General features: G+C 44.9%; 1 long non-coding RNA gene and 1 pseudogene across 1 annotated transcript; one reads left to right on the top strand and one right to left on the bottom strand.

Moving 5' to 3' along the window:
- Window positions 1-501,860: 501,860 nt before the first annotated feature.
- Window positions 501,861-1,139,231, bottom strand: LOC138297094 (uncharacterized). The gene is made up of 4 exons (XR_011203922.1): window positions 1,138,880-1,139,231; window positions 850,479-850,562; window positions 712,891-712,953; window positions 501,861-502,562 (listed from the first exon to the last, which is right to left on the bottom strand). It is a non-coding gene; the product is annotated as an uncharacterized lncRNA (long non-coding RNA).
- Window positions 695,039-699,246, top strand: LOC138296364 (small nuclear ribonucleoprotein Sm D3 pseudogene; annotated as a pseudogene).
- Window positions 1,139,232-1,153,433: the final 14,202 nt, after the last annotated feature.

Genomic DNA, 1,153,433 nt, shown 5'->3' with positions numbered 1-1,153,433 from the left:
GCCATCAGGCTACCAGGTTCCCGCTGCACTATTTACATGTTACAGTTCTGCAGACAGTGTACTAGTGGTGGATTGTTGATGGAGGAAGACTGTTGCTGGACCCAATGGACACTGGACAAATGCACTGGCCATGGAATAGAGGTACTACTCTCACACACACACACACTGTACCTTAGCCATATGCCCCCTGCACTACACACTACACAACACACATATATCCATTGCTATTCCACAACAACACAAACATGCCGCACATTGCTGCACATTGCGATACATCCGTGACACAACACACACATACATTGTTGACACTGCACCAACACATGACATAATAACGACAATCAACACAACTACATACTCATCTACACAAACACACTCACACACATGCACAACTACACACATCATGATGACAACCACACAATGACAGCACTCACCTGAATGCTACACACATCAACACAGCATACACAACAACATCAAACCCACATGCAAGTGACACACATACAGACACAACCACATCACCCACTCCAGCTCCCTCCACCAATCACATTGAACACAAACATACACGTACTGAGTCAAATATACAACTGGAAGCACAACATCACAGGTAAAGGTCCACGTGCAATGTGCACACAAGGACATAGTCGACAGGAATGAATATACCTTCACTGTGGTGGCAGCATTTATTTGGCAATGAACACTGACTGACAATGACAGCCGTGTATGTGAGCGATATGTGTCATGTAGCAGTGTGTCCCCATCCTTGACCCACAATAAATGTGTTCCTGACATATGCATGTCACAGTAATTTTAAAAAGTAATGTGATATGTATATGACTGCAGTGGTCTGTGCCCCTATGCACTGACCACACAACATTAACAGCAAATCAGGGTTACCTACCTGTCAGTCAGGTAACATGGGGGGTTGTGTTTTCTCTGTGGTCCAGTAGCAGCAGCAACAGAAGATGTTGTCCAGTTGTGTCCAGTTGAAAACGGAAGCTGAATGGGGAAAAAGGTAGGTTTTTGCCTTATTTCTCCCCCCAATCCACCAACTCAGGTGTGGAGATTGAACTGCCACAGTTGGCTTTGCGGTAAGGCTCATCGAAATCTGCTTGGTGGTAAAGGTGGCAGGGGTCCCACTGTCAGCCTCAATTCTCAAGGCTTCCATCGAGGCAGATGAAGATTCTTCGTGGAGTCGGCAGCACTTTGGCGTTCTTTCGCCTATGGTCCGTCCAACATCCATATTGGGCGAGGGGACTGCTGAGACGGTGGACTGGTTTTCTGACAGAAAACCAGTGGCAGGACCGTTACTGCCAAGATCTAAATCAGGCCCTTAGTGATGTATTGGGCCATGGCATTCTTTGGTACCTATGCTGGATACCGTGGTACAGGGCGATGACGATGCACAATAATTAGTAAATCAAAGCCCTTTCAAAATAAAATACAGCCATATTGTTTAGATCACGCTTTGTCTTTGTTCCATGCTGAGATGGAATATAGCTAATACTTTTCTTGAAATGCATAGGAAGGAACGAGGCAGTGTAGCAAATTCTGTAGAGTTAGGGAAAATTATTTTTATTGATCTATATATTTATTTAAAAGTTTATGATGTACGCAGTACCTCCTTGAAATTACCTAGAAAAAAACTGCTGTTCTTATTGAAATAAAAGATATATTTATTGACAAAAAAAAAACTAGACATAATATAGGGTGACTCTTAAAAGAGCTGTTTTTTTTTTTACAAAAGATGTTTATATATGTTTGCCAAGCCATGTTTTTATGTTTGAAACGAAAATTTGGTTTCCACTGGTTGAGAAATGTACACCAACTGGACAATACAGTGCTGCATTGCCATATTTTATATTTAAATAAAAAATGGAGGGCTTTTTTATGATCATGGAGGAATGTTGACACTGCCTCATTCACATTTCTTTAAGTCTTTTCAAACTTAGCAGCATTTTCAGTAGTTCACTTTGCCTTTTGTCTCTGACAAATACTTGAGAACACAAAATGTGAGTTCAGAAACATATTCATTAAGATGGAAAATGTCTCCTTAATCTCAATTTCCAATCTAACTCCTGTTAAGTGTTCTATATCATTGCCATTACAATGGATAACCATGAAGTCAGGCTGGTCACATTTACTAATAGTGGAAAGTAGAGGGAGTAACTGATTCGATTTCAAACCTCTCTTACCAAACCATGGTAGGTCCACTCCTTTCAAACCTATATAATGTATAACACCTATTTTCTTAGCATGCTGTCTAGCCAAAATAATTGAAACTGTGCCCAGCAAACCAGACCCTAATCATCCTTCACTACAAGACAACACATACAAGGAACACAAAGGCAGACACACATATATAAAGATGAAGATTAATGGCCATTAGGAAACTATATCACACCAACAATTTACTTTTGAAAGGAGGACAATTATTACGCTTTTTTACTTAAATACAACTTGGGCTACTAATGTAATACAATACTACCAAAAGTCAAATGATGTAATAAAATAAATTAGTCTGCAGCAAAGATGTCTAACAAGTATTAAAAAGGCATTTGTGGTCACATGACAATGAAAACAAATACAAAACTAGATAAGAAATAAAATTAAGAAGTAAATCATTATGGGACATATGTACCAACGCATTTTCCCATAGACACAGAATGGGTAAAACCCTTTGATACATCTGGCCCTATGTGTTTGGTAGATAGCACAAAGAGGGCTAGAAACACAGCCCAATACTACTAAATACTACCAACAATAATAGTGTCTCTACTGACTGATTTAAAGCATTCAAGATCTATTTCTTCTTCAAAGGCATACATGGGAACACTGGTAAATTTGGAGCAGAAGGCACCAATGGTTGATTGGTACGTTATAGTAAACACACTCTTAATAATCATCCCAAAATAAGTTGTAACACAGGAAAAAAGAAAGAGTTTTACTATTTAGCACTTCTTCAACAATCTAATCCATGGTGCTAAGAAGAAGAACTTATAGGTCCCTTTCAACACCATGAAGATGCATTTAATAATTATCAAAATGACATTGCATTGCCTGAATTCAGGCATACTTACAAATGCTCAATCAAGAAATAGAAGAATAAAACAATATTATTACAAAAATTCAATAAAATAATCCATCTACTGATTATACATCTACTTCCAGGACTGCTGGCCCACATGGAGAACCAACTATTGAAGCGTTGGTTGCAATAGATGAGGTTCAAACTACAATGGATCAAGTCTGAAAGGACGTACAAAATTTAGGTAACTTACACCTTAGCACCGCCTTAGAATTATTTTTTTACGCTAAGGCATCGCTAAAGTGGACTTTTCCCAGCAGCATATTTAGAAAGTGGCTCAATGCATGCATTGCACCACTTTATAACCCTTTGTGCTGCATTATGAGGGCGCCAGGCATAATGTATGCAAAGGGGCGTTCCCCTGTTAGGGTGCCAAAAAAATGGCACAAAGAAATCTAAGAGATTTCTTTGCAGCGTTATTTTGGGCACTTTTAACGCCTGCTTAGTACAGGCATTAAAAGAAGGCACACCATAATTTATAATGGGCCTCAATGAGCTTTGCAAGATTAGCGTCAACATTTTTTATGCTAATCCTGCAAAGCTCCGAACTAGCATCAAAAATGTTGTCGCTAGTTCCCTAACTACTGCCATGGTGCGCCGTATCTTAGATATGGAGCACACATGGTGGTGTTAGGGGGTACTAAGGGACGCAAGAAAAGTGGTGCTGCACAACTAGAAATGTACAAATAGACATAAGAAACAGGAGCCCCTGGACTTCAACATGAAAATGGAATATGTGAATGTACAACTTATGAACCTTCATTGCAATATGTAAGAGGACAAGCAGGCACAGGGAAAAACGTTCTTAATAAAGTAATTACTGCTTATGTGCATTATGATACTAGTGCTAATTCATAATATGAATGCAGCATGATCTCAAAGTTGAGTACTTAAAAATTAAATAAAGATACAAAGCTAAGAACATGGTAGAGTCCTGAAAAAAATAAAAGTTAATTATGCCCATTAGCATATGATCATCTTGAACTGTAAATGTTCTAAATGATGATATAGCAGTAAAACAGAAATGGTAGTTTTGTCTGAAAACACATAAAAAGGAAAACAATGATAGCTTGACTTTGTTTTATGTTTAGCAAATTAAATCAGATATCACTTCAGTAGCAGTCTATTATTAACTTACCATCTACTATGAAGCTACCATAAGGTACATGTTAAACTTACATTAAGCTTACCACTTATCTCTATATTAATTACCATTTAATTTTTCTGATACTTAAAAGATACAGTTAATATTGATACAAGCTCTTTATCTTTTGAGCCATTTGGTTAGTTCAGAAAGGAAATGTTTTTCTTGTTTTTTTTTTTAATTCTCTGGAAGTTTTTTATGTTTTTTACAAGGTCAACATGACCAACCAAAACAATATTCTCTACAGGAAAAGGGAGGAGAACAAAAAGATAACTAAGGTTTTTAGGTAGGACAATTGTGATCCATGACAAGCTCACAAAGGATTGTCATATTCCTCTCTCCAGCAACAATGACAGTATGACAAAGACAGTATGTTGTTCTACTGCCATATTGCTCTACAATTCCATGATTCTGCCTCAAAAGAAGTATCAGCACTACGGTACCAGATGGAGATGGTGGAGGAGGGACAGGTGCACTAGGTGTTGGTGAAGGGGCTGATGGAGCAGAAGGAGTATAAGATGCTACTGGAGGGACAGATGCAGTGGGTGGTGGTGGTGATGCAGCAGGATTCAAAGACGGAGTAACAGAAGAAAAAGCTGCTGCAGATGTTCCTGCTTCAGCCTCTTCTACCTCCTTCTGATGCCTTCTTTCCACATGTACCAACTTGGTAGAATGAATTGCCTGCAGGTGTTTTCTCATTTGTGTGGTACCAAAGGAGTACTGTTGAATGTTTCCATATGAAATAACTTTGTTACATAGGTTGCTTGTAACATGTTTAGAATTAACATTTTTAATCTCCTAGTGGCAAAGAAAACAATTTCCATGCAATGGAGTCTTTCAATTTTTACCTCTGTGACAACTCTTCTTCCTCCTCTTGAAACAGCATAGTACCATCTTCTTCAGCAGTAAAAATCCACCAAGCAGACTTGAAAAAAGTGTATTGAAGAATTTAGGACTTTGTCCAAAACTAACCTTGTGGCCTGAAAATAGGCCAGATCCAATGGTTTTAAAGACATGGGTTATGCCTGCTGTGTCTGATAAATGAAATGTGGTGTGCAGTAAGTCAGCAAAATGTGTTGGAAATGGTGTCTGCGGTAGTCCAAGGATTTCAGGTGCTGAGTTGGCTGTTTGCAAGGCAAACATTTCTGCAGCAGCGGTGAAAGACACCTCTTTCTGTCTCAGAATGGCAACAAGATTGTTTAACTTATCAAAGTGTATCTTTACCATGTGTACCTTTGGCAGTGAAAAACGTACAAACAATTCCTTCAGAAGAGGATACAATGTATTACTACAACAGTTTACTGTATGCTGAACAGTTAACAGGAAAGTGAAATCGGGAATCATCGTGCAGCAGCTTTCCTTTACTCTAATTAGATAAGACCCATTCCTAAGGAGTATGTGACAAGAGGGAATGAATGAAAGAGGTGTTGTGAGCAATTTACAAACAAAGCCAGACTTCACAGGTTAAAACCCCCCATGAAGAATGATAGAGCCACAGAAAAGTGAATGTCCTAGTGGACTGTTGCATGCAGATGTGCCTATGAATGCCTGATTGTTTCTCGTCCATCAATGGAATTTAAAAAATATGAAATTCTACACATCATATGGGAAGGCATTGTATGTTTCATGCCTGCCTAAGCATGTATGTTTCTGACAATCATAGAAATAGAAGGCAGTAATTGGCAGAGAGATTACTTCATGTATGAGCCACATAGGATGTGGGACTTCTCCTAAAGAAAATGGGGAACTCTTTATATCTTCTATAGACAGGAGGGAGTAAGATGCTTTTTTTAACCACTGTTATCTGTCTTGAGGTCACAAAGTAAGAGTCAAACACAGCACTTTCATTTATGAGATGCCAGGGCACTTTATTACTGAAGTGTACAAAAAAATGATGGATGGAATGGGATGAAGGCCTGAGTAAACCCTAGAGGTTGAGATGATTTCAAGCATGCCATTCATCACTTTTTGTGTACGTCAGAGCTCTTTATTAGCTTTCAGAGTTTGTAGTGTCCAATAGCTGTCCTTCTGAGCTTGTACTTGTTGCAGAAGACTTAAATGTCTGTTTAGAAGATCAATGGCCATAGAAATTATAGTAAAAAATGTGTGCACTCATTTTGAGAATGTGTGAAAACCATTATCAATAACTTTGGAGAAGGTCTGTAATATTTCATTGTCAGTTTGCCCAATCCTTTCTGTAGATTGTCTCTTTCAGTATGCCTGCTCTTCTTTGATAATAATGGGATATATTAAAAATGTTACGAACTGTTTAATTTTTAAGGGGTGTGGCCCCAGGAGGAAATCACTCAAATTAAAGTTTTGACAGTTGTTTTGTTGTAGCATATAAACTGGAATGTGCCAGCCATATCTTACACAACTTATTAACGCTGTTTGCGGTTACTGTCATGTGGGAATATGTGTTGTATTGGGGGTCTGCTCTGCTTGCTAATGGACCGGCAGCTTTAGAAAGTAACCTGTCCATACACACATCAGTATCTATTGTCCACAGGCAATTCATTCTTAGTTAAATCACAGTCACATTTTGCTGCATGTCATTCAGGTCAGCATCAGTAATGTTGTTCTTCTGTTGCCAATCTGAGAATGGTGTTGTATTAAATTTTGCAATGGAGCATGTCTTTAGGTCTTAGTAGACATGAAGCCCACATATGTGGTGTGCAGAATTGTTTTGTTAAAAACATAGGCCCTGATTTAAGTCAAAGTGAAACAGCACGGTACTGCACTAAAAATAGCAGTGCTGCGCTGCACCACTTTTGAAACGCAGGGATTCGCCATATTCAGAGGAATACGGAACAGCCCTGCATTTCCCCCAGTGCTGGCACTAAATTGAGCTGCCTGCGCCAGCTCAAGCATCCTTGCATCATAGTGCAAAGGTGTCTGTGTTGAGAAGATACATTGTTTATGTGCAGGAAGGTATCCTGGACATAAACAATCTATTATGGTGATTTGGCACGTCTGTGTGTGCGGCAAAATGCAGCACACATAGAAGTACCAAAGCGTCATTTCAGAATGATTGTTTATGTGCATGAAGGGACACCTTCCTGCACATCAACAATCATCCATGGCACTCTGCTTCTTCTATGTGGTTGCTGCAGAATGCAGCACACACAGAAAAAGCAAAAAACAAGGAGGAATAAAAGCATTCCTCCTCGTTTTGCCATGCTAACGCCACACCTGTGGTGACATTAGTATTGGCGCTGCCTCAGGTATATGACAATTCATAAATCTGAGGCAACGTCAAAAGCAATGGGTGTTGCGGTGGAACACCCACTGCAACACTGATTGCACGGCCCTCTGATGCAGAAAACTGCGCCAGAGGGGCCCATTTTTACAAGGAGGCGAATGCCACAAAAATGTGGTGTTTTACCTCCTTGTAAATGTGGGGCAGTGATTAGCACCACTGGAACTTCACGGAAAGTGACGCTCCGGTGGTGCTAGGGGCTGTTATATCTGCCCCATAATTCCTCTAGGAATCAAGTCTGCTCTAAATAGAGATTTTGTAACTATAAGTTCCAAAAACATTGTACTCCAAATACGTTCTCATTTAGATATTCTTTCTAATGTGCATAACGGTGTATAGCAAGTGAATCAATAAACTGTGCAAAATGAATGAACCTGTTATTGGTGATCAGAATCTTTTTAAGCCCTTCTAGTTCTTAGTAATATTTAAGAGCAGAGGGATCTGACCTGTCATCACTACTGAAATAAAGGAACCTTTTCTGAAATATTCTGGTACTATCTGTGAGAGGGGTCCTACAAAGCTCTCATTGTATATAATTATATATATATATATATATATATATATATATATATATATATATATATATATATATATATATATATATATATCTCTCAAGGGGTGTTTGATTGTTGAATGTAATGATGGCTTTAATGATAAAAACTAAACAGCTGTTAGTGACTTTCTGTATTTAAATAAGGAAATAAGGGAGGCATGAAATGTTAGGTCTGACATCAACTGTTTAACAGAATTTTTGTCTCATGAATATATAAAGAGGCAAGTGATTATATTTTAAGGGTGTGCACTAAATTTATTTATTATGCTTTTGTGAAATTCTGCAAATTAATGACAAAGTTATTCAAAATTATGCATATTTATGCAGAATGCAATACCATCATTTCACTCTATGGTGGTCATTACGACCCTGGCGGCCGGCGGTAAGTTGGCGGTAACACCGTGAACAGGCTGGCGGTGTTCCGCCAGCTATTATGACCGTGGCGCAATAGCCACGGCCATACCGCCGGCCCCTCCACTATACCGCCCCAGGGCAGCGGTGCAAGCACCGCTGCCCTGTGGATTATGAGTCCCCGACCGCCAGCCTGTCCGTGGCGGTAAACACCGCCATTGAAAGGCTGGCGGAAAGGGGACTTGGGGTGCCCCTGGGGGCCTCTGCACTGCCCATGCACTTGGCATGGGCAGTGCAGGGGCCCCCAGGCATAGCCCGTCGCGCATTTCACTGCCCGAATTTCGGGCAGTGAAATGCGCGACGGGTGCTACTGCACCCGCTGCACATCAGCATTGCCGCCGGCTCTATTACGAGCCGGCAGCAATGTTGATGTGACTTTTCCGCTGGGCCAGTGGACGGTAACACTGTTACCGTCCGCTGGCCCAGCGGAAAAGTCATAATACGGAGCCAGGAATACCGCCGTCAATGGCGGTATTCTGAATCCGGCAGCCTCGGCGGTCTTTTTTAAAGACCGCCGAGGTTGTAATGACCCCCTATATTTTGCTGCAAATTGCGTCCTTGGGTCAACTTTTGCTGCAAGGATGCATTTAAACTAAAGTATTATGAACAACAGCCACACACATCCTTTTATTCACATGCATTTGCATTAAATCTACACAATGAATTGTACATTTTTAACGGTAAATTTTTACAGCAACTGCAAATTCTGCATCATTATATGAAATGGCATAATGGTGTGATTTTAGGAATTTTGCATAACAAGTTTGACACGAAATTACAGAATAAAGCAAATTATGCCAGCATAATTCAATTATTTCTATGAAGGCCGAATTATAATGTTATCTACAGATATTTTCAAAACAAGGAATTTGAATAATTTCCATCAGACCCATGATCTTATAAGGAAGTTTTTCCCCAAAACACTGTCCAGCATAGGATACACACTGGTGTTCATAGCATGATGATCCTGATGTGCTCTGTAACAAGAAAAATGCAGCACCAGTTTCTCAGCAACAGGAAACTGCAATGTGTTAACAGGCATTTAGTTCCCATGCAAAGGAAGCAAAATTATAATCAACATTATAATCCACATTAAGATGACATAATTCCAGGTGCAATTCAGATGTATGACCATTGCGGAAAAGGTATCTGCAATGAAGTCAACAGCAAGCATGAAGCCGTCTTTAACACTGATCGAGTAGAGAAGGGATAATTATGTCTCTTCTTTCAAAATGAGCATAAGAGTTATATTCATACAGCACAGTTTCTTATAATAGTATCACTTTATTCTAAGTTGGTTCTCTTGGAGGCTCATTATAAATCACACTAGTGGGTGCACTATTTGAAATCTCCGCACCAGTTGCACTCACTGACATTGGCACTTGGTGAAAAGCTGGAGACAAAACAAGCACCTCGATCTCTGAAATGGGTCTCAGGATTTTAGAGTAACTGTACCCTTTTTTGGGAGTAGTAAGAAGGTGTGCTGATCTACTCTAGACAACAGATAAAATCAAGAGGCATGTTGGTGTTGATGGAGGTCTGCTGAACAGAATGCACCATATGGTCCTTTTTAATGTGATCAAATAACACCTTTCTGTTTTTCTTTCCTCCAGGCAATGGTAGTAAGATTACTGTCCGTGTGCTTTCTAGCCCCAGGAACTGGATGAGGTGATCTGTAGAATGGTGTGAGCACTTGTCTGGCAGATATATAGGTACTCCAATAAATAATTTATAAGGGGTGTGACCACCTACTACTCCTCTAGTCAAATTATTTAGAGGTTTCTGAACTCCATACAGGTTATGCAGCCAACTCCATCCAGTATCCAATACCCTACCGACAGCATACTGTTGGTGTTCTACTATACAGAACAGGTGCGGACATATTGTTGTCGTATTCCCAGAACAGACACAGCATCCTTAAACACCATAGTGGTTAAACCCAGGTCCACGGTCTGACTGGAAGATATGAACTGTTCTCATTGCTTCTCAGCACTGTAAATCTTTTATGACCCCCTGAGGCAGTGACAGTCTTTGTGACCAAACCCAGAGGAATCTAGAGGATAAATAAACCAATACATATTTATTTCAGTTGACACTTGAGCTTGATCTAATGTGGTCAGGAAAAATTACCCTGAAAGATTTACCAGGGATATTAAGGAAAATCTGAGCTGATCTTGCAATAGAAAAGTGTTTTATCTGTTGGCAAATATTGCCTTGCTGCATATATGTTTTGTAAGCTTGTGTAACTATGTACACCAGTATTATAACTGCAGCATGGACACTGATACCAGCATGAACCGGGGCTTTCCCATCATGAGATGCCCAAAAAACATCTAATCCAGCTCACTTATTTCAAATATTCCTATATCCTACCTCAAGTATGAAAATCATAGGGGTATTATGTTTAGAAAGGGTATAGGAATGTCTAAAGGGGAAACCATTAGGGGTTTCCTCCTTTCAAAGTTGCTTGTGTAGCTTCTAAAACATCTGCATCAATCTTATTTGATATTAAGTTACAGCAGCTGCCTTAAAGGTTTACAATGGCATTTTTGCAGCTAAGCCTGCTGCACAGTTCTCTTTAGCATGAATTCTTTCACTTTCATGGGCAACGGTATACTATGCTTGTAACAAAGGAAGATTGTCCTGTGGAACAGCTACCTTTCCTTATAGTTGTTAATTTTTGTTGACTTCCATTTTGCTTCTCTGAATCTGTTCAAAAGTCAGTGCGGTAAATCTACATCATATCTTTGGACACAGAATACTGAATTTGACACAATAAGGGCCTGATTATGAGTTTAGCTGCTATTCATCAAACCTGATAAATAACTATACTGTGGGGTACATTATTTATCAGGTGTGATATATAGCACCTATTATGAGTAGGTGGGTAATAACATGCAGATTGGGGTGTTTAATGCACCAAAGTCTGCATGATAGAGTAAATGTAGTATGATTTTCCCCCATTTCATTTCTTCAAGTTTGGCCTGAGGTATTGTTGTTGTTGAGGTATTTAACGCAACTGATAATTATCGGATACTTTAAATACTTACCTTCTTGCAATTACAACTCATGCATAAAGAGGGGTTTATGCATGGGTCAGAATATAACAAACAACTCATAATCAGAGCCAAAGTGTAGGGATGGAAGAATCAGCCTTCTGTAGAGCAAGTCACATGGAATGTATTTCTGTGAGTTGTGGAGTCTAATCACTCAAAACCTTACAGTGTTTGTATAGCGGTTTGAAGCAGTCATCCTGAAAAACTCCTTGGAATGCAGCACTAGCTCTATAGTGTTTCTGTTTATTGCCAACAGTAGGTTGTGCAGAGCCTTCCATGTAGAAAGTGCTCTTGCTCTTACATATGAGTGAAACATTTTGAGTTGGTGGAATACTTTGTGGGCATTGCAGAAATTGTTGCATGCGAAGTGGAAGACCATTTTAAAATGTTACGTTAGTAGCATTTAGAGATGCGATCCTTTGCACCCAGTGCAGGTGTACCATGTGAGCATTAGGAAAACTCGCTTTGGTTTCTGATGGGGACAAACCATTGGCCCTCATTAAAACCCTGGTGGTAAATCCCGCTTACCACTGTGCAGAAGACCGCCAACATACTGCTGCGGCCGCGGAATTCCGCTACAGGTATTACAACCCACAGCCCGGAATCCCCCACAATACAGACACCCACACAAGTCCGCCACACCAAAGGTCAGTGATAAACTGGTGAAAACAAAACCGACACCGTCACGCCAACAAGAATACGCCCACACTATCACGACCCATGAATCAACGCAGCGATCTTTCAACCGCTGTAAACCATTGGCGGTATACACCACTGCGCTCAAAATACACACACATATACAAAACACAACCACATTGAACAATTCGAAATACACACACCTGATACACATACACCACACCCACACACCCAATGCAATATAAAACACACACCCACATTACCCACAAGCCCTTACTACCATAAATTTGAAAGCAGGCCAGAGAGAGACACTACCTAAAACAACACCAGTATCTACAGACACACAACACCATCACTTACACAACATCCACTCACCTCAAACAACACACACCAACACATCCCCTAACACGTCACAACAGACATCACCTCACACATCACCCACACCACATCATGGCACCTCAACGACACCGCAGGTTCTCTGAGGAGGAGCTCATGGTCATGGTGGAGGAAATCGTCTGGGTAGAGCCACAGCTATTCGGATCACAGGTGCAGCAGACATCCATTGCAAGGAAGATGGAGCTATGGCGCAGAATCGTCAACAGGGTCAACGCAGTGGGACAGCCCCCAAGAACTAATCCGGAAGAGGTGGAATGACCTACGGGGGAAGATGAGTTCCGTGGTATCCAGACACCAGATTGCTGTACAGAGGACGGCGGTGGACCCCCACCTCCTCCCCTACAACAAACAACATGGGAGGAGCAAGTCTTGGCAATACAGCATCCTGAGGGCCTCGCAGCAGTAGCAGGAAGACTGGACTCTGGCAAATCTTTACTACCATATCCCCCCCACCCCACCTGCATGCCATCACATACTCCCACCCTTACCCTCACACCCATCACCCCAACAACCCACAGATAACCCACCAACACAACCCACACATCCCAAAACCAAGCCCTGCATGTAACACCATTGCATGGACATCCATCACCCAAGCAAGTTGAGTACAGAGACTCACTCATGCCCCAAAATCACCAATCACACAAGGACCAAGCCAATAATGCAAGCACTGGAGTTGAGGGTCACTCACCCATTGCACATGATGGCACACACAGATACAATAATTATGCATTTACACCCCAACAGGACCCCTACCCAATGTCACCGGACAGGAGGTGCCAGACATATCCAGTCCCCCCACAGAAGAGGCCCACAGTGATGACAGCAGCTCTGCATGCCTGGATCAAGATGACCAGCCCAGCCCATCAGGGACCTCGGGACAGTCAGTTCCCCTGCCACTGGCACAAGCCACCACAGAGCCTCCCCCCTCAGGAAACATCACCACAGCACCCACCCATCGGGCCCATCCCTCTGTCCCCAGGACACGTCAATCAGCAGTGTGTCCACCACTATAGGGAACCCAGGCAACCCCACTAACACAGGATGATCAGGGACCTGGGGGCAGTGGCAGTGGGCACACGGTTCAGGGGACAGAGGCACAGGATAACAGGGAAGCTGGGAGGACTTCTGTGCGAGAGGGGGAGGACAGGCCCAGGGAAGCCACTCTCTACCAGGCACTCTCCAACATCATGGGAGCTTACCATCATTCCCAGGAGACGATGGCAACGGTACTGGCCAGGTTTCAGGAGACCCAGTGGCTGCAGGAGGAACACTACCTTGGGATCAGGGAGGACTTGAAGTCCATTAACAACACCCTGGTCACCATTGCAGGGGTGCTGGCAGACCTTCTCAACACCGGGAGGGACACAGTGGCAAAACAAGGGGCCCCGAGACCAGCCTGGACGATGAACAGCCCTCCACCTCCGCCAGCGCTAGTGGACAGGAGGCACCACCACAGGAACAGCAGGACACCAGCACCCCACCCCCTGCAGATGGAGAACCACCCCACAAACGGTCCCTGAGATCCAGGAACAAGACAGTGAACATTGCCAAGACCTCCGCCAGGAAATGAGACCCCCCTGAATGTCACCCTTCTGTCCCACTATGTCACCCTGTTCATCCTTAAACTGCCATTACTCCACTTCCTATGCCCCTTTGGACAATGCACCTGTGAAACAAATAGACTGGACTCTGCCATGGACATTCCTCCACCATCACCCCAGCCCATTTTACAACCCCCTCCACTTATTAGCACAGGAATAAACACACTTCAATCACAAAACAATCTGGAGTCAGTCTGTGCTTTCACAAATGTGTAATTGCAATAACTATGGAATATAGCAATGTCAATGTACTTGTTCACATACCAATGTAACACAGCTGTAGGCCAGCAGTAAACATAGCAGAGGGCACAAAGTGGGACCCAGATCTGTGAAATGGAAAGTCAAAGTGACAAGTCAGGTTCCATACACTAAATGAAAATGACAGACGTATGCTAGCTCAAACGAAAGTATGAGATGTGGGAAGCAGTGACATCTTCTTACCTGTGTCTCACTGGAAGTATTGCATGATTATGTTGTTCCGGTTGTCCATATCCTCTTCTTCTTCCTCCTCTTCTTCACTGTCCACATGCTCCACAGCTGCCACAAGGCCACCATCTGGCCCATCTTCCTGCAGAAAAGGCACCTGCCGTCGCAAAGCCAGGTTGTGCAGCACACAGCAGGCCACGATTATCTGGCTCACCTTCTTCGGTGAGTAGTATAGGGAGCCACCTGTCAGATGGAGGCACTGGAATCTGTCCTTCAGGAGGCCGAAGGTGCGTTCGATCACCCTCCTAGTTCGCCCATGTGCCTCATTATAGCGTTCCTCTGCCCTTGTCCTGGGATTCCTCACTGGGGTCAGTAGCCATGACAGGTTGGGATAACCAGAGTCACCTGCAAATGTCGAGGGACAACTGTTAGACACACACTAACCCTTAGGGACAGCCCCATACCCATACACCTATGTCAACTGTATTGGGACCTTGGCATCACCTATTAGCCACACACAGTGCCTCTGGAGTTTCCCCATCACATAAGGGATGCTGCTATTCCTCAAAATGTAAGCGTCATGCACAGAGCCAGGATACTTGGCATTGACATGGGAGATGTACTGGTCTGCCAAACACACCATCTGCACATTCATCGAATGGTAGCTCTTCCGGTTTCTATACACCTGTACCATCAATGGCACCAATGATGTTGGGGATATGTCCCAGGGCATAGAAGTCACTTTTCACTGTGGGCAAATCCTCCACCTGAGGGAACAAAATGTAGCTGCACATGTGTTTCAGCAGGGCAGACAACACTCTGGACAACATGTTTGAGGACATTGGCGGGGACATCCCTGATGCCATGGCCAGTGTTGTTTGAAAAGACCCTAGGGCCAGGAAATGGAGTACAGACAGGACCTGCACTAGACGGGGGATTATTGTGGGATGGCAGATAGATGAAATCAGGTCTGGCTCCAACTGGGCACATAGTTCCTGGATTGTTGCACGATCAAGTCTGTATGTGACTAGGATGTTTCTCTCTTCCATTGTTGACAGGTCCACCAGGGGTCTGTACACCGGAGGATGCCACCATCTCATCACCTGCCCCAGCTGACATGCCCTATGGAGGAGAACAGTGAGTCATCCAACACTGAGGTATCACAATGTGTTATTTGCAGAAACGTTATTAATCCGCAATGTGCCGGTCTCTGTCTATATTCCCGGCCTAGATAGGTGTGACGCAGTTAACATCCATCCCATGTGGCCTTCTGAAATGGCGGCTGCCTGACCTGTAAGGTGGGACAAGGGGATATGAAGTAACTGCGCTGGCGTTGTACACCGTCGCGGTGGGCGGTCGAAGACCGCGGCGCAAATCTGCATTGGTTAACATTGGGCTCTATGGGTCCCAGGAGCCAACGACGATCTACGCCGGCGGTGACAGTACGGCGCGCCGTGGATGTGACCGCCATTTTCTGTCTGTTCACTCACTTGATACCTGACCTTCAACAGGAGAGGACCTACACTGCAAGTGCTGCTGTGACCTGTGTCTGGAAGCGACAATGGCTCATGTGTCTGGGGAAAGGACCCCTGCCTTCACTTCGGAGGAGTTGGAGAAACTAGTGGATGGGGTCCTCCCCCAGTACACGCAACTGTACGGTCCTCCAGACAAACAGGTGAGTACACTGTGAGCATGCTGTATGGGCAATGCTTGTTTTGAGTGGTGTGGATGGAAGATACTTGGGGGAGCTGAGGCTTGCATGTGCATACGGGGAGTGTATGTGTGTCATGGTGGGAACTGGGGGGGCAATGAGTATGACGGTCCAGACGGGTAATGAATTTGCTTTCCCCTGTACCATTCCTCTAGGTCAGCGCCCACCAGAAAAAGGGTATTTGGTGTGCCATCACCAAGGACGTCCAGACCCTGGGGGTCTACCACAGACGGAGCACCCACTGCCATAAAAGATGGGAGGACCTGCGCCGCTGGAGCAAGAAGACGGCGGAGATGGCCTCCCAATGTGGGAGGGGTGCCCGTCGCACCATGACCTTGATGTTCCGGATCCTGGCGGTTGCCTATCCAGAGTTGGATGGGCGCTTGAGGGCATCACAGCAGCCACAAGAGGTGAGTACACTCTCATTCAGCAGACTCAGGGCGCATTACGAGGTGTCTGGGTGGGGGAGGTGGGCAGTGGTTTCCCCTAGGCCAGAGCGAACTTGGTAGGCAAGGTCCCTTGTGAGGCAGGCCATGTGGCACCCCAAACCCACCAGTGGTAAGAGCCATCTACACCTACTCAGGCTCCTGTGACTTCCAGGTGTGCAGCAATTGGTCTTAGGCTTATACCCCACAGTCAGCTGAAATTTCTAGGAACTGTCAGTGCATGGCGTAGTGCAGAGGGCTGCTCCCTGTGTGTTGTGTCCGCCAACGGTTGTGGTGTTGCATGCACTGAACATGTCTTTCTTCTGTTTTCCCCCTTTTTGTGTTCTCCCTGTTCTTGTGTGCAAACGCATCATCAGGCGGAGGAGCATTGGCACTGGAGCAACCCACTTGGCCCTGGAAGGTGAAGCAACGGAGTCTGAAGCCACCAGTGGGACGGAGGGCGAGGGAAGCACCACGGCAGGGACAGGAGCAGACAGCAGTGACAGCGACTCCTTCTCTGATGGGAGCTCCCTTGCGGTGGCCGGCACCTTTGTGCCCACCGCATCAACAGGTACAGTCGCCATCCCCCCTACCAGCATCGCCCTCCCAGCAGCCCCTCAGCGTGTGTCCCGTGCCCGCTCACCCAGGAGGGTGGGCATCTCATTCACCCCAGGCACCTCAGGCCCTGCCCCAGTCAGCCCTGCTGCCCTCAGTGAGGAGGCTATTGACCTCCTGAGATCCCTCACTGTTGGGCAATCTACCATTGTGAATGCCATCCAGGGTGTCGAGAGGCATTTGCAAAAAACAAATGCATACCTGGAGGGCATTCATTCTGGGCAGGCAGCCCAACAGAGAGCATCTCAGGCTCTGGCCTCAGCACTGATGGCAGCCATTGTCCCTGTGTCCAGCCTCCCCCCTCCAGCTTCCTCCACCCAGACCCAATCCCCTGTACCTCAGCCTATCCCAAGCACACCATCAGACCAGCATGCACACTCATCAAAACACAAGAGTGGACATGGTAAACATAAGCACCACACATCCCACCAGCACTCACACAAGCACCATACCCATGCAGACACAGCAACATACACTGCCTCCACTGTGTCGTCCTCGTCCTCCCTGCCTGTCTTGTCTCCACTCACACCTGCATGCACTACATCTCAGCCACTACCTCCATCACCAGCACGCCCATCACCACACACCGCTCACGTGCACTCACCACCCTCACTACCATTCACACATCCCCTGTGTCCTCTCCCAGTGTGTCAGTGAGCCCTCCTCCCAAAGTACACAAACGCAGGCACACACCCACCCAACAGCCATCCACCTCACAACAGCCTCCGGCCCATGCACCTTCACCCAAATTCAGCAGACGTACACCTCCTACCACCACTACCTCTACCTCCACTGCCAAACCCCCTCCATCTTCCGGTCCCAGTGTGTCTAAAAAACTCTTTCTGGCTAACATTGACCTCTTCCCTACACCTCCCCCGGTCCTTCCCCTAGGGCCAGGCTTTCCAGGTCCCAGCCCAGCACCTCAGCTATCACATCCCCAGGCACAGTGGTGCCAGCAACTGCGGGGTCATCGAGGTGAAAAAGGTGCCCACATCCCAGAGGGAGAAGCCAAAACTATCAGCCACCAAGGGCTCAGCAAAAACCAAAGGGGATAGTGGCAAGACAAATGCGGCACCATCAAAGCTGGGGAAGGCCCAAAAGCAGAAGGGCAGGTCAGGAGAGGGCATGGTGGCACCGACTGAGGGACCAGTGTCACACTTTCTGTCCACCACCACGCCAACCTGCACGGCGGCGAACACCGCTAGGTGCCCCGCCACCACAACCGCCGCCTGCACCGCCACCTGCACAGCCCCTGGCACGTCTACAGCCTCAGCGACAGTCCCCAGCATCCTCCCCAGTGTGCAGCCGTCCGAGGCTGCAGGAGACGTCCTGCTGTGTCCCTCAGCAGGTGCTGACCCATGCACCGCCGCCAGCAGCCACTGGCCCCGTGGCGTCCCCGGACACAGGCACCACCGCTGACATGGCTACCATCCCCAGTGGTCAGTCCTCTGAGGCTGGAGGAGAGGGCCTAGATCCTGGGCAGCTTCCATGAGGCATGACATCCATCACTGTTTGCACCTGCAGGTGGAAGACGCAGCCGCAGCAGTGTGGGGTATGTTGCTGCCTCCATGGTGTATTATGCTACTTGAACCTCGCCAATCTAGTGGCACGCACACCCAGGTGAGGGAATTGTACCGGCCACACTGCACGTGGAGCACTCTGGGCATCATGCCCCCTCCAGAACCAGTGGAGAATGACATCCACTACCTCAGTCCTTGGCAGGATAAAGCACTCTGGGCACCAGGTCCCCTCCAGAACCAGTGGAGAGATACATCCACTACCTCTGTCCTTGGCAGGCTATAGCACTCTGGGCGCCAGGCCCTCTCCAGAACCAGTGGAGAATGACATCCACTACCTCAGTCCTTGGCAGGATGAAGCACTCTGGGCACCAGGCCCCCTCCAGGACCAGTGGAGAATGACATCCACTACCTCAGTCCTTGGCAGGATGAAGCACTCTGGGGACCAGGCCCCCTCCAGAACCAGTGGAGAATGACATCCACTACCTCAGTCCTTGGCAGGATGAAGCATTCTGGACACCAGGCCCCCTCCAGAACCAGTAGAGAGACACATCCACTACCTCAGTCCTTGGCAGGATGAAGCACTCTGGGCACCAGGCCCCCTCCAGAACAAGTGGAGACTGTTATCCACTTGAGAGACTGTGGCTTTGCACTCCCCAGGATACAGCAATGTGCAAACCACCCACTGGAGAGACTTGAGAGACTGTGGCTTTGCACTCCCCAGGATAAAGCAGTGGGCAAACCACCCACTGGAGAGACATGAAAGGCTGTGGCATTGCACTCTCCAGAATACATCAGTGGGCAAACCACCCACTGGAGAGACTTGAGAGACTGTGGCTTTGCACTCCCCAGGATGAAGCAGTGGGCAAACCACCCACTGGAGAGACTTGAGAGACTGTGGCTTTGCGCTCCCCAGGATACAGCAATGGGCATGGAGCCCCCTTGTGCAGCAGTGGCATTGTGCGTTCATCAGGCTGAGGTGCCCCCCCTCCCCCTGCCCCAGAGGTGCCTGTGTATTTTCGATCTGATGCCCTCCAGTGTTCTCTCCGTTTCGAGTCAGGTATCATGTGTGGGCTTCGCCCATGCATTTTGTGCCCAGTGGTCCGCGGACAATGATTAGTACACTATCCGGACTTGTGTAGTTGGTGTACATATTTATATATACTGAATTTGGGGTTTTGACTAATGGATTTTTCATGATTACAATCGTTACAATTGTTTCCTTTTGTCCTTGCGTTCTTCCAGGGGGTGGGGGGTGTATATGTAATTTTGCTGCATGTATTTGTGTGTATGTTGTTGTGGGTGAGGGTGGGGGTGTTGCGTGTTGCGTGTGTGTCACTCTCTTTCCTCCCCCCCTCCCCTGTGTTGTAGGTGCAGTACTCACTGCGGTCGCCTCCGCTGCCATTCGTACTCCTGGTAGAAGAGTAGGTAAACCAACATGGTTAACACCTGAAGTTCGTGCTCCATGGCGTCCTGGTTCCTCGTTGGGTGTCGAGAGGTGAGTGTTTTCCCTTCTGTGAACTGTTTCCACCGTGCTTTTGATAGCGTTGGTTCCACCCCGGAAAAGGTGTTGGATAGGCCTCTTGTAATGCAGTAGGGGGTGCTTTGTCTTCCACCTGTCTGTTGGCGGTGTCAGCCGCGCTGTTTGTTTCTACCGCTGTGGCGGTCGGAGTGTTAAAGTGGCTGTCTATGTTGGCGGTTTCCGCCACGGTCGTAATCCCATTTTTTTTTTCGCGCCGGCCTGTTTGCGGTATTACTGCCACTTTAACACCGACCGCCAGGGTTGTAATGAGGGCCATAGTCTCTGTAACCAACCCCTGCTCTATCACGTTTGGCCTTAAACGTTACTCTTGTTCTGTTCTAATGTGACCAGTTGCCCACGTTTGGTGCTTTACACTTATTGGCAATATTTTAATTTTACAAAATGTAAATGTATAGCTTTGGTTCCCCTTATTGGATTTTTTTAATTTTGATTTTAATTTGTTTATTTAAATATTCTCTGTTTTTCTCAATTGGAGTCGGCTTTTTACTGTGTTGTGTTTTAAACTTGTTAGAATGGAAAAGTCAGCTGCATGGTTGAAGACGTATACACCTGGCCTGAGTGCTCAACTGTGCTATTGTTGGGATTCCTACTGCAGATTTATTTGCCATAGGTATACACAGATCATGGACTGAGAGGGGCACCCAAAGCATTACCCTTACCCTCATAGTGGTGGTAGGTTACCGCCTTCATCAGGAGTTAAGCAGTGCAAATGCAATGGTGGCAGCATTCCATGTAGTAATCAGTAGTAGTGAACAGGACTTGTTTACTTTGAGTCACTGGAGTTAGGCATATGGGCTAACTCACCTTTTTCAAAGTTCTGGTTCTGTGCGTTTAACTCACACTTATCCTACATCAGGTAGATATGGACTGCTGCGCAGCACAGGAGTAATGACTCTGCGCTGGATGTATGTATGTCTAGAACACATACAATACAGGGACGGAGCAGTACTTTGTTGTACATATGGGATTAGTGCATATCATGAGTGACTCAAAAGATGTCATGTTGTGCAGTGCATGTGCAATGAAAGCATGTGCTGGGTGTGTGTATACTTGCGTTGACTACAGAACATGAAGGGCGAGATGCTGTGTGGCATGCACATGATGAGTGTGTGTGTGCTGTTAGTGTGTTTGCAAACAGCACACCCTGGTACACTATAGAGAAGCTTCAGTACTGACCAGTGCACTCCGACCGAATGTGTGTGCTGAATGTATATGTACTTATAATGGTACAATGCATAGAGGTAACAGTGCTGGACAGCAAAGCCCTCATTATGGGTTTGGCAGTCTGTGGACCGCCGCATCGCACCGCCGCTGGCCCGGTGGAGCAGGCTGCCATATTATGACCATGGCAGTGTTCCATCCAGAACACAGCCAAGTCACCACCAGTCCTGCTACTGTTGAAGGGCCGTGCAGGCCGGCAGTAGGCATATCCAGGCCGGCAGGGAGCATGTTTCTGCTGACCATATTACGATGTCAACACTGCCAGGATTTCTGCCATGGTTGCCCCACCACGAAAAGCCTGGCGGAAACGAACTACATAAAAGGGGGCACTCACCTTCAGGAACACAGGCACATACGCAGCCACCAAAGAACCCAAACTGGAAGTCTTCCCAATGCTCCTGTTGGCCATACAACTCCAGAACCAGCGACAGCACCAAAGACCATAAGTAAACCCACCAAGCACATACTGGAGGGAAGGCCATTAGTACACACCCACATACAACACACACACCCGGCATGGCTAGCAACGGCCACACACATACACAAACAAACACCCGTAGCAACACACACACACACACACACACAAACCACACACAACAAATTGCACATATGCAACACATACATGTGGAAGGAAAGCCAGGACAAGTTTGTTACCCTCAACACCAAGGGGTCCCTGATGCAGATATAATACATCGAAATTCTATTACCATAAATAAATATATATAATATAGGCCTACTGGCCAGTCCAACTGTATTGTGTGCCCCAGGCACACAGGGCAATGTCCATAGCCCCAACTCCGCTTCTGACTGCAAAGTGGCCTCCACATGGCAGGGACATCAATGGGGTATGCAGGCACCTCAGAGGTGAGTGGAGGGGTCTGAGGTGGGGGTTTGGGTTTTGAGGGGGGTCCTTTGGTTTGGGTGGGGGGTTAGTTTTTGACTTTGATTTTGGGGGTGGTGGCTCGAGTCTGGGTTTGGGAGGGCTAACCTTGGCCTTTGTGAGGGGAGAAGTCTTAGGTGGGGGAGGGGCATGGCTTGTATCAGGCGGACCATTGGAGGACTGGGAGGTGGAAGTGACTGGGATAGTAAGAGGGAACAGGGAAAATTATTTGATGGTAACGTTTCTTAGGGGCCAAGGTTGGTCATGGTATAAACGTTTGGGAGTAGAAGGAGAGGTAGTGGTTGTGAGGTGTGTACAGTGTGCTGCCTTGGGTGCAAGTGCGAGCGTAGATGCCATGTGCGTGCTGTGTGACTGTTGGGTATGTGAGTGTGGGCATCTAGGTGTAGTGGTAGGAGATGCAGGAAGATGGCACGGTGGATGTGTGAATGTATATTGTGGTGGTGTCTGCAGGTAGGGTGGATGTGCTGCAAGTGGGGGTGTTCACAGTTGTGCTGAGTGTGCATGTGTTCTATAGGGTGCATGCATGGGGGTCTGCTAATGTGGTGATGGTGGGAATGACTGCACTTGTGGCATGATCTGAGAATGATAATGTGGTGACTGCAGGTATGAGTGGTGTGGTATCTGTGATGGGGGAGTCTGTGTACGGAGTGGATATTGTTGTTTCTACATGTGTCTGTTGTGTGAGTGTGCATGGTGGTGGTGTCTTTTTTGGTCCTTGTGTTTGTCCTTGTGAACCGTGTCTGTTGATGTGGAAGCATGTTGGTGTGAAAGTGTGCCTTGGATGGGTGAGGGGAGAGGGCTGTGGGATTGGGAACAAGTAGTTGGAGCGGGGACGGAAGAAGAAGGGACACTGGCTGCCGTCAATGTGGTGGCCAGAGCCTGAAAGGATCTCTGCAGGACAGCCAGGGTACCATGAATGCCTTCCAGGTAAGCATTGGACTGCTCCATCTCTGATCCCAGTCCCTGGACGGCATTGACGATGGTTGACTGCCCCACAGAGATGGATCTCAGGAGGTCAAAAGCCTCCTCATTGAGGGCAGCAGGGCTGACTGGGGCAGGGACAGAGGTGCCCGCGGCGAAGGAGACCCCCACCCTCCTGGGTGAGCGGGCACAGGCAACTGGGGGAGCTACAGTGAAGGCGGTGCTGGTAAGAGGGATGGTGGGCAGGGATGGTGCTGGGAAGGTCACAGATAGGTCTGCCACCATCAGGGAGTGTCCACCAGAGGAGGAATCTGAAGATGTTGTCTTGATCCTGTGTCCCCCCCCGAGGCACTCCCGTCACCCTCCATCCCACTGGTCCCCTTGGCTCCACTGGTGTCAGCTTCCTGGGTCCGTGGGCTGCAGCATCCCCACTCGCTGGTGCCCCTTCTCCATCATCTGATGATGCTGATGCACACAAAGACAGAGGAGGAGAGGGTGAGAGGATGGCAGAGAAAGAAAGGGTGCAATGAGTCAAAACCAATACAACATTCACACAGAGTAACAACATCATAATCTGCTGCTATGCCATGGTAGGCCATGCCCTCACCTATACATGCTACAACAGTAGGACACCATGGGGGAAACTACAGCAATGCTGATGTAAACTGCTGATGGTGGAACAATAGCACTCATGTACCTGATGAGGGTCATACTAGTCACACTTGCCCAGTGCTTGGCACATTCTCATGGTCATACAAAGAGACATGCCGTGTACCCTATACTCAACAGTATCCTGCATGGTTAGGTAGCATTCCCACTTATGCATTGACAAATAGCACAGTGACATCTGGGTCCACTGTGCCTATCTACACATAGAATATGGCAGCTGACTGAGGACTCAACAATTACCTCTGTCACAGTGGTGGGCTGATACTGATGGCAATGCCCTGACACCTCAGGTGTACTGATGCTGGTAGTAGGAGCTGAGCTCTTAAACTTTGTTGAGGTTGACCACACAAACCCCAGATTGGAAGGAAATGCCCTCATAAGTCACTATCTGCATGATATGGGCACACATCTAAGAAACTAAACCTGCCAGGGTGGCTGATACCCATAGTTGACGTGCATCTACCAATGACCTATGCTGGATCTTCCCACTAGTAGTCAACCCAAAGCCATATAAGCATTAACTTATTGAGGTGTGAGGGAGTACTTACCCCCTTGTGGCTGCTGTGCTGCCCTCAATTGCCCATCCACCTCAGGGCAGGCCACCGCCAAACTGCGGGCCATTAGAGGGGTCAGGGTCCGAAGCTGCACCCCTCTCTCATTGGGAGGACATCCCCAGATGGGCCTCAGCAGTCTCAGTGTCCCAGGTCAACCCACCACTTTCTGCAGTGAGTGCTCCACCAGCCATGGGCCATCAGGGTCCGCACTTGCTTGGGGATGGCACGCCAAATCCCCTTTTTCTGATGGGTGCTGACCTGCATGGGTGACACAGACAGAAGGACAAAGTCATGTAGAGTGGCATCACAGAGACAGCAGTGGACATCACACATCAGACACATCTCATGACCACACTCATGTGTCATCACACCAGTAATGTTCAGACTCCTCACCCATCTCCATGCATCCACTCCATCTGCCTCATCCCAGTGCCTTTCATCCTCACACACATCACTATCAGACAGGACAGTGACATAAAACTCAACTGCTGCTCTGGTGCCCCACACAACTGTCCATACAGGGGTAGGACCCCGTCCACAAAATTCTCTAGCTCCTCCTGGGTGAAGGCTGGGGCCATATCCCCTGCAGGACGTGGGACATTGGCTTCCAGAGTCAGAACACAGCAGCACACGGAGTGGAGGTCTTGCTTGCACAAGAGTTAGGAGTCAAGTGAACTATGCCACTGTAAATGACGGTCATGCCCACCGCGTATATGACCGTCACCGTCGGCGATGATCAACATTGGCCGAAGTCTCCCATAGGCAAGAATGTTATTCAGTGAGGAGTTGCACGGTAGTTGAGACCGCCTACCGCCATACCGAATAATGCTGGCAGAATGAGGTCACCTCCATCTGTACTATACATGCAGGACAGGCGGCTGCCATTTTACATGTAATCGGTAATTAGTAGTTGAATTGTAGGTGCATCATGGATGAAATGTAGTGACTACTGCATCGATTGACTAGATTGACATTGGATACATCAACTTTTGACTTCTCCTCTCTCCTATTTCCAGATACGGTGCAATGTTGATAATGAGGCCTGCCCCTGTGTACAGGTCCCTTGTTGACTGTGCTACCCTGGAAGAGAGACACATCATACAGATGTATCGTCTGAACCGTCAGACCATCATGGAGCTGTGTACCCAGCTAGAGCCAGCTCTTTTTCCTGCCAGATGTCATTCCTATGCCATCCCTCCCACAGAACAGGTGTTGTCAGTCCCCCACTTCCTTTGCCTCAGGGTTGTTTCAGACTACAGTGGCCTTTGCAGCAGGGATGTCACAGCCGATGTTCAGTAATGTTTTGGGGATGTACTGTGTGCTTTGCTCAAACATCTGCCCTGCTACATCAGGTTCCCCCAACATGCGGATTTGGCCACTGTAATAGCTGCCTTCTGCGATTTGGCACATGTCCCTCAGGTGATAAGGGCCATACATGGCACCTACATTGCCTTGGTACCACCCAGTATAAATGAACAGGTGTACAAGCTTTTATTCCATTAACGTCCAAGTGGTGTGTCTCACTGACCAATATATCTCCCAGGTTACGGCCAAGTTCCCTGCTCCTGTGCATGACTCATTCATTCTGCAGAACAGCAATGTCCCATGCATGATGGCACAACTACAGAGAGACCTGGCCTGGCTCATCAGTACGTATCCAATAGCATGTGTGTCCCTGTAGTCTCACCTCTCTTCACCGTCTGCCCTGTGTCTTCACCGGTATGCAGATGGGTCGAACCTTTGTGCACACAGGTGCCTCTGGCTCCCCTAACCTTCCCTGGCTGCTGACATCTGTGAGATATCTGACTATAGATGGTGAAAACTGTTTCTATGAGGCCCACGGCAGGACGAGGCATGTCATCAAGAGGACCTTTGGGCTACTGAAGGCCAGATTCCAGTGTCGACACATCTCCGGAGGTTCCTTACTCTACAAACCACTTAAAGCCTGCCAGATCATTGTTGCCTGCTGCATGCTACACAATGTGGCCCTGGGACGTCACATCCCATTGCTGGATGACGAGGAGGTGGCGGCTGGACCAGTGGCTGATGAAGGGGACCTAGTGAGTGATCATGAGGAAGATGATGAGGATGCAGCTGACTCTAGAGCAGAGTTCATTCAACAATACTTCCCATGAGAAACAGGTATGCATCAACTGCTTTGTATGTGACCTGCACTCCTGTCTGTCTTGTGACATAGCTTCTCCTGGCGTCTGTCATCAGTGGATTTGTTGAGTGCAGCTCTTCCTCTGGGTGGGTTTGGGGGGGCATATTGCCCATCAGAGGAGGTGTTACTGTTCAAATGTCAGTGCTATTTTCACTCTGCTGTTGTGTTGCATCACTCATGCAATTTATTGTCCCTTGCAAATTTGCTACTGTGTGAAGTTCTGAAACTCATCACTGTCTTGGCAGGGGTGTTTGTGCCAGAGGAGCCAGTGCCCATACTATCCAGTACCAAGTCAACCCCGTATGCCAGAAGGGGCTCCTGTTCCCAACATTGCTGAAGGATTCGGGCTACTGCTTGAATGATAGACTGAATTTATTTTCAGCGGGTTGGACCCAACCTGCGAGGGAACCTTCCCTGATGGACCACTGAGGACTGAGGACTGTTGAGATTGTCATGGATAATGTGCCATCACTGGGCTCTGGTCGGGAGCTCAAAAAAGGATTTCCCACTCTGCTGGATAAAGCCAACTTACTGGATATTCACAAGCTGTGTGAAGGGACATCACCAAGGAAAATCAAGACCTCTTGCTCTGGAGCTTGGAACATCAGCGCCCGCCTGCTTCCCAAGACCAGTGTCTATACCCCACCTAACAGGATCAATGACATTTTTTTACTTGTGGTGGACTTCCATCTCCCCCAAAAAATAGTCCACTTTCTCACATGTAGTCTCTAACATATCTGCTTGCATTCCACATAAGATAACTGTGTATAATGCTGTCCACTTTTTAGAGAAAATGTTACAGCAATTAACTAATACCAAGGCTTAATTCTCTCACCATAATGTGACAAGTAAGCTCTCACAAAGTTAAGGAACCCCATCAGGTCTTGTAACTTCTTTAATATGTTCGGAGGTTGTAGAGTATCACACTTCTCTAGGAAGTCAGGGGCCAGTCCATTACCCAGACTCGATAACTCATATCCAATCAAAAACACATTTAAACATGCAATTTTAGTTTTCTTAAAATTAATTTTTGCACCCATGTCGGGCCAAAAGAGTCACTTTCTGTCCTCCTTAGCCAGGTGGTCATCCAAGTCATCATCTCCTCGAAAGAGCTCCATAAATCTTGCTGCAACTTGTATATGTGATCAAAACCTACCATCTAAAAAAGAGGTTAGATACTTGGTTTCAGTTGGCGTATTTCAACAAAAAAACATTAGTGATGTCTAGTTCCATTTTGTAATTTTTCCTAACTATATTTGGTATCAGTCCAGTACTGTGAGCTTGTTTCCAGTTCTGTGAGCTTGTTTCCAAGTCCACGTGTGCATATTTTCTCTGCGTTCTCCAGGTATTAAAAAGGAAAATGATTGCTTCATCACCTCCTCGCCTTGAGATGCATCCATTACAGCCTCTGGAGGCCAGTCATCCTCTGTGAAAATGAAGTTTCAACAATCTGCAAAATGAGGTCAGAACAAAACTTTTATACTACTTAGTATGCCCCCCTAATCTTAATTTCTACATCATGAACCCTGTCTGGAAAATGTACATGCCCATCTGACATCTCAACCAGTATGTATTTTTTATTCAGAGTCACCATTAGATGCCCATTAAGAATATGGTAAGCTATTGTGAGCTAAAAGTGAGTATTTGAGTCAAAACCTTTCTCTTCCTTTTCAATACTAACTTCAGCTGCATGTCCTGATTCATTTATTTGATTGACATCCTTTCTGCGCAACTCGGTCTGTCAAGTTTTTTCTGGCCTTTTACTGTCCCCAGAGTTCTGTAAAGTACGGGAATTATGGCTATAAGGATACTGATACCGAACCAACTTTCTTATTTGTTCATGGGTTAAAAAATTATTTCTATTCCTGTTGGATTTCTGTGTTGAGGAAGATCCAGGCCTTGTTTCTTGTTTTGCTTTCTGAATGTTCTAAGTCTCCATCAAGGTGTTTTCCCTGCAGGAGTTTTTACTTTGATATGAGGTTGTATATTTATGAACCTCAGGTATCACAGCCCACACAATCATAAATGTCAGAACAAATTTTTGGAAGTTCCAGTTCATGATCCTGAATGGGAACCGATGCCAACTGCTGATGCACTGCAAAAATGCAGCTGTTTCATGAAAGTTATTCAGAGCTATGGAGAGGACTGTCTCAAAATTAGCCAGGTGTGGGCCAATGCTCATTCTGTATCTGTTTTAACACCTTTGGTAGCACTACTAATGAATGTGTGCAATGCTTAGTAGTATAAATACTCATGCATATTTCCCCAAATGGTACACTCTTCTACGAGTGGTACCCTCACAAGGGGAAGACATAGAATTACAATTCTGAGCCTAGTTTGGGGATGCTATGTGAGGACAGAGCATTTCTAACTGTTTGTTCTTTTTATTGCACACAATCTAGAATGAAATTTCGTTTTGCTTTATGGGTGCTTTGCACATGATAGGGTTGATAGTTGGTGAATTCATTGCATGGCTGTACTGCAGGATGTACATGTTGTGCAGGATCAAATAATTCCACATAGGGCAACCTGTAGTACATTCTGTTTAAGTCATCTATAAACAGCTACAACCTGAACTATCTTAAATCTGTAAAGGGTAGATTAATTATTTCAGGATATAGTGTATATCCAGCCAATCGCCAGGTTGCCCTATCATTCAAATGTTTTGAACCACATGCGGTAACTGACCTTCAAATAATTTGTGATGTTCTTGATATCTTAACAGGCCTACTATGTCGTGATACGGTTCAGAATTAGTAGAGAATGCAGTAGCTCTCTATGTATCAAAGGTCCAGTATTAGGATCTACAGAGTCAAACTCCATCTATAGGGAAAAGTATTTCAAAAGGGTATGCAGCTTGTGCATTTACAATGAAAGCTTTCCCCAACCCCATGTTAGGGACACCCTAGGTGGGAAATGTTGTGTGACTGATGCCCCAAATTTTGCCTCTACCTAAACAGAAACATCCTTTGCCATTATCAATAAACAGATTAAAAAGATGTGATTCAAAACCAAAATCAAAATGGGGAATAACCTTTTGTAAGTCAGGCACCTGACACACCCACAGCAGAAAGCAAGCATTTATGTAGGCTGAAGGAGTTATCTAATATTACAATGAGTATCTCCTCTAACTGTAATAATTGGTTTCTTGAGTGTGTCATCTAAAATTACTCAAAGGTTTAGACAAATGTTCCCCGTGGCAAGACGCCAAAATGATATGCTTTCTAGGTTCTCTAGAACACATGCCAGGAATTACTCTTTCCAGACACACTAACACTAAGAACACTGTCAATCTGCAAATGTGTGACAGAAAGCCAGTTAGAATGCAATCATTCCATACCCCACCTCTCAATACTTGAGTGAGTTATATCTCAGGTGTTCATAGTCTCGTGAAATATCAGAGGGATGGTTAATGGAGCCGGGATCTTTTTTCTTGATAGCTAGACACACTTAAGAATGCTAGGAAACAATGGATGCATTTTAGGGGGTCATTACAACCCTGGCGGTCAAAGACCGCCAGGGTTGTTTTGGCGGATTTCACCACCAGCAGGCTGGTGGTGAAATCCCTGGTATTACGACTGCGGCGGAAGCACCACGGTCACACCGCAGGGACCGGCGGTTTCCCACCACTTTAGTCCCGGCTGGAGTAATTGTCCATGGCAGCGCTGCTTGCAGCGCTGCCTAGGGGATTACGAGTCCCCCTCCCGCCAGCCTTTTCATGGCGGTTTGCACCGCCATGAAAAGGCTGGCAGAAAGGGAAGTCGTGGGGCCCCTGGGTGCCCCTGGGGGCCCCTGCACTGCCCATGTCACTGGCATGGGCAGTGCAGGGGCCCCCTGCCATGGCCCGTGCAGCTTTTCACTGTCTGCATTGCAGACAGTGAAAAGCGCGACAGATGCAACTGCACCCGTCGCACGGCTGCAACACCGCCGGCTCCATTTCGAGCTGGCTCCTGTGCTGCGGCCGAGATCCCGGCTGGGCCAGCGGCCGGAAACCAGGTTTCCCCCCAGCGGGGATCTCCTGATGGCTGCGGCGGGAGTGTGGCTGCATTGGCGGCCACCCGGCCCGCCAAGTTCGTAATGACCCCCTTAATTTAAAAATAAAACCCTATCCTAGTGCACATATTATGAATTGTAACTGCAATAAAAATAAACAGAATAGAAACATTTAAAAGTAACTTGAGAATATTTATATCAATCACAGCTTGCTAACCAAAATCATCACTGAAAGGAAACCTATTTAGAGTTTCAAGGATAATTCATACTCTAATATATCCTTTGAGCAATTGACTTAGGGTTCATTATATAATATAATCTGCTTTTCAATAAATAAAACTTGATTTGAATATTTAAAAACAATCATAAAAGCATCACTTACATAAATATCAATTGAGAATAAGCATAGATACACTTAGAATATTAGGTGATAAAAAAGAACAAAATATGAAACAGACAATGCATTTAGTTTACATAGTACTGACTTCAACAAATTCCCTACGTAAAAACAAAGTAGGTAATTCAGAAGCATGCAGAAAAAGTACAAAGCAGGCTTTCTTTTCTGAAAAACCATAGATCTTAAGAACTGATTTGAAAAACGTATTGGTTTGGAATTCATAATATTCACACCAAAAACCCCAACATGTTCTAAAGTTTGTGCAGAGATCACATCACAAGGGCATACTAAAACAGATGCTTCATCATATTGGCCCAGTGAAAAGCAAAGCTAGGATCATATATTTTCCAGACGGAAGTTAGCTAAAAGTGACCTTTGCCAGGGGCTCTTTACCTAGGTAAAATATGGCTCAAGGTTTAATGATGTTTGTACAGTACATACAGCCTGGTTTAGTGTTTGGAGGAGGATGTTACTCTTTCACAAAAGTGAAGGATATCCTGTCCCCATATTACAATCCAATTATAGACTATGGAGCTTGTAGTATGGCTGAGGGGATATCCGTCACATTGGTGATGGAGTAACCCATCCACCAAACTCTAAAATCAGGCCCATACTCATGCAATAGGGATTTCCTCAACTCCTCTTGCTCCCTGTATGTCTTGTGGTAACCTATAAAAGGCTTTTTAGCTCAGGAGATATCAGCTTTGGTTAGAGAGTGGAGAGATGTAAACATTTCATTTCATCATATGTCTTTAAAGGCAGATTCAACATAATTTAGCCAAAAGGTGACAATGCCATCCTCACAGTTCATACAATCTATATAATCTCCTGATTAAGAATGCTATGCTTATTTGCCCAGACAGAGACCCAGAGCAATAATGGTACAACCCTAATTAAATCACACATATAATTCTTCATGTAAGAAGAAGTGTCAAGTCAATGGAGGGAGGCCAGGCAAATGCTGGCAAAATTGGTTCTCCTCTACCTGCAACTTGGGATGTTGCAGTAGCCCTAGACTCCACCACCATACAGTAAAACAGGTAAACCTTTTTGCATAAAGATCTCCGAGAGGCTGAAACGGTTTGTCACCTACTGTTTTTGTGCAGTCAAACAGAGCCCCTACAGAGTGATTAAAGTGTAAACATCGATTCGATATACAGGCATCAACAAGCATTTAGAATCAAACATTATTCCTAGGTATAGAAAGTTATTAACCTACTCAATACGCCTATTCTTAATGATAAAGGGGCTCACTTTAACTATTCTGGAACCACATATCATGTATTTGATTTTATAAATGTTTGTTTCAAAATCTAAGTTATCCATGAAGGCTACAAAACTATTGAGTAGGGACCTCAAACTGTTAGGGATGCAATACATCAAGACAGTATTGTCTGCATAAAGCAGGGCCTGGACTGAGGAGGACTTAATCTTCGGCAAATTTTTCCCTGAAGATTGCAGGTGACCATTCAAGCCATTTATATAAAGAACTAACAAGATGGACACTAGGACAAAGCCTTGGTGTACACATTGCTGTAAATCAAAGGGATAATTGTATTCGCCTCCTGATCCATACCTTACTGTGGAACTTACCCCACAATGTAAAGCCCGTAGAAAAACAACCAAATCGTCACCAAGCCCCAGGTCTAACAGGATTTTCTATAATTTTCTCTGAGTAGCTCTGTCTAAGGTGCTGCTTAAATCCATAAAAGAAAGGAACAGCACCCCCCCCCACTCTGGCTGTTATATATTTGTTGATAATTAAGTAAAGGTTAATGAATTGTTCTAGGGTGCTGAGCCTATCTTTGAACCCATATTGCTCAGGGGAAATGACTTGTTTAAGGCCAACCCAGCTCTCGATCCTGATGGGGACCATCTGCCCAATAATTTTCACTTCTGAATCTAACAGAGAGAGTGGCCTCTAATAATGGGCATCTTGTCTGCAGCCTTTCTTATATATGGGAATGATCACAGCTATATGCCATGAACTCAGAAGCTCACTGATAATGGCATTGTTAACTACACTGGTAACAATAGTTGCCCAAAACGCGATGTTCTCCTTATAGAGATTCATTGGTACCCAATCAGGCCCAGATGCCTTCCTCGATGGATTGAGACTTATCGCCTCAAACAACCCTACGACTACATCAAATCTAAAAAGCATACGTAATTCTATATGGCAGTAATTTGTATAGTCTGAGCCTGAATAAATGGTTTTAAAATGTTTGATCCTGTCAGAAGATTATCCATTAAATCAAACTTCCACAGGAGCAGATGCCTTTTAACCAACTCCCTCCAACTGATGCGTGCTCAGACTTTAACTGATTATCTGAACCCTGCATCCGCTAGGGGAAAGGGGAATGGGAATCGAAAAAGAGAGACCACCTCAAGTTCCAGCCTGTGTTTCCCACTTGAAGATAGGAAATTCAGTGTGTGTCTCTGGAAACCTGTACCTTTCTTCTAATTGGGATTTCTTTAAAGGAAGGACCTGCAGTCGAGTGATAAGAGCATAGATGAGTGCATTCCTACTGTGCATTCAACTGTTCAGCCATTCACATTCAGCCAATTCTATTGTTCTCCTAACCTGGATCTTTTGAGAAACTAGCCTCTTCCCAAGAGAACAATGTTAACTTAATATCTTCTTTTCTCCAGGAGTCAGAGTTTTCCAAGGTTCTCTGGAGAACAGTTCAAAAGTTCACAAATATACAAACTACTAATGTCTTTAACAGAAAACAAAAACTCCTTCTCAAGTTTCAGTTTTCTCAATCACAGTCTCTAGGAATTAGTCTGAGCACTGAGGTTTGTCTCTAAGACTGACAATTCTGTAAAGAAAAGAGTTCTTGAATATATATGAACATATATATATTGGCAAGTCTGGAAATCATACAAAAGGATTCTTTACTGCAGTTGCTTGATTTCTGTTAAGCCAAAACAAATTCTCCTCAGAAAGCCAATAGCCAGTTGTTGGAAGCAGGAAAAATTCAGCTTCTTCAAAAGGGAAAAAGTAGCTTGTGTGCACACCGTAACAAGAAAAATAATGAATTGCTCAAAACTGGAAGAATTCTCTATGAAACGAAGCACCTCAGGAACACTGCTCATTCTCCTTGGGAGAAAACACTAGATCGCTGACCTCACAAGGAATTGAGGCCACCATCTTGAGTGGCAGTTAAACCTGAAGAAGCTAGTTCTAAGAACAGCCTCCGCAAGAGCCACCGGGAGGGAGGATGCCACTGCAACCGACGTGGGTACAAGGAAAAGGGGAATTGTTTTTGCTAAGGAAGAACTTAACAACACTGGCACTAGTTTTCCTGATAGATCCAGTGCTCTGCACTAATATTTGTCCCTAAACCATCAGCCTGAGCTTCAGTAATTTTAGGTCGAGTTATCTTTTTCCAGAAACCACTAGTGTCCTTTACTGCAGTTTTGCAACAAGCTTATCCCGCATTTCTTATTTAGCTGCCAGCTTTCTGGCACAAATGGCTCTTTTGGGTGCAACTTAACAAGTGGCCAATTTCACCCTGTCCTTAGGGAAAGATTTGATGGCTTCTCCTATCCTTTTGTTATCCACCATACATTCCTCATTAAACCAACCAGGGTAAGACTTGTTACTATCAGGCACTGGACACAGTAGGCTAGTTTTGATGTTAACATTCAAGGAGTTGAAAGCTAGAACAATGGAATTGCTTGGCTGGTGTAAACAACAGAAGGTGTTCCAAAAATAGAGATAAACTACATTTGACCACTACACAAAAGAGTCGAAAAAAGTCAGCATCCCACCACCTAACCTTTAACCCACAATCATGTGAGGTAATACCTCTGACTCCATTTGGGACAGGAGGGTAAGCAATCACTGGGAGATTAAAAGTGAGCTCAATGGGGTTATGATCACTAAAAGCACTTGCTGAAATAGCTACTGATTGAGCTAACATGCCCATAGGGGGAGAGACAAAGATATAATCTATGATTATACCTCAGCCCCTACAAGTAAAAGTGGGACTATCAGAATCAATGTCTCCCTGAAGTTCCATTGCATTGTACAGCCCAAATTCAAATAGGTACTCATCATCCTTTCGATTAGGAGTGCCAGGCATATAATCATCCTGGAATGCCTGAAATGGCTGAAGCACAGTGTGGATGGAGCCTAATTTGGCACCAAAATCCCCCCCAATTAAAGTATTAAAATGAATAAACAATGAAACAGTCCATCTACATAAACATTGCACAGTCAAAAACATATTATCAATGTTGCAAGTGCTACAGGAAGGACCAACTGCATTAGAAAAATGAATAACAAAAAATACATTTATTGGATATACCACCCAGAGAATTTGTAACCTGCATATTTTATAGGTACTGAAATAATCAGAAGATCACAAATTACACGGACAAAAAGCATTAAACCTCCAATTTATTTTCTCCTATTGTATCTACAGGCTGAAACACAAAAACTCTGATAACCGTCCCAGGTAAGTTGTTCCAAACACCCTGCTTCTTGGAGAATGATAAAGTAAAAATGTTTGACATAGGGAAACCAATCCTCATCATCCAACTTGGACGTCAGACCTGACACGTTCCAACAAATCAATTTCAGCAGGGGACCTGAGCTGCCGTCCCCCATAGGAGTAGACGAGTTAGTAATAGTGGCTAGATTAACAGGTTTTGTATCCTCAATTACCTGACAACATGGAGAGAATAAGGCAGTAGGGGTATCATTTACCTGGGAGTAATTTAGGTGTTTCTCTAATGGGTTCAGGTCACCTCTGAGCACAGTTCACATCAGCAAAATGCTGATAATGTCAGTCCATGTCATTAAGATTCATCAGAATTGTGAAACAATTGCTACATGGAATGTTCTTCTGACTGAGTGGAACTTGTGCCTCCGATAAAGGGTCAAAACCCAGCCCTTTTATAAATGTCTATAAAAAAAGAACAAGGGTAAGACACACATGTTTCCCTACATATCTGATGACGGACCTTACAAAGATTGCATGTCTCAAGATTATGACTGCTTTATAATCACTTCTAAATAACTTTGTTGTAGACCCAATCAAATCCACTCATCAGATGATCAGAATATCGTTGTAGTCCTAGACATTGAAGTTTGAGTGACCTACGACCAGTGACATAATTTGTCTTTTAGTTAAACAGTGGACTCTAATTGGAATTCCACCAACTTTGGCATGTTGGCCATGACTACAACATAAGGAGAACTTTCGGGAGGGAGGTTTCTATGAGGTAATGAATATGTAGAACACAAGTCAGGGTTAGAAAGTGGGTGGTAGAAATTGGGTCTCTAGTTGGCAGTCAGTTTACACCGTGTCCAAGTAGAGACCCTCTCTCTAGTCAGGGTGAAGGAGTCACACTCCTAAGATAGCCCCTCTCACCACCTTGGTAGCTTGGCACAAGCAGTCAGGCAGTGTGTAAAGTATTTGTACAAACACACACAGTAACAAAGTGAAAGCACCACAAAAGGACTCCACACTAGTTTAGAGAAAGAGCCAATGAATCACACAAGACCACAATGACAAAAATCCAACATACACAAGTAAATATATCAAAGTAAAGTAAAAAGAGTCTTAATCCATAAGAATCACTGGATGCGTTGTTTTAGCACAAAGTACTTGGTATGTGTCAAAAATAAATCTGCAGGGGCAAGGGTGCGTCAGAAAAGCAAGTGAAGCATCGATTCCTTACTCATGAGTGAGGCTGGGCGTCGATTCTTTCTCTGTCGGGAAAGCGATGTATTGATTCTTTCCTCACAGGGAGGGGATGCTTCATTTTCCAGATGAGTAGCCTCAGGTCCGTGCAGTGATGTTGAAGATTTGATGCCCAGGGATGATGCATAGGAAATCTGGATGCACAGCAGCAATGAATATGCGCTGAGCTGGTAATGTGTCCATTTCACCTGCGCTGCATTGAGTTATTGAGTTTTAAGTCGTGGTGCAGGCGCTGTGTCGATTTGTCTGCAGCTCACATCCGGTGCATGGATTTCTATCATTTTTACCAGCTTCTCCTTCCAAGGGCCCAGAGACTGGGTGTGGCACCAATTATCAAGACAGGGGACTCAGCAAGAGATCCCAGGTGCTGGCAGATGAAGTCTTGATGTCCCTGAGACGTCTTAACAGGAAGCAAGCTTAGTCCAAGCCCTTGGAGAAATTTCACAAGCATGATACACAGCAAAGTCTATTTTTTATCCTTGAAAGGCAGAAGCAGCAACTGCAGGCCAACCCAGCAAAGCACACGAGGAAAAGGAACAGTACTCCTCCTCCAGCTCTTCGCCTTGGCAGAGGTTCCTCTTGACCCAGAAGTATTGTAAAAGCCTGGGGTTTTGGGTCCACTACTTATACTCATATCTGTCTTTGAAGTAGGCAAACATCAAAGGAAAGTCTCTGCTGTTCACAAGATCCTGCCTTGCCCAGGCCTGGCCCCAGACATACTCCAGGGGTTGAAGCCTGCATTGTGGGAGGATAGGCACATGCTCTTTCAGGTGAAGGGTCAGCTCCTCCCTCCACATTCTAGCCCAGGAGACTCATCAGGATATGCAGGACACTACTCAGCTCTCTTTGTGTCACTGTCTAGAGGGAATTCACAAACAGCCCAACTGTCAGCCTGTCCCAGACTTGGATTCCACAAGCAGGCAGAGACACAGAATGATTAAGCAAGAAGATGCCCACTTTCTAAAGGTGGCTTTTTCAAACTGATAATCTAAAACTCAACTTTACCAAAAGATGTATTTTTAACTTGTGAGTTCAGAGACCCCAAACTCCACATTTCTATCTGCTCTTAATGGGAAACTGCACTTAAAAGATATTTAAAGGTTGTCCCCATATTAACCTATGGGAGAATATGCCTTGCAATAGTGAAAATCAAATTTGACAGTATTTCACTATCAGGACATGTAAACACACCAGTACACATCCTAACTTTTAAATACACTGCACCTTGCCCATGGAGCTACTTAAAGCTTACCTGAGGGGTGACTTCAATGTAGTAAAAATGAGGATTTTGGGCCTGGCAAGTGAGTAGACTTGCCAGGTCAAATTGGCTGTGCACAACTGCACACACAGACACTGCATTGGCAGGTCTGAGACATGTTTACAGGGATACTTATGTGGGTGTCAAAATCAGTGCTGTAGGCCCACTAGTAGCATTTGATTTACAGGCCCTGGGCACCTCTATTGCACTTTACTAGGGGCTTACACGTACAATACACCGTTCTTCAGAAGGCCACCACTTTAATATCATTGGCAGTTGTTCTTGTTGTCTTATCAGTTTGAACCAATTAATGCATAAACTGCTTTTCACAGTATCATGCCCACTTGCAAAAGTGAGATAGTGAAGTCAAAATCCATTGTTTTCCTCTCACTATATCTTTATTTGTAACCTACCATTTGACCTTAATCACGGAAAGTAATCAATCACAATGCAATTAGCTTACATCAATCTGATTCTTTTCAATTCAAATGCTTCTTGATTTCTGTAACCCATGCTCAGAGGTGCCCAAAGACTTCAGAACCATGCTTGTTTAGTGGGATATTGGTCTCTCTCCATTCACTGTCTCATAACTATGCTAGATCTTGCTCAGTTAGAAAGTATATGGGATTTCCTTAGGTGGACTGTAAATGAATTGGAGTCTGTCGAAGGAAGTGACACTAACATTTACATTTGATTCACAGCATTTTTACATGCATCCATGTAATGATCGTGCATTGTAAATGGAATGTCTTTTATATAATTACTACTTTTGCTTTATATTTCAAACAAAAATAAATGTTTGGAAAGTTGATGAATTTGTTTCTCCACATTACCTTTTTATATTCAAATATTTGTCATAAGCAAAAGTGGTAATGGTCTGACCACTTTTGTTCACAAATAGAAAATCCCATAAACATGTCAACAAAATTAACTCTGCATACCTTCGGAACGATGGCATGGGATTTATCTACAACAATACTATCCATACTGAAATGCCTGGAAGTTTCAGAAAAGATGGTATACATTTGTCAACAGAAGGCAATAGGACCTTCCTCAGCAACCAGAAAGAATGTATACAGTTTTATCCCAAAGTCATCACAAAACACACCATGGTCACAAAGGCTAATTTTATAGCCACCTTTACTTAATAAATGTATTTGTAAATAAAAATGTTTTTTCGGTTTCTCAAAACGTTTGCAAATCCAAGGCAAAGACACATTTTTACAAATTGTGTTCTCATTGCTCCCCCTAAGGAGTTAAAAAGGAATTCTCTCACACAGCTGAATATATCTGATTGCTTCCTGACGATCTATTCATCCCCATTCAAGTAGTTTTGTCTTACATGTACAGATATGCACAGACCTTTGTATCACTCCTTGCCACAGAAAAGTTCAGCAAAAGAGGAGACCCTGCACAGCAAAGGTTGGCACTGCCTCCTCCAGCCCCTACTCCCCCAAGCTCTGTGCCCCACCTCTGCAGGTTACCAACTTCCTAATATACACTGCCTTCAACCATGAGCTGGGGGGTTGGTTGCAGGGCCTGGCCTCTGATCTGTATGCGCGTCCCACCCTCCATGGCTGATGGACCCCAGTAGTACATGGGTTTCAGCTATGCACAGAAAGAGTGAGTGCCTGGCCTCTCATCATGCCCTGTGCTGCCCCTCTTTGGGCAACCGACAAGCACTGTGCATGGGGTTTAGGTGACATTTAGCCATGCACTCTGTGGCTGGGGTGCAGGGCCTGGCACCTGGACAGGTCCTGCTCCTAACCCACTGTAGGAAGCTGACTCTTGCTGTACATGGCCTTTAGTTGAGTGTGACAGGAATGGGCCACAGGGCCCAACTTATGGCTAAAGCCACTGCAGCAGCCAGCTCCCACTGTGCACAAACATAGGCTGCGTGCAGCAGAGGTTAGCAGCCTGTGTGGGAGCCCTGCAGCCCACGCTCCACAGTCTGTCGACCACTATCTTCAACTTTTGTCCATACGTAGCAACTAGGGTCATTAGGCATAGCCAGGCTTTACATCCCACTTGCTGTAGGTGCTGACTCCAACCGAACAGAGCCTTTGACCATGCCATTGGGGTAAATCCACTGATTGCAGACATCCAAACCCAAAGGTGCATGGCTTTCGGCTGTGGGCAGTGGGGCAAGCTGAATAACCTGTTCCCCACTCACCATGCCTAGAGGAATATACCTACTGTGCTTGGCCTTTGCCTATGCACACTTGGGGTGAGCCCAAGGCCTTCAGGAGGCCAGGCCCTGCATCCCACCCTCTGTGGAAGGCCAACACCCACTGCGTACAGCCTTTGGTTGTGCACAGTTGGTTTGGGCTGCAGGACCTAGCCTGCGGTTGGGCCCTTGAGCCCTCCCACTGTAGGCAGAAAGCCTACCCCTGCTGCACACTGCAGCTGTGTGCAGCTTGTTTGGCTCTACTCCCCACCCTCCTCTGGCATGCTTGCCTCTGGCCTGCTTCAAGGACTGAATCTATTGCATTGGAACCAAATACCAGAGCCATAAATCCCATAGTAGGGAACATAGGCCTATGATGCTTGCCATGGGACCTATGAATCCTGTAACAAAATCTGCTTTTTGTAAAACTTCAACTGGAAGGGGAGAGTTAATTTAGGGCCACCCTCATGGGCCCGAAGATCACACTGTGCCCAACCTACCCATTTAGGTGCCGTCTCAGGTTTATTTTCTGAATGTGGGGACTGAGTCCCGTAATATCACCCCCAACATGTTTCTTCAATGTTGTAGCCACCAATTTAGATCATTACGGCTCTGAGGATCTGACTCCGGATCCATGATCTCTAAATAGCAGACAGGAGAAAAAAATCTCCTTCAGCCATTCAGATTTTATTTTTTTATTTTTTGGAGCAGTGGAGGTCCATGGCTCTTGATAGGTTCTGGATATGTGATGATCTGCCAATTAATGGTCTAGGTAGCTCTAAAACTCTTCATACCCAACCCAAGCCCCTTTTTAAAAGCTAATTTGTTGAAAACACCTAAACAGATTTAAACCAAATCAAGCAAAGCACTTCCTTGACTAAAGTTCTATTTTTATGCCAAACTTAGTATACTACTGTTCAGCTGTTTTTTCTGTGCTGAAGAGAAACAAATCCTATTGGAATTAAAATGGGAAACTGCAATTTTGTCATCACATTGTTTTATAGCTCCTGCTTCACACATCTGTATGAAACCTGCCAAGAAGGAGCCAAAGTGGATGTGATTTCTTTTTGGAGATTAGTTGAACAACACCAAATTTGTTAAGTAAACAAAAAGATCCTTCTCTATGGAAACCTTTACTGAAACATAGTGTTGAAGGGTGTCTGCTTTTGCAGAACTGTGCCTTGGGAAAACAGGATGTCAGAATGCAGGGACTGCACCACTCCTGTCTAATGTTACAGTGTGACAAGTAATTGTGGCAACCCAAAAGGCACAACACTCTAGCCCCCTCTCAGGGAACCGTGGAAAAACAGGTAATTTCTTTTTGTACATTATCTCAGTCGCATATATCCATAGCAACAATGAAAGTGCACAATATTTTTATTTCAGCTAACGTAGTCTATTGTGAAGCAAATTAGATGTGATTACAATACTGGCAATAATTATAAAAATCATAATAGCAGTGAAAAAACTGTATAACACAAATAGTGCCACCATAATGCAAAAATTGTGGCCCAAGCCTACCCTATAATCGTATGAACGGGAAGACTATTGTTATTATTCCTGATCTCTAAGAGCAGAGAACCCCATACCACTGTTTGCGTAGTCAAGCAGTCCTCATAGGGGAGTGTAAACCTAGTTTGCAGAGGCTTCATGCATCTGTTCAACAGACAAGTTAGCTCTGCTACATTCCTCCCCTCTAAAACTACAGGACCAGGGGCCAGATGTAGGTAGGAAGAATTTTGCGAATCGGAAATAGAGACTCCATGCAAATCGCTCTTTGACTCGCAAAATCAAATGCAAGAAAGTTTCGCGATACCAATTTGCGAGTCGCATCACAATTTGTGGCCTTCGCTTTTAGCGAGGTCGCAATTTGCGAGAAGGGTGTCGCAAATTGCGACTGACTCGCAAATTGCCTGCAGGTGCACCACAACAGTTTGGAAACCCACTTCCTGGTTCTTGGTGATGACATCAGAACCAGGAAGTCATCAAATAGACCTGGGAGGAGGGAGAACCACACCCATTTCAAACAGCTGAGCCACACCCAGGGGAGAGGAGCTGCAGCAACCATGGAGGAGACAGGCAGTGCTGGCAGAAGGAGGAAAATGACATTTTCAGACAAGGAGTTGGAGGTGCTCACAGAAGAATGCTGCCTGCATCATCATGAACATTTTGGAAAGGCAGCAATGAGTGTCCCAGACACTCAGAAGAAAAGAATATGGCTGCAGACACAGGAGAAGGTCAATGCCATAGGGGTGAGCCACCGCACCCTCGAGGAAATTCGCAAAAGGTGGTATGACCTGCGCTCCAGGACGAAGGAGAGGGTTGCGGAGCGCATGAGGGAGATGAGGGGTACCGGATGAGGCCCATCCACCGTCCCACCACCCACAGCCCTGGAAAGCATGGTGGAGCAGACACTGGAGCCAGAGGCCGTACTGGGCATGGGAGAACTGGACAGTTCAGCGCCAGGGACATCAAAAAGTGAGTACCATGAGATATGCTTTGACACCCACAAATGCAGTATACACTATATCCCAGTACACAGCTTCAGGCACCACCAGACTAGCTCCATTCCAGTCTAGCAACCTCTAGAATAATGCATTATGGGCAATGTAGTACAGTAGTCCGAATATAGGCAAATGTTTATTATGAGGCATAAAACAGATGTGCGAGACTGCCAGTGTGTCCCCAATGTCCCACAGGTCTCCCACAAGACACTCCCAGCAGCGACATAAGGCAGGGAGAGGGACATAGGCCAGACCCACTGCAGGAGGCTGCCGGTGACATTGCAGGGCCCAGCAGAACACCACCAGGGTCCACTGAAGAGCAAACGCAGGACATGGGGGCAGCAGAAACAACACCAGGGCCCAGCCCCACAGAGAGGCGCACAGAGCCAGCAGCTGGACCAGTGCACAGATGCCGGCGCAGGGTTCAGTCGGTGCCCCAGGATGATGTCGGAGAAGCAGAGTTTGCGGGCTTGGAGGCATTGTTCATTCAGGGTCAGTGCCTGCAAAACAGACAATTAAGTTCCATCAGCAGAACCCTCAATAGACTGCAGAGCTCAATGACAAATGGGATGGCAAATGTGGACAGTCAGTTCAACCGAATGAATCAACATCTGGGGGACCTAACAAAGGCCATCCAACATTTGGTGACTGAACTTGTGGCAGACAGAGCCCATGCAAGGCGCAGGGAGCGCCACACTGCCGCACGCTTTGACTGCCTGGCAGCATCTATTGGGCATCTTGCCACAAATACAACAGGCCTGTCAAGGCGTACAGTCAGCCTCCAGATGGAACTTGGGCACTTCGCAGGGGATGTGGCACGAGGACTTGGCCGCATCAGCCATGCGGTGGACCTTATGGAGAGCAGGTAGGCTGCAAGGGGCACAGGGGAGACTCCTCAGGACAGCGAGGAGGAGTCAACCATTAGTTGTGTGTCTGCCAGCGAGTCCCGTGTGCTACCGAGTAGCAGTGCACAGCAGGGGCCAGGGGAACCACCAGGGATGAGCCATGGTGGCCGCACTAGGAGGAGGGTGTGAGCCACCAGACTGTACTGTAAATAAGGCACATGAATTCAATGTGTCTTACATGCAAATGGACAATTGCAGACTGTGACAGACAGCAATATTCCTTCTTTCACATAGTTTAGAAATAAAAAGGTTTTGTTTGTTTCACTACATAACTGGCCTATGTGTGTCTGACAAGAGTGAGTGTGGTGACGGTTGCCACGCACCTGACAAAGTATTGGGTTGCAATGTGGTTCCGTCTCTGTCTGCCCTCATTTGCGATGCTTCTATCCCCAGGCTGTCGGTGTGGTAGCTCTTGCTCCTCATCCTCTGTGTCTGTGTCTTCAGGGGTGAGATGTAGCCCACGTCTGGTGGCAATGCTGTGTAGGATGGCACAGGCGGCAACGATCTTGCATGCTGTTTCTGGGGCATACTGGAGTGCACCTCCACTTTTGTGGAGGCATCTGAATCTTGCCTTTAACAAGCCAAAGGTCCTCTCCACGATAGTTCTGGTCCGCCGATGTGCACTGTTATATCGCCTCTCGTTCTGGTTGCCAGGTGTTAGGTACGGGGTGAGTATCCATGGTCTCAGGGCATAGGCACTGTCACCTGTTTGACAAAATTTTAGCAGGGCATCAATGGGTTACACAGTGACCTGTATGTATGGCTTCAGGGAGTAGTCAGCAATACCTAATGGATATCCGTCTCCAAACTCCCCACGTTCTTGGTGCTGGTGTATCCCACTGTGCCTGAATATGTATGAGTCATGTGTACTCCCTGGATATTTAGCTACAATGTCAGTAATGACATTATGGGCGTCACATACCACCTGGATGTTTAGGAGTGGGTCCATTTCCTATTGCGGAACACATATTCCAGATTTGCAGGAGGGCAAATTTGTATATGTGTCCCGTCCACACACCCTATTACATGGGGGAAGTTGGCAATTCTGTAGAAGTCCAACTTGGTGCTGTTAATTTCTGCCTCATTCCTGGGTAGGTATATATATCTGGATAAGTGTGTGAGTATGCTATCTAGGAAACATCTGAAGAATCGTGAGAGTTCACTTTGGGATACCCCACCTGCCACAGCAATCACCCCGATAGCTACCCTAGGCTAAGAGGTTCAGTGAGCATAGCACTTGCACATGTGTTGGGATGGCGCTGCCGTGCATTGTCTGTCGTTCAAGCTGAGGATTCAGTAGTTCAATTAATTCTAAGATTGCAGCACTGCTCAGTCTATATTAGTCATAAATCTCCTCCTCAGTTTGTTGAAGTAGTGTCTGCCTGGCTCGGTATATCCTCTCCTGTCTCTGCCTCCTCCTCCTCTGCTGGGCGGCCTGGACTCTCCTCCTCCATGCTATCACGTACAGTTCAGCCATTTTGAGTCACCCAGGTGCCTTCTGGGTCTTCTTTTATACTTTGGTTCTGGTTACCACCTGCTCTGAATCAGTGGTAATCTGGATGTGCAAAATGGGCTTTTTGCGACTAGTCGCAATTTGAGACTGGCTATTGCATATGGTTTGCGACTCAGAATTTGCGACTTCCTATTTGTGGGTCGCAAAATCAGGTCGCAATTTTTGCAAGTCGGTAATGAGTCGCATCGCTATTTGCATTTCGGAAATAGGATTTTTGCATCCCATTTCAGATTTTGCGAAGTCGCCAATAGCGAATCGGGCCATTAGCGACTCGCAAAACTTTGCTACATCTGGCCCCATATTTCTAAAATTAGAGTGAGACAGTGAAAAGCTACTTTGTGGTGTCTATAGGAGCCTTGGAACGATTGCTGGACAGACGGAAAACAACACCTGGCACTTGTTGTGCCCACTTAGCTGTCAGAGAATGCACAGACAGATTCCTGGGTGTTTCAAAACAATGGGACAAAAGATAAAATGTGCAATGTACGACAGTGCAAAGCAAATACATCGTGATTTCTAGAGTGCTAGGTAATGAGGTATAACTATAGTGAGTCCAGAAATAGGTCTCATGACACCCCCACCCCCATGGACTAGGCAGCAATCTAATACACAAATGAAAGAAAAGCAAACTTATAAGCCACGCAAACTGAACACAATAATAAAAGCATCATATAAAAAAATATAAAAATGATTTACTAAAGGGCTGGTGAGAATTAAAACAAAACATGCCAAATTAGAAGAGGTAGGAGGCACCCAAGATCTGTTCCACCATTTCAATGATTAGTGAATCAAGGACAGATTCCATCTTCACAGGTGTTCACTGAACAACCCCATTCAATAGCTCAATATAACAGATATGATCCTCATTATCAGATGATACTGAGGGAATGGCCAGTTGTGCAGCCTCTGTGTTATTTAAGTCTGAGGTGAGTAATCCTGATGCCAATGCAACCGTCTCAACAGTGGGAATCAGCTCATACCAAGCATCTTGAAGCAAGCACAAGTTCATTGCACAACTCCAGAAATTGGTCTTTACTGGACTCATTACCCAATGTATGTCCATAGGAACAGGAGGTTGCAGACCAAGGCAGATATCCGGTACCTATTCAAAGGGACACCATAGGCAATGGAACACGGCAGTGAACACAGGTAAATCAGGTCATTTGGAATGACAGTGACCAATTAAAGTCTAGTTCCTGTAGTAACAGGGCTCTAAGCCACTGCATCATGCGCCTATGACACCTCTGGATTGTTGGCAGGTCCAGCATTAGTGGGCATTGGGAAGGCATAACAATAGGACCAAAATACCACAGAGTAGGAATAGCACCAAAGAAATGCCTCCACAAATATTGAAAAATAATGAATTAATAAAAGCTGATATAATTCCAAAAATATGCTGGAAGGTACTGACCAAGCCAGTGCCTATGGTTTTAAAGTGTTATGCAGGTAGTATTGGACCCGTTTTAAGACGCATTTCACTAACTCGCTGAAATGTAATGGGAGATTTGTAGATGAGTGACTGTATTTCGCTAGATGTCCTTGTGACTTGAAGTTCAAATGCTTCTCTAGCCTCAGTTAACACTACCTCTTTTTGAAATAATAAGGCTTTGAGTCTGCTTAGCTTATTGAAATCTGCCTTCAAACTTGGAATGGAAGGCCATAAAGAACTATCAAGAACCACATGTGTGGGAGGGAAAAGGAATTTATTACATCATTTCACAAGTTCGGAGACCGAAAGAATATAGGGGATCCCACCTTCCATTCCACAACAGCCCACACCATTTAAAACTAAATAAATGCTATTGGAAAGAACAATAAGAGTGGGTAAAATTGCAGGAACTGGAATTCCTTTTAAAAAACAGGCCAAATTTAGAACAGACGCATTACAGGAGCTGTGAATGGTAACCTATTTGCACACAAGTGAGTGGCCAACAGAGGAGTCACTCCTTTTCAGTAAGGAACACCTACAGACCCAGCCGTTCGCAATGTTATTGAAAGGGGAGTGACCATATCTTGTGAATAAAGCTCTCTCCCAGGACCTTATATCAACCCAGGGGGAAATGTTTCATGTGATAAGTGAACTAGAATGTTGAAATAGGGAGCTGTAATACTCCATGTCCTAGTCAAACTGCGGATGGTGTTTCTGCAATTGTAAAGAGTAACTTGTCTAACTCCTCGATATGAAACAATGTGTATGTCACATCTTTTTGAGCAATGAGTCATTGTTTACAGGTCAGATTAAATGGGAGAAATAGGTGACTCAAATTAAGGTACCACCTAGGTATGCAGCTATTTGTAAGGACCTGTAGTGTCCGGCTAAATTGCATAACCTATCTAAGCTGATTTTGCCCATGGTACAATACAGACATATCATTTTGCATAATATGAATGATAGATAACACAACATTATTCAAACTATCAATTCGAGAAGACAATGTGTTAATGTTGTCTCGTAGGCTCTCATTATCCTAATGAGACAACTGGATTTTGAGCGGAAAGATCGTTCACAGTGTGGGGGACTAAGTCTGACCCACGGTGAAGGACCCTTGTCGCCCTAAATCAGGGTTTTGCTCCGGCTAACTAGCAGTGCCTCATCTCTCCCAAAGGGAAGAGACAATTGGGCAGCCGAGCGCATGACATCTTAGTACTTCCCAGGGAAGTCGTGGTCACTCAGGTCACAACCGGTTCTCTTATACACAGTGCAGTCTCATATATAAATGACAAAGGCAGTTTAGGTTGTAAAGATTGGTTTAATAAAACAACTGCATTTTATATAGCAAAGCGTGAGCTGCAATAACCAGAACTACACAACACAGTAGAATTAAAATAGTAACGATGAGAGTGAAGCACAAGAATAAGGCTATCATAGTGCAACTAGATTAGGGTCTCTTTAAGTTATAGCCTGAACACAGCATGTAAAGCTCTAAGCCTGCTTTTCAGGTTCCCCCGGGAGGACATCAACCCTCATACCTGAGCAAAGGCCTGTGATCAGCGTCAGCTTCTGCAACGGGGCAGTCAGCATCTAGTTGTAGGTTCCTGGTCGGATTCTTCCTCTCACATGTACTGGGACTAGAAAGTGTTTTTATAACTAACACGCAGATGTTCTAAGAAAACGTCCCTACGTAAGGATGTGTATTTTCTACGAACACTAGAGACTAAACTTCTACCACGTTTACCGGCAATATACCAGACTACAGCCTTGACTGAAGCACGGAGTGAGCAAGAATGCATTGTTTAAGAACACAGTGCTGAACTAAGCTAAACAGTGTGATAGAATGAAATAAAACAAGACCGTAAAACTGGTTATTATAAAATAACAGTGCGAGATTGAATAAAATGTATCTAGGACAAAGTGCACAGAGGCCTAATATGTTAAGCTAACGCGCATGAAGCTATATTAAAAAATTGCTACACTACACCCTCCCCTTGTCGGTAGAAAGTGGTTTAAGCCGAAGCTAAAAATGCCCTAAGCTAAAATATAAGTAAAACCCTATTCAATTTCGACAAGTTAAGAGGACACACAAGCATAGTAATTTGAAATTTAAAATATGAGCATGCGGCCAAAGCCGAATTCTAAAGATAATGTCAATTTAGAACAAGTCCAAATCATACATTGGTCATAGAAAGCAGGAGATTCTCCACTTCGGGAGATGACAAAACCGGAAAATCCACACCAAAGACTAGCAAGAAGCAGGTGTGTTCCAAAGCCCCAGTGTCAACCAAGGCAGCATCCCGTGCAGTGCCTATGAACGAGTCAACATCATCTTCCTCCAGGAAGGGTAGCTCGTAATCAGCCTCTTGAAGCAAACGCAGCCGCAGTGCGCATGTCTGGAAATGAGCCCTCATCAAGAACATCAACAGATCAGCATCAACCACTTGGGGGCGTTGCTGTGAAAGACAAACGGCCAGTGCATGTTCAAAAGAGCACAAACGACACTGAAACACGGGCTGCACACAATTCAAAACTGGTCTGAATGTCAGAGACCAGTTACACTCCAAATATTCCAGGAGTGTTGCTCCAAAGTGCTGCATCATGCGTTCACGACCCAGCTGCGCTGATGGGAGCGCCCACATTCGTCCTTGTTGCGGCGGGACAGCCATTGCAGAAAAACAACAGCAACAGCAAAATGCCGGCTAATAAAGCCAAAGTTATCGGAAATCCCCCAAAAATGCTTCAGAAAATTTAATGAATAGCCGAAGGTATTAAACCGAATATGGAAGAGAAGGTGTGAACAAAACTAATACCAACAGCTTTGAAAAAATTTGCTAATCCAGCCGTGCTGGAAGCATTAAATATACGTCCCACGAGCTCACCAAAGTGGCTCAGAAAGTTTGTATTAAACAGGGACAAGTATTTCCGCCGATGACCTTGCCACCTGAAGTGAGTAGGTCTTGCATGCAGATGTAAGGGCCACATGCTTCTGAAACAATAAAGCCTTCAGTCTGCTTAAGTTGTCAAAATTGACCTTGGAAGTAGCAATGTGAGGCCAATATCCGCTACCTACCTAATTTTAGTGGGGGGGAACAACATGTTCCCGCAGCAAGTAACGACCTTAGTGACCGAAACAACGTAAACTATTCCGGCCTGCATACCACAACAGTCTTCACTATTAAGGAGGACGTAGCTGCCAGTTGAAAGAACCTGGAACGTGCGTTTAATCAAGGGGACTGGAACTCCCTTCAGATAGCAAGCCAAATTCACAACCGAGGCATTACACGTCCCATGCAAAGACAGCTGCTTACAAATCATCGAATGGCTGACTGAAGTCTCAAATTCACTGCCGCTAAGAAAGACCTCTTTCATGCCATTTAGGCAATTGTACAAGAAGGGAAGCTCCCACACCTCATGGATGTAACTATCTCCTAGCTTCTCATATCTGCCTACCGGAACATGTTTTAAACAAGAAGTGAATTGTAATGTAGAAATAGGCAGATTAATAACCCCGTGTATCAACCACTCTGCTGAGGGAATCTCGGCCACGGTAAAAGGCAATCTTTCTAACTTTTCAATGTTAAGCATGACATAAGTCGCCTCCTTCTTAGCCATTAGTTGTTGTTGTCACGTCAAATTAAAGGAGAAAAATATTTCCCTGGCACTGATGTGCTGCCACGGAACGCGACCCGCCTTCAATGTCTGAAGCATCCAACCCAACTGCATAATGGACCTGGTCTGACTCTGTCCATGATATAAAGAAGACATATCAGATCGTATAATGTCTATAGCAGAAGAAACAATGTTGTTAATTGTATAAATGCGGTCGGACAAGGTGTGAATTCCATTATCCACAACAGCAAATGCTTTTTTCAGATTTTCCTGATCTATCTGCCTTAACCGGGCTGCAGCCTCTTGTTGGGAAAGCTTCCATATTTCATTGTATACTTCATACAAGAAACGCTTCCTACGTGGCATCTTCGGGCCTGACAAAAAATCTTGTAAGTCAGTTAGACAGGAGAGTGAGATGTGTCTTAACTGCATCTAGCGAGGATGATTTTAGCCATTGCTGGCACAATTTTCCCACACTATGGGGGTTATTACAACTTTGGAGGAGGTGTTAATCCGTCCCAAAAGTGACGGTAAAGTGACGGCTATACCACCAGCCGTATTACGAGTTCCATAGGATATAATGGAGTCGTAATACGGCTGGTGGTATATCCGTCACTTTACCATCACTTTTGGGCCGGATTAACACCTCCTCCAAAGTTGTAATAACCCCCTATATGTCGTAATTATTTAGCATGTTCTGGTGATATATAGCGAGGGTCTGACCTACTCGTTCGGACATCCCCCGAGGAGGTGACAAAACGTTGATGACACCCGTTGATATCTACTGGCCACAATAACCACCCGCCTGGACGTGTCAATGAAGTGTTAAATGTACCATTCTGGACCCATTCAGCAAGCTCACTAAAGGTGGCATTTATGCATTCCTGACAATTATTAATTTTTGCAGGGGCAGGTATACTGGGCATGTTTAATTCTCTGATTGTAGCTAAACCTAAGCAGCTGGTCTGCTGTACTGTTTTATTTAAAAAAATCATTTGAGCGGGAATGAGACATGCTCTAAACAGTGTTTCTCTACCCGTAGTTTGCCAATTCTTTGTTCCCCAAACACTTTTCAAATCAAACTTTTTTGACCAATATTCATAACCTTCAATTGACAACGGGAAACAAAGGAATCCGAATATATGAATTTCGTGTTGGTCAGCAACATTTGTTTATCTTTTGTCAGAGTTAACTTAAAATAATATGATTCAGCATTCTTTTGATGGTGCCCAGAAAAATACGTAAATTTATCAAAATAAGTTTTGGAACTCCCTTGCGGGGGAGTTGGGCAACGCTCCCATTGCGTATAGTCAAATATCGTTTTGGGAGTACTTGCTTTATGTATGAAATGGTGCCCATAATAATTATAACAAAACATGTCACCATAATTGTTTCTAAACTGGTAAACATCTTCATTTTCATAGACAGTGTAATATTGCAATTCTGTCATCATTAAGTCAACTGTCTTCACATCCCAATCATCAGATACAATGCCTGGAATCGCTATATAATTCATAGATAACTTTAGCACATATGGTATTTGAATTATTTCAGTGGGACCGTATATATCAAACAATACTTTATCCCACACAATCCCATCTGGAATTGGCACTGCAGAAATGTTCACAAAGCACAAATCTCTTTGAACCTTATGTGATGAAAAATGTGGTTTCACCACCTCCTCAACCGCTGATCTTTCAGGAAGAAAATGACCATGTATCAACAGAAAAAAGGTAATGACAAACCCAATCCAAAGAAAAAATGCTAGCATAGTCAATAAAAGCCATAGATAGTTCCATGGAGAAACAAAATATGTATCTTTAAGCCAACACATCAGCTTATGTGGACCTGACAGGTCAGTAGTCGAAGAGGCAAACGAGTCCGATAGACCATTGTTGTTGTCGGCAAAGTAACCAGAGGCAGTTCGTGCAAAAGGCGTTGCTGTAGTCAATGGAGGAGTTGGTGTTTCTCACGGTGGCACACTATAGATAGCACCATGCGTCACATCTGTAGTCACATTGACTTGATCAAATGTTTCTAAGTTGGTCGTTGTTAGTGGAACTAATGCGAGATCATCATCCACCCTCCCCAAGCTCGGAGAGGTACCAATGTTGGTATAGACAACTTGAAGCGGAACTTCTTCTCCAGTAGTGAGAGGGATTTGGGAACTACTGGATATTCCTCTTGGTCGGCTGTGTAGAATCGGCCGCATGTTGTAACTTGACAAGTTCAATAGAAACAAAGCGATTTTCTTTGGCACCTGGCAACGGGGGTAGAATAACAGTTCTCGTTCCGTGTATCCCCAACACAGGGACTGGTGCACGATAAGAAGGGCCAAATTATTTCTTTACTGCAACCTTTTCACGCACAAGATCCCCAAGCCTGGGAATCCAGCCGGTAGGTGTTACTGACACATCCTTAATTCCTGTGGAGGCAGCACTTTTAAAAGAGTTATCTTCACGGAATTGCTGTAATTCCTGTAAAACAGTGACACGATCATTTATGTCAAAAGGTGTCTCCACCGCCTCCACACCAGGACCATCAAGATCCGGAACAAACATCTGTGTTCCGAACAGGCACTCATATGAAGTACGACCCCCCAGGGACCTTCTAGGCAAGTTATTGAGTGCTCTCTGAACTCTATATAGGTGGGTTAGCCAACTACGACCCGTACCTAAGACTCTGGCTGTTAAGGATTGCTTTAAATCGCGGTTTAATTGCTCCACGACAGAATTTCCCTCGGAATGAAATGGAGACGAGTACTGGAGCTGGATCCCCAACTAAGCCATGATGTCCCTGAATGCCCTTGAGGCAAAAGCAGGGCCCTGGTCAGAATGGAATGCCGCAACTGCATATGTACCGACAAAGACTCGCAAATCTTTAATAACAGTCCGAGCGTCAGCAGAGCGCTGCGGCCACACCCACACAAATCTGGAGCAGGAATCAACAGCGACTAGTATGTATTTGTACGCACTATCCGGTGTTAATGGACCACAATGATCCAGGTACACACATTGTAACGGTCTGTGTGAAATTAAGAGGGGCGTCTGCGGCGGGCGCTTAGCTGTGGAAACTTTAATTTGTTGACAGATGTCACAACAAAAGGACATACTGCTTGGTCTCTTTATAGAGACCAGGCCACCAATAGCGGGCCTGTAATAGCGAAATTGTAGCTGCCACGCCAGCATGTGAAGATTCCACTCCCTCATGTGCTGCTTTAATCAATTGTGGTCTAACATCTTTATTGGGGATGTCGTGTACGCCTACGCCTGGAATCTTAACTTCAGCGTTCAGCATACTTCCCATCAAATATTGGTATTTATTAGGAAATCCCTTAGGATAAGGCGTGCCATCAACCGTAGCTTTTATGGCAGCCATAATGTCTGTGTCTGGTTTGGAACTCGAACGAGTCACTTCAGCTACAGTGGCAACTGCCACTGCCGACTTTGCGGCTTCATCAGCCAAAGTATTTCCAGCAACCTATACTCCAACGCGTTGGGGGCCAGGTGTAAGCACAACATGGACCTTGGGTAGCGTCTCTTTCAGGTCTGCTACCTTCCCCTACAGTAGTCTGTGTTTAATGGTGTTGTCTTTCGAATCTCTGAACCCATTCAAGCGCCAGTAATGCAGGTATTCATTAAAAGACTGGACGCAATAATACGAATCACAAACAATCAGTGTAAACTGTGTCGGATCCATATGTTCTAATGCCATTAGTAGAGCTTTCAGCTCAGCCAATTGTGCTGTGCAATCCCCTAAGGTCTGGGTATAGGTATGTTGGGGGCAGAATTTCTTCCCCTCCATATAGCCGTCACCACCGTACATGCAGCAGAATATTGATGTTTTGTTCCAACCGCCGGTTGCGCAGAGCCATCAGTGTACATGACTACCTGATATTGGTCAATAGGCAATGTGTCAGTGGGAACCTGATATTCAACTTCATATTGTAGAAATTCCTAAGTTTGTAACTTGGGGTCAAAAATGTAGTCTACATCAGTGGCTGTCAAGGACGTAGCCCATTGTATCCATCTTGGGTGGAGTGCTTTTGTGTTCGTGACGCTAGCTTTTGTAACAGCCTCAAGGGCCGGAATAGGAGAAAGGACAATAATGCGTTTTCCGTGGACCAGAGGTCTCTCTTTAATAACAGCCATCTGTACAGCAGTGAGAATTTTCTCTGTGGGTGCAAATCGTTGTTCGGCAGCGGAATACAAGTGTGACTTGTATGCTATTGGGACTGTCTCACCTTCATTAAATGTGACACAAGTAAACCCAATGGCCCCAGCTATCACCCTGATGCCAAATGTGTCTTATTGTCCTGTGTGTGTAGATGTTTCGCTGCGAGCATATCTGCTTGTAACTCCCGAAGAGTATTTGTATGTTCTATTGTCCAAAATTTGCTCGAAAAATCAGGACGTATTAATTCATATAAAGACTTTATGCGTGTAGCATAATCCAAAATGTATGCTCTGCCAAAATTCAGAAAGCCCAACAATGATTGGAGTTTCTTAATCGTATTTGGTGGTTGCAATTGTGCACACTTTTCCAAGAATTGTGGCGCTAGGCTCTTCCCTTCATTCAACAGCTAATATCCCAAGAACAGGACGCTGAGGAAGGCAATTTTTGATTTTTTAAAGTTAAATTTGTAGCCAATTTCGTCAAACCCTACAACAATGCGGGCTACCCATCTTAAATGTTGTAGCAACTCATCATCCGTGAGATATATATCATCCACATATGACAACGCTTCAGGGTCTTAACAGGTGCAAAATAGCAGTTACACGAGCTGCAAACAGTCCTGGGCTGTTCTTATACCCCTGAGGCAAATGACAGAATTTTTTCTGGGAGCCTAGTGCGCTAAAGCTGGTTAAATCTCGGCTTTCAGGAGCTATATTCCGGCAGAAGAATCCATTTGAGATATCCAAAGTCGTTTTAGATTTGTTACTCACAATGTTGCTCATTAATGCGGTGCTATGCGAGTTTTGTATAGCATATGTACATGTATGTCCGTTCAAATGTCTGTAGTCTAAGACTATTCTGTATGAATGGTCCGGCTTTGCTACAGGAAATAAGGGATTATTCATCGGTAAAACACAGGTTTCAATTACCCCCTGGCATTCTAATTGTGTAAGTATTTCTCGCACCGGTGCCCTCCCTTCATGTTTTATGGGATACTGCGGTTGTGGCTGAGGTTCACCTTTAATGGCAATTCCATGATATGGAGAATCCCTGTCCCACGCTACGTGATTTCTATATAAGGCAGGTGCCTGTGCAAGAGCCTATTTTATAGAATAGGACTCTGCGAGTTCCTCTGGAACAAGGGGCGAGAAGGAAGGTTTAATAACCTCCTCCCCAGCTGGGCAGGTGCGGACAAAATCAGGCAGCCAATCATGTTTGGCCAGGAAAATGTCATATATCTTAACTACACGATCCCATAAGATTGCGTGTATAGTGCGTTCAATGTCCCCTTCCAATTGTAAAGTTACTCTATACACCCTATCGGGTTCGGAGACACGCATATCTGATGTTTCTACTTGTATAAAGTCATCAGTTGCTTTCACCTCCAGATGCTCTAGAAGATTCCGGCGAACTATTGTGACCTCTGCCGCGCTGTCTAGCAGTGCTAGAGCCCATTTCTTGTTCTTCAAGAGAACCCTCTTCGTGAGTGGCATGGTGTAACTGAGACTGCTGCCACTTTTTTCTTTTTAAACTGTTGTTTTTGTTGTACTGGTTTCTCTTCCTTCTTGACAGAAACCTCTGATGAGCGCTGTGATTCCTGTCTGGGTTTCACATACTCTGTTCTCCGCTCTGACCGCCCACCTCTCTCATTTCTCTTTTCCGATGAGTCCTAAAAGGAACGAGATTGGCGTGTATCAGTATATTGATATCTATCAGGTGTTTTAATATTCTCTCTATTTCAGGGATTATACCTATCCTGCGGGGTCTCCGTACGTGGAGATTCTCCCCTTTCTTTTTTAGGTGTTTGTTGTTTTTTCTCCCAGCGCTTCTTATTACCCTCAGGTTGCTGTTTAGTATTATCTTTATTAATTTTTCCCTGAAATTGAGGTTTTTGTGGTCTAGCCCCCAGGCTATCTCGACCGATACTGGAATATGTTTCCGCTATTATTTTAGGCAGTTCCCGCTCCTGATCTTGTTGCGGAACGTCACGAAGACGCATGCGCACTGCAAGCGCAACTGCTTCCCCTTTAAGATTGCTTAGGATTATTGAAGAAACCGTGGCAAAATTGTCCATCAGTTGCATTCCCAAATCTAAGGCCGGGGCAGCCCCGTATTCATCTTGAATTTGTTTGAGCACTTCCGGTAGATTGGCAAGTGTCGGTGTACCGTGTGCCATTGTATAGAGTGCGGCAAACTCCATGCCCCATGTATTACAATGTTCCACTGTGGGAACCACCCCAAAGGGTAAACACATAGTTAATATCCTATGTTTGTCCTGAGGTCCCGAATGGGGAAATACTGCCTCCAGCGTATTAATTTTTTGTGCCAGCCAAAACGGAGTCTCCTCTCGTTTTGCAGGGACTTTACCCATAATAGAGTGCACAGTCACCGGATTTATACCTGGTGTTACTGCATGTGGTTGTGCTGGAGCAGCGCGCACTGGGTTTGTGTTTAGTGTCTGCATCACAAATTGTACTAATCGTCTATATATTGCTGTTAATTCAGTATATAAGCGTCGAACTTCAGCCACTGCCATATTTGCAGCCGCAGGATGAGGTGTATATGTGGCCAATAAAGGCCTTGTAGGACCATCATTACTTAGTGGACCTAACCTTACTGGTAATATCGTATGGAGTAGGGTGCCATCAAGCCAATTATTATGGTCTTGATAAGATAGAGGTATCTCTAAATATGTGTATGCCCTGTATTATCCAGGCGCTTTCGCTACTGTATATGTATAGAATGTATTTGTGTTCCCATCAACTGCTGGGAATGTGACCCAAGCGTAAAAAAATTCTGTTCTATAGGCTGCGTGGGCGTCCACCACAAACGTGGCTGGACCACCCTGGGCCATAAGGCTGTGTGCTAGCAAATGTGCTGTTAGCGGTTGTCTCATGTTAAGAGCTATTTGCACAACCTGGGGATTCGCCATCAGAAAAGCACCAAGAATTCAGAGAAGGCACACCAAAACGGGTTTTTTCCTTTGAAGGTTCAAGCTTGAACAACCACCCGCTGTAAATAGGGTTACCTACACGGTGGTGGTGGAAATCCTCAGTACCACGGACGTCTCCGTAACTGAGGGATCATTATATTATATGAGACCGAGATATGCTGGTGGACCCAAAAATTAGAGCCTGACCAAACGTTGGCGGCGCCATGTCGCGTAGGCTCTCATTATCCTAATGAGACTACTGGATTTTGAGCGGAAAGATCGTTCATGGTGTGGGGGACTAAGTCTGACCCACGATGAAGGACTCTTGTCACCCTAAATCCGGGTTTTGCTCCGGCTAACTAGCAGTGCCTCATCTCTCCCAAAGGGAAGAGACAATTGGGCAGCCGAGCGCATGACATCTTAGTACTTCCCAGAGAAGTCATGGTCACTCAGGTCACAACCGGTTCTCTCATACACAGTGCGGTCTCATATATAAATGACAAAGGCAGTTTAGGTTTTAAAGATTGGTTTAATAAAACAACTGCATTTTATATAGCAAAGCGTGAACTGCAATAACCAGAACTACACAACACAGTTGAATTAAAATAGTAACGATGAGAGTGAAGCACAAGAATAAGTCTATCATAGTGCAACTAGATTAGGGTCTCTCTAAGTTATAGCCTGAGCACTGCATGTAAAGCTCTAAGCCTGCCTTTCAGGTTCCCCCGGGAGGACATCAACCCTCATACCTGAGCGAAGGCCTGTGATCTGCGTCAGCATCTGCAACGGGGCAGTCAGCATCTAGTTGTAGGTTCCTGGTCAGAATCTCCCTCTCACGTGTACTGGGACTAGAAAGTGTTTTATAACTAACACGCAGATGTTCTAAGAAAACGTCCCTACGTAAGGATGTGTATTTTCTATGAACACTAGAGACTAAACTTCTTCCACGTTTACCGGCAATGTACCAGACTGTAGCCTTGACTGACGGAGTGAGCAAGAATGCAGTGTTTAAGAACACAGTGCTGAACTAAGCTAAACAGTGTGATAGAATGAAATAAAACAAGACCTTAAAACTGGTTATTGTAAAATAACAGTGCGAGATTGAATAAAATGTATCTAGGACAAAGTGCACAGAGGCCTAATATGTTAAGCTAACGCGCACGAAGCTATATTAAAAAATGGCTACACTACAATGCTATTATCGACAACAGCAAGTACTTTATCCAAATGATTTTAATCAATTTGTCTTAAACGTGCAGCAGCTTCCATTTGTGACGATTTCCAAATGTTATCATAGCTTGCAAAAATAAAATATTTTGAATGCTGTGACCTAGGACCCAACCAAGAAATCAGAGAGGTGCATGTCCTCTGATAGGAGAGAAAGATGTTGTTCTACTGCAGACAGTGTGAAATGTTCTAACCATTGTTGACATAACCCACTCACTGAATATGTGGTGACTAAGTCTGAGTGTTGAGATGTGGAATATTGAGGGTCTGGCCTGCTTCCCCTGAGCCCCTGTGAGGAATTCAAAAAGCAGGTATGACAACTATTTGTGTCCTATGGCCATAATAACCACCCGTTTGGACTTGCAAGTGTAGCGTTACCATTTCATTGAGCTGTTCTTCAGTGTGATTCAAAATATTCTGCCAATTGTCAAAGAGGGCAATAGAGGAACTATTAGGGCCATTCATGTCCTTAATGTTTGCAAATCCCAGACACATAGGCCCTCTTTATGACATTGCTGGTCAGCTGACCACCACACCGGTGATGGCGGTAGTACGGCCACCAGGCTGGCGATGAAGGCCGCCAAATTATGACCATGGAGGTGATCCCTCCCATCAACAGCCAATGTACCACCCAAACCACCAGTGCTGTCCGTCCACTTACCATGGTGGTAGCCAACTTCAGGCTGGCGGAAGACAACGACCCGCTCACCATATTAAGACATAGCAGACTCACAGGATTTCTGGGGTGGGACCACCACCACCAAAAGCCTGGCAGAAACACATCATATAAAAGGAAACACTCACGTCCAGGGACACAGGGGAGTCCGCGGCCGCCTAGGAACCCGAACTGGAAGTCCTGCCGATGCTGTACCACCCAATGGCAGTCCAGGAGCAGCAACGCTGACGAAGATGACAATGGTGAGTACAGCCTCCTAGCACACTTAAGAGAGGGAAGGGAGAATGACACCCACACACACAACACACACCATACACCATACACACATACCACACACCGAGAACTATCTGCAACAACATAAGCCAGGAGCAAAGAAAGTCAGGACACATACTTTTGGTCTAACCACTGTAATACTTTGGGTATAGTGACCTCAAAAAATAAAATATATATATTTACAGAAAGGGCAATTGGCCAGTCCAATGTAAGTATAAAGCCACAGGGCAACATCCAAGGCCCAACTTGACTCCTGATAGCCATGTAACTCCACAGGGCAGGGGCATCATGCTGATGGTAGGCAGGCACCTCAGGGAGGAGGAGGGGTGTTTTTTTTTTCTTGGGAGGGGGGTCCTTGGACTTGGGTTTGGGAGGGTGTGGGTCCTTGCTCTGTTGTGTAGGGGGCAGAGGTGGTTGTTTGGGACGGGGCGGAGTGCCACTCTTGTGCCCCTTAGTGGCAGGTGAAGCTTTAGGGAGAGGAACAGGAGTGGACTGGGAGCTGGAGGTACTGGGCTGGGGAAGAGGGATCTTCCTCTTACGGGCAGGACGGGGGGAAGAGTCAAGGCAAGAAAAGAAAAGTTTCTTAGGTCCAATGGGGCGGGTTGTGGGAGGAAGTTTGAGAGTAGAGGTAGAGGGAGTGGTTGTAGGAGGAGTAGGTGTGTTGGACCTTTACTTTCTGATTGGCTGTCACTTATGCTTTCCCTTTTTGCAGATGTTGGTGTGGTCACAACTGTGTACTGATGTGATGACTACAGACTGATTAAACACATTTGGTGTATGGATTCACAAATTACAGGACAATGCAGTTCAATACATTGCAAATTGTATTCCAGTTGTGTTCAAGGGTGTGTATTTAAGAGACAAAAAGGATAGTGCCATAGAGTGGGGTGATGGTGGACAAAAACGTCAGTGTAGTGGCCAAGATGGTTTGTAGTACAGGTCCATTGTCCATGGGGCCATAGGAAAAGGAGCAATGGCAGTCCAAAGTGAACAAGGTGACTCAGTGACACACAAGGGAGACATTCTAAAGGGGCTCATTCCCTGGTGGTGGTCTTGGTCTTGGCAACAGTCTCGGGTGTCTGCCTGGGTCACAGGGAACATTTGCGGGGTGGTTCACCTTCTGAAGGGGATGGGGTGCTGGAGGCCTGTGGTTGGTGTTGCAGGTCCTCCTGTCAACTAGCTGCAGTAGATGTTGATGGCTGCTGAGTAGACTGGCTAGTGGAAGTGGGATGCTGGTGTTCTGTGTGCTCCTTCATGGTGTTGGCCATGTCACCCAGCACCCTACAATGGAGGCCATGTTGGCATTTAGGACCTCCTGGTGAAGTACTGCTGCAGCCGCTGGTTCTCCTGCATGATGGTGATCACCTGCCCCATCCTGTCCTGGGATTGTTGGTATGCCCCCAGGACATGTGTGAGTGCCTCTTAGGCAGTTGGTTCCCTGGGCCTGGCTTCCCCCGGTGCACAACGGACCTCCCACTGTCCCTGTCCCCTTGTGCCTGTGCCCCCTGAACAGTGTGCCCACTCCCACTTACACCAGGACCTTCACTGTCTTGCCTGTGTGGTGTCCACTTGGGTCCCTGTATAGGTGGGCACACTTTTGATCGATATGTCCTGGTGACAGAGGTTTGAGGATGTTGGCTGGCTGCTGTGGTATTGGAGCTGGAGGGGGCCCTGTGGTGGACTAGCTGTGGGATGTAGAAGCCGACTAACCAGTGGTCCCAGATGGGCCAGGGAGCTCATCCAGCTCGGGACATCCAGAGTTGCTGTCATCACTGAGGGCATCTTCTGGTGGAGGACTGGGTTGCCGTGGCACCTGCTCGCCACTGACATTGGCTGGGGCACCTGTGAAGATGTGAGTCATTTGTTAGAGTCATTGTCTGTCACATATTCTGCATTTCTGGCTTTCCCTGTGGGTTTGGTGTTGTCCTCCCACCTTTGCTTAGTGTATGGTGATGGATTGTGGGATTGGTAGTGCTACATGCTGCCCATGCATTGCTGTTGTGTGTGAGTAGGGCATGCAGGGGTACACAATTGAGGGTGGTTACTGGGGTGGTGCACTGTATGGGATGGAGTGAGGTATAGGAAGTCAGGGTGAGGAGATGAGATGCCAGGCAGGTGTCGGTGGAGGTAGGGTAGTAATGGTGACATACCAGTGTCCAGCCATCCAGTTACTCCAGTTAGGCCCGCCTGGATGTACGATTGAACAAAATGTTCTCCTACCATGCTGTGAACTGTGGGGGAGGCGGTGGGCATCCACTGCCAGCCCTCATGATGGCGACCTGGTGCCTTGATGCAATGGAATGCACCTTCCCCCGTAGGTCGTTCCACCTCTTTCGAATGTCGTCCTTTGTGCGTGGATATTGTCCCACGAAGTTCATCCTGTCAACGATCCTCTGCCATAGCTCCATCTTCCTGGCAATGAAGATCTGCTGGACCTGTGCACCAAACAGTTGTGGCTCTACCCTGATGATTTCTTCCACCATCACATGCAACTCCTCATCAGTGAAATGGGGGTTCTTATGTGGGGACATGCCTATTGCGTAGTGTGTGTGTTGTGTAGGGGGTGTTAGGTGTTGAGGTAGGGTGTGTGATGCGAGACGGGTGTATAGGTGGATGTGGTGTGTGTGTGCAGTTCTCTAAAGTTTTGGCTTGGCAACATGTAGTAGTCTTTTTATGTTTGCAAAGGATTGTGGGTTGTGTGAGCGGGCGTTATAGTCCTGTTGGTGGGTGTGTACGGTGTGTTTATGTCAGGTGTGGGTTTTTTAATCTGGCCAATGTTTGGTTCTAGTGGTCTTGGGTGCCCAATTCTGCTGTGGAGGTGTGTACCGCCAATGGCTGACCGCTGTTGAATGTCCGCTGTGGTGATTCGTAGTCCATAATTTGGAGGGTGGTGTATTGCTGGCATAGCGGGGAGGGTGGTGGGTCTGACAGTTTTTCGCCTCCATTGGGTCTGGCGGAATTGTGGTTGTGGCTGGTTTCTGTCAGTTTTGTGTTTGTGTCTCATTATCTGGTGGGCGGATTACTGCCTCCGTGGAAGTCTGTTTGCGGCTGTCACCACTGCGATATTCGGAAAAGACCGCCAATTTCATAATGAGGGCCATAGTCTGTTGAACTGTATCATTCAAAAAAACAATTTGTGTAGGGATTAAACAGGCTCTAAACAAAGTGTTTGTTCCCTGATTCTGTCAGGGTTTGGTTCCCTAAATAGATTTCATATCTATGGTTTCTTGACAATACTCATACCCTTGTACAGCTAATGTGTTAACAAAGGAGTCTGTATATATGAGTTTGTTTGTGTCAGCATGTATTTCGTTGCTGTTGTGGGGATGAATTTAAAATAGAAGGATGTTCGGTCAGTTATATTGTGACTCAAAAAATATGTAAATTTAGCTTTGTATTTTGACGAACTGCACTGTGGTGGAGCTGGACAATGTCCCCACTGTATATAATTGAAAATTGTAGGCTTAGTGTTAGCTCTGTGTAAATAGTGATGTCCATAATGGTGGTAACAGAACATGTTTCCATAATTGGCTGAACTTAAATAAAGATCCTCATCTTCAAAGACAGTATAGTAGTCTAACTCAAACAACATTGCATTAACAGTATGAATATCCAAATCAGCAGAATGTAACCCAGGTACAATGACACCTATGGCTATTTTGAATAAATATGGAATCTGAAGAATCTCGATGGGGCCAAAGACATCGAAGGCGACTTTATCCCAAACAATTTCATCCATTACCGGCACAGCTGAAATGTTCACATGAGGCAATTCTCTTGTTTATCTATGGGAAGAAGAATGAGGCGTCAGCACCTCCTTGATCAGTTTTTGTGGCTGATCATTCTGGGAGATAGTAGCCATTTATTAACAAGAAAAAAATAGTCACAAATCCAATCCAAAGAAAAAAAATAATCAAGGCTAGGGCAATCCAAACATATATCCAAGGTGGAGCCAAATAAGTATGTTTTAGCCATGAAAGAGGAGCCTCTGAGACGGTGGAAGAGTGAAAAGAGCGTGATGAAAAGTAATCCGTACCCACTAAATAACCAGAACTAGTCTGTCAAAAAAATTAGCCACTGATGGTATTAGAGAACTAGAAGAGTCACCGAGGGGTGGATCTGTAGAAATCAACTTATCAACATAAGATGTTGCAGGAAGTAAAGTACTCATGACTGCATTGTGGCTGGTATTTGAAGAGGAAATTGGAAGAATAAATGTGGTTCCGGGATCCCCCAGCTGGGGAAAACCAGCTTTGGTAGTGCTGTAATGCAGCAGAGGAATTTCCTGTACGATAGCGAGGGGAGTTAGGGAACTACCAAGGATTCCTCGTGGCCTACTATTTAGTATTGGGCACATGATGTAGTTTGACGTGTTCAATGTAGACAAAATGATTGTCTTTGGAACCAGCAAGCGGCAGCAAAATTACAGTTCCAGTACCTTGTATGTCAAGGACTAGTACAAGAGAACGGTGTGCTGGGACAGCTCCTTCTATACCGCGACCTTCTCTCTAACGAGGTCCCCAGTGTGTGGGATCCAGCCAGAAGGCTGTGGTTTTTCCTTGATTCCAGCAGAGGCAGACGTCTTTAACTGGTCGCTTGCATGCGAGTCACAGGAGTGTTGCAAATCCTGTAAGACAGCACAGCAATCAATTAAGTCAAAGGGCGTGGCAGCCGCCACTGAATCTGGACATCCACAGCTAGGAAGTTGACCCAAGGATAAAAAAAACTTCCATTCTGTAAGCATCATGTGCCTCAACCACAAAAATTAAATCACTGCACGCATTAGTGAGGCTGTGAAATGTTAAATGTGCGTGAACAGCCGGTCTGCAGTTTACTGCAATTGGAACTGGTTGTGGCAGATTCGCCATTTTAAAAACAGAAGTAGCACCAAAAATGGGTAATCTTTTTAAAAGTCTGAGCTCAAACAACCATTGGTATTAAAAAGTACAGTGAAGGATAAATCCCACACACCACAGACATCTCTGTTGAAGGTGTGAAGGCACTATGAATACTGTGGAATACTACTCAGGTGACCCCTTATAAAAGTGCCAGGCACATTGTTGGTAGCACCATGTCACAGGGAATCTGCTTTTGCAGAACTGTGTCTTGGGACAACAGAATGTCAGAATTCAGGGGCTGTGCCACTTCTGCCTAATCAGTACTGCCATACCAAAATACCTGACCAACTCATAATGATTTACTTGCCCTCCTAGCCTTACAGAGTGACAAGTAATTGTGGCAACCCAAAAGGCATGACACTCTAGCCCCCTCCCAGGGAAGAGTGGAAAACAAGTCAGTTCTTTACGTACATTATCTCAGTCATACATATCCATAGTAACAGTAAAAAAGACACAATCAATCAATCAATCAGTTTTTGTAAAGCTCAGCTACTCACCCATGAGAGTCTCAAGGCACTGAGGGAGGAATGGGGGGGTCATCTGGAAGAACCACATCTTGAGGTTCTTCCTCAAGATGGTAAGCGACAGGCTTTGTCTGAGGTGCAGGGGGAGGTTGTTCCAGCTCTTTGCTGCTATGTAGGTGAAGAATCATGCTCCAGTGGTGGTTTTGTGGATACAAGGGATGGTGGAAAGGGCGATCTGGGCATAGCAGAGGGATCTGGCGGGGGTGTGGAAGGAGACGTGGTGGCTGTATACAATATAATCATTGCAACAAACGTAGTCTATTATGAAGCAAATTAGATGCAATTACACTACTGGCAATAATTTTAAAGATCATAATAGCAGTTAGGAAACTGTGTAACACAAATAGTGCCACCATAATGCTAAGGTAGTGGTGTGAGCCTACCCTGTAATTGTATGCGCAGGAAGACTATTATTATTATTTATGATCTCTGGGAGCAGAAAACGCCATACCTATGTTTGCGTAATCAAGCAGTCCTCACATGGGAGTGTAAACCCAGTTTACACAGGCTGCATGTCCCAGAGGGCATCTGTTCTACACTCGAGTCAACACCACGGGACCTGATTAATAACATTAGCTTGATACAGTGAAAATCTACTGTGTTATGTCCACAGGAGCCTGGGAACAATTGCTGAATGGACAGAAAATAACACCTGGCACTTGTGCCCACTGAGCAGTTGGAGAATGCACAGACAGAATCCCAGGCAAGTGGCTCCACAACTAGTGACATTACAGTGTGTTTCAAAACAATGGCAGGAAGGAAATGTGCAATGTATGACAGTGCAAAGTAATTACATTGTGATTTCTATAGTGCTAAGAAATGAGGCATAACTATAGTGAGTTCAGGAATAGACCTCATGACAATAGCTACTCTATCGCTTTTGTCACCAGTGTTATTTATAAGGACTTACTGTCAACTAAACTCTATCATCATAAGACTCACCTTCTAAAGGCTTATAAACATGCATGATAAACAGGTTCCCTGCATCCTGTGGCGTGTGAACAGCACATGACACAGCCAACAATTTTGGCAGATTTGCCAGTCCCAGAGATCCCCAAAGTTATTTTTTATTTTGCCCCAGATAGGCAACTGTTCAGCTCAAAGAGAGATTGCAAGGTGCAAGCATCAGTGACCCTGTCTTGGTAAGAGATCAAAGATTCTTGGACCTATTCTTTCATTCCGATATCTACTTTACAAGGTATGCCCTTTTAGCTTCCAAGATAGTATTTTTGTACACAGTCATTCTTCAATGTCACAGAATGATGATTCCTCCACTTTGCTCAAATGTGTCTTACAATTTTACTGAGTCCTGTGCTGCACACCCTGCAACAAGTTGAGAAAGCACATGATTATACTTGATGTGAGAGTCTTTTGTTTGGGATGAATAGAGGTTTGTTGGTCCATCACAACTCTTAATTTACACGTAGATCTAAAATTGAAGCAGCAGTGAATTATGAACATTCATTTTTGTAAGTTCAGAATATAAGTGGTCATCTTTTACCACTCTACAAGTAGAAGCCTTAAATATATAAATCATTGCATGGTCAGTCAATTTGCTTGAGGTGTGAACATATTTCTAACAAAACTAGGCCAAAAGTATGGATCATTAAATGAACGGACCCTACCATCAATTTAGTGAAATTCAGTCTTTTGACCCTATCATTAACTGAGTGAAATCCAGACCGTCTGCAAATTTCTGTGATGGAATATTTGTTAACCTATATAGTTGTATCTCATAGGCCAGAAGACTTAATAGGAAGCAGGTGAATTCATTTGTGTTTAACGAAAGATAAATCACTAAGGTGCTTAATTGCAGGTTAGCAGGTGGACAGCATGGTCCCCAAATCTCATGGCTCCAACAACTCTACCACTGGGTTGTGATCTTCAAGGCATTGGAAAGACCACCTGTTGGAAATGGCCCTTTCTGCAGGGTCACCTCCAAACGTTTTCTCTTTTACCCTACAGTTTTTGCAGATTTCATTTTTTTTGGATTTAGGACTTTGTGCACTTTACCACTGCTAACTAGTGCTGAAAGTGCTGGTGCTCTCTCCCTAAAACATGGTTTGATTGGTACATACCTAAATTAAATATTCACTTTACTTGAACATTTCACAAGGCCCTATTGAAGTGCACTGAATGTTCTCAGGGCTTACAAATTAAATGCTACAAGTTGCCTTGCAGCACTACTCGTGCCACCCACTTAAGTAGCACTTAAAACATTCTTCAGACATGCCATTGCAGCCTGAATGTGCTGTTACACTGCCAAGTCATCTTGGCATTTAAAACCCATTATCAAGCCTCAAAGTCCCTTTTATTACATAGAAGTCACACTTAAGGCATGCCCTTTGTAGCCCATGAGGCAGAGTGTCGTGTAATTAAAAGAAAGGACATGTACTTTTATATTTTACGTGTCCTGGTAGTGAAAACACCCAAATAAATTTTTCACTACTCTGAGGCCTACCCCTCTTACAGGATAACATTGGAGACTCTTAATTACATTTAATACGCTATAATTCCTGATTGAGAGGAAATAGATCTATCATGTTTAGTACCTACACATTTGTAATGGTAAATACCCTTTAATGGTAAAGTCATATTAATTGTTACAATTTTGAAAATGCCACTTTTAGAAAGTTGGCATTTTCCTGCTCATAGCTCTGTGTGCCTTCAGCATGTCTCTAATACATGTCTGGGCTGGGCAGCAGCTGGTCTTTGTGCATTTCCTCTAGACAGCCACACGCAAAGGGAGATTACATGTGACTGATGGGCCACCCCCATTCTGATAGGTTATCCTGGGAATCCTGGGACAGGAGACAGCCTATTCAGATGTAGTGAGGCAGTGCTCAGCTCCACCCCCTTGAAGGCAGTTAATGGCCCATTGAGACCTGTCAAGTTACACATAAGCATCAGTTGTGTGTGGCTGTCTAGAGGGAATACACAAAGCCCATCTGTCACCCACCCCAGACAAGTGATCAGAGACAGGCAGCAAGCATCAAATGGCTAACGTAAGAAAATGCCAACTTTCCAAAAGTAGTATTTTCAGAATTTTAATTTAAAATCCGACTTCACCATAGGTTAGGATTTTAAATTAGGATTCCAGAGACACCAAACTTGAAAAGTCCATCTCTTCATAATTGGAAGTTATATGTATAAAATGTAATAAGGTAATCCCAATGTTATCCTAAAGGAGAGATAGGTCTTGTAACATGAAAAATGAATTGAGGAGTTTTTCACTATTAGGATGTGTAAAAATTAAAAGTACATGTCTCACTTTTTACAGATATTGCACCCTACCAACTAGGCTGTCCCATGCCTACCCTAGCTGTCTCCTAGATTTACATGTATGAAAAGGGAGATTTTAGGCCTGGCAAAAGGTTTATTTTACCAGGTTGACATGGCAGTGTAAAATTGCGCATAGAAACTCTGCAATGGCAAGCCTGATAAATGTTTGAAGAGCTACATAAGTATGTGGCACAATCAGTGCTGCAGGCCCACTCGTAGCATTTAATTAACAGGCCCTTGGCACATGTAGTACACGTTACTAGGGGCTGATAAGTTAATTCAATATGCCAATGACGGATAAGCCAGTAATAATAAACAAACCACATTTTTAGGAGAGCGCACAAGCACTTTAGCATTGGTGAAGTCAACACAGCCCTAAAGCCAAAAAAAGGAATTCTGTAAAAGTAGGGCGAGGAAGGCAAAATGTTTGGGAGTAACTCTGCGATGAGGGCCGTTTCCAACAACTTCTATCTGTACAATATACGTATATATACATACACCGTTATTCACCAGCAGACCCTCCATTTAAAAGGGAACCAGCAATTCTGTGGAAAATCACGTCACGTGGCCCTTTCTATCCCACTACCCATGAGCAAAACATTTACAAAAAAATATACATATAGTATTGGCAATGCAATGATATATTAACAACTTTCACAGAGTAATAACTATATACAATATATTATTATACAAATACATACAACACAGTTAATAAGATTTAATATTACCATGTCTCTAGATATAACATATAACAAGGCCTTAGTTTCCAAGTGTGTATATATGTTAGACCTGAAAGCATTAGGGTGGTCATCTCCCAACTTTTTCCCTGCCTCCCTCCACTTTTCTGACACTGTTTTTTGCTGGTTTTAGGACTCTACGCACTTTATCCCTACTAACCATTGCTAAAGTGCATATGCTCTCTCCCTTAAACATGGTAACATTGGTTCATTCCCAATTGGCATATTTGATTTACTTGTAAGTCCCTAGTAAAGTGCACTACATGTGCCATGAGCCTGTAAATTAAGGGCCATATTTATACTCCGTTTGCGCCGAAATTGCGTCGTTTTTTTTGACGCAATTTCGACGCAAAACTAACGCCAACTAACGCCATATTTATACTATGGCGTTAGAGGCGAATAGCGCCAAAGTTCCCGGAATGTGCGTCATTTTTTAGCGTGAACCCCTTCCTTGCGTTAATGATATGCAAGGGAGGCGTTCCCGTCTAAAAAATGACTCCCAGGCCTTTACGTGGTATTTATACTCCCGGGCAAAAGAGACGCCCGGGAGTTGGCGTGGCTAAAAACGGCGCATTTGCGCCACTTTTTAACGCCTGCTCAGGGCAGGCGTTAAGGGGCCTGTGGGCTCAAAATGAGCCCACAGGTGCCCTCCCATGCCCCCAGGGACCCCCCCTGCCACCCTTGCCCACCCCAGGAGGACCCCCAAGGATGGAGGGACCCACCCCAGGGACATTCAGGTAAGTTCAGGTAAGTATAATTTTTTTTTTTTTATATATTTTTTTGGTGGCATAGGGGGGCCTTATTTGTGCCCCCCTACATGCCACTATGCCCAATGACCATGCCCAGGGGACAGAAGTCCCCTGGGCATGGCCATTGGGCAAGGGGGCATGACTCCTATCTTTACAATGATAGGAGTCATGTTGATGGGGGATGGGCGTCGAAAATAAATGGCGCAAGTCGGGTTAAGACGATTTTTTCGACGTAACCTGACTTGCCCCATTTTAAGACGCCCATGCGCCATTTTCCCCCTACGCCGGCGCTGTCTGGTCTACGTGGTTTTTTCCCACGCAAACCAGGCAGCGCCGGTCTGATTGCGCCGTCTAACGCCATTCCATAAATACGGCGCCCGCATGGCGCTTCAGAATGGCGTTAGACGGCGCAAAACTTTTTGACGCTAAACTGCGTTAGCGCAGTTTAGCGTCAAAAAGTATAAATATGGGCCTAAATGCTACAAGTGATCCTGCAGCACTGACTGTGCCACCCACATAAGTAGCCGCTTAACCATGTCTCAGGTCTACCATTGCAAGGCCTGTGCGTGCAGTTTCACTATCACTTTGACTTGGCATTTAAAAGTTTTTGGCAAGACTTAAACTCCCATTTTTCTACATATATGTCACCCCTAAGGTAGGCCATAGGTAACCCATAGGGCAGGATGTTATGTAGGTATGTGTGTTTTATATATCCTGGTAGGGGAAAACTCCTAAATTCATTTTCCACTACTGTGAGACCTGCTCCTTTTATAGGCTAGCATTATGGGTGCCCTTAGATACTGTTTGAGTGGTAGATTTGGACCAGAAAGGGATAACCAGGTCATATTTAGTATGGCTAGAATGGTAATAGAAAAGCCTGCTTATTGGTGAGGCTGGATTTTATATTACCATTTTAGAAATACTGCTTTTAGAAAGCAAGTATTTCTCTGCCCATAAAATCGTCTGTGCCTTACAGCCTGTCTCTAATCAATGTCTGGGCTGGTTGATAGCTTTCTTGTGCATTACACCCAGACAACCACACACACAGGACACTCAGTCACACCTGCACTCATCTGCATACTGAATGGGTCTTCCTGGGCTGCAAGGGTGGAGGGCCTGACACTAACATTTCAAAGGCTAGTGGCCTGTGCTCACAGAATGGATTGCCAAACCCCCTACTGGGACAGACAGACCTGTACTGAAAGGGGCACTTGTGCACTTCAAAAGCACTCTTTGAAGTCTCCCCCACTTCAAAGGCATTTTTGGGTATAGAAACTGGGTCTCTGATCCCACCAACTCAGACAATGCTGGACCTCAACCTGCAACCTGTCAAGAAGAACTGCCTGGCTGCCCAAAGGACTCATTTGGACTGCCTTGCTGAGAAGGACTGCTGCCCTGCTGTTGCCCTCCTGACCCGCTGCCCTCTGACTTTGCTGAGAAGTGCTCTCCAAGGGCTTGCATTGAGTTTGCTTCCTGTTTTCAGAAGTCTCAGGGCAAAAAAGTCTTACTCTTTTCAGGAAACTCCTTGTGCACCAAAAATCGATGCACAGCCTACCAGAAATGACGCACACCCGTTTTGCGACTGAGAAATCGCCCCACAACCAAGCTGTAATGACGCAGCCCGACTTCCCGAGGGAAGATTTGACACAGTGTATGCCTTGTGACCAGAAATTAAACGCACAGCCCTACTGGATCGATGCACTGCTGAACCGGCATAACAAAGCCGATTTCCCGAGTGGAAAATAGATGCAGCGTCTGCCGTGCAACAGAAAATTTGAAGCATCGCCATACCGGATCAACGCAATGCTTGTGACCTCTTCCCGAACACCCAGGATTTCCCCATATCATCCCTGGTTGCCAAAAAGATCCCTGCATCGCAGTAAGGAACCAAGACTTTGTGCCAAAAAACAATGCAAAGCCCCTTGCAGCATGGAAAGAAACAACGCATCGTCTGTTCCGCATCGGAAAATCTGACGCATACCCTATTTTTCCACACATCTCCTCCTCTGTGGACTCCGTGCATGGTATTTTTGACACAAACTAGGTATTTTGTGTAACCAAGAGAAAACTCTTGATTTTTGAGATTTAAGTCTCTTTATAAACTTGAAAAAGTGATATCTCAACTTGTGCTTATTGGATCTTTATTGTTTTTAACCTTAATTTAACCAGATAAATATCATATATTTTTCTAAACCTGTGTGGTGTACTTTTGTGGTGTTTTCACTGTGTTATTGTATGATTTATTGCACAAATACTTTACAAATTGCCTTCCAAGTTAAACTTGACTGCTCAGTGCCAAGCTACCAGAGGGTGGGCACAGGATAATCTGGACTGTGTGTGATTTACCCTGCTAGGATTATGGTTCCTATTTGGACAAGGGTGTATACCTCTGCCAGCTAGAAACCCCATTTCTAACTATATATATATATATATATATATATATATATATATATATATATATATATATACACACATATATATATATGTGTGTGTGTGGGTGCATATGTATATGTGTGTAGATCTATATATACATAACACCGCACTTTTGTCTACATATATTGCCTAATGTGCTTCAAATTGCACCTACCATAGTCAAATACACTTGTAAGATGTTTAAGTCAGTTGCATGATGTAGTGTGGGATATTACAACACTGCATTACTCAAACATGTCTTTCATGGCCTTGCACTTGAACAATCACACAGACCTACAGAAACTGACTAGAAAAACACTGGGGAAATGATACAATGGGTGTGGCTGCATAGCAGCACGTTTTTACAATTTGCTTTCACTTCCTCTTTGCGCTGGTTGCTGGTTGGTGGAGTTGGAGTCCTGTGATAATTTGGAGTGTGTGGTGGGTTATGTGTCTTGTTAAAATAGTCTGCTTGTTATACATTTTGTCTGTAATAATTGTCTGCATGTATTTTGCCTGTATAAAAGTAGTGTTGTGTTTGTAAAATTTGTTAGCGAGTCTTCTTGGGGTAAAATAGGGATATGGTTGTTTACTGAGTTGAAGGGTTTTTTGGGTTTTTAATAGTGTTTTATACATATTTGTATAGGTTAGGGTATGTTTGGGTAGGGGCAAGTCATCTATTTTGTTGAAAGGGAGGTAGATGCCTTAACATCTCTTAAAATCCACTACCTCCCACGTATGCTTGGGGCAGGTGTGAGACTGAGCCAAGGATACCCAATTAAGGAGCGACTTCAGCTTTGAGAGCGCATCTGGAAACACTAGCTCTTTGTGACCTTGGCAGAGCAGACAGTCCAACTACTCCAACACTGATGGCCTGATGTGGTGTCAAGAGAGGCAGACTTGCTGGACCATCTTAGCCTTGAGGTTGCTATCCCTGTTGGTATGTTTGTGTTTATTTAATACATCTATTTGTGTTCTCTGTAGGTTTTATTTTTAACTCAAAATATTAAGCCAATAAAATGTACCTAGTAATGACAAAATATTTGCCTTCACTGATTGAGATAAAAACTCCACTATGTGAAAGGTAAAGTAAAAATGTTGTGTGCAAAGGAACCATGTTAACAATTTTTACAACTACACAATGCAAAAGGTAACGTTGATGTAGACCGTTGAGTGGGAATGGGATTTAAGGGAAGCAAACTATCACTACCATATGCCAATATGCTGCACTATTGTAGTGCATCTAAAATATTTGGATGCATTTATGCATCCACACAGCTTCCCTACTTGAATGTTAACTTTTTTTGACTAAAGTATATTGTTTTGTGTCTGATGAATCCCATCCAGTGATGCAGAAAGTGGTTACCCAAAACAAAATATTCTCATGCTTACAATGCATGATTTATACTGCTGCTCAAGGTTTAAGTTGTCAAAAGCACTCAATCTACCTTATGGTAACAGATATCAGCTGTTTTTTCTACCTTATGGTAAGAGATATCAGTTGTGTTTCTGTGGCAATTAAATTTGTGTTTGCAAATTAACCCTAGGACAGTAAACTTCACATGTGTTGGTACACAAAGCATGGATGCCTTCACGAAAAAGGCTTCACTTATGTAATGTCTCCTGGATGCAGTATGTGTCAAAAGAGGCTATGAAACTATGTACTTCACAATATTAAGTGAGCTTCCAAATAGAGAAATTATTTGCTTTGCTTGTGTGTCAATAAAATAATAGAATGAAAACACAAGTACTTTGTGTATCATCAAATTTTATTAAAAGGTGTGGTTGGAATTTCAATTGTATTGGTTACAAATATATGAAAATGGCCAAACATAGTAGCATCATGCTTTACATGACAAGCATTTAGGAGCATTACTTGCACAATGTTGTATGCATGTAAGATAAATATTTTCAGCTAAAATACTTATATAATCACATTACTCCATCTGCTTTGGCCATGTATTGAATGCGGCACAATTTTAATCTGCTTTTCTACATAGTCCAAGGATCCTAGCATTACAGGCATCATAAATCTGATTATATTTAGGGCAAATTAAAATTTTACAAAAAATGATTTGAAAAGCCAAATTTATTTCAATGATGATGACAGTGTGATTTTCAAATAATATTTGTAAAGGTCACTTCTCAATTGGCTAGGTCCTCCAGTTGTTCAGTTCATTAAACAACATTTTTTCACAAACATCACATTCAATCCATGAACAATACATCTGATGAAAACATGTGATTAACCATGAAGAACCCATGTAGCACCAACATAACATAAAGGGGGTCATTCTGACCCCGGCGGTCTGAGACCGCCGGGGACAGGGTCGGCGGGAGCACCGCCGACAGACCGGCGGTGCCCCGCAGGGCATTCTGACCGCGGCGGCTCGGCCACGGTCACATGCGGGAAACCGGCGGTCTCCCGCCGGTTTCCCACTGCCCTGCAGAATCCTCCGCCGCCATGGGGATTCTGACACCCCCTACCGCCATCCTGTTCCTGGCGGGTCTCCCGGCAGGAACAGGATGGCGGTAGGGGGTGCCGCGGGGCCCCTGGGGGCCCCTGCAGTGCCCATGCCAATGGCATGGGCACTGCAGGGGCCCCCGTAAGAGGGCCCCACAAAGTATTTCAGTGTCTGCTATGCAGACACTGAAATACGCGACGGGTGCCACTGCACCCGTCGCACCTTCCCACTACGCAGACTCAATTCTGAGCCGGCGTCCTCGTGGGAAGGTTGATTTGCCTTGGGCTGGCGGGCGGCCTTTTGGCGGCCACCCGCCAGCCCAGGGCAAATCCCAAAATACCCTCAGCGGTCTTTCGACCGCGGAGCGGTATTTTGGTGGGGGAACTTTGGCGGGCGGCCTTCGCCGCCCGCCGAAGTTAGAATCACCCCCAAAGTAACAGAAGTTGGACTTCTGTGCTGTTGACTGTTCCCAGTACATGAGTTAGTAGACGACAGGGCTATCACATACATAGGTATCAGACTCTAATGTCACTGTGTAGTGCAGCAAGGCCAGTTGGTGTGATGCATATTGTGTCAAGGAATCAGCTTCACGTAGCCACATGTACATGGACAGTTTGGTAATGACGTATGTTCATGAAATTTTGCGCATGAGGGTGGCAACCACTAACACAGGCAGCATAGCACCAAGATTCAAGAAATGTATGTTTAACAACTATCTTTACATATTGCCTTATATTGGCCTTGGTGGGTGTGCTGCAATGAGTTGTACACCGTCAAAGATATTATGTAAAGGCAAACCAAACACTTACTCTCCCACATTACAGCATGATGTGGATGTTGTATATGAATACTGAAGACCCTGACAAGCTAGCAGTTAATAATCAGATAACGCACACCAGGATGGGTGTATACATGTGCAGTCCCATGCTAAAACTAAGATCCAGATTTACAAGGCCCTATCGCTACCAGAGCATTACTTTTTGCGATGCTGTGGTGGTGCTAACCACTGCTCCATATTTACAAGGAGGTCTAATGCCACTTTTTGTGGCGTTACGCCTCCTTGTAAATATGGGCCCTTCTGATGCAGTTTTCTGTGTCAGAGGGGCGTGCAGTAGTTGTTGCAGTGGGTGTTTCATTGCAACATCCATTGCTTTTGACACTGCCTGAAATTTACGAGAAATCGTAAATCTGTGGCAGCACCAAAATCTAATGCCACACCAGGGGTGGCATAAGCATGGAAAAAGGAGGAGGAATGTTTTCATTCCTCCTCGTTTTTTGCTTTTTCTATGTGTGCTGCATTTCACTCCCCTCAATGGAGACACCATTGCACTATGGTGCAAGGATGCCTGCGTTGGTGCAGGTAGCGTAATTTAGTGCTGGCACAGCGGTAAATGCAAGGCTGTGCCATATTCATGTGAATACGGCGCAGCCCTGCATCTAAAAACTGGCACAGTGCGGCACTGCTGATTTTGGAGCAGCACCGCGCTGTGCCAGTTTCTAGTAAATCTGGCCCCAAGAGCTAGATTTACAAGACCCTATCGCCACCAGAGTGCCAATTTTTGCGGCTGTTGGAAAATTGATTATTGGTAAAAGCAGGTAAGCACCTACACTTAGCAATAGACCACTAAACTCTACTTGGGTCAAGTTAGGTCTCAATAAATTAAACCAAGCTCAACCCTTGGTAGCTTGGCAATGAGCAACAAGGCTTAACTTAGGAGACAAATGTGTAAATCATTTAAAAAATCACAAAACAGTAAATAAGTAAAACGCAAAACACCAATTTATAAAAATATATAATATTTTTATCTTTAAAATGACACCAAAAAGATTAAAAGCCGATAAGGGGAACCGAAGATAGGAATCTTTTAAAGAATTAAAGTTTCTAGCAAATAGAAGCAACTAGAGCTCAGAGGGCTTAAAAAAGGTCACACTGGAAAGGAACAAAGTTCAGAGTTCAGGCCACCCAGGAGGTAACACTGTCACACTTACTTTCAGAAGTGTTTCTTGATTCAGGAAAGTGGTCCACAGCACAGGCCAAGGGTTCAGAGGCTCTGGTTTGCCTCTTGGTGTCTGGGACTACAAATCCCACAATGCACCTCTTCAACTTATCGAGTTGCTCCAAACATCTCCAAACTTCTGGATCTTCTTCCAGAGGTCCTTTTGGGGTCCTTGAAGTGCCCATAACTTGATTCAAGGTTCCAGAAGCTCTGAGTTGCTCCTTGGAAGTTGGGACTACAATTCCTAGAATTCACCTGATCAGAATCTGGACGCTGGATGCTGGACAGCTGGGCTCTGCTTGCAAGACTTGAAGCAGGGGAATCTGATCAGCTCCTTTGTACCGGTAGCAAACAGGGAGTCCCTTCTTGAAGCAGTAGAAGACAGGCAAAGTCTTTTTAGTGGTGTAACTCAAGTGTGCAGCTGGTGCAGTCCTTCAGAGTGCAGTGTCCAGGTGAAGGTCAGGGGTCCAGCAGGGCAGTCCTTCTTCTTCTGAGCTTCTTCCTTGTTGGGCTCTGGTAGGGAACTGGTACGGAACTGAGGTGTGGGTGCAGGTCGGCCAGTTTTAGCCTTACTCCTGGGTGAAAAACAGGGGCTGCCTGGTTCTCCAATCAGTTACAGGGTCCTTACCCCTGTGATGACCACTTCCTGTGAAGTGTGGCAAAAATGCATCCCAGAGAGCAACGTTCCTCAAAAATCCATCATGGCTGAAACAGATTTTTCAGGGTTACATCTGGCTGAGCCCACCAACTGGTGTGGCTAAAAATCTTAACCACCCTTCTCCTGCCCTCTCCTAATCTAATCAGGGGGGCACCTAATTGTCTGGGTTTGCAGGATGTGAGGGAGGTGCTGGGTTGCTCCAAATGTCTTTTCCTGCCTTTGAAGACCAGTTTGGCAGTCCTCTCCCTTATCTGCTTTTCCATCTGCTGAGGGGAGTTCTCCTCCTACAGGCACATTCTTTTGTGTTCAGCCCAGGTTACTTCACACCTCATAAAGGCAGCCTGGCCAGGCTGGCAGAGGCTGGCCAATCGGAGCAGAGCACTACAGGGCTGAAGTTGGCAACTTTTTAGGTAAAGTTTAAAACTCTTTAACTGAACAAGTTATATTAAATCCAACAATTGTAAGTTGTGGGATTTATCATAACATTTAATTGGATACCAAACTTGATGTATCTGACACTTAAGGGGACTTCTAAATTAAAACAAAGTCTCCCCATTTTAGCCTATAGAGGCCATTCACTTCAATGAGGGGAAACAAATTTGGCTGTTTTACCTCACCAGGTCTTATCAAACTATTTTATAAGGTCCCTGCTTATAGTTACATGGCACCCAACATAGGGGCACATAGGGCACACCTTAGGGGTGACATATATGTAAACTTAAGGGAGTTTAACACTTTGGAAGTACTTTCATTTCCATTCCAAATTGAATTTGCATATAACTTTAATTTTAAAGCAGCCAGCAAGGTAGGCCTGCCTTTAAAATGACACTCCGTACCTCAGCAGTGCACTTAAGGGTGCACTACTTATGCTGGGATCCCTAAACCTATATGCCCTACCATATACCAGGGACTTATAGGTAGGCTGACATAGCCAATTATAATTAGCCTAATTTGCATATTTATTTTATACAGAGCACAGGCCCTGAGACTGGTTAGCTGTACCCAGGGCACCATTAGACTCAGGAAAACACCAGCAAAAAGTGAAAAATGGGGGCAAAAAGTTAGGGGGCCTCTTCAATCAGCCCTGTTTTCTCACAGTGGCTTAATGCCTCCTCCTAAATATGGGCCCCTCCAATGCAGTTTTCTACATCAGAGGGTAGTGCAATGGGTATTGCAGTGGGCATTCCATTGCAACAGCTATTGCTTTTGACACTGCCAAAGATTTAAGCTGCACTGGTTTCTTGCAAATCTGGCCCTAAGTATGTTCGTTCCAAGAGTAGATAAAACTACATCATGTACAATGGTCACAAACCCACATTATATTACTTTACATGGCTCTGTACCTTGCAGTACATAATGTGGTATGCATCCTGCCATAACCTACCTGCAGAGGAATGTTTGCCTGGGACACATAAACAAATATTTCACCTTGATAGCCCTGACTTCTTGGTGCATGAACTTCAAAACACATTTATGAACATTTTCAGAACTGCCATTGCCAATGCACTACACTTCTTCCCCTAGGCTTCCACGTCCCGTATATGTGGCAACTGTAGAGATAATGAAGTGATATTGGCCATGATTTACTAAAACAGCACCAAATCCTATCCAGCCCAGGAATGGGCTTCTCTGTTTTGCATGACAGCTATAGAGCAGGAATGCTCCATATTTACAAATAAATGAAGCATATATGCTGTCTCCTTGCACTGGGGCACCGTCTGCTGCCAAGCTCCAACACCGGTAGTCTTGCACCATTGTGCAAAGATGCCTGTGTTACAGCCTAAATTGTGTTTGTGAAGGAAGAGAAAGTTAATTCACGAAATCCAAACATTTGATCCATATACCTCTTTCTGTCTGCAGGAGATTGTGGCACCCATGGAAATAAGTAGTAACTTGCATAAATATAACTGGTCATTATCTTCACAACAGGGTCTGGGAAGGGCACTAATCTGACAATCACTGGTCACCTGACTTGATAAATCTGGAGTTTGAACTATTCCCACGGGTGAGTGAATGGGAACACCTATTCTCCACCCAATTAAGACAGTTTTTGCAGGGTTATGAAAGGCGGGGATACATGCAGCCTTACACAACTCTGAATGTACGAACCACCCAGAGCCATGCAAGGTGGCTTTGTGTGGCTTAGTAATTCCCAGATAAGTGCTGGTGTTGGCTTTCCTTCCTTTGTGTTATGCAATCACAACCTAATCCCATTGTATATTTGTTACCCCATTTATATTGAGACACCTCCATATGATAAGGAAGGAGTGTACTGTAAAAGATTTGTCATACCTACATGTGCAGCAATGCTATCAGAAGAAATGCAGTGGATGCATTAACTTTTGCTCTACCATCAGTAATTCCTGTGTGGGGTGGCTGACCACAAAGCAGACACACGTACATAGTGCATTACTTACCTAATATGTGTGTTCATACCTTCTGTATTTTCATCCTTAGTACTAGTAGATGAAGTTTTGTAAGCAAACAATGTGATCCAACATATATTTTGTAAAGGTTCATTATCATCATCATCAATTTACTTTATTCAGTACAAAATAGACCATAAAAGACATCCAATAAATACAAACATACAAATTTCATGATCATTTAATTAATAAAAACATTATTAATACATATTTCGGATTTCAAAAGCAGCATATATATTATCACAGCCTGTATTGTGTCTACGTTTCCCAAGTTATGTAAATAAAAGTAAGCAAGCTGGTTGGTTCTAATACTTTTAGATAAAAATAACGTAAAAACCTTTTTCTTGAGATATCATAAAAAGTGCAGAAGAGTATAAAGTGCAAGGTACTTTGGGATGTTTTTCCATTGCAGCAACACAGTGGAAGATTCTTAAACCAAGTTCCGCGGGTAGGAAATGCTACCAAGTAGTGTAATGTATTCAGGCGTAGCCTGGTAAGTAAGAACCTATGTAGCTCGAGACTAGTAATAGTCAAATATAACATTGGGTGTGATTGCTGTGTCTGATTCCTCACCTGGATTCTGTCTGTAGTCAAATTCGACTTTAAGTCATACATTTTCTATATATTTCCTTTACCTTTTTAATATCCCACTTTGTCAGAAGGTCCGGCTTGAGAAATAAATCCCCCAGTCCTAAAGAAAGAAGAGAGGAGTGGACATATCTGAGCCAAGGTATGTCCAATGGTCGTGATAATAAAAGGCAATCCTGTATCACCATTCTACATAAATGAGCTTCCAGTTTTGACCAGATTTTTATCCATAATAATATGGGTTGGAGCTTTATGTAGTTGGATATGCATCTCAGGCCCACTTCTTCATGGCAAAACGTTACTGAAGTTAATTGCGGGACTGCTAATAGCCTCCTTAAAAACGTATTTTCTACAATCTGGAGGCTCGAGCATTCAGCATATCCCCAAACCCCAGCTCCAAATGTCGCGATAGAGAGACATTTACTAGAAAAGACAGTCATCATCTCTTTTAGAGTTTTGTGTCGCAGCCTTTTCGAGAATCTAAAAATTGCTTCTATGGCTTTCTGAAATTGTATTGAGCATATATTTACTAAATATTTCCAATTAAAATCTACATCAATAGGGACCTCCAGGTACGTAAAATGTGGGACCTTGAGTATTTCTTCCCCATCCAAAACAAATTTTTTAGTTTTTGCTAGCTTTGGCCCAGTCTTCATCACAAATGACTTAGATCTATTGGTTTTAAGACCAAGGCTTCCCATGAATATATTAAAAGCATTCAATAAAATCTGAAGGCCATTTGCTGTCCTTGAAATGAGTACGGCGTCATCCGCATACAATAGTACTGGAATTAGGGAGTTATTAATAATTGTCAGATCCTCCCCCGTTTCACAGAAACATTTCTCTATCCCATTTCTATAAAGAAGAAAAAGAAAGAGGGCCAGCACACAACTCTGCCTGACCCCCTTTAGTGAAGGAAACTTCTCTGTTAAACCACCCTCCTGAGAGTAACGAACTCGAGCCGAGGTACAAGCATGGAGTCTGCTAAGCAGGACAATTATATCTTTATCTACTCCCATATTTAACATAACCGTCAACAGTTTCTCTCTATTAACTGTATCCAAAGCACAGGAAAAGTGCCATGAATGCTAAATGTACACACCCCTTTTTGACTTTCGTATATTTTTGGACTATAAGAGTCAAGTTAAATGTTTGTTCTACTGTACCCAACCCTGGTCGAAAGCCAAATTGCACTTCTGAGAGACAGTTAGACTCAACTGCCCAGTTTTCCAGCTTGTTTAAGATCACTCGACCTAAAATGTTAACTGAGCTGTCCAACAGGGAAATTGGTCAGTAGCATAAAGGGTCTGCACTATCCCCCTTCTTAAAAATCGGGACAATAATCGCCTCTCTCAAAGTACCTACTAATGGTCCTGTCATAACAGATCTCAGAACATTGGTAAGCAATGGCCCCCAAAAATCTGGAAGCGCTTTGTATAAATCAGCAGGAATTTTGTCTGGGCCAGGGGCTTTCTCGGGAGGACAGTCTTGAATAGCCTGTTTTACGTCAGCTACACTTATAGTATTACTAAAAGCCGCACTAATCGAAGCATCTTCTATTATCATAAGACAATTCATGTTATCTTGTGAGGCATTGTTCTCTGTTGCAAAGGTTTTTGAGAAATAGTCCACCCAGGTTTGAGCTGGAATGCCAGTATCCATAGTCATTTTATGCTTATCGTTCAGCAATGGGGATTTAACCAGTCGCCAAAATGCAGTTGTGTCTTTATTTTTGCTTGCTTCAATCAGTTCCTCCCAGGCAGACTCACTCAGTTCAGCCTTCCTAATGGCAAGTACTTCCTTATAATTCTTTCTTGCAATTTTAATGGCTTGTCGATCTTGAGGAGATACATAGATTACTCTCTTAAAATTTTTTAGGGATAGGGTACATGCATGATTGAACCATCGAGGGCCTCTTATTTTATTAGTGCTAGAGCAATGCAATTTTTCAGCCATATACTTTGTTAAGGAAGAGAAGGCATAGACGATTTCATGGGGGGCATATCTTCGCTCAAGGTTGTCATAACATCTTTCCATTTATTCAGCATTAAGTCTTTAAAAAAGCTGTCGCTATCTATTTTTCCCCATTTAATTGTAAGACCCTATCGGACTGAAAACTTCATGTCTGGATGTTGTTTCTCTGATCTAAGGTCACTGTTCAAATCCGAGTTTTTTTCAATTGTTAGGGGGTTGTGATCACTAATACAGGTTGGCGTCACCCTAAACTGCCCAACAAAGGGGGTTAATTCTCTGGAATAAATGGTAAAATCAATTGTAGTGTGAGCATCTCCTCTTATAAACGTCAGTACCCCCTCTAAGACTGATGTAGGAAAAAGCAAAGAGTTAGCTGTTATCACACGGTTAAGAGCATTCCCATAAGGAAAATGTTTAAAGTGCTGGATGGGACAATCGTGTTCATCGAGGAGCCCACAACAGTCTAGATACTCTGGTTCACACAAGTGAGCATTAAAATCACCAGCCCACATTATTCTTAGGTCCTTCTTGCTAGTGTTCATTGCCTTGTGTATTGTCGTCTCCAGATTACCAACCACACTAGTGTCCGAGTGGTCAAAGATGTTATTATAATAGTTAATCATCAATATATCAAATGGCCCAGATAATTTCAAAATTAAAGCCAAAAAAAAGGGCGATGTGCCCGCAACACACATCCACCACCTTTGCCATTACTGATACAAAAGTGACCAAACCTCCCTTTGCCCTACCCACGGAGGTCTTGATTGCGGGGGCACTATATGTGGTGTAACCATTAATACATGGAGGCTCTATAAGCCAGGCCTCTTGGCAGCAAATAAAAAGATTTTCTGTCACTAATTTTAGCCAATCGAGGTTTCCCATTTTTGATTTTAATCCTGCCACATTCCAAGAAATAATCCCAGAAACTGTCATATCATATATATCAGAGGCTCCCTTAGATTGCAGAAAGGCTGATACAATATATTTATCTCCAGAGTCCTCTGTGGAGGAGACCCAGTTGCTAATGGTCAGTGTAACTGCTCTAAAGAAGCCAGTGGCTCGTATCTATTAGATAGCATCAGGGCGGTATCAAGCGGTTTGGAGACACCAAGGTGGCTAAGATTCTGTTTTCCAGAGTGATTTAAATCAGTTGGATAAGGCTTAGGTGAAGAAAAGATGAACTTGGATAGACGTAGTACTGTTATAGGTCCTGTGGGTTCATTTTAGTTGAAAAATGATGATGCAGGGCATTCACTATCCAGGGGCTCCTAAAGTTTATAATTATACAATCCCCTTGTTAGGACTTGGGGGATAAGCCAACCCAGGGGACCCTTCTTACAGTTAGAATGTCCTTGCAAAAATCTGCCCTCCTCCCCGAATACAATCCTACCCAGTGCGTCACTTTATTTAGCAATGATAAATGAGACTCGTAGTGCGAGTTTCCTAGTGTAGGCACAATTTCCAAAATTAAAATATAAGGAACACATGCCAGAGGAATCCTTGGGTGAGATGTTTGAGTTCTCATAGACACCTGGCCCTCACAGTCCTCCCGCTTGTCTGTTCCCCAATGGGATTGCATATTTGTAGAATTTTGTAGTGCCACAGGATTTAAGGACTTTGAGGCTGAATTCTGGGCATGATTAAGCCTATGTTTTTGATATAGCAAAGTGACCGGGGCTGGTGAGCACACAGAGTCAATATGGTTGAGCTGAGGTTCTACCCTCAGTAATGATGGCTTTGTTGTCATTGATATAAAATCAACCTTCTCCTCGAGAACAGCCACTTTCTCCAGAACCAAAGAACATAACTTTTTTATATCCCTGAGATGGTTCTCAATCTTGCTAAGATAATCATTAGAAAGCTCTGAGGTATTAATGTCTCTTATCTGTTTTCCAAGAATTCTCTTTGATGGGTTAGATTGTAGTTTTCCCTTTCTCTTCTCCCTTCTTACTAAGTGCTTTCCAAGCGCATATGATTTTACGGGGGACAGGGCTGGATCTGAAGAGGGGATTGTAACATGGGGAGAGATCACTTGCCTACTTTTTTGGGGGGGTGGACTCTCGGAGGTCATGGAAGTAATTAGGTCAACTCGGGGATCCTTATCCATTATAACACAAGGATTCCCTGTCCTTGTCTTAGTTAATGGAGATTTTACATAGGGAGTCCTTTCTTCCATCTCACCTTTCCCTATTTTCTCGAGGGATGACTCTAAAGTAGCTTCCACCCTCCCTATCTCTGACTCAACAACACCCATCACGGAGGTGAGATAGCTAGTTATCAGCCTAGGGGTGGGGGCCTCCTGAGTGAGACCCCTCCTTCCCCAATCTCCTTTGCGTTTCCCCATCCGGGCAAGCGAATCCTAGATTAAAAACTGAGTGTCTTGTAATTGTTTCCTTTTTTTTCCTTTTTTCCCTGATAGAATCCAACACCCAGTGCTAGCCTAGGGTAAGGCTGAGTTTATACAACTCCTGTCATGAGGGGGAGGACTAGTCACAGCTTCCTGCCACAAAGAGTCCTAGAAGTTATGATCCTATGTCCCTCGCCATCTCCTGGTACACGTATGAATTGACAAAACACAGAGTGTCTAGAGAAGTATCTCAAATACCTAAAATAGAAGAAACTCCTCCTTCTCCTCCTTCAGTCAACGCTGTTTCGTGATTTTAACCCGCTCACCAGTGCCCCTAAAAGAGGATTAAAGGGGGGGGGCCCAGCCCAGCCTTTTCCTGTCGATGACGGGCAAAGGACGGGCCCGCCCTTGGCCTGGGCTTTGCCCGGGCACCGCCGGCGCACGTCCCGCGAGGCGGGTGCGCAATCAACTTTTTAAAGGGGCTTAGCTCGGTCCCAAAGAATCATTGCCGGGACTCACCCCCGGTGGCTCCAACAAGTGCGGCAAAAGTTCAGCGCGTCCCGCGAGGCGGGAGCGCAATCAACTTTTTAAAGGGGCTTAGCTCTTCCCCCAAAGAATCATTGCTGGGACTCACCCCCGGTACCTCCAACAAGTGCAGCAAAAGTCCAGCGCGTCCCGCGTAGCGGGAGCGCAATCAACTTTTTAAAGGGGCTTAGCTCCGCCCCCAAAGAATCGTTGCCGGGACTCACCCCCGGTGGCTCCAACAAGTGCGGCAAAAGTGGAGCGCATCCCATGAGGCGATCAACTTTTTAAAGGGGCTTAGCTCTGGCCCCAAAGAATCGTTGCCGGGACTCACCCCCGGTGGCTCCAACTAGCGCGGCAAAAGTCCAGCGCGTCCCCTTTTGTAAAGGTTATAGGAGATGTGGTATGTAATTGAAAATTTAAGTAATTTTTAAAGGCCTGGTTTAGATCTTGGCGGAGGGATTTCTCTGTTGCAAAGGTGACACATATCCTATTGGCCTACATCTAAATACCATAGAAAACAATGGTAGTTAGATTTCGGCAGTTGGGATATCCTCACCATTGTGACTGAGTAACCCCTCTGCTGAGATCTAAATCAGGCCCTAGGTGTTTATGACACTGATAAGCAGGGCATGCAATATGTTACAAAAATGATGAAGACTAATCATCAGAAATAATACTCAATGTATCAGCACTGTATAATTCATCATCATCAAATCAAGTTTTATTTGGTGAAAAACCATAGAAGCATAAAATACATACACATTTCCATGTGATGTGTTACATTAAAACTAAGCCATACAATGTCCAGTGTTAAAAATGTTTTTTTTTAAAACAGTGAATTTAAAACTTTCTCAGTACCCATAAAAGGTCAGCATTTGTTTCAACCAGCGCCCCTTGAAATACCAGAAATAGATAGATTGAGCAGTTGCAGGCTTACAAAGCCGCAAAAAAAAAACATTGATCACATTAATTCCCCACCAATTTTCTCAATCTAATAGCAGCAGAGATGACGTTCTAAACCAGAAGACAGATATATTCTGACTGCAGTAGATGAAGATAGCATAGGGCAGGCTTACATCTTCCGATGTTCAATAACCTCAGCAGTGGAGGCAGATATGTTTGCCTGGGTATGGTATGGTATGATGATTACGAAAGAAAGAGAGGTGAAGTGTGGACTGGACAGAGCTCACGTCCCAAGGGCAAGGTACGAGGTTAGATTCATGAAAAGCTTTGCTGGGATACAAGAACAGCAAATAGATTACATTGAATCTGAACCTCATCAGACAGAATATCTGCGGTTGCTGAAGAGGAAAATGTATGTAAGGTTCAATTATGACTGTGGTCACTAATGGAATGTAAACAGACACTCTTTTAATCCCGGCCTCTCTGCTTTCTCTTCGCTGACAGAAAATCTATCTTCAGTTGCATTTTAGAGATAGAGGTGGAAGTTCTAAGGGCTATAAAATAACTCATGCATTCCTAACAACTCAAAATGCTCTTTTGCATCTCTTAACCACGGAATACTGTTAGCCTTGTCTGATCTTAAGCAACCATTAATCATCTCCTGATTTGAAACAGTTTCCTGTTTAATCCATGTCGAGTGCCATAACATGAGGGGAGCTAGCTTAATGCGTCTTCCATAGTCAGTAAGCCCAGTTCCAAGTGGCAGAGAAATATGGGTAGAGAATTAGAGACGGACAGGAGCCTTCTTACAAACATGTTTTTATTGGTCCGTAGGGTTCCAGTATCCCCATACCCCAGCTCCCTATATCATAGCAGAACAACAGCAGGCAATATATATCTTGGTCATGACATCCAATGGCTTGCAGCCTAACTTCCCAGCGAACCCGAATAGGGCATCTGTTATTTGGTCGAACTAGGCATTCCTAACCTTAATTAAAGGAGACAATGTGCCTTTATGATCAAAAGGTATGCTGAGGCAAGTAAAGGCTGGAATATGTACAAGTTTTTCCTTGTTAATGAAAGGTGACCTGGGCTTGGTGTGAATGTGCCCTAAGACTATAGTGTGTGATTTGGCAGTATTGGTCAGTAGGCCCAGTTCACTCATGTAACAAGCACATTTATTTACCAGAATCTGGAGGCCCATTCCAGTCTTTGACTTCAAGGCTCAAATGTCTGCATACAGCAAAGTTGGGAGTCTTCTCGATGCCGCTCTAGGGGTGTCTGCCTCTCTCATATCAAGGGAGGTATCCAGATCATTGATATATTAACAAAAGAGGAACAGGACCAACACACATCCTTGTCTTACACCTTCCATCATGTTAATGGGGTCGGTGCATTCCCCTTGGACTCCACGCCTGATGCAACCTGTCACTGCCTAATCCATTTGGGCCAGGAGGTGGACCAGAGTTGCCTCCACTCCCATGTAAAGCATTTTTCACAAGAGTTTACCCCTGTCCACCTAGTCGAAGGCTGAGGTGAGGTCCTTGAAAGCTAGGTAAAAACAGCCCTTCTTCACCTGTGTGTATTTGTTGATAATCAGATTAAGTTTAAACATTGCTCGATGGTGCCAAGGCCCTGCCTGAATCCATATTGTATTGGGGAACATCTGTCTTTATCAGCAACCCAGGCTTCAAGTGACCCAGCATGATCATCCCCAAGACTTTGCTTTTATAATCAGGTAGGTAGATAGGGCGATAGCAATGTGGATCCGCTCTATCGCCTTTTTGAAAAATGGGAACAATGATAGAGGTTGACCATGATTTGAGTGGTCTAACAGTAGCTGTGCTCCTTAAAACATCAGTAATGAATGGGGCCCATAGACCAATGTTGTTATTGAAAAGGCCTAATGACACGCCATCAGGACCGGGAGCCGTGTTCACCACATTACACTTGATAGCTAGTATGACTTCTTCTATGGTAAAACATTGCAAGCCTGAACAAGAGCCTTGAGGAACCACCCTTGCAATGTCGAGACAATTGTCAGAATCAGCTTTGCTATCATATAGCCTGAAAAAAATGTTCCACCCATTTATTAGGTGGTATAATGATGTCTAAAGGGCACTGTATAATTATTTTTTATCAATCTTGATGTGATAGGTAAACTGAGTGTTGATGCCAAGAAACAATGCATCTCACGAAAGGAAAGATATGACTGGCTGCTCAAAACGGTTTGTGGATTCCAAAAATGAGGCAGATATATGATCAAGAGAAAGAGCAGCGATCAAGGAGCACTGCTACTTGCTCCAACCAACCTTCCTCCTCCACAGGCTCTGGGACACTGCATAGACTAAAAAAATCTACAATCAATAGTAAGCAGCCAGAACCACCAACTGCACCACAAAAACACATTGAAGCAGGATGAAAAACACGGGCCTCTCGCTAATGAAGAAAATGAGGAAAAATCCAAAATACATCAATTTGTAAATAAGTAAAATGAACAGACTGTTATTGGACAATAACAAGCTCCTTCACAAATGGTACAAGACCATTTTTTTGATTACTAATAATGTGATACACTGTTCCTAAAGAGCATGAAAAAAGACAGGGAAAGTCAAAGGGGATCCCATTAAGTAGGAGCAAGAGTCCTCACACACCCAGTTGGGTGTCATGCTTCATCATTGGACCAGCTCCTCGCCAGACTGGCGCTGCAATGTCTGGCGGGCACCACCCTTTCGGGGGGCTCTTTGCCGGAGATCTTTTTGATGATGCCACCCTTTCCCATAGGTAAGTGAAGGGGAGAGGGAGAAAAGAGAGAGCAAAAATAAGATGGAAGGATAAAATTGACTCAAGAACCCTTACTCAGAGCTATCTTTTATTAATATGGGGTCTCGGACAAGATTAAAACGGTAAACAGGAGGGTAGAGTCGAAGTAATGCTCGACTACTCTCAAACTGTATTGCACATAACAGGGGGGTCGAGGTATTACCAGACCCACCTCAACGATGGGTCGACATGTTTCGCGTCTATGGGGTCCCACAGGATCCAGCGACGCTTCTTCAGGACCTAGTAACAAAACAACGTGCTTCTCTGCAAATAAACTATAGTGGCTATTGCCTTTATCAACTAACAGTCAAAAGGAAAGGAGTATTATTATCACCAGTCACTTACATGAGTCCTTTATGACCCAGTCTGTCATTCCTACTCGTCGCCCTATAAAAGTGTAGAGATTTATATAAAAAATAATATAACATTGACTGATACCCAAATCAACATATCAAGAGTTGCACTTGAATGTGTGGACATTCAATATGTGTGGCACACGGTGATTGTGATAAACATTCATACACCCGTGTCAGTGTAACGAACAAAATGTGCTTACCCTCCTACACTGAGACAGGGCTTCATGGGATAACGCGGACCATAAACCTGGTCCACACGGCTCTAATTAGCATGTAGCAAAACAAAAAATCACAGAACAGAGTTAGAAGTCATTGGAAATGCAGTCCCACCCTGGAGATGGTGTACATAATTATTGTACCGTCAAATATACATCACCAGGCAAGTAGGGAGGAAAATAGGGAGAAAAACTCCACACTTATAAGTATTTATTCGTCAATCTAAAAAGAGAGTATCATATGGAACAAATGGAAACAAATGAAAACAAACTGAAAGCGATTGCCATCAAAAACATCTATGGTACAGAACTTCGTGGTAATCAGATTTAAAAGTCAGCTCCTTAATAGAGAACCACGTGTGGAGGAGACAAACGTGGTTAAGTAATGAGCAAAAAGTCTCATTTGTTCACAAAGGATGACCAGTATTGTCTCGTTATTCGTATTATGCCTTAATTAGAAATCACTAGTCAGGACGTGAGAGACAGCCTAGCCGGTGAAACGCTACTAGCGAGTCTTGCAAACCCTCGATTACTCGACACAAGCAGCATTACCAAAACACTTACTTGGGTGGAACCGGTAGACGGCACTCCCACCTACCCCTTGGTCGCGCTCCCGGAATGACAGGGGAAGCGCGATAGCAAGGGGATTAAAAAGAGTAGGACCCGGAAATCGGGTTCTTTGTGCGTTGCTATGCAACGTTAGTGTGTCTCGGCACAAACGTTCGTCGTGCGAAGCACGCGAGCGTATAAGCTCTGTTAGTAGCATCAGAAGGGAAATATGGCGGCCATGTTGGAGGTACTATTTTACTACTCTAGTCTATACAGTAAAGCTCTGTTAGTGGTGTCAGTAGGGAAATATAGCGGCCATGTTGGAAGTACTATTTTACTACTCGAGTCTATACAGAAATAAGTGGCGGCCATGATAGAGGTTCCATGTTGTCACTCGAGTCAAAAAAGGGAATGGTGTGCCCTATGGAAAATATGTAAAGGTCTGGTTTTTAATGCGGTGGAACTGGCAGATAAATCCTATATGATGGAAAGCATAAGTTGCAGTCAGTCTACTCATTTCATTGTAAAGTACAAAAAGAGTCATATCAAAGGGGCATGCTGGATACAGGACAAAAATGGATAAATATCCAAGGTATTTTGTGGAGAGTGAGGAAAGTATTTCCACGGATGGTAAATAACCACGCGTGTACAACTGTAGTCGTATGGTAAACCAGCTATCTTATTAATTTCTCAGTATTGTTTGGTCACGGAGAGAAGTTAATCCATGGGATATCGTCATTAAGCCCACTACGGTGGGTCCCGAGCTTAAAAACCCATCGTTGTTCTAGTTCAAAGAGAGACACAGCGTCTTTCTGTGGGCATGTTTGTAGTATAATCCACCACATATCATCCGGGCTATGTTGTGCTTCGATGTAGTGGATGCTTAGTTTAGTTGAAGTACGTCCACACCGAATATTGCTGCGGTGTTTATTAATTCTTAGTTTGACTGCCCTTGTGGTCATCCCTACATATTGTAGGCCACATGGGCATTTTTTTGATTCCCAAGAAGTGAGTGCAAACTCACTCTCCCTCCATATCATACCCTTCTGCTGTGTTTTTGTGAATATTTTGTAGTGTATAGCTAGATAGTTAGGATTTTAATCGTTTTATAAGTAGGTAGAGTGTAGGGTTAGTTTTAGATAGTTTGTAGTAAGTTAGATTTGTATAAGATAGATAGTTACTTGGAGGAGGCTAATGTTAGTTGTGCGGTATATATTTATAGCAGTGAATATATTATGTATAGTAATGAATGCATAGATAGTTGATATTGTATGTGTGTGTGTTTTTATTGTTGAATGGTTGATGTTTATGACATGTAGATTTAATTTTATATAAGTAGGTATTAGTTTTAGTATAGGTGGTGTAGACTTTAGATAGAACAGACATGTAATAGAATTAGTTAATAATTTTTTAGTGTAGTTTGTTATTAATAAATGTTTTATAATTTTACTTGTCTGTTTGATATGTATATGTATTTGAGTACAAATTTACCATACTAATCGGTGATGTATTGAGATGTCTTGTGGTAAAACAAGGATGTAGTTGTGCAAGCTTTTATTTCACAACATACCATAATTATGCCAGCCATTTCATATTGTATGCCATAGGACTCATGCCCATATTCTATACACATTTACACAACACAGACATGCTGGCCAGGTTGCTGGGTTGCTTTCATGAACGGGAGAGAGGAAGACAGATCAATATATTTTATGGTATGGAGCTTTTTTCCTGTCTCCTTGCACTGGTACACTGTGTGATGCCTAGTGCCAACACAGGCAATGTTTGACCTAAGGTTGGAGGTAGGCTAAAAGACACAATTGTTTTTGGCATGAATGGATACTGTGCTGCCCACAAACAATACTTGGAGCACTTTTCCTCTTTCTCTGTGTGTTGCACAAATGCAACAAACATGGCAAAAGGGATGAGAGGAAATGCAGTATATTTGCCTCTTTGTTAGGCAAGATTAGGAGCCTCATGCTCCTCCAGTGGTTATGAATGCTCATGGATATTTTCTCCTCCTCCTAAGATCTTAAGAGCTATCCACTTGATTCCACAATTCTTCCTCGCCCATCTCTAGTAATCATTGCACCTTTGATTACATAACAAAACAACATAGATTTTTAGCTGAAGGCACACCACTTATTGGCTGAGTTATATTTTGACAGACAAGCTCCATTTCTTTTGATTTGCTGTTAGTATGTAGATAACATTGACACTTGGATCCAGGTTGTTGAAGTGTAAGCAACATATTGTGTCATTGTTCCATCCATTTTGTTTTGCTTCTGTTTGTTTCAACCTTTCAGACCAAATATTCATCCTTCTTTTGAATATCATGCCTGCTAACTACTTATAGAGTTTAACATGTCCAAAAGAGCAGCTTGTTGACACTTTCATTCTCAGTACAAGAATCCAAATATATTTAGAAGGCAATGTGTTCTCTTATGAAAATCATAGATCCACAACCTTGTGCAAAGGGCAGAACCTAAATGTTTACTGCCATAAATAGCAATGTAATTTGCTGTTTGTATTTCCCTTACTTATTATGACTCTTATGTTGATGTAATACTCATACCTGACATACCTGTACACACCCTTTTATATTGCTGCATCTTTGGTTGCATGCTAATGGTATGAGGCTCCATTTTGCTACTGATTTACAATTTGAAATTATGGATGGTGACATTGCACAATAATACACAGGGAAATTATATCCAATTTCTTGTGTGATTAAGATTTTATTTCGATGACTACTGTTAGTGCAGGTACATTTTGGCCCTCCTGAAGTATATCTTTTTTAATGTGCCTATGTCCATGATTGGCTGGTAGGTGGCCAAAAATCATGTCCAGGGACCTTATTCACAAAGGTAAACTTACTATTTTGTGCACGTTTCTGACTATTTGCTATTCACCAAGGGATTTAGGAGTAGTATCTTAAATCATGGGTTGGTTCACTGGGAGATCCAACAACATCTTCTTCCCTTGGCACGATAGGAGAACTATCAATACTTGCCAGGAGTTGGTTGAAGGTGTTTTCATCCATGGAGGGCAGGTAGGAATCAAGGCCAGGATCTTCATCGGTGACAGGCTTTTGTGCAGGAGAGGTGTGGCCTTCCTCTGAAAATAAAAATAAAAGTATTTTAGCATTCAAACGGTACTTACTATAATAATGTACTTGATATGTATATTGTGACTTACAGCTTTTTTTATTTCTTCATGCACAGGAAATATACAATTATTTTGTAGATAGCACTATGACCACATTGTAGTGTATTGCACTGGGACTATTCTTTGATCTTGCAGTTATTTACCATCTTTATACGCTCATGAAGCAACATATATATGTTAGTGCAACAACGGTGCATGTTAACATGCACATATAATTGATGCTTAGACTATGTAGAAATCATTTTAGACATTTAATGCATTTATTGACAAACATTATATACCAATTTGTAGAAAGTTATACAACGTTACATTTATTTTTGATGTCTCTTTTCAGGACTACAAGCAACTGTATTTTCACACGTGCATATAATGCTACTATTTGACTAGGATTCATATCTCAGGCAAAAGAAAATTTTCAAACAAACGGTCAGGTTGAGGAATGATCTGGTATGTGCCTTTGCATAGATTACAATGTGACTATATGTTACGACACCATCACATTTGTACTCTTATGTTAACGTGTGTGGATGGCTAACATCTACATATATGTTGTAACTACTTATGTTATTTGATGGTGTTACACTACGACTCAACACATACACACAACTTTACTCATGATGATGATTGTGAAGTACTTTTGAGCACATTCTGCAGTACCTGGCACAGACATTTATATATGGCCTGTTCTTCTAAACTTGCACTGTAATGCTATGTGTGCCTACATGTTATGCTCCTTTTATTATAAGCGTCTCCTCATCTTAGAATTAGATTTATTTATATCACATTCATTATGTTTGCACTCACCCTTGCCTTGACTATGTCAATCAACACTGTTGAAATGACTGATGCCACCTGCTCCCAATGGGTTCAACTCCTTGTGGAATTCTTTTCCTCCTCCTGTCCTCATTGCAACCTTTAGGTTCCTTGCCAGGTTTTGTTTTAGTATACAAAAAAGTGATGGATGGAATGCCTGAATTAATCTCAGCTGTTGGTAATCACTAAGGTTGCTTCCCAATCCATTGCTATTCTGCACACCTTGCCACCTCAATTTTGACCAAGCCATATGCAAGTCAGTCTTGACCCTACCCCAATGGGAACACTCCATCCTGACCTGCCAAGCCAGGTCCTTGTTGAACTGGAACACAAGCAACCCAGGACCTGGAAAACGTGTCCCAACCTTTGAATGTTACCTATATAATTAGAACTGATTTTGGCTAGGAACCCATACATAAATAAATATTATTCATTACCTGCATGCATGAATACTAGTACTCCACTTGCACTCAGGTCTCTTCTATTTTATAGTTACAATATGAAATTGTTGTTGATTTTAATTTTGAACCTATATTGCACATGTACATTTAGCTTTAACCATGTGCACTGCAGATTTCTTGGCTTACTCCCTTAGAATGCCTGATCTTTCGGTTTCTTTTTCTATCTCTCTCCCGGGCAACACCCAGGTGACTTATTCCTATAATTCTAATCTCCTTCGCTCTCCAGGTGGTTGACATCAGCATGTACGTTCTTTGATGTGACAAGCTTCTCCAGCCATTCTAATGATGATTACTTCCCGGTCCATGCTTGTAGGTAACTTTGGCTTTTTCGGGATATAATCCTTTCAATTCCTACCCTTTCTACTACTAGCACTGTGACTTTTATGCTGTCCCTTTCAGGATGGATTCCTCAAATATTGTTTAGATGTTCATCCATCTACAGTGCTAATCTCATCTCTACTCTGGACTCTGATATCAGTGAGTATGACCTCTGACTTTATGCCACTAATGCAGCGGTCATTCTTATTATGCTTTCAGCCCTTCATTTTTTGGCATTAGATTGCTTGCCTATGAACGAGGCCCCATTGAACATTCCTGACTCATACAGGATCTGTAAGTCTCCTTGTTTTCCTCACCCCAGGTTAATTAATTTTCTTATTGTATTTAATTTGTATTGGTTCTAATTCTTACTATTTTTATATAGTTAAATTATCTCCTGGGCATGAGCGGGGGGAGTAGTGGGGTGCTTGGCCACCCCTGGATTTAGGAACAGCCTGGTGTGCAGGCTCACAGTTCAGTGTAACACTAAGGCCACCGTAGTGTTATGTTGACTGCACTAGTACAGCTGCAGCCCCCGTTAAAATGATGCCCATGCCTCTGGACCATTTGTTTATCCTTATCAAACAATTTAACTCAGTCTACATCTCTAGACCCCCATCTGGCCCCTGTATGTAAGAAAAGACCACTATATATAATTTTTTCTTTCCAATTATGAGCACCTTCCTACTCATATGATGAGTAACTTTCTTTCTAAGTATCCCTTCTTGGTTGTATGACAGAACCACGCGTACTGGAACAACGCATGCCTTTACGCAGTCGGAACAATGACTGTGTCTTTTCCACAAATGCCTTTACCATGCATGCTTTTACAACACGTTTAGTTGTAAAAGAATGCTTAGTAAAGGCATATGTGGAAACGGCATGCATGGTTCTGTCATACAACCTCCCCCCACCTGCCCTGACGCCCAAAACGAACCCCACACCTAATAAGTAAACTACCCTGACACCCCATCCGCCCGAGCCATAAAACCTTCCCCCATCCCTAATAACTAAACTGCCCCAATCCCCCACTCACCCTAAGACCTAAAGAAACTACCTTGACCCCCCACCCCTGTCCTGAAAAACTAAACTACCCTGACACCCCCACCTGCCCTGAGCCCTAAAACCTTCCCCCACCCCTATTAACTAAACTACCCCTACCCCCCACCCAAAGCGCTAAAAAGAACTACCCCAATCCCACCACCCGCCCCTGAAATCTAAACTACACCGACATCCCCACCCCAATTAGTAAACTACCCCAACTCCCCCACTCACCCTAAGCCCTAAAAAATAAACTACCCCGACCCCTCACCGACCCAAAGCCCTAAAAAAAACTAACCCCAGCCCCTAAAAATAAACAACCCTGACCCCCCCACCCACCCTAAGCACTACATCCAACCCCACTTACCACACCAGGTCCTCTCCCGATCCTTCCTCCTCTCCTCCCGCCATTCCTTAAACCTTCCCTGCCCCTAAAAAATAAACTAAACCACCCCCCACCCTAAGTTCTAAAAAAAAAAAAAAAAACCACCAGACCCTAAAAAAAAAACTACCCAGGCCCCCTACCCACCCTAAGCCCTAAGAACTAAACTTCCCCAACCCCCCACCCCAACCCTAAAAAAAAAGTCCATCCCCCCACCCGCTCCTAAACCCTTAATCCAGCTCCACCTGCAAAAAATACCCCCAACCCTTCCCCAACCCCAGTTACCTCACTGCATCCTCTCCAATCCTTCCTCCTCATCTCTCCTCCCTTCTCCCGCCATTCCTTAAACCTTCCCCCACCCCTAAAAAATAAACTACTCTGACCCCACACCCTTGCCCCAAAAAATAAACGACTCCAACCCTCCACCCACCCTAAAGCCCTAAAAAAAAGTACCCCAACCCCCCACCCGCCCCTAAACAATAAACTACCCCGACCTCCCAACCCACTCTAAGTACTAAATCCAACCCCACTGACCTCACCGCGTCCTCTTCCGATCCTCCCTCCCTCCTCTCCTCCAACCCTTGCTTAAACCTTCCCCACCGCTAAAAAATAAACGAACCCGCCCCCCAAACTAAGCCCTCAAAAAATAACCCAACCCCCCACCCCGCACCAAAAAATAAACCACCCAGTCCCCCCACACACCCTAAGCCCTAAAATCTAAACTTCCCCAAACCCTCACCCCAGCTCTAAAAAAAATAGTCTGACCCACCCTAAGCCCTTAATCCACCCCACCCCTAAAACTACCCCCCAACCCTGCCCCAGCCCCACTTACCTCACTGTGCCCTCTGCCGAGCTATCTGCCTTTTTCTCTGTCTTAACCACGCATATGCGTAGTTTGGCACATGTGTGGTTAAGGCAGAGAAAAATGCATGCATTGTTCTGGCAAGGGTTGTTACGCTTGTGTAGGAAATGTCCACGTTGTTGGCAATGTGTTGTTTAGGATGTTTCCCTCCATCCTTAGCTACACCATACATGACAACGCATGTAGTCGATCACTTGCATCAATTCTATTCAACTTTCCTTCATAATTTTATGTGTAGCTTCCCATGGCTTCTGAGACCAACTGACACTCTCCCTAAGTATATTGAGAATTAGAATATTGGATTGTTGCGAGCTCCCCTGAAGACAATGGAGTGCTCCAGGCTTCCAATGGTTTGTAAAAGCCCAGATCTCCAACATTCCAAAGTTTGTTTCACAGCAATAACTGTGAACAGAGGCCTCATGGAACCCAGGGATTTCAATCCAATTGGACTCCATCAGGCCTTTGCTTTATATATTAGAACATTCTGCTCTCTAGTGGCGGAATGTTTTAATAGCCTTATAGCCAGCCCTAGCTGGGCTATATCGGCCATTAAAAGCCTGCTCCCTTGTTAAAGGCCCTCGCCTTAGGCTTGGACCTTTATTGCTGGAGCGGGCCTCTAATGGCCGGGTTAGCACACTACAGTGGGCTATAAGGCCAGACATTTATGTCAACAGCCTTCCTTTTCTCAGATCTCACTGCACCAATTCCTTTCCTTTTTTCTAGATACTACTATTACTCTTTATTCAGAAATTTGTGCTTAGTTTCTTCATTCTTCAGTCCTCATGTTAACGATGATGTTGTTCAGCAAGGTACAACCTTTGTAGATATAAAAACATTCGGATGAATAACTATCTATTGAAACCACACATCATTGTATATCAAAGCTTTGCATTTGAAGAATTTACTGGTCCAATGTCCCAACGTTTTATTTATATGCACTTTTGACACTCTTATCAAGAGGGGTGTGCGAAATTCGCATAGTTTCATTTTGAAAAATAATGCAAGATTTGGAAAAATGATACCTTCTGTCCATTCATGTTGTTCTAAGGCTCCACAATAGGATTGTTTCACCTTAGACACCCCAGATTACACCTTGTGGCATAGTGACATAATTTCATTTAATTTCTCATAAAAAAAACTTAACAGGAATTGCCAGGAATTACACAAATCATGCCAGCATCATTGAAATCTTGCCCATTGCTACTTATCAGTCACAGTTTAATCACATGAGCGCTTTTGTTTTGAAGTACTACGTAATGATTTGCAATTACATTTTTACAACCAATTTAAATGCCAATTGAGTCTTTTTCGTGACGCTGATTATTGGCATTATTTCATAACCCAGGAATGTTTCTCTTAGTTTATTAAAGTAACACCCCCATGAACCATTGCAGTTTTTATGATATGTATTCCCCAGGCTCCAGATAGGTTTAGGTTGAGCTGCTCTTCTCACGTGACACTGACTTTCGAAATGGTTTCTGCAGGGATCCATGCACTAGACACCAGGAAATGTTTCTGATGCATGGAGCTTTTGTGAGGGATTTCTGCAGGATTTAGGCCTTGCTTTGATAGCGTACAAGGAAACCTACCAACCACAGACATTCCTAAAAAAAATAGAGACCTATGGGAATCGAGGGTACTATGACTGGTATGAATCATTTATGCAGATCGTCCTGCAAATTTCAAAGTATCTGTAAAAAAATCACAATTTCTATACTTTTCAGTGACAGAAAATTCCAGATCTTCTGGCAAACAGTAAAAGTCTCACCATCCTGGCATGGCTACAGCGATGACCCGTGTAGATGAGTTCTTGCCAAGCTCCAAGTACAGATAGGCCCACCAAGGATGAAATTAAGCTTTGATGAGTTGAAGCAACCCAGAGTGAGAGCACAGCAGTAGGAGGCAAAAAGGAGCACATGGACTCGTGATTTGTGAAGTTACCAGTATAAGGAGTCATATTATTCTTGCCTGCTCTGGCTCCCCTGGGGTCTCTGTGTGTTGAGAATAACATGTCCGCCCCTATCAGCGGAGAAGGGAGGATCTAGATGGGGTCGATCAAGAAGAAGGTCACCATGGCAGGGTTTGGAAAGCCCAGTATGAATGAATGAAATGAAAAGGCCCATGATGGTAAAGAACACAGAGAGGAGTGAGGGAGACCCAGACAGATACATTGATTGGGCCACCGCCCGAGACCAGCTAAAACTATGAAAACAAGTGATGATTAGATTCTTGAGGCTGTCAAACGGAAAGGAAGGCTGAGTATTGAGAGCAGCATGAACCAGTAGCATAAGCATTGTAGAAACTTCAGTTTCTGAAGGGGGAATGACAAGGGAAAATACATATGAAGGAAGGAAATGACGTGGGAGATAACTGAGTACATTATTTTCATTGAGAGAATGAGTGATGAGTAACTCTTTCCTACGCTAAGAAAGAAGAAGGGAGAGAGAAGGAAAGGAGATGGCAAAAAAAAAAGGTTTTCAAACAAGGGGAAAGGAGATAGTGAAAAATGTTCTCAAACTACTACCACCGACAACAAGCAGGTTGGTAATTGTTTCAAGTAGGGAGCATGGGTGGATCAAGGAGCCTTAGGAAAGTGAGAGGAAAGGACATTTTTCTCAAGTCTCCAAAAATTGATAACTGCCAGAGTAAATTCCCTCGATTGTGCAATGCCCCATCTTTGCTGCTGAGCCGTCTGTAATCGCCTTTTGGAAAGGGAAAAACAAACAGAGCAAAAGGGTTAGTATTTGATTAGGCCATCAAGAATAAATAAATCACCTCGAAATTGAACTTTTTAACTCAGATCCAGATCTGTTACATAAGACCCTGGCCAAGACGTGTTGAGAGCTCGACAGAGTTCACTGTTCCACGAAATGGTGGCTTCCGGAGCTAAAACTCCGAAGACGCAGTCAATCAAAGACCTTTTGAATACCCAGAGTTCACAGACCAGGACAAAGGACTCGACTGACTGAGCACAGGATCCGCGGAGACAGATTCATCGGTTGCAAGCACCTAATGCAATATATGAGCACTTGCAACAAGGGTAGGAAGTCATCTCTTGACAGAAGAATGTAGAAAATATATGGACTCTCCTATAAAAGACCATTTGCCAAAACAATTTCTGACCTAGACCAAATGATAAAATTTGGAAAACAGAGTGGAACAACTGGCGGTGACTTTAGCAGAGGAAGCACATGAGCGAGATGTCTCATTGGCTGCATCATAGAACCTTTCAAATTCCACACGTTCTGTTTTCATTAGGCTTTTGTTTGGAATCATATGTGCAATGAGACAGTCTTTTCCATATCATTTTCAGAAACTGCCATTCACAGCTCACGACAAAACAGATGTAATTCCACACACAGTGACACATACATCATAAGTAATCATCTCAGGAATCGTAGCTATTGATTTAATTTTTCAGAGTTTTGATGATGTGTTCTTTTACTTGTAATAGGTATTGGTGTATTTATTGCATTCGCATCAGATCACAAAATCTGTGAAAACGAACAGAAACTTCCCTGTGAGTAATTCAAAACCATGCAAGTCATGCAGCACGGCACGCAGTTCACCCACAAATCACTTGTTACATAAATGGAAAGTCTGGGGGCTGAAATGACACTTCTAGGAGCTTCATGCCAGTTAAAAACAATCACGCGTGCTAATGTTCTTGACATATTTTGGATGCAGTATTTCAAGTCAAAACAAGAAAGGGAAGTGCCTACAGAATCAAATGTACCGCCAGCAGGTGCAGTCATGTGCCAGCATCAACCCCGTTAGTGCCAGTCACTTAATTAGCAAAACAAGCTGTTTCTACAGCAACCCGAAGCCTAATTCTCAACACTGCAGTCCAAGGTGCAGGATTAGCGACGAAAGTGAATCAAAAGACAGAACTTCTGCTACCTCAGTGTATAGTTTTAGAGGGTGCCCGCCCCGTTCGAGACCATAGGCTCTGATTACTTTAGAGCACTTACCTTCATAGGTTCCCACTCGAATTCACAATTATAGGCAGTACTTCTTTCTTTGAACTAAACAACACTTCTCAGCATTAAGCCACACAGAAAAACTGCTGTAGTAACATTTCCGGAGAGTTAACCTTCGGTTTTTATTCAATCATCTATTGGAGTGTTTTGTATCACCTAAATCAAGTCCCAAAGAGTCCCGGGCCCCCCTACACCCGTAGTAACAAAGTAACACAGACCGACATAAGGAGGGCCTTTATAAATTCATTGTTTATACACACACCTCCACCCTTTAGTACGAGAGCAGCGACATAAACTGTCTCGCCAGACTATTAAAAAAATAAAATATATATATACTATACATACATAGAGGAACTTTTTGTTAGTAGCCTTCATCCATTGCTCTGTTAACCTGCGTCTCACACATTTATTCTGCCCACACAGCACAGAGTATTGGGCAATAACTTAGCCCATTTTAGGCACTGCCTGCCCTCTCTGCGAGTGACACCTTTTTGTCTGTGCACAATGTAAACGTCGGCCAGAAAAATAGACCCCTTCAATGCCACATTTAGGAGTAACATTTGTGTTTTTTGAACATTTTTGTAAAAAACAATTCTTTTTAAAACAGTCATTGTTTTATTTACTACTTTTACAAGTGATCTGTAGATTCTCAGACACTGACACCAGACCCTCTGTGCCCTTTGAAGTGTGCAATATCCCACACTACCTGCTATTTTTCAGTAGAGTGGACTTGTCATGGGTTTTCCTCCTTAAACGGCAAAAAAAAAACATTGAAACAGCCACACTGAACCTAATGGAGATCATCTTCTTCACGTGTATTTTCAACTAAGGGACAGTTGCTTCATGTAGGTAGCCAGGGCACAAGTCATGAAACAAAGTTGGGGGACTAACCATGATAGGCCATTTGCAAATTACACCATGGTGCGTGACATCATGAGTGACATTACAGAAAGTGCATCATGGCCCATGACCTCAGCGGAAGTGATATCACAAGAAGAGAATTCAGACGTTTAGACCTCCCACATATGCTAAGCAGGTCTATCATGAGTACATTTGGGTGCATTACAAGATTTAACAAATGAAAGCTGATCAGTACATAAGTCTGTGACCTGAGTTCCCTGCCAGAAGGAATTAACAGCTAAAATGTGAATGATGTTTGTTGACTAATTTACTACAGTAGGCAAACCACCAAGTGCTACACGCTAGGCATACTAAACTTGGCACCAAGAACAAAGCAAAGTTTGTGCATCACATTAAAAATACTATAAACTATAAAAGTGAATACCAAAACTATAAAACATATTAATTTACCTAGCATACCACCATTGTATACACTGACAGTTTTAGTCCACTTTGACCATTATAAAAAAAACTGCAAGTTGAACACTGTATTTGTTATTCAAAGCATGACAAACAATATTGCTTATTATTAGAGATACAGTTATAACTGAATATTCTGCACATATATTAATTCAGACACCATGTTATATGATATTTTATGATGTTATGATGAGTAGTGGGATCTACATCCTATACTAATTATCATCCACATGGCAATGAGCAGTCAGCCATCTGTTAACACGTGGCAATGGATTCTAAAGAGGAAGAGGAGGGCCCCTGAGACCTATGAACTTTAGTGAAGAAAGGCAAGCAATGCCAAGACAGTTTTGTAAGGGTGACATTGTCAAGTTCATGTTGCTAAAACCTCTTTCACAGTCAATGGTAGTGTATTTATTGCCTCAAAACAGGTTGCAGTTGTTAGGTAATCAAATTCCCAACATTGTCAGTGTAGTCTTTGAAAAACTCTCATATGCGTTTATAATTAGGAGGAAATCTCCTGCACAGCCATTAGTGTTGCCTGGCTCCTTAGATACATGGACAGCCAGCCCTTGGGGTTCATGCTCTGTGTGTGTATGTGTCCTTCAGGTTAAACTCCACATCTTACAACATTCTAAGAAAAAGTAGTAAAAGAATACAGGAAGAACATTTTTGCATTCAGCAATCAAGCAGTCAACATTATTAAAGAAATATAAAACATTGGGTGAGGTTAAATCACTAGAAAATGTAAAACATTGAGCAGTGGCGATTATTTAGCTGTTTGAGTTAAAGGTCTGCTACAGCAGAGACCCCTTGTGCAACAGCCTGTAGACTTATTTGTATCATAGCCAAACCACTTCAAACATTCACCATTGTGGAAAAGTAATGTAATTTGAACCCAGAGTTGAATTAAGTACCACTAAAGTTATGAAGAAGGTGCATTGACTAGAATGAGACCCTAGTACCGGCAGAAAATAGTGGTAAGACTTGTCAGACAGATCAGTGGCATAGATTTATAATTTATTGCTCTTTTAACAATGAGCGGAATAAATTTTCACATTCAGTGACTTACATGAGAATTGATTTAGTATTATTGCCCTTGAAACAATGTTACTATGATGTGTAGAAGTGTGATTTTAAATTAATGTTAAGTAGGCCACATTTTATTGCAGACTCTGTGGTGCTTGAAATGTAAGTCATCTCTGTAACTCAATGTGCTTCTCCTCCCCCCCACCTTCTCTCCTCACAAACTCTGCAGCACACTGTGAAGCTGACATGTAATGGTTTATTTCCCCTGTTAATATTCTGCTCTCAATTAACTTTTCTTCGTTCTGCTGTGACTTGTAACATCTCAAGTGTTCTTCCCTTGAATCACCACTGTGCACCATTTTGTTATGGTGAAAGCTTCCTGGAATGAGCCCTACCTGACCCTTGAGATCTCTAATTTCCACCGTAGGTTGCGTACCTATTTTAGATTTAACTTGGTCTACCAACTGTTGTTGCCTTAAGGGTCTTGGTATAAATTTAAGGACCTTACAGTATGTCTTTGTGATGATTTTTCTCTCCCTGACACTCTTCACATCGTCATGACATGCCTCAGATTTACCAGCCTTCGGAACAAGTTTATTCTCCCACTTCTCCTCCCAATTAATTTTAGCCAAGTGAGGCCAGATTTTCTTTATCTCCAATTGCTAAAATTACCCACTATCTGCTTTTTTTCTGATTCGCTGTTTATCTGGGGTGTTGCATGGGCGATGAATTTTAGTAAAAAAGTTTCAGTGGGTTTTTGTACCTATCTAGCTTATATGCTGTGATTTTTTTTTTTTTTGCGTTCTATAGTGCATCATCTGTTTGTCTTACATATGTTATTTATAATTATCTGTGGATGTGACTCGGGGTATTTCTCTTGTGTGCGTCGGAAAAGCAAGTGATGCGTATTTTCCTTACTCAAAAGTGAGGCCATGCGTTGATGCTTTCTCCGCAGGGCAGGCAATGCTTTGATTCTTTCCTCACAGAAAAGATATGTGTTGATTTCCAGAAAAGAAGCCTCAGGTCTGCAGGGTGATGATGCAGGTTTTGACACCCAGTGGCAATGCGTGAATAATCCAGATGCACTGCAGTGATGAATCTGCACTAATCTGGTAATGCGTCAATTTTACCAGCAATGCGTTGAGTTTTCAGCAGTGGTGCAGATGCTGCATCGATTTTTATGCTGCTAGGCTCCCGTGCGTGGATTTTCACCTTCGATTCACTAGTTCCTCCTCTCAAGGGCCCAGGGACTAGATGTGGCACAACGTGACAGGGAAGGGGTCTCAGGAAGAGATCCCAGGTGCTGGCAGATGAAATCTTTGATGACCCTGAGACTTCAGAACTGGGGTCAAGCTCAGACAAGCCCTTGGAGAATCTTCACAAGCAGGAAACACAGCAAAGTTCAGTCACTGTCCTCTTTAAGGCAGAAGCAGCAACCGCAGGCCAAAACCGTAAAGAACACACTGCAAAGGGGCAGTACTCCTCCTCCAGCTCTTCTCCTTGATAGAGGTTCTTCTTGATCCAGAAGTATTCTAAAAGTCTGTGGGTTTGGGTCCACTGCTTATACTAATTTCTGCCTTTGAGGTAGGCAAACTTCAAAGGAAAGTCTCTGATGTTCACAAGATCCTGCCTGGCCCAGGCCTGGTCCCAGACACACCAGGGGGTTGGAGACTGCATTGTGTGAGGACAGGCACAGCCCTTTCAGGTGTGTCAGCTCATCCCTCCCCTCTCCAGCCCAGGAGATTCATCTGGGTATGCAGGACACTCCTCAGCTCCCTTTGTGTCACTATCTAGAAGGAATTCACAAACAGCCTAACTGTCAGCCTGACCCAGACGTGGATTCCTCAGGTAGGCAGAGGCACGGAATGGTTAAGCAAGAAAATGTCTACTTTCTAAAAGTAGCATTTTCAAACAGACAGTCTAAGAACCAACTCTACCACAAGATGTTATTTTACATTGTGAGTTCAGAGACAACAAACTCCAGGTCTCTATCTGCTCCCAATGGGAAACTGCACTTAAAATATATTTAAAGGGTGTCCCCATGTAAACCTATGGGAGAGATAGGCCATGCAATAATGAAAACCTTATTTGGCAGGGTTACACTATCAGGACATGTAAAACACACCAATATATGTCCTAACTTTTAAATACACTGCACCCTGCCCATGGGGCTATCTAGGGCCTACATTAGGGGTGGCCTATGTGTAGTAAAAGGGAAGGTTTGGGCCTGGCAAGTAGGTACACTGGCCAGGTTGAATTGGCAGTGCAAGACTGCACACACAGACACTGCAGTGGCAGGTCTCAGACATGTTTACAGGGCTACTCATGTGGGTGGCATAATCAGTGCTGCAGGGCCACTAGTAGCATTTGATTTACAGGCCCTGGACACCTCTAGTGCACTTTACTAAGGACCTATTAGTAAATCAAATATGCCAATCAGGGATAACCAATAGTCATCACAATTTATACAGAGAGCACTTGCACTTTAGCACTGGTCAGCAGTTGTAAAGTGCCCAGAGTACAAAAAAACAGCGAAACGAATTCCAGCGCACAGTTAAAGACACAGAAAGCAGAGCCAAAAAGACAGGGGAAACCACACCAAGGATGCCACGTCTAACATGTGCCCCCCAGCTGAAAGTGGGGAGAACTACCCAACCTCATGGGAGTTCTCATCACTAATGCGGAAGAATCTGGACAGATCATCAGCATGGAGTGTTCTGTTCCAGGGCAGTGTTCCACTGTTAAAGTCCATTCCCTGTAGGGAGATGGGCCTCCTCAACAGTTTTGGGTTCTCACCCCTCATTTGCATTAACCATCTGAGGGGCCTGTGGTCTGTCTGAACCCGGAAGTGAGTCCCAGACCAGTAGGGCTTAGCTTCTTCAGTGCCCAGATCACAGCAAAAGCTTCTCTCCCAATTGTACTCCACCTCCATTCCCGGGGAAGTAACCTCCTACTAATGAAGGCTACAGGCTGGTCTAGACCCTCTTTGTTTAGCTGTGCTAGAACTGCCTCCACACCATGCTCTGAAGCATCAGTCTGCCCAATGAATTCCTTGGAGAAGTCGGATACCTTCAGCACGGGTGTTGTGCACATGGTTGCCTTCAGGACATCAAAAGCCGTCTGACAAGCCTCATTCCAGATCACTTTCTAGGGCTGCTTTTTGAAGGTTAGCTCTGTCCAGGGAACAACAATGGTGCCATACCCCTTCCCAAACTTCCTGTAGTAACCAGCGAGACCTATGAAGGCTCGCACCTCTGTCTGGGTCTTGGGGTGTTTGCGAGCCATAAAAGTGTCAATTATGTGTTGCTGGGGTGCCACCTGGCCATTCCCCAGCTGGTGTCCCAGGTAAACCACAGATCCCTGCCCTATTTGGCACTTACTTGCCTTAATAGTGAGGCCTACCTTCTGCAGGGCCTTCAACACTTCACAGAGGTGTTGCAGGTGTTCCTCCCAGCTGGAGCAGAACACTGCAATGTCATCCATGTAGGCTGTGCTGAAATCCTCCAGCCCAGCCAAAACCTGATTGACCAACCTCTAAAAGGTGGCAGGGGCATTTTTCATCCCAAAGGGCAAAACCCAGAACTGCTGGTGCCCCTCTGGGGTGGAAAATGCTGACCTTTCCTTTGCATCTTTGGTTAAGGCAATTTGCCAGTACCCAAATTTTAAATCAAATGTGCTGAGGAACTTGGCAGCTCCTAGCCGATCTAAGAGCTCATCAGCTCTGGGGATGGGGTGCGCATCATTCTTAGTGATGGCGTTGAGTCTACGGTAGTCCACATAGAACCTAAGTTCTGAGGTGGCACTGGGGCAGCAGCCTTTTGGACCAAGAACACTGGGCTAGCCTAAGGACTGCTGGAGAACTTAATAACCTCTAACACTAGCATCTTGGAAACCCCATCCTTGCTGCTGGCTGTGACCTTGTCAGTCACACTGTAAATCTTGTGTTTCACAGGCAGACTGTCCCCAGTGTCCACATAATGGGTACACAGATGAGTGATCCCTGGGGTAATTGAAAACAAGGAGGCAAACTGTCCCAGCTACTGGCGACAGTCCTTCTGTTGTTTGGGGGTTAGTGCTGGGGAGAGGTTCACACCCTCCACAGACCCATCCTTCTCCTGGGCAGACAGGAGGTCAGGAAAATGCTCACTCTCCTCCTCCACCCCATCATCTGTTGTCAAGAGCATAGTCAGTTTAGACGTCTCAAAGTGAGGTTGTTCACATTTACGACCCCCAAAGGGTTCCTGGGGGTCTGCAAGTTCACCAGATAGGTGACATCACTCTTGCACTCCACCACCTCAAATGGCCTAGACCACTTGTCCTGGAGAGCACGTTGCTCCACTGGAGCCATGACCCACACTTTCTGGCCAGGCTGAAACTCAACCAGAGTGTCATTCCACCATTTCTTGTCCTCCTGGCTGGCTTTTAGGTTTGCCTGAGCGAGTTTCCTGAAGCAGGCAGTCTGTTTCTGAAGGCCAACACATAGCTAAACATGTCCTGGGAGAGCTTACTGGAACCTTTCTCCAAGCCCTCCTTCACCAGACTCAGAGGTCCCTCACAGGGTGGCCATACAGCAGCTCAAATTGGCTAAAACCAAGTCCCTCCTGAGGTACCTCCCTGTAGTCATGGGGAAGGCATGGCAAGAGGAAGTGTCACTTATGTCTCATGGGTTCTGACAGACCCATAATCATGCCCTTCAGGGTGCATTTGAACCTTTCAACCAACCCATTTTCTTTGGGGGTGGTAAGGAGTGGTAAACTTGTAGGTTACCCCACACTCCTTCCACAGAGACGTCATATAGGTAGATATGAAGTTGGTACCCCGGTCAGATACCATCTTCTTGGGGAGCCCCATGCGGGTAAAAATCCCTAGCAATGCCTGACCCACCACAGGGTCAATCACTGATCTCAGAGGGATGGCCCCCAAGTACTGAGTAGCATGGTCCACCAAGACCAGGATAAACCTGTTGCCCTTGGCTGTCCTGGGATCCAGAGGCCCCACAATGTCAATTTCCACCTGCTCAAAAGAGGTGCTGACAACAGGGAATGGTTGGAGGGTAGTCTTACATTTCCCCCCAGTCCTGCCACTTGTCTGGCAAGTCTGCCCAGACCTACAATAGGTGTCAGAGTGCCTGCTCATCTGGAGGACAGTAAACGTGGGTGACAATCCCCTCAAAAGTCTTGTCCTGCCCCAAATGTACTGCCAAAGGCACACCATGAGCCATCCCCAGAAGGAAGGTTTTGAAGGGCTCGGGTACCACTACCACACGTGCTGCCCCAGGCTCAGCAACCTTAGGCTCACTATTCGAGAGGCCATTCTCCCAGTAAATCCAGTGTGATCCAGATTCCTGGTCTGCAGCCTGCCACCCCAGACCCGCAAGAGAAGGGCATGACTTCTGTGCCTTGCAGAACTCCTCCCTGGTGGGACCCTCTTCCTGCTGCCAATGGGTCAGCTCAGGCACATCCCCCAGTTCAGTCTCTTGTTCCCCTGTAGGCCTGGGGCGTCCCCCTCAGGTTCAGCCTTCTCCTGGACCATGGGAACTGCTGGGGTGGATTTCCCATACCCCTTGCCCTTCCTTTTCCTGGCAGTCACCTAGGCCACTCTTTCAGGCTCCAGAGCCTCCTGAACACTTCGATGGGCTGCCATGGACCGGGTGGTCCTGCATGCCCTCCCAGGCAGACCCAACATCTCCAAGTGCGACCGCCGTTCCACCTCAGCCCAAATGGAATACTCCAGGTCGTTACTTAGCAGACAATCAACAGGCATGGTTGGACACAGCTACCCTCAAGGAACCTGAGACCCCCCCATTAAAGAGAACCTGTGCCACCTTCATAGGTTCTTTGAGTTGTCTACAGCAACTGCTTGGTGAAGTACATTAGGGGCCTCCTGCTTTTCAGATACCAGGTGACACCTGACAGCAGTCACACTGGCTCCAGTGTTTTTCAGAGCCTCAACCCCCTTTCCATTGATGGTCAACCACTGCCTGTACGTCTTAGTGTTCTCAGCCATGAGGGTCCGCTGGACCATCTCACTGTCCCCTAGTGAGACAGGGACCATCTCAGTAGGCTCCCCCCCTCTCCTGGAACCAACTCCACCCCAAGTGGTACACTGGCCAAACCCTATGACTGTGAACCAGTGGGTGCCGGTGCCCGCTAGGGACACTTGGGATCCCCCCTCATGTGACGCTCCTAATCACATGCTTAGCAGTTCCACATAGAGATCCATGACTTCTTCCCACCTGGGGCTGGGAATCCTTACCCTGGGAACTAGGTTGGGGTGCTTTAGAGAACTCCCCCTGTTTACCCCTACCCCCCCACTTCTTCTGATGGGGACCCTGCCTACCCTTGGCGGAGTCTCCCCCATACCTCTTGGCCCTGGTGCTCTCCCACTGGTACTTTTCCTGGGCAAGCTTCTTGAGTTAATTCTGGTTGCTGTCAATTAGGTGGTGGTGCAGCTCTGGAAAACAAAGATAATACAAGTGCTCCCATGTAATCAAATTATAGAGCCCCTCATAATCTGTTACCTTACTGCCCTTCACCCATCCATCCAGTGCTCTGCAAAAAGAATCAACACATTCTAACCAAGTTTGAGAATCCCCCTTTTTGTAAGACCTGAACTTCTCTTTGTACTGCTGTGGAGTGAGACCATATCTAGTGAGTAGGGCGTCCTCCCCTCTACCTCAAAGTACTTCCACAGACCCGCACCCCCATGTACCTCAGGGACCAGGTTCATGTGAAGAGCTGACTCATACCCCTTAAACCACAAGTATATGTCATCCTCCCTTTTATAATCTTTTACCAGATCTTTAGGAATGTGCATTCTCTTCTCAGGTTGAACTGGCGTACTGTTGCCACCATCTGTTCTGGACCTGCCCTTCATATCCTGCTCCTTTAAACTCAGTTCATGAGCCAACAAAATGTTTCTCTTCTCCATGGCCATTGCCATTTTCTTTGCTTTTGTTTTTCTGTCCAGTCTAGCCAATTTCACCTTGATCTTCTCAAGCTCAAAATGATGCTGCCTCTTTGTCTGTCTGTCTCTCAGTTTCTTCTCAGGTCAGACCTTTAGAAGAAACACTGCTGCCTGCCGTTGTGTTCCTCCCTCCAGGCAGGTCCAGGTTATGCACCAAATCACCATGCATGCTCTGCACCTCCTCATTCACACCCATATTCTCCTCTGCTGTGTGCGCCTCAGCCTCCTTTGGTGCCAACCAGGCCCTCAGCACCTTTTGCAGCTCATCCTTCTTGGTCGAGCTTTTGATTGGGCATTGGAACTCCTTTCAAAATTTCTGAGCTGGGCCTCTTTGTAACCCTCCAATCTCTCCAGCTCAAACACGACTTTTGAAACAACTGCTAATGTCTCCCCCGACTGAGACATAGTTGTGGACAAAGTTCAATGAAGATGCAAAGTCTCAAAAGGCAGAGAGATCTCAAATAGGACAAAAAAGAAAAACAAAGGAAATCCAAAAGAAAAAAACAGTATGTGGTTGTGTGATGGTCTGCAATAAAACAGTAGCATACACAAATTACTGTATGTGAAGTTAAAATACAAGTCCTCTCCTCACCGCTGATCACCAATGTTAGAAATGGGGTCTCTAGTTGGCAGTCAGTTAACACCCTGTCCAAGTAGGGACCCTCACTCTAGTCAGGGTAAGGGAGATACACAGCTCAGATAACCCCTGCTCACCCACCTTGGTAGGTTGGCACAAGCATTCAGGCTTATCTCAGAGGCAATGTGTAAAGTATTTGTACCAACACACAGTAACACAGTGAAAACACCACAAAAGGACTCCACACCAATTTAGAGAAATAGCCAATATTCATCTAAATCAAACAAGACCACAACAACAAAAATCCAACATGTACAAGCACAGATATGAATTTCTAAAGTAAAAAGTCTTAATTCATAGAAATCAATAGACGCATTGTTTTAGCACAAAGTACCTTGTATGCGTCAAAAATACAGCCGCAAGGGTGAGCGTGCATCTGAAAAGCAAGCAGCTCGTTGATCCCTTACTGGCAAGTGAGAATGTGCGTCGATTGTTTCTCCGCCAGGCAGTCAATGCATCAATTCTTTCCTTGCAGGGAAGAGATCCGTTGCTTTCCGGACAGGCAGCCTCAGTTCTTTTTTTTTTTTTTTTTTAACTTTTATTTTATTATAAACACTGCAAAATGATATAAAACCCAAGAGGGATCAGGGTCCAAACATTAGAGAACAGTGATACATAATGAATCAAATAGTATACGAAGCAAATAAGACACTGAGATGTGACAAATTATGGTTTTAGAACATAACACAATAACACAATAAATCAAAAAGTAGCCAGAGTACCGTACCATAGGACATTTGGGGAGGGTATAGGAAGGAAAGAAGATCAGGTCATCAGGGTGATGAAGATAAAGGTACAAGGTCGTCTGACCCCTGTGTAGTGAAAGAGTCATGTCTCGCTATGGTGAAGCCTGGGTTAGGGTCCTGTCATGACGTATATATACAGTGAAGTGCCAGTTTAGGCCAGCTCCCTTTGCGGCAGGGGTCAAAATATCTGAGTAACAATGTGCCGAAACATTGTAACACTCAGTGTGGTTCATGCTTGGTACTCTGTACCACTTCTGTGACCTGGATAAGAGTTCCTATGAGAGAGTCATACTAAAAGGGTTGTTGAGGACTAGGATCAGATCTCTGAGGAGACAAGGAGAGGGTAAAGAGAAGGGAAAGGAGAGGAAGAATAAAGAAGAAAAGAAAAGAGGCGGGTGGGAGTGGGGAGAAAAATGGTTTTCGGAGCCACAGGAGAGGAGAGGGCGGGGTACAGGTGGTTTCAGGCAGCCTACGGTTGTCCTGCGGTGAGGATGGGTGTCCACACCTGGTGGAATATCTGAGCTTGATCTTGCAAGTTATAGATAATTCTTTCGTACATGGCAATACGAGTCATGGCTATGATCCATTCATCCAGGGTTGGGGAGGTTGCTGATCGCCAATGACGGAGAATGCAGATTTTTGCGGTGGCCAGCGCTGTGTGCAACAATCTTTTATGCGGTCTAGTAAGGTCTGGGAGAGAGGTTGTATCTTGCAGTAGTATGAGAGAAAGGGGGAGTGGTGATGGAAGCAGCATCGACTCGGCAAGAGTGGAGCCCACCATGGCCCACAAGGGCTGAACCGTTGGGCAGTCAATTAAGATGTGTAGCAGATCACAACACGTCTGTGTACATCGCCAACACTTCGTGTGCGGAAGAAGACCCATCTTGTGTAGTTTCGCTGGGGACCAGTACCAGTCATGTAAAACCTTAAAGAGGCAGAACTTTAAACAAGCCTCCAAGATGTCCTCCCAGTCTTTTAGGTCTAGTGTCCGTTGTAGGCGGTCCTGCCACTGTAAGCGTAGCTTATCTAGAAGAGGTTGGGAGTAAAGCTGCTGAGTAATTCATTCGTAGAGGCCCCCCATGACTCGCCTATGTTGTCCCCACTACCCCAGGTAGGTCACCATGGGTGAAGGCTGGAGCCCCCGTCGGGTAATGTCAGCCCCCTGATGCAAGCAATGCTTGTGTTGCAGGTGTCTCCACTCTTGACTCGGCTCAAGGTCGAATTCTTCCCTCAGCCTACTAAAAGGTTTAAGCGTGTCATTTTACAGGACCTGAGAAAGTTTGTGGACACCGGCCCTGTTCCATTGCGGCCAGTTGAGCACCTCACTGCCTATCCGTAGTCCATTGTTATTCCACAGAGGGGCCTGGGCGTGAAGAAGAGGGTGGACCTCAAGCAGGCGGTGAGCCCTTCGCCAGGCTGCCCGAGACACTTTCAGAATCAGGTTCGCCGAGCTAGTGGATGGGAAGTCATTGCGGTAGGGACCTCCGAGTTCCTCATTCGCAGATAGCAATAGCCTCTCCAGAGTTACCTATTGTTGCAGGTCCGGCACTTCGGACAGAGTTTGGGACAGTTGAGACAAATGTAGTGCTAATGAATAGTGCTCTACTGAAGGAAGCCCCATACCCCTGTGGGAGCGGGAGGCTAAGAGCTTAGTGGGCGCGATGTGTGGTCGCATAGAGCCCCACACAAATGCTCTGATGAGCGTATCTATGCTTTGTAGAATAGAAAGGGACACTTGTAAGGTGAGAAGCCCCAAGATATAAGTAAAACGAGGAACTGTGACCATCCTGACCGCCTGTACCCCACCCCACTTGGAAAGGCCCAATTGGTTCCATTTTGCAAAATCAAGTTTCATTCGTGTGATGAGGGGATCGATGTTGTCCGCCACTATATGCACCAGGCCCGGATTGACTAGCACTCCTAGGTATTTGAGGTGCCTTGGGGTCCAGCGGAATGGGAAGCCTAGGAGTGCTGCTCTTGTGGTCACACGCGAAAGGGGGAGCGCCTCGCTCTTATCCAAATTGATACAGTAGCCTGAGAGGGGCGCAAATCCATCGATGACCTCCAGCAGGGCTGGTAGGGATCGTTTGAGGTCCGTTAGGGTTAGAAGGACGTCATCAGAGTATAGATAAATTTTGGAAATGTCATGCAGTAGCGTGATGCCTGTTATGGAAGAGGAGGAGCGGGTGGCTGCGGCAAGGGGTTCCATTGCTAGAAGAAACAAAAGGGGCGAGAGAGGACATCCCTGCCGTGTCCCTCTGCGGATGGGGAAGTGATCCGAGAGGAAGCCTCCGCAGTTTACTCTTGCCATAGGCTGATCATATAGCAACCGTATCATGGAGATGAATCCGTTCCCAAACCAAATCTTTCCAGTGTCGCAAACAGATAGGGGCACTCTCATCATCATCATCATCAGCTTTATTCGATCAATTGACCATAAAAGCAACATAAAAAACAAAAATAGTAAATAGTAAATAGTACATGAATAGTCTTTTTTTTTTTTTTAATACAACATCTACATATCTATAAATTAATTTAAAATCGTTAAAACAATAGTAAGCTCAAATTACACATGAAACTCTGAAACTTATCTATAAAAGAAATGGAACCTTAGGTTGCTTTTTGAAGATGGCAACGTATGCGCCAAGCTGTCGCTAGATACTTGCTTGCTGGAAGAATTATATCGACTGAATTATGACTTTTTAGGACCCGTAAAGCCAAGGAACAGTTCTTAAATCCCATAGCCCTACAAGTATTGCAAATCCATTTTTATCGCGGAATCGCATAGGCTGGACAGAGGAACATAAAATGTTCAGTGGTTTCAAAAGTACTGCCACAAGCAGGGCATATATCGGGAAGACTGATCGGCCCCCACCTATGAGTCAATGACATCAGGGGCAAAGAGCCAAAACGAAACCTTGCATATAGACTTTTGCCCTGCAAATCCGGTATAATATCCAGATAAGATTCAAACTTTGGAGACCATTTAAGATCAATAAAAGAATTAGTTAAACGACCATGAGATTTACAGGTTATATTGTTATCCCTAACATAAGACCAATAAGTTAGCTTTAAAACCATTTTTATGCCGTCTCTCTAGTTTGTGGGGATTTTCCCAATAATCACCCAAACCAACAAACGAAACCAATGGGACACATGACGAATCCAGGAGAGAGGATTAGCATTTTGACACTTTAATAGGTTGAGTAATGAGGTCTTATATATATCTAGTTCAGGGGTAATCCATAACCTGATCCAATAAAGGAGAGGTCTTAAAATAGCTAGATCTGGTACTCGACTTAACCCCAAATCTAAAAATAATGGAAGTAGGGGTGTGGTGCGTGGACACGCTATTAAAGCCCTTGCAAAATTGTTTTCCCCCACTGAGATCTTATTACAGTTGGAGAAACCCCATACTTCTGCTCCGTACAGGGCTGCACCTTGTGCCTTAGCTATATAGATTTTTATTGCTGGGGAAACAACTTTTGTAAAGGAACTTTGATAAAAGCGCAGTATGGATGAAGCTCTGTGTTGTAACAGCCCTGCGCTTTTTATAATCTGCTCTTCCAATGATAGTTTAATAGGTAGCCCGACTCCCAAGTAGTCTATAGAGCTAACTTCCTTCAAGGGGACTCCGTCAATGTGAATGGAACATCTTTTGCTAGGTCATTTGGATAATGCCATCAGTTTAGTTTTATTAATGTTAACCTCCAACCCATGATCGCTACAAAATAGATTGAACCGGTCAACAAGGATTTGCAACCCCACTGGTGTCTTGGAAATGAGGAGCGAATCGTCAGTGAAAAGCAGGATAGGGATTTTTTGTGTATTCAAGGAGGGAGCATCATTCTGGCATATGGACACAGCCTTCACTACTTCATTAATAAATAAAGTAAATAGTAAGGGCGCTAGGACACAACCTTGGCGAACTCCCCTTTTGATTGGAATCTGTTCTGTCAGTTCGCCTTGTTCACCCCACCTCACTTGGGCATAAGTATTTTCATGTAATCGTTTTAACAGGAGTAATATGTCCTCTGGGACTCCCAATCTACCCAGCACTTCCCACAATTTGGCTCTTGGGACCAGGTCAAAAGCAGATTGCAGGTCTATAAATACTACATATAGACACTGCTTGGCAATAAGAACATATTTCCAATACAATATGGCCAATCGAAAGACCTGGTCTACCGTGCTAGTTTTAGCACGGAACCCTGCCTGTAATTGGGAAAGAATTTGGAGCTCCTCAACCCAACTGGTTAGCCTCTGTAAAATTGGTTTAGCGAAAATCTTTTGTAAGTTGTCTATAAGGCTAATTGGCCTGTAATTGGCTGGAAGGTTAGCATTTCTTTTTTTATAGATGGGTATAATTTCGGCCCCCTTCCATGTACCTGGGATTTGTCCCCCTGCAGCTATGCTATTTGAAATGGCATTAATATACCAGGACCAGATATTTGGTTCCGATCTATAAAGATCTCCAGGAAGTTTGTCCGGTCCAGGTGCTTTGCCAAGTTTCAGACTGTTTATAGCCTCAAGGGTTTCTTCTACTTTGAAGATAAGGGGCACTCTATACAATCAAACTCCTTTTCGGCGTCCAGAGACAAAGCTAACGCTGTCTCCTGTAGATCATTGGAGGCCCACAGGGCATGGCACAGGGTGCGTAGATAATTCCGAGAGGTGCCGCCCGGTACAAACCCCACCTGTGTACGGTGAATCAGGGACGGTATGACTTTACGTAACCTGTTTGCCAGGATACTAGCTAGGATTTTGATGTCACCGCTTAGTAGAGATATGGGACGTTAATTGCTACACAACAGGGGATCTCTCCCAGGTTTTGGTATGATGGCTATAGTGGCATTATTGGAGATGGCCCCAGGTCTTTTATCTTACAGGCTTCATTCAAGGCTGCATGCATAATGTCTATCGCCTCTTTCCCTACCCATTTGTAAAATTCTGCCGGGAGCCCATCCTCCTCAGGTGATTTGTGATAGGGTAGGTTGGAAATGACTACCTCTTCTTCCTGCCTGCTAATTTCCCCTTCCAGTAGGTTGCGCCCATCATCTGATAAAAAGGGTAGGTCAAGATCCGCTAGGAAGGCCGTGATCTGGGCTGAGCTAGACGTTGTCTCTGGTGTGTACAGACGTTTATAGAAAGACGCAAATTTGTTCGCTATTGCTTGCGGGTGCGTTAATATTTCCCCGGAGGAAGCACGGATAGCAAGAGCAGCTGTCCTCTGGCGGAGCTGAGCTGTGAGCAACCGTCCTACTTTATCGCCTTGTTTGTTCGTAGTGCCTCCCCTGTAACCTCTGTAGAGCATATTCGGCCTGGGAGGTGTATAGCTCGTTAAGGGCCATTTGGGCACGTTCTAGACTCCAGCGCCCTGGAAGAGAGGGGGGAGTAGTGCATTGTTCGGTGAGCCAACGAATGTCAAATTCCAGTGCCGCCTGTTGCTCCTTCCTGTCTCTGTTCGCTACCGCAGCATCTCTCATGAGCTGTCCCCGAATCATTGCCTTGGCCGCAGCCCACATAGTTCGGCTGGATTCAACAGTGCCCAGGTTATCTTGGGCAAAGGTGGATGCTAATCTCCATGGCTTGCGGCCCGGGGATACCAAGCCCCTTTGAATAGCGATACTAATAGGAGAGTGGTCCGAAAGACCACCTTCTAGTATACAGTCATCATGGGTATGGGCCACAAGGTTATGAGATATAACAAAGTAGTCAAGGCGAGATTGAGTACCGTGTACCGGTGAGAGAAAGGTATAGTCTCTGTCATTCGGAATGGTCAGCCTTTAATGGTCCACCAGGCCGTTGTCCAATAGTATATCGGACTGGAGGGCTCTGTCAGCATTATTACTTACGTCCAGGGGTCCCGTCCTGTCCAATACTGAGTCTCTGACTATGTTCCATTCGCCCCTTATCACATAGCGAGACGCCCCTATCTCTGTCAGAAGGCGGGAGATTTGTGGGAAAAAGAGACGTTTTGAGCCAGTTGGCGCATAGACAGAGCACATAGGCCCTCATTCTGACCTTGGCGGGCGGCGGAGGCCGCCCGCCAAAGTCCCGCCGTCAGGTTACCGTTCCGCGGTCGAAAGACCGCGGCGGTAATTCTGACTTTCCCGCTGGGCTGGCGGGCGGTCGCCTTCAGGCCGCCCGCCAGCCCAGCGGGAAAGAGGCTTCCACGATGAAGCCGGCTCGGAATCGAGCCGGCGGAGTGGAAGCTGTGCGACGGGTGCAGTTGCACCCATCGCGTATTTCACTGTCTGCGCAGCAGACAGTGAAATACATTTAGGGGCCCTCTTACGGGGGCCCCTGCAATGCCCATGCCAGTGGCATGGGCACTGCAGGGGCCCCCAGGGGCCCCGCGACCCCCCCCTACCGCCATCCGGATCCCGGCGGTCGGACCGCCGGGATCTGGATGGCGGTAGGGGGGGTCGGAATCCCCTCGGCGGCGCAGCAAGCTGCGCCGCCTTGGAGGATTCAATGGGGCGGCGGTACACTGGCGGGAGCCCGCCAGTGGTGCCGGTCCGACCGCGGCTTTACTGCCGCGGTCGGAATCCCCATTGGAGCACCGCCGGCCTGTCGGCGGTGCTCCCGCGGTCCTCCGCCCTGGCGGTCTTTGACCGCCAGGGTCAGAATGACCGCCATAGTGAGGAGTCACCTATCTTTAGTTTAGCAAATATGTAACGACCTTCTGGGTCACTCCACGATTTAATAACTGTAAGGGGGAGAGTTTTGCGCATCAATAGGGCCACTCCGCATTTTCGAGGAGTGTTCTCTGTGCCAGGTTGGGTTGGACTGCAACTGAACAGAGCAGTGCCCAACCAGTCTCTTTGCAATTTACCAGACTCTACGCTGTCTAAGTGTGACTCTTGCAATGAGGCTATATCAGCCTGCTTGGAATTGAGGTATAACAAGACTTTTTTCCGCTTTATGAAATGGGTGAGGCCATTTACATTCCATGATAAGATCTTCAGCGGCACAGAGGATGATGTGTTCAGGCTACCCATTCTTGCAGCTTAGAAGAACCCAGAAATGTGTGGGGACACAAGGGATAAGGTAAAAAGGGGGAGAAGGGAGGAAGAAGAAGGGGGGGAACTTGGTACTGCCCCAGGGGGGAGAAAAAGGGGGAAGGTGAGGGAACGGGAGAGAGGTAATAAGGGAAGGGGAGGAGAAAATAAGGGAGAAGAAAGAAAGAAAAAGGTAGAGAAAGTGAAGAAGAAGAAAGAGAAAAAGAAAAGGAAGGAGCAAATTAACGGAACCAAGGAAATTAGGGAGATCGGGACCGAAGTCCCGGTGTTCTCGATCTATAACCTGCGGGTCTAAACCTAGGCCTAAAGAGCTCCGATGCCCGGCCAGTGGGCCCCGGACCGAGGGAAACGGTGCATGCGCGGCGCCCCGGCCCCCCTGAACTCGGACTCCCCGTTAATGCGTGGGTCTAAGCGTCATGAAGGGGGGGATAGTGGAAAGGGGGCAGCGCGGAGGGTATATTCAGCTCACGTGGGAGCCTGTGTCATGAGTCAGGGTAATACTTCGCCAAAGGAGGGGGGAAAGGGGGAAGGTGTGAAGGGAGGGGATATAGGAAAGGGGGATTGCTGCAGGATTCCGCAGGGAGTCAGAGGTTGAGATCATTACTATAATCACCTCTATAAGGGCATAACAGTAAGGACAACGTAGGTCTAACTTGTCCAGGTGATAAGGAAGGGGAGGGGGAGTGTGGGGGGGGAGTTGGGCTGGATCAGGGAGGATTAAATGGAGCACTCCACTACCGTTTTATATCAAACAGCTATGATAACATGTTACAGCACATATTGATAACTGGATACCAATCATTAAAAAACAGCCAAACCTGGGACGAATTGCTAACAAATGAGAACAATGGTGCAGCTCTAAAAAGGTATCTAGTACCTTTAAGCAAATAGAACAAGAGCTAAGCTACTGAGAAAGGCATTTCTCATGATCTACAAAAACATTCGGAAACTTGTGGGAACAAGCAAAAACAATCAGAAACAATCAGAAACAATGAAGCAATGGCCCCCAATAGTAAACTGTCTATGAGGTCACAAAAACAGGTACTCATCTTTCCACTTCATCTTCTCCAAAGCAGGGTCCGTGCAGTTTTTCTTGAGATCTCGTGACCAACAAGGATCCTTAAGGATACAATGTTTTCAAGTCTGCAGGAACTCAGGTGGGGGCCAGTGTGGGCTTCAAAGGGGAGCAGGATTTATCTCTGTCTGAAATCTGCGTGTACGTTGCCATTGCCTGAAGCACGTGACCCCTGTCGTCGTGGCTGTTTGTGAGTCTCTCTAGGTCTCTCCCCCTGACCTAGGGGTCTGCGGTGGATCTTCCCCCAGTCTCAGATACGGATGTCGGATGGGCGGTGCTCGGGGGAAGGCCCCGAATGTCCCGGGGGGATCTGGGTCATCATATCCATGGTCCGATCCTGGAGCCCCTCTAGGAATGTTCTCAGGTCCTCCGGGTCATAGAAGTCTCTTGATTCCCTGTTTTTGGTGATCCACATCCTGGCCGGCTCGAATAGGCCGAATTTCACATCCAGTTGGCGGAGGCGAGGGAAAGAGAGAGGAATGCCTGCCTACATTCGTTAGTCTCCTTGGAAAAGTCAGTCATCAGTCGGATCTCCAGGGTATCTGACCGAAAGGATCCCTGCACTCGGACTGCCTGTAGTAGTTGGCGGGCCTGTGTGTGACGTAGCATACAAACTATAATTGGACAGGGGCGATTGTTGCCATCACGTCTCTTAGGACCCAGTCTGTGCGCCCTTTGTAATTCCAGAGGAGGGTCGAATGTTATATCAGTGAGTTTGGGTAAATTCTCCCTTAGGTAGGAGTACATGTCCACACCTTCGATGTTTTCTGGGAATCCAAGGAGGCGAACGTTGTTCCTGCGGCTCCTGTCCTCCAGGTCTATCAGTTTACTACAGAGGTGTAAGAGTTCCTGGTCTCTGTCGACCCAGGAGGCGACTTGTGCTTCCACTGTTGTTACTCACTGTTCTAGTCTGGAAACTTGCGTCTGGAAGTCCGCTATGTCCAAGCGCATAGATTTTGTCTCCGCAGTCAGCGAGGTCATGGCACTGTCCATACCTTCTAACTTACGGCTCACCGCCGATATTTACTGCAGGATGCGGTCAATTGTCGCGCCCTGTGTGGCGCCCGCCATACCAGTATGTGGAAGGGATGGGTGTTCCTCTGCAGGCAGGATTTTCTGATGGCTCAGGGCTTCCGAGAAGAGTAGTTGCCGGGATGGCTTACCCGGTGGCTTACTCGTCGTCTTGCCCCTGGGCATCGTAGGTTCCCCCGTGCAGGCCAGGATCTGAAGTACGTCTATTTGCTATTCATCAAATGCAGGGGGGGCAGGTGGCTGGTACAACAAGAGGAGGAGGGGGGGAGGAAGAGAAGATAAGTTGCCTTCAGTACGATGATCAAGAGGCATACATAATGGCATCAATAACTGGAGATCATGAGACTAAAACCAGGAGTGTAAGGTTGCGTGAGGAGCAATAAACCAACGAGCCCTCATTTCCTTGGGTCAGCTTCAGTTTGCTAATGGTGTCGGTTCGATGACTCACGAAAACTGCAACACGGGGGCAAGGTTGGAGTCCCCCAACTCCACAGGCTGCACATCCAGGGATCTCCCCGCTGACCGGTCAGAGGGGTCCCTTTCACGGTGATAGCGGGGAGACAATACCCCTTCGTAGTTCCTTTGAGGGCTGTAGTGGCGAATGGCCCTGCGCCTGAAGGTTGGATCGGGGTGTCGGTCCCCACTCCCTGGAGGGTGGGAGGGCAGAGCGCTTTGCTGTGTTTCCTAGCACCTAGCAAAGTCCCAGTTAGTAGGCCTCTGGGCGCTGGGGCTAGGTGCAGTTCCAGGTACAGTTGTAGGTGCAGGTGACCCCCGCTCCTCGGGGGGGAAAGAGGACAGAGCAGTGGGAGGCTGGGCGGGCATAAGTTGGAAGTGTGGGGGTGGGTGAGGACCAAGGCGTGGGCGTGGTGTGTGTCTTTGCTCACCCATTGAGTCCGTCTGCTGCAGCTTTTATCGAAGTATCCAGGGTCCACTGGCAGGCCTTCACGGGCCTCTCCTTCCAGGAAGGATGATTTGCGGCACTGCTGTTGCCCTCTGCAGGCCGCCAGAACTCCGCTGATGCTCTCATGGAGCGGGTGCGCCTCAATTGCCGTGTGAGGGAGGGTGGGTAGACTCTCGGGAGCCCACCACTCCCGGTGTCCGCAGGGAGGCACTTCCCCCGACTCGGGCCTCACTTTCACGCAAGGTCGCAGCTCCGTCTCGTGTCCTATGCCATTGTTGCGTCCCTGCTCACCCCGTTCGCTCGGGGAGAGCGGGAATCCCCGTACGTGCCAGAGGTCCTCGGGTATCGCCAGCCACCAACGCTCACTCCGCAGATGATAGGGTGGTCGCCAGCACGCCCTCGGCGCCACCGCCCCGGCCCAAGGCCCGCCGCCCAGCGGCACTCAGCTCTCAGGCAGCCATCACTATATGTGGCCAGACCACGCCCCGCAGCCTCAGTTCTGTGGTGTGATGTTGCAAGTTTTGACGCCCAGGGGCGATGCATGATAAATACAGATGCATGGCAGCAATAAATTTGCGCCGAGCTGGCGATGCATCAATTCTACTAGCGATGCATTGATTTTTCAGCTGTGGTGCAGGTGCTGCAACGCTTTTTCTGCCACTTAGCTCCAGTGTGTGAATTTTCACCTTGGGTTCACTAGCTTCTCCTTTCACGGGCCAAGGGACTGGCACAATTTGGCAGGGTAGGGGACTCAGCAAGAGATCCCAGGTGCTGGCAAATGAAGTCTTTGATGGCCCTGAGACGTCAGAACAGGGGGCAAGCTCAGTGCAAGCCCTTGGAGAATCCTCTCAAGCAGGATATACATCAAAGTCGAGTCTTTGTCGTCTTTAAGGCAGAAGCAGCAACTGCAGGCCAACCCAGCAAAGCACACACAGCAAAGGAGCAGTACTCCAGCCTCCAGCCCTTCTCTTTGGCAGAGGTTCATCTTGATCCAGACATTCCAAAAGTCTGTGTTTTTGGGTCCACTACTGATATTCTTTTCTGTCTTTGAAGTAGGCAAACTTCAAAGAAAAATTTCTGTTGTTCACAAGATCCTGCCATGCCCAGGCCTGGCCCAGACACACACCAGGGAGGTGGAGACTGCATTGTGTGAGGACAGACACAGCCCTCTCAGGTGTAAGTGTCAGCTCTTACCTCCCCACTTTAGCTCAGGAGACTCATCAGGATATACAGGACACTCCTCAGCTCACTTTCTGTCACTGTCTAAAGGGAATTCACTAACAGCCCAACTGCCAATCTGACCCAGACGTGGAGTCCACAGGCAGGCAGAGGCACAGACTGGCTAAGCAAGAGCATTTCTAAAAGCGGCACTTTCAAACAGACAATCTAAATACCAACTCTGCCTAAAGATGTATTTTAAAATGTGAGTTTGGAGACCCCAAATTCCACATCTCAATTGGCTCCTTATGGGAATCTGCACTTCAAAGATATTTAAAGGCAGTCCCCCATGTTAGCCTATGGTAGAGACAGGCCTTGCATTAGTGAAAAACAAATTTGGAAGGATTTCACTATCAGGACATGTAAAACACACCAGTGTATGTCCTACCTTTTAAATTCACTGCACCCTGCCCATGGGGCTACCTAGGGTCTACCATAGGAGTGAATTATATGTAGTAAAAGGGATGGTTTGGGCCTGCAAGTGGGTACATTAGTCAGGTCAAATTGACAGTTTAAAACTGCACATGCATACACTGCAGTGGCAGGTCTCAGACATGTTTACGGGGCTACTCATGTGGGTGGCACAATCAGTGCTGCAGGCCATCTAGCAGCATTTGATTTACATGCCCTGGAAACCTCTAGTGCACTTTGCTACTGACTTACTAGTAAATCAAAGATGCCTATCAGGAATAACCAATCACCATCACAATTTATACAGGGAGCACTTGCACTTTAGCACTGATCAGCAGTGGCAAAGGGCCCAGAGTATCAAAAACCAGCAAAACGATTCCAGCACACAAAGACACAGGAAGCAGAGGCAAAAAGGCAGGGGAAACCATCCCAAGGATGCCAGGTCTAACAGTTACCGTAGAGCAAGACTTATGGTTACTTGAAGAACTCTACCTATAACTGCTGAATTTCTCTAGTTTTGTGTGAGTAAATTCAGAACCTAACTATAACGTCCCAGTAACCTTTGGTTTTTTAAGTGAATTTCTAAGGTTTTTTCAATGTAAAGTAATTTTCATCACTATACGTTAATTGAACCACCACCACGGCGGGGTGGCCACAAGGCCTGGCCTGTGGCCAACCCCCAATAACCACCCAACCCAGCACAGTCTTTGGCCAGTCCCTGCAGCCAACTCTCCTAACCACCCAACCTCATGCTGCACACAGCCTTTGGCTATGTGCAGCAGGAGTTGGCCGCAGGGCCTTTCTCTCTGGGTGTGAGAATAGGTGTGAGAAGGTGTCTCTGGGTGTGAGAGTTGCTGTGAGAGTGTCTGTCTAGGTATGAGAATGTTTGTGAGAGCATCTATGTGGTGTGGAAGTGGGTGTGAGAGTGTCTGATTGTGTGGCAGTAGATTAAAGATGCATTTACCTCCACAATGGATCTCAGATCCTTTCCAATATGGAAATGCAGAGTAAACACACTTGCTTTTCCTTCGCCAAGCCCAGGAGCTCCCGCCAAGTCAGATCAAACAGCTATGTCCCAGGGGAGAGCACCCGGGGCGGGACATAGCAGGAATTGGCCTTGGTGGCTGGTGGACCCCAGGGCCCTCTGTGGCTCTAAGAGGGGGGGGCACACAGCCCCCCTTCAATGCTGAATAAGCCCTGGGGAGGGGGTGGTCCCCGGGGCCTGCAACAGATTATTTTCTTTCAGACATGAGGACATTGTGATACCCAGGGCTGCAGGAGGCCATGCTGCCCCCTTAATTTAAATATTTAATGCTAGGGAGGTACGGTCCGTGGGGCTGTAGCTGTGGGGGTGCCCTGCGGCCACCCACTTAATTGTACTAATTTGATCCAGGGTGGTAGTGGTCCCAGGGCTGCGGGTAGCCACATGGCCCTGCAAAAAACTTTTTATTTAGCCCTGGGGCAGTTGAAGGGGTGGCGGTCCATACAGGCCTTTCCCATATAAAATAAACATTTTGCCCCAGGGAGGTGGTGATCCCTGGGGCGTAAGGGCCTCACGCCCCCCTGCATATTTTTGTGTAATCACGCCAGGGAAGTTGTGGTCCCTCGAGATAATATAGGCCCAAGGAGGGGGACCAATGTACCCTCCTCCTTTCTCATTGCCCCTGGGACCTGGCCCACCTGGGGGTCACAGTAAAGAGTAGGAGACCACAGGATATTAGGTGAAAATTAAAGAAGAATGCAATATGTGTATATTTAAACGAAATAATGTTATATGCACATGTTTTTAATGGTATGATGAGAAATATAGGTGACGATGGTGAGTGAATGGATGTATGTGGAGTTTGAATGATTTTTTGAATTGGGTGACTATCACCTTTAAAGGAGATAAGATCTGAATAAAATAACTTTTTGTTTATTGATTAGAAATGAATATCATAAAATAGATAGATTCTATCACCTTTCCTCGTCTGCCGTACAGCTGCATTAAATGAGAGACAATTGGGTCGCTCTTCATATTTTAGGGTCGCCTGGAGTGTGTGTGTTTTGTTTAATAGTTAGAGTTATCTCCAGTAACTATAACTTGTTCCTTAAGGTAACTATAACTTGCAACCCGGCCATGCACAGTTTTCAGCTAAATAATTTTAATGCAAATGTTATTTCTATGCTTTTTAAAATTCTATTTCCAGACGACAACTTCCTTATAACCTTTGTTTTTTTCAGTGAATTCCTATGTTTTTTTAATGTAAAGTACTTTTAATTACTAAACGTTAATCCAACCACTGCTGCATACAGCAGGGGTTGGCCGCAGGTGTCTTTCTGGGTGTGAGAATGGGTGTGAGAGGGTGTCTCTGGGTGTGAGAGGGTGTCTCTGGGTGTGAGAGCCTGTAAGGGTTTGAGAGTGGGTGTATGAGGGTTTGAGTGGTTCTGTGACTGGATCTGTGACCTTCTGAGTAGGTCTGTGAGTGGGTGTGTCAGTGTTTGAGTGAGTCTGTGAGTGGGTGTGTCAGTATCTGAGTGAGTGTGACTGGGTGTGTGAAGGTGTGAGTGGGTCTGTGAGTGGATACATGAGGGTCTGAGAGGGTATGTGAGTGGGTGTGGGAGTGTCTGAGTGGGTACATGAGTGTCTGAGTAGGTCTGTGAGTGGGTGTGTGAGAGCCCGAATGGGTCTGTGAGAGGGTGCGTTACTGTCTATGTGGGTCTGTGAGTGGGTGCATGAGGGTTTCAGTGAGTCTGTGAGTGGGTGTATGAGAGTCTGAGTCGGTCTGTGAGTGGATGCGTGAGTGTCCGAGTTTGGATATGAGTGAGTGCATGAGGGTGTGAGTGGTTCTGTGAGTGGGAGTTTGAATGCCTGAGTTACTCTATGAATGGGTGTGTAAGGGTCTGAGTGGGTATGTGAGTGGGAGAAAGAGATTGAAAGAGAGAGAGAGAGAGAGAAAGAGAGGGGGAGATAGAGACATTTTTATGCTATGATGAATGATATATTTAGAATGAGATAGTTCTGGACAAACTGAAAAGAAAAATACATTTGTCAATTAAAAGGAGTGAGATTATCTTTCAGGATGAATCTTAAATATTTTTAATACTTTTTATAGCAGCTACCTGATTTCGGGACCAATGTTTTCATCTGTCTTCCCTGCACGTTTGCGTGCCGGGAAGACAGACGAAAACTCCACTTTCTGCAAGGGAGAGCTGTTTAACAGCTCTCCCTTGCAGAAATTGCAATTTGTTTGTTTTTGCTTGGTGGGGACTGTTAAAGCTCTCACCAAGCAAAAGCAAACAGCTATGTCCAGGGGGTGGGCACCTCGTGACGTAGCAGGAGCCGGACCTGGGGGGTGGTGGTCCTCAGTCCCTACTGTGGCTCCCCTCCAATGAGCAGAGCCATGGGGAGGTGATGGTGGCTGCGGGGTCTGAAACGAACCACTATCATTCTTTTTATTATAGCTCTGGACAGGGGGTGGTCCCCGGGGCTGTGTGGGGGCTGTGCGGCCTCCCGCACTCTATTTAAATATTGCCCCAGGGAGGTGGCGGTCCCAAGGGCTGCAGGGGGACATGTGGCCCCCACACTCTGTTTAAATAAAACCCAGGGCCCCTTGCACTGATTTGGATGAAAGCCCCGGGGAGATGGGGATCCCCAGGGATGCAGGGGGCCAAGTGGCCCCCTACACACATAATAGTTTATTGCTAGGGGAGGTTGCATTCGCTGGGGTGCATTAAAAAATGTCTTTACCCCTGGGACTTGACCCACCCAGAGGCTTCAGAACTAAGAAGCGCTGGAGCCCGCACTTCATTTTTTCAAATTTTTGCTGGATCCACAGATCTGCTGCAAATTGTGGTGGAAATGTAAAACAAAATGTTAATCTTGGAGGGGACCTTCTGGGCCCCCAGCACCAGAGCTAAGGGGTCAGTGTGACTCTTCTCTGCCCCCTTTTCTTATTTTTTACACTTTTTTCTGGAACTCAGCTGAGTCCCAACATGGCTGCCAACACATCAAATCTCAGCATGAGATCGGGAGGATTCACAAGGCCTTCTCATCCCTATGTATACAAATTTGGAATTTCTTTAATTTCTATTTGATATGCCTGAGAGACCACCACCCCAGGGCCAAATACAATTTTTCAAAGAGGGCGGTGGGCTGTCCCTGGAGGCCATATATGAATCCACCACCTTCCTGGGGCCGGCCTGTGCTATTTAAAGGAGGTGGGCCTGCATGCCCCCTGGAGCCATTAATAGCCCTGGGGACCCCCCCCCCCGCCACGGCTGGCTCCTGCTATATCCTGGGGTACCCACCTTTGGGAGATAGCAGTTTGCTTTTGCTTAGAGGGAGCTGTACAGCTCGCGCCAAGCAAGAGCAAATTAACTCGGCTTCCAGCAAGCTTGAGTTGTCAAACTGCCTCCCCCGTGGTCCGCATCAGTGTATGCAGGGTCTTCCCGCCTTTTTCCAGGTTGATGGACAGCTTATTAAAAGGGCCCCCATGAGTGCACTCCCTGCAGGTTTTGGAGATGCATTCTGAATGCGCAGGAATATGATCATATCTCCACCAAAACAAAGAAGCACTTACTTTTGTAAAGAACAAATCATCCTAATGTTTCACGCAGTGCTAGGACAAAGCAAGTGTCTTTTCTCTGCAGTTCCACCTTAAAAAGTTATGTGTAATCCTCAATGGAGGATGGAGGTGTTTGCATCCGTGCTCTTTTGAGCGCAATATTTTATGTAGTGATACCACAAACATGTAAAATGGCCTAGAAGCCCAGCCCCATATATATTAGTGGTATGCAACACCTTCCTACCCTTTTCCCAGGGTGATGGGCAGCTTACGAAAAGGCTTGTGGAGCATATTTCTCAGCAATTTCGGAGGTTCATTCTTGATGCCCAAGAATACAATTACATCTCCCCCAAACAAAGCACTAACGTCTGTGAAGAACAAATCATCCTAATGTCTTGCACATGGCCAAGGCAAAGCAAGTGTGTTTTCTCTGCAGTTCCATCTTCAAAAAGGTATCTGTAATCCTGGATGATGGTGTTTGCATCCTGATGTAGTGATACTACGAGCATGTAAAATGGTCTAGAAGCCCCGTCCAAATGGCCCCGCCAAATATACATTAGTCTATTCAAGGTCTTCTTGTCTTTTTCCAGGGTGAGGGACAGCATACTAAAAGGCCCCCTTTGAACCTCTACACACAATGTGATCATATTTTTGCACATGGCCAAGGCAAAGCAAATGTATATTCTTTGCAGTTCTCCCTTGAAAAGTTATCTGTGGCACTGTGTTGGGTGCTTACAGGGATAGGACGCAGGGCCTGGCTGTAGGCCAGGCCCTGTGACCAATCTCCGCCATGCATGGTTGAAGGATGTATGTAGCTGGGTGGAAATAGGAGGTAGGCTTCAGGGCCTGGCCCCAGGCCAAGCCCTGCGGCCAACTCCGACTACACACAGCCAAAGGTCGTGCATGGCACAAGGTTGGGTACTAACAGGGGGGGCCATGCTGCCAACCTCTGCCACACACAGCCACGGGCCGTGCATGGCGCGGGGTTGGGTGGTTAAAGCGGGTAGGCTGCAAGGCTTGGCCTTGCAATCAGGCCCTGTGGACAACTCCTGCAGTGCACGGCCAAGGGTTTGGTTGCCTATAGGGGTTGGCAGCAAGGCAAAGTAATTACAATTACTTAACGTTAAAAAAAAAAATGAAATTCACCAAAAAAAACAAAGGTCACAGGGATGTTATAGATCGGATATAGAAATAAAGAAACATAGAAATTCTCTTACCAGTAGGTAATTTATATGTGTGTGTATATATATATATACATTCACTGAAAAAAACAAAGGTTACAGGGACGTTATAGTTAGGCTCAGATTTTATACGTACAAAACCATATAAATTCACCTGTTATGGTTAAGAGTTGTCTCAAGTAACTTTAACTCGTGCCCTTAAGTAACTATAACTCAAGCTCTCGCCATGCACTGCTAATTACCCCACAAATTATGGCACTATTGACATCTTTGGTAACATCATTGATAATATCAATGTAATATTTGTAATAAAATTTTTGACTAAAAAACTGTGTGTGGTGGGGGCCATGTGAATGTATATATCTTACTTGACATTAAAAAGCTCTAGAAGTTGACTGAAAAAACAAAGGTTACAGGGACGTTTTGGTTAGGTTTAGATTATACATGCACTAAACCATAGAATTTCAGGTGTTGAAGTTACAGCTGTATCAAACTTGTGCCCTAAGGTAAGTATAACTCGCGCCTTTGCCGTGCACTGCTAATTATCCCAGACATTACATCACTCATGACATCTTCCAAGACATCATTGATAATTTCACTGTAACATTTGCAGTAAAACTATTGATGATAAAACTGTGCATGGTGAGGGTGTGAGTTATAGTTACCTTAGATCACAAGTTATAGTTATATGAAACATCTCTATTTATTACAGCTTAATTTCTATGGTTTTGTGTGTGTAAATTCTGAGCCTAACTATAACGTCCTTGTAACCTTTGTTTTTTTTGTGAACATATATGTTAGAAATGGGGTCTTTGGTTGGCAGTCAGGTTACCTCCTGTCCAAGCAAGGACCCTCACTTTAGTCAGGGTAAGTCACACACAATCCAAATTACCCTGTGCCCACCCTCTGGAAGCTTGGCACTGAGCAGTCAGGCTTAACTTAGAAGGCAATTTGTAAAGTCTTTGTGTAATAATCATTCTAAAACACAGCGGACCACCACAAAAATACACCACACAGTGTTTAGAAAAATACATAATATTTATCTGGTAAAATGCAGGTCAAAACAATTAAGATGCAATAAGTATATGTTGAGATATCACTGTAAAAATGATATAAAGTGTCTTTAGTCTCTTAAAAGCAATAAATGTCTCTTGCAAGCACAAAGTACCTGGTTTGCGTTCAAAATCTCCGCAAAGAACCGCAGAGGATGAGATGTGTGGAAAACAGGGATGTGTGCATCGATTTCTCGGGCCGCACGTGGTGATGCGTCGTTTCTTTTTCCCTCAGGGAAGGCTTTGCGTCGATTTCCGGCGCTCGGTCTTGGATGCTTTTTGGGTTGTGGGGTTTTCGGACACCCTTGGGACGATGCGTTGAAATCTGGTGCTGACAGGACAAAGTCTCAGGGGCTGCGTCGATCTGGTGGGCGCTGCATGGAAATTCCTACCGCAAGGCAGGTGCTGCGTCGATTCCTCACTGGAAGTTGGGCTGCGTCATTCTGGCTCGGCTGTGCGTCAATCCAGTGGGCTGTGCGTCAAATTTCCTGTTGCTACGCTGCGTCGATCTTCTCGTTGCAAAGTCGGGCTGCGTCTTTCCGGTTCGGCGTGCGGTAAATTTTTCACTGTGATGCAGGCTGTGCGTCCTTTCTGGCAGGCTGTGCATCAGTTTCCGCCTCACAAGGAGTTTTTCTTGCAGAGATGAAGTCTTTTTGGTCCTGAGACTTCAGCGAACAGGACGCAAGCTCTATCCAAGCCCTTGGAGAGCACTTCTTAGCAAAGCCAGAGAGCAGCAAGACAGCAGGGCAACAGCAAGGCAGCAGTCCTTCACAGAAAGCAGTCAGATGAGTCATTTGGGCAGCCAGGCAGTTCTTCTTGGCAGATCTGTAGGTTCTGGTTCAGGTTCTCTTCTCCAGGAAGTGTCTGTGACAAGAGTGTCTTGTCAAGATGTGTCTGAGTTGGGAGACCCTGTTTAAATACTCAAATGTGCCTTTGAAGTGGGGGAGCCTTCAAAGAGTAGCTTAGGTCCCCTTTCAGTTGAATCTTGTTGGCCAGGGTTCCAGTAGGGGGTGTGGCAGTCCTTTGTTTGAGGGCAGGCTACTGTCCTTTGACATGTAAGTGGCAGGCACTCCACCCTCCCAGCCCAGGAAGACCCATTCTAAATGCAGATGTATACAAGTGAGGCTGAGCATCCTGTGTTTGGCTTTGTCTGAGTGAATGCACAAGGGAGCTGTCAACTGAACCTAGTCAGATGTGGATTGTAAGGTACAGAAGGATTTAAGTGCAGAGAAATGCTCACTTTTTAAAAGTGGCATTTCTAAAATAGTAATATTAAACCCAACTTCACCAGTCAGCAGGATTATGAGTTGCCATTCTGGTCACACTCAATATGACCTTCCTACCCCTTTCTGATCAGCAGCTACCCCTCAAACATTATGTGAGAGTAGCCCTAATGTTAGCTTATGAAAGGAGCAGGCCTCATAGCAGTGCAAAAACGAATCTAGGAGTTTTACACTACCAGGACATGTACACTACACAGGTTCATGTCCTGCCTTTTGTCTACACAGCACCCTTCCCTATGGGTTACCTAGGGCCTACCTTAGGGGTGACTTATATGTAGAAAAAGGGGAGTTTTAGGCTTGGCAAGCACTTTTAAATGCCAAGTCGAATTGGCAGAGAAACTGCACACAGGCCTTGCAATGGCAGTCCTGAGACATGGTTAAGGTGCTACTTAAGTGGGTGACACAATCAGTGCTGCAGGCCCACTAGTAGCATTTAATCTACAGGCCCTGGGCACATATAATGCACTTTACTAGGGACCTATAAGTAAATTAAATAATCCAATTGGGTATGATCCAATGTCATCATGTTTAAAGGAGAGAGCATTTGCACTTTAGCACTGATTAACAGTGGTAAAGTGCGCAGAGTCCTAAAGTCAACAAAATTGAGGTCAGAAAAAGAGATGGAGGAAGGCAAAAAGTTTGGGGATGACCCTGCAGAAAGGCCATTTCCAACTCTCTCTCTCTCTCTCTCTATATATATATATATATATATATAAAGGGTTTATGCCAATATACTTAAATTTTCATTGTAAAGGCATCAAAGGCTTGTGTGGTAAATGTACATGCATTGTAATGGACGCATTGTAAAGGCATGCATGGTAATGGCATCCATGGTTCAGTCATCCAACCATCGAGAGCATAGCGGGAATACCCTCTGCCAGGTCAATTGGGATAGTCTACCCCCCAATACCTGGGTAAGATGAACCGGGAAGCCAGGAAACCAGGATGCCGGTCCAATGTAGTGCAGGGTATCACCCTTTGCAGGATGTGACTGCATCTCAGTCACAGTGCACTGCATTCCAGGATAATCCCAGCAGAATGTAGCACAGAAACAGTTTATATAATGACAGCACTGTGTAAGAGGTGCAGAGCTGATGCAATGATTTGTCTGTAACTTCGGAGCTGTCTGCAATGAGCAATTATTATACACGAGCATTGTGTTCTATGTGCCTAGCCTTGGATGGAATATACAGACTGTATGGCAGCAACGCTTGCAAGGAATAGGCTGCATATACAGGGGGTCATTCTGACCCCGGCGGTCCATGACCGGCAGGGCCAACGACCGCGGGAGCACCGCCAACAGGCTGGCGGTGCTCCCATGGGCATTCTGACCGCAGCGGTACAGCCGCGGTCAGAAATGGAAAACCGGCGGTGTCCCGCCGGTTTCCCGCTGCCCTGGGGAATCCTCCATGGAGGCGCTGCAGGCAGCGCCGCCATGGGGATTCCGACCCTCTTACCGCCAGCCTGGCTCTGGCGGTCTTGACCGCCAGAACCTGGCTGGCGGTAACGGGTGTCGCGGGGCCCCTGGGGGCCCCACCAAGATTTTCAGTGTCTGCCAAGCAGACACTGAAAATCGCGACCGGTGCAACTGCACCCGTCGCACCCCTTCCACTCCGCCGGCTCCATTCGGAGCCGGCATCCTCATGGAAGGGGGTTTCCCGCTGGGCTGGCGGGCGGCCTTCTGGCGGTCGCCCGCCAGCCCAGCGAGAAACTCAGAATAACCGCGGCGGTCTTTTGACCGCGCAGCGGTATTCTGGCGGCTCCCGCCGCCCGTCAGGCTCAGAATGACCCCCACAGTGTCTTCTCAGGACATTATTGCATAAGTGTAAAACAATGTAAAAAGTCAATATCAGAAAAAGATGACAATCGAAAATGTGCAAACTAAAATGCATACTCTGCGTGGGCCTTAATTATGCTTCACCACAACTGGACCTGCCTGAGCCCTGCTAGCCTCTACAAGAGTGAATCTCTGATCCCCAAGAAGTGCTTCCCCAGGTCTTGGGCCCTTGATTGGTATCTGAGTGCACTCCTCTGAAGTCCAAGGAGAAATCCTAAATGCTTGGGCTCTTTGCAACTGTGAACTGTCACATTTGCACCAAGATCTTCCCACCACCGCTGACTGCTAATGCAAAGTTCCAGTGAACCCAACTCTTTGTGCTACAACAATCAACAGTGACAACCAGCAAAGTGAGGACTGCTCTTTGGGCTACTGTGGCGACACCCCATGGTGACTTCCTAAAGCAAAGCTCCAGCAACATCATCCACAACACTTGACAGGATCTTCATTCTACAGCGATGACCACCCTCAGCTCCCAGCCTGCTCTTCCGCTACAGCTACAACCACCTGCGACGCTCTCTCCGCTCCTCCAGCATGAACTCTTGAGAAGGTAACTTTTTCAGTGGGACTAACTTGGTCCTTGTATCCATCACAGTCAGTCTGAACTCATGACGTTTCCCCAGTCTAGCACAAACAGATGACCGTGAGTGGCACTTTGTGTGTTTAAGTGCTATACTTACCTGAATCTTTGAAACTACATATCTCTGGCTACTCTAATTTGAATTTTGTTGTTATGGTCTCAAATTGCTTATTAAATTATAATCTATTTTTCTAAATTGGTTTAGAATGTTCTTTGTGTCTTCCCTTTATTACTGTTTGTGTGCTGCATAAATACTTTACAAATTGCCTCTAAGGTAAGGTAATTTAGTGAATTTTGTCGTTCACCTTGACTAGTATCGTGGTTGTTGCTTAGGAAGGATTTTCACCCCCCAATCAATAACCCTACTTAAAACAACCATTTAGTGACAGAATTTTTTTAACACTAATGTGGCATTAAGGTGGCAAAAACGCTGCACATAGTAACAAAGTGTTACAATGAATGCATTGCATCACTTTATAAACCCTTGTGCCACATTATGTATGTGCCCTTATCAACACGAGCTCACTATGCAGGCATTCCACTAAATTATGGGACCTCATCGCCACCCTGGCACCCAACATCATCTTCTACACTGAGACCTGGCTACCACCACCTGCTGAGGGCAACAAAGAAAACATCCCTTGCCGCATGCATCAAAACCAGTGCCAACAACACCAAGGAACTTTTAACATCGTTAAGGAATGCTCTAACCCGGCTGCCAGCGAAAACAACATCACACCCTCATAGGAGCCTTGGGACAACCTTGTCCACTTCTTCCACAACAATATTGCTACGATATACAGAAACTTTGAACCCCAGCCCACACATATGGACTTCCTTGACATATATTCCACCACTGTAACCAACACGAACTATACACTGACCACCTGGAACATTCTCTCTACCCAGGACATCACATCCACCATGAAATCCATCCACTCGGGAGCTCCCATAGACCCATACTCGCACCACATCTTGAGCCTTGGAAATCAAAGGATCAGAAAGGAACTCACCACCGTGCACAACACCTCTATCACTACGCAATATTTCCTGATGCCTGGAAACATGCCAAAGTCAGACCACAATTAATAAAAGCCTCCGCCGACCCCAGCGATCTAAAAAACGACAGGCCAATATCCCTACTCCCAATCACAGTGAAGGTACTGGTAAAGATCATCAACAAGCAACTCATTACATACCTCCAGGAGAACCAGCTACTCAACGCTTCCCAATCCATCTTCCGCTGCAATCACAGCACCAAAAATGTCCTGATCGCAGCCATCAACAACATCTGATCCCTTCTCAACGGATGAGAAAGCAGAAGCTTTGATCGTCCTCGCCCTCTCAGCAGTCTTTGACACCGTATCCCACCATATGCTGATCAAAAGACTCCACCACATTGGCGTTTAAGGGGACGCGCTCAGATGGATCACCTCCTTCCTTACCAGAGGAACACAGAAAATCCACCTCCCACCTTTTATCTCTGAACCTAAGGAGACCACCTGCGGTGTCCCCTAGGGTTCATCCCTCACCCCTGCGCTCTTCACAGCATAAATGACTCTACAGGCCAACATCATCAGAATACATGGTCTCAACATAATTTCCTACACAGACAACACCCAACTCATCCTCTCCCTCACCGACGAACCCTCCATCACCAGAACCAACTTCCACAGATGCATGACAAGCCTTTGCTGACTGGATGAAGAACAACTGCCTGCAGTTGAACACAGACAAGACGGAAGTACTGATCTTTGGCAATAACAATAACACGTGGAATGACTACGGGTGCTCGTTAGACCTAGGACCCGCACCCACTCCCTCCATCCACACCAAAAACCTCAGAATCATCATTGACAGCAAACCCACTATGAAATCACATATCAACACTGTCTCCTCCACCTGCTTCCTCACTTTGCGCATGCTACGTAAGATCTTCAAGTGGCTACCCCTACACAGGAGATGCACCATGACACAGGACCTCATCACAGGCCGACTGGACTACGCAACACCCTCCAAGTAGGAATCACCATACACAATCTTACAGAGGATTTAGACCCTAAAGAACACCACAGCCAGCCTCATCCTTGGCCTTCCCCAACAAACCCACATCACATCACACCTCAGGCAACTCCACTGGCTCCCCGTGCAGAAGAGATTCCAATTCAAGCTGCTGAACCACGCACACAGGGCTGTACACAAGCAAGGACCTGCATATATTAACCATCACCTGAACTTCCACGAACCGTTGAGAAGACTACGCTTTGCCTCCTTTTCAATTGCCCATACTCCTTGCATCTACCAAAGCAGAAGTGAACGATGCTCTCACATCACAGAAAAAACCCGAAACGGCCTTCCCATGGACCTCTGGACCATTATCTCACTTCTGGAATTCTGAATGGCCCTCAAGACCTGGCTGTTCAAACAAGCTTCCGGGACCTGCATGCATCTGGATGACCTACTGGGTGATTAGCCGTGCTTTATAAATGTTGATTGATTTATTGATTGAAGATGCATGTTTCTGGTCCAGGAAGGGCCTGGTCTGGAAGCTCTGGCTGGACTGTTTCCATGGGAAGCAGGGCCAAGACTGATTTGTATATGGCTGGGTCTAAATTGGGGTGTCGTGGTGAGGAAAGAAACGATGGATTAAACCCAGATCTTTGATTGGGGGTGAATGTAAACATTGTTCAGCATTCCGTCCGTAATCTGTTCTTTTTGCCCTGCACAGAGCAGACCAGCTTAACATGGAAACAAAGTAGAAAATAATGTATGCAGTACCAAAACAGTAATAAAGTTGAAATGCATCAGCGCAATAACAATCTCAAATCAAATTAGTAAACTAGTGCACAATTTCATAAGCAAAATAACACCAAAATGGTAAAAAATCCAATGGGTGGAAACAGAGATCTGATTTTTTTAAGTTTCAAGTAGGAATCGCCCCAAGAAGCATACAGTGCCAATGATAATCAATGTCATGGTAGACCTAGGCCCAATTTGAAACTGGCTGCAGTGCAGCAATTGGCAGATACACCAACTAGGTTTGACCTGCTCAAAGATTTTACCTTTTGACTTAGAGGCCTGATTTTGAGTTTGGAGGAGGGGATTATTCCATCACAAACGTGACAGATATTCTGTCCACCATATTACAATTCCCTTATAGCCTATGGAACTTGTAATATGCGGACGGGATATCCATCACATTTGTTAAAGAGTAACCCCTCCACCAAACTCTAAATCAGGCCCCTAGTCCTTTAAATCCCAATATAAACAGGAGTACACTTCCAAAGCTCCCAGGACCTCAGGGGAGGCACTCACACGGTGTTAGGCAGAAGCCAACAGTTACACTTGCCAATAGTCAGCTGAGCAGTTTAAGGAAACCCCTCTTGAAACTTGTTCTATTCCTGTAACTTTAACAGAAGGTCAGCCTAATGACTCTTGGAGTCCACGTCTTTGTCCTGAGTAAAAAAGGGAACAGGTCCAGTTCTTCAGAGTTCCTCTCAGATTACAAATAAAAGGTTCCATCATCTCCTGTTCTTCCTCACGTCCAGAGGTTTCTGAAGTGGGTGTCTGGATGTGCCAAATTTGTGTCTGGCATGAGCAAATGGATGGTAATGGCTCCCAGGCATGTCCTAAACAATAGGGTAAAAATTCCTGGCACCAACTCTATGCACTTTGGGCATTTTCAAGGTGGTGAAAGTCTTCAACCACACTTAACTTGGGGCTGTGTGTGTAGAGTGTACTATGCTTACCCTAGTGTTCTCCCACATCTAACACTAACATCCAGTTTGGAGCAGCTATTGTACCCAAAAAGAGCCCAGAGACAGATGTCTGGTAGAACAAAAGTAGTGTTTTCCAGCAACCAAACATCAATAGAAAAGAACTGTTTTGGCATCCCTGTTCCCCTTCCTTTCAAGTGTGCCTCATACACAGAGACAGAACTCTGGGGGACAAAGCAGGTTCTTCAGCAACCTGACCATTGATACACAAGGATTATATTGTCATCCTGTTCTCAGCCTTTCAAATGCACCCCAGAGTGTCATATGTAAACTCAGCAGATCTGTCAAGCAGGCTTTGAAACTCAAACAGGATTTGGCATGGTAATGACCTTTCTCTGCAAATTTTGGGAGGTCCTGAGGAACCATCTCTGCCCATTCAACCTGGCCTATGCCTATTGTTTGCTCCTGGCAGGCACTATGCACTCTTTTCACACATATTCAGATGCTTAATCACTTGTTGGCAGAAATGGGAGAGCAAATCCAAATTCAGCCTCCCTGAACTTCAGACAGGAAAAATGTAATTTTCTAGAAGTAACTTTTCCTTAAAAATCTGATTTCACCATTCAATAATTATTAAAAGTAGTATTTGAATTATTTTTCTTCCTAGTCACACACAGTATACGATTTTAATCTGGACCCTCGTTTTCCACGTAGGACAATTAGGCCTGCCACACTGAAAAATAACTTTAGGGTGATAATCACTGTAAGGACACATTAACAATACATTTCTCCAAATCCCCTTTTAAATACCATGCACCCTGTCTTGTGGACTCAAAGCCCTACATAGGAGGGACATTAAAATGGTTTATTTAACAGGTCAAATTGCAGGTGCAGGGCTTACACTGCTACAGTCAGACTGCATTGGTAAGCCTGAAGCCATTCTTTCACTTAACACTGTAGTGAATGACACAGTAGATGCTGCAGTCCACTAGGGACATTTACCGTTAAGATCCTGAGTATATCTTGCAACAGAGACTGATACTGATAGGTCACTTAAATGGACCAGTTAGGAATATGCCAACTCAACCATCTTTAAAGGGAAAACAGGCACTTTGCTACTGGTTAGCAGGGGTAAAGTGTGTAGAGTTCTTAAGCCAACAGAAAAGTTAAGGCCTGATTCACAAAGGTAAACTTACACTTTTACATAAGTTTACACTTTCTGTAGTAATTTCACTACCTTTTAGTAATGACAAACCACAGAACTGATTCAGGTAAATTCATACTCTTGTGTAAGTTTACTACTTTTAGGTCTTCATCATCTCCATGCAGAGTTTTAAAACTCCACACTCCTTGTACTTATGTTTGTGGAGTTCTCCGCACCTGGAGACTTCACATTCAGGGTGGAGAACTCCGCACACATAAGTAAAGGGAACACTAAAGGGGTTATTTCAACTTTGGAGGAGGTGTTAATCCGTCCCAAATGTGACAGATATACCACCAGCCGTATTACGAGTTCCATAGGATATAATGGACTCTTAATACGGCTGGTGGTATATCCGTCACTTTACCGTCAATTTTGGGACGGATTAACACCTCCTCCAAAGTTGTAATAACCCCCTGAGTCATAAAGCTCTGCACATAGTTTGTGAAAACATAAAAGTTGTAAACTTACACCATGGTGCAAGTATACCTTTGTGGATCAAGCCCAAGGAGTGTAATTTTACTACTCCCAAAATTAGTAGTAGTAAAATTGCACTCACAGGGCCTTATTCACAGATAAACTTACAACTCCGCTCACATAAGTATAGGGAGTGCTAAGTCGTAAAACAAATAAATGATTGAATACTAGCAAATAGTGACCTGCAGGTGGGTTGCAACATACAAGTATGCTTGTGTCTTGAATATTCAATACTTTCACCTTTGCCAAATGTCTAATGGCATTCACATGCTTTACAAGCAGCTGATTAAGACTTTTTTGTGTAACTTCGTCTCTCCTAAAATTAAGCATCTTGAAAAAAAAATACATCTGGGCTGGTGATAGTTACAAATCTGCATTTCATATTTATTTTATGGATTCTAGGTCAAAGCTCCCAAATGTGAAAACACATTGTATTACCTTATTTTAATAAAAAAAAGGGATATGGACATGATGATATAAGTTATTTATGGGTGATTAAGTTTAATCAAAAGTCTGGGCTCAGAGAGAATCTCTCTTTTTTTTTTTAACTGGTTCTGTTAAATGCAATTTTAAAATGTCTCTCATTAAAATACCAATTTGTAATACTTTCATTCATATTTAAATTACTGCTTGAAATATTTCATCTAATTTAATTACATAACAGGGAGCACAGTTCTCAATATTTTCAGGCATTTCAAAGATAAGCAGGCGTGCTCAAGCTTCAAGCAACAGTATGTCAAACCTATTGTTGATTTATAAAGTACATAGCATATTTCCAAATCTCCAAAAATATTTTTCCCCCACCTCCCTCTTGGCATGAAATATATTTTTGGTGTGCACTCTATTCAACTGATCAAGCCACAACTGGTATTTGCGGTGGTTTGGCAGATCTTCAACTGGTAGTAATCATAGAACATGCTATCATTATTGGAATAAACCACCAGGTATACACTGCTCTTGGTCAAGTCCCCAAATGCTTAGAACTACCCAGAATGCTAAAAGGAGTTTGCTGTAGGTGAGAGCTGCAGACTACAAGCCCCAGCGAGACATGAGGCAGGGAGGCCGGCCTGAGCATTTTCACACTTGGAGGCACCTATTTAGCCATTTCTACATGCCTGGGTGAAGACCAGGCCAAGTGTAGGTGCGTCTGTGCCCATCAGAGCCCTGAAGAGGCTGAGCTGGGTCACCCCTCTTTCGTTGTTCATCCAGCTGCTAGTATGGGCAACCAACAATTCATAAGTAACATTGGACTGGTTGAATCAAAGTTCGTTCGTAAGTGCCCATCCATCCTGTCATTTCTTATATCAGTGGTGGGAGCCCTTAATGTGGAGGTTCAAAGTGTGGAAGAGAAACTGTACCTAAGGGTGGACCACCACACATAGAGCCTGGCACAAAAGATTAGACTCAAGGAGGAGAGGGGGCTTGAGGTAGAAGATGCCATGAGCAAGGACCAGCAGATCAAGGGTGGACTACCTCAGAGGGCCCTGTGATGGTGGTGGATCACTCACCCACTAAAAAATCAACACAGGGTGGGGCTTCAGCTGTAAGGAGAAAAAGGAAAAGGATATGGGGACAAAACCCACAACAGGCATAGTAAAATCAGAGAAACACATAGGCTTTACTGCAGTTCTGTCCCCTGTGAACACCACGATTGAGCCTACCGGCAGGGACTTTGACCTTTCCCCCTCCTTCACCCAGAATATTAATTTATTGCTGGAGCTATTGTTTGAAAACTTGATGGACAAAGTGCTGAAGTTAATTCAAAATGTCGCAGAGTATATTCATGGAAAGTTATTGACTTTAGAAGCCTCTGTAAGCAAGCTGAGTGGGGGTTTGTGCTCTGCAAGTGAACAGATGCCACAGGCTTCTCATAAGATTAAGGATATCTCCATTGAGCCCGCTAGACTGTAATGACTAACTGGCCTTAGATTTCCCTAGCAGAACTCCCTCGAAGAATAGCCTACAGCTTTCCAATGTTGGCCCCACAGAAAACAAAAGGCCCATATGGGGCATAATGTTTAGAAGTGCCTGTCAGGGGTATAACAATTCATAAAATGGGGGTGTTGGGCTTGCAGATAAGGCTCCTTACTTATGCGGTTCGGGACTGAGGGTGCTGTGCTGGCAAAAAGCAGGGATAATAATAAAAGAACGGATGAGAGATGGCTTAATTCATTGAAAGAACAGCACATAATAGCTACACAAGAGTCCTGGGATTTAGGCTTCTTTTACCTGAATGGGAATTCCTCTTCTTTGTCTCCATTGCTACGGTCATGTCCTGGTAGAGCCAAAGGGGGATTAGTGACCCTACTAACACTAAAACTTCAGTGCACCACCACCTTGATAGAAACTGTCTCTAACTATGTGTTGATGACTCAGTTAGACTTTAGGCAGGCACGCCGCTCTCTTGGTGTTTAATTTTTATAACTCTTTCCTGCATGTGGAGCCGATGGAAAATTTGGTGGCCCTGAAGTGTTTGTTGGAACTGTACGTAGAAAATCATGTTTGACCATACATGTTGCTTTTACTAGGTGATATTAACATTCGCCCTTGTTATCTTTCCTGTTACTGTAACGAGCTCTCAGATGTAGGTTATTTTATTCTATGTCATTTTGAGCACACTGATCAACAGCATCTACTTTCTAATTTCTTAGCTGACTTTAAGTTGGTACACACCAACCAAAACAGGAAAGATGAGGATACCCATAACATTGCAGGGAATAAATCTGGTTCAGTTATTGATTATATTTTTATTTCAGCCCCATTAACTCTGTCTGGTTTACATTAGGGAAATTGAATCAATTTACTGACCACAATCTGTTCCACCTGGTTCTGGTCTGAGTTCTAAGGGAGAAAGAAAATTCACCTTTAGGTTCCAAGCATCCTGATATTATCCCTAAAGATCAAGCACCTAGATTGAAATGGAAAAAGCCCCCTCTGGATTCCTTCTTATCCAATTTACAAGGCTCTTGTGAGCAAGATATTGGACTATGCCTAGACGCCTACTATGCACCCGACGTCCTGCTGAGTAGTTTTAGTAGGATTTGGAATTTTGTTTCAAATTTTCTTGTTAGGAGATGTAGCAACCCTAAGCATGAAGGGGAATGATGGTATGACCATAGCTGTGCTAACACACATCAAAGATTTCTGGTAGTGCTAAAAAGACCACACCTAGGTACAAGGGGCTGATATCATTATGTAGGGGGAATTATAAGCAAACCATAGAAACTAGGAAAAACAAAATTTAAAAAAGATGCCTGGGCCCAATTACTCGGGATCGATGTTCCAAAAAATAATATCAGATTCTGGGAAATTGAGAATCAACCTTTTTTAATAGAGTGTCTAATTGTGTTTTAGATTGCACTATTGCACCAAGTGTGTGGGAAAACACACTTTAAGGGGATTTATGGGTGTGCATAACAGATGCCTCTAGCACATTGAGTAGAGACCTAGGGGGTGTTTGTAACCTCATGTTCTTTGAGAAGGAGGTTGAGGAGGCTATTATCGCCCTGTCCAATGACAAGGCACTGGGCCCGGATAGTGTCCCAGCTGATTTGACAAGACCCAAAGCACCGGGCTAATGCTGCCTATACCTCTGATTCACCTTTGTCATGGTCTAGGTCCATCATCATTCCAGTCTTTAAGAAGGACCCTTGATGTATGAGACATATTTCCCTTTTTGATTTGGTGGTCAGGGTAACAGGAAGAGTAATTCATTTGAGTTTGTCCATCTGGTTGAACCAAAGAAATGTGATTTTCTCCCTGAAGTATGGGTGTAGGCCTGGGAGGAATAAGTTAGATCAATGCCTAAATCTGTAGCTAGTTATTGGGAAATACACTGTTGTTAAAACATTGTAGTTTACATCTAGCCTTCATATACTTAACATCAGCCTTCGACAGGGTTAATAGGGCAAAGTTATGGGCAATTCTTATCGTGAATTTTTTTGCATGACCTCCATGTGGAGCTGGCCATGGTGGTAAGATGCGATCAGGCTGGGAACCTCTCACTTCCCTTTAGGGCACGAAGGGGGTCAGACAAGGTTGTATCTTAGCTCTGCTGTTATTTAGTCTCTACATTAAGAACTCAAGCCCTTCACTGACAGCAGCCTGTAAAGATATCCCATGAGCAGGTGCACAGGCAATACCAGCACTCTTACACATGGATGATGCTGTGTTAATAGCTAAGGCAGCAATGGGTCTTCAGCTGCTCCTTACTTCTTTTGTGGACTTCATGAATTCCCTAGATTTGCCTACCAACTATGCTAATCCCATATTATGGTGATAAATCCGTAAAGTAAAGGGCACAGGAAGTGTATGGTTGAGGGAACCAAAATCACCAGGGTGGACACTTTCCCTTATCTAGGGGTCTTTGTGGATGATAGAGGTAGCCAGGCCCCACTCAGAAAGGCAAAAAGAAATGTTATGGCTAGATCAGGTGGAGTGATTTTTAATTTCACATGTGGATTGGGGGCCAAACCTGTTGGTGTCCTGGTTAAGGTCTATCAAGCTAAATGTATCTCTCTGGCAAATTCAAATTATGGGAGCGACTTACTGGGCTTTAAAGATGCCAGGGACCTGCAGATGGTTCAGAACACATTTTTTTAGATGTCTCCTCTCCGTCCCATAGTCAGCCACGTCATACATCATTCATGAAGAACTGGGTGTTGGGTATATTTCGGATCATTTAGCCATGTGCCCCTTATTTATCTGGATTGGGATCTGGATAAACCCTGAACTAGAATTAAACCAGACAATCATTAGAGATTGTCTGGTCCTGGATAAGGCCAGCTGTAGCCCATGGCTAAGCTACATTAAATCTGAAGTAGAGAAGTAGAGAGGACCAGAGTTATACAGATCATCAGAAAGGATTAAAAAAGAGGATCTGGGGTGGGTCAAAAAACATTTCCTCTGTGTTGTCCAATATGAGAGGGAAGCGTTGGAGCTTAGTACATCCTCAGTCTGTACCTACATTATGCTAAAGACGTAACTGACATCAGAGCCCTATTTAACTTTGGTCATGAATCCCTACCATTGTTTTCTGCTAACAATATTGAGGCTTATATAATGCACTGGTTACTGGCAGATCCAAAGGGATGCAAAAAAGATCGGAATTATGGGGCCGTGTAGCTGTGATTGCTTTTCAGAGTAGACACTTTGCACTTTCTTATCTTTTTCACCAATACACTGAGTTTAGACAGAAATATATTGTGCCGCTATTAAGAGGGAAGCAATTTGGACTAGTAAGACCGGCTCTTAATAATTTACAGATGTTGTCTGATGTTCAAGTCTGTTTTAATGTTGGCAGTTTTTTAGCTGGGTCAGTAAGAAGCGGAAAGAAACGTTTGGTTCAGGTCTCGTGTTTGGTGGCAAATTAACCCTGGCTGCCGTGATTTTAGCATTTTTAATGAGTGGAATGGCTTTAATATGGAATGTCATGATTTGTGTATGTACTTAATTATATGTATCTAACTTATCGTTTTTATTAACCGAATAATAATTTATTTGACTTGACTTGACTTGATAGAATTCATTTCCAGAAGAATCTCAATTCCCAAGTAAGGCCTGAATACTTAAAAAGATCTCTCCCAAAAATATTCTTACCAATTACATCCCCAGATCATATGTACTCAGGTTCCAGGCTCAGGGCACCAAGGGTACTACATAAAAAAATATTTGAATTCCACTTATGCTGAAGTGATAGAGTGTACTATACCATCCGTGGAGTGTATAATTCAATTCTTTAGATATTGGGTCCTCACAGCCTCCTGCAACTGAGTTAGAAGGCTTCTACTCATTCTTCCAATGTCAAATTAGCATTTGTGTCTTTTAATCAACTTTTTTGCACAGTGAGGAAATGGGTTTTCAAGTTTGTTCTGTCAAGGCAAGTGCCTGTTGACCTATCTTTCTCTAGTCACTAGAACAGCCATCTGAAACCTCAACTACGGCCCTTATAGACTTATCTTAAAGCAGCATATATATGTTAACGTTTGTAACAATTTGAAAATAGGTACGTTTAGTCCGTGCAAGTGGAAGTTTGACTTGAATAGCTTCCCATAAAATTAATTCATTGTTGCTTCATTCTATCTGGAAAAAAATATTGAATATCCTAAATCGAGTAGAATTATAAAACCTGTCATCTGTTATTAAGAATGCCGCAAAATAAAATGCCTTCCAATCAGGGAGCGACATCCCTTGTTCTTCACATACCAAGTTTCATTTTTTCGAGCTAATGCAGGGTCGACTTTTCTTTCAAATAAACATGTTAATGCGTGAGTTTATTTTCAGAAATAATTTCGTGGTTAAAAACATGGTTTTGTTGTAAAAAGAAAATGATGGAGAGGTAAAATCTACCTTTTCACCATTGCTACTCTACTAATTATGAAAATTGGTGACTTAGCGTACCTTACTACTGTGTTTTTGATCTTACACATTAGATGAGAGCAAATGTGCTTATATAGGTACTCATAGTTCTCAGAGACTTTAGTGCCAGATGTACAAAAAAGTAGTCTGCAATTTCTTAATAGCTATTTTTTTCGATTTGCTATTAGAAAATCGCAAACTACAATGTACTACAGTGTCTCAGATACTGTTTGCGTTTCCCAAATGGGTCGCATATTCATGAGGCAGGTTGCAATTTGAGGCACATTTGGAAATGTCCAAAATGACAGGGATGGTGGCCTGCTGGAGTCAGCAGACCACCATGTCTGCGATTGCTTTTTAAATTGAGCAATTTTTTTGTAATGGAGCCCGTTTTCCCTAAACGAAAATGTGATGCATTACAAAAACAAAAACAAAACTTTTGTTTTCATTTTTTAGGAGCAGGCAGTGGTCCTACTCCTAACAAAATGTTTGGACCCACATTCACAAAGGGGAAAGGCAGGAGCGGCTCCTCCATTAGGGTGGAGAAGCGTCACCCCCCCCCCACCACCAGCAGCAGCAGCTGCAAAACCTTTACAAGGAAACAATATTAAACTGAGTTTATTATCATTTCCTTGTAAAGGGGCGGGGCCACGGGGGTGATGAGCAGTGAGGGGGAGTGCACAGCGCTTCCCCTGAGAGCCCATATGTGTTTGGTCGGCTGTCTCGGGCCCGCCAAACACACATGTGCAGTAGGCTCTCTCCAGCCCAGCAACACAGGTGCTCCCGGCCAATCTTGACGCTGCTCTGAGCAACGTCAGGATTGGCTGCAGGGCAGGCTTGGAGCCTGCACCTGCACTCAAGGGTGGAGGAGCGAATGGAGCGGTGTGGCGGCGGCGAGCAAGGTAAGTGTTTATTTATTTATTTTTTTAATGTCATTTTTAGTCGACTGTCCCCCTACTCCATTTGCTAATGATTTACCATCTCCTCTAAAAAGTCGGTAAAATATGAATGTTTTGCAACTGCATTCCTATCGCAAAACATTCATACATACCAGTGCTATTCGGTATTAGGAAGGGACATCCTAAACACGCCTCCAGAACGTTAAATAGAAAATTCCAGATCACAAAGTCAAATGCTTTTTCAGCGTCTAAGAACAGTATTTCAGTGGTGATCTTACTTGTGCTGGAGCATTTTCTTCCTTCGCAGGACTCAATGCTCAATGAGGTCAAATGATCTTTGGACTCTGCATAGGATGTGGTAGAACCGTACAACAAAATTTCAATACAAATCAATTAAATTACACAGTTTGACCAATGTGGCCATACAAGAAAACTCCAGTGAGGAATAATGTTAAGTGATTTATTAAAAACGTAAGCTCAGAGCCACGTAGACAATGCTCAAGACAAAGTTATAAGCATACAGAATCACCAAGTGTTGACCAAGACAATGAAACAAGTTCCGTCGAACTAACAATAGGAGTACTTGACACTTTACAAAGATAATAAAAAACATAATAAAATAATTTGATGGACTGAAAATAAATGTTGCTCAGTTTTAATAAGCATCTGCGCAGTTCAAATCATCAAAGTTCAATTTAGCTGGGCAAAAGAAACTCATACAGTTAGCCAATCAGGAAAACATGTGTGGGGAAGAACACATGCGGGCAAAAGACAAATAGAACAAAAAGGACAAAAAGAATTTGGAAAAAGTTAATCTCAGTGTGAGAAAACAGGGCTGATTGCAGAGGCCCCATAACTTTTTGCCCCCATTTTCCTCTTTTTGCTGGTGTTTTCCTGACTTTGATGGTGCCCTGGGTACTGCTAACCAGTCCCAGGGCCTGTGCTCTGTGTAAAATGGATATGCAAATTAGGCTAATTATAATTGGCTAAGTTAACCTACCTATAAGTCCCTAGTATATGGTAGGGCATGTAGGATTAGGGACCACAGCATAGGTGGTGCACACCTAGGTGCACTGCTGAGGTGCCCAGTGTCATTTTAAAAGCAAGCCTGCCTTGCTGGCTGCTTTTAAATTAAAGTTATATGCAAATTCGACTTTGGAATTAAAGGTACTTCCAAAGTCTTAAACTACCTTATTGTTACATATAAGTCACCCCTAAGGTGTGCCCTATGTTCCCCTGGGCTGGGTGCCATGTAACTATAAGCAGGGACTTTATAAAAATAGATTTATAAGCCCTGGTGAGGTAAAAACAGCCAAATTAGTTTTTCCCTCATTGAAGTAAATGGCCTTCAGAGGCTAGAATGGGCAGACTTTATTTTAAATTTTAAAGTCTCCTTAAATGTTACATACCAAGAATTTGGTATCAAATTAATTGTTGTAATAAATCCCACAACTTCCAGTTGTTGGATTTAATATAACTTGTTCAGGTAAAAAGTTTAGACTTTACCTAAAAAGTTGCCAATTTCAGCTGTGCATTGTTTTTGCTGCTGTGCTCTGATTGGCCAGCCTGCAGCAGCTACTGCCAGGCTGCCTTGATGAGGTGTGAAGTGGCCTGGCTTCACACAAAGGAATGTGCTTGGGGGAGAGAATCTCCCCTCAGCAGATGGTGAGGCAGGAAGGGGGAGGGCTGCCAAACTGGTCTTCAAAGGCAGAGAAGGACATTTGCAGCACCCAGCAACACCCCCACATCCTGCAACCCCAGACAATTAGGTGCCCCCTTGATTAGATTAGGAGAGGGCAGGAGAGGGGTGTGTTTATGATTTTTAGCCACACAAGTGGGTGGGCTCAGCCAGATGTAACCTCCAAAAATCAGATTCATCCATGTTGGATTTTTAGAGACTGTTGCCTTCTGGGATGGATTTTTGCCACACTTCCCAGGAAGTGGTCATCACAGGGGGACGACCCTGTCCCTGATTGGAGAACCAGGGCCCCCCTGCTTTTCACCCAGGAGCAAGGATAAAACTGGCAGACCTGCACCCACACCTCAGATCCCCCCCAGAATTCAACAAGAAAGGAACTAAAGAAGAAGAAGGACTGCCCTGCTGGACCCCTGGCCTGCACCTGGACCCTGCACTCAGAAGGACTGCACCAGCTGCACACTTGGGCTTCACCACAAGAAGGACTTTGCCTGGCTTCAACTGGTTCAAGGAGGGACTCCCTGTTTGCTACAGGTGAAAAATTGCTAAACCAGAGTCCCCTGCACCAACTCCTGAAGAAAGCGACCAGCTGACCACTGTCCAGTGGCCAAAAAGGAGTTTGCGCCAGGTGCATTCTGGGAGTTGAAGTCCGCACCCCCCAAGGACCATCACAGAACTTCTGGACCCTTGGGGTGAGCTGTGGACCCCAAAAGAACCTTAAAAGAACATCTGGGTGAAGCCCCAGAAGTTTGGAAAAGATTTGAGAATTTTTGGAAAAAAGCTCCAGAGAGGGACCGACCCGCCGCGGAAATTCTAGCCGGCTTGCCTCAACCGCGACCCGGCCTGACTTCGTGGTTCGTCCCGGTAAAGAAAAACATCAAAAACAGTCCGAAGGTAAAAAGTTGACCGGGACCTCCCAGCCATCGTATCCGAGAAGGGCTCCATGGACGTCGGATCAAGATCCAGGTTTACCCCGGTCGAAGGATTTTCATCTCGAAAAAACGACTAAGTCAGAAGGTAAAAGTCTCCACCGAGGAAACCCACATCGCGTATCCGGACAAGGGCTCCAGGAGGTCGGATTCAACTGGCAGGTTCGTCCCGGTGAAGAAAAACTTCAAAATAAAGACTAAGTCAGAAGGTAACTTTTTAACCGAGGCCTCCCGCGACCTGTAGCCGAGCAGGGCTCCATCGCGGTCGAACTGAAAGTTTGACTTTGCCCCGGTCGAGGTGCAACCAGATGACCCGATTGGCGCTTTTTGTTTCTAAGCGCTAGAAAAATAATGATACTTTAAAAATTCATATCTCCGGTTCCCCTGAACCAATTTCATTCGTTTTTGTGTCATTTTAAAGATAAAAATATAAACTATTTTTATAAATTGGTTTTGGATTTTTAAACTGTTTCCTGTGTTTTATTTAATTACTGTTTTGTGATATTTGAATGCTTTACACTTTGTCTCCTAAGTTAAGCCTTGACGCTCGTTGCCAAGCTACCAAGGGTTGAGCTGGGATTAATTTACTGAGACCTAACTGTACCTAATTGGAGGTTAGTGGCTTGTTGCTAGGTGTAGGTACCTACCTGCCCTTACCAATAACCCATTTTCCAACACTCAGGCAACAAGTTACTAACTAAGGTGGGCAAAAGTTAAGTAAAAAGGGGAAACGTCAGCATATCAGAAGCTCCGTCAAGAGTCTTCTGTAAGGGTTAGGGAGAAAATCTTTCAGTTTCAACAAGGCAAAGGCTGAGAGTTAGATATCTCTCCAAGGGGCCCAGCATGCAGGGCGTAGGCTTCTTCTAGGAGCTCCAGGGAATCTCATGTGCAGGAAATCTTGAATTCTTCTGACAGGATACTGACCAAAGTCTAACTGGACATCGGTATATCAAAGATCATATGATAATCTGATTTATCAGGACAACAGTTCATTTGACGTTGAAGGGGCATCATCCAATAGAAATTGATCATATGACTCCAAGTTGAAACATCTTCAGGTTTCCCAAGTCTGTTAGACAACAGGGTCCATCCGTGTAGCTCCACACAAGATTGAAACAAATGTTTAAATTGCTAGTCCACAGTCCAGGATATTCTGCAACCAAGGTTGGATGCTTACAACTCTCTATGTGTACAACAATAGACATCTATTACCAAAATAGTCTTCTCATTAAACGAAGTCTGAAAGGAAAGTTCACGTTAACAAGATGACTTGTCATTGTTTGCACAGTCATGAATACAGGGCATAACAGGCCTCACTTAGGCTAATGCAAGTGAGTTAATACAGCTACTTTAATACATTCAAATAAAACACATTTTTAATACGTAAATCATAAATTCAGCATTAATAATTCATTAGCATTCATGTTATAGTAACTTTAAACAAAATGACTCTGTTACTGCATTTCAGTCAATATAAGGTGGAACTGCATTTTTCTTTTTTTACACATGTATCTATTGATGCTGTCTGTTTCTTTGGGTTGTTTATGCCATTAATATTCAGTGAAACAGTCCTGAGATTTAATTCAGACACGCTCATAGAGCTAAATGTACTGTGTTATCAAATATAACTGTGTTGCAAATCAACTTGATGATCCCGATGTCATTGATTAGCTTAGTACCCCCCCAAAATCATAATTATAACTATTTAATTGCCACAGGAAACCAACTTTCTTTTTTTCTCTTGCTGCCGAATACCTTTCTGGGTACCAGCTGCCCAGCCTAATCCCGGCCCCCTAATATACCTCTGTAAAAAAAATGGTTGTCCAGAGATTTTTATTTTTCATTTGTGTTTTAGATCATTAAAGGAGTAATTTTGCATGGGTAGACATTGCTAATCGGGGCCAAATTTCTCTAAACTGCATTTTCAAAAATGGTGGATGTGTTGCAGTGATGATATAACATTTCAAGAACAATGAGACCTATATACTTTATTTTGGTGTAAAAACATAGGTTTTTGGAGTCAGGTAGTCTTATAGAGACGGAAAATAACTCCTCAGAGCAACCCTTCTGCATTTTCCAAAACGGTGGCTAATGATAGAGGAAGAAGAGACATATATAGAAATGAAACAAATAATAATTGTTTTTAATCCTTTTATAAATATACAAAACAATGTTTATGATTTGAATATGAAAAAAATAATGTTTATCACTCCTGTTTTAGACACATTTTCATACTTCACTTTATTTATTTGTTTCGGCAATCGCTCGTGGTACATTTGCAGAATGTTGAACATTTGAGAACAGTATATTGACAGGGACATCTTTTGTAGCACAGGTTTTGCAAGTACATGTATGTGTAAGGTCTGTTGGTGGAGGCTTTAGAAATTTCATAGGTTTTAGAACCCCATCAATATCTACCCAGGCAAATTCACATGGATCTTTCTCTACATATGCATGATCCTAAACATTCACACATCTTCTGATCAAGTAGAACACTCTTTCAATGTGTCCACACACAGAATATGACATTGCTGGAAGGTCATTTAGCAGGACCGATATCTTGAACTCACTGTACCGAAGATCATCAAATGTGTGACAGTCAGAATTTGTTTTCCACACACACACAAGGTCTTTTTCTATGTCTTTAAAGTCACATTCTTCTGCTGTCTCAGCAAATCCTTTTAGAAACTTCCCAGTTTCAGCAGTTAAAGCTCCAAGATTTGCTCCAATTTTGCTCATGGTGTCATCACTCGTACAAATATGTGCCTTGATAAGAACACTGGGCATCTCTGGGTCGAGTTTCTTGTACAGAATATGAAGCAAGATTTAGGCCCTCGTTTCGAGGCTGGGGGTCATGAGCCTCCATAACTCTGCCTGGCCCGCCGGTGCGGTTGCACCGCCACGTCCGGCGGTGAGCACCTCCAACCTGGCGGCAGGCATCAGCCTGCCTGCAGAATTACGAGGCTGCAAACCGCCAGGCTTTCCATGGCAGTCACCCCGCCACGAAAACCCTGGTGATCATGCACCCGGCGACAAGAATCTTCATTCCTGTCGCTGACATGCACATGCACACATCTCCCCACACATGCACACATCCCCCACATGTCCACAAACACCCTCTACCCCTTCACGTATGCATGCATGCATTCACATATACACGCATTCAGCATACGTATACATCCACAAAGACACCCCACTCACTCGCAAACATGCACTCACACACCCCCACTCACTCAAATTCGTCCACACAGACACCCCTATACACGTGCATATATACACACACACACATTTACATTCACTTGCAGACATGCACACATTCACCACCCCCCTCTGCAGACACGCACACACGCACCCACACACACAGACACCCTTTTCCCCCACCCCCCTTTCGGAAGCCCACTTACCTTCTCCATCGAGGAGGATGTCCGGGAGGCAATGGAGTCCTGGCAGTCTTGCATCACCAGCACCACCACACCAGCAGGACTCCACCAAGCCGTATTACGGCTTGTAATACGATGGGCAGAGTCCTGCTGCTGTGGTGGTGCTGGCAAAGCACCCACCACTTCGGAGTCAGACTTCTGCCCAGAAATGAGTGGAAGTCCTCCAAGGACTCCTAATATGGCAGGCAAAAGATCACCAGCACTGATGGTCTTTTGCCTGTAGCGGCTTCGGCGGTCCTGGAAAAGGACTGCCGAAGTTGTAATGAGGCCCTAAGTGTCTTTTCTTGCTTGTGCCATAACGTCTCCATAAATGTGATAATCCTTGATTTATGAACATTGCAATAAATCTAAGTAGCAGGATCATAGCATCTGTGTCATTTGACAGTACAATGACTCGATTGGAACCATTTGAACAGCCCCCTCAACATGGGGCAAAAGATGAAGGTCAGTTTCCACAAATTTGCTTTTAAATTCTTGAACAACCCTTGACCTGCTGTTGAGGTCAGGAGAAGCTCCCCATGCAGCACAGCTCCACCTGTCTGTGCCCATGTCCTTTTTCCCCCACCCTCACTGCTGCTGCTAGTTCGAGGCCTTCTTCCACCCTCAGACTCCCGCCTGCGCCTCATCCCTGGTGAGCTTGTGGTGAGCCGTAAGTACTGTGTGTCTGCATTTGTGTCTGTTTTCTTCCCTTCTGCCTCTTTACTGTTTCTTTTCTCTGTTTCTCTGTTTTTTCTTGTTTTCCTGTTTTATACACCTTTTTTCGGCTTTTTCACGCTTTCCCCTTCATGGTTGCATCTCATGTGGACCTTCCCCCTTGCGCGCCCATTTGTGCTTCCCTCCCGCCTCCCAGCTGCTTCTCCCTCCCACCTTCCCTTCTTAATGGCAGCTGCTGTGCGGGCCGCGCCGCTGGTGGATCAGAGGCATGCCAGAGGCAAGCCCGTCTGCGCCACTCTGAGCCTGGACCACGCCCAGTGGCCCCCGTGACCGCTCCGTCACCTGATGCTACTACGACGCCAACACTCTCCACGCCCTCATCGGCGGCTGATCTTACACCTGCTTCCAGGCCTCCCCAAAGCTCACCATTGGACCTTTTTCCTGCCAGAGCTGCAGCTTCACCACCCCCCCAGCCTCCGCCCTGCCCACAATAACCGGACGCAACCACCTCAGATGCATCCTTCTCAACACACGCTCAGTCCACAAGCATGCCATCGAACTCTGGGACCTTCTCGACTCTTTCTCCCCTGACATCGCCTTCCTGACGGAGACGTGGATGAACTCATCCTCAGCACCCAACATTGCCATAGCGATCCCAGACGGCTACAAAATTACCTGCAAAGACCGCACCAACAGACCGGGAGGAGGGATCACCATCGTCCACAGGAACACCATCAGAATCTCGACCAACACCGAAGACGCCCTCAGCACCGCCGAACACATGCACTTCCAAATCCACATCAATCCCAAGACCACCCTCAGAGGTACCCTCATCTCCAGACCCCCCGGACCTCGACCACAGTTTAGTGACTCCATCGCCGACGTCGTCAGCACTCAAACCCTTCCCTCTATAGACTACATCCTCCTCGGAGACCTGAACTTCCACCTCAAAAACATCAATGACAGCAACTCCATGCCCTGCTCGACAACTTTGACAACCTCGGACTCAAACAGCTCGTCACGTCACCCACCCACTCTGCCGGACACACGCTCGACCCCATCTTCTCCGCCAGCAGCCACATCGCCTTCAGCCACACCACCGAACTCCACTGGACCGACGACCGCTGCATCCACTTCACCTTCAAGAAACCCACCATACACCACCACCCGCAACCAATCCCCGCCGCAGCTGGAACAAGGTCACGATCCCCGCCCTCGCCCGAGCCCCACCAGCCGACACCACAGACACAGCTGCCTGAACCCTCAGGCAATAGAACAAGAACAGACACTGGCCACCCACACGGCCCTCAAGAACGCCATCCTTAAGCACCACCAGCTCATCCTGACCAACAAGAGATCCTCCTTCAAGAAACGAATCAACAACAACGCGCACAACAGCAAAGAGCTCTTCAACATTGTGAAGGAACTCTCTAACCCCGGCTCCAGCACCAACGACATCCCACCTTCACAAGACCTCCGCAACTCCCTCGCCACCTTCTTTCACCACCAGATTGCAGACATCCACAACAGCTTCAACACCAAGACCCCACCGGCAGTCGCCAACACCTCCGACTCACAGCCCCCCAGCCACACCAACCTCCTGCTCTCCTGGACCCATGTCAGCGACGATGACACCACCAAAGTAATGAACACCATTCACTCCGGTTCATCAACTGACCCCAGCCCGCAACACTCTCTATGCTGGAACCACGGCCAATCTCCAGAAAAGACTGCAAAGAATACAGAACACCTCCGCACACCTCATACTCGACATACCCCGCAGCAGCCACATCACAGCCCACATGAGAGATCTACACTGGCTCCTCATCAACAATAGGATCACATTCAAGCTCCTCACCCACACCCACAAAGCACTCCACAACGCCGGACCAGCAAACCTCAATGATTGACTCACCTTCTACACCCCGACCGACAGCTCCACTCCGCCGTCCTCACCCTCGCCACCGTCCCACGCAACAAGCGGCAGCAGATCATTCTCCTACCTCGCTGCCAAGACCTGAAACACCCTCCCCATCCACTTACGACAGACCAATGACCTACTGACCTTCAGGAGACACCTCAGGACCTGGCTGTTTGAGCAGTAGCAGCTCCCCTCCAAGCGCCTTGAGACCCTCACGGGTGAGTAGCGCACTCTACAAATGTACTGATTGATTGATTGAATTTGGCCCATATCTTTTGAGTATATCTCTGCAGGCACCAACTCCTCATTGACAAAGACTCCACTTGCAATAATTGGAAATTTAGTGTTCATTGAAACATCAGCAATGTTTTGGCAAAATAACACCTCCAACTTCATCTTGTTCGATGTTGATGGCCAGTATTTATCAAGTTGCACATGTATAGGTGTGGAATTTCTGATGCAGGCAAGGTCAATTGTTCGACTTGTAGACATTTGTCTGATTCTCTCACATTCTTTGACAGATGGGTCAAGATAACTGCCAAAGACAATGTGCAATTCTTACAAAGTGCCCACTGACTTTGATATCTTTGGAACAATCAGAACAACCTCCCCGAAGTCTTGCATGGATGAAATCTTGACCAATCACAATTGTGACATATGGTCCACAACAACAGCAGTTTTCAATGAGGACACCTTTTTGATTTTGAAATTCTTCAGGTGAAAGTTTTTTTTTAGCTCTTGTGCGAATTTGTGTTTCACTGGTTTGGCTGCTGCATCTCCATCAAATAATGCATTTGTTGGAAGAAAATCATGAGACAGAATGTCCTTGATAAATTCACCCCTTTCTTTAGCTGCATCCATTTTTGCTCACAAAAGTAGAATTTTGGTAACCTGCTTTGTAGTGGCTGGTTAAAGAAACTCTTACTACGGCAATTAAAGCGTGGAAGTTTAGCTTTAGTGATTATTTCAAACAGCTTTTTCTCTTTTAATACAGGTCTCTCTTATTTCCGTTCTTCTTATAGTTTTGATCCATGTTCTAGGACATCTAGTAGATGTGTCTTTGTTTCATTATGCATATATTGTTTGGTCTCAAAGTTGTCTATTGGCACAGGCTCAGTCATTTCAAAGGGTTTCCTTGCTGCTGCATGAAATGAAGAAGGCTGTCAACATGTTTATGAAAACATTCCCCTCTCTTTCCCACAAGTTCATGGTGATGAACAGTTTCACGATGGTCCATTAATGTTGAATTTGTCATCTGAAAACATTGCATATAGAAATTACTTCATGGTAAACTAACTGCTATTGAGCAACATATTCACTTTTATGTGTGTGACCAACAATTCCCTTGAAGCTTTTCAGTGACTTCTTGATCGTCTGTTTCCAGTTTCATATCTGGAGCCACAGCATTGAACCTTCCCTCTCTGTCTTTCACCACTAAATGTCTTTGGATACATTTTCTGTAGAGATATGTTTTTTCCAACTCCAGCTTCTTCACTCTTTCCGAATACCAGGACCCATATCTCAGGCAGGCCTGGGCGAGGTTCGCGTAGATGTGCTATGCCGAACTATGCAAAGTTGTTGAAAAAACTCCATAGGCAGAGTTCCACTAGCGGGTGAAGTTTCTTGCCGTGCCCATTCGCGTGACATTTAGGGTCACTGGCAACCCCAAGTATTACCTTACGTTAGAATTCTTGCGTGAAAGGCAGCACGCGGTTTCCATGGGCAGGGCCATCTTGTTGCTTTGGTATGTGCTGGGGCCTAGTTCATCCCTCTTCTATCTATCCAATCCCACACTTTAAAATCATATTTCCCCTACTTTTTGTTCATTATATTACATTTTCAGTTTGTGTTTTTATATTTTAACTTTTTTCCTAATTTTGTTGTATTTTTTGCAACTTTTTTACTTTTAATTTTTTTGCTTTACTTTCTTTTTTTTAACCTTCCTTCTTTTTTTCCCTTTCTTATCTCTCCCCCCCAAGTCCCCAGCACCATGTCAAAGCAGGAGAGCAGCAATTCCAGGCCCCTAACTGCCACTGGCTGCCACCTTCCTTGTGGGCACACCATTTTTCACGATATAGAGGTGGCTGCATTGGTGTTTTATGTTCAGCGCCACCTCCCCTCTACCTTGGCAGCAGGTGGCAGGCCCAGTTTGGGTACGGCCTCCGGGAGCACCAGCAATGCTAGGAGAGGGTGAGCCGGGCTGTGCACTGCAGCTCTGGAGTCCAGTGCACCCAGCAACAGATAACTCAACGGTGGGCCGATTCCTAGAATGTGAAATAGACCTGCTGGACCTGTTAGGTCAGGTTGTGGGGCTCAGTGAGTAAAAGTTAATTATTAGTTGTGTTCTATGCTAATAGTTTGAAGTTTCTTCCTAATAGCAAGTTTGCTGCTCACACACAGGTAAGTTAACTTTGTGTTACAAATGTAAAATTATGTGATTGTCTTGTCAGCAAGACAGGTGCATGGTGCTACCTAATTGTACTTGGGTTTGGTCCTTGCTTGGGATGATTAAGAAATAATGCAGAGACTCCTCGTGTGCCCTTTCCTGTTTAAGATAGTTATAGTTAATATTAGTATTAGTTTGTTAGGATGTTTACTCACTTCTCTTTATTTTTTGTAGCTTGTACAGTGCCAACTGCCAATTGATTTCTCAGTGATGTTTAGTAATTTTGCATGCATGCATCCATCTATGCATTGAGAGATTGAGAATGAGATGAGAACTGTAAAAATCATTCATTGCAATTTATTGGTAATTCCAAAATGTAGTTTAGGAAATTTGAAATAGGGTTGGGAAATTTGAAATAGGATGGTCCATGATACTAGTATTTCTATACAGGCGATCTGAACCTTTGATGTCGAAATGTTACTGTGTTTGCCTTTTCCTTTTAAAAAAAATATTCTTGGAGAGATTATTTATTAACAGTACCAATAATCTTTTCTAATTTTTTCCTTTCATCATCCAGCATCCAGGGGCAAGAAGAGGGCTGCTAAGGTGGGTGAGGGAGCTGAAGGTGCCCCCTCCACAAGTACCGGGGCAGATGGCTTTGTTGGCCCCAGCAAGTCCTCCTGTTGTTTTTAATATTAATATTTATTTCCCTAACTTTTACCGCTCCACATTTAGAATAATTTTTTACCTTTATACTGCGCCTGTCTCTTAATTTATTTCCAACTTCACTTCGATTTATCTGTTTGGTAAATTCTTTTTATCCTTGCATTATTATATTTACTTATTTTCAATATTTCTAGTTTTTTTAACTTAAAACTGTCTGGCTGTACTAGTCTGTCTGTAGCTTCCTTTCTTCTGCTTTGTCATTGAGCTTTCCCTCTCCCTTTATATATCTTGTGGACTGGAGGCAAGGTTCAGAGAACCCATGGACTATAGACTGCATACCCATGTAAGGTATTCGAAGTATGTTTCGTGAGAAGGCTTTCTTTTTCTTTCTTCAGCTCAATCATTAACAAAAAAAAGGGTAAAAAAAGGTGTTTTTGAACATGGTCATGTAATTGTTTGCATCCTCCAATTGTGTGTATGCATTATTATAGTATACTAACAGTTGATGACTGTGCACCATGGTTAGAAGTATGAGGAGGATAGCCCCATTGTAGTATCTAACCAAAGCCACATGTCCTTTTTAATGTCCAATGCTTGCACCCTTTTATTTCTGTTGAAAAACTCAGATTCATCAATAGCTAGTTCTGCCCCTTCTTTACCAAAAGTTATTTCTTTACTTGACTACCTGGCTTTTAAAAAATTGCCAACCAACAAAATGCCCACCTGATATTTTGATAGAAGATAAGCTTGTAACCGAAAAATAGTGATGTATTGCGGTTGTACCTTGCTATTTAAAAAAGAAGAATAGGGGAAGGTGTATCTGACATCTAAAAAGGATTCCTGCCCAGGTGGGTGAAAGGGTATGGGTGAAAGGATTCCATGCCTAGATGGGTGAACGGAATTCTCCGGTGGGTTAGATCTCTTGGATGGGTGAAAGGATGCATGGGTTGGTATTGGGTAAATGGATGTTGGTGAAAGCTTAGTTGAAAGCCATGTTTGGAATTTGGGTGGTTTTAAATAGCAAAGGACTGGATGAGAAAATGTAAAGCTTAAATGGTGGGTATCAAAGCCAAGGGTGAAGAATAAGAGTACTAGAAGAACAAATTTGCAATGATGAACAGATAAAAGCTTGGAAAGAAGAAACAATGGAGCTCTTCTGGATAGGGACGTTCTTCTCATCTACTTTACTTTCTTGGATTTGTTTTTATCAAAGGTTTGATTCAAAGGGTTGGGTGGTATTTCTGACTATTCCCTTGACTCACAGTATTTTTCAAGCGAGGTAGGTAGTATGTAACTCAGCATCCATTATCCATCACCTCCCTCCCTCGCTTTGGCCTTTTATCGGTGCCACTCATGATGACCTAACAGCTGTATGGTTCAATTCAGCAGAATCGGCACTGCAATGTTGGTTGTGCAATGTGCGTCTGTCTGCTTAAGTTAAGTTAATGTGTCAAACAGTTTTCAATGCATGGCAATGCAAAAACAAGATGTGTTTCCCTTTCTTCCAAGTGGCCACTGGGTCAGTTGCTTCCTAGTACTTCACTCCTTTAATCTTTCTTAAGTTCTGTCCCAGCCTTCTGAATAATTTGAAAAATCTATTCTTAGCTTGCTTCACATTTTGCTAGTCAATTGATATATAAATATAATTCTTTATGGCTTCCATAACACATTTACTACTGTTCAAAGTTTTCCCTTTCATTGTTTGCCAACCACAGTGAGTCACACTACTAGCCAAGCCTTAGGCATATGACGATGATGAGGAATTGATCAGTAAAGTGGGTACTCTACCTACCCAGCCTAATCACCACTACATTACCCTGCGGTTGAGCAAGTGAAAAAGATTCCTTTCTTTACTGCAAAGCAAATTTATTTTTTGGGAAAAAAGTAATTATTACAAAGTGTGGTGGAGGACGATGATGAGGACAGTGAGTAAAGTGGTACTAAGTAAGTGCCTTGATTTTCCTGAATGGGATAGTCTGTGAGGAATGCACCAAATAAAATGTACATATATATCCCATTCCTTAATCCTTTCCCTGTAATGCAGTACATTGCTTTTCCCACCGTCTACATATGGCAGACATGATGTCGGCATAATTGATTTTATTATACTATGTGGCATGTTTCATTCTTAGTATTCATCGGCCTTGTTGTCTGGGTACAGTTGAAAGGCATTTATCTAGGAGAAGAACAGGGCCATTGGAATAAGAAAACTTTCTAGTACAACTGCCCAAGCTGCAGACAGTAACGAGTATGACTAGAGAGGCGCCTGAGCTAGCAATGCCACCATTAATTTAGCACAACAGGGAGAGAGAAAAATACTTGTACTCCATAGCGCATAATGGGTGTGACTCAAATCACTTTAAAATCGAATGGCCTGAGGTGACCAGGATACATTTTCTGTAGATTAGGGCAGAGTATCAGCGGCTGGTGGTCCTCGAGCAGGAAGAGGAGGAAACGGCAGCAGCAGTCACTGCCAATGCTCAGGGCCCCAGCTAGCACCTCCAGCCCATACTCAACAACACCAACGCCACAGTTCCAGGGCAGCCCCCGCTGCCATACTATCACTGCTGCCCCCCCTCTCCCAGGATACCACTTTCCAACGCCGTGTCCGTAGACGGATGGTGCAAATCCAAGCCAGGCAGACACGGATGGAGGGTCTCCTCAATCGAGTCCTGGCCCACCTTTAGTGCCCTCTTCTGCCCCTTTTTCACCTTTTATTTTGGTGGGTGGGACTTTTTTTGGGTGGAGAAAGTGGAAATGGGTTTTTGGGATCAGGAATTTTCCACTTTGTTTTCTTTGATAATGGACAATTAAAGTGTTTGTTTTTGGACATTGGTTGGGGAAAGGGAGATTTGTTTGGGGATGGGGTGGGCCAGTTGTAGGTGGAAGGTGGGGGGGGTTCTATTCTTTTTGTTAGGGTTTGGGGGATCATAAATATTTTTTTTATAGTTGTTTATCCCTAAAATCTTTTTTGGGGTCTTTTACTTCGCAATGCTTCCTTTACGCAGTGTGTTTTTCAAATTTGCTGATAGTGTATTCCTTTTAGCTCTGCATGTTTTAAAATCTGCTGATAGTTTATAACAATCAATTATGCAGTTAGGAACCCTTGTTCTCCCACTCTCCTAGTATCTGTAGTGCATTCTGCAATCATATTTGATCCATAAGAAATGGGGCAGAGAGATTTGCCATTGCCAATTATATTGCCTAAACTAAAAGTACAACAATGCTCCATAATTCTCTTACGTGAATAGATGAAGCGAGGGCTGTATGGTTTCTCAAGGTACCATTGTGGTGTAGTAGTAGCATGCTAGCGCACAAACAGGGAAGGCATCAGAAGAGAGGTCCCACTCCACCTAGCTGAACTCAAATGAAGATCCTGCACACTGAGTTTGCGTTGCTTCCACCACATCTGCCCCACCAAGTGTGTGATTAATCAGTGGTGTAAATTATTAAGTAATACCTCAATAAATCACACAGCCCGGGGGAAGAGGGTTAGGGATTTGATGAATGGATGGGAAAGGGATTTAGGGAAAGGTGTGATAAAAAGACAAGCACTTCACAAACACAATATTCATCTGGGAAATGATCAGCAGCTTGTTGTGGGAGGAATAGAAAAAATGAGAATGTATGACACAGTTAACTTTACAATCTGCCTCAGTGAGACCCAGGTTGTTATATACCTAAAAATGCTAGGTCACCTATGTTTGCTTTATAGTAAATATAATTGATGTTGGGTGAAGCTGACACACAGTTCTAAAAAAAGATTATTGAAAGAAAAATTATACTAGTCTGTAGTTCCAAATTGGGTGGTCCATCTGCATTCTTCTTGGATTGCCCTGTCAATCTTCTTGGGTGCCTGCCTAAAGCAGCCTGATAAGGTAAGTATGATTTTTATGGTGCCGGAGAAAAGAAGGCCTGCAGATTTTAAAACAGAAAGATTATCATGATATTGTAAAATGAAAAATGATTGAAAGGAAGGTAAGCGTCATGAGCTGTAGTGTATCAAGAAGACTCAGAGGTGGCAGAGCAAGAGTAAAATCTTTTGCAATCATTCTTTTTATGACTGATGTGTGATCAATTAAGTGAGAGCAATTACAACAACCAACAATTACAGACAAGTGGCTACATGTATAAGGATGATCAAACTCGCAACTGATCATCATAACATTCAGCCTGGAGCATGTGCCTAAAAAAAGTACACTCGCTGCCTACATAAAATGCCCACCATCCACATGGTTAAAAAGCAACAACCAGCAAGAAGGCATGCCCACAACAAAGAACACATGCAGGCCCTAAAAGCACACTGCCTGCCGACACAAAATGGCTGTCAGTCACATGATCAAACAGCAACAACCAACAAGGAGGCATGGCCACAACAAAGAACACATGCAAGGCCTAAAAAAAGCACACTGGCTGCCTACATAAAATGGCCGACACCCACATGGTTAAACAGCAACAACAAGCAAGGACGTATGGCCACCACAACAAAGAAGAACACATGCAGGCCTACTGGCTGCCTACACAAAATGGTCACCAGCCACATAGTCAAACAACAAGCAGGATGAATAGAAAACAAAAAATACATATAGGTATAGGACTATAATTGACTACACAAAAAGGGCCCCTGGCCACATGGCACGAGGAACAAAGACAAAAGGCGGCCTATGACAAACACTCTCATGCACTGGCCAGACAAAGAAGTCATTGGTATAGGAGAAAAAAACAGCATTAAGTCAGTAATTCCAAAAACGAAAATTAAAGGGGCTACAAATTTTACAACAACAACACACATCATACAAAGGCATTAAGTATTACCCCCACCACACACTGTCTTCAGAAAAAAGTGAAATACCGGCTAACAACATTTTGTTATATTTAATCCAATGCCATCCATGCTATTTCAGTTCAACATACTCCGCAAACAGTTGTTTCATCATGCACCAAAGCCTAGTACTGGGCCTACAGCTGGAAGGCCTATTCCATTAGCAGACTAGGCCACTTAACGTTAACATAGTGGATGAAATGAATATTTCAAATTTACAAAACAAAACATGGAGAAAATGTGGTAAACTGTAAAACAGTTTTCCTTTATAGAAGAACAATTACAAGTAAAACTATTTCTAGGCTCCAAATGCAGGCCACCCTCCACAATAGATTTAAAAAATTGGATAAAAGTACAGATAAATCCTGGTGCATGCGCTCTATCAAACAAACAAGTTGTACAACACCCTCTGTGAGTGTTTTTGAACTTACTTGTGAAATCTCAAATACAACAACGTCCTTAAATCCAAAAATACATCCAGGAGAGAATAAAAGTGATCCTTCCAGCTCGAAATCCAAGTGAAAAGTGACCAGGAGATAGAAAAGGACTGGGAGGAGCCTGCTGGACAGGAACAGGAATTTGGAGTCTCTGAGACACTTCCTGTTGTTGAAAAAAATAAAAAACAAAAAAGAACTCCTTGCACAAAAGAGAAGATTGTTAACTCGAAGTTGTCTTTTTGAGATTATAGCTGCTTGAGCTTCGCCAGATTGCAGCTGTGGTCGATCCTGGTCACTTGCACTCGCCTACGTCACAAAATACGTGCCAAAAGTCGCTCGCCTGGGCGTAAATCTCATGGGCGGGTAAAAAATCTTATTTGTGCTCCCGACTGACTGACTGGAAGTCTCTCGTCTTGCTTCCCCTGCGTGCAAAATGACATCAAGTGCACGCCAACGGGGGAAAAATTCTGCTTCGTTTCGGAGTCGATCCATAACTTCCCATTCTTTGTGGAACGTGGAGTTGGAGAATTCTAAAAACTCTGCCAGTGGAGCAGAATTTTTCATCCAGGCCTAATCTAAGGTAGTTTATGTAATCAAATTCACGGAACACCGTAATCAGTGACTCTACAATTTTCACGTGCAGCTCCCATTCACTATCCCGATCAGCATGTACTAAGTTTTTCCCTAGAGCCATCATGTGTAAAACATTTCCTCAGTATTTGCAAAGTTTTGATTTTTCTTCACATTCTTTGACAAATTCTACAAACTTGGTTTTCAGGGTTTCTTATTTTGTGCTGAGTGTATTGAACGTTTGCTGGCTTTGCATTACTTCTTTTGAATAAAGTGCACCCTGTGCCTTGTTCACTTCTGAGATAAGACATGCAAAAATCTAATTTGTCATTCTTGCTCCGGAAAGCATTCCAACGCAATGTTTCTAGAGCTTCAGATATGATGAGCATACCTTTTAACAAACAAACATGACGAGTTCCACTCAAAACTGACTTGACAGTTTTGCTTCCAAAGATTTCAGCCTCAATATGTCATTGTCTATGCCTTATCCACCAAGGTAACTTCCTGCACACTGCAATGCAGTTTTTGTCATGTGGAAAATGCCCATCATTGGATAAAGATCATCAAATTCTACTAGATTGCTCATAAAAATGTCAACTACAATATGGAAAACACCTTCATGGCAGAAAATTGGCAGAATAGGCTGGTCTTCAAGCTGAGCATGCAAATTTGTGAAATTTCTTTAGAGCTCTGTATACTGTTGCGTAGTTTGTGACTGGAGATGGTATTATTGGTTAAAATCCAAGTTTCTTCCGTGGGGCAGTATTCGGGGAGATCAGAGCATGAATTCCAGCCCACAGAGGAACTGGCCTTTCTTCATCCTTCTTTCTGTATGGAATAAGCGATATCAATCAATAGTTTATTCGGTCCAGATTTGGACCATTTGAGAAGTTAAAAGTGATCATACATACAAAAGGATAGAAGCCATAAACCATTGCATAATAGAAAAATAGAAAAAAGACATTAGCAATTAATACACCGCTTATATATAAATAAAAAAATTAAAAAAAGGGTTCGTAAAACTACATAAAAAAGTTTCATAAATAATTAAGACAAGACTCTCAAAATAGTCTCTGAATCTTACCCTGTGCAAGACGCTAAATGCTAAAATAATACTGATCAATTGTTAAAAGCATAAAAAGCATTCTAAAACAGGTTTATACATAAAATAAGACATAAAAACTACATACGAATAAGCAATATGATAAATTCAGTTAAATCAGCTTTGCTGACCACAGCAGCAGGTAGAAGAAGAAAACTGTGGGGTATTGATGGCTTGTAGTGATTTTGCAACATAAAATAAAATGATGGAAGGAGTTTTGAAACTTTTCAAACACTCACCCCCAGTCATAGATCTGGGTTTAAACCATCGTTATTTTGCTCGCCACGTCACCCCCCTTTGGACCCGCCATATGCAAATCAGTCTTGACCCTGTTCCCCATGGGAACAGTCCAGCCCGAACTGCTAGGCCAGGTCCTCCCTGGACAGGAAACAAGCATCCTAGGGCCGGTTTCAGGGTATCACCTTTCATCAGCCAGGCTAGCTTGAATCCAGTGGTGCAGCGAGCAAGGGACCCACGTCTGGGCATACCCCTGGCACTTAGGGCGCACAAAGCAACATCACAAAACAAAATAAAACGATGGACGGAGTGTTGAAATTTTTCAAACACTCACCCCCAGTCACAGATCTTGGTTTAATCCATTGTTATTTTGCTTGCCACCTCACCCCAGTTTGGACCCAGCCATATGCAAATCAGTCTTGACCCTGTTCCCCATGGGAATAAACCAGCCCGAACTGCTAGCCAGGTCCTCCCTGGACAGGAAACAAGCATCCTAGGACCGGTTTCACGGTATCACCCTTCATCAGCCAGGCTAGCTTGAATCCAGTGGCGCAGCGAGCAAGGGACCCATGTCTGGGCATACCCCTGCCACTTAGGGCGCACAAAGCAACATCACAAAACAAAATAAAATGATGGACGGAGTGTTTAAACTTTTCAAACACTCACCCCCAGTCACAGATCTGGGTTTAATCCATCGCTATTTTGCTCGCCACGTCACCCCAGTTTGGACCCAGCCATATACAAATCAGTCTTGACCCTGTTCCCCATGGGAACCATCCAACCCGAACTGCTAGGCCAGGTCCTTCCTGGACAGGAAACAAGCATCCTAGGACCAGTTTCAGGGTATCACCCTGCATCAGCCAGGCTAGCTTGAATCCAGTGGCGCAGCGAGCAAGGGACCCACGTCTGGGCATAACCCTGGCACTTAGGGGGCACAAAGCAACATCACAAAACAAAATAAAATGATGGACGGAGTGTTGAAACTTTTCAAACACACACCCCCAGCCACAGATCTGAGTTTAATCCATTGTTATTTTGCTTGCCACGTCACCCCAGTTTGGACCCAGCCATATGCAAATCAGTCTTGTCCCTGTTCCCCATGGGATTTTGCACATGTTGGCAAGGCATTTGGGTTAAAAGTTTTCAGCTTTGTTTGTTTAAGCCTACAGCTGACACAGCTTATTTCCAGCAGCTACTTCATTGGGACAGTCTTGAAAATACACCCTGGGGGTATCATGCATGCAGGATGTTCCAGACAAAGAAGAGCTGGCTTCAACATCAAAATGATCAAGGGCAGCAATTGTAAATCCTTTCCTTGCAAGGTAATTTGGAAATGGTGTGCTGTCAGATTCATAAGATTTTACAGCATGAGCTGCTATCAAGTTCCTGCTCCATACAATGTCATTATAACGTGTTGATACACCAATCCTATTCACTGAAGTGATTAGGGGCCAGATGTAGGAAACTGTTTGCGACTCGCAAACGGCAAAATGTGCCGTTTGCGAGTCGCAAAACGCAGTTTCCTATGCAGAAATGCATTTTGCGAGTCGGAACCGACTCGCAAAATGCATTTCCGACTCGCAAATAGGAAGGGGTGTTCCCTTCCTATTTGCGACTCGCAGTGGGATGCAATACCATTTGCGACCGCGTACGCGGTCGCAAATGGCATCGCAGTTACCATCCACTTCAAGTGGATGGTAACCCACTCGCAAATTGGAAGGGGTCCCCATGGGACCCCTTCCAGTTTGTGACTGGACCCAAAATTATTTTTTGAGGGCAGGGAGTGGTCCAAGGGACCACTCCCTGCCCTGAAAAAATACCGAAACTAAAGGTTTCGGTTTATTTTTTAAGTGCAGCTCGTTTTCCTTTAAGGAAAACGGGCTACACTTAAAAAAAAAAAGAACTGCTTTATTTAAAGCAGTCACGAACACGGAGGTCTGCTGACTACAGCAGGCCTCCATGTTTGCGAGTGCCTTGACTCGCTATGGGGCCGCAATTTGCCACCCCATAGCGAGTCGCAGTCGGTGTCTGAGACACCGTACTGCATACCAAATTGCGAGTTGCAATTTGCGAGTCGGATGGACTCGCAAATTGCAACTCGCAATTTGGTTTGTTGCTACATCTGGCCCATAATTCGGTATCCATCAGATCCTCCCCAAGTCCAATTAGAAAAGAGTAGAAGACTCACCTCTTCAAAGAACGCTTCATGGCAATGCATTGTGCAGGAACTGAGATCAGTAATGTACCATCGACCCAGCATGTCGAGAACTACCTTGGAATTAATTAAGTATGCAGTTGACCTGCTAATTAGAGTCACTTACAAAAGTGCTGAAAATTGATTATTAAAAAAATAAATCATTTTGGCATGTATCAGGCACATAATTGAAAACAGTGCTTGATTCTATTTTGTGAATGTAGTTATTCATGGAAGAATACACTGATAGTCCATTACATCTTATATTTTAGATATTTTGTCACTTATGATATTATTGTTTGTGGTAGTCCATAACCAGAAGAATAGTGGGGATAGAAGGGGACTAAGAGGTAGAACTAGCGGGAAAAGAAGAAGAACTTGTATATCGGTATGAAGCTATTGTGATTATTATTAATAATATAATGATGATGATGATGATTATTATTAACCCCTTAGCTGCTGGGCCTTTTCCCCCCCAGTGCTGAGCCCTTTTTTGGCTATTTGGGGTAGTTCGCGCTTAGGGCTTCATAACTTTTTGTCCACATAAGCTAACCACGCCAAATTTGCGTCCTCTTTTTCCAACATCCTAGGGATTCTAATGGTATCCAGAGTTTGTGGTTTCCCCTGGAGGAGACCAAGAAAATAGCCAAAATACAGTGAAAAATTTGTTTTTTCCAAAAAAATGGGAAAAAAGGGCTGCCGAACAAGGCTTGTGGTTTTTTCCCTGAAAATGCCATCAACAAAGGGTTTCTGGTGCTGAAATCACTATCTTCCCACCTTTCAGGAACAGGCAGACTTGAATCAGAAAACCACATTTTTCAACACAAATTTGGCATTTTACTGGGACATACCCCATTTTTACCATATTTGGTGCTTTCAGCCTCCTTCCAGTTAGTGACAGGAATGGGTGTGAAACCAATGCTGGATCCCGGAATGCTAAACATTTCTGAAAACTAGACAACATTCTGAATTCAGCAAGGGGTCATTTGTGTAGATCCTACAAGGTTTTCCTACAGAAAATAACAGCTGAAATAAAAAAATATTGAAATGGAGCTGAAAACAACAGCCATTTTTCTTTATGTTTTACTCTGTAACTTTTCCCTGCGATGTCAGATTTCTGAAAGCAATATACCGTTTTGTCTGCTGGACTCTTCTGGTTGCGGGCATATAAAGGGCTTGTAGGTTCATCAAGAACCCTAGGTACCCAGAGCCAATAAATGAGCTGCACCCTGCAGTTGGTTTTCATTCTATACTGGGTATACAGCAATTCATTTGCTGAAATATGAAGAGTGAAAAAGAGGTATCAAGAAAACCTTTGCATTTCCAAAATGGGATCAAGATAAGGTTTTGAGGAGCAGTGGTTATTTGCACATCGCTGAATTCCGAGGTGCCCATACTAGCATGTGAATTGCAGGGCATTTCTCAAATAGACGTCTTTTTTACACACTCTCTTATATTTGGAAGGAAAAAATGTAGAGAAAGATAAGGGGCAATAACACTTGTTTTACTATTCTATGTTCCCCCAAGTCTCCCGATAAAAATGATACCTCACTTGTGTGGGTAGGCCTAGCACCCGCGACAGGAAACGCCCCAAAGCGCAACATGGACACATACAAATTTTTAGAAGAAAACAGAGGTGTTTTTTGCAAAGTGCCTACCTGTAGATTTTGGCCTCTAGCTCAGCCGGCACCTAGGGAAACCTACCAAACCTGTGCATTTCTGAAAACTAGAGACCTAGGGGAATCCAAGGAGGGGTGACTTGCGGGGCTCGGACCAGGTTCTGTTACCCAGAATCCTTTGCAAACCTCAAAAAGTGGCTAAAAAAACAAGTTTTCCTCACATTTCGGTGACAGAAAGTTCTGGAATCTGAGAGGAGCCACAAATTTCCTTCCACCCAGCGTTCCCCCAAGTCTCCCGATAAAAATGATACCTCACTTGTGTGGGTAGGCCTAGCGCCCGCGACAGGAAACGCCCCAAAGCGCAACGTGGACACATACAAATTTTTGGAAGAAAACAGAGGTGTTTTTTGCAAAGTGCCTACCTATAGATTTTGGCCTCTAGCTCAGCCGGCACCTAGGGAAACCTACCAAACCTGTGCATTTCTGAAAACTAGAGACCTAGGGGAATCCAAGGAGGGGTGACTTGCGGGGCTCGGACCAGGTTCTGTTACCCAGAATCCTTTGCAAACCTCAAAAAGTGGCTAAAAAAACAAGTTTTCCTCACATTTCGGTGACAGAAAGTTCTGGAATCTGAGAGGAGCCACAAATTTCCTTCCACCCAGCGTTCCCCCAAGTCTCCCGATAAAAATGATACCTCACTTGTGTGGGTAGGCCTAGCGCCCGCGACAGGAAACGCCCCAAAGCGCAACGTGGACACATACAAATTTTTGGAAGAAAACAGAGGTGTTTTTTGCAAAGTGCCTACCTGTAGATTTTGGCCTCTAGCTCAGCCGGCACCTAGGGAAACCTACCAAACCTGTGCATTTCTGAAAACTAGAGACCTAGGGGAATCCAAGGAGGGGTGACTTGCGGGGCTCGGACCAGGTTCTGTTACCCAGAATCCTTTGCAAACTTCAAAAAGTGGCTAAAAAAACAAGTTTTCCTCACATTTCGGTGACAGAAAGTTCTGGAATCTGAGAGGAGCCACAAATTTCCTTCCACGCAGCGTTCCCCCAAGTCTCCCGATAAAAATGATACCTCACTTGTGTGGGTAGGCCTAGCGCCCGCGACAGGAAACGCCCCAAAGCGCAACGTGGACACATACAAATTTTTGGAAGAAAACAGAGGTGTTTTTTGCAAAGTGCCTACCTGTAGATTTTGGCCTCTAGCTCAGCCGGCACCTAGGGAAACCTACCAAACCTGTGCATTTCTGAAAACTAGAGACCTAGGGGAATCCAAGGAGGGGTGACTTGCGGGGCTCGGACCAGGTTCTGTTACCCAGAATCCTTTGCAAACCTCAAAAAGTGGCTAAAAAAACAAGTTTTCCTCACATTTCGGTGACAGAAAGTTCTGGAATCTGAGAGGAGCCACAAATTTCCTTCCACCCAGCGTTCCCCCAAGTCTCCCGATAAAAATGATACCTCACTTGTGTGGGTAGGCCTAGCGCCCGCGACAGGAAACGGCCCAAAGCGCAACATGGACACATACAAATTTTTTGAAGAAAACAGAGGTGTTTTTTGCAAAGTGCCTACCTGTAGATTTTGGCCTCTAGCTCAGCCGGTACCTAGGGAAACCTACCAAACCTGTGCATTTCTGAAAAATAGAGACCTAGGGGAATCCAAGGAGGGGTGACTTGCGGGGCTCGGACCAGGTTCTGTTACCCAGAATCCTTTGCAAACCTCAAACAGTGGCTAAAAAAACAAGTTTTCCTCACATTTCGGTGACAGAAAGTTCTGGAATCTGAGAGGAGCCACAAATTTCCTTCCACCCAGCGTTTCCCCAAGTCTCCCGATAAAAATGATACCTCACTTGTGTGGGTAGGCCTAGCGCCCGCGACAGGAAACGCCCCAAAGAGCAACGTGGACACATACAAATTTTTGGAAGAAAACAGAGGTGTTTTTTGCAAAGTGCCTACCTGTAGATTTTGGCCTCTAGCTCAGCCGGCACCTAGAGAAACCTACCAAACCTGTGCATTTCTGAAAACTAGAGACCTAGGGGAAGCCAAGGAGGGGTGACTTGCCGGGCTCGGATCAGGTTCTGTTACCCAGAATCCTTTGCAAACCTCAAAAAGTGGCTAAAAAAACAAGTTTTCCTCACATTTCGGTGACAGAAAGTTGTGGAATCTGAGAGGAGCCACAAATTTCCTTCCACCCAGCGTTCCCCCAAGTCTCCCGATAAAAATGATACCTCACTTGTGTGGGTAGGCCTAGCGCCCGCGACAGGAAACGCCCCAAAGCGCAACATGGACACATACACCTTTTTGGAAGAAAACAGAGGTGTTTTTTGCAAAGTGCCTACCTGTAGATTTTGGCCTCTAGCTCAGCCGGCACCTAGGGAAACCTACCAAACCTGTGCATTTCTGAAAAATAGAGACCTAGGGGAATCCAAGGAGGGGTGACTTGCGGGGCTCGGACCAGGTTCTGTTACCCAGAATCCTTTGCAAACCTCAAACAGTGGCTAAAAAAACAAGTTTTCCTCACATTTCGGTGATAGAAAGTTCTGGAATCTGAGAGGAGCCACAAATTTCCTTCCACCCAGCGTTCCCCCAAGTCTTCCGATAAAAATGATACCTCACTTGTGTGGGTAAGCCTAGCGCCCGCGACAGGAAACGCCCCAAAGCACAACGTGGACACATACAAATTTTTGGAAGAAAACAGAGGTGTTTTTTGCAAAGTGCCTACCTGTAGATTTTGGCCTCTAGCTCAGCCGGCACCTAGGGAAACCTACCAAACCTGTGCATTTCTGAAAACTAGAGACCTAGGGGAATCCAAGGAGGGGTGACTTGCAGGGCTCGTACCAGGTTCTGTTACCCAGAATCCTTTGCAAACCTCAAACAGTGGCTAAAAAAACAAGTTTTCCTCACATTTCGGTGACAGAAAGTTCTGGAATCTGAAAGGAGCCACAAATTTCCTTCCTCCCCGGGTTCCCCCAAGTCTCCCGATAAAAATGATACCTCACTTGTGTGGGTAGGCCTACCGGCCGCGACAGGAAACGCCCCAAAGCGCAACGTGGACACATACAAATTTTTGGAAGATAACAGCGGTGTTTTTTGCAAAGTGCCTACCTGTAGATTTTGGCCTCTAGCTCAGCCGGCACCTAGGGAAACCTACCAAACCTGTACATTTCTGAAAACTAGAGACCTAGGGGAATCCAAGGAGGGGTGACTTGCGGGGCTCGGACCAGGTTCTGTTACCCAGAATCCTTTGCAAACCTCAAACAGTGGCTAAAAAAACAAGTTTTCCTCACATTTCGGTGACAGAAAGTTCTGGAATCTGAGAGGATCCACAAATTTCCTTCCACCCAGCGTTCCCCCAAGTCTCCCGATAAAAATGATACCTCACTTGTGTGGGTAGGCCTAGCGCCCGCGACAGGAATGGATCACACAAGGGTCAATGGTAGTCATTGCTTGAGGTCTACTGTTAACCCTGGAGTGATTCATTCCTGAAGCATGCACTAGGCGCAGGCACACAAGCGGGGTTGTGTTTTTATAAGGACAAGTGGGGAAACACTGGGTGGTAGGAATTGTGAGGATCCCTGCAGATCCCTGGACTTCTGCTCATTGAAATGCAAGGAAAATGTGTTTTTTAAGCACATAATGTAATTTCAAGGGGATTCTGGGTGAAGGAAAACTGGTGAGAGCCATGCAAGTCCTGCACCCTTGGACTCCCCTGGTACTAGTTTGTTAAAGTTAACCCACCACTCACACTGGTTGGTTTTAGCACCTCCAGAAATTATGGTTTCAAAGCATGATTACTTATCAAAGTATCTGAATATTGAAACCAAGCCTTCTGAAGGTGGGCCATAAAGCCGCGTCCAGGCACCAACCTCTTTATGGTCCATTCACACGCCATTCACGCACAACAAACAACCCTTTCATATCGCCAGCCACGGGCCCAATCCAATCAATCACTTCACTCACATTAACTTACCGCTGCCAGACAAGGGCCCATCACATTCACACGCCACAGAACGGAATAAATTTGACTACATTTTACCACCTGTCAAGTAACTGCCTCCTTCTTCTTTAACATTAAAAAAAATGCATGCGTAACAAACCTTTACTAATGACTCCTGTGACAGCCACCTGAGGCTCAGGAAGACATGTTTTTCATGCGCCTTTAACGCACTCTCTGTGCTAAATCCAACTCCTTCCAGTTTGTGGATGCAAGTTGGGGGGGTCCGAGTATGCCGTACAAAGCGATTCCTCGAACTGAGTGTGCATATCTACCTTTGAAACTAAGGGAGACATGCTGGGGATTTCTCATGCTGTTACCTAAAGAGAAGGTCATAGGCTACCTGCCTCCTTCTTCCTTAACATTACCAAATGCATGTGTAACAAACCTTTACTAATGACTCCTGTGACAGCCACCTGAGGCTCAGGAAGACATGTTTTTCATTCGCCTTTAACGCACTCTCTGTGCTAAATCCAACTCCTTCCAGTTTGTGGATGCAAGTTGGGGGTGTCCGAGTATGCCGTACAAAGCGATTCCTCGAACTGAGTGAGCATATCTACCTTTGAAACTAAGGGAGACATGCTGGGGATTTCTCATGATGTTCCCTAAAGAGAAGGTCATAGGCTATGGAAAAGGGTAGTGTTTGGTACATAGGGGAGTCCATGAGAACGTAGCATATGTCCCAGCCAACATTATGTGCAGTGATGTAACTATAATGCACTTATACAGCAAACTGAACATCTACTAAGTTCTGATGGAGGATGAACATGAAAAGCAGGTAAAACACTGACCTATACAAGTCATTCTCCTTCAGTGCTGGGATGGCACCAATGGGTTTGAATCCATAGGTGTAGATGATGTATATCTGTACTACCTTTACTATCTGCCTTCTACCTGTGCAATAACCCTGTGAAGGCACTCCTACCATAAGCTTTCCTTACCCATCCATGTCTCTGTTCTCATCAGAGTCCTGGCTAATCCTGTATAATAGCCAAGTGAACCTATACTAGTTTGTGGAAGCAAGTTGGGGGCTTCCAAGTATGCCCTACAAATTGATTCCTCGAACTGAGAGAGCATATCTACCGTTGAAAGTAAGGTAGACATGCAGGTGAAGAAAGGGTTCTCCGTGGCAATGTGGCATATGTTCTGTCCACTAGTATATGCAGTAGGGGGAAGAAAATGCATGTTAATTGAACAGAACACCGACCACGCCAAAAGGAAGTCCATGATGAAGTAAAATTCTGTGGCTCCTTGCCTAACGAAGCAGTGGCCCATGGACGTTCGGTATCCATGCACTGCCACTGAAAGGATTACCCAACAGCAGCTCAACCTCAGTCGATTTCCCAGAACTTTGCTTTAGTATGATACAACGTAAAGCAAGTAGGGATACAGAGGCTTGGTTGTGATGGACACTGGGGACAGTAATACCGACTCTCCTGCCGCTTTCCATGCTTTGAGCACACTTTACAGCGGCGACATGGACGATCCTTTTTGGGTGTTTTAGGTATGCGATCAGCAAAGTGTCGCTCCTACAGCCTTGCCACATCCTCCAGAACATATGAGGTGGAGGCTGCTGCTTCTTCTGTAACAGCAGTGAGGCTTTCAATTACAGACAACTGGAAGTCAAGGAAAGTCATGAGTCTTCCTGTTGTTGTCTGACGGTAAACAACATACGCATTATATGTTGCCATCTGAATCAGGTGGGTAAACAGTTTCTTGTACCAAGTGCGAGTTTTACGACACGCATTGTATGGTTGAAGAACCTGGTCGTTCTTGTCCACTCCACCCATGTACTTATTGTAATCGAGTATACAGATGGGCTTGTGGACTTCGGCCATCTGACCCCAAACCGTGATGGGAGAAGTGCTCTCATCATGAATTGTAGTGAGCACGTATACATCACGTCTATCTAGGAACTTGACTGCGAGCAGTTCGTTAGAACGCAATGCAGTACTCTGTGATTTCTGGAGCTTCTTGCAAACAAGCTCCCGCGGGAATCCTTTGCGGTTACAATGAACTGTACCGCAGGCCACAGTGCCAGCTTTGTAGAGCTCACTGAACAGCTCTACTCCTGTATAGAAATTGTCCACATAAAGGTTATAACCTTTGTGAAGAAGTGGCTGGACAAGTTCCCATACAATCTTACCTGTGACCCCTAACACGGGAGGGCAACCTACAGGGTTTAGGGTAGAATCCTTCCCTGTATACACTCTCAGGCTGTACACATAGCCAGTAGAGCTCTCACACAGCATGTACAGCTTTATGCCATAGCGAGCTCTTTTGCTCGCAATGTACTGTCTGAAAAGCAGCAGTCCTTTGTACAGGATCAAGGACTCATCGACTGCTATATTCTTTCCAGGAGTATATATCTCTGGAAACCTGGCAGACAAATGTTCCACGACAGGCCGAATTTTGAACAACCTGTCATGATCTGGATGGTCCCGGGGCAATGCAGCAGAATTGTCATTGAAATGCAGCATGCCCTGCGGTAGCAAAAAACTATCTCTGCTCATGTATGGTGCGAAGATGGGAGTTACCCAAACCGTGCGAGTCGTCCAGTAGGACTGCAAGCTGGGTTTCTGTACTAACCCCATTTTGAGCGTAAGGCCCAAAAATATCTTCAACTCCGCCAGCGAAGTGGGAGTCCACTGGCGTGCCCTAGAACGGGGCCCTAGAGTGCCTCCGCGCTCCCTCAGAAATTGGTCTGCACGCAAATTTGTTTGCTGCACAACTTTCTGAAGAAAGTCAACATCCAAAAACAGATTGATGTAGTCGACTGGCAAAAAGTTAGCTGTATCGACTTTACATCCAGCGTCACCAGTAAAAGGTGGAATTTGGGGCTGAACCAAACAGGGGGGCTGCCAAGAGAGCACTCTCTCTGTGCTTGCGGCAGCAAGCACGTGCTCTCTGGGTTCGGCTAACCCAATGTGGTCCCGCTGCCCAGAATGTGCTTGCGAAGGGACAGCACGGATGTCGTCATTGTCTCCTTCAGACTCACTGGAAGAGGTGTCGTCAGATGGGACTCCGCCGACTGAAAAATCACTCCCAGAATCTGCCCCATTGTCCTCTCCCTCAGATGCTGTCTCAGTGTCTGCTGTCTCAGTCTCTGAGCCTACATCAGAACTGTCCTCCATAACCCGAGCTAGGGCTTGATCAGCAGTCATCCAACGAGACGCCATCTCTGCAACTGGCTAAACTGTCCCTCTAAATTACTAGCCTACGTAGAAGGCAGATAGTCACAAAATTGTGTGTGGGTATGTTTGTTGTGTACAACAGGAAATGTCGTCACTTTACCTTCGCTTCTTCTCCAATTCTGCAGATTTTCTGAAAACACTGAAAAAAACAAAAAAATAATGTATTACTTCACCTTACCACACACCCTGTGCAACAGTCATTTTTGGTGCTCTGCCTCCCATTACCTCCTCTTCTAATTCCCTCAGTACTACCCAGCAAAAGTGCCACTCATATCTCCATAGTCCCCCTGGCATTACATTTGTTTTAAAGCGCAGGTAACGCTTGCCTTTACTAATCCACTCAGCTACTTTATGGCAACTGCCACTACAGAAAAGACATGCATGCATGCATATATATATATATATATATATATATATGTATATATATATATATATATATATATTGTGTGAACAAGATTCTCACCCCACTCCACGAGGTTCAAATTGACATCTTTTATTGCAAGCAACAGCCACGTACGCGTTTCGACTCTCAAGGATTCTTGATCACAGTAAATGAGTCCCTCTTTTCTTTCATTGTTTATACTTGCGATAAAACATGTCAATTTGAACCTCGTGGAGTGCGGTGAGATTCTTGTTCACAAAATATTTTCGAGGTTGCTCTCCTCCATCACTGAGCACCGGCAGTGGAGTGCACTGCGCAACAGTCTTTTTAACCAATTTGTGTTGCATATATATATATATATATATATATGTTTAGAAACAAAGTGGTTGAAGGGTTGCTGGGCGGCACACTCCACTGCCAGTGCCCAGTGACAGAGAAGACCAATCTAGAAATTATCTAATGCCGAAAAATTTCACCGCACTCCACGAAGTACAAATAAAAGTGTATTTTATTGCAGTCAATAACCACCAACGTGTTTCAACTCACCAAGGAGTCTTGATCACGGTCCTCGTGGAGTGCGGTGAAATTGTTCACCATTATAAAACAACACACACAAGAATAACAAGTATTTACAATGTAATGGGTCTCGCATCTGCTCGAGTTAGAGCTATTAGCGTTATAAACTCCTAACCCAACTTTTCTTGCCACATAAATTGATAATTGAAAGTTAAACTCTTTCACATAAGAGAGCCGATTCACATCGTCACGGCCACCATGAGCATCATGTGAAGAGTTACACAAAAGGAAAAGAAGTTCGCTCGCAAACGTAACAGCAAAAGTGCAATTAGCCATGTACCAGGGGCGATGGCCAAGGCGGTAACAAAACCTCCCCAAGGAGGGACAAAGGTAAATCATTTTCCAATGTCATCAAAGGATTTTTGAAGGGCAAGCCCACGAACGAGTGGTAGTGATGGGCGTGAGGTGGGCGTTGTTAGAAGGCCAGATACACACCAAGTCAGAAAAGCAGCACATGGACGCTGCAATGTTTGTCCTGAAAAAAAAAAATATATATATATATATATATATATATATCTATATCTATATATATATATATATATGTGTATACATATATACACATATATATGAGAGAGAGAGAGAGAGAAAAAACACGACACTCATGTCACAAACCTTTTTTTTTATACATGTGTGCTTGCCCTTGGCAAAGCACACATGTATAAAAAAAAAATTGGCCCCATTGATGGTCACCCTAAGGGCTGACCACCAAAAATGTTTTTTTTTTTTTTCTTTTTTACCCTGGGGGGGCGATCGCCCCCCCCCCCCCCCAGGCAAAACTACATGTTTTTTTTTTTCCCCCCTGGGGTCGGCCCGTGTTCCAAGGGCCGACCCCGCCATTTTTTTTTTTTTTTTTTTATTTTTTTTTTTTTATTGTGGGGGGCGCGATCACCCCCCAAAACTGTGTAAATAATTAAATATTGCCCCCGGGGGGGGGGGCGGCCCGTTTACGAGGGGGCCGACCCCCCCAAAGAAGATCCCTGGTGCCTAGGGGCGTTTCACGCTGCGATCCACGGCCAGGAAACAGTGCCAGGGAGGCATCGATGGAAAGGGGAGAGCCTCCCCTTTCCATCGATGCCTCCCTGGCATCTGGGGAGGCCGTTTTGGCCGTTTTTTCCCCACCGGAGAAAGAGAGAACGCTTACCTGCTTCTCTCCTTCTCCGGTGGGGAAAAACTGTGACGTCAGCGCGCCTCGCGGCGCGCTGACGTCATAAGGGGGCGGGAGGGGGGTGGGATGGAGACGCGGAAGCTCTTCCGCGTCTCCTACGATAAAAAACAAAACAAAAAAAATCCTCCGGTGCATTGCACCAGAGGATTTTTAACCCCCTCCCTGGTGTCGGCCACTGGTCGTGACCCGCACCAGGGAGGGTGTGTGGGCGTCGGCCAGTGGCCGACGCCCGCACCAAAGGGGTTAATATTGTTGTTGTTATTATTATTATTATTATTGTTGTTGTTGTTGTGTTTGATGTTATTATCCAAACTTGGTTGATCAAAAACCATAATAAAATATTCAGAGGATACTCCTATGTCGGTGTTTACATCTCCCATGATTAACTTGAATGATTCCCTACCACTCTCGTTAAGTGAGACTACATCAGATGCAGGAACCAGAGAAAGGTTATTGAAATCTAGCCGCATATCACTAGTATTTCTTCTACAGAATTTTGTTCAATTTAAAAATGAAAATAATACAATTTATTAAAAATTGTTCACTGTTGGCTACATTCCAGTAGAGAGTTGTTAATAAATTAAAGGACTTGATAGAAGGTAGGTAGAGGCCTTCTAAGGAAGAGAAAAGAGATTGAGGTCTCGGATTTGTAGTGCTTCTTTTGGGACATAGCAGAAAATGAGTCAACAAGAGGTGGGGGACAGACGTGCCATGTGCTGCCCTGAAGACCAGGATAAGGCGTATAAAGTGTGGCCCGTGATTAGCGAATGAGAAGCCAGTCTGATCCTGTTTGTGAGAGGTGTATGTCTGCCTGGGGTGATAAAAGGTTGTGCAAAGAGCATAGTGGATGGTTTTGATGAAAGGTTAGAAAGAGTACTGTAATAGTCTGACTGGGAGGTGGCTGTGTTAGTCAATCCTGGTCATGAACAGGCAGTTGACTAGGGATTTGGAAAGTATGGATGTCACCACATGCCGCTTGACCTCTACTTTCACTCACACACACATACACTCTCTCTCACATAAACGCACTCTCACTTGCAAACATGCACACAACATACTTCGAAAAACATTTTTTACTTACCTCAGCTGCCATGGAAGGCATAGTTCAGCTAATTGTAGTCCTTTTTATTAGACTAATAGTGAAAAATACATTATTGTGTAATACAAATTTGACAGAAAGCTAATAGTGGAGCCCCAACTGACATAAGGACAAGCTGCCACCCTGTTCCTGGTGCTGAATGTGACACCTCTGAGGCCAGGGGACGCAAAGTAGGTGCCAGGGATCGTAAAGGGCAAGCCAGGGGTCGCAGCTGCGATCCCTGGTGACCCCTAAATGATGCCAATGATAGAAAGGACGATACTCATGAATCTTTCGGACGTTCTTGTGCTGGGACCTGTAGTGGTATCACTGAAATGATGAACTGCACCAGTCTGGTACACAATCATGTCTGCACATCCAGATTTATTTAATCACTTAAACCTGGGGCAGCGTCAAAACCTTACGCCTCTCCAAAGCCGGCGTAATGAGGAGTAATATTTTAATTTCTCCTTGTTTTTTCCTCTTTCCATGTGTGCTGCATTCCTCAGCACTCATAGAAAGAGGAAATGCCTCTTGGGACTGTTTTTGTGCAGGAAGGTGCTCCTCCTACGCATAAACAATCCTGCATGCAACACAGGCACTTTTGCACCATGCAAGAGTATCTGCTCTGGTGTTAGGCGGCTAATTGTGTGCCAGCGCAGGGGGGAAGGACAGGAATGCAGCATATTGCATAAATACTGCCCTTTCACATTGACGTAGGGCAGCGCAACAAGAAGACGTGCAGCGCCGTCCTATGCCAATTCCCCATAAATAGGCTCCCCAGATTCCTGACTACAAGTATATCGGTTGGAATAGAGGTTGTTAAGAATAAGAGAGATGAAAGCTAACCTAAGAATTGTGAAGTAAATACGCTAGTGTGATAACAGTGCAACTGGCCAAATATACCATGGTTGGCAAGTATATATAATTGTGATATCATTACTCTAGAGGATTTATATTTGCTTTACTTTTTGTGTCCTAATATGTGGAAAGCAATCGTTTGTAGATGTTAAAACTCTCTCATAGTGCATGACTCCGAAGAAAATGTTGTTATAACGTATACTTAGGCCTCGCCTAAAATAGCATATGGATTTGTAATTAGTATGTTTAGCATTTAGCACTGCACGAAATAGTGTGAGTAAATTGTCCTCTGGTTTCATGGTGACACTAATAGGAGATTTGGGGCCAGATGTAGGAAACTGTTTGCGACTCGCAAACGGCAAAATTTGCCGTTTGCGAGTCGCAAAACGCAGTTTCCTATGCAGAAATGCATTTTGCCAGTCGGAACCGACTCGCAAAATGCATTTCCGACTCGCAAATAGGAAGGGGTGTTCCTTTCCTATTTGCGACTCGCAGTGGGATGCAATACCATTTGCGACCGCGTACGCGGTCGCAGATGGCATCGCAGTTACCATCCACTTCAAGTGGATGGTAACCCACTCGCAAATTGGAAGGGGTCCCCATGGGACCCCTTCCAGTTTGTGACTGGACCCAAAATTATTTTTTCAGGGCAGGGAGTGGTCCAAGGGACCACACCCTGCCCTGAAAAAATACCGAAACTAAAGGTTTCGTTTTTTTTTTAAGTGCAGCTCGTTTTCCTTTAAGGAAAACGGGCTACACTTAAAAAAAAAAAAATGGATTTATTTAAAGCAGTCACGAACACGGAGGTCTGCTGACTACAGCAGGCCTCCATGTTTGCGAGTGCCTTGACTCGCTATGGGGCCGCAATTTGCGACCCACCTCATGAATATTCATGAGGTGGGTCATTGCGACCCCATAGCGAGTCGCAGTCGGTGTCTGAGACACCGTACTGAATACCAAATTGCGAGTTGCGAGTTGCAATTTGCGAGTCGGATGGACTCGCAAATTGCAACTCGCAATTTGGTTTGTTGCTACATCTGGCCCCATCTCTCTACTTTTGCACTTATCATAGATTTTGTAGGCAGTCAGCAGAGTTTTCTTTTTGCTGTGATAAAATTCATAAAACATGATTTGGAAAAGACTAGATCTTCACAGCATAAGCCTGTTGGTTCAGGGGATTGTCTTCCACTTCTTCGCATATATAATAAAAGCCATCATCAATGTTGTCAGCTTCTGTTCCAAACTTAAAAACTTTAATTTGTAACAGTGGCAACATCAGACATTCTTGCTGACTCCCATGATTTGCAGCGCTCTGGGACAAAATTTATCATGAAGTCCAAAATCTAAATCTTGCAGGACATTTCTTAGAATGGCTCCTGATGATTTTACTGCATCCTGTGATCTTATTTTAGCAGCAAGAACTTCAGGATTTCAAATCAGCTGACAACACCATAAGTGGCTCATTCTTTTTGTTAGACTGACAGAAACAATTGTTATCATTGTACATTCTCACTAGAAAAATCTTAATTTCATTACAGTTTCGTCAATGTTGACCCTTAGTGCTCTGATCTCACTGAGTGTGAACCCGAAGCCAGCACTCAAGAGTGGCTTCAAAACTTCATTTGCTTTTTCCAAGAGTGCAAACTTAACTGAAGGCTGGCAGTTACGTTGCTGCTGGGAGCTAATTCTACATTCATATTTTCATATGTATGCACGCATGCGGTTTGGACGGGCATACAAGTCCACAGCAAATACATTCACCTCAGTGTTTAGATCAGCTACTCAGCTGAAAACTTCATCTTGAAGAAACTAGCTGCAGATAAAAACATGCTTGCCCTTTGAGACTTGCATACTCTGTACTTTGTTCTTTCCTTTGGCCCTCGTTCTGGCTAAACCACAGATAACACATTGAAGATCCTCTGCTTTCTGATCAGTTGTTGGAGGTGGACAAAGGGTAGCCATTGATCTTCTAAATGGATGGGCACTGGGTTTGGTTGTTGTCGCTTTCTCAGAAGACTCGGATTCTTGTTGTGATTCACTGGTTCCTACTATTTTTTTACTATTTTTTTCCACGCTTTTTTCCATTGTATACGACTTGTAGAACTTGCTGATGTAATGTTAAAATAGTTGATCCTCTTCACTCATCACTTTTAATCATTTGTGAACTTTGTCTTGCCATACTTCTCCAGCATCTTAAACTTGCTTTTGTCCAGCCACAGTTGATGTTAGCTTTTCTTTAAGGTTAGTTTGGCCTGCGACACATTTTTGTTGTTGTTGAAGGAGTCCTCAGATTTTTATAGTTAGCAACACTCTGTTAGAATGTAAAGATTCCCTACTACCACCTGCTTCACTCACGTTTATGAATTTGAATCAACGGAAAACCTGAAACAAATACAATATTAAAATAAATTACTAATATGACGGCACACATCATTATAGAGCTGGGTTGATTTGAGGAGTTATTTTCTATCTCTATAAGACTACTTGACCTCCAAAACCTATGTTTTAATACCAAAATGAAGTCTCATGGTCCCCGAAATATGACATCATCACTGCAACACATCTGCCATTTTTAAAAATGTAGTCCAGAAAACAACGGCCCGGATTAACAATGTCTACTCAAGCTACAAACCAAAAATGAAAATCTCTAGACAACAATTTTATGGAGGTATATCAAGGGGCTTTGACTAGCCCGTCTATTTCAGCCCCCTTCCTCAACATCCTGCCCAGAGCTCCCCCTCTCTTTCCCTCTCCAATCCTACCACTCTGCCATCTTCCATCATGTCCTCTTCCACTCTACCCAGCACTCTACCGCCAAGCCAAGGCAGACTCCCCCATGGTGCAATGATGCCTGTAACTTGGCTGGAGAATTCCAGTACAGTCTATCCAGTCCCCACCAGCCCCCTAAAGCATTAGGGCAGATGTCCAACCCCAGGGTCATAAGCTACTATTATCTATATTGAGCAATATTCGGTGTAGCATCAAATGTTTAAGACTTTCCTAAATCATTTATAATTTGAGACATAATATCTAACTACCTTAATACTACAAACACATCGGAAGTTGAAGAAACTGCACCTAACCCACATTGCCGAACTCACTTGAAAAATATTTTTTAAGAATGCATTAAGAAAACATTGGTAAAGATAAATGAAAATAACTTATGTCAATCACATGATGTAAACTATAAATAAAAAATGAAACAAATCATCCATTTAGGGATTCCCCCACCAACTATCACAGATTTCTCGAGGAAACCCCCATAAATGAAAGTGTGATAGAAAACATGTTATACTAAATGATGCACACATCATTACAGATCATTTAACTAGTAACATACCTTAACATAAGCAGACACATGGGAGGCTTAGCAGCAGTCCCAATATTTTCTGATCAGTGTGTAGCCTCATCCTGCCCTCTTCTGCTTTTCCTCTCAAATAGTTACGTGCAGCTACCATCTCAATAAACAATTTCACAGTGCCTTTAGCAAGAATATTCAGTCTATCTGGGTGAATTAGGGTAGCCTGAACACCTTCAGCTTAAAAAAATTGAATTAGTAGTTGGAGGTCCTTTAGCCTTTTGGTGTTTTTTTAGGTCCTATTTGGAAAAACCTGGAATCTGAACACATCTTCCACCTTAAAAAAAAGTGGTTAATAAATTGAGAAAGATCATGGGCATGATGTGCTCACATATTAGGTAAAGCCTTCTTTGTCTCTCTTTAACATATGATTATGGATTAAGTTTTTCATTAATTTCACAGGTGCTGAGGTTCCTTCTTTCCTTTCAGGTGCACCTGTAAATCTAAGACTGGACCTCAAATGGTTTTCCTGATCCTCGAGCTGCTGCATAATACTACTGAGCTCTCTTGCATGTGCAAAGTTTGCTTTGGTCTGTCCATTGTGTTCATCCTCAAGATGAGAGACTTTATTTTTCACCTCCTCAAGTTGAGTGGAGTACGAGTCAAATTCTTTCCAATTTCCGACATCCTGTTATTTAATAGCTGAGCAAAAGAATCCTGACTATACATCATCTCCTGTATTAATGACAATATCAGGGTCAAGAGAGATTCCATTTTTATGCTGGAGATGTATGCTAAAGAACTGAGTTGAGATGAAGGTAACCTCTGAATAATTCCTGTGGGCTCCTCATTAATTAGTCTCAAAGCTGGAGTCCTGTTGTCAATATTTGATGTGGATTGCTGCATTGAGGTTGAAGCTTTTGCCTGTCCCGGTGCCTGTTGGTGCAGCTCAGAACTGCTAATACCCTCACTATGATCTTCATTTCTGCCTGTCTCTTTGATAACTGCTACCTTACTTTCCTTGCTAGAAAATACACAGTAGTTTTTTTCATAGGAACTCTGCAGAATCATTCAAGGAGATAGAGAGTGCACTCTCAGTAAATAATGCTGGTAGCATTATCTCCGTAACACTGGTAAAGCTGGCAGTGTTCTTCCATAGAATGGCTGGTTTATCTAGTTTGGCAGAACCTATTTCCTTGGACCCACCTACCTCAGATTCGTTTAGTCTCAGGCTTCTGTGGATAATTTGCCACAGTACCTTTAAACAAACTACAGCCAAGTTCATCACAAGACAGTGCAACGGTGTAGGTACTGCCAGAGTATATTTCAGCAAAATTCAGTGGTAAAATGTCAGGGTCTGTGTGATAGTTACCACAGACCTTTTTTGTCTATCCTTCCCTCCAGTCACATAGCACTACTTTGTTTCATCCCCATGCAGTTCCCAAATCCATTGGCATCCAGAGAGAATTTCATTAAGAAATTATAGTAGACTTGCCAATCACTTTTTTGCTTCAAATGCTAATGGTAGATTGCATGGAATAATGGAAAGTTTCACATGACTTGCAGTACATAACCACAAGTACAGGCTAGTGGAAAATATGATGTATGGATGGTGATTGGTCTAGGGATATTGAACATGAGCATACTTACCTGTTAGCTTTATGAGGATCAGTGAACCAACGTGTTATTAGTAATCCTGGAACTCAGTTTGGAGGTTGACACTGGGCGCAGGTACAGGCTCTGAAAGGAGAGACAAAGGAAGACGTAGAGAGACAGGTGGTGTCAGTGTATAGGACAGCAAGGAGGGTTAGGGAACAAGTAAGGGGCGATTTTGTAGTGAAACTGGTCGACAATCTCTCAAGAACTGTGTTGTGCAACTGCTGGACCGTGCCAACTCTGGACTGAGACCAATTACAGGTAGGAATGAGGCAGAAGTAGTCTAGATTTTTGCCAGTCACCTCCAAGTCATAATGCTGGGACTGCAACTGTGCTTTCCTGTGTCCGTGATTTGTGGTGCAGCATTACCACTCAATTAAGAAGCCAACAGGCTGGCCCGCTAACCCTGCTGGGCTCCAAATGATGTCTGATCATTGCTTGTGTTTTTATGAACTCAATTTTCTGTGGATTTTGACTCCTTTGACTTTTCACTGAATGGTCAGGACCTTCACTGCACCTTTTATCCATGTTGTATGGTGGATTAGAGTACTTAGAGGAAGGAAGGTGCCTCTGATGGTTTGGGCCTCTTGAAACAAATTGCTAACCACTATCATCTGTGAATATTTGCCTAGAAATATTCATAAGGTGGTCTTCTTGAAGATATTATTATGAAACCTCAGAAGTTCATTCGAGATATGTGCACTCTGGGCCTAATTTAAAGTTTGGCAGACAGGTTCCTCAATCACAAACATGGCAGACATTCTGCCCGCTTTATTACAAGTGCATTATTTCCAGTGGCACTTGTCATTCAACAGACAGAATATCTGTCACGTCTGTGACGAAGTAACCCATCCATCAAACTCTAAATCAGACCCTAAGTTTAGTATTTGCAGTGCCATGAAGTCCTGAAACTGTGAAGCTGGGAGTCTGGAGCTTTGGAATTCACATCTTAAATTATTGTTGAACCATATGTACTTTGCTGTGCTTTCCATGGTTATTGAGGTCTGCTGGCAGGCTTGCATCAGCACTTGCAGAGCAAGGAGACACACACACAGTACTCGGGTTACTGACTTGTGTTACTGACCCCTCCCCAGCACGACTGGGCTTCTTATTGTGAAAGCTATGTCATATGTGAGCTATCCTACCCTGACCATAGCCTCAGGGGGCAGCAATGAAAAGACCATTCCCAAATGAACCTCTTTCTTTGGTCTGAGAGTGGGTCAGATATTTACATTGTCACTTTTTAAAATTTGGTAGAGGAGAAAAGGTAAGGGGCAGCTTTATGTGCTGAAGCTGTTGCAGACACCAAGATGTTTGGATTGTGAATAAGACTCAAATAGCTTCTCCACTGTTGTCTTTTAAAATACTCTCCAAGCAGCACTTTGCAGTGTGATTTGGTTGAGAAGAATAAATTAATTAGACACTTTTGTTAGATAAATCAAACCACAAGGGAGAAGAAACATATTATTTTTCAAATGTGTGACCAACCTCAGTTGCTATGAAATGTGGAGAGCCTTTGTCACGATTTGTGTACAGCCATAATCCAGGCTAAAAAGAAAACAAATCAAAGTATAAATGTGAATTTTTTGTTACCAATCTTAAACGTGGAAATAACTACTACGTGTAATATGCTTGAGACTATTACATTTTATGTTACAATTGGAGAACATAAGTACACCAGGGCAGAATTGTGAGTGTCTTGAGTGATCTGGGAAATCAGCTCTCCTTTTTGTCATCATTGATAATGTCAGGCTGACCAGTGGTTTGAGAAATAGCTGTACAGCTAGCCAGACATGAGATGGTGGTCAATAACTGTTTTACACCACAGAGAGGAGATCTAGTCATGGTTGTCATTTGTGACTTTACTACAATAGATTAGTCTGGAATTAGCATTTTTGTGATGTTGAGCATAAGAAATGAAGAAACAAGATCTCATGTGCTGGACAACACTGATGCAATCACTCAGTATTGGGACTGGTCGTCTCTGCAGGGTTACCACCTAACTTTTTACCTTCAACCATTCTTTTTTTCTGCAAATTGTTTTTGTTGAATGTTAGGACTCTGTGTACTTTACCGCTGCTAACCAGTGCTAAAGTGCTTGAGCCCTCTCCTTTGAACATGTTAAAAATGGCTTTCACCCAAGTGGCACAATTAATTTACTTATAAGTCTCTAGTAAAGTGGTACTACATTGTAATTAGGGCCTGTAAATTACATGTTACTAGTGGCCTGCAGCACTGAATGTGCCACCCACTTAAGTAGCATTTTAGAACATGTCCCCGGCCTGCCACAGCAGTCTGTGTGTTCAGTTTTAAAATGTCTTTTTGACCTGGCAAAAGAACCTTTTTGACAGGCCTAAACCTTCCTTTTTAAGACAAATAAGTCACTCCTAGGCTAGGTCCTGAACAGCCTATTTGGCAGAATGCAGTGTATTTAAAAGGTTGGTCGCATACTTTTTAGTTTTACATGTCCTGGTAGTGAAAAACTATTAAATGTGTTTTTCACTATTGCAAGGCCTACCTCCCCTATAGGCTAACACTTGGTTACTTATTACATTTAATAAGCAATAATGTTTGATTGGAAGCAGGTGGGAGAGTGATGTTTAGTGTTTGAGGAAGTGTAATTTAAAACCCTTTTTTATTGTAAAGGTAGATTTTAAGTCAAAGTTCTGCATTTTCTTGTCCTACCCATTTGGTGCCTTCGGTCTGTTTCATGGGTGACATGACTAGGTGTACTTGGTATCTGTGTATTCTTCACAGACAGTAACACAATAGATAGGGTGAGTGTTGGCGGGATGGGCTAGCTCTGGCAGGATGAGGAGGTGGAGCTGTCACCCACCACACTTGCACTTCAATGGGGGTGTCTTAGCACACACTCAAAGGACTTCATGCTACCTGACACATCAGGGCATTTAGAAATTCATGCTAACAATTAACATTATGGTTACTAACAGCCTAGCACCAAATGCAAAAGACACTTTATTTGAAATGATGAAAAGAGTCCTGCGGAAGCACCGAGTACGGCCTTGAAAGAGGCCATTGATTCAATTTTCAACCCAGATGACAAGCTCCATATGCACTCCAAGGAATGGATTCCTTTAAGCTCCATATGCGCTCCAAGGAATGGATTCCTTCACTAAAAGTACTTAAGCAAGGCCATAGGTAATGAGTGCAGGAACTATTTGACATTAGAGTGCCATAGACTCTCTTTGGAGGACACAGTAGCCTGAACACCTGATATGTACTCCAAGATATTCATCTTTATGACTAATTTCTCACACGACCCTGCCGAGACAAAGTATTAGGTGTAGTTGGCCCCTTTACCAAATTCGTAGGCAGGGCAAAAGATCATCACCTTTCCATTAATCTGGATATGAAAGCAGGAAAGGCACAAAAGATGGTTTATCTTATTGGCACTTATAATTGTGCTAGTTCTGCAGAGTGGTGATGATCTATTCTTACATGAGTGGAACCAAAACAGGGGAGTTTGAGTCATCAAAGGCAGGCTCTACTGTAGACGGACTCTTTGTTCTGTGACCCATTTGTAAAGCACAATCACTACATAAGGCAAAGCTTATTCATCCTTGAGAAAAGTAGTTAACTGTAGCCTTTTTTTCATGTAGGACCCTAATGGCCTTCTCCAGCAATAAGTCCTCCAAATGCAGAAAGTGATTGGAACAGAAGTAATTAGCAACTCCTTGCCTTCTAGAGCCAAGAGTGGAAGTGGCTGGTTTGCCATTGGCTCTCTGAGACTAATCTGAATATTATTTTCCTTGTCAAGAAGACTCACAAGGACTTCATACTATTAATCCATCTCAATGAGTTCAGTGTTTACCTCCTTTACAGTGACTGAAGGACATCCATGTCCTCGGCAGTGCTTAGCTAACAATGCTGATTGTCTTTCTACCCTACAGGTTTCCAATGATAGATCCAAACATTTACCCTTGGCTATCTTGTCCTCTGGAGTATCTTCAGAGTTTTTACAAGTAAAAGGCATTCACATAATCCTTTATCTGCATAACATGATTTTCATGTCAGAGAATTCCCAAAGTCTGAATTTTTGGATGAATTTCTTGTAGTGTGTAGGTTTCATTATAAGAGGTCCAATGTCCTATCTGGTCCTCAGGCTAAAGATGGAGTTTCCTGGGTTCAATATAGGCTCAGTAATGGTGACTCTACATTGCCTATCAAACAAAGCAACCAAAAAGAAAGATGAAGTTAATAATGGTCATGAGTCAAGAAGCAGTTTCACTGAGAAAAGCAAGGCTCCTCCAGTCTTCATTCCTAGACATGTTTCTGTAGCTGATGCATTACATGGCTGTGGGAAAGTGGATTATTAGTTGTGCGGGCTGAGGTATTGGACAACAACAGGTACTAATAGCAGGATTCTTGTTATGTCCAGTGAAAGGTTCACTAATATAAACCTGGCCTCAACCCCTGATAGCAATGGTGCAAAGCATTTAGAAGTACCAATGCAGGTAAAGAGTTGAAAATACAATAAGATAAAAATTCCATTCCAACTGATAAAAATAGAGAATATTATATTGGACAAAATTACACCAAAAGAACAAAAATCCAGTAATGTGGACCGGAACTATGAATTTCTTAAATCTTACATAAGTAGACAATCAGTTATAAGGAACTGTTGGTCCCAGAAAGAAAGTTATATTTTGACTTAGATAATTCCTGAGAAGGTAGAGTCCTCACTGGGGCAATGCAGCAGGGTGGATCCAAAAATAGGCTCACCTACGATGAGTTAACGAAGGATGAGGTCTCAGTGAAGCTGTCGATGAAGGTGGGAAAAGCTTCAAGGGGGAGGAGTCCAAAGTTTATGCCCAGGAAAGCACCAATGTCGATTGGAAGCTGCGCAGAGTAGAGTCCAGTGAAGATTTCTAGCTTCCGACTTAGGGCTGATTTAGATTTCGGCAGACCGGTTACTCCCTCACAACGGTGACGGATATCCCATCTGCAGAAATACAACTTCCATAGGAAATAATGGGATTTATATTTTGGCAGACAGGATATCTGTCACCATTGTGACTGACTAACCCATCCGCCGAAATCTAAATCAGGCCCTTCAGTCAGATTCTTTCAGCAGAACAAGCCTGCAGGATGTAGAACAGAGTTAATAAACCATCAGCATAATTTTCAAGAAAATGGGGGTTATTATGCCAGAAAGAGGCATTTTCTCACATACCAACCATGTCTAGATTAAAAGTGAAGAGCAACTCAGTCCTTCCCTCTGCAGTTCTCATCATCTAATCAGAAGAACCTAGAAAGGATATCTACATTGGCATGGTCAGTCTTATGTCTGTGATCCACTGTAAAGTCAATACCCTGTGGAAAGACGGACCACTTCAACAATGTGAGGTTTTCCCCTCTCATCTGCATGAGCCATTTGAGAGACTTGTGGTCAGTTTGAATCCTGAAATTCAATCAAACATGCTGAGATATTAGGTAGCCTCAAACCGGTCAACAAGCTCATCATCTCGGGAAATAGGGTGTGCATCTGTCTTGGTGACAATATCAAGTTCTCAGTAGGCCACACAGAACCGCAGAGCTGGCCCAGGGACCAATATAGGGCTCAAGCACCCTTAGGGACAAAATGTGGCAGTTTTCTCAATGATGCTGGTCCTTACTTTGCCTGAAAGCCTTTAGCTTTGCTCAATGATGCTGGTCCTTACTTTGCCTGACAGCCTTTAGCTTTTACTCTTGACAAGTAAGCTCTCATTAGAGTCAATGTCATGTATAAATGGGATAAATGGGACTCCAAATGGGATAAATGGGACACCAATTCAGTTCAGGGCAGAGTGGCTACCAAGTAGTTGTTAACAGGTGTTGGGTTTACATATAATATGATGTCAGTGGATTGAGCCACTAAATACACTTTCAAGAGATTTTATTTTAATCAAATTAATGACACTGCATCCATGATTGTTATGTTATTAAGCTTTGAAGAAGTGTTATTCAAGTCTCTGGACTGGACCCAGAATGTACAATTTCCTGGATTTGTTACAGAAATTTTTCAAATCTATGAAGGACAGGAAGAAGATGATTTTCCCACACACATGATAATTAAAGTGATTCTGTATGACGATCAGATTTATTACCAACACATATCATGTGTTAAGTGTTCAAATGGGACATAAACACTCCACTCATTCCTATTGCTTACATTGTGAAAATAATGAATATTTGAATTTTGATAACAAGTTAGCTTGTAAAGGTCTGATGTAAGATGTGGTTTTTAGGAGATGTTCACATAAGCTGTTGTCGAGTTCATAAGATAATGTGTGTACAAAATTATGGCTGCTTTACTTTGGCTCTATAAGGGCTTGTGCTCTCTGGGGATCAATATCCATTACACTCATATTCTGTCAGTATTACCATAGGTGCTTGCCGCTTTTAGTGAACATATATACACAGTCTCCCTACAACCCAGTGGTGACAAATTCAAAAAGATAAAGGAATTCCCACAGGGCTTTCACTTTTGCCATTCAAAAACACACGTCTGCAGTTTATCTAATGTGAAATAGAATTAGACCACATACTTTATGTTTGTAGTTTGCAATCTGCCTGTTTTATTATTTACATTCACCGATGTTCTCCAAAAACCTAATACAGCAATGTATACAGTAAAATCACGTCAATATAGAATGGCCGATTACAAATCTTTGCCAAGCCCAAGTGAGCAACCACTGTAATTCAGAGTGTGACATTGTGTACACATGAAAGTCTAAGTAATTTAAAAGAACACTGCTGTTTATAGTAAAATAATTATCACTAAAATGAAAAGTAACTTCAACACGGCCTATGATCATTTCAAATCACACTTCAGTAAGGGGCCATTGAGCAAATAAACGTTCAGACTATTCACCTTGATTGTTACCACAGTCACAATGATGTAAAGTCATATAATCATTACCTTAAAATTTACAAGGAATGCTCAATGATGTTAGGGGAGGTGGTAACTGCTCATAACAATGCCAACAGATTCATACCTATGTGAATAGTCAAAAGGTCATTGTTTTGGAGAGCTTGAGTACTGTGTGTTGCTAGTGGGTGCTGATTATTGCCTCTAAATGCTCTGTGGTAGTGAAGTAGTTCTTACTCCTTCCATCGACCAGGCCGAACAATCAATTATATATGAATAAAGCCACTTGAATTGTCAAACAGTAGCGGAGCGAGAGACTTGAGGTATTAAAACAACTCGCGTCAGCCGGCCTTCACAATAGAACGTTAACGTGGCTACGCGAGGGAAGGGAATGCTTGAAAGAATGCTTCGCGCCTCACGCGCTAATGAAAGATTATAAAGAACTGTTACACTTTTAGAGAATGGAAGCGCAACGCGCACTCTACGGTACACACAACTAAATATTTGAACTTATAGTTAAACAAACACTATAAATAATAGACAGATATCTTGAATTATAAAGAGCACCAAAAGATATACTTATCTTGACTGCGAGCAGCAAGAAAAGAGGGCTGTCTGCAGTCAGGATTGGGATGTCTTATTGTGTATAGTGTCGTGATTGGTTAGATTATTCTTTGTTCTCCCATTGGTTGCCTGTTATGCAAACCTTTTGGGACTGGTGTTTTTCTTGGCTGCTGTTAAAATAAAGCAGGAAAAGAAAGCATAATAATCGCCTCCGTGTCTTTAATAAAATTAAGACTTTCTATCATAAACTACTTGGAAAATCTACATTTTAAATAGTGAGTATGAAATGGCTAACCGGCCCCTCTGTGACTTCACAGTGAAGGCAGGTGAGCCAACAAATTAACAAGGAAAGCCAAGAGCTGAGTCAGTTATCTGGCTCAGATCATAGAGATCGTCCAAGAGCAGAGACCTGAAAATATTTGCTATGTAGTTCATTACAACAAACATCATGTAAAATATGATGTGTCTTGACATTATTAGGAAGCATTTCAGCACTGCAGTGTGAAGTACTTATTAAAAGGGACAAATGGTAGTCTGAACTCAGAAATTTGAAAGTAATTTCATACACAATGAAGGAAAAAGAGTCTTTGTGAAATAAAATATTTACCTAAGATCACACAATTTAGGCCCAAAGCTGCGATTTACCCAGGTTTTCTGGTTTCACTTTGTACATATCAGCTAGTAAATGGGTATCTATTTGTCTTTGCTTAAGTTAAGCATTTGGGCCTCAGTTACAAGAAACTGTTGTGATCGAGGCACAGGTTTTCTTGTGCTGCCCGGCACTCCCCTCACAACACCATGGGAGCACTGTATTTACACTACAGTGCTCCACTGCGCACAGTGTCCACAACTGCGTTTAACTTTAGCATTGTTGGGTTTGAAGCAAGTCCAGCAATGCTAAGGGGGTCCCATTGAAAACAGCACTGCATCACTTTGAGCCCTGCCCTGAGCAGACGTTAAACAAATGACACTGTGATGGCGCAGCGAGCCTCCTAGAAGGGGAACACCTCCCTTGCATATATTATGCCTGGTGCAGGTATAACGTGGTGGAAAGATTAACAAACTGGTGCAATGATGGGGGACTGTTCAGAGATGCCGTAGCATAAAAAAAAAATACGCTACAGCTGCACAAGGGGCTTGTAACTGAGCCCCTCAGTTTTTAATCTCTTAGTGCAGTTTTTACATATAACTCAAATTTGAAGGTTCAGTCCTTTACATGTGCACCAGTTACATTCTCAGGTCACACGCATTACATATAGGCATGGGGAGGTTGATCTGCTCAGAAACACAGGATGTTGAGCTCATGCAGAGACATAAACCTGTTTTCCCCAGTTCTACAGTTGGCAGTTCTGACTGCAACGCCACAATCTGGGACGCAGGAAAGAGACAGGTAGAAGTCATATGAAAGCTCCGCTCGTTAAGGCCTCGATATTCCAACAGGACATCGAGCTGAGCCACAGCCAGGCTTTAGGTTTCAGTGACTCGCACACCTTTCGTTTACATGCAGTGTTTCAGTACATGTAGAAAGCAGTCTTGGAAAAAGCGTGACTGGTGCAAATAGGCGTGCGAAGGAAAAAAAACACCAGACACGAGCAGTGATGGCCCTGTCTTAAAAGATACTGTGTAAATGTTTAAAAGGGAAGAACGTGCTCTAATGTGTGGCTGAATAGCACTAGAGTACTATACAATGGCACATGAAGCACTGTTGTGGGGTGGACTCTGAGTGGGTCTTTTCAGTTATCTTTTCAAATGCGAAAAGAAAGCGTAACTCTTCTGAGTAGCCACAGTGCCACAATGGACAAATTCGTAAATGTGAAACGTGATGTGTTTCCTGAACGGGAACCGGTTAAAAGGAACAAATCCACTAAAGGTAAAAATCCTACATGGAAATCTTGTAAATCTTGACAGAAGATAAAAATTAGCACTGAATAGATTAACAAGGCACTAAGGCCCATATGTATACTTTTTTAGTGCCGCACTTGCGTCATTTTTTTACGCAAAGTCGGCGCAAACTTACGAAATACAATTATATTTTGTAAGTTTGCGCCACTTTTGCGTCAAAAAAAGGCACAAATGCGGAGCGAATAAAGTATAAATATGGGCCTAAATTCCCAACGCCAGAAAGAAACAAGCATTGGCAAAGCCAATGGGTCATGTCTATGCAAGAGCTATTGGCTTTGCCAATGTGTTTTAGTCATGTTGTTCACCAGTGTAGCTACAGTTCAGCATGACTAAAAGTGGCATGGAGGAGAGTGGTGTTTAGTGTTGTAGAGTGGAATGGCGAAGAGTGGAGTAGAGTGTAGCAGAGTGGAATGGCAGAGGGTGTATTGGAGTGGCATAGTGTGGAGTTGTGTAAAGTGGCATACACTGGCGTGACATAGAGTAGAGTGGACTGGTGTATAGGGTAGAGTATAGTGGTGTAGAGTGCAGTGGCATTGAGTGCAGTGGCATTGGATTCAATGGTGTACAATGACACGCCGTAGAATGCAGTGCCACAGATTAGAGAGGTGCATAGTAGAGTGCAGTGATGCAGAGTGAAGTGGTGCAGAGTGGTAGAGAGTGGAGTGGCACAGAGTAGTGGCGCTGAGTTGAATGGCGCAGGGTAGAGTTGCGCAGAGTACAGTGGTGTAGAGGGTAGTGGAGTAGAGTGGCACAGAGTGGCGCAGAGAGGAGTGACAGAGTTGAGTGATGCAGACAGCAGTGGCACAGAGCAGAGTTGAGTGGTATAGCGTGCAGTGGCTTAGAGTACAGAATAGTAGAGGGTCATAGAATGCAGTTAATTAGGGTGGTGCAGAGTACAGTAGCATAGAGTGGTGTAGAGTAGAGTATAGTACCATAGAGTGCAGTGGTGCACAGTGGAGTAGTGCAGAGTAGAGTGGCATAGAGTTCAGTGGTAGAGGGTGCAGCTGCAGAGTAGAGTATCAGAGTGCAGTGGTGAACAGTGGAACGGAGTTGCATAGATAGCAGTATTATAGAGTACAGTATTACAGAGTAGAGTGCAGTGGCATAGAGTGCAATGACAGAGTACAGTTGTGCAGAGTGCATTGACATAAAGTGCTGTGGTAAAGAATAGAGTGGCTTGGAGTGCAGGAACATAGAGTTAAATGGCACAGAGTGGAGTAGAGTGGCTTAAATTGCAGTGGTTTAGAGTACATTGTTTCAGAGTAGAGTGAAGTGGCATAGAGTGGAGTGGTGCAGGGTAGAGTGCAGTTTTAAAGAGTGTCATAGAGTGTAATGGCATTGAGTAAAGTGGTGTAGAGTGCAGCAGTGCAGAGTAGATTACAGTGTCGTACCATGGATTGCCCTTGAGTGCAGGGGCATAGAGTTGAGTTTAACTGAGTAAAGTGCATTGTTGTAGAGTGTAATGGCATAGAGTACAGTGGCACAGAGTGCAGTGTTGCAGAGTGGCCTAGAGTACATTTGGGTAGAGTGGAGTTGTGTAGAGTAGATTAGTGTGTCCTAGAATGGAATGGTGTAGTGTGCAGTGGTGAAAATTTCTATAGTTTAGAGTAGAGTGTCGAGCGGTGCAGAGAGCAGTGGTGTGAAGTGGTGTAAAGTGCAGTGGTCAGAGTAGAGTGCAGTGGTGTGGGTGGTGCAGTGTAGAGTGGAGTGGCATAGAGTGGAGTATTCATAGCGTGGTAGCACACTGCCGTTACAAACAACACATTTTCAGTTGAAATGACCATTCCATTAGCACAGACAAACAGTTTTACTAATACAACTATACAGTACACAGACAAAAATGTGTGGAAATTGCATCACCTAGTTTAATGATTCATTTTGCTCATAGTAAAGTGTCTGTTTCCAACACACTTTAGAAGTAACAAAAATGTGCTTCATTTCTGCATTGTCTGCATTCATAATTCTGATATATTCTGAAATACTTGCAAAGTTCATTTAAACGTTGTTGTGTAGTAGAAAAAAACTCTTTCCTACCTCCAGTACCCAGCAACATTGTCACATAAATCCTCTCACTTTGAAGTCAAAGAGAGAAAAGTAAATAAACAAGCACCCTCAAAAGACAGCGTCTGACATTTGACCTTGGTCTTTAAATGCACAGCACCTGTGATGAGATATGAACAAGATTTAAAGGTCTGATAACAGAAAGCCAGTATGTGGAAGTATACAGAAAACACTGTTTAGATAATGGGAGGGATGAACTGAACCTGGAGAGCCTAAAGTATTTAAGGCCAACAAATAGAAAGTGTGAGGTACAAACCACAAAACCAATGGTAATTCATGAGTGGAATGAATTCCTAGGTCAACTTTCTGAAAGTCCCCAAGATGTCTTTAGCTCAAAAGTGGTAGTAAAGGGGTAATGAATGTGACAAAATATATAGTAATTCATGCGTTACAATGCACCCCTCATGTGTAAATGCCTCTATATATATGATACTAATAGAAACCGATATCACAGCAAAGGTCTCTATGTCATTTTGAATTGGGATCTTCTCTTAACATCCTATTAGTAAACCACTATCTTGTGGAGGGCAGGTTATAAGGCTTGCCCATGTTGCTTTTCTAAAATCATGATGTTCACATGGGAAATGAAGAAGGACAAGTTTGACATTTTTCAATTAGTGCTGCATTTTGTGATCCCCCTGCTGCAATCCACACCGAGCCCTCCAGTCAACTTTGTGGATGGATCACCCCTCAAGGTAGAAAGAGTTCAGAGACACAAGGGAGGATCAGACAGCGCCAGTTAATGCCTATCACTCTTCTTCTCGTTCTGCTTATGATTTCTAATAATGTACCCAAGGTGGAGGGCAAAATACCAATCAAAAATATAAAGTAAAATAGAAGAAATGTATTGCAGGCTTTGTAAGAAATCCTCAACTTGTGTACGTTTTAAAGCAGATATATGTGAACTTGACTCCTTGAATCAAGATAGGACAGAGAGCTCTGTTACCTTGACTATTTCCTCAAACATGGAAGTATAGTTGGATCAGAGTGGGGATCAAAAAGAATGACCTCATATTGACAAGGTAAGGGCTTGTTTACTCTTACTCTAATTTTGAATTGTTTTCAATTTCCTGATAATCAAGGTGAATATAAATGGAAGCAGAAAAATGTTACAGAAGCAGCCCCACTAAACGGAATAGTTGAATGGCTTTCTGACGCCCCAACTTTGTAGATGAATAATCTCTACCCTTACGCCAATGATGCACCTTTAGTTATCACAAAATAAAATGATGGATGGTGTGTTGAAACTTTTCAAACGCTCACCCCCAGTCACAGATCTGGGTTTAATCCATTGTTATGTTGCTTGCCACGTCATCCCAGTTCGGACCCAGCTATATGCAAATCAGTCTTGGCCCTGCTCCCAATAGGAGCAGTCCAGCCCAAACTGCCAAAGCCAGGTCCACCCTGGACAGGATTCAAGCATCTGGGGATGGTTTCAGGGTATCACCGTTCATCAGCCAAGCTAGCTTGAATCCAGTGGCGCAGCAAGCAAGGGACCCTTGTCTGAGCATACACTAGCCACTTAGAGTGCATAAGGCAATATCACAAAATAAAACGATGGACGGAATGTTGAAACTTTTCAAACACTCACCCCAGTCACAGATATGGGTTTAATCCATCGTTATTTTGTTTATCATTATGTTTATGGAAACGTATTTCCCATCTCTATACGTTGGACTCCATGGATATTAACTTGGTATGTTATATAAATCAGTGCAATTTCTCCATGAACTTCTTGGTTGATTTTACTCCTATGACACCCATGGCCTTGTGTTTTTAAAGGTTGATTCTTTTAGAGCACAAGGCATTTATATGGGAGAAAGAACTACTCAACTGTTGCAGGGAGTGTGCGAACTAAGGGAAAATAGAACGAATAAACAGTTGTGGGCGGAGCCATCTTGATCACATGACGGCCCTACACAGTCCTCTGACGATTCTTTAGTACTCCGATTACAAATGTATAATGTAAAAGGTGGTTATAATTGTTCGAGTGGTATCACTCAGGATCTGGACAGGAAGAATACATGCAGTGGGCTCTGACGCTTTTGGATTAAAATAGTACCTAGAAATAATGTATTGATCGTTAATGGGAATGCTGGAATCCTAGTTAAATATTTACAATGGATTTATAGTGAAGGGGTGCAAGGTGTCTACGGAAGCACATATAGTTAAAGACACAGAGGCAGATTTGAGAAAAGTGGTGCCGCGTCCAATGGCGCGCCACTTTTCTTGCCTCTCATTTTAGTGCTCCCCTAACGCCACCATGTGTGCACCTTATTTAAGGTATAGCGCACCATGGGGGTAGTTAGGGAACTAGTGTAAAAAAAAATTGCGCTAGTTTGCCGCTTTGCAGGATTAACGTCAAACGTTTTGACACAAATCCTGCAAAGCATATTGAGGTCCATTATAAATAATGGTGGGCCTCCTTTTAACGCCTGCTCTGTGCAGGCATTAAAAATGCCGCAAAAATTGGGGCAAAGAAATCTTGTAGATTTCTTTGCACCATTTTTTGCCCCTCCCCCCGAATGGGGGAACTCCCCCTTGCATACATTATGCTTGGCACAGGCATAATGTGGCGCAAGGGGTTACAAAGTGGCACAATGCATGCATTGTCCCACTTTTTAAATATGGTACAGCGATTTTTGAAGCCCAACGCCATATTAGCGCCAAGGAAATTGTGACACTAGAGCTTCTTAAATCTGGTCCATAGTATGCTTTGGGTATATCTTCGCTCTATGATCAGTGAAAGACAATTGGAATGAAAATGTTTTAGGGCTAAAACTCTATTCATAGAATTTCCAGGCTCAGTTTTCTGTATAATCCATCCTAATGTGTGGGTCATATTAATTTGCTCAGAAAAGTCTGCGCAGAAAGAACTGCTCTTCAATGAATTAATCAAAATTGTTTCTTTTCGCACATTTTGTTCATTGGTTGAGCTACAAAAGCAGCAAAGATTAATAAAAGCATTCCACGCCATAAAATATCATTATAAATAAGAAAGGTACACATGTTAGTATTTGAACATTCAAACAAATCTTAATGTTTTTCCCAGAGCCAGAACAATGCCTTTATTGGTGATCACAAAGGGGTTACCTTTTTCTCTCATTTCATACTAAGGCATTTTAAAACTCTCCAATTCTCTCCTGGAGTGCACTGGGCCTGCATGTTTTAAGGGAAAGAAATGACCAAACGTTTTCAGTAAAGAATTATGGTCACTGCAGATACTGGCAAATATCGTGGGTGTCGCATTCCAGGCAATATTGAGAGACAATGGGGGTCATTACGACCCTGGCGGCCGGCGGTATGTTGGCGGTAACACCGCCAACAGGCTGGCGGTGTTTCGCCAGCAATTATGACCGTGGCGGAATTGCCACGCCCATACCGCCGGCCCCTCCATTATACCGCCAGGATTCCGCCTGGCGGTCATAATCCCCAGGGCAGCGGTGCAAGCACCGCTGCCATGAGGATTATGAGTCCCCGACCGCCGGCCTGTCCGTGGCGGTACACACCGCCATTGAAAGGCTGGTGGTAAGGGGACTTGGGGTGCCCCTGGGGGCCCCTGCACTGCCCACGCACTTGGCATGGGCAGTGCAGGGGCCCCCAGGCATAGCCCGTCGCGCATTTCACTGCCCGAATTTCGGGCAGTGAAATGCGCGACGGGTGCTACTGCACCCGCTGCACATCAGCATTGCTGCCGGCTCTATTACGAGCCGGCTACAATGTTGATGTGACATTTCCGCTGGGCCAGCGGAAATGTCATAATAGGGAGACATGAATACCGCCGGCAATAGCGGTATTCTGTGTCCCGCGGCCTCGGCGGTCTTTTGAAAAGACCGCCGAGGTCGTAATGACCCCCTAAGTCTGGTCATAATGTATACGTAGGTGTTTTAATCACAGTACATGTAAGATTAACTTTGGATCATAAAAGATTTATACCCAGCTAGAAAGTGCTATCTGTCCCCCAGGTTGGCTGTAAAAGAAAATTCCATGGAAAAAGCAGCATGACTTTGCTAAAGAGTTGCACAGTCTAAGGGCCTGATTTATAGTTTGGCAGCTGGACACTCTAACAAACCTGAAGGATATCCTGTCTGCCCTATTACAAGTGCATCAGGGTATAATGGATTAGAATACAATACACTTGTAATAAGGGGGACCGGATATCAGTCACATTTGTGAGCATGTGCTGATACCAGTGGTCAGAGAAAAAGGGAGGGTACCGGAGGAGCAAGCCTGTATGGCCGCTTCAGTGGTAACAGAAGTGCAATTTACCAGGCTCCAAATTTGAGAGCCAATAGTAGCCAGTTGTTCATTATTTTAAATAGGAGGTGAAACAGCCCTCTACTGTGCAGAAAAGATCAAATCAAAAAGTTCTGAATTTTTCTTATTTGAGGCTGGAGTTTGATCCCCTGTTGCCTTGTGACTCCCAAATGCAAGGGGATTTTATATTAAGTTACGTCAGAAACAGCAAAAGTTTACTGCGTGGACCTGGGCATTAACAATCAGTTTGTGCGACATCTCACTACCAAAACCTCGTTTTCAGACTTCTGTGTTACACTAATGCTCAATTTAGTGTTAGAGATCTCAGCTCTGTAGATTTTCTTTCCTACCAGTTAGTCGATCTGTTGTAGGGAAAGCAACTTTCTTTTACCCATGTTAATATTCACACAGTAGACAGTAGACCTAGTCGCAGCCTGCTCTAGGGTCTGAAGGGCAAAAACAGCCCTGCCCTTGGCCTGGGCTTCACCAAGGCTGACCCACAATGCACCCCCGCTGCACAATGCTTGGATGTCGATTTAGCAAAGGAGCCGAAACTAGCTGTATTCAGTAGGAGAAGTGTTGGACTTTTTTGCTTATGCAGGGTCATCCTCAATCTTTTTGCCTCCTGCCTCCTATTTTTTCTGACCTGTTGCTGTTGGCTTTTGAACTCTGAGCACTTTACCACTGCTAACCAGTGCTAAAGTGCATATGCTCTCTGTGTAAATTGTATGTAATTGGTTTATCCATGATTGGCATATTTAATGTTTTAGTAAGTCTCTACTACAGTACACTAGAGGTGCCCAGGGCCTGTAAATCAAATGCCACTAGTGGGCCTGCAGCACTGGCTGTGCCAACCACATAAGTAGCTATGTAATCATGTCTCAGACCTGCCATTGAAGTGTCTGTGTGTGCAGTTTTAACTTCAAATTCGACTTGGCAAGTGTACCCCCTTGCCAGGCCTAAACCTTCCCTTTTTTACATGTCAGACACCCCTAATGTAGGCCCTAGGTAGCCCCAAGGGCAGGGTGCAGTGTATGGTTAAGGTAGGACATATAGTAATGTGTTTTATTTGTCCTGACAGTGAAATACAGCTAAATTCGTTTTCACTGTTGCAAGGCCTGTCCCTCTCATGGGTTAATATGGGGGCTACATTTAAATATGATTAAAGTGTATATTCCATTTGGGAGCGGATGGTCATGTGGAGTTTGGGGTCTCTGAGCTCACAATTGAAAAATACATCTTATAGTAAAGTTGATTTTAAGATTGTGTGTTTGAAAATGCCACTTTTAGAAAGTGAGCATTTTCTTGCTTATACCATTTTTGTGACTCTGCCTGTTTGTGGATTCCCTGTCTTGGTCAGTTTGACAGGTGGGCGGTTGCCCCTCACACTAGACAGTGACACAAAGGGAGCTGGGGTGTAGTCTGCATTTCCTGATGAGCCATCTGTGCTAGGAGGGAGAGGAGGAGTGGCCACTTATACCTGAAAGGGCTGTGCCTGTCCTCACACAATGCAGTCTCCAATCCACTGTTGAGTGTCTGGGGCCTGGCCTGGCCAAGGCAGGAATTTCACATTCAAAAGAGACTTTACTTTGAAGTAGGCCTACTTCAAAGGAGAAATTGGGTTTAAGAAGGGCACCCAAAACCACAGACTTTAGAAACACTTCTGGAAACAAGAGGAACCTCTGCCTGGAGTAGAGCTGAAGAGCTGAAGAAGAAGAGCTGCCATGCCTGTGACTGTGCTTTGTGGAGCTATCCTGCAGTTGCTGCTTCTGCCAGAGTAAGAGGGCAAAGACTGGGCTTTGTGTGCCTTCCATCTTGAGAAGAAATCTCCAAGGGCTTGATTTAGAGCTTGCCCCCTGTTGCTTGAAGTCTTAGGGACAACAAAGACTTCTCTTTGTCAGCACCTGGAGTCTATGGAGAGACTCCTACTCTGCCCTGTGGTGCCCCTCCAGTTCCTGGGACCCTGAAAGGGGAAGCTGACAGCCTAAGAGGAAGAAATCCACGAACAGAGCGCTGTGCGGGAAAAAGATCAATGCGACTCCGATCTGCGGCTGAAGAAACAAAGCGCCACCGTCTCCGCGGCTGAGAATTGACGCTCGCCGGAAACGCGACCGAAGAATTGACGCACGGAGGAGGAGAAATGACGCGCATCATCGCTGACGGAGGCTGCTTGTTTTTTAGATCATCGTGCGGCTGTATTTCTGACGCGAACCATCGTTGTGCGCGCAAAAACAACACAAGACCTGCCTGGACCTGTGTGCGGACTGAATCGACGCATCGCTCTCCTGCGGAGAGAAGAACCGACGCACGCTGACTCGACAGAAGGGGGAAACGACGCAAGGTCTCGCTTATGAGTGATATTGACTCATCGCAAGCCCTTTTTGACGCACACCCGCCCGTGCGGGGTTATTTTTGACGCGCACTACGTACATGTTCAAGCTAGCAGGGCTAGCGTGTGTTTAAAACTACTTAAATACTCTGTTTGATTTTTAATTGATAACTTGACTTGTGTATTGTGGATTTTTGTCATTTTGGCCTTGTTTTGGTTAGATATATATTTCCTATTTTTCTAAACCTGTGTTGTGGCATTTTGTAGTATTTTCATTAAGTTGCTGTGTGTGTTTTGGTACAAATACTTTACACCTAGCACTCTGAAGTTAAACCTACTGCTCTGCCAAGCTACCAAGGGGGCAAGCAGGGGTTAGCTGAGGGTGATTCTCTTTTACCCTGACTAAAGTGAGGGTCCTTGTCTGAACAGGGGGTAACCTGACAGTCAACCAAAGACCCCATTTCTAACAGGAAGCTTTTTAGCCAAAGGGATTCTGAAGTTCCTGCTGGAGCTGAACACAATTCTGGCAGGGTAGGAGAAAGCAAAGGCTTTTGGCTGAGAGGATTCTGAGGCTTTGAGTCACCACTGGTCTGAAAGACAAATCCTCTGGAGGGATATAGGGGAGGGATGTAGGTTAAACAGGGCACAGAAGCTGGGGCTTGTGAAATATGATTATTTGCAGCACTGATTACTAATGCTTATACAGTAGTTGGCTCTATCATATTCAGAATGAGAATGTGAATTGGATCGAAAGGCCTGCACCATTTAATTCCTCTGCAATGATAATCACAGTAGGGGATTTCAGTGCCAGGAATTTTAGTATTGAACCACTTTAAGATTTTCAGATGGAAGAGAATAAAGTCTTGTTGAACATCACTGAAATCTCTCAAGGAACCTTCAAATAACTGTGCAGGCATCCTTTAGTTGATTAGGCTAAGCTTGTGCACTGACAGTAACAGAGTGCTATGGGGTATCACAGTAAAGTTTTTAAAACTGTAAAAGTGTGGTCATCTCTAATAGGTTACTACTGAATGTAGGAGATTTGCAGAACAATTTTTCTATGAAGATTACACGAGTGCCTCGTTGAATACGATGGGGCCTCTTCACAAATTGCACTTTGTAGTACATTTAGTAGTAATGCAATGGCAGTCATGTAGTACAAAATGTTATTTTCAAACCTACATGCAGATACTGCCGCCTCTGTCACTCCATCATATTTATGCACAGTTGTCTGCTCTGGTTGCAAAGGTCTTGACACACAGAGATATATGTTTTAGTGGTTAATCCCTTTAGAGGATGTCACATGGTCTTTCTCCATGGGGGTGGGGTGAAGTTGAAGCTCTGTGCTCCCACTTGAGACTCCCCCACATGTCAGCATCTAGAGAGGCTGACTTTTACTTTCTTCCACATCACATCCCATCCCTGCCCCCGCCCATCAGTGACAGCAGTGCGCTGATGTCACTGATTCCAGTGGATGGCATGAGCATGAGCAGGTAAGCTGAGTTCCATGCACTTCCAGTGGAATTTCACCCACCAACCACCACCTCAGTGTTTGAGGGACTAATCACTGGAAAGGTGACAGTCTCCTCGTTCCACCACTGCTTCTCTCAAAATGCTACTCATGGATTGCCAACTTCTATTAGCAGTGACCCATTAGACACCAGGGATCTCTTTGTTTATATGAAAGAGAGGTTAACACCTGTGGCACTGTGACCCCCGTGGTGGCAATTACAATATTGGCAGTTTTCCTTTCCCTGGGGTACCACCGTCGGCCTCCCCAGAGAATGGAAAATGAGGAAGCCGTATTTTATTTTCTATGTTGCCCGGGGTCTTTCATTAATTCCTTGGCAGCACAACATATGAAAATACATTGTTAGAAATGGAGAGTCCCCCCTTTCAAGAGATGCCTTTTTGAAACAGATCCTTGCATGTGGATTTCAGGTGGACAGCAATTCATGACCGGACATCCCACTATACACCACGAATGTCATGTTTGGTGAGAGCAGGCTGGTGTCCCTTGTATGGTTGACTCCCCACTTTGGTGAATAAATAAATATTGTTTGGACATTTTCTCTTCCCTCAGGGGTTGACTTGGCCACCCCCGGGCAAACAAAAACTGATTCCATTCACTTACTCATATACCCTGCAAATTTCAAACTTTCCCTAATTGGCTAACATGTTACTCACATTTCTGTGATGGACACTTACAGAATTGCAGAGAAATGGAAGTGACCTCACCCTGAACTCCCAGGTGTGTCTAGTATTTGGAAAAGTCTGTTTTTGGTAGTTTTCCCTGGGTGGCTGATGAGCCTAGCCCCAAAATTCAGAGCTAACACATTGCAAAAAAGGCTGATTTTGACTGGAAAAAATGGATCTGTCCATGTTGTGTTTTCCACAGCTACCCACATTGCAAAAAAGGTTTGTTTTTGCGTGGCAAAAAATGATGTCCATGTTACGTTTAGACCCTTTCCTATTGTGGGAACTAGACCCACTCACGCAAGTAGGGGATACCATTTTTAACAGAAGACTTATAAGAATGCTTGGTGGTTAGAGATTTTGGATCCCCACAAATTCCTGATCTTTTCCTCACAGAAAAGTGAAAAAAGGTAAGTTTTTTTAGTAGGACTGAGGTTTGCAAGGGGTTCCGGGTAAGAAAACCTTGTGCAATCTACAGATGCCACACCACCCTGGACTCACCCAGTTGTCTAGTTTTGAGAAAAATATTGTTGCTGAGCTAGGGCAAAATTCTGCAGCCCCTGATATTTCCAGAAAGGGTTGGTTTTCAGTGTAAAAATGTGATGTGTCCATGTTGCATTTTGGGTTCTTTCCTGTTGTGGTGCTAAGCCCAGCCATACAAGTGGGAAAACATTTTTATCGGGAAATGAAGGGGAATGCTGGTTGGAAGGAAATTTGTGGTTCCCCTCAAATTCCATAGCGCTACCTGACATAAATTGCAGAAAAATGTGTGGTGTTAGCCAAAATGTAAGAATTGCAAGGTGGTTTCAGTATGAAAACCACATGATAGCTTCAAAAGTTACACCACCCTGGTCTCCTCTGGGTGTCTAGTTTTAAGAGGTCTGAGTATTATCAATTTTTTCCTTGGTTGTTACTTACCTAGAGCTCAAAATTCACAGCTTCTCACTTTGTAAAAGAGTGTTGATATTGCTGGGTAAAATGTGACTCCAGTTCGTGCTTTGGGGCAGTGTGTGTCACAGGAGCCAAACAAGTGAGGTACGATTTGTATGAGGAGGTGTGTGAGAACACATAATAGTTGAACATTTGGTATTACCGATTTGATTTTTCTGCATGGGTGGCAAGATAGTGGCGTGAATGGGCCCGTATGTAGTCGAGAAGAGTCCAAAACTTTAGGAGTTCTCTTTTTCTTCAAGGAGGAGCTCAACGAATGCCACACCAATGGTCCAGGACCTGAGAGACACCTATTGAGGATCAGGAACTCACTCCAGCAGAGGCCAGTAGGGCCCAACAGATCCAGTTGCAGGTGCAGGCAGGTCCAGTTCAGCAGGTTCAGTAAGGCAGTTGTAGGGAGGATTCTGGCGCTTGTTGTGTTCCTGTGGGTCAGAAAAGCAGGTCATTCAGTATACCCTTGAAATCCCTTCAGCCTGGAATGAAGGTTGTAAGTCCAGTCTTCCTTGTCAGACAGCAGGAGATCTCAGGAAGGTCTGCTTGTAGGGCCTGGCAAGTCCAGTGCAGCAGGTCAGCTAGGCAGTCCTGTACTATTCACAGTTCCAGGAGTGTACTGAGGAGAGGGTCTGAGGGTCCCCTTTTTACTCCTGGTGCTAACTTTGAAGGGAAATAAATGTCTGAAGTCTTTCCCGTACAAAGGTGTCTGAACTGCCTTCCTCCCTGTCCCAGTCCTAGTCTGTCTGCAGGCTCAACAGGCTATTAATAAATCCTTTCTGTGTGAGGTGAGGGAGTGTCTTTGAAGTACAAGTGTGACAGTTACTCCCCCCTCATCCAATCAGGATGGCCCATCCTGCCAACACCTACACCCTCTATGGTGTGCCCGTCAGAGTGGAATACACAAAGACCAACTGTCCATTACACTTAGTCATGTGACCCAGTAACAGGCTGCAGGCATCAAATGGTTAGGGAAAGAAAATGCCAACCTTCTAAAAGTGACAATTTCAGAATTATGATCTAAATTTTGACTTTATCATTAAGGAGAGTTTTACATTAAAATTCCTCAGACACCAAACATGGCATTCCTACCTGCTATCAAACAGAAATTAACACTTATTATATGTACTCTGGTAACCCAATGTTATCCTATGGGAGAGGTAGGCCTTGTAATAGTGAAAAATGAATTTGATACTTTTTCACTATTAGGACATGTAAAACCTAAAAGTAAAGTTTTAAAATCCAATGCACCCTGCCCTAAGAGCCAAGCCTAGGGTTGACCTATATATATATTAAAAAGGGAGTTTTAGACATGGCAAAAGGTTTCTTTTGCAGAGTCAAAATGGCATTTCAAAACTGCATACACAGGCTGCAATGGCAGACCTGAGACGTATTTTAAAAGGATACTTAAATGGGTGGCAGTGTAGATTCTACAATTGCACTAGTAGGATTTAATTTGCAGGCCCTGGGTATGAGTAGTACCACTGTACTTGGGACTTACAAGTAAATTAAATGTTCCTAAAAGCCAACAAACACAGGTTCAGAAAACAGAAGAGTTAGGGCACATGGTTTGGGTTGACCTTGCAGAGAAAGCCAGGTTCAACAGGCACACACAAATTCAAAGGTGTACAAATAACCACTGTTCCTAAACTCAGTATATTTTGTACAGTTCAGAAATACATAAGTATCCTTCATACCCATTTTCACTTGTTATTTTTTACCATTTCAATTGCTGTATAATTGGTACTCAATGAAAACTCATTATAGGGTGCAGCTCAGCTATATATCTTTATGACTAGAAGGGTCTTTCAGACACAACGGTATATTACTTTTGTAAATCGGCCATCATAAAAAATAGTTGCAGATTAAACATTTTTAACAAATTATCTTTTCCTACACACTTCCTTTTTGTTGTTTCAGCTGTTAGTATCTATGGAAAACTCTTGAAGGATCTGCACAAATGACCCCTTGTTGAATTCAGAATTTTGGCTACCTCTCAGAAATGTATAGCTTTCCAGGATTAGCCACAGGTTTCACACCTGTCTTCACCACAAACTGCAAGTAGGTTGAAATCACAAAAAATAGGAAAAATGGGCTATGTCTTAAAATTTGCCACAGATGCAGTAAAAATGCTTTTGATATTGCTCTGCTTGCTCCTAAAAGCTGGAGGGATGCTGAGCCTAGCACAACAAACCTTGTGTTTGTTTGTTGATGCAATTCAAATAAAAACATACTTTCTTGCACATTTGCTTCCCTTTTTTCATATCTTTTGTGTATCTTGGCTATTTCCACTATTCCCTCTAGTGGAATCTACAAACCCTGCGTACTTGTAGAATCCCCAACATGTTGGAAAAAAGGGATGCAGATTAGGTGTGGATAACTGTAGGAAAGTACCATCTTGCCTGGCATGTTACCCCCATTTTTACATATATGTCAGATTGTTTTTGCCTGTCTCACTGGGATCCTACTAGCCAGGACCCCAGTGCTCATAGTTTGTGGCCTGAATGTGTATACCTGCGTAGTGACTAACTGTGTCACTGAGGCTATGCTAATCAGAACCTCAGTGCTTATGCTCTCTCTGCCTTTAAATTTGTCACTATAGGCTAGTGACCACTTTTACCAATTTTAATTGGCATACTGGAACACCCTTATAATTCCCTAGTATATGGTACCTAGGCACCGAAGGTATTGGGATTCCAGGAGATCCCTATGGGCTGCAGCATTTCTTTTGCCACCCATAGGAAGCTCAGACAAACCTTTACACAGGACTGCCATAGCAGCCTGAGTGAAATAACGCACACGTTATTTCACAGCCATTTTCACTGCACTTAAGTAACTTATAAGTTACCTATATGTCTAACCTTCACTTGCTGAAGGTTAGGTGCAAAGTTACTAAGTGTGAGGGCACCCTTATCTGTTACCCTTTTTCTTTGTACTTTACCATAAAGACATTTCTGCTTCGGAGGTGGAGACTTGAGCCTGTGTGTGAAAAGTGACTAGTAGTAACCTTCGGAGCCTAATCAATGCTATATGTTCATTATTCTGTGAAGAACCCATCATAGATTGATTGGCTGAAGTGAAGTGTTTGGAATGTGGGAATTATTTTTTATAGAATGGAGCACAGTTCTTGTACCTTGTAATAAATGATTAACATAAATTATTGGTGATGAGTTAATTGATCCACCAACCAAAGTAGTTTACTTTGAGAGACAGATTTGGAGTGAAGCCATGTATTTTGAGTTAAGAGTAACATATAATGTTGAAGTTTATTTTGGTTTGAATTTTTAGAAGAATATGTAGACTCGTGTCTAGGTTAAGCTGAAATCATGTCCTTGAGGTTTTTCAGACAAGATCTCAGTACACGAATATCGTATTTGAAGACATTTTCAAGTAGAGTTAAATATCACCTGCATATTGGTCAATGCAGATACTAGGTTCCTCAATCAAGACTTTTAGGGGGGTTCATGTGCAGGTTTAACAGTGTGGATGCAGCTAATGTGTTAACTTGAGTAGCATGACATTACATGACATGTTACCAAGGTTGGATCAGAGCTCCTGCTCTAACCAATTAGGACCGGTTAGGAATGAGGAGACTTCCCCCAGAAAAATTCCACCAAAACCCATGCCTGTATTTAGGATTTGAAGTAGTCTCTCATGTTTCTCACCCCCGAACGTTTTGCCTTTTTCCCTACACTTTTTGCTGAATTCGTTGGACTGAGTACTCTGGGCACTTTTCCACTGCTAACCAGTTCTAAAAGGCATATGCTCACTGCCCTAAAACATGATAATATTGGTATATCTACAATTTGCATATTTAATTTACTTATAAGCTCCCGGCAAAGTCCACTATAAGTGCACAGGGCCTATAAATTTAATGCTACTAGTGGGCCCGCAGCGCTGATTGTGCAACTCACTTATGTAGCCCTTCAAAGAAGTCTCCAGCTGTCTCTGCAGAGACTGTATGTGCAGTCTCACTGCCATGTCAACTTGGCATTTAGAACCTGGAATGACATGGCAAGCAAAACAACTGATGGATTAAACCCAGATCTGTGACTGGGGGTGAATGTTTGATTTGCTCTGCATTTCATCCATCATCTGTTGTTTTTGCATTTGTCGCCCCAAGTGGGAAGGGTATGCCTAGACGTGGGACCTGTGTTTGCTATGCCACCATATTCAAACTTGCCTGGCCAGTGAAGGGTGATACCCTGAAACCGGTTCCAGGATGCTTGTTTCTGGTCCAGGGAGGACCTGGCCTGGCAGTTTGGGCTGGACTGTTCTCACAGGGAACAGGGTCAAGACTGATTTGCATATGGCTGGGTCCAAACTGGAATGGCAAACAAAACAACTGATGGAGTAAACCCAGATCTGTGATTGGGGGTGAATGTTTGATTTGCTCTCCATTCTTTCCATCATCTGTTGTTTTTGCAGTTAAAATAACAAGCATTTGCCAAGTCCACAGGTCCCGCCTACTCAAGGTTTTGGCTTGACCATTGTTTTTTAGCCATGTTGTATAATGGAGCCAGCTACATCATAAATATTTGTATTATTGCTGGTGAGAATGAGGTCAAGGTGGGTGGCAATGTGGGGGAAGGGACAGGAAACAGAGAGGCCAGATGGTGTGAAGGAAAAAAGAGCTGTTATACGACCAGGGGTGTCCACATCATAGCCCTTTTTCTGTTATGGTGGATGGGAGTGTCATCACAGACACCTGAGGTAGGGGGGGTCAGGACAACATGAACGACTGAAGAAAAGAGGGTGAGTGGGGGTGTGGCAGGCCAACACATACAACAAATGGAGAGAGGAAGGGAGGGAGAGTGGCGGCAAGTTAACACAAACACACAGAAGGAGGGAAAGAAGTTGTGAGCAAGCCAGCATAGACAACAGAGGGAGGGTGGGGGAAAGCTAGCACAGAAAGCAGGTGGAGGGAAGAAGGGAGGGACAAGCCTACACAGACAACGAACAGGGGGAGGGAGGAAGGGTGGGAGCAAGCTAACTTAGAAAATGAACGGAGGGATGTATGGAGGTTGGGGCAAGCCACCATGGACAATGGAAGGAGAGAGGGAGGGTGGGGGGGGGACGGCTGAACAGGTGGGGAACATGGAGTTGGAAGAAGTACACCAGGCAGCCAGCTGAAAATGATGAACTCTGGTAGAGTGTTTAAATCAAGACAAAAGCAGCTGCTAAAAAAATGAGCTGTTTAAGGACAAGAGTTGAGCATCCATGCTCCACCGGATGGGACATAAACACAAAGTGGAAGGATGCCTTCTATGGCAGCTGGCCAGTAGGAAGTGAGCAAAAAAAGAGTGACAATGAAGTCAACCTATGGTAAGCCATAGGCAATCTATAAGAAAACAAAAGGTCTCAAAGAGACAGCCAATGCTCTGTCTAGACAGGACCCAAAAAGATCCAATAAGGTTACAAAGCTCTTTTGAGAAGTAAATTTAAGATAAATTGAAGAACATTGCTGATTCCTTTAAAACTGACATCAAAGAAAAGATCTACTCAGACATTCTGATGATGTATGATGACGTTACTTGTCAAACTAATAAGAGAGAAAGCCAGCACAGCGACTAAGGCCAGGTGACTTCAATATTTGTATCATCTGTTTAGAGAGACAAGTGTATCAGTTTGTGCTGATGTCTCAGTAAAAGTGATGAATTCAGAATTTGATGAAGACTTTCAATTTAAAGATAGCATAAAACTTATTCTTAATGTGAAAGCTTCTCCAGTCCAAGGATCAGACTGTATTCTAATACCTGTAACTGAAAATAACTTAGAGCCGAATGCAAAAACGTTTTCTAAACAACAGCTAGGCTTGTTTGCATGCTATTAACTTTCCAGTTTCCTGGAAAGATGGCATAATAATCCAGAAATATGAGAGGGCTGTAGCTTGAGCCCTCAGAACTGTTATTTAATTGTGCTTTTAAATCCATGTTTTAAAATATTTTATTCCATTTTTCACTGTGTTTTCCCCAATCCCCCTTTTGCGCACACTTAAAGCAATACATTTAAATACAATAATAACAAAAGCTCCAGGCATAGAAAAAAACTTGATAAGAGCATTTAAAATGTAAACAATCCATGACTCCTCCACATCCAATTCATACGAGATAGTTACAAAAATGTCCTAAAACTATACTGCTTGCAATTTGATTATAATGCAGCCTATATTCATTTATACCTCATAAAAAAAGAGGTTACCACCCCCTTAAATACCCCTATCCTGTCCTATCATTGAGTCCTCCCCCAACCACTCTGATAGTGGAGCCCAGATGTTGTCCCCTTTCCTTTTTGTTGACCTGACCTTGCAGTCTTATAAGTTGAACTCCCAATGATACATAGAAAGCAATCAGGCCAAGCATTGATGGTATGTTGGAGTATCTGGTTTGAGACAGTCTGAAGCTATGTAGTTCCGCACTACTGCCATTGCTACAAAAACAAAGTATTGAAGTTGGCCAACCACATCTTCCTTATCTACACCCAACAGAACAAGTTAGGGTGACAAAACATATGTATATGTAAAACCAACTCCGAAACATGATATTCCCCTGTTTAAGCCCTTCCAATTTAACAGAGCTGCTGTACCTGCGGACCAAGTCCGTGTTTGACTGCTACATGGCAGACAGCCTATGCGGACACTTATTCCCCAAATACCCATTTTTGCGGGGATATAATAAAGATTGAAGCGTGTCTTGTAGTGTTGAGCTTATAACCCTAATGACATTCTAAACTGGCCTTTTTCCAAAGATTCCTAAAAATAGTTTTCATTAATGCCCAACCGCAAACTCCATTTATTGTAATGTTTTGCCAAATCGACCGCATAAACTCCATCAAGTGTAGATAAAATGAGCTAGTCCTGCACTGTGCTAAATCTCCATGTTGCTGTTATCTCTGGGCTCTCCCCCACCCCATGTACTCCTCCTCGGACATTTACAAAAACTCTCTAAACTAGGGAAACTTGAAAAATCCAGCCAGTCCAGCCCAAAGTCCTCCTGCATCTCATTAAACAACTTCAGCTGATTAGAAGCATAAAAGTTCCAGCTTTCTGTACTCCACGTTGTTCCCATTTACTACAGTAGCTATTGTGAAAATTGACTGGAGGATCTGCGTTCTCCACAAAGGAGTATAGTAGCAGTATCGCCAAATCCCCAATTTATGCTTAACCTTAGACCATATCCAAAATGCGGATTGCATTGTTTTAAATTTTTAAAGTTGCTAGACTCTACCACATTAAAAAAAAATGCATTTGCCTTTTCCCCCATCAATAGGTCGTAAATTGTCATAGATTCACTGCTAGTTGGTCGCCCGGCGGTTTTCCAATAATTAAGGTCCTCATACATTGCTGGGCCGTAGCCCAATAATAAAGTCTAAAATTACTCATGACCCAAGTGCCTCTTGCTTTAGGTAGCATTAAATTCTTAAGAGCACTTCGAGCTTTTGCATATGACAATATAAAAATACTGACCATATCCTCCACCAGCTTAAACCAACAGCTTTCGAACTCCAAATTGATAGCCCAAAAGAATACAATACCCTAGGTCAAAAGAGCATTTTGATTATATTACAGCGCCCCACTATTGAAAAGTATACGTTATCCATGAGTTGAGAATCTCTCTTGGTGTTTTATAACACAGGGGCCAGATTTATTTCTACTATCTGATCTACTTTACCTCTGACAATAATCCACATTGCTCAGTTCTACAATTAACCACTAGCTGTGCCCACTTATTAGCCAAATCTGGCATTTATTGTTGTTCAAAGGATACCTGGATACTGAGCCAAACCTAACACATGCCTCCTCCTTCTCCTCCTCCCTTATAGCTAACTCAGGTTCACGGGTGACCAGTGCAATATCAGCCGCGTAGTCTAATACTTTAGTACTAAGATCATGCATGGCTATCAGTACCATTAGGGCATTATCCATGAGTCTCCAAATGAAGGAGTCAATGTACAAGGCAAAAAGTAAGGGTGAGCAACAAACTCCTGCCTTGTATCTCTCATAATGAAAAAGGCTTCTGACTCGAGCCCCACTATTTGTATTCCGCCTTGCTGCTTAATATATAGAGCCTATATCTCTCCTATAAAGCCAGGACCAAATCGATTCTGATTAAGTACTGCCCATAGATCATCCAATGTCACCCGCGCAAAAGCTTTCTTTAGCATCAAGTAACATCAGGTACATGTAATCATCTGTGACTCCAGCTTTATCAAATAGTGTAATTACCCATCTAGTGTGATCAGTAGTATCCCTCCCAGGGATACATTCATGTTGCCACGTATATACCAGTTTACTAAACACTTTACTCAGTCAAGAGGCTAATATCTTCACATCTAACTGTGCATCTTCATTTATCAATGAAATATGCCTACAGGACACTGGCTGTATTGGATCTCCCCTTTTTCTTGAACACAATAATATTAGTAGAGACTCAAGAGAGGGGTGCCTGTAACCTCGCCTGTACATTCTTAAATAAGCTCTTAAAGTCAGATCCTAATTCCTTGAAAAATACAGTGTACAACTCAAGTGGAATTTGTAGGAAAGTGCCAGTTTGTGTGTGGTCACCCCCACTTTTTGCCTCCCACTGCTGATGCTCATGACTCTGTTAAAGCACTAGTGCCTTCTAACCAAGCTCTTTTGCTCGTGCTCTCTCCTAAAACAGATTTGTTGACTTGGTAATTCTCTAATTGGCAAAGAAATTACCCCCATATAAGTCCCTAGTAAATGGTACGGAGGGCATAGGTGGTAAAGGGTCTCCAGGGCTGGAGCAGGAGTTTGTGCCACCGGGAGTGACCCACACAAACTACTGATAGCCGACCTGCCATTGCTGACTGCAGGAGCAGTGCAAACTGCTCAGGTTTGACTGTGCCCTCACCACGAGTGGCATAGTCTAAGCACTGCCTTACATATATATCAGTCACCCCTAAAGAAGGCATCTGCAGCACAGGAGGCAGAGTGAATTATTTTTAAGGGGCAGACATGTAAGCGCAAGCTCATATGCCTCTATAGTGTCTTTTCTATTAAAGTACACTCTAAGTGATATCCGGTCCCTAGGATAACATGGGACTTGCACCCGGGCAGACCCGGGTTGCTAGATCCATTATGGTACCACCTAGATATGTCAGGTTTGGTGGCAAATGATGTGCCGTCTTTCCCCTGAAATAAATCTGGTGTTGAGGGACAGCTGGCATGCACCTTAGATATTATCCGCCTGTTTGCCCCAACTTTTTTGTGCTGTTGTTGGTCAACCCACACTTTCCCGTGCCTGCTGCTACCAAGACAGGGTTCTGACATCCTGCCAGGTAGCGTGGACACTCCCAGGATTCAGAGACAAAGGCTTTTGCAGGTTGGAGGTCACAGCTCCCTCCACCCAGCCGGTCTAGTGAATGGGCAAGTCAGGGCTGTGAGCTTCAAAGACTTCACCCCACCGGATAGCCTCCTGTGCTGTACCCTAGAGGAGGAAACAGCCCTTCCCACCCCAGAAACATTTGCTCATGGACAGACAGGAAATTAGATATGCAGGGTAGTGCACACCCTCAGCAGGCGGACCACACCTCTAGGGTGAGCAGCACAGTCTGTGCACTAAATTTTGATTCCTGCCATCTTAGGAGTGGCAGACTAGAGGGTTCTGGGTAGCAAACGGTGACCCACCTCACTGGATGTGGTAACCTCAGTGGCAGATTAGTTGCAGGAGCTTGCTGCCCATTGGCCACTAGCTTCCACAGCCCTAACTTAACTCCTCTAAATCCAGGATTTAAGGGACACCCCTCACACCAGAAACTCAGATCTGAACAACTAACTCGAAAGAAGGACTTTGCCCACTACTCTGTCCCTGAGGCAACCGACTGTGAACTGCATAAACTACCCTTGCCCTTGGCTCAGACTCAGCACCCCAGACCAGAGGGACCCCTGTGGACACCAGACGAACCCTCAGTCTACCCGGGACTAGTGGCACTAGTCCCCTACAAGCTGCAGGTAAAAACACTTGCAGGATCTGAAGATTCACCATCCATGGGCCCTCCATGGGATCACCCAAATCCAGCTAGTCCAGTGTCTTCTGAGAGTTGTAGCCTAACCTGCCTGAAGTTTCAGGCGTCTAAGTCACTCTCCCAGAACCCATGAAGTTCCCAAAGCTTTTCTGCACCTTTGCTGCTGCTAAGGCTTGTTGTTTGCTAGCCTAGTAACTGACCCGCACACTCAATGCTGCAACTACAAGGCAGACTGTGCTGCCTGAATCTGACATCAACAACCCAGCCCCTGCTGAGTTTTTGCATTTTAAAACTGAACTGACTGTCGTGGCCTAGTCCTACGACCCACACCATCTTAATCCTGCAGGGGTTCCTCAAAGTGGTCGTTTGTCACCAGTGGATTTTCTCCATTTACTTCAATGTAACATTTAATGATGCTTCTAAAATCTATAACTCAGGTTGTACTGATGCAATTCTTTTCATTTTGGTGTCCAATTTAATATAGAAATAAACTCTATTTTTATAAAGCCATGCCTGATTTCTTTCGAGTTGTGTCAATTACTTATTATCCATGTTGGTGCCTTGAAATGCTTCACATATGTTGCTCTAGTACAGCCTGGCTGCTCCTTGCCACACTACTAGGACTGAGCAAAGGACTTAATAATGTGAATCCAAGGAATGTCTTTGGGTCATTGTGAGAGTATTACATGGTGAGTACAAACTGCTACACCACATAATACTTCACTATCCTATAGAATTTTGTTCTAAGCCAGCCGAGCAGCTATTCCAGACACAAGTGCCCCTAAGGTTGTTTCTATTTCTGCAAGTGTAATTGCTGCATCTAGGGCATCCCTTTCTTCCACTTCTAGCTGCCCTCCTGCTGTAAGGCCCAGATATTGATCCATCCCATTTTCTATGGCTTACGATTGATACAATTCCCTATAAACCTCTTTAAATTCCCCCAATATCGCCCACGTAGTGTTGTCCAATTTCCCCTGCTTATCCTTAATCTCCTGAATATTACTGTGAACCCTCTTTTGCCTCATTCGATGTGCCAGCAATTTACCCACACTTTCGCTTTTCCTCATAAGATTCAGATCCAAAGGCCTGAAACATTTTGGCAGCCTTACACGAATAGACACCATTAATCCTTACCTTCATAACCGAAATTCTAGATAGCACTCCAGTGATGCTGTAGCATCTGTTGCTACTTGCAGGACCTGAGCTTTCAAATATACCAGCTCCTCGCTACTAGCTTTCAAACTCTGAGACTACATTTTATGCCTACGGAGATAAAAGCTAAGAGTTTCCCCTCTAATCCGAGCTTTTAAAAGCATCCAAGACAACAAAGCTGGGTGACGTGCCCCTATTCATTCCCATGAAGACCAGAAGACCAGTAGCCACGTCTTCACGTGCTCCACATACTCCATGACTGATAGCAGCCTCTGTCAAACAGCCAAGTCGGAGGCTGAAGCCTTTTTACCAATGCCCAAATTTCTACCACTAAGGGATTGTGGTCTGACAGGATCCGCTGATATTTTTCAATTCTCAAACCTTTAAGCAGAGCAATGGAAACTAGAAAATAATCGAGCCTAACATGCTTTCTATTAGGTGCTGAATAAAATGTTTATCCCGGATCCAGAACCCTTAGCTGCTTCCGCACATCAACCAAGCCATGATTTTCCTTGCGGGCCTGAATTGCCTGAAAACTTCTAGGCTTTCTGAGCTCATATTGACTGATAAGCTGAGCTTTTGGGCTACTGTTTATATGTATATTTAAATCCCCACAGATTACAGCTGGGGAGGCCCAAAAAACAAGCTTCATATCAATGATTTTAATTACTGCCAGGTCATCTAAATTCGACCCATAAATTGAACAAATCTTGATGGTGCAGCCCCCAAACAAACACTCCACTAGAGCTGATCAATCAAGCTAATCCAATAATTTTCAAGTGACCTCTGCTTCCTTCTTATGAGCCAGAATAGCTACCCCCTTTGTGGTTGTCACCTGTGCAGTATGTACAAAGAGTTGATACCACAAACATTCCAACAAATATTTCTTAGAGCTTTCGAAGTGAGTTTCCTCTAGGCAGACAATGTCGGCCTTATAAAGCTTCAGTCCTTCTGCCACATGTCTCCTTTTATCATAATCATTCAGCCCACAAATTTTAAATGAAGTAATTGCCAAACTACCTATTTTCACCATTCACACCTTCTTTCAAGCAACCTCAACATGAAAAAAGTCCTCACTGAAAGGGCAGCCATTACTGCCTACCCAAACCCTGCATCTCCCAATTTTCTAACTCGGGAAAGACACCCTTAAACAGTTATCCATAAAAGCTCTCACATTGCTGCCATCTGCTCCTTCATCTAGGTCCAAAACCTGGAGGTTATTCCTTCATTGACGGTTTATAAAGACTTACAGTTTTCACTGAATGTCTGTAATTTGAGTCTCCTGCATAGAGAATTCTTTTACTAACCTGTGCACATCTCCCCCAGTCCTGTAACCAGTGTTTCAACTGATGCAATACGTTCTCCAATTTCTGTACGGGCTTTTGAGATCCTGGTAACATTCCCCTGAAGCTTCTTGTTAGCCATCCTCACTCTCCTGCTGTCTCTCTGGATCTCTTCATGATGCTTCATCATAGTACTGTAGATAAACTCCAGAGACGGTGGTTCAGATGCCTTCTCTAATTAGACGCAGCAGGATTATGTGATGGTTCTTGTTAGAAATGGGGTCTTTGTTGGCAGTCGGGTTACCCCCTGTCCAAGCAAGGACGCTCACTCTAGTCAGGGTAAAAGAGAATCACCCTCAGCTAACCCCCGCTCACCCTCTTAGTAGCTTGGCAAGAGCAGGCAGGCTTAACTTCAGAGTGCTAGGTGTAAAGTATTTGTACCAACACACACAGTAACTTAATGAAAACACTAGAAAATGACACAACACAGGTTTAGAAAAATATAATTTTTTTACCTAAACAAAACAAGACCAAAACGACAAAAATCCACAATACACAAGTCAAGTTATCACTAAAAAGGCAAAAAGAGTCTTCATGTGTTTTTAAACACAACGCTAACGCTGTTAGCATGAAAATGTATCTTAGGTGCGCCAAAAATAACCCTGCACGGGCGAGTGTGCGTCAAAAAGGGCTTGCGATGCGTCAATTTCACTCGCGAGCAAGACCTTGCATTGTTTCTCCTTTAGTCGGGTCAGCGTGCGTCGTTTCTTCACTCTTCAGGAGAGCGATGCGTCGATTCGGTCAGCACTCCTGGGTCCGGACAGGCCTTGCGTTGTTTTTACGCGCCCAGTGGTGTTTGCGTCAGAAATTCAGCCGCAAGATGGTCCGAAAACCACGCAGTGCAGGTTGTGATCTCACTAGCCTCCGTTAGCGATGCTGCACGTCATTTCTCCAGCTCTGGGTGTCGATCTTCAGGTCGCGTTGCAGGCGAGCGTCGATTTTTAGCCACGAAGCCGGCAGCGCGACGATTTTTCTGCCGCAGATCAGAGTTGCGTAGATCTTTTCCCTGCACAGTGGTTGGTGGGTGGATTTCTCACTCTTGGGCTGCCAGTTTCTCCTTCCAGGATCCCAGGAACTGGATGGGCACAACTTGGCAGAGTAGGAGTTTCCCCAGAGACTCCAGGTGCTGGCAGAGAGAAGTCTTTTCTGTCCCCGAGACTTCAAACAATAGGAGGCAAGCTCTAAATCAAGCCCTTGGAGATCTTCACAAGAAGGAAGGCAACACAAAGTCCAGTCTTTGTCCTCTAGAACAGGCAGAAGCACCAACTGCAGGATAGCTCCACAGAGCACAGTCACAGGCAGGTCAGCTCTTCTTCCTCAGCCCTTCAGCTCTTCTCCAGGCAGAGGTTCCTCTTGGTTCCCAGAAGTGTTCTAAAGTCTGTGGTTTTGGGTGCCCTTCTTAAACCCATCTTGCCCTTTGAAGTAGGCCTACTTCAAAGGAAAGTCTCTCTTGATTGTGAAATCGTGCTTTGCCCAGGCCAGGCCCCAGACACACACCAGGGGGTTGGAGACTGCATTGTGTGAGGGCAGGCACAGCCCTTTCAGGTATGAGTGACCACTTCTCCCCTCCCTCCTAGCGCAGGTGACCCATCAGGAAATGCAGACTACCCCTCAGATCCCTTTGTGTCACTGTCTAGTGAGAGGTGCAACCAGCCCAACTTGCACACTGACCCAGACAGGGAATCCACAATCAGGCAGAGTCACAGAAATGGTATAAGCAAGAAAATGCTCACTTTCTAAAAGTGGCATTTTCAAACACACAATCTTAAAATCAACTTTACTAAAAGATGTATTTTTAAATTGTGAGCTCAGAGACTCCAAACTCCACATGTCTATCCACTCCCAAAGGGAATCTACACTTTAATCAGATTTAAAGGTAGCCCCCATGTTATCGTATGAGAGGGACAGGCCTTGCAAAAATGAAAAACGAATTTAGCAATATTTCTCTGTCAGGACATATAAAACACATTACTTTATGTTCTACCTTAACCATACACTGCACCCTTCCCTTGGGGGCTACCTAAGGCCTACCTTAGGGGTATCTTATATGTAAGAAAAGGGAAGGTTTAGGCCTGGCAAGTGGGTACACTTGCCAAGTCGAATTTACAGTTAAAACTGCACACACAGACATTGCAGTGGAATGTGTGAGACATGATTACAGAGCAACTTATGTGGGTGGCACAACCAGTGCTTCAGGCCCGCTAGTAGCATTTGATTTACAGTCCCTGGGCACCTCTAGTGCACTTTAATAGGGACTTATTAGTAAATCAAATATGCCAATCATGGATAAGGCACTTACATACATATTTTGTAAAGAAGCACTTGCACTTTAGCACTGGTTAGCAGTGGCAAAGTGCCCAGAGTAACAAAAAGAGCAAAAACAGAGTCCAACACACATCAACAACCTGGGAAACAGAGGCCTGTGGTCGGTCTGAACCAGGAAGTGAGTCCCAAACAAGTAGGGTCTTAGCTTCTTCAGCGCCCGACCACAGCAAACGCTTCATGTTCTATGGCACTCCACTCATGTTCCCTAAGAAGTAACCTCCTGCTAATGAAGGCTACGGGTTGATGTAGGCTCTCTTTATTAAGCTGTGAGAGTACTGCTCCAATACGATGCTCTGAGGCGTTTGTTTGCACAACAAACTCCATGGAGTAGTCAGGTGCCTTCAGCACAGGTGCTGTGCTCTTGGCAGCCTCCAGCGATCAAAAACGTTCTGGCAAGTCTCTGTTCAGATGACTTTCCTGGGTTGCTTCTTAGAAGTCAACTCAGTCAAGGGGGTAACAATGGTACCATACCCCTTGACAAACCTCATGTAGTATCCTGTGAGACCAAAGAAGGCTCTCACTTCAGTCTGGGTCTTGGGAGGCTCCCAATCCACAATGGTGTCAATCTGTGGTTGTAGGGGTGCCACCTGGCCACTCCCCACCTGGTGTCCCAAGTACACCACAGAACCCTGCCCTATTTGGCACTTGCTTGCCTTATTAGTGAGCCATGCCTTCTGCAGGGCCTCTAACACTCTCCAGAGGTGTTGCAGGTGATCCTCCCATGTGGAACTAAACACAGCAATGTCATCCAGGTAGGCGGCACTGAACTCATCCTGCCCAGCCAACACCTGGTTGACCAACCTCTGAAAGGTGGCGGGGCATTCTTCATCCCAAATGGTATCACTTTAAATTGAAAGTGTCCATCTGGGATAGAAAATGCTGACCTCACCTTGACCCCCTCAGTTAAGACAATCTGCCAGTACCCAGTTGTTAAGTCAAATGTACTGAGGCATGCATCAAGGGACAATGTCAGCTCACTTCACCCATTGACTCACTTCACTATGAGTTACGGCTTGCTGCTCTTTCAGAAGGAGCACATCCACACAAGAAACCATGGTAATGGGTACTTTTTTGAGACCAGAAAAACACTTTTGTCTTTAGCCTTTTTTTTCTTTTTTTAGAATTAATAAGGACAGCAGAGTTCGGAATAATGATGGCCATGCATTGGAAGACTTTGGGCCGACTTTCATTGACTCTGCTACTACTCTAGGAATTGCACTTCTTGATGAATACATTCTCCCTGAACTCGGCCGTTCTTTACTCTTTTCTGCCCTACCTCGATTTTGTGGGCTCCCCTATTGTATGCCATTTCCAGCACTGGTTCTAATACTGGAATCCTAGCATCCTCTGCTGTCGATGTTGACATTTCCACCCTGCCATCTTTTATTTTCTTCTTGTTATTAGGTGTTGACGCAGCTCACCTTTTCCAAATATTCCTAACTAACTGATTGTTTATTGCTGCTTCTAAAGTAAAAACTCATGTGGGAGTCTTATTGGTCGATAGGGTCTTAGAAATGTATTCAGCCGCGTTAGCACATTATTGACTGACTTTCTTGTGGGGTCACTGACAGCATCAGTGACTGTTCAGTTAACAGATGCCGAGCAGCGACTGAGGTGTAGCCGGTGTTAATAGAGAATTAATTGGTCACGACTAGCAGGTGACTAATCAGGCCTCTGTGGGAGGATCAGGTATTACTAATGGTTTTTCTCGGGAAATATGGCACAGAAAGCAGTGGAAGCAGGGGAACTTCGCTCAGACATATGCTGTATTTCATGCTTAATGTCGGTTCTCTTCAGAAATGTGCCAGCGTTTCCTCGTAAAGAAATATGTTAGGAACAGAAGAATTTGGAAACATATTTTCTTTTGAAGTTTGTGATAACAGCTGCTTCGAGGCAAACTTAGGGGCATATTTATACTCCGTTTGCGCCGAATTAGCGTCGTTTTTTTCGACGCAAATTCGGCGCAAAACTAACGCCATATTTATACTTTGGCGTTAGACGCGTCTAGCGCCAAAGTATGAGGAAAGAGCGTCATTTTTTTGCGTGAACGCCTTCCTTGCGTTAATGAGATGCAAGGTAGGCGTTCCCGTCTAAAAAAATGACTGCGCCGCAAATGCGTCATATTTATACTCCCGGGCAAAAATGACGCCCGGGAGTGGGCGGGGCAAAAAACCCCGCATTTGCGCCGGATTTTAGCGCCTGGGTCAGGGCAGGCGTTAAGGGACCTGTGGGTTCAAAATGAGCCCACAGCTGCCCTCCCATGCCCCCAGGGACCCCCCCTGCCACCCTTGCCCACCCCAGGAGGACACCCAAGGATGGAGGGACCCACCCCAGGGACATTCAGGTAAGTTCAGGTAAGTATAATTTTTTTTTTTTAATATTTTTTTTTGGCATAGGGGGGCCTGATTTGTGCCCCCCTACATGCCTCAATGCCCAATGACCATGCCCAGGGGACATAAGTCCCCTGGGCATGGCCATTGGGCAAGGGGGCATGACTCCTGTCTTTACTAAGACAGGAGTCATGTAAATGGCGTCTGGGCGTCGTTAAAAATGGCGCAAATCGGGTGGAGGCGATTTTTTGCGTCAACCTGACTTGCACCATTTTTAAGACGCCCTAGCACCATTTTTCCCAACGCCGCCGCTGCCTGGTGTACGTGGTTTTTTTCCACGCACACCAGGCAGCGCCGGTCTGCTTGCGCCGGCTAACGCCATTCAATAAATACGGCGCCCGCATGGCGCTTCAGAATGGCGTTAGCCGGCGCAAAATTTTTTGACGCTAAACTGCGTTAGCGCAGTTTAGCGTCAAAAAGTATAAATACGGGCCTTAGTTTTTGCAGTACAACACAGTAACCTGACCATGCGTAGTTCACCCCTGTTACATCCCTGTTTGGTCAGGACAGCTCCTACAGTACAGGTGACCGAACAAGCGAAACCGGGAGACAATTTGAATAACTCTTGGCCTTGAATCCAAAGCTTTCTGGGGACAGTGCTAAGAACAAGGTAGGTTTCTTGAGAAAGATTTTTCAATTGTTTCCACTTAGAGCATTTTAAAACCACCTGTGCTGTTTTTGCTTTATATCTATTTCATGTAGCTAGTGTACTATAGTATGCTTCTATTACATTGGCTTTTTTCTGAAATCCTGTTTTCATCACCGACTCGACTTTTCACAGGTCCTTCTTAAGTGTATTTCACTTCCAGGTACCTTCATCCTCACTAAACAGTAATTCTCTGCTGCTATTATAGTGAAGAGCCTCATGTCTAGGTTTTTTTTTACATGGCACAGCCTTGATTACTTTGGTCATTCACCACTAGACTACATACGAGCTGAGCTTGCCAAGGTCTGTCAACAGGTCGATATCACATTACACCCCTTAAGAATTTTACTCACCGTTATTACGACAGTCGTATTATTGTATTAATGTATTATTGTGGTGGCCATGTTGAAATTAAGTACTGAAGTAATGGTGTCAGAGCTAAATATTGCAAGTACAGAGGGTCCTTCTCCTTCCCCTACATTTTGATGCCTATTTGTCATCACAGCGACAACAGTGGCATCTCTTGTTTCCAGTACTTATAAGTGACAGTAATGTGGCTTGAAGTGCTCTATAAAATCAAGTTATTATTGTTATTACCATTCTCCTAAAAAAGAGGTTTCAGTAAGGTTTTTTTTTAAGGCCCTTCATCCCCACTTGCCCCAAAACGAGATGGGTTTATTCAGCCAGTGGCCTAGATTTTGACTGTCTATTCTGAGCAAAGTAAGTGACAAACAGTCTGCCCTTCAGTTCCATAGAATTAGAAGTTACACAGGTCATAGCAGGCTGCTTTCAGATGACATTCCTCGGTGCTATATTGGTTAATCATCTAATGTTGTCCTTTTCTTCGGTGTTTAAACTATAAGTAGAAACAATTCCCAGGAGATGTTCTGTGGGTTATTCATACAACTGCATACTTACTACCTTGGTCACAGCTGCTATAGCTCAGAGTAGTGTTCATTATTTGGATGCTGAAGCTTCAGCTGACTGTAATTATAACAGATATTTTTATTAACATCTAAGTTTATGTTGTCACTAATGAAAAAAGACCTACTTAAGGCTGTGCATATCATCCCCAGGAGTATCGTCTAAGAGCCTTATGAGCCATGTTGTGCATCATTGTCCAGTGTCATGCATGCATTCACAAAGTAGCCGATCCTGTTAGTTAATTTAACCCTAGCTGACAACCAAGGTCACACGTGTTTTCAATGTGCGTGCAACTGAGAGGGTTGAATATTTCTCTAACACTTAACAGCAGGCAAGATCGCAGATAGGCTCTCAGCTTTGAATCGTTGATGTTCTAAACTTTGATGGACTGAGGCCCAGATTTACGAAAAATTCATGCAACACAGCACAATAATTTAAGGGGACCCTTGCAGTACAAAACAAGTTTCCCACTTTGTATGTGTACTGTACAATGCATCACACAAGCAAAGTAGGGTAGGAAAAACGAGGGGAAATGAAAACCAATTACCATGCTAGGACTGCCTTGAGAAGACCTAAGATTTTGGTACAAATTCCTGAAACTCATGGTCCATTATGTGAGAATGCCCGGGTACCCAATATGCTCCTGGACCCAGAATAATGCAAAACATGACTGTGAGGAACTATCCAAAGAAAATCCTTATTTGTGCTGGATAGTACATTTCAGGATAACTCTGTGCTGGGTTACAAAAGTAACCCAAATCCAGTGCAAACCGTTAGTAATTCTCTGCTTTAGTGTGTTCCTTTGATTGTTGACACTGTCATGTGAAGGACCTAAGTAAATGATCACCGTGGCTATACTAGGTATTATTTTTAATGAGGTAGGTTACTAAACTTTTTTAAGACCAACAGATTTTCTTAGAATATAACATTTACATTGCACTGAAATCAATCTGTAGGACTATGTGAGAGAGAGGGGAGAGAGAAGAGAGAGAGAGGTGGAAGTCTAGATATGAGCAGTGACTGGCACCTCACATTGCCCAAAGAGAATTACCCATAAAGGTGAACAGATCTTAAAGAGGTGACATTTGTTCATTGGAGTATTAGTGGCGTGAGCTTGGGCATTCCCCAAAGTATATGTGATTCTACTGCACAGTATGCCTGGATCTGAGAGCAATTTTAGGCCACCAGGGAGTGAATACTGTTGCCCTAATTTGGTAGCTTGTCTCATTCAAAGTTTTTATGTCAGCAAAAATATCTCCTGTGTGGCAAACTTTAAACTGCGCCCCACAAGGGCTATAGAATGTCAGATATTTTGTCTTAGTGGCCTCACTGTAAGCGGCCTGAACTTGAAACAAAAAAGCTCAGTGGGAAAAAGAGATTACTGCAGAGTATGTAAGGGCACCAGGAAGTATGTTATTGTAGAAAATGTTAGGGCATTGAGAAGTACACACTGCAGTGCATAGCATACCCCTCGGCGCCCTTGCATTCTCTGCAGTGATTACTGCAGAGTATGTAAAGGCACCGAATGGTATGCACTGCTGTGATTTTGACGCTGGGCAGGAAGAAGGAGCAGTCCTATGTTTAAAAACCACTGCAGATTATACTTTAATCTGCAGTGATTTTTGAACATAGAGGGACTGCTCCCTCGTCTGACCCTGTTTAGAAACCACTACACAGCTGTTCAGAAACCACTGCACAGCAGTGCATGTTCCCCAGCGCCCTTACATACATTGCAGTAATCACTGCAGAGTATGTAGGGGGACTGAGGGGTATACACTGCAGTGCATTTGGTATTTGGATGAGCTACCTATTAGTGCAAAATGCATCCTTACATCCATTTTTGGGCGCAAATGTGCATTTTGCACTAAGAAAATAGTTCCAAATGCGCGCTTCACCCCATCCCTCGAATTCTGCAGAATCTTCAAAATTTGTATGTAAATCCCAGGAATTCGGCAGAATCAAACTCTGCCAATTCCCCCATCTAAGATCTGAGGGGGTTAATAAATGAACAAAGTCATCCAATCAGGCCCTGATTTCACATTCCTCACAACAATAAATTGTTCAAACACAAAAAAACTCACTCCTTTAGAGCATTTGCAATGGCCTCAGTGTACAGTCATGCACAAGCAAGTGAAGTCATAGCAATCTCCTGCAGTGAACAAAAAGACACAGGCAGAGCAGCTCATCTCTGTCAGCCACCAATGTGCTCTAACAACAATTTGTTCTCAGCTCACTGCATCATGCATGGCACAGACAGTTTACAGCCCCTGAAAAGGCCTCCTGTGATTTCATACACCCTGTTCCTCACTAACCATTGGGTATCTGGCTGCTTGTCCACTTTTAAATGAAGAAGTGTGGGTCGAAATGGGTATTAAGGTGTTGGAGGAAGCAAGAGCATTACCCCCCAAGATCGCCACTTACGGACTGGTGTTCACCCCTGGGGCTCAGGCTGCTCCTCCTCTTGTAAACTCCCTCGTGACCGATCCCCTCATTTTTACATCAAGTGGGTGGAACCCTATTCACATCATTCTGTTATTCCTGATCGAGGGGGGGAGATTCACCACAGGCCTCCAACAGCCTCAGTTTGAACCATAATTAATCCAGCACTGTGGTATGCACACCCTCTACATCTCACATGTGGCACTCTACACCAACACCTTACAACCTTGCCACGTAGTTGTCACAGGACTCTCCAACATCACCTCTGCCAGGTGGTGCTGTCCGGGGTCCATCGTCAAATGGATCACTGGCTCTGACCTTACAGTGTAGTGCTGAGCCTAAGCAAGGCACATCCACCACGATCATAGCCAATCCATGCACCCTGTAATTTACATTTTTAATTGATAATTATTATGTAAATTAGTTATTTGATGAATTCTTATATTCATTATTTGTTGATTTTTATTTGATTTCTACTTGGATGATCAATTTTTAGAAATATTAAATTATGTGAAATGTATATTTATTGCTTTAATTGTAATTGTTTTAGCTAATAATGACAGTAATATTTTTCACTTTCATTATATAATGTGTTTGCTTTATTCATTTTAGTTGTTTGCTGGTGTTCATTTTCTGTGCTTTAATTTTAGATATTTTTTACATTTTTAGTTTTTTTTATTTGTAATATGAAATGTGTTGTTCAAAAATTGAATTATCTTTGTTTTGTATTGGAAGAAAAAATTTATGTTTTGAATATGTTTCAATTTTTTGGTCTATATTTAAACATTTTATATAAAAAACTTTAGGACTGGGAATAGAAAATCTGACCCCTCCAAAGTCCAACACTTTCCCTATTGTGGCTTGGATTGGAGCTGGCATAGCCTTCCAAACTATTTTCCTGCTGTTTCTCAGATTGGAGCGGGAAAGGCAAATGTGACCATGCCAAAGTCCAGCCCATTCTCCACAGTTGATCAGATTGGAGTAGAAAGAGCAAATCTGACCACTCCAAAGTTCAACACTTGCCCTACTTTTGCTTAGATTGTAGCTGCATTATTAAATCTAGCCCAGCTACAGTCCAACATTGCTTAAATTGGAGTGTGCATATTACATTTGACCCCTACGAAATCTAACAGGTTTCCTTTTGCTTGCATTGGAGAGGGAATAGTAAATATGACCACTCCAAATCCCAGCATATTAGTCTAACACTACTTAGATAGCCCAAGTTTTTATATATATAATTTTCATGTCTTTATTAAAGCCTCAGCAACCAGCAACGCAATTCAACTCATTACGAGTCATGCTCTTGAGGATGAGTGTGCACACTCATGGCTTCTGATGTAAGCCAATATTTATTTGCCCTTATGAGGGTTCTTTAAGCCCTGAACATTCCAAGTTAAACACATATCTCAGCTAATGCGGCCTACCCCGCCAAAGTCTTAGTCATGATGGGAAGTGTGTAGTTTGCATGGTAAGTGTGGCAATGTATGTAAATCCCTCATGCAATGGTTAAGTGAGAATGAAAGGAATAACAACTATCCCCAAATAAATTTAACGCCCACTCCTCCCCACCCACACAGAGCATCCAACTGATCAGTGAATCCCTTAGAAATCAACAAACTAACATAAATCCCAAAAAACATGATATGGTATCACCATGAGGGTGGACAACTTTGTGGTCAATGGAGCTCATTTGAAGGAAACAACTGATGCGCAATAGTAGTTAGTTACAGGCAAATACAGAATCATCCGGTCAAGAACATGGTGATTAAAGTGAGTTCAAAAGGCCGCCTGTGAGTTTCTGGATGGCATTATGTAGCACTCAGGGGCAAAGGCTCAACCAGGAGGAAAGAGGTCCATGCTTTATGAGGCCTGCAGATTGGCTGGTGATAGTGCTTCAGCCGGGGAGCAAAAATAAATTGGGTCTTCCCGTCTACTTCTGCTTGAAGCCTGGCAAGATACAACATGGCAAATTAAGACCCTTTTTGGGATGGAGAACTTTGAAGTCTTGAAATTTACACCACACCTACTGAACCATCAATGTGAAGTCAGGGTGCAAAGAGATGGTAGATCCTTGATATTGCAACGTATCCTGCTCACAAGCCAACTTGAGTGGCATGTCTCCATCTCTGAAGTTCAATAGGAGTGCAATTATGGGACGAGTAAACACCCTTGGTGGCGGCCTGGGCCCCAGTGATCTGTGAGCATGTTCCACCACAAAGGTGTCTCTAAAGCTTTGTGTTCAAGCAGTTCCACAAGCAGATGTTCTGTGAATTGGTCCTGTGTGCCCCATATTGGTGGATTCCACTATGCCCATAATGCAAATTTTGTTCCTGCACAATCTCACTTCAAGATCTTAATTTTTAATGGACAGTGTTGAGGAGTCATTCGATCTTGTCCTAGTGCCTCGCTAGAGAGAACGCGCTGTCCTCCAGGCCTGATAAACGTTTTCTGCAACATCCAGACGGGTGCCATGATGTTCGATTCTTGCCCCCATGCGATCCAGGAGGTTTGCCAAGGTGTCAAATCGGGCATCAATGGAGAGAAATCGAGCCTGTATCTCCTGTATAGCCATGATTGGACTGGTCCCAGTAAGAGGCTCCGCAGTGGTAGGGTCAGATCCCCGCTCCTCAGTGTCAGCCATGGATTTGTGCCTACCAGACTGCCTGGCCCTCTCAAAGGGAACTTTATGTTGCTCCCCAAGCTGGCGATCGATGGGAACCAGCAGGAGACGTCATTCAAGGGTGACAATCAGAGTCACGGCTGGGGCTAATCAGAGCCACCCCTCATACAGCAGACCCAGTGGTCAAGAGGGGACAGCACAAGACATAGTGCACCCAAACAGGTGCAGGATGACATCAATCATGGCTCCAGGGGCATCAACTACCCCAAAGTCTCAAAGCGAGGGAAGGCCAGTGCGAACTCTGCACAGTGCAGTGTGTGGCCACAAGGTAACTCACGTGCCCAAAGCGTGCAGCAATGAGGTGCCACAGGCTGCACAAGGCCCCCACCGGCATCCAATCACCAAGTAGAGGTGAGTGGGAGGATATCAAAGAGCCCAGACGAGATGTACTAAAGCAAACCAGGGAGGGAAGGGCCCCAGCAACAGGTGTAGCACAGGGTTAATAGCACCAGGGCATGGAAGGAGCACACTGTCCTGCAGTGACTCCAATGCAGAGTTGTGTCTACCCAGATGTAATCACTAGATATGTAGTGGGGGCTCAAAAAGGCCACATACGTGGGTCCCAGTGAACATGTCAGCAATTTCACTGTGGCCCCATTACAGCAGCTGAAATATGTATGGGTAGTGTCCCCGAAATGGCCTGGAAGCACTCACCCAAGCTGAAGGCAGACACTTGGCCGTACCCACCGCATGCGAGGGTTACAGCGGTCTACCAAGGATGGTGGCGTCACAGGAGGCAACTGTTTGGCAACTCCACCCCACAGCTCAATGACTGATATCACCAGCCTGCCCAAGCCCGGTCTCCACCAGAGTTCCTCCCCAGACCTAGCCGCATAGCAGCAGCAGCACCGGACACAGCAGGTAAGTGGTCTCAGCTGATGTTGGAGTGTGTTGGCCCAGCAGGGCTGGATAGCCCAGTCCTCAGGCTGGTCCATAGCCCCTGTTGCCGCAAGGCCTCCGAGGAGGTCTGGGCCAGTTCCATACCCCCACAAAAGGAAGAAAAGAGCAATAGAAGGGGAAGGGAACACATTCTTTCTTTTTCCCTATTCTTACAGAATTGTTATTGTTAATCAATATTTGCAAAACATACCAACACAATTCAAAATACATCATATTCATAGGAATCTAACATGATATCTTCTTCATGATAAACCTACAATCATTCAGTGCAAGTCACACAATTCCCAAAGGAGTGCAAACTCAAAGTTTAAAAAAATGGCACATGGTTGATCATCAGATGTCTATATGCACCGGTAAATTCTCATCACTGTTTAAACCACTGGGGCTTCCTGCATTTTCATCAATGAGGAGGAGTGGCTGTAAAATCTGTAAATGTTTCTCCTGATACTTGTCTCTAATGTGCTTTACAATTCTATCCATGCCAAAGAAGCATTGTACTTCACTGTCATGGTTCTGTTTTTCAAAGAAGTGTCTTACCACAGGATAAGATTCATCAAGATTCCTAATTGCCTGCACGTGTTCTAAAATTATTTTGTGTAAAGGTGACAGTTTGCAGGCACATTACACAGTATACACAACAAAATCAGATGAACGTGTGATAAATTTGGAAATAGTTTTAATCATACCTGTGAATAATGTGTATTGATTTTAATTGGCATTTCCCTAGCACCATTTTTCCAAATTGGCGCAATGCATGCATTGTGCCACTTTGTAACCCCTTGTACCATGTTATGCCTGCGCCAGGCATAATGTTTGAAAGGGGGCGTACCAGCACTAGGAGGCCCCAAATAAATGGTGCAGTGAAATTTAACAGATTTTACTGCGCCATTTTTCTGTCATTTTTAACGCCTGCTCAGAGCAGGCGTTAAAAGGATGCACCCTTTCAAATCAATGTGCTTCCTTGCACTTTGCTACACTGAAGTGTAGCAAAGCACCACAATAACATAAATAATGCTCATGCTATTGTTCTAACTATTGCCATGGTGTGCCATATGTTGAACATGGCACAACCATGGTGTCGGTAGGAGTCGGCATGGAGACGCAGAACAAAATTATGCATCAGAGCTGATTGCCACTTTCTCATAAATCTGAGCCCTATTTCTCTAATCTCCATCTTTTTTTATAAAAGATACTACATACCCTTGTTGTGACTCCTTGGTATTTCTATGCAGCAGCCCCAATTTTCTGTTAAAGGCATACTGGTGCACAGCCATTTAACCATACCTGGGACGTCCAATTGTGCTCATAAACAGTTTTTCAGGTGTGGATCCTGTAAAGCTTGCAAACCTAATGAAAACTTAACACCGGATTTGCATTAAAAAAATGGCACAAATGTGGCACAAGGTAGCGCTAGGGGATTCTTAAATCTGGCCGATAGGTTCGGTTAATGACTGCGGTACCAGAAAAGGTCTGATCCCTCTGGAGCAAGAGCCCTCACACACCCCGGATTGTGTCATGCTTTATCATGGAGTGTGCTCCTCATTGGGCTGGTGTTGCAATGCCAGACTGGCAACCGGAAGGGGGCTCTTTGCCAGAGATCTTTTATGTAAAATGCTGTATGTGAAGTATGGTGTGGGGTTATTGGTGTAGATTGATGTACAAATGTGAGTGTGAAAGAAAGTGAAGACTAAAATAGACTAAGTGGTCGTCAGACAGATTTTTAATAAACAAGTCCACCTGTCTAATTAAAATGTTGGTCGCTCTCAGGAGAAACAATGATCCTTGATAGCTCAGTGGGTCAACATGTTTCTTGTCAATTTAAGTCACTACTGATATTGCAATTCTTCAGACCCTTTCTGGTACCTCAGCCTTAACCAAAACTTTTTCTCTAATCGCCATCTTTTCTATAAGAGGGACTGCATACACTTTTTGTGACACCTTGTCTCATTAGGAGCATGTATGCCGGACCTACCAGCGCTCCTGGTCCCTTTTTTGTAGATTGAAATACCAAGCACCTGCTGGCATAGTTGACATATCCTAAAATAGTTTTACATAAACTGTACATTTTGCTGAGAAACTTATAAGGAGGAGGAGAACCCGGTACAACTGAACCTCATAAACTGTGTTCATAAGAACAGTCTTGAAAAATAAGATGCTGTGTGCAAGAAATGAAACTTATTGGACTTCCAATAAAAGTTGCGACTCAGAAACATTTGAACTTTGGCAGGTGAGGACAAGGTGCTAAACCTTGCCAAAAAAAATGAATTTTTCATTTTAGCATTTCAGGGCAACGTTTGAGGCCACAGGCAGACGACTCAGACACATTAAACTCATTAAGTCCGCGTCTGCTGCAATTTCCAACCATGCCCTACTAAACATTTTCAACATTCAGAAAGATTCTAACGTGATGGTACATATTTTGACTTAAAGGAACAACCACATTTTACCCTTCAGCTGTCCCTCATGTGGCTGCAGCAAGGAGAGCTAGGTTCCAGTCTAGAATACCCCTAGATTATCATTGGATTTGTACTATTTTGTTTTTTCACAGAAGAATTTGTGTTTGTCAACATGTGTGATAGTCCAGTTTTGCATAGAATGTTACTCAATTAAAATGTTTCGCTTTTATTTGTAATTGACTGTCATTTTTTTTGTTTGCTCCTTCTTAGCTGTTTTATTGCTTTAGTTAGTTGCCATATATGTGCCCATTATTTTTCTGAGAAAAGCCTCTCATGAGCCAAACGAACAAGTGTGAGTCAGAGATTCTTCACAGAAACTAGTGAACCTTTTATGACTCAATTTAAAAAGTACATTGTGGGAAGTCAGTCGCAGCACAAATCAAGACGATGACCTCTAGAGACTATAGCTGAAACTTCTGTTTTTCACCAAAGGACATCAGGCTGCATGCACAGTTCTACCTCAGCTCCCTGGTAAAAACACATTAGAGAGCTGGCCAGGCTAGGTTATCCAACAATGAATATTCAGTGCCACAGCATGTGAATGCTAAAGACCCAAGACAACACACCTATAACCCACAGGCAAATAATCAAAGCCAGGGTGGGATGCACATATTGATCTACCTTCGAAGCCTTATTTTTTTTCCCTTGTGGTAGTTGGTGCTATCACTCATATTCTAACTAAGTATTCTGCTCATTGTAATAAAATAATGGCACAACTGAATAACATAGGATAGCTCCTAAAATTATTTTGGTCAATATAATATCTGAACTAACTCATGGATGTTAAGTTTTCTCTCACAGACTGTTATTATCAACACTTGAGGGTGGTGATTTGTTTCATAAACATTACAATTTAAGGAAGCTACTAACCAGATAGGAGGTTAAACAAGCACCAAGGAGTTTTTATAAAGGAAGTTAGGGAAAATACAGCTTAGGATATATTAATAAATATGTAGCAGCGATACTTGCTCAACAATATGGTCTAGTTGGGCCTCACACTTTGCATACACAATAAGTACTCTGTACATGGCACTCCAGTCCCTTAGGCCTCTGCATACATAGTAAGGAACTATTTTGCTCACTATGGAGATGTTTTTATTTTAAGCATTCATTTTAGCAATGTCAAATCCCATTTGATCACAGGAAGCTGGAGGTAGGATCACTTGTATCAGAAAATGTGGATTACAGCAAGATGTGTATAAATGGGAAAATACGTCCATTCATTTCCTGTGTTACCCCAATCATAATTCATTGACTATGTATGTCTTGAGCATATGAGAGAACATGATATGACAACCATTTGAAAAGAGAACCGCACTATTTTTATCATAACTGTAATGTAAATCTAGCAAAGGTGGCTTCTTTATGTTTCCTCTGTGGCACATTCTTGTCTGAATTGTTGCTTCTCTTCCTAACTTACATCTTCATGTCACCATTTTTCAGTGTCAAGCATCTCTGGAATGTAATGCTCGGCAATGAGTCGTAGTGACCAGCAGGTCACCAGTTCATACCCCAGCAGGGTCCGCTCAATCCTCCACCCTTCTGAGGTTGATACACTGTCTACCCTTAAATTGGAGAATAGCAACACCTGCTGTTCACTGCACTTAACAAAAGTTAGAAGTGAATGATGAAGTAATCCAGCTCCGTAAAAAGCAACGCATTATTATGCTATTTTCACCTAAATCTGTTTCTTAATTCATGAGTTCACAATATTTTATTCTTGGATGTATAACCATTTTAGACCACATAATTCAAAAATAAGCCGAGAGATAGAACAAGGGTACGTGCTCCGCCCTGTACTTGTGAATCTTTCAATAATGGATTCTTGATTAGTTTCACAAACTGTATCTCTTGTCTTTCGAATTTTGGAGGCCAACGTAAACACATTCTACTGTTTCCAGGTAACAGTGTATTATTAGACTGGGCAAGTAACACAAGAGCTGGAGAAAGCGCAATGTATCCTCTTCAGATTACTTTTCTAGTTATCATTTTCAACTGTGTGACCTCAAATAGGACCCGAATTTCACTTAACAACCAAAACCTTGCAACGGATGCTCACTTGTTATGTGTCTGCTTTGGCATACCAGCACAGAGGAAGATTCTGGGAAAACACATCTGCGAAGTGAACCTCAAACGTCTGCCATGTTTCATAGACCTTGGTATTCAAGTTTACCAGTATAACAAACTGCTTAATCTTAAGGGGTTTGTAACACTGCATAGCCACTATTAAAAAAAAAATACATAAAATGTAAATAACCAAATAAAAATGATTGAAAGGTAAATCACCTGATAATGATCTAAAAATTATTTCGTTTAAAAAACGTGCCCTTTAGGTGTTAGACACTTGTGATCAACGCAAATGCCTAGTTCATATTATAACACCTCTTTCTATGACTTTAAAATTGAAGTTCTAAAGAATCTGGTTTTGAGTTTTTGACTTTTGAGATATTCATCAGAATCCTTTGATCAAGCAGAATTTGTAGATGTTGTGGTGAGCAGTAGTCTGAATATTTGGAACACAGTGTATGCTGTTGCACAGTTTTTCTATCACATTGTTGGAACAATTTGCCTTTTTTATGCTCAGGAATTTGTTTTTGTAAAACGGTGTTACATCATTGTTTCAATAGCAATGATGCAGATCTGCGTAGGCATTTTGCTAGTAATATCAACTGCGTTTTTTTAATTGAACCGACTGACTAATAGTGCTGTATTATCTGTGATGTCTTTTATGGGAAACGATTTCAGGATATGTTAGCTATGTAAATTGATAAATCAATTTAAATGTGTCAGATAAGAGTGCCTTTTTAATCATGTATGTTGTAAATTGTACTTTTAGATATTGTGTTGCGGTGGTTTTAACTTACTGTGCAAAAAAATGTATTTACTCATTCATTCAAGAAGTAAAACGAATATTAAAAGTAGCACGTGTGTGTGTATTCGTTTTAATATTCAATTCGTAGAGCGTTATTTTGAGGGGGGTTTCCAATTCTGTTCATGATCAATGTGTGAAGGTCATTCTGAGATCTCCACCAAACTTCGGTACTCTGTCTTAAGAGAAATTAAAAACATGTAACACAAGATTCACCCTGCACTGCAAGCTCAATTATATAATAAACACTGACAACACCCAACTAAGCAGAGACCATTGGTGTGAAAACCTACTGCAGTGACTAATCACTGCTGTTCGTGGTAGTTCAGCGGTGTGGTAGGGATTGTACAGTGATGTGAGGATAGTGTGTTGGTTCAGAATTTACTTCGGGTGGTGGATGGGAGGATGAAAATGTAGTGCTGATATTTGTAGTGTGAGACTGGTGGATGATGCCACGCATTGCAAATGTCCAAGGAATGCGTGTGTAACAGATTCAACACGGTAAACAGTGTAGCACAGACAATAACAGCAAAGGGTGCTGAAGTTAAATTTTCACTGGAAAATAGTGTGAATTTTTAAGAATCAAGTCTGTCGACTAGGAGTGCATTGCTACTGCTTATTTGGACAAGTGACACCTGTAAGCAATGCAAAGATTAGTATGGTGTCATAACTGTTCATATGTGATGGGCACACATTTTCATGTCACTTTGAATTTACATTGAACATTTCTTGTAACACTCAACAATTATCTGTGTTCAAGCTATTGAGCCAAAACAGACACATTTATAATAGGGTACTCAGGAATTATTTTTGAGAGATGCATGGCAAACATGGATTACAGGGCTCATATTTTGACAATCAGAGCCTTTTACCACTGGTGACCGTGTGTTCAACCTTACAGTTAGGTCCAAAACTAAGGACCAAGTATATCTCTTTAGGACTTTACCCCTCAGGGTACAGGAGCTGAGCAGTCCAAGGCGTACTCCGGCGGTGGGAAGAGGGCTGGGGGGTTTAGAAACTTAGAAATGAATACACCATTCCCCACAAATAAATAAAGTTGAGTTCCAGCCAATGTTTTTATTTAGAAAAGAAAAAAAGATAAAGCACTTCACTCCTAACACACACAAAATACTGTACACAAACATTTTACATGGCACACTGCTTTTGTTATGTTGATGAATGAGCCCCCGCTATTCCCTGTCAGACAAATTTCTCATGGGAATTGTGTGATCTAATCATGGCTCGCTCTTAAGGTTTTGCTTGGTGTTAAATCCGACAGCCTTAGGGTGGTCACCCCTAACTTTTTGCCTGCCTCCCTCCACTTTTGAGATACTGTTTTTGCTGGTTTCTAGACTCTGCACACTTTACGACTGCTAACCAGTGCTAAAGTGCATATGCTCTCTCCCTTTAAAACATGGTAACATTGGATCACACCCAATTGGGCTATTTAATTTACTTATAAGTCCCTAGCAGAGTACACTATATGTGCCCAGGGCCTGTAGATTAAAAGCTACTAGTGAGCTTGCAACACTGATGGTGCAACCCACTTCGGTAGCCCCGTAACACTGTCTCAGGCCTTCCATTGCAAGGTCTGATGTTTGCAGTTTCACTGCCAATTCGACTTGGCATTTAAAAGTACTTGCCAAGCCTAAATCTCCCCTTTTTCTACATAGAAGTCACCCCTAAGGTGTGCCCTGGTAGCCCCTAGGGCAGGGTGCTGTGTAGGTAAAAGGCAGGACATGTACCTGTGTAGTTTACATGTCCTGGTAGTGTAAAACTCCTAAATTCGTTTTTACACTACTGTGAGGTCTGCTTCCTTCATAGGCTAACATTGGGGCTGCCCTTATATATTGTTTGAGTGGTAACTGCTGATCGGATAGGAATAGGAAGGTCATATTTAGTATAACTAGAATGGTAGTACAAAATCCTGCTGACTGGTGAAGTTGGATTTAATATTACTATTTTAGAACTGCCACTTTTAGAAAGTGAGCATTTCTCTGCACTTAAATCTTTTTGTGCCTTACAACCCACGGCTGGCTGGGTTTAGTTGACACCACCCTGTGCATTCACTCAAACACACCCCAAACACAGGATACTCAGCCTCACTTGCATATATCTACATTTTGAATGGGTCTTCCTGGGCTCGGAGGGTGGAGGGTCTGCTCTCACACAAAGAACTGCCACACCCCCTACTGGGACCCTGGCAGACAGGATTGAACTGAAAGGGGACCTGGTGCACTTCTAAGCCACTCTTTGAAGTCTCCCCCACTTCAAAGGCACATTTGAGCATAAAAACAGGGCCTCTGCCCTACCACCTCAGACACTTCCTGGAGAAGATACCTGAACCAGAACCTGCACCCTGACAAGAAGAACTGCTTGACTGCCCAGAGGACTCACCGGACTGCTTTCTGAAGAGGACTGCTGCCTTGATGCTGCCCTGCTGTCTTGCTGTTCTCTTGTTGTGCTGCAGAAGTGCTCTCCAAGGGCTTGGATAGAGCTTGGCTCCTGTTGCCGGAAGTCTCAGGACCAAAAAGACTTCTCTCCTGCAGCTGAAATCCCTGTGTGGCAAAAATTTGATGCACCATCTGCCACGAACGATGCACAGTCTGCTAGCTGTGAAAAATTCACTGCACGCCAAGTCTGGAACGACACAGCCCGACTTGCCACAGAAGATTGACGCAGTACCAGCAACGCGACCGGAACTTCGATGCACGGCCCTACTGGATCGACGTAAGCCGACTCAGAACTATGACGCCCGACTTCCTGCGATGAATCGACGCAGCACCTGCCGTGCGGAAGAATATTCCATGCATCGCCTACTGGAATCGACACAGCCCCTGTGACTTAGCTACGCAAGCCCAGGATTCCAGGCATCGTCCCCGGGGCGTCTGAAAACCCCGCAACCCGAAGAGGATCCAAGTCCGCGCACCTGAAATCGATGCAACGTCTTCCCCGCATGGAAAATAACAACGCAAGTCCGTGTGCGAAGGGGCAAAACAGACGCACACTCACTGTTTTCCATGCATCTCCTCCTCTGCGGTCACTTGCGAGGATTTTTCAACGCAAACCAGGTACATTGCCCTGCAAGAGACACTTGTTGTTTCCAGGAGAACTTAAGACACTTTTTATTGTTTTTACAGTAATAATTTAACTCTAAGACACTTGATATCACTTTCATTGATATCCCTACATCTTTAATCGTTTTGACCTGCATTTATCCAGATAAATATTACAGATTTTTTAAACAATGTGTGGTGTATTTTTGTGGTGTTATATTGTGGTATTGTATGATTTATTGCACAAATACTTTACACATTGCCTTCTAAGTTAAGCCTGACTGCTCAGTGCCAAGCTACCAGAGGGTGGGCACAGGATAATTTGAATTTTGTGTGACTTACCCTGACTAGAGTGAGGGTCCTTGCTTGGACAGGGGGTAACCTGACTGCCAACCAAAAGACCCCATTTCTAACATTGGTGATCAGCGGTGAGGATAGGACTTCTATTTGTGCAGTGACATACAGTAGCTAAGTATTTCACTACCCACCCACCGTTGAAGGTCAACTTGATTTTTATCTCTTTTTGCAAATTCGTTTTTCCTGGCAATTTTCTAAACTTAAATCCTCACTCAACATGTCTCAGGCTGGGTCTCAAGCAGGAGATTTTGACCTAGCCCTGTTGGAGACATATAGGCGGTCATTACAACCCTGGCGGTCGGTGCTAAAGTGGCGGTAAAACCGCCAACAGGCCGGCGGGAAAAAAAATGGAATCACGACCGTGGCGGAAACCGCCAACAAAGACAGCCACTTTAACACTCCGACCGCCACAGCGGTACAAACAAACAGCGCGGCGGTCACCGCCAACAGACAGGCGGGAGTCAAAGTACCGCCCACAGTATCACAACAGTCCAATCCGCCACCTTTTCCGGGGCGGATTCACCGCTGATAAAAACACAGCGGAAACAGCCATTTCGAAGGGAAAACGCTCACCTCTACACATCCCACGAGGAACGAGGACACCATGGAGCCGGAACTCCAAATCCTCCCAGCTATAGTCTTCCTGCTCCTCTACCAGGAGCACGTACGCCGGCGCAGAAGACAACGGTGAGTACTGCTCCTACGACACAGGGAAGGGGGGAGGGAAAAAACAGTGACACACACACGCAGCACCCCCAGCCCCACCCTCACCCACTACAACACACACACTAATACATATCTATACATCACAGTTACACCCCCCAGGCCCCCTGGAAGAATGCAAAGACAAAAGGAAATGACTGTAACCATTGAAATATATTGAAATACAGCAATCAAGAATATATACACACTAAAAACTATTATATACACCAAATTCACAAGTCCAGGCATTGTACCAGGCATTGTCCGTGGACCACTGGGCCCAAAAAACATGGGCAAAGCACACACCGGATACCTGACCTCAACGGAGAGAACACTGCAGGGGCATCAGATAGCAAAACTACAGGCACCTCAGGGGGAAGGGAAGGGGGGGCACCTCAGCCGGATGAGTGCACCACGCCAGATCCACAAGGAGGCTCCATGCCCACTGTTCCATCCTGGGGAGTGCAAAGCCACAGTCTCTCAAGTCTCTACAGTGGGTGGGTTTCCCACTGTTCCATTCTGGGGAGTGCAAAGCCACAGTGTCTCAAGTGGATAACAGTCTCCACTGGTTCTGGAGGATGCCTGTTGGCCAGAGTGCTTCTTCCTGTGCAGGAATGAGGTAGTGGATGTATGTCTCCACTGGTTCTGGGGGGGGGCCTGGTGCCCAGAGTGCATCGTGCAGCCCTGTCGGACACAGATGCGGCACTGCCCCTGCCGCTCATGGGCCAGCGGTGCGTGAGATGGCAGTCCCCTGTTCAGCGGTGCTTGGGATAGCCGTGCCCTGTTCAGCGGTGCTTGAGATGGCGGTCCCCTGTTCAGCGGTGCTTGGGATAGCTGTGCCCTGTTCAGCTGTGCTTGAGATGGCGGTCCCCTGTTCAGCGGTGCTTGGGATAGCCGTGCCCTGTTCAGCGGTGCTTGAGATGGCGGTCCCCTGTTCAGCGGTGCTTGGGATAGCCGTGCCCTGTTCAGCGGTGCTTGAGATGGCGGTCCCCTGTTCAGCGGTGCTTGGGATAGCCGTGCCCTGTTCAGCGGTGCTTGAGATGGCGGTCCCCTGTTCAGTGGTGCTTGGGATAGCCGTGGCTTGTTCAGCGGTGCTTGGGATAGCCGTGCCCTGTTCAGCGGTGCTTGAGATGGCGGTCCCCTGTTCAGCGCTGCTTGGGATAGCCGTGCCCTGTTCAGCGGTGCTTGAGATGGTGGTCCCCTGTTCAGCGGTGCTTGGGATAGCCGAGCCCTGTTCAGAGGTGCTTGGGATAGCCGTGCCCTGTTCAGCGGTGTTTGAGATGGGAGTCCCCTGTTCAGCGGTGCTTGAGATGGCGGTCCCCTGTTCAGCGGTGCTTGGGATAGCCGTGCCCTGTTCAGCGGTGCTTGGGATAGCCGTGCCCTGTTCAGCGGTGCTTGAGATGGCGGTCCCCTGTTCAGCGGTGCTGGCCATGCCGGGGTGCTCATGTGCCATCTAGCTTGGGCCTGGCGGGGCCCTCCTGCCCACCTGTCCTGTGGGTGCCGCGGCCCTCCTGGGCAGCTGTGCTGGGGCTTTTGGTCGCTTCCTGGGCAGCTGTGCTGGGGCTTTTGGTGGCCTCCTGGCCAGCTTGGATGGGGCTTGCGGGGCCCTCCTGGCCAGCTGGGCTGATGGCGGTGTTGTAGGGCGTGCTGCCCTTCCCAGCCTTTCCTGCTCTCCTGTGGCCATTCCCCACCTTGGCCGGTGTCCCAGCTGCCTCGACACTCCCTCCGGGAGCCCTGGTAGGGGTTTTTGTCCCTGGTGTCTTTACCCTCTGCCGCCGTGCACTGTCAATTTTTGGATGTTTCTGAGGGGGGGGGGGCTGGCTTTGCTGTGGCTCCGTACCAGACTGGCTGCCCTGGTGGGCGGTGCACTCCAGTGTCCATGTACGACATGCACCACCGGGCCCGGTGATGTAGTGGCTGAGGTGCTATCTCTGGGCCTATGACATGGACGGGGTGGGGGAGTTGAGGGAAAGAGGTTAAGTTTGGACAGGAAAAAAAAATTGGGAGCAGTGGGACGGGTAGGTGTAGTGGGTATGGGAGTGGAGGAAGAGGTTGTGGTTGTAGGAGGTGTAAGTGGGGTGGCTTTGGGTGCAGGTGCCTGGGCTGTAGGCTGTCGTGAGGTGGATGGCTGTTGGGTGGGTGGCTGTCTGCGTTTGTGTATCTTGGGAGGGGGCGGCACAGACACACTGGGAGAGGACACAGGGGACGTGTAAATGGCAGTGGGGGTGGTGAGTGCACGTCTGCGGGGTGTTCTGGTGTGTGTGCTGCTGAGGGACGTAGTGGCTGAAGATGCTGTGCATGCAGGTGTGAGTGGAGACAAGACTGGCAGGGAGGAGGGAGACGTGGAGAAGGGGGACACAGTGGAGGCAGTGGATGTTGGTATGTCTGTATGTGGATGTTACTTGTTTTACTGCCTGTGGGATGTGTGGTGCTTATGTCTGCATGAGCTGCCCTTGGGTGTTGAGGTGTGTGCAGGCTGGTCTGATGGTGTGCTTGGGATAGGCAGAGGTACAGGGGATTGGGTCTGGGTGGAGGAAGTTGGAGGGGGGAGGCTAGACACAGGGACAATGGCTGCCATCAGTGCTGAGGCCAGAGATTGCAGGGTTCGATGAAGGGCAGCCTGACCAGAATGAATGCCCTCCAGGTATGCATTAGTTTGGTGCACTTCCCTTTCTACACCCTGGATGGCATTCAAAATGGTAGACTGCCCAACAGTGAGGGACCTGAGGAGGTCAATGGCCTCCTCACAGAGGGCAGCAGGGGTTACTTGGGCAGGGCCTGAGGTGCCTGGGGCGAAGGAGATGCCCACCTTCCTGGGTGAGCGGGCACGGGGCAAACGCTGAGGGGCTGCTGGGAGGGCGGTGCTGGTGCGGGGGTGGCAGCTGTACCTGTTGTTGCGGGGGGCAGAGATGTTGCCGCCACCACAAGGGAGCTCCCATCAGAGGACGAGTCCGATCCACTTATGTCCGCTCGTGTCCCCGCCATGGAGCTCCCCTCACCCTCCGTCCCACTGGCGATTTCAGAGTCGGTAGTGTGGCCCTCCATGGCCATGTGGAATGCAGCTCCCTCGTTGTCCGGTGCCACTGCTCCTCCCCCTGATGATGCTAATGCACACATGAACAGGAACACCACAAAAAGGGGGGGGGGAACAGAAGAAAGACATGTTGAGTGCATGCATTCCCGCTACCGTTGGCGGACAGCACAGACACAGAAGCCCCCTGCACTACGCCGCGCACTTGGGGTCCACTTTGCAATCCCTGGGACATGGCCTACAAAGCTATGGATGACATCTGCACACATAGGTGACACAGGGCCATGAATAGCTGTACTTGGCACCATACAAAGGTGGGGAGCGGGGGCACAGGGCCGTGCCTTACGGAGGGGCCTCGCCTACGGAACTCGCCCTGGCCTAGGGATACCCACAGCCCTCCTCCCCCACCCAGACACCTCCACAGCGTGCAAAGTTAGCAGAATGTGAGAGTACTCAACCCCATGTGTCTGCTGTAATGCCCTCACGCGCCCATCCAACTCGGGGTAGGCCACCGCCAGGATCCGGAACATCAGGGGGGTCAAGGTCCGACGGGCACCCCTCCCACGTTGGGAGGCCATCCCCAACTGAGCCTCCGCCGTCTTCCTGCTCCAGCAGCGAATGTCCTCCCATCTCTTCCGGCAGTGGGTACCCCGTCTGTGGTGGACCCCCAGGGTCCGGACGTCCTTGGCGATGGCATGCCAAATATCCATCTTCTGGTGGGCGCTGACCTATATGAAATGTACAGGGGGAGGAGAAAAGTAATTACCTTCTGCACCATCAATGTGAGTGGCCCCCCATCCCTACCCTTGCCATGTGGCACATGCACTCACCGTCGTTTCAAGCATGCCTCAATCTCTCCCCCCCATCTTTCATCCACCCCACTCAACACAGGCATAGCCCATACAGCATGCTCCCAGTGTATTTACCTGTTTGTCTGGAGGACCGTAGAGTAGCGCGTACTGGGGGAGGACCCCATCCACAAGCTTCTCCAACTCCTCCGATGTGAAGGCAGGGCCCTTTCCCCAGACGCATGAGCCATTGTCCCTTCCAGACCGAGGTCACAGCAGCACTTGCAGTGTAGGTCCTCTCCTGTCGAAGATCAGGTATCGAGTGAATGAACTGAGAGAAAATGGCGGTCATGTCCGCGGCGATGCGTACCGCGACCGCCGGCGCACATCGTCATTGGCTCCTGAGACCCATAGGGTCCAATGTTAACCAATGCAGCATTGCGCCGCAGACTTCGACCGCCTACTGCCCCGGTGTACAACGCCAGCGCAGTTACCTCACATCCCATTGTCACACTTTACAGGTCAGGCAGCCGCCATTTCAGGGGCCTACATGCCTTACTTTTTGTACTGCGTCACACATACCTAGGCCTTGCATCCACACTCATGCAAGCAATTCGATGGGTTAAGATCCGTGTTTTTTAAAAGCTGGGGTTACGTACCTCTGGGACTCTGTGGTCGCTGTTGTCCTTCATAGGCACCGTCCGCTGGGACATGTGAGGAGATGGCGGCATCCTCCGGTCTACAGACCGCTGGTGGACCTGTCGACAATGGAGGAGAGACATCTCATCCTGACATACAGGCTTGACCGTGCCACTATTCTGGAACTGTGTGCCCAGCTGAAGCCAGACCTGATGTCACCCATCCGCCATCCCACAGGAATCCCCCCTCAAGTACAGGTGCTGTCAGTACTCCATTTCCTAGCAAGTGGGTCATTTCAAACAACAGTGGCCATAGCATCAGGGATGTCCCAGCCTATGTTTTCCAACGTGTTGTCAAGAGTGTTGTCTACCCTGCTGAATCACATGCAGAGCTACATCTTTTTCCCTGAATTGGAGGATTTGGCTACAGTGAAACGCGACTTCTATGCCCTTGGACATATCCCCAACATCATAGGTGCCATTGATGGGACCCATGTGGCTTTGGTCCCCCCCCACAGGAGTGAACAGGTGTACAGAAACCAGAAGAATTATCATTCCATGAATGTCCAGATGGTATGTTTGGCAGATCAGTACATCTGCCATGTGAATGCCATGTTCCCTGGCTCAGTGCATGACGCCTACATCCTGCGGAATAGCAGCATCCCTTATGTGATGGGTCTGCTCCAGAGGCACCGTGTGTGGCTAATTGGTGACTCGGGTTACCCCAACCTGTCATGGCTACTGACCCCAGTGAGGAATCCCAGGACTAGGGCAGAGGAACGCTACAATGAGGCCCATGGGCGAACTAGGAGGGTGATCGAGCGGACCTTCGGCCTCCTGAAGGCCAGGTTCCGGTGCCTCCATATGACAGGTGGATCCCTATTCTACTCACCAAAGAAGGTGTGCCAGATCATCGTGGCCTGCTGTATGCTTCACAACCTGGCTTTGCGTCGCCAGGTGCCTTTTCTGCAGGAGGATGGTCCAGATGGTGGTGTTGTAGCAGCTGTGGAGCCTGTGGAGAGTGAAGAGGAGGAAGACGAAGAAGACGACATAGACAACATGAACATGGTGATACTGCAATATTTCCAATGAACAGAGGTAAGAATACAAACCGGCCTACTACATGTACTTAAACACTATTACCTCTGTACTGTCTGTCCTTTTCACCCAGTGTGTGGTAACTGAGTTGTCACTTTCCCTTACGATTTCAGAGATCTGGGTGCCACAGTGTGACATCTCCTTTGTTCCCCCATGGACTACAGCTGTGTGACATTGGTATGTTGGCATAACAATGTAAATAAGCATTTTGGCACTGTAATTACAGATAAATATATTCACATTCACAGACAGACTCCTGATTGTTTTGTGCAAAAACTGTGTTTATTAAGGTGCAAAATATTGGAGAGGGGTTGTAAATAGGTGAGGGGTGATGGTGGAGGAATGTCCATGGCAGAGTCCAGTCTATTAGTCTCACAGGTACATTGTCCAAATGGGTCTGGGAAGTGGAGCTGGGGCAGTTTAAGGATAACCAGGGTGACAAAGTGGGACAGTGGGATGACTATCAGGGTGGTATCCTTTCTTGGCGGGGGTCTTGGCATCTTACTCTGCCCTCTTCCTGGATCTCTGGGACCACTTGCGGGGTGGTTCTCCTTCTGCAGGGGGTGGGGTGCTGGTGGCCTGTTGGTCCTGTGGCGGTGCCTCCTGCCCACTAGCGCCGGCAGAGGTGGTGGGCAATTCTTGGTTCATGCTAGTGTCAGGGGCCCTTTGTGGTGCCACAGTGTCCCCCAAATACTGTTCCTCCTGCATGCGCTGGGTCTCCTGAAGCTTGGCCAGTACCGTAGCCATCGTCTCCTGGGAGTGGTGGTATGCTCCCATGATGGAGGAGAGGGCCTCGTGGAGAGTGGGTTCCCTGGGCCTGTCCCCACCCTGTCGCACAGCAGCCCTCCCAGTTCCCCTGTTTCCCTGGGCCTCTGTCCCCTGGACCGTGTGCCCACTGCCACTGCCCCCAGGTCCCTGTTGTTGTTGGGGTGGTGGGTTAACCTGGATGCCCTGTAGTGGTGAACACACTGCTGCTTGACGTGTCCTGGAGACAGAGGTGTGGGCCCGCTGGGTGGGTGCTGTGCTGGTGTTTCCAGAGGCGGTAGGTCTGCAGTGGCCTGTGGCTGTGTGAGTGGAACCGACTGTCCCGAGGTCCCCGATGGGCCGGGCTGGTCATCTAGATCCAGGTCGACAGAGCTGCTGTCATCACTGTGGGCCTCTTCTGGGGGGGGTGGACATTTGTGGACCCTCCTGTGCGGTGACGTTGCTTAGGGGTCCTGCAGGGGTATAAAAGCATGATTATTGCATCTGTGTGTGGAATGGTGTGCAATGGGTGGGTGCCCGTGTCCCCCAGTGCTTGCATTCCTGTGTAGGGGCTTTTGTGTCGGTGGTTTGGGGGGGTATGGGTATGTGCAGTGGGCATGCTTTGGTGATGGGTGTCCATGCTTTGTGGTCGCATGCAGGGCTTGGTGTTGGTATGGGTGGGTTGTGATGGTGGGACATGTGCAAGCAGTAGGAGTGATATGGGTGAGGCTGAGGGTGGGGGTATGTGTTGGCATGCAGGTGGGGTAGGGGGATGAAGTAGTGAAGATGTGACTTACCAGAGTCCATTCCTCCAGATACTCCGCCGAGGCCCTCAGGAAGCAGGATCGCCAAGACCTGCTCCTCCCATGTCGTAAATTCTGGGGGAGGAGGTGGGGGTCCGCCGCCAGTCTTCTGCACTGAAATCCGGTGTCTGGATACCATGGAACGCACCTTCCCCCGTAGGTCGTTCCACCTCTTCCTGATGTCATCCTGATTTCTTGGGTGCTGTCCCACTGCGTTGACCCTGTCGACTATTCTGCTCCATAGCTCCATCTTCCTTGCAATGGACGTCTGCTGCACTTGTGCTCCGAATAGCTGTGGCTCTACCCGGATGATTTCCTCCACCATGACCCTGAGTTCCTCCTCTGAAAACCTGGGGTGTCTTTGCGGTGCCATGGGGTGGTGTAGGTGATGTGTGGGGTGGAATGTGTGGTGATAAGTGTGGTGATGTGTATTGGTGTGTTGTGTGAAGTGCGTGGTATTTGTGTGGGTGATGGTAATATGTGCATCTGGGTGCTCGATTCTTCTATCTGGTCTCTCTGTGCGTCGTCCCAATTTGTTTTTGGTGGGGGTTTGTGGGTGATGTGGGTGTGTGTTTTATATTGTATTGGGTGTGTGGGAGTGGTGTTTGTATGTGTATCAGGTGTGTGTATTTGGATTTGTCCAATGAGGCTGTGTTTTGTAGGAGTGTGTGTATTTTGAGCGCGGCGGTGTGTACCGCCAATGGGATACCGCGGTTGAAAGACCGCCGCGTGGATTCGTGTGTCGTGATAGTATGGGCGTATTTCTGTTGGCGTGACGGTGTCGGTTTGGTTATCGCCAGTTTATCGCTGGCCTTTGGTGTGGCGGACTTCTGTGGGTGTCTGTATTTTGGCGGTTTCCGAGTTGTGGGTCATAATGACCGTGGCGGTTTACCGATGCCGCAGCGGTGTGTTGGCGGTCTTCTGCATGGCGGTAAGCGGCTTTTACCGCCAATGTTGTAATGACCCCCATACTGTCAAACAACTAAAAGGGTTGTGCAAGGAGATGAGTGTACCCACCCAAGGGGCCTCCAGAAAGGAGGACTTTCAAGTGGCGCTGAGGGCCTGGGCAGAAGCCCATTTAGAGGATGATGCTGAGGATGAGGAGCCAGAAGATGGCCCCTCAGAGGATTTTTTTGCCATGAGTGGATGAAGTTACCACTGCAATTGTGCCCCCTGCCAGACCAGGGAGCAGTGTCTCTGATCAAGGCCTGATCGCCGAGGAAAGGAGAGAGGAGCAAGAGTTCCTATTGCAAATGGCAAGACTGAAAATTGAGGCTCAGCAGAAGGAAAGGAGGGCAGAGAGAGAAGCGCAAGCAGCTGAGAGAGCCTTGGCTGAAAAGAAACTATTGTTGGCTCATGAAATAAGTTTCAAGTTGGATCTTAAGACGAAGCAGTCTGAGTCCAGCAGTAATGGTGGCAGCATACAGCCAGGACCTGCTGGAGAAAAGAAAGTGTGTATACCCAAAATTGTGGTGCCCAGTTTTGTGGTGGGAGATGACATAGATAAATGGCTAGCTGCTTATGAAGTTGCACTAAGGGCTCATGAGGTTCCTGAAGGGCAATGGGGTACCGCTTTGTGGAGTTATGTGCCAGCAATTGGAGGGACACACTTCTCACATTGGACCCAAAGGATCAAAACACATACCCATGTCTGAAAGCCATTTGACTTGCCATGTTTGGGCTGACCCCTGATAAATACCGTCAGAGGTTCAGGGACAGCACCAAACAGCCCACACAAACATGGGTAGATTTCTTTGACTTTTCCAGTAAGGCACTGAATGGATGGGTGCGGGCTGCAAAGTAGATGATTACACAGGATTGTATAATTTGATTCTGAGAGAGCATATGCTCAGTATTTATTTTACAGAGTTGCGCCAGCACCTATTAGACAGTAAGCTGACTGATCCCAGGAAACTTGCTGAGAAGGCGGACCTCTGGACTAGCACCAGAGTGTCCAGAAAGTTATCTGGGGATACACCCACAAAGGTGGTCAGGGTTCCCATCAGAGGAAAGAGGGGGAGAGAAAAACTTAACAAACAAGGAGTTCTCAAAAGGCCCCCAAAATAGTTCCCAAGGGATTAGTGGTAACCATCCCGATCTGATTAGAAAAGGAGAGATTTTACTGACCATAATACAGGGAGGGTGGTACCCCAATGGCAGAGTGCAATCAGTATAGGCACTCTGAGGGCGACTCCAAGTGTTCCAAGAGGGCACAGCCCCCCAAAGGAGGGCAGACACCTGGGTTCGCTAGCGTAGCGCTCGGGGAGGATATGGTCCCAGGCAGTTTTGGGGAGCAGACAGAGATAACCCTAGTATCCCTGGGGGATGCAGAGATGGTGCCAAAACCCACATGCCTGCCAATACTTCCAAGTATAGGCAGTAGGTCACCATCAATGGGCAAAGGGTGGAGGCTCTGCGTGACACAGGAGCCAGCATGACTACTGTCAAGGCTCAGCTGGTGTCAGCAGAGCAGGTCCTCCCAAATACATTCCACCAAGTCATAGTCGCCGACAATCGTGTGAGCCACTTACAGGTAGCTCTGGTTCCCTTTGAGTGTGGGTGGTCTCTGGTACTCTAAAAGTAGTTGTGAGTCCTTCCATGCCTGTAGATTGTCTGTTAGGCAACAACCTTGAGCACACTACCTGGAAGGAAGTAGAGCTAAGGTCTCACTTGGAGATGTTAGGATTGCCTGAGTGTGTCTGCATGACCACACGGTCCATGGCTGCCCGGGAGGGAAGTCAAGGGCGTCTGGAGCCTGGAACAATGGCCCAGACAACTGCCAAGAGGAGGGGCAAGGGGCATGGGAAACCGGTCCCAGAAGTTCCCGCAGTGGTTGATGGGGTTCCTGAGGAGGAGGCCCCCGAGCCAACTGGGGAAGACATTGCCACCCTAGGTGACCTACCTGAGCTTGCTGGCTAGCAAGTTGAAGATGGGCCCACCAGGGAGGAATTCTGCAAGGCGCAGAAAGAATGTCCCACTCTAGAGGGCATGAGGAAGCAAGCCTCAGCCCAGGCAGCAGGTGATCACCACATATATTGGGAGAATATCTCCTCTACAGTGAGTCTAAGGTTCCGGCCATTCGGGCAGAGCGTGTGCTGGTGGTCCCCCAGTGTTACCGAACGTTCCTAATGGGTCTGGCTCACAACATTCCCCTGGCAGGACATTTGGGGCAAGACAAGACCTTTGCCAGGCTTGTCACCCACTTCTACTGGCCCCGAATGAGGACAAACACAGAAACGTTCTGTAGTTCCTGTCCTACCTGCTAGGCCAGTGGTAAAACAGGAAAAAGGGTTAAGGCCCCCCTGATACCACTTCCTGTCATTGGCACCCCCTTTGAAAGGGTGGGCATCGACATTGTTGGTCCATTGGACCCCAAACCTGCCCTAGGCAGCAGGTTCATCCTGGTTTTGGTGGACCATGCCACCCGTTACCCAGAGGCAATCCCTCTGAGGACCGTAACTGCCCCGGTGGTGACCAGAACTCTAACGGGCATATTTACCTGTGTGGGATTCCCAAAGAAAATATTGTCTGACACAGGAACTAACTTCATGTCTGCATACTTGAAGTCCATGTGGGATGCGTGTGGTGTTACCTACAAGTTCACCAAACCCTATCACCCCCATTCTAATGGTCTTGTGGAGAGATTCAACAAGACCTTGAAAGGCATGATCACAGGCCTCCCTGAGGCCCTGAGGCGTAAGTGGGACATCCTCTTACCATGCCTTCTCTTTGCTTACAGAGAGGTACCCCAGAAGGGGGTAGGGTTCAGTCCCTTTGAACTTCTCTATGGGTACCCTGTCAGGGGATCCTTAAGCATTGTCAAAGAGGGGTTGGAGAAAGCTCCAAAAGCACCCCCTCAGGATGTGGTCAGCTACATGCTGGCCTTCCGCAACCAGATGCACCCGGTCCAAAAGTAACCTTGAGGCCAGTCAAGAGGTAATTAAACGCTGGTATGACCAGAAGGCCACCCTGGTAGAGTTTCAACCTGGAGACAAAGTGTGGGTAATGGAGCCAGTAGAGCCTAGACCTCTCCAGGACTGCTGCTCTGGCCCATTTGAAGTGAAGCAGCAGAAAGGGGATGTCACTTACCTAGTGGACCTCCAATCCCCTAGGAACCCCCTAAGGGTGTTCCATGTCAACCGACTGAAGCCTCACTTTGAGAGGACCGATGTCAACATGCTTCTGGTGACAAATGAGGGTATGGAGGAGGAGAGTGAACCTCTCGCTGACCTCCTCGCTGCCAAGGAAGGTGATGGGTCAGTGGAGGGTGTCATTCTCTCTGACTCCCTGTCCCTAGACCAGAGGGGGGGCTGGTAACAGTTACCGGAACAGTACTCCTCCCTGTTTTCTCTCACCCCTGGACTCACACACTTTTGTGTCCATGATATTGACACAGGAGACAGTCCCCCTGTAAAGAACAAAATGTACAGGTTGTCAGACAAGGTGAAGGCCAGCATCAAAGAGGACGTCTCCAAGATGTTGGCTCTAGGGGTCATTGAGAAGTCTAGTAGTTCCTGGGCCAGCCCTGTGGTGCTGGTACCCAAGGCTACTGCACCCGGTGCCAAGCCAGAACTTCGGTCCTGCGTGGACTACCGGGGTCTCAATTCAGTCACACGGACTGAGGCTCACCCCATTCCCCCGAGCTGATGAGCTTGTAGACAGACTAGGCGCTGCCAAATTCCACAGTACTTTTGATCTCACATCAGGGTACTGGCAGATCGCCTTGACTGAGGGGGCTAAAGAGAGATCGGCATTTTCCACACTTGAGGGCCATTACCAATTCTAGGTGATGCCCTTTGGGTTGAAAAATGCCCCTGATACCTTCCAATGGTTGGTTAATGGGGTCCTAGCTGGCAAGGATGCCTTCTGCGCAGCCTACCTGGACAATACTGCTGTCTACAGTGACAGCTGGAAGGAACACCTGGTCCACCTCAAGGAGGTGCTTCAGGCTCTGCAACAGGCAGGCCTGACCATCAAGGCCTGTAAGTGCCAGATTGGGCAGGGTTCCGTGGTGTACTTGGGACACCTAGTAGGTGGTGGCAAGGCGCAGCCCCTCCAGGCCAAGGTTGAAACTAGCATGGCCTGGCAACCACCTAGAACCCAAAGAGAGGTGAGAGCCTTCTTAGGCCTCACTGGATATTACCGCATATTTGTCACGGGCTACGGAACCATGGTGACACCCTTGACAGAACTCACATCCAAAAAGCAACCTATGTTGGTGAATTGGACAAAAGCTTGTCAGAAGCCTTTGACTCCCTGAAGGAAGCCATGTGCATGGCCCCCGTGCTCAAGGCTCCTGACTACTCCAAGGAATTTATCATGCAGACAGATGCTTCAGAGCATGGCATAGGGGTGGTCCTGGCACAGCTGAATCAGGAGGGCCTAGGCCAACCAGTAGTCTTTATGAGCAGAAGACTATTACCCCAGGAACAGAGGTGGAGTGCTATTGAAAGAGAAGCATTTACTGTGGTCTGGGCACTGAATAAGCTGAGACCATGAAACATCAAGAGGAACAGTTCCAAACAGAGTTAGAACAACTTCTATCCCAAATTGGGACAGAAAAGGAGAGAGGAAAGAATAACAGGTCCCTGAAAATTTCCAATATTTTGGAACAAGAGCCCTCACTCACCAACTGGTGACATGCTTCATCATCGGGCTTTGCTCGTTGTAGGGCCGGCGCTGCAATGCCCGACGGGCCCCTCAAGGGGGCTCTTTGCTGGAGGTCTTTTGTTGAAAATATTTGCCGGTGAGTGAATGCAATATTGTGGGGATTGGTGAAAAATACTGTTAAAAATGGCTATAGGGAGAATAGAAAAGTGTATTAACAAAAAACAGAGCCCTCTGCCATGATTAAAAATAAAGAATTAGGGAAAAATAGAATAATGTCTACTCTACACTATTAGATACAATGTGGTACGGTAGAATGGTAATCCCTATACTGCTCTCAAATAGGTCGGCTGACCTGTTAATAAATGTTTCTGTTCTCCCCTAGCCCTTTTTCACAGTACTTTTCACCAATCCCCACATGATTGCATTCACTCACCGGCAAATATCTTCAACAAAAGATCTCCTGCAAAGAGCCCCCTTGAGGGGCCCATCGGGCATTGCAGCGCCGGCCCGACGAAGAGCAAAGCCTGATGATGAATCATGTCACCAGTTGGTGAGTGAGGGCTCTTGTTCCAAAATATTGGATATTTTCAGGGACCTGTTATTCTTTACTCTCTCCTTTTCTATTCCAATTTGGGATAGAAGTTGTTCTAACTCTGGAAATGTGCATCTTGATGTTTCATGACTTCTATGGGAGTGTTATGCACAGGACCATTTTTTCAAAATCTCCCACCTTCTTAGCCCTCCTTTTGTTTGTGTTGAAGCTGAGACCATACCTGTTTTGGAGTCACTTCCTGGTTCAGACAGACCACAGACCCCTCAGCTGGCTCATGCAGATGAGGGGTGAGAATCATAAACTCTTGAGGTGGTCCATTTCCCTACAGGGGATGGACTTTACAGTGGAGCATCGCCCGGGGATTGACAAAGGCCAACGCTGATGGTCTCTCCAGATACTTCCGCCTTAGCGATGAGAGCTCCCAGGAGGTTGGGTAGCTCTCCCCACTTTCAGCTGGGGGGGACACTTGTTAGACCTGACAGCCTTAGGGTGGTCTCCCCTAACTTTTTTCCTGCCTCCCTCCACTTTTGATATACTGTTTTTGCTGGTTTCTAGACTCCGCGCACTTTACCACTACTAACCAGTGCTAAAGTGCATATGCTCTCTCCTTTTAAAACATGGTAACATTGGATCACACCCAGTTGGGCTATTAATTTACTTAGAAGTCCCTAGTAGAGTGCACTATATGTGCCCAGGGCCTGTAGATTAAAAGCTTCTAGTGGGCCTGCAGCACTGATTGTCCCACCCACTTCAGTAGCCCCTTATCCCTCTCTCAGGCCTGCCATTGCAAGGCCTTCGTGTGCACTTTCACTGGCAATTTGACTTGGCATTTAAAAGTACTTGCCAAGCCTAAAACCCCCCTTTTTCTACATATAGGTCACCCCTAAAGTGTGCCCTAGGTAACCCCTAGGGCAGGGTGCTGTGTAGGTAAAAGGCAGGACATGAACCTGTGCAGGTTACATGTCCTGGTAGTGTGCAGCTCCTAAATTTGTTTGTACACTACTGTGAGGCCTGCTCCCTTCATAGGCTAACATTGGGGCTGCCCTCTTACATTGTTTGAGTGGTAACTGCTGATCTGAAAGGAATAGTAAGGGAATACAAAATCCTGCTGACTGGTGAAGTTGGATTTAATATTATTATTTTAGAAATGCCACTTTTAGAAAGTGAGCATTTCTCTGCACTTAAATCTTTCTGTGCCTTACAATCCACGTCTGGCTGGGTTTAGTTGACAGCTCCTTGTGCATTCCCTCCAACACACCCCAAACACAGGATATTCTGCCTCACTTGCATACATCTGCATTTTGAATGGGTCTTCCTGGGCTGGGAGGGTGGAGGGCCTGCTCTCACACAAAGGACTGCCACACCCCTTACTGGGACCCTGGCAGACCCACATGAATGGGCAAAGGTCCAATTTGAAGGGGACTCGTATACCAATTTAAAAGCACAAGGATACCGATAGGCCACTCTCCCTAACAGATGACATTAAAAAGGCCATCCCTGCTACTAAAATCATATTGCTACCACCAGTGAGTTGACAGTAGTTATGCTCACCAAAAGGAGGGAGCATGTGGTGTACCCATTCAACCCAAAGCCCAGCTCTGGGTCTTAGTCACGCTAGCCACATGCATTATCTTTGGGTGTACTGAGGTGGGATTCAAAAAGCTATAACTTGTTAAGGTCAATACGGGCCATGAGTGCATGATCTATAAAGACATGCAGGGGAGTTTTCTCCATCGTAACATTTACATATACCTTTATTGCACAACACACACATAAGTTGTAGGTGTTGCATTGATCTAATGATTGTTGGATAATGCAAAAACTCCTTATATGCCATATGAATTGTTCTCTCAACCAGTAGAAACGCATACACCTACAGAGGTGAAACAATGATTTATTAGACTTACCTTGCTCACCACAGATAAATTGCCTGAGTTACAATGCTTGTTCACACCAGTTGATTGTGGTATGAGGCTTATATTAGCACAGTTCACAAAAAATAGATAAATAATGCAACATCCACAAAACATATCAGAACACTAAAATGTGTTTTACTGTTACCTTTGGGACAAGATGGTCTGCAATAACCTTCTAAATAATTCAACCTCAACTGATAAGGGTCTTTTGGGCCAATACATTGCTAAGGGTTGCAATGAAAGTCATATTTGGGCCTCTCTGTGCGGGAGGACTGGGTCTATAACACATCAAGCAACGTGCCTTTGCAAGGCAACTTAAATATGTCCTAGAGACTATGGAGGACCCATTACATTTGCTATACAGCCATAACGCAGCATGGCATCCGTGAGCAGAATGTCAGGGCACCAGCACGAATATCAACCTAGATTTAGTGATATACTATCTTCTATTTGCTCCACATTATGGTAATGGAAAGCCCAACTAACTACAATTCCAGTGCTTACCCCAATTCTGGGATACTAGAGTTTACTCCTCCAATGGGCATTAATAATTATAGTCACTGAAACAGAAACTCGCCTATGGTATTGGGCCACTTCTCACCAGAGAGTACATTGCCTTCTATAAGAAAAATTTAGATCTGGCAGAAAAATAAAGATTTAATATATACAATTACGGCTCTGACGACTTTACATAGAAGTCCTCAGTAAGAGTTATAACCAACCTGTACATGGCCCTTTACACAATTTCTTCTCCCACACACATAAATATGTGATGAAATTAGCAGAGGAATTAGATATAGACATTTTGTTCTGATGACACCCTTGTTTAACATGTAGATTCATGCAAGGAACTCCTCAATCCACTAACATTCTATTGTAAGGGCATAAGAACTGTGTTTTGATAGTATATGACTTCAGTGGGTTTTAGTTCTATACAGACCTGACAACTTCAACAAAAACTTCACAGTGTGAGGAAGGGGTGGGCCTTTGAGGGGGTGTGGCCTAGTGCTGAGAAGCACCTAAAAGGCACTTTTGCTCCCACCCTGGTCCTAAACCCCCTTCTCTAAGAAACATAAACAAAAGCTTGCTGAGGTTGCTGACAATTTCCTGGAGTGCTTTCACACACATTAACAGACATGGGCAGTTACAATCCTCAGAAAACAAGCTGAAACCCACTGTTTGCAGTGGCGTGACTTTCAGCTCTTTTTCCCTACCACAGTGTGATATTGTCTCCTCACCGGGTGACCATGTGAGGAAGGGCTAATATTGTGTGTCACACAGTGGCAATGTGTGAGTCAACAGGTCTGTCTATATATAGCTGCTGTGCAACCTGTTGGAGAAATAGCAGCAATGGGGTAGTATGCAGCATGTGATGCTCATGTAGCAGAAGTGAGATCTGCTCAAAAGACGGGAGGGCATATTTATCATACTTTCGTGCAGTGCAATACAGCAAGCTAACTTGTGCTGCATGAAAGGGAAAGGGCAAGAGTGTGCCATGTTTTACATCATTCAGAGCATTCCTGTCCTTTCCTTGCACTGGCTCACTTTTGGCTGCAAGCTAAATTCATGGTGCAAGGGTGCTTGTGTTGTAAGCAGGATTGTTTTGTGCAGAAAGAAACACCTTCCTGCACAAAAACAATCCTGAGAGGCATTTTCCTCTTTTTATGTGTGTTTCAAAATGCAGCACATTTAGAAAGAGAAAAAAACGAGAAGAAATAAAGATATATCTCATTGTTATTCCTCCCCTGGGGAGATGTAGCACTTTGAAGCATTCCCAGGTCTACCACTAATGGCACATCTGGGAATGTGTCAAAATCTGTGGATGGATGGTTGCAAACGTCCACGCTCCAAGGAACGAAAGGCTCTGCCTTGCATTACTCCAGATTCATCAAGCCACGAAGGGTCAGGCAAGGTGGCCTTGCATGGTTTGCTAAGTTGGACTTCAGTGTTGCATCACCCTTGTATCCCCTTCCGTGGCACAAGGGTGACGCAACATATATGATAAGTATGCACCTGGGCCTTTGGCCACATTTAGGGTAGTGAGGTGATTGGACTGGCATTCAATAAGGTAGTGGTGCTGCTTTGTGTCATAGTCATCAAAATACTAATGACAAGTATACTCATGCCCATATTGTTACAGTAGTGTGGTTTACACTAGCCCATGTTTGAAAAACATTGAAGCACATTTTCCTGCTGGCTGGGTGGTCCAAAGGTTTGATTGTTTGTGTCATCAAGAAATTGCCAGTGACTACTAAATGTAGATAGGGCAAATTTGACCACATCTTGGGTCCGTTACGGATATTCGTCCAGAGAAATGCTTGTGAAGGGCTTTAAATGGCTCCCCTTTCAAAGAAAATTTGCAGTGCACTGATTCTACGTATGTTTTTACACAGTATTGCTTGAATTATTTTCTATTCAATGTGCGGTATGAAATCGTTATTAGTATTTTTTAAATGCTTGGAAAAATCGGTAAAACTAGGCTTCGTAGGAAACAACACTTTTAAAAACAACTGATGGCGGGAGAATTTATTCGCTAAAAAGTTTTTGTGGGAAAACTAATCTGCAAACATTCTTTTTTGTAGGAATGTTTGCCCGCAGGCAATGCTTTTTCAAATTGATGAGTTTGCGAACTTCATTAGTTTCACCAAAAGTAGCTGGCCTTATTATAATTTTGCAACCCCCTACAAAGAGCACGAAACGCATCACTGTTTCGATTGGCTGTGAGAAACAGATATGAACTGATTTCTTTCGAGGATGACTTGGGTCGCATTTAATGATTTCAGTATGAAATCATTATTAGTATTTTTTAAATGCTTTGAAAAACCTGTAGAAGTAGTTTTGCAGGAAACAATACTTTTAAAAACAACTGATAGCGGGAACACTTATTCGCTAAAGCGTTCTTGTAAGAAAACTCATCTGCAAAAATCTTTTTTTGTAGGAATGTTTGCCCACAGGCAATGCTTTTGAACTTAATGAGTTTGCAAACTTCATCAGTTTCACAAAACGCAGCCTGCCTAATTATAATTTTGCAGCCACCTAGAAAGAGCACATACGGCATTATCGATTCAATTGGCTGTGTGAGAAACACAAGTGCACCGATCTCTTTCGAGGATAACTTTGGTCTCATTCAATGTTTGCAGTATGAAATCGTTATTAGCATTTTTTTAAATGCTTGGAAAAATGTGTGAAAGTGGGTTTTGCAGGAAACAACACTTGTTGAAACAACTGATGGCGGGAGAATGTATTCGCTAAAAAGTTTTAGTAAGAAAACTCATCTGCTAAAATCTTTTTTGGTAGGAACATTTGCCCACAGGCAGTGTTTTTCACCCTGTGTGGCTTTTCATAGCCTTATAAATATGGGCTCCTTTTACACAGAAAACTGCGTGAAAGGGGCATCCCATGGGTGTTGGTGTGGGTGTTCCCACGCAACACCCATGAAACGCTAAGGAATCTAATACATTCCCTAATTTACAAGTCTGGAAATGCGTCAGATTCCTAAACCACTTCAGAGGTGGCATAGAATTGATGTAACAGCGAGAAATATAATTATTTCTCCCTGTTTTTTTCTCTTTCAGGAAAACACCTCTAATGATTGCGGAAGGTGCTCCTTCCTGCACAAAAACAATGATCCCCACAACGCAGGCATCCTTGCACCATGGTGCAAGGGTCCCTGATTTGGCACTAAGCAGCCCATTGTGCGCCAGCGCAGGGGGGAGGACAGAAATGCTCTGTCTCTCGTAGACACAGCACATTTCTGCCCTTTCCTGGTGGCGCGGGGCGGCACAGCAAAGCACTTGCTGCACCGCCCTGAACTGCTAGTGTGAGAAACACGTGCCCTGATTTCTTTCGAGGATGACTTGGGTGTAATTGCAAGAAGAAGTATGCTCTTGGAAAGGAGAAGCAAAAAGGTAACCATTGAGACCGTTTGATAATTGGCTATATGCATATTTATAAAATAACTACCACTCGTTGGAAAGAAGTGTCCCATTCGATCCTTCTCCAAAAATAGGTGTTTAATAATAGCCTAGAATTTGACTCGATGTATAGACTGAGCTGTTTTATCTGTTAAATGTCTGTGAGTATGGCCTGCCTAAACTTAGCACAGGTAAACCTAACACTGCGGATGCGTAGACGTGGGTTTATACAGGGATCTCACAATAACAAGGCACTCGATGACGAACACCGCAGAACAAAATCAAGTGAGCGGCAGCACCTTAGCTTGTTGAAATGTTTGTATTTGGTTCCAGCACATTTCTATATTATTCAGTTCTTTACAATATACTACAAAAGAGTGTACTAAAGAAGACCACTGTGTTCTGCCTACATACAGATCAACTGCCATTCATGGCATTGACATTTGTGTGCTTTACTCTCCATTTATCTATAGGTTTTTATGTCTTATGGGCCAGACTCAGTGGGTGGCAGTTTCTTGCAGGATCACATGAATAATTTCTAGAATGACACATTTATAGCAGTTTTTGGTGTGCTTTAATAGCGAAAGATGAGAGTATATTATGTAAAGGAGCCAGATTACAGTAGAACGGTCTGATTTCAAAGTGAAGTTGAAATAAACCTATTTTAAGTTCATTTTTGAAGGCTTCGTAGAATGGGGTTGTTATACTGGATACTGAAATTGAGTTACAAAGAGAGACTGTTTTAAAATTATTGCTTTCTTGAAACTCAATGGTCAAGAAGGAAGCTGTCTCCCTTTTTATAGATACATTGGCCCTCATTATGATGTTGGCGGTCTACTGACCGCTAGGGCCATGGTGGCGGTCACACCGCCAACTGGCTTGTAGTGAAGACCAACCCGCCACATTACTGCTCATACTGCCAGGGAGAGGTCAGACCCGCTGGGCCGGAGATGAGCATCTGCAACCTGGCGGTCCACAGAAGAGCCGTCTTTCCACCTGGGCTTCTGCAGCGGTAGCACAGCCACGAAAACTCTGGCGGAAAGGCAACTGGTGACAGGGAATGTCTTCCCTGTCACCGGCAGATGACTCCCCTACCCCTCCCAGCAAGCACAATCCCCCCCCAGCCCCCACCAGGTACAGCGGCCCCCAACTCTTTCAACAAGGAGCCACTTCATTGAGACCAACTATATTTAGCTGAAGGATCTAGTGTCCTGGACCACTCTGGCAGCTGCATGCAAGGATTCTCTCAAGGGAGCTAGATATTTATTTGCAATTCCAACTACAAGGATTGTTTTCGTAGTTTAGTACTGGCAGTACACGTTCTTGGATAGTTACTTTTAAATTCTTATCAGAAATAAAATGTTTCATTCCAGTAGAAGAACCTTAGCCTCTTATTAGACTTGGCCAGTATTTGGCTTGGCTTTTATTGCCCCTCTAAAAATCCGACTCTGATGGGTCGGAATTTATCAGATGTAATAATTACCTGGTGATTATATTCCCTGATAACGCAGAATATCATGCACATTTTTGTGCTTGTTGCATTGAAATCCTCATGTCCCATTATCAACCTTGCATTTTCCCTTAAACATTTACTGTAGATATGCTTGGTAACTCTTGTTACCTCTAATGAGGGCCTAAGTTAAGACTAGCCCTCTTTTGCCATAATATTTATGTATTATTGAAGGTTTGGGTTTCAAATAGAAGTCAAGTTATTTTGCATACTACACAATTGATGGGGTGCAGTTCAGAAGCGTGATTGTGCTGGACCATGATTGAATTGGAATAGAGCAATTCGGTGGTGATATTTGGAGAAATCCTGTTTGAACTAGGTTACATTTCAGGTGGTGATACAACATCCAAGTTTGGATGGTTGCAGTTACATTAGGCATTCATTTAAGCCTTCTGGGGAGGTGTTTCCCAGAAAGAGCTGTGTTTCATTATTGTAGAGATGGTATCAGATGCTGTACCTGTTACAGGCAGGACCTAGTGACTGCATACATTTGTTGAAAAGAGTAGTGGAGAAAATGGAAACCTCTGGGACACATTTATTAATAGTTAGTAGTACCAAACTTCAACACAACAAAAAATACAAGGCCTACAACCAATGCATAAAAATAGAGAATATATTCATTTAAAAAAATACACGAAAATATTAACATCCGATAAAGGAAAACAGAGATATGATTTTTTAATTTCATGGCAAAAAAGCACCCAAAAGAAAGAAAAGCTCAAGTTAGGAGTTGCAGTTCGTTGTTGCTCAGGACCTAGGCATGAGTTCAAACTGGTCAGGATGTAGCAGAGGTTAGATACTCCAAGTTGGTCACTCTGGTCAAGGATTTTACCCTTTGTATCTGAAATGAAGGTAAAAATGCTCCTACTGGGCAAGGCTGATAGCTATACCTGTTGAAGTCCATTCAAAGTTGAATACACTTTGACTGATATCCCCCTGTACTGTTCATATAGGAGCAGGTTCAAGACTGAGTCTATATGGCTGGGTCCAAAAAAACACCAATGGGTTGGAATGCTACCCGACTGTTTGCCGGTGGTTGGACTTAATGCAAACATTCCTCCCATCACCTTCTTTTTGTTTGATGTAGCACCCTAAATGGCTAACGGAATGTGTAGATGCGGGTCCCTTTCACAATGTGCCACTGGAACCAAGCTACACTTGACTGAAGTGCCCCAATCGGGGTGAACCTCGTCTTGAGTTGCTTGTTTTCCAGTTCAGGAAGGACATGGTCTTGCAATTCGGGCTGGACTGTTCCTACTGGAAGAAGGTGAAAATTGATTAGCATCTACCTTTGGACTTAGTCTCTTTCTGGTGTTTAAAATTCTCTTATTGGGCAAGTCTGAAGCTGTCTCTGACTATGGGCCTCATTATGAGTTTGGCGGTCTTGTACCACCGACGGGTTAATGGATTCAGGCGGGTTGGAGGCAGTTGAAGTTTCAGTCAGCCACGGCAGCGCTGAGTTCAGTGCTGCCGTGCTGGTCACAACTTCCCTTTCCACCAGCCTTTTCATGGTGGGGTAACAACAGCGGTCGTTAAGACAAACAGTATTCAGCCAGCTGACCCAGCGTTAGCAAGGTGACCAGCAGTGCTGCTTGCATCATGGGAGCATGAGCCCGTCCTTTAGCATATCCTTAAAGAGTTTGATGAAGTGAGCGATGAGTTTGTCCTACTAGGCCTTATAAAAGACCACCATCAGCCTGTCTGTTCCCGGTGCCTTCCTGTCCGGCATGTCATTCCGTGCACCACCATCCCTGAACGGCAGAGCGGTGCCACGTGCTCCACTACCAATCATTTCATATTGACATGGGACAGGTAGTCTGCCATACTCTGGTCGTCATGAAAAATCCGCGAGGTATAGAAGTCAGTACATCAATGATGGAACTGGTCCGCCACCTGATTCACAACACAAAGAGTTGCACCTTGTTCACCGTTCATAGTCAACACTGCGCAGTCTTTGCGGCAAGGTTGAACAAGGGCTCTGCCGTCTCTCTATGGGATGACTTCAAGTCCACTGGCTCTGCCTTCAATCACGTCAGACAGCCCGATTTGAGCAGAGTACTCAAGCTTGTTTGGAGATGGTGACCTCCAAATATAATACTTGAAAGCCTCCCAAATAGTGGCAATCTTATTGATAAACTCTACTTTGATGTGAAAGTATTTGTCAATTGCTTGCGCAAGTTCTTCATTAAATGCAGCATCCTGCAAAGAATATTGCGGAAACTGTCAGGAGAACACAGGGTGCCACAAACTGTCCAGTTCGAGAACACTGAAAAATGGTTGGAGTACCTTTGCGGTAGATGTTCACAGACCCAAGGCTCCAAGACAAGAGCCAGTAATCAATGTGGATGTTTATGGAGTATAGCTCCTTTCCATGGGTGACCTATGATTCCAGATATCCAGCAGTCAGCAGTGATGGGCCATATCTGGGATAGTGCGGGCCGCAGTACAGGACTGTGGTGGCGGGCCCCAGGAACGATCCTTCTCTGGGGATGAAATGCAATCAAAATCAAAGCCCCAAACCTGAGGCAGGTCCCCAGACTGAGCAAGCCTGGTGCGCAAAGCATAGTAGAACTGCAGTTTGTCGTAATTTGGGCCAAACAACCCTACCAATATTGAAGCAAAGTGGTCTTTGTAACATTGCACAACTACAAAAATGTCCCCCATGTCCACACAAACTTCCTGAACCTTGACACCAGAGTTGTGCCAGACCCAAAGCAATACACCACGTGCATGTCCAATGAAGCCCACTGCATAACAAGCACCCCTCATGCATCTCTGTGCAAGTAGTCCACTCCCTGGGGTCAAATGGATTTCATGTAAAATGGCAACATCATTGCTATGTCATTGTTGATGCATTGCTCCCTTGCAAATGTTTCTGTTGTCATTTAACCCCCTGACCTTCCATGTGAGGAAATTCAACAGTAATAGTTACCCAACAGCAGTATATTCATCCATAGCACTGTCAGCCATATCCACACCGCGCAAATTGTATGTACCAAACACATTGTGAACCATGCGTCGCTGGCAGCACTTGCTGGTACAGAATGAACGGTTGTGTCCAACCCAAAACGGTGTGCTCCCTAACAAACAGCATAGTGGTGTATTATCCTCCCCGAACACAAGAATGAAACGCCAAGACAAACAATATGGCGCACACATGGGGACAGAAAGTGCCTGCCAAGTGCCTCTGCTGCACAAAGTCACAGGGGCCAGCATCACAGGTATAGTGTGTGCCAATCCTATAGCAATCAAACTCAAACATGCAGGACCACCTTTAGGAGTCATGGCAATTATTCAATAATGATATCACAGCAACAGTTTCCTCAGAGCCTGGAACCAACTAGCCGAAAGAGCAGTTATGCCAACATATAGGGGGGGGAGCTGAAAAATCATGTACCAGTCACAACCCACCTAGGCCACCATCCTCAGGCATCCAAATATCAAACTAGTCCACCCTCTCAAATCATAGCAGAACAACAAACACTAGTACATTTGGAAATGCTGCACTAAAAGAGGAGCAAGAGAATCAAGTTTAGGATGTAACAAAAACAGTGTAAGTGTTAGTCCAGTCCCTCTAGGTCCTGAGAGGCTTCTGACTTGCCTTCCTCCCACCTCAGTCAGTGCTATCGAGCACCTGCTGCTGCACACTTCTCAAGGAATTGCTGCAAGAGTTCAGGGTCACTGAAGATTTTGGTCTTCCCATCCATGATCACCCGCAAGCTAGCAAATTAAAGCATAGAATATTCCAGTTTCAGTTCTTGCAACTTGAGGTTAGCTGGAAAAACTGTCTCCATGCCTCTTGGTCCTGTGGTTTGAAATCAAATAAAATAGATAGTTTAGTGCCGTCATGGCAAATTACCTGCAATTTCCAGGAATAGCAGAGCACTGTGTCCCAGTCTTCATTGTTGAGCAGCCTTGCAGTAATCGAATGGGGTCCACTTCCTGGCACCAGGTGAGGTGCAGTGGAGCAGTGGGCACACTCCACCACAAAGATGTCAGAAAACGTGTCCTGTTCCATTAGGTCAATAAGTAGCTTCTCCATTTATTTCTCTATGTTTACAATGTTTGTGGACTCTGCACGGTGTACAATATGGAGATTGTTTCTACAGGAGGGGGCTTCAAGGTCTTCGGACTTGGGCTGCTGTGAAGAAAGCGCCTACTCCAGTGGCCACCGAGGTAGAGACCTGTTCATCTTCCGCCTCTGATAGGCGCATTCTACCATGTCTAGGCACTTTGTGTGTTTATCAATGCGCTTTGACATTGATATTAGTGAGGTTAAGCTGCATAGCAATCAAGATCTGGCACAACTTGCCATCCAACCTCGAGGTCCGATGTGCCTTTTGTTGCAGGGCCTCAGGGTCTTCCACAATTTGAACTGCAGCTTGGGCTGCATTTTGTCGGTTTTGCCCATTGTGAATGGTGGTGCTGAGGCAGGGGCCTGAGATAGCAGGGGAGGCACTATGCAGAGCCAAGCAGAGGAGCAGCAATCAGCGCCGCAATACCCCCCTGCCAGATCCTAGTTCCAAGGGATGCGGGGGTCAGACCTCAGGACCTATCTAGGAGCAGTAGAGGGAGGGATCCCAGCAGGATAATGTAGACTCAAGTGCTATTTCTATCAGCGCTAGCAATGTCCTCAAAGGCCCAAACAGGATCTCTGGCTCCTTTCCCCCTCAAAAGCTAAGGGCAAAGCCAGAGAGGGCCCGATGGCAACAGAAGCAATACTGCATGGGGAGCACCACGAATGGCAGGATGCACCTACACTGCTCACCTCTGTGGTAAGCAGATTGTAGTTAGGAGTCCCGCAGGACCTCAGCAGCATCCAGCACCTCCACTGGGCAATCGCAACACAAGCCCAGAAATCAAGGAGGCCCTGCACCGTCCAACACATCTGCAGTAGGGGCAGGGGACCCACGGGGACAGCTGGTCATCCACCCCGGTCCCAGCGCAGCAGGTAGGGGTACAAGTCCAGGGCCAGCACACAAGCCCAAGTCAGGCTCGTCAGTGTGTTGCAGCTCCTGTGGCCAGCCAGTGTTGCAGAGTCACCCTTCAGATTACAGGGTCTCCGGAGCAGCACAGGTAAGACCTCACCCAGAAGCATTGGATTCTGGATAGGCCTTGCAGCCCACCCCCGACCCTGCTACGGTTTTTATATTTCACCTAAATAGCATATGGACCTTCATTGTGGGAGCTAAAAGAACTATCTTTTGAGGGATTTCTGAGCTGATATAACTGAAGCTAGTATGAGTTTAGGATCTCATTAGGCCCCAAAAAAGAATCTGTGTTTGAAGTGAGTTTGTCAAAAGTGACTTGTCCTCCTAGTAAGAGTGAAATGAACAACAATAGAACTCCTTCTGTTCAAGTGTAAAAGTCTGATATTTGTTTAAATCTGAATCAAGCTTTAGATTAAGAAAGGCCTCAAAATAGGTTGCCTTGAAATGTTGAATTTTTCACCTAATAGGAGCTTTAGCAAATTAATTATTACTGTGCCAGCTAATGCTGCTATACTTTGTGTAATTTCTGAGTTGACACAACAGAAGTTAATAGTATTCTAGGAAGGCACTGGGCTAAAGCACAGAATCTGTTTTTAAAGTGAATTAGATGAAAATTGCGTATTCTGTCAGTAACAGTATTTAAAAAGACATAATTCACTACAAAATATAATTTCTGATCTGATAATTGCAATTCATGCACAGAAAAGAATATTGCATATTGTCAATCTGATGCGAGGAGTGAACAGCTGTGTAATAATATTTTGGAGGAGAACCTCCTTAAGCATTTGAAATCTGACATTGAGGATGCAAATTTTATTCCCATATTCTTTGGCTAAGACTACAGGTCTGTTATCGATTATATATTTTTAACCAGAAGTTTGTTTGACCAATTAATGCCGAAGAGGTAGTAGGGAAAAGTGTGGGAGATCATAATCCTTGACTATCACTTTAATGATCCCAAGTGCTTATTTACACTGCTTTGCCAAGGATAACATACATTTAAAAGTCAATGGTTAGTTTGAAGACTCCCCGATCTCGCATTTTTGAGCAACTTGCTGGACATGAAGCTATTGTCATATGCATCATAGATCTGATTAAAAGATCCCTTTGTAAACCAATGTGGGCCACAGTTTTAAGTAGCCCTAGATGATTCAACTCTGCCTGTTCTGCATCAAACATACTGCTTCGTTAAGCTCTTTCCACCAAGCCTAGGGATAAGTTGCATGTGGCATTATACAGAGCCTAGTATAAAGCCAACTAAACATGAAGCAAAGCAGACTCATGGGAATCATTACTGTTTACAACTTATTGTAACGATTTTTAATTGATTTAGAATACTGTTAACTCTATTAGGTTCAATATCAGGCCGATTATGGGTTGGGAGTTCATGTTTTTACTGATTGTTTGCTGTCGCACTTTCACAGAATGTACTGCCTTCGACAGAAAAGTGGAAATGCTATTAATAGCATGAGTGTTGACTCTAAATTTAAAGCTGTTGATAGCATTGACCTCTAGAATGTTTTCCTTGCCTTCTTGTCATTCCCCTCCAGCAAGGCACGAGGACCAGATGGAGTATCTATGGACCTTTTGAATTCCAATACAGCTCTCTGGGATCCATTACTAACTAAGGCACTGAGTTGTGCTTATAAAATTGTATTCCATAGTTCGTGGGTTACATCAATGGCAAAAGTGGCATGTAGGATGCCTTGTAATAGATTATTGAATGAGCTAATACCAAAACAATTATTTGCTGATTTAATGTAGTTTCTGTGAAGGCTTAGGTACATTGGAGCACTGCTTACATTTGCATTTTATTATTAGTAAATATACAAGAGATAAAAGCTGTCCACTCTATCTGGGCTTCATGGAACTTTTCTGGTGCATTTGATCATGTAAATTTGTCCAAGCTTTGGATGTTCTTAGCCTAAATTGGTGCAACACTCCTGTTGTCAATTTCCTATCTTTTTTACACTCCAATCTTTCAGGGAAGGTTAGATTTTGCAGCAATGGTGAGCCTACAGACTCTCTTAAGTTAGAACAGGGGTTCACCAAGGCTGTGTCCTTGCCCCTCTTTTGTCTGTTTTATAAACGAACAGACACATTTTTTGTTGATCATTTATGGGAATACATACCAATGATTGATTCAAAACCTACTCCAGCTCTTTTATATGCCGATTATGAAGTTTTAACAGCTTGCACACATAACAGCCTCATGATTCTGTTTGAAGTTTTTATCTTTTTTATGGAGGATTTAGATCGTGAAAGAAATCTCACTAAGTCATATGTTAAATAATGTGTGCAATCTTACTTAAAATAGAATGCTTATGAAAGTTCCCCAGCTTTCATTTTGTGGAGTGGTATGCAATTTCCAGAAATATATGTTACCATGTGTTACCTCTAGGCATCCAAGATTTTGTCAGTCTACAGGTGCTATTTTTATCTTGCATGTAATTTAGGCTGTAAACCATTGGTCTGCTCCTTCTAATTTAGAAAAACACAATGCATGCCAATTGGAAAGTATTGAGCTGGGATGTGGGGGTATAGAGATTCCACAGTTTTACAAATAGAGGAGAATCATTTTTTGCAACTGTAAGGAAATGTCTCTTTTTGTACGGTCACCCCCAAAGTTTTCGACTGATTCTGCTGTGTTTTTTTACTCTGAGAGTGCACTGAGGCCTGTTAACAGGCTCTCAGTGTTTATGCTCTGATTTTACGATGATTATGTCTGATTGGCTTATACCCAATTGGCATAAGCTAAATTAATTCTAAGTCCTAAGTATATAGTACTCAGGGTACCCACGGATTGTAAGTTAGAGGGTTGTCTCAGGAACTGCAGCACTGACTGAGCCACTCTGGGAGTGACAGAGGTAAAATATAATTCCTAGTCTGCCATTGCAGACTGAAAGGGCCCTTTCCAACTGCTAATTTGCCAGTTAAAGCAATGGGAAAGCCCAATCCTCCATTTAAAAAAAATGTAAGTCACCCATTAAGTAGGCCTAGCGAGGCCTGAGGCAGGGTTCTGTATATTAAAAAGTGGAACACAAGCTGTTACATGCTCCAACAGTTAAAACCCACAATTGTCCTTTTATTTGCAGAAAGGGCTAGTAGCTCCGAATATGAGTGGAGAGTTACAAGCTTACACCTCAGCTTTGCTAACTTCTGACTGAGACTACTAAAGTTGATACTATAAGGTAAAAAACAACTCTTCACGTCAAGTACCACTTGATGCCAAAGTCAAAATTTACGTAACTTGTTGCATGTGCAACTTTCGCAAAGTTGTTAAAATGTTGCTGAAAATCTTCTCTTCCTGTTCACAACAGAACAGCTTTTTGCTCTTCTGGGGAGATGGGCAAATCACTCCCAGGAAAGGTATAACAGAAGACTGCATGGGGAAAGGTGTTACCTCACTCTGGCAGGACGCCACCCGGGTGTTGATCCAGAAGGCAAACTTCAAAGGAGAAGCTGCCTTTGAAGAGCAAAGGGGAAACACTTGGGCACTGGGTACAACTCTATTGTTTATGCAGACAGGATGGCACTTGGGACAGAGAAGGGAAACCAGTTGTTAAACAGGTTTTGCAGTGCCATGTAGCCATCTTGGTATCCACAGCTCTGGATTGGGCTAGGGAACTCTACACGCCAAAAGGGGGATTCTGCCATATTGAGCTTAGGCAGAAAAGTGACTTCTGGGATAGTTAGATGCCACACTAAATAAGCCTGCTGGAATGATTTAGTATCCCAGATCTGTGAATCATCTCTCCTCTTCCCCGTGCAGCTGAAGGGACCAGGAACCAATGCTAATGCTCAAAAGTTGCCCTGAGTCTGCTGATCCCAGAAGAGTTGGCAGAGTGCAGCTAGTTTGCCCAGAAGACAAGTTACCACCAAGAGAAGAAAACCACGGAAACTGGTGTACCCACCGACTCGTACCCTAGTGGAGACTGAACTTCTTCTAAGCTCAAGCTCAGCATGAACCTGTGTGGCTAGGGTCACTTCATCAAGCCTGTGGACCAAGGAGTAGCCTGAGAAAGACTCCTGTCTACCTCACAGCATCTTTGAGCATCTTCTGAATCCCATGCATCAGAACTATTCCATAGACGTCAATAACAGTGAGTGGAACTGTTCTGAAGACTGCTTTTTCTAGAGTTGGAGGTGTTTATGTGGACCATGTGGATTCCCCGGTCTGGCTCCTTGCTGGGGTCGGTCGCCTAACGTAACTCTAAGTAATAGCATTGCTATTTGTCAAAGTTTTTGCTCAAAAAGTTTCTGTCAAATTCATTGAATTGCTTGTTCATGGTTACGTAAAAAGTGATGATTTACTGTACTTTGTAAATTCTGTATCTCTGGAACCCTCTTGTGGATCTTTTTCATTTTGTTGTCTAAATTTACATTAAAATAAAATGTATTTTAACAAATTGGTGGCAGATTTTGTCTCATGTATTTCTTCAATTGCTTTGGTGCTGTTGATTCTAAAGAGTTGGTAAGCGTATACATGGTGATTTCACACAACCACACCATATAATCCACTTAATCCACTTAATTTCCTCACAGCCACCTTTTGCTCTCCTTATCAATGAGCTGTCTACATTACTATTCTCATGAGGAGTAGGGCTTACATTATGTTGAAGGTATTACCATGCTTGACTCCCCTCCCCCCAATATTATGAGTCCCAATATGGAGTTATTCTAAGGCTGTTCTCAACCAAAAGAGTATTTTAGACTGCCTGAAATATCATGATAGAAGGCAGATCCCTTTGTTTTGTTAATATAAAAATGAAAATGGAGAGCCTGGGAAGGGTGTCTTTATTTACAGATCCCCTTACTATTAAAAAATCTGACAAAGTTTGGTTGAAAAAAAACCTTCATTTAATGTAGGACTTGACAAAGTGTCTGTTGAGTTGGTGAAACTTTTCATTAGACAATATGTTACTAAACAAACATGTAATTGAATATAATTATATTTATGTATTCTGAATCAATTTGCCTGGGCCCATGTGTTGAGGTATCTAAACAGTCACTGTTGTGCTTTATGTTGTTCTGTAAATCTTATGAAGTGTGTACTAAAATGTATCTAATGTTGTTACTTAGAAGAAATATATTTAAGAGCTGTAGACTTCCATTATGCTTTTTACAAATGCTGTCTGGATTGGATGACTGCTTTGCTGTTTTAGTCTTTTTAAAAACCTTGATGCACCATGGTAATTTTATGCTTTCTTAAATGTTTATGTATGTTAGTTTTTTTTTTTTTTACTTTAATGATTATATTTTATAATCAAAGAAAGTTTTTTATTGATTGACTGATTGTATGACTGGTCAGGTCAAATAGCATCTAAACCACATGCATCTATAATTTAGGGGGTCATTCCGACCCCGCCGCCGACAGGCTGGCGGTGCCCCGCAGGGCATTCTGACCGCGGCGGTTTGGCCGCGGTCAGAACAGGAAAACCGGCGGTCTCCCGCCTGTTTTCCGCTGCCCTCAGGAATCCTCCATGGCGGCGCAGCTTGCTGCGCCGCCATGGGGATTCCGACACCCCATACCGCCATCCTGTTCCTGGCGGTTCGCCCGCCAGGAACAGGATGGCAGTATGGGGTGTCGTGAGGGCCCCTGGGGGCCCCTGCAGTGCCCATGCCAATGGCATGGGCACTGCAGGGGCCCCCGTAAGAGGGCCCCACAAAGAATTTCAGTGTCTGCTTAGCAGACACTGAAATTCGCGACAGGTGCAACTGCACCCGTCGCACCTTCCCACTTCGCCGGCTCCATTCGGAGCCGGCTTCCTCGTGGGAAGGGGTTTCCCGCTGGGCTGGCGGGCGGCCTTCTGGCAGTCGCCTGCCAGCCCAGCGGGAAAGCCAGAATGGCCTCCGCGGTCTTTCGATCGCGGAGCGGCCATATGGCGGTTCCCACCAGGCGGGCGGCTACCGCCACCCGCCAGCCTCAGAATGAGGCCCTTAGTCTTGTTTATGCCCAGTATGTACGGTGAAGTACAGCTTGGGCGATAAAAATGAGAAAGTTGTAATCCTCATATTGGAGACCACAATTCTCTAAGTGCAAACATTCTTTATCAGTACTATCTGTTTAAATATCTTTGCAACCCTCCTTGTGTATATTTGCCATCAATATATGACAGATCATTCAAGTAGGTTAGATCTAGACCTTTGCTGGAGTTCTTGGCCTGATACATAAGAGCATGTTTACACTTTTGTGAACTTTACGATTTATTTTGTATTCACATACAGTGAGTTAATATTAAGTGTATGAATGAAGAAACCCTGTAATCAGGGTTGAGAACTCTGCATGTGCAAATTTAGGACAGGCCACCCTCTCACGAAACAAGCAGGCCAACAGTTCTATGGCAAGGGCATAAAGTAATGGGGATAGTAGACACCCCTAAGTGGTCCCTCCGTAAATAGGCCACAGGGCTGAGAGCACCAAGCCTGACTGAATCCTCGAGACAGTAGCAGCAAAGAGCAAATGCACCCATTACAAGAAACTGTCACCTAGCTCAAATTCTCACAGAACGTCAAACAAAAAGGACAAATCAAGTAGTCAAAAGCCTTTTCCATGTCAAGAAATGTCCTCATGTGAGTCGGTTGATTGTAAGTGGCTCGGTCCTGATTAGGAAAAAGCATCCTGAGTGTCACATGAGTGTGTCTACCCAGGATGAACCCATTTTGGTCAGGGTATATGAGTGTACTAGTGAAGAATGAGAGATGAGTGGCTTAAATCTTCCCCAGTTTCTCATACCCAAAATTAAGAAGGAACAGAGGTTTACATGATTTAAATTCTAGAGGATAAGGTCTTTTTTTGAATAACATTATTAAGGTAGCCAGATAGTGACCCTGCAGAGGTCAAGTCGTTATTATTATTAACACAAGCTTTATTCGATCAATAGATCATCAAAGCGAATATACAATAAATAATAAATAAAATCAAAAGCTATAAAATACAGTACCAATTAAAACCATATTAACAATACACAAAAATGAACCGAACCCCCACCACATTTAAAAGAATCTCGTCCACTTATAATTAAAACACATTGCTGATATCAGAGTTACGTATACGCCATGCTGCCAGTAAATACTTGCTAACAGCATGTATTAGAGCTTTGGAACAATGACTTTTTAAAATCCTCAGGGCAAAGGCACATTCTCTTATTCCCATTTCCCGGCAAATGTCACGAATCCACTTAGACCTCGGAGAAGAATAAGCAGGACAGAAAAACATAAAATGTTCAACTGTTTCAGAAGTTGTGCCACACGCGGGACATATATCAGTTGCTGTTTTTGTACCCCATCTACACATCAAGGTCTTCAGCGGCAAGGACCCAAAGCAGAATCTAGCAAATAAGCTTTTGCCTAGAATATCGGGTAGAATGTCTAGATATGATTCAAACTGCGGGTACCACTTGAGATCAATAAAAAGATTTGTTAGGCAACCGTGAGATCTGCGGGTAACGTAGTAATTCCATACATAGGACCAATATACGCGCTTCAACACTTTGGAGTGGGCTTTCTCCAGTTTGTGGGGTTTCTCCTTGAAGTCTCCTAGTCCCAGGTTGCTAAACCATCTAGATACATGTTTAACCCAGGGGATAGAGGTTGAATTAGGGTATTTTAGCAGATCTAAAAACAAGGTCTTATAAACATCCAGTTCTGGGACGGTCCATAGCCTTACCCAGTATAAAAGTGGCCTTAAAATAATGGTCGGCTATCCGTCTCAGGCCCAAATCTAAGAACAATGGAATCAGCGGAGTGCTAGGAGGGCAAGCACATTGAGCCCTTGCAAAGCTATTCTCTCCAATAGTTAACCTATTGCAGTCGGAAAAGCCCCAGACGTCCGCGCCATAGACAGCAGCTCCCTGCTCTCTGGCAACATAGATCTTAATTGCTTGGGAGACAGTTTTTGCTGTCGTACCCCGATAAAAACGCAGGATAGTTGCTGCATCATGCTGCAAACGGCCGGCACTTTTATTGACCTGTTCTGCCCAATGCAAATTATCAGTGAGCCTTACACCCAGATAGTCGATGGAGCTGACCTTATCCAAGGAATCGCCTTCTAAGCGGATGGTACATTTCTTCCGCACTCCAGAACGGAGTGCCATTAGCTTGGTTTTCTTGTGATTCAACTCCAGGCCATAGTCTCGGCAAAATGAATTGATTCTATTTCTAAGAATTTGTAGGCCCATAGGGGATTTGGAGATAAGAAGGGAGTCGTCTGCAAAAAGAAGAATTGGGATTTTCTGAGCGCACAGGGTGGGAGCATCATTCTGGCATGCCATCAAAACCTGTACCACCTCATTAATAAAAATAGAAAATTAAAACGGTGCCAGCACACAGCCCTGGCGAACACCCCTATTTATGGGGATTTTGTCTGTTAGTTTGCATAGGTTGCCCCATCTCACTTGCGCATAGGTATCTTCATGCAATCGTTTCAAGAGTTGAATTATGTTGGCTGGAGTCCTTATTCTATGTAACACCTCCCATAGCTTCTCTCTTGGAACCAGGACAAAAGCAATATATAAGGGTTGTTTTGCAAGAGCTGTATATTTCCAGTACAGCACGGCCAGCCTAAAGACCTGATCCACAGTGCTGATCCTAGATCGAAACCCTGCCTGGAGGGGAGAAAGGATCTGCCGTTCCGTGGCCCAGCTCATTAATCTGCCTAGGAGTTGCTTGGCGAATTTGTTTTGCAGATTATCTATAAGACTGATCGGCCTATAATTTGCTGGAAGGTTTGAATTGCCCTTTTTGTAGATAGGAATAATTTCAGCACCCTTCCATGTCATGGGGATCTGCCCCCCTTCGGTAATTTTGTTGGAAAGTGCATTGATGTACCAGGTCCAAATTGCTGGCTCGGATATATAAAGATCCCCTGATATCTTATCTGGATCTGGAGCTTTTCTGGATTTTAACGAGGGGATAGCCTCAGAAGTTTCTTCAATAGAGAAACAGATGTGACCCTTGAGGTTCTGTAGGCCCCCTCCTATAGAAACAAGGCCAGGAACCACATCCGGGAAGGGGGGAGGATCTTCCCCCACATCTTGACTGACTGGGGTCACAGGGATGTCAATTTTATCATAAAGGCATGAAAAGTGTTCCACCCATCTTTCAGGCTGTATGTGGTTCCTTAGGCTAGTCCTACCCTCTTTTCCTCGCTTGTACAACAATTCCCAGAACAACTTGTTATTGCTGGATTCTGTAGCATCCAACAGCTCCAGCCAAATTGTTTCTTCCCAAGATTCTTTTGCTCGGGGGATGGACTCCTTATATGTGCGTCTGGCTTGTTGTATTTCCCCAGGGATCCCTTTCATAATGAAGTTTTTTAACTCTGTCTTGGCCCTATAGCATGATTCGTCAAACCATTAATTGTTTGCCGAAGTACCTCCTTGCTGTCTTGCCTCAACCTTCCTATAAAAGATACTTTGCAATTTGGTGACCATATTTTCGTGTAAATGTAGAAGTGGAATATCCTTAAAATCACGATCTTGGTATGGAGCCAAGTTGTCTATAAAAGATAGGTAGATCTCGCGTATCAGATAGGGGTTCGAGACCACCTTCAACCACCTAACCTTCATGGATAGATTGTTCAAGGTGGGGGTGGGAACCATAGTAAATTGGTTATTCAGAGTTCTACCAAAAACATCCCCTGATATGGAAAGTAACAAGGGATAGTGATCACTTTCACATCTAACATCCACCTTCATATCTCTCAACAGGGGCCACAATCTCACATCAACTAAAAAATAGTCAATTACACTTGTAGTTGTACCTCGTTTAAAAGTAGGTACAGTGTCCAAGTCAGAGTGCATACGACCATTGCAGGCCCTGAGGCCATGCTTCAAACAAAGAGAAGCCAACTGGGACGCTGCACGAGAGCGAGGTCAAAAACGATCACAATTCAGCTGTGCAACCCCCCATATTTGATCTTCTTCCTCAGGCCACTGAGTAACACAGAAGGTTCAAAAGTGCAATTTACATCCCCAGCTATTATCAGATAAGATGTTGGTTGTAAAGTATCTAAAAAATCAAGTAATTGGTTTAAAATCTGGGATTCTACCCCTTGAGGTACAGATCGGGCATAGACATTGATAAAAATTACGTTGAAACTCTGTTGAAACGTGATTTGTAACCCCATCAAAACAGGACAGTCAAATTTTAAAATCTTATATTCACATTGCACATTTTTGTTTAATAGCATCAGGAGCCCCCCTTTTGCTCGACCTGTCTCCTTTTCAGATGGTTGGGCAGCCATATTGAAGGAAAGAAACCCATCTATGGTAATCCTCTCCTCAGACCATGTTTCTTGAAAGAGGCATATGTCTTGAGTGTTTATATATGAACACCAGTCAGTATCATCTAGTTTCCTCCCAAGGCCAGCTAGATTCCATGTCATTATTGATAGACCTTTTCTCTCAGGGACAGCACTAAGTGTCTGGGAATTAATATTCTCTGGAATTAACTCATTAGTAGTAGGTCCATCAAAATCAGTCAAGAATAGTTCCTCTGGGCTATCCCCTGAAATTGCTTCCTGAGCTGTGGGCAGTCATACAGGATTAGTCTGAGGAGGCTCACTACACCCTAGTTGATCCCTTGCAGTATTGCAACATAAATGACCATTAGCTGGAGCCTGGCATCCTTCATCTATTACTGTCTCTAGGGTAATACCTCCCTTGCTTCGCCCCCTGAGAGGGCGAGTTCGTTCGTCAAATGCAATAAGGCTCTCAACCAAGGTTCTATCATGGAACTCGATTGAGATTACGTCATGGTTCAACCCCAAGGGGCTCCACCGTTTGGCTTTGGAAATATCCAAATGTATGACCGATAAACAATTCCGTTGGTATCGTAGCCAGTGGGTAACCTTGTTGACCCTGGACTCATGGTCCTCAATGAGCCCCGGTAGCAGCTTCGGGACATCATTCAGGAAAAGAGTGTTGGACCCGGGCTTGGTGACTTGGACATTTGTCAGTGTAACTGAGCCACTGGGGGCTCTCTGGGAGGGAATATCACAAATAGAATCAAAGGTAAATAAGGGTGCAAGTGGCCTACTGACATTAGAAGGAGGGCGGACCCCCTTGCTTGAGGAGTTATCAATCGCTTTACACCTCTTAGTTGACAAATAATTTGAGAAGTCTGGAGGGCGACCAATGGGGGCAGCATGATTTGTCGTAGCGGCCCCCTCAGTGGAGGTATTTTTGTTGCCTAGTTGCTCATGTGTGAGATTATCTGCAGGGCATATTGAGTTCACATCTGAGCCGACCCTGTATGCCTTTTTCCTTTGGTGGTGAATAGCTTGGCCCCCTTGTGCGGAACAAATAGATGGAATCGATTCAGTTGCTGTAAATTCATCCTTCACCCCATCACCTCTTGAGTAGCATTTGCATCCACACGGATGTACTGGCCTTTCCTGCAGAATTGTTGCCAGTTGCAAGACCAGGGACCTAACTTCATCCACTCTCTGCAGTATAAGAGACACATTGGTCTCAGTAGAAGATTGCTCCAAAGGAGGAGCAGAGATGGGAACGAGTGGACAAATGGTATCCTCTTTATTGAGCTCAACTGCAGGTAATTTGTGAACCCTAAGTATGTCACCCTTCTCAGCTAAGACCTCAAACCGATTTCTGCAGGGTATATTTGGAATCAAATTTATCACGGGGCTTAATGGAATGGCTGGAATAGGTGTACGTCCTTCCTCTTCTACTGAGGGAGACCCTCTTCTAGATAAAAGATCAGTTGCAATAGTCGTTGATCCTTTGGATGAGGGGGGGTAGTACTGTATGTATTTGATGAAACCCCTCCTCTGTTAGTCAGAACAGGATCTGATACTTGATCCTTCGACTTTTTTTTGTTAAAAAAATCTTGGATCCTCCCAGGGTGAACTAAAGCCTTCTTTGGATGGGGGGGCTCCATTGATGCCCGCTGTGCAATTTATAATAGCCTCCACTTCTTCAAATAACTGGTCAATCTCCTCCTTTGTGGTTACTTCCTTTAGTCTTAGTAACTGGTTTCATAGAGCGCTTTTTCTGCTTTTTGCAGTCAGTCAAAGGATCCAGGGGATCTACAGCTTTCCTCTTCCCCACACAGGAAAAGGTAAGGAACTTTAAATCTTACGTGATCTGTGGATCGGCAATGTAAGAGAGTGAGTCCGACCCGGCCTCAGTCGTCCGAAGATGGGCGTAGACGAGCCCGTCTTGGCCCGGACTTCGCCAGGGCGCACGTAGTGTTGAGGGCGGGCCGGGCTGGGAAAGGCATCTGTAACCCCCCGGCAACCACAAAGTCAAGCAGCAAACGCGTCCCACGAGGGGTGCACCTTCTTTGTAGTGTTGAGGGCGTGCCGGGCTGGGAAAGGCGTCCGTATCCCCCGGCGACAACAAAGTCAAGCAGCAAACACGTCCCGCGAAGGGCGCGCCTTCTTTGTAGTGTTGAGGGCAGGCCGGGCTGGGAAAGGCGTCCGTATCCCCCGGCAACCACAAAGTCAAGCAGCAAACACGTTCCACGAGGGGCACGCCTTCTTTGTAGTGTTGAGGGCGGGCCGGGCTGGGAAAGGCGTCCGTATCCCCCGGCAACCACAAAGTCAAGCAGCAAAATGTTATATAGTGGCACTAGCTGCATTTCCACCTGTAGCCTGTAAGTCTCATAAAAGTTTGTCGACGGCCCATCAGTTCCTAGAGTCTTGTTTTTATCAAGGAGAATAATACCTGTTTTAATTTCATTAGCTGTGAGAGGTTCACCCAGGTTGCCCCTTCATTCTTTGTTCAATGTGGACAAGGAATGTGTTGCAGAAACAAGGTCACAGCAGCAGCACCAGATACCTGTGGCTGAGAATAAAGTAAAGCATAACACAAGGCAAACTCAGCATTAATATACTGTTGTGTAAACAATGCCACCCCATTCTAATTGCACTTATGGGGCCCTTCTGTACATTTTCCTGCAGCAACCAAGCGATCATCTGACCCACCTTATCCCCGTCTGCATGTTGTCTGGACAACTATGCTTTTTGCTGGACCCCATGGAGCCTGTCAACCAAACTTGTGTATTGGTTGTGTAACTCTATTTAACCAGAGTCTCTGCAGTTAACACTGTCTTGAACTCCACGTACCCTAGTTCCATTTTGTTGCCTGAGATCTGTTATATTAACACCTTCTTGACCACTCTATGTGGACTTGAGGCAGATACTACCTTAAATGTGTCCTAGAGGACAGAGTGATCTGCCACAAATCCTGCAGTCCTCATAAAGAAGTGGTCTCTGTTCATACTGACCTCATCATGAAAGATTTGATTGAGCAGAGCATGTACATCGAGTCTCCAAGTGGGAATGCATGATCTGATCTTATTAAGGCCCAACACAAGTAAAGCATTTGACACCTTGAAGGAGGCATTGTGCACAGTACCAGTGGTCAAGGGACCTGACTTCTCTGAAGAAATCAATGTGCAGACAGATGTATAAGAGCTTGCCATTTGGCTGTATTCTCACGGTTAACTGATTAGATTTTGTGCCAACCTGCAGCCTTCAGTAGCAGGAGGCTACTTCCTGGGGAACAGAGGTGAAGTGCAATAGAAAGGCAAGCCTTTGCCATGGCCTGGGCATTGAAGAAGTTTAGACCATATTTGTTTGCTACTCATTTCCGGGATTAGACAGGCCACAAACCCCTCAGATGGCAGATGCAGGCAAGTGGTGAGAATCCCAAACTGTTGTGGTGGTTCATCTCCCTATAAGGAAGGGACTTTACAATGTAACAGCATCCTGGGACTGACCACACCATTGCTGATGATCTTTCCAAGTTCTTCTGCTCTAGCGATGAGAACTCCCATGAAGGTGGGTAGTTCTCCCTGCTTTCTGCTGAGCAGAGCACATGTTAGACCTGACATTCTTGGCATGGTTTTCCCCCCAGACTTTTTGCCTTTATCCCCCCTTTTTTGCTAAACTCAATTTTGTTGCCATTACGACTGTGCACTTTACTCCTGCTAATCAGTGGTAACGCTCTTTTGCACTCTCCCTTAAATATCTTAAAACTAGTCTACTAGTCTACTCCTGATTGGTACATTTAATATAATTCTAAGTTACTAGTGAAATGTAATACATGTATACATGCCTATTAAATGAAATGCTATTAGTGGCCAGCACCACTCATTTTGCCACCCACTAAAGAAGCACTGTAAAACATTCCTGAGGCCTTCCACTTCAGCCTGTGGTACAGTTTTAAACTACCATTTCAACTTTGCAAAAAAAAAACCTTTTTACAGGCCAAAACCTTCCTTTTTAATAATTATAAGTCACTCCTATGGTTGTCGCTAACCACTCTTAGGGGTAGGGTGCTTGGCATTTAAAAAGTAGTACCTAAGTTTTACATGTCTTGACAGTGAAAAAGTAAACTGAATTTGTTTTTCACTGTTGTATTGCTATCTCTTCCACAGAGTAACACTGAACTACCTTATTACACATACTGAGTGATAACTTCAGTTTGGGGAAAGATAGGCAAATGTTTCTTTCATGCAATTGAATTGTAATTTACAATAATCTCTAATGATAAATTTGGATTTTAAGTTCATATTCTTTTCACACTTTTAGAAAATTGGCATTTTCTGCCTAAATCAAATATGCCTTTATGACAGTGTCCCGGGTACAATGGCTTTGGAAGGCTCCCCTGTGGTGTTCTGTATATTTCTTCCAGACTGTGATAGGAAAGAGCGTTGTATGTGGGAGAGGGTGTTCATGTCCTAAGTAGGATATATTGGGTCCTTGCACTCAGACTACCTGACATATAAATGGTTCTCCTGCCTCAAAACCACATGACCTGAATTCTAGGGGAAACTCGCAGGTTTTTTGGGCTCTTCACAACCCGGAATCAACTCCTTGCATTGCCCAAAGACTAGCCCCAATGCCCACCAACATAAATATCCAGTGACAGTATGCTCTTCTTGTCCACTCTGAGAGCTAGCACCAACATAAATGTCCTTGTTGAACACCAATGTGAAACTCCAGCGATGATCAACTCTTTGGACTAAACAGTGACCATCCACGATGACAAGCTGCTCCTCACGCCAACAATGGTCACCTTGCATTGACTGCGATTCTGAAGCTCAGCTGCAGCTGCCAGCATGGACTTTGACTCAGAGAAGGCAAAACTTGACACTTGGATGAATCAGGCTCCTGCATCCAACCCGCGATCCATCACGGTCAAGGTATATATATATATATCCTCAAACAAAAATGGTCTGAGAGTTGCTGGGCGGCGCACTCCACTGCCGGTGCCAGTGACGTAGAGGACCAGTCTCGAAGAATAGAAATCACCAGAAGTATTCACTGCACTCCACAAAGTTTCAATAGTGCATATTTATTCCAAAATAACAACCACCAACGCGTTTCAACTCCCTAAGGAGTCTTGTTCACAGTGAGTGAGTCCCTTTTCCCTTTTACTATTAGACCCCATGGTGCTACATCATACACAATGCATTATGGATAGTGTAGTTTACAGTTAAAAATCAATTCTATATTTTTCTAAATTTCAATTGAAAATAAAAATAAAAATACCATTCTCAATGTATAATGCTCTTTACGTGTGTTCTCTTATGTTCTGCTATTCCTTTCCGATTCGTAATTTCATGCTGGTTACATTTGCTACTGATTAATTACTTCATTGTGATTGTACGCCGGCGCCATACTACGAACTAAGAGAAGAGACCAATGGGGCAATGTAGTTATCCACATATCTAGGTATGTTTTCAAACAACGATCCACAACCAGAAATGATGGGTCTTGCTGGAGGATTTCTTAGTGTCTTATGGATCTTTGGAAGAAAGTAAATAGTAGACAGTATTGGATGACTTGGGTTTAGATATTTAAATTCTTCCTCATTGATCAAGCATTCATTACGGGGATCATTTCTCAGTTTTTTATAACTCTCTTATAGTTAGATTTTCACTTCTTTTGGAAGGTTTGACATATTCAAATTTTTCCAGATCATTAATGACATTAATTTATTTTATGAAATGGTCATTAATGATCTGGAAAAATTAGAATATGTCAAACCTTCCAAAAGAGGTGAAAATCTAACTATAAGTGAACGGAAAGCTTTACAACAATTGGCGGATAATCAAAATATCATTATTAAACCCGCAGACAAGGGAGGAAATATTGTGATCCTTAATCGAAAGGACTACGTCACAGAAGCAATGAGACAAATAAATGATAAAGAGAGTTATGAAAAACTGAGAAATGATCCCACTAATTATATACAGGAGCTGATCATAAAGAAATTGGAAAAATGACGTAATGAATGCTTGATCAATGAGGAAGAATTCAAATATCTAAATCCAAGTCATCCAATACTGTCTACTATTTCTTTCTTCCAAAGATCCAAAAGACACTAAGAAATCCTCCAGCAAGACCCATCATTTCTGGTTGTGGATCGTTGTTTGAAAACATATGTGGATCACTACATTGCCCCATTGGTCTCTTCTCTTAGTTCGTAGTATGGCGCCGGTGTATGGGAAAATGGGGGTTGTGCGTCAAAAAATGGTGAAAGTCAGGTCTGAGGCAAAAATCAGGCCTCACACCGGACTTGCGCCATTTTTTTTTACGCCCAACCTCCATTGACATGACTCCTGTCATAGCAAAGACAGGAGTCATGCTCCCTTGCCCAGGGGACTTATGTCCCATGGGCATGGTCATTGGGCATAGTGGCATGTAGGGGGGCCCAAATCAGGCCCCCCTATGCCACTTACAAAAAATGGAAAAAAATACTTACCCGAACTTACCTTTACTTCCCTGGGATGGGTCCCTCCATCCTTGGGTGTCCTGCTGGGGTGGGCAAGGGTGTCAGGGGGTGTCCCTGGGGGCAGGGAGAGCACCTATGGGCTCCTTCCGAGCCCACAGATCCCTTAACGCCTGCCCTGGCCCAGGCGTTAAAAAATGGCGCCCATCAGGCTGTGCGCCGTTTTTTAAGGCCCACCCCCTCCTGTGCGTCAAAATGACGCCAGAGTATAAATAAGGTGCACAGGCCTTAAAGTCATTTTTTGGAAGGGAACGCCTACCTTGCATATAATTAACGCAAGGCAGGTTCCCCCTTCCAAAAAATGACGCACATGGTGGGATTTTGACGTCTGCGGGCTCGGGCGTCAAAGTATAAATATGGGGCAGGGTTTGGGCTGAATGTGCATCAAAGAATTTTAAGCACATTCGCACAAGCAGAGTATAAATATGCCCCTAAGTGCCTCCACCAAGACCCAGGCAAAAACCTGCTGGTAAAATCATGTGCAGATCTGTTTGCAGGCGTGGCAACACCTCTCTCCTTCCAGACATCCATCCTATGGCAAGAGGGAGAATCGAATGCTCTCCTGCTAGGCCATAGCCACTCCTGCCCCCGATGGCTACCTCATCCAGCACAGGGCTATTGTTCCCATTAACTACTTGCTCAGAGCAGGTTTGTGTCTCAACTCGCTCAATCTGTTCATCACCCTTCTAGTCTTCCTCCTCATTTTCACCACTCACTTGTTCACCTGTTATGCGTTTTGGGCAAAGCGATTCTCGGTGGTGCGAGGCCTATATTAGTTTTGTCTGCTGGCATTCCTGCAATATATGAAATTATACAAATTCTGATCAGGCTAACACTACTCCATTCTAGATACCCCTTCATAAACATCCGAGGTCCTTAATATGGGCAGCTACATCCTCCATCTTAGTCTGGTGGCAGGAGTAGGTAGTGTCTCAAAACCAGTTAGATTACTGCTAGCAAATAGTCCACTAATATACCCAATACATTCATGGGAGGCTGTGTGTGCACTGACAGTGGCGTCTCATTTATAAGCGCCGCATTTTCTAATTTCTGTGCGCATGAATAGGGACTTAAACCTCGTACGATACATGGATGACTTGCTGTGAACCATCGCATTAGTTTGTTAGCAGAAACTGGCATGTTGAGACTGTATACATTACAGTATGGATTTGTATGATACTTTAAAGGCGGTATGGACGTTTCTTGTAGAGAGCTGTGCTATCACCATTCATTACTTGTCATACGCCACTGTCTCGATGTTATGGAAATGTATTTTTGTAATTATCATGCACAGAGGCTAAAATCTGTCAGATCTATCAGACACTGTATTCTTCGTTCATCTGCTGCAGAGGTTTGCTGTGTGTCTGCAGTAGTGTTAAGTGCATGGTAAAATGCATAGCTAGCAAATCATTTATAGTGCCGCCAGTTTATTGTGTCTTTTTTGCAACATTGTCTAAAACTGTGATGGAAACAACAATTTTAATAAGACCAAAATGAATCAAGACGTTTTACTTTGTGAGGCGCAATGACAAATAATAGCTGAAATTCCCTTTTCACTCATAAACGTTTGTGCTCTGTGTGGTTTTATTAGTAAAACTAAAGGGCATATCTAAGAAAAGTGGTGTTGCACACAGTGCAGCGCCACTTTTCTTGCACCCCTTAGCGCAGCTCCTAACGCCACCATGTGTGCGGCATATTTAAAATATGGTGCACTATGGCAGTAGTTAGCGGGGTAGCGTCAGACTTTTTTTACACTAGCCCGGAGCTTTGCAGGATTAAAATCAAAAAGGTTGACGCTAATCCTGCAAACCTCATTGAGGCCCATTGTAATCATCGGTGTGCCTTCTTTTAACACCTGCTCTGAGCAGGCGTTAAAAGTGCCAAATAAAAAAATGACGCAAAGAAATCTGTTAGATTTCTTTGCAACATTTTTTTGGCCACCCTAACAGGGGAACGCCCCCTTTGCATACATTATGCGTGGCGCAGACATAATGTAGCGCAAAGAGTTACAAAGTGGTGCAATGAATGCATTGCACCACTTTGTATATATGGTGCAGGGATTTTGGCCTCGCTGGGCCATAATAGCATCAAAATAAATTAAGCTTGTGCAGCATAAGGAGGAGGTAGGGGCTCTTAAATATGCCCCTAAGTCTATGCCATATTATTGCTCATTTCCCTGTAGAATGTGCTGTCTGTAAATAACAGTGTGCTACCAAACCATGTCGTTAGAGGTAACATATATAAAGTGAATTTATGCCCAAATACACCTACCCCAAAAAGCTCAATATACATAATGTGAACAATAGTTTAAAGTATTGAATGCATCTAAAATAGCACTTTATACTTATAGCATTCCAGCAAACCATCATTTGCTTGAGCTTTCTTCTCAAGCTAAGGTGTAGTTTGTTTTTATCCGGTTTTCAACAAAAGCTGATAAAACATGCCTGTTGGAAAATGGATAAATGGTAAGGGCAGGTAAGTACCTACACTTAGAAACAGGCCACTAACCTCCACTTAAATCCAGTTAGGTCTCAATAATTTAAACCCAGTTTAACCCTTGGTAGCTTGGCAACGAGCGACAAGGCTTAACTTAAGTGAAAGCATTTAAAAGTCACAAAACAGTAAATAAGTAAAACACAAAACATAATAAAAAACCAACACCAATTTATAACAATAGATTATACTTTTATCTTAACAATGACACCAAAATAATAACAATTGGATAAGGGGAACCGGAGATATTAATTTTTTGAGAATTAATGCTTTTTAGCACTTAGAAACCAATAGCGCCAATCTGGTCATCTGGTCGCACATCGAGCGGGGCAAAGTCATAGTTTGAGGCTGACTGTGATGGAGCCGTGCTTGGCTACAGCTCCCGGAGGCCTTGGTCAAAAGTTTACCTTCGGACTTAGTCGTTTTCTTGAAGACTTTCTACAGCGGGACCAAGTCGCCAGTCCAATCCGACCTCCTGGAACTCTTCCTCGGATACGCGTCGCAGTAGCCCGCGGTGGAGATTTTTACCTTTGGACTTAGTCGTTTTTTTCGAAATGAAAATCATTCGACCGGGGCAAACCTGAATCTTGATCTGACGTCCCTGAAGCCCTCTTCGAATACACTGCCTGGGAGGTCCTGGTCAACTTCCTACGTTCAGACGTAGTCACTTTTTGGGAGATTTTCTTCACCGGGACGAACCTGCAAGTCAGGCCGGGTCACGGTTGAGGCAAGCTGGCTAGAGTTCGTGCTGCGAGTCAGTCCCTCTATAGAGCTTTTTTCCAAAACTTCTCCAAACTTCTGGATCTTCTTCCAGATGTTCCTTTAAGATTCTTTTGAGGTCCACAGCTCACCCAAGGTTCCAGAAGCTCTGAGATGCTCATTGAGGGTACAGACTACAACTCCCAGAATGCACCTGGCTCAAACTCCTTTTTGGCCTCTGGACAGTGGTCAACTGGTTGGTTTCTTCAGGAGTTGGTGTAGGGGACTCTGGTTGGCAAGTTTTCACCTGTAGCAAACAGGGAGTCCCTCCTTGAACCAGTTGAAGCCAGGCAAAGTCCTTCTTGTGGTGAAGCCCAAGTGTGCAACTGGTGCAGTTCTCCAGAGTGCAGTGTCCAGGTGCAAGTCAGGGGTCCAGCAGGGCAGTCCTTCTTCTTCTGTAGTTCTTCCTTGTTGGAATCTGGTAGGGATCTGAGGTCTGGGTGCAGGTTTGCCAGTTTTATCCTTGCTCCTGGGTCCTGGTTCTCCAGTCAGATGCAGGGTTCTTCCCCCTGTGATGACCAATCCCTTGGAAGTGTGGCAAAAATCAATAACATGGAGCAACATTCCTCAAAAATCCATCATGGCTGAAAGTGATTTTTTGAGGTTACATCTGTCTGAGCCCACCCATTGGTGTGGCTAAAAATCTTAAACACACCCTTCTCCGGACCTCTCCTAATCTAATCAGGGGGGCACCTAATTGTCTGGGTTTGCAGGTTGTGAGGGAGGTGCTGGGTTGCTCCAAATGTCCTTCTCCGCCTTTGAAGACCAGTTTGGCAGCCCTCCCCCGTCCTGCCTCTCCATCTGCTGAGGGAAGATCTCCTCCCCCTGGCACATCTCTTTGTGTTGAGCCAAGCCACTTCACTCCTCATCAAGGCAGCCTCGTCAGAGGCTGGCCAATCAGAGCAAAGCAGCAAAACACTGCAGGGCTGAAGTTGGCAACTTTTCAGGTAAAGTTTAAAACTCTTTACCTGAGCAAGTTATATTAAATCCAACAACTGGAAGTTGTGGGATCTATTACAATAATTAATTTGATACCAAACTTGAGGTATCTTTTACTTACGGGGACTTTTAAAATTAAAATAAAGTCTCCCCATTCTAGCCTATGGAGGCCATTCACTAAAATGAGGGGCTTATAAAACTATTTTTATAAGGTCCCTACTTATAGTTATACAGCACCCAGACCTAGGTGCACATAGGGCACACCCTAGGGGTGACGTATATGTAAAAATAAGGTAGTTTAAGACTTTGGAACTACTTTTAAGTCCAAAGTCGAATTTGCATGTAACTCTAATTTAAAAGCAGCTAGCAAGGCAGGCCTGCCTTTAAATTGACACTGGCCATCTCAGCAGTGCACCTATGGAGGAACCATCTATGCTGGGGTCTCTAAACCTGCATGCCCTACCAGATACGAGGGACTTATAGGTAGGTTGACTAAGCCAATTATAATTAGCCTAATTTGCATACTCATTTTATACAGAGCACAGGCCGTGGGACTGTTAGCAGTACACAGGGCACCATCAGAGTCAGGAAAACACCAGCAAAAAGTGAAAAATGGGGGCAAAAAGACAGGGGGCCTCTGCAATCAGCCTTTTTTTCCCACACAAGCGAAAAATATTAATTAATAAATATTAAATATGAAATTAAAAATAGTACAGCACATGGTAATACACAAAGATCATAAATAAAGTTAATTGTTTCTTTTACAGTAGGTTTCTAGCGAAAAATCACCATTCATTGTAAATAGTGAAGTGAAAGACAAATGAAGACTATACCAGTCACCTCTTGTCTATTTCCACCTATATTTTAGGTGCATTCATTTAAAGGCCTACCATTCTAATAATCTGTGTTACGTTTTTGCTTTCAGGTGAAGGAAACAGGGGCCTTATTCAGGCCGAATTCGAGATGTAATGCTTCAATGGGAGAGCTCTTTCTAATCAAAATAGGCCTGTATTTCAAACTGTAACCTTGTTTTCCAAAGTGTTTCAAAATCACTTGATGGCAAACTTTTTAAGCCATACAAGACAGTGAATTGAATTTTTTGCTTCATTCTTTTCAAAAAGCCAATAAATCTATCTGTTGCCATACAAAACACATTCTAGAGACATAGGCCCTCATTATGAACACAGCAATGTTAACTGCCGTGTTCAGGCTGGCGGTCATTTAACTGACAGCAAGTCCCCCTGGGACCCTGCCCGCCTGGAAACATTGCTTCCGCTCGGCGGCCCTGCAGAATGCCTGGCCGGGACATTGCCGCTGTGCGGCGAGTGCAGCTGCACTGTCGCGCAGATCACTGCCCGTAAATCAGGAAGTGACCTGCGTGACGGGGCACTGCATGGGGGCCCCTGCACTGCCCATGTCAAGTGCATGGGCAGTGCAGGGGCCCCCAGGGGGGCCCAAATCGCCCCAAGATACCCATTCCGCCAGCCTTTCCCTGGCGGTGTGAACCGCAGGTAAAAAGCTGGCGGAATGGGTATCTGTAGGAGGCTGGACTGGCTTGTAGTGAGTACCAAGGGGTACTTACACCTTGCACCAGGCCCAGGTATCTCTTATTAGTGTAGAGGGGTGTCTAGCAGCTTAGGCTGATAGAAAAGGTAACTTAGCAGAGCAGCTTAGGCTGAACTAGGAGACGAGTGAAGCTCCTACAGTACCACTAGTGTCACTTGCACAATATCATAAGAAAACACAATACACAGTTATACTAAAAATAAAGGTACTTTATTTTTATGACAATATGCCAAAGTATCTCAGTGGGTACCCTCAGTATGAGGATAGCAAATATACACAAGATATATGTACACAATACCAAAATATGCAGTAATAGCAATAGAAAACAGTGCAAACAATGTATAGTCACAATAGAATGCAATGGGAGCACATCGGGATAGGGGCAACACAAACCATATACTCTAAAAGTGGAATGCGAATCACGAATGGACCCCAAACCTATGTGAGCTCGTAGAGGGTCACTGGGACTGTAAGAAAACAGTGAGGGTTAGAAAAATCGCCCACCCCAAGACCCTGAAAAAGTTCCCCAAAGAGCACAGAAGTCGTGATAGGGGAATTCTGCAAGGAAGACCAACACAAGCAATGCAACAACAATGGATTTCCTGGCGAGAGTACCTGTGGAACAAGGGGACCAAGTCCAAGAGTCACGATCAAGTCGGGAGTGGGCAGATGCCCAGGAAATGCCAGCTATGGGTGCAAAGAAGCTGCCACTGGATGGTAGAAGCTGTGGATTCTGCAAGAACGACAAGGGCTAGAAACATCCCCTTTGGAAGATGGATGTCCCACGTCGTGAAGAGTCGTGCAGAGGTGTTTCCGTGCAGAAAGACCGCAAACAAGCCTTGCTAGCTGCAAGGGTCGCAGTTAGGGTTTTTGGATGCTGCTGTGGCCCAGGAGGGAACAGGATGTCACCAATTGCGTAAGGGGACAGAAGGGGTGTCCAGCAAGACAAAGAGCCCACTCAGAGGCAAGCAGCACCCGCAGAAGTGCCGGAACAGGCACTACAAAGTGGAGTGAACCGGAGCTCACCCAAAGTCACAAAAGAGGGTCCCACAACGCCGGAGGACAACTCAGGAGGTCGTGCACTGCAGGTTAGAGTGCCAGGGACCTAGGCTTGGCTGTGCACAAAGGAAATCCTGGAAGAGTGCACAGGAGCCGGAGCAGCTGCAAAACACACGGTTCCCAGCAATGCAGTCTAGCGTGGGGAGGCAAGGGCTTACCTCCACCAAACTTGGACTGAAGAGTCACTGGACTGTGGGAGTCACTTGGACAGAGTTGCTGAGTTCAAGGGACCTCGCTCGTAGTGCTGAGAGGAGACCCAGAGGATCGGTGAAGCAGTTCTTTGGTGCCTGCGGTTGCAGGGGGAAGATTCCGTCGACCCACGGGAGATTTCTTCGGAGCTTCTAGTGGAGAGAGGAGGCAGACTACCCCCACAGCATGCACCACCAGGAAAACAGTCGAAAAGGCGGCAGGATCAGCGTTACAAGGTCGCAGTAGTCATCTTTGCTACTTTGTTGCAGTTTTGCAGGCTTCCAGCATGGTCAGCAGTCGATTCCTTGGCAGAAGGTGAAGAGAGAGATGCAGAGGAACTCTGATGAGCTCTTGCATTCGTTATCTAAGGAATTCCCCAAAGCAGAGACCCTAAATAGCCAGAAAAGCAGGTTTGGCTACTTAGGAGAGAGGATAGGCTAGCAACACCTGAAGGAGCCTATCAGAAGGAGTCTCTGACGTCACCTGCTGGTACTGGCAACTCAGAGCAGTCCAGTGTGCCAGCGGCACCTCTGTTTCCAAGATGGCAGCGGTCTGGAGCACACTGGAGGAGCTCTGGGCACCTCCCAGGGGATGTGCAGGTCAGGGGAGTGGTCACTCCCCTTTCCTTTGTCCAGTTTCGTGCCAGAGCAGGGCTGAGGGATCCCTGAACCGGTGCAGACTGGCTTATGCAGAGATGGGCACCACCTGTGCCCATCAAAGCATTTCCAGAGTCTGGGGGAGGCTACTCCTCCCCAGCCCTGACACCTTTTTCCAAAGGGAGAGGGTGTAATACCCTCTCTCTGAGAAAGTCCTTTGTTCTGCCCTCCTGGGCCAAGCCTGGCTGGACCCCAGGAGGGCAGAAACCTATCTGAGGGGTTGGCAGCAGCAGCAGCTGCAGTGAAACCCCTGAAAAGGTAGTTTGGCAGTACCCGGGTCTGAGCTAGAGACTCGGAGGATCATGGAATTGTCTCCCCAATGCCAGAATGGCATTGGGGTGACAATTCCATGATCCTAGACATGTTACATGGCCATGTTCGGAGTTACCATTGTGACGCTATACATATGTCGTGACATATGTATAGTGCACGCGTGTAATGGTGTACCCGCACTCACAAAGTCCGGGGAATTTGCCCTGAACAATGTGGGAGCACCTTGGCTAGTGCCAGGGTGCCCACACACTAAGTAACTTAGCACCCAACCTTTACCAGGTAAAGGTTAGACATATAGGTGACTTATAAGTTACTTAAGTGCAGTGGTAAATGGCTGTGAAATAACGTGGACGTTATTTCACTCAGGCTGCACTGGCAGGCCTGTGTAAGAATTGTCAGATCTCCATATGGGTGGCGCAAGAAATGCTGCAGCCCATAGGGATCTCCTGGAACCCCAATACCCTGGGTACCTCAGTACCATATACTAGGGAATTATAAGGGTGTTCCAGTATGCCAATGTAAATTGGTGAAATTGATCACTAGCCTGTTAGTGACAATTTGGAAAGAAATGAGAGAGCATAAACACTGAGGTTCTGGATAGCAGAGCCTCAGTGAGACAGTTAGTCATAACACAGGTAACACATACAGGGCACATTTATGAGCACTGGAGCCCTGGCTGGCAGGGTCCCAGTGACACATACAACTAAAACAACATACATACAGTGAAATATGTGGGTAACATGCCAGGCAAGATGGTACTTTCCTACAGTATCATTATCCAGAGGGCAGCGCTGCTTGCAGCGCTGCCCTGTCGGATACGTATACACCGCCCCCGCCAGCATTACCGCTGGCGGTGGCAATGTTTTCCGCCATGGGGTTTTGGGTGGTTCATAATATGGCAGTCTAGGCCGCCATTCTGGATGGCGGCATTTACCGCCACCGCCGGCATGGCGGCCCAGACCGCCAAGTTCATAATGAGCCCCATAGTGAAGAATGGTCTTCTGTTGTAAATTAAGAATACTTTTCATTTTCTATGCAAACACAACTCTTAGATAACAATACTCATTCACTATTTGTAACTTCTGCTTATTCACATACTGGTAGCTTTTAAAATGTGGTTGCCATTTTTCTATTGTAATGATTTTAGTCTACTAGTCCAGTGCCAGCAGAGAACTTTGAAAATCATTGAGATCTGACCCGGTAATGAAGGGCCTCATATAAAAAAGTGTTTCAAGGGTCTCAAACCCTCTGATTAAGTAAATGTGAGGGCTTGCAACTTCCAAAACACTTTTTAAAATGCATTAAACCCAATTAATGATTCAGAATCGCTCGAGTTAAGCAAACAACAAGGAATCAGTATTTGAAAGGGGTCTGCTTAGGGCATCCCTTTTAAATACTGATTCTCTATGGTGTGTATTAATGTTTTCCAACTGAAATCTGGTCGCAAAACAGTAATATTTTACCATTAACTCAAAGAAGGTGCAAAGCCATTCGCATATGCTAAGAGGCACCTAAGAGACCTCTTACCCTTTGTAAATGTTGGCAAAAGCTTTTTTAGGAGTTGGCAGTGGTCCTTGTTGGCACTGTCTACTCCTAAACAATTTTGTATAACTTTTCTTTTTTTTATATGCACCCTATTTTCTCATAGGAAAAAGATACACCTTTAGAAAAAATGACTTCTTCATTTAAAAGCAGTCACAGACATGGTGGTCTGCTGGGCACAACAGGCCACCATAACTGTGAATGTGGCAAACCACAGAGGGACTCAATTTGTGACCTACCTCATGTATTTTAATGAGGTAGCTCAAATTGCGACCCACTAAGATTCAGTATTTTGAGATACAACTTATTAAAACATAGATGGGTTTGGAAAATACCAATGCAGTCTTTAGATGTCAGTGAGCCATTTGTACCTACTTTTGCCAACTCCATTGCAGTACATTCCAAATAAGAAATTGCAAATTGTTAAAAGGTATTAGTCGCAATTTAAGATTTCTTATTTTAAATCTTTGTACATGAGGTCCTTAATTGTTAGCATATAAATGTATTGGCCAATTCTGCTGCCCGATTTCCAGAGCAAAATTTATCCTAATGGACGCAATATCTGTTAAATGATTAAATATCTGTTAATAAAATTGGAACTAAATGCAACACGGATACAGCACTACATAGCCAGACCATTAAAAGTACCCAAAAGCACTATGGGCCTCATTACGAGTTTGGGGTTCTGTCGACTGCCATGGAGGCGGTCGAACGGCAGCTGGGATGGCAGTCGGACCGCCGTATTACAAGTCATGCTCGCCTATGAAGGAAAGACCACTGCGGTCATGCCGGCATCGCCAAGCAGCACAGACCACAATGGTCACAAGGGTGCTTAAAGAGGCCTGAAACAGCAGCTTTCTTGTGCTGCCTATGGTCCTGGCCTATTCGGCAACAAAACCTGCCAGGCCTCTTGTGCATGGCCTGCCCCGTGTACACTGCACCTGGGCAGGTCAGTGCACAAGAGACCTCAAAAAGCAGTTTTCATTGCCTACGGCCCTGGCCTGAATTCAGACCTGGGCTGTTTCAGTCCTTGTTTGTGCACAAGTCTGCAACGACAAGAGAATGAGATGAGGACTTACCTCGGTCTTCCAGGGGGTCCTCCTCTCCTCCTTGTCTGCTGGCGATGAGTCCACAGTGGCTGCCTCCCTCTGGCCTCTGCTCCCCAGCTCCAGTGCAAGCTGCAGCCCTGTTATTGGCTGCATATCGCAAGCGCAGAGCGTCCGAGCTTGCGCTGTGCAGCCCATAACTGGGCTGCAACACTCACCGGGTAAGCTCTGCTTCGCTGGCAGGGCTAGCAGAGGTTTTGAACTAACTCTGTGTGCCCAAAACTCTGTTAGCTCCAGCCGCAGAGCAGAGCTGCCCACCCCCCTAATGATGATGAGGATGATGTGGCAGACTCTTCCGTGGCACTACCCTTGCCCTTTGGACCACTGGGTCCCCCTGTGTAGTTTTTTCTTGACCCAAGGTCCAGTGGCCATATGCTTCTCTACTCAGCTGTGCCCAATCTCATTCGCTTGCCGGTGCAGGTGTTACAAAGCAAAGAGGAATAGGGTCATCACATGTCCATAATCACACTTGAACAACAGCTCTGATTAGCAAACATTACCGTGACGTCAAGTAGGCCCCAGCAACAAACTCCAACTAAGTGGACCATAAATGTGCCGTACCATATGCATGTATGCCATCTGAACTGTCAACAGTTGATCACAGGAAAATCACGATCTCGGACAACTACAATTGCATGGCTGAAGTTGTGCACTCACAATAACCAGTCAACAAGTAGGAGACCTCATCACCCACAAAGCTTTGCCCCATGGAGCAGACCTCAGTTGCCTGTTGTCATACCATAGTAGGCCAATGCCAATTGAATTCCCACAGATCCCACTCAAGGTCATCTACACATTTATTTGTCATATACATAATGACCCTACAGAAAGAAATGATGCTACAATATCCTGCCATGTTGATGACAAAAGTACAATAGCCTGGAGAACGTGACATGGAAATACCCATGTCACAGTTGAAACATATCCACAATGTAGACTTCACCAAGTGACATTTGTCCCAATAGAGTCAAGGAGGTAGTATTGATGATGTGCAGGTAGGCTACACGTGGTATGGAAATGAACACGGTAGATATCACGTGCAAGATGTCAGGGAGAGATGGCCTAATATACACAACACAATGAATTAGCAAGCCCCAGGGTGATCACCACTAATGTCTGGCACATTTTACAATGACATACTCTGAGTGCTTCAGAAGAAGCCATTAGTCCTTTGCTTGTAGGAGAGACTCAGAAGTTGCAAGGACTTGTACAAGACCCTCAATAGGTTGCCCAATCGGAAGCGACATCACTGTCTCCATTTTGCTCCTGCAAACCCATATGTCTGTGGATGAATGCCTGTGCCCACACACATTTGTTTCAAACATAACTGCAAGTCACTTCATGATGAATGCCAAAAGTAAGGGCACAAACCTTAACCATTACACAGGTGCAGTGCACGTTTCCACCTGGTGGCACATCAAGGGCATAGATATTCACATTGTGGCTCAAAACCCTAGGCCTACCTGAATTTTCCCTCATTGTTACTGCAGCTGTATATGCTAAATGACATACTATGACGCATGAGGGAATGTGTCAGACAACAAACAATGGTGACACACTCCTGTATGTGGCACAACATGAAATATATCCCCATTGTAAATGTACTATTCCATGAACAGTTTGCCATGCACATATATGTGAGGAAATACAGACATCATCCCATCAACATAGGTAGACCATGCATGAAACTGCAGCTTACAAATGTTTTCTAAAGAGAAAGGGACACATGCTGACATGTAGACACAAGGAATGTTGACAACAGTGATGATACATAAATCACGTCAATGAATAGTCCACACTTACCAAGGAATAGTAGTGATCTATAGCTGCATCCAAAGAACTGTGTAAGCCCTTTCATATGTATGTTGGACACCTTCACATTACAGAATGCAGTGAGGCATCAGCACCGATCATACGCTGAAGACAAGTGGCCTCTGGGTGGCAGATGCCAACATCCACATCCACCCAGGAACATGGCAGAGGACAGTGATTCATCACCTACTTACATTTAGACCGGAGCACTGAGGAGTAGTGGTCTGTTGCATAGCAATTACGCACAATACAACAACAAACAGTACATGATTGATCAATGTACTCAGACATATGTGGTCCCGGAGAGCAAGTGATTTGAGGATTCCACCCAGTTTTGACCTAGGTCCCTAGTCCAATAGGCAAGTCACATCAGTACACAACACATGACATGTCAACAGAAACAATATCTCATTTTCTATGTGACACATGGCTTGTCCCTTATTGTCAGGGGGAGCTGTCAGAACCTCACTCAATCAGTTGGCAAAGGGACAGGCAGGATTATGCTTTGTACTCATCCCCTTGGGGCTGCTGTGCTGCCCTCAAACGTCCAACAAGGTCCAGATAGGCCACAGCCAGAATGCATGCCGTTAGGTGGATCATGGTCCGACGGGCACCCCGTCCACATTAGGAGGACAGCCCCAGCTGGTCCTCTGTCATCTTCTGGGCCTAGCATCTCAGGTCTTCCCACCTTTTTCTGCAGTGGGTGCCCCCATCGGCTGTGGACCCCCCAAGGGCATAGCAGACAGAACCTACATGGCACTACATTCCCATCACTTCCATGCATGACAATACATCATGTAGCCAACAGGTAATTGGCATGTGGTGTGTGTGGCAACCTGAAGGGCAGAGAGAGTGATGGCATGCCTTGCAAACCACAGTCTAGCAAGGGCAGATGTGTGAAGAAATCTCTGTGGCAACATACACCTATCTTATATTACTCACAAATGACATATTCAGCATGTATACTCAGCTCATGTTCCCAAGCACATACATGTTGTGTCACATTTACAACAATCATGAGGAAAGAGATGTCAGTGGATAGCTGTAATGTCACCTCACCTATAGGGGTGGGCAGTAAGCTCTGCTCTGCTGGCGAAGTTAACTGAATTTTTGGCACTCCGTGCTCCACTTGGACCGCAGAGTTTGGCCAAAAACTGCTCTAGCTTCAGCAGTGGAGCAGAACTCATCATGTGTGCACTGCAGCCCAGTTATGGGCCACAAAGTTCAAGCACAGACAGTCCACGGTTGTGCTGTGTGACCCATATCTGGGCTTCAGTGTGCACTCAGCCCAAAGTCAGTCGGTGGCGTGGAGCCGCTGCAAGCAGTGGGGCTGCACTAGCTCCGGATCCATCCTTTCACTGTTCTCAGCAGCCGCCCAGGAGCAGAGGAGAGAGGAAGTCGGAGAGCCATGTCGCGGGTAATGCGGGCATTCAGCCAGGACAGACCCACATTTCTCTTTTTCTTCTGTGTGCACACAAGGGCGGTCACTGGGCATGGATAGTATTTGGATAAAGGTGGGGCATAAAGAGGGGGTCTTGGGCTTGGGAAAAAGGAAAATTGCAGTCAGAGCTCCACTTGAAAAGAACCTGTCTCCCCAGAGTCCCTGGGAAGGGAAGTTGTGTTATGGGGTACAGTGATGAGGCAAGCAGGAAGAGCTGGAGACCGTGGGAGCATCAGCTGCTGAGTGTAGTCCTGCAGCCCCCGCCAAAGAGAGATTGTGTGTGGCCTGAGAGAGTGCCATAGAGGCCAGTGGCAAGCATGGGTAGGCACTTTGTGAAAATACCAGGCGGCTAGTGATGAGCTGGTTGTGGCAACAGGCACCAGGCCAGTGGGCTGTGTCAGCACAAGAGACCTGAAACGGCAGCTTTCATTGCCTACGGTGGCATACCACCATGGCCTGAATGCAGTGCACCCGATCTCAGAGGCGCTAAGTAGGGTCGGGCCTGGTTAGTACTCCTAACCAGGCCCGGCCCTGCTTAGCCCTTCCAAGATCGGGAGCATAATTCAGGCCAGGGTGGTAGGGCAGGCGGCACTCTGCCGTAAGCGGAACTCCACGGAATTCCACTGAGTTTTAAGCAAATTCCTCAGAATTCAACAGAGTAGAACTCTGTGAAATCCGCCCATCACTACTCACCTAGTTATGTGCATCCAACTCAAGATTGATCTGGCTACACAAAAAACACAGACACCACATTGTAAATTAACTCAATATATGGCACTGGCCACAAATACCTGCATATTGACCCTCCCATTGAAGCCACACAGACTGCACCTACAGGCACATGAGTTGTCAGTGTGGCACACATGCGCACAATCTACCCTAAGAGGAGTATAAGGATGGTGAAGTATTGAGAAAACTGTGCACATGAGGCACTTACCTGCTCCTCTGGTGTACCATAAAGCTGTCCATACAGAGGTAGAACCTCATTACCTAGCCTCTGCATTGCCTCTGGAGAGAAGGCTGGAGCCCTATCACCTGCTGGCCATGGCATGATTGCTCCCAGAGATGGTACACAGCAGCTTGGTAGTGAAGGTCTTGCTGGCAGCAGTGTCAGGAGTCAAGTGAGGAAATCCGCACAGCATGGTGGTCACGTCTGCCACATACGCTGCCGTCATCCCCAGCGGACATAGCCATTGGCCTGTGACTGCCACTGTCAAAAACCTTAGCCTATGGCTGTGTCCGTCCCAGTTGCAACAGCCATGACGAATTCCACTGGCGGTCGTGGACGGTTCCTAATGTCCAGTGGAGTAGGTCAGGCAGCTGCCATGTTAGAGCTCTGAAAATGTTTTGAGCACACAAACATCCTTATCCTGTCTTGTCATGTGGGTGTCATAATTCAAACACAATAATAGTATGTTGTACGTCACACATGGCAAGTTACAGTGGGGCACAGTCCACCCCTGTCAAAGGTAATTTCTGCAGTCGAGACATTCTGTCACATTCAAAGGGTGTGTGTATGATGCACATTTTTGTTTTCTGTCCAGATACATGATGTCTACACATTTGTGGCAAACCAAGAGTGTCACATGTGAGCCTCGTGTTATTAGCAGCTATGCTATGTACTGTTTGACATGTCGATCCCTTCTCAATTGTCTTGTCACATGCTACCATAGGCATGCATAATGTTGTAGCTGGGGACACAATGACTAGAGTCAGAATTCATTTCTTGTCATATATAGGTACCCAGGGAGAGGGAGGATGCGACAACCACCTGTCTACCGTCCACTGCCAAACCTACAGACCATGGAAGAATGCCACATAATCCTCCTTTACCCTCTGACTCGGCAAGTGATAGTAGACTTATGTCGTAAGTTGGAACCAGATCTGATGCCAGATATTAGTTATCCAACCAGCACCCATTGTTCAAGTCATGTCTGTGTTGCACTTCCTAGCCACAGGGTCATTCCAACATACAGTGGCCCTAGCTGCTGGTATGTCCCAACCTATGTTCAGTCTGATGTTGAAGGATGTCCTCTCAGCAATGTTGAAACACATTGACAACTACATATGGTTTCCGTAACGTGAGGATTTAGCCCATGTGAAGGCAGACTTTTATGTTTTTAGACGCATCACTTATGTGGTGGGGGCCATTGATGGAACACATGTTGGCTTGGTTCCACCGCATGACAATGAACATGTATACAGCAACAGAAAAAATTCTATCAACGTCCAAGTTGTATGTTTGGCAGATCTCTACATATCATATCATAAAATCAGCCCATGATTCCTTCATAATGCAGAATAGCTCTGTCCCCCAGCTGATGTCACGACTGTACCCAGAGAGGGCCTGACTGTTTGGTAAGTCACATCTGTCCTGTTTGTGTGTACACAATGTTTGGTGCTGCAATTCTGATTAGAGGGACTCATTGCTGCACATATGTCCCACTCCTTAACAGGAGACTCTGCATATCCAAACTATCCTTGGTTGTTGTCACCACTAAGGAATCCAACTATGCCAGTGAAAGTCCGCTTTGATGAGGGCCATGGAAGAACAAGGTAGTGGAACGTGCTTTTGGGCTCCTGAAGGCCAGATTTAGGTGTCTGGACCACGCTGCTGGAGCCCTCCTCTACTCACCCAGAAAAGTGTCAGATCATTGTGGCATGCTGCATGCCCCACAACACTGCCCTGCGGAATTATATACATTACATCCCAGATGAGAGGGGCCTGCAGTGCCACCGGCTGAGCCTCCTGAAATGCCAAGTGAGGATGACAGTGGTGAAGAGGAAGGAGCTGACTTGAAAGGAGATCTCATAAATAGCCACTTGTCTTGAGTTTAAGTATGTCATGTGATTAAATGTCTGTGACTGTACAAAGAACTGTAGTTGTCAGAATGTGCGGAGTAGAGTTTTTTGACAAAAGAGAAGCTAATGCTCTGCAGTATTCAGCCAAAGGGTGCTTAAAAAGTTAGCCTTTGAAGTATCCCCAGCCTTGATGTAGTTACTTTGTTTGAGTCAGTCTCATTGCAATTCCTTTCCAGATCCTTGCTATGTGACTTGTCTAATAAAGCCTATACTCCTTCTTGTTTTGTCTTGTTTCCAGGTACCCTCACCATGACATCCTCATGTGGGCATTTCAGAGTTGTGACAGGTATCTGATGCTGTTCTGACATATGAAGTGGATATCCATTGTTACAGGTAATGCAGGTCACAGATTTGGGTTGTCTGAGACCAGAGCCAAGGCAGCTCGAACAGTGTTTGGGTGGAAGGTCTGACGTGCACATTAAACTTGTTTTGTGCTCTGTTGGGCAGATTGTATCATGTGTGAGATCATGTGGGCATTAAATATGTAGTCATCAATTACAAGCAAGGCATTCACCCTTCACATTGGCTAAACACTCTTCTTGTATGACCTATATGTTGCTGTAGATGTGTTTGATAATTGCAGGCCACAGTGCCTCAACACTGATCTATGTTTGTGTCATGTTAAGGAGGCCAAGTTGGTGGCCTCCCACTTTTGAAGCATATTCCTATGGTTGTCTCTCTGCAGCTGCTTAATCACCCAGAATTCTGCAAGTACCAGACCAATTACGCATCAGGACTCCTGATAGTCTCCAAGACATGGCTGATGGTGTCCTAGCCAGGAGCATCCCCAGTGGCCATACCCCGCTGGCCCACTACATTCCTCCCACACACCCTACCCCACAGGCCTGTGCTCTAGCCACAGGGTTTCCCCTCCCACTGGTTCCAGGACCATCATTGTCTGAGGTGTTGTGCTGCAACTCAGGACCCTGGAATGGTGGAGCAAAATGGTTACCACTGTCCGAGGGACACAGGTGGGGGGGTTGAATGGCTGCTTTTGATGTTGAACTAACTGGGCTAGGAGGTGTTGATGTGGCCACAGTGAGACTCACTGTTGGGGCCTGGCCAGGTTGTCCAGATGGGCCTGAACCATCCTCCAAGACCAGACGTCCAGGCGTGTCTTCTTCACTGAGGGCTTCAGCCATTGGGGTAGTGGCGGTCTTGTCTGTTGCCTCTGTGTGCTCAGTAGCAGCTGACTTGTTGATGTGAAAGATACAATGTTACAGGTTGTATTGTGACATCCACTTCCAAATGTTTACAGTGACATTTTGCAAAGCCTGTGTACATATTTGATTTGCAGGTTATCCTATCATGACAGGTAACCATGCTATTAGTTGTATTGACCTGACATTTGTGAACCATGCCAATTCCATGTTAGGCAAGCAGCTGCTGAACTTAGCAGGTCATTAGCACTTGGGAGGATGGCCTGAGAATTACATCTCGCCACCAGTGCAGGCAAATAATGGCTTGGCAGAATGTGGCTTTGGCCATTTTGAGGCCTAGTTGATTGTGACTTATACAGACCCAGGAGTTTTTTGTATCTGTGATTGGATTCATCATGTGGTCAGTGCTTTGTGAATATTTATGGTGCCATTACCATTCTGGTGATGCATCTTAAGGCCTTGGTGATAATTTTTGGTGTACTCTGGGTGAGCTGTCCTTCCTGTCCTCAATGGTTTTATCTTCGCTTAGCAGCTCAAGATGGAGCTAAGTGACAAGACACATTTCAGATCTGAGAATGATCTGTATCTTGGTCCCTCCAAGGTGAGTAAACATAGGGGCTCATTATGAGCATGGCGGGAATCCCCTCCGTGTTCATGCTGGCGGTCTGAACACAAACCGCCAGTCCGTTGACAACCCCGCTGGCCGTATTACCAACATTACGCTGGGCCGGTAGGCGGAAACAGTGTTTCCACCAGGCGACCCAGTTGAATGCTGGGCCTGGACATTGCTGTGGAGCCGTCATCAATGCCGCAGTACGACGGGTGCAGCAGTATCCATTGCGCATATCCTGCGCGATGGGGCTGTGCACGGAGGCCCCTGCACTGCCCATGCCAGGTGCATGAGCAGTGCAGGGCCCCCCAGGTGGTCCCTAGAGCATCCCTTGTGCCAGCCTTTCCCTGGTGGGGGAAACCGCCAGGGAAAGGCTGGAGGAACACGGGTTCTTTATCCGGATAGAGTACTCCGCCATCGTCAGGCTGCCTGGCGGCGGTAGCCTGGCAGTGGTGGAGGGCCTCTTGTGGCGGGCCCCCCTGTGTTCATAATATGGCGGTCCAGACCGCCATGTTCATAATGAGCCCCATAATTTGGAAATGAGCAAGCAAGGGTTTTGAACAAGTGACCACTGTTCTGCTTCGACTTGAACAGTGTCTCCCGGGATTTGCATTCAGGTCACTCCCTCTAGTTCCCAAAACTTGACAGATGTTATCCTCAGAGGTGAGTAGACTTCAATTGAGAGTCCATAAACAGATGGCTTTGGGCAATTGAACATTGTTTTTGTAGTTGGAGTTAGTGCAAGTGCTCCCAGTGTAAATTGTGTGTGTAATTGGCTTTTCCATGATTGGCATATTTGATTTACTAGTAAGTCCATAATAAAATGCACTAGAGGTGCCCAGGACCTGTAAATCAAATGCTACTAGTGGGACTTCAGCAGTGGGTGGGCCACCCTCATGAGTAGCCTGCCACTGCAGTGTCTGTGTAAACATGGCTAGGACCTGCCACTGCAGTGTCTGTGTGTGCAGTTTTAAACTACCAATTCAACCTGGCAAGTATACTCACTTGCCAGGCCCAAACCTTCCCTTTTTATACATGTAAGGCAGGGTGCAGTGTATGTTAAAGATGGGGCATGTACTGATGTGTTTTACGTGTCCTGACAGTAAAATACTGCCAACTTCGTTTTTCACTGTTGCGAGGTTTATCTCTCTCATAGGTTAACATGGGGGCTGCCTTTAAATAACTTTTAAATGCTGTTTCCCTTTGGGAGCAGATAGAGATGTTGAGTGTGGAGTCCCTGAACTCACAATTTAAAAATACATCTTTTGGTAAAGATGGTTTTTAGATTGTCAGTTTGACAATGCCACGTTTAGAAAGTGGGCATGTCCTTGCATAAACAATTCTGTGGCCCTGCCTGCTTGTGTATTCTCTGTCTGGGTCACATTTGGGCTGTTTTTGAATCTCCACTAGATAGTGACACAAAGGGAGCTGGGGTATAGCCTGCATATCCTGATGGCTCATCTGGGCTACAGTGGAGGGAGGAGCTGACACTTACACCTCAATGGGCTGTGCCTGCACTCACACAATACAGTCTCAAACCCACTGGTGTGTGTGTCTGGAGCCAGGCCTGGGCAAGGCAGGAGCTTGTGAACAACAGAGACTTTCCTTTGAAGTTTGCCTACTTCAAAGGAAGAAAGGGGTATAAGTAGTGGACCCCAAAACCCAAATTTGTAGATTACTTCTGGAACCAAGAGGAACCTCTGACAAGGAGAAGAACTGAAAAGCTGGAGGAGGAGTAATGCCCCTTTGCCTGTGACTGTGCTTTGCTGGGTTGGCCTGCAGTTGCTGCTTCTGCCTGAAAGAGGACAAAGACTGGACTTTGAGGTATATTCCTTCCTGCAAAGTGTCTCCAAGGGCTTGGATTGAGCTTGCCTCCTGTTTTGAAGTCTCAGGGCCATCAAAGACTTCCTCTGCCAGTACTTGGACTCTCTGCTGAGACTCCTGCCAAGTGGTACCCGATCCCGTCCCTGGCCCTTGAAAGGTAAAGCTGATAGAACCAAGGTAAAAATCCATGCACAGGAGCTATTGAGGGACAATCTTGATGCGCCACCTGCAACACAGCTGTAAAACACTGCACCATTTGCATTGCGGCTGAGAAATCGACACACCACCTGCAGCGTGGCTAGGAAATCGATGCATCAGCTGCACTGTGGCTCGAGAAACAATGCAACACCCGCTTGCGGGCTGCTGAAAATGATGCAACCCCCACAATGCGCTGTTTTCCATCACCGTGCACCTGGAATTTGCATGCATCACTGCTGAGTGTCAAAATCAACGTGAACCTGTGCGGATCCGAGGTGCCTCTTCTGGAAATAGATGAATTGCTTTCTTGTGGGAGAGAAAAATGATGCATTGCCTATCCGACCAAAAAAGAAATGATGTATGGCCTCACTTGCGAGTAAGGAATCAATACATTGCTGACTTTTCCAATACACACTCGCCCTTGCAGCTTTATTTTTGACGCAAACCAGGTACTTTTTGTGAGAACACCATTTCCATTTTTTCCTATGGAGTAAGTTTCTTTTTACTTTAAAAATTCATATCTTTACTTGTGTATGGTGGATTTTTGTCCTTTTGGTCTTGCTTGATGTAGATAAATATTGCGTAGTTTTCTAAACTGGTGTGTTGTCCATTTTGTAGTGGTTTCACTGTATTACTGTGTGTGTTGGTACAAATACTTTACACATTGACTTTGGGATAAGCCTCACTGCATGTGCCAAGCAACCAAGAGGGTGAGCAGGGGTTCTCTTAAGTGAGTATCTCCCTTGCCCTGACTATTGTGAGGGTCCCTGCTTGGACAGAGTGCAAACTGACTGCCAACCCCATTTCTAACAACCGGTATTTGGACAAGAGCCTCCTGACCTTGGCAGTCATGTCACTTCTTATACTTCATACACTACCTAAATTTCCTCTCCCCAGGTGAGTACACTTCATGTATGATTTCCCAAACATGAGTCTTTGGAGGAGGGGACACTGGACTGGTTATTGGAGTGACAGTAAGAGAGCCTCCTGGGAGTTATAGTCATGTAACTCCCTGTACTATGTAAACTATAAAAATGGTTTCCGTCTGGGTGAGCACACTTCAGTAGAGAGTTAAGACACAGGGGTCTGTTGAGGGGAGAACATTGGGCTGGTGTTTGGAGTTACTGAAACAGGGCCTGCTGGGTTTTACAGTCAGGCCACTCTCACTACTCCTCAATAATTTACAAATGTTATCACCCCAGGTGAGTAAACTTAATTTGATTATTGACAAACAGTGGTCTTTGGAGAGGAGAACACTGTGCTGGTGGTTGGAGTTAGAGATACAGGGCCTGCTGGGAGTTGCAGTCATGTCACTCCCTCTACTTCCCATCACTTGACAAATGGTATCCTCCCAGGTGAGTAAACATAATTTGTCAGTTTACAAACATGGGTATCTGGGGAAGGAAACATTGTGCTGATGTTTACAGTTTACAGTTACAGAAATTGGGTCTTCTGGGAGTTGCAGTCATGTCACTCATTCTAGTACACACACTATACATATGTTATCATCCTAGGTGATTGCACTTCATGTGTGAGTTCACAAACTTTGGTCTTTGGAGAAGAGGGCATAGGGCTGGCTGAGTGGAGTAAGTTGACAGTGCCTCCTGGCCTTAGGAGTCATGTCAGTCCCTGTACTAAACACAGGCCCATATTTATACTTTTTGACGCAAAACTGCGCCAACGCAGTTTTGCGTCAAAAAAATTAGCGCCGGCTAACGCCATTCTGAAGCGCCATGCGGGCGCCGTATTTATTGAATGACGTTAGCCGGCGTCAGCCGCCGGCGCTGTCTGGTGTGCGTTAAAAAAAACGACATACACCAGGCAGCGCCAGCGTAGTGGGAAAATGGCGTATGGCCGTCCAGAAATGGTGCAAGTCAGGCTGAGGCAAAAAATTCGCCACAACCTGATTTGCGCCATTTTTTTACGACGCCCATTCCCCATTGAAATGACTCCTGTCTTAGCAAAGACAGGAGTCATGCCCCCTTGCCCAATGGCCATGCCCAGGGGACCTCTGCCCCTGGGCATGGTCATTGGGCATAGTGGCATGTAGGGGGGCACAAATCAGGCCCCCCTATGCCACCAAAAAAATTTAAAAAAATACTTACCTGGACTTACCTTAATGTCCCTGGGGTGGGTCCCTCCATCCTTGGGTGTCCTCCTGGGGTGGGCAAGGGTGGCAGGGGGTGTCCCTGGGGGCTTGGGAGGGCACCTCTGGGCTCATTCTGAGCCCACAGGTCCCTTAACACCTGCCCTGACCCAGGCGCTAAAATCCGGCGCAAATGCGGGTTTTTTAGACCCGCCCACTCCCGGGCGTCATTTTTGCCCGGGAGTATAAATACGACACATATGCATCGCAGTCATTTTTTAAGACGGAACGCCTACCTTGCATATCATTAACGCAAGGAAGGTGTTCACGCAACAAAATGACGCTAACTCCATGAACTTTGGCGCTAGACGCGTCTAACGCCAAAGTATAAATATGGAGTTAGTTTTGCGTCGAAATTGCGTCAAAAAAAACGACGCAATTTCGGCGCAAACAGTGTATAAATATGCCCCACAGTATTCAAATGTTATCCTCCCAGGTGTGTACACTTCAATAGGGAGTTAACAAATAAGGGTATTTGGAGAAGGAAACACTGTGCTGGTGGTTTGAGTGACAATAGCAGTGCCTGCTGGGAGATGTGGTCATGTCACCTCCTGTACTGCACATACTGTACAAATGGTATCCCCTAAGGTGGGAACACTACAATTGGGAGTTTACACACAAGGGTCTTTAGAGAAGAGGACACATGGTTGGCTGTGGAGTAAAACTAACAGTGTTTCCTGGCCTTGGCAGTCATCTCAGTCGTTATACTACAAACTTGACAAACGTTATCCTCCCAGATGAGTACACTACAATGCAGAATTGATATACAAGGGTATTTAGAGAAGTGACCACTGGTCTTTTGTTTGGAGTTATCATACAGTGCCTGCCAGGAGTTGCAGTAGTGTCACTCCCTCTAGTACACACACTATTCAAATGTTATCCTCCCAGGTGAGTACACTTCATGTGTGAGTTAACAAACAAGGGTATCTGGAGGAGGGAGCTCTGTGCTGGTGGTTTGAGTAACAGTAACAGTGCCTCCTGGGGGTTGCATTCATGTCACTCTCACTGCTCCCCAATACTTGACAAATGTTATCCCCCCAGGTGAGTAAAGTTTGTTTGGCAATTGACAAACAGTGGTCTTTGGATAAGAGAACACTGGGCCTGTGTGTGGAGTTACAGAATCAGGGCCTCCTGGCCTCCTGGCAGTTGCAGCCATGTAACGCCCTCTACATCCCAACACTATGATGAATGTTATCCTCCCAGGTGAGTCAACTTCAATTGAAAGTTCACAAACAATGGTACCTGGACTAGAGAACGCTGTGCTGATGGTTGGTTTAACAGATACATTGCCTTCCTGGCCTTAGTAGTCATGTCACACCCTCTACTTCCCAAATTTGACAAACAGTATCCTCCCAGCTGAGTAAACTTAAATTGTGATTTGGCAGACATTGGGCTTTAGACAAGTGAACACTGTTCTGGTGTTTGGAGTTGCTGAAACTGTGCCTGGAGGGAGTTGTAGTCACATCAGTCCCTGTACTACACACACTAGGCAAATGTTATCCTCCGAGATGAGAACACTTCAATTATGAGTTATCAAGCAAGGGTATTTGGTAAAGGACACACTGGGCTGGTGGTTTGGGTAACAGTAACAGTGTCTCCTGGGAGCTGTAGTCATGTAACTTCCTGTACTACACACTCTATACAAATGATATCCCCCCAGATGAGTACCCTTCAATTGTGAGTTGTCAAACAGGTTTCTTTGGACAGGTGAACACTGGGCTAGTGAGTGGAGTGACAGTAAAAGTGGCAAAAGATGAGCTATGAGCTTGCATGACATAGCATTTTGGTGACCTTTTTAGTGTTGTGACTTACCAGACTCCACTCCTCCAGGGATTCCTGTGAAGCCCTCAGGATACAGGATTGCCAAGACCTTCTTCTCCTAGGGAAAGAGTCTTAATGGGGTACTGGGAGGGCCACCACCAGTCTTCTTGGCCTGCAGTTGCAGCCTGGAGGTCAGGGAAGGGACCATGCCCCTGACGTCGTTCCAAATCTTCCTAATGTTCTCCCCTGTGTGCAGGGTGCTGCCTACAGCATTGAGTCTGTCAACAATCCTGTCCCACATTTCCACTTTCCTACTGAGAGGAGTGTGCTGGACTTGTGCTCCAAACAATTGTGGCTGTGATTTCATCCATCATGACTCATCCTAAGAAAAATTTGGATTTTTAGAACATGTCCTGGTGGAATCTGAAATAAATTACAAAAAGTGACAGTGACTTACTTAAGAGGGGAAGTGGAAAAGAGTGTGACTGGAGAAAAGTGTGTGGTCGGTGTGAAAAGAGGTGGTGAGGAAAAAGTAAAGAGGTACTGTATGGTGAAGAATTTGCTCTGACTTCTGTGTTTGGCGTTGTGAATGCAAAGGACTGTGGTGTGTGAAGGGGTGTGTTTTATAGTGTCCTTTGCAAGTGTATCCAATATGGTATGGTGTCAGCTGTGTTGTTTTAAAATCCATCCAATGTGCTGTTGTGTATTACTTTGGTGACCACGAACCGCCGTGGTTTGGACCCACATGGGTCTCCGCCACTGCAACTTTGGACTTGCAATACAGTCAGTGGCTGGTCTCTGTGCTGTTGGGGCTGAGTTTAGACCCCCTATTTACGGTCCTTTGCACCTCTGTGGTCTGCCTGTTTTTTGGTTGATGGTCAGCGATTCTGCCTGTGTAACTCGTAATAGAGCAGTCTGTGAGACTGCCAACATGGCGGTATTTTTGGGACTGCGAACATGGTGGTCTGGCAGTCCAACCGCCAAACTCACAATGAGGCCCTAAGTCTCTTGTATATGTGTGTGTTTCGAAAATTTACTTCTGCAATACGCAACGCTGTCATTATTTTCCAACGTAAGGTGAATAACTCTATCAATGATCGTAGCAGAATCTATAAAAGCCCTGTAGGTTGAATGACTTTTTTAGATCACATACTTCCAGGAGAATAGCATGAAGCATTAAAATGCTATCTACTCCTGATTGTTTCTTCAAAGAACCTGTCTGGTCTAGGGGGATCACTTTTTGTATTTCTGCCCAAAGGTTTAAATAAGGTAATACATGTTTGCAAAATGAATTATATAACACATCCAAAAGGTCTAAAACCATATAATTACTTGAAAAATATCTTCTGCCCTTCCAATATCTTCTCCACAGTCACATCTTCTCTCCAAGTAATTGTTTCTATATGAATGTAAATTCACATTTATGAACACCAAATTCGCATTGATTAATATATATCCTTCTTGAAGACTACCGGCCTCATTACGAATTTGGTGGGCTGATCGTCGGCCTGCCAGACCTGTGGGGAGGAGACTACCGTGGAGCTGGAGATCTCTCCCTGTCCCAATTGCAACGTTTCCACTGGGCTGACCGGTGGAAACCTCCATATTAGGAGGTTTCTGCAGGTCATCCCAGTGGAAACAGTGCAGTGGCATTGACCTCGGCTCTTCAGGGAGCCAAGGCCAATGCCGTTGCACAGAAGGTGCTCCCAGCACCCTTGGAATGTCAACTGTCTTCCTTAGCAGACAGTGGGCATTCTGAGGGAGCTGGGCAGTGTGGTCCCTGCACTGCCCACTTCATGCTCATGGGCAGTGGAGGGGCCCGTCTGTGGCCCCAAGAACTGCCTTTCCACCAGTATTTTCATGGCGGGACCCTGCCAAGAAAAGGTTGGTGGAACGTGGACTCGTGATGAGCATGGCAGTGCTGAACTCAGCTCTGCCGTGAATGACCAAAACTCTGACCACCGCCACCTTATCAAGATCCGTGATCCTGGCATGGCAGTGGTACCCTTGTGGTTCGACTGCCAGGGTCGTACTCTGGAGGTCGGGCGACCAGGAGTGCGGAGGTCCAACTGCCACAGCAAGTTTGACCGTCTCACAACCCTCAAACTCGTAATAATGAGGCCTTACATGCCCCTAACTAGATAAAAAGGCAGTATGGGAGCACTACAGAAACATGCTTAAATATCGTAATCATTTTTTTGTTTTATGTGACATCATTAACATCATTTGTGCATGACTCAAAGGATGTCATTACGGAACTGAAAGCTATAGTGTGGAAAAATATTAAGATGTAAATGCCCTTTGTACTTCAATTAATCATCAGGATGGCCTGAGAGCTGGACAATGTTTTATTTCCGAAGGACCAAAATCCAAGCACACCAATTTTGTGCATTTCTAAAGATCAGCTTATGCTAGTGAACAATTACTTTATCTTCATAAATGAGTTATTGTTGCAACAATGCAAAACTACAGTATACTTGGGGCAGTTTGAAAAACACCATGCGTGGACCCCCCGAGGCAAATAGACTCATGGGGGGTCATTCTGACCCTGGCGGCCGGTGGCCGCCAGGGCCACCGACCACGGGAGCACCGCCAACAGGCTGGCGGTGCTCCCGAGGGCATTCTGACCGCGGCGGTTCAGCCGCGGTCAGAAAGGGTAAACCGGCGGTCTCCCGCCAGTTTACCACTGCCCGTTGGAATCCTCCAAGGCGGCGCAGCTTGCTGCGCCGCCGAGGGGATTCTGACACCCCCTACCGCCATCCAGTTCCCGGCGGTCCGCCCGCCGGGAACCGGATGGCGGTAGGGGGGGTCGCTGGGCCCCTGGGGGCCCCTGCAGTGCCCATGCCACTGGCATGGGCACTGCAGGGGCCCCCGTAAGAGGGCCCCTACAAGTATTTCACTGTCTGCTTGGCAGACAGTGAAATACGCGACGGGTGCAACAGCACCCGTCGCACCTTCCCACTCCGCCGGCTCGATTACGAGCCGGCATCCTCGTGGGAAGGGAGTTTTTCCCTGGGCTGGCGGGCGGTCTTTTGGCGACCGCCCGCCTGCCCAGGGAAAAACTTAGAATACCCTCCGCGGTCTTTCGACCGCGGAGCGGTATTTCGGAGGGGGGAACTCTGGCGGGCGGCCTCCGCCGCCCGTCAGGGTCAGAATGACCCCCATGGTGTCTGCACAGGTTTGATTGAAATATATTGATGATGTGCTCATAATTTGTAGTAAACATTTAAAAATAATAGAATATATTACTATTGCTATAAATACAACATGCGATTAAGCTTTTCCATGAGCACATTGCTTAGGGTGTTGACTACTTAGTTCTAAAAGATTCAATGGTAAAAGGAGCTATACAAACTTTCTTTCTTAGAAACACTACAGCATTGGCATGACCCACTGTGCATCATATGAAATATAGCATATGAAGATTTGTTGTGTATAAAAGAGTGTATGCAAGTATCCCAAGAAATGGCCAATATATTTCTGAGCAGATGAACCAACTAGTTCACTTTAACCCTAGCACTGGATAGGGCAGAACACATATCATGCATGAAATCCCTACTTGAGAGACACAAAAGGATGATCAAAGAGAAGATAAAATTGGTATGCAAGGGATACTCACTGAATGTAGCAATTAAAGTTAAACATTAAACCATGTTTTTACCTTGTACTGGCCATTACTAAAGAGCGACCCACAGCTCTTCTAAGAGTCTATTTGATAAGGGATATGTAGCATATAGAAGAGCACCTTGCGTCTGTTTCAAATCAATTGTAGAAAATGCAATCGATTGTTGTATGCAGGATTTTATAAATGTGGCACGTACTAAATGTGGGTTTGTACATAAGATGATACATAAAAGTATTCACTACTTTGATTTAAAGCTCTTCGAAAGTAGATTTCCTGCCAGCTATAAAATAAATTATATAATCCACATTTTATTCTGCCTGTGCAATGTGTTATCTATCGGAAGACACACATTATAGAAAGTGTCTGCAAAAAACTCTTAGGGGATCATTTTGACCCCGTCAGGAGGTGATAATGTGGCAGTAGTACCGCCAACAGGCTGGCTGTACTTACTGCCACATTATGACCGTCGCGGTCCTGCAACGGTAATACTGCCGATACTGCCAGGTTGCCGCCAGCCTGCAGCCTGGCTGTCCCCGCTGTTGTAATCCGCCAGGGCAGCGCTGCAAGCAGAGCTACCCTGGGGATTACGAGTCCCCATCCGGCGGCCTATCCATGGCGGTAAACACCACCATGGAAATGCTGGCAGTATGGGTGGCTCTGGGGCCCATGGGGGCCCCTGTGGTGCCCATGCCCTTGGCATGTGCACTGCAGGGGCCCCTATACACAGCCCTATTGCACATTCCACTGCCCGAATTATGGGCAGTGGAGTGCGCGGCGGGTGCTGCTGCACCTGACACACCTCAACATTGCCGCCGGCTCCATTACGAGCCAGCTTCAATGTTGTGGTGACTTTTCCGCTGGGCCAGCGGGCAGAAACGCTGTTTCCGTCTGCTGGCCCAGCGAAATGTCATAATGTGGTGCCAAACATACCGCCAGCACTGGCAGTATGTTGGCGCCCACAGCTTTGGCTGTTTTTTCAAAAGACCGCCGAAGTCGTAATGAGGGCCTTATTTTTGAAAAAAAAGTAAATAAAATGTGATCATTATTTATTGAAATTTTAGAAATTTGCTAAATATTGGAGCATTGTATATGTGGGGGTAGAAAGTTATAACTGACATATTTGGAATAAAAATGTATCATACTATTACCAACTCCAGCCTGGATGGCCCTAATAAGAAGATCTATATTATTTTCTTAATACAACACTTATTGGATTGACAATCAAAATGAGAGGAAACCAGAAAGTCTGGCTAAGGGTATACTCATCTAACATATGATATGTGATTCTTTATGTTATAAAATAGATTTAGTTATTGAATTGATAATACAATTTAAAACGCTGAAATATATGAAGATAAAAGCCAGACAAGGCTTTTGGGGCCAGAGATATGAAGCTTTATCCATGTTCCAAATCGCCAGATTGGCAGAATCGGGCCATTAACAACAAGAAAAAATCATTTTCTGATGCACAGACCCAATTATGCAATTCAGCAATCTATTTACCACATTGTAAAAAGGGTTTACGAATCACAATTAGGAAGAGGGGCATTCCGTTCCTAACTGCGAGTTGCAGTGCTATCTATGATTTTTTTGTCACAAAACAATCGTATTTACACCAATTTCAAATTGGTGCTATCCCATTCACAAACAGGAATGAATGCAAAAATATTTTTGCAGAGCAGGCAGTGGCCCCACCGACTGCTGCCTGCTCTGAAACAAATGAAAAGAAAACTTTTTATTTTTGTTTTTGAAATGCATCCCATTTTCCTTTAACCCCTTCGCTGCCAGGCCTTTTCCCCCTCAGATGCCAGGCCTTTTTTTGGCTATTTGGGGCAGTTCGCACTTAGGCCCTCATAACTTTTTGTTCACATAAGCTACCCATGCCAAATTTGCGTCCTTTTTTTCCAACATCCTAGAGATTCTAGAGGTACCCAGAGTTTGTGAGTTCCCCCGAAGGAGACCAAGAAATTAGCCAAAATATAGCGAACTTTTAGGTTTTTTTTAAAAAAGGGAAAAAAGGGCTGCAGAATGCGGCTTGTGGTTTTTTCCCTGAAAATGGCATCAACAAAGGGTTTGCAGTGCTAAAATCACCATCTTACCAGATTCCAGGAACAGACAGACTTGAATCAGAAAACCCAATTTTTCAACACAATTTTGCCATTTTACTGGGACATACCCCATTTTTACGATTTTTTGTGCTTTCAGCCTCCTTCCAGTTAGTGACAGGAATGGGTATCAAACCAGTGCTGGATCCCGGAAAGCTAAACATTTATGAAAAGTAGACAAAATTCCGAATTCAGAAAGGGGTAATTTGTGTAGATCCTACAGGGTTTCCTACAGAAAATAACAGCTGAAATGAAAAAAATTGAAATTGAGGTGACAAAATCAGCCATTTTTCTCCATGTTTTACTCTGTAACTTTTTCCTGCGATGTCAGATTTTTTAAAGCAATATACTGTTACATCTGCTGGACTGTTATGGTTGTGGAGATATATAGGATTTGTAGGTTCATCAAGAACCCTAGGTACCCAGAGCCAATAAATGAACCGCACCTTGCAATGGGTTTTCATTCTATACCGGGTTTACAGCAATTCATTTGCTGAAATATAAAGAGTGAAAAATAGATATCAAGAAAACCTTTGTATTTCCGAAATGGGCATAAGATAAGGTGTTGAGAAGCAGTGGTTATTTGCACATCTCTGAATTCTGGGTGCCCATACTACCATGTAAATTACAGGCTACTTCTCAAATAGACTGTCTTACATTTGAAAGGAAAAAGTGTAGAGAAAGACAAGGGGCAATAACACTTATTTTGCTATTCTGTGTTACCTCAAGTCTCCCGATAAAAATGGTACTTCACTTGCTTGGGTAGGCCTAATGCTCGCGACAGGAAATGCAACATGGACACATCACATTTTTATATTGAAATCTGACAGTTTTTTTGCAAAGTGCCTAGTTGTAGATTTTGGCCTCTAGCTCAGCCGGAACCTAGGGAAACCTACCAATCCTGCGCATTTTAGAAAACTAGACACCCAGGGGAATCCAAGATGGGGTGACTTGTGGGGCTCTCACCAGGTTCTGATACCCAGAATCCTTTGCAAACTTTAAAATCTGGCCAAAAAAAACCTTTTTCCTCATTTCGGTGACAGAAGGTTCTGGAATCTGGAAGGAGCCACATATTTGTTTCCACCCAGCGTTTCCCCAAGTCTCCCGATAAAAATGGTACCTCACTTGTGTGGGTAGGCCTAGCGCCCGCAACAGGAAATGCCCCAAAACACAACGTGGACAAATCACATTTTCCCAAAGAAAACAGAGCTGTTTTTTTGCAAAGTGCCTAGCTGTGGATTTTGGCCTCTAGCTCAGCCGGCACCTAGGGAAACCTACCAAACCTATGCATTTTTGAGAACAAGACACCTATGAGAATTAAAGATGGAGTTACTTGTGGGGCTCTCACCAGTTTACGTTTTCCAGAATCCTTTGCAAACCTCAACATTTGGCCCAAAAACACTTTTTCCTCACATTTCGGTGACAAAAAGTTCTGGAATCTGAGAGTAGCCACAAATTTCCTTCCACCCAGCATTCCCCCATGTCTACCGATAAAAATGGTACCTCACTTGTGTGGGTAGGTCTAGCGCCCCCAACAGGAAATGCCCCAAGATACAACGTGGACACATCACATTTTCCCAAAGAAAACAGAGCTGTTTTCTGCAAATTGCCTAGCTGTGGATGTTGGCCTCTAGCTCAGCCGGCACCTAGGGAAACCTAACAAACCTACAGATTTTTTAAAACTAGACATCTAGGGGAATCCAAGATGGGGTGACCTGTGGGGCTCACATCAGGTTCTGTTACCCAGAATCCTTTGCAAACCTTGGAATTTGGCCAAAAAAACACTTTTTCCTCAAATTTCAGTGACAGTAAGTTCTGGAATCTGAGAGGAGCCACAAATTTCCTTCCACCCAGCGTTCCCCTAAGTCTCCCGATAAAAATTGTACCTCACTTGTGTGGGTAGGCATATTGCTCGTGACAGGAAATGACCCAAAACACTATCTGGACACATCAAAATTATCAAATACAAAACTTCCTGTTTTTGCGGGGGGGACTTACGTTTTTGGTCCTGGGCTCAGCAGCCATCTAGGGAAACCTAAAACCCAGACATGTCTGAAAACTAGACACCCGAGGGAGTCCAGGGAGGTGACTTGCGTGGATCCCCCATCTTACCCAGAATCCTCAGCAAACCTCAAATTTAACAAAAAAAACCCACATTTTTCCCACATTCCTGCATGGGATCACCACACCGGGACAAATTTCCTACCACCCAACGTTCCCCTCAGTCTCCCGGTAAAAATTATACCTCACTTGTGTAGGTGGGCCAAGTGCCTGTGACAGGGAAGAGCTTAAATCATGTCGAAATTGAGGAGGAACCAAAGCGGGTCCAAAAGAGCAGTTTGAAAAAAAAAATTCATCAGTATAGATGAGACAATGTTGGGTGGTAGGAATTTTGTGGATTCCTGTGGATTCCGGGAGGTTCCATCACAAAAATGTGCAAAAAATGTGTGATTTCCAGCAAAGTTGGAGGTTTGCAGAGCGTGGTGGGTAAGAAAATGGTGTGGGATGCATGTGAAGCAAACCACCCTGGAATCATCCAGATGTTTAGTTTTCAGATGTGTCTAGGTCTTGTGGCTTTTTCTACATGGCAGCGTCCCAAAGTCAAAAAAATGCAGCCCTCACCATTCCAAGTGGGACGATTTTGAGAGTTACCAAGCTCTCATGGCCCAAATGTAAAACCAAAATAATCAAATGTCCTCTTGCTTACCATGGAGTGAAATGTTTTAGTGTGCGGGGAGAGCTGCAGTTGGGGTGGGGGCATAACCAGGCACATACTGGTTGGTCGCCACCACACCACTATTATTATTTTTTTATTCCCTGGCATCTAGTGGACTTTCTGCCGCCCCCCCCTCCCCGGGTGTGGATCAGGGGTAATTGCACCAACTGCCCACTGGTGGGCAGAACAACTTTGGCCCCCATTTATTTGGGGTGGGGGTATGGCCATACTTCCACCCTCTTATTTTGGTCTCTGGTGGGCTTAGCCTTCCAAAAATAGGCCGATCTGCCCCCAAGGAGGGCAGATATGGCCAACAATAATGTGCCCCCATGGGGATTGACCCTTGCCTAATGGGCTGCCCCCCACACACATACACACATACACACCAATCCCTGGTGTCTAGTGGTTTCTGCCCCCCTTGGGGGCAGATTGGTCTAACAAAAATAGGCCGATCTGCCCCCTAGGGGGGTATAAATGGCCTAAATACAATTTGCCCCCCAGGGGAGGGACCCTTGCCTAAGGGGTCGCTCCCCATACATAAAAACATAATGTAAATAAAAAAATATATGTATCCCTGGTGTCTAGAGGTTTCTGGCCCCCCTGATCGGCAGATCGGCCTAATTATATCAAGCCGATCTGCCCCCAAGGGGGGCATAAATGGCCTAAAAATATTTTGCCCCACCTGGGGAGCAGCTCTTGCCCAAGGGGCCGCTCCCCCTATGCGTTAGTATAAAAAAAAAAAAAATCCCCGGTGTCTAGTGGTTTCTGCCCCCCCTGGGGGCAGATCAGCCTAATTATATTCAGGAAGCAGAAGTGGCCTAAAAATAATTTGGCCCCCAGCATCGCAATCGGGCAACAGAAATGCTGTGAGAGACATGAAAGGAAAGGAGAGGTCTTTCCTTTCTTGCCTCTCCCGCCCCACCTCCCGGTCGGAAGAGAAATGCAAAAGCATTTCTCTTCCAGGATCTTACTGAAAGCATGCTTCCAGCGTGATCCGAGGTGACCTCTGATGAGGTCAGCGTGCGATTTGTGTGCTGACATCATCAAACGTCACTGGGGGGATGGTGGGGGTGGGGGTGGAAGGGCAAGCGATTCCCCTTCCATCCTCGACTGGGGTGTGTGGGCCGGGTGCAGGACGAGCTGGTCTCATCCCAGGCACACAGCAACTGTGTGCCTGGACAAGACCAGCTTGCCCGGGGCATCGTAGCGGTTAAGGAAAATCGGCTGCATTTAAAGAATAAACGTGCTTTATTTAAAAGCAGTCACAGACATGACGGTCTGCTGTCCCCAGCAAGCCACCACCCCTGTAAGTGCGACCATTCCCAATGGTGTCGCAAATTGCCACTTACCTCATGAATATTAATGAGGTAGGTTATTTACGTACCCATTGGGAATTGTAAACAGTGTGAGTTACACTGTTGTGCATTTGTTATTGCGACTCGAAATTTACGAATTGCAAAGATTCACAAATTGGAACTCGCTATACCAAAGGGCCTTTGGTCTTATATTTCATTAATGTTGGACCTTAGTGTAATGTATTAACTGGGATATTTATATACTGTTTGTATTTTGTACAACAGTGGAATATCATGGTGCATTCAGGTAAACCAACAGATTATGGAATATTTGTATACATTAATGAAACAATTAGAAATAAAATACATTATTTCTCCATCCATATTGATAACTACTACACTTATTTTAGTTTGTCAGTGATTGATTGCTTTTAAATCTGTGCCTAGGGTTGTATTTTGTAACACCCTGAGGAAGCCATTGGAGATGGGAGTGGATGAATGGATACAAATAGAAAACCTGCTGTAATCTGTCTTTTTTTTAATATTAAATAAACCATGGAGTTGCAGTTTGGGAATATTCAAATCCCACAGTGCTGTCGGTTGAAAATTGTTTTTGTGCACCCTCTTGGCTGTACCTTATAGTCCTGTGAATATTATTTTTCACAACAAAATTTATCTGAGCTATCTTGAGGACTTAGCTGGGTTTGCCATATTGGTGTTTCATTTATGGCATAAAATCTAGCTTTGTACAGCAGCACAGCTTTCAAAGTTATTGATTACCCATGTATTAGCACCCAATCATGTGTCTAATGTGTCTAAAATCCAATGGTTTGTGTATTTGAAGAGTATTTTTATAGAAATGGGTGTCTTAGATCATTATAATTCCCTAGTATTGTTGGAGTCCATATATAAAGAAGCTGTAAAAAAAACTTTATTTCCATTTAAAAAAGGATTGATGGATCCAGATGGTAAAATCTATGCCAACTACTGTGCCACGTTCTGCTCTCTGTATTGCATTTTATTTGACGCTTGTCACAAATACACAGCACAGATTTTTTCTAACCCATCTCATATTAAATACTGTGCATTTTCTGCTAGTCTTCCTTCTTTAGGGCACCTGATATGAGCATATTCATATCTGCAATTGTGGCCAGGACTAGCATCAAAGCACAAGTCATCTCATGCTTTTCTGAACCCACTACACATAACCTTGCCAACATTTATTAGCACCTTGTCTACGTTCTGTTGAGACTTGACATTCCCACCCTGCCTTTTTCTTTTTACAACAGTCAGTAACCCCTGAAGTATGATTTTTGGTCTTAAATTTTATTAGAGTGGCCCTAACAATTAGAAAACGATATGACTCAAGATGGTACTTCAGTGAAATATGATCACCTAATGTTTTAGTGGATTGGTTGTTATGTTGTCAGTATTTATGCTTTCCATAACAATGAAATTATGTGAATGTATTTCACTGTATCAAAATGGTTTATAATTTTTATTGGATTGTTTTAAACAGGTAATGATTTTAATGTTTTTTACATGGACGTTTATGGTGTGTTCACCAAATAAAGAATCTTAACTGACTGACCAACTAACTTAACTATATATTTATTTTTTACTTCTTCAACATGGAGCCCATTGTTGTATGTGCAAAGATATCAAAGAATGGGCATTAGTGTGTAATATTGGAATTGGTTCCTAATGATTTGAAAGCAAAGCAAGAGTCATAATATGTTTTTTATAACTAGAAAAATATATATGGATATATAGTATTGGGGAGAAATGGACTATTACACCAGAATATCTAGTCAATACCAGAAGCTAATCAATCAATTATGTATTTTTATTGTAGCATTTTGTATTCCTATCCTGTTAAGTTGGTGAAATTATAAAGAAAAACATATTTTGAATATAGTGAAGATTGTGGCCCTATTTCAATAAAACCTTTTGGTGGACGATATTGTTGTTGGACACAATGGGGACTATGAAAAACTGCATTTTGTTGAACATTTAGATGTACTACAAAAGTACTTCTAAATAATTACAAAGTCATATTCACTAACCTCTGAGTGTACATCTTCACCTCTACCTCATCTATCTTTTCTATGTGGAGATCCTCACACATGTAAATTTACTACTTAGTAGTAAATGTGAGGGGCCGGGAGAATTGCTAGAAAGAGGGGCATAATTACTACTAAGTTGGAGTGGTTTAGTGAGGAGTAAGGAGGCATTTGGGGAAAGTTAATAAGAGGTTTAGGGAGGGACGTGAGCCCACCCACAAAACAGCACGCTTATTGCTATTCACAAACTTCAATTCTAAAATTACTACTGCCATAAAGGAACTCAAAACAGTAGTACATTACGCCAGCTCAGTGCTGGAACAAGACCAGTGAAACATATGGCCAACTAATGTTACTGCAACATCCTCCCATAGAAAAAAATAGAGGTAGGGACTTAGAATAAAACTGTACAGAAATATTGATAAATTAAACTAAATTATGTAAAATAATTAAACATATAAATAAATGTAATGTTTTAAAAAAGTTAAAAAATAAAATATATTACTTATTTAAGAATCTACAAACAATACATATTTATAATTTATTGTATAATCTAATTAAAATATTTTAACAACCATTTTAAATTTAGATATTATTTTAACATTCTTTTTAAATAAAATATTATTAAAGTAATTTGAAATGATTGTATGCATCCCTTATTGAGATTATCACTACATACACAAAGAAATATTGCTTTTACATTTAGAAGAAACTATTTTTGTACTCAAACTTCAGAAAAATATGTATTTTTAATTTAATATATTTAAATTATATACAGATGTACTCAGATATCAGTTAATAGTACTGGATTATGTTTTTATTTCATTCTAAATTCAAAAACAATATATACAATGTATATCAAATTAATTTTCATTAATATTTACATAAAATATCTCTACTATTTTTTAAGTAAGTAAACAATGTAAATGTTCCCAGTACTTTACCGTGTGGGGACTCCACAGTCAGGGTGGAGATCTCCATTAAGTAAAGTATGGGAAAACAACTTTACATGAATAAGTAAAAATATATTACTAAAACATTTATATGGAATGTTTATATTATATTTAGCATTAAAATGTAACAGAAAATGATTGTGCCTAATTTTTTTAAATAAATAATCGTTTTTTCTTTCCCCTATGTTTTACTGTAGTCTTATTCCACTGTTGGTGTTTACTCACTGAAGTAAGTTCAATAAATTATAACAAATATTTTACTAAAGATTTATATTATTATATAATTAGTATTTAACTTACAATAGGTTAACTTTTTTTAGTTAAATAAACTTATTTTTACCTTTCCCTACACTTTATCACAAGGAGACTCACAGTTGGAATGAATATCTTTCTATGATAAACTAAAGGAAACATTTTAAAACTTTATTACATGTTATAATAAATTAGTAGAACTATTTTTATGATAAATATGAATGTAAATTAATGATTTATAGCTATTTAAAAGTAGAACAAAAGAAATCATTGCATTTTAAATTAAATCATTATTTAATGTAATATACTAATCTAAATGAGCAACATTTATCAGAAATGTACTAAATAAATTCTTACCAGAAGAAAAAAGTATCAGGCATTTATAATTATTAAAAGTAATGTATAGCACCAATCAAAAGTAATTTAATTATAATTAATAAATAAGAAGGTTACATTAATTTATAGATTCAACAAACCCTTTGTTATATGGAATGATTAGATGATCTTTCTTTTTTTTAGACATTTTGAACATTAAATCATATTTATTGATATATTTAACTATTTTAAATAATTTAATTTGAGTTAATATTATTTCCTATGTAGGTTTTATATTAAGTCCCTACCTCCATTGTTCTCTAAGGTGTAGAGGTACCAGTGGTTGGCCATGTGGGGTGCTGGATTTACTACTGTTTCTTTTTGACAGTAAAAGTTTACACTCATTAATTTGGCTCCACCTCCTATTTCGGGGGTGGAGACATGTAAGTCTATACTTTTGACTATCTTTATAGTCAGACTTTGTCAATTACAAAAATGTTAAGGTTACTCAAAAGTGGTAAATTAAATTACATGCATGAATAACTCACAGGTGTAAGTTACCTTTGTGAATTCACACTACATCTGTCATTCTGCAGCCCTCCCTGCAGTGTCAAGCCATATACTACATGATTAATAATATCATGAATCACTCCAAGTGGGAAGATTCACTAAATTGGTTATTTTAAGTCTGAAAGTCGTACCACTACTGTGGTGAGGTATATAAGAACAACTCAGAATGGAAGACAGGGAGGGTCTCAACATATTAACACGTAATGTGATGGCCTTCTGTTGAAACTTTGGATATATGCTATTAAGTGCAGTGTAAAATCCATTCAGCGCTAGTATATGATACTGCATTACTACTGTGGTCAATCACATGGTCAGGTTAGACCTCTGAAGCAAGTCCTTTGATATGATGTGTTGGTAGCTTAAACTAAGTGTCTTATTATGGGTCTGATTACGAGTTTGGCGGTCTTAAAACCCAACCGCCACACCCATGGTGAGGAGACCGCCATTGAGAAAAGGTTCCCACCCGTCAGCCCAGTGGGAAAGGTGCATCAGGATTGTTTCTGGCTCATAATAGAGCCAGCGGCCTTGCTGCTGCATTCAGGGGCCACAAGCTCCCTTGAAATGAGCACTGTCTGTACAGCAGACAGTGCGCATTTCAAGGGTGCTGGGCAGGGGACCCCTGCACTACCCATGGCATGGGAAGTGCAGGGGGCCCCCTGTGGCCCCCTTGCACTTGTTCTCTGCCAGCCTTTCCATGGCGGTCAGACAGCCATGAAAATGATGGCAGAGAACAAGGTTGTAATCAGCGTGGTCCAACCATCTCTGTGAGTCTGGCAGTCTTCGGACTGCAAACCTTGTGATAAGGCCCAATGAGTTTAGTGGCCCCACCGCAGGACCACTAAATCTGCGGGAAGGATGCCACCACCATGACGGTGGCATCTTCTCCGAGCGTATTATGATGTTCTGTCGGACTGACTGGCGGGACCATTGAAGTACATGGTTCCTGTGGGTCTGCCTAGCAGGAACAGTGCTACGATACTGGTCTCAGCTCCCGTAAGGGAGCCAAGGCCAATGCTGTAGCACTACAGCACCCTTGGAATATGCACTGTTTGCAAAATAATTTCCTTGTGCCATTTTTTCAGCCCCCTCAATGAGGGAATGCCCCCCTTGCATACATTATGCCTGGCACAAGCATAATGTGGCACAATGATTTACAAATGCATGCATTCCGCCTCTTTGTAAATATGGCATGTGTAAAAAGCCACTTTAGCGCCGTCTTAGCATCAGAACAATTATGCTATGGTGGCGCTAAAGTGGCACTAGGGCCTCTTTAATCATGCCCTAACTGTTTAAAAAAACTCAACCCCATACATTCTCACAACTACAGTACATTGTACAGTCACAGTCATGATATCTCATGGCATACTTACACTCACGAGAAGAAGCTGTGGATGAGGTTTTCTTTCAAGTCAGCTCCTTCCTCTTCATCACTGTCATCTTCAGGTGACATTTGAGGATTCTCATCCGGTGGCACTGCAGGCTCCCCATCCTCTGGGATGTATGGGATATTCTCCACAGTGTGATGTTGTGGAGCATGCAGCATGCCACAGTGATCTCACTCACTTTCCCAGGTGAATAGAGGAGGACTCCATCCAGTCCTGTTCAGACAGCTAATATGGCCTTCAGGAGCCCCAAAACCCCCTCCACTGCCTGCTGTTTTCTTCCATGGGCCCCATTGAAGCGGACTTGCCCTGGCGTAGTTGGATTCTTCAGCAGCGTCAATAACCATGGATGGTTTGGATATGCTGAGTCTCCTGTTTAGGAATGGGATATAAGTGCAACGATGAGTCACTGATTTCATGATTGTAGCACCTGACCTTGATCACACACAATCAGGACAGACGTGAATTGCCAGCCAACCAGGCCCTTGCTGGTTGAAGTTGTGGCATCAGCTGGGGTACGGTGCGGTTCCACATTATAAAGGAATCATGGGCTGATCCAGGGAAAGGGGCACAGACATTTGAGATGCAGAGATCCGCCAAACAGAAAACTTACAGGTTGATGAACTGGAAGTTTTTTCTGTTGCAATAGACTTGTTCAGTGGCCTGTGGTGGCACCAAGGCCAGAGGTCAGCCTCCACATTGGCTAAATCCTTAGATTGGAGAAACCTGAAATAGCTGTCAATGTGTTTCAACATTACTGAGAGGAAATCATTCAACACAAGACTCAACAGTGGTTGGGAAATACCTCTAGATGGGGCCACTGTATGTTGCAAGGAACCTGTGGCCCTGAAGTGCAATACTGCCAAGACTTGAACAATAGGTGGTGTGCAGTATGGATTAGTGTTATCTGGCATCAGATCTGGCTCCAAGTGATGGCATAAATCCACAATTGTTTGCCTATTCAGATGGTAGAGCTGGATAATGTGCTATTCCTCCATGGCCTGAAGGTCTGGCAATGGATGGTAGATAGGAGGCTGTTGCATCCTGTGAATGTGTGAATAAACATGATTTGAAACATTAGTCACTGTGTCTACACCAACATGCATGATGCATACCAACAAAATCATGTGACATAGCATTTCCGACTAGAAATTAATTACACCCAGTACACATCACAGCTGTCAACTACACAAGGGTCAAATGTGTCTACAACATGGATTCGGGCGACACCCAACTATCTGCTACTCAAATGCCCCTCAAAATGTGACAGTCTTTTCTGACCGCCAAAAATACCATCAATGGTGGTGGACAGTGCACCACCATCATATGCCATCTGTGCCCTGAAACACACTACACTGATGATTGTGTAGTAGGACCTACACAACAAGACAGATTCAGGATGGTTGTGATAATCCTACACATATATTGTTGTTGTGATGCATTTAACAGGGCCATATACAGTACTTCAAACCGCGAAAATGGTGGATGTTTGACCTACCCCACTGGACATCAGGAACCACCCACATCCACCAGTGAAAGTCGTCCATGCGGTGGGTGGTATCAACCGTGCCGGACACAGCCATAAGTTATCATTGTTGCGTGTGGTGGTCGTGGGCCATTGGCTGTGTCCATCTGCAGTTATGACCATGTACTACGAGTTTTGCTAAATCAGTCCCTTGACTCCTGGCATTGCTGCCAGCAACACCTCCACCACTTCAGCTGTTGTGTACTGCCTCTGTGAGCAACCATGCCATGGCCAGCAGGTGAAAGGGCCCCTTCCTTCTCTCCAGAGGAGCTGGAGTGGCTTGTGAATAACGTTCGCCTGTATGGTCAGCTTTGTGGCACATCAGAGGAGCAGGTAAGTACCTCATAGGCACAATTGACTCTATTCAACACCATCCTTTACCTCCTCACAGGCTACAGTGTGCTTTGGTGTGCCAGTTAGACTTTTTATATGCCTGTTGTTGCAGTTTGTGTGGCATCAATGGGATGTACATGGTGCAGGTATTGACGACCAGTACTATATGTTGTGGACATTCACATTATGTTGTGTGATGTTTTTTGAGGCCCTAGATCCTCCTTGTGTTGGATGCACATAGCTAGACAAGGAGACTTTCCTGACATACAATGACATTTCTTTGTTTATGATGGTTGTAAATGTTGGACAACGTGTATGTGCATGACAGCATGAGCTGTGTATGCATCTTATCTGAGTCATTTGAGTATCTTGCAAGCAGTGTGTATTGTGCCACAGATCTTTCACCCCACACATGCCCTTGCCAAACTGTTGTCTGGAAGGCATATCATGACTCCCTATGCCCTTCTGGTTGCCACACATGTCACATTGCTGATGGCCACCTGATGTACTATCATGCATAGAAGTGATTGAAATGTGAGTGTCATGTATGTTCTGTATGCTCAGCCTGCAGAGACCAGAGTCATCAAATGTATCTCCCAGTATGGGACATACTCCAGGTTGTTGGGGAGTCACTGTGCCTATGCAACTGTGGCACTGCCTCCACTCCCTGTAGACTTGAAGATCCTGTCTTGAGGCCAATATAAGGCTCTAGTGGCAAAACTTGTCCTGAATGCCTCAGTCCATTGACTAGATTTGAAATGGGTACTGAGGTAAATCCCTAAACTGGTCCATATGTGCATTTTCCGTCATTGTCCATTTTTTGTAGTTGCCTCATGACAGGTCCTTTACTCCCACAGCTCTATTGTCACCTTCACATAAGTCGTATTTGTCCAGTAGAGGCGTATTGCACAATTGACAGACCCCCAGTGCAGATAGTGTGTAGATTCCAGGGAGGCCATGGCATGTGACTCAGTGGCTTGGTTACATAGCAGAAATTGAACCAAACATACCTTTGTATGTTGGATGCCATCTCTGTATGTTTGCCACATATGTTCAAAGGTGTGTTCTGTGGTACACGTACATACCACAGAAACTCACACTAAAGTGACATTAATCAGTATTTGGTAGGCCCCATGCCCACACATGCACAGGGTAGAGACTTTCCATACCCACCATGTCAGCCCTTTCATTGTCACTCAAGTCTTAAGGTGAAGTCTGTACTACGGTAGCTGCCTGTAGGGACTGTATGCAGTAAGTCAATGTTGAAAAGTGTAAATGTGGTCCAGTCAGGTCTAAGGAGTTTACCCTTCCGAAGCTACATTGGTGTGTAGTGTTTCATTGTGGCTTGCTCACAAAATATGTTGCATGGGCTACCTGATGTCAGTAGGCTTGCTGAGGCATTGTGGGTAGTGAGCAGGGTAGTGGATTAGCCTGCCGATAATTCCAAAAGTGTGTAGTCATGTCTTTGTACTCATCAGCATGTGTGCTTCACACTTGTGGTGTGTTGACACATTGCCCATTTTGTGCTTGGTGTTTCTGACCTCTGTGTGACACAACCATTTCTGCCAAAACTTGTGTATGTAATCTTTTGATTTGTCTCTTGCATCCATACAGAGAAATGCCCATCGGAAGAAGGTTATTTGGAAAGCCATCGCCTGGAAAGTGCGAACCCTGGGGGTCCATAGCTTGAGCAGCACCCAATGTTGGAACAGGTGGGAGGACTTGAGAGGCTGGGCCTGGAAGATCTCAGAGATCCAACTGGGGCTGTCCCCACGACATGGGCGCGGAACACATTGGAGCCTGACACCCCCAATGGCCTGCATTCTGGCTGTAGCCTACCCAGAGCTGATGGGGGTTTGAGGGGAGTACAGCAGCCACAAGGGGATGAGTAGAGGGCATATTCCTGCCTGTGGCATCGGCAAGTTGAAGAGTTAGGTTCTGAAATTTCCCCCTGACAATTAGGGATGGGCCATGTGTGACACACAAGATGTGTAACTGTTTGTGTAGGTATGAAATTTGGTGCATGCTGATGTGTCTTGCCTATGAGCTGAGAGACCAAGGACACAACTAAGTACACTCTCCAGAGTACTAAGCTGTTTACGCAGTTGGTACTCCAGGATTTGCTCTCCAGGGCCAACACATGACTGTATACAGTGGTCAATCAAGTAATGTTGGTTTTTGTTGTAAGTATAAATTGTTAGCAACAGTCCACTACTCCTCAGTGGTACAGCCCAAACAACATTAAGTGATGGATCACTGTCTTAAGTAATGTTTCTGCTCAAGTGAGTAAATTGGCATCTGTCCCCCAGAGGTCACTTCTCTTCAGTGTGTCATGAGTGCTGGAGTCTCACTACTGTCTGTAGTGGCCATCATACATGTGACAGAGCATACAATGTTTTTTGGGTGCAGCTACTGATCAGTACTTTTCCTTGGTAAGTGGGGAATGTCCATTGCGTTATTTGTGTGACATCACTGTTGCCAACATTCCTTGTGCATACATGTTAGCATGTGTTCCTTTCACTTTTGGCATATTATTTTCTCTACTGTTTCATGCATGGTCTGCCTGTATTCATGGGATAATTTCTGTATTTCCTCACATGTATGTGCATACCAACATGTGTTTGGAATTGGACATATGTGATGGGGCTACATTTATTGTGGCGCCACAGACAGGAGTGTGTCACCACTGATTGTTGGCTTACACATTCCCTCACCCATCGCTGCATGCCATTTGGCATGTACAAATGAAGTAGCAATGAGGAACGTGATATGCAGCACTACAGTTTTTAACCACAATGTGCATTTTGATGCCATTGATGTGGCATCATGTAGCAAAGTGCTCTGCACATTTGAAATGGGGAATGTCCAATACCTGACTGTTGGCATGCATCATGGAGTGAGTTGCAGTTATGTGGGAAATATATCTGATTGGATACAACCATTCATCCACAAACATCTGATTTTGCAGAACCAAAATGGAGACAGTGATGCAGCTTCCCACTGGGCATGTTGAGGGTCTCGTACAAGTACTTGAGAATCCCTGGGCCTCTCCAACATTTAAAGGACTATTGGCCTCTACTGATGCAATCAAAGTATGTCATTGTAAGGGATTGCCATACAGTAGAGGTGATTTCCCTGGGGCTAGCTGATTCATTGTGTTGTGTATTTTGAAGACATATCTACCTGACAATTTGAACATTTTGTCTACAGTGTACATCTCAATGCTAGATGTGTAGCATATCTGAGCAACATTGATACAACCTCCATGACTCCATTAGAACAATTTACACATGGTGCAGTAAGCATTGTTGATTTGTTTCCAATGTGACATGAGTATTGTCATGCCACCTTCTTCAGGCTACTGTATTTCTGTCAGAAACATGTCAAGATTGGGGACCATCATTTCTTATTGTTGTGGTATTGTGTATGTGACAAATAGATGTATGCATGGCCTTGTGTGGGATCTTTGGGAACGAAATTGGCATTTCCCTACTATTGTATAAAAACAGGTTACTGAGGTATGCTCCATGAGGCAAAACATTAAAGGTGATGAGGTTTCCTAGTTGTTTAATGATTACTGTGTTGCACAATGTCATCCATGCAATTGGAGTTGTCTGAGATTCTGATTTTCCTGTAGGCAACTGTTAGCAGGTCAGATGGCATGCATGCATATGGTATGGGAAATGTAGGAGCCCATTTGATGTAGTTGGTTCCTGGGGCCTACTTGATGTCTTCGTAATGTTTGCTCATTACAGCTTTGTTCAAGTGTGATCAGCATGTGGTGACCCTCCTTCTCATTGTATTTGCAGCATCATTCCAGGCAAACAAAGGAGACAGAGCGGAACAAAGTAGGGGAAGCATCTGGCCATGGTACCTCCAGTCATGACTCCACTGACACAGAAGGACCCAGTGGCCTGGAGGGTGAGGAGAGTGCCACAGAGGACACACGATCAAACTCATCATCTTCAAGTTCTACCTCCATTAGCCACTCCCTTGTGGTGGCAGACCCATCAGGAACAGCTCCTGTACTATCCTTGTCTGCCACCCCCAGTTCCATCGCCACCCTCCCTGTTGCTCCCCACCCATTTGGCCGTGCCCACTCACCCAAGAAGGTGGGCATTTCCTTCACCCCAGGCACTTCAACCACAGCCCCTGTTAACCCTGCTGCCTTGAGTGAGAAGGCCAGTGCTCTCCTGAGGAGTGTCTCTGTGAGGCAGACTGCCATTGTGAATGCCATCCAGGGTTTGGCAAGCGAACTTCAGCAGACAAATGTGTTCCTAGAAGGCATTCATAGTAACATGTCTGGCCTACAGAGATCTTTTCAGGCACTGGCCTCCTCACTGACGGTAGCCATTTAACTCCACAATCCTTCCCCCACCACCTCCCTCTTTCTAATTCAAATTCCCTATTCCCCTACTTGTCCCAAGCACACAGACACATCCGCATGCACCCACCTCAGCATACACGAGCAGCACATAGACAGAAGCACCAGAAGACACAACACCACTCAACAGTCGCCCACAGACACCACAACAGCCACCATTTCCACAGACACCCCCATCGACCCACATACCACAACCTGCATACCCAAAGACATCACCGGAACACCCAGTGACACATCCACTACACCCACCATACACCCAGACAACACCTCATAACCCACAGACCCGCACACCTCAGGCACAATATCCCCAGATACCACTACAACACCCACAGACATATCTACCATGCCCCCAGACACCACCCCTACACACACAGATGCATCCACCACATCCACCATACCCACAGACACCACCCCAACATGAAAAGACACATCCACAACATTCACCATACCCACAGTTGCCACCCCAACAGACACACACACATCCACTACTCCCACATCACCCAGCAACTCCACCTCACAGCCCCCAAGAAATGCAAATACCCACACTCAGACACACAACAGACACCACCCAAACACAAGCATACCTCACACATGCACACATCCAAGGCATCAACACCCACAGATGAGACCACCACTCCCTCAACATGCAAATCCCCTGTCCCTTTTTATGACCCTACTCGTTTTCCCAAGGAAAGTTTCCTTTTTGAGCTCACCCTTTCCCCTATTCCTTCAACCACCCCTCCCAAATTCAAGAGGCCCCCACCCACATCCCAACCCTTCCAGATTCATTTCCTCCCCTGTCACGCCTACCCCCCTGCAAGCACCCATCCCCCTCCCTCAAAGAAGCCCACTCCTCTGAAGAAACAGTCCCCTCCCAAACCCAAACCCACCCATCCCAAGTCTGACCGCACCCCACTCAAGCATGATCCCTGAGGTGTCTGCATGCCCACTTGATGTCCCTTCCTGTGAAGGTTCCCTGGCAGTGATTGGAGTCAAGGTTGGGCACAGTACTGTGCATGAACTAAGATGGACTATTCAATGGGCTTTGATCTGAATCATTTGCATTCAATAAACCCAAGCTGTTGTTTTGTTGGGTACACAATTGTCCTGCCATTACTTTTCTATCTTTTCGTTGTTCCTGAGTAATTTGTGTTGTATACCTACAGTTGTGTGTGTTTCATCCAGATTGCTGATCTATTTGCTGTGGTTGGCAAAATCTGACTTTGTGGGCAGTGCTGGTGTCACCCAGGACAACAGCCCCATCACTGGATGTTCAGTAGGTGTTCACTGTATGAATATTTGTTTGTTAATCTAATTGGGGTGTCATTGCATTGTGTTGTGTTTGCTATGGTAAGTATATCATCAATGTCAGCATGTATGGCATTAGACTTGTCCCCCTGATATAGATTGGACATTTGTCTCATGTGTGGGAGCCAGAGTTTTGTTTGTCCACACATGGAGAGTGTTCAACTGTGCTACGGCCCTTTACATTTGACTGACCATGCGTCCATTTTGATGAGTGTACCTTGCAGCTACTTCATTTACATGTATGGCCCTGCTGTTGCTGGTGTATTTGCTTCCTTGACTTGCAATTGCACATTTGGCAGATAGGCATGTCACTTGGATCTGTTATTGTTTATCCCTGAGATACATGAATGGACAGCTCCTGTGCAAATAGTGTTTTAGGGCATCTGCAAAGTGAAATGTGTCCCAAGGCAGCATGGAGTGCTCCTGATGCCCCCATCCCTATTGTGCAGGTATTGTTTGCATTGTGAGCTTTAGATATTTATTGCAAAAAATATTGTGCATCCCATTGACCTTCCATTGTGTTGCACTGTGGGTGATAGGTGTGGGTCCATTACACGGATGTTTCGTGGGAGGGGTATTTGTGCTCCATGACCATCCATATATATGTGTCTTTAATCTCATGACAGTCCATGGCATGTGAGCAATGTGACGGTGGCACTTCAATTGGTAGATGTGATGTTATTGTGGTGTTGCTGTTGTGTAACACTGTCCCTGTGCCGAAGATGAGCAGAAGTGTGCTTTTGTGGAATGTGTCAGTGACCTGTCTAAAGGGAATGTTTTATAGCTGTGAATGTGTTATTCATTGTGAATGACTCCAACCCAGGACACAATGACAAGTGTACTTGGTCAACATAGGGTGACCCCCATATCATGTGGAGGAAAGTGCGACAATCTGTTTTTGAGCTTCATGACACAGTTAGGTGTGTGTTCTTACCATCAGTTGCGTCCACGGCAGTGCGGGTTATGGGCTCTATCTATGAGCAGCAGCAGTGGCAGCACATGTGTGATGGGCTCCATGGTAGCACAGGAAGTGTGACGTTGCCTGCGAGTGAGTACCTTTTTTTATACCGATGCAATGGCGGTCCACGGACCTCCAAACTCGTGATCAGGCCCTGTGTCTTGGGTCATCAATGGGATGACGTCCCTACAAGCAAAGGAATGTTGGAGATAGAAGGGGGCTTTTTTGAAATCCAAATCTGTGGTTCAGGTGCAAGGAAGAGGATATAGAGGAAGTGTCTATATTTAGATATCAGTTTTGAACAATATTTTTTAAACAAACTGTACTTAACCAACACTGAAGCACCACTACTTTTTGATAAGCAAACAAAAAACCTATTGTTAGCCACTGAAAAAGAAGAATCTTCAGAGTACACCTGGAAAACATCAAAATAGAGGGACTAGGTAGTTTTGAAAGTTAACATCTGAAAAATACATGTTACCTTATGTTACCTTAAAATAGGTCTGACCAATTCAAGAGTACATGTTGTTTTTGTAATATAAAACATATTTGGTTTTTGATGATGAGCAGACCACTATGTTTTGCAGTTCTCAACATGTCATTTTATCTAAAACCCATCAGGTTAACATTACTCCATCGAACTCCATCTTTTCTAGTGATCCAGCAAAAAAGTATTGTTCCAAATATAATGTGTCCCAAAGACAACAAGCAATGGCAAAGCCAAAGGGTCTGGTGCTGGATACCAGCCTTTTGACGTTGGTAATTCTTGTTTTGTTCTGTCATTGTTTTCGCAAAATGGTATTGTTAGGGAAGCTGCCAGGCCCTCATCAATCTAAAAAACAATTAACAACAGAAAAAAAAATGTTTTGGTCTAAGAAGGCATGCATTATCATAGTAGTACCTGGCACTAAAGCACTGGCGTTACAATAGCCCCTCAGCCCTCGCGGTGCAGGGGGCCCAAGAACTCCAGTGAGTGACCTCAGCACAGTACACTGAGCACGGATGGTGGGCTCTTTGCCTGGGGATCCTGACTAGGTCTGGGGGGCCCTCCTTGTACTTGCAGAAATCCCCCTGAAGATTTGTTACGCCACTGCACTTAAGGTAACTACTTTGAGTGTGGATGTGCTCCTTGTCAAAGGGAAGCATATCGTAACTTACAGTGAAGTTAAACAACAGCTGAAGTGGACTATGGGTGAAAAGAAAGTGTGAATGACACAACAAGACACTTACAAGATCCATTCAGGTATTATATCAAGGGACAACAGCACAGTTAATAATTAATAACTCTCCGGCAGGTCAAATTACTTTCAATTGAGGCATCCGTCAAGGTCAAGTCTGCCCTCTTTCCCCCTTATTATTTTTCCTTTTTATTGAGCCTCTTATCCAGTTTATCCGCCAGGATATACATATATTTCCTTTGCATCTTTGCATGCAAACGACATTGCTCTATTTTTAACCATGACCATTCCCAATATTGATAGGGCTTTGTAGTTGATTCAAACATTTACGAATTTAGGGGGTTATAAAATGAATTAAGACAAAACTGAATGTCTACTATTTAATTCCTTCCCGTACGTCCTCCCATTAGTTTTGAAGGAAAACTATAGGGCAGGATCAAAAAGGTATTTGAGTGTTATTTAGCTGGAGTAAGTTTTAAGAATAATTTTAATTCTTTGTTGGGAAAAGTTTTTCATTGGAAATATGGAGAAATCGCCCTATATCAATTACTGGACAGACTGCCCTGACTAAAATGTCAGTTCTACTGCTATTCCTCTTTTTATTCTTATCCAATCCTTACAAGTTAGAGGCTTCCTTTAAAAAAAAAAAAAACAGAACAAGCCATCTCTTCTTTCTTGTGAATCCAGAAACACCCATGCGTGAAAGTGTTACAGCTACCTGAGAAGGAGGGAAGCTTCCGAAATCTACATGGCATCCTTCATCTTACAACTGCTGCGTTTCTAAATGTCCTCCTCCAGTTTTGATAACTCCATCCTTCTATTTATGTTAAAGAAGCTTGTGATGTCTGATCTTAGGTGGTGCATTCTAAACCCTAAATAGCCCAAAAAAGTCAGGTATAAGCTACTAAGGCCAAGATTTAAGAGGGCCTTAACACCATTCCAACGCCACATTAGCATCATTTTTTTATGCTAATGTGGTGTTGGAAGGCCAAAAGCGCTGCACCATATTTACAAAGTGGCATAATGCTTGCATTGTACCACTTTGTAACCCCTTGCGCCACATTATGCCTGCGCTGGGCATAATGTATGCAAGGGGGTGTTTTGGCACTGGGGGGGCAGAAAGAATGGTGCAAAGAAAGCTAAGAGATTTCTTTGTGTCATTTTTATCAGAATTTTTAATGTCTGTTCAGAGCAGTCATTAAAGGGAGGCTCCCATTGTTTTCAATGGGCCTCTGGGTGCTTTGCAGGAATAGTGTCAACATTTTTGTAAAAAATATTTGTAGGACTTTTATGGCTTTGGAGGTATATATTACTTCCATGCCCTTGGTGATTCATAGGAAAACATCATAGTGCTGGGTGACAGGTAGATAAAAGCAGCAGGTGTAACGAGGCGTCTGTGATCCATTATCAGGAACAATCAAGAAAGGATTATCTGCCTCGAGAGAATTACATTTCTGACTGGCAATAAAGCATTGGCTCGCATTTCAAAATAAGAATGCATATTGGAGCTTTACTTATAGCGAATATATTTCAGAAATTCATTTCATCTCTTGAAATTGTGAAATATGCAGTGATTCACCAAAAATAACGTTCTCCCTAGCAACAGTGATGACAGCTTTTCAGACGGTACCAGACACTAATGACACACCAGTGACAGTTGCTGAGTCACATTACGTAGTTTCATCGTACGGGTATTTTTGGAACTGTGTCTCACTTGACATTATCCCTGACAACATATTTAAACTCCTTTGTCCAGTTTCAGCCCATCACTGAACAATGTGCGTAGAAATTGCTCAGTGGTTGTTACGATATCACACGCTCGCACGCACACACACACACACACAGAGCACACATGCAACAATTCAGATGTTTCTTTTTTTATTTGCTTACATTCAGCTGCCTGCACCGCTCTTCTTCAGATGCCTGTGCAGAGTAGACCCTTAACCAGGAAACCAGCTTCTTCTAGCTATGATAACTACAGCAGTAAACTGGAAGTTGCTCTGTGCAATGAGGTATAGACTCCAGTAGCCATTTCATCTCATGCCTGACCCCGACCCACATCTAAAGATATGGGAGAGAGTGAGGTGCTAGCCTGATAGATGGATAGCCGAGGCACTGCAGGGCTTAAGCCTAAAGTGCTCACTCAGGGTTGCCTGTACGGGTAACCCTGTAGAGCATTTCTAATGGAGATGGTCTAAATAGTGGAATCCCCTGAGGTCAGAGCTAAACATTTGGCAGCCAATTTCAGTTTCTCTGAAGGCTAGTGCCAGTGCATAATAAAAAATAAAAAAAAAAGTGCTAGGGCCCTCAGGAAGCCTTTGCAGATTCACCACCCACTATCCCTGCCAGCACTGCGAATAACATAACTACCACAACTAATCACTCCCACACTCCTACTAATGAGCCAATTCATACTAATCCAGGCCCCCAAAGCGCAGGTTTCAGTTTAAAAAAAAAATATGCACTGTTGTGCTTATCCCTAAATTAGACAAACAGCACCACTGTGTGGCAGACTGTCATAAGTGCCAGTGTTGAGAATTAAGTGCCGGCACTGAGCATTGGTAACAATTAGCTCAAATTAAACACTGATGCAGACCTCTATATTCCTGTACTAACCATAAAACAGATTTACTGTCTCAGGCTGCTGGCAAGGGTCAGTATGTTTTTTTTTATTATACCAGTAGCCAATGATAGGTTATTATTCACAACTGGGATAATAGCAAAAAGGAGGGTGGAGTCCAGACACTCATATGTAAATGTGATCCATTAGCTTTTCATCATAGACAGGAGTGCTTTTGGTGGTGATCATCTGCATCTAGGCTGACAGGTGTGCAATAGACGAGCTGGAATGGTGTTAATACTAGGGGGATTTGAAATAGAGTTTTTAGAGCGTTTCCAATCTTGGTCAAGGCTACTGACTGACAAACTTTAAAATAAATAATTCAACCCGCATCTATTAAAAAAATAGTTCCCTATATTAGCCAAGCAATATTTTGTGAATGGCCACAATCAGCAATTGTGGCACACTTATTGTGGCCTGCCTGAGTCTATTTCTGTCCCAATTCGCTCCTGTAGGAGCCTGTCACATTTCGGAACCACCATGTGAAGCCGAATGGAGACAAAAAAAGGAAATGTTTTTGTCACCGGCCGAGGCTTTCAATCAATATTCAACGTTTTCTTAAAAAGATAAGCTAATTCATAAAACAAAAATACAGTTGCCGAAATTCTGTTCTATGTTTTTTAAAAGAAAGGAGTTTCATAGTATGATTAATTAAAATAAGTACTATTAATATACATAGAGTTCAGTAAAATTAATAACATTCTGAGCAAAGTGAATTAGTGAATTATATATCATGAACCGTCCAACGTGCGGTACTAGCAGGGGCAGATTTGAATTAATGACAGGTGCATGTCATAAATGTTATTCATCAGTTGGGGTTCCGAGACTAATTTCAGCACTGCATATCTGACTGTTTAAAGATTGAGGCCCATATTTATACTTTTTGACGCTAAACTGCTCTAACGCAGTTTAGCGTCAAAAAGTTTTGCGCCGGCTAACGCCATTCTGAAGCGCCATGCGGGCGCCGTATTTATTGAATGGCGTTAGCCGGCGCAAGCAGACAGGCGCTGCCTGGTGTGCGCGAGAAAAACCACGTACACCAGGCAGCGCCGGCGTAGGGGGAAAATGGCGCATGGGCGTCTTAAAATGGGGCAAGTCAGGTTACGTCGAAAAAATCATCGTAACCCGACTTGCGCCATTTATTTTCGACGCCCATCCCCCATCAACATGACTCCTATCATTGTAAAGATAGGAGTCATGCCCCCTTGCCCAATGGCCATGCCCAGGGGACTTCTGTCCCCTGGGCATGGTCATTGGGCATAGTGGCATGTAGGGGGGCACAAATCAGGCCCCCCTATGCCAAAAAAAATTATTAAAAAAAAAAAAAAAATACTTACCTGAACTTACCTGAATGTCCCTGGGGTGGGTCCCTCCAGCCTTGGGTGTCCTCCTGGGGTGGGCAAGGGTGGCAGGGGGGGTCCCTGGGGGCAGGGGAGGGCACTCTGGGCTCATTTTGAGCCCACTTGTCCCTTAACGCCATGCCTGACCCAGGCGTTAAAAAGCGGCGCAAATGCGCCGTTTTTAGCCACGCCCACTCCCGGGCGTCTCTTTTGCCCGGGAGTATAAATACCACGTAAAGGCCTGGGAGTCATTTTTTAGACGGGAACGCCTCCCTTGCATATCATTAACGCAAGGAAGGGGTTCACGCTAAAAAATGACGCACATTCCGGGAACTTTGGCGCTATACGCCTCTAACGCCATAGTATAAATATGGCGTTAGTTGGCGTTAGTTTAGCGTCGAATTTGCGTCGAAAAAAACGACGCAAAATCGGCGCAAACGGAGTATAAATACGGCCCTGAACCTTTGGTCCTAGCAGAAACCTTCATTCTTTGATCGGGGATTTAACTATGCATAAAGTATTAGCCAAACACCCGTTTTGCTGGTCGCAGAGCCGGCATATGTATGGCCTGTTACCATTTGCCAAATCAGATTTTTTTTAGGAAAAACGACAATCTGATCAAATTATCATGCGCTTTTGGCTTAGGTGAATGGATGATTTGAGGAGTGTGACTTTCGTTATATTTTATCTTCTGCAGATCACCCATCAGTGTTTTCTTGCCTCGATCTTGGCTAAATCCTCATAAGAGTGAAACATTTTAGCTTGTTTTGTAAGCAACTGTTTTGTATATGGAATTGCCTAGACCTTCACCCAGATTTTTCCAAACTAACGAAATACACTCGCCACTGGTTCCTCCTCTTCAAATTATCTTTCCATAAAAGCTCCTTAAGTGATCGTGCGGGGGCTGAACTCGGTTTTGGCAATAGGCCAGGAAGGTTCCCTGCAGAATGCAGACTTGACTCCAGATATTGAGGGTCACATTTATCAAAAAAGCACACAGCGCAGTGCAGCAGGCCAAGTTGCTGCGCTGTTCTGCATGATAGGAAACGGACAGGAAGGCACCGAATGTAACATTATCGGCGCATTCCTGTCTTTCCCCTGAGCTGGAACAGCGCGAATGCCGGCACCCTTGCACCAAGCCGCAAGGGTACCTGTGTGTCAGACAGGATTGTGTTTGTGCAAAAAGGGACATCTTCCTGCACAAAAACAATCCTTTGAGGTATTTTCCTCTATCTATGTGTGTTGCAAAATGCAGCACCCATAGAAAGATTAAAAAACAAGGGAAAATAACGATATTTCTCCTTGTTATAACTCACCTGGTGTGTCATAGCATTTTGATGCAATACCAGGCCTACCGTTAATGGCAAATCTAGGTATTTGCAAAAATTCATGGGTAGATGAGAGGGAACACCCACGCTCCACACGTGGAACACCTCTCTGGGACAGAGTAATGCAACACAGTGATTTACGCTGCATTGTGTTTCTCTACATTTATTAAGCCACTCAGGGCCATGCAAGGAGGCCGTGCAAGGCTTGATAAATCTTACTTAGTAGTTGCATCGCCCTTGTGCCCCATTGCGTGGATCAAGGATGGTGCAACTGCATGATAAATTTCCCCTGAATTCCAAGCTCACTTGTGCTTGCGATATGGAGTTTGGGGGCAAAACAGCATTCTGCAAATCTAGCACTGTACTCCATTCTCACACTCTACTGGCTTTCTTTGGCTTGCTATCAGGCTTTATTTAAGGGTTGGAAGAAACTTACTGGTCACAACCTGAGCATTGGTAAAAGATGGGACCCGGGCATTTGTTAAGCACATGTGTAATTGTGATTGTTTAGGGGATGGTGGTAACTTTCACATTTTTTTTACTGCGTTACTCAGCCTCTGTGTTACCAGAACCACATTACCAGTGTTTAACAACATTGAGCTTGATGGAGGATTGTGTTATCTAGCTGCCTGTTGCTTTTCTTTTAAAAAAGTTTTTCAAACAATCACTATTTTGGTTTTTGCTTTGTCGATTCTTAAGCTCTTTTAAACTATCTTGTACAGTCAAGAAGGACTAAATTAATCAAGAAATACACATTTACAAAGGTATTAAGAATTCTAAAAAACAATGTAGATAATCCCTACAATGGGATCTTGGGGGGCAGCAAGCAAAGTGTGGTCTGCCCTTTGGGGATTTTGAGAAACGGTGCAGTCAGTATTGACTGCCCTTTTAAATAATGCTCTGGAAGTTTTGGGCTCCTCAGGAGCCCACAAATAGTCCAATTTTACTTTCTTATGAGACCTTTTGGGCTACCCCAACAACATTCTAAAACTGGTGACCTGGTGACTGCTGACCTGCTACCAGCATTCGTTTTTTAATTTTTTCTCTTTTTTTCCCAAGTGTATTAGCGATGTAGATTTGTTGCGGCAATGTCATCTAACATTGATAAAGTGGCAGAGGCAATGTGCCTTCTGCATGAGGCCAGCCGGAAGGCTCTAGTGAGGGAAGTCAAGCCAGTGAAAGAGGTCAGGCCCACGCGTCGAGTCTTGGAGCAGCTGGCAGCAAACGTAGAGGCCTGGTCGCTACCCAGCAAGATCAGGGCTGAAAACCATCAGGTAAGAGGGGGATGCCCAGTCATTCCACAGGTGGCCTCTCAAGAACTACTAGTGCCTCCTAGTGCGTGACGTGCCTTGGCACCCCTGTGACCTGCTTCAGAGCCACGCTTTGGGAGGGGCTGGAAAGTGAAACAGCCAATCTCCTGGGAGGCTTCTGTGAGCTTACAGGAGAGTTTCCACAAGTTTGTTTGGAATCCAGTGAAAAAGAGGCGGCCGCATTACACACAGTGGTGCCTCCTCACACACGAGAACTATGGCCCCTGCACATGCATGCTATCTGTATAATAGGAAAGTGACACAGGCAGCGTGTGAGGAGGTGGGCGTGGCAGCACCTCCTCCTCACACAACACTATTCAGAGACATGGGAGATAGAGAAAGAAATACTGTAGGAAATTAATGTGTGTGCAGAGAAGGAGACCAGCAAATTACCCTCTCTGAGTGGGGGGCTGTGGGTGCTGCATACAGAGATGGGGAAGAGAAATTGTCCCAGGTTCTGAGTCAAGGGACCCCTGAGATGGGGCAGCACTTATTAATAGAGACAGAAGGGGAAGAATGGAGAAGCATCCTGGATGGGCGATAACCCATGGTTTGGGCACTGGGATTGGCAAAAAAGGGCACCTCAGGACATACGTGGCTCTTGGGCAGATGGGGGTCCATGAACATCTAAGGGAGGCAATGTGCAGCATGAGGCTGGCAAGGAGCAGGACAGGCTGGGCTTGATGGGCCGAAAGAATGGGACGGATGCGGCAACCCGCTCCCCAAAGGGGTGCTTCTGCCATAATAGTGGCCAAGCTTGAATGGAGTGGGGATGAGAAGGGCGAGGGACAGGGCCCTTTGTGGTTAGCAAGGCATGGGGACATTGGCAGGGAGACAGCTGGGGACCAGTTGGCAGGGGAAGATCGTTATCTTGAGGATGAGATGAAGGTGATAGAGGGAAGCAAGGGGGCAGGTCCGATATAAAATGGATCGCAGGGACACCAGCACACCAGTCTTCTCCTCTTTGTTCCAGGCAGGGGAGCATCATCCGTCTCCAGACTCGGCAGAGCTTGGTGCCGCTCATATGCAACTATGGTGGGGAGGTGGGTGCTGCTAGCAGTATGTTGTCTAGATCATTACAGGCAGGGCACAGAGCAGCCACGGACTCTGGGTGGCCACAGACGAGGGAGCAAACACTTGCACTGGCACCTACCTAGGAGCCAGGTAAGGGCACGGTGGTGGGCAAGGTCCCAGCATTTCTATCCACAGGTGTGGACACAGATTGTGGGGTTGAGGGGCGACTGATGGCAATTATCCAGAGGTAAGTATGTAGTGGACATTGGTGTGGGGGTGGATGGAGTGCCCAGAGGGACTTCTAAGAAGGTAGACAAAGGAGAGACAGGAAAGGAGAAGGGCAGGGTGACAGCTCCAGGAAGGTTGGGGTAAGACAATGAACAAGCTACAATTGGTGAAGGGGAAAAGAAAGAGGAGCTGGAGAGCAAAGAACTGAAAATAAAACATTTATCCTACATGGGAATGACAAAACCTTTGGCAGCACACTTGATGCTTGCTACCAAGGAAAGGATATGGAAAGGGGAATAGGTAGAGATGCTTAAGCTCCTACATGGGGAAGTGCTATTGAAGCAAGGGTCAAAGGAGGAGTAATATGAACTTTCCAAGTGGCCAAAAGTTCCCCTGACTATTGAGAACCGGACAACAGCTTTCTTGGTATACGTCACTGTCTATTGCGAAAAATTCCCTAAACGCAGATTAGAGCTGTTCAAGTCTATGGACATGATTTGAAAGGCACAACTGATGTTCTGGGGGGTATGCCTGGGCTCAATCTGATGAGGAGTTTAGTGCTCAATTGGCTTGGGACCCTGAGGCTAAGTGGGGGGAATTGGTCACAAAGTTATGGGAGCACACCACTGGCCCAGCCAAGTTTGGGAAAACAGACTTCACAGCTAGTGGTTTGCTGATAGTTTATAATCCCTTTCAAGTTCACCCAATCCGAGGGGTGTGGGACAAGAAAGTAGGGGTATGGAAAGATCATAAGGGGCATGCTGGGTCTATAATGAGGGATTGAACACTCAGAAATATTGTACATTTTGTCACAAGTTCCCAAGTGTGCAGGAAGATATGCATTCATTCATTTTCTTTGGGAATACAGGGGTGCCCAAGGGCAGTCTGCAGGTTAGTAGCAGCAGTAGGCTGGTGGACAGGGAGCACATCATAAATGCAATTTCCACACAGAGGGGGTAGTGAGACACAAGGACCTGTGGGTAAAAGCTCATATTCAGGTTAAATTACAGAGACTATAGCATTGGTTGGATTTTTATGACCGTCCGGTAGAGGCTAAGATTTTGAGAGAAGACTTCAAAGATTGTTTTTCGCTTGGGGTATGATGGCCCCGGGGGTCACAGGTGGGCAGCTGACTTGCACTCTGCAAAACAGCATAAGGTTACAGGTCAACAAAAGCTTGGCAAAGAAATTACTGGAGAGAGAATGGTGGTCCCCTTTGTTGATTGGCCAATTGAGAATCTAATTGTATCACCAGTAGGTGCAGTGCCAAAGAAAGAAAAGGGAAAGTTCAGACTTCATCAACACAAGCTTTATTCGGTCAACAGGCCATCAAAGCAACACAATAATAAATAATCATGACATATAAACATATAAAACATGTGCTGTTCTAGGTTAAAACTAATAAATAGCAAATACACTTTAAAACACAATTACCCAGTTAAAACTCGTGAATCAAACCACATTACTCCCTATTTGCAAAAATATTGCGTATAAATGCCATGCTGCTACTAAAAACTTACTAACGGCAATAAATAACACGTTAGACCCATTACTTTTTAAAATCCTCAATGCTATAGCACAGTGGTTCCCAACCTGTGGTCCGGGGACCCCTGGGGGTCCGCAAAGCCTTCTCAGGGGGTCCGCGAGAGCCTAGAAAATTTAAAATGTTATCAAATATTGACAAATTAGGTCCCCAGCTTCCAGTAATGACTCAGGCGGGGGTCCCCGGATTCCCATGATGATTCAGTGGGGGTCCCCGGGTTCCATTAATGTTAAAGTGGGGGTCCACAGAAATCAAAAGGTTGGGACCCACTGCTATAGCACATTTATTCATCCCCATTTCCTGTCAGATCTTACGAATCCATTTGGACCTTGGGGATGAATAGGCAGGACAAAAAAACATAAAATGTTCGACTGTTTCTGGGGCACCACCACACACAGGACATATTTCAGAGGTAACAGTTTGTCCCCAGCCACTCGTCAAAGACTTCAAAGGCAAGGACCCAAAGCAAAATCTGGCATATAATCCTTTGCCTAAAAGATCAGGTATCACATCTAAATAGGGTTCAAACTGTGGGTACCACTTAAAATCGATAAAACAATTGGTTAATCGACCATGTGATTTACAACAAATATAATCATTCCTTGCGTAGAACCAATATACAGATTTCAAAACTTTTACATGAGATTTCTCTAAAATACTGGGATTCTCCCAAAAATCTCCTAGGCCCAAAATGCGTAACTAATTTGGTACATGCTTTACCCAGGGGATAGTAGCTGAATTAGGCCTCCTTAACAGTTCAAGAAGTGAAGTCTTGAAAATATCCAGTTCGGGAAGAATCCAAAGTCTTACCCAATATAATAGGGGTCTTAAGGCAATTATATTGGCTATTCAATTTAAACCCAGATCTAAAAATATTGGGATCAGGGGTGTACTACGGGGGCATACGACCAAAGCCCTCACAAAGTTATTCTCACACACAGTTAATCTATTACTTTTGGTGGGTCCCCATACCTCCGCACCATAGACAGCAGCACATTGTGCCTTAGAAACATAGATCTAAAGTTCAGACTTATTCAGCATTTATTGGGGCTGGAAGGGGGCAGTCTGCGACTGATCTCATGCTAGAGAAATTGGTCTCATATTCCTCTGTGGAGGTGGCCATAGCATGTGTTGCAGATGCATTCCATGGGGCGTTGATGGCAAAGAGTGACCAGAAGTCAGCTTTTCTGCTGCTGCCATTGCATCCGGACGACTTTCAACTTCTGGTTATACACTTGGAGGGGAAATGGTATGTGGACAAGGCCATGCTTATGGAATGTTCCTTGTCATGTGCATTTTTTTAATGCTTTAGTTCCTTTTTGCAGTGGCTGCTCACAGGCCACACAGGTCACCGGCTGGTGATGCATTACCTAAATGACTTATTTTTTGCAAGAAAGCCTGGCTCAGTGGACTGCCAAACAGCGCTGGCAAGGCTCCAGGAGCTCTTGAGTGACTTAGGGATCCACTAGCAACAGAAAAGACAGAGGGACCCAGTACAGTTCTATCATTCCTGGGGATAGAATGAGATACAGAGCACAAGGAGGCAAGGCTCCCATGGGACAAAAGGGAAATAATGCTGGCGTTAGTGGCCGCCAAGCTGTCAAAAGAAAAAGTGTAAGTGAAGGAGGTGCAGTTCCAGCTGGGTCATCTCAATTTTGCTTGCATAGTAGTCAGGACAGATAGGACTTTCTGTGAGTGGCTAGGCTTAGCTCTGGTGGGGGCTTCGCTGCCACACCACCATGTACCATTGCCAGCGGTAGTTAAAGACGATCTCAGGATGTGGTCTTTCTTTTTGAGGTCTTTCAATGGTATTCCACTAGGTAAACAAGCTGAGATGAAATGGAACATGCAAATATTTTCGGATGTAGTGAGAGAAATGGGCTTGGGACTGTTTTGGCAGGGTCGGTGGTGCACAGAATAGTGGCTGGCTTAGTGGAAGTCAGGAGGCAGAAGTAATGCATTCTTGGAGCTCTTTTCACTGGTAGTAGCAGTCACATTGTAGGGTGCCGTGCTTTCTCACCCCAGAATGCTGTTTCGGGTGGATAATATGGCAGTGGTGCAGGTGGTGAAGAGGCAGTTGGCAAGGGAGGAACAGTTGCTGAAGTTGTTGAGAGTTTTTTTCTAGGTTGCTTGCGTCACAACATTGCTTTTCAAGCACAACATGTTCTAGGTATTGAAAATGAGATTGCGGATGCTATGTCTCGTTTTCAGTGGGAGAGATTCCAACGGCTGGCCAAGGAGGCAGACAGGTTCAAGACTTCAATTCCAGCAGAGCTTTGGTCGGTAGGCAACAAAGGGTGGTACAATTGGTGGCAGGATCCCTTGCAGAGTCCACCAGGAGAGCATAGGGTCAGGCGTGGGCAGAGTTCTTAACATCAGGGACACAACACAGGTGGGAGGTATGGAGAAGGTCAGAGGATGTGATTCAATTCATTTTGGATTCAATGGCTAAGGGTATGATCCATGTAACCATTGTGGGGAAATTGGCAGACATCTCCTATATGGGGAGGCTGATATGGGGATATGCCCTGTCAGCAGGGGAGCTGGGACAAAGAATGCTGGAAGGATGGGGAGAGAGCAAGGCCACTCAGGAATACTCCAAGGACTTCTGTCATTGGATATTTTCAGATGCATACTGCTGCTGTTGCCACAGATTTGCAAAGGGGAGGACGAGCTATGTGTATTTTCCACATTGATTTGTTTGGATGTTTTTTGTAGCCTTTAGGGTGTCTGAATTATTAGATAGCAAGTGTAAGGGAGTTGTTTTATGGGAGGATATGTCCATGAGTGTGGGCAGTGTAATTGTGCAACTGCATAGTTCCTAAACAAATCAAAGAGCGTAGGGGAAGAATGTAGTGCTGTAAGGTTTCTATGAGCCAGAGATTTGTCCCGTCAATTGGGGTGCGCAATAGGCAGTTGTAGGAAAGTCCTCCTTTTTGCCCTGGTCACCCCCAAACTTTTTGGATAGGTACTGGTGGTTACTGACTTTTGGCTGTGCCCTGGGTACTGCTTACCAGTCCCAGGGCCAGTGCTCTGTGTTAAGTGGATATGCAAATTAGGCTTATTATAATTGGCAAAGTTAACCTATCTATAAGTCCCTAGTATATGGTAGGGCATGGATGTTTAGGGACCCCAGCATAGGTAGTGCCCCCATAGGTGCACTACTGACGTGCCCAGTGTCATTTTAAAGGCAGGCCTGCCTTGCTGGCTGTTTTTAAATTAAAGTTACATGCAAATTTGACTTTGGAATTTAAAGTAGTTCCAAAGTCTTAAACTACCTTATTTTTACATATAAGTCACCCCTAAAGTGTGCCCTATGTTCCCCTACAGCTGGGTGCCATGTAATTATAAGCAGGGACCTTATAAAAATAGTTTTAGAAGCCCTGGTGAGGTAAAACATCCAAATTCGTTTTCTCCTCGTTGTAGTGAATGGCCTCCATAGGCTAGAATGGGGAGACTTTATTTTAATTTTAAAAGTCCCCTTAAGTAACAGATACCAGAAGTTTGGCATCAAATGTATTGTTATGATAAATCCCTCAACTTCCAGTTGTTGGACTTAATATAACTTGTTCAGGTAAGGAGTTTTAAACTTTACCTGAAAAGTTGGCAACTTCAGCCCTGCAGTGTTTTTGCTGCTGTGCTCTGATTGGCGAGCCTCTGGCAGCCTGGCCAGGCTGCCTTGATGAGGTGTGAAGTGGCCTGGCTCCACACAAAGAGATGTGCCTGTGGGAGGAGATATCCCCTCAGCAGATGGTGAGGCAGGAAGGGGGAGGGCTACCAAACTGGTCTTCAAAGGCAGAGAAGGACATTTGGAGCAACCCAGCAACACCCCCACATCCTGCAAACCCAGACAATTAGGTGCCCCCTTGATTAGATTAGGAGAGGGCAGGAGAGGTGTGTGTTTAGGATTTTTTGCCATACCAGTGGGTGGGCTCAGCCAGATGTAACCTCCAAAAATCACTTTCAGCCATGATGGATTTTTGAGGAATGTTGCTCCCTGGGATTGATTTTTGCCACACTTCCCAGGAAGGGGTCATCACAGGGGGAAGGACCCTGCCCCTGATTGGAGAACCAGGACCCCACTGTTTTTCACCCAGGAGCAAGGATAAAACTGGCAGACCTGCACCCACACCTCAGATCCCCAACAGATTCCAACAAGGAAGAACTACAGGAGAAGAAGGACTGCCCTGCTGGACCTCTGGCCTGCACCTGGACCCTGCACTCTGAAGGACTGCACCAGCTGCACACTTGGTCTTCACCCCAAGAAGGACTTTGCCTGGCTTCAACTGGTTCAAGGAGGGACTCCCTGTTTGCTACAGGTGAAAAATTGCTAACCAGAGTCCCCTGCACCAACTCCCGAAGAAACCAACCAGCTGACCACTGTCCAGGGGACAAAAAGGAGTTTGCACCAGGTGCATTCTGGGAGTTGTAGTCCACACCCCCAAGGAGCATCTCAGAGCTTCTGGAACCTTGGGGTGTGCTGTGGACCCCAAAAGAACCTTAAAATAACTTCTGGATGAAGATCCAGATGTTTTGAGAACTTTGGAGAACTTGCGGCTTGCCTCAACCGCGACCCGGCCTGACTTGCAGGATCGTCCCGGTGAAGTAAATCTCCAAAAAAGAGACCAAGTCCGAACGTAGGAAGTTGACCAGGACCTCCCAGCCAGCGTATCCGAGGAAGGCTCCAAGGACGTCGGATCAAGATCCAGGTTTGCCCCGGTCGAAAGATTTTCACCTCGAAAAAACAAAATGTACTAGCGGAGCACAACAATTTTTTTCTTTTCTTTCTTTTTTCTAAAGTATTGATAATCAAAAAGTCAAAAAGTCAAATATGACTATATAATTAGTAAATTGTGATAGACTGTCCACAATCCATATACATTCATATATTATTAACCTGAAACAATGTAGGTTCTCATAATTTTATATAATGAAAATATTTATTTAAAAAATTGGTGACAATGATAAATAACATACATACATACAACACTAACCCCTACAATAGAAAACCAACCAACATTAAAGACATAATGTAAATAGATGCAATAAAAGTCCATAATCTAACACAGAAATGAACTGTGAGTCAAAGGACCGGATGATATTTTGTCGAATCCACATGTAACATCAGCCGACACGTGTTTCGTCCACACATTGGACTTCTTCAAGGCTGATAAATCATCATTCAAAAAACATTACATTAATAATTTAAAAAATTACAAAATCTAAAAAACAACTCCAAAAGACTAAAGAAAGGATCACAGTTAGTCAACCTGCACCAAGAGTGTGTTGGAAATAGAAAACGTGCCATAGAGAACCCACATCCCAAATTAGTCTTTGAGATTAAAAATGATATACTAGATATGAGTGATAGGGATGAAATTTGATATGAATGTGAAGGTGAGTCACTATTTTTAAGTATGAAAGAGAGACCTATGTAACCCCCAAAAAGAGTTTTGAAGAGAAAGTACCTTAATCTCTCCATTTACCACTTGTTTCTCCAAATGATATTCAAATCTCTAAATAACAGAGAAACAGGGGAAGAGATCCAATCATCAACTGTCAAAATGTAGACCATATGTGTTATCTATATTCAAAATCCGTTACCCCACTAACCTTGGTATTTTCCGCACTAAGCTTGTTCATTGTACAAAAAAAACGCAACTGGTTTTAATTTTTTTGATAATATAATTTTAGTTCATCAACTGTAGTTGGTCCTACAAATAAATGAAAAAGAACATGTATGCACATATTAGTAGCTGATACAGGCCATATTATGGCCTTTATTTATCATATCCTTCTTATCAAAGGAACCGTAATCCAATCTAAGCAAAATATCTAAACCGTCACAATAACATGAAACCTGGTTCCCTACAAAGTGTAATTTAACTCCATATAGATACATCACGTCACAAATGAAACTAACCTCTATATGTTGTTCAAAGTGCTTGGCCATACCAATGTCAGGCCACAAATAGAAAGTCACATAAGAAAATGTATCACCGATATTAAATAAAGTCATGAAATGAGGGAGAATATTCAAACCTGAATCAATATAAAACGGTTATAACAAAGTCGGAAAACCATATCCAAATAAATATGTCTTGTCCATGATAGTATAAACAGGAATGTCCCACATAACTCTATGGCCAATGAGTAATAAAAATCAATGGGGCACCCCCAAGACAAGCTAGCCGTACCACCTTCAAAACTAACCTGTGTCTTCGTAACATCCGCATAATAGCAAACCGCGTCCCGTGTTGCTTCGTTGCAATAACAACAAAGGTATGTGCATTGAAGAGAGCACGGATGTCTCCTTAAATCTGGTTGGTGTCGGCAATTTAGCCAATGCCGACCCTGAGTTTCAAACCCACAATTAGAATATTTTTATAGTAGAAAGAAAAAAGGGCCCACTACAAACATCGCGAACATGGCGGCCATCTTAGAATAGTTTGTTTTCTTATTACAGAGACCTGTTGTCCTATTGTCAGAGAACCTAATTGATAAATACTAATCATCAGGCAGAGTATATATAAGTATATTGGGCCAACGAGTGAAGCTCTTATCAAATACTTTGATCTTTAGATTAAAAAAAAATAAACATAAATTGAAAAATCTTCTGTATAGGTAATAAACCATCCTCAATGTATGGACAGAATAAGGTACCCAACGAGACTCCGAATGATAGGAAGGAGAAAGGAGGAACTGGAAGAAAGAACCTATACATATTAGTCCAAAATGTGCACATTATCATAGAAAATTATATATGATAAACAGTGATTGTACAGACAGGAGATATCCAATATCTCTCAAAGAGAGGCATCCATCACCATGGTATGTGAGTATACATCAGTTAAACATATGGGCACAACAAACCACTGATCCCAATGTATTATCAGCCTGTAAAACAACTGAGTCCGAAGGTAAAAATCTCCATCAAGGGCTCCCGCGACGCGTATCCGGGGAAGAGTTCCAGGAGGTCGGATTGGACTGGCAGGTTCGGCCCGCTGGAGAAAATCTTCAGAAAAATGACTAAGTCCTAAGGTAAACTTTTGACGAGGCCTACCGCGGGCTGTAGCTGAGCCGGGCTCTATCACGGTTAGCCTTAAACTTTGACATTGTCCCGGTCGAGGTGCGACCAGATGACCAGATTGGCGCTTTATGTTTCTAGGCGCTAGAAAACAATAATTCTTTAAAAGTTCATATCTCCGGTTCCCCTTATCCGATTTTATTCGTTTTTGTGTCATTTTAAAGATAAAAATATAATCTATTGTTATAAATTGATTTTGGATTTTTAAACTGTTTCCTGTGTTTTATTTAATTACTGTTTTGTGATATTTGAATGCTTTACATCTGTCTCCTAAGTTAAGCCTTGTCGCTCGTTGCCAAGCTACCAAGGGTTGAGCTGGGTTTAATTTACTGAGACCTAACTGGGCCTAAGTGGAGGTTAGTGGCCTATTGCTAAGTGTAGGTACCTACCTGCCCTTACCAATAACCCATTTTCGAACAGCAGTGCTGCGTGGTGATCGAGAGTGGGTGGTTTCCGGCGGTGGGCTGGGCACAAGGTGTGAGCATTTCAGCTGCTTGCTATATTGCCCAAGACCCTGGCCCTTTTTGCGTCTCCTCCCTTTGGCTTTTTGTATGCACTCTTTCAGAATTGAAGCAGTAACAAAGGCAGGTTGCTGTGGTTGAGAATAGAGAAGACATCATGCTTTTGGGGTTCTGGATGTCAGATTGTTTTCGCAGAGATGTGTGCGTGGATGGGCGTAACAGCTGCGTTCCATTGTCATCTCTGTGATATTTACCTCCTTTTCTGCTGCAGGTTCTGTGGCTGGGCCAGAGGGGGAGGAGATTTTTGTTTAGGTTCTAGAACACTCCTTTGTCAAGTGGACCGAACAGGCGACACAGAGAGGAACTGGTTTCAATCTGGTTTTACAGCGACATGGGTTATCTGTGTGTTGGAAGGGAAAATGGGGTATGAGATGGTGCAAGTTGATCAGTTGTTTGAACAGAATGTTGATGAGGGGACAATTCCCTGACGTGTTGATACTGCATTTGGGGGGAAATGATTTGGTACAGGAGCAAAGTGTGGTGCTGATGCGGCCCATGAAACAGGACTTGAAGCAGTTGAGGAATCAGTGGTCTGGTATTTATGCAGTGAGTTCCTGCCTCACAGGCAGTGGAGGGGCACGGTGAAGCCAGTGGCTGTAGGCAGGGCCTGCAGGAAGCTTAATCGAGAGATCAGTCGGTTTTTCATAGATGTAGCACTCAGATATCCAATATGATAATATTGAACTTTTTGACGGTGATGGGGTGCATCTTTCTAGACTAGGAACAAAGCTGTATCTCTTAGAACTGAAAGAGATAGTGACAAGAGCACTGAACTTGAGGATTTGAAGGGGGAAGACAGCACAGGAACACAACCGAGGAAGTCTGGGGGGGAGGCAAAATTGTCAGGGAGTGCCTTTTTCTGGGTGGTGGTGCCATGGAAAGTTTTTACAGAAATGATGTTAAGTTTACAGTGGTAAAACACAGGGATTGGGGGTAGGCAGGAACTTTAAGGTTTAAGGAGGTAGTTGATTAGAAGCCAGTTGATTAGAGTTAAGAGTTGTAGTTTTTTTTAGAATGAAGGGGTAAGTTAAAAGTTGGGCAAGGTTTTATAATAAGGAGAGGGTTATTGGGAGGGGTCTTGTGGGTGTTATAGTTGGAGGGTGTAGGTTTTGGTCAGTAAATTAATGTTTAGTGAGCAGGTAGTATGTAAGGCACTAGGTCTAGATTTGTGATTGTTAATGTGCACTTGTTTCAATAAAAGCAGCCTTTCCACACTTAAAAGAGGGTCAGTTTTCTGTTCACACCCTTTTTTCCAAATTGCAACATTGTGTAACTTATCACCCCTAAGACGCCCGATACGGAACTTACTTTGAATTTAGCAACAAAATATGGTTGTATAGTCTACCAAATACACTAGAAACTGGATAGCTGCTTGTTCTGAAATGTATAGTTCATACATTGTAAAAAATGTAATTGATTTTGGCCTTTCAATTACTCTTCGATGTAACACTGCTATAGCCAGGCACTTCAAGCAAAATACTTCATACAAGCATTCTGACTGCTCATTGCTTGCGCATATCCCGGATCATGAGACAATCATACAACCTCTTGTTTCTTATGCCTTTAGACAACTTAAGTTGTCATTATTTGCTGGGAGGTTGGAAAGAGGATGCAAGTAAGCCTAATTAATACGTTATCACATCCTTACAAATACTTCAGTTCTTTAACTGATGAATTGGAGGTTCAGACAGGGGCCTTTACAAGAGCTGGTAATAGAAGATGTAACAGGTGGAAAATAGTAAAATGGTGCCAAACATAAAACAATTCTTCCTAATCTTAAAAATCTGAATCTGTTGTGCTCATCAAGAAGACCAGGTGAAGACAGAGGGGGGCTGTGTGGAAAACATCCATTGCATAACTTAACCCTATTCGTCACATCCTGTGATGTTCTTTTCCCTGATGAGCATACTGGTTGAGGCAAAGTGGGTAGGCAAGAGGTTTGTAAATTAAGCATTGTTTTATTCCCATAATGGACGGAAACAATCAGGAAAAGATACTACAAATAACACAGTGTAACACAATGTACATCAAAGTCATAGATACACCTCCAAATCAGCTCTACAAGAATGAGTAAAGTATGTTAGTTTCTTAGGTCAATACAAATAAAACAATGTCTCATAATAAATATAACACAATGTAAGATATTATAAAAGATAAAAGGAAGGGATTGACTGTCTCTGGTGAGGAAAAAAATGATGGATTTAACTCAGATCTGTGACTGGGGGTGAGGGTTTGAAAAGTTTCAGCACTCTGTCCATCATCTCTTTGTGTGTTGCTATGTTCGCCCTAAGTGGCTAGGGTACGCCCATATGTGCCTCCCTTGCTCACTGTGCCACTGAATTGAAGCTAGTCTGGCTGATAAGGGGGAGAAACCCCGAAACCAGTCCCAGGATGCTTGTTTCCAATCTAGGGAGGACCTGGCCTGGCAGTTCGGACTGGACTGTGTCCATGGGGATTAGAGTCAAGATTGATTTGCATATGGCTGGGTCCAAACTGAGGTGGCATGGTTAGCAAAAGAATGATGAATTTCACCCAGATCTCTTATTGGGAGTGAGTGTTTGAAAAGTTTGAGCACCCCATCCATCATCCCTTTTGTGTTTTGCTATGTTCGCCCTAAGTGGCCAGGGTATGCCCAGGTGTGGGTCCTTTGCTCACTGTGCCACTGGATTCAAGATAGCCTGGCTGATGAGGGGTGATACCCCAAAACTGGTGCCAGGAGGCTTGTTTCCAGCCCAGGGAAGACCTGGCATGGCAGTTTGGGCTGGACTGTACCTATAGGGAGCAGGGTCAAGACTGATTTGCATATGGCTAGCTCCAAACTGTAGTGGCATGGTGAACAAAAGAACGATCAATTTAACTCAGATCTGTGACTGGGGGTAAAAGGTTTGTCCATCATCTCTTTGTGTGTTCCTAAGTTCGCACTAAGTGGGAAGGATATTCACAGACTTGGGCCCATGCTCACTGAGCCACTGGATACAAACTAGCCTGGTTGATATGGGGTGATAGCCTGAAACCAGTGCCAGGATGCTTGTTCCCGGTCCAGAGAGGACCTAACCTGGCAGTTCGGGCTAGACTGTTTTGATGAGGATCAGGGTCAAGAATGATTTGCATACGGCTGGGTCCAAACTGGGATGGCATGGTGAGCAAAAAACAATGGATTTAACCCAGATCTGTGACTCAGGGTGAGTGAAAAGTTTCAGCACTCTGTCCATCATCTCTTTGTGTGTTCCCATACATGGGGCCCCCACAGGTGTCACAAAGAGTGAGCTTCACCGCATGCGACTAGATAATATGTGGTATCAGCACTTTTTTGTGATAGGACAAAACTCCTCGGATGAGCAATATGTAGTGTGTTCCCACATTCCTCATGCCTCCATATCAGTTTCAGTCACCAAGAGAAGTTATTAATAATATTATTATTATTTTGCAATTGCAGTTGCAAAGTGTAGCATTCACCTGACAAATATCTTGAAGCTATATAAACATTCAATCACAACCAGGTATTCCTAGCCCAAACAATCAAAAAGTTCTGTTCTCAGTCTAAGACTGTCTCAAATTTGTTTCTCTGAAGAAAATTTATTATTTTCTTTATAATGACTCCTACCCACTGTAGTAGTGGCATGAGTAGGAAAGTACCATCTTTCTTGGCATGTTACGCCCAATGTCTGCCTGTTTGTCATTGTGTTTTTACTGTCTCACTGGGATCCTGCTGGTCAGGACCCCAGTGCTCATAGTTTGTGGCCTATATGTGTTGTCAGTATGCTTGACTGTGACACTGGAGTTCTGCTAACCAGGACTCCAGTGCTTATGCTCTCTCTGTTTACCAAATAGTTTAGTGACTCCAGATCCCAATTCAGATTGGCATACTGGAACCTAAGTCCCTAGTATATGGAACCCAGGTACTCAGGGCATTGGCTTTCCCGGAGATCCTCATGGGCTGCAGCATTTCTTTTGCCTCCTATAAGGAGCTCATTCAAACACTCCTTCAGGACTGCCACTGCAGCTTGAGTGAAATTGTGCACACACTATTTCACAGCCATTTTTCACTGCACCAGGTAACTTAAAAGTCACCTATTTATCTAACCTTCAATTACTGAAGGCTAGGTGCAAAGTTACTGTGTGTGAGGGCACCCTTGCACTACCAAAGGTGCCTCCATGTCGTCCAGGGACAATTTCCTGGACTTTGTGAGTGTGGGGACACCATTATAAGTGAGCACTACATAAAGGTCAATACATATATGTAACTTCACAATGGTAACTCCTAATATGGCCATGTGAGGTGTCTAAGATTGTGAAATTCAACCCCCAATCCTAATCTGGTATTGGGGAGCCAATTCCATGCATCCTGTGGGCTCCACCATAGGCCACCAGTACTGCCAAACCAGCTCTCTGAGGTTTCCACTGCAGCCCCAGCTGCTGCCACCTCACAGACAGGTTTCTGCCCTCCTGGGGATTGAGAAGCTCAATCCCAGGAAGGCAGAACAATGCATTTCCCTTAGGAGAGGGGTGTTACACCCTCTCCCAATGGAAATAGGTGTTACAGGAATGGGAGGGGTATTCTCCCAGAGCCTCTGGAAATGCTTTGAAGGGCACAAAGTGTGCCCCTTGCATAATCCAGTCTACACCATTCAGGGACCCCAAGTCCCTGCTCTGGCGCAAAACTGGACAAAGGAAAGGGGAGTGGCCACTCCCCTATCCATTGCCACCACAGGGGTGGTGCCCAGAGCTCTCCAGAGTGTTCCTGGCTTTAGCCATCTTGGATTCCAAGGTGTAGGGACCCTCTGTGAGCATTTGAGTGGCCAGTGCCAGGAGGTGAAGACAGAGACCCCTCTTGATAGGTGCGTACTTGGGTAGGTAGCCAATCCCCCTCTCAGGGCTATTTAGGGTCTCTCCTCTGGGTGTTTCCTCAGATTCGGTTTGCAAGACTCCACCAGGACTCCTCTGCATCCTCTGCTTCAGCTTCTGACCATCGGATCAACTGCAGACTGCTCCAGGAACCACTGTAACTGCAACAAAGTATCCAGAAAGGCTACTGTGACCTTGCAACTTCAGCTCCAGCCAGCAACTGCAACAGTTTCCAAGTTGCGCACGCTCTGAGGACTGCTTGTCTTCATTCTGCACCAGAAGGACAGAAGGACTCTCCCATGGAGTGACAGAGTCACTTCCTTGCTTCAGCAGGCATCTCTGTGCAAAGACAACCGGTATGAGCGTGATCCCTGGAACACAACTGGTTGACTGAAATTATCCTGACTGTCCAATGATCCAGCTGGAGGAGGTAAGAGCTTGCCTCCCTGTGCCAGACAGTCCCCTGTGCACTGTGTCTTCTGCAGCTGCTTGGGCTTCTGTGCACTTCCTCCAAAAGTTCTTTGTGCACAGCGTCAGGTCCAGAAATCCATTGCTGGTTCCTTGCAGACTTGCTTGGTCTTTGCATAATTCTTTACCATAACTTTTAGCGTGTTCTGAGGAAACTTGTTATACTTTACACCTGTTTTCCTGGGCTCTGGGTGGGGTATTTTACATACCTTTGGTGTTTTCCTACACTCCCAGTGCCCCTCTACACACTACACTTGCCTGGGGGGAAACCGACATTTGCATCCCACCATTTCAGTATATGGTTTGTGTTGCCCCTAGGCCCATTGCAATCTATCGTGTTTTTCACTGTTTGCCCTATTTTCTGACTGTGAACTTACCTGATTTTGGTTGTTAGTGTATGTATTGTGGATAATACTTACCTCCGGTAGGAGTATAGCCTCTAAGATATTTTTAACCTTGTGTCACTAAAATAAAGTACCTTTATTTTTGGTAACACTGAGTATTGTCTGTCTTGTGTATCAGTACCGTGTGACTATAGTGGTATTGCTACAGCGTTGCATGTCTCCTAGTTCAGCCTTGGCTGCTCTGCTACAGCTACCCCTAGACAGCCTAAGCTACTAGACACTGCCTACATTTCACTAAGGTGGATCACTGGACCTGGTATAATGTGTACGTACCTCTGGGACCCACTACAAACCAGGCCAGCTTCTCACAGCATGCTTCATCATCGGGTCCACCCCATCCTATAAAAGCCAGGGTGGGCTCTATTGAAACTTCGGGAGCACTTGAAATTAGCCTGCCGGGGGTCCAAAGATTAGAAATACCTCACTATTAACAAAGTTGTCCTTTTAGTGATAGTGATAGTGGGTATGATTAAAATAGTTGTTAGACTTGACATCCCCTAACTTTTTTGACTCTGTTTCCCAGATTGCTGATGTGTGCTGGACTCTGTTTTTACTGTTTTTGTTACTCTGGGCACTTTGCCACTGCTATCCAGTGCTAAAGTGCTTCTATAAAAAATGTGCATGTAATTGGTTCATCCATGATTGGCATATTTGAATTTACTGGTAAGTCCCTAGTACAGTGCACTGGAGGTGCCCAGGGCCTGTAAATCAAATGCAACTAGTGGGCCTGCAGCACTGGTTGTGCCACCCACATTAGTAGCCCTGTAAACATGGCTCAGACCTGGCACTGCTGTGTCTTTGTGTGCAGTTTTAAACTGCCAATTCGACTTGGCAAGTGTACCCACTTGCCAGGCCTAAACCTTCCCTTTTCTTACATGTAAGACACCCATGTAGGCCCTAGGTAGCCCAATGGGCGGGGTGCAGTGTATGATTAAGGTAGGACATATGCTAATGTGTTTTATATGTCCTAACAGTGAAATACAGCCAAATGCGGTTTTCACTGTGCAAGGCCTATTCCTCTCATAGGTTAACATGGGGGCTGCCTTTAAATATTATTAAAGCGCAGATTCCCTTTCGGAGTAGATGAACAGATGGAGTTTGGGGTCTCTGAACTTACAATTTAAAAATATATATTTTAGTGAAGTTGGTTTTGAGATTGTGTGTTTGAAAATGCCACTTTTAGAGGCATTTTCTTGCTTCAACGATTCGGTGACTCTGCCTGTTTGTGGATTCCCGGTACATTCCCGGGACATATTGCCACATTATGAGAATGATGGGTTGGCTGCAGCCAACCTGCCACTTCTCCACTCAGACCGCCATGGCGGTATCAGCCGCCGGGCGGGAGATGTCAATCTCCGGCCCGGTGGCTGGCATAGTACCGGAGGCAGCATTATGAGCCTGCCTATGCCACAACAATAATGGCGTTAGCCAACTAACCCACCTCCCACAACACACACCTGACACCCCCCACTACCTCCGATCCTCTCACTCCACCCCACCCCCTCTATCCTCTCACTCACCCTCCCACCCCCCATACAGGCACACACCAGCAGACACGCACCACGCATACACCCAATCACTCACACTGGCATACACGCATTTATACATGCATACTTCCAGACATGCTCGCTCACATTCTTACACAAAATCACACTGACATGTAGGCATGCACTCACTTCACCATTGTTTCAAGCATTCACGCACACGCGTACAACCACACAAGCAACACAACAGACAGAGATGCATTCACACGCACACGCACACACTCACACACACACACAACACCTCCCACCCCACTCCCCTGCTGGAAGCCCGACTTACCTTTGTTGAGGAGGTCTTCCAGCAGGGAACGGGAAGGGGCGCTACTACTGCCAGCAGCACCCCACCAGCAGAACACCGCCAGGCCATATCACCGGTCATAACATGGTTGGCGGCATTCTACTTGCATGGCGGTGTTGGTGGTAGCAGCACCAGATTACCACAGTCCGCCATTATAATCACTGCCGGATTTCCACCCTTCTTGTAGCAGAAGTCTGGCAGTGATCATAATATGGCGGACGGATGATAGCCGCAGTGGCAGTATGTTGGCGGACGTCTACGCGACAGTAGGCAGTTTTTACCACTATTGTTATAATCAGGGCCTGTGTGTTTGAAACTGCCACTTTTAAAAAGTAGGCATTTTCTTGCTTAAACCATTCTGTGACTCTGCCTGTTTGTGTCTTCTCTGTCTGGGTTAGTTTGACAGTTGGGCTGTTTCCACCTCTCTCTAGACAGTGACACAAAGGGAGCTGGGGTGTAGCCTGAATATCCTGATGAGACCTCTGTGCTAGGAGGGTGGGGCGAAGTGGTCACTCTCACCTGAAAGGGCTGTGACTGGCCTGGGCATGGCAGAATCTCACAATCAAAAGAGACAGAAAGGAGTATAAGAAGAGAACCCAAAACCCCTGAAGATTAGATGACTTCTGGAATCAAGAGGAACCTCTGCCTAGGAGAAGAGCTGAAGAGCTGAAGAGAAGTGCTGCCCTGCCTGTGACTGTGCTTTGTGGAGCTATCCTGCAGTTGCCACATCTGCCTGTGAAAGGGACAAAGACTCAACTTTGTTGTGCATTCCTGCTTGTGAAGAATCTCCAAGGGCTTAAACTGAGCTTGCCTCCTTTGTTGAAGTCTCAGGGCCATCAAAGACTTCCCCTGCCAGCACCTGGACTCTCTGCTGAGACTCCTGCCCTACCAAGTGGTGCCCTATCCAGTTCCTGGGCCCTTGAAAGGTGACGCTGGTAGACAGAGACTAAAAATCCATACACAGACTGTTGTGCGGTAAAATGTTTGACCCACCCTCCGTGACGCGGCTAATAAACGATGTGCCGCTGGCTTCAGGGCTGAAATCAATGCTTCGCCTGCACTGCAGCTGGAAGATCAAAGCAGTGCGGCTGGAAAAACAACGCACAACACCCACTAACGGAGGCTGATAATGACACAAACCTCACACAGCGCGTTTTTCTGATACCGTGCAACCAGATTTTCAATGCAACATCGCTGGGTGTGGAAAAACAAAGCAGAGCCTGCCTGGACCCGGGGTGCCTGTCCGTATAGACACATCACCCTCTTGCGGGAGAGAAAAAACAATGCACGCTGACCCAACCGGAGGAGGAATGATGCGCGGTCTCACTTACGAGTGAGAAATCAACACATCGCCGGCCTTTTCTGATGCCCACTCGCCCACATGGTGTTATTTTTACGCTATCCAGGTACTTTTGTATGCTAACAATGTTACTGTTTTCTAAAGGATTTAAGACTCTTATTCTTAGAAAATTCATAACTTGACTTGTGCATGTTGGACTTTTGTCATTTTGGTCTTGTTTTGTTTAGATAAATGTTCCCTATTTTTCTAAACCTGTGTTGTGTCATTTTGTAGTCTTTTCACTGAATTACTGTGTGTGTTGGTGCAAATACTTTACACATTGCTTCTGAAGTTAAGCCTGCCTGCTCGTGCCAAGCGACGAAGGGGGTGAGCGGTGGTTACCTGAGGGTGAGTCTCCTTTACCCTGACTTGAGTGAGGGTCCTTGCTTGGACAGGGGGCAACCTGACTGCCAACCAAAGACCCCATTGCTAACAATAGTATTAATAATAGGAGGTACACTAAGATTTTATGGTCCTATGACCCTCACTTCAAATCATCAACATTTTTCTGCCCTATTTACTGGCCTATAAGGTCCCGGGCTTTCATTAGGACATATAACAAATACCAGCCCGGGTCTCTATCCTAAACTTGAGTGTATGATCATGCAGGGAGCAGAATAATTTGCCTGAGGATAATAAGCAGCATTGTGGTTCCTGTAAAAGAGAGAAACAAGAGACACTGCAGAATATTTACTGCAACACATTGCCTTAAAAGGCATTACCTTGTCAGGTTGTCATGTGTTCACTCAATGTGGGATGTGATGGGCCTGGGAAAGTATCATGTGTTGATTTTTTAGCATGTATCACAAACAGGGCAGAGGGCTTATGCATCGTGAATTCAGGTCCAAGTCTGTGTGAATGCCAAATCTCACTTCGCCTGAGAGACTTTGAAAAAAACACATCTGGTGAAAGCACAAACAACACACACATATACTAGTAAGATGGATTTCTCAGATGAATACACATATGAACACACTTACCCATTTCGGGTAACCACTTCACTTCTCAGGGAGAAGTCAGGGAGCATGCCACTGTGGTCACACACTAAAATAGGATAATTATTGGGGTCTCTTTTTTATCTCAAGAATGTCAGCACTGGGTTTAATCATGGAGGAATAAAAGAAGGTTGAAATCCTCTGACCTTTCAATAGAGGAAAAATCCATCTTTTTTTATTGAGAGTAGGGACCGCCGTACTCACTTCATCAAGGATAGTAGGCTGCCAAGACACTTACTAGCATCCACTGGCCCCCAGCTTGTGCCACAGTATGCGGTAACTGGGAAGTGCAGGAAAGCATCATTTTGAATTGCCTCAGGGTGTGACAGCGTGGGACGTCCTTCACGCAGCGTCATGCCTTGGCATCATTGAAGGATCCAGACTGATCCAAGTGATGTCTTGCGATGTCAATAACACATCACTCAGCATCGTAATGATTGTCATTAGAGTTGTGATGTGTAGTTTATTTTACATTTTACATTCAACCGTATGTTTAAAGCCCACTTTTTAAAGTCTGTGAATGGAAGCCATGGTGGCATTATCCAAGGGGTAGAACTAAAAAAATCCTGATGTGGGCTTTCATCAACTTTTTATGTAATGTATAAACAAGTAATGTGTATACTAAGAATGTGTGGATATGTTTTTTTGAGAAAATAGTTTATATGTGAAGGCATTCGGATTACGATGTATAGTCCATGCTGAATTGCGGTGCAGGGGTAGATTATATGTTAGTCATAAAAAGGTATTGTTGATTCCAGTTTGTAGTCTTTCAGGGATGAACAATTCTGGTTGAAACATAAAAATTGGCCTACAGGAAGGTTCTTTCTAAGGGCTTTGGGGTGGTCACTGGAAAAATGGAGTAGACTGTTTTGGTCTGTAGGTTTGGAATATAATTTGGTTCAACAAACACCACTCTGCTCTCACCCTCACATCCAGAAAGATATTTCCTTATGGTCAAATGTCATTGTGGAGGTTAAAAAAGTTCAGGAAAGATTGGTCTTTAATAGCCTGGCGTTGCTCCAGAGACTGGGTACTCTTGATCATTAGTACTGCAATGTGCCTGTCAGACGCTATGCTCATAGAGATTATGGCCAGTGAGGATTTCTTGAGCACATAAGTGAAAATTACTGTGCTTAAGAAAAAGTTGGAAGAGATTAATGAGGGGATCAATTAGCACAAAGATTACCTCATACAGTGTTAAATTTTAGATCTCTCCTAAAGTGCATAAGACTAAAGAGCATAAGACTTTTACTGGCTCTGATGGGGCTGCCAGCTCATTCCACAGATGAGCTGTCCTTACCTCAATGGGCCCAGCCTACATGCTTCACTTTCTGAAATTTTGAGACAAATAGTAGGCTGGCAGAGGAGGAACCCAGTTCCTCATTGGCCTGTAGTGCCTAAAGAAGTGTCCCCAAGCATTGCTTCTTGCCTATTACATCTTTTCCTGAGCAGGATGAGGGACCAGGTACAGCCTGTAAAAATATGGGCCATATCATTTAGGGTGAGGACTACTAGATATGATGCGGAGGCAGACCTACTGTACATTCCCACAGATGAACAAAGATGTATTGAATGAGTTTGCCCACCTGAAACTAGATGCACTACAGTGAGCTTTGTTGAATGAATTAGTCTGCATACACCAGAAGACTAATGGGTGGGGAGACAGAGGGCCTCATTCTGACCCTGGGGGACGGCAGAGGCCGTCCGCCAGGGTACCGCCGCTGAATGACCGCACCGCGGTCAAAAGACCGCGGCGGCCATTCAGACATTTCCTCTGGGCCGGCGGGCGCTCTCCAAAAGAGTGCCCGCCGGCCCAGAGGAAATGCCCCTGCAACGAGGACGCCGGCTCAGAATTGAGCCGGCGTAGTTGCAGGGGTGCGACGGGTGCAGTTGCACCCGTCGCGTATTTCTGTGTCTGCTTAGCAGACACTGAAATACTTTTCGGGGCCCTCTTACGGGGGCCCCTGCCGTGCCCATGCCATTGGCATGGGCACGGCAGAGGCCCCCAGGGGCCCCGCGGCACCCCCTACCGCCATCCTGTTCCTGGCGGGCGAACCGCCAGGAACAGGATGGCGGTAGGGGGTGTCAGAATCCCCCATGGCGGCGCAGCAAGCTGCGCCGCCATGGGGGATTCTAAGGGCAGCGGTAAACCGGCGGGAGACCGCCGGTTTGCCTCTTCTGACCGCGGCCGAACCGCCGCGGTCAGAATGCCCTGTGGGGCACCACCGGCCTGTCGGCGGTGCTCCCGCCGACCCTGGCCCCGGCGGTCCCCCAGAATGTTAGTACAAGGCATTTTCAGTGTCCCCCAGCTCTTTTTCATCTGTAGCAACTACACTGCGAAACCTAAAGCCCCCTCACTATGTCTGCAGAAAGGCCAAAATTCAAAGTCACTGGGGCAGTTTACACCCATGATCATCAGCACTGCACATTTTTCTGTAAAAGGCACCAACAGCAATAAAGGCTATTGGGAAGTGTGAGAGACCATGGAACATGGAACAACACGCATTGCACGATACGCTTGGGTAGATGGGACAGTAGGCCCTGGATCAGTTATGAAATGTAATATATATATTTATGTTCCAGAGGGAATGGCACCATTAATGAAGGGAGAAATACCAACTGCAATATCACAATAGATAACGCTGACATGCAGGGGTGTGCCTCCAGTCTCATGGATCTCTTTTGGCAAATACAGAGAGTTGCTCCATGTTGAAATAATTCCAAACTGGGGAAGCTTCTACTCTCTGGTTTCCTGGCAAACACCCATTCCAGTCATTCCAGGCATGAGCATCACCATACTGACCTCACAAGCACTCCATGAGCCCCTTGATCACTCCTCTTCATCATTACTGCAGGAAAAGGTTCACTGAGTATTATGAGACCACCTCTTGGAAGGCCGCACCCGAAGAGATCAGACCATTCAATGATGCTGAACTGTTCTTTGGAAACATTTTGTCATTCATCCAGGTAAAGGCAACAGCTCGATGGCTCCAAATAAAATGGGAACTAATGAGGAAGATTAATACTACTGGAAAAGAGTTCAACACAATTAAGGAACAATTGTGAACAATGAGAATAATGATCATGTATCACTGATATGTGCTAGACCTGACGGCGGCCATTAAGGGGGGCACTTGTGAAAATGGTGAGGACAATGGAACTTTGACTGAGGCAATACAATCTCTGCATGATCTACAACTGACAATGGTGAGCGAAGGATGTGCCTCAGATGAATGGTTATTGGGTTATGGGTTGGCTCGATTGACTACTTACCTGGATGTCGGGATTGTTTAAGGATTTGTTTCTGCTAATCGTGTTATTGCTTTTGATATGTTGTGTTTTTCAATTAGCTGTAGCTTGCTGTAAGAGGATGAGTGCAAAGGTTGGGGGGATGTTCACATTTAGGCCACCAACACAAGTAGTAGATGCTCAGGTTAATACATATCATTTGATACCAAGTGCAGATCTAGGGTTAGCGAAAGTAGTTGAAATACCAAATAGGGGGGGATGTTAATGAAAGAATAAAACAAACATCAGTAGAGAGTGTTGTAGAACTATATGTAATAAAAGAGCAGTACAGACCCCAGCTACAAGGACATAAAGTAGACAAGAGTTCACCAAAAAGCAGAACATAAACTCAGCAAGCTTTGGTTAAATGGGAAAACCTGTTTAGCAAGCTTTGAAGACTTTACGATCACAGTATTTCAATCACATTGTTAGTTGATACAGTGAAATATGTGGTCAAAGGTTACTTTAATCAAGAGTATACTGATTCAGATAAGAAAACCTGAGAACAGCAAAACAAACACACACTTGGAGAGGAGAGGTTAAAGGTTAATGTTTCATTAAAGCTCAGTAAGGAATACGATGAGGGGAGCTGAGATGAGAGGACACGAGTTCAATGATGGAGGTGGTGTGGTGTCTACATGGAAATACACCATTAACTTGTTCTGTGACTTGTTAATGCTTTTTAAGATTATATGTATAAAGTTAGTGTATTTTGTGATTACACAAGGATTTGCATGCATGCAGCAAATTGACACAGTTTTCAGACCTACGGAGCTGACTGTCTCTGCCTATTTTCTATTGGCAACGAAGTGTGTCTTTTATTCTTTCTTTCCTTGTTAAAATCCAACTACCTATTAGTCTAGTACAGTAAACAAGCCTATGCTACCTAACGGAGCACAGGAAAGACACCTGTAGAGGAGAAAAAAAACAAGACTCTGGCAAAGCATTTAATAAAATGAAATTCACGTTATTCGGGCAAGTTAGGCCAATGTTAAATTCAAAATGGTTTCTAAGCAAATACAGGTAGCATAAACACAACGTGGATGGCATTTAAAGATTGTGGCCCGTATTTATACTTTTTGACGCTAAACTGCGCTAACGCAGTTTAGCGTCAAAAAATTTTGCGCCGGCTAACGCCATTCTGAAGCGCCATGCGGGCGCCGTATTTATTGAATGGCGTTAGCCGGCGCAAGCAGACCGGCGCTGCCTGGTGTGCGTGGAAAAAAACCACGTACACCAGGCAGCGCCGGCGTAGGGAAAAATGGCGTTAGGGCGTCTTAAAAATGGCGCAAGTCAGGTTGACGCTAAAAAATCGTCTTAACCCAATTTGCGCCATTTTAAACGACGCCCAGACGCCATTTACATGACTCCTGTCTTAGTAAAGACAGGAGTCATGCCCCCTTGCCCAATGGCCATGCCCAGGGGACTTCTGTCCCCTGGGCATGGTCATTGGGCATTGTGGCATGTAGGGGGGCACAAATCCGGCCCCCCTATGCCAAAAAAAAAATATTAAAAAAAATATATATATATTTACCTGAACTTACCTGAATGTCCCTGGGGTGGGTCCCTCCATCCTTGGGTGTTCTCCTGGGGTGGGCAAGGGTGGCAGGGGGGGTCCCTGGGGGCATGGGAGGGCAGCTGTGGGCTCATTTTGAGCCCACAGGCCCCTTAACGCCTACCCTGACCCAGGCGTTAAAAAGTGGCGCAAATGGGGGTTTTTTTGACCCGCCCACTCCCGGGCGTGATTTTTGCCCGGGAGTATAAATACGACGCATTTGCGTCGCCGTCATTTTTTTAGACGGGAACGCCTTCCTTGCATCTCATTAACGCAAGGAAGGCGTTCACGCAAAAAAATGACGCTATTTGCCCATACTTTGGCGCTAGACGCGTCTAACGCCAAAGTATAAATATGGCGTTAGTTTTGCGCCGAATTTGCGTCGAAAAAAACGACGCACATTCGGCGCAAACGGAGTATAAATATGCCCCTGTATACATTTTTCATATAATGTGAATACATTGGCCCGTATTTATACTTTTTGACGCTAAACTGCGCTAACGCAGTTTAGCGTCAAAAAATTTTGCGCCGGCTAACGCCATTCTGAAGCGCCATTCGGGCGCCGTATTTATTGAATGGCGTTAGCCGGCGCAAGCAGACCGGCGCTGCCTGGTGTGCGTGGAAAAAAAACACGTACACCAGGCAGCGCCGGCGTAGGGAAAAATGGCGTTAGGGTGTCTTAAAAATGGCGCAAGTCAGGTTGACGCTAAAAAATCGTCTTAACCCGATTTGCGCCATTTTAAACGATGCCCAGACGCCATTTACATGACTCCTGTCTTAGTAAAGACAGGAGTCATGCCCCCTTGCCCAATGGCCATGCCCAGGGGATTTCTGTCCCCTGGGCATGGTCATTGGGCATTGTGGCATGTAGGGGGGCACAAATCAGGCCCCCCTATGCCAAAAAAAAAATATAAAAAAAAATATATATATACTTACCTGAACTTACCTGAATGTCCCTGGGGTGGGTCCCTCCATCCTTGGGTGTCCTCCTGGGGTGGGCAAGGGTGGCAGGGGGGGTCCCTGGGGGCATGGGAGGGCAGCTGTGGGCTCATTTTGAGCCCACAGGCCCCTTAACGCCTACCCTGACCCAGGCGTTAAAAAGTGGCGCAAATGCGGGGTTTTTTGACCCGCCCACTTCCGGGCGTGATTTTTGCCCGGGAGTATAAATACGACGCATTTGCATCGCCGTCATTTTTTTAGACGGGAACGCCTTCCTTGCATCTCATTAACGCAAGGAAGGCGTTCACGCAAAAAAATGACGCTATTTGCCCATACTTTGGCGCTAGACGCGTCTAACGCCAAAGTATAAATATGGCGTTAGTTTTGTGCCGAATTTGCGGCGAAAAAAACGACGCACATTCGGCGCAAACGGAGTATAAATATGCCCCATTGATTATAGTTCAGCTAGATTTTGCGGGTGGCTTCTCATCAAAGTAAATAAAGCCATCTACTACAATTGGCTAATATAAAGCACGTGGATTAATACTGTTGCACACACATGGAATATAGATGTTGCATATAAAGGAGTGGAACTCTAAATTATGCTGCTCCAATACTCCCCCTAGATGGCTACTACAGCCATTACACAAGCAAATGAACCTTCTGAGACCAACCTCAAATTCCTGCCATTTTCATCTTGTCACACTTTGACTTCTCCAACTCCTTCATTTCATGATACGCCTTACACTGTTTTACCTCTCATTCTAGTTCTAGTTTCAAGCACTTTATTTCAGTTGAAGACCATCAAAGCAGAATAATCGAGGTATAATTTACAAAACTGCGCATATTACAACACATCAAATAATTGAAATCTTTAACAACCAACTTGTTAAAAATGAATGAAAGCTGACATATAGTATAAAAAAGTAAAGTGCTTGGAAAAGTATATTTATATATAAACAGTAGAAACTTACAGAAATGATTGCATATTATACATAAGCTCTAAGGTATGTCTATTGAACAAGATATAGACATAATGATAACAAAAAAAAATTAAGAAAAAAACGTTTCCTTATATAAGAGGGATGGACATTCATATCCTGTTAGCCCTAGACACTAACGTTCAATATCATAAGTGCTGGATGGTAACGTGCATTATTAAAGTATTAAGAACTAAAAACATTATGAGGTAATACCATGCCAATAGCACTTGCTAATCAGACAAAGTGAGTGCTGGAAGAGACGAGGTAACATCTTGGACCGAATAGGCCAGATACAGTCAAGATATTTTGCAATGGAAAACATTATCTAAGGTGTAGTATCTGACCTGCAAATTGTCAATGCGGCCCACGATTGGCAAACTCCGAGGGTGAGACAGAGAGGAGCAATCCACCATTTATGCTGTCTAGAGTACTTTGGGCAAAGGAACAAAATAAGTTCATCATGTTCTTCCTGTTTAGTACATGCTGGGCACAAATTGGCACCCTCAGTAGGGCCCTTCCTTTTGGAGATTAACAATGCGGGTGGCAGGCACCTACCCTTAATCTCATGTAAAGGGGTTTGGGAAGGGTGGGATCAATCTCATCCATATGAGGCTCAAATGCGGGTATTGGTGTTATCCCAAGGAATGTATTTGTTTGTGAGCCAAGATTTTGTGATTGGGTCACTATCCTCTGATTGTTTTCCCAACAAAACTTTCTTCATCTGATCAATTGAAGAAGAGGTGATTGATGCTGGATTAGTCCAGAGTTCGGTCAGACCTAGGGAGGTTAATATCTTCTTGACATACTTTAACCACAGCAGCATCACCATGTTATTTTGTCTTTCTAGAATATCTTTCAATCCAGCCCTATAGGGTTCCAGCTTTATGGTCAACCAGATCCTTAACCAATATGAAATTGGTTTGAGGCTTGCCTTATGAATAATGGTTTGCATACCCAAATCAAATTTAACGACTAGTGGGGTGATTTTGGAGAGTATGAGTGCTGCCCTCACAAATTTATTTTCAGCGGCTCCTAAAGCATCGATGATACAGTAACACCAAAGTTCAGACCCATAAAGGCTGCCATTGTTTGAGCTCCTCTAATTCAACTTAATCTCTATTCCTTTTAACTCCCTTCCCTTAAATCACGGCTTTCTATGATGTCATGTACTTAAATCCTTTTATCATAGCAAATAAGCTACTCAAGCAAATGCTGATAATTAAAATTGTGTCAATATAGTGCCTAGAAGTCCATTATCTATATTGCCAAGCCAGCTACCTTTAGCAGAAAAATCCCTTCCACTTGCTTACTAAGCTCCTATTTCTTTTAAATCCTGCAATTCAGGTCTCAATCCAGTGATCTTCTTCACAAACTAACTCATGTTCTTGCTCTTATTTGGAAAAAAAGGTGCAACATTGTTGAACTTTCAGCATCCTACAGACTCCAGTCTTCTTTCATTAACAAAGTGTCTAATGTAAATCAGTTTTGCAAAACCATAGATGTGATAGCTACTAGCTCTGTATCTACAGCCAGCAATGCACTACTGCTGTACTAATGGTAAGGTTGACCAATACTGTAGAAACCTGTCTACTATTTAAACCAAAACTCTACTGAAGGAATCATAGCTCCAAAAATGTCTCCTACCATTTGCCGACCACTACTACTACTATGTTTAGGTCTACTATATAATCTGCTTTCAGACGCATCTAAGTTATTTAAGTTATATCTTTTTGGTGACAACAGGGCAAGATAACAAGTATCTGCCCAATTTGCCTGTAACTTAAAATAAGCATTCTGTCCACACACAAACAAAACTCCAGGAATCATTTGATTTTGATTTTCTCCTGCAAGAATTTGAGCAGGGACACAAAATTTCAAATTTATATTTGCACGCACTCAGTCCCATGTGGTTATTCCTGTCTACACCTTCCCTCTAATAAATACACAACTTCCCTTTATGTTACCAATCCACTTTCTACTTAGGATATACTCCCTTTGCCTTATACTCATCTTCCTCCTTTTTCCACACATTCTTCAGAACATCCTCTGTTCCCTTTGATCAGTGATAAGTTTTAGCCCTCCTTAACCTCAGATTGTAGATAAACTACTTCTGCTTAGGACAGATAAAACATATCAACTCCACTCTGTGGGTAATGACCAGTGTAACGTTTCTAAGGGTGTTCAAAGAAATACCAAGCAGTATCCATCTAATCTTCATTGGAAAGGGGATTTATGGTCCTATTAAGGGAAACTTCAGAAAGAATTACGTCATAATTCCTAAAAAATATTCAAACATGGCTATCAGAATAAAAGATGAAGCAGAATACTACAAGTGATGCCATAAGAAATGGGAATGTAGTGATAGCTTCTGTAGCCACTGAAGCAGGCAAGTGAGCACAGATGTAGCAGTCTTTTGACTCCTTTGTATCTGTGTACTCATATAGCAATTTAGAAAACATGTTTGTGGAAAAACCTTCCTCTGAAGCATCCTGGTATAAAATCCTAACATCAAAACCATGTTTATCTTTTACTGGATGTACATGTCTAGTAGGCCTAGGTGCAGAACTAATAGGTCCAGTGTCAGTTGGGAACTTAATTCTATTAGTAAAGCAGCCATGACTATGATGGCAACCATCAGCTATCACTGAACTACTCTGATGTTTGGCAGGATACCCATAATGTCTCTACAGCAAAACCTTAGGAGTAGTACAGCAGTAAGCAGGCCTATAAATTCTGCAACATTTCTACTTGTGAAAATGTCAAAAACAATTTCATAATTGCACAGTGAGGTTAGCTTTATGTACATCAATCTTTGTGAGTCATCCTTAGCCCTATGCCACCTTCTTCTAGAATGACAACACTACTCTTCTACTGGAGGCTTGGTCCTAGGAAATCTTCAAAGATTAAACAAGGCAGAGTTCAATTAAGTTCAGTTCATAGACACAGTTTGTCATGATGATTGCACTACAATAATTTCAGGAAATCAATCTCTTGTTGTTGTGGTCGCAGAATTATGGGAGTTCTGTTGGGTCTCCTTTCCCAAGTCATAGGTGCTGAGTACCTTTGAAAGGGTAGCCTTGCACTTTTCTACCTCCTGAGCACTGGCTGCCATCTTCACTATCACTTCGGGCCTCTTACTCATTGAGATGGGAGGCATGCTTCCCAATTAGGCAGTCCACCACATTTCACGGCAGTGTTGGTTACCAGGATAACTTAAAAGGGGGCTTTCTTTTGTGGTTCCAAGCTCAAACTTCCAAATGTGCTTTTTCGCCAGGACCCAGTGCCCCGGACTGAGATCATGACATTGCTCATGGTTTGGGAGGGCAGTGTTAGTTCCAACGTGGTGAGAGACAGAATGCACCACATCAGCCAGTCCTTTTCAGTAGTTGAGAATTAGGTCATCTGCGATGTTCAGAAGTGCATTTGCAGGCACAGTGAGCAGTCTCACAACTCTTCCCTTGAGAATATCATGGGACAACTATCCTGTTTGCCAGTCAGGAGTGCTTCAGAAACACATCAGTACCAATGGCAAATCATCTGGCCACTTCAGAGAGGTAAACACACACCTTTGATAGTTGGGACTTAGGTGTCCAATTGATGTGTTCTACAATGCCAGACGCTTCCAGCTGGTAACTACAGTGCAGTCACTGTCCACCTGCAAGGGCACACACAACAATGTGAGGACTTCATTATTGGAATGTGTCCCACAGTATAACTCCAGAGAAATCAGGAATCCAAACCTTGTCATTAGTTCATGCAAAAGCAGTTTAGCTGCAGTGAGACAGTTATTCTTCCAAGTCGGGTACACTTCTACCCATTGTGAGAAAATGCACACTATGACGCAGACGTATTTCAGCCCATTACACACAGGAATTTTGATGAAATACAACTGCATTCTGTTGAATGGACCTCCTGACATCCGTATGTGACTCATGGCTACAGTGGTCCTCCTCAAACATTCATCTGCTGGCAGAGGACACATCTGTAAAACAAATGTTCAGTCATGATCCTAAATCGAGGGTTGAACCAGTTTTGTTTAAACAGTCTAATCATCACACCTCTCTCTATTTGTGTGAGACCATGGAATTGTCTAACCATTAGAGATAGCAAACTATTTGGCAATACAGGTCTTCCATCTACTGAAACCCAGATCTCACCCCCATTCTTCACACAGTCCATTCTGACCAGCTCTGCAGTTAAATTTTTGAAAATACCTCTTGCAGTCTCTTTGACTTTCTCCCATGTATCAGCTACAGGGAACAGTATATGAGGTTTGTCTCATTTGTAGATTAATTTGAGTATTTCCTGTTAAATGCACAGGACCTATGAGCACAGTACTAGGCGACTTTGTCAGCCTACAGGTTGCCCTCTGTTACGTAATCATTTCCACTCCTCTGAGCTGTACATTCAATTAATGCAATTTCCTTAGGCATTGACAATGCCTCAACAATCCCATAAGATATTCCCAGTTTTTGATCAGAGATCCAGGTGATGTCATGAATCCCCTTTGTGACAACAATTGTCCAAAGTCATGAACAACACGAATGACACCAAAGCTAATAGTAAAAATGGAAACTCACAATCGGCTGGAAGAACAGCAAGCTGTTGTAAGCACAACTGTTAGACCTGACAGCCTTAGGGTGGTCACCCCTACCTTTTTGCCTGCGTCCCTCCACTTTTTGGACACTGTTTTTGCTGGTTTTTATACTCTGTGCACTTTACCACTGCTCACCAGTGCTAACGTGCATATACTCTCTCCCTTTAAACATGGTAACATTGGATCATACCCTATTGGACTATTTAATTGACTTATAAGTCCCTAGTAGTGTGCAATGTATGTGCCAAGGGCCTGTAGGTTAAATGCTACTAGTGGGCCTGCAGCACTTATTGTGCCACCCACTTAAGTAGCCACTTAACCTTGTCTCAGGCCTGCCATTGCAAGGCCTGTGTGTGCAAGTTCACTGCCAATTCGACTTGGCATTTAAAAGTACTTGCCAAGCCTACAACTCCCCTTTTTCTACATATCAGACACCCCTAAGGTATGCCCTAGGTAACCCTTAAGGCAGGGTGCTGTGTAGGCAAAAGGCAGGACATGTACCTATGTAGTTTACATGTCCTGGTAGTGTAAAACACGCAAATTCGTTTTTACACTGCTGTGAGGCCTACTCCCTTCATAGGCTAACATTGGGGCTGCCCTCATACGTTGTTTGAGTGGTAGCTGCTGATCTGAAAGAAGCAGGAAGGTCATATTTAGTATGGCCGGACTGGTGATATAAAATACTGCTGACTGGTGAAGTTGGATTTCCTATTACTATTTTAGAAATGCCACTTTTAGAAAGTGAACATTTCTCTGCACTTAACTCTTTCTGTGCCTTACAATCCACGTCTGGCTGGGTTTAGTTGACAGCTCCTTCTGCATTCACTCAGACACAACCCAAACACAGCATACTCAGCCTCACTTGCCTACATCTACATTTTGAATGGGGCTTCCTGGGCTGGGTGGGTGGAGGGCCTGCTCTCACACAAAGGACTGCTACACCTCCTACTGGGACCCTGGCAGACAGGAAGGAGCTGAAAGGGGACCTGGTGCACTTCTAAGCCACTCTTTGAAGTCTCCCCCACTTCAAAGGTACATTTGGGTATATAAACAGGGCCTCTGCCCCTTCCAACTCTGATACTTCCTGTAGAAGAAACTTGTAACCGGAACCTGCAACCTGCCAAGAACTGCCTAGCTGCCCAAAGGACTCACCTGACTGCTTTCTGTGAAGTACTGCTGCCTTGCTGTTGCCCTGCTTCCTTGCTGCTCTCTGGCTGTGGTGAAGCAGTGCTGTCCAAGGGCTTGGATAGAGCATGTCTTCTGTTCCCTGAAGTCTCAGGACCAAAAAGACTTCTCTCTTGCAACTGGACTCCTTGTGTGGTGAAAATGTGACGCACAGCTTACTAAAACTGATGCACAGCCTGCCCCGTGGTGAGAAATTCACCACACACGAACCGGAACGTCGCAGCGTGACTTCATAAGGAGAAGATCGAAGTGGAGCCTGCGTTGCCGCCGGAACTTCGATGCACAGCCCACCAGATCGACGCACAGCCAACCTTGGATGACACAGCCTGACTTCCAGAGGGGAATCGACGCAGCACTTGCTGTGCGGGAGAAAATTCCACGCAACACCCACCGAAACGATGCAGCGCTTGTGACTTAGCTCCGCAAGCCTAGGATTCCACGCACAGACCCCGGGGCATCTGAAAACCCCGCAACCCGAAGAGGATCCACGACCGAGCGCCAGAAATCAACGCACAGCAGTCCCTGCATGGAAACTAAATGACGCATCACTGTGTGCGGCCCGAGAAATCAACACACACCCCTTTGTTTCCACGCTTCTCCTCCTCTGCGGCCCTTTGAGGAGATTTTTCACGCAAACCAGGTACTTTGTGCTTGAAAGAGACTTTGTTTGCTTTAAAAAGTCTTAAGACACTTTATATCACTTTTCAGTGATATCTCTACATTTACTTATCGCATCTTTGATCATTTTGACCTGCAAATATCCAGATAAATATTAAATATTGTTCTAAACACTATGTGGTGTATTTTTGTGGTGCTATATTTTTATTGTATGATTTATTGCACAAATACTTTACACATTGCCTTTTAAGTTAAACCTGACTGCTCAGTGCCAAGCTACCAGAGGGTGGGCACAGGATAATTTGGATTGTGTGTGACTTACCCTGACTAGAGTGAGGGTCCTTGCTTGGACAGGGGGTAACCTGACTGCCAACCAAAGACCCCATTTCTAACATTGGTGATCAGCGGTGAGGATAGGACTTGTATTTGTGCAGTGACATACAGTAGCTAAGTATTTCACTACCTACCTACAGTTAAAGGTCAACCTGATTTTTATTTCTTCTTTGCAATTTCTTTTTTCCTGTCAATTTTTGACTAAAACCCTTAATCAACATGTCTCTAGGTGGGTCTCAAGCAGGAGATGACGATTTTGATATGGTTATGCTGGAGACCTACACTGTTAAACAGCTGAGGGCATTCTGCCGGGATATGGGTGAACCTACCCAGAAAGCCTCCAGGAAGGAGGAATTCCAAAGGGTGCTGAGGGCCTTGGCAGAAGCTCCTCCTGAGGAGGAAGTTGAGGAGGAGGGTCCAGAGGATGGCCCCTCAGAGGATTTTTTGCCCTCATTAGATGAGATTAGTGCTGCAATTGCGCCCCCTGCAAATCCAGGGAGCAGTGTCTCTGATCAAGGCCTGACCGCAGAGGAAAGGAAAGAGGAGAGAGAGTTTCAGTTGCAGATGGCAAAGTTAAAAATTGAGGCTCATACGGAGGAAAGGAGAGCAGAGAGAGAAGCCAAGCAAGCTGAGGCTGAAAGAGCAGCAAAACAGATTTAAGATGAAAGAGCTGAAGCTGCAGCTGAGAGAGCCTTGGCTGAGAAAAAACTGTTGTTGGCTCATGAACTGAGTCTCAACGAGCTGGATATCAAGGCGAGACAGTCTGAGTCCAGCAGTGATTGTGGCAGCATACGTGCAGGACCGGTTGGGAACAAACAGGTTCGTATACCCAAGAATGTGGTGCCAGGTTTTGTGGTGGGAGATGACATTGACAAGTGGTTGGATGCCTATTAAGTTACACTAAGGGCCCATGGGACACCTGAGGAGCACTGGGAGGTAGCCATGTGGTTTGATGTACAATCCTTAGGGAGGGACACACTTCTCACACTTGCTCCACAGAATAGAAATTACTACTCACACATGAAAGCCGCTTTACTGGCCAAGTTTGGGCTGACCCCTGAGAGATACCGTCAGAGGTTCAGGGACAACACCAAACTTTCAACACAAACTTGGGTGGATTGTTATGATTTCTCCAACAAGGCACTGAATGCCTGGGTGCGGGGCAACAAAGTAGATGATTATAAAGTTTTATATGACTTGATTCTGAGAGAGCATATGCTCAGTATTTCTTTTACAGAGTTGCACCAGCACTTGGTAGATAGTAAGCTGACTGACCCCAGGAAGCTTGCTGAGGAGGCGGACCTCTGGGTTAGCACCAAAGTGTCCAAGAAGGCATCTGGGGGGACTCTCACAAAGGTGGTCAGGGTTCCCAACAGAAGAAAGAGAGGGAAGAAAAACTTAGAGATAAGGAGTTCTCAAAAGGCCCCCAAAAGAATTCCGAAGGGGGGTGGTCACTATTCCTCTTCTGGATTTAGGAAGAAGCCAGGGTATTTTGATAAAACATTAGAAAAATTCATCCCCAAATGCTTAGAGTGCTACCAGCATGGACACTCTAAGGGCGACTCCCAGTGCCCCAAGAGGGCACAGTCCACCACTGAACAGACACCTGGGTTGGCTAGTGTAGCGCTTGGGGGGGAGACAGTCCCAGTTAGCTTTGGGGGGCAGGCAGAGGTTTCCCTAGTGTCCCTGGTTGAAAGAGAGATGGTCCCTAAAGCTTACATTCCAGAAAATACTTCCAAGTACAGGCAGTTAGTCACCATTGATGGGCAAAGGGTGGAGGCTCTGCGTGATACAGGAGCCAGTATGACTACTGCAAAGCAAAACACAAACGCTGTGGGATAGCGTAACTGGATGGACGGAATGTGGAACCAATCAAACATTCACCCCCAGTCACAGATCTGGGTTTAATCCATCCATTATTTTGCTCACCATGCCACCCCAGTTTGAACCCAGCCATATGCAAATCAGTCTTGACCCTGTTCCACAAGGGAACAGTCCAGCCCGAACTGCCAGGCCAGGTTCTCCCTGGACCGGAAACAAGCATCCTGGGACCGGTTTCAGGGTTTCACCCCTCATCAGCCAGGCTAGCTTGAATCCAGTGGCACAGTGAGCCAGGGACCCACGTCTGGGCATACCCGGCGCACTTAGTGCAGCAAAAGCAAGGCAAAACACAAACGCAGGGTCAAGACTGATTTGCATATGGCTGGGTCCAAACTGGGGTGGCATGGTGAGCAAAACAACGATGGATTAAACCCAGATCTGTGACTGGGGGTGAGTGTTTGACAATGTTCAGCATTCCGTCCATCACTTGTTGTTTTTGCTTTGTCGCCCTAAGTGGGAAGGGTATGCCCAGACGTGGGTCCCGTGCTTCCCATGCCACTGGATTCAAGCTAGTCTGGCTGATGAGGGGTGAAACCCCGAAACTGGTCCCAGGATGCTTGTTTCCGGTCCAGTGAGGACCTGGCTTGGTAGTTCGGGCTGGACTGTTCCCATGAGGAGCAGGGTCAAGACTGATTTGCATATGGCTGGGTCCAAACTGGGGTGGCATGGTGAGCAAAACAACGATGGATTAAACCCAGATCTGTGACTGGGGGTGAGTGTTTGACAATGTTCAGCATTCCGTCCATCACTTGTTGTTTTTGCTTTGTCGCCCTAAGTGGGAAGGGTATGCCCAGACGTGGGTCCCGTGCTTCCCATGCCACTGGATTCAAGCTAGTCTGGCTGATGAGGGGTGAAACCCCGAAACCGGTCCCAGGATGCTTGTTTCCGGTCCAGTGAGGACCTGGCTTGGCAGTTCGGGCTGGACTGTTCCCATGAGGAGCAGGGTCAAGACTGATTTGCATATGGCTGGGTCCAAACTGGGGTGGCATGGTGAGCAAAACAACGATGGATTAAACCCAGATCTGTGACTGGGGGTGAGTGTTTGACAATGTTCAGCATTCCGTCCATAACTTGTTGTTTTTGCTTTGTCGCCCTAAGTGGGAAGGGTATGCCCAGACGTGGGTCCCGTGCTTCCCATGCCACTGGATTCAAGCTAGTCTGGCTGATGAGGGGTAAACCCCGAAACCGGTCCCAGGATGCTTGTTTCCGGTCCAGTGAGGACCTGGCTTGGCAGTTCGGGCTGGATTGTTCCCATGAGGAGCAGGGTCAAGACTGATTTGCATATGGCTGGGTCCAAACGGCGGTGGCATGGTGATCAAAAGAACGATGGATTAAACCCAGATCTGTGACTGGGGGTGAGTGTTTGACAATGTTCAGCATTCCGTCCATCACTTGTTGTTTTTCCTTTGTCGCCCTAAGTGGGAAGGGTATGCCCAGACGTGGGTCCCGTGCTTCCCATGCCACTGGATTCAAGCTAGTCTGGCTGATGAGGGGTGAAACCCCGAAACCGGTCCCAGGATGCTTGTTTCCGGTCCAGTGAGGACCTGGCTTGGCAGTTCGGGCTGGACTGTTCCCATGAGGAGCAGGGTCAAGACTGATTTGCATATGGCTGGGTCCAAACTGGGGTGGCATGGTGAGCAAAAGAACGATGGATTAAACCCAGATCTGTGACTGGGGGTGAGTGTTTGACAATGTTCAGCATTCCGTCCATCACTTGTTGTTTTTGCTTTGTCGCCCTAAGTGGGAAGGGTATGCCCAGACGTTGGTCCCGTGCTTCCCATGCCACTGGATTCAAGCTAGTCTGGCTGATGAGGGGTGAAACCCTGAAACTGGTCCCAGGATGCTTGTTTCCGGTCCAGTGAGGACCTGGCTTGGCAGTTTGGGCTGGACTGTTCCCATGAGGAGCAGGGTCAAGACTGATTTGCATATGGCTGGGTCCAAACTGGGGTGGCATGGTGAGCAAAAGAACGATGGATTAAACCCAGATCTGTGACTGGGGGTGAGTGTTTGACAATGTTCAGCATTCCGTCCATCACTTGTTGTTTTTGCTTTGTTGCCCTAAGTGGGAAGGGTATGCCCAGACGTGGGTCCCGTGCTTCCCATGCCACTGGATTCAAGCTAGTCTGGCTGATGAGGGGTGAAACCCCGAAACCGGTCCAAGGATGCTTGTTTCCGGTCCAGTGAGGACCTGGCTTGGCAGTTCGGGCTGGACTGTTCCCATGAGGAGCAGGGTCAAGACTGATTTGCATATGGCTGGGTCCAAACTGGGGTGGCATGGTGAGCAAAACAACAATGGATTAAACCCAGATCTGTGACTGGGGGTGAGTGTTTGACAATGTTCAGCATTCCGTCCATCACTTGTTGTTTTTGCTTTGTCGCCCTAAGTGGGAAGGGTATGCCCAGACGTGGGTCCCGTGCTTCCCATGCCACTGGATTCAAGCTAGTCTGGCTGATGAGGGGTGAAACCGGTCCCAGGATGCTTGTTTCCGGTCCAGTGAGGACCTGGCTTGGCAGTTCGGGCTGGACTGTTCCCATGAGGAGCAGGGTCAAGACTGATTTGCATATGGCTGGGTCCAAACGGCGGTGGCATGGTGATCAAAAGAACGATGGATTAGACCCAGATCTGTGACTGGGGGTGAGTGTTTGACAATGTTCAGCATTCCGTCCATCACTTGTTGTTTTTGCTTTGTCGCCCTAAGTGGGAAGGGTATGCCCAGACGTGGGTCCCGTGCTTCCCATGCCACTGGATTCAAGCTAGTCTGGCTGATGAGGGGTGAAACCCCGAAACCGGTCCCAGGATGCTTGTTTCCGGTCCAGTGAGGACCTGGCTTGGCAGTTCGGGCTGGACTGTTCCCATGAGGAGCAGGGTCAAGACTGATTTGCATATGGCTGGGTCCAAACTGGGGTGGCATGGTGAGCAAAACAACGATGGATTAAACCCAGATCTGTGACTGGGGGTGAGTGTTTGACAATGTTCAGCATTCCGTTCATCACTTGTTGTTTTTGCTTTGTTGCCCTAAGTGGGAAGGGTATGCCCAGACGTGGGTCCCGTGCTTCCCATGCCACTGGATTCAAGCTAGTCTGGCTGATGAGGGGTGAAACCCCGAAACCGGTCCCAGGATGCTTTTTTCCGGTCCAGTGAGGACCTGGCTTGGCAGTTCGGGCTGGACTGTTCCCATGAGGAGCAGGGTCAAGACTGATTTGCATATGGCTGGGTCCAAACTGGGGTGGCATGGTGAGCAAAAGAACGATGGATTAAACCCAGATCTGTGACTGGGGGTGAGTGTTTGACAATGTTCAGCATTCCGTCCATCACTTGTTGTTTTTGCTTTGTCGCCCTAAGTGGGAAGGGTATGCCCAGACGTGGGTCCCGTGCTTCCCATGCCACTGGATTCAAGCTAGTCTGGCTGATGAGGGGTGAAACCCCGAAACCGGTCCCAGGATGCTTGTTTCCGGTCCAGTGAGGACCTGGCTTGGCAGTTTGGGCTGGACTGTTCCCATGAGGAGCAGGGTCAAGACTGATTTGCATATGGCTGGGTCCAAACTGGGGTGGCATGGTGAGCAAAAGAACGATGGATTAAACCCAGATCTGTGACTGGGGGTGAGTGTTTGACAATGTTCAGCATTCCGTCCATCACTTGTTGTTTTTGCTTTGTCGCCCTAAGTGGGAAGGGTATGCCCAGACGTGGGTCCCGTGCTTCCCATGCCACTGGATTCAAGCTAGTCTGGCTGATGAGGGGTGAAACCCCGAAACCGGTCCCAGGATGCTTGTTTCCGGTCCAGTGAGGACCTGGCTTGGCAGTTCGGGCTGGACTGTTCCCATGAGGAGCAGGGTCAAGACTGATTTGCATATGGCTGGGTCCAAACTGGGGTGGCATGGTGAGCAAAAGAACGATGGATTAAACCCAGATCTGTGACTGGGGGTGAGTGTTTGACAATGTTCAGCATTCCGTCCATCACTTGCTGTTTTTGCTTTGTCGCCCTAAGTGGGAAGGGTATGCCCAGACGTGGGTCCCGTGCTTCCCATGCCACTGGATTCAAGCTAGTCTGGCTGATGAGGGGTGAAACCCCGAAACTGGTCCCAGGATGCTTGTTTCCGGTCCAGTGAGGACCTGGCTTGGTAGTTCGGGCTGGACTGTTCCCATGAGGAGCAGGGTCAAGACTGATTTGCATATGGCTGGGTCCAAACTGGGGTGGCATGGTGAGCAAAACAACGATGGATTAAACCCAGATCTGTGACTGGGGGTGAGTGTTTGACAATGTTCAGCATTCCGTCCATCACTTGTTGTTTTTGCTTTGTCGCCCTAAGTGGGAAGGGTATGCCCAGACGTGGGTCCCGTGCTTCCCATGCCACTGGATTCAAGCTAGTCTGGCTGATGAGGGGTGAAACCCCGAAACCGGTCCCAGGATGCTTGTTTCCGGTCCAGTGAGGACCTGGCTTGGCAGTTCGGGCTGGACTGTTCCCATGAGGAGCAGGGTCAAGACTGATTTGCATATGGCTGGGTCCAAACTGGGGTGGCATGGTGAGCAAAACAACGATGGATTAAACCCAGATCTGTGACTGGGGGTGAGTGTTTGACAATGTTCAGCGTTCCGTCCATCACTTGTTGTTTTTGCTTTGTCGCCCTAAGTGGGAAGGGTATGCCCAGACGTGGGTCCCGTGCTTCCCATGCCACTGGATTCAAGCTAGTCTGGCTGATGAGGGGTAAACCCCGAAACCGGTCCCAGGATGCTTGTTTCCGGTCCAGTGAGGACCTGGCTTGGCAGTTCGGGCTGGACTGTTCCCATGAGGAGCAGGGTCAAGACTGATTTGCATATGGCTGGGTCCAAACTGGGGTGGCATGGTGATCAAAAGAACGATGGATTAAACCCAGATCTGTGACTGGGGGTGAGTGTTTGACAATGTTCAGCATTCCGTCCATCACTTGTTGTTTTTCCTTTGTCGCCCTAAGTGGGAAGGGTATGCCCAGACGTGGGTCCCGTGCTTCCCATGCCACTGGATTCAAGCTAGTCTGGCTGATGAGGGGTGAAACCCCGAAACCGGTCCCAGGATGCTTGTTTCCGATCCAGTGAGGACCTGGCTTGGCAGTTCGGGCTGGACTGTTCACATGAGGAGCAGGGTCAAGACTGATTTGCATATGGCTGGGTCCAAACTGGGGTGGCATGGTGAGCAAAAGAACGATGGATTAAACCCAGATCTGTGACTGGGGGTGAGTGTTTGACAATGTTCAGCATTCCGTCCATCACTTGTTGTTTTTGCTTTGTCGCCCTAAGTGGGAAGGGTATGCCCAGACGTGGGTCCCGTGCTTCCCATGCCACTGGATTCAAGCTAGTCTGGCTGATGAGGGGTGAAACCCCGAAACTGGTCCCAGGATGCTTGTTTCCGGTCCAGTGAGGACCTGGCTTGGCAGTTTGGGCTGGACTGTTCCCATGAGGAGCAGGGTCAAGACTGATTTGCATATGGCTGGGTCCAAACTGGGGTGGCATGGTGAGCAAAAGAACGATGGATTAAACCCAGATCTGTGACTGGGGGTGAGTGTTTGACAATGTTCAGCATTCCGTCCATCACTTGTTGTTTTTGCTTTGTTGCCCTAAGTGGGAAGGGTATGCCCAGACGTGGGTCCCGTGCTTCCCATGCCACTGGATTCAAGCTAGTCTGGCTGATGAGGGGTGAAACCCCGAAACCGGTCCCAGGATGCTTGTTTCCGGTCCAGTGAGGACCTGGCTTGGCAGTTCGGGCTGGACTGTTCCCATGAGGAGCAGGGTCAAGACTGATTTGCATATGGCTGGGTCCAAACTGGGGTGGCATGGTGAGCAAAACAACAATGGATTAAACCCAGATCTGTGACTGGGGGTGAGTGTTTGACAATGTTCAGCATTCCGTCCATCACTTGTTGTTTTTGCTTTGTCGCCCTAAGTGGGAAGGGTATGCCCAGACGTGGGTCCCGTGCTTCCCATGCCACTGGATTCAAGCTAGTCTGGCTGATGAGGGGTGAAACCTGTCCCAGGATGCTTGTTTCCGGTCCAGTGAGGACCTGGCTTGGCAGTTCGGGCTGGACTGTTCCCATGAGGAGCAGGGTCAAGACTGATTTGCATATGGCTGGGTCCAAACGGCGGTGGCATGGTGATCAAAAGAACGATGGATTAGACCCAGATCTGTGACTGGGGGTGAGTGTTTGACAATGTTCAGCATTCCGTCCATCACTTGTTGTTTTTGCTTTGTCGCCCTAAGTGGGAAGGGTATGCCCAGACGTGGGTCCCGTGCTTCCCATGCCACTGGATTCAAGCTAGTCTGGCTGATGAGGGGTGAAACCCCGAAACCGGTCCCAGGATGCTTGTTTCCGGTCCAGTGAGGACCTGGCTTGGCAGTTCGGGCTGGACTGTTCCCATGAGGAGCAGGGTCAAGACTGATTTGCATATGGCTGGGTCCAAACTGGGGTGGCATGGTGATCAAAAGAACGATGGATTAAACCCAGATCTGTGACTGGGGGTGAGTGTTTGACAATGTTCAGCATTCCGTCCATCACTTGTTGTTTTTGCTTTGTTGCCCTAAGTGGGAAGGGTATGCCCAGACGTGGGTCCCGTGCTTCCCATGCCACTGGATTCAAGCTAGTCTGGCTGATGAGGGGTGAAACCCCGAAACCGGTCCCAGGATGCTTTTTTTCCGGTCCAGTGAGGACCTGGCTTGGCAGTTCGGGCTGGACTGTTCCCATGAGGAGCAGGGTCAAGACTGATTTGCATATGGCTGGGTCCAAACTGGGGTGGCATGGTGAGCAAAAGAACGATGGATTAAACCCAGATCTGTGACTGGGGGTGAGTGTTTGACAATGTTCAGCATTCCGTCCATCACTTGTTGTTTTTGCTTTGTCGCCCTAAGTGGGAAGGGTATGCCCAGACGTGGGTCCCGTGCTTCCCATGCCACTGGATTCAAGCTAGTCTGGCTGATGAGGGGTGAAACCCCGAAACCGGTCCCAGGATGCTTGTTTCCGGTCCAGTGAGGACCTGGCTTGGCAGTTTGGGCTGGACTGTTCCCATGAGGAGCAGGGTCAAGACTGATTTGCATATGGCTGGGTCCAAACTGGGGTGGCATGGTGAGCAAAAGAACGATGGATTAAACCCAGATCTGTGACTGGGGTGAGTGTTTGACAATGTTCAGCATTCTGTCCATCACTTGCTGTTTTTGCTTTGTCGCCCTAAGTGGGAAGGGTATGCCCAGACGTGGGTCCCGTTCTTCCCATGCCACTGGATTCAAGCTAGTCTGGCTGATGAGGGGTGAAACCCCAAAACCGGTCCCAGGATGCTTGTTTCCGGTCCAGTGAGGACCTGGCTTGGCAGTTCGGGCTGGACTGTTCCCATGAGGAGCAGGGTCAAGACTGATTTGCCTATGGCTGGGTCCAAACTGGGGTGGCATGGTGAGCAAAAGAACGATGGATTAAACCCAGATCTGTGACTGGGGGTGAGTGTTTGACAATGTTCAGCATTCCGTCCATCACTTGTTGTTTTTGCTTTGTCGCCAGTATGACTACTGTCAAGAGTCAGCTGGTGTCATCTGGGCATATAGGGCCATATTTATACTTGTTGACGCAAAATTGCGCCAACGCAGTTTTGCGCCAAAAAAATTAGCGCCGGCTAACGCCATTCTGAAGCGCCATGCGGGCGCCGTATTTATTGAATGACGTTAGCCGGCATTAGCCGCCGGCGCTGTCTGGTGTGCGTTAAAAAAAACGACGTACACCAGGCAGCGCCGGCGTAGGGGGAAAATGGCGTATGGGCGTCCACAAATGGTGCAAGTCAGGCTGAGGCAAAAAAATCGCCTCAACCCGATTTGCGCCATTTTTTTACGACGCCCAACCCCCATTGCAATGTCTCCTGTCTTAGCAAAGACAGGAGTCATGCCCCCTTGCCCAATGGCCATGCCCAGGGGACTTCTGTCCCCTGGGCATGTTCATTGGGCATAGTGGCATGTAGGGGGGCACAAGTCAGGCCCCCCTATGCCACACAATTTTTTTTACAAAAATGACTTACCTGAACTTACCTTAATGTCCCTGGGGTGGGTCCCTCCATCCTTGGGTGTCCTCCTGGGGTGGGCAAGGGTGGCAGGGGGTTTCCCTGGGGGCAGGGGAGGGCACCTCTGGGCTCATTCTGAGCCCACAGGTCCCTTAACGCCTGCCCTGACCCAGGCGCTAAAATCTGGCGCTAATGCGGGTTTTTTAGACACGCCCACTCCCGGGCGTCATTTTTGCCCGGGAGTATAAATACGACGCATATGCATCGGAGTCATTCTTTAAGACGGGAACGCCTACCTTGCATATCATTAACGCAAGGAAGGTGTTCACGCAAAAAAATGACGCTAACTCCATGGACTTTGGCGCTAGACGCGTCTAACGCCAAAGTTTAAATATGGAGTTAGTTTTGCGTCGAATTTGCGTCGAAAAAAACGACGCAAATTCGGCGCAAACGGAGTATAAATATGCCCCATAGTCCCTAATACATTCCACCAGGTCATAGTCACTGACAATCGCGAGAGTCACCTACCGGTGGCTTTGGTTCCCTTTGAGTGGGGGGGGGGGTCTCTGGTACTCTGAAAGTAGCTGTGAGTCCTGCCATGCCTGTAGATTGTCTGTTAGGCAATGATCTTGAGCATACTGCCTGGAAAGCGATAGAGCTCAGATCCCACCTGGAGATGTTAGCTTTGCCTGAGTGGGTCTGCATGACCACATGGTCCATGGCTGCCTGGGAAGGGAGTCAAGGGCGTCTGGAGCCTGGAACAATGGCCCAGACAGCTGCAAAGAGAAAGGGCAAGAGGTGTGGGAAACCCGCCTCAGATGTTCCCACGGCAGTACACGGGGCCCCTGAGAAGGAGGAGGCCCCTGAGCCAACTGGGGAGGACATAGCTGACCTGGGTAACCTACCGGAACTTGCTGGCTGGCAAGTAGAGGGTGGGACAACCAGGGCAGAATTCTGCAAGGCGCAGAAGGAATGCCCCACCCTTGAGGGTCTGAACGACAGGCCACAGCCCAAGCAGCAGTTGACGCCTCTGACAATCACCATATTTACTGGGAGAATTATCTCCTTTACAGTGAGCTTAAGGTTCCAGGTCCTGGGGCAGCACGTGTGCTGATGGTCCCCCAGTGTTACCAGGCCTTCCTACTGGGTCTGGCTCACGACATTCCTCTGGCAGGACATCTGGGCCAAGACAAGACCTTTAACAGGCTTTTCACCCACTTCCATTGGCCCAGAATGAGGTTAGCCTCAGATAATTTCTGCAGCGCGTTCCCCACCTACCAGGCTAGTGGGAAGACAGGGAAAAAGCTTAAGGCTCCCCTGCTCCCACTCCCCGTCATTGGCACCCCCTTTGAAGCGGTGGGCATCAACATTGTTGGTCCCATGGACCCCAAAACTGCCTTGGGCAACAGGTTTATCCTGTTTTTGGTGGACCATGCCACCCGCTATCCAGAGGCAATCCCTCTGAGAACAGTGACTGCACCGGTGGTGACCAGAGCCTTGTTGGGAATATTTACCTATGTGGGATTCCCTAAGGAAGTTGTGTCTGACAGGGGCACAAACTTCATGTCTGCGTACATGAAGTCCATGTGGGATGAGTGTGGGGTGACCAACCGGTTTACCACCCCTTATCATCCTCAATCCAATGGGCTTGTTGAGAGATTCAACAAGACCCTTAAAGGGCATGATTAATGGCCTGGCTGAAGCCATGAGGCGTAAGTGGGACGTCCTCTTAAAATACCTGTTGTTTGCCTACCGGGAGGTGCCCCAGAAAGTTGGGTTCAGCCCCTTTGAACTTCTCTATGGTCACCCCGTCAGGGGACCACTGAGCATAGTTTAAGAGGGCTGGAAGAAAGCTCCAAAGACACCTCAGCTACATGCTGGCCCTCAGTAACCAAACCCAACACTTCAGAGTAACCTCAAAGCCAGTCAAGAGGTTATGAAGGAGTGGTATGACTATAAGACCACTCTGGTTGAGTTCTCACCTGGAGACAAGGTTTGGGTGCTGGAGCCAGTAGAGCCCAGGGCTCTCCAGGACCGCTGGACTGGGCCATTTGAGATCAAGGAGCACAAAGGGGAGGCCCCTTACCTTGTGGACCTCAAGACCCCTAGGCACCCCCTAAGGGTCCTCCATCACAACAGGCTCAAACCTCACTTTGAGAGGTCTGAGATCAGTATGCTCTTGGTCACAGATGAGAGCATGAAAGAGGAGAGTGAACCTCTCCCTCACCTCCTCTCTGCCAAAGAAGGTGATGGGTCAGTGGAGGGTGTCATTTTCTCTGACTACCTGACTCTAAATTACAGAGGAGTCTGCTATGAGCTGTTAGAGCAGTTCTCTTCCCTGTTCTCCCTTACTCCTGGACTGACCCACTTATGTGTTCATTACATTGACACAGGTGACAGTTGCCTTGTGAGGAACACAATTTACAGGTTATCGGATAAGGCGAAGGCCAGCATCAAGGGGGAGGTCTCCAAGATATTGACTTTAGGGGTTATGGAGAAATCCAGTAGTCCCTGGGCCAGCCCTGTAGTGCTGGTTCCTAAGGCTGCTGCCCCCGGTGCGAAACCAGAACTCAGGTTCTGCGTGGACTACCGGAGTCTCAACTCAGTCACATGGACTGATGCTCACCGCATCCCCCGAGCTGATGAGCTCATTGACAGGCTATGCGCTGCCAAGTTCCTGAGTACGTTTGATCTTACATCAGGGTACTGGCAGATTGCCCTGACTGATGGGGCTAAAGAGAGATCTGCTTTTTCCACACCTGATGGCCATTACCAGTTGTGGGTGATCCCCTTTGGGTTGAAAAATGCCCCTGCTACTTTCCAACGGTGCGTAGCCTACCTAAACGACATAGCTGTCTACAGTTCCAGCTGGAAGGAACACCTGATCCACCTCAAGAAGGTCCTTCAGGCTCTGCAACAGGCAGGCCTGACCATCAAGGCTAGTAGGTACAGATTGGGCAGGGTTCCGTGGTGTACTTAGGTGGTGGCAAGGTGCAGCCACTCCAGGCCAAGATTGAAACTATCAAGGCCTGGCAACCACCTAGAATACAGACTGAAGTAAGAGCCTTTTTTAGGCCTCACTGGATAATACCATAGATTTGTCAAGGGCCATGGTACCATTGTGTCACCCTTGACAGAACTCACTTCCAAGAAACAACCTGGACAGAGGCTTGTCAGAAAGCCTTTGATTCTCTGAAGGAAGCCATGTACACAGCCCCCGTGCTCAAGGCCCCTGACTACTCCCAGGAATTTATTGTGCAGACAGACACTTCAGAGCATGGCATAGGGGCTGTTCTAGCACAGCTAAATGAGGAGGTCACAGACCAACCAGTAGCCTTTATTAGCAGAAGGCTATTACCACAGGAATAGAGGTGGAGTGCTATTGAGAGAGACGCATTTGCTGTGGTCTGGGCACTGAAGAAGTTAAGACCCTACCTGTTTGGGACTCACTTCCTGGTTCAGACAGACCACAGGCCCCTCAGATGGCTCATGCAGGTGAGGGGTGAGAATCCTAAACTCTTGAGGTGGTCCATTTCCCTACAGGGGATGGACTTTACGGTGGAGCATCGCCCAGGGATTGACCATGCCAAAGCTGATGGTCTCTTCAGATACTTCCGCCTTAGCAATGAGAGCTCCCAGGAGGTTGGGTAGCTCTCCCCACTTTCAGCTGGGAGGGACACATGTTAGACCTGACAGCCTTAGGGTGGTCACCCCTAACTTTTTGCCTGCCTCTCTCCACTTTTTGGACACTGTTTTTGCTGTTTTTTTGACTCTGTACACTTTACCACTGCTAACCAGTGCTAAAGTGCATATGCTCTCTCCCTTTAAACATGGTAACATTGAATCATACCCAATTGGACTACTTAATGTATTTTAAAGTCCCTAGTAGTGCACTCTATGTGCCCAGGGCCTGTAGATTAAATGCTACTAGTGGGCCTGCAGCACTGATTGCGCCACCCACTTAAGTAGTCCCTTAACCTTGTCTCAGGCCTGCCATTGCAAGGCCTGTGTGTGCAGTTTCACTGCCAATTGGACTTGGCATTTAAAAGTACTTGCCAAGCCTAAAAACCCCCCTTTTTCTACAAATAAGACACCTCTAAGGTGTGCCCTAGGTAACCTATAGGGCAAGGTGCTGTGAAGGCAAAAGGCAGGACATGTACCTATGTAGTTTACATGTCCTGGTTGTGTAAAACACCCAAATTCATTTTTACACTGCTGTGAGGCCTTCTTCCTTCATAGGCTAACATTGGGGCTGCCCTCATACATTGTTTGAGTGGTAGCTGCTGATCTGAAAGGAGTAGGAAGGTCATGTTTAGTATGGCCAGAATGGTGATATAAACTCCTGCTGACTGTTGAAGTTGGATTTAATATTACTATTTTAGAAATGGCACTTTTAGAAAGTGAGCAGTTCTCTGCACCTAAATCTTTCTGTGCCTTACAATCCACGTCTGGCTTGGCTTATTTGACAGCTCCTTGTGCATTCACACCCCAAACACAGGATACTCAGCCTCACTTGCCTACATCTGCATTTTGAATGGGTTTTCTTGGGCTGGGAGGGTGGAGGGCCTGCTCTCACACAAAGGACTGCCACACCACCTACTGGGACCCTGGCAGACAGGATTGAACTGAAAGGGGACCTGGTGCACTTCTAAGCCAGTCTTTGAAGTCTCCCCCACTTCAAAGGCACATTTGGGTATATAAACAGGGCCTCTGCCCCTTCCAACTCAGACACTTCCTGGAGAAGAAACTTGTAACCAGAACCCGCATCCTGCCAAGAAGAACTGCCTGGCTGGCCAAAGGACTCACCTGACTACTTTATGTGAAGGACTGCTGCCTTGCTGTTGCCCTGCTGCCTTGCTGCTCTCTGACTGTGGTGAAGAAGTGCTCTCCGAGGGCTTGGATAGAGCTTGCCTCCTGTTCCCTGACGTCTCAGGACCAATAAGACTTCTCTCTTGCAACTGGACTCCTTGTGCGGCAAAAATTTGATGCAGAGCTTGCTAAAACCAATGCACCGCCTGCCACTGCACACCGAACTGGAACAACGCAGCGTGACTTTCAGAGGGGGATCGACGCAGCACCTGCCATATGGGAGAAAATTCCACCCAACGCCCACCGGAACGACGCATCGCTTGTGACTTCGCTCCGCAAGCCCAGGATTCCACACACAGTCCCCATGGTGTCTGAAAACCCCGCAACCTGAAGAGGATTCATGACCGAGCACCGGATATTGACGCACAGTCGCACCTGTGTGGAAACTAAACAATGTATCGCTGTGTGTGGCCCTAGAAATCGACACACACCCCTTTGTTTTCACTCTTCTCCTCCTCTGCAGCTCTTTGCGGAGATTTTTCACATGAACCAGGTACTTTGTGCTTGAAAGAGACATGGGTCCTCATTACAACCCTGGTGGTCTTTGACCGCCAGGGCTGTTTTGTCCGAAGCACTGCCAACAGGCTGGCGGTGCTTCCCTGGAAATTATGACTGCGGCGGAAGTGCCGCGGTTGCACCGCCGGGACCGGCGGTTTCCCACCACTTTTGTCCTGGCGGTTTAAATCCCTCAGGGCAGCTCTGCTTGCAGCGCTGCCCAGAGGATTACGAGTCCCCCTCCCGCCAGCCTTTTCATGGCAGTTTGAACCGCCATTAAAAGGCTGGCGGAAAGGGGAATTGTGGGGCCCCTGGGGGCCACGGCCCCATGCAGCTTTTCACTGTCTGCATGAAATGAGGGCCTTTGTTTGCTTAAAAAGGCTTAAGACACTTTATATCACTTTTCAGTGATATCTCTACATTTAGCTGTTGCATCTTTGATCATTTTGACCTGCAAATATCCAGATAAATATTATTTATTTTTCTGAACACTGTGTGGTGTATTCTTGTGGTGCTATATTGTGTTATTGTATGATTTATTGCACAAATACTTTACACATTACCTTCTAAGTTATGCCGGACTGCCCAGTGCCAAGCTAACAAAGGGTGGGCACAGGATAATTTGGATTGTGTGTGACTTACCCTGACTAGAGTGAGGGTTCTTGCTTGGACAGGGGGTAACCTGACTGCCAACCAAAGACCCCATTTCTAACAACAACTTATTCAACCAGGTGAGCAGAAATTACACAGCAGAGCCACAAGACCTTTCCCAAACATTGAACAGTGCAGACTGCATAGCCAACTCTCAAATTTCCTCTATCACCTCTCAGGCAAGAGCGATCCTCTAACAGTACATAACCTAACTCTTCAGAGTCTGCAATCTGTTAGGATTAGGGCTACAGCATCACTTTAAGGTAATATTTTTACCAGCAGATATAATCTGTTCACATTGTGTGAGACGGTTATTGGTAAAATGTTAGATCTTGCTTTGGGTTAGCAATGTTTGCACAAAATTAGGAACCCTCACTGTAAGAGGATAGCCCTTGATTATGTTCTCACTCTGCTAAGTGCTCACACCAACCTCTATGACTATTTTATAGCAGCCAGGCAGTCCTGAGGCCCTGAGGTCAAGTGTAGCAGAGACGTAAGCGACTCATCTTCAGGAATCACCATGCATTTGAGTAACCACTGAGAGAGCACACTCCTCTCTCACTGCAAAATAACATAAACTCTTTACTGTAATATGGGATTCCCAGAGCGTGGTGTGACAGATATTTTCTCTTTACGCTTGGATGGCATTCATGCTGTTGTTTTGCATTGCTATCAGATCAGACATATCTTTTTGTATCAACGTCTGTAGAGGTTTAGCCAATGCAGAAAAATTGGGTGTCCACTGATGACAGTAGCCCACCAATCCCAGAAACATTGTGACTTCTCTCTGAGTGGTAGGAGGATTTGTTTTCAAAATGGCAGAGATTCTCTCTTGTGATACCTTGCTTGTTCCTTCCTCACTATGATGTCCTAGATACAGGCCTTTTTTCTGACAGTACTGCAGTTTACTAGTGGACACCTTGTGTTCAATCTCAGCCAAGTGATTCAACAGGGCAACTGTTTCTTGTCTGTAGGTTTCTTGTGACATTGACACTGCCAACAGATTGTCAATGTTTTGAAGCAGGACAGAGCTACATGGTAACCTCAACATCTCCAGATTCTTCGTCAAATTTGATTAAAGATAGTGGGGCTTTCCATATACCCTTGTGGAACTCGGCACCATGCCAAAATTCTATTTTGGTACCAAAAGGCAAAGAGAAACTGATTCTCTTCATGCAATGGAATGGAAAAGAAGGCTTGACATAGATCAATTGTTGTGAATCACTCAGCTTCACATGGTATTTCAAATAATATCACAACAGGATTCTGTACCACAGGGCAACAGAAACAACAATACTATCAATTGTTTTTTGTTCCTACAAAATGCAGTATTTGCCAGTAGGCTTCTGCAGGTCCATAATAGGGAATTAATATGGACTCCCCCGTACCTTTCTGTATCATGGACTCAATCACTGGGGTAATTCAAGCCACTAGCTCTTATGTGAGATTATGCTGTGGTATTCGAGGATACTCAGAATGAGGGTTGGCAGTAATTCAAACAGGTTCAACATCTTTAATGAGTCTGCTATCTTTACATGAGTAGTTCCAAACTTCAGTCTTCACAGTGCCCTTAAGGGCAGGGGCAGTTTATCTATGGTCATAATGAGAAACAGCCAGATGTCTGTTTCTTGCCTGCCCATTTTGTAGTCAAAATCCTCATCAGGATTAACATTCTTCACCTGGCCATCGTCAAACGTTTGGTTAGGGTACAGTTGACACTCACACTTCCAGTGACCCCGCTTATGGCATGGACTTGAGAATCTCAACATCGCCACATCCATCCCAGTATTCCAGCCAATTAGAACACTGTAACCTCTCTCTTATGGAACATAATTTCCACCTTGCATCATCTGTCCTCCACCCTGATATCCAACACATTGCATTCTGCCACCATTTCCCACATATGGTCTGTTCTAAAATACTTTCTGTGCAAGGTCACTTTAGACCAGCATTAACTTTTCTTTTAGCGTTTTTGTGTTTCATTTCTTGTTCATCACAGCAGTACTTTGCATACTGTTTATTCTGCCAACAAATCACTTTTTGATGAATATGCATCTAAGCTCTGGATGATTCCCAAAAACAAACTGTGACTTAAAAGTTCTCAGGTATCTCTTTTCTGGGTTATTGACACTGCTGATTGAACACCTACAATAAAAGTTCATAAAATTATGCACTGATTCTTTGGCTTCCTGAGTAGTCTGTGTTATCTTTAACTACACAATCTCCTTCTGCTGGACCTTTCCTTTCAAGAAAGTAATCACCTGATCATACTGCCCCATCACTGCAGGAGATGATGCATGTGTCTGGACATCTCTCTGAAGCTCTGCAGGGGGTCCACTATATCAAAAAAGGTATTTACACCCTAGCACAAAATCTTTGAAATGTTTGCAATTCGATCAACCTAAGTGTAACACTGATCGGGATTCTGCATACATTTCAGGAAATGATTCATAAATGTGGCAAAATCGTCCTGACTCCAGGGTACATGCACATATCCCCCACCATGCACCTGTCTCAAAGGGAAGGTTTGGGTGGTGGTACCATCTGGGGGTGCTGGAGATGGTTTCCCTTTTGTCTGCCCAGTGTCTTCTTTTTTCTTCTCCTTTCCCTCTTTTCTAGTCTGCTTGTCCCTCTAGCTTTCTAGATTATTCCAATTCTGTATTCAACTAACCAAGTCTTTACCATGTAACTTCATACCAGAAGTCCTCATGTTCACCCCTGCTTCATTGTCTAGCTGAGCTTGAAAACTCCCCTGTAGCTTTACTTCTAGAAAGGTCTACATTCTACTTTGTCAATTCTGTAAATTTGTCATGTGGGTGCACCCGACAATGAGTAACATCTTTGCTGAAATATATAAGCTCATTCTTCTGATACTGGCCTACATGATTGAGGTCAAGGTTTTCCATAAAGAGCTCCTCTAACCCTACCCTTAATCTGGAAATGTCTAGGGGTCTCAAACTTGACTGAACCACTGGTTCATTTTGGTACTCTTCGGTCTTCTGGGGATCCACAATCGGGTATCTCTCCAAACTCTAAAAATCCATTGGCACTTTGACCAGCTGGGGTAGCATGCACTAGGGTTCTGCCTGATGCTAAGGTCCTTGTAAATTGGTTGGGACTCCAAATTGCCATGTGTGATTTCTGTGTCATGGGAACAATAATGATAGCAGGCATTCCATTAGCCATTCATGAATTATAGGTATTAGTGCCATGGCTATCGGGGCTGTTACAGGGGGAACATTATAACAGGGGCCGACACTCCAAGAGCAGACACAACAGGAGCTACAGTCAGCGCTGGGGCAGTTGCAACTAGGGTCATCGGAGGAGGTTGTCCTGTAGCAGGGTCAATGGGAGCAGTAGCACCATTACTGCTATCTGAGATGTTACCACCATCAACATCACATTGAAAATCATTATAGAATGGAGGTCGGAAAGACAGCAAGCCCTCCAAAAAGTCATCACTAGAATCACTGTCAGTGCTGGACTTATCTTGGGTATCAACACCTTTCTCTACCTGGGCTTTTCCTTCCTTAGACTTTTCTTTTGTCAGTACTGGGTGCAATCACCCTCCCTCAATCATGTCCCTGCCCCACATCTATTGCTCAGCATCTCGTTTAGGCCCATATTTATACTTTTTGACGCTAAACTGCGCTAACGCAGTTTAGCGTCAAAAAATTTAGCGCCGTCTAACGCCATTCTGAAGCGCCATGCGGGCGCCGTATTTATGGAATGGCGTTAGCCGGCGCTAGCAGACCGGCGCTGCCTGGTGTGCGTGGAAAAAAACCACGTAGACCAGGCAGCGCCGGCGTAGGGGGAAAATGGCGTTAGGGCGTCTTAAAATGGGGCAAGTCAGGTTGAGGCAAAAAAATCGCCTCAACCCGATTTGCGCCATTATTTTCGACGCCCAGACGCCATTTAAATGACTCCTGTCTTAGTAAAGACAGGAGTCATGCCCCCTTGCCCAATGGCCATGCCCAGGGGACTTATGTCCCCTGGGCATGGTCATTGGGCATAGTGGCATGTAGGGGGGCACATATCAGGCCCCCCTATGCCACAAAAAAAAATAAAAAAATATAAAAAATTATACTTACCTGAACTTACCTGAATGTCCCTGGGGTGGGTCCCTCCATCCTTGGGTGTCCTCCTGGGGTGGGCAGGGGTGGCAGGGGGGTCCCTGGGGGCAGGGGAGGGCACCTGTGGGCTCATTTTGAGCCCACAGGCCCCTTAACGCCTACCCTGACCCAGGCGTTAAATAGTGGCGCAAATGCGGGGTTTTTTGACCCGCCAACTCCCGGGTGTGATTTTTGCCCGGGAGTATAAATACGACGCATTTGCGTCGCCGTCATTTTTTTAGACGGGAACGCCTTCCTTGCATCTCATTAACGCAAGGAAGGCGTTCACGCAAAAAAATGACGCTATTTGCCCATACTTTGGCGCTAGACGCGTCTAACGGCAAAGTATAAATATGGCGTTCGTTTTGCGCCGAATTTGCGTCGAAAAAAACAACGCCAATTCGGCGCAAACGGAGTATAAATACGGGCCTTAGCATCCACTTAATCATAGACGGCCCTTTTCTAGCACTTCTCTTTGTTCTTTAAATATGCAGCACATTCTCAAGCATTCAAGGCCTCATAATGAACTGGTGTGGGTTTGGGTTTTGACTCATATAACACTTGTTGAAAATGTTCAATTATGATTATGTGAAAGGTACCATATTTAGGAAATTGCAAGGACTTTTCTTTCTCAGTGATCTTGTTCCTTTGGTGAAGGCAAACACAAGAGTAGAGCCCCATATTTATGGCCATGTAATGACCTGGCATACTTTCTGGTGGAGCTTCTTCACCCTCTCACACATGAACTCTCACGTCACCTCTCACCATGTCTCTCAATGCCCTAAAACATTTAATTTTTATAATTTGTATAATGATCTTTGAAAATTTAGGAATTTTAAGACAGTCCAAATTCAAACAAGTGACAGTTTTCACAAAATGACAATGCAATATGTGACAGTAGTAGTATTTAATCCAAGCGGGACACCCTCCATGTGGACCTTTCACAGCTGTGTACCTGATGTTTCAACAGCCAAAATCAGGGTGGCACCTACAGCAACAGACCAATACCAGCACTGCATCTGACAAACTGGGCTTTACAGTTTCTTCGTGAGGGTGAACTTTTGCACAAACACCAAAGGAAGCACAATTTACAAACAACTCTTCTGTGCTCCGCTAAAGAAGTTTAAAGTAACCACTCATTCCAGGGCATAACTGAAAAAAGTGCTCTCCACCTTGAGAATATACACAACTGAGATCTCAAACAGTTGGAAATCACCCTGACTAATATAGTTTCTCCTCAGCACAATAGACTACAACAACACCAGTCACTATTAATATACTACAACATTTAGTAACAATTCTCAATTGTGAGGGTGATAGTACCTTATGAACTGGCACTGCAAATCTTAGTAGGCAAGTCAAACAACAATATACTTCTCATCTATCCCAGGGTCTTGGACTGGGATGAGACCAATAACAATTTCAACTACTCAACATTAAGTGCATATGGATTTGCACACTTAAGCAAAAGACATTGCTACAATGCAAAACATACAATACCAACACAAAAACACAAGCTTGGCATAAACAGATTGCAGCTCATGACCCTATTTATACTAACTCGTAAGCCACAACAACTGCCTTCAGGACCACTGAAATGCCAACAATCTTCCAAGTTGCCCATGGACTTGGGCTAGACCTGGGTAAGTTCTAGATCTTTTCTGGAGCGTTATAGCTCCCCATACTTCAATGACAAACCATCCTTGTCCGCTACCAACATGATTGCGCAAAGATCCTTCTATCGCAATCACTAGTAAAATCATCAAATAGGACTCTGCACTGGTCATACGGACCTTTTATTGTCGACTAAGGATAAGAAAGAAGCAAGCATCAGCATTACATTTCAAGTACAGTGAAACCAATGTGACTCCACAGATGTTCAAACTTTTTTGTCTCCAGCAGGTCCTGTATGTGTGCTGCCACCATCACTGCTGGACTGAGACTGCCTAGACTCGAGCTCCAGCTCTTTCAGACTCAGTTTGTGAGCCAAGATCAGTTCATTTCCTGCCAAGCTCTCTCAGCCTCAGCTCTTTTCTCCTCTCCCTCTATTTTTAATCTTGTAACTTTAGATGAAATTATTTTTCCTCCCTCCTTTCTTCTGCGTTCGGGCCATGATATGAGGCACTGCTTCCAGGTCTTGCAGGAGGAACAAAATCAGGGGTGTCACCCCCCCCACTACTGCTGGTAAATCCTCTGGAGATCCATCCACTTGCTCTCCCAACTCAACATGCCCTTCTGAGCGGGCTTCTGCCAAGCTCCTCAGTGCCTGTTGGTACTCCTCCTTCTTGGAGGCACCACAGGTAGGTCCCCCCATCCCTTTTCAGAAACCCTTCAGCTTGTTGACGGTGTATATCTCCAGCTTGGCAAGGTCAAACTCTCCAGCTCCACTTATGGACCCAGCCAGAGACATGTTGTATAGAATTAGATTAGAAAATGTCAAGCAGGGAAGTTTGTAGCAAAAAGAAACAAATCAAAAAATGATCTTTGACTGTGAGTGAGAAGTGTACACGTAGCTATTGTATGGCAATGCACCAATACAAGTCCGATCCCACTGCTGATAACCAAAGTTAAAAATGGGGTCTCTAGTTGGCAGGAGTATGTACCCTTGTCCAAGTAAGGATCACAATCCTAGTTAGGGTAAGTCACAACACAATCCAAATTATCCTGTGCCCACCCTCTGGTAGCTCACCACAAAAAGACAGCACATAAGTTTAAAAAAATAGAGGATATTTATCTATATAAAATACTGTTTAAATGATGAAAATCCAATGCACACAAACAAAATTATGAATGTTTAAAGGTTAAATCCAACCAAAGCGCCTAAAAAACACAATAGCTCCAACTGGGGTTTTCACGGCATCGTTCACAACAATCCGACACCACCAGTGCTGGTCACGGAGTCACACGGACCCCCAGGTACAGTACCTTTTGAAACCGAAGAACAAGGACATTGCACAGAGTCGGAAAGAGGCTTTGATGGAGTCGGTGCGCCGTCACTCCCTTACAGCTTTTGGGGAAAGAGGCTTCAGTTCCACGCTGCAAAGCAGGTGGAGGTGAGGCGTCGGTTCCATCCAGATGCAGGGGGAGACGATGCGGAGTCATCCGCAATGCGTCCAGTCCTTGTAACTGGGCAGGTGTCGCTGGTTCTGTCGGTTCTGTCTGATGTGTCGACTTCGCAGTGTTGCGATGACCCTGAGTGACGTTAGCGGAGTCACTGCAACATCTGACTTGCGTTGCAGGCCACGGTCATTGCGTGCAGCGAGGTCCATAGAGCGGAGCAGGCTGCGGTGTCTCTGAAGTCGTTCCAGAGTTGCTGGAGTCAGGTACTAGCAAAAAGCTAGTAGTTGAAGTCTTTGGTGTCCCTGAGACTTCAGAGCAGGAGGCAAGCTCAATCGAAGCCTTTGGAGAGCACTTTGCAGGAAGGCAGAGTCCTTCCAGCACAGTCAGAGGCCAGCAGGACAACAACACGGCAGAAGTCCTTTGCAGCAAAGCAGTCCAGAGTGTCCTTTGGGCAGCCAGGCAGGTCTTTTGACAGAGTTCAGGTGCAAGTCCAGAAGTGTTTGGGTTGGTGGGGTCAAAGAGTGGTTTTGAAGTGCACAAGTTCCCTTTTCAGCCCAGTCCTGTCTGCCAGGGTCCCCATGGGGGGGTTATCAGTCTTTTGTGTGAGGTCAGGCCACTGGCCTTTAGAATGTAAGTGTCAAACCCTCTGCCCTTCCAGCCCAGGATGACCCATTCAGTATGCAGATGAATGCAGATGTGACTGAGTGTCCTGTGTGGTTGTCTGAATGAAATGCACAAGGGAGCTGTCAACCAGCCCAGACAACGTCTATTGGAGACAGGCTGTAAGGCACAGATGGTTTTAAGTTCAGAGAAATGCTCACTTTCTAAAAGTGGCATTTCTAAAATAGTAATATTAAATCCAACCTCATCAATAAGAAGATTTTCTACTACCATTCTGGCCATACTAAATATGACCTCGTTACCCCTTTCTGATCAGAATTTTCCATGCAAAAAGTATCTGAGGGCAGTCCTAATGCTAGTCTATGAAAGGAAAAGGCCTCACAGCAGTGGACAATGAATTGAGGAGTTGTTCGCTATCAGTATATATAATACACATATGTACATGTAGTGCCTTTTATGTACATAGCACCCTGCCCTATGGGCTACCTAGGGCCTACCTGAGGCATGACATATGTAGAAAAAGGGGAGTTTAAGGCTTGGCAAGTACTTTTAAATGCCAAGTTGAAGTGGCAGTAAAACTGCACACACAGGCCTTGCAGTGGCAGGCCTGAGACATGGTTAAGGGGCTACTTATGTGGGTGGCGCAGTCAGTGCTGCAGGCCCACAAGTAGCATTTAATTTACAGGACCAGAACACATGCAATGCACTTTACTAGGGATTTACAAGTAAATTAAGGGGCATATTTATACTCTGTTTGCGCCGAATGTGCGTCAAAATTTTTGACGCACATTCGGCGTAAACACTGCCCCATATTTATACTTTGACGTCCGACGCAGCGGTGAACCAGCCTTGGGTTAATTATATGCAAGGTAGGCGTTCCCTTCTAAAAAATGACTTTAAGGCCTGTGCCCCATATTTATACTGTGACGTCATTTTGACGCACAGGAGGGGGCAGGCCTTAAAAAACGGTCCCTGGTGAAGTGGTACTACAGGTACTGAGGGCCTGTAAATTAATTGCTACTTTTAAAGCCGAAGTTTTAATGAGTTTTAATAATCAATATTCATGTAATTTGAATGTTGAATTTGCGTAGAAATTGTATTAACTTAGGGAAAAATAATGCACGCATTTGAAAGTACGCCAACATGAGTGACCGTCAGTGTTCACGAAGAGTACTTATTAATGGCTTATTAATATGAAATGATGAGCTTATGTTTGAATAATGTAGTAATGTATCATATTAAGGGTTATGCATTATGTATTAGCGAAGGTCTTTGCCTAGTTCCACGGCCTCATGTCAAGCTGTATTTCTTAAGCGTTTAATAAAATATCTGTTTAGAGAATTAAATTGTGACTTTTCCACTGTACTGTCTATGTGTTTGTAGCTAAAATTATTTCTCCTGAGAACTGCTCGATAGAAGATGCTGTACTTGCTAGCGCAACATTGTTTAAAGTAATGTGTGTAAGACTAACTTTCCCAGAAGAAGACAGACCATACTGACTTGAGTATAAGCTGCAACAATATTGATACCTGATGAGCCGAATGATGAGAGCAGGACATGAGGAGCCAATCACCGACATGTGAACCATGTACTGGTAGAAATGTAGATTTTAAGTTTTAGTTTTATTGGACAAAGTGTGAACATGCGATCCCCTGACCAATTAGGATGTGGGAAGTAGTTTTAGGAAATCTAACTTAGCCGGACTGCACTGAGGAGAAGACAGAATTTGCCATTTGCCACCCCATTTGCCCATTTTTCCATTTTTCATACCGCCATTATTTTCTTGACCGTTTTGACTAGACATGTTTAACTTTACTGGTTAAGGACTTTGCAGTTCCTGAACCTTGATGATGAATCCTTGTGCCTTGCTGACCAGACTGATATCCTGATGACGAAGACTGTCACAGCTTGCTGATCCTTACTGAGGTGAGGTATATTGGCTATGATATTGTTTGCTAGGTCTATTTGCTTTTCTTTCTAGGTACCAACCACTATTTTGATAGAGCCATAGATAGATGTGTTCCTAATTGGTGTGACTGAATTGTTTTGCATGAAGTCCAAACATGCTAATTCTAATTTGACGTTACTTAGGGTTCTCACTGATGATGTTCGCTACATGTATCAACAGCTGATGTCTTTTCTTTGCTGAATCTAAATGTATGTGATATCGTTTGCACGGTTATCCTTGTTATTAATTTGCACTGTAACTTTGGAATGTGTAGTAACTCAAGCTTTGATTAGATTGCGATTCTTTTGCTGCTTTGGACAGCCAGTATTGTTTCTGTCTGTTTATCAATTGATTTTGAGATTAACCTACGTTACATTAGTGTTGTTGATATAGGGAAACAAATATTCTAACTTAAACATAAAAGTGTGGTTATTCATGACTGAAAGGTCATGGTTTGTGTGGCAATTACTGACTCCTATTGATTGCTGATGTTATTGATTGTTAGTGGTTATTGATCTGTGCATGTATAGGATATGGTGGGAAAACCTCGAAGTGAGTCAAAAGGTTCATTAGCCTATACGCGTCTCCCTTGTAAGTTTACTTATTAAGGTCTGACGCGCTAACAGAGATGGTAGCAGAGATCGATGGTTTGTCTCCTTAAGAGCCCATCATAGATGCCCGGTACTGGTTTGTCTCCTTAAGAGCCCATCATAAATGGCCAGTACAGGTTTGTCTTCTTAATAGCCCCTCATACAGTACAGAAAGAGAGGTAGCAGAGTAGTATAATTCGTAAAATTGGATGCAATTGGTGACATTTTTGATTTTTTAGATTCAATAATACAAATTAGAGAGAAAATGTGCCCATAAGTACCTGAAATGACTTTCCCAGAATATTGGAGCTTGTCAAAGATTGTTTGAGGATGTTGTAAGCATTCTAGTGATGGTGTGAATGAAGTAGGTTTTGCGCTTGCACAGCTTATGCAAATCGCAGGTGAATTGTGATGTTTCTGAGGGTTTAGGGAGTTTGAGTACTCCAAATTAAGTTGTAGAAGGAGTGTGCATACTCCGAAGTGTGAGAGTAGGGAAATTGTCGAACTTCACATGTGTGTGGTGCTTTGTGCTAAAAAATTGGCCAAGACTCCGGAGTATATTGAAAAGTGTATGAAACACTTGGTTTGTGTTGTAATTTGTCTGGTTTAATTGGTCGATCGTGCATGATCAACAAGTCAGAGTGTGAGTCAAAGTGAGCAAAAAAAAACTTCACTGAGATCTGGCTATGAAGCAGGCCAGACCCACTGATCAGTTGAGAGTGAAGTTTGCTGATCGAATTATGCTTGTGAATCATGGAAAATGAGAAAGAAGGAGTGGCTGCTAGAGCGAAACATCGCCAGTGAAAACTCTGTAAAGTTTCTGAAGCAATTGTGTTACCTTACCTGTAGTAAACTGACAAATTGGGTTTTGATTTTGTTTTGTGCTTGCAACAATTTTGCGTTCATTTCATGTGAATCTGCGTTTAGGAGGACAAAGCGCAAGACTTTGTCAGCTGCAGTATATGTGAGTGTGACGCCTTTGGAGCCCCTCTTGGATAGCTTGGTTATTAAGAAGGGTCGCGCATGGATTGGCAGCCGCCTGTAAAGCGCAATTGTTTGAGAAGGTGGGTGAAGAGAACTTTGGGATTAAAAGTCAGTTCCAGATTTGATTTAAAAACCATAAATGTCACAAAATTGAAATTTTTCAAAGCTTTAAAGAGTGCTTTAAGGGAAGATATGTACATTACAATGAGTATAGGGGATATTGCACCACCAGAAAGTAAACCAGCTTACATTGTGATCAAAGAAAAGGGTGTTGCACCATGTCTTTGGCTAAAGCAATGGTGTGAATTAACAGAGAAGGATGGAGCCTAGCATTTCCTGCAAATGGAACATTTAATTTGAGGAGTCTAGAGCATCTGAGGAGGGTGCTGTGTGATCTGAAGCCCACTCCGAGTCCAGCACAGTTCGAGGCATTAGCGATCTGGAAATTAGTAGCCAGACAGCAACAGCAACACAAATTTGAGAGGAGAATGTGAAAGGCAGAAAAGACACTAGCGGAGGCTAGATGGGACAGTGATCAGAGGTTTTGGAGAACCAAGACTTTACAGGAAGTTAAGTTGTTTCCTGTGATTACACAGGACAGGGAGAGAGAACGAAGGAAAGCTACCAGGAAAACAAACAGGAGCCCTTCTGAGAGTAGGGAGCGGAGACTAAAGGAGTCCAGGGGACCGTTGACATATGAGAAATAGTTAGACAATGATGAGTTTAGCTTGCAGTTATTGAGAAATCATCCACCACCATATGCAGCCCAAGAGAGTGGTCTGAGTACTAGTGTAAATCATTCAGTTCCGACACAGGTTAATGTGACCACGAGTCTGGTGCAGGTTAACCCTAGCCCGACGCAGAGCCCGATACAAAGCAGTCTTAATGCACCTACTCAGGTGCCACAGTCTAATGTCCAGAGAATTTACCCTGATATGCCCATTGTAGAAACTGCCACAAACCTAATAGTGCCAACGGGACAAGCTTTCACAAGACCAATGTTGGTTCAGACAGAGCCAACTCCACTTTTACTGCCTCAAGTGCAGTCACAGACAATGCCAAAATACACTCCAATAACAGGGACACAGTCAGATATGTCTATACTGATGAACCAGAATACAGGAGTTACTCTCCCACAGAACATGAATGTTAGACCAAGCCCAGATGCTGTATCCTTACCAGTCACCATTGGTCCAATTGTACCTTTGTTTGCACAAGATAAACCCAGTGCAGATGGACAGGGAGTTGTGAGTCAAAGTTCAATGAGGGGAGGACTTAATGAGAGTATCCAAGTGCTCTCTCCTGTGGGACAGACCTTTGAAGAATCAAGATCTTTTCTGAACCTTAGTCCATTTGGAGTTCCTCCGGAAACTGTGATAGGGTCAAACATTGGTCAGAGCTTCAAATTACTGACACCGCAGGCCCCAAATACAGTTGTACAAAAGGCACCGCAGGCCCAGGCTAAAAACATTTAGCTGCAAGGTTTGACTGCCCTACAATTGACTGAACCACTGGATAAACTGAATACCCTGCAGAGTGCTCCTAAGGGAGAGGAGTACTTGAACTACAAAACACTAGGAATGGAAGCAGGTGAGCACATTGAAGGAACTATGTGTATGAACAGATTAGAGTCCCACACAGAAGCAGAGTTGAGATATCTGTGCCCGAGGATTATGAGGGAAGTGAGCAATGTGCCCCAGAAGCTAGCAGACCTGGCAGAGAAGTACGGCATTGAAATAGAGAAAACAAAACATTTGAAAAGAAGTTATAGGTTAGATCTTGACGCAAAATACTTTGAACACAAGAGATCTGTAGGGATGAAGGCATATCTTAGGGAGTTACTCCAAAGTGTCTAGACCTGGGGAGCATTAGACAAGTGTGAAGGCAGATGGGCAAAGAAAAGAGATAAAAGGAAAAGGGATTCTGCAGAGCTAACTGCCAATGTGCAGCAGGACAATGATCCGGTGAAAATTTTACCAATGAGAGAGATTCCAGGAGGGGATTTTGTTCATGTGCTTTGGAGCAAAAGTGGCATTCTGTTGTTTACAAATGATTATCCCAGGTTGAGAGAAAAGCCAGTAGAAAGGTACCAGCAGACAGACAGGTTTGTGAAACTTGCAAAGTGTCTTTGGGAGGACTTGAACACTCTGTTAGAGATAGTACTTCCAGCTGATCTGTGGATGGAGTGTAGAGGAGTATAGATTGACCCACAAAGGAACCAGAGAGAGAGCAGGTTACGGGTGCACCATCTCCTGAAGTAATGAAATATTATTACAAGGTGATTGTATTTTTGAAAACACTAAATTTGCTCCAAAACATTGACTGGTAGAGGATAAAAGGATGGCTCAGGAAGCAAAAGAGTCAATATATGCGTACTATGAGAGATTGTTGCAGGCGTTCAAACCTTAAAGTAGTACAGAGATAATTGAGCCAAAAGACATGATTCATTTTGTGTTCAAATTTGTGGAAGGATTGAGACCTGAAATTAGCCAGATGATTAAGAGTCATTTGATTTACTGGCAAGCAAAGCTGATGGATGAGGTGTTGCAGTATGCCAAGTACTGTAGTGACAAGATTGATTTGAAGCAGAGAAAGTTGAATGAAAAGGTGATGGTGATGCAGATTAAAGCCACACAAACAGGGATGCAGGGAAATTTTCCGCAGCAGCAGGGAAATGCAGCGTTTTAAAATCAGATGAGAGGTAGAGATAGCGGAGGTAATGGAAATCTGTCCTGATTTGAATAATGTAGTGGTTCAGAATGATGTGCAGGGAATAAAGAGAGTGTTGCCTGTCAAGCTTGCGGAGCTGTTGGACATTGGAAGCGGGAGTGTCCGATGATGGTGACATCAACGTGTTTCAAAATATGAGAGGACCGAAAATGAGAAGTCATAATCCGAATTTTCAAAATAATGTGAATCAAATGGAGAATTTTCAACCCTAGACAGCAAATTCAAATACCTCAAGTCCCAATGGAACAGCTGCAGGTGATGCTTTGTCAACAGGTCACAGGTCAGAGGTCTAACCAAAGTAATAACACAGTTCACCAATTCCTGTTACACAGTGAGATTGGAATAATCAATGATTGGGTGAGTGAGAGTTTGCATGAGGAGGAATGTGTGCTTGCAGCTTCTCTAGAAGTAGATCAGAAAGGTCCCTATGTGAAGAGAAGAGTCATGGGTCACAGAGTTTCATTCTTGGTTGACACAGGAGCTACACACTCTACAGTGAGAACTGCAGAAGCTCAGAATTTGCCCATTTCAGGAAAGACAGTCCAGATTGTAGGAGTAGCGAATCAGTATTTGACCCACCCAATTACAGAACCAGTTCAGGTTAAAATTGGCAACTTTAAAGGATTGCACAAATTTGTAGTCTGCGATTCAAGTCCAGTATCCCAACTGGGAAGAGACTTGCTGTGTAAAAGTAGGTGCTCGATTACTTGCTCAAATGACATAATCGAAATACAGACGAATAGCGATGATGAGGACAACTCAGCTCCAGAAACCAAGTGTGAGTCAATAAATGAGGGGTACCCTCTGATTAATTTCCTTCCAGTGTTCATAGTGAAGGAGCTACCCCCTGACTTACAGGGAACGGTTAAAGAGAAAGTGTGGGATTTGACAGGGAAAGAGATAGATCTGATAAAGGGAGTTGAGCTAGTTAACATTCCTGTAAAGCCAAACGTAATTTTTCCTCAGATTCCCCAGTACCACATGTCACAGGATATCCTTATAAACGCTGCTCAAATAATCGCCGAATTGTGAAACAAGGGGTCTTGAAAGAAGTGTTAAGCAGACCATGTAATTCACCGATAATGGGATTGCAAAAGCCCTGTGGGAAAGTGGGAATTGGCCAAGATTTAAGAAAAATAAATGACATTGTGATTAAATGTTGCCCATAGTGCCAAATCCAGCTGTGATAACGTTTCAGATCCCATGTGATGCTGAGTAGTTCACTGTCATAGACTTGTCACAAGCCTTCTTTTCTATGCATTTTCATGAGGATAGCCATTTCCTCTTTTGTTTCAAATTTTGGGACATTGTTTACTGTTGGTGTCAATTCCTCAAGGGTTGAAAAAGAATCTGGAGTTGGTGGAATTGCCTTTCCAATCAACACTGGTACAGTACATTGATGACTTATGGACTGCATCCAAAACAAGGGATGAGTGCAAGTATGACACAATTGCTTTACCGAACCATTTGGGAAAGAATGGTCATAAAGTGTCACCACTTAAATTACAATACTGTGCGAAAGAGGTGAAATGTGTGGGTCACCAGATTGAGAAGGGATCAAAGAAAATATCCAGAGAAAGGGTCACAATATTACAGATGAGTCCCCCAGCCACTCAGAGAGATGTCAGGATGTTTTTAGGGATGATAGGTTACTGACGCCAATGGATTCCTAATTTTTCAGTAATTTCCAAGCCTTTACAGAAACTGACTCACAAAGAGGTTACTGATCCAATAGTGTTAGAACAGGATTGCATAAAAGCATTTTTCTGATTTGAGAGATAGTCTATCCAAAGCTCAGGCTTTGGGTATGCCTGACTACATGAAGTCTTTCAAGTTGTTTTGTCATGAGCGTGATGCATGTTCTTTGTCTGTCTTGACGCAGGTCCATGGAGGTGGAAACCGGCCAGTAGCATTTTTGTTCAGCTACTTTGGACCCAGTCACAGCAGCCTTGCAAGGTTGTTTGTGTGCAGTTGCAGCGGTTGGACAGAGCAACAGACAATGTGAAGGTATTGTGATGGGATACCCCTTAACTATCATGGTCCCTCACTCCATTGAAATCCTACTTACAAAGACGAAAACACAATACCTGAGAGGTGCCAGATTGACCCGTTATAAGACAAGTATTTTGGGGTTGCAAAACGTGTGATTTAAAAGAAGTACAGTGCTGAACCTGGCAACCTTACTTTCAAGTGAAAATGTTGAAACTGAAAAGTTGGAGGACATTGAGCATGATTGCCTTGAAGTAACTGACTTGTGCAAAAAACCGAGACCAGATACTAGAGACACCCAGTTGGAAGAAAATGACCAAATTGTCTTTGTCGATTCTTCTTGTCTAAGAGACAATACAGGAACACTGAGAGCTGGATATGCTGTGTGCAGATTTACTGGTGTACTGGAAGCATACTGGCTTCGAGGAGTATATTCTACACAAGTAGCAGAACTGGTAGGCATTACTAGAGCGCGCCATGTTACTGCTCAACTTAAAGTTACCATCTATATGGATAGGCAGTATGGATTTGGAACAGCCCATGATTTTGGACAGTTGTGGTCCCAGAGAGGTTTCATGACCTCTTCTGGTTCATCAGTGAAAAATGGTGAGAGAATTAAAGAATTCTTGAAAGCTATCCAAATGCCTGAAAAAATTGCTGTGATGAAATGCAGCGCACATCTGAAATAGCTAGATTTTGTGTAAATGGGAAATGGATATGCAAATCAAGTCGATAGGTTTTACGCATTATTCAAGGATAAGTGGGAATTGTTACCAGAAGAAGATGAAACATGTCCAAGTTTTGCATTGCATGTAATAGATACATTGGAAGAGTTGAATAAGCTGCAGAGTAATGCTGAGAGGGAGCAAAAACATTCATGGCGCAAAATGAAATGTGTACAGCGACACGATGAACTGTGGGTTCTAGAAGAGGGTGAATTGGTTCTGCCCAATAGTCTATTGTCTCAATTGGCTAGATATTATCATGGTCAAGCACATGTTGGGTGGGATACCATGATTCGTTTGTTCAAGCATAATTGGTTCAATCCAAAGTTTAGACAAGTTGCTGAAGCAGTTTGCCATCGTTGCGTCATTTGCCAGCAAATGAAAGCGGCAAAAGAGACAGTGGTTAATTTGAGCCACATTGGAAGAGCACAAGATCCAATCAGCAGAATGCAAATGGATTTTATTGAGATGCCTGTGTGTGGAGGTTTGAGATACGTGTTGGTGATTGTCTGCATCTTTAGTCTCTGGACTGAAGCATACCGTACACGAAGAAATGAGGGCCTCACAGTTGCGAAATTACTGCTTAGGGAACTGATACCACGTTTTGGGTTTCCGATCTCTTTAGAATTAGACAGGGGAAGTCACTTCAACAATGAAGTAATCAAATTATTGTCTGCAGCATTGAACATTGAGCAGAAGTTGCAGTGTAGTTACCGCCCTGAAGCATCAGGACTAGTGGAACAGATGAATGGTACCTTGAAGTCAAGAATGGCAAAGATGTGTGCGTCCATGAATCTGAAATGGCCTGACGCACTACAATTAGTTCTGATGACAATGAGAAACACACCTAGAGGAAGACAGGATTGTCGCCGCACAAAATCCTCATGGGCCGAGCAGGTAGTCAGCGCTGCCTGCAAATGCGCTTGTGGGCATTACAGATCATATGGTGTTGGACTACTGCAAAGGTCTGGTTGATGTTGTTCGCTCTTTCTCTCAGCAGATGGAAGCGACCACACTGCCACCGATCCATGACCCAGGACACAACCTGTGAGCCGGTGACTGGGTTGTGGTCCAGAAACACGTGAGGAAAATGTGTTTGGAGCCTTGCTGGAAAGGCCAATTCCAGGTAGTTCTGCTTACTACCACAGCTGTGAAGTGCGCTGGAGTTCCAAACTGGACCCACGCAAGCCACACAAGAAAAGTGGCATGTCTTTCGGACACAGAAGACAAGTTGTAGAAAGTTCCAACAACTACAAGAAGAAAAGCCTCAGAGCCGGAAAGAGAAGAAAGAGGAACTGAAAACGGATCTGAGCACATTGAGGACGGCTCAGTCACTCCTGTGAGAGATGTAGGAGAATATTTACAGGAGGGAGACAGTGAGCCAATCTCAATTGAGGCAGCAGGAGAGCCTAGTCAGAGGAGGGCTTTTCCAGAAGTAGATGATTTTGAGAGACAGAGCAAACGCCAGACACTGAGAGGGAAGGAGTTGAGGTGGATCAAAGCCAATGTGATCTGACTCCTCCTGAACCAGTTACAGGTACATCAAGAGAAAATCTTGCGGCGCAAAAAGAAGTTTCAAGTTCAACATTAAAAATGGAATTGACCAAAGGTCCACTGAAAGTAGATAAGTGGCCAGAGTCACAAGCAAAGAGAAAGGAAGCAGTTGTTGTGACAACACTAGAGGAAGAAGTAGATACGACTAGGAAAGAAGATCTGAGTGAAGGAGAATTGAATGGAGATCGAAAGTTCAAAAGAAAGAGAATAGGAAGTCGAAGGTACGCAGGTATTGAATGGGCATATACAACTACAAGTGAATGGCAAAGAGAGTTTTTGTCTTTTTGTTTTGATCGAGACATTCCAGGTCAATATTTTGGCACTTGAGGGACACTGATTAACTGAATTGTTGAGACAAATTGAGGAAAGTGCCAAAGAAAAGGAGACTGTTGAAAGTAACCAGATAAGACTTTTGATAACCTGATTGACTTTCAAAAACCAGATTTGATAAGCTGCTAAACCGATTTTTGACAAGCTTACCAATTTTTGAGAAAAAGGATCCTGGAAGTGAGACTGGAAGCTGTAAATAAATGCTGAAAGAAGATTTTTGTTTTTGATTTTTTTTGCATAATCTAAATTTTCTCTTCTACTTTCTGATTCTTTACAGATCATGGGTAATATTAGCCAGCAGAGTAGGAAGGGCAGGTGCTGTAAGTACAAGAGTGTTGGTTTGGCTATTGTATGTGTGATATTATGCGTGATTTTGATTGTGGGTATGACTGTTCTTGACAAGAGTAAAGTGAACCATACTTCAGCTTTAGAGACAACTACTGCATTAAGAGCAAAAGAGAAGTTTAGGTTGGATGAGAATTATCTGCACATAGATAATGCCCAAGGAGAACTTTCTTGTAATGTCTTCTATCACTTATTGAGTGAGCATGTTGAGATGATGGATGCAAAGAATTGTTATGTGTGTACACAGATTCCTTTGTCAGTCGAGGAAGGAATTACCTATCATAGTTTGCCTCTTACTTGTGGGATAAGTTGTAGTCTGTTACTAACAAGATTCTATAACCAGGAGTATATGCAATATTTCTCCTCCAATCATGATGTCATTTTTTTTTTTTCATAATTAGATACCTGATTAGAGTAGCTAAGGATAATGACATGGTATTAGTTATAGGTATCTTTGAGCCTATATTAATTTTGGCACAGCTTATGCGCACAGAAACAACCTGACATGCTTGCTTACACCTTTAGAGAAGAACTTCTTAGATCACACAGATGACAGGAGAAAGGCGTTGAAGGAGAAGTTAGAAAAAGGTTTGGAGAAAAGGACTTTTAGAAATGACTATACTTATAATGCAATAAAAACACAAGGGAAATTAGCTTTGGATGCGCAACACGTACGCTTTGTGTATATAGGCCTAAATCTCACACTGACACTTTGTGGGAATGACTGAATGTAGACATGTGTTTTTGTTCCAGAGTAAACGGTCATTTATATTGAATGGACAGGATCCAGTGATTCCTGGCATATATTACATCTGGGGACCTAATGCTTATTATCGTCTTCCATGAGGATGGTATGGCACATGTTACTTGGGGATAGTTTTCGCAAAGATATTTCCACTAGACGACTTAAGGAAATTTCTGAAAGTGACTGAGTTCCATCACATTAGAGAGAGGAGAGAGTCTCCTTCGAGTATAGTGGGAGATATATTTGGGGCAATGCTCCCTTCAGTAAGAGTTGTTCTAAATTTGAGAAATATTCGAAAGTTGTCTACTATTGTGGATAACATTCTGACAAATTTTTCAGGAGCCATGATCCTGATAGATACTGAATTACCTGTGGAAAGAGCTATGACTCTTCAGAACCGACTTGAGCTAGACACTGTTTTAGCAAGGGAAGGCAGAGTTTGCAAAATGCTTAATTTGAAGCATTACTGTTCGTTTATTACTGATAATAGTAAAGAAATTAGAAGCTTGCTTATTATTCTGACTAATGACAGTGCTGATTTGAGAGTTGAAAGAACCAGGTGTTTGGCAAAGGATTTGCTTCAGTGGGAAATTGGCTTAGCAATATTGGGAAAGGGATATTAGTGAAAATAATACAATGAATATCGATTATTGTGCTGTGTATAATTGGAGCATGTGGAATATGTGAATTGTGTAAAATGATTAAATTGAAGAAAATGAAAAATGATCAGACTAGGGAAGAAATGAAAAGGGAAAACATTTTTGGGGAAATTCAAGAAGGGAACAAAGATTTGAAGGGATGGAAATGACAGAATTTTTGCTGATTTAAAAATGTGTGTGAGAAGATTTGGTGTAATGACACATTTAGTCATCAGAGGAGGGATTGTTAACGCAGAAGTTTTAATGAGTTTTACTAATGAATATTCATGTAATTTGAGTGTTGAATTTGTGTAGAAATTGTATTAACTTAGAGAAAAATAATGTACGCATTAGAGAGTGCCCCCATGTGAGTGGCCGCCAGTGTTCACAAAGTGTACTTATTAATGGCTTATTAATATGAAATGATGAGCTTATGTTTGATTAATGTAGTAAAATCTCATATTAAGGGTTATGAATTATGTATTAGCTTTATTAATTGTAGGCCTTAACTTAGCGGAGGTCTTGATGTGTTGCACGGTCTCATGTCAAGATGCATTTGTTAGGTGTTTAATAAAATGTCTGTTTGGAGAATTAAATTGTGCCACTGCACTGTCTATGTTCTTGTAACTAAAAGTATTTCTCATGAGAACTGCTTGCTAGAAGATGCTGTACTTGCTAGCGCAAAATTGTTTAAAGTGATGTGTGTGAGACTAACTTTCTCAGAAGAAGACAAAGACCACACTGACTGGAGTATAAGCTGCAACAATATTGATACCTGATGAGCCGAATGATGAGAGCAGGACAAGAGGAGCCAATCACTGACATGTGAACCATGTACTAATAGAAATGTAGATGTTAAGTTTTAATTTTATGGGACAAAGTGTGAACATGCGATCTCCTTACCAATTAGGTTGTGGAAAGTAGTTTTAGGAAGTCTAACTGAGCCAGACTGAACTGAGAAGAAGAAAGCATTTGCCATTTGAGACCCCATTTGCCCATTTTTCTGTTTGCCATACTGCCACTATTTTCTTGACCGTTTTGTCTAGACGTGCTTAACTTTAATGCTTAAAGACTTTGCCATTTCTGACCCTTGATGCTGAATTCTTATGCCTTGCTGACCAGACTGATGTCCTGATGACAAAGACTGTCACAGCTTGCTGATCCTTACTGAGGAGAGGTATATTGACTATGAAATTGTTTGGTAGGTCTATTTGCTTTTCTTTCTAGGTATCATCCGCTATTTTGATAGAGCCAGAGATAGATGTTTTCCAAATTGGTGTGACTGAATTGTTTTCCCTGAAGCCCAAACATGCTAATTCTAATTTGGTGTTAGTTAGGTTTCTCACTGATGAAGTTCGCTACATGTAATAACAGCTGATGTCTTTTCTTTGTTGAATCTAAAAGTATGTGATATCATTTGCGCAGTTATACTTGTTAGTAATTTGCACTGTAACTTTGGAATGTGCAGTAGCTCAAGCTTTGATTAGATTGCAATTCTTTTGCTGCTTTGGACAGCCATAATTTTTTCTGTATGTTTATCAATTGATTTTGAGACTAACCTAGGTTACATTAGTGTTCTTAATATAGGGACATTAATATTCTAACTTAAACATAAAGGTGTGTTATTCATGACTGAAAGGTCATGGTGTGTGACAATTACTGACTCCTATTGATTGCTGATGTTATTGATTTTAGAGGTTATTGATCTGTGCATGTATGGGATATGGTGGGAAAACCTCGAAGCAAGTCAAAAGGTTCATCGGCCTATTTGCGTCTCCCTTATAAGTTTACTTATTAAGGTCTGACACGCTAACAATACTAGAGGGCCTGCAGCTTTCATAGGGGGACCCATATAGGTGGCCTTTTAAAACATGTCCCAGGCCTGCCAATGTAGACTGTGAGTGCAGTTTAGTTTTAAACTGCCGTTTCAACCTGGCAAAATACACACCTTGCCAGGACTAAACATCCCCATTTAATACATATGTCATTCCTAGAGTAGGCTCTAACATCCCATAGGGTAGGTTATAGTGTATTTAATAAGCTGGACCTGTACCTTTAAGTTTTACATGTCCTGGTAGTGAAAAACGTAAAAAATAATTTCCACTACTTTGATGCCTACCTCTCCCACAGGATAGCATTGGGTTATGTTTTTACATTTAATAACTTTTGATTGGGAGCAGGTAGAAAAGTTATGTTTGGTGTTTGAGGGATTGTAATTCAAACCCCTCTTTAATGATAAAGTCAGATTTTAAGTCACACATCTGAAAATAGCACTTTTAGAAAGTTGGAATTGTCTTGTCTTAATCATTTGGTGCCTGCAGCCTGTTTCTTGGTCAAATGACTAGGTGTAATTGGCAGTTGGCATTTGTGCATTCCTGCAGGACAGTATCACAAAGGAGGGCCTGGTTGTTGGCAGGATGGGCCATCTCAAACTTGATTGGGTGGAGAAGCTGTCACTTGCCACTCTTCTAAGGCACTTGCTTAGCTCACACACAAAGGACTTCACATTGTGTCCTCGGTCAGACTGGGACCAGGGCAGAGAGGCAGGGAACTTCAGACATCTCTGTAGGGGGAATTGCAGAAATTTCTCCCACATCAAAGCTGGCACCAGGTATAAATATTGGACGCTCAGACATAACTCTTTAGTACACGACTGGACCTGTGTATATTACTGTAGAAGGATAGCCTACTGCTCTGGTGCTTGAGGCCTGACCTGCTTGCTGAGAAGTAAGTCTGGACCTGTACCCTTAATCCCAGGCTGACGTGATTCCAACCATCAGCTGACTGACCTCCTGTCAGACCTACAGAGACATAACAAGCTCCAGTGGACTCTCTGCAACTACTCAGCCGACTCGCCACCCTGGATCTGCAACTGGACCACCATGAGCACTGCTGGTCTTTGCTGCAGAGAGTTCCTGATCCCCAACAAGTTCCTCTTAGGTCCTGGACTCTTGGTGTGGAATCAGTTGCACTCTTCCTTGAAGAATAGGAGAAATCATGATGCTTTGAGCTCTTCATGACTGCAAACAGGCCTGTTCATGCCAAGATCTTGCCACCTGTGTCATCTGCCAATGCAAAGTTTCAGAGAACTTGCCTCTACTCACTACAGTGACTGCCAGCAATGACCAGCAATGGACATTTGCTCTTCTCAGTACAACATCTCCAGCCTGTGGTGACTGCTAACATGGATCTACAGCAACAACAGTCTGTGATGCCCAACAAGATTTTCTTGCTACAGTGACAACCCTCTGCTACACCCTGCCTGGTCTTCGTGTTACAACAACGGCCATCTGCAATCCTCTCCTTGCTCCTCATGGTTTCCTCCATCATTAGCGGGACTCTTCTGGCTAGACTTTAAAAGGTAACTTTTTCAGCAGGAATAATCTGGTCCCTGTATCTGGCCAGAGATTTGTTAGTGGCCTGAATATGTGATCTTTAACTGGTCTTGCACAACCAGATAACTGTGCGTGGCACTTGCTGCTTTTAGACACTATACTTACCTGAATTCTTTGAAATTGCACATCTCTAATTCTGCTGACAGAATTTGTGTCATTTTGATGACAGTAATGTATTACATTTTACTCTGTTTTTCTAAATTGATGTGGGATTTGTTTTATGTTGTGTTTTCACTTTATTACTGTTTGTGTGCTGCATAAATACTTTACACATTTCCTCAAAGTTGAGCCTTAGGTCTAATGTGCCAAGCTACCGGAGGGTTGAGCACAGATTACTTTAGGGACTTTTTGTGGTTCACACTGGCGGGGATTGTGGCTGTCGCTTGATAATGGTTCACACCTCCCGTCAGCCAACAACCCAATTTCTCACAGTTACAAATTGCAAACCCTGATGTTTAGAGACAAAACAATTTCCTGTTCCAAAATGCCTATTGTTTCCAAGACAAGGGTGTAGTGATAGGGCTTGCCTTTGCACCGAATGTGGCCAACAGTTATATGGATAATTTCAAACATCTACACATTTTCATTGACATTAATGCACAATTGAATTATATCTCTTAAAGAAGACATTACATAGATGATGTCTTCATGTTCTGGAAAGGAGACAGTGTTTGGACAAAATATCATGTTAAAAATATCAAGAGACACACATATTGGAAGTTAGATATTTTTATACAGAAATATTGTGATTCGCAATTATTGTGGACCAGAATATAATTTTTAATTGAGACATAATTGTAGTGAATCCTAGTTCGTTTTAATGGGATAACAGGAGTTAGCTTAGCCTCTGGCTTGTAAACTCATGCCCCCATCACCTAGTGACTTTTAACCTACTTAGCTTGCTCTGTCTTAGCCCATTTAATTATTTATTTCTTCTAAGATGGCTGCCTTGTTTATAGTTATGCCACTTGTTATGGGTAACATTATCAGTGTCACCGCGCCAAGGCGTCAAGATCAAGCACCAAAGACAAACAAACAGTAGGTGTTCACACTTAGGGATTTTCCCTCTCTATACTTTTGAGGGATTGTTGAAATTAATTGCCGTCTCAAGCCTGTCTGTTATCTATTGTTTAGGAATACACCTACGTCAGGGGACCTTGTAGATCTGTATAAATACATCACACGTTAGACAGATAATCAGAGGGATTCCGACCAGAGGGCCTCGCTGATACCGATGCTGCGGTCGTCTTGACGCTGACCCAGTCTTCGTGTCCCTGCAGAGTCTGAGATAGAGACCTCATTCCAAGGTAACGAGGGTTGGGGGCTCCTCTCTTGGACATGGCATTGGCAGATTAGGTTTAACAAATCCAGCTCTCCTCTAGGTAGGAGGTTAGGCCTTTTCACATTAGGGTATTAGGGCATATTACATCTCATATATTTTTCCTACACATTGCAAGATGGTGGGGGTCTTTATAATAATGACGCTTGTCTTCACAATTCTGTTTCTTGCTTTATTCATTATTCTAATCATTGCAGCCCATGCAACTTATCGCAAATTGCAGTTATGTTAAATAAAAACTATTGTAACTTTACTGCATCTGTGTCATTGCCTGTGTTTGTATGAGACATAATATATCTCTGAGAAAAGGGTAATCTCCGTTTAACCACGACACTCCCTGAGATATCTTATTTTCGAGTCCATGCGTAAACGGCTGCCATAAATCCCCTTTTACTATTGTGTTTCTGGTGAGGTGCTGCTAGTGAGCCGGTAAGGTTGGGACAACAGTTGCGACTTGTTGTAGGAAAGACGCAGTCGCCTATAAACAAAAGTACTGTCATCCTTAAACCAGCATTCTTGCTCAGAGCAAGAGTCCAAACTACGACATGGCGCCATCAACGATGGTGTTTAGGCACTAATTTACGTGTACCCTGACTATCACTGTCTCACAGACAACAGGTACCCTAAGTACCATTATACGGAGACATCCGTGGTCTTTGGGAGAATCCTCCTCAGCTGAAAAGGTAACACCTGATTAAGCTGCAGGTTGTTCGAGCTCGAACTCATAAAAGGACTATACTTCCCATTTCTGGTGTTCCATTTCTCTAAACAAATATGGCTGACGCCATAGACACTCCTGAAAATGCTAGACATGCACTAACACAACATTTATTAACGCATGGCCTTACCGAGGAGGGCGGGGATGTTACTCTGATAATAGAAGCTGATGAAGCATACTAAACAGAAACATTTTACTGTTGGGTCACCTTTCCTGAGGTTGACCAAAGAACACACACATTTCACACATACGAAGTTGCAAACGTACCTTTACGATACCAAGCATACCAGTATCATGAAATATCGCTCACCTACCAGGAGCATCAGAACTGGTTCAAAGGCGCCCTACCACATGTACTACAAAGAGTGAGGTTAGGTCCTTTAAGTAATGATGGACCTACGTGGCCTATGTTTGCCACATACACGCCTCACCCAGGCTTATAAAATGTGCCAATAGCAGATTTACGAGTTTTATATAATGAATTAGTGGCATTATATAGACAATTAGTCCAGTTCGTAACAGGAACATTGAACACAACACCAGTGCGTCCAGCACCGCCAGTAGCTGGTGGTTATCAATTGGCTACTGTGATTAATCCACAAACAGTGCATGCTATTATGGGTAAAGTGCCCATGGAACGGGAACAAAATACCGTTCTGGATTGCCCAGAAAACGAATCAGCTGGAAGCTGTGTTTCCCCATACGGGACCACAGGAAAAACATAGGTTGCTCACTATGTGCTTGCCTTTTGGGATGGTTCCCTCGGTGGATGACTGTGCCACATGGGGTACAGTATTCGCTATATATACTACCACACATGGTACCCCGACACTTGCCAACTTGCCGGAAGTGTTAAAACAAATACAAAATGAGCATGGGGCTGCACCAGCCCTGGATTTGGGGATGAAATTAATGCGTAACTTTGACGCCGTTTCCCCAATAATACTCAGTAATATTAAAGGGGAAGCGGTAGCACTGGCAATTCGCCAGCTTCTCCGGGAAACTCCACACCAGGAACAAGAGAGACAGCTACTGAAAATAATTTCAGATACCTATACTAGTATAGGACAGGATAGTTTGGGAGCCAAACCTAAAAAATTGGAAATACAAGGTACCGCCCACAAGGAGGTACAAAGAAGCGCTGGGACAAACAAAAAGATTTCAAAGAAAGAAGGAATAAGAGAGCTGATTCTCCACACCCGGAGAACTCCGAAAGGAGCTTTAATCTCAGAAATAGGGCGAACATTAAAACTCCAGATAGATATACTGATTCACATCCGTCTCGTTCCTTTCAGGACGCACAGGATAGACGTAGCGAGAGAGGGGGCCGTCAAGATCGACGTCCGGATTACGTGAAAGAAAAGAAAGGCTCACAACAGTCTACCATTAAAAAAGAAGAAAAGACTGCTCAACAAAAGCCACAGTTTAAAAAGAAAAAGGTGGCAGCTCTAACAGTTAAAAATGCCAGTAAAATTGAGAACGGTGTTGAGGAACAAGACGTGGGCAGTGACTCTGTTAGACAGTGCGGCAGAAGTCATAATATGTCGCCTGAGTCGGAAAGATCATCTGGATGCGACAGCAACTAGCGATTACATTGCAGTTGAAACAGCGGATGGCTGTGTTCTCCCCCCGATAGGGTTTATGATTTAAAAATTCAGATAGAGGGAGACATGGAGCGCACTATTAGTGTGATATTTTGGGATGAACTTACTAGTGATATCCTATTGGCCGAAAGAGATTGGCCACCTGAACACGTCTGCAAGCTCCCGCATGGGGAAGATGTAATTTTGCCTTCTTTCTCCGATCTTGTTCCAGAAGCAGATAAAGAAGCCTATGCTTCTGAATGGGCTTTAGCGCAGGCACCTGCACTATATCACAATCATGTAGGTTGGGACAAGGAGTCTCCTTGTCATATTATTCCCATTAGGTCTACACCCCAACCGCAGCCACAATACTCTGTTAAACATGAAGCAAAAGCTCTGGTGAAGGAGATCCTATCACAACTTGAGTACCAGGGGATGATTGAGCCCTGTACATCTGCAATGAATAATCTGTTATTCCCCTTTGCAAAGCCAGACCATTCATATAGAATAGTCGTTGATTATAGACATTTGAATAGTCGTACACGCACATATGCTATACAAAATTCACACAGCACTGATAAACAATATAGGGCCATATTTATACTTTTTGACGCAAAACTGCGCTAATGCAGTTTTGCGCCCAAAAAATTAGCGCCGGCTAACGCCATTCTGAAGCGCCATGCGGGCGCCATATTTATGAATGGCGTTAGCCGCGTTAGCCGACCGGCGCTGCCAGGTGTGCGTGAAAAAAAACAACGTACACCAGGCAGCGCCGGCGTAGGGAAAAATGGCGTTTGGGCGTCCCAAAATGGGGCAAGTCAGGCTGAGGCAAAAAAATCGTCTTAACCCGATTCGCGCCATTTGTTTTGGGCGCCCAGACGCCATTAACATGACTCCTGTCTTAGCAAAGACAGGAGTCATGCCCCCTTGCCCAATGGCCATGCCCAGGTGACTTATGTCCCCTGGGCATGGTCATTGGGCATAGTGGCATGTAGGGGGGCACAAATCAGGCCCCCCTATGCCACAATTTTTTTTTAAAAAAAATACTTACCACAACTTACCTTTTCTTCCCTGGGATGGGTCCCTCCATCCTTGGGTGTCCTCCTGGGGTGGGCAAGGGTGGCAGGGGGTGTCCCTGGGGGCAGGGGAGGGCATCTCTGGGCTCATTCTGAGCCCACAGGTCCCTTAACGCCTGCCCTGACCCAGGCGTTAAAAAGACGCGCAAATGCGGGGTTTTTTGCCCCGCCCACTCCCGGGCGTGATTTTTGCCCGGGAGTATAAATACCACGCACATGCCTGGGAGTCATTTTTTATGACGGGAACGCCTACCTTGCATTTCATTAACGCAAGGAAGGTGTTCACGCAAAAAAATGACGCTAACTCCATGCACTTTGGCGCTAGACGCGTCTAACGCCAAAGTATAAATATGGAGTTAGTTTTGCGTCGAATTTGCGTAGAAAAAAACGACGCAAATTCGGCGCAAACGGAGTATAAATATGCCCCATAGTGCGTAAAAAATATAAAACAACATTTGAAATATCTAATGGATTCTTCTGCCAGAATTTAGCACATGAAAGTTGGGACCTAAGTGCATTTTCATTTGGCTCTCGGAAACGCTTTTGTCGTTTACCTCAAGGCTATAAAATAGCCCAGGCCTGTTTTCAGCCCGTGTAACATCAATATTACATTGTATTGATTCCGAGGCATTGTCCTATGTGGATGACATACATCTCACAGACGACGTCCTCAACGTTCATCTTGCGAGGGTCGATCGGATCATTTTGGGATTTGCAGACCTCGGTTATAAATTTAATTTTAAGAAGAGCAAGACAGCATTTCTTAGTGTATTATTCCTGGGATATGAGCTGTCAAATGAGGGGAAGAGCCTGGCCCCGCACTTTCTAGAGAAGTGTGCTCAACTACAGCCCCCAAACACACTTAAGAAATTGCAGTCATTACTGGGTTTCTTAAATTTTGGCAGACCATACATTCCAGATTATGCAGAACGCATCAAGCCACTTTATGACTTAGTTCAGCCTAAACTTTTTAGCAGACACTGGACAATTGAACACACACACATCCTTAGGGACATGCAACAGGACATGCTAGAAGCTAAACACTTACACAGACGAGACAATAAAAGAAACTTGGTCATCAGAATAATTGCTGGTGCCCTTGGATTTACTTATGTCACCTTTAATGAGGATGACACGGTACCAATAGCATATAAATCGCATTTATACTCAAATGCTGAACAACGTTTTGCACCTACAGAAACAATTCTGACAGCAGTTCAGATGGCCGTCATAAAAGAGAGGCCACTTGCCCAGGGGAAACATATTATTGTTGTCTCCCCGGTGACAGCCTGAGAGGCTGTCACCAAAGCAAGTGTTCCTAACGCTAAGGCATTACATCCACGTTGGATTCAATGGGCAACTTCTCTGACCGCCACTGATGTCGAATATATATTCGATCCCAAGCTTCAGACACAAGAATTTCTCCAGAATGAACAAGAGTACCCCGCTCCTCTGAATATCTTGCCACTTGACAGCTACCATACTGTCATATACACGGATGGTTCGGCACAACCGACTGTAGGTACTAAACATCAATACTCGGCAGCTTGTGCAGCTATGAGCGGGGTGATGGAAGATGGAGTTTTCCACCCTCACAATACCTACACGCAGACCTTAGGGGACTACACAGCCCAGTTGGCTGAGCTTAAAGCTCTTATTCTAGCGCTCGCACATACTGAGACAGGAAGCCAGACTTTGACAGTCTGTGACTCATATTACTGCGTCCAGTCACACAATGAATATCTCAATCATTGGAAACTGAACTGGTTTAGAGATTCTAAAGGGAACACCATTTAACACAAAACTTTGTGGGGGAGGGTGGCTGATCTTAAGGATAAGCTACCATGTGTCCATGTAGTCCATACATTGGGACACCAACGTGTAGGAGTACACGTTACCGGTAATACATTGGCTGATGAAGCGGCCAAAGCATCAGTAGCTACGGCTTCTGTGGCTGCAGTGACTCGTTCTCGGACGCGATTGGATAATGAAATACTGATTGCCGTTAAAGCTTCGGCTGCAGGCAAGCCCCTTCTGAAAGGATACCCTACGAACTATACTTACCATATCAGTGCACAGAATGTTGCTTACACAACGATTCCTGGAGTTGGAGATCGAGTGATCCCCAGTGACGACCAGACATTAGATCTAATTACAGCAGCTCATGAGGGTGTCGCTTCTGCACCTGCTGGGATACAGGTCACAATAAAACTCCTACAGCAACGCTACTGGTGGCCTGGTCTGTGCAGACGCACAAAGCAGTATGTCCTTTGTTGTTAAATTTGCCTTACATCCATCTTAGTGTCCGACAAGCCACTACAGTGTGTGTACCTGGACCATTGTGGTCCCTTACAGCCTGATGGTGCATGCAAATACGTTTTAGTAGCTGTAGATTCCTGTTCTAGATTCCTGTGGGCATGGCCACAGCGGTCGGCTGACGCCCGGACTGTTATAAAAGACTTGCTGATCTTTATCGGTACATATGCGGTTGCAGCATTCCATTCGGACCAAGGCCCTGCATTTGCCTCTAAGGCGTTCAGGGACACCATGGGGACGATGGGTGTTGAACTCCATTACTCCTCACCATACCATCCTGAGGGAAATTCAGTCGTGGAGAGGCGGAATCGTGATCTAAAGCAGTCCTTAACAGCTCGAGTATTAGGTTCAGGCCGCAGTTGGTTGCATCACCTATATGGGGTCCAGAGAGCACTGAATAATCTGCCAAGACGGTGCTTGGGGGGACGCTCTCCATATGAGGTTCTCTTTGGGATACCTATGTATGTCCTAGATCTTGATGCCCCTGGTACGGTGGCAGCAGACACACCATTTGACATAAAATAATGTCTCACTGTTTTACAGGAGCCGCAACAATTTCATGATGATAAATCATCTGCAAGTGCTGCCACCTTGGGAATAAGGGATTTGGTGAAAACTTCAACTGCTGGATTCCTAAAGTTGGGGATCTGGTTCGTGAGAAGATTGCTGTAAAAAAGGAGTTCGGTCCATCATACAGAGCAACTGTACCAGTCTTGGGAATACAAGGCACCAGGACTGTCATCTTACCACCACTGTCTGGTTCTAAGACAAACAGATTAATCTCCATTGATGACATCAAACTACACCATGTGACCGATCCTTCACAGTAGACCAGGAGGTCCTTTAGGTGGTTCCCGATCCCCTCTCACTACCCAACAGGACATCCATCTACATAGTAGGGTTAACATCACTACTACAGACTATGCAACAATATAAACTGCTGTTCCAGACACCTCCTCGACCATGGGGAGGGTGGAAAATTACCTTTTGTTGGTTCCAGTCACATCTTCAGTGACCACCTGCTTCAAGATTTAGCTGTATTTTACACAAACACTTCAACGACTAATGAAGTTGTCTACCAAGAGCCTCCACGTGCAGTGGACCAGGGTACATCTGCTCCTGTGTTTGCAGAGACTACCTCTGGTTCTTTAATTGACATTGATGATTTTTCTTCCGATTCATCAGCTACTGGGATTGACAATGTTTTAAAAAGTAGTAAGCTGTATCGATGGCTTAAAAATAACTATTTGATATACCCATGGAACTACTTGTGGTTCTGTTTGACATTTTTTGCATTATTTTTATGGATTGGTTTTGTGACTGTTTTCTTTTTACTGATAAATGGTCACTATATTCCTGATCGCTCCTCTGTGGAGCCTGTTGATGAAGTTTTAACACCACATCATTCTTCACATAAGGTCCGAAGAGATTTGTCGCCTGTAAATATTACAGCAATACCAATTACTGATGGGATTGTGTGGGACAAAGTTCCATTCAATATATACGGGCCTACAGAAATTATTCAAATACCATACGTGTTCAAAATTTCAATGACTGATGTAATTACACCTGATGTTGTCTCTGATGATTGGGATGTCCAAACAGTTGATTCCATGCTAACTGAAATGGAGGACTATTCCGCTTTTGAAAGTTATGATGTATATGATTATACAATGAATTATGGGGAAATGTTCTGCTATAACAATTGGGGACATCACTACCTACACTGTGCCACTAGATACAGGCCAGTATTGAACTACACACAGTGGGAACACTGTTCTACACCACAGGTGGGGAGTCCAAAGTATTATAGCGATAAATTTACATACTTTTCTGGGCATGATACAAGAAAAGCAGAGTCATATTATTTTAAAATACCTCCGCCACAAATAAGAACAATTTTGCTGACTGATACAAAATTTATTTATTCAGATCCCTTTGTTTCCCGGCTCGCAGTTGAGGATTACGAATACTGGAAGAGCACTATTGATTTGAAAAGTGTATGGGGAAAACAAGATTGGCAAATACAGGGTAGGGAGGCTTTATTTCGAGCATGCTTGATTCCTGTGCAAATGATTTTCTTGATTGACACTATTGAGCAGACATCCTGTCTGGGGTTAGCAGAAATGAAAGATCTGAACATGCCTAGTATCCCTACTCTGGCAAAGTTTAAAGATTGGCGACACTTCCTTAATATCACAGAGGAAAGGCTAGATGCAATGGTTAAGGCTGGTACCTATAATTCTTCACTTTCCAGTCCCGGCGGGTGGTGAGTATGGCCTACTGACACTAATGAGTGTCAAGCACGTTTTTTGAACTCTTCAGTGGGGTTTTCAATTAACAGGCCAGACCCTCGTTTCATGTCGGGTCAACATACAATTATAGTTAAAACATACAGGGGGTTATTCCAACTTTGGAGGAGGTGGTAATCCGTCCCAAATGTGACGGATTTACCACCAGTCGTATTACGAGTTCCATAGGATATAATGGACTCGTAATACGGCTGGTGGTATATCCGTCACTTTACAGTCACTTTTGGGACGGATTACCACTTCCTCCAAAGTTGGAATAACCCCCACAGTGTGGGTAAACTGTGCCAGCACTGGGTACAAACAAACACGTTAGCTGCAGTTAAGAAACACCTGAACACTCTTTCTGAAAATACAGACTTGCAGGATTTTCTGCTGGGTTCTAGGAAACAGCGCTCGAAAAGGTTTTTATATGCTATGTACAATGAAATTTGGAAACTTTCCCAGATTGAGGCTGCTGAGCGTTTAAGGCAACTAGATAAAGAAAATTTAGAAAAAACATTAGCTGTCCTTGAATATAGTGTCGTCTGCTATTGATATCACTCAGACAGACTTGTCCCGGTTATATCATGGGCAGACAGAGCTACGTTCCATCATGCAGCTAGGTTGGACATTATAGACACTGAAAAGTGGCCACATTCCATGGAAGTATATTAATGGGAGTGAATTCTTCACTGCTTTTAATTTTTCCAAGGAACAAATCACAATGGCTAAAAGGGAGTCTAGTTTCACCCTGCTTCAAGTAGAGAAGTTAGATAAGTTGCCCTTCACGGTAGCAAAGAGTCCTTCAACTATCTGGCTCTTACATGGCATTATTAATTTACCGATTTCAACTTTTCATTTCGCGAGCTGCCTGAAACATCTTGCAGTGGGAAGATATGAGCAAATAGGAGATGGCTTTATTAAGGAAGAGTGGGAGTTGCCCTTTGACTATAGATGTCTGAACGGCGAGAAGGAAGTCTTTCTTAGCGGAAGCGAATGTGAGACTGCTGTTCGTCATTCTATGATATGCAAGCAGGTGTCTCTTCACGGTCTTTGCGGGGGTCGCAAATTTGGCCTGTTTTCTGAAGGGTACTCCCGTCTCTTTGATTCGCCCGGTATTTCTTGTACTTTCCAATGGAAGTTATGTGGTACTGAACGATCAAAGTTGTTGCGGCATGCGACCTGGAATTGCCTACGCAATCTCGGTCACGAAGTTCGTTACGTGTTGTGGACATGTTTTGTTTCCCCCCACACGAGAGATAAAAGTATCTGACATGTGGCCCCACATAGATACTATTAATGTGAACTATGACAAGCTGAGTAGGCTAAAGGCGCTATTGTTTCAGACATCCGCAAAAGAGACGTATGCTCTCCAGAATGCAAGATCATCAGCCGAGATACAATCCCTTTTAAATACCAATTTCCCCAAACACTTTGGAGAGCTGGTATCCAGAATATTCAATGCTTCGAGCACCACTGGGATTGTTCATTTCTTTAAGGCTGTTGAGTCTGGTTTCGTGTCCATCTTCGAGACTGTCTTCGGAGTCATCCCATCAGCCATCCATTCTCTCTTTTCAAGAGTGTTTGGTGGCTTTCCAATTAGTTTGGCTTTGATTGGCAGACTACTACTGCTATTTCTTCAGATTCGCAGTGGTTGTTTCTTTCCAGCAACGCAGAGCAATGGAGCCGCTCCCGCCAACTCCACTGTGCCGTGAGCGCATGGTTCAGATCTTCGGTGCACCTTTGCTGGTGGACCTGGAGCTTGACTGGTCGTTGGCATTTCGGCCACTTCTCTGGTGTGTACAACCAGTCTTCCGCAGCATATGGTGTCTCTTTGAACATCTGCCTATGGTCTGTCTTGCTGTTGCACCGACATCTCCTGTAGACCACGAACTGCTGATGTCCCCGATGAGGGTTCATACACGGTCATGCCTCTTGAGACTGAGGTTGCTCCGCGAGGCCACCTATGAGCCTTCTGTTGGGAGATCTACCATGGGTGAGGACACTGCAACGGATAACAATACACCAGGAAATACGTTCTCACTTCTGCTCTGTGGATCCGTTTGTCCGCCCAGCACTCGACTTAACATCGGACGATGTTGACTCATTTTTTAGGTCCTTTGTTGGTGACTTTGATGACATTCTTCAAGATCATGCGTATAACCAATAATTTGATGAATTGACTTGCCATTCCTGATTCCAAATTATGCATTTAAATTGACATTTGCTTTTGCACGCTGTACTTGTCATAGTTGACATTAACATCTCTGTATGTATTTTAACAGATTTGTTTTAAACACATTTTTAACACATGCTAATACTTTTTTAGCTTGTTTTTTCTTTTAGCTTTTAGTTCAGAAGCAACTTTTAGCATTTGGGTTCCTGTACCTTCGTCATACCTGTTAGGGCAATGGGGAGGGTGCAGTGAATCCTAGTTCGTTTTAATGGGATAACAGGAGTTAGCTTAGCCTCTGGCTTGTAGACTCGTGTCCCCGTCACCTAGTGACTTTTAACCTACTTAGCTTGCTCTGTCTTAGCCCATTTAATTATTTATTTATTCTAAGATGGCTGCCTTGTTTATAGTTAGGCCACTTGTTATGGGTAACATTATCAGTGTCACCGCGCCAAGGCGTCAAGATCAAGCACCAAAGACAAACAAACAGTAGGTGTTCACACTTAGGGATTTTCCCTCTCTATACTTTCGAGGGATTGTTGATATTAATTACCGTTCCAAGCATGTCTGTTATCTATTGTTTAGGAATACACCTACGTCAGGGGACCTTGTAGATCTGTAGAAATGCATCACACTTTAGACAGATAATCAGAGGGATTCCGACCAGAGGGTATCGCCACCATCGCTGATACTGATGCTGCAGTCGTCTTGATGCTGACCCAGTCTTCGTGTCCCTGCGGAGTCTGAGATAGAGACCTCATTCCAAGGTAACAGGGGTTGGGGGCTCCTCTCTTGGACATGGCATTGGCAGATTAGGTTTAACAAACCCAGCTCTCCTCTAGGTAGGAGGTAAGGCCTTTTCACCTTAGGGTATTATGGCATATTACATCTCATATATTTTTCCTACACATTGCAAGATGGTGGGGGTCTTTATAATAATGACGCTTGTCTTCACAATTCTGTTTCTTGCTTTATTCATTATCCTAATCATTGCAGCCCATGCAACTTATTGCAAATTGCAGTTATGTTAAATAAAAACGATTGTAACTTTACTGCATCTGTGTCATTGCCTGTGTTTGTATGAGGCATAATATATCTGTGAGAAAAGGGTAATCTCCATTTAACCACGACACTCCCTGAGATATCTTATTTTCTAGTCCATGCGTAAACGGCTGCCATAAATCACCTTTTACTATTGTGTTTCTGGTGGGGTGCTGCTAGTGAGCCGGTAAACTTGGGACAACAGTTGCGACTTGTTGTAGGAAAGACGCAGTCGCCTATAAACAAAAGTACTGTCATCCTTAAACCAGAAGTCTTGCTCAGAGCAAGAGTCCAAACTACAACATAATTAATTACCTACTATTTGCAAATTATTTCATTGAATTTTACATATGTAATTTGTGAAATACTTATTTATTATCATTTGATTTTAGTTGTGGGATGCTAGGTTTACATGGGTCTAGGGTGGGAAGTTAAGTAATAATTAATCAACAATTAATTCATATTTGCTAATTAATTATGCAGTTTGTTTTAAATATGTAAGTTATAAAGTAGTTATTTTTTACGTATATTTGAGGTGTGGGCTGCTAGATTTGTAGGGGTAAAAGTGAGGAAGTTAATTTCGAAATAATTGAGCAGCAATTATTTATTAACTGATAATTAATTTTTTACTGAATACTAACTATGTAAATTGATTAATTGTTTTTATTTTATTTTTATTTTTTAATACACATATTTTGTATGTTAATTAATATTGTATTTATTAAGAGTTTAATATTTTTTCTATATTCTTGGGGTTAGGTATATATGTAACGTGCTTGAAATGAAGTATTTTCTCTACTCCTGGTTAGAGTGCAGCATGAAATTTCCCTACTTTCCCTACTGTTGTGCTGTTGGGGTGGTGATATTTTATTTTACCAATCTGAAATCCAATGCTTTTCTCACCTTTGCCCTTTTTTTGGAGTAACTTTTTCTCCTCTGAAATCTAACAATTTCCCTACTTCGGCACAGACTGGAGTGGGAATGGTAAATTTCACCCCTCCAAAGTCTTAGGGGCCTTATTACAAGTTTGGTGGTCGTCGACTGCCATGGCGGTGGTGGTGGTCCTACCACCGTCCGAATGGCAGTTAGACTGCCGTTTTACATGTCAAGCTGGCCTAGGGCCTTGTCCACCACAGGCAGCACAAACCACCATGGTCATGAGGCTGCACAAACAGGCCGGTGGAGCCTGTTTTTCTGCCAGAATCATTCAGGGGCATGAGAGACACTACATTTCTGTTTGTCAAGCCTGTATCTCTATGCACCATGCAAACAAAGGTGGGACAAAAAAAGGAAGAATAAACTAAATGCTCTTGGTGAGATTCCTAAACCTCAACATGCAATTGGCCTAATTAGAAATTATTTTTTCTTGCTGCAGACATCTATAATAAATTATGAACTTGAATTTGAAAAGCCAAATAATTTCTTGGGTGCTACACTGCGGAGGACAAATTGTTTCGCTATTGTCTGTAGGTCAAACGAGTCCATCATCTTTTTATGTATATTGCTTTTGGCAACATGATTCAGCCTTTTCTGGGACATAGTTGATCTTAGGCAATTTTTCAGTCGGCGGAGACCACTGAAGCTTCTCTCAGCCTCACAAGAAGATACTGGAATAATTAAAAGAATCTGCAGTGGCTTCTCAACCTGTGAAAAGAAAGCTCTCTCTCTTGGAAGCATTTTTCGGAGTATGTCTACCAGTTCTGGGACTGAAGAGTACTCAAACATACTGTATAATATAGTTAATTCAGTTTTGAGCAGCAAAGGTTCAATTTCTTTGTACTGAGCAATAGAGTCCACGCCTGTTAAAAGCACCTGTTCAACTTTTTCATCTGTTTGGATGCCTGCCTGGTCAAAACGCTGAGTAAGATGAACAGAAATTGTATCCAAAAGTTCAAAGTTCTGAGGACGATAGTAGTCCCCCACAGTTGCAGGATGAAAACTTTCTGCTGCTCCATCTATTCTTTTAGGGATTTGCCGCAGTTGTGGCACTTAAATGGCATTAAGATGGTACTTAGCATTCATGTGGTTAGTGGAATCGATGAGACTGTTGAACGACTCATCACTACAAAGCTTGAGTCTAGCACTTTTTGCTACATTCACAGCAGCCAGTAGCCCAGATATAGTTTGTTGGCGACCTTCCATTGTAATATTCAAACATTCCAGAAGATGCGGTACTTGGAGAGCAATCTGAAGACCTAGGACAGTTGCTCCTCTCTGAAGGTGTGCAAGCAAACCACAAGCACAAGCAGACACATCACCACTGGACTTGGATGTTGATAATTGTTCTAGGGTTTCCAGAATAGGTTCATAATTATCCATTACTTGTTTTATAGCTTTTACACTGACCATCTAGTGTGTTGGACACAGTAGCTTTATTTTTAACACATTTGTAGGGCCTTCAATGCTATGCTGGATGAGGTCTGAAAATATTGTGCGACATTTCAAAGATTGCCCGAACAGATTTCCAAGTTCTTGGACATAAAGCAGTGCATCTTCCATTATGGAACATTTATGTGCTGCAGCTTGCATAACCAGATTTGTACAATATTCTCCACAATGAACATAAAGAGCAAGAGGTTGTTCTTGGCGTATTAATGCTTGTCCACCATTGTAGTTCCCTGCCATATTTGCTGCACCATCATATGTTTGTGCTCTCAGCTTTGACAGAGAAAGACCATGGCGGCTTAAAACATCTTTAACAATTGTAGTAATTGCAGTACCAGTGGTATTATCAGCCTGATACAGTCTAATAAAATGCTCATGAGGGTACAGATCTTGATCAGTGTAACATATACAAAAGTTTTCTTGTTCCTGACCAGCTATATCCTGTGTGCCATCAACTACGTATGGATTGTCACCAATATTCTTACGAATCTGATGCAAAACTGCATGGGATAATAACTGGAGGAATTCATTTTGGATGTCTGGGCTGAGATATTCTGCTCAATTTGCTGTAATCCTCTGTTTCAAAGAAGGTAAATCCTCTGCTTGTGCACTAAGAAACGGACAGAAATTCCCATTGCTGTCATCATGACCTCGAAGTGCAAGGCCTTGCTTTGCCAGAAAAGCAATGGTATGAATGATTTTGTTAAGAGAAACCCATGCTTCTTTTTGTTGTTGTATTTGCTGTAGTAACTGTTGATTGATTGGTTGGCACTCTTTAGAGTGTGCTAATTGACTCAGTGCATAAGAATGAGCATAACTGCTTGCGTTCTTTTTTAACCTTTCTATGGCCTTCTTCCAGTTGGTGTAACAAGTGCTGCAGAATGCTTCCTCTGCTATCTTGGAAAGCTCTGTTAATTTCAGTGACTTAGCTTTTGCACAGTGAAAACACAGTACTCCTGCTACTCTGTCGCTATAATGTTGCCAGGGGAAATCCTGGAACCACCACCTTGAAAATGCAGAATATGTTTTTTCTTAATGTGTTACTGTGTTTCAATGACTTGAACAGGCATGGTGCTCTAATGCGGTTGGTTTGGTGCCACTGTGCTTCCAAGTGTTTCCTTTTTATCCTGAAGACTGGTTGCTGTTGCAGAAGAACTGCTGCTTGATTCATCTGAGGAAGTGACAACTTCACAAAATGTTCCTGGGACTGGGACGTAAGCACTTGATATTTCTACATCGGCCACCCTAACTCCATATAGAATTGCAGTCTACAGATCCGGCATATCATTGCAATGAATTGTATTAATTTCAGTGTTGTCTGAATATAGGGTCACTTCACTTGGCCGTTTCTTTGCAAAGAATTTCTGTATGTCCATTCTAGGAAATAAAAAGAAAAGTTATGTTTGTAGCAGTTGCAATTTGGGAACATACAGATTAATTTAACTGCAGTTTGAAAGTTGCAGACAGATGTGTGTGTATCTGCACATGTAATTAACACAGGAAGTGTTAGGAGCAAAACCTGCCTCCAGCATAAGGATCCTCTCCCACTGTTGGGCGACAGTGAGGGGAATTTATGCTAGAATGTGCAAAGTCTTCCTAGAAGGTCTAGCCAGCTCCTTTAAAACACCGTTAGATTACCACAGCAATTCTACTCAGCAATTTACTTAACTAGAATGTTTCAGCAATACATGTAACACTCCAGCATATACTTAACAGTGGCTGAGGAACTTACCTGAAAAAGTTCATGTAGCTGAAGATGACAGATAATGCGATCATAATAAAAACCAGAGAGGTTAACCCTGCCAAACCCAAGAGGGGCTGGGTAGAAACTATTAAGAGACTACAATGCCCACTCTGGAACCAAGTCTAATAACATACATATATCCTATACTTAACATGCAGCATAATAAAAAACCAATTAGAAAAACATCCTTTATTTATATACAAAAATTATATTGCATATACACATAAGAACAAACCCCTATCAAAAGCAAAAAAAAAGAAGGACAAAACAAGGTGCTGAAAGATCAGGTGCTCGTGATTAGGAAAGAAAGAGAACCATAAATCTCAAAACTATCCAATAGAAACATAGATTAATAGGACAAGCCTGTTGGTTCAACCTCTTCCACATTGAATCATTAAGATAAATACAAGAGTATCAAATCCCCATTTGTGTCCTTCCTTCATTATAAAAAAGAGAAAACACATCCAGGCTCAAACACCATTGTCCGCGTTTCAACCCCATCTGGCTCTCGGGCTAATTCCGGGCTCACACACGGGTCTTCATCAGGACTAAAATGATAGGGGACCACTAAAGTAATCCAAAAAGAAGAATAATCAATCTTATTATCCTAATGTTTTTGTAAAAAATGATGCTGATGCAAATCTATTTACACCAATACATACACTTAGCACAATCTCATTCTTTAAGCCACTTCAACCTCATTTCACCTCTCCTCCCATCAAAAACATTCAAAAACTCTCTATACAACAAAATGATATTAAACCAACCAAATAACACTATGGTGGTCATTACAACCCTGGCGGATGGTGTTAAAGCGGCAGTAAGACCGCCAACAGGCCGGCGGTAAAACATTTGGAATTACGACCGTGGCGGAAACCGCCAACAAAGACAGCCACTTTAACACTCCGACCACCACGGCGGTACAAACAAACACCGCGGTGGTCACCGCCAAAAGACAGGCAGAGGACAATGTACCGACCACACTATTATGGCAGGCCAATCCGCCACCTTTTCCGGGGCGGATTCACCGCGGATAAAAACACGCCTGAAACCCGAATTTCAAAGGAAAAACGCTCGCCTCTACACACTCCATGAGGAACGAGGACACCATGAAACCGGAACTCCATATCCTTCCTGCAATAGTCTTCCTGCTCCTCTACCAGGAGCACCAACGCCAGCGGCGAAGACCACGGTGAGTACTGCACCTATGACACAGGGGAGGGGGAGGCAAAAAACAGTGACACACACACGCAACACCCCCACCCCCACCCTAACCCACTACAACACACACACCAATGCATATCTAAACATTACAGTTACACCCCCCAACCCCCGGAAGAATGCAAAGACAAAAGGAAATGAGTGTAACCATTGTAATATATCAAAATTCAGTAAGCAAATATATACATATATACACTATTTACAAATTATAAACCAAGATTAGTAGTCCAGGTATAGCACCATTCATAGTCCGTGGACCAAGGGGCCCAAAATCTATGGGCGAGGCCCACACACGATACCAGATCAAAACAGAGAGAACACTGCAGAGGCATGAGATAGAAATACAACAGGCACATCAGGGGGAAGGGAAGGGGGGGCACCTCAGCCGGATGAGTGCACGATGCCAGATCCACGAGGGGGCTCCATGCCCATTGATGTATCCTGGGTAGTGCAAAGCCACAGTCTCTCAAGTCTCTACAGTGGGTGGTTTGCCCACTGCTGCATCCTGGGGAGTGCAAAGCCACAGTCTCTCAAGTGGATGCCTTTCTCCGCTGGTTCTGGAGGGGGCATTGTGCCCAGAGTGCTTCATCCTGCCAAGGACAGACGGAGTGGATGTGATACTCCACTGGTTCTGGAGGGGGACTAGTGCCCAGAGTGCTTCATCCTGCCAAGGACTGAGGTAGTGGATGCATGTCTTCACTGGTTCTGGAGGGGGCTTTGTGCCCAGAGTGCTTCATCCTGCCAAGGACAGACGGAGTGGATGTGATACTCAACTGGTTATGGAGGGGGACTGGTGCCCAGAGTGCTTCATCCTGCCAAGGACTGAGGTAGTGGATGCATGTCTCCACTGGTTCTGGAGGGGGCTTCGTGCCCAGAGTGCTTCATCCTGCCAAGGACAGACGGAGTGGATGTGATATTCCACTGGTTCTGGAGGGGGACTGGTGCCCAGAGTGCATCACTCACCTCGTGACGGTCCCTGTTGCATCAGTGCCCCTGCCGCTCATGGGCTAGCGGTGCTTGAGTTGGCGGTCCTTGCTCTGTTCAGCGGTGCTTGCCCTGTTCAGCGGTGTTTGAGTTGGCGGTCCTTGCCCTGTTCAGCAGTGCTTAACTTGGCGGTCCTTGCCCTGTTCAGCGGTGCTTGACTTGGCAGTCCTTGGCCTGTTCAGCGGTGCTTGCCCTGTTCAGCGGTGCTTGACTTGGTGGTCCTTGCCCTGTTCAGCGGTGCTTGCCCTGTTCAGCAGTCCTTGACTTGGCAGTCCTTGCCCTATTCAACGGTGCTTGCCATGTTCAGCGGTGCTTGCCCTGTTCAGCGGTCCTTGACTTGGCGGTCCTTGCCCTGTTCAGCGGTGCTTGCCCTGTTCAGCGGTGCTTGACTTGGTGGTCCTTGCCCTGTTCAGCAGTGCTTGACTAGTCGGTCCTTGACCTGTTCAGCGGTGCTTGCCCTGTTCAGCGGTGCTTGACCTGTTCAGCGGTGCTTGACTCGGCGGTCCTTGCCCTGTTAAGCAGTGCTTGCCCTGTTCAGCGGTGCTTGACTTGGCAGTCCTTGCCCTGTTCAGCGGTGCTTGCCCTGTTCAGCGGTGCTTGAGTTGGCGGTCCTTGCCCTGTTCAGCGGTGCTTGCCCTGTTCAGCGGTGCTTGAGTTGGCGGTCCTTGAACTGTCTTGCCCTGTTCAGCGGTGCTTGCCCTGTTCAGCGGTGCTTGACTTGGCGGTCCTTGCCCTGTTCAGCGGTGCTTGCCCTGTTCAGCGGTGCTTGACTTGGCGGTCCTTGCCCTGTTCAGCGGTGCGTGCCCTGTTCAGCGGTGCTTGAGTTGGCGGTCCTTGACCTGTTCAGCGGTGCTTGCCCTGTCCAGCGGTGCTTGCCCTGTTCAGCGGTGCTTGACTTGGCGGTCCTTGCCCTGTTCAGCGGTGCTTGCCTTGTTCAGCGGTGCTTGACTTGGCAGTCCTTGCCCTGTTCATCGGTGCTTGCCCTATTCAGTGGTGCTTGAGTTGGCGGTCCCTGACCTGTTAAGCGCTGCTTGCCCTGTTCAGCGGTGCTTGACTTGGCGGTCCTTCATTGCCCAGCTGGGCTGGGGCTGGCGGTCCTTCATATGGCAGCTGGGCTGGGGCTGGCGGTCCTTCATTGGGCAGCTGGGCTGTGGCTGGCGGTGGCCTCCTGGGCAGCGATGATGGTACTGGCGGTGGCCTCCTGGGCAGCGACGATGGGACTGGTGGGGGCCTCCTGGGCAGCGACGATGGGGCTGGCGGGGGCCTCCTGGGCAGCGGGAATGATGGCGGTCTTCTCCGCCGTGCTGCTCCTCCCTGACTTGATGGCTTTCTTCCGGCCCTTCCCCACCGTGGGAGGAGTCACAGCTGAGTCCACACTCCCCCTGGGACCCCTGGGTGCGGCTTGGGTGGCTGGAGTCTTCCCCCTCTCCTGCCAGGCACTGGCCAACTTCTGGTGCTTCACAGGGGGGGGACTGGCTGTGCTGTGACTCCATGCCACACTGGCTGTCCTGGTGGCCGGTGCACTCCACATACCTGTGACAACAGGCACCACTGGCCCCGTAGATTTTGTGGCTGAGGTGCTAGTTCAGGACCTATGAGTTGGACGGGGGTGGTGGGAAATAGGTTAAGGGTGGACAGGAAAAGTTGTTTGGAGACACTAGGACGGGTAGCTGGAGGGGGGTTGGGAGTGGAGGAAGAGGTGGTGGTTGTAGGAGGTGTAAGTTTTGTGGTTTTGGGTGCAGGTGCATGTGCTGGAGGCTGTTGTGAGGTGGATGTATGTTGGGTGGGTGTGTGCCTGTGTGAGAGCAGCAGAGGTGACAGGGGCAGGGGCTGAGGTGCCTGGGGCGAAGGTGATGCCCACCCTCCTGGGTGAGCAGGCACGGGCGAAGGCTGAGGGGCTGCTGGGAGAGCGGCGCTGGTAGGGGGGGTGGCGGCTGTGCCTGTAGAAGTGGGGGGCACAGATGTTGCCGCCACCACAAGGGAGCTCCCATCGGAGGACGAGTCTGTGTCGCTGGTTTCAGCTCCTCTCACCGCCGTGGTGCTCCCCTCGCCCTCCGTCCCACTGGTGTATTCAGAGTCCATAGTGTGGCCCTCCATGGCCATGTGAGATGCAGCTCCCTTGTGCTCTGGTGCCACTGCTCCTCCACCTGATGATGCTAATGCACAGAAGAACAGGGAGACCGCAAAAAAGGGGGGGAAACAGAAGAAAGACATGTTGAGTGCATGGCTTAACGCTACCATTGGCGGACAAGACAGACACAGAAGCCCCCTGCACTACGTCGCGGTGTTGGGCTCTACAGTGCAATTCCTGGGAAATGGCCTGCAAGGCTATGGACGACATATGCACACATAGATGACACAGGTGCATGAATAGCTGTAGTTGGCACTCTACAGAGGTGGGGTTGGGGGCCACAGGGCCATGCCTTACGAAGGGGCCTAGCCTACGGAACTCGCCCTGGCCTAGGGAAACCCACAGCCCTCCTCCCCCACCCAGACAACTCCACTGCGCGCAAAGTCAGCTGAATGAGAGTGTACTCACCCCCTTGTGTCTGCTGTGATACCCTCAAGCGCCCATCCAACTCCGGGTACGCCACCGCCAGGATCCGGAACATCAGGGGGGTCATGGTTCAACGGGCACCCCTCCCACGTTGGGGGGCCATCCCCAGCTGAGCCTCTGCCGTCTTCTTGCTCCAGTGGCGAATGTCCTCCCATCTTTTCCGGCAGTGGGGCCTCCGTCTGTGGTGGACCCCCAGGATCCGGACATCCTTGGCGATGGCACACCAAATATCCTTCTTCTGGTGGGCGGTGACCTACATGAAATGTACAGGGGAAGAAGAGAAGTCATTACCAACTGCGCCGTCAAAGTGAGTGGCCCCCATCCCTACCCTTGCCATGTGGCACATGCACCCACCGTCTTTCATTCACTCAGAACTCTGCCCCCTTCCTTCTTACAACCAGCCCTCTCCACACAGGCATAGCCCATACAACATGCTCCCTGTGTACTTACCTGTTGGTCTGGAGGACCGTAGAGTAGCGCGTACTGGGGAAGGACCCCATCAACGAGCTTCTCCAACTCCTCCGATGTGAAGGCAGGGGCCCTTTCCCCAGACGCACGAGCCATTGTCTCTTCCAGACCGAGGTCACAGCAGCACTTGCAGTATACGTCCTCTCCTGTCAAAGATCAGGTATAGAGTGATTGAACAGAAAGAAAATGGCGGTCACGTCCGTGGCGGTCCCGTCCGTGGCGGTGCGTACCATCACCGCCGTCGTACATCGTCATTGGCTCCTGGGACCTACAGGGTCCAATGTTAACCAATGCAGCATTGCACCGTGGTCTTCGACTGCCTACTGCGACGGTGTACAACGCCAGCGCAGTTACCTCACATCCCATTGTCCCACTTTAGAGGTCAGGCAGCTGCCATTTCAGGGGCCCACATGGCCTAATTACCAACTGCGTCACACATACCTAGGCCTACTCTCAACACACATACAGGCCACATTTTGTGATTGAATGGTGTTCTGTGTAGACTGTGGGTACATACCTCTGTGGTCGCTGTTGTCCTTCATAGGCACCGTCCGTTGGGACATGTGAGGAGATGGCGGAATCCTCCGGTGTACCGACCGCTGGTGGACCTGTCGACAATGGAGGAAAGAAATTTGATAATCACCTACAGGTTTGACCGCGCCACAATCCAGGAACTGTGTACACAGTTGGAGTCTGACCTGATGTCAGCAATCTGCCATCCCACAGGAATCCCCCCTCAAGTGCAGGTGCTATCAGTGCTCCATTTCCTTGCTAGTGGGTCTTTTCATACAACTGTGGCCATGGCATCAGGGATGTCCCAGCCCATGTTTTCAAACGTATTGTCCAGAGTGTTGTCTGCCCTGCAGAAACACATGCGGAGCTACATAGTTTTCCCTCAGGTGGAGGATTTGCCTACAGTGAAAGGTGACTTCTATGCCCTTGGACATATCCTCAACATCATAGGTGCCATTGATGGGACCCATGTGGCTTTGGTCCCCCCCCCACAGGAGTGAACAGGTATACATGAACCGGAAGAGTTATCATTCCATGAATGTACAGATGGTATGTTTGGCAGACCAGTACGTCTCCCATGTGAATGCCATGTTCCCTGGCTCAGTGCATGACGCCTACATCATGCGGAATAGCAGCATCCCTTATGTGATGGGTCAACTCCAGAGGCACCGTGTGTGGCTATTAGGTGACTCTGGTTACCCCAACCTGTCATGGCTACTGACCCCGGTGAGGAATCCCAGGACAAGGGCAGAGGAACGCTACAATGATGCCCATGGGGGAACTAGGAGGGTGATCGAGCGGACCTTCGGTCTCCTGAAGGCCAGGTTCAGGTGCCTCCATATGACAGGTGGATTCCTATTCTACTCACCAAAGAAGGTGTGCCAGATCATCATGGCCTGCTGTATGCTTCATAACTTGGCTTTGCGACGACAGGTGCCTTTTCTGCAGGAGGATGGTCCAGATGGCGGTGTTGTTGCAGCTGTGGAGCCTGTGGACAGTGATGAGGAGGAAGCAGAGGAAGAAGACATGCAGAACAGGGACTCAGTCATCCAGCAGGGACTCAGTCATCCAGCAATATTTCCAGTGAAACACAGGTGAAAATACATTCCTGCCTACTACATGTACTTTAACACTTCTAACTCTATCCTGTCTGTCATTTTCACCTAGTGTATGGTCACTGAGTTGTCACTTTCCCTTACGGTTTCACAGGTGTGGGTCACAACGTGTGTCATCTGCTTAGATTTCTCAGGGACTAGAGCTGTGTGACATAGGTATGATAACATTACTATTTCCTTAACATTTTGTCACTGTAATTGCAAATACACTATTTCGAAATCACAGACAGACTCCTGATCTTTTGGTGCTTTAGGTGTGTTTATTTAAATACAAAATATTGGAGGGGGAAGTTAAATGGTGAGGGGTGATGTCGGAGGAATGTCCATGGCAGAGTCCAATCTATTAGTCTCACAGGTGCATTGCCCATATGGGCATAGGAAGTGGAGTTGGGGCAGTTTCAATATGGACAGGGTGACAAAGTGGGACAGTGGGATGACAATCAGAGAGGTCTCATTTCTTGGCGGGGTCTTGGCATCATGCTCTGTCTTGTTCATGGATCTCAGGGACCGTTTGCGGGGTGGTTCTCACTCTGCAAGGGGTGGGGTGCTGGTGTGGTGGTCCTGTGGCGGGGCATCCTGTCCACTAGCGCCGGCGGAGGTGGTGGGCAGTTCATCATCCATGCTAGTGTCAGGGGCACCTTGAAGTGCCACTGTGTCCCTCCTGGTGTTGATTAGTTCCTTCAGCACCCCTACGATGGTGCCCAGGGCGGAGCTGATGGATCTGAGTTCCTCCCTGAAGCCCAAATACTGTTCCTGCTGCATGCACTGGTTCTCCTGAAACTTGGCCAGTACCATTGCCATCGTCTCCTGGGAGTGGTAGTATGCTCCCATGATGGAGGAGAGGGCCTCGTGGAGAGTGGGTTCCCTTGGCCTGTCTGCCCCCTGTCGCACAGCAGCCCTCCCAGTTCCCCTGTGTTCCTGTGCCTCCGTCCCCTGGATATTCCTGTTCCTCCGTCCCCTGGACCGTGTGCCCACTGCCACTGCCCCCAGGTCCCTGTTGTTGTTGGGGTGGTGGGTTATCCTGGGTTCCCTGTAGTGGTGGACACACAGCTGATTGACGTGTCCTGGGGACGGAGGTATGGGCCCGCTGGGTGGGTACTGTGCTGGTGCTTCCAGAGGGGGGAAGGTATGTGGTGGCCTGTGCCTGTGTGAGGGGAACCGACTGTCCGAGGCACACAATGGTCTGGGCTGGTCATCTAGATCCAGGCGGACAGAGTTGCTGTCATCACTGTGGGTCTCTTCTGTGGGTGGAGTGGAGATGTCTGGACCCTCCTGTCTGGTGACGTTGGGTAGTGGTCCTGCAGGGGTGGAAAGGCATGATTATTGCATCTGTGTGTGGCATGGTGTGCAATGGGTGGGTGAGAGTGTACCCCAGTGCTGGCATTCCTGTGTGGGGGCTTGTGTGATGATGGTTTAGGGGGGTGTATGGGTATGTGCACTGGGCATGCTTTAGTGATGGGTGTCCATGCGTTGGTGTTGCGTGCAGGGCTTGGTGTTGGGATGGGTGGTTTGTGATCTTGGTACATTTGTGAGGAGTTGAAGTGATAGGGGTGGGGGCGAGGGTGGGGTATGTGATAGCATGCAGGTAGGGTGGGGGATATGGTAGTTAAAAGTTTGACTTACCAGAGTCCATTCCTTCACCGACTCCTGCGAGGCCCTCAGGATGCAGAATCACCAAGACCTGCTCCTCCCACGTTGTTAGTTGTGGGGGAGGACGTGGGGGTCCGCCACCAGTCCGCTGAACCGCTTGGTGGTGTCTTGAGACCACGGAACGCACCTTCCCCCGTAGGTCGTTCCACCTCTTCCTGATGTCCTCCCGATTTCTTGGGTGTTGTCCCACTGCGTTGACCCTGTCAACTATTCTTCGCCATAGCTCCATCGTCCTTGCAATTGAGGTGTGCTGCACCTGTGCTCCAACTAGCTGTGGCTCTACCCGGATGATTTCCTCCACCATGACCCTGAGCTCCTCCTCCGAGAACCTGGGGTGTCTTTGCCGTGCCATGGGGTGGTGTAGGTGATGTGTGGGGTGGTGTGTGTGGTGATAAGTGTGGTGATATGTAGTGGTGTGTGGTATTTTGTGCGTGGAAATTGTGTGGGTGATGGTGTTGTGTGCCTGTGGATGCTAGTTTGTTGATGGTGCTGTCTCTCTCTGGCCTTCTCTCTGTAATAGTGATTGTAGGGGTTTGTGGGTGATATGGGTGTGTGTTTTATATTGTATTGGGTGTGTGGGAGTGGTGTGTGTATGTGTATCAGGTGTGTGTATTTGGAATTGTCCAATGTGGTAGTGTTTTCTAAATGTGTGTGTATTTTGAGCGCGGCGGTGTGTACCACCAATGGAATACTGCAGTTGAAAGACCGCCACGTGGATTTGTGTGTCGTGATAGTGTGGGCGTATTTCTGTTGGCGTGACGGTGGAGGTTTTTTTTTCGCCAGTTTATCACTGACCTTTGGTGTGGCGGACTTGTGTGGGTGTCTGAGTTTTGTCAGATTCCGAGATGTGGATCATAATGGCTGTGGCGGTGGCGGTGTGTTGGCGGTCTTCTGCACAGCGGTAAGCGGCTTTTACCGCCAATGTTGTAATGACCGCTTATATTCTTACCCGAGGTTACTAGGAATATGCTCCTTCCACCATAATTTCACCAAATTTCTTCAGAATAATCCCTTAAAAACAACCAAACACACATTAAAATCTCCCTTCGAAACAGACATCCTAATCGCAATAACCTCACAATTCTCTGTGTTCTATTAGAAAAAACGCACATAATGGATCATTCATATCTTACTTCTTATTCTATTCTTCAATTCTCCGAACGGCAAATAGGTAAAGAAACCCAATATATCCAAAAAGCGAAACTATTCCGCTCTATCAAACAACTCACAAAGCCCATATACATTTCGATATTGAAGCCGGTAGTTTCACTTCATGTCCGACCTTCAGAAACGCTGCAAATCTCACGCCGCGCATTTATAGCTGCCTTAATTTCGTAAAGCGGACACAGGTGGGGAAACCATTGTTTGAATTGTTCCACTCTGGTACGCACGCACAAACGGGCTCTAGTTGCCCCCTCTGGCACGTGAGGTAAGTCTACCGCTGCGCTTATCTAACTTCCTGCATTCAGTGAAGTGAACACAGATGTGCAACACAGTTTACATTGTTCCACTCTGGTCCGCCCTCACAATGGGCTCTATTTGCCCCCTCTGGCATCTATGTGTATAGCAGCAATGTTTACATAATGACTCCTATTAAGCCCGTATCAGGACAAAAAAATGATCGTATGACTAGAACATAAAGCGGCATGCAAAAACCTTCGCATGTTGTTATACTCCGATCCAAATCTCCATACAATCATGCACACAGAGGTCCTCATAATTTAACAACACTGGTATTAAGGTTCACCAGTTATCATCTCACTCATACACCTTAGAGCACGTATCGATAATGAGAAAAGGATTGTGTTGTAGAAAACGTATTTTGGAAACCCGGGGACAACATGATAGATCATGTTTAATGTGTCATCCTTTCAATAGATCAACTATAAATCCATATAAAGGGCCTATAACTCACTGGGGGTCACGTAACTATATGCTTACCTAGTGTTATTCATCCATCAAATATAGAAGTAGAGAGCAACATAACAACTCATTCCATATAATAAAATTCAACACAGAACCATTGTATATAACAGTAAACCCAATGTGAACTCAATGCACCATAAGGTCTATATCAAATATAGATAACAGAAATTATCCATTCCAATGCTAAATACCATTACATAAAGAGGAGAAAGCACAGTCTTAGTTTATACAAGCCTAAGAGATGTAAATCTAGAACTCAGCTGAGTCACCAAGATAAAATGTTAAACCCTTTTAACCATTTGATAAGCTAGCCGTCTGCCTAGCTATCTCCTCATATTCATTCAGGCCTTGGGAAACAGAATTCAAGAGATTAATCCATTTACATTCTCATAGGTTTAGTATATTCGTCATATTACCCCCTCGTTGGTTAACAATGATCTTATCAATCACGCCCCACCTTAGAGAATCTACTGAATGATTCAAAGCAATAAAATGTTCAGCCAAAGGTGCACCCTGTATTTTACATCTGATACGACTACAATGTTTTAGAATCCGTACCTTAATTTTTTGTTTAGTTTGGCCAACATATAGCAGATCACATGGACATTTAATCACATAGAACACATTTGCACTATTACAATTAGTATATTCTTTTAGTGTCACAGATACATGCTTGTACTTGAATATTTTCATCTCCAAACATTGTATACAGGCTTTACATGACCCACATTTGAAATGACCCACAATTTTTGGTAGACTTAACATCGATAAAAGAGAGGGGTTAGGGGGGTCTGGTAACAAAGAATTGACCACCCAATCTTTGATGTTCTTACCCCTTTTAAAGGCATGCATCGGGGGATCATATATTTCAAGTTAATCTGAGATCAAACTCTAATGTTTGTTAATGATCTTTTTAATTTCAGTACTCCTAGTACAGTATGTCGTGACACAGATCAACCTATTCCTGTCACTATCTGTATGTGTCCTCAGTTCAAGTAAGTGATCCCTATGGCAAAACCAGGCTCTCTTACGTGATTTCCTGACTACACTCATAGGATGACTTTGTGCTATAAGACGATTCAACAGATCTTCAGATTCTTCAAAATAATCCTGTTTGCGAGAACAATTCCTTCTAAGACGAAGGAATTGGCCATGATTGTCTCTCAAATTGGGTGGGTGATGACTCGTATACTGTAAAAGGGAATTCCTTTCACTTGTCTTCCTATATAGAGTAGTATAAAGTTGGTTGTCTTCCACCTCAATAGTTATATCCCAAAAATCTATTTCAGAAGAACTAGAATGTATGGTAAATTGAATATCTTCCGATCTTTCATTCAACCATTTGTGGAATCTCAGCAGGTCCCCTTGGGTACCTGTCCAGATCATTATCACGTCATCAATATAACGCTTCCATAGGGTGATTTGAGTAAAGTATGGTAAAGTTCTATCAAAGATGTACTGTTGTTCAAATTTATCCATATATAAAATCGCTACATCCGGTGCAAAAGTTGCACCCATAGCGACACCTTTGGTCTGCATATAGAAATTACCCTGAAAGTAAAAGAAATTCATAGTCATCTCCAATAGCTCCACTATGAACCCAGTGAGTACATGAGATGGCTTTAGCTATTTGCCGTTAGGAGAATTGAAGAATAGAATAATTCAATTAAAGAAGTAAGATATGAATGTTCCATTTTGTGTGTTTTTTCTAATAGAATACAGAATGTGGTGAGGTTATTGTGATTAAGATGTCTGTTTCGAAGGGAGATTTTAATGTGTGTTTGGTTGTTTTTAAGGGATTTTTCTGAAGAAATTTGGCGAAATTATGGTGGAAGGAGCATATTCCTAGTAACCTCAGGTAAGAATATAGTGTTATTTGGTTGGTTTAATATCATTTTGTTGTATAGTGAGTTAATTAAAATAGTTTAAAAAATTATGTTTTAGATGTGAGACGAGGTGAAGTGAGGTTGAAGTGGCTTCAAGAATGAGATTGTACTAAATGTAAGTATTGGTGTAAATAGATTTGCAGCAGCATAATTTTTTACAAAAAGATTAGGATAATTTAGATTGATTACTATTTTTTTTGGATTACTTTAGTGGTCCCCTATCGTTTTAGCCCTGATGAAGACCTGCGTGTGAACTCGGAATTAGCCCGAGAGCCAGAGGGGGTCGAAACATTGACGATGGTATTTCAGCCTGGATGTGTTTTCTCTTTTTTATAATGAAGGAAGGACTCGAATGGGGATTTAATACTCTTGCATTTATCTTAATGATCCAATGTGGAAGAGGTTGAACCAAAAGGCTTATCCTTTTAATCTATGTTTCTATTGGATAGTTTTGAGATTTATGGTTCTCTTCCTTTCCTAATCACGAGCACCTGATCTTTCAGCACCTTCTTTTGTCCTTCTTATTTTGTGTTTTTGATAGGGGTTTATTCTTATGTGTATATGCGATATGATTTTTGTATATAAATAAAGGATGTTTTTCCAATTAGTTTTTTATTATGCTGCATGTTAAGTACAGGATACATTTATGTTATTAGACTTGGTTCCAGAGTGGGCATTGTAGTCTCTTAATAGATAATACGATGAAGCAGGTCTCCAAAAGTAAAGTATTTTTGTACTTGTGGGAAAAAGGCATCTATTGGGGAATATCATATGACATTATAAGGCGTTTGAATTTGGTCACAGTAATACAAGTGTAATGCTACAGAGTTGTTCCGTTCACAGCATAGAAAGAGAAAATGCACAAATGATGAGATGCTGAAAAAGGAAGTGCATTATTATAATTTAACTAAAAAAGTATTCAAACAGATTGGGCAAAAAGTATTACTTTTTTTACACTAGACAACTCGATAGTGCACTTACTTATTGGAAGCGGTAGTAGTAGCAGTGGCCCTTTTTGTAGTTATCTTGATCCACTCACTGACTTAGGTTGTTGGTCTGGCTGAATGCTGGGTTCTGGTGGCTGGCTGTGCTGTTTCCTTCTGCTCAGGGACTCTGGAGACTTACCACCAGGTAATAGTTCAGGTGAACCAGAGCTCAGTCTGTGGACTTGGAGTTGGAAGAGGCGATGGTTACTCAAGGAAGGCACAAAAACAGTCCTGCTCAGATATTAAATTGTGGCACACTTCAGAAAAGAAGGCCAACTACTAGCGCATGCGCAGTGAGCACAAAGCTAGCATTTGCCCTTGGGTGGTGGCAATCTGGGGGGTGGAGGGGGCACCCAAGGTAAGCATCCTGGGGGGGCAGGCAGGCCCCCTGCTCAAAGGTTGCACCCAAAAGGGTTGCAGGGGGAGCTTTCCCATATGGAGGGTCCTACCCCAGGGCCACATAGCAAGAGGGGTGGATCTAGGCCTGGAACTCACCATCGGGGCCAGTCATTATGTCATCCGCAGTCACTGAGTTGACTGTGGATGAGATTGTGAAAGTATGCGTTGTGTCGTATTATTATTATTTTATGTATTTTATATTTTTATGTATTTTAAGATTGAGTGGGATCATGATTGGTGCTGAAATTCAGCTTACCCTTCTTACCTGAGCAGGACACCAAGGTCACAGAACCCTCTAAGGTGTGCTGGAAGGGAATCAAAGGCAACATCCAGGGTTGCGGGAGTTGCAAACAATCGTTGGCATCTGGTCCCTACAGCTAACCACTAGCGCATGTGCAGTAGGCACAAAGCTAGCATTTGCCCTTGGGGGTGGGAGCCTGAAGGGTGGAGGGGGCAACTGGGGTAAGTATCCTGGTTGGCAGACGGGCTCTCTGCACAAAGTTTGCACCCAAAAGGGTTGCAGGGGAAGCTCTCCCATATGGAGGGACCTACCCCACAGCCACATAGCAAGAGGGGTGGATCCAGACCTGGAACTCACCATCGGGCCAGTAATTTTCTAATCTGCAGTCACTGAAGTGGATACGCAGCAACTGAATTTAGATAATATTAGGAAATCAGATGTATTAGCACCTCTGTTAAGGCTAGACATCTACACACGTAAATTAAGCCTTAAATATGATGGGGTTACTGTGTATAAATGTTTTAAGTGATAATTGATTTTAATTTGCTGCTTCACAAATACAATACAGCTGGCTTTTATGACCCCTAACCCAAGAAGTGTGTTTTATTAACTAAAAAGACATGTAGGAGAGAAAACTTGGGGATGGGTGGGAGGCATCTGCAGTTCCTGGCCATGTAGAAAGAGGTGAGGTTTGAGAGGTTAGTGACAGGCCTTGCCAGCCAAACTAACTCTGCATCACTCAAAAAAGAATGAGGCAAGAGGTAGCCTGTGCCACTGGTGATGCCTTTTGTTGTGCCAGAGTCTGCGTGCCCCTTTGTTGGTTTTCAAGCCTTGTTCTTCCTGAAAGGACTGTGGTGTCTGTAAGGTCTAAGGCAGTGTGCCAGGCATAGTGCCACTGACTTTAAATGCATGGTTACGCAGAGAGAGCAGTCTAGCTGTCAAGGTGGAACAGGAGGGAGCAGAGGGCAGAGGAGAGAGAGGTAAGTGGGTCTGGGGCTGGGTTGGAGTTGGGAGGTTGGGGTAGTTTTTAGTACAAGGCAGGGTAGGTTTTAGGATTCAGGGTGGGGGCAAGGGGGTCAGGGTAGTTTTTAGGGCAGTGAAGGGTAGGTTTTAGGGTACAGGACGGGGAGGTCAGGTCATTTTTAGGACAGGGCGGGTAGGATTCAGGGTTCAGGGTCAGGTGAGGTAATTCTTAGGACAGGATGGAGTAGGTTTTAGGGTACGGTGGGGAGGCGGGTAGTTTATAGGACAGGGCGGGTTAGGTTTTAGGGTTCAGGGCAGAGCCAGGGGGGTCAGAATAGTTTTTAGGGCAGTGCAGGATAGGTTTTTGGGTACAGGACGGGGAGGTCGAGTAGTTTTTAGGACAGGGTGGGGTAGGTTTTAGGGTGAAGGGGCATGGGGTCAGGGTAGTTTTTAGGGCAGTGCAGGGTACGTTTTTGGGTACAGGACGGGGAGGTCAGGTAGTTTTTAGGACAGGGTGGGGTAGGTTTTAGGGTGCAGGAGCATGGGGTTCAGGGTCGTTTTTAGGGCAGTGCAGGGTACGTTTTTGGGTACAGGACGGGGAGGTCAGGTAGTTTTTAGGACAGGGCAGGGTAGGTTTTAGGCTTCAGGACAGGGCCTCAGGTGGTTTTTAGGACAGGGTAGGTTTTAGGGTCAGGGGAGGGGGTGAGGTAATTATTAGACAGGCCGTGTATGTTTTAGGGTATAGGGCAGCGGTCAGGGTAGTTTGTAGGGCAGTGCAGGGTAGGTTTTAGGGTACAGGACGGGGACATCAGGTAGTTTTTAGGACAGGGCGGGGTAGATTTTAGGGTTCAGGGCAGGGGGTCAGGTACTTTTGAGGACAGGGCAGGGTAGGTTTTATGGTTCAGGGCAGGGGTCAGGGCAGTTTTCAGGACAAGGTGGAGTAGGTTTTAGGGTTCATGATGGGGTGGGGGCGGGTAGTTTTTAGGCAGGCAGAGTAGGTTTTAGAATTCAGGGCAGGGGCGTCGAGTAGATTTTAGGACAGGGTGGAGTAGGTTTTAGAGTTCAGGGCAGAGGGGTCAGGGTAGTTTTTAGGACCGTGCGATGTAGGTTTTGGGTTTTAGGGTTGGATGCGGTCGGGGTAGTTTTTAGGACAGGCAGGGTTACTTTTAGGGCTCAGGGTGGGGGGTTTAGAGCTTAGGGCAGGGGGTGGAAGGGGCAGTTTTGAGTGCTTGGGCAGGGTGGAGTATGGTATCAGGTGTAAGAGGGCAGAGGAGGAAGAATTTACCACGCATGTTCCTTTACCAAACATGCTTTTACAATTAAATTCGCTGTAAAGGCATGCGTGGTAAAGGCGTGCATGGTAAAGGCATGTGTGGCAAAGACGCAGTCGTTTTTCGAGACCACTTTGTTAAGGCATGCGTGATGTACACATGGTCCATCATACACCCCTCATACCAGTGTAGGGTGTCAGAGCACTTTACATCACGCAGACATTACACAGAGACAATCATCATATGTGTGTAAATCAGTGTATGGGAAACGTTACATAAAACAGAGGACTACAAGATGTAGGAGTCACAGGTCATCCATACTGGTAGAGGGTATAGTTTAAGAGTGCCCTGTCTGAGGAAGCGCAAACTCAGAATTTAAAACATAACACCATGGTTGGGGGTTCTCTTTAATAATAAGAATTTATTTTCACTCAAATGGACCCGTTTCGCAACATTAAGTTAATGAAAAACTGGGGAACAATCATAACGCTCTAATCTATACCTTTCAGTTTGTATGCAGCTCTTTGATGGCAGTTAATTGCTTACTGTTCTATATTAGGTTTTAACTTATGAACTTAAGGGACAAAAGGATCTCTCTGACAGAAGCAGTAACCCACAGACCTATTCACATTATATGCATGTATGATCTGCATGTAGGAATTATTTTCAGCAGGCATATTAACCCTGTGCGCTAGTACTATTTTATGATGACTCAAAACTTCCACTATTCAAAACTTCAATCTCTCTTCAGGAAAATCATTAATCACTGGATTGAGATTTTTATTGTTGCCTGAAAAGTGTTAAGGGCAAGGAACACCCAGCAGGTGCTTTTAAAGCCACTTTCAAGCAAGGATGTCCCCTCAGGGGACAATAATTAGCACTGGGGCAGTTGAGACCTCAGTGACAGGGAGACTGACGACGACAGAAACAGGGCCCTAACAAACATTGTCTCACTAAAGCCTGCCCTGCTCATATCTCAGAGTGAATCAACAATACTGTATTTAAAGAGGAAGATGCTGGGCAACACAGCACTGTATTTAAAAAGAAAGGGAGATATTTTATTTAATTTCCCCAAACCTCCTTACCTTATTTAAACGTTGCTGCTGTCTTCAGGGTAAAGGGCGACAGGAACGTATTTCAGACAGCAATCAAGAAAGGGCCTCTCTCCCTTTGTTTTCAGAAGTGCAGACTGCAGGCAGCTGCGGGCTGTTGGCAGCAAGGTGCGAAAGAATTCCTTGTGTGAGCTGCAACACAACAAAAGGGCAGAGGATGAGTGGTCTTTGTGATGTCACCCTTAGGCTCCAACCATCAGATTGGTCGCAGGTAGCTGGAGGCAGGCCACAGCTCAAGTGCAGGGATAGTATAGGTCATGCTTTCGGACGCTAATGGCCCTGCAAATCAGATAAGAGAAGGGGAAATCCTTTTGTCCTCTCGTCTCCCCCACCCTTGTCCCCTGTGTCCCCCACTCCACAATCTGGGGGGGATATTTCCGCTGCATCCCCCACACTTCCTACGTCCATGGACATATTACGAGGTTGCACATTGCCAATGTGACTGTGGCAGTCCAACAACCACGTCTCAGCAGGGGGGAAATGGACAGCATAAAGGGAGACACTCACCTGCAGGCAGCCTCACACGTCCACTGCCACCATGGCGCCCATCACACAGGTCCTGTCTCTATTGCTGATCATCGAAGGAGCACAAAATTAACACTGTTGTGCATGGCACCAACTGTGAGTGCATGCAGCTACCTGTCTCATAAACCTTGAAAACTGATCGGGAGCTGTCAATCAATCAATCAGTCAATCAAATAATTTCTTAAGTGCACTACTCACCCGGTAGGGTCTCTAGGCGCTGGGAGGCGGGGCAGGGGGGATAGTGGCTGGTTACTGCTCGAAAAGCCATGTTTTTAGGTGCTTCCTGAATGTTAGTAGGTCCTGGGTCTTGCGTAGGTTGGTGGGGAGGGAGTTCCAGGTCTTAACGGCTAGGTGGGAGAAGGATCTGCTGCCGGAGGTGGTACGTTGGATGCGGGGGACTGTGGCGAGGGCGAGATCGGCGGAGCGGAGCTGGCGACTAGGTATGTGGAAGTTTACTCGTTCGTTGAGGTAGGCTGGTCCGGTGTCATGGAGGGCCTTGTGAGCGTGGACGAGGACTTTGAAAATGATCCTTTTATTGATGGGCAACTAGTGTAGGGATCTGAGGTGGGTGGATATGTGTTTGTGCGAGGGAGGTTGAGGATTTGTCAAGTGGCTGTGTTCTGGATTCGCTGGAGTTTTCCTTGATGTTTGGCTGTGGTCCCAACATAGAGGGCGTTGCCGTAGTCCAGTCTGCTGCTGATGAGGGCGTGGGTGACTGTTCTTCTTGTTCCTAGGGGTATCCATTTGAAAGTCTTGCGTAGCATGCGAAGGGTGTTGAAGCAGGAGGATGATATGGCGTTGATTTGCTGGGTCAAGGAGAGGGATGAGTCCAGTTTGATGACAAGGTTGCCTGCGTGGGTGGTGGGTGCTGGGGGTGGTCCGAGGGTGGTGGGCCACCAGGAGTCGATCCATGCTGTCTTGTTGGGGCCAAAGATGATGATCTCTGTTTTGTTTGAGGTCAATTTGAAGGTTAATCTTGGCGGTGGCTGGGTTCTTGGTGAGGGAGATGATGAGCTGGGTGTCATCAGCGTAAGAAATTATGGTGATGCCGTGGGGGCGGAGGATGTTGGTGAGAGGAGCCATGTAGATGTTGAAGAGTTTGGGGCTGAGGGAGGATCCTTGGGGGACCCCACAGATGATCTTGGTGGCTAACGTCCACATCATATGGGGGTCATGCTCTGGGAATCAAGTACACTTCTTATCCTGTACACATTCCAAATCATACATGAAGATGGACACATTCACAGTCACAATATGCTCCCTTTGGGCAGGTCACTCACACTGCACAGTAACACCACACAAAAACACACGGTCACACATCTCAGGTACAGCGACAGTGAAGGCTACTCAACATTCTCACACACATCACCAACATCACACAAACATCAGTTCTACAAATAAAACTCACACACTCACTTTCCAGAGGCCAGGGACTGTCTCCACTTACAACACACATATCTATCGATGTGGTATGGAACACAAACAACACTCCAAGTAAACAGCTCTGCAATGGACACACACATTACGTACATTACACACAATGGAAGGACAATGGCATGCACAATAGACTTCCTGGGGCATACCTCTACAGGAACTAACTGCAAGGGACACACAGATAAATGGACACATGTACAGTCAAATGCAAATAAAGCTAGCACAACTGAATACACTCCATGTCCGCACAAACAAAGCTCAAGCTGACTGTTAGAAATGGGGTCTTTGGTTGACAGTCAGGTTACCCCCTCTTCAAACAAGGACCCTCACTCTAGTCAGGGTAAAAGAGAATCACCCTCAGCTAACCCCTGCTTACCCTGTTGGTAGCTTGGCAGAGCAGTAGGCTTAACTTCAGAGTGCTAGGTGTAAAATATTTGTACCAACACACACAGTAACTTAATGAAAACGCTACAAAATGACACAACACCAGTTTAGAAAAATAGGAAATATTTATCTAAAGAAAACAAGACCAAAATGAAAAAAATCCACCATACACAAGTCAAGTTATCAATTAAAAATCAAAAAGAGACTTTAAGTAGTTTTAAAAACACACTAGCGCTGCTAGAGTGAAAAAGTACCTGGTGTGCGTCAAAAATAACTCCGCACGGGCGGGTGTGCGTCAAAAATAACTCCGCACGGCAGTACTTGAGTCAAAAATCCAGCTGCACAATGATCCGAAAATCCCCCAGCGCAGGTTGTGATCTCCCAGCCTCCGTCAGCGATGCTGCGCGTCGATCCTCCTGCTCCGTGCGTCGATTTTTTGGTCGCGTTTCCTGCGAGCGCCGTTTCTCAGCTGCGGAGCCGGTGGCGCGTCGTTTGTTCAACCACAGATCGGATTTGCGTCAATCTTTTCCCCGCACGGCGCTCTGTGCGTGAATTTTCTTGTCTTTAGGCTGCCAGCTTCTCCTTTCAGGGTTCCAGGAACTGGATGGGCACCACAGGGCAGAGTAGGAGTCTTTCCAGAGACTCCAGGTGCTGGCAGACAGAAGTCTTTGCTGTCCCTGAGACTTCAAACAACAGGTGGCAAGCTCTAGATCAAGCCCTTGGAGATTTCTTCTGAAGATGGAAGGCACACAAAGTCCAGTCTTTGCCCTCTTACTCTGGCAGAAGCAGCAACTGCAGGATAGCTCCACAAAGCACAGTCACTGGCAGGGCAGCTCTTCTTCCTCAGCTATTCAGCTCTTCTCCAGGCAGAGGTTCCTCTTGGTTCCAGAAGTATTTCTAAAGTCTGTAGATTTGGGTGCCCTTCTTATACCCATTTTAATCTTTGAAGTCACCTTTCTTCAAAGGGGACTCACACCTACTTGTGAAATTCTGCCTTGTCCAGACAAGGCCTCAGACACACACCAGTGGGTTGGGGTTTGCATTGTGTGAGGCAGACACAGTCCTTTCAGATGAGAGTGACCACTCCACCCCTCAATTCCTAGCAGAGATGGCTAATTAGGAAATGCAGGCTACACCCCAGATCCCTTTGTGTCACTGTCTAGTGTGAGGTGAAAAACAACCCAACTGTCAAACTGACCCAGACAGGGAATCCACAAACAAGGCAGAGTCACAGAATGGCTTAAGCAAGAAAATGCCCACTTTCTAAAAGTGTAATTTCAAACACACAATCTCAAAACCAACTTTACTAAAAGATGTATTTTTTAATTGTGAGCTCAGGGACCCCAAACTCCACATTTCCATCTACTCTCTAGGGGAATCGACACTTTAATCATATTTAAAGGTAGCACCCATATTATCCTATGAGAGAGACAGGCCTTGCAACAGTGAAAAACGAAATTGGCAGTATTTCACTGTCAGGACATATAAACCACATTACTATATGTCCTACCTTATCCATGCACTGCACCCTGCCCTTGGGGCTACCTAGGGTCTACCTTAGGGGTGCCTTACATGTAAGAAAAGGGAAGGTTTAGGCCTGGCAAGTGGGTACACTTGCCAAGTCGAATTTACAGTGTAAAAATACACACACAGACACTGCAGTGGCAGGTCTGAGACATGATTACAGGGTTACTTGTGTGGGTGGTACAAACAGTGCTGCAGGCCCACTAGTAACATTTGATTTACAGGCCCTGGGCACCTCTAGTGCATTTTACTAGGGACTTAACAGTAAAACAAATATACCAATCATGGAGAACCAATTACATACACATTTTAAACAGGGGCACTTGCACTTTTGCACTGGTTAGCAGTGGTAAAGTGCCCAGAGTAATAAAAACAGCAAAATCAGAGTCCAGCACAAATCAATAACCTGGGAAAAAGAGGCAAAAAGTTAAGGGAGACCACGCCAAAGATGAAAAATCTAACACTGACACACATCAGATGAACACATTAGCCATATCAGGAGGACACGTCCAATACCATACATGCTCACACTGGACAACACAAGATGAAATACTTACCATAACAAACACCACCCAAAGCCATGATACCACCATTGCATTTACACAACCACATATCCATACACTCAACATATACTCTTGTCTTGGGGGACACAAGCACTTCCCACAAACTCAGATACTGCAAACAACAGTAAATGGATCAGCAAGCAGGCTGAAACACACACAACTGTAGGCAGACAACACAAGTTACTCAGGAACAACATTTGGCTAGAAAAGGAATTGCAGGCCAAATGTATACCCCCTCAAAAAACAACTGTTGCATTTATTAACCTTGAAATACTTTAAAGTCCAAAGGCCATTTGCCAGTCCATACCTATATATATAGTCCAAAAGTAAAACAGTGTTCTGCCTAAACTTAACTCGCAACAGTCATGGAATCTCCATAGGAAGGGGTATCAAGAGGGCTGGCAGGCACCTCAGGGATTATCGCAGGGGGGGTTGAGGGGGCTGGATTTGAGAGAGGGGTTTGGGCTTAGGCTTGGGAGGGCTGGTCTTCTTCTTGGGAGGGGTTGGGTTTTTCTTGGGGGGAGCGGTAAGGGTGCTTGCAGGGGGAAAGGGAGGCCTTGGAGGTGGGAGGGTGGGGCTTGGAGCTGGGTGGTACCTCTTGGGTTTGGGACAGGGTGAAGGGAACAGGGGTAAGGTCAAGGTCTACCAAAAAGTGTGTCTTACGGACACGGGGATGGTCATCAGAAAGGGATCAGGATTTGGAGGTCAAAGGAGTGGTTGTATGCTGTGTCGTTGTGGATGTCGTGGATGCATGCTTATGGGAGGTATGCTTGTGTGTGGTGGGTGTCTGTTGGGTGGGTTAGTGAATGTGTTTGTGTGTCTTGGGGGATCAGAGGTGGAGGTGCTGGGGGATGGAATGGTGGATGTGTGTGTGGCTGTTGGGTTGGTGACTGCTGGTATTCTAGATGTGATGGATGTCTGTGTGTCTGTAGGTGTGGTCCGTCTGGTAGATGTCTGAGGATCTGCTGGTGTAGTGTCTGCAGGTATGATGGGTGTGGTGGGTGTGTCAGTAGCTGTGTGGTACCTGTGGGTATGCTTGATGTTGTGTGTGTGATGAAGGGGGTGGTAGGGCTGCCAGGGAAGTTCTGACTGTTGTTATGTCTGTGGGTAGATGTTGCTTCGTTGCATGTCAGTGTGTTTTGTGGTGGTTGTGTTTGTCTGTGATGCTCTTGGGTGTTGAAGTGGATGTGTGCGGATTGGTCTGTGTGCTTTGGGTAGAGAGGGGAAGGGTGGATTTGGATTGAGAAGAGGGAGTTTGAAGTAGGACGGTAGGTGGGGGGTGATTGGCTGCCTTCAGTGTGGAGGCCAGAGCCTAAAAAGATCTCTATAGGCCAACTATTATACCATGAATGTTCACCAGGAGCATTTTGGTTTGTTGCAGTTGGATGGCCAATTCCTGGATGGCATTCACCATGGCTAACTGACCCACACAGATACTTCTCAGGAGGTCAATAGCCTCCTCACAGAGGGCAGCATGGGCAACAGGGGCTGGGGCATAGGTGTCTGAAATGAAGGAGACGGCTATCCTCTTGGGTGAGTAGGCACAGGAAACTAGGTGGAGAACAACTGGGGCTGGCGAACAAGGATGTTACAAAGGGATGCCCTGATGAGTCCACCACCACTAAGGAGTGTCCACTAGACGAGAAATCCAATGATGATGAGAATGACATTCTGGTCTCCCCTATGGCAGTCCCCTCTCCTTCCAGGCCACTGAGTTTCTTTGTGTCAGTTGTGTCTTGAACCGAGGTCTCACTCAGCTGTTCCCCATCTCCTTCGCTTGCCGGTGCAGATGCTGCAAAGACAAAGAGGAAGAGGGTTGTCATATGTCCATGATCACACTTGAACAACAACATTAACATTATGTCAAGTAGGCCCCAGCAACAAACTTCACCTAAGTGGCCCATACATGTTTCATACCATGTGCATGCCATTTGAACTGTCAACAGTTGCCCACAGGAAAATCAGGACTTCATACAACTACAATTGCATGGCTGAAGTTGTGGAATCACAATAACCAGTCAACAAGTAGGAGACCTCATCACCGCCAAAGCTCTGCCCCATAGAGCAGATCTCAATTACCTGTTGTCATACAAAATAGGGACAATGCCAAATGCATTCCCACAGATCCCACACAAGGTAATGCACACATCTATTTGTCACATACATGATGACTCTACAATAAGAAAGGATGTCCAAAATCCTGCCATGTTGATGACAAAAGTACAATAGCCTGGAGAAGGTGACATGGAAATACTCATGTCACACTGGAAACATATCAACAATGAACACTTCACCAAGTGACATTTGTCCCATTAGAGTCAAGGAGGTAGTATTAATGTTGTTGAGACAGGCCACACACGTGGCATGAAAATTAATACTGTAGACATCATCTGCAAGATGTGAGGGAGAGATGTTCCTAAAATACACAACACAATGAATCAGGAAGCCCCAGGCAAATCACCCCTAATGTCTGACACCCCTTACAATGACATACTATCAGTAAAGGCTGGGCTCGCTCATGATGTCAAATTGAACATGGCTGCTCTTGGCACCGACGTGCGTTGAATCTTGCTTTCTCCCCAGGCCCGCATGGCTCCCTCCCTCAGGCTCCCCTTAGATGATCACAGTTGTTGCTGGCCCCCGGCTCCAGGTCCTGGTGGGGCCGTGCGAGGAATTCTTTGCTGGGTCAGCCACCCCACGACGGGCTGAGGCCCCCTTGGTGGGGGCCACATGAGAGAATTTTGGGCCTGTGCCAATATCGATCTCCTCTGGACTCCTCTGGACTGGAGCTACATAGGAGACGGTGGTTTAAGCCTGCAAGCCTTCAAGTGGAGCACAGATATCCCACAACAAGTGCCGCAAAGCGCCCCTTTAAGGACTTACTTACGGTGAGCAACATTATTTCCTCCCCTGAGCTTCCCCAGATTTGAAGGAAGGACTTTTGGAGCTTGTCTTACTATGAGGTCTGATAAAGTAAGGAAGGAGCACCTCAATCCTCAAAAGCATAAGAAATGCCGCCGTGGAGACAATGTGGGCAATGCCACCTCGCATTCGCCATTAGCCCATGAAAAGTGGACTCATCCCCCTCACCCACTGTAATTACAGCAGCCCCTCCTCCATCGGCTGCTGTCCGCTCAGTTCAGCATCTTTGAAGTCTCAACTTTCCGTTATTCAAGAACGACCAGGAACCTACAACTAGATGCTGACTGCCTCGTTGCAGATGCTGATGCAGAATACAGGCCTTTGCTCAGGTATGAGGGTTGATGTCCTCCCGGAGGAACCTGAAAGGCAGGCTTAGAGCTTTACATGCTGTGCTCAGACTATAACTTAGAGAGAACATAATGTAGTTGCACTATGATAGCCTTATTCTTGTGCTTCACTCTCATTGTTACTATTTTCATCCTACTGTGTTGTGTAGTTCTGGGTATTGCAGCTCACACTTTGCTAAAATGCAGTGGTTTTTATTAAATCAATCTTTAAAACCAAAACTGCCTTTGTCATTTAAATATGAGACCGCACTGTGTATGAGAGAACCGGTTGTGACCTGAGTGACCACGACTTCCCTGGGAAGTACTAAGATGTCATGCGCTCGGCTGCCCAATTGTCTCTTCCCTTCGGGAGAGATGAGGCACTGCTAGTTAGCCGGAGCAAAATCCGGATTTAGGGTGACAAGGGTCCTTCACCGTGGGTCAGACTTAGTTCCCCACATTGTGAACGATCTTCCCGCTCAAAATCCAGTAGTCTCATTAGGATAATGAGAGCCTACGTGCCCAATGCTCCTCGAAACTCCGCAAGTCTTCTGTTCTGACTTATTTTAAGAAAAAAACTAAGCTGGAACTTTTGGCAAAACGGTGGGGCCCCATGGAGCTCAGTTTCACCTGGTTTTTCCCAGCTAGCATCTCAGGATGAAGTGAGCCACTCTCCAACTCATGAGGGCCAGCCGGCTGCATTTCTGTCAAAACACGAACTTTCACCAATTATTATTTCCAGTGACCATTCCTTCAACGTAGGAGAGTGGATGTCTTCTTTAGCGGTCTCTCCATCTGTTTTCCATCAGTAGGACAGGCAGGATGGGCAGGACGGATTTGCCGCAAGCTGCCATGATTCCCCACAGGATCATAGCATTCCCTTGACATCCAGCCCCCCCGGTAGCTCACTGGACCCGGAGTTCAACCGGCAGCATTCATCCAATGTAACCAATAAGGTCTTCCTGCGGGGCTGTCCCCAGCCCTCAAAGGGAGTTCACTAAAGGCTAGCTCAATGACCAGTCGCTCCTTGACCTTTCCTGTCTTCAGTCTGATTCCATGGGAGGTTCTGACGGGGAATCCAACCCTGTGCCCTCCCCTATGATCACGGTAACTGGCTCTGCCTGGCCTCAGCTTTTGCAAACTCTCCAATCCACTGTGCTGGCTCTGAACTATCACTCTGACAGACTGGATGTCCAAGTTGATTGGCTGGATACACTGGCCTCCTAAGTAGCTGGTTTTGATCAAAAAATCGAAAACCTCACCCATCTGATCACTAGAGCACAGACAAGCTCCATCTTTGTGAAACCAACATGCTGCTGCTCTTCAATAATTGAAAGCCTTTCATCTCTGCCCACTTTTTAAAGTTTGGTTGTAAGTGAAATCAAGGGGCTATCTTCAGCTCCTGTGCCCCCGGAACCCTCGCTGAATTCAAGCTCCCTCCCTGACTTGGCTCGGAAGCCCACTCAACCAAAAACATTGGACAATTACTTCTTTCCAGCAAGAGTGCAACCTCTATCAATCTCCCTCGGTCACTTGCCACTGGAGTCTTGGAACATGTCAATTCGGCCATTTGTGCTCCCAAGATCTCTCCTCTAACTGAACTTGAGCCCACAGTGCCTGCCTCCTCCCATTCTCCCTGCATTTCTGTACAACCTGTTTTAGTTCATCCAACGCCTTCTGGAGCTGATCCCGTGGCTCAACATCCTTTGAGCAAGAGGGAAAACAAATCCTCAAACAACGGAACAATAGGCGGAGCCAACCCCCTCAAGGACTTCCAAATAATGCTCAATCGTTGGTTTATCCGGAGGCGCAGCAGCTCTTGCAGTTGCAGATGGCCCCCAGGGCGACTTCACCGCCCAATCCCTTGTGGACCTCACTCGCTGGCCTTCCCCTCCTGATTGAACCTGCTAAAGAACCCCCCGCTGGTACTATTGTGCAGGAAACTGAACTCCTCTTCAAGGACTCTTTGATCTCGGCTGAGAAAGGTAGTTTAGGCAGTGTGTCGGACTCAGTAGCGCCACATTGGGGAAGTGGACTGCTTGTTCGCCCTGCCACCACACTGAATCTAAAACTGTTTATGGGAATACAGATGGTGATGTTCTGGATTTTGGTTCCATCAAGCTGCCATCTGACTACAAAAGCAGCCCTTCTGTAATTTTGCCATCAAGCTTCTGGTCTGTCTCTGACAATACTATGGCCTTGTGGGGCCCTGTGGGCCCGTTCAATGTAGAGGATCAGTTATGGCCTTTATTCCCCCTGCGTTCCTCAACGGCTCCATCGGAATGCTCAGTTTTTAAACTTGTGCTCATCCCAGAATATTGCTCCTGGGGCCCTCATGACATACTGAATAGGGGGAACATTTTGAGGCTCTTTAATGCCACCCCGAATCTCAACAACATTGGTTCTAAGGACATTGCGTTTATTGAATTTCTGGACTCTAGGGGGTCCTACCCAAGGGACTCCACCCTGGTTTCGCTATTTTCTACCTCAATTACTCAGTCTATTTTTTCTAAGAGAGATCTATTTCTCTTGTGGGGCATCACAATTGTTCCCTATAAGGAGTCTGGCTATCCTGTGCTACTATCAGAATCCCAATGTTCAATGGCTCCCACAGCATTGAAGCCCTTTTTAATTTTGAAAAGTGTCCTAGATGGCCTTTTACTTTCAATGGCACTCCTTGTACTGGTTCTGGTTCCCAGGGGTCCTCCAATTGGGATTAGTTGCCCTCCACCCTTTTGCATGGGTGTCCCAATTGACCCCTGCGGGTGGGTGGTTCTGTACAAACACCTGGATGTCTGTCCTTATGCTCATGGAACATCAACAGGGTTGTGCACAAGGATGCCTCAGCTGACCTTTTAAATTTTTTTGAACATTTATGATGTAATCACCCTTCAGGAAACCTGGGCTGAGCGCAGCTGTCCGTTGCCAGGGTACTTAGAAATATGGAAACCTGCCCATAGAACGAGCAAGAATGGCCATGCCAAGGGAGGATTGGCCACCTATGTAACTGTTAAATTAAATGGGAGAATTTTGCCAATGGTTTGGGATGATAACTGGATCCAAGGGATTGTCATTAGGAATGGGACTGCGCAGCAAACCCTCATAGTAATTAATGTCTACATTGCTCCCGGAACAAAGCAAAAAAGGGACAGGTTGTCTCCACTGATGCAGATTGTGGGTGACTTAGTTTGGGATTACCCATGTGCCAATTACCTTATAACTGGTGCTTTTAATACAAATCTGTTTCAGGATACAATGGATTGAGGGTACCGATCTCTGTAATCGCCAGTTAATTCCCAAACAATTGAGGCCTCACGGTTGTCTGCATTGCCCGTTGGGCGAGTACTTAGTAATGCACCTTAACAGCATGGGTTTTAAAGTTTTGAATGGCCATTTACGTGACGATGTCCCCACCCCTCAACCCCCCCCACGGTGGACAGGATCAGATGGCCGATCCCACTCCTATTTAGATTATACTATTTGTAATATTAAACTGTTTCCTTTCATTAAAAGGTTTCTGATTTCTTCCCGGAGTGAGAGTGATCATTGTCCACAAATTGTATCCATCAATCTAGATTTCCTGTATATGTCATGCAGGCAGTGGGTGGCGGTGTCTGCTCCGAGTCACTAAAGCGTATAAAATGGAATGCTTCTAGTGGCGAAATAGTATTGACGGAATGTATTAACTTTTTTGATTCTGAGGGATCGGGTTGTGTGTCCCCAATTAAATTATGGGTTAAACGTTCTTGCCTTTACGGTCAAGATTTCATCAACCTGCACGTAACTGCGCTCTATCCCGGTCTTTTGTCATCTCCAGGGAAACCATGAATCTAAAGAAAGCGCGCAACAGACTAGCAAGGGCAATTAGAAAAAGCCCTGACTCAGAGTGTTTATTTACTAAATACAAACAACTGAGGAAGATTATAGGAAGGCTGTTCAGACCTATCTTAATCAGTTTTGGGTTAAACTTTTAAGTGCAAGTAAAGATCCAAATTCTACTAAATTTTGGTTCCTTATCAACAATCTAAGTAGTAACCAAAGGGGCACTGGTGTTGTCAATATTTCAGGAGTTTGGACGTCTTACTTGACTACCCACTTCTCCGCTAGCGAGCAGGATGGGAAACTGTTGTATGAGGGGGCTTATAGCTCTACTCCTGCTTTGTTTAAAACATGTCCATTGTTTACAGGGTCTTCAATTCCCTCGCAGGGAGTGAAGAAGTCCTTTCAACTACGCCTCATATCATCTCAAGGCCTAAGGAATTTGGAGCCTCCGGTCCCAATGGCCTCCCACAGGCACTGTTCAAACAGGATCCTTTCTTTTGGCCCAACCATTTTGCCCATCTGTTTGAACACTGCCTCTTGAATTCAACAATTCCTGAGTCCTGGCGTGGTGCCATCCGCCATTCTCTAAATAAAAGTGGTTCAAGGTCAGACCCCGCCAATTTTAGGATGATAGTAGTGTGCCACCCAACATGGCCTGATTGGAAGCACTTTTGACTGGTGGGGCATGGAAGGGCCATTAACTACTGATTTGAGGTGGCTGGGGGACTGAAGCTCTTATGGTGTGGCGGACAACAGCACTAGCCATTGAGAAGTTATGGGTTGATGTCTCCACTAGGTTGTACAGGTGTCGTGAAATGCTCAGTTCCATACTTGTTTAATTCATTTACCTTCACTACACTTACCTGACACCAGAAAGAATAGGGAAGATATACCTAGTGGTGAGGATTGAGTGCCGTAGTTGCATGACAGTCAGTGCAGACTTTATGCACATGGTTTGATCATGTCTGGTGATATACCAGTTCTGGATGCACGTGACTCAGTGCATCAGGAGTGACAGAATCGCTACTCTGAATACATCCCCTTTGTTGCTTGCTAGACATAGGTCACATTACCAGAAAAAGGGGCTCCTGTGCTTCCAGACTTTGGCCCTGAGCTTGTCGGAAAAATGCATAGTCAAGGCGTGGACATCAGATGTGGCTCCTCTTCTTACCCGCTGGTGGACTGAGGTAGCAAAGACAGCCACAGATGAGTTGGCTGTGCACAGGACGCTCCGTATCAAGGGACAGGAGAGAACACATTGGGGTGCTGGAATGATTACCTGGCAAAACTAGACACGAGGTCTGAGGAATGACCCCAGTGAATGCACTCCTGAACCTCGAGCGGATGTGCGGTGTAGGTGAAACTCTCAAATACACTCTGCGCTGCCTCAGAGTGAAACAGGTGAGACAAAAGAGGATACCTCACCAGCATACCGTGAGCAAGACCATGAACGTGGAGAGTGCACTTCAGAGAGCGAGCTCAAGGAGCGTGGAAGCTTGGGTGGGGTGGTGGGGGAAATGGGAACCAAACCCACCTAGTTTAATTCTGCTCATCTTTTTTTCCTTCTGTTTAATATGATTGTTTGTTGTTTTTCCTTCTTTTTCCTATCTAGTAAGGATGAAAGTATATTGATTGTCCAGATCAACTGATGCCCCTGCCAAGCAGAGTTATTGCATCAATAATTTTACTGCATATGTTACAGTGATACTATCAATAATGTCATGAGTGATGTAATATCGGGGGCAATTAGCAGTGCATGGCGAGGGTGCAAGTTATACCTTAGGGCCCAAGTTATAGTTACTTGAGATAACTATAACTTCTGAATTTCTATAGTTCTGTGTGAGTAAATCTGAGCCTAATTAAAACTTCCCTATAACCTTTTTGTTTTTAAGTGATTTTCTATGGCTTTATTAATTCTATTTCCTAACTATAACATATCTGTAAAATGTGGGTTTTTTTCAGTGGATGTCTATGTTTTTTATAGTGAGGGAATGTTTAATTAGTTTATGCTAATCAAATCACCACCATGCATGAACACCCTGCGGCCAAGTCCCATATACATTCTCCCTCCCTGCCTGATTTGGGCAATATATATATATATATATATATATATATATATATATATATATATATATATATATATATATATTACAGGTGGTCACCAGTAGGAAGTAATAGTTAGGAAGTTAGGACCCAGTTTCCATACGAAGAGTCTTTTATTTTGCCAATAACTTTGGTGTCGTTGGAGAAATCTTCACAAAATTTTGCAAAAATAGTATAGGACAGTCAGTTCAGCTGCTGTCTTGAAATTTTTGGGATGATCTTTCAATCGGGGACTGAGAAAAAGGGGGGGATCCCAAATTGCGTTTTCCTCTTACAGGCCAAACTATGAACGGAATTACACCAAATTTGGGGGGCGCTAGATCTTGGTGCACAGTTTGTGCTTTTTGTGATTTGATGTAAATCTGTTCAGTAGTTTTAGAGATATTAAAGGAAGAAGAAATACAGAGACCTAGGGACACAGAGGCTCAGCAGATCCCAGAGATCTCATGAGGAGATCTGATTAGCTACCAATACTTCAACTAGCCCCCGGCTTCAACCAAGCCCCAAAAGAAAATGAAAATAAAATAGAAGAAAAGGGGGCATGTTAAGGGATACCCAAACTCCCAGGCCTTGGTGCTGGGGTCTCCCTGGGACCTTACCAGGGCAAGAAAGCATTATTTACATTTGTTTTAGGCAACATCCACAAAGGATCTGTTGATTTTTTTAATTTTTAAAGCGTGGTCTTCTACACGTGTTCTTGATTTAGCCGGTAAGGTGGGCTAGGTTCCGGGGGGCATGCCAAATATCAAAAAAGAAAAGCAGCGAAAGGCATGGTGCACAGACCCCCCTCCCCCCAAGGCCTTGGGGACCACCACCTCTCCACAGCTTTTTTAAGTAAGGAGGGGTACCGCATTTCAGAAGCCCCAGTGACCACCAACTCCCAAGGGGCAATAAATTATGTAAAGGAGGGGGTCCACGGAGACACTCGGCCACGGGAATGATCATCTCCCTTGGGCCAATTACAACTTTTAAAATATGGAGGGGCCATATACGGTCCCGATGACCACCACCTCCCAGGAGCCAGCCACATGACTCCCCTCCTGGAGCCATTTGAGACTCTGAAGATTGCCATTCCCCATGACTGCCTTCTGCTATCTCCTGAAGTGCCCACCCTTAGGAGATAGCTGTTTGCTTTTGCTAGGTCGGAGCTGTAACAGCTCCTGCAAAGCAAAACCAAACACGCTGCCCCTAGCAAAGGGGAGCAGTAAAAATGCTCCCGCTTGCTGGAAGCAGAGTTTTCATTTCTTTCCCTGCCTGCAGCTCCCTGCATGTGGGAGCAATGCCGGCTCCCACAGGAGGTTGAGAGCTGGCTGGGAGCACGGGGGCCTTGAGGCTCCCCCCACTGTCCCTGAAAAGGGGGAAAAAACTAAACAACTGAGTTTTCTCTGCAGTTCCACCTTCAAGTGTTAGCTGATGAAGAGGCTCGTGGAACAATAACATTGACAAAGGTACAGACACAAAAGGTCACGTCCTTTACGGAGCTGTAGTGAAAGAAATGCGCTATACATATATCCAATGAGGTAGCACTTACTAATTAGCCAGTGGAAAGTACTCCTGTTGGGTAGACAATCTGCACAAAACTGTGGCCTCTTCTTAGAGAAATACCCAGGATGGGATTAATTCTGGCATGATGTTCATTTCACAGAAATCATACCTCAAAGGGAAGCACTTACAGATATAAACAAAGCATGTCCACTTCTGTAAAGTACTAATCATCCTAATTTCTAGCATATGGTCAAGGCAAAGCAAGTGTTATTTTCTCTGTATTTCAATTTTGAAAAGTTATCTATTATCCCTAATGGCGGTGTTTGAATTCTTGCTTTTTTTTAGCCAATATCTCATGTAGTGACTGTGGGGTGTGCTTCTGAGACTAGATATTGTGTTCTCCCTTTTAAAAATTAAAAGTATATATAATGGCCTAGAAGTCCATCCATTTTGTCTTTACCCAATGTACATTAGTGGTGTGCAATGTCTTCCCACCATTTTCCCAGGATTATGGAGAGCTTACTAATAGGACCACCTATCCGTTTTTCCCACCGATTTTGGAGATGCGTTCTTGATGCATAGGAATATGATAACATGTTCACCAAACAAAGGAGTACTTCATGAGTGGTGTGGGGTTCGGTGGCTGTAGGGGGTACAGCCAGGCCCTGCAGACAAACCATGCTGCTCATAGCCAAAGGCCATTCATAGCACAAAGTTGGGTGGCTATAGGTGGTAGGCTGCGGGACATGGTCACAAGCCAGGCCTGCAGCCAACCTCCACGGCCACGCGGGGGGTAGTTGGATTAACATAAAGTAATTAAAATGACTTAACATTACAAAAATATAGATAATCACATAAAATCCAAAGGTTACAGGGGTGTTATAGTTAGGAAATAGAATTAAAAAACATAGAAATTCACTCAAAAAAACAAAGGTATATCTATATACAGACCTTCAGGTTATGTAGTTGGAGTTAAAATGTGATATTCCCTACTACATATGCTTACAAATTGGTAAACTTCAAGGTTGAAAAACTGAGGCTTGTGATGGTAAAACAATGAAGGACATGAGAGATGTGCTACTGCATGGCCTGGCCTCATTACAGAATGACCTCAAGCAGTGGGTGCTGCACAGTTTGGTGGATAGAAAATGGGAGCAGGATCTGTGTGACAAGGTTTGACAACATGCTACTGTGGGCGTATGGTTGCAAATTTATGCTGACAGATTTAGATCTCTAAGGTCTATACAGAATGCAACATGCCTGGTAGACTACTGGCTTTGTTTTTAGTGTAAGTCCATTCCACACACATGAGCTGAAATAAAGACTTAAAAACTACTACAAGTTTTGGAATACACAGCCTTCATAACCACATCCTGACTCAACAGGAGAAATCCATGCTGATTGTGGTTTTGTTAACGCTGAGTTCATTAATGAATATTCATGTATTTTGAGTGTTGAATTTGCGTAGAAAAGGTATTAACTTGGAGAAAAATAATGCCTGCATTTGAGGGTGCGCCCACAAGAGTGACCGCCAATGTTCACGAAGTGTACTTATTAATGGCTTATTAATATGAAATGTTGAGCTTATGTTTGATTAATGTAGTAATATGTCATATTAGGGGTTATGCATTATGTATTAGCTTTATTTATGGTAGGACTTAACTTAGCGAGGTCTTGGCCCAGTTGCATGGCCTCATGTCAAGCTGCATTTCTACAGCGTTTTACAAAATGGATGCTTATAGAATTCATTTGTGATTTTCCACTCTACTGACCATGTGCTCGTAGCTGAAGTTAGTTCTCATGAGAAACTGCTTGCTAGAAGATGCTGTACATACTAGTGAAATAATGTTTAATGTAATGTTTGTAAGACTGACCTTCCCAGGAGAAGACAATGGATGCACTGACTGAAATATAGGCTGCAACAATATTGATACCTGACGAGCCCAATGACAAGAATGGGAGAAGAGGAGCCAATCATTGGTGTGAACCATGTACTAGTAAAATTGTAGATTTGAGGTTTTAGTTGCATTGGACTAGATGTAAACATGCGATTCCTTGACCAATTAGGATGTGAGAAATAGTTTTAGGAAATCTAACTTAGCCAGCCTACACCGAGAGGAGAGTAGCCATTCCATGCCGCTCTCGATTCCTTCCAGAATGTTTAGTTATTATTCTTTCCCAAACTGCTTAAAGAGACTTTGCTTATTCTGAACTTTGATGCTGAATCCTGATGTCTTGCTGACCGAACTGACGTCATACTGAGGACAGGTATAAAATGACATAACTGATTGTTATGTCTATTTGCTTTTGCTTCTAGGTACCAACGCTAATTTTGATAGAGTCATAGTTAGATGTTTTTCCAAATTTGTGTGACTAAATTGTTTTGCATGAAGACCGAACATGCAGTTCTAATCTGATGCTACTTAGGGCTCTGACTGATGAAGTTCACTACATGTTACAACAGTTGAGGTATTTTCCTTGTTGAATCTAAATGAATGTTATATCATTTGCGCAGTTATTCCTGCTATTAATTTGTACTGTAACATTAGAATGTGTAGTAGCTCAAGATTTGATTAGATTGTAAGTCTTTCACCGCTTTGGTCAGCCAGTATTATTTTTATGTGTTTATCATTTGATTTTGAGATTAAGTTACGGAACATTAGCATTGTTAATATAGGGAAATAAATATTCTAACTTTTACATAAAGGTGTGGTTATTCATGACTGCAAGGTCATGGTGTGTGGAAATTACTGACTCATTGATTATTGATGTCATTGATTGTTATTTGCTATTGATTTGTAATGGTTCGGGGTTCATGGTGGGAAAAACTTGAATCGGCCTATTTGCGTCACCTTGTAAATTTACTTAATAGGGTCTGACGTGCTAACAGAGATGGTAGCAGTGATTGATGGTTTGTCTCTTTAAGAGCCCATCATATGGTCTAGAAATAGGTAGTAGAGTGTTTGGTCCCAGAGATTGTAAGCAGGAAATAACAGGTGTCCCCAGAGATAATAGTAGGATTAGGGTTAATATCCTACAGAGAGCAAAATAATTTGCAGATTTGGAGAAATTGGTGAAATTCTGCATTTTCTAGATTCAAGGATACTGTCAGGAATCCCCAAGGTGCCTCCTGCATTATCTGCCAGCATCCCCAGGAATTAGGGTTGAATCATATCTCTGTTCTTTGTTAAACCTTCATGTTTTGAAGTAAACATGTGCTGTGTTACACAATTGGTTTTATGAATGCTTGTTTTACCGATGCTTGTTTGCTAATGTGAGCAGGTGTAGACATGTGCTTCTAATTGGGCGTGGTGACTCATCTCAACTGCTTTCCTGATTGACTATAAATAGCAGAGTGAAGTATGCCTCCCTGCTTGGCTTTGTTTTGCTTCCTGATCTCAGCATCTGACTTGGCAGTCCAGCCCCTGCTGTCATCCTCGTATTCAGGACTTTTGAGGCAATTCTTTTCTTCGTTCCTGTACCAGCTGACACCAGGCATTCCTCCAGAACACAGTAGAAGACTGCAGCTAAGTGACTAGTATTCTCCAGGGAGTTTGTTCTTTGAGCGCCGCGCTTTCCTAGAACAGCTGGTGTATTTAAGAACTCGTATTTTGGCAGAGTGCTTATCCTGAAGAGACAAATGCATTTCTGAAAATTCGACATTATTATTGTAGTTACTTGCCTAAATGTGCTTTATGAAATCTGCTTGAGCTCAAGTACTACAAAAAGTGACAGTGCAATTTTAAAAGAGCATTTACGTTACTTTTTTTTCTCGAATAGCATTATTCTTGGATTTAAATTGTGCCATTCATGCCTGTATTTCAGGTTTGAGGGATTTGCTTTTTGAAGGGTTTTTCACACACGGAGTGAAACCAAACCAAACTGTGCCACCCTAACTGTTTAAACTCAGAGTGGACATTTGTATTTCTTGGATTGTTTTTGTTCCTTTTAGTTTAACCCTGTGCAACAGTGAATCTCTGAGAAAACCAGCCCTAATGTTGCAGTGCTTATTGTTATGGTACTCAGTTTGGGTTTTGGTAATGCAGTGTTAGTAATTGTGCCTACAGTTATTATTATCCAAAAGAAGTGCTGGAGCTTCCCGGTGTTCTTCTACCGCTCCCGTGCCCATATCAGAAAGAGAGATTCAATTTCAAGGAAGCTGAGTGCACTAACTCTACCATCACTCTGTCAACAATGACCTACCCCCCGAATATACAGGTTGCCTGGCTGGACTGGCAAGACGTGGCAGTGTTTTGTCTTTTCTTTTCCACTCCCCCTTTCCTTTTGGGAAACCTGTGGGGGTTTCTGTGTCCACCAGGAAGTGCCGAGAGGTGCTCTAGGAGTTCGGGGGGCATACCATCGCCCCTGCAGACATCCTGCTTTTCAGGTGAGTGGCCTGTCTCGACATAAAACCAAGCCACAACAAACAGGGATGCTTGGGCGATGGATTCCTCAATGGGTACTTTCAAAGGTTTAGCACAGCCTTTACCAGCTGCTCAGGATGCTCCATCTTTATTAGATTTAACTAGGGCCCTAGCAGGATTATAGAAGGAAGTTCTTTCCTTAAAGCCAGAGAACCCGGAGTTGCACACTGAACTACAGCAGTATAAACCACAAGACACCCCCTGGGGAGGAGTCAAACTAAAGCAAAGATCTCCAGTACTACAGGCCCCTCGGTTTGACCTGTCTAATCATGTTCCTAGACCCGCCCAATGACTTCCACCACACACCCCATGCAGGTAATGGTCACAACACCAACCCCTGTGCCCTTAGCTCCTCCAGAAAGGTTTTTGGGAGATAGGGCCAAGTTCAACATTTTTCTTAACCAGTGCCAGCTACAGTTTTTGTGTCGGGCAGCTGCATTCCCCAACGATGCTGCAAAGGTAGCTTTTATTATCTCTTATTTGGGAGGCAATGCAGCTTATTGGTCTATTCTACTGGTGGAGCGCAATGATCCTATACTGTATGATTTCAACGGGTTCAAGGAAGCTTTACGGAAACTGTTTGCCAAACACCTCTTCGTGCAAGCCAGTGACAATGAGTTGCTGAATTTGCGCCAGGGAAACAAGGATCTACTGTCCTGTATCACCTCTTTCAATTGGTTGGTGGCAGAGTCTGAGTGGCCCGAGGAGAAGAGGACCTCCCTTTTCTATCGTGGCCATCAGTACGATCTCAAGGATATTCTAGCCCAAATTGTGGAACCTCCTACAGAGTGTTCCCAGTTAATTGACTTGGTGGTACGATTGGATCACCGCTTGAGTAAACGTAAGGGAGAAAAATTCCGGGTTGACACACGCTTAGTGGTGCTCAAAACTGAGAAAAAGGAGTCCACCATTCTCACTCATGATACACCTGAGACCATGTAAATTGGCAGTGTGCAGGGCCCACTATCTAAGGAAGAGAAAGAACGTAGGAAAAAATGTAAACTGTGTTTATACTGCGATAAGGCAGGGTATTTTGCTCGGGAATGTCCTAACAAGCCTACTCCTCCAAAGAAAGCCATCAGAGCGGTAACAGGGCCTGAATTCTCTCTCCCTGAGCAAGTGGAAAACTTACCGGTTCGATAACTTCTGGGACCATTTTATTGAGTGCTTCTTTCATTATGGTCTCACATCTTCTGGCTAATACCACCAGTCCAGTACCTGGACATCTAACTCTTATTGTGACGCTAGTGTTGTCCCCTCAGGTTCCTAAGGTCATTCCCATATTGCTTGACTCTGGAGCTACCGGAAACTTTTTAGACTTGGGTTTGGCTAGAACCCTAAATACTAAGACTGTCAGAAAAGATGTCCCTGAACCAGTCAGAGCTGTTTATGGCTCAGAATTGTCTTCCGGGTTTATTGTTTATTAAAACCACACCATTGTCCATGGTTTGTGCAAACAATCATACAGAACAAATTCAGTTTGACCTCATAGATACCCCAGTATTTGGAGCCATTTTGGGGATACCCTGGCTTCAGTTACACAATCCCAAAATTGACTGGGCAGGAAAGACAGTGACATTAGACTCTAAACGTTTGCTGGCACTCCTGTTACCAAGAAAAGCTATTACTAGTGACACCCTTGCATTGTAGGTCCACACATAGTACGGCTATCAAGCCGGACAACACATTGGCCATTCCTGCACCGTATAAAGACTTCCATGATGTCTTTAGTGAACAGAAGGCCACCCAGCTGCCACCACATAGGTCATACGATTGTTGTATAGACTTGATTCCAGGGGCAACGCTACCATGTAGTAGGGTGTATGTTCTTTCTGAGCCTGAGAATCAATACCTGCTAGACTACTTGAATGATCTATTGCCTAAGGGTTTCATTCGTCATTCAACATCACCAGTATAGTCATCTTTGATCTTTGTGCCCAAGAAGAATTGCGAGCTGCGCCTCTGTATAGATTATTGCGCAGTGAACAAAGTGACCATAAAAAATCGGTATCCTCTTCCGTTGATCCCGGTACTTTTAGATCAGGTACGTCAGTCGACCATTTATACTAAACTCGACCTCCGGGGCGCCTATCACTTGATCTGAGTGATGAAGGGGGATGAGTGGAAGACGGCGTTCCGAACTAAATTCAGACTCTTTGAGTACACAGTGATGCCCTTCGGGTTGTGTAACGCTCCTGCAGGGTTTCAATTTTTCATCAATGAAGTGCTGCAGGAGTTTCTGGATAACTGTGTAGTGGTATACACAGATGACATTTTAATCTATGTGTCTTCCTCTGAGGAACATATAGGGCATGTAAGAGTGGTTTTACAACAGCTTCATAAGCATCATCTCTTCTCCAAGCTGGAAAAATGTGTTTTTCACGCTACAACTGTAGAATTCCTGGGATATGTGATCACTTGTGAAGGAATTTCCATGGATAGGTTCAAGGTACAGGCCATCCTGGATTGGGTAGCCCCAAGATCCATCAAGGAAGTGCACCAGTTTTTGGGCTTCGCAAATTTTTATCGGAGATTTATACACCACTTTTCTACTGTTGTATCCCCTAAAACTTGTCTCCTACAAAAGGGGGTTAAGTTCCACTGGGATGCAGAAGCTAAGAAAGCCTTCCAACATCTTAAAAACACATTCACTGAAGCACCCATTCTCCATCATCCAGACCCTGCTCAGCCATTTTTTGTGGAAGCAGACGCTTCTCAAATGGCAGTGGGTGGTGTCTTGTCCCAACAAGATCTTGAGTCTGGGCATTTCCATCCAGTAGCTTACTACCCGCATCGCAAAATTACACGATGGCGGAGCGGGAGCTTCTGGCCATCATGCTTGCCTTCCAGGAATGGCGTCACCACCTACTAGGAGCTAGACACACTGTAACTATTTACACAGATCACAGTAATTTACAGTTTTTTCAAGCGACCAATGCCCTGACACCTTGTCAATTACGCTGGCTTCTATTCTTTAATGAGTTTGACTTTGTAATCACCTATAGGCCCGGTACTACACAACAAAAGGCAGACATGTTGTCTAGGATGGGTTCCTCCTCTGATGTTGCGCTAGAACAGGTCAGAAGCATTATACCCCAAGAAAAAATCATGGCTGTGTGCACTTCCCAAGAGTTCCTTGAGAAAATACCGGTAGCCCAACACAAGGTTCCCTGTTCAACTGATGTGTATGAAAAAGAGGGTTTACTATACCCTGCGGATCAGTTGTACGTCCCTATCAAAGAATTATGGGTTACAGTGTTATATTGGGGACATGATTCTGTCCTCGCAGGTTACCCGGGTGAGAAAAAGATGTTAGATCTCTGTCAAAGATGGTTTTGGTGTCCCACACTTGTGCAGGATGTCAGAAGCTACATCCAGACTTGTTCCACCTGTGTTCGGGCTAAAACCCCACATACTCCAGCCACAGGATTGTTACTTCCCATGCCAATGCCGGTGGCCCCATGGCATACCATAAGTATGGATTTTATTTCTGATCTCCCAGCTTCCAATGGACACACTGTCATATGGGTGGTTGCAGATCACCTAACTAAAATGTCTCATTTTGTTCCATGCCTCCCTACGGCTTCCAAGCTCTCTGATTTGTTTGCTTCACGGGTTGCCCACCACAATTGTTTCCGATCGTGACCCCAATTTATATCACAGTTTTGGCGTAGCTTCTGTTCCTCTGTCAGTATGGACGTCCGCTTGTCCTCTGCATATCATCCACAAACAGATGGGCAGATGGAACGTGCCAACCAATCGCTGGAGCAAATCCTGAGATGTTACATTGACACATGGTCTACTGAGTAGGATAAGGCTTTACTTCTTGTTGCATTTGTATATAACAACAGTGTCCACGTGGCTACAGGAGTATCCCCATTTTACTGTTTGTTTGGTCTGCACCCAAGAATGCTACCTATAACTGGGTCCCAAACATCCACAAGAGTCCCATCAGTACAGAAACACCATAAAGAGTTACGGAAGAGTCACAAACAAGTACAACACCATTTAAAACTCTACCAAGCTCAAGTAAAAAGCAAGCAGACAAAATAAGGAGACCTGCTCCCTCTTATCAGACAGGAGGTCAGGTGTGGCTCCTATCAAAAAAATCTCCATCTTGCAGGATCCAGAAAATTAAATCCCAATTTCTAGGTCCCTTTCCTTTTGCCAAATTATCAATCCTGTGGTAGTAGAACTGACATTGCCAGATGATTTCAAGGTACACCCTGTGTTTCATGTGTCATTACTCCGTCCCTATTCCCCTGATACCCGCGATGCCCCACCACCTCCCCGGTAAAAGTACACGGGCAATGGGAATTTGATGTGGCCAAAATACTTGACTCCAGACGCGTCCGTGGTGTTCTACACTATTTATTGGCTTGGAAAGGCTATGGGCCTGAAGCCAATTCCTGGGAACCTGCGTCCACAGTTCATGCTCCACATCTTACTAAAAAATTCCACCTCCTGCACCCTTCCAAGCCCCACCCTTTGGGAAGGTCCTTGGTGGGGAGGACTGTCAGGAATCCCCAAGGTGCCTCCTGCATTATCTGCCAGCATCCCCAGGGATTAGGGTTAAATCATATCTCTGTTCTCTGTTAAACCTTCATGTTTCTAAGTAAACATAATGGGGGTCATTACGACCTTGGTGGGCGGCTACCGCCGCCCGCCGCCCGCCAAGAGGTAACCGCCGTGCGGCCGCCAATGCGGCCGCACTCCCGCGGCCCCCATTACGACATCCCCGCTGGGCCGGCGGGCGCAAACCAAGTTAGCGCCCGCCGGCCCAGCAGGGATGAGGCCGCAACATAGGAGCCGGCTCCTAATGGAGCCGGCGGTGTTGCGGCCGTGCGACGGGTGCAGTAACACCCGTCGCGCTTTTCTCTGTCTGCTATGCAGACAGTGAAAAGCTGGCAGGGGCCCTGTTAGGGTGCCCCTGCACTGCCCATGCCAGTGGCATGGGCAGTGCAGGGGCCCCCAGGGGACCCAGGACACCCCTTACCGCCAGCCTCTTCCTGGCGGTGCAAACCGCCAGAAACAGGCTGGCGGTAGGGGTGTCATAATCCCCAGGGCAGCGCTGCTTGCAGCGCTGCCCTGGCAGATTATCACCGCCGGGGCTAAAACCGTGGGAAACCGCCGGCCCGGGCGGTGCGACGGTCGAAACAGCCCTGTCGGTCTTGGACCGCCAGGGTTGTAATGACCCCCAATGTGCTGTGTTACACAATTGGTTTTATCAATGCTTGTTTTATCGATGCTTGTTTGCTAATGTGAGCAAGTGTAGACATGTGCTTCTAATTGGGCATGGTGACTCATCTCAACTACTTTCCTGATTGGCCATAAATAGCAGAGTGAAGTATGAATCCCTGCTTGGTTTTGTTTTGCTTCCTGATCTCAGCATCTGACTTGGCAGTCCAGCCCCTGCTGTCATCCTCGTATTCAGGACTTTTGAGGCAATTCTTTTATTCGTTCCTCTACCAGCTGACACCAGGCATTCCTCCAGCACACTGGAAAAGACTGCAGCTCAGTGACTAGTATTCTCCAGGGAGTTTGTTCTTTGAGCGTCCCGCTTTCCTAGAACCGCTGGTGTATTTCAGACCTCATATTTTGGCAGAGTGCTTATCTTGAAGAGACAAATGCATTTCTGAACGTTCTACTTTATTATTGAAGTTACTTGCCTAAATGTGCTTCAGGAAATCTGCTTGAGCTCAAGTACTACAAAAAGTGACAGTGCAATTTTAAAAGAGCATTTTGACTTTTCTTTCTCTAATAGCATAACTCTTGGATTTAAATTGTGTCATTCATGCCTGTGTTTCAGGTTTGAGGAATTTGCTTTTTGAAGGGTTTTTCACACACGGAGTGAAACCAAACCAAACTGTGCCACCCCAACTGTTTGAACTCAGAGTGGACATTTGTATTTCTTGGATTGTTTTTGTTCCTTTTAGTTTAACCCTATGCATGCAGGACAGTTATATGTGATATAATTAATGTCCTTGTTTGTCTTTCGTGTGCATGATAAGTGCAACCACAGTTCTAACTGTAGTGCGCAACAGTGAATCTCTGTGAAGTCAGCCCTATTGTCGCAGTACATATTGTTATGGTACTCAGTTTGGGTTTTTGGTAATGCAATGTTAGTAATTGTGCCTACAGTTATTATTATCCAAGAAAAGTCCTGGAGCATCACAGTGTTCTTCTACCGCTGCCGTGCCCATATCAGAAAGAGAGATTCAGTTTCAAAGAAGTTGAGTGCACTAACTCTACCATCACTCTGTCAACAACAACCTGCTCCCCCAAAGATACAGGGTGCCTGGCTGGACCGGCAAGACGTGGCAGTGTTTTGTCTCTTTCTCTTCCACTCCACCTTTCCTTTTGGGACACCTGTCGGGGTTTATGTATCCACCAGGAAAAGTCGAGGGGTGTTCCAGGAGGCCGGGGGCATACCATCGTCCCTGCAGACATCCTGCTTTTCAGGTGAATGTCCCCGTCTCAACAGATACAAAGTGGAATGAAAATGTGCTCCTAAGTACCTAAAATGACTTTCCCAGAATGTTGGAGCTTCCCAATGATTGGTTGAAGATGTTCTCAGCGTTCTAGTGATGGTGTGAATGTAGGAGGTTTGCGTTTGCACAGCTGATGCAAATCACAGGTAAATTGTGATGCTTGTGAGGGTTTAGGGAGTTTGCGTACTCCAAATGAAGTTGCAGAATGAGTGTGCATACTCCAAAGTGAGAGGGTAGGGAAGTCATCAAACTTCACATGTGTGTGGCGCTTTGTGTTAAAAAATTGCACATGTGGTTGTTGATGTACGGACCCTGCGTGGTCTAAGACTCCGGAATATATTGAAAAGTGTATGAGACACTTGTTTTTTGTTGTAATTTGTCTGGTTTAATAGGTCAATCAGGTGTGGTGGACAAGTGAGAGTGTGAGTCAAAGTGAGTGAAAGAGTTTTCAAGTGAGATCAGGCGATTCCTATGTGCACCAGAACAGACCCACTGATCAGTTGAGAGAGAAATTTGCAGTTCAAATTTTGCTTGCTTATCAGGGAAACTAAAAAAGAAGGAGTAGCTGCTAGAGAGAAACGCCATCAGTGAAAAATCCGTAAAGTTTCTGAAGCGATTGTGTTACCCTCCGTGTAGTAAATGGACAAATTGGGCTTTGATTTCTTTAGTGCTCGCAATAATTTTGCATTAGTTTCGTGTGAATCTGAGTTTGGGAGGACAAGCCGCAAGACTTTGTCAGCCGCAGTACGTGTGAGTGTGACACCACTGGAGCCGCGCTGGGATAGGTTGGTTAGTGAGAAGGGTTGCACATGGATTGGCAGCCATCCGTGAGGCTCAATTGGTTGAGAAGGTAGGTGAAGAGAATTCTGGGATTAAAAGTCACTTCCCGATTTGATTTTGAATGACTTAAAGGATTCAGAAATGAAACTTTTCAAAGCTTTAAAGAGTGCTTTAAGGGGAGATACATACATTACATTGAGTATAGGGGATATTGCACCGACAGAAGGTACACCAGCTTAAGTTGTAAACGAAGAGCAGGGTGTTGCGCCATTTCTCTGGTTGAAACAATGGTGCGAAGTGACAGAGAAGGATGGGAGCTTAGCGTTTCCTGTCCATGGGACATTTAATTTGAGGAGCTTAAAGAATCTGAGGAGGGTGCTGTATGATCTGAAACCCCCTCCCAGACCAGCACAGTGTGAGGCATTAGCAATCTGAGACTTAGTAGCCAGACCGCAACAGCCACAAAAATTTGAAAGGAGAATGAGAAAGGCAGGAAAGACACTAGCGGAGGTCAGATGGGACAGTGATCAGAAATTGCAGAGAGCCAAGACTTTACAGGGGATTAAACTGTTTCCAACTATTACACAAGAGAGGACGAGAGAAGGAAGGAAGCTACCAGAAAAACAAACAGGAGCCCTTCCGAAAGTAGGGAACGGAGACCAAAGGAGTCTAGAGGATCATTGACATTTGACAAAGAATCAGACAATAATGAGTTTATTTTGCGGTTATTAAGAAATCGTCCCCCACCTTAGGCAGTATAAGATAGTGGTCTGAGCACTAGTGTAAATCCTTTGGTACTGACACAGGTTAACATGACTCTGAGTCTGGTGCATATTCATCCGAGTATGACACAGAGGCGAATGCAGAGTAGTCTTAACACACCTATCACTCTGGTAGCACAAAATCAGGTGCCACAGTCGAATGTCCTGAGAATTTACCCTGATGTACCTGTAGTGGAAGCAGCCAAAAACTTAATAGTGCCTACAGGACAGGTTTTCCCAAAACCGATGTTGGTTCAAACTGCGCCAACTCCACTTTTACTGCCACAAGTGCAGTCACAAGCAATGCAAACATGTGATCTTATATTAGGGACACAGGCAGACAGGCACGTACTGGTAAGCCAGAATGTGGGAACTATGCACCCACAGAACTTGAGTATCATACCAAGCCCAGATGCTGTATCTGTACCTGTTACCATTGGCCCAGTGTCACCTTTGATTGCACAAGAGAAAAACATTGTAGATGGACAGGCAGTCCAGAGTCAGAATTCAATGAGGGGATGACTCAATGAGAACATCTGAGAAATCTTTCTGTTGGGACGGACCATTGATGGATTGCTAGACCTTAGTCCATCCGGAGTTCCTCCGGCTACTGTGATAGGGTTAAATGTTAGTCAGAGTCTGAAATTACTGATGCCGAAGTCCCTGAATACAGTTGTGCAACAAGTGCCACATGCCTAGGTCAACTACATTTTGCTGCATGGTTTGACTATCCAACAAATGACTGAATGGTTAGACAAGCTGAATACCCCACAGAGTGTTCATAGGGGAGAGGAGTACTTGAACTATACAAGACCAGGAATGGAAGCAAGTTTACTCATTGAGGGAACTATGGGTGTCAACAGATTAGAGTCCTACACAGAAGCAGAACTGAGATATCTGTTGCACAAACATTATGAGGGAAGTGATCAATGTGCATCAAAGGTTAGCAGTCTTGGCAGAGAAGCACAACATAGAAATGGAGAAAAAAAGCATTTGAAAAGGTGTTGCAGGTTAGATTTTGACACAAAAGACTTTGAACACATGAGATCTGCAGGGATGAAGGCACACCTGAGGGAGTTACTCCAAAGTGTCCAAACATGGGGAGCCTTAGACACATGAGAAGGCAGATGGGCAAAAAAATAAAGAAAAAGGGATTCCCGAAGCTGACTGCAAATGTGCAGCAGGGCAAGGATTCAGCGAAAATTGGATCAGTGAGAGAGATTCCAGGAGGGAATTTTGTTCATATCCCTTGGAACAGAAGTGACATTCTGTCCTCCACAAATGACTATCCCAGGTTGAGAGAGAATCCAGAAGAATGGTACCAGCACACGGACAGATTTGTGAAACTTGCAAAATGCCTGTGGGAAGACTTGAACCCTCTATTAGAGATAGTAGTTCCAGCTGATTCATGGATGAAGTGTTAGAGGAGTATAGATTGGCAGACAAAAGAACCACAGAGAGATCAAGCTACAGATGCGCCATCTCCTGAAGTAATGAACTAGTACTACAAAGTGATTGAGTTTTTGAAGATGAGAATTTGGCCCAAAATCATTGACTGGAAGAGAATAGACAGGACAGCTCAGAAAGCAAGAGAGTTGATACACGTGTACTATGAGAGATTGTTGCAGACATTTAAGCATTACAGTGGCACAGAGACAATTGAGCCGAAAGACATGATTCATTTTGTATTTAGATTTGTGGAAGGATTGAGACCTAAAATTACCCCACTCGATTAAGAATCATTTGATTTGCTGGCAAGCAAAACCGAGCGATGAGGTGTTGCAGTATGAAAAGTACTGTAGTGACAAAATTGAGGTGAAGCAGAGAAAGTTGAAGGAAAAGGTGATGGTGAGGCAGATTAAAGAGGCGCACACAGGGATGCCGGGAAAGTTTCCACAGCAGCAGCAGGGAAATGTGTTGTTTCAAAATCAGATGAGAGGTAGAGGTCCAAAAGTTTTCCAAAAGATATTTCAACTTGAGGACTTGAAGAGATTACCGAAACTGACTGAATTACATCACAGTAGAGAAAGGAGAGAGTCTCCGTCTGGTATAGTGGGAGATATATTTGGAGCAACGATTCCTTCAGTGAGAGTTGTTCTGAATTCTATAAAGATTCAAAAGTTGACTACTATTGTGGATAACATGCTGATTAATTTTTCAGGAGCCATAAGCCTGATAGACACGGAAATGGCCGCGGAAAGAGTTATGGCTCTTCAGAACCGCCTTGCGTAAGACATTCTTTTAGCAAAAGATGGCAGAGTTTGCAAAATGCTTAATTTGAAGCATTGCTATCTGTTCATTCCTGATAATGGTAAAGAAATTAGAAGCTTACTTACTAATCTGACTAATGAAAGTGCTGATTTGAAAGAGTTGAAGGAATTAGGTGTTTGGGAGAAATTTGGCAAAGAATTTGCTTCAGTGGAAAATTGGCTCAGCAAAATTGGGAAAGGGATAATATTGAAAATTATACAGGGGATATTGATTATTGTGATTTGCATAACTGGAGCATGGGGGATATGTAAATTGTGTAGGATGATCAAATTGAAGAAAATGAAAAATGATCAAGGAGGGAAAATATGAAAAAGGAAAATTGTTTAGGGAAAACTCAAAAAAGGGAACGACGATTTAAGGGGATGGAAATGACAGAGGGGGTCATTATGAACACAGCGGAAAACCACGCCGTGTTCATGCTGGTGGTCTTATCACAGACCGCCAGCCCCCTTGAGACTCTTCCGGCTGAATAATATACATTCTGCTGGGCCGGCAGATGGAAACAGTGTTTGCACCCGCTGGCCCAGCAGAATGCAGGGCCAGGACATTACAGACGGCTCCACATGGAGCTGTCGTCAATGCCGCTGTGCTGAGGGTGCTGCAGCACCCGTCGCGCAGACCACTGCCCTTAAATCAGGCAGTGACCTGCGCAACAGGGCACTGCACTGGGGCCCTGGAGCACCCCTTCCGCCAGTCTTTGTATGGTGGGGGAACCCGCCAGGGAAAGGCTGGAGGAACAAGGGTTGTTTATCCAGAGGACAGCGCTGCTTGCAGCGCTGCCCTGTCGGATAAAGTAATCCACCATCGTCAGGCTGCCTGGCGGCAGTAGCCTGGCGGTGGCAGAGGGCCACCTGTAGCAGCCCTCCCTTGTTCAGAATTTGGCAGTTCAGACCGCCATGCCAGCATGGCGGTCTAAACCGCCATGTTCGTAATGAGGACCAAAATTTTAACTGAAGCAAAAATTTGTGTGGGAAGATTCTGTGTGATGACATATTTAGTCATCAGAGGAGGGATTGTTAACGCTGAGTTTATACATGAATATTCACGAATATTTTGAGTGTTGAATTTGCATAGAAAATGTAGAAAAATAATGCACGCATTTGAAGGTACGCCCACCAGAGTGGCCGTCAATGTTCATGAAGTGTGCTTATTAATGGCTTATTAATATGAAATGTTGAGCTTATGTTTGATTGATGTAGTAATATGTCATAATAAGGGTTATGGATTATGTATTAGCTTTATCAATCGTAAGTTTTAACTTAGCGAGGTCTTGGCCTAGTTGCACGACCTAATTTCAAGCTGCATTTCTGTGGCATTTTATAAAATGGATGCTTAGAGAATTAAATTGTGATTTCCCACTGACCTGACCATCTGCTTATAGCTGAAGTTAATTCTCATGAGAAACCGCTTGCTAGAAGATGCTGTACTTGCTAGTGAAACAATGTTTAATGTAATGTGTGTAAGACTGACCTTCCCAGGAGAAGACAATGGATGCACTGACTGGAAAATAAGCTGCAGCAATATTGATATCTGATGAGCCAAATGTTGAGAGTGGGAGAAGAGGAGCCAATCATTGACATATGAACCATGTACTAGTATAATTGTAGATTTGAGGTTTTAGTTTCATTGGACTAGTTGTAAACATGCAAATCCTTTACCAATTATGATGTGAGAAATAGTTTTAGGAAACCTAACTTAGCCGGACTACACAGAGAGGAGAGAAGCCATTCCGCGCCACTTGTGATATGTGAAACTTGCAAAGTGCCTGTAGGAAGACTTGAATACTCTATTAAGGATAGTAGTTCCAGCTGATTTATGGATGGAGTGTTAGAGGAGTATATATTGGCCCACAAAAGAACCAGAGAGAGATCAGACTACAGGTGTGCCATCTCCTGAAGTAATGAACTATTTCTACAAAGTGATTGAGTTTTTGAAGATGAGAATTTGGCCAAGAATCATTGACTGGCAGAAAATAGACAGGAAAGCTCAGAAATCAAAAGAGTTGATACACGTGTACTATGAGAGATTGTTGCAGGCATTTAAGCATTACAGTGGCACAGAGACAATTGAGCCGAAAGACATGATTCATTATGTATTTTTATTGTGGAAGGATTGAGACCTAAAAGATTAAGAATCAATTGATTTGCTGGCAAACAAAACCGATTGATGAGGTGTTGCAGTAGGCAAAGTACTGTAGTGACGAAATTGAGTTGAAGCAGAAAAAGTTGAAGGAAAAGGTGATGGTAATGCAGATTAAAGTGGCACAAACTGGGATGCAGGGACATTTTCCACAGCAGCATCAGGGAAATGTGCTGTTTCAAAATCAGATGAGAGGTCGAGGTCACAGGGGAATAGGTAATGGAAATCGTAGCCCTGATTTAAATACTGTAGTGGTCCAAAATGATGAGCAGTGAAGAAAAGGAGTGTTTCCTTGTCACGCTTGCGGAGCGATCGGACATTGGAAGCAGGAGTGTCTGATGATGGTGCAGGAAGGTGTCATTCAGCAATCAAGTGACATCAGCTCATTTCCAAACATGAGAGGACCAAGAATGAGAAGTCAGAATCCGAATTGTTATAATAATGTGAATCAAATGCAGAATTTTCAACCCATGTAGCAGGTGAAAATGCCACGTGTACATATGACACAGTTGCAGACAATACAACAGCAGGTATAAATGGTACCTACACAGCAAAATCAAATACCTCAAGCCCCAATGGAACAGCAGCAGGTGATTGTTTCTCAACAGTTCACAGGTCAGACGTCTCACCAAAGTAATAACACAGTTCACCAATTCCCGTTACGCAGTGAGAATGGAATAAACGATGATTGGGTGAGCGAGAGTTCGGATGAAGAGAAATGTGTGCTTGCAGCTTCTCTAGAAGTAGATCAGAAAGGCCTATATGTGAAGGGAAAGGCAGTGGGTCACAAGGTTTCATTCTTGGTTGACAAAGGAGCTACACGCTCCACAGTGAGAGCTGCGAAAGTTTGGAACTTGCCCCTTTCAGGAAAGACAGTCCAGGTTGTAGGAATAGCGAATCAGTATTTGACCAAGCCAATTACAGAACCAGTTCAGGTTACAATTGGCAACTTCAAAGGACTTTGGCGATGATGAGGATGACTCAGCTCCAGTAACCGAGAGTGAGATAATAAATGAGGAGTACCCCCTGATCAATTTCTTTCCAGTATTCAATGTGAAGGAGCTTCCTCCTGATTTACAGGGAATGGTTAAAGAAGAGGCGTAGGTGTTGACAGGGAAAGTGATTGGCTGATAAAAGGGGTTGAGCCAGTTAAAGTTCCTGTAAAACCGAATTCAATTTTTCCTCAGATTCCCCAGTACCACATGCCACAGGATATCCCTATGAAGGTCGCTCACATATTCGCAGAATTTGTATAACAAGGGGTTTTGAAAGAAGTGTTGAGCAGCCCATGTAATTCACCGATAATGGGATTGAAGAAGCCCTGTGGGAAAGTTTGAATTGTCCAGCATTTTAGAGAAATAAATGACATTGTGATCAAATGTTGCCCCGTGGTGCCAAATCCAGCTGTGATTCTGTTTCAGAATTCATGTGATGCTGAATGGTTCACCATCATAGACATGTCACAAGCCTTCTTTTCTGTGCCTCTTCATGAGGACAGCCAATTTCTCTTTTGTTTCAAATTTATGGGCAGAGTTTACTGTTGGTGTCGAATTCCTCAAGGGTTTTCAGTCACCTTCCATATTCAATCAGATCTTGAAGAAGAATTTGGAATAGTTGGAATTGCCTTTCCAATCGACATTGGTACAGCACTTTGATGACTTGTTTATTGCATCCAAAATGAGGTATGAGTGTAAGTATGACACAATGCCTTGCTGAACCATTTGGGGAAGAATGGTCATAAAGTGTCTCCACTTAAATTACAATAATGTCAGAAAGAGGTGAAATACTTGGGTCACCAGATTGAGAAATCAATAAGGAAAATATTCAGAGAAAGGGTCACAGCCATATTACAGATGAGTCCTCCGACCACACAGAGAGATGTCAGGATGTTTCTGGGGATGGTAGGCTACTGCCGCCAATGGGTTCCTAATTTTTCAGGCATTTCCAAGCCATTGCAGAAGCTGACCCACAAAGAGGTTACCAATCCCCTAGTGTTAGATCAGGCTTGCATGAAAGCGTTTTCTGATTTGAGAGGGAGTCTGTGCAAAGCTCCGGGTTTAGGTATGCCTGACTACACAAATTCCTTCGTGTTGTTTTGTCATAAGCTTGATGCATGTTCTTTGTCTGTCTTGACGCAGGTCCATGGCGGTGTACACCGCCCAGTAGCATATTTTTCAGCTACTTTGGACCCAGTCGCAGCATCTTTACCAGGCTGTCTGCGTGCAGTTGCAGTGGTTGGACAGAGCCTCGCACAGTGTGAAGGCGTTGTGATGGGACACCCCCTAACATTAATGGTTCCTCACTTAGTTGAGGTTTTGCTTACCGGAACCATGACCCAATACCTCAGAGGTGCAAGATTGATGCGTTATAAGACGAGTATGCTAGGGTCACCAAATGTGTCATTGAAAAAATGTACCGTGCTTAACCTGGAAACCTTTCTTCCAAATGTAAATGTTGAGATTGAAAAGTTAGAAGACATTGAGCATGATTGTCTTGAAGTAACTGATCTGTGCACGAAACCGAGACCTGATATTAGAGACACCCGATTGGAAGAAAATCACCAAATTATCTTTGTTGATGGTTCCTGTCTGAGGGACAATACAGGGGTACTGATGGCAGGATATGCTGTGTGCACAATTACTGGTATCCTGGAAGCTTCCTGGCTTCGAGGAGTATATTTTGAACAAGTAGCGGAACTGGTTTGCTCAGCTGAAATGTATCATCTACATGGATAGCCAGTATGGATTTGGAATAGTTCATGACTTTGGCCAGTTGTGGTCACAGAGAGGCTGTAAGGAAATGCCTCCTTGGCATGGTTACCCCCTGACATTTTGCCTTTGCAGATGCCAAGTTATGATTTGAAAGTGTGCTGAGGCCTGCTAACCAGGCCCCAGCACCAGTGTTCTTTCCCTAAAACTGTACCTTTGTCTCCACAATTGGCACACCCTGGCATCCAGGTAAGTCCCTTGTAACTGGTACCCCTGGTACCAAGGGCCCTGATGCCAGGGAAGGTCTCTAAGGGCTGCAGCATGTCTTATGCCACCCTGGGGACCCCTCACTCGGCACAGACACACTGCTTGCCAGCTTGTGTGCGCTGGTGGGGAGAAAATGACAAAGTCGACATGACACTCCCCTCAGAGTGCCATGCCAACCTCACACTGCCTATGGCATAGATAAGTCACCCCTCTAGCAGGCCTTACAGCCCCAAGGCAGGGTGCCCTATACCACAGGTGAGGGCATAGGTGCATGAGCACTATGCCCCTACAGTGTCTAAGCAAAACCTTAGACATTGTAAGTGCAGGGAAGCCATAAGAGTATGTGGCCTGGGAGTCTGTCATACACGAACTCCACAGCACCATAATGGCTATACTGAAAACTGGGAAGTTTGGTATCAAACTTCTCAGCACAATAAATGCACACTGATGCCAGTGTACATTTTATTGTGAAATACATCCAGAGGGCATCTTAGAGATGCCCCCTGAAAACATACCCGACTTCCAGTGTGGGCTGACTAGTTTTGCCAGCCTGCCACACACCAGACATGTTGCTGGCCACATGGGGAGGGTGCCTGCCTTTGTCACTCTGTGACTAGTAACAAAGCCTGTACTGGGTGGAGGTGCTTCTCACCTCCCCCTGCAGGAACTGTAACACCTGGTGGTGAACCTCAAAGGCTCACCCCCTTTGTTACAGCACCACAGGGCATCCCAGCTAGTGGAGATGCCCGCCCCCTCCGTCCACGGCCCCACTTTTGGTGGCAAGGCCGGAGGAGATAATGAGAAAAACAAGGAGGAGTCACTGGCCAGTCAGTACAACCCCAAAGGTGTCCTGAGCTGAGGTGACTCTGACTTTTAGAAATCCTCTATCTTGCAGATGGAAGATTCCCCCAATAGGATTAGGGATGTGCCCCCCTCCCCTCAGGGAGGAGGCACAAAGAGGGTGTGGCCACTCTCAGGGCTAGTAGCCATTGGCTACTGCCCTCCCAGATCTAAACACACCCCTAAATTCAGTATTTAGGGTCTCCCCAGAAACAAGGAAGATAGATTCCTGCAACCTGAAGATGAAGAAGGACTGCTGACCTGAAGCCCTGCAGAGAAGACGGAGACACAAACTTCTTTGGCCCTAGCCCTACCTGCCTGTCTCCCCACTTCAAGAAAAACTGCAACAGCGACGCGTCCCCCAGGGTCCAGCGACCTCTGAAGCCTCAGAGGACTACCCTGCATCTAAAAGGACCAAGAACTCCCGAGGACAGTGGCCCTGTTCCAAAGAAACTGCAACTTTGCAACAAAGAAGCAACTTTTAAAGGCCACACGTTTCTAGCCGGAAGCGTGAGACTTTCCACTCTGCACACGACGCCCCCGGCTCGACCTGCGGAAAACCAACACTACAGGGAGGACTCCCCAGCGACTGCGACCCCGTGAGTAGCCAGAGCTGACCCCCCTGAGCCCCCACAGCGACGCCTGCAGAGTGAATCCAGAGGCTCCCTCTGACCGCGACTGCCTGCTTCAAGGAACCCGACACCTGGAAAAGACACTGCACCGGTAGCCCCCAGGACCTGAAGGATCCAAACTCCAGTGCAGGAGCGACCCCCAGGTGGCCCTCTTCCTAGCCCAGGTGGTGGCTACCCCGAGGAGAACCCCCCTTGCCTGCCTGCATCGCTGAAGAGACCCCTGGGTCTCAAATTGAAACCTATTGCGAACCCGACGCTTGTTTGCACACTGCACCCGGCCGCCCCTGTGCTGCTGAGGGTGTGCTTTCTGTGCCTGCTTGAGTCCTCCCCCGGTGCCCTACAAAACCCCCCTGGTCTGCCCTCTGAAGTCGCAGTACTTACCTGCTGGCAGACTTAAAACCGGGTCACCCCTATTTCCATTGAAGCCTATGTGTTTTGGGCACCACTTTGACCTCTGCACCTGACCGGCCCTGAGCTGCTGGTGTAGTAACTTTGGGGTTGCCTTGAACCCCCAACGGTGGGCTACCTTGTACCCAACTTTTAACCCTGTAAGTGTTGTACTTACCTGTGAATTTAACATTTACTTACCTCCCCCAGGAACTGTTGAATTTTTCAGTGTCCAATTTTAAAATAGCTTATTGCCATTTTTATCAAAACTGTACATGCTATTGTGATGATTCAAAGTTCCTAAGATACCTGAGTGAAATACCTTTCATTTAAAGTATTGTTTGTAAATCGTGAGCCTGTGGTTCTTAAAATAAACTAATAAAATATATTTTTCTATATAAAAACCTATTGGCCTGGAATTGACTTTGACTGTGTGTTCCTCATTTATTGCCTGTGTGTGTACAATAAATGCTTAACACTACCCTCTGATAAGCCTACTGCTCGACCACACTACCACAAAATAGAGCATTAGAATTATCTCTTTTTGCCACTGTCTTACCTCTAAAGGGAACCCTTGGACTCTGTGCATGCTATTTCTTACTTTGAAATAGTACATACAGAGCTAACTTCCTACAATGCCCTCTTCTGGTTCACTGGTGAGAAATGGTGAGAGAATTAAAGAATTGTTGCAAGGTATCCAAATGCCTGAAAAGATTGCTGTGGTGAAATGCAGTGCACATCTGAAATCGCAAGATTTTGAGTCAATGGGAAATGGATATGTGGATCAAGTCGCTAGGTTTTGCGCATTGAACTGTATATCGTTCAAAGATAAGTGGGAATTTTTACCTAAAGAAGATGAAACATGTCCAAGTTTTGCATTGCAAATAATAGATACATTGGAAGAATTGAAAACATTGCAGAATAATGTTTACAGAGAGGAAAAACAATCATGGAATGAAATTAAATGTGTACAGCAACAGGATGAATTGTGGGTTTCAGAAGAGGGTCAGTTGGTTTTGCCAAATAGTCTGTGGTCTCAAATGCCTGGATATTATCATGCTCAAGCACATGTTGGGAGAGATGCAATGATTCGCTTTTTTAAACATAATTGGTTCAATCCAAAGTTTAGACAAGTTGCTGAAGCAGTTTGCCAATGTTGCGTCATTTGTCAGCAAATGAACGCGGGAAAAGAGACAGTGGTTAATTTGAGTCACATTGGAAGAGAAAGAGGTCCATTCAGCAGAATGCAAATGGATTTTATTGAGATGCGGAGATTTGAGATATTTGTTGGTGATTGTCTGCATCTTTAGTCACTGGATTGAAGCGTACCCTACACAAAGAAATGACAGCCTCACAGTAGCAAAATTAATGCTGAGAGAACTGATACCACGTTTTGGGTTTCAATCACTTTAGAACCAGATAGGGAAAGTCTCTTCAACAATGAAGTAGTGAAATTATTATGTGAAGTATTAAACATTGAGCAAAAGTTGCATTGTAGTTATCAGTGGAACAAATGAATGGTACCTTGAAATCAAGATTGGCAAAAATGTGCACGTCCACGAATCTGAAATGGCCTGACGCACTACTGTTAATTCTGATGACAATGAGAAACACACCTGAAAGGAAGACAGGATTGTCACTGCACAACATCCTCATGGGGAGAGCAATGAGGTTGCCAGCGGTTCCTTCAAATGCTCTTGTGAACAATACAGATGATATGGTGTTGGACTTCTGAAAAGGTCTGGCTTATGTGGTCCGCTCTTTCTCTCAGCATGTGGAAGCCACTACACTGCCATCGATCCAAGATCAAGGACACCCCCTGTGGGCGGGTGACTTGGTGGTTATCCAGAAACATGTTAGGAAGACGTGGTTGGAGCCATGTGGAAATGCCCTTTCCAGGTAGTTCTGACCACTACCGCAGCTGTGTTATGTGTGCTGGAGTTCTGAATTGAATACACAAAAGCCACATGAGAAAAGTGGCATGTCCTTTGGACGATGAAGAGGAGGTGTTGAGAATACCAACACCGACCAGACAAGCCTCAGAGCCGGAAGGAGAAGTAAGAGGAACTGAGACCAGATCTGAGCCCATTGAGGACGGTTCAGTCACCCCTGTGAGAGACGAAGGAGAAGACCTCCAGGAGGGTGACAGTGAGCCAATCTCAATTGAAGCAGCAGGAGAGTCTAGTTAGGGGAGGGCCTCCAGAAGTGGATGAATTTGAGAGACAAACAGAGCAAACGCCAGACCCCAAGGGGGAAGGAGTTGAGGCGGATCAAAGCCAATGTGGTCTGACTCCTCCTGACCCAGTTGCAGGTTCGTCAAGAGAAAATGCTGCAGAGGAAGAAGTTTCTAGTTCAACACTGAAGAGCGTTAGCCAAGGGTCCACTGAAAGGAGACAAGTGGCCGGAATCACAAGCAAAGAGAAAGGAAGAAGTTGCTGTGACAACAATCAAGGAGGAGGTAGATACGACAAGAAGGGGACACCTAAGTGAAGGGGAATTGAATGGAGATCGAAAAATGAAAAGAAAGAGAATAGCAAGTCGAAAGTACGTACATCCTGAACTGACATACACAACAAAAAGTAAACGGCAAAGAGAATTTTTGTCTTTTTGTTTTGATCGAGACATTCCAGGTCAACATTTTGGCACTTGAAAGAAGCTAATGAACTGAACTGTTGAGACAATTTGATGAAAGTGCAAAGAAAAAGAGACTGTTAAAAGTAACTGGAAAATACTTTTGAAATTGTGAATTGACAAAATAACCTCATTTGACAAACTGCTAAACTGACTTTTCACAAACTTACTCATTTTGAGAAAAGGGATCCTGGAAGTCAGAATGAAAGCTGTAAATAACTGCTGAAAAATCCATGTTTTTTATTTTTGCTACATTTAAAAAAAATATATTTTTATTAGTTTCGGATAACGTAGGGTTACAGGTCAGTATCATTGTACTCGTATATGACAGAGTATCACATGATAACAGTAGGTTACAATTTTACAACAATAGCAGGAGAAATGTTATCTGATATCTATGTGATTGTAATACTATAACTGTTTTGCTTGTATAATTTGGAGGGGTGTGGGGTTTACAATATATTTGAAGCATACATTGCTGCCTATCAGCTGTGTCCGGCCTTACTCCAGTGTGTCCAGTCTTATTATATTTGTTCATCATGCAGTCGGCGGTTTTATCTGAATCAGGCCCTTATGTAGGTAGTGTGGGGCTGGGGGAGCCCAACTGGGTGGTGAAACAGGGAGAACGGGAACTATAACATTTAATGTACTTCAAGTGATGCTTTGCGATTGTGGGGTGGATCAGACGGAATCCCCATCTGGTTTTCGGTGGGATTGCATCGCCCAGGTCTAGGGGCGTTCATCTGGGGTCAGGGGGGGAGGAAAAGAAAAGGGCTGATGGTTCAGAGTTTACGTTTAGATATTGGTCTCAGTGTGTAATTACTATAGGCATGTCAGATCTCTGGGTACCAGTGTCGTGGTGCGATCCCTAGATGTCACCTGAGACCTCACTCCGACATTGTTTGATTTCGAAATGGCGGGAGTTGGGATTGGAGGGGGTGCCCATTTATGATTAATAGCAGGAGTCTACTATTCAATGGTAGTAGATGTGGTGGGCGTATCTAATGTTGGTTGGGAGTTTTGTGCTACTTCGGTACTTCCGGATTTTTGTGAGGACAATTTATCTTCCAGTTTCCCTATGTAGGTGTCCCATAGTGTTACCTCTCCCCCTCCACCCCGAGTATGTCTATCTTGTTCCATTGCACTAGTTTCAGCCGTAGCCCAACGAAGTACCTCTCGTAGCCACTTTTGAATATCGGGAGGTCGGGATGCCTTCCATGACATAACAATTTGGCGTTTAAACAGCGCTAAGGCAAGGTCTACAAATCTCATATGGCATTTAGTCTGTTTGTTTCTCTGGGTTACCCCCAGCAGGCAGAGGAGTAGGTATAATGGGAGATGTACATTTATGATATCTGATATATGCTGGGTAATATGAGTCCAAGAGCTGCATATTTCTGGGCATTCCCATGTCATGTGCAGGAAGTTGGCATCCTCCTGACCACATCTGGGGGATGTCGGGGAGGTGTCTGGGAATATATTATGTAGACGGTGGGGGGTCAAGTATGTTTGGTGGTTATAGTTGAGTTGCGTATATTTCAGCCTGGTGTTGAGCGATACATATCTTACCTGTTCTAGCGCCATTTTCCATTGGTAGTTTGTTAAATCAGTTCTTAACCCAGTTTCCCATCGAGCCCTACTGCGGGGATGTGGCATGTCCTGTGTCTCCCTTAATACTACATACAAGTTGGAGACTGCCCTCTTTTCCTGTCCCCTTGTTAGAGTGTAATGAAAACTATGGTGTATTATGGGTTCTAGGTGGCCTGTCCGCCACATTCTACCCACAACCACACATAGGGCTGCGTGAGCAAGAAACTGTCCGGGGTCTAGTTTAAATGTTGTGCTTAGGTCTGTGAATGTGCGTAAGCGCCCCTCCACATATAGTTCACCGGTGTGTAGCAGTCCGCCTTCTCTCCATGTTTGAAAATCATGTATTTGGGCAAGATCTTGTATTTGAGGTATTTCCCATAATGGGAGTTTGGGAGAGTAGGGTGGTGGCCGCCGCCTTCGATGGATATACAGAGTCCACGTTGCCTCTGCTGTATGTGTAAGAAGCCATCTGAGTGCCCCCCTTCCCCTGTTGTATATTGTACCATAGCTCCTTCTATTGTCTGGTTCTCAGTTAGCCAAGACATGATCCATTGTAGTTGTGCAGCCACATAATATCGCTCCATGTCCGGGACTGCCATGCCGCCTTCAAGCAGTGGGTACTGCAGCACATCTAGAGATATCCTCTTGCGTCCTGAGCCCCATATTAGCGCTATCAGTGTACTACGTGCGGTCTGGAAGAAGGTCTTTCCAGGTGGGATCGGCAATGCTAGAAACAAATATAACAATCTGGGGAGTATCAACATTTTGATAATAGCTGTTCTACCCATAGGGGAGAGAGGCAATTGTGTCCAAAAGGGCGTCGTCTTACGTATTGAAGCCAATACTCTGTTATATTTGCCTTCTACTAAATCTATCTCTGAGAGGTACACATCTATCCCAAAGTAACGGAAGGTTCCTGTGGTACATACCAAGTGCCCACCATAAATTGACTGGCTTAATATGTCACTGGTCTCACGCAGGGGGGACGCTAAGGACTTACCCCAATTTACTCTAAGGACCGACACTTCATTAAATTGCTCCAACAGTGTGAACAACCCATGGAGGGCATCGCTAGGTTCCCGGAGATAGACCAATATGTCATCTGCATAGAGAGACACAACATGCCACCGTCCATCCACCTGCAATCCCCAATCCAGGTCCCTTGTCCGAAGACGCGCCGCCTGAGGCTCCATGGCCAAGGCAAACAGTACCGGGGACAGCGAGCAGCCCTGTTGCGTCCCCCTTTGAATGGGGAAACCGCTAGATATTTGATGACCAGTACGGACTCTCGCCTGGGTGGCAGTGTAGAGCAGCTGTGTCCACTGCAGAAATCGGGGGCCTAGCCCAAAGCGTCTGAGTGTCCACTTCAAATAAGCCCAACCAACTGTATCAAATGTGTTTTCGTAGTCCAAGGACGCCGCTAGTGGGTGCCCTTAGACCGTAAGAGACTGCATCTATAATGTGACATAGTCGTCTAGTGTTGTAATAGGTGGCTCTATTTGGTATGAAACCACTTTGGTCAGGGTGAATCAAGGTAGGGAGCAGTGGTAATAGTGTATTTGCAAGTATTTTACTTAGGATTTTATAATCTATATTAAGCATAGATAGTGGTCGATATGAGCCCATCTCCAGAGGGTCCTTACCAGGTTTAGGAAGGACCACGATAAGAGCTTCATTTAGCGAGGGCGGAAGTTCACCTTGCCGAAATGACTCTTTATACATTTCTAGTAACCTGGGCACTGGGATGGTCCCGTATATGGTGTAAAACTCAACCGGTGATCCATCAAGGCCCGAAGTCTTCCCTCTGGCCATCTGTTGCATTGCTGGTTTCACTTCCTCTAGTTGTATGGGGTGTTCCAACTCTTGTTTCTGTTGTTGCGCCATGGTGGGGAGGGGAAGGTCATGTAGTATTGGGTGCCCGTGAAAAGCAGCAGGGCTTGGTGGTGTCTTATACAACTTTTTATAGTATTGTGCGAAGGCGTCATTGATTGCTTCTTGTGTATTGACCACTTCCCCTTTATCATTCCTGATCGCTCCCACAACTATGCGTGGAATTTCTGATCGCAGTAGCCAGGCCAACGTTTGTCCCGGTTTGTCACCTTCCCTATGTTGTTGGGCCAGGTATGCTTTATAGTCTACTTTCCCTAGTCTACTCAATTCTTCTCAATATTGGGAGCGTTGAGCTGGCAACAGTCGTCGTGCTTGAGGGTCGGATATAGCTTCCTTTTCCAGTTGACGTATCCCCTGCTCGAGAGTTAAGACACTGTGTGTGAGGGTCGATTTCACTCCCCACGAAGTGGACATACCTTGGCCCCGTATAACCACTTTCATCGCGTCCCACTCTATTCTAGGGTCTTCTACCGATCCCTTGTTGTGTTGGAAATATTCTGTAATGACATTGCCTATCTTAGTTTTGTATGCTATGTCCTGCAGAGCTTCAGCGTGTAGTCTCCACATTGGGACTATTCATTTGGATTGGCCCCACCCAAACACAACTTTAAGAAGATTGTGGTCAGATAAGGTCCTACCCAAGTATTAAGACCCCCAAATGTCGGGCCACATGAGTGAGTCACAGAAAATATAATCTAATCTTGTGTGTATTTGATAGCCTGGCGCATAGTAAGAGTATTCCCTATCTATAGGGTGTTGTAGTCTCCAGATGTCATGTAGATGCATCCACTGCGACCACTGTTGAAATTGTCTAGTGGTTTGTAGGCCTGGGGTGTTCAGTAAGGGAGGGATCGATCGATCTAGCGTGGTATTTTGAATACAGTTAAAGTCTCCCCCCCATAAGCTAGGAGCGTTTGGGTCCTGAAGTAGTGTTGGGGATAGTTTGTTTAAGAAGGGTCCTTGGGCAGTGTTGGGGCCATATATTGAGCCAATGTGATGGGGCGACCATTTAATTGGCCTTCTAATAGTACGTACCTCCCTTTGTGGTCGATGTGTGTCCTACCCTTAAGGAACAGTACTTCTGGCGCTGTTCAAATCAATGTACCCCTAGAGTAAGCTGAGTATCCTGTGCCATAGATTTGGCCCCTCCAGCGACGGCCTAATTTAAGTAGTTCCCCCTGAGTCAGGTGTGTCTCTTGTAGGCAGGCAAAGTGCGTCTGGTGTCTCCTAAGATAGAAATATACTTTGTATCGCTTAATAGGATTACCCATGCCTCGGATATTCCAAGTTACCATATTATATTCTGTAGCCATTGGCTATGAGTAGACGTGTCTTCCCTCTGTGTCCTCCCTCTCGCCCCCCATCCCCCCCATTTGTCCAAATCCTTCCCAGTCACCAAGTGTTTAAAAACTATAGGAACATGCGGAACAACTCCCAGAACCCAGGCTTGATCTATGCTAAGTATCATGCCAAAATACCCTAAATATATAACTAGTTTACATAAAATATCTGCAGTGGTTACTTATCCGTTTGGTTAAGGTGCTGTGCCTACAACCCCTATGTCTGGGGAGGGCGATAAGCGTTGAGTTCCAAGCGGGTATCGCTTTGTGGACCTCAGGTGATATACTGTAGAATTCGCCTTGAAGACCCAATGAGGCTATGTGACTTTGAGGTTGTATAACCTCTTGCTACGGGTGTCCGGCATTTCCGGTAAACTAATTAGTTCATAGACTCTCAATGTTTTAAAGGCTGTCTGCCATGCGTGGAGTCAGTATCGGTCTTTCTTCCTCGAGTGAGCCCTGAGAAGGCGGCGAGGCTCCTGTGTCTGTACCAGAGGCGATCAAGGGATTGTCTGTTAAGGCGAAGAAGGGGTTGCTGATCAACTGTGACGTTTCTTTTATCGCCTTTTCCTGTTCCCGGGCTGCTTGGGCTCGAGATGGTCTCGCTCTGCTGGACTTACACCTGCGTTGTTTAGTTTGTGGAGTCAGCCAAGTTGCTTTTTCTGTGGACTCCGAAGTTTGGTGTATTAGGCCTTTTGCTTGCAGCCAGGTCCATACATCTTCAGGTGAGTTGAATTTTTGTGTTGCTTCACCATCTATCACTCGTAACTTTGCAGGAAATAGTAATGCGTATTTATAGTTCAATTCTCTTAAGCGCTGTTTCGCCTTGACAAAAGAATTGCGTTGTTTTTGTACTTCGGCTGTAAAGTCTGGATAGGCTGAGATCTCCACATTGTCATGTCGCCATGGACCATGCGAGCGGGAGAGCTGCAGAATGGCATTTCGATGTCTGAAATTTAACAGTCAGGAGATTATGGGTCGTGGGGGTGCGCCCGGGCATGGTGGTTTGCCAGGTACCCTGTGGGCTCTTTCAACAGAGAAGAATTTCGAGGGGACGCCGCCCAGTACATTATCGATCAACCATTTTTCCACAAAGAGTTCGGGATTGGGGCCTTCAGCTTGTTCAGGGAATCCGATCAGTCTAATGTTGTTGCGACGGGATCTCCCTTCAGCATCCTCAGCCCATCTGTGTAGGGCGGTTATGTCCAGTTGTACCTGTTTCATTTGGGTTTGTAGGTCCTGTATTGTGGGGCGGAGTGTTGCAAATGAGGACTCTGCTCCTTCTACTCATTCCGTTAGGTTGTGGTGATCTGCTCGGAGTAAGTTAATCTCTGAAGCTATCGTGTCAATCCTAGTTTCCAGTGACGTTTTAGTGTCTAGGATAGCTTGAAGGACTTTGTCGAATTTAGTGGAGTTTAATTTCAGTGTGGCATCTAATTGCGCTAGGGTTTCCAGTGCTCCTCCCTCTTTCAAAGATTGGTCCGGGTTAGGGCCAGCATTTTTAGAGCCTTTAAATTTGCCCATCGTTTCTGTGTTCTAGAGCTCTGTGTCTCACCGTGGTAGTAACAAGAGGGCCTTCGGGAAGGTGCCCAGCGGTGTTTGTTAGGTGCCGTGAAACATTACTCAAGGTATTTCACTGTCAATGTAGGTTTCCGTTTGTTTTCTCTTCTACATGTTAGGTCCTACTGGTAGGTATTTCTTTGTGGTTGGGTTCATGTACCTAGGGGAGTCTCTAGTTTGTATCTTTAATTTCATGGGGGGGATTATCCAGCATACTTCACCCAACTTATGTGTAGTGCTACAAATTCTCTTTTGGGGTGTGTATTCGGGTTTGGTGCCGTTCAATATTAGTACGTATCTATGAATGGTTCCCATGTCATCCACCACAGACTGTGCTATGGGCCGTCGATCGCAGTTCCCGGTTACGAGTCAGTGTAGCCCCCAGGTGAGCATCCACCTCTTCATTGCAAATCTCGTCACCTCCAGTGCCCACTTCTGTCAATATGATGGCTTATGAGGGAAGCTCACTCTCCATGGCCTCTCGGGTCTCCGTCACTTTTCCTTCTCTGTCCCTGTGGATGTGGTTGTTTGTCTCTCGGTACCAGAGCTCCCCGCTGGGCTACGCTCCGATCACTAATCGGCCCGCGGAGTCTCCTGGTCGCCAGGTCCACCACCACCTTCCGAGGTCGACCCGGCCATCCAGTTCGTGTTCCACGTCCTGGGCCCAAAGTAAGCGTCTGTTTCACCGCCGCTGGCCCGGCAACAGCCAACTCTCAGCTCCTGGTACGCTTGCCCATGCGTTTACCTCTACCATCTGTTTGGCGTGCTCTGGGGTCGTAGCCGCGATCCTCCCCTCTCCGCTGATTCGGGCACGGCTGCCGACCGCAGAGACTCCGGTCAACCCCCTTTAGTAGTTCCCTTGGGGTGTCCTCACGTCTCGGGTCCCTGCCGTTGTTATGGTAGGTTTAGATCCTCTGGGGCTCCTGCGGGGACTTCCCGCCCCCGATCCACTGGTGCCGTCCGAAGCCAACTCGGTCCCCTGAGCTGCGCTCCAATATTGGGGCCTAAGGTGAGTATCTGGTTCTCTGCCGCTGACTCCCAGGTCTGGGCGCAGTACTTGCGCCACTGTTCCTGGCATGGATACCTCACTGGTCTCTTGTTCTCAGTGCCATCGCTCGCGCAGTCTCTTCTTTTTTCACTCTTGCGTGCTCTAAGGGGCCTCAGCCTCAGCGCCCCCCCAGGTCCCAATAGCGGCTGTCTCACCTTCGATGTCCGAAGCTGATGCGGTCCTCCGAGCCGCGTTCTGTGGTTGGGACCTAAGGCAGGGGTCGGTTTCGTTCTCGTCGGCACCCCGGTTTGGGCGCGTTCTCCTGCGCCACTGCCGCAGACTTAGGGGATCCTCCGGCACCCTGTTTTCGGAGCTATCGCTCGCATCATCACCTCCTTTTACGATCTGACGCGTTCCGAGGAACCCGGTCTTTAGAGCTGCTCAGGCCCCGATAAGGGCTTTTCTGTTTCCGTTGTCCAGGTTGTAGCTGTCGAGTGCGGAGGTATCCGCCGCACCCCCGCAGCATTCTTGATGTGTTTTCTTTGTCTTGGGTCTTGGCTTTTGTTATTTTAGGATGTTTTTCCCCCGAGGTCTCTGCAGAGCTACGGTTTAAGCGCCCGCTTTGGCCACCATCTTGACTCCTCCCCTTTTATTTTTGCTACGTAGTTACACATTTTTCTCTTCTACTATCTGATTCTTTACAGATCATAGATAACATTAGCCAGCAGGGCATGAAGAACAGGTGCTGTAAATACATGAGTGTTAGTTTGGCAATTGTGTGCATGATATTCTGTGTGATATTAATTGTGGGGATGACTATTCTTGAGAAGACTAAAACCAACCATACTTCAGCTTTAGAGACAACTACTGCATTAACAGTGATAGAGAAGTTTAGGCTAGATGAGAAGTATCTGCAAGTAGATAATGCACAAGGGGAACTTTCTTCTAATGTGTTATATCTCTGATTGAGTGAGTATGTTGAGACGATGGATTTAAAGAATTGTTATGTGTGCACGCAGATTCCTTCATCAGTCGAAGAAGGAGTTACCTATCATAGTCTGCCTCTTGTGGGATAATCTGAAGTCTGTTACTAACAAGATTCTATAACCAAGAGTACATTAAGTATTTCTATTCAAATTATGATGTAGTGTTTTCGTTTGTCCCCATAATTAGGTACCTGAGTGGAGCAGCCAAGGACAATGACATAGTATTAGAGATGGGTTTCTTCAAGCCTACTTTAACTTTTGGCACAGCTTATGTGCACAGAAACAACTTGACATGTTTGCTTACACCATTAGAAAAGAGCTTCTTAGATCACACAGATGACAGGAGAAAAGCATTACAGGAGAAGTCAGAAAAGGGTTAAGAGAAAAGGACTTTTAGAAATGATTATTCTTGTAGTGCAATAAAAACACTGGGGAAATTAGCTTTAGATGTGCAACATTTAGGGAAGTTTTGTGTATGTAAACCTAAATCTAGCACTGACACTTTGTTTGTGGGAATGAGTGATTGTAGATAAGTGTTTTTGTTTCAGAGTAAATGGACATTTATGTTAAATGGACAGGATCCAGTGATTCCTGATATATGTTACATTTGTGGACCTAGTGCTTATTACCGTCTTCCAGGAGGATGGTATGATTCATGTTATTTGGGGATAGTTTTCCAAAAGATATTTCAATTTGAGGGCTTGAAGAGATTACTGAAACTGACTGAATTACACCACAGTAGAGAAAGGAGAGAGTCTCCGTCTGGTATAGTGGGAGATATATTTGGAGCAATGATTCCTTCAGTGGGAGTTGGTCTGAATTCTATAAAGATTCGAAAGTTGTATACTATTGTGGATAACATGCTGACTAATTTTTCAGGAGCCATAAGCCTGATGGATACAAAAATGGTCGCTGAAAGAGTTATGGCTCTTCAGAACTGCCTTGTGTAAGACATTCTTTTAGCAAAAGATGGCAGAGTTTGCAAAATGTTTAATTTGAAGCATTGCTATTTGTTCATTCGTGATAATGGTAAAGAAATTGGAAGCTTACTTACTAATCTGACTAATTAAAGTGCTGATTTTAAAGAGTTAAAGGAATTAGTTGTTTGGGAGAAAGTTGGCGAAAAATTTGCTTCAGTGGAAAATTGGCTCAGGAACATTGGGACAGGGATAATATTGAAAATAATACAGGGGATATTGATTATTGTAATTTGCATAGTTGGAGCATGGGGAATATGTAAATTGCACAGGATGATCGAATTGAACAATAGGAAAAATTATCAAAGGAGGGAAAAAATGAAAAAAGAAAATTGTTTAGGAATTTTTTTAAAAAGGGAACGAAGATTTAAGGGGATGGAAATGACAGAGGGGGTCATTATGAACACGGTGGGAAACCACGCCGTGTTCATGCTGGCAATCTTATCACAGACCGCCAGCCTCCTTGAGACGCCACCGGCAGAATAATATACATTCTGCTGGGCCGGCGGGTGGAAACAGTGTTTGTGCCCGCCGGCCCAGCAGAATGTAGGGCTGGGACATTGCAGACGGCTCCACATGGAGCGGGTGGAGCAGCACCCATCGCGCAGACCACTGCCCGTAAATCGGGCAGTGACCTACGCGACAGGGCACTGCACAGGGGCCCCGGAGCACCCCTTCCGTCAGCCTTTCCCTGGCGGGGCAACCCACCAGGGAAAGGCTGGAGAAACAAGGGTTGTTTATCCAGAGGGTAGCACTGTTTGCAGCGCTGCCCTGTCGGATAAAGTAATCCGCTATCGTCAGGCTACCTGGCTACCTGTAGTGGCCCTACCTTGTTCAGAATGTGGCGGTTCAGACCGCCATGCCACCATGGCTATCTGAACCGCCATGTTCGTAATGAGGGCCAAAATTTTAGCTGAAGCAAAACATTTTGTGGGAAGATTCTGTGTGATGACATATTTAGTCATCAGAGGAGGGATTGTTAACGCTGAGTTTATTAATGAATATTCACGTATTTTGAGTGTTGAATTTGTGTAGTAAATGTATTAACTCCAAGAAAAATAATGCATGCATTTGAAGACACGTCCACAAGAGTGGCCGCCAATGTTCACGAAGTGTGCTTATTAATGGCTTATTAATATGAAATGTTGAGCTTATGTTTGATTAATGTTGTAAAATGTCATATTATGGGTTATGGATTATGTATTAGCTTTATTAATCGTAGGCTTTCACTTAGCGAGGTCTTGGCCTAGTTGCACAGCCTCATGTCAAGCTGCATTTCTGAGGCATTTTATAAAATGGATGCTTAGAGAATTAAATTGTGATTTTCCACTGACCTGACCATGTGCTCGTAGCTGAAGTTAGTTCTCATGAGAAACCGCTTGCTAGAAGATGCTGTACTTGCTAGTGAAACAATGTTTAATGTAATGTGTGTAAGACTGACCTTCCCAGGAGAAGACAATGGATGCACTGACTGGAAAATAAGCTGCAACAATATTGATATCTGATGGGCCGAATGATGAGAGGAGGAGAAGAGGAGCCAATCATTGACATATGAACCATGTACAAGTAAAATTGTAGATTTGAGGTTTTAGTTTCATTGGACTAGATGTAAACATGCAATTCCTTGACAAAGTATGACATGAGAAATAGTTTTAGGAAATCTAACTTAGTTGGACTGCACCGAGAGGAGAGGAGCCATTCCGCACCACTCTCAATTCCTTCCCAAACATTTAGTTATTAGTCTTTCCTGAACTGCTTAAAGAGGCTTTGTTTATTCTGAACTTTGATGCTGAATCCTGACGCCTTGCTAACTGAACTGATGTCCTATTGACGAAGACTGTCACAGCTTGCTGAACCATATTGAGGACAGGTATCTAATGACGTTACTGATTGTTATGTCTATTTGCTTTTGTTTCTAGTTACCAACCGCTAATTTTGATTGAGTCATAGTTAGGTGTTTTTCCAAATTTGTGTGACCTGATTGTTTTGCATGAAGACCGAACATGCAATGGTAATCTGATGCTAGTTAGGGTTCTCAATTATGAAGTTTGCTACATGTTACAACAGATGATGTTTTTTCCTTGTTGAATCTAAATGTATGTTATATTGTTTGCACAGTTATTCCTGCTATTAATTTGTACTGTAACATTAGAAAGTGTAGTAGCTTAAGCTTTGATTAGATTATGAGTCTTTCGCCGCTTTGGTCAGCCAGTATTATTCGTATATGTTTATCATTTGATTTTGAGATTAAGTTACATGACATTCGGATTGTTAATATAGGGAAATAAACATTCTAACCTTTACATAAAGGTGTGGTTATTCATGACTGCAAGGTTATGGTGTGTGGAAATTACTGACTCCTATTTATTATTGATGTCATTGATTGTTATTTGCTTGGATTTGTATTGGTTCAGGGTTCATGGTAGGAAAAACTCGAAGCACAGTCAAAAGGTCTATTGACCTATTCGCGTCTCCTTTTAAATTTACTTAATAATGTCTGATGCGCTAACAGTTTCCTAGCACTTGCCAATGAGCCATCCGATGCCTTGGACAAACCACTTTCTGTTGGTGAGATTAGAAAGGCCATAAGTAACTTGGGCAGAAGTAAATCAGTAGGGGTGTGTGAAATGTGCAAAATTTGCTTTCACATAGCTACTCATAATTTCAGCAAAATTCCGTTAAATTCTTCTACATGAAAATCTGTCACTTGTGATATATTGTAGCGCAAAATGCATCCTCACATCAATTTTTGATGCCAAGATGCATTTTAAAAAGCACTGTAAACAATGATCGCTTTGCATCTCATTTTTGTGCCTGTCTTTTAGCAATATACAAAGATGTGAAAATCAAGGAAGTGCTCCCACAATCTTGAAAGTAGGACTGTCAGAACCCCTTTCAGAAAGAAAGCCAAGGGCTTAAAGGATGTATCCACTCATTTTCTGAGCCTCTGTGACATTTTATTGTTGAAGGGACCAGATACACTTATATAGTCCCTTCTATAATATAGATGTCCTTATTAGCATTGGGGAATTACCCCATGCTAATGGGGGAAATATGCTGCCTCTGTGCTCATGCTGTGTTATTAATGTGAGCGCAGAAGCAAAAACAAAACATCAGGAGGCACATTAGCTGTCTGCCACAAAAAGAAGACACATAAATAGTGTCACCCCCCCCAAAGGGTGGCTATTCCAAAAGGGCCCCACTGACACCCACAGTCATCCCTATGGAATAGGATACAGTTAATGCACCCACCTGCAGGGGGATCTATGGCCCCTTATAAAATGAATGCTGGGGACAGCCTGCACTGTGAATAGGGAGCTGCTTCTCCAAACAGCTGTTCTGCCTTTCATTGATGCACAGCTCCCAGGAGGAGCTGCAAGGCTCTACTTTCTCTGGGGGAAGTGTGCTGATTGTAATCGGGTGCACTGCCCTGGTCTGCAAGAGGTGCACTTTGTTTATGAGACACCATGGTGCAGGCCAGGGTGGTGCGCCCTTTCCATAATGCAGCCTCTGGTGCTTAAAAACATCCACTGAGGACCCTAGGACTGCAGGAATAACCAGAAATATAACTTTTCCAGCAGCTGAAGAAAAGAAGGACATACTTTTTTCTTTTAAAAAATCTGTCTTGTCCTGCTAGGTGATTTTTTGTTATGCTGATTCAGTGGGACCTCATAGTAAAGGAAGCCATTTCTGGGAGCCCCTCCCAGCCAGTGCTTCCAGCCTTGCCCCATTGGTGGATTGTGAGAACCAATTAAGTGGCTACATCTTTGATTAAGGTCAGGGGGCAAGTCTAGTCCAGCAGTGAATCAACCTAGGTGGCAATAAAATCCAAGCCTTCTCCTGCTTGGAACTTCTAGCACAAACCCAGAGCCTCATTTAAAACACTGTGGTGCAGGGCAGCGCAGCAAGACTATTTTCTGCACCACTCTGCATCAAAAGGAAAGGGCAGGAATGTGCTGTATTAATGACCTACGACATATTTCTGTCCTTTTTGCCTGTTTCACTGCACCAAGCACCAAGGCAAGCCTCCAAGGGTGTCTGTGGTGTTTGCATGATTTTTATGAGCAGGAAGGGACACCTTCCAAAAACAAACAATGGAGTTATTTTCCTCTTTCTTTGCAGAATTCAGCACACAGAGAAAAAGGACAAAATGAGGAGAAATAACGTTATTTCTCTTCGTTAACCCTCCCCTGGGGAGTCGCATAGTTTTGACACATTCCTAGGTTTACAGATTCTTGAAAATCTGGGTATGTGTCAAAACCCGTGGTTGTTGCATAGGAAAACCTACCGCAACGCCCATGTAACTCCTCCTTGGCATAGAGTAAGCCAACGCCTTGTCTTACTCCATAACTATGAGCCCGTAACAAAGCTGCGCAGGGTGGCTTTTGTAATAGACCTTAAGAAAACTTCAGAGGGCCTACTCTGGTCAACACACAAATTAGAAAACAAATGTGCAGAAGTCTATATTATATGAGAAAAGTACGGGCCGTGGTTTGAACAAAATGGCCAATAAGGAACGCGTGTGACAGAAAGGAGAATGAGAAGAGAAGCCAGGTGTAGGGTAAAGCAGTTATGATTCAGCTTAGCATACCACAGATAACTTAGAAGGACGCACACACACACAAGGGAGAGTCTGAGGCACTTTCTGATATCAGGAAAGGAGAAGGGTAAATCATGACAGACTTGAAAGGGAGACACAGCGTTAGATGTTTGTGTTTCAAGGCTGACAGAAAGGAGGAGACAGGACGTAAAACTTCAGAGACTGGTAGACGTGTAGGGGGAAATATTGATAGAGGTCACAGGGCAGGATCGAAGGACATTGTGTATGTTAGATAACATGTACGTAATAAATGTCATGAATGTATTTTTGTAACAAGCAGTCAGAGAGCGTAAGAATTATTGTTTTGTTAATTGTAAGTGTTGTGAAGGAGGTGGATTTTAAGTGCCCACCAAGTGTATAAAAATCACTATGTGTAAGAGCTGAGTTGAGTGTGGCTTAAGTTGCAGAACTGTGCTGTATTCCCTGCCATATTTTATTTTGCTTATAAATGATCAATTATTACTTGCGTTGCATTGCTCATAAATATGATTGTGAGGCCTAATATGATTGTGAGGCTTGCACGACCAGAGCTTCATAAAAAGTGACACTTCGGGCGGCGCAGGCCTCTTGTAAATGAGGTGCAGGAATTAGAAAAATGTCACATATCACAGATTTTGTGCCCCTTAACTGTGTCTTCCCACCCTTCATGCAAGCATCTTTATGCACAATTGCTGACTTCTGCTCTTCCAAGACATCCAATTTTTACCTCCTCTTAATTCAAGTTTTTCTGGCCCGGCATTTTACACAAATAATATACTTTTAAACTTCACCCATTAGCTTAGTGCAACTCCCATTTCCTCATTCCAAGCCAGGAGTGAAGTACTTCAAGAAAGATACTAGCATAGGGCTAAGTGAGATGTGTGGTTCTAAGTATATATTGTACCCAGACCCTAGCCAAAGAAACAGCGCCTCCCTTAGGTTGTAAAAATATAGAAAGCACTGGGAAAGTATCACTAAACAGGGCAAGTATTGCCTTTTATTGCTCACAGCCCACACTTATTTGTGTTATCTTCATCAACGCTCACCGAACAAAGGTTTGTCGTAGATGAAACGCGTTCTTAGTAGTAAATATGCAGTGATCCCTTTCACCATACAAACATATTCCTATACATTTATATTGCATCGCAACATAACCTGAAGACCAAAAACACTGCAATAAAATATGTGACAGCGACAGTCACCGTTTTCACAGATAACGTAGTTGTAATGAGTTTAACAAGAAGACAACTAGCTGTCATTATTTCACTAAAGTTTAAAGGGTGTTAAATGTCAAAGATTGCTTTGAATTTAGAAACAAGGACATTTATGCGGCTGAGAAGTGAAAACATATGCCGACATATTGCTGATTTTGATACTTAACTAGTGTCCATATGATTTTGAGCAAATCACAATGTCTGTCTCCTTTTGCGTTGTACTTTAAATGTGTGGTGTAATTATATGCTATGTAAGACTGTATGGACCGAACTGTGAGTGCATTCAACCTTTCATCAACAATCACCTTCGCCACCTCTAAATGTAACTATTTTGTAGCCAAACCCCCATTGAACAACCACACCACTATAAGCAATAGAAATGTCTTATAAACATATAGATAATTTTCATATTTTCGATAAACTTTAAGTAGAAATTATTTGTTTCTGAGTGAGAGTGTAGAGTAAAGGCACCTCTTTCTTCAAGCACAGATCTTACCTGAATGTTGTATTTTTTTAGTACATTTTAGGCAAACCCTCTTGAACCACACCCAATGCATTAGCAAAGCTCAAATTGCTTATTCTTGGAAATAGGGGACTCATATAACGTAGACCTGCTCTCAGGAAATGTTGGTTAAAGAAGGAAATGGGACCCTGATGCATTTGTAATGTGATCCATGCTTATTGATATGTATCAAGCAAATAGACAGAATGGGTGATGAACTGTGAAAGCAAGGTGCCATTGAACTTGTCCAGAGTAACCCTTCCTCTTCAGAGCTTTTTCCCCAAGGTAAGTAATAATTTTTACTGACGGGTTTTTCCATTTTCAAATATGTGCATTTATTAAAAAATGTATGAATACATAATTTTTGTTAAAATAAATTATTAAAATGCTGGCCATACATAACAAGATAGCTACTCTTTCTGTCCGCTGGTAGCAAACATTTATAGTTTATCACTAAAACGCCATTCATCCTATAATGGAATTTATGTTCGCAATTACAATGTGTTAAGGCAAGCTTGGCAAACTCAGATGCTTTAAAGTTTGCATTACGTCTCCTGCACCAGATACAAGTATACAGCCTCGATTCTTGTACAGAAAGGCGTCTGCAACAACCAACACATGGGTACAGATAATAGATAAGGATGGACCATCTGCAATGTATTTTGAAGCTCTGTCTCTTTGCAATGCATTTTGTAGCTCTGAATGTTTTTGTACAATATGTTTAAGAAACTCAAGTTTACAGTTTATAATTTCCTGACCACAGCTGCTTCACAGTGGACGCCATGATTACAATCCACTGGTTCATGAATCACGTAGTCCAGTTATTTCCATCAAAGGTTCGTACTCCAAGGTTTTCGGCAGCTCTGTTAAAGTGTCATTCGCTGATCAAGTGGAACCTTTTAGATGACACTATGAAGGCCCAAGTTCACACATCTCTGAAGATGGTCCAGGTTCTGTAACTAATCTGACTCACAAAAACTAGAGGGAGAGAGTTCATGCACACATCTCAGTTGTCCATCTTCACCCAAAGTGATTTGCCTAAAAGAAAGAAATTGGAGTCACTCTTCTATAACATCTACATTAGTATTACAGCAGTTTCAATTTTATCTGCACATTCTCCAAAGATAATCCCATATTCGACAGCATCCAAGAGTCTAAAATTAATTTACTTACCTGTTACTCTATTATCTAATCATGTTCACTCTCCATTTGGATTGGTTTGGCTTCACTGCATTTGTCAAGTGGTGCCTGTGCTTGAACAAACAACAAAATATCAAGGAACGGGTTATCAATGTTCATTGGCACAATGATAATGAGGAGTAGGCAGGAACAAAAAGTTATTATTTGGGAACATGCACTGTGCATTATTGTATTATAATCTAGGAAAATAACAGAAAAAGGTAGGGGGACATCAGGAATGACACTATACCCACTGTCATTCTTAGCAAGATGGTAGGTTAGGAAACAGGTAGGTGTTCGCAAAAAGCTGTCACAGTGCAGCAACTCGGGGTGTTATTGAAAGAGAACAGCATGGCAGAAGCAGCTTCTGAGAGCAGTATTCTCTGTAGCCTAATGTTTCCAGGCATATTGTCCAATAAATCCAAGACTTAAGGTCCCATAGAGCACTAATGACAAAAAATTAAGAGAGTGATTTAGAATCTGGCAGATGTGGTTACTCCATCATGAATGTCCGTTGTTTTACGAGTCCATTGCAGCTGGGAGTGCTTGGCCGGTGGAGGCCCTGAGTGCCCAGCCATGATTGCTCCCTGTGGTGAATGGGAGTAAGAATGCAGTCCCCCATTGGAGTCAGTGGGGGCATCCAGCTATCAGGATCCCAGGACTGGAGACTAGCCTCAGCTCATTATAACCTGAACACTGAGGGCGACTGTCGTGACCCTGCAGGGAGCTTTTCCCGAACGGGTGGCTGGGAATACGTGGAATGTGATAGCCCTACCCGCCTAGATGTGATCACTCCCCTTGGTGAGGGGGAGTAGTGATTCACTGCCCCAGTGGAGAGAGTGGGGGCATCAAGCATGGAGGGGCCCCAATTTGAATCGGAACACACACCTTGTCCTGGCATAGGGACTTGTACTTTGGGAAAGCAGCTGCCTTGGCTCTGCAGTGAGCTTTTCCAGACGTGGCTGGTGGACAGTAATGCACAGTGTTGGTGAGGACAGAGCTGTGGGAATGGTGCAAATCCTCTGTCCAGGTCTGTAGGCCCCCATTGTACTTGTGGGCATGCCCATTACCTGCACCCCACAGAGGCGCTGGTGACTGTTTGTGCCTACAATGTTATTTTGCCACTGGGACTGTAGGCCCTCCCCCTTCAGCTCCCTGAACCCCTCCCACCCACGCATTCATTGGGGCCTTTGGTCTCTCCCATCCACTCATTGTTGGTGCCTGCAAAATCATCCATTTGCTCTGCTATTGCTGCTTGTGCAGTTATCGGTTGGGACAGCTGTCTGGTCTACACATAGTATTACATTAGTATAGCAGAGGGACCCATGATAGGCAAATCCAAGGCTGGCAAGACCCCCTCTAAGGATGACAAAGAGTGGACAACTGTGACCCAAGGCCCGCAACCTCCACAACATTGGAGCAAACACTGCATGAACACACAAGGAGGATTTCCAAGATCGGAAATTATGGATATTAAAACCACGTTGGAGCCCTTACATTAGATTTGGGTCTTTTGCCTACTGATCATAAGAACCTGAAGGAAAGGATGGACACCCATGAGCCTGCAATGGCTGATCTGCACCCATCATTCACAACTGCGCAGGCACAAATTAAGCCTTTGCAGGGTGATGTGAAATAACTGTGTCTGAGGGTAGACGGCACAGAAAGTTGCTCGTGTTAGCATAATATTCATAGTGTTGGACTCCCTAAACGTGTGGAAGGCTCAGCATGGAACTTTTTCTGGAAGACTGATTGGTTAATACTGTGCTAGGAGGCAATCAATCTAATTTCTTCTCAATTGAGTGTGTCCACAGGGTCCTGCCTATACCCCCCTCCTGGCTCACCTCTGTGACTGGTGGTGGCGAGACTCTTTAATTATAGTCATCACTTCTTACAGGTAGCTCATATGAAAGGCCCCCGGACAGTTGAAAACAGCAGGTTCACCATTTTTCCAGATCACACCTCTGAAGTGCAAAACAAAGAGGGCATCCTTCTACAAAGTGAAACAATGCCTTTGTAAGTTGAATATCCATTTTTCCCACATATTTCCTGCCAGGCTTAAGATCATGCATTGTAACATCACCACAATTTACACCTCGCTGACCGAGGTGTGGGACTGGCTTTAGAGGCATGGTGATGCCACCCTTAGTGACATGGTAACAATGTTTCTGGTTGGTCAAAAGTGTACAACGGACTATCTAAGGGCAGCCAACTTGGAGAGCAAGCATCTACGGAACAAGCACTGGTGGTGACTGAAGTGGAACAACATACCTCTGAACCTTCTAGTACCCTGGAGTCCTCACTGACACCATCTCTGAAATACGCTGATGCAGGTCTGGCCTTGGCGGATTTGATCCTTCGTGATGCCCTGGAACTGACCAACATGACCTCTGATGTGGCACTATCGGTCGCCTAATGTCTGCCCATGTCCAACATGCCATACACTCGAGTGAGAGTGTTAGACTTTTCACCCTTGGCGTGGTCTCCGTTAACTTTTTGCCTCTGTTCCCCAGGTTGTTGATGTGTGCTGGAATCTGATTTTATTGTTTTTGTTACTCTGGGCACTTTACCACTGCTGACCAGTGCTAAAGTGCAAGTGCTCCTTTACAAAATGTGTATGTAATTGGCTTATCCATGACTGGCATATTTGATTCATTAGTAAGTCCCTAGTACAGTGCACAAGAGGTGCTCAGGGCCTGTAAATCAAATGCTGCTAGTGGGCCTGCAGCACTAATTGTGCCACCCACATAAGTAGCTCTAAAATCATGTCTCAGACCTGCCACTGCAGTGTCTGTGTGTGCAGTTTTAACTGTAAATTCAACTTGCCAAGTGTACCCACTTGCCAGGCCTAAACCTTCCCTTTCCATACATGTCAGACACCCCTAAGGTAGGCCCTAGGTAGCCCCAAGGGAAGGATGCAGTGTATGGTTAAGGTAGGACATACAGTAATGTGTTTTATGTGTCCTTACAGTGAAATATTGCTAAATTTGTTTTTCACTGTTGCAAGGCCTGTCCCTCTCATAGGTTAACATGGGGGCTACCTGTAAATCTAATTAAAGTCTAGATTCCCTTTGGGAGTGGATGGACTTGTGGAGTTTGGGGTCTCTGAGCTCACAATTTAAAAATACATCTTTTAGTAAAGTTGATTTTATGATTGTGTGTTTGAAAATGGCACTTTTAGATAGTGAGCATTTTCTTTCTTATACCATTTCTGTCACTCTGCCTGTTTATGGATTCCCTGTCTGGGTCAGTTTGACAGTTAAGCTGGTTGGATCTCACACTAGAAAGTGACACAAAAGGAGCTGGGGTGTAGTCTGTATTTCCTGATGAGCCATATGTGCTAGGAGGGAGGGAAGGAGTGATCACTTACACCTGAAAGGGCTGTGCCTGTCCTCACACAATGCAGTCCCCGACACCGGTGAGTGTCTGGGGCCTGGCCTGGGCAAGGCCGGATTTCACATTCAAAAGAGACTTTACTTTGAAGTAGGCCTACTTCAAAGGAGAAATTGGGTATTCTGCCAGAGTAAGAGGGCAAAGACTGGACTTTGTGTGCCTTCCATCTTGTGAAGAAATCTCCAAGGGCTTGATTTAGAGCTTGCCTCCTGTTGTTTGAAGTCCCAGGGACAGCAAAGACTTCTTTCTGCCAGCACCTGGAGTCTCTGGAGAGACTCCTTCTCTGACAAGTGGTGACCTATCCAGTCCCTGGGCCCTTGAAAGGAAAGCTGGTGGAAATCCAAGGAAATCAACTTCGGACGACTTCGGACCGACGCCGCTGCTGAATCTGGTGACGCTGCCTGCAACGACTCCGTGATCTTCGCTGGAACGCAACGACCTTCGCAGGCCAGATGCCGCTTCAGCCCTGCTGAAGTCCGCGACTCCGTGGAAGTCGCTGCACCACGTCGTGACCGATGCCGCTCGAAGTGCACGGATTCAACGTCTCGCACAGACGCCGCGATCCCCGACTCCATGCATCTACTTGTTTTCACTCTTCACCAAAGGTACTGTACTTGGGGGGTCTACGCGACTCCGTGTCCGGCGCCGCTGGTGTCGGCTTGTTGGGAACAACTCCGTCATGACGCCGTGTTAACACCTCATCAAAGCATTTTGTGTTTCTAAGCGTTATTTTTTAGTTTAATCTTTAAAAATTCCTAACTTGACTTGTGTATGTAGGGTTTTTGTCGTTTTGGACTTGTTGTGTTTAGATAGATATTTCCTATTTCTCTATACTGGTGTTGTGTCATTTTGTAGTGTTTTCATTAAGTTACTGTGTGTTTTGGTACAAATACATTACACCTAGCACTCTGATGTTAAGCCTACTGCATTGCCAAGCTACCAAGGGGGTAAGAAGGGGTTAGCTGAGGGTGATTCTCTTTTACCCTGACTAGAGTGAGGGTCCTTGCTTGAACAGGGGGTAACCTGGCTGTTAACCAAAGACCCCATTTCTAACAGAGAGCCTATCAATGTCCTGGTCTGAGTTATTGGTGGCATGGGCTCCCTGCTGTTGTCCATGGGCAGGGTGGGACTCGTACTTGTTGCCTACGGTGGATATTATTTAACATCATCCCCTGCATCTCAACACATATTAATAGGGACTTTGTCTAGAGCAGAGGTCTTCAATCTGTGGGTCGCGACCCCCAGGGGGGCCGTAGAGCCCTGGAAAGGGGGTCACGCATTCCAGCAGCCGATTGTTAACTTTCATTGATTGAGTCTCCTTTGCTGTGAAAGGAAGCTGCACAGACAGCTAAAGAAGCCATTGAGCCTGCATCCTGAATGAAATGTAAATGTGAGTTAGGAGTTGATCTGCAAATGTAAATGGTAAAATAAACAAATGTAAAGGATGCTTTGGAGCCGGTTCTGGCTTTAATTGATCGAATCAGTCAAAGCTATGCGATGACAAATATTTGTTCTCTTTGAGTGGTAGTGCGAAGAGTTAACAACTGGACAGTGAAGTGTGTGCCTTTAATTGTGATTGTATTTACATAGAGCCAGATTTATGCTGGCCTTGCACCGTTCCAATGCCACATTAGCTTCATTTTTTTTACGCTAATGTGGCATTGGAAGGGAAAAAAAGCTGCGTCATATTTACAAAATGGCGCAATGCTTGTATTGTGCCACTTTGTAACCCCTTGTGCATAATTATGGCTGTGCCTGGCATAATGTATGCAAGGGGGGCATTCCGGCGCTAGGAGGGGCCGAAAAATGTCACAAAAGAATCTATGAGATTTCTTTGCGCCATTTTCATTGGCATTTAACGCCTGCTAAGTGCAGGCGTTCAAAAGAGGCTTCCATTGATTACAATGGGCCTCTGGGTGCTTTGCAGGATTAGCGTCATCATTTTTTATGCTAATCCTGCAAAGCGCCAGACTAGCATAAAAAGTTATGACGCTGCCCAGATTTACAAAATCACAAACTGGAGCAGTGCCAAAAACGTACACAGGCGTAATGAGGAGAAATGTTTTCATTTCTCCTCATTTTTTCGGCTTCCCATGTGTGTCGCACTCTGCTGCACACATGGAACAAGGAAAATACCTTTCAGGATTGTTTTTGTTCAGGAAGGTGCCCCTTCCTCCACAAAAACAATCCTGCCCACATTGGCGCTAGGCAGCAATTTGTGCGCCAGCACAGGGGGAAAGGGCATGAATGCACTGTATTTCATAAATACTGTGCATTCCTGCCCTTTTATATTGGTGTCGGGCAGTGTAGCCAGAAGACTTGCGGCGCTGCCCCACGCCAATTCCTCATAAATGAGCACCTTTGTTTTTTGCGACACCCTTGACCACGCCCTCACACTCACTGACCTTTGGTTTGCTAAACACTGTATCATATTATTTCCTCACCGTAAAAATGATTTGCAGTGGGCATTGGGGATGTTTATGATTGTCGATGATGAGGAGTACCAAGTTCTAGAAATTTTTGTAAGGAGTGGGTCCTTATGCCTAAAACACTTTTGACGGGGGTCCCGCCATCAAAAAAGTTTGAAGACCTCTGGTCTAGAGCAATACAATGGGTATGAATGAGCACCCGTTGGTGTTTCAAACTGGGAAGGGGTGTTGGGATGGTTGTTGAGTTTAATATTACTGTACTTTTTGCCTACAGTTTTTTGCTGCTGGAATGCTTTTGTGGCCAATGTGACACTGGGAGGGTGGGTTTTAAGGGCTATTGGGAAGTACAGGTAGGTCTTGGACCTTTTATGATCTATAGGAACCACAATGGATACTACTAGACCTCAGTATAATCTCTTAACGTGGAATCTTAGGGGAATGGCCAATTAAATCAAAAGGTACAAGGACCATACATTCCTGAAGTTGAGTAATATACACATAGCTTTTTTGCAGTACACTCACCTTGAACAGGGGGAACTTCAGGAACTTGTTAAACATTGGGTTGGGGTAGTTTTGGGCACTACTTACTCTCATTATGTCAGGGAGATACTGATATGAAAAGCTCTGGGTGTTACCTACATAGTGCAGACTTCCTCAGTTGACCATATTGGTTGTTATGTAGTGATGGATGTCCTCCTAGATGGGAGCCCTCTGTTTTTAACCACGCTCGATGAACCCAACACAAACCAATTATTGTTAACAGACAATCTCATGCCCTGTCTGCTCTCCAACACTTTCTCTCCTTGCATTTGGGGTTGGGAATTCAACATTATCCCAGATGTTGACTAGGACTGATGCTCTCCATCCGTTTTAGGTGCTTTGTCCACAGCCACTACTAACCACCTTCAACAATGGGCAATACACGTGCAGGTGGTCCATACTTGGCATATACTCCATCAGGAGGAGTGGAAATACTCCCATTATTCAGGTGCCCATGACCAGGAAACCCTCAAAAGACCTTTTGTGTTGCAGTCATAAGCTAATAAGACAAGGACTGTGGAGTATTTGGTGTGTAGGTTGTCCGATCACAATCCCTCTTGACTGTTTCTAAGTTGGTGGTGTCCCTGTCTGGCCATCCCTACATGGCACTTCCATACGGAGGCGCTGAGAGATGGTGCATTCCACACCTCTTTGATGGAGGAGATTATTTCTCTGTGAATGTTGGCACTGCCACTGATGCCTTTGTGGAATGGGAAGACTTCAAGGTCGTTTTGGGGGGGCACTGCATAAAAGCGACATAATGGTGGTTGTCGGGCACTTTGGGGTTGGAGGTATAGATCCAGTGTGCAGGAGATCAATGTAGTGTGCAATCCTGAAGCCCTGCCCTGTCTGATGCGAGCATGTCAGACCTACTAACGTACCTTGGCAAATCTATGTACTCTTGAATATAGGGAATACACTGTATGTACAAATGATGCCCCGGTCCCCTCTCCTTGAAAGTTCTTTCTCCTCCTTCTCCCTTGTGCACCCAATTTCCCATTATGGTTTGTTTTGACCCTATCAGTGCACATTTGGAATATGCACCACAAGAGTTTTACTTAATACCAGGGGCTGTCTGACTGCAGACTTGATTTTCTTACTGTTTTTTTCTTCAATATGCTTGCTTTCCAGTGTCCTGTATATTGGTTATTGAACAGGACGCCAAACGCCACGGGCAGCTCCTTCGCAGTGGTGAAGGAGCGTCACCACCCCTGGCTAAGCCAGGAGCTGAAAAGATAAAATGATATATGTTTATCATTTTATCTTTCAGCTGCTGGCTCAGCCAGCAGCATGTGAAGGGAGGGGAGAGCTGGGCCGCGGGAGGTTGGGTGGGAGGAGAGAGTGCAACTAAGTGTGCATGTGTGTTTGGCCGGCCGTCTCAGGCTGGCCAAAGCACATGGGCACTTAGATTTTTCCAGCCCAGCTGTACAGACACCAGGGTTGTGTCTGAGTGACAGTCTAGGCTGCTCAGACCAATCCTGATGCTGCTTTCATGCTAGGTTTAGCATTAAAACAGTGCCAGAATTGCTGGGGAGCCCATGCTGGTGTTCCAGTGAATGCTGGGACACCAGAAGAGGATCGAGGTGGCAGGAGACAGCTGTAGCGACAGGAAGAGGTAAGTTTTTTTTTTCAAAATAATTTTTTATACATCCCCCTGGTCCCCTACCCTCCCCTTGAGATTTGCAGCCACCGCTGCTGCCAAACACTGTATTGTGAGCCGTGGTGGTGGTCAGATGTTCTCTGCTGTTCCATTCCTATTGCACGATGACCAGACATACACTTTTGTTTTAATTTGTTTTTGCAAAACTTCCAATAAGATTAACTGGAAAAACATTAAGGAAGGGTTTCTCTGATTTTCGAGGTCCCATAGGTGACGTCAAGTCACAGTTTAATTTTTTAAGTAACAAATAAGGCCGCAAGACAAAAAAACACACCAATGCTTTATTTCGCTTGCCAGAGCTTTTGTACTCTTTGTTCTCACCATGTACAGATCATGACCTCTTACTTCCTTCCTCCATCCATGCCAAAAACTGGACCGTGGGCTCTGGTGCTGGGTTCCCTGGTGCAGCTGGAAGAGACCACTCATAAAACTGCAACTCTCTCTCAGTGCATAGTGAGGCAGCTGTGCAAGTGTCAATGATGTAACCATAACAAAGCAAGCTGACTCAATGCTCCATTGTCACTAACTGCTCTTCATTCACTGACTCAGGTTGGGCAGCAGGATCGTGTCGCTGTTGCTTCCATGCTTTTACCAATATGCACCAAAACAATGAATGGTCATAACTGTAACCTCTGGTGTCTATAAGGTATGTCATATTGGAGGTACTGGAGACAGACCAGTTGGTAAGAAGGTACAAGGTATCAGCAAAGCTTTTATGTATACGTTTTTATCACTTCAGTCGAAATAAACATCAACTTGAGACTCAGGGAGTCACTTGGAGAGTGGGAGAATTGAAAAAGCCCGCTCACAAGAGATTTCAAATTGGATTAATATGCATGTTTAGAACTGTCATGTACTTTATAACATCCTGTAACTCTCTACTGTTTTTCCCTAGGTATTATGGGTGAGTATGATTGAAGATTGATGTTAGCGAGTATTATTAACTTCCTTTCGGGGTTTGGGACGTTTCTCTGTGTATACTTATACTATGTGTTGACCTTTTTGTCTATTTTTCTAGATGTGATTTGATGATTCATGACTATTTTGTATGTTTTACAAATGTTTTAAATGAACTGTCTGTACTGATACAAAGGATTGTAATAAATGAATTATAACTGAATTTATAGTATATTTACTTTTTGTTTATCGATGTTCAGCTTTCCATTTAGTATAAACTATTTTTGTACCTTTTAAGGTCTAAGATATTTGGGTTAAATGAACTTAGGGAAGCGCTGCTCTGTGCCGGGAGGTGTGCCAAAAGAGCAGGAGGCCTTTAAAACTATTCTCGCGCTCCCGCCGTCGCGGGAAGCGCTGCTCTGTGCCGGGAGGTGTGCCAAAAGGGCAGGAGCCCTTTAAAACTATTCTCGCGCTCCCGCCATTGCGGGAAGCGCTGCTCTGTGCCGGGAGGTGTGCCAAAAGGGCAGGAGCCCTTTAAAACTTTCTGTGCGCTCCCGCCGTCGCGGGAAGCGCTGCTCTGTGCCGGGAGGTGTGCCAAAAGGGCAGGAGCCCTTTAAAACTATTCTCGCGCTCCCGCCGTGGCGGGAAGCGCTGCTCTGTGCCGGGAGGTGTGCCAAAAGGGCAGGAGCCCTTTAAAACTATTCTCGCGCTCCCGCCGTGGCGGGAAGCGCTGCTCTGTGCCGGGAGGTGTGCCAAAAGGGCAGGAGCCCTTTAAAACTTTCTTCGCGCTCCTGCAGCGCGGGACGCGCGCGGGCGGCGCCCGGGCGAAGCCTGGGCCAAGGGCGGGCCCGTCTTTGCCCGTCATTGCCAGGAAGAGGCAGGGCAGGGCCACCCCCCTGACATCCAACCAAAGACGTGGACCATACAGCAAACTTGTCTATGGCTGCCTGAAGGAGATCTCAAGTTCCACTGCTCGGTGCGTGGGTAGTCCTCTCACAGAGCCCCAGGCCCCATCAAGTACGCGGAAATCTATTAACCTTAACCGGATACTTGCAGACTTTTCCGTGTACCCAGCCGAATCTATTTCGGTTCATCATATAACTGCTTATTGAATCACGTTTTTTGGAGGGTGGCAGGAGGTGGCACCATTCTTCCTCTCCCAAGGGCAGGAGCCCATAATTCATTACCCGCACTGTGCCAGTCTGCGCCCGATTAGTGGTTGGGTCTGGCGATATATATTCATATATACGCTTTGGGCATCTTACTGTGGTCCTGTCTTTGAGATTTGCTAACAGTAGGGTCTGAGAAGCTTATTAATCACACTATAGTGCCAGTGGCTGGGTCTCAAAGGCCTACACATCCACATAAGCCGGGGGCTCACTAAAGGCCCCTGATTTAAAGAATAATGGGCCGTCGACGTGGGGGTGGGTTGGAAGGAAAGCAGCACTCTAACAGAACCCTAGATGGTTTCCTGCAAAAGGCTGTTGGGGAACTTGAAAAAGAAATTGAGTTAGTGCAGCGACGCTTAGCTGCCCCCCTTCTTCAACCAACATCCTAGTCCATGATAGCTCAGCCCTACAGCCCTCCCCGCGAATAGAATTTCAGCCTGTACTGACTTCCCCTTTCCCTTCCCCCTCTAAAAACTCCCAGGAGAACCAGGACGAAACCACAACTGTAATCACCACCTGCGCTGTCCCTATTCTGCCGGCCCAGAGTCTTATAAATGAAGGCCCCCTCACCTTAGCAGATTCCAATACCAAAGGAAAAAGGAAACGAAGGGAACCCGCTCTTAAAAATAAACGATCTAGGACTTTGAGCCCCCCTATCATGGCCCAACCCTCTAAAAAGGATATTGCATTAATCCCCTTACACAACACAAACGAGTGCCATGCAAATGAGCACACCAGGGATCTCATAAAAGATGAGCTTTCAAAACTATTTCTCCCAATTCTAACTCGCCTCCAATCAATCGAGGACAAATTGGAAAGCCTTATTAATAGTCAGCCACCTAAAACTGTTACACCCGTAGAAATCCAATCCCATCCCCTTGTCAACCATGACCTCATCACTGCTAACAGATCCACTGGCCAAACAGCCAAAATCCCTTTTTCTTCTTTAAATCAAGATTGGCCCAGCACCGTCAAAACAGCTAGTATTTTAATGAATAAGCCCCACAGGGTTTCAGTTCCCTTCATAAAAGTAAACGCCCCATTGAATAATCCAGTAACTATTTTGGGAGCTGGCAACCCCACTTGGGAGTACCCGCATACAGAACACCAGAAGAGTGACAAGACCAGGGGCCTCCCTGATCAAAAAGTGCTTCATTTGCCTCCAGAATCATGTCATTATGCACTCATTATATTGAATGTCCCTGAACTCAAACCTCATTCCACTGAATCTTTTATCAAACTTAAAAACAAGGTTATCCATTGGTTGCACGTGAATGCAGGGTTTGCTTTTTCCATGACACCCTCAATACTGATGGTGAGAAGGGTAGGGTGGGTGGGCTCCCTAGCGAAGATCGGTTCAGGGGACTGCATAGTCATCAACTTCAATTCTCCTGACCTTGTTCAACAGCTCTTTTTAAACGCTAATAGACCTTATCCTACAACTGAAAAAACCTCCCTTTGCAGGCTACAAGTGTTTTATCCACCTCCCATGCCAGCTTGGAGTAGACAACTGCCAACGTTATACGGGGCTCCCTCGGCTATCCACACACAGTCTATCCCTGCACCTGGCCCTAGATGCCCTTCGTCATCTCTTTCTGAGACAGACTGACTAGGAGATGACCTTTCGGAAGTGGCTTTGAGCAATGGTGAGACTGAGGTCATTCATCCCACTGCCCTCAGCATCTCTAACTTTGTTGCCCCTTTGACCTTGGCAGATCCTGTTAATCAGGGATCACCCACAAGCATCACGAGTCAAGCTAGCAAGGAATGTATTCTGTTCCCGTCAACTGTTCTACACATTCTAGGGTCTAATCTACCTAATTCATATATAGCTGGGGCTATATCCAGCGAGGTTAACAAGGCACATATTGAGATAGCCACTGGTCCTAATATACCTGAGGGAATTAGCATGGTTCCTAGCAGTTCCCCCCCCGGTGGGAAATATCCTCAGAATAAAGCAGGGTCCATAAAAACAGAGGATCTCGATAAGGTACTCAGCTGGAACATAGCAGGGTTGGAGAGCAAATTACAAAGCCCAGGATGGGGCTGTCTTATTGATGATCACCTGATCTGTCTCTTCCAAGAAACATGGGCATTAGAACCCAAATATAGACTTGGCTTCAAAAGCTATTGGGTTCCAGCACGCAAGTCATCTTCTGGGAGACCATCGGGAGGGCTGCTTGTGTGGATCAACACTTCTCTTAGGTGCAAGATAGAAGAAATAGATACGGGTTGCCGTGACTTGCAAGTCCTATTAATAATGATTTCTGAAGAGAGACCTTTACTTTTAATTAATATCTATAACAGGAATGTGAGCTCCCATGCTGATTTTGATGTCCTGTCCATTTTGGACAGTCTCCTCAAAAACAATCCCTCCTTCTTTGTTTTGATTGGAGGGGACTTCAATGTCACTTTTTAACCTAATCCTCTAGTCCAAGGAATTTATAAAGAAGAGGATGCCCATTGGGGCATCCCTCAGCTAGTCTCCAACAAAAAACCAAGGCTGAACAAATCTGCGCGCTTACTGGCCGATATCACACTAGCCCATGGCCTCCGAGCCTGTAATAGTCGCTCGCGCTCGGATGTAAATTTGCAAGCTACCTTTAGGCGTGGAAGGCTCAGCAGTCGCATTGATTTTATACTTCTTGACATCCGACTGTGGAGCCACATGTTCGATATGAGGGTCCAAAAGCAAATTGAGAGTGATCATGACCCGTTGATTTTATAGACCAGAGGACTTTTTCCTTCGTTCAATGTGCCCTACTCCAAGAGTCATGCCTTCCACCTGGCTCTAACTAATAACAGACGCAACCTAAAATGGGAATCTATTAGTTCTTCCCCTAAATATCTGGCACCTATTTACAACCTGCTTGCCAACCAGATGGAGTGCATGATCCGGCTAAATGAAAATGGGGAGGGTGACAAAGTCTTAGCAGCCCACACTGACCTGTTCCAATCTTTAAAGCATCTCTTTACAAAAAAAAATCTTCATAATCCTAACAAAAAGCACTGCGCTCCTTGGTTTGACAATTGTTGCAGAGAAGCACAACTGTCTCTCCTGGAAGCAATAAAAGATGGCCATGTTGAGCTGTTAAGAACAGCCAGAAAAGTTTATAAGAAGGAATGTTCTAAGGCACGCAGAAGTTGGGAAGAGGCCAGATGGGTTACTATTTTGGAGACTGCTAAATCCAATGATACATCTAGGTTCTGGAAACTAATAACTGACGATTGTAGCAATTCCCCTGCCGCACCTGGTTCTTCAATCCCCTCAGTATCATGGGTAGAGCACTTTGGGCAACTATACGAAGGGCCATCTGAAGCATCCCTGTGGGCCCCCGATGCCTCAATAAACCAAGAGACCACCTCGATCTCATTCTCTCTAACCGAAACAAGAGCAGCAATAGACTCACTGAAATGGGGAAAGGCCCCTGGCCCAGATAAGATTCCAGGCGATCTATACAAATCAAGACCAGACATATGGGCACCATACCTCAACCTTATCTGCAATGCTATTGCAGCAGGGGCCCCCGTTCCACCCACTTGGAAAGGGGCTGAAATAGTACCCATTTTCAAAAAAGGAAATCCGAGCATCCCTGCCAACTATCGTCCGATTAGTCTCCTTGATAACTCCCAGAAAAACTATGCAAAGCATCTTCTGTTCCATCTCGAGGAATGGATTATGGAGTCCGAAGCTCTCTCTGACCTACAAGCAGGTTCTAGACCTGCAGTGAGTACAGTTGACCAAGCCCTAAGATTCATGTCAATAAAATGGAAGAACGTTGACCTGGGGAGGGGCAATCTTTACGTGGTCTTCATAGACCTCAGAGCCGCATTCGATTTGATCCCCAGGAACCTGCTGTGGTCAACATTATCTAACATGGGAGTGCCATCTGGTCTCCTGAAACTCATTGCTCAACTGCATGAAGATACCTTTGCTCAAATTAGATGTGGCCAGGGGGGCAAGCTGACTGACCCCGTAGCTATTAAAAAAGGTGTTAGACAGGGATGTGTCCTGGCACCCACTCTTTTTCTGCTATATATCAACAATTGCATTCACTACTTAGAGAACTGTATAAATGATTCACCTAAATTGGTTGGGAAAAAAATCCCGTGTCTGCTATATGCAGATGATACAATTTTGATATCTAAATCGCCAATGGGAATCCAAAACCTGATCAACCAATTTTGTGTTTTTTGTAGTGATTATGGTCTGGACATAAACATCAAGAAAACAAAACTCATGATATATAGTACCTCCAAGAAACGATCACGTGCTAGCATAGAAATGAACTCGATCCCTTTGGAGAAAGTAGAAGAGTTTGACTACTTGGGTTTTAGACTATCGACCACAGGCAAATGGAAGGCAGCCCTTGACAAAGGGGCTCTCATTATAAGCCAGAGAGGTGGGGCCCTTGTCCGTAGATCGAGAAAGGCTCCGAGCCCCCCCTTGAACATACTTGCAGAGATTTACAATGTCCAAATCAGAGCAGCGGCCCTTTATGGAGCGGAACTTTGGGGGTCCCACAAAAACCTTGATATCCTGCAAACCAAGGAAAACCATTTTCTTAGACAGATCGCCCGCCTAGGTATGGGCTCACCAATGACCCCTCTAAGGCTAGACCTAGGTTTAAACAGTATTAAAACCACTGCAGCCCTAAGGCCTCTTTCCTATTGGATTTGTTTATGGAAATCTGTTGAACTCGAACCATACAGGCTGGCCATAAGAGAGCTCATAGCCACCCCTCAGGCACTGGAGAAAATTCCATGGCTGAAGGAAATGAAATCTGCCTGGGTCAAAATAGGTTTTCCTTCCTACTGGAAATATCCGGAGCAAATCCCCGATAATGCAAGGAAACTTGTTACTAAAAGATATTGGGAGAAAGTAAATGAAGACTCCTTGCATCAAAAAGGGGCGGGCAGGCTAACAATGGAATTTCTCCAACTTAAGCACGAGCCCTGGCCTGAGAATTTCTTGAACCTTCCCATGCCTCCGTACGCCCGTGCTTTATATCTCCAACTAAGATATGGTACACTGCCTATCAATGGTTTTACGGCTCACTGGTCCTCTAACATCGTTTCAAATGATAGATGTATCTCTTGCCAAAATCGTAAAGAAACAATAGAGCACATACTATTTTTTTGCCCTTCGTATAAGAGTCCCAGAGGGAGGTGGATCATTCCCCTCTGCAAAAATATGTCATTACATGATAGAGCAAGCGCCACCAGAATCTGTACATACGACACATCCTCCGTGGTAGCTATTACAGTTACCAAATTTTTAGCGGAGGCCTGGTACATCCGGCGTAGGCTTATTGTTTTAAAGGGCATGTGAGCCATCTTGACATTAGTCGACAGAAGGAGTCCCAGCTGTTATTTTTTAGTAGTATCAGTAGAAATTTCTTAGCAGGAACCTGTTGCCCCCTATATGAGGATTGATGATGACCAGGTCCTACGGGGAAACACTTGCACACATTGGTATGTTAGACAGAATTTTATATCCTAGTTTTTATCCTTTCTCTCTTAACATTTTAACCCATGTCTTATTTATTGTACTTTTTATCTACAATCAAATATCTAGTCTTGTTGATCTTATTCTAATACTGTCCTGATTACTACTGTTTTTATACTGTTATTATTATTATTATTATTATTTTATTTTATTTTTTTCTCCCCAAACAAACACTATTTATTATGTACGATTGTTATCTCTGTTATTTTAAATGGCCTAGATTTGTAGACCGAATGAACTCAAATAAAAAATAAAAAAAACTTAGGTCAGGTGTTTTTTTTTTCTTTTTGATTATGTATGGCCACTTTCCAGCGACCTATTCTAATTTTCTCAAGTAGGAGGTCTCTTTTTGTGTCTTGTAAAGGATTTCAGAACTGACATCAATGCTCAATTCTCACACCCTTACCAAGCATGTGGTTTTCCTACCCCATTTAAAGTGGGAAACCCCTGGTTGTCCACCAGAGACCCACCACCAGTGCTCAATCAAAAGTGGCAACACATTCATTACATGGTCGTTACCTTTCCTGCAACAGGAGAGCTACTCTGTTAATCCCAGTATTCCCCAATTTTCTGCCCGTCTTCTGTCTAAGGAGAAAACTCTCTGTGCAGTACATATGTGTCATTAATTATTTGTTTAAAGCAAGCAAACCTCTGCTGCAGTTGTTTGTGAAAGCAAAATATCAATGTTGAGCAGGTGAAAAACATGTCAACTGCTAAGCATTCAACTCTGACGGAATACTCTCCACGAAACCGGTGGAAGCATATTTTTGGCACAGAATTCCCTCCCAGGCAGGTGAGGTCCTTGAAATGTGGTATGCATTTGTCTAGAGGGGACAGAGGTCACGTCCTCTGCCAATCCAATGGACAGGCTGGCCACCCTCCACACTTTAAATTACCTCCTAATTTGTAATGTTTTCCATGAGCTGCATTTGTTCTTTTTGGTCACTCCTAAAGGTCCCAGACATCTAAGGAAGGCTCCAACTGATTAGACCACCGAGTCCAATTGCAGGCAAGCGCAACCTCTAAATCCAGCTAAATCCAGTCCAGTAATATCACAACTGGTCAGCAGATTTCCTTCATTGGAGAGGCCTTTTTTTGTGTTTTTAGGTCCCTAAGTGTACAAGAGGCCAGAAGATCTGCCCCTTGAAAATCACATTCATTGCTGGGTTTCAGAGGAAAGCAGCTCTACTACTCTGTCCTCTCTCTGGCATGCACAGCAGCGGATAATTCCACTTTTATTTTTCCCAAATATGTTCTCAGTTTTGGTGAATGGAAAATGTTCTTATAAACGTTTCTAGCCAGTTGTTTGCAGGAACTCTTAATTCAGTCCCATGGAAATTCTCAGAGTTCACACAACCTTCCTTTACTGCATTCAACTCGATTTATTGTACAAAAAATGCAAGAAAACCATGCTATTTGAGGCAGCGCCAAGGTAATAAGGGCCTTATTTAAGAAAAGTGTTGCTGCACCCAGTGCAGCACCACTTTTCTTGCACCCCCCTAACACCACCATGTGTGCGTTAAGATATGGAGCACCATGGCGGTAGTTAGGGAAACAAGTGTCAACATTTTTTCAACTAGTTCGTAGCTTTGCAGGATTAGCGTAAACAATGTTGACGCTAATTCTTCAAAGCTAAACTAAGGAACTAAAACCTCCGTATGCTCTGCTGAATCTTCCAATGGATCCCTACTGACACCAGAAAGACAGTCAACCATGACCTCGTCACCAGCTGCCTCGACTATGGCAATGTTCTCTCAGCTACTTAAAGAACTCCGGACTCTACAGAACACCACAGCAATACTCATCCTCAACTTTCCCAAGCACTCAAGTATCATCTCACACCTCAGGAATCGCCACTGGCTCCCCGAGCAGAGGAGATGCCAATTCAAAATCCTCACTCTTGCATAAAAGGCTCTCCACAAGCTAAGGCCATCCTACATCAACCATAGACTGAGCTTCAAATTCCCAGGAAGGCAACTATGCTCCACCTTGCCAAACCTCGCACACACACCTCGCATTCATTGCAGCCGTAGCGGAGGCCGCTTCTTCTCCTACACAACCGCCAGGTCCTGAAACAACCTGCCCCTCCACCTCTGAACAGCTCCCTCCCTGGCAGATTTCAGAAAGAGACTCAAGACATGGCTTTTCGAGTAAGACACTGCACCCTCCGTGCCCAGATACCCTAAGGAGTGATAGTGCTGAGCTTTACAAATGCTGTGATTGATTGCTTGATTCTCTTCTTCATCCATGGAAGAAGAACTCAGCCCAGAAGACTGACATCCCATAGCACACTTTAAAAGAAAATACTTTTTTCCTCATTCACATCAACCCTCAAGCTCGCCAATGCATATGTCAGACAAATGAAGGGTATTGCAATCAATATCCTGTTCCTTTGTGTGTTTTACTACTCAGAGACAAGGATCACAACACTGGCATGGCCAAGCTATACTGCTTTGACAATTTCAGGTGCTAGGGAAAATATATTGACCCTGCAGGCATTATGCATACTCTGCTGGTGTTTTCCCACTCAATGGGTCCTTGCTCTCCAAACACGTTCTGATGATGGTTTATGCCAAACTGCACATGATGTGGTAATGTCTGTTGAAGGCAGACTTGGTGGTCTCCAATGCAAGCTCACACCTAGGCTGCAGAGATCGCACCACGCTTGGGTATGTGCAGCCTTGTACAGACTACTTTGGGAGAGACCACTGAATCTGTACTTGTCTGTACTTGTGTCTTGGAGTTCCATATTCTCCTCAATGTGCAGGAGAGAATTGCTGTCTGTCCGCTTAATAACCACAGAATTGCTAGTAGTAGGAGTACAAATTTCTTGCCCCTCACAGATATGCTAAGTGGGTGTTGTGTATCGTTGGTAAGTTTCACATGCAGGCAGGAATCTCCACAGGACTTGCAGGGCCTGATGATACCCTATATCTAGTGGCTTGCTGATGTCTTGGTGAAGCATGGAGCCATGGTGCACAGACATCACACATGAAAAAAGAATTATGAGGCAGCTCCATCCTCTCAGAGTAAGAAGTACTGAGGGCAGTACAGAAGCAGACACCAGCCACAGCACAATAGTGGGCAAGAACCAAGCCGATGTCACAGGAACTGTTAAAGACTCTGATGAAGTGTCTGTCAGAGACCATAAACTGGTAAAAAGGAGAGTACTAGTTCAGGTCTCCATTCTTATTTTCAGCAACCTCATAGTTCTTGCTTTCCTTCTCATCTTCCACTATGTTGTTAAGGCTCCCTCCTAAATATCAAGAGGAGGACGGGCATGAGATTGACCCTGAAACCATAAAACTAAGAAGCAAGCTGTGGTGAAGTACCTGAGTCAAGATTGACTCCTTCCACTGGAGAAAATACAGACCAGTACCAAAGGCTACATTTTGACTGTTATATTGTTACTCTGTAACCTGTGAACACAACCTGGTGAGTTACTCTGGCTAGGACTAATTACTTAAGGACTACAATGACCTAGCAGGGGTTTCCATTACTCCTTTAATCACTATCAGTACTGATTGGCAAAGCAAGAGGGGACTGTTGGTAAACAGTCCTTGGGGATGAAATAAATGCAAGATGATTATTGTAGGAAGTTGGCTCTGTATGTGCTATTTCAAAGTAAGGAATAGCATGCACAGAGTCCAAGGGTTCCCCTTAGAGGTAAAATAGTGGTAAAAATAGATAATACTAATGCTCTATTTTGTGGTAGTGTGGTCGAGCAGTAGGCTTATCCAAGGAGTAGTGTTAAGCATTTGTTGTACATACACATAGACAATAAATGAGGTACACACACTCAGAGACAAATCCAGCCAATAGGTTTTTATATAGAAAAATATCTTTTCTTAGTTTATTTTAAGAACCACAGGTTCAAATTCTACATGTAATATCTCATTCGAAAGGTATTGCAGGTAAGTACTTTAGGAACTTCAAATCATCAAAATTGCATGTATACTTTTCAAGTTATTGACAAATAGCTGTTTTAAAAGTGGACACAGTGCAATTTTCACAGTTCCTAGGGGAGGTAAGTTTTGATTAGTTTTACCAGGTAAGTAAGACACTTACAGGGTTCAGTTCTTGGTCCGAGGTAGCCCACCGTTGGGGGTTCAGAACAACCCCAAAGTCACCACACCAGCAGCTCAGGGCCGGTCAGGTGCAGAGTTCAAAGTGGTGCCCAAAACACATAGGCTAGAATGGAGAGAAGGGGGTGCCCCGGTTCCGGTCTGCTTGCAGGTAAGTACCCGCGTCTTCGGAGGGCAGACCAGGGGGGTTTTGTAGGGCACCGGGGGGGACACAAGTCCACACAGAAATTTCACCCTCAGCGGCGCGGGGGCGGCCGGGTGCAGTGTAGAAACAAGCGTCGGGTTCGCAATGTTAGTCTATGAGAGATCTCGGGATCTCTTCAGCGCTGCAGGCAGGCAAGGGGGGGATTCCTCGGGGAAACCTCCACTTGGGCAAGGGAGAGGGACTCCTGGGGGTCACTTCTCCAGTGAAAGTCCGGTCCTTCAGGTCCTGGGGGCTGCGGGTGCAGGGTCTCTCCCAGGCGTCGGGACTTTAGGTTCAAAGAGTCGCGGTCAGGGGAAGCCTCGGGATTCCCTCTGCAGGCGGCGCTGTGGGGGCTCAGGGGGGACAGGTTTTGGTACTCACAGTATCAGAGTAGTCCTGGGGTCCCTCCTGAGGTGTTGGATCTCCACCAGCCGAGTCGGGGTCGCCGGGTGCAGTGTTGCAAGTCTCACGCTTCTTGCGGGGAGCTTGCAGGGTCCTTTAAAGCTGCTGGAAACAAAGTTGCAGCTTTTCTTGGAGCAGGTCCGCTGTCCTCGGGAGTTTCTTGTCTTTTCGAAGCAGGGGCAGTCCTCAGAGGATGTCGAGGTCGCTGGTCCCTTTGGAAAGCGTCGCTGGAGCAGGATCTTTGGAAGGCAGGAGACAGGCCGGTGAGTTTCTGGAGCCAAGGCAGTTGTCGTCTTCTGGTCTTCCGCTGCAGGGGTTTTCAGCTAGGCAGTCCTTCTTCTTGTAGTTGCAGGAATCTAATTTTCTAGGGTTCAGGGTAGCCCTTAAATACTAAATTTAAGGGCGTGTTTAGGTCTGGGGGGTTAGTAGCCAATGGCTACTAGCCCTGAGGGTGGGTACACCCTCTTTGTGCCTCCTCCCAAGGGGAGGGGGTCACAATCCTAACCCTATTGGGGGAATCCTCCATCTGCAAGATGGAGGATTTCTAAAAGTTAGAGTCACCTCAGCTCAGGACACCTTAGGGGCTGTCCTGACTGGCCAGAGACTCCTCCTTGTTATTCTCATTATTTTCTCCGGCCTTGCCGCCAAAAGTGGGGCCTGGCCGGAGGGGGCGGGCAACTCCACTAGCTGGAGTGTCCTGCTGGGTTGGCACAAAGGAGGTGAGCCTTTGAGGCTCACCGCCAGGTGTGACAATTCCTGCCTGGGAGAGGTGTTAGCATCTCCACCCAGTGCAGGCTTTGTTACTGGCCTCAGAGTGACAAAGGCACTCTCCCCATGGGGCCAGCAACATGTCTCGGTTTGTGGCAGGCTGCTAAAACTAGTCAGCCTACACAGATAGTCGGTTAAGTTTCAGGGGGCACCTCTAAGGTGCCCTCTGGGGTGTATTTTACAATAAAATGTACACTGGCATCAGTGTGCATTTATTGTGCTGAGAAGTTTGATACCAAACTTCCCAGTTTTCAGTGTAGCCATTATGGTGCTGTGGAGTTCGTGTTTGACAGACTCCCAGACCATATACTCTTATGGCTACCCTGCACTTACAATGTCTAAGGTTTTGTTTAGACACTGTAGGGGTACCATGCTCATGCATTGGTACCCTCACCTATGGTATAGTGCACCCTGCCTTAGGGCTGTAAGGCCTGCTAGAGGGGTGTCTTACCTATACTGCATAGGCAGTGAGAGGCTGGCATGGCACCCTGAGGGGAGTGCCATGTCGACTTACTCGTTTTGTCCTCACTAGCACACACAAGCTGGTAAGCAGTGTGTCTGTGCTGAGTGAGAGGTCTCCAGGGTGGCATAAGACATGCTGCAGCCCTTAGAGACCTTCCTTGGCATCAGGGCCCTTGGTACTAGAAGTACCAGTTACAAGGGACTTATCTGGATGCCAGGGTCTGCCAATTGTGGATACAAAAGTACAGGTTAGGGAAAGAACACTGGTGCTGGGGCCTGGTTAGCAGGCCTCAGCACACTTTCAATTGTAAACATAGCATCAGCAAAGGCAAAAAGTCAGGGGGCAACCATGCCAAGGAGGCATTTCCTTACACAACCCCCCCCCAAACGAAAGAGGATGAGACTAACCTTTCCCAAGAGAGTCTTCATTTTCTAAGTGGAAGAACCTGGAAAGGCCATCTGCATTGGCATGGGCAGTCCCAGGTCTGTGTTCCACTATAAAGTCCATTCCCTGTAGGGAGATGGACCACCTCAACAGTTTAGGATTTTCACCTTTCATTTGCATCAGCCATTTGAGAGGTCTGTGGTCAGTTTGAACTAGGAAGTGAGTCCCAAAGAGGTATGGTCTCAGCTTCTTCAGGGACCAAACCACAGCAAAGGCCTCCCTCTCAATGGCACTCCAACGCTGCTCCCTGGGGAGTAACCTCCTGCTAATGAAAGCAACAGGCTGGTCAAGGCCATCATCATTTGTTTGGGACAAAACTGCCCCTATCCCATGTTCAGAGGCATCAGTCTGCACAATGAACTGCTTAGAATAATCTGGAGCTTTGAGAACTGGTGCTGAGCACATTGCTTGTTTCAGGGTGTCAAAGGCCTGTTGGCAGTCCACAGTCCAGTTCACTTTCTTGGGCATTTTCTTGGAGGTGAGTTCAGTGAGGGCTGTCACAATGGATCCATATCCCTTCACAAACCTCCTGTAATACCCAGTCAAGCCAAGGAATGCCCTGACTTGAGTCTGGGTTTTTGGAGCTACCCAGTCCAGAATGGTCTGGATCTTGGGTTGGAGTGGCTGAACTTGGCCTCCACCTACAAGGTGTCCCAAGTAAACCACAGTTCCCTGCCCTATCTGGCATTTGGATGCCTTGATAGAGAGGCCTGCAGATTGCAGAGCCTTCAAAACCTTCCTCAGGTGGACCAGGTGATCCTGCCAGGTGGAGCTAAAGACAGCAATATCATCAAGATAAGCTGTGCTAAAGGACTCCAAGCCAGCAAGGACTTGATTCACCAACCTTTGGAAGGTGGCAGGGGCATTCTTTAAACCAAAGGGCATAACAGTAAACTGATAATGCCCATCAGGTGTGGAGAATGCTGTCTTTTCTTTTGCTCCAGGTGCCATTTTTATTTGCCAGTACCCTGCTGTCAAGTCAAAGGTACTTAGGAATTTGGCAGCACCTAATTTATCAATGAGCTCATCAGCTCTTGGAATTGGATGAGCATCTGTCTTGGTGACAGAATTGAGCCCTCTGTAGTCCACACAAAACCTCATCTCTTTCTTTCCATCTGTGGTGTGAGGTTTGGGGACTAAGACCACTGGGCTAGCCCAGGGGCTGTCAGAGCGCTCAATGACTCCCAATTCCAGCATCTTGTGGACTTCCACCTTGATGCTTTCCTTAACATGGTCAGATTGTCTAAAGATTTTGTTCTTGACAGGCATGCTGTCTCCTGTGTCCACATCATGGGTACACAGGTGTGTCTGACCAGGGGTTAAGGAGAAGAGTTCAGGAAACTGTTGTAGGACTCTCCTACAATCAGCTTGTTGTTGGCCAGAGAGGGTGTCTGAGTAGATCACTCCATCTACTGTACCATCTTTTGGGTCTGATGACAGAAGATCAGGGAGAGGTTCACTCTCTGCCTCCTGATCCTCATCTGTTACCATCAACAGATTGACATCAGCCCTGTCGTGGAAGAGCTTAAGGCGGTTTACATGGATCACCCTTTTGGGGCTCCTGCTTGTGCCCAGGTCCACCAAGTAGGTGACCTGACTCTTCCTCTCTAGTACTGGGTAAGGGCCACTCCATTTGTCCTGGAGTGCCCTGGGAGCCACAGGCTCCAGAACCCAGACTTTCTGCCCTGGTTGGAACTCAACCAGTGCAGCCTTTTGGTCATACCAAAACTTCTGGAGCTGTTGGCTGGCCTCAAGGTTTTTGGTTGCCTTTTCCATGTACTCTGCCATTCTAGAGCGAAGGCCAAGTACATAGTCCACTATGTCCTGTTTAGGCTCATGGAGAGGTCTCTCCCAGCCTTCTTTAACAAGGGCAAGTGGTCCCCTTACAGGATGACCAAACAGAAGTTCAAAGGGTGAGAACCCTACTCCCTTCTGTGGTACCTCCCTGTAAGCGAAAAGCAGACATGGCAGGAGGACATCCCATCTCCTTTTGAGTTTTTCTGGGAGCCCCATGATCATGCCTTTTAATGTCTTGTTGAATCTCTCAACTAAGCCATTAGTTTGTGGATGGTAAGGTGTAGTGAATTTATAAGTCACTCCACACTCATTCCACATGTGCTTTAGGTATGCTGACATGAAGTTGGTACCTCTGTCAGACACCACCTCCTTAGGGAAACCCACTCTGGTAAAGATACCAATGAGGGCCTTGGCTACTGCAGGGGCAGTAGTCGACCTAAGGGGAATAGCTTCAGGATACCTGGTAGCATGATCCACTACTACCAGGATATACATATTTCCTGAGGCTGTGGGAGGTTCCAGTGGACCAACTATGTCCACACCCACTCTTTCAAAGGGAACCCCCACCACTGGAAGTGGAATGAGGGGGGCCTTTGGATGCCCACCTGTCTTACCACTGGCTTGACAGGTGGGGCAGGAGAGGCAAAACTCCTTAACCATGTTGGACATATTGGGCCAGTAGAAGTGGTTGACTAACCTCTCCCACGTCTTGGTTTGTCCCAAATGTCCAGCAAGGGGAATGTCATGGGCCAATGTTAGGATGAACTCTCTGAACAGCTGAGGCACTACCACTCTCCTAGTGGCACCAGGTTTGGGGTCTCTGGCCTCAGTGTACAGGAGTCCATCTTCCCAATAGACCCTATGCGTTCCATTTTTCTTGCCTTTGGACTCTTCAGCAGCTTGCTGCCTAAGGCCTTCAAGAGAGGGACAGGTTTCTTGTCCCTTACACAGCTCCTCCCTGGAGGGTCCCCCTGGGCCTAAGAGCTCAACCTGGTAAGGTTCAAGCTCCAAAGGCTCAGTTCCCTCAGAGGGCAGAACTTCTTCCTGAGAAGAGAGGTTCCCTTTCTTTTGCTGTGTTGCAGTTGGTTTCCCAACTGACTTTCCTGTTCTCTTGGTAGGCTGGGCCATTTTTCCAGACTCCAGCTCTACTTTTTCACCCTGTGCCTTGCATTGTGCTCTTGTTTTCACACACACCAGTTCAGGGATACCCAGCATTGCTGCATGGGTTTTTAGTTCTACCTCAGCCCATGCTGAGGACTCCAGGTCATTTCCAAGCAGACAGTCCACTGGGATATTTGAGGAGACCACCACCTGTTTCAGGCCATTGACCCCTCCCCATTCTAAAGTAACCATTGCCATGGGATGTACTTTTCTCTGATTGTCAGCGTTGGTGACTGTGTAAGTTTTTCCAGTCAGGTATTGGCCAGGGGAAACCAGTTTCTCTGTCACCATGGTGACACTGGCACCTGTATCCCTCAGGCCCTCTATTCTAGTCCCATTAATTAAGAGTTGCTGTCTGTATTTTTGCATGTTAGGCGGCCAGACAGCTAGTGTGGCTAAATCCACTCCACCCTCAGAAACTAGAGTAGCTTCAGTGTGGACCCTGATTTGCTCTGGGCACACTGTTGATCCCACTTGGAGACTAGCCATACCAGTGTTACCTGGATGGGAGTTTGGAGTGGAACCTTTCTTGGGACAGGCCTTGTCTCCAGTTTGGTGTCCATGCTGTTTACAGCTATGACACCAGGCCTTTTTGGGATCAAAGTTTTTACCCTTGTACCCATTGTTTTGTGAAGAGGCTCTGGGCCCACCCTCCTGTGCAGGTTTTTGGGGGCCTGTAGAAGACTCTTTACTATTTTTAGTTTTGGTTGTCTCATCACCCTTCTGCTGGGGAGTCTTTGTGACCCCTTTCTTTTGGTCACCCCCTGTTGAAGTCTTGGACACCCTTGTCTTGACCCAATGGTCCGCCTTCTTTCCCAATTCTTGGGGAGAAATTGGTCCTAGGTCTACCAGATGCTGATGCAGTTTATCATTGAAACAATTACTTAACAGGTGTTCTTTCACAAATAAATTGTACAGCCCATCATAATTACTTACACCACTGCCTTGAATCCAACCATCTAGTGTTTTCACTGAGTAGTCAACAAAGTCAACCCAGGTCTGGCTCGAGGATTTTTGAGCCCCCCTGAACCTAATCCTGTACTCCTCAGTGGAGAATCCAAAGCCCTCAATCAGGGTACCCTTCATGAGGTCATAAGATTCTGCATCTTGTCCAGAGAGTGTGAGGAGTCTATCCCTACACTTTCCTGTGAACATTTCCCAAAGGAGAGCACCCCAGTGAGATCTGTTCACTTTTCTGGTTACACAAGCCCTCTCAAAAGCTGTGAACCATTTGGTGATGTCATCACCATCTTCATATTTAGTTACAATCCCTTTGGGGATTTTCAACATGTCAGGAGAATCTCTGACCCTATTTATGTTGCTGCCACCATTGATGGGTCCTAGGCCCATCTCTTGTCTTTCCCTCTCTATGGCTAGGATCTGTCTTTCCAAAGCCAATCTTTTGGCCATCCTGGCTAACTGGATGTCCTCTTCACTGGAGTTATCCTCAGTGATTTCAGAGTTGTTGGTCCCTCCTGTGAGGGAACCAGCATCTCTGACTATTATTTGTGGAGTCAGGGCTTGAGAAGCCCTGCTCTCCCTAAGTAGGACTGGAGGGGGGGAATTTCCCTCCAAGTCACTATCTTCATCCTCTGAGTTGCCATCCTCAGAGGGGTTGGCCTTTTCAAACTCTGCCAAAAGCTCCTGGAGCTGTACTTTGGTAGGTTTGGGGCCCATTGCTATTTTCTTTATTTTACAGAGTGACCTTAGCTCTCTCATCTGTAGATGGAGGTAAGGTGTGGTGTCGAGTTCCACCACATTCACATCTGTGCTAGACATTATGCTTCTAAAAGTTGGAATACTTTTTAAGAAACTAAAACTGGTTCTAGAATCTAATTCAAACTTTTACAAACTTTTAAACTCTAAAAGAAATGCTAAACAGGATCTAACACAAGGCCCTAGCAGGTCTTTTAAGAATTTAGAAAACTTTTCAAATTGCAAAAATCAATTTCTAATGACAATTTTGGAATTTGTCGTGTGATCAGGTATTGGCTGAGTAGTCCAGCAAATGCAAAGTCTTGTACCCCACCGCTGATCCACCAATGTAGGAAGTTGGCTCTGTATGTGCTATTTCAAAGTAAGGAATAGCATGCACAGAGTCCAAGGGTTCCCCTTAGAGGTAAAATAGTGGTAAAAATAGATAATACTAATGCTCTATTTTGTGGTAGTGTGGTCGAGCAGTAGGCTTATCCAAGGAGTAGTGTTAAGCATTTGTTGTACATACACATAGACAATAAATGAGGTACACACACTCAGAGACAAATCCAGCCAATAGGTTTTTATATAGAAAAATATCTTTTCTTAGTTTATTTTAAGAACCACAGGTTCAAATTCTACATGTAATATCTCATTCGAAAGGTATTGCAGGTAAGTACTTTAGGAACTTCAAATCATCAAAATTGCATGTATACTTTTCAAGTTATTGACAAATAGCTGTTTTAAAAGTGGACACTTAGTGCAATTTTCACAGTTCCTAGGGGAGGTAAGTTTTGATTAGTTTTACCAGGTAAGTAAGACACTTACAGGGTTCAGTTCTTGGTCCGAGGTAGCCCACCGTTGGGGGTTCAGAACAACCCCAAAGTCACCACACCAGCAGCTCAGGGCCGGTCAGGTGCAGAGTTCAAAGTGGTGCCCAAAACACATAGGCTAGAATGGAGAGAAGGGGGTGCCCCGGTTCCGGTCTGCTTGCAGGTAAGTACCCGCGTCTTCGGAGGGCAGACCAGGGGGGTTTTGTAGGGCACCGGGGGGGACACAAGTCCACACAGAAATTTCACCCTCAGCGGCGCGGGGGCGGCCGGGTGCAGTGTAGAAACAAGCGTCGGGTTCGCAATGTTAGTCTATGAGAGATCTCGGGATCTCTTCAGCGCTGCAGGCAGGCAAGGGGGGGATTCCTCGGGGAAACCTCCACTTGGGCAAGGGAGAGGGACTCCTGGGGGTCACTTCTCCAGTGAAAGTCCGGTCCTTCAGGTCCTGGGGGCTGCGGGTGCAGGGTCTCTCCCAGGCGTCGGGACTTTAGGTTCAAAGAGTCGCGGTCAGGGGAAGCCTCGGGATTCCCTCTGCAGGCGGCGCTGTGGGGGCTCAGGGGGGACAGGTTTTGGTACTCACAGTATCAGAGTAGTCCTGGGGTCCCTCCTGAGGTGTTGGATCTCCACCAGCCGAGTCGGGGTCGCCGGGTGCAGTGTTGCAAGTCTCACGCTTCTTGCGGGGAGCTTGCAGGGTCCTTTAAAGCTGCTGGAAACAAAGTTGCAGCTTTTCTTGGAGCAGGTCCGCTGTCCTCGGGAGTTTCTTGTCTTTTCGAAGCAGGGGCAGTCCTCAGAGGATGTCGAGGTCGCTGGTCCCTTTGGAAAGCGTCGCTGGAGCAGGATCTTTGGAAGGCAGGAGACAGGCCGGTGAGTTTCTGGAGCCAAGGCAGTTGTCGTCTTCTGGTCTTCCGCTGCAGGGGTTTTCAGCTAGGCAGTCCTTCTTCTTGTAGTTGCAGGAATCTAATTTTCTAGGGTTCAGGGTAGCCCTTAAATACTAAATTTAAGGGCGTGTTTAGGTCTGGGGGGTTAGTAGCCAATGGCTACTAGCCCTGAGGGTGGGTACACCCTCTTTGTGCCTCCTCCCAAGGGGAGGGGGTCACAATCCTAACCCTATTGGGGGAATCCTCCATCTGCAAGATGGAGGATTTCTAAAAGTTAGAGTCACCTCAGCTCAGGACACCTTAGGGGCTGTCCTGACTGGCCAGAGACTCCTCCTTGTTATTCTCATTATTTTCTCCGGCCTTGCCGCCAAAAGTGGGGCCTGGCCGGAGGGGGCGGGCAACTCCACTAGCTGGAGTGTCCTGCTGGGTTGGCACAAAGGAGGTGAGCCTTTGAGGCTCACCGCCAGGTGTGACAATTCCTGCCTGGGAGAGGTGTTAGCATCTCCACCCAGTGCAGGCTTTGTTACTGGCCTCAGAGTGACAAAGGCACTCTCCCCATGGGGCCAGCAACATGTCTCGGTTTGTGGCAGGCTGCTAAAACTAGTCAGCCTACACAGATAGTCGGTTAAGTTTCAGGGGGCACCTCTAAGGTGCCCTCTGGGGTGTATTTTACAATAAAATGTACACTGGCATCAGTGTGCATTTATTGTGCTGAGAAGTTTGATACCAAACTTCCCAGTTTTCAGTGTAGCCATTATGGTGCTGTGGAGTTCGTGTTTGACAGACTCCCAGACCATATACTCTTATGGCTACCCTGCACTTACAATGTCTAAGGTTTTGTTTAGACACTGTAGGGGTACCATGCTCATGCATTGGTACCCTCACCTATGGTATAGTGCACCCTGCCTTAGGGCTGTAAGGCCTGCTAGAGGGGTGTCTTACCTATACTGCATAGGCAGTGAGAGGCTGGCATGGCACCCTGAGGGGAGTGCCATGTCGACTTACTCGTTTTGTCCTCACTAGCACACACAAGCTGGTAAGCAGTGTGTCTGTGCTGAGTGAGAGGTCTCCAGGGTGGCATAAGACATGCTGCAGCCCTTAGAGACCTTCCTTGGCATCAGGGCCCTTGGTACTAGAAGTACCAGTTACAAGGGACTTATCTGGATGCCAGGGTCTGCCAATTGTGGATACAAAAGTACAGGTTAGGGAAAGAACACTGGTGCTGGGGCCTGGTTAGCAGGCCTCAGCACACTTTCAATTGTAAACATAGCATCAGCAAAGGCAAAAAGTCAGGGGGCAACCATGCCAAGGAGGCATTTCCTTACAATTATGCAAGTGGTACCTCAGTTATAACAGAGGGTGATTCCATTGTAGGTCAGGAGCAATATTATAGAAAGTGCCCTAGGGGTGTAATGTGTGTGCGCACCTGTTTTTTGTCACCTTGTGGTATATTTATATTACAGAAGAGGCTGCAGACACCTGTGTAGCTCATTATGTAATCCATGATCATGCCAGTGCCAGATATGCCTCACTGTGATCTCATGAGGTGGCCTTCATTTGTATAGGATGGCCTTATGTAAATGAGGGAATCATTTGCCTTTGTGAGGTGGTGTATTGTCTGTGTGGCACAGAGGTGATGCACAGTCAATGCACCACTCAATGACACCCCTTTGAAGGAAGGAAAGGGGGACCCACGGATCCCTCCGTTATTCCCCTGCAGGCAGGTGCTGTCTCACACTGAGCCTGCTTGCAGGGGATCTCTGCCCCCCTAGAAAGACCGGCCTATTGCAGTCTGCATAGTGGAAGGCACACCCCCGGCTTCAAATTTTTGTCACAAAAGAATGTTGGCAGTTTTTGCACTCACATTCCACATACTCATTTTTACTTGCCTCCACTGAAAAGTCACGTATTAGTTGATAAAACAGAGGGAAACAAAAAAGGTTGCAAAAATATTTTATCTACTGGCCCAAACATCACACATAAACACATCAATTCTAATCTGAAAACAATAAATATGTAGAGCTTATTAAAATGTATAATTTAATTAACCCTAAATAGTTCCTACAACATCACACTTCACTGTCTACACAGACGTGAACAGAGGGTGTTTTTCATCTATAGATTATCAGAGATCGATTAGGTTCCTATTTCACCAAAGCAGTCTAACCTTATTGCATACAGTGAATTCACTTTCCCATACCATGTGTGGCAATTTTACTGCACAGGAGCGTAGGACAAGCTTCTAGGACCACCTAAAATATAATTATTTTTTCCAATTACAGGGAAAAAAACAAAAGGAAAAAGTGTAGGGCTCAGTCGATTTCCCCAAAACACATCAAGGTTCACTACAATCAGGTATGTAATCATTTTAAGCCGATGTAAGAGAACAATTAATTATTAGGAAGCAGATCTTCAGAATTTAAAATGCTTATCATTTTATTTCCTTTGATTGTCGCACCCTTAGGATGTAACTGAACCCCATCCAACCCACAACCTGACTTGCATTCTTGCGCAACCTGTTTTATGAAGATACAGTTTTTCTTCTTTTCTGTTTCCATGCAACGACTTAAATATATGAATTCGGTGTCCTGGATTACACAGGGTAGTCCGATCTCACCTTGGCCCAATTTATTAATATTTGAAATACTTTCCAACGTAAATGGTTTGGGATGGACAGTAAATCCCAACACTTAGCGCTGGAACCCATACCAAACCATTAGTAAGTCTGAACCCTGGGCCCTTGTATCCCTCCTAGTGGCATATATTTCCCAAAACCTTGTAAAAGGGTGCTTACTATAATGCTTAACTGTTTTTGCTTGCTCGTCTAATGTCAAAAGCCAGGATTCCATAATCACAGTGACCTGTGTAAGAAAATACACGATCTAGTAGGTATCAACCCCTTATGCTTCAAAAAAATCACGAAGACCATTACAAGCAAACTAGGAATTTAAAATGTGTGTTTCGATGCACAAATTACAATTTACATAGAAAGTGCTAACATAGGTGCAGGGAGCATCATCACATTTTAGCACCTGCTCCCATTAGGGGCTGAGTGCATGAACGCAATTTGCATTTGCTACATTTCTTTTCCACAGTCAGTTAGCATAAGCTAATAGCTAGTGGTAGTCACCCGCGCAGAAAAGTATGCCAGGGATAATAATAGGGGCAAAATTGGCACAAAAAAATTATCTCACTTTATTCCCGACTACTTTCCACAGATATCACAATTAGGTTCAAAATCACACCAACTGTGGTACACGAATATCAATTGCATGGGATTTCCATACATTATTACCTAATAAGTGTAAATGACTCATTGTTTCAAAATATCTGTAAGACTGAATCAGTTCATGCCGTTCATTTTCCAGAAGACATTTTGGGGCATATTTAAGAGCCCCTAGCGACTCTTTGCACAACATTAGTGTCATTTTTTTTTACGCTAATATGGCCCAACGAGGCCAAAATCTCTGCGCCATATTTACAAGGTGGCTCAATGCATGCATTGTGCTGCTTCGTAATCCTGTGTGCTACATTATGCCTGCACCAGACATAATGCGTGCAAAGGGTATGCCCCCCCACCCAGTGAGGCCGAAAAAATGGCTCAAAGAAATCTAAAAGATTTCTTTGCGTCATTTTTTTCAGCCCTGTTAACGCCTGCTCAGAGCAGTTGTTAAAAGGAGGCGCACCATTGATTATTATTGGTCTCAATGGGCATTGCAGGATTAGCGTCAACATTTCCTGCAAAGCTCCAGACTAGCATCAAATATTCTGATGCTAGTCCCCTAACTACCGCCATGGTGCACCGTATTTTAAGTATGGTGCACACATGGTGGTGTTAGGGGGTGCTAAAGGGCGCAAGAAAGGGGTGCTGTACATTCCTCAAATAAGCCCAAGTATTACAAAAATGATAACTTAGAGAAGGGTTCTCCAAACTTTTCAGAATTGAGCGCAACTTTTCACCAACGAAAAGCATCTTGAACTACTGCCACATATATCAATTAGAAATGGGTACACAAAGACCTAGCAATTTAAACGCTGCTTTTAGAGCACGCAGTCATGATGCAGGGAGCACACAGTACCAATGCCACAAGAGCTGTATCTTGAAATGTTTAGCAGTGGGACATCCCAGAACCAGTAATGCCCATTTGCTCTTGCGTATGAATCACCTCTGAGGGGTGATCGTCTCACTGGGGTTTGTGGTCTCTGTCATACAGTTATGGGATAACACTGCTCTGATTATGAGACCTAGAACCGAAAATACGTATCTAATTTAAGAATAACATACACTAGCAGTAGGACCGTTACAAAGATCGCAGGACCCGTTCAGAATTTTTTTAACAATCATTTATTTTGAAAGGTACATACAAACTTCATTGTGTTCTAAAAGTAAATATATCTCTGCAGCCATCCACATTGGAATAACTATGAGGCAATAATGAAACAAAAGTTATTGAATGAGGATTAACTTAGTAAATTTAATACTCTTCAAGAAAGAAAGAGAAACAGGCTGAAAGAAAGAACAGAGATTAAAAGGGAAAAGATAAGGAAATGAAAAGAAGAAGAAGAGAGGAAAGAAAGAAACAGAATGTGAGAAAGGATGAGAAAAAACAAAGGAAAGAATTAAACTGCAAGGCAAATGAAAGGGAGGGAGAAAGGGAGGGAGAGAGGAAGAAATGGAGGGGACGTGAAAGGAATAGAGCAAGGAAGAAAATAATAAAAGGAAGGAAAGAAAGAAAGCAAACTATGGCGCAAGAGAGAAGATGGAGGGTGTGGAAGCAGGGAGAGGAAGTCGTGAAGGAAAGGCAGAAAGCAATTAAGGGAAAGAAAGAGGCAACAAATCAAGCAAGAATGCAAAGAGAAGGAAGAGAATAAAGGTGAAAGGGAAAAAAGGAGGAAGAGAAGAAATGGGAAGTAGGACATGAGGAACAAAAAATATATGGAAAATAAAGGGAAAAAAGAGAAGATAAGGAAAATAAACAATTTAGAGAAAACGAGAAGGAAAGTGTGAAGGATTTAAGCAGAGAAAAAAAGGAAATTAAAGAAGAATCAAAGCAGAGAAGCTGGTAAGGAAAGAAGAACCGAAGAGAAAGAACAGAAGGGAAGAAGGAAAGAAGCAAGGAAACAAAGGAAAGATATGACAGAACTAAGGAAAGAAGCAGGTAAGCAACGGTGAGAAGCAAAGAACTGAATGAAAAACAAAGAAATAGGAAAAAATATACAAAGCAACGAAGGAAAGTAGCAATGGAAAGATGGAACGGAATAAGTGAAAGAAGCAACAGAGTGAAAGAAAAAAGCAAAGAATCAAAGGAAAGAAGGAAAGAAGTGAAGAAGCAAAGAACAACCGAAGAGGAGAAGAAAAAGGTCAGAATTTATGAAAGGAAGCAAGAAAGGGCTAAATGAGAGAAGACACGAAAGAAAGAAGAAAGAAAGAAAGAAAGAAAGAAAGAAAGAAAGAAAGAAAGAAAGAAAGAAAAAACGAATGAGAGAAAAACGAAAGATAGAAAAAAAGAAAGGAGAGGATGATAGAAAAAAGAAACACAATGGATACCAAGAAAAGAGGAAAACGAAAGAAGGAAACAAAAACAGAAACAAAGGAAGAAAGAAATGATTAGAAACAAAGACAAGGAACAGGTCGAAGGAAAAAGAAAGCCATAGAAACAATGAGAGATAAATGAGGGAGGAGATGGAAATGGAAAAGAAGTAAGCAACTCCTCACTGCACAGGACGCCTCGTTTATAGTGCATCAATAAGAGGAGGGTGGCTGAATACTCCAGAACTCAATTTATATGCAGCAAGCTATTCCAAGACAACTTGCGAGCTCCTGATAGCTCACAATCAATCTGTTGGAGACTCCAAACCTTATCTCATATTTGTGCAGTATGTCTACTAAAACATCATGCGCTGCATATAGAAAACACGAGAAAGCTAAATCATTTAGAATCTGTTTATGGACTCGGAAATAGTTGTATTATTCGCGCTAAAACAATATCACGGAATGCAGTCTTAATGAGCTATGGTAAATAATTCCTAATTCCATCGTTTCCCCTGGTGAACAAGGAATACCATGGGAAATTTGATTTCTTCTAAACAAAATTCCACATGTTTCGGAATGTACTGCATGTTTGACAAATCTGACCCGCTGAAATTCATTAGCGAAAGACTGGATTGATGCAGTTCCACTGTAACGCTCGTATTCCCAGTTCCTGCACAAACCGACATTTGCGCAAGCATCTGATTTACCTTGCCTGCCTTTAATCAGTCCAAGTTTTAAAGGAAAAAAACTGTACTTCAAGGAGGCAGGTATGAAAATCGTCCAAAAAAGGGAAACCTAAGGACCTAAACCTTAGGAGATGCTCATGCCTTACTCAGTAAGGCTCTCATTACTATTATTCCCAGTTAACTGGTATAGTTTACCTGGCACAGCAATTTTTAGATATGGATTCATATCCCAGCCCAGTATGCAAGGCTGGGTCTTAAGTGGACGCACCATCCGACCGACAAATCCGATGTCTCAGTAAAACCACTGCACCACTCTTAAGGGTGGTAGGCAGTTGCTTTACAGCTGGTCTCCTATCTGCTCAAACACTGAACATAGGGAGCAGAAAATGTACCCCTCTGTTCTGGATTGAGCAGATTGAAGTTATTTTTCATCGTCTCTATGCCTTCAGCCAGAAGTGATAAACAGGTCCATGCCCTTCGTTTATTGATTTTTTTTGTATTGAGAAGCTATAATAACTAATCCTAATTTATTTATAATTATAATGGGTCCGAGGCCAAAGGCTCATTCATAAGCCATAATACAAATAGTGGGGCTGAGACCCACTAATTAAATAGGATAACATACGCTTATCTGCATATATAGAAGTATACTGCAAGTTACTTCAGAGTTTCATGGTCCGCGGCCAGAATCAACCTAGGACTGGCCAGGTGGGCAATTGGTCATCAGGCGATGGGCCTCTGGCTGAGGCCACTTGGTGAGCCTGTTTTTTGGTCTACTAAGGACTCCATCCCTAGTGCATAACGTGAAAGGATGTTGTTAAACCTAAACAAACTTATACAGAGCTTCACCCCAAGCACATGAAATCAAGGCAGTGGGCTAATGTCGGAGGCAGAACGACAATGGGCTGTTCCATCTGTCACAGCACAAGATGTGCCTGCCCTGTGGCTCCCTCCAGGTGTGACAGAGGCCAGAAGGAGCTGCTGAAGGGAAGCGTTAGCACTTGCTTTGCAGGGGACTACAACAGGAGCAAGGACCGGAGTGGTGGTGCGGGGTTGGTGAGGGGCAGCAAGGGAGCTCCTCATTTTTTATTTTTGTCCCCCTCCACTCCATCCAAAAGGCAGATATCAAATTGCCTCTTCTCTTCTCCTTTGTCTGCCAGATATCAAATAGTGCTATCAATGGCAGATTGTGGCCTTAGTTGACTTTGAAACTGGGAAACCATGTTCATGTCCCAACGTCAGCTCAACATCCTGTGATTCTGGGCAAACCACTTAGGGCCTGATTTACAACTTAGTGGAAGGGTTCATCTGTCACAATGGTGAGGAATGTCCTGTCCGCCAAAATCTAAATACCATTTAATATAATGGGATTTAGATTTCGGCAGATGGGACATGCCTCACCGTTGTGACTGAGTAATCTGTCCGCCAAGTTCCAAATCAGGCGGCTCTTAATCTATATGAACCCAAAACATTTAATATGACCCTCTGTGATATTATCTGGTGCTCATGGAAAGAGCTCCAACATCTCAGCAAAGCTTGTACTATATAAAACTACATATAAGGAAAGTGACACTATTTGTTTTTTGATTATAACATTTACACACTGGCATTATTCCTTTTCTCAGAACGTACACATGATGCTAGTAGCAAGTAAGGAAAAACAGAGATGCACGTTTCACCAGTCTCTAAGCAATGGGAGGCCTCTTTTAAGTAGTGCAAAAAACATAAAATGAATATCAAAAAAGCCCAGGGTGAGCATAAGAGGCTGTCTAGGTCAATGTCATAATATCATTAATCAAAACATCCACAGCAAATCTGGCCAGCATGTGGTATGTCTTTGCACAGCATGGCATTGTCTCAAGTTGACTGATGTCCTGTCCACATATGCAGCGACATTATCAACAGTAGTCTATTCAGCTGTCTATATCTGTAAAGAAATAACGCCTAATTTAGAGTTTGGTGGATGGGATACTCATCCACCACATTACAAGTGCATTATATTGAATGGCACTTGTAATATGGTGGACACCACGTTTCTGACAGAGTTCCCCATCCGCCACACTCTAAATAAGGCCCGTTGTCTGGAGGAGACTGGCCTCTTGTCTACACCGAAAGGAACATTTTCGCTAGTAGTTTAGTTTCCTCTCTAGATCTGTAGAGCCATTGTTTATAGGACACTGCTTGCTATCTACATCTCTAGCAGGATTGCCTATATCAGATTAATTGGTGCATCTTGTTGATTGCTAATTTCAGTTTTTTAGTTGTAAAATAAGATTCTTTATCAATTTGTCAAGCGCAGGGTTCTTTTTCATGTGTATTGAGCCGTTCCCTTAAGTACATGGACTTCGCCTCTTGTAAAGATTTCCTGTTTAACCTTCTTTGGCCATGCCACCTTTAAAGACCTCTACTCCTACTTTTTTCATCGCACTTAAAGCATTCATTACATCTGCATATGTCGTAGTATTGTAATGATTCCCACCCCTTTCAATGCCGTGTGCGAAGTCAGAGGGTCTCATTATCTCCTATAGAGGCACACCACCAGGATGCTGTAATTCATTCTAGAGTTCAACAAAATCGCCTGCATTGGGACAGAGATTTATGTAAAACACAACAGTCCATTTCATTTCTCGAGCACCAAAATTAAAAAAAAGATACTCAATCATAATAAAAATGCAAGTTTTTTAATAGCGTAACGCTAATTACATTTTTGCCATAACTCAAAATGTAAGTCCTATATAACTTCATTAATACTACATAAATCATTTGTAAGACAACTCATTCAGTAACAAACATGCCACATTTAAAACCACCATTCATTGTATTTGCGTTATGTAAGCGAATTTAACATTACAGTATCAAACATCTAGGAACTTTTTAATTTATTTTCTGTGCCGCTCATCAAATGGGTTTCTTAAAATAAATTTGCTGAGTGTTCATCTTTTTAAGCCACTTCATGGATGCTTTACATTTCTGTCTATTACTCAAGCCATTTATATTTAAACTGTCAATAGAAAATGTGACCATTGAAATCCTGTGACAGGCGCTTAATTGACATCACCAAAGGCAATATTCTTGTAGCTCAATTAACAATTGCATAAACATTGTTACTACATTACGCAAACATTACCCTCAGTTCATCCTATCCCTCACCTTCCTTTCCCCTACTATTCCTTACGCCTACCCTTTCTCAGAATCCCACACCAACACACGGCTTAATACTCACCACCCTCAAAGCAGAAACGCAGTGGAGAAAACGCGTGCTTGTCAAAAACAGTCAATTTAGGCAAACTGACCCCTTCAATTTGAAAGTAAACAATAAACCAAAGCTGCCTTTCTTTCGAGAGTTTATCATATTTTGCATCTCATGAAGTTTTATGCAGTGCTATTTTTGGAGTGAGAGGAAGCTTGAGCACGTAAGATCTCGTCTAATAAAATTTGAGCAAATCAGGTACCTGAAAATATATTAAAGTGGCCTTCCCATAATCTTTGATGTTTGAATAGCTGAATGAGCTGAGTCTGGTCCCTTGCTTGATGGAATAATTTCCACGAATCGCCTAAATGCCCATGGATACTATGTGGGTTCAGAGAATATATTACGGCAGTCCAGAAAACTATAATTGTTTTGGACGTTAACTGATCTGAGTTGCTTTTGATAGGATTTGCTATTTTATCTTCTAGTCGACTAAATTGACCAGTATCATACATGGTTTAGCACCTTCCTTAGGAGAAGCAAACAGGACCCAGTGGGCTCGAGTTATAATGAGGTCATCTGGTGTGTCAGCTGATTAGTCAAATGACTGATTAAAACGCCTATATTCTGCCCTTTCTCCTCTTTTTCTGGGATCTACACCAACCTTGGATACAGGCAGGTGCAGTTCCTGAACTCTTCTCCTTCTTGTGGACTTCTCTCAATGTGGAATGTAACTGTAGGTACTATATGCTTTTCTAACATGTTTTACTGGCATTTTGTTGAGTATGAGAAAACTGGATACATAGACAGATATGCATGGACAACACGTAGTAAAAGTATAGTATAGACAACGTTCCAAGCAAATCATGATGAACTTATGCAGTCATTAACATTTCCATGAGTTGAGTCATGAACCGGTTCTCCCCTGTGGCTGTCGGGGATGTGACTATAGAGCCAAGTGAGATATGCTGGTAAATAGAAAAGAAATAGCAAGTAAACTAAACCATGTTCGTGTAAAACCTACTGTCCTGGGTAGTATCGTAGTAGCAATAGGAGTGTGGATGGGGGACACAGTATTTGGTGCGGGGGCGGGGGCTAGGCCAAATGGGAGCAGGAGGGAAACCCTCTGCCACTATCTCTGTCTTCCAAGTCATCAGCCCTAGTCAATCCCAGCCCATGTGTATGCAGGCAACTCCAGCCCCAAATCTCGTTCGTCAAGCAAGGTCACACCGCCTACTCCTGTCCCCTTCCCTCATCGGAGGTTAAAGGACGTGTTGCAGGTTTGTATGAACCCATTTTGATTCACGTGGATCAGGTCCTGCATATGTGGACATAACTGAGATGCAAGCACTTCACTAAGTATTTTAAAATCAATATTAAACATGGATAGAGGCTGGAAATCAGTGACCATTACCTCAGGGAAACTGGACTTGGGCAGGGGGATCACCAAGTCTTCCATGGTCTTGGTTGGAAGTAATCCTGCCTCATAGGCCTCTGCATATACTTCTTCCAGTCTCAGCACTAGTTCACCCACAAACACTGCGTTAAACTCCGAGGGAAGCCCATCAGGGCCCAGAGTCTTACCCATCACCATGGCCTCTTCCAGAGCCGCTGAATGCAGCCACCATGTAAGTATAAGGATGCACTATTTTGCCTGCCACAGTATCAGGAGGAGAGGGCTGTGGTCAGAAAGACTCATAAATTCGGTGGGTGTAATGCGCCACTTAGGGCTTTGGAGCAAACAAAGCAGTCAATACTGGGGTGACACCAATAGAGGTCTGAGTAAAATGAGTATTCCCTGTCTGCTATTTGTTTGGTGTGCCAGGGGTCCTCCATGTCCCAATGCATTAGCCAGTTATTCAGAGTGACAGCTACTCTAGTGGAGCAATCTAGTGTAGTGTCAAGCATGCAGTTGAAGTTGACCCCAAGAAGGAATTACACCACTGCTAGGCACCTCAGTCGTGCCAAGATGGCATGCAGAAAGGGGGCCTGATCCTAATTCTGGGCATATAGGCTACCTAATACTAGCTGCCGGCTGCAGAGCCATCACTCCACGAGGACATATCTGTACTTTATCTCTCTCTGTCTCAATTGTCAAGGCCTCAAAGGAGACTCCGTTCTTACCCTAATCAATGCCCTCTCCACAAAGGCCGAGCAGGTTGTGGCATGGATTTGACTTTGCCATTGTTGCCGTAGGCGCATTGCTTCGGTGCTCATAAAGTGCGTCTTTTGGAGCTGAGCAATGTGGACCCCCACCTCTTAAAAGACATCAGGATTTTGGCTCCTGACCACAACCCATGGATGTCCTGTGTCATCAGCTTATAAGTTGTAAGTATGGAGGTCATAGAGGGTGTAGTGCTATGATCGAAAACATGACAGCCCCCCTTAACCTCAGCAACCCCCCCACACAACAGTCTCACTCCCGAGACAGCACTGAGAAGCAAAGAACAACAACAGTTCCAAACGCTCCAACCCCAGAGCAGTCCAGAAACAGATAACCACACAAATAACAATGTTAAAAAAAACTAGAAGCACACTGGGACACTATTCTGGGATTACTGGAATAGTGATATGGGGAGAAAGCAAGAGCTGATTAGTTTAGCGGCCTCTGGCTGCCATGTCAACAGACATATAACTCAATTCCTTCACTGGGGACTGGGCATATCTGGTAGAGGGAGACAGTCTAAACAAGGCCAGTTAATTTCAGCATGGATATTGGCAGTTGTGGTACCAATTTTTTAAAAATGAGGCACAAATTGGCCTATCTGCTATCAACCAATTTCTCTCTAGGACAGCTAATGCAAGATTCTGGCTAGGGTTATTGCAACTAAACGGGAGGCCTGGACAAAAGATAAGCAGTTACTTTCCAGGGCATAATATGGGTTCCATAAATAAGTCAGTACCATTGACCAGTGCCTAAACCTACAGCTTACTCTAAGGAAGTATGTCAATGGCAAGGGGAGGGTCTGTTCTTTTCAGCAATTATGGACCTTTCAAGTGCATTTGACATGGTAAACTGCCCCATTCTGTAGTCCATCATGGATGAAGTAGGGTTTGATGAGACACTGATAAACCTCCTGTACAGGATGCATTCAGACACCAGGGTGAAAATCAGGTATGGAATAAATGGGGAACTCTCACCAGAGATCAGGTCCCGAATGGATGTGCAGCAAGGATGTGTACTGGCCCCTTTACTTTTTTATTGTGTATAAACGGGCTAGAGGACACATTGCGGAGAGTGGGGAAAGATACATCTGAATTCAATCACCTTACAATTCCAGTACTGCTTTATGCAGACGATGAAGTGCTGATTGTGACAATGGCCATGGGGTTGCAATCCTTATTTAAGCACTTTGGGCCAGATGTAGCAAAATGCAAAATTGCGACTTGCAATTTGCGAGTCCATCCGACTCGCAAATTGCAAGTCGCAATTTGCTATGCAGTACGGTGTCTCAGACACCGACTGCGACTCGCAATGGGGTCGCAATGACCCACCTCATCAATATTAATGAGGTGGGTCGCAAATTGCGGCCCCATAGCGACTATAGGCACTCGCAAACATGGAGGCATGCTGTAGTCAGCAGACCTCCATGTTCGTGACTGCTTTTAAATAAAGCAGTTTTTTTTTTTTAAGTGTAGCCCGTTTCCCTTAAAGGAAAACGAGCTGCACTTAAAAAAAAAAACCGAAACCTTTAGTTTCGGTATTTTTTCAGGGCAGGTAGTGGTCCCTTGGACCACTACCTGCCCTGAAAAAATAGTTTTGGGTCCATTCACAAAGGGGAAGGGGTCCCATGGGGACCCCTTCCCATTTGCGAGTGGGTTACCATCCACTTCAAGTGGATGGTAACTGCGACTCCATTTGCGACCGCATATGCGGTCGCAAATGGAATTGCATTCCACTGCGAATCGCAAATAGGAAGGGAACACCCCTTCCTATTTGCGATTCGGAAATGCATTTTGCGAGTCGGTCTCGACTCGCAAAATGCATTTCTGCATGGGAAACACGCATTTGCGAGTCGCAAACGGCAAATTTTGCCGTTTGCGAGTCGCAAAATGTTTCCTGCATCTGGCCCTTTATGGGTAAGCTAGGTCTTAAAACAAACTTAGGAAAGTCATTTGTTTTGATAGTGGTTCACAAAAGAACTAAATCCATGATCTTTCATTTGGGTGGTACAGAGATTTCTAAAGTGGAAAATTTTACGTACCTGGGGATTGATTTTGATTCTAAGATGAGCTGGGACTTTTCATATAGAGCATGCACCTTACACTTTCAGAGATCAATTGATTCTGTCTTAAACCTTGCAAAAAGATTGGGGCAAAACCTGGTGAACGAACACTCTTCAATTTATACTGCTAAATGTGTTGCAATAACGACCTATGGAGAAGGAGTGTGGCCATACAAAAAATGATTCCCTCCAGACAGTGGACATTACATTTCCTACGTAATCTGTTTTCAGGTCCACAGTCCCTTTCTACTCATGTGTGTCATATGGAACTTGGTGTGCATTACATAGAGGACAGAATTAAAATCAGCCCATTATTACTGTTGCTGAGAATCTGGTTGATCCCTGAATTAAGTCTTATGTGGAAGATCATATAGGACTGTCTTCGACTCGAAAATGTTGGAGCTATTCTCTGCTTAAAATATGTAAAATCTGTCTTTATGACACTAAGGCCCATATTTATACTCGGTATGCGCTGAATTAGCGTCATTTTTTTTAACGCTAATTCAGCGCAAACCTAACCCCATATTTATACTTTGGCGCTGGATGCGTCTAGCACAAAAGTTATGGAGTTAGCGTTGTTTTCTGGACGTGAAAAGCTACCTTGCGTCAATGAGATGCAAGGTAGGCATTCCCATCCAGAAAAGGACGATATGGCCTTTGCGCCATATTTATCCCTGTGCTAAAATCCAGCACGGGGGTATGGGGGCCTGGGTATGGGCAGGCGTAAGGGGCCTGTAGGCATATTTCCATAGTCAGAGACCATGGAAAGTGCCCACAGGTGCCCTTCCCTGGCCCCAGTGACACCCTCACCCATCCCCACCCACACCAGAGGGAACCGACAGGATGGGGGACCCATCCCAGGTAAGTCCTGGTAAGTATTTTTTTGTATTTTTATTTCTGCATGGGCATGGCTCCTGTCTTTACTAAGACAGAAGCCATGTCCATGGGGGTTGTGTGCCAGAAAGTGGCGCTGTGCCATTCCATAAATATGGCGCCGGTCGGCGTTTTGAAATGGCGCTATACTTTTTTACGCAATACTGCGCTAATGCAGTTTTGTGTGAAAAAGTATAAATCTGGCCCCAGGCATGAAAGGGTATTTTACAAACCAATAATCTATTACGAAAAGCACTAAAGTCCTACTGAAAGAGTTGTTTATAAGCAGAGGAAAGAAGAACGCCAGAGGGTCTTTTTCATCCCAGTCAGCTCAAAATTGCAACCCTATTTGCCTCTTGGGATTTTGGGAATTCTATCTCACATTTGTCCACATCAAAGATACAGATTTTTTCTCACCAGGATTCATTTTAATTGTATTGTATTGTATTGGATTATTTGTAGAGCGCGTTCCGGCGGAAGCATCGAAGCGCTATGCAGACCATAAATGCAGAAAAACGAATCCAGAATGTCACAACTAATTAGTTTGCAAAAAGCCAGGTTTTAAGGCACTTCCTAAAAAGCAGATGGTTCCGAATTTGTCATATCGAGAGAGGCAAACCATTCCATAGTCTGGGTGCTTGCAGTGAAAAAGTGCGATCTCCCCATCTCGCTTTTTTACAGCGTGGGACCTTGATCATAAATCTAGAAGCAGATCTCAGATGTCTCGGGGGTTGATGAAATGAAAAAGTGGATTTTAGATAATCACATCCCAACGACTGAAGTGCTTTATGCGTAAGGCAGAGTGTTTTAAACATGATTCTTTTCCTAATTGGAAGCCGATGGAGAGATGTCACACACCTAGTAGCAGAAGTAAAATGGGGCATATTTAAAGTTAAGCGGGCCGCCGCATTCTGAATAGACTGCAATTTATCCAGAGAGGATTTATCAGCATTAAGCAGCAAAGAGTTACAGTAGTCCAGTCTAGAAGTAACCAACGCCAGTACAACCGGGCGTCTAAGGTCTTCCTCCAAAAGGTGAAGAATTGTTTTGAGAAATTTTAGAGTCCAAAAGCAAACCTTGACCAGATGATTAGTCTGTAATTTAAAAGACAATAAATCATCAAACATAATGCCCAAATTTTTGGCAGCTGTTACCGGCGATGGGCAGCCCCCACATACGGGCGGACACCAGTTATTATCCCAAGGGGAATCTTTACACCCAAAACACATGATCACTGTTTTGTCCCCATTGAGTTTCAGCCAGTTGCAAGTCATCCACTTATTAATTGCTAGCATACAGCATTGAAAATTTTCCTTTGTGTCCTTCACATTATGTGAAATGGGCACAATCAGCTGAGTATCATCTGCATAAGAGACGATCTGAGCCCCAAATGAGCGCACCAGGTTAGCCAATGGTGACATATTAAGATTAAAAAGTGTCGGACTAAGAGAAGATCCCTGCGGGGACGCCACAAGGAAGTTGGAAGGGAGGGGCCTTATAATCCCCGCACGCTACCGTTGTGGTTCTGTCCAACAGGAAAGAGCTGAGAAGCTGCAAAGCCTTCCCTCTCTCTCCAGCTTGGGCCAGCCGGTTACAAAGAGTAGAGTGAGAGATGGTGTCAAATGCTGCTGAAAGATCTAGTAGAACCAAGAGATCGACCCCTCGCCCCCGTCGCCTCTTCTCCGAATCATATCTGCGGTGGAAATAAGTGCTGTTTCCGTACTATGATCACCCCGAAAGCCATGCTGTGAGGGATCTAGTCCACCATTCTCCTGTAGGAAGGCAGACAGCTCCTGATTAAGATGTTTTTCTAATATTTTAGACATCCCTGGGAGTAACAAAATTTGGCGGAGATTGGAAAGGTCCGCCACATCTTTCCCTGATTTTTTAATGAGTGGAATGACAGTGGCCTGCTTCTAGGTCTCAGGAAAGGTTCCTTCCTGAAGGATCTCTGCATACACCGGTTCCAATGCCTCGGCCATCATCTGAGGAGCTAGCTTAAAATCTAATCCATTTTATGGATACATATTCTTCCCAGTCTACCTGGTTTGCTACTCTTCCTAATTGTCCTTGTGACACTGTCACAAAACAGAGCATGTTGCACTTTATGATGTTTTGTGATATGTATTCTTTGCATAGGAAGCGTTTTTTCAACTCCGACAACGCCCTTTACGCCGGCACCTCAAGTAGGAACATCAAAAACTTCAATTCATCCAGAACGCTGCCGCCAGACTCATTCTGGACTTCCCTCGCCGAGAACACATCTCCCAACACCTTAGGACCCTCCAAATGCTACTGGTCGAGAAGCGAATCACCTTCAGGCTTCTAACCCACAAGTACAAGGCCATACACAACACAGGACCAGTCTACCTGAACCACTTTGTCTCCTTCCATACCCCCGCCAGATCCCTCAGCTCCGCCCAGATGGCCTTGGCCACCATCCCTCACTGCCGCAAAACCACCACCGGAAGACGATCTTTTACCTACACTGCAACAAAGAGCTGGAACAACCTCCCTCTGCACCTCAAACATAGCCCGTCGCTCACCATGATCAGGAACAACCTCAAGACGTGGTTCTTCGGATGAGGCCCCCAGCGCCTTGAGACCCTCACAGGTGAGTAGCTTCGCTTTACAAATACTGATTGATTGATTGGTTTTTGGTCCCTGTTCTCTGTGCAGCCAGCTGCAGGCAGCATAGGATTGCCCTAATGCTGCAACACAAATTGGACACCCCACAGATTTGTTTTGCAGTGATTAATTTAATCAAATGTGCACAGTCTATAAGGAAAAGACCTGGACAAGATGTGGACAGATGATGCGTTCCAAAGCTAGTAATTGATCTAAATGATTATTTATGTTTTTAGCATTTTAATTGTAAATTTTATTAGTTTTATGAATGTTTTACTATTCTATAAGATTTGCGCTTTTATGGCTGGAATCTGGCTGAATAAATTTTGTTGATGATGGTGTACAGATGTTGATTTTTGATTTCTTGAAGTGTTGACATTTATATTTCTGTTTTTGGTGCTTTATGAATGGAACGTATGATGGAACAACGCATGTGCCAACCATGCATGCCTGAACAATGCAGTCGGAACAACGACTGCATTGTTTCCAAGAATGCTTTCACCACGAATGCCTTTACAACGATTTTTCTTTGTAAAGGAATGTCTAGTAAAGGCATGTGGGGAATGGCATGCGTGGTTTTTACATGCCATCAACCCCCCAGCCACCCTAAAAAAAAAATTACCCCCTCACTAAAAACAAAACTACCCCGACCCTTCACTCCCGCCCTAAAAATAAAACTACCCTGACCCCCACCCACAAAATAAAACTACCTGAGCCGCCCAGCCACCCCAAAAATAAAACTACCCCGACTCCCACCAGCCCCTAAAAACTACCCCGATACCCCCACCCACCCTGAGCCCTAGGACCTACCCCAACCCCTCACCCACCCTAAAAACAACTGACCCCACCCCCAAAAATAAAACAACCCGCCCCTAAAAACAAAATTACCCTGACCTCCCACCCCACCCCAAAAACCATACTAACCCGCGTCCCCCACCACCAAAAACCAAACTACCCTGACCCCAACCCCCACCCCCAAAAACCAAACTACCCTGAGCCTCCCACCCCAAAAACACTGACTACCTGACCCCGCACACCCAAAAATGAAACTATCCCTACCACAAAAGCCTAACTACACTGATCTCCCCGCCCCCCCACCCCTACGCCTACCCCCAAAAACCAAACTACCCTGACCCCCACCCCCAAAAAGCAAACCACCCCTCACCCCCACCCCAAAATAAACCTACCCCGACCCCTCACCCCCGTAAAAACAGAACTTCCCCGATTCCCCACCCCTAAAAACGAGAACTACCCCGATCCCCCACCCCGTCCATAAAAAACAAACTATCCCAACCTCCCCCCACCCCAAGCCCTTAATCCACCCGCCTCTAAAAAACTAACCCCCAAACCTGCCCCAGCCTACTTACCTGACTGCGTACTCTACCAATGGTGACTCCCTTTTTCTCTGCCTTAAGTGGTTGTTAACACAAGTGTGGTTCCGCTTGCATTAACAACGTAGGTCTTTGTTATGGAGTCGTTGTACCGGATGTTCCCTTTGTGAATGTAGTAATGTATTGTTTTGATGAATCATGGGAAAATGCATATAATGTGATATATGCACCCTTTAATATGATACTATTTTGATTAAATACATACACATGTTCAGACCTGGATGTGTGGTTGTTGGACCTGGCCTTTTTGACAGGGTCATCCCCAAACATTTTGCCTCCTTCCTCCTATTTTTGTCTGACCTGTTGTTGTTGGCTTTTGAACTCTGGGCACTTTACCACTGCTAACCAGTGCTAAAGTGCATATGCTCTCTGTGTAAATTGTACTGTTGATTGGTTTATCCATGATTGGCTATTTGATCTACTTGTAAGACCCTAGTAGAGTGCACTATATGTGCCTAGGGCCTGTAGATTAAATGCTATTAGTGGGCCTGCAGCACTGGTTGTGCCACCCACTTAAGTAGCCCCTTAACCTTGTCTCAGGCCTGCCATTGCAAGGCCTGTGTGTGCAGTTTCACTGCCACTTGGACTTGGCATTTAAAAGTACTTTTAAAAGTAAAAGGCAGGACATGTACCTGTGTAGTTTATATGTCCTGGTAGTGTAAAACTCCCAAATTCGTTTTACACTACTGTGAGGCCTGCTCCCTTCATAGGCTAACATTGGGGCTTCCCTCATACATTGTTGAAGTGGTAGCTGCTGATCTGAAAGGAGTAGGAAGGTCATATTTAGTATGGCCAGAATGGTAATACCAGATAATACCAGATCCTGCTGACTGGTGAAGTTGGATTTAATATTACTATTCTAGAAATGCCACTTTTAGAAAGTGAGCATTTCTTTGCACCTAAATCTTTCTGTGCCTTACAACCCACGTCTGGCTGGGCTTAGTTGACAGCTCCTTGTGCATTCACTCAGACACACCCCAAACACAGGGTACTCAGCCTCACTTGCATACATCTGCATTTTGAATGGGTCTTCCTGGGCTGGGAGGGTGGAGGACTGCCACACCCCCTACTGGGACCCTGGCAGACAGGATTGAACTGAAAGGGGACCTGGTGCACTTCTTAGCCACCTTTTGAAGTCTCCCCCACTTCAAAGGCACATTTGGGTATAAAACAGGGCCTCTGCCCTATCTCATCAGACACTTGCTGGAGAAGAAACCTGAACCAGAACCTGCATCCTGCCAAGAAGAACTGCCTGGCTGCCTAAAGGACTCACCTGTCTGCTTTCTACAAAGGACTGCTGCCTTGCTGTTGCCCTGCTGCCTTGCTGAACTCTTGCCTTGCTGCTGAAGTGCTCTCCAAAGGCTTGGATAGAGCTTGCCTCCTGTTCCCTGAAGTCTCAGGACCAAAAAGACTTCTCTTTTTCATTTGGACGCCTTGTGCGCCAAACAATTCGACGCACAGCTTGCTCCGTGATGAAAAATTAAACGCACGCCGATCCGGAAAGAGGCCGCTCGACGCGATGCCTGCGGTGCGACTGGAACTTCGACGCACGCTTCGCCTGGACAACGCGCCCGACTCCAGAAAGGAAATCGACGCGACGCCTGCCGTGAGGGAGAAGATTCCATGCACAGCCCACCAGAAACGACGTGCAGCCGGAAAACAAGCCTAGGATTCCACGCACAGACCCCGGGACATCTGGTAATCCCACGAACCACAGAGAGAGATTGTCTGCGCGCCGGAAAACAACGCACGACTTCCCTGCGTGAAAAATAACTACCCAAGTCCGTGTGTGCAGGGGAGAAATCAACGCACACACCATTTTTCCACGTAACTCTTCTTCTGCGGCCCTTTGCAGAGATTTTCCACTTTAAACCAGGTACTTTGTTCTTGAAAGAGACTTTGTTTGCTTTTTAAAGACTTAAGACACCTTATAACACTTTTCAGTGATATCTCTACAATTTCACATTGCATCTTTATTCGTTTTGACCTGCAATTATCCAGATAAATATTATATATTTTTCTAAACACTGTGTGGTCTATTTTTGTGGTGCTATATTGTGTTATTGTATGATTTATTGCACAAATACTTTACACATTGCCTTCTAAGTTAAGCCTGACTGTTCGTGCCAAGCTACCAGAGGGTGGGCACAGGATAATTTGGATTGTGTGTGACTTACCCTGACTAGAGTGAGGGTTCTTGCTTGGACAGAGGGAAACCTGACTGCCAACCAAAAACCCAATTTCTAACACTCAGTGTACTGAAGTAGTCATAAACATAGGGCTACAACAGGTTGCCATCTTAAGAGAGATACATGCCCATCCCCAATGTACTCCTGTGAAAAGTGTATACATGAAACAAATCAAATTGAACATTAAAGTAAAAATACAAAGCAATAACAAGTACCTTATAGAAGGAGTGCATACTACCTAATAAATTGTCTGAAATAATATGCCAGAATTTAGTACGTAAAACCACGAATTGTGGACTATCACAATATAATACAACACATTTTAACTGTAAGATAATATACTTTGATTCCTCATGTGGACGATTATCTTGATGTGGTGAAAGACTCATGACCTGTGTGTGGTGCATAAAAGCCCCAATTGCAAACTTTTCCAATATTGCACCCCACACTCCAAGTATGAGACTGTGAAATAATGAAATTCAGAAGCCCAACTGTTGCAGTATAAAGAAGCGTTCATAATGCATGCCTGCCCCCATCTGGGTATCCAGCAAATGTTTGCAATAGCATGATAACAACCTCCTAAAAGGTCCCATACAACATGTAACAAACAAAAGATCCAAGTGGACATATTTCGATAGGTGTATATATTAGACCACCAACGTGTTGTCCCCTACAAACCTCTAATTACTGGCTGTGTAAGTTATAGGAGGTGTGGTGTGTATGTAACAATCTGTGAACCACAACAATGAGAGTAGTAGGTGAGCCCAAAAGAAAGGAACAAATATATGAATTCCCAGTAGATTACCTTCAAATACAAGATTATTCTTTGGTGGTATAAATGGGTGCATATGAATTATTACAGACAATATTAAAGCCATTATAGTACCATACAACAAAAATACAGGAGCACATTTACTATAATTTCACGCAGCGAGGTGCAGCAAGGAAACTTGCCCTGCCTTGTGTCAAGGGGAGAGAGCAGAAATGCGCCATATATGGAAAGATATAGAGCATTTCTGCTCTCTCCTTGCACTGCTGCACTGTGTGCTTCCTAGTACCAATGCAAACAGCCTTGCAACGTAGTGCTTGGGTGCCTGTATTGCAAGCAGGATAGTTATTGTGCAGGAAGGGATACCTTCCTGCAAAAATATTCCAAAGAGGCATTTTCCTGTTTCTATGCGTGAAGCAGAAATCCAACTATAACTACACAGTTGCAAATGCCATATGAATATCTGCAAGGAATAAATGTGAAGTTAAGTGTATTAAACCTATACCTACCTATGGGTGCTTACCTTCGCAATATTCTGTATTAATACCTCAATATTGTGATATTAAACCTAACAAGAACTTTCCAACAAAACTGGAATGCTACGTCTTCTGTTCAAGTCCTAAAGCGCCAGCCATTAGTTGAATTTAATATTTAAGCAGATGCAACCACAAAAAGCTCAAATGATACATGCTCTGGGGCTACCACTCTGGGGACCAAAGGAACTAGTATTTCCAAGGCTCCATGGAAAGAACAAAAGGCTTTGATGGCTGTCCACTGTACTTTTAACTTTGCTACAACCAAGTCCATGCAGAAACCAACCAACAGACCATCTACATTTTCAATGTGGGACATGATAATGACTTTAAGCATTTAGATAAATACAAGATTTGAAATGAGACCCAATGTTGTTTTAAGCCCTTCTAGTAGAAGTGCACCTGAACTAAAATCTAGGCTCTTCATTTCAAGCTGGACAGGGAAAGGGGAATCACTGGACAGCGAACCAGAGGCAGTTATCAGGGAGGACCCACTGCCTTGTCAACACTAGAGGGAACAAATTCCTATGTATAAGTAATGCAGCACTATTAACACCACTGGTTCTTGCCTCCTGATCTCTTACTGTACCTGCAGAATTTAAGGAAATGGGAGAAATGCATACAGAAGCCCTCTGGGCCATAGTGTTACCAGGGCATTCAGTCCCTCTGGAAACAAATCCTTACATTTTGAGAAAAATGGATAACTACTATGTTTCTCCTGTTGGCAAATATACGTTTAAAACTGGGCAGACAAATCTCCTGCACAAGCTACTTAATAAACTTGGACTGATATTTTAGAGAATATGACATGGGGAAACTCTGCTCAAATAGTCCACAATTTGATTTTCTCTAGGCCTGAGTGGAATAATTAGCTCCACCGTGTAGTCAGAGGAATTTGTTATTTCCGCGTGTAACGTGGAATTACTTTTTGCAGTAATTACTTGTGTCTAATAGAACTGGAAGAGCAAGCAGTGCGTCTATGGTTAAAGTTTAATCTGTAGTGGCGTTTAAACATAGGGCAACTGCTTCCTCTTGCCACCCTGTTAAGAAACAACCACTGCAGTGCACACCCCTTAGTGTCCTTACATACTCTGCAGTAATTACAGAGTATGTAAGGACACTGAGGGGTATGCACTGCAGTGATTTGTAAACAGGGCAGAAAGAGGATGCAATATCTTTATGTTTAAAAACACTAAAGTGGTTTTAACCTCTTAGGAAAACCACCTTCCCCGAAATCCTGAAAGCATTAGAGGAAGTGGCATAAGTGGTAGGAGAATGATAATCGCTCTAAAGAGCCCGTGAATGTTAACAAGTAACAAACAAAAACAACAAGCATCTGAACAAAGTCAAGGTACATAACACCTTTCACGGCGACAACATCCTTTATATAGCTATGGACTAAAAGGGTAAAAGGTGGTGGTGGTAATGCCGGTTCTCTCCAGGATACCAGGGCCCTCTATATATGCTTGACTTGCTGAAATGTTCATAAATTAGCATTGAATACTTTATAGAATTCAACATGAATCCCATTTAATCCTTCAAGGCTTTCACTATTTTTTCTATTGTAAGTCTTGATCTCATCCATTGTGATTGCTATTTCAAGAGAATCACAATCTTTCACATCAAATATTACCACTTCATATTTTTTCAATAGCTTTGATCTTGGATGAGTTCAGCTTCAGGTGGAAACCTTGTTCTTGATGACAGATGACAGGGGTCGCGTTATTCCTTCTGGAAGGTGACCACATTTGAATCAGCCTTGACACAGCTACTTTGTTTCTAAAAAGAAACTCTCTCCTTAAGTACCAAACAATAAAATCTCCATTTAATATTTAAACTGATTTACTCTGGCTAAATACGTTTTCTTCCTATTCACACAATAGGTTTCGTCTTCACTGGGGCACTATGTAAGATATACTTGGACCTCCCTCACCAGGTTTTGCATCTTCTTCATAATCATCCGTGTGCATCTGCATTGTCTGAGTACAGAGAGCAGCTTAAGGATGGAACATGTCCAGGGAGACAACACTAGCACCCTCTGCCTCTTTATGTCAGGGCTTCACACAGAAATTCATTAAAACCTATTTTGTAATGATGAAGTAAAACATGTCACTCCTGTTCAACAGCTCTAAGGTGCCTTAAAGGCCTTGGACCATTTACAACTATCTCTCTACAAGTGGTACTGGAACAGTTATCAGAGGGGGTGTGCTGCCATCAATAGTACATTTGCTGAATTCAAAGGGGGTGTGAAAAGTCCCAGTGTTGCACAAAGGACAAGTGTAGGAAATGAGCCACGCCTATTGCACAGGCATCATCTTACTTCTAAAATCATATACATCTCAAACAATAATGTGTGGAAATCAGGTTTCAGGGAATGTAATTTGGTCATCACCAATTAAAGTGTCTTGATTTGCGTTGATCCTATTACTTTCTTAGTTTCCATAACACTTCAGAAATACAGAGAAGGACTTGATTTGTGCTTTTCTTAACCATGACATATTTTGAAACATTTGTGCAGTTAATTTATAGGTATTTAAATGATGTGTATGTTAGAAAACATCCTTGAGCCTTTCCTGTCTATCACGTGCTTTGCCTGAACTTAATACAATTACATTGGGAGATGCCAGAAATGTCATACTTAATTTCAAGTCTGGCTCGCTTGACGATCCCTGTTTTCCCTCTACTATGGCTTTGGGTATTGATGATATCAACCCCATTCTGAATGCACTGTTGAATAAGTCTTTATTCAATGATATGGTTCTTTCATGCTGGAAGAAGGCAAAAATTGTCCCTATCTTTCTTCTTCCTGTGCCTGCCAATATTTTGGAAAAACCTGTTAACTGCCAAATCTCAAATTATTTAGAGAGCAAAAGGTTACTCCATCCTGGCTAATCAGGCCTTAGGCCAGAACACAGCACAGAGGCTGTTGGAGGTCTCTGAAATCATTAAAGCTACTATTGATGCAGACGGCAGAGCTGTTCTGGTACTATTGTATCTATCAGCCACATTTGATACGGTTCCACATGCCGGAGTGCTCAATCGATTTCAGGAGATTGACATCAAGGAAAATGCCTGGAAATGGTTGAAGTACTTTCTCAAGGACAAGAGTCAAGCAATATGTCTACCTTCCTACTCTGAAAGCAGGAGGGTTTCAGTAGGAGTTCCTCATGGCTCTGCGCTTAGCCCCACAATGTTCAATACCTATATCTCCCTCAGGCTAAAGTGGTGGAATCATTTGGGGCTAGAATTATCTCATATGCAAATGATACCCAGATTATTTTTTCTTTTGGCAAAGCAATGCCCATTGAACAGTATGCCAACCATGTTTTTTAGCTGACTTCCATTGGATGGCTCTTGACATGGGGATTAAAATTGACTTTCCACAATCAAATTATTTCTCTGGTCGGTGTCTGCTTTGGTCTTTTACATATGGCACACAATTGTTTGCATTTTTTGTCAGTTCGAGCTAGAATCACAGTGGTCTTGACATTATTTATGTCCAGGCTGGACTATACCAATGCCCTGTATACGGGTATACCAAAGTACCTGCTAAACAATCTCCAGACTATGCAGAATGCTGTGGCTAGGATAGCTCTTGGTCTACCTAGACAAGAACACATCACTATGCATTTGCACAGTCTGCATTGGATCCCTATGGAGAAAAGGATTTCATTACAGGACTGAGGCTTCCATTATGCTTAAATCCTTTTAATACCACTCCAATGCGCCACTTCAATGTACATTATATCATAATATAAACAATCCAGAACAACCCCATAGCAGCAAATAAAAGGTCAGTGCATGGAATAATCATCCTCTTTTGAATGCTTCTCCTCAACCAGATAAGTAGCACTTGCTATTTCCGTCATTCAATTTAAACGCAAAACAAAAGTTGCGAAATGTTGTCAGATTTTAGCTTTTGTGTGTTTCCTTCTATCTCCAATATGTGTAGATACACATGTGTTTAACCATAGTAATTTAATTTCATAACAGTTACCATACCCTGACTCTGACCCTGATCAGGTTTTGGGCCGTAGGAGCCTCCTGACACGGAGCCGTCCACAACAGGATCACACTACAAGCCCAGCTTTTGACAGTCCACCTTTCTTGGCATCACGGCCCAGTCCAGTGGAATCATACATGGGGTTCCTCTTTGGAAACCTGTACTCCTGGTAGGATTGTTGGTGGCCCGCCAGATGGGCACTGCGGCGCACGCAACCTTTGCGGTCTGCTCTTCCAGCTCAGGTATCGCCGGTAACCACTGAGAGCGGGTGCCATCTTATTTTGGTCCTTCTCTGAAGACCTCCTTTACCCCGATAATGCCTGTGAAGACAGTTTCCTGCCCACGCGAGGAGGAAGTATTTATTAAATTCTCACTAACTAATATGAGAGAGGGAGCCATTTTTCTTTAGGTTACTTGCCCTTTCTTTATTTAGCAATGCGAACTCAAAGTCAGCTGTAAGTTGATTGCTCGGATCGTGTATTGTTAGGAAAAACAGCTGGCAGCTTGCTTCGCTCAGTATTTCTAGTAGTCACTGCCACTTAATTCATGCCTCTCATATCTCAAGGGTTTCTCTCCTGACTCTTAAAATAGTATTGAATTGAGGATCACCAAGCCATACCTGAGGTCAGAATTAATGAGGAGCTAATTAAAAAGCTCATACAACAAGAAATATGCATCTGCGTTCATGAGACAATAAATCAAGTTATGAGCAATAAAAGGCAGTCTAGAACCCCAGATTACGAGACAATATTCCATATCTAGTGATGAATGAGAAAACTTCAAATCTAAGCAGAAAGAAGAAGAGAAAAACAAAACATTTAAGTGAAGAAGCTATGCCCTCATCTGCGATGGAAGGTCAGGACACCTTCAGATTAATCAGAGGTCCAAGTACCTCACAGAGGAGGGGTGTCCTTTGCGGCATCAAAAAGAGAGGTGTCCCTACTGGCACAAAATATTGGGTGACCCTTGTGGCACAGATCAGATTGAGACTCTAGACCTAGAGTTTGGGGATCAAGACCCAGAGGAGTAATCCTATGATGAATAGCTACTTGATTTGGACCAAGGAAACTTGGACACAGATGACCTTCTAGATGATCCATCATCCCTATCTACTAAAGACACAATCAAAAACACATTGGGAGAGGAGCTGTTCTCTCCAAAGAACATCAGACACCCAAGAAGCACAGAGCGGAGGCCTATGGAGCATGTGGGTGAATTTATCACAAAGTGGAATACAAACCCACTTCAAAAGGAGGCATTTAACCTATTCAGAACGGAATGCGCATGCCTGGTAATTGATGAAAATGTACGCCTTACTCCAAACCTTAATCCTGAGCTGATTACCGTTTTATTTAAGATGGGGCATGACCCAAGGAAAGGCCTCTTAAACTCTGCCAGGACCTCCTTCTAGATGTTGTTGGTCCTCTGTCAAGAATAATTGACAAGTCAGAAGAGGCATATGTGAAAGGTCTGCCAATATATTTAGAGCTTTTGCAAGGCTGGAGTTAATGAGCCATGGTTCTTTTGGGCAACGTGAACACGGGCCTGAACACTGAAAGGTGTAAGGCGGTACTCTCTTTACCTCGGTGATCTACTGGAAAAAGAAAGTTCAGAAAACCCTAAAGGCTTACTCTTCATCAAAAACATGGTGAAGATCATAGGAAAATATATGGTCACATTCACAGTGCTTGATAAAGCACAGTCTAATATGTGCAAGGTATTTAATCCAGTTTTTGTCAGGGCCGGCAGAAGGGGACTTTCTGTTGGCCGATACCAGCAAGGGTCCCATTATAATTTGTCAAGAGCAAGAGGAGAATATGCCGGGGACATCAGGCTGGAGCACTATCCAAATTATATCCACAAAGGGAATGATTCCAAAGCAATAGAGGAGGCAGAAGGTGTGGGCAAGCTCCCACTCTCCATGGTGAGTGTTATCAACCCACACCATTTCTCCTCCCAAGAAAGAGTGGGGGAAGTCTTAAATCTTTTGTAAGGGACTGGGAAACTATACTCAGGACACCTGGTTGTTAGAAACTGCTCAAGGATTCAGAATAGAATTTTTAGAAATTCCCTCACAACTAACCTATGTTAATAAAATGATACTCAATAAAGAACAACTGGAAATTGTAGACAAAGAGGTAGAATCTATGATTTGCAAAGATGCCATTCGAGAAGTAGAATTAGAAGAGAGGGTTTTTACAAGTACTCTTTTTCTGGTAGAAAAGAAGGACAAGGGATGGAGACCTGTCAGGAACCTTCCGGAACTGAAAACGTTTCTAGTTTACCAACACTTCAAAATGGAATGCATTCACCTATTAAGAGATCTATTGCTGAAAGACGACTGGCAAGTGAAGTTTGACATGAAGGAAGCATACTTCACAATCTCCATGGCGTTAGATTCTAAACCATATCTTCAGTTCTTTTGGGAGAAATACTTCACCAAGTTATTGAGACCAGTAGCTTCCTATTTAAGGAAAAGAAGCGTCAGATTGATTATATACCTAGATGACATTCTGATATTATCACAAAGTTATCTACAGATATTAAAGGACTTGAACTTGGTAATATCCCTTTTGGAGAAATTGGGGTTATATAATAAACAAAGAGAAATTGTTTCTTACTCCTTTTCATACATTAGCGTTCCTAGGGTTCACTATAGACACTGTGAAAGTCTTACTTCTCCTTCCCCTAAAGAAGGTAAGGAAGATCAGGAAGGAAATAAGGTATGTCCTCAGCAGATATTCTTTATCTCTGAGGGAACTGGCAAGACTCTTGGGGTTACTGTCTTCCTCAATACAAGCAATATTTCCTGGCCCTTTGTACTACCATGCTTTATAACAGATAAAAGCAACAGATCTCCATTCTGGTCTTTGGTATGGGGCTCAGGTTTTTCTAGATCAGGCAGTGACATAAGAGTTGAGTTGTTGGCTCGACAATTTGGATGTTGGAATGGCTAGGCAATTTTGGTTGTTCACCAGACTTTTTGCTGGAATTGGATGCATGTATGACTGGATGGGGTGCGCACCTGGTTGCTCAGGAGACTGGTGGATTATGGTCAAATCTAGATAGGCTACATCATATAAAATATTTAGAATTGACTGCGGGACTGTACACCTTCCTGAGTTTCAAAAATCATTTACAAGGCAGAGCAGTACTATTGAAAATGAACAATGTCCCTGCAGTAGCTTGTATCAATTGATTAGGATGTACCAGATCCATGGATGTAGCTATATTTGTGAAGAAACTTTGGCTATTTTACTTAAGATCATAAGATCAGCTTAGGAGCAGAATGTTTACTTGGAAAGGAGAATGTTTCAGCTGAATGGAATTCAAGATTTTTAAAGGAGTACAGTGACTGGAAACTGAACGAGGTAAGTTTCAGTCAAATATCGCACTTTTGGGGCCTGTTAGAGATAGATCTCTTTGTGAGCAGACTGACATTTCAACTGAACAAGTATTACAGTTTGATGCCGGACCCAGGTGCTCTAGCAGTGAATGCATTCCTACAGACATGGAAAGGAATGAAGGTTTACATCTTTCCTGGATTTTGCAATGACTCAGAAGGCCTTCCAGAAGGTGAGACTAGAGAAATGCTCCCTTATTCTAATAAATCCATTTTGGACCTCGTAAGCATGGTTTCCAATGACTTTGGACTCACTTGTGTCATTCCATTCTTCCTTCCGCCAACGGAGATTCTCCTAAAAGACGTAGATGGAGGAAAACACCCTTCAGTTCACAGTCGGTCTTTGAACCTTCTTGCCTGGAAAGTGTCAGGAGACCTAGTGAGCTGTCAGAACTTTCAGGAAGATCTGCGGAACTCCTCGAGGAGTCATGGTCACCAGGAACTTGATACAGATATAAAGGAATCCTTAAAAACTGGGTTAGGTGGTGCTTGGAAAGGGACTTGGATCCCGTTGAGACTCCTATAGCCGAGGTAGTTAACTATCTAGTGATTCAGTTCAACAAGGGCCTAGATTATAGGACAATTAACTGTTATAGATCCGCCATATCTGCCAGTCATAATTTGGTCAATGGTAAGAGTGTAGGAAAAAATATTTTGGCTTGCCGTGTTCTCAAAAGCATTAGGCTAAGAAGAGCCCCAAGACCAAGGTATCAGACCCTCTTGGATGTAAATTTGGTACTTTCCTTGTTCTCAATCTATTCTAGAAATTAAAAAAACTTTGTATGAAATTGGCTTGTTTATTATGTTTAATTTCTTGTCGCAGAATTTCCGATGTAAAGGTATTAGAGGTAAGTAATGGAACTTGCGACCCTTTCGGAGTCACATTTGCTATTACTAGAAGAACAAAGACTATGGGGGTCATTCTGACCCCGGCGGGCGGCGGTTGCCGCCCGCCTGGTGGGAACCGCCATTTGGCCGCTCCGTTGTCAAAAGACCGCTGCCGGCATTCTGACCTTCCCGCTGGGCGCTAACCATGATAGCGCCCGCCGGCCCAGCGGGAAGGAGGCCTGCAACACAGAAGCCGGCTCCGAATGGAGCCGGCGGTGTTGCGTGCGTGCGACGGGTGCAGTTGCACCCGTCGCGCTTTTCACTGTCTGCTAAGCAGACAGTGAAAAGATGACTGGGGCCCTGTTAGGGGTCCCCCGCACTGCCCATGCCAGTGGCATGGGCAGTGCAGGGGCCCCCAGGGGCCCCAGGACACCCGTTCCTGCCAGCCTCTTCCGGGCGGGGCCAACCGCCAGAAACAGGCTGGCGGGAAGGGGGTCAGAATCCCCAAGGCAGCGCTGCTTGCAGTGCTGCATTGTCGGATTTGCCCAGCCCGGGGAAATCCGTTGGGAAACCGCCGGACCCGGTTTTCTGACCGCGGCTGTACCGCCGCGGTCTGAATGGGCCAGGAAGCACCGCCAGCCTGTTGGCGGTGCTTCCGTCATTCGTGGCCCTGGCGGTCTTGGACCGCCAGGGTCAGAATGACCCCCTATGTCTGACACAATCTTTTACCAAAGGTTCACTGTGTGCAAAAAGTTAGGTGCTGTAGAAGCTCCAAGTTACTTGTTATGTAACAGATTCTAAAAGAGGATGATTGTTCCCTGCACAGACCTTTTATTTGTTAATATGGTGTTGTTCTGGATTGTTTATATTATGGTGTAATGCACTTTAACGTGCTGCATTGAAGTAGCATTAAAAGGATTTATACATAATGTCATCCTCTCTGTCCTTAATGAAATTCAGATTGCCTTGTCATTGAAATTTTGAGACTCTCTATTCTTTTCAAATCCTCTTTGTTAATGCATAAAGCGCTCCATCACTCAGGACCTGTTATCTATAGGCCAGGATTGCCTACCCTAGCCCGAATAGAGTCTAACGGTCCTCTAAAAACTAGCTGGCAAGAATTCCCAGAGTAGGTCGGGCTAAGGCGGGTTGGCGCTCTTTTACTTTCTTGTGTCCCCTTGTTTGGAATAATCGTCTTCTGAACTTGTGGCAGATACAGGATGAAGAACCCTTTAAGAAAAAACTCAAGCCCTGGCATTTTTTACAGTAATCTTTCTAGTCCTGATTTCCCTGACTTACTGTGTAGCACTGGGAAACTCTTTTGAGTAGCTATGAACTTTATAAATTGTTTTTACATAAACATAAGACCAACAAGACTGTAACATTATTTACTTTACAAAACACTCTCGCTGCAATCGGAGAAACAAATGTAAACTCCAGTCTCCATGTTAAAAGAATAAGCAGCAATTTGTCAGAAAACATATTCTAACATTTGACCTTTGTCTTTGAACGAAAAGAACATTTGACAAGAGAAAACCTAAATTTGAATGCATCTTTATTGCTTATTTATCCTCTGAATCTCAGCACGTTCATTTTTGAGGGTGCTACAGGACCCTTACTTCCAATGCCTATACCCTAAAAGCAAATTCTGAGAATGGATACATTCTTGTGAAAGCTCACGAGTGACTTGTCATCACAAAGTGATGGCAGCTGTTGTCAAGCCCCCTACACTATTGTGAATTGTGTTTAGAAGTTTTTAATGCAAAGAAGGAACACATCAAATTACTTCAGTGATGAGTCTTTTAAATTGTCACTATAGCAGCACATGCATGTAATCTAGCAGCATTCATATTTAAGTGCCTCCATTTAGTATGTGACACAACAACATATTGCTTTTAAATCACTGAAAGTCATTTCTGAGGAGTGTAGGCAGACATTGAATCCTTGATGAGAAAGGGAGCAAAATTGTACTCCCACATATCAAATTATATGGGGACATTAAACTGTTGTATGACTTTGTAAAGAATAAAAACGTACATATTGTTAGTAGCTTTTCATTTCTTCCTGTTAGCAAGCCATTTGTCACTTCTCTAACAGCCATTACGTTACAATAAAACATTAGAACTACAAGTGCAGAATCTGAATTTCTCACAACATAACACATTTATTGATACCATGCTTACACTGCAAAAAGGGCTAGATCTAATAGATGAGTGAGTAACTGAATTTCCTTATGTTACGTTTGAAAATCAGTTCAGTTTAACTAAATTAATGTCTATTTTAGACTTCCATAAAAACAGACGGAATATACACATCACTAGCAATTTAGTTCACATCCCACCAAAAGTGAGTACCTAAAATGAACATAAATTAATGATTAATTTTAGAACTGTGATATTGATATGAATAATTGTACGTGCAAATTATTGCAATTACACATGAGATCCCCAGTAATTATTTTTTCATCTCTACTTCTTAGAACATTTAAATATAACCGCTCAATGTTTCAAGTACAAAGATTCCATATTAACATGTCTCTCTTTACATTTGTGAGAGCAGTTCTAGTGTGTTTGTCCAATTTATGGAGAACATCTTCATAACTACAACTAGGAAGAAACACGTAAGACATTCTTTGGTGCCTCTACAGTCCCCCTTAGAAAAGGCAACAAAAGATGTGATCACACGTATGAATACCAGTAACAGAAAAATAAGTGTGACATGACCTCTTTAATAATCGCTGCACTGACAAGGTGCGCACATCGGCCTATGCAGACAGTTATTAGAATGACACTAAAACAGTGTTTATTCATTTGTATCTGTCATAAGAACTATACAGACCCTGCTTAGGATTACATCGAAATGTCTTTAGCAGGCATCAAAAGTGACCGTGACATATGATAAATAAAATATGATACAAGTGATCTTAATTCTATGGAATGGCCATCCTTTTGGCTACATAAATACACACCGCGCCAGATTTACAAAGGGGCGCAATGCATGCATTGCACCACTTTGTACCCTTTTCCGCTACATCATGCATGTGCCGTTCATAATGTATGAAAGGGAGCGTTCCACAGTTGGGGGGCTGAAGAAGGGCACAAAGAAATCAAAGAGATTTCTTTGCAAAATTTTTTTGGCAGTTCTAACGCCTGTTCAGAGCAGGCGTTAAAAGGAGTTACACCTTTATTCATAATGGGCCTCAATGGGCTTTGCAAGATTAGCATAAAAAATGTTGATGCTAATCCGGTGAAGCTCCGAACTAGCATAAAAATGTTGATGCCAGTTCCCTAACTAACACCATGGTGTGCAGTATCTTACATACTGCGCACACTTGGTGGCGTTAGGGGGGCCTAAGGAGCACAAGAAAAGTGGCGCTGCACTGGGTGCAGCACCAGTTTTCTTAAATCTGGCCCTAAATTTCTTGCTAGAGGAATTCAGGCCATCATGGATGACTTCAAACATTGGCTACTAATTGTATCCTAAAAAAAAAGAATGATTATTCTTTTAAAGTAACCCAGTGTATTACGTGCTAGATATCCCTTCGGCCTCTAATGTGTCTCGCCTCCAGCTCCAACTCTTTCCCACCCAAACCATATTAAAAATTAGATTACCTACATAGCAGCCATGCAGCACAAGATGCTGTAACAATGGGTGAAACGGACGTTGCATGAATTTCATTGTGAGGGTGGAGGTTTTTTTTATTGAAAAATCACTGGTTTTGTTATTTAATGATAATAGTGATCTACTAGACTCAACAAATCCTCACAAGATCTTATAACCCTATGATCATTTACAGACAGAGTTTAGCAGAAACATCATAAGCCCAAATATTGATTGTTTCTTACCTAGGAATTCTTTTTTCCTTTATTGAATGTGCATTTTCTTTGTAGCGTAATATTGACCTCATAATTACATTGTTGGAATTACTGTATTTATTTGAAAGTTCGTTTCACTGCAGCATTTTTAAAACAAGTAAATGCCTTTGTAGGGGGAATTTGTCTTGGTTAAAATACAGTAACATCTGCAAACAGCATGGTGAGAGCCTTAAGATCAACCACTGTGGTGGCATCTCACTCCTTCCTTAAAGGGAAATGGACTGCATTTCAAAGATAAAAATGAAACGTTTCAGAATAGGCAGTGGTCCGTGGGACCACTGTCTGCTCTGAAAAAATGTTTGCGCCTCATTCACAAAGAGAAAGGTTTGGGAATGGGTTAATATCAATTTGAAATTGGTACTAACTGCGATTGTTTTGCCACTGCATTCAAGGACACAAAACAATTATACATCCCCCTGCAAGTTGCAATTAGAAAGCAGTGCCCTTGGGACGTCACTTCCTAATTGCAAGTCGCAAATCCTGTTTTGCGAGTCAGTATCTACATACCGACTCGCAAAATAGGGATTTGTACATAGGAAAATGTACATGTGGCCCTTAATTATCTATTCATTGTGAAGAATAGCAGGTAGAGGACACAGTAAGTGGTTGTTGCAAACTCCACTGGCCTTATCTAAACTTCCTCAGTTTTGACCCATCATACGTATGTCTAACATTTCCTATATTGTCTTGTTGCATAGCTAAAACCCAATTTGCGAGGCTTTGCTCCATTTAAAATTCAATTATTGTAGACAACAATGTCCCTTAAGTGACCGTGTCAAAGACAGCCTTTAAGTCCATAAATACAAGAAATACATTTTGCCAAATTAATGAATATCTGTTTCAAGCGATCAAATTGATGTTCGCACAGTGGTTGATAGAGCTCTCTTTTATAGAAAAAAAATATATAAAAATATATACACATATATATATATATATATATATATATATATACATATACACATATATATATATATATATATATATACATATATATATATATATATATATATATATATATATATATATATATATATATATATATATATATATATATTAAAAAATAAAAATTCCACTCTCAGCTGGCTACATCCACCAAACGAGGCTGGTACAAACAAACGGTAGTGGCACCCGTTATAAATGAAAATGAGATTTCTGCCACTTCATTTGAAAGCAGAAAAAGAAAGTCACACCCAACGTGTCTACTTCTCAAGCACAAAGCTTTATTTGAGATGACAATTCAAAAAGCAATCTGATTCAAAGAAAAGGGTATACACTCCTAAGATGGCAACGCGTTTCAACACTAAAGTGTCTTCATCATGGGCAAATTGAAAAAACCTGTGCACTTTCCCCTCTGACCTTATATACCCCTTGTTAATAGACATAAAGAAAATACTACCTTATACAGGATAATTCCAAATACACAATAAGGGGCAATAAATTAAATGATCAGAATAAATTAAAATAAAACAAAAAAACAATTTAGAACATTTGGTATATTACTTAAATAGTATTTCCAGCATCACTACCTCTTATAATTAATCATATCATGTATCCCAAATAAAGTAATCAAATAACAAAATTAATTGCACTTTACAATGCTATATACAAAAGAAAAGAGAAAACATTTCACCTATATTTATATTAATTATACGTGGATAAGTTTACCAAACCATATTCCATTATTAATGTAGCATAACTGCAAATTCATTGTAGAAAATTCAATTTAGGCCTAATGGTCACAATGCAAATGTCTTCATGACGGAAAATAAAACACCATCATGTCTAAACTGTAAACTAATAAAAAAGACTAGTATGGGAATGCCACAAGTTATAATCATTACCTAAAAGTGAAAACTCACAAGAGCACCTATTTGGGGAGATCAAGGAAGGAGAGAATACACATATACATTATTTCATTGTCACATTTGTCCAACATGCACATAAAGTTCCTCATCCTCGTTGAGGCCCCCGGTGTCTTAGTCCCAAGAAGGATAATATATTCTGATTCCCTTATCCTAAGGAGTCTCTCCCGGTCCCCTCCACGTAAATTCCTCTCAATTCTATCAATTCCAAAATATACCAAACAGTCAGCATCTCTATTGTGCATCTTTGACCAATGTCTCGCAACCAGGAATGAAGTATTATAATTCCTAATGGCCCTGTGATGTTCCAGAATCCTTTTCTTTACAGGACCAATTGTACTGCCAACATACTGTAGCCCACAGGGGCATTGTAATACATAAATACAATAATCTGAGACACAAGAAATGGCTTTGTTATTTCTTCTTGTCTCACCAAAGACTGTTTTATACATCTTATTATTCCTGCTATTTCTACATGCCTTACATCTACCGCACTTATAAAATCCCCTCTGCTGATTGAATCAACCAATATTTTTATTTTCTTGTCCACACAAATAACTATGAACCAGGATATCATGTAATGATGTTGCCTTATGATACGTGACTTGAGGACAAGGAGCCAGAGTTTTCCCTATTATGGGATCATGCTTTACCAAATGCCAATGTCTCATCACTATCCTTCTAATCACTGGACTCGCTTTATTATAAGTTGTAATTATCCTCATCTCTGGGATTATTTTATCCTTCTTTTTGGTCTTCACCAATAGGGCTCCCACTATTAATAATTCCCTATGTTGTTGACGGGTGATGTGACTCGAGAGATGCTGCAAAAAAGGTGCTTGATCTTGGTTGGGTGCATAAACACTTCCCAACACTATTGGGGTCCCATGTAGCCTTCCCTCTACTACTACAAATCTGCCCTCCTGGTCTACATCTATGGACCTTGCCTCGAATGGCACACCGGCCCAGATCCAAATTAATGCACCCCTGGAGTAAGATGAGTACCCAGTGGCAAACACCTGCCCTCGCCATCTGCGTTTCAACTTTTCTACCTCGTTCATTGTCAGGTGGGTTTCTTGGAGCATTGCTACATGTATGCCTCTTCGTTTCAAGTCGGCTAATACTTTATGCTTTTTTATAGGTGACCCCATTCCCCGCACGTTCCATGTCAAGAGGCTATATTCTGCCATCTGTGTATGTCTTGTGAGGGATGCGGGTCCCACCCCCTCCTAGTGATCTCTCTTCCGCATTGCATATTCCAACGACCCACATGTATATGACCTTTTTCATTTATGCACCTACTGGTTCCAACCTTACGTAACCCCAACTCCCCCTCCCCAGGGCCCCTCCCTAACTGTAGGGTGCCCAGAAAAAACGTGCAAACGAGCAACGTGGTCCAACAAATACATCTAGTTCTCGCCATTCTACTGAATAGACGAGAAGCCTGTCGGGGGGTTGGTATAGAGTCCATTGGGGCCTTACTACTGGTCGGCGTGCCCCACCTTGGTGCTCAACAGCGCCATGATCACCCCAATTCGTCCGCCATCTGTGGCGTCACTTTCGGCTGATTCTCCGAACCACAGGAGCTCTCTGCTGACGATGCCGCTGTGCCGTCGTTGTCTACGCTTCTCTTTGGCGAGGCTTCTTTGCTCATTGAGACTGCTGCCCTTAGGGCCTCTTTTTTACTCAAGTCTTTCTGAGTCTGTGATGGCCCGGCTCGTGTGCGGGATCTGCGTCGCTTCCTCCTCCTCACCCCTCCGGGGGGCTGGGGGGCACCATGGCCTGAACCCTCAGTCCGCTGTCTGACACTTCCCTGAGCCTCCAGCCATTCCCATGCCTCCTCTGGGTTAGGAAAAAACATGGTGCTCGCCTCGACCATCACCTTCAGTCTGGCCGGGAAGAGGAGTGAGTATTGGATTCCTTCTTCTCTCAATGCCCTCTTTACTGCCATAAAGGAGGCTCTCCTTGTTTGAACCTCAAAGGTGAAGTCTGGGAAGAGGGTCACTTCACCGTTGCCTACTCTATAAGGGCCCATCTCCCTGGCCCTCTGGAGCAGGATGTCCCTGTCTCTGTAATGCTGCAGGCGTGCTATCACCACCCTGGGCGGTCTACCGGGTGCTGGTGGCCTCGCGGGGACTCGGTGTGCTCTCTCCAGCGCAAAGAACTGCGTCAGACGGTCTGGGGCACTGTCCCCCTCATCCACTTCTCCAGGTATGCCACCATATTTGTGCCCTCTGTTCCCTCCGGCAGCCCCACCACTCGCACATTGTTCCTTCGGCTTCGCCCCTCTGCATCTTCTGTTCTCTGCTCCAATCTTGTTATTCTCTCCGTTAAGTGCAGTACAGTGGTTTCCAAATCCTTTTGTCTCGGGGTTATATCTATCAGGGTCGCTTCTGTGTCTTTAACCCTGCCTGCTAGCTTTTGGTGGTCTGCTCGGAGGAGACCCACTTCCACTGTGACCTGATTGATGTTGCGTTGTAGTGTGGCTTTTGTGTCCTCTATCGCTCCTAGGATTTTGTCCAATTTTTCCTGCATCGTAGATTGTGCTGACTCATGCTTGTCTCCCCCTTTATTGCCAACAAGTGCTTGGCACTCCAATTTTTTCCCTCCGCTGCGGTTTTTTGATGTCATCGGCCCTATTAGCTCAGGTTCCAGCTCACTGTCTCAGCCAGCTGTGGGTGCTTGGGTATCACTTGTTTCTTCTGTCTTCCGTGGGCTTCCGCTGCTATCTGCATTAACCCATTGGTGCTTTGATTGGGGGCTGCCCTCCTCGTCTGGGTTATTTGTGTGTGTGTGGTGCCACTCCCCGGTGCACAAAATGAGTCCCACAGTCGTCCCCTCTCTATCAGGTTCTCACCGGCCCCCGCGCACCCGGCTCTTTTCCTTGTGGGGGAGGCACCGTGGACGGATCTGAGGTCTCCACTCCGATCTCGGTGGTGTTCGTGGGGTTGCCTCCTGTCAGACAGGGGTCCTGTGCCGGGGGCCACCTCTCTTTTGCCCTCTCAGCTCCGCCGCGCCCCTCCGGTGTGTGACTGCTGCTTTTCTGGGCGCGGGGCATCGGGGAACCCTCCCAGTTCCCTATCTTGCCTCACCTCTGCCGCTGCACTTTTCCTCAGTTGTGGCCCTAGGTGCTCCCCCTCTCCAGGGCTCTGGCTGGGACTTCGCTCACCTGGGTTCTTCTTGCTTCATGCGGGTTAGTTCCTCGCCACCAGCCCCCACTGGTTCTGTACTGCTACTTTCTTTGCTCAGGTTTCCTCTGTATTGGGCCCCTCCTCTCAACTTCAGGGGGCCCCCAGCTGGTGGGTGGTTCCCACCTTTGCTGCACGGTTTCGTCCACGGGGCCCCAGGTCCATCACTTGCAGAGGCGCAAGGCCATCTAAATGTGAACCACACCACCCACATCCCTCTACTCTGTACACTATCCTAAATACTGAAGTAACAGACAGTGGACAGTGGGCTTGAAACTAATTTGAGTTGTCTCTCCTCATTGGTAAAATGCATATATTATTTAGGAAAGAAACTAAGATACAATCACTGCTACTAACTCCAACCTTTGTAGTTTAGGGGTGCACTAGAATCTCACCACTCCCAAGGACATACTTCGCCTTATTCTAAAAAGTATTAAGCTTTACCTGCTGCCGTCATCAATTTAGTGGTTAACTCAGAGCACCACCCTGCTGAAAAGTCCTAAGGATATGAACAGCACCCACACTGTATGATAGCAGCCAGTGGAAATGCTTAGGACCGTGTGAGGATTAAAATGCAAGTGCTCTTCAAAAGCTCTAAATTGCCTTCAAGGCACATTCTGATAATCATCTATTTAAAGTGCAGAAGCAAGATAGTCTTAAAGTGCTTGTGCCTCCCCCACCATGCACACTCTGTACCCCCCAAAGAATGTTCCCCTCTACCTTGAGATTGCACTGTCCCAAGGTTCTGCAGTGTCCTGTTCGTCAGTAGTGCTGCTAATGAAAAGGCCACAAGACAGTAGAAGTTAGCTCTTTATAGTTAGGTTCTAAATTTGCTCACACAAAACCATAGAAATTCAACAGTTATAGTTAGAATTATTTCAAGTAACTATAACTCACGCCCTAAGGTAATTATAACTCACACCCCCTCCATGCACAGTTTTATTTCAATAATTTAACTGCTAATGTTTTATTGATATTTTTATTAACGTTATAAAAGTTGTCATGAGTGCTGTAATATCTGGGGTAATTGCATGACAAGAGTGTAAGTTATTGTCACCTTAGGGCACAAGTTATAGTTACTTGAAATAACTCAAACTATAACTGCTGAATTTCTATGGTTTTGTGCAAGCAAATTCAGAACCTAACTATAACAGCCCAGTAACCTTTGTTTTTTTCAAGTGAATTTCTATGTTTAAAAAATAAATAAAACCTAACTATAACATCCCAGTAACCTTTGTTCTTTCAGCGAATTTCTATATTTTTTAATGTAAAGTAATATTCATTATTTTACATTATTTCAACCCTCTATAACCACCCAACCTTGTGCCACACACAGCCTTTGGCCAAGCGTGGTAGGGTTGGTCGCAGGGTCTGGCTTGTGGCCAGGCCTTCTGCCAACCCCCCTATCTACCCAATTTTAAGAGAGAGAGAGTAATTGAGAGATTCAGAGAGAGAGTGATTTGGGCTTTGATGAATGAGATATGTAGAATGAGTTGTAGTACATTTTTATTTTTGAACAGTGTGTTTGTCATTTCAAACGAGTGAGATCACCTTTCAGTATGAACCTTTAACTTTTTAAGTTTAAAATAAATTAAAGAAGGGAAAAGACCACAGGTGTACCTGGAGTACACCCTCAACTTTCAGTGTGAGGGTCTGTGACCTTAACCATTACACCACAGGCGACTCCTTCCTCTACTGTTTCCAGACATACCTATGGCATTCAGCCCATGTGAATGTTCCATCACTAGGAAAGTTTAACAGTCAAAAATCACACACAGTCAAGCAATACTACAATTTGAACCTTCCGCCTACTGAATGACAGCACAAGACCTTGACCATTAGGCCAGAAGTGACTCTGTTCCGCTCTGCATACAAACATAACTATAACATTCGTACCAAAGATCTTGCCAGTTTGACACTTTGAAATCATTGCACTGACAATCTATCTCTCTCTAGCTCTCTCTTCCGTCCCTTTATGGGATGGAAGAGAGAGTGACTGGACCACAAGGGGAGCCTGAAGGCCCCTGAGGTCCTAGCCAGCTCCCCGCATCCTGCAGGAGCCAGCATTGCTTCCCCAAGCAGAACCTAACTATATTGTCCCTGTAACCTTTGGCTTTTTGAGTGAAATTCTATGGTTTGTTAAATTCTATTTCTTAACCGTAACATCCCTGTAACTTTTGGTTTCTTCAGTGAATTTCTATCTCTCTCTCTCTCTCTCTCTTTCTATAAGAAAACAGATGATGGACGGAATGCTAAACAAATATCAAACATTCACCTCAGTAACAGATCTGGGCATAAATCCATCGTTTTTTTTGTTTGGCATGGCATTCCAGCTTGGACTTAGACATATGCAAATCATTCTTGACCCTGTTCCCAATGGGAACAGTTCAGCCCAAACAGACAGGTCCTTCCTTGACTGGAAACAAGCATCCTGGGATCAGTTTCGGGGTATCACTCGTCATCAGCCAGGCTAGTTTGAATCCAGTGACATAGCGAGCATAGAACCTCCGACTGGGCATACTCATAACAGATGATGGATGGCATGCTGAGCAATGTCAAACATTCACCCCCAGTCACAGATCTTGGCCTAAATCCATTGTTTGTTTTGCTTGCCCTGTCATTTCAGTTTGACTGATTTGCATATGGCTGGGTATGAACTGGGATGGCATGGTGAGCAAATAAAACATGGATTAAATCAGGATCTGTGACTGGGGGTGAATGTTTGCATTGTTCAGCATTCCGTCCATCATCTGTTCCTTTTTCAATTATATGGTTATGTGTCTCTCTTTTATTTTATCTATCACAATGTGTGATAAGTTATGTAAGTTATTTGATTATATGCTTATGGGTCTCTGTTTTGTTTTATTTAATCTATCACAATGCATAAATATGATCATAACAATTGTATCTAAAACTTTTTCACTATTGAAATATTGGGGAAATATAAAATAAAAAAATAATGAATATAAATAAAGAAAGAAAAGCTCAACTTCCATATCTATCTATCTATCTATCTATCTATCTATCTATCTATCTATCTATCTATCTATCTATCTATCTATCTATCTATCTATCTATCTATCTATCTATCTATCTATTTATCTACATAAATAAATAATTCGCTTTCTGTACAGCAACAATTGACAGTGATCATTTCTTACTATTTACCCATACATGTACATATGGGACTTTATATAATACAACATTATGGCCCTCATTATGACTTCAGCGGTCAGGTGACCGCCACGCTGACGATGGCGTTAGTACCGTCGCCAGGCTGGCGGTAATGACAGCCAAATTATGACCATGGCGGTGATCTCTCCCATAGACAACCAATGTACCACCCCAACCGCCAGTGCAGTCCATCCACTGACAATGGCAGTAGCCACCTACAGGCAGGCGGAAGACGAGGATCCGCCCACCACATTATGACATAGAAGACCGCCAGTATTTCTAGTATTTCTAGGAAACATAGCATATAAAAGAGAGACTCACTGACAGGGATACAGAGGAGACCGCGGCCGCCATGGAACCAGAACTGGAAGTCTTCTCGATGCTGTAACACACGATGGCCGTCCAGCAGCCCCAACCTCAATGAGAGGATGACAGTGAGTACGGCCGCCTAGCACACAAGAGAGGGAGCGGAGAATGACACACCCACAGACAACACACACCATACACACACACCACATACCCAGAACAATCTGCAGAGTAAATCAACAGCAACAGAACCCGGGAGCAAAGAAAGCTAGGACACATACCTCTGGTACAACCACTGTAATAATGTTGGATAACAAGCATTAATATAAATAATGTCATAGTACATAATTACAAGTAGCCTATTGCCCAGTCCAAAGTACACAAATGGCCACAGGGCAACGTCCAAGGGTCCAACTTGACTCCTGACAACATTGGCACTCCACTGGGCAGGGGCACCATGGAGATGGCAGGTAGGCACCTCAGGGGATGGTGGGTTTGGGGGTGGGGGCTGGGTTTCTTGGGAGGGGGGTCCTTAGGCTTAGGTTTGGGAGGGGGTGGGTCCTTGTCCTTCTGGGTAGGGTGCAGAGGAGTGGCCTGGGACAGGGGCCGGAGTGTCACTTTTGTTCCACTTAGTGGTGGGGGAACTCTTTGGGGGATGTACAGGAGCGGAATGAGAGATGGAGGGAATGGGCTAGGGAGGGGACTCTCCTCTTACGGGCAGGACTGGGGGTGGGGTAGGGAAGAGGTCATGGTGGGAAAGGACCAGTGGGATGGAATGTGGGAGGAGGAATGGGAGGGGAGGCAGAGGAAGTGGTTGTATGATGAGGTGTGCCGGACTTGGGTGCAGGTGCATGGACAGTGTGCATGTGTGAGGTGGATGGCTGTTGGGTGTCTGAGTGGGAGCGTTTATGTGTCTTTGGGGGGCAGAAAGTGTTGGGAGAGGACAAACAGGGCGTGTGGATGTATGTTGTGGTGGTGTCTGCAAGTGAGATGGGTGTGCTGCATGAGGTGGTGATGGTGATTGTGCATGTGGTGTGTGGGGTTCATGCCTGCGGGTCTGCTGTTGTGGTGACTGTGGGCAAGGCTGTACAGGTGGCAGGATCTGGGACTGATGATGCAGTGCCTGCAGGTGTGATTGCTGATGTGACTGTGAGGGAGGAGGGGGATGGGGAGACAGTGGCTGTTGTGTGTGCATTACTGTATTGGCTGTGTGTGTGCTTGTGGAGTGAAGTGTGGTGCCTGTGTTTGTCTGTGCGAGTCATGTCTGTTGTTTTGAGTGTATGCTTGTCAGAATGTGTGCATGGGAGGTGTTGGGGGAGGGGAGACAGGGACTGCGAAGAGGTAGTTGGAGGGAGGACGGAAGACAAAGGGACACTGGCTGCTGTCAGAGAGGAAGCCAGAACCTGAAATGATCACTGTAGGGCAGCCAAGCCACCGTGAGTGCCTTCCTGGAAGGCACTGCATTGCTGCATCTGGGATGCCAGCCCCTGGATGGCATTCACTATGGTTGACTGCCCTACAGAGATGGATCTCAGGAGGCCAATAGTCTCCTCACTGAGGTCAGCAGGCTGACTGCGGCAGGGCCTGAGGTGCCTGGGGCCAAGGAGATGCCCACTTTCGTGGGTGAGCGGGGATGTGGGAGGAGGAATGGGAGTGGAGGTAGAGGAAGTGGTTGTAGGATGAGGTGTGCCGGACGTGGGTGCAGGTGCATGGACAGTGTGCATGTGTGAGGTGGAGGGATGTTGGGTGTCTGAGTGGGAGCGATTATGTGTCTTTGGGGGGCAGAAAGGGTGGGAGAGGACAAACAGGACGTGTGGATATATGTTGTGGTGGTGTCTGCAAGTGAGGTGGGTGTGCTGCATGAGGTGGTGATGATGGTGGTGGTGATTGTGCATGTGGTGTGTGGGGTGCATGCCTGCGGGTCTGCTGTTGTGGTGACTGTGGGCAAGGCTGAACAGGTGGCAGGATCTGTGACTGATGATGCAGTGCATGCAGGTGTGAGTGCTGATGTGACTGTGAGGGAGGAGGAAGATGGGGAGACAGTGGAGGCAGTGGCTGTTGTGTGTGCATTAGTGTATTGGACGTGTGTGTGCTTGTGGAGTGAAGTGTGGTGCCTGTGTTTGTCTGTGTGAGTCCTGTCTGTTGTTTTGAGTGTATGCTTGTCAGAATGTGTGCATGGGATGGGTTGGGAGAGAGGAGAGAGGGACTGGGAAGAGGTAGTTGGAGGGGGGACAGAAGACACAGGGATACTGGCTGCTGTCAGAGAGGAGGCCAGAACCTGAAATGATCACTGTAGGGCTGCCAAGCCACCATGAGTGCCTTCCTGGATGGCACTGCATTGCTGCATCTGGGATGCCAGCCCCTGGATGGCATTCACTATTGTTGACTACCCTACAGAGATGGATCTCAGGAGGTCAATAGTCCCCTCACTGAGGTCAGCAGGCTGACTGGGGCAGGGTCTGAGGTGCCTGGGGCCAAGGAGAAGCCCACCCTCCTGGGTGAGCGGTCATGGGCAACTGGGTGAGCGGCTACTGGGAGGGCAGTCCTGGTACGGGGGTGGCAGAAGATCTTGTAGGTGGTGTGGTCCCAGAGGGGGCCACCACCACCAGGGAGCTTCCATCGGAGGATGAATCTGTGTCAGATGTAGTTGCTCCTGTCTCCCCCGTGGTGCTCCCCTTGTCCTCCGTCCCACGGGTGTCCTTGGCGTGCGTGGATTCTGCCTCCTGGGTCCCATGGGCTGCAGCTCTCTCTCTCACCAGTGCCCCTGCTCCATTACCAGATAATGCTAATGCACACGGACAGGATGAAAAAAGGAGAGGGAGAGAGAAAGAAAGGGAGCGCAGGGTCAATCACAGCACCAACAGCACAGATGGCATACACATCACAATCACTCCTTGGGCCTTACGTTGCGCAGTATGGACCACTGTGACAAACCATTGCCTAGGTACTACAGCAGGAACGAACCCAAACACTACCATCTGCACACCTACTGGTGTCGCGTAGGCTCTCAATATTCTAATGAGACTACTGGATTTTGAGCAGCAAGATCGTCCACAGTGTGGGGGACTGAGTCTGACCCACGGTGCATGACACTTGTTGCTTCAAATCCAGGCTTTGCTCCGGCTAACTAGCAGTGCCTCATCTCTCCCAAGAGGCATAGACGATTGGGCAGCTGAGCGCATGACATATTAGTACTTCTCAGGGAAGTCGTGGTCACTCAGGTCACAACCAGTTCTCTCATACACAGTTCGGTCTCATATATAAATGACAATAAAAGCAGTATGAGTTTTAAAGATTGGTTTAATAAAACAATTGCATTTTGGATAGCAAAGTGTGAGCTGCAATAACCAGAACTACACAACACAATAATATTAAAATTGTGACGATGAGAGTGAAGCATAAGAATAATGCTATCATAGTGCCACTAGAATCGATGGACTATTCCCTGTCTAAACCATATTTCGAGCACAGCATGTTAAGCTCTAATCCTGCCTTTCAGGTTCCCCCGGGAGGACATCAACCCTCATACCTGAGCAAAGGCCTGTAATCTGCGTCAGCATCTGCAGCGGAGCATTCAGCATACAGTTGTGGTTCCCTGGCTGGAATCTCCCTCTTGACGTGTGATAGGACTAGAAAGTGTTTGTATAATGAACACAGCAGATGTTCTAAGAAAATGTCCCTATGTAAGGATGTGTATTTTCTACGAATGTTGGAGACTAAACTTCTACCACGTTTACTGGCAATGTACCAGACTGGAGCTTTGACTGAAGCACAGGGTGATCAGGAATGCGTTGTTTGAGAACACAGTGCTGAACTAAGCAAAACAGTTTGATAGAAGAAATTAAAACAAGGCCGTAAAACTGGTTATTGTAAAAATAACAATGCAAAGCTGAATAAAATATATCTAGGTCAAGGTGCACAGAGGCCTGGTGTATTAAACTAACGTGCATGGAGCTATAATTAAAATGGCTACACAACACTGGGACCAACTAAGACCTGTCTGCCATGGCATGCTACCTACCTAGCAATATCAAAAATGCATACCACCCTACATACCTAAGGAGGACCATGCAGGAATGGCTAAACTGGCATATTGGGGCATCCACTGACTACAACCTTGCACTCAAATCCTATGGCAGGCAACAAAAAATGAATACCACACAGTCTGCACTCACCCCCTTGTGGCTGCTGTGCTGCCCTCAAGTGCCCATCCAACTCAGGATTGGCCACTGCCAGTATGCAGGCCATTAGGGGGGTCAGGCTCAAACGGGCACCCATCCCTTGTTGGGAGGCCAACCCCAACAGGGTCTCTGCAGTCTTTCGGGCCCAGCGTCTCTTGTCCTCCCACCGTTTCCTGCAGTGGTTGCTCCACTGGCTATGGACCTTCAGGATCCGCATGTCCTTGGCAATGGCATGCCACAACCCCTTTTTATGATGGGCGCTGACCTGTAGGGGAAACACAGACAGAGGGACACCATGAACAAGACAATCCAGCCTGTCAAACAAATAGCTCACATCCTGCATTTGCTCCTCATCAAGCACACATGACCCGTACCTCAGCATGCACATTGCCTGCAGCCATCCCCCCAAATGACACACTGACAGAACCTACATACATATACATACAGCCATGTCACACGCAATTTACCAATGATGTACTCACATGTTGGTCTGGAGTCCCATACAACTGCCCATACAGGGGTAGGACCCCATCCACGAGCTTCTCCAACTCCTCCATCGTGAAGGCTGGGGCCCTTTTCCCTGTGGCACGGGACATGGCAGGTTCCAGACACAGGTCACTACAGCACACACAGTGGAGATTTATCACTATTGAAAGTCAGTAATCAAGTGAAGTTGTAGAAAGAAAATGGCAGCGGTGAACACAATTGGTTCCTGTACTTCATAGAGCCCCATGTTAGCCAATGAGGAATAGCATGGCGGTGCAGACCGCCTACCGCCTAACGCCTAACGCCAGTGGTATGTGGTCGCTTCCACCTGTCCCTGCATACAGGACAGGTGGTAGCCATTTCCTACTGCTGGTACTCATGTTATTAATTCATATGTGCGTCATTGGAGTATACTGTACACACCTAGATAAATCTGATGTCTTACATACATACATGCTCTGTGTACTATGAATTTGTGCGTCCATAGGTCCTGTTGTCACACCGTTATTACTTTTGACTCACTTAGATACCAACCATTGCAGAGGAATAGGATGAGGAGGCAAGCACCCGTGTACAGACCCCTTGAGAACTTGGCTACACTGGAGGACAGGCACATCAGACTCACCTATCGTCTGGACAGGGCCACAATCACAGAGCTGTGTGAACAATTGGAGCCTGATCTCATATCTGCTATCAGAGCACCACAGCAATTCCCCCTCTTGTGCAGATACTGTCAGAGCTCCATTACCTGGCAACTGGTTCTTTCTAGGTGACTGGGGGCTTGGCTGCAGGAATGTCACAGTCAATGTTCTTGAATGTGCTTGGAAGGGTTTTGGCTGCCTGGTTCAAACACATGAGCATCTACATTGCATTCCCCCAGACTGATGATTTGTCCACTGTAAAGGCTGTATTCTATGCAAAGCACAAGCATACCACATGTGATTGAGGCCATTGACGGCACCCATATTGCCTTAGTCCCTCCCAGGGCAAATGAACAGGTGTACAGGAAAATAAAGAGTTTCCACTCTCTCAATGTCCAGATGGTGTGCCTTGCTGACCAGTACATCCCCCACATCTTTTCCAAGTATCCTGGATCTATGCATGATGCCTTTGTCTTGAGGAATAGCATTGTCCAACAGGTGATGGCACAACTACAGAGGCACAGAGTGTGGCTTATAGGTGAGCTTGAGTCCCCACCCAATGTATGTCAGTGTTTACCTACTGGAGTCATACCCCCATGCCATTGTGCATTGCTAAAGTGTGTCCCTCACTTCCTCCAAGTGACTCCGGCTACCCAAACCTGTCCTGGCTGTTGACCCCTGTTAGAAATTCAAGAATAGGGGCTGAAAATAGGTACAATGATTCACATGGGCGTACCAGGAGGATTGTGGAACACACTTTCGGTCTCCTGAAAGCCAGGTTTAGGTGCCTCCATTTGACAGGTGGATCCCTATGCTACTCCCCTAAGAAGGTCTGCCAGATTGTGGTGGTCTGCTGCATGCTGCACAATTTGGCACTCAGACACCATGTGCCCTATCTGCAGGAGGAGAGGGTGACAATCAAATCAAATCAAATCATTAACATTTATAAAGCGCGCTACTCACCCGTGCGGGTCTCAAGGCGCTAGGGGGGAAAGGGGGGGTTATCGCTGCTCGAACAGCCAAGTCTTTAGGAGTCTCCGGAAAGCGGAGTGGTCCTGGGTGGTCCTGAGGCTGGTGGGGAGGGAGTTCCAGGTCTTGGCCGCCAGGAAGGAGAAAGATCTCCCACCCGCCGTGGAGCGGCGGGTGCGAGGGACGGCAGCAAGTGCGAGGCCAGCGGAGCGGAGGGGGCGGGTGGGGACGTAGAAGCTGAGGCGTCTGTTGAGGTATTCCGGTCCCTTGTTGTGGAGGGCTTTGTGTGCGTGGGTGAGAAGACGGAAGGTGATCCTTTTGCTGACTGGGAGCCAATGCAGGTGTCTCAGGTGTGCGGAGATGTGGCTGTTGCGGGGTACGTCGAGGATGAGGCGGGCCGAGGCGTTTTGGATGCGTTGCAGGCGGTTTTGGAGTTTGGCGGTGGTCCCGGCGTAGAGGGTGTTGCCGTAGTCCAGGCGACTCGTGACAAGGGCGTGGGTCACGGTTTTTCTGGTGTCGGCGGGGATCCAGCGGAAGATCTTGCGGAGCATGCGGAGAGTGAGGAAGCAGGCGGAGGACACGGCGTTGACTTGCTTGGTCATGGTGAGAAGAGGGTCCAAGATGAAGCCGAGGTTGCGGGCGTGGTCTGCGGGGGTCGGTGCGGTGCCGAGGGCCGTGGGCCACCAGGAGTCGTCCCAGGCGGACGGGGTGTTGCCGAGGATGAGGACTTCCGTTTTTTCAGAGTTCAGCTTTAGGCGGCTGAGCCTCATCCAATCTGCGACGTCCTTCATACCCTCTTGTAGGTTGGTCTTGGCGCTGGCGGGGTCCTTGGTGAGGGAGAGTACAAGTTGGGTGTCGTCGGCGTAGGAGGTGATGATGATGTCGTGCTTGCGTATCATGTCGGCGAGGGGGCTCATGTAGACATTGAAGAGTGTCGGGCTGAGCGATGAGCCTTGAGGTACGCCGCAGATGATCTTGGTGGGTTCTGAGCGAAACGGAGGGAGGTAAACTCTTTGGGAGCGGTTAGCGAGGAAGGAGGCGATCCAGTCCAGGGCCTGGCCTTGGATCCCGGTGGAGCGTAGGCGGGTGATTAGGGTGCGGTGATAGACGGTGTCAAAGGCAGCCGAGAGGTCGAGGAGAATGAGGGCGACTGTTTCACCGTTGTCCATCAGGGTTCTGATGTCGTCTGTGACTGAGATGAGGGCGGTTTCCGTGCTGTGGTTGGTTCGGAATCCGGTTTGTGAAGGGTCGAGCAGGTTGTTGTCTTCCAGGAAGGTGGTCAGCTGTTTGTTGACGGTCTTTTCTATTACCTTGGCTGGGAAAGGTAGAAGAGAGATGGGGCGGAGGTTTTTCAGGTCGCTTGGGTCAGCCGTAGGTTTCTTTAGTAGGGCGTTGACTTCAGCGTGCTTCCAGCATTCGGGGAAGGTAGCAGAAGAAAAAGAAGAGTTGATGATGGTCTGGAGGTGCGGGGCGATGATGTCGTCGGCTTTGTTAAAGATGAAGTGCGGGCAGGGGTCCGAAGGGGCGCCGGAGTGGATAGAGTTCATGATGGATTTGGTTTCTTCCGTGTTGATGTGGGTCCAGTTGTTGAGGGTGATGTCCGGGGAAGCGGGTTCAGTGGTGTATGGTTGGGTCTGGTGTCCGAAGCTGTCGTGGAGGTCGCTGATCTTGCGATGGAAGAAAGTGGCGAGGGATTCGCACAAATCCTGTGAGGGCGTGACGGCACCTGTGGCTGCAGTGGACACTGAGGACAGTGAAGAGGAGGAAGAGGATGTGGACAACAGGACATATATCATTCAGCAGTACTTCCAATGACACTCAGGTAAGACTGTTGATCAATATATGTCTCCATTTAAGTGATGTGCTGTGTGGCTGTTGTTTTTGTGCAAGTCATTACCTTTGACTGTCACCTATGCCTTCCCTTATTGCAGATGTTAGTGTGGTCACAACAGTGTACTGTTGTAAGGTCTACAGATTGCTGGAACACATTTGTTGGATGGATTCACACATTACAGGACATTTGCACAGGTTAACGCAGTTCAATACAGTTCAATACATTGCACTTTTCTTACTGATAAAGCATTATTACTCTAGTTGTGTTCAAGGATGCTTATTTGACTTAGAAAAATAAAATGGAAAGTGCAATAGAGTGGGGTGATGGTTGGGAATAGTCCAGTGTAGTGGCCCAGTCTGTTTGTAGCACAGGTCCAGTGTCCATGGGGCCATAGGTAGGGGTACAATGGCAGTCCAAAGTGAACAAGGTGAATCAGTGCAACACAAGGGGAACGTTCTGGAGGGGCTCATTTCCTGGCCATAGTCTGATTCTTTCCAAATGTCTCTGGTGTCTGTCTGGGTTGCAGGGAACATTTGTGGGGTGGTTCACCTTCTACGGGGGAGGAGTACTGGTGGCATGTGAGTCCTGTGGCAGAGCCTCCTGTCCACTTGCTGCAGCAGATGTGGAGGGCTGGTCAGTACACTGGTTGGAGGAAGGGGTCCGCTGGTGTGTTGTGAACTCACCCATGATGTTCACCATGTCACTCAGCACCCCTGCAATGGAGGCCATGGTGGTATTCAAGGCCTGCAATTGTTGCATGACCTTCTGGTGGTGTTCCCCCTGCAGCCGCTGACTCTCCTGCATGATGTTGATCACCTGACCCATCCTGTCCTGGGATTGATGGAATGCCCCCAGGACGTTTCTGAGTGCCTCCTGGGCAGTCGGTTCCCCAGGCATGGCCTCTCCCTGGTGCACAGCTGTCCTCCAACTGTCCCTGGCCCCCTGTGTATGTGTCCTCTGAACGGTGTGCCCACTCCCACTTACACTAGGACCCTCACTGTCTTGCCTGTGTGGTGTCGACTCGGGTCCCTGTACAGGTGGGCACACTATTGATTGATATGTTCTGGGAACAGAGGTTTGGGAGCATTGGCTGGCTGCTGTGGTGTTTGAGTCAGGGGGGGGGGGTCCTGTGGTAAACTGGCTTTGGGATGTGGTAGCTCAATGACTTGTAGTCCCAGATGGGCCAGGGAGTTCATCCAGATCAAGTCCTGCAGAGTTGTTGTCATCACTGAGGGCATCTTCTGGTGGGGGACTGGGTTGCCGTGGCACCTCCACGCCGCTGACATTGGCTGGTGCACCTGTGGGGATGTAAGTGATATGTTAGGGTAATTTTCTGTCACATATTACGCATTTCTATCTTTCCCAAAGATATTGGTGTTGTCCTCACACCTTTGATAGTGTATGGTGATGGATTGTGGGATTGATAGTTCTGCATGCTGCCCATGCATTGGTGGTGGGTGTGCATGCAGAGCCGGGAGGGCTGTGCCTGCAGTGGGTATGGCATGCAGGGGTAGACAATTAGGTGTGGAAATTTGTAGTGGTGTACTGTGTGGGATGGAGTGGGGTGAAGGGAGTAAGGGTGAGGGGGTGACGTGGCATGCAGGTATGGGTGGTGGCAGGTTGGTAATGGAGTGTCTAGTCCTCCAGGTACTCCAGTGAGGCCCTCAGGATGCAGTATTGCCAAGACTTTCTCCTCCCCTGCTGTCGACTGTGGGGAAGGAGGTGGGGGTCCAATGGAATGCACCTTCTCCTGTAGGTCATTCAACCTCTTCCTTATGTCGTCTCTTGTGCGTGGGTTTGTTCCCAGAGCGCTCACCCTGTCCACGATCCTCCACCATAGCTCTATCTTCCTGGCAATGGGGATCTGCTATACCTGTGCTCCTAACAGCTGTGGCTCTACCCTGACTATTTCCTCCACCACCACCCGCAGCTCCTCATCAGTGAAACGCAGGTGCCTTTGTGGGGACATGGGTGTTGTGTGTTTCTTGCAGAGGGTGATGTGTGATGTGGTGGGGTGTGTGGTGTGTGGTGCGTGATGGATGAATGGGTAGTTGTGGTGTGTGTGTGCAGTTATCTCTGGGATTGGCATGGCAAGGTGTAGCGGTCTTGTGTTTGCAAAGGCTTGTGGGTGATGTGGGGGGTGTTTTATAGTACTGTTGGTGGATGTGTCGGGTGGGTATTTGTCTGTCAGGTGTGGGTTTTTTGTTCTGGCCAATGTTGTCTTGGTTTTTTTTTGGGTGTCCATTTCTGCCGCAGCGGTGTGCACCGCCAATGGTTTACTGCCATTGAATGTCCGCTGTGGTGATTCATATGTCATTATTTGGAGGGTGTTGTTTTGGTGGCGTAAAGGTATGGGTGCTAGTTTCAACAGTTAATCGCCTTCAGTGGGTCTGCTGGATTTGTGGTTGCAGCTGGTTTCTGTCAGTTTTGTGTGTGTATGTCATAATCTGGTGGACGGCTGTTCTCCTCTGCAGTGGTATGTTGGTGTCGATCACCACGGCCTTATTTGGAAGTTACCGCCAATGTCATAATGAGGGTCTATATCTTTTTATTATTTTTCATATACATGTATATCTATGTAATTATCTATAAATATATATTATTTACTCTTACTGTAAAAAACCTCAACTCTCTCCAATTCAATTCTCTGTCTCATCATAGACTTCTTTTAATATATCCTCTACCTCCCTCTCTGACTGAACTGACACCTCATTGTACTACTATGATCTCCATAGTAAACCTTTCTAGACTTTTCTCTCCTCTATCCCTCCTTTGACTTATCCCAAACCTCATTTTACTACCATAATCTCCCTAATAATCCTTTGTGGTCTCCTTCCTCCTCTATCCCTCCCTTAACTCATCACAAACCTTATTTTACTACTATGATCTCCCAAATAACACTTTCTAGACTCATCCCATCTTTATCCTATTAAATTCAACTATAGGCTCACATGTCCCACAGCTCCAATTAACAACTTATATTTCCCTATGTTAATCATCCACTAATAAACTTTGGGTTTCAGAGAAGCAAGTTACTTGAAGAAAAGCACTTTTGCACCTCTTCAGGGCAAGTAAGCACTATATATATACAATTACAATTACAAACTTACCAGAATACGTTCGACCAACTATCATCCTAAAACAATGCTCCCAAACAATTAACATCTTAAGCCAAAGATACTTGCTATCATACGTCCACATTAATTCACAATTAAACATAGTAGGAAAGTCCTTAAAAAAATCTTAATTTATAAGGGAGTTAGGGTTATTAACAGTGACAACCATAAAAAGTAGCAAATCATCAAAATAATTATTCAAGGAGCTACCCCATGTAAAATCCTGATGTACCAAGTCAACCTTTACTCACACTCGGAAAACAATCTTCTTAAATCCAAATGTAGGAACTTATACAATGAGAATCATTGGCGACATCATACTCCACCAGATTCACCATCATATGTTTGATAAATATCAAATCACAACAAAACCACCAGAATATAGGGCAACACACACCTTCATATCTGAGTCCACCTAATTTCACATGACAACAAACACATCATCATACTGCAATATATATGATGATGAAATAAAAAATTAAATGCAACATAAGGAGGCAGGCAGGTCTTCCAAATTTTATTTATAATTTATAAACTTCCATGGGCATCCACTACCACCTTCTTGCCTCAACATTTCAGGTTGTTAAACTCTTGAGACAGGTTGGGTCCTGTTGCTGTAGTCCACAGACTCCGCACAGAGTCTACCAATTCATGGACTTATGGTGGGTTTCCTACTATTCTGCTGTAGTTTACATACTCCATCAGAGTTCACAAACTATGCAACTCATGGATCCATGTTAGGCAGCTTCTCATAGTTCATGCACTCTGTATAGATTTCTCAACATAATATTGACAGTCCATAAATCAACCTGCAGAGCTTTAACATTGCGAGAAATGCTTATTATTAGCCCTAACAATGGTAATATTAATATGTATTTATGATTGTGATATTTCTATAGTGCAAACCAAGCTAACAGCCAATGGAGCGCTGTACAGGGTCAGAGGCAAGCATTCATTTAGGAAGTGACAAGAAGGGTAGGTGGTTTGTGAAATAGTATTCTTTGAAGAGGTGCATCTTCTAATCTTTTCAAAACTGTAGGAGTGTTGGGGCAGGGCTGATATATAAAGGTATGTTGTTTCAAATCCAGAGTCCCCAGATGGAAAAGTTATGCTGCCTTATTTTTCTTATATACACCTCGAAGTCTGCAGTCTCCTGGATCCAGGTGGGCTGAGAAACACTAGAGATGGAGAACTTGTCTACAAAGTAAATGGAGGTTTTGGTCATGATGGGTTTATAAATGATGCAGTGGGTTTTAAAGAGGGTGCAGGTTGGCAAGGTGAGCCAATGGAGAGCCATCAGGACAGAAATTATGTGATTATATTTCTTCAGGTCTACGATGAGGTGTACTGTGGCATGTAGGAGAATGTTATTGGACGCCACTGTGGAGTCTGTATGTCCATGGAGCGGGGCATTACCATCATGCAACTGTGAGTGCTAGAGGGCTTGAACAACAGTTCTGAATTTGCTTTCTGGAAGAGATGGTTTTACTTTCTTCAGAAGAGAGAGCTTATATGAGGCCATCTTTGTTTTTTGGCAATGTATTCCTTAAGGTTGAGATTATTTTTCAGGAGAATCCAAATGACTTTGCATTCAGGGTGGGGTTTGAAGCTATCAAGGTTCATGTTTTTGGGCCAGGTTTGCACTGTGACTTGGTTATTGTTCTTCGAAAATAACAGGAATTCTGTCTTGGTGGGTTTGAACCTTCTATAGATGCTGGACATTCAGCTTTGGATGATGTGCAAGCAGTGTGTGAGGCACTGAATGTCTGAAACAGAGGATACGTTCAAGTAGAGTTGTGTTCTATCAGCATACTTTTATGCTATGTGTATGTGCAAAGTGCACTATCATGTGAGAAGGTATCCTGACACAGTTAAATCTTGATGCTGTTATCTGTGAGGAGAGCACCACCATGCTCCATGTAGAGATTGAAGATGAGCAGAGACAGGATGGAACCCTGAGGAGCTCTGCAAGAGTTAGTTTATTTCTTTAGGACCTGGGGGTGCCCACTTGAATAAACTGTTGCTGACTGGAAAGGTAGAAGGTTTAAAATATACAGCAAGGTTACTTTGCTCTCATTTTCTTTTGGAATTATTTTCATCCATTTTAGATAGAAACATTTTCTGTGAAATCTGCAATAATGCAAATTATGAGAAACAGATATGTTGCATGTGCAGTAAATGTATTATTTTGTGCTTAAACACTGCTGCTACAGAATCACGTACATTGAAAGGCCCTCCTCACTGTCATTTGTTATATCAACAGCACATCCAAAGTTGCAGCTCTAGGTTTCTCCAGGGGAAGTAAGCAGTACAGAGTCATATTTACTAACTATTACCTGCTGCTGATCTCTACTCCTGCACGGGCTCAGAATTTGGGTGCCTAGCACCACACACACACACACACACACACACACACACATGTACGTACCATGCTGCAAAGATGTGTATGTGATGACTTGCATAGGTTTGTACTTGAAGAATGCACTTCCAGTACAAACGACTATGGGTAGACAATGTATTTATTATACCACACTTTGGATGTGTGCTTCACATTAGAGCACACGTGTAGTGTGTGAAATGTAAGGACAAATAAAAACATTTCTTCTGTTTGTTGCCTCCCTCAAGGAGGCATTATATTTTGATGCAATGCCAGGTCTGACAATCTTTGTATAAATGGTTTTGCATCAAACATTATAGATGGTAGCATAGAAATACCCAAGTACCACCCATGAAGCACCCCTTCGACACAATATGGCATACAACATAGCATGGTTCTAATTACTCTATAAAAAGGGCAGGTTTCCAGAACAAAAAGTTTTTGCACTGGAAATTAATTCTCCATCACTACCTTGCACCACTTTTTCTCACTTTACAGGACATTGCAGTAGTGTAAAGTCTTAATAAATCAGCCTCCTTGTATTCTGCCCCTGCATGGGTCCTTTCAATCAAGCCTAGGCAACAGGAACTGTGATTCATTTAACATCGGCAATGCAAACAATTAATTAGAAAAATTAGTAGGCCATCTGCTGTTTAAGAAAATGAAGTGCTTGCATTTTGACTGGGGTTTGCATGTCTGGAGGGAGTGGGCTCTACTCACAGTCTGTGCACTGAGCACAAACTGCGGATAATGGGAGCTTGTCACCTAATGTGGCTTGTGTTCCTGGAGCGATTGGGTTCTACGCGCGGTCTGAGCACTGATCGCTGACTGTATGTTGTAGACCCTTGCCCACATAATGAGGTTTGCATCTTTTGAAGCAGTGGGCTCTATACACAGTCTGTGCACTAAGTGCAGACTGTGCTTAGTAAGACTTGGCCCATGTAACAGGGCTTAGGTCTCTTGAGAGGGTGTACTCTTCTCACAGTCTGTGCGCTCCACTCTCTCCACTTTACCCCTGACGACCAGTGGTAACGTTTGTGTGCTCTTTCCTTTAAACATAGTAAAATTGGCACCCATCTCATTGGCTAATTTAATTTACTTATATATCCCTAGAATACGGTACTACTTGTACCACGGCGCTCCAGATTAAATGCTACTAGTGGGCTACATACCCATTGTGTCACCCACCAAAGTAGCTTCCTAAAGCATGTCTCAGGCTTGCCACTGCGGCCTGCAGTGCAATTTTAAATTGCTGTTTTGACTTGTCCAAATGACTTTGCCAAATATAAATCTTCTTGAAAGTAAAAAGTAGTACCTGAATATTTAGGTTTAAATATTTTTATTAGATTGCAAAACAGTTACCAGCACCTACAACCACTGGCCAGCGAGGGGCAGAATATAATTAATAGATGAAATGTACTTATATACTCCCCACATCTCCATCTTGCCTTTACCCTCTCCCAACAGTTAGAAACCCTCAAGAGAGGACATTCTTGAATTGTTTACAGGTATGAGAAACCTGGGAGATCCGTGGTAGTGAATGTAGAAAGTTGCAGGCCTAGGTCAAAATAAAAAGTGGAAATAGGTATGAGCAGAGGCATTGTAAGGCAGGGGCAAAGTGGCAATTGTCCAGGGCCCCCACCTTCCAAGGGGCTCCAGGCAATGGAAACCCTTTTTTCTCTACATCACTTGTATTCTCTATCTCAGCCTCTAACACATTGATCCTTTTTTGGAATTGGTTGGACTCCTGAGGCTTCAATGAACAGAAAATGGACGGTAAAATACAACGTTTTTCTGAACAAGAGTCCCTAAAGTGTGTCTTGCCCTGGCTCCCTCAATCCTTAGGATGACACTGGGGATACGTTGGAGCATTTTAAGATACCCTTGGCTCCTAAGGTCTCTAGAGAGGTGCTGTAAATGGGGCTGAGTATTTTTCATATGCTTTATCATAGCGGTCTAACAAGAGAGCTATTGTCTCCACTGCTAGTATTTCCTACTTTTTACTTAACCACTCACCTCACTCAGGAATTCACAGGGCCCCCACCTCAACAAAAGATTTCACCACTTTGACCAGTGCCATTGAAATCTGCTTTTCCTGGAGTGTTTTATAGGATCTGCCACCCCTATACTGGGCAAGTTTTATTCGGTCTCATAGATGACCATAAAAGCACAGAATTTTAAAACAAACAAAAACAAGTAAAATCATAAACATTTTGTAATAAATACAACAGTAACATCACCAGTCCCTCAATCTGAAAATCATGCAACATACTTCCTCTTTGTTTTAAAGCCTGGGTAATAAAGTTCTAAACTACAAAGCATGTTTTTGGGGACTCCAAACGCTGTATGATCATAAAACCCTCCAAATATGTCATAGGGCATTTCTCTCTAAAAATAGAACATAAAAACTGTTTCCTAAAATCACAATATAGTGTGCACAACAACATAAAGTGCAGGGTGGACTGCTTAGAAGTCCCATCACACAGGCAACAGCAAAAATTTGCCAAACATTTGCCTTGTTTGAGACAATCTTCTACATTTTTAAGAGTAACATTCAATTCTGGAGAGGACCAAACCTTGACTCATAAGATGATAGGCGCTAAGCCCACCCAATCCTCCAGGAGCCCCAGTCCCACTTCGCAATGAGAAATAAAGCTCGAAGTGGATCTGGGGAGCCCTATTAATCAACTTAAAACCATATTTCTTATTAACTAGAGTGATTTGGATGATGATGATGATGAATACCCCCATACCCCTGTGCCATATATGCCTGCCGAGAGGCATTTGCTTTGTATAGCTGAACCATTTCTTTTGGGGTTTGTGGACTAACCTTTTTGCAAACCTAAACAGCAATTGATCCTGAGATAGGTTTGCATCGAATAAAATTCCCAAGTAACTAAAGTGCTCAATTTCTTATGCGTATACCCCTCCCCCGGGGGCAGGTCTTTTTTGGGCCACAAGTTAAGATATAAGATTTATCATTATTGACCTTAAGGTTCATCCGTGCACAAAACAAAGAAACATCTAAAAGGACCTGCAGACCATTAATTGTGCTGGCTAAAAGGACTGCATCGTCTGCATAAAGCAAAACTGAAAATTGTCAAGAACCTATTTTAGGACCACCCAAAGTATATGTGCTTGAAAATGAATCCAATGTATTTATATGAAACAGGAAACAAAAGCGGAACCAAAATACATTCCTGTCTCACCCCAGGAGTGACTGGGATTGGGGACGTCAAATTGCACAATTGGGAACACAGCACTCTCATGTAATTATCTTGATGTAAATTTTTCAGAACAGCCAAAAGGGAGGGAACAATACCTGCCAAAGCCACAATGTCCCAAAGTTTTCTTTCCTGTCCACTAGATCAAAAGAACTGGAGAGGTCCATAAAAGCCATGCGAATGGGACCTTCCCTGGCTTTTGCATATTTCCCTACGATCGGGTAGAGATTTAGAGCTTGTTCAGCTGTTCCCCTACCGGGGTAAAATCCATATTGCTCATCTGTAAAAAAACAAATTATCTTACACCCAGCTCTCCAATTTCCTCAAAATAACCCTGCCAAAGATATTCATAGAGGAATCAAGCAAGGAGGTAGGGTGATATTTAGAAGGAGCATTTTTATCTCCTTTTTTTATAAATTGGGACCACAACTGACTGCTTCCATGACTCTAACCCCCCTCAAGTTACCAGAGACTTAAATACATTGATCAACAATGGGGCCCATGGATTGAGATTTTGTTTAAAAAAATTCACATGTGACCCCATCCAGTCTTGGTGCCTTTCCTGTCGTGGAATGTTGAATGGCTGCTCATACTTCCCCCACTGAGATGGAATTACTAAACTCTTTAAGTTTTGCTAATGAGACAATTGTTTCTATGGGGTGCAAAATGCTATCAGATTGTCCTGCATTAAATAGCTTGGAAAAATGAACAACCCATTCATGAACCATTATATGACAGTCTATCCCTGAGGAGTTCTCTCCCGCAAAGAAAGGTTTATTAACAATGTTCCAGAATAATCTATTATCATTCAGAACAGCTGCTTGTTCCAGTTCCACCCAGACATTTACTCTTATCTCTTTCTTCCTGTTCTCAATGGCTTCTCTGTAGCTCCTTCTAGCTGCTCGTACCACAACTGGGTCTCGTAGTACAATATTTGTGGCTTGTTTTCTAACTTTTCATGTATTTGTGCATTCTGGATCAAACCAGGCATGAGGGGGGACCCTCCTTGCGGGGGTTCTCTATCAGCAAGTAGTCTGAAATAAACATACACATTTTTGTAAAATTTAAACAAGCAGTACATGGTCCAAGATCATCCATTAGGCAGCAATCCACCTCCCTCATGTTGTTACTGACTGTTTCTATCATTATTTTGTTAGCATCAGCATTTTGCCATTTTCTATATAACCTTTGTTTGTGACGAAGATTAATGACATTTTTTTTCCCTCTGGTACCGGAGGCCCTGAGTACATAAATTAATTCAATCATAATTGGACAATGATCACTCTACGGGGAAAGCCACACTTTATACTTTCCCATCCATTGATATAGATCTTCGACAAAAGGATATGATCTATTGCACTCCCCTTACTTCTCCCCACAAAAGTTGGTTCAAGCGGCAAATTTACACCCTCTTGATCTGATACAAAATACAAATTATTAACCCACACTATTTTAGTAAATGCTTGCCTGTACAATGTATGCTGAAAATGGTGCATGTGTTCCCCCGGTCCATTTAAAATCTCACAAACACTGCTCCCATTGAGACACCATTTAGCTACATTAAAATCACCTGATCATATTAGATTGACACCGGGGTCTTTTTCCGCTATTTCACTAATCAAAGTTCCCAACTCTTCAACAATACCCACTGGCTGATGCCCAAAATAATTATAATAAAAACTGAAAGAACAATACTATGCACCGCAAGATAAAATAACTTCAGAATTTGGAAATGTGCACTTGAAAAGACTTTGTCGATTATAAAATTCCCTAATGCTATTGAAACAAAAACTGCAAGTCCCCCTTTTCCTCTACCAGCCCCTGATGGCACTCCACGGGATCAAAAAGATCTATACCCCTTAATTGTTGGGCGTTTAAGCAGCATTGTGTTTTGAAAACATATAATATCAGATACATTTATGAAGTTCAGCCATTTCTGATTCATCGCTTTGGATCAAAGCCCAGCCACTTTCTAAGAAAGGAAAGGTAAAAGTTTTAAATGAGGCTTGGTTGCAATATCCAAAGTTGGTAAACAGGCAGCCTGGATAGGGGCAGGAGGGGGTTCTAAGCTCTATTTGGATAATTGAGTACTGTCACTGTTTCCAAGTTCCCCCAAATCTGTTAATGAGTACTGCTTTCCATCTTGACAAGTGTCATCACGCCTTTCACTTGGATGAGTGATAATCTGTCTTTCCGCCCTTATGAGCACCATATCAGACTCTCCCCTTTCCCTCACAGAGGGTAAGTCAATAGCCAAGAATTCACACGCCGTTTTTCGTGGGTGTAAACCATCCCTTGCTGGGCCAAGCCTCTATTTATCCATTGGACTTGGGATAACATAAGACCTCATTCTTGGCATCCACCTTTATCCTTGGGCAGTCAATCTTTGCTATTTAAGTGTGATACGGTCTGGAATGTATTTTAGTCAATGCTGGCTTGAAATCAGAGCTGAAGCCAATGGATGAAAATAGTGAAGGGTAGGAAAACAATCCCAGGTTCCCCATCACTCTTTCTCAAATTGTGAGTGTGACCCCTAGTTACTTAGGAGTATAGTGTCCAGTTTCTCTGGCTGCTCTGCAGTCATAGAATTTGCCAATCAGAATAGCAGCTAATAGGTAGCCAATATTGCACCCTGTTTGTCAGTTTAAACCTTCCCCATTGTAACATTTAGTGCAAATAGGCCCCTGGTAATATGATAAGATGGTGGGACATCCAAACCTCCCTGTTTGCTGGGAAATAGGGAGTGTTAAATGGTATCCTTGGGGTGTCTCCTTGCCAGATAACTTGACTGATAGATGACAATAACCACTTATATATGGTCTCAGAACCTGCCAAGGGAATAGTCTGAAAAAGGTGGGTTCCAAATTCTTCCCACCTCCTGAAGTGCTTCCTTCTCTTTGATTGTTGACGTAGTGCTCTGTTTCCTTTTGTGTACTGTTTGTCATTGCCTACCCTGTGCATTCCTTTCCCAGTCCTTTTTTCTTCTCATTGTCGAGCTGTGCATCTACTTGTAACCCTAAACTCTTCTATGACTCCTCCAGCAGTTTAGCAAAGCGTTTTGTTTCATTTCATGTGAATATGAGATAAAAGGGGTGCACCCATTGATACTGGAGTTTGCGTAGGTGTTCTGTCACTTTTCAATAATCCCTTCTATCTTTTCTGGAAGCTGCCATATCTTGGAAGAAATTCAACTTGTGTCTGTCATATTTGATCATCTCTATGGGTCTAACAATTGCCGTCATTTCCTCTTCTTCAAAAAATGTACTCTAGTCAGTACATCTGGGGGGGGGGGCTTCTCAGCAGGGGCCCAGTGCTGAAACCCTATGGGTCTGATCCAATCTGATAGAGGATCCCTGATTTGCCTCTAATGTGACGTTACGTTTGCTGGACATAGCTCTTAAGATCGGCTCCGTCTGCCCCACTTGGTAGGCCTCTGATTCTGATGTTGTTTAGCCTCAAGTGGTTAAAGGGGTCTTCCTGTTCTTACATTATTTCTAGTTAGCAATCTTCTAATCGCATCAGGTCTTTGCCAATGTGGTGTAGTTCTTCTGATTGTTGTCTAAGGTACTTTCCATATCATCACCCCTGGGGCCCATTGTGCTTCCATCCTGCATAATCTCTTTTGTACAGTCTTTCAAGTCTCCTCAGCTCACATCTGTCTCCTTCTTTGTTTCCTTGAAGAAGCTCTGTTAGTAGTCTTTTGATATGATGACTGGAGCATCTTCCCCATCATCCCAACCAGGATTTGGCAGATCTTTGCGTCCACTCGGTTTTGTACCCTTTATGTCTTTTGGAGCTTAACATGTCCTTAATATTGTGGACCATGCAGTTCCTACCCAATGGCTTGTTGGGGCCATTGTATGGTGTCTATCTAGGCACTTGACACAGGGAGATGTCACTCGCTGTGCAGGACCACCAGTGGCTCACCATTTGTGAGGCTCAGTCAAAGAAGGCAGAAGAAGATGCTCACTATTGCATGATTATTCAGGACTAGTTGGGTCTCCACCTGTTGTCTGAGCATACAAAAGGCAAGCACCATTAGTCAGGCCCTTATGGGCATCCGTGCTGTTAAACCACAGGGATTCCAATGTGACTGTCCTGGGCGCCAGCAGGATGATCACAATGCCAGTCCTTGTTCAGCAATTATTTGGCTTTTTTACACTGAAATGTCCAGGGCCTTCTTGCTCCTTGTGAAGGCCTCTTCACCTCTTGTGCATTCAGGTCCCCACTCCCCTTTTTGCTGATCCGCCATGTGTCACTGCTGGCTCACCTTGTGTTCTACCAGAGCTACATCTGTGACAATAGCGATTCTTAGCCTTGCCTTTTTTGGTAGGCCACACCAAACTGAATTGTGTCTATGGTTGGGGAGGACACGTCCTCCAGGTCACACAGTGTTTAATCCATCCAAAAGCCACTTCTATCCTGGCACAGTGTGTTGAAGGGACTGCAAGGTGTCCTGTAGCAGCTACCAATAGGGCTGTGTAGGCCAACTTAAGATGCCAGGGAGCTCCACCTTGATCAGTACACTGGGCCCCCTTGTTCATTGTGCAGGCCCCTTCACCTCTGGGGCATTTGGGCCCACACACCCTTTTTGTGATCCTGCCTTACCACTCAGCCAGGAGTCACTGTTGGCTCAACCGGCATCCCACCCCATAGCTGCATTTCCATCAATGATGACAGCGACTCTTAGCGCCGCCTCCTTGGCTATGCCTTACCAGGCCAAATATGGTCTCTATCCAACTGAGATATGTCCTCAGGACCCAACAATGGTTGTCTCTCCAATTACCACCTCTATCCTGGCACCCCACAACACCACCAGTGGCCTGGTGGACTTTGCACTTTGTCTTGTAGAAGCTGTCAGTAAGGATGCATTGCCTGAGTTAAAAGTCCCGCTTACTCTGCAAAGACTGAAGAGTTGGGCTTCATTCAACAATATACTCTCACCTCACTGGAGATCTATCATAGATGCAGACCACCATGCTGTTCATGCAGAGCTGTCCCCAATTCAGTTCAGCAGTATCCCAGGGGAGCTCTGAATCTAAGTGTAATATTAGAATATTAGAGAAGGGAGTGTACCTCCGATACCTTTCATCCTCTCCCCATTTGCCCACAACCTCAGGACATCCTAGCACTGGAGAACCTCCAAAGTAGTTTTTTCACGGTGGCAGTGTTGGCCTCCCATAGACTAACACTGAGTCGCTTTATGGAACCTAATAAGTGCTAAATTCAGTTTTGGAGCCATTAGGAAAATACTTCTTCCATTTATTTTAATCATACTTAAAAGTCCTCTTTAATGGTAAAGTTGCATTTTAAATTACTATTTTTGAAATTACACTGTTAGAAAGTTGGCATTTTTCTGCTAAGCAAAATATACCTTTCTAGTAGAAAATGAGTCAAATGAATTACTGCACAGCCAATAAAGAATAAACTTTCTCTATTTGTAGGAAAAGATCCAAAAAATGCAGAATAGCCAGGCTAGTTCAGGAGCCTGAAGCTAGTGACACCAGAACCTAGGGATTCCAGAATCAGCACTGTGTCCATAAGAGAACACAATAACACATGTTGTATTAAGGCATGCATAGTATTTAAAAAAACATCAACATAATAATAACATAGCATCAATATTACACAGAATGTGGACATAGGGCTTGGGTGTAGATGGGAGTGGGTCTTCCTGACAGGATAGTAGCTGTGCCTGTGCCCTGACTGCACATCAAAGAATGACCTGGGCTATATCAAGCCCATCCTCAGTTTAGACAAACTCTGTACTGTCACTGACAGATGCAGCTTACACCTGGGTCTGCCTGACCCTTGCTTCACTAGCCAGACTACAGCCAAACCAAGACAAAAGGGAAGAATTGACCAGAACCAGTTTAGGATTCCCAAAAGGGGTATGCTTCCATCCACTGGCTAACAATGGAACATAAAAGTGGCATGAAAAGTGGCATCTGCCTGACATGAAATCAAAACACTCCTAGCTCCTTCAACTGATAATTTAGTTTCTTACACTGGTCTTTAGTGATAGGATCCAGTATTTGACTTGTGTTTTTACAGTGACACTCAGTAATGGAGTATGAAACCAAAAATCCCTTAATAAACTGACATCAAAATAGGTTTTTTTTAACTTCTCCTCCATATTTAATAGGTCATTTTTCTTACTGTTTTCTTAAATTCCATTCCTCTCACATCTTTTGTGTCTATGATTTGGCTAACATGAACACATAGCTCAGCATCATTGAGGGCCTCAAAGTGGTAGAATTAAGGAAGCTTTGTAAAAGGAAAGGCCTAATCTTGAGGTAGGGGGACACAAAGCTGGTCTTTCAAATACTCCTCAGACTCTTAGAGACAGTCCTCAGAATGCAAACAGTGACAAAAGAGCAGGAGATTAATGACCCTGAGAATGAAGAAGTGGATGATGAAGAGGAGGGAGAGTAAAGAGATGATTTAGCCACAAGCCTAGGGCAGCAGCAAAAGGAGGAGGAACATTTTCCCACAGAAGCCAGGTTCCCTGTTGTATCCTTGGCTAAGAGACACACTGGACTCACTCTAGTGGACCTTGAGGACAGACAGGCTAAGAGAGATTTGAAACTGCAGTTGGTCAACCTGAGATTGACGACAGAAGAGAAAAAAGGCTAAGGTAGAAAGAGCCCTAGCAGAGAAGAAAGAAGAGGCAGAAAGAGCCTTGGCAGAGAAACGTGATTAGAGGGCCTTTGAAAACATAAAGATAGCAGTAGAGAAGAGAATTTTGCTGGCTCATTAAATGATTGAGAAGGAGCTGAACTTGCAGTGTCCAAGGGGAACAAGACGGTCCACATACATAAGGGCCTGGGATCCAGGTTTGTAGTTAGGGATGATATAGACAACTGGTTCAAAGCCTATGAGGTTACCCTGGAGATGCATAGGGTCCTTAAGGGGGATTTTGACTTTGCCAAATAACTCCCTTGCCAAGGTTACACTTTCTTTTTCAATATGTATAAGTCACTCCTGGGGTAGCTTCTAGGAGGCCATAGGGCAGGGTACATGGTATTTAAAAAGTTGGATATGAATATTACTCTTTTACACATCCTGGCAGTGAAAACCCTCGAAAGTCATTTTTTCACTGTACTAACACTGGTTGACCTAATTGTTCTTAATCAGTGCTAAATTCAGTTTGAGAGCAGCCAGGGAAATATGACCCCCACTCATTTTATTCCCAATCTAAAATCCTCTCCAATGGTAAAGTTGGGTTTCAAATTACTATTTTGGATAAGACACTTTAATAAAGTTGGTATTTTTCTGCCTGAGCCCAATGTGCCTTTCTGCCAACTTCCAGGGTCTCATGATTGCTGATGGCTTCTTCCAGGGAAATGTCTAATAGTGGAGAAAAGGCCCTGGGTGTAGAAGGGAGTGGTTCTTCCTGACAGAATGGCTGGAGAGGATCTATGTCTCTGTCCTAATTGCAGGGCTATATACTGAACTTCCTGATGTCAGAAGGAGCCTACCCTGTCACTGGCAGATGCAGTCCACACCTGGGTTTACCTGTCTTTTGTTTCACTAACTAGGCCAGAGACACACCCAGGGGAAATGAAAGAACTGACCAGAATCAGTTAAGAGTCAGACCAAGCGGGTGCTCCCCACCTACAGGCTGACCCAGGGCATAAATGTGGCTTTCCCAGAACTGGAAATCATAACACTCCTGGACGTAACAAGATTCAGAAATGTCCAGTTGTCTGAATCCTCAAGGAAGGCCGGACTTGCTTTCTTTGAACCCATGACCCCAGATGTGACTCCAAGGGTCAGTTGGTTGACCTCATTTTGGAGCTACAGGGACATGAAAAAACTTCCAAAGGCCTTTTCCTGCCTTCTGTCTGACCAGACCCAACTGGCTCTGGCCTGGCAGCCACTTCCGGCATCTGTGGGGGAGAGTCCCAAACACCAAGTGCTGTCCACAAGGTTGTGGATCCCTGGCCTGTGAGCTATTCTCCTGGCCTAGCTGAAAGTTTCACTAGATCTGGCGCAGCATGATGCAGGGCCCGCAGGCCTTAACCAAAGGCATCACTCGACCAAAGCGAAGCAGACCCCCACAGAGTTGCATCACACAGCTACCGACTAATCCTACTGATTAAATTTCTGTTCTTTTTGTGTTGTTTTATTTATTAAAATATTATTTTGTATTGAGTGTTGCAAAAATCCTTCACACATTGCCTCTAAGTTAAGAATTGCCTCTTTGTGCCAAACTACCAGAGGGTAAAGCACAGAATTAATTATTGAAATTCATGGGTTACCCTGACAAGGATTGTGATTATTCTTTGAAGCGGGTTCTCAAACCCTTCAACAAATAATCCAATTTCTTATACGGCCTAATGATGTTTATTTCTCTTCAGGGAGTGGGCTTTACGCTTTCTTTGCACTGGGCACTGACTATGGTGGTCATTATGACATTGGTGGTCAGCTGACCGCCACACTGGCGATGGCAGTAGTACTGTCGCCATGCAGGCAGTAATGACTGCCAAATTATGACCATGGCGGTGATCCCTCCCATAGACATCCAATGTACCACCCCAACTGCCAGTGCGGTACGACCACTAAACACTGCAGCAGCCATCTCCAGGCAGGTGGAAGACAAGGATCTGCCCACCATATTATGACATAGCAGACCGCCAGGATTTCCGGGGCGTTAGCAAAGCCACAAAAAGCCTTGTCGGAAACACATCATATAAAAGGAGACACTCACCTCCGGGGACACAGAGGAGTCCGCGGCCACCATTGAACCAGAACTGGAAGTCTTCCGATGCTATACCACGCCATGGCTGTCCCGGAGCACCAATGCTGACGAAGATGACAACGGCGAGTACAGCTGCCTAGCACACAAGGGAGGGAGGGAGGGGAGAGTGACACACACACAAAACTCATCATACACACACTCCACACACCCAGAACAATCTGCAGAGTAAACAACAGCAACATTAGACAGAATTAAAGAAAGCCAGGACACATAACTTAGGTCAAACTTCTGTATTTCACTGGACCTGTGCCCACAACAATTGAGGCAACTAAATACAAAGGGCCATTCTCCAGTCCAATGTCAGCCATTAGCCACAGGGTAGCATCCAAGCCCCAACTTAACTCCTGACAGCCCAGTCACTCCACTGGGCAGGGGCATCATGGTGATGGTAGGCAGTCACCTCATGGGTCAGGGGGAGGTGAAGGGGGTGAGTTCTTATTCGTAGGGGGGTCCTTGGGCTTGGGTTTTGGAGGGGGCGGGTCCTTGCCCTTCCGGCTTGGGGGCAGAGGAGTGGCATTGGGAAAGGGGGCCAGAGTGCCACCCTTTTTCACCTTAGTGGCAGGAGTACACTTAGGGGGAGGAAGAGGAGTCGATTTGGAGCTAGGGGTCCCGGCCTGAGGGGTGGGACTTTTCTCTTGCGGGCAGGATGGGTGGGTGAGGGAGGGAAGAAGTCAAGGCGGGAAAAGAAAAGCTTCTTAGGACCAATGGGGCAGGGTGTTGGAGGAGGTATGGGAGTGGAGGGAGAGGGAGTGGTTGTTGGATGAGGAGGTGTGCTGGACTTGAGTGCAGGTACATAGATAGTGTGTGAGTGTGTGAGGTGGATAGCTGTTGGGGGTCTGAGTGGAAGTGTTCGGGTGTCTTTGGAGGAGGGGCAGACAGGGTGGGGGAGGACAAACAGGACATGTGGATGGATGTTGTGGTGATGTCTGCAAGTGAGGTGGGTGTGTGCATAAGGTGATGGTGGTGGTGGTGACTGCGCATGTGGTGTGTGGGGTGCATGTCTGCAGGTCTGGTGTTGTGACTGTGGGCAAGGCTATACAGGTGGCAGGACCTGAGACTGTTGATGCTGTGCATGCTTGTGTGAGTGTTGATGTGACTGTGAGGGAGGAGGAGGAGGGGAGACAATGGAGGCAGTGGCTTATGTTGTGTGTCCATCTGTATGTTTGTCTGTGCGACTCCTGTCTGTTGTTTTAGGTGCATGCTTGTCAGAATGTGTGCGTGGAATGAGTTTGGGGAGAGAAGAAAGGGACTGGAAAGAGGTAGTTGGAGGGGGGACGGAAGAAACACGGACACTGGCTGCCATCAGAGAGGAGGCCAGAGCCTGAAACGATCTCTATAGGGCCATCAAGCTACCGTGAATACCCTCCAGGTAGGCATTGCATTCCTGCATCTGGGAAGCCAGCCCTTGGATGGCATTCACTATGGTTGACTGCCCTACAGAGATGATCTCAGGACGTCAATAGCCTGCTCGCTGAGGGCAGCAGGGCTGACTGGGGCAGGGCTGAGGTGCCTGGGGCGAAAGAGACGCCTACCTTCCTGGGTGAGCCCACACCGGCAACTTGGCGGGTGGCTACTGTGAGGGTGGTGCTGGTACAGAGTGGCGGAAGATGAAGTTGCTGGGGTAGTCACAGCACCAACAGCACAGATGGCATACACATCACTATCATTCAATGGGACGAAGAATGGGCAGTATGGACCATAGCGGCATACCATTGCCTAGGTACTACAGCAGGTAGGATCCAAACACTACCATCTGCACATCCACTGGGACCAACTAAGCCCTGTCTGCCATGGCAAGCTAGCTACCTAGCAATACCAAATATGCACACCACCCTACATACCTAAGCAGGACCATGCAGCAATGTCTAAACCGGCATATTGGGGCATCCACTGACTAGAACTCTGCACCCAAATCCCATGCCAGGCAACAAATAATGAATATCACACACACTCTACTCACCCCCTTGAGGATGCTGTGCTGCCCTCAAGCACCCTTCCAGCTCTGGGTAGGTCACCGCCAGTATGCGGTCCATTAGGCGGGTCAGGCTCTGACGGGCACCTCTCCCTCGTTGGGAGGCTGTCTCCAGCTGGGCCTTCCAGTCTTCAGGGCCCAGCATCTCAGGTCCTCCCACTGTTTCCTGCAGTGGGTGCTCTGCCGGCTATAGACACCCAGGGTCCTCACATCCTTGGCGATGGCACGCTACAACCCCTTCTGATGGGCACTGACCTGCAGATGAAACACAGACAGAAGGACACCATGAACCATACAACCCAGCCTGTCACACATATGGCCTACATACTGCATTTTCCCCTCACCAAGCACACACATGACCCACACCTCTGCATTGACATTGCCTGCAGCCATACCCCCCAAATGAAACACTGCTAGCACACACATACTTCTACATGCAGCTATGTCGCAAGCAAAGTACCCATGATATACTCACCTGTTGGTCTGGAGGCCCATACAACTGCCCATACAGGGGTAGGACCCCATCCATGAGCCTCTTCAACTCCTCTGAAGTGAAGCCTGGGTCCCTTTCCCCTGTTGCAGGGGCCATGGCAGCTTACAAACAAGGGTCTCAGCAGCACACGTAGTGGAGATGTCATCCAATGGAAAGTCAGGAATCAAGTGAAGTGGTAGAAAGAAAATGGCGGTCACGGACGTGGCAGTGAACACCGTCACCGCCGGCGTTGATCATCATTGGTTCCTGTACTCCATAGAGCCCCATATTAGCCAATGAGGAGTTGCACGGCGGTGCGGACCACCTTCTGCCATGACGGCTAATGCCGACGGAGTGAGGTCACTTCCACCTGTCCCTGCATACAGGACAGGCGGTTGCCATTTCCTACTGCTAGTACTCATGTATTGAATTAAGATGTGCATCATTGTTGTCGATTGTACACAGCTAGACAATTCTAGTGTCCAACATACATACATGCTCTCTGTAATCTGGTGTTGTGTGTTCAAAGATCCTGTTGTCACACCCATTTAACTTTTGGCTTACTTAGAAACCAACCACTGTGGAGGAATAGGAGGAGGGGGCAAGCTCCCGTTTACAGACCTCTTGTGGACTTGGTTACACCGGAGGACAGGGACATCATACTCACCTATCGTCTGGACAGGGCCACAATCACAGAGCTGTGTGGACAATTGGAGCCTGATCTGCTACCTGCTATCTGTTGCACCACAGTAATCCCCCCTCTTGTGCAGGTACTATCAGTGCTTCATTTCCTGGCAACAGGTTGTTTCCAGGTTACAATGGGCTTGGCTGCAGGAATGTCACAGCCTATATTCTCTATTGTGCTTGGAAGGGCTTTGGCTGCCTTGCTCAAACACATTTGCAGCTACATCACATTCCCCCAGGTTGATGATTTGCCCACTGTGAAGGCTGGATCCTTCACAATGGGACACGTACCACATGTGATTGGGGCCATTGATGCGACCCATATTGCCTTAGTCCCTCCCAGGGCCAATTAACAGGTGTAGAGGAATAGGAAAAGTTTCCACTCTCTCAATGTCCAGATGGTGTGCCCTGTTGACCAGTACATCTCCCACATCAGTGGCAAGTATCCTGGGTCTGTGCATAATGCTTTTGTCCTGAGGAATAGCAGAATCCAACAGCAGATGGCACGACTACAGAGGCACAGAGTGTGGCACATAAGTGAGTTTGAGTCCCCACCCAATGTATGTCTGTGTATGCTTACAGGAGTCATACCCCATGTCATTGTGCATGGTTAATGTGTGTCCCTCGCTTTTTCCAGGTGACTCCGGCTACCCAAAACTGTCCTGGCTGTTGACCCCTGTTAGGAATCCGAGAACAGGGGCTGAGAATAGGTACAATGATGCTCATGGGTGTACCAGGAGGACTGTGTAACGCACCTTTGGTCTCCTGAAGGCCAGGTTCAGGTGCCTCCATCTGACAGGTGGATCCCTATGCTACTCCCCTGAGAAGGTCTGCCAGATTGTGGTGGTATGCTGCATGCTGCACATTTTGGCCCTCAGACGCCATGTGCCTTATCTGCAGGAGGAGGGGGGCAATGCACCTGTGGCAGCAGTGGACACGGAGGACAGTGAGGAGGAGGATGTGGACAACAGGACACATATCATTCAGCAGTACTTCCAATGACACTCGGGTAAGTCTGTTGATCTTTACATTTCTCCATTTAAGTAATGTGCTGTGTGGCTGTAGTTTAATGAAAGTAACTTCCTTTGCATCCCAATTAACTGTCACCTATGCCTTCCCTTTTTGCAGATGTTGGTGTGGTTACAAAAGTGTAATTATGTGATGTGTACAGACTGCTGAGACACATATGTAGGATGGATTCACACATTACAGGACATTTGCACAGGATCATGCAGTTCAATACAGTTCAATACATTGTACACTTCTTTCCGATAAAGCACTTTTAATCAAGTTGTGTCCAAGGGTGTTTATTTTTAAATTAGATATACAATGCACAGTGCAATAGGGTGGGGTAATGGTTGGGAAAAGTCCAGTGTAGTGGGCCAGTCTGTTTGTTGCACAGGTCCAGTGTCCAAGGGGCCATGGGAAGAGGAGCAATGGCAGTTCAAAGTGAACAAGGTGACACAGTGGAACATCTTGGCAACTGTCTCTGGTGTCTGTCTGGGTCATAGGGAATGTTTGCAGGGTAGTTCACCTTTTGCAGGGGGAGGGGTGCTGGTGGCCTGTGAGTCCTGTGGCAGGGCCTCCTGTCCCCTAGCTGCAGCAGATGTGGAGGGTTGGTCAGAACAATGGTTAGTGGTAGGGGCACACTGGTGTGCTGTATACTCCTGCATTATGTTCTCCATGTCACCCAGCACCCCTGCAATGGAGGCTGTGGTATTCAAGGCCTGCAACTGTTGCATGACCTCTTCGTGGTGTTCCCTCTGCAGCCACTGGATCTCCTGCATGATGTTGAGCACCTGACCCATCCTGTCCTGGGATTGTTGGTATGCCTCCAGGACATTTGTGAGTGCCTCCTGGGCAGTTGGTTCCCTGGGCCTGTCCTCCCCCTGGTGCACATCTGTCCTCTGACTGTCCCTAGCACCCTGTGCGTTTGTCCCCTGAATGGTGTGCCCACTCCCACTGACACCAGGACCCTCATTGTCTTGCCTGTGTGGTGTAGACTCGGTCCCTGTACAGGTGGGCATACTACTGATTGACATATCCCAGGGACAGTGGTTGGGGGCGTTGGCTGGCTGCTGTGGTGTTTGAGTCTGAGGGGAGGGCCCTGTGGTGGACTGGCTGTGGGATGGAGTAGCTGACTGACCAGTGGTCCCAGATGGGCCAGGAAGTTTATCCAGATCGGGTCTCCAGAGTTGCTGTCATCACTGAGGGCATCTTCTGGTGGGGTACTGGGTAGCCATGGCACCTTCTCGCCACTGACATTGTCTGGGGCATCTGTGGGGATGTAAGTGAAGTGTTAGGGTAATTGTCTGTGACATATTCCGCATTTCTAGCTTGCTAAATTATACTGGTGTTGTCCTCCAACCTTTGCTAGTGTATGGTGATGTATTGTGGGATTGGTAGTTTTCCATGCTGAGCATGCATTGGTGGTGGGTGTACATGCAGAGCTGGAAGGAATGTGCTTGCTATGGCTATGGCATGCAGGGGTTGACATTTAGGTGTGTTAATTGGAGTAGTGCACTGTGTGGGATGGAGTGGGGTGAAGGGAGTCAGGGTGAGGGGGTGAGATGGCGTGCAGGTATGGGGAGGTGGTAGGTTGTTAATGGTGACTCACCAGTGTCAGTCCTCCAGCTGCATGCTCCTCCCATGCTGTCAGCTATGGGTAGGTGGTGAGGGGTCCACCGCCAGTCCTCCTGATGGCAAGCTGGTGCCTTGCTGCAATGGAATTCACCTTCCCCCATGGGTAGTTCCACCTCACCCGAATGTCGTCCCTTGTGTGTGGATGTTGTCCAAAGGCATTCACCCTGTCCACGATTCTCTACAACAGCTCCATCTTCCTGGCAATGGAGATCTGCTGTACCTGTGCTCCAAACAGCTGTGGCTCTACCCTGACTATTTCCTCCACCATGACCCACAACTCCTCATCAGTGAAACAGGGGTGCCTTTGTGGGGACATGGGTGTTCTGTGGTGTGTGTGTTGTGCAGAGGGTGATGTGTGATGTGGTGGGGTGTATGGTGTGTGGTGCGTGACAGATATATGGGTAGTTGTGGTATGTGTGTGCAGTTGTCTCTGGGATTGACGTGGAAAAGAGTAGTGGTCTTCTCGTGTTTGCAAAGGTTTGTGGGTGTTGTGGGGGTGTACTTTATAGTGCTGTTGGTGGGTGTGTGGGGTGTCTGTATTTGTGTCAGTTTTTTTTTTTTTTGTTCTGGCCAATGTTGTCTAGTTTTGTTTTTGGGTGGCCATTCCCGCCTTGGCAGTGTGCACCGCCAATGGTTTACCACTGTTGAAAGTCCGCTGTGGTGATTCGTGTGTCATTATTAGGAGGGTATTGTTTTGGTGGCGTAACGGTATGGGTGCTAGTTTTGACAGTTTATCGCGTTCAGTGGGTCTGGCGGATTTGTGGTTGTGGCTGGTTTCTTTCGGTTTTGTGTGTATGTCATTATCTGGCGGACAGATGTTCGCCTCCGTGGCAGTATGTTGGCGACAGTCACTGTGGTGGTATTCGGAATTTACAGCCAATGTCATAATGAGGGCCTATGTGTAGTAGGAGCTTACCCACCTAATCTTTCCACCTTCAATTGATAATCCAATTTCTTATATCACCTAATGATGCTTACTTCTCTTGATGGTGTGGGCTCTATACACTCTTTGTGCACTGAGCACAGACTGTGTGCAGTAGGTGCTTGCCCACCTAAACTTATTTTTTTAAAAGGAGATATAATATAAAACTGTCCCTTAAAGTGTAGTAGTGCATATAAAAGAGCATGAAGTGCATAGTGGATTGGGGGGAAACAGTATGATAGGGGCAGCATGGAAGCGAGGTAAACCAAGGACCTGACATGAGAAACGCAACTAGGCAATGAACCAAATCAAGACAGAGCCTTGCAAGATAAAATGTATTCTCCATATTTTCAGCCCAGTTTAAGTATGGCTCCGTCCCCGCAGAAGTGGATATTGCCACATACCTTTCACTCAAGACCATGTCAAGGGCCTTTACTATTCTCACCTTTTCTCTAGCCTCATAAAATCTTTCTTTTACCAACGTCTTTGAGCTAGGACTAGTACTTCCTGGGTTATCAAAAATACCCCTCAACCTCAGTTGTGCAAAAGTATTTTGAAAATATTCTAACCAGGGGATAGCAGACATATGATTCAGGTTCATACAGTCCTCTATTATCATGCATGAGAAACCAGTCTCAGGAGTAGCACAATTTGAGCCACAATAGAATTGGGGCTACTTGTTCATGGTCCTCTAGGAAGCCAAGTCCAAGTTCCTGATGGGAGATGAAGCTGGGTGTCCTCTTCAGGATGGCCATAAGTCTGCACTGGAATTTGCTTTCAGCCTTATGTAAATTATCCACAGCAACATACCCCCATACACTCGCAATAAATATATACCTGATGTAAGACATTTACTCTTATAAAGGCTAACCATTTATCTGATGGGCTTATGGCCTAACTTTGTTGCAAATCTACAAATGGATTCACACAAACCCACTTATTTCTGTGTTCTTAGGGCAGTAGGCCTGACCCAACTCATATTAGCATCAAATAAGAGAGCTAGAAAATTAAAACTAAGCACCTTATCAATAACTGCGGGCCTGATAAAAACACCCTTAGATCTCACATTCTTTAGGCTACAGGTCAATACAAAGAATTTCTGTTGATTAATCTTCAATTTAAGATCACCCATACAACTGTTAAAAGCATCTAAGCGGGCCTGTAGACCGTTAGATGTCCATGCAAATAAAAAAGCATCATTTTCATACAAGATGACAGGGACCTAACGTGGTGCTATGTTAGGCACATCTTTAACGCAAGGTGCTAAGACAGGCTCAAGGGTGTTAATATGAAATAAAAATAAACAAGGAGCCAAAATACATCCCTGTTTTACCCCTCTTGTGACCTTAATGGCCTGAGTACACTCGCCATCAGAACTTTGTTTGATGTGTCCCAATGAAGGTGTGTAAGAAGATCCAATAAATGGGGATCAATGCCAGCTTGGCCCATTAATTTCCATAATTTCCCACTGTTTACTAGGTCAAAAGCACAGGAGAGGTCCATGAAAGCCATATGAATGGAACCGCTCCTGGGTTTAATGTACTTCCAGAGAATTACGAACAGGTTTAATGTCTGCTCAAGAGTACACAACCCAAGGCGGAACCCACACTGGGCTCCGCAGAAAAAATTATTTCCCTCAGTCCATTTTTCCAATTTGCTCAGGACTAAACACCCTAACATTTTAGCTGAGAAATCTAAAAGGAAATAGGGTGGGAATTTTCAGGACGGTTCCTATCCCCTTCCTTATATATGGGCACTTTAATAAATTCCCGTCAAGAATCCAGGGGACATGACTTAAACACTGCTCTCAGTACAGTAGTTAACAGAGGGGCCCAAAAAGCTGCATTTTGCTTGAACAGATCTGACTTGAATAGCTTTGTTATGGCAGTGTGTAATCTCCACCTTGACAGTTTTCATCCTGATTCCACTGTTGTCACTCGGTTTGGTTTGTGAGTGCCACTTGGGCACTACTTCACAACCTATGCATGAAAGCTGGTTTTATGACACCTCACCTTTTGCAGGCCATATATTAGTTTCTCTTGTCTAAGACTCTCTGCGCCTGATTTCTACTTTTTTAGCACCGCACTTGCGTCATTTTTTGATGCAAAAGCAGCACAAACTTACTAATTTCAATTATATTTTGTAAGTTTGCGCTACTTTTGTGTCTAAAAATGACGCAAATGCGACTCTAAAAAAGTATAAATCAGGCCCTCTTTTTCTTCTCTTTTCTCTCTTTCCTTTCCTAATTTACAGGTTACCACTTACGTAATTGTCTTTGGTATAGTTAGGCAGATCAAAGCAACTATTGTGTCGTCCTGATGATGATCCTTGCACTGAATTGGATTGAAATGTCATCAGTGAGATCACTCTGACCCTATATTATATTTGTACAAAAGAAAATTAAGGGCAGCACTGCTGTTAAGAAAATTGTGACAATATTTGTCAGATGTGTCTGTCACTTTCAATTTGCCTAAAATATGTTTTCTACCTGTTTATATGTGCCCATGTAAGGATACTATCCTTACTTTGACAATTTTGGTTCCAAGAAAATGAAATGTTTTAAGAATATTAATCTAACCCTCCCTGGGTGACATTTATATCCCGGGTACATTTAATTTAATTTAATTTCTGCCTAGGACCCTTGTTTCTACTGCCCTATATCTCTGGCTACTTTTGGGCTTCCCTTATTCTTTAAAGCATGAACAGATCTAATAGCACTCCATCAGGACCTGGGGCCTTCCCAATTGCAGCTCTCAAAATGGCTTTTGACACATCATCAAAGTAATTGACTCCTCAAGCCATTTATCATCAATAGCCTGGGAGGGAGCGATTGTTTTCTGGGGGACTCTGGTTAAAAATTTGAGAAAAATTTGAAAACTAGTCACGCTCAGGAATGTAGCACTCTATGCCAGTGGCAGGGCGATCAGAAATAAATGGCTGATTTATTATCTCCCAAAATGCCCTATGTCCCTTGTCTGGGCTGCAACTCCAAATCATCCAATGCTTTCTTTCTAATTTCCAGCTACCTTAATTTGAGGGCACACTTATGGTTCTCTCTTGCAGCCTTGATATCTGCAGGGATGTGAGGTATCGAATTAGTAGCATTTTTAATGGGTTTGAAGGCAAAAGTGCACTCCTGATTGAACGTGGGTGAGGGGAACCATCTTTTGTTCTCCAATTCCTGATAAACATACTGGTCACTGTAGTACAAATCTCAACAAAGCTATCATAAATGTTTGACGGTACTGCATTTGGTGAAAAGACAACAAATTATGTCATCATAAGTGTCTTTAATCAAGTCATCCAAGACAATCTGAGGATCTACTGAAGCCGATTTGAAACAGACCCCCTTATTAACAGAGTACTGTGAGGATGGCCTAATTTCAGACTCACTCCTAAGCTGAAAAGTAAAAGAAAATGCTATACCAATTGGATTATGCTCACAAGAATTTTCCTGGAGCACCCTATAACTTGTTAATTTGCAGGTGAAGTCAGTTGCCTCTTCCAAAAAATGTATGTAGATTAGCCATATTGAAGTTTTAAATTCAGAGGCAAAAAACAAATTATGAGTGAGGACTAACCGATTGTGGGCCTCCCCATATTTTGAGTCGACAAAATGGATGATGTTATCCCCTTAGTCTTTTGAGAAACCACAAATATCATTTTCAATGAAAATACATTGGGTTATATTAAAATCCCCAGCCAATACAAGTGGTATATGGGTTCCGAACAAAGGGGTTAACTCAGTAACAAGTTTCTCCAACTCTTCAAAAGTTTTAATAGGATGGGCTGTAAAAAAGTTATAATAAAACAATCTTCAGAATCATATTATATTAATTACATCAGGAGAGTTTTAACATTTTGTAACAGGCTATAGAAACTAAAATCTTGCACCTCAAGTTCCTGATAACTATGGAAACCGGTGCAACCAAAATTATTTAAAACCCTCAACGTGAAAAGGAATGGTGGACGAGGTCTCTTGGCAACAAATTATATCATACCGTTGAATAAGACAAACCCAGTCCATATTATGCAATTTCAAACAGATCCCGGCAACATTCCATGATGAAAAATGGCAAAAGGATTGCTCAGCCGGGATATAAGCCTTATTCGTATTTGCCTCTGACATTGAGGCAGGGGGGCAATCCATAGTCAAATTTGAACAGGCTCCAGTCATATGATGGAGCCTGGGCTCTCAGAAAGAACAATTATTATAGGTACAAGGGGAACAGGGCATGCCTGAGTCAGGGTCACATTAGATGTCACTCGCTTTTCAAGAAAGGTCTGATGACTAGGCATCAAGGGCAACCCCGTATTCCACCCCACCCCCAGTCAATCAATCTTGTTACAATCAGAGAGCAAAGCAAACCTGTTGTTACAAGACAGACCCCAAAGTTACGGGAGCTGAAGCTGAGACTGAAAATGAGAAACATAGGTAGGGGCACACACAACCAGGTTTGATCACTTATAAAAGTAACCAAAGGGAAGTGTAACAAGTGGTAGATCTTAAGGGTACTCTTGTTTAATAAAAGATCAATAATCTCCTCATACAACTTGTGTGTTTGAAATTAACCACCATACAATCCCCTTGTAGGTAATTTGTTTCTGACCAAATCCAGCTGACCCTTCTTGCCATATGAATGTAATTTCCTTCAGACGTGTGAAAGTTTCTATTTCCCCCAAGACAATGAATAACCTTATTTCAACATTTGAGGTGAGCAAATCTAGAGTGTCGCTGGTGTTGCAGGGTGCTCCTTACTAGAGCTGCTCTCCACCTAAATTTGGGAACTTTCCAGAGTTCTCCTTTGTTATTTGCATAATTAATGCGTCACTCTAACCCTGATAGGGCCTTTTTTGATATATATATATATATATATATATATATATATATATATATATATATATATATATATATATTCACTAGGAAAACAAAGGTTACCGGGAGGTTTAGATTTTACACACAAAAAACCATAGAAATTCAGCTGTTAGAGTTAGAGTTATTTCAAGTAGCAATAGCTCATCCCTTAAGGTAACTATAACTCACACCTTCGCCATGCAGTTTTCTCATCAATATTTTAACCTCAAATGTTAAAGTGATATTATCAATGATGTCATAGAAGATGTCATGAGTGATGTATTGCCTGGGGTAATTAGCAGTACATGGCGAGGGTGCGTAATATTTGTTTTTTTAGTGAATTTCCAAGTTGTTTAAAATTCTATTTCCTAACTATAATGTCCCTGTAACTTTCAGTACTTTCAGTGAATGTCTAGGGTTTCTCAGTGTTAAGTAAGAATCCCATTGCAATACACAGTGGAGGTGGTTGGACGCAGGGCCTGGCTTGGCATTGTGCTGCCCCTCCCCAAACGTGTTGCTCTTGCCTCCCTCCTCCTTGCCATCCATTGCCCATGTCCAGGCCTCTGCTCCCTCATGGCAGCCTTGTGTGGCTGTTGTTCTGCCACTGCCCTTCCCACCTGACCTGAACAGTTAGCTTGCTGCCACTTCCACCTCCTCCCTATTTTCTGTAGTTTGAGTCAATGCAGAAACCCCCTCCCTGCTGCCCTATATGCTCCCATGTGCTGCCACTACCCTCTTCTTCCTTCCCTTCATGGACTGTCATGCAGCAACTTTCTCTCCTGTTTGTCCAGTATGTTCAGCTTATTACCCTTGCCTCTTTCCCCTCTGCTCTCTGCTGTTCATGTGCATGGCCCGTCCTCTTCCTCTTACCTTCCATTGTCTTTTGTGCTGCACTGCCATCCTGTTTGCCCTGTGTGTGTACTGTACTGATGCAACCCCTGATGTTTGGTACCCTTGCCCATCTCCCGCCTGCCCTCTGTTATCTGATTCCATGTCCCTATCCTATTCCTCCTGCCCTCCATAATCTAATGTACAATACTTGCCTACACTTTGGCCTAGGTAAGAGGGAGACTTAGGAAAAAAGCCAGGGGAATTGATTTTCCCTATTGAAGTACATTGAAAAGAGGATATTTTAGGAAGGAGGCAGATAAAATAAAGCTCCTTTGGGCTTAAAAACATTGGGAGTCTCCTGCCTAAATTGGGTCTTTTGACATGTATGGTCGTACTGCCTCTTCCTTTCGCTCTCAATGGTCTGTCATACTGCCACAGTCTCTCTTGTCTGTCCTGCATGGTTGGGTTATTGCCCATGCACCCTTTTCCCTGCCCTCCATGGTCTATTGTGCTGCCACTTCCAATTTTGCTTGCCCAGTGTGGTCAATTTCTTGCCTCTGCACCCTCTTCCTTGCCCTCATTTAGCTGAGTCCATGCCCCTGGTCTCTGCCTCACCACAATATTCTAAAGAACAACTATATTGCTATAATTATATATTCATTACAAAAGTGTGCCTGACATCATCTTGATGTAACCAAAACTATAACACCTAAAGCATTTCCTTTAGAAATTATTAAAATGAGAGGGTGTTATTCCCATAGAAATTAAGTTTGCTGTAAAAACCAAAATGAGGACATATTTTCAGAGTTCTAAAATAGCGACAGAGCACATTTCAATTATTTCCTTTCTTTATGTTTATTTACTCAGTTGATCACTTTATTATTTGTTAAACTTAGAGGCTCATGTAAAGCACTCCAATACCTTCTGGTCAAGTCTGCGCTATATAAAATCACAAAATAATAAGGGGCTTATTTACAAACTCTTGCGCTGCCGGTCCGTCACTTTTTGCTATATAAAAAGTGAGGCACTGGCAGTGCAATGGCTTGTAAATGAGCTCCTAGGTTTTTTTACACACTTCTCTCATTGGGCTACACTTGGGCTACATTTGGGTGACATCTGTGTTATAGTTGGGCACATTTTTCTCTGGTGGCCATCTTGGAGGCCTATTTGGTATGGAGCTCCCTAATTTCCTCAAAAGTGCAGTAGAAAATGCTTTCAGTTTTCCACTTCAGGTCCATCAGATGTGTCACTCTTTTGGCCCAAATGTAGATTTTCCTAGTAAGTTATGAAGGAAAGTATAAATTTTATTAAAGACACAGAGGCAAGTATTATGCCTTCTAATCTTGCATTTATTTTACCAGCAGCAGTCAAGATAACACGATAATCAACACTCCCGAAGGCTGAACGAAAATTGCCAATGCGAGGAAAAAACTTCAGCTTCACATCCACCAATAAGGTGATTAACATGAGTATAATACCTAACTTGACTGTGAACAGCCCTCTTTTCTTGTGCAAGAGGTCAAATATAAATATTAAACAAAGGAAAATTAGCCAAAACAATATAACAAGCTAAAATCAAAGCAAACAAGTCTTGGCAAAAGTTCACAAAAACTAGTCCACAAATCCGACCGGAAGAAACATCCAACGGAGCTATTGATGGCAGCAGTGCAGAAGAACAGGAAGGAGCTGGAAATGCACAAGGATGTTGGTTGAGAAGTATTGTCCATGAGGGAGGAGAGAAACAGCATCAAAAAAATTATAAAATATGTTGTGGTGGGATAATACTTGCCTTCGTGTCTTTAATAAAATTAAGACTTTCCTTCATAACGTACTAGGAAAACCTAGACCGGAGGCTCATATTATGCTATTTTAAAGCACATTTACACATTAACAACCGTTATAGAAGCAGTAACAACTATTTACAATAAAAAGTATGGAAAGCAGAATTGTTAGATCAATCAGCTGATCTCAGAATACCGTCCAGCTGGGAACCAGCACAAAACGCTTCAGAAGCCATAGCACCTCTGGCTGAAGGAGCCCCGAAAGAGGAAGTAACAATACCTGCCAGTGACATGAACCATTTAACTCTGCGAGTAAAGGGTAGGAAAGGAAACGGGATTATGGGGTTTCCTAAAATAAAGGAGGAGTTGGGTATCTGAGGAGGCCTGAGATCAACTGTAAGGTGTTCGAATACATCGCGCTACACAAAGTTTCGGATGATGTGGGAAATGTGGGTAAAATACAGATGTTAAATTTGTCTTTGTATGTTTAGAAATGGAAAACATCACGCCTGTAGGTGTAAACTGTCTAGATGTAATATCTAAGCTCTAACATTGGAAAGACGTTTAATGGAAATAAGACACAATAACATAGTAAGTTTGGCTAACAGCGTTTTAAGAGATAATGCCTCATTATCTGGCCATGACAGGAATAAGTTTAAAACAACATTCACATCCGGTACAGAACTGTATTTTGGCATAGGAGGATTAGAAAATCTTACTCCCTTTAAAAGTCGACAGACAAGCGGATGTTCACCAGCTGGCTTTCCATTGACATATAGATGATTGACGAAAGAGCATATTTATAGAGGTTGATGGTACAGTATGTTTTCCCTTTACTGGCTTCCGCTGCAAGAAAGTTAATAATGTAGACTATGGCCCTCATTAGGGCCATGGCGGCAAGTGCTGCTTACTGCCATGGCGACGGCCGCCAACATACCGCCACTACCGACTGACCGTCCATGCCATTGTGACCGTAGACGGAATTCCGCCAGAAGGCTGGGATTCTGTGACTAAGTTTATGGAATCAGAATATGCTAGACTCTTGTGCAAATGGCGAATTTTCAATCTTTGCAAGGCTTGATAATGTAAGGGGCATCGAAAAATTGCTTGAATGGAGGAAGAAAGGAGACCTTCTGTTCTTGCCAGTGTTCTCAGAGAAATAGAAGCACTGCATAGGGTCTGAATGATCTCTGATTTGATAGTCTTTATTTTTGCATAAGGTAAATGCAGAGTGGCGGAAGAAGGATCTATTAGAAATCCTAAGAATTCTATCTGTTTTAAAAGAGATAGGAAGGATTTTTCTTTGTTGATGAGGAATCCTAGCTTCAAAAGGAGAGGACAAGTGGTTTGTATTAGAGAATGAAGATAGAGTATGGATTGATTCATTAATAGAATGTTGTCCAAATATATTATTAACCTGATTCCTTGAGATCTGAGAAAGGCTACCACTGGTTTCATTAGTTTGGTAAAGCACAAGGGGGCCGATGAAAGACTGAAAGGAAGGGATTAAAAATGGTACGTCTTGTTGTATATTTATATATGAAAAAAAAGAAGAGAGAACTCTGGGAAGTACCCAAGTTTAGGTAGAGAGCAGCCCCAGTAAGAAGTACCCTGCAACACCAGCTACACTGTAGATTTGCTCACCTCAAATGTCTGTTTATCTGACAAAGTTTTTAAGCATAGGATCAGCACAGTGCCATCGAAGCTGAGCTAGGTAGGGACAAAGGGGGTCATTATGACCTCGGCGGTAGGTGATAATGTGGCGGTAGTACCACCAACAGGCTGATGGTACATACTGCCACATTATGACATTGGCGGGTTGGCTGCAGCCAACCTGCCAATTTATCATTCCTACCGCCATGGCGGTAGCAGTCGCCGGGCCGGAGATAACAATCTCCAGCCCGGCGGCTGCTATTGTACCGCCGGCAGCATTATGAGCCTGCCTACGGCCATGGATTTCGTGGTGTTCGCAACGCCACGAAAACCATGGTGGTAGGCCCTACCAGTGACATGGAAGGAATTCCCTGTCACTTGTAGGAGGCTCACCCACCCCCCAAACACTCCCAAGATGCCCCCGCCCCTCCTCCATCCACGATGCCCCCTTCCGATTCCCAACCCCCACCATACATGCACAAACTCGCAGACATGCACCACGCATACACACATTCACTCACAGTGGTATACACGCATTCATTCACGCATGCATCCATTCATTCTCGAACACACCCGTACACACATTCACACTGACATGCAGACACGCATTCATATTTCCATTTGTACACGCATTCTCACACATGCATACTCCCACGCAAACAACACTACACACTACACACACATACATTCCTGCACACAACCTCCCCCCCCACACACACACACACAAAACACCCCCCTCCCGTGTCGGAAGTCCTACTCACATGCATCTAGGGGGTCTTCCGGCAGGGAACGTGATGGGGGTGTCATGATATGGCTGGTGGCGGTCTACTGGAGTGGCGGTGCTAGTGGTAGCAGCACCACCTTAACAACATCCGCCAGTATAGCCACAGCTGGGTTTCCTCCCTTCTTGAGGCAGACGTCCGGCTGTGGTCACAATTTGATGGACGGATAGTAGCCGCGGCGATGGTCTTTTGGCGGCCGTCACTGCGGCGGTAAGCGGTTTAATCCGCCAATGTCATAATAAGGGCCAAAGTCTTTTGTCATTTGTACAGCAAAGTCTTTAAGCATAGGATTGACACAGTGTCATCCTCGCCAAACTGTAAAATTACAAAAGCCATTCACCAGTCCAGGCACAGTACTACAGCTTTGGACTGATACAATACCATCCAAGCCAACCTGGAATTAGTAAAAGCAACCCCTGACACGTGTTTCACTCTCATTAGAGCTCTGCAGAGGGGTTTAGCTTTGTCCAGACAGAAGGGAGCACCCAGTATAAGTCAAAACAAAGCCCTTTCAGGATAAAAGTGACACTTAAATTATGCACGTACGGCGCAGAGGTTTCTGGTCTGAAAGTTATAGAACACTCCTTTCTTTCCATCAAGAGACAGAGGTCAAAGAGGATATAATCCAAGTGGAAACTTCTATGGAAACTCTTCACAGTGCTCCTTTCATGTGAGTCATCAAACTTCTTTCACACTAAGTTTGGGAGGGCAAATTATTATTTTTTCGAAACAATGGTAGAATGTAAACAAGTGATGCATGGGTTCTACAAACTGTTTCAGGTTTCTATCTAGAAATGTATTCAACTCCAATCCAAACAAAGTTACAGAAAAAGATGTTTTTCACAGAACAAAAAGAACAATTCATTGACCAAGAAATGGTATCTCACATTCACAAATGAGCAATCATTCAAAGTTCCTTAGATTCCAAAGACTTCTCAGTAACATCTTCTTCGTAGACAAAAAAGGAGGCTTTTGATTAGTTATAAATCTCAAAGGCTTCAATTCTTAAATCCTTTACAAGCATTTCAAGATATAAGGGAGCCATCTTCACAGAGATCTATTAAGGAAGGAATACTTCAGGTTTTTCTTGGATCTCAAAGATGCTTACTAATGATCCAGATTTATGTTCCACATCATCACGCCCTTCAACTCCAATAAAGAGATTGACCTCATACTTTAGTACCTCAAAAACCAACTCTAACAAGTGGCTTAGAGACTTTCTGGAGACGCTGACAAGTGCCAGGTATATCAGAACAAACTCTTAAATTCATGAACAAAGCATGGCATAAGTCTACACATAAAAGATATAGATCATTTTAGAACATATGTTCTGGCTGGTGCTAGGAACAGGATTTGGATTATTTGGCAGCAGGTATCACATTGATAATACAATTGTATCACCCCCAAGGTATTTCTTACACAACTATAAACTCATAACACTCAACCATATCTGCAGGATACGTACAATAGTTAGTAATCCTGCTGGTAAACATTTGCCTATTGTTAGCCTTTTAGGAGGCATTAGGTTTTCTACCCCACCTTGTCCTAAATATTCATATTTAAGGGATGTGTCTTTGATATTGAAATTCCTCCAATCTTGGCTGAAAGACAAATACCTATCCAGAAAACAATTGTCCGCAAAATTCACTATCTTACTTTGTTTCTCCTTTTGTAAAAGAGTGTCCAACACAAATGTTTTAGACCTTAGAGGTAGGGTTTTTTACTTCTCAAGAAGGTACCTTTCATTTTTCAAAAATAACTATGGGCCAGATTTACAAGGCCCTTGCGCCTCCTTGCACCACACTAGCGTAATTTTTTCTGCTAATGTGCTTTAAGTAGGCCATTCCCCCGTGCCATATTTACAAAGTGGAGCAATGCTTGATTTGCACCACTTTGTGATCTTTTGCGCCACATTACGCCTGCACCAGGCACAACGTATGCAAGAGGGACTTTCTCCCGTTAGGAAGCCCAGAAAAACGACACATTGAAATCTACAAGATTTCACTGGGCCATTGTTCCGTCATTTTTAATGCCTCCATGGGGCAGGCATTAAAGTGACGACCCATAGTAACCTAAGGGCCTCCAAAGTGCTTTGTTGCACTAGCGCCATAATCTATGCCGCTAATGCTGCAAATGGCCTCAATAGCATCATAAATGATAACGCTATTGTGGAAATGACCGCCATGGTGTGCCGTATTGAAAATACAGCACAACCATGGTGTCCTTAAATGGGGCAGGGGCAACGCAAGAAAAGTGGTGCATCAGTACTAATGCATCACTTTCTTGTAAATCTTGGCCTAAATGTGCTACAAAACAAATACCTTACTTCGCGTTACCAGGAGACAGCGCATTATGTGTGGCTCATTGCTTAAAAGAGGAATCTATCACTAAAGAGTAAAATTTTTCTTCAGGTCAATTACTAATCTTTTTTGTTCATCCTTATGCTCCAGTTTCATCTCCCACATAACAAGATGGATAATATGGATCCTACCAGAAGTTAATATTAATACCTCTATTTTTGGAGCCCAGTCAGTAAGAGGAGCAATAGCTTTAAATTCTTTAGTGAAGGGGCATGTTTAGAGATTTTCACTCGAGTGGCTGATTAGTCTTCAGACGAATGAGCAATTCTATTATAAACCAGTTAGTAATCCCTTTTCCTTAGTTGCAAATAAGCTTTCAACTTGCATAATCAAAGTTTCTGGTTCTCTTATAGAATAGAGAATTTTAAAGGATCACGAACAATCATTTAGGGACACAGAGACGAAAATTACCCCTCTCCCCCCCATATTTCATAAGAATCGTATTCAATTAATGGTTGTTATTGAGCACACCACAAATACGTAAAATATTGTATTGGTTATTGAGTATATTAGCATAGTTGTCCAGTATGAAGAGTCGTCATGTTGGCACAATATAAAACAATTAAAATATTACCAGGTGGCTGTCACCCGTCATAAGTGTAAATTACATTTTATGATATCATGGGCTATTTTACTTAAATAGGCAAATGCAGTTTGGAGCGGCCATAAACGGTATAGTACAAGAATATCATTGTCAGAATGTCGTCTGGCATGACTATCTCGTCCTAAATATCATTAAAAAAATCACCCTTTAGAATAAAAAAAATCTACACCCAATTGAATATTTCTGTAAAGGATATTGTTGTCGGATATGGAATGCAATATTCTAACATACAAACCCATAACAAAGGCCAGATGCTTTACAGAAAAGCCCACTCTGATCATGAGTTGTCATGGCAGCAGTGCTCTGTTGAGTCAAGTATAGTGAGGTATAACACAGCAACGTCTATTGTTAGAAATGTTGTTGAGCTGTGGTGTATAAGGTTGAATTTATGTCGGTGTAAACAGCATGTATGTATACCACAGAAAGGATTAATATTGACATGGTGAAAAGCATTCGAGTTGCGTCTAAATTTCTCTTTCACTGATGTCTGTCCTTCTATATTTTTATGTTGTGTATGCCCTTCCTATCATGAAATCACACTTCTTTCTCCTACCTAAGCTGAACCACGAATCACCTCTGCAGTGATAGTCCTTTAACACACGAGAAGACTCTCTCCCGAAAATGCTTTTCATCATGCAACGGTTTCCATCCCCCAATTTCTCCACCAAATATATACGAGGCCTAGAATCTTGCTACTTACCCCAACTCTACTGACAGTTTTTATTCCACTTTATTTTCTAATCTATTAAAATATACTGGGTGTTCTCCTACTGCTTTCTCCATTTTCCATGCATTTTCATCACATTTGTGTTCCCAATGGATGGAGGTATTAGCTTACTCAACATTGCTGATCACACTTGGGCGGTGATTTACTAACATGTTGCACTGGGTTTGCGTCATAAAAGTGTTGCAAACGTGTACAAAATGTTTTTTTCTATGTATTTACTTTTCAGTGCACTCTTCAGTAATGCTGTGCATTACTTACTGCCAAGGGGTGCAATGTGGGTGTGTCCATGCAACCACCCACCCTTTTTGGAGCAAAACCCTATCTACTAAGAGTCAGGGTTTTACAAAAAAAACACCTTTTGAAACTAGGCATTAAAAGGAGACATGTTTTAATTTCTCCTTTCTTTTCTCACTTTGCTTATGTGCTGCACTGAGCAGCACGCATAAAAAGTAAGAAAAGTCTTATACATTGTCTAGGCATGGTATTATGTGCTGGAGGGTACCTTTCCAGTACAAAACCTATGTTAGACACACACACTCCCACCCCCCTTGCACTATGGTGCAAAGATATGTGCGTGGCGCACAACAGCTAAAATCTGTGCTGTGGCAGGGGAGGGCAGAAGAGAGCAGTATCCCTGTAGATATGGCGCTCTCCTGCTCCCTCTGTGTCATGCAACGCTGTGCAACATTTTTGCCCACTGCGCTGGGTGACAGTTTTGTAAATCGGCCCCTTGATGTTTTCATTTTTATTAGTAAAACGCTATTTGTCTCGCATTTACTGATCGATGCATTTTCTTTCACATCAAATATAAAGCACGTAAAGTAGTCTGTGTGTCCTAACTGCAGTGCCGTCTACTGCCTCTGCGTGTCAGCAACGCGTAAGGAACATGCACAAACTTATTAGATAATGACTTTCAAAATAGACACAACTCAAGAGCAAAAGTAGCAGGCCTTCTTAGCTTCCTGATCATAAAAATCAAAATCACTGTAATTATCCCTGTACAACGTTCAATAAAGCAGTTAATGCGATAAAAGCAATACCAAGGGTAATCCTAGGTCTGAGTTTGACCTTTACAGTAGCAGAAATTTGCTAAAAATAAAGAAACACATAAACAAATACAATTATTAACCTAACCTTAGGTCTATTCCAGCACAACGATAATTAATTGCACCAGTTAGCTTGCAGCGTATCTGTAATAGGAAAGAACTGAACTTTCACTTTATAAACATGTAAGCTAAGCACACTTACAAACAACTGGGGACATATTTATGAAAAAATCACACAGCTAATCCTATCAAGTAACCTTGCTATGCTGCGTTATAGGGAAAGGGCAGGAATGGACCATGTCCAAATTAATATGGCCTATTTCTGTCTTTTTCCTGCGGTGGCACACAATGTTACATAAATTAATTATGAGATACACATTTTATTTTATGAGTTAATGTATTTTGACATTTTATTTTATTAGTTGTAGTTTAAAAGTAGATATTTAAATTAATTTACATATATGTTCTACATGAAAATACTGCTAAGTTTTTTTTTAAGAATAATAAACTTTAATTTATTTTCCTGTATTTTCCCAACTGGAGATCTCTGATAAGGTGGAAGATATTTCCAGCTATGTGTCCAAAGTTACAAGTTGTAACTTTACACTCATTAATCCTGTTGTGGGAGACTTCATCCTATGAATTAATGGGATGGAATCATGTGAATAGTTCCATAGTAACTTTATTAAGTAAACCAAGAAACTGTGAACTAAGGTTACTATGTGTGCCATACATTTTGCTGTGTCATATTGCTCCATCTTTTTAAAAAGAAAAAAACAATATAAAATAGACAAATAGTTGCGGCCACAACAATTATGATGCAATAACAATGTTAATGCAAAGTCATAATACCAACCAGTTTGCTAAGAAAATGGAATAATGGACTACATTAGCGATGATAATAAAACCAATCGGACCATGATTTGAAAAGATCCTGCTCTATGCAACCATGCAATAATCCTGAGTATCTTGAGTAGAATATTACATGAAAGAAGACCAAGTGGTAATGGCCACAGCCAATGTCCTTGGATTGCCACCGGGGATGATTCCAGCCATATATTTTATGTCAGAGGTCCTGAATGCCAATCACTTGTTCAGGGATAAATAATAAAGCCAAAGGACATATTAGCAAAAACATGAAGAAAAGCACGATTGGCAGTAGTGTTTTCTTCTTAATTTTGCTCATATACTGACCTTTCAGTAATGTTTTCACAGATTTCAGTTAAGTATGGTGAATGCTGGAAGAATATTCTGGAGAGAGTTGTGGATTATTAAGGCTTGATCAAAGTCCACAAAATATCAGAAGTAAGGCACTGTTTTACTTGAAATTGGGGGCTATTCCAGAATATTCTGCCATTGAGTGAGAATCATATCAGACTATCATATAACAAATACACACTAGTCACATTTTTAAAGCACCATGTAAACATAACAGAGGTTCGACTGCTTGAATTGAAGAACCCTGTTTTTCTTTTATTTTTTTATTTGAGGATGGCAATGTTTAATTTAGTTTGGATTATTTTGTAATGATATACACACACAACAGAGTTTGTTGTCAGTTTCTATAAGGCAATTTTTTTTATATTGTCACAAATTCTCTCAGTTCACCACGTAATGAGGAAATGGCACGCCAAACTTGTATCACTCCAGTTTATTGGTACAGGTAAAGATGATGCATTTCTGCTAATGGGTAGCTTTGGTCAAGTGAAACATGTGAGCCCAAAGATCGTATAAATAGCAATAGAGGTTCGTAGATAGTGAAAACATACTATCCTTGGCTGAAAACATACTATGTTTGGCGTAATATACATTCATGACGTAATTCAAACCTGTAGCATATAAAATAATGTGGAAAACAAATCTAACCCTGCATGAATTTAATACATGAATCAAATACATAGCAAATACACATGCTTGCAATTTCTGGATGGAAAAAAATGCATATTCCATTCCCACCATCAAACTCAATAAGACCGTAATCAACTAATAAACATAGAAAAAATACTAAAGGTAAATACAATCACTGAAACCAATAAAGTTGACACTCTACACATATAGTAGCATCTATATTCTGTATAAAAAGTCAATTTCAAAGTTTGTTTAGTAATGCCTATTTCACCATTGATGGAATCTACTAATCCAAATCCGTAAAAACCATAAAGAGGAAGTCCTCATTATGGCCATGATCAATATTCACTCAAAAAGTGCATTTGCATTTGATTTGGTGTTATGTGCACGAAAAAAAAGGTGTGCATATAATAATAAAGTGATCAAATGAGAATAATGTAGGGAGAGGAAGAAACAGATTCCCCACAAAGAGCAATCCTAGGGAACAAAACTTTAGAAATCTCCACATTGTACATAGGAAAACATATGAATGTATGGTGATGCGGGCTCCAGAGCCACATAACGCCCCAATGGTCAGATCTAAATGTACTTAGGGCAAAATAATTCAAGAACATGAGACAGATTATCAACTTATAGATGCCCTAAGAAAATGAATAACACAAAACGTCAAGAAAGAAAGAAGGGTGAGGGGAGAGAAGAAGCTGTCAAATTATATCAACAATACCAGGAAAGTGCCTAAAAGAACAATTCCAGGGTGCCCCATAGTGAAACACAATCCCAGAAGGGAGTTCCTCCAGAAAAAAAGATTCTCAAGAAAACAGAGACAGGAGCTAAAAAAAAACATCCTAATAGGTCGTACTGAAAAGAAATAACTGATTAAGGAGTAAACCACCAAAAATCCAAACGTGCCCATCATTCAGTAGGGGTAAGAGAGGAGGCAACTTCGGAGAAGAAGAAGAAACTTAATACTAATGGAACTAAAAGAATAAAAGAGGCCTAACTGAAAGAAAGAGTGGCAAAGATGTGAATGCTAAAATTAGCAGTATGGGGATGGGGCGGGGAAGTAAATCCCCAGAAAGAGACCAGGTTTCTGGGGACAAAAGACTTAAATACCAAGAATGCAGGGGGCAAGGCCCACAGGGATACCCACCAGAATACAATAAAGCGAGATGGTCATGGAGGGACTATGGAGAATAAATAAGCTGCATAGACTGCAGGGAACAGAATATTTTTCAGAAAAAGACAAAATTGATATACTTAAATACAGATGTGAATAGCCAGCTCCTCATCCATATTAATTCCCAGTGAAAACTTAGTGGTTAAATGAATGATGTAATGAGATTCGAGGAGCTTAAGTTGCTTTTCTTGGTCACCCCTCGAATATTTTTGATCACTTTGTCCACTCCAAAGGATTTTAACAAGGTATTTGTCACCAACATGGTTTTGATGGAAGTGCCTGGCTACTGGATATTTGGGGTCACAGTACTTGATGGCCTGTGTCACAGAATTCTCAATTTGACAGGCAGTTTGGTATTTCCCATATAGTGGAGGTTGCAGGGATACTCCAGTATATAAATCACATAATCAGTAAATAATTAATGAATTTCGAAATCTTTTTAAGATTGCCCATGGGTAGCTTGTAACGTGTTCCCTGTACCTACTGTGTTTACATGCCATGAAAGAATCGCGTTTGCAGAATCCCACTAATGGAGTCAACCAATTATGGGCTGGGTCCATCAAATTGGAGTAGCTGTGAACAAGGTGAACTCTGATAGATCTTGTTTTTCTGTATGTAATAGCTGGATGGGGACCTACTTCCTTGCCTATGACAGGGTCAGCCACTAGTAAATTCCAGTTGTGCTTTATGATAGTCCTGACCAAATGCTATCTTTTGTTGCAGGTCATTATGAACCTAGTTTTATCAATGACCTGGGATTTCAAAAATTGTAGGTTCATAGTGCATTTTTATATACCTTTCTTCTGTTTGTTCCTGGTGTTTTCACTAAAAATAACCTGATCATCTGTTACTTTATTGATCTTGGCGAGAGCCTGATTCAGAATTCTTTGAGGATATCCTTGTGATCTGAATATTTCTACAATGTTGGTTTTCTCTTTGGTAAAGTCTTGTTCACTGCTACAATTACAACTGGCTCTTCATAGCTCCCCATAGGGAAAGCTCCATTTTAAGGAGGTAGTATGACAACATTTAGTGTGTCGGAGGCTGTTACCCACTGTTTGCTTTCAATGTAGTAAAGTTGTCATCTGCTAGTTTTCTATTTTAATGCCAATGTCCAGGTATCCAATGCAGGTGTTGCTCATGAGATGTGCAACTGTAAGGTTCAAATCATTTTGTTCCAATTTGTGAATAAATCCTTGAGCAAGGGAAGTACCCCCACCCCATACAAGGAACACATCATCAATATACCTAATCCAGGTAGGGATGTGTTTAGTGTACATGTCATTCTCTTTAACCCAGACCACCAGCTCCTTCCACCTGTCAAGAAAAATATTCACAAAGTGGGGGGCAATGCAGGTGCCCAACGCTGTTCTGCAACATTGATGGTATACAGTATATAAAGGATAAAAATATTGTTCCCCAAACAGTACAACATCATCTGTTCCACCATGGCTGTGTGTCATAGCATGGAAATAGGAGGGCTGCTAAAGTGATGTAGTCAGGCATCAACACCTATTTTTTGATCTATACAGGTGTATAGGGAACATACAACTAATGGAACCATCATATATATTGGTTTCCATGTGATGTTCAGAATCGTACCTAAAAAATCTGTACTGTCACGGCAGTAGGATGGTAACCCTACAACAAAAGGACACTGAAAATAATCAACAAAAATGGCTGTATTTTCTAATAATCTCCCACTGGAGGAAACTATTGACCTTCCCAGGGGATTAGTCAAACTCTTGTGAATTTTTGATAATAAGTATAGACATGGGCCCTCATTACGAACAAGGCGGTCCGTTCCGCTACGCCAGCGGTGGCGGTAGAAACCGCCAACAGAGGAGCGGTCCGGACCGCCAAATAATGATCGAAATGAAAGACACGCATCCCGCGAACCACCCACCGCCAGGAGAGGAGTCCCTCTGACGACGACAGAGTCCGCCCACAGGCAGACGGAAAGGTCCAACCCGCCCATCAAATAATGAACCACCACTCCGCCGCCAGTTCTGGGGCAGGAACCACCGCCACACAAAGCCAGGCGGAAATGAACCAAATATAAGAAACCACGTACCGGAGTCCCACAGAACGTGCAGAGGCAGCCATGGATAGAGAGCTGCAGATCATGCCGGCTCTGCTCCTTGCCATATACCTACACGACCAAGACCGCAGATGAAGACGACAACGGTAAGTACCGCAACCTATGACACAAGGGAGGAAAGGGCACAGTTACATACCCACCCACTCCACCCATCAGGCAATGCCCCCCAACCCTTCCCAGCAGCACAAGTCATACACCCCTCACCAAGAGGTACGTACCCGACCGAAGGCTAATACAAGTTGACCAAAGTAAATATAAAAGCCCCACACCCATAAAAAATCAAAACAAACACCAGGGTGTAACTGCGTGCAGCCCAAACACAGGCCACAGAGAAACTTTAATAAGAAGCTCACTGAGCCAAACAGTGCAAACAGGACCAATGGCCAGTCCGTAAAATCCCAATTGTCATGGGCCACAACGGTCCCCACCTGACTCCCACAGGTGCTGGGTACTCCACAGAACGGGGCACCATATGGGGATCCAGGCACCTCACGGAAGGGGGGCAGGGGGTGGTGGGGGTGGGGATTTTCGACGGGGGTGGGCCTTTGACTTTCGTGTGGAGGGTGGAGGGGGGTGGGCTTCTCCTTTGAAGGGGGTGGGGGCTGTTTGGCTCGGGTGGAGCTGAATGGCCTAGGCTCTAACCAGGCCTTCTTCTTCTCTGGGGAAGGGGCACGGGAATGTGAAGGGTGGACCGGGGTGGGCTGTGATGTGGAAGGAGCGGAAAGGGCAAGGAGGTGGGCACGTTTAGGGACAAGATGGGGTGGGCTGGAAGAGGTCAGCACGGGAGAGGAAAAGTTTCTTGGGAGCAATTGGGGTGGGCGTGGATGAGGGCGTGGGTGTGGAGGCAGAGGGAGTGGATGTTTGGGGTGTAGGGGTGCGTGTTGTGGGTGCATGTGACTGCTCAGTATGCTTTTGTGTGGTGGATGTCTGATGGGTGGGTGTCTTGGGAGGTGGGGGGTGGACACAGTGGGAGAAGACAGAGAGCTAGTGTGGATGTATGTTGGGTGGGTGTCTGCAAGTTTGGTGAGTGTGCTGCATGTGTCAACTACAGTAGAGGTGGTGAGTGCAGGTGTGGTGTATGGGGTGCATGTATGGCTGTCTGCTATTGTGGTGAGTGCAGGAAGAGGAGCAGTAACAGTGAGTGAAGGTGCAGTGCATGAGGGTGTGGATATAGAGGGGACAGACAGGGAGGCGGAAGAGGTGGGCACACTGGGGGAAGTGGACGTTGTTGTGTGTGCAGGTGTCTGTTGGCTGTGTGAATGCTTGTGGTGGGAGGTGTGGTGCTTGTGTTTTGAAGTGTACTTCTTGTGTGTTGATGTGCCTGTCAGCGGGTATGATTGTGTGCTTTGGACGGGTGAAAGGAGTGGGCTGCTGGAAGGGGTAGAAGAGGTTGGAGGGAGGATGGAATGGCCAGGGAAACTGGCTGCCGTCCGAGAGGAGGACAGAGCCTGAAAAGATCTCTGTAGGGCAGACACGGCACCGTGAATGCCATCCAGATAGGCATTGGTCTGCTGCACCTCTGATGCTAGCCCCTGGATGGCATTGACGATGGTTGTCTGCCCTACAGAGATTGTTCTCAGGAGAGCAATAGCCTCCTCTTGGAGGGCAGCAGGGCTGACTGGGGCAGGGGAGAAGGTACCTGGGGCAAAGGAGATGCCCAACTTTCTGGGTGGGTGGGCATGGCCAACTCGGTGGGGAGCAGAAGGGAGGGCGGTGATGGTATGGGGGTGGCGGAAGATCTCACAGTAGTGGTGTGTGCACTAGGGTCCGCCACCGCCAGGGGACCCCCATCGGAGGAGGTCTCAGGGTCACTACCTCCTGTGGAAAAAAGGCAAAACTACAAGAAACAGACAATGCACAGAACGGCAGAGCGCAGTGGAAAAGAGAAGGTAAAGAGATCAGGTCAGAAACAGTACGAAGGCACAATAACAGACACACAATGCACAGAACGGCAGAGCACAGCGGAAAAGAGAAGGTAAAGAGATCAGGTCAGAAACAGTATGAAGGCACAAAACAGACACACAATGCACAGAACGGCAGAGCACAGCGGAAAAAAAAAGGTAAAGAGATCAGGTCAGAAACAGTACGAAGGCACAAAACAGACACACAATGCACAGAACGGCAGAGCACAGCGGAAAAGAGAAGGTAAAGAGATCAGGTCAGAAACAGTACGAAGGCACAAATAACACAATGCACAGGGTAGAAACACTTACTAGTGTCGCTGGACACCAGGGAAGAGGAGGGGGGCCTCGAACACACGATCGGTCACGTAGGTGGGGGTGGGGAGGGGTGGCGCAGCAAGGTGGTGCTGTCGGTGCAGGGGAGCTCCGGCCAGGATGCCAGGGAGATGATCGCATCGTGGGAGTCCCCGGACCCTCACAGGGCACGGCGCTCGTCCTCAATGCCAATTGAAGACCACATGCTTACCTTTGACTACGTTGGTGTTGAATTGCCATCAATCCAAAGTCCACATAGTCACCCTCCCCGGACCAACTACAGCCCTGGGGACCCCATCCCTCAATGGCCCGCCACTTTTTTATACGGGAGGAGGATGCATGGCACCCATTCCTTGGGCTGTATTTGGCCTTGGCGACCCCATACCCCTGGGCCCATCACTTAAATTATGGGGGAGTTGTCACACAGCCCCACTCCTCAGGCCTGTTTTGGCTCCAGTGACCCCATCTCCCAGGACCTGGCCTTGTTATAAATGGGAGGCATGCAGCACCCCTCCTGGGTCTAAAGTGGCCCCGGGGACCCCATCCCCAGGGTCCACCCAGTAAATAGTGGGTGCCCTAGAGCCCAGTCAGGGCACCCATTTCATATTTGAAAGGGAAAGGGGGCAGGCTGGCCCCTATCCCCATGACCCCATCTCCTGAGCTAACCTTATTCTTGAGGTAGCATGCAGCCCCACTCCACAGGCCAATATTGGCCCTGGAAGCACCATGCCCTGGGGCCTGGTCCGCATCTAAATCAGGAGGGGGCACACAGCCCCCCTACCCAGGCCAATATTTGCCCAGAGGACCTCATTTCCCATGGCCTGGCCAGCATCTAAAGGGGTAGGGGTAGGCTTCCCCCCTCCTCAGGCCAAAAGTGGCCCCATGTCCCCATCTCCCAAGGCCTAGCCTTATTCTTGAGGAGGCCATACAGCCCCCACTCCGACCCCTATCCTCTGGGCCTGGCCAGCATCTAAAGAGGGAGGGGATCTGCAGCCCCCTTCCAGGCCAATATTGGTCCTAGGTAACCCATCCTCCAGGGCATGGCCAGTATTTAAAGGGGGAGAGGGCATGCAGCTCCTCTCCCCAGGTCAATATTGGCCTTGGGGTCCCCATCCCCTTGTAGCTTGCTACATAATGCTGGTTGCCTTGGCCTCACTTAAGGCTTCCACTTTGTTGGGGGCAGCACAGGGAGCCCTAATGTTCTGGCAGTCTCTGCAGGCTCTCTGCCCAGAAGAAGCTGGCATTGCTCCTGTATGCAGGGAGCATCAAAGAAATGTTGCCTGATTCACAGCAGTCAGGGAAAGAGATGAAAACTCCTCTCCCAGAGGGAGTCCTGTGCACTGGGAGTGGATTTACTGTTTGCTCTCACTTGGTGAAAGCTTTAAATTTCTCTGCCAAGGAAGAGCAAATAAAGGGTTAGCCATCCCAGGACATACCTGGAGCCTGGGCCCTGGAGGATGGGGTCTGGAGAGTGGACTGCTTGCCCCCCTCTTTTCCTGGCACAGCCGGACCGCAGGGTTTGGGGACCCAGGGCCATAAACAGCCCAGGGAGAGGGGCAGAGCACTCTCCTCCCCCTATTTGTGTTTTTTTGGCAGAAATCAGCCTGGGAGGGAGGTTGGTGGCCCCCTCTCCTATTTATTAATTTCTGGGCTCCAGGGGGTGAGGGTCCTTGAGGCCAAAATCAACATATGCACCGCCTGCCCCCATTTTAAATTACAATCCATTCCCAGGGACAAAGACCACCAATGGGGCATGTACCAAACAAGCACGGGAGCCCCCACCACAAGGCCTAGGGGTCAGGGTATTTTTACCCTGACACCTTGTTTTTAAAAAAAAACATTTTTGGGACTCAGCTGAGTCTGAATCTCAAGAGGGCAGCCAACACTTCCTGGTTGGTGGTCAATCAGAAATCACCTTGATATCTGTCAGATCCGTGGACCCTATTTATATTTTCTTTCCTTAAATAACTCCACAACTACTGAACGAATTTACAGCAAGTTAGGATTAAAAACCTAGGATGCTTGATTCCAGTCCTGGGAGGACCTGGCTTGGCAGTTCAGGCTGGACTGTTCCCATGAGGAACAGGGTCAAGACTGATTTGCATATGGCTGGGTCCAACCTGGGGTGGTGTGGTGAGCAAAAAAACAATGGATTAAACCCATATCTTTGTGACTGGGGGTGAATGTTTGATTTGCTCTGCATTCCGTCCATCATCTGTTCTTTTTACCGTGTGGCAGCACTGGTCTTTTATGTGCAGGCCACCTCCCCTCTTGGCTGGCACCAGGCGGTAGGCCTGGAAGTAAATATCCCCTGCAGGAGCATCGACTGCATTGGTTAGGATTCGCTGGTGTGTCAGGGACACCAACCAGGTCTAGCGCACCAACCAGCAGCTGACACACCACTGAATGGATATAACCAACAACAAGCATGACCTGCTCAATCTGCTAGGCATCAAGATTCCAGGGCTTGATGAGTATTATATTATTGTGTTTGTGTTCTAGAATGCTAACTTGTTTTTTCCAAATAGCATGCGGCTTGCACTCAGTGGTAAGTTATGTTTAGTTTACATCAATAATATTATTTATTATGTGAACCAGTCAGAGCTACACAGGTGCTCGATGCTACATCATCATACTCATAGGCACTCGCTTTGGCTGATTATTTAAGAAGCCATTGTAATGCAGATTCCTCTGTCCTCCTATCTCCATAGTGAATTAGTGATGTCAGTGAGTTAGCATTCCCTTTGACCTTATGTAGATCATACAGTCTCAAGCAATTTCAAATTGATGAGTACTACTAGTGAGCATCTATGCATTGCAAAAAAGGGAGACTGATTTGGTCCATCAAGGGGATTGAGACATGAGATTAGAATCAAAGATCACTCAGTGCAATGCATTAGTTCCAAATGTAGTTTTTGTTAGGGAAATTTGGAATAGGTATTGCAGGAGTGTTGGACCTGGCCTTTTTACAGGGTCATCCCCAAACTTTTTGCCTCCTTCCTCCTATTTTTTCTGACTTGTTGTTGTTGGCTTTTGAACTCTGGGCACTTTACCACTGCTAACCAGTGCTAAAGTGCATATGCTCTCTGTGTAAATTGTACTGTTGATTGGTTTATCCATGATTAGCTATTTGATTTACTTGTAAGACCCTAGTAGAGTGCATTATATGTGCCTAGGGCCTGTAGATGAAATGCTACTAGTGGGCCTGAAGCACTGGTTGTGCCACCCACTTAAGTAGCCCCTTAACCTTGTATCAGGCCTGCCATTGCAAGGCCTGTGTGTGCAGTTTCACTGACACTTCGACTTGGCATTTAAAAGTACTTGCCAAGCCTGAAACTCCCCTTTTTCTACATATAAGTCACCCCTAATGTGTGCCCTAGGTAAACCCTAGAGCAAGGTGCTGTGTGGGTAAAAGGCAGGACGTGTACCTGTGTAGTTTATATGTCCTGGTAGTGTAAAACTCCTAAGTTCGTTTTTACACTGTTGTGAGGCCTGCTCCCTTCATAGGCTAACATTGGGGCTGCCCTCATACCTTGTTGAAGTGGTAGCTGCTGATCTGAAAGGAGTAGGAAGGTCATATTTAGTATGGCCAGAATAGTAATACAAAATCCTGCTGACTGGTGAAGTTGGAATTAATATTACTATTTGAGAAATGCCATTTTTAGAAAGTGAGCATTTCTCTGCACTGAAATCTTTCTGTGCCTTACAATCCACGTCTGGCTAGGTTTAGTTGACAGCTCCTTGTGCATTCACTCAGACACACCCCAAACACAGGGTACTCAGCCTCACTTGCATACATCTGCATTTTGAATGGGTCTTCCTAGGCTGGGAGGGTGGAGGGCCTGCCCTCACACAAAGGACTGCCATACCCCCTACTGGGACCCTGGTAGACAGGATTGAACTGAAAGGGGACCTGGTGCACTTCTTAGCCACTCTTTTAAGTCTCCCCCACTTCAAAGGCACATTTTAGAATAAAACAGGGCCTCTGCCCTACCACCTCAGACACTTGCTGGAGAAGAAACCTGAACCAGGACCTGCATCCTGCCAAGAAGAACTGCCTGGCTGCCTAAAGGACTCACCTGACTGCTTTCTACAAAGGACTGCTGCCTTGCTGTTGCCCTGCTGCCTTGCTGAACTCTTGCCTTGCTGCAGAAGTGCTCTCCAAGGGCTTGGATAGAGCTTGCCTCCTGTTCCCTGAAGTCTCAGGACCAAAAAGACTTCTCTTTTTCAACTGTACGCCTTGTGCGCAGAAAAATTCGATGCACAGCTTGCTCCGCTGTGAAAAATTCACCGCTCGACAATCCGGAAAAACGCCGCTCAACGCGATGCCTGCGGTGCGACCGGAACTTCGACGCACGGCCCGCCTGGACAACGCCGGCTGACTTCCAGAGAGGAAATCGACGCAACGCCTACCATGAGGGAGATGATTCCACACACAGCCCACCGGATCGACGCGCAGCCAGATAACAAGCCCAGGACTCCACGCACAGGCCGGGAAACAACGCACGACTTCCCTGCATGAAAAATAACGACGCAAGTCCGTGTGTGAAGGGGCGAAACCGACGCACACACCATTTTTCCACGTATCTCCTCCTCTGCGGCCTTTTGCGGAGATTTTCCACTCCAAACCAGGTACTTTGTGCTTGAAAGAGACTTTGGGGGTCATTCCAACTTTGACGGGCGGCGGAGGCCGCCCGCCAAAGTTCCCCCAACAGAATACCGCTACGCGGTCAGAAGACCGCCGCGACTATTCTGTGTTTCCTGCTGGGCTGGCGGGCGACCGCCAGAAGGCCGCCCGCCAGCCCAGCGGGAAACCCCTTCCCACGAGGAAGCCGGCTCCGAATGGAGCCGGCGGAGTGGGAAGGGTGCGACGGGTGCAGTAGCACCCGTCGCGAATTTCAGTGTCTGCTAAGCAGACACTGAAATTCAAAGTGGGGCCCTCTTACGGGGGCCCCTGCAGTGCCCATGCCATTGGCATGGGCACTGCAGGGGCCCCCAGGGGCCCCACGACACCCCTCACCGCCATCCTGTTCCTGGTGGGCAAACCGCCAGGAACAGGATGGCGGTGAGGGGGTCGGAATCCCCATGGAGGATTCAGCAGGGCATCGGAAAACCGTCGGGACACCGCCGGTTTTCCTGTTCAGACCGCGGCCATACCGCCGCAGTCAGAATGCCCTGCGGAGCACCGCCAGCCTGTTGGCGGTGCTCCCGCCGACCCCGGCCCCGGCGGTCCTTGACCGCCGGGGTCAGAATCACCCCCTTTGTTTGCTTTTTAAAGACTTAAGACACTTTGGTGGTCATTCCAACCCTGGCGGTCGGCGGTGAAGCGGCGGTAAGACCGCCAACCGGCTGGCGGTCTTTTTTCATGTATTCTGACCATGGCGCTTACCGCCATGGCCAGCCGCCGCTTCACCGTTCCGACCGCCACGGCGGTAACGACCGCCGGGCTGGAGACTTGGGTCTCCAGCCCGGCGGTCGACAAATACCGCCGGCGGTATTCCAACCCGCCTGACCGCGGCTTACCGCCATGGATTTCATGCGGTTTGGGACCGCCATGAAATCCATGGCGGTAAGCACTATCAGTGCCAGGGGATCCCTTCCCTGGCACTGATAGGGGTCTCCCCCACCCCCAACCCCCAACCCAACTCCCTCCCCTACCCCCCCACCACCCCTGCCACCCCCAAAAGGTTGCAGGACCCCCCTCCCCCACCCCGATCCCCAACATATACACACACATACATACATACACGCACGCAATCATGCACGCACACATGCCCATACACACACTGCACATACACACCCCCCCGCATTCATGCACGCACTCACACGCCCCCTCAACATACACACACCCACACCCCTATGCACGCACACAACTCACAACACCCCCCCACCCCCCTGTTCCGGTGATCCTCCGGGAGGGGACGGGACCCATGGAGGCAGCTCCCCCGACACCGCCACGCCAACAGAACACCGCCACAGCGAATCACAGGTCGTAATTCGCTGGGCGGTGTTCTGTTGGCGTGGCGGTGGAGCTACCTCCACTTCCCCGGCTGCCGCCAGTATGGCTGTTGGCGGCTCTTTGTCCGGAAACAGTCTTCTGTACGGCGGTCCCTCGGCGGTCTGTTGAAAAGACCGCCGAGGTTGGAATGACCCCCTTTATATCACTTCTCAGTGATATCTCTCCAATTTCATATTGCATCTTTTATTGTTTTGACCTGCAAATACCCAGATAAATATTAAATATATTTTTCTAAACACTGTGTGGTGTATTTTTTGTGGTGCTATATTGTGTTATTGTATGATTTATTGCACAAATACTTTACACATTGCCTTCTAAGTTAAGCCTGACTGCTCAGTGCCAAGCTACCAGAGGGTGGGCACAGGATAATTTGGATTGTATGTGACTTACCCTGACTAGAGTGAGGGTTCTTGCTTGGACAGGGGGTAACCTGACTGCCAACCAAAAACCCAATTTCTAACAAGGAGTATAGCCAACTCAATAATAGACAATCACACTAGTACAATAGGCATCTGAACAACCCTGGTGGATGGTGGCATTTTTGAGAAAGTTACTGCCAACAGGCTGGCGGTACCTTTCCCCAAAATATGCCAAACTGTCAATGTACCACTCCGTCTGCCATGGCGGTAACAGCCACCGGGCTGGAGACTGCAGTCTCCAGCCCAGCATCCGTCACTGTCCTACCCGCGGGATTATGACCCCGCCTACCACCATGGTTTTCGTGGCTTTCTTACCGCCACAAAAACTATGGAGGTAGGCACTATCAGTGCCAGGGAATTCCTTTCCTAACACTGATAGGGGTCTTCCCCGCCACACTCCCCAGAGTCCTCCGCCACCCTTCCCCTCCCCCTTCCGACTCCCCCACGACATACACGCCCATTCACGCACCAACATACACACGCATACACACACTCATACCCACATTCACCCAGGCATGCATACATACAGTCACACACACATCCACTCATACTGACACACATACAAGCACACACACATTCACATAACACAACATACGTGCACACTCACACCAATTAATACACACACGTATTCCACATGCCACACACCCACATGCACGCATACAGACACATACACCCACAACCCCACACAACACCACCCACCCCTCCTCCCCTGTCAGAGCACCTGACTTATCTGCTTGCAGGGGGTCCTACGGCATGAGCCGGGACGTGGCGCAACTGCAAGCAGCAGCGTCCACCAGCAGAGCACCGCCAGGCAGCAGCGCCATCTTACCGCCATCCGCCGCCATGACCTTAGACAGAATTCCACCAGCCTTCAGCCTTCTGGCGGAATTCCGGCTACAGTCATAATATGGCAGATGGTAGGTAGCCACGACGACGGTGTTTTGGCAGCCGTCGCAGTCATTACTGCCATTGACATATTGAGGGCCAATGTTATTGTGTTTTCCTGTTATATGATAATTTTGTGGAGATTAACGGTACCAGTAATGTATTTTATTCATCTTCTTTATTTCTTACATCAGCACCCAAGAGCAAGAAGAGGGGGGCTATAGAGGCGAGCTCTGCGAGAGCATACTAGGCACTGACCACCAGCACCAATGCTGAAGGATATGCTCATACCATTAAGTTCTATTATTTAAGATTATTATTTCCTTAACTTTTACCTTTCCCCACTTTTATACTGCTTTTAATTTTGCAGTGTTTACTTTTTTAATACTGTCTTCTTTTTTCCCAACTCCCCTATCAACATTTTTTGTTTAATTCCTGTAATCCTGCATTATCTTTTTTTCTGTCTTTCATTGACCATTTTGTATTCCACCCTATCCCTGTGCTTCATTGATTCAGAGTCATCATCATCAACATCATCATTGACTATAGCTCTGCCCCTTCATTATGCAAAGCTTTTGGTTGGCTTTCCTACCTGGATTTTCTAACACTGTTAACAACCAAAATGCCCACAGTGTTTTTTTTTATAGAACATACTGCAGTGCTAACCGATCTGTAAGGATGTATTGTGGCTGCATTTATTTGAATAAGAAAAATAGGAAGGGGTGGTGTACCTGGCATCTACAAACTGTATACTGTTTTTATGAGCCACAGCAACCAGTGTGACCAGTGGAGCCAGCTCAAGTTCCACTGCAGGAGCAGATGGAACAAGGGAAGATGCAGTGGCAGGGACTACTGATGGTGAGTCACATTGCTTGCTTATTGACAATAACTATTGCTCACTAGCTACAACAACGTCATAATGATCGGATTCATGAACCCCCCTCCACATTACAGCTACCGCAGTGGTTGGGTTACTTATGGGCTCTTCTATTTGCAACACAGCAAAAGCACACATAATGTACTCTAAAAATGATGCCATTAATGGAAATGGTAAAGAACGTAAGGTTAAAAGAAAGGATGCGTGAAATGAGTGAAAGGAAAGGACGCATGGGTAGGTGAAACAGGAAGCATTTGGTGGGTATTAGGTAAATGGATGGATGGGTGAAACGATGATTGAAAGAAAGGGTGGATAGTGGGTACTGAATAGCCAGATAAAGGATTGTGAATTTGGGTGAAAGACTGGGTAAGAGAAAGTAAAGCTTAAATCGTGGTGACTATGGGTGATTATAGTAGGGAGAATGAAAGGATGATTGAATAGTTGCTTGGATGAATAAAGAAGGGAGCTCTTCTGTACAGGGGCATGCTGCTCACCTACTTCACTTACTTTGAGTTTTATCATTTATGGTTATCAAAGCTATGATTAAAAATGGGGGGTATTTTAATTTGAGTTCTAATCCATTCACTCACTCTATTTCTTAAATGAGGCAGTTATGTACCCCATCCTCATTCATCAACTCCCTCCCTGCCCATGGCATTTCAACATCCATGACAGTGCTGTGTAGCCATTTTAGTTATAGCTTCATGCATGTTATATTAGCACACTAGGACTGCCGCTGTGCACTTTAACCAAGATATATTTTATTCAGTTTTGTTTATTATTTTAACAATAGCTCCTTTTGCGGTCTTGTTTTATTTTCTCTCTATCTAGCTGTTCTTGCTTAGGCCAGCACTATGTTCATAAACAAGACATTCTTGTTCAATCTGTGCTTCTTTCAAGGCTGCAGTGTGATAGGTTGCCGATTAACGTGGTACAAGTTTTGTCTCTGACATTCATAGAAAACACGCATCCTTACGTAGGGACATTTTGTCAGAACATCAGCTGTTTTATTATATTAACACTTCCTAGTCCCTTACACGTTAGAGGGAGATTCCAGCCAAGAGAACCACGACTGTATGCTGATTGCTGAACGCTTCGCTGTGGCTGCTTAATCAGACTTCAGGCCTTTGCTGAGGTATGGGGGATGATGTCTTCCCAGGGGAACCTGTAGGGTAGAATTAGAGCTTAACAAGCTATGCTCTATTATAGCCTAGGTAGGAATTAGTCTAAGTACTCTAGTGACAATATGCTAGCGTTATTTCTATGCTTCACTCTCCTTATCACAATTGTAATCTTGTCATGCTGTATCGTCCTGGTTATTGCAGTACATGCTTTGCTATCTAAGATGCAGTAGCTTCTTTAAAACATTACTGAAACATATACTGCCTCTGTTTGTCATTGTGTATGTGAGACTAATGTAACTGAGAGAAACGGATGAGACCTGAGTGACCACGATTTCCCTGAGAAATCAACCATGTCATGCGCTCGGCTGCCCAATCATCCCTGCTCTTGGGTAGAGAAGAGGCACTGCTAGTTAGCCAGAGCAAAACCCGGATTAGGGCGACAGGCGTCACCTGTAGTGGGTATGACCCAGTCTCCCACACCGCAGGCGATTCTGCCACTCAAAATCCAGTAGTCTCATTAGAATAATGAAAGCCTACCTGACAACAGAAGAAGTGTAGTGTAGTATTCCTATAACAGAATTATTTTATGCCTGTTCAGATTTTTCCCTTTTGACTTTCACTATGTAGTGACTGAATAAGTCAAAGCTTAGGCACACAATGAATCAATGACCAGTGACTCCCTTCTATTCTTCTATAGCAAAAGCTCTACCTACCTGCTTAATTCCTCTGCCTTACTCTGCTGTGGTGTAAATCACGTTTCCTTTCTTTACTGCCCAGTGAATTAATTTGTTGAAAACAATTTGTGGTGCTGGACATGGTTAGTGAGTAAAGTGGGGCTAGTAAGTGCCCGATTTGATTTCAAGTTTGGCGTAAGGGATAATCTGTGATGGACATTCAAATACAATCTATACAGCCCATTCCTTTCCCTGTTGTGCAGTGCATAATTTTCCCTACCGTATACTTACAGCAGACAGGATAAATGTATCCGCATTTTATACATGACATGTATGACTTTATTTATTCACCTGCCTCTTTTGAGTCCGGGTAGAAACTACGTCAAAGGCATCTGGGGAAGAGCAGGTCCATTGGAATTAAAGATAGATAATTGTCAGCTACAGCTGCCACAGCTGCAGACAGTAACAAAGTACTTGAAACGCTGGCTAACATGCCTCCAATAATTTGGCACAACACCTTGTCCTCTATAGTGCATGATGCCTTACTCATAAATGAGAGGTAATTCACTTTTATTTTTCCACGAAAAGTGTCTTTGTGGTTACCAGAAAAAGCCTTTAAAAGAAAAAAATGAAATCACTGTTTTCTTCCAGACAGTCAGGGCTTTTTATGTGGGACATGTGTGGATAAACAAATAAAAAAATGACCTTGTGACTCTTCCAATCATATTACTCCTGTTCGACGACCACCACTATCCAGGCAAGAGAGAACGGCCTGTCTGTGGAGGCAGAGGCTGTGAAACATTCAGGCCGACTACCAGAGGTTGGTGGTCCACGAGGAGGAAGAGGCTGAAACAGCTGCCTCGGACCCTGGACACATCACAGAAGCACGCCAGCCCCCAGCCTCCTCGCCAGTACATTGCCGGTACTGCCACCAGTAGTCAGGATATCTGGACACACGTGCTGCTGCCACTCTCACTCTAACATGTCATTGCTCCAACATATCCTACAAAGGATGGGTCGCATGGAGATCCGGCTCGCAAGAATTGAGCAGACCCTGGACCAGCTCTGGACTCATACTGAAAGTGCCCTCTGTGGAGCCCTTTTTAAAAAAAATGTTTTGTTTTGGTGGGAGGGACTTGTAGGTAGAGAGGGTGGATAGGGAGATGGGATGGACTTTGGACTTTTCTCTGGAATTTTTGGGGACGTGGTTATTTGTTATGGGAGAGGGGTGGGGCTTTTGTGGGTGGAAAGGGGGGGGTTTGGTTTGTAAATAATTAAAGGATATATGTTTTTAACTTCATTTATGCCTCAAATCTCTATTTTGGTGTTTTAGTTTGCTCTGCTGTCTTTTAGGGTAGCCTATTTTTTAAAAAATCTGCTAAAAAAGTGTATGTCATTTGCTTATACCCTTGCTCTATTGCCCTCTGCAACTATATATTGACCACTAGGGATGATTGCAATTACCTATTTTGCCTACCAAGATCTAGTACACACAGACAACATCATCTTCAATAGGAGTTAATTATTAACTAAATAAGTTCACTTCAGTCCATGGCTCTTCTCTTACCTAAATAGATGAAGTGAGGGAGTCTTCTTACTGCAGGGTTTTTTACGAAGGTGACATATTAAGGGGATGGCATGCAGGCAGTAGTAGTATCAGGCTAGCGTACTAATAGGGAAGAAAGAAGGTGGCACTCCTATCTATGTGAACTCCAACTGCAGGATTAATCAAAGGGTTATCTATCACTATCAACTAGATTGAAAGAAAACAGAGTTAGTGAGTCATATATATAATGAAAACTTTAGGAAGACAGAAACCAGACTACCACAATGACAGCATTGGAAACACAACAAAGAAAAACTTCTATGATAATAAAATCTAGCAATATCAAAAATGAAACTTAGGAAATGAAATCATGGAGTCAAGAGAAGTGGGTTCAGACTCAAGGATGGTTAGTGTAGGTTAAGCATTTACTCAACACACACACACAAGGCATGAGTGATGATGTTGGTGGTGCCGGAGTGGAATACTGCTCAGGTAATAGAAGGTTAGAAGGTCATGCAGCGAGTTGATGTTGCTTTGACCACATCCACCCCAGCAAGCGTGTGATTCATTTATGGTGTACAATTAAGTCATGCGTCAATAAATCACATGGCCTGAGGGAAGAGAGTTAGGGGCTTGATGAATGGATAGGAAAGGAGATTTGGGGAAAGGTGTGACAAAGACAAACACTACACACAAAAAAACACAACATTATGTATTGGGGCGCTGAGCAGCACACCATCATCAACTTTTGTGGGAGGAAACAAAGAGATAAGTATGACACAGTACAGTTAAATGCATTGCAAAGAGTTTCTCTGTCCCAGAGAGACCCCAGATAGTATATCTCTGGATGTTATATCTTCTACTGTTGAAAATACAAATTATGGAAGATTGAAGTTAACCCACCTAGTTTTAAAAATTATGATTGTTAAAAGGAAAATGATGCTGTTTTGCCAAACTGGGCAATGCAGCTCCATTCTTCTTGGTTGCCTGTCTGAAACTGTCCAGTAAGCAAGCTGGAGTCTCGAACTTTCATCAAGTTTTGTTCATGCAGAAGATGACTATGAGAAAGCCTGCATATTGAAAAAACAGTAGCTGTATTGTAGAGTAAAGGAGAAGGACAAAAGGAAGCAAGGTAAGCTTAGTGTGGAGTCAGGAGTGTACCAAGAAGATTCGGAGGCAAAGTAAGAACATTGAGGCAGCAATGCAGCAAACACATACTCTGCAGCATTTCCCAAATTAACATACCTCTCTCCAGTTCACATGGCTGAGTGAGTACTAGGCCTCAGAGTCTTCGTCATCATCATTGTTTCTCAATAAATTCTTCTTCTAGCTGTTGAGGTAGTTCTTCCCTGAGTCCTTCCATCTTCCTTCTCCTGATTCTGAGTAACTCAGTCCCAGTCCCAAACCGAGCAAGGTAGACCTATGTAGTGCACTGCTGTTGAAGAACAAATAGAGAAGCAGAACTGGAGTATTTTGCGTAGATTTGTGTTTGGTAACAAAAGTTCCCTGTCTGTCCTGAGGAGCCAGAAAAAAGGAGTAGACCCTGCAGGTAAATTTCACTAAGTTTGAAAGGCCAATCACTTTCAGGAAAAAATGATCACCCATCAGCCCCCAAACATTGTAAACCATCAGAGACAAGTTTACACATTTGTTGAACTCCCTCCCTCACTGTCAGCCACCACATACATCATCAGTCATCACTCACAATCACTCAATATATCATCATTCATTGGTGCAATAGTTAATAGTTTCCTCTTCCGACCCAAGCACTGTGGTTCAACAAAATATTATCTCCTCTTTGATGGTATCAGCACATTGGAATTTGGAATTGGCACTGGCAGTCTTTTAATCAATGATCTTCTAGGGAAGGCCAGCTAGGTGATGTAAAAAGTAGGATAGGCAATGGTTGTGAGGATGGCAGGCATCTTCTCCAATGTCCTAAAGGGAATATGTGGACTTCTTCACTGTGCAAGGATCCAACTTCAATCCGAGCTTATATGTGACTATAAAATAGTGGGGCAGCAAAAAGCTGACACAAACATAATATTCAACTAGCATTCTCAGTCCAGGAAGTAGAGTTTGTCCTCAAACTCTGGCGGGTTACACAAAAGTTGGTCATCTAACACACGTGATTCTGACCAATCATCCCCATCCTGTGGTGTTTCGGGAACAGTGTAATCAAGTGGTTTGAAATGCTCATTCATTTTGATCATGATTAATCTCTCCACATTTTGAAGCAAGACACTGGCCTTTCTCACTGTAACATCTTCACCAGTCGCACTGAACACACATTCAGCAGATACACTGGCTACAAGACAAGCCAGATACCTTATTGCAAACATGCTGAGCTCTGACAATTGGTTCATCTTCCCATTCCAATGCACCAATGGGTTTTGATCCATTCAGATATTCCTGGAACATCCTCTGAATGGTCATTAGTGCTGCCACTTGCTCGACCACTTTTGTCTTTACCTCTGCACTGGATTTAACACCTGCCACTTGAAACCAAGCCAATGCAGAGGTTGGATCCAATTCTTCTGTTGCTGTTGTCACCATTTTTCTTGTTGGTGGGGTTGGCAGATGTGAGACAAGATTGACCTCTCTAGAAGTTGAAAGCGGATCTCCAGAACGGTAGAGTGGGAATCTAACTTCCAACCGTTCTTCTTCCAGTTCTCCTGCTTGCTCAACAATCCACCTCTTGTATTATGAAACATCCCCTTCAGAAAAAGGAATGAAAGTAGAAAGATTTTTTCAGTAGGGTGGATCGATTACGGTAGCAAAGATTTACTCTTTGGAGGAGATAATGTAATTTTGCAGCCTTGCATTTCAAGTCAAGCGATCGCTTGGACTCTCAACCAAGGCATCTGCTTTTGGGTTTTCGTTCACACCTAGGAATGCAAACCTTTCAGACACCTTCTTTAGCTACTCATTTAGCAGATGCAATATGAGATAGCTTGCCCGTTGTACTGTCCTCCTTGCTAACCTCCTGTGTGAAAACCTCAAAAGGGAGCAGCATCTCTGCAAGGCATTTGACTAGGCCTGATTTGTCCACATCCATGCTCATAGCTTTTAAAATTGCATCCCCTCCTCTTTGTATGACATAGTCATTGATCTGTCTGTCCTGCTCAAACAGATGTTCCAACATATAATAGGTTGAGTTCCAATGTGTTGGAACCTCCTGTATCAGGGCTTTAACTGGCACTCTGTTACCACGTTTAATAAACCACAACTGTTTCCAGGCTTTAAAAGAATGGCTGAAATGAGTGCAGATACATCTGAAGGTGATCAGTATGTCGCTGACTATGGGCCCGATTACGAATTTGGTGGTCGGACAAGCCCACCGCCAGACTCACAGTGACGAGACTGCCACCTCCTTGCCATGGAAAGGCTGGCGGTAAGTGGAGTTTTGATAAGCAAACAGCGCTGAACTCAGCACCGCCCTGGCTGAGTGCCACTCAGACCACAGTCCGACCATCGGGAACCATGTTCTCGGTGGGGATGGTTGATCCCTAGTGGTCCAACTGTTAGAGTCATAATGTGGTGGTTGGACCGTCACAGTTGCGGCTGGCAATCCTAGGACTGCCACCCTCGTAATGAGGCCCTATGTCTTCTTTTTTTAAGAAAGTCCTGCACAACCAGGTTGATGCAGTGTGCCAAACACAGGATCCTGAAATAGCCATAGTCTGCCATGGCGTTGGTATGTTACTGCCATTGTCCGTGGCAACAAATACAATTCGAAGATCTCTGGGTCGCAGCCATTCAGACACAGTGCTATTTAATTTGTCCAAGATGTTTGCAGCTGTGTGTGATTTCTCCATGGCAAACATGGCTACTGTTGCATGCCGCCAAACACTCTTAACATTTATTTCAGGGACAAGACCTGTAGATAGCTTTTGCTTTACCCTCGCAAAAGAGACCCAGTGTTCAGTGATGCACATGTAATCAGTCGCCTGACAACTGGTCCACATGTTTGTCGTCAGGTGGATTGTGTGGACAACACTTTGCTGCAAAGCTTGTCCAACCAATTGCAACAAATTGTGATGCAGCGCTGGAACAGCAATTCTGGCAAAATAGTTCGAACCAGGAAACCACCAGTTCGGGCAGATGGCTGAAACAAATTCTAAGAATCCCACTCCTTCCACACAAAAAAAAGAAAGGAGATCCAGCAATTACATTTTTGCCAGTTTCCTATTGTATAAACATGCCATTAGATGGTTGGGGTCGTAGGGCCCCTCCTACCTAAACATGCTCATAACAGTAACCTGGATTTTCTTCTTTTCTGGGGTGACTGATGGAGGCAGCTTTCTAGAAGTAGGTGGTGGTAGGCTCAATGTGAGTTATGGGGCAGTTACTATATACCGTGGTGTCTCCATCTAACTCAGAGTCTTCTTGTGGCAGGTCGCTGAGGCGGGTAATTCTGGTGCACTGCTAGGGACTGGGCTGCTTTGTGTGAGGGTGATGTCACGCTCTTCTTCCTCACCTTTCACCATGATTTGACAAGTTGTAGCTGATTTTTCCCAGCTCTCCTTACCTTCACCACTGCGACCACTCTCAGCCATTTTTTTAAGGTGCTCCTCTCACTGGATTGGGTGATTTTTATATGGGTCATCTGGCCTCTAGTACCATAATGTGAACCAGGCTTACCTCAACAAACACTCATGTGCCAAATTGAGCATATTGCAATTTCCTCCTCCTTTTTTCTAATCATAAAATAGTCCCAAACTGAAGAGGAGTACTTTCTTATTGGACCACTGCCAATGCCTGAAGAAGAACTGGAGGTAGATGGGTGTGTCCATTGCCCCTCTGCAGTGCATACTTCTACTGAGGTATGGGTTGGTGCAGGTCTCTGCTAGGGCCTTACAAACATGGGAACTGGCAGTGATGCCTGTGCCACATCCCTCGGAGCAGGTTGGTTAATACTGTCAGACTCCTCTGTGCCAGCTTCCACAATGATTGGCTCATCGTAATCATCATCATCCCCTTCCATGATTCTAAGACTTTCTGGAACTTTTCTTTTCCCTTGCCTTTCTTGGCATCTCCCGGACTCTGCCGGGGTTCACTCATGTCCCTATCATCATCATCGAAAGAGGTGCTTGTAGAAGATTGTGGAGGAGTACCCTTCCTTTTTCTTGCTGGAGATCTGGGAGCCATTGATTCTAAAAGAGGAGGTTCTTGCTCAGCAGGAAGCTTGATCTCTTGTTCTGCTCCAACTTCAGGAAGATCTACTATTGCTGGCTCCAGCTGCTGTCCACTTTGCTCTGTTTCCTGAAACAATTATGAAAGGGACAAATCCAACTCAATGCCACTGCTCGTCAGTGTCACCATGTTTGCGGTGGCTGCATCACTGACGGACATGGTCTTGGGCTTAGGTTGGGGTGTTGCTGTTAATATGGGAGTGCTGCTCCCAGGTTCCTCCCTCGAGGCCAGTGTGGCAGGCACACGTCTCCCGAAAAAGTTGCAGTTGGCACGCCACTGGCAGAAAGCTACTTTTCTCACTGGCCACTTTCTTGGGAGCAACTTTCTTTGGGACCATCTTAAGCTCTATGTTGGAAGGGGCACTAAGGTGCACAAATGGAAGAATGTGAAGGACAGAAGTAACTGTAAGTCCTTCTCTTTGACAGTACTGCAGATGATTTGGGGTCTCTTCTCTTGTGCACCATAAAAGCAACCAAGCAAGAGAAACATGCAGTTAATGAAACGCGGCATTGTTGCAGGTTGAAATGGTACAGAGAAATGCAATCTTTGTGTGGTTGGTTACTTATGAAATAATTATCAATTTATTCAAACATTGTAAAGTCAAACCACACCACCACACTATAATTTTTTATTTCAAGGCAGCACAGCATGCAGATATAGATCTTTGCTTTATCTCCATCTGTTTTAAAGGAGACACCTGGGATAGTCAGACAGAGGTGCATGGGTAAATGAAATAATCCTTAAAAAAACTATGGCAGCAAGGTAGTCCAGGGGAAATTGAATAATCATTAAAGAAATAATTATGTTGCTAATTTGTCTGCAGTACTCCACAGTCAATGTCTCCTGGAGGAAATTAAATTACACCCAAAGAAACCAAATGCTGTAGTGCGGCTGTGCGTCTTTGGTGGATGGAGGAATGGATGGATGTGGATGGATGGATCAATGTAAAATGAAGAAATAAATACAAATTTAAATAAAATATAACAAACATTTTTTTTTTTAAAGTAAAATTTAAATAAAAACAAGAAATTTAAAAAAATACAATTAAAAGATTTTTAATATAAAAAAGTAAAAATTTATCAACTAAACTATAAAAATTAAAATACAAAAAAAAAAAAATACGAAGTTCAAATAACAAAATAAAGGAAAAATAACAATTAACAATTAAAACAGAAAATAAAAATTAAAATAGAAACTTAAAATACACAAATGATCAATAATTAACAATGTTTGTATATAAGCCTATGGCAAAGACACACTGGCTGCATGCACAAATTAGCTGCCAGCCACATGGTCAAAGAACAAGGACCAAGGAGGCATGGCAAACAAAGGACACACGCAAGCCTATCGCATAGGGACACTGACTGGATGGACAAAATGGCCACCAGCCACATGGTCAAACAACAAGGAGCAAGGAGGAATGGCAAACAAAAGACCCATGTAAGCCTTTGTCAAGGGAAACTGGCTGGATGGACAAAATGGCTACCAGCCACATGGTCAAACAACAACAAAGAGCAAGGAGGCATGGCAAGCAAAGAACACATTCAAGCCTGTGGTAAAGGAACACTGGCTGGATGGACAAAATGGCCACCAGCCACATGGTCAAACAACAAGGAGCAAGGAGGCATGTCAAACAAAAGGCACATGTAAGCCTTTGGCAAGGGAAACTGGCTGGATGGACGAAATGGCCATCAGCCACATGGTCAAACAACAGCAAGGAGGCATGGCAAACAAAGAACACATTCAAGCCTATGCTAAAGGGACACTGGCTGGATGGACAAAATGGTTGTCAGCCACATGGTCAAACAACAACAACAAGGAGGCATGGCAAACAAAGGACACATGCAAGCATATGGCAAAGGAACACTGGTTGTATGCACAAAGTGGCTGCTAACCAGCCACATGGTCAGACACCAACAAGGAGCAAGGATACATTGAAAACAAAGGACACATGCAAGTCTATGGTGAAGGAGCACTGGCTGCATGCACAAAATGTTTGCCAGCAAGCCACATGGTCAAAAAACAACAAAGGTCCTGAACTATGCAACAAGTTTCTTTACAAAAGGTGAAAAGTCATTGAAATGCAAAATAAATACTAACCAGGCCCATACTAATATTCTTGGCCACCCACCACTATGAAATATAAAAATCAAATTAAAGTACAAAGAAACACTGTTGCATGCCCAAGCAAACAAACAACATCCTTATACAATAGTTTTTTTAAATTACTTGTGTGATTCAACAAAAACAAAGCCCTTAAATCAAAAGGTATTTCCAGGAGACAACAAGAGCGATCCTTCCACCTCAATTCAAAGTAAAAAGTGTCCAGGAGAGGACAAAGCACTGGTAGTAGCCTGCTGGACAGGAACAGGAAGTAGGTGTCTCTGGGGCACTTAGTTCCTGTTTGAAAAAAAATGGTTTCTCAATCTGAAAAACACCTTGCAGGGTTCATTGAAGAAGAACATCTAGTCAAAAACCTCACTTTGACTACATTTAGTGGCATTTGGAGTAGAAAATCTACTCCAGAAATTAGTTTGCACTCTTGAATAGCACTGTTTTGGCCTCCAGTGTGTCTGGAAGCAGTATAAGTGAATGCAAAGTGTCAGGCATGCTGTCTAGCAGACCAGAAGTATCCTGATGCTCATGAGAGAGTGCGAAAACCTATTCTTGCGAGTGAGAATGATCTCTGCTCCATGTCGGAGTGCAGAATTCAGGAACCCTGCACTACTCCATGTAGCGTAGCACAAAATGCCCGAATTCCACAAACTCTGCTGGCGGTGTGCAGTTCTATGCCCAGGCCTAAATTTTAGAAATGGCTATAGCCCGAACTGCTGGAAGAAATTACAGCAAATTTGCCGTAAAGCTAGAACATAGTCCAGGAAGATCTCTTTTGGTAATTTGGTGCAGATCTGTTCAGTGGTTTTGGAGTTATTAAAGAAAAAAGATGCATTTATATCTAGAGGTGCAGAGCAACCTCAGTGGATTTGCAGATCAACGCGCCAAGAGCTCTGCTGTGATTGGCTGTCTGCAATCTGAAAGAAAAGTTCCATTATGTGTATCAGCACTCAGTCCGTGGGGGGGGGAAGATGAAATAGGATATAAGGTCAGGATAAAGGTATCCTAACCACGTAGGACTGATGGAGGGGTGTGTGAGTGAACCCTCTGTGTGAGTGAACCCGCATGGGCAAGAAAGAGCTTAAAATGTTTTTTTGGGGGCTCATGAAGATCTGCGGATCCGCTGTGGTGCTCAGCCAGCTCCTGTGTGAATCTTCGAGGGTTCAGCAGATTCAGACCTAAAAAAAAAATACACCTACTCACAGACCCACTCACCCACTCACTCACAGACCCATACATCCATTCAGCCTCTCACACGCCCACTCACACACCTACTCACAGACCCACAAAAACACTACCTCATTACCTTATAGCCCATGCACCCACTCACACAAACCCATAAACTCACTGATACATCCACTCAGAGATTCAGAGAGCCACTGTCACACACCTATTCACACACTCACACACCCACACACCCACCAACACATGCACTCATACACATTCCCACTCACATACTAATTCATAGATCAACCAAATCCACTACAACACCCACTTGCAGACCTACACAGCCACTCACGCACCCAATCACACATCCACTCACACACTCATTCACATACTCACACACCAACTCACAGCCCCGCAAAAATACTATTGCACCCCTCACAGATCCATACAGCAACTTACTCTCCCATTCACACACTCATGTAGTCCCTGATGCATCCAATCAGAGGAACAGAGAAACACTCACATGCCCACTCTCAGACCCACACAGGCACTCACAGATCCACTCAGATACCCATTCACACACTCACAACCCACTCACACATTCATTCAGACACTCACACATCCCCTCACGGATCCACAAACCCACTATCACACCCCATCACAGACCCATACAGCCACTCACACATCAATTCACACACATGGGCACCTCCTCACACACCCATTCACACACCCTGTCACTAACCCATAAAACCACTACTGCATCCCCTCACAGACCCATACAGCCATTCACACACCCACTCACTCAACCATACAGTCCCTGATACATCCACCCAGCAATCCAGAGAACCACTCACACACTCACAAACTTACATACCCACTTATACAATCACTCGCACACCCATACAACCAGGCATACATCCATTCCGACACCCAGAAAAGCACTCGAACACCCAAATCACACCTATGCAGCCACTCACACACCCACGTACAGGCCAGAGTACTGCTCACATACCCATTCACTGACCCACACAAACACTAATACACCTACTCACATACCCATCACACATTCACACACCTAGTTACGCATCCACACAGGTACTCACACACCCACTCATACATCACTAAAGCCACTTATACACCCATCAATAGACCCACATAGCCAGTGACACACCTACTCACACAGCCACTCAAACTCACAGAACCACTTACACATCCACACCACATCTCACACACCTACTCACACACCTATACAGCCACTTACAAACCTACTCACAGAAAACCACTTGCACACCCATACGGCACTAGACAGGTACTCACACACCCATAGTGTCACTTACACAGCTACTCACACACCCACACACAGGCAGTGATACCGTTATATAAATTGCAATAGGATAGATTTGTCTTAAATGTGCCATTTTTTTAATTGAATGTGTGCTTTGGTTGGAAAAGGATCTGCGGATCCATCATGGATCCGCCTGCATTATAGCTGGCAGACTCCTTTTCTGGCCAAGCATCTGCAAGAGATCTGCGGATCCGAGTGGGAAATTAAAATAAAAGGATTTGGAAACAAAAATAACAAGTGTTTAGAAAAAGTCTGGCTCTGAAATGAGCCTTTGTGTTTATGGTGTGTAGATCATAATTACATATAGAACAGGAAGCAGTCTTTTCAGCTGTTGAGGAACACTGTGTTGACTGTATCTATGAAATGGACTCTGTCTTTTCAATATATTCCATCCATATCAAACATAAATTGTGTAAAGATCATGTTGTGGTCTTACAGAAATACAGAAACAGTTTTATTGACATGTTTTCTGCATTTTTGTATCTGCTGACAAAATGTGGTTGACCACTGCCACTTCTGTCTTGGGCAAATGTTGGAGAACACCAAGGTAGTGTGTGGGAAAAGAGACTTTAATTTAGCAAAGGTATCCTTTATTAGGATTTCCAGTCCTACCCCAGTAACTGTCCCTATGTCATTGCCACTACAGTGCACAATAATGAAGTTTAGATGCTGGCAATCCATAATGCTGTCAACCAAAGACAGCAGTTGATGCCACTTTAACCCTTTCTGGCCAACCTAAGTAATGTCTACTTTAGAGAAACCTAGGTCCCTGTCAATAACACTTTTCTATTCTCCTCTCTTGCCCAAAACACAAAACACAATACTTTGGCCCTCAATCCAGACTCTGACCATTTTGGAACCAAGCAGGAGTAGCACCCAGGAAAAGGCTGCAGCCGAATGAGCCAGTTTTCAAATTGAAAGGCAGTTACAATGGAGGACAGCAAGTAAAATATAACAGAACATATTTGATTGGATGGTGGAGATGTGCAGGGAACCAAAATTAGGCAGTGACTTAAACTTAACTAACTCTGTGATTGGCTTTGAAAACATAAAAAAATGATATGTTGTTTGGGATATGCTTGGAATTGCAAACAGTCAACAACACCTGCTACAGTTAATGTGAAGCTAGTGTGGTGTTGAGAGAAAGTCTTATGAACTTTTGACCAACAGATAGACAGAGGCTATTGAAAATATGGTTACTGTGGAAACAGAGATAAAAGACTGTGGGGCGGGAGGGAACAAACCAGACAGCAGTGTGAAACTGAAAAACAGACTGGTGTACAATAATTACTCAGTATGGAGTATATGTCTTCTAATTGACACTATTTTACAAAGTAAAATATAAATAAAAAGCATTGAGAGCAGATTGTTGAATGCTTTTAACGGCTGTCATGTTGATCCCCGGACCCACTACGGATCAAACAGATTTGTGTTTTGGGCAGGAAAGAGAAGAATAGAAAACCTACCACATTATGCTTGTTCACAGGAAACATGGAAAAGGAAATAGTGACCATTTAGAAGTGATAGAACAAAATAAGATGAAAAGAATTCAGTGATTTGTTAAGTACTGGAATATGAGTGAGAGCACAGTGGGAAGGGTAGCCATTATTGGTACTTTTCTACTGAGAGTGGAGGAGGATTGCAGCATTAATGACTTAAGATTTGCAGTGGAAAGCAGATGCTAATAGATATTAAACTAAACGTTTGAGAAAAGCAAAGACATTTTACAGGTATGTTAATTAGGTTGTATTATAAAAAAAAGTGTGGCAGAGACTGGAAGTATATATATATATATATATATATACATATATATATATATATATATATATATATATATATATATATATATATATATATATATATATATAAATATATATATATATATATATATATATAGGCAACATAAACAAGGCACTCACCTGCCGTGATCAAGACTGTGATAGTCGCAAACGCGTTGGTGATGAGGGTGGTTTGTTCTAAAGAATATATATATAATAAATACTGATATAAAGCCTTTTGGAGTGCTGAAAATTATTTTTTAAAGGAATTAATTGCAGGGAAATGGTCCATCCCTGACCCAGGCCCCAGCCGATGACCATGCCATGAGAGGACTGCTTTGTTTGGCTATAAAAAAGTATATTTAAAAAAAAAACTATAAGTGTATATAAGCTAAATTAAGAAGTGTAGCTTCTAGACACTACAATATAGTAGAAGGCAAAATAGAGGGGAGGTTAGATGAGAACATTAAGTAAAAATATATTGAGCAGCAAATGTGGAGGAGGATTTGCTATACTGAGAATATAGTTAGTTTATCAATCAAGTTTGAAAGAATGTGTATGAAATTAGATATGGGTGCTTGCTTAAGGTATGTAATTCAATAGTATCTATTTTTTACCCACACACACAGTCAAGAAGGCACTTACACAGCCAGTTACACTCCTACCAAAGCTCTTATGTACCCACCAGTCATATAGGCAGATAGTGACTAACTCACTCAGTCATGCACCGATAAAACCATTCACACATCCATTTACTCACCCATACATTCACTTACATAGTCATTCACACATCCATGTAGACACTGTCACACCAACTCACACACCTATACAACAATTCAAGTGCCCAGCACTGAGACAGTCAGCTACACACACACTTACACACCCATACATCCTGTTATACACCCAGTCCTCCACCAATATAGCCACTCATACCTCTTTGCAAAACCATACAACCAGTTACACACCCATTCAGACAATGACGGAGGCACTTACACATCCAGTCACACACCTACACAGCACCTATTTATCCACCACTAATAGAGTCACTTGCACACACAGTTACATACACAAACACCCACTGACACAGCCAGTTACCAATCCATACCACCACTTACAGACCTATTTAGACACCCATACAGTCACTAACACACCAAGTAACACACCCACATAGCTACTTACAAATCCAGTAACACACCCATAGAGGCACTGATACACTCACTCACATACCTACTCAACCACTCACACACCCTGTAATCCACCTGCACAGCCACTCATATACCCAGTCACACTCCCATACTCTGACACTCACACAGCCTGTTACACACTGACATAATCACTTCTGTATCTACTTACTTGCTTATAGTGTGTAATCTAATAGTAAGTAATGTAAAGGTAAATGTATTATATATTTGCTTTACAGATCTCTATTTGTGTTTAAAGAGGAATGAAAGATGGAATGGTGAGGTGAAAAAATAACAATTATGCTTGTTGACAGCATCCCTAAACTGAGCAACATATGACATTTTTAGTGCAACTTGCATATAGCATTTGCTACAATGAGTGAACATGTATTGCAGTTTTGGTGAAACAGCGGGGATGTTAACCAACTGGTCAGGTGGTAAGGGTCCCACAGATGGTTTCTCTAATAATAAAAATAATATTATAAAAACAAATAATATACAATCAAATACTACATTTTGAGCAACCTACATTGCAATAACTAAAAAGTGCCAGTGGGCCTAGATACTAAAGTGCTCAAATACCTGTGCTTGTATACCTTTAACACATGATGACATACAGCATTTTGCACAAGCTGCATTGCAATAACTAGAAAAGTCTCAACGTGCTTAAATACTAGTGTGCTCAATGCCTATACTAAAAATGCTTTTACAATATAATACACAAATTGTTCCCACAACATTCTTTACTACATAAAAATATACACCTACTGGTTTTCTAGTCATGTATCAAAAGCCCCTAATGAGTTTAAAGCACTTAAAACACTGCAACCCCATCAATCATACAGTTATTGCAATCATGCAGCTTTTTTGATACCAGTTGCAAATATTTGTGACCTTGGGATTACAAATTGTGTCTGTTGCTTTAAAACTAGCAATCACTGCTTGTATACACATACCAATACCTCTCTAGTTGAATTCCCCCTCAAGCAGGGCTTTTCTCTCACTTAGCAGGCCTTTACAAAGATAAATCATATAGGGCCTGATTCTGCGTGACCGCCGGGGCCAGGGTCGGCGGGAGCACCGCCAACAGGCTGGCGGTGCTCCTCAGGACATTCTGACCGCGGCGGTTCAGCCGCGGTCAGAAGAGGAAAACCGGCGGTCTCCCGCCGGTTTTCCGCTGTCCTGCAGAATCCTCCATGGCGGCGCAGCTTGCTGCGCCGCCATGGGGATTCTGACACCCCATACCGCCATCCTGTTCCTGGCGGTTTGCCCACCAGGAACAGGATGGCGGTATGGGGTGTCGTGGGGCCCCTGGGGCCCCCTGCAGTGCCCATGCCAATGGCATGGGCACTGCAGGGGCCCCTCTAAGAGGGCCCCACAAAGAATTTCAGTGTCTGCTTTGCAGACACTGAAATTCGCGACGGGTGCAACTGCACCCGTCGCACCTTTCCACTCCGCCGGCTCCATTCGGAGCCGGCTTCCTCATGGGAAGGGTGTTTCCCACTGGGCTGGCGGGCGGCCTTTTGGTGGTCGCCCGCCAGCCCAGTGGGAAACCCAGAATAACCGACAATATGGGCCTGATTACAACTTTGGAGGAGGTGTTAATCCGTCCCAAAAGTGACGGTAAAGTGACGGATATACCACCAGCCGTATTACGAGTCCATTATATCCTATGGAACTCGTCATACGGCTGGTGGTATATCCGTCACTTTACCGTCACTTTTGGGACGGATTAACACCTCCTCCAAAGTTGTAATCAGGCCCTATGTTCTTTCCCGAGTCCACATAGACTACACAAAGGGGGTCATTACGACCTTGGCGGGCGGTAGGCGGTAACCGCCGTGCAGCTGCACTCGCGCGGCCCCCATTATGACATTCCCACTGGGCCGGCCCAGTGAGGATGAGGCCGCAACATAGGAGCCCGTTCCTAATGGAGCCGGCGGTGTTGCGGCCGTGCGACGGGTGCAGTTGCACCCGTTGCGCTTTTCACTGTCTGCTATGCAGACAGTGAAAAGCTGGCCGGGGCCCTGCTAGGGGGCCCCAGGACACCCCTTACCGCCAGCCTCTTCCTGGCGGTGCAAACCGCCAGAAACAGGCTGGCGGTAGGGGTGTCATAATCCCCAGGGCAGCGCTGCTTGCAGCGCTGCCCTGGCGGATTATCACCGCCGGGGCTAAAACGGCAGGAAACCGCCGGCCCCGGCGGTGCGACCGCGGTGCTTCCGCCGCGGTTGTAATAGGGCTGGAAGCACCGCCAGCCTGTTGGCGGTGCTTCCGTCCTATTAGCCCTGGCGGTCTCAGGCCGCCAGGGTCGAAATTACCACCAAAGTCTTGTTCGAATCCCGTAGCCAAGGGACCACATAGACCTAACCTACAAGGAGACCAGAATGATGCCTAATGAATAAGTCCTTCTTTCTTGTCCATCCGGTTTCCAGGGGCTAAGGTTAAGGATTTTATACACATTTATAACCATCCATGAATAGGACCTAGCTGAAAATGAACCCTTATCAGTTTTAAAAGGAATGTTCTTCACTGTGTGGTTAATAGCTTTTTTTAAAAGCATCATAATTGATGCTGCTTTCCCAGATCGGCCGAATACCTTCGTTGTCCATTGCCTGATCCACATACTGCCTGAATGGTATAGTTATACCTGTGCTAACTTCTTCTCAAAGTGCTTGACAAAGCCAGTTTCCAGTAGTTGACTGCAAATTCTTCCATACTTTAATATAACTCCCTTCTCATGCGATAATTTGATTTATTTGCCCAAACTCAAGCTTTATCTGTGCTTGCGAGGAATTACATGGGAGAAGGTAAAGGGACCTGAAGATGTTTGAAACATTTCCATTCAAGATTTTCACATCTCTTCCTCACAGTGCTTCACTTACATAATTTACACTTTGCACTAATTTGGCTGCACTTACTTGTAACAAAGGCCTATAGCTTGGGCCATCTGGTGGTCTCTGCAATGAGAGGAAGGCAAGCATCAGCACATATCCTTTCCTCTGTAAGTCTTTCTTTTGGTCCCCAAAAGAGCCCCTTCCATCAACTATGACTCCCAGGTAACTGTATGTTTTAACCCATTCTAGTTCTTTTCCCTCTAGGTACCATTTGTATGATTTCTGTATTTGTTTTACTTATTTCCATAACTTTTGCTTTTTTTCAATTATCAGCATTCTGTTAACCACTGCATACTTGGACAGCCTGTGGATAAGCCATTGGAGACCTATTTTTGTTTTACTTAAAAGTATCACGGCATACTCACGGGGATGCGCATTCACTCCATCCAAGGCTGGAGACAATTCTGATAAATAAAAAGGTTAAACAAATGTGGTGCAAGCACGCAACCTTGTTTTAGTCCTTGTTTAGTTTCTATTTTCCTGTACAAGAAGGAGCCAACGCCAATATTCACCCACATCCAGGTATCTGCAGATAACATCTGTATTGCTCTTAATAACTGAGCAGGGATACTCCAAGAGTCTAACTTTTTCTAAAGATGGTTGTGCTGCATATTCTCGAAAGCTGACTTGAGATTCCCAAAACACAGAGAGGTTTATTTTTCAGTTTGTGCTTATCTATAGTAATTGACAAAGATAAAATATTACCTTCCGTCCCAGCCCCTTTGGCGAACCCTGATTGGTTTGCAGTGATATGTTTTTCTGTTCCCAGGATAGATGATCTGCTAAAAGAACTTTGCAAAGATCCTGCAACGTACTTTGCCTCAGTATCAGTTAGAGTGATTAAACAATAGTTTTCCGGTCAGGAGCGACCCCCCCTTAAAAATAGGCATAGTTATCAAGCCCTTCAATGAATTCAGAATAACTTCAACTATTAAGAACTACTGCCCGTTTTTCTACCCAAAATTCCGGGTTGGTTTTATACAGGGCATTTGGTTTTCCACTGGGGCCCAGCATCCCCACTTTGCTGCTTTTCTCCTAGACTTCTGATCTGATCTTCATAAAAGGGGGTTTCGATATCCTCTGTAACTGCATATGGGCCATATGATGCTGTTATTTCCCCCACATGGGTATCTTTAACTCCCAATGCACCACATTTTTAGATCTGTTCAAAATCAATCCACACTGTTTCTGTGATATTAGAATGTGCTATAGTCATTAGGGCCCTATTCAGGTTATTTACCATTTCCCAAAAACCCGCAAATTACTCTTTTCACTTAGGTACAATGCTTTGGCCCAAAAGTCATGCCTTTTCAAAGACTTTTCTTCCCAAATTGAGTTCTGATATATATTATCAGTAACGTTTTGGTCTACTTGGATTTTGCAGTTCCCTGGTTGCTTCTTTGCTAACCTCAGGATTCTATTTTCGATTCCTCCTTATTGAACGAGTGGAAGCAGAGATTTGAATTCTATTTATATCCTTTTTTCGTTCTTTCCGTTGGCAAGTACTTTGATGGTTTTGAAGAGTAGAAGGCCATAAGCTTCTCTACGAAAAAGACCACATACTTACAAGATCATCACATTCCTCATTTAAACATTAAAATACCAAAGCTAATATATTTACCCCAAATGATTCTATTGTCCCAGCAGACCTGCAAAGTTTCCTGTAACTAGTTGTAGTTATTTCCCCAGGGAGTAAATCAGCATGTCTTTGGGTAGGCATTGAACATTGATCTCCATTTTTTGTTGTCCATGATCACTTTCATTTGTCTGATATATGATACTAAACTAAGTAGTGGTAAAGTTGCTGCAGCGTAATCTATTGTTGAGTGTACCCCAATTGAAAAGCAAGACCCTGACAGCTGATTATCTTGATGGAATCGTCCATTCAATGTTCCAAGTCCCAAAGCCTCCAGATTTCTTTTTTTTTTTTTTCAAAGGAAACAGCTTTTTTATCCCTGTGCCCAGGGCCTTTTGACCCATATGACTGATTTGGGACAATCTTGAGGAGGTCCTGTTGTAGAATTTGTTCTTCTCTATCAAAGGGCTCCCAGGTGGACCACCTGCTGATGATGATGCACTACCTTACCTCTCTTTTATCGTCCTGTGATACATCCTTCTATGTATGTTTTTCAGGTGTTCCCGAATAGAGGGTGCACCATGTGAATAATTCTTCACCGTACCTCTTGACAGTTTTTTTGGTGCATAAATTGCATTGAACAAATTGTGGAAGAGCGGAGCAGCATTCCTGCTCATGCTCCTACTCTTATTTAAGCAGCATGAAAGCACAGATGTGCAGCAGACAGTGCACCAAATGGAAGCCAGTCTGTGCCCGCCACGCCCAGACAGGGCGGAGGGACAGAATCCCTGGTCAAATTGCCTCTCAACAGGGACCATATATCAGGTACTCTAAAGAAATGCTGCTGGCTCTTAACACTATAGGTAAGAGCTCCCATGATACTCCGTATGATCGTAGCTTAGCATTGAGTAAGGAAAACTTGATCTACAATCATTGTAGATTTACTTTTGATAGTGACCTTAATGTGTGCAATTGTTTACCTAATATATTAGATGAGGAAGAACTATATCCTGCTAGAAAACATTTAAATGGCAGGCAATTATGTATGTGCTAGTCAATGCCCATTCCATGATTAAAAATAAATATGAACTGGCTGACCTCACAGAAAATCATCAGCCTGAGATCTTTTCTCAGACTTAGTAGCTGCTGTTCTGCTGGGATATTCTTTATTTGGATAGGACTGTCTACATAAATGTGGGAGAGGCTGAGAGGTCATCTACCACAATAATCTAGAGATGAGATTTGAACCATTAAAATGCAAAGCAGTTATGTTTAACTGTATAATGTCCAATAGTAGTATATGCAGCGGTTATTTTAATTTGCCAGCCCCCGAGGCTTAGAGTCAACTTCTTGCAATCACAATGTGCTCTTTTGGAAACCTGCTCTCATTTGTCAAATTTTGTGATTCTTGGTGATTTTAATTCTCATTTGAAAGTACTTACGGATTGGGACACTGCTAAGCTTTGAGCTTGTACAAATAGTTCCTATCACCACCCACTCAGCTTGCCACATTCATGATGGTATTTTGACTAACAACCTAGCACTTTTATTTACCTCTGCCTTGGAGCTGTCTGGTAAGACCACAAAGCCATTCTCTTCACCATAAAGGTGCCTGGTGAGACTACATTAAAAAACAAAACTCCACATATGACTAAATCCAGACCCTGGCATAAAATCAATTGTAACAAATTGACAGAAAACCTATTAAAAACTCCACCTAATCTGGTGGAGCATATAGATACAGCGACTGCTAACTGCTCCACCTGGTTTGAGAATGCTGTTGAGCATCTGGCAGCAAAGAAACTTACAAAAATGACAGAGTTAAAACATCTGCCCCTTGGTATTCAGCCAAATTAAAACTAGAAAAACAAAAATGCAGAAGACAAGAACAAATATGGAAGAAAACATTAAGGACCAGATGTAGGAACAAAGCAAATTGCGACTTGCAATTTGCGAGTCCCTGCGACTCGCAAATTGCAAGTTGCAATTTGCTATGCAGAATGGTGTCTCAGACACCGTCTGCGAGTCGCTATGGGCACTCACTGACATGGAGGCCTGCTGTAGTCAGCAGACCTCCATGTCCGTGACTGCTTGTTAATAAAGCAGTTTTTTTTTTTCAAGTGTAGCCCGTTTTCCTTAAAGGCTGCAATGAGTTGCATGGAAGTGAGAGAGCAGAAATACTCTCCATTTACAAAGATATGGAGCACTTCTGCTCTCTTCTTGCGTTGGTGCACTGTGTGGTGCCTAGCGCCAGCACAGGCACCCTTGCACCATATTGCAAGGGTGCTTACATTATGGGCAGGATTGCTTTTGTGAAGAAAGTCACACCTTTCTGTACAAAAAAAATCCAAAGAGTGTTTTTCCTCTTTCTATGTGTGCTGCAGAATGCATATAAGTCAATAGTTATCAGCACCTTCTCTTAGTAAAGTACAATAATGTAAAACAATACGTTGTGGAAGTTAATCATATTTTATTGCATATGTTGTAAAGTACCACGTGGTAACAGATTCAAGTAGCAAGGACTTTGGAGGGTTAGGAGAGATAATACTGTGTCTCACCACATTGACTTCCAGAGAGTTTCTCTCAATTACCTGGGTTGAACTGCTGATCACAAGCCTGATCACCAGCAAGGCACACTCAAGCTTCAAACTTGCCAAAGACGAGAAAATCACCATGACTGGGTTCGATAATATCACCTATTGCCATGGAGAAAACTCAATTTGTGGTGTTTGTGGTCTGTGATACGTAAAGAAATGTCCTTATAGTTATTATAATTAATGTTAATGTTCAAACAGGTTGTATAATCATAAGTAAGTGACAAATGACAAATATGTCATTAGGTAACAATGAATGTTGGCTGATTCCCATTGAAGGGATTGCAATTGTTGAATTGCCTCTTTTAAATTGTGGGTATTATTAAGTAGCTAATCGGAATGATTCAGACGCCTCTGATTTTTACATTACTCCTAAGCATTGTTTGACTGTAGCCACCCACTCCTGTTTATCATAGATGGTGAATCATGTAAGGTATTGACATTTCTTGAAAGAGGATTTCAAAACACTTTCAGGGGTTTATTTTTGAGTCATACCTTTCACTAATTATATCCAAGGTCCATTATTCAGTTAAACAAAAAAGATAGAAAACGGCGAGCAGACACGTGAAGCAGGCAAATGAAGGACACTGATGTCAGTTTGAACTTTGCACTTAGTCTGACATTAGGAGGTTATTGAGCAATTTAGCAGAAATGCAAAATTTGAGATTGAATACTGAAATACTATGCTGGTGAGAAGTTAAGGGGCGTTTAAATGGGTTGAGAAACTAAATAAGGACACCAGGGGCAACGATTCACAAAAATGTCAGGGCTAGCGTTAAGTGATGCGCCCTTTGACTTCCTATTACATCACAATGTTGGCCCTTTCTCCCACACGCCGCTTTTGCGTAAAAAAATTACGCAAATGTGGCGCTAAAAAAGTATAAATCAGGTCCCAAGTGTGGGAGAAAGGGCCAACATTGTGATGTAAATGACGCAAATGCAGCACTAAAAAAGTATAAATCAGGCCCTTATTCGTTTAACACTACACTATTTGCTAGGGCAGAGCAAGGAGTGGAAACCACAGAATGAAGCATGGCTTCTGAAAGCCTTGCTTCATAAATTAATCCAATACAATACAATAAAAATAAAACACTTTTTAAAACCAGCAAAAGAGTGCTAAACTTCGCAGCCAGGTGGCTCAAGAAGATAGTCCATGAACATGTTCAAAAAGAATAGATAGGTAGCCAGGTAGCCAGGCATAGTAAGGTTTCAAAGGGGAAGCTTCACAAAATACCTTGTTATCATTGATGTCGAGAATAAAGTGCAAGGTCTCAAAATGTGCAAGTAAGCATAAGGCTCGGCAACACAATACACAAATAGTAGAAATAAATGGATTGACAAAATACAAATATGCAAACGGACCTGGCCCACCTTAATAAGACTTTAGTCACATCTTCTGAGACACCCTAGGAGCATTAACATAACCATTGGCCCACTAATCAAAAGAAGAGTGAATATCTGCTGTAGCCTTGGCAGCTTTCATGACCTTCAAGTGCTTAAGGCATATCGCTAACAAGAAGCTGGACGGTGAGAATACTATCACTTTACTTAGATCTGTAGAAAGAATTCTACAGGCCTCCGTGTAATGCCTAGATCCCAGATTCCTACATATGGTGACTATCCACTTAGACCCGTTTAAACAATACACTGGGCAAAAAACACAAGATGTGCTCCTGAGACTCTGGTGTCTTGTAACAGACTGGACATAGATTTTTTCTAGACAAGCCCCAGGACCATTTACTACAGAATGACTGGGTTGCAGGTTCTTGAATCTAAACTGAATATACCGTTTCCTTGCCAGTGGAGGAGTGATCTCATCAATGGTTGATTTAAACAGAGGCTGCATTTTAATATCCAGAAACCCCCTTACCAAGGAACACTTACGGGTATAGTGTGTTTGTAAGATAACATGTTACCATAGATTTAATTGAGTCCACTTTTAGACATTGTACATACATCTTCAGAGGAGAAACCAGAACCTAAGGAGTCCCAATTTTTCCAAAAGCAAACGTAAAGAGTTCAAGAAGGGGATTTTACATACACAGCTTGCAGATAACAGAGAACTTAGCCCCACACAGTAAGGGCCAGATGTAGGTAGGTTGAAAATTGCGACTTGCAATTTGCGAGTCCGTGCGACTCGCAAATTGCAAGTCGCAATTTGCTATGCAGAAAGTTGTCTCAGACACCTTCTGCAACTCGCAATGGGGTCGCAAAGACCCACCTCATTAATACTAATGAGGTGGGTCGCAGTTTGCGACCCCATTGCGAGTATGGGCACTCACGGGGATGGTGGCCTGCTGGAGACAGCAGGCCACCATGTCCGTGACTGCTTTTTAATAAAGCAGTTTTTTTTTTCTATCTGCAGCCCGTTTTCCTTAAAGGAAAACGAGCTGCACTTAGAAAAAAAAACGAAACCTTTTGTTTCGGTATTTTTCAGAGCAGGCAGTGGTCCATAGGACCACTACCTGCTCTGAAAAATTGTTTTTGTGATCATTCACAAAGGGGAAGGGGTCCCATGGGGACCCCTTCCAATTTGTGAATGGGTTACCATCCACTTCAAGTGGATGGTAACTGCGAGTTCATTTGCGACCGCTTTCGCGGTCGCAAATTAACATGCATAGCTTTGCGAGTCGCAAATAGGAAGGGAACACCCCTTCCTATTTGCGGGTCGGAAAAGCATTTTGCGAGTCGGACCCAACTCGCAAAATGCATTTCTGCATCGCAGAGAGGCTTTTGCGCCTCGCAAATGGCGTTTTTCGCCATTTGCGAGTCGCAAATCCTTTCCTACATCTGGCCCTAAGCTCTTAACTCCACTGTGGTCCAAAGTTGGTGCCAATAAGTGAGAATTCTACACTCAATTTTGTTGTGAACGCATCTATGGGTCAGATTAAAATAAAGGGGGTCATCAGGGTACTTGCCTGGAGACCTAATAGTGTCCTGAGAAAGTCATTTTCAGCTGAGGAAAGTAAATGAACGTTGTCAAATCCCCAATGCTCACAGCCATAAAGGGCCGCAACTAAGGCCTTCATATTATAGATTTCCAATGCAGGGGCCATGCTCCTAGAAGAGGATTTTCTATGTATTTTTGCTATAACAGCGGAGTACTGAATGAGAGTTGCATGTAACTTATGGCCCCCCAATTTAGGTTGTGAGAAAGTGTCACACCCAAACAGTCAATGTGATATACCTGATCAATTACCTTAGTGCCAACTTTAATGTTCCTTAATGTACCTCTCTGCCTCGCAGGACCAAGTACCATAAACTTAGCTTTACTACTATTTATTTCCAGCTCCTATTCAGAAAAGAACATACAAAATATGTCTGGAAGCTTTTGCAGGCCATGAGGGGACTTGGATAATAGGAGGGTGTCATCTGCAAAAACAATGGTTGGAAACCTCCTTCCACCCATTTTGGGAAAGTCGCATCCATTCCTATTCACAAAATCTACAACTTCGTTTATAAAATGAGAAAAGAGTAGGAGCAAGGAAACATCTCTGTAAATACCGAAGGGATCAATTGTTTGGTCATAAACACCCCACCAAACCCACGCATGATTTTCAGCATGAATCTGAATAGGTATGTTCAAGTCGCTAAACGGCATACCCATTTCCTCTAAAACCCCCCCAGAGTTTTGGTCTTGGAACCAGGTCTAAAGCACCACACAAATCAACAAAGGCAAAATAATGTTTGTCCCCGTGTATAAAAGCTGTTTCCCAGCAGATGGACAATAAGCCGAATTACCTGGCGCACAGTGCTAGTTTTGCTTTCAAAGCCCACCTGAAGGTCGGAGAGGATATCATAGTCCTCAATCCACCTATTTTGATGAATCAGAATCTGTTTACAAAATATTTTTAGAAGAGCAGCTAACAAACTGATAGGTCTGTAGTTACTTGGATCACAGTGACCCCCTTTTTTATATATCATGACTATTACCCCTAGATTCCAAGATTTAGGGATCTCCATAAATGATGAGTGCATTTGACAGAAGGTTAATGTAAGTACCCCACACTTCTACGTTAGATAAAAAGAGGTTGTTGGGCAACATATCAATACCAGGGCCTTTGCTACTAAACTGGAAGAAATAGCTGACATAGTCTCACTCAACCCCAGTGTCATAGGAGGGTGCTTACTATTAACTAAATACACCTGCTCAGAAGGCCGCACCAAATCTTTCTCAACCTGGTTATAATCTACCTTATAGAGATTGCCAAAATGGTTGACTCACTGCTGGGGTTGTTCACAAATCTCAAACTCCTATTAGGCCCCTTCTTAAAAATGGAAACAGAGTTCCTAAAAACATTGGTGTCCCTATTGATGAAGGAATCCTTCAGGGAGACCCAAAGGGAGTTTCCCCCCTCTCTCTTCTCCTTGATTAACTCCCTCCTATAATCTTGTCTCGATTTTACAATTAGGTCTCTGCAGCCTGTTTTGGAAGCTGTAAGAACATCATCCTTAGCTACCCTGCATGCTTTTTATACCAAGGAGTTACCATTGGCTCCTTCTTTACAAATTTCCTTCTGTTATCTAAAAGGCTCCTTAACAGTATTAAATAAATGCACCTGTGCTTCGAAAATGTTTTCAAAGCTATTCACATCATCACTATCAGTAAGCTTAGCTACTGCCTTTCTAACCAGATAATGGCTCTATCTAAAACCTTAGGATTCCTGTCTACCCACTTCCATCTGATGGTTTTACCATTGTTTGAATAAGATACCTTGCCCGGATCCCGATGACCACAAAGAACAGACTGCCTTCCCAAACACCCTTCTAGAGATAAGGAAAGCAGGGGTCCCTCCAATCCAGGAGGTGCTGTATGAGGCCAGTGCTGTCCTGGTTGAGCTGCTTTTTCTAAGCCGAAACCTAAGCAAGGCAAGACGTTGACCCCCATAATGTAAAAGTCTTCAGTATGGCGGAGCACCAATTTAGTTATTCTGAGCAGTGTAAACCTTGGAAGATTGAGCATTATTCCCTCTTGAGCTTAACCAAGTTTGCTGGTTAATTAGTCTCACTGTCTTTATATCACATGAAGAGACCACTCTTAGCTCAGATTCTGAAGAAATCTGGGCCAACAGATTGAGGCCAAGCACTGGTCCAGGTTCGTCTATAGGGCCAGTGGCTGGGGTGCTGGGTCATTCGGAACCCAGGATTTGTTCAGTAGTCAACGATATTCCCACGGCTGGTATCCCTGCCAAGAGCGGCACTTCAGCAATTCCTTTTACAGATCAGATTTTCCTCATGAGTTTCCACTTTCTTTCACATTGCACTAGCTGCTTTATCAAATGCTTCAAGTTTGCTGGTCCATGGTCATCATTATACTGCAAGACAATATCATTTTTAGGGTGCAAGATATAATTTGTTATAAACTCTGAGCAAGCCCCTCAGCAACGCCTGTTTGGGGCGCCTACTTCCTAGGGTCATGGTGATGTATCACAGAAATATTAATATTGTCTGGGTTACCCTTCCTTTCTTGCAGACAATTAGTTGACCTTCAACACTTCACCACAAACTCCTTTTTTGAGTACAGGTATTGATACAGTCCTCCTTCATGCTGTCACTGGCACTAGGTGGGAAAAGTACCCTCCCCCGTTCCTCACATCGGTAGCTCAAAAGGGGGAGGAAAATGATGGATACAGTAATACATAAATCTGAAAAACCTGCAGAGTGAGCAGAGAATGGAGCTTAGGCAATTATACTTGTTGCACTAGACACTATAAGAGACTTGGAGGAGCTTGTAGAGATAGGCACAAAACTGTTACCGGTCGCAAACCACACCCAGCCTAGCAAGACCGCTTCCCCAAACCGCAAACTCAGAGCTCACCCTTTGGCAGAGGGATTCTGAGTCATTGCACCATCATCTATGTAGTTGTGATTTAAAATGAAAGATTTATTTGAACATATTGCAAATTACTGCAAGTTGCCAGTCCCCTGCAAGCCGCACCCTGCCCTAGCAGGGCCACTTTCATGAGGTCCTGGGGCACACTCTCAGCAGTGGATGACTACAGCTACTGTGCTCGCTCTGCAGTGGCTCTCCAGTGGCTCCTCAGAGGAGCTTGAAGTGGGTGGAATGGGATACACCGATGATACACCTGCTCACTAGCTCTAGCTCCTCCTTCCACGTACCAGTAATGTTGCTTAATATATCTTGCTATTTGTTTAATTTATTTTACCCTACCGTTTGAGTAAGATGCCTTTTTCTGATTGTTTAATTGCGCTGCAATGCATAATTAATTTACAAGGTTCTTTATTGTCATTAGTATAAAAGCCTTACCAATACATAACAAATACAAATCCATGAAAAATCTGTTACAAATTACACACTACAGCTGCACCATATACAGAACACAGGGCAGAAAGAATAGCAAATGCCATGCACATTGAGCAATCACCAAGTAGACACACCCAACTAGATAAAACATGTATATGTTTTAAAGCTCAAACACTACTCTGGATCCAATTTACCCCTTTTAAGTGTTTACCCCTTTTAGGTATTGACAGGTCATCAAAACGCAATCCAATGTTTACTTTTTGGCCCCACTACCTATATAAAAGAAGACACTGAAGATACAACAAATTTCTCCTTAGTACTTGAGGAGAGGGCCATTGCTTCTTCCTTTGAAAACATACCTTTTAGCTTAAATAGCCAGAGTAGCCAGTGCCTCCGTGCCTGGGTTTAGTTGGTACAGAATAACATGAAGCGCATAGTGGTATCTATTGCCCATAAAACGCAATCAAAGACAACATCCTCCTCGGTGTCCCTTCAAACCATGATAGACCTACTTTAGTTGAAAGATCCCCTATCTAAATCTTACGTAAAGGGACCATTTCAGTTCCGGGAAGAACCAATCCAAATATTTTTCAAAAGCGGGTGTGATATCCATTTTATCTTTATTGGAATCCATTTAGTCCCTTTTCCTTTTTTCTTGATAGTCAATGATGGCAAGGCCTGCAGGACATTCTCATAGTTCGGATGACCTCAGGTAAACAAATGTACTCTGCTGAACAACTTGTAATGCAAGGATTGCACAAAGAGACATCTCAAATGATATACATTGCCTCACTTGCCTACCATCAGCAATATCTAGATGTATCAATGACCAGGGTCGGCCTTAACGCTGGTGGCGCCCTGTGCGGCAATGTTTGTTGACGCCTCCCAACAATCACCTCTGCCATGGATTCCTTCACTACCACCATTTAACAGTGCCCCTCAAGTCTCCATAACCGCTTTCTCTCTGATGCATTTAATTCGTTTTGTAGCTCCACTCATACCACTGTAGGGCGTCAGAGCACTTAACATTGCACACACATTACACAGAGACAATCAATCATAGATGTGCAAATCAGTGTATAAGAAATGTTAAAGACAAGAGAGGACTACAAGGTGTAGGAGTCACATGTCACCCATACTGGTAGGCTGTATAGTTTTAAAGTGCTTGGTCTGGAGAAGAAGAAGCTTAGAATTTAAAGTTGGACACTATGATTGGAGGTTCTCTTTAGTATTAGGAACTGGCTTCTTCCCAAATTAACCCTTTTTTTTGCAAAATTAAGATATTGAAAGATTGGGGAAAAAATCACAACGCTCTATCTATACCTTGCAGTACGCATGCAGTTCTTTAATGACACTCTATGGCAAAAGTAGTAACCTACTAACCTATTTGCATTATGTGCACTTTGTGATCTGCATGGTACACGTTCTTTGCAGCAGGCATATTAACCCTCTGAACTGCCTTAAAATGTTCACTAGAGAAAACTACGATCTCTCTCCAAACAAAACATTAATCCATTTTTATTGTTGTCTAAAAATTGTTGGAGGCAAGGAACGCCACAGCAGGAGCTTTCAAAACCATAAAGTACCTGCAAACACGGCACCACCTCCCAAAAGCAGCACCGAGTGTGGTGGCACAGGTCGCACCACCCTTCAGCTGGCCTTGTTTACGACCGTACATGGCTACAAGCCGGAAGACATCCATTTGATTGGCTAGGAATTGTGCAAAATCAGTACATATTCACATTGGAAAGTACTCATAATTGGACATGTGAAAGTCCCACCTGCAGCCATCTTGTATCATGCTTTTACCATGAGTTGTCTTTTCATCTTGATTGGCTGGATACTTATTGATTGTGTAATTTCCGTGCCTTCAGATCAACATCATACCATGTATCTGATTATGATGCTGAAGTAATTATTTCGTATTGTGATTGTATGTGCATTTTCATGCCTTTTGTGATTTTCATGAATAAAAGACTGAATGGAAGTTCCTCAAATTGAAAACATACTTGTGGGGCCCCTCGAGTATTGCAGAATCTACTTAAGAGTGGGTGAGGGCACTTGCGCCTAATAAGCAATTATTTCAGGTGACCACTTCTCCTCTTCTACTTTGTGTTGAGGAGTTGTCCCTACGGAACACTGTACCTGAATGTTTTCAATTGTTTAACCCTTGGAGACTGTACACCGAACCGCTAAAATCACTCAGTCTCTTTCTTATTGATTTCTGCAAATTGGAAATGCAACTGCCAGCATCTGTCCTCGTGATTATGTACATATCTTGCTCATGAAACATGACAGTTGTCTGTGTTTCTTTTATTGACGTTCTACACTGAAATAAGATAAAACATTTTTTTGCGTTATAATTTGCAGACTTTGCAGCAAGTGATGGATTATGTGGCAAATGCAGCAAATCTATAACTATACAAAAAACACTGCGACTGTAAATCACATTTTCCCAGTGGACATGAATATCTTCTTGAGGAGATTGTAGTTGTTTTTCAAATGTTATGAGTATGAAAATGTCAAAGAGAAACGTCTGCTTCCCTGTTTAAATATAAGCGTCTGAAACTAAAACAGGCACCAAAATATATGGCAGTCAACAATCATCAGAAGTAATTCTGACTGTATGGTGGCAGTCTGTGCTCCAACGACGCTCTCACTGGGCCCATGAGGCCAAAACAGTGCAGAAGACGGTGCTCCTCGCACAAGATGCTCTACACAGAGAGTTTGAACTGTGCCTAAGATGCTGTTCATGAGCATGAAAGGATGAACTTGGGCGTAGGGATATATTTTGGGCTTGCCATTGCAGCACTTTACAATCTGAAGCTTTCCGAATGCATGATCGCAATAAAGGAGTATCAGACCTGTACTCAGTACGCGTCACAGTCTATGGCAATGTAGCATTACTCTATATATGTCATGGCTCTGAATGGAAATACAAAGTTACTAGCATGTTATGATATCACAAGTGTATGCCAGCCTGAGCACATGAAGGCACTCTGGCATACAATGGCCGCACATGGAATTTCTGGAGTACATGACACTGTGAAGCTGTGCGTTATGGGGACGGTTCTAGACATTTCATAGCATTTGTTGATAGGTGAAGCTTTTCTTTCCATATCGTTTCAAGAAGGTTGGAAATACAATCTTGTTCTTGACAATCACTGTAGTTGGCTGCAATGTTTTTTGGTTTTTAGCGTCATTCAAAACCCTGATTGTTTGATTTGATGACAATGCTCTGTATACGAATTAATACATACGTTTGTGAAAGAAAGAAGCTAGGCTACAGTTGAAGCAGGTACATGATGAAAGGGTATATACCTTCGTTTATCTTGGGCATACAACATTGTTAGCGGGTGTTTGAGGCTAGGAGTAAATTGGTACAAACTTTGCCCTAAAGTTATATAATTGGCTAGCGATATCAGTCTTTAGAGCAGTTTGGCCAGGACGAGCGATGGCCCATCCTTCACCCCAGTGAATCAAAATAACGGCAACGTCCTTCGGCTCGCTGATCCGTACACATACTACACAAAATCTCTCATGGTACCTGAAACATTATTTGTAGATCAGCCGGTTCAAACCATTATTAATGCTTTCGGCAAACTAACCTTCCCTAAGGATATACAACCAAACACAACCAGTCAACTAAATTCCAGACCTGGATGAAAAGGGCAACCAGACACCTAAAGCATTACAGTCCAATACGAATGGTTGAAATGAGTGATATAAATGCTGACAACAAAACATATGAAGCTTGGACATATAATGGAAATCCACATGCACATGATGCTTTTTTGGGCATATGTGGAGATGAATCTGTACCAGGGCAAACATGTTTTACCTGGGCATATGAGAGTTGTCATTGGGCATATAAATTGTATATCATCATATGATGGAGTGCCTGTACATCTGCAGTGATATCTAAGCATATGAGGGTGTAACTAGACATGAGGAGAGACTGTTCAGAGATTCCTAGTTGTAATCTAACGTATACCACCCTTTAATGCAAGGGCAGCCTGCTCATGATGGCCTGGTTGCTCCCCTGCCTCTGACAAACTGTGAATGTCTGTTCGTTGGCGATGAGGCCTAAAATCCAAAGCCATAGATTCCCAGCAGAGACATGTACGCCTGTGCTCAGAAAAAAATAACAAGTCCCGTTTCACACCTAAAAAGTGATTGACACCACAGGACCTGAAAACAGGCCCTGCTCCGTCAGTCACCATATTGAGCATGGCACATACCCTGCCAAGTGATAAGAAGCAGTGCTTAATTTGTGCTTGTTGTTCCGGTGCTGAGGGTCGGGGCTTATTATTTTGCCTCAAGCTTTTGCTGCGAGCAAAAGACACATGGGAAAGGAGGAATGGAAAAACGAAAAAGCGTCACAAAGAGAGAAAGTAGAAAGCTGCTAGAGTGAGCTGAAGGGGCAAGGAGTGGCTTTATTAAAATTGAAGAGGCCCGAGATGGCTTCAGGATTACGCCGCCTCAGTATTCCGTGTTACCGCATTTTAATTGCCGGAACCGGGTGTTTAAGAGGAAGACTTTGGGCACGGCAGGTTTTTATTTACAAATTAAGCACTGCAGAGAACAGATGTGAGGCTTCCACAATGTCGCCAGATTCTGAGGACAAAATAATGAGAGGCCAAGTAAGAATGGCTTTAACATTGTCACCTTGAGTTTAGTCACTTAAAGTATGTCTACTAATCCACTGAGCTACCTTTCAAGAACACAACGTATCCTCATTTTAGATAGTCCTACAGAATACAGTCGTCACTTTTAACTGTATCACAGTCCTACAAGAAGACTAGTTCACAGGTTCATTCCAGCCATGCACTGCCCTCTGAAATATAAAAGGTTTGTCCTCTCTACTGTCCAGATCCTTTACTTGTTGCTAGGGAAGGTTTCCAATAGTTTTAGGTGGCAGTTAACACAGGATCTCTGCCTTTCGGTTGGTGCTTCAGGTTTTGCCAAAGAAAAAACAGAAACCTCTGGAGATATCCTGATTTTCCAAATATCACGTTAAATCACAAATGCCATGTCTGCTGCCAACTAACTAACCATTATTGTTTTTCTTTGGTTCCGACTCCTGCTGAAGCGCTAAAAACTGAGAAACAATAGGCAGATGCAATCTCCACTCACTGTGTGTATAGAGTACGGGTGCGGCTGCACCCTTCTTTATTTGAACTAGAGAGCTGAACCATTGTCCTCACAAAGGATTCCACAAAGCTAACATCCTTAACTTTTAGTATAATAAAAAATAAGACCTAGATTTAAGAAAAGTGGCGCTTCATGTCATGGAGCGCCACTTTTCTTGTGGCCCAATGCGCCCACCCTAACGCCACCATGTGTGCGCCTTATTTAACATAAGACAAACCATGGCGCAGGTTAGGGACAATAGCGTAAAAATCTTTTACGCTATTGTTGTACTTTGCAGGATTAGCACCGAACATTTTGATACTAATCCTGCAAAGTACATAGAGGCCCATTAAAAATAATGGTGTGACTCCTTTTAACGCCTGCTCTGTGCAGGCGTTAAAATTTCTGCTAAAAATGGTGCAGTGGAATCTCATAGATTCCACTGCACCATTTTTGCGGGCCCCCTAATGGGGGAAAGCTCCCCTTGCATACATTGGACCAAATTTAAGAAATGTAGTGCTGCATCATATGCAGCCCCACTTTTCCTGCGCCCTCAGCGCCTCCCTAACGCCACCATGTATGCGCCGTATTTAACATATGGTGCCCCATGGGGGTAGTTAGGGAACTAGCGTCAATATTTTGACGTAGTTTGGTGCTTTGCAGGATTAGCGTAAAAAATGTTGATGCTAATCCTACAAAGCACCTCGAGGCCCATTAAAAACAATGGAAGTCTCATTTTAATGCCTGCTCTGTGCAGGCGTTAAAAATGCCAAAACAAAACGTCACAAAGAAATCTTTGAGATTTCTTTGCAACATTTTCGCGGCCCCCTCAATGGGGGAACACCCCCCTTGCATACAATGTGCCTGGCACAGGCATAATGTGGCACAAGAGTTTACAATGCGTGAATTGCGCCAATTTGTAAAAGTGCGCTGCATTTTTGCCACATTATCGCCACATTAGCGTAAAAAAATTACACTAATGTGGTGATAGTTGGCACTAGGCCCTTCTTAAATTTGGGCCTACATGTGGTGTGGGAGGCGCAGGGGTGGATTAGATATAGGGCATCAGCCTATGACAAAATCGTTCAGCCAAAAATGTCTAATATGCACTAAGGAAGAAAGGAAACAGAAAGCAACACCAGACCTCTGAAGACAGAGTAGTTTCTGATTATTTTATGATCTTATAGCCCCAGCTCCGGAAACAAAACTAGGGGAACAAATCATAATATGCAGAGCTTGAATTTTATTAAATATTTTCTGTGGAACCGAAGTGAAGTTGTTGCTTTCAATAATTTGTGAAGGGTGTTACACACAATGAGTTGCCTTTTTCATTATAGACTGACAACAGATCTTACAGAGTTTGGCAGTGGGTAAACTACAACAAAACTGTGATTCATTCAACCCGCTGCTTCATTAATAGGCGAAGGAAGTGCATGGTTTGCCTCTCATGTGGCTCCCCCACTGGGAACAACTGACCAAGCGGCCAGGCCATAGCGACAATCGCTATGCCTTGTTTTTGTGGGGCAGTCGTTACTAGATTTTACTGTCTGGAACTGCCATGCCCTGCATGGTGGTCCTGGTCTGGGAAATCAAATATCTCTATTCTACCCCCTTCCCTTCACACACTCCACCACTCCGGGACTAAGATCCTATTGCAAGAGCCTTTGTTATTCTATTTTTCAGAAGCAGCCTCCCACTTTGGGCACTTGTTTAAAAAAAAGTTTACAAAACAGATCAAAAACAACATGGTAGTCACCTTGCAAACTTTTCACCCTGCAGAGCAACAACTGTACTGGCAGTTGCACTGAAGTCAGTGAGATCTCCGCCAGTGAACTGTGGCCCTCCCGGTAGGATGGCCGATCATCTGCAGGTGATGGGATGCAATAGTCTACACCTGGTGCGCCCAAGGACTACCACCAGCTCTAAAGGAGCCTCTTAGATGACCTCACCAAAAGAAGTGCCCCCGGACGTTTCATTCTCCACAATAATATATTAACCCACCTCTCTAATGCCCTTAACTGTTTGCGTTTGTTTTGGGAATAGAAGTCACGGAAATTATGACATTTTCACTCTACACGCATACAAATACAAAACCATTCCACCATGCTGAAATAGCCACGCCACTCACCCTGCACGCACAGACGCCCAGTGCTCACCCTGCACTCATACAAGTATATATTCCTCAAGCAGATGTAAACGCGGAGGATCTTTAGAGACGCACTTTCAGCAGACATTGTCCGATCATAACATGTCAAAAGAATCATATTGAGTAAAATCACAGGCACTAATGGGGCTGAGTATCCAGGCAGCAGTCCTACCACACAGGAGACCAAATAAAGGGTGCATGCCTCCACCTTCCTGCAACAGCACCCCGATTCAGCCCTCCCTATCGCATGAGACACCAGGTATTTATCACTGGTCATGGTTCACACATTGATACCTCTCTTTATGCGCCAATCACTAAGCCTAGTATTTATCATTTCACACTCTAGTTCCTTCTTTGTATATGTACGAGCTTTGACATGAATGTGCAAGAGATCACTACTGTTTGCTGCTCTCCACCACTGATTGTTAGGCCCTACTGGGGTGGGATTTCACCCCCCCAGCGTACCCTGAGGCAGAATGAAGGACCAAGCATTTCAAAAGCGCTCTAGATTTCCAGTAGCACGGGATGCCACTACTGTTTGCCGCACTTCATCACTGATTGATAGGCCCTGCTGTGGTGGGTCTTCACCCCCAAGTGTGCCCTGAGGCAGAAGGAGATGCCAATGTGCTTCAAAAGCGCTCTAGATTTGCTGTGGCACAGGATGCCACTACTGTTTGCTGCACTTCACCGCTGATTGTTAGGGCCTGCTGGGGTGGGGCTTCATCCACCAGTGTACCCTGAGGCACAAGAAGGGTCCAACGTGCTTCGAAAGCGTTGTAGAGTTCCTGCAGCACACAATGCCACTACTGCTTGCTGCACTTCACAGCTGATTATTAGGCCCTACTGTGGTGGGACTTCATCCCCCTGTGTACCCTGAGGCACAAGGAGGGGCCGATGTGCTTCAAGAGTGCTCTAGATTTCCAGCGGCGTGGGACACTACTACTATTTGCTGCACTTCACAGCTGACTGTTAGGCCATGCTAGGGTGGAACTTCATCCCCCAGCATACTCTGAGGCACGAGGAAGGACAAACCCACTTCAAAAATTCTCCAGGTTTCCTGCAGAGCGGGATGCGCCCCAGCATGTGCCTGTGTGAACATTAGGCCAAGAGCAGGTCCATTTGTGCCCCTCCACGGCCAGACGAGGCTGGGACAGGCCACCGCTCTGATGCTGAAGTCCAGATTTTGCACTTATTGCTGGAGAAACTGGTGAGAAACTATTTTTCTTTCTCTTTTGGCACACATTATGGGTAAGCGCAAAGCAGTTGGAGGCCCGGCTGTCCCTCGTAAGCCCACCACTATTGACACTATGCTAGAACTTGCTATTGGGGTAGTGTCAAATGAAATTGACCTGGCGGAAAGGAGACTGTCCTTGGGACAAGTGGACAGTTTGAGAGAAGGGAGAGATTGTTCTGGTTTAACTGGTGCTGATAGCCATATTGAGCATGCCCCTACCGGAGGGAGATGCTTCATCATCAAGTTGTGGCCCAGCATTACTGTATGGCTCTGCCCCCTCTGAAGTCGACAGGAGTCCTCCTCGGAAGGAAAATGCTCTATCCCCAGCTGAGTCAGCTTTCAAGCAGAAGAAACAAGGGATTCACTGTGGGGGGTGAGGGAGTTGCAGCTGGCTGCAGCAGGGCTCATACTAGAGCAGGGCACATACAAGAGGCAGTCTCCCTCACCTCTGGGGCTACTAACTTGGAGGAAATCTTTAAACAGGTAGAGTTGATTATCGAAACACAATTAGACTCTATTAGAGTCACATTTGGAGTCTCTCCATCGATCATTCTGTCAGTCACCCAGGGGGAAGGCAATACAACTTGGCACTCTAAATCTGCCAGCGCCTGTGGTGGGGAAGAGCCACTCATTTGGGTGGGGGGAGGCTTTTCAGGAGACCCTCAATCAGTGATGAAGCTGGCCCCGCACGGAGTCGGAGATAAGCCTCATACTTACGAAGAAGGGATTGATGCTGGCATCAAACAAGAGATAATACGCCCCGGTTTGGGTGAGAGGCATTGTTTGTTACCCCGCAGGAGCAGCAAATATCTATGGCATTTTCCACAGTTAGGGTCACCAGCAGTCGTGGAACTGGGAATGGGGCCTCTTCAAAACCTGTCGATAACACAGGTCAGGCCCTATCATTTAGACAACATCTACCCCCGGCCTCTACTACTTTTGTGACTATTTTGGCAAATGTTCCTCTCTTGAGCCAAGGGACAGATGAGCCAATGTGTGAACTTATCCAGAAAGCCAGACATTGGTGTTCTTGAAAGAGTGGCATGCCTGCCCATGACTGTGAAAATGGGCTGGCAGGGCACCGGGGAAACATTATTTGATGGAGATTGTATTGTGTTGATTTTTAGACAGTTGGATACAGTCTAGCAACTGATCACCTGCTTTTCAGCTGAGAGGGTGACGGGGTCAGATATCAAAGTTCTTCCATTAAGATTCTTTTACCTTCCAGCCAGGGGGCTAATGTCAAGGGTTTGCAACAATCCCCATCACCACACTGGGGGAAGTTTACTTCTCCATAATAGGGAGCCTTTGACAGAGATTGGCCCTTAGTGGCCTTTCCAAGAGCAGAGTTAACCCTCAAGTTGAGCCTCAGAATAAGCAATTACACCTTTTGAAAATTTGTAGCTGTAACTGAGCCGGGTTGGGCAATAAGAAAGAGGATCAAGCCTGGTTAGGGAAAATCAAAGATTTTGTCATCATGGACCTGCAGGAGACCTGTGTAGCAGAGTCTTATTTTTGTCTAGATGGATATACTGCTTTCTCGGTACTAGCAGAGCCAGCCTGGGTAGTTAGAGCAAGGGGAGGTCTGCTTTTTATTGATATCCCTTAGCTTATAGTACACCCTGCCCCAGATTGTGCTCAACACAAGGAACATGTTTGCTGTTACATTAGATTTTTAAGGTATCCTGAGTATTCGGATGCAATATTTCTATAATTCACAGGAGCAGGAATCTCCCACTTAACCTTTAGGCCTCCTTATTTCATTATTCTCTTGAGTGACTTTTAAATTACATCTCTGCCATCTGATTTGCTACAGAACTGAATGTACTTTAGATTGTGACATTTAGCAGGGCATTAATTTTGAGCAATCAGTTCAGGACAGTTTCTTGAATGAGGTACTGGCAGATTTTAATTTGGCACACACTAGAGATGGTACGGGAGGGCCTACAGTACCAACCTTTAAAAATAGAGGGGCCAACATGCTTATAGATTACATATTTGTTACTGATTTTTTGGCACAGTTTGTCTATAGTATTGAAGTGTAGTGGTCAGTATTTAGCAACTACAACCCAGTGGCCCTTTTTATGGACTGGGGAACCCGACAGGTCATGATAATGGAGTGAGGTTCTTTAAATAAAGAGATTATTCCACATGATCAGGGTCATAGATTAAAATGGAGTAATGTTCCCACGAATCCTTCTTAGTCACTCTGTAAAAGATATGTGAACCAGACTTTGAACTGTGCTTGGAGGCTTTTGGTTAGGGGTAGGAGAAGAATTCCGCTCCACCAACAGAGTTTGTGGGGTTTTGCCCAGTCTGAGTGGAGCATGGAGTTTTGAAAAACTCCATGAAGTGATGCGGCGCAAAGTTTTTTCTCTTGTGCGTCTCTCCAACATTAGGTTGGGGAGCACAATCAATTGCTATGTTGGCGAGCAAGATTTCTGAATGCGAGCGGTCACGGCAGGTCACAACCGCCCGCGTTGAGAATGCTGCTGCTGGCGTTGAGGAAGCTGCCACTTGAGTGGAAAATCTACTTGAGCAGCAGAAAATAGTTAGCCTCCTCGGGCGCTCCGGGTGATGCCATTTGCACTGATTTTACAGCACAAAGAAACTCCTGACACTGAAAATCAATGCAAACACTGCAACTTACCCAAACTTTGCCACTTGCTGAACTCTACATAGTGGGGCAGAGTTTTTTTCGGCACTTTGCGGAGTTCCTCGTAGCATAACTCCACCCAGGCATCTTTTTGGTAGAATCTGCAAGCAGATCAACAGCCACCCTAGGGCCACTGGGAGTCAGGGTCAACCTTTAGGTGAGAGATGGTTTAATTCCAATAGCCCCAGAGCCATCCATACCTGAAAGTGGCACTTAAGGATGTTCACAGATAGGACACAAATCGCAAGAAGACGAAAGGAGTATAAGCTAGCTATTCAAGCCTGCAAGAAAGAGATCAGGGAACACGCTTTGGAGGATCTAGTGAATCCTCTTAATTTAAGCAATAGTGCTATGTTCTGAGAAATCGTCAACCACCCTTTTTACTTCGGCAAGATGAATAGGGTCATAGATTGCACTAGCCTAGTGGACAATTGGGTGAGGCACTTCTCAGGAGTATATGGGGCAGCTCAGTTTAGAGTATGACCCCGTAGTGTTGAACAGATCCAGGGAGGATGTGCCCATTTGGTTTACAGAAGAAGAAAATGGCCCTGCAACTGTAGCTATGTCTAAGAACGAAGCCCTTGGGCCTGATGGGGTACACACCAATTTATTTTGCCATGATATCAGGCTTTAGCAAAGCCTCTAACTTGCATATCTAACGCAGCATGGAGAACAGTCTCTCTCCTTAATTGGCGATGTTCGATTATCATCTTGGTGTTTAAAAAAGGGGCAAGGTCGGACCCAAGATGTTACAGACTGATCTCACTCATTGACTCATCTGTCAAGGTCTTGAGTAGGGTAAATTTAGCCAGGCTAACAGATTACCTAGAACAAAGGAATGTGATCTGTTTTCAGTATGGGTTCTGGCAGGGTAGAGGTACAGTTGACAAATGCCTGAACCTGCACTTGATAGTAGGCAAATATACAGTGACCAAAAGAGAGCAGTTACGCCTAGCTTTTATGGATTTGTCTTTGGTGTTTGATTTGGTCAATAGAGCCAATCTATGGTCTATGTTAATTGACATGTGTTGGACATCAGTATTGTTAATTTTCTGCATGGCCTTTATCTTGAAAGAATGCTACCATTAAAGATTCATAAAGAGGTAAGGCAGAGCTGTATCTTGGCCCCTCTGTGGTTCACTTTATATATTAACAATATGTGCCTGGTGCTATGCACTATCACCAAGGATATCCCCTGTGTTGGGTAACTGATGATACCAGCATAGGTGTTTGCAGATGACACAGTCTTTCTAGCCAGAACTGCGGTGACACTCCAAAGACTTCTTGACTCCTTCATTGATTTTAAGGCCTTGCTTGATGTGGTGGTAGATGACTCCAAATCTCATGCTATGGTAATTGGGAATCCAAACAAACGCCATAAGCAAATCTTTGGGGGTGGGCAGGAGGTAATTAGGGTCTCCACCTTTCCCTATTTAGGAGTTATTTTTGATGAGAGAGGAACTCAGGACCCACAAAAAAGGTTAAAGAAATATTTGTTGGCCAGGGGTGTGGCCTCGCTTTTTGACTTTCAGGTAGGATGGGGGCTAGACTGGCACAGGCAATGATGAAAGTCTCTGTTGCCAAATGTTTGGCGATAGCGAGTTATGGCGATGGGTTATTGGACTACAAGGACTGTGGGGAGATACAAAGAGGAGAATGTCTTTGCAAAAATATTGCTCTGTCTCCTGCAGTCAGCTCCCACCATTGTTGCCCCGGGGGAAGTAGGCCTGGGTTATACCTCATACAAGATGGCTCTTTCCTCTATAGTTAGATGGTTCAAAGTCTGGTCAAGCCTTGAATTGGAATTTAATCAAGCTATTATTAGAGACTGCCTTGCCCCTGATAAAGGACCTCAGTATTCCTTGGTTGCATTACATCAAAGATTCCCTGGAGATGCTGCGTTGTTTCGCATTTTTTGAAGCAACTGAGCATATTAAGAAAAAAGATGTTCGGTGGATGAAAAAGCAATTCATGAGAAGAGCGAAAATTGAAAGAGAGGGTCATGTCATGCATAGTCTTGAAAACAGATATAATTATGGAGCCCTACCTCCGTGTAGTGAATTCTCCTCATCAACACTTTTTATTAACACAGTTTAAATTATACCTTTTAGATTTCATTTTAGCAGAACCCCAGGTTCATTATAATGGGGGTATTCAGAGAACATGTTCTTGTGGTTATTTTTCAACGCAGGACACAATTTTTTTTTTTTTCTTTTTTTTTTGCACCTCGAGGCAGCATTGTATACTACCTTTGTTGTGTGGAAAAGGCTTTTTTCCAGGTAAAACCCTTGATTTATTTACAAATCTTGCAATCCCCCATAATTTGTTACATTGTGGCTAGTTTTTTGGCAGGCGCACTTAGATTCAGGAGAATATGTTAGCGTGGCTAAAGATATAGCGTTTGATTTTTACCTTCATGTCTATAATGCTATCTATATTTAACCACTGATTCCATCTTGACCACTGAATCCATTTTTGGCTTAGCTTAGCTTCAAATGCCGTCACATTCGTGGCGCAGGTATTTTTCCCCACACATCTTGTTCTCTACATTGAACGTGTTTTTTACATTGAGCCTGTTTTTGCTTTTCTCACCAGGAAAGGGAACATAACATGGGGGATGCAACGATGATAAGAGTGTACAAGGATGAGAATGTTCATAGGAGAGAAGGGTACGGTTCTGTCTTGAAATTGCACCTTGGGACCTGACCAATTCTTTTGTGTGTTTCAAGACTGAGCAAGTACAGCCAGCGCTTGAATTTCACAACTCACTCGAAGGGAGGGTGGAGGTTACCAGAACCTTCCTCTTAAGTTTGTTTAAGGTATATAAGTTGTGGAAACTTGCCGTTGAGTAAGAAGGAACTCATTTCTGAGGGTGGATGCATTGCTTGGAAAAATCAGTCCCATTGGGAAAAATTTCTTCTGTCTCAGCTGTCCAAGGTTCCACAGGTTGACATTGGCAAGGACAAGGATGATGTTGGATTCGATCTCCATGGTGATGCATTTGTAATTCTTAATTATCTAGCTTTGCTGTGTGCATGCATAAATGTATATATATTCACTGCATACATATTCATTGTTAATATTTTGCATTTTTTCTGATTATTATTATTCAACTGCTATGATTGTTATAGTAGCTGCACGTGTTTTGCAGCATTCAAATTAAATGCTCACGTTATCATCATCATCATGACAAGCTTTATTCGGTCAAGTAACCACCACAACATCACGTTAATATTTTTGTATACTTTTGTTTGAGACCTGAGAAGTGCCTTAATAAATTCATTACTCAGGCTAAGGCCCAATTTTATACTTTTTTAGCTCCGCATTTGCGTCTTTTTGTGACACAAAAGCAGTGCAAACTTACAAAATACCACTGTATTTTGTTAGTTTGCACAACTTTTGCGTCAAAAAGTGGAGCAAATGCGGCGCTAAAAAAGTATGAATATGGGCCTAAGAGTGCTGCATTCTTCGCATTCTTTAGCCTCGTTCCCTCTTAGTTTGAAGCTAAGCAGAACAATTTGGCGTAGTCTTTTGCAGGATACGAAGTGAAAGATTTAAAAGTGAAAAATGTTTGGAAAAAGTCAAAGGCAGTTTCCCAGGTTCCAAATGACATACCAGGGTGGGAAAAAGCACCCTATGATGTTCTTGCGAATGAATGGTCTTGTGGAGCAGGATTATGTGAGAATGGGGATGGATGTCTTAGAGATGCTGAGCCAAAAACAGTTTTACTCTGTTTACAGAAAGTGCAGTAGAACAGGGATGTGATTTATCTATTTTAGGCAGACGGGCCTGGATCCTGTTATCTGCTTTTAGAAAAATGCATGAAAGATATGTGCAGTTGGAACAAGAAAACCAGCAATTAGAGAGGCAGCTAGTTGAAGCAAAAAATAACTTAACCATGTTGTCTTGCCAGAATACGTTTTTGCAAGATAAAGTGGATACTTATCAATCTGTCGCAGCTGTTCAAGTTGCCCGATACAGGTATTGGAAACGTAGGGGTAGAGTCAGTCAAAAGAAAGTTTATTTAGCTATTGCTAAAGCAGGGTTAACTTGGGATCCAGGAATCTGGAAGGCAATATCTGGGACTCAACCGATTTTTCTGATTCCAGTGATGAGTCCATTAAAAAAGGTGGGGGCCAGCTTGAGCCAGATGAACAGAAAGTAGCTTGTGCACAGCCAATATTTAGATGAGAAATACAGGGCACTCCACAAAAGCGGGGGAAATTGAGAAGCATTCCCTTGAAGATTACACCCAACAGGAAGTCAATTATATCATAGACAGATCAAGCAGAGATCTGGGGAAACAATACTTACATGGATGGCATGATTATTTGACACAGGAGCCTCTGGAGTAATGTTAGACATAGGAGACGCTCCTAGGTTTTATGCTAATAGCACTGACCCCATAATACAGGAGCAGTTTAGGGGTTATCAGGGTAACCGACAGATTACCCTATTGCAGCTAGCAGTGGTGGGGTGTAACCATAAAATCTGGATCTCCTCTGGACCCTGCTCTGATATCACGGTTCCTGTCTTAACTAATGTTTCTAAAGAACCCCTTACATCCAGCCATATATCGCCACACTGGAAACATGCAGTTGTTAAACCTTTACTTAAAAAAAACATGGCTTGATGCAACTCTACTAAACAATTATAGACCAATTGCTGTCCTACCTATAGCATCTAAAATAATAAAAATAAATGTCAACTGACAAGTGACAGGCTTTCTTGAAGACCATAAGTTTCTTCACCATACTCTAATGCGTTTCAGACCCCAACATAGTACTGAAACTGCCTTCTTGGCCGTTACAGAAGATACACGACAACGGCTAGATGCAGGTGGATATGGATAGGCAGCAATCATTCTATTAGACTTTAGCGCCGCATTCAATACTGTGGATCACATCATATTGCTTCAAAGAATTTCACATGTGGAAATCAAGGGAACCACCTTTAAATGGCTCTCCTCTTTTTTAAGAGATAGGACCTTTCAAGTCATTGATCGTTTCTTCTTTTCCAACACTCTCTCCCTCAGTTCTGGGGTATGGCTGGGCTCTTTCCTGAGCCCTACCCTCTTTAATATCTATATGACACCATTGGCTAAGATCCTAGAACCCTACGGTCTATCCTTAGTATCCCATGCCAATGAGACCCAGTTAGTCTTTTCTTTTTCTACCAATACCAACTCAGAACAGTCTAGTCTGTCACCTTGTCTGTCGCCAGGTGGATGGCTGGCTGCAAACTCAAACTTAACGACGAGAAAACAGAAGTAATGATGGTAGGGAATCTCTCTCTCCCTAAGTCCCCTGTCCAAGCTCCGGAAGGATTAAATGATCTCCCCCCGTCAAAAGAGAATGTAAAAAGTCTAGGTTTTTGGTTGGACTCCCGCCTTACAATGGAATGTCATTTAAAAAAAGTTGCGGCTACCTGTTTCAGTCTGTTAAGAATCCTTAGGAAAATATTTAAGGTCCTCCCATTTCCGGCCAAAAAATTCATTATTCAGGCCCTTCCATTATCAGGCCTAGACTATGGGAATGTTCTCTTCTTGAGATCCCCTCGTTATGTATTAAAGAGATTGTAGGTGGTGCAAAATGGAGCTGCCTCCTTACTTATGAACATCCCTAGACATCTTTCTGCCAAACCAGCTTTAGTTTTGCTTCACTGGCTCCCCATTGAACAACATATTAACTTCAAAGCCATGTGTACTGTGCACAGAGCCCTTCACAATAAGGGCCCAGCCTTTCTTAGGTGTATTGTAACATTCTACACTGCTCAGAGGTCGCTTGCATCATCAACAGCTTCTCTAATCAACATTCCTTGGGTCAACAAAGCAAGATGGGAGGCAGATCCTTTGCTTTTAGAGCATCTGATATCTGGAACTCACTTCGTTTGGAGCTCCCCCAAAATAACTCAGGACCTTCTTTTTGTAGGACACTGAAGACTTTATTATTTTAAGCATAGGCCCTGATTTAATTTTTTGGTCTTGCCTTAGCCATCGGGTAGCCATGCGCTCTATAAATCCAGTAAACTAAACTAAACTAAACTAACCATAAGTATTCTACAGACTCAGACCGGCCACAAAATGACATATTCCTTAAGAGATGCAATGCAGAGAATTAAGGGGGAGGAAATGAAAACTGCTATTTTCCTGGGTGATGCTCACCGTCTGTTAGATGGACCGCTCTCTGTGTCAATGCAAAATAAACTTATTCGCCTTGCTCCTCCAACTTACAAGCAGTTGATAATGACTCTCCTATTTAAACATACAGGGCAGACATTAAAAGATGTACTGAAGGCAGTTTGCGAGTTAGGAAAGCTTGAGACTGGACAAAACCTGAGAGAGCTTTGTGGTCTGGGAGTCACACAGACAATAACAGAGTATCTAGGAGAGACATGTTTATGGCATTACTGAAGGATTGTGTCTACAAGGGGCAAAATGATGCAATAGATACCAAAAGCCCTTGGGAGATGTACTGTAAGCGAGGGCTAGACAGAAAGGAAGGCAGCAGGAAAGTGAACAAGCAGGATAATAAATGAGTGAATCGAGGCCAGCCCCAGATGCAGGAGGAAGGAAAAGAGAGGGAGAAAAATGTTTCTTCACAAAGGGAAAGAGGAGAAAGATTTGGACAGCGATTGGTTAACTACTGAGAACAGGGAAGGAGAGTAATTTCCTCACAGATATGAGAGAATATATCCAGACCTGACTTTGGCAAAAGTTGACAAGTTTAAATCAGATTAGGAAACAGGCCAAGCTCTGGTACAGGGATTTGCTCATAAAGATAACAGGCCCCATGCTGATTTAGAAATTCACTGGAAGCACAAAAATGTTCAAAGTGTCCGGGCCTTAGTCAACACCGGACCGGAGGCTTCTTTAATTTATGGAAATCCAGATAAGTTTACAGGTCAGCAGTCACCATCACAGGGTTGGGTGGAAAGTAAAACCCCCACAAAGCAGACTACTGTTCAAATGAAAATAGGGAGAACACCAAAAAGAGTATATACTGTGTTGATTGTGCCCCTCCTGGAGTATTTACAGGGAATTGACATTCTGCAGGGGATGACTTTATACTTGGATCATGGTTGCTACCAGTTTGGATCAAACAGATACATTTCAGTGGCAGCAGTGAGGGTGGGTCATCTGAAGATAACTACAGTGAAGGTGCCCTCAGCAACCAAGGTGGTTCATTTGAAACAATACTAAATTCTGGGAGGGCATGAGGAAATAGGTGAAGCTATACAGGAGTTGATGGAGGCCAGTGTGCTGGCTCCAGTCACCACTGAGAGGAACAATCCTCTGTGGCCCGCGCGCCGACTGGATGGGCGATATAGAATGACTAATGATTACTGCGAATTGAACAAATATACGCCGTCTTGACTGCTGCAGTCCCTAACACCATCAATTTGTTTAAGAGAATACAAAAACATAAAAGGACCTGGTATGCAACATTGATATTGCCAATGTTTTCTTTTCCATGCCATTGACCCCTGAGAGTCAGGAGCAATTCAGTTTCTCATGGAATGGTAGTCAATTCTGAATGCTAAGGCTCTCCCAAGGGTATGCAAATAGCACCATCATCTGTCAGCAGCTGGTGGCAGAACACCTGGACGACGTATCTGTCATTCCAGAGGTGCAATTGTCTCATTGCATTGATGATCTGATGATTCACAGAGAGACACAAGAACAGGGTCAGTCTCAGTTGGACAAGGTTGTGGAATTCTTACAGAGCAAATGGTGGATGATTGATCTAGATAAGGCACAAGGACCCTCTCAAAATGTGAAGTTTCTAGGAATTCAGTGGAATCAGGGACATAGAGAGGTGTTCCGCAGGCAAAACAAAAGATATTAAAATCTGCCACTTCCTGTACTAATCAGGAGACTCAGCAATTCATTGGATTTTTTGGAGAGAGCATATCCCTCACTTGAGTCAGAGTTTTGCCCCTTTGTACAAAGTGACAAGAAAGAAACATGAGTTTAAATGGGGGGAGCAGCAGCAGCAATGTGGGTTTGACTTGGCAAAGGAGGTGATTCAATAGGCTTTAGACTTATGGCCAGTACAGGAAGGAGACATTGAGTTACATGTAATTGTTCAGGGGCAATATGCAAATTGGAGCATTTGGCAAAAACAGAGAAGAAAGAGGGTGCCCCTGGGGTCCTGGACCAAAAAGCTACCCGATGCTGGAGAGCAATATACTCCCTTTGAGAAACAGTTACTTACTTGTTACAGGGCTCTAGTGGATACTGAGCAAATTATCTTAGGTCATAATGTGATTCTGAGACTTGAGATTCCAATAATGCAGGGGGTGAGGAGTTCACCTAGAACTCACTACATAGAACATGCACAAGGAGCCAGTATAATTCGGTGGAAGTGGTATATACAGGACAGGGCCCGAGTGGGACCAGTAGGAACAGCAGCCCTGCATGGACAGGTAGCACAGATAAAAAAGTCACCAGTGAGGTGGGGTGAGCCATTTGAATCCTTGTCTGCTGAGGATAGGAAGCATGTATGGTTTACCGATGGTTCAGCCAAGTATGTGGAGGCCAAAAGACATTGGAAGGCAGTGTCATATAACCAAGTCATCAAGAAGTTGCTATCCACTACAGGAGAAGGGAAGAGTATTCAATATACAAAATTGTATGCTGTATATCAAGCACTGAAACAAGAATTGCCTAGGGCCTGTTATATTTATACTGATTCTTGGTCTACCACCAATGGGCTAGCCACACGGCTTCCCACATGGCATGCACATAACTGGCAAATATATTCTAAGGAGGTGTGGGGCAAAGAGTTGTGGCAAGAAATTTGGGAAATGCTAGAGCAAAGTACTCTTACTGTGTTTCATGTAGATGCCCACTGTCCCACGGACTCACTAGAACAATGGTTTAATTCCCTTGCATTCGACAAAGCCAAAATTTCAGAGACAGAAGTGGCGACACAGGATTTTGACTTGGTGGAGATGGCTAAGTGGGTGCACCAAAAATGTGGACATCTGGGAGAGAAGGACACTAATAGTGGGCAGAGATTAGAGGGATGCACATTCCCCTAGATTTGATAAAAGCAGCTATTATGCAGGGTCCTATTCGTCAACACATAATAGAGATCTGTACCACAAACTGTCAAAGTTCAGTTTGGGAGAGGGAAGTTGCCGGGGCAGAAATGGCAAATTGAATATACTGGGCCACTACTTACTAGTCGCAGGTGTCAATACACTTGCACAGTAGTGGACACTTATTCTGGTTACCTGATTGCCTTCCCTTGAAAACGTGCGACACAGTTTAATACCATTAAATCTCTGGTCTTGTTAATGTTGTGTTACGGAGTCCCACTCCAAGTCCAGAGTGACAGTGGGTCACATTTCAAAGGAAAATTGGTGCAAGATTATTGCTTACAACACAATATTGAGTGGATTTATAAAAATCCATATTATTCACAAGCTGCAGGACTGATTGAGAGAATGAACGACTTGCTGAAAACACAATTACAAAAATTGTCAGATGGAACTCTGAGAAACTGGACAGAGCATTTAAATGAAGCCCTCCAAATTTTGAATAACAGACCATTGACAAATGCAGAGACCCCTTTAATGTGAATGTTGATCACAACATTATAGATACAACTCCATGTAGCAATCAACACCATCATGTATTGGGAAATAAAACCAGGAGCTTTAGCTCCTTATCGAGCCACACCAGAAGCTGTAGGTCTTGATCTACATGCCTTAAAAACCAACCGATTTAAACCAAGAGACATGGCACTTCTTGAAACAGGTGTTGGAAAACAGATTCCCTTGGAGCAATTCAGATTGATTGCTCCTAGATCTGGGTTGGCACTTAAAGGTTTTCAGGTCTTGGGGGAATGATCGATGCAAACTACCAAGGAGAATTAAAAACTATTCTCCTGAATAGTGGAGACACTGACTTGATAGATGGTCACAGGTTCAAATCCCGGCAGGTTCACTTAGCCTTTCATCCAAAATTCTTAGGTCGATAAAATGAGTACCATTGAGTTGGGTAGCAATAAACATCTGTTATTCAGCGCCAAGATGCCTGCAGGTGAACGTGCGCTTTACAAATACACATGTTATGTTATGTTATGTCATAATACAATCTGGAGATAGAATTGTTCAAATTGTAATTATCCCAGTGTATGGAGGAATAGTGAAAAAGGGGGCTGCCCCAGCCCTTCTTACAGTGCGTGGGGAGGGAGGTTTTGGCTCAACTGACAAAAACCCTAGGGCTAAGGTGTGGTTAGAATCCCCAAATCATCATCCTGAACCAGCAGAAATCAGAGCAAAGGGCAAAGACAATGTCCTGTTAGTCATGAAACCAGGACAAGAGAAATTGGAATATATACCAGCGGATAAATGTTATTTGCGAGAATGATCATACTTGTCTCTTTTACAGATCATACTACGAGGTGTCTTTGTGCTAGCTGTTCTACATGGTCTTCCTTCGGCCGCGTGCGTGTGGGGTCGGGAGGGATCGAAAGCCTCAGCTCCGAAATGATAGACTGACCCCATCGGTCGACACCTTTACTGCACTTGACCAAAAATGTTTGGATTCATCTGGCACAAGTCATGCTCAACAGATCGGATTTTTGCATGTCTAAAATGCAAATAACTGTTGATGTTATCTCTACTTGTTTGGTAACCATACCAACTCCTGCCAGTGTTTTTCTGCAAATCTTTAATGCCACCAACAAAGATGGAGCAGTTAAAAAAAGTTACTTGTTGTCACACTTTTCTTTGTATGAACACTGCAGGTTTTGCCAAGAGGTAACGGATGAGATATGAGATAACCTAACCCATGTAATTGCATACAATATTACTACCGGTGATGTCTGCTACAACTTAACTTGTGATTCTCACAAAATCGGAAAATGTGCTCAAATGCACCTGGAGACAACAACGGGGCCTCCTCAAGAGATCCTGTGGGAACAACGAGTACTGTATAAGCATAGAAATGATCAAACTTCTAAGAATATGGACAATTGTATGTTTTGCAAACATATTGTGACTGCTACTAGCCACATTAAGCATGTCAAACTACCAGTGAGGTGGTTGTTCTCCTGTGGAAATACCACATATACCACATTCCTGCCAATGTAACAGGTGGACAATGTGCTTTTATACAGTTAGAACCCATATGTTTCCATTCACTCTGTACATACTTGCTATCTGAGGGAAACAGTTCAATGAAGCAAACACTGTGACTCTGAAATTTGGTTATTATCTAAATCAGAATATATGAGTTTAAGTATTTCTATTGTAAGAGTTCCAGGATTAGCTGTTTATAATACTTGAGTTATTAACAAGTTAGCATGTTTGATGGTTAAGAACATCAATCACAAATCCATCGCCTTGAGCGAACTTCTTCTGGATATACGAGGCACCAGAAAAGCTGTATTGCACAACAGGGCAACCATTAACTGATTGCATTTGAAGCATGACTATGGATGCTCAGAGTTTGAGGAAATGTGCTGCTTCAACCTATCAAACTACTCCAAATCTATCCAGTCTCATATTAACGCTATACATGAATTGGTGAAAGGACTAAGAAAAGATGTTGACAAAGGGTAGTGGGACTGGTTATTTCAATGGTTACCTGATTTTGGGCCATTACACAATATTTTAGGCAGAATACTCATAGTGATTTGTATTATATTAATGCTATGTTGCTGTGTATTTTATAAGTTTGCGCCGCTTTTGCATAGAAAAATGGTGCAAATGCGGCGCTAAAAAAGTATAAATATGGGCCTTAGTACATTGAGCACTAAGTATTATGTATGTCACTGGGAAAAGGGAATGCACTGTAGCAAGAATATTCTAACCCCTTGCCTTCTTACTTCAAAGCTCCTAAAGTTCATTTTGCCAGGATAGTTACTCTAATGTCTCCCACTTCTTCACGATTATGAAACAAAAAACCCTACCGCTACAACACTGCTAAGTAAGAGTTGAAGGAAGATGCCACAGGAAAAGTTCGATACCTATGTTTTACATCAAGGCCATTGTAGTTTCTAAATCTTTAGACACACGTGGTTGATTGGGAAAGTATTTTGAGCGCGGCTAATTGTTCAACATAATTTAATGTTAATGTATCTTTAAACTAATCAATACAGGAAAAATGATTTTGTGAAGCTTTCAATTAGCATAATAAGAGCTTTCAGTTCTGGAATTCGATGCAAAATCTTCTGAAATTATTAACAAGAAGGCTAATCCCCGATTGATGACACTGATTTAAAGGGGCTTCTTTCGTGAAAATAATGTTTTGCTCATCAGACATAGCATAAAAATATTTTTTTCTTTGACATCTAGAAAAAGGGAATAATATGTAAAACTAACCTCTGTGATGTATTATAAAATTTAACTCTTTCAACACAGCTGGAAAAGATTGTTCACAGAAAATAAAATTTCATTGTTGCCCTTGTGGGAATGGTACAGCACTAAACATTGTAAATAAACGTCTCAACAATCTACACTCAACAAAGTTTTACACTTAATGGCCCATATTTAAGAAAAAGTGGCACAACAGAGCTGATGCACCACTTTTTCTACTGGCCCCCACCTACTGGCACCTAATGAAAAAATGGTTGTGCCATATTTATAATATGGCGCTCCATGGCGGTCGCTAGCACAATAGCATAAACGTTTTTGATGCTATTGAGGCGCTTTAATACATTAACGTCAAAAATGTTGATGCTAGTATATCATAGTGCAAGGAGGCCAACAGGTTTCTATGGGCACTAGCGTAAAAAATGACGCTAGTGTAGCAAAGTACAAGGAGGCCCCTAGGTTTCTATGGGAGCATCATTTTAATGCCTGCTCTGAGCAGGTGTTAAAAATGACACTAGAAATGGCGCAGTAAAATCTGTTAAATTTCAACGCACAATTTTTGCGGACCTCCTAGCACTGGAATGCCCGTCTTGCATACATTATGTATGGTGCAGCCAAAATGTGGCGCAAGGGTTTACAAAGTGGAGCAATGCATGCATTGCTCCACTTTGTAAATATGGCGCAAGGAAAAAGCTACTTAAGCACCTAAGAATAAAAACACAATGCTATCGCGGCATTAAGGTGGCACCAGGGGCTCCTAAAAAAGCCCCAATGTGCGTTAACATTTAGTAATACACTTAGATTTCCCCCTATTGGAATATGCTATGACATGCTTATCTTTTCTTGTGAATGTGTTAGGAATTGTTTTTTTCATTTTTTTGGTGTTTAATTATTTTGTTGTATTACAATTCAATGTTTATCAATCCTATCCCTTGGATGCACATAATTGAATTTAAATTTTGAGCAACCAGTGCTTCACATGTTACATTTTTTGTTTGACATTTTATGCATCAAGAAATGCTGTTGTGTTTATTTGTTTCTACATGGTTGACTCATTTCAAATGTAAAAGCATGTTTTTTTCGTTTCCAATTTGAGTTGATTAAAACATAGTTTCCTAGCATAAGCCGTTACAATGTTTATTTAACTGAATCTGTGCACCGTAGGATCATTTGTGGGTGGATAGTTTGCTATTACACATGCACATTTGCCTCTTTTTCTGTACTACAGACAAGAGTTACAATGAAATGACAAAACATTCTATCATAAATCAAAAGCTGCTTAAACAACATGAAAAGATGGCATCTATTAAAGTAAAATCTTAAATCCACTGGAAAAAGCAACACAATTAAAATACAATAGACTAAACCAAGGTGTTGGTATTCAATAAAAATGAAGTCAGCAAAAAAACTGCTACAGTGAAAAATGAAACGCAACCCAGCACGTATGTAGAAAATAAAACATGCAACAATTAATAACCCTGGTGCAAAAACTTGAGTTAATAAAGGTATTCCTGCAGCGAAAAAATGCAGCCTTACAACAAAAGATAATACTCGAAATAAAAAACGTATACCTACTGCAAAACATAATGTAGTGCTAAAACAAATAATCAATGCTACAAGAACACTGCTAGGATAAGTACAATATAGAAAAAAATATTTTCCAACAACATTTAAAAAAGAACGAAACACCTTTCTGGTGCAACATTAAAATAAAACAGCATCATTGTATTAAAATAACTAGGAAGCCGTGGTAAGAAATCTAAATTGAAATAAACTGTATACCATGTATTTGCAGTATGGACAGTAGCAGTAAGGATATATCGGTAGCCATGCTACTTTAGTAGAAAAATTAATTGTTTAATTTAGAAACGATGTGCACTGCGGCGTAGTCATGACTCCATGAATCATAGACTCATTACCGATCCAAAACCAGATTGGTTAATCCACCTTGGACTGGTGGGCTGGAAATGTCACAGATAACATATTCTTTTTGAAGATTATTGGTCAACAAATGTCACTGTCGTCTCCATCGCAGCTAATCCAACGGCACAACAAAAATCTTTTTTTCACAGAACAAAAAATTTAACTGTGCGTGCAAAATATATTTGAAAAAGTCTTGCAACCGTTAGAAAATATTTACAAACTCTTCATATAATAAAAAAGAAACAAGTGCAGCTAAAATATTTAATAAACCTAGTTGCGAATGCTTTCGATTCTGTTGTTTTTGTTCTGTTTTAAACATTAATACTTCTAAATGACTCATCAAAATGTATTTGAATGTAAAGCAATCTAGGAGATTGCGATTGTGAGAGAACGAGACCTATATTTACTGTTCGACATGCAAGAGAGCGCTGCATGAAAAATTGCAGAGCTGCATTGCCTGAATGCACAAAATAACGCATCACCAAATGAAATAACAGTCGACTTCATCATCAGTGGTGCTGATAGGGAATTAAACGCTGTGGCCCAGAGGCGAGTCTCCCTGCCTAGTGGGAAGAAGTAGCAGGCGATATACTTACGCTTGATTTTCCTTGGCATTAGAATTTAGGAAAAAGATAGATCATACTATTTTAGTAAATATGGGTTTGCACTAAAACCTAAAGTTTTTTGTGCTGGCCTGCCTCATACATGCATACAATAGCAGATGAATGAATCAAAGGGTGCAGTACCAGCGCCAACTTTCAGGCAAAGTTGTTTTTGTGCAGAAAGGTTTATTCATTGCTGCTGTTTGCATAACTCTGCAACACTCTAAATTAGTGTCACACAAGCGCCAGTGCAAACCCTTAGTAAATCTGAGCCCGCATGTCTTTAGACAGGAAATCTATGCTGTGCAAAAAAAGGCAGGAAATCTTTGCAATTAGTTAGATTCAGATATTACACACACAAATCTATAGAAATTCCGCTTTTGGAGGTATTTCAAGTAACTATAACTTGTGCCCTAAGGTAACTATAACTCACATCCTCACCAAATATATATATATATCTATATAGTGCATTTTTACCTACATTGAAGCTTTAGTTCTCATTTTCAGCTCTGTAGATCATGTTATCATGTTATCCAAAACGGCTGCCAACACTTACTGGTTGAAGCGCTGGCAGCTAATCATATCTCAGCATGAGATCTGTGCTTCAGCTCAGCCCACCTATCTATAATTATTTTCTCTTTAATTACCTGAAAACTACTGAACAGATTTTACCAAATCACAAAAAGCATGTGTTCTGGACAAAAATCTAGCTTTCTGCCAAATTTGGTGAATTTCCGCCAGCAGTTTCGGCTGTAATCATGTCAAAAATCTCTGTGAGAAATTGAATGGGGAAATTTGCTAAATGGGATCATTCTTTTTCTCTGCCCCCACATTCTGAATCATCCCAAAACTTTCAAGACACCAGCTGAAGTGAGTGACGTACTAGTTTTGAAAATTGCGTGAACATTCGTCAAGCAGCGCCAAAGTTATTTTGTCAAAAAAAAAATGCTTTTTCTATGGAAGCTAGGTCTTAACAGTAACTATCTACTGGCGATCGGCAGTAGGTTATATATATATATATATATATATATATATATATATATATATACATATATACATATATATATATATATATATATATATATATATATATACATACACACACATGCATCAAACCTTTCACAGTATGAAAGATGGGCACGCTCAGGGGAATCTGTTTGACACAGGCTCTTTATTAGGTAAACCCTCACCTATACATTTCAGGCTTTTGCTGTCTAGTTCACGGTAGAAAGCCATTTTTTTCTGATACCTATAAAACAAATAATTATGTATCTTCACGGTGCATAAACAATGAAAAAATAAACAAATCCCATAGTACATCCACTCTTAAATATAAGAACGTACCAGCATATTAAAATAAAATTCTCCATCTGTTGTTTGAACCTTTTATAAATATTGTCTATCGATTCTTAAATCATTTGCACTTAATGTGTTGGCTATCAATTCATTCAGTGACAAGAATAAAATACTGCATTGCACAAATTAGTTTTTTCCTCTAATTTACTTTAAAAATTACATAAAGTATTGGGGGCGCATTGAAAAATATAAATGTATTTTAAACTTTTGAGAGCAATAGTCAATTACGGTAAAAGATTGCCTTCTTATTGTGAATTACTACGTTTACTACTAAATCTTGTTACCAGTGGCAAAACAATGCACATATCCCCATCTCCAGTATTTGTAGCAATACCCTAATAATATTCTTTTATTCTGTCATTTCTGAGCCACGCCCCATCACAACCTCTGCTCATAAAATTGCTGATTTTCTTGTTGTGTCGTTTTATAAATCCTATCTAAATGTTATTTACACATCTCCTTCTCATCTATATTGGATTATGAGCAGCAGTTCACCGTGCAGCTATGGGAAAATATTCAATATTTGATCCATTGGTTTACTTTGTATTCTACAAAACAACATATCTGGACTCCACCCTTCCTCATACACTAGCATCTCACGTCAACATTCTAGGAATAGAATCTATCACTTCATATTTTCTCAGTTCCAACTTTCGTTGATGGTAGAAGTGAAACTGTGTGCTACTTGATCATTTTCATCATAATCCTTATTGCTTAAATTTGTTGAAATATTATTTTATGTACTTTTGGGATGGTACTCACTGTGTAGTGTTTTTTTACAAGGCAGGAGAGTCTGCACACTGCAAATTTAGTTTTACTTTTCAGAGTTCACATGATTTTCCGGGCTGCTTTTGACTAGGAACCACCAGTGATTTACACTCTTCACTGTATTTACATGTTAGGCATTTTTTGCATTCCTTAAATCCCTTGTTGAGTGCCAGCCATTCATTTTTACAAGATGCCGTAAACTTACTTCTGACTAGATGGTTTTCCACAGGCTCTACCTTCCTGTAAGTGATTAAAGATCATTTGGGTATGTTGCTTCTTAAATAGGGATCACCTTTAAGTAGGCTCTACCTTGTTCTCACAATTTTACTGATTGCATTGAGTTGTGAACTGTATGAAGTAAACAATGTTGGTACTATTGTATCATTCTTTTTTAGTAGTTGGGTGAATAATACATTTTCTTTTCTTAGTCTCTGCTCTACATCTGTGGTGTATTTTCTCCAAAGCCTCTATTCCTTTATCTTTTGTATGTTGTGGCCTACATCTTGTAAGAGTCAGTGCTGCTACAAATTGGTTTAGCTCTCACAAATTCACACTAATCTGTTTGAGGGGTTCTGGAAGAAAGCTCAGTGAGTGTAGGATGCAGTTCCCTGATGTCACAATTGTTACCCTTATGCCCAAAAATAAAAACAAAATAGTGCGATCTAAGAAAAAGGGGATTGGAAGGGTTATAAAATGTGTATGCCCCATGCAATTTTCTTAGACAATGCTATAGCCAAAATTGCTGAATTAAATGACACTAAATTTGTCAGAAAGCTAGAACTTTACCCAGAATGCCTTTTGTTGTAATTTGGTGAAAATCTGTTCAGCCATCTAAGAAAAAATATTCTTTAAAATCTATAGCAGCACAGTACTACAGAGGAGTACCAAAGAAGTACAGAGGGGAAAAACCCAACAAATTAAGCATTCGAATTGGCTGATCCCATGGGCCAAATGCTGTGATTGGCTGTCCGCAACATGAAGACAAATGTTGAGGTGCAATTTTAATACTCAGGAGCTTGGTCCCAAAGTCTTGTAAATTAAAAAATAACAACACAAAATGAGACGGGATGGGGACTCTCTGACCCACTGGCCATTTTGGGAGTCCTAAATAGACTGCCCTTGGGGTAGGAGTACAAAAATGTTTGTGCATTGCTTCAGAATGACAATACTGATGAGTTTTTCAGCAAGGCATTCCTCACTTAAATTCACTGGAATACTACAAGATCACTGCAAGATTATCGTACGACCGGGGAGCCACGCCAGGGAGAATAAGGATAAATGTTTTAAAATCCCACCTCTGCAAATATGTCTATTAATGTTCCCATCAAAGTGCTGCATGAAGGAAAAGGCCATGTCATAACATACAAGACAAATAACAGGGAATTTTACTGAGGCAAACTCATTGAACCTGAGAAAAACATGAATTGTCAGATGTCCAATATTACAGTCACCTACAGAGATGATAGAGTGGCACAGCATGAGCAGGTCTACATTCGAGGCAACAAAGTTCAGTTCTTGATTCTACTGGACATATTATAAAATGTGCCTGTGTTAACGAGGATGAAGAACAAACACCAGGGCTCTGGTGCAAAGGAAGGCTGCCATCCTCCAAGCTCAAGTGGTCGAACAAGGGAGCGGTCATGGAATGGTAGAACAAAATATTTCCAGAAATGACAACAACGTATTCCTTTGCAAAAAATGTCTCTATGCATTGTTTAGGATTTTTGTTTACTAAATTGTTCTTTGAATGAGAAGAAACAATTATAAGAATAATTGTTTTTAATGTAAGAGTTTTGTTTCACGAACTGTTAACGAAATGTGTCCCAGGTGTCCCAGGGTTTTTAAGATTTAATAAATATGTCTCTAAAAATAAAATCACTGCAGACCACAAAAATTTATAAAAGTGACAAAAAAGTTGGGTGGTTGTCGGTTGGTATTTTGCAATAGTGGGGAGTGGGCAGCAGTGGGGGTTGGCTGTCTACAGGGAGTCGGGTGCAGGGCCTCACCACAAGTGCGGCAGGGGTTGCTCATCTATAGGGGCTTGGACACCCAACCACATGCCGCATATGGCCAAAGTCCGAATGCGGTGCAGTTGAGTGCCTATGGAGGTTCAGTACAGAATCTGGCTTCAGCTAAGCCATGTGTCGTACCCCCTAACTTGCACATCCGAAGGCCATGTACTACAGGGGCTTAGTATTGTTAGGTATGGTAATAAAATCTCACTTCACATTAAAAAAAAAACTAGCATTTCACTGAAAGAAACACAGAATAAAACGATGTATAGTTAGGTGAAAATGTCTGTTAAAAAACATTTAAACTAAAAAAAACACTAAAATTCGAAAGTTAGAGTTAATTGATGTATCTGTAACTTGTGCACTTGCCTTGCACTGTTTAGGACCTCACATATTGCAGCACTCATCTAATGTTCTACCACATCATAGATAACATCACTACTGACATCTGAAATTACATCATTGATGATCCAGTCACTTGAGAAAACTGGTGAATTTCAGCGTTTTTGTTCATTTAAAATGGTATGTTTTAAATGACATTTTCACTTAACTAGAATGTTCCTTCAACCTTTGACTTATTCAGTGAATGTTTGAGGTTCTTTTGTAATCCCTAACAATAACTGCCACTTTATCCCTTTGTTTTTTTCAGTGACTTCCTAAGGTTTTTTTTAAATATGTAATCAAAACAGTCACCTAACCTTAGTTTTTTTCCAGTGGATTTTTATTTTTTTTGCAATGGAAATCACTGTAAATACATAAAAGGCGGGCCTGTTGGTTTCGTCAGAGGGTAATTGCAGTGTCTGTAAATGATTATTTAAATAAAGCATTTAAAATTAACGCAACATTGAACAAGTGTTAAAGTTCTTCTTTCACACTATTCAAACCACATAATGCAGCTATAAGATCAGCCACAAGGGGCCCCTGTAGTTCCAAGCATAAGAGCAAAAGCTCCAGCTCTAGGAATGCTTAAAAATGTCAACAACTTTTCCTGGGATCATGGTCTATAGACCCCAGGAAACATAGGGTTCATTTTTTAAAAGTATTTCCAGGACTCTGGCCAATCATTTATTATTCCTTCTTTCTTTATTGGTGGTTTATTATTTTTTGAAGTGTCCAGCCCCCACCCAGGATCACCAAAGCTTTATTTTTGTTGGGGGTTGGAGGGGGCCCAGGACCCCAATAGCTGGACCAGACACCTCCATCGCCACCCCCAGCGACTACAAACTGCACCGCAAGGACTGACCCTCCAGACCAGGTTTGGACTAGCCATCGCCCACAAGACCACCCTCCGCCTATCAATCAACACACAGGAACACTCCCCTCTCATGGAGCACCTCCACTTCCAAGTCCACATCACCCCGAAAACCACCATCCGCGGCACCCTCATCAATAGACCACCCAGCCCACGCACAGCCTTCAGCGACTCCATTGTCAACCTTATAGCCCCCCCACTTACTTGCCTCCACCAACTATATACTCCTCAGAGACCGCAACTTCCACTTCGACGACCACTGTGAACTGTGAAAATATCTTTATTGTTCGATTAATAAAAACCATTGCAATATAAAACATTATAAAACATAATAAAATGGCCAGCTGCTAGACTCAAAGCTTAAATTCTTAAAAATACTCAAAGGCAAAGAGGGCTAGAGTTTTAACGGAGGCTACATAGAGTCAGTGGGAGCCCTGCCTATTCGTCACAGTCATTCATGGGGCTGCCTATTCGGGCTCGAAAAAAAAAAAAAAAAACTAGCCAAAATAGTCATGAAGAAAATCTTGAGCAAAAATCAAAAGAATGCAATGAAATATATAAAATAACATTCAGAAGTTGATAGCCAAGGCACTCTACTTTTGTAAACTTTTGCCTGATCTGAGTCAGAGTGGAAACATTTGTGCGCAGTGCGATCATGAATCGTGGGTGAGGATTAAAACTAAGTTCTTAAGATGGAGTGACTTGCAATGAGTTGTCTGTGATGCTGTGTGTATCAACAGTTATCCCAAATCGGCCATGGTCAGTTTCTTGAAGCAGTTGTAAAATCTTTACCCCCCTGCAGCGGAATGGAATTGAATCACCCTTGAGCCAAGCTATTACCGCCGGTCTACAGGAACGGATATTATGAGTTAAAAAGTCAAGTTTTAGCAGCTTCCTTCTTTCTGGGCCTAGAGCTGGGCAGGTACAAAAGACGTGCAGCAATTATTCCTGATTGTAGCCACAAAGGTCGCAATTTTGGCAAAGATATTGCCCTTTCCAAGGTGGTCGAGCGTCTTTGGTATCGAAGAATCCCATGCGATAAAGCAAGAATTGTTGTTTTGTTTGAATAGAAAAGTGATCAGCTAAGTAACTTTGAGGAGACAGCGTCGAATAAGACCCTAAAACTGCCCAAACGTGCCATCTTTTGGCTAGGGAGGCCTTGTCTGTGATAATTGAAAGAGAGCGGACAGAGATATTGTCTAATCTACTAAATTCGGACTTCCCCACTCCGCATTTACATGCTTCCTCCAAAACCAGACTAATGATGACTTGGTTTAAATAGCTTCCCCAAGATCCTTTTCTATTACTGGTTTGTTGTGTCTGCACTTATTGCCAGTGGAGTATGGAGGTATTCTGTGCAAGCCGTAGCCACCATGATGCTTTGAGAAAGATTTCCTGTCACTGAAGGAGGGGAGGCGCTTTTCGGAATGTTGAAGATAGCCTTGTATCTTCTAGCATGGCTGATATTTAATAAGGGAATCTCCCGGCCCTGCAGTACATCGGTACCATAAGAAATGGCTGGAAGCAACTGAGCTGACATGATTTTGAAGAGGTGAGACCAATTTGGACAATCAGGCTTCCTCTTAAGCAACTTCAAACTGTAATTTAGTGAGTGGGCCTTTGCTTGGACCGGCAGCAGGTGTCGTTTCTATTTCAGAAGTGGTTCAAGATGGACACCTAAATGTTTATATGACTGCACCACCTCCACATTTTTTTCTCCTAGGGACCAATTGAATGATTTATGACTCGTCCCAAGGAGCCTCATCAGTTTTGTTTTGCCCAGGTTTATTTCTAGACCTTGCTGGTCCATAAACGTTTTAAGCGCTGATATACTCTTTTGCAGGCCTTGTGGGGTGTGACTCAGTAATAAGATGCCATTGGTGCATTGTAGGCACCCGACTTTCTCTGGACCTAGAGCTGAGGGGAGGCTAGTGCCAGTGCATCAACGAGGTCTGCCATATATAAATTGAAAAGGATTGGGGCATGAACACAGCCTTGCTTTAAGCCTGACTTTGTGGAATTTTTTTTCCAAGTCTAGTGCCATCTCCAATTTTGACCTGGACCCAGGTGTTGGTATAAATGTCTATAATGGCCCTTCACAGGTTGTACGGGATGCCCCATTTGGCCAACTTAGACCAAAGTCTTTCCCTGGGGACCCGGTCGAAGGCCGACTTAAGATCAACAAAACAAGCATAAAGGCTCAACTTCCTGTGGATGGACTTTTCCACAATGAGGGAGAGCGCAATTAGATCTGTTAACGTTCCCATGCCTGCCCTGAAGCCCGTTTGAAATCTCGGGAGGTGCATATTATCATCTGCCCAAGTTTGAAGAGGCAGGAGCAATATGGCTTAGCTCCTACATTGGGTGAGAGCTGTTAGCCTATAGTTTGAGGGTAGGGTCAGGTTCCGCTTTTAAAAATAGTATGTATATGCTGCCTCTCCACAATTCTGGGATCTGATTAGTATAAGCAGCGATGTTAAAGAGTAGCAAGAAGTACTGCACCCAGTATTCAGGATCGTATTTAAAAATTGCATTTGGGAACCCATTAGGTCCAGCTGTCACTTCGGACTTCATCTTCCTAATCAGACCAGCTATTTGTTATGGGTCCCAAGCTAGATCCCAATGTTCCTTCTTGGGGATAGTCAAAAGTGTTCCCTCTGCTTTCTTACTTGATGGGTGGTTGTTGCTCAGGAGCGATTGCACCCCCATCAATTTGAGTGAGTGATTGGCTGATGTTTCTCCACCGTCTGTCAGCCCGTACAGTCTGCAAATGTGACTCTTCCAAGAGGCTGGATCAATCCCAACGCTATGATGTCTATTTTTTCTCAGGGCCAGTTCATTCACCGGACCCCAAAAGTGCTTTCTGTTAGGCCTTTTGCTTGCTCAAAGTAATTTGGTCCATGAATATTCTTGAAAGTTTTCTTTTGCAGACCAACAGTCGGAGAAATACATTTTTCTCATGGCCCACAAGGTAAATTTATCTCCGCCCTCTCCCCGACTGATTGCTTTTACCAGTTTCCTGGCCTGCTGCACAATTTGTGATTTCTGTATGTGCAAAACTTTGTTAAACCAGGGCTGTCTGACTCGAACTCCTTTTGAGTCAAGAGCCAAACACTGAAGAGTTGCTTTGGAAGTAGCTGGAAATTTTGAAAGAAGGCCACAACTAAGCTCGGCCCAATCTTCATTCCAATTCCCTTTGAAAATGGGCTCCTTTTGTTGGGTGACTACTATGTTTGTTCTCTCTTTTAGGGACTCTGCCCTTCGATACACCTCATCCATCACGACCACTATCCCTTTTTAAAGCCATTTTAATCTCTTAAGGTTGAACATTGCTGGAGTTGTGATTAAATCATTTGAGGTTTGCAACTTCCTGGGTTTGTATGCCAGTTCCAGTGTTTGTGGGAAATGATCACTCTCAACTCTACATTTTATTTGAAAATTCTGCACCAGGGATGCCGCGGAGCTGTTTATTAAGGTGTAATTGATGGTTGAGCTTGTTTTTCCACTTGCAAAGGTTATGGATGCTGGAGAGTCCTTCACACTGTTCCCATTTAATAATGTTAGGCCTAAAAGTTCCAGGTGTTTCCTGTGGGTATTTGCTATTCCTTTCTTTATAGTTCCTCCTTTTGTGGAGAGCAGGTTAAGATTAAATTTGCTGCTGATGATGAATATGGACTCAATGTGTTCTCTTTGTAGGACGTTAATTAGTTCACCCAGCGTTTCCACTTTTCCCTCCCTTTGAGCTTTTTCTAGATGAATGTACAGATTTATAAGGATTATCTCTATTTGACTGCCATGCGGCCTCCCAAGTGTGATCTTGGTTGCCTGATTCCAGTTTGACTCAATGTCAATTAAGACCTTATGTCCTATGAGTGCTGAGGAGACCAAGGTTGCCAGGCATCCCTTTGCGTGACCATATTTCCTGACACTCTTTGCTGGGTTGTGGTAAACGGTGTACCCAGACACTGCAATCGGCTCTAAACTCCAGGTTTCTTGAAGAAGGATAATGTCATACTCCTGAAGAAAGGACTGGTCTTCTGGGTCTTGTAAAGTTGATTCAATGCTGTGGACATTCTATGAGCAGATGTTGACGTATGTGCTGAGTGATCCTTGGCCCCCGCCCTTTTGACTGTTGTCAGGGATGATTTTGTGATGTAGTGTGTTGGAGCTCTTTAGAGGCCCAACTAATATGGCCTATGCCTGTTTCGCCAATGTGCTTCACAACCATTACATTTTCCATGGCCAATGCAATTGTGTCTGCTCCTGTTGCCCCTCTTAGTACTGATTTGTTATAGTACATGGGAGCTGGATTGGGCCATTCCTTGGCCGTTTAAATCTGTTTAAGGTCTGGTGGGGTTAATGAATTTGCCTTGGTACTACTGGCATTAGGCGTAGCCGATTGATTCTGTTGCACAAAAAATTGGCAGATGCTTGTCTGCTTGTCTGTTCTTACTTTTTTCTGTGCTTTCCTTTGCTTCCTCTTTTCCCTTTTTGATTTTGACGGCGTTGGGCTTTGTGGGGCACTGTGGGGGGCGTACACCTCAGTTGTTATGGTGGTGCTTGTATTTTTGTGTTTTTTCCCTGAGTTGTAAACCCCTTATTCTGTGTGGATTGGAGACCTTGTGTGCCCTGTTGACTGTAGGAAATTTCACAATGATGGCTCCCTTAGCAACTGTTCCATAGGCATGATCTTTGTTTCTCGTTTGTCTAATTCTGAGACTCAGAGCCTTTCCGTTGTGGTTAGGGCCTGGGCCCTGACTTCTGTGAGTATTTAATTGAGGATAGGAGCGATGACCTGAGACTTGTTCCCTGAGGGAAACCAATTGCATGTCCCTTGTTGTACATAGTTATGCTTTTGGGCTCTAAGAATCAGATCATTGAGCCCTTGTAGCTTAGAATCAATACCCACAATATATTTGGCCATGATGTTGAATAAGTCAACTTGGATATCTTGTTTATCCACCTGATGCTTTATTGTGACTGCGATAACATCAAGTGTTGATAAGGGGGAACCCCATGTGTTGTCTGGCACCTCCGATTGTAGCCGAGAATTTTGTGTACCATCCAGGAATGGGCTTGGAGGAACTACTGTGTTTATATATTCCGCTTCTTGCTTTTGGATAGATCCTGGGGGAAAGGTGGTCATTGCCTGCTCGAAACCTGCCTTTTCCCCAAATTAGACCATATCCAAGAGTTCTACTGAAGGGTGGTCGTGGGAGCCGGCTGGGGCCGGTCGGGCTTGGTCCTTCCTTATGCATGGACTTGGGGACTGATCCTCCCAGTTACTAAAATCCAAGACAGAGGTGGAGCCTGAAGAATCTGCTCTGTCGGACATGATCTTCAACCTCCATGCTGTAAGATGGGAGTGTGCATTTTGGTTATTACTGAAATTTGACCATTCAAGCTCCTGTAGTTTGGTGATTTGAGGTACGAGAGAGAGAACCCTTTGGGGTTATTTCACGGGGTTCTCCCCTGTTGCTAGGGCTATTGGTTCTATTAGTTCTGTTGGTTCCTGTGATCTTGTGTGCCGGGCGGTTAAAAAGTATGTAATTTTGTACCCCACTTTGTTTTACTGATGGTGCTAAAGATTTGGAAACGTTCGCCCTCTGTTCCCTCTGTTCCATGAGCTGATCTCCTTCATTTGGCGAGGAGCCTATGAGCTCTGACGGTGAACTCACTGGGGAACTTTGCCTTGATCTTTTTAGTGTTTGTTTCCTCCCACCATTAGGACCCCCCCGGGCTTGCCGGATTGCATTGTTCTTGCCTGCTAGTTCAAGAATAAGATGGATCAACGGCAGTGGGTGCCAACTGTATAATTGTTGGAGACTTTCAATCTCTGCTCCTTGAGAGGATACATCCGCACAGTTTTTGTGTACTACTGTTAGTGCTGGGGTTGGGATATTGAGATACTGGTGGTTTTTAAGCAGTGAGGAGCCGGATGACATTGAAATGAAGGCTCTAAGGAGGCCTCCAGGAGGGGTGTGAGCGGGGCACACCAGGGGAATCACAAACTGCACCCAGGCCTAGCTGAGCCGCTTCTGTGAACCCCCCAAGGGCTTGCACTTGGCAACTGCTAGCTGCAGCTGCTACGCTCAACCTACCCCCTGGGGCACCTCCACGCCTGAACTGTTTGGAGTCCTGGCTTCTTGGTGCTGATTATGGCGTTGTGCGCATGCAAAACTGTTGGGCTTTCCCTTTCCTTGTCTTCCTTTATTTGAAGTAGGAAGGATGGGATGGGGGTGCAATTTGGCCGTAAAATTGGGAACCATCCCCCTAGTGCTGGGGCAGGCAATTAAACCTCTGAAGAAATGAAAATGAGGTGAGTTTACCTCCTCCGCCTCTACCACTGTGTTGCTGTTATACAGCTGGGCTGTTGTACCACCCTCTCTGCTCCCCCATAGCTGCATTGGACTGGGCGGGTCGAGTCGGGTCCGGCGGGTCGGGTCTCGCAGATCCAGTCGGGCGGGCAGGTTAATCAGGCAATCGTGTGGGGGTAGGCGAGGGCAACAATTGGCTCCTTCTTTTTCCCTCTAACCCACTGCAGGAGCTCCAAATGCTGCCGCCAAACGCCATTGGTGCCGGTGCCATGCTGCACCATGCTCCTCTCTGCTCCTACTCCTCTCGATGATCCTCTCGATGATCAGCTCCTCTGCCTGCGCCTAAAGTGCTAAAGTTGATTTCCGACAACCACACCGACTACAACAGCTCCTCGCTACTCGAGAACCTTGACACAATCGGTCCCAATCAATTGGTCACCTCATCAATGCACATCGTCGGACACACACTCAACTCAAACATTTCTGCAACATCACCATTGATGACTCAACACCGCCACACTGGACTGACCACCACTGCATCCATTTCTCCATCACCACACCTACAGCTCACATCTACACCGCCCGTCCCCCACAGGAAATGGAACCAGACCACAGAGGAGCAACTCATCAACACCCTCAGCAACTCACCACCCCCTGACACAACAGATGTCAACACCTCCGCACGTAACCTCTGCCAATGGATCGCCGACTGCGCAAACACCCCAGCTCCACTCCGAACAATCACAGGAAAACACACCACCAAGCACACCTGCAGGAAACTGGAGAAAAAATGGAGGAACAGCAAATCCTTGGAGGACCTGCACACCTGGACCTCCCTCACAACAGACGAGACTCGCTCCATCATGAGCAGCATCCATTCCGGAGCCCCCACCGACCCTTGCTCCCACTACATCTTCAACAAAGTCAGGGCCTTGATCGCACTTAAGCTCCGCAAGACCATCAACTGCTCCCTAGAGGCGGCCACTTTCCCCAAGGACTAGACGCAGGCCGAGTTCTGCCTGCTCTTGAAGAAACCCACAGCTGACCCCACGCATCTCAAAGATTACCACCCCATCTCTCTGCTGCCTTTCCCCACCAATATCACTGAAAAAGCAATCGACACCCAGCTCCACCAACACATCAACGACAACAAAATCCTGTCAACATCAGGACAGTGCGCGCTCTACGGGAGACGTACTGCTAAAAGCCAATCCTTTTGTCATGTAATATTTCATGCATTATGTGTTAATGCAGCATGTTAACCTTCTGCATTGCAGAGATTCATATTTAAACATAATTAATACTGTTTGCAATGCATTGCTCATTTTCAAGACTTTGCTGCAGGATTACAGGGAGTGGTTAGGGTGTGGTCACTATTCTAAGCCTCTCTAGAATCCTTTCCTGCAGCCTAGCTGGGTGTGGCACTAGGGCGGGCCTGGGTCTATTTAAGGGTCCCAGCCCAGCTCCACGTGCTCACTATTCAGAGACCCTGGTGCAGAGCAGCAGCATTTTCCTGAGCTCCTGTTCCGAAGGCCTACCTAGGATTTCCAGACCCTGTCTTCATTTCCTTGGTGATCTTTAAGCAGGGGGGTAAGGCGGAAGACGGGTTAGGCCCCCCCGACTGCGTTTTCAGAAATACTCTTGCAGTTCGGATCGGCAGTGTGCACGATCGTATATTGGTATTTAAACCTAGATGGTTGAATCGGCAACAGTGTGCACGATTCATTCTTGGCATTTAACTCTTGCAGTTCGCATCGACAGTGTGCGCGATCGTATCTTGGCATTTAAACCTTGATGGTTGAATCGGCAACAGTGTGCACGATTAATTCTTGGCATTTAACTCTTACAGTTCGGATTGGCAGTGTGCGCGATCGTATTTTGGCATTTAACCCTTGATGGTTGAACCGGTAGCAGTGAGCACGATTCATTCTTGGCTTTTAACACTTGCAGTTCGGATCGGCAGTGTGCGCGATCATATCCTGGCATGTAAACCTAGATGGCTGAATCAGCAGCAGTGTGCACGATTCGTTCTTGGCATTTAACTCTTTCAGTTCGGATCGGCAGTGTGCGCGATCATAACCTGGCATTTAAACCTTGAAAGTTGAATCGGCAACAGTGTGCACGATTCATTCTTGGCATTTAACTCTCACAGTTCGGATTGGCAGTGTGCGCGATCATATCCTGCCATTTAAATCTTGATGGTTGAATCGGCAGCGGTGTGCGCGATTCATTCTTCGGATTTAACGCTTGTAGTTCAGATCGGCAGTGTGTGCGATGATGTTTTGACATTTGAACTTTGATGGTCGAATCGGCATCAGTGTGCGCAATTCATTCTTGGCAATTAAAACTCGCAACTCAGATCGGCAAAGTGCGCGATCGTATTTTGACATTTAAATCCTGATGATTGAATCAATGATAGAGTGCGTGAGTCATTCTTGGCATTTAACCCTTGTGTTTCAGATCGGCAGATAGCGTGATCATTTCTAGACATTGAAATCTTGATGCACAGTTTGATATTTAAAGTAAATAATAATTCATAAGCAATTGAATTTTGAAAGTCTAGACAGAGTGTATCCTTGCAGTATCATTCATGAGCTTATCACAGTTTATTCCTGAAAACCAATGTGTTCATTGATTACTGTTATAATGTGTCCTTACAGTATCATTCACGCAGTTTATTCCTGAAAGCTAATGTGTTTATTGATCACTGTTATTAAGTAATTTCTATTCAAAGAAATACCTCAAGTCAGTTCAAGGTTCAGAGCATAAGATTGAATTCTACAAAAACTCTCATATGAAAACTTGCATAATCCTTATTTATTTTCCAGGTACTCAGAGTTAATAAGGTCATGATATAGGAAAGCTCTTGATTATTCATGTTATCAGTATAAAGATGTTATGAACAAAGCGTATGAAAGTCAATGTGAATAATCTGCCTATTGTGTTCTTAACTTTTACTTCCACAGGTCTCCTTCCCCACTGTTCCGAATCTAAAACCCATCCCCCACTTGGCCATTCTTTAACTCTGTGCTATAATGGCTAGTAGAGTTTGGAGCTGCCAAGAGGTGGACATATTGGGAACAGGCGCAAACCCTGAGGATCCGGACTCCCTGACACATCCTGGAAATCTCCCAATCAGGATTCAGAACTAATCACAGCACTGAGACTGCCTTGCTCACCGCCACAGATGACATCCACTCCCTCCTCAACTGCACCAAAAAAGCAGCCCTCATCCTACCAGACCTATCGGACACCCTTGATACAGTGTCCCGCCGCTCCCTATGCACCTGGCTCCACACAGCAGGCATACGCAACAAGGCCCTTCGGTGGATACACTCCTTTCTGACAGGCAGAGCACAGAGAGTCAGACTCCTGCAACACCTGTCAGAACCTACAGAGATCAGCTGTGGAGTAACCCAGGGATCCTTGTTGAGTCCCACGCTGTTCAACATCTACATGGCCTGCTCGCCCCAATCATCAGTAACTACAGATTGAACATCGTCTCCTATGCTGATGACACCCAGCTGGTCTCTCTGACTGAAAACCCCACAACGGCCAAGAAGAACTTTCAAGATGGGATGGAAGAAGTCGCCGCCTGGATAAAGGAGGGCTGCCTTAAGCTAAGCTCCAACAAGACTGACATCCTCATCCTGGGACCCTCCTCCTCAGCCTAGGACACGTCCTGATGGCCCTCAACCCTTGGATGTCCACCCAACCCTACAGACCAGGCACGCAACCCCAGCGTCATCCCTGACTCAGCGTTCACCATAACAAGAAGGTCAACTTTGCCGCCTCCACCTGTTTCCACACCATCTGACTTCTACGAAAGATCTTCAGATGGCTCCCAAGCGTCTGCCACAAAACCGTGACACACGCCAAACTCTTCCTAAATATCCCCCACCAACAACACATCACAGGTCACCTGAGAGATATCCACTTGCTCCACGTCGAGAAGAGGGTCAGCTTCAAGCTCCTCATACACGCTTACAGAGCCCTCCCCAACCTTGAACCCTGCTACCTCATCCACTGCATCACCTTTTACTCACCTGCCAGACCTATCTGCTCCCCCAGCAGTCCCTCACCACCGTACCCGGCATAAGGAAGTCCTCGGCTGGAGGGAGATCTTTCACCTACCTTGCGGCAATGTTGGAACACCTTACCTCTCCACCTCAGACAGTCGCCATTGCTACCTCAATTCAGGAAGGAACACAAGACCTGGTTCTTCGACTGAACCTTGACGACCTACCCAACACCAGATTAGTTAGAGGTGAGTTCCCACTTCAAAAAATTACTAATAATAAGCACAATGCTTCAGTAGTTGTTTATTACATATAAGAAAAGAAATCAGTTCCATAGGTTTGTAGTCCAGTTAATTTATGACAATCTTGAAGCTGAGATTAAGTTCCAAGGATCAGCAACATAATAGTCCAACCAACTAATACCAAGGTTGGAGAGAAATCAAGTAGCAATATTCGATGGAGTAACAGCCAACACGTGTTTCGCCCCTTTAGCGGGTAGGCGGGGGCTTTCTCAAGGCTGTCGAAAATATATATGAACAATATAAGTCACATACCGAGCAAGAGTATTACCAGATTGAAAGCATGCTTTCGGTGCAAGTCATGCAGGGCATGTTGTGCTCCCTCTCGGTGAAACCTATAGATATAAAAGAATAGTCCATAGCAGACTCCCCAGTGTGAGCCAAGGGCTAAAGTCATAAGAAGAATATTAAAGTAAGGCCATAAATGAGATTGGGAGAGTTCATTTTACTACTCTTTGGTTTTTAGAAAAACAAAAGGAAAGATAAAATTGTTATAGTCCTATCTTAATGATGGGTAAGAAAATGCATGCTGGCACTCGCGTGATGTTAATACATGCTGAAGAGAGGTGCATGCGAACAAATACTATTAGAGACATCCTGTGAAGAATATTAGTGTGGAAGAGATAGAAGACACTAAGGGATTGATAACATACCCAGTTCAGAACATAATGAAAAAACTTCTGACATCAATTGTCACAATTGTGGATAGAAATCTAAACATGAAAATATGTTTTGAAAACACTCATATACAAACAATATTTGCTAAATAACACAAATAAATGAAAACACCCTGATGTTTATGGTATCAAGCTTGCCCCCTTTAACCATGTCACAAATGTTTTAAACCAGCAATGTTAGATTGTATATGTATCAAATAGAAAATAGAAAATAAGAAAAAATCATGATGTAACGAATAAATATGAGTGACATGCTCGTGATTAGCTTTGCCACAAAAAGCCGTTTAATCATTAAATAGTGCTCCCCTTCTAACCAGCTAGAAACGTTTCTAAAGTTAGATAACTTGGCTAGGTAAATAGATTCCAAGCTCTCAGTAAATAAATAATCTATGAATGAAAGGAAATAATTTTACCTAATGAGACGGTGAGCAAAAGAAATACTGCCGAAAAGTCACCGGCGCGTCCTGCGTTAAATCGCTAAGACGCCGTCTGGCAGCAACGCGGTTTTCATAACAAAGCGTCCCTTCTCTGTTTCGAAAACAACGAGACAGAGGAGGGACACAGCGTGCGACGTGCAGTAGAACAGTGGCGGCCATATTGGAAGAGGTCGAAGCTGCAGCTAACGATAAGTCCCACAGGACAGTAGTATAGGAAACAGTATAGAAAGATGGGAAATTAAGAAATTAAGAACATGCACAACAAAGGGGAATAACAAAAGGGTGGAAAAAAGCCTAGGAGAAAAATAAAACAAAATTAGGGGAAAAGTTGGAGACAAAAATTGGTGAAAATAATTTTTTGGAAAAGATTATTTGAAAGAAAATTATGACAAAAGTAAGTTCAAAGCCCTGTTATGGAGACAGTAAGCTAATATCGGAAAGAGATAGACATAAGGAACGGAGATGATCAGAAAGTAATCAAAAAATGGAAACGTACCATTGAACTGCAAGTAGAGTCATGGAAAATATTCTTACTAAATGTAATCATAAGAAAGAAAGTAATTGGAGAACTAACCAGATAAGAAGGAGTAAGAGCCAAAGAAGAAACAGATTAAAGCTCGTGGTGAGAACCAGCAATTTGAAAGGGAGGAAAAGTAGTGGTAGGTCAACAAAGACCTTAACTGCAGTCCATCAGAACAACTGAAACAATACATCATTTACAATAGCCAATAGTGCCATTCATGATCCTGATTCAAGCCATTGTTCACCGTATCATATTGAATGATCATCCTGCTTTCCTCTTGACGTAGTCGTAAGTGTAGGTTACCACCCCGTGGGGACGGAGTGATACGTGTATTCCACTGAATTTGAAGGATCGTTCATTGTGATGAAATGTTTTATAGTGCTCCACTAAAGACCTACCCAACACCACCTTGAGACCCTAAGGGTGAGTAGCGCACTTCAAAAATGATTGATTGATTGATTGCTGGCCCCCCTGGTGGGAACCAGACTTTTTGTTTTTGCTGGTGCCCTGGATCCTACCTTGGGCACCCAAATCTTTCAAAGATGTTAGGGGCTGAAGCTCCTGACAACTCAAGGACAGCACCTATTGAGATTTTTACACTGCTGCTGCAGCAGGAGAAATTGTTTTACCCTGCCCTTTTCATGAAAAAAGAAAATGTTTGCTCCTACCCACCAGAGCCAAGAGCCATTCGAGCTCTGGGGTATGGGAAATTTGCTCGAGGGGCTGCAAGCCCCCTCACTGAAAAAACAAAAAAAATAACACATGGGCCTTGGTTTATGTGGTGTCCAAGGCCATAGTATGACTTAGGGAAGGTGTATCTCGCACTCATTCTCTCCATCCTAAAAAATCGCAGGTCCCTGGTGTGGGAATGGACTGGGGGGGCATCATATCTCTGTCGCCATCATAACAAAAAATGCCAGGCGCTGGGGCATGAATTCTCCAGAGCCAAAATCCACTCGAGGATTTAGGCAGTACACCCCTTCTCCTAGGATAATATAAGATCATTCTGATTCCCCTAGGCTCTGGCCCACCCTCGTGGTATTTATTTTAAAAATGGACAGGTTTAAAAAACAAATTGCATGTATCCTCAGTGAATTCACAGCAAAGTAAAACACATAAAAAAGTAAATAAACAAAAAACATTTTGACCCCAGGGAGGGTCCCTCTTTGACCCTGTCCTCCCCAGGCTTAGGAGGGCAGGGTATCTCTTCCCTGCCCTCTGTATGTTTTTTGTCACCTTTTTACAGGACAGGAAACTGAGTCAACCAGTCCTAAAATGGCACCTGCCACATCTATGATGATGTGGTGGCAGCCAATCAGATCTAGGGGGTTATTCTAACTTTGGAGGAGGTGTTAATCCGTCCCAAAAGTGACGGAAAAGTGACGGATTTACCACCAGCCGTATTACGAGTCCATTATATCTTATGGAACTCGTAATACGGCTGGTGGTATATCCGTCACTTTACCGTCACTTTTGGGACGGATTAACACTCCTCCAAAGTTAGAATAACCCCCATAAACTTGAGATCTGTCGACTCTGTAGGTCCTCAGTGGCATGAAATACATACATTCTATTTTAATTGCTCAAAAACTACTGAGTGGATTACACCAAATCACAAAAAAGCATGCTTTCTGAACTGAGACCTAAGTTTCTGACAAATTTGGTGAAATTTCGTTCAGCTGTTTTTACAACATCGCTGTTCAATTTCACTATGAAAAAGTGCTTGGGCAAAAGAGTTCTGGGTCCCCCTTTTTTGCAGCCTCCACTTGACAGATCAGCCCTGAACTTTCCAGGAAAGAGTTGAGGTTGATGAACTTTATGTTTGTAAAGTTTTTTGAAGATTCATCAAACAGCACCAAATTTAATATAGGTGGAGGGCTCGATTTTGTTTCACGTTTTGTGCAATATATGTTACTGATGCTGTGTAAGTTATGAATAGGAAAACTGTATAGTGAATTGAGTAGTGTACAGTACAATAGCGTACAGTGGTTTGTTGTAGAGTGGAGTGGCATATAGTGGAGTGGCATACAGTGGAGAGACAGAGTGGACTAGCATACACTGGATTAGCGTATAGTGCAATGGTGTACACTGAAGTGGTGATAGTCGAGTAGCATAGAGTACAATAGAGTAGACTGTAGTGTCTTAGAGTGAAAAAGCATACAGTGTAACAGCATACATTTTAGTAGGGTAAAATGCAAGGGAGTACAGTGAAGTAGCATAGACTGTAGTGTCATAGAATGGAGTGGCTAAGAGTGTAATAGTGTACAGTGGAGTGGTTTCGAGTGGAGAAGCATAGGATGGAGTAGAGTGGAGTGGTGTACAGTGGATTTGTTTACAGTTGAGTGGTGTATAGTGGAGTGACATAGGGTGGAGTGGCGCAGACTGTAAGAGTAGATTGTAAAAGTTTAGAGCAGAGTGGCAGAGAATGGAGGGGCGTAGAATGGAGTTTGGAATTTGAAACAGATGTAGCATGAAAGTGTGTGAACCGATATACATGTAATGTGTCAGGAATATATATAATGAGGTGTAACTTGTAATCTGTGGAAGTATGTGTGAACAGTGTTAATACATTTTTAAAAAACTTAGCTATATATTGTGCTGCGGTATGCTGCTAAGTTCATGGTATACTTCAGTACATGTGGTTGAGAAGTCAGTATGTGATTGACTAACAGCTGTGTTTTCGAGAGGTAAATGGTGGCCATGGACTTTTTAGCACACTTTAGCTGTGTTCTCATTCTGCATTTGTCTGCATTCTGGGTTGCAGTCGCAGTTTCAGATAAGTAGTAAGTTTTATAGTTGTTCACTACTTATTGCCATGTTATAAAAGTGGCGCCTAGTAGAGAAATGTATTTATACATTTCTGTATATTTTTACAGCAGTTTAGAGAGAATTGCGCATTTTTAAAATTTATTTTTTAAGTAGCACAGTAATTTGTAGGTATTACACAAGTAATAGTTACTTAGGCCGCAAGTTATGTTACTTGAGATAGCGATCACTGGTGAAATTCATTGTATTTTAAAGTTTAAAATAATATGTTTTGACTGACATTTTCACCTATTACATCCTTTCAACCTTTGTTGTTTCAGTGAAACTATATACAGTGGTGTAGAGTGCTGTAGCATAGAATACAGTGCTTCAGAGCAGAGTGATGCAGAGTAGAGTGGTGCAGAGTGCAGTAACTCATATGTACAGTCATGTAGTGAGCAGAGGCATACAGTAGAGTGCAAGGGCATAGAGTACAGTGGCGTACAATGGGGCAGTATATAGGGCAGTCAAATACAGTGCAGGACGTAGTTTTTAAAAAAAACATTTTAATATTACCATGGTACTTCAAGGTAGTACCAGGGTGCATACTAAACTTTCTAAAAAATATATACATCACAAAAAATAATTTTCAATACTTCTAACCAGTTTGCTAACGTTTTTTACTGATTTAGAATAAAATCAATACAAACTTACTTTGCCAATTATGTACATGGTTTACACCTCAACCCCTTCTATTTATTCCAACAACATGACTTCCTGCCACCCTATTATTAGTCCTCATTCATTCAATAACATTCTGTCCCTTGTTTTTACATGATTTGTAATTACTTCTCAAATGACCACATAGTCACTTACGTTGTATAGTTTTCTTTTACGTATAAACAGCTGAACTTCGGTCTTTCATTCTTGTTTCTGGAACTGTTAAGCAAATACATATACTTTTGTTATTATCTTTCATTTTACCAAAACATATAATCATTAGCATTAGATGTTAAATCGCATTCATCTTTTATAACCTTGACGCCTCAACAACAGTATCTAATGTAGATTTTCCTATTCCCATGACGGAAAGTCTTCATTTTATTAAAGACACGGAGGCGAGTATTATGCGTTTCTTTTCTCACTTTAATAAACAGTAGCAGTCAAGAAACATACTACAATTCCCAGAAGGCCAGAGAAGCAGAGCCAATGGGAATAAAAACGTAGTCCAACCAATGTTCACCAGTCATATTACATACATATGCATTATGACATCACTTGACTGCGAACAGCCCTCTTTTCTTGCGAGAGAGTCAATTGACATTAAACAATGGAAATATAGTAAATGAAATAAATAAGAATTGCCATGAGGAAAGATAAGAACAAAAGTTAAAAGTCCGAGATAACCATGAAAGATTCTGGAAAGTATGATCAGCAGAAAATGGAGTGATGAGTGGTGTCCTGGCAGTTTGACGAGTAGAGGAGCAAGAGTACGCCGAAGTCCTGGGTAGAAGGTTGAGTGATGGCCAATGGCGCTAAAGAAGGGGGGGTGGAAATGAACAATTACAGTTAAAATAAGTGGAGGGATAATACTCGCCTCAGTGTCTTTATTAAAATTAAGACTTTCCGTCATGGGAATAGGAAAATCTACATTTTATGACAAGACCGGAGGCTCCTATTATGCGAGTTTAATTACATTCAATGACACATTATTGACAGGTTTACCATAAAAGACTTTAAATACATTGTCATTAGACCAATCTGCAGACTTGAGAATATCCTCTAAGCGAGAACCTGCCCAAAAAGCTTTGGAAGCCATGGCCCCTCTGGAAGAGTGAGCTCCAAACATGGAAGTATCTATACCAGCCAAAGACATTAGCCATTTAACCCACTGGGCTAACCTAGCGGACGAAACAGGGTTGTGGGGTTTCCTAAATGAAATTAGTAATTGACAATGAGAGGGAGTTCTCAAATCTGCAGTCTTTAGTTCATACACTTTTAAACATTGTCCAACACATAGTTTCGGATGGTCAGGAAAATATGGGTAAAAAACTGAGGATAAATTGGTTTTGGTTTGGAGAACCACAGTAAACAAAACTCCAGATGGAGTAAATTGACGGTTAGAAATATCTAGCACTTTGACATCTGAGAGATGTTTCATTGAAACAAGGCACAATAACATGGTTAATTTTGCAGATAACTTTTTTAGAGAAAGCATGAGATTATCAGGCCATGACAATAGAAATTTCAAAACAATATTAACGTCCCATAGTTGACTGTATTTAGGTTACTCCGTTTAACAGACGGCAAATCAGAGGGTGTTCTCCAACTGGTTTCCCATTAACAAAAGAGTGATTGGAGGAAATAGCTTATCTGTACAAATTAATAGCACGGAAAGCCTTACCTTTACTAGCTTCTGCCGCTAAAAAATGTACACTAAGAATTACATCCGTTGAAACTGGATTGATGTGTTTTCCCAGACACCAGCTGTGCCAAATAGACCAGGCTGATTGATAAGCTTTCTTTGTACCTGGGGCCCAGGACTGAGAGATGTATTGTGAAACTTCTGCCGAAATGCTAGGGAAAGAACGGGATTGCCTGAGACTTTCCATGCAGAGAGAGTCAACACGTTGTCCAGAATGAGAGGATGAGGACAGACTAAAGGGTCTAGAAGCAGATTCGGGAAGGAAGGAATCAACACTGGGAAATCTATTGACAGCTCTAAAAGAGTTGGGAACCAAGCTTGTGATTGCCAAAAGGGAGCTATGAGTACTAGAGAGGCTTGTTGGCGTCTGACATGATCCAATGTCCTGCTGATCATGAGGAAAGGGGGAAAGGCGTAATTGAGGGAAAGAGACCAGTCCTGTAAAAAGGCATTGGATGCTAAAGCCAATGGATCTGGGTGCCAACTGTAGAATTGGGGAAGCTGAGAATTGAGACGAGATGCAAAAAGGTCGATTACTAATGGACCCCATTTGTTCTGTAGGTTCTGAAAATTGGAAGCGTGGAGTTTCCAATCGCTTGAATCTCGAAGATGACGAGAATGCCAATCTGCCACTGAATTCAGAAATTCTGGAAGGTACTCTGCATGAACCGAAATGTGGTTTAAAAGTCAATATTCCCAAAAGCCCTTGGCTAATTCCGCCAGCGGTTTGGATTTTGTGCCTCCAAGATGATTGATATAGCGAACCGCAGAGATGTTGTCCATTCTGAGAAGGATGTCACAACGAACTCTGTTTTTTGCAAGGCTTCTGATCACAAAGGAGCCAGCAAGCATCTCTAAACAGTTGATATGCATTTTGGACTCCTCTGACGACCATGTGCCACCAGTCGAGATTGGTGCACACCAGGCCCCCCAGCCGGTTCGGCTTGCATCTGATTCAAATACTAGATCTGGGGCTGATGCGAAGACAGTCCTTCCGTTCCAAGCATCTAAATGGTCTATCCACCATTGAAGTTCTGTGCGTGCGTCTACGTCTAAGGGGATGAAATCTGAATAGGAGAGGCCTCTCCGTAAATGCTGAATTTTTAACCTCTGAAGTGCTCTGTAGTGAAGGGGACCAGGGAAAAAGGCCTGAATTGATGAAGAGAGGAGACCTACAATTCGCGCTAACGTTATGAGAGAAATCTGAGAACTTCGTAGGATTTGAAGAATCTCTGACTTTATGGTCTTGATCTTTGCAGAGGGAAGCATGAGAGTGGCTGAAATTGAATTTATCTGAAAACCTAAGAATTCTATAGTTTGAGAAGTAATTAGGATGGATTTTTCCTTGTTTATGATGAAACCTAGCTCAGAGAGAAGGGAGCAGTTATGGATAGATGAGTTGAGAGAGAATGTGGAGATTGGCTCATTATTAAAATGTCGTCGAGGTAAATGATGAGTCTGATCCCTTGAGCCCTGAGAAAGGCTACTACCGGTTTCATGAGCTTGGTGAAACACCATGGAGCCGATGATAGCCCGAAGGGTAGAGACGTAAAATGAAAATATTGGTTTGCCCACTGGATTTGGAGGAACTTTCTGAAATGAGGGTGGATTGGAACGACTAGATACGCATCTTGAAGATCCAATCGCACCATCCAGTCCCGCTGAAGCAGAGTGTCTCTTAGGTGGAGGATGGTTTCCATTTTGAAATGGTGATATACTACGAAATGATTGAAACCTTTGAGGTTTATCACAGGACGCATCTTTTTGTTCTTCATCTGAACCAGAAAAATGGAGCTGGTGAAGCCTGATGGGTGGGGAAAGGTGGGAGAGATTGCCTGTTTTTGCAAAAAGGATTGCACTTCTGAAGAAATAAGGAGAGCCATGTCTGAGGAAGAACAAGGAAGAGGTGGGGAGTGGGTTTGGACTGGGGTTGAATAAAGTTCTATGGAATAACCCTGAATAGTGTTGAGAATCCAGGGGTCTGCCGTGATTTCCTCCCATTTTGTTAGGAAAAAACTGAGACGCCCACCTATGGGAATGGAAGGAAGTAAAAGACTTACTTGGTTGAGAAGAAGATTTTGCGTTCCTGAAGCCTCTGGAGGGGAAACCTCTGCTTCTTTGAGGATAGAACAGTGGCCTATACTCCTGTTATGAGGCGTTATGGTGTCCTCTGGAACCTTGGTTGAGGTTGGAGCGGCAGGCAAAGCGGTTCCTTCCTCTGCCGGCTCTTGCAAAAACCCGTTGGGAAAACATATTTTTCAGCGATTGCTGAGCTTTGTCCAATGACGTAAAGGTTGCCACATATTTTCTTAAATCTTTGATAAAAGAATCTCCAAATAGTGCGCCATCAGTGTGGACTTTGGGTTGGACAGATGCCAGGTTAACCAACTTTGGATCAGCTTTAGTAGTAAACCCTTTCGCCTCTCATGGGTGAGTGCAGAATTCGCGTTTGCCAGAAGGCAAAAGGTACGTTGGACCCATAGGGTCAGTTCTTCAGGGTCAATAAACGAGCCATCAATCCTGGCTGCCTCTGCAATGTCGAAAATACGGGTTAAGGGACCCAAAACATCAAGCAATTTATCTTGGCAGTAGGCCCACGCCTTATCCACTCCCTTGGGTGGATCCTTGCCCATTTTAGTAAAAAATGTGGGGAGGGGCTGATCTATGGAAGGAGTGACAGAGAGATGGCGGGATAGGGAGGGACGGGGACAATCTGATTTTAATTTAGCTCTAGTTTGTTTGTCCAATAGGCAATAGATTTTAGCGGAAACATATTGGGCAACATGATCAGCGGGAACCCACTCAGTGGAGTTGGGATGGAGGATATTCGAAGGGTCAAACATTGGGAAATCTTCAGGGTCTAGAAGGGAAATAGGGGTGGAAGGCTGGAGGGAGGTCAATTTGGATTTCTTTGGGGGAGGAGGGGAAACAGAAATATCGTCCCCAACGTCCAAAACATTGGAGTCAGAGTCCAAATGAGGTACATCATCATCCGAGTCAGGGATGGACAAAACAAACAAAGGGGCAATAATATTTTTTGATTTGGATTTATGTTTCGAACTTGATTTCCCAATGTCCACATTTTTATACTCCTTGGAGGGAGCCTTTGGAGGTACCGCGTCCTCTGCCACATGTGAGGAAGCCTCACTTCTCCTTTGCGCCATTTTCCGAAATTTTTGGGGGTTTTTTGAGGGAAAGAGGTGCTGACTGCATTCCCCCGCAGCGAGGGCCGACATGGATCTAGAAATCATGTCCGAGAAAGAAAATTCTAAATTTTTTGAAATTTTTTTTTAGGGAAGAATTTACTGCCTGCTGGACAGATGATTTAATAAAGGCAGAGAGCTCCTGCCTAATGTCATCAGCATCCTGCAAAGAGGGGGAATATCTGGCTCCATAATAGAAAAAAGGAACTGGTAAATAAGGGGTTAATGGAAAGAAAGGGCTGTAGAGGAGCTGAAGGCCCTGCCTATGGGCGTCGCCGGTAAGGCAGGAAGCAGGAAATCCCAGCCGTAGCAGAGTGAGGGCGAGGGGTACAGCAGGACGTGGACTCGAAGGCTCCGGTGGTGAGGAAAAAGGTATTTTTAAAAGAAATAGGTGTGCGCTGAAGAGGACGAATGCGTGCCACACCAAACGAGTCCTCAGGTGCTTCGGACCAACCGCGTTAGAGGAAACGTGAGGCGGTTGGAACCGAAGCGCGTGAGGCGCCGCGCGCCAACACGATGCGGCAACTTGCCGACTGGGCAAAGAAGGGACTAAACGCGCAAGAACAGCCCGTAAAACACGTTAAGAAAATAAAACTAAATATTCACACCACTAAAACATATAATATCGAAATACCACAAATATAAGTATGCACAAGTGAAAAAAGGGTACTTAACTTGACTGCGAGCAGCAAGAAAAGAGGGATGTTCGCTGTCAAGTGATTTCATAATGCATATGTACGTAATATGATTGGTGGATATTGGTTGGACTACGTTTTTATTCCCATTGGCTCTGCTTCTCTGGCCTTCTGGGAATTGTAGTATGTTTCTTGACTGCTGCTGTTTATTAAAGTGAGAAAAGAAACGCATAATAGGAGCCTCCGGTCTTGTCATAAAATTATAATTCTTATTAGCACCATTTTATCTACACTTCAAAACACTGGACCAAGTTTCATCTATAATAATAATCCTATTTGAATCTTTAGGCTGTGTCTCTATGTACGCCCCTAGTGTATTACACATGCCATGCACAGGACAAGATTAAAACTTAAATAGTCCTGTGGATTTATATTTTTTTATATAAGAAAATAATTTATCGACTGTATACTCTGCTCATAACTAATTTTTACTTGTTGTTTTTTTGAAGAGAAAAATCATCAGATCCGCAGTTTGATAATTCACTTAATTCATTATTTCTGACAAAAATAATACTTTGCATGTCACAGCCCTCAATGTAGCCCTACATTCTATCATCAAGTTACATTCGTTTACACTGCCAATGGCACTTGACGTTGTTATCTTATTTCGATGGGCGGCATCTTGACTATACTGCAGTCTACTAAACTAATTTTCAACAAAATCATTATACCATTCATGATGTGCTGGTGGAGATTATGCCCTACATCATCTCAACCCTCAACGTAGCCCCACCTTTAAACATCAGATTACATTTGTCTAAACTCCCAAGAGCACTTCATCATTATTGTCTCATTTCTATGGAAGCCATCTTGAACTACACTGCAGTTTGCTGAACTAGTTTACAACATGATAGTTATCCTGTTCCTCTTGCATCACTTATACCAGACCCAAACTTAATATCCATCACATATACCGTTTGAATTAAAATATTGTGGAAAAAACTCTCACTCTCAGTTGTTTAAAGGTAAGAGCTTTTCCGAGGCATAGTCCACTCATAATTAACATATCTCATGCTCCGCAAAGATCTAGCCAAATAAGCCTCTCTGGCTCTGATCAGTGTTTGCCTCAAATCCACTACCTAGAATGCTGACCTCACCCTTGATTAATTTGGGGTTAGGTGTTGGGCAAACCATCCATTGCTCCTGTGTTATATCGACTCCGGCATCAAGCCGGAACACCTTTCAATGCTCCTTAACATAGCCCCACCATATTACAGCTAATTGCATTCAACTGGTCTTGCTTACACTTGGATGTTCATGCCTCATTTTTATGAGCGCCATCTTGAACTGTCATTCACAAACACACCTCATTCCTTATAGAACCGTCCATTTTCATTCACTCTACTATACATTTCAAATTTATAATGAAATCAAATTTTAGTTTCCATATTCTCATTATAATGTTATCTATTTTTTACAATCACTTAGAAGTACATTTCATCTATAGATGCTCCATCGTTTACCATCACTCAAACACCTCTATATTAGATGTACAAATGCTGAGTGCCTATTACTTGAATGCTATATTTTAGAGATATTTAAATGCTAGGACACCATTTAATGTTATCATTCCAGCATTATTCAATCAATTCAGCTATTATAGTTATCTCAAGTAACAAAAATTTGTGCCGTAAGGTAGCTATAACTAGCTTTCCTGCCATGCAGTTTTTTCATCAAAATCTTTACTACAAACATTACATTGATATTATCAATGATGTATCAAAGATATCATGAGGGCTGTAATTTGTGGTTTAATTAGCAGTGCATGTTGAGGGCACCCCGGGTCATAGCAGGAGCCGGCCCTGGGGGGTGGTGGTGGCCCGGGCCATCATTGGCTGAAACATTTCAATTAGTCCCAGGGAGGTGGCAGTCCCTAGGGCTGCAGGGAGGGGTGGGACGCCCCGCATGTCATTACAAATTCTGTCCCAGGGAGGTGGTGGTCCTCAGGGCTGCAGGTGGGCTAGGCAGCCCTGCGTGTTCCATTACAAATTCTTCCTGGGCAGGTGCTGGTGCCTGGGGCTGCAGGGGGATGGGAGGCCCCCCCAATTTCATTACACATAAGCCCCAGGAAGGTGGTGGTCCCCAGGGCTGTAGGAGGGCTGGGTAGCCCCCTGCATTCTATTACAAATTATTTCCCGGAGAGGTGGCAGTCACTGGGGCTGCAGGGGGACGGCCGGCCCCCCACGTTTCATTAGACAATAGGCCCAGGGAGGTGGTAGTCTCCAGGGCTGCGGGGGGCAGGTTGTGGTGGGGCCTGGCAGCCCCCCCATGTCATTACAAATTCTGCCCCAGTGAGGTGGCAGTCCATGGGGCTACACATGGGCCGGGCAACCCCACCGCATTTCATTTAATCTCTACCATCGTAATCTAAGCCATTGTACTTGACACCACTGCACTCTATGATGCTGTACCTTACACTATTGCACTTTACTCTGCACCACTTTCAGCCATTGTACTCTATGTCACTCTAGTCTGCTCAGCACCACTGTGCTCTGTGCCCCTGCACTCTATGTCACTGTACTCTATTCTGCACCAATCTATTATAAGCCACTGCACTCTATGCCACTGCACGGTATACCACTGTATTGTATGCCACTGCACGCTTTGTGACTGCACTCTGTTCTGCACCACTCTACCACACTGCAATTTACTCCAGTCTAATCTACACTGCACCACTCTACACCATTGAACGGTACGCTGCTGTACTTTACTCTGCATCACTCTATCCTATGCCAATCTACTTTAATCGGTATCTATACACTCTAAGACAGTGCACTGTACATCATTGCACTCTACAACACTGTGCTCTAGTCTGCACCACTCCACTCTGCATCACTCTACTTTATGCCATGCCACAACACTGCACACACTTCTCTGTATGCAACTCTTGCACACTCCACTCCATTCCACACAATGCCAGTCTACTGTAACAACTCTTCTGTACACCACTCTGCTCTACATCACTCTATTCCACCCGACTGCACTTTAACATTTCCACTCTATGCTGCTCTACTCTATACCACTCTACTGTGCAACACTCTACTGTTTGCCACTCCAAGCCACTCTTCTCCATTCCACTCCACTCTATATCACTGCACTCCACTCTATTCCACTCAACTTATTCTATGCCACTCTACTTAATGTATGTCACTGTATTCTTTGCCACTTCAAGTTGCTCTGCTCCATTCCACTCCATACCACTTTACTCTAATCTATTCTACTCCTCAACACTAAATGCTACTGCTCTCCATGCAACTCCACTATATGCCACTGTACTCTACTCTGCACCACTCTACACCACTACCCTCTATGCCACTCTGCTTTAAACCACTCTACTCTATGCCACTGCATTCTATGCCACTGTACTCTACACTGCCCCACTCTTCTCAATGTCACTGTTCTATATGCCACTGTACACTATTCTGCACCATTCCACTCTATACCCCTGCATTCTATGTCACCGCAGTGTATACCACTGTACCCTACTGTGCATGACTATATTACACTGCACTATACACCACTCTAGCCTGATCTGCACCACTCTACTGCACTCTAGACCACTGCACTGTATGATGTTGCCCTCTACACTACTGTACTCTAGTCTGCACTACTCTACTTTACACCACACTACTCTATGCCAAACCATGCCACTCCATTGTACCGTATGCCACTGTACGTTACCATCCTTCACTCTAACCCACTTCACATCACCTCACTTCACTCCAATGTATGCCACTCTAGTATACACCACTCTACTTTGCGCCACTCTACTCTCCACGACTCCAAGTCACTCTACACCACTTTACTCCACTCTAGTTCATCTAGTCTACTCCACTCTACTTCTATGCCACCCTAATGTAGTCTGCAATAGTCAACTCCATAACACTCTACTCTATTCCACTCCCAGTCACCGTAGTCCACTCCACTCTAGCCACTCTACTCTACTTTCCTCCACTCCTTACTCCACTCTAGGCCACTCCACAAGACTCAATGCTATTGCACTCCATGTCACTGCACTGAATGCCTCTGTATTCTGCTCTGCACCACTCTATGCCACTGTACTCTGGGCCACTCTACTCTACACACCACCACTCTACACCACTGTGCTCTACTCTGCATCACTCTAGCACACATCATTCTACTCTAGGCTACTGCATTCTATGCCACTGCACTCTAATCCACACCATTGTACCACACTGGACTCTACACCATTCTACTCTCCTCCACCACTCTGCTCTTTGCCACTGTAGTGTACACCACTGTACTCTACTCTACACCACTCTACTCTATACTACTGCACTTTACACAGCTGTATTCTACTTTGCACCATTGCACTCTACGCCAATCTGCTACATCCTAGGCCACCACACTCTAACCCACTTTAGTCTACATCACTCTACTGTACGCCACCCTATTCCATGCCACACCACTCTACTCCACACACTGCTTCTTCATCCTACGCTAGCACACCAAACTCCACACATTACCATCCTACTCTATGCCATTCCACTGTATGTCATTCAATTCTACTCGATTACTCTACCCTACTTGAATCTACCCTACTTCACTCTATGCACACTACTACATGCGACTATGTGCTAAGCCACTCTACTCAATGCTACTCCACTCAACACCACTCTACGCCACTCTACGCCACTCCACTCCACTTTACTTTATGATACTGTACTCTACTCACTGTCTACGCCACTCTACTGTAATCTGTTTCCTATTCCTCTCTACTGTACAGAACGCACTCCACACTTGCCACTTTATGCCACTCTGCCCCACTCCACCCAATGCCACTCTACTGTACGGCCCTCTATTTCACACCACTGTGCTCTGCGCCACTCTATCACACTTCAGTCTATCTTGCTTCATGGGTGCCAGGAAAAGGAGGGTCCTAAAAGGTGTTTTCCCTACGCAATTTCCCATAGAGATTTGAGGCACAACTACAGTACGAACCGCTGAGCAGAACGCCACCAAAGTTGGGCGAAAGCTAGCTCTTGGTCCAGAAAGATCTCTTTTAGTTATTTGATGTAAATCTGTTCATTAGTTTTAGCGTTATTAAAAAACGATTTATGCATATCTAGAGACGCGGATCATTAAACAGCCTGCTACACACTGACATGACCACTTATGCAGCTACTCACTCGCTTATAGTATGTAATGTAAAGGTAAATGTATTCTATATTTGCTTTTCAGATATCTATTTGTGTAGAGGTATTGAATATGGAATGGTGAGATTAAAAAAACAGAATTATGCTTGTTGACAGCATCCATAAACTGGGCAGCAGATGGCATTTTTAGTGCAACTGGCATTTAGCATTTGCTACGATTGACCATGTCTTCCAGTTTTGGAAAAACAGCGGGGATGGTAACCATCTGGTCGATAAGTAAGGGTCCCACAGATGGTCCAGCTTCTGATGATGATGCACCACCTTCTCTTTTGCTTATCATGTGATATGTCCTTCAATAAATTGGTTTCCAGGTGTTTCTAATTAAAGGAAGTGAGTGCCATGTGACTGCTTCTCCACCACACCTCTTATCAGGTTTTTAGCTGCATATATTGCATTGGACACATTTTAGGAAAAACCTTATTTTCTCCTGAAGCGATGGAGAAATATTTTCAAACATTGGAGAAATTCTTTCGAGGTGGTAAGTCTTTTTCATCCTGCTATTCCCCTTCTCTTTTACCTTCATCAGAAGACATCTTAACTTTGAAACTCTCTTCCTTTCAAGGAATGTCAAAAAAACAATGGAAGTGAGGTTTTGAGTCTGTCTCCAGAGAGATGAGAAACCCAAATAACTGATTTAGGGTATGGTTTGCAATGTGGATGAGTGGAGAACTAGTGTATCCAATGAGAAGTTCTGGTTTGGTTGTGTTCCTGGATTTGCAGCAAATTTGTGGTGTCATGGCGGCAGATCCACGGATCCATAAAATGAATGCAAAAAGAGAAAAAACTTGCTGTATTGCATTTATAGAGAATTTACATTACCTTATTTTGTTTTGTTGTTACATGTAAAATGCATAATACAAACAAGTGTGTTAATAAAATGTATTTATAAACATGTGAAAATGTATATTACTAAATTGAACATATTGGTGAAATTGTTGTACAATTTATGTTTTAAAAAATGGTGAAATTCACTGAAAAAACAAAGGCTACAGGTATGTTATAGTTAGGAAATAGAATTAAAAAGCCTTAGAAATTGACTGAAAATACAGAGGTTACAGGGAATTATAGTTAGGCTCTGGTTTTACACACATAAAACTATTGAAATTCAGCAATTATAATTATGTGGGCTAAATATAACTCATACCCCGGCAGTGCACTGCTTATGACCTCACATATTACATCACTCATGACATGATCAGTGACATCACTAATGAAAACTGAAATGACATCACTGATGACATCATCCAGTAAACTTGAACATACTTCATAAAATACCATTTAATTTTAAAAAAAATAATAAAAAGGCACAGGTGAGAGACATATGGCACAGAACTGACTGCAAGCAGACTGTAAACTTATGATCTACTACACTCATTTGTCACATAAGAGACAGTTCCTAGCAGATAGTTCTGTCTCTTCTAAACCACTACTCTATACACTTATGACATAAGTAAAATATCTAACCGTGAAGGTTAGCCTATTGCAAATCTCAACAACACCATTAATGAACCTGGAAAAATTTTGCAGTGCAAATGTCAGATCTATACAAACCACCACAACATACAAACAGTAAAGAGGTCTTAGCGGATAGGCCATTGTGTCACTAACCACTTCATCCCGGAGAAAGGTGTGAGCAGAGAGGTCAGTCTGTTGTAAATGTCTACTACACTGAGCCATCACTCTAGAGAAAGGTCTTTGTGAACTAATGAATTTATTGCAATCTACTACTAAAGTCACTCATTACAAAGGAGAGGGGTCCATGAAAACTTGTCAGTATGTCATAAAATAGAATGATGCTAAGCTATCAGTGTGGAGTGAAGTCTCAATAAACAGCTTAGACTGCTCCAAAGCAATATCATACACATACACACACATTAGTATGGGATATGTGTCAGTATTGAGACTAGTTCAATGAAAAACAGTACACCCGCTTTAAAACAGGTTTATAAATCAGATGGCATATGTTAGAAATTATATCATACGTTAGTAGTACAGAGAGAATAGTATGTAGTAGCTTAGTATGAACCTTTACGTCTCAGAAACATTTACGAAACACACTCACTGAATGATGTAGTCAGTGATGCCATTGGGGTGATGTCACTGATCATGTCATAAGTGAAGTAATAAGTGAGGTCATAAGCAGTGCAGCGGGAGCATGTAACTTATAGTTAGCTCAGATAACTATAACTACTGAACTTCTACGTTTTTTTGTGTGTAAAATCTGAGCCTAACTATATTGTCCATGTAATGTATGTATGTATGTATGTGTATATGTATATATATTTATATATATATCAAACCAAGACCCTTTCAGGGTTAGAGTGACGCATAAATTAAGCAAAAAACAAACGAGAACTCTGGGAAGTTCCCAATTTTAGGTGGAGAGCCACTCTAGTAAGGAGCACCCTGCAACACCTGTGACACTCTAGATTTGCTCACCTCAAATGTCTGCTCATCTAGCAAAGTTTTTAAGCATAGGATCAACACAGTGCTATCCTCGCCGAGCTAGATAGTGACAAAGGGGGTCATTCTTACTTTGGCTGGCGGCAGAGGCTGCCAGCCAAAGTAACCCCGTCAGAACACCGCACCGCGGTCGAAAGACCGCTGCGGTGATTCTGAGATTTGCCCTGGGCTGGCGGGCGGCCGCCAGCCCAGGGCAAATCAACCTTCCCACGAGGACGCCGGCTCAGAATTGAGCCGGCGTAGTGGGAAGGTGCGACGGGTGCAGTGGCACCCGTCGCGTATTTCAGTGTCTGCATAGCAGACACTGAAATACTTTGCGGGGCCCTCTTACGGGGGCCCCTGCAGTGCCCATGCCATTGGCATGGGCACTGCAGGGGCCCCCAGGGGCCCCGCGGCACCCCCTACCGCCATCCTGTTCATGGCGGGTTTCCCGCCATGAACAGGATGGCGGTATGGGGTGTCTGAATCCCCATGGCGGCGGAGCGCGCTCCGCCGCCATGGAGGATTCAGAAGGGCAGTGGTAAACTGGCGGGTGACCGCCGGTTTACCCTTTCTGACCGCGGCTGAACCGCCACGGTCAGAATGCCCTTCGGAGCACCGCCGGTCTGTCGGCGGTGCTCCCGTGGCCGGTGACCCTGGCGGTCACCGGCCGCCAGGGTCAGAATCAGGCCCAAAGTCTTTTGCCATTTGTACAACAAAATCTTTAAGCATAGGATTGACACAGTGTCATCCTCGCCGAGCTGTAAAATGACAAAAGCCATTTACCACTCCAGGCACAGTATTATAGCTTTGGACTGGTCACATACCGTCCAAGCCAACCTGGAATGATAAAGCAACCCTTGACATGTGTTTCGCTCTCATTAGAGCTCTTCAGAGCGGTTTAGCTTTGTCCAGACAAAAGGGAGCACCGAGTATAAGTCCAACCAAGGCCCTTTCAGGGTCAGAGAGACACATAAATTATGCAAAAAACAAAGGAGAACTCTGGGAAGTTCCCAATTTTAGGTGGATAGCCACTCTAGTAAGGAGCATCCTGCAACACCAGCGACACTCTAGATTTGCTCACCTCAAATGTCTGCTTATCTAGCAAAGTTTTTAAGCATAGGATCTTAATCCCAAAATTTCAGATGCTGACAATGATATGGGTGACATGGATGATAATTCTCATAAATTGAGTGATAATGACCCATCCTCTTCTCCACCCAAAACGAATAAATGATCTCCTTCCTTGTTGGATTCTTTCATGGCCAAACAATTCTGGATTCTGAAGGGACTCCCATGTTTGGTCCTTCACTCACACACCACCCCACCTTTACAGAATGGTTTCCTGCCTCCCTTTTTGGAGACTATGGCCCTCATTATGACACTGGCGGTTGGTGAAAAAGTGGTGGTAATACCGTCAATGGGCTGGCGGTAAGTACCGCCAAATTATGACCGTGGCGGTGATATCTCCAAAAGACAGCCAATGTACCACACCGACCACCAGGGCGGACACAACAGCCACAACGGCGGTAGCTGCCTACAGCCAGGTGGAAGACAAAGTTCCGCCCACCACATTATGACCTAGCAAACCACCACCTTTTCCGGGGTGGTACCAACGCCATCAAAAGCCTGGCAGAAACAGACCACAAAACTCAAAGGATTCACCATTGGAGACACAGGGAAGAACCATGCCGCCATGGAACCAGAACTGCAAGTCTTTCCGATGATCTTCTACGTCATGCTTCACCACGAACACCAATTGCGGCGAAGACGACAATGGTGAGCACAGCCGCCTAGCACACAAGGGAGGGAGCAGAACAACAGTGACACACACATGCGCAACACACATACCAGCTGCCCAAGATAATCAATTTGTCCCCAATAATTGGCTGAATAATGCATAGGACAACAGGAATTGACAAAAGTGATTGTAATAAGATCAACATCAAAAATAATAAGTTGATGTGGCAATGTAACAGATATGTACAAAAAAAGGGACACTGCCCTGTCCACAGTTCACAGGGGCCACATGTCCACATGGCAAAGTCATAGGCCCCACTCTATCCCTACACCAATACGGAGAGAACACTGCAGGAGCATCAGTTGGCAAATAGGCAGGCACCTCAAGGGGAGAGGGGGCACCTCAGCCGGATGCGGGAACAAGACCACTGGTTCTGGAGGGGGCAACATGCCCTGTGCTTTGTCCCGGGGAGTGCAAGGCCACAGCCTCTCGAGTGGGTGTCTTGCCCACTGGTTCTGGAGGGGGCAACATGCCCTGTGCTTTGTCCTGGCGAGTGCAAGGCCAAAGTCTCTCGAGTGGGTGTCTTGCCCACTGGTTCTGGTGGGGGCCGGCCGCACAGCAGCCCATGGAGGCTGGATCACATGGCGTCCGCCGGCTGTGATGGCTGCACTGTGGTGGTGGTTGTGGAAGGCTCCTGCTCAGCCCCTGCACCCTCCGATGGCTGCACTGTGGTTGTGGTGATTGTGGGAGGCCACTGCTCAGCCCCTGCACCCTCTGATGGCTGCACTGTGGTGGTGGTGGTTGTGGGAGGCTCCTCTTCCTCCTCAGCCGCTGCACCCTCCGATGGCTGAACTTTGATGGTGGTGGTTGTGGGAGGCTCCTGCTCAGCCTCTGCCTTCTCCGACCTCTGCACAACCACGGCTGGTGGTGTGGTCTCTGTGACAGCTGCTGGTGCAGGCTCCTTCCCCTTCTGGCTGGCTGGTGCAGGCTCCTTCCCCTTCTTGCTGGCTGGTGCAGGCTCCTTCCCTTTCTTGCTGGCTGGTGCAGGCTCCTTCCCCTTCATGTTGGCTGGTGCAGGCTCCTTTCCCTTCAGTATTTGTGGCCTGGAATCCTTTCCACCTCGAGTAGGTGCCGCTGAAACTGGACCCGTGGACTGTTTGGCTGAGGTGCTTGGCTGGGACCTTGATACCCTGGCCATACGTGCAGGGCTGAGGGGGTAGGGAAGAGGTCCCTTCTAGGAAAGAAAGCTTTTTAGGGACATGTGGGCGGTAAGAGGGAGAAGTAATGGGAGTGGAGGATGAGAGAGTGGTTGTTGGAGGTGTTTGTCTGCTGGATTTAGGTGCAGGTGATTAGTTTGCATGTTGCTGTGAGGTGGATGGCTGTTGGGTGTCTGAGTGCTTGCCTTTGTGTACTTTAGGAGGGGGGGACAGACATGGTGGGAGAGGACACAGGGGACATGTGCATGGCTGTTGTGGAGGTGTCTGCCAGTGAGCTATGTATTCTGCTTGGTGTGGTGATGATGCAGGTAGAGGATGATGATGTAGTGCATGCAGGTGTGAGTGTGGACGTAACTGGGTGGAAGGTGGAGGAGGAGGAGGGGGAGACAGTGGAAATAGTGGATGTTGTTGTGTCTGCAACTGAATGGTGTTTGTGTGATTGCCTGTGGGATGAAGTGTGGTGCTTGTGTTTGCCTGTGACACTCTTGGGTGTTGTCTTATGTGCATGCTTGTCTGGCTGTGTGCTTGGGATGGGTTGGGGCTGAGGAAAATGGGACTGGGAAGTGGAAGTTGGAGGAGGGACGGTTGAAACAGGGACAATGGCTGCCATCAGAGAGGAGGCCAGATCCTGGATCGATCTCTGTTGGGCCGCCAATCCACTGTGAATGCCCTCCAGGAATGCATTAGATTGCTGCATCTGGGCTGCCAGCCCCTGGATGGCATTTACAATGGTCGACTGCCCTACAGAGATGTATCTCAGAAGGTCAATTGCCTCCTCACTCAGGGCAGTAGGGCTCACTGGGACAGGGCCTAAGGTGCCTGGGACGAAGGAGATGCCCACCCTCCTGGGTGACCGGGCACGGGCAAATCGCTGAGGGGCTGCTGGGAGGATGGTGCTGGTACGGGAGTGGAGGCTGTACCTGTAGCTGTGGTGTTCACAGAAGTGTCCGCCATCACCAGGGAGCTCCCATCAGAGGAGGTATCTGAGTCTGTATTGTCCCCTCCAGTCGCCGCTGTGGTGCTCCCCTCGCCCTCCATCCCACTGGTGCCCTCAGCGTCGGTGGACTCTGCCTCCAGGGTCCTGTGGGATGCAGCTCCCTCTGTCACTGGTGCCTCTGCTCCTCTGCCAGATGATGCTAATGCACATAAGGACATGATAACAAAACAAGAAAGGGGGAGAGAGACAAAGGATAAACAGGGTCAATGACTGACCCGACACCACCGTTGGGTTACACAGCACCATCACACACAGGGAACAGGCCTACGCACTATGCATGGCACTACCAGTGAAATGGCTAGTCACCAAGGCATGAGGAGGAGCACACACCGCCAACTGCAGCACACCTGGGACCCACACAGCCCTGACCAGTAATGGATGCTCACAAGCTAGGTAGGCTGTAGAGGACCTACGCTGCTATGTCTGGCCTGACCTAGGGGGAACCCACTGACACACAACCACCACCCGGATACCACCCCTCCAGCCGTAAGCTTCAATGATAGCCACTGTACTCACCCCCTTGTGGCTGCTGTGATCCCCTCAACTGCCCATCCAGCTCTGGATAGGCCACCGCCAGTATGCGGGCCATCAGGGGGGTCAGGGTCTGATGGGCACCCCTTCCTCATTGGGAGGCCATCCCCAGCTGAGACTCCGCGGCCTTCTATGCCCAGCGTCTCAGGTCCTCCCACCGTTTGCGACAGTGGGTGCTCCGCCTGCCATAGACCCCGAGGGTCAGCACCTCCTTGGTGATGGCACATCATATATCCTTCTTTTGATGGGGGCTGACCTGCAGAGGCAATACAGACAGGAGAACACCATTAGACAAACAGTCCAGCCTGTAACACAAAAATCCCACCATACCCGTTTCAATCACTATTGGCACACACATAGCCCAGCACTCAACATGTACCCAGCCAAGAGAACATCCCTTCGCCTTTACACAATGCCTTTACACACACCTCTATGCATTGATGCCACGTGCATCGTGCCTACGGTGTACTCACCTGTTGGTCTGGAGGCCCATACAGCAGTCCGCACTGGGGTAGGACCCCATCCACCAATCTTTCCAATTCCTCTGAAGTGAAGGCTGGGGCCCTTTCCCCGGTCACACAGGCCATGGTAGGTTCCACACACAGGTCACAGCAGCTCATGCAGTGTAGGTCCTCTCCTATGGAAGGTCAGGAAACAAGTGAGGAATCGGATAGAAAATGGCGGTCACGTCCGCAGCGGTGCATACCGTCACCACCGGCGTAGATCACCGTTGGCCACTGTACCCATAGGGCCCAATTATAACCAATGAGTAATTGCACGCCGGTTACCGACTGCCTCCCGCGATGGCGTACAACGTCAGCGGAATTACCTCTCTTCCACCTGTCTCTCCACACAGGACAGGCGGACGCCATTTAAAGGGTGGGGACAGGCCTCTGGAATAATGCTGTGTCACAGGAGAAATAGGCACATACTTGACAAATTACACTGTCCCATGACATATTTGCACAAAGCAGACTACTGTTGTGGCTCCATTGTTCAGTTTGTGACAGACTCCTCACTCTTTTGTCCCTTAATACCTACCGTTGCAGATGAATAGGAGATGGAGACATACCCCGTGTACAGACCCCTGGAGACTTGGCTACACTGGAGGACAGGCACATTATCCTCACCTATAGACTGGACAGGGCCACAATCACAGAGTTGTGTGCCAAATTGGAGCCTGACCTGATATCTGCTATCCGTCACCCCACTAGGATCTCCCCTCTTGTGTAAGCGCTATCAGTGCTCCATTTCCTGGCAAATGGTTCTTTTCAAGTGACAGTGGGCTTGGCAGCAGGAATGTCACAGCCAGTGTTCTCAATAGTGCTGATAAGAGTGTTGTCTGCCCTGATTAAACACATGTGCAGCTACATAGCATTCCCCCAGATTGAGGATTTGGCCACTGTGAAGGCTGGGTTTTATGCAAAGGGAATGAACAGGTGTTTAGGAATCATAAGAGTTTCCACCAAGTGAGTGTGCAGATGGTGTGTTTGGCGGACCAGTACATCTCCCATGTCAATGCTAAGTTTCCTAAGTCGGTGCATGATGCTTTTGTCCTAAGGAATAGCAGCATCCCAAATGTGATGGGACAACTACAGAGGCACAGGTTGTGGCTAATAAGTGAGCCCTGGTTCCCACCCAGTATAAGTTGGTGTATGCCTATGCTGTTGGCCATATAGGATAGTGTGTTGCTAATTGTTGTCCCTCAATATTTGCAGGTGACTCTAGTTACCCAAGCCTATCTTGGCTGATGACCCATGTGAGAAATGCCAGAACAAGGGCACAAGAACGATATAATGAGGCACATGGGCGAACCAGAAGGATCATTGAAAGGACCTTTGGCCTACTGAAGGCCAGGTTCGGGTGCCTCCATCTGACAGGTGGATCCCTGTGCTACTCACCCAAGAAGGTCTGCCAGATAGTAGTGGCATGCTGCATGTTGCACAACTTGCCCCTCAGATGACATGTGCCTTTTCTGCAGAAGGAGACTGGAGATGTCCCTGTGACAGCAGTGGACCTTGTGGACAGTGAGAATGAGGAGGCAGAAGATGAGGATGTGGACAAGAGAACATCTGTAATCCGTCAGTACTTCCAAAGACACACAGATGAGACAGTGCAACTTTACATTTCAATAACTTTGGTTGTATTCTGTGTGGCATTGGCATGCTGGTATTTCCCACTTCTATGCCCACTTACTGTTACCTCTGGCTATTCATTTTGCAGATGTTGGTGATATGACAAATACTCCTGCTGTGATGACAACAGCCAGCTACAGGTCATTGGTTCTATGCTCATTATATGTACATTTTATTTGCACTGGTTGTACTTGTTTCAATCAATACATATTTGAAATACATGACATACTCGAAATCGATTTATATCAAAGGGTGTTTATTTAAGTGCCAATATGCAGAGGGTGAAGTGCAATGGATGATGGAGGAAAGTCCAGGGTATTGTTCCAGTCTGTTTGCAGCACAGGTGCATTGTCCAAGGGGACATAGGAAGGGGAGCAATGGCAGTTCAAGGTGGACAGGGTGACTGAGTGGGACACATGGGGGACAATCAGGAGAGTCTCATTCCCTGGCAGGGGTCTTGGCAAGTGTCTCTGGCTTCTGTCTGGATCGAAGGGAACATTTGCAGGGTGGTTCACCTTCTGCAGAGGGATGGGGGCTGGTGGCCTGTGAGTCCTGTGGTGCGGCCTCCTGGCCACTAGCGGCAGCGGAAGTGGAAGGCTGTTCAGATGACTGGCTAGTGGCAGGGGCCCGCTGGTGTGACACTGCCTCCTTCATAATTTTGGTCATATCTGCCAGCACCCCTGCTATGGAGATCAGGGTGTTGTTGATGGCCTGCAAGTCCTCCCTGATCCCCTGATACTGTCCCTCCTGCAGCCGCCTGTTTTGCTGCACGTTGTCTAGGATCTGGCCCATCATGTCCTGGGAATGTTGATAGGCTCCCAGGATCTCAGAGAGCGCCTCCTGGAGATTCGGTTCCCTGGTCCTATCCTTCCCCTGGCACACAGCACTCCTCCCAGTTTCCCTGTTGGCCTGTGCCTCTGTCCCCTGAACGGTGTGCCCACTGCCACTGACCCCTGGTCCCTGATTGTCTTGGGTGCGAGGTGTAGCCTGGGGTCCCTGTACAGGTGGGCACACTGCTGATTGACGTGTCCTGGGGACAGTGGTGTGGTACGCTGGGTGGGTGCTGTGGTGTTGTTTCCTGATGGGGGAGGCTCTGTGGTGGTCTGTGACTTGGCTTGGGTAACCGGCTGTCCAGTGGTCCCTGATGGGCCAGGTAGATCGTCCAGATCCTGAACACCTGAGTTACTGTCATCACTGTGGGCCTCTTCAGTTGGGGGATTGGATAGTGGTGGCACCTCCTCTCCGATGATTTTGGCTGGGGTACCTGTGGGGATGTAAATGATGTATTATACTTCATGTGTATTACTGATTGTACATCCCTGGCTTCCCCTCTATGGTGGGTGTTGCCCTGCCAGCTTTTACTTGTGTATGTTGGTGGATTGTGGGAATGTTAGTTTCCCTGTGCTGTGCATTCTTTAGTGATGAGTGTCCATGCAGGGCTGTGAGGGGGTCCATGCATTGGTACATCATGCAGGGCTTGGCATTAGAATTAGTGCGATGTGATGGTGGAGCGTGTGGGATGTAATGGAGTGATGGGAGTGAGGATGAGGGTATGTGATGGCATGTAGGTAGGGGGGTGATAATTGTTGAAAGTTGACTTACCAGAGTCCAGTCCTCCTTTGACTCCGGCCAGGCCCTCAGGATGCAGTATTGCCAAGACTTACTCCTCCCAAGCTGTGAGTTGTGGGGGAGGAGATAGGGGTCCACCGCCAGTCTTCTGGATAGAGAGCTGTTGTCTTGCTGCTATGGAATGTACCTTCCACCGTAGGTTGTTCCACCTCTTCCTGATATCGTCCCTTGTTCTGGGGTGCTATCCCATGGCGTAGACCCTGTCCACAATTCTCCACCATAGCTCCATCTTCCTGGCTATTGATATCTGCTGCACCTGTGCTCCAAATAGCTGTGGCTCTACCCTGACGATTTCCTCCACCATGACCCTTAACTCCTCCTCAGTGAAACCTGGGGTGCCTTTGTGGTGCATGGGTGTTATGTGATGTGTGTTGGTGAGGGTGTGTTTGGTAATGTGTTGGGGTGTGTGAAGTGGGGTAAGTGAGGGATGTATGGGTGTCTGTGGTGTTTGTATGTAGTTGTATCAATGGTCTTGGTGTCAGTCTCATGCAAATGATTTGTATTTGTAAATGGTTGTGGGTAATGTAGGTGTGTATTTTGTAGTGGTGTGGGAGTGTGGGTATGGTGTGTATATGGGTGTCAGGTGTGTGTTGTTTGAATTGTCCAATGTGGTGTTGTTTTGTCTGTGGGTGTCCATTGTGAGCGCAGCGGTATGTACCGCCAATGGTTTACTGCCGTTGAATGTCCGCTGTGGTGGTTTGTGGGTCATAATGTGGTGGGCGTTGTTCTGCTGGCGTAACGGTGTGGGTTTTAATACTGCCACTTTATCACTGACCTTTGGTTTGGCGGGTTTGTGTCTGTGGCAGTATTCTGTCAGATTGGTGTGTGTGTGTGTCATAATATGGTGAACGGATATCAGCCACTGCGGTGGTAAGTTGGCGTCCGTCACCGTGGCAGTAAGCGGGATTTACCACCAATGTCATAATGAGGACCTATACATCTTCTAGATGACGTCTTACACTTGATTAAAAAATGACAGCCAATTTGAGGTCTGAATGTCCAAACCTTCTCTGGTCTCGAATAGTACCTCTACCTCAACAACTGACCAGCCTATGCTTACTTTCTTTACTAAATTTGACAAGGATCCATATAAGGGAGTTTACAAAGCCTGGTCTATTTGCCAAGATAGGTTGCTTGACTTAGTGGGCCCTTCAGCTTGCATTTTTGGCACGGGTGAGGTAGCCAGGTTGGACAACATGGACATAGGTCCTCTAGATGTCTTGCTATGGGTACAGAGAGCCTTCTGCTTACTTAGCAATGCCAACGCAACTATTACCAGTGGAAAGGACTTCTACTAAAGTTGGATTCTAAAGTCGCAAATCTGGCAACTCTTGACCCAGGTTTTAAATCAGATGGGCTTCTCTTCAGTAAATCTTTCACCAAAGACCTCAGTAGATCTGTAACCACTTCTTAATCGATCAACAAGGTACAGCAATTGATAAAGAAAGCATTCTCTCAGCATGTTTTTGCATGGGCCGATAAAGACGGGAGTCACTTTTACGGCTGTTTGTATCACCAGCAGGTAACCAGAGGCTCCTTCAACTCGTCATAAAGCTGTCAGGATTACAAACTTCAATTCTACCTCCAAAGAGGTCATGGACAATGGAAGTTCAAATCTAATATCCAACAGGGTAATTCTATCTTTTGGCCTTCCTCCAGTAGGGTGCCATCTTCAGTTTTTTATTTCAAAAGGGCAAACAATAACTGCAGATCCTTGGGTTCTAAACACAATACAAAGTAATCTCATAGAGTTCCATGCAGCCTCTTACCAAATGTGTTCCCTCATCCTCCAATAGCCTCCTCAGGCATGACCAATCTAATTTCCTTAGAAATTCATTCTATTCTACAAAAGAACGCAATTCAAATAACAGTTCCAGATCCTTTACATTTCTTCAGCTCCCTGTTCCCAGTCCAGAAGTAAAGAAAAAGATGCGACCGGTTATCAGTCTCAGAACCTTCAATCAGTTTGTCATTTACCGTCATTTCAAAATGGAAATAATTGTACATCTCAGAGATGCTCCGCTTCAACATGACTATACGGTACATCTAGACCTCTGAGATGCTTATGTCACAATCCTCATTCATTCAGTTCACATAAAATTCCTTCAGTTTCAGTAGCAGGGAAAAACTTACCAGTTTTCTTCCCTTCCATTTAGTCTCTTGTCAGCACCCTGCTGCTTTACAAAATAATGAAACCAGTAGTGGCACATCTCAGGACTCTTGGCATCAGACTAATAATTTACCTAGAAGACATCCTTCTCTTGAGTCAGAACTCTCATACCCTTCTATCCCATCTTCACTGCACTTGTTCTCTTCTATCATAGTTGGGTTTCTTAATAAACAAACAAAAAAATCAATTATGATTCTTACTCACCAAATAGAGTTTCTAGGTTTCTCAGTAAATTCTTCGACCACTGAACTCCATCTTACTCAACAAAAAGTAAAAATTATGAAATCAGAAACTCTCCAAACACTCCATAGTTCTCAAATCTCTCTCGGATCTCTGGCCAGAATAGAAGGCCTCCTCTCTTCTTCCATTCAGGCCATTTTCCCAGGCCCGCTCCATTACCGGGCACTACAATGCCAAAAGATTTGACACTTGCTTTTTCCAATCTTATAAACGTAGACCCAGAATCTTGTTTGGAACTTCTTAGACCATTGCAGTGGCAGGCCTACCTTTGCCTCAGCCCCAGGTCTTGCGTTAGAATCAGATGCAAGCCGGTTGGGCTGGGGTGCTCATTGTGGTCCAATCTCGACTGGAGGTACATGATCCATTGAGGAGTCCAGATTGCATATCAATTATTTAAAAAAATGCTTGCAGGCTCTTTAGCACCCAAAGGTCTGGTATAAGACAAAATACAATGTTCTATGCTCCTCTCTATGGACAATGTTTCAGCTGTCTGTTACATCAGCCACCTAGGCAGCACATTATCAAAACCACTAGCGGAATTGGAAAAAGAGTTTGTGGGAATTTTGCCTTCTGAACAGAATTTCTCTCAGAGCAGAACACCTTCCTGGCAGTCTAAATTCAACCACAGATTGGCACTACCACTACCTGTGAGACTACAGTGATTGGAGACTTAGGCCCTCATTATGACATTAGCGGTAAATGCGGCCTACCGCCATGTGTGTGTGTGTTGTGTGTGTGGGGGTGTGTGTCTTTTTCTATATGGGTGCATGCAGGTGTGAGTCATGTGGAATATGTGCGTGAATGACTGTGAGTGTACATGTATGTTGTGTGTTGTGTATGCGTGTGTGCGACAATGTATGTTAGTGTGTGTTGCGGTGTGTGGGTATGTATGTGTGCATGCTTGGGTGGATGTGGGTATGCGTGTGTGCATGAGTGTGTATGTGTGCGCGTGTGGGTGTGTAAATGTGTGGGGGGCTGGGAGAGGGAGGGTGAGGGTGGGAGAGGGTGTGGGAGGACTCTGGAGAGGGGGAGGGGGACGGGTGAGACCCCTATCAGTGCCAAGGAAGAAATTCCATGGCACTGATAGTGCCTACTGCCATGGTCTTCGTGGCAGTACGATTGCCACGAAAACCATGGCGGTAGGTGGGGTCATAATCCCGAGGGTGGGATTGTGACGGCCACCTGGCTGGATACCGAAGTCTCCAGCCCAGCGGCCGTTACAACCCTGGCGGACGGAGTGGTACATTGGCGGTTTGGCTTGAGCCAAACTGACAATGTCATCATTTGGGAAAAGGTACCACCAGCCTGTTAGCAGTACCTTTCCAGAAATTACCGCTGTCTGCCAGGGTCATAATGAACCCCCTAATCTTTCTATGTTCCATTATCTTCTTCACAAATAGGGTCCTTCTTCCAACCATCTCTTTGCTTCTCACTTGAATTCCCACTTACATCACTTTTTTTAGTTGGCTTTGGATCCTCTAGCTTTAGCTATAGATGCTTTTTTTCAGGACTGGTCTCTGTCAGTCAATTATGCCTTTCCTCCTTTTCTCGGGATCACCAGAGTTTTAGCTCAAGTCAAACATCTGAAAAGGCACAATAGTAATAGTGTTTCCATTTCAGGCAAAACCAGGTGTGGTTTCCTCACCCACTCAAATTGACAATCGACTTTTCAGCCCTCCCATCCTTCCCCACTCTTTTTCTGGATTCTTCAGGTCATTCCCACAGCTTGGTACTTGACAACTCCTTCATTCTTTCAGCTTGGAAAGTTTTGGGTCAGTCCAATCTGTCAACCTTATTTCGTCAGAGGCTTTAGAATTCATTAACAAAGCCTGGACTCCAGGTGCTGCAAAAGCTTAGAAACCCACCTGGACTAGATCAGGCTGGTGTCTGGGAAGAAATCGTGATCCCTTTTCAGCCGATATAATCTATATCATAAATTTTCTGGTGGCAGAAGCCAGTGCATGTAAGTCCTACAAAACTATTAACCTGTACATATTGGCAATTTCCATACATCATACCTACATTAACGGAAAACCAGTGGGAACACTTGTTCTCTTATGCCGCTTGTTAAAGGAAGTAAACGTTTCTAATCCACCTCTGCCTAAATATTCAAAACTGTTGGATGTAAATGCTGTACTGAATTTGTTTCTTTCTTGGCCTGACAATGCGGACCCCTCTCTAAAAATGCTTTCATCCAAACTCACCACATTGTTGTGTCTTATATTCCATTAAACTTTGTCAGATGTTAAAACCTTGGATGTTTTCTCTTGTCAATTTACCCCTACGGGGAATGTTGTTTTCTGTTAACAAATGCACTAAGAATAATTTGCACACTTTATTTTATTGTTACTTTCCAAATCAAGCTAAACTTTGTGTTGGACAATGCCTAAAAGTATGAAGAACACTCCTCCGATTTCAGAATGCCCTCTCATTCTCAACTCAACATTTCTTTCCATAAATCCAATAAACTTGTTTCTGAAGCTACTCTAGCTAGATGGGTCAGATGGGTTATGTCACTTGCAGGCACTGAAACGTCTATTTTTGGGGCTCATTCTTCCAGGGGTGCCATGGCCTCCATAGCTTTCTGGGTGGTTACAGACTTGGGACATTCTGAGATCTGCTCACTGGTCTAATGACAATGTTTTAGGAGATTTTATTGTAAATCAGTTCATACCACAAATTTGGTGGTAATTAAAATGCTTTAAAAAGCATAATAGGAGAATCCAGTCTTGACATAAAATGTAGATTTTCCTAGTAAATTATTAGGGAAAATCTTAATTTTAGTAAAGACACAAAAGTGAGTATTATTCCACTGCAACACTTGGTAACTGAGGTTGTTTTTCCCTCCCTGAGAGCAACTACAACTTTAGCCCCTTCTTCCTCCTAAGGACATCACTATACAATCAAGATCTTCCGCTCTTACTACAGATTCGATGGAGTTCCAGCATTTTTCTTTACCGGATCCTTCAGTCTCTCCCAGGATTTACTTGTTGATGAACTTTTGCCAAGAACTGTTTTCGTTTACCTTAGCAGTTACTATTGTATTTTCTATTTTCCCTTTGTTTTCGGATAACATTTAAAATTCTCACACACGAAAAGAGTGCTGCTTGCAGTCAAGTATGGATGCTATACGGGGGACAGGGTTTCTATTGGTTATTACTGCAACACGTTTTTAATTCCCATTTGCTAGTTTGTCGCTAAGCCTCATGGGAATTGTAGTTTTTTTGACTGCTGCTAAATAGTTAAAGCAAGGTTAAAGAAGCATAATACTCGCCTCAGAGTCATTATTAAAATTAAGACTTTTCTTCATAATTTACTAGGAAAATCCACATTACCCTAGATATTGCAACACTCGTGACAACTTTTATAACATCAATAAAAATATCAATGAAACATGAGCAGTCAAATTATTGAAGAAAAATCTGTGCATGGTGGGGGACCAGTCATAGTTACCTTAGGGCGTGAGTTATAGTTGCTTGAAATAACTCTATCTATAACTGCTGAATTTCTATGGTTTTGGACTAGTAAATTCAAGGCCTAACTATAAAGTCCCTGTAACCTTTTGATTTTTTTTGTGAATTTTTATGTTTTTTTTAAAGTCTGTTTCTGAACTATAATGTCCCTGTAGCCTTTGTTTTTTTCAAGTGTATATTTATATATATATATATATATATATATATATATATATATATATATATATATAACCACGTAAGCTTTGGAGTTCTGAGGCTGCGATATGGCAGAGTAGGACTCTGGTAACCCAAATCATAATCAAAACAATCCACTGATATCCCCGGGACTACTCAGACATTCCAGTGCTGCACCAATTTCATTTGCTTGAAAAATGTCTCTCCCCATCACATTTCGGCCGTAGCCTTGGTCACGGGTCATGAGTAGAGCACTAACAATGAATTACGTATAGTGCACAGAAACGTAAACAGTGACAAAAGACAAGCTTCATGGGTCACGATGTCACAGAGCAGCAGCAGGCCACTATCATTGAATGTGCTTTGTTTTTGCAATGAAGGCACATTTTGTAATTTATATCCCAACTGTAAACTTATAAGACAAGTACACTGCTGCTTTTTCCAGTTATTACAAACCAAATTCCAAATTCAATAAATATTGAATATATACAAGCAAAAAGAGAGGATAAGGGGGAAGGAAGTTTCTGTAAAATATACTTCACGACGTTGCATCACCTATAAGAATCATGTTAAGTATATATAATATGGAAAGCACAGGCAGAGCGTAAAGCTTGGAAGGTAAGTCCCTATCCTCAAGCCTACAGAACCCATGAGTATTGTACCCCCCAAACGGGCACCATCTTAAATAGTGATTGCCATCCCCCGTTAAGGAAAAAAAAATCCCCGACAGGCTGTGATGCCACCTAGTCTTGATCTCAATTACACTAAAAGGGGGACATGCCTACAATATGCAAATAGTGACGAGCTCAGGGGAATCCATAATATTGTATACATGTTTACTATGTATATGTGGATACCATGTATTGGCACAACTGATTGCCTTTGCAATATAGTTGAAGTAAAAGCCTATGTATATATCGCAATAGTTCAATTCCGCCTAAGTGGACAATCCACCCAACATGTGTGTGTGTCTGTATGCCATTAGGATGAGAAGAAACATTCAAAATAGCTCAATTACGCACAAGTGGGCTTATCACATGGAGTAAATAATGCACAACTGAATTATAACAATGTAATATTTCCCACCTCAGCTGAAAACACATTTTATAAACATAGAAAGAAATAGTATGCCCAAGTGGATAACTTGCAGTTCAACAGTGGGAACAGCCTTGGATAAAAAAGTGCCTGGGTGCCTACTCCTACTTCTGATCAATGATTAAATATGTGAATTAAAAACTTGTTAAAACATTTCAATACCCAAGAAGGTCCGAAGGAAGAGTAACAAATGTAGCACTAAATAGCATGCATGTTTTTTTTTTACATATTATTACATGTTTAACCCAAATGTACTGACATTTCTTCACTTGAATTCAAACCGTTTGTTATGATGGTGTCACAGTCAATTATAAATTGTGATTCAGTATCTTCAACATCTTCTCCCTTTTACCACCCCTTTTGTCCAGTTCTACACTGTCCACCACCAAAAATATTAATAGTTTCTCATTTTGAAAATGTCTCTCCATGAAGTGACTTGCCACTGGATATTGCCTGTCATTATGGTGTATTGCCCTCATTTGTTCCAAAACACGTTTTGTAGCCTTATGTATGGTACTCCCAATACACATTTTGCCACACAGGCACAGAAGACAATATATACAAAATCCAGTTTCACATGTGAGGACTTTTTTGATCATGTATTCTCTTTTGGTGGTGGGGATTTCTCTCTCTCTCTCTCTCTCTCTCTCTCTCTCTCTCTCTCTCTCTCTCTCTCTCTCTTTTTCTCGCTCCCCTCTCTCTCTCTCTCTCTCTCACTCTCTCTCATATATATATACATATATACATATATATATATATGTATATATATATATATACACATACATATATATTCACTGAAAAAAACAAAGGTTACAGGGACGTTATTGTTAGGCTCACATTTCACACATACAAATCTACAGAAATTCAGCAGTTGTAGTTACCTGAGATAAGTATAATTTGCGCCCTCATAATGCACTGCTTCTGACCTCCCATATTACATCACTCATGTCATGGTCAGTGACATCACTGAGAGCATCTCAAATGGCTTCGCTGATGACATAATTAATGACATCATCCAGTAGTGAAAGTGTGAGTAGTTGTATCATTGAGTGAGTTGGTATGTGAGTTGCTGTAAGGGTGACTGAGTGATAGTAAGTAGATTTGTAAGTAGCTATATTGATGAGCAAATTGATTTGTGAGTGGCTGCTTTGATTGTGTGAGTGGGTTTGTGATTGGCTATAGAGGTAAGTGAGTGGGTGTGTGAGTTCTTGTATGGGTGACTGGGTATGTAAGTGACTCTACCGGTGGGTGGGTGTGTGAGTCTGTGAGTATATGGAACAGTGAGTGACTGTATGAGTGGCTGTATGCATAAGTGAGTGGCTTTGTCAGTGACTGTATGGGATAGTGAGTGGATTTGTGAGTAGCAGTATCGGTGAGTGAGTGGGTATGTGAGTGGCTGCATGAGTGACTGAGTGGATGTGTCAGTGGCTGTGTGGGTCTGTAAGTTGGTATGTGAATGGTTGTATGGGTGTATAAGTGGGTGTGTGAGTGGTTGTATGGGTCTGTAAGTGTGTATTTGAGTAGTTGTATAGGCCTCTGAATAGATGAGTGAGCACCATATGGGTGAGAGGGTGGATGTGTCAGTGCATGTGTGAGCAAATGAGTGGGCATGTATTAGTAGTTTTATGGGTGTCTTAATTGGTATGTGAGTATTTATGTGTGAGATGATGTATGTGAGCTTGTATGGGGTGTGAGTTGGCATTGGTGTGAGTTGAGTGGTTCTGCATGATGTCATAAGTGATGTCACTGACAATGTCATGAGTCATGTAATATGTGAGGTCATAAGTAGTACACTACAGGGGTGCAAGCTGTAGTTAGCTCTGGTAAATGTAACTGCTGAATTTCTGTGGGTTTGTGCGTGTGAAATGTGAGTCTAACTATAACGTCCATATAATATTTGTTTTTCTCAGTGAATTTCTTAAGTTTTTGTAATTCAATTTCCTTACTATAATGTCTCTGTACGCTTTGTTTTTTTCAGTGAATTTCGAAGGTGTAACCTGTGTTTTTTGTGAATTTCAGAGGTTTTTTCACATTTTATTTCATAACAGTAACCTCAAACGTTTCATAGTGGTTCTGTGAGTAACTGTATTGGTCGGTGAGTGGGTGTAAGAGTGGCTGTATGGGTCTGTGACTAGGTGTATGAGTGGCTGTAAAGGTAGGTGACTGGATGTGTATGATAGCATAGTGGGTGAATGTGCCTACTCTAAACATTTGTATTGCATATTTTACATAATATGTACTGTGCCACTCAGAGCAGTTTCCATACTAGGAAACATACATAAAGTGTGTTCCTAAGGTCTAGATCAGTGCAGACCTGATCCAGTCTATTATTTTATATTGGGAGGGGAGCCATGCAGCCCCTTTCCCTTGACCAGTTTTGATCCTAGGGAACTTATCTACTGGGATCTACCCTGATATATAAGTGGTAGCTCTAATATAACTATTTCACTGTCTATTTGTTTACCATTTGTTTTAGTGGGTCATTCAATTTATGGCCCTCATTATGACATTGGCAGTAAATCCCACTTACCGCCACGCTGACTGCCGCCAACATACCGCCACTGCGGCAGATATCCGCTCACCATATTATGACACACACGCCAATCCGTCACTATTCAGCCACATACACAAATCCACCACACCGAAGGTCAGTGATAAACTGACGGTATCAAAACCCACACCGTTAAACGCCAACAGAACAACGATGATCACATTATGTCCCACGAATCACCATGGCGGACATTCAACCGTGGTAAGCCATTGGCTGAACATACCACCACGCTCAAAATACACACACTCAAACAAAACACCACTACATTGGTCAATTTAAATAACACACATCTGACACCCATACACACTCCACACCCACACCACTATAAAACACCCACCTACATTACCCACAACCCTTTATGAATACAAACCATTGCCAACAGACTGACATCACAACTACAAACAAGACCAGACACACACACCACCATCACCTATACACCACCCACGCACCCCACATCACACACCCCAACACATCACCTTACGCACCCTCACCCACACCACTCACACAACACCCCTGGCACCAAAACAACAGCCCAGATTCTCTGAGGAGGAGCTAAGGGTCATGGTGGAGGAAATAATCCTGGTAGAGTCACATCTATTTGGAGCAGAGGTGCAGCAAATATCCATTGCTAGGAAGATGGAGCTATGGCGGAGGATCGTGGACAGGGTCGACGCCGTGGGACAGCACCCAAGAACAAGGGATGACATCTGGAAGAGGTGGAACGACCTACGGGGGAAAGTAAGTTCCATTGCAGCAAGACACCAACTCGCTGTACAGTGGACTGGCGGTGGACCCCCACCTTCTCCCCCACAACTAACAACATGGGAGGAGCAAGTCTTGGCAATCATTCATCCTGAGGGCCTGGCCGGAGTAGAAGGAGGACCGGACTCTGGTAAGTCAACTCTCTATTTCTATCACCCCCCACCTGTATGCCATCACATACCCCACCCTCACCCTCACTCCCTTCACATCACCATGTCCCACACACCCCACCATCACATCTCACTCATCCCAATGTCAAGCCCTGCATGCCATACCAATGCATGGACACCACTCACAGACCTGCATGTACACCTATCACTAAAGCATGCACACTAGAGAGAATCAGCTAGCCTACCACATAAAAACACACACAAGTGAAAGCTACCAGGGCAAATACAACCAAACAGGGCAAGCCACCCATGCACCATATGTCACACACAGAAACAATAACACTGCATTTACATCCCCACAGGTATCCCAGCCAATGTCACCTAAGAAGAGGTGCCAGAAACTTCCAGTCCCCCCAGAGAAGAGGCCCACAGTGATGACAGCAACTCTGGTCGCCTGGATCTGGATGACCAACCTGGCCCATCAAGGACCACTGGACAGTCGGTTACCCAGCCACAGTCACACACCACCAAAGAGCCTCCCCCCTCAGGAAACACCACCACAACACCCACCCAGCATACCCATACCTCTGTCCCCAGGACACGTCAATCAGCAGTGTGCCCACCACTACAGGGACCCCAGGGCACACCTCATACCCAAGACAATAAGGGACCTAGGGTCAGTGGCAGTGGGCATACGGTTCAGGGGGACAGAGGCACAGAACAACAGGAAAATTGGGAAGAGTGCTGTGCGCCAGGGGGAGGACAGGCCCAGGGAACCGACTCTCCAGGAGGCACTCACTGAAATCCTGGGAGCATACCAACATTCCCAGGATACGCTGGGCCAGATCCTGGACAACGTGCAGGAGAACAGGCGGCTGCAGGAGGGACAGTACCAGGGGATCCGGGAGGACTTGCAGGCCATCAACACCACCCTGGTCTCCATAGCAGGGGTGCTGGCAGACATGGCCACCATTATGAGGGAGGCAGTCTTACAACAGTGGGCCCCTGCCACTAGCCAGACTACTGAACTGCCCTCCACCTCTGCTGCTCCTAGTGGACAGGAGGCCCTGCCACACGACCAACAGGCCACTAGCACCCCTCCCCCTGCAGAAGGAGAACCACCCCGCAAACGTTCCCTGCGATCCAGGCAGAAGCCAGAACTATTGCCAGGACCCCCACCAAGAAATAAGACTCTCCTGTTTGTCACCCGTGTGCCCACTCTGTCACCCTGTCCACCTTGAACTGCCATTGCTCCCCTTCCTATGTCCCCTTGGACAATGCACCTGTGCTACAAATAGACTGGAACAATACCCTGGACTTTCCTCCATCATCACCCCAGCCCATTGCACTACCCTCTTTTCTTCATAGCACTTCAATAAACACACTTTTAAAAATTACAAGTATGCAGTATGTCAAATGATTTAAGTATGTATTAGTTTAACAAGGTTCAAACATTGTACATCAACTGTACAGTGATGTGCACATAGGATAGACCTGTAGTTGGCTGCAGTGAACACACCAGGAGTGATAGTGGGGCACCAACATCTGCAAAAAGAGTATTACAAAGGTTACAGTGAGTGGGCATAGAAGTGGGAAATCAAAGCCTGCCAGTGACAATGTGAAACAAACAAATGACATTGAAATGTGAAGTTACACTGTCTTACCTGTGTGTCATTGGAAGTGTTGTCGAATCGCTGCAGTTCTGTTGTCTTCATCCTCATCCTCATCCTCTGCCTCCTCATCCTCACTGTCCACACGGTCCACTGCTGCCACACGGCCATCTCCAGCCTCCTCCTCCTGCAGAAAAGGCACATGGCATCTCAAGGCAAGGTTATGCAACATTCAGCATGCAACGATTATCTGGCAGACCTTCTTGGGTGAGTAGCACAGGGATCCACCTGTTAGATGGAGGGACCAAAACTTGGCCTTTAGGGGGTCAAATTCAATAATCCTTCATATATGCCCATGTGCCTCATTGTAACGTTCCTCTGCACTTGTCCTGGGATTCCTCACAGGGGTAAGTAGCCATGATAGGTTGGGGTAACCTGAGTCACATGCAAATATTGAGGGACAACATTTAGCCACACACTATCCCGTATGGCCCACACCATACCCAAACACCAACATCCACTGGGTGGGAACCAGGGCTCACCTATTAGCCACACCCTGTGCCTCTGTAGTTGGGCCATCACATTTGGGATGCTGCTATTCCTCAGGATAAAGGCATCATGCACAGACCCAGGATACTTAGCATTGATGTGGGAGATGTACTGTTCCTCCAGGTTCACCATCTGGACATTCATTGAGTGAAAACCTCAATTTCTGAACACCTGTTCATTTTGCCCTGGGGGAACACATGCAATATGTGTGCCATCAATTGCCCCAATGATGTTGGGGATATGTCCATTGCATAGAAGTCATCCTTCACAGTGGCCAAATCCTCCACCTGGGGGAAAACAATGTAGCTGCACATGTGTTTAATCAGGGCATCCAGCACTCTTGTCAGCACTATTGACAACATTAGCTGTGCCCTTCCTGCTGCCAAGCCCACTGTCACTTGGAAAGAACCAGTTGCCAAGAAATGGAGCACAGATAGGACTTGCACAAGAGGGGGGATCCCATTGGGGTGACGGATAGCAGATATCAGGCCAGGCTCCAATTGGGCACACAGCTCTATGATTGTGGCCCTGTCAAGTCTATAGGTGAGGATAATGTGCCTGCCCTCCATTGTTGGCTAGTCCACCAGGGGTCTGTACACGGGGGTATGCCTCCATCTGTAGCGGTAGCAAACTATGGGGCAAAAGAATGAGGAGCCGGTCACAAACTGTACATTGTAGCCACAACAGTACAATGCATGAAGTTAATTTGAAATGTATAAGTGGCATCTGTCCTGTATGTACAATTGTGAACTATGACGCAGTTATAAGACAGGGCCTGCCTCCCCCCTGAAATGGCATTCGCCTGTCCTGTGTGTAGGGACAGGTGGAAGTGAGGTAATTCCACAGACGTTATGAGCCGTTGTTGGAGGCAGTCGGGAACCGCAGTGCAACACCTCATTGGATAATATTGGGCCCTATGGGGTACAGTGGCCAATGGTGATGTACCCCTGCTGTGACGGTATGCATCGCCGTGGCCGTCACTGCCATTTTCTATTTGTTCACTCACTTGCTACCTAACCTTCAACAGGAGAGGACCTACACTGCATGTGCTGCTATGACCTGTGTCTGGAACCTACCATGGCATGTGTAATTGGAGAAAGGGCCCCTGCCTTCACCTCAGAGGAATTGGAGGGACTGGTGGATGGGGTCCTACCCAAGTACGGACTGCTGTATGGGCCTCCAGATCAACAGGTGAGTACACTGTGAGCACGATGCATGGGGCATGAATGTATGGAGTGGTGTGTGTGAAGCCCTTGTATAGGGGGGTGTTGGTGGATGTCCCTTGGGCAGCGTGCTGCCTGTGTGCTGGGCCAGGTCTGTGCAAATGGGGATTGGAAGGGGTAAGGTGGGCCATCAGTGTAACAGGCAGGTCAGCGCCCATCAAAAGAAAGGTATATGGAGAAAGGTATATGGCGTGCCATCACCAAGGACATGCGGACCCTGGGGGTCTATGGCAGGCAGAGCACCCACTGTCAGAAACGGAGGGAGGACCTGAGACGCTGGGCACGGAAGACGGTGGAGGACAAGCTGGGGATGGCCTCCCAACAAGGAAGGGGTACCCGTCGAACCCTGACCCCCCTGATGGTCCGCATACTGGCTGTGGCCTATCCGGAGCTGGATGGGCACTTGAGGGCATCACAGCAGCCACAAGGGGGTGAATACAGTGCCCTTCAATACCACTTATGCCTGGTGGGGTGGTATCCGAGTGGGGGATGTGTGTCTGTGCGTGCACCTAGGCCAGGCCTAACATTGCAAAGTAGGTCCCATGATGGGCAGGGTTCTGATGTAATAGTCCTCCTACCTAGCTGGTAGGCATCCACTACTGGGCAGGTATGCTGCAGTTGGCGGTATGTGTCCCCCCCATGCCCTGGTGATTAGCATTGTTAACGGTAGTGCATTGCATAGTGCATAGGCCTGTTCCCTGTGTATGAGGGTGCTGTGTACGTCAACTGTGGTGTTGGTGCAGCCATTGATCAAGTGTGTCCTTTGTCTCCCCCCCCATTTTGTTTTGTCATCCAGTCCTTATGTGCATTACCATCATCTGGCGGCGGAGAAGAGGCACCGGCGATGGAGGGAGCTGCATCCCACAGGACTCAGGAGGCAGAGTCCACGGACAATGAGGGCACCAGTGGGATGGAGAGCGAGGGGAGCACCACAGCGGAGACTGGAGGGGACAGTTCGGACACAGATACCTTCTCCGATGGAAGCTCCCTGGTGGCGGCAGACACCCCTGTGACCACCCCAGCTACAGGTACATCTGCCACCCCCGTAGCAGTACTGCCCTCCCAGCAGCCCCTCATCGAGTTGCCCATGTCGGCTCACCCAGGAGGGTGGGCATCTCCTTCGCCCCAGGCACCTTAGGCCCTGCCCCAGTTAGCCCTGCTGCCCTGAGTGAGGAGGCTATTGACCTCCTGAGATCCATCCCTGTTGGGAAGTCAACCATTGTGAATGCCATCCAGGGGCTGGCAGCCCAAATGCAACAGACCAATGCATTTCTCGAGGGCATTCACACTGGCTTGGCGGCCCAACAGAGACCAATCCAGGCTCTGGCCTCCTCTCTGATAGCAGCCATTGTCCCTGTTTCTACCCTTCCCCCTCCAACTTCCTCTACCCAATCCCATTCCCCTCAACCCCAACCTATCCCAAGCACACAGGCAGACAAGCATGTCCCAAGCACACAAGCAGACAAGCATGCACACAAGAAAACACACAAGAGTGGCACAGGCAAATACAAACACCGCACATCATCCCACAAGCACTCACACAAACACCATCCAGATGCAGACATACCAACATCCACTGCGTCCATTGTGTCCCCGTCCTCCTCCTCCTCCACCTCCCTCCCAGTTTCGTCTACACTCATACCTGCATGCACTACTTCCACATCCAGTACCCCCATCACTACCACACCTATCAGAACAAACACCTCACTGGCAGACACCACCACAACAGCCATGCACACGTCCCCTGTGTGCTCTCCCACTGTGTCTGTCCCCCCTTCCCAAGGTACACAAACGCAAGCACTCAGACACCCAACAGCCATCCACCTCACAACAGCATCCAGCTCATGCACCTGCACACAAACACAGCAGAAAGACACCCCCACAACCACTCCCTCTTCCTCCACTCCCATACCTTCTCCTTCTCCCCGCCCCAATGCCCCTAAGCAGCTTTTCCTCTCCATCATTGACCTCTTTCCTATCCCACCCCCCTATCCTTCACGCCTGGCCAGGGTGGCTAAAACCCAGGCAAGCACTTCAGCCACCGAGTCCACAGGCCCAGTAGTGTCCACACCAACTCGTGGTGGGAAAGGATCCAGGGCACCAGGCTGGTTCACGGAAAGGGTGCCTGCCCCAAGTGATGCCAGGAAGGGCAAGGAGCCATCCCCAGCTGCTGCCAGGAAGGGCAAGGAGCCATCCCCAGCTGCTGCCAGGAAGAGCAAGGAGCTATCAACAGCTGCTGCCAGGAAGGACAGGGGGCCTGCACCAGCAGGCAGGAAGGAAAAGGGACCTTGTGCTGGTACTCAGTCGGAGCCCCCACCACCAACCATCTGTCCGAGGCTGTAGGGGATGGGCAGGAGCTTCCCCCAACAACCACCACCAGCAGCAGCAGCACTGCCACCACCACCAGCAGTGGGCAGCCGTCCGAGGCTGCAAGGGATGGGCTGGAACCTCCCCCACCACTACCAGCAGCAGCACCACCACCACCACCAGCAGTGGGTAGCCTTCTGAGGCTGCAGCGGATGGGGAGGAGCTTTCCCCCACAACCACCACCACCAGCAGCAGCACCACCACCACCAGCAGTGGGCAGCAGTCCGAGGCTGCAGGGGATGGGCTGGAGCCTCCCCCCACCACTACCAGCAGCAGCAGTACCACCAACACCAGCAGTGGGAAGCCATCAGAGGCTGCAGGAGATGGGCTGGAGCCTCCCCCACCACTACCAGCAGCAGCAGCACCACCACCACAACGAGCAGTGGGCAGCTGTCTGAGTCTGCAGAGGATGGGCAGGAGCTTCCCCCCACAACCATCACCAGCAGCAGCAGCAACACCACTGCCACCACTGAGCAGCACCACCACCGACGGGCATTATGTAGACCTGCCTCCATGGGCTGTTGTGCAGCCTGCCCCCTGCAAATCCTGTGGGAATGGCATCCACTTGATAGACTGTGACCTTGCCCTTCCTAAGATTTGCATCACAGGGCACGATACCCCTTCCAGAACAAGTGGGGAAGCCACCCACTCACCCCATCCTCCCCAGCGTGGAGATCACAGGGCACGATGCCCCCTCCTTAACCAGTGGGGAAGCCACCCACTCACCCATCCTCCCCCGGATGAAGATCACAGGGCACGATGCCCCCTGCAGAACCAGTGGGGAAGCCCCCCACTCACCACATCCTCCCCAGGATGAAGATCATAGCGCACGATGGCCCCCTCCAGAACCAGTGGGGAAGCCACCCACTCATCCCATCCTCCCCAGGATGAAGATCACAGGGCACGATGCCCCCTCCAGAGCATGTTGGCAAGTCACCCATTTTAGATTCTGTGGCCTTGTACTCCCCAGGACAGAGCACAGGCACGTTGCCCCCTCCAGGACCAGTGGTGTTGTTCCATCTGCCAGCTAAGGTGCCCCCCGTTCCCCGTCCCCCTGAGGTGCCTGCCTATTTTCCAACTGATGCCCCTGCAGTGTTCTCTCCGTGTTGGTGCAAAAGACAAGTGGGGCCTTGGACTTTGTCATGTGGCCCTGTAGCCCTGTGGCCCACGCACATTGAGGACTGGGCAGTGTCCCTTTAATTGTACATAAGTTTATACTTTTAGATTGGATGTACGTATTTCTACTGTATTTATATTATTACACTAAAGAAAGACTTTATTCAGTATGAAATAATTCAACCCTTAAATTACATAAACAACAATAAATAGACCATAATATCAATAGAACAATAAAAGTAACAATAATCATAATTTAAAAACAGATCAAACCTCGTTACCAAGGATAAGACTCTAAAAAGTCCCTTAAAAAAACTCTAGGTTATTATGCCAAGTAATGGCTCCCCTCAAAAACAACCCCAAACCCCTCCATACCAATGCATCTGAGGCCATTTGCAGCCACATAAAAGCAGGACGAAATTGCACAAATCCATTTGGCCTCAGCAGAGGTAACAAAAAACATCTTCTAAAAGGTGCGTAAAAAACACAGAATAATGTAAAATGGGACAAGGTCTGTGGGGACACCCTGTCACAAGGACACGGTCTGATAGATTTTTCACCATACTGACCTAATGGAAAGCAGAGATTATTTCTGATGATCCCCAAACGGAATCGAGTAATAAGAGTCCTTTCCCTCAGGTCATTTATTACTAGGAGATAGGGCTCAGGACCCACCCCCATCTTTAACATAATAAAATCTCTGACCGATTGTTTCCCTAGTTCCTTTCCCTCTCTTTCAGCCCTCCAAATTCTTAAGAAATTCTCCTTCATCCAATTTTTATCCTGGCTAGTCAGACCCTCAGGAGATTCAAACAAATCCGGCCGCCCCAACTCCTGTGCTACCTTTCTTATATACATCAGCCAGGGAATGCATTTTACATTATCGCAGGCCAAACAGTCCCTTAAAATCTCTCTATTAAAAATGGCAAATTCATTTCTCCAAATCAAAATCCATAACGAAAGGGGAGCCAACTGAATAGTATCTTACACACTCAAGATCTAGTTCTAGATGCAAGCAAAAACCAGGGGTATTTTGACCAACACCCAATAGTCTTCTACAAAAACGATTTTCTTCAATAATAGGCACTCGGTGTCCATATACCCCAAGAGTGCTGCACCATACTGCAGGACAGGGAGACATTTCCGCCTATAGATTTCAAGCAGAGTCTTAATGGGTTTACTTCCTACTCTCACAGCAAAATCAAAAGTGGCACCAACTGAAGCATGGAAGAGCATACTCCTTCTAGCAATAGAGGGTTTCATTGAGCCTTTGTCATCAAAAATTACCCCCAAGTATGGGAATTCATTGACCCTACTAATAGTTTGATCATCAACCTTTAGCTCCCCAACCCTGCTCAGAGGTTTACCACATACCATAAAATGTGTTTTCTTATAATTGATCTCAAGGCCCAAGCCTGACATATAAGATGCGTAGGCTCTAACACTTTTACGGATACCATTCATGGTATGGGCCATAAGGACTGCATCGTCCGCATACGTCAACCCCGGGACACTAATGTCATTCACCTTTGGGACATCCCTACAGTGTTCCACCAAGAAATCCGACAATCCATTAGTACATAAAAGGAACAGAGTAGGGGCCAACACACACCCCTGGCGAACGCCCTTGGTGAGCCTGAAAGTCTCTGAACATTCCCCATTAGTCCCCACCCTCACATTGGCAACCGATCCTAAGTGGAGGTACCGGAGCAGCTCCACAATATCAGGATCCATCCCTAACTGACTTAACCTTTCCCACAATATGGACCGATTTACCTTATCAAAGGCACAACTAAGGTCCATAAAGGCAAGATAGAGGGTGCCCTTCCTAGCTTGTGTATATTTCCCAATCATCATCAGAAGATTAAGGCACTGTTCACGTGTGCCAAGACCTTCCCTGAAACCATACTGGTCCTGGCTCAAAATTTCCTTTTCTACCATCCAAGCCTCAGTGCGCCTTAGGATGATCCACCCCAAAATCTTCCCAGAAGAGTCAAGTAGGGAAGGGGAGTTCCCTCAGAGCCCTTTTATACTTAATCCTTGCTGCTTTCACCGCGGGCCTATCTCTGGGATATTCCTTGAGGGCCGTTTTCATATTCGCCCTAGCATCATAACAGGCCTTATCAAACCTACCTCTGCGCTTGTTGGGACGACTGTCTATCAAAAATAAACAGTCTCTAACTTCTATGTTCACTTCAGCTATTGCATCCATCACTTCTTTTGGGCTCGGAGTCTCTCTCAGAAGTATATCCATAAACAAGGGTAGGTTACCCCCCCACCACCCTCTCGATAACTTGTTGGGCATCTACCTGTTTCCAGCCAAGTCGCCTACCCTGATCTCTTATCTTCACTGTTGCAGGACCGCCCCGCCCTAATTTACTTGGAGCCCCTGGAAGTTTAAAGCACACTGTGAGGGGGTTATGGTCACTAATACATTCTCCAAGCACCTCTCCTCCAATTATCAGATCTTTCAGTGACGGAGACACGAAAATGTAGTCAATTGTAGTGCCTGACCCTCTACCCACAAATGTTGGGAGCTGGTGAAAATCTACTACTTCAGTGTCCTGGAAGTTCAAAAGGCCCAACTTCCTAAGTTCCTTAATCAAAGCCCTGCCTCTCACATCTTGAATGTCATCCACCAAGTAGTCCACACAGTCGTACTTGAAGGGATTAGTACTGAGGCAACACAGCTTAGCATTAAAATCTCCTGATACAATGGCACAAAATTACAACCCCACCTCCTCCATTCTATATTTCAACACCTAAAGAATGGATTACACTAACTTTCATCTATTCCTGTAGTCCTTGCATTGTTCCTGAGGGGTACGGGGTAAATATGTTTTCTTACTGCATCTGATTGTGTGTATGGTGTTGTGGGTGGGGTGTGTGTTGTGTGTGTTTGTGTCACTCTCTTTTTCCTCCCCCCCCTTATGCTAGGCGGTTTGTACTCACTGTGGTCGTCTTTGCCATCGTTGGTGTTCATGGTGGAGCAGAATGTAAAAAATCATCGGAAATATTTGCAGCTTAGGCTCCATGGTGGCATGTTTGTTGCCTGTGTCTCCAATGGTGAGTCCTTTCCCTTCTGTGCAGTGTTTCCGCCAAGCTTTTGATGTCGTTGGTACCGCCCCAGAAAAGGGGGCGGATCGGGCTGTCATAATATGGTGGGTGGAACATTGGCTTCTGCCTAACTGTGGGTGGTTGCAGCCGTGGTGGCTGTTGCTTCCGCCCTGGCGGGTGGTGTGGTAAAGTGGCTGTCTATCTGAGCTCTTTCTGCCATGGTCATAATTTGGCGGTGATTACCGCCGGCCTGTTGGCTGCATTACAGCCACTTTATCACCGACCGCCAAGGTTGTAATGAGGGCCTATATATTTTTTTACTATTTTTTATTGGGCATGGAATATAAAGGAGCATTTGTTCAATTTTGCAGACTTCACAAATATGGTCTTAGATGACAAAGTATGAAAAAGAGATATGCATATATTGTAAATAATTTATGACAGTAGTATTGTATTATTGTAGTGTTTTAACTTTAAATTCTGTACTCATTTTTCATGTAATGCACTTTTTAAATGGAGTTTACCTTATTGCGAAGACGCTAGTGCTTGCGATGTCGTCGGCATCAGTACGTTGTTCAACTTTTGTGGATATTGTAATAAATTTGATTACCGTGTCTTTTTGAAAAAGTATAAAACACATATATACACATTTTATAAACAATATTTAATAATAGCTGTTCACTACATAGGGGCAAGTTTATGAAAAAAACTTTTCATTGCGACCCCCCAATGCCTCCATGTGTGCACCATTTTTATGGTAGGGCACACCATGTCACACATTAGGGAACTAGCGCCAAAAAGATTGACGCTAGTTTGGCGCTTTGCAGGATTAGTGCCAAAAATATTGAGTCTAATCCTGCAAAGGGAAATAAGGCCCATTGAAACAATGGGAGACTTAACTTGCATTGAAAATGAAGCTAGAAATGGCGCAGTGGGGTCTCATAGATTTCACTGAGCCATTTTTCTGGGCCTCCTAACAACGGAACGCCCCCCTTCCATACATTATGGGGGTCATTACAACCCTGGCGGACGGTGTTAAAGATGCGGTAATACCTCAAACAGTCAGGCGGACAAAAAAAGGGAATTATGACCCTGGCGGAAACCGCCAACAAAGACAGCCACTTTAACACTTCGCCCGCCACGGCGGTACAGACAAGCAGCGCGGCGGTCACCGCCAACAGACAGGTGGAAGACAATCTACCGCCCACAGTATCACAACAGGCCAATCCGCCACCTTTTCCGGGGCGGATTCACCGTGGATAAAAACACGGCGGAAACAGCTATTGCTATGGGAAAACGCTCACCTTCTACACATCCCACGAGGAACGACGACTTCATGGACCCGGAACTCCAAATACTACCTGCCCTTGTCTTTCTGCTCCTTCACGACCAACAGCGACATAGGTGCAGAAGATACCGGTGAGTACAGCACCTACGACACGGGGGAAGGGGGAGGCAAAAGTTAGGGGGACACACACCAAACACCCCCACCCTCGCATATTACAACATACACACCAATGCAGTCACAAAAATCACAGTAACAACCCACAATTCCCCCGGAAGAATGCAAAGACAATGCAAATTTCGGTCAAACTTTGTAATGTGCCAATATACATGTCATACAAAAATATACAAATATATGTATTATAAAATCACTCTTATTTACATATATAAACAATCCGAGAAGTAGTGCAGATATGTACAAAACAATGTCCGTGCACAAACGGTCCAAAAATGCGTGGGCAAGGCCCACAATAGATACCTGACCAAAATCGGAGAGAACACTGCCAGGGCATCAGATAGAAACCCTACAGGCACCTCATGGGGAATGGAAGGGGGGGCACCTCAGCCACATGAATGCAAAGCCAGATCCACGACGGGGCTCCATGCCCATTGATGTATCCTGGGGAGTGCAAAGCCACAGTCTCTCAAGTCTCTACAGTGGGTGGGTAGGCCACTTTTCAATCCTGGGGAGTGCAAAGCCACAGTCTCTCAAGTCTCTACAGTGGGTGGGTTTCCCACTGTCACATCCTGGGGAGTGCAAAGCCACAGTCTCTCAAGTCTCTACAGTGGGTGGGTTGCCCACTGTCACATCCTGGGGAGTGCAAAGCCACAGTCTCTCAAGTTGATGCAGGTCCATACTGGTACTGGGGGGTGACTGGTGCCCAGACTGGATGAGTCTCCCCGTGAAAGGTAGTGTCCTGTCACTGTCCCAGCTGCACATGGGATAAGGATGCCTGATGTGGTGGGCCATTCATTCCTACCCGGGGAATTGCCCTGTTCAGCGGTGCTATGACATGGCGGTCTTTGCCCTCTTCAGCGGTGCTTTGACATGGCGGTCTTTGCCCTGTTCAGCGGTGCTATGACATGGCGGTCTTTGCCCTCTTCAGCTGTGCTTTGACATGGCGGTTCTGGGTCTGTGCAATGGGCATGCTTTGGTGATGGGTGTCCATGCTTAGTTATGTCATGTAGGGCTTGGGGTTGGGATGGGTGGTTGGTGTCATGGGTAGATAGGTGAGGATTTGGGGTGATAGGGGAGGGTGTGATGGTGGGGGTGTGTGATATCATGCATGTAGGGTGGGAGTTATGATAGTTAAGATTTGACTTACCAGTGTCCGTTCCTCCAACGACTCCTCCGAGGCCCTCAGGATGCAAGATGGACAAGACTTGCTCCTCCCATGTTGTTAGTTGAGAGGGAGGAGGTGGTGGTCCGCCGCCAGTCCGCTGTACCGCGATGTGGTGCCTGGATACCGTTGAACGCACCTTCCCCCGTAGGTCGTTCCACCTCTTCCTGATGTCCTCCCTATTTCTTGGGTGCTGTCCCACAGCGTTGACCCTGTCGACTAATCTTTGCCATAGCTCCATCTTCCTGGCTATTGATGTGTGCTGTACCTGTGAGCCAAATAGCTGTGGCTCTACCCGGATGATTTCCTCCACCATGACCCTGAGCTCCTCCTCGGAGTAGCGGGGTGTCTTTGGTGTGACATGGGGTGGTGTGTGTGATGTGTGGGGTGGTGTATGTGTTGATGAGTGTGGTGAGTGTAGTGGTATGTGGTGTTTTGTGCTTGGATGTTGCGTGGGTGATGGTGTTGTGTGCCTCTGTGTGATGGGGTTGTCTGTTCTGTGCTATCCCTCTGGCCTTCGTTCGTGAATTGTGGTCGTAGGGGTTTGTGGGTGATGTGGGTGTGTGTTTTATATTGTGTTGGGTGTGTGGGAGTGGTGTGTGTATGTGTATCAGGTGTGTGTATTTTGAATTGTCCAATGTGGCGGTGTTTTGGAGATGTGTGTGTATTTTGAGCGCAGCGGTGTGTACCGTCAATGGAATACCGCGGTTGAAAGCCTGCCACGTGGATTCGTGGGTCGTAATAGCATGGACGTGTTTCTGTTGGCGTGGAGGTGGAGGATTTGTTTCTGCATGTTTATCGCTGACCTTTGGTGTGGCAGTATTGTGTGGGTGTCTGAATTTCGGCGAATTCCGTGATGTGTGTCATAATAGCTGTGGCGGTCTGCCGCGGCGGTGTATTGGCGGTCTTCTGCACGGCGGTAAGCACCTTATACCGCCAATGTTGTAATGACCCCCTATGTCTGGAGCAGACATAATATGGCGCAAAGGTTTACAAAGTGGCGCAATGTTAGCATTGTGCCACTTTGCAAATATGACGCAGCATTTTAGCCAACCTAATGCCACATTAGCGTAAACAAAATGAGACTAATTTGGCGCAAGGTGGTACTAGGACGTTCTTAACTATGGTCCATAGTGTTTAAACTTTTGTTTCTGTAAGGATTTTTAGTAATAATAGCCACTTTTAATTTGTATTTCCTGTTTTCACAACATTGTCATTAGCTGCGATGATGTCGTTCTGCGCAAAAATCATGTAGCCATGTAAAAAGTGATTTGATTGGAGAAAACAGTTTTCAGGTATGTTCATAGGAAGTCTCCACCCCATTTCTGAGTTGTTGAAGCCTCCATTCATTTGTGGATTCTTCAGAGGAGCTGCCCCGTGTCTTTAGTTAGTGAAGTGTATTTGGTGTTTTCCTTTGTATTTTTTCAAAGAAAATGACAACAGATGGAAGTCAGCAGGAGGAGGTTTTCCAGCAGCCAGTGGAGCAGGAGCAGGAGGTGGAAGAAGAAGAGTGTGATGATGAAGAGCCTGCACCAAAAAAACTGAGCATTGCTTGGGAACTCTTTACAGTTCCCTCAGGAGAATCCAAGACAATTGCAAAATTGGCAAAATGCATCTTGTGTGGCAAGACCCTCTCAAGATGTACAAATAAAAAGTATTCATGTGATACAACTTCTGTATTGTACCATTTAAAGACATACCACTCAGACAGCTTGAGGAGGGCAAGGAGGGAGAGAGAAGGAGAGTGAGCTTCTACATCCTCAAATGCACCATCTGTCCCAGGATAGAAAGTTCCAAGTGAAGTGGAGAAGCATCATCCCAGAATAGCCCCTCAGATGAGGCGTGTTGGCACATATTGCCTAGACTGCAGCACTACCCTCACAGCTGGTGAGCAATGCTTCAATACCATCCTTGAAGCTTCAAGTGAAAACAAATGGTCATCTTTTTAATTTATCCTATTTTTTTTTAACTGTTTCATGTTGCTTGCTGCAAATTTGTCTTCTCCTTGTTGTTATTTTGTTTGATTAAAAACACACACAAAATAACATTTTAGAAAAAATTAAAAAGTTCCACAAAAAAAAGGAAAAAATGGTTATTGTCAGAACCACTTTTTACGGTTTAAAAAAGATAACGAGTGGAGTATGGGTGACTGAGTGGTTGTGTGAGTGGTGTATGGTTGATTGAGTGCATGGGTGCATGTATGATTGAGTGAGTTTATGAGTGGTGTATGGGTGATTGAGTGCATGAGTGAGTGTATGGGTGAGTGAGTGCATAAGTGCATATAAAAGTGATTGACTGAGTGTATGAGAGCATTTACGAGTAAGTGAGTGAGTGTATGAGTGCAAGTGTGGGTGACTGTGTGAATGAATGAGTGTTTGAGTGTGTGTGTGTGAGTGGTGTATGGGTGAGTGAATGAATGTATGAGTGATGTATCAATCATTGACAGAGTGCATGAGTGCATGTATGAGTGAATGAGTGAATGTACCATTGGTCCATGGGTGACTGAAAGAGAGTATGGGCCTGTGTGTATGGGTAAGTGAGTGCATGAGTCTATGTATGGGTTTGGGAGTGAATGTGTGAGTGCTTATATGAGTGAGTGTGTGAGTGGTGTATGGGTGAGTGAGTGTATGAGTGGTGTGTGGATGAGTGGATGAATGTATGAGTGATGTATCAATGATTGATGGAGTGCATGAGTGCATGTATGGGTGTGTGAGTAAATGCATGAGTGCTTGTATGAGTGAGTATGTGACTGGTGTGTGGGTGAGTCAATGAATGTATGAGTGATGTTTGGGTGATTGATGGAGTGCATGTGAGTGCATGAGTGTCTGAGTGGTGCATGGGTGACTGAAAGAGTGTATGAGTATGTATATGGGTGAGTGCATTAGTGATGTATGGCAGGTTGACTAAGTGCATGTGTGCATATATGTACATATATGCGTAAGTGAGTCAGTGTATGAGTAGTCAATGGGTGACAGAATGAGTGTATGAGTGTATGAGTGCATGTATAGGTGAATGATTGGTTGCATGAGCAGTGCATGGTGATTGCCTGTGTGCATGAGTAGTGTATAGGTGAGTGAGTGAGTGAGTGAGTGAGTGAGTGAGTGAGTGAGTGAGTGAATTAGTGGCGTATGGGTGATTGAATGAGTGCATCAGCACTTGTATGAGTGAGTGAGTTTGCAAGTGGTGTCTGGGTGAATAAATGTGTGTATTAGTGCATATATGGGTGAGTAATAGAGTGCTTGTAAGAGTGACTGAGTGTATGAGTGCATGTATGTGTGAGTAAGTGAGTGCATGAGTGGTGTATGCATGATTGACTAAGTGCATGAGTGGTGTATGGGTAAGTGAGTTTGTGAGTGGTGTATGGCTGATTGACTGAGTGCATGATTGAATGCATGGGTAATTGAATGAGTGTGTGAGTGGTATATTGGTGACTGACTGCATGAGTGCATGTAAAAATGAGTGACTGAGTGCATGAGTACACATATGGATGAGTGATTGAGTGCATGAGTGCCTTTATGGGCATATAAGTGAGTGCAATGAGTACTCTATGTGTGATTGACTAAGTACGTGAGTGGATGTATGGATGAGTGACTGAGTACATGAGTGGTGTATGAGTGAGCGCACGAGTGCACGTATAGGTGAATGAGTGCAAGACTGTGTATATGAGTGAGTGAGTGTATGAGTGGTGTCTGGGTGAATGAGTGAGTGCATGCATGCTTATATGGGTAATTGACTGAGTGTATGAGTGCATGTATGTGTGAGTGACTGCGTGAGTGGTGCATGGGTGATTGGCTGTAAGAGTGCATGTATGGATGTGTGAGTGAGTGTCTGAGTGGTGGATGGGCGATTGACTGAGTGCATGAATACTGTAGGGGTGAGTGAGTCAGTGTGTGAGTGGTGTATGGGTGATTAACTGAGTGTATGAGTACATATATGGGTTAGTAAGTGATTGCATGTATGGTTGAATGAGTGGGTGCATCAGTTTGTCTCCATGGGTGAGTGAGTGGGTATGAGTGCATATGTAAGTCACTGACTGAGTGCGTGAGTGGTGCATGGGTGACTGAAAGAGTGCATGAATGCATGTATAGGTGAGTGATTGAGGGCATGAGTGCATGTATGGGCAGGTGAGTGAGTGCATGAGTGTTGTGTGGGTGAGTGACTGAATGCACGGGTGGTGCATTGGTGATTGACTGAGTGTACAAGTGCATATATGGGTGAGTAAGTGGGTGCATGAGTGCATGTATGGGCGACTGAGTGGGTGCATGAATGGCTCAATAGGTGAATGAATGGGTACATGAGGGCCTGTATGGGCGAGTGTGAGAGTGTTGCATGGGTGACTGAAAGAGTGTATGAGTGTGTCTATGGGTGAGTGAGTGTGTGCATGTATGGGTGACTGTGTGAGTGCACAAGTGCATGTATGAGGGAGTGAGTGTATGAGTGGTGTATGGGTGATTCAGTGCATGAGTGCTGTATGGGTGATTGACTGAGTGCATTGGTGCATGTGTGGGTGAGTTGCTGAGGGCATGAGTCCATGTATGGGTGAGGGATTGAGTCTATGTGTACATGTATGGGTAAGTGAGTGAGTGTATGAGTGCTGGATGGGTGATTCACTGAGTGCATCTAAGGGTGTGTGACTGCATGTATGGGTGAGTAAATGACTGCATGAGTGCATGTATAGTTGAATGAGTGAGTGCATGGGTGATTGACTGACTGCATGATTTTATGAATAGGTGAGTGCATGTATTGGTAAGTGAATGATTGCATAAGTGCATGTATGGACATGTGAGTGAGTGTATGAGTACTGTATCAGTGAATGACTGAGTGCATGAGTGTAGGTATGGGTGAGTGACTGAAAGTATAAGTGGTGTATGGGTGAGTGAGTGCATGAATACATATATCAGTGAGTGTGTGGTTGATTGAATGAGTGCATAAGTGCATGTATGGTTAATTCACTGACTGTATAAGTGTATATATGTGTGTGAGTAAGTGAATACATGAGTGGTGTATGGGTGTTTGAGTGTAAGTGAGTGTATGAGTGGACTATGAGTGATTGACTGAGTGTATGAGTGCATGTATTAGTGAGTGACAGTGTATGACTGGTGTATGGGTAACTGACTGAGTGTATGAGTGGAGTGTGGGAGATTAATGATTGCATGGTTAGCTGAGTGAGTAACTATGTGCTAACTATAACGTCTTGGTAACCTTTTTTTGTGTGAATTACAGAGAGCCAGATGTAGGTAGGTATAAAATTGTGACTTGCAATTTGCGAGTCAAAGCGACTCGCAAATTGCAACTTGCAATACGAGATGCAGAAAGGTGTCTCAGACACCTTCTGCAACTCGCTATGGGGTCGCAAAGACCCACCTCATGAATATTAATGAGGTGGGTCGCAGTTTGCGACCCCATAGCGAGTCTAGGCACTCAAAGGGATAGTGGCCTGCTGGAGACAGCAGATCACCATGTATGTGACTGCTTTCTGAATAAAGCAGTTTTGTTTTTTTCTTTTTGCAGCCCGTTTTCCTGAAAGGAAAACGAGCTGCAAAAAGAAAAAATACCGAAACCATTTGGTTTAGGTTTTTTCAGAGAAGGCAGTGGTCCATAGGACCACTGCCTGCTCTGAAAAAATATTTTTATTGACATTCACAAAGGAGAAGGGGTCCCATGGGGACCCCTTCCCTTTTGCGAATGTTTTACCATCCACTTCAAGTGGATGGTAACTGCGAGTTGGTTTGCGACCGCATTCGCGGTCCCAAAGCAACTCTGCATGGCGATGCGGTCGCAAATAGGAAGGGAACAACCCTTCCTATTTGCGAGTCGCAGCCTCAAATTGCGAGTCGGTACCGACTCGCAATTTGCGGTTGTGCATCGCGTTTGGCGTTTTGCGCCTCGCAAGCTGCGTTTTTCGCAGTTTGCGAGGCACAAAAGGCTTGCTACATCTAGCCCTAAGTTTTTTTAACACTATGGAAAACATAGTGTGCAATGCATGTTGGGGGAGTGGAGGATTGAAGGCAGGATCTGGCCTGGAGTTGCACAGTCCTCATCTAAGCTTTCAGTCAATAGTACAGATTATTATAAAATGGTGTACCATTCCGTCTTTAAAAACACTGTCCATGGATAACTCCTAGCTATATGTATGTGGTTCAAGAAGTGTTTTGAGACATCTAACAACGTTAATCTGCAGTCATTATTGAAAAAGAAAAAGAAGATAAAGATATGTTAGTATTTAATCTTCAATGTTATAAAAACATAACAATACACATTGCTTCTACTGTAAGACTATATTACAATGTAATATAATTTTGACTTTTTTTCTGTTCTCTGCTTTTATACTTCATCACTGTAAACAATGATTTGTATGAAGCATCATCTTCGAACAGTGGGGAAAAAGTAATCAATAAATTGTAAAAAAAAACATGAACCTGCACAGTAGTTCACTACAAATAAGTGATACTATGTGTTGTACTCACTACAATTTATCACTTAGGCCATCGTTATGACAATGGTGGTAAATCCCGCTTGCCGCTGCGGTGACGGCCGCCAACATACCGTTGCAGAGGTGAACATCTGTTCGCCATATTATGACATACACACACTAAACCGACAGAATACTGCCACAAGCACATATCCACCAGACCAAAGGTTAGTGGTAAACTGTCAGTATGAACACCCATACCGTTATGCCAACAAAACAATGGCCTCCACATTATAACCCACGAATCACCACTGCGGACATTCAATGGCAGTAAACCATTGGCGGTACACAATGGTGCGGTCAGAATGGCCACCCAAACATATGACAACACAACATTGGCCAAAACTCAAATCACACACCTGACACTAATACACACACCACACCCACCCACTACAGCACTATAAAATACACACCCACATTACCCACAACCGTTTACGAACACGAAAAATAGCCAAGAGATAGCCACACAAATCAGAGACACAACTACGCACACACCATAAACACCCATCCATCCGTCACACACCCCACACCCCACCACATTACTCAACACCCACTGAACAACACACACCACACAAGAGCCATGTCCCTACAAAGGCACCCCCTTTTCACAGATGAGGAGTTGCAGGTCATGGTAGAGGAAATAGTCAGAGTAGAACCAAAGCTGTTTGGAGCACAGGTACAGCAAATCTCCATTGCAAGAAAGTTGGAGCTATTGTAGAGAATCGTGGACCGGGTGAACACCGTAGGACAGCATCTAAGAACAATGGACGACATCAGAAAGAGGTGGAACGACCTACGAGGGAAGGTACGTTCCATGGCAGCAAGGCACCAGCTCGCCATCCAGAGGACTGGCAGTGGACGCCCACCTCCTGCCCCACACCTGACAGCATGGGAGGAGCAAGTCTTGGCAATACTGCATCCTGAGGGACTCACTGGAGCTGCCGGAGGACTGGACACTGGTGAGTCAATATTTACTAACTATCCCTCCACATATCTGCATGCTGCCACCACCCCTCACCCTGACACCCATCACTCCATTCATTTCCCCCCCACAGTGCACCACCACAATTGAATACCTGAATGCCAAGCCCTGCATGCCATACCCATTGCATGAACATCTCTCCAAGCCCTGCATGTACACCCACCACCAATGCATGCACAGCATAGAGAACTAACAGTCTCACAAGACATCAAAATACACAAACAAAGGTGGCCACTGCAACGATATAAGGGAAGCTACTGATGTAGAAAATGTCACAGACATGTAGCATAATATACAACTTACATCCCCACAGGAGCCCCAGCCAATCTCAGCGGCGAAGAGGTGCCACGGCTACCTAGTCCCCCAGTGATGACAGTAACTCTGGACCTCTGGATCTGGATGAACTACCTGGCCCATCAGAGAACACTGGTCAGTCGGCTACCCCAGTCCACACCAACTCCACCACAGAGCCTCCCCCCCAGTATCCAACACCACCATAGCCACCCAACATCCCCACACGTCTGTCCCCAGGACACGTCAATCACCTGGACAGGGACCCCAGTCCACACCTCACAGCTAAGACAATCAGGGCCCTGGCGTCAGTGGCAGTGGGCACACCATTCAGGGGACACAGGCACAGGGGGACAGGGACACACGGAGGACAGTTGTGCGCCAGAGGAATGACAGGCCCAAGGAACCGACTGCCCAGGAGGAACTCACCAATGTCCTGGGGGCTTACCAACAATCCGAGGACAAGTTGGTCCAGATGTTAAACATCATGCAGGAGAACCAGCGGCTGCAGGAGGAACACTACCAGGAGATTAGGAAAGATCTTCAGGCCCTCAACACCACCATGGTCTCCATAGCTGGGGTGCTGGGTGATATGGCCAACATCATGAGGGACTATACAGCACACCAGCAGGTCCCTACCACTAGCCAGTCAACTGAACAGCCCTCCACATCTGCTGCAGCTAGTGGACAAGTGGCCCTGCCACAGGACCCACTGGCCACCAGCATCCCTCCCCCTGCAGATGTTCCCTGTGACCCAGACAGATGCCAGAGACACTTGCCAAGACCAAGCCCACCACCAGGAAATGAGACCCTCCTGAATGTCCCCCTTGTGTTCCACTCTGTCATCTTGTCCACTTTGAATTGTCATTGCTCCCATTCCTATGGCCCCTTGGACACTGGACCTGTGCTAAAAACAGACTGGACCAATACCCTGGACTTACCTCTACCATCACCCCATTCCATTGCACTATTCCTTGTAGATTTTTCACTACAATAAACACCCTTGAACTCAACTTGGGTGATAGTGCTTTATGAAACAAAAATGTGCAATAATATTGACAGTTTCATCTTGTGCAAATTGTCCTGAACTTTGTGATTGCATACAAATAATGGCCTGTTGCTGTCTGTAGTCATTACATCAGTACTCAGTTGTAACCACACCAACATCTGCAAAATGAGAAGGCATAGGTGACAGTCAGTTGAGATGGTAAGGCAGTGACTGCCATCATGCTACAGCCACACAGAAAAGATAAATAATCAGAGGAATGGTCAGTTACACTGTCTTACCTGTGTACTGCCGTATGACTGATGTCCTGTTGTCCACATCCTCATCCTCTGCCTCCTCATCCTCACTGTCCTGAGGGTCCACTGCTGCCACTGGAGCATTTTCACACTCCTCCTCCTGCAGATAGGGTACATGTTGTCTGATGGTCAGGTTGTGCAACATGCAGCATAAAACAACTATCTGGCAAGCCTTCTCAGGGGAGTAGCGGAGGGATCCACCTGTAAGATGGAGGCATCTGAACCTGGCCTTCAGGAGGCCGAAGACCTTCAGACCTGATCAATCATCCTCCTGGTTCGCCCATGAGTATCATTATACCTCTTCTCAGCCCCTGTCCTGGCATTCCTTACAGGGGTCAAGATTCCTTACAGGGGTCCAACAGGTTTGGGTAGCCAGAGTCACCTGAAAGAATTGAGGAACAAACATTAGCCTTGCACAATGGTATGAGGGATGACTCCTGAAGGCATACGCTGACAAGCATTGGGTGGGGACTCAGGCTCACCTATTAGCCACACCCTGTGCCTCAGTAATTGTGCCATCACATTTGGGATGCTGCTATTTCTCAAAACGACAGCGTCATGCACCGACCCAGGATACTTGGCAGTGATGTGGGAGATGTACTGGTCAGCCAGGCACACCATTTGCACATAAAAAGAGTGGAAACTCTTCAGATTCCTGAACACCTCATCATTGTGCCGGGGGGGGGGCAAATGCTATATGTGTTCCATCAATGGCCCCAACAATATTAGGAATATGCCCCACTGCATAGACTCCAGCCTTCACAGTGTCCAAATCTTCTGCACAAGAGGGGGGATCCCAGTGGGATGACAGATATCAGATATCAGATCAGGCTCCAATTGAGCACACAGCACTGTGATTGTAGCCCTGTCCAGAATATAGGTGAGTATTATGGGCTTGCATCCTCCTCCTATTCTGCAGTGGTAGGTACCTAAGGGACACAAGGGTGAGAAGGGAGTGACAAACTGAACAACGGAACCAACAATTCAGTGTACATTGACCGTGTATGTAACTGAACTTTGTACATGGCAATGTATGTACAGTACAACTGACTGCAATGATGCAGTTTTCTATTTCAGAATGTTGACCAGCACTATAAAATGCTGACCGCCTGTCCTGTATGTAGGGACAGGTGGAAGTGATGTTACGCCGCCGGCGTTGGGCGTCATGGCGGAAGGCGGTCTTGCACTGCCGTGCTATTCCTCATTGGCTAAAATGGGGCTCTATGGAGTACAGTGTCCAATGAGGTTCACCCGCGGCCGTGACAGTGTACACGGCCGACATTTTCTGTCAATTACCTCACTTGATTCATGACTTTTCACAGAATAACACATCCACTGCGTGTGCTGCTGTGACCTGAGTATGGAACCTTTTGACAGGGGAAAGGAACCCTGCCTTCACTTCAGAGGCGTTGGAACACCTGGTGGATGGGGTCCTACCCCTGTATGGACAGCTGCATGGGCCTCCAGACCAACAGGTGAGTACGGCATAGGGATGATGTATGCAACAAGGTTGCATGGAGATGTGTGTGTGCCGGCAGTGTGCCATTTGGGTTGAGGGTATGGCTGGCGGCAGTGTACATCAGGGCTCCGGGTGATGTGTGTGCCTGATGAGGGGAAATTGTATTTGTGGGCCATATGTGTGACAGGCTGGATTTTATGGCTAATGGTGTCCTCCTGTCTGTATTTCCTCTGCAGGTCAGCACTCATCAGAAGAAGGGATTGTTGCGTGCCATCTCCAAGGATGTGCAGACCCTGGGGGTCTATAGTAGGCAGAGCACCCACTGTAGGAAACAGTGGGAGGACCTGAGAGGCTGGACCAGGAAGACTGAGGAGGCCCAGCTGGGGATGGCCTCCCAATGGGGGAGGGGTGCCCATTGGACCCTGACCCCCCTGTTGGCCTGCATACTGGCAGTGGCCTACCCAGAGCTGGATGGGCGCTTGAGGGCAGCACAGCAGCCACAAGGGGATGAGTACAGTGTTTGTAGCAAGCATCTTTGTTGCCTGGCATGGTACCCTGGTGGTGGGTTTCAGTTAGTGGGTGCCCCTTAATGCCAGCTCAGACATTGCTGCGTGGTCCAGCTCAGGGTAAATGGGTGAACGGCAAATCATGTTAACTAGCTAGGTGGCATTCCATGTCAGACAGGCCTTAGTAGGTCCCAGAAGGGTTCCAGATGATGGTGGTTGACTCTCATCTTGCTGTGGAACCTAGCCAAAGGAATGCCAGTGTGGTACATAGTGCTCAATCTTGATCCCTGCATGTGATGGTAATGTGTATGCTATCTGTGGTGTTGGTGCTGTAATTGACCCAATGCTCCCTTTCTTTCTCTACCCCCCATATTCCTCTGTCTTCCTTTCCATGTGTGCATTAGCATCATCTGGCAGAGGAGCAGGGGCACCAGCTTCTGAGGGAGTTGCAGCCCACGGGACCCAGGAGGCAGAGTCCACCGCCGCCGAGGGGACCAGTGGGACGGAGGGAGAGGGGGGCACAACGGCAGGGACAGGAGGTGACAACACTGACTCTGATTCCTCCTCCGATGGAAGCTCCCTGGTGGTGGCTGACACCTCTGGAACCACCCCAGCTACAGGTACACCTGCCACCCCCGTCCCAGCCCCACCCTCCCTGTAGCCCCCCACAGAGTTTCCTATGCCCACTCACCCAGCAGGGTGGGCATCTTCTTCGCCCCAGGCAGCTCAGGCCCGGCCCAGTGAGCCCTGCTGCCCTCAGGGAGGAGGCTATTGACCTCCTGAGATCCATCTCTGTAGGGAAGTCAACCATAGTGAATGCTATCCAGGGGCTGGCATCCCAGATGCAGCAATGGAATGCCTACCTGGAAGGCATCCATGTGGGCTTGTGGCCCTACAGAGATCGGTTCAGGCTCTGGCCTCCTCTCTGATAGCAGCCAGTGTCCCTGGTCCCACCGATCCCCTTCCAACTACCATTTCCCAGCCCCAGGGTCCTCAACCCCAACTCATACCATGCACATATACAGACAAGCATGCACACAAAACAGCACACTTCAAGCCACAAGCACTAACACACACAACATACAGTTGCACACACAACAACATCCACTTCCTCCACTGTCTCCCCTTCCTCCTCCTACTCCTTCTCTCCTAATAGTCACATCCACACACACATCACCTGCATGCACTGCATCAACAGCCACCATCACCATATCATGCAGCACAAACACCTCACTTGCTGACACCTCCATAACATCCATCCACATGTCCTGATTGTCCTCTCCCACCCTGTTTGCCCCCTCCTAAGAGACACAAACACTACCACTCAGACACCCAACAGCCATCCACCACACACACACACTGTCCATGCACCTACACCCAAGTCCAGCAGAAGTACACCTCCTCCATCTACTCCCTCTACCTCCAATCACATCCTCCCTCCCACATCCTGCCCCAACGTCCCTGAGAAGCTTTTCCTTGCCCAACTTGACTTCCCCCCCTGCACCCACCATCGTGCACGTAAGTGCAGGGTCCCAACGACCCAGCCCAGCACCTTAGCAAAATAGTCTGCCACAGCTCCCACCAAAAAACAGCTGTTGGCACAAAGGGGCCCTTGAGTGTGACGGCAGCCACTCCTAGTAAGTGTACACCTCTGCCTCAGAAAGGGAGGACTAGGGTGGTGAAACCAAAGGGACAGAGGACAGGGTCAGTGGAGGCACCTCCTAGACCTGGAGGCAAGGACACGAGTCACATGTGAAAGGCTAAGGGAGCCCGTCACAAGATGGAGCACATGGATCCCTCTCTACCACCAAAGAAAGCCAAGGAGCCCCCTCCACCAGAAGAGGGCATGGAGCCCTCTCCACCAGCAGAGGCACCCAAGGAGCCCTCTCCACCAGCTGAGGGTATGTAGCCCACCCTCCAAAGACTGTTGGGCAAGGACCCCCCCCTTCAGAACCAGTGGGCATGTTACCCACTCCAGAGACTGTGGCCTTTCAGTCCCCTCCAGTGGCAATTGGTCAAGGAGCCCCCTTCACAACCAGTGAGCATGTTACCCACTACAGAGACTGTGGCCTTTCACTCCCCTCCAGTGACAATTGGGCAAGGAGCCCCCTCCAGAACCAGTGGGCATGTTACCCACTCCAGAGACTGTGGCCTTTCACTCCCCTCCAGTGACACTTGGGCAAGGAGCCCCCTCCAGAACCAGTGGGCATCTTACCCACTTCAGCTGTGGTGTCCCCCACACCCCTTTCCTCCTGAGGTGGCGGTTGGTGTGGTACATTGGCTGTCTATGAGAGGTATCACCGCCATGGTCATAATTTGGCGGTAATTACTGCCATGCTGTTGGCGGTATTAACTCCACTTTTGCAGTCACCACCAATGTCATAAAGAGGGCCTCAGTGTTTTCTCTAGACTTACTACAGTAATCTAAACAACTATGGCCCTCATTCTGACCTTGGCGGGCGGCGGAGGCCGCCCGCCAAAGTCCCGCCGTCAGGTTACCGTTCCGCGGTCGAAAGACCGCGGCGGTAATTCTGACTTTCCCGCTGGGCTGGCGGGCGGTCTCGTTCAGACCGCCAGCCAGCCCAGCGGGAAAGAGGCTTCCACGATGAAGCCGGCTCGGAATCGAGCCGGCGGAGTGGAAGCTGTGCGACGGGTGCAGTTGCACCCGTCGCGTATTTCACTGTCTGCGCAGCAGACAGTGAAATACATGTAGGGGCCCTCTTACGGGGGCCCCTGCAATGCCCATGCCAGTGGCATGGGCACTGCAGGGGCCCCCAGGGGCCCCGCGACCCCCCCTACCGCCATCCGGATCTCGGCGGTCCGACCGCCGGGATCTGGATGGCGGTAGGGGGGGTCAGAATCCCCGCGGCGGTGCAGCAAGCTGCGCCGCCGCGGAGGATTCAATGGGGCCGCGGTACACTGGCGGGACCCCGCCAGTGGTGCCGGTCCGACCGCGGCTTTACCGCCGCGGTCGGAATCCCCATTGAAGCACCGCCGGCTTGTCGGCGGTGCTCCCGCGGTCCTCCGCCCTGGCGGTCAAAGACCGCCAGGGTCAGAATGAGGGCCTATATCTTAAAAGGTTTATTTATATTATTATATCTGGTAAAATATCACAAATAAATATGAATCATTCTTCAATTTTCGAGATACTTTTGAAAACATCATCCCTGGTAGGCTAAATGATTGTTAAATTGGTAAAGATCCATGCACGGAAAATCCCACGCCATACTTTTTTTCCACAATTATGACACTGAAATTTAGTTGGAGAAGAGAATGTTGTATTTTAACTCCTTTGTGGAACATAAAAGGACTCTTGATTTTTGAAGATGTTTTTTAAAAACATTACTCTTAATAGGCCAAATAAAGTCAAAAAAAGAGGAGAACCACATAAATGAAAACTTGTACGCCACTTCTTTAGCCAGAATTCTTCCTTTGAACTTTGGTTGAAGAAAGAAACTATACAAGTTCAGCAGCTTGAATGGGAGTTTTGGTTTGTATTTTAGGTTGATGAGATGCATTCTGACCATCCATTTTCACTCCTTAAATAGACAGTGTAGTGTCCAAAGGTTGTATTAACTCCTTCATGAAAGATGATAGCCAAAATAGTAAAGGTTTTTCCTGAAAGTGATATTTGTCCAGTTTTAAAGTTTGTAATCTGAGTTTCCAATTTGGAACCATCTGCTCTGCTTCATTGTAGCATTACCATAAGGTATTTTCCAGTTATTTGTACATACAATATAGACACAATGCCTGATCTTCAGTTTGGGCATGTCATGTTTTGGTTAGCATTTCTGTACAATTTGTCAAAAGGCACAGATTTACAATCTGGTAATGTTAAGTAGAGAAATCATTCAGAATTTATCACAATGCTAGTTGCGAAAGAGCAGTTTTCGCAGTCATGTTTCCATTTGTAACTGACCCCAACTAAATCATCAACATTTACTTCTTCTTGCTTTGAGACTACAAGGATGACCATAATACATTCTTGTACAATGTGTTGAGTATTGAGAGTAAATGTTACTGAGCTGGAACATTTATCCAAAAGGTGTCAGATTCCTGAAGCAGATTGTATTACATTTCTGTCACCTGTCAAATGTTGCATCAAATTATATTGTGTAGAACACATTCTCTTATCTGAATTTTGTTCAGTTTAATTTACTACATGTGACAAATGGAACAGTACACTGAGAACAATATTTGCATAGGAGTCGACAACTGAACTGCTTTCCAAGTGGTATCCTACAATTTCACCGTCATGTTCCACTTTTTTCTTCTTAGCATCATCTGTGTTCTCCTTCTGTGCTTTCTTTTCCTGATGATCTGTAAACTGTTTTGTGCTCTTCTGCTTTGGACAGATTATATGTTGCTCATAAACAGGGTACTGGCCTAGATGTGGAGTGTATAGACTTCTTATCCTATTGTACTCCCTGATACAGCTTGCATCAGCACTAACTTTCGACTTGTGATTGTCAATCAAAAAGAAACCCGACAATGTTCTAATTCATGACAATACTACATGTTACATTCCTTCTTTAAATAAAGAAGTTCCAACATTAACTAAAACTCTGTAGTTTAGCAAGTAAGCTTTCTGTGGTTAATTAGATCAAATCCAATGACTGCAAACCTTCCTTCTTCTTCAGTTGCATTAGTTTTAAATGCACAATGCTGAAGTACTTCATAGAGACACATTTTTTCAAGATTGGGACTCCTTCCTGAGAAGTATGTATCTAGCATGTTAGTCTTTAGAATGCCTGTACTCTTTGGATCAAATTCTGTGAGGTACTCTATTTCTGGGAAAGCCTTTACGACTCTATTCTGAGTGTTTGGAAGGCCTAGTCTTGCCCACACAATTCCTCTAGACTTAGAGAACAAACTTGCTGAGCTCAAACTATATGTGCATTCATAAGATCCAAATTCCCTATGGGAAAGCATTTTCAAACTGAAACTGTACAATTTCCTGGTAAGAGTCTTTTATGCAGAAATCTCATCCCACACCTCTTTCATCTCTTCTCTGACTTTGTGATGTAAGAAGTCACATAGCAAGCAACAGCAATGGAGTTCTCTGCAACAAATTGTACATCACTGTTTGCGCTCCACATGTTCAGAATAACAGTGTAGTCATTTATATATTTCAATGCTTCTGTTCTATTGAGATTGTATTTTTTTGGGGGGTGATTTCTGTGTAAGGGAGTGGCTCACTGCTGACAAAAATCTGTTCACTCTTCCCTCTGTGATCACAGGTCATGGGAATCCAAAATGACATCTTGTTTAAAATTTTGCTTTTGACCTATATTTATGACAACAGTACTTACCACATCTATGATTTTGAAATCGTAGAACTATTTTGACTTAATACTTTGTCAGTAGTTTCTTTTGGGATGGTGCATGTTACAAACTTTTCTATGAAAGACAAGACAGACTCATCTGTGTCTGTTCTAAACTTTGGGGCATCTATTACCCATAACATCATGCGAATATGTGGAGGACCTCCAGCTTGGTACTTTTTGTGCGAAAAGAAATCAGTCACGTCACCAAAAGGAGGATTAATTGTGTTACAGATGAAAGCCATCACTGCTTGAAACCTGTTGTTAAAATATCTGCAAATGTTTGGTGGATCCACGGAGTAGAGTTGTCCTGGTGTCTTTAGATTGATGTCTTTTATATTTTAATTGGCTTCCTGTAATCAACGCCTACTCAGTACAACTGAGTGTCAGAAACAAGGTAGGTGCTCCTAGGTTTATCAACATGTACTCCAGCCCACCATGATGATGATGCCAATACTCGTTGGTACCAGGTTGACATGCCATCAAATTAACTAAGTTGTATTCCAGATTCTTGACTTTTTCATGAATGTTTTCAGCAACCTCCCTCGCTGATAGATTCAGCATATTTATCCCTGTTTTCAGAATGTGATTAACTGAATAAGATAAGTCAGACAAGTTGCTCTCAAATAGATTAAATTTATAAGAAATACAATGGTGAAATCTTGAGTCCTCTGAGTAAAGTCTATTTGATCTGTACCAGCGAGGTTTTAAGCCTTTTTCCCCACAGACGTAATGGACCACCTTTTGCATTTTTACATCTGTAAGAGATCAATAGCATCTCCAATAATCTCTTTGAAATGTAGAGGATGAAGACTGTAGTGTTCATAAATTTCTTCCGATCTTGATCGATCTATTTTTTCAATTCGACCTTTGGATGGAAGTGTGACATATTCCATATGTGTAATATCTTAAAGATCATCTACATTTCCATAGTAAATATTATTTTGCACCAGATATAATGTTGCTTTTTTTGCTTTACTAACATCAACTAAATCTTGCCATATCCTTTTGCTCAAGGTAGGGACACCTCTGACTAGAATTACAAGTCCTTCTTCCAATTCTTTATGCACCATTACAGTTTGAATATTCTGCTTGCAGTCTAATAGCAGGTACAAAACTCTATGTGTAAGACCTTTATAGAGCTCAGTTGGAGGTCGTGTTCCAGTCTTTGGCTCCACACTGACTATAGCTTGAAATAGATGTACACATTGTGTACGAATAGATTCATAACAATTCTAATCATGAAGCTCCTGGTGGAATAGAAACCAGTTCTAATTTGATATGCATGATCTAGATGGCATTTTATTGTGCTCTAACATATTATAACAATACTTATATACATATAGTTTGAAGTGTGAAACAATCACAGTGTTCATCTAGAAATAAATAAGCTGCAAATTGTTGCAACTTATCTCTATTATCTTCTTCAGTTTTTGAAGGCACAATAACATAACAAGTTTGACTTTTGTAATGAGTGCCTCTACAACATATACAAATACAGTTCACTGTCTTTGAACAGAGTGTTTAAATTTTGTAATCTCTTCATGAAAGTTATCAATACTAATACCTGTCTCTTGTTCTGCAACACCTGCAGATATCAAGTCTTCATTTTACATACACTCCTCTTCAGGTCCAAAGAAATTGAATTGTACATAATCACAAACCTTTTTTTACCTCTGCCACTGTACCATGCAAAAGAGAGCTATTTATTTGTTCTAAACATAGTGCTAGAGTCTTCACAGGGTAAAGCCTCCTTACTAAAGTTCACATTTGAGAGTGGTGTACTGCTAGCATTCTGAAATGATGAAAGATGCTTTGGCACACTTTCTTTGATAGACATGCTAGTGATTGCCTGTAGGTTTGTATAATGTTCTTACTTTGCATGGATCTAACCCTTGCTAAATTGAAATTTTCTGCTTAAGGCTTTTGCATGGAAAGATACATGGAAACTTTCTCAAGATATCAATTGATAGCTGTCGGACACTACAAATACTGCTGCAGTTCCACTTATATACCGGGGGCTTGTCTACGTGCTCTCTGTACCTCTTCAACTATCACTTTCTCTACATTTCTAGGTACCACTACCTCTTTTTCAATGGGAGAACCATCTTCCATCTCATAACATTGTCTAGATTCATCAAATGCATGCACCAAAGTGTTCTCTTGCAAGTAGCTCTGTTAATTAAAGAAAGACTCAGCACTAGAAGTATGTCTCCGTTCACCACTAAAAACTTTGCAAAAGTTAGTTCCATTGACTAGTCTTCTCTTTTGACTTTTTCTTCCCATATTCAACACTAGTTTATCTCATGTTTTCATTCTGTTTACAATCAGAATAAACAACTTCCTTTTCAGAGTAAAGGCCTTATCAACCACACGCTCAACATGTTCATTTTGTGCAAAACTCTCTCCTTCTTTTATACTTCCTCTCATGTCTCATTAGGTTCCGAGTTGCTCTGCTATGAAACATTCTAGCACTACTTTCCTTGAACTGGCCCTGCCTTCTGGTTAAACTCTGGACTTCTTTGAATGATTTTTACTTTTTATATCACATTCTTTTACTACTTTCTAAGTTGATCTTACACATTGTTTTTTCTTTACTTTATTTTGCTGTCTTTCATGTTGACCACATACTATTTTAAGAAATGTCTTTGTTCTCTTATCAGCAGCTCTTTTCTCCTTTACTATTTTTTCTAAATTTTTCCCCTTTTGTTTCTCAGTTGTTAGGATATAACATTGTTGTCTTGGTGTCTTTCTTCACTCACTTTTTGATGGCATTGTAACTCTATATAGGTAAGTAGAACGTTATTTCTGAAAAGTAACACAAAAGGTAGATTTATGTTTTAGTTACATAGTTTCAAATATTTTAATTAGTTAACTAGCAATATAAAAAGTTGTCACAGTTACTTCCACTAAAACATGGGTTTTAGACTTGTCAAAGGGTCTTCAGAGTTGAACTTCAAGGGGCAGTGAGAGTACACACACAAGCTCTGAAGTATTGGGCTTCGTCCCTGAGTATAGCATTATTTCTCTGCATAAATGACAAGATTATGTTAGTACTTCCCCATGTTTCTAACTTAATGTAGGAGAGCACCTACAGATGTGCTATGAGATGTTACAGGTAATATGCTGTTATGAGACTCTCTATTTTAGTACCTCTACAGATTTATAAATGGGTATGTTAGTAGCTGAATGAATACCTCACTGCCTGTCTTAGAGAAAAGAAGGGTTTGTGGCTGTCTCTACAATTGCATTTGATCCTGCTGCACACAGAAATACATTCTAAGTATGTGAGTGAAGGTTGAGCTATCTGTGTTACTCTGTGAATGGGTGAGACAGAGGATCTATCCTTTGGAAACCTGTGTGTCTGTTTCGGTATGAGTTGTATATTCTATATGGTGCTTGATTTAGGTACAGGGCTCTGCAAGTGAATGAGTAAGATTTTAAAACTGAAAAGGACATCTGCTATTACCTAAGCACAAAGCATGATGCTTTATGACATACCTACAGCATATCTTAGAGGTGACTTATTTCTACTAAAACATGGGTTCTCAAAGTGTCTTTAGAGGCAAACGTGAATGGGCAGTGAGAGTGAACGCCCAGGCTTTGCAGTAGTAAGCCTCACCCATGATTAAAGAAGTATTTCCATGCATACATGACAAGATTATGGCCCTCATTCTGACCTTGGCAGTCGGCGGAGAGGCGGCGGTCGGACCGCGAACAGACCGGCGGTATTAAAAATGGCATTCTGACCCTGGCGGGAACCGCCAACACAGCCCGCCAACTTAACACTCCGACCGCCACAGCGGTACAAACAAACAGCGCGGCGGTTCCCGCCAACAGCCCGGCGGCAGTCAAAGTACCGCCCACCCTATTACGACCCACCAATCTGCCACCTTTTCCGGGGCGGGAGCACCGCCGATAAGAACACGGCGGAAACAGACTACGAACGGGAAAACGCTCACCTCTACGCGCTCCACGCGAGATTCCGGCAGTATGGAGCCAGAGTTACAGGTCATCCCCGCACTCCTATTCCTCCTCATATACCAGGAGCACGCCCAGCGGCGCGGAAGACATCGGTGAGTACTGCACCTACGACACAGGGGAGGGAAAAGATTACCGGCACACACCCACCCACCCACACCCACTACAACACACACATCAATGCATTCCCACAGATTACTGTCACAACCCACAAACCACCCCCCTCCGAAATAATGCAAAGACCAAAAGAAGAGATCATAAACGGGCAGATATATTGAAATATGTACGCCATTAATCCCAATAAATAAATAAACTATGTACAAAATATATACAGCTACTAAATGTAGTCCAACCACTGTCCGTGGATCACAGGGGTCCTGTGCAAAGGGGCAAGGCCCAGTCCCACGACAAGAACTCCACGGAGAGAACACTGCAGGGGCATCAGAAAGAAAATAGGACAGGCACCTCAGGGGGAATGGAAGGGGGGGCACCTCAGCCACTTGAGTACACGACGCCAGATCCACGAGGGGACTCCATGACCACTGGCCCATCCTGGGGAGAGCAAAGCCACAGTCCAAACAGTCCATACAGTGGGTGGCCTGCCCACTGGGCCATCCTGGGGAGAGCAAAGCCACAGTCCAAACAGTCCATACAGTGGGTGGCCTGCCCACTGGGCCATCCTGGGGAGAGCAAAGCCACAGTCCAAACAGTCCATACAGTGGGTGGCCTGCCCACTGGGCCATCCTGGGGAGAGCAAAGCCACAGTCCATACAGTCCATACAGTGGGTGGCCTGCCCACTGGGCCATCCTGGGGAGAGCAAAGCCACAGTCCAAACAGTCCATACAGTGGGTGGCCTGCCCACTGGGCCATCCTGGGGAGAGCAAAGCCACAGTCCATACAGTCCATACAGTGGGTGGCCTGCCCACTGGGCCATCCTGGGGAGAGCAAAGCCACAGGCCAAACAGTCCATAACAGACCCCACTGCCACTGGAGGAGGCAAGTTGGCCAGAGGACATCCTGCAGCCCTGCCCGAGATAGATCCTGCCCTGCCACGTCTGCCAAAGGGCCAGCGGTTCTTGCCTTGAAGGGCCCAGTTCAGCGGTTCTTGCCTTGAAGGGCCCAGTTCAGCGGTTCTTGAGACGGCGGGGCCCAGTTCAGCGGTTCTTGCCTTGAAGGGCCCAGTTCAGCGGTTCTTGAGACGGCGGGGCCCAGTTCAGCGGTTCTTGCCTTGAAGGGCCCAGTTCAGCGGTTCTTGAGACGGCGGGGCCCAGTTCAGCGGTTCTTGCCTTGAAGGGCCCAGTTCAGCGGTTCTTGCCTTGAAGGGCCCAGTTCAGCGGTTCTTGAGACGGCGGGGCCCAGTTCAGCGGTTCATGCCTTGAAGGGCCCAGTTCAGCGGTTCTTGAGACGGCGGGGCCCAGTTCAGCGGTTCTTGCCTTGAAGGGCCCAGTTCAGCGGTTCTTGCCTTGAAGGGCCCAGTTCAGCGGTTCTTGAGACGGCGGGGCCCAGTTCAGCGGTTCTTGCCTTGAAGGGCCCAGTTCAGCGGTTCTTGAGACGGCGGGGCCCAGTTCAGCGGTTCTTGCCTTGAAGGGCCCAGTTCAGCGGTTCTTGAGACGGCGGGGCCCAGTTCAGCGGTTCTTGCCTTGAAGGGCCCAGTTCAGCGGTTCTTGCCTTGAAGGGCCCAGTTCAGCGGTTCTTGAGACGGCGGGGCCCAGTTCAGCGGTTCTTGCCTTGAAGGGCCCAGTTCAGCGGTTCTTGAGACGGCGGGGCCCAGTTCAGCGGTTCTTGCCTTGAAGGGCCCAGTTCAGCGGTTCTTGAGACGGCGGGGCCCAGTTCAGCGGTTCTTGCCTTGAAGGGCCCAGTTCAGCGGTTCTTGCCTTGAAGGGCCCAGTTCAGCGGTTCTTGAGACGGCGGGGCCCAGTTCAGCGGTTCTTGCCTTGAAGGGCCCAGTTCAGCGGTTCTTGAGACGGCGGGGCCCAGTTCAGCGGTTCTTGCCTTGAAGGGCCCAGTTCAGCGGTTCTTGAGACGGCGGGGCCCAGTTCAGCGGTTCTTGCCTTGAAGGGCCCAGTTCAGCGGTTCTTGAGACGGCGGGGCCCAGTTCAGCGGTTCTTGCCTTGAAGGGCCCAGTTCAGCGGTTCTTGCCTTGAAGGGCCCAGTTCAGCGGTTCTTGAGACGGCGGGCCCAGTTCAGCGGTTCTTGCCTTGAAGGGCCCAGTTCAGCGGTTCTTGAGACGGCGGGGCCCAGTTCAGCGGTTCTTGCCTTGAAGGGCCCAGTTCAGCGGTTCTTGAGACGGCGGGGCCCAGTTCAGCGGTTCTTGCCTTGAAGGGCCCAGTTCAGCGGTTCTTGCCTTGAAGGGCCCAGTTCAGCGGTTCTTGAGACGGCGGGGCCCAGTTCAGCGATTCTTGCCTTGAAGGGCCCAGTTCAGCGGTTCTTGAGACGGCGGGGCCCAGTTCAGCGGTTCTTGCCTTGAAGGGCCCAGTTCAGCGGTTCTTGAGACGGCGGACGGTCTATGGCCAACTGCTAAATGCCTGGTGGTGCCCTCCTGGGCAGCGGGGATGGTGCTCCTTCACTGCCCACCTGGGCTGTGGGTGGTGGGGCCCTCCTGGCCAGCTGGGCTGGGTCCTCCCTGGGCAGCGGCTATGGGGCTGGTGGGCTCTCCCGGGGCAGCTGTGCCGGTTCCTCCCGGGGCAGCGGCTATGGGGGTTGTGGGCTCCTCCTGGGCAGCAGGCCTGCTGCCTGACCTCTCCAACTTGCTGCCCTTGCCCTCCTTAGTCGTCGGCCTGTGGCCCTTTCCTCCCTTTGGAGCTGTGGCTGGTGACTGTCTCTGGGTGGTGTCCGGGGGGGATGTAGAAGGCGGGCTCCTGCGGCGCCCCTTCCGCCTTCTGCTCCTCTTCCCAGGGGGTGGGCTGGCTGTCCCCTTGCTGCTGGGCGAAGATCCAGACATGCGGGCTGCCGGGCTCCAATACCCCTGCACCCTTGTCAAGGGGGCTGCAGGGCTGGTGGTGGCTGAGGTGCTCTTCTTACCCCGACGAGAAGGAGGGGGGGGCTCAGGGTCAGGAAAGAAGTTAGTAGTGGCGAGGAAGAGCTTCTTGGGACAATGGAGAGTGGTAGGTACAGTGGGAATGGGAGTGGAGGGAGAGGATGTGGTTGTAGGTGAGTCACGTTTGCTGTCTTTGGGTGCAGGTGCAGGAGGGATAGGCTGTCGTGAGGTGGATGGCTGTTGGGTGGGTGGGTGGCTGCGTTTGTGTGGTGTGGAAGAGGGGGTGACAGACACAGTGGGAGAGGACACAGGGGACGTGTAAATGGCAGTGGGGGTGGTGACTGCACGTGTGCGGACTGGAGTGGAGGGTGTGCTGGTGATGGAAACACTGGCTGATGGTGAGGTGAATGGAGGTGTGAGTGTAGACGTCACAGGGAGGGAGGAGGGAGACGAGGAGGTGGGGGTCACAGAGGTGGTAGTGACTGTTGGCATGTCTGCATCGGAATGTTGCGTGTGTGAATGTCTGCGTGATCTGGGGTGCTTATGTTTGGATGAGCTTCTCTTGGGTGTTGAGGTGTGTGCAGGCTGGTCTGATGGTGTGGGTCGGACAGGCAGAGGAACAGGAGACTGGGAGGAGGGAGTTAGTAGAGGCAGGCAGGAGACAGGGACAATGGCTGCCGTCAGTGCTGAGGCCAGAGCCTGGAACGATCGCTGATGGGCAGCCTGACCCGAATGAATGCCCTCCAGGTACGCATTGCTGCGATGAACCTCCCTCTCCACCCCCTGGATGGCATTCAAAAGGGTAGTCTGCCCAACAATGAGCGTTCGGAGGAGGTCAATGACCTCCTCACTGAGGGCAGCGGGGGTAACAGGGGCAGGGCCTGAGGTGCCTGGGGCGAAGGAGATGCCCGGCTTCCTGGCAGAGCGGGCACGGGGCGAACGCGGAGGGGCTGCTGGGAGGGCGGAGATGGTGCGCTGGGTGGCGGCTGTACCTGTAATGGCGGGGGGCACGGATGGTGCCACCCCCGCAAGGGAGCCCCCTTCCGAGGACGTGTCCGTGTCGCTGCAGGCTCCAGTCGTCCCCGTCGTGGAGCTCCCCTCGCCCTCCGTCTCACTGGTTCAGTCTGACTCTGTGGCATGGCCCTCCTGGGCCATGTGAGATGCAGCTCCCTCCTGCCCCGATGCCACTTCTCCTCCGCCTGATGATGCTGATGCACACAAGCACAGAAAGACAAACAAAAAGGGGGGGGAGAGAGAAATAAAGGGATATTGAGTACATGGATCTCCGGTACAGTTAGCGGACATGACAGACACAGATGCCCCCTGCACTAAGTTGCGCACTTGGGGTCCGCTACGCATTCCGTGGAACATGCCCTACACGCCTAGAGTTGTCAACTGCACCCATGGATGACACGGCCCAGGGATGGCTGTACTGACACACTACTGAGGGTGGTGGCTGGGGACACAGGGGCTTACGGGGGTGCCCAGCCTACAGATATCGCCCTGGCCTAGGGGGACCCACAGCCCTCCTCCCCCACCCAGACACCTCCACTGCACGACAACAGAGTAGATGATGCTTGTACTCACCCCCTTGTGTCTGCTGTGCTGCCCTCACGCGCCCATCCAAATCAGGGTAGGCCACCGCCAGGATCCGGAACATCAGGGGGCTCAGTTGACGGCAGGCACCCCGCCTACGTTGGGAGGCCATCCCCAGCAGAGACTCGGCGGTCTTCTTGGTCCCGCGGCGGATGTCCTCCCACCTCTTGCGGCAGTGGGTGCCCCGTCGATGGTGGACCCCCAGGGCCCGGACTTCCTTGGCGATGGCACGCCAAATCCCGATCTTCTCATGGGCGCGGACCTATGTGACACGTACAGGGAGGGAGAAATACCACGTTCAAGTTACTCAGCATTTTCCTTTCCAGTGGCCCAACGCCCCCCATCCCCGCCAGGCCCCCCGCCAGGCCCAACATGCCCCCCATCCCCGCCAGGCCCCCCGCCAGGCCCCCCGCCATGCCCAACATGCCCCCCATCCCCGCCAGGCCCCCCGCCAGCCCCAACATGCCCCCCATCCCCGCCAGGCCCCCCGCCATGCCCAACATGCCCCCCATCCCCGCCAGGCCCCCCGCCATGCCCAACATGCCCCCCATCCCCGCCAGGCCCCCCGCCAGGCCCCCCGCCAGCCCCAACATGCCCCCCATCCCCGCCAGGCCCCCCGCCATGCCCAACATGCCCCCCATCCCCGCCAGGCCCCCCGCCAGGCCCCCCGCCAGCCCCAACATGCCCCCCATCCCCGCCAGGCCCCCCCGCCAGGCCCCCCGCCATGCCCAACATGCCCCCCATCCCCGCCAGGCCCCCCGCCATGCCCAACATGCCCCCCATCCCCGCCAGGCCCCCCGCCAGGCCCCCCGCCAGCCCCAACATGCCCCCCATCCCCGCCAGGCCCCCCGCCATGCCCAACATGCCCCCCATCCCCGCCAGGCCCCCCGCCATGCCCAACATGCCCCCCATCCCCGCCAGGCCCCCCGCCAGGCCCCCCGCCAGCCAGTGTCCCCAAATCCAGATAGAATTAAACTCACTTGTTGGTCTGGAGGACCGTAGAGTAGCGCATACTGGGGGAGGACCCCATCCACAAGTTTCTCCAACTCCTCTCCAGTGAAGGCAGGGGCCCTTTCCCCAGTCGCAGCAGCCATTGTCCCTTCCAGACCGAGGTCACAGCAACACTTGCAGTATAGGTCCTCTCCTGTGAAAGTTCAAGTCGCAAGTGGATAAGTAGATAGAAAATGGCGGTCACGTCCGCGGCGGTGCGTACCGCGGCGGTGTGTCCCGCCACCGCCGGCGCCCTTCGCCATTGGCTCCTGAAACCCATAGGCTTCAATGTTAACCAATGCGGCTTCGCGCCGCGGTCTTGGCCCGCCGCCCGCCGCGGTGTGCCACGCCAGCGCATTGACCTCACATCCCATTGTCACACTTCACAGGTCAGGCAGCCGCCATTTCCAGGGCCCACATGGCTCAATTTCAACTGCGTCACACAGGCCTAGGCCTTGCATAGCCACTCATACACGCCATTCACTGCATAGAGAATCGTATACTGTGCTAGCTGTGAGTACGTACCTGTGGGTTGCCTGACTGTGTGCTCCATGTTGTCCTTCCTAGGCACCGTCCGCTGGGTTGGGCGAGGAGACGGATGAATTCTCCCGTGTACCGACCGCTGGTGGACCTGTCGACAATGGAAGAACGCCACATTATCCTGACCTACCGTCTTAACCGTGCCACTATCCATGAACTGTGTGCCCGGCTGGAGCCCGACCTGATGTCCCCCATCCGCCAACCCACAGGGATTCCCCCTCTGGTGCAGGTCATGTCAGTACTCCATTTCTTGGCAAGTGGGTCATTTCAGACAACCGTGGGAATTGCTTCTGGGATGTCTCAGCCCATGTTTTCAAAGGTGTTATCCAGAGTGTTGTCTGCCCTGATGAAATCCGTGAGGAACTACATCATTTTCCCTGAGGTGGGCGAACTGGCTACAGTGAAGGGTGATTTCTACGCCCTTGGACATATTCCCAACGTAATTGGTGCCATTGATGGGACCCATGTGGCTTTGGTTCCCCCAAGAGACAGGGAGCAGGTGTACAGGAACAGAAAAAGTTACCATTCAATGAACATCCAGGTGGTGTGTTTGGCTGACCAGTACATCTCGCATGTAAATGCCAAATTCCCAGGGTCAGTGCATGACGCCTACATCCTAAGGAATAGCAGCATCCCTTACGTGATGGAACAGCTACAGAGACACCGTGTATGGCTAGTGGGGGACTCTGGGTACCCCAACCTGTCGTGGCTACTGACCCCAGTAAGGAATCCCCGGACCAGGGCAGAGGAACGGTACAATGAGGCCCATGGGCGTACTAGGAGGGTGATCGAACGCACCTTTGGCCTCCTAAAGGCCAGGTTTCGCTGCCTGCATATGACCGGTGGATCCCTAATGTACTCACCTAAGAAGGTGTGTCACATCATCGTGGCCTGCTGCATGCTTCACAACCTGCCTTGCGCCGCCAGGTGCCTTTCCTGCAGGAGGATGGTCGAGACGGTGGTGTTGTGGCAGCGGTGGAACCTGAGGAGAGTGACGAGGAGGAAGACGACGGGGCTGAAACAGACAACAGGGACAGAATCATTGAACAGTACTTCCAATAGGACACAGGTAACATTTCAAAGATAATTTAGTAAAAGTTAACTACTCTGCAGCATCTCTGCTGCCTGTCTATTTGTCCCAGTGTATGATGACTGAGTTTTGGCTTTTCCCTCCCTATTTCAGATCTGGGGTCCCCACTACGAGTCCTGTGCTTCGTTTCCCCATGGACTACAGCTTTGTGGCAGCTGTTTGTTGACTTCACCATGTACAAGGACATATTTGCACTGTCATGTCAATTACAATCTATTGAAATCACAGCCAGACTCCTGATATTTTGGTGCAAAATAGGTGTTTATTGAAGTGCTCAAAATGGGATGGGTGGTTTCAAGTGGGTGGGGGCTATGGTGAAGGAATGTCCATGCAGAGTCCAGAGTAACAGTTACACAGGTGCATTGTCCAGAGGCCTGTGGAGAGATGGAGCATGGGCAGTTCGAGGATGGACAGGGTGACAATGTGGGACAGTGGGATGACATCAGGTGGTATCCATTGCTGGCGGGGGTCTTGACATCCTACTCTGTCTTGCGAGATCTCAGGGCCCTCTTGCGGGGTGGTTCTTCTCCTGCAGGAGGTGGGGGTCTGGTGGGCTGCTGCTGTGCGGGGGCCTCCTGTCCACTAGCGCCGGCGGAGGTGGATGGCTGTTCTTGATCCCGGCTAGTGGCAGGGGCCCTTGGGTGTTGTTCAGTGTCCGCCCTGCTGTTTACGAGGTCCTGCAGCAGCCCTACCATGGTAACCAGGGTGGTGTTGATGGCTCGGATGTCCTCCCTGTACCCCCGATAGTGTTCCTCCTGCAGCACCTGGATCTCCTGGAACCGGGCCAGTACCGTCGCCATCGTCTCCTGGGAGCGGTTGTATGCTCCCATGATGGTGGTGAGGACCTCGTGGAGAGTGGGTTCCCTGGGCCTCTCCTCCCCCCCCTGTCGCACAGCTGCCCGCCGAGTTGCCCTGTTTCCCTGGGCCTCTGCCCCCTGGCCGGTGTGCCCACTACCACTGCCCCCAGGTCCCTGTTGTTGTTGGGGTGGTGGGTTATCCTGGGTGCCCTGTAGTGGTAGACACACCGCAGATTGACGCGCCCTGGAGACAGAGGCATGGGCCCGCTGGGTGGGAGCTGTGCTGGTGTTCCCAGAGGGGTTAGGGTCTATAGTGGCCTGTGCCTGTGTGAGGGGAACCGACTGTCCAGAGGTCCCCGATGGTCCGGGCTGGTCATCGATGTCCAGATCGACAGAGCTGCTGTCATCGCTGACGGCCTCTTGGGTGGGGGGTGTGGATAATTCTGGCCCCTCCGCCGCGGTGTGTTGACGGTCGGGTCCTGCAGGGGTATAGAGGTATGGTTATAGTTTCAATGTGTGGCATATGGGTGTATCTGTGGGTTCTCGTGTCCCCAAGTGCTGGCATTCGTGTGTGGGGGCTTTGGTGAGGGTGGCTTGTGGGGGGGATGTGTATATGTATTGGGCATGCTTTGGTGATGGGTGTCCATGCTTAGTGGACGCATGCAGGCCTAGGTTTTGGGATGAGTGGGTTGTGATGGTGAGACATTGGCGGGGAATAGGTGTGGTGGGGGTGGGGGTGAGGATGGTGGTGGGGGTGAGGATGGTGGTGGGGGTGAGGGTGGGGGTGAGGGTGGGGGTGAGGGTGGGGTTCGAGGATGGGGGTGAGGGTTGGGGTCTGATTTGGCATGCAGGTGGGGGGGAAGCAGTATTGAAGCTTCAACTTACCAGTATCCATTCCTCCGCCGACTCCTGCGAGGCCGTCAGGATGCAGGATGTTCAAGACTTCCTCCTCCCATGATGTGAATTGTGGGGGTTGAGGTGGGGGTCCTCCGCCAGTCTTCTGCACGGCGATGTTGTGCCTGGATACCATGGAACGCACCTTCCCCCGTAGGTCGTTCCATCGCTTCCTGATGTCTTCCCGATTTCTGGGGTGCTGTCCCACTGCGTTCACCCTGTCGACAATCCTCTGCCATAGCTCCGTCCTCCGGGCAATGCTGGTGTATTGGACCTGTGTGCCGAACAGCTGGGGCTCTACACGAACGATTTCCTCTACCATAACCCTGAGTTCTTCGTCTGTGAAGCGGGGTTGTCTTTGGGGTGCCATGGGGTGGTGTGTATGATGTGTGGGGTGGAGTATGTGTATTTAAGTGAGTTGAGTGTGGTGGTGTGTGTTGTTTTGTGTGTGGATAGTGTGTGGGTGATGGTGTTGAGTGGCTGTGGCTGTTATGTTTTGGATGCTGGTGTCTCGCTCTTGCCTTCTTTACGATTTTGTAAGCGTAGGGGTTTGTGGGTGATGTGGGTGGGTGTTTTATATTGTATTGTGTGTGTGGGAGTGGTGTGTGTATGTGTATCAGGTGTGTGGGATTCAAATCGTCCAATGTGGGTGAGTTTTGTTCGTTGGTGTGTATTCTGACCGCGCCGGTGTGTCCCGCCAATGGAATACCGCGTTTGAATGACCGCCGCGTGGATTCGTGGGTCGTAATGGGATGGGCGTATTTCTGTTGGCGTGGCGGTGGAGGTTTGGTCACCTCCACCTTTCCGCCGACCGCTGGTCTGGCGGTCTGTTGTGGCGGTCGGATTTTCGGAGGTTTGCCTTCTGCGGGTCAGAATGACCGTGGCGGGTTTCCGCGACCGCAGCGGGATTATGGAGGATTTCTGACCGGCGGTAGGCGCCTTTTACCGCCGAGGTCAGAATGACCACCTATGTCATTACTTGCTTATATTTCTCTCTGAATATAGGTGTCTATCTATAATAGTGCCATGAGATGTTTCATTAATTGTGCTGGTATGTGACTCTCTGTTTTAGTATTGCTACAGCTTTTTAAGTGGGTTTGTTAGCAGCTTAATAAACACCTCACTGCCTGTGTTAGAGAACAGAAGGGTATGCAGCTGCCTCTCCAATTGCATGTGATACTTCTGCATGTAGAACTACTTCTAAGTATGTGACTAAATGTAGACGTCTCTGTGTTACTCTGTGAATGGGTGAGACAGTCGATCTATTCTTTGGAAACATGTATGTCTGTCCCTTTATGAGTGGTATACTCTATAGAGTGATTGGTCTAGGGGTCCTGCAAGTGAATGATTAAGACTCTAAAACTGAAAATGTCAACTTTGTTGCCTCAGTACAAAGCACCATGTTTGATGGCATACCTACAGCATATCTTAGAGGTGACATTTGTACTAATATGTGGGTTTTAGACTTGTTAAAGAGTCTTTAGAGACCAACATGAATGGGCAGTGAGAGTGAACACAGAGGCTCTGCAGTAGTAGGCCTCATCCATGAATAAAGCAGTACTTGTCTGCATACATGACAAGATTGTGTCACTACTTGCTTATATTTCTCACTGAATTTAGGAGTCCATCTATAAAAGTGGCATGAGATGTTTCAGTAAATGTGTTGGTATGTAGCTCTCTGTTTTAGTACCTCTACGGCTTTCTAAGTGGGTACGTTAGTATTTAAATGGATACCTCACTGTCTGTGTTGGAGAATAGAAGGGTTTGTGGCTGTCTCTCCAATTGCATTTTATACTGCTGCTTATTGAAGTACATTCTGAGTATGTGAGTGAACGTTGAAGTAGTTATATTACTCTGTGTCTGGGTGAGACAGATGATTTATCCTTTGGATACATGTATGTCTGTTCGTTTATTTGGTTCTATGTACTACTTGAATTAGGAGTCTGCAAATGAATGAGCATAAAAGTAGTTGAATGAATACCTCAGTGTAGTGCTTAATTTGTAAATAAAAACATGCTGGACCCAAAGTCTTCCTTAGAAACACACAGCTGATGCAAATAAATGTGAGAGCACACCATACCAAAAGTGATAGACACTCTATACTTTTGAGAACATGTATGGCATTTGCTTTTCAGTAGTATAGTGTATGTATTACTTGATGAAGGGGCCTGCAAATGCATGAGTTAGTTATTCTTTTATGGCTGCTTCACTCTCTGTAGTACTTGGCATAGGGGCATGCAAGTGCATAAGTAACTTATTCATCACAAAAACAAATCTGTCTTGTTTGAAACACAAAGTACCATAGATTATGAGATACCAATAGCATATTTCAGAAATTACTGAAGGATACTAAAACATGGGTTTCACAGCTAACAAACACCTTGCACATGCCACATGCCATGTGAAGCTGTCTGTGTGACACCAGCGACAGGGTCTGCACTACTAGAGCTCATCCATATTTAAACACTGCATGCTTAAGTTTCCTTACCAGTCTTATACTTCACATCTGATTCAGTCTTAGTTTAAAGAAAGAATCTTAGCATCTAAACATATACAAACCTGCCTTATAATTTACCAGCACCTACCCTAACGAGTATCTAATACATTGCTCTCAACTGCAACAGGTCCAAGGTTCATATACACCTACATCGCATGTTTTTCCCTTTCAGTTTTGAGTCTTGTAATCTTCTTTTAAATTGCAATAACTAGGACTACAAGTCCCAGTATTCAAAGAAAAAGGTTTTTTCTGAACAGCACATTATGTATAGACTTGTATAACTTTTCACATCTAGAAATATATGGTTAGGTATGATTTTAACAATTAGCAAAACGCTTTTTTCTACCAATTACACCATACAGTAATGCAGCACATGAATAATATGCAGTTTCATAGCAATATTTTGTGAACCAACCTCTCAAACAACTAGTCTGAATCTTAGAGAAATTGCATCTTAGTACCCTAATAATACATATATAAAAGCACTCATACTACCACTCATAAACCATCTCAGTAATACTTTCAATAATCTTCTAAATATTTTGTTCTCTTTTTCAAAAATGTCACATAGACATATGCATTTTGAATCCTTTTTTTCTAAGAATGAAATATAATTTACATACCTCAAGATTGAGTTTGTTGGTAAAAAAGTTTTTTTCCTCTTATTAGATAGATTCAAAAGTCTCAGTAATTGTTAAAACTAAGCATAAGACTGATACATCTCTCTCATGCAAAGGAACCATGAATGGCAACCTTTTCAACTTTGCACTGTCTGACACTGTGGAAGTCAGCAAATAAAAACATACCTTTCATATTTTACTTTTGTAAGTCCAGTTCTGAATGGTTGGTATGTGTTAATCCTTTCGTGCACTTTTATAAAGAAGCTTGATATGGTGGACTTTTTGCATATATTTGCCTCTTAATCGTGATTGTCGTGACAAGTTTGCAAAAGGGTATCCAAAAACATGTGTAGCTTGATATTTTTATGACTTTAGAAGTACACTACACTTTATTAGCAATCCCTCACTGGGAAATAAACCCTTATTAAACAATAAAGAGTAGAAACACCTTTAATTTAAAAAATAAAATCAGAACTCCCTCTTTAATACCCTTACCCCAATACACTCTTAGCATTCTCTTCATAGCAACCCACTAGAACCAGTAGATCACAAGTTGGCAGAATAGTCTAGTGTGGTTTACTGTACAGATTGAAAAGCATATCCAAGACTGCATTACTTTTTTTATTTTTACCAGACCCAATCATACATCAATTTCCTAACCCTTTCAAGATACTACATAACTTTATTTGCCAGCACATACACAGCATCCTTCAAATTGTGTTTTGTTAATCCCGAAGCACACCTCCATTTTAACTGCCTTTCATTTTCAAAACTACCTCATTCACTCCAGTTTGTTCCTATCTGCTACTGCTGCTTACTTCAAAATGGTTAGAGTGTGGATTGTGGGCCAAAGCTGTGTCTTTAGGGCTAGGGAAGCTGCTGCAAAGAGTGGTATTAACAGAGGATTGGGTTTGGCTGTTGTGGACATTAATTGGATTGATGAGAGAGGCTTAAAGTGGCATCAATTGTTACCTTTGGTTCAAACATAAGGGATTGCCAACCCCCTAACCTCCTCATTGTGCACTGTGGTGGAAATGATCTAGGAACACTGACAGGGTAGGACTGGAAATCCTCATGAAGCATACACTTACACAACTGATGTCATTTGTCCCTCCCACTGTCTTGGTGTACTCTAACATGTGCCAAAAGCAGTCATGGAAGGGGTCAAATCAACTCTGTTCACAGATTGACAAATCCAAGAAATATGTTAATAAAACTGTTTCTGCATTCCTGAGAGACAATAACATGGGCTGTATCTACATCAACATTAGCTTTGAATTGGATAGCACTTCACAGACGAAGGCCAACAGGGTGTTCCTTTCCAACCTGAAACTATGCATCCAGTCTTGCATGTAACTGTCACATTGTGAGAAAACAGGGCTGATTGCAGAGGCCCCTAACTTTTTGCCCCCATTTTCCACCTTTTGCTGGTGTTTTCCTGAGTCTGATGGTGCCCTGGGTACTGCTAACCAGTCCCAGGGCCTGTGCTCTGTGTAAAATGGATATGCAAATTAGTCTAATTATAATTGGCTAAGTTAACCTACCTATAAGTCCCTAGTATATGGTAGGGCATGTAGGTTTAGGGACCACAGCATAGGTAGTGCACTGCTGAGGTGCCCAGTGCCATTTTAAAGGCATACCTGCCTTGCTGGCTGCTTTTAAATTAAAGTTATATGCAAATTCGACGTTGGAATTAAAAGTAGTTCCAAAGTCTCAAACTGCCTTATTTTTACATGTAAGTCACCCCTAAGATGTGCCCTATGTGCCCCTAGGGCTGGTTGCCATGTAACTATAAGCAGGGACTTTATACAAATAGTTTTATAAGCCCTGGTGAGGTAAAAACAGCCAAATTCATTTTTCCCTCATTGTAGTAAATGGCCTTCATAGGCTAGAATGGGGAGACTTTATTTTAATTTTTAAAGTCTACTTAAATGATGCATACCAAGAATTATCAAATTAATTGTTGCAATAAATCCCACAACTTCCAGTTGTTGGATTTAATATAACTTGTTCAGGTAAAGAGTTTTAAACTTTACCTGAAAAGTTGCCCATTTCAGCCCTGCATTGTTTTTGCTGCTGTGCTCTGATTGGCCAGCTCTAGTAGCTTGGCCAAGCTGCCTTGATGAGGTGTGAAGTGGCCTGGCTTCACACAAAGGAATGTGCCTGTGGGAGGGAATCTCCCCTCAGCAGATGCTGAGGCAGGAAGGGGGAGGGCTGCCAAACTGGTCTTCAAAGGCAGAGAAGGACATTTGGAGCAACCAGCAACACCCCCACATCCTGCAACCCCAGACAACTAGGTGCCCCCTTGATTAGATTAGGAGAGGGTGTGTTTATGATTTTTAGCCACACCACTGGGTGGGCTCAGCCAGATGTAACCTCCAAAAATCAGATTCAGCCATGATGGATTTTTAGAGAATGTTGCCTCCTGGGATTGATTTTTGCCACACTTCCCAGGAAGTGGTCATCACCGGGGGAAGGACCCTGCACCTGATTGGAGAACCAAGACCCCCCTGCTTTTCACCCAGGAGCAAGGATACAACTGGCAGACCTGCACCCACACCTCAGATCCCCATCAGATTCCAACAAGGAAGAACCAAAGGAGAAGAAGGACTGCCCTGCTGGACCCCTGGCTTGCACCTGGAACCTGCACTCAGAAGGACTGCACCAGCTGCACACTTGGGCTTCACCACAAGAAGGACTTTGCCTGGCTTCAACTGGTTCAAGGAGGGACTCCCTGTTTGCTACAGGTGAAAAACTGCTATCCAGAGTCCCCTGCACCAACTCCTGAAGAAAGCGACCAGCTGACCACTGTCCAGTGGCCAAAAAGGAGTTTGCGCCAGGTGCATTCTGGGAGTTGTAGTCCGCACCCCCCAAGGACCATCTCAGAACATCTGGACCCTTGGGGTGAGCTGTGGACCCCCAAAAAACCTTAAAAGGACATCTGGGAGAAGCCCCAGAAGTTTGGAGAAGTTTGGACAACTTTTTAATGTTGTATTGAAAAATTGTATTATTTATATTCAAGAATTTTTTTAACTTTTTAAAAATAATTTCACAAAGTAATACACATTGATTCTTTAGGAACAGACTACAAAGTATAGGGTTCAGGGTGTTGAGCAATTTATTATTGATGGATGCGTTTTTAAACAATTTTTTAAGGCTGAGTACCTACGTATTTTTCAAAAACAATTCTGTGTAATCATTTTAAAAAAATCAAATATTATTAGTTTTAAGGATGGGATGTAAAGGGTATGGGGTTCGGGAAGGGGAGTAATTTGATATTGTAGAATATCATCAATTCAACATTAATACTTTACATTATATTTTAAGAGTTAACATTCTAGCAGTAGTAGTAATAAAAACTTTTTTCCAGCCCAGCCGCAGGCCATAAAAGTACAGACAAAAAAGTAGGATAAGAAACAAGGAACAGAACTTAGTGGCAAATAATCATCGTCCAGTAAAACATTATTTAATAATCTAGGGCCAGATGTATCAAAGTCCCGGTTTGCATTTCCTAAATAGCGATTTTTAAGAAATCGCTATTTAAGAAATACAAAATGGGATGTATGAAAATTGCGATTCGGTAATGGAGATTTCTTAAAAATCGCAATCTCTATTACCGAATCACAATTAGGGAATGGGACTCCATTCATCCCTATGGGCCTAGGTGTGAATGGTTTTACATGACCTAATTTGGAATTTCTGTTAGGAATTTGCAAATTAGGTAATGCAAACTACAGGGTGCTGGGGGCCTGAGGCCCCCTTTGATGCACCCCAAAAGAATATTTGTGGGCATGTGTGAGCTACATGTCATTTTAAAAAATGCATTTATAATGCATTTTTAAAAATTGCACATGATTACAACCAAATTGGATTTGGTGGTAATGGCATTTCCCAAATGCCCAATTCGCATTTAGGAAATGCATGATACATGTGCTTTTGAAATCGGAAATAAGAATTCCCTATTTGAGATTTCCTATTTAGAGAATCGCAATTTGCGATTCCCCAAATGGAGTTGCAATTTCAGGGAATCGCTATTTTAGCGATTTCTTGAAATTGCACTGAGAATGCCTTTCAGAAATCTTGAAAGGTATTTTTGCATTCACAAACGGTTGAATTTTGCGATTCGCACCGTTTGCGAATGCAAAATTGTTTGATCCATCTGACACCTAGTATTTATAAGGAATGTATGTAAAATATTTGTTTTTAAATAATGGACATTGAATCATTAAGGGTACAGTGGCTAGCGCAGGGAGTAATTTGTGAATATAGTTTTAAAAAATAATACTTTATATTTTTTTCTAGGAATTCATATTCTAGTACTATGTTTTTATCTAATTCTGAAACAGATTTTTACAAAATTAGGGATGGGATTTAAAGGGTATAAGATAAGAAGTAAATTAATATGGACTAGTAGTGTCATTATGATGTAACATTTAAATGAGTTTGAAATTATCAACCAATTGACAACATCCTAAAAAACTGAGAAACTCTTATTTTCTATATTTTTAAAAATAATAGACCTGTTCTAAAAAATAGAAATGATAAATATTGCTTTAAAAATATATTTTTGTCGATATTAATAAATATATAATATTATACTTGTTAAATTTTTCATAGAACAGTGAAATGGAGATTACATTACATTTTACATTGCTGTCAATGCGGAGGGCAGAGCCTGAAACAATCTCTGCAGGCCAGCCAGAGCACTATGAATGCCTTCCAGTAATGCATTGGTCTGATGCATCTGCGATGCCGGTCCCTGGATGGCATTCACAATGGTTGACTTTCTCATAGAAATGGACCTCAGGAGGTCAACAGCTTCTTCATTGAGGGCAGCAGGCAGACTGGGCGGTGGCAGAGGTGCCTGCGGTGAAGGAGATGCACACCCTCCTGGGTGAGCGGGCAAGGGCAACTGGGTGGAGAGCTAAAGGGAGGGCAGTGCTGGAAATGGGGGTGGTGAGCAAGGAAGTTACTGGAGTGGTCCCAGATGGGTCTGCTATCACCAGGAAGCTACCATCGGAAGAGGAATCTAAAGATGGTGTGATCAATTATGTCTCCCTCGTGGCACTTCCCTTGCCCTAAGTCCAACTGGTCCCCTCGGCTCCGCTGGATTCAGCCTCCTGTGTCCCATGGGATGCAGCTTCCCCACTCGCCGGTGCCCCTTCTCCTTCGCCAGATGATATTGATGCACACAAAGACAGAGGAGGAGAGGGAGGGAAGGAGAGAGAGACAGGGTGCAATGGGTCAATGCCAGCACAACAGTGACACAGAGTAACAACATCGTTATCTGCTGCCATGCCATGCCCTCACCTATATATGCTACACAGTGGGACACCATGGGTAAACAACAGCTATGCTGATGTGCACTTCTGAGGGTGGTACAATTGTACTCATGTACTGTATGTGAGTCACACTAGTCACACTTGCCCAGTACTTGGCAACTCCACATGGCTGTTTAGGGAATCAATTACTGTGCTCCTGCATCAACTGAATCTTGCATGGATAGGGAGTGGAGGGCTCTGTTGGGAAGTGGCTAGTGGAAGGGGTTTACTGGTGGGTGGAGAACTCACACAGGATGCTGGTCAGTTCCTTCAGCATCCCTACAATGAAGACCATGGTGGCATTAAAGGCCTACCACTGCTGTATGGCCTCCTGATGGTGTTCCCTCGGAAGCATGCACTCAGGACTTGGGAGAGGGCCACCTGGGCAGTCTGTTGTTGTGGCCGCGCTGTCCCTTGGATCACAGGTCCCCTCCTACTACCCCAGGTCCCCGGGGCCTGTGCCCACTCCCAGTAGCATCAGGACCTTCATTGTCTTGAGTGTGTGCCCTTGACTCTGGCCCTTGTACTGTGGGGCACACTTCTGATTGACCTGTCCCTGGAGCACTGATTTATCATCACTGATAGGTCAGGCAAGTCATCACTGTCTGGACATACAATGGGTCCTTCATCCTGGGGAGGGCTGTATGACCCTGGCATCGGCTGTGTCAACACCAGAGCAGTACGCGCTCTATTGGCGACAAAAATGCAAAAACCCAGCACCCTCAAAACAACGTAATTTATGCATTGTGCTGACATGTTGTGGTTTAACCTTTTGCATTGCAGAGTTCAATCCTGAAAACTTATATTTAATATGCTTACAAATACTGTTCCTTTGCAATGTATTGCTGCAGGTTTTCAGAGTGTGTTAGGGTGTGGCCCCTTTCCAGGGCCTTCCAGAGACTTTCCCTGCAACATGCCTGGGCGTGGTTCTGGGCTGGGCCAAGACTCTATAAAAGAGAGCCAGCCCAACTCCCAGTGCCTACTATTCAGAGGTCCCGGTGCAGAGCAGCATCTTCTTCCTGAGCTCCTGTCCCGGTGGCCTATTTGGATCTTCCAGTCTTCTGCCCTTCATCCTTCATTGGTGATCATTATTCCAGGCGGTAAGACGGTGGTTGGACTGTTCCGACACTGTTATTGAGAATTTTCATATTCTTGGCTTAATTCTTAAATGAGTAACAGATTATTTGCGCGCTACCATTTCTTGAAATTTATATGGTAGTTTACAAATAGGCAAGACGCGTGTTTTGTTTCATAAAGGTTTGACTTTGTTATTCATTGCGTGCTACCATTTCTTGACATTGGCATGGTGGCTTAAGAATCGGCAAGACGTGCGATTCGTTTTATGGTGTTTAAACATTGTTGTCCATTGCACGCTACTATTTCCTGACATTTACATGGTGGCTTAAGAATCGGCAAAAGAAGCACGATTCATTTCATTGTACTTTGATCTTGTTATTTATTGTGAGCTGTTATTTCTTGACATTTACATCGTGTTTCACGAATCGGCAAGACGCGCGATTCGATTAATGATGATTTGACTTTGATATTCATTGCGTGCTACCATTTCTTGGTATTTTACATGGTGACACTCGAATCGGCAAGACGCACGATTCTCTCCTCGAGTTTATTTCATGTTGTTTATTGTATGCCGCTATTCTAAGATATTTAGGGGCATATTTATACTCTGTTTGCGCCGAATGTGCGTCAACATTTTTGACGCACAATCGGCGCAAACCCTGCCCCATATTTATACTTTGACGTCCGACCCCGCAGGCGTCAAAGTTCCACCATGTGCGTAATTTTTTGGAAGGGGGAACCAGCCTTGCGTTAATTATATGCAAGGTAGGCGTTCCCTTCCAAAAAATGACTTTAAGGCCTGTGCCCTATATTTATACTCTGACGTCATTTTGACGGACAGGAGGGGGCAGGCCTTAAAAAACGGCGCACAGACTGATGGGTGCCGTTTTTTAACGCCTGGGTCAGGGCAGGCGTTAAGGGACCTGTGGGCTCAGAAGGAGCCCAGAGGTGCCCTCCCATGCCCCCAGGGACACCCCCTGCCACCTTTGCCCACCCCAGGAGGACACCCAAGGATGGAGGGACCCATCCCAGGGAAGTTGAGGTAAGTTGGGGTAATTATTTTTTTTTGTGTTTTTTTGTGGCATAGGGGGGCCAGATTTGGGCCCCCCTACATGCCACTATGCCCAATGACCATGCCCAGGGGACATAAGTCCCCTGGGCATGGCCATTGGGCAAGGGGGCATGACTCCTGTCTTTGCTAAGACAGGAGTCATGTCAATGGAGGTTGGGCGTCAAAAAAAATGGCGCAAATCGGGTTGAGGCCTGAATTTTGCCTCAGACCTGACTTGCCCCATTTTTTGATGCCCAACCTCCATTTTCCCCTATGCCGGCGCTGCCTGGTGTGAGTCATTTTTTTTGACGCACACCAGTCCACAGCGCCGGCTAACGTCATTCAATAAATAAGGCGCCCGCATGGCGCTTTGGAATGGCGTTAGCCGGCGGTAAAAATTTTGACGCACAACTGCGTTGGCGCAGTTGTGCGTCAAAAAGTATAAATATGGGCCTTATTATGTAATATTCGAGTTGACAAGTTATGTGATTTGTTTCCTGAATCCATATTGTGTTATTCATGGTGCACAATCCTTTTATGGTGTTTACTATATATATATATATATATATATATATATATATGCAATATGCGCAATTTGGGTTGAAATATTTTAAGAGTACACAGAAGGCCAGAGTTTCTAGATGCAATATTGTATGGTCCTAGTATACATTCTCAAAACAGGATTTATATGAGTGGTTTAAAATTTAGTCAGAATGTTTTTTCTGATTCTCATGTAAAGGAAAGTACTTGAATAAGAAAGTTTTCATTTAATTCATCTTGATTCCCTTACAGGTATCCGGACATCTTGAAACTTAGTCATTTTAAACTTAACTCTTAGATTGTTCATGTTTTCAGAGTGACTAGGCTTAGAATCATAGTCTAGTATTGATTTCAGGAGATATAATTTTCATATCGTGTGTTCTAACCTTTTTCTTACAACAGGTCTCCTTCCCAGCTGTTCCCTTCCTAATCCCCTCTTCCCCTCTTGAACTCTCTCAGTCTCTGTGATTTATCAATCAGAGTCTTGGAGCTGTTCAGTGGTGGACGTGTTGGGAACGTGCACAGACCCAGAGGATCTGGTGACTCTGACAGGCTGGCAGTTGGCTGTGGCAGCGGGACCTGTGGATGGATGAGTTCCATTTTGGAGATGAACTTGTTGCCCACATCATGTGATGTATGGTGTAGCCAGACTTGCCTCCCTGTGATGGCAATGATAACTGCAGTACTGCAGACATTCTTTGGGGATGCGGATTGTGCCATTGTTTCCATGTGTCACTGAGGGCTGAGGATAGTGGATAACATTGCTGTTATCACCATGTGTTGGAACACAGTCAAGGCTGCCAGTGGTGTGGCATGTGGTATGGTTTTCCATGCAGGTGTTCCACTAAGAAGTGGGACTGTGATCCTGTGATCCTCTGATAAGGAGATAGTGTAGATAGTGATGCATTGTGGGAGTTGTGGTGCTTGGCATTGTGCTTGTTTTCCGTGCATTAGGGGGTGACTGTGTGGGGATGGTGGCAGTGAGGTGGTGTGGCATGCAGGGAAGGGACATGGGGTCCCTGGGGGGTACAGAAGTGTGGCATGGGGTGAGTTGGGGAGTGATGGGTAGTGAGGACACATGCTGAGCAGGAGTGGTTGGTGCCTAGGGGGTGTTGTTGACTTACGAGAGTCGAGCCCTCTAATGAATCCATTCAGGCCCTCAGGATGCATGATGTCCAAAACCTTCTCCTCCCAGGATGTTAACTCAAGCGGTGGAGGTGGGGGCCTACCACCAGTTTTGTTCAGGGTGATCTGGTGCCTGGTCGCCATGCAACGCACCTTCCTCCGTAGGTTGTTCCATCTCTTCCTGATGAACTCCCTTGTGCCTGGATGTGTGCCCACTGAGTTGATCCTGTCAACGATCCTCAGCCATAACTCAGTTTTCCTTGGCACTGATATTTGCTGGACCTGGGCTCCGAAAAGGTGTGGTTCTACCCTGATGATTTAAGGTACCATGACCCTCAACTCATTGTCAGTGAAATGTGGGTCCTTTTCACGTGCCATGTTGTGGGGGGGTGCAGTGCATGTAGGGAGTGGGGTGGTTGGTGGGGTGGGGGTGTTAGGATGTGGGTACAGGTGGGTTGTGGTGTTGGTGTGTGAGTGTGATGTATGCCCAGTGCAAAACAGCAGTTGTGTGCTTTGTGCTGAGTGTGCAGTGTGAAGGTGCCTGTGGTGTATGAGATCTGTGTGAATGGGTCATTACTATGTGTGCTGTTCATAGGATTTGCAATGGGTTGTGAGGGGTGGGGGGTGTTTTATAGTGCCTTGAGCAGGTGTGTGTGGTTTGTGTATGTGTCTTAGGTGTGGGGTATTCAAACTGTCCAATGTGGTGTTGCCTACTATTGGTGGTATCTTTTTGAACCACAGTGGTGCGCACCGCCAATCATGTTCCACTGTGAATTGTCCGCTGGCCAGGAAACTGACACATAATAGGGCAGACGGAATGGTGTCAGCATGTGACTCATAATACAGTGGTCACTGTACCACCAGCACTGATGGTATGGTGGCAGTATTCTACACAATGGTCTTGCCCAAAAACCGCCAAAGTTGTAATGAGGACCCTAGTCTGCTTTGCCAAGTCACTTTCTGTCCCTCCCAACTTTTGCACAGGAAGAATCTCAAAACCTGGCAGAATGGTCCAACAGCTTCTAAGTTGAAAGAAAGCATCTCACCTGGTTCTTGACAGGCTTCTTGCTGGTTACCCCTAAGAATAAATAAGTGCAGGATTTCAGGAAGTAGTTTTTATCATTGTTCCACACTTCAGAAGCAAGGCTATGCATCCCAACTAAAATAGTGTTTGCACAAAGAACAGCGCTGACTATCTTAGGGAAAGCATGATCTTCAGTGGCCTGCTCAAAGTGTTTACACAATAGCAGTTGCCCCTGCACAAAGACAATATGAACTGAACAGACCAAGGTCAAGTTAAGCTCTGATCAGAGTAGCTAGTAACAGGAGCAATATATTCCTCTTTGAAGAACTAATACATGTGTGACTTGAAGAGCACAGTTTGAACACTTTACTGTAAATTTGTTTTGGTACGCAGCTGATTCTCAGATTGATACACCACAGTTTGCTAGCAGTAGGAGCTGACATGAGCAGTTGCTATAAAAACCAAAAAGGGACATTGCCCGCAGCAGGTGAAACAGAGCCAAAAGATACACAGTAGGAGAATAAAAAAATAGCAGCAGAATCCCTATAACTCCAAGTAGATCGCGCAACACCAGGGCAATGTGTTTAATAACAAAGCTACTACTTCAAAGTGGTCAATGATGCCGAAACGGATGTGTAAGAATGGCGTTTGTAATTATGGGTCAAGATTTACGTCACATACCAAACTGGCTTTTAGATACCTCAATTTGTCCAAAAGTCCGAATTGTCTTCTATCCTAATGAAGAGTCCACTGGGACTGTTAAAGTAGTGATAATATGGAAGTCTGTGGATCTGGAAGGAGGGAAGCTATTCGTAGCTTTTGTGGATCTTAGATCCGCATTTGACTTGGTCCCACGCCAAAAGCTGTGGGAGGTATTGGATAGAGTAGGACTCCCAAGCACACTACTAAATACAGTCAAAAGCTTGTATTCTAAGACCTTTGCTAAATTTAGATGGGGAGTAAATGGGGAAGTAACAAGAGAGATCCCAATTAAAAGGGGAGTGAGACAAGGGTGCGTTTTGGCTCCAACCGTCTTCTTAATATTTATAAATGCTTGCATTCCTTATCTATTCGCCTGCGACAATGATGCCCCCAAATTAAGGGGGTAAAGACACCATGCCTACTCTTTGAGGACGATACATTATTGTTATCCCAAACTGCTTCTGGTTTAACAAACTTACTCCTAAAATTCACGTCCTTCTGTAATGACCACTGCCTTGAAGTAAATTCCACGAAAACCAAGTATATGATCTTCGGTGACAACAAACACAAAGTAAGAAAGAGAATCTTTACGGAAGGGGTAGAGTTGGAGAGAGTTGCTGAATTTGTGTATCTGGGGGTTAGATTGGAGGATACGCATAGATGGCAGGCTCAGATAACGAGGGCACATATGTCTTTGAAGCAGAACCTGGGCGATGTTTTGAGATTTGCAAATAGGTCCCCTAGGTTCGCAATTTCTCCAGCAATGGAAATATATAAGCTACAAGCAAGAGGGAGTGCTCTGTATGGAGCGGAGTTATGGGGATATGGTAACCTGAAGGATTTGGAGATTGCTGAAAACTCTTTTATAAAGTCTATCCTCAGAATACCCATCAGTTCCCCTACGAAGCCTGTCCGTATGGACATGAACTTAGACTCTATTGCACATATAGCTGAGCTGAAACCAATATTATACTGGATCAGAATATGGTCCCTGGATATACTTAGCCCATACAGGACATGGTTGAAAGCCCTGATCAGTGAAAACTACACGGGTAAAATCCCATGGTGCAATTACGTTAGAGCTAGTCTGACCAATTTGGGGTTGGCCCATTTTTGGATGGTCCCTTACGATCTACCCAAAAATGCGGCATACATTGTTAAGGATGCATATTGGCGGTGGCTAAAATTGGGCAAACTAGCAGAGGTCTCTTTAGGTAGCTTGACAGATAAGTTTACATCAGTCAAATGTCACTACGAGTTTGAATCATATATGGATCTGATCACATTCCCCCGAGCCCGTGCCCTTTACATCAGATTCAGGCTAGGCTCATTACCGCTACGTTCTTTTACCTGTACCTGGTCTAAAGATGATCCTCATGCCAACCTTTGCCCGATGGGCTGCGGCCTTCCCGAATGTAGTGCACACGTACTATTCCATTGTCCTGCTTACGATAAACAACGAATCAAATTGATTATACCTCTTTGCAGAACCATGGGCTTCCAAAATTGGTTTGCAGCCCTTTGAATTTTTAGGTCTAATACCCAGGGCGCGGTGGCATTTGCCCTAGCCAGCTACTTAGATGAAATATGGGGTGTGAGAACAAAAATGTTAAAGCCATCTCATAAATAGGAGCCTATGATGGGACTGTTTTCTACTTTTATCTTATTTATTGTTTTTAGTTAGGAATATACTTGATCTATGACATTTATTATGAAAAACTTTGCATTTTTGCATGATTCTATAATATGGCACGAATCTTTATAGGGAGAATGTTTTATATTTTAGGATTTTTATACATAGTCTATTTTTGTAAAATTGTGAATTTGTGATGTGCTTTTATGGTACTTGTTTTTTACCGAAATAAAGCTAACAAACAAAGCTAGTGATAATATCAGTGAATGTCTCGTCAATGATCTGAAATCATGCCACCATTCGGATGATCTGGATACGCACATTGTGTAAAAGGATCCAGATGAGGAGAGTGAGACCCTCCTAGGCATGTTATAAGGAGTGAATTATTATGTTGCAAGAAAGAGAAATCGCTTTCAATGTGACATCTGTGTAACTGATAGAATGTAGAAAATCAAAGACATATAAGTTGACAGGCATGTCTGAGGACTACAGAAAAACAGAGCTACTGAAGATACTGGCCCTTGGAATATTTGAGAGCTCCCACATTTCATAAGCAAGCGTAGTGGTGCTCATTCCTAGAAATGAACTGAAGAACAGTTGTTTTTGCAATGACTATTAGAGCCTCAAAGCAGTGATCAGAATTGATACTGATATCATTATTGGAATCAATAACCATCAGCCTCCTGAAGAATCATATTAGAGCCAGCAGAACCTCTTGGTGAGTTTGAAGTTGAACCTGGGATCACTCCTTAGCGTAGGAATGCACTGAGAATTGACAAACAAAGAAGTCCAATGACAGAGGTATAGACGAGCACTAACAGAAGGCTCAGTAATCAATAAGAGGCTAAGGCTAACGTGGGCCAAGATGGGAATGAGCCAGGAACAGACAACAGCATCAGCAAGTAGTTTAAAGAATGCTCTTCCGTTGTTTTGGTAGCTGGTTAACACTTATCTTAGTAGGGCAATGTCACACCTGTATCACCTACTTAAATGTAATTGATCTGTCTGTAAGGAACTAGCTCGAAGGATTTCAGTGTTGCAGGCTCTGAAGTGATTTAATCTGTCCCTGAAGTTAGAGCTCCCTAGTCTAACTGGGAGATAAACTGAATAGTGGGAAAAATCAACAGTTCAAGCTCAATATGCAAGACATGCTGGATTTCACCCAATCTCCTTGCCCATGTGAGTGCACATGCAAAATGTACTGGTTATCATAGGATCTTGGGTGCCAATTAGGGGACAATGATTTCTTTTGTGAATAACCTTTGCTATGGATAGAAGGCAAAGAGGTCATTTGCATTACATAGGCCCATCGTTGCACCCGCCGCCGGCATGGCGGTCTGAACCGCCGGGGTTCATAATGGCCCCATAGTGCCCAAATAACCTGTTTTGTACCCTGAAAATGGCATACATGAAGCACCCATGCTGAGGCATGGACCTTCATTAGGTCAATCGTTAATCACATTGACAACTCTGACTGAGGAGTTATAGCTATACTGACTCAAAGTATTCAGAATGACAAAATACATCTTGTGGCTTTCAATAGCTATTGGTTGCTTGCTATTGTTAACGCGTCAGTCCTTATCAAGTAAACTTACAAAGGAGACGCAAATAGGCTGATGTACCTTTTGGCTGCGCTCCGGGTTCTTCCCACCATGAACCCCGTTCCAATACAAATCAATAACCATAACAATCAATGACATCAACAATCAATAGCAGTCAGTAATTTCCACACACCATGACCTTGCAGTCATGAATAACCATACCTTTATGTAAAAGTTAGAATGTTTATTTCCCTATATTAAGAATGCTAATGTCAAATCTCAAAATCAAATGATAAACATACAGAAACAATACTGGCTGACCAAAGCGGCGAAAGAGTCTCAATCTAATCAAAGCTTCAGCTACCCCACATTCTAAGGTTACAGTACAAATTATTAGCAAGAATAACTGCGCAAATGACGTAACATACATTTAGATTCAGCAAAGAAGTGACATCAACTGTTATTACATGTAGCGAACGTTATCAGTGATAACCCTAACTAACACCAGATTAGATTAGCATGTTTGGACTTCATGCAAATCAATTTAGTCACACAAATGTGGAAAAACATCTAACTATGGCTCTATCAAAATAGCGGTTGGTACCTAGAAACGAAAGCAAATAGACATAACAATCAGTAACGTCATTTTATACCTGTCCTCAATATGGTTCAGCAAGCTATGACAGTCTTCGTCAACAGGACATCAGTTCGGTCAGTAAGACATCAGGATTCAGCATCAAAGTTCAGAATAAGCAAAGTCTCCTTAAACAGTTCGGAGAAGAATAATCAAAAAGTGGGTTCTCTCCTCCCTCTGCAGTCTGGCTAAATTAGATTTCCTAAAACTACTTCCCACGTCCTAATTGGTCAACAAATCGCATGTTCACACATGTTCAATAAAGCTAAAACCTCAAATCTACAATTTCTTTAGTACATGGTTCACATGTCGATGATTGGCTTCTCTTCTCTCACTCTCGTCATTCGGCTTGTCAGATATTAATAGCGTTGCAGCTTATACTCCAGTCATTGCATCCATTGTCTTCTCCTGGAAAGGTCAGTCTTACACGCATTACATTAAACATTGTTTCGCTATCAAGTACAGCATCTTCTAGCAAGCAGTTTCACATGAGAACTAACTTCAGCAATGAACACATTGTCAGTACAGTGGAAAATCACATTTTAATTCTATAAGCAACCGTTTTAAAAAAAACGCCTAAGAAATGCACCTTGACATGAGGCCGTGCAACTAGGCCCAGGACCTCATTAAGTTAAGGCTTAGAATTAATAAAGCTAATACATAACGCATAACCCTTAATATGACATACTACTACATTAGTAAAAAAAACCTCAACATTTCATATGAATAAGCCATTAATAAGTATACTTTGTGAACATTAGCAGCCGCTAACGTGGGCGCACCTTCAAATGCGTGCATTATTTTTCTCTAAGTTAATATATTTTCTACGCAAATCTACACAAATCTAACACTCAAAATACATGAATATTCATTATTGAAGTTCAGCATTAACAGTCCCTCCTCTGATGACTAAATGTGTCATCACACTAAGGGCCTCATTCTGACCCTGGCGGACGGCGGAGGCCGTCCGCCAGGGTACCGCCGCTGAATGACCACACCGCGGTCAAAAGACCGCGGCAGCCATTCAGACATTTCCTCTGGGCCGGCGGGCGCTCTCCAAAAGAGCGCCCGCCGGCCCAGAGGAAATGCCCCTGCAACAAGGACGCCGGCTCAGAATTGAGCCGGCGTAGTTGCAGGGGTGCGACGGGTGCAGTTGCACCCGTCGCGTATTTCAGTGTCTGCTTAGCAGACACTGAAATACTTTTCAGGGCCCTCTTACGGGGGCCCCTGCCGTGCCCATGCCATTGGCATGGGCACGGCAGGGGCCCCCAGGGGCCCCGCGGCACCCCCTACCGCCATCCTGTTCCTGGCGGGCGAACCGCCAGGAACAGGATGGCGGTAGGGGGTGTCAGAATCCCCCATTGCGGCGCAGCAAGCTGCGCCGCCATGGGGGATTCTAAGGGCAGCGGTAAAGAGACCGCCGCGGTCAGAATGCCCTGCGGGGCACCGCCGGCCTGTCGGCGGTGCTCCCGCCGACCCTGGCCCCGGCGGTCTTAGACCGCCGGGGTCAGAATGACCCCCTAAATCTTCCCACATAAATGTTTGCTTCTGCTAAAATTCTGTCATTTCTATCCCTTCAAATCTTCAATCCCTTTTTGAATTTTCCCTTTTGATTTTTCCCTAATTTTCCCTAAACCAATTTTCCCTTTTCATTTCTTCCCTCCTCTGATCAGTCTTCGTTTTCTTGATTTTAATCATCCTCCACAATTTACAAATTCCCCATGCTCCAATTATGCAAATCACAATAATCAATATCAATTGTATTATGCTTATGGTATCCCTTTTCCAATGTTGCTGAGCCAATTGCCCACTGAAGCAAATCCTTTGCCAAATTTCTCCCAAACACCTGGTTCTTTCAAAGCTTTCAAATCAGCACTTTAATTAATTTTAGTTAGATTAGATTATTAAGTAAGCTTCTAATTTTTTTACTATTATCAGGAATATACAAGCAGCAATGCTTCAAATTAAGCACTTTGCGAAGTCTAGCATCTTTTGTTAAAATAATGTCTAATGCAAGGCGGTTCTGAAGAGTCATAGGCCCTCATTCTGACCTTGGCGGTCGGCGGAGAGGCGGCGGTCGGACCGCGAACAGACCAGCGGTCAGAAAAATGGCATTCTGACCGCGGCGGTCACCGCCGCGATCGACCACCACTTCCCCACTCCGACCGCCACGGCGGTCATGACCGCCGGGCTGGAGTTTGCGCACTCCGGCCCGGCAGTCGTCCCAAGACCGCCAACGGTATTATGACCCTGCCTACCGCCGCGGTTTATGGCGGTCGGGAACCGCCATGCGAACCATGGCGGTAAGCACTATCGGGGCCAGGGAATTCCTTCCCTGGCACTGATAGGGGTCTCCCCCACCCCCCACTACCCACCCGAGTCCTCCCCCCACACCCTCCACCCCCCTGCCACCCCCCAGAGGTGGTACGAACCCCCTCCCCACCCCCACCCCGACATGCACATACATGCACCCCGACATGCACATACCCCCAACATGCACATATACACACCCCCTACACACACATACACAACGGGGACACATACCCGCACACATACATGCAGACATGCGCACCTGCCGAACAGCACACATTACCCATAGACACAGCAGCACCCCCCGCCCGCATACACGCACTCACACACCCCCTCTACACACTCACACGCACACCCCCATGCACGCCCTCATCACACAACACCCCCCCTCCCCCTCCCCTCACGGACGGTCAACTTACCTTGTGCGTTGGTCCTCCGGGAGGTGACGGGAGCCATGGGGTGGTGACCGCCAACAGAAGACCGCCAACAGAAGACCGCCACACAGATATGTGGGTCGTAATTCTGTGGGCGGTGTTCTGCTGGCGTGGCGGTGGAGGTTGACCAGTCTCCACTTTTCCGCCGACCGCCAGTGTGGCTGCTGGCGGTTTCCCGGCGGAACGCTCCCAGCGGTCGGAATGCGCACAGTGGCATACCGCCGCGGTCGGCGGTCTTCACCGCGGCGGTAACTCGGCGGTCTCACGAAAAGACAGCCAAGGTCAGAATGAGGGCCATAGTTCTTTCCGCGGTCAATTCTTTATCTATCAGGATCATGGCTCCTGAAAAATTTGTCAGCATGTTATCCACAACTTTTGAATCTTTATTGAATTCAGAACAACTCCTACTGAAGGAATCATTGCTCCAAAAATATCTCCTAATATACCAGAAGGAGACTCTCTCCTTTCTCTACTGTGATGAAATTCAGTCACTTTCAATAATCTCTTCAAATCCTCAAGTTGAAATATCTTTCGGAAAACTACCGTACCATCCTCTTGGAAGACAGTAATAAGAATTAGATCCACAAATGTAATATATGCCAGGAATCGCTGGATCCTGTCCCTTCAACATAAATGTCCATTTACTCTGAAACAAAAACACGTGTCTACATTCACCCGTTCCCACAAACAAAGTGTCAGTGCTAGATTTAGGTCTATATACACAAAGCTTCCCTATGTGTTGCGCATATAAAGATAATTTTCCTTGTGTCCTTATTGCAGTAAAAGCATAATCATCTCTATAAGCCCCTTTCTCTAAACCCTTTTCTAACTTCTCCTTTAATGACTTTCTCCTGTCATCTGTGTGATCTAAGAAGCTCTTTTCTAATGGCGTAAGCAAACAGGTCAAGTTGTTTCTATGCGCATAAGCCATGCCAAAAGTTAATGTGGATTCAAAGAAACCCCTTATTCATACTATGTCATTGTCCTTAGCTACTATACTCCGGTACCTAATTATGGGGACAAACGAAAACACTACATCATAATTCGAATAGAAATACTGAATTTACTCCTGATTATAGAATCTTGTTAGTAACATACTACAACGTATCCCTTAACTAAGAGGCAAGCTATGATAGGTAACACCTTCTTTGACTGATGAAGGGATCTGCGTACACACATAACAATTCTTTGCATCCATCGTCTCAACATACTCACTCAATAAGCGATAGAACACATTAGAAGAAAGTTCCCCTTCTGCTAAACTTCTCTATCGCTGTTAATGCAGTAGTGATCTCTAAAGCTGAAGTATGGGTGGCTTTACTTTTGTCAAGAACAATAATGCCCACAAACAATATTACACACAATATCACGCACACGGGGGGCACATGGCGGGCGGCAGACGTGCCGCGTGCTGAGCATCCAACCGAGCTCCCCGGAGAATGCTGAGCGCAGTGTGTTTGCCTTCGAGCGAAGGCACGGCAGCGACGAGCTAGAGACGGAGACGGAGCCTTACCTGTGGGCTGATGTGTGGGGGCTTCGGCCCCACGAATATCAACAGCGGCGCTTCGGTGGGCTGGACACGCACTGTCCTGGAGCTGAGGAAGAGCCGTCAGGCAGCTACGCGCGTTCCCCTTCGGGGGACCGCAGGCAGAGTCAGCACCAGTCGGGTGGCTGAGCAGGCGGCGTCCTGCAGGACAGGTTTGCTACAGGAGGATCCCAGCCTGCTTCTCTCTTCCTCCAAGCCGGTAAGAGGATCTATTTTGGCTAGAGGTAAGAGAGGAGCCCACAAGAAGGAGGGGGCCATTAAAAATAAACTCAATATAAAAAACTTAGGCTCAGGAAGAGAAGGAGGAGAAGGGGGTGGTGGAGGAGGTGGGGTGGAAGTTGGATATCAGGCTGGAAGTTCCTTTCAGGAGGAGGTTGGGGAGAACGTGAGAAGAGCCACCACTGGACAGAAAAGAAAGGCAAGCATTGGCAAAATTAAAGTGACTCCGTCTGTGAGGGCATATTTTAGGGTGCTCCCATTGGATGGTTTACTTCTGGTGCCCAGATGGAAAAGGAGGGCTAGGTGGTTTCCATTTTACAAGATGGAGGTATGGTGAAGCAGGGGATTGTACCCCCCGGACCTGTTAAGGACATTTCTCAGATTGCTTTTTGTGGCGCTACCCAGGGAGGGGCTATGGTCAGTATGGAGGATTTGGAACTATCTACTCGCTCCAACCCGGAGGAGCTTTCGGGGGTGATGGGATCTTCCCCCCCTTGGTGCAACTTGGGGACGGTGGAGCGACCTGATCTCAATAAATTTGATTGCAGGTTTTTGGTATTGACAGAAAATATATCTAAAGGGTTTGCAGTTTCAGAAGCAAATCAAGGTGAGATTAGGGCAGCTTGTGAGTCCTTAGAGAAGAAATGTGATCTTTTGGCGCCTTAGGACTCAGGCCCTGGAGGAGTCAATGGAGATGGTTAAAGAAGAATTGAGCAAGAACAAGGAGGAAATCAAATTACTAAAGGAAAGTGAACGTAGTTTACAGGATAAATTGGAGCACTTGGAAAATTCCTTGAGGAGGAATAATGTAAGGATTCTAAAGGTGCCAGAAGGTGCGGAAGGAGACGACCTAAAAAAATATGTTGCGTCTCTTATAAAAAAATCAGTGCCTATGCAAGAAAGTGAGGCTGAGATCATAAAAGATATTTAGAGAATTCATAGACATCCGTTTAGGAAGGATCCTAAAAGAGAGAATCTTGGTTAATTTCCAGACTTATCAGTAGAAAGAAAAATACTGGCAAAGGCATTGGGTCTGGGTTTTCTGAAAGCTGAGGAGTTTTCATTTGAGATTAGGTAGGATTTATCTAGCATGACGTTGAATATTCAGTGGGAGCTAGGAAAATGATTGGAAGAGTTTAAGAAGGTGCGAGCTGTAGCCCAACTCAAATTCCCAGCAACCCTGCGCACAATGTATAAAAATAAGATGTATAATATCAGAGACCCAGCCTAAGTGGATGAATTGTTAGAGGGTATAAAAAAAGGCAACACTGTGCCGACTATGCCGGGAAGCTCAAAGGGGCTCTAAATGAGACCTAATGATCAGTCAATAGGATGGGGGGGCTCCCCCGGAGTGGGTGGGAGGGGAGTGTAAGGTAGTGGTTGCAGGGGGGGGTTTGGGGATGGGGTTTGCACGGAGGGTGGGTTGGTTGGGAGGAAGCTATAAAATGTCCTTATGCATCCTGGGTCACTTATGTACCAATGTATAGGGGTTCAGAGAATCAGAGGAAGGGGGTGGGTTTATTGCAAATAATGTCTTGGAATGTGAATGGTTTAAGGGTGGAAGCTAGGGCAAGAAAAATTTTGTTGTTACTTAGAGAATGTCCAGCACACATAATAGTTTTGCAAGAGATGCATTTAACTAAGGAATAGATGGTTAGCTTGTTTTCTAGTCACAAATGGATTCAACACTATGGGCCAGATGTAGGTAGGTTTCCTTTTGCGAGGTGCAAATTGCGAGTCCCAGCGACTCGCACTTTGCACCTCGCAAAAGGAAATGCAGAAAGGTGTCTCAGACACCTTCTGCGACTCGCTATGGGGTCGCAAAGACCCACCTCATAAATATTTATGAGGTGGGTCACAGTTTGCGACCCCATAGCGAGTCTAGGCACTCACGGGGATGGTGGCCTGCTGGAGACAGCAGACCACCATGTCCGTGACTGCTTTTCAATAAAGCTGTTTTTTTTTTCTATTTGCAGCCTGTTTTCCTTAAAGGAAAACGAGCTGCAAATAGAAAAAATACCGAAACCTTTTAGTTTCGTTTTTTTTCAGAGTAGGCAGTGGTCCATAGGACCACTGCCTGCTCTGAAAAAATATTATTGTGAGCATTCACAAAGGGGAAGGGGTCCCATGGGGACCCCTTCCCGTTTGCAAATGAGTTACCATCCACTTCAAGTGGATGGTAACTGCGAGTTGATTTGCGACCGCTTTCGCGGTCACAAATCAACTCTACATCGCGGTGCGGCTCGCAAATAGGAAGGGAACACCCCTTCCTATTTGTGAGTCTGAAACACATTTTGCGAGTCAGTACCGACTCGCAATATGTGTTTCTGCATTGCGTGAGGGCATTAGCGCCTTGCAAACGCCGTTTTTTCGCCGTTTGCGAGGCGCAAATGCCTTCCTACATCTGGCCCTATGTTTGTACAGTTCATAATTTTAACACAGGGGGTAGCAATTTTAGTTAAGCATCTGGTAAACGTGTCAATGATAGGAACTAAAACGGATAAGTCAGGTAGATGGCTGTTGGTTACCATTCAATTGGGGGGAAGAAAACTCACACTGGTGGGGTTTTACGGTCCTAATTGTGATGATATAGAACCTCTGCAGAGGGTTTTTTCGAATCTCTTAGAGTGTATAGATCCGGTTATTATGGTTGGTGATTTTAATGTGGTTCTGGAAAATAAGTTGGATAGGTCAGTCAGTTCTAGGTCAGTGGGTACTCCAAAATCTCAACAATAGCTTAAGTTAATGATGAATGAGTTCCAATTATGCGACTTATGGCGATTAAGAGTAGGGGAGCTTCGGGAACATTCTTTTCATAATAGGAAGTATGGCCATGCGTCACAAATAGATTATTTTCTAGTAGATAGATTGGTGTGTGCCCTAGTAAAAGATATTACTTATTCTCCCGCACATTTGTCTGATCATGCAGCAGTGGTTCTAAGAATGTATTGTCCCCAAGATATGAGCAGGAGAAGGTGCACTCTGGATAGATCTCTGTTGTTAGAAGAAGATATTATAGGCTAGCTTCGGAAGGACACCGAGGAATTTTTTTGAATTAATCAGGGTTCAGCTTCTTTAGGTGTTGTGTGGAATACTTATGAGGTAGTAACGAGTGGAAGGATTGTAAGTATCGCTACTTTCAGAAGAAGGCAGTATAGGGATCAGTTGGAGGGTATCGAGAGGCAAATACAGGTGTGTGATTTGGAGCTAGAGTGGGGGGGTGATGCGGAATTTTGGAACAACAAGAAAAGAGATTTGCGGCAGCAGCTGGAGTCGGCCCTACAACTTAAAATTGATAAGAGATGGGAGGTAAATAAGCAGATACAGTTTGAGACTGGGGAGAATATGGGGAAGCTATTGGCATGGAAAATTAAGAAAGACCAGGTTAGGGGCAATATATGTGAACCGGTGGATAGTTATTCAGGGGCTAGATTGACATCTCCTGATGAGATAGAAGAGGCCTTTTTAAAGTTTTTTTTACTCTCTATATAGGGAGGATGGGGAAGCAGAGTTGGAGGCAGCCTAGAATTGGCTGGATATGGATGTCCTTCCCAGGCTCACGCAGGATAAATTGTCATATTTGAGCAGCCCAATTATGGAAGAGGAAATAAGGACGGTTTTGAAAAAGAGTAGTAAAGGGAAGGTGGCAGGACCAGATGGTATCCCGGTTCAGTTCTATCAGATATTGGATGGCTTTATAATCAATCAGATGGGTCAATTATTTTCGGAGATTTTTGAGGAGGGCGTTTTACCGCCAGCTTCATGGCGGGAAGCTATTATTTCTCTTATTCCAAAACCAGGTAAATCCTCAGTGAAGTGTGAATCATATAGACCAATATCTTTGTTGAACACTGACTATAAGATTTTTGCTAAGGTCTTGGCGAATAGGCTGAGTGGTGTAATTGGTGAACTAATACATCCAGATCAAAAAGGCTTTATATGGAATAGATTTATGTATGAGCAAACATTTAACCTAATTGGGGCTATAGACTTAGCTACTATGTATCAAGAGCCGTCAGCAGGTATAGCTTTGAATGCTATGAAAGCGTTTGATAGGGTTACTTGGAACTACCTAAATTTAGTTCAACAGTATAATTTGGGTACTAAATTTTGTCGAGCAATTCAGTTGATTTATCAGGCACCAGAAGCGAGGGTGTTGGTGAATGGAGGACTTACAGATTCAGTTGTGATTACTAGAGGTACTAGACAGGGCTGTCCCCTTTCTCCTTTGTTGTTTAATTTGTATATTGTGCCCTTTGCAAGAAGGATTAGGCAAGATCCAAGAATTTCTCCCTTTAGTAGTAAAGGATGGGTGAAGAAGGTTGCTTTATTTGCTGATGACCTCTTGGTCTACACTTCAAATGTATTTGACTCTCTCCCGGCATTATTGAGTTTAGCAAGGGATTTTGGGAGGGTCTCTGGTTATCGTATTAATCCGGATAAAACAGAAATTATGATATGGAACCTGAGGGCCGACAATTGCCATACAACGAAATCTATGAGATACTTAGGTTTGGTAATAGAACCAGGAGGTGGAGCCAATTGCAGAGGTTAATTTTAGGGCGGTAACAGTAGAATGTAATAAGTTAATGCTAAGATGGGCACATCTGCCTCTTACATTGATTGGGAGGGTACATTTGGTCAAACTGATGATTCTGCCTAAGCTAAAAAAGATTTTAACTCCATCCCATTATTAATGGATAGTAAGCTCTTGAGTTTGTTTCAACAAAAGGTCAATTTGTTTATTTGGGCACAGAAGGGGTCTAGAATTACATGGAAGAAACTACGTAGAAGGAAGGAGAAAGGAGGCCTTGCACTTCCTGATTTACTATATTTCGCATGGGCATTCCATTTGAGGAATGTAAGAATATTATTTGGTGATCCAGATTATGCGGCGGTTGGAGAAATGCTTAATTGTATGTGAACAACAGTTAAAGGCGCAGCTATTTATTTTTTGCGGAAGTTCAGAGATCCCAAGTTTTGTAAGAAAGTGAGACTTAAAATACTGCAGGATGAGGCTAACGTGTGGTATAGGGTACGGCAATTGGCAGGCATTGAGTATTATAATTTTTGGCCACCGGTTTGGGAGTCCCCAGGGACGCTGGAATGTCTCACTGATGTGCTAGCTTTGCCGCTGAAGAGAGCGGGGATTCAATACGCGGGAGAGCTAGTTGATAGCGGTTTGTTATTATCTTGGGAAGATCTTTTGGAATGGATGGGTCATAGTTTATCAAGGCTGAAATATATACAATTGAGGAATTGGTCTCAGAAAGTTATAGCCAGGTTGGGGGCTGAAAACCAGTTCTTAGACAATATAATAAATAACCACGCAAGTTTAGCAAAGGTTTCTAGGTGGTATTGGGCCCTCGTGGAGGTGCAGGATGGGGACTTCAACTTGCCACACTCTCTTTGGAGGGAAGTTATGCCTGTAGGTCAAATACAAAGATGGTGAGGAGACTCAGGCGGTCATTCTCACCCTGGCGGTCAAAGACCGCCAGGGCGGAGGACCGCGGGAGCACCGCCGACAGGCCGGCGGTGCTCCAATGGGGATTCCGACCGCGGCGGTAAAGCCGCGGTCGGACCGGCACCACTGGCGGGCTCCCGCCAGTGTACCGCCGCCCCATTGAATCCTCCAAGGCGGCGCAGCTTGCTGCGCCGCCGAGGGGATTCCGACCCCCCCTACCGCCATCCATATCCCGGCGGTCCGACCGCCGGGATCCGGATGGCGGTAGGGGGGGTCGCGGGGCCCCTGGGGGCCCCTGCAGTGCCCATGCCACTGGCATGGGCATTGCAGGGGCCCCCGTAAGAGGGCCCCTAAATGTATTTCACTGTCTGCTGCGCAGACAGTGAAATACGCGACGGGTGCAACTGCACCCGTCGCACAGCTTCCACTCCGCCGGCTCGATTCCGAGCCGGCTTCATCGTGGAAGCCTCTTTCCCGCTGGGCTGGCGGGCGGCCTGAAGGCGACCGCCCGCCAGCCCAGCGGGAAAGTCAGAATTACCGCCGCGGTCTTTCGACCGCGGAACGGTAACCTGACGGCGGGACTTTGGCGGGCGGCCTCCGCCGCCCGTCAAGGTCAGAATGAGGGCCTCAATGTGTATTGTATATAAATAAGTTAAGTTAACATCAGTATTGAGGAACCACCTTTTTCCCTTGCATAGGGTCTTTTTTACACCAGCGAAGATTTAAAAGATGAGAGGAGGTGACCCAGTTAACTGTGCAAAATGTGGTTCATTGAGAGCATCAGCTATCCATATGTTCTGGGATTGCCCATTGGTACAAAGCTTTTGGGTAAAAGTGTGTAAGGTTATTACGAAGGTTGTGCAATGACTGATTGTGTCAAGTCTCCCGTTAGTGATTTTTAGTGCCCCGAATGAAGGTGAAGTCAAGAATAGACTGAAGAAGAGAGTAATTTGCTTTGCGATAATTCTGGCTAGGTGGAAAATATGTTGGAAGTGGACTTCCTCTCTCCCTACGTTATATACGGATTGGTTGGGGGTACTGAAGGGGATTTCTAGGTGGGAGGTAATAATTAATGATGCGAATAGGGAGGGGAAGGTGGAGGAATGGTCATGTTTATGGGCCATTGTTGTACAGGACAGCACTGTTTAATAGATGTTTTCATAAATGTAAGTCTTGTCCGATGAATAAAGGCTAGGTTAATTGAACTCTCGAGTGGTCTGTTATTGATATCAAATGAGAGAAACCCAAGCCCTCCGTTCTTGGCATCATGGATTTATATGTAAGTGAGATCATTTACTTATTTTGACAACATGAAGCTGATCCAATTAGGGGTGAATGAGGACAAAAAAAATAAAAAAATACAATATCACACACACGATTGTCAAACCAACACTCATGTATTTATAGTACCTGTTCTTCCTACCCTGCTGGCTAATGTTACTTATGATCTGTAAAAAATCAGAAAGTAGAAGAGAAAAACTTAGAAACTATGCAGCAAATATCAAAAACAAAAATCTTCTTATTTACAGCTTTCAGTCTCACTTCCAGGATCCTTTTTCTAAAAAAACTGTAAGTTTGTGAAAATTGGTTTAGCAGCTTGTTAAATCAGGTTATCTTGTCAATTCAGGTTTTCAAAAGTCTTTTCTGGTTACTTTCAACGTCTCTTTTTGTTTGTACTTTTTCTTTGTCTCCACAGTTCAGTTTGTTACTTCCCTTCAAGTGCCAAAATATTGACCTGGAATGTCTTGATCAAGACAAAAAGACAAAAATTATCTTTGCAATTCACTTGTTGTTGCATATGCCCATTCAGGACCTGCATACCTTCGACGTGTCATTCTCTTTCTTTACAATTTTCGATCTCCATTCAATTCTCCTTCACTCAGATCTTCCCATCTTTTTGTATCTACTTCTTTCTCGATTGTTGTCACAACAACTTCTTTCTTTCTCTTTGCTTGGGATTCTGGCCACTTATCTCCTTTCAGTGGACCCTTGGTCAATGCTCTTTTCAGTGTTGAACTTGAAACTTCTTCTTGCTCTGCAGGATTTTCTCTTGACAGACCTGCAGATGCGTCAGGAGGAGTCAGACCACATTGGCTTTGATCCGCCTCAACTCCTTCCCCCTCGGGGTCTGACGTTTGCTCTGTTTGTCTCTCGAATTCGTCTACTTCTGGGAGAGCCCTGATGCTTCAATTGAGATTGGCTCACTGTCACCCTCCTGGATGTCTTCTCCTTTGTCTCTCACAGGAGTGACTGAACCGTCCTCAATGTGCTCAGATCCAGCCTCAGTTCCTCTTTCTTCTCCTTCTGGCTCTGAGGTTTGTCTGGTTGTTGTTGGTACTCTCAACAACTCCTCTTCATCATCCAAAGGACATGCCACTTTTCTTGTGTGACTTGCATGTATCCAATTTGGAACTCCAGCACAAATCACAACTTTGGTAGTGGTCAGAACTACCTGGAAAAGGCCTTTCCACTGAGGCTCCAAACATGTCTTCCTCTCGTGTTTCCGGACCACCACTCAGTCACCCACCCTCAGTGTGTGTCCTAGATCTAGGATCGGTGTCAGTGTGGTGGCTTCCACCTGCTTAGAGAAAGAGCAACCCACATCAGCCAGACCTTTGCAGTAGTCCAACACCATATTATCTGTAATGTTCACAAGAGCATTTGCAGAAACCACTTGCAACCTCATTGCTCTGCCCATGAGGATTTCTTACGGTGACAATCCTGTCTTCCTGTCGTGTCTGTTTCTCATTGTCATCATAACTAACGGCAGTGCATCAGGCCATTTCAGATTCGTGGACGTACACATTTTTGCCATTCTAAATTTCAAGGTACCATTCATCTGTTCCACTAGTCCTGATGCTTCAGGGCGGTAACTACAATGCAACTTCTACTCAATGTTTAATGCTGCACACAGCAATTTCACTACTTCATTGTTGAAGTGACTTCCCCCATCTGATTCTAAAGAGATCGGAAACCCGAAACATGGTATCAGTTCCCTAAGCAGTAATTTCGCTACTGTGAGGCTGCCATTTCTTCATGTAGAGTACGCTTAAATCCAGTGACTAAAGATGCAGACAATCACCAACACATATCTCAAACCTCCACACACAGGCATCTCAATAAAATCCATTTGCATTCTGATGAATGGACCTCCTGCTCTTCCAATGTGGCTCAAATTAACCACTGCCCCTTTTCCCGCGTGCATTTACTGAGAAATGAGGCAACGATGGCAAACTGCTTCAGCAACTTGTCTAAACTTTGGATTGAACCAATTATTTTTTAAAAGGCGAATCATGGCATCCCTCCCAACATGTGCTTGACCATGATAATACCTAGCCATTTAAGACAACAGACTGTTTGACAAAACCAATTGACCCTCTTCTGAAACCTACAATTCATCCTGTCACTGTACACATTTCATTTTGCTCAATGATAATTGTTCCTCCCTGCCAACATTATTCTACAATGTTTTCAATTCTTCCAATGTATCTATTATTACATGAAATGCATAACTTAGACACATTTCATCTTCTTCAGGTAATAATTACCACTTATCTTTGAATGATATACAGTTCAATGTGAAAAACCTTGCAACTTGATCGGCATATCCTTTTCCCATTGACCCACAATCTTGCGATTTCAGATGTGCACTTCATTGCACCATGGCAATCTTTTCAGGCATTTAGATAGCTTGCAATAATTCTTGAATTCTTTCACAATTTCTCACCGGTGAACCATAAGAGATCATGAAACCTCTCTGTGACCACAACTGGTCAAAGTAATGGACTATTCCAAATCCATACTGCCTATCCGCATAGTTTTGTAACTTTAAGCTGGGCAGAAACATGGCACGCTCTAGTAAGGGCTACCAGTTCCGCTACTTGGGCAGAATATACTCCTCGAAGCAAATATGCTTCCAGTATGCCAGTAATTGTGTACATGGCAGATCCTGCTCTCAGTATTCCTGTATTATCTCTTAGACAGGAGCCAGCAACAAAGTTAATTTGGTAATTTTCTTCCAATCGGGTGTCTCTAATTCAGGTCTCGGTTTTGTGCACAAATCACTTACTTTAACACAATAATGCTCAATGTCTTCCAACTTTTTAATTCAACCTTTTTATTCGGAAGCAAGGTTGCCAGGTGAATAACTGTACATATTTTCAATGACACATTAGGCAACCCTATAATACTCGTCTCATAACGCATCAATCTTGCACCTGTCAGGTATTGGGTCTTGGTGCAGGTAAGCAAAACTTCAACTGCGCAAGGGACCATTATTGTTAGGGGATGTCCCATCACAATGCCTTCACACTGTGGGAGGCTCTGTCAAACCGCTGCAACTGCACGCAGACAGCCTGGTAAAGCTGCTGCAACTCGGTCCAAAGTAGCTGAAAAATATCCTACTCTGCGGTTCACACCTCCATGGACCTGAGTCAAGACAGATAATGAACATGCATCACGCCCATGACAAAACAATGTGAAGGAGTTTGTGTAGTCAGGCATACCCAAAGTCGGAGCTTTGCACAGACTCTCTCTCAATTCAGAAAATGATTTCCTGCAAGCCTGGTATAAGACTAGGGGATCAGTAACCCCCTTGTGGGTCAGTTTCTGCACTGGCTTGGAAAAGACTGAAAAAGTAGGAATCCACTGGCAGCAGTAGCCTACCATCCCTAGAAACATCCTGACATCTCTCTGTGTGGTCGGGGGACTCATCGTCAATATGGCTGTGACCCTTTCTCTGGATATTTTTCTTATTCCTTTCTCAATCTGGTGACCCAAATATTTAACTTCTTTCTGACAGTATTGTAATTTGAGTGGAGATACTTAATGACCATTCTTTTCCAAATGGTTCAGCAAGGTAATTGTGTCATACTTGCTCTCGTCCCTCGTTTTGGAAACAATCAACAAGTCATCGATGTACTGTACCAATATCGATTGGAAAGGCAATTCCAACAACTTCAAATTATTTTTCAAGATCTGAGTGTATATGGAAGGTGACTCTGAAAACCCTTGAGGAATTCAAAACCAACAGTAAACTTGATCTAAAAATTTTAAACAAAAGAGAAATTGGCTGTCCTCGTGACGAGGCACAGAAAAGACAGCTTGTGACAAGTCTATGACAGTGAACCACTCAGCATCACATGGAATCTGAAACAGAATCACAGCTGGATTTCGCACCACGGGGCAACATTTAATCACAATGTAATTTATTTTTCTCAAATCTTGGACAATTCGAACTTTCCCACAGGGCTTTTTCAGTCCCATTATTGGTAAATTACATGGGCTGCTCAGCACTTCATTCAAGACCCCTTGTTTTACAAATTCTGCAATTACGTGAGCAACCTTCACAAGGATATCCTGTGGCATGTGTACTGTGGAATCTGAGAAAAAATTGTGTTTGGCTTAACAGGAACTTTAACTGGCTCAACTCCTTTTATCAGACCTATTTCTTTCCCTGTCAAATTCCACACTTTTTCTTTAACCGTTCCCTGTAAATCAGGAGGAAGCTCCTTCACTGTGAAAACTGGAAAGAAATTAATCAGGGGGGACTCCTCATTTATTGTCTCACACTCTGTCTCTGGAGCTAGGTCATCTTCCTCATCACTATTCATCTGTATCTCAATTCCATCGTTTGAGCAAGTAATCGAGCACCTGGTTTTACGCAGCAAATCTCTTCCCAGTAGGGATGCCGGGCTTGAATCACAGATTAAGAATTTGTGCAATCCTTTAAAGTTGCCAATTTTAACCTGAACTGGTTCTGTAATTGGGTTGGTCAAATACTGATTCACTACTCCTACAATCTGAACTGTCTTTCCTGAAAGTGGCAAGTTCAGAACATTTGCAGTTCTCACTGTAGAGCGTGTAACTCCTGTGTCAACTATGAATCAAACCTTGTGACCCATTACCTTTCCCTTTACATATGGGCCTTTCTGATCTACTTCTTGAGAAGCTGCAAGCACACATTCTTCCTCATCAAAACTCTCGCTCACCCAATCATTGTTTATTCCATTCTCACTGTGTAACAGGAATTGGTTAACTGTGTTGTTACTTCGGTTGGACCTCTGACCTGTGACCTGTTGAGGAAGCATCACCTGCTGCTGTTCCATTGGGGCTTGAGGTATTTGAATTTGCTGTCTAGGTACCATTTGAACCTGCTGTTGCATTGGCTGCAACTGTGTCATTTGTACACATGGCATTTGCACCTGCTGCATAGGTTGAAAATGTTGCATTTGATTCACATTATTATGAAAATTAGGATTATGACTTTCTCATTCTCGGTCCTCTCATGTTTTGGAACAAATTGATGTTTGCTGAATGACACCTTTCTGCACCATCATCGGACACTCCCCCTACCAATGTCCGACTGCTCCGCAAGTGTGACAAGGCAACACTCTTTTCATTCTCTGCACGTCATTCTGAACCACTACAGTATTCAAATCAGGACTACGGTTTCCATTACCAATTCCTCCGTGAACTCTACCTCTCATCTGATTTTGAAACAACACACTTCCCTGCTGTGGAATATTTCCCTGCATCCCTGTTTGTGCTGCTTTAATCTGCATCACCATCGCCTTTTCCTTAAATTTTCTCTCCTTCATCACAATCTTGTCACTACAGTACTTTGCATACTGCAACACCTCATCAATCGGTTTTGCTTGCAAACAAATCAAATGACTTAGGGGCTCATTCCGACCCCGGCGGCCGGGGATGCGGGAGCACCGCCAACAGGCTGGCGGTGCCCCGCAGGGCATTCTGACCGCGGCGGTTTGGCCGCGGTCAGACCAGGAAAACCGGCGGTCTCCCGCCGGTTTTCCGCTGCCCTGGGAATCCCCCATGGCGGCGCAGCTTGCTGCGCCGCCATGGGGGATTCCGACCCCCTCACCGTCATCCTGTTCCTGGCGGTTCCGACCGCCAGGAACAGGATGGCGGTGAGGGGTGTCGTGGGGCCCCTGGGGGCCCCTGCAGTGCCCATGCCATTGGCATGGGCACTGCAGGGGCCCCCATAAGAGGGCCCCACTTTGAATTCCAGTGTCTGCTCAGCAGACACTGGAATTCGCGACGGGTGCAACTGCACCCGTCGCACCTTCCCACTCCGCCGGCTCCATTTGGAGCCGGCTTCCTCGTGGGAAGGGGTTTCCCGCTGGGCTGGCGGGCGGGCGGCCTGCTGGCGGTCACCCGCCAGCCCAGCGGGAAAGCCAGAATGGCCTCCGCGGTCTTTCGACCGCGGAGCAGCCATATGGCGGTTCCCTCGAGGCTGGCGGCTCCCGCCACCCGCCGGGGTCTGAATGACCCCCTTAGTTATCTGGCTAATTTCAGGTCTCAATCCTTCCACAAATCTGAACACAAAATGATTCATGTCTTTGGGCTCAATTGTCTCCACACCACCATAATGCTTAAATGCCTGCAACAATCTCTCATAATATGCATGTATCGACTCCTTGGCTTCTTGAGCTGTTCTGTCTATTCTCTGCCAGTCAATGTTTTTGGGAGAAATTCTTGTTTTCAAAAATTCTATCACTTTGTAGTAATAATTCATTACCTCAGGAGATGGAGCACCCCTACTCGGATCTCTCTCTGGTTCCTTTGTCAGCCAATCTATACTCCTCTTCCACTCCATCCATAAATCAGCTGGAACTACTATCTCTAAGAGAGTAAACAGAGGCCAGGGCACACCCGTATAGTAGATCCAGGAAATGTTCAGGAATTAAGTAGACGTCTGGCAAGCAACGTGATGTTGGGTATTTATTTTAGATGCAAGTAAGTAGTCAAAGTCTCAGTAAAATGACTACGTGTACAATAAGTCCATGTAGCAAAACAGCCAGATGAAAATGAGTGGTCAAAGTTACAATCAGATGAACACATGCAATAAAAGTCCATTCAGCAAAAACAGCCAACACGTGTTTCGTCTTCAAGACTTTGTCAAGGCTTAAGCTATGCGAACATGCGTATGTAGATAGGAGTAGATAATTATCCAACCAATGGTTGTCATGGATCTCCAAGTAGAGTCAATTATAGATGGAAAAAATCAGGAATGGCCATGATAAGCCTAGTGAGGTCAAAATCAATAAACACCCGTGCACGTCGCGTCGGGATCCGATCAGTGGTCATCTGATTGTAACTTTGACCACTTATTTTCATCTGGCTGTTTTGCTACATGCTATAAATTAGAGTACACTGTTCCAAACTACTCTGGCATCCTGGGGGACCAGGGGCCTCAGGAGCAAGGGCCCTCAAGCATCACAATGGATGACTAGCATCATCATCGGGAAATGCTCCTCGCCAAGCCGGCACTGCAACGCCTGACGGGCTCCCCGAAGGGGGGCTCTTACGCCGTACTGTTCTAATAGTAAAACTAAGAAGTATTACTAATAAGCATGAAAGCCTGCAACAAGACTAGGCTAGGGTTGGAGAGACAAAGGGCCTCATTCCAACCCTGGCGGTCTATGACCGCCAGGGTGGAGGGACGCAGAAGCACCGCCAACAGGCTGGCGGTGCTTCAGAGCCCATTCTGACCGCGGCGGTAAAGCCGCGGTCAGAAAAGGGGATCCGGCGGTTTCCCGCCGGAATACCCCTGGCTGGGCTGAATCTCCATGGCGGCGCTGCTTGCAGCGCCGCCATGGAGATTCCGACCCCCTTCCCGCCATCCTGTTTCTGGCGGGTGTTACCGCCAGGAACAGGATGGCGGGAACGGGTGTCGTGGGGCCCCTGGGGGCCCCTGCACTGCCCATGCCACTGGCATGGGCAGTGCAGGGGCCCCCTAACAGGGCCCCACAAGGATTTTCACTGTCTGCATTGCAGACAGTGAAAATCGCGACGGGTGCAACTGCACCCGTCGCACCCCTGCAACTCCGCCGGCTCCATTTGGAGCCGGCTTCATTGTTGCAGGGCCTTTCCCGCTGGGCCGGCGGGCGATCTTTTGGCGGTCGCCCGCTGGCCCAGCGGGAAAGTCGAAATGACCCTTGCGGTCTTCCGACGGGGTAACTTTGGCGGGCGGCGTCCGCCGCCCGCCAAAGTCAGAATGACTCCCAAAGTGTTTAAAATTGGTTATTCATCACGCCAAAACATCATATCTTTAATCAGTATAAGGTGGATGAAGACCAAGATTAAAAAATGAGGGAAAGTCACACTAGAGTGCAATGCTCAAATGACTCTCAGAAACAACAAACCTAGGGTACTATAAGTAATATAGTACCTCTACACCAAGGTCAACATGTTTCGCGTCCTTACGGTCCAGCCGGATCCATTGATGCTTCATCAGGACCAAAAAATCAAAAGATTAGACTTCTTCTCCAAAATACAACAAAAGTTTAAATACGCCCTCACTTTAGGATTGAAAACAGTCACTTACATTGAAGTAACTGGCTGGACCGTAAGGACGCGAAACATGTTGACCTTGGTGTAGAGGTACTATATTACTTATAGTCCCCTAGGTTTGTTGTTTCTGAGAGTCATTCGAGCATTGCACTCTAGTGTGACTTTCACTCATTTTTTAATCTTGGTCTTCATCCACCTTATACTGATTACAGATATGGGCCCTCATTCTGACCCTGGCGGTCTTTGACCGCCAGGGCGGAGGACCGCGGGAGCACCGCCGACAAGCCGGCGGTGCTTCAATGGGGATTCCGACCGCGGCGGTAAAGCCGCGGTCGGACCGGCACCACTGGCGGGGTCCCGCCAGTGTACCGCGGCCCCATTGAATCCTCCGCGGCGGCGCAGCTTGCTGCACCGCCGCGGGGATTCTGACCCCCCCTACCGCCATCCAGATCCCGGCGGTCGGACCGCCGAGATCCGGATGGCGGTAGGGGGGGTCGCGGGGCCCCTGGGGGCCCCTGCAGTGCCCATGCCACTGGCATGGGCATTGCAGGGGCCCCCGTAAGAGGGCCCCTACATGTATTTCACTGTCTGCTGCGCAGACAGTGAAATACGCGACGGGTGCAACTGCACCCGTCGCACAGCTTCCACTCCGCCGGCTCGATTCCGAGCCGGCTTCATCGTGGAAGCGTCTTTCCCGCTGGGCTGGCTGGCGGTCTGAACGAGACCGCCCGCCAGCCCAGCGGGAAAGTCAGAATTACCGCCGCGGTCTTTCGACCGCGGAACGGTAACCTGACGGCGGGACTTTGGCGGGCGGCCTCCGCCGCCCGCCAAGGTCAGAATGAGGGCCATGATGTTTTGGCGTGATGAATAACCAATTTTAAACACTTTGGCGGTCATTCCAACCGCGGCGGGCGGCAGTAGCCGCCTGCCTGGCGGGAACCGCCGAATGACCGCACTGCGGTCAAAAGACCGCGGCGGCCATTCTGGCTTTCCCGGTGGGCCGCCGGGCGACCGCCAAAAGGCCGCCCACCGGCCCAGCGGGAAAGACCCAGCAACGATGAAGCCTGCTCCGAATGGAGCCGGCGGAGTTGCTGGGGTGCGACGGGTGCAGTGGCACCCGTCGCGATTTTCAGTGTCTGCGAAGCAGACACTGAGAATCATTATGGGGCCCTGTTAGGGGGCCCCTGCACTGCCCATGCCAGTGACACCCGTTCCCGCCATCCTGTTCCTGGCGGTAACAACCGCCAGGAACAGGGTGGCGGGAAGGGGGTCGGAATCCCATGGAGGATTCCCTGGGCCAGGGGAAAACCGGCGGGAAACCGCTGGTTCCCCTTTTCTGACCGCGGCTTTACCGCCGCGGTCAGAATGGCCCAGGAAGCACCGCCAGCCTGTTGGCGGTGCTTCCGCGGTCGTTGGCCCTGGCGGTCTGTGACCGCCAGGGTCAGAATGACCCCCTTTGTCTGTTCTCTCCAACCCTAGCCTACTCTTGTTGCAGGCGTTCATGCTTATTAGTAACACTTATTAGTTTTACTATAAGAACAGTACGTCGTAAGAGCACCCCTTCGGGGAGCCCGTCAGGCGTTGCAGTGCCGGCCTGGCGAGAAGCATTTCCCGATAATGATGCTAGTCATCCATTGTGATGCTTGAGGGCCCTTGCTCCTGAGGCCCCTGGTTCCCCAGGACGCCAGAGTAGTTTGGAACAGTGTACTCTAATTTATAGGATTACATTTGGGAGACTGTACACTGGACCATATAACCTCCCGGTCCCTCCAACCCCCCTGTTTTGGTTTAGATTGTTTTGCCACATGGACTTATTGTACACGTAGTCATTTTACTGAGACTTTGACTACTTACTTGCATCTAAAATAAATACCCAACATCACGTTGCTTGCCGGACGTCTACTTAATTCCTGAACATTTCCTGGATCTACTATACGGGTGTGCCCTGGCCTCTGTTTGCTCGTCATACAGGCAACGACTCACTCTTCAGTGTGTGGCCCTCTGACACCTGTGGTGGCAGGTGTATGGCTAGCCTGGCACCCATTACTATTTGGTTCGCATAAATAGACTATTCTTGGATTCTACACTGGATTAACCTGTGCTGATGTGCGAGCGCCTTCTGGCATTTTCCACCCTCGTTCGCTGGATTTATCTCTAAGATAGTGTTCAAGTCTTCCCACAGGCATTTGGCAAGTTTCACAAACCTGTCGTATGCTGATTCCATTCTACTTGCTTCTCGCTCAAACTGGGATAGTCATTTGTGAATGACAGAATGTCAATTCGGCTCCAAGGGACATGAACGAAATTCCCTCCTGTAATCTCTCTCATGGGTAAAATTTTCACTGAATCCTTGCCCTGTCGTACATTTGCAGTCAGCTCCGCAGAATCCCTTTTCCTTTGATCTCTTTTCCTTGCCCATCTGCCTTCCCATTTGTCTAAGGCTCCCCATGTCTGAACAATTTGTAGTAACTCCCTAAGATGTGCCTTCATCCCTGCGGATCCCATGTGTTTGAAGTCTTTTGTGTCAAAATCTAACATGTAACTCCTTTTCAAATGCTTTGTTTTCTCTATTTTTATGCCAAACTTCCCTGCCAGGTCTGCTAACCTTTGATGCACATTGCTCACTTCCCTCATAAATTTTGGGCACAGATATCTCAATTCTGCTTCTGTGAAGGACTCTAGTCTGTTCGCACCCATAGTTCCTTCAATGAGGTCACCCACTTCCATTCCTAATCTTGTATAGTTCAAGTACTCCTTTCCCCTAGGAGCACCTGCGGGGTATTCAGCTTCTCTAACCATTCAGTCAATTGTAGGACAGTCAAACCTTGCAGCAAAATGTTGTTGGCCTAGGCATGTGGCACTTGTTGCACAACTGTATTCGAGGACTGCAGCATCAGTACTTTCAGACTTTGACTAACATTCAACCCTATCTCAGAATCCGGAGGAACTCTAAATGGGCTATGGTCAATCAGTGATCTCGATCCATCAAAGGTCTGTCCCACAGGAGATACTACTCTGATATTCTCATTAAATCCTCCCCTTATCATATTCTGACTCAGGCCTCCCTGTCCATCTGCACTGCTTTTATCTTCTGCGAACAAAGGTACAGCTGGACCAATAGTGACAGGTACAGATACAGCATCTGGACTTGGTCTAATACTCAAGTTCTGTACGTGCAAAGTTACCACATTCTGGCTCATCAGTACGGATCTGGCTGACTGTGTCCCTGTTATCGGCACGTATGTTGACACTGCTTGTGACTGCACTTGAGGCAGTAAAAGTAGAGCTTGCACTGCCTGAACCAACATCGGTTTTGGGAAAACATGTCCTGTTGGCACTATTGTGGCAGTTTCCACTATGGGTACATCAGGGTAAATTCTCAGGACATTTGACTGTGGCACCTGATTTTGTGCTCCCGGAGTAATAGGTGCATTAAGACTGCTCTACATTGGACTCTGTGTCATGCTTAGAATAATCTGAACTGGACTCATTGTTATGTTAACCTGTGTCAGAGCTGAAGGATTTACACTTGTGCTGTACAAGGTGGGGGACGATTTCTCAATAACTACAAAATAAACTCATCATCGTCTGACTCTTACTCAAATGTCAAAGATCCTTGAGACTCCTTTGGTTTCCGCTCCCTACTCCCGGAAGGGCTCCTGTTTGTTGTTCTGGTAGCTTTCCTTCCTTCTCCCTCGCTGTCTTGTGTAATCGCTGGAAACATTTTAATCCTTTTTAAAGTCTCGGCTCTCCACAATTTCTGAGCACTGTCCCATCTAGCCACTGCTAGTGTCTTTTTTGCTTTTTTCATTCTCCTCTCAAATTTTTGTTGCAGTTGCTGTCTGGCTACTACCCCCACATTGCTAATGCCTCGAACTGTGCTGGTCTTGGAGGGGGTTTCAGATGATACAGCACCCTCTTCAGATTCTCTAAGCTCCTCAAGTTAAAAGTTCAGTTGGCAGGAAATGCTAAGCTTCCATTCTTCTCTGTCACTTTGCACCACTGCTTCAACCAAAGACATGGCGTGACACCCTGCTCTTCGATTACAATGTAAGCTGGTGTACCTGGCGGTGCAAGCTCCCCTATACACGATGTGATGTACGTATCTCCCCTTAAAGCACTCTTTAAAGCTTTGAAAATGTTCATTTTGGGACCTTTATGCTATTCTAAATCTAAGCAGGAAGTAACTTTTAATCCCATAATTCTCTTCACCCACCTTCTCAACCAATTGCACTTCACGGATGGCTGCCAATCTGTGCGCGACCCTTCTCACTAACCAATCTATCCCAGCGCGGATCCAATGACGTCACACTCACACGAAATGCGGCTGCCAAAGTCTTGCGTCTTGTCCTCCCAAACTCAGACTCACACTAAACTAATGCAAAATGATTGCCATCTCTAAACAAAATCAAAACCAAATTTGTCTGTTTACTACAGGTAAGGTAACACAATCGCTTGAGAAACTTTACAGATTTTTTACTGACGGCATTTCGCTCTAGCAGTTACTCCTTCTTTCTCAGTTTCTCTGATTTGCATGCAAAATCTGACCCACAAATTTCACTCTCAACTGATCAGTGGGTCTGTCCGGGTGCACATAGGACTCACCAGATCTCAGTTGAAAAAAATTATTTCACTCAATCTGACTTGTCCACCACGCCCGATTGACTTATTAAACCAGACAAATTACAACACAAACCAATCGTCTCATTGACTTTTCAATATACTCTGGAGACGTAGACCACGCAGGGTCAATATACCAAAAACCACGTGGACAATTTTAGAGCACAAAGCGCCACACACATGTGTAGTTCGACGACTTCCCTACTCTCACATTTCGGAATAGGCACACTCCTTCTACAACTTCATTTGGAGTATGCAAACTCCCTCACCCCCCTCACAAACATTACAATTCACCTGCGATTTGCATAAGCTGTACAAGCGCAAAACCTATTTCATTCACACTGTCACTAGAATGCTGAGAACATCCTCAAACAATCATTGGCAAGCTCCAAGATTCTGGGAAAGTCATTTCAGGTACTTGGGGGCACATTTTCTTTCTACATCGTATCATCGAATCCATAAAAAATCAATAATTTCACCAATTTTCACCAAATCTATGAATTATTTTGCTCTTTTTGGGATATTAACCCTTACTCTACCAGCATCTCTGGGGACACCTGTTATTTCTCGCTTGCGGTCTCTGGGACCAGACACTCTACTACCTATCTCTGGACTTTATAATGGGCTCTTAAGGAGGCAAACCATGTACCGGGCCTCTATAATGGGCTCTTAAGGAGACAAAAAATCAGTCTCTGCTACCATCTCTGTTAGTGTGTCAGACCTTATTACGTAAACTGACAAGGGAGACATGAATAGGCCGATAAACCTTTTGACTGCACTTTGAGTTTTTCCCACCATGAACCCCGTACCAATACAAATCAATGACCAGAACAATCAATGACATCAACAATCAATAGGAGTCAGTAATTTCCACACCCCATGACCTTGCAGTCATAAATAACCACACATTTATGTAAAAGTTAAAATGTTTATTTCCCTATATTAACAATGCTAATGTCAAATCTCAAAATCAAATGAAAAACATACAGAAACAATACTGGCTGACCAAAGCGGTGAAATAATCGCAATCTAATCAAAGCTTCAGCTACCACACATTCTAAGGTTACAGTACAAATTATTAGGAAGAATAACTGCGCAAATGACATAACATACATTTAGATTCAGCAAAGAAAAGACATCAACTGTTATTACATGTAGCGAACTTCATCAGTGAGAACCCTAACATCAGATTAGAATAGCATGTTTGGACTTCATGCAAATCAATTTAGTCGCAGAAATTTGGAAAAACATCTAACTATGGCTCTATCAAAATAGCGGTCGCTACCTAGAAACAAAAGCAAATAGACATAACAATCAGTAACGTAGGGGACGCGCTGCACCGGGTTTTGGACAGGGCAAGAGCCCTTTAACTTTCAAATCGCGCTCCCGCCGTCGCGGGAAGCGCTACACCCGTGCCTGATAGGGCAGGAGCCCTATAAAACTGATCAGCGTTCCCGCCGTCGCGGGACGCGCTGCACCGGGTTTTGGACAGGGCAGGAGCCCTTTAACTTTCAAATCGCGCTCCCGCCGTCGCGGGAAGCGCTACACCCGTGCCTGATAGGGCAGGAGCCCTATAAAACTGATCAGCGTTCCCGCCGTCGCGGGACGCTCTGCACCGGGTTTTGGAAAGGGCAGGAGCCCTTTAACTTTCAAATCACGCTCCCGCCGTCGCGGGAAGCGCTACACACGTGCCTGATAGGGCAGGAGCCCTATAAAACTGATCAGCGTTCCCGCCGTCGCGGGACGCGTGCGGGCGGGCCCAACCTTGCCCGTCATTGCCAGGAAGAGGCAGGGCAGGGCCACCCCCCTGACATCTCCCCAAAAAACTCTGGACTGGACACCTACGAACATAGGGCTGCCTGAAGGTACTGTGACGCCCTGTTTGTTTTGTTCTCCTTGCCTCTCAAACCTTCCCTATAACTGTCGCGCTGTGTTTTCCCGAGGGGGTAGGAGCCCTCTAAATCCAACTTTTTATCTGGTCTGGCCGTAAGGCCCGCTGCACGAAGGAACCCTCTGTCCCTCGCCTGTTATCAATGGGAAGAGATTGGTCTGGGCCCCCCCTCTGTACCCCTGTACCTTTGTGTTTTAAGCCGGTCCCCTAGCGACTAGAGCCCTCATTCTTCCTTCATATTAAAGGATTTTGCTTTAAGACATACGAATACAGCCCTCCGAGCTACCGGCCACTACGAAAATTATGGGCAAAAGGAAGCACTCAAAACTAAACATTTCAACAAATTTAAAAGACAGTTCATCTACATTAAAATACATCTCTGGGGCGATGGGAATGATAGATAAGCAAATTGCTACTGTTGAAGGGAAAATGTCATTATCTAAAGAGCAATCTCGTGATTCATTAGGGTCTGCACTACCGCTACATAACTCCCCACCCAGTGAACCTGGGGACTGTCACTCAAATCCAAGGTTCACAAATGGTTGTATTAAAGACTCTTCGAACATAATCTATTCCATGGATGAAATATCCCCTGTTGCTAAGCGACCAAGGAAACCGGAGATGGGCCTGGTGGACAAGACCCCAAAGAAAACGCCAGTGATAGACTTAATAATTACTCCAACTAAAAAACCTTCAAAAAAACTAACCCGGAAGAAGCCCCCAACCCTAGCAGGAGACACTGTTCGATCACTCCTCATAAAACTCCATGAGACAGTAAACTCATTGAAATTATCTATCGGAGTCACTCTGGACTCAATGTCGGAGCGCCTAAAGGGGGTGGAGTCTAGTCTTAAGGCAGGCCTTGAAACAATAAAGTCCTTACAACGGGAAGACACGCATTTTACAAGTAAGGATCCCGGAAACACACTGCGGTCCTTAGAACACGAGAACAACACACAATCTACTCCGTTTAACAGGCCAAGTAGTACACAACGAAACGTTGACTCCCAGAATGAGCCCCAACTTCACCCACAAGCCTCTTCTATGAACCAATATAACCAACCCTCATTTTTACCTCATAATTTTCCTTCAGATAAAAAAGTTCTAAATCCCACTTTATGCAAGACAGCGAGTAGTGCTACGCGCAGGACAGCAAATACCAATCCCCATTCAAACCCGGGGAGAAATATAAATAGCAGGCCTAGATCGCCGAATCTCGCTTACCTCCCTAGTGACTTGTTACATCTTCCCCCGGAGGCTACACCTTATGTCGTGGTCCTGGCTAATGTCCCACCGATAGATGGCCAACAACGAGAAACTTGGACAGCCTTAAGAAACAAGGCCCTTAATTGGATCGGGGCCCGTATGAGCCCTGGAATGGTGAGGACTCTTGTTGATGATATAAAAATGGTCAGAAGAATTAAATGGATAGGAACCAGTAGGAAAGCGCTGATGGGAGACTGTGTGGTCCTTTCCTTTGGCTCACCACATTTAGTGAATAGGATTATTCTTGATCTGGGAGTCAGACAACCTACTTTACAAGGAATCTCGCTATTACCCTTGGGATATTTTTATCAAAGACCAGAGGGGAACAATTCCACCTGCTCACAGAGAGCTGTAGCACCCTCATCCAGCCCAGACTGGTCTAAAATGTGCAATAGATTTTATCCCCTTTCAACGCTGGAAAATATAGACTGACTGGATATGAAACAGCTAGCTCTCCATGATAGAGAAGTACAGATAAAATATAGATCAGGGACGGAACTACAAAAGGAAGACACATCATATAAAACGGTTTCTATAAGGAATGAGACATTACCCCATCTAAGCCAGGGCAATGATGAATCTAGTAATATATCAAATACTACTATGGGCAACATTCCCCCTCTTTCCCCAAAGAACCGGTCCTGCAAGCTTCAACAGAATCCTAACCAGAAACCTGAAATAGTCTTATTATTCTGGAACATTGCAGGTCCAGCAAACAAGTTAGGCAACGAGATATGGGTTAATTTTTTAGAAGACTATCTATGTGTTTGCCTACAAGAGACGTGGCTTCTAACCCCTGCCCATCTAAATGGCTACAAAACATTCCATACCCCTGCCGAGCAGTCAAGATATGGTAGACCTAAAGGGGGACTGTGTACATATATCTCAAATAAGCTGCCCCTACAGAATCTAGTGATGCAATTTATGAGTCCATGCTACCAAATGATAGAGAGTGACTTAGATCACAATACCCACCTGGTCATTATTAATTTTTATTATAACGCTCCTCCAGGAGAACTTTCCAATACTCTCGTGAAAATGGGAAATTTCCTAAAAAAAATAGGTGGAAAAAATAACCGTGAGATCCTACTGATATGGGGTGGTGATTTTAACGTCCACCCGTGTAAAGAAAATTCAGATAAGATATGTGGATGGGACTCGGAAGGTATAGGTGCAAGCCTCCACTTCTCCCACAACATCCAAGGAGATGAAATGAATTTGCTAGCTCAAACCTATAACCTATCCTTTGTAAATGAACTATTCTTGGACGAACCACAATTCAAACCAACGTATAATGGAAGGGGCGCAAACACAGTGATCGATTATGTCCTAATGTCCACTCACTTCGCACACCATCTTACAAACTATACCTTGCACGACATCGCTATTAGTGATCACTACCCCCAGAGCATAAATCTCCTACTATCCCTCCCTCTAGCAGCTAGGGAAGACAGCATCACACTGGTAGATGACATTGAACTGGTGCCGCGCAATGGATACATTATGAAGTGGTCTCAGACAGATCCCAAGTCTTTATTAAAACAGGTTATATGCCAATGTAATTATGCTTTCGCAGACTGCTTAAGAGAGAACCCACACCCAGGACAATGTCTAAGTGCGTTTACGATGATCACCCAAACCATAAAAAAAGCCCTCACTATTAGAAGCAGCAAGATAGGGAAAAAAAGGACGTACGGATGGTTTGACCATAACTGCACTCAAGCACACAAGAGATTGAAAAAGGCCCTAAATGCCCCAAAAAGATGCGTGAGTGACATGCGCAAACGCAGACAGGAATACAAGACAGCAATAAAGGAAAGGAAATCGACTATAAAAACAAACCTGTGGGAAACCCTCCATATAGCAAGCCGTAAGAAAGATAATATACTTTTCTGACAGACAATAAATTCCCCCGTGTTAGGGGACAGAGACACTCCTAGGATGGAAATCGCCATCTTCGAAGAAGAGTGGGTAGCACATTTCTGTAACATATATTCCCTGACAAGTGATTTATCAGACCACACACATGACCAGGACCACCAGGAAGGTCTGCGCCTAGATATAACCCCCCAATTTAGCCTTCAGGAAGTAGAGGAAGCCATAATTGAAAGAAAACCAGGGAAATCGCCAGGCCCTGATGGCGTTCTGATCGATATATTCAAGGCCAATGTTGAGCTGTGGGGTCCCGTACTGACGCAGACGTTGAGGGCCATCTGCACATGCGGACCCCCACCATCTTGGAGAGTCTCCAACATAATTCCAATATATAAAAAGGGTGACCGCCTTAATCCAGCCTGTTACAGGCCAATTTCCCTCCTGGACACTACAGCTAAACTAGCAGGGAGAATAATCCTGAACAGGCTGCAATCATGGGCAGAGGAAAAGAACGTTCTATCTCCGGTCCAGTATGGATTCCGGAAAGGAATCGGAACAGTGGAACAAAGTCTAAATTTAAGTCTCATCATCGCAAAATATACTAAGATTAGAACAGGCAATCTGTACCTGGCCTTTATTGATTTATCATCAGCTTTCGACTGTGTAATCCATGATAAATTGTGGGACATCTTAAAAAGCATGGGGGTGGAACCAGCCCTAATCCAATTTATTCGTGAAATGTACACAGGGTGCAGAGCAAGAGTGAGGTACAGCCTAAAAGGGGAATGTACTCGCCCCTTTGGTCTACACAGAGGAGTGCGCCAAGGCTGCGTTCTCGCACCGTTTTTGTTCTCAATGTATATAAACAATCTAGACAAAGAATTGGCCACTAGGTGTAAAGATGTACCACAAATAGATAAGCAACCTGTCCCAGCATTACTTTACGCAGACGACACAGTATTACTGGCCAGAACCCCAATAGCTCTCCAGAAACTTCTAACAACCTGTATTACATACATGACACAGCTGGGACTCACTGTCAACCGCTCTAAAACCTTCATCATGAACTGCGGAAAGAAGCGCGGCAAGATTTATAACACCACCATTCAAGATAGCAAGGTCGAAATCACGCAAACCTTTTCATACCTGGGCATAACATTTGATAAGCTTGGTTCCTGGGCCAACTGCAGGAAGATGAAGAGAGTACATCTGACCAAAACAACGATGGCACTTCGACTCTTCTCGAAAAGGCTTGGGGGGATTACACCACCTAACATGATAAAGATCTATAAAGCCAAGTGTATTCCGGCCGTTACGTACGGGGCTGGAATCTGGGGACACACAAACTGTGATCTAGTGCAGACAGTGGAAAATGACTTCCTACGGCATCTGTTGAGGGTACCAAAAGGCACCTCATCGTATGTCACACATTCGGAACTCGGGGTTCCCTACATTACAGACCTGATAAAGATCCAGCCACTATTACTTTGGCATAAAGTTTGGTCTTCGGAACACACCAGTTTCAATAAGGCTATCCTGACCGACTGTACGAAATCATTATATACATCAAGGGTACCATGGTTAAAATACATCATGACCTTCTTCGAAAAAATGGGCAAGCAAGACTACTATACAAACCCAGTCTCTTTGCAGAAGTTATCCAGGAAGGACCTGAGTATCTTGGCACTAAACTATCTAGAAGACATACGATGGGAGGTGGAATAAAAAAAAAACCTCAGTCATTTATAATCAATTAATTTTGACGGCTGAGGGTATGCAGCCGTACTTGGCAAACATGGCACTTCCTCGCCACCGCTACGTTCTCACAAGATTTAGACTAGACACATTCCACCGTCTAGTTTCATTTCCAAGTATGAACGATTGGACCACTGTGTTAAAACCATGTCCCTGTGATGCAAAAACACTTCAATCTACAGTTCATGTGGTTTTATTTTGTAAATTCTAGCCTACCAGAGGAAGCGTCTAGTTGTTCCGCTTCTAAGGTCAATTAATCTCCCCCAGTGTCGTACAGCCTATGTCTGTCTCCAGTCACTATCTTCTTTAGAGATGTGCGGAATCCTAGCAAATTTCTTATGTTCTGTATTAAAGATAAGGAAATCTATGGAAGAGGTGACCGAATTGTAACTCATTGTGATAGGGTTTTTATTTTATTTATTGATATATTAGACTGATTTTTAGTTGTGTGCTTTTACATCTTCGTTTTATTATTCTTACTATTTTATCTTATCTCCTCGACTTTTTCTTATCATTGAATTGTATGTATGCATCAAAATTGGAGATCTTTTATGACTGTTATGTCTTTTATGACTTGTTGAAAGTCGAATAAAGATTTTGTACTACTACTACAATCAGTAACGTCATTTTATACCTGCCCTCAATATGGTTCAGCAAGCTGTGACAGTCTTTGTCAATAGGACATTAGTTCGGTCAGTAAGACATCAGGATTCAGCATCAAAGTTTAGAATAGGCAAAGTCTCTTTAGGCAGTTCAGAGAATAATAATCAAGAGTGGGATCTCTCCTCCCTGTGCAGTTCATATTAATAAGCCATTGATAAGTACACTTTATGAACATTGGCGGCTACTGACATGGACGCACCTTCAAATGCATGCATTATTTTGATCTAAGTTAATACATTTTCTACGCAAATCCAACACTCAAAATACATGAATATTCATGATTGAAATTCAGCGTTAACAATATCCCAAAATTAAAACTAATCAGCAGTCAAGAAGGAGTGTTTTACCGTCATCCGGGCATTAAAGAGGTTGGATTCCATCTCTGCTTTTCAACAACCTTCACTGTTGATACCAACACCGTAAGGGGCCAACCAGCATATGATGTCACAATACATCTCAAACCCCAAGCTGACATCATCAGACAAGATAAAATCCCAGAATGCCTATTGTTGATGATAGCTAGAGAAGCTGGACTAGGATGAGAGACATTTTTTCTCTATATTGAATTGGTCATGTGCATAAGCCAAAGATGTATTTATCTTTCTTCATCAGTTTACAAGTATATTCTCCTCAAAGATAATTAGAGTAGTCTACAACATTCTGTAAATTCGATATTACCAGCTTTGTCATTATTTCCTTTCCTTGGGGCTTTATTAGCATTTTGGGAAATTCCTTTTTGCAGACCTTTAGTGACATGATTTTTGGGTCACCTGCTTGTTTCCCTCTTCGATTCTTTTCTCTTTTGAGCTGGGGTTTTCCTAAGGTAAGCAAAAGTTTCCTTTCCTTCCCTCTCTGTCGCATTACTCAATGTTGTGTGTAAACCTCTTTTTGATAGATAGTTCTGATAATTATGACTAATGTTTTGATTTTTCAATGGTCCATAGAACGTCTGTTTGCATTCATGGCGATTTACTATATATATATATATATATATATATATATATATATATATATATATATATTGTCATGAGTTTACATCTTGCTCTACTATCTGTTTAAATAGATTTTTGAACAATTACAGTAATAATTGTTTATTTCATGGCATCAATATTTTGCTCCAAATATTCTAGCATGGCTAGTAGAGCTAATAACATTTACGCACATTCTGGTGAGATCTCCCCTGCTAAAAGTCACATGAAGGTTAATCAAACAGCAAAAGCTAATAGACCATGAAGCGCAGCGTCAGTACTGATTCCCATAAAGCAAGCTTCAGTCTGGAGAGGCACACTGGGTGAAAAACAATTGGTTGAAACGCTATGCAGAGTGATTACGGTAGTTTTGATTATTTTCAAGCATCCCTCCTATCACCTTTTGTGTTTTATTTAAAGCCCTAGAGGCAGGGTTTTGTGTAGGCATGAAGTGCTTTCTCACTCTGCCACATATCCAATATATACCATGTTGACAAGGTCAATACAAGTTCAAAACTGGTCTTGGGTTTCTTGTGTTTTCTTTAGAAGGGTTTCAGGTTGGACTGTTCGAATAAGGAGAATGGTCCGTACTGATTTGCGTAAGGCTCCCTGTCTCTAGTGACACAGTGGCAAAAAGTAAAGAGTTGCTACGTGACTCACAGTGATTGCCTGTGAATTAATTATTTACAAGCATTCTTCCATCAACTTTTATATATTTTAGTAACTCATGTCTTGAATGCTTTAGTTTCAGTAATAACAGCGTTCAAGTCACAATATAAAGGGTTGGTTAGGTTGAGATACACCTAATGTATATAGTTTCATTGTTTGGTTAGATGGAGGACTTTCACAACTGGTTACTCATTTCCTGTCTGACTTAGATATCCACTTCTTCCTCCAGATACCAGTGCAAAGCAGAAATGACAAGTCACTCTTATTATTGATGTATGTGGTCATTGATGGAGGTGATGAAAGACAAAAGAGTGAATCGCTCTTGTGGACCTGAGTACATGTTTAGTGGAGCATCACACCCCGCATCTCCCATCCAAAGTCCACCTATCTCAGTACCACATAAGGAAAGTGCCAGATCTACAGATACCACTGACAGTTATAAACCACTTGAGGAATGTCTTCCAAAAAATGTCTTCTAATATTTATGGACCTATTTCATCCTGGGATGACAAAGGGTGGTATTAGTGCAATGTAATTGCAGGCACTTTGCTCAGGTTATTGTAGTCTAAGTTTAACAGAGCTAATGAATGTAATAATGACACCTTTAGTTTATCAGTTCCGAAAAGATACTCTAATGGCTTCTGGTTAAATGGGGCAATAGACCTTTAGGTTTCGCTGCTTTTCATCTGTGGTGGTTTGGGATACAATAATTGCCAGTTTGCTGAACAAAACTCAACTGCTAGTCCATCTGCACCTGGGACTTTCCCATACATAGGAAGTATAAATGACTATTGCATAACATTCACTGACTCTCTTGGTTAAATTCATAAAGATATGAGGCTTAGTGCAATTTTATTGTTACAAACCACATCTATAATAACTTGTGAGTTGCATAAGAAGTGATTCAAATACATCAAAACAGCTGTGTTTTGTATAATAGATTTAGATGGCTGATGGTATTAAAAATAATGTATATCAATAAATACTCAGATTTAAAAGTTTAAAAAACAAAATCACTTCATGCATTTGCAGTTTCATTAATCCTTCCTAATATTAAATTAGGAATAATTTATGACAAGCGTGTGACTGGGTTTTTCCAGAGTAGAGGGAAAAGGAAAGCAATATTGGTAACAGAGCTGCACAATATCAGAGAGGGAGTCAGAGTAGAGGAGGGATCCAATGAGGAAGCCGTGCCCAAGGGAGGAAAGAAAGTCAAAGCTCAGAAATCTAGACAGTCAAGAGGCTATTCAGCATTCAGAACCACCAACATTCAGGACTTGCAATACATCACACCTTTAGTGCTAAAGAGGATGTGGGATAAAAAACTTAAGAGCTCCACAGGCTGACTGCAGCTCACTAAGGCCCATGTTTATACTTTTTTAGTGATGCATTTGCGTAATTTTTTCACACAAAAAACGGCGCAAACTTACAAAATACAATTATATTTTGTAAGTTTGCACCGCTTTTGCATCAAAAATGATGCAAATGCGGCATTAAAAAAGTATAAATATGGGCCTAAGGAGCATATTTATACTTTTTGGTGCAAAACTGCACTAACGCAGTTTTGCATCAAAAAGTTTTGCACTGGCTTGCACCATTCTTGAGCGCCAGCCAGGCACCTTATTTATGGAATGGTGCAAGCCGGCGCAAATGGTAGGCTAGCGTAAAAAAATAATTACGTTAGCCGGTGGGGGTGGCAGTATGGGAGAAGGGGGCTTTGCACCAAAAAATTACATTAGGCAGGTTAGAGTAAAAAAAAATTACTCTAACCAGCCTAGCGTCATTTCTGGTGCAAAACCTTCCATACCACATGACTCCTGTCTTAGAAAAGACAGGTTTCATGTCCCCCACCCAAATGGCCTCCACAGGGGACCAGGCTCCCCTGGGCATGGCCATTGCACCCAGTGCCATGTAGGGCACTTAAAAAACAATACTTACCTGTACTTACCTACACTTACCTGGGATGGAGGACTCCATCCTCCGCTGTCCCTCTGGTGTGGGTGGGGGTGTCCCTTGGACCTGGAGAGGGCACCTCTGGGCTTATTCCATGGTGTTCCACCATGGAAATAGGCCCACAGGTCCCCTAACGCCTGTCCTGACCCAGGCGTAAATATTATTTGACCACTCCTCCCCCTGTGCGTGATTTCAGCACGTGGGGATAAATATGGTGCTAAGCCCATAGAGTCATTTTTTGCACAGGAACGCCTACCTTGCATCTCTTTAACGCAAGGTAGGTTTCCACGTCCCAAAAAATTACTTTAACTCCATAAATTTGGCACTAGACGGGTCTAGTGTCAAAGTATAAATATGGAGTTAGTTTTGCTCCGAATTTGCGTTAAAATAAATGACACTAATTCGGTGCAAAACAGGTATAAATATGCCCTTAAGTTTCTTGCCCACAATTGCTGTTACAGGCTGAATATATCAACACACAGTACATAGATGCAATGCAGGGTCTGGGGAGCTGATAATTTAAGTAACGTTGTAAAAAATAACTTATAGAAAGTAATTACAGTGGGAAAGAATAAACACATTGGCTGCCATCTGCACCCATGAGTCCTAGTTATCCCATAAAACACACGTCAGTAACAGCACATTCATGGAAAAAAGGGAGCCAGAGAGGAATAGTGCCTGGCAGGAAAGAACGGAAACATAGGAAATACATGCCACATATCAAACATGCATATCAAACTCGGTAACTTGTAACAGTAGCAGAGGTTGGAAGACTGCACAGTGGCAACTGGAACTAAGGAAGCCGGAAAAGAAAGGCAAGGGCTGGAAAAGGGTATCTACTGAAAGCAGTGGAATTTCAAGAAATCAGGATTATTCTTTAATTTTGCTAGAAGCTTGTGGAACGGGGAAACACTGCTGGAAAACCTGTTTAGACACAGGAACCACAATTAAGTCAACCAATTATCATCCAGTTTTGGTAAGAAAATTGAGGTACAATGCACCACTAGTTCTACAGACGTTTTCAGAAAACCGATTATCTGAGCTATACCAGAACATCAATCTGGTATTGTGGCTGATTTTTTTTTTTACTTGTACTGCACTCCTTATTGAACCCTTCCCTTGATGAGTAGTGAGATACTACAGCCCATCCACTTTCATCTATGATCCCATTGTTATCTGTTAGTGCGACCATGTACCTATTGCTAGTGAGACCCCCAAATTGGTTAGTGTCTCTTTTTTGAGTGCCCTTGTTCATTTCCCCCTAATTGGTTATAAATTGCTCTTATTGATATCAGAGGTATACCTTGCCAGATTAAGCTATCTCCTCATTTTCAGTTTTACCTCAGCTCATTCAGCATCAAAACATAATTGGTTTACCTTAAAACTTTGGTTAAACTGCATAATGTAACTGATAATTGCATTCAATGAGCTCAGGATACTAAAATTGTGAGAGTGCTATATATGAGTTACAGCAATGCCAAAATCCTTTCAATATCATTAAAATGCATTTCCAAGTATATTGCCCAGTACTGATATTCTAAAGTTGATGACCAAGTTAATTTTTATCAGCCATCATAAACTCACACAAATTTCTAACAGGAAGAGGAGGTCTTTGACTTACTCCACTGCAACACATTTCAAAATATACACCTCTATTATGCCTATCTGTTCTCCTTATACCTTCGATTTCTACCCCCTTTATCAATACTTCATAGTTCACAGCAATATAATCAATTACAGAATGACATGAATTTCTGTTAACAGCACTGGACACCTGCATTATGTAAATAATTTAATCCATTTCAGGAAATCAAAAATATATGGTTTTGAAAACTCCATGCAAATCTCTTCACCATTTATCTGATGTGTATTGTAAAAAATGAATTTATTAGTTGTGAAGGATTAGAGTTCTTCACAAGTGAAAGGTCAGCAATTGTCTTAATACTGGAAACCAAGCACCATTGTAGTATTTCCCTCTGTCAGGGTAGCGAAGCAGAGCAGTCCAGGGCCTAGTTAGAGGAGGTGGTGTATGTTAGTAATCTCAACTTGGTAGAAGGGAACAACAAAACTCAATACATTATTGTCCAGTTAGTGCTTTTTCTCCTAGAAACGAAAGGCAATGTTTTTATACACACTCTACTGAATAATGTACAATAAATTACAAATAAATACATCAGGTGGATGGAAACACCGTTGGTGACACCCTCATTTCACATGTTAATACTAGTGGGTCCTGATCCCCATAACAATGATACCCTCACCCATACCAGGTAACAAAGTCTCACCATAAAGAGGTGCTTCTTGAAATACAGCAGACCTACTGGGACAGGGCCACTGTTCAGTCACGATATTGTCAATAAAGCATTTGAATTCAAAACGACCTGTGTGTCTGAGTATTTCTTCACAATCAAACTGCCACTTAATTTAGTTATGGGACCAGCCACTAGGGGGTCCATGCACTTCAGAGCCTTAGAGCAAAAGCTCCAGCTCTGGGAGTGCTTGAAAACAGTAAGCCTCCCCTAGGGTCCTGAATTCAGCATGCCCCGAAACATAGGGTGACTTTTTAAGGGCCTTTTGGGAGAGTTGCTGCTGTCTCTACCATCCCCAGACCACTCTGTGGAAAGTGGAGGGGGGCATAACAAGCAGAAAAATAAATCAAACACCCTGCTCGTGGTACTATGGGGTGCTTCTTGGTGGAGCTCTTAAACATTTTATGAGGGGGAAAACAGCTCTGCTCTTTCTTTCATGGAGTTTTTGCACCACATACTTTTTCTTCTGTTAAGCAGTCATTTTCCCAGTCTCTCTATGTATGCCTCACTCCAATCTGGGGCACCCTCTAGTTATGGAGATGGGGCAGCACTTCCCAGCCAGATCCGCACCTTGACAATACCTCCTCAGTTGGCGGACAAGAGCCAGAAGATGATTTCTCCCACCCATGTCCTCCAGGGCAGGACGTAGGTTCTCCCACTCAGCCAGACACACGGAGTAAGGGCTGCACACTTCAATGCGGGAGGCTGTGGCAGAGCTGCCCCTCTTTCTGGTCTTCTGTCGCAGAGGCAGGCCTTGTTAGTATATAATGAATAAACGAATATATGAACTGAACTTATATCTCAAGGTATAATTTGACTGGTGCTTGGCACAAAAACTGCCATAATAGGACAAGTCATTCTCCATTAAGCATAGCGAAAGAAACAGGTCTGAAGATCCTTGTAAAAAGCAGACAGTTAAAGGCCAACCTTAAGTGAGAAGAAAACATGTTCAATGTTTTAGCCCAATATTTGGGAAGTAATGAATTGTCAATCTCCTGCACCTCACCAACGGGACCTGAAAAATGTCCAGAAAGGCCGGATGCAGGGAACATGATGAACAAAACCAGAGGACATTGAAACACACTACTAGTTTGGTGAGTTGCCAGTGCACAACAAAGACCTCTTGATGATCAGCGTAAACTGGAAGCGATTTACGGAATTGAGGCTTGGATGACTCCACTAAGGGGCCTGCTTTCAAGAAGCATACACCCCCAAGACACCGTGCGTTCCAAAAAGTCAGACACTGATGTTAAACAGTCCAATTACTGTAAATTTACCAGGAATGGTACTTAGGTAGTGAGACTCGCTCACACTAAAAGTTCAACTGGCTAGTCATAGGCAAAAATTCCAGGTGTACTAAATGAGCGGAACCCATTTAAGTATGCAGTGAGGAAACAAGTCCACAATCATTAGTATAATTATTTCTAGGATAAGGCTGGTAAGGGTTCCATTGCAATTCCTCATGTTACACAAAACTAGTCAATTACATTTTCAAATAAACCAAAAATAGACCCAATCGTCCATAATTTAGGATCCTGACAAAGTGAGCAGACGCTAATCACATCCATGCGTAAATCACAATTATATTAAAGTCACATTCACAAGTGAAACCTCTAAATATTATCTTAATCTGTTCCTAAACATTTGAATTGTATTACATACGCCATAGTCAAAATCTCCAGTTCTCTCAACACCCTATATTTGACTTTACCATCACACCAGGGCAGGAAAATTAAATATTCAAATAGAATATTAGTTTTCATGCACAGCTTGTCATGCAGTCATACATTTGAAGATTCTCTCATAAAGCTATTCAAATCAAATACATTTTATTTCGACTTTTGAACAAGTCATAAAAGCAAAATATAAAATAGTTCATATAATATACACAAATCAAAAACGAATATATTCAAAAAAATCACTTGGATAAAAATATAAAAATAAATACAAAGAGTAAAATATACAAACATTAAAAACAAGGTTTATCTGATAGCTTTCTATGAGCCTCATACAGTTGAAGTGCATACTAATTATTTCAAGACCTAGGGAACTAGTAATCACCACTGCTCCTCAGTTTTTACTGCAGCTTTCAGAAAAGACACCACATTAAAAATAATTACTTCTGGTAGCATTTGTAGGTACATAAATGCATGACGTACTTGACTAAAATTCACCTGCTTCAAAATCGGGATAATATATACCTTTAGTGGGACAACATAGTGCTTGCAAAACATAATAAAATGTAAGGAATCCTGCAGAGACAAGTTGTCACAGCTGCAGGGCTCACTTATGTGGCCAAAGTCCCTAACACAGGGGGAGACCAGCAAGTAATGCAATAGTCCCATTCTAAACCTAGTCAGTAGCAAGTAGTCGTACATGCTGGGCACAACTGATAGGTCGGGCTCTATGCGTAGGACAGTTTTTAACATGAAGCGGCTACGCATCTAGGACATCTTGAAAGCTACCTGCTCCCTGTACCTATGTTGCATAAATAGGTCTTTCATCCCCCTATGATCAGACTTAACTAATTTCTCAGGCATGGTAAACTGATCAGTCCCACCAAGGCTCTGCAAGGTTTCCCTAACATACTTTATCCTTGGGATGTGCTGAGAACGATCTAGGGACTAACAATCCATAAGGACTTCATTATTCAACTTCAGCCCTGATTTATACTTTTTTGCACCGCATTAGCATAATTTTTTGACGCAAAAGCGGCACAAACTCACAAAATACAATTGTATTTTGTACGTTTTCGCTGCTTTTGCGTAAAAAATGACACTAATGCGGCACAAAAAAAAGTATAAATCAGGGCCTTAGTTTCATCTCTCGACCAAATGTCAATCCAAAGAGAAAGGGGACAAAACGCTATTGTGTCAGAAATATAACCGACTCCCAGTTCTTCATGTACAAAGAGCGTAGAGGTTCTTTGGGGAACACAAAGAAGACACCTCAAAAAGGTATTTTCAACCGTCTGCAACAAATTGTGCTTAGTGTACTCCCATACCTTGTTCCCATACTTTACTTTGGATACACACTTTGCCCTATACACTTGCAGAAGAGCCCCAATAGTTCTTTTGCCAAGCCACGGGACAAAGCTAAAGACTGCAACATTGACCTGCACAAAGTCCCCTTACTTTATGGTCATACCCAAGTATGAAAATTCCCTGGTCTTAGGCAGTATGCTAGTCCCTACATAGAATGCCTTGGTCTTTGTTGTATGGGGCCCAATCACCATAATCAAAGATTTTTAACATTTACAGACAGGTCAAGATCATGCATAAAGGTCTTAAAAGCGTTCAACAGGGACTGCAACCCCTTGGCAGTCTTGACCATTAACATAGCGTTGTTCCCATATGCGACTACTGACAGTCTACGTGAACCCACCTGTGGACAATTAGCATTAGTGGTGATCAGGTCCTGCTCTGGGTGATTGATATATAGGTTAAATAAAAATTTGCCAAGATGCAAACCTGATGAACGCCACTGCGTACACTAAAACAACATGTGTCTTTAGAGTAGCACACTGAGGCTGTAGTATTACTGTGAAGGTCCCATTGGATGGAAACAGTATCCTGATCTAGCCCAATCGTAATCATGAGCTGTCACAGTTTGTTTTTATTTACCCAGTCAAAACCCCAGGAGAGATCATTAAAGGCTATATGGATAGAACCAGGGCAGGCAATTGTATATTTGATCAAAACCATATACAGGTTCAAGCATTGATCCACAGTGGACCTACCTAGAAGAATGCCATACTGAACATCCGCTAAAATGCATTGTTCCTCCGCCCATTACTCAAGCCTGTCCAGGATGACATGCCCTACCACCTTCACTATGGAATCGAGAAGGGAAATAGGCCTGTAACAAAGGGGACTATCCCTGTCCTCCTTCTTAAATACAGGAACAATGATAGAAGTATCCCAGGTATGTGGAGATCCCTCACTCACTGAAGCGTTAATAATTGAGGTTAAGATGGGGATCCACACCTTAGCATCCGTAATATATCTATTGGGAGGGATTCCATCAGGTCCACGTGTCTTATGCTTAGCCAGCCTTACTATTCCGCTTTCCACCACCTCTAAAGAAAAACATAAGTTGCAAGGTCGCTCAGTCAGGGTCTCCATACCTCGATCACCATTGTCGATAAGCAAGTTATAAGCTTCCTTAAAATGGGAGACTTAGCTGTCCTCTGTGATATGTGACCTTATGGAAGCAAAGGTATCTCGTGCCAAAAACGGGCTATTTACTACACTCCAAAATCTGGTGCTACTTTTCATCCTGCATTCCCTTTAGGAGACCCCCCTGAGCAGCATCGTTTAAGATGTTTATTTTGCTGTGTTATTTCTAACTTGTACTGTTTACAGCTATTCCTGACAAGGTCCGGATCCCTTGGTTTAATGTGTAAGGTACTCGTGAGATTCCTTAGTGCCTTAGAGCAACCTTTGTCAAACCATCTGTGCATTTCGGACATCTTTATTGGCACCTCCACCTCCAAAAGGGCAGATATTTTTTAGAGATCACTGCAACGGCCCCTAATATGTCCCCAGGGTTAGAATTGCTAGACCTACAAATACCAAGTTCCTTTGAACACCGAGAATAAAGTCTCTCATAGCGGCTGTCAGGTGCTGTCTGGGACCATCTAGGTCTTCTTCCCTGGCTAGTAGTTTTGAGGACCCTGTAACACCCAAGAGTTCTGCTAGTGTCAACAAAGAGCTGGATAAAGATAAACACACTGGGTTGTGGTTGCTAAAAGGGCTTGATGGTATTTCAACCTGCGTGACATAACAGGAAAGGGGTGCTGAGGCAAAAATAAAATCAATAAATGACTCACAACCACACCTGATGAAAGTAGGATTGATGAAACCAGATTTGGAGGAGGTTAGCTTTACAATGGAAAGAACTAAGTTATATTCCTTAGCGATCACATCTAAAGCTATACCTTGACGAGAGTGTTCCATGTGCAGGCAAAAAGACATACAGCCATATGCCCAATCTCCTTTCTCCCTTGGATCCCCACATCAGTGTACATTAAAATCTCCTGCCACAATTACTTTGACCAAAGATCGTTTGGACCTCTTCAGATCTTCCAGAAAGGACCCCAGCCATTTAATATTACATCCCTCAGACAGCAGAGATTTGGCATTATAGAAATCCGAGAACACAAAGTTGGGTAGACCTGTCACAGAAAGCGTGCGGGCCAGCAATGTTGGAGCTTCAGTGGGGAGTACCTGCAGCTTACCTTTAACCGTTAGACAAACGAATACTACAAGCCCCCCCCCTTCGGTCTACCAGCATGGGACTTAGAGGCAGGAACCAAAAAGGATTATGACCCCTCCAAAAAGAAACAGTTCGAGACCTCACAGGTTTCTTGCAAACAGATCACCCTGAAACCTCTAATAACCTCAAATAGAGCCAACTGGGGTCCTTAAACTTGACTGCAAGGCAGGAATGTTCCAACTCATAAAGTTCAGTGAGTTAACATTTAAATCAGATGGAGTCTGGATACACTGTTCAGCAGGGACATTAATGGAGATTACAAGACCGTCCAAGTGTTCAGATCCAGATAGTCAGTCACATATGTCGAGCGAGGTAAGCAGGGCATATCTGTTGGAAACAGCCACCGGGGGAACACTATAGGTTGTCTATGTTGTCCTGGCACATACTGCGATACGTTCAATGTTAAACAGCACTGCTGGTCAAGCCGAGTTGTCTTAGGTTTATAGAAAAATCCCAGTGGAAGTGCCAGAATAGAAGTATGAGAGCTATTAGCTATTAGCTGGCCAGTGGCAGCAAGAATTCTCCCACCAGAAAATTGATTATTAGAATTTATAATCACAGTCGCCAGCCAGAGATTTTACATCCAGAGGTGAATGTGCGCCCAACCAGTGAGAAACCTTTTTCCATAACTGATCATGATTTTCAGAAAACCTTAACCCTAGCGGGGGCACATTGCCCAGTACCACTACATATGACGCTGACCCATAGTGCAAATTAATGGTAACCTTGTCCAGTGGAGTGAGCAATGACTCAGCCCTTCCTTCTGATGGCTCTTGTGGATCAGCCCTGGTAAAACCCTTTTTCAATCCAGCCCTGCTGGCTGGAACTGATCTTCTATTGAGCGACCACCATATCACAGTAAATAGGTTTAAATGAGCTGATGCAGTCTAATACATTTGAAGACCTAACCCCTAACATCTGAGAAGCCTCCGCTAAAGTAACAGCAGGGGTTAAAGAAGGCAAGGCAGAAGGAACTTCTGCAGTGGACAAAACATCTCTCGGGGGTTTCCCACAGTGTCCAGCCACAAGCCTATTCAAGAGCTTGGCTTCGACAGCGGTCAGCGTGTATGAATCAGTGTCAATTTGCAGTCCAAAAGGTTGATTATCTTGTCCAGAAAGAATTCTAATAAAGTCCCCAGCTTGTCCTTGCCCTTGCTCATAGTGTCTGACCTCACTTTACCCTTATATTTGACATTTACATTTGTAATTGCCTCCCTCAGTAGGCAAGAAAGGTTCACACGGGGTCGCTTGGCGTTGCCACTACACTATGCTCTGTTTCTTTTCCCTTTTGTGCCCCCTCCCTGGACGTACACCACCTGCACACCAGGTTCTAAAGGGACAATGCAACTATGGCACTGTAGGGGAGACGAGGTGCCAGATACAGAGAGAGAGTCAGATACACCCTCCAAGATCAATGTTGAAATCGCCGGCACTGGATCAGAATCCAAGGGAGCAAGAGTTAACTCATCCTGAGATAAGAGCGGCAAATCTGTGGCTAAGGAGATAGAGAGGGGGCATTCTGCCAACTCTATCTCTTTACTAAGGACACCCACACCACATTGCAAAAACCCACCCAGGAATGTAGAGGTATGTGTCTAGTACCTTTGGCTGGCTGGCAGTCTATGTTTGACCATAAATGGCATAACCCGAAAATGTAGTTGGCCCAATACCTGTTATGACCATGCACAAAGGGAGGGCCTGGCCAGCCTCCTATAGCGATGACTGGCAAAGACGGGCCCAGTCTTGGCCCGGGCGCATCCTGCGTGTGTCCCGCGCCATGGTGGGATAGGGTGCTTATCAGCTGGCCCCCACCATCTCCTTGCATGACAAGACCTGCTTAGGGATGTAGTCCCACCCCAGCGGGAAGATTAGCAAGTCCAGCAGCGAAACAGACAGCAGATATACAATACTCTGTGCAGGTATTATTTTTTCAAAATGTATTTCCACTCACTGTCTTTCCTACCCACTGCATTCCACACAAAAAACATCAGGAGGTTTCCAGGTCTAGAATCTTTGAGGCTTTACAATCATAACTTGTTTCACACAAGCCATCATGGCAGTACAGATGCAGATGCTACACTAATATTGGAAATTCCACAACCCAACAGGGACATTGGTGGAATATCTGCCAGAAATTCTTTGCCCAAAGTGGTTGCTCCAGTGGCAGAAACAACCACTTTGAGAAAGAAATTACAGTCACTATGCAGGAGAACTTAAAATATGCATGAATTGCCACATCCAGTGGGAAAAGGATGTAAGTTCACATCCCTGAACATACTAAAGCCTTCCCATAAGAGCATGGTTTAAAGTACTGTGTTAATGGAAAACTTCTAGAGGAAGTGCTAAGAATAGAGGATGATCAAGTATCCAAATTGTCACTATCATAGCAAAAGTACTTTCTGTTTGTGGATTTTCTCAATATTTAGAACTTCCTCTGGAAAGGGGAGTATTTTTCATTACCATCCAACTTTAGGTCCAAATTTAGTGGGCCGGTTTTCGCTACTGAGACCAGTTTCATTCTGAATAGTACTAGTTTCCTAGCTCTGGATACTCATACTGTGTGTCTGCTGAGTTTTAATTTTACCCTTAGGTGAGTTAATATTGATTGTTCCTGTCACTCTTCCTGTTGAAGGACATGTGGTGTATCGTGAAGCTTTCCTTTGTGCTGTGCTAACAAACAAGGGTCTTGCCTGAGCATATATTAACTCAAAACATCTCCAAGATAGTGCATGCGCTGCTGAAAGCAGAGCTCAGAAACAGTTAATGTATACATTGAAGACAGGAAAAGGAAATGCATAGACCCCCTTCTGCATCAGTGTTGTGCTGACTACTGGATCATTATACAGCCTACGATGTTGGGATAATGAGGTGAGGCACAGGATACATGCTTTGTTTCTACCCTCTTCCCAGATCTACTCAGTTTAGATGCTGGAGGCAAAGTTGAGATATGCCGAGGCTAGCTGTTCTCAGTGATGCACACATATTTTCTTTGGGGTAATCCTCTTCACAGACATTTTTCAAGTTTACAAGAGAGTCTTACAAGTGTGTGGATTCAGTTTTAGGTCTAGGGCTTATGGGGAATAGACTTGAGAAGCTATTTGGGATCTTAAAGTCTAGCCTTCTACCTTTTTTGAACTCCCAGAATTTTTTTGCATTCCTCTCTATGCCTTGATTTCAGTGGAGCCCAAAACAATGGAAGGTTTTTGAGACCGGCAGTCTGGTTTCCTTACACCTAAGATCCCACTTGCCATGTGCCCAGTGTTACTACCACTTTGTCCCTGTAATCATCAATACATCAACTCGAGGAACAACATGAAAGAGCCAATAAATTAGAACATCACTTGATGTCAAAGTGTGTGAGCATGAAGAAAGAGGCAACAAAGTTACAATATGGCAGTGGAAAACGTAGAACATGTAAGCATCAAATTATCTGTACACCTGCTAAACCGTCTTACAACAAAGGTCAACCGCAAAGACACAAAAGACTTTTCCACAGAGTATGAGCAAGAACATTCTGGAACCAAGATCTGTTGATCATGTGACAGTTAAAACCTCAACAGCCATCTTGAAACTGACTCTATAAAACTCTACCCCTCCTGGACTGTACCTTGCTAGGCAATTGAGAATAATTTGGAAAGAAAGAGACTCACCTGTTCCCCGAAGCCCTTCTCCTGAATCTGTGCCATTGGGGAAACCCCAAACCCCATGGTCCACCATACTTCAATCAGAGAAGCCTGAAAAGAATGATACAGGTCACAGCTAAGTACAACTTAACAGCAGAGTACTGAAGGCAGGCAGCCATAGCTATTGTGAAACGTAATAAAGAATTGAAAGTTCACATTAAAGTTGTGATTGGTGACATAGACTACAATTCAATTACCTGTGAAGGATTAAGATGTAAAAATAGAACATTTAAATGAAAAAAGGAGAAAGGGAACATTTTTGTAGTAAAGTAAGATGAGCAAAATATTAAAAACATTCTATCAAAAAAGGAAAACCATTACAAAAATACTAAACCTGTGCAAGAGAAAACAGCTAGTGACAGAAAAGTGAAGCAGATAATTCTGCAGAAAGAGAAGAATGTGACAACTAACAGGATTACATAATAAAAGTCTGAATTTAATAATTCAAGATCCAGCCCGATTAAGGTATTGGGGTACAGTTTGGGACTTTAAGAACTTTAGGAGGAAAGAACTAGAGTTTAGGTAACTGTGTAGTTATCTTACTGGGCAGATGACGTGACTAATGTATAATTATTGCTAGATATGTCTCATGTTGTGTATTTGCTTTCCTAAGGTACAGTTGTCTGCAGTTAAGTGCTGTGATCTAGTGTCACATTTGAAAGAGAGTCAACTGGAAGTGAGAGTCAACGCCAGAGAACATGCCTCTCTCTCTCTCACTCTCTCTCACTCCTCTCTAAGTGAGTAGAGTTCATATATTGAAAACCAATGATAGATATATGTCAACTAATAGGGGATCTGTTACATCACGAGGGACACTCTGGGAGGTGTTCACGGCCACTCTACAGAGAGAACTAATCAGCCACCTGATGGCTATGGAGAGGACAAGGCAGCAGGAGATTGCAGACCTTGTTACACACATCCTGGAGTTGGAGGCTAACCACCAGTCAACCCCAGACCCAGCCCTTCTCTGAGACTTGCTCTAATCACAGTCCATCCAGCACCAAACCCAGGGGAATGAGGTTTGTACAACATGATTCAGTAAAACCTTGTACTGGCTCTGTAATGACACCTATAGATACAAACACATTGCATATATCCTAGATAACCATACAATCAATGGGGATCGTCCCATGGCATGTCGTTTTTCAGCTTTTTACACAGATTTGTACTCATAGCCTGAAGTGCATACACATACAGAACTGGTCTCATTCTTGGCCAGTCTTCCTTCTAAGAGGTTGACAGAGGGGGAGAGGGCCCTTCTTGAGAGCCAGATTACCACTGGAGAATTGGGCAAGGTTTTGGCTCAGTCAGAAATAGGTAAAACCTCAGGCCCCAATGAGCTCACTGTGGAACTCTACAAGGCCTGTTGATCACAATTAGATGACCCCTCTTGGACATGTTCCAGAAGGTGTTAGAAACAGGGATGCTTCTATCTGACCTGTGCAACACTGACATCCTAGTAAAGACTAACCCTGGTCAACCCACGACCCACTGTGCATCAAAACATCCAATCTCTCTCCTCAACGTGGAGGTTAAGATTAGGCCTGGGTGTAACTTGCAGAGTTTCACTCTGTAGAATTCCTCAGAGTCACACAAAAACTTCAGAGATTCAGGAGAGTTTTGCGAGCAGGCAGAATTGGGCATGATGTGCTGCTTGCGCTTATTTTTATCACGGGGATCTTGTTTCGCGCTATAAAATCAGCACAAATGGCATTATGCAGTGTGCCAGAGGACACTGTTTCTTTCTGCAGCTTGAGTAGATTTTCTACTTGAGCAGCAGCTTTCTCAATGTGAATGGTCATGATCTACCTCGAGGGGATGCAAATTCTCATTTAACTTCACATTTGGGAGCCGAGCGCGAGAATATCTCTGCTACGCAGTGATTGCTTGAGTTTTGCCAGAACTCCGCACTCCAAGCAGAATGTGGAGTGGGCGAAACTCACCCACCCCTAGTTAAGATTTGGGCAAGAGCCCTGGCAAGTAGAATGTTGCAGGTGGTGGGGTCCCGGATGGAGCTGGATCAGACAAGCTTTATGCCAGGTGTGGTCACTAGGCACAACATTTGCTGGATCTACAACACCCTGGCTCTGTCCAATCGCCTGCCTGATGTACAACCTCTTTTACTGATTGATTTTCATGAAGCCTTTAACTCAGTGAGCTGGGGCTACTTATGCACCTTACTTGTTAGGAGGAACTTTGGGCCCGGTAAATCAGTGGTGTCAAATTGCTACAGAAAGACTTGAAATAGGTCGCACTGCATCACATGACTTCCCTATCCATGTGGCACCAGACAGGGTTGACCTGTGCCTTCTCTTCTCTTTGCACTGGCTATAGATCCTCTTGCAGTATGGTTTAGTATATACAAACAGGTACGGGGATTTAGGTGTACTTCAGCAGTAAACCGTCAAAACAAACAATAACCTTTGAGCAGAATATCAATCATCAATCATCCCAAGGTTCAGACCAACATTCAGCCTGAGTTAAGAAACGTGGGATCTTGTTCTTGGATGTGGTCACATTGAAATCTGCCAACTCTAGGCCAGTAGGCATGTATTATCTCCAAAAATAATTATAGTATCAGCTACTTACTTGGCCGCTGGCTAAATAGTAGAAATAATTTACTGTTTAGCTGAGGCCTTAAAATAACAGAGAAACATCACTGTTTAGCCAGCCGCTGGCTAAATAATAGCGATTCTGCACTGTTTAGCCAGTTGCTGTACACATAGCCAAAAAACTTAAAATAACAGAGTCACATCACTGTTTACCCGGCCACTTTCTAAATGGTACAGATTCAGCACTGTTTGGCCTGCAGCAGTGTAAGTAGCAGAACAACTTCACTAGTTACCCAGCTCCTGACTAAATAGCCAACACAGGGGTAACTGTAATCATTGCCTCTTATTACTCTGTTAAAGAATGGTGTTATGAGGATTTTCCATCTTTTCTCCTCTACTGTGTTGTTGAGCGGGCTAGTCTGTTATTGTCTACCAGGGCCAGACAAAGCTTTTGTAAGCTCTTCTTTATTTCATTGTGCTTTTGTCGTGCTCTCATTCCACCTTGTATGTGGTATGGGATTTTAATATATGGATTGAGTCTTTCCTCACTTCACAAACTATCGCTGACCTTACTGAGTGTATGAAATTGGTAGAGCTACATCAGAAAGTGCTGGGCCCCATACATCTTAAAGGCCATACTTTGGATTTGGTCTTTGGACCAACTGAGTTCATGTGAGAGGTGGAAACCATTCTGCAAGTCTCGCTAGATCACTATGTAGTCAACGTATTTTAAAGCCTCATCTGAGAAATTCCTCAAGACAACATAGTTCCAAGGTATCTTAGTCTAGGAGGCCAGGGAATACCATATCTGTTCCCAAACTCATTAGTTAGTTGGAGGCGGGTGAGAGACTATCTCACTCATATCCTTTGGAAAATGGCTATAAGACTTATGTGCAATGGGTAGAAATAGCACTGGATGTTGTCTTGTATCTAAAAAAATATAATCTGAAGTGCACTAGACCTTCTGCCCCATGGTACCGCATTACGCGAGTTATAGTTACCTTAGGGCATGAGTTACAGTTACTTGAGGTAACTCGAACTATAACTGGTGAATGTCTATGGTTTTGTAGATTTAAAATGTGAGCCTAACCATATCCTCCCTGTAACCTTTGTTTTTTAAGTGAATTTAATTTTCTTTTTATAATTCTATTTCCTAACTATAACATCCCCGTAACATTTGTTTTTTTAGTGAATTTCGACATTTTGTTTGCGTATAATACTTTTCATTACTATACGTTAAGCCAATCGCCACCACGCACAGCCTTTGGACGTGCATAGCAGCAGTTGGCCACAGGGCCTGGAGGCTAGCTCCCTATAAGCACCCAACCTTGCACTGTGCAACCTTCACACAAGCTATTTAAAAAAGAACTTTATGGGCTATATGGGACCACAGGGGGAACCTCACGGCATCCACCACGGTCTCATTACTCCAGCAAGCAGGCAGCTGCTTTCAGTAGAAGCTCCCTGCTTGCGGGCGCAAAGATTTTATCTCTGTGCCTTGCACGCATATCTTGGTGAAGGTGTTTTTTAGATTGTTAGTTTGAAAATACCACTTTTAGAAAGTAGGCAATTTCTTGCTTAAACAATTCTGTGACTCTGCCTGTTTGTGGATTCCCTGTCTAGGTCAGACTGACAGTTAGGCTGGTGTGAATTCCCTCCACACAGTGAGACAAAGGGAGCTGGGGAGTAGCCTGCATATCCTGATGGGCCATCTGTGCTAGAGTGGAGGGAGGGAGTGGAGGGAGGAGTGGTCACTTACACCTGAATGGGCTGTGCCTGCCCTCTTACAATGCAGTCTCCAACTCTGTCTTGGGCTTGGCCTGGGCAAGGCTGGATTTTATTAACAACAGAGACTTTCCTTTGAAGTTTGCCTACTTCAAAGGCAGAAAGGGGTATTAGTAGCAGACCCAAAACCCCAGACTTTAGATTACCTTTGAATGGGGGGCTGGTCTCAGGTTCCTTGAGGGTAGCTATGAGTCCAAGCATGCCTCTAGATTGTCTGCTTGCAATGGCCTGGAGGATTCCCCTTGGAAGGAGGTGGAACGCAGGTCTCACTTGGAGATGTTGGGTCTGCCTGGGTGTGTGTGTGTCCACCTAGTCCATGGCAGCCCGTCAGGGTGATCAGGAGACGCTGGAGCCTGAAAGAGTGGCCAAGGTGTCTGCCAGAAGGAGGAAGGGAAAGGAGTAGAGGAAACTGGTTTCAAAAGCTCCCACGGTGCCGGAGGAGGCTGTACCTGAGGGGGAGGCCCGGTGGACTATAGCGGAACAGGTGGCTGAAAGGGGGGAGGTCCCTGATTTGACTCAGTGCCAGCAGAAAGGGGAGCCCACCAGGGAACCATTCTGTGAGGCACAGAAGACATTCCCTACTCTGGAGGATTTGCGGCTGCAGGCCAGGCGTCTGGCAAGGAGCCTGGATCACATTTCATTTACTGGGAGGAGGGCCTCCTGTATAGTGAGCCTTAGGTTGCTGAGCCTGGATCAGCCTGTGTGCCAGTGGTACCCCAGTGTTTTCAGAGTCTTCCTACTGGGTCTGGCTCATGATGTGACTGGCAGGACATTTGGATAGGACAAGACTTTTGAGAGGCTTGTTACCCACTTTGACTGGCCCCAAATGCACAGGCACTCAGATGCTTACTATAGGTCGTACCAAACCTGTCAGGCAAGTGGCAAGAGTGGGGGAAAATGTGAGGCTCTGCTCCAACCTTTTCCAGTTGTCAGCACCTCCTTTGAGAGAGTGGGTATTGAGAGTGGGGAGCAGGTTTATCCTGGTCTTGATGGACTATGCCACCCGATACCCAGAAGCCATTCCCTTAAGATCAATCACTGCCCCTGTGATGGGATGTGCATTGATGTGTGTTTTTACCCTCATGGGGTTCCCCAAGGAAGTGGCATCCAATAGGGGTACCAACTTCATATCTACTTATATGAAGTCTCTGTGGAAGGAGTGGAGGGTGACAAATAAGTTGGCGACTCCTTACCACCCCCAAATTAATGGTCTGGTTGAGAGTTTTATCCGCACCTTGAAAGGTATGATTATGGGCCTTTCAGAGCTCTTGAGGAGGAAGTGGGACGTCCTCTTGCCATGCCTTCTGTTTGCCTACAGGGAGGTACCTCAAAGGGGTCTTCTATTTATTCCCTTTGAGTTACTGTATGGCCATCCTGTCAGGGGCCCTTTGAGTCTGGTGAAGGAGGGCTTGAAAAAAGCCCACAGTAAGCCACCCCCAGGATGTATTCAGTTACATGCTGGCTTTCAGAAACCAGACAGCCTGCTTCCGGCGGCTTGCTCAGGAGAACCTGGAGGCAAGCCAGGAAGACATGAAGCGCTGGTATGACCAGAATGCCACTCTGTTTGCGTTCCAGCCAGGGCAAACGTTTTGGGTGATGGCCCCAGTGGAGCCTAGGGTGCTCCAAGATAAATGAACTGGGCCTTTTGAGGTGGTGGAGCGCAAGAGTGATGTCACCTATCTGGTGAACTTGTGGACTCCCAGGAACCTTTTGAGGTTCCTGCAGGTGAACCGCCTCAAGCCTCACTTTGAACGGACTGAGGTAACCATGCTCCTAGCAACAGATGATGGGATGGAGGAAGAGAGTGAGCCTCTTCCTGACCTCCTGTCTGCCAAGGAGAAGGATGGGTCTGTGGAGGGTGTGAACCTCTCCCCCTCACTGACCCCAGAGCAAATGAGGGACTGTCGCCAGGTTTTGGGACACTTTGCCTCCTTCTTTGCCTTGACCCCAGGGGCCACTCATTTGTGTACAGATGATGTGGACACTGAGGACAGTCCTCCTGTGAAACTTAAGGTTTACAGAGTGACTGACAAGGTTAGGGCTAACATCAAAGATGAAGTATTTAAGATGTTAGCATTAGGGGTTATTGAGTTTTCCAGTAGCCCTTGGGCCAGCCCTGTGGTCTTGGTCCCAAAGGCTGCTGCTCCTGGTGCCACCCCAGAACTTAGGTTCTGTGTGGACTACCAGGGACTCAATGCGGTCACCAAGACTGACTTGCACCCCATCCTCCAAGCTGATGAACTAATTGACAGGTTGGGGGCTGCCAATATTGGCAGATTGCCCTAACTGAGGGGGCTAAGGAGAGTTCTGCATTCTCCACACCAGATGGGCACTACCAGTTTAGGGTGATGCCCTTTGGGATGAAGAATAACCCCGCCACCTTTCAGAGGTTGGTCAACCAGGTGTTGGCTGGGCTGGATGATTTCAGTGCTGCCTACCTGGATGACATTGCTGTACTCATCTCCACTTGGGAGGATCACTTACAGCACCTCTGCGAAGTGTTGGAGGCCCTGCAGAACGCATGGTTCTGTTGTGTACTAGGGACACCAGGTGGGGAGTGGTCAGGTGGCACCCCTACGGCCACAAATTGACACCATTCTGGCTTGGGAGCCTCCCAAGACCCAGACTGAGGTGAGAGCCTTTTTAGGTGTCACAGGATACTACAGGAGGTTCATCCAGGGGTATGGCACTATTGTTGCTCCCTTTACTGAGTTAACTTCCAAGAAGCAGCCCAGAGATGTGATCTAGACTGAAGCTTGCCAGACAGCTTTTGATGCCCTAAAGGCAGCCATGTGCACGGCACTTGTGCTGAAGGCACCTGACTTCTCTAAGGAATTTGTTGTGCAGACGCATGCTTCAGAGCATGGTGTAGGAGCAATACTGTCACACATAAATGAAGAGGGCTTAGACCAACCTGTAGCCTTCATTAGTAGGAGGTTACTTCCCCGGGAACAAAGATGGAGTGCAATTGAGCGTGAGGATTTTGCTGTGGTCTGGGCGCCGAAGAAGCAAAGACCCTACTTGTTTGGGTCTCACTTCCGGGTCCAGACAGACCACAAGCCCCTCAGATGGTTAATGCAGATGAGGGGTGAGATCCCAAAACTGTTGAGGTGGTCTATCTTCCTACAGGGAATGGACTTTACGGTGGAACATCGCCCTGGTACAGAACACGCCAATGATGCTGGTCTTTCCAGATTCTTCCGCCTTAGTGATGAGAACTCCCATGAGGTTGAGTAGTTTCTCCCCACTTTCAGCTCGGGGGACATGTGTCAGACCTGGCATCCTTGGCGTGGTATCCCCTGTCTTTTTTGCCTCTGCTTCCCATGTTTTGACTGTGTGCTGGACTCTGTTTTTGCTGTTTTTGGTACTCTGGGCACTTTACCACTGCTGACCAGTGCTAAAGTGCAAGTGCTCCTATATAAATTGTATTATTCCTGATTGGCATATTTGATTTACTAGTAAGTCCCTAGTAAAGTGCACTAGAGGTGCACATGGCCTGTAAATGAAATGCTACTAGTGGGTCTGCAGCATTTGTTGTGCCACCCACATGAGTAGCCTTGTAAACATGGCTCAAACCTGCCACTGCAGTGTCTGTGTGTGCAGTTTTAAACTGCCAATTCGACCTGGCAAGTGTACCCACTTGCCAGGCCTAAACCTTCCCTTTTTCTACATGTAAGGCATCCTTAAGGTAGGCCCTAGGTAGCCCCATGGGCAGGGCGCATTGTATGTGAAAGGTGGGACATGTGTTTTACATGTCCTGACAGTGAAAGACTGCTAAACTCAGCTTTCACTGTTGTAAGGCCTATCTCTCTCATAGGTTAACATAGGGACTGCCTTTAACTATCATTAAAGTGCGGATTCCCTTTGGAAGCAGATAGACATGTGGAGATTGGGGTCTCTAAAGTCAAAATTTAAAATACATCTTTTAGTGAAGGTGGTTTTTAGGTTGCTATTTTGAAAATGCCACTTTTAGAAAGTAGGCATTTTCTTTCTTAAACCATTCTGTGACTCTGCCTGTTTGTGGATTCCCTGTCTAGGTCAGACTGACAGTTGGGCTGGTGTGAATTACTTCTAGACAGTGAGACAAAGGGAGCTGGGGAGTAGCCTGCATATCCCAATGGGCCATCTGTGCTAGAATGTAGGGAGGAGTGGTCACTGATACCTGAATGGGCTGTGCATGCTCTCTCACAATGCAGTCTCCACTTCAAAGGCAGAAAGCACCATCCGCAACGCGGCTAATAAACAACGTGCCACTGGCATCATGGCTGAAATTGACGCTCTACGTATTGTGGCTAGGAGATCAATGCATTGCAGCTAGAGAAACGACCCACTGGCGGCTGCTGATAATGATGCAAACCTCATGTAGTGTGGATTCCTGACACCTTGCGTTCCGATTTCGAACGCAAAATCGATGGGCATGAAAAAGCAACGCAAAGCCTGCCCGGACCCGAGGTTCCCGTCTAGGAATCGACGCATCGCTCGCATGCAGGTGAGAAAAAATGACGCACTCCGACCCAACCAGAGAAGGAATGACGCACAGTCTCGCTTGCGAGTAAGAAATTGACACATCACTGGCTTTTTGGACGCACCCTCACCCGTGCGGCTTTCTTTTTTATGCAAACCAGACACTTTGTGTATCAAGAGCATTCTCACTGTTTTCTATGGACTAAGACTCATATTCTTTAGAAAAATCATATCTTGACTTGTGTATGTTGGATTTTTGTCGTTTTGGTTTTGTTTAATTTAGGTAAATATTGCTTTTATTTCAAAACTGGTGTGGTGTCTATTTTGTAGTGTTTTTACTGCATTACTGTGTGTGTTGGTAGAAATACTTTACACATTGTTTCTGGGGTTAAGCCTTTCTGATCATGCCAAGCTACCAAGGGATGAGCGGGGGTTAACCAGGTGTGTTTCTCCTTTACCATAACTAGTGTGAGGGTCCCTGCTTGGAAAGAGTTCAAACTGACTGCCAACCAGAGACACCATTTCTAACTTTATATATCTCTATCTATCTATCTATCTATCTATATATCTATATATCTATATATATATATATATATATATATATATATATATATATATATATATATTACCTAAACTCGCACCAAGGTAATAATCAATTGAGTTTCATCAGCATAAATCATTCAAGTGACACCAAAAGACCTGGACAAACAGGGGCCGCGCCATTGAAAGCATTCCACAGGCTATGTAGGTAGTAACATACTCACTCCATTTTAATGATATGAAGTTTAATACTGAAAAAATCAGAGGATTTGTGGGTGGCATCATTTAGGTTGGCTAGACCTTTTCCTTCTACATTCTCACCTCCTGCAGGATCTTATACCCTTCTGGCAGTGCTGTTTATGAAAAAACGGGCTTATACTTTAACATTTAACAAGAGTTTGATGCTGATGAAGCAGGCCTACACTTGACCTCTTCCTGTTTTTAACTCTTGAGGGATCTCAGGTAAAATGTGATGCTGCTGACATTAGCGGCTTGAGGGTTAGTGGTCAGACTATTATTCTTAGTCGGCTTGATTATTCTAATTCGCTTTTCTTCAGTGCTTCTCAGACCTTGATGAATAAATCACATCGTATGCAAAATATGGCAGCCAAATTAGCTCAGGGCTTGCCATGGCATGCCTTGTCTTCTTCTGCACTCTGTATGCTGCACTGACTTCAGGGGGCTAAAAGGATTGTTTTAAAATCTTTCTGTATTGTACACTACGCTATATATACCTCTTGTCCTGTTTACTTGAGTAAAAGGTTTCAGAACTAATCTTCAAATAGGTTCCTCCACTCTATGGACACCCTTCTCCTCACAGTTCTCAAATTTCTCTGTACTTGTTTAGGAAGTAGGGCTTTTTTGGTGGTGGCGGCAAGGTTATGGAACACTCTGCCCATTACCCTGTGGAATGCGAGTATTCATTTGCATTTTAGAAAGACATTAAAAACTTGGTGGTACAGTTTATAATCCTTCTTCCAAATGGGAATGTTAGACTGATAGAGCTATTTTATGTTTTTGTTAGTTTTGTGGTTTAGGTTGATGTAGTAGCTGTTACCTCTCTCAGTGCATGGACACCATTTCAGTAGTTGTGCGCTTATAAAATCTTAACAGATAAACTCATAACGTTCAGTCCTACTAGTATGGCAGCTATTGATCCAGGTCCTTTTGTTCCAGGTTCTCCTTGTTCGGGTCCTCCTGACCCTGGCCATTTTGGTCTTAGTCCTCCTAGAAACCACTGTCCATTGCAGCTGGTCTTCCAGGTTCTGATTGATCTTCTTACGTCCAATAATCCTTACACTAGTACTCCTACTTGTAAATATTGCTCTGCCCCACTTGACAACCTGAGCCATGGTCCCCTAGGGCCTTATCTTCATGACCCTCTTAACCCTGTTTCAGGTAATGATTCCTGTAGTTTACCTAGTCCTCTTGGCTTCTGGATGCCCTTGGTATTGCCCTCTGGTCTTCCTACATCCTGTCCTGCTTATCCCGGTATCCTGGGCATAATAGCCATTGCCCTCCAAGTCCTGCTCCTCGTAGTCCTTTTCACTCCAGTCCTGATCATCTTGGCCCTCGCTGTGCTGCTGCTTGCCAGCACGTTTTTTCAATAACTTGTCCTGTCACAGATCATCCTAGCCTTTTCTAGTTCTGATGTTCCTTGACCTCCAATGCATGCTTGGCCACGTACTTCCTGGTCCTGTCTGGTCATCACTCACATGTACTCCTGCCTCTCGTCCTTCAAATCATGAGCCTCCTGTTTCACAAGGTCCTGTCCTGGACCTTTTAATCCTGCTCACCTTAATTTATGTTCATCAGTCCACCTTGTCATGCTCCCCAGGCTTATCTAGTTCCCTGGTTTGCATGTTCCTAATTCTTCTGATCCTGCTCTTCCTGGTCCATATACTACTGATCTTAGTTCTGGTACTTCTTTGTCTGGTCCTCATGTAGTGGGTCTTCTGGTTCTGGTCCCACTGGCCTTGGTTTCCCTAGCCCTCCTGTCCCCTGGTCCTCATATCCTATCCTAGTCCTACTAGTTCTCCTGGTCTCCTGGTTTGCCTGTTATACCCTGTTTGTGTCCATCTGACCATGGGCCCCTCAGTCATGGCTGTCCTAGTAATGGTCCTTCTAGGTCTGGTCTTCCTCATCCCTGCGTGGCACTGGTCCTCCTAGTTTCTGTGTTTCATGGCATGCTGGTTCATGTATACCTTGTCACCCTGGATTAGGAGCCCTGTGAGTCTGAGCCCCGTGGACCTTCTGATCCTAATTTCACGGGGCCTAGTCTTCCTTTTTACCTATCCAGGTCATTCAGTTCTAGGGTCTTCTGGTCCTGCTTGCTCTAGTCCTTTCCAGTTATGCTCTCCTCAATCCTGGTCTATTGGCTTCTGGCGCCTTGGTCCTCCATGATCTGATCTCTAAGTTTTGGCCCTTTTGTTCCTGATTCATCTTTCCATTTGTCTCCTGTACTGGTCCTCTTTGGTCTGTCTACTCTCCTGTCCCTGGTCATCCTTGTTCCTCTTGGCCTGATCAGTGCACTCAGGCCCTCCTTGTTGGTATGGTCCAGGGCCTTCTGATCCTCCTGCCCCAGGACCTTCTTTTCCTTTGGGCCATTGTACACTGGATCAAATCTCCTTTTTGTTCATTCTCCCAGCCTTCCTGGCCCACCTGATCCTCCTCACCCTGCTTCCTGGACCCCTAATTCTGTTTTCCTTGTCCAGTTCCTCCTCATCTATTTGTTCCTGTTCTCCTCTGGCATTGGTAGTCCTGGTCCTCGTGGATCAGTTCTCCATGAGCTTGGTTCTTCTTGTCCTGGTCTTTGTGGCTCTGGTCATCCTAACCCCCTGGCAGCCTATGTTTTGGCACTTATTATCCTGCTGCTCATCATCATCCTCCTACTGGTCCTGCTGATTCCTTCCCCAAACCCCTCCACAAACTCTTTAGTCAAATACAATCTCCAAGCTTGCTTTTCAGATTTTTTGGGCTTTCAGATTTCTTTAACTGAGACAGCACTGTCAGGGACAGTAATGAAGGCTCAGTATGGACATAATCTTGCCCTCCTAAAACACTGCTTAGCTCATTAAAAATCTAAATTACCATTGTCAAGGTACATTGTGCGTGGATTAAAATATCAAGGTGGCTGAATAGCCACTGATGTTATTGGGCCAAATAAGCATCTATGCCTGAAACCCACGCTGCTTGATGAACGATATAAAAAAAGGTGTGTTTATTCAGCAGGCACCTGGGTGAATTACCCAGATGCATTTCTTACCTGCCCCTTGCTTTGACTTCTCCATTCTACAAAGGTCCCATTATTCTGTGTGAGAAAATGGGTTGTTGGTTGACTGGTGTGTGAGACGAAGTCAAGCAGAAATCACAATCCTAGTCAAGGTGAGGCACAAGCAAACCTCAAGTCAACCTGTGTTCAACTCTGTAATAGATTTGCACACAGCAGTCAGGTTTAACTTACAGGCAATGTATAACGTATTTGTCCATCACTTCAAACAGTAAAACAGTGAAAACACCACACAAAAAGATACCACAGCAGGCAGAAAATGAGAGCAAAATTTAATAGAACAATACCAAAACAACAAAATTCAAATCAGTAGCACCAGAGGTATGAGTTGTTAAAGAATAAACTATAGCACCTAAAAGCAGAAAGAGCCAATTGCGACTATCAGGTCATGCTGAACCGGGTCAAAGTCAAAAGCATAGGCTGACCGTGATGGAGCATGGATCAGTTATAGTCCCAGATTAGTACTGCTGAAGTTTTACCTTCTCAAGTTATCTGCCAAGTGTCCCGTTGACATTGGAGAGGGCTGCGAGGAGCAAGGAGAGTGTTGTGGGCGGTAATTGGCATGGTACGAAGGGCAGGCCAGGCATCATGGGCTGGAGGGCTGTAGTTTTGCATTGGTGGTCCCCTGCTGGCTGTCGATGCTCCTGTGCGAACAGATGGGCTGGCGGTGGTTCAAGCTGATTTTCGGTGTGAGCGGTGGTATTCTGGTGGAAATTAGCTTGATAGTGTTCGCAAAAAGCCTAAAAGCGTGTTATAAAGAGCCTGTGAGCCACATTAAGGGTCCAGGACTGGAGAGGCACCACCTTAGGGTCAGGAAGTCATTGACCATGACTTCCATGCCCTGGCTCCAGACTAATTATAGGGAGTATGCAGCCCTTTCTGTGGAGGCAGGACACAGCCTATTCAAGTGTACAGGGGCTGTGCCCAGCGCCTTCCTTCCATCCTGCCAGTGATGGCCCATACAGTCACACCTAAACTCCCATTATGGGGGCTGTTTAAGAGGAATACACAAAGCCCAACCATCAGCTACATGTAGTCATGTGACCCTAGACAGCCAAATGGCTAAGCAATAAAATGCCATTGCTCTAAAAGTGACATTTTCAGAATTGCACTTCAAACTCCTACTTCACCATAAGTTAGGATTTTGAGTACTGAGACAACAAACATCAACTGGTTATCTCTTCACATTTGAAATTTACACTTATAAAATATAATAATAAGGTAACTTCAAGGTTATCCTATAGGAGAGATGGGCCTTGCAGTAGAGAAAAAGTAATTTAAGAGTCTTCCACTACAAACTTAAAAGTACATATCCTATGTTTTAAAGACATTGCACCCTGTCCTATGGGCTGTCCAGGGTCTACCCTAATGGTGATTTATATGTATTAAAAAGGAAGGTTTGGACCTGTCAAAAGTTTATTTTGCCAGGTCACAATGGCAGTTTAAACTTCACACATACAGGCCGAAATGGCATGCCTGGCACATGTTTAAAGGGCTACTTATGGAAGTGGCACAATCAGTGCTGCAGGCCCACTAGTAGCATTTAATTTACAGGCTCTGGGCACATGTAGTGCTACTTTACTAGGGACTTAAAGTAAACTAAATATGCTAATTGGGTATTTGCCAATGTTACAATGTTTTTAGATAGAGAGCACAAACACTTTAGCAGTGGATAGCAGTGGTAAAGGGCTCAGAGTCCTAGGGTAAACAAAACAAAGTTAGCAAAACCAGGAAGTCTGAAGGCAAAAGGTTAAAGGAAAACCATGCCTAGGATGCCAGGTCTAACACTGTGTCTTACTCAATTTACCTCCTGCAAGTGTCCTAAAGCACTGACCCCAAAGCACGAATGATCTACTGTAAGTATCCCTGCCTGTGTGGCCCAGAAACAACCTATTTCTTTGTATTCCCTTTTTCCTGCAGTTTGTCAACTGCTGCTGTGTTGCCAGGTTTGAAATACAGCGCAAGTACAATCCCCCTTAAAAGAAGCCTAAAGGTAGCACATGGCCTTCCACAAGGAGCTCAAAAAGAGCCCAGCCATGAAAAATCATCAAATGGAAGACTGTGAACATTTAAAAAATAACGCATTTGCATGAGTGACATTTATGTAACATGCTCTAAATCATACTCAGTATTCTTTACAGACAGCCAAATACTCCCAGGGCCTCGTTACGAGTTTCATGGTCTGTGCACCGCCATGGCATCGGTCCGACAGCCATCAGCTTGGTGGTTGGACCACTGCATTATGAATCATGCGGGCCTATAGAGCAAAGACTGCCCCGGTCCCACCGGCACCGCCAGGCAGCACAGACTGCCGCGGTGACGAGGCAGGATAAACAGGCCAGGGGAGCCTGTGTTTCCACTGGACACATTATGAGGGTGCACACTGCCAATGTGACCATGGCGGTCCAATCACAACATCTTAGCAGGTGGGAACAGAGACCATAAAGGGAGCAACTCACTTGTAGGCAGTGTTACATGTCCTGTGCCACCATGGAGCCCATTATACAAATCCAGCCGCTGTTGTTGCTAATTGAAGGTGACAAAATCCACACTGCTGTGGACTCAATCAGCGGTAAGGTTGCTTTCAAACTAAAGTTATATACAAATTAGACTTTGGAATTAAAAGTACTTCTGAAGTCTTACACTATCTTATTTTTACCTATAAGTCACCCCTAAGGTGTGCCTTGTGTGCCCCTAGGGTTGGGTGCCATGTAACTATAAGCAGGAACCTTATAAAAATTGTTTTATAAGTCATGGTGAGGTAAAATAGGCAAATTTGTTTTTCCCTCACTGTAGTGAATGGCCTCCATAGGCTAAAATTGGGAGACTTTATTTTAATTAACAAAGTCCCCTTAAGTGCCAGATGCCTTGAGTTTGACATCAAATTAATTATTATTATAAATCCCACAACTTGCAATTGTTGGATTTATTATAACTAGTTCAGGTATAGAGTTTTAAAACTCTACCTGAAAGTTGTCAACATCAGCTCTGTAGTGCCCTTCTCTGATTGGCCAGCCTCTGGCAGCCTGGACAGGCTACCTTGGTGAGGTGTGAAGTGGCCTGGGCTGAACACAAAGAATGTGCCCGAGAGAGGAGATCTGCCTCAGCAGATGGGGAAACAGAATGGGGGAAAAGAGCAGCCAAACTGGTCTTCAAAGGCAGGGAAAGACATTTGGAGCAGCTCAGGACCGTCCTCACTTCCTGCAACCCCAGACAATTAGGTGCCGTCTTGATTAGATTAGGAGAGGGCAGGAGAAGGGTGTGTTTAGAATTTTAGCCACACCAGTGGGTGGGCTCAGCCAGATCTACCCTCCAATAATCACTTTCAGCCATGTTGGATTTTTGAAGAATGTTGCTCTCTGGGATTGATTTTGCCACACTTCTGAGGAAGTGGTCATCAAAGGAGGAAGGAGCCTGCCTGTGATTGGACAACCAGGACCCACCTGCTTTCCACCCAGGAGCAAGGATAAATATGGCAGAGCTGCACCCACACCTCAGATCCCTACAAGGAACAAGACAAAGAAGAAGAATGTCTGCCCTGCTGGACCCCTGACCTGCACCTGGACCCCTGACACTGCACTCTGAAGGACTGCACAAGCTGCACACTTGGGCTTCACCAGTAAAAATACTTTGCCTGTCTTCTACTGCTTCAAGAAGGGACTCCCTATGTTCTACAGGTACAAAGGAGCTGGCCAGAGTCCCCTGCATCAAGTCTTGCAAGCAGAGCTCAGCTGACCAGCATCCAGTGGCCTTTTAAGGATTCTGAACAGGTGCATTGTGGGAATTGTGGTCCCAACTCCAAAGGAGCCACTCAGAGCTTCTGGAACCTTGGATCATGTTGTGGACACTTCAAGGACCCAATAATGACCTTTGTAACACGATCCAGAAGTTTGGAGACGTTTGGAGCAACTTCATAAGTTGAAAAGGTGCTTTGAGGGAGTTGTAGTCCCAGTCCCCGAGAGGCAAACCAGAGCCTCTGAACCCTTGGTTGGTGCTGTCGACCACTTTCCTGAATCAAGAAACACTTCTGAAAGTAAGTGTGACAGTGTTACCTCATGGGTGGCCTGAACTCTGGACTTTGTCCCTTTCCAGTGTGACCTTTTTTTTTTATCCTTTGAGAGCTAGTTGCTTCTATGCGCTAGAAAACATTAATTCTTTAAAATTTGATTTTATTTGTGTTTCGTTTATTACTTATTTACTTTTTTGTGATTTGTAAATGCTTCACACACTTGTCTCCTAAATTAATCCTTGTCGCTCGTTGCCAAGCTACCAAGGGTAATCTGGGTTTAATTTATTGAGACCCAACTGGACCTAAATGGGGTTAGTGGCCTATTGCTAGGTGAAGGTACTTACCTGCCCTTACCAATAATCCACTTTCCAACAAGATTCAACACACATATGTATGGATGTGTCATGAACACAAACACCCCTCCCATTAAACAGCCCTGAAATAGGCCCACACCACCCACATTGCAACACAATGGAAGGACAATAGTCAGAGAGAAAAATATCCAAAGCTCACTATGCATACAGTAGCTGCACAATAGGGATGGGGCATCAGGAACAGTCAAGGAAGGATGCTGCACTGGGACACAGTAGACTTTGCACACACCCCTTAAACAACATTTGCACAGAAACTGGCCCTACATGCATCTCAGGGACAAACAATAGTAGAGACAAGTGATATGCCTATCTGCAGAGTGTGAAAGTGCAAGTCAAGAAAACAAAGACAACTGCAACTGCATGGAACATACCTCTAGATGAAGTAGATGCAAGGTACACACAGCCAAATGGACACATGCTCTGTCCTATGCAAAGGAGGCTAGCACAGCTGAACACCCTCTATGTCTGCACAAAGAAAACTAAAGCTGCCGCACATAAGATGAATCTACAATCCATATCAGGGAGACACGTTTAACTCTATACATGCTGACATTGGACCACACAAGATACTTACCATAGCGAACATGACACAATGCAATGACACCACAATTGCATTGACAAACACATATCCATACAGTCAGCATCTACCCTTATCCTGGGTGACACCAGCCATACCCACAAAGTCAGATCTTGCAAACAACAGCAAATAGATTAGCAATAAGGGTGATACACACAACTGTAGGCAGACAACACAAATTACCCAGTAACAACTTAAAGGTAGAAAAGTAATTGCAGGACAAATGTGTACCCAAAAAAACAATTGTTTGGGTTTATTAAACATAAAATGCATAATAGCAAAGGCCATTGGTCAGTCCGTGTTAAAGTCTCTGCACAGTGCTGTGCCCACACCTGGCTCCTATCACTGCCAGTGAACCTCCACAGGAAATTACATCAAATGGGCATGAAGGCACCTTAGGGACCATCTTTGGGGGGGTCGGATTTGGGATGGGTGGGTTTAGGTTTGGGAGGGGTGGACTGTTTCTTAGGAGGGGTGGGCTTCTTCTTGGGGTCAGAGGAGTATGGGTGCTTCCAGTGGGGCAAGTATAACATGAGAGGACTTGGATGTGGAAGGGATGTGTTGGGGTGTGGGTCAGGGCCTCCTAGGTTTGGTGGGGGTCAGGAGGGAACAGGGGAAAGGACAAGCTTAAAAAGGAAACTTTCCTATGGAACACGGGGAGGTTCATCAGAAGGGGTTGGCGATTTGGAGGTTGAGAGAGTGGTCATCTGGTGTGTGGGTGTAGATGTCATGGGTGTGTTTAGGTGGTGACTGTTGCATGTCTGAGTGAGGGTGTTTGTGTGTGGTGGGGGATGAGGTGGAGGTGCTGGGTGATGGAGCAGTGGATGTGTGTGTGAGTCTTTTGGGGTGTAGTCTGTGGGTATGCTAGATGTTGTAGTTGTTTGTCTGTTGATGTGGTGTCTGTGGGTATGCTGATTGTGGTGGATATGATGGATGTGGTGGATGCCTGTGTGTCTGTTGAGGTGATGTCTGTGGGTATGTTGGCTGTGGTGGCTGTGTTACTGGCTGTAGTGGTGGTGCCTGTGGGTATGCTGGATATTGTGTGTGGGTCGGTGGGGGTGGTGGGGTATCTGCTGAAGTGGTGGCTGATGTTTTGTTTGTGGGTGTATGTTGTTTGCCTCCATGCCACTGTGTTATGTGGTGTTTGTTTATGTGTGCTGCTTGTGTGTGTTGAGGTGGGTGCGTGCGGATGTGTCTGAATGCTTGTGATAGGTCGGGGAATGGGTGATTTGAATTGGGGAGAGAGAGGTGGAGGAGGAGGAGGAATATGGGGGGTGACTGACTTCCGTTAATGAGGAAGCCAGAGCCTGAAAAGATCATTGTAGGCCAGACTTGGCACTATAAATGCCTTCCAAGAAAATGTTTGTCTGCTGAAGTTGGCTGGCCAACCCCTCGATGGCATTCACAATGGTAGTCTGACCTACAGAGATGTTCATCAGGAGGTCAATAGCCTCCTCACTCAGGGCAGCAGGGGTTAGAGGAGGTGGGGCAGAGGTGCCTGTGGCAAAGGGACGCCCACCCTCTTGGGTGAACGGGAATGGCCAACTGGGTGGGAAGCAACAGGGAGGGTAGTGAAAGAACTAAGGGTGGTGGACAAAGATGGCACAGGAGTAGGTCCCGATAGGTCAGCCACCACTAGGGAGTGGCCACTGGAGGTAGAATCCGATGATGAGAATGTAGATCCGGTCTCTTCCATGGCACTCCCCTCACTCTCCGGGCCACTGGGTCCCTCCATGTCAGTGGTGTCTTGACTGGAGGTACCATACCCAGATGCTTCCCCACTTGATTGTGCCCTGTCTTCTTTGATTGCCTGGGTCTGATGCTGAAAATACAAAGATGAAAAGGGTCTTCACATGTTCCTGATCACACTTGGATGACAGCTGTGATTAGCAAACATTAGCATAATGTCAAGTAGGCCCTAGAAACAAATTCCACCTTGGTGGCCCCTACATATACTATACCATATGCATGCATGCCATCTGAACTGTCAACAGTTGCCCACAAGAAAATCAGGATCTGAGACTATTACAATTGCATCGTTGAAGTTGTGCAATCACAATAACCACTGAACAAGTAGGAGACCATATCACCTTCAATGATTTGCCTCAAGGAGCATACCTAAGTTACCTGTTGTCATACAACAGTAGACCAATACCAAATTCATTACCACAAATCACACACAAGGTCATGCAGACATTTATTTGTCATATACACAATAGCAAAACAATGTGAAATGTTGCTCCCAGAACATGCCATGTTGCTGACAACAGTACGGTAGCCTGGAAAAGGTGACATGGAATTATTCATGTTGCACTGAAAACAATGCACATTCACCAAGTGATCTTTGCCCCAGTGGAGTCATGGAGGAATGTTGCTCTGATATGCCACACATTTGGCATGGATATGTACACTGTAGACATCCTATGCAAATTGACAGGGAACACAATGAATCAGCATGCCCCATGAAAATCACCACTAATGTCTGGCATCGCTTACAATTACATACTCTGATTGAATCAGTAGACACCATTAGCCCTTTGGATATTGGGGAGGCCCATAGATTTGCAAGTAGTTGTAAAAGGCCCTCAACTTGTTGCCCAACGGGAAACTATATCACTGTCTCCATTTTGGTCTTGCAAACCCAGATGTCTGTGGATGAATGGCTGTACCCAACCACATGTGATTTCCACATAACTGCAAGTCACCCCACGATGCATGGCAACAATCAGGTTACAAAGCTTCCCCATTACACATGTGCATCATGTTGCTACATGATGCCCCAGCAATGGCCTGTAAATACACATTGCGGCTAAAGAATTGAGTCATACAAGCCTTGTCCATCATTGTTACTGCAGTTGTACATGCCAAATGACATGCAATGATGGTTGAGGGTATGTGTCAGCCAACAATCAATGGTTACACACTCCTGTCTGTGGCACCACATAAAATGTACCCACATTACAAATATCCTATCCAATACACAGGTTGGCATGCGCATATATGTGAGGGAATCATGAAATCATTCCATGTACACAGGTAGGCCATGCATATAACAGTAGCGTATAAATATTGTCAAAAGAGAAAAGGATGCCTGCTAAAATGTAGGCACAAGGAATGTTGGCAACAGTGATGACACACAATTCATGTCCATTGACATTCCCCACTTATAAAGAGAAAGCACTGATCTGTACCTGCACCCAAAGAACAATGTATGCTTTGTCACATGTTTGATGGCCATCTTCACAATACAGACAGTAGTGAGGCACAAGGACCCCCCACATGAGTACAAGTAGTCTCTGGGTGGCAGATGCCAATATACTCATTTGACCAGGCACATGGCTGAGGACAATGATCCTTCATTTCCTTACCTTTGGCCTGTAACACTGAGGAGTACTGGTCTGTTGCATAACATCTACACACACTACAACAACCAACAGTAATTGATTGATCAATGTACACGGCCATATCTTGTCCCTGGAGAACAAATTGTGGATTGTACCCAGTTGGGTCTTAGGTACCTGGGCTTGGGCACATGAGTATGCACAACATTACATTTCTACACAAATAGTCACTCGTCTACTGTGTCACACATGGCTCATCCCTAATTGTCAGGGGGAGATGTCAGAATCTAACACAACTTTACAATATGGCAGGTGGGAATATGCCCTGTACTCACCCCATTGTGGCTGTTGTGCTCCCCTAAAAAGCCCATCAAGGTCTGGGTAGGCCAAGGCAGAATGTGGGCCATTCGGGGCATCATGGTCTGAATTGTGCTCCACCCACATTGGGAGGACAGCCCCAGCTGGACCTCAGTGATCTTCTGGGCCCAGCGTTTCAGGTCCTCCCCCCTCTTATGACAGTGGGCGCTCCTCCGTCTTTGGACCCCCAGGGTCTGCACCTTCTGGGCGATGGCTCTCTACATCTCCTTCTTCTGTTGGGTGTTTACCTGCATGGGTACAAATGACAAATCCATAGAATGCAATCACAAGTTATAGCACAAATGGTTGAGTCACACACGTCAGAAACACAAAGCTAGAAACTTTCAATTTATTAACAAACCACAAGCATAACGCACACAAGCCAATAAGCATAGGCACATGACTACAGACATTTATATCCATCTGCAGACTAACTCACTACCCTGCTCAGGGCCTACACTGACTAGGCAAGCCTATTGAAATCAGGTGTCCCATGCTCTAGCAACATGTACTGTGATGTGAGCCACAATGAAGTATCAAACGGATATGTGGCTTCTGAAGGGTAAACTCCTTAGGCCTGAATAGACCAACACATTTATACTTTGCAAGAGTGACTCACTGCATAGAGTCCCTACAGGCAACGTCCATAGTGCAGACTTCACCATTACACTTGAGTGACAATGAAGGGGCTGGCATGTTGGGTACAGAAAGTATCTTCTTTGTGCATGTGTGGACATGTGGCCTATAAAATGCAGATTCATGCCACTTCAGAGGGTGGGTTCGGTGGTACTTACCTGTACCACAGAACACTTATTCGGACATATGTGTCTATCCTACTGAAATGGCATCAAACATACAAAGTTATGCATTGTACAATTTCTGCTATGTAACCAAGGTACTGGCTTACATATCATGGCTTCCCGAGAATCAACACACTATCTGCACTTTGGGACTGTCATTTGTGCAATAAACCTGTACCAGACAAATATGACTTAAGTAAATGTGACAATAGAGCTGTGAGAGTAAGGGACATGTTATTCTCAAAGACCCACATTGACTATGATGCAAAATGCACATATAGACTGCTTCTGGGATATAACTCAGTACCCCTTCCTAATCTAGTCAATGGACTAAGGCATTCAGGGCACGTTTTGACACTAGTCTACATGCAAGGATCTGCTGATGTACAGGGAGTGGGCACAGTGCCACAGTTGCATAGCCACAGTGACTCTCTCAAAGCCTTGAATAGGTCCCATAGTGGGAGGTGCATTTGACAGGCCCTGGTCTCTGCAGGCTGAGCATACAGAACATCACTCACATTTCCATCACTTCCATGCATGACAGTACATCATGTGGCCATCATCAGTTTGGCATGTGGTTCGTCTGGCAACCTGAAGAGCAGAGTGAGTCAGGCTATGAATTCCAGACAACAGTTTGACAAGGCTAGATGTGGGTTGAAAGATATGTGGTGCTGTACACATTGCTTACAAGATCCTCAAATGACTCCGACAAGACGCATACACAGCTCATGCTGTCATGCACATACATGTTGTCCACCATTTACAACAATCGTGAAGAATGAGATGTCTTTGGATGACAGTAAAGTCTCCTTGCCTAGTTATGTGCCTAGTTATGTGCATCCAGCATAAGGAGGATCTAGGACCCCACAAACTTCATACAACACAATGTGACTGAACTTAACATATAATACTGGCCATCAATAATTGCACAATGTACATCCCATTGATGTCACACAGAGTGCAACAACAGGCACACAGGGACATATTTTAGCCTGTGAGGAGGGAAAGGATAAGATTGAACAGAGTCAATTGTGCCAATGAGGTACTTACCTGCACCTCTGGTGAGCCATAGAGCTGCCCATATGGGGAAAGATCTTATCAACAAGCCTCTCCCCTCCAGAGAGAAGGCAGGATCCCTATCACCTGCTGGACATAGCATAATTGCTCCCAGAGGCGGCACACAGCAACTCAGGTAGTGGAGGTGTTGCTGGCAGCAGTGTCAGGAGTCAAGTGAGTGAATGTGTACAACATGGTGGTCACATCTGCCATGTATGCGGTCATCAACGCCTGCAGACACAGTCATTGGGTCGCGCAACAGCCACAGGCAACAACGTTAGCCTATGGCTGTGTCCGCCACAGTTGAAACAGCCTACAGCCCTGATGACTTCCATCGGCGGTCACGGGTGGTTCCTAATGTCCAGTGCAGTAGGTCACACATCATCCATTTTGATGGCATGAAATACTGTATTTGGCTTTGTGAACTGCATCACACCTCCAATACATGTGTTGTAGCATCACAAACATCCTTATTCCATCTTGTCATGTAGGTCCTTCTACACAACCACCAGATTAGTGTGCACGATTCACCACCGCTGATGGTAATTTTGGGAGTCGCAATACACAGTCACATTTTAAGGGGTAATTGTGTAGCACATCTTTGAATTTCATCAACATCCATGTTGTGGACACATGTTGACAACCATGGGGGTCACATGTGACCCTTGTGTAGTTGCCAGCTGTTTTGTGTACTGGGTGTCATGTCTATACAGTCAGAAATGCTTTGTCACATGATGTTATTGTAATGCATCATGTATGTTGCTGTGGACACACTGACTAATGTTACAAATCATGTCTTGTCACACATAGGTAGCACGGAAGAGGGAGAATGTGACAACCTCTTGTCTACCGCCCACTGCCAGACCTTCAGACCATGGACCAATGGCATAGAATTATGTTATACCATCTCGATAGGCAAACAATAACAGACTTATGCTGTCAGGTCGAGCCAGATCTGATGTCAGCTCTTAGTTAGCCAACCTGGATACCACCAATTGTACAAGTCATGTCATTATTGCACTTCAGAGCCACAGGGTCATTCAAACATACAGTGGCCCTATCAGCTGGTATGTCCCATCCTATGTTCAGTCGGATATTGAGGGATTTCATCTCAGCTATGATGAAGCACATTGACAGATATATCAGGTTCCCCTGACGTGAGGATTTAGCCAATGTGAAGCCTGACTTTTATGGCTTTGCATGCCTCCCACATTCCATCAACATGCAAGTTGTCTGACTGTCGGATCTCTACACCTCAAACGTCTGTGCCCGTTATCCAGGATCACCCCATGATTCCTTCATAATACAGTACAGCACCATACCTCAGCTGATGTCACGACTACAAGCAGAGAGGCCCTGGCTGGTTGTTAAGTCACTTCTGTCCTGATTGTGTGTGTGCAATGTCAGGTGCTACAATTATGAAGTGAGTAACTCATTGTTGCACTTATGTCCCATTCCTTAACAGGAGACTCTGCGTACCCAAACTGTCCTTGGTTGTTGACACCACTGAGGAATCCAAATATGCCAGGAGAAGTCCACTTCAATGAGGCCCATGGAAGGCCACTGCAGCCGGTGGAGTGGGGTTTTGGGTTACTGAAGGCCATATTTATGTGTCTGGACAGAACTGGTGGAGCCCTTCTCTATTCACACAAGAAAGTGTGTCAGATCACTGTGACATGCTGCATGCGCTACATCATTGCCCTGAGGAGGAATATCCTGTACAACCCAGAGGAGGGAAAGCTGGCAATGCCACCGGGTGAGACTCCTGAAATGCCAGGTGGGGATGACAGTGGTGAAGAGGAAGGAACTGACTTGTGAGAAGATCCCATCAACACCTACCCCTCATTAGTTTAAGCATGTCGTGTGATGTAATGACTGTGACTGTACAATGAACTGTAGTTGTGAGAATGCATGGAGTTGAGTGTTTTGGAAACAGCTAGGGAGCTCATAATCTGCAATAATCAGTCAAAGGCTGCTTGATTAGATGGCTTTTGACACATCCCCACCTTAATGATGTTGCTTTGTTTTTGTCAGTTTCCTCGCAATGTACTTTGTTTTCCATCTGCTTGTTATGTGACTTGAGCAATAGGTATAGATTCAAACCTCTGCTCCTTGTTTTGGTCTTTGTAAAGGTACCTTCACCATGACATCATCTCAAAAAGGCATTTCAGAGTTGGACACTAGCAGGTATCTAATGCTGTTATGACATACAAAGTGGACATGGATTGCTCCAGGTAATGTAGGTCGCAGAGTTTGGATGTATGAGACCTGTACCAAGACAGTTTGCACAGTGTTTGGATGAAGGTACAGAAATGCACATTGCACTTGCTTTGTGTGTTGTGGTGGGCCTGATGCATTGTTTGTGTCATCATGTGGGCAGAAAATAGGTAGCCCTAGCTTTTGACCAAGTTGTTTTTCCTTCACATTGGTTAGACTCTCTTTTGTATGACCTGTAAATAGCTGTAGGTGTGTTTCATCATTGCAGGCCACAATGCCTGTGCCACAACACTGACATATGTTTGTTTCATAGCACCAGATGCATGGGAATTGGATTATGATGGTCCAGTGATCAGGGACTGTTGTACTTCCATCTGTCTGTATCTTGGACTATGTGATGTTAGATTACTTTGGTGTGGTATGTGATAAGGCTCAAGCTGATGACATCAACCACTGTAATGTTTGCCTCTTCTACAGGACAATGTCTGACAAATCCCTTCCTTCTATGGCTAGGGGCTTTTACCTGTAAATATGTTAATTTACTCAGTATGAGTCACTCATTCTTGATTTCCAATAGTCCTGACACATTGACAGCATACATGCTGAACACTGTAATAAAATCTTTGGTTTGGACATACACTTGTAGTAATGTGTTGGTGTGTAATAGTTGTAATCCTGAGCTATACGTTGTGTATCTGTAACACATCCCTGCTTGCAAAAGAAGCAATAACAATTGTTCCTGTGTTCCTGCTGTAGTATTTTTGTTCCAACTTACTCATAATTATCGAATGGGCGTATTTACATAGTTTTCAGTAATTTTGCATCAAAAGAGTAATGCAAAATGATCAACATTACGCTGACTACTCCAGCGAAATTACAATTTTGTCAAAGCCTAGTCTATATTACATCCTAAATAGAGGGAAATTTTGTGGCTCTTGGATTCCCATCCAGACCTTAGGCACTTAAATTCCAGTAAAACCACTAGTATGGGGTTTAGTCCTTCCCTGGATACAGGGCAAAATAAAACCTCTGTGGTAGCATGGAACCTCCCAGAGCATGATAAGGGTCTGATATTTAGCTCATTTTTTTAAAGTGGGAGATTGTGGTTATAAAACAAAGTGTGAAGCATTACCTGACCATCTTGCTGTGAGTTTCAATTAACTGTTATAATCCTTTACGAAAAACACAAATTTAGATCTAAGTACAGTGAGGGTTTCTCAGATCTTCATCAAATCAACATGCAGAAAATATCTGTTATCTGCACAGCATAGGCCAGCCGAAGCACTTCTTTCAGTAGAAGAGTAAATGGGTGGACATGGGAGATTAGTCTTGTTTAGCAACTACCTTAACCTAGAAATGAGCACACATCTCATTTAATCAGAACCTCTAATCCGCCTACCAAGAAATATAATCTGAATTTAGCATTTTGCTCATTTATTATGAGTGGCCAAAGACAGACAACAGAATCGGGGAGCAGTGTTTGTGCAGACTAATAGGAAAAATCATCCTGTTGTATGTAACAAAACTAGAGGGACTTCAACATCTTCAGTGTGACTCCACGCTAAAAGGTTGGTCTGGACATCTAGAGAAAGGTTGGAAAGGATTATTTAAAATACCATGAGAGATTTTCAGCAGTAGAAGGAAGATATTCCAGGATGTGAACCCGGTATGTACAATTAACATTGGAAACAGAATAACAGCAGGGTAATTATAAAGGGCAACATTTCTGGGGGGGACTTTGTAGATTATTAATGAAGTCCTCTTTGTTTATTATTCTCTTTCCTGCTTTGCTGTGGTGTGATGAAGAATATGAGAGTGTTTTTCAAAACAAACAACTAAGATTAATGAGTGCTGATAGCTGAAACTCAGCATTCTTCCAATCAGATTTGCTAACAGCTTTGCAAACCGGTAGATCCACAATAGCAACAAATCAGTCTTCTCTATCATCCTCAGAATTAAATTCATCCAAATCATCAATTGGTAACCTTGAAAGAAAGTCAGCCCTAACATTAACTTTACCTGGTAAGTGTTGCACTTTTATATCATACTGCAGAAGCTTAGTTGTCATTCGAGCAATACGTGGAGTAGTATAATTGATCTTGTCACCTCTCAAAATATACAGAAGTGGTTTATGGTCAGTCACTATTACAAATTTTCTGCCCCACACATAATTTTCTCACTTGCCCAGACACATGCAAGAAGCCCTTTTTCTATTACAGAATAATTCAACTCTGCATCTCTCAGCACCCTAGAAGCATAACTGATGGTTACTTCTCTCTGTGCAGAATTCTGGGTCAACACAGCTCCCAACCCATTCTTGCTGGCATCCACCATAATGGTACATATTAATTGAGGATCATATGAACGTAATCCCTTAGCATGAGTCATCTTAAACTTCACCAATTCAAAAGTATTCTGACAGTCCTCGTCCCACACAAACACTGCACTATTTTTCAACATATTGGACAAACACCTCATCTTATATGCATAATCAGGAATGAACCTGGCATAGAATTTGCACAAACCAATAAAAGAGTGCAACTCATCTTTATTCTTAGGAGAAGGGTATTCACTAACCACTTTGACTAAACCTGGTCTAGGCTTGACACACTCAGAGGAAATTACATGTCCCAAAGACTCAATTTCTTTCTTCCAAAATTCACACTTATCACTTTTTACAACCACCCCATACTTCTAAAACATCCATAAAACTGACTTGAGAATAGAATCATGTTCCACCAACTGTTTAGCAAAAATAAGTACATCATCCTGGAAGACCAGAACCCCATGGATTTCTTTCAGTAGCTGTGACATAATCCGCTGGAAAACAGATGCCACTGAAGCAAGCCCAAAAGGTATCCTCTTAAACTGGAAAGTACCAAAAGGCGTGTTAAAAGCTATATAGTGTCTAGAACTATCTTCATGTACCACCTGGTGGTAAGCTGACGCCAAATCAATCTTAGAAAACCACTCTGCACCATTAATTTCCTCTAATAGGTCATTAATCCTGGGAAGAGGAAAAGAGTTTATCCAAATCTCCTTAGTTAAACTCCTTAAATCCACACACAAATACATTTCACCATTACGTTTGTGAGCGACCCCAATGGGCAACAACCATAGGCTAGACTCCACTTGTTCAATCACCCCATTCTCCTGCAATTTCTCCGACTCCTGTTTAAGGTCATCTCTCAAACTGTACTGTATAGATCTCAATTTGTGTTTAATAGGGATAGCACCATGCTTGACTCTAATTCTGTGTTTAAATTCCTTGATACATCCTAATATTTTTTCAAAAACACTGGGGAAATCTTTTTGTAAACTGTGGACATCCAACCCACCTTGTTCTCTAACAACCATCACTTGTTCACTGGTGCCAGGTTTGAGATCCATTCCAAAAAGGCCCTGATGAAACCAACCCAAACTATTGAGTCCCTTGACCTCCACATTCACCTTTCCCTGGATTTTGCTTCCTCTAAACTCCAACACAACTTCGATAAAGCCCTCAAGCTCTATCCTCCTGCCTTCATATGAAACTGGGGCTCTATCAGGTAGAAACAACTTCCGAGAACCCCATGTTTTCTTAAACAGTTCAGACGTCACCATGGTGAGACGTGCACCCGAATCCACCAACAAATGCATCTTCTTGCCACCAACCATAACATCCACATAAGGATCCACACACTCATTAGGATCTCCAGATCTAACTGCATCATCTATCACAACAGCAATCATATCTCGGAACTCATTCTCCAACATCTGGTCTGACACTGGATCAACCTCAGAAATACAATTAACTTTCGTATTTTTGCTCACACTGGTTTGACAAGCTTCGGCAAAATGGCCAATGCAACCACATTTGCGACAAACAACTGTCTTGGCTGGGGAGCACTTAGAATCTCTTCCATGTGGAAAATTTCTGCACCTATAACAAATGTTATTGCGTTTGAAAAACTGATTGTTCACATTTCTGACCTGAGCAAATTCAACACTCTTAGCCACGTTAATAACTTCTTCCAACAACGGGTCTCCCATTGTAAGTAACTTCTTCTGAATGTGCTTGTCAAAGCAATGACCAAAGTACTGATCCCTCACCAACTGATCATGAAATTTTGTGATGTAGGACCACCAGACTATACTGTCTGTCAAACCTCAGAGCAAGTTTTTTTATGGTATCCTGATATTCGTCCAGTTCTTCACCATCAGCCACGATAACTTCAGGGAGATTTTTCAAAATCTCTCTCCCTTCAAAGCCTAAAGAGGGCATTAGAAGGATTTTTTTCCTTTCTGGTCTGTAGCAAGATGAACCTATAGCGCCCAAATATGTCTCAAATGCGTCAAACCATTGCCTCCACAAGACTGGTGGTTCTCCAGGAGCTTCTAAGAAAGGTGGAGGAGCTGACACAGACAGCATGGTTAGTTAAAAAGAACTTGTGTCACATACAACAATAAATGAAGAAGAAAAGAAACGTAAAAAAAAAAAAAAAAAAACTAATGATTACATAAATCACAGCAAACGTAGCCTTTAAGTCTGTTATTTTTTTTTTCGTTTTGTATATTTTTTTTCTCCTTTTGTACAGGAGAAGAAATCTTACAGACCAAGCTGTGTGTTCCAGCAAAAAGGGTACCACGATTTGAACGCACTGCAATGTTAAAACTGATAGACGAAGTGAAAGCTGTGTGCATTAGCGCAAACTGTTTATACTATGTTGCTAGGAGACATCGTTGCATACATCTTGAAGCTTACGCTGTACATAAGGTAGGCTTGAATGAAGAGATTACATGTAGAAACTTCAGCTGTGCGTTCCTTGTTGCCTAGAGCCTTGAAACGCCTACAGTGATGACCTCATCAAGTTCGCGAGTCACGCATCATACACACGCGCGCGTCCTGCTCGTGCTACCAAGTAACTGGAAAGCTCGCGCTCACCTCGGTACTGCTGCTGAAAAGGCTCGTAAAAGCCGATCACCACACCATGGTTCCACGGAAACACCAGCGGAACCAAAGAGCAGGTCTTGCTACTACAGGAAACAGTGTCACAGCCAGGGACTTTGGGACTGCAAATGCGTGAGCGCTGGAACAAACGCACGGGTTCCTCAAGATGGTGGCTCCCCCCACTCGCCGCCAATTCTATGTTGTGATCAATATCCAAAGCACAACTGCTAAGCTTAGAGAAATTCTCTTTATTAGCAGGAGCCACCAACAACACGTCCTGTAGTCTCTGCAACTGTAGCTCACCTCCCGTTGTCGGGGCAATACCTGCATGTGAACTTCATTGTTCCACGTTCTAAATAGAGCGAACACATAGCAAAGCTTTTTATATAGAACTTCAATCAATTACAAAAGTTTAAAACCAGAGAATACCATAGAAAGATTGGAAAACGTCCCTAGAAGAAACAACATCTGACTGATAGGGAGGGGGTTCCGAAAGAAGCACAGAAAAAATATCATTTAAAACCACATGCAACTGAGCTACAAAAAAACAGAGATTTAGGCTCAAAATTGATCTGGAAAAGTGATATAGAGATTTCATAGAAAACTATCTAATGGCTGGCATACAGAGTCTATAAAACCAAGGAAAGTTCTGAGAAATACACTTATATACTACATAGTCTCCGCAAACCAGTTAATTTAAAAAAAGTACACTGCTCTTCTATAATCACATGTATCAGCAACAATGGACACTCCAGCAACATATTAAATGATTAAATGAGTTAAGAACCAGGCTCATATCTGCAACATCCTACTTAATTCAAAATAATGGTTAATGAGAAATCAAAATACAAAATGACAGGTGAAAAGGTAGAAAAACTTCTAACAAATCTCCCTGGCAAAAAATCTTAATAGAACAGAGGAGAACTATAAAAGTAGCTATAAAAGCAATCCATATCGAATCTCAAACACCCCACAATATTCCCAAATTTTGGAAAAAGTGAACCAATACAATACTAGTTGTGAAATTAATAGAAGTATGATAACCTTTGCACAATGTGTGACAAAGCAACAAACAGGATAGATATCAACATCATCTGGTGATGGGAAAGGGCAATCTTTAAAAATGTATTGAAAATGAAAAAAGTAAAAATAAGTTTTTGTTATTTGGTAATGTAAATTACTTTAATATATCTATAATTTAATATAGAACAAAATACAAAATTGCTATGGCACTCAACTGAATTTTGAATGAAATAATAAATTCATGTAATTATATTGAAATAAAAAAAGTTACTTTAAAGATACCTGTCTAAAAATCCCACCTAAAGTTAAATGTTTCCAGTTTCTTACTATGCATTAATATTTACAAAAAGTTGTGTACAGAAAGAAATTGCAAATTATTTTATTTAAAGTGATATTAAATGTAATAATTTTATAATTGAATAAGATCTATTTTTAAAATATGTGTCTTTAACATTAAATTAAATTAATATAGTTTTTTTAAGTCAAAATAAATAACTTTAATTTAACAGTATTTCCTATGCCATTTTATTTTAAGTCCCTGACTCCATAGTTGTATCAGTAGGTGCAGCAGTATCCGTGATTGGCCATTTGTGATGTTGTACTTACCATTGCTTATTTTTGACTGTGGTAACTTTACAGTTTGACATTACTGCTTAATTCAGGGGGTGGAGACATGTACATTTGCATTTTTTAGTAACTTTACACTTTCAATTAGTAAGTAGCCAAAAGTAGTAAAAACATTCAAAATGGAACAGTAAACCTACATGTGTAGATTTACCCTTGTGTAAGTTTGCTATTGTGAACAGGCTGTATTGTTTTTTCTTAAAAAGATCCTAGTTTCAGGACAGGCAATTGTAGGGCTGAGAAAAATGGAAAGAACAAGTTCTCATATACTGAATACAATGAAAAGAATACAGACAAATGTATGAAAATGTGAAATGATAAAATCATGGAATGTGAATGTTGACGAACTAATAACATAAAGTAGAAAGCAATTAGTCGATTGCTACAAAATTCAGATGCAGACATAATAATGCTATAAGTAACTCATTGCAATAAGCAAGATTTAACTTATACATCAAAAATGGGTGGTTGTTGCAGCAAATAGTCCAACAAAACATCAACATAAGAGGTGCAGTCGTTGCAGTGCAGAAATACAATAATATGTGATCACAGATACCAGAAGAGATCCTTAAGGCAGCTGGCCAGCTGCAAATTAAAAAGCAGAAACATCATTTTTACAATGGTCTGTGTATATGGCACTGGCTCAGATGACTCATGTTTGATGAGCTGGAGGTGGAACTAGACAGAAATTAACCAACATGTACAATTGGTGGAAACTGGAACATTCCAATAGCACAAATAACTAGATTCATCAAAAGGTGGGCAGAACGATGGAATAAATTAAAATCAGCCATACAGGATTCATTGACAAACTTAGATTTGTTAAATACTTGTAGAAAAAAACAAACCCATTGACACTTGATGTGCATTATATTGATCCCAATATGAGTCAGCATCTAGGATAGACTTTTACCTGCTTTCTAGAACCCTGTTGGATAATCTTATTGAAATAGAAATTGCACCATGACATTGGTCTAACTATTCTGTGCTATCCTTCCTAGTATTAGGAGATACTGTTTTAAGTAGTAAAAACAATTGAAAATGGTTATTTATTCTTACTTTACGAACAATTCTCAAGTTTATGCCGTATGTAAAAAACATGACACAAGAACATTCCCAACAAAATATAAATACAGCTCATGCCTTTTATCTATGGGATAGAGCAACAGCATATTTTTAGGTATAATGTCGGCATTTTCATAGATATTGTCATCCTACCAGAAAGAACCAAATACAAAATAGGTAGTTGGAACTTAGAATGTATCAAATTACCCAGGATGGAATTATGGAAACATGTTACCACATGTAAACTTCCTAGACAACAATACCTATGAATACAGTGAGAAAGCTGGGAAACCATTACCTTGGAAAATAATGGTTTGAAAGCAGAACATAGGTTAAAATGCATCACACAAGATGAAAGAACTGAGACATGATCCAAATAAATTTAATTTTCTTTAAAAAATTCTACAAAAAGCTATTTTAAGTCACTGAAGATTATAAAAAGAATCTAGTTGAAGGCCTACTGTCTCGCATGTCAACGCTGAAACCAGAGGTATCAGCTACCTTAAAACAACAGGAACTGATTACATTGAAGGAAGTTCTAAATATATCCCAAAATCTGAAAAAACAAGGGTTGGGGGCCTGATGGAATACCCATAGAAATAAGGAAAGCTTCACCTGCACAGATCTTAACCCCACTTCATATACAAAAAAATGTTCCCCAAGAGATCCATACCTTTAACCTGGCAAATATCAATGAAAACAATATTTTGTATAATGTGATAAAAAAATGTTGCCTCATGCCAATCTACAGCCACGGTGTTCCGACAGCCACTGTGAGTGTGGTGGTCCAAGGACCACCATACTCGTAACTAGGCTCATAGTCTTTGCCAATAGCTGGAAATATTTTGGCTTATGATAGGTACATTTGGCACTTTTTAACACAAACATCAATCAAGAAATAAAATCCTTTAATCTTCTTAAGAATAGACCATAAAAATGCATTCTTAGGTATATCACATTAAGTACAAAAGAAAAGTGTAAAACAGTAAAAATATAAGCCATGCAGCATCCACAATTCCGATGATAAAGTGCAAGGTGAAATACAACATAAACTTATCATCACACAAATTTATCCACCATATTTTTATATCAGAGAAAATAAGCCACCATCAACTATGGCAAGATTTTCCTAAATGTCATAGCAGCCTGTATAAAGCTTGTGACTAAGACACAGATTTGCTGTGCTGTTAACAATTAAAGCTAATGAAGGGCAAGCCTGCATTGCCTAAAATTCGTAGATATACGCAAAGAAATCCCAAATTGATTCCTAGGAACTTCATACTTTTTCCCAAAAAAACATACTGTGCAAGGTGGACTGAGTGAAACAAGAATCACATGGACAAGACCGAAGCTTGTCCGGTCAATAAACGTCTTTGGGAAATCCAACTAAAAAAACAGGAGTACTTAGACAAAAACGTGTCAAAAGAAATGTATGTTGTGAGTTAACTTTGCTCGAGAGATATAGGTCAAGCATTCAAGCACAGCATTATTCAGAATATTTAATCCTAACATATCAAGCATTAAGAAAATACAGATTTCAGTTTCCTTTCCTACGAGAACAACAATTTTTGACAATAGCAAGAAATTGGAAAAGCATAGACCCACCTACGTTTTTAAAAATGCAATCAGAGGCTTCTTGGGCAGCTACAAAGAAAGAAGTAATAGCAAAGTTAAGGAATATATTATGTAGCAGATATGATAATTGCCCTTATACATCCTACTGCCAAGGATGGAAGGCAAGATCCCTATAAGAGCTACTTCATATGTATATCTGTATATTTAGGGGCATACTTAAGAGCCCCTAGCACCACCGGAGTGTCACTTTTAGTGACACTCTGGTGGCGCTATGCACTACACAGTATTTAAATACGGTCCCTTCACATGCAGCATTTTGCGTGGAAGGGGTGTGCAATGGGTGTTGCTATGGGCGTGCCACAGCAACACCCATTGCATTTTGACACTGCCCCAGATTTACGAGTTTTCGTAAACCTGAGGCAACGCCAAATTCTAACACCACCCTACAGGTGGATTTAGCATGGAGCATCGAGGAGAAATGCTTTAATTTCTCCTTGTTTTTGCTCTTTCTGCAGCAGACATAAAAAGAGCAAACCACCATTTAAGATTGTTCTTGTGCAGGAAGATGTTCCTTCCTGCACAAAAACAATCTCCCCCTTAAGACAACCATCCTTGCACTATGGTGGAAAGATTGCTGTGTTGACCCACGGCAGCAAATTCAGAGCTGGTGCAGGGGGAAACATAGGGGTGCACCATATTCTATTGACGATGCCAAATTTGGCACAGCGACGTGCACCTTCATTTTCTCTTAAATCGGGCTCTTAGCTCCATGAGAGAGACGGTCATCAAGATCGTTCATTAAAAAAAAAAAACACGATTGGTTGCTTCTTTTTGTTATATCTCAGTTGGACAATGATCTGAGCGGCCTCATCCTGGAACTTATGTTTGAAATCGTTTGTGCCAGCTTCCTATTAGCTATTGGCTATGACGATGAAAAACGTAAGTCACCCTCTTGGTTATATCTCGCACAGTATAATCTATTTAGACGTTAATTCAGTCTGCCTCGTTCAACATCTCAATCTCAGATAAGACTGGAATTTGGCATGCTAAACAAATAATGTCCATGGAAATCTGCAATAATTTGATGCATATAGAAGAATAACATTGCTATCGCTGGAACCATAAAAGCTATTTTATAAGAAGAATTAGTTAGAGAGATAAGTGTAGCAATTGGTCCTCTTCCTAAATAACGGCACTGAAGGACTTGGAATGGAGCAATGCTGGAATATGAGGCTATTCTACATTCTTCTGGAAAGTGTCTAGAAAAAAGACTCAGATATCAGTCTTTTGCGCCTGACCATAATTTGCATTAATGGGGGTCTCCTATGTCAACCTAGACATGCACGTTTATTTCGCATATGTATAGAAAAACACATTAATATAGATTTATAGTGGATCAGGTTTGGGCTGCTGAATTTGAGTGATGTGGGTCAGAGATATCCATTTTGATAATGCATTCTGTTCCATTTCAGAAGCTGTACTTTCTTCCACTTTATTTGTCTTTGTCCGGCCTTGATCAATGAAAAGATATATTTTTAAAACCATCAATTTGAAAACTTGACATAAGGACCTCTAATGATGCAAATGCAAAATGTTTTAGCTGCCAAGATTAACATCTTTTGTAAGCCTTTGTTAAATTTATGAAAACTGACAATATTAAATAGAACAAGAACGCCATAATATACTCATATACATTTAGGGTTACTTTTCTGCAGGGTGAAACATTATTACAATCAAAATCTATGCGGAATCTTGTAGGGTGCCTGGCATTTGAGCCTGATTCCTCCTGCATAATTACTTGTGGGGCTATAGGAGTAATATAGTAATTCAGAGGGACTGCAGAGTTGTATGCATTAATAAACTGGAATACATGCACGTGTTTTATTGCAGTTTACACAGGCAGGGACTAATATCATTTTACCTCAAATCTCGAAGACCAATTTGTGCAAAAGTAACTAGTGTTTTTTTTTATAAGTAGTCGAATGATAGAGCTTTTAGATCAGCCGTTATCAATCAAATTGAAGTGTCGAAATCCAATTTTTATCCTTTTTCTTTCAATAATAACAATAATAATATTTTAATACTGTTTGCATTATAACTACAATTGTGGTGGTAATTAACTAAACAATGAAGATTGTCAAATTAAAATACTCCTGTCGGCGCAAAGCACTTCTTGGCAAAATATCACTGTAAAACATGCTGGAATCGCTAGCTGAGGCAGGTGGTTCACAGCTGGGCAAGCGAGGTAAAGCCTCACTGTCATCTGCAGTACTTTAAGGACACTGTTAGTCTGTAACCTAATTTTGTGGAATGTGGTAAGTAAACCAGTACTCAGATTCACAAAGGCCTTGTGTTTTCACTGTGTCACGCAAGGGGATGCAAGGCCTGGAAAGGATTTGATTGAGATTTACTAAGTCACGCAAAGCCACCTTGCGTGGCAAGGAATAAATAAATAAAAATGAAATATACATGCAGCACTCGTGCTCTTTAATTTGTATGTAGCAAACATGAGAATTGCCATTACAAATCCTACCGCCAAGGATGGAGGGCAATGTAGTGCCAATTCTCCAGGCTGTGGGCGATACTGTCTTGTTAAAGATGAAGACAGGACAGCAGCATTTACATTTTGGCCAGGAGGCCTATTAAGAAACTATTTTTGTTCCAGTAAACCTTTCAAAAACAAACAAAGTAATATTTGGCAAAAACGTTAAAGAAAGCTTAGTAAATCTGGAGCAACACAAGTCAGCTCAAGTTGCTGCCTTACATTACTCTGCATTCGGATGGTGTTCCATTCATAGAGACTGGGTGTTCCCATGCATCCACCCCTGGTTTTCGCAGACTAGTAAACCTAGGAATTCTTCAAAATGGTGTGCTTTCCCAGGGGAGGTGTAACAAGGAGAAATATTTTTATTATCTTTATCATTTGCTCTTTCTACGTGCTCTGCCTCATGCAGCACACACAGAAAGAGGAACATGTATCTGAGGATTGTTTTTTTTGTGCAGGAAGGTGTGCCTCACAACTTGTCACTGAACACATGCACAAAGTCAGACACACATTCGCCGACATCTTCAGCTTCAGCAACAGACTCAAGTTCACCCACACCACAGAACTTACCTGGAAATACCAAGCCATCGTCCACTTTACCTTCTCAGGAAAAGATCAACATGCATCCACCACGATCAATGAGGCCACCAGCCACAGCTGGGGAAAGATTACCAACACTATAGACCCAATCCTGCAGCACCTCACAACCCAAAACCTCAGTAGCTCTTAACCAGGCTATCCGTAACATCACCACTTGGATCTCCAACTGCACCAATGAAATCACCCCACTAAAACAACCAAATCCATCAAAACCTTGAAACAAGCCAGCCGGTACGTCACAGAGCTCAGAACTGCCAACTGCAGACGCTACCGGCTTGGGAAGCAATGGCAAGCCTCCAAAGATCCCTCTGAAAGAGCCACACATAAGGCAGCCCTCAGCGAATACCACCAACACTTCAAAGAAGCCAACAGAGTAACCGTTACCAACTGCATAAACTCTGCGGCCAACCACACCAAGGAACTTTTCAAGATTGTCAAGGAATTTGCCAACCCTCCTGCCACAGAGAATGCCATCTACCTCTCCCAGGGACTCTGTCACTTCCTGTCAGATTATTTCCACAGCAAGATAATCACAATCTATAGTAACTTCAACCCCACACCCTCACTCTTCCCAACTGGCGAGAAACCCGGAAACATCGACTGAACGCTCACCACCTACACCCCTCTCATTTGATCATCCACTCCGGGGCCCCCACTAAGCACTGCCCCCACCATTGGGTTGTTGTTTAACTGGGGCGTGAACACTGGTCAAGCAGCACCCACAATCCCTTGCAGGGTGAGCCACAAAAAGTCTCTAAATTAACCTGTGCTTGACCCTGGGTAGTTAGGCACAAAAAGCAGTTAGGCTAAACTTAGAGGCAATGTGTTAAGTATTTATGCAGTACACACACAGCAACATAGTGAAAACACAACACAATAAAAATCCAAAACCAATTTAGAAAAATTTAGAAAATGTTAATGAATTATTTGACACCAAAACCATCAGAATCCAATTAGTAGAACCAGAGAAACAAGGTTCAAAATAGCAAGTCCTGAGATTTAGAAAATGGCCACCTAGGCACCTTTAGCACCACAGCCAAGGTTCCAGGAGTGGAGGGAGACCTCTTGGGGATGCAAGACTTACTTAGGATGGGTCCATGTGCAGGTTTAAGATAGTGGGAGCCTGTTATGTCCCTTTTGCTCAAAATAGGAGACCAGCTGAGCTAGCCCTTGAAGTCACTTCTGGAGTCCTAGGTGCAGGTGGTGATGCAGGGTGCTGCAGCAGGGCTGGTCTCTAAAGGTCCCAAGCAGGTTCCAGGCAGCAAAGCAGTCTTTCTGGGTACAGCAGCAATCTGGCAGCGTGCACAGCAGGTCACAGCAGCAGGATGTCCTCTGAGAGTCCTTACACAGGTCCACTAGTGAACTGAGGAGCAGGTCTGAGAGTACTCTTTTTATACCCTAGTGCTCTGCTCCTAGAAGCTGGGAGACATTTCCCAGAAGGGTTCTCTGAGGTTCCAGGAATTTCCTGCCACTCCTGCCCTGGCTTTTAGCTGGCTGCACTGACAATAAAGGGTCGATAAGCCCATTGTTTGGTGGCAGAGCCCAGCCTATTCAGTTGCAAGTGGGGCTGTGCTTAGCTCCACCCTCCTCCCCCATCAATTCAGTTAATGGCCGAGTCAATGGCCCATTCAGGCTCTGCTAACCCCCCTATTGTATGACTGTCTGGGGTGAACTCACAAAGTTCCAACTGTCAGTAACACCCAGTCATGTGTCCTAAGGCAGGTTACAGGCACAGAGGGCTAAAGGCAGGAAAATGCCAACTTTTTAAAAGTGGTATTTTCAAACTTGGGATGATAAATCTGACTTTACTGTTAATGAGGGTTTATTGCAAGTTTATAGGTACCACATATGACAGATCAACCACCTCTGGTTAAGGAATTATAACTTATTAATTTTAATTAGGAATCCCCAATGTCACCCTTTAGGAGGGGTGGGCCTCTCAGTAGTGAGAAAACGAATATAGGAGTTTTTCACTACTAGGGCATGTAAGATTAAAAAGCACATGTCCTACCTTTCAATTACGTAGAACCTGACCTACGGGCTAGTTAGGGCCTACTTTAGGGATGCATATGTAATCAAAGGTGAGTTTAAGGCTTGGCAAGGGGTTTTAAACACCAAGTTGACATGGCAGTGGAACACTGCCTTCAGGCTGCAATGGCAGGCCTGAGACACGTTTTTTAAGGTGCCACTTAAGTGGGTGGCACCATAAGTGCTGCAGGCCCACTGGTAGCATTAAATATACAGGTATACCACTCTACGATGGGCTAACATGTAAATTAAATATGACAATCAGGTATCTGCCAATCAAACCATGTTTAGGGGAGTGAGCACATGCACTTTAGTACTGGTTAGCAGTGGTAAAGTGCAAAGAGTCCTAAGATCAACAGAGCACAAATCCAGACAAAATAAAGGCAATCGGGCCAAACGTTTGGGGGAAGACCACCCGAAGGCTGACAGGTGAACACCCTATCAGCAAAGAACTCACCAATATCCTCAACGCCTCCATCTCCACAGTAACTTTTCCAGATGCATGGAAACACACGGAGGTCAAACTCTTCCTAAAAAAGCCCTCAGCTGTGCTAATCATGACTTCCCTGCACACCAGCCTTTTCATGGTGGGGTCCCAGGCATGAAAAGGCTGGTGGACAGCAAGTGCCACAGGAAGCCCCCGCACTGCCTACGACCATGTTATGGCAGTGCAGGGGCACTCATGCCCAGCACCTCGGAATGCGCATTGTCTGCAGGGACAGTGCACATTTTAAGGGTGCTGTGGGCACCCTCTGTGCGACAGCATTGGCCTCTGCTCCCTGAGGCCAATGGCGCTGCACTGTTTCCACCGGGCTGACTGGCGGAAACCTCCTAATATGGAGGCTTCTGCCTTCAGCTCTGCGGCGGTCTCCTCCCAATGGGTCTGGTGGGCCAACAGTCGGCACATTGGCGACACACAACTCAACCTCTCCCTCCCGGAAGACTCAACAAACACCAAAATCATCTTCTGCATAGCCATAACAGAAATAACCAAATGAATGCGAGACAGCTGCCTCGAGCTTAATTATGACAAAACGGAAGTAATGATCTTTGGTAAGAACTCCTCCACCTGGGACTACAGGCTGGTGGCCATCGCAACTCGCAACACACTCCAACAACCCAGGTGCACAACCTCAGCATAATCCTTGACAGCCAATTGACAATGAAACACCAAATCAACACAGTCACCTCCACATGCTTCTACACCCTTTGCATGCTCCGCACGATCTTCAGATGGACCTCCATCGACTCCAGAAAAACCATCACACAGGCCCTCGTCTCTAACCGCCTTGACTAATGTAACTGTCTACAGTGAACTGTCAGTCAGCTCCTCTGACGACTCCAGACCATTCAGAACACAGCAGCCAGGCTCATCCTGGACCTACCAAAACAGACCCAGACCACCTCCCACCTCCGACACCTCCACTGGCTCCCCATCCAGAAGAGATGCCAGTTCAAGACCTTCATGCAAGCCTACAAAGCACTGCCTGATCTAGGGCCATCCTATATAAACCACCACCTAAACTTCCACCGGCCCGGAAGACACCTGCATTCTGCCACACTGGCCCTTGCATACACCCCTTGCATCTGCTGCAGCTGCACTGGAGGCTGATACTTCTCCTACACCACCACCAAGGCCTGGAACTCCCTTCCGCCTACACCTCTGAACAAGTGCACCCCTGACAGAGTTCTAAGAAAAGCTCAAGACCTGGCTTTTCGAATGAAAATAAGTCTTAAAAGCACCCAGAGACCCTCAGGGGTCTATTGAGTAATGTGCCACACATCAGTAACTATAGCACATTATTGCTCTCTCCATTTGACACACCGCAGTAAGTTGTCTTGCTGTGTTGTGTTGTATTAAATGTTAGTAAACCTGCCCCTAGGTTTCATAGAACGAGGGAGTAACAATATCAATGTTGCTCATCACTATCAAAGTTGGTGACAGTTCAGAGGATTGGATTTCCACCCTCTGGAAAATATGTCCTCTGCAGAGAAAAGAAAAGAACATTTAGAAAAGCTGTTCCACTGTTGTGTTACTCTGATGCGCTCACAATCAATCAACATAAACAATATACATATGTGCATGTGAAAAGGAGCAATAACAGGACGTCACAAAATAATTCCTGGACTGATTCTTGTAATCTGTGGCTTTCACAAGTCTCACAGCATACTACCGAACTCCTATGTGAACTAAAAAAATGTCAGAGATTCATTCCAACATAGTGGGGAACCTTTGGAAATATTTTGCCACTTTACCTGTGCATCAGGCCCCTTTTTATTTACCTTTGGTAAATAAAAGTGGGTATGTGTATTTTCTCAGTATGTAAGTGTATGTGTATAGATTTAATAGATTGAAAACATATCTATTACAAAAATAAAATGAAACTTTATAATGGCTCAATAAAACCAATTGATACGAACATATTATGCACAAAGTTTAACAATCAACATGGTGACATGTTAAGACATGACCTAATAATCGCACAGGAGCAGTAAACATGATAGTTTGTTTGTAACAGAATAAGTAGAATTGAACATTTTCATACGTTTACCAATAAAAAAATATTTTTTCAGAAAAACAGTACTTAACGGCTTCCTTAGATGTCCTAATGCTTGCCTCTATAAATTATGCCCACAGGTATTTTTTTCCTAAGGGCCAGCTTTTTAGGGCACAAATAGTTGTTAGGGTCAATAGTTTTATTTTTGGGGCCAAAAAGCTTCATCCATTTGAGGCTAAAAGTTGGACATACCATGAGCCTTCAAAGTGTCCTAGCGGAATATACATTAATCTAAATCTTTAAGGGCCTGATTTAAGAAAAGTAGTGCTGCACCCAGTGTAGCAACATTTTTCTTGTGCCCCTTAGTGCTCACCTAATGTCACCATGTGTGCGCAGTATCTAAGATACAGCGCACCATGGCAGTAGTTAGGGTACTAGAGTCAGAATTTTTGGGGCTAGTTTGGAGCTTTCCAGGATTATGCAAAGCCCATTGAGGCCCATTGTAAACAATGGCATGCCTCCTTTTAACACCTGCTCTGAGTAAGCATTAAAAGTGCTGAAAGAATGATGCAAAGAAATCTTTTAGATTTCTTTGTGCCATTTTTTCAGGCCCCGTAACGGGGGAACACCCCCTTTGCATACATTATGCGTGGTGCAAGAATAGCGTAGCACAAAGGGTTACAAAGTGGCGCAATGCCTGCATTCACCACTTTGTAAATTTGGCGCAGCGATTTTGGCTTCGTTGGGCCAAATTAGTGTAAAAAAATGGCACTAATGCGGCACAAGAAGGCGATAGGGGGGCTCTTAAATCTGCCCCTAAGTACTTTATTTTTCGAGCAGTTGTTAGTTTGGAATGCAGATATTCTTGTCCAGCCTTTTATTAGGAATCAATTAAGAAATCCGAATCATGCGAACATTGTCCACCAAAATTTTCCTAATGAGCGCCTTCCGTTCAGTTGGGGTCATATCAATCAACAAGGCTAACAGGTGAGTTGTTTTCAGTTATAACTTGTTCAGTGCTTGCAGGACTTAACTCTCAGGTGTTTTCTGCTTTCACTTTTAACTTTTAAATGATCAACCACTTTAATGGCTCTACCACAATTACAGTCATGATTCAAGATTGTTGCTTTGTGTAAGGTTGTCAATGACGTTAAAGATAGTTCAATTAACAGTTTGCAGTGAGGCAATGCAGAGCGTCAAGTCATTAAAGATCTTATTTCTGCCATTTAGATCTTATCCATTTCACTAACCCTTCTTCATAAGTGCTAATGTGCCATACAGAGGCGCCAGGATGAGCTTCATATCCATTTTAGTAATCGATGTTCCAATCGCTCCACCGCCATAAATGTTTGCGAGTCCATTAAATTATTTTGTGATAGTGTGTGATTTAATTTTCTCAGCTGAAATGTGATCTATCCATGTTAATTTATTATCCAAGGTATTCATGAATATTGACTTTATCTATTTGTTTACCACCTATTGTCCAGGACGACTGTTTGGAAGTTTAAAAAAAACAATCACTTTAGTTTCCCCAAGATTCACTTAACAGTCATTCTGAAGGTTATATTTATCCAGCTTTGAAAGCTGGGCTTGCTGGCCTGTTTTTGTTACTGAAAAGATGACTACATAGTTCAATGTAGGCTTGCCTATTTTTGGTGGTAGCCCTTTCGTAGAATCAAGATAAGATGGTATACGTGAAAAATACAGAAAAAAAATGAGGCAAAACGCGGCCCTGCTTTCAGCCTTTCAACGTGATTATCTTTGGAGAAAATGTCTTGTTTTTTGACAATCTGATTTTAGCTAGGATTCGTCATGCAATACGATTAAAAAGTGTAATACTGTAAGGTCAATTCTTCATTTTTAAAGTTTTTCCCATAGTCTACCATGTTTAACTTTATCAAAGGCTGTACTCTAGTCAATACAGCAGACATACAAAGAAAATTTTTCCTTTAATACCTAATTTAAGGGCAATTATGTCATCAACAAAAAAGCAGCCTGACCAAAATCCAGTTTGGGTAAATTGTATGAGATTATGTTCGAATGGCCATGCAAATAATTTGTCCAATAAAAAAAATGTAAACTCTTTTTTTGTAGATTGGATTGCCAATAGACCCTCTCCAGGAGGGTTGAATCTGGCCACTTTGTATCACGCTTGCAAATTGTTGAAAAAGGGGAAAGATCAGGAACAACGCGTCCGGAACCACGCCTGCGTTGCTCACGCAAGCGCAACAACGCAAGCCTTTTTCTCTGCCTGAACAACGCACATGCGTGGTTAAGGCAGAGAAAAAGGAAGATCAATCGGGAGAGGACACGGTCAGGTAGGTGGGGCTGGGGGCAAAGGGGTTGGGGCGGTTAGATTATCTTATTTTTTTAAGGGGCGGGGGTGAGGGGTCGGTTCAATGGTTTTTATGGTGGGGTGGGGTAATTTTGTATCTAGGGTGGGTGGGGGCAGGCTATTAGGGGTGGGGGGCCAGGGTAATTTTGTATTTAGGGCGGGTTTTTAGAGGTGGGGGTCCGGGTAATTTTGTATTTAGGGTGGGTGGGGGGGTCGGGTTTTTAGGGCCGAGGTGGAGGTTAGGGTAATTTTGTATTCAGGGCAGGTGGGGGTTGAGTTTTTAGGGGCAGGGGTGGGAGTTGGGGTGATTTTATGTTCAGGGCAGGTGGGGGGTAGGGATTTTAGCGGCGGGGGTTGGGGTAATTTTGTATTTAGGGTGGGTAAGAAAGGTTATTAGAGGTGGGGGTGGGGGATCAGGGTAATTTGTATTTAGGGTGGGGGGCTGGTTTTTAGGGATGGGGGTCTGGGTCATTTTGTATTTACAGTGGGTGGAGGGGTCAGGTTTTTAGGGGTATGGGTGGGGGTTTGGGGTAATTTTGTATTCAGGGCAGGCGAGTTGGGTTTTTAGGGGTGGGGTGGGGTGTCAGGGTAGTTTTGTTTTTAGGGGTTGGGTAGTTTTATTTTTGGGGGGTGGGTGGGGGTATTGGGTTAGTTTTTGAAGATGGGGGTGAGGGTACTTCTGACTTTAGGGGCGGGGTGGGGGGTTGAGGTAATTTTGTTGGTAATTTTGTTTTTAGGGGTTGTGTTGTTTTATTTTTGGTGGTGGGGGTCGGTTTTAGGGCTCATGGTGGGTGGGCGGTATTGGGGTAGTTTTTAAAGGTAGAGGTCGAGGTGCTTCGGTTTTTAGGGGTGGGGGTCAGGGTAATTTTGTTTTAGGGGTTGGGTAGTTTTATTTTTAGGGGGTGGGGTCAGTTTTAGGGCTCAGGGAGGGTGGGGTATCGGGCAGTTTTTAAAGGTGGGGGTTGGGGTACTTCTGTTTTTAGGGGCGGGTGGGGGGTCGGGTAATTTTGATTTTAGGGGGGTGAGGGTTGGTTTTAGGGCTCAGGGTGGGTGGGGGTATCGGGGTAGTTTTTAAGGGTGGGGGTAAAGGGACTTCTGTTTTTAGGGTGGGGGGGTGTCATGCAACAACTACGCATGATGTTTCCACACATGTCTTTACTAGGCATGCATTTACAATGAAAAATCTTTGTCATTGTTCCGACCACGTTATTCAGGCATGCGTGGTTCCATCATACAACCCTGAAAAAGCAGTTAACTCCAAAAGGGGGTCCTGATTATACTACTGCAATGAGTATGCCATTAAGGCCTGGTGCAAATGAGGGTCAACATTTTCAATCACATTTTTGATTTCTTTGTGCGATATATCAAGTGTTTCTTCTGAATAATTCGACTTTGGATACTCATTAACAGCATTGTCTGACTAGAAGTCCTTAAGGTGCTCTTTCCAGATTTCATTTGGTATAAAATAACCATTTGATACCCTCTGTGCCTCAGTCCCAGGAGCAATTAGAGACCAATAAAATTTCACATTATTTGAATTAATTGCCCCAATTAATTTTTTCCAGGTTGCATCTTGGTGTCTCATCTGTAATTCCTTTATTGACCAGGTGTATCAAGCTCTTTTCACGTTTAATTTATAGATCTCATTGTATGGAGCAAGGTTTCATCAGCAAATAACTCATTAGTTTCCAGAGCTGCTTTTTTGCAAGAGTAATTTCAGTGGTGTACCTGTTACCAGAATCGGTGGAGATAAATATTTGAATCAAATTTAGCAATGCGTCCCAGTCAGTGAGCCAATCAAAGATAATTGACCTTTGCAGCTAACTTTTCTTAGTCTGTATACTATAAACTCTTCATTATTCAGCATTGATAGATTAAAATTAACATCCGCATTCAATTTGATTTTCCTGTAATTTATCAAGTTTGATCAAAAGCCTTTTTTCAGTGACATTGATCATGGTTCCACTGTAACATTATTTGCTGAGTGTTACGGCCTCTCTCCCTTCTGGAGCTTATTTCAAAATTTTACAGTTATGAAATCTGTAATAGTGAATCAACATGTGATCAATAGTCCTTTTTGATTTGGTTGTAACAAAGGTGCTGCTAGATCATTTGGTGGCCTATCACTCAATGTAGGGTAGCATAATTCAAACAGTAGGTTAAATGTATAACTACTATTTATGCCCTTATTTCTCCTTATGTGTGATATCTGAGGAGAGTCAAATTTGCAAACCACATGTGGTACATCCTCTCCTAGTGAAACAGTCTGATATGGCAGTAGGATAGTCATTAAAGTCACCTGTTAACATTTTCCAAAACTTTGTGAAATGTTTCTAGCTCATCAAGAAAAGAGCCTTATGTTTAATTAACGCTGATGGTAAATAAATGTTTCCTAATAATATGTGAAATGGATTCTTGGTTCCCAAGAGGAGTATCAGCATATGATCTGCTATTGATTAATGAATTGATTTTGGTGCTTCTGAGACATAGACTTTTGTTATTAGTGTTAGTAAGCCTCCACTCAGTCAACCCCTTGATTTTTTATGCCCAAGATTCAAAGTGAACGATGATTAGATAAGCTGCAAGGCAAGTTTTGTTCATGGTTCTTGAAGATAGATCACATGATGATCATTTCAGAAGGTTAATACCAATTTACTGCTAGATTTAATATTTCACTCAATGAAATTTTATTCTCCTATATTCCCTCTATTCTGTTTGTTCTTTGTCTATTGCTAGGAATGAAGTGGGCCTGCCAAGTTCAATTAATTGTGCTGATCTAGTGTAGATGGGTCATTGAAGTGGTTTGTTTTATTTAATGATCGAAATGTTGAACAAAGGTCAGGCCATTGTTCTGGATATCTTAATATAGGCAGATAGTTTTAGCTGCCTTAGATAATATGATGCCCCAAGTTGCCAAAATCAACCCAACTAAAACAAATATAAAGTGAAATAGTGTTGATTAACCAGGTAGTTTGTGCAATGCCCCTATTGGGGCTAATGCCTTGAATGAAGCTTGTGCGAGTACTGCTAGAGATTAAGTTTGCCATTTCAGAAAAGTAGTTTAGTAAATCCAAGATATTTTGACATTTTTGGATTTCATAGCTCCCTTCTGACTTTGGACATAAATCCAATATGGCAGTTTCAAAAACTAGAAGTCTTCTGTATAAGTTCTTCATCTTTATGGGATTCAGATCTAACAGCAGGCCCTTTCATATTTTCAAAATCACCAGACGTAATGCTATAACTTAGATTTTATATTTTCTTCCCCAAATTATTCAGTTTGACCTGATCCACCATTGTGTTTGTAGTTTTTATTGAAACACCATCTGTAGGTGATGGAATAAAGCAGTTTGTTTTTGTGCTCGTGAGTGTGCTGATTAAAAGAGCAAACCCATCAGCAATGTTTTTTTCTAGGCTTAAATTCAATTGTAAAAATGTCAACCTCTGCTGTAACATCATCCAACCCTTATGAGTTTATTTACTTTTTTAATTGTTTGCTACTGCTTAGCAATGATTAGGTGTTAAGATGGATGTACGATTTGTTGTGGCTGGAATTAATGATGATTTATCTTGATTTTGAATCGTAGTGTCTGAGAATTCCTGATTATGGGACTTGGTTAAGTCACTGTCCAGTTAAACATTTTCACTTTGTCCATCGTGGCTAAATATAAGATAAAGGTTTTGTATTGTTTGGGTAAGTATTTGTGATTACTGTGGGGGATGGGCTTCCTTGGCCTGTGATAGTTTTTACTATTCAGTTCCCTCAGCCTTTTTCACTGATGTTTGTTGATGTAGGGCTGAAATCCTTCACTTTGTTCCCCCGTGCCTGAGGTAGATGGAGCTTCACTATTATCGCTCAAAGGCATTGTTGTTTGTTGTGGTTTTCCCCTTCATGGATAATTTGAGGCTGAAATGTACTGAATTGACCCATTTGCTGTATCTGAAGTTTTTGGCAACAATCAGATCAACTGTATCATCCAAACAAGATGAATTAACATCACGTGGTTCAATGCCTTTTATCACCCTTGCAATAATTATGAGTTTTCGCGTTATCATGTAAACTTTTTAACTTGTTTTGAATGTTGTTTAGTAGTGAGATTTGCTAAGATAGTAGAGGCGATTGGTATATGAGTGGAGTTTAGGGGTGATGTGGGATTTTAAGTGATCAGGAATTATTGGGGGGTAAACACAGAAGGGGGGTTTTAGGGTTCATGAATGGGTGGAGTTTAGGGGTAGTAAGGGTCTTTTAGGGTAAGAGAAGAGTAAACTTTGGGAGTGGAAAGGGCTTTAAGGATTCAGGCATGGGTAGACTTTAGACGTCAGAGATCAATAGAGTTTATGTGTTGTGAGGGGATTTAAGGGTTCAGGGATGGGTGGAGTTTAGGGTTAGAGTGTAGAGTTTGGGGGCAGAGATGGATAGTGTTTAGTGGTGGTGAAGGTAATTGTTTGACAATGTAAAATATATAATTCTGAAATAATGTCCCCAAGACCTTCAACAAAAATGTTTCTAAAAGTAAGACCTGCAATCATTTTATTCACACCTTAAAAAATTTATTTCCAGATGCCAAGTTTGAAAAAAATACATTTTATAAATTGGGTTCTATGAAGTGGTGAAAGCCATTCATCCTTAAAACTTCATTTAAACTGTTTAGATGAAATATTTTCTCAGTAATGGTATTCCATTAAATTGTTTTTCTATTAAATCACATATCCATAATATATATCTCTAGTGTAGTTAGTGGTCATGGACGTTGCCAAATGACATTTAGTGGTGAAAAAGGCAATCGCAGTGACATTTAAATAATTTAATGGCTAATTAGGACACATTTCTTCTTTCTCTTTTAACCCTAGCGGACCAAAACAGTCATGGGCTAGTTGTTATTTAGATGGTCTAGGTGTCAGCTCCTTATGGCAGTCCTCAAGTATAGTAATGTGATCAGCATCTAGAACCACTGCAGTGTTAACATTGCTTAGAGTATTTTGGTTTCTGGAAGATAATTTTGCTATGAATAATGTTTTTGTAGTGATTACTTTCATCTAGTCTTTAATCACTCTCCTATTGAATTATCCCCTTTAGTCTTGAGCAACAAGTTTTTCAATCAGTTGCTTTAACAGAAAGTCAGTCATCTTGTGCGGGTTCTGCTTTTGTAGGTTCCACTGAAGCCTGGTTCATATTTCTTAGGTCTCTATAGTTGAAAAAGCAATTACAATTTGTAGGATGAGTGCTAATTCTGGAGTAGGGGCTGAGGTGAAACTCACCTCTCACAGTTCCCGTCACAGTCGAGGAGATCACTTTCTTTTACCATATCTTTTTATGTGTACAGGGCTGACAACCACCACCAATGTTTAAGTGAGTCAACAAGAGTCAACAAGAGTCATCAAGAGTCAGCAGGAGCGCATCCTCAGTTTATACAGATTAGATTGCTAAGTGGCTACATGCCCCCCACCTTCCTCATCTTTGCTCCAACCACAATTACCACCGCTGTTGACTTACTGAAACCAACAACACAGGATACCGGATGCCAGCTGACCTTCTTTCTCCAAAGAGAGGAAGGACGTAAAGACCTCAGCCCATGCAGCAGTGCTGCAAATAGACACGCACCAGGTGAGACTAGGCGACGAGGCAATAATGGGATGGCAGTGACACCAGCAGAAGCAGGGCTGAGCAGACTTCAGATTGTGAGACAGCAGCATGGTAGAAGAGGGGGAGGAGAGCACGTGGCAAAGCCACAGTATTCTCTACACTATACACATGACACGCCACAGCACTGACACAAGCACGCTACAGGATATCAGTAAGATCAGTTTATCAGCTCCTGTATTTTTCACACTTTTAACTCTTACTGTGTTTTTTCTCACAGTTTGATGTATTTCTATGTGTATGGCTATTTACTGACATTAAACTTAACAGTGCTACAGCTTTTGTGCCAGCTTTTCATGTATGACACACACATTGTTGACCTATTGGCTATGCTAGTTGCTTTTGCCGATGCTGTGAATGTGCTATGACATATGTGCATGGGTTATGATATGTCTTTATCTATCAACGACAGGGGTGCCATTTTTATTTTTGATTTTACTGATTTAAGATGGTAGACATGACTTAGTTAAGTAAAAAAAACAAAATTACATTTCATGTAGTTGAAGGCATTTTTCTGCTAGTGGAGCACCCAGCAACTACAATTTGACCACCAAAAATATTAAAGTAAAAAAAAAAGGACTGGTAGGTGTTGAGAAGCAGGTGGGGGAAGCAAAAAGAAGTGAGCAGGGTGCAATGGAGACATGAGAAAAAAGTAAACAATTTATTTCGAGGACTGCAACAGTAGGGGAGCAACCGTGGAGGCGAATAAGGAGCGTGTGAAGAGGAAACTATGGGGGGAAGCTAGGGAGTAAACAGCACAGAAAACACAAGCACTCTTGTAAACTGCTAAAAAAATAGTTCCCTAAATATGAGCAGAGGAAGGAAGCGTCTGCCATTGAAAAAAAAACATGGAGATGCTATTCTTTAGGGAAGGGGCAAATACTTGAAGAGTAACACACATCATCGACTAAGAGGAAAGCAAAGAGGGAGGTAATAAAGCCAATCAATGGGAAGCAGTGGGTGGGCTCTAAGCTGTAAGTGATTGGTATGGTATGTATAATTGCATTTTAAGAGCAGCATACAGTGTACCATCGCTGTACAAATAAACTGTGCTGCTGGTATTTTTTTAAATACCGGAAACACATTGTATTGACTGAGCAACAATGAAATGTGCACGTTCTAAGGGGCTCATTCTGAGCCCGGCAGGCGGCAGAGCCGCCCGCCTGGAGGGAGCCGCCAAATGACCGCACCGCGGTCAGAAGACCGCGGCGGCCATTCAGACATTTCCTCTGGGCCGGCGGGCGCTCTCCAAACGAGCGCCCGCCGGCCCAGAGGAAATGCCCCTGCAACGAGGACGCCGGCTCAGAATTGAGCCGGCGTAGTTGCAGGGGTGCGACGGGTGCAGTTGCACCCGTCGCGTATTTCAGTGTCTGCAAGGCAGACACTGAAATACTTTGCGGGGCCCTCTTATGGGGGCCCCTGCAGTGCCCATGCCATTGGCATGGGCACTGCAGGGGCCCCCAGGGGCCCCGCGGCACCCCCTACCGCCATCCTGTTCATGGCGGGTTTCCCGCCATGAACAGGATGGCGGTAGGGGGTGTCTGAATCCCCATGGCGGCGGAGCGTGCTCCGCCGCCATGGAGGATTCCCCCGAGCAGCGGAAAGTCACCGGGAGACCGCCGACTTTCCGCTTCTGACCGCGGCTGAACCGCCGCGGTCAGAATGCTCGTGGGAGCACCGCCAGCCTGTTGGCGGTGCTCCCGTGGTCGGTGGCCCTGGCGGCCACCGGCCGCCAGGGTCAGAATGACCCCATAAATGTTCTAACCAAGGTGATGTGCCATTTGTTTCAAATCTTTGCAATGTGAGTGAATTCAAAGCTTAATTAAGTCTTAATTGTGAAGGAGGTACATGTGATTTACAGTAGCTGAAAATCGCATTGGATTTACTTGTAGCTTGACAGTTTTGTCTAGGGCAGCAAAAAATTAGTGCCAGCCCTGAACACACATTGAATGTATTCTGTAGCTTTGCTAAGTATAATCGATATGTGTTCTACCTTCCATATAATATTAGGAGAAAAGGGCATTTTCAAGTTCCAAGTAAAGATTCACTTCTTCCTAAATGATAATTTCTGCAAAATTGCTACTAAGGAAATTGAGGAAGGATGGGAATATATGCATGTTCCTCTTTTGAGAAGAGATTATAGAGTGCTGGACTCTGTGATTACTGCTTAGCAGAAGTGTGCTATTTTTATCGCCCTGCACACATTTCTGGCGGCAACAGTTTTCTTTACCTCAAAGCTGGTTAGAATACCGTCTCATGGAAGCACTGATCATACCCACTAATGGTGATAGTTTGTGAACTACATAGGAGAGGCTATCACTGCTGAGCTTCAAGTCGTATGTCTGTGCTTATCTGTATCTGCAGTGCTGCGAGATTTAGAGGAAACTTCAGGGGCCCACCTGAGTCCTCTCTTCCATTAACAATCAATTCAAGTTGTCTGCAGCACATGCGCTAACTCACTGGTTTTACAAGTTTGTAGAGGCTCTGTAAACAAAACAGCAAGGGAAATGGATAGGATCTGATCCTTTGTTTTTCTGCTGCATTGCACAGCCTGTGATAAAGCTCAGATTCGGGGAAGTACCCCTGCAAATGCTACATGGGTGCATTTGTAGGCAGTACTGTGCATAACTATGCAAAGTTTCATAGAAGTAGCCGGGTCATAATCACTTTCCCCATCTGGGCGCAGGTACAAAAAATAACTGTCTCAAATTTCTTCACAAAATCGTGCCAGTGGAGTAGTTTGGGCTGTTACAACCCCCTAATAAATCTATTCTCTAGTAAATAGTTGGATATATGTGTTTTCAATCAGTTATGTTGAGAAATTTGCCAAATTTCACCTAGGATTTTTACATCTGCACACAAGCGCACACACTCTCACACGCTGTCCCTGTTTTGAATGTCTAAAATACGTTGGTTATTTAAAAAAATATTGGGGCATATTTACATGAACTGGCGCAATTGGCAGTGCCACGCTGCATCAGTTCTGAAACACGAGGATGCTTCATATTTACAAAAATACAGCGCACCACTGTGTTTCCCCTAGAGCTGTCGCTAAATTTAGCTGCCAGTGCCAACGCAGGCGTCCTTGCTCATAGTGCAAGGGTGTCTACGTTAAAGGGAATGATTGTTTATGTGCACGAAGGTGTCCCTTCCCGCACATAAACAATCTACAATTGCAATTTGGCACTTCTATGTGTGCTGCAGAATGCAGCATACATAGAAGAAGCAAATCGGCGTTATTGAACGATTGTTTATGTGCAAGAAGGGACACCTTCGTGCACATAAACAATCATTCCCTTCAACGTAGACACCCGTCGCTAAAAGTGATGTTCCAGTGGAGCTAGGGGCTTGTAAATATGCCCCATTGTACTTTAGGTACCCCTTACAATATGCCTTCCTCTCCTTTTCCACTGCACCTTAAACTCCCCTTGGGCGTTGATTCTCTCATAATGTATTTTAACAGGATATGCCAGCATGGCTGTTGGAAAACCTAAAGCTCACAGACCCCTAATCTTACAGGCAAAGCTACACACCTGATTCGTGATGTCTTCCTACAAGTTAGAACATGTGCTGCTGACAGCACAGCTCAGATACAGAGCTGTAGTTGCTGCTTGTGTTTTCTAGGTTTGCTGTCTCAGTCTCATGCGCTAACTCGTACATCTACCAACTTAATTGAAGTGGGATAGGACGAAACTGCTTTTGGGCTAGTAAACTGGCCTCCACTAGAACTGTTATTAGATCTTTATGAGCAGAGAAAGAGAAATTATGCAAATAAGGAAAAAAAGGGAGAAAGAACAGAAAATACAAAACAGAAACTGTAGGCAGGGGAGAAAAGAAAGGTGGCTAAATAGAAAAGTAAAGAAAGAAGGGGATAAGGAATTAATGTAGTAAGTATAAAAAGACGGAAGAAGTTGTGGAAGGAAGAGTGAAATGAGGAAAGAGTGAAAGGAAATAAAGAACTAGGAGTGAATGTGAAGATGGAGGGTAAGAAAAAAGTATGAAAAGAAGGAAAAAAGAGAAATCATGGGTAGATGGGGGAATTAATGGAATGTTGAAATGTTGGATATAAGCAGGTAATGATTGATGAGTGAAATGATTGATGAATTGGAGTTTGAAAGGATGAATGGGTGAACCGATGGACGTGTGGCTGAATGGGTGGATGATAACTGAAAGATAGAATAGATGGCTTGGCAAAAGGAAAAATGGATAGGGAAATGGATGGATGGAAAATGATAAATGAGTGGATGGGTGCAAGGATGAATGGATATATGGACAAACTGATTGATGGGTTAAATTAGTTGAAAGAATGGATGGGTGGAAAGATGAATGGATGAATATTTGGATGGGTGAAATAATCGATCCAGTCATATAGGCATTTGATGATGGATGTGTCAAAATTAATGAATGGATGGATGGATAGGTGGTTAAAAAGTGAAAGGATTAAGGATTGTTGGGTGGGTAAATGGATGGCAGGTGAAAAGATGGAGAGATGGGTGGATGGACATATGGTAGAAAGGTTGGCAGGGTGACTTGATGTGTATATGGATGGGTAGATGGAAGATAGAATGGGAGGGTAAATTAATAGAAGATTGGTGAAAGCAGGGAGGAGTCTATGGGTGGATGAATGGATGATGAGTGGATGGATGGTTGCTTGAGTGGATGGATGGATGAATGGATGTATAGATTATTGAAGATGGGTGGATGGCTGGATGGGAGAGTGGGAGAATTGAAAGATGGTGGCTAGATGGATGAACAAAGAGGAAATAGAAACTCTCTCTTTTAGGGAGGGTTGGCCTTGCTCTCGTCAATTGCACTGTGCCATTAGAGATTTGGTTCAAAGTGGGAATATTGTAATGTTCTGGGTACTGCCTTGAGGATAATTATACAGCGCATGGGCTGTTACTCACCATGATAGACCCCGAGGGATACACGCTCAGACCAGGTGATGTCAGGACAGTTAAGATCCCCTGCATGGCTCTTGAAAGCAAGTACCTTTGCCTCAAGTTCCCTGCAGCATCCTGAGATGTTTTGAACCTCAGCACATGACAATCATCTGTGTGTACTGGAGTTACATTTGTAAAATGAATTGAGACCCAAAGTGGGGCCCTATTATAACCAGAGGGCACATGATGTGACGTTCTTTTAATTGAGCAGGACTGCCGCCAGCTCACCAGGCTGAAGAATGCTGACAGTGGGGGCAGCGATGTCGCTTCTAGAGGCATCTCTACCTGTCCCTGCTACAGAGAGTTGCCTACTGTTCTCGCTCACTTTTTAAATGGGTCAGCCAGTTACCTGCAGCTGAATTGTTCATCCCTCCATTTGAGAGATAGATGTTGCATGTGTGTGCATGTAAGCATGGATGGAGGATAGGCATGGAGCATGTGTGGTGCATGTGGAGCAAGTTACATTGTGTTCCATTTTGTATCCCTCAAGTGGCACACAAAATGGAGGGTTAGTTAGAGACCAGACAGAGGATATTTAACGAAAGCCTGTTGCAGGATGTTTTAGGAATACCCTGTAGCGGGTCAGATTGAGGAGTATAAAGCTAAAACAAAAAGCCCTTTTGAAGCTAGGCAGTTCTCCCCTGTCTTTTGTTGGTCCATTATCTTGTGGAAGGGCTACACTCTCATAGATTAACAGGTAGCTGAGTGGGAAAGCCTTTCTTCTTTTGTGTCCCTGTTTTCGTTTGCTCCTTACTACAAACTAGACACAGATTTATTGACCTGTATTTTGGATCCCCACGCCAGTGGTTACCAAGAAACTCTCTGAATTTCAGGGTTAGGGTAATTGCATGCTAATGTGCACTTACCAGGTTTGGGATTAATAACCTGGGGCTCTGATCGAAGATTGCCAGGAAATGCTGCTTGGACCCTGCTTTGAAGGAAACAGCTGAAAAAACACTGAGAAGGGAAAATGCTGCAAAGAAGCTGAGGGAAGAAGGTCTGAAAACATTTGCTACTGCTTCTGGGAAGGACTTGCTGCTCCACAAGGATGAGAACCAAGGATCCTACAGTGACCCCACATTAGGATAAAAACTGTGCATTCCTGGTGGGCAAAATGTATTGAGAAACTCATGCCCTACAGAGATACAGAGATCCAGTGCTAAAGTGCCAATGTCACAGATTCTGTATTGTTTAAGTGTCATGGTGTAGAAGTAAATCCCTTCCTCTTGCCCTAGAAATGGGCCTACTACCGTGTCTGGGGTCCAAGATGTTGATCAAGACCTATGGCAAAGGTATATACAAAGGTAAAGGGAGAGTGAGAGAGAGAGAAAGAGAGAAAGAGAGAGAGAGAGAGAAAGAGAGAAAGAGAGAGAGAAAGAGAAAGACTGACTCCTGCAGGTTGGTTTATGGAAGATCTGGAGTGGATGCCCAGGCCCAGTTTCACAAGTGAAAATGATCAAGGGTAGGTCTCTAACCACAAATGAAAGAACACAAAACGCTAGGAGGTTTGATCGCAGAAGATAAGTATGAAAAACAAACACCATAGACTGGTATTTATTTGGTGCAAGTGGATAACAGGCTGTACCTAAGAGCCCAAGATCTAGACAACTGCTGTAGCAGAAAGGGAAGGTGACTGGATGGGAAATGTAACTCGACAACAGGGTAAGCAAGACAAGAAATGGCAGGGAAGAGAGTGAACAGAGGGAATCAAATAAGAGGAAAATAACAAAACTGAAGCCAAGCCAGGTGTGAACTAATGCTCATGGTGAGGAGTCACAACAACTGATGTTGCCAGATAAGTAACCTCAGTGGGAATCAGGTCTAAATTCTCTAATTACCCCTATTGACCTGTACGTGTGTTGGTGTGTGTACTGGTCCTCTAGCAGCTGAGGTTGCAACTCTCAATCTGGAAAAATATAGTTTTATCTGTCGAAGAATGTAATTTCCATTGTGCTGAGTGCCATCTTTCCCATGTTTGCCTTCCTTTATGTCATACTGAGCCCCATGACCTGACAAGCTGGTAGTCGCATAGCACTAAAGGAGGACTGGCTCACCACCCACAATTCCCTTTCTGAAAGAAATCTGGAGTTCCGGAGGAGAGTAACAGCTCCTGAGGGGCTACACCAAGGCCTATGTACTCATCACAGAGAATGAAGAGTGGGCACATTGTTTGAGTGGTAAATTTTGTTTTTGGGCCCCCAGAAAGATCCCAGCTACAAGATGTTATGCGCTGCAAACACTGCAACTTGAAATCAATCCTTCCCACCTGTGCTGGCACTGCAGCTGCTCTTCTCGCTTTGGTTCTGGACATGCTGCTTATACCTCCATCAGTCAGGCCAGAGGGGTTGGATTACTACTTCATGAACTCCTTGGGCTGTGCAAGCACCCTATGACGAGCTGTGCACCTGTTGGAGCGTAAATGTTAGTAATGCTTTTAGTGATGCAGACATCAGCAAAAGGTGACAATTTATGTCTCATGTTTGACATCCTAACGTAGAAAGCTGCACTGACACATATTTTAAAAGTACTCATGTTTTCATTGTTGTTGGTCACAAATGTGCCCTCCTTATCAAACAATATGTCAGAGAAATATAAATAATGTTAAAGTGTATTTTAGCCTCTAGACTAAATACTTGATTCAAAACAAATTTGGTTTTCTAATGTTTCATGTGTGATTTATGAGTTTAACATTATGTGCAAATCAAAATAATGCACTTCTCTGTTATACTTAATGTGATGCATTAACAAAGTTTTACAATTTATAATGAAATGTTTTAGTTACTCTGATGGTATATTATTAATGCTGAATTTACAATCTTGCATATTATGTGTGTCGTTTTAACAGGTATATTAATGCATTTTTCCTTGTGTTAGCGTAACTTAGGCCTGCAGCATTCATATTTGCAGTCATGTTAAAGCAATGAATCATTTTTCTTTCTAACATAAGTTTCTCTCTAGGTTCTGTTCCATGAAATGCTTTGCATGCAGTAATAGGCTCATTGTTCGACTGCACTGAGACTTTTAGTTTAGTGACCTTTGAGAGGAACATCCAGGCCTGTGGACTTAAGGTGAAGTAATTTGCTTCAATTGACATATAGATTTACATGGAACTGAGATGGGCATATTGTATACCCTGGGAAGAAATTAGATTGTTGCAAAGGAATACAAAATGTTTCAAACTATTTGGAGTCATACGGAAAGAGGAGATGATCCCACGCTGGACTTGGGAAATTATCCAACTGTTGCAACCTTACATTTTATTGACTTTTTGATAGGATGATGCCCTTTTTGTGCTATGTGAGGCCACTGAATTGACAAATCAGAGTAGTTTGTGTGTTTTTGATAGGGACAGACTTAAAAAGTTTAGGAGAGGCTCTCTCTACAGTTCTTCAGTCCCTAGATTCTCTCCCTGCACCTTCCATGATGACATCCCTGACTGGACTTTGCTACTGATCTACATGTTTTGCTGATGAAGAATCTTTGAATGCTGTCCTTTGTGGAGGTATAGCTCTCTGCAGATTCCCCCCCTTGACATGTCCCTTTTTCTAGAAGGGTATCTATCATGCTGACACTCACTTTTTTTTTTCTAGCTGGTATTCTGCAGTCCGAGATATATTTGTCTCAAATTATTTTTGTCTTCTTTTTGTATTTTGTCCCCACACATGCATTTCCTAATTTTGTTAGCTGTAGGGGAAACCTATGTTCAGCCTAAATTTGCATACTGTGTTTAATTGAACCTGACAAATGTTGATACAGTCTGACCTGAGATATGTTTCTCTGTCTCAGATAAATGAATTGATACATTTGTTTAATAGTGTTAATGCGAACTCATTTTAATTTGTTTAGCTGCTTTTGGCAACCTATGGTGATCACATTTCTTTATAATTTGATTTTGCGCATTGTCTTCATGACACTAACTTTGTGCTTGTAAAATAAAGCTTTGAACTTTATTCCTGATTAGAGATTCCATGCATGACCACATTGGTCATGGTGTCTAAATTGTTTGGGTGGTGTTAATGTAAATTTGTGTATGGTTCACCGCAGTCTTTCTAGGTCAAAAGCTTCATCGATCTTGGTGAAGTGTTTGATTCCTGTAAAAGATGAAAAACGTGCTAACAGTTTTGGTAGCAGGGAGACGATTCTGTCCCATAATCGGAGAACCATATTTTAGTTCATTGTTAGGGAATTAGGATTCACAATTCTGGTAGCTAATTTACAGGCACATACCATAAGAGGGAGAACCATAATTATGCAGTGATAGAGTCTTCACATGTCATTGCGCAGTTCAGATATTGCCTAACCTGTAACTTGTCCCATGATCAGTTCCAGAGATCGATGAAGTTCCAGCATCGTGACTAAAACTGAGGTTGTGTAAGAATAAATAGGGATTTGAACATGCAATGCTTTTTGCTTGAAGATTGTGGTGAAATGTGAAATGTTTTGCTGAGTGGTCGTACTCAAAGTGATTGTGGCTCTTTGTGCTCAAGAAAGTGTCTGCGGTTGACAGATCCATCTAGCCTTAAGATCCCAGGATAATGCACAAGTGTAGAAGACACTTGGTTAATTTATTGTCTGCAGTGAGGAACGTGGTATATGGTACCATTGAAGGTCCCTTTTAGTTTTCCTTGAGTGTGTGAGTTGTTGGTTGGTGTTAGGTGAATCCTGAGTGCACAGAGAGGATCCGTTTCAACCAGGGTGAGAATTGCTGGTCAAGTTTCACTTGTTGTGTATTGTGAAAGCCACAGTCAGAAGTGTAGCCTATAGAGCTTTCGAAGTGTTTGACTCCTACCCATAGTGTGCAAACAGGTTTTTGTTTTTTGATCTTGCTTGCAATATTTAGCATTTAGTGTATGTGTGAGCGATTGTGTGAGCGACAATTGCGAAGTGACTGCAGCTGCTGAGTGAAGTGAGTGTGACGTAATTCTGTGCCACGCTGGGATAGATTGGATAATGAGAACGCCACGCTGGTACTGGTGGACAGTACTGTGTCCTCTTGGTGGAGAACGGATTGCGAAAGGATTGTGGTCCTGGTTTCATTGAAAATCATTGTGATTAATTAAAATTGTGCAACAATTAAATTTGTCGAAGCTTTAAGAAGTATGCTGAAAATAGATGTGTTTATTCCAGTTGGAGAGGGTGAACAGGTAGCACCTGAAGGAACTCCAGCTTATGAAGTATCAGAAATGACAATTTGAGGAGAGTAATGTGCGAATCAACGCCTCCTCCAAGACCCGCACAATTTGAAGCACTTGTTGTTTGGGAACTTGTTGCAAGACAGAAAGAAACAGAAAAATTTGAAAGTAGAAAGAAGAAAGCAGTTAAGACATTAGCGGAAGCTAGATGGGATGCAGAACAGAAAAGATGGAGAGCCGAGATACTAGATGGAGTGAGAATGTTTCCAGCTATCACAGAAGAAGATGATGGGAGAACAAAATCTAATCCAAGAAAGAAGCAGACAGCAAAAGCAGAACAGACAGCAGGTGAGGGTAAAAAGACAGCTATTTATGAAAGTGATTCGGAAGATGAGTTTACAAATCAGCTTCTGATGAATCATCTTCCAACGTTTCATTCAGTTGAGGAAGCCGTACAGAATGTAGCCCCAATTGTGCCAGCTGCTCCACTGATTGCCGATTCAGGTAGGTCCAAGTACACCTGTAAATTCAGTGACACAAGTGCCCATGGTTTGTTCTGACTGTCAATGCAGCACAGTACATTAAAAGCCCAATATTGAATCAGGTAGTGCCAAATCCTTATGTGAATAAAATGGTGCAGACACCTAAAGTGAGTACGCCTGTGCAGAATTGTAATCAGAATCAGAGTATGCCTATGTATACACCAGCAAAGACAGTGTCAAATGTTATCCCAAGTCGAACAGGACAGACTTTCTGTACTGTTTTAATAGGTCAAAGTACTGGAATGCAGATTCCACAAAATCAAACAGGACCCATTGGACCTGATGCATTAATAGTTCCATAACTATAGGTTCAGTTGTTTCATTGTACGCTTCAGGCAAACCTGGAAGTAATACCCAATCAATGAATGTTTCAGCATTCCCAGAAACACTAGTGTCTGCAGGGATGTCACCAATCGGTATGCAGAGATCGGTATGTTCAAACAATTCAGAGATGGAGAGAATAGCTTCTTGTGTCCCAACTTTGACCCCATACGAGCTTTGAAGCACCCAATCAGATGTTAAATCAAGCAGGAAGTGCAGATTGCACGCGGAGAAAGGCAAACCAGGGATAAAGAAGCCATTATAATACTGTACCCTATGAGGGAGGAGTCACAACAGTAGTCAGGGAGGTCTACAAAACATACACTTAAACAAATCCCGGAGCCTGCCCATGATGAAGGGAAAAGGATCAATGCATATTAAAGCCTAAAACTGCCCCCCACCCACATTACTGAATGTACTGTTTCCTATTGTACATCTGGCTACAAAGGCTGTCTACTATATGTACAGTAATAGTGTTATGTCTCAAGAATAATGGTGTTTTTTTCTGGTTCAGAATTCAAAGTATTGGGCTGAACAGAGTTTTATAGGCAGTTATCAGATATCTATTGAGTTCTGAGTCTCTAACCGCTCACCAGGGTCAGATTGGGATGAAAAACAGGCGCGGGCACCCTAAAATAAAAAGTGGCCCACAATTTTGGATTATGCCTTTTTGCATAATACTGCTTTGGTGTTTTAAGTAGTATCAAAACAAGGAAGAGGGGGATTCTCTGAAAGAGACATGTCCAAAAAACTGATGCTGAATTATAAGAGTCTAGTTGCCAAGAGCTATGAAGTAGATATTGACACTTAACTTTTGTTTTCTTCACTCCAGTGAGATTTAAAAAAATGCAAACATCGCCAGCACTCCTTGTGCATGGATAAGTTCACAGAAGTAATTCACAGCTGAATATCATTGAGGTCACTTCTTTTCAGGCCCTCGTCCCTTCTCAAACTCCATACATTAATATGCCCATAGCCGCCCCAAAGTTAACTTTTTATATCAATGGCTGGCCCAGCAGGGGGGTGCTGGCATTGATGCCTCCTGCCCTGTTGGTAAAACTAAGGTAACAGAAGCCCATCTACCTCCTGATACAGGCCTTCAGGAATGCCGCTTAGGACCCCAATGGGCCGCTGGCGGCATCTGAACAGAAGAGATCGATATCAAATAGGACACCACTCTGCCTTAAAAGCAGCCCACAACTGCAACTCACACTAGCAAATCGACCCTGCCCCTCACAGTAGAGTGGCATAGAGTGCAGTGGAGTAGAGTAGCATACAATAGAGTGGCAGAGAGTGCAGTAGTGTAGAGTGGTGCAGTGGCATAGAGTACAGAGTAGACTTGCGTGGCAGAGAGTGCAGTGGCATAGTGTAGAGTGGTGCAGTGCAAAGTAGAGTATAGGGCTGTAGAGTGCAGTTGCGTAAAGTAGAGTGATGCAGAGTAGAGTGGCATAGAGTGCAGTGGCATAGAATGCAGTAGTACAGTGTAGATTGGTGTACAGTACAGTGGCAGAGAGTGCAATGTTGCAGAGTAGAGTGTCAGTGCAGGTATGTAGAGTGGAGTAGAGTGGCACAGAGAGCAGTGGCATAGAGGACAGTGGTGCAGAGTAAAGGGCAGTGGCATACACTGCAGTTGTTTAGAGTGCACTGGCGTAGAGTGCAGTAGCATAGAGTGGCATGGGGCAGACTAGAGTGGCATAGAGTGCAGTGGAATAGTGTATTGGTGCAGAATGTAGTAGTACAGAGTAGAGTGGTGTAGAGTATAGTGGCGGCCAGTGCAGTGTTGCAGAGTAGAGTGTCAGCGTGCAGTGGCGTAGAGTTCATTGAACTGGAGTGCAGTGGTCCGAGTGGCATACAGTACAGTGGCGTAGAATAGATTGTTTCAGAGTAGAGTGCAGTTGCATAGAGTGGAGAGGTGCAGGGTAGAGTGCAGTGGCATAGAATACAGTGGCATAGAGTGCAGTGGCATAAAGTAGATTGTTTCACAGTAGAGTGAAGTGGATTAGAGTGGAGAGGTGCAGAGTTGAGTGGAGTTGCATAGAGTGGCATAGAGTGTTATGGCATAGAGTAATAGAGTGCCATGGCATAGAGTGCAGAGGTGTAGAGTAGGTTAGAGTGACGTACAGTGTATTGATGTAGAGTGCAGGGGCATAGAGTTGAGTGTTACAGAGTAAAGTGCACTAGCATAGAGTGTATTAGTTTAGAGTGCAGTGGCGTACAGTGCAGTGTTGCAGAGTGGCAGAGAGTGGAGTGTGCGGACTAGATTGGTGTTGCCTAGACTGGAGTGGTATAGCGTGCACCGTAGCAGAGTGCAGTGGTGTAGAGAGGCGTAAAGTGCATAGGCATAGAGTAGAGTGGTATAGAGTAGAGGGGCACAGTGTGAAGTAGCATAGAGTGCAGTGGCAAAATGAGGAGTGGTTCAGAATGGAGGATAGTGCACTGCAGTGGCATGGAGTGGTGTAAAGTGGAGTGATACCTAGTAGGGTCCAGTGGTGTGGAGTGGTGCAGAGCAGCGTGGAGTGGAGTATGCATGGTGTGGTAACACACTGCCATTACAGACAACACATTTTTTATTGAAATGATCATTATATTTGCACAGACATACAGTTTTTCAAATCAAACTATACTGTGCACATATGATGATGTGTGGAATTTGCATCACCTAATGCAATGATTTGTTTTAATGATATACTGGTATTTGTTCCCAGCACAGTTCAGAATGTAAAAAAAATGTGCTTCATTTGTACTCCTAATTCTGATATATTCTAAGTTTATTTTAAATGTTGTCATGTTATAGAAAAAACTATTTCCTAACCCCAGTATCCAGCAAGATTGTCGCATAAATCCTCTCACTTTGAAGTCGGAGAAAGAAAAGTAAACACTAAGTTCCCATTGATGACAGAGCCTGAGATTTGACTTTGTTCTTTGAATGCACAGCGAATGTGATGAGATGAGAACAAGATTTACAGGCCTGTTTACAGAAAGGGAGCACTCTGAAACACACTGTAAATAAGGTTTGGGCAAGGGAAGGTACAAACTCAAGCTGCATAACCTAAAACAAATAAAGGTAGCAAATTGAAAGCAACAAAATGTGAGCAAACCACAAGGCCAATGGCAAGCAACAGGCAGAATGCATTCCCAAGGAAGCACTATGAATGTACTTAAATTGACATCCGTGGGATACTTTGTGGGGACAGTCCAGTATTTTAGTCCAGTCCGTATCTCGCAGATGTTTGTCCAAATCAATCACCCTGGTAGTATGACGAGAAAACCTGGAGAGGTTTCCATGTTGCAGGAAAGGTCTGTACACCCATTCTATCAGTTTGCCTCCTGTTCCTATGGTGTAGAGCTTCTGGCACACCTCTTGTAGGGTTAGTGCTTGGTGGCAGACATGAAATAGGGAATTTAATGATTATTTAAGGTGGTTGTAAGTAAGGAGTTGACCTGGGTGAAGATGGTAGTCTGCCACAAGGGTTTGGAAATTTAGTAGCTCGTCGTCCAGAAACAAAACCCCCAATTTTAAGACACCTGCAGCATGCAGCTGATGGAGTTGCTCTGAGCACAGCCATTCTGTAGCGAATGGGAAGGCTTAGCAAAGGTAGTGCAGGAGCACATCGCTTCTTCATGTTTGTGAGTTTACAGGTTCTAGTAAGGCAAGAGAAAGCTGTGCATGATAACCCCAGATGGAGATCTGTAGAATGGTCAATAGGAAATGATGAGCAGTGCATTAAGCCTTTCCTTAAAAGTCTTTACTGATAAACCCCATCTCATGCAGGGAGGTGGGAAGAAAGCCAGAGAGCCACCCATTGGGCCTGTGCAGCTGAATAATAGCATTCTAAGTCCAGAAGACCTAATCCACCCGCAGTCACAGGTAGCTTTAGAGTGGAAAGAGCTACCTAACGGCGCCGCAGCAACCAAATCAGATTTGTGGCATGTCTGAAGAAGGAATGAAGGACGAGCAGGGGAAGGTTTGCAAAATAATACTATCATTGAGGTAGCACACCATCTTCACTAGTGCCACATGGCCCACTACAGAAAGCAGAAGAGAAGATCAAAAAGCAAACTGTGCTTGGAGGGACCGGGACGCTCTGCTGAGATTTCCATCCTGCAAATCAGTGGGAGAATGGTAAATGTTAATCAATAGGTATTGAAAGGTAACTGTTTCCCAGTTCAATCTGAGCTCTGATTGTATATAAAGGGGAAAACTGTGCCATATGTTAAAGAAACACTAATTACATTAAAAAAATGTACAGTTTATTTGAGCAATTTACATCCCAAATATTTTGAAAATTCTATGTGTACTGGACACCTAGGGATAACCCAGATCACTAGTTTGGCTTTTGCTCAATTTCAAAACCATTTAAAGACTTGGACAAAGCGGGCAATTGCCTTGCACAACCTCTCAAGGGGTCTGGCCCATGCTCACCTTTCATAAGCATGAACAGCAGAACATTGCGCCAGAAGAGTTTGCCAAGGTGGATGGGTGTTGCTTGTTCAACCACTTGACAGTGCCTCTTCTGTTTCTCTCCTGTGTGCAGAGACAACTCCCCATGTACCCAATACCTTCCTATAGTCTTGGTGGACCCATCTTGTCTGATTTTAGGAATTGTCCCACCTTGTTCTTATCTTCCTTATTTATCCAGTTCTGAGCAACAACCCTTTGAATCACATGCTGTGGATCTCCCATTTGATCTCAATTTCATCCTTCTCTTTTATTATCTTTGATTGGTAGTCCGGGCTCTCATTTCTGAGATAAATGTAGAGTCCCAGACATGCACTCTAGTGCAGTGAGACTACAGACAAGTTGTAGGTACCTCATATCCTGACATTAGGTATGAGACTGTCGCCCACACCATCTGCCCTGCCTCTTTCAATTTTTTTTAGGTTGAAAGTCCATGGGCGGTTGTTTTTGTTCAATTTGTTTAAACTAGCATAAGGTTAATTACCTTACTGTTTGGCCAGTGGTTTTAAAATGTTCAGAAACATAATCAAAATGTTGCTGTTACTTTCTCTTCAAGAAAGATTGGGTAGATTTGGGTAGGGGTGATGGCCTTGACTACTGAAGGGCATAAATTAACTACTGAACAAGGAAGTAATGTGACCCCTGAATGAGCATAACAGGAGGCACTCACAAAAAGACCACAGTGAATAAATAGTGCTGCGTTGAAAAAGAGTAAATAAATGCACTGACAACATAGTGAGGCATGGCCTCTCTTGTGTGTCTGTAAAACTGATGTTTGTTCTTTCATTTTTGTCCTGACTTTTGACCCTTTTTCCTGAATTTTTGTTCTAAATTTTGACCCTGTGTCCTGAATTTTTTACAGTCCTGACCAGAATTTGCCTCAATACCTGGTGGTCACCCTATACATGCAGAAACTCACAGTGTAGAGTGCCTATTTGCCCCTGAGAAGTGCTGGCACTCTCCCGTTTAAGGTATTGCACAAGTGCTGAGAAGCGCATGTATTCAGTACCGGACAGTACCTGCCCATTTAAAGCACTATCAGCAGTGCCTATTTATGGGATTCTCAAGGTACAAGTGCTCCTTTCTCTTCAAACACCTCTGCTGTGAACTTTGAAAAAAGCTGGTGCCGCACAAAAAAAAGAAACCGCAGCAGCGTCAGGCTTGACTTTTATCAGGAGTGGGTGGCATACATTGCTTTCGGGCATTGCAGAAATGCCAGCTCACCAGGAAAAAAAACCACTGGCTTCACGAGCCTGAGTCGGCAGCAGTGTGAGCGGACGTGCTTCATTTCTCTGTAAACATGACGCGCTGCCAGTGCCGTCTTGCTCCGCAATGACTAACCCGTACCTTGACTCATCCACGCCCACCGGGATTTCTTCAGGCTCGCGAACGCTTGGCATTTGAGGATGTAAGCAAGTTTACCCTGCAGATGATAAGCCTGTGTGGGTTTATTGCCCACTATGTATGCAAGAAGCTTAATCCGTTCTGTGGGTCGACGTGTCGTGCTCGTGCGTGAAGACTCTCATGTCAAAGCCAAGTCTTAATTAAGGACATGGTTATTTATAACTCATTACAAAGTTCCCGAAATAAGAAAAATCTTTGTGTTTTTTCATCAAGGGCTACCTGAATATTTACGAAAAGTAAAGTTTACATTTGAACTACCTTACTTGTAATCAAGAGTTCACGGCAAACTCATAATAAAAAAGTAAATCGTGCTGCATTTTAAGCGCGCACCTAAATTCACACTACCAGCGCATTATATGATAATCTAGCATAGCTTTAAATATTGTTCGAGCACAAGAAAAAAGAAATGGTCGTTTCTAGCTGTACATAAAAGATATCCAGCTTTTTTATTTAACAAACTTAACATGTTGTCACCCGTAGCTGAAATTCGTGCTGACCAGTTACAGATAGTCTGCGCTGTTTCATGTTACTAGAATATGCTCTTTGGGGCATCCACCGCACTGCTATGAAGGAAATTCATGCGGATTCCAGTTGCATCTTAGAACTGGTTATTTCTATCTACTTTTGCCATGTAGATTCAGTGGGTACTTTTATTAAACCAGTGACATCTCCCTTGTTTTTCTGTCTAAACATGTGTGGCCCAGTGTAACAAGGGACATACAACCACATCTTTAGAAATCAAGTTGTTACTATATTTGTTCGAGGCGAGGGGATAGATATTGCTCTTCTGTGCGGTCGATCGCAAATTCATTGAAACGTCTTTACGCGAGATCTGCCGCCTGACCCATAGCAGGCTCTCATGAATGGAAAACATGGCTTTCAAACACCCAAAACAGATCGACCAAAAAGCAAATAGCCAAGACTGAACAACTGTTTCTTCCTTGAAAATAGTGGGAAAGTATTTCAGAGAATTTGGGATAGCAACGTTTTGACATGCAGAATGATAGTGGAGACAGGCTACATGCCCAGGCATTCAGGGAGTAATACTCTGAAAGTCAGCACATTGCACCGAAATGCAAAGTGTAAGGAAATTCCTTTTTTGCATGTTTACCCCCACATTTGTGGACTGATGCTGAGAGTCCACTGAGGCCTGCTAACTAGACCACAGTGCCAGTGTTTTAACCTCATACTAATTACATGTTGAAATGGATATACCCAATTGTCAAGGTTTACTTACAAGGCCCTGGTATATGGTACCTAGGTACCCAGGGCATGTAAGACAGAGTGCTTACTCAGGGCTTCAGCATTTTTTGGGCCACTCTTCATGCAACAAGGTACAAAATGGCTCCCAGCCTGCCACTGCAGACTGGAAGGACAATGTTTTCACCGCCAGTTTGCCTTTACCATTCAAACCAATGACAAAGCCACCATATCCCTTAACATTATATATGTCTCCCTTAAGGAAGGCCGATGGAGTCCTACGGCAGGGAGCTGTATTTTGTTAGGTAAGACATATGTTTCAACATATGTCTAAAATCAACACTTCCAAACTATTGTTTTGGTGTGGGTAAAGTAGGTAGCTCCATTGGCCAAACACAAGGTAACCGGGTGGCATCGCAACCCGGCTAACTTTTGACTGGGACTACCAAACTAGCTCATCTACAGTATCAAGTTCATCGTGGCATTAAATGCGACCCGGTGGCCAGTTCGAAATTAATGTCGCTATTGACGGTAGGCAACTTTTAGAAAGTTGCCACTCTGTGCTCTGCTCCCCTGGTAGTCTCACAAAGGCACACGTACACAGACAGCTTTCTGACCACCTGGGGAGGCATGTGAATGACTTCTAGGCTCAGGAACAAAAGCAGTGCAGCAGCAGCAAGGTGGCACCTCCTCTGCCAGGATGGCCACTTGGCGGGCTAGCCCAGAGACGAACTTCAAGGGAGAAGCCATCTTTAATGGGCCACCAAGCCCAATACCCCTGAGCAGGAAGCCTTTTTTTCCTGTAGACGGCATGGAGACAGGGCCTGAGAGAGGAAACTGGCCCCCAAACCTGTTTTACTGTGGGCGTGTAGCCCTTAAGTAGCCACACCTTAGGGTGGCATACCAAGGTCCTGACGATCGAGGAAGGGTTGTGCCATCTTGAAAGGGGCAAGACTGTGGTATTGTGGGATAGCCAGATGCCACTTATCAGGATCTTCATCACTAGGTAGGAAGGGCCCCAGTAGCACATTGGCTAGTGACCATGTGGTCCTCTCTGGGTACTTTCCTGGAATAAATATAGCACCCCTGGTACCCTGACCCTCAGATCACACTGGAATCTGAGAGAGGATTGAAGAAAGACTGCCCAGCTGCCCTTGGATCCACACAAAGAGAATCTGCACACCCGGAAGGACTACACCTGCTGCACTTTGGCCTAGCAAAGATTGGACTGTGCCTATAGCTCCAGGCGTGGGGAAAAGTTGATTCCCGACATCCAAAAACAGTAGTGATTCCAAGGATCAGTCAGCTGATTTCCAAGAACCAACCCCAAGGACACAAGAGCTGAAGTTGCCCGAGTTGCAATGTTGGTAGCCACTGCAGTTGTTTTGCTGCTACCAGTTGCCGGGCACCCAAGGGGACAATTCTGAGTTAGCCAAAACCTGCACCCATGCCGGCTGACCCTGTGGCTGCTATCCACATCCAGATTCATCATACCTAAGGGACACTAGCCTCTACCAACGGATTTTGTCCTAACTGTGGTGCATACTGACCAGTAGCTCAGCATCAGCTATCCAGCTACTGCAATGTAAATGACTTCAAGGGGCCCCACCCTTTGTGGCTAAGTTAGCCTCACTTGACCTGTAGACCAAGGAATCACCACAAAGGCACCCATGTCAACCTCACCAAAGCAGGAGCATCCTTTCAGTATCTCTTTGCCTGCGTCCCTCAGCATCAGGGCCACTTCATTGATGTCTATGGCGGTCGTCATGTAAAGTTTGGATCTTGCTTGGAAAATGCTCTGGTGCCAGGTAACTGTCCAAAGTATCCTTTCTGTGCCCATAGACTTCTGGCCTGTTAGACCTGGTCACCCAGATCGGTCCGGAGCTGTCGTATTAACTTTTACAAACTTTTCAAAAGTTTCCAAACTTTTTGTTGGCCAATGCTTGTTTGCTGTTGATATAAAGTTATTTATATCTTTAAAAATCTGTATCTCAGGAACCACCCGGTGGAATTTGATACATACAGTCTTTAAAAGTTCATTAAAATCAAATTTCTTGTTACAATATGATGTCTTGTTTCTTTCATGTCATGTGACTTTCTTATTGTGTTGTTTGGTGCTGTTAAATGCTTTACACAGTGTTCCTTTGCTAAGCCTTACTGCTCTCAGCCACAGCTACACAGGGATAGAGCTTATGGTTAAGTAAATGTACCAGACTGGACCCAAGATGGTATTTGTGAGTGTAGTGCACAACAGAGCTACCAGCCATATCATATAGTACATCAAAATCCTCACACAAATTATGTAATTTATATGTATATATGACTAACAATTTTAGAGTACATGACTGAGAGGCAAAGACATAAAATGATCAATGACCAAAGCACTCAAAGAAAGCAGAACATCGAGAGTGAATGTTTTTCAAATTTGATGGTCTGATTGAAGGCAGCTTCATCTCTTTCTGCAATATAAATCATTAAGAACAACATAGACTCTCCAAATGTGTGTGGAAGATGCAACTGTTTTTGAATTAGGATTGGTGTTAATTCTTAGCTTCCAGACATAGTTAGATCGAATGTTTAACAATTAGAATATTTTGTTTCTGAATTTCATTTTGCTGCAGCTTAAAATAAGTTTTTTTAAGTCTGGCTCAGAGACGACTTTATTTGTTTGCCGGCATCACATATTCAACAAAATAATAATAATAATACTGATATTATTGTTATTTGTATGATGATGACAATGATTATTATTATTGTTGTTGTAGTTGTTGTTGTTTCCAATACAATTACTGTTATTTAACCCCTTTGGTGCAGTGGACGTCATGGTTACGTCCTCGGTTGCAGCGCTGCTGTGCCAAGGATTTAACTGTTACGTTAAGACCCACGGTGAGAGTGCTAGCCCACACCCCCCCCACCGGGAATGGCAGTGGAAGACCTTCCGCTGCCACCCCGAGTCCCCACCCCCATGATCTGATGACCTCAGCGCACTCACGGCAGGTCTATGTCATCACATGCTGTCGGGGACACGCTGGAACCATTTGCTTCCAGCGTGTAAAGGAGAGAGGACTCCTTTCTGGTAAGTCCTCCCAGGGTTGATGGGGGAAAACCGACACAGGGCAAGGAAAGAGTTTTTCCTTTCCCTCTGTCTTGTTTTGAATGGATTCCTGCTCCATGATTGCGGACAAGGCCCGTGATCGTGGAGCACGAATCCATTCACTAGGCACCAGGGATGTTTTTTTGTTTATTTAGGGGAGCGACCCCTTAGGGAGGGGTCCCTCCCTATGGGGAATATTTGATCTGTGTTTTGGCCCTCTTTCGGGGGTAGATCAGCTGTTTTTTTGGCTGATCAGCCCCCAAGGGGGTGGGTGGTTGAAACCCACTAGGCGTCTGGGATTCTTTATCATTTATTTTTTAAGGCTGTGACCCCTTGGGCAAGGTTTGCTGCCCTAGGGGCAATATGTTTCTCCCTGTTTCGGCCCTCACCAGGGCCAGATCAGCAGTTTTTTCAGCCAATCTGGCCCCAGCATAGTAAAATTCCACCAGGAACCAGGGATTCATTTTTTTATACATTTAGGGCAGCAACCCCTTGGACAAGGGTCTCTGCCCTGGGAGAGATAGACTTCTCTATGTTTTGGCCCCCTGGGGGGCTAGATCGGGCGTTTTCTCAGCTGATCTGGCCTCTGGGGGGGCAAAACCCACTAGGTACCAGGGATAAAAACATTTATTCACATTTAGGGCTGTGACCCCTTGGGTAAGCGTTGCGGCCCCGGGGGCAATAAGTGTTTCTGTGTTTTGTCCTCCCGGGGCTAAATCAGCCATTATTTTGGCTGATCTGGCCCGAGGGGGGTCAAAACCCACTAGGCGCCAGAAATTATTATTATTTTTTTTACATTTAGAGCAGTGACCCCTTGGGCAAGGGTCGCTGCCCTAGGGGCAAAATGTTTTTCTGTGTTTCGGCCCCCTCTGGGGCTAGATCGCCTGTTTTTCTGGCTGATCTAGCCCCCAGGGGTTGGAAATCCACTAGAAGCCGGGGATTCTATGTGTAATGATTACGGGGAGCGACCCCTCGGACAAGGGTCCCTCCCCTTCTGGAAGTAAATATTTTGGCCATTTCTGCCCCCCCTTGGGTCAGATTAGCCTTATATTTTTAGGCCCATCTGCCCCCAAGGAGGGGCAGAAGCCCCTAGACCACTTTCATAGTGTTTTATAATGTCAACTGATAGTAAAGTTTTATTTCTTCTTTTTATTCTAGTGCAAAGCTTTTGTTTTCCTTTGGTGTGACTCATGCTTGCGGTTTCAGCACTGGCGGATCTGCAGTTCGTGTAGTTGCAAGTGTTTGGTAAGAAAACCTTTTTTTTTTTTACTGTTTACTCCAAATGAGTATCAATGACCTGCATGAATGTGTGTTTTTGGAAATGTAATAATAGCAGATTATTTAGCCTCAGTTTGAACGTGTGTGAAATTTCCTTTGTGTTCGTGCACAGTGTGTTTTGTCTTGTTGTATGTGTGATTTTGTTTTGTTTTTCCTTTCTAGTGTAGTGGGATGTCTTTTGTGCTTGCTGTGTCTGTGCAGAGTAGGTGCTGGTGAGTCTAGCTGTGTCTGGCAAGTGAGTGGTATTTACAGTGTATAGGTCTTTGTGTGATTTGATTGACCTTACCTTGCAATTGCTATATGCCAGTAGTTGTACTTTTTGTTTGATCAAGCCACACTTTGTTTATTACTTATTTTACACAGTGTTGGGTATTGTTGACTTGTTTATTAAGTTACTTGTTCTAGTAAGGAATATGGATAGCCGCAGGATGACCGCTCAGCAGGTTGTTGGTATGCTTTTCGAGTCCTCCTCTGACCATGATTATAAGGAGAAAGATCAGGATTTTGGCAGTGAATTTTCTGTCCTAGAGGAATCATGATGATGAAGCCACTCTTATTGCAGATGAAATGCCGCTTTTAGAGGAAGACACTGATGAGCCAATAGTGCAGCAAGAGGCATCTGGATTGCAGCCTGGGGCTGAAAAGCTCCCCATTGGAAGTGCTGGACTCTGGGTTGCCCCAAACATGGTGCAGCTGCTGTTGCCTGCTTTTAGTGATGTTGCAGGGTGTAGAATGAATGCAGAAAACCTTTTGCATATACATTTCTTTCAGTTGCTTATGGACAATGTATTTTTGAATGAGATTGTTGAGCAATACTAATTTGTATTCTGAACAGTATTTGAGGGACAACAGTGCCAGACTTAGGCCACATTCTAGATCTACTTGGTGGATGCCCACAAATCTTAAAGAGTTGAAGAAATTCTTGGGTTTAACTTTTTTGATGGGGCTGATAAGGAACTCGTCACTGTTTTCATATTGGTCTCCTAGTCCCTTGATGGCAACGGCTATATTTCATGCAACCATGAGTGGTAATCGGTATTTGCTTCTTCTTCGAATGCTGCATTTTGTTGATAATGCTTTAGCGTTGCCACAAGACCACCCTGATTGGGACCGTCTTTTTAAGATCTGGCCTGTTTTTGATCACTTTGTAGATCAGTTTTCAGAGATCCATGTTCCAGGGAAAGAAATAGCTATGGGCGAGCCTTTGGTCCTGTTCAAGAACCATTTCGTTTTTAGGCAGTACATTCCCAGTAATAGGGCATGTTATGGAATTAAGATGTATATGCTGTCTGAGAGTAGTACAGGATATGTCTATTATTTCTGGGTCTACACTGGCAGGCACCAGTATTGACCCCCCCCCTAGTTGTCCATCCACTTTTGGAGTTAGTGTGAAAATTGTGTGGGAACTTGGTAGAATACTATTTAACAAAGGTCACCATTTGTAACTAGATAACATCTACACTGGTGTGCAATTGTTCATGGAATTGTTCAAAGTGGAAAGTGTTGCTTGTGGCACAATCCACTCTAACCGTAAAGGCTATCCAAGGGAGCTTGTGTGTAAAAAACTTGAGAGGGGACAGTGCAGTGTCTTGCGTAGTGATGAGCTGCTCGCTGTGTAATTTGCAGACAGAAGAGATGTCTACATGCTGACTACCATCCATAATGAGTGTACTTCACATGTTACCTTTTGAAATCAAGTTGCAGAAGTGTGCAAACCTGTGTGCATTTTAGACTACAATAAACACAAGGGTGGTGTAGATAGAGTAGATAAGAGATTGGAACCTTTCGCTACTGTTTGTAAGGCTTACGTTTGGTATAAGAAGTTGGCTATACATCTCCTCCATTAAGCAAATTTTAATGCTTTTGTTGTGTTCAAAGATTGTTCTCCTGAGTCAAAGATGACATTTGTTAAGTTTCAGGAGGCTGTGATAGAGAGCCTTGTTGTAGTGGAACAGACAAGATATCCTAGAGAAGCAGAGGCGGAGGATGTGGCTAGATTGAAAGATCGACACTTTCCTGATCACATTCCTCCCATTCCCAAAAAAGACTTTCCCACTAAGAAATGTATAGTCTGTGCCCAAAGAGGTATCCAGAGGGAGACTCATATGTACTGCCCTCATGTCCTTCTAAGCCTGGGCCGTGTGTAGCCGGCTGTTTCAGAAGTTTCCATGCCTGGAAGAATTATTGGGAAATACCGTAAAAGTGAACTGCCTGTTCTATATTGTTTTATATTGTTTGTTCAGTTTCACTGTTGGCATCACTGTCATGTATTTAGATAGAGCTTTTGTGTTTGTAGTTTTGTACTAACTTATAATTAGTGTTTTCTTTTTTGTTAAAAAAAAGTGATGGTGGTGTGCGTGGAGTGCGCTTGGCTGGCAGTGTGCATGGAAAGGCGCTTAGCTGGTAGTGTGCGTGGAGTGGTGCTTGGCTAGTGGTATGTGCGGAGTGGCACTTGGCTGGTGGTCTGCATGGAGTGGAGCTTGGATGGTGGTATGCGTGGAGTGGTACTTGGCTGGCGGGGTGCGTGGACTGGTGCTTGCCTGATGGTGTATGTGGAGTGGCACTTGCCTGGCGGTGTGCATGGGGTGGTGCTTGGCTGGTAGTGTGTGTGAGCTGGCGTTTGGCTGACAGTGTAAATAGTGACTTGCTGTTGGTCACTACAACACACTGCTAGCCAAACTCCAGTCCACAGACCCTGTTAGCTGGTGTGATTGCTGTGTCAGAAATGTGGGCGTATGAAAGTGCTGGGCCCTTGAATGGTGCTATCTGTTGATTTGAGTGTTATAATGTGCTTGGCCCATGGCTGGCAGTGTGAATGGTCTTGTACATGTCATGTATGAAAGGTGTGTGAATGGACTGTAAAACAGTTGCTGCCTTGATCTGGCTTTATAGCTCATGACCTGTGAGTCATTGGTTCAGTTTTTGGACTTTCAGTTATTGACAGTGCATTTCATTTTAGTGAAATCTCTTGTTAATAAAACCTTTTGCACCTTCACTCACCCTCTTGCCAAATCCAACTAGTATGTGTGTGGTAAAATAAAAAACAAAAAAAAACGCTCCACTATAATCAGGGCTTGAAGCACACCTGTGACATGCTAGGTGTCTTGGGTGGGACCCCAACAAAGAAGCGTGCCACCAACTAGGTTGGAGCATCACAGAAGTAAGAGTCTTGGTAGCATGCTTGCTTCTTCTCTAACTAGACATCCGGTGGAGTACAGGGTGGTGTGCCTCTTGTGGATCCCAACAAGTTTCTTAGCCACAATGCACAGTGAACTTTAAAATATGACTAAAATCACACATTTGTCTTGCATTTCTGTGCATATTAACCCAGAAACTTCCTACCACCCACTGTTCCCCCCAGTCTCTTGATAAAAAAGCTACCTCACTTGTGTGGATGGGTAAAGTGCCCACACACAGGGCACTGTTGTGGACAGATCAAAATAATCTATTACAAAACTACCTGTTTTTTTTTTGGGGGGGGGGCACCTGTGTTTTTGGTCCTGGGCTCAACAGCCATCTATGGAAACTTACCACACCAAGAAATTTCAGAAATCTAGACACCCGGGGGAGTCCAGGGAGGTGTGGCTTACGTGGATCCCCCAACATTTTCACACCCAGGCTCCCTTGCAAACCTCAAATTTAGCAAAAAAAGCACATTTTCTGCACTTTTTTGTGTTGAATCAACGTGCCAGCACAAATTGATGTACTCTGCAGGAGAAGCGAAAATATTTTGGCATTACTCCTGCAGAGTACACAGGGGCCTATTGTAAACAATGATGTGCCCTCTTTAACGCCTGCTCTAAGCTGAGCTGAGATGGCGCTAGGGGCTCTTAAATATTCCCCACCATGCCTACCAATATGCTCACTCAACAGTGTGGATCACCCGCATTCTCATACACATGCTGAGTAACAGGGATATTTCACTCTAGAAAACTTACTTAATGGGTGACATACCACTGTGACTCTCCTTATTACGAGGGAACGGGTCACACTATATCCAATGAGATGTCTTGTTCTTTTACTTCTTTTGACTGAAGTATAGGGGCATTGTAGGATGAGTTTTGAACCGCGGGCTACTCTTTGTGTATATGGTACTTTATAATTTCCTTAGTGGCTCTAGTATGTCACAACTTGCTCTCTCTTTCCCTCTAACTCCCAGAGCTGGCTGACATCAAGCAGGGTTTTGGAAAACACACCTTCCAATGTTTTTTAGTGATTATGACCTACCCACTTCTATTCCACATACCCATTGTAGTGCTAATTTCTACTGGTGAGAGTGATGAAACTGAGGAAGACTCAAAGACCTCCCTATGGCTTGTGGTCCAGTGCGCTCACTAACACACAAAGGGCTCCTTTACAAGCTCCTTTCGCCTCCGTAGCATCATTCTTTTTTTACGCTACGGTGGCACAAAACAGTCCCGTGCTGTCTTTACAGACTGGCGCAATGTCACCATTCCACCAGTTTGTAAATCCTTGTGCCACATTATACCTGAGCCAGGTATAATGTATGCAAGGGAGGTGTTTCCTGGAGGGAGGCCCAAAAAATGGCGCAGTGGAATCTACAAGATTTCATGCACCATTCCAGCATCATATGGGCTTCCCCAAGCTTTCCTGCATTGGCGTCAAAAGTTTTGACGCTAGACCAGCAAAGTGCCACAACTGCATCAAAAATCAGCATTTCTTGGGAAGAGAATCTAGAGCCAAATGTATGAAGCCTTTTACTCATTTCAAATGGTCCATCAGGCAACCCGTAAAGTGCATTTTGCTATGTACAAAAGGCAAAATGCGACTCTGTAACTTGTTACAGAATCACATTTTGCTTTTCCAATTCAATATGGCAAAGGGGCATGTTTAGGGCATCCCTTCCTAATACCAAATAGCACTGGTATGTATGAAAGCTTTGCAACCAGAATGCGGTCGCAAAACATTCATATTTTACCGACTCCGTAGAGGAGGCAGTAACCCATTCGCAAATGGAATGTGAATGTGAGTGAAAACATTCTTTAAGAGCAGGCAGTAGTCCCACAGACCACTGCCTACTCTTAAAAAAATGAAAAGAAAACTTTTCATTCTTCTTTTTGTAATGCATTCCATTTTTCTTTAAGGAAAATGGGCTGCATTGCAAAAAAAGAATTGCTTTGTTGAAAAGTCAGTCACAGACATGGTGGTCTGCTGACCCCAGCAGGCCACCATACCTGTGATTGTGGTAATTCCCAAATGGGTCGCAAATTGCGACCTGCCTTATGAATATTAATGAGGTAGGTCTGAGAAACTGCAGTATATCGCAGTTTGCTAATAGCGAGTTGCAAAAATTTGCTATTAGGAAATCACAAACCATTGTTTTCGTACATCTGGCCCCTAGAGTCACACGTACAAAGCATATTTCTAGTCGCAAATGGTCCAATTTGCAGTAGTGACCCGTTTGCAACTAGAAAAATGCTTTTTGGGAAGTACCAAGCCCAATTTGCTATTCGGTAACTTGGTATTAGGAAGGGGCATGTTGAGGGTGTCCCTACCTAATACCGAATCTGAAAGGTATGTGCGAATGTTTTGCAATCAAAATGCAGTCACAAAACATTCATAGTTCACCACTAATAGAAAGCTGGTGGTAACCCATTCGCAGATGGTAAGGGGTCCCTAAGGGACCACTGCCACTTTGAGAATGGTTGGGAAAATATTTTTTAAGAGCAGACATTGGTCCCACAGACCACTGTCTACTCTTAAAAAATGAAACCTAAATGCTTCATTCTTTTCTTTTTAAACGCATCCTGCGTTAAAAAAAAGATTACTCTATTTAAAATCAGTCACAGATATGATGTTCTGATGAGCCCAGGAGGCCAACATCCCTGTGATGGCTGCAATTCCTAATGGGACTAACATTCATGAGGTAGGTCTATTTGGGACCCACTACAAATCACAAATAAACTCTAAAGTCCAGGCTGGGTCTGGTGGCTTAGTGGACTAATATGTCCACTGTAGGGGCCTGTGTTTGACCTCATGGTCACAGGTTCAAATTCTGGCGGGTTTACTCAGCCTTTTATCCAAATTCTGAGGTCGATAAAATGAGATCCATTGAGTTGGGTAACAATAAACATCTGTTATTCAGCGCCAAGAGGCCTATGGGTGAACGTGCGCTTTACAAATACACATGTTATGTTAAAGGGTTTCATGCAATTAAATTAGCGATTTTGCAGGAAATCGCAATCAGGAAATCAGGCAGGGTTAGATGGAGGAGTGGTGGGCACTTTAAAGTGTGCATGTTGGTTTGGCCAGCTGTCTTAGTCCGGCCAAGCCAACATGCACACTTACAATTCTCCAACCTGGCTGTGTTACACAGCTGGGTTGGTGAAATGGCGCAGACTCCCTGTGCCTGAGCAAGCCTAAACCAGTCTGGCCAATCTAGGCACTGCTCTCATGCTTGCATTAGCATGAGAGCAGCTTCTGGATTGAGAGTCTGTGGTGACCCTTGGAAAAGAGGGAGCGGCCGGCAGCAGGCGCAGGAGCATCAGCTGGACAGAGCAGCAGCTGCAAGTAATTTTTTTCAATATTTTTACACCAACACCCTCCTCTCACCCCCCAGCCTCAACACTCTTGATTGGCGGTATCCACCACAGAACATTTACCATTACATTTTTTATTATTTGCCCTTAATGTTCGTTATCACCCTTTGTCTAACAAACCCCTTACAAACATAACCGGGGTAGAGCTCACATTCACGCTGAAGAGTTTCTTGGGGCTATTGACAATAGCAGATGTTTATTCTTACCCAACTCAGCAAAATCTCAGTTCTTTTTTATAACCATCTATTTTTTTTATTGAAGACTGTTTTCTTGAGGAATCATGCTTTGCAATATTTATCGGTGCCGCTTGTGACAGGCAAATAACATACTGAATACAAATTGCCATATCCATATTGTGTATCACCAACAGGGACGGACAGGCCCTCGATTTCATTGGGCTGGAGCCCTTTGGAGGTTTGATTTGAAAGCCCAGGGCCGTTCCAGATGTCTCTGTCACTTTTCCCAGCTCCCCGAGGTTAAATGCAGCAGGCATGGGGAAGATTCAAGAGAAGGAGGGAGGGGAAAGGGAGAAAGAAAGCGAGTAGAAAGGAGGAGAGAGAGAGAGAGATGGGATGGATAGATGGAAAGAGAGAGATTGCATGGGGGAAACAAAGGGAGGTGGCTGGTTTGAGTATTTTTGCCAAGGCTGCTTTTGATTCCCCAGTCCGTCCCTAATCAACAACTTTATATCCCTCCCCCTTCCCCATATACCCCAACAGAGAAAACAATCATAGTGCAGTAGTCATCATTCCAGCAAAAACATTTTCCATGTGGGAAGATTAGATTAGAATCAGAAAGAAGGGTTAATTCACTTTAATAGTGTTAAAACAACCATCTCAGTTGTTGTGGGTGGAATGTGTGAAGGAGGGTCACAATCTATGTTGGAGATAATAAAAATGAATTCTAGCGACACAAATTCCAAGCTTGCAAACAAACCGGACATGACATCACAGGTAGTCCTTATGATACATAGTCATGGAGGGGGCCCAATATTGATTGAAGTCTTCATGTTTATTATTAGAATCTTTAGAAAGTGTATCCACTGCGAAAACATTGCATAGGGGTAGAACATCTGTAATTTAGACTGGTAGAGATATCAGTCGTAGGCTATTGTGTAGTGATCTTCTCTCCCCAATGTACTGTGTGCATTTTTTGTAATATCCCCCCAGAAAGGGCAGACCACTGCTGGTCGTCTAAAGGTTTCACCAGTATGGCAGGTCAGTGGGCCTGGTATTGGTGTGGGATATGCTGTTGGCATGCAAGAGAATATATTAAATCAGCCTTATTTCGCTGTTTGTGTTTCCTCCTATTTTAACAACATTTTCAAGAGGAGTGATATCCAAAGTGGCAGCCAGCTTAATTTCAGAATACATCACCCTTTAAATAGTGGCAATGCTCTGTGTCATCTACACAATTTTTTTGGGGTGAATGGGAAGAGGATGTGGTGTAATGGCCAGAGCTGCAGACTTTGGAGTTGAAGAACTAGGTTTGAGTCTTGTGTCAGCTCAACATCCTGCAATTCTGGGCAAATCACCCAATATCCCTACTCCTACCTAAAACAAAAATGACTGTGTCCGTGTGAATGTAACTGATGTTCAGGTGAAGTGCTCCAATCCCTTCTGGTTGAGGTCGTGCTATATAAAACAACAAAAATATGACTGGAAGAATAATATCTCCAGAGAAAAGATCTGAGATAGTTAGACAAATCTCCATTTCCCATTTATTGACGGGCCTAGATGTAATGCAAGTGCAAAAAGCTGGGCTTTGATGAATTGGTGTGTGAGGTGATTGAAACAGAAGGGCACATTTACCATTTTTTCACGCATACAGGTCAGTAAGTTAGGTAGGTCTTTATTGCAAAGAATTAATTAAAATAATTACAAAAATATGAGGGACATGGATCAACCAATAGAATTCATCAGAATTTAAAAAACAGTAATAAAATAGTTACAAAAACTCAATACTAACTTTCATTATTTCAACTGGGTAGAACAAAATAGAAATCACAATTGTTCCCTCACATATATAATAGTCATTAAGAAAGGGTCATCACTGACAAAAAATGATTATGTGACAAAGTGACGTAAAGTGTAATTGTGCAGTCAGATACATAAAGCTTGTTTGAAAGGTCTTTACAAATAAAATGATATAAAAGTTCAGGTTTAAAACTCAGAGAAGGAACTACTTGCAGTTATTCAATCATTAACAAACAGATTTCATAAATTTAAGAAAGCGGGACGCCAGCTGGCCTGATTCACCCATGAGACAGGTCTCCACTGCTATCTGACAGGTTCTGATCGCTAAGCATGTGAACATTGGTTTCAGGCAGTATTTTAGGGGTACGAGGAGGCGAGGTCAGATACAGATGACATGACTAAGTGACTCCGATTTTGCTCTGCACAAATGGTACGAATGGTCTGAGCCTTGCCCCAGCCTACCATACCAAAATGCTCTTAAGATTATCAGCCCAAAACGGTATCTCATTAATGCTATTTTCTGTTCCAGTGGGCCAGAGCTGCTTAAGATGGTTTGGTACCCTATGCAGTTCATATAACATAAGGAACAATTTATTATGCAATTGTTTACTTAAATTGTCCTGTTTAGTTGAAAGTCTGTTTGTTTACTATTTTGGAAAATAGTTTTTCAGGTAGCACCTTCACCAGAACCTTAGGGTTCTATTTGTTTTATAGCTCTTTCAAAATAAAATAAACAGCCAGATCCTTTATTTATCATTGACCAAAGATAAAGTATGTGGGTCAGCTCTTTTCAACATATAACAATAGGATATAAATATGGCTTGCATAAGCTTTCTGGTCAAGTTTATCTGTAATTTTAGTTGTACTTGCCAGGAGGCCTGAAGGCCTAGCGATAGCACTTACAAGGTATTATCTCAAGCTAGTCATCCAATTTATATTTACAAGCAATTAGACCATACAGTATTGTTGAAATTAGTTTGCACTCCATCACTTTACACAATTGACTTGTATCTGGACATGAAACATTTCTAAACAGAAGGCAAAATATTGTGCTTAGAAAAGCATCTGCAGTCGTAATTGATGTATTTTGCAGTATTGCACCTACCTCTCCTCCAACCACACCCCTAAATATTTATAACAGGCCACGTTCTCAATGAATTAATTACCAATCAGCCAGCAGCCTTTCTTTTAATTCTTCCAAAAACTATGATCTTTATTTTAGATGCGTTTATTTTAATATTGTTGCTCATGCAAAATCTTGTATGTTAATCCAATTGCCTCTAAAGTACCACTCTGGTTCAATCCAACAGAATAGTAAAATCAGCATAATGTAAAATGCTAACCTTCACTTCTGCTAACTTAGTAAGGCAGGCTCTTTTTGGGAGAGGGACTTTACGCAGGTCCGCTAAATATAAGTTAAAAATAAGAGCGGCCCATACACAACTTTGCTTTAGCCATTTGTTGGTAAAACAATTTACTCAGGTGACCCATTTGGACATAAGTCTTATCTTTACCCATGTGTTTGAGTATGGACCAATCATAGCCTTCAAAAAGGGTTGTAGAATACTCCATTCATTAAGTTTTGCCCAGAGCTTACCCCTACTGACATTGTGAAAGGCTGTGGTAAAATCAATACAAGCAGCATAGAAAAAGTTTACTTTACTAGCAAGGGTATTCCCCACAAGAGTAGAGAGTGCAATCAAAGTGTTCTTGGTGCTACAGCCTCACTCTCTGTCTAGCTGGACTCAATTTTTTCAGAAACACACAATGACTAATCGGGTAAGATCTTCAATTGTGCTGCTTTGTAGTAAAAGAGGAAATCTGAGACTGCTAGTCCACTTTCTAACTTCAGCATACTGTATGTTTTGCCTCCTAGGTAGGGCTGACCTTCTAGCAAAATAAAGTGAAGTATTGCGCTTCTTAATGTTGCAAAAATAATGACAGACTGGTAGGGCTTGGAGGAAGTAAAACCCTCTTAGTAATGTGTTCATTTTTACTGTACAATTCTGCCTAAACATGACAAAATGAGTGGCAAATATAACCGAATGTCTGGTCCTAGTGATTGCAATAATGATGATTAATTGGCTTTGTAGAGATGTGAAGAACCCAGAATGATTGTGATATCCAGATATTTAATTGATGTAGTTGCCCACTTGAAGAGAATATGGTTTTTGAGGGTTGGGTCATCTAAACGAAAGTGTAAGTTTTGTATTTCTGACTTATTAATATTGATTTTGAATCCAAAGACCTTTTCATATTGAGTAAGATGGTTTTGCAAGTGGAAAAGAGAGGTGGCTGGCAGGGTTAGAGAGAGAAGTACATCATCTGCAAATCAGGTGATTTTATGATCTTGGTTTGTGAATGGAATACCCGTTATGTTTTTGTTCGCTCTGATACTTGTTTCAAATGGCTCTATTCTGAGAGCAAAAAGCAAGGTGGGGAAGCGAGCATCCTTTCCTAGTTCCTATCTAGCAGTAGCAGCCAAGCAGATGGCATGATACCCTACCATATCTGAGTATGAAGATATTCCTAAAACCAAACTGCTGTAGTGTCAGGATTAACAAGGTTCAGTCTACTTGGTCAAAATCTTTTTCTGCGTCAAGTGATGCAATGACTGCTCAAATATCCTTCTTTTGGGCTTTTTATATCAAATATACAGTTTTATGTACGTTATTGTGAGTATGTCTCCTATTTTTAAACCTGATTGATTGGGATGAACTAGAATTGAAAATTGAGATTATATTCTGGTCACCAGGATCTTGTTACAAAGTTTACCATCTAAGTTTAGGAAGGCAATACATCTATCTGAGGTACAATGTTGCAAGTTCTTGTCTGGTTTTGGGATTAAAGAGAAACTAGCTGCAGACAAAGATGGTATCCCCTGCCTATTGAGTTAAACAAAGCATATAAATGAGTCACCAGTGGGTTGGTGAATGCTTTATAAACCTTGCTGTGAATTAATCTGTGCCTGGAGCATTATGAAAGGTATGAGTTTTGATTGCTGATTTTACCTCCTCCAATGTTATAGGGGGGTCAAGAGTCTCTCCATCCTCCTTTTATATCCATGGCAAATAATCATGCTGTGTTTGTCTAATGGTTCCTGCAATTTTCCTTCCTCTGTGTTTCCTATTTGTCCCGTACTGAGATGTATATCTGTAATATAATTATCTTCTAACTTTTATCTAATTTGTCTGGATAGCCCTGTGTTCACCTTTTTGTGCTCTTCATAGGAAATTTTCCTAAGTCCAAGAGAGCAATTTCAGCTCTATTGGTATTAAGGGCATTGAGTTTATCCCTAATGGACAAATATTTACAATGGAAAGGCTTTGAGGGCTTCACTTTATGTTTAGTTTCCACTCTGCTTCCAGAGATTTGATTGTATTCCGGATTTTTTTTTTTAAAGCTGCTATTGATCCTATCCAAACCCCATAGAACTGCCTTGAAGGCATCCAATGTACATGTCACACTAATATCTAATAGCAGATTGTTGTTGAAAAAGTTTGTGATATGATCTTTTAATTCAGCTTTCAAAACTGGACCTTTGATTATAGCCAATTTGAAAATGCAGTGACACACTTTTCTGCTCTCCATTGCAGGATCAGCTCATTGGGGCATGATCTGAAGTTGTGATGGGTCATATTGTAATATTGTGTACCTGTGGTAGTAACTCATTACTTGGTAGTATTTTATCTATTCTGGAGTAGGTCCTATTGACCTGGGAATAGAAAGTATAGTCTAAGTGGGTTATGTTCTGTGTTCTCCATGGGTCTTTCAGGCGTAAATATGCTAGTACACTTTTTAGCTACATTGAGAGAAGGTGACTGAAGAGGATGAGATCCTTCCAGGTCTATTTAAGTGAGGTTGAGAATCCAATACCAAATTAAAGTCCCCTGTTACAATGATATTGCCAGTTGCAAACCCTCCAAAGGTCTTCACAAACTGATTGAGAAATGCATCTTGGCCGATGTTAGGTGCGTAAAGAGTTGCTAAGGTTGTCATTTTGCCTTAGAGAGTATCACACTATGAATAACCTATCCTCTTTGTCTATTTTATGAGCATATTTCATAAAGCCCAGTGTTCTGTGTAGCAACTGGGCTACCCCCATTGTGTTTGATCCCGGCAGAGGAGTGAAATATCAGAGGGTAGGTTTTGTGTTTCAGTTGGTGTTCATCTAATTTCCTGTGGTGTGACTTTTGTAGCACAATGATATCATATCAGCAGTCCCACAGTTTGCCATATTTTAGTCCTCTAACTATGGGAGTTTAGGTCCCTAACCGAGGTGCATCTTCTCAGAAAGCTTCCATCTGAAGTTCAATTGATCAGATTCTTTTAAGCTGCCCTCTTAATATGGCACCTGTGATATGTCCCAATTGAATTAGTACCTAGAAAAGATAATGATAAATGCAATTTAAGGAAGTTGCCTAGTAACTGAGGTGAATGAACAGGTGAAAGGGGCCTGTAATTTTACTCCTGGTCCCTTGTTCATGTCCTGTATATCTTAATCTGGGCATAAGGCAGTTTAGAAGGCTTGAATAAAATGGTGAAAAGCTAGAGAAAAAGTGATATGGTATCATGGTTTACATGATGATATTTCACGGAGGAGGCACAACTGAACTGGTGGCAGAAAAACAACCACAAATTGGGTTGACAGGCATGCTGGCTTCACTACGTCTTTGATGGACCCTCACTTCCAGTCATGCCATTCACAACTTCTAAATCAGTGGGAATGCTGATTTATTGACATTTGTTCTCAGATGTACCATTACTATCACCTGTAAATCATCCCTTCAATAAATGTTGACCATTGCTGAATATTGTAGGAAACATTAATTACCCCAAACATAGAGTAGCGGTTTTCGAAATGGTGATTTAAAAAGGACAACTACAAATTAAAGACAATATATCAAATTCTTCTTCCTGTCCTCACTTTTTTCTTTAGTTTGACAACCTGTGGACTAGAGGCAAAAAGGACACTGCTTTCATCACCCACATTATCCCATGCAATAGATATCTAGAAAAGAACGGAACTGGCTTCAGTTTTATTAGATCATTTTATTATTTCTTTGTTGTTGCTGAAGGAGGAAGACCTGAATGCTTTTCATGTCCAGACCAGAGTGTGCTTGATGGAGTAGAGGCATTTTGTTGCACTACTGCACATGCATTCCTCTACTTGGGGCTGTAGGTTTTACAAAAAGATATGCAGATGTGCTCCCTGCAAAAGCGTAGCTTACTTTGTAAATTACATGGCAATGCAGAAAAGGGGGAGCAGATAGGGGATTTCTACAAAGGGGAGGTTGTTACTGGGGAGAAGATGTTTGAAGGGAAGGGAAGATAGAGCCATTTGCTGAAATAGGCTGCCCTACGCTATATGATGCCATGGGCAGAAACAGGTTGTGGATTACGCTCAAATGGACCAGTGGCTGAGGAGGGCTGACCTAAAGTCTTGATAGTCATGTATATGTATACATGTATTTTTTATTGGAAGAGCTTTGCAGATTGCTCAAACTGTCTACAAGGCACGCACTACTAAATGTTATGCATAAAATTCCAAACGTGTACAATTACAGTTGGTAAAACTGCATGTCCTCCTAAGAGGCCTAACATGGATTCTCAAATGCAAATCTTCTACCATCAAGGCTTGTCAGAGTAGAGTAACAGGCACCACAACCCTTGTCTATTGCACTAACGTGCCTTATTCGATATATATAACAAAATTGTGGTCGATAGATTTTCAACATAGTGTAATAACAATCCACCTTCTAAGTCCTATTTACTTGAACATGTTTTTTCTCTATTATTAAGTCAGCCCTATTGTTTTTGTCATGTCTGTTTGTAAGGAACAGAACAGACATTAGGCATCCAACGTAACATTTTCTAATTACCTGCAACTGGTATTACTGAGTTGTCACCACAACCAACTCTGGCCTTCTGTATTGACCATTCGCTTTGCCACAAGGAAACTATGAGCCATACATGCCAATAAATGTAAATATGTATACTATACAACTCCTTATAAGTTGGCTTAAAATGCTTGTGCAAATATTCTACTGTGAGGCTTTGCCAATGGGGTGACCAACACCAAAATCCAGGTCTCCATGATAACCTGTGAGATTACATGAAAACATCCTGTGAGTCACAGTATAATCACAACCCACCCTAAAAGTCCTAAAAACCCACCTTGAAAGGCCTATTTGCTTAATTTTATGTTTTCCACAATAAATAACCCAGGCCTAATACCTCTGATGTAATTGTAAATGTTCATAATAAACCAATAAGACCTATAGAATCTGGCATTTTTTTCCCCAGTGAACAAACCCGGGCTTTACACTTTATAATTTGCTTGTCACCATAACCAGCTCAGGTGTCCTGTACTGTAGTTAAACATTTCCACAAGATAGCTGTCAGATACACATTCATAACTTTACACATATACATACAAAATACTCTTCTCTGCTACCATAATCTATGAGATTTCATTTATCAAAATACCTGTCCACAGGACTTACCACAGTGTAGTAGTAGTAATGATAATCCATCCTTAAAGGCCTATTGGCCTTTACATATTCTTCTCAAAATATATAAGCCAGACCTACTACTTTCGGCGTATTTTTGTAATAAACTAATCAGATCTATGGCATCTAGTTGACAAGTCAATAACAAAGGCTAAGGCCTACTTTTTTAGCATACACTTTACTGCAAGGCATCAGTCATAAAATATAAATATGCACAAAATAACAGTTGGCAAAAACATACAACCCCTCCTAAACGGGCATAACATGCTGTATCACAATTTACATCTCTGTTTAGGGTTTATCAGAAGGGGAAACCATCACAAACACCTTGTCTGCTACGGGAATTTGTGGCATTCTATGTAGCAAAATAGCTGTCTAAAGGCCTTAACACAGCATAACAGCAACACACTCTTAATGGTCTATTGACTTTATTAGATGGTTTTCTCAACAAGTAGTGAGACCTGCTGCTTTTTTCATAATGTTTCATAATAACAGATCAGAACTATGGCATGTGACAAGTGGCATAATTGGCTTCTCACCATCACCAATTCAGGTCTACTTCACGTTACTTTACAGCATGGTAAACATATAATACAACAACTCATTTTTCAGTGGAAACCTACAACCTTTGTCCAATCTAAAGTTGCAGTTAAATGAACCAACATGTGAGAGGAGCCAGACCACCTCTCCAGAGGTGCTTCATAAGCTCTTTTTCTGTTGATGACATAGCACCTGGTGACAGCTGTGTTGTGAAGCCAAATCTAACAAGGTCTCTCAGGTGATCAGAAGGTGACATCTGAAGTGTTGTACAAACCCCCCTAAAATAAATTAGTTAACTATGGGATGTATTACTGAAAAATTAAAAACACACTCAAATATAGATAGAAATGTCAGAAACTATAACAATGTCTAGAAATTGTCAAGTCTGAAATTAAATTCATGTAGTTTCCACAAGAGTTTTCAAGAACTCACAAACGCAAGAGAATATTGTAAGGCATGATTTTTGATAAAGCCATAAAATCATGAATTATCTGGATATAAGAAAATCTCCCACACTCATGATGTAAGAAACATTTTCCAACCAAAGATCAATTACGGCTTTTGAAACTATTGATAACCATGTTAAGTGTTTAAGGTATAGTTAAGTATCTAGAGATCTCTCACACCTGACACTTTAAGCACACAACGCTTCATTGGAAATATCTCGGAACTGTGCAACAATAAACACTAGTAGCAATTGTGAGAGAATTATTTCACACTGAAATTGAAAAGTACTACAATGCTCCTCTTCCTCTCGTGTCGTCATAACAATGTACTGTGAGCTTATGTTCTACTAAACCTTAGTACATTTTAATACATAATTTAAACATATCTCTGAATTAACACATAAATGACATAATGAACTCTGTCAGCACACCCTATCTTCAGTCTTCTTCTCTTTTCTTATATTATCCTTCTGAAGCCCAGATGCTTGTGGATTGTACTTTTCTCTACTTTGTTAGTTGAATACATTTTTTATATTGTGTGCTAATGTTAACACCACCTTTTTGATGAAGGGCCATTTAATGCACTTACCACCTTTTGGTTTAAGAATCTTTGCATGTGTCTGCCTTGTTCCCTTCTGATAAGTATTGTTATGTATGGATTCGAAGCCATAGGGTGTGAATGTCAGATTCAAAATCTGTGAATTTACGTCTATAACATTATAGAAAACCACCTGCTTCCCTGATCTTGCCCCTAGATTACATGGGTCTTTAGAGACCCAAGTAAGGAATGAAAAAGGCAGGCGTCATCACCATCTCACAATCATTCTCCTGCTTCTGACAGATCTCTGCAGATTTCCACAAATGCGAGGAGAAGGAGGAGTGCAGGTGATGCCCTTGAGCCACCAATCCCCAGATCTTCTGTCAGCCATAAGTCCCTTTAGATCAAGGTCTGGGTAGGAATTCAAGGCAAAGTTGACATTACTTTCAGAGAATGGTTGTCAACACAGTGGCAGCTCCAAAAAGAGGCTATGGGGTGGGATTACTATTACCTTCTTTGGCACGCATAAGTGGGGTACGCACTGAAGAGAAAGTGGTGTGGGTGGGCTCTCTGATGATGTGACTTCAATATTTATGTGGGGTAGGACAGGTTATTGAGGAGAGTAGTAGGGTGGATGGCAAGACATCATGGGGGTCATTCTGCCGGGGCCAGGGTCGGCGGGAGCACCGCCGACAGGCCGGCGGTGCCCCGCAGGGCATTCTGACCGCGGCGGTTCGGCCGCGGTCAGATGCGGAAAACCGGCGGTCTCCCGCCGGTTTTCCGCTGCCCATACGAATCCTCCATGGCGGCGGAGTGCGCTCCGCCGCCATGGGGATTCTGACACCCCCTACCGCCATCCTGTTCCTGGCGGGTCTCCCGCCAGGAACAGGATGGCGGTAGGGGGTGCCGCGGGGCCCCTGGGGGCCCCTGCAGTGCCCATGCCAATGGCATGGGCACTGCAGGGGCCCCCGTAAGAGGGCCCCACCTTGTATTTCAGTGTCTGCTTTGCTGACACTGAAATACGCGACGGGTGCCACTGTACCCGTCGCACCTTCCCACTCCGCCGGCTCATTCAATTCCTCGTGGGAAGGATGATTTGCCCTGGGCTGGCGGGCGGCCTTTTGGCGGTCGCCCGCCAGCCCAGGGCAAATCCCAAAATACCCTCAGCGGTCTTTCGACCGCGGAGCGGTATTTTGGTGGGGGAAGTCTGGCGGGCGGCCTCCGCCGCCCGCCAGACTTAGAATGACCCCCCATGTATTTTATATCTGAACATTTTGGAAGGGAGAAGTAGGATAATGCCAACGGTAAAGTGGAATCATGCCGGGGTTTCTTTTATATTTGAGTAGGGATGGTAGAGATGATTAGTGAGAGATGGGGGAATGTGGCAAGATAACAGATGTGTGAGAAAACAGGGCTTATTGCAGAGGCCCGCCAACCTTTTGCCCCCATTTTTCACTTTTTGCTGGTGTTTTCCTGATTTTGATGCTGTCTTGGGTACTGCTAACCAGTCCCAGGGCCTGTGCTCTGTATAAAATGAGTATGCAAATTAGGCTAATTATAATTGGCTATGTCAACCTACCTATAAGTCTCTAGTATATAGTAGGGTATGTAGGTTTAGGGACCTCAGCATATGTAATGCATCCATAGGTGCACTGCTGAGGTGCCCAGTGTCATTTTAAAGGCAGGCCTGCCTTGCTGGCTGCTTTTAAACTAACGGTGTATGCAAATTTGACTTTGGAATTAAAAGTACTTCCAAAGACTTAAGTTTCCCTATTTGTACTCATAGGCCACCCCTAAAGTGTGCCCTATGTGCCCCTAGGGTTGGGTCCCATGTAACTATAAGCAGGGACCTTATAAAAATTATTTTATAAGCCCTGGTGAGGTAAAACAGCCAAATTCGTTTTTCCTTCACTGTAGTAAATAGCCTCCATAGGCTAAACTGGGGAGATTTTATTTCAATTAACAAAGTCCTATTTAGTGCCAGATACCAGGAGTTTGGTATCAAATTAATTGCTATAGTAAATCCCACAACTTGTAATTGTAGGATTTAATATAACTAGTTCTGGTAAAGTAAAGAGTTTTAAAACTCAACCTGAAAGTTGTCAACTTCAGCTCTGTAGTGCCCTTCTCTAAATGGCCAGCCTCTGGTAGTCTGGCCAGGCTGGTTGGATGAGGTGCCTGGGCTGAACACGAAGGATGTGTCCAGAGGAGGAGATCTGCCTCAGCAGATGGGGTCAAAGGATGGAGGGAAGAGCAGCCAAACAGGTCTTCAAAGGCAGGAAAGGACATTTGGAGCAGTTCAGCACCTCCCTTACATCCTGCAACCCCAGACAATTAGGTGCCTTCTTGATTAGATTAGGAGAGGGCAGGAGAGGGGGGTGTATAGGATTTTTAGTCACACCAGTGGGTGGGCTCAGCCAGACCTAACCTCAAAAAATCACTTTCAGCCATGTTGGATTTTTTTGAGGAATGACTTTTGCCACACTTCCCAGCAAGTGGTCATCAAAGGGGGAAGGGACCTGACTGTGATTAGATACCAAGGACCCCACTGCTTTCCACCCAGGAGCAAGGATAAATATGGCAGAGCTGCACCCACACCTCACATTTCTGCAAGGAAGAACATCAGAAGAAGGACTGCCCTGCTGGACCCCAGACCTGCACCTGGATACTGCACTCTGAAGGATTGCACCAGCTGCACACTTGGGCTTCACCACAAAAAGGACTTTTCCTGGCTTCAACTGGTTCAAGAAGGGACTCACTGTTTGCTACAGGTAAAAAATAGCTAACCAGAGTCCCCTGCATCAAATCCTGAAGAAACTGACCAGCTGACCTTGGTCCAGTGGCCATTTTGGAGTTTGAGCCAGATGCATTCTGGGAGTTGGAGTCCACACCCTCAAGGACCAACTCTGAGCTTCTAGAACCTTGGGGTGAGCTGTGGACTCCTAAAAGACCTTCAAAGACCTTCTGGAAGAAGATCCAGAAGATCCATAAGTTTGGAGAAGATTGGTGAACTTTCTGGAAAAAGCTCCATAGAGCGACCGACCCGCCACAATGAGTCTAGCCAGCTTGCCTCAACCGCGACCCGGCCTGGCTTGCACGTTCATCCCACTGAAGAAATTCTCCAAAAAAGTGACCAAGTCCGAACATAGAAAGTTGACCGGGGCCTCCCGCGGCACGTATCCGAAGAGGGCCACAGGGACGTTGGATCAAGATTCAGGTTTGGCCCTGTCGACGATTTTCATCTTGAAAAATTGTCTAAGTCCGAACGTAGAAATCTTCACTGAGGTCTCCTGCGATGTGTATCTGAGGATGGGCTCACGGGAGGTCGGATCGGACTGGCAACTTTGTCCCGCTGAAGAAAATCTTCAAGAAAACTACTAAGTCCAAGTCTTTTGACCAAGGCCTCCCGCTTGCTGTAGCCAAGCAGGGCTCCATCGCAGTTGTCCTTTATCTTTGACTTTGCCCCGGGCGAGGTGCGACCAGATGACCAGATTGGTGCTTTTTGTTTCTAGGTGCTAAAAAACACTAATTTTTTTAAATTCATATCTCCGTTCCCCTTATCAGATCTTATTCATTTTGGTGTCATTTTAAAGATAAAAAAATATGATCTCTTTTTATAAATTAGCATTGTTTTTTAATTGTGTTTTGTGTTTTACTTATTTACTGTTTTGTGATTTTACAAACGCTTTACACACTTGTCTCCTAAGTTAAGCCTTGTCTCTCGGTGACAAGCTACCAAGGGTTGAGCTGGGTTAAATTTATTGAGACCTAACTGGACCTAAGTGGAGGTTAGTGGCCTACTGCTAGGTGTAGGTACTTACCCGCCCTTACTAGTAATCCACTTTCCAACAAGATGTAAATATTTTATTATATGCATTCAGCACGTTTTTGGGGGCTTAGCCAGGTGAGGCATTGCATGACTCCTCTGTCCCTGCACAGGTCCTCCATGTGATCAGCTAATCAGGACAAGATAATTTAGGGCATCCTTAATGTAAATCAAAATATGAATAATATAAATGTATTGACAGGTGGCTTTCAATACTTTACTTTCAGCTCAGGGTTCCAAGTGCTATCACAGACAAATGAGGTTCTGCTTGTGGCCATGCACTGCGGTGGTTGGCCACATGTGGAGGGTTGGGTGATGGGTCTGCTCACAGGGCACGCCCACTGCGCACTGCCCAACCATAATTATATGTTCGATGTGGGGACTGGTGTGACACCAGGCCTTGCTGAATACCTCACTGGAAATGTCCAAAGTCCAAATTTAGTAAATGGTGGGGTAGGCAGCTGTTGAAGCTGGGTGCAGATCTTGGCCACAGGATAAGTCCTGTGCGAAACAACACAAAAATAGTAAAGAGGTGAAGTTACGGTTTGTGAAGACTGTCAGTACGGCACCTACACATGGAGTCTTCCCTTTACAGAATAGGTGGTCTCACACACATAATAGTGTCATGCTTCATCATTTGACTCCCTATCCCGAAACTGGTAGGACAATGCCACCAGGGCAGACTCAACCTTGTGGTCTGGGCTTCCCAGAGGGAGTACTCAAATGTTGTTACTCTGGATAGTCCAGGGATCCAGTTAAGAATTAAAATTACCTACAAGATCCCCAAGGTCTTTCTCACCTTTAATCGTGGTGGTGTCTTTTTGTAGGGGTAAAAGCAAAAGATGGGCAGTGTTTGCGTACAATGATTCATACTGTCCCTTTCGTTGTTGCTGCCAAACATGTTTCTGCCCTCACAATAAGCCATATTTGGTTTGTGGCATTCTTCAGGGCCTAAGATCCCTGTTCGCTGAGGTGTGTGAAAAAACCTATACGTTCCTCTCTGAGGAGACACACACTGACTAAAAAGGAGGGGGGCCTGCCTGAGAATTACTCCACTTGAAGAGGCACCTATCTCTGAGAAATGAACAACAGAACACATTAAGGTGGTCATTATGACATTGGCGGTAAATCCCGCTTACCGCCGCGGTGACAGCCGCCAACATACCATTGTGGAAGCGAGCATCTGTTTGCCATATTATGACACACACACACTAAAATGACAGAATACTGCCATAAACACAAATCTGCCAGATCAAAGGTAAGTGTTAAACTGTAGGTACGAGCACCCACACCATCACACAAACAAAACAACGCCATTATGACCCACGAATAACCACGGCAGACATTCAACAGCAGTAAACAATAGGCGGTACGCACTGGCGCGGTCAGAATGGCCACCCAAATACAAAACAACACAACATTGGCCAATACCAAAAACACACACACCAACAGCACCCACATTACCCACAAACCCTTACGAACATAAAAAATAGTCATGAGACAGACACGCAAATCACAGACACAACTACACACACCACTAACACCCAGCCATCCATCATGCACCACACACCCCACCACATTATTCAACACACACTGCACAACACACACCACACAACACCCATGTCCCCTCAAAGGCACCCCTGTTTCACAGATGAGGAGTTGCGGGTCATGGCAGAGGAAATAGTCAGGGTAGAGTCACATCTGTTTGAAGCACAGGTACAGCAAATATCCATTGCAAGGAAGATGGAGCTATGGTGGAGAATTGTGGACCGGGTGAATGCCAAGGGACAGCATCGATGAACAATGGATGACATTAGGAAGAGGTGGAAGGACTTACGGGGGAAAGTACGTTCTATGGTACCAAGGCTCCAGCTCGCCATCCAGAGAACTGGCGGTGGACCCCCACCTCCTCCCCCACAGCTGACAGCATGGGAGGAGCAAGTCTTGGAACTAACGCATCCTGAGGGACTCACTGGAATAGCCGGAGGACTGGACACTGGTGAGTCAAAATTTACGACCTATCACCCCCCCATACCTGCATGCCATCTCACCCCCTCACCCTGACTCCCATCACTCCACTCCATCCCACACAATGCACCTACACATATGACTAACCCCAATGCCAAGCCCTGCATGCCATACCCACTGCATGTACAGCATGGAGAACTAACAATCCCACAATACATTTCCATACACAAACAAATGTGTCAGGGCAACAGCAACGATATAGGGGAAGCTAGGGATGTAGAATATGTCACAGACATGAAGCATAATATAACACTTGCATCCCCACAGGTGCCCCAGCCAATCCCAGCGGCGAGGAGGTGCCATGGCTATCCAGTCCCCCAACAGAAGATGCCCCCAGTGATGACATTAGCTCTGGACATCTGGATCTGGATGAACCTCCTAGCCCATCAGAGACCACTGGTCAGTCGGCCACCCTAGCCCACTCCCAGTCAACCACAGAGCCTCCCCCTCAGTATCCAACACCACAGCACCCACCCAACGTCCCCACACCTCTGTCCCCAGGACATGTCAATCATCAGTGTGCCCACCTGTACAGGGACCCAGTCCACATCTCGCAGCCAAGACAATCAGGGTCCTGGGGTCAGTGGCAATGGGCACTCCATTCAGGGGGCACAGGCACAGGGGGACAGGGACAATGGGAGGGCAGCTGTGCACCAGGGGGAGGACATGCTCAGGAACCGACTGTCCTGGAGGCACTCACTAATGTCCTGGGGGCTTACCAACAATCCCAGGACAAGATGGGCCAGATTCTTGACATCATGCAGCAGAACCAGCAGCTTCAGGAGGTATACCATCAGGAGATTAGGAGAATTGCAGGCCATCAAAACCACCATGGTCTTCATGGCAGGGGTGCTGGCTGACATGGCCAACAGAATGAGGTAATATACAGCAAACCAGCAGGCCCCTTCCACTAGCCAGTCAACTGAACAGCGCACCACATCTGCTGCAGCTAGTGGACAGGAGGCCCTGCCACAGGACCCACAGGCCACCAGCACCCCTCCCCCTTCAAAAGGTGAACCACCCCGCAAATCGTCCCTGTGAACCAGACAGATGTCAGAGACACTTGGCAAGACCAAGACCACCTCCAGGAAATGAGACCCTTCTGATAGTCCCCCATGTGTCCCACTCTGTCACCTTGTCCACTTTGAAATGCCTTTGCTCCCCTTCCTTTGGCCCCTTGGACAGTGGACCTGTACTAAAATCAGACTTAACCAATACCCTGGACTTACCTCTACTATCACCCCATTCCATTGCACTATTCCGCCTATAAATTTCACTACAATAAACACCCTTGAACACAACTTGAGTGATAGTGCTTTATGTAAAGAAAATGTGCAATTATGGTAACAGTAACAGTTACATCTTGTGCAAATTACCTGAACTCTGTAATAGCATACAAATAATGACCTGTAGCTGTTTGTAGTCATCACATCAGTACACAGTAGTTATAACACCAACATCTGCAAAATGAGAAGGCGTAGATGTCAGTTGAGATGCAAAGGAATTGACTGCCATCATGTTACAGCCACACTGAAAAGATAAATAATCAGAGGAATGGTCAGTTCCACTCTCTCACCTATGTGTCATTGGAAGTACTGCCATATGACGGATGTTCTGTTGTCCACATCCTAATCCCCTGCCTCCTCATCCTCACTGTCCTCAGGGTACACTGCTGCCACAGGGCCATTTCCAATCTCCTCCTCCTGCAGATAAGGCACATGTCGTCTGAGGGCCAGGTAGTGCAACATACAGCATGCTACAACTATCTGGCAATCCTTCTCAGGGGAGTAGCACAGGGATCCACCTGTCAGATGGAGTCATCTGAACCTGGCCTTCAGGAGTCCGAAGGTACGTTCTATGATCCGCCTGGTTCGCCCATGTGCATCATTATACCGATTCTCAGCCCTTGTCTTGCTTTCCTCACAGCGGTCAGGAACCACAATAGGTTTGGGTAGCCAGAGTCACCTGCAAGTATTGAGGGACAAACACTAGCTTTACACAATGGTATGGGGGATGACTCCTGAAGGCATACACTGACATACAGTGGGTGCGACTCTGTCTCACCTATTAGCCACACCCTGTGCCTCTGTAGTTGTGCCATCACATTTGGGATGCTGCTATTCCTCAGGACGAAGGCGTCATGCACCCAACCACGATTCTTGGCTGTGACGTGGAAGGTGTACTGGTCAGCCAGGCACACCACTTGCACATTGAGTTAGTGGAAACCTGATTCCTGAATACCTGTTCATTGTGCCCAGGGGGAACAAATGCAATATGCGATCTATCAATCGCCCAAATAATATTTGGTATATGTCCCATTGCATAGAATCCAGCCTTCACAGTGGCCAAATCTTCCACTTGAGGGAAAGCGATGTAGCGGCACATGTGTTTGACCAAGGCAGACAAAACTCTTGCCAGCACTAGTTAGAACATTGGCTGTGACATTCCTGCTGCCAAGCCCACTGTCACTTGGAAAGAACCAGTTGCCAGGAAATGGAGCAATGATAGAACTTGCACAAGAGGGGGGATGCCAGTGGGATGACCGATAGCTGATATCAGATCAGGCTTCAATTGAGTACACAGCTCTGTGATTGTGGCCCTGTCCAATCTATAGGTCAGTATTATGTACCTGTACTCCAGTGTAGCCAAGTCCACAAGGCGTCTGTACACAGGGTCTTGTCTCCTCCTCCTATTCCTCCCCATTTGTAGGTATCTTAGGGACAAAAGATTAGCAATGACGCAGTTTCCTATTTCTGAATGTTGTTCACCACCATAAAATGGCGACTGCCTGTCCTGTAAGTATGGACAGGTTGAAGTGATGTAACTCCGCCGGCGTTGGGTGTCATGGCGGAAGGCGGTCTTGCACCACCGTGCTATTCCTCATTGGCTAAAATAGGGGTCTATGGAGTATAGTGTCCAATGGGGATCACCGGCGGCGGTGACGGTGTACACCACCGTGGACATGACCTCCATATTCTGTCTAAAACCTCACTTGATTCCTGACTTTCCACAGGACAACACCTCCAATGTCTGTGCTGCTGTGACCTGTGTCTGGATCCTGCCATGGCCCGTGTGACAGGGAAAAGGGCCCCTGCTTTCACTTCGGAGGAGTTAGAGCGCCTGGTGGATGGGGTCCTAATCCTGTATGGACAGCTGTATGGGCCTCCAGACCAAAAGGTAAGTACACCACGGTCATGATGCATGTGAGAAGGTTGCATGGAGATGTGCGTGCTAGCAGTGTGTAATTTGGGTGGGGCTATGTCTGGTGGTAGTGTACATGCAGTGCTCCAGGTGATGGGTGTGCCAATGGAGATGGAAATGGTATTTGTGGGCCATATGTATGGCAAGCTGGATTGTATGGTAATGGTGTCCTCCTGTCTGTATTACCTCTGCAGGTCAATGTCCATCAGATGAAGGGCTTGTGGTGTGCCAAGGATGTGCAGAACCGGAGGGTCTACAGCAGGCGGAGCACCCACTGTAGGAAAAGGTGGTGTGGTACTGAAAATTCTGGACCCGTGTTATAAACATCGTCGTATCACAACGATTTTGGTATCAGCAGACCAAGAATGGTTAGAATAGTATGCACAAGCATTGTATTCATATTCAGGTGACAAAATCACCCGAATATCAGAGTTTCCGTCCTGAAACTCTGAGGTTCCATTTAAACGACAGCCATTTTGTGATTGCCCTCACATAGGCCAATGACTAATGCTGAAAACGAGTCTGAAGGACACGTACATCTTTGCTGACTCCTCTGTGACCTGAGCAAGTTGACTCCACTGCCTGAAGCCAAACCTGTTCGGCCAGTTTCTTTCCCAGTGGCCAAATGAGATTAGTATCAAGGCACAACACATCATAAAACCTTTTCATCACACACAAACTATGCCTAATCTTACACACACCTGTCCCTGTTTCTTTCTTTATGACTTGCTTTACAAGGAGGAGGTGCCTGTTTATATTGGGGGTCCGTCGATATCTGATGAAAGTACTGAGCCTTGCCGGGTAATTGATTGAGGGCTGGACAAACTGAAATATGGCTTGTCATCATAACCCTGCTATTTCTTTGTAGTGAAAATATGTGAATGGTCGACTGTAAAATAAGGAATGTTTGCCTAAAGCATAATATTTTGTATAAAAGAGAAGGTTAGCTTTGCAAGGGGAGCAGTCTCCTGAGAATATACACCGTGTTGTACTTCTAGGATACCTGTTACTGGCTGCAGCGAATAAACAAGATCTTTGACTTCACCAAGAAGACTCTGTGTTTCTGTAGTCTGAAACAGGAAGGACTCGAAGTCTTAGGGTGTGTTCCCTGGCACCACTGGGTTCTGAAAAACCCAGGCCCATATTTATACTTTTTGACGCTAAACTGCGCTAACGCAGTTTAGCGTCAAAAAGTTTTGCGCCGGCTAACGCCATTCTGAAGCGCCATGCGGGCGCCGTATTTATTGAATGGCGTTAGCCGGCGCAAGCAGACCGGCGCTGCCTGGTGTGCGCGAGAAAAACCACGTACACCAGGCAGCGCCGGCGTAGGGGGAAAATGGCGCATGGGCGTCTTAAAATGGGGCAAGTCAGGTTACGTCGAAAAAATCGTCGTAACCCGACTTGCGCCATTTATTTTCGACGCCCATCCCCCATCAACATGACTCCTATCATTGTAAAGATAGGAGTCATGCCCCCTTGCCCAATGGCCATGCCCAGGGGACTTCTGTCCCCTGGGCATGGTCATTGGGCATAGTGGCATGTAGGGGGGCACAAATCAGGCCCCCCTATGCCAAAAAAAATTATAAAAAATAAATAAAAAAATACTTACCTGAACTTACCTGAATGTCCCTGGGGTGGGTCCCTCCAGCCTTGGGTGTCCTCCTGGGGTGGGCAAGGGTGGCAGGGGGGGTCCCTGGGGGCAGGGGAGGGCACTCTGGGCTCATTTTGAGCCCACTTGTCCCTTAACGCCATGCCTGACCCAGGCGTTAAAAAGCGGCGCAAATGCGCCGTTTTTAGCCACGCCCACTCCCGGGCGTCTCTTTTGCCCGGGAGTATAAATACCACGTAAAGGCCTGGGAGTCATTTTTTAGACGGGAACGCCTCCCTTGCATATCATTAACGCAAGGAAGGGGTTCACGCTAAAAAATGACGCACATTCCGGGAACTTTGGCGCTATACGCCTCTAACGCCATAGTATAAATATGGCGTTAGTTGGCGTTAGTTTAGCGTCGAATTTGCGTCGAAAAAAACGACGCAAATTCGGCGCAAACGGAGTATAAATACGGCCCCCAGTACTTCAGTTGGCGCCCAACGTGGGGCGATTTCAGCAGTACCGGTCCAAGCCAGAGGTTCGTGAGGAGCTTAGTGTGGAAATTCTGGAGGGAGGCCGCCACTTCATCGACCCCTGTATGTCGACGTGGTCCGAAAGTCTTTGCTGTGAGGTTCCCTGCTTTCCGACGGCTACGAAGGACTGCTGCCCTGACTATCGCCCTGTTTTGGACCCTTGATGATTTGGTAGAGCGAAACGATAAACGAGTCTTCTGGTGACGTCATCGATACCTCAGTTAAGTATAAGTGGAGCGTCTCCCAGTCCTTAGTTTGGTTCTTAGTTTGGTATCCCCTTGGGATCTTTGATTTGGAACTTGCAAGTACCAAAGCCGAGGGATTCGTGTATTCACGAGACTATCGTATTCGATAAACCTTTGAAGATTGAAGCTAGACTGGAGAGCGAAGATGCCTGGTCTTAGCAGACATGGAAATTTGTTTTGTCTTGGTTATAATAGGGATTCCCGATTGGAGGACTCGTGTCCGGTTCCTCAGATTGGAACTCCAACCTATGAACTATATGTGAAACATGGCATAGGCCCCCTCACATATAATGAAGTATGGATCCGATACACCAGGAAAGATGGTGTTTTAAAATGGCCCCAATATGGTAGTTTTGACACAGAGATTCTGGATAATCTGGAGGTTAAACGTTTTAAGAAGAAAGCCCAGCCGGCGATGTTTGACTCTTTCCGCCTATGGCGTAAGGAAGCCAAACAGAAGGAAATTAAATTAGCAAAGAGAAATAAGAGGGAAGACGTTATCTCGATAATGCAAGCTGCCATACAGTTTAACTCCTTCTGTGCCTTGGACGAGATGATCTCGTCCAAGGCTACAGTTCCCCTGTGCCTTGGACGAGATCATCTCGTCCATGGCACAGGGGAACTTGGGGGCACGCTAGTGCGCCCCCGTGCACCCCCCCTCACCCCCCAAGTCGGGGATGGAAGGGGAAGACCTTCCCCTTCCACCCCCGACCCCCCCCACCCCCCTCTGTGACGTCAGCGCACGCGCTGATTAGTCACAGGGGCCTCCCTCGTCGCGCTGGAAGCTCTGCTTCCAGCGCGATTGAAAAAGAAATGCAAAAGCATTTCTCTTTCAATCACTTGGGAGGCCCGGAGGGGCTTCAAAGGGATGGAAAAGTATTTCCTTCCCTTTGAAGTCTCTCCGAGGGTTTCAAAAGCCGGATTGCTTGCAATCCAGCTTTTGAAACCCCACTAGACACCAGGGATTTTTTTTTTTTTTTACTAATCTTCACAAAAGGGAGCGACCCCTTGGGCAAGGGTCGCTCCCATGGGGGGCATTTTTTCAGGAAGGCCTTTTCTGCCCCCCCTGGGGGCAGATCGGCCTATTATTAGGCCGATCTGCCCCCAGGGGGGGCAGAAACCTCTAGGCACCAGGGACCTTTTTTTTTATGTTTCATTTTTTTTTTTTAGGTGGGGAGCGACCCCTTAGTCAAGGGTCGCTCCCCTTGGCGGAAAATTATATTTAGGCCATTTCTGCCCCCCTTGGGGGCAGATTGGCCTATTTTGATGAGGCCAATCTGCCCCCAAGGGGGGCAGAAACGACTAGACACCAGGGAGCTTTTTCTTTGCGTGAATTTCACGCAAGGGGAGCGACCCCTTAGGCAAGGGTCGCTCCCTGGGGGGGTCAAATTTATTTTAGGCCATTTCTGCCCCCCCTGGGGGCAGATGCCCCCAGGGGGGGCAGAAACCTCTAGGCGCCAGGGCAATTCTTTTTTTTTTTTTTTGTTTCTTTTTTTAGGGATGGGGAGCGACCCATCAGGCAAGGGTCGCTCCCCTGGGGGGCAAATTGTATTTAGGCCATTTCTGCCCCCCTTGGGGGCAGATTGGCTGATTTTAGGTCAATCTGCCCCCAAGGGGGCAGAAACCGCTAGGCACCGGGGATTTGTTTTTTGGCGCCAATGTCACGCAGGGGGAGCGACCTCGTAGGCAAGGGTCGCTCCCGGGGGGGGGGGGTGGGGGAGAAATTTATTTTAGGCCATTTCTGCCCCCCCCTGGGGCAGATCGGCCTATTATTAGCCCGATCTGCCCCCGGGGGGGGGGGGGGGGCAGAAACCTCTAGGCGCCAGGGCATTTTTTTTTTTTTTGTTTGTTTGTTTTTTTAGAGATGGGGAGCACCCCATCAGGAAAGGGTCGCTCCCCAGGGGGGGCAAATTGTATTTAGACCATTTCTGCCCCCCTGGGGGCAGATTGGTAGAGTTTAGGTCTATCTGCCCCCAAGGGGCAGAAACCACTAGGCACCGGGGATTTGTTTTTTGGCGCCAATGTCACGCAGAGGGAGCGGCCCCGTAGGCAACAGTCGCTCCCGTGGGGGGGGGGTTGGGGGGCAAATTTATTTTAGGCCATTTCTGCCCCCCCCGGGGGCAGAAACCTATAGGCGCCAGGGGATTTTATTTTTTTTTCTTTGTTTTTTTAGAGATGGGGAGCGACCCATCAGGCAAGAGTGGCTCCCCTGGGGGACAAATTGTATTTAGGCCATTTCTGCCCCCCTTGGGGGCAGATTGGCTGATTTTAGGTCAATCTGCCCCCAAGGGGGCAGAAACCACTGGGCACCGGGGATTTTTTTTTTGGCGCCAATGTCACGCAGGGGGAGCGACCCCGTAGGCAAGGGTCGCTCCCGGGGGGGGTTGGGGGGCAAATTTATTTTAGGCCATTTCTGCCCCCGGAGGGGGGCAGAAACCTCTAGGCGCCAGGGGAATTTTTTTTTTTTGTTTGTTTTTTTCTTTGTTTGTTTTTTTAGAGATGGGGAGCGACCCATCAGGCAAGGGTCGCTCCCCTGGGGGGCAAATTGTATTTAGGCCAGTTCTGCCCCCCTTGGGGGCAGATTGGCTGATTTTAGGTCAATCTGCCCCCAAGGGGGCAGAAACTGCTAGGCACCGGGGATTTGTTTTTTGGCGCCAATGTCACGCAGGGGGAGCGACCCCGTAGGCAAGGGTCGCTCCCGGGGGGGGTGGAGGTTGGGGGAGAGAAATTTATTTTAGGCTATTTCTGCCCCCCCTGGGGGCAGATCGGCCTATTATTAGGGCGATCTGCCCCCGGGGGGGGGGGGGGGGGTAGAAACCTCTAGGCGCCAGGGCAAATTATTATTATTATTTTTTTTTTGTTTGTTTGTTTTTTTAGAGATGGGGAGCGACCCATCAGGCAAGGGTCGCTCCCCAGGAGGGCAAATTGTATTTAGACCATTTCTGCCCCCCTGGGGGCAGATTGGCAGAGTTTAGGTCAATCTGCCCCCAAGGGGGCAGAAAAAACTAGGCACCGGGGATTTGTTTTTAGGCGCCAATGTCACGCAGGGGGAGCGACCCCGTAGGCAAGGGTCGCTCCCGGCGGGGGAGGGTGGGGGTTGGGGGGGCAAATTTATTTTAGGGCATTTCTGCCCCCCCCCCGGGGCCGGCTGAGCTACAGGCCAAACACCACAGGTAGGCACCTTGCAAAAAACACCTCTGTTTTCTGTGAAAAAATATGTTGTGTCCACGTTGTGTTTTGGGCCATTTCCTTTTGTGGGCGCTAGGCCTACCCACAGAAGTGAGGTACCATTTTTATCGAGAGACTTAGGGGAACGCTGGGTGGAAGGAAATTTGTGGCTCCTCTCAGATTCCAGAACTTTCTGTCACCGAAATGAGAGGAAAAAGTGTTTTTTGGGCCAAATTTTGATGTTTGCAAAGGATTCTGGGTAACATAACCTGGTCAGAGCCCCGCAAGTCACCCCATCTTGGATTCCCCTGGGTTTCTAGTTTTCAAAAATGCACTGGTTTGCTAGGTTTCCTCAGGTGCCGGCTGAGCTACAGGCCAAAATCCACAGGTAGGCACTGCTTTTTATAAAAAAATGTGATGTGCCCACGTTGTGTTTTGGGCCCTTTCCTTTCGTGGGCGCTAGTCCTACCCACACAAGTGAGGTATCATTTTTATCGGGAGACTTGGGGAAACGCTGGGTGGAAGGAAATTTGTGGCTCCTCTCAGATTCCAGAACTTTTTACCACATTAATGTGAGTAACATGTGTTTTTTTAGCCACATTTTGAGGTTTGCAAAGGATTCTGGGTAACAGAACCTGGTCCGAGCCCCGCAAGTCACCCCATCTTGGATTCCCCTAGGTCTCTAGTTTTCAGAAATGCACAGGTTTGGTAGGTTTCCCTACCTGCCGGCTGACCTAGAGGCTAAAATCTACAGGTAGGCACTTCGCAAAAAACACCTCTGTTTTCTTCCAAAAATTTGGATGTGTCCACGTTGCGCTTTGGGGCGTTTCCTATCGCGGGCGCTAGGCCTACCCACACAAGTGAGGTATCATTTTTATCGGGAGACTTGGGGGAACGCTGGGTGGAAGGAAATTTGTGGCTCCTCTCAAATTCCAGAACTTTCTGCCACAGAAATGTGAGTAACATGTGTATTTTTAGCCAAATTTTGAGGTTTGCAAAGGATTCTGGGTAACGGAGCCTGGTCCGAGCCCCGCAAGTCACCCCATCTTGTATTCCCCTAGGTCTCTAGTTTTCAGAAATGCACAGGTTTGGTAGGTTTCCCTAGGTGCCGGCTGAGCTAGAGGCCAAAATCTACAGGTAGGCACTTCGCAAAAAACACCTCTGTTTTCTTCCAAAAATTTTGATGTGTCCACGTTGCGCTTTGGGGCGTTTCCTGTCGCGGGCGCTAGGCCTACCCACACAAGTGAGGTATCATTTTTATCGGGAGACTTGGGGGAACGCTGGGTGGAAGGAAATTTGTGGCTCCTCTCAGATTCCAGAACTTTCTGCCACCGAAATGTGAGTAACATGTGTATTTTTAGCCAAATTTTGAGGTTTGCAAAGGATTCTGGGTAACAGAACCTGGTCCGAGCCCCGCAAGTCACCCCATCTTGGATTCCCCTAGGTCTCTAGTTTTCAGAAATGCACAGGTTTGGTAGGTTTCCCTAGGTGCCGGCTGAGCTAGAGGCCAAAATCTACAGGTAGGCACTTCGCAAAAAACACCTCTGTTTTCTTCCAAAAATTTGGATGTGTCCACGTTGCGCTTTGGGGCGTTTCCTGTCGCGGGCGCTAGGCCTACCCACACAAGTGAGGTACCATTTTTATCGGGAGACTTGGGGGAACGCTGGGTGGAAGGAAATTTGTGGCTCCTCTCAGATTCCAGAACTTTCCTGCACAGAAATGTGAGGAACATGTGTTTTTTTAGCCACATTTTGAGGTTTGCAAAGGATTCTGGGTAACAGAACCTGGTCCGAGCCCCGCAAGTCACCCCTCCTTAGATTCCCCTAGGTCTCTAGTTTTCAGAAATGCACAGGTTTGGTAGGTTTCCCTAGGTGCTGGCTGAGCTAAAGGCCAAAATCTACAGGTAGGCACTTCGCAAAAAACACCTCTGTTTTCTTCCAAAAATTTGGATGTGTACACGTTGCGCTTTGGGGTGTTTCCTGTCGCGGGCGCTAGGCCTACCCACACAAGTGAGGTATCATTTTTATCCGGAGACTTGGGGGAACGCTGGGTGGAAGGAAATATGTGGCTCCTCTCAGATTCTAGAACTTTCTGCCAAAGAAATGTTAGGAACATGTGTTTTTTTATCCAAATTTTGAGGTTTGCAAAGGATTCTGGGTAACAGAACCTGGTCCGAGCCCCGCAAGTCACCCCTCCTTGGATTCCCCTAGGTCTCTAGTTTTCAGAAATGCACAGGTTTGGTAGGTTTCCCTAGGTGCCGGCTGAGCTAGAGGCCAAAATCTACAGGTAGGCACTTCACAAAAAACACCTCTGTTTTCTTCCCAAAATTTGGATGTGTCCACGTTGCGCTTTGGGGCGTTTCCTGTCGCGGGCGCTAGGCCTACCCGCACATGTGAGGTATCTTTTTTATCGGGAGACTTGGGGGAACATAGATTAGCAAAACAAGTGTTATTGCCCCTTGTCTTTCTCTACATTTTTTCCTTCCAAATATAGGAGAGTGTGTAAAAAAGACATCTATTTGAGAAATGCCCTGTAATTCACATGCTAGTTTGGTCACCCCGGAATTCAGATATGTGCAAATAACCCCTGCTCCTCAACACCTTATCTTGTGCCCTTTTTGGAAATACAAAGGTTTTCTTGATAGCAATTTTTTACTCTTTATATTTCAGCAAATGAATTGCTGTATACCAGGTATAGAATGAAAACGCATGTCAGGGTGCAGCTCATTTATTGGCTCTGGGTTCCTTGGGTTCTTGATGAACCTACAAGCCCTATATATCCCCGCAACCAGAGGAGTCCAGCAGACGTAACGGTATATTGCTTTCGATAATCTGACATTGCAGGGAAAAGTTACAGAGTAAAACGTAGAGAAACATTTATGTTTTTTTCACCTCAATTTCAATATTTTTCTTTTTCAGTTGTTATTTTCTGTAGGAAACCCTTGTAGGATCTACACAAATGACCCCTTGCTGAATTCAGAATTGTGTCTACTTTTCAGAAATGTTTAGGTGTCTGGGATCCAGCATTGGTTTCATGCCCATTTCTGTCACTGACTGGAAGGAGGCTGAAAGCACAAAAAACTGCAAAAATGGGGTATGTCCCAGTAAAATGCCAAAATTGTGTTGAAAAATTGGGTTTTCTGATTCAAGTCTGCCTGTTCCTGAAAGCTGTTGAGTTTAGCACCGCAAACCCTTTGTTGATGCCATTTTCAGGGGAAAAACCACAAGCCTTCTTCTGCAGCCACTTTTTCCAATTTTTTTGAAAAAAACGAAATTTTCACTGTATTTTGGCCAATTTCTTGGCCTCCTTCAAGGGAACCCACAAAGTCTGGGTACCTCTAGAATCCCTAGGATGTTGGAAAAAAAGGACGCAAATTTGGCTTGGTTAGCTTATGTGGACAAAAAGTTATGAGGGCCTAAGCGCGAACTGCCCCAAATAGGCAAAAAAAGGCCTGGCACAGGAGGGGGAAAAGGCCTGGCAGCGAAGGGGTTAAAGATGATGAAGAAGAACAGATAAATGAGCAGTTGCACAGGCAACGTAAAATGGTGACCGATAAATGTTATCCAGTTTTTCCGCTTCTTCAGCAAGATGCAGCAAAAGAACTTAAGAAAGATCCTTTAATGTCACACTTGTTGAGGTTGCCACCCCCTTATGCGCAGAATGCTACAGCACCCTCGCAACCTTTAGCTGTGCAACCTCCGGTTATTGTGCCTCAGGCTCTTCCACAGCCGCCAGCTCCTCTTCAGTTGGCTCCTACTACTATGGCGCAGCCCCTTCAAGGGCCGCCGACTTCGCTACCTGCTCCATCTGTACCTCCTATGACTTTATGTACTACATCGACTGCCTCTTCTGGTGTTCTTCCTGATACAGCCTCTGAGTCTGCCTCTGCGTCTGCCTTGCCTCCCTCTGTTTTTCCTCCTGTTCTATCATCAACTTCTCCTTCTGTCCGACAGAGAATGACAGATACTGTTGCCAGCCTTATATCTCCTCTCTTTGGGTCGTCTGGTTTGACCCCAGATTCGGAGCGTAAGCAGTCGCGTAGTCAACTGCCTAATTCTCGAGAGAGAGAAATGTTTGACCGTATGGCGCGTAAATGGGTTGTTTACCCTTTAAGATACGATGTAGAGTCTATTATGGATGTCTTACGTCAATGGGAAGCACCGAAACAAAGATACGTTTTTGAGAAAATGTGTGCATTCCTTTGTGAGGAATTGGAGGATAATGATTTGGAAACAAATCCGCCTGATTTGTGCTGTGTACGGTTTGAGTTTGCAAAGGGCATGATTGTGGGTTTGGATGTTGAGACAGCAGTTGCGACGTTGTTGTCATTTAGGAATAAGGATCCTTCTCAGTCATTGTTCGAACATGACTCCTCTGTTAAAAAAAAGGTGCAACAGTACCCAATGAGAGAAGTCCCTCCGGTATGGAAAGACGCCGTTGAGGCTGATATTGCTAATCAAATTCATGCTGTCCCAGCTCATTTTCAGCGTGTTTGGGTACATGTTCCGTGGAAGCGAGCTGAAGTTTTAGCCCTTAAGCAGACTTTGCCTGATCCCTGTAAAAACCCTGCAGGGTATTATAAGGAATTATCACAGACTGCAGACTCATGCATTATGAATTTAGCCGACATAGACATGTTATTTGGGAATGTTGTTCCACAGCCTTTGTGGGGATTGATTCGCCATACAGATCATGCGCAAGAGTTAGGTGACTCATGGGCTAATATTAGTGCTGCAAATGATAGACAAGTTGGTGGTGCCAAGCCTGAGCCTTTGGTAGCAGAACTGCCTGCTAGGATCATTACTTACATGAAGACTTTAATGCCTGCGATGCGTGTCAATTGGGATAAATTGTCTGCGTGTAAGCAGAAGAAAGATGAAAGTGTCTGATTTCTTCACCAGGTTTGAGGAAATGTTTATCGACCACAGTGGTCAAGATATGAGTACAGAAGGTGGTCAACGGTTGTTCGTCGACAAGTTTGTGCACAATTTGCTTGCCGAGCTGTGTAAGAAATTGAAGGATTCAGAGAGTTCTTGGGCCGTTTCCTCTTCAGCACAAATATTGGCTACTGCACAGTACTACGAAAATAGGGATAAAGATGAGAAGGATAGAGCAGACAAGAAAACTAAAGAATTAAAGACGAAGGTTCTTTTACAACAGGCGTATCCGCCACGTGGTGGTCAGAGTAACTATCAGCAACCTCAACAGTTCCAGAGAAACTCGCAAAGGTTCGAGTTTTCTCAACCACGTGTTCCTGTAAGTCCCAATCAGTGTCCATATTGTAAAGAAGAGGGTCATTTCAAGTATAGTTGTCCTATTTTGTTACAGCGTACGAATAGTGCTTCTGACGTAAGAGGTCGAGGTGTTCAACAAGTTCCTAGAGGTAGAGGACGTGGAAGTTTCCCCAAGAACACGCGTTCCTTTCCGTCTCAAAACTCAATGAATAGTTTTGACCAGCAACATAACGCGTCTGGTAGAACGGCTCTGTACTATGCTGACGACTACTATGCAGAAGATGAGAATCTGGAAGGTAATAATTGCTAGGACAGCCATAGACGGAGAGAGGGAGTTTTTTTAGTTCCAGTAGATCAGAATGGACCTTATGTTAAGGTGATTACATCAGGTGTGTCGGAGCCTTTTCTGTTGGATACTGGTGCTACAAAGAGTTCTATTATGCACTCAAAACTCCCTGGCGCACCTTTGTCTGGCGAGATGAATGTTTCAGTAGGTTTTTCTGGCGCCCTGGTTAGGAACCCGATTTCTAGTCCTATGTCCCTTTCTGTTGGACCTTGTGAATTGGAAGCACCCCTTATTCTGACGACAGGTTGTGGTGAAGACTTGTTAGGATTGGATTTGTTGAAAAGATTATATGCGACATTATATTGTTCTCCTTCGGGAGTACAACTTACACTGGGTAGGAAAATGGTCTCTCCAATGTATTTGTCGAAGGATAAACTTCCGACCAAATTGTCGTTTCTTCCTGATATCATTTGGGCTACTGGTCCTAATGATGTGGGTATTTTGGAAATACCGCCTTATGTTGTGACATTGAAAGCCAATGTTAAATTACCACGCATTCAACAATACAAGATCTCTAGTGAAGGTGAAAAGGCGTTGCTAGCGATCATTTATGATTTAATTGAAAAAGGTGTAATTGAAGAGACAAGAGGCAACGTTTGTAATAGTCCTGTTCTGCCTGTTTTGAAATGTACTGACCCCTCCAAGCCACCTGTTTACAGGTTCGTGATTGATCTTAGAGAGGTAAATAAAATAGTTGTGCCACAGTTTCCAGTTGTTCCTGATATCACTGCCATATTAACTATGATTCCAGCTTCCGCCACCTGGTTCTCGGTGATTGACTTAAAGAATGCTTTCTTCAGCATCCCGATTGCCGAGGAGAGCAGGGATATTTTTGGCTTCAGTTTAGGAGGCCGAAGTTTCCGCTTCAAACGCGCTCCTCAAGGCTACTGTGAAAGTCCATCAATATATAGTCAGGCTTTAAAAACACAGCTTGATGCAATTGTTTTACCTGACGGCGCTACCCTTATTCAGTACATTGATGATTTGCTAGTCGCTACAGATACTGAAGAGATTTGTAAAGAAGCCACCTTGTTGTTGTTGCGTCATTTGTCTGATTTACATCACAAAGTGTCCCTTCAAAAACTGCAATATTGTCGACAAGAAGTGACCTACTTAGGTCATCTCTTATCGAAGGAGGGAAGGAAACTGACCTCAGAAAGAATTCAGGCAATTGCAAAATTGAGTGTGCCAAGGACAGAGAGAGAAGTACGTGCTTTCTTGGGCATTACATCATACTGCAGACAATGGATACCGAATTTTTCTTTGCTGGCTAAACCTTTGGTAGCATTGACCTATAAAGATACACCGAATCCCGTTCCGTGGTCTGAAGATTGTCAGAAAAGTTTTTCCGAATTGCGTAATGCATTGTGTTCGGCTCCTGTGTTGGGTACCCCCGACTACAGTAAGCCCTTTACACTGTATGTCCATGAGAGAGAGGGTTGTGCATTGTCAGTGCTGACACACTCTTTGGAGACAAGCAGCGCCCATGCGCAAATTTTTCGTCGACTTTGGATCCGGTAGCTAAAGCATTGCCGAGTTGCTTGAGAGCCACAGCGTCAGCAGCTGTTTCTATTTGACAGTCTGCTGGGTTAGTGATGAATAATATGTTGATTGTGAAGGTTCCACATGCAGTGGACACGTTGTTAAACAGGACCAAGACACAGCATTTAACTAGTGCTCGATTGTCAGGTTACGAGTTGACACTGTTAGCGAGTCATGTGCACATAAAGAGGTGCAATACGTTGAATCCAGCCACATTATTGCCGATTTCAGTAGAAACAGATGATGTTGAACAACATGATTGTTTTCTTAGGACAGAAGAAGAAACGAAAGGGAGAGTAAATCTTAAAGATACTCCTCTTGTAAAGTGTGATGGTACCTTATGGGTGGATGGTTCATGCTTCAAGCTTCCGAATGGTGATACGACTGCAGCATATGCTGCCACAACTTTGCATACGATTGTTGAAGCTGCACGTATACCACATAATTCCGCTCAAGCAGCAGAGCTGATTGCACTTACGAAAGCGTGTGTGTTATCGAAAGGAATGAAAGTGACCATATATACCGACAGCCAGTATGCGTTTAGTGTGGCCCATAGTTTCAGACGATTGTGGAAAGAACGTGGGTTCCTGACTTCGCATGGAACTAAAATTCAGCATGGTCAGTTGGTGAATGAGCTTCTTGAGTCACTGACCTTGCCATTACAAGTTGCGATTGTGAAATGCAGTGCACACAAGAAAGTTACTGATGATGTTGATCGTGGCAATGCATTTGCTGACGAAATCGCAAAAGAAACAGCAAAAGATGTGATGAATCGAATGTATGTTGCAGGCCCCGCAAGATGGGTTGGTGACGTTGGAATGTGTGAAGATACGATAGAGGGTGTGAAGTCTCTTCAAGCTGAAGCTTCAGAGAAAGAGTTGAATGTGTGGAAAGAAAGTACGGGTAAATTGGATGAAAATGGTTGTTGGGTTGACTTGTCAGAACATCAGCGATGGTTGTTACCCGATGCGTATGTGCTTGCAGTGGTGACAATGGCTCATGGAATGGCCCATATCAGTGTGAAAGGGATTTGTAAGTTGTTGGCTCCAGTATGGCAAAATGCTGGAATTCCTAAATGTGCAGAGAATGTGGTCAAGAATTGCTTGGTGTGTCTGAAATACAATCCTGGTAGGGGAACCCCAACTCCAGCTGGTCATTTTGCGCCTCCAACGTATCCGTTCGAGGTTTTGCAGCTAGATTTCATCCACATGGAAAGGTGCAAAAATCTGAAATACGTACTTGTTGTTGTTTGTGCCTTTTCAAGATGGGTAGAAGCATATCCCTTAAAAGACAACACTGCCTTATCCACAGCTAAAGCCCTTGCCAAAGAATTCTTCCCTAGGTTTGGAATGCCGAGAATGGTCTGGAGTGATAATGGGAGTGAATTTGTGGGTCGAGTGATGAAAAAAGTATGTGAGGGGCTAGGTATCCAGCAAAAATTCCACGCTGCAAATCACCCCCAATCAGCTGGACTAGTAGAGTGCCATAATGGCACGCTAAAACTGAAGTTGGCAAAGATACAAGCGAGCTCTGGTCTCAAATGGCCTGACGCTCTGCCTTTAGCACTCCTACCAACAAGAATGACTGTGCATTCGCGAGTGGGACTTAGTCCCTATGAAATTGTGTTCGGCCGCCCGGCCAACATATGGGGAGTGCCAAGACTAACAAAATTCAGTGAGATCGAACACCCTGTACTGCTTGATTATTTGTATGAATTGACGGCTAAATTGCGTGTTCTACACCAACAGGTTCACGATACTCTGCCTCAGGTCTCTGAAGCTCCAGGACATCTTATCGATCCTGGATCATGGGTGCTGGTCAAGAACTTCCAGCGGACAAAGAATGACCAGCCCCGTTGGACCGGCCCCCACCTCGTCCTTCTCTCAACAAGATCAGCTGTTCGAGTGGAAGGGAAAAAGAACTGGATCCACTGCATACACTGCAAGAGGGTCCCTTTTCCTCTACCGTACGACCGGTGGGTCCAGGAGGGGATCGCTGACTCTGAGACTGTGCCTCGTTTTTTGCCATTTAGCGATGCACGTGTAAAAGGAACAATTTCTGAACGAGAAAGTGACAATAATTTGCAAGAAGCTGTGCCACCGTCAATTCGATTGAACACTACAGAGCCTGAACTCTTGTTCCAGAACCAGACAGTACCTGGAAAAAGCCGTTATAATTTGAGACCAAGAACTAAGGACAAATAATTTTTTTCCCGTTCCTTTGCTATTTTTTTTAAAAGTGCGGCTCTCTCATCTGAGAAACTTTCTTATTTTTGTTTTTTTCTTTTCGAACTGCCATCCGGGTTCACCTGTAGGGTCGTGGTTGCCCAAGTCTTTGGAGTGCAGCTGAAGACGTTAGGTCGACAGTTCTGGTCAGTCTAAGGGAGTTGCCCTGGACTGACAGAAGCATTCCCTAGCATAGAACACCCTACCACCGCGAGCAGCAATTAGAGAGGATGGAGTTTTTCAAGAATGAGAGACCTGCCAAACAGATGGATTTTAAAGCCAGAATGTCTATAATAATGACAAAGAAACGATTTTTGATATTATGTATTTTCATGTGGCTCAGTGTAATGACGTTTTTAATAGGATATGTTTTATTCTCTTTTAAAGTGACATTTGCACCCATTACACAGCCCATACCTCCTTCTACTGTTTCCTCGCATTCTTTTCACCCCCTGCCTGAACACGAGTCTGCCAGAAGATTAGAATTTGTCAACAATTCATTCATTCAGCTTCTACACCAACACCAATTAGTAGTGAACACAACTAACTGTTGGGTGTGTGGTCTTATGCCTCATACTACTGATAAAGGTATCCCTTATCTGGTCCTGCCTTTCAGCCATAATGGTTCTGTGTGGGCATATAGAACGGTGTTCATATACGCGTATGAAGCCAACCCCCTACGTTTGTGAAAGATAATCCTAAGAATAGTGCTCTAGCTAAGGGTATAGTAGATATGATTAGGGAAGATATTTCCTATGAGACTATCCCGAGAGATGAGACACTAGCATATATTGGATGGAACATAACAGGATATGGAGTTACTCTGAGTGGGAACCAGCGAGCAAAGAGATCCTCCCCGATTTGGATTGTACCCCATCAGGGTCACCTATGTCTGCAAGGTAATGGCAAGAATCCCAGAGCTCAGTTAGGGAAAAGTATCTGCACTGAAACATATGTTTTTGCGTCTCAGACTTCTCCTTCGTTATTAGCAGCTAAGGGTACCTATTTCATCTGCCATGATAGAGCCTATACATGGTTGCCCCCTGACTTCTCAGGCACATGTTTTGTTTCGTTTCTGTTACCTCCCACCTACACGGCCGCGGCAGATTACCATAAGACAAGGATAGTTAGAGGTGTCATAAGTAAAGAAGACACTACAGGACAAGAATTTGGAGATTTCGTAAAGGGTTTTCTGCCGTTTTGGGGTCCTATGGTTAACAGCAGGAACATAAGGCAATTGACAAGGGTGGTTGAATCCACAGTAGTTGAAACCGCCGGTGCCCTTAGTAATTTGACTGCTGAGCTCCAGTCGGATCGCCTTATGACTCTTCAGAACAGGGTCGCATTAGACGTCATACTTGCAGACCGAGGTGGGGTATGTAAAGTGATCCAATCAAGTTGTGGTGTTTTCATCCCAGATAACGCTCCGACAGTCTACCAGGCCATTTCCAAACTGCATAAGATCTCCGAATCTATTCACGTGGATAAAGGAGATTGGTCATTGATAGGGTGGTTCTGGGAGCTGATATCCGCCTGGGGATGGAAGACTCTGGTAGTCATTGGGATGATCTTAGCCATTCTTTTCCTGTCCTGTTTGTGTGTACAGTGTGCTCCTGCAATATGTGGCCTCTGTGCTACATCGTGTGTAAGGAAACCTGTATCAAAAGACGAGCTAAGTAATAGGATGATGCTACAGCAACATCTCAACGACTTTATGAATATAGACCTGGACTCAGATTAGCGTGAGTATGGGTTATTGCCTATGTAAGGGCAAAAGGAGGGTCTGTGGTACTGAAAATTCTGGACCCGTGTTATAAACATCGTCGCATCACAACGATTTTGGTATCAGCAGACCGAGAATGGTTAGAATAGTATGCACAAGCATTGTATTCATATTCAGGTGACGAAATCACCCGAATATCAGAGTTTCCGTCCTGAAACTCTGAGGTTCCATTTAAACGACAGCCATTTTGTGATTGCCCTCACATAGACCAATGACTAATGCTGAAAATGAGTCTGAAGGACACGTACATCTTTGCTGACTCCTCTGTGACCTGAGCAAGCTGACTCCACTGCCTGAAGCCAAACCTGTTCGGCCAGTTTCTTTCCCAGTGGCCGAATGAGATTAGTATCAAGGCACAACACATCATAAAACCTTTTCATCACACACAAACCATGCCTAATCTTACACACACCTGTCCCTGTTTCTTTCTTTATGACTTGCTTTACAAGGAGGAGGTGCCTGTTTATATTGGGGGTCCGTCGATATCTGATGAAAGTACTGAGCCTTGCCGGGTAATTGATTGAGGGCTGGACAAACTGAAATATGGCTTGTCATCATAACCCTGCTATTTCTTTGTAGTGAAAATATGTGAATGGTCGACTGTAAAATAAGGAATGTTTGCCTAAAGCCTAATATTTTGTATAAAAGAGAAGGTTAGCTTTGCAAGGGGAGCAGTCTCCTGAGAATATACACCATGTTGTACTTCTAGGATACCTGTTACTGGCTGCAGCCAATAAACAAGATCTTTGACTTCACCAAGAAGACTCTGTGTTTCTGTAGTCTGAAACAGGAAGGACTCAAAGTCTTAGGGTGTGTTCCCTGGCACCACTGGGTTCTGAAAAACCCAGTACTTCAGTGGGAGGTCTTGAGATGTTGGGTCCGGAAATCTGCAGAGACCCAGCTGGGGATGGCATCCCAACGAGGGCAGAGTGCCCTTCAAAACCTGACCCCCATGATGGCCGACATACTGGCAGTGGCCTACCCAGAGCTGGATGGGTGCTTAAGGGAAGCACAGCAGCCACAAGGGGGTGAGTACAGTGAAAACAATTATTTTTGGGTGGCATGGGATCCTGGTGGTGGATTTTAGTTAGTGGGTGCCCCTTAATGCCAGCTCAGCCATTGCTGCGTAATCCAGCTCATGGTAAATGGGTGTATAGCAAAATCTGGTAACTTAAATAGGTAACATTCCATGTCAGATAGGGCTTAGTGGGTCCCAGGAGGGGTGCAGTTGGCGTTGGTTGGCTCTAATCTTGCTGTGGCACTTAGCCAATGTAATGCCAGTGTGATGTATAGTGCTTGATCCTGATCCCTGTGTGTGATGGTAATCTATATGCCAACTATGGTGTTGTTGCTGCAACTGACCCAGTGCTCCCTTTCTCTCTCTCCCACATTATCTTCTGTCATCCTGTCCATGTGTGCATTAGCATCATATGGCAGAGACTCAGGGGCACCAGTGACTGAGGGAGCTGTATCCACAGGACCTAGGAGGCAAAGTCCACTGACGCCGAGGGGACCAGTGGGACGGAGGGCGAGGGAAGCACCACTGCAGAGACAGGAGGTGACAACACTGACTCTGATTTCTCCTCCCGTACCAGCACCACCCTCCCAGTAGCCCCCCCACTGAGTTGCTCGTGCCCCCTCACCCAGGAGTGTGGGCATCACCTTCACCCCAGGCCCTTCAGGCCATGCCCCGGTGAGCCCTGCTGCCCTCAGTGAGGAGGCTATTGACGTCATGAGATCCATCTCTGCAGGGCAGCCAACCATTGTGAATGCTATCCAGGGGCTGGCATCCCAGATGCAGCAATGCACTGCATACCTGGAGGGCATCCACAATGGTTTGGCGACCCTACAGAGATCTTTTCAGGCTCTGGTCTCCTCTTTGATGGCAAGCAGTGTCCCTGTTCCTACCGTCCCCCCTCTAACTATTGTAAGAAAGTAGCCACTTTCTAGCATGGTTACCCTCACTTTTGGCCTGTTTGTGAGTGTGTGTCAGTGTGTTTTACTGTGTCACTGGGATCCTGCTAGCCAAGACCCCAGTGCTCATAGATAAAAACCTGTATGCCAGTGTGTTTTGCCTGGCTCTCCTAACCAGAACCTCAGTGCTTATGCTCTCTCTGCTTTTAAATTTGTCACTGTAGGCCAGAGACTACATTTACCAATTTCAATTGGCATACTGGACCCCCCTTATAAGTCCCTAGTATATGGTACCTAGGTACCCAGCGCATTGGGTTCCAGGAGATCCATATGGGCTGCAGCATTTCTTTTGCCACCCATAGGGAGCTCAGACAAACCCTTACACAGGACTGCCATTGCAGCCTGCGTGAAATAACAAACACGTTATTTCACAGTCATTTTCAATGCACTTAAGTAACTTATAAGTCACCTATATGTCTAACCTTCACTTGCTGAAGGTTAGGCGCAAAGTTACTAAGTGTGAGGGCACCCTTGCACTAGCAAAGCTGCCCCCACATAGTTCAGGGCCATTTCCCCTGACTTTATGAGTGCAGAGACACCATTACACGCATGCACTACATATAGGTCAATACCTATATGTAGCTTAACAACGGTAACTCCAAATATGACCATGTTACATGTCTAAGATCATGGAATTGTCCCCCATTCCAAATTTGGTATTGGGGAGCCAATTCCTTGCATCCTGGGGGCTCCACCATGGACACCCAGTACTGCCAAACCAGCTCTCTGAGGCTTGCACTGCAGCTACAGCTGCTGCCACCTCACAGACAGGGTTCTGCCCTACCGGGGTCTGGACAGCCCAGTCCCAGGAAGACAGAACAAAGCATTTCCCCTGAGAGCAGGGTGTTACACCCTCTCCCTTTGGAAACAGGTGTTACAGGCTGGGGAGGGGTAGCCTCCCCCAGCCTCTGGAAAAGCTTTAAAGGGCACAGATGGTGCCCTCCTTGCATAAACCAGTCTACACCGGTTCAGGGACCCCTTCTCCCCTGCTCTGGTGGGAAACTGGGCAAAGGAAAGGGGAGTGACCACTCCCCTGTCGATCACCACCCCAGGGGTGGTGCCCAGAGCTCCTCCAGTGTGTCCCAGACTTAAGCCATCTTGCTTTGCAAGGTGTGGGGGAACTCTGAGTGGCCAGTGCCAGCAGATGACATCAGAGACCCCTCCTGATAGGTCCATACCTGATAAGGTAGCCAATCCCCCTCTCAGGGATATTTAGGGTCTCTCCTGTAGGTTTCCTTCAGATTCTGCTTGCAAGTTTCCTTCAGGAATCCTCTGCAACAAATTCAGACTCTTCTGACCTCGGATCAACCGCAGCCTGCTCCAAGAAACGCTGTAACTGCAACAAAGTGTCTACAAGAGACATTTTTCTTTGGCAACCTCAGCTCCAAGTCAGCAACTGCAACAGTTTCCACAGTGTGCATGCTTTGGGGACTCCCTGTCTTCATCCTGCACCAGAAGGACCGAAGAAATCTCCCGTGGAGTGACGGAGTCACTCCCCTGCTTCAAGCGGGCACCTTCCAAGGTGATGACCTGTACCCTGGGACTCCTCTCACGGCCACGAGCATGCTCCTAAGAACACTGAGGGTGGACATCATTAACATAGACTGTTATGAGGTCCTGCTGATGCAATTTGGAGGAGGTAAGACCTTGCCATCCCGAGAACGACGGTACACCTGTGTTTTGTGTCTTCTTCCCTTCCTGAGGCTTCTGTGCATTCTTTGCAAACTTCCTTCCTGCACAGCCTGTCCCAGGTCCCCAGTACTCCACCCTATAACACTCAACTCGCTGAGTTGTTCTCTGGTGGCGTGGGACCTTCTTTTGTTGTGCTGCATCAGTTGTATTTTGTACCTCCTTTGAACCCGGATCCTGTGGCTTCTGGGGGTGCTGGCTGGCATCCTGAGGGCTGTCTAACAGAGTTGAGGCCCCCAGGTCCCTCCTGGGTCCATCCAGCCCTATTTTGATGAATAACGTACTTTTGCCATAGCCAAGGCTTGTTGGCACCTTCCAACACGAAATCTCATCTGCAACGATATTCACGCCGTGGGACATCTTTTGCATTATGCAGAAACCCACTGGCATCTTCCTAGAGTGCATTTCTGCAGTCTTCGACTAACCATGGACTCTTCTTTTGCACCATCTTCTGGGTTGGCAGGGGCTCCTGTTCTTCCTGGAACTTCTTTCGACTTCTGGACTTGGTCCCCTTCCTTTGCAGGTCTTCAGGTCCAATAATCAAGCAGTTGTTCTTTGCAGACTTGGTTGGCTGCTGCAAAATTCCAAAAACGAGGTGCAGTGTGTCCTAAGGAAACTTGCAGTACTTTACTCCTGCTTTTTGTGGCTCTGGGGTGGGGTAATTTATTTACCTTTACTGTATTCTAACTCTCCCAGCGATTCTGCACACAGTACACTTGTCTAGGGGGAATTCGTGATTCACATTCCATTTTTTAGTATAAGGTTTGTGTTGCCCCTAGACCTATTTTCTCCCATTGCATTCTGTAGGATTTCCCACTGTTTGCATTGTTCTATGACTATTTACTTGTCTAATTTTGGTGTCTAGTGTATATATTGTGTATAATACTTACCTCCAGAAGGAGTATTGTCTCTAAGATATTTTTGGTACTCTGTCACCCAAATAAATACCTATATTTTTGGTAACACTGAGTATTGTCTTTACTGTGTATAAGTACTGTGTAACTATAAGTTGTATTGCATGAGCTTTGCATGTCTCCTAGTTCAGCCTAAGTTGCTCTACTATAGCTACCTCTATCAGCCTAAGCTGCTAGAACACTACTACTTCACTAATAAGGGATAACTGGACCTGGTGTAAGTATCCAAGGTATCCACTACAAACCAGGCCAGCCTCCTACAACTACCACTTCCCAGTCCCAGTGTCCTCAATCCCAACATATCCAAGGCCCAGATACAGACAAGCATGCACACAAAACATCACACATGGGTAGCACAGTCAAACACCGACAGCACACTTCAGGCTACAAGCACTCACACAAACAGCAGACAGTTGCACACACAACCACATCCACTGCCTCCACTGTCTCCTCCTCCTCCTCCCTCACAGTCACATTTGCACTCACACCTGCATGCACTGCATCAACAGTCACCACCACCATCACCACATCATGCAGCACACAATCCTCACTTCCATCCATGAGTCCCCTCGTCCTCTCCCACCCTGTATGCCCACTCCCAAGAGACATAAACGCACACACACAGACACCCAACAGCCATCCACCTCACACATGCACACTGTCCATGCACCTGCACCCAAGTCCAGCAGATGTACACCTCCGACAACCACTCCCTCAACCTCCACTCCCATCTCTCCTCCCACATCCCACCCCAACACCCCTAAGAAGCTTTTCCTTGCACGTCTTGACCTCTTCCCTCCCCCTCAACCCCCATCCTGCCCATAAGAGCACGGTCCCTACGACCCAGCCCAGCACCTCAGCTAAACAGTCTTCCACTGCTCCCATCAAATCATCAGCTGCTGGCACAAAGGGGCCCCAGAGTGTGACGGCTGCCACTCCTACTGAGAGCACACCACTGGTTCAGAAAGGGAGGACTAGGGTGGTGAAAAGCAAGGGACATGAGACGGGGACAGTGGAGGCACCTCCTAGTCCTGGAGGCAAGGACACAAGTGACATGTCTAAGGCCAAGGGAACCCGTCACAAGAAGGGACACATGGATCCCCCTCCACCAGCAAAGATTGCCAAGAATCCCCCCCCACCAGCCAAGAAAGTGAAGGTTCCCACTCAACCACCAATGAACGTGAAGGTCCCCACTCAACCACCAATGAAATTGAAGGTTCCCACTCAACCACCAATGAAAGTGAAGGCTCCCACTCAACCACGAATCAAAGGCAAGAGGCCTACTCAAACACCAATGAAAGGCAAAAGGCCCACTCAACTACCAATGAAAGGCAAGAGCCCACTCTACCAGCAGAGGGCAAGGAGCCTCCACCTTCAGCACAGACACAGCAGCCCTCACCCTCAGCAGAGACACAGAAGCCCTCACCTCCAGCAGAGACACAGCAGCCCTCACCTCCAACAGAGGGCAAGGATCCTCCACCTCTAGCACAGGCACAGCAGCCCTCACCTGCAGCAGAGACACAGCAGCCCTCACCTCCAGCAGAGGGCATGTAGGCCGCCCTTCAGGTACTGTTGTACAAGGAACCCCCTCCAGCACCATTCTGCAAGTTCCCCAATTCAGTGGCTGTGGCCTTGCACTCCCCAGCAAAGACAAATGGGCATGAGCCCCCGCCAGAACCAGTCGGCAAGTTCCCCACTTCAGTGACTGTGGCCTTGCACTGCCCAGCAAAGAGAAAGGGGCATGGAGCCCCCTCCAGAACCAGTGGGCAAGTTCCCCACTTCAGAGACTGTGGCCTTGCACTCCCCAGCAAAGACAAATGGGAATGGAGCCCCCTCCAGAACAAGTGGACAAGTTCTTCACTTCAACTGAGGTGCCCTCCCACCCCTCCCCCTCCCCCCTGAGGTGCTTGCCCATTTCCAACATGATGCCCCTGAACAGTGGATTCCGGAAGTTGTCAGGAGTCAAGTTGGGCCTTGGACTGTGCCCTTTATCCATGTGGCCCTTTTGTACTTTGGACTGGCCATTGGCCCATTCTGAACATTGTTGTCTGCATTTGGAATCGAATGGACAACATAGTGGCTGCTGGCATCAAATTACAGTGTTTGCTGTTTCTCATAGTTGTCCTTGTTTTATTTTAACATGTGTTCTGTGACATTGATTTAACTCTGCAGGTGGTTCTGTGTAGGGTGTGGGTGTTAATGGTGTGTGTTGTGCGTATGTGTCACTCTCCTTTTCCTCCCTCCGTCCCTTGTACTCACTGTTGCCGTCTTCAGCGGCGTTGTTGTTCCATGAAGGCCAATGCGTAGAATAGCATCGGGAAGACTGGAAGTTCCGGTTCCATGGTGGCGGCGGAGTCCTCTGTGTACCTGTTGGTGAGTCTTTTGTTTTCTGTGTTCTATTTTCGCCAGGCTTTTGATGGCGTGGGTACCGCCCCTGAAATTGTGGCGGTTTGCTATGTCATAATATGGTGGGAGGTACTTTGGCTTCCGTCTGGCTGTTGATGGCTACCGCTGTGGTCAGTGGTTTTAACGTCCTGGGGGTTGGTGTGGTACATTGGCTGTCTATGGAAGGTATCACTGCCATGGTCATTGTTGGACTTTTTTTTGGTTATGCAGGGTCATCCCAAATCTTTTTGCCTCCTGCTTCCTATTTTTACTGACCTGTTGCTGTTGGCTTTTGAACTCTGAGCACTTTACCACTGCTAACCAGTGTTAAAGTGCATATGCTCTCTGTGTAAATTGTGTGGTTGATTGGTTTATCCTTGATTGGCATATTTGATTTACTAGTAAGTCCCTAGTTAGGTGCACTAGAGGTGCCGGGCCTGTAAATCAAATGCAACTAGTGGGCCTGCAGCACTGGTTGTGACACCCACATAAGTAGCTCTGTAATCATGTCTCAGACCTGCCATTGCAGTGTCTGTGTGTGCATTGTTAACCGTAAATCCGACTTGGCAAGTGTACCCACTTGCCAGGCCCAAACCTTCCCTTTTCTTACATGTAAGGCACCCCTAAGGTAGGCCCTAGGTAGCCCCAAGGGCAGGGTGCAGTGTATGGTTAAGGTAGGACATATAAAAGGTCATTACAACCTCAGCGGTCTTTTTACAAGACCGCCGAGGGACCGCCGTGTGGAAGACCGCCAGTAGTGGCGGTTTGCCGCTCGGCGTATTATGACTGTTGGCTGCTCTCCGTCATTTTTCCGACGGAGAGCCACCAACAGCCATACTGGCGGGCGGGGGGGAAGTGGAGGTTGCTCCACCTTCACCGCCACGCCAACAGAACACCGCCCAGCGAATCACGTCCTGTGATTCGGCGTAGCGGTGTTCTGTTGGCGGTGTGGTGTCGGCGGAGCAGCCCCCATGGCTCCCGTCCCCTCCCGGAGGATCGATGGAACAGGTAAGTCGATCGTCCGTTAGGGGAGGGGGGTGGAGGGGTGTTGTGTGTTGTGTGGGTGCATGGGGGTGTGCGTCTGTGTATGTAGAGGGGGTGTGTGAGTGCGTGTATGCTTGCGGGGGTGTTGCGTGTTTTGGGAATGAGTGCGTGTATGTCTGTGGGTATGTCTGTATGGATGTGTGCGTGTATGTTTGTATGTGGGTGTGCATGTCTGACTGTGTGTGTGTATGTTGGCATGTATGTCGGTGTGTGTGCGTGTGTGTGTTGGTGGTGCCTGCATGCGTGTCGTGTGTGTGTGAGTTATGTGATGTTGGGAGTCGGGGTGGGGAGGGGGCCCTGCCACCTTTGGAGGGTGGCAGGGGTGGTGGGGGGTGCAGGGGAGGGAGTTTGGGATAGGGGTGGGGGGTGGGGGAGACCCCTATCAGTGCCAGGGAAGGAATTCCCTGGCACTGATAGTGCTCACCGCCATGGATTTCATGGTGGTTCCAACCGCAGCAAATCCACGGCGGTATGCCGGGTCAAAATACCGCTGGTGGTATAGTGACGGCCGCCGGGCTGGAGACACAGGTCTCCAGCCCGGCGGTCGCCTCGGGCGGAAAGGAGAACTGGAGGATGACCATGGCGGTAACCGCCATGGTCATAATACAAAAAAAAAAGACCACCAGCCTGTTGGCGGTCTTACCCCACTTCTCCGCCTTCCGCCAGGGTCATAATGACCCCCATAGTAATGTGTTTTATATGTCCTGACAGTGAAGTATCGCTAAATTCGTTTTTCACTGTTGCAAGGTCTGTCTCTCTCATAGGTTAAGATGGGGTGTTAGAAATAGGGTCTTTGGTTGACAGTCAGGTTACCCCCTGTTCAAGCAAGGACCCTCACTCTAGTCAAGGTAAAAGAGAATCACCCTCAGCTAACCCCTGCTTACCCCCTTGGTAGCTTTTAGAAAGTGAGCATATTCTTGCTTATACCATTTCTGTGACTCTGCCTGTTTGTGGATTCCCGGTCTTGGTCAGTTTGACAGTTGGGCTGGTTGCACCTCACACTAGACAGTGACACAAAAGGAGCTGGGGTGTAGTCTGCATTTCCTTATGAGCCATCTGTGCTAGGAGGGAGGGGAGGAGTGGTCACTTACACCTGAAAGGGCTGTGCCTGTCCTCACACAATGCAGTCTCCGACCCCCTGGTGAGTGTCTGGCGCCTGGCCTGGGCAAGGCAGGATTTCATATTCAAAAGAGACTTTACTTTGAAGTAGGCCTACTTCAAAGGAGAAATTATGTATAAGAAGAGCACCCAAAACCACAGACTTTAGAACACTCCAGGAAACAAGAGGAACCTCTGCCTGGAGAAGAGCTGAAGAGCTGAGGAGAAGTGCTGCCCTGCCTGTGACTGTGCTTTGTGGAGCTATCCTGCAGTTGCTGCTTCTGCCAGAGTAAGAGGGCAAAGACTGGACTTTGTGTGTCTTCCATCTTGTGAAGAAATCTCCAAGGGCTTGATTTAGAGCTTGCATCCTGTTGTTTGAAGTCTCAGGGACAGCAAAGACTTCTCTCTGCCAGCACCTGGAGTCTCTGGAGAGACTCCTGCTCTGACAAGTGGTGCCCTATCCAGTCCCTGGGCCCTTGAAAGGAAAGCTGGTGGAAATCCAAGGAAATCAGCTTCAGATGACTTTGGTCCGACGCCGCTGCTGAATCCGGTGACGCTGCCTGCAACCGACTCCGTGATCTTTGCTGTAACGCAACGACCTTCGCAGGCCCGAAGCTGCAGCAGCCCCGCTGAAGTCCGCAACTCCATGGAAGTCGCAGCACAACGCCGTGACGATGCCGCTCGAAGTGCGCAGATTCAACGTTTCGAACAGACGCCGCGATCCCCTACTTCGCGCATCGACTTGTTTTCACTCTTCACCAAAGGTACTGTTTTTGGGGGTCTACGCGACTCCGTGTCTGGCGCCGCTGATGTCGGCTTGTTGGGAACGACTCTGTCATGACGCCGTGTTAACACCTCATTGAAGCATTTTGTGTTTCTAAGCACTATTTTAGTTTAACATTTAAAAATTCATAACTTGACTTGTGTATGTCGGATTTTTGTTGTTTTGGTCTTGTTTTGCTTAGATAAATATTTCCTATTTTCTAAACCTGCGTTGTGTCAAATACTTTGCACCTAGCACTCTGAAGTTAAGCCTACTGCTCTGCCAAGCTACCAAGAGGGTAAGCAGGGGTTAGCTGAGGGTGATTCTCTTTTACCCTGACTAGAGTGAGAGTCCTTGCTTGAACAGGGGGTCAACCAAAGACCCCATTTCTAACATTGGTGATCAGCGGTTGGGAATTGGACTCATATTTGTACTTGACATACAGTGATTAAGTGTACACTACTGTTTTGATTTCAGACCACTACATGACCACATACGACTTGTCTTGTGATTTAGTTTTTTCTCTTTGGGACTCCTTTTTGTTCTACTTCCATATTTTTGGTAACCTCCTTGTTGATGTTGGAACTTTGCACTTGTTTACCATCATGTTTCAATCTGGAGATGCAATAGCTGGAGCTGTGTTTGAATTAGGTAAACTGAAGAGGTACTCAGTTGCTCAATTGAAACAATTCTGTGAAGATGTTGCCTGTCCCGTTAAGAGCTCCGCCAGGAATGGGGAGCTGCAAAAGGCACTGAGGGCCTGGGTGACAGTCAAGGAGGCTGGGGGCACACAGAGAATCAGGATGAGGAAGTGCGGAGGCTACACAGTGGTGTAGTAGAGGTACCTGTTACACCTGGGGGGAGGGTCTCCAGGAGAGGTAGCAGTAGGTCCTCTGAGGGTCTGACTCCTGAAGAGTCGCAGGACAGATAGGCAGAGAGGGCTCACCAGTTGGAATTAAACAAGATGAGGATGGACTTAGGGCTAGATGTAGGAAGAAATGGGTTTGCGACTCGCAAATTGCGAGTCGGAGCGACTCGCAATTTGCGACTCGCAAACCCATATGCAGGATGGTGCCCCTGACACCATCTGCGAATCGCAAGGGGGTCGCAAAGACCCACTTCATTAATATTAATGAGGTGGGTTGCAATTTGCGACCCCCTTGCGATTCTCTGCACTCACAGGGATGGTGGCCTGCTGGAGACAGCAGACCACCATCTCTGTGACTGCTTTCTAATAAAGCAGGTTTTTTTTTTGTATTGCAGCCCGTTTTCCTTAAAGGAAAATGAGTTGCAATACACTCGAGAAAATGAAACTTTTTTGTTTCATTTTTTCACAGTAGCTATGAAGTATTTTCAGAGCATTCACAAAGAGGAAGGGGTCCCATGGGGACCCATTCCCTTTTGCGAATGGGTTAGCACCCACTTCACATGGGTGCTAACTGCGAATTGCTTTGCAACCGCGTTCGCAGTCACAAAGCAATTCTGCATCGCAATGAGAATCGCAAATAGGAAGGGGAACACCCCTTCCTATTTGCAAGTCGCATTCCCATTTTGCGAGTCAGTAACCAAGTTACCGACTCGCAAAATGGGAATGAGCATCGCAATGCTTTTTTTGCATGGCCCAAACAGATAAATTCGCTGTTTGCACCATGGAAAACGTTTTGTACATCTGGCCCTTAGAGATGAAAGAGCTGAGGTTAGCTTATGAGATAATGGTGAAAGAGCTGGAAGCCATAAGGGCTGAGTCCAGCTGGAATGGTGGTAAAAACAATTTTATATCCAGTGCTGCTGAAGAAGTGCACATGCCCAGAGACATGGTGCCCTACTTGAAGGAGGGAGTTAACACACACCAGGAGGTTCAGGGGTATGAGGTAGATCCAGTGATGCACATGGTCCCTGAGGTGGATTGGGGAACTGGCATGGGGAATCATATTCCTACTGGAGGGAGGGACACTCTACTGACTCTAGGTAAGAGTGACAGGGAGAAGGGTTCCCCCCAGGTAGAAGTCCCGGTTATGGGGTGTGAAGACATCCCAGAAGAGTGTGGGTTGAGTGTCAGGGACAGTCAGGTACTGTCTCACCAGTCTCAGAAGGGTGATGTGGGGTGCTTTTTCAAAGCAGAGTCACTGGATGGTTGGGTGAAGGGTAGTTTGGTTAATTCATGTGAGGGGCTGTGTGATGTAATTGCTGGAGAGCATATGTCTTGTCCTTATTTTCCAAAGCTACGCCAACACCAGGTGTAGTGTGAGTTCTCTGACCCCAGGGAGCTTACAATGGAGGCAGACTTCTGGGTGAGTACCAGAGAGTCTGAAGGGGCATTTGGGGGTGCTCCTGAGAGGAGTGGTCTAGGTATTTCCCAACCAGGTGAGGTAGGGAAGGATTGTAGTGTCCCAGGTAGGTCCCATTGTAGTGGGTTGGGTGAGGGACCCCATGTCAAGTCTCAGAGGAGAGGGAATGGGGATGGGTTGAGGCCCAAGGTGCCTGAGATCTGGTCCTAGGACCTGGAAGGTTCCATTAGGGAACACCAGGAGGGGAGCCTAGACTGTACCGTAGGGCCATCTGTTGAGTGAGACCCCACAGTGTCAGGAGAACTTGGTTGGGCGGCTGTAGCCAGCGCCCAACCAGTTCTGGTGTCTGGCAGTACCACTCCTAGTGAGGAGGTGCAGAAGTCCAGACAGAGGTTTGAGAGGGGGTTGCTGACCCCAGTGGAGAACCTGGAGGGTCGTGGGTCAGCTCTGAGAGCAGAGCCCCGCAGGAATGACCTTGGTGAGACCATTTCTGGGTTGGGGGGGAATCCAGACTCTGTCAGATGGGCAGAGATCAGGAGACCTGCGCCAGCCAGACACTTGTGTGGCCCTTGGGGACGGTGTGTCCCTTGAGGGGGGTAAGTGTGCCCCCCTGAAAGTCCTGGTGTGCCAGGTAATGGTTCAACTGCAGGGTGGTGACTCTGGGTTGAATGATCAGGTTCAGGGGGTAAACTCTGACCTGATAGGGGTAGGTGTGCTCCCAAGGAAGTCCTGGTGCACCAGGCAGTAGTTTAACCGCAGGGTGGTGACTCTGGGTTGGATGACCAGGTTCAGAGGGTAAACTCTGACCTGGTGGGGGGTAGGTATGCCCCCCAGGAAGTCCTGGGTTGCCAGGTGGTGGTCCAGTCTGTGGGTACAGACCCTGGACTGGAGGATCAGGTGCAGGGGTAAACCCTGACCTGAAGTGGGGGCAGTTTGCCCAATCACCCCCGTGTGATTTCAAGGGGTACTCTCCCTGAGGGGGGGTGCAGAACCCTGAGAGTAGGGGCAGGGGAGAGAGAGACTCAACCCTGACCCGAGTGCAATCTAAGGGTGCAGACCCTGGATTGGAAGGCCAGGTTCAGGGTGTCCCCCCTGACCTGCTAACAGTGCCCCTACCATGTTGTCTTCTGGGGTAGCCACTCCTAGTTGGGGGGTACAGGACCCCATGTCCAGTCTCAGAGGCGAGGGAATGGGGATGGGTTGAGGCCCAAGGTGCCCGAGATCCGGTCCCAGGACCTGGAAGGTTCCATGAGGGAACACCAGGAGGGGAGCCTAGACTGTACCGTAGGGCCATCTGTTGAGTGAGACCCCACAGTGTCAGGAGAACTTGGTTGGGCGGCTGTAGCCAGCGCCCAACCAGTTCTGGTGTCTGGCAGTACCACTCCTAGTGAGGGGGTGCAGAAGTCCAGACAGAGGTTTGAGAGGGGGTTGCGGACCCCAGTGGAGAACCTGGAGGGTCGTGGGTCAGCTCTGAGAGCAGAGCCCCCCAGGAATGACCTTGGTGAGACCATTTCTGGGTTGGGGGGAATCCAGACTCTGTCAGATGGGCAGAGATCAGGAGACCTGCGCCAGCCAGGCACTTGTGTGGCCCTTGGGGATGGTGTGTCCCTTCAGGGGGGTAAGTGTGCCCCCCTGAAAGACCTGGTGTGCCAGGCAATGGTTCAACTGCAGGGTGGTGACTCTGGGTTGAATGATCAGGTTCAGGGGGTAAACTCTGACCTGATGGGGGTAGGTGTGCTCCCAAGGAAGTCCTGGTGCACCAGGCAGTAGTTTAACCGCAGGGTGGTGACTCTGGGTTGGATGACTAGGTTCAGAGGGTAAACTCTGACCTGATGGGGGTAGGTATGCCCCCCAGGAAGTCCTGGGTTGCCAGGTGGTGGTCCAGTTTGTGGGTACAGACCCTGGACTGGAGGATCAGGTGCAGGGGTAAGCCCTGACCTGAAGTGGGGGCGGTTTGCCCAATCACCCCCGTGTGATTTCAAGGGGTACTCTCCCTGAGGGGGGGTGCAGAACCCTGAGAGTAGGGGCAGGGGAGAGAGAGACTCAACCCTGACCCCAGTGCAATCTAAAGGTGCAGACCCTGGATTGGAAGGCCAGGTTCAGGGTGTCCCCCCTGACCTACTAACAGTGCCACTACCATGTTGTCTTCTGGGGTAGCCACTCCTAGTTGGGGGGTACAGGACCCCAGAAGGGAGGGCAGGGGGAGGGAAGTCTCTTCCCTGGACCAACCTGAAGGTACAGACCCCGGGTTGGAGGACCAGTTGCAGGTTAACATCCCTGCACTGGTGGGAATATTGTGCAGGACTGCTTCTACAAGCACCCTGACAATTTTTGACTCTGGGGATGCCGCTCCAGGAGGGAGGGTACAGAGCCCCAGAGGGGAGGACCAGGATCAGGTTGCCATCCCTGACCTGGTGGAAGGGAGAGTGGTCAAAGGATGCCAGGCACCTGGGTCTACCGCCCCCACTCTTCTCAGTCACAGTGGTTGGAGAGGCCTGAGGTCGGGCTCTCATCCCTGACAGTTGACAGGGGTCACTGTGACTTGCTGTCCTGGTGGACAGAGTTGCCCCTGGGGGAGGACAAGAGTTACACCCCGGGGGTGGAATGGACAACACCACTGTGTTGGCCCTGTTGGTACTATCTGCCGATAGGGATACATCTGTGAGCACAGTAAAGTTAGGTGCTGCACAGATGGTATCTGCAGATGGGGAGAAGGGTTCCCTGGGGGTTAGCTTAGTGGGCCCTGAGAGTATGGACAGAGGGATCCAACTGGAGTCAGGAAGGCATAGAACTGGAACATGCCCCTGCTCTTGTGGGCCTGGGTCCTTGTTCTATTGCCCCAATCAGGGAAGCACATCAAGGTATTGATTATTCTCCCCTGGCTTTAGGCTGGTAGGGTGTCCTGTTGGACTTTTTTTTGCTTATGCAGGGTCATCCCCAATCTTTTTGCCTCCTGCCTCCTATTTTTTCTGACCTGTTGCTGTTGGCTTTTGAACTTTGAGCACTTTATCACTGCTAACCAGTGCTAAAGTGCATATGCTATCTGTGTAAATTTGATGGTTGATTAGTTTATCCATGATTAGCATATTTGATTTACTAGTAAGTCCCTAGTAAGGTGCACTAGAGATGCCAGGGCCTGTAAATCAAATGCTACTAGTGGGCCTGCAGCACTGATTGTGTCACCCACATAAGGAGCTCTGTAATCATGTCTCAGACCTGCCACTGCAGTGTCTGTGTGTGCAGTTTTAACTGTAAATTCGACTTGGCAAGTGTACCCACTTGCCAGGCCTAAACGTTCCCTTTTCTTACATGTCAGACACCCCTAAGGTAGGCCCTAGGTAGCCCCAAGGGCATGGTGCAATGTATTTTTAAGGTAGGACATATGGTAATGTGTTTTATATGTCCTGACAGTGAAGTATTGCTAAATTCCTTTTCCACTTTTGCAAGGCCTGTCCCTCTCATAGGTTAACATGGGGGCTACCTTTAAATCAGATTAAAGTGTAGATTCCCTTTGGAAGCGGATGGACATGTGGAGTTTGGGGTCTCTCAGCTCACAATTTAAAAATACATCTTTTGGTAAAGTTGATTTTGACCGAAGAATTGATGCACGGAGCAGGAGAAACGACGGGCAGCATCGCTGTCGGAGGCTGGGAGATCACAACCCGCGCTGCGGGTTTTTCGGATCATCGTGAGGCTGGATTTCTGACTCAAGTACTGCTTGGCGTGGAAAAACAACGTAAGGCCTGCCCGGACCTGAGAGTGCTGACCGGATCGAAGCATCGCTCCCCTGCGGAGAGACGAAATGACGAGCCCCAACCCGGCAAAAGGAGAAACTACACACGGTCCCACTCGTGAGTGGAATCAACGCCTCTCAAGCCCTTTTTGACGCGCACTCGCCCGTACGGGGTTATTTTTGACGCGTCCAAAGTACTTTTTCATGCTGACAGCGTTAGTGTGTGTTTAAAATTACTTAAAGACTCTTTTTGATTTTTAATTGATAACTTGACTTGTGTATTGTGGATCTTTGTTGTTTTGGTCTTGTTTTGTTTAGATAAATATTTCTTATTTTTCTAAACTGGTGTTGTGTCATTTGTAGTGTTTTTATTAAGTTACTGTGTGTGTTGGTACAAATACTTTACACCTAGCACACTGAAGTTAAGCCTACTGCTCCGCCAAGCTACCAAGGGGGTAAGCAGGGGTTAGCTGAAGGTGATTCGTTTTTACCCTGACTAGAGTGACGGTGCTTGCTTGAACAGGGGTTAACCTGACTGTCAACCAAAGACCCCATTTCTAACAGTCATAATTTGGCAGTATTTACCACCAGCCTGTTGGCGGTATTACCACCAGTTTATCACTCACTGTCATTGGCATAATGACCACCTAAATCTGGTCTTTACTAGAAGTGACTATGTAGGAAACGTGCAGTGAAGGCTATATCCAAAGGTGGGCATTTCTAATCCAAAATCAAACACCACTCCACTGCAAACATAGTGCCCCATGATGTACTGTAGGTGTAATTATAAAGCACAAAGCATGCAATATGACGTTTGCGTGGACCTGGGGACAATAGTCCCTTAGTCCATATTAGATAATACAACTGTGTATTAGTATACTTCCTTACCCTAACTCATCAGGGTCACTGACCCCTGGTCTGGGGTGGGGGCGATGCCCCTTGTGGTCACACTCTGTGTGTTGCCGAAGAACATGCGGAAGGAAATGTTTAGAGAATAACAAGTAATTAAACCCAGTCAGGTACAAGCTATTTTATAAAATATTGGGTTGCAGTAGGGTCTCTATTGGTAATGTCTGGAGCCCTCTGTACCTTGGAAGAGCACTCTAGGGTTTGGTTGTTCTGGGGAAGGGTATTTAAGGTATTTCAGACCCCCAGCCCCCTCGTAACCCGCCCATCTTATATGGGGAAAGTTACAGTTGGAAAACCATAAGTGTCCCCCATGTGTGACACTTAGCTCTTTTTTAATATAATAATAAAACGCCTTTGATCATATGAGCAGTACAGATATGTTAGGGGAGGGTGCTTGAAAATAATTTGGACCCTCAGCCCTCCCTCGTATCTCGCCCAATCCTATGCGTCTATATAGAGCTTATGGTAGTTACACAGCCGTGCACCGGGGGGAAGCAGACCCCCACGCATGTATGTCCCCCGAAGGGGGTTGTTGTTTTTGGGACTTACCAGGTCAAATAGAGCATCGTTCTTGGCCACCTATTCGGTCCTCTACCCAGCTGCTATATATAGCAGACTGGCAAGGAGAGCCCCTTATATACTTCGGCCTGGCACATGTCTGGCATCCAATGGGGCGCCTGATGAATACGATACCTGCGCAATGGCCTGCTAGGGGATGTAGTCCCTGCGCTACATCTCAGCACGTGGGCACTAGGAGGAAGGAGATGGAAGGAATCAAAAGGTGGTAGGGGGGAAATGAGGGGCAGAGGGAAGGGGTAGGACCTGGTGCCAAGGGGGGGGCAGAGGAGGGAAGGGGTAAGGGAAAGGGGTGAAAAAGCCAGGGGGGGAGAGAGAAAGGAAAGTCAGAAGAAACATAAGCAGAGGAACAGAAAAAGGGGAAGAGGTATGGGGTGGGGATAGGGAAGGTGGAAGAGGAAAAAATGAAGAAGAAGAAGGGAAAGGGAAAAAGAATGGAAGGGGTGAGGCAAGGGGAATGGGATGGGGAGAAAAAGAAGAAAGAAAACAAGGGGAAGAAAAGAAACAAAAGGGGATGGAGAACCAGAGCCGCTTTGGTTGCTCTCCACCAAGTTACTTCTTCCTACAACATGGACCACTATTTTATTGTTTAGCCCATACGTGTGTGTCTATAAGCAGCAGACCCATCTCTGCTCGTATCGCAAGAGTAGTTGGCTCATGTCAGCCTTTGTCTGTTGCAATTCCTCGATGACTAACCACTCCATTTAGTTGGCATTATGATTTTTTAGAATGTAGTGGCTCGTTAGTTTTGTCGCGCCTCGCTTGCAGTGGATTGTACTTCTATGCTCGCAGATGCGTGTTCCCACTCTTCTGGTTGTCATTCCGATATATTGCAACTTGTAGGGACATCTGATCATATACACCACATTTCTACTATTCCAATTAGTAAATGACTTCAACTCCCAAGGGGTCTGTAGGCCCAATTCAAGGTTCATTTTTTTCTTGGTGAACTGGCATACGCTGCAATCGCCGCATGGGTGATGGCCTGATGGTGGAGGCAGGTTCCATAGTGTAGACTGTGTTGTCACAGGTACATCTCCTGTGGTTGGGTGTGGACTATCATGTCACAAATGCCTCTGGCTTTTTTGAAAGCATGTAGTGGTTGACTGAAGGGGAGTCCTCCAGATGTAAGTATTTTCCAGTCTTCCCTGATTATTTTTTCGACTCTGTTCAAGGTGGTGACACAGAGTAGTCTCTCTTCCTTTTGTTTAGGAAAGGATGCCAGTAGTTGTTCCCTTTGGTTATTGCGTGCCCTCTTGTCAGCTCTCTTGATGAGATAAACAAGATACTTCTTGTCAGACAATTTGTTGGAAAGTTTCTTAGCATGGCTGGTACAATCCTTTAGATTGGAGCAGTTGCGCCTCAGTCGTAAAAATGGGCCAACTGGTAGGTTCTCCTTTAGGGCTCGTGGATGGAAACTATCAAATTGAAGCAGGTTGTTATTATCAGTTGGTTTATAGTACATTTGTGTCTCAAGTGCCCGATCTTTTTTGTAGATTAGAAGGTCAAGGTATGGTAGCTTTGCACCCCCTATGGTCATGGTGAACCTTAAATATGGGTTCAATGCATTGAGCCATTCCGCAAAAAACAAAGGCCTCATCGATAGAGCCTGCCCATAATATTAGCACATAATCTATGTAATGCTTCCATAGTCTAATCCATTTTTTAAACTGGTTGAAGGGATGGAACACGTGTTGTCTCTCAAACTGGTCCAAATAGAGGCATGCCAGAAGAGGACCAAGAGTGCTGCCCATTAATGTCCCATGTCCCTTCAATTAGTATGTTTTTTCAAACTCAAAATGGTTCCTAGTCAGCGCCAAATGGAACAGATCTAGTATAAATTCTGGAGGGGTTATTGAATCCCACCTGGTGTTTCTAAAGAGTTCATCTATGACCCCCAGCCTAGCTTAATGGGTATGTTGGTATATAAGGATTCTACATCCAGGGAAATGAATAGTTCCATATCCTTATCAAAGCAAATCCCACTCTAAGAGTTTCAGAACATCTTTGGTATCCTGTAGGTATGTGGGTATCTTTTTGACCAGGGGTTGAAGAAATACATCACAGAACTATGATAATGGTTTCAAAACTGACCCTACGCCCGAGACTATAGGTCTGCCTGGGGGAGGGTTTTTTCTCTTGTGGATTTTTGGAAGTATGTAAAAGTATGGTACTTTGGCATTATTTTGAGTGAGGAAGGCTTCTTCATGTCGAGTAAGCCAGTTGTTAACCTTACCTTTCGCCACTAGGAATCAAGGGCCAGATGTTGCAAGTTCAGATTTTGCGGATCGGAAATTGCGAGTCGGTGCGACTCGCAATTTCCAATTCGCAAACTCGGATGCAGAACGGTGTCTCAGACACCGTCTGCGATTTGCTATGGGGTCGCAAAGACCCACCTCATTAATATTAATGAGGTGGGTTGCATTTTGCGACCCCATAGCGAGTCCCTGCACTCACAAGGATGGTGCCTGCTGAAGACAGCAGACCTCCATGGCTGTGACTGCTTTTTAAATAAAGCTGTTTTTAATTTTTTTTATTTTGCAGCCCGTTTTCCTTAAAGGAAAACGAGTTGCAAAATAAAAAAAATAACGAAACCATTTGGTTTCGTTTTTTCAGAGTAGGCAGTATTCCCATTGGACCACTGCCTGCTCTGAAAAAACCATTATGGCAACATTCACAAAGGGGAAGGGGTCCCATGGGAACCCCTTCCCTTTTGCGAATGGGTTACCAACAGTGTGACACTGGTGGTAACTGCGAATTGCTTTGCGACCGTGGTCACAAAGCAATTTAGCATTGTGATGCGAGTCGCAAAAAGGAAGGGGACACCCCTTCCTATTTGCGAGTCGCATTCACATTTTGCGAGTCGGTACCGACTCGCAAATTGTGAATGGGCATCGCGATTAGCATTTTGAATGGCGCAAACTGCGATTTTCGCAGTTTGCACCATGCAAAATGCTTCCTACATCTGGTCCGAAATCTCTTCTTGGATCTCAGGAGTGGGATCTCTAGTTAGTTCCTTGTAATGTGGTGAGTCACTCAGTAAGTGTAGACATTCATCCCTGTACATTTTGAGTGGCATGACAACAGTGGCCCCGCCTTTGTCTGCTGGTTTGATAACTATATCCTTATCACGTGCTAGGCATTTGATAGCTGCTGTCTCCTGTGTGCTTGTATTGTGATATCAGTTAGGTTGTACATTATTCAAACTGTCAATCTTTCGATTGACTGACCTTTTGAATGCCAAGACCTCGGGGGCATAAGATTAGCTGCTGGGCAGAACATAGACTTTGGACGTAGCCCAGTGTTTTTTTGGTCTTCTGTGGCACCTGCCGAATGGTCATTGAAAAATGTTTTTAATTTCACTTTGCAGAAGAACTCAGATATTTCAATTCTTACCTTGAAAATATCTAGTCTAGGGGTCGGGACAAGGCCCAGTCCCTTGTTGAGTACCCTTATTTACACTTCATCTAGGTTCCTGTTGCTCAAGTTGATGACATTGTTTGGTGAAGAGGTCACGTCTTCTTGGTGCTGGGGACATTCTTTTCGGGTAGCTCGACTTCTGAATTCTCTTTTCTCGGTTTCCAACTCACCCCTTTCTTTTTCCCTCTTTCCCTTCCTTGGCATCTCTCTAAAAAAAGTGGAGCATTGTTGGCATACGCCCAGGGGGCTTGGGGCGGTGGAAACATGGGTGGGTTGAAATGGGTGGGAGATCCACAATGTGGAGTACAACCCCAGTGTTGATTGTTCATCGGGGAAATGGTCCCAATACCAGTGGTTGGCTCCAGCGGTTCATTTGGAACCCACGCCGCCCCCTTTGTTGGGTGGGCTGGTACGAATCACTATCAGAGTCAGAACTAGTGCTTTTCCCCGACAACCCGTCCGAGGAGGTGTTGTATTTCGGAACATAGTCTTCCTCGGTATTGGGGTAGACTTTCTCATGAGAGAACTTCTTCAGGTCTTTTTAAAATTCTGAAATTTTCTGTTTAAATTTGTTAATAGCCTGTTTGGCTTCTTCTAGTTTCTTTCTGAAGGACTGTGTGGTTAGGCCCAATTTTAGCTTATTTTCACTAGTCTTTATCTGAATCACGAGAGCCTCAGATAACCATTTTGCTGTTTTTATAATCAGAATCAGCCAATCTCGTGTACATTTCAATGCTTTCATTGACCAGTCCTTTCTAAATTGTAGGTCATCGAAGAAAATATGGGGCTCATTCATGACTAGAAGCCCATTAGGAGCTGCATTGTTGCATAGGTATTCTGTCAATATTGTCCCATATAGAACAGGTTTTCACCTGTTCTTGTTTAAGTTCCATCAGGGTATCCTAGTCGCCCAGCTGGGATATAGTTTTAGATAATGTAGTATCTCCTAATAGCGAGGGTGCTGACAGGATCGCCAAGACCTCCTCGTCATCATAAGAAATCCCTTCCTCCAGGTTTCTAGATTAGTGACTCCCACCTATGTATAATACCAAGGTTCTGAGTCAATGTACCCAAGGCCTTCCAGAATAATCTCTAGTGAATCTCTCACAGCTTGCAGTTGCTCTAATTCTTCATACACAAAGTGGAGAGAAAGGGAGGTTCACACCCCCATAATGCCTCCCAACACATGCACCAAGAACATAAAAAATAGAACAGAGTGAAGTTACGGTTTGTGAAGATCATCAGTACATCATCTACACGTGGGGTCTTCCTTTTACATAATAGGTGGTCTCACACACATAATAGTGTCATGCTTCATCATTTGACCACCTATCCCCACACTGGTAGGACAATGGCACAGGGCGGACTCAACCTCCTGGACTGGGCTTCCCAGAGGGAGTACTCAACTGTAGTTATCTGGATAGTTCCGGGATCTAGTTAAGAAGTAAAATTACCTACAAGATCACCAAGGTCTTTCACCCCTTCAATCGTTGTGTCTGTTGGAAAGGTTAAAAGCAAAGGATGGGCAGTGTTTGAGTACAATGACTCATACTGTCCCTTTCGTCGTTACGGTTAACATGTTTCTGCCCTCACGATGAGCCCTAATGGGTCTCGGGCACTCTTCAGGGCCTAAGATTCCTATTCGCTGAGGTGTGTGAAGAAACCTATCCGCTCCTCTCTGAAGAGACATACACTGACTAAAGAGGAGGGAGGGCCTACCTGAGAATTACTCCACTTGTAGAGGCACCTATATCTGAGAGAGGAACAACAGAACACATTAAATATGGTCCTTACTGAAAGTGACTATGCAGGAAACATGCATTGAAGGCTATATCCAAAGGTGGGCATTTCTAATCCAAAATCAAACACCACTCCACTGCAAACATAGTGCCAATGATGTACTGCAGGTGTAATTATAAAGCACAAAGCATGCAATACGACTTTTGCGTGGACCTGGGGACAATAGTCCCTTAGTCCATATTAGATAATACAACTGTGTATTAGTATACTTCCTTACCCTAACTCATCAGGGTCACTGACCCCTGGTCTGGGGTGGGGGCGATGCCCCTTGTAGTCACACTCTGCGTGTTGCCAAAGGACATGTGGAAGGGAATGGTTAGAGAATAACAAGTAATTAAACTCAGACAGGTACAAGCTATTTTATAAGATATTGGGTTGCAGTAGGGTCTCTATTGGTAATGTCTGGAGTCTGGAGTCCTCCATACCTTGAACGAGCACTCTAGGGTTGGGTTGTTCTGGGGGAGGGTGTTTAAGGTATTTCGGACCCCTAGTCCTCCCTCATAAACCGCCCGTCTTATATGGAGCTAGTTATAGTTAGAAAACCATAAGTTGGCCCTGTGTACAACACTTAATTCTTTTTTATTATAATAATAAGATGCTTCTGAGCATATGAACAGTAGGCATATGTTGAGGGAGGGTGCTTCAAAATAATTCAGACCCCCAGCCTTCCCTAGTATCTCGCCCATTCCTATGCGCCTATATAGAGTTTATGGTAGTTACACAACCATGCACCGGGGAGTTAGACCCCAGCATATGTATGTCCCCCGAGGGGGGTTGTTGTTTGTGGGACTTACTGTATCAAAGGGAGCATCGTTCCTGGCCACCTATTCGGTCCTCCACCCAGCCGCTGTATACAGTGGACTGGCAAGGAGAGCCCCTTATATGTGCTGGCCGGGTGCATGTCTTGTGTCCGACGGTGCACCTAATGACACGTCAGCACGTGGGTACTAGGAGGGAAGAGATGGAAGGAGTGAAAAGGGGTGTGAGTGTGTGTTTGGGGGGGGACCAAGTGCCAAAGGGGGGGAGGGGTAAGGGAAAGGGAGAAAAAACAGGGGGGAAGATGAAGGAAAGTGAGAGGGAACAAAAGCGGAGGAACAGAAAAAGGGGAAGATGCGTGGGGTGGGGAGAGGGAAGGTGGAGGAGGAAAAAAGAAGGAGAAGTAGGGGAGGGGAAAAGGAATGGAAGGAGCGAGGCATGGGGAAGTGCCAAACCTGTCCTACATCTGGCTGAAGATTGTGTGCTGTGGAGGATTGATGCTTGTGGAGGGTTGGGTGCGGGCCTTGCAGGAATTTCAGCACTGAATCCAAATCCTGGCCGGAGGCTATGACTGGGATGTCATGAGAGATGTCATCAATGATGTCATTTAACATATTGTGAATGATGTAATGTGTGAAGTAATAAGCAGTGCATGATGGGGGCCCAAGTTATGCCTGCATTAACATCGCAATGCACATTTACTTCAGCTGACTCTTCAGAAAAGGCTTTAAATTCAGCAGCCCCTATTACACACAAATAGCATTCGGATGTGCCTCGCTTGTCTTTTAAATATAAAATATTTGTCCTCTAGTTGTTCATTAGACCTATATGGTTAGTCTGCAATTGATTACTAGAGAGTTAAGTAACATACTGCTGCCGGTATTGGAAGTACATGTGTGAATCTGCAATGCAGAATATTTACTGAAATGGATGGGGAAGATATTCTAGAACTCATAGAAAACTTGTAATCATTTTAGCTTTCTAGAACCCTAACCATAATTTTTGTAACACAAAGAAACCCCTCATTTTGTTCATTTAGATTCAGTGCTCCCAGTAGGAAATTCCTTTCAGTTTTACAGCCTGATTATATCAAAATGACATTCATGTGTGCCACAATTTGATCATAACTTTTCAATGTTAGTTCTGTAGTTGTTCATTAATATTCTGTGAGGAAGGTCCCTGCAAGGTCCTGCTCTCTGGACATCAACACTTACAAGGGTCTTTCCCGCAAGTTGGAGGACTACCTCCTCCCATTAATAGACTGTACAAATTGGGTTTTCCTCAGATGATCCCACCTTAGCCGTTTCCTTTTTTGGGAAAGTGTAGGCTCTTAAAATGATGGTGGCAGTCCAATTCCAGTATCTTTTTGGAATGCTTCCTCGCTTAGGCCCTGATTTATACTTGTTGATGCTAAACTGCGCTAACGCAGTTTAGCGTCAAAAAGTATACCGCCGGCTAGCACCATTCCAAAACGCCAGCCGGGTGTCTTACTTATGGAATGGCGCAATCCGGCGCAAAGGTTGGACTAATGGAGAATGACGTTAGCCGGGTGGGGTGGTGGTATGGGAGAAAGGGGTTTGCATTAAAAAATATCATTAGGCTGGTGAGAGTAAAAAAAATTACTCTAACCAGCGTAGAGTCATTTCTTGATGCTAAACCTACCATACCACATGACTCCTGTCTTAGAAAAGACATGAGTCATGCCCACCACCCCAATGGCCAGCACAGGGGACAAGGGTCCCCTAGGCATGGTCATTGTGCCCAGTGCCATGTATGGGTCCCATTTCAGGGCCCCCAATGGCACTTTAAGAAAGCCAAAAATACTTACCTATACTTACCTGGAATGGGGTCCCTCAGCCTCTGCTGTCTTCTGGTGTGTGTGGGGGTGTCCTAGGGATCTGGGGAGGGCACCTGTGGACTTATTCCATGGTGTTCTACCATGGAAATAGACCCACAGGTCCTGTAATCCCTGCCCTGACCCAGACGTTAGCTTTGTCGCCATTATTTAGGGTTGCCTCCCTACCATGCACCATTTTTGCACGGGAGGATAAATAAGGTGCATGGGCCTTAGAGTTATTTTTTGCCCAGGAACGCCTACCTTGCATCTCATTGATGCAAGGTAGTTTTCCGCAGGCAGAAAATGACTTTAACTCCAATATTCTGACACTAGACGGGTCTAGCGTCAAAATATAAATATGGAGTTAAGTTTGCGCTGAAATAGTGTAAACTATGGTGCTATTTCAGCGCAAACAGAGTATAAATATGCCCCTTAGTCTCTAGCAATCTCCTGTTAGGCATTGAGGCAGATATCAGCTCCCACATTTGGAGTGGGCACAAGGTTTGGTTCCAGGTATCCCATTTATGGGCTGATATAACTGCTGGGGGCTTACGATTACCCCAAATTAAATCATACAGCCTTGCTTTCTATCTCTCCTAGCCAGTGGCATACTTGGGTCCCGACACTAAAGGCCCTCCCTATGGGCTCACTTAGAAATATCCCTTGTCGACTATCTGCATCTCTCTCTGCCGACATATCTGACTATCACCAGCTACATAGTGGCCTCCAAACCCATCCTGGCAGCACAGGTGGTGGCTTTGAAAGAGCCTCACAAACTTATATGCTGCACCACAAAGTACCACTGTACCACAATGCAGCCCTTTGTAGTGGAGGAAAGCTGTTCTTTTTGGCATCCTGGTGTGCAAACGGTCTTACATGAGTTGATCAAATGTTAAACTGTGACCTGCTTAAGTCGTTCCCTGCTTTTCAAATTGAATTTTGGCTTTTGCCCATGTACCTGTGGCAACTTCGCCAACGAACCAACAAACTGAGAGCCTTGTTTTGAGCATGACCAGTGGAGCTCTCTGTCTCGCCTATCGTTCAACACCTACAAGCCCTGGGACATTACTGCGGATAGACTTCGGTGTGGTATGAGCCCACATTAAATTCTTACACTCTAGTCCTTCTAGTACTTTGATTAAATTGGTATGGCAACTACTAATGGGCAAAAACTATTTGCTGGAAGAGTGCTACTGGATGGCTGTCTGGTCCCATCTTTGTCATCACAGCCCATTTCTCACTTCCCACAGCCCTCCAATTTGCCATCCTGCACAATATCCCTGGCCCAACTGACCTGATCACCCATGAGCACTGATGGATAAGTACTTCCCTTGCAGAGGCAAAACTCTGCATTCTCTGACACTGGAGACAATCTACCACACCCACATGCAATGTGTGGTGAATAGAACTTAATAGAGTGGCTAGTCATGAGTATACCACATACAAATTGAATGATAAGTTGGATGACTTTAACACAGCCTGGGGCTTCTTCCTTATGAAGGATAAGACTGCTTCATTTTACGGCTGTTCATATTTTCCCTCTCTTTGAAGATGGGGGACTAACCTCCTGTTGTCCTTATCACAGTTTTTGATGACCTTGGATGACCCTCTGTGATATGACCTAACCGTACCCCCTTTTCACTCACCCATGTGAACTCCACCCTTCCAGGACCCCCATTGCCTTTCCTTACCCTTGTCCACTCCTCGTAGCACTCCTTTATTCTTACTTCCCTCATTACCCTAGAACCCCAGTAGCTCTTCTAAGTGTTTCAATTGCTTATTTGTACATACATTGTTTTTATCTCTGAAGCACTTTCACTGCAGTGTCTGCAGTATGGATTTTGTTTTGTCTTCCTCTTCTACCTGGTCACTGCCCATGTGATGATCCCAAAAATAAATAAACATATATTTTTAAAGAAAAAAACATTCTGTGATGAAGCTGAAGTTGATCACTGGGGAATTATCTGACAGGTTACTGCTATTGTTCAAGAATTCAGAGGAAATAGTTGCCCTTATATAAGCTTTCTAGAGCACTTACCATAATTTCTATGACAAAAAAACCCTCATATTGTTCCTTTATTTCAGCTTCCTCTGTAGGTAATGTTGTAAGTTTTACAACTTGGATTCTATGAAGAAGGTCTGCCAGCCTGTGCATGATAACATGGGAAATCACACTTTTAGGATGCCCCCGTTTTCTTGGCCTTTGCTTAACTGATCGTCGTGAAGCTCTTCAGGAAGGAGCTGAGATGGATGATTTTTTGGTGTTTTGTCCATATTCTTCAAATAGTACAAAGGTTATTACTGAAATAAAAAAACTCTTTCATGTAAATGTGCCTATGTAGTCTCTTGTGAGCCAGCATCAGCAAACTCCTCTGGGTCTGTCGTAAGGACTCTTGTATCTCTACAAGACTGCTGGACCAAGAGTGGCAGCACCCCTGATTGTAGGTGACTAAGGGCCAGATGTACGAACCGTTTTGGATGGCGCAAACTGCGAAAATCGCAGTTTACGCCATGCAAAATAGCCATTGCGATGCACATTCCCATTTTGCGAGTCGGTACCGACTTGCAAAATGGGAATGCGACTCGCAAATAGGAAGGGGTGTTCCCTTCCTATTTGCGACTCGCACCGCGATGCAGAATTGCTTTGTGACCACGAAAGCGGTCGCAAAGCAATTCGCAGTTAGCACCCACTTGAAGTGGGTGCTAACTCATTCGCAAAAGGGAAGGGTTTCCGATGGGACCCCTTCCCCTTTGTGAATGTCACCCAAAATATTTTTTTAAGAGCAGGCTGTGGTCCAATGGACCACTGCCTACTCTGAAAAAACGAAACCAAATGGTTTAATTTTTTCTTTTGTAATGCAACTCGTTTTCCTTTAAGGAAAACGGGCTGCATTGCAAAAAAAAAAAAAAATGCTTTATTGAAAAAGCAGTCACAGACATGGAGGTCTGCTGTCTCCAGCAGGCCACCATCCCTGTGAGTGCAGGGAATCGCAAGGGGGTCGCAAATTGCGACCCACCTCATTAATATTAATGAGGTGGGTCTCTGCGACCCCCTTGCGATTCGCAGAAGGTGTCTGCATACGAATTTGCAAATCTGAAATTGTGAGTTGCACCGGCTTGCAATTTCCGATTCGCAAATTCGTATATTGCTACCTCTGGCCCTAAGTCACTCCTACACCAGTTGGCAGCTGTCAGCCCAATTCTTCCACCTCTCTAGCAGTACTTCACCAAAACCCAGATAGTAAAGCTGATTTCTGGCAACCTAGCACATGGACTCGGAAATCCTCTCAGGGAAATTGCGGTACAAGTCTTACCCTTTTCTCTCATTAGAAATGAGTCTCTTACACCCACAGATGCAGGATAGTTTTCAATACATTTATTGAAAAGACTGCAATCAATGATAAAATACATGAGCTGCAATGATTAGGATAATGACAAGAGGCAAAATCAGGATTGTGAGAATAAACAATGTGAGTATGAACAATCCCAACATATTGAACTAAACATGAATATACAAGTCCCCCCCTAAAGCATATTTTCTAACCTAAAGAGAGCAAGGCTTAATATGCCCCAGCCATGTCCATGACAAGCGTCCCAACCCCTGTTGCCGTAGGACAAAGTCGGCCTCTAGTCTCCAGATCAGGCTTCATAGAGACACAGAGTCTGAGGTCTGCCGCAAAGTGGCGTGCAGTATGGACAGAATATCTTGGGAAGACCCCCTCCAATGGCCTTGGTCTCACAAGGTGTTTTAATAAGGCCCATGTTATTGTCTGTGCAGATATCCTGACGTGGGCATGTACCTAAGCACCAGAATGTGTGTGCAAACTTGTATCGTCAATATAATAACAAATGCCTGACATGTTCACATTCTGTTCTTGTCTAACGTGATGCGAAAGGACATGATGACAATCCAATTCGTACATTAATGATAATTATGCTTTCACGGAATCACAACTGATTATAAAAAAAAACATTTCTTCTAAATAGCAAGAAATGCAAGCAATACTAACTTGAGTAAAATGAATAACAAAACAGAGCATGCTTATCTAGGTAAAAGGGCAAAGAGCTGCAATCCGAAGCTAAGCTAAACTCCGATACCCAAGCAAACTAAAATTGATTCACAACACCTTCCCCTATTGCTGGAAAAAGAGTGAGAAATCCAAAGTCTAAAAATGCTCTAAAATAAAAATCTAAAAGCTAATTCAAAAGTGGCGCAAACTTACAAAATACAATTATATTTTGTAAGTTTGCGCCGCTTTTACGTCAAAAAATGATGCAAATGTGGTGCAAAAAAAGTATAAATATGCCCCATAATGTCAACAGTGACAAGCAAAACAGGCCGGAGACAGGTCGAATTGAAAGGCAATTTGGTGTCACACTTTCTTCTTTTAGAAAAAGCCAATGATCAAATCAACAATAATCATGGTCTTGCAAAAGGTCTTCGATGTCATCAATGGAGATTGAGACAAGAAAGGACTTCACTTTGGCAGTTGATAGATGGATAAGAGGATTAGCAGAGGGATCCACGAAGCAGAAGTGTGCAGAAACCTCAAACACAGAATGACCTGTGGAGGCAGCACCATCAAATGTGCCGGATGATGTTGGAGCCAAGACATCCGCAAGCTGTGGCTTAAAAGATGTCTTGCGTATCAACCTCAGTGTCAAGGGGCATGAATTCTCATCGAAAACATTAACAGATCATTTTCCACAGGAGGCACAGGCTGCATTGCAAGACACTCTATTGATGCGCATTTGAAGGTACACCAAATGCAGTGGGAAGTCGGCTGCACACACTTTAGGTCTTTAGGACAGGTCAGAACGTCAACGCCCAATCATGCTCCAGTTCTTCCAGCAAGGAGGCTCCGAAGTACTCCATTATGTGATCAGGACACAGCTGGGTTGGTGGTAGCTTCATCACTCTGCTTGGCCAAAGTAACTGGGAATCTGCAAAAGACACTCGAAAAGAGTAGTTATATGGCTGATGGTATTACTCCAAACACGGTATGGAAGGTGCTGACAAACCCAGAACCGACAGCTTAAAAAAAGTGCATAATCCCTTCAGTGCTAGAGGCTGTGAAAATTCTGCTGACCAATTTTCCAAAGTGTCTGGAGAAATAGGTATTTAGTGGGGACTGTATCTCAGCTGATGACCTCGCTATCTGGAAATCACACATCAACCTGGCTGATGTTAGGGTCACTTATTTTTTAAACAATAGCACCTTAAGTCTGCCCAGCTTGTCCAAATTTACATTAGAAGTGGCAATGTGGGCTAAAAGTCTGCAACTCTTATCTCTTGTGGGGGGGAATTAAACATGGCTGTAACAAGTTACCATCTGAGAAACTGAAATGACATAGGAAATTCCAGGCTTCATATAGCAGCAGCTTTCATCATTTTGAAACAAATAACTTTCATTTGAAACTATCTGAAATACTGGATGAATAAAAGGGATGGGAGTACCTTCAGATGGCATGCCAAGTTTGCAACCTCCACAATGCAAAGGCCGGGCAAGGACACCTGCTTACAAATCATAGAATGACTAATAGTAGTCTCACATTCACTTCCACTGGGAAAGGCCTCTGTTTTGCTGTTCAGAGATTTGACATCAAAAGGCAGCTCCCACACTTTGTGTATGTAACTGTCTCCTACCCACTATTATCTGCCTTCAGCAAAATGCTTCAGATAGTTTGTGAAACGAAAGGTGGAAATGGGCAGATTTATAACTCCATGTCTCAACCATACTGCTGAAGGAAATTCTTCCACTGTAAAAGGCAACTTTTTAATGTTAAGCATGATGTGAGTAGCTTATTTTTTAGCCATTATCTGTTGTTGCCTGGACAAACAAAAAGAGGAAAATATTTTGCTACTGTTTATGTGTTTCCAAGGCGTGCAACCATTTTTCAGAGCCTGCAATGTCCGACCTAACTGCATGATGGAACACAGCTGTCTTGGCCCTTTTTGTAAAAAGGACATGTCATTCTCAATTATGTCAATTGCAGATGACACAATATTATTTAAGGTGTAAATTCTATTGGACAAAGTGTTCATGTCATTATCAACAACAGCTAAAGCCTTTCCATGTTTTCCTTATCTATCTGCCTTAAACGTGCAGCAGCTTCTATTTAAGAAAACTTCCAGATTTCATTATAGATGGCATACAGGAAACGTTTTGAGCATGGCTTTCTAGGTCCTAATAGGAAATCTTCTAAGTCTATTTCCTCAGAAAGAACACTAAGATGTTGCTTTACAGCTGCTAACGTGGACGAACGTAGTAGTTGTTGGCACAGTTTACACACACTATATGTAGTGAGGATACCCGAGTGTTCCCCTGATACATAGTGAGGGTCTGGCCGGCTTGCTTTGAAACCCCCTGAGGGATGAACAAAACATGCCTGGCAACCGTTTGTGTCTCTTGGCCACAATAACCACGCATTGAGACTGGAAAGTGGGAAATTAAAGGTATAATTCTGAACCCAAGCCATTAGTTGATCTTCGGTGACATGTAAAAAGTCTGCCAATTGTGAAATTTAGGTGGTGTGGGGATACTGGGTGCGTTCATTTATTTTATTCTTGCTAACCCCAAACAAGATGTGTGTTGGACAGTTTCATTTAAAAATATCATTTGTAAAGGAATAAAGCATGCTCTAAACAAAGCTTTCCTGGCACGTATCTGCCAATCTTTTGTTCCCCATCACTCTTCACATCAACAGTGTTCTTCCAATACTCATAGCCCTCAACAGCAAGTCAGGAAACAAAGGAGTCTGAATAAATCCATTTTGTATCAGTTAGCAATATTTTTCTCATTCTGGAAGGTGATCATTTAAGATATGACAGCATTTCAGCTCAGAAAGCATAGAATCAACTGTTTTAATATCCCAGTCATCGGAAATAACACCAGGAGTAATAACATCAGTCATTGCTATTTTACACACATATGGAATTTGAATGATCTGAGTAGGACTGTATATATCAAAGGGCACATTATCGTAAACAATCCCATCTGGAATTGGAACTGCTGAAATGTTCACAAGGGACAAGTCTCTTCAAACTTTATTGGAAGGTAAATAAGGTGTTAAAACCTCATCCACCAGCTCAACAGCAGAGCATTCAGGAAGATAATGACCATTTATCAAGAGGGAAGAAGCAATGACAAAACCAATCCAAAGCAAAAAGGCAAGCAATGTCAATATTGTCCACAGGTAATGCCATGGATAAACCAAATAGTTATTTTTAAGCCATATGTATAGCTTACATCTCTTTGATACAGTTTCTGTTGCAGAAGCAGAAGAGCCAGAAGAAAAGTCATCAATGTCAATGAAGTATTCAGAAGCAGTCTGTTGGAACACAGAAGCCGGTGCAGAGCTGGTGGATGGGTCCACTTGCTGTGGAGGTTCATAGTAGACAATACTGTCTGTCTGTGTTGAATTGGAGAGTATAGTTCCACATCTTAGACTTGTCTTGTCAGTGAAGTGGTGACTGGAATCAGCAGAAGCTTATTCTCCACCCTCACCATGCTCGAGAGCGCATTGTTGTACAAACTGGTGCTTACAGAAACATTGTTTGCTGCTTGTAGAGGTATGTCCTGTTGGATAGTGAAAGGGAACGGGTACTACCCAAGGGACCTCGTAGTCTACTGTGCAGGATTTGCCACATGGTGCAACTTGATGTTGTCAATGGAGATTAATCTGTTCCCTTTGGAACCAGGCGTCAGTGGTAGGATGACAGTTCTGGTACCGTGTACTCCCAGTACTGGAACAGGTGCGCTGTAGAATGGGCTGAACTTTCTCTTCACAGCAATCTTTTCAGAAACCAGATACCCAACTTTAGGAATCCAGCTGGTAAATGTTGTTGGCAAATCCCTTATTCCCAAGGTGGCGGTACAGGCAGATAAATTGTCATCTCAAAATTGTTGTAGCTCCTTTAAAACAGCGTCATGTTCATTCATGTCAAATGGTGTGTCTGCCGCCACCACTCCAGGACCATCAAGATCTGGGACATACATAGATATCCTGAATAACACCTCATAAGGGGTGCAACCTCACAAGGACCTTCTGGGCAGATTATTTTATGCTCTAGGGGCCACATGTAGGTGATGCAGCCAGCTACAACCTGAACCTAATATTCTTGCTGTTAAGGATTGCTTTAAATCTTGATTCCTCCTCTCCACAACAGAATGACCCTCAGGATGGTACGGGGAGGAGTAAAGGAGTAATGGTGGAGTAATGGAGTTTAACACCCATCATCCTCATAGTTTTTCTGAATGTCCTAGAGGCAAAGCCAGGGCCCTGCTCCGAATGGAATGCTGCAACCGCTTATGTACAAATGAAGACCTACAAATCTTTAATAACAGTTTGAGCGTCAACCAACCTTTGTGGCTATACCCACAGGAATCTAAGAACAGGAATCAATAGCGAATAAGGTGTATTTGTGTGGCCAATCAGGTTGTAAAGGACCACAGTGGTCCAGGTACACACATCGTAGTGGTCTGTTTGACAACAAGAGGCATGTCTGCGGTGGGCGTTTAATCGGGGATCTGTCTGTTTTTAAGATCAGCTACCCTCCCCAACGATATTCTGTCTTTAACGGTGTTCCCTTTGGAGTCTCTGAATCCATTCCAAATCCAGTGATTGAGATAATCATTGTAGGTCTGGATGTAGTAATACGAATCACACACAATTAGTGTGGGCTGTTCTGGATCCCCAGGGTCCAGTGCCAATATTAGAGCCCTAAGCTTGTGGTTCTAAAAATTCTGGACCCATGTAATTTACTTTGCCACAGCAGTACGATTTTAGTATCAAAAGACCGATAATGACTAGTACACTAAGCATGAGCATTTTCGCTCAATTCCAGCAGCGTTTTCACCTCGAAATCGCCATTTTCGTCCTGCACTTGTGGCTCCCATTTTATACACGGCAGCCATTTTTAAAAGTTGCCCTCACATAGGCTTATAATACAGTCAGATTTGATTCCAAGGACACGTACACCTTGATTGACTTTTCTCTGACCTGGGCAAGCTGGAACCATTGCCTCAGGCCAAACCTGTTTGGTCAGTCCCTCTCCCAGTGGCCGAATCAGATAGCATCAAGGCACACCATGCCATAAAACCCTTATTATCGCTCACACACCCTGCCTAATCTTGCTCACACCTACACCTGCCCTTTTCTTCTTCTTACTTTACGAGGGGGACGTGCCCGTTTTTATTGGGGGTCCACACTTATCTGATGTAAAATACTAGGCCTTGCCGGGTAATTTATTATGGGTTGGATGACATGAAATATGAGGTTTCATCATGACACTGTTTTTTCCTTTGTAGTGAAAACATGTGAATGACCAACCAAAATGTCAAGAATGTTTGCCTGAAGCTTAAAAAACTGTATATAAGGAAACCTGACTTTGCATTGAAACACAGTCTCCTGAGAACATACAAACCGTGCTGTTGTACTTCTAGGACGCTTGTTACTTGGCTGCAGCCAATAAATTCGATCTTTGACTTCACCTAGAAGACTCTGAGTTTCTGTGGTCTGAATCAGGAAAGTACCCGAGGTCTTTGGGTGTACCCTGGCACCGCTGGGTTACCGGATCAGTACCGGTTCTGAAAAACCCAGTACCTCAAGCTTTGCCAGCTATGCAGTGCAGTTCACTAAGGTCTGTGTGTAGGTATTTTGAGGGTGAAATACACCATCTTTCATTAGCCCGCTTACGGCTGCGCAAACGGCTGAATATTGATGTTTAGGGCCTACAGCTGGTTGTCCTGAACCATCTGCGTAAATGATAGATTGGTATTGATCCAGTGGTTTTAGGTTAGTGAGTACGGGGTACTCCTACTCATATTGGAGAAATTCTTTTGTTTTTAATTTTGGGTCAAAAATATAACCAACATCTGTGGCCGTCAGGGAGATTGCCTATTGACTCCATCGTGGATGTAATGATTTAGCGTTAGGAATGTTTGCTTTGGTAATAGACTCTAAGGCTGGCACTGGGGTAATGACAATAATGTGTTTCCCTTGGGCTAGTGGCCTCGCCTTAATGACAGCCATCTGTGCAGCAGTAAGTATTTTTTCTGTGGTTGCAAAATGTTGCTCTGCATTTGAATACAAATGAGATTTGTATGCTATGGGTACTGTGTCACCCTCATTGAAAGTGACATAGGGGGAACCCGATGGCACAAGTAATTACTCTGATGACCAAGTTTTTTTTGTTATTGTGTGTATGCAAGTATTTTGCTTCCAGCATGCCGTGCTGAAGATCTCTGAGAATGTGTGTATGTTCAAGTGTCCAATGTTTGCTTGAAAAAACTGGCCAAATTAAGTCACAACGAGGTTTTATGCTTTGTGCATAGTCAGGTATGTATGTTCTGCCAAAGTTGAAGAAACCCAGCAATGACTGTAGTTTCGTGATGGCATTTGGTGGTTGAAGTTGTGCGCATTTCTCTAGAAAGTGCGGGGCCAGGCTCTTGTCTTCATCTGATAGTTCGTATCCCATAAATAGGACAGTGAAAAAAGCAATTTTTGTTTTCTTGAAACTGAATTAATAGCCCTGGGCAGTGAATCCAAGAATGAGTCGATCAACCCTGGCAAGATGAATGTTGAGGTTGTCGTCTGTGAGATAAATATCATCCACATAGGACAACGCTGGGTCAATATTATGTAATATTGATGTTACCCAGGCTGAAAACAACCCTGGGCTGTTCTTATACACCTGAGGCAAATGACAAAAGTGCAGCTGCGAGCCTAATGGGCTGAAACCGCTAAGATACCGACTTTCAGGTACTAGGTTTTGGCAGAAAAAAAACATTGAAAACATCCAAGGTTGTTTTGTATTTTTTTACACACTATATTATTAAATAATGCTGTGCTGTGTGCATTTTGTATTGCATATGTGTGTGTGTGACTGTTTAAATGTCTGCAATCTAGGACTATTCTATATGAATGGTCTCATTTTGCAATAGGGGACAACAGGTTATTTATTGCAGAGACACAGGGTTCAATTACTCCCTGGTACTCAAGCTGTGTGAGACTCTCTCTGACTGGGGCTTTAGTCTCATGTTTAATGGGATATTCAGGATGAGACTGGGTGTGGACTGAAGAGATATTGCATGGTTGGGGTATTCTTTATCCCAACCCACGTGGTTTCCGTACAGCTCGGGAGCCAGCTCTAAAGCCCAATCAGCAGCATGGGCTTCCTTTACGGCATCTGGAACTAGGACTAAGAAAGAAGGCAAAATGAGATCTCCATGTGGAGCTTTTGGACAAATTCAAGTGGCCAGTTTTCTTCTGCCAATAGAATTTCAAAATTAAGTCCTTCCCAGAAGATAACGTCAATAGTGCACTCTATGTCCCTCTCAATTTGGATGTTTAATTCATAAACCCTGTTGAATGGGGAGGTGCGCCTGTCTGCCATCTCTGTGTTGAAAAAGTCATTAGTTGCTGTCACATCCAGATGATCTATAAGACTCTGGTGACAAATAGTGACTTCTGACGTGCTGTCCAGCAGCGTCACTGCCCACATTCTGGTCTTCAGCAATGTTCTCAATATTGCTGGCATGTTTAATGGAAATTGCTGCCACCTTTTTCTTTTTAAACTGGATCTTTTGTTGGGGAGATTCATCCTCCTTTTAGCGTAAGATTCTGAGGAAAGTTGTAAATTCTTCTTCGGCTTCACGTAGTCAGTACGGTGTTCTGACTGACCCACTCTCACACTCCATTTATACGGCATGTCCTGAAAGAAACGAGAGGGACGTGTATCAGTATATTGATATCTATCAGGCATTTTTAGAGTTTCTCTATTTCGGAGATTATGGGGGTTATTCTAACTTTGGAGGAGGTGTTAATCCGTCCCAAAAGTGACGGTAAAGTGACGGATTTACCACCAGCCATATTACGAGTCCATTATATCCTATGGAACTCGTAATACGGCTGGTGGTATATCCGTCACTTTACCGTCACTTTCGGGATGGATTAACACTCCAAAGTTAGAATAACCCCCTATATCTCCTTTCAGAGGTCTGCTCTCTGACTTCTTTTATCTTTTTTTTGTTGTTTATCCTAGCATTCTAAAGAACCCTCTTGTGCTTGTTTAGTACCATCCTTAGGGGTGGTAATCTGAATTTGTGGTTTAGTTGGTCTGGCCCCCAGACTATCCCGACCTATACTAGTATAAGTTTCGGAGACAATCTTAGGTAGCTCACGCTCCTGGTTCTGTATAGAAAACTCCCTGAGCCGTTGGCAAATGGCCAAAGCTGATGCTTTCCCTTCAATGTTGCTCAATATTATTGAGGAGACTGTGTCGCAGTTACTCATCAGTTTTGTTCCCAAGTCCAGGGCCAGAGCTGCCCCGTGTTCATTTTGAATTTGTTCTAACACTTCTGGCAAATTGGCAAGTGTCAGGGTACCATGTGTGGTTGTGTAAATTGCGGTGAAGACTGTGCCCCAAGTAGCGCAGTCCTCTATTTAGGGAACCATTCTGAATGGCAGGCACATTGTGAGAAGTCTATGTTCATCCTGGGGTCCCAGATCCGGAAACACTGCTTCCAGCTGAGTTCGTTTTTGTGCTCCCAGAACAGAATCTTTTCCCAATCCATTGGTGCTTTGCCCATTATGGAGTGCACTGTTTAAGGATTTATTCCTTTAAAAGCCAATTGATGAACAGCTGGAGCAGCCATCGCTGGAGGGGTGTTCAAAGTACGCATTACAGACTTTATTAGTCATCTGTATATTGTTACTAGCTCATTGTTAAGTGTGCGTACTTCAGCTATTTACATAGCCTGCACATATGGGATGTAGTGTGCATGGGGCAAATGTGGGCCCTGTTGGCCCTTCATTACTTAAAGGACCTAATCTCACGGGTTGTATTGCATGTGGTAGGGCCCAATTGAACCAGTTTTGGTGATCTTGGTAAGAAAGTGGTATTTCTAAGTGTTGGTAAGCTTGATACCGCTGTGATATGTTCACTAGTCTCTATATTTCTTCCTTTTTCATCCATCCCAATCCTAATACAGGCAATGATCATATATCTCGAATTTGACTATTGGGACTATTTATTAGTAGGACTTCCAAAATATTTGCTATTCAGATTGCAGGTTCTACAAAATGCAGAGGCAACATTGTATTCCTTAAGAGAAGATAATCTATTACAGAACATCTAAGAAAACTCCATTGGCGGATTATTGATAATATATGCCTGTTAAAGGCTTTATATCTTTGTCATAAAGCTATGCAATGGATTATTTAATTGACTGAATATGGCATGCCAGAATGACCGCAGGACTGGGCCTGTGGCGAAAATATGAGTTGTATCCGCTCTAGGTGCCTGCAGTGAAAGCAATTAGATGTCTCCCTTGAGCTCATTTTGAAATGTTTATATCGTATAAAGTACGTATTACACAGGATCTTAAATGAATGGACCTTCAGCTGAGATACATTGAGAGTAACTTGGACAAACTGATTACTAAGAATGATCTCCTCAGGGGAGACTAAGAGGCCCAAGTTTGTGGTCCACTTACTTGCCAGATATGCAAAGTGATTTTCATATTGCCTGTTACTCAACGGAATCTGATGGAAACCCGCTCGCATATAGTTACTATGCACAAACATTAGAATATTAGGATTATGACTTAATGATGTCCATTTATTAAACATTTGAAAATTTCCCCAATTTCTAATGACCATCCAAACCTTATCAAAGACCAAGAATGGTTTGAACCTTGTCTGTTTGAAATAGGCCGTGTCAACCATACAGTGCGAGAAACCTCATGAAAAAAGCTACAATAGTAAGGAAACAATTCCACTAGCAGCCATTCACAAAAAACCATAATTGCCAAGAGTCTAGCAATAAAAGATTAAAGAAAATGCAATCCGAGTGATGGGAGTCTTGAACTTCTGGGAACATACTTGTGATATTCTGAGTTTTCTCAATATTTAACTTGCAGGCAGAGACCATGCCAACCTGGCAGGCTACATAGTTAATACTTAAAAGGGCCTCTGCCTATGTGGATGGTATTGCAGGATGCCACTATCATCCACATAGGCAAGAACGTTCATTGTAAAGGTGTTAAGCTGCAATGAGGGTATTGATATGAGGGACTTTAACGTCTGGGTATATGGCTCCAAATAGTATGAAAAGAGCAATGGAAAAAGATGACAGCTCTGACATGTCTGTTGTTTGATCAGGAACCTATTGTACAAACTGTCCATACAAATGACCTACAGTGCTAATGAAGAATACAGAGCCTTGATGCAGGTGATGAACTGAGCACTGAGCCCCATATCTTCTATCACCGACCACAGAAAAACCAAGGAGAACTTGTTGAACACTTTTTCTGCGCCCAAAAGGATAATCTCGGTAGGCTCCCAAAGTTCTTCGGTAGCCTCCTCAGCTGAGATCGCTAGATTGATATGAGAGGTTGTCTCTCGTATGATAATAAAACCATGCTGCATGGGATCTACTAAGGTAAAGCTAGAAGAGGCAAAGCAGTTGGACAAGATGCAAGTATAAATGTTAGTATCTGAATTCATAAACAAAATAGGCTGATACAAGCCCCAGTTAAGAGACTTTTTTTCCTTTTTTAAAAACACAGAGATGTGTCACTCCCCCCAGGACGTAGGTACTGAGCTCGGGAAGGAAGAGCACTTCACTAGCTTATTAAAGATAGGGGCAATGATTTTCGATAATGTTTTATAAAGTTAGTTGGAATCGAATCTAGACCCGAAGCTTTATCTGAGCTCATTTGAGAGATAGCTTTCTTAATCTCATTTGTAGATATGGGTGCATTCAAAGCTGCACATTGAGAAGTTAGCTACGGTAAGTTCACTTCCCGAAGATAGCCCTCAATCAACTCTGTGAGGGAGTGCTCTCCCCGCAATATAGAATTGAACAAAATGCATGGAAAGCAGTCAGAATGTCGGGAGTACCTCTCATTGGACCAGAAGCATTTCAGATACTGAAAGTTAACGTCTTACTCTTCCTATCTCTGAGCTGTAATGATAAGAAATGCTCCATTTCTTCACTGTTCCCAAAGCAGAATAACTGTTTTGTCTGCCACTTTCCATATCCCAAGTCCCAGATCCTTTTTTGGAAGATTATTCGAGTAACAGTGAGCGGCTGGAATATTACTTCAGCCTTTCAAAGCTGACAGTTACAAATCCGGAATGAATTTTCAGGCCCTCATTACGAACATGGCGGTAATAACCACCACGCTGGCGGTCATTACCGTAAATGGCATTGCGGTTCAAAACGCCATATGATGAACACAGTAGTGAACTGGCTGCAAAGCAAAGCAGCCAGTTCACTACTACCCACCGCCAGGCCAGATTCAACTGCTGGGCCAACAATAGGCACTTTCGACCCCACGGTGGAGGTCAGGCCAGTGGTGGGATAATGATCCCATTTCCACAAGGGGTTTCCCGGCGGGGTATCAGTGGCAGAAAGCATATGGGTGACAGGAATTCTCGTTCCTGTCACCTGTATGTGACACGCCAGCCCCCAACCCTTGCCACAACCCCCAATCACCCCCATCCCCTAGAACCGCCCCCACCCTCGAACCCTGAAAACAGACCCCCATCCCTCCATTCTCCCTGTAGGCCTCTACAAACCCCCTCACCATCCCACACCCCCCCACCTCCATACTGGTCCCCCCAAGCCCCAACCCCCCACATCCACATGCACCAATATTCCTACACGCAGACACACATCCCTCCCTTCACAAACACACATGCACACCCCCATGCACTCACACACTCAACACACATACCCCCATCATCCCCCTTCCATCTCAGACAGCACCTACCTGTTCCGTGGCACTGCTCCGGGAGGGAACGGGCTCCTTGGATGCTGCTCCACTGGCATCGCCGCGCCTCCATACACCGCCACGCCTATGACTGCATCACTATAGGCGTGGTGGTGTCTGGACTGACGTGGCGATGATGGTGGAGCAGCATCCACCCCCACCACCGACCCCCAGCATGGTGCATGGCGGGCCTCACCGCCATCAATGGCAGTGAGGCTCCATGCGTCAGAATATGGCGGGATGCCTGCCACTGCCACTGGTGGTCTTTCGTCGACCGTCAGCATGGTCAGCAGTGGGCTATCCCGCCATGTCCAGAATGAGGGCCTCAGTCTCCAATTGGGGAAGAGTAGTGCGGAGCTGTAGCTCCAAAGTTTTCTCAGCCTTATCCCGTTGTATGAAACAGCTAAGAGTCTGGCCACAAATCAGAGCTAGCATATCTAGCAAGGGCTTGTGGATATTTCAGCGCCTGAGGCTGTGACTAGTAAAAGAGTGGCTTTGCCACTGCACAGAAGGCTTTTTGAATTTATTAAGATGTGACCTCGCCCCACAACCTTCCAATATTTTCTTAGGGCCTCTGTCATTTTGATTGGGAACCTGGTGTATGCCAAATGCTGGGATCATCTGGGAGCCCATTCTTATGTGGCCTGGCCAGCTCCTACCTACCGCCGACTCAGCTGTTGGGTGCTGGCATGGCGCTGGCATCCTCTTCTTTCTCCCTCCCATAGACAGCCCACACAGGCAATGTGTGCCCTTCTCCCTTTAGGCTCTGACATGGGGAGTTGGAGATGTGCACCGAATACCACTGAAGTGCAGCAGTGCTCAGACTCTCCCTTGTTTCCTTCAGTCCTAGGTAGATAGGGAGCTCCAGAATAGTTTCTCTTAGTTCTGTCAGGCCTCGGTGAATGGGATTTCCCTGGTCAGGGAACTTCTTTGGGATAGGGTCCTGCTAATGCATGCCCCCTTCCATTTAAACAGGATCTCGCTGATCCAGTCCCAGGCACACCCTGTTTTGTTTTTTTTAGATTATACTGACAGCACCACAAATTTTGTTTCCTGACCGGTTGCCCATTAGGACCAGGCTTATTGGGCTGTTTTCTCTGTTGGTCTGATTAACGCATTCCTGGTGTCGTGTTACTCCTGGTGGTAAGCTCTAGCCACCAGGAGGGTATTCTTTAGGCCTCTTGGCATCTAAATGTATATCTGTTTATGGAGCTTGATTTTTCACTGCTCCTTAGTTTGGATCTGTTGGGGCTTCTGGTTTCTGCCTTCATCTGAGGGCTTCTTTGGCAGCCCCATTGCAGCATACCAGCAGAGTACCCTCCCTGCTGCAGTTCTCAGACTCCTGGCTTTCACTGTCTTTTAAGGCATCAGTGTGGAAACTGTTAAGTTAGTGACTCCCCCCATACTGATTGGGGTCACTTATCTGCAGTACCACTTCACAAAAAATCCAGGAGAACCTTCCAGGATCCCATCAAGTCGGACCATCCCTCTACAGTCCCTAAGAAGGTGTAAGGGTCCCAGCACCAGTGGCCCTGAAGAACCAATTCTAGTCCTTGGGTTCCAGCTGGAATACACCCTTGCATCAGAGTCAGGTTGTTTCTCCTTCTAGCTGGGAATTTTTCTGCCATCATCCTTCCCAGTTCCATACATTTTTCAACCATCTCTCCCTTGGGCAGGGATTTTAAGTGGAAGAAAAAGGTTCTAGAAGATAGGTACTTCTGCCCAATCCTATTGTGACACAGCATCACTCCACCCCTGTCTCAACCTTCATGCACAACATTCTCAGACATTTCAACATGATGACTTAAAGTGGTCTGTAGAAACTCCTTCCCTGAGAGCCTCAGCCCCACCCACAACTGTTGCAGCTGCCTGATTCCTTCCAGCAAAAGCTTGAACAGGAAGCCTCACCTGTCATTGGCTCCAGATGTCTGACTGTCCTCCTTTTTCATTCCAAAACTTGAAAACCGGGGGTCGCAACTGTGATTGGCTCCAGAAGTTTGTCTGTCCTCCTTTGTTTTTGTGGATGAGTCCCTTCTCAAGCCAGGTGCAGTGTGAAAGGTAGTTCCCACATGCAGATTCTGTCCCTAATCCTTCCTTTCCCAGGAACAAGCCAGCGTACTGTGAAATCACTCTGTTTTGTGGGGAAGCTTTTGATCTTCCGGTTAGTCAGCAGAGTAATTAACTAGGCCCAGTAGGTGAGACAAAGGTCTGGAATCTAATTATAAACTGAACCAACCAAATATGACAAATGAGTGCTATAAAGAGTACAGATATTACAAAAGTGACCTTGGATTTTTACTCAAGGTACATTTTCACCCTAGGATTAGTATCTGACCTGTATGTCTAGGGCTAAGTTGGGCAAAACTGTACTTCGGTGCAGATTTTGACCATAATGTTAAACTCAGTAAAACAACCACTCTTTTCAGTAAAGCACTACAGACCTACATTATGAATGTTTACTCACATTATAAGGAATAATAGGGTCAGCACCAATCTGTGGCAAGCTAACTGTGCCCAGATACCACTCTCAGCTAGATAGTGGTTTCAAATGCTAAGCATGGGTATGTGTGCTCATGTGTGTGCTTACGTGTTCATGTATAACTGGCCAGCTGCAAAGAGGCGGACCTTATGTTAAAAGGCAGAAATTAGTGGTTAGCACACTCAGTCCTTTTTCATAGAATTTACACTGAGTGGACCTCAGTTAATGAGACAACCCACTCACAATAAAACTCCAAAACAAGGTAATCCAAAAGAAATAAAAATGGGGGGGGGGGGAGGGTAAATGTGCAGAACCTGTTGGCTACAGTGTTATTTTCTAAAACTAGACAGACCCACTGTGCAATGTTTTTGTCTACTACCAAAAGTCCCCATGGATGCCCATGGTAAGATATAATATTAGCCTTTTGTAGAACTCAGCCATTTACTTGAATTACTTCCTGTTATCTTTTGTAATGAGCATATCATCATAATGTGATATGATGTTAAGGCACTGATTTAGTTTGTAAAATCTCACATATTAATTAGGCACCTACTTATGTGATGATAATTTTAGATGTAACCCCATTATACACCTGCATTAAATACAAATATGGTTTGGCAGGTTGTAGGAACTTTTTAAGAAGTTGACCACTCACTTTATTGCCATATTAACATGGTAATGGTAATAATTCATCTAGGTCTGACCAATAATGTATTTGTATTTGTCTTTTACTATGTGAATTTATTCATTGGCGGGTGGGAGGAGCAGGTGGTCTGAGCCTTGGATACTGAGGCTCTTATAGACCACATCATCATACCATTGGTATGGTACCAAGATGACCTCTTCTGCCTATGGACAGAGAACAGGAAGATACTGTACATCTGATTCAAATGTCTCAAACAAATAACATACATTGATTAATCTTGGATGACATGAATAAGAACGAGGTAGATTTCTTGGATCAGCATGTTGCAGAAAAAACAGAAGCTAATAACCAAATTATGTAGCAAAGAAAAATGGTTGTAAAGGCATTCTCTATGCCTGGATCTAACACTCAGAAAAAATCAAATGGATTATTCTATTTAGGGAATTATTCAGAGATGAGAGAAATTGTATCCCATTAGAACCTTCTGAAAAAGAAGCACAAATTATTATCTCTAGATTCAGAAAAAGTGGTTATCCCAAAAATGTATTAAAAAGGGAAAACAGAAAAACAGAAACATAAAGCAGGGAAACACTGGTCTTTGACAATAAAAGTGATAACACAGCAAAGACTAATAACACCAACTTCATTACTACCTTCAATATCAAGCCGCATGAAGTAAAGATAGTGATTCAAAAACATTAGAACGTATTAATGGCAGACTTGATAACTGGTAAGTTAGTGGCAGACTTGATAACTGATAAGTGACCACACATACAGCCATAACATATCACAAGACAAAGGGGGTTATTCTGTCCCTGGCGGCCGGTGGCCGCCAGGGCCACCAAACACGGGAGCACCGCCAACAGGCTGGCGGTGCTCCCACGAGCATTTAGACCGCAGCGGTTCAGCCGCGGTCAGAAGCGGAAAGTCGGCGGTCTCCTGACGACTTCCCGCTGCTCGGGGGAATCCTCCATGGCGGCGGAGCGCGCTCCGCCGCCATGGGGATTCTGACACCCCCTACCGCCATCCTGTTCCTGGCGGGTCTCCCGCCAGGAACAGGATGGCGGTAGGGGGTGCCGCGGGGCCCCTGGGGGCCCCTGCAGTGCCCATGCCAATGGCATGGGCACTGCAGGGGCCCCCGTAAGAGGGCCCCACTGTGTATTTCAGTGTCTGCAATGCAGACACTGAAATACGCAACGGGTGCAAACTGCACCCGTCGCACCCCTGCAACTACGCCGGCTCAATTCTGAGCCGGCGTCCTCGTTGCAGGGGCATTTCCTCTGGGCCGGCGGGCGCTCTTTTGGAGAGCGCCCGCCGGCCCAGAGGAAATGTCTGAATGGCCGCCGCGGTCTTTTGACCGCAGTGCGGTCATTTGGCGGCTCCCTCCAGGCGGGCGGCTCCCGCCGCCCGCCGGGCTCAGAATGAGCTCCAAAATCTTTAACAAATCAGTTGGTTCATAGCCACTATGAAAAATCTAAAGAAAAAAACTGGGTAAATCAAATTAAAGGCTTCTTCACATGCTATCTTTGTGACACCTTCAAAATGAGTAAAAATCTCAAAGCGTATAACATTCCATCAGGTGAGAACAAGTAGATCAATCAATCTTATGTGCAACTCAAATTGATGCATTTATGTCTTTAAATTTCCTTTCAGATTACACTATGTGGGAAGTGTGAGAAATTGGCTTATTAGCTGGGGTGGATTAGTGCCCTCCACAACTAATGAGATCACTATCTTGTCCAGTCAAAGGTTTCAGTAATTTACATCTGAGCTCAACCCTCTGATAGCTATGCCACAGAGCAAATAGACTTAACTTAATGAAAAGGGGTAAAATATTTAGAAGTAGCCAAACAGTTATAAAATGCAAACACAACACAACCAAAATCTCACCCCAATTTATAAAAATAGAGAAACGGTTAATAAGTACAATTACACAAAAAAGACACAAAACCAATAAAGGGAACAGAAGATATAATTTTTGTTAAATGTAAGTGAAGATAGCTCCAAGAAAAACAACACCAATGGTAGTCAAAGGTTCTGGTAGACCAGCTGCTATGGTCGGATACAATTAGATTGGTCTAAGTAGGGCCTAGAAGTAAGGAAGTTTAAGAAAGCCTGAAAAGTGACTGTGGACCTGATTTAGATCTCTGCGGATGGAATACTCTGTCACAATTGTGGCGGACTAACCCATCCATCAAACTCTAAATCAGGGACTTTGTCATTTTTCTGATGAAAAATTCAATCTGACGCCATGGAACTGACAGTGAGATTGTTATTGCTGTCAGTCCCCTTGTAGCTCTGGAATTCTGTCTTCCTACAAACAGACCCAAAATGCCAAAGGCCAGGGCACTGTCAAGATGGCAAACGTCTTCGGCTACTCTAAACCTGGAATCTGAGGGCTAGGGATGTGTATGGAAGAGTTATAGGTAATCACTAGTGTCTTCCCACACCTAACACTATAATCCAGTTTGAAGAAGGCACTGTACTCAGAACAAGCCCAAAGATAGAAGTTTGTGAAGAAAAAAATACAGTTCTTCAGCAACCAGACTGGGGATACACAAGGATTGTCTTGGCATCATGTTCTATCCCTTTCAGGTGCACCCCAAGTGTTATATGTGGCTCAACAGACCAGTCAAGAAGGAATTCACAGTGTGGTATCAACATAATGCCCACAGCCTCCACTTTGATTATTTTATGGATTTCAGAGATGTCATCATTGCCTATTCAACTCAGCCTATATTTTGGCCCTGGGAGACATGTCACACTATTTTCACACCTATTCCTAGCCTTGTTAACAGGCTGGGAGCTGACAGAGGCTTAAGGTAGTTAGCCTTCTGACAGTTTAGGCAAGTAAACAGTACTTTTCTAAAAGTTAATTCTTATTGATACTTATTAAGAATCCAACTTCACCATTGAATTGAATTTTTAATAACTATTAAACATAGAGGTTTAGGGGGTCATTACAACATTGGCGGTAAAAGGCGCTTACCGCCGTGCAGAAGACCGCCAAAACACCGCAGCGGCCGCGGAATTCCGCCACAGCTATAATGACCTACATCTCGGAATCCGCCGAAATTCAGACACCCACACAAGACCGCCACACCAAAGGTCAGTGATAAACTGGCGAAAAAAAAACCTCCACCGTCACGCCAACAGAAACACGCCCATGCTGTCACAACACACAAATCCACGCGGCAGTCTTCCATTGGCGGTACACACCGCCGCGCACAAAATACACACACATCTCCAAAACACCACCACATTGGACAATTCAAAATACACACACTTGATACACATACACACACCACTCCCACACACCCAACACTATATAAAACACACACCCACATCACCCACAAACCCCTACGACCAAAAATTAGAGACGAAGGCGACAGAGAGAGCACAGCAATAGACAACCCCACCACACAGAGGCACACTGCAACATCACCCACACAACATTACACACACAATACACCACACACCACTGCACATCACCACACACATCAACACTTACATCACCCCACACATCACCCACACCACCTGTCACGGCAAAGACACCCCAGGTTTTCCTAGGAGGAGCTCAGGTTCATGGTGGAGGAAATCCTACAGGTAGAGCCACAGCTATTTGGCTCACAGGTGCAGCACACATCCATAGCCAGGAAGATGGAGCTATGGCAAAGAATTGTGGACAGGGTCAACGTTGTGGGACAGCATCCAAGAAATCGGGAGGACATCAGGAAGAGGTGGAACGACCAACGGGGGAAGGTGCGTTCAATGGTCTCCTGGCACAACATCGCGGTACAGCGGACTGGAGGCGGACCCCCACCTCCTCCCCCACAACTAACAACATGGGAGGAGCAAGTCTTGACCATCATGCATCCAGAGGGCCTCGGAGGAGTTGGTGGAGGAATGGACACTGGTAAGTTAAATCTCAACTATTATACCCCCCACCCCACCTGCATGCCATCACACACACCCACCCTCACCCCCCCCCTATCACTCCAACTCCTCACTAATGTACTAATAACACAAACCACACATCCCAACACCAATCCCTGCATGACACAACTAAGCATGGTCACCCCTCACTAAAGCATGCTCACTGCACATACCCATAACAACCCCCTAACCATCATCACACAAACCCACACACAGGAATGTTTTCACTGGGGTACACAAACACCCACCCATTGCACACCGTTACTCACACACATGCACTAATCATGCTCTTATATCCCTGCAGGACCACTACGGAACGTCACCACACCGGAGGGTCCAGACAACTCCACTCCACCCACAGAAGAGGCCCACAGTGACGACAGCAGCTCTGCCCTACTGGATCCTGATGACCAGCCCGGACCATCAGGGGCCTCGGGACAGTCGGTTCCCCTCACACAGGCACAGCCCAACACTGACCTTCCACCCTCTGGTAACACCAGCACAGCACCCACCCAGCGGGCCCATACCTCCGTATCCAGGACACGTTAATCAGCGGTGTGTCCACCACTACAGGGAACCTAGGATAACCCACCACCCCAACAACAGGGACCTGGGGGCAGTGGGAGTGGGTACACGATCCAGTGGACGGAGGCACAGGAACACAGGGGAACTGGGTGGGCTGCTGTGCGACAGGAGGCGGACAGGCCAAGGGAACCCACTCTCCACAAGGCCCTCTCCTCCATCATGGGAGCTTACCACCACTCCCAGGAGACGATGGCGACGGTACTGTCCAAGTTTCAGGAGACCCAGCGCCTGCAGGACGAACTGTATTTAGGGTTCAGGGAGGAGCTCAGAACCATCAGCTCCACCCTGGGCACCATCGTAGGGGTGCTGAAGGACATACAAAAGACCATGAGGGACACCGTGGAACTCCAAGGGGCCCCTGACACTAGCATGGACGATGAACTGCCCACCACCTCCGCCGGCGCTAGTGGACAGGACGCCCTGCCACAGGACCACCACACCAGCACCCCACCTCCTGCAGACAGACAACCACCCCGCAAGCGATCCCTGAGATCCAGGAACAGGACAGAGCAACGTGGCAAGACCCCCGCCAGGAAATGAGACCACCCTGATTGTCCTCCCCCTGTCTCACTTTGTTACCCTGTCCCCATTGGAACTGCCCCAGCTCAACTTCCTATGCCCATATGGGCAATGCACCTGTGAAACTAATAGACTGGACTCTGCCATGGACATTCCTCCACCGTCCCCCATCACCATATCACTACCCCCCTCTATTTTTGAGCACTGAAATAAACACCCTTGAACCACAAAACAATCTGGAGTCAGTCTGTGATTTGGTAAATATGTATAATCAATGACAGTGTCAACATGCTTTCCATTTTTATAGCCAACATACCTATGTCACACATCACAAGTCCTTGAAGGATGCAAGCAGATGACACACGTTGCTAACCACACCTGTGAAACCGTAATGGAAAGGTACAACTCAGTGACCAAATACTGCTATTAAATGACAGACAGGATAGAGGTAGAAGTGTGAAAGTGAATGTAATGGTAAAAAGAAAACTGTTCTCACCTGTGTGTCACTGGAAATATTGCCGTATGACTGACTCCCTGTTGTCTATGTCTTCTTCCTCAGCGTCCTCCTCATCACTGTCCACAGGCTCCACAGCTGCCACAACACCGCCATCTGGACCATCCTCCTGCAGAAAAGGCACCTGGCGTCGCAAAGCAAGATTGTGAAGCAACGAGCAGGCGATGATGATCTGGCACACCTCCCTTGGTGAGTAGAATAGGCAACCACCTGTCATATGGAGGCACCTGAACCTGGCCTTCAGGAGGCCGAAGGTGCGTTCGATCACCCTCCTAGTCCGCCCATGGGCCTCATTGTAGCGTTCCTCTGCCCTGGTCCTGGGATTCCTCACTGGGGTCAATAGCCAGGACAGGTTGGAGTAACCAGAGTCCCCCAATAGACACACACGGTGCCTCTGGAGTTGACCCATCATATAAGGGATGCTGCTATTGTGCAGGATGTAGGCGTCATGCACTGAGCCAGGGAACATAGCATTTACCTGCGAGATGTACTGGTCTGCCAAACATACCATCTGTACATTCATGGAATAATAACTCTTCCGGTTCCTGTACACCTGTTCACTCCTGTGGGGGGGGGGACCAGAGCTACATGGGTTCCATCAATAGCACCTATGATGTTGGGGATATGTCCAAGGGCATAGAAGTCACCTTTCACTGTTGGGAAATCCTGCACCTGAGTGAAAACGATGTAGCTCCTTACGTGTTTCAGCAGGGCAGACAACACTCTGGACAACACGTTGGAAAACATAGGCTGGGACAACCCTGATGCCATGGCCACTGTTGTCTGAAACGATCCACTTGCAAGGAAATGGAGCACTGACAGCACCTGCACTTGAGGAGGGATTCCTGTGGGATGGCGGATTGCTGACAGCAGGTCTGGCTCCAACTGGGTACACAGTTCCTGGATTGTGGCACGGTCAAACCTGTAGGTGATGAGTAAATGTCGCTCCTCCATTGTCAACAGGTCCACCAGCGGTCGGTACACCGGAGGATTCCGCCATCTTCTCAAATGTCCAAGCTGACGGTGCCTAGGAAGGACAACAGCGACCACAGAGTCACCAAAATCCCAGGTATGTACCCACAGATACACAGAACACGACACCAAAGACAAAAATCTTCCTGTATGTGTGTCGAGTGTAGGCCCAGGTATGTGTGACGCAGTTGCAAATTAAGCCATGTGGGCCCCTGAAATGGCGGCTGCCTGACCTCTAAACTGGGACAGTGGTATGTGAGATAACTGCGCTGGCGTTGTACACCGTCGCGGTAGGCGGGTGAAGACCGCGGCGCAAAGCTGCATTGGTTAACATTGGACCCTATGGGTCCCAGGAGCCAATGATGAAGTGCACCGGCGGTGATGATACACACCGCCGCGGACATCACCGCCGCGGACGTGACCGCCATTTTCTATCTGTTCAATCACTTGATACCTGATCTTCGACAGGAGAGGACCTACACTGCAAGTGCTGCTGTGACCTCGGTCTGGAAGAGACAATGGCTACTGCGTCTGGGGAAAGGGCCCCTGCCTTCACTGCTCAGGAGTTGGAGAAGCTCGTGGACGGGGTCCTCCCCCAGTACACGCTACTCTACGGTCCTCCAGACCAACAGGTAAGTACACAGGGAGCACGTTGTATGGGCTATGCCTGGGTGGAGAGGGCTGGTTGTAAGAGGGAAGGGGGCAGAGTGCAGTGAACATGAAGGACTGTGAATGCATGTGCCACATGGCAAGGGCAGGGATGGGGGCCACTCACTTCGACGGTGCTCTTGCTAATGACTTCTCTTCTTCCCCTGTGCATGTCATGTAGGTCAGCGCCCACCAGAAGAAGGACATTTGGCGTGCCATCGCCAAGGACGTCCGGACCCTGGGGGTCCACCAGAGACGGGGCACCCACTGCCGGAAAAGATGGGAGGACATTCGCCGCTGGAGCAAGAAGACGGCGGAGGCTCAGCTGGGGATGGCCTCCCAACGTGGGAGGGGTTCCTGTCGCACCATGACCCCCCTGATGTTCCGGATCCTGGCGGTGACCTACCCTGAGTTGGATGGGCGCTTGAGGGCATCACAGCAGACACAAGGGGGTGAGTAAACAATCATTCTGGGGACTTTGCGCGCAGTTGAGGGGTCTATGTGTGGGAGGAGGGCTGTGGGTTTCCCTAGGCCAGGGCGACTTCCATAGGCTAGGCCCCTCCATAATGCAGGCCATGTGGCACTCCACCCCACCGCAGTAGAGTGCCAAGTACAGGTATACATGCCCCTGTGGCATCCATGTGTGCAGATGTCCACCATAGCCATGTAGGCCATATCCCAGGAATTGCATCTGTAGAGGCCAGGAGCACGGCGTAGTGCAGGGGGCTGCTGTGTCTGTATTGTCCGCCAACGGTAGCGGTATGCCATGCACTCAACCTGTCTTTCTTCTGTCGTCCCTCCCCCCCCTTTTCTGCTCTCCATGTTCTTTTGTGCATCAGCATCATCAGGCGGAGGTACAGTGGCACCGGAGCACCAGGGAGCTGCATCCCACATGGCCATGGAGGGCCACACCACGGACTCAGAATGCACCACTGGGACGGAGGGCGAGGGGAGCTTCACGTCAGGCACCGGATCACCAACCAGCGACACGGACTCGTCCGCCGATGGGAGCTCCCTTGTGGTGGCGGCACCATCTGTGCCCCACACTTCTACAGGTACAGCCGCCACCTCCCCTACCAGCACCACCCTCCCAGCAGCCCCTCAGCGTTCGCCCGTGCCCGCTCACCCAGGAGGGTGGGCATCACCTTCGCCCCAGGCACCTCAGGCCCTGCCCCTTTCACCACTGCTGCCCTCAGTGAGGAGGCCATTGACCTCCTCAGGTCACTCACTGTTGGGCAGTCTACCATTGTGAATGTCATCCAGGGTGTAGAAAGGGAGTTGCAACACGGTAATGCATTCCTGGAGGGCATTTATTCTGGTCAGGCTGCCCTCCATCGAACCCTGCAATCTTTGGCCTCAGCACTGATGGCAGCCATTGTCCCTGTGTCTAGCCTCCCCCCTCCAACTTCCTCCACCCAGACCCTATCCCCTGTACCCCAGCCTATCCCAAGCACACCAACAGACAAGCATGCACACACCTCAACACACAAAAGTAGCTCAAGCAAACATAGGCACCACACATCCCACAGGCCCTCACACAAGCATCACCCACATACAGACACAGCAACATCCACTGCCTCCACTGTGTCCACCTCCTCATCGTCTCCCTCCTCCCTCCCAGTGTCGACTACACTCTCACCTGCATGCACTACATCTACAGCCACTAGGACTCGCACCAGAACTTCCAGCACCACACCCCGCTCACCTGCACTCACCACCCCCACTCCCATTTACACGTCCCCTGTGTCCTCTCCCAGTGTGTCTGTGACACCCCCTCCCAAAGTACACAAACGCGGGCACCCACACACCCAACATCCATCCACCTCACGACAGCCTCCAGTACCTGCACCCAAAACATCTAAAGTGACACCTCCTACAACCACCTCCTCTTCCTCCACTCCCAGACCCCCTCCAGCTACCCATCCCAGTGTTCGTCATAAACTCTCCCTCAACAACGTTGACCTCTTTGCCCCCATCCCCACCCCTCCAATTCATAAGTCCCGTAGTAGCACCTCAGCCATAAAGACTCCAGTACCAGTGGTGCGTGTTACAGGTGTGTGGAGTGCACCGGCCACCAGGGCAGGCAGTGTGACACGGAGCCAAAGCACTGCCAGTCCACCCCCTGTAAAGCACCCAAAGTTGGAAAGTGGCTGACGGGACAGGGTGAAGACTCCGAGCGGCAAAACTGCTCACAAGGGTCCCAGGGGGATTGCAGAGTCAGCTGTGACTCCTCCAAAGGTGGTGAAGGGCCAGAGGAAGTCTGCACAGTCTGGTGAGAGCAGCACGGCGGAGAAGGGCGCCATCCTCCCCGGCAGCCGGGACGCCACCGCCAGCACCGTCGTCACTGGTCAGGAGACCACCGCCAGAGTCAGTGCCCAGGAGGGCACGAGTATCGTTATCGTCACTGGTCAGGAGACCACCGCCAGAGTCAGTGCCCAGGAGGGCCCCAGCTGCCACAGCCCCGCTGGAAAATGAGGGACCGTCATGCCACACACCAATGCACAGGTGAGAGACCGCTATGGCAAAGCACCACTGAACAAGGGAATCACCCTCATGGTGAAGACCGCTGAACAGGGCACAGCAACGCTGAACAGGGCAGAGAACCGCTGAACATATCAGAGACCGCCATGGCAAAGCACCACTGAACAAGGGAATCACTGCCATGGTGAAGACCGCTGAACAGGGCACAGCACCGCTGAACAGGGCAGAGAACTGCTGAACAGATCAGAGACCGCCATGGCATAGCACCGCTGAACAAGGGAATCACCGCCATGGTGAAGACTGCTGAACAGGGCACAGCACCGCTGAACAGGGCAGAGAACCGCTGAACAGATCAGAGACCGCCATGGCATAGCACCGCTGAACAAGGGAATCAACGCCATGGTGAAGACCGCTGAACAGGGCACAGCACCGCTGAACAGGGCAGAGAACCGCTGAACAGATCAGAGTCCGCCATGGCAAAACAACGCTGAACAAGGAAACACCGCCACATCAAGCATCGTTATCCCATGTACAGCTGGGACTGTGACGGTACAGGAACCGTCACGGGGAGCTAAATGCAGTGTGGGCACCATTCCCCCTCCAGAACCGTTGGAGACTGTTATCCACTTGAGAGACTGTGGCTTTGCACTCCCCAGGATTGTTCAGTGGGCAAACCAACCACTGTATAGACTTGAGAGACTGGCTTTGCACTCCCCAGGATTGTTCAGTGGGCAAACCAACCACTGTATAGACTTGAGAGACTGTGGCTTTGCACTCCCCAGGATTGTTCAGTGGGCAAACCAACCACTGTATAGACTTGAGAGACTGTGGCTTTGCACTCCCCAGGATTGTTCAGTGGGCAACCCACCCACTGTATAGACTTGAGAGACTGTGGCTTTGCACTCCCCAGGATTGTTCAGTGGGCAACCCACCCACTGTATAGACTTGAGAGACTCTGGCTTTGCACTCCCCAGGATTGTTCAGTGGGCAAACCACCCACTGTATGGACTTGAGAGACTGTGGCTTTGCACTCCCCAGGATACATCAATGGGCATGGAGCCCCGTTGTGGATCTGGCGTGGTGCTGTAATCCGGCTGAGGTGCCCCCTCTTCCCTTCCCCCTGAGGGCCCTGTTGTATTTCTATCTGATGCCCCAGCAGTGTTCTCTCTGTTTGTGGACAGGTATCAATTGTGGGCCTCGCCCATGCATTTTTGGCCCAGTGGTGCATGGACATTGATATGTGCATACCTGCACTGCTTCTCGTAATGTATATACTTTTGAATGTGTATATATATATATATCTGTGTATATTTGGTAACTGTATTTTGATACATTACAATTTTTCAACTGATTTCCTTTGGTCTTTGCATTCTTCCGGGGGGGTTGTGGGTTGTTACTGTGATGTTTTGACATGCATAGCTGTGTGTGTTATAATGTGCGAGGGTGGGGGTGGGGGTGGGTGTTTTGCGTGTGTGTCCCCATGACTTTTGCCTCCCCCCTCCCCTATGTCGTAGGTGCAGTACTCACCGTTGTCTTTGCCGTCACCGTTGCTGGTGTTCATAAATGAGCAGGAAGACAAGGGCAGGTAGGATTTGTAATTCCGGCTCCATGGTGTCCTCCTTCCTCGTGGGATGTGTAGAAGGTGAGCGTTTTCCCATTGCAAAAGCTGTTTCCGCCGTGTTTTTATCCACGGTGAATCCGCCCCGGAAAGGGTGGCGGATTGGCGGGTTGTGATACTGGGGCGGTACATTGTCTTCCGCCTGTCTGTTGGCGGTGACCGCCGCGCTGCTTGTCTGTACCGCCGTGGCGGTCGGAGTGTTAAAGTGGCTGTCTATGTTGGCGGTTTCCGCCACGGTCATGATTCCCTTTTTTTGTCCGCCGGCCTGTTTGCGGTATTACCGCACCTTTACCACCGTCCGCCAGGGTTGTAATGACTCCCTTAATTTTTTTTGTAGCTTGCCCCATTCCAGACATAGCAGCATTAGTATTTTAGTCTGTATTCTAATTTTCTACATAGGAGAGCTAGGCCTGCCACAGTGAATATCATTTTTAAGGCCTTGTCACTGTAGTTACATGGTAACATACATTTTCTACATGACCTATTTTAAATATCATGCACCCTACCTTGTGAGCTACAGGGCTTACATAGGGGTGACTTACTGATACTTAAAAATAAGGTTTTTACTAGGCCTGGGCGGAGTTCATAGAGTCTGACTCTGTGGAATTCTGTGGAGTTAAAAAAAAACTCTGTGGAATTCCACGGAGTACGAGTTCCGTGACCCACGGAGTCCTGAATGCGCCAGACCAGGCCCGACCCTGATTGGGCTGAGTCCTCTACTCCTCTTCTCTTTTTTTGGTGATTGTTTTTGCACGCTGGTACACAAACAAGGACTGAAATGGCAGCTTTCACTGCCTATGGCCCGGGCCTGGATTCAGGCCAGGGCCGTAGACAGAGAAAGTTGCTGTTTCAGGCCTCTTGTGTACCGGCATGTCCCGTGTGCAGCGCACATGGGACAGACGGGTGCACAAGAGGCCTGAAACAGCAGCTATTGCTGTCTACGGCCGGTTCCAAAAACTCTGTTAGCTCCGCAAGCGGAGCAGAGCATCCCACACACTCCTAGTTTTTACCTGTTAAAAAGGGTGATTTTGTGGCATGGCCAAAATGGCAGAGTGTGAGACACTCTTTGTCATAGCTCTCACAGACAAGTTGGAGAGGAAATGGAGACCTACTAATGAAGGAGAGGCCTGACTACAGTAAAGTCACTGAGTGACTGCACGAGCACCAGGCAGCAGACCGCGGGTGCAGAAGGGGTCCTGGAGCTGCCACTGAAGAGAAAGGATGGGCCTGCTGGCCTGTGTGGTTCAAGCCCGATCGGACTGGTGCGGCAGGCAAAGGACCAGGACCTTCCGGACACAGATGAATGCCTGACTTCTGATCTCTAGCAGGACCATGGAACTCTTCAACAGGGGCTGGCCTTTCAGTTCTAATAGCTGGACTCTCAGGAAGGAAGTATCAATGGCCCTACCTTTTTACCAAAAGAGGTACATGGTGACAGGCCCTACTAGATGATGACTAAGAACACAATTACTGCATCACTGCTACAAGGACAGTGAAAGTACGCCTGTGAGCTTGGGAAGGCCTTTTTGAGGACATGGGGGCTCTGGGCTTCAGCATGGACAAGTCTCCTGTGCCATTTTGTCCCATTGGTGTATAAACCAACTGAGAGCATGACACCCCCATAAAGCATGAGTGGGAGACAACGGTGACTGTGAGGGGATGGACGTTTGAGAGGGCAACTATTTGAGACCTGGCACTCTTCACCAAAGCCAGAGCTCACACTCACCTGGTCAACATAGGGACTCTGAGCTTAAAACACACCATAAGTGTACCGGGCAGAGTTGCAAGTAGCAAAAAAGAGGGCTCTCGCCATGTCCCTAAAAAGAAGAACCCTGTTTCGCTCTGCACTTTTCGCATATCTGGACAGTCCCCAAACTGGTATGGTAGCTCCGCAAAGTATCATCCTGAGTCCAGCAATGGCACTAACCAAGTCTGACTTGCTAGACAGCCTCCACATCTTCAAAGCAGAACTCCACAACAAATTAAATCATGATCTTACAAAGGGCCTTGCAGCTTGTGCTCAGACCTAGGCGCACAAATAGCTGACTTAGAGCAGATGTGGAGCCAGCAGAACAATACATTGTAGAGATGAAGGTCTGCCTGGAAGTGGTTGTGACAACTCAAACTCCCATGGCAGAGAAATAGACTGACTGAAAGACAAACTCAAAGTGCCATTGAGAAACTTGTAGACCTAAAAAAAACTTCGGCTCAGGGGACTAAGCGAAGATGTCTTAGACACCAACCTTGAACCCTTTGTGGTAAGGCAGCTTTCCGCCCTGCTGGGTGATAAGCAACCTGAAATAAAGATTGACAGGATACATTGAACAGGCCCAAGAGATAGTCCCAACAGCAGCGTCCTAGAGATGTGCTCATTAAATTCCACCATTATTTGGAGGAGAAGAAAGTCCTGCAACATGCTATAAAAGGAGGTGATGTGAGCTTCCAGGACTACTCCTGCACAATCTTCCAGAGCATATCCCAATCTAATGCTGCAGAGGCAAGCAGTGTTTCAACCCTTGACCAAGGAGCATGGAGACAATGACATACACTGCAGGCAAACATACCCTTTTGGACTCTCCTTTGAACTGGGTGACAAATGCCACACCATCACAGAAGTCCGGTGAGCAGCCTAACTACTGCGCATCATTATTGGCACCACACCTGGTAGTTTGTTCATGCCCAAGGGGCCAGGAGACTCCCGAGGGCTACAGGATGGCAGTCACCACAATGTCCATAGACTGGATGACGCCAGCCTGGTAGACATCGGGATTGTTCACCAGAGTGATTTTTTTGGAGTTTACTGGTTGACACACAGGGTCTGGCGATGCCCGATGAAGGGCTGAGAGAATGGCCCAGGAGGATGCCCTCGGAGATCAATAGGGGCTCTGGTCCAGCCATGGTCCAGTACATGGGAATGGTACAGATATGAGTTAAAAATGTAAGCCCTCAAATTGTGACCTAGAGAAACTATGAAGGAGGGGGGTGACTGAGGAACAGAGACTTCACCCACATGGATCATACAGAGCTGATGAGAAGCAATTGTTGAGCTGGGGGCTGAGGACCCTCCAGACTAAGAAGGGTAGTGGCAGCCACTACACTTCTTGCAGCTTGACTCACATAGCGGACACAGAAAATATGTGAATCTGTTTGTGGCAAGGTCGAGCAGCTGCAGGAGGGAGGCCCATGGAATTCTCGCCGGGACAGTGGCTCTGGCGGACCAGAATTGTTCTGGTCTGGTACGGCCAGTTCAGCTGGAGAGGAGGGTCTCCTACCCCCATACACAATAACCTTGGATGCAGCTACAGCCACTTGTCAGATAGAGTGGCTAGATGTCACCCCTGGTTGTTCACAAGTTATGACATTTGTTTTTCTGTTCAACTTGATTTATTTTTCTGTTTAGGAATGTTATTGGGGAGTTTGTTGTTTAGGGTTGAGGGAACACCACAGTGTCCACCACACCACCTGGGACACATTCAAAGCAATCATCCAAGGAAGTTTTATAGCAGTGGCAGCAGAACACACATGACTCAATAGGCTTGAAGTACAGAAATTTGAGAAAGAGATAGGAGATCTGGAAAAAAAATAAGCTACAGCAGCCTTCCTGCTGAATCACCTATGCTCTCACAATGGCTGGAGGCCAATTACGAATGTACTTCACTAACAAGGTAAAGACCTCACTGCTACACCATAAAAATGATTGAGATAAAGTAGGCAGCCCCTTGCCCAGATTTAAAGAAGCAAAAGAAAGTACATAAGAGAAACTGTCGCTGATTCTAAATCAACAATAGTGGAGGATGTGGGGAAAGTTAACAAATTTAGGGCCAGATGTAGGTAAGTGACAAATTGCGACTTGCAATTTGCGAGTCAAAGCGACTCGCAAATTGCAACTCGCAATTCGCGATGCAGAAAGGTGTCTCAGACACCTTCTGCGACTCGCTATGGGGTCGCAAAGACCCACCTCATAAATATTTATGAGGTGGGTCGCAGTTTGCGACCCCATAGCGAGACTAGGCACTCACGGGGATGGTGGCCTGCTGGAGACAGCAGACCACCATGTCCGTTACTGCTTTTCAATAAAGCAGTTTTTTTTGTTCTCTTTGCAGCCCGTTTTCCTTAAAGGAAAATGAGCTGCAAATAGAAAAAATACCGAAACCTTTTTGTTTCTGTTTTTTTCAGAGTAGGCAGTGGTCCATAGGACCACTGCCTGCTCTGAAAAAATAATTTTGTGAGCATTCACAAAGGGGAAGGGGTCCCCGGGGACCCCTTCCCGTTTGCGAATGAGTTACCATCCACTTCAAGTGGATGGTAACTGCGAGTTGATTTGCGACCGCTTTCGGGGTCACAAATCAACTCTACATCGCGGTGCGACTCGCAAATAGGAGGGGAACACCCCTTCCTATTTGCGAGTCTGAAACACATTTTGCGAGTCGGTACCGACTCGCACAATGTGTTTCTGTATCGCGTGAGGCCTTTTGCGCCTCGCAAACGGCGTTTTTTGCCGTTTGCGAGGCGCAAAAGGCTAGGTACATCTGGCCCTTAGTGATTTCACTGAGAGAAGGGTGTGCTTTCCTAGAGAGACTGCAGCTCTTAAATCTTACAGACACCCAAAGGGATTCTCTGGGGGTGTTCACTTCTCCCAGAAGATGTTAGAGCAATACCACTGACCTGGTCAGTGCATTGCTCTGCTTCCTGTGGCCCCACCCTGTAAGTAGAGCCCTTTCCCTGGCTCCTCTGAACTCCTTACCCCTGTCAGGAGTTTGAGTCCCTCCTCCACCCGCAGGCTTCTGCCTGCACCTCATCCCCGGTGTCTAGTGGGACAGCTCTGCTTTCCTACACGTCTACCTTCTGCCTCTCTCCTCCTTTTGCTTTGCTTTGCTCTCTGCTCTGCTTCACTACTGTTCCTTAGTGCTCCTTTTCCTCGTTTCTCTCTCACTCCGCTCTCTCTCTCTCACTTTCGCTCACCCCCTTTCTCTCTCCCCTGACGCTGCTGTCGCCGCAGTCCCAGAACCCCCTTGCTCCGTCACTACAACCGCCACTACGCACATCTTCACTATGACGACGCCACCCTCCGCGCCATCGACACCAGCCGCTCTCCCGCCTGCCTACAAGCCTCCCCGCAGACCGCCCACGGACCCTTCTCCTGCCGGATCTGCACCTTCACCAGCCTCCACGCCAATGACCCACCCTCCTGTATCCTCCTCAACACCCGCTCTGTCCACAAGCACGCAATAGAGCTTTGGAATCTACTCGACTCAGCCTCCCCAGACCTCGCCTTCCTGAACGAGACCTGGGTAAACCCCTCCTCAGCACCTGACATCGCCATAGCAATCCAGGACGGCTACAAGATCACCCGCAGGGACTGCTCCAACAAACCAGGAGGAGGCATCGCCATCATCCAAAAGAACACCCTCAGGATTACGACCAAGACCGAAGACACCCTCAGCACCACCGAACACCTGCACTTCCAAATCCACACTGACCCAAACACCACCCTCCGAGGGACCCTCGTCTACAGACCCCCCGGCCCACAACAGCAGTTCAGCGACTCCATTACCGACATCATCAGCACACACTTTCTCGCATCCACTGACTACATACACCTCTGAGACTTAAACTTCCACCTCAAGAACACCAATGACAACAACACCGCCCCCCTGCTCGACAACCTCTCCAACCTCGGCCTCAATCAGCTTGTCATGACACCAACCCACTCTGCAGGACACACACTCTACCCTATTTTCTCCACCAGCAATCATGTCTCTTTCAGCCACACCACCCAACTCCACTGGACAGACCACCGCTGCATCCACTTCTCCTTCAAGAAAGCCACAACACACCACCACCCACAACGGATCCGCCACCGCAGTTGGAACAAGGTCAGCGAAGATCAACTTATCTCAACCCTCTCCCAGAACTCACCCATCGACACCACCGACACTGATGCAGCTGCTCGCAACTTCAGACAATGGGTCAACACTTGTGCCAATACTCTCACCCCAATCAAGAATCCCTCAAACAGACGCACCAACAGAAAGGCCTTCTGGTTTACCGGCGACCTCCATGAACCTAGGCAAAGCTGCCGAAGACTCGAAAGAAAGTGGCGCCAAGATCAGACTCTGGACAACCTCACAGCCATCAAAAACGCCATCCGCAGACACCACCAACGTATTCGAGCTGCCAAGAGAACCGCCTCAAAGACCGAATCAACAACAACGCACACAGCCACAAGGAGCTCTTTAACGCCGTGAAGGAATTCTCCAACCCCAGCTCAAACGCCAACGACATCCCGCCATCCCAAGACTTCTGTGGCTCCCTAGCCTCCTACTTCCGCCGCAAGATTACTGACATCCACAACAGCTTCAGCACCCAGACCCCATGGCAACAACCAATACCACAGATTCACCTCCGACCAACCTCCTGCTCTCCTGGACCCCCGTCAATGACAACAACACCATCGAAATCATGAACACCATCCACTCTGGCTCTCCATTTTACCCCTTCCCTCACCACATCCTCAACAAAGCAAGCTCCGTCATCGCACTCCAACTACGGAAGATCATCAACAGCTCCTTTGAGTCCGCCACCTTCCCGGAGAGCTGGAAACACGTCGAGATCAACACGCTCCTCAAAAAACCCAAGGCAGACCCCAAGGACATCAAGAACTTCCGGCCTATCTCCCTGCTCCCCTTCCCGGCAAAAGTCATAGAGAAGGCTGTCAACAGACAACTAACCTGCTTCCTCAAGGAGAACCCTGGACCATTTCCAATCCAGATTCCCCAGCAACCACAGCACCGAAACCACCCTCATCGCCGCCACCAACGACATCAGAACCAAACTGGACAATGGCGAAACTGCGGCCCTCATCCTCCTGGACCTCTTGGCCGCGTTCAACACTGTCTGCCACCACACCCTACAATCACACCTCAGCAATGCTGGAATCTGCAACAGAGCCCTGGACTGAGTCACCTCCTTTCTCACCGGCAGAACCCAGAGAGTCCGCCTCCCCCATTCTGCTCGGAGGTCACCAAAATCATCTGCGGCGTACCCCAGGGTTCGTCACACAGCCCGACCCTCTTCAACGTCTACATGGCCCGCTCACTAACATCGCCCGATCCCAATGCCTCAACATCATCTCATACGCTGATGACACCCAGCTGGTCCTCTCCCTCACCAAGGACTCCACCAAGACCCACCTCCATGAAGGAATGAAGGCCATCGCCGAATGGATGAAGAGCAGCTGCCTCAAACTCAGTTCTGACAAGACGGAAGTCCTTATCTTCGGCTCCACCCCCTCTGCATGGGATGACTCCCGGTTGCCTGCCACTCTCGGAACCACTACGACTCCCACCGACCACGCATGCAGCCTAGGATTAATCTTGGACCCCTCACTATCCATGACCCAGTAAGTCAATGCCATCTCCTCCTCCTGCTTCAACACCCTCTGTATGCTCCGAAAGATCTACAATTGGATACCCTCGGAAACCAGAAGAACAGTCACCCAAGCCCTTGTAAGCAGCAAGCTGGACTACGGCAATGCCCTCTACGCAGGAACCACAGCCAAACTCCAGAAGAGGCTGCAACGCATCAAGAATGCCTCCGCACGCTTCATCCTGGACATCCCCTGCCACTGCCACATTACAGACCACCTGAAAAACTAGCACTGGCTCCCAGTCAACAAGAGAATCACCTTCAAACTCCTCACCCATGCTCACAAAGCACTGCACAACACCGGACCAGAATACCTCAACAGACGTCTTTCTTTCTACACCCCAACCCGACATCTCCGCTCCGCAACCGTCCCATGCGTCCGCAGAACTACAACTGGCAGTAGATCATTCTTGCACCTCGCCGCCAAAACCTGGAACACTCTTCCCACCCACTTGGCCTGGCTGTTTGAGCAGTAGCAGCACCCACCTCACCCCTCCCCTCCTCAGCTCCTTAAGACCCTCACGGGTGAGTAGTGTGCTTAACAAATTCCTTATTGATTGATTGATAGATTAGCCATTAAAACCATTAAACCTAATAAGACCCCAGAGTTTGACTGCCTCGTGGCCCAATTCTTTAAAATTTACTCACTCCCGTTGGTTCAGAACTCACTTCCCTGTTCAATCACTTCTCTACCAAAGCGTGCAGCAGTCCAGACATGGAGAGAGGAAGCAGTAACAGTTATACCAAAACCTAATAAGGATATTAAGCACTGTGCATCCCATCAACCCATAGCCCTATTGAACATTGACACAAAGCAATACACGAAGATTGTGGCAATCTGCCTCAATTAAGTGCTCTTTACTCTGGTACACCCCGGCCTGAGCAGTTTTTTTCAGGGACACCTGGCCTATGACAATGTTCAGACAGCCATCCACCTGATAGAGAAGGCCTCCCTTAAAAGTATACCAGCAGTGCTGCTGTCTCTAGACTCAGAGAAGGCATTCATCAGGGTAGATTGGACCTTCTTACACCATACTCTCCAGAAAATGGGTCTGGGACCAGCGTTTCTATAGATGATTTTCTCAAACTACACCAACCCATTTACCATAGTCACTCTAAATGGATACCTCTTGAAGCCCTTCAAACTTCCCAGAGGCACCAGGCAAGGTTGCCCCTTACCAGCCCTCCTTTTTGCCCTGTTCATAGAACCCTTATCATGCCTAATTCGGCAGACCGCTTCAGTCACTGGGATTAAATTTGGGCTGAGAGAATTTAAAATTTCCCTCTATGCTGATGATGTGCTTTTAATGCTGGGATCTCCAAGCACTTCAATCTAAGCAGTAGCAGACCTATCCAAGGCCTGTGAAAACGTATTTGGCAATAAGGTTAATTACGACAAATCTAAGATCCGTAATTGGACACTAGCGGCAGTGGAAGTAGCTAAACTGTCATCCCCCTTTGAATTTGTATAGTCCAAATTCTCAAATAAATATCTGCAGGTCCAAACTACACAAACTGTTATGGAATTAACCCACCTTCATTAATGCTATCACAAAAGACCTCCACTCATGGGGAAATTTGATGCTCTTCTGGTTCAGTAGAATCAATGCAGTAAAAATAAACACCCACCTACGCCTTCTGTATGTGTTCCGGACCCTCCCAATATGGCTAGATCACCCCTACCTAAAACATACGCCTCAAAAACTAATGGATTTTTTATGAAAGGGTAGCACCATGAGACTCCCACCAAAACTCATGACCCAACAACAGGCAGCAAGGGAACAAATGGTCTCTAGTATCCCCCACCATTATGCAGCTGCACAATTATGACTGGTAGTGGTCTGGTCCACAATGCTGTATGAGAAAAACGGGCAGCAGATGGACCACACCATAGTCTGCTAGCCCTTACGGGACCTACTGTGGCTGGAGAAATGCCACAGACCTCCTACTGCCTTTATTAGCAATCCAGTAGTTACAACACTATAGACATGGGATAGATATGTGAGTGCACAGGACCAAAGGTTGAATTTAAGAAAAGTGGCGCTGCATCCAATGCAGCTCCACTTTCCAAGCACCCCTTAGCGCCCCCCTAATGCCACCATGTGTGCCCCATATTTAACTTACGGTGCACTATAGCGGTAGTTAGGGAACTAGAGTAAAACATTTTGACACTAGTTTGGCGCTTTGCAGGATTAGCGCCAAAAAGTTTGACGCTAATGGTGCAAAGCACATTGAAGCCCATTGAAAATAATAGTGTTCCTCCTTTTAACCCCTGCTCTGTGCAGGTGTTACAAATGCTGCTAAAAATGGCTCAAAGAAATCTTTTAGATTTCATTGAGTCAGTTTTTTCGCCCCCCTTGCATACATTATGCCTGGCGCAGGGGTTACAAAGTGGTGCAATTCATGGAGAAGCAGAGACAGGCACCTTCTATATATTTGTGCTTTCTGTAACCATTACTGGCAGGTTGCACCTGTCTCTCTGTTCAGTTTCTCTTAGGTGTTGCACAATAATATTGGACTGTACATGGCACACCTAAAAATGCTAACATGTTTTGAAAGAAAAAGGGTTATTTTACCAGGTTGTATTGCAGCTTTTATACTGCAGGGCAGGACACAGTGATAGGCCTGTAGCCATGGTTTCCTATGTCAAACTACTGGGGGGCACAATAAGTGTTGCAGTCCAAAGGTGACATTTAACTTTTCATGCCATGCATGTATTTCTGCACCATGTACTATGGCCTTATAGAATGGTTAAATAAGCCAATTAGAGATTAGCCAATTTCTACATGATTGAGGGGTCAGAGCACAGCCACTGGTCACTGTACAGCATTGTTCCAGTGTGCAGAATCTGAAAAACAGCAATAACATCCAGTAAAGATGTGTGAGGGTCATTTTCTCACAGGAAGTACCACATTCTCTTTAAACTGAGACTATTAGAACACATTAGATCTATAAACCACAAAGATATAACACATCTGGCGCCAAACTACTTTATGGAGAAGCACCATATACAGATAATCAATTATTTTTTGCAATTGATCGAATATGGCTGAACAAATGTAGTGGAGCTAGGGAAAAGCAGCTAAGAAAACTTCAGTCAGGATGTATAATTGCACTGAGAACAAAAGATCATGGGGACCTCAAAAGAGATGAAAGGGTTGCTGTACATATTGACTGACTAATTGAAGTTATCCTGGTTATAAAATTTCGCTTTATGTATTCATAATTTGGATGTAGCTGACATACCGCAATCTTTCATACAAAGGAGATATTGGACAACAGCATGTAACATTAACATTAACATTCTGCAATGACATCTGGGTTCTACATAGGGAAATTATACATTTGGAATTATGAAGTAATCAGTTCATTAATATATTTAATAATGACATATGTGCTCTAGATACAATGTTTTACCCTTTTACCCCTGAGGTTTATATTTTTGTAACCATATGTGATCTGATTCTGACATGAACTCATTGATTTGGTTTTGCAACCACATACATGATTGTGTTGGAGATAGAATGGAGATGTAATACAACACATTACTCAAATATAGCATTAACACTATAGGTTTCTATACACAAGCATGTTATCCAAATGTTTGCGAAGGATTGGTGTTTTCCCTCTTTCACCAACTCACAAGTTGACACTCGATCTACAGAGAGAGCGTTTTTATCCACACTATGGATTTTTTATTGTTATGATATGGGGAGACAAAATAATCATGCACTACATCATTATCATATTGGTTATTATGTCACTCCTGTAGGAAAATATGCACCATCATTTTACAAGACCGAATATAAAAAATATATTGCCTTTCAGATCCTACAGGAAATGCTATGGGGCAATTATTTAAGGGAAGCAGTATACGGAAGGTATTGAATATGATGGGCCCATTCCTTTATTGATTTTCAGACAGGATGCTATTCTTTGGAAATTAATTATTAACGTGAAATGAACTTGATTTATGAAACAAAAAAAACATATCAAATGAACAGGACTAAGAAGCACTAAAGGGGCAGAGTGGATATAAAACGAATGGCTATAATGAAAAGGGAAAACATACAAGATGGTGTTCATATTGTAATCGAAAACCCAACCTATGCTGGCCAGTTATCCACGGAGGAAATCTGACAAGATGGACATTAACAGGTCATCCAGTGTCATAAAACATATCTGGAACTAGGAATTGAACGATGAATTCTACAAAAACAATTTAAAAATATAAGGAAACAGTGATTAGAAATAGTCTTGCTAAATCACTTTGACATTAATATGTATACACATCGAGGATGGCGATCGTTTTGAAACATATCTACACCCAGTTTATAATCGGACTCGAAAATCTGTTTTGTAGTCTGATACAATAAATTATATATAAAGTTAATTACCCATGAAACGGTAGTATTGTAAAATCCATGAATTGCTATACGTATATGATATGTATATAAATGTACCACTCCATGTTACAGTCAGTCTACTAGGATCATGAATCTGCTGACATCATAAACTATGTGGCCGAAAATACGGTTTTCTTCAAAGTGAAGCTCAAAATGTACATTGATTCTAAATAGAATGTCCCTTCCGTATGTAAATAGTTGATAAAACAAAAGGACAGTATATTAATACAATTCTGTATCACAGAGTTTACTGCAAAGTTGTTGATTTGTTGAGTAATTTACAGATTTCACAAAAATGCTGCATGAATTAAATAGATAAAACATGTTGCAAAAGAATGTGTAGTTTATTTTGCATTTCTTGCTTCGTAATTTTAATAACCTTGTGCAGAATGTTGTCCTCAGTGCTACATTATCATAGTAGACATTACAACGGGAATGCTCTGCAGAGTTGATTGGAGGCTGTCACATTTTTCATATTTTATGCTTCCCTGTGAATTTTTAGGTTTTGATTCCACTGTTTTACACAATAAAAGCAACCGACCAACTTGAAATATATAGAGGACACATGGTATACCTGGCAGCCTTGGCGTGGTCTTCCCTGTCTTTTTTGCCTCTGCTTCCCATGTTTTGACTGTGCGCTGGACTCGGTTTTTGCTGTTTTTGGTACTCTGGGAAATTTACCACTGCCGACCAGCACTAAAGTGCAAGTGCTCCTGTGCAAATTATATGTGTAATTGACTTTTCCATGATTTACATATTTGATTTACTAGTAAGTCCCTAGTAAAGTGCACTAGATATGCCCAGGGCCTGTAAATCAAATACTACTAGTGGGGCTGCAGCACTGATTGTGTCACCCGCATTAGTATTCCTGTAAACAAGGCTCAGACCTGCCACTGCCCTAGGTTGTCCCATGGGCAGGGTGCAGTACATGTTAAAGGTGGGACCTGTACTCATGTGTTTTACATGTCCTAACAGTGAAATACTGCCAAATTCAGTTTTCTCTCATAGAGTTAACATGGGGGCTGCCTTTAAATATTCTTCAAGTGCAGATTCCCTTTCAGAGCAGATAAAAAATTGAAGTTTTGTGTCTCTGAACTCACAATTTAAAAATACACGTTTTAATAAAGTTGTTTTTTAAATTGTTTGTTTGAAAATGCACTTTTTGAAAGTGGGCATTTCCTTGCTTAACCATTCTGTGCCTCTCCCTGTCTGTGGAATACACATCTGGGTCAGGATGACAGTGGGGTCATTTGTGTATTCACCCCAGACAGTCACACAAAGGGAGCTGGGGTGTGCCCTGCATATCCTGATAGCCCATCTCCAGGCTGATGGGTTTTCCTGAGATAGAGTGGTGGAAGGAGCTGACACTTGCACCTGATTAGGGCTGTGCTGGTCCTTACACAAAGCAGTCTCCAACCCCCCTGGAGTGTGTCTGGGGCCAGGGCAGGGAAAGGCAGGGTCCTGCGCACTACAAAGACTTCTCCTTGAAGTTTGGCTACTTCAAAGACAGGAATGGGTATAAGTACTGGACCTCTGACACCACAGAGTTTGAACATCTCTGTACTGAGGACATTCTGCCAGGAAGAAGAGCTGGATGCTGTAGGAGGAACTGTCACTATGACTGTTGCTTTGTTGTGCTGGCCTGCTGCTTGATGCTTCTGTCCTGGGAGTGAAAGGACTGAACTTTGCATTCTACATCCTGCTTTCCATGGTTCTCCAAAGGCTTGAGCTGAGCTTGCCTCCTGTTAAGAAGTCTTAGGGCCATCAAACATTTTCCCTACCAGTGCTTGGGCTCTGTTGCTGAGAGTCCTGACTCGCCAAGTGGTGTCAAATCCAATTCCTGGGCCCTTGGAAGTGAGCTCTGGTGCAACCAAGAAGAAAAAAGGCGCATTGACTTCAGAGACTTCAGAACCAGCGCAGCTGTCTGACTCTGCACCGCTGCGTCCACCGGAGCCATGGTCGCTGCTGAGTACAAAGACCACAAGCTACAACACAGACCTGATGCCACCTCAGCGGTTCTGAAGTCCCACCACAGCGTGAGTCCTGAGTGCTGTGCCATCAACATCCATGATACCTCACTCTACCCCAGCACCTGTGGCCCTGTGGTGTGATCGCGACACCGCAAAGTCAACACTTAGCATCTGGACATGCTGGATTCATCGACCCCACCAGGACGTAAGGAGCTGATGCCTCGCCATCAATGCTGCATCACCTCCATGCAATCATAAGGAACCAAAACCACACCTCTACTGCATAGCAGTAAGGAACCAACTCTTCACCTCCCAGGTAGCAGTAAGGAACCAACTCCGCACTGGTTTCAGCGACGCCTCACCTCCCTGACTCCATGCATCTTTGTTTCCTCATCGTTTTCAAAGGTACTGTACCTGTGGTCCGCGCGACTCCATGACTGGCTTTCACTCCCTCAGGACTGGCATCGGACAGTTGGGTTGGGAACGACTCCAATCAAGACGCCTTGATAACCCCAGTTGCAGCTATTGTGTTTCTAAGCGCTTCAAAAAGATTTCATCTTTGAAAATTTGTGTCTTTACTAGTGTATGTTGATGTTTTGGTCTTGTTTTACTCAGATAAATATTGGCTATTTTTCTAAACATTTGTGTGAAGCAATGTTGCTGTGTTTTCACTGTGTTACCGTGTGTGCACAAATACTTTGCACATTGCCTCTGAGATAAGCCTGACTGCTTGAGCCAAGCTACCATGGGGGTGAGCAGGGGTTGTGTTAGCTGTGTGACTCCCTTACCCTGACTTGAGTGCAGGTCCCTACTTGGACAGGGTGCAAGCCACTGATAACTAGAGACGCTATTTCTAACAGAGTGCCAACCCTCAGTCATTGTATCTGGAAATTTGTGGGGCTTAGGTACATGTCTTATGAAGACTGGAATACCCCACCCTCTTTATCTTTTTGGAATTGTTAGTCTGTTTCGAGTGGGATTTTGAAAAAGTTATCAGGTGCAATTTTGCTCTTGAGCTCCACAAGAAAGAAAGTTTGGTTAACGTGTCTGACCTCTTTTTAGTTGATGGAGGTTGCTATGACTGATAGTTCTAAAACAGTATGGAAACTTTGATAGAGGAATATGTTGTTAAAACAGAGTTTGTATAACTTAGTAAGTGACAAAAGTCTAAAATTTGCTAAATCAGCTAAACTGCACTAATCAGTTTAAACAGTGTGAAATATGGTAACATAAATTTGTGTGTGTTTGTGTTTGTATGTGTTTGCAGTTTTGTGCTTAATTACAAATTGCCTTTAATCTCCAGTTTTGCTCTTAATTAATTGCTGTGTTTTGATGTTGTCTCAAAATGAAGTGGGAATGTTTAGGACTGATGTGCTATTTATTGCAGTATGTTATCACAGACCCAAAATATACCAATGCCATGAGGTGTCTTTTTAATTGGGCTGTTCCTCGTAGCAGTAAATAGCACCTAGTATAAAGCAATTTAGCAGGAACCACATTCAAATGACAATACTGCACACAATCAAAACATTAAACATAAGACAAAGAAAGCGTTTAAACAAACTCAAAATCAAATCCAAAGAAAGGAAGCTTATGGTAGAAGAATATAGAAAATAAGTCAGAAAGGAAATCAGTGGCAGCCAGGACTAAGTCAACTATAAATTCTTGAATATAACTTTATTGTAGTTATGCTTGAATGATCATCCTTAAACTCTTGTTTTTTGGAAGGCACACTACATTGGTATTGTTAGAGGCAATTTGAAATAGTGTCAATGCATTTTCAACGTTTGCAGGAACAAATGCACAACGAGGTCAACGAACCTTTTGACCCAGAAAGATGAGTGGTGAACCATAAACAATTACTTGAATACCACCGGAATAATTTAGAGAGCGTGATCAGTGTGGCCATGGAAGGAAAATTCCAGTCAGGAATGTAGTTCAAAGCTTTATTACAAACACAAGCTCAAAGTCATGTAGACTATCCAGAGAACCAGGTTATAGAGATGAAAATTCACCAAGGGTTTCCCAAGGCGGGGGGCGTGGCCTGCAGCCGATGGAGCTGCAGGTTTAGTGCGACACTCCGGGACCGCGAACTGGGCCCAGCACACGTATATCCTGTAAAAAGCGATTGGAAGGACTCGAGACTGACGGACCAGCTGTTGGAAAGCGGTCTGCCTGGAGGGAGACCTCCGTAACAAGATTTCATTGAGTGATTCGGAAGAAATAGCCCAGCCTGCCACGTGACCGCCGGAACTCAAAATGGCCGCCGCGACTGCACAGTGACTCTGCAGCGGTGAGGGATGACCTTGAGTGCACTGCACACCCTACGCGGAGAGGGACCCTGCGCCCACCGCCAGTGCTAACCCACAGCAGACAGTGGAATCCGCTTCAGGCTTGAGGACTGGCGGTGAGTCGCGAAAAGTGGACGGGCGCGGGGAGACGCAGCGGTGCGAGGAGAGGACTGCGGAGCCCTCTGGTTGTTTCGTCTGTGTGAGACAATTTACCACCTGGGGAGCCCGAAGGAGCAACAGAACCAGACTAACGGGGCTGGTCCTCGCTGCATTGGATGCTGAAAATAGAGCGCATAAGCAACACTGGGGTGCCAGTCCGGCACCAGCTACACGAGAGCGCGCTGCCTGGGGGTATCGCCCCTTGAAGTATGCCTTTTCTCCTTGGAGACTGGGGGAAGAAGGCCTAACCACTTGTTGCCTACTCCACTCGGGGAATATCCACTACTATCTCGGGCACTGCGTGATCTCAGATCCCTCTCACCTGCCCTCTCTGCTGCAAAACCCCTTTGTCTGGTGTTCTCCACAGAAACTCTAATACCACCTCTGAAAGGAAGGAGAATGCTAGCAACCTAGCGCCGCATTCTCATAACCGCAAACCTTGAGAGCAGCAAGGGTAACTGGGCACCATCAGGGTGCTAATCAGGCAGCAGTAACGAAAAGAGGATCATCTAGTACTATTGGGCAGACATCATTTGCGACCAGCTGGTTTGTCTAATTCAACAATGGGTAAACCCAAAAAAAGAGACGAACACAACACAGACGATGCCTTAGCTGCCAACCAACTGTGTCAGCCCCCCGCCATGGCCCCACCTGCTGGCCAGGCACAACAAGAGACAACTCTAGATACAGTGTTGCACGCTATCAAGCAATCCCGCGAGGTGCTTGAACTAAAAATTGACAATCTAACAATAGACCTTTCCCTGCCGCGAGATGACCACCGTAAATTGAAAGAGAAAGTAGGAACAAATGAAAAAACTATAGCCCTCGTGTCCACAGCGCAGAAAACATCATCTTCTGAACTTATGGAACTACCATCCCGGGTCAAAATACTAGTAACCTCCAACTGGTGGGGGTACCAGAAGGGGCAGAGTCGTCCGCAGTCCCTATGGAAACATTCCCAGAACAATGGTTAAGAGACACAGTAGCTCCTGAAGGCCTCTCAGCATTTTTTGCAATAGAGAGGGCTCATAGAGTACCCAGCAGACCCCCCCCACCTGGAAGCAGACCGAGACCAATAGTGGCTAAGCTGTTACATTATAAGGATAGGGATCACATACTATCACAATCCCGTCTGTGAGGGGAGATTACGAAGAACGGACAGAGAATCATGATATTTCCCGATTTCACCAAGGGAACACAAGCGCAAAGAGCCTCCTACTCTGAAACTAAGCGTATCCTGCGCAAGAATGGCATAAAATATGCAATGCTCTTCCTGGCCAAGCTCAGAATCGAATACGAGGGTAGGACTCACTTCTTCTTAACGCCACAAGCAGTGGAGGACTGGCTAGAATCCCGGAACCTCACCAGTAAAGACCACCCCAACAGAGCCTTCCGCACCCCCGATGGAAGCGCACTAGATCTGTGAAAAGAGTCACGGAGGCGGCCCCTCCAAGACACCAAGCTCTACGAGAGATGAGGGACGCTGTGAACGCTGCGACTGCACTGAGTGGAGGGGATCCCCTCATGTCACAAGCTTCCGGGAATATTTCGGACGATGCTTCAAGCTGCGAACATTCTTCAGTGTTGTCACGAGACACCCTAAGCAGCCTACCACCAGTAACTCCAAGAACAGCGGATGAACTTATATGACTCCCTCTTGAGTGGACGGATTGACCTGGGAGTACTAGCCTGATAATGGTGATCACCTGCGGAAGTTGTTGGAACGACTATCAAGTTGAATTCCTATGTAATCCTTCCTGAGCTGCAGAAATACCCATGCTGGGCCCGGGGAACGGCTCGGTGTCCTGGCTCCCGCTCTCTGGCATGCCTTCCACCTATAGGACACGAATAAGATTGTTATAATGGTTTGGACGGGGAGAGTTTTAGGTACCGGTCCTGGGGAATGGGAGTTGGGAATTGCACTAGTTTATTTAGTTATAGGGGTATTACGAGCACAACTGAACTAAGGCCCAGACAATTCTAGTTTTAACATCTTCTCATGTAACTGTACGGCTGGACGGTATAATGGGAGTACACACCTGTTCAATCTGAAATTCCTAACCTGAATTATGACCACAAAACATAAGATAGTAACCTGGAATATTAAAGGCCTCAATAATATGTCAAAATGGTACAAAGGTGTACAACTATCTTAAACGAAGGGGAATACACATTGCTCTCTTGCAAGAAACGCACCTAGTAGAACAGGAGGTTAATGGTCTGAAAAAACGATGGAGAGGCCAAATATTTGCTACTGCTCACTCAGCGTTCACAAGGGGGGTATTAATATGGATCCGCCCTGGGGTGCCCTTCCAAGCACTACACAGGATAATAGACAAAGAGGGGAGATATGTAGTGGTCACTGGTAGATTGGAGGGAAGAGAAATAACTTTTGGCGGAATTTATGCCCCAAACCACGATCAAGGGAAATTCTTCGACCGGTTCTCACGTGAAACAAGTGCACTTCTCACAGGCCCAAAATTAATTGCTGGTGACTTTAATTGCATAACTAACGTCGATCTGGACAGGTCACATGCACCATTATCGCAATCCATGATCCGTAAAACGGACTCCCTGTTTACAAGTTGGCAAGGACATTGGCAATTCATAGACTGCTGGCGGCAACTTAACCCTCACAACAGAGATTATTCATTTTATTCAATGGTTCATGACTTGTATGTTAGGCTAGACGCCTTCTTGGTGTCACCCGATGTGCAAAATGAGGTGATGGCTGAGTACCTGGCCATATCTGACCATAACCCCCTGTTGCTTTCACTGGCCTGGGGTGAAGAGAGACCCCTGATTCCAACGTGGCGCCTTAGGGCGGACTCCCTCGAGGACGAAGCATTTAAAACCCTCATGCATAAACATGTCGATGAATATGTTAGGCTCAACACAGGGATAGCCCCCTCTAGATCCATCAAGTGGGAATCATTTAAAACAGTCATCAGGGGTAATTGCATTAGTGAGAATATTGGAGTCCGGAAGGTACTAGAGACTGAGCTCAGCCAACTTGAGGACTCTCTTAGAGATATTGAAAGGAAACACCCTACACAGCCAGACCTGTCGCACTTACTGGACGAAACCAGAGCTTAAATAGCCGAGGCGAATATTAGACTGTCCCGCTTCAACTATAAACATTACTTAAGCAGACAACATGCGGAGGGAGATAAAACAAGTGCCCTCCTGGCATGGTTAGCCAAACCACCTAGGCAACAAACTATTGTTGTTGAAATTGAAGTAACCCCAGGTAAACGTGTATATGGACAGAAGGAGATAAATTCTAGCTTCTGTAACTACTACACAGCTTTCTATGCACCCCCCACTGAGCTGCTAAGTGACTCCCAGATACAGGAGCTGGGAACCCTCGCCCTCCCCAAACTGGGAGCCGAGGAAAGTGCGGGTCTGGCGACACCAATATCAATTACAGAAATTAAGACTGCGGTTCAGGGCATCGCTAGCGGCAAAGTCCCGGGAGCTGACAGGCTCCCGCTGGGGTTTTACTTCATATACCAGGATCTACTAGCCCCGCAACTTTGCACAATGCACGCAGAGGCATGGAATAATGATAGCTTACCACTATCTACCACTGAAGCTATAATGATACCATTAATGAAACCCGACAAACCCCCAACAGATTTCCGCTCATACCGACCGTTGTCTATGCTTAACTTAGACTACAAATTACTTAACCGGGTGTTGGCTAATAGGTTACTACCGCATATGGCCTCGCAGATACACCAAGACCAATCAGGATTTATTCCACAACGTAGCACGGCTCAAAATATCAGACACCTGGTTTCTGTGCTCCAGGCCCTGCCCTTGGCGTTGTCCCACGCTGCGATTGTCTCGGTGGATATCGAGAAGGCTTTCGATAGCTTGAGATGGGACTATCTACAGCAGGTAATGCTGCAGATGGGATTGGGTGAGGGATTCGTTAGATGGACGAGACTCCTCTATACAAACCCCACAGCAAGGGTGCGTAGGGATTCTGCGGTGTCTGCTCCTTTTCCAATAGGCCGGGCTACCAGGCAGGGCTGCCCACTATCACCCCTTCTCTTTGCAATAGCGGTAGAACCACTCGCCCAAATGGCCAGGGCCCAAAGGTACTACGAAGGTATCTTAATTAATAATTGGACCCAACATGTTACTTTTTTTAAGGAACCTGGAAGTGGACCTACAGGGAGTAATCAATATGCTGAAGGCCTAGAGAATAGCCTCAGGACTCAGAATTAATTGGAGTAAATCTTCCATCTTTCCAGCTTCCAGGGGCGCTGCGGAGCCTCTAGACACTAAGGGCCTGCCATGGTCTCCGAACACATTAAAATATCTAGGGGTTAAAATATATAACACCACAGAAGATCTCCTAGAGGGGAACATCCATGGAGCTCTCAGGGGAATCAGGGCTAGTATGCGATTTTGGCAGACACTCCCACTGACAGTTACTGGGAGAGCTGCAATACTCAAGATGATAGTGTTGCCCAGACTGTTATACTACTTCTCCACTATCCCTCTCATAGTGCCAAGAGTAGTATTCAAGGACATAACCTCTATGGCCACAGATTTCATATGGGGACCAAATAGACATAGAATTACATTGCAAACTCTTAAGAGACCCACTGTAGAGGGAGGCTTAGCTGTCCCTGATCTGGAACTTTACTACTGGGCGGGACAGCTTCAATGGTTGGCGAAATTAATTAAGGAACCCCCTGTGACAGAGGAATTGAGAATCCCTCTGAAATGTTCACTCAATAGAATCCTGGGTAAGGTACTGAACCCCAAAAAGCAGAAACAATCACTACCAGTAGAATGGGAGTCAGCAAGGTACTGCTGGGAGCAGTGCCTTAAACGTACCGGCTCCAAGTCCCCATACACACCAGATGCCCCCCTAGCCTGCTTAAAACATATCATAGGAAAACATATGATAGTAGGAATCCCCAAATTAGTGACATATAACGTTACAAAAATAGGAGAGCTGTATAACAATGGGAAGCTTTGCACCTTCACGGACTTGCAAGAACAGTTTGCCCTCCCCTCGGGATTGTTCCTCACTTATAATGCACTATCCAGAACTATCCAAAAGCGATGGGGAATGGGATTATTGGAACCGCCCACACACCAAAGCTGTAGTCTTCTCTTCACGATTGGAGAAAGAAAGGGGATGATCTCCGGAATATATAAATCGTTACAGAAAAGCACATGTCTACCCCTAATTAAACTCAAGACCAAGTGGCAAGGGGAATTACACACCATCATAGACGAAGTGCAGTGGGCTAGGATTACATCTCACGTTTACACAGTATAAAGAAACGCAAGGTTTAAATTGATAAATTTGTGTATTTATCATAGGGCCTACTTGACCCCCCAAGTGATAACCAAAATGTATGGTGCGAAGGACTCCTGTTGTCCTCGATGCGGTGAATTGGCGGTTGGATTTTTACATATGATATGGAGCTGCCCTCAAATTAGGGGGTACTGGGTGGAGGTCTTTGGGAAGATCTCGTCCAGTACAGAAAGAACACTATCCCCATCTGTCATTGTGGTGGCACTGGGGGATCTCCCACGTCCAGTAGCGCATAAAATCTCTAACAAGTTAATTGATCTGGCTCTGATACTAGCCAGAAGAGAAATAACCTCACATTGGAAAGACCCGAGGGGCCCACAGGTGATTAGATGGCAAAGCGCAGTGGAGAAATGGGCGGAAGCCGTGGGAACAGTGCTTTTGAAAGAGTCTTTACACGGACAAAGACCTAGAGACAATGTCACACAATGGAACTTAATACTGGAAAATCTGAGAGCAATAGACGCCTCTGCGTCGGAAGCGGATGACACTGCTTCGGAACCTGAACTTGACTAGTCCTCCGCATGGTCGATGTAAAACGTTACATGGTTCAGTAGTACTTATTATATAAGAGAATTGTCGTACTTACAACACTTACAAACATCACATGTGCAATTTGGGGGGCAGAGCGTTAAGTTGATCAAAGGGACTTTTACACAGCACAGTACTGTTTTTGACTATGTTATATTATTATCATAAAAGTAATAAAAGATATTTAAAAAAAATAAAGGGTTTCCCAAGGCGACAAAATAAGTTCAGACGGATTAACATTAACAAAACTAATCATTCAAGAATAATGATACAAAAAGTTAACAGAAATATCTGAGACACAGAAATCACACAGTGCTCAGATTGCACAACCATTTAGTCAATTCAAATTCATTAATCATTGGCTGGGCACAGGTCACCCTACAACTAATCAAATTAGGGACATATATGCGTGGTGAGTAACATGTGTGCAAAATACAAAAGTACAAAATGGGCACAAAAATAATTTAGAAAATAGAATAATTTGGGTTACAGTGCATTAACAAAAAAGGGGAAAAAAAGCATCAGCATGGTGGAGTTTCTAACCTAAAAGGACATATCAAGGAGCAAGGGCAAATGGCAGAGAGGAAGATACCTCTCTACAGGATACAGCTTTCAGGGAATCTTTGTCAGCAAAGCATCTGGTCAGCATCAGGGAATTCTCAGTCTCAAGCCAAAACAGGACGAGAGCTGCTCTGCATCTGAGCATCTGAGAATCTGGGCATCTGAGCAAAGATCAGCAATGACATATTAATCCACATGAAATATTCCAATTGGCTTCCAGGATACGTTCATATTACGAAAAAGGGGCATCATCCAATCAAAATATTAGCAAACTTCAGGTTGCAACTGCCTGACATTTTACCAAGTCTGTCATGAGAACACCTCCTCTTTCCGTGTGACTCCAATGGATTTAAAACAAATGTATGCCATGTTCCTGCAATATATACTTTCAAGGAACAATAACTACAATACTCCAATGGTTAAACAATAGACGTTTTACAAGTGGGGCTTTGCTTCATATGAGAAAGAAATCCGAAAGAAGGTTTCACTTCTGCACGTTTACATGATTGCGAATAGCAAACTCTGTAGGATTTAGTTATGCTACCACAAGGAAAATGTAAAAAGCAATTGAATAATACTTGCTAATAAGACACACATGTCATGCAAACTTATGAATTCATCTTTGTTAATATTTCATCAGTACTAGTAAAACATTTCATTTAAAATTGTAAAAGCTTTGTTATTGCATTAAATTAAGTGTAACAGAGAAGTAATTTTTTTAGGTTGAGCATAGCAGTGCGCAAGCGCTGCTTTTTCGACGTGTTGGTATGTATCTGGGCTTTTTACCCTGCCACGGCATGCCCATCACTATCACTAATTCCTGAGCTTGCCTTTCAAATATCCTTTCATTTTGTTGGTAACTGCTTTACGTTTGTCCCTCCTTAGGGCGATTTGGTTACCGCCTTGGCCATCAACCATGTTACATGGATAATTGCATTTTTGCAGATAACTTTGACTGCGAGCAAACTTCTTTTTCCTTTTGTCTCTCTCCTTCACGCTCACGGCGGCACTTTTGAATTGGCTCCTTATGTCAACCATTTTACTTTTTATTTTCAGTTTGTGTGGCAAGAAAAGTACAGTTAATAATTTTTTTGTTTACTCTTGAGCCATGCTGCACAGCATCGGAGACCCAGTACAGCATTACTAAATACTGGCAAAGCCAGCATGTACCAAAGCAAGAACTATTGTCTTTTTCAAAGATTGTTATTAGACTTGTCCCCTGCACAGTAGATCAGGTGCCAGGGGCGCACCAGGCTATTCCTGAAACTGAAAACAATCAGGGCAGAGGGGACGGGGTGGCTGTCACCCCTGCCATCCCTGTTAAATCAGCCACTGCACGTGTGGGTTTACATGGCACACCCACCTCTGCCCACTGACAGCGACGGATTTCACACATGGTCTGACATCACAGACCGTCAGTTTCCACAGAGGGATGGTAAAGAGGCCTCCATGGGAGACAGATTGTAGAGGGGAGGGTCTGTAACGATCCCTGCTCCCTCATCCCCTTCCTGCTCCTGCCTCTTCCACATCAATCCTCATTTTCAACACTTTTCACATTCCTTTTCTCGCTCCAGCCTTTTCTGAAAAATGGAAGCGTGTTGGCCTGCAATGCTGCCTGCTGGCACAGCGGGGGCAGGGCTCGGAGGATGCAACAGGAGTGTGACATCTCTGTGCTAACGGCACACAACTCACCACTCAGCGCCCCCCCCACCTCACTGCAGAGGGATGTATGATGGAACAACGAATGCGTTTACAACGCATGCCTTTACAACGTGGTCTTTACAACGACCGCATCTTTAACACACATGCCTGTACCACGCATGCCTTTACAACTAATTTAGTTGTAAAAGCATGTTTGGTAAAGTAACATGCATGGTAACTTCTCCCCCGTCCTGCTCCCTAAACCTGACATCATACCCCACCTGCCCAAGCCCTTAAAACTTCCCCTTCCAGCCCCTGCCCAGAGCCCTTACTCCCCGGCCTATCCTGCCCTGTCCTGAAACCTGTCCCAAACTTTCCTAAAAACTAACCGACCCCCCACCCTGCCCTAAACTCTAAAACCTATCCTGGCCGAACAATGACCCCATCTGTCCTAAAAACTACCCCACACCCCCACCCTAAACCGTAAAACCTATCCTGGCCTAAAAAGCTACCCTTCCCTGCCCTAACAACGACTCCCACCCTCGCCTTGAAACCTAAAACCTAACCCGCCCTGTCCTAAAATCTACCCGACCCCCTGCCCTAAACCCTAAAATCTTCCCAGTCTTAAAACCTAACCTGCCCTAAAAACTACCCGCCCCTGCCCTAAACCCTACACCTAACCTTACCTGTCCTAAAAACTACACCTCCCCCAGAACCCTAAAAGCTTCCCTGTCCTAAAACCTACCCTGCCCTGTCCTAAAAACTACCTGGCCCCTGCCACCCCAGCCCTAAGCCTTAAAACCTACCCTGCCCTAAAAAGTACCCCACCCTTTCCTAAAAACTACACAAGCCCTCATCCTGAACCCTAAAACCTACACTGCCCTGTCCTAAAAACTACCCCAACCCCCTGCCTTCGCCCTAAACCCTAAAAGCTACCTTGCCCTGTCCCAAACCTACCCTGCCCTGTCCTAAAAACTACCCCGTCACCCTGCCCCACTCTGAATCCTAAAACCTACCACACCCTGTCCTAAAAACTACCCGACCCCGCTCTAAACCCTAAAACCTACCCTGTCCTAAAACCTGCCCACCCTGTCCTAAAAACTACACGACCCTGTGCCCTAAACCCTAAAACCTACACTGTCCTGTCCTAAAAACTACCCTGCCCCGCCCCACCCTGAACCCTAAAACCTACCCTGCCCTGTCCTAAAACCTACCCCACTCTGTCTTAAAAACTACCCTGTCACCCTGCCCCACCCTGAATCCTAAAACCTACCACACCCTGTCTTAAAAACGACCCCGATCCCCCACCCCACCCTAAACCCTAAAACCTACCCTGCCCTGTCCTAAAAACTACCCGACCATGCCCTAAACCCTACACCTAACCTTACCTGTACTAAAAACTACACCTCCCCCAGAACCCTAAAAGCTTCCCTGTCCTAAAACCTACCCTACCCTGTCCTAAAAACTACCTGGCCCCTGCCACCCCAGCCCTAAGCCTTAAAACCTACCCTGCCCTAAAAACTACCCCACCCTTTCCTAAAAACTACACGAGCCCTCATCCTGAACCCTAAAACCTACACTGCCCTGTCCTAAAAACTACCCCAACCCCCTGCCTTCGCCCTAAACCCTAAAAGCTACCTTGCCCTGTCCCAAACCTACCCTGCCCTGTCCTAAAAACGACCCCATCACCCTGCCCCATCCTGAATCCTAAAACCTACCCCACCCTGTCCTAAAAACTACCCGACCCCTCTCTAAACCCTAAAACCTACCCTGTCCTAAAACCTACCCACCCTGTCCTAAAAACTACCCGACCCTGTGCCCTAAACCCTAAAACCTACACTGTCCTGTCCTAAAAACTACCCTGCCCCCACCCCACCCTGAACCCTAAAACCTACCCTGCCCTGTCCTAAAACCTACCCCACTCTGTCCTAAAAACTACCCGACCAGCTGTAAACCCTAAGACCTACCCTGTCCTAAAACCTAACCCACCCTGTCCTAAAAACTACCCCGTCACCCTGCCCCACCCTGAATCCTAAAACCTACCCCACCCTGTCCTAAAAACTACCCCGATCCCCCACCCCACCCTAAACCCTAAAACATACCCTGCCCTGTCCTAAAACCTACCCGCCCTGTCCTAAAAACTATCCAACCCCACTCTAAACCCTAAAACCTACCCTGTCCTAAAACCTACCCCCCCAGTCCTAATAAATAGCCCGACCCCGCCTTCACCCTAAAACCTACCCCGCGCTGTCCTAAAAACTACCCTGGCCCCCGTCCTAAACCCTAAAACCTACCCTGTGCTAAAATCTACCCCGCCCTGTCCTAAAAACTACCTGCCCCCTGCCCTAAACCCTATAACCTACACTGTCCTGTCCTAAAAACCACCCCGATCCCCGCCCCACCCTAAACCCTACCCTGTCCTAAAACCTACCCCACTCTGTCTTAAAAACTACCCCAACCCCCGCCTTCACCCTAAACCCTAAAACCTACCCTGTCCTAAAACCTACCCCACCCTGTCCTAAAAACTACCCCATCCCCTGCCCCACACTGAATCTTAAAACCTGCCCCACCCTGTCCTAAAAACTACCGCGCCTTCCCCCAAACCCTAAAACCTACCCTTCCCCTGTTCTAAAACCTACCCCACCTTGTCCTAAAAACTACCCCATCTCACCACCCCGCCCTAAACCCTAAAACCTACCCTGCCCTGAAACCTACTCCGATCCCTCACCCTGTTCTAAAAAGTACCACAACCCTCCATACCCAACCCAGGCCCCACTTACCTCTCTCCTGTGGTCGCTGTTCCTTCCTGCTTGCTTACTTCCTTCCGCCCGACTGCTCTCTCTACCCTTACCACACATATGCGTGGTAAACGCATGCGTAGTATACGCATATGCGTGGTGACGGCAGCGTGGTCAATGCATATCGTTGCATTGACCTCGGTGTTAATGCTGTTTCGCACTGCAGAGAAAGGCCTCAGAGGATGCAACAGGAGTGTGACATTTCTGTGCCCACTGCACACAACTCACCACTCAGCGTGCCCCCAACCCATCACTGCAAAAACGGGGCTTAGTGAATCCACAGGAGTGTGACATCTCTGTGCCCATTGTTAAACACTTACCATGTTACACTGTGACAGACCCACCCCCCCTCAACTGCAGAAACTGGGCTCGGAGAATGCTACTGGAGTGCGACATCTCTGTGCCCACTGTACACAATTCACCACTTTACACTCTAACAGCCCCCCCTTACTCCAAGGACAGGTTTCGGAGTATGCAACAGGAGTGTGACATTTCTGTGCCCCCTGCTCGCCACTCACTGCTTTACCACTATGACAGCCCCCCTCTCACTGCCCCCCCCCCCCCTCAATGCAGAGACAGGGCTCGGTGAATCCACAAGGGTGTGACATCTCTGTGTCCACTGCTAGACACTCACCACTTTACACTGTAACAGCCCCCCACACTGTCACTGCAAGGACAGGGCTCAGAGTGTCCTAAAAGAGTGTAACATCTCTGTGCCTGTGCTCACCACTCACCACTTTATCAATATAACAGCCTCTCCTCACTGCCTCCCCCCCCCTACTACAACAAGGCAGGGCTTGGAGAGTGCAACAGAAGTGTAACAACTCTGGCCACTGCACACAACCTAGCCCTCTTCCTCTGTGACAGTCCCACCCTCCTCACTACAGGGCTCGGAGAGTGCAACGGGGAGTGACAGATCTCTACCCACTGCGTACAACTCACCACCTTACCACTGTGACAGCGCCCCCTCACTGCAAGGACAGGGCTTGGTGAATCCACAGGAGTGTGACATCTCCGTGTACACTGCGCACAACCCACCGCTCTACCACTGTGACAGCCCCGCTCTCACTGCAGGGACAGGGTTTAGAGAGTGCAACAACTGGAATGAGACACATGCGCTCACTGCGTACACTTCGCCACTGCCCCGTCACTGCAGGAACAGGGTTTATAGATTGCTACTGCAGTGCACCAGTTCGAACCCACTGCATAGAGCTCACAGCTGAGACATTGCCTGGACCTGTACCAGCTGAAATGTACACACTGACCCTCACTGCAGGGAGAGGGCACTGCAACATGCCACCTCTGTACCCACGCCTCAGCTCATCCCGGAGGCCCACTGTCCCCTTCAGTGCCGGGAGAAAGTTCATTAAATAGGACATCAATGTTTCACTTCTGTACACACTGCACTTTACCCAGCTATATTCACTGCTCGCTCACTGCAGGTCAGTATGCAGAGAATGCAAGAGGAAATGGGCATCTGAAACCACTGCACGCACCTCACTGCTAATCCCTCATTACAGATGCAATACTAGTTTACATGTACAGACTGCCACCTTTGTGCTCACTGTATACTGTCCAGCGCTCTACTATTCATTGTAGGACAGGGCTTGGACAGTGCCACAGCAATGTGCTCATCTGTACTCACTAGGCAGAGCACACTGTTCGACCCAGCTCTGTCCACTACCCCTCACTGCAATGTGCCATCTCATGTACCCACTCACACATTCACAGCAGTGTGGAGATCAAAGAATGTAATGTGTCCACTACACTTCAGAGAGCAAATCACAGATTGCGATGTAACTACTGCACAACCCTCACTGCAGAGAGGGGATCACAGAATGCAGGGTACCCACTGCACTCCCTTTGAGGCAGAAAGGTGGATCACAGAATGCAATGACCCAGTGCACGCCCCTCACTGATTGCAGAATATAAAGTTGCCTCTACAGAGAGAATATTTTGGAATGCAATGTGCCACTGCACACTATTCACTGCAGAGAGTGGATCACAGAATACAATGTGCCTACTACACTCCCCTCGCTGCTCACAGAAAGTAAAGTATCCACTGCACACCACCCACTGCAGAGATAAGATCACAGAATGCTTTGTATCCACTGCACAGCCCTCACTTTAAGGAGCAGATCACAGGTTGCAATGTACCACTGCACACCTCTCACTGCAGAAAGTGGATTATGGAAAGCAGTGTGCCCACTACACATCGATCACTGCAGAGGGAGGTTCACAGAATACAATTCAAGTGGTGCCCAAGGTTAGGGAGAGTGCAGTGTTCTCTGTGTTAGTCATCTACACTCTTCACTGTTTGCTCCGGGCCTCACAGGGCGCACTGACAGGGATCATGTACCCACTGCTAACACAGGACGACAGATAATACAGTACAACCTACAATATAACCACTGCCAGTGCTGGATGTTTTTTAGGTCGAGCAAAGCAGCGCTCAAGCGCTGCTTTTCTGCCCTGTTGGTATGTATCTGGTTTTTTTTTACCAGTTCCAATGCACGCCCATCACTATCACTGGCTCATGGGCTTGCCTTTCAAAAATCCTTTGTTCTACCTTTGTGACTGAAACGTCACAGTCTGCTGACTTCAGAAGCAGGAGAAACAGAGCTAAAATATATGCTCTATCAATAGTTTAGGGATTGAGTAAAATCTAGTTCGAATTTTGGAACGATTCAAGATAAATACGTTTCCTCGTCAGCAAATATGTTTACCAATTTTAGCACAAATGAGTCTTTTTGTAGGGGAGCTGGTGCGACATTTAGTATGGTTGCTGGGTTAGCCAGCATCTGTGAATTACAGATGTATCCTTTAAACCTTCCATTACTGGCCGAGTCCTTAACGGCTCAATGCTCCAATATATTAGGGTGTCGCTGGGTTTTATTACTGTGCCCCCTTCCCGGAGGCCTTTGCTATCATTCCTCTGGTGGCTCTATCTAAGCATCAGGGTCGTCCGATTTCACACCGCCTGACTGATGGTCTGAATTTTGGGCGCCCTTTCAATATGGAGCTTTATTTCCTTAAAGGACAGGAGAACACAATTTTCTACAAGATTTCTTGTTAATTCTCCTTTTTTTCTTTGCCTTATTTAAGCCCATGTGAAACATTTTCTTATATCGAAAATACCTCTTTTATATCATCTGGTCTTTCTCCTTCCCTTCGGGACCCTTCTTTGTGAAAACAACACTTTGTGAGGATGCTACAGTGGCTTTCTGCCTTTCATCCTCGTTTGCCAGGCAATTACAGGATTGGAAACTAACACTAGATTTGTTACACCCACTCTGCTGTATAAACTTCATGCATCTAGATAGGCTTTTACATAATTCTACTTGCGTACTTGTATCTATTAGTTCTTTTTGAATACTCTTCACACCTTGGAGGGTTGTTGTTTATACTGCGGTAGCCGTTATTCTACTGCCGCTGGTTATTTTTTCTTGAGTGGCAAGGCAGCTGATTTGTCTGCTTTCAACTAAAGGTTGCTCAGTGCTATCCACCATTTAATAGGTAGGCTTTGAATCAACCAGGTGCAGCAGGACTGGTAATGCCCCCATTCCCATTTGAGGAGTCTGAACGATATAGCAGTGAGTACCATTTTGCTGTAATCAAGATGTATTTGTCCGTTCACACACTCAAGGGAGCCACCTGTGGGATAGGACTAGAGTTTCTGTGGGCCTGCCTCTATTTCGGCTGACAGCATAGAACAAAGGGACATATCTACATTGTCCTTTTGTGTATTATCTTCTAACGGGGCTTCGAGTAACGATTAGTCACTGACAATTGTATTCTAGTTGAGTATCTGTTGACACCCGAAAACACCTGAGTCCGACCTGGGGGTTAGTTAAATCAGGTACCAGAACCCAGGCCTATCCTCCCAGTCGGGACCATGGACTCAAGTAAGCTGTGTATATTCTTATCTATTGAACAACCTCTTAGGACACAAGTGAACCAGTACAAACACAAGCACTGCACAGCTCTGTCTGTCCCAACATTCCACACATCTTGTAAGTACCTTGGACATGCAAACAATTCTAACTCTACATTCTGTATGACACAAATACATTCTGCATGCCATAACTTCATCACCATACTACCCATTACTACACTCTCCCATTCATTTCTCAATTACTTTATAACCTTCAACTGGTAGGCTATCCGCTTTTGTTTTCTCTCTCATCATTTTTAACAGTGTACACAGCACCAATTTTACATATTTAGATGCTCTGTTTACACCCTACTGTCCCTGTTTCACTGGGGGAAGGAACATTTCTGCCAGAACTCCTATATAGTTCACAGACTAACCCTTAAGAACATACTTGGTTTGTAAGTTCACATCTAAAGTTTTCAGGTAAAACGTTAGATTGGGAATAGTATCTTATCTTTGCAAACCTGTATATGGTCACTTACACGATACAGACTTAATGAGTTTCCTAAAATGTTTTCTCCCCATTGAGTCTGTTAGAAGCCTTGGATCGATCTCTGGGTCATTTCATCCAGGCATCGGTATCAGAACATCCCATTATTAACTCCTTCGGTTGGATTTGTTTTTCATTCTGACTACATTAGTAGGCCAGCTGCTCCCTGAAAAACACTGTGTTTTATTCTCTGCTGCGACTTGTCCTTTGATGAAAGGGGGTAAACCCATCTCTATTTTCTTCTAATGATTTCACTTTTAATCCTGTGTTTCCTACAGTTGAGTCACACGTTTGTTTAGTGTTCTTATTATTGACGTACTCTGTTGCAGGGGCTTACCATACCCTGAGGATGCTCCAAAATGTAGAACCTCATATCATACTTTAATATGTTCTCTGGTCAAATCTTTATTACCCTCAGCCCATACAGGCACACGTTCTTTTGTACAATAACTGTTAAAGCCCTCTTTATTCTTAGACTTTCCTTTATTTGGTCATTAGGTTTTGTAACCCTGACCACAGCGAACTCTATTGGGTGCAATCTTTCATAATGTAGTTCTATGTAACTTGCTTCATTTACACACAGTCTCATCCCTTGAATCCTCAGCATGGTCATGGAAGCTTAAACGCTTGTGCTTTTGGTGTTTCAACGTCAGACTTTGAGGAATCTCAATAGTTAAACTGTTAGAAGCTGTTATAAATATATTTTGTAGGGTAAATTCTCTGTCTTTTGTTTTCCTTAATTCTTCCTCCTTACAACGTTTGACCCTTCTAAATTGGCTGGCAATGCGCTATGGGCCACGTCAGGGAAATCCAGCCATTTAACACAATATGCCAGAGAAAAGTTCTACATCAAATCTTTTGTCCAACAACTAGTCTTGTACTAAAACCTACTTCTCCTAGATGCAATATTGACACCTGGGATCATATGCATCCCAGGCGGTTGCCTGGGGGTGAGCAGCTGAAAACCTGCAGTACCCCTGCTGGTCCACTGCAGCTCCTCTCAAAACCCAATGCCCCAGACCCACTGTTGTCTTCGCTCGATTGACCAAAATAACTGGGACAAAGGACCAGCAACGCAGAGCAGTGCAAGGGGGACAGGGTTCTAGAGGGGCTTAGTGCCTTGGTAAAAGATGCCCCGCCACCCCATTTGAAGATCTCAAGCAAGATCAGCAACATTCAAGAAGTGCAACTGGCCCCATTCTGCTGCTCTTATGAAAAGATCAAACATCTGGGTGGCTGCTCCTCTCCACCGTCCCGCAGCCACACCCTGTGCGCCAGGCAGCAATGATATCAGCGACCCCACAAATGCAGTTAAATGATGATGGGGGCCGTGACTCACTGCAGCTCAGCTCGACTCTGGTTCCTGAGACAAACTCCTCCACCTTTCTTTTCCAATATATTTCATTGCATTTGACAGACATTTGCATCCAACTGACATTGTATCCACAGACGTTTAACACATAAAGTGAGAGTGTAAAGGGTCAGTCTTGCATGTACAAATTTGAATAATATAAGAGATATGAACAACAATATTAATCTACAAGAACAGATGAACTCATTCACCCCCAAATGCCCACCTATAACCACAAAACCAGTACAGTACTATAATTAGCCGAGGCACCTAATACAACAGGAATATGCAAAATGTCCATGCCTATAACCAATCCCACTCTGTTCAAACAATGTCAGTGATCAATGGTCAGGGGGATATCTTGAGTAAAAAGATAACACCCATCAGGACATGTATTAGATGGATGTCTTCTCAGCCTTGAACTGCTCCATTAATATGTCCTGCATCATGGCTAATGGACATTTACATAGTCATCTATATCCTTCCCTCCTCAAAGCAAAGCCCTCAGCCAACCCTCAAGGCAAACCTCCTCGTACCACCTCAGTTCTGTGAGAGGAATTTCCAAAGATATGTTATTTGACGTTTAGTGAGGAGGTGGGCCAAATCCACATGTCAAGATACCATCAAGGAAAATTTAGGCTCGGGATACAGCCCCAATATGTATTGTTCCATAATATCCCAATGGGCGCATCCCAATGAGTGCAGTGCCAGTGAAGTCAAATTTGCTCTAAGGAGAAGTGACTATTGAATGAACTTAAAGAGAGTGTTACGGAGTATTTTACTGGGGCATTAAAAAAAAAAACTGCCACTCTTTATAATGACGTGTGCGACACAAATCAGCCTCCCCTCTCTCCCTCAGAGGTGTAAGTCCAGTACAGAGATGGGACCATAGTCCTCTATATAACCACTTAATCAAATGCCTCCCTGTGCCTATCTCATAAAGAGCTTGCACTAGCGCTTGTGTACTCAGATCCAATCCATGAGGAGCCCAGTGTTGACGCATAAAGCACAGTATGATGGTAAGTGTAAGAAATGAAGGCCAGGTAAATCATGAGATTGAATAAAGTAATGGTGTGAAACCAGCTCACTATCTTCAAAAAGGTCTCCTATCGTTGAGATTCCTGCAGCCTCCCAGTGTGCTCCCTTCGCGAATGTAAGAATTCCCATAGGAGTGGGTAGGCTGCATAGCGGAATGTTTGGGGCATAGGAAGTGCATGTGATACATAGTGCAGTATTCCAGTATCTGATGACATTATGGAGAAGTAGTAGTAAGTTGGGTAGAGATTGTTTACGTCCTAGTTGGAGCATCAACTCCCGGTATGGAGAGCAGTAAGTGTATAATCTATTTCCTACAGTAATCTATTTCCTACAGATGTCTCCCAGCCAGCCAGTATGAAAGCCACTGTAACTGAGCTGCAAGACAATATGCATAAAAATCAGGAGCTCCTAACCCGCCACTGCCCATCTGTAGCTACAGCTTACAAAGAGTAATGCTGTGATTGTTGGAGCCCCAAATGAGGTTAATCAAAAGAGTCCAGAGTCTTAAAATATGTTGTGGAATTATTATTGGCAGGTTAGCAAATTAATATTATATATAATTTGGGAAAACTTGTTGTTTTTGCATTTGTCGCCCTAAGTGGGAAGGGTATGCCCAGACGTGGGTCCTGTGCTTCCCATGCCACTGGATTCAAGCTAGCCTGGCTGATGAGGGGTGAAACCCCGAAACCGGTCCCAGGATGCTTGTTTCCAGTCCAGGGAAGACCTGGCCTAGCAGTTCGGGCTGGACTGTTCCTATGGGGAACAGGGTCAAGACTGATTTGCATATGGCTGGGTCCAAACTGGAATGGCATGGGCAGCAAAAAAACGATGGATTAAACCCAGATCTGTGACTGGGGGTGAATGTTTGACAATGTTCAGCATTCCGTTTATCACTTGTTGTTGTTTTTGCATTTGTCGCCCTAAGTGGGAAGGGTATGCCCAGACGTGGGTCCTGTGCTTCCCATGCCACTGGATTCAAGCTAGCCTGGCTGATGAGGGGTGAAACCCCGAAACCGGTCCCAGGATGCTTGTTTCCAGTCCAGGGAAGACCTGGCCTAGCAGTTCGGGCTGGACTGTTCCTATGGGGAACAGGGTCAAGACTGATTTGCACATGGCTGGGTCCAAACTGGAATGGCATGGGCAGCAAAACAATGGATTAAACCCAGATCTGTGACTGGGGGTGAATGTTTGACAATGTTCAGCATTCCGTCCATCACTTGTTGTTTTTGCATATAATTTGGGAAGCATCACCATTTTGGCCAGGGCCATTCTGGCCATCACCGATAAGGGCAAGATGAACCAGAATTTTATTTGGGCCTTGATTGTGGAAATGCCTCTAATAAAGTTTTCTTCAAGCAGATCTAAATTTGAATGGTATAGGTGTATACCTAAGGATCTAAAGGTGTTGTATGTTACCGAAATTGAATGCTCCCCAAAGGGGACTGTATCCCATGCTGCATTTACCTTTAAGGACAATGCATAAGATTTAGCTAGGTTCACCGGTAACACCGACAGCCCACGGAATGCATGAAATATATCAGAGGTAGGGGTAAGATTCCCACCCAAATCGTGAGTATATATAAGCATATCATTGGCATGCAAGGAAACCAAATGAGAATGAGGGTCATATAAAATATCCCAGCCCATGGCCTCTGGGCGAATTTTCTGTGCTAGGGGCTCCATTGCCAGCTCAAACGATAAAGGTGACAGTGGACAACCCTGCTGCGTGCCCTGGAATATATTGTATTGCACTGAGATATGTGTGCCTGTTTAGGCACATGCTGTTGGATTAGCATAAATAACCCGGACCCAGGTAATGAAGGTGTTGGGAATGCCAAACCTGGTCAGTACCGCAAATTACTCCTAGTTTAAGGAGTCAAACTCCCATTGTAGATCACGTGAAAGACAACCAGCATTAGGAAAGGAATCCTTTGCCAACTCCATGACTTGATATAGGCACCAAATATTCAGCGAAATACTTTGACAGGGAACAAAGCCACATTGATCAACATACAGGGGAAGCAGACGCTGAGCTAGGACCTTCCTGAGGATCTGTGTATCTGTAGTTAAAAGAGAGAGGGGCCTGAGGGAAGAGAGAGCTTCTGGGGCCCATCGCTGGCTTGAGCAGAGAAGTAACCAGTGCCTGACTAGTGGACGGGGGTAAAGCACCACCAGCTAAAGAAGCTTAATAGAGTTTCTTCAACCGGGGCACCAGCCGGTTAGCAAAGTGGAATGGAACTCAATAAGTAAACCATTGATGCCTGGTGTTTAATTACATGCCTTGGCGCACAGTTCCTCTGGCGTAATAGGGGATACTAAGGATGCAGACGCTGCATTTGAAACTCTAGGGAGTCTCAACTGGCTCAAACAAGTATCTCTCTCTGTTGGTAGTTGCTGTGGGTAAGTCCTGTATACATGCTCGTAATAAGTATGGAAAGCTTCATTTATGTTGAGTTGTATAATGCAGCATGTGTTGGCTGGGGTAATTATGTCTAAAATCGGTGTGGGGCCAACTGTGGTTTAAAGGGAGCAAGTTACCCAACCTGTCAGCCTTAGTATGTATCCTTTGTGTGAATGTTGTGAAGTCTAAAATACGCAGTTGTTCAAGACGTTCTGCATGTTGTATCCTAGCATCTTGCAAGGCTGCCCGGTGTGAGGGGTCAGGTGTTATTTCCTGTTTGAGGGAAACTAGCCACTTCTCTACATCTTGTAAGTTCCAGATAATGGTCTGTCAAACCCCTGTGGCAGTTGCTATTGACCCCCCCCCACCCCCCCAATTACAACCTTGAATGCCTCCCATTCCAGTAACGGGGTAGAGGCTGTGCCTTAATTTTCAGTAGAATAAATGTCAATTGCATTACCCAGTGTGTCTCTAAATACAGCATCTTCCAACAGTATCAGTGGCATGTGCCATGTAGGTATGGGCGTAGGGACCCTACCCCAGGACTAAAGCACCTCCATTGGGTTATGATCAGAGAATGTTCCCCCAGGTAAGTTGCATTAGTGAAAGCTCTAACCATATTGACGGGGCAAAGTATACAGTCCATCCGTGAATGTAGTCTGTATGGTGGAGAGAAGAAGGAATATTCTTGCATACCAACATTATGGGTTCTCCATTTATCTATGAAGGACCAATGTGTCCGCCAGCCCGCAAGAGACCTAGCTTGTTTTGCCAAAATAATATTGGGCAATGGGGGATGTGAGGGGTCCAAAGTGGTATCGAGGACAGCATGAAAATAAGCACCCAGAATCCAGGGAAGGTGGGACCATTCAGACAAGGCACTAGACACCCTTTGTAAAAAAAATCCTGTTCAGTGTTCGGTACATATATACTACCCAAAACCTCTGACCTCCCATCCAATAACCCATTCACTAGAACATAACGACCATGAGGATCTATTTTAATGGCTTGGGCTTCAAAGGGAATTCCTGCCCTTATCTAAAGTGCCGCAACTCAAGCGAATCCTGAACAATTGCCCACTCCATTTCAATCATCGTCTAATCACTACAGGGGCAGAGGCTTGGATCTACTGTAGTCAAACTATATGTGCCTTCCTACCGTGTAACTGTGCTAATTCTCTATGTCATTCATAGATTGACCCCAGTCTCCTGACATTCTATGTCAGTATTTTGTATTGCTGAACTACAGTGGACATTGTGTTATTTGAGGAGGAATCATAGTGGTGTTAATATTTCTAGAATGAGAGAAGCTACTAAAGGTTTGGTGTTGTAGACGGTGTAAAAATTAACAGTTTCCCAATACTAGGTCCAACAAGAGAACATGTTCGTTCACGCAAATATCCACCACTAAAACATGATAAACCAGCCTGCACTCGCTTAACAGTGGGGGGGAGCATGTGGAGTTAGGGAAGGTCCGCTCTCTTACAGAGGACTAAAAGCACAAACGTACGGACTAAGAACAAGACAAAGACAAAGCCACCCCTAAGGATACATGAATACATGTACCCGTAAGGATACATGAATGACATATGACAGTAGGCAAAGCATCCAAGGTACTGCATACATACCATCCCATTGGTGGTCCCATAGCCCTAGAAAAACAAACTTCAGAGGTGAGGATAAGATATCAGGACAAAGAAGACAGCTAAATGAATAATCAGAAACCAGTCATGGCAATGCTCTATATCAGTGGTTCCCAACCTTTTGACTTCTGTAGACACCCACTTTATGATTACTGGAACCCACGGACCCCCACTGAATCATTATTGGAATCTCGAATCAGAGTCTGCATTCACACTGGCGGATAAACTCATTGGAAAGGAATGTCGCTGATGCAAGTCCAAAGATGCCATCTTGGTCAACACTGTCAATCTCTCTCCCAGTATCTGTTGTGGTGTAGGTGCTACCCGAGAGAGAGAGAGAGAGAGAGAGAGAGAGAGAGAACCCTGTGGATTTCTGCAGCCACAGGCGGCATTTGCAGTACTGAGGAATAATGAGCATTCATCATGCATGGCATTTAAGTGGGCAGGAAACATCAGAGCATACCTGAGACCTTCATTACTCAGCTGCCACTTGACTGCTGAAAAAATGCCCTGCTTCTCTGCACCTCCAGTGTCTCCTTATCCTTCTGCAGGAGACGGTCACAGTCCCTGAAATTCAGTATGCAAGCCACTACTGGCCAAGGAGTAGTTCCTGGACAAGAAGTAGTTTCTAAAGAGGGTACAATGGGTTGCACCCAGTGAGCTCTTTCCACTACAAATATTGGCAAAAGCACCTGGGAGGCAACTGTATCCTTAAGTCAGCGTTCAATGAATAACGTCAGATTAGGGCCCTCCATGCCCTCTTGCAGGCCCACTATAGGGATATTATTGCGACAGGCCCTACCCTCGACATCCCCAGGCCTCTCATGCAGAAAGCGGCACTGATGCTTGAGTTCCATTATGCCAGCTGGATTAGCTATATGCTTGGGGACAAGTTTAGTTAAAGGAGTTTCCACTGCATGCTCTTTATCAGATAATTTATAATGATCGTCTCTTAACATGCTAAGTTCTGCTGAGAGAGAGTCAATGTGTTGTTCAATTGCTGACCTGAAGTCAAATATCTCCTGGAGTGTGAGATCCCATTTGTCCTGTGGCATGACCAGGTTTGTGGGTGGAACACAATCCTCTGCCATAAACACGGAGGAACCATGGGAGCAGCTATTCTGTGAGCCCCGTCTGGTCAGTGTTTGAACAGTTTTGGTGCGTCTCATGGCAGTGTCAGAGTGTGGTTCATGTGGTAGAGATCACGGACCAGAGAGCCACTTCACAGTCTCAGCCCCACATACTGGAGCGAGGCACCCAGCTCGAAGTTAAGCTACCCAGGCCAGTAGCAACGGACCACAGCACCAACCATACAGTCTTGGATATGATAAGTCAGCGACCACTAGTAAAAGAGGGAGCATGACAGGCCAGGTTTAAACTGCCAATACACACCCCATCATGGCGGTGAAGTGAAAGGTAGCCTCAATGTGCCCCAAACGTGCAGCATGGATACCTCAAAAGAGTCACCACATCCGTGCATCAGTCAGGAGAAACAACACCTCATGAGTTATGGAGCCATGTCAGTAGTGGTCATACAAAGTCAGAGTGACAGTGCTCGAGTATATACTAAGGTGAAAGATAAAGTGAGAAACAAGGAGAGCTGGAATGCTTGGCTTCTGAGGCCCAAGGTGTTCACATCAGTGCTGTGTTCCAAATGTATTAGTCCTCAGTGATAGCGTAGTGAAGATCAGGTCCCCAAACTCCTGGGACGAGCAACAGCCCCACACCATACCTGTATTCAGTAATAAAACCTGGGAGAGAATGCAGACTGTCTTTTCATAAGGGCCACCTCAATCAGCATTGTAGTTCCTCTGCTTCCATATCCAGTTGCAAACGTGAGCCCATTTGACGCCATCCATCCACCGGATCATTCAGCTGGGCACCACCTTCATGTCAGGCTCCTCTAGCACCGGAGAGTGAGATTGCGCTGCGTCAGTCCCTCACAGCGGGCACAGACACGCACAGCACCTAGGCAACCGCAGCAACACCAAAGTAAATGGAGAGCCCTATAAAAGGAGGGGGATGCCCCTCAATAGCGGTCCAAACCGCTGAGTTTCAGGATTCCACTGCTACACTTACACCTAGTGGAGAGGTAAGTAATGGAGGATACCTGGGAAGCCAGGAAGCAGAAGCCTGACTGGAAAGCCAGGAGCAAAGGCCAACACCAACCACCTCTGTGTTTTAACTGGCACACACACATTCCTCTGCCCGATCAGCTTTGCTTGATCGCTCCCCCTTCCTCGTCACCTCCTTGTGTCATAGAACGTCACAGAATGTCTGAGAAAGATCATACCCAAACTTCTTTTCTCAGTCTAGAAGAAAAATATATGAATTACTGCATTGTTAATGCAGGACATAGCACCCTTAAAGCTGCCCCCCCCCCAATTGTTTAGGATTTACACTGCAACTTCTGTATATGCGCAGTGCGAGGAATCTTCGAGAACCACTGTGCTGGGCAGAAGGTGAAAGGGTGTAGTGCACTTACTTAATGGTCTGGGGAAGGAGCCACTCTTCCTCTCCATAATTATTCATCACATACTTTGAAATTACATGAGAACTGTGGCCCAGATCAGAACATTCACTAGCTAGAGGGGGACCTCTTCCCCGCTTGTTTCTTAGCCAGGTGGCCTAAATCCTCCTAAAAGTCTTCAAATAAGGATAATTCTCATATGCAACTGTCATTTTAAAGACAATACTTTTTGAGGAAATGGCAGTCCAATCTGTGCTCTTGGCTGAGTGGCCTACATGCTTCACAACACCCTCTTCGCACATGCCCCATTACACTAACCATTGTGCATAGTGGTGACCCACAAGGGGTTGACTTTTCTCTTCAAATTGCAGTAAGAGGTGTGCCCAGGGTGTACGCACTGTTGAAGGCAAGACTTTGAGTGAATCTCCTCCCTTCTGCCCTGCTGTTTTGTTTGTGGCCTGCTAAAGAAGGTCCCTCCTGTTCATTTTGTTACCAGAGCAAAAACGGTGTTTGAATATTGCAGAATGACTACATTCTTCATAGTGCTCTGTTTCTGCCACCCAATAGTCCTGTAGGTCAACTCCTAGGACCTAAGATGGGCATGTTTCATGCTTCAAATTGCATGTTGAATATTGTATAGTTTGTGAGCACTGATTAAGGGACTGCAGGCCAAGAATACCCCACAGATACTTGCCCTGCTACTTTACTAAGGGCAGGATCATCTCTTTATATTTCACTAGAGCCATAAGGCATTTATTCATGCAGCTGTAGTGACTAATAGTGTGCCAGATTTTCTTACGTTTTTCTGGTTTAGGGACAGTAAGTTTTTTAGTACTCTTTTGTCAATATTTTCATTGTTATTTAAGAGGAAATTTTCATTAGTGAGGGTTATTTTAAAGGTGTTAGGTTTGTCAATTTGTGTGTTTAGTAGTTGTTAGGCAGAATGTTCACTTATATGCTGTCTTTTCTAGTTGACTGTTAAATTTAAGATTAGTATGGAAGATAATTATGCTGCTGCATGGTGTGATATTTTAAGGCTTTCTTCTTTTAAGATGGATAAACAGGGCGTACTGTAACTGGCTGTGTTGTCTTTAGATTCTCTATTGTTTCTCTGTCTCGGCTGCTGAAGCCACCTTAATGTGCTCAGTGTTTTTTTTAAACTATGGGCATGATTTAATTCTTGGCAGATGTGGTAATTACCGTCGCCATGGCAGAGTGCTTTATTCCTGCCATGGTGAGGGTACTCCGCTCACCGTAAGATGTCTGCTGCCCTGCAGACAGCTCTTGCATTTTCAGGAAACACAATCATGTAAATTGTAATTCTTTTTATTGTAAATCTGACGAATGACTCCTTCAATATGACTAAGCCATACATCAAACGTACTACTTTTTTTTTTTTTTTCCAAAAATAATATCCCAAAGTGACATTTTCTTTTTGAAAATAAAACAAAATGACACCCTTGCCTTGGGAGCATTCTCCCATGGCGGGGGAGTCATCTAAAAGTTTTCACTGCCCCTTACTGCATGTTTTTGATAGTGGTGTAGGGCAATGAAAACTGGCCATGTGTCCGCCCAATCTAGGGGCGGCTCATCCATAAGGCCGGAGGAGTGTCACACCCTCGCCAGCAGGGGCCGCTGCAAAACCTTTCAAGAAAAATGATAATAAACGGTGTTTATTATCGTTTTCTTTGATAGGGGTGGGACCACGGGGTGATGTGCACTGAGGGCGAGTGCACAACACTCCCTGGCATGTATGTTTGGCCGGTTGTCTCGAGCCGGCCAAACACGCATGCACACAGGGCTCTACAGGCTCCCTGTCTGCCTGGGAGCGCCATGGCTGGGTGCTCCCAGCCAATCCTGACGCTGCTCTGAGTAGTTTTTTATATTTGGTTTTTGTATTCAATTTATGGTTTGGGTAGAATGATGCGCTTGGCCATGCAGGAGGCTGGGGGCTGCGTGCCTGATGAGAAAGCACACAAAAACACTCAGGGGCTTATTTACAAGCCCCTTTCACCGCCGGTGTGTCACTTTTGTACATGAGAAAAAGTGACGCATCGGCGGTGCAGGGGGCTTGTATATAAGCCCGTCAGTGTTTTTCATATGGGAGTGGCCTAGAGTGGTCCACCTCCTGTTCATTTATTTCAACGGCTCGCACCCAACACAGCTGGGTTGGAGAAATGTAAGTGCGCATGTTGGCTTGGCCATCCTAACATGGCCAACCAAACCAATAAGCGCACTTTACAGTGCCCACCCCTCTTCCTCCCTATGGCATGGCCTGGCCCCACTCCATCATGTCTGTCAGAGAGACAGTGGCAAATAAAATCCTAATAACATTGTTTTATTATAATTTTATTTGTCACTGCCTGACTCTGAGCAGGTGAGCAATGCTCCTCCGCTATTACAAAGGAGCCACCCCTGTATTGGACATGCATCATCTTGACTATTTTGGGCCATTTCCTTATGGGTTTTCTCAGGTGATGGGTTCTGTGTAATATTTCCATCTGCAATATGGGTTGTGGGATGTATGCAAAAAGCTGCCCATGAAAGCCAGCTTCAGGAGCTGTGCACTGCACTCAATTGCACCACCATCCACACTCATGTCTTCAGGGAGGTGGGTCTGATACCTTAAGCCTGTGGTTCTTAACCTTTTGACTTCTGGGGACCCCCACTGAATTGCTACTGGAAGCTGGGGACACCAACCTAAGCAATGTCTATGATTTGAATCTCAAAACTATAGACACAATTACAGACACATGTATAGATCAAGCAAATACACAATTTATGAACTACTGTAATTAATTCAAAAACAAAAAATATGGGACAGTCCAAATGTTAATTTTTTTATGAGAAGACTATAGCTTTTGAAAATGCTTTTTTATTTCTAAAAGATGAAGGGATATGCTAGACTCTAGCATATCTCCTAGTCTTTATGCTCGCTCTAAATGCAGGCCTTTCATTTGGCCCACTAATGCCAATGCTTCAGTAAAGGCCACTAACTGTCCATGCTAGAGTCTCTTTAGTGTATCTGCACTTCTACTGCAAATCATGCTAAGGATACTAACTTACTTTTCAGCCTCCAATAATAAAATCCTTCATAGTTACTGAGTGTTTTTAAGTTTTTTAAGTTTTTACATTTTTAATTTGACGTTTTATGTATATTACTTTTTTCAACTTTTATTATTTAATTTTGTAAACTAGTTGAAGACCCCTGGGGGTCCAGAGAGAGCAGGTTAAGAAACATTGCCTTAAACAATAGAAGCAACTAATAGCCAGATGAGGGCATTTAACATCACTTCTATTGAATCTATGCTAACTTCCAACACTGGAGTTTTACAACAGTAGGGAAGGAACTTATCCTTATTGCAATAAAGCCTGTGGCCGTGGAGTGTGAGAAACTGACTCAATGGACCCTGAGTTTTGTCCACAGTGGTAAACTGTTTTTCCTGAGTCTCTTCAGTCTCACATTTAGCAGCTAGGCCTGAATTGCAAGTGAGAATGTGGCTGAGCTATTATATGTAATAGCACAACTATTATTGGCAAAAGGAAGATTATCCAAGGATGTAGGAATGGTAAGAGGAAAATATGAAAATGTCCCTGAAAGCAAACGGGTAATACCAGTCTACATCAGACGATATGGCGCATGATAACCGGACCAGTTTTGAGACTAAAAGGCCGCTTTATTAGGACAGGCATGCAGCTGAAACTTATATGCATTACAACATATTTTAACTTACCACACCTCACAAAAACAATGTTCAAACTAACCCCCTCCACCCTTAATCCTTTCCCTGCATATGATCAAAAACCCCAGCAAACTGTTCAAACCTTTAAAATCATCCTCCTCTCACTTCATTTGCCATGCATTCATACATGCCACAACCACAATTCACTTGTGCACCTTCTGCCAAGGTCTGGCCTGTCATGCCCCAACCCTTGTGTAACATTTCCTGATCCATCTGCTTTTTTGACACCCAGGGAAAAATCTTGAACAGGAGTTTTTCATACCCCACCCCCATTTTCGATACCAGCTTTTGGTAAACAAGCACTTTACTGTCCCCCTGGCAGCCTCTTTCTGAACAAACCATTAGCCCTTCACTTGAATGGCCTGCCAAGCTTCAATAGTACCATCATGAAACTATAGCTTCTTACAAAGATTTTTTTTTATTTTAGCAAATATAGCTCCAAGAATCATAAATGAACCCCCTTAAACATGAAATCTTATTTTTTGATATCTCCATGCTGAATTACACCAATCTCCTGCCTTGAAAACATTTATGCATCTCTCTATTAGCTTTCTTTCTTTCTCTTTCAACCACACAATTTTTACCACCCTACACAACCCATCCAGAAAATAAAATTCCCAGACCACATGCAACCAGTCATATCCAGATCCTTTTTTGTTTCTTTTAATAACCCCAAACCAGGTAAGTACACCAAATCTTTTTCCCCAAGGTGTATCAAGAGATTGCCCATACTTGGTCTTGCATTTGGTAGGTCAGATAATCATGGCAGAAATCGCCTGCATTTCATGCCCTACCACCCCACTATTCAATCTGTATCTTTGCGGATCTGAAGCCCAAATTCTTCCCAACTGGACAAGGCTCCACCTGCTTCATTGCCCATTTAACAAACAAATGGCCAATAATTTACACATAGAAATCTTCCATCCTTTTTTATCTGCTCTACTGCACAGAAATTCTTTCCAAGCTTGCATATCAGCTTTTTACGAGATCCCATGTTTCCAGTGGTACATCTGTCTTATGCAGATCTTCTCTGGGTGCCAAGCCACAAAATCCCTGCCACTGTAAATGACACAATGCGTCTGTGATAGTATTGTTCACTCCTGGTGCATGTTTGGATCTAAAGACAATACTGAATATTAAATACTTGAGCATGAAGCCCTGCTACAACTTCAGAAATCTTTTATCCTTTGCTCCTGGGACATTCACCAAAGCCACTACAGTGCTGTTGTCAACATTAAGGATAACTCTTTCATTTGCCAGATCCACACCCCGCAAAGCCAGCACTACAAGGAGTGGACAACATTAAAAAAAGGCAATGCTTCTACCCTCAGGCTTCCAAGTTTCTGGTCAATGCTCTGAACACAATTTTCCTTTCCGAAAAAAGGCCAAATCCATCTGCAACTGCTGCATTTAGAAATATTTCAATCTGCCAGTGAAAATCCTCCTCTCTCAACCACATAGTTACACCATTAAACACCCTCAGAACCATGTTCCACACCTCAGAATCTGCTCTGATTGTGCTAATACTCTGATTCTGTGATGAGGAAGCTGTAGCCCCACCAAGGCGAAACTAGGTCAGCTACAAGACGATCTGACCATTTTCACAACCCTACAGGCAGAGTTAAGGTGACCCAACAATCTCTGCATCTGTTTATGACGCAATTTGGTTGCACCAATAGCTTTATCCCATCAGTGTAAAAGCTCTTGCATTTTGCTTACAGCTGATCAAGCTTCCAAACAGATGGTGTCAAGTTCGATACCTAGAAAGACCATAACTGTGCTTGTGCCATCTGTGTTGTTTTCTGGTGCTAAAGGGACCCCAAATTCATCAGCAAATTACTGAAATTCTGTAATACTGAACCACAAGCTCATGTGCCTCCCTCTACTACAAAAAGGAAATCATCTAAGTAGTGTGTGACAAACTCATGACCTGACTGCACTTTAAAACACTATTCAAGAAACCCACTGAATGTTTTGAATAGTTTACAAGACACTGCACATCCCAGCAGTAACACCATGTCAACATAAAGGCTATTGTCATACTGAATGCCCATAACAGAGAAATCAAGTGGATGCACTGGTAACAGCCGAAATGCTGAGTTAATGTCACATTTAGCCACTTCAGCCCCTGCCCCACATTGCCTTACCAATTTCATAGCCAAACCACAGATGCTAATTGTTCTGCTGTGTCTTCTTCTGCAATAAAGTTATTCACTGAAGAGACTTCAGGCTGTGACAAATCTAAATTTTCCACGCATTTTTCGTGGACACCACCCCGCAGGGTGAAACCATTAAGTCTGGCAGAGGCAAATAGTCAAATGGGCCGGCAATGCATCCTTCAGGCACCTCCTTCTTTAGTTTACCACACACCACCTGTGGTATGCCACTGGGAAATCTCAAATTGTCAGCAATCTTCTTTCATATGGTCCTTGCCAGCCCAACCGAAATTCTTCTGACCTGGTCAGTGCACTGCTCTGCCTCCCATGTCTCCACCCTGTAAGTAGAGCCCTTTCCCTGGCTCCTCTGAACTCCGGACCCCTGTCAAGAGTTCGAGGCCCTCCTCCACCCACAGGCTTCTGCCTGCGCCTCATCCCTGGTGTCTAGTGGGAGAGCTCTGCTTTACTACTAGGCTACCTTCTGCCTCTCTCCTTCTTTTGCATTGCGTTGCTCTCTGCTCTGCTTCACTACTGTCCCTTAGTGCTCCTTTTCCTCGTTTCTCTCTCACTCCATTCTCTCTCTCTCACTTTCACTCTCCCCCTTTCTCTCTCCCCTGGCGCTGCTGCCCCAGTGGCCTGCCCCTTGTTTTCGGCTCTGCCCCCGTTTTCGGCTACGTCCCCTTTTTTGTGCCATTTTTCTGCCCCCTCCTGCCTCCCACCTGTCCTCTCCTCCCCACCAACTCCCTACTTAATGGCGACCACAGTGTGGCCACGCAGCAGAGGCGCCAAAGGAAAGCCTGTCTGTACCTGTCTGCGTCTGGACCATACCCAGCGCCAAAACCCTTGGCTCCTGTCCCTCCACCGCCACCACACACATCTTCACTACGACTCTGCAACCCTCAGCGACCTCAACACTGGCCGCTCTCCCACCTGCCTTCAAGCCACCCCGCAGACCACCCACGGACCCTTCTGGAACTGACCTTCACCAGCCTTCAGGCCAACAACCCACCCACCAAGGCAGACGCAACCATCTCAGATGTATCCTCCTCAACACCCGCTCCGTCCACAAGCACGCAGTAGAGCTAATGAATCTACTCGACTCAGCCTCCCCAGATGTCGTCTTCCTGACCGAGACCTGGATGAACCCTTCCTCAGCGCCTGACATCGTCATAGCCATCCCGGACGGCTACAAAATCACCCGCAGGGACCGCTCCAACAAACCAGGAGGAGGCATCGCCATCATCCACAAGAACACCCTCAGGATCACGACCAACACCAAAGACACCCTCAGCACTGCCGATCACCTGCACTTCCAAAGCCACACTGACCCAAACACCACTCTCTGAGGGACCCTCATCTACAGGCCCTCCGGCCCACGACAGAAGTTCAGCAACTCCATCACTGACTTCATCAGCACGCATGCACTCGCATCCACTGACTACATACTCCTTGGGGACTTAAACTTCCACCTCGAGGACACCAACGACAACAACACTGCCTCCCTGCTCGACAACCTCTCCAACCTCTGTCTCAAACAGCTCATCACGACACCAACCCACTACGCAGGACACACACTTGACCATATTTGGTCCGCCAGCAATCACGTCTCTTTCAGTCACACCACCCAACTCCACTGGACAGACCACCGCTTCACCCACAACACACCACCACCCATAACGGATCCCCCACCGCAGCTGGAACAAGGTCACCGAAGACCAACTTATCGCGACCCTCTCCCAGAACCCACCCATCTACACCACCGACACTGATGCTACCGCAACTTCAGACAGTGGGTCAACACACATGTGCCAATACTCTCGCCCCAATCAAGAATCCCTCCAACTGATGCACCGACAGAAAGGCCTTCTGGTTTACCGCCGACCTCCAGGAATCGAAGCAAAGCTGGCGAAGACTCGAAAGAAAGTGGTGCCAAGATCAGACTCTGGACAGCCAAACAGTCTTCAAAAATGCCATCTGCAGACACCACCAACTCATCCGAGCGGCCAAGAGAACTGCCTTCAAAGACCGAATCAACAACAATGCACACATCCACAAGGAGCTCTTCAGCGTTGTGAAGGAACTCTCCAACCCCAGCTCCAATGCCAATGACATCCCGCCATCCCAAGACCTCTGCGACTCCCTAGCCTCCTACTTCCACTGCAAGACTGCAGACATCCATGACAGCTTCAGCACCTAGATCCCCCTGGCAACCGCCAACACCACAGATTCACCTCGGACCAACCTCCTGCTCTGCTGGACCCCCGTCAACAACAACAACACCATCAAAATCATGAATACCATCCACTCCGGCTCTCCATCTGACTCCTGCCCTCACCACATCCTCAACAAAGAAAGCTCTGTCATCGCACCCCAACTACGGAAGATCAGCAACAGCTCCTTCGAGTCCACCACCTTCTCGGAGAGCTGGAAACACGCCGAGATCAACGCCCTCCTCAAAAAACCCAAGGGGGACCCAAAGGACCTCAAGAACTTCCAGCCTATCTCCCTGTTCCCCTTCCCGGAAAAAGACATTGAGAAGGCTGTCAACAGACAACTAACCCACTTCCTCGAGAAGAACTGCACCCTGGACCCTTCCCAATCCAGATTCCACAGCAACCACAGCCCGAAACTGCCCTCATTGCTGCCACCGACGACATCAGAACCATACTGGACAGGGGTGAAACCGCAGCCCTCATCCTCCTGGACCTCTTGGCCGCCTTCGACACCGTCTGCCACCACACCCTACGCTCACTCCTCAGCAATGCTGGAATCCACGACAAAGCCCTGGACTGGGTCACCTCCTTTCTCACCGGCAGAACCCAGAGAGTCTGCCTTCCCCCATTCTGCTCAGAGGCCACCAAAATCATCTGTGGCGTACCCCAGCGTTCATCCCTCAGCTCGACCCTTCAACTTCTACATGGCCCCCCTCACTAACTTCGCCCGATCCCACAACCTCAACATCATCTCATACGCTGATAACATCCAGCTGATCCTCTCCCTCACCAAGGACTCGAGCAAGACCTACCTCCACGAAGGAATGAAGGCCATCGCTGAATGGATGAAGAGCAGCTGCCTCAAATTCAAGTCCGACAAGACGGAAGTCCTCATCTTCGGCTCCACCCCCTCCCCATCGACTCCTGGTGGCCTGCCACTCTCGGAACCACTCCGACTCCCATTAACCACACAAGCAACCTAGTATTCATCTTGGACCCTTCACTATCCATGACCAAGCAAGTCAACGCCATCTCCTCTTTCTGCTTCAACACCCTCTGCATGCTCCGAAAGATCTACAAATGGATACCCACCCAAACCAGATGAACAGTCACCCAAGCCCTCGTAAGCAGCAAGCTGGACTACGGCAATGCCCTCTACCCAGGAACCATGGCCAAACTCCAAAAGAGGCTGCAACGCATCCAGAATGCCTTTGCATGCCTCATCCTGGACATCCCCTGCCACTGCCACATTACAGACCACCTGAAAAACCTGCACTGGCTCCCAGTCAACAAGAGAATCACCTTCAAACTCCTCATCCACGCTCAGAAAGCACTGCACAACACCGGACCAGAATACCTCATCAGACGACTCTCCTTCTACACCCGACCCAGCATCTCCACTCTGCCGACCTCACCCTCGCAACCATCCCACGCATCTGCAGAACTACAATCGGCGCTAGATCATTCTTGCACCTACCCGTCAAAACGTGGAACACTCTTCGAATCCACCTGCGACAGACCAAAGACCTCCTTACCTTCAGGAAACGTCTCAAGACCTATCTGTTCAAGCAGTAGCAGCACCTTCCCCTCTTCTCCACCCTCCCCTCCTCAGCGCCTTGAGACCCTCAGGGGTGAGTAGTGAACTTTACAAATTCCTGATTGATTGATTAATTCTCTAAAACCCCACCCAAAATCAAAGCTTTCTCTCTTTTTGGGTAAAAATCCAACCAACCATACAATTCCTCCTACTTAACTGTTGAAAAAGCTTTGCTGACCAGGTTGAGGTTGTCTCCCACATCCCCTGCCCTGAGGATTGAGACAGCAGTTCAGTTGTTCCCTGGAACATTGTAAGACTGCATGCTTACCTCCACATTTTGCAAATTCATGCTTATACTTCATGAGTTTCTGGGGCAATATCTGCTATTTAAGCTCCAGCATGCACCTGTAGTTGGTACTTGAAATCAGCCCCAGCAAACCCCCGTCCCCCCAAGCCAGTCCCCACAGGTTGGGCCATTCAATTTAGCCTCATTCTAACTTAGCCTCATCAAAATGAACCAAGCATATCCCCCAAAATCCATGTGTGCTTTCCCTATAATATACATGTATTTAAAAATGGATACCGATCGATCTGGAAATATCTCACAGTATACACTTCCGTACATCTAAAAAGCAGATGTCCAATTGTCAATGTCCATGGGCACTCTAGGTCTTCTTGCTAATTACCAAGCCTCTTCTTTCAACCCCTCCTTAGCTTGTACTTCTCTGTATAAAAGCTTAAATACATCAACAGACTCGCCTTTCCATATTTTCTCTTTCATATTTTTGGAAAGGCAAGCTCCCAAATGCATGGCCAACTCCATAAAATGTAATCATTTGAAACTGTCTCACCTGCTTAGTGTCACCATTTGTCTCCTGAATCATACCCTATTTTGTGTTCCCACCCTTGCTTGACGTATCGTTAATTGTACTTCCATTATCTCCCCCTTTATTGTCCCCTGAGTCAGAACGCTCCACTATGTCTTCTGTACTTACTCATTTGTCCACTAAATCTGTACTTACACCGTTATGCACGTTTGTCATGTATGTGTCTTCCTACCTTGTGTCCCAGCAACTCCACCAACCTGTCTCACCTAAATTTAAACTCTGTTGACTGATAGCAGTTCTCTTTCTATGTGTTCCTCCAACGCCCCATTAGTCTTCTTCCTTTTTTTAAATAATACATGTGCTTTACCACTACACATTTGAAAATTATCACTTTTACTGGACACATTGTTTGCCCCTCTTTTTTCTTTGTCCCCATCTCACTCTCAGCCAGAGCTTTTTACCCTCCTCCATTTCTTCTTTGACCCCCTCATTATCCATTTCCAACATGTTATTCACATCCCACACACCTGCATCCTTGCTCCCACTGGGCATCTCACCACCTCCCACACCATCATCATACAGTCCTCAATCTATGTTAGACATATGTCTGCACTTGTTGCTTCTTCTTTCCTCCTGCAATGTCAGGATGGTAACAGCAACCCTTGCCCTCTTTTCTGTCCAGTGTTCACAGGCTGTAAAAACCTGACTGGGGACTGCAAAACGTGCCTGGACTCCGCACCCCACATTTTCATGGCATTGCCCTACAGGTGGCCCAACTTGATGGGACTGTGGTTGTGTGCACAGGTGGTAACTTATCACCCAGTCTCCATTTTACTTTATCTTCCCCAGGAATCAAACCCATCTCTCAACCTCTGTATGACTTGTCACTTCTCTATCTAGTTCCTGCTCATGTGCTCCAAAGTGAAAAAACAAAGTCTCTGCCTGATGCTCATCACCAATGTCATGCAAATGCTTCTCTTTTTTACTTTTAACTGGCATCTGATAAACTACGTCACCATCAGTGTCACAGTGTGTTGCTTCAACACTTCTGTTTTTTCCAAACTAATCTGTGGCATAAAAAAAACCACTTGGGAGATTCATACTTTTGCATTAGCTTTATCCTTGAGCTCACTGTCATGGGAGCACTCATTCATCACCTGCTGACCTGAAACAAAGATATGGCCTTTGGCATCTGACACTCACTCATGTGCCACCTGCCTGTCTCCTGTGTGCACCATGGGCATAGGTGTCCTTTCCATTAAACACTTCCCCTCCTAATGCCGCCAGTTCTGGACATCCACTTGCCTTTGATGCAGGGAGTGTTTGCCTGTCCTCTCAAAGCCTGAACTTCCCCCCCAAGGCTACGCTGAGGTAAGGACTCCAAATTTATGGTGTGTTGTCACCAAACTGAACTGACTGCCCCTGCTGCCTGCTCCTCATTAGACCAATTACATTAATTTTATTGTTCTGTGTGGGCGGTAACCAGGCCAAAACTATGGCTTCCACCCTACTGGTTGCTTCCCTCCTAGGCCTTTTGAGACCCACCCAGGCATGGGACAAAACACCAAGATAAAGGAGGTCTTCACTGCCTGCCTGCATCAACACTTTGGGGGTCATTACAACCTGGCTGGCAGGGCATTACGACCGCGGCAGAAGCGCCACGGTCGCACCGCCGGGACCCGCAGTTTCCCGCCACATTGGTCCCGGTGGTTTAAATCCCCGCTGCCCTGGGGATTATGAGTCCCCCTCCCGCCAGCCTTTTCATGCCGGTAAGAACCGCCATGAAAAAGCTGTCGTGAAGGGGAGTCGTGGGGCCCCTGGGGGCCCCTGCACTGCCCATGCCAATGGCATGGGCAGTGAAGGGCCCCCTGCCACAGCCCCATGAAGCTTATCACTGTCTGCTAAGCAGACAGTGAAAAGCGCGACAGGTGCAACTGCACGCGTCGCACAGCCGCAACACCGTCAGCTCCATTAGGAGCCGGCTCCTGTGTTGCGGCCGAGATCCTCGCTGGCCCGGCCGCACCAGGTTTCCGCCCGCCGGCCTAACGGGGATCTCATAATAGACCCCGCGGGAGTGCGGCCACATTGGCGGCCACCCAGCGGTTTAATGAGGGCCTTTGTGTATCCCTCACCACTGCCCCCTTCACCTCTGTTTGATGTTCTCCTGGCATGTTGTAGAAATCTTTTTACAGCAGGTGGGGAATTGTCTTCTTCCTCATTGTTCCAACCTGGTTTGCAAGTGTCAGTTTGCAAAGCAAGGACCCCAAGAAGGGGATCTGACTTTCAATTGGTTAGTGATTCTAACTCAATCCAAATGTTTCCAGACACCCCACCCTCTAGTTACTTTAGTATGATGTTGCTATTGTGCGAGGTGGCACCAAATGTCTTTGCACATTGAAATACAAGTAGAGTGAAAACAGCTTTGGAGAGAAGGATGTCTTAATCACTTGTCACCTCCTGTAGCCTAGTCTGCTTTAAAAGGATTGCTGTACCTTCTCCCAACACTTTTGCAGGATTTCTTGCTGGGCAGTGGAGACAAGGTGTCCTCAAGGGACAGTTTTTTGTTTTTTTAAAGAGCCAAGGGCCTGATTTAGAGGTTGGCAGATGGGAATTCCATTACAAATGTGATGGATATCACCTCCACCTTATTAGAGTGTAATATCCTAATGCTTTTGTAATATGGTAGATGGATATCTGTCCAGTTTGTGACAGAGTGCCTGTCTGGCAATCTCTAAATCTGGCCCCAGGTGTGAACTGGTCCATTCAGTCACAAATGTTCAGGCAAGGACAGATCACCCAGCCAAATTTCACCTTAATGACCACATCTGCGATCCAGTTTATTGGTGAGCTACAATTTATTTAACAGTGACATAGGGTGTGCAGCAAAATGTATCTTGTTTTCATGACAACATGCTGGCTGATTGCAATGAAGAAACTTGAACACTACTATTGTCTTAACTGACCTTCCAGCAACAGAAATGGATTTCATCCATTGCTCCAGGGGATGTACTTATGGTTCAGACATTCCTGTCATGTAGGCAAGGATCTCCAAGTATTGCAGTGTGATCCTCTGCCCACCCGATTAGCTTCCTGGGCTACCTACTATATTTTAAATGAGGGTCTATATTTCCCTATGTCAGACTTTAAAAAATATTTGCATTGTAATTTAAAAATGTGCAATGTACAGAAGTAAACTTAACTTGGTGTGATCAAGGCCAGAATGAAGTTAAATGTCAGTGACGAGAAAGTATATGTAAAGAGTCTCAACACAACAAAGACAGTGGCCAATTCACAAAGCTGAAATGGCTCCATGTATACCTTGCAGTCATCCACAAAAGAAAATGTTTTAGGTATACTTGTTTTTTCTACCCATTATTACTATTCCATGGCTATGTACAATTATGAAGTAGTAAATCCAATTGGACTAGAAGGATCAAGGTGTAGTTTTTCTTGAGTCTGTGAATGCCCACAAATCATATGTTTGTTGGTATTCGCAACATCCTCTCTGACCCTGACAGCCAGAGATTTATAGTAACTCTCTTTTCCAGCATGGAAAGGAAAAGGGAGCACAACAAAAAAATTAGGGGGGTGTAGAAGAGGAGGTTCCTCCATGGGGAAAATGTTTTTCCTATTTAGAAAAAAAGGAAAAAGGAAAACACAGCAAGTTGCATTTCCTCAATTAGATGCCATAGCATGGGCCCAACTCCTACAGGTATTTTCAGGTGGAAATGTGTGTTTACTGCTGAACACCTTCCAGAAATTCACAAAATGATTCCTGATGACTATAAATTGATTTACTACAGTGGATTTCCCCCAGCAGGAATGCGGAAAAATCTGCAGTAATAAACCCCAAGCAACGGGTAGGGAGTGTACAGAACAAGTCAAGATTAACAATGACAGTTTGGAAACGTCCACAATCTTGCATATTTGTGTGCATTCCCAAACTTCGATCAACCTTTCCCACCCTGGGCGAGGTTTGAAATTTTCTCCAGCCAAAGGTTGTAGTAAAACTGGGGGGCATATTAACAATGCCTCTGCGTGTCGGAAACTCAAACCTAAAATATTGATGGGTTACAATATCATGACCAGAATACGGAAGGACAAAATATTAAAAGGTCTTTTATGTAGATTTTCTATACCTTACTCCACATACACGCCAATTGGTATTATATATTTCTTTAATGTATATAGATGTAGAGTTAAGAATAGTAAATCCATGCCTCTCTCTGCACTTACCTCTTCGGTATTTTGTCCCTCAATATTTTGGTCATGATTTTGAGACCCATTCTTATTCTGGCCTTGGTATTCCCTACCACAATCCAGTAATCCTTCTTCGAGAGAAAGGGAGATGGGTCCTCCCCATATATGGTGGTAGTGCATGCGAATGACTTTCTCCACATGAAAAATTGTTATCCCCCGAAGGGAAAACTTAAAAGTCTGCATTTGTACAGCAGGCATCATTCCCCTTTGCATAATTCTATTAAATGCAGAAATATTAACAGCAGGAATGGGAGCCCTGGGGGCATGTTGCATGATGGTACCAATAGAACATTCAGGCATTTATGCCTGGCACAGTTTTCCAGGGGTGTTGCTGTGGGTGTTCCCACGCAACACCCATGAAATCTGATTCGTTGCCAAATTTACAAGGTTTCATAAACCTGGGAATGTGTCAGATTCCTTGGCCACCGCAGGGATGGCTTAAAAGTCGTGCAACGAGGAGAAATGCCATTATTTCTCCTTGTTTTTTGCTCTTTCTATGTGTGCTGCACTTTGCAGCACACATAGAAGGAGGAAAACACCATTAATAATAGTTTATGTGCAGGAAGATATCCCTTCATGCACATAAACAATCACCACTGCAATGCAAGTTCCCTTCCGGCATGGTGTAAGAGTGCCTGCGTTGGCACTAGGCAGCCTATTGTGCACCAGTGCAGAGGAACGAACAGGGATGTTTGCTACTGCTGTATATACGATGCATCCCTGCATTTCCCTAATGGTGAGGCACCGCAAGCTGGCTTGCGTTGCCACGCTGCGTCATTTTCTTGTAAATATGTGCCTGGGTGTGTCAGGAAATCAAACCTAAAATATTGATGGGTCACAATATCATGACCAGAAAACAGAAGGACAACATATCAAAAGGCCTTTTATGTAGATTTTCTATACCTTACTCCAAATACCTGCCAATTGGTAATATATATGTCTTTAAGGTATGTAGATGTGCAGTTAAGAATAGTAACTCCATGCCTGTCTCTGTGCACTTACCTCTTCAATATGTTGTCCCTAAATATTCTGGTCATGATTTTGAGACCCATTGATTGACATACTGGCTTTTTTATTCCCTACCATAATCCAGTAACTCTTCTTCGAGAGGAAGGGAGATGGGTCCTCCCCATATCTGGTGGTAGAGCGGGGGAATGTCTTTCTTCACAGGCAAAATTGTTCTCCCCAGACGGGAAACAATAGGAGAAGTCTGCATTTGTACAACAGGCTCCGTTACCCCTTTGCATAATTCTAGGGTATGCAGAATTATGCACAGCAGGAATGGGAGCGCTGGGGACATGTTACAAGATGGTACCAATTGAACATTCGGAAATTTATGGCTGGCACAGCTTTCCAGGCATACTACTGGGAAAATAATTTGAATTGCAAAAAGTAGTAAATCTGCCTCCTTACATGGGCATACGTTTATTGGTGCATATTTGCTACTTTCTCTGTGATCCTCCTCCCTGTCCACCTTCACCCTTGAAATATTTTATTGAGAATGGGCAGAAATCTCATGACATTACCATTAGTACATCTTGAGTTTGGGAAGGCTGGAACTTGCATAGCTTTTCAGTGGACTGCTGGGAACATTTGTGAATTCACAAAAAGTGCACATTTGCAGTTTTGCAGCCCTGCATATGAGTATACCTAAGGTTTTGTGTTTTGATTAAAATCTAACATGAAGAAAATGTTTCTGACATTTATTTCGTTGAACGATTGTTGAAATTTTTTCTTTTAGAATGTCTTTCACCAGGGTAACAAAAAAACTGCTGGAACCCAATCTTAAAGAAATGTTTGTTTCTTCATGTCTTCATGTTTGACTTTTTTGTGGCTTTTTGGGGGGTGCGTTCCTCGTAAATCCCTGTTCTGTTTTTTAAAGACCCTCTTCCCTGCCTTCCTACCCCTTGTGATACCCCACGGCCACTTTACTCCAGTTTTACAAACACCTTATTCCCTTTCCACTTTACTCCTTTTTTTACAAACATGTTACTCCTCCTCCTGATTTGTTCTCTTTTTTGCATCCCTTGCTTCCCTTCCTCTTTAGTCCCTTTCATTTTGCAAACCCCTTACCCCACTCCTTCTTTAATTTGTTTTTTCAAACCCTTTACTTCCCTTCCTGCTTTACTTCGATTTGTTTTACAAACCCCTTATTCCCACTTATCTCTAGTTTGAAATCTCTTTACTCCCCCTTCAATTTTAGTCACCTTTTTTACTTCTGCTTTACTCCATTTTTTCAAACACCTTAATCTCCGTCCTGCTTTACACCCATTTTTTTACATACCCCTTATTCCCTCTCCTGATATAACTACCATTGTTATATAATCCCCTTACTCCCACCCCACTCCATTTTTCAAACCGATTACTTCCCCTCATGCTTTACTTTCTTTTTTATAAGCCTCTTACTCCACTCCTGATTTACTTAATTTTTATACCTTTTACTCCAATTCCCGCTACTGTCTTTTCTAATCCCCTTATGCTCCTTCCCGCCTTACTCCTATTTTTTTTTGCAAACCCCTTTACCCCCTTTTCTTCCTTTTTTTCAAACCCCTTACGCCACTTTATTCCCTTTTTTAAACAAATACCTTACAATTTCCCCTTCTCCATTACGGACTCAATGCATCATATATACTGAACCACTTTCCCCTTTGTATCTCCTCATTGTGCTGTTCTTTAAAACACAGATTTAGCTTTTCCTTGGAGGAAACCATGGGTGTCAATTCACCAAAATGGCAGGGGTAGCGGAAGTGACATCACGCGCCCTGTGGCCTCCACTTTCACTCACAGACACATACTTATACATACATACAAATTCACACTTACACAAACACTCTCACATAAACACACTCTCACCCGCAAGCATGCACACAGCATACATTTAAAAGCATTTTTACTTACCTCTGCTGCCATAGGAGGGCATATTCACATTTTTCTTAAACTAGTAGAGAATAATATTTTATTATTCACTATTAGTGTAATAAAAAATTGACAGAAAACAAAGCGAGTGGAGCCCCAACTGGCGTCCATAAGGTCCATAAGGAGGAGCTGCCACTGTGATCTTGGCACTGAATTTGCAAAAACAAAACATTTACAAGTACCTTATTGGAGAAGTAACCAAAACACTTGGAACATAGTACAATTGAAATCTCTTACTCCCCTTCCAGTTTTAGTATTTTTTTTGACATACCTGCTACTTCACTTCTGCTTCAGTCACTTGTTTTCAAGCCCCTCACTTCCCCTCCTACCTTACCTCTTTTTTTATAAACATCTTCCACTCACTCCTGTTCTACTGCTTTGTTTCAGGTCGTTGTCGCCCCACAGCTTTATTATTTATTTTCACAAACCCCATACTCCTACTTCTGTTTTACTCTATTTTTTCAAACACTACTTCCTGCTTTACACCCCATTTTTTACATAGCCCTTATTACCTCTCCTGATTTAACTCCTATTTTTGTATAATCCCCTTACTCGCTTTGCCACTTTACTCTCTTTTTCCAAACCTGTTAATTCCCCTAATGCTTTACTTCCTTTTTTTTATAAACCTCTTACTCCACTCCTGATTTACCTCCCTTTTTTATATGCTTTAGTCCCCTTTCCGCTGCTATCTTTTTTAATCCCCTTACTCCCCTTCCTGGCTTACTCCCATTTTTTACAAACCCACCGTTTCCCCTTTTCTTCTCTTTTTCAAACCCCTTCTACCACTTTCCTCCCTTTTTTAACAAATACCTTACTATTTCCCCTTCCCCATAAACGTTTCACCACATCTTTATACTGGGCCACTTTCCCCTTCATATCTCTTTATTGTGCTGCCCTTTAAAATACATATTTAGCTTTTCCTTGGAAAAGGTATCCAATCATTTTAACTTGTTTCTAAATTTAAGTTTCAAGGCTGACTTTCTTCAGTTTCGAAAATAGTCAAATTGACGGAGTACCATAACTACACCTATAAATGTACGAATTTTCTTGTGGATCAGGCCCAATGTATTGCATCTATTGCGTCAGTAAACAACACAACACAATGCTGGAGTGGGGAAGTTTGAGAAATGTTAAAACAAAACATTTACAAGTATCATATCGAAGTGTTAACTATAACAGTTGAAAAATTGTACAATTCTGCACACATTTCAATAATCATAAAAGACCAGTTCCGAACAGGAAAATGACAAGACCACATATTAATTTATAAAGCACAGCAGCTTGTTTCTGTGTGGGGAGACGCAGGGAATGTGTGCCTGTCAATAAAAGAGCAGATGCATAGGTTCAAGGCGTGTATGTATAGTTCTACCCATATCTCTGGGACTGTAATGAAGACAGAACATGGCAGCAAATTCATAAAGCACACACAATGTCACTCCTTTTGCTAAAAGCAGAATCTAATGGAAGGTAGATTCATTTCTTGTAAAAATCACTGCCTCGGTTTTTTGCAACTGATGTGTTTGTGGATGAGGACTCAGCAAGAACTGTCACTAGGAAGTGACAGTATTACAGTACACATTTGCAGAGAGACAGACACACCGCTGTACTCTGACTGATCATAGCTATCTCTTGTGATCTAAATTAGTCCTCGTCGTTCCTATATTAAACAAATCACCATGATATTTAGATAATTATACACATTTTCCATTGTTGCACAAATTTTGATGGTGTGCAATTGATGAAGTAGAAACTAGATTGAAAAAGGGAACTCAAAACCTTTAAACCTTTTAAACCAAGAAACTCTATTCTATATATTAGTTTTACGTGCAGCAATCCTGACAGATTATTGAAGCCAGAAAAAAGCACAAAGGAACGTGTCATTAACCGAAAAGGTAAAACTACAAAAACCAAGGGGCAGATTTATGGAAAGTGGTGCTGCACCGTGTGAAGCACCACTTTGCCTGGGCCCCTTACCACCCCACCATATTTAAAATACGGCGCACACATGGCACAGGGTAGGGGGCAATAGCGTCATCTTTCATGACGCTCTTGATGTACTCCGCAGGAGTAGTGCCAAAATATTGGCACTACTCCTGCTCAGTGCATAGGGCCCCATTCTAAAGAATGGAAGGCCCCTTTTAGCACCTGCTCTTGAGCAGATAAGGCCTTGATTTATACTTTTTGGTGCAAAACTGTACTAACGCACTTTTGCACCAAAAAGTTTAGCACCGGCTTGCACTATTTCTGTGCACCAGCCGGGCACCGTATTTGTGGAACGGTGCAAGTTAGTGCAAATGGAAGGCTAGCGTAAAAAAAATTACGATAGTTGGGTGGGGTTGTCAGTATAGAAGAAGGGGGTTTTGCACCAAAAGAATGACATTAGGCAGATTAGAGTAAGAAAAAAGGACTCTAACCTGCCTAGAGTCATCTTCTGACGAAAACCATCCATATCACATGACTCCTGTCTTAGAAAAGACAGGAGTCATGTCCCCTGGGCATGGCCATTGCACCCAGTGCCATGCCATTTAAGAGGCCCCATTTCAGGGCCCTCAATGGGACTTACCTGTACTTACCTATAGTTACCTGGGATGTGGTCCCCCATCCTCTGATGTCCCTCTGGGGTGGGTGGGGGTGTCCCTCGGGCATGGGGGGGGGGGCACCTGTGGTCTTATTCCATGGTGTTCCACCATGGAAATAGGCCCACATGTCCCCTAATGCCTGCCCTGACCCAGGTGTTAAAATATTTTGACCCCTCCCCCACATGCGTGATTTTTGCACGGGAGGATAAATAGGGCGCCTGGGCCTTTGAGTAATTGTTTGACCGGGAACGCCTACCTTGTATCTCATTGACGCAAGTTAGTTTTCAGCATGTAAAAAATTACTTTAACTCCAATATTTTGGCACTAGACATGTCTAGCACCAAAATATAAAATGGAGTTAAGTTTGTGCCGGATTTGCATAAAAAAAGATGCAAATCTGGTGCAAATAGAGTATAAATATGCCCCTGAAAGTGCCGTAAAAAATGGTGTAAGGAAATCTCATAGATTTCCTTATTCCATTTTTCCAGCTCCCCTAACGGGGAATGCCCCCTTTCCATGCAGTGTGCCTGGCACAGGCATAATGTAGCGCAAAGGGTTAAAGGTTGGCGCAATGCATGCATTGCACCACCCTGTAAATACGGTGCAGAGATTTTGGCCGCGTTGGGCCACATTGACGTCAGAATAAATGTTATTAATGTGACACAAGGTGGCGCTAGGGGTCAATAAATATGCCCCCAAGAGACTGGGTGTTTCACTTGAGAACATAACACTCACAAATACCGCCTAAAAAACAGTCAATCATATGTTCCTCGGTTGTAATTGCTTCAATTTGCTGAAAATCGCCACTGATAATAAATTACAACAATACCACAAAATAATATGATGGACGAGTGTTGACATTTTTCAAACACTCACCCCCAGTAACAGATCTGGGTTTAATCCACATCTCCCCAGTTTGGACCCAGCCATTTGCAAATCAGTCTTGACCCTGCTTCCCATAAGAACAGTCCTGCCCAAACTGCTAAGCCAGATCCTCCCTGGACAGTATTCAGTACTCATAAATGATTTGGTGAATCAGCCTTAATGTTCTACTGTGCGGATGGCTACCACGTTGTGTCACATCACATTGTGTCATGCAATGTGACAGCCATCTTGAAGTATGAAAACATTATTTTCTACACTTCAAGAGTACTGTGTTCTATCAACCAAAATTGCATCATACAAAAGGGCATCCAATTTGAAAGTTTTACGAAAAGAGTTTTAAGATGGTAGGTCACAGCCATAGACTTTGCCAATTGGAGACACATTTTAAAATGCCCAGCACTGCAAAGCCAAGAACAGTGAAACCAAGGCATTGGCAACCCAAGACTGATGGGCTTTGGCTGAGCCTTTTTTCAATTACAGTAATTGTTTTCTTCCTTTTCCTGTTCTGATGCGTGATGACCTATCATGTGCAGATATTGACGTGTGATGAAGCTGAAATGAAGGTTTTACATTTATTAGCGCTCAAACGTAGTGTTGAAATAATCATGTGTGACTTTAACCGAACTAATAAAGATTGTACGGGGACAAAATGTGCCCTTAGAGTAGTTTGCCAACATTTATAAGCGTGCTTTATATAACGTGATGTATTAGAATTGCACTAATCCGACATAATCATGAACGTGTGCTACGATTTGCTTGTTTGAAATGTTTTAGCTTAGCATAACTTTAGTGGAGGCTTCGGCCTAGTTGCCTGGTCTCACGGTTTAGATGCTCGTATTTTTCCAATGTGCTAATAAACGTGTATTTTTGCTTGAAGCTGTACTTTTCCACTGAGATCGTTCACATGCTTATCTTAAGGTTTCGTGCCAGCCTGGCATACTTCTCTCTTTACTCCAAGGTCAATCTGCAGGTGCGGACAATGGAAGCTCTGAAAGTGAGTTAATTGGTATAAAATGTTGCAACTTGCGTACCCGTCTCCAAGGATAATGTATGCTTAAGTAAAAGCTTGAGAACTGTTGTTTTTGATTGGACAATTTGAAGCCAACCTATGAACCCTCCAATGGAAGACCCTACTGGATTTGAACTGTTGTCTATAAAAACCAGGTGCACGAGAAGAAAGCAGCCATTACAGCCATTACCAGCCCGATACCCGCCATTTTGTAGAACATTGCAGTTATGGCCCATCTTGCTGCGACGCCATTTTGAAAGAGACTCTGATTCTTTCTCTGATCGAGAGAAAGAGACTTTAAATGTTTCTTGCCCTAGAGACTTTAACTTTGATCCCTTTGCATGAAGTAGTAGTTTTACCTTGCCGCCGTGAGGCACTTGCCCCGTCCACCTTGCCCCTTTGCCCCGTCCCATGCTGATCGAAAATCGGTACCTGTGAGACGAAGACTTCCTTGTATGCTGATCGTAATTGGTAAATATGAAAGGAAAATTGTAAAATTGCATTGTGTTTCTTTTAGGTAACCAACTGCTGATTTTTGATAAGAGCCCTAGCTAGAAGTTTTCAAAATTAATGTTGCTAAATTGGTTTTTGCATGAAGTCCCACATGCCGATGCTAATTTGAGGTTAGATGAGGATTCTTTTTGTTGCACGATGCAATTTGAGACCTTGTTATGCTGACTAAATGTATGCAATTAGTTCATTACAGATTATAGTATTAGTGATTTGCATTGCTATTATCGAATGCCTCGTTATTCAAATGCTGCATAGATTGCACCTGTTTCGCCGCTATGGACAGCTATTAATGTTCATTTATGTTTATCATTTGGTGTTGAGACACATCTATATTGTGCTAGCTTTGTTAATATAGGGAAATAAATTCACTAACTTTGAATAAACTGGTGTGGTTATTCCTGACTGAAAGGTCAGGGTTCGCCGAAATGTATTCTGGATTAATTGTTAAGTGTTATGTCGATCAGGGTATTGCTTATGTTCGTTATTGATTATTGATTTAATGAAATTGACTGATTAAGGGTGGCGAGGGTCCCACTTAGCCAAAAGATTCATCGGCCTAAAGAGCGTCCACATACAGGTAAATTATTAGTACGGAACGCTCTATCAGTAGATGGTAGCAGAGGATGGTTTCGCCTTTTGGGACCCCTCACTCTTAAAGTACATGGTGTTGAATTAACGGTTACGCCCTTTGAGACCCCACTCGAGAAGTTGAATTAGATTTTTTCTTGGATAAAATAGATTGACAGAATGATGATGGGCTAGGTCCACAGCGACTTTCCCGGGATCTCGGAGCTTGCGAATGGAGAGAACGGAGGTGTGGAATCAGCGTTGGCGGTACTAGTGATGGTATGAGTGAAATTAGGGTTTTGCGCTTGCACAGCTTATTGCCGCAGATTGGGTGAAAAGGTTGCGAGGAATTTTTTTTCTTTTTTAGAGGATAGCGGAGGTGCGACTCCGAGTGTAGAAGTAGGGAAGTCGTCGAACTTCATAGAAATAGCAGAGGTGCGACTCCGAGGGTGAGAGTAGGGAAGTCGTCGAACTTCAAGTGTATGTGGCGCTTCGTGCATAAAAAGGACCACGTGGTTGTTGTTGTTGAGACGGGCCCTGCGAGGTCAAGAGACTCCGGAGTATGTTGTTTTATGTTGTGGTCTGGGCGGTTTAGTAGGTTGATCGGACGTGGTCAACGAGTCGGTACGTGTGTTAAGGGAGTGAAAGAAACTTCGACTTCGGGCTTTGACAAAATTCTAAGTGCACTAGAATAGATCATTGACAAGTTGAGAGTAGGTCTGCGGGTCAGATTTGCTTGCGAAAGTGGGGACCGAGAAAGATGGAATAACTGCCGAGGCTAGTGAAAAATCCCTAAGGTCCTGAAGCGGTTGTGTTACCCTTCCTGTAGTAAACCGACAGATCTGTTTTATATTTTTGGTTGCTCGCGATACATGCTAGAAGTTGTTACGAGAGGAGCTGAGTGAAGGAGGACGAGCCGCGAGGCTTTGTCAGCCGCAGTGTGTGTGAGTGTGACGTCACTAGGAGCCGCGCTGGGATAGGTTGGTTGGAGAGAAGGGTCGCGCACGGATTGGACGCAGTCCGTGGGGCTCGATTGGAAGGGGAAAGGCAAGCGAAGAGTATTCCGGGAATTAAAGTCACCTATTGATTACAAACTTTGTGAAATAAAAGACGAGAAAATGAAATTTTTTAAAGCATTAAGGAGTGCGATGAAGGGGGAGTCTTACATTAAAGCGAGCGTAGGAGAGGAAACGCCACCCGAAGGTACACCAGCTTACATTGTAATGGAGGAAAAAGGGGTAGCTCCGTGCCTTTGGCTAAAGCAATGGCACAAGTTGACAGAGAAACATGGGAGCGTAGCATTCCCGATCCATGGGACATTCAATATAAGGATCCTAGAGAATTTGAGATTCGCGATGTACGACATGAAGGTACCTCCAAGGCCAGCACAGTTTGAGGCTCTAGCAATTTGGGAACTGATGGCTAGACAGCAACAGCAAAATAATTTCGAGACCAGGATAAGAAAGGTAGAAAAGACACTAGCGGACGCTAGGTGGGATAATGCACAGAAGGTGTGGAGGTCAGATGTATTGCAGGGGATAAAATTGTTTCCAGCAATTACTAAGGAAGAAGAGGAGACAGGTAAGAAAGCTACCTGTAAGACAAACAGGAGGTGTTCCAAGGATAGAGAGGACGAGGAAAAGTTGAGAAGAGAAGAGGAGTTAGAGGATGAGGAGTTAATCATGCAATTGCTGAACGACCGTCCACCACCTTATGCGGAGAGTGGACAAGGTCCAAGTACCAGTTCTGCCCCTCCGGCACCGGTACAGAACAGTGAAACTCAGAGTTCAGGAGCATCATCGGGGTCTAAGGACCCGAGTTTACTGTTCACCCCGCAGATACCGCAGGTTAGGAGAATATATCCAGATGTGCCCATGTTGAAACCAGCAGAAAATTATCAGCCGCAGATGCCAGGGTACTACAGCAGTGACAACGGTGCAGGAATGATTCTAGATCCAACCGTAAGGGGAGTACAGAATGGTCACAACCCGACATTGGCACAAGCCGAATCAACCCAGTTTTTGATGCCTCAAAAGCAGATGCAGGGGGGAAACGCACATGCTCAGATGACGGGGAGTCAGATGGGCATGCCGGCAATGATGACCCATAGTGTGGGAATGAAGATGTCTCAGAACATGGGAAATGGACAGAACCCAGATGCGATATCCCTACCCATTACTGTAGGTCCACCGGTACCTTTGTACATGCAGCCAAATTCAGGTATGAGCAGTCAAGGAACAATGTTGCAGAATGGGACCGAAAGGAGATGCATAGAAAACACTCCAGGGATAACCCCTATAGCGGCTCAGCCAAATGGATCTGGGTCCTTGATGGAGTTTAGTCCCATATGTGCTCAGTCAACACTGGTGAGGTCGAGTCCCCCACTGGTGATACTGCTGTCATCGAATACTGAAAAGTTGCCGCAACCATCAATGGCAGTCGATGTGAATGCTACACTGATGGGGTTGAATGCGCAACAGCTGACACAGTGGTTCAACAGTCTGAATTCCACACAAAGCTCAGCCAGTGGGAAGGGAGAAGACTATCTGAATAGGGTCAGGTTGAACATGGAAGCACAAGAATTGGTGGAAGGGACTATGGGTGTGAATAGGTTAGAGTCCTACTCGGAAAAGAGCTGAGGTATCTATGTCCCAGGATTACGAAAGAAGTGAATAAGGTACATAAAAGCTTGCAGGAAATAGCTGACAAAAACGGGGTGGATATAGACAAGACAAAACACTTGAGCAGGAGCTACAGATTGGATTTTGGGACCACAGATTTTGAACACATGAGAGTCAGCAGGCATGAAGGCCCACCTTAGAGAATTGTTGCAGAGTGCACAAGTGTGGAGGTGCTTAGACAAATGGGAAAGCAGATGGGTAAAGAGAAAGGAAAAGAGGAAAGACAGTGTCTCAGAGCTCAACGAGAAAAGACCACAGAGTAGTGATGCAGTAACCATGTTACCAATGAGGGAGACAGCAGGGGGAAAATTAATTCATGTACCATGGCACAGAAGCGACATTCAGTCTTTTACGGATGATTTTCCCAAACTAAGAGAGAAACCGATTGAATGGTATCAACAGACTGACAGCTTTGTGAAGCTTGCAAAATGTCTCTGGGAAGACCTGAACACCCTCTTTGAGATTGTGGTTCCGGCAGATTTGTGGGAGGATTGCAAAAGAGCTGTAGGTTGGCCGATAAGTGAACCAGAGAGAGACAGGGAGACGGGTGCACCATCACCTATGGTGATGAGCCTGTACTATAAGGTGATTGAGCATTTGAAGACGAAGGTTGCCGCGAAAAATGTGGATTGGCAGAAGATCGATCGAACTGCCCAAGAGGCTAAAGAGTCGATTCATAGTTACTATGAGAGGTTGTTGAAGGCGTTTAAGAACTACAGCGGCACGGAAACAATAGAGGCGAAGGACATGCTTCATTTTGTGTTTAGATTTGTGGAAGGGCTGAGACCAGAGATAAGCCAGATGATAAAGTCGCATTTGATTTGTTGGCAATCGAAACCTATTGATGAGGTGTTGAATTATGCGAAATACTGTAGCGACGAAATTGAAGTGAAACAGAAAAAGTTGAAAGAGAAGGTGATGATGATGCAACTTAAAGCAGCTCAGACAGGTCTGCAAGGTTTGCAAGGGTTGCAAGGGTTCCAACAGCAGGTACCGCAACCGCAGCAGCAGTTGCAGGGAAATATGATGTTTCAGCCACAGGCGAGAGGCAGAGGCAGAGGAGGTTTTGTGAATAATGGTCCGGATTTGAATACTGTTGTGACTTCGAATGGTGTGCAGGCATTGAAAAAGGTGATGCCGTGTCACGTGTGCGGAATTGTCGGACATTGGAAACGCGAGTGCCCGATGGTGGTGCAGGAAGGTGCAGGTGTAGGTGTTGGTCAGCAAAACAATGATGTCAATGCATTTCAGACAATGAAGGGACCGAAAATGAGAGGTCCAAACCCAAATTTTCAGACCGTAAATCAGTTGCAGGGATTACAACCTATGCAGCCGCAGCAGATGCAGATGCCCCGTATGCAGATGACGCAAATGCAGCCAATGCAACAGCAGTTTCCCATGGTACCTAATCAGCAAATGCAAATACCTTTGGCACAAATGAGTCAGCAGCAAGTGATGGTTCCTCCACAGGTCTCGGGTCAGGTAATGAGTACAAATGGCACCGTACAACAGTTCCCACTACACAGTGAGAGTGGAATAAACAATGTGTGGGAGAGTGAAAGTTCAGGAGAGGAAGGAGATTGTGTGCTTGCAGCATCCTTGGAAGTTGATCAGAAGGGTCCGTACGTGGAGGGAAGAGTAATGGGTCATCGTGTCTCATTCCTGGTTGACACAGGAGCAACACGTTCAACTGTTAAGAGCATTGAAGTACCAAATTTGCAACTCTCAGGGAGGACAGTTCAAGTGGTGGGAGTAGCAAACAGGCACCTGACGAACCCAATAACAGATCCGGTACCAGTCAGCATCGGTAACTATCAAGGGGTACATCAGTTTGTGGTATGTGACTCAAGCCCGATAGCACTGTTAGGGAGAGACTTGTTGTGCAAATTGGGTTGTTCGATTATGTGTTCGAACAAGGGAATAAAAATTCAGACGAGCAGTGATGGGGAAGAAGAGGACAGTGTAGAGGGGGATGAGATGGAAACTGTCGATGAAGAGTATCCTCTGATTTGCCTTTTCCCGATGATAACTGAAGAAGATATTCCAGCCGAATTACGGGAAACAGTCGGAAAGGAAGTGTGGGATATGACAGGGAAAGAGGTGGGATTGATGAAGGGAGTGGAACCAGTGAAAGTGACTGTAAAGCCCAATGCAATCTTTCCCCAGACCCCACAATACCACATGGCACAAGACACCCTTATGAAAGTTGCCCAACTCATTGACGAATTTGTAAAACAGGGGGTACTGAAAGAAGTGTTAAGCAGTCCATGTAATTCACCAATAATGGGACTAATAAAGCCAAGTGGAAAGGTCCGACTAGTGCAGGACTTGAGAAAAATAAATGACATCGTAATTAAATGTTGCCCTGTCGTACCAAATCCAGCTGTGATAATGTTTCAAGTCCCTTGCGATGCTGAGTGGTTCTCAGTCATCGACCTGTCACAAGCATTCTTCTCGGTGCCTCTTCATGAGGACAGCCAATTCCTCTTTTGCTTCAAGTTCTTAGACAGAGTGTACAGTTGGTGTCGAATTCCTCAAGGGTTTTCTGAGTCACCGTCAATATTCAATCAGATTCTAAAGAAAGATTTGGAAGCATTAGAATTGCCATTCGAGTCAACCCTAGTACAGTACATTGATGACTTACTGATTGCATCAAAGACAGAAAGTGGCTGCACAGCCAATACCATTGCTCTGTTGAACCATTTGGGAAGGAATGGACACAAGGTGTCTCCTTCCAAATTGCAGTTCTGTCAGAAGAAAGTGAAATGCTTGGGTCACCAGATAGAGAAAGGGTCACGGAGAATAATGAAGGAAAGGATAACGAGTGTACTTCAAATGAGTCCACCAAAGACAAGGAGGGAGGTGAGGAAGTTTTTGGGAATGGTGGGCTATTGTCGCCAGTGGATTCCCAACTTCTCGACTCTAGCAAAGCCTTTACTGAAATTGACCCAGAAGGATGCATTGGATCAAATTGAGCTGAAAGGAGATGAGATGGATGCTTTTATTGAATTGAAAGAATGCATGTGCAGGGCTCCAGCTTTAGGTATGCCTGATTACACAAAGCCTTTCACATTGTTTTGTCATGAACGTGATGCATGTTCTCTGTCTGTCTTGACTCAAGCCCATGGTGGCATAAACAGACCAGTAGCGTATTTTTCAGCTACTTTGGATCCGGTCGCAGCAGCACTTCCAGGGTGTTTGCGCGCCGTAGCAGTAGTTGGTATCAGCCTCACTCAGAGTGAAGGAATAGTGATGGGACACCCAGTAACAGTCATGGTCCCTCCCTCAGTTGAGATACTTTTGACCCGCTCCCGAACGCAACACATGACTGGAGCAAGACTCACAAGGTATGAAACGATAATTCTGGGCTCACCGAATGTGCAGCTGAAAAGGTGCACTACGTTGAATCCAGCAACCTTGCTTCCTGGAGAAAATGCTGAAATTGAGAACGCTGAAGACGTCGAGCATGACTGCCTTCAGGTGACTGAATTTTGCACAAAACCTCGACCTGACATGAAGGATACTAAGCTTGATGAAAATGACCAAATTGTTTTCGTTGATGGTTCATGTCTAAGAGATGGGATGGGAATTTTGAAAGCAGGATGTGCTGTATGTACTGTAACAGGTGTCTTGGAAGCGTCCTGGCTTCAAGGGGTCTATTCGGCACAAGTAGCAGAACTTGTAGCCCTTACAAGAGCATGTCAACTGTCTGCATTGATGAAAGTCACCATTTACACTGATAGTCAGTACGGGTTTGGGATTGTGCACGACTTTGGACAACTATGGTCACAGAGAGGTTTCCTGACTTCTTCAGGATCCCCAGTGAAAAATGGGGAAAGAATAAGGGAATTGTTACACGCCATTCAAATGCCAGCCGAAGTTGCAGTGGTAAAGTGTAGTGCTCATACAAAAGGACAGGACTATGTTTCTCTGGGAAATGCATATGCGGATCAAGTCGCAAGATTTTGTGCCTTGAACTGTATATTACTCAGGGATGAATGGAATTCGATAAATGAACCAGAACTCGAACCAGCTGAAGCATTTGCCTTGAAGGTCGTAGATACAATAGATGAACTAAAAGCATTGCAGAATAATGTCAGGGAGGATGAAAGAGATTCCTGGATTAAATCACAATGTATAAAGAGACCAGATGAGTTATGGGTTTCAAATGAGGGAAAATTTGTTTTGCCAAATAGTCTCTTATCACAGCTTGCACGGTTCTATCATGGGCAGGCTCACCTAGGGAGAGATGCCATGATACGATTGTTCAAAACTGATTGGTTTAACCCCAGATTTCGTCAAGCTGCAGAAGCAGTTTGCCATCGATGTGTCACTTGCCAGCAGATGAACCCAGGAAAGGGAACAGTTGTGAACGCGAGACACATTGGCAGAGCCAGTGGCCCGTTTAGTCGAATGCAGATGGACTTCATTGAGATGCCTGTGCATGGAGGTCTGAAGTATGTGTTGGTGATTGTGTGCATTTTTAGTCACTGGATTGAGGCATACCCCACACGTAGAAATGACAGCCTTACAGTTGCAAAGCTATTGTTGAGAGAGTTGATACCACGTTTCGGATTCCCGATCTCTTTAGAATCAGATAGGGGAAGCCACTTCAATAATGAGGTGATAAAGTTACTTTGTGAAGCGCTGAACATTGAGCAAAAACTGCATTGTAGCTATCGCCCTGAAGCATCAGGACTGGTGGAGCAGATGAATGGTACACTGAAATCAAGAATGGCGAAAATATGTGCATCGACAAATTTGAAATGGCCTGACGCATTGCCTTTGGTGTTAATGTCAATGAGAAACACCCCTGACAGAAAGACTGGATTGTCCCCGCACGGAATTCTCATGGGCAGGGCCATGAGACTTCCTGCAGTTCCCGCAAACGCGCTTTTGAATATTACAGATGATATGGTGTTAGACTACTGCAAAGGTCTGGCTGACGTGGTTCGCTCTTTCTCTCACCAGGTGGAAGCAACCACCTTACCACCGATCCAAGGTCCAGGACACGCACTGAAAGCAGGTGACTGGGTCGTGGTAAAGAAGCACGTGAGGAAGTCGTGTCTGGAACCCCGTTGGAAAGGCCCTTTCCAAGTGATCCTGACGACAACTACCGCTGTGAAGTGTGCAGGGGTTCCCAACTGGATTCACGCCAGTCACACAAAGAAAGTGTTGTGTCCCACAGATGAGGAAGTTGAAGCGCTGAAACTGCCAGTGCCTGATAAAACAGAGCTGAGTGCTGAGACAGAGCAAAACCGAACTGAAAGTGAACAGGCAGGAACGGAAGAGAGAGAGATATTCTCTGAGGACGAAGAGACCAACTCACTTGGGGAAGACCAAGGAGAAAGTTCAGACAGCGACGAAGCAGCTGAAGGTGACAAAGAACCTGAAGCAGCTGAGGGTAGCAAAGAGCCTGAAGCAGCTGAAGGTGACAAGGAACCTGAAGCAGCTGAAAGTGATAAAGAGCCTGACGAAAGTAACGGTGACGAAGGGCTCGAAAAAGGTGAAAAAGCAGGAGAGCCTGATCAGAGGAGGGCTTTCCCAGAAGCAGACGATACAGAAAAAGGGAAAGAGAACGTGATTGATTCCCCAGAAGGAGGGGACAAGGCAGAACAGAACGAAAAGGTTCAAGCTTCCTCAGAAAAGATCGCAGGTCCATCAAATGGACATGGTGCAAAGAGGAGACTAAGTATATCACCAATAAAACAAAGGACTGAAGAAAGTTTGAATGACGGAGAAAGGCCAAAAGTGAAAGAGAAAAGAAAGGAAGTAACTGTCGTGGTACCATCCCCGAGTGAAGAAAAAGACTTGACCAAAGTGGAAAGTACCAGCGAAGCAGAATCGAAAAGAGAAGCAAAATTGAAAAGGAAAAGGATACCGAACAGAAGATATTCCGGTCCTGAATGGGCATATGAAGTTCATGACGATTGGACTGACGAGTTTGTATCTCTTAGCCTCGAGAACGAAGAAGAAGAGATACCAATAGAAAAGAAAAGTTTTATGGACTCTGTCGATTGAAAGGGTAATAAATGATATTGCTTGCTACAATCCAACGTGATACAAACAACCAGCTGAGACATTGCTAAACCGGATGAGACTTTTGCTGAACTGATAAAAGACTGAGTTATTGCCGAATTGAGACAAATGCTGCTAACCGATAAGTGACTGACCTCCTGAAGAAGACGGTGTGAACATTGTGCTCGTTCAGCTTCGTAACTGAATTGCCAAATAGTTTCTTTATAGGTGCTTCTAGCTCTCTGATTCTATACAGATCATGACGCAAAACAGTAGAAAGAAATATTGTAAATATGCGTGTATAGGCTTGGTAATTGCATGCGTACTAATAATAATGGCAATAGTGCTTGCAATGCATGGAAAGGGTGAGAATGAGAAAATTGATGCTTCTACTTTTGCTCCTGTTACTGTCACTGAACTAACTGCATTGAAAAGACTAGAATTAGATGAGAGACACTTGCATGATAAGAAGGAGCTTTCGTATAATGTTTTCTATCGCTTATTAACAGAATATGTTGAGACCATGGATGCGAAAGATTGTTATGTGTGTACACAGATACCGACATCAGTAAAGGAAGGGGTGACTTATCACCACATGCCTCTTACATACGGGATTACATGTAGTATAGTAATGTCTAGATTTTATGGTCAAACTAACATACAGTATTTTTACTCAAATTATGATGTTACCTTTGCATATGTTCCTATAATAGCGCAGCTAAGCCAGATTGCTAAAGATTGGGATGCTAAAATAATGAGGGAATTTTTCGAGCCAATGCAACCTTTTGAAAAGTCTCACGCTCATAGGGAAAACCTTACCTGCTCGCTCTCTGCAGTAGAAATAAGCTTTTTAGATCGTACAGATGATAGAAGGGCACAAATGAATGCGAAATTAGAAAAAGAGCTACATAAGAGGGCTTCAGTAGATAATTATGATTTTGCTGCAATAAAAACACAAGGGAGAATAGCTTTAGATGCTTGGCATGTAGGGAAATTTTGTATATATCGAGGTGAATCTTATTATGACAACATTTTCGTAGGAGCGAGTGAGTGTAAACATACGTTTATCTTTAAGGCCAAATGGACATTCATGATGAACGGACTTGACCCTGTCATTCCAGGTGTATATTACATTTGTGGGTATAATGCCTATTATCGTCTTCCAAAGGGATGGTGGGGGAGATGTTATTTGGGTATAGTGTTCCCAAAGGTTTATCAACTGGATGACCTATCGATGATTCAAAAGACATCTGGGTCCCATCGTATCCAGAAAAGAGAGACCGCAGCTGCTGTGGTAGGAGATATATTTGGAGCCATGATTCCTTCATTGGGAGTTGTGTTGAATTCCATCAAAATAAGAAAGTTGTCTACTATAGTGGATAACATGTTGACAAAGTTTTCAGGTGCTATAATCCTGATAGATGCTGAACTTGCAGCGGAAAGAGCTATGACTCTTCAAAACAGGCTTGCTTTAGACATTCTTTTAGCAAAGGATGGCGGCGTTTGCAAAATGCTTGGTGCACGACACTGTTGTACGTATATTCCAGACAATAGTGTGAAGATTAAAACTATGCTTGCTAATCTAACAAAAGAGAGTGCAGATTTAAAGGAATTGAAAGAACCAGGAGTGTGGGAGAAGGTTGGAAAAGGACTTGCTTCAGTGGGAAATTGGATTGGGGGCATTTGGAATGGAATATTGCTAAAAATAATACAGGGAATTCTAATAGTTCTAATTTGCATTTTTGGAACTTGGGGAATAAAAAGGGGAATAATAATGATAATGGAAAGAATTAAGAGGAGGAAGGAAGAGAAAATGATGAAAAGAATGGCAGAAGAATACAAAGCAAAACTAGGGGAATTAAAAGGAAAAGAGAACTGACAGAATTTTAATGGAATAAAATTTGTGGGAATAGTTTGTGTGATGACAAGTAGTCATCAGAGGAGGGATTGATGAAGCTGAAATGAAGGTTTTACATTTATTAGCGCTCAAACGTAGTGTTGAAATAATCATGTGTGACTTTAACCGAACTAATAAAGATTGTACGGGGACAAAATGTGCCCTTAGAGTAGTTTGCCAACATTTATAAGCGTGCTTTATATAACGTGATGTATTAGAATTGCACTAATCTGACATAATCATAAACGTGTGCTACGATTTGCTTGTTTGAAATGTTTTAGCTTAGCATAACTTTAGTGGAGGCTTCGGCCTAGTTGCCTGGTCTCACGGTTTAGATGCTCGTATTTTTCCAATGTGCTAATAAACGTGTATTTTTGCATGAAGCTGTACTTTTCCACTGAGATCGTTCACATGCTTATCTTAAGGTTTCGTGCCAGCCTGGCATACTTCTCTCTTTACTCCAAGGTCAATCTGCAGGTGCGGACAATGAAAGCTCTGAAAGTGAGTTAATTGGTATAAAATGTTGCAACTTGCGTACCCGTCTCCAAGGATAATGTATGCTTAAGTAAAAGCTTGAGAACTGTTGTTTTTGATTGGACAATTTGAAGCCAACCTATGAACCCTCCAATGGAAAACCCTACTGGATTTGAACTGTTGTCTATAAAAACCAGGTGCACGAGAAGAAAGCAGCCATTACAGCCATTACCAGCCCGATACCCGCCATTTTGCAGAACATTGCAGTTATGGCCCATCTTGCTGCGACACCATTTTGAAAGAGACTCTGATTCTTTCTCTGATCGAGAGAAAGAGACTTTAAATGTTTCTTGCCCTAGAGACTTTAACTTTGATCCCTTTGCATGAAGTAGTAGTTTTACCTTGCCGCCGTGAGGCAATTGCCCCGTACACCTTGCCCCTTTGCCCCGTCCCATGCTGATCGAGAATCGGTACCTGTGAGACGAAGACTTCCTTGTATGCTGATCGTAATTGGTAAATATGAAAGGAAAATTGTAAAATTGCATTGTGTTTCTTTTAGGTAACCAACTGCTGATTTTTGATAAGAGCCCTAGCTAGAAGTTTTCCAAATTAATGTTGCTAAATTGGTTTTTGCATGAAGTCCCACATGCCGATGCTAATTTGAGGTTAGATGAGGATTCTTTTTGTTGCACGATGCAATTTGAGACCTTGTTATGCTGACTAAATGTATGCAATTAGTTCATTACAGATTATAGTATTAGTGATTTGCATTGCTATTATCGAATGCCTCGTTATTCAAATGCTGCATAGATTGCACCTGTTTCGCCGCTATGGACAGCTATTAATGTTCATTTATGTTTATCATTTGGTGTTGAGACACATCTATATTGTGCTAGCTTTGTTAATATAGGGAAATAAATTCACTAACTTTGAATAAACTGGTGTGGTTATTCCTGACTGAAAGGTCAGGGTTCGCCGAAATGTATTCTGGATTAATTTTTAAGTGTTATGTCGATCAGGGTATTGCTTATGTTCGTTATTGATTATTGATTTAATGAAATTGACTGATTAAGGGTGGCGAGGGTCCCACTTAGCCAAAAGATTCATCGGCCTAAAGAGCGTCCAAATACAGGTAAATTATTAGTACGGAAGGCTCTATCACGTGTGAGGTGGCTTATGATAGTAGAAATATATAACATGTTGTATGAACCATTGAACACACTTTCTAAACTTATTTCTTGTGTGTTTGTAGGAAAAATGCAACAATTGCATATACCTGTTTCAATGACGGAGTTGTGGTAGTTGGTCAGTTCAGATTTTGCGCTGGTGTTACACCTTGTGAATGGCATAGAAAATGGTTTAAAAAAGGTTAGTCACATAGGGGCATATTTATAAGTCCCTAGCGCCACCATGCACCACATTAGCATGCTTTTTTTAAATGTTAATGTGGCCCAATGAGGCCAAAACTCTAATGCCATATTGACAAAGTGGCGCAATGCATGTATTGTGCTATTTTATAACCCTTTGCGCTACATTATGCCTGCACCAGACATAACGTATGCAAAGGGGGTGTTCCCCCATTTAGGGGAGCCGGAAAAATGGCCAAGGAAATCTAACAGATTTCCTTGTGTCATTTTTTACGGCACTTTTAAAGCCTGCTCAGAGCAGGCGTTAAAAGGGGGCTTCTCTTATTTATAATGGGCCTCTATGTACTCTTCAGGAGTAGCGCCAATATTTTGGCGCTACTCCTGGAGAGTACATCAATAGCATCAATAAACATGACACTATTGCCCTCTACCCTTCGCCATGGTGCACCATCTCTTAGATAAGCGCACACATGGTGGCGGTAGGGGGGGTGCTAGGAAAGTGGCGCTGCACTAGGTGCAGCGCCACTTTACTTAATTATGCCCATAGTTGGGGAAATTAAATAGGAACATAAATGTAGAGGTGGACTGGCATACAGACAGGTTGCTTCTTTTGTTTCACTGTGACTGTTGTGCTGTGTGTGTGGCTCTTCACCCTCTGTCTCTCACTGACATAAATGCAGTTAGAGGGAACTGAGACTTCTGCAGGGACAGGCACATGTTTTGAAAATTATGCCTAAATATGGAAAACTAGATACCCTTTGACGTTTGTTATTATTATTCATAAAGATGGTACTCATATTGTGGGATTTTGGGTCAGACACCATAGTCTGTGACTTTAAGTGGTTCCACAATCGCTTAATTAAAGACGCCTCTCAGATGTCTTTATAACTGGCAACTTGTGACACACTCAGTTACCAATTATAAAGAAATGATGGAGCCGCTCAACTGTGTTAACTTATCACAGATGAGCTCTGACATCACAATGCCCTGCTGTCAGAGCCAAAAGCTGAGGGAAAAGGCAGGTCAGGTTCTGGAGCATTACCTAATCTAAAACGAGAATGAAATGGGAATACCTACATTGAATTACTAGACAGGACTGTATCCTCTTTGTACTTTTACTAGCAGAGAGTTGGATGTTTCGGTGTTGATTTGGCATAAAGCAACTGTTTAAAGAATGAAAACAAAACTTGATATGTCTTCCTTTTACTTCCTATGTTTTTCTAGCTGCACAGCGACAAGCAAAAAATAGGTTTTTATGGAAACGTTTATTTTTTGCACTCCTTAAGTAATTATAGAAATTTTTGAGTCTTACTGTATATTTCTACAGACTCAGAGCTATTGTACCTTCTTTGACAAATAACTTGTTTTAAACCGATTAAACTGATTCTAATTTCTTATTTAAAAAAAAACCTGTTGTTTTGATGTGTTTATTTTACATTAAAGATTCTATTTTTATTATGTTGCAAACATGCTCTCTCTTTTAAATGAAAGAGCTATGCACCAAGATTTAAGTCGTTTGTGGGAAACCTGATGGCGTGACCATGTATTATAAGAAATAATGTACCTGCTGTCATACATGATGAGGATATCTCAAGCCCCCTCAGATTTCCTTAACCCTATAAAGAAACTCGGCCTTCAGCCTTGTTCCTTCATATTTTTATGGAACTCAGCAGTGGCTTGCAATAGCCTTATCATGCATGGCAGGAGTACTTTACTCCATATATGATATGCATTGTACTTTCATGCCAAATTTTTTCTAACAAGTTTCTCTTTATCATATGCCGAAGTTTCCCTTTGCTAGTAAAAATTGGAAAATTATTTTTTTTAACATCTACTTTTTCTGCCTTTCCCCGACAGAACTGAGTAAAACTTACCATGCGGAACCCAAATCAGATGAACTTTTTTGTTGTAAAATTTTGTGCAGTTTTGTCAAACAGCTGGGTCACGCACCCGATGCACTGAGGGAGGCCAGCCCTGATGTGCACAGTTGAAGATCTAGCCTGTGGTCACACCATGCACCCAGCTTGCCGTGGTCAGGCAACCTACCATGAGCAGCCATTCAGGGCCCAAGAATTAACAGATACTGGCACTTTGATTGGGGTTTTTTTGTACGTGGGATCTAAAATAATAATTTGGGGTTTTTTGTGTGTTTTTGTGGTGTTTTCATTTTTTTAAAACTGTTGTGCCAAATAGCCACTTTATATTAATGGAACACCTTCTCTTCACCATTTATTTGTTTTAGTTTCCACAACTATATGGGAATTTGAACTTTATACTGTAAAGCATCTGTAGTAGGAGTGGATGGTTTTTGGAAGCTTTTCTTCTCCAGATTCTGCAATTGCGATGCACAATGAAAGTTGCACAACAGCAGCACTGGATAAGTTTTCTTGCTTCTCAGAAAATGGATGAGCCTTATGTTGCCATTCAAAGGCACTTTTCAGTGTGATGGAAGGGTCGGCTGAGCTTCCTTCCAGTCGATGAGAAGCTCTGAAAGCCCCTTAAAAAGTAAAATAGTTGACAAACTTGAAAGGAAGTTTGTGGACTACAAAGGAAGTCCAACATTCTGTGCTAGGTGTTCATGGTGTTTGATTTCACAAGAGAAACCAGCGGATGTAAAGCACTACAGAAAGTTAATTTCAGTATGAACAATCCTCTAAAAATTGAATTTTGTGTCAGGTCATAGGTGAGTAAGCCATTTTGAAAAGGGTAAGTTGTTTTATTTTTAATTGTATTTGCCCCCCTAATGTGTCAGTAGTCGACTGACAGTAGACCCAGCAGTCTCAAATTCATGTATATAGTCTGTGGCCTCAACAATTGAACCATGGGCCCTGACAGGCACAACCCCCCACGTCTTGTGGCCCAAAATCCACAGTCTCTGTCCTGAGACTGCGAACAATCAAAAGGGACCCAAAATTGATCTAATTCACTGTCTTGCCATATAGGGCCAGATGTACAAGAAACTGGCACAAAGCAGTGCTGCACCAAAAATAGCAGTGCTGCAATGGACCAGTTTTGAAACGCAGGGATGTGCCGCATTTTCAAGGATACAATGCACCACTGCATTTCGCCCTGCGCCGGTGCTAAATTTTAAGCTGCCTGCACCAACACAGGCATCCTTGCACCATTGTGCAAGGGTGTAACGATGAGGGGAGTGATTGTTTATGTGCAGCAAGGTATTCCTTCCTACACATAAAACAATCTACAATGGCGATTTGGCACTTGCAGCATGCAGCATGCATAGATGTACCAAATCGTCATTTTTGAATGATTGTTTATGTGCAAGAAGGGACACCTTCCTGCAAATAAACAACCATTCATGGACATTTGCTCTTTTTATGTGTGCTGCAGAATTAGCATACATGGAAAAAGCAAAATACAAGGAGGAATGGAAGTATTCCTCCTCGGTGTGCCATGCTAACACCACCGCTGGGATGGAGTTAGTTTTTGATGCTGCCACAGGTTTCTAGTAAATTGGTGGCAAAGTCAAAAGCAATGGGTGTTGCGGTGGAACACCCAGAGCTACACCCATTGCAAGCCGCTCTGATGCAGAAAACTGCAATGGGGGCCCACATTTACAAAAATGTACATTTATAAATGTGGCCTTGTAAATCCAGCCCATAGATTGCAAACTCAGTGCATTCAAAGTGGTGCAAACTATCCGTATTGTGTGTGGCAGGGCCATGAACTATGAAACTTGTGGACCCAGGTTGGGTCCCCATCCATCGTCTGTGATAACAGTACAGAGAACATGGACTAGGGGATACAGGCTTGGTGTCTGTAACATTCGGCGTTCACAGACCCTTACTGGGTTTGTGGCCCTGCAGCATGCTGCACCTCTTTTTTATTATTTGTTACACTGGGGGGTCCTTTAGGGGATGCCCCACTTAGGGCTGGAGTTCAGGGTGTATTCACCCTGCTGCCTTCTGGGGCCTTTCCAAAATGTCTTCAACACGCAGGAATGGTGACTGCAGGATGTAAATGTTCTCTTTTGTTCTGCAAATGCAGATTTTGGTATTATGAAGCTGAAATTGACGATGATGCAAAGGCTCCCCCATCCAATCAGATGTAAGTATTTTTTAACATTACGGCCTGCAGATGCCTCTTGAACCTGGACACCATCTGTGGACTGACAATCCAGATATCTATAACTAAAAGGATAGCTGACCTCAATTTAATGGCTACAAAACCCATTTTTAAAGCTAATTTCTTAAAAACTACTGAAGAAAAAGCACTTCCTTGAATAGAGAATATAGCTTAGATGCCAAGTTTGGTTTTATTCCAGATATAGATAATTTTTCTGTATTCGAAAGCATACAATCTATTCTGAGCTAAAATGGGAAATATTACCTTGTAACTTCCTTTTTTGCCCCCTTTTGCCATGACAAGCTAAAATAATTTTTTTAAAAGCTTTGTACAGATTCCCCTAATGGGGCCAAAGGTTATATGAAAGAAAAACACGCTTTTCAATAGAAAATCAGACCATAAATACGCTGGCACTATGGAAGCCTTTGGGCCTGATTGCCACCTTGGGGGAGGGGATTACTCCGTCACCAATATGATGGATATTCTTTCCGCCGTATTTCAAGCTCCATAGGATATAATGGAAATTGTAATATGGTGGGAAGGATCTCCGTCACGTTTGTGACAGAGTAATCCCCTCTGCCAAGGTTGTTATCAGTCTTTTTGTTTTATATATACCACCTCAGCTCCTTCCTGGAAGGTTGTGGGCTGTTAAGCTGGGGACTGAGAAACAGGGGAACCCAAAATGTGTTTTCCCCATGCAATGTCCCATAGGAACATTAGACTATGCTACAGCCAAATCAGCTAAACAGAATTACACCAAACTTTTGCAGAAAGCTAGACTTTTAACCAAAAAGCTGCTTGATAGAAATTAAGCTTTGAAATGTATAGCTATCCAATGACATAGTACTACAGAGGAAGCACTGAGGATAAAAAATACCAATGAAGCATTCTGATTGGCAGGTCCCACAGGACTAAGCACTGTGGTTGTGTGGCCACAACATGAAGAGAAATACTGTGCCTGCAATTTGAGGACTCAGGAACTCCATCCCCATGTCATGAACATGAAAATAAAACAGCATGTAAGCAGCAATGTGGGGGTGTGGGGTCCTAGAGGCACCCCCCCAAAGTAAAAGTGCAAAGTGCAAAAGATCATTTTTGCACCGGCTCCCAGCACGAGCAGTGTTGTGATTAATGATGTAATTTAAGGCGCTTTTTCGGGGGAATGTCTAATGTTTTTTCTAAGGTAAATTAGAACATTGTATTTCTGGGAGCTCCATTGAAGACTATGGAATGCTCCGGTCTTTTAATGGCCGGTAGAAGCCTGGAGCTCCAACATTCCAATGTTTCATAGATGTTGCTGTGAACAAAGGCCTCACAGGACCGAGGGTTTTTTAATTCCCTTGGGCTCTATGTGTTCTTTGTTTTATTTATTTGAGTATGCTGCCCTGTTCTAATAGCCTTATAGCCCTCCGTAGCTGGGCTATACTGGCATTAAAGTTCTGCTCCCTTAACACTGGAACGGGCCTTTAATGGCCTGTATAGCCTGTTACACCGGGCTATGAGGCTATAGTAAGGTGAATATAAGGTGTTATTATCATACTTGAACATAACATCACTTTAACAGTTTTCTTTTCACTGAATATTTTTTAACTGTAAAATAACAATACAAAGGGGTGTCATTTTAACTAAAACAGACCTACTGGCTTTTTCAATAGTCCAAAACACCAAAATCTGAAATACAAGGTTAATGGCCTTTGTAAAAAAATCACCACAATAATTTATCAATAACCATAATACAATGTATTCCTTATTATCCTTATTATTAAGCGAATGGCAATGCTCAATAATAATAACTGTCAAAAAAATATTTAAGGTAAATCATCTTTATTCAAAACAACCAGAAACATGTGTAGAATCTTTCTTCAACACTCTTAAGACCACAAAATGCAGGCACAGGACCAACCATAAGGGGTTCCGACACACTAGCTGAAGAGCATACAGCTGCAGCTCAGAGTGCTTTAAAATGATGGTAAGCAGCTTTGGGTCATGCATTCAATGATGTAGAAGATGTTCCTAAATATTCCTGGCAGGTCTGGGCTCCCTGCTGCCTGGGGCACCACAACCAATTAAACATTTAAAAACAAAGACCACATAGAATTTTAAGAGGTGCTCCAGCATGTGTCTATAGAATGTCGACACCACTTCCTATAATGAAGTGGCAAGGCTGCAACTAATTTGGTTTTCAATTTTGATTGTTTGTATATTGTGGGTTCCTCGATCGCACTTGGGGCACCCAGAGCTTTCTTTTGCTTTCTTTGCTAACTGCAGCATACGGAATCCACTCTTGTGCTATAGATTTTGCAGTTTCATGACAGTATTTTTGTGTTTGAGTGCCCCTGTCACACCACAGCTTTTTTTCTTTTTTATTATAGTGGCAGTGTGAGGAGCCAATTTCTGCACTGCCAAGCAGGCTCCCTGTTTGCCAGAACACTCAGTGCTGGTAGGGAGCCAACATCTTCCTGCACCCTGCCCGCCCCATGTGGGCAAGATGCTGAAGTTTTCGTCTCGCTCCTCCGGACATGGGAAGGCGTAGGGCACACCACAACGTAGGGGGTGTATTATAGCAACCTCCACTATTTCTTTTGGGTCCAGGGAATAAGGTGCCAGGACCCCTTAGAAACCACGCTGGCTCCCAAGGAGATAGCACCCACTCCCCAGGGGATTGTACTTCCTCAGGAAGAGGACCCTATGCACATCCTCTCCCAAAATATTAAAAATAAAAATAAAAATTTGCTGACCCCCCCGGCCCGATCATAATTAAAGGTGTTATCTCACCCTTTTGAGGTCTTGTCAGGTGACAGTGCACGTGCTGGGTGCTGAGAGGTATATTGTTTCCTATAAAGGTCTTGTAGCCCACCCATTGCTCATCATTTATTGGCTTCATTGTCACTCTTTTTTGCTGCTTCCTAAATAATTAGTGTGTGTCGAGCATCACTGCCTTTTCATAGATCATGCACAGATTGATTCTTCTTAATTATTGCCCGTCCCCTGCTCATGCTGAGATTGAGGTACTATTTGTTCTTACCCTCACACCCCCCTTATTCCTGGTCCTTCTTTCCCCACCCATCTACCCTTTCTCCCGATCGCGTCTTCCTCACCGACCCCCACCCCAATGTCTGAGAAAGTCATCAAAGAGCTCTCTGATTTTTAACTGTGGAATATCTTTGGTTGAAACCACTAAACATTTGTTCTGTATACTTATTCTCATAACAAGGCCATTGTAACTATCCTTCTCTATAATGTTTGAGACTGAACACGTCTACTACTCTTGTTTGGAAAAGACTTTTAACATTTGTAGTACAATATATGTTGCTCCTTCGCCTCCTAGACCCTCACAGTATAAGAAGTATTTATTTGTAAACAAACCAGTTCTTGCAGAAGCATTGTGCATCCTAACATGCTTCTGCATCAATTTACCGGCATCAGATGTTTACATAGATCATATGTTGAGAAAACTGACAACATATTGAATTATAACTGCATTTATACACCACAAGTCTTTGAAGTGCTATAAGGAAATTCAAGGGCAACTCAGGCAACTTTCAGTACCATACAATGCCACTCCACTTAATACCATATCTCACGATGCCACTTCACTACACCCCACACAATTCCACTCTACTCCACGCCGCACAATTCTATGTCACACAATTTCACTCCCCCCACTCCTTTCCACACAAGTCTACATCATGCCACACAATTCTACTCCATTTCATGCCACACAAATCCATTCCACATCACATACTTCCAAGCCGCACAATTCCTCTCCACGCCGACCATACAATTAAACTCCACTCCACTCCATGTCTTATGATTGCTTCCCACTCTACTTCGTGCCACACAATTCCACTCCACTTCATGCTACAAATTTCTATACAACACAATTCCATGCCTCATAATTCCACACCACACAATTCTACTCCACTCCATGCCACACTATTACATTGTATGTCACACAATTCAATGCCACACAATTCCACTCTACAGAAGTCCACTACACTCCACCCACATGATTCCACTCCACTCAACCCCATACAACTCTACACCATGCCACACAGTTCTACTCTAGTCCAAACAACTCCACTCCTTGTCACACAATGCCAGTCCACTCCACACAATTCCACTCCACTCCATACAATTCCATACCACATGATTCAACTCCCGTCCATGCCACACAATTCCACATCACAAATTCAACTCCACTCCGCATCACACAATTTCTCTCCGCTACACTCCATATCATACATTTCCACCCCACTCCACGCAATTCTGTTCCATGCCACACAAGTCCAACTCACTCAACTGCACACATTTCCACTCCATTCCACTCCATGCCACACAGTTCCACTCCAATCCATGCTACATAATTCTATGTCACACAATTTCACACTACACAATTCAACCCCACTTCACACCAAACAGTTTCGTTACACACAATCTTACTCCACTTCATGCCACACAGTTCCATGCCACTCATACCTACACAATTCTATGCCACACAACTCAACACCACACAATTCAACTCCACTTCATGCCACACAATGTCATGACACACAATTACACTCCACTTCATGCCACACAATTGCACTAAACTCCACAAAATTCCACGCCACTCCACTAAATTCCACTCCACTCCACACTACATAATTTCACTCAACACCACACAATTCCATGCCAGACAACTCAAAGCATACATTTCACTCCACTCCATGCCACACATGTCCACTCCTCTGTTTGCCACACAGTTCCATACCACACAATTACACTCCACTCCACACAAGTCTACCCCACTCTGCTCTACACCACACAGTTCTACTCTGCTCCACTCCAAGTCACACAATTCCATTCCATGACACACAATTCTACTCCACTTCACACTATGCCACACAATTCCAATCCACTCAACTCCATGCTACACAGTTCACTGAGCTCCACACCACACAAAGTTACACCACTCAATTTCACTCCACCGAAGAATTTCACTCTACACCACACAGTCCCACTCTCTGCCACACAATTCCATGTCACACAATTCCACACCACACTATTTAACTCCACACCACACAATTCCACTCCACTTCATATGCCACACAAATCCACTGCACTTCATGCCACACAATTTCACTCCACACTAAACCAATCCATTCCACTCCACACTACACAGTTTCATGACAATCCACTCCAAACACTTCCAATCCACACCATTCCATGCAACACGATTCCACTCCACAAAATTCCACTCCACTTCACATATTTCCATTCTGCGCTACACAATTTCACTCCAGACAATTTCACTCCACCTCACACCACACAATTCCACTTCACTTCCTAAACTTAAATGCCACAGAACTCCAATCTGCTCCACTCCACCTAATATCTCATATAATTTCACTCCACTCCACATCACACAATTCCAAATCCATGCCACACAATTCCACTCCAATCCACTCCACTCCACTCTACTCCATTCCACTCCACTCCACTCAACACAATTTCACTCCACTCTTCACCACACAATTACACAACAGGCAATTCAGCACCATACATTCCACTCCAATTCACACCACACAATTTCACTCCACTCTATGCCACACAATTCCACTCTGCTCCACTCTATGCCACACAATTCCACTCTGCTCCACTCTAAGCCACACAATTCCACTCCATGAAAAACAATTCCACACCACACAATTAGACTCATCTCCACTCCAGGTGCCACAATTGCACTTCAATCCACTCCATGCTACACAATTCCACTCCACTCCACACCACACAATTCCACACAACACAACTCTATGCTGCTCAATTCTACTCCACTAAATTCCATTCCACACAATTCCACTCCACACAATTCCACTCCTTGCCACTAAATTCCATCTCACACAATTGCACACTACACAATTCAACTCCAATCCAACCCACATAATTCCACTCCACACAATTATATGCCCCACAATTGCACTCTACTTCACACCACAATATTTCACTCAGCTCCAAACAGTTTCACTCTAATTCACAGAATTACACTCCACTCCACACCATTCCACTCCAAGCCATACTACAAAATTCCAGCCCACTCCACTCCAAATAATTCCTGTCCACTCCATGCCACATGTTTACACTCCATTCCACACAATTCCACTTGATGCTACACAATTTCACTCCACACATTTCCACTCCACTCCACACCACACAATTCCAATTCACTTCATACAAATCTATGCCACACAATTCCTTTCCATCTCATAAAATTCCTCTCCTATCCACACCACACAATTCAAATCCACGCCACACAATTCCACATCACTCCAATCCACAACACATGATCCCACTCCCCTCCACAACAGACAATTACACACCACAGAATTCTGCTCCATTTCATGACACCGAATTACAATCCACGCCACATGATTCAGCTCCACACCACACAATCTTAATGCATGCCATACAAATCTATGCCACACAACTCACTTCACTCCACAAACATACACTCCACTTCAATCGACTCCACTCCACTCAGCACTGTACAATTTAAATCCACACCCTACAATTTTACCCCATGCCATTCCACTCCAGTTCAAACATTTCCATTCCATACCATACAATTTCACTCCACACTTTTCTGTGCCACACAATTCCATTCCACTTCAAATCAAGCCACACATACCTCCAATCAATGCTATACAATTCCACTCCACTCCACACCACACAATTCCACACCCCAACATTGCATGCCTCTCCATTCCATTCCACATAATTCCACTCCACACCAGAAAATTCAACTCCTTGTCACACAGTTCTACGCCACATAATTCAACTGCACTCCATGACACATAATTCCACTCCAGTTCACACTGCATAATTCCACACCCCACAATTACATGCCACTCAATTCCACATGACACAATTCACCCACAACAGACAATTTGACTCCTTGCCACACAATTCCACATCACACAATTCCACGCCACATAATTCAACTCCACTGCACACCATACTATTGTATGCCACACAATTCCACAGCACGCCACACAATTCCATTCCACTCTACATAATTTCACATCACTCCACAAATTTCCACTTCATTCCACTCTACACAATTCCACTCCACACAATTCTACTCCATGCCACACAATTCCATGGCACCCAGTTCCATACCACCTACTCTACCATACAAATTCACTCCACTCCATTCCACTCCACACAATTCCACTTCACTCCACACAATTTGACTCTACAAAAAATCCACTTCATGCCACATAATTCCTCTCCATGCCACACAACTCCAGTCCACTCTACAACCCACAATTCTCCTACACTTCACTCTATTCCACATCATTCCACTCCACACCACACAATATCACTCCACTCCACTCCATTCCACAATTCAACTCCACACGACTCTGTTCCACACACTTCTACTCCACACTCCACAATTCCACTTAACTCCATGACTCACAATTCCACTGCTTTCCACGCCACACAATTCCACTTCATGCCACATAATTTCACTCAACTCCATGACACACAATTCCACTCCACTCAATGCCACACATTGCCACTCCATGGAACACAATTCCACTTCACTCCACTCCCACTCCACACACTGTAACTCCACTAGACTTTATGCCACACAATGCCATGCTACTCCAAACTACACAATGTCACTCTATTCCACTCCACACAATGCCACTCCAATTCATGCCACACAATGCCACTTCACTACATGCCACACAATGCCAATCCACTCAGCAATTCTACTCCATTCCACACTATGCAATGGTACACGACTTCACTCCATAACACTACTCTAGTCCTCTCCAATAAAGCCAGTAGTTCTCAAATAGGCGGGACCTATTGGCCTGGCTAATGCTTGTTTTTTTTAATTTCTAATGTGGTACCACAGTACTACTGAGGTACCATAGTACCATAAAAATAATTAGCACCATGGAACAACCCCCTGCTCCACACCAAGGTGCATGGCAACAGGCTGCCCCGTTCATGTTTTTTGCCTTTTTTTCCCGAGCCCTAAAATGGCTGCCAAACATCTTTGTTGATAACCATTGGTCTGTTGTTATGCCATTCAGATAAAGTACAGCATGGGGCATTTATTCACACAACTTCAGCCATTGGCTAGCTTCACTGTCAGTGATGCATTCTGCCCTTTAACATGAAGCACATCCTCATACAAAGTGTGACTCTTCAGTTTCAGAGTCGACTATGGCTTGCTTTTAGGCAATTTGTTATACTGGCAAGGGCTGGTAGCTCCCCTAAAAATTAAGTTTTGTAATGGCCATGACAAAATAAAACAAAAATTGACAGAGTCAGAAGGCTGGCAGCCAATGCTAGACCTACTGGCTTTGCCAATGCTGTGGTGCCCATGCCTATTTTCAGTCCTATATGACTCTGATATTACTGCAATGTAGGTCAATAATGAGAAAACCCCCCTCTTTTTTTCCCATGTCAAAGGGCCTGATTACGACCTTGATGGATGGGATACTCCATCACAAATGTGACGGATATCCTGCCCGCTGTTTTGCAAGTTCCATGGAATGTAATGGAACTTGTAATACGGCGGACAAGATATCCGTCATGTTTGTGATGGGGTATCACATCCACCAAAGTTGTAATCTGGCCCAAAATGTTGCATGTATAGTATTGTATTATAATTGCATTTGAAGAGCATTCCTCCTGGTGAGGTGTTGAATCACTTTACAGCAGGTAGAATTAACCAAAGTTTGTAGATAATTCAGTGGTAATTGAGAGCTATTGGGCTTAGTCTTTAGAACTTAGGCCCATATTCATATTTTTTGACGCAAATCTGTGCTAGCGCAGATTTGCGTCAAAAAGTTTAACGCCGGCTACCACCATTCCAACGCACCAGCCGGGCGCCTTATTTATGAAATTAATGTTAAAATAAATTACGGTAACTGGGCAGCAGAGGCTAAGGGAAGACTGGGGGTTGTGCGCCAAAGAATGGTGCAAGTCATGTTAGAGTCAAATATATTGGCTTTAACCTGACTTGCGCCATTTTTTGATGCACAACCCCCATGGAAATGATTCCTGTCTTAGCAAAGACAGGACTCATGCCCCCCTGCCCAATGGCCATGCCCAGAGGACTTCTGTCCCCTGGGCATGGCCATTGTGCACAGGGGCAGGTAGGGGGGCCCAACTTAGGCCCCCCTATGCCACTTAATTTTTTTTAAAAAACATACTTACCTTCACTTACCTGTACTCACCGTAGATGGCTCCCTCCATCAATTGGTGTCCTCCAGGGGTAGGCGTGGGTGGCAGGGGGTGTCCCTGGGTGCAAGGAAGGGCACCTGTGGACTGCTTCCTTGGTCTCCCACCATGGAAATGAGCCCACAGGTCCCCTAACGCCTGCCCTGACCCAGCGGAAATCCGGCTTGGCGCCATGTTTCCAGGTCCTTCTCCTCCTGTGCGGCATTTTGCCACCGGAGGATAAATAAGGCGCACATGCCTTGGAGTCAGTTTTTGGACGGGAACGCCTTCATTGCACGTCATTAGCGCAAGGTAGGTTTTTACATACAAAAAATGGCATTCACTCCATAACTTTGGCGCTAGACGTGTTAAGCGCCAAAGTATACGTATGGAGTTAGGTTTCACAACAAATGACGCAAATCCAGCGGAAACAGAGTATAAATATGCCTCTTAGTCTTAGGGCCGGATTTAGATGTTGGCGGTAACGGTCCTGCCGTGAAATTTGTGACTGAAATCCCACCTGTAGTTGTGATGGTCCACCCACCATATTTAGATTTTGGAGGCCCCATAGATGAACGCCTGCATTCGAATCGCCTTCTCCACCAAGAAACATCACCTGTGTCAATGGCAGGAGAAGGAAAAGTAGATGCTGACAGGACCCCAGCCATCCCTCCCGCGTGCAGATTTGGATGGGTCTTAACACCAAGAAAGAAGTGGCAGTCCGATCTACAAATATGAGTTGGAGGATCGGGGAGAAGGGGTGAAAACTCACCTTTTTACCCCATTCCACCTTCAACTCTGACTGGACATGACTGTACAACATCTGCTGTTACTGCTGCCACCGACCCATGGAAAAAACATGACCCCCCTGTCACTGGGATCAAAGGTAGGGATGCCGCATTGTCAGGGTACATTTTGTGGGCACTGCATCAAAGGTCAGGACCACTGCAGGCATATACAGGTCACAGTATTTTTTTACAATCACTGTGATGTGCATATGTCAGGGAGACAATTGTGTCACAGATGGCCGAGCAGACACTGGCACAATACGCATATTGCACACATACCCAACTGTCATTGTAGTGTCATCATTCATTGCAAAATGGTATCCATGTGCGCGAACTGAAAGGGGACCTGTACAGATAGGTTTGTGCTATCTGTTGTGTATGTGAGTCAGTACGTGTATGTGTGTGTGTGCGTGGATTGGCTGGGTGAAGTGGAGGAAGTGGGAGTGTGTGATGTGGTTGTGTCTGCATGTGTGTCACTTGCATGTGAGACTGATGTTGTTGTGTATGTTGTGTTGTCGTGTGACACATTCAGGTAAGTGTTGTTGTTGTATGGTGGACATTGTCGTAATGTGTGTAGTTGTGCTTGCGTGTGAGTGTGTTTGTGTAGTTGAGTATGTTGTTGTGATGGTTCTGTTGTGTGTAGGTACAGTGTCAATGGTGTGTCTTGTGTCATGGATATATGTCAATGTGTGTTTTCGGCATGTCCAGGATGTGTTGTGTTGAAATTATAATGGATGATGGTGTGAATATTGTTGTTGTGTAGTGCGTACTGCAGAGGACACATGTTGTGAAGGGTCAGTATGTGTGTGACTTACCTCTATTCCATAGCTCCTGCGCGAAGTCCATTGGGTCCCACCACTGACTCCCTCAGTCAGCAATTTGTCACCATTCCTTTACTTGCAGAGCTGTAACCTCTAAATACAGTGGGCAGAACATCGTTGACCTGACAGCCTTCTGGGTCCAGCACTAACGCTGCTTGGCAGTAACACCGCCAAGATCTAAATCGGACCTACAGTCTTATGATCTGCCACTCAATTAATCCTAACAATTTTACATTAATTATTTTTATGTGCCATCTATTATTTGTTCTGGAAGAGTAAAATGTTAATAAAAGGCTGGTATTATATTTTCAGAAGAAAGGTGAGTGTCCTAATAAATGAACAGTGGCTGGAGTGGGCTCACCCCATGAAGTATGCTGTTATATAGTGTATGTAGTAAGTTGAAGTCATAGTTTGTTATTTTTTGTCTCTTTTAAAGTCTTTGGAGTTTTTTTTAAAGTTCTTTGGATCGCAGCATTGAGAGATAAGTGCTTTTTTTTGCTTTTCTACCTCTTTGACACATTGTAATGTATTGTACTGTAATAGCCTTTATATAGCACTTACTAACCCTGATGAGGTGTCGAAGCGCTTTTCGGCGAGTAGCACGCTACTCCGGAACCCAAGAGGAATTAGTGGTGGATTAGCATAGGATTTACTAGAGTAATGGAGAGATAGAGGAGTGAAGAATCCAGAAGTGTTAATTGAGAGTTTATAGTAATAGGATGAAGCTTGGGATGAGTAGAGGAGAGATGGAGGAGGGAAGAGTCTGTTGAAAGGGTTAGGGAGATCACAGTAGCAGAAGGAGTTTTGGATGAGTCAAAGGTGAGATAAATGGGGGAGAATTTAGTAGGGTTCTTTGGAAGATCATGGTAGTAAACTGAGGTTTGAGTGGCCTATGTGTGGAAGAGGAGGGAAGAGCTTAGGTAGGGTTATTTTAAGAATGAAAGTAGTAGAATGGGTTTGGGATGAGTCAGAGTGGGGATGGAGGATAGATTGTCTACCTATCACCATACATCACGTTTCTATCAAAGTAAAGCTTACAAGAGAGTAGATTTATATTATTTTTATTTATAGTTTTATTTACATATACATACTTTTTTAATCATTATTTGTATTTAATGTATTCATTCATTATTATTGTTTTATTATTTAATTTACTTATTTATAATTAGAATTTTATTTATAGATTTTATTTTATTTTATTTTTCTCTAGTACAGTTGGACTAGAGTAATAAATAAATACATATGTAAATACATAGTAAGGGAATATATGCTCAAGGAATATAATAATGGGTATAAAAATATGAGAAGAAAAGTAGTATTGTATAAATACAGACTTTCAAGATTTATAATATTTAAAGTTAATTAATGAGTGCACTTTTCTAACATTTATTTATTTCCTAAATTTTTGAATAGTGAAATGCTCATGATGGTAGAACATTTGATCAGTGTGATATAAAAACGAGAACAGGGATTCATAAGTATCTAAAATAAAAACTTATCTAGGAGCTATGCAATGACCCATGAACATGTTAAGCATAGAATAACACACATATGTATGTATATACATACACACACACACATACACACATATATATATATATATATATATATATATATATATATACACACATCCACATACATATTTAATCATGAGCAAATATACATTTGTAAAACAGGTTTAAAGAGTATGTGTGTAATTTATTGTTATCACATAGTAGTGATACATATTTCATAAAGAACTATTCATATCTGGAATATACACATAATCTGATGAAAAATATTTAAATCAACACAGGTATATTCAGTCCATTACTGTTTGAATATGGTGGTTACGAAAGAGCCAACTCTTGAGTAGTCTTCTGAAGAACAGATAGTTATCCGTGGATCTCATATTTGGGGGTTATGAATTCCATAGTTTGGCTGCTTGAACAGAAAAGTATGTACCATCTATTGTCTTTTTCTTGTATGGTGGTGTTCTAAGGCGGGGTACCAATCTTGAGCGGAGGTTTCTTTGTTGAATGTATTTGGTTATTTTGTTACTGATAAAAAGGTCCTGTTCCATGTATAGCTTTATTGGTGATACAAAGCAGCTTGAAAGTGGATCTTCTGGCAACGGGTAACCCGTGTAGTGCTCTCAAAGCGGGGGAGATGTAGGCTTGTGGCTTTACATGTAATAGTAGCCTGGCAGCGAAGTTCTGAATACGTTGTAGTTTTTTCATAATAGATAGAGATGATCCATGGTAGAGGCCATGGGCATAATCCAGATTGGATAGTACAAGAGAGATATTAGACTGCACGTTGTGTGGAAATTCGAGGTGGGGGAAGATGAGTCGCAGAGTCTCCAAGGTGACAAAGCTTGTTCATGCTAATTTGTCCACTTGGGCATTCATTGTTAACCTGGAGTCCATTGTAATTCCAAGGTTTTTAACTTCCTCGGATAATTGAGGAGGTGGTCGTAGATAGTCAGGCCAGGTGCACAGTGGGTCATTATTTTTCCAGTCACCACAGATGAGTATTTCAGTTTTAAAGGCATTTACTTTGAGATGGCTCCAAGTCATCTACTGATCAACGGCTCTGAGGCAACTGAAGATTTGTGAGTTTTCAATGCCTTTGGGACATTCCAATTTAAGTAGTATTTGTGTGTCATATGCATAGTTGTAGCATGTGAGTTGAAAATCATTGATCATTTCTGGTAAGGATGTCATGTAGATGTTGAAAAACAAAGGTGAGATGATTAAACCTTGGGAGACCCCTGCTTTTGTGAGGTGTGGTTTGGATGAGAAGGGGGGAGAATAGATAATATTAGCTCTGTTTTGAAGGTAGGATATAATCCAGTTGAGAGCAGTCCCTTCTATGCCTGCTTCGTGGACTCTTTGGATTAGGGTGTCATTTCCAACCTTATCAAAGACAGCCGAGAGGTCCAAGAGAAGTAGTGCAGCAACTCCATTGCAGTGGACTGTGTATTTAAGATCATCCCAGATTGCTAAGAGTGCCGATTCAGTGCCTCTTCCTGGGCAAAATCCAGTTTGGTAGTCTGAAAGTATGAAATTGTCTTAAATGCATTGTGACATCTGGGCAAATGCTGCTTCTTCTATCAGTTTGCCCAGGAAAGGTTCATTTGTGGTTGGTCTATAGTTGTTGGGGTCCTGTGGCAATGCTTTAAAAAAAAAAACTATTTGTATTAAGTTTTCCAGAACATTAATAAGAAAACTTGCAATGGCAGCACAACTAAAGAGGAATACAGCCCCAAAATAAAAATACAGTGCAATTGGTGTAGTCTCTGTCGGCATTTGGTTTTTTGGCACGTGGGGAGCTCAATCCCAGGAATAGTTTCTCAGGAATGGAAGCAGGCACAGTATTTCCCCACTCCGGTCTTTTCACTGTGGTGATATGGAGAACGACTACGGGAGGAGATTGGAAGGGGGAGGAGGGTGTAAGTGTGAGATCTGGAAACTGCTGCAACCGCTGACAAACATTTTGCGGGAACGTTCGGGGCTTCAGACTTCAGTGGTCAAAACAAACAACTTTCAAATGCAAATGATCTTCCAAACAGTCGCAGAGGCAGCAGAATCTTCCCAAGAGGAGTTCTTCCCATGAACTCAGTGATCCCATGGCCAGTGCCAAGAGAGGCCACAGTGCAGGCACTCCATGAGGGCATCGGTGCCACATTCCCATAACGCCTTAAACAGCTAGATCCTTTCACAGATAGAGAGCACGATTATGTGTGTGTGTGTGGGTGTTCCTTCCAAAAGGAACAGAGAAGCTCCTAAAAGGCAGTACACATACCCTCCTGGACCAAGGCGAGGTTCCAGTCAGAGCCAAGAAAGACACATGCAGCTTGGAGCCCATGCTCTCAGAATACAACATGCCTGAGCAGAAGCAAATCCTCAGCCCACATCTCCTTTGTCAGAGGCTAGTTATTTCAGAACCATCAATTCATTTGCTAGATGTAACAACCTGCAAAGTAAAACAGATTGATTACAATCCCACCAGACAAACTAGTGGTGCACTTAATGGAGACAAGTACTGCAGACAGACCCTGAGGGACCACACACCTCGTGTGGGGCGCGAAGGGCCTAAGAAATGGGCACAGGATGATCAAATTTGCTTTTCTAATTCAGACATCAAATATATGCCCACCTCAGCAACCAAGACACCTAACATCCTACCTAAGTCCAGGTTTTTATTTCCTCCCCACAATAGGAAAAGTAGCACTTAATCATGGTGTGTCTTTTAGAGCTCTAAACAAGTTTCTTTCAAAAATAAATATTTATTTTCACAGGACCACACTTGGAGAAGGCTATGGGTAAACCGCAGAGTAAACCAAACAAACAGCTGAAAAGTTAGGTTGCTAGGAGCTGCTGCTGTCAGGATGAAGATATTTTGATCTTTGATATCATAGGTATTAGTAAGCCTAAGGCGCCAGGCTTAGAGTGCCAGTTCTGAACTTTCCCCCGAGAGAGATTCATGGAACATGGTAAAATGAATGTTCTGCAAAGGCTGGACAATGCTGCAAAGCTTTTTATCTTGGGTCCAAGAGAGGGACACTGACTAACCATTACCCATAGAGGTGGAAAGATTCCATAAGACCTCTAGTCTAAGAAGCTGAAAGAAATATTCCTTCATGCTCAAACAGGAAGAGGCGGAGAGCTTATGAAAAAAGTAAACAGGGCAGAGCTTCCCATAGTGTACGAAAAGCCATGCTATCAAACTTGTACTTAGTATGAAATGGCGTTCACCAACACTCAGTGGGGCGTGTAACGGGCAGAATCTTACTCGTCACCATGTGCCCTCATGAGAGTCCAGAAGAGCAAAGAAGGAAAACCACGGCACATCCCAAGAAGTAATAATGTTCCAGTTTATTCCTCGTAATATCTTTAGATGAAACAATGGCCTGTGGCCCAAGCTGACATCTTGGAGCCAGAATCAAAAGATGACAACAGAGATCCTTTTCAAATTAACAGCAGCCCAAATAGACAACAGCCGACACGTGTTTCGTCTGGGTAGACTTTATCAAGGCTGTGGATATACGCAAAGAAATAGAGTATCAAATACTGGAAAACATTTTAAATAAGAAAAATGTGTTTGTTACCAAAGGAAAAACATTTATTTGAATTAAGAGAAGAGAAGCCCGATTGTTAGCCACGAACGTGTGACCCAAATGCAGAGATAACGTTGCAACTCTCCATATTCATTTGGAATGTATATCACCAAAAGAGTGTCAGAAAAATGAAGGTGATCTGAAGTAAATGTGTCAGAGAGAAAGTGAAAAAGGAAAGACAGAACCAGGGAATAAAAATTCTTTAGGAGGAAACAATCAAGAAAAGCAAAGAAGAAACGAAGACAACACGCGCACCCACAGTACTATGCTGAACCATGTGTCAGAGTAGACGTGTGTCCTAGATGTTGAAACACCGAAAGAAAGACATGCACCGTTAGAGGCATCGGTGTTGTGGACAAGGAGAAGAGAAATATAGTGGGTTGACTGATCCAATAATCGAAAGACATACCTGTAGTAAAGATAATTAGCTCAATGTTCCAAAGTGCCAGAGACAAATTGATGTCTTATGATTTAAGAAGGCGGTCAAGTAAGGAAGAGCATGAGGACCATGGTAAGCCTGTATAGTGAGAAAGAAGGCGAAATCCTGGTAAGGGCGGTCCGTGACTACCATGTTAGCCCTCTAATACTAGTTATTTAACGTAACATGGACTGGTTAGAGCATCGTTATTTAGAGTGGTGATCATAACCAGTAGGGTTAATACACAGATCGCCGGAGTAAAGAGTATAGTTGATGCAGTGATTATTCATATGAAACCTAAATGCGGTAAAACGAGATAAGTAGAATGCCCATAATCAAAGAATGTGGCGTTTGTGTACGACCTAATGTGTTGTAGACTGTATAAATGTTTAAAGCAATTGCAGGCGATGTATAACATCCGTAAAACTCCCATAAAGATGCCGGGCTAAATAGTTAGTAAGAGTAAATGCTTAAGGCAATTGCAGGCGATGTAGAACATCCGCAGAGCCCCCATAGAAATGCCGGACTAGCGCACCGCACTACCAGTCCGTATGTGCCCATACCTCAAATATCTCCAAGCGTTTCCCTCTGCGTTGTGTTGACGGCGCTTTTATACAGTCTACGACAATCAAAAAATGACGCAAATGCGGCGCAACAAAAGTTTAAATATGGACCTAGGTGTTGTGGCTCTCCTATTCCCAACCAGTTGGCAAGGTGAAACCTACTGGGAGGACCAGAAACTGATTGTTAAATCATTTCTCTTCATTGAAATGTGCGAGACACACACTGTGCATTCATTTAAAAGTATACTGAGTCGGATCATTGTGCTCCAAACAGGTGCGCTACATGCTTTTACCGTGTTTGTCTTAGGTTTTAACCTGCTTTTGTCAAACTCAATTCCGCTGCCCAACAGGGCTCTTGACATGTAATGGATTTTCTAACTTTGCCCTCTTAAGCTTGTGCTTTCCAGCCAGGCACTTTTCCAGGCACTTGGCCGCCATATCAACTGACTCTCTCATATCTCGAACAACTATCTTATTCACACCTGGCCTCGTTTGGGGGTCCAGCAAACTCTTCCAAAAGTAGAGTAAAGGTGAGCCGATCTCAAAAGAAACACCTGCTCACTTTTAAGACAAGGTGGTCTGAGGTAAGAACGGGTGCTCGAAAACTAGGAACAGTTCAAGTAGTCACTGAAGTCCTCCTCAGGACTTTTACAACAGCTTGCGATTTTAGACCACCATGCCCCGGCATGCAAAGGTCTAATTCTATGTCAGGACCAGAGGCTCCGATTATGCTTTCTCTTTCTTTACTGACTTAAACAGCAACCAATCAAATAACAGAAAAAACTACACATCCCAGGATGCCTAACATCCTTTCACATGGTCCAATCACCATCCATGTCCTCTGTCATGAGTCCTTTGACCTATGAAGTCGCTTCCTCTTTCTTTGCTGCTTCGCAGCAGATAAGTACACGTTTTTTATTCTCTCCTATATTACGCTGTTATTTCTAATGTTAATACTTATAAAAATTGCTGATTTAAGCGTCGCGATTCAGCGTGCTTTTATTATATTTGTTTAAGCGCCCTCGCGCTTCGATATCTTGGCGTTTTGCGAAGTTTCAGAGCCCGTTTTTTCCTAGTGGAGTGGGAGCGGGAGCGGAGCTGCTCTCTGGCAGTCTCCTTTCTATTTTTGGCACACGCGTCCGCATGCCTTATCGAGCCGATCTCCTTCCAATTTTGGAGACGATCGGCTCGTGTGTACTGCGTGCTCGCCTGTGTCCCCCTTTAGCCTTCACTTGCTCCCTGACACCCAGCAGATTAACTGACTGGGTTGTAAAATATTAATCAGGCTGTTGCCAAGAGTGCCTTTCAGGCTGCTCCCTCCACACTTTAAATAAAGGGCTCCTTTTTCCTTGCCTTAATTTGGGGGTTTTGCACTCCCCCTGTTTGATCCCTGTTTACTTTTCTCCTCAAAACTTTTGTACCTTTATACATTAGTCATGGCTCAGTGGAATGACCAAGAAGCAGAGTACTATACAGAGGAGTTGGGCAATCAACTTGAAGTTGATCTGGTGGAAGCCCTTGATACCAGGGTTCAACAATCAGTAAATGATGCCCTGGTGAGAGCTTTGGGTCCCTTTTCAGGGCAAATATTTGACTTCGCTCGGTCACAGGGTTGGACTCAGGGACAACAATCACAACATGAACCTAAAAAAGTAAAAGACAAAGCAAAAACTTTGGAAACTGGAGCAGAGGTCAGTGGTGCCCACGCTGACGCGTTCGAAAAACTACGTAAAAAACGCAGTGACGAGCATAATTACAGCTCAAAAAAGGAAACTTCACTTTCTACCTCTTCCTCTGATAAAATTTCCTCCTCTGACGATTCGGATGATTCCGATGTTCCTATGCCTAGCAAGAAAACTAAGAAAGCGCCCCATCCCTTCCAGGTTCTAGACTTCGAGCCCACAGAAATCATTCACCCCAGGGCCTCCAATTGGGTTCCCCCTCCCGAAGTAGCTCAATATGTTCAATTAAATTTGCGGAAAAGCTTCGATAAGGAAGTCAGGTCACGCTTAAAAGCAGAGTGCCCCAGACCTGACCTGGAGGGCAAGGTTTCTGATACTCCAGAAATAGACCCCACCATGGTCACCTTTATGAAAAAAATTGCTAAGGACCCCAAAAAAGGTTTGGACCGCTCCTGGCGTAATTGCCAAGACGAACTGTTGGATCTTTCAGGACCTTTGACTAAGATCCTTCAGATGGCGTATGTAGCCAAGGAATCTGGATCCCCGGTGGACACCGATGTTCTTATCGGATGGGCACAAAGAGCTGTGTGCCTGTTAGGAAACTCTAACTGTGCCATTTCTGCAGAACGCAGGAAATCTGTGCTAATGCGCATTGATCCCAAGTTATCGGATCTTGCGACTTCAGAAGCGGGCCCTTCGGCTGAAGGATCTTTTTGGATCTTCATTTATCAAAGACTTAGCCAAGTTCTGTTCCACTTTTTCTTCCCTTGACAAAGCACAAATGTCGCTCAAGAAGGTTTTTAAACAAGGCCTTTTTGTCAGGGCCGGTCCAGCCGAAGCTCCTTTAGCAGTCCCCAAAACTACTACCCGAGAGGCAGAGGTGGCTGGTACGGGGATCAAGACTCTACCTTCTACCCCACACGACCCAGGGGAGGTCAACCCCGCTTCGGCAGGGGTCATCGCAGAGGACAACAAGAAGCCATTCAGGACTCAAGTTTCACAGGTGAGCGTTATTCATTTTTCTCAGGTCAGACTTGGGGGCAGAGTTGCATCTTGCTTGGCAAATTGGAAACGGATATCCGGAGTCCCATGGGTTCTCCAAACATTAGAGAGATTTCGGCTGGAGTTCATCAGTACTCCCAAACAACTCTCCCTTCCGTTACAAATATGTTTTTACCCAAGCAAATCAAAATTTTATAGACAAAGAAGTGCAAACTCTCTTAGACAAAGGAGCCGTACAATTTGCTTCCCCCCATTCTTTCGGTTTCCTCAGTTCTATTTTCGTAGTAGACAAGAAAGGAGGAGGTCACCGTTTAGTCTTGAACCTAAAGGATTTCAATCATTGGATCCTATACAGACACTTCAAGATGGAGGGCATCCACATGCTAAGGGATATCCTTTTGGAAGGGGATTAGATGGTTCGACTGGATCTAAAAGAAGCCTATCTGTTGATTCCAATTATTCCTCCCCACAAGAGATTCCTACAATTCCAGTGGAAGGGACAGTGCTTGGAGTTTCTGGCACTTCCATTCGGTCTATCGTGAGCCCCTTGGTGCTTCACGAAGCTCCTGAGACCTGTGATGGAGTGGCTCAGAGCCAAGGGAGTCAGATTGATTATATATCTGGATGATATTCTGCTGATGGCTCAGTCCCCTCAAGTCCTAATCTCACACTTGGATTGGACCATCAGCCTCCTGCAAGACTTAGATTTCCTTATCAATGTACAGAAGTCATTGTTGAAACCTTCGCAGGTGATAGAGTTCCTGCGATTCCAGATAAATTCCATTTTATGTCAACTTCTTCTTCCCTCTCAGAAGATACGCAACATCAAGAGGGAATTGAGATCAGTTTTAGCCAGCCAGACCGTCTCATTGAGGAATATAGCCAGAGCAGTGGGCTTAATAGCTTCATCTATTCAGGCGATCTTCCCTGCACCCCTACATTATCGAGCACTTCAAAGACTCAAGATCAGACATCTTCAAGAGGGTCTGAGTTATTCAGAACAAATCCCATTGACTGCCGAAGTAAGATCAGAGGTTCAGTGGTGGCTACATCACATGGAAGCTTGGAATGGCAGGGCGATTTTCGGATCTCACCCGAAGGTAGTGATAGAATTCGATGCCAGCAGATGGGGTTGGGGAGCTCGTTGCAACTCCCCAGTGACGAGGGGCAGATGGTCAGAATGGGAGCAAACCCTTCATATCAATTGCATGGAACTTCTGGTGGGATCCTTTGCCATAAAGAGCCTCTCCCCGCAGAAAAACAGATTGTTGCATACTCTTACGGATGGACAATGTCTCAGCAGTGAGGTATGTCAACAAATTAGGAGGCACGAAATCCAGAATCCTGGTGGAGATTGCCAAGGACTTCTGGCATTATTGCCTAACTCAGCATCTAGTGGTCATAGCGGAATACCTTCCTGGGGACCAGAACATCATAGCAGACTGGAACTCCAGATACCTGTCGGACTCCAGCGACTGGAAATTGGATCCACTGATATTTTCTCAGATAGTCAGGGATTGGGGCAGTTGCGAAGTGGATCTGTTTGCCTCCCGGCTCAATTGCCAAATTCCAAAATATCACAGTTGGCGTCTAGACCCTTATGCATTAAAGACAGATGCCTTTCTTCAGGACTGGTCCCACTTTCGAGGTTATGCCTTCCCCCCTTTTCTGAGGATTGTCAGGGTTTTGTCTCAAGTGCGGAGACAGAAAACAGAGATTGTTCTGGTGACTCCATTTTGGAGAGCACAGCCTTGGTTCCCCATTGCTCTTCATTTAGCCTGTGCCTCTCCTCTTCTGATTCCTCCTCGTCCGAATCTTTTCTTGAGTCCAGAGGGCCTTCAACATCCACTGGTCTTGTCAGGGAAGTTGACTCTACTAGTCTGGTTAATTTCAGGTCTAGATGGAGTACCCCAGATGTTTCAAAACAAGCTGCGGAGTACATTAAACAGGCCTGGGCCGGTAGTACCCATAAGAGATATGACTCAGCCTAGCGCAGATGGTCTGGTTGGTGTGATGGAAGGGGTGCCAATCCATTGGAAGCACATATTGGTATGATTGTTAACTTTTTAGCAGAACTAGCTAGTTCTGGTTTAGCTTATCGGACGATCAACAATTTTAGATCTGCTATTTCAGCAGGACATTCTCATTTAGAAGGTAAACCCATTGGAGAACATCCACTAGTTTGCAAGCTTTTGAGGGGTATACATCTTTCTAAACCCACTCAAGCTAAATATTCTGTTTTATGGGATGTTAGCACTATTTTAAAATTCTTAGATTCTTGGCCTACCAACAGGTATTTGTCTCGCAAGCAGCTTTCAGCCAAGCTGACCATGCTTTTATGTCTTATCTCTTGCAAAAGAGTTTCTGACGACAGAGCTTTAGATTTAGCAGGCAGAACCTTTTCACCAGAAGGAGTCACCTTTTCATTTACAAGAAGAACTAAAACAAATTGCAGGTCAGTATCCTATCCAGTTTGTACTGAAAATTCGAAATTATGTGTAGTTCAGTGTTTAAAGGATTATGAGGTTGTCACAGAAGAATTTCGACAAGATGTTAAAGGTCAATTGTTAATTGCTTTGCAAAAACCTTTTAAACCAGTTACCTCAGCTACTTTAGCTAGATGGATGAGATGGTTGATGAGTGAAGCAGGTATTGATACCTCTGTCTTTGGGGCCCATTCTGCTAGAGGGGCCATGGCTTCAAAATCGTTTGCCTTAGGTTCCCGATTAGAAGACATTATGAAGGCAGCAGATTGGTCTTCAGAAAATACTTTTCGTAAGTTTTATCATAAACCAGTATTGGATGTAGCTACTGTAGTGATGGAACAGCTTTAAACTAGCATAATCGGAGCCTCCGGTCCTGACATACAATAAAAATATTTCTAGCTATTGCGTCAAGAATTTTCAATTCTATTAAGGACACGGAGGCGAGGATTATCCCCCCCCTTATATACAATGAATATTGAATATCAATTATTGTGCATATTTATGATATATTGTCATTTATCCCTCCCATTTATTGTCAATTATAGAGTTTTTGAGACATTTCAATTTTATTGGGATATTACCTGCCGGTTTGTTGTTACAGGTTCTGAATAGGAATTCCTGAAATTCGTATCCTCAGGGAAGTTTGGTTTTAACGTTTTACCCGGTTGTTTCTCCGGCGTTGAGCTATCCAGGATTCGGTTCTTCAGTAAGGAGAAGAAGTTCATGACTCCGGATTTCAGGATGGCGTAAGAAGTTTCGTTTTCAAGTTGATCTTACCTGTTCTGACCAAAGAAAGAGAAAGTGACTTCATAGGTCAAAGGACTCATGACAGAGGACATGGATGGTGACTGGACCATGTGACAGGATGTTAGGCATCCTGGGATGTGTAGTTTTTTCTGTTACTTGTATTTGATTGGCTGCTGTTTAAGTCAGTAAAGAAAGAGAAAGCATAATCCTTGCCTCCGTGTCCTTAATAGAATTGAAAATTCTTGACGCGATAGCTAGAAAATATTTTGCTCCTCCTCACCAACAGTCACAGGTGAATTCATATGACAAGCGTATCAGCCATAATGTTGCATCTCAGAATGTACATTTAAAAAAAAAACGTATATCAGTATTTCGTGTGCTCGTTTGTAAAATCGGAGGTTCCTGAACAAGATGGCAATATGTGGCTCCTGTGTGATGACTTCCAGAAAACTGTTCGCCCCATCTTTGATTGCTCCTTGGTTTTCTGCACTCCTGCTGAGAAACCAATACACATGGCCAGTATGAATTTAAGCTATTACCTCTTTGACCACAACACCTTTCACAAATCCCTTCTGATTTTTCCAAACCTGCTTTGTCGATCATCAGCCCTGCTACTCATCAACTCTCTTTGCTGCAGGCCATGGCGACTCTTGCAGCGAGGCACGCCATCCAGTCGTTGCCACTGCGCTACGTTCTAGATAAATGCACTACAGATCACCGATGTTCGGGGTGACCCACTTTTCACTACCTTGTGAGAGGACAATAAACAGATGGGAGGAATACTGCACAGAGGGGAGAAAACTCTTGCACAGTAATATTCATAAATGGATCAAAAGTAACTTAAGACTCGCTGGGGTGGATCAGATTCGGGAGATGCAGTAGCTACACCTGTGAAATCGAGTTGTACAATATTTTCATTTTCCATCCCCGTAATGCCTGCAGCTTATCCAGAGATTGAATCTTCACTCCAAGATAAGGAAGAACAGGTGAACTGTTCACACAAACCACCTGGGGTTGTTTGTCAGACTTTGCAGTGTTAATATGGTATTTGCCGGCACAAACTTCCCACCAGTAGTTCAATCTGTTCTGTCAGCTAAGAGTAGAAGCAAGTCGCGTGGCCCCTCTTCTCCTCAAACTGATATACACGAACAATCCTCCACTTTGTAGATCAGACCTTCCTGAAAGATCCCTGTCGCTCAAAAAATCGTCACTTCAGCATCCTCGGATCCTCCACCTCAGTCATCTCTTGTTCCACAGAGCAAAATGATTTTCACAGGTATACATTCACCCATTAATTTGGAAGCATACTTCTGCCTTTTACGTAGGAAATAATATTTAAGAAAAAGGTTTTTAGACAGTTAACAGAGAGGGCACATTGATAGATGATGAATGACCAGACCCTAACTCGGGTAATGGAAGATAGATTGAGGCAAGATCTAATATGGAGACAGCATCAGAAGGACAGGATAATGATTCCAGAATTGATTTTTCAGTCGATGGAGTTTCTTCCAAGACCTGTCTTCTAGTGATTCTAAGGAACATGGTCATGGCAGTTGTGATGTCCCTTTGCAAGCACAATCTGCACAATGGAGAGACAGTAGCAGGTTACCCAATCCAGAGCGCACAGACGGAGTGTTCTTTTGGCAGCCTCCAAAATCAGCTCAGCCCCAGTCACTGCATGCGCTCAATGTAAGGTTAATACTGCAAATTTTTTGCCTATTGCTACGTCCATCTCTTTCTGGATGATGACTTCCTTGAGAAAATTGTGCACCAAACACATTTGCAAGCTGAACAGTTTCTAGGGGAGTATGGAAGCATTTTTGTTCATCATTCTAAGGCACACCTGTTGGCTCCCACTTCACTTGGTGAGTTGTAAAAAATTTCTGGGTCATGAGTTCCAAATGGAAATACTGCACAGACCAAGGAGCATATTCATCAAAGTTTTGGGTCACCTATGCACCACGCAAGGTAGCGCAAGGGTGACACAAAACCTAGAATGATATTTACCACCCTGTGTGGCTTGGTAAATCTGGAGTAATACAAGGCAGTGCAAGTACTCTCTGCCTTGTGTTTCTCAGTCCCAGGCGGGGTGTTCCATGGGTGGAACATGGGTGTTACCACGCATCCACACATGGAATTTGGTGCATTCCTAGACTTTCAGAGATTGGTAAACCTGAGAATGCATTAAAATTCTACACCTCACGCACAAAAACAATCCTGTCTGAGCGGCTTACCTCCTCTTGACTTAACATTGGCCTGGGCCCAGGGAGTTGGCGGGCCCCAAAGAAAATTTAGGCCATGAGGAGGGGGACTCTCTTCTCTAAATGCATAATTATATATGCCCAGGGGCTCAATTTTAAACAGCCACAGGAGACCACACTTGTGTTTTTTGGAATTTTTCTGAAGATCCATGGACTCTGTGATTTTTGTTGGACATATTTTAAAAAAAAATTCCGGCCCAGGCAGGGTCACTGGGGGACCCCACCACCAGGCCTAGGGGGTCAGGACATGCCTACTCTGTCCCCTTCTCTTTTTTTAACTTTTTTGGGGATGCGGGTGAGTCTGGGACCCAAAATGGCTGCCAACATCTTTTGGTTGAGGGTTGGCAGCCAATCAGATCTCAGCATGAAATTTGTCAAATCCACGGAAGGTCAGTGTCCCTAGATATACAATTTCGTTTTTTTCTTAATTACAGGAAAACCACCAAATGAATTTACACCAAATAACAAAAAGGGCTCTTTCTGGAGCAAACGGTAGCTTTCTGTCAAATTTGGTGTAATTCCGTTCAGTGGTTTGGGCTGTAGTTGTGTCTAAAATCCCTATGTAAAACTGCATGGGAAAATTGTGTTTATGACCGGACCCACATTTTTCTCAGCCCCAATTTGATGAATCACCCTGAAACTTTCCAAACAGCAGCAGAATTGATTGGCAAACTAGTTTTGAAAATTTTGTGAAGACTCGTCAAGCAGCGTCAAGGTTTTTGGCAAACAAAAAGAGCTTTTCCTGTGTTAACCAGGTCCTAACTATAACTATCCACTAGTGATATATCTATATCTATATATATATATATATATATATATATAAAAAAAAATATATATATATATATATATATATAAAGCGTACTGGCAGTTGCCAGCAGGTAGTTATAGTTAGGACCTAGTTTCCATAGGATGATCGTGGTTTGCCAATAAGGTTGGTGCTGCTTGGCAAAGCTTCATGAAAATTTCAAAACTTATACGACAGTCACTTCAGCTGCTGCCTTGAAAGTTTCAGGGTGACCCATGAAGGTGGGGGCTTAGAAAAAGGGGGGATCCAAACCATGTTTTCCCCATTCACTTTACCATAGGGTCTTTTTAGACACGCCAGTTCCTCAGCCCAAAATGCTGAATGGAATTACACCAAATTTGGCAGGAAGCTAGATCCTGGTGCGCAGATTGTGTGTTTTGTGATTTGGTGTACATCCATTTAGATGTTTCTGAGATATTAAAGGTTAAAAAATATAGATATCTAATGATGCTGATCATCTGCCAATCCAACTATCCCTTTGCTGATATGTGATTGGGTGCCAACACTTCAAAAAGGCAGTGGTGGCAGACATTTTGGGGCTCAGCTTCAGTCAGGTCCCAAAGAAAAAATGCAAAAAAAAGAAAAAGGGCCAGGGTAGGAATACCCTGAGCCCTTGCGTTGTTCAAGGAGTCCACCTGGGTCCCCACCAGGGCTGAAAAGTATTTTCTTTTAATTTGTGGGAAAATATGCGGGTGGATCCACTGAGTTTTCTGAGATTTAAAAAAAGTGCGGTCTCCCACCCTCTAAGGGGCATATTTATATGCCCATAACGGCACCATGGTTGTGCTGTATTTATAACACCACAATAGCATCAAAATTGTTGGTGCTATTGTGGTGTTTTGCTGCACTAGCGTACAAAATTTTGTTTACAAAGCTCCTTGCGCCTCCTTGTCCACTCTAGCGTCATTTTTTAAATGCAAATGTGGTACAAAATTTTGACGCTAGTCCAGTAAAATAAAATGAGGCCCATAGGAGTTTATGAATGCATCATTTTAACACCTGCCCTGAGCAGGCATTAAAATGACAGAAAAAATAGGGCAGTGACATGTTGTAAATTTCACTGTGCCATTTGTTTGGGCCTCCCTGTGCGGGAACACCCCCTTGCATGAATTATGCCTGGTGTAGGCATAATGTGGGCAAGCGTTTACAAAGTGGCGCAATGCATGCATTGCACCACTTTATAAATATGGTCCAGGGAAATTGCCTCCTTAACACCACATTTGCATTTAAAAAATGACGCTAGAGTGGAGCAAGGAGGCGCAAGGAGCTTGTAAATATGCCCCCAAATTTATCTTGCTCCCGGGTGGGTCAGGTCCTGGGACATTAAGGGCTACAAAAATGGAGGTGCATTGGGCCCCCCTCTTAAGGCTTTTAAAAGCCACGGGGACCACCACCTCCCCAGGGCTAAATGCGTTGATTATGCAGAGGCCACTTAGCCCCCCACGCACCCAAGGGAACACCACCTCCCAGGGCTACTTGTATGAAAGATAATAATGGGGTCCTGCAGAACCCCTGCGCTCAGGGACCACCTCCTCCCCAGGGCTATGTCTAGAATATATGTGGGGACAATGCAGCTTGCCTGCACTCCAGGGATCACCACCTCCTTGGGGCTACAAAATGCAATAAATGGGGGGGCATATGGACAGTTTGCCACAACATTTCCCATTCAAAGTGGTGCAGGGTAGGGTGGTTATATGGGAGTTGGTGGAAGGCTATGTGTGGTGTGGGGTTGGGTTTTTATAGGGGGTTGGCCGCAGGCCCTGCAGCCGACCTCCGCCGCCGTGCACGCCCGTGTTTTTTTTAACATATAGTAATTAAAATGATTGTACTTTAAAAAGAAATTCACTGAAAAAACAAAGGTTACTGGGTCAATGACTGTGCCTTAAAAAGAAATTCACTGAAAAAACAAAGGTTACTGGGTCATTATAGTTAGATTCTCAGTTGACTCACATAAAACCATAGAAATTCAGCAGTTATAGTTGGAGTTATTTCAAGTAACTATAACTCCCGCCCTAAGGTAACAAGGCAAGGCAAGATAACTTGCGCCCTCTCCATGCACTGCTAATTATCCCAGATATTACAGCAGTCGTGACAACTGTTATAACATAATTAAATATGTCAATGAAACATTAGCAGTCAAATTATTCAAGAGAAAACTGTGCATGAGGGGGTCTCGAGTTATAGTTACTGTAGGGTGCGAGTTATAGTTACTTGAAAGCTTGAAATACCTCTAGCTATAACTGCTGATGTTGTGTGCAAGAAAATTCAGAGCCTCACCATAACGTCCCTGTAACCTTTGTTTTCAGTGAATATATATATATATATATATATATATATATATATATATATATATATAATATATTTTATATATAAATATATATATATAATGATATAATATATAGGAAAAACATTTTTTATTTGCTTATATCTTTGCCACCATTTGATGAATCTTCACAAAATTTTCCAAAGGAAGTGTCCTATAGGGTCTTGTTACGCATAAAAGGTTTCAGGACAATCCATCAAAAAAAAGGAGGGGTCAATTAAAGTGCGTTTCCCATGGTAATTCCCTTAGGGCCTTTAGGCATGACTACAGCCCGAACCACTGAACAGAATTACAGCAAATTTGGCAGAAAGCTAGGTCTTGGTGTGTTCAGAAGGTGCGTTTTGTCGTTTGGTGTAAATCCATTCAGTAATTTAAGGGATATTAAAGGTTAAAAAATATAGATATCCAGGAACACGGATCATTCATCGATCCGACAGTCCCCGTGTTGATATCTGATTGGCTGCCAACAATTCAACTAATTGTTGGCAGACCAAAAAAAAGCCACAAAAAAAAGAAAAAGGGCAGAGTAGGAATTCCCTAACCACTTGCCTTGGTCCCGCGGTCCCCGACAGGGCTAAAACATTTTTTTTACATTGACAGAAAAATCCATGGGTTGATCCACAGATTTTTCCACAATTTAAAAAAAAGAAGCAGTCTCTAGTGCTCACAATTCATTTTGCCCCTGTGTGGGCTAGGTCCAGGGAGGAGTTTATTTATGAAGAAGGGGGCTTCATGGGCCCTCCTCCTAAGGCTTGTAAAAGCCCTGGAGACCACCACCTCCCTGGGGCTACATTAATTATATATATACGGGGGTCAGTGGACCCCCCAGGGCCCACCACCTCAATGTTGCTACAGAATAGAAATGGGGGGTTGTGCAGACCTCCTCAAGACCCCAGGGGGCACCACTTTCCTGGGGCTATATTTGGTAATGATATTGGGGTTATGCTGACCCCCCTGGGCCCTGGGGAGCACTACCTCCTCAGAGCTACACAATAAAAATGAGTGGGGGAGCTGCACGGACCACCCCTGGACGTGGGCATCACCACCTCCCTGGGGCCAATTTCAATTTTAGAACATGTGAGGGGCTGCATGGCCCTTCTTGGAGCCATATATGGCCCTTGGGACCACCAACCCCCCAGGGCCGGCTCCTGCTACCTCCTAAGGTGCCCACCCTTGAGAGGTAGCTGTTTGCTTTTGCTTGGCAGAGCTGTGACAGCTCCCGCCCAGCAAAAGCAAACACTCCACTTCCAGCAAGCAAGAGCTGTAAAAGTGCTGCAGCTTGCTGGAAGCAGACATTTAGGCCCTCATCCTGACCTTGGCGGGCGGCGGAGGCCGCCCGCCAAAGTCCCGCCGCCAGGTTACCGTTCCGCGGTCGAAAGACCGCGGCGGTAATTCTGACATTCCCGCTGGGCTGGCGGGCGGCCGCCTTCAGGCCGCCCGCCAGCCCAGCGGGAAAGAGGCTTCCACGATGAAGCCGGCTCGGAATCGAGCCGGCGGAGTGGAAGCTGTGCGACGGGTGCAGTTGCACCCGTCGCGTATTTCACTGTCTGCGCAGCAGACAGTGAAATACATTTAGGGGCCCTCTTACGGGGGCCCCTGCAGTGCCCATGCCAGTGGCATGGGCACTGCAGGGGCCCCCAGGGGCCCCGCGACCCCCCCTACCGCCATCCGGTTCCCGGCGGGCGGACCGCCGGGAACTGGATGGCGGTAGGGGGGGTCGGAATCCCCTCGGCGGCGCAGCAAGCTGCGCCGCCTTGGAGGATTCCAAGGGGCAGCGGAAAACCGGCGGGAGACCGCCGGTTTTCCTGCACTGACCGCAGCCAAAGCGCCGCGGTCAGAATGCCCTGCGGGGCACCGCCGGTCTGTCGAATCACCCCCTTAATCTCTTTCCCTGCCTGCAGACATTCGGGCAGGGAAAGAGATGAAAGTATTACTCCCGCATGCAGGGAGCTGCATTTCCAGCAGCTCCCTGCATGCGGGTGCAATGCTGGCTCTCGCAGGAGGAGGGAAGCCTGTTGGGACCTCGGGGCCCTTGAAGCTCCCCTCGCGGTCCCCAATGTTTATTTAAACTAAATGAATCCTGTCCTGTGTATTTATTTTAAATAAATATGCAGGGCAGATTTCATTGGTGCACGATGTGCATGTACAGAATTTAAAACTTTAATTAAAGCACTTACATATATAAACAAAGCAGGTGTCTACGTTGAAGCTTCACTTTTGTGATGTACTAATCATGTGAATATGATACGCATGGTTAAGGCAATCCCAGTGTTTCTTCTTTTCATTTCCACTGTGAAAAGTTATCTGTAATTTTTGATGGAGGTGTGTGCACCCTTGCTTTTTTCAGGTGCAAAATCTCATGCAATGATGGTCATGAGTGGATTCTTTTTTGTCATCTGCTGCTGAGACCACAGATTCAGTTACCCCTTTTAAAAACTACCATAAAAAATGCCTTACAAATATGTAAAATGCCATAAAAGCCCAGTCCTTTTGGCCCCGGGCCATATACATTAATGAACATCTTCCCACCCATTTTCCCAGGAAGATGGGCAGGTTACTAAATGCCCCCCAGAGCGCGTTTCCCTTTGATTTTGGAGATACGTGCTTAATGCACAGAATATAATCACATCACTGACAAACAAAGAAGCACTTCAAGAGTGCAGTGGGGTAGGCAGCAGGGCCTGCTGCGCATGACTGAAGGCATGCGTGGTGTTGCGTTGGGTGGCTATAGGGGTTTGACTGCAGGCTCTGGCTGCAGGCGTTTGACCGTGTGCATCAGTGGCTGTATTACCATAAAGTAATTAAAATGACTTTATGTTAAAAAAAACATTGAAAGAAAAAAAAAAGGTTAAGGGACATTATAGTTAAGAAATAGAATTGAAAAAAACATAAATATTCACTTAAAAAACAAAGGTTACAGGGACGTTATAGTTAGTTTGTGAATTTACTCGCACAAAATCATAGAAATTCAGCATTTATAGTTATGGTTAGCTGAGTAACTATAACTCGCGCCCTAAGGTAACTATAACTAATGCCCTCAGCATGCACTGCTAATTACCCCTCATATTACAGTATTCATGCCATCTTTTAAAACATCATTAAAATATCAATGTAACATTATCAGTCAAATTATTGAAGACAAAACTGTGCATGGCGGGGGCACAAGTTATAGTTACCTCGGGGTGCGATCTGGGTGAGTGTTTTCCCATGGGAATTTTGCTATACTCTGACAATTATCTGGAATCGGACCTTAGCTCTGTTATAAAAGGAAAGTGCGCCCATGCATTTATTAGTACAATTCACCTAAATAACGTGTGGTATGGGAGTGAAAATAAATGCAGTCCAATGATATATATAATATATTTAAATGCAGATGCATGTACGCATGTCTTACAGAACAGACATGGTAATATCGCTGGGGTCACATCAGAGGTGAAGTCTGTAGTTATGTAAATGATGCTCAGTTGCAGTGCAGCCTGTAGTGACACATAGTAATGAATATGAATACTACTGTAAGATTATTGATGGTATGTATGATGTTATGGAGTTCATCATGGAGGATGTCTTCAATTATGATTACCTTGATGATGACACTAGTAATGTTAGTTCATATGAACTCCAGTTTATTTGTTTGCATTTTGGGTCATGACCATAACATTCTTGAAATTGAACTTAACATAAATGATATAAGGGGTAAAGTACCCCCTGCCATACATTATAAGAATATTGCAAGTGTCTGAGGAGTTCCATAACATATAGAGGAACAAGACTAACGGCTGAGTTACTTCATAAGGATATGGAGCTCCTAGGCGACTTGCACTATCCTCATCATGTATGCCGGGGGTACTGTATTCCATATAATAAATAGTTGGTCATACCATCACCTTTCCCACAAACCATCTAAAACCTTGGTGCATATCTCTTTCATATAAAAGAACAAGCACATTTGGAAAGTTAAAACCCTGTTAGTCATCTGTGAATAAATAAACTTTATTGCTTGATTATTAAAACTATTGCAATACAGTGCACAATAAATATAATAAAAAAATATAAATGTTAAAAGAAGTTAATACAATTAAAACAACATTATTGTTACATTTCCTGTAAATAAACAGTAGGGGCAGGTGAAGGTAAAGAAGCCAATACTGCAGTACCAGGATGTTAGAATGCTGGGGACGTTATCAATAAAAAAGGAGTGGTTACAAAAGGTTAGTAATTCAAATACTTTACAGAAAAACGCATAAACGTGAAGCCTCAAAGCTGAGGGCTGAAGCCAGATCTGTTATATAATCACACCCCTTCACTTCATCTGCTTGAGCCATGGTATCCACCTTTTACGTGAATCACTGAAGGAATTTCACCAGTGCACAGTTTAGCCCATAGTCCAAAGGATCAAAGCAGACCAACACTACCTCCCGGCAAGACCTTATGCCCCAGAGAATCTACCTTCTTCGTAACAATTCCTGCTGGTCCTCCATTAAGGTGGGACAAAAACATGGTATGTGGATGATGTATTCCTGACCCCAGTCGCAAAGTGGACAATTCTCCAGCACCTCCTGTCTTTTCCATATGGGATAATAAATTGGGGTCGGTATTATCCCCATCCTGTATTTCATAAACTGTACTGTAGACCAATCGTTATAGAGTTCACTTAGGTAACTCTGTGGTATCAGCCGCTTATAAGTGTACAGCATCATCCAGCCATGTTTTCGTCGAGACAGACAAGCCTTATCCTCTGGCAGTGCGAGAAATTGTGTGCTTGCTTTTACCATACTTTTGAACTCCTGATAGCTAGTGGATAAGTCCCAAGTGCTTGTTGGACCAAGGGTGCTCAAAGCTTGAAACAGGTAGGACCTTTCCAGGGAGCTTTGCTTTGTTTCAATTAAGCCCAGAGGTAGTGGCCTAAAGAATCTTCTTTTGAAGACCTAAGTTTATGGCAATACATTGTGAAGGCTGCCTTCCGTGCCAATGACTCCAGTCTTACCTGGTCTGGGAATGAATGGGAGGGGAGCTGAAAAATTGATCTATAGATCTTGAGTAACATTTTGTCCAAAATTGCACTGTCCCATCCCTTAAGAGCCTCGCTTCCATGAGGTAAGGTCAGAGGAATCTTTGCATGAGCCACCTGGAGGATCGGCATCAGCGTAGGGCTTTTTAATTTTGTGTAGAGGGTCCTAAAGCCACCATTTAATGCATTGCCTTTCTTTCTGATTTCGTCTAATTGATCAATGTGTCTCCCGTTCTCATTAAAGTAGACTCCAAAGTACTTAAAGCTTTTAGATGACTCTAACCTTTCTTGGTCTAAAAACCACATTGGGTTTTGTGATCAGGTCCTGTGAGTAACCAGGATCTTTGTTTTCTTTTTATTGATTGTCAAGTCATTTCTACTTGAAATGACTGAGGTTGCGTCAAGAAGGCGCTGTAGGCTGACCTTGGTCCAACTAATCAGGACTAGATTGTCCGCATACAACAAATTTGACAGCTGGAAGCCCTCTAGTTTCAGTTGATGTGAATTGACGGAGTTTAGTGTTGGAGTCAGATCTGATAAGAACTGGTTGAATAATGTTGGTGCACGGACACAGCCCTTCTTGAGACCCTGGGTGGTTTTAATTGGCCTGGACAAACGAGAACCATCCCAATCTTTATTGTAACACGTGTGTCTTTATGCAGTGCTTCTAGGGCCTTTAATAGGCAACCTGGGATCTTAAGGAGGGCCAATTTCTGCCAAAGCCTTCCCTGGTCTACCCTGTCAAATGCAGACTTATAATTGATTAAACCAAAGTAGACTGGATAACTGTTGTTTTTTTCCTGATCAGATAAAAGGGAGAGTGCCATGAGATTGACTGGGGTCCCTGTGTGCTCAGTGAATCCGGTTTGGTTTGGCTGAACTGTGTTTTTCGCATTCACCCAAAGCTGTAGCTCTTCTAATAGCACCCCCTCCAAAATATTAGGCGTCATTATCAATTAGAGCTACCAAGCGATAGTCTCCAGGGACCCCCTTGTCTCCGCCCTTGGACACTGGTGCAAGAATACAAGTCACTTTAAAAAAACTGTGCTAGTCTGGAATTTGTGGAAACATCAGAAAGATTGTGTATTTTCTCCAAGGAGTGCAAAAAATAAACATGTTCTCGCTGCTTTTCATTATAGGCTAAAAAATAGAGTAGAAGAAAGAAAAGCAATGTTCCATTTTCGTTGCTTTATATAGTTTCTTCAGTTATGCCTTGACTCTGGCAGCTGCATTGTGCATCAGAAGCCGACTGTAATAGCTTAGAGCAGTCATGTCCTTCCATCCGTTTTTCAGGGATTACAGAATCCATGTGTTATACTGTTAATTCTGCTCTTTTCTGCGTTCTCTCCTCTTTTAGAAAGATACTGCAGAGCATGACAGATGACGTACATCAGCATCAACATAACATCAACAATGTACTGAAAGCTTTTCTATGCCACACGTGTTGAAGAGTTGTTTGGGGTCGGTAACGTCACATTACTAATAAGCTCTTTGTCAGTCATAGAGCTAGGCAGAGACAATCAAACAGTAGGAGTTCTACAAACATAAACACGATTCCACCCATATGGCACCAACTGACCAATTATTCTGACAAATCACAACATTATCATTTACATTTGGTTGTGTCCCTATAACGCCATCTACGCCAGCCTTGCCTGTCCTCTAGTATATTCTTAAAGTGTCTTAATTCACCTAAATATAAATCTTGTATTGCTGCGTACACTCCTGCATGCCTTCCAGCCCCATTGTATGAGTGTTCACACTCTCATGCGGGAGACGATTTTAACAAAAGCTCTGCCTTCTCAGCCACAATGGTCTGCTTTAGGAAAACCCCAAGCGACCGCAGGATTTGCCAGGCTAACTGTATGGTCCTATACGCTCAGCCATGAATCATTGTTCTTATTATTATATACATAGATGCACAAGGCTGGATATATGTGAGGGGCAATTTAAGGAATTTAACATGAAAGGGTTCTCTTCGCAGCTTGGCAGCTCACATTAAAATGAATCATCTAGGTCCTCAGGACTGGATCACATACTGAAAGAACACAGTCTGACACCCGGATCACCATGCCTGCTGCTGCTGTGGGTTTCCAACCATCACCGGAGACGTTCCTTACCCTGCCAGCAAATAAGAGAAGGCTAACTGGATGCTGGAGCTTCTAAAAACACAACATTATGGAATACAATTGAAAGAAGACATTTTGGACAGAATACTCTTTTCCCTTAGCGCCAGTAAATGAAGTTGAGTGCATTGTATAAAGATACTCGAAAGCGTGCCTATTCTTTAATAATTAAAAACCTTATTAGTCTGGTTATATACAAAGATGACCTGGAAGATGATACCAGTAGGGACTGAAAAATGCAAGCTATATGCAAACATATCCACAAAAATGCAGTGTGCACAGTAACTCGAAAAATACTTAACAACAGTGGTACAATCTCGGACAGCTAAATTGCAATAACACTATTTGTATTAAAAAAAAAAAAAGGCCCAGCTGTGGTTTGGGTGTTATCTGTCAATTTCAGCGCATAAAGAGGGTCATTTTAATTGTCACATCGAACCAATTAAATCTAGAAGTAAAGAAAATGTCTGGAAAATTGCCTCTTGGACACACCAACTCATTTTTTTCAAATACAACTATGTAAACTATGAGGATCTCACGCTGCATGCCTTTTTTCCATTCAGCCAAAGTCAGGGACAACATGTTAGGATAAATAAAATCCAAAGAGGGGTCCCATTTGTCTATTCAGCACAAGAAATGTTATCCAGAAACTGAGGTGTGAAGCACCACCCTCAACCAACGCATAGCTAGGGTGTCATGGTGCCCAAGGAAAGCAAATAAACTGGTCCCTTATCCCCTAGTTTAGTAGAGGGAAAAACAGTTGTATTTTAGATGCAGTGGGAGTCTCACCCTCCGTTCACGGGGGCTACTGCACCTGCTCCACGTTTGAACAACATACCCCTGTCATGAACATTTGTGAGTCTAATATAGAGAGCTTTCACTATGCATTTGGAAAATACTCTAAAATGCTATGGGGCATATTTATACTCCATTTGTGCCGAATTTGCGCCATTTCTTTGATGCAAATTCGGCCGAAAAATATCTTCATATTTATATTTTAACATTAGACATGTCTAACGTCAAAATATAGGAGTTTGCACCCTTTTTTAGATGCATGAACCTACCTTGTGTCAATGAGATGCAAGGTAGGAGTTCCCATCTAAAAAATTGTGCTAACCCCGTAGCCCTATATTTATATGCTAAAATGATGCACGGGTGGGAAGAGGGACTAAATAATGGTGCAATGCTTGCTTTGCACCATTATTCAATGCCTGGGTTAAACACCATGAAATGGGTCCACAGGTGCCCTCCTCAAGACCCAGGAACACCCCCACCCACACCAGAGGGACATCGGAGGATGGGGGACCCCATGCCAGGTAAGTAGGGTAAGTGGGGTAAGTATATATATTTTTTAATTAAAGTGCCATTGGGGGCCTACCGTGGGGCCCCCTGCATGACACAGGGTGCAATGGCCATGCCCAGGGGACACTGGTGCCCTGTGCTGGCCACTGGGGTGGTGGGCATGGCTCCTGTCTTTTCTAAGACAGAAGTCATGTGGTATGGATGGTTTTACGTCAGAAAATTACGCTAGGCTGGTTAGAGGCATTTCTTTTTTGCCTCTAACCAGCCTAACATCATTGTTTGATGCAAACCCCCCCTCTCCCATACCGCCACCCCCACCTGGCAAACTTCATTTTTATTTTCACAGTAGCCCATCCTTTGCACAGGGTGGCACCATTCCATAAATATGGCGCCCGGCTGGTGCTCAGGACTGGCGCAAGCAGGTGCTAAACTGTTTGATGCAAAAATGTGTTAGTGCAATTTTGCATAAAAAAGTATCAATATGCTCCTATGCTTACCAAATCTGATAGAAATCAGCTTCAAAACACATAGGGGGTTATTCTAACTTTGGAGGAGGTGTTAATCCATCCCAAAAGTAACGGAAAAGTGACGGATTTACCACCAGCCGTATTACGAGTCCATTATATCCTATGGAACTCGTAATACGGCTGGTGGTATATCCGTCACTTTACCGTCACTTTTGGGACGGATTAACACTCCTCCAAAGTTAGAATAACCCCCATAATCTGACATCCACAGTTTAAATCAGTTGAAAATATTTCTATCCACACTATCACTGCGCATGAGCAAACTTTCCAGCTTTGATAAAAGCAGCTGCACTGAGATTGAACCGAAGTCTTGTCAAAATGTCAGGGTTGTTCTAGATTCGTATGGTTGTCAGTAAAAGCCCAAATATAGAATCGACATTTAACTGCCATGAATGCAGAAGGCTGTGTTTCCTATGACCGATGTTTGCGACAAATCATTAGTATACGGTTGCCTGGTGTTAATATACAGTTGCCAAGTACTATTATACAGTTGCCAAGATGCTAAATATTATCATGCATTAGAGAAGTGGCATGTGTTGTGCGCAGATAAAACACCCAATGTTGGACGCTTGCCTCTGTAATGTACCCCAAAGGCAAGATCACAGCGACTTCATAGCGCGTCTCAAAGCAATTAATACAAAGTGTACTTATGCTAAGTGTAAGGTAACATCGCATGCCCAAATAACACAATATGGTCTTCACATAAACCATGCAATACATTTCAGTAGATGGGTTCAGATCGCCTCCTTACCAGACAGCTGGACGATTGTAGCACACCTGTGACTCCGGGGGGGCCCCTACTAAAGGCATCAGGAAAACATTTCTATCCTGTTGCTCCGTTCAAAATTCATAAAATCCTCTTCTGCAAGTTCGCAGTGATCTGTGCATCTGTTTCTGTGGTTTCATGAACAGTTCAGCATTTTAGTAAAGTATTTAAGGTCTGCTACTGGGAGCTCCTTACACCGGGTAGCAGGCTAATGTCTGGAGGATATGTCCCTCAGCTTTATATTATCGAGAAAAACAAATTAAACATGTACTGGAGGAAAGGGTGATGAAGATATGCAGTTGATTAAGAAAGTGGAGGCTGAATAAACAGTGGGTGGAATCTGTACAACAACTGTATGCAGGTTTGAGTCACCAATTTTATTATGAGTCAAAAGCACTGCTCAAGGAAAAATTCACCGGTTGGATTGGGCTGAAAGGAAGTGTTAGTACGTGTTACAGCTGAAAGTGTTAGGACTGCATTATAGGGCTCAGGGGCACATGGTTAGTCATAGATGAGGGGGAGGAAAGTGTTACAGTCAAAGCTTTCAGTTTGAGTCAGATGTTCCTGGATTTTAGTCGACTCTTTAAAGGGATGTACTACAAAGTATCTGGAAGCTCATTTACCTTTCTTTTTTCCAGTAAATCAGATGCAATGAGTTGCTAATCTACATTTGCAAGATTTCTGATTAATCTATGGTTAATCTTTATTTCATTGAGCTCCACTCTCCTATTCCCAGTTCTTATCCTTATCAGGTTGATAAATCCTGTTACTCTATGTTGAAAAACACAAAGCACATTTCGCACTGCTACTCCTAAAATGGTGTCTCTTTTAATTCTTTGCATTCTAGAGTATGGACGAAATAAAACACCTTCTAAACCAACGTGCTGCATATACAAAAGCAGTAAACACGTCATTGCTAGGTTGCAGAAAAAAACTACTGTGAGAGGAATTTGAAGCATAACTGCGACTTGTAATCATTAAGATGGCCAATAGACTTATAGGCCATTACAGGACACAAAGTTCCAAGAGGTAGTACAAGTGGCTGCACAGCTGGCATTATGCAGACATTCTAGCTTTTGGTTCAAGAGGCTACCATCGCCATTATGGATATACCCTGGTTGACAGCTTGAAGATTCAGACTAGCGAAATGGGTGTGTATGCGTGTGCGTGTGTTTATATATTAAACAGTGGTGGTTGCCACTGTGAAGTCAGGTCAGAGTTTCCATAAGAAGAAATTAGTACTCTTTTCAGAGGGCCACGGTGAAGACACAAGTTACTGGACCCAGCCATTGGGGCTGAGGTCTTTTACTCCTGACATACTAAGGCCCGGCGTGCTATGCACCCTGAGCAACTGGGCCAGGTTCCCCTTCAGAACTTGAGTCTCACGAATAGCGTGATCCCTTTTATTAAAAAATAGAAGTATTTTATTTTACTGCTATTACACAAAGTGAAATACTACCTTCAACAGTTCCATTGAGGTCATAGATCTAGTGTTTCTTATGCAGTTCCATGTGTCCACTCCCTCCTCGCTCTAGCGATAGTGGTTATTCTCAATTTGCTATGTTTGATATCAAGAGGAAGCCCCACTATCAGTCTGAGTCTCAAGAGTTCCACTCCCAATTCTGTTGTAAACTCAAAGTAGTTTCTGTCCCAAAGAGCTATCTAGCGAGCAAGTTCCCTTGGGGCCGACTGGGCTAAAATCAATCTTACCAGCATCTGCAGGATTGTGGCGATTGGTGTTCCTAGTGTGCCCTGGAGTGGCAGCAGCTGTGATCAGCAGTCCTTGAGTTCTTGGAGTCACAACGACCGGAGGTTTGTCACGGCTCCTCCAAACTGGGTAAGTCTTTTGGTCTGTCTCATGGTGCGTGGGGACAAACTAGCACAAAGGTCCTGCAACTGATCCTGTGTCATGATGCAGGTATGCAGGAGTTCCCACAACGGCCTTTCTCTGGGACACAGGATCACCTTCTCTCCACTGTACTCAGACTACGACCAGACTAACACAGCAGGTTCCTTCACAGCAGCTCCTGCTGGCAGATGGGGTTGCCAGCTCACAACCGCACATGGACTACAGCGGATTCAGCACAGCAATCTGTCCATGGCAGACCCTTCTGGCATACTCGGTCGCCGGTCATTCACAGCACACAAGCAATGACCCGTTCGGCACAACAATGATCACAGATCACTTCACAGCAGCACTCCACTGACTTGTCAGGTTTGCCTCTGGAGATTGCTCCCTCCAACATTCCCCTCTTCCTCACAAGGCACACTGGTCTTGACAGGAAGACAGGCACTGGTGCTCCAAGGTTCATAGCAGGTGGTCTAGGATTCCCAGGGTGATATCTCCTAACCCACCTGCAAGACTAGTAGACCCTGAAACCTAGTCCTGATCACAAGCAAGACAGGTAGAGCTCCTCCTTGCACAGCTCGACTAGCACAGGGGCATGTGTATCATTAGTTTAACCCAGGGCCTCAGCCCTACTTCTTATGATTCGCTTAGCAGGCCCACCCCCTCCCTGAAATGTTCCCAGGCGCCTTTCTTGAGACCCAGTTTACAGGAATGCATCAGTACACAAATCTGTATGGGGGAATTCCTCTACCTCCTCATGTTTCACCATACTGACCTGGGTTTCCCAATTTGGAACCCAGATTCAGCCATGTACTGTATGTACCATTCAAAGGCACAAATACACCCAGCACATGTATACAGAATACACGCACTGCACTACATCCTTCATGTACTGTACCACTCACAGACACACATGCAGCCAGCACATGTATAAAGTTACACGCACTGCACATCATTAGATCCTTCATGTATTATACCATGCACAGACCAAATACACCTAGCACATGCATAAAGCATACACACCATGCACCGTACTAAATCCTTCATGTATTGTACCATCAACAGGCACACATACACCCAGCACATGCATGTCAGGCCGGCATGGCACAGAACTCGACACCAAACCAATGTAGGCCCAGGGTGAGATAAGCACACAGCAGGCAGAACTTTAATTGATTTGAGCCTATAGGCCTGACTCCAGTGACATAGGTAAAAAGGACATGTTCTATCCTACTGATTACTACACTGCCTACTGCCGCCACTGTGATCGTGCTGCTTAACTCCTGGTAAAGGTAGTAGCCTTTTTTACCCTATAAGGAAAGTGCTCTGGGCATCCCTCCCAGTCGATGACTGCAATCCATGAGACAGGCCTATGTCAAGGCACACACCCATGATCCATGTTTGCTTATGGCAGCAAACGTCCTCATCATGGATCCTGACATTGGTACAGTTGGGGTACTCAGAGCAGGGGTACGCATCCATTACCACACAGTTGACTTTTATGTCCCAACAGAAGAGTGATTTTTTGTTTCTCTAATAACTTTGGCACCATTTGACAAATCTACATGAAACTTTAAAAAACAAAAGCCCATCCAGATTGGCTCCTTCATGAAAATGTTTGCACCCACCCATCAAGTGAGGGTCAAGAAAAGGGGGGATGGTCCCGAAATGTTGATTTTCCATAGTAATTCACATAGCAAATTTCATCAATGATGTCGTTTGAGATATCATCAGTGATGTCATAAATGAGGATATAGAGCATTTTATGAGTGATGTAGTATGTGAGGTCATAAGCAGTGCATGGTAGGGGCGCAAGTTACAGTCATCTCTGCTAAAAATAACTTGTGAATTTCTGTGTTTTTTTTACTTCAAAACATTAATGTTGTCACTGGCAAATTTACCTAACTAAGTTACTTTAACCTTTGTTTATTGTCAGTGGTTTTCAAACTTAAAAAAAAAAAACAACAGATCTCTTTATCACACCTAACCCATGGGGCCTTATCTTTTTTAAACAGGAAAGGGCCGACTCCTCCCCCCCCTACCAAGCCGTCTTAGTCCCTGGGACCCCATCCCACAGTGCCTTCTATTTTTACTGGGAAAAGGGACAATATGGCCTCCTCCCCGTTCCTTATTAGGCTCTATGAACCCCATCCCCCAGGGGATTTTCTTATGAAACGAGAGGGGGATCTTGTAGCCCCCCTCTTCAGGCCTTTTTAGGTCCTGGGGACCCCATCCCCCAGGGCTGTTTTTTCCAAATTAAGGGGAAAGGGGAAGCAGGGCTCTCCTCCCCAGCCTTATTTGACCCTGGGGACCCTTCTCCCCAAGGCCCTTTTTAATGAAAGGGATGTGGAGTCTGTGTAGCCCCCTCCCTGAGCCTTATTAGATCCTGGGGACCTCAGACCCTAGGTTTGTATTTTTTTTATTTAAAGGGAGGAGGGCCACATGCCCCCCCTCACCAAGTCTGGTTAAACACTAGGGATCCATCCTCCAGGGCCATTGCTAAAATCAAAGGGGTGTGGTCTGGGCAGCCCCCCTCCTCGAGCCTTGTTAGGCCCTGGGGACCCAGGGCCTTTTTCCAAATTTAAACGGGAGGTGGGGGCACATGGCCACCACTCCCGAGCCTTCTTAGGCCCTTGGGACCCCATCCCCAGGGCCATTACTAAAAATAAAGGGGATGGGGCTGTGCAGCCCATCTCCCAGAGCCTTGTAAGGCTCTATTGATCGCACCGCCCAGGGCCATTTGTTTTTAACTAAAGGGGAGGAGGGCCATATGGAAACTCTCCCCCATCCCCTGGGGCCATTTCTAACAATAAAGGAAGGGGGGCCCCACTCCCGAACCATTATAGGCCCATGGGACCCTATTACCCCGGGGCCCATATTATTAAAGGTAGGTGCCCTGGTACCCACCCAGGGCACCCATCATAGAGTTGTTGGGAGCCATGGTGGGCCCCATGGCCCCCATGGGCCCAACCAGCTCCCTTCATGCAGCAGGAGCTGCATTGCTACCACCCGCAGGGGACAGCTACTTATGCCCTGCGGGCGGGAGCAATATTTTGAACTGTTTCCATGCCAATATCAGTGCAGCGCCTCTCTCCATATAAACTGACTTCTTTCTCGAGGATGAGCTCCCGGGGGCTTTATTGGTTCCTGGGGCTTGCAGCCCCTTCCCCCTTTTTCATCATTACGGCCCCAAGGGCAGGCTCCCTGTGGTCTTTAATGGCTCAGCCACACAGGTCCCTCCCAATTATGAATACAGTCCCAGGGGTGGAGTCCCCGGGGTATAAACCTCATAAACGCAGCCCAGCTGCCATTTTGAATTTTTTTTATCCCGCGGGAGTTCAGTGGGATTAAATAATTGTTTACTGATTTTTTGTTTTTGGCCCCAGGGGATCCTTTATGCCCCCCCCACCCCCCCAAGGCGCCTTGGGGTTCAGACTATCCCTACCTTTCCCCCCTTTTACTGCATTTTTTACTTCAGGATAGAGTACTAACTCCTCAAATTCTGTAATACCTTGCAGCAACATGTCTCATGTTCCTGGCAGTCAATCAGAGCGCTTGCAGGAGTGAGATTGATCAAGAGAAATATATATCTCTGGGCCAATCAGAATGCTCTATTTTTAAATTGGTGCTCAGCAAGATTTTCTCATGACTCTCACAGACCCAACTGTCAAGATATACAATTATTTTTCAACCTTAATTTCTCAAAAACTATTGAACGGATTTACACCAAATCACAAAACGTACAATCTGTGGACCATAAGCTAGCTTCCTGCTAAATTTAGTGTAAATACATTCAGCAGTTTTTGCAGTAGCCCCTTCTAAAGAGGTTTCCTGAGGTCTGTATAGAGTGATTCCAGGAAATGTTCATCATTTGCTCTTCAGCTTGGGAATACAGAGACTCCCTTGTGGCATTATGAGGTTTGAAAAGTGTAAAAAGGACTCTGACACTTGTGTAATATTGGTTTCATAATAAATGCTATATTTAAACAATTATTTACAAACATTGCAATCACCCCTTGACAAAACGCATAGGCCTGCCTCTAACACTCTGATCTATTGACAGTTAGTTACATAAAAGTCCGTAGAAATTCGCTGGAAAAAAGTGTAAAAAAAAGTTAAAGTGACAGTTATAGATACTTTAGGGCATGACTTACAGTTACTTGAGAGACCTATCATTGGTTGTTTATTTAAAACGGTACTTACATTTGCACCTAACTATAAGGTCACTAAGGTCACTTTAATATTTGGTTTTGGATATATATATATATATATATATATATATATATATATATATATATATATATATATAAGCATATATATATATATATATATATATATATATATATATATATCTATACACACACACACACATATATTTATATACATATATTCACTCAAGACAACAAAGTTTAAAGTGACGTACTATGAAGGGAAAACTGCAAACTGTCAGTTAAAAAATGCAATTTTAAACTCAAGAGATCTCTGAAATTCGCCAGTTACAATTAACTAGAGAAACTATAGCATGCACACTCGCCATGGGCTGCTTATGATATGACATATTACATCACTCCAGACATGTTCTATGATAATATCCCTGATGAAATCTGAAATATCATCATTAATGACATTACTATTTTAAATATCAGCAAAGTAAAGACATAAAGCATAATCCTAGCTTCTGAGTCCTTAAGAGAATTGAAACATTCTGTGACGATAAACAGGAAAGTTTCCATTCATAATGTAAAAAATCCTTAAGGGGGCAGGACAGGCACACCTTGATTCCAAGGGCCACCTCGGGGTCCTGTTAAAAGGTAAAAAACATAATGTGAGACAGCTGGTATTGCAATCATCAGTGCAACCCATGTGGACCTACAGTACTGGCTCCTTTTTTAGAACATAAACTACAGAAAGAATGCCAGTTAGGTTGATTTTGAGGCTAAACTGTTGACTCTTCTTGGATAAACATGCAGGTAAGTTTCTATTCTGGGACAGATGCTAAAAATCACAGAAATTAGCCCTCAATGGGAAGCACTTACAAATATGAACATGAATACAGTCCCAGTTGTAGCTCCACTGTAAATGTCAAAACAACCCTAAATACTTGTGCCTGACCATGGCAAAGCTAAGTGTGTTCTTATTACACTTCCACATGGAACAATGATCTGAACAGGGGTGGCACAATGCAGGACGTAGGGGCAGCAACGGAGGGCAGTGGCAGCACAGGGGCAGTGGCAGCATAACGGGCCCAGGGAGTGAGGGAGCAGGGTCATGCACATTAAGAATGGGGATGCAGGGGGGGCAGCAGCAATGGAGGGCAGTTGTACCACAGGGGAAGTGGCAGCACACCTGAATAGGGAGGGAGGAGGCAGAAAGGACACACATGGAGAATAGTGCTAAGAGGGAAGAGCTGGGGCAGCAATGGACGGTATGGCAGCACAGTTACAGAGGCAGCACAAAAGACCAGGGTGGGAGGGGCAGGGACATACACACCTAGAACACATCAAAGGGGGCAGGAGGTAAGGTGGCAGGGACTAGGTAGCTGGTGTAGGAGTAGTGCTAGCACAGGTGTCTTTAATAAGTATATTAATGAATGTTTATGTATTTTGAATAATGAGTTTATGTAGAAAATGAAATAACGTGGAAAAATAATGCATGCATTTGAAAATGTGGCCTAGAAGAATGGCCACCAATATTCACGAAATGTACTAATTAATGATTAATACTCATGAAATATTGAAAATGTATTAGACTAATGCAGTAATATGTCATATTAAGGGTTATGAAGTATGCTTTAGCTTATAAATTTGTAGGCCTTAACTTGGCGAATGTCTTGGCTTATTTTGTCAGGCCTCATGCAGGAGCTGTATTTCTTAGCGGTTAATAAAAATGCTGACAGAGTAATATTAAACTCTGGAATGTCCATTGTCTTGTTAAATGTGCTTAAAGGCAGCTTTTCGTGAGAACCGACTGAAAGGAGATGATGTTCCTGCTAGTGTAACATTTTATGTGTAATGTGTGTGTGACTGGCTTTCCCAGGACAAGAACAATGAAGATACTGATTGGAGTGGAAGGTGCAACAATATTGTTACCTGACAAGCCGGATGATGAGAACATTGTAAAGTGGACCTGTATGTGATTGATGAAAAATTAGAATTCAAAGATTTGACATAAATGTATTTTTGGGTAAAGTATGAACATACGATTAACTGACCAATGAGGAATTAGGGGATAGTTTAGGTGACTTTGATATAACAGCGCCGCAGAGGGAAAAGACTTCAGACTTATTCAGATTTTGAGAGAAGAACAACTTTAGGTGAGATTCGAGAGACATTCATTCTGACATTGGGCTCATATTCGCTGACTGAGAGCCTGATGCCTTGCTGATCGACTGATGACCCGAGGAGGAAGACTGATTCTGCTTTGCTGACCTATACTGAAGATAGGAAATGTGATTATTATGTATTCTTGCTTTTTCTTTCTGGGTACCAGCTGCGCTGTATTAATAGATTCATAGCTAGATGTTTTCCAAATTTGCATTTCTAAATTATTTTGCATGAAGCCCAACATGCTGAGTCTAATCTGACGTTAGTTTAGGGCCCTTACAAATGACTGACAATTACAGAGACTAATGATTGATGAATTATCTTGCTGAATTCCATGTATGTTATATCTTTGTCGCAGCTGACTCTGCTATTGATTTGCACTGTAACTTTAGAGTGTGTTGTGGTTAGAGCTTTGATCGGATTGCGTTTCTTCCGTCACTTTGGACAACCAGTGCTGTTTTTGTATGTGTTTCATTTGATTCTGAGATTAATCTACATGACTTTAGCATTGTTAATATAGGGAAATAAACGTACTAAGCTTTTAATAAAGGTGTGGTTATTCATGGCTGAAAGGTCATGGTGCGTGACATTTACTGACTCCATTGATAATTGGTTTTATTGGTTAACTAATGATTGTTGACTATTGTGTATTGACTATTGATTATGTACTGGAGCTATGGTAAGAACGCCTTCAGTGCAAGTCAAAAGGTTCATTGACCTATTCGCGTCTCCTTGTAAGTATACTTATTAAGGTCCGATGCACTAACAGTAGTAAGCTGACCACACAGGACAGGAAGGTGGTATCATGAGCACATGGATAGAAAACAGAGGGCAGGCGGGACAGGGGCAGCTAACTGACCGCAGAGGGCAGGCTGTGGTGGGTTGGCACCCCTGGGGGTTTGCGTAACTAAACTCCCAATTTTCACAATCATCTCAGCAGAACAAAACCTTAGACAGATCTTGAAGACATTCCGAGGAGGTTTAGTTAAATATAAACAGAACAAGTGGAACGTTTCATGGAGGTGCAGGCCCTGGCCTTGAAATCTATAAACTCTTCAACAGCCTGCAAAATATGGTTCCATATCATGAATCATGGCTCATGTTTCCCATAAAATACAGAAGATTGCCATGTCACTCTCAGGACCTGAATTAGTGCTTGCTGGATATATTACTCCATTACCAATGTACGGCTACCCGATCCGCCGTACTACCAGTAGTTTATATCCTCTGTCATTCTCTGACAGAACAACCCATCCATCAGGCTCTTAGTATCAACATAGTAAGCCCAATGCTGAACAATGGAATCAAGCTAAAGGCTTCTGAGGACTACAGGAACAGAATTAACCCTAATGAGGAAAGTAGAATTTAAGGGTGTTTGGACATTGGGAGTGATAGAAAGTTACTGATGCCTTCCTGGCCAAACCCTTGCATTGCAAACCAAGTCATTCCAAGTTAATATCCTCAGTTTCATCTGCAGAAAATTAAAAGTGGAACTACAGTACAGTGGGATGGGGAAGGTAACAATAAAAGGGTCCATTCTAAGGCCAATACCATGAGGCAGAGAAGGCAGAAAGTAATGAGTACCCCACCCAACAACCACCACAAGTGCACTCACCCGCTTTCTCAGAATCATGTGACTAACCCTTGTGATTAGGAGAAAGAATGGAAAGGCAAGCAAGAGGCCAGGGAGGCAGGTGCATGACAGTTTTCACATCTCACATTTCCTAGGCCAGGAGACACTTGGGGGCATATTTATACTCTGTGTGTGCCATTTGTGCGTCATTTTTGTTTACGCAAAAACGGTGTAAACATAACTCCATATTTATATTTTCACCCTAGACCCAGGTGGGAGGCAGACACAAATAATGCTGTTAAGTTTGCTGGGCACCATTATTTAACGCCTGGGTCACACCAGGCGTTCGGGGACCTGTGGACCCATTTCCATGGGTAAACGCCATGGAATGGGCCCACAAGTGCCCACCCCAACCCCCAGGAATACCCCATCCACACCAGAGGGACACCAGACGATGGGGGACCCCCTCCCAGGTAAGTAGGGTAAGTATTTGTAAAAATACTTTTAAGTGCCATTGGGGGTCCTGATATTGGGCCCCATGCATGGCACTGTGTGCAATGGCCATGCCCAGGGGACAATGGTCTGCTGTGCTGACTGTTGGGGCGGTGGGCATGACTCCTGTCTTTAATAAGACAGGAGTCATGTGTTATGGATGGTTGTGCGTCAGGAAATGAGCCTAGGCTGGTTAGCAACATTTTTTTTGCCTCTAACCAGTCTAACGCCTTTGTTTGACGCTCATCCTCCATCTCCTTTACCACCACCCCCACCCGGCTAGCGTCTTTTATTTTGATGCTAGCCCAAGCTTAGTGCCGGCTTGCGCCATTCTTTAAATATGGAGCCCAGTTGGTGCTGCGGAATGGCACAAGCCGGCGCTAAACATTTTGATGAAAAACTGTATTAGCGCAGTTTTGCATCAAAAAGCATAAATATGCCCCTTGGATTTGTGCGTGGTAGAATTTCACCCAGAGTTATTGCTCCAGATTGACTTCCACAACTTGCAATGACGTCTTTAGTGGGGATGATCAGACCCACAATAAGCTTATTGAGCACAGCTTTACAGTACATCGTACCATCGATCGGCTCATTCTAAAAAAAAATGTAAAATGAGTGCGAGTGCTTAACAATGCACTCTTTGGCTATCAATACAACGTGCAGAAGCTCAAACGGTGTGGCCTTAGCATCAATCTTAACCTTAGGCAAAAACACCTGCTGAATATTTTTAGCAGAGTCCTTCGTATTTACTGTGTGAGTCACTACATTCTCTACAGGGGTCACTCCTTCTTACTAATTTGAGAGTACACAATTACTGAGTTGGCCATCTACGTTTCTTTTAACTTTCCATGTTCGTTTTCTCTTCACTTGCTCTGGACCACTCTCAGCAACAATCATTAGTACATGGCCATCACCTTCTTTGGAAGTGGCACTGGCAAATAGGATTTCCTGAAACTTCCTTTTGCAGTGCTGCCCTGGTCCTCAGTTTCAGGGCCGAGTTCCTATCACAATCCTCTAAAGTTGGCTTAGAGAAGTTGAAAGACCCGGTTTTCTTTTTCTTGGATAAGATGGTGAAGAAGCCAGTAAAACAGTGGTGACCATTGTTGCTCCCTCTGGTAGTGGTAGAAAATACTGCGAGGTAAGTGCAGATAGGGAATGTAAGGAACTATCTCTTTGTGTATGGTCACCACCAAGTATTTAGGCGGATGCTGCTGGTTTTTTCACTCTGAAAAGTGCACTAGGCCTACTAACCAGACCTCAGTGCCAGTACTCTGACCCCAAAACGTGTATCTTACATTGGCTATACACAATTGACATAGGCTAACCTACCTGTAAGTCCCTAGTATATCATACCCATTATATGTAAATTAGAGAGCCACTCCAGGGATTGCAGCAATGGTTAATGCACCCTGGGTGTGACACTGGTAAAAAGTCTTTCAGTCTGCTATATCACACTGGAAGGGCAGCTTTAAACTGCTAGCCCGACCATTTAGAATTATGGCAAAGCCAAACCTCCCTCTGCTATATGTGTTAGCCATGCCTGTGGCAGGCCTACTGAGCCCTGAGGCAGAGTGAAGCATATTTCACAGACAGAATATATATTTTACATGCTCTGGCAGCTAAAACACAGAGCTGTCATTTTTACTGTGGACAAGCCTGGTAACCCCATTGGTGAGTGCAGGGTTACATCCTGCACCGTCAGCTGTGCTAGCTCCTGAACAATGCATCCAAGTTGATACTTCGAGACATCATACAACTTGCTACAATGAACCCAACTTGATTCTCAAATTGAAATCAATGTGGCATATCACAGTGTGCAACTTTTACAATGTTGCCATGTTGTTGGCTTTAGCCTTCTATGCCTCCAGTTGCACAAGGAGCTTGTCCCCCGAGACAGCTTTCTGCCCCCATGAGGGGGCATGCCAATGACTTCCACAAAAGGAGCCAATGAAATCCTGCAATGGAGACAGGTGTTATGTCCCTTCTGTAGAAAGCCACACAGGTGGTGGCCCAAAAGGTGAGTTTCAAAGGAGAAGCCCCCTTTGAAGAGCAAATGGTTAACACTTGGAAAAAGGGCTGCTCCATTGTCTAGGTAGACAGGTTGGCAATAGGGACAGGATAGGGAAAACCAGTTGCCAAACTGTATTCCCAAGGGTATGTAGCCCCCTTGATGGCTATACCTCTGTGTTAGGCTAAGGAGCTGCTCTGAATTCCAAGAAAGGGGTTCAGCCATGTTGGGTGTGGGCAGAATGGTGCATTTTGAAATACCAAGATGCTACACTTCACAGAAAGTGGTCAACCAACAGTAGGGACTTGGTAACCCATAGGCTACCAATCGCATCCTACCCTGTGGGTATTTTCAGAGCATAAATGTAGATCTCGACTGTACTGGAAGAAGGACTGAAGATGGACTACCCTGCTGCACCGTGGAACCAGCAGTGGAACCAGCAAAGAGAGGCTGCAGTCGCATGGACTGTATCTGCTGAACCTGGTGGCTGGCAAAGGAGAGGACTGAGCCTGCTTGTGAAGAAGTCTTCTCTAGATCCCAACCAAAAATGAGAAACCCCAAATGTCAGTTGCAGTCCTGTCAGTTTTTCGCAGCACAGGACCACAACAGCTGAAGAAGCCTGATGGGGCAAGTTGGTAACCCAGAATCTTTAGACCCCCACAAACCACCTCTGTGCAGGACCAGAGACCAGGAACCAAGCTTAAAGTTGCACATGAGTCTTGTGGACCGAGAAACGTCGCCGGAGTGCAGCTTGTTGCCAAGAAGGTGAATTATCATCTGGGGAAGGATTTGTCTGTGTCCTGAATATAGGGTGACTGGTAGCCCAGTCATGACTGGGCTTCTAACAGAACTGAAAAGATTTCGAGGGACTTCAACCTGGTGACCAGGACCATCCCCAACCTCTTTGTGGACCGAGAAGTAGCTGCAGGAATACCCCCATTGACCGCTTCACATCCACAGCATTCTTGAGCATCTTCAGCATACTGTATCCCTTGCATCAAGAAGACTGCCTTACGGAACTACAGCAAATTATAAAAGTGCCTAGAATTGATTGAAGGCTGCTTCACATGTTGAGGAAACTGTTTTTGAAGACCTTGCTGGCCCCCCTTATTGGCTCACTGTCAGAGTGGGTCATTCAAAATAACTGTAACTGATCATCAAACAACTAGCCAAAGTTTTTTCTAAAAAAGATTCTGTGCAAATTTGTTGAACTTGCCAATATTTTGATTTATTATACTGTGTATATTCTATATCTCTGGAACCCTCCAGTAGATCTTTTTTTGTGTTGGTGTCTAAAAATACATAAAAATACAGTCTATTTGTATAAATTGGTGTTGTATTTCTTGAGTGACTCATTGATCTCTTCTTCAATTGTTTTGGTGTTGTTTAAATGGTTTACATGTGTTTCTTTGTGTAAGTCTAGCTGCCCAGGGTCACAGCTACCCAGGGTTGAGCTAGATGGTTGAACAGATGAAACCTACTGGTCCCAAAGGGCTAGGTAAATGTATTCAATAGTTAAGCCACACAACCACACCATATAATACACCCCATTGCTTCACATAGAAGTATAGATGTACAGTTTCTAACTCTACACCTAAGTACGTTTAATGTATCTGACCATGTAGGTATTCATATGTGGAGTTGAGTAAAGAAAATCTAGACTTACTTACCTGTCGATTTTTTTAATATTTTGTCCTCAATACTGTGTCCTATCTCTATCCTGAGGTCGATATTGAGGATGCACACCCACAAAAATAAAAAAACATTTCCCATCATCAAGCACAGACACCATACCAACACACACATGATAAAGAGGGAATGCTCCATGACAGGGATGAACACAAGGTTGAGACGCTGGGACATGAATAAGAAGCATTTAAATGAAAGTGACAAGACATACATACCAATGGTTGGCAATGGGTGGTCTCCAAGCCCTTCTATGTCCATGGTAATCCATAAAATGGTTAGCAACAGACAGCACATTTACAGTATAGCAGTCTGGACTTAACAAAGCAAAAAAAAACGAGTTGCATTCAGTAGCAATGGAAATTCATAACATTGTGCAGGAATACTTTTAAATCATACACTTAGTAAAGACAACTTTGAAAAGGGCCCTCTTCTTATCAGAGGGTCCCATTTTAGGCAAACATTTATATATTCGGTCAACCAGCTGTTCAATAAACAAAGTCTCTACTTATGTCCCAAGGGGAACCTTTATTGAAGACTCATCTTCTTCCCATTTAATATGGTGTCTTTTATTTGAGTATATAGATTGCTTGTCAAATAGGGTATCT

This window comes from Pleurodeles waltl, chromosome 1_2, assembly GCF_031143425.1.
Source record: "Pleurodeles waltl isolate 20211129_DDA chromosome 1_2, aPleWal1.hap1.20221129, whole genome shotgun sequence".
Taxonomy (NCBI): Eukaryota; Metazoa; Chordata; class Amphibia; order Caudata; family Salamandridae; genus Pleurodeles; species Pleurodeles waltl.
The sequence above is the reverse complement of the archived record's forward strand: the minus strand, read 5'-3'. Positions and strand labels throughout refer to the sequence as shown.